Below are 1,091,112 nucleotides of genomic sequence, written 5' to 3'. Positions count from 1 at the left end.
TCAGATGGTTGAGCGTTGACTTATGAACCAAAAGGTCACGGTTTGATTCCTGGTCAGGACTCATGCCCGGGTTGCAGGCTCGATCCCCAGTAGGGGCCTCGTAAGAGGCAGCCAATCAATGACTCTCATCATTGATGTTTCTATCTCTCCCTCTCCCTTCCTCTCTGAAATCAATGAAAATGTATTTGAAATAAGAAATGTGTGGGATGAGCCAGGGAGAGGGGTAGTGTGAGAAAAGCACAGTAAGTGAGGGAGAGAACTCAGAGCAGCAGTATTGGGGGTGAGTAGAGGATTGGAATTCCACACCATCTCACCTCTGTCACTTGGCACCTGCTGGTCCTTTACCCTCAGATGCTCTCTCCTCAAAATGGTCTGAATTCTGCTCACGTTTTAAGTGCTAACCTCCTGCCCGGAGAAGCCTCCCTGTCTTCAAAGCCAGAAGCATCCTTGCCCTTCACTTACATCTTCCTCATAATACATACTGTCTTGAACTATAGGGTTTTTTGTCTTGTTTTGCTTTTGACTACATGTCTTTGTCCCTGTATTGTCTTTGTCCCAAAGTGATTTGGAAGCTACCAACTAGAATATATTAAAAAATCTATTCCTGGTGTCTCAACATCTCTGCTGGAGACAGAGGAGCCCAGTGATGGTGCTCAAACTCTGGAATGGGTCCCTCTGTGTTCTAACCCTGGGTTCCAGCTTCCGAGTGCTAACAGTGTGAACTGGGGTAAGTGATGTCACCGCTCCGAGCCTCTCCAGATCCCTCTAGAGTGCACAGTGCATGGGGATACAGGCCGAATTACATCCCTACAATCCCCAGCACATTGCCAGGCACATCGGGAGGTTCACTAAGTATTTGTTGGAAAAATAAATTAATGATCACATATATTACACCCAAAAGTTAATTTTTGTTTGGGAAAAACATTGAAAATTTGTGCTTCATAACTTCATGACCTTGACCTAGTCAAACATTTCTGAAACTTGACATAAAAGCATTAACTATAGCCTGGCTGTTTGCTGAGTGGTTAGAGCGTCGGCTGAGGGACTGAAGGGTTGCGGGTTCCATTCCCGGTCAAGGGCACGTGCCTTGAGTTTGGGAAGCAACCAGTCAATGTGTCTATCTCACACTGATGCTTCTCTCTCTCTCTCTCTCTCTCTCTCTCTCTCTCTCTCTCTCTGTCTCTCTCCCCCTTCCTCCCTCCCTCCTTCACTCTTTCTCTGTCTCTCTCTCCCCTCCTCCTCCCATCTCTCTGAAAAATCAATGGAACAAAATATCCTTGGGTGAGGATTAAAAAGTACAAAAAACTCTAGTTCAATCGGTTAGCACCCCAATGTTCAAATCAGATTTCCAACAGATGTCACCTTAATCCGTTCCACTGTAGTTGGGACTAAACCTCTGTGACTAATGTTACTGAGTGCTCCACCTAATGCTATAACATGTAAAATGTAAATACTTCCTCATCTTGTGTTTTTATCCAAGACATTTTATGGTTCTTCTGATTTCACAACTGGACTTTTCAACTCTAGATCTCTGTTGGGCTGTATTTTATTCAGATGCAAGCTCCTATACATTGGGCTGCCTGTGAGATGAGGCTCGCAAGTCCTCATTTCAACCAAAATTTTTTTCATGTGGCAAAACTCACATAATGTAGAATACACCATTTTAGCCCTTTAAAGGTGTATTTATTCATTGACGTTTAGTACATTCACTGTTGTGCAATGATCAGCACTATCTTGTTTATGAACATTTTCTAAAAGGAAAGGTAAACACCCTAAAACAGTGGTCGGCAAACTCATTAGTCAACAGAGCGGCAAACCGCGGCTCGCGCGAGCCGCATGTGGCTTGCGAGCCGCAGTTTGCCGACCACTGCCCTAAAAGGAAACCTGTACCCATTTAGCAGTCACCCTCCAGCCTTCCTCCCCTCAGCCTGGGCAACCAATAATCTGCTGCCTGTCTCTATGGATTTGCCTATCCTGGACATGTCAGATACATGGGATAGCCAACATTTTCAGGCCTATTACTTGCACCAACAGTACAAAGATGAATGTGACAATCTGCTCTTAACGATATCACTGCCAGCTGGGACGAAACAGATTAAAAAAAAAATTTTTTTTATTGATTTCAGAGAGGAAGGGAGAGGGAGAGATAGATAGAAACATCAATAATGAGAGAGAATCATTGATTGGCTGCCTCCTGCACGCTCCACACTGGGGGTGGGGATCAAGCCCGTAACCTGGGCATGTACCCTGACTGGAAATTGAACCGTGACCACCTGGTTCATAGGTTGACGCTCAACCACTGAGCCACAGCAGCCAGGTCAAAACAGATTACAATGTGATGATTATTATAATAGAAATATGAACATTATGAGAACATAGATGAGGGGCAATAAGGGTAAACCATCCTATCTAATAAAAGAGTAATATGCAAATTGACCATCACTCCAACACACAAGATGGCTGCCCCCATGTGGACACAAGATGGTCGCCACAAGATGGCCAGCAGGGGAGGGCAGTTGGGAGGGACCAGGTCTGCAAGGGAGGGCAGTTGGGGGTGATCAAGCCTGCAGGGGAGGGCAGTTGGGGGGGACTAGGCCTGTAGAAGAGGGCAGTTAGGGGTGACCAGGCCTGCAGGGGAGGGCAGTTAGGGGCAAACAGGCTGGCAGGGGAGCAGTTAGGCATCAATCAGGCTGTCAGGGGAGTGGTTAGGGGATGATCAGGCTGGCAGGCAGAAGCGGTTAGGGGCAATCAGGAAGGTAGGCAGGCGAGCAGTTGCGAGCCAGCAGTCCTGGATTGTGAGAGGGATGTCCCAGATTGGAGAGGGTGCAGGCTGGGCTGAGGGACACCCCCCAACCCCGTGCACAAATTTCGTGCACTGGGCCTCTAGTAAGAAATAACATTTGAATCTGGGCATGGAGGCAGGTGTTTGACAGACCAATGGGAGCTGGGCAGAAGGGTGGTGTAGAGGAGGAGGGAGCTGGAGTAGGAGAGCAAGGTACAATGATAAGGAGTTGGACAGCTCTGTGCTCAAAGGAGGTGGACAAAGCATATCCAAAGCATGTTATCACCCCAGGGCCTTTGCACTTGTTGTTCCTTGTTCTTTTTTTTTTTTTTAAATATATTTTATTGATTTTTTACAGAGAGGAATAGAAAGTTAGAAACATCAATGAGAGAGAAACATCAATCAGCTGCCTCCTGCACGCCCCCTCCTGGGGATGTGTCCGCAACCAAGGTACATGCCCCTGACCAGAATCCAGAATCGAACCTGGGACCCTTCAGTCCACAGGCCAATGCTCCATCCACTGAGCCAAACCGGTTAGGGCTGCTGTTCCTTGTTCTTGGGACACTTTCCTTTTAGATTGGTGCCTGGTTGGCTGGAACTCTTCCTTCAGATCTTTGCTTCAATGGGTGGGGGAGGGGAAATTTTCTCTTTTCCTCTTTCTCAGGTCTTCTGGCTGGTCAAATAATTAAAACAACGTAAGACATATTAATGGAAGAAAATAACCAAATTTAATTACATATGAATGTGCAGGGGTTCCATAAGACTATGGGGTCCAGGGACAAAGTGGGCAGTTAAGGTTTCTATGCCATCTTGAGCTAAGGAGAAAAGGGGGTTGTGGTATGAGATTTCAAAGGGGAGGAAGGCAATTCACATGGAGATAGAAAGCAAATGCTTGGTAAACAAATGTCTTTAATTTAAACAGCAGGTCACAGAGAGGACTTTGATCTAATGGGACTTGCCAGGTCCCTGTCTATCACACCTAGTTCTCATTAAACCTTAGTTCTCTGTGCTGGGAGCTTCCTTCCTGTAGCAGGCCCTCTAAATTCCTTTAGGCAGTTGAGTCTTCCCTGTCTTAAAAATAACTTAATTTTTAAATTAAGATAATTATTAAAGTTATCTTAAAATAATATCCCAAAAAGGCATATTTTGGGCTGGCAAACTCCACTCCCCTTCAGATGCAGAGAGGGCTTCTTTGACCTCCCTATTAAAATAGCACCTTCCATCCCTCTCTCTCCCCGTATTCCGTTTTCCTTTGTAGCATTTACCCCTCTGATGCCATGTGTATGGAGGCGTATTTGTTTCTCTGCTCATTTTCTGTCTCCTCCACTTGAAGGTGAGCTGCACCAGGGCTGTCATGGAACTCACATGTGATCAAATGGTCCAACAAGGAAAAATACATTCTCATGCAATATTACATAGCCATTAAAATTGTCATGAAGCCTCTACTAGTATAATAATGTAATGAAAACAACATAAAACAGATTAATATGTAAAGAAAGTAAAAAAAAAAACCAACCAAGATATAAAATTATATGAAAAATATGTCCCAATCAGATAAAAGGATGTATAAAAGACCAGAAGGGCCCCGGCCAGTGTAGCTCTCTGCTGGTTGAGCACTGTCCCATGCACCAAGTAATCGATCACCTGTTAGATTCCCAGTCAGGGCTCATGCCTGGGTTTTGGACTTAATCCCCAGTAGGGAGCGTGCAGGAGGCAGCGGATAAATGTTTCTCTTTCACCGATATTTCTCTCTCTCCCTCTCCCATCTTCCCTCTCAAAAATAAATATATATATATATATAATTAAATTTAAAAAAAGACCGAAAGGAAATTCATGAAAATGTTCGTGAAACTTGATGGTGAGATTATTAAAAGCATAATATTAGGTTGAACTGCATGTCGTTGCCATTACTATTTTTGTTAAGTCAACTTCAGACATTTTTAAAAAAATACATATTTTACTGATTTTTTCACAGAGAGGAAGGGAGAGGGATAGAGAGTTAGAAACATCGACGAGAGAGAAACATTGATCAGCTGCCTCCTGCACACCCCCGACTGGGGATGTGCCCACAACCAAGGCACATGCCCCCGACCGGAATCGAACCCAGGGCCCTTCGGTCGGCAGGCCGACGCTCCATCCACTGAGCCAAACCGGCCAGGGCAACTTCAGACATTTTAACCTTATACATTGATGAAAAGAGCCCAGGGCAAACGTGGATTTGAATCCCCGCTGGAATATGTGTCATTTGGTGTGCATCATCTCAGTTGGGTAACCTTGGACACATTTACTAAAATTCTCTCTCAGGGCCTCAGTTGCCTCATCTGTAAAATGGGCATAAAAATAGTCTGTACTTCAGGGTTGTATTTAAGATTAAATAGAATAATGTATGTAAGGGACCTGACATACAGCTATCCCTGAATAAAGGTGGCCATCATTGTGGGCAGTGTTTAATTATGTGTTTTGTTTTTTTGTTGTTTGTTTTTTAAATATATTTTATTGATTTTTTATAGAGAGGAAGGGAGAGGGAGAGTTAGAAACATCGATGAGAGAGAAACATCGATCAGCTGCCTCCTGCACACCCCCCACCGGGGATGTGCCGCAACCAAGGTACATGCCCTTGACCGGAATCGAACCCGGGACCTCTCAGTCCGCAGACCGACGCTCTATCCACTGAGCCAAACCAGTTTTGGCTAGTGTGTTTTTTTAAATTCGGAAACTGTCAGACAAAATTATTTAAATTTTCAAAGGAGTTGTGGTCTGTTCCCTGGGGATCTTGAGCCCGGTCCAGGGCTGGGAATGTGACTGAAGGCTTTCCTCCAGCCCTGTCTCAGCTGGGCTCCTTGCACAGACAGAGACGGGCGATCCTGAGAGCAGGGCTGGATGTTTGTCCTCTGAGGGATCCTGGGAACTTCATTTAGAGAGGACACTCTGTCCCAGGGCCGACTGCCCCCTCAGCCCAGCAGCTGCTGCATGCACTGAGCCCAGGAGCGAGGCTGCCTCTGTCTACCTCTCCCCTCAAGCCCTGGCCCCATCCCAGTCACAACAGCCTTTGGCCCAGTGCTCAGTGCTCTCTCTCAGGAGCAGCTTCTGGTTCCTGAACACAGGGCTGGGCTCAGCTTTTTTTTTTTTTTTTTTTTTTAATTGATTGATTTTTAGAGAGAGAGTGAGAGAGAGAAACATCAGTTTGTTGATCCACTTATTTATGCATTCAGTGGCTGTTTCTTGTATGTGCCCCGACTGGGGGTTTAACCCACAACCTTGGCATGTTAGGATGATGCTCTAACCAACTGAGCTACCTGGCAAGGGCTGAGCTCAGCTTTGATCATGTCCTCATGAGTAGGTTACAGTTTCTCTTTGTGGTGATAAAAAGAAAGTTTCGGGCCTGGCTGGCGTGGCTCAGTGGTTGAGCAGTGGTCACCGTTCAATTCCTGGTCAGGGTACATGCCCAGGTTGTGGGCTTGATACTCAGTGTAGGGCATGCAGGAGGCAGCCGATCAATGATTCTCTCTCATCATTGATGTTTCTCTCTCTCTCGCTCTCCCTTCCTCTCTGAAATCAATTATATATATATGTTGTTTTGAAAGTAGATAGTGGTGATGGTTGCACAAAATTGTGAATGTAATTAATGCCACTGGATTGTACACTTGAAAGTGGCTAATTTTATGTTATAGAAATTTTACCAAAATACTTTTTAAAATGAAAAATAAAAAAGCCAGTTCTGGCTGGGTGCCTGATATACCAAGGTTGGAGGTTCAATACCTGGTCAGAGCACATACAAGAGGCAACCAATGAATGCATAAATAAGTGGAACAACAAATTGATGTTTCTCTCTCTCTCTCAAAATCAATTTAAAAAATAAAAGAAATAATACCAAAAAACAGTAAATCCAGGAATGGGAGGGCTGAAGGGAGAGCAGGCTTGTCCTGTGGGGTTTTGGGACATAACCTGGAGCTGACGGAGGCCACATTAGGAGTTCTGGATGTAGGTCCCTGGTCCACCCCTTATTTGGCTCTATGATGTCGGTAATTTAACTCCTCTGAGGACAACATGCTGTTCTCACACAGCTGGCTGTCCTGGAACTTGTTATTAAATGGTGTGAAACTCTGCCCTAGCCGGTTTGGCTCAGTGGATAGAGCGTCAGCCTGCGGACTGAAGGGTCCCAGGTTCCAATTTGGTCAAGGGCACATGCCCGGGTTGCGGGCTTGATCCCCAGTAGGGGGCGTGCAGGAGGCAGCTGACCAATGATTCCCTCTCATCATTGATGTCTCTATCTCTCTCTCCCTCTCCCTTCCTCTCTGAAATCAATAAAAATATTAAAAAAAAATAAAACTAAATGGTGTGAAATTCTGTAAAACACGGAATAAGAAAGAAGGAAAGAAAGAAACCGAACACTAGTACCTTCTCCCTGCTGTACTCTGAGGATGCCTGAAATCCCACCGTAAGGCTTGGAATTAAGGATTGGAAAGGGGGAAACGAAAGGGACCTCTCCATCTCTGGCTCCTTGGCGTGAAGGAGATGCTCCATTTCCCCAGGGGATGACATCCAGGGAGGAGGCTGTGAGACTCAAGGTCCAAGAAGAGAGCAGCTCAGTGGGAAAGAAGTGCGCAGGCCCTGGAGGGCTGGGGTGCCCTGGAACCACCACCAGCCTCAGTTTTGCCCTGGTGTTTGGTAGCTGAGAAGTGTTGTCCTCAGCCTGTCCCCTCGTTGCCCCCTACGTCCCCCCTCCCCTAGCCTTCATACCTTAGAATGCCTTTCCCATCTTTCTCCTGGGAGATTTATTTCTGTCCCTTTTTTCATCTGAAGCAGCGGAAATGAATCATCTTGCGGCCTGTTTGGTAAACAGCCCCGTGCCCTCTGACCCGCTGGGCTCTCTCACTGCTTCCTCTGGAGCTGCTCCTGGGCGAGACACTCACCCCCAGACCCCCTGTCAAGACCCTCCTTTCCCAGGGCCTGGAGCTTGACTTCCCCCCCGCTGGGGGAGATGAGAAATGACACCCAGCATTCCAGATGGCGATCCCACGAGCTGGCCAGAGGGGCAGGGAGGCAGGGAAGCCACGTGTTTTGAGGGCTTTGTGTGCCGTGCACGGGCACATCTTGATGACCCTGTGAAGCAGATCTTGCCATCCTCATTTTACAGGTTTGGAGTCTAAGGCTCAGAAAAACAGCTAGTGAGTGATGGAGCCAAGACTCAAAAGCCTGGATTCCTTCCATTATACCGGTGGGCATGTGTACGCACGTGCGTTGAATTGGGGATGAAGGAAGTCAGCTGCGGCATCGGTTGCTAAGCCACATGCGTACGACAGGTGGGTGTTTACCTACAGGGGAGATGGCACGTGTGTGCGGTGTGTGTCCTACCAGACAGAAGCCCGTGATAATGTCAAAGAGTGACAGGAACAGGGATTAATAAAAAGCCCACATTCAAGGCCTCCTAGGCCCTGCCCACACTTCACAAATACAGCTGTTCAGGGGGCCCTGGCCGAGCAGCTCAGTTCGTTGGAGCCTCGTCCAGATGTGCCAGGGTGGTGGGTTTGATCCTAAGTTGGGGTACGTGTGGGAGGCAAGCCATCGGTGTTTCTCTTCTCTCTCTCCCCCTCCCCTCCCCCCTCCTTATCGCTCTCTCTCTCAATCATTAAAAAAACACACACCATACTTCAGGGGTGTCCACGTAGGTGAAACCACACTTCCTGGTGAACCGTCATGCAACCATTTATTGCTTCTAAAAATATGTAGTTACTATTTCCAGGAGCTGTGTGAGATGCAGAAATAAAACTACTGACAGCAGGCAGAGGGCGGAGGGACTGACATAAGTATATGAGTCCCTGATGCCAGGCAGACAGAAGGTGCTCGGGACCAAAGGGATGGACAGACTCTGAATGGTGTTCTAGGAGGACCCCAGTCGGAGGGGTTCCTCCAGGCCGGGAATCAAGGAGGGCTTCCTGAGGAGGTGGCATTGGACTGTCTCTCAAGCTCTAAGTGGATGTCGGCAGAAGGCTTTAACAGAAATTAGATCCTGTTTGATTTCCCAAGGAGCCCCGAGGCGGCATTTGCCTTTATTTCCCGTCTACGGAGGTGGAAACGGAGGCCCAGAGGAGTTGAAGAGGCGGGCCCAGCTAGCAGGTGGCGGCCAGGATTTGGTCTGGAGCCAGTGGGACTCCGAGCCCTGCGCTGGGCTCCCTCCTCGCCCGGTCCCGCCTCGGCGGCAGCGGAGCCCGCGGAGCCCGGAGACACCCGCGCCCGGGGAGGAGCGGGACGGCGGGGCGGGGCGGGGCTGGAGGCGCGGGGGCCTGGTCCCTCTCCACCTGCCCGGCGAGCGCACTGGCCATGGGCGGCCGCGGGTCCGAGGGTCGCCCGGCGCAGCCCCGCTGAGCCCGCCCGCCGGGCCGGCCATGGGCGACCGCGAGCGCAACAAGAAGCGGCTGCTGGAGCTGCTGCGGGCGGCGGGCACCGGCAACGCGCACTGCGCCGACTGCGGGGCCGCGGGTAAGGGCGCGGCGGGCAGCCGGACCGGACCGGACCGGAGCGGACCCCAGCCGCCAGACCCTCACCCCTCCCGGATCGGGTCCGCCCCGGGCCCCGCTGGACCCTGTGGCACCTCCGGAGCCAGGCTCCCCGCAGACACAGAGCGCGAATCTCCCAGGCGGACCCCGCCCGCCCTCTTCTCACCCTCCCCGTCTGGACCCCAACCCCCGATCCCGGACCCGGGGCCCTGACCCGCCTTCCCGGCCAGACACCCCACCTCCCCGGACCTCGGCCCCTGACGCCACTTTCCATACGCTCCTGCGTCCATGACATCCCACACCCGAGGGGTCCCAGCCCGCTCCGGCGCCCCGGACCCTGCAGGCCCCCTCCCCCACACGCCCCCGTCTTCCCACCTTCCGGCTCCGCAGCCTCCGAAACCGCGGAGGTGGGCCCGGGGGGAAGTGTCCGATCCCCGCAGGAGGGTCCTGGCTCAGCCTGGGAGCCGGACTTCCCACCTGCGGCTCCCCTGCCGGCGCCGGGCCGGCCCTCGCACCGCGCTCCCCTCTCGGCCCCGGGCGTCCTGCGCCTCAGCCTCCCGCCCCGATCCCCCAGAGCTCCTTCCAAGCTCTTCCTCTTCCAAGATCTGACGGCCACGGCCGGTGCGGGGACCAGTTTCCATGCTGGCATTCTGAGTTCACCCACATTCTGGGGGCCCCGGAGAGAAGGCTTCCCCAGCGCGGGCATCGCCCCAGGGGTCCAGCGCTGCCTCTCCCGGGGGGGCCCCCAGCCCAGCCCTGGTTTCCTCGCCCAACTCCCCACCTAGTCCGGCTCCCCCCTCTCGCCCCGCAGATCCCGACTGGGCCTCTTACAAGCTGGGCATCTTCATCTGCCTGCACTGCTCCGGCGTCCACCGAAACTTCCCGGACATCAGCAAAGTCAAGTCCGTGAGACTGGACTTCTGGGACGACAGTCTTGTGGAGGTAGCCAGGGGGGCGTGGGGTGGAGGCGGTGGGCAGGGCGCCCCGGTTTTACAGGGAAGGACGCGAAGGCCCAGAGAGAAAACACAGCCTATCAGAGCTGTGGCTCAGACAGAGGCCCTGAGTTCAGATCCTAGCTTCTTCACTTGTTTGCTTAGGAGGGGGAGGCCCTGAGCTTGGTTTTTTAACCCTCGTTGTGGACCCTCAGTTTCCATATCTGTGTTAGGGGGACATCCTCCCCTCCCCCATCCCCACCAACCCCCCTTCACAGGGCTGCTGCCAGGATTAAATGCAGGCTCAATGCGGGTACAAAGTACCAGTCAGTTAACAGCGACTGTTCTCATTAGCTGGAGTCCTGGACTGGAACGGAAGCAAGCACCCCAGTTCCAGAATCCTGAGTCTGTTCTCTCCCTCCAGTCCCCCTAGCCAGGAAGGGGACTGCTTGGCTCCGCTGACCTGTGGTGATGGAGGACGCCTTCAGCCTGGAGGGAAATACCAGTTTGGCCAGGACACCTCCTGAGAGCAGGCAGTCCCAACCCGTGCTGGTTGGCCGAGGATTTCCAGGACTGTTGGGGGAGCAGGCCCACGGGCTCTGAGTGCCCGCGGTCTCTGAGTGCCCGCTGTGTGCCAGGCACTGTGCTAGGCCCCTGGGCTAGATGCTTTACTTATTCACTCAACACCTAGTTACGGGATGCCTGCCATGTGCTGGGGCAGTAAGGTGAGCAAGATAAAAATCTGTCCGCATGGAGCTTACATTCTAGCGTAGAAGGTCAGGAAGCCCGCAACCCAGCACTGAAACCCGAAACCCGAAGGTTATTTGTTTGTGCCTTATCTCCCCCCCCCCCCCCGCCGTTATATTTCCTCCAGCTTGGCAGGTGCCATCCCTGAAGCTCAGGGGTTAAGTACTGCCCGAGGGTCCCTCCGTGAATGGGTGGCACAGCTGGGATGAGAACCCTGCTCTGCCAAGATCTAAAGCCCATGGAAATCCCGTCATACAGCTCAGTGGCCCCTGGGGGATGGCGGGAGGAGGGGAGGGAAGAATAGGGTTCCCCCTATTAAAAACCTGATGTTTCTTCCCACTCCGCCCTCACCCCAGCTATGCCACTGCTGTTGCTGACTCTTGGCCCATGTGTCTCTGGGTCTCTCAGGTGTCAAAGGGCCCCAGTGATAATCCTGCTCTAGAACTCTATGGGGTCAGCACTGACTTCTGTCTCCCAGCTACCTGTACTGCCTGCGGACTTGCGGGGACTGTTGCTGGGGGTCCTGGCCAGCTGTGCAGGGGTAGGAGGAAGAACATGAGCCTTGGGAGTTAGACAAGCCTGGGTTCAAATCCCAACTCTCCACTTACTAGCTGTGTTACCTTGGGTAAATCGCCTAACCTCTCTGAGCCTCTACAATGGAGATGGTAATATGAAAATGGTTAAGGGGACCAAGCGAACCAGTGTGCCAACTGTGGTGTACTCTGCCTCTATGAGGCATCGTTGTTCTAGCAAACGCTGGTATTTTATATTTTGGTTAGTTCTGGTGGGCAGTGCCAAATTCCCCTAGGACTGTCTCCTGACTCAGCGTAGGAGCCAGTGAGAACAGTGGCCTTCTGGGTAGACCATGGTTTCATTTCATATTTTGCAAGTTCTAATATTACCATCAAGTTGCTGTTGTTTTGCAGTTTATGACCCACAACGGGAACCTCCGTGCGAAGGCCAAGTATGAAGCCAGAGTCCCTGCTTTCTATTACATCCCTCAGGCCAGCGACTGCCTGTGAGTGCACGATTCCTGGTCCCAACCCCACCTCCGGGTCTTTGCCTGTGGTGGTCTCGTCCCATGGACCTGGTCAGCAGGTGGATCCAGGAAAGGGTTTGGTACTGTTATGGAGAACACATAAGACCTAGTTTAAGCCTTTATTGCTCGGGTGGTCATTTCCTCCCTCTGGGACTCAGCTTCCATCGCTGTGAAAGGGGGCATTTTCTCTATTATCTGCCCCATTTGCCTCTGATGTTCTCACAGGTGGTGGCTAACTTAATAGAAGAGAAACACTGGTATTTTATTTTATTTTTCTGTTAATCCTCACCTGAGGATACTTTTTCCCATTGGTTTTTAGAGAGAGTGGAAGGGATGGGGAGAGACAGAAACATTGATGTGAGAGAGACACATCGATTGGTTGCCTCCCTCATGTGCCCTGACCAGGGCAGGGGATGAAGCCTGCAACCGAGGTATGTGCCCTGGACTGGAATTGAACCCAGGACCCCTGAGCCAAACCAGATAGGTCGAAACACTGGTATTTTAATAGAATAAATGCATTTCAGCTACTTCCTATGGAGTGCTACGCTTAGGACTGTCCCAAAGCAGCTGCCTGGGCCCCAGATCCCTAAATATTAACCATAAAAACAATAGTAGCTGCTAGTATTTATTGAGCTTTATCTATATACCAGGCCCTGTGCTAAATAATTATGTGCATTCATTTGTTGAATTCTCTCAACAACTCCATGAGATAAACACTGTCATCACCCCCATGATGTAGACGAAAAGCTTGAGGCTTGTAGAGGCAAAGCTGGGACTAGCCCATCTGATACCAGGGTCTGGGTGACTGAACCATGATGACATTGAGAAAATCCAATACGATGAGGGTGGGGGGAGGTCGGGGGAGTATCTGTGAAGCAGTAGGAGGGTTCAGTTGACCTGGAGGCGAGGGTCTGTGGGACACTGGTACCTAGTGACCCCAGATCTCTGCAGATTGACTGCCTGAGCCTACCTCTCTCCCAGGGACCCAACCCCGCCGTCAGGGCTGCTAGACAGCACCTGCGTCAATGGGTGTGTCTGTCCCTCTGAGCAGACACAACCTCATGGGGACATGGCTTGCAGGAAGCCGGCTGCATTTCAGCTACATTGTCCTCTAGCCTCACAGCAGGATGCTTTAGGTCAAGGCACAAACTACACAACCATCCCTGGGGTCCTGCGATTTCCCAGCGCCTGGGGAGGCACAGCTGTGGACTCGGGAGACCTCAGTTCTGTTTCCGAGTCTACCATGACCCGGCTGTGAGAAGGTGGACAAGTTGCCAAACCTCTCTGACTCGTGGCATCCTCACCTCTGAAATCTGGACAATGATGCCTGCATCAGAGCATCGTGGTGGATTAAATGAGGTACTTTATGTAAACATCTCATAAGCCACCTGAAGTGCTAGTTTGTTTGTTTTTTTAAATATAGTTTTATTGACTTAAAAGAGGAAGGAAGAGAGAGAGAGATAGAACATCAGTGATGAGAGAGAATCATTGATTGGCTGCCTCCTGCACACCCCACACTGGGGATTGAACCGGCAACCCTGGCATATGCCCTGACCGGGAATCGAACCGTGACCTCCTGGTTCAACCACGTAGCCATCCCACACCGGCTGGGCTGAAATGCGAGTTTTAATCCATTTCTCGGTGTCAGCTTCAGAATGCTGCCTAGTGCCTGGCCCCGCAGAGGGATGAGTCAGCCTGAGGGCCTGATCATCTTGCCTCATCTCTGCCGCTCAGCCCTTGGCTCCAAGGGGAAGGGAACGAGCAGCTGGTGAGCACCTACTATGTGCTAGGCCTTCTGCCCGTGCTACACAGACACCACTTGTCATGACTCCAACAACAGGCCTGTGCTTTAACCCCCTTTAGCTGAATACTAGTGGCCTCTTCCCTCCTATCCCAAAAGTCCTCTAAACTCCCCACTTCCAGCACCAGGACTGGGGCCTCAGTCCCCATAGTCTCTCCCAGCTCTGATCCTGTGGCTCAGGGTTCCTCCATGTCCTGGGTGAGGATTGTGCAGTAGGTAGGACTCTTGGTTGTTGTTGTCGTCATATGATCTTTAATTGAAATATTTCCCTTTGTAGTTCTTAACTGGCTAGGCATTCCTCGGCACCGCTGTTGATGTCATCTATGATGTCATGAGGGTGGTGGCCAATAGCATTGCAGCCCGCAGACAGGGCAGTCCCCAGGATCTCTTTAATGGTTCAGGAGAGTTCTCTAGCTAAAAAGGTCGGTGCCACATCTTCGGGCAATGTTGACGGTCTCATCAAAAGTGGTATTTCCGCTGTGCTCAGTGTTTCTTCTTTCTGCTCCTGGTGGTTCTTTGAGGCTTTGATGATCAGGGCAGAGGCCCTAGATGTGGGCCTGTCTGCCCTGAATGGACACAGTTTCACTGTGATCCTCTGACCCTTCCAGTCGCTGCCAGAGGCTGCTGTGGCAATGCCCTCATCAGTCTTTTCTGGAGATGGACCCAGGGGGCTGATCTTGGGGGCCAGGGCGGAGGTGGCACTGACTTCCCCATCGCTGCACCTCCGATATATGACTTTGATCTCCTTGGGGTCCAACTTGGGCAGCCTGATGGAGGTGGCTGGTGTCTGTCAGGTGAACCCAGATTTGGAACAACTGAAGAAAGTTGCATTGAAGCCTCCTCCAAGGCAAACGCCGAAAAGCTAGATAGGACTCTTGATTGTAAGTGACAGAAACCCAGTTTAAACCAGCTTAGAAACTAGATGCTATGGGTCCTGGGGATCAGGCTGCAGGGAGGACAGAGGTGGAGCCACCCCAGGAAGGACAAGCCAGGACAAGCACCAGCAGGCCTCTCAGAGCCTCTCTGGCTCTCAGGCCTGCTGCTATCTCTCAGCTGGGCTTCTTTCACGCAGCTGGAGCAAGACCACGTCTAGGTCTCAGCTTCAGCTCCCAGTTGGATCCCAGAGAGTGCTTCTAACTCACCCCCCCCCCCCTTCTCAGTCTTGCTCCTTTTGGTCCACACAGCCCTGGGCAGAGCTCTGATTGACCAGTTGGGCCAGGTGCCCAGCTCTAGCCCATTCCCTGTGGTTGTGGGGATAAGGTCATATAAACCTTGGGCCCAGCTGGCGTGGCTCAGTGGTTAAATGTCGACCTATGAACCAGGAGGTCATGGTTTGATTCCCGGTCAGAGCACATGCCTGGGTTGTGGGCTCAATCTCCAGTGTGGGGCGTGCAGGAGGCAGCCGATCAATAATTCTCTCTCATCATTGGTGTTTCTCTCTCTCCCTCTTCCTTCCACTCTGAAATCAATACAAATATATTTAAAAAACCAAACGCACACAAAACAACCCTTGGAACATATACCTGGAAATTGTGAGCGAGCACCAACGGATTGAATTAAGGCTCCTTTTGGCTGCGTGGTTTTCTGCAGGTCATGGAAGACAGTACCTGATGGGACTAACGTTAAGCACCCACTCTGTGCCAGCATGGTTCTACGCCCTTTATATACATTTAAAGCTGCCCTAAGGGGTCGGTAGGTATAATATTATTGGCATATTCCCCAAGTTCAGAGGAGTTGAGTATCTTGTTCTTTTTTTTATATATATAAGTTATGTAATCTTTTTAAAAAATATATATTTTATTGATTTTTTACAGAGAGGAAGGGAGAGGGATAGAGAGTTAGAAACATCCATGAGAGAGAAACATCAATCAGCTGCCTCTTGCACACCCCCTACTGGGGATGTGCCCGCAACCAAGGTACATGCCCTTGACCGGAATTGAACCTGGGACCCTTGAGTCCGCAGGCCGACGCTCTATCCACTGAGCCAAACCGGTTATGGCGAGTATCTTGTTCTTTTTTTTTTCCTTCCATTTTTTAATTAAGGTATTATATGTGTACATATCTTACCATTGCCCCCCCCCCACTCCCATACATGCCCTCACCCCCCAGAGTTTTGTGTCCATTGGTTATGCTTATATGCTTGCATACAAGTCCTTCGGTTGATCTCTTATCTCCCCCACCTCTCCCTAACCTTCCCGCTGTAATTTGACCTTCTGCTTTACTGTCTCTGTATCTATCTTTTTGTTCAACAGCTTATAATTTTCTTTATTATCCATAGATGAGTGAGATCATGTGGTATGAGTATCTTGTTCTTGATCACACAGTGGATAGATGGTCGAGTGGGACCAGATCCCAGATGGTTAGACTCCAAGACCACTGCTCCGTCCGGTGTGGCATGCCCCCAGTTTACGGGCAGGCCCAGGGGGAGGCTCCTGGCCTCCTGGCCTTAAGCTGGGATCATGCAGTGGAGGCGGCAGTGTAGCCGATCCAGAGGAGCTGGTGTCGGTCTTGCTGACTTGGAGGGCTGGGCTGGCGTCGGAATAGCCCAGAGGTTTTCGTACAGCCCCCTGGGGGACATATTTCCCCCAGGAGACACTGGCAATGTCTGAAAACATGTCTGGGTATCACTGGGGAGGGAGGGCTACTGGCATCCAGGAGGTAGAAGCCAGAGATGCTGGCAAACATCCTGCAGAGCACAGGACAGTCCCCACAGCAGGGTTGCCCAGCCCCAAGGGTGAACAGTACCCGGGCTGAGAAGCCCTGGCAGCCTGAGCAGCCAGGGAGGCCGCTGTGTGATGCTCCCGCCTCCCGCCGCGGGGCCTCAGACAGTTACCGTGGGCAGAGCACGCAGCAGACATGGCTGACCAGAGGTTCTCTCTTTTTAGGGTCTTAAAGGAACAGTGGATTCGAGCTAAGTATGAGAGACAGGAATTTATGGCTGATGGGAAAACCATCTCACTCTCAGGTACAGTTAATTTTCATCACCCGTTGAGGTCTCTGTTGCAGCGAGTTCTAGAAAACAAAGCGCCCGATTCTTAGGAGCAAGGTCCAACCGAGAGATATCTGCTGCCCTCCCTCTGGCCACAGAGGCCCGGGCCTGGGTTCCACTGGCTCTGAAATGGCAACACAGCAGTTGGTGGGGTTTGTGGTCTGAGTGGACAGGAAGCATGTTTGGACAGGACACAGCAGTTGGTGGGGTTTGTGGTCTGAATGGACGGGCCGCAAGGGTGTAGAGTCTTCCTGTAAGTTGCAGGAAGGCTCGCCCATCAGGAACACACCCCTGCGCCTGGCTACTGTAGCCCCTGGTGTGGCACAGGCTTGGCCAGGTGCGTGGGTTGGAGGTCACCCTCCTTCATGCCCTGGTGCATCGGTGGCCCTGGACCATGGCTGACACTGACCCGGAGAGCCAAGTGCACAAAACCACTCTGTGAGGATCGGAGGCCGCCAGTGCTCCGCCCTCCTAGCTACCAGGAGCACCTGGTGTTCCTCAGCCGGCAGGTGCCGGGCGGGGGGGGTGGGGGGGCGTGCATTATTCCTGCCCTCCGGGGCGTGCCCCTGCGCTGATGTCCGCGGGGAATCACCAGTACGGTTTCTCAGTACTTGGCCTCCTTCAGGGTCTACTGTGTCTTCTTAAGACTTAGCCAAGGAAGAACATTGGAAATTTGGCCCCAGATGGGACCCCCGTGTCCTGCATCCAAAATAGCCAAGTTGGTTAGATTTGAGACATTTTAGCAGCAGGTGGGCGGTTCATTGTACCCCGAGACCCTACGAGGATTGGGAGCTGCTTGTTTGTTGAGGCTGCGGGTGTTCACTCTTTGTCATCCTCGTGCCTAAGGTAACCGGGAGGGGTTCCTGTGGAAGCGGGGAAGGGACAACGCGCAGTTCCTGAGAAGGAGATTTGTCCTGTTGGCCAGAGAAGGCCTTCTGAAGTACTACACTAAGGAACAGGTAAGAGGCCAGACCCGGGAGGGGTCCCCTCCTGAGCACTGGGCTCTCACCCCACCGAGGTCTGCTCTTCAATCAATAGTGACTTGTCTTGTGGGTGGTCTCAGCCACGGACAGTCAGGCCCCACATCCCATTTTCCCTTGGTAATACAATCGGTCCAGCCCACTACAAAACACCTTCTGTTCACGTAGAATAAGCTTAGACTGGTCCATGAGGAAGCCTCTGATGATCACTTGATTTGACTTCATTCATACACGCCAGGAGTGTTTATTGAGCACCTACTATATGCTAGGCATTATTGTAGGCACTGGGGACACAGCAGTGAACTAAACAAAGCTCCTCTTCTCTCGGAGCTTTCATGCTAATGGAAGGAGACAGGTGGTGATCAAACATACATCAGCATATGATATAGCAGGTGGCAGGAAGTGCTAAGAAGTGAAATAGACGAGACTGTGAGGGAGCGGCCTACAGAAGGCTCCGAGCACTTGGCCTTCACCTTGCTGAGTTTCCTACATGTAGGAATGATTGTGTATTTCCACCGTGGCTTTCCTAGGTGGACCTGTGCGATGCATGGCCGCAGTCTAGGGCCAAGTGAAAAATGGTGAGGGATGAAGAGTATTTATCCTCCAAGTGAGAGTAGGGATTTCTTTTCTTTTTCTCTTTTTTAATATCTTTTTATTGATTTCAGAGAGGGAGCGGGGGAGAGAGAAAGAAACATCAATCATGAGAGAGAATCATTGATTGGCTACCTCCTGCACACCCCCTACTGGGGATCGAATCTGCAACCAGACATGTGCCCTTGATTGGAATTGAACCTGGGACCCTTCAGTCTGCAGGCCTATGCTCTATCCACTGAGCCAAACCAGCTAGGGCAAGAGTAGGGTTTCTTATTAGTCTTCAGTTTAAAGTCCTGAAAAATGTTGCAGGCACAAGAGGCAGGAAGAGAAAGTGGAGCAGAGTTAGGGGGGGCCACTGAACCCCAGCAGCCTCTGGGGGTTGGTCTCCTGGAGAGTCTCATTTTTGGTTGGGAAAAGTGGATCCTTCTCTCAGTCCTAAGCCTGTTTAGTCTAAAACAGTCTAAAAATAACACAAGTTGCCTCTGGTCTTTTTAATTTCTTTCCCAAAAAAGGAAAAATTTTAATTTATAAAGGTAGCTCATTTTTATGTAAAAATTGGGTTGATACAAGAAAGTAAATAAAGTGTAAAGAAAGGGAAACTCAAAAGATATCCCAGCATAACAAAATGTTGATACTCAGAACATATTTTTAAAACAACAACAACCTACAAATCAAGAAGAAAAAGACAATCCATTAGAAAAATGGCAAAGGAAATGGACTGGCCTTTTACAGAAGAGGAAACCGGAAGGCCTCGTAAGGGGTAAGAAGAGACGCTCGATGTCTCTGGCAGTCAGGGAAATGCAGACCAAAACCACAATGAGATGCTGCACACCCACCATAATGGCTAAAATTAAACAGCCTGACAACACCAGGTATTGGCGAGGATGTGGAGAAACCGAAACTCTCATCCATAAATAATACAACCTCTTTGGAAAACAATTTGGCAATTTTTATTTTAAAAAAATATATTTTTATTGCCCTAACTGGTTTGGCTCAGTGGAGAGAGCGACGGCCTGCAGACTCAAGGGTCCCAGGTTCAATTACGGTCAAGGGCATGTACCTTGGTTGTGGGCACATACCCAGTAGGGGGTGTGCAGGAGGCAGCTGATCGATGTTCCTCTCTCATCGATGTTTCTAACTCTCTATCCCTCTCCCTTCCTCTCTGTAAAAATCAATAAAATATATTAAAAAATATATATATATTTTTAATTAATTTCAGAGAGGAAGGAAGAAGGAGAGAGAGAGACAGAAACATCAATGATGAGAGAGAATCATTGACCGGCTGCCTCCTGCATGCCCCCCACTGGGGATTGAGTCCACACCCCTGCATGTGTCCTAGACCAGAATTGAACCTGGGACCTTTCAGTCTGCAGGTCGACGCTCTATCCACTGAGCCAAATGGGCTAGGGCATTGGCAATTTTAAATAAAGTTAAATATATACGTAACCACATAACCAAGTCATTCCACTTCTGGGTATTTACTGAAGAGGAACAAAAACTTATGTCAAAAAAATGTTTATAGAAGCTTTATTTATAATAGCCAAAACCTGGAAAGAACCCAAATGTCCATCCACAGCTGAATGAATAAACAAATTGTAATACATCCATAGAATGGAATGTTACTCAGCAATACAGGGGGACAAGGTACTAAAAGATGCAATAAGGTGGATTAATCTAAAAATATTATTCTGAGCAAAAGAAGCCTCATATAGGAGTATGTACTACATAATTCCATGTATATGAAATTTTGCAACAAGCAAAACTACTCTATATCAATAGAAAGTAGGTAAGTGATTGCCTGGTGTTGAGGTGGGGTGGATGGGGATTTTCTGTAAAGGGGCAGAGGAAACTTTTGGGGTGACAGTGATGTTGAATATCTTGATTGTGGTAGTGGTTACAAGGGAATATATGCTTGTCAAAAATCAAACTGTACTCTTAAAAAAAAGTACCAGTTTTTGTTTATCAATTATACCTCAATATAGCTGATTAAATGAAAACAGTGAGGCCCAATTTCAAGTCCATCATATTGGCAAAAATGTTAAAAATTGGCATTGTCAGGTGTTAGTGGGAATGGGGGGAAGGGAAACCCTTCTTTGTTTTAGTAGGTTCCTACTATGCATCCTGTTTTGGGACTTGGTGTTTCTCATGGATATCATGGGCATTTTTTCATATTAGTAATATTGATCTAAATTAGTCTTTTTATTTTATTTTTTAAAATATATTTTTATTGATTTCAGAGAGAAAGGGAGAGGGAGAGGGAGATAGAAACATCAATGATGAGAGAGAATCATGGATTGGCTGCCTCCTGCACGCCCCCTACTGGGGATTGAGCCAGCAACCGGGGCATGTGCCCTTGAATGGAATTGAACCTAGGACCCTTCAGTCTGCAGGCGGAGGCTCTATCCACTGAGCCAAACTGGCGAGGGCTAAATTCATCTTTTTAAAATGTTTGTGGCATTTCATTGTGTGGATGTACCATGACTGAATTATTTAATGTATATGTAAAACACTTCTTTTTCTGCTGGTATACCAGTAAGTAACTGGCAATAAGCATCTTTTGGCATGCGTGTTTGCACAGAAATGCAATTACTTCCTTGGGGTGGATTCTTAGATGCAAAATTGTGAGTCAAAGCAGAACACTCAACATTGTAATAGATATGACCAACTTTCCCCCTAGAGAAGACTGTTCAATAGAACTTTCTTCAGTTCTATGCCTGCCCGGTTCAATACCCTAGCCACCAGCCCTAGCTGGTTTGGCTCAGTGGATAGATTGTTGGCCTGTGGACTGAAGGGTCCTGGGTTCGATTCCTGGTCAAGGGCACATAGCTTGGTTGCAGGCTCCATCCTGGGGCCGTGTATGGGAGGCAACCAAACGATGTATCTCTCTCACATCGATGTTTCTCTCTGTCTCTCTGTTGCTCCCCCTCCCTTCCATTCTCTCTAAAAATCAATGGGGAAATGTTCTTGGGTGAGAATTAACAACAACAACAAAATACCCTAGCCACTGGCCTCGAGTGGCTGGCTACTTGAGCATTTGAAATGGGGCTGAGTAAGGAACTGAAGTTTTATTTTATTTTTTTTTCTTGTCTTTTAAAAAATATTTTTATTGATTTCAGAGAGGAAGGGTAGAGGGTGAGAGATAGAAACATCAATGATGAGAATCATTGATCAGCTGCCTCCTTCCTGCATGCTCCCTACTGGGGATCAAGCCCACAACCTGGGCATGTGCCCTTGACCAGAATTGAATCCGGGACCCTTTAGTCCACAGACCAACACTCTATCCACTGAGCAAACCAGCCAAGGCTATTTTTATTTAAATGTAATAGGTGCATGGGTTAATGGCTCCCACAGCTCCACAGTGTTTGTTATAATTTTTCTCTCTTACCGATTTTGAAGGAAAGCACTCTTTCCTCTTCCCTGCTCAGCATGAATCAGTGATGGAACTGTTTCAGAACCCTGAGACCAGCGAGAACCCCACATCTGCTTTTATCTGCTTTATTTTATTGGGTGGCTTCCACAGATGACTTGCTTTTGAAAAACGTCCATGGCTAAAATTTTGAAAAGTCCTGCGTTAAAGCCTTTCCAAGCCCCATTCCAACTCGAGAGGCCAGTCTGAGTGAGCAGGATGGTGGGATGGCTGAATACAGGACAGCAGGAGAATACGTGTGTCTTAATGTCAGAGCAAGAACATGGAAAGCCCATGGAAAGTTACAAGTTGTTTATCGGTCTGCTTGAGGCCTTGGCGACGGAGATAAGACGACTGCCTGCAGACTGTCTGTTGGCATCTTGAGTATCCATTCCCTCTCTTTCAGGGTAAAAGCCCCAAAGCTGTCATCCACCTCAAGGACTTGAATGCCACCTTCCAGACGGAGAAGATAGGGAACCCCCACGGGCTGCAGATCACCTACCGGAGAGAGGGCCACATCAGGAACCTGTTTGTGTATCACGAAAGCGGCAAGGTGAGCTGCCTGGCCTCGCCGTGCCGGCCTCCAGCTCGGCACCCCATGGCTCTGCAGGCCCAGCGACGAACCCGCTTGAGATTTGCAGCTACTGTTTGCCTAAATCTATCGTCACTTTCTGGTCAGAGATAGAGGTGTGAGGAAGGCAGGGTGAGATCAGAGAGAGGAGCCTGACACGTAAAGTGGGTGTGCCTGGGCAGTTCACATCCACCAAGGGGGGTCCAGTCAGCAGAAGGACGATGCCCGGGGATGGCGAGTCCAGGTGGCACCAGAGATCCTGACTATGGAGGGAGGAATGGAGAGAAGATCAGGCAGCAGTGCACGCTGGGGCCTTGCTTCTCGACGTGTAGGCCCACCCTGGACCTACTCAATTAGAAACTGCATTTTATTTAAAATATTTTTATATTTTTATTGATTTCAGAGAGGAAGGGAGAGGGAGAGAGAGAGAGAGAGAAACATCAATGATGAGAGAGAATTATTGATCAGCTGCCTCCTGTATGCCCCACATTGGGAATCAAGCCCGCAACCCGGGCATGTGCCCTGACCAGGAATCAAACCATGACCTCCTGGTTCATAGGTTGACGCTCAACCACTGAACCACGCCGGCCTGGCAGAAATTGCATTTTAATAGGATCCGCAGGTGATCCTCATACATATTAAAGTTTGAGAAGCACTACGTGAAAAGGTCCAGGAAATCAGACCCTGGCTCTCATTCAGTCCAAGGTGGGCTCTCTGCTGTTGCTCAGACTGGCTGGACACCGGTGGTCACCCCCCTGTGCCAATCACTGCTACGAGGACTTTTGCTGAGGTGCCCGAGGTCTCTGACATTTATGGTGCCCGACTCCTTCCCATTTGCCCTATTGTAGAGCATCTGACAACCTAGGTCTGGCCATTCTGCTCTTTCCCTTGATTACCCCAGTTTCTCCATGAGATGGGCCGCAAAGTCACGCCAGCAGGAGCCAGGTGGGTGATCTGAAAGTGAAGTGGACAGCTAGCTGTGAGGCTGTGGCAAACAGGAAAACCTGTACAGAGGATTGAGACAAACAAACAAAACTTCAGGAGCCAAACAAACTCGAATGCATGCATGTTGGATTTGGCCCCAAGGTCGGCAGCTTGTGATTGGAGAGACCTTCCAAAGGGAAGGCGTAGGCTGGGTCTCTCCCGGGCCGGGCCCATTCCCTCAGGGCCCGAGACACACAAAGGTTGGTAACTCCCAGGACCAGAGAGCTCAGAACTCGGAACAAACCCGTGAGAAACAAAGGGTAACTAGGTTTCATTCCTTGGAAATCCTATTCAAATGAATGACTCAGTCACCCAGTTACATCAAAGTGCGGCACTGCAGCTACCTGAGCAAGTCTTTCTGCCTCCCAACTCCACATTCCTGGGAGAAAGGATTTCGTAAGCCCCGTCCAGCCTTGGTCCAGCCCTGGTCCAGCCCTGTGGCCAAGAAGGGGCGGGATCACAGCAGCAGCTGTGGCTGGGCGGTGGGTGGGTGAGAACGAGTGGGGCAGTTCTCAGAGAGGCAGGGCTTGGGCTGAGCAGAAATCTATGTCAACGTCTAAACTCACCTTCAGGATGAGTAGAATGTCCTAGGCCATACGTGTGCGTGGGTGAGGGGAGCGAGGTGGGTGAGGCACAGAGTTCCAGGAGGAGCGAGCAGAATGTGAGGAGGTTGCAAATGGCTTTGTACGGAAGGAACTCGGAGGGCAAAGTCAGTCAGACCAAAGAGCTCAGGTTTTCTTCGTGAGGGTCATGGGGGGGACGCGATCTTGGACTCAATAGACTTGCAAAGTGAAAACCACCCTGGCTGCGGGCGGGGAGGACCGATCGGGGAGCAGCAGAGCAGGGGCAGAGCCGGCTGGATGAGCTGTCCACCTGGTGAGAGGTGACGGTGCCCGCACGGCTGAGGGATGCGTTCTCCCGGAGTGATAGCAGAAGGTCCCAGCGGCTTCGGCCTACGCTGCCCTCCAAGCAATGAACACCCCCAGTGGAGGAGCACCCCCAGGTGCCCATGCCCCCACCCGAAAACCGGTCTTTGACGTCTGAGTGAGAACTCCTGCTCCCCAAAGTGTGTCCTGCTGACCAGCATCACATCGCTGATTGCGAGGAATGCAGACTCTCAGGCCCCACCCCAACCCACTGCACCCACATCTGCCCCGTAACAAGATCCTCAGGTGACTCGTACACACGTGAGAAAATGTCAAGGACTGTCCTAGGCCATTGCGTAACTCGTAACTCGCATGCAGCTCACCTGGGGCCTTTCCCACGGCTCCAGACCTCCCTGCCACTGGCTTCCCACTTGCTCAGGTGAGCACCCCCCAGCCCTGCCCCCCGGGCTCTGGTGTTGTTCCCCCAGCCGCCTGTGATCAGCCCACAGGCCCCTCAGTGGAACTGGGGGAATGTGTGTGCGTGGAAGACCCGTGCACAGACCTGAAAACCTTGCTAGCTTCCTGCCGCCACTCTCAGCCCAGCCCCCCGACCCCCCATCTCACCGGCTGTCCGATTGTCCTTCGCCTTTTTCTCTGCAGGAGATAGTGGACTGGTTCAACGCCCTCCGCGCAGCCCGTCTGCAGTACCTAAAGGCGGCCCTTCCTGAGCTCCCCGAGTCTGAGGTGAGCTAACAGTGGACCCCAACTTCCGAGTCTCCTCTCTGCCACCTCCTCTCCTTGTCTGCTGACCTCGAAGACACTCCGAGGCCAGACTAGGTTGGTTTGTAGGCAAGACCTTGAGACGTGGGGGTGGGCACCTCCGAGGGAAACCAAAGGCTTTCTCCTGGGGAGGCTGGGGGTGAGGGCCTCACCCGTAGCAAGGCGGCCTCCGAAAGGCAGGCCAGGCTCTCCCCTTCGGGTGTCAAAGGGCTCAGGATTGGGCATTTCTTCCTGACCCATTCTCCCTCTACAAGGCGCACACGATCCCTACCACACTGCTTACAAAGTGCTTTAGAGCCCCTTTTATCTCCTAATCCTGTAGCAGGCAGTGAGCGGGGGGTGGTGGGGGTGGGGTGGCTATTCCCATTTTGCTGATGAGAAACTGAGTCCCAGGAAGGTCAAGTGGGTAATCAAATGTGCTCTTCCCACGCTCACGTGCCCTTTGCCCTTCATATTCTGGTCTCGTGAAGGCAGTTCCCCATTACAATTCTAGCAGGAACATCTGCTTTTCATGGCCCAGGAGATGGTGAGCCTTTGAACTTCATGTTGATAGTCTCCAGACGTCTGGGGCATCCATGTACCTCTCTCAGGCTTGGCTGGGGAAGCGGGCAGTGTGGGGCAGAGGGTGCTGCCTGGAGCCAGGAGGCCTGGGCTCTCATGGATGCTCTGTGGCTGACCTGCTGGGTGACCCGTATGGGTCACACCACCTCTCTGCAGACCTGTTTCCAGATCTGCAAGATGGCACTTCATCTAGGTCGTCTTCAGGATCCCTTCCAGCTTTGTGGCGCTATGATCCGGTGTTTAGTTTAGGCCCTACTCTAAGAGGATTTTGTAAGTGATGGGGCTGTCTTATTCCAAACTGTTAGGTCCTCCTTGAAAACCTAAATGCTCCTTAATTCCAAAGTTTTCAGGGAGCCGAGTGCCTGGGATGGGGGTCCACTCCAGGCCCAGTGATGCACCGAGATGGTAACCCTCTGAAAGCGGCCCCAGCCGCCTGGGTCAGGGTGCTCCGGGTCTGCAGAGTCAGCACCCAGAACTGGCGAGCGCACATTCCTGGGGGCAGGGTGCTGGGGTGCTGGTTGCTGACTGGAGAGCAGGGAGGGCAAAGTGCAGATGCTCAGCCGGCCGCCTGGATCTGAGCTGGTGCTCGACTTTGCTGACCTCTGCAGAGGAAATTGGTCGTTGGCCAACATCCTCCATGTCCTCTTGCCTCCCTCATCTGCCATCATTACCCCTCTGTGCCCATCTCCCCCCTGCCTTTCCTCCTCTATGTCTGTGTGAGGCCCTGGGCCGTCGCTGAGGCATCCAGATGCCAGGAGCCCGGATGTCCTCGTGGAGTTTTGGTCCTGTGCTAAGGATTCATGGACTGAAGCCAGGGAAGCTGTGTTACCTAGGGCAAGGCCCCTTACCGCTCTGAGCCTCCGCCTGCTCAGCTGTCACCTGCTCATCTGCCTCCAGGGCTATTGTGAGAATCAGGGGAGCCAAGGCATCCGAGGTACAGCGAACAGTACTCCATCCACGGGCCTGTCCTCCTTCGAGGTGTTTCCCTCGGCCTAGACTAGCCCTGCCTCGGCTCAGGTTCAGACTGTTGGGCAGAAGGGACTCTGTTTCTTTCTGCAAATGAAGGAATTAAAGTCTATAGGATATGTTTTAGGGGAAGGGAAGTTGTATAGTTTATATTTTTGGGTTTGGCTCACCATTTTCCCCCTTTCAGACTTCCTATTCCTATTCCCCAGACCTCACTTCCTCTTTGCCTTTGCCCGGGAGCTCTGGAGTTCTCCCCCCCTCCCCCCCCCCCGCCCCCTGGCCTCAGAGGGCTGGGCTGTGGTGGGAAGCCCTAGGCTTGCCAGGTTGACCTGTGCTCCAGCATCAATCCCTGGAGGCGTCTCTGAGGTAGCAGGGCAAGCTGCAAGGGATCCGGAAGATCACGCCCTCCGGTCTCCTGACTGCAGAGAGGGAAGCAGGCTCAGAGAGGAGGCAGGGTTTACCAGGGGAACAGGGCTAGTTGAGGTCAGAACTGGAGCTAGAACCCAGTCTCCTGACTCCTAGTCCAGAACTTTCTCTACTTTCCCACTCTGCTGTCCCCTCCTTGGGGCCCTGTGTCAGAATCCCCACCCATGACCAGGTCTTGGCCAGGGGCCTGATGAGTGGTATGTTTGTCCTCTAGCGTCACAGGAGGACCACGTGTGTGTGTGTGTGTGTGTCTAGCGTCCATCAGCCCTAGGTGTGAATCCCAGATCTCCATCCTCCCGGCAGGGTGACTTCGGGAGTACCCTTGACCACTGTACCATTACAGTGATAATACCTCCCACCTCACGGGGTGGCTGGGAATTGCTCCCAGAGCCTGATACACACTAGACCTATAGGAGAGCCTCACAGGAGCGTCTCCTCAGAGCCTTGTCTGTGTCCACCTCCTGGGAGGGTCGGAGCATTCCCTAAACCAAGTTCTTAAACCAAGACTCATGTGTTGGGAAGCCCCGCACACATCTGCCTCTGTTGAAATATTAATATTGCATCCATACCACGTTCCAAATATAGCCCCGCGAGCCGCGAGCACACACATCCTTCCCCATTCCAGACTTCCCCTTTGTGGCACGGCCAAGTCCAGTGGGGAGCCCGACCCCCCGGGCTGTGAGTCAGGGGGTCAGTACGTGTCTCTTTTTCCCCAGCTCGTGCCCCTCATCACCAGGAACTACCTCAAACAAGGCTTCATGGAAAAGACTGGCCCAAAGGTACATTCTCGGGGTCCCCGGGGGCTTTCCTGGACTCCGGCCCAGCGGGCAGTAGGGCAGAACGTGGGAAGTGGGACAAGGAAGGAAGTACACCAATGTGTGTGAGTTCCTGGGGCCAAGGACCACGGGGTCAGCTGGCCAGTGTTGCTGCAGGTGCCTCTCCCTCTCCCTGGGCATCCTCCCTCCTTATCAACACCACCCTCCACTGCTTTCCCCTAAACTCCCCTAAATGTCCCTGCATCGCTGCAAGGGACTCCTGGGGGGTCAGCTTTTGCCTTTTCCACACGGTGTGCTCTGCGCTGGGGCCCTGCCGGGACCGTCCACGGGAGTCAGGGGCTAGAGGTTAGTCTGAGAAAACACACCTGCGCACCACGCTTGGCACGTGGGCACGCCCCTCCCAGCACAAGCCCCGCCGCTGCTCCCATTTGCAAACCAGTCCCAACCCCTCAGCGGCTGCTGCCTCCCACCGAGGGTCCAGGCGCGGAGGGTCCTGCTGCCCGAGGGCATCTCAGACCCAGACAGCGTCTTGGTGGGGCGAGGCTCAAGGTCAGAAGTCTGGCTGGAGTGGGTGCGGTGGCGTGAGGAGAGAAAGGGGGATGGGAGGAGGAGAAGAGAAAAGGAAGGGAAAAGCAGGGGCCCCCTAAAAACACTCCCAAAGCGGCAGCATCCCAAGGTTTTTTTTGTTTTTTTTAAGGTGTGATATGTTGCCAGGATGGTTGTTGAAACTACCGGGAAAGCCCTACCTGGTTTGGCTCAGTGGATAGAGCGTCCGCCTGTGGACTGAAGGGCCTGGGTTCGATTCTGGTCAAGGGCACATGCCTGGGTTGCGGGCTCGATCCCCAGTGGGAGGTGTGCAGGAGGCAGCCAATCAATGATTCTCTCTCATCATTGATGTTTCTATCTCTCTCCCTCTCCCTTCCTCTCAGAAATCAATAAAAATATGTTAAAAACAAACAAACAAACAAACAAACAAACAAACAACCTACTGGGAAAGGTGTTAAGGAATCAGTGTGAAAGGAAGCCTCAATCAGCTTGAGAGCTAGTCCAAGGGTTGCACACTTTGTTTCCTTCTTTTTTAAAGATAATTTTTTAAATTGATTATATTGGTTTGAGGGAGGAAGGGAGAGGGAGAGAGAGATAGAAACATCAAGGATGAGAGAGAAGCATTGATTGGCTGCCTCCTGCACGCCTCTCACTGGGAGTCAAGCCCTGACCAAGCCCCCGACCAGGAATCGAACCGCGACCTCCTGGTTCCTAGGTGGACACTCAACCCTGAGCCACGCCGGTTGGGCGTGTTCCCTTCTTTCAGCAGCCGGGGCACAGCCCGCAGCTTTATTTCACCAGCCCGTGCTTCTTGCCCCCGTCCCCTGACCCAGGTTAGGCTTTGGCCAAGGCCAGGGCTCACGGCATTGCTGAGCAGTAGCCATTTCTGATTTTCCTCAGCTTCCTTTCTCTGAGACTTCTTGTCCACAGCCCGAGGAAGAGGAAAGCGCCTCTTCCAACTCACAGCCGCACCTGCAGGCAGCAGGGTGACGCTGGCAGGGCTGGGGAGGTGGGCACAGCCTTCAGAGCTCCAGGGCCTCAGGGAGAGGCACTGGGTGACTGTGGAGCAGGGACTGGCCGGCTCCCGTGGCCTAGTCCAGCCTGGCCCTCTGACCTCTGTGCGTCCCCGGCGCGGCCCACCTGGCACAAGGTTCCCTCTTTTGCAGCAGAGAGAACCTTTCAAGAAAAGGTGGTTTGCCCTGGATGCCCAGGAGCGGAGGCTGCTCTATTACAAGAACCCACTGGTAAGAGCCACTGCCGGCCCTTCCCAGTACACCCCAGATGGAGGCGGGTCAGTGCTGGTGGGGAGGCTACAGGCTGGAGCACCCAGCCGAGGTCACAGCTCCACCTTGGCTTGTGTCTTAGTCATCTCTGCATGAAGCTACCCCCCCTCACCCGCAGGAAGTCCCTTATGTGGATCCAAAATGCTGCCAACGCAGGCAAATAGGGTGTTTTTCGTCCTCTCAGGTCCAGGGCCCATTTGTGACCAGAAGGCTGGGAGGTGCAGTGATTAGGAGTGTGGGCTCTAGAACTCAGCTGTCTGGGCTCCGGTTTCGGCCCTCCTACTTTTAGTAGTGGCCCTGGACAGAGTACTTAGCTCTCAGTAACTCAGTTTCCTCCTCCGGAAAATAGGCTTACTAGCAGTGCCTTCCTGAGAGGTTGCCATGAGGATTGCATGAGGCACCATCTGTAAAGCACTGGCGTGCCTGGTGCTTAGCGCTCCATAAATACTGTTTTTATTTTTTAAATATATTTTATTGATTTTTTTACATGGAGAGAGGAAGGGAGAGAGATAGCGAGTTAGAAACATCAATCAGCTGCCTCCTGCACACCTCCAACTGGGGATGTGCCTGCAACCAAGGTACATGCCCTTGACTGGAATCGAACCTGGGACCCCTCAGTCCGCAGGCCGATGCTCTATCCACTGAGACAAACCGGTCAGGGCTAAGTATAATTTTTTAAAAATTAATCTTCTTAAAGACTTTTTTAAAAAATTGATTTTAGAGAAAGAGGAAGGGGGGGGGGGAGAGAGAGAGAGAGAGAGAGAGAGAGAGAGAGAGAGAGAGAGAGAGAGAGAGAAAGGAGAGAAATATTGATTTGTTCCATTTACTTACGCATTCTTGTATGTGCCCTGACCGGGGATCAAACCTGGAACCTTGGTGTGTCAGGACAGTGCTCTAACCAACTGAGCGATACTAAACATCATTTGAACAGATGATGTGTGTGATTTCTCTTACAGTTTCAGCCTTTCAGACTCTGGGTCCCGCCTCGCAAAAATCCCCAGGAGAGACATGCCCACCGCCTCTTTCTAAAATAGAGTTTGGGGGCTGTCACGGCTGCAGGTGCCCCTGTGCCCCAGGTGTGACCTCTGATGACCCTGTGGCCTCTATTTCCAGGACGCCTTTGACCTGGGCCAGGTGTTTCTCGGGAGCCGGGAGCAGGGGTACGAGGTGTCCGAAGGCCTGCCCAAGGACGTCCAAGGAAACCGCTGGAAAGCGGGCCTCACCATCGTCACCCCTGAGCGCAGGTTCCTCTTCACCTGCCCCAGCGAGAAGGAGCAGGGCGAGTGGCTGGAGAGTTTCCGGGACGTGCTCTCCCGTCCCTTGACATCCTTCAACCTCCTCAGTAAGATGCAGGGCCTGGGGACTGTGCTTTTGGCCAAAGGCAGAGGGCAGGAAGTGGCTTCTTCACGTGGGTCGGCTCTGAGCCCTGAGGCCGAGGTCATGGCTCCTGACTGCGCTTTTTCTATTCTCTTCCTGCTAAAGGAAAGAACAGACAGGGGACAGGATTCCCAGCAGCCCGCTCTGTCCACGCTAAGTCCCTCCTCCAGGCGCCCTTCCCCAGTAGCATCTGGAGTTTGGTCCTGGCAGAACCCGGTTAGGTCCCCTTCTCGCCTGTGCTGAGTCCAGGGGCCCAGCGGCCTCTCTCTTCTGCCAGCTCCCTTCCCTAAGTCCCTTTCCTCGTGAGAAAAGCCTGGCCTGTTATTATCAGCGAAGGTCACACCTTGGGGCAGCTCCCAGGGTTTTCTTTTTAATTTTTTGATTTTATTTATTGAGGGAGGGAGAGAGAGAAAGAGAGAGAGGAACATCCATTTGTTGTTCCACATATTCATGCATTCATAGGTTGATTCTTTTTTAAAAAAAAAATAAATATATATTTTATTGCCCTAACCGGTTTGGCTTAGTGGATAGAGCGTCGGCCTGCGGACTGAAGGGTCCCAGGTTCGATTCCGGTCAAGGGCATGTACCTTGGTTGCGGGCACATCCCCAGTAGGGGGTGTGCAGGAGGCAGCTGATAGATGTTTCTCTCTCATCGATGTTTCTAACTCTCTATCCCTCTCTCTTCCTCTCTGTAAAAAATCAATAATATATATATATATATATATATATATATATATATATATACCACACATATGAACTGGTGATCAAGATTAAAATTGCATTAAAATATATATATTTTATTGATTTTTTACAGAGAGGAAGGGAGAGGGAGAGAGAGCCAGAAACATCGATGAGAGAGAAACATCGATCAGCCGTCTCCTGCACACCCCCTACTAGGGATGTGCCCACAACCAAGGTACATGCCCCTGACCGGAATTGAACCCAGGACCCTTCAGTCCGCAGGCTGATGCTCTATCCACTGAGCCAAACTGGTTAGGCCATAGGTTGATTCTTATATGTGCCCTGACTGGGGATCGAACCGGCAACCTTGGCCTATTGGGATGACGCGCTAACCAACTGAGCCACCCGGCCAGGGCCCAGCTCCCAGGATTTGGGATTCCTCCCCACTCACAGAGCGAAGGCTGTTTTTAGTGTCCTTCCTCTGGGCCCTCCCTTCTGTCTGCCCTTCTCCTGCTGCCCCCTCACCCCAGAGGTGTCACAGGTAGGCTTCCTGTCTGCCAGCAGCCCTGTGAATAAAGGGGGGATGTTCTGAGCTAGAGCAGGAACTTCTGGCCCAGGGCCTGGCTTCTGGGGCCCAAGGAGAAGTTCTGTGTTTGGAAAAGTACAGACTGAGAAAGGGACCCCATATGGCCCCTTGGGAGAAACCCTTGTGCCCTTTGAGTCTGACCAGTGTAAACACAAACTCGCTTCACTTTCCAAACGCTCTGAGCCAAAGTGCCTCTGAGACAGACTCCAAAGTGGTCAGGGAAGCACCTCAGTGGGTGCTTTCTTGTCCCCGTGGCCTGTGTGTCTGCGTGTCCGTTTCTGTGGTTCTCGCTCTCTGCTTTTCTCTTCTTCTCTGGGGTGCCTGTCCCCTCTGTCTCTTACCTTTTTTTAAAAAAGTATATATATTTTTTATTGATTTCAGAGAGGAAGAGAGGGAGAGAGAGATAGAAACATCACTGATGAGAGAGAATCATTGATCAGCTAGCTGCCTCCCACACGCCCCACACTGGGGATCGAGCCCGAAACCTGGGCATGTGCCCTTGACCGGAATCGAACCTGGGACCCTTCAATCCACAGGCCGATGCTCTATCCTGAGCCAAACTGGCTAGGGCTCCGGCCCTTTTTTAAAATTCTGGTTCCCCCTGCCCTGCGCTGTTCCTTCCGGCCTGTAGGACTGCATGGGCATGGGCATGACCTCATCCCTCTTTTTCCCCCCTTGCAGCTGTATCAAGAGAGAGTGGCCACAGCAGCAGGTGACCCGCTGGCCAAGGAACTGTCTGGCCACGGGCCATGGGAGGTGTTGGTGGGAAGGAGACGTTCTCAGCTCGGCCTTGGTTACCCAGCAGGAGTGCCCCGGAGTTGGCAGCCATCACTGGCAGTGAACTCTGCCAAGACTACAGCTTTGGCCTTTACCCACCAGCTCCCTGGGCCTCACCACTGCCCGGTCTTAAGGCCCAGGACATCTCCAGTGAAGGCACTGCAATGGGAAGGCACCCACAGCATCACTCAAGTGGCATGCTTGCCCCAAAACAGTTTAATCTGACTCAACCATGAGGACATAGACAAGTCTATTCTGTAAAACAGCTGGCCTGGACTCCTCAATGTCAACATCGTGACAGACAAGGTAGTGTGCAAACTGTTCTAGTTACAGGCGACTAGAGAGCAACGCCAGGCAATGTGTGATTCTTGATTGGATCCTTGGATTTTTAAAAAAACAGCATAAAGGACATAAATTTGAATATGGATGTGTATTAGCCAACAGTATTATGAGACTGTGATAATGATGTTGTATTTGCATAGGAGAATGCTCTTGTTCTTAGGGGATATGCATTGATGTGGCCAGGAGTAAAATATAACAATTTTCAGTCTACAACTGACACAGCAAAAAATAACCATGTGTACATGTATATGTAGAGTATATACATATATACATATATATACTATACATATGGAAGAAGACGGAGCATTATACACACACACACACACACACACACACACACACACACATATACATATATATAATATATCTGGGGAGAGAGACAGAGAGAGCTGATGTGTAAATGTTAGCAACTGATGAATCTAGATCAGCATTTTTCTTTTTTTTAATGATTTTATTTTATTTTAAATATATATTTTATTGATTTTTTACAGAGAGGAAGGGGGAGGGATAGAGAGCTAGAAACATCGATGAGAGAGAAACATGGATCAACTGCTTCCTGCACATCCCCTACTGGGGATGTGCCCGCAACCAAGGTACATGCCCTTGACTGGAATCGAACCCTGGACCCTTCAGTCCACAGGCTGACGCTCTATCCACTGAGCCAAACCGGTCAGGGCTAGATCAGCATTTTTCAACCTTTTTCATCTTTCGGCACACATACGCTAATTACTAAAATTCTGTGACACACCAAAACATGTATTACTCTTTGTGTCCCAGCTGGTGTGGCTCAGTTGGTTAGACGTCATCATGGGCACCGAGAAGTTGCCAGTTCAATTCCCAGTCAGGGCACGTGCCTGGGTTGTGGGCTTGATCCCCAGTAGGGTGTGTGCAGAAGGTAGAGGATTGATGTTTCACTCTCACATTGATGTTTCTCTCCTTCTCCCTTCCTCCCTCTCTCTCTCTCAAAAAATATCAATTAAAACCCCCCCACATATTATACTTTTTACTGATCTGACCAAAACAAGGTATAATTTTGATTCATTCACATCGGATGACTATTACTGTGTTGGCTGTTGTCATTTTTTTATTTGACTAGCTAAGGGAAAAGAGGTCAGTGCCCCTGACCAAATAGTCAGGTATTGCATGTTTTAGATTTTTTTTGTGGCACATGGGTTGAAAATTGCTGATGTAGATGAAGTATAGATAGGTTTGTATTGCCCTATTCATGCAAACTTTCTATGGATGTGAGTGTTCTGCGCAGCCAGTGTGCCGCAGTGGTTGAGCATTGAGCCATGAATCAAGAGGTCACCAGATTCCCATGTTTCTCTCTCATCAATGTTTTTATCTGCTTATCCCCCTCCCTTCTTCTCTCTCTAAAATCAATAAAACGATGTTCAAATTAAAAGCTTAGGGGAAAATTTTAAAAAAATCTGTTTTTATCAACTTTAGAGAGAGAGGAAGGAAGAGAGAGAAGAAGATCAATTGGCTGCTTCCTACACGTCCCCTCCTGGGGATCCAGCAGGAAACCCGGGCATGTACTCTGACTGGGAATCTAACCAACCCGGCAACCTTTTGGAATATGGAACGACACACAACGAAGTGGTTGTTTTAAAACATTAAAAAAAAAAATCCACTTTTCACTGCTAAAAATAGTGTTTTCTCTTCATGAATCAACAATGTTCCATCTTTGTGCACATTTTAGAGGACGTAAAAACCTAGGTAATACAAAGAAACGATGTCCGCATTGCTCATCACAGCCCTGGAAGGAAAGACGGCAGCCAGGCAGACAGCTCCACCAGGAGCCCAGGGCAGAGAGCCAGCAACCCACGTGTCAGGTCTCCCTCCCCACCTCTGTGCCTCCGTTTTCCCCATTCAAATGAGGAAATGGTACTAGCTATCGAAATTCAATGGAAGCAGCAAGTATTTCTGAGCACCTCCAAGGTGCCAGGCTCTGTGCCATGCCCTGGGCATACGCAGGAACCAGATGACGTGGTCCCTACTGTCACCAATCACAGGCTACTGGAGGCCACCTTTCCACAGGGCAGGCCGAGAACGAGGAAGGACAGGCTGCTCTGGGAGCACGTGGCAATGGGGTTGGTTTACCCTAACGGAGGGGGAGTGGGGAGCCTCCTCCTTCTCCCAAAAGGTGATGTGGAAGTTGAAACCTTAAAGCTCTTGAGAGGTGAGTCAAAAGGAGGAGGGTGAGGAAAACCCTCTAGGCCAGTGGTCGGCAAACTCATTAGTCAACAGAGCCAAATATCAACAGTACAACGATTGAAATTTCTTTTGAGAGCCGAAAACCGACTTCTGCGCATGGGCCACGAAGTTTCAATCGCACTGTACGTGCGCGCCCACATGTGGTATTTTGTGGAAGAGCCACACTCAAGGGGCCAAAGAGCCGCATGTGGCTCGCCAGCCGCAGTTTGCCGACCACGGCTCTAGGCTGAGGCAAGAAAATGTTCCCCGACCCGAAGATGGGAGAGAGAATGGAGGAAAGCTGGAATGGCTGGAATGAGGCGGAAGTCGGCCACCAAGGCGTCTGCTTTATGATTTGTCCCTTCATGGGATGTGTAGAAAGACACTGGGTGTTCCCTCTTCATTTCGCTGGAGACCTAGAGGGTTGGGAGGCTCTTAAAGAGATTCTCTGCTTTTTGTGGTATTTTCCTTTGGGGGACCCCCCCCCCCCCCCATCAGAGGACAAGCAGCAGCAGCCAGGTGTCATTTCTGCATCTTCCTGACTGCCCAATGGAGAAGAGGCTGCTTCCTCCTCTGGCTCCTAAAACACCTTGAAGACGCCTCTTTCAATACCTGCTGGGTTGTATATCAAGGGTCAGGTTACTTGTCTGCCTCCCCCCCCCCCCCCCCCGCTGCCCTCTCCCCGTCCCCCCCCCCCCCCCGTAAGCTCTGTTGGTTGTATTCTGCTAAGTTCTAAGGATGGAAAAATAAAGGCACAGTTCTGCCCTCAAGGAACCTATGGTCTAGCAGCGAAGAAAGAGAAATAGTAACAAGCTACTTGAGAGAAATGTGGATTCTTAGAAGCCCCTCAGAAGGGCAGAGAACAGACACAAGGGATGGAGATAAAGTCCCAAGGAAAGGGAGTGCCTGGTTTTAGTTGGTTTCTAAGGCCTGGCTGGATCTCGGCCATTGGATTCCCCGACAATTCCTCCGTACTCTTACATTAAATCCTCTTCTCCCTTTTGACTTGTTAGAACAAGGAAGTTTCTTTTACTTGAGCCAGTTCTGCCTAATAAAGAGGTATATTTATGCTGAGTCCTAAAGAATGAAGAGAAGATACTTGGGTTAGGGTGGGGGAAGGAGGAAGAAGAAGTGTGTGTACAAAGGCCCACAGATAAGGGAGAACATGGCCTGTTCTGGAAACTTCAAATGGTCAACTACGGCGGGAGCACAGGTCGTGGGTGAAGGCAAGGAGTAAGCACAGGTTAGCCTGGAGGAGGGTCTGCTGCCCAGTGGTGGAGTAGCTAATTCAGAGCAACCATTCCACAGGTGACAACTAGAAACTCTGTACAGACTATGACACAACAATCATCCGAAGGCCCTGGGAAATCACCCGAAGCAGGACGAAACTGAGGGAAGTGTCCCCTAGAAAGCAAGGGTGAGTTTTTCATTGTTTAGATGTTCACTTCAGGGCAGGCCCCTGTGAGTGCCTCAGAGGGTCACTAAGACTCTGATGGAAACCTGCAGTCTCACTGATGGAAAAATAGAGGACAGAGTTTATGGTTGCTCAAAGGTCAACTATTCATCTGTCAGGGTAGGCTAGGTTCTGCTGCAGCAACAAGCACCCCCTAAACCTCAGTTAACATATCCCGAGTTTATTTCTTTCCTTTACTCCACGCCCTAGTGTGGGTTGGCAGGGTGTCTGCTCATCTTAGCCACTTAGAGACTCAGGCCACCACACGCCGGCTTCATCTCCATAGTCAGAGCAGCTGGCAGAAAGATACAATGATACTCACTAGCTTTTTAAGCCGATGAGAAGTTAAGTGGTATTTCTGTGTGTTTCAAGTGGGCCAGGGAAGTGCCAATCCTACCAGGTGCCTAGAAAGGGAAAGAGTTGGAAACTTTCATGAACAGCACTAAACGATATATTTTATTAACTATGACCGGCAATTTCCAGTATTGGAAATGTAAGGACAGAAAAATAGGCCTTTCTTTTTCTTTGCTGTAGCCTTCTACAACTTGTGAGAAGTACCTAGTTCTTAAATCCCAAGATTGTTAGCTCCTCTGATTCGAACAGCCCCTCTGTTCAAGCTGCAAGACAAGATAAGTTACTCTCAAGGCTACATTTTTGCATACTCCTCCTCCCTGCTATTTTTACAACTCAGGGATAATGTGCATCAAGAAGTCTCTAGTTAGTAGAAAGTTCCCCCTACCCCACCCTCTTCAAACAAGCCTCTTTTGAACTCTTCATAACTTTTACACATGTTTTACAGGCTCGGGAAAAATACTGATAAGACCCCTCTTTAGAACAGCTGACGATCTCCTAAAAAAAGCAAACTTTTCAAAGACAACCCCCCCATATCTGCTCAATTTCAGCCCCCAAATCCTCTTTCCTTCCTTATCACCTAGCAACTGTAGCCAAGGCTTTAAAAGGGGCAGCCACTTTTTGTTTCTTGCCTTGTATTGAATAGCAATGCACTGGCCTTTCCCTTCCGGGACAGTAAAGTAAACTTTCTCTCTGCATCTCTCTCAACTCTCAGAATGAATTCTTTCATCCCCCCCCCCCAAAAAAAAACACACACAACAAAACACCCCACAACTATGAGGAAATAGCCACAAATTTGTATTATCTGGTACCTACTTTGAGACCATGTAAGACAGGGGTAAAATATAAGACAGTATTAATTCATTTCAACAGATCATAGGGAGGTGGGTTCTGGTCTCTGCCACTCAAGCCTGGAAGTTCCTTTGCCTCTGGGTCTTTGGAGAGGATTTGATGCTCTTCCAGCTCCAACGATTTCTGGTTGTAATGCGCTTAGGACTGGCATAAGAGAGGAGGAAGAAAGCAAGCCCCCCCTGGAACCAGGTGTGCAAGCTGCAAGAAAACAGACTTACTAGTACTTTCGCCAGGATGCCTGTTGGGTAATGTGCTTTCAGCCAGCAGAGGGCAGTAAGGAGACAGCGGCACAATCCTGTCTTGTACGAGCGATTTTTAGCCACTCAGCTTTGCACGTTTGACTTATCGTGTGTGTGTGTGTGTGTGTGTGTGTGTGTGTGTGTGTGTGTGAGAAAAATACCAGTGCCGGGCTCCATCCCAGACAATGAAATAAGACTCTCTGGGTGGGGAGCCGAAACACTGGTATTTTTCTTAAATTAAATCTTTATTGTTGAAAGTATTACATATGTCCCCCTTTCACCCCATAGACTCCCTCCAGCTCACCCCCTCCCCGCCCCCGCCCCAGGCCTTCAGCACCCGATTATCTGTGTCCAGGGGTTGGTTATTCACATATGCATACAAGTCCTTTGGTTGATCTCTTCCCACCCCCGCCTTCCCTCTGAGATTCTACAATCTGTTCCATGCTTCCATGTCTCTAGATCTATTTTGTTCATCAGTTTATCTTGTTCGTTAGATTCCACATATGAGTGAGATCATTCGATACTTGTCTTTCTCTGACTGGCTCATATCGCTTAGCATAATACTCTCCAGGCCTACACTTGTATTTTTAAAGTATGCCACTTACTGTACAGTACATACTGTTTTCCTAACCTTGTGCGCTGGCAATTCCTTACTGATTCTTAAGGGGCTGGGTGACACCTAGTGGACACATTCTTTTCAGAGTCTGGAATCGAATCCTCTTTTCCCCAAAGCTGTCGGGGTTGCATTTTACCGGGAGGACAACAAGCTGGAGGGAATCTTTGGGGCATCAGCGGGCTCCTAGCGGTTTGGGACGAGCTGGTTTCCCAGCGCAGGAGCTGCGGTGTGAGCCAGCTCTGCACACAGGGCGCCGCGGGCTGAGCGGTGCGTGCTGCGAGCCAGCTCCTAGCAGGAGCGGAGACGGGACCGAAGCGCGGAGCGCCACCGGGAGGGGAGGAGGCAGCGAGAGGAGGGGCGAGGAGGAGGCCGCGAGAGGAGGGGCGAGGAAGGGCGAGGGAGGAGCCGGAGGAGACGTCGCAGCGGGCGGGCGTCCCCGGTGTGGCCCTGCTTCCGGGCAGCGGCCGGGGACCATGGCGAGCCTGGACGACGGCCTGACGGTGCCCGTGTGGCTGGCGGAGGACGACCTGGGCTGCATCATCTGCCAGGGGCTGCTGGCCTGGCCCGTCACGCTGCCCTGCGGCCACAGCTTCTGCCGGGACTGCCTGCAGGGCCTGTGGGGCGCGGGGCGTCGCTGGTCCTGCCCCACCTGCCGCGAGGGCGCGGCGCAGCCGCTGCGGCTGCGGAAGAACACGCTTCTGCAGGACCTGGCGGACAAGTACAGCCGCGCGGTGGGCGAGCTGGAGGGCGCCCCGGCCGGGACCCCGCCCCCCGCCCCCAGGCCCGCCCCCCGGCCGGTCCCCGGACCCCCGCGCCGCGCCGCACAACCCCGGGTAGGGTGGCGGGACCCTGGCTTCCATCCGGCCCCCTCTCCTTGGCGCTTCCTCCCTCATCCTTTCTATTTTCACTTTTTCTTTTCTCCATATAAAAGTAGAACCTGCTCTTTGGAAAGTTTTAGAAAAATATGAAGAAGCAGGGAAAAAAATTCAAATCTGAAATCCTTTCAACCTCGCTGCGAACTTCTTGGCATAGAATTCCATTTCTTTCCAGTCTTTCCACATTCTGTCTCTCTAAAAATGTTTTTGTCTATACAAAACTTGCCAGGTTAACCATTTTTAAGTGTATAACTTAGGTGCTTTAGTTATTTTTACAATGTTGTGCAGCCGTCACCACTATCTATTTCCAGAACTTTTTCATCACCACAAACAGAAGCTCTGCCCACCAAGCATTAACTTCTCATTCGCTCCCCGCTCCAGCCTCTGGTACCCTCTAACCTACTTACTGTCTCCGTGATTTTGCCTACTCTAGATATTTCACATAAGTGGAATCCTGCAGTACCTGTCCCTTTGTGTCTAGCTTCCTTCACTCACCATCATGTTTTCAAGGTTTGTTCATGTTGTACCATGTGCCCAGACTTCATTCCTCTTAGCCTTCCCTTGTATGTATATGCCACATTTTAAAAAATCCATGCACATTTGGATCGTTTCCACCTTTTGGCTATTGTAAGTGATGTTGTAGTGAACGTTGGTGTGCAAGTGTCTATTTTCAAAGTAGGAGGGGTCCAGTTCCCCCAGCTTTTGCTTCTGGCACTGAGGTGTTTCAACCATAATCTTTGGCCCCAGACATTTGCAAGTTGTAGTTCAGCTCGCAGCATCTGTGAGCCATGCCCACTGCCCTTTTGGCCTGAGCTCCGAGTCAGGTGAAACAAAGATGAGTACCCTATGCCGTTTTTGGGGCAGCCGGCAGCCCGGTTAGAACAGACATACATGACAGTTTGTGAATAAGGCGTGTGCTGCTTTTCCAGAACAGGACCAGAGCCCCATGCTAGGAATCTTGAATATTGTTACCGAGCCAGTGGGGAGTGGGGCAAGGATAAGAACTAGTAAAAACACCACAATGCTTTTCTACTGCCAGGTTGCTCTTTTAAAAAAAAAAATTTTTTTTTTTTTAAATTGATTTCAGAGAGGAAGAGAGAGATAGAAACATCAATGATGGGAGAGAATCACTGATTGGCTGCCTCCTGCATATCCCCCACTGGGGATAGAGCCAGCAACCCAGGAATCGAACCAGGACTTCCTGGGTTCATAGGTCAATGCTCAACCACTGAGCTACGCCCGGTTGCTGTTCTTAGAAACAGTGTTTTCCAGAGTTCTGACAGTTTCTGCTTGTTTTTCGATGTTTCTGTGTGAGGGGTGGGGTGAGAGCTTGGAGCTGCCCACGCCACCCTTTTGGTTTTCTCTGAAGTCCTTTTAAACAGAGCTGAGGTCTTGTTGTATAACCAGGTTATGTCTTTTTTTTTTTTTTAATGAATTAATAGACATTATTTTTTAGAGCAGTTCTAGGTTTACAGAAAATTGAGCAGATAGTACAGGAAGTTCCCCTCACAGTTTCTGCAATTATTAACAATTTGTATTAATGTGGTACATTTGTCATAATTGATGAACCAATATTAATACTTTGTTATTTACTAAAGTCCGCAGTTTACATTAGGGTTCACTCTTCGTGATGTACAGTTCAATGGCTTTTGATAAATGTCTGAGGTCATGAATCTACAGTTATGGTTTCCATGCAGTGTTATTGCCCGGAGCATCCCCTGTGCTCCTCCTGTTTGTATCCCTGAGCCAATCTTGGGCAGCTGCTGACCTTTTTACCATCTCTTTGCCTTTTTCAGAATGTCATATAGTTGGAATCATACAGTATCTAGCCTTTTCAGACTGGCTTCTTTCACAAAGCAAAATTAAGGTTTGTGCTTGATAGCTCATTTTTTTTTATTGCTCAATAATATTTCATTGCATGGATGTACCACAGTTTATCCATTCACCTTTTTAAAATATATATATTTTATTGATTTTTTACAGAGAGGAAGGAAGAGGGATAGAGAGTTAGAAACATCGATGAGAGAGAAACATCGATCAGCTGCCTCCTGCACACCTCCTTACTGGGGATGTGCCCACAACCAAGGTACATGCCCTTGACCGGAATCGAACCTGGGACCTTTCAGTCTGCAGGCTGACGCTCTATCCACTGAGCCAAACCAGTCAGGGCTCCATTCACCTTTTGATGGACTATAGGTTGCTTCCATTTTTTCCCAATTATGAATAAAGCCTGTTCTCTATTTTTAGATGATAAATACAGCATTATCCCACAGCTTCTTAAAACTCTTTGTTAATGTAATTTATAGTGATTGAATATCCTTTCCATTGGCTTTTAAATTAAAATGATTGTCTGGATGGTAGGATATTAGATGATTGAAAACATTTCTCCTTTTTCATTCTGTGCATTTTTTAAATTCGCCACAATAAGTGTGTATTTCTCTTATGGATAGAAAAAGCAATGCACTTATTTTTAAAGTCTTTAATTTGCTCAGGTGCCTGGATAAGATCTCCCCTACAGAGTTCCTGCTTCTTGAATATTTAGGAGTGGGGCCTGGACCTTTAAGAGCAAACAGTGTTAGCAGGGGTCAGTCACCTCCCTCTCTAAAGTAGCCTGCTGATAACTGCCAAAACACATGCTATTTTGAGGGACATCAGGGCTGTTTAAGAGATGAAAAAGGCCCTGGGTCAATCCCGGCTTTTGAGGCTCCCGAAAAATTTAAAATATGACAAATGTCAAAACAAAGTTATAAAAAACTCTGTTTGATTGACAGTTGAGTGATGAATGCCTTATGTTTCTGTGACTCTCTGTAGGACCACCCCTTTTGGAGGTGATGCGGAGTTCTCCATTGTGGTCTGTGCCCAGGCTGCCTCTGGTGACTGGCATCAGGTCGTGAGGTTGTTGCCAAAATATGTTGGCTGCAAAGCTTACTCCCACTCCCAGCTAGGCAGCTGAGCACAGTAAGCTCTTTAAGTGGAGTTGTTTAGCACTCTATTCTGAATGTTTTTTAAAAATATATATTTTTATTGCTTTCAGAGAGGAAAGGAGAGGGAGAGAGAAATAGAAACATCAGGGATGAGAGAGAGTCATTGATCGGCTGCCTCCGTCACGCCCCACACTGGGGACTGAACCCACAACCCGGGTATGTGTCCTGACCGGGAATCAAACCGTGACCTCCTGGTTCATAGGTCAACACTCAACCACTGAGCCACGCTGGCCGGGCTGAGTGTTTTTTGTAATGTTAAAGATGCCAATCAACAAACAGAAAAGCTTTCATCTGTACATCACTCAAGTCTTCAAGGTCCTTTCACAGTGAACAGCTAGGTAGGTCTTTTTCCCTATGGAAGAGAAGGAGGGATGTCACTTTCATTTCTGAAAAGCCTGGTCAGGACATAGGATGAATCAGAGGCAAGAGAGGAGCTTAAGCCCGAGCCACTTGCCTTCCCCTGCACCACTCACTTTATCAGCTGCCACCGACCCTGCCAGGCTCACACCCATGTCTTCTCTGACTTCCCCGGCTCATAATGACCCCTAGGCTTCCCTTCACACTTTACTCCCATGCCCCCTCCCCCTCCATCCCATGGATGGACTCCGCTTTCCTATTGTGGCCACAGGACGATCCGTAAGGGAAAAGGACATGGAGAAGGTTTGGGAGTCTCCCTTCTTGTCCTCTGAATGTTTTCGCCGCTTCCTTGCCTGTTCCTTTATCCAGGCTTCACACTCTATTTAGAGCTGATTCCTGGGTCCAGCTTTGGGTTCTGCTTTGCTCTTTTAAAGGCGGCGGCACCGAAGAGCATCCCAGAAGCTGGTCGGGAGCTGGCAGAGCTGGTGGAACGGCTTGTAGACATTGTCAGGAGCCTTCAGAACCAGAGGCACCTTCCAGAATCTGGGCCGCAGAACAAACTGAACGTCCTGGGCATGGTAGGCTCCGTGGGGAGAGGAAAGGGTGTGGCAGGAGGCAGGGGCGGGAATAGCTCCCGTCTGGGGCAGCGTGAACGTATTTTCAGGTGAAGGATGCAGTAAGTCTCTGCCTTTTACCCTTCGCTGGACTACCAAACAGGGAGACCAGGAGGTGTGATAGGGAAGCTTCAAGGGGCCTAGGTTCCATCCTTTTCACCCCACCTAACCAGCTCTGAGATCACCAGTGGCCTCTATGTAAATCCTGCAGACAGTTAGTCCTCATCTTTTTTTTTTAAATAACTATATTTTTATTGATTTCAGAGAGAAAGGGAGAGGGAGAGAGAGGTAGAAACATCAGCGATGAGAGAGAATCATTGATTGGCTGCCTCCTGCACGCCCCACACTGAGGATTGCGCCTGCAACACCGGCATGTGCCCTGACCGGGAATCGAACTGTGATCTCCAGGTACCTAGGTCAATGCTCAAGCACTGAGCCACGCCGTTCAATAGCCTTTGGCACAAGTGACCACACCTTCGTCCTTGAAGCTTTCCTTTCCCTCAGCTTCTGCCCACGAGCCTTCCCGTTTCTCTCTGGCTGCTCCTTTCCAGCCTGTTTTGCAGGCTCCCTCTCCTCGGCTTAGCAGTGAAATGTTGGGATTCCTCAAGGCTCATCCGTGGGTCCCTTTCTCTTCCCCACACCCATGGCTTTAATTAGCACAAACATAGCTCCGGCCCGGCACTTCTCTGAGCTCTAGGCTGGTATCTTCCGTCTCATAGTCTCCTCTTAGTATCACAAAGGCACCTGACACTTCACATGCCCCAAACTGTTCCTCAGAGGGAATTCCCCATCTGACTGGCACTGTTATTCTTTATTTTAATTAATTAATTAATTAATTAATTTATTTTTGGCACTGTTTTACTACTCTTTCCTTTTTTAATTTTTCAAATATATTTTTATGTATTTCAGAGAGGAAAGGAGAGGGAGAGAGAGAGAGAGAGAGAGACAGAAACATCAATGATGAGAGGGAATCATTGATCGGCTGCCTCCTGCACACCCTACACTGGGCATTCATTTGTCCTCACCGGGAATCGAACCATGATCTCCTGGTTCATAGGTCAACGCTCAACCACTGAGCCACGCCAGCCGGCCTCTATTCATTACTCCTGAGCTCCTTTGAGACTTCTCTAATCCAAGCTTATGATCACGTCTTGCCTGGATTGCTACAGTAGCCTCCTAATTGCTCCACTCTATGCCCTCTAGTCTGCTGTCCTAGGGGTCATCAGAGTGACCCTCTCAAATGCAAATCTGATCATGTAACTCGAACAAACGCTTAAAACACTCCAATGGCATCTGTTGTGCAGGATTCATCCTCACAGAACCAACAAGAGCCTCCAGGATTCTGTCCCTGCCTGCCTCTCCCATCTCATTTCACCCAGCTCTTCTTGGCGCTTCAGGTCCCAGCCGCTGGCCCACATCTGTCCCTCCAGGGCCGTGGTCGGCAAACTGCGGCTCGCGAGCCACATGTGGCTCTTTGGCCCTTTGAGTGTGGCTCTTCCACAAAATACCACTAACTGTGAGTCTATTTTGAAGAAGTGGCGTTAGAAGAAGTTTAAGTTTAAAAAATTGGGCTCTCAAAAGAAATTTCAATCGTTGTACTGTTGATATTTGGCTGTTGACTAATGAGTTTGCCGACCACTGGGCTAGGATGTTGTCACACTTTTCCCCACCACAGGGTGCACTCCATGGAATGTTCTTCTTTCGCCCTGTCACCTAGGTAATGCCTGCTCATCCTTCAGACTCCAAGCAGATCATCACTTTCTTGGAAAATCCTTCACTGCTTTCCTCGAACAGGTCACACCCTCCTATTGGAGGCGCTCTCTCATGATTCCATGTAACTTTCATGTGTAGCTGTTAGCACAGCCACAATTTATTCATGTCTGTCGTCCCTCTTCTCTGGCACTGGACGCTAAGCGTCATGAGGGTGGAGACCTTGATGGCTTTTGTTCTTTTGTTCACCCTTGTATCCCCAGGCCTGGCACAGTGCTAGACACTTCCCACTGAATGAGTGAATAAGTGGGACTTTAGGGATGTAACATTAGTATTATGAGCTTGGGCAAGTCATTTCATCTTTCTGAATCTCAGGTTTCTATCTGTAAAATAGGAATAATGAGGCCGGCAGCCTCATTATTTGGATGGGATTAAAAGGGATCATGTATTAAAAAAAAGTGCTTTAGCAATGAGAAAATGTAGGGCAAGACAATGAACTATGGCAAATTTTAGCTAAACTTCATGAACGTTAGTTTCTTCTTTTGCAAAGTGGGGATAATAAACCTACCTTGGGAGGTTGTTATGCAAATTAGAGATGAGCAGTGGAAGGTACTCAGTAAGTGATGCCTGCTACTGTTACAATTGGTGAAAAAGGTGGGCAATGGCTTATGCAAGGTTGGCAAGGAAAGTCTGGTGCTGTAGGTGGGAAGTAGCGGATGGGAGGCTGTGTTGGGGACTCATAGGGCCTGAAGTTAAAGAAAATCCGTGAGCATGTGTTGCAGGCCCCAGAGAGCTGGGCCTGGGTGAGAAGATATATGATATGATAGCAGTCTGGGGTAGATTATCCTAGCCTGTGTGGCGTATCTCAGTGGCTATCTGTATTATTTATTGGGCCTAACAACTTTTGACTTGTTTTAGTGTTACTGAAGAAATTGATATTTATTGTACAAAAAGACTAGAAAACACATAGCAGTTTAAAGAAAATAAGTGAGAATCACCCATCACCCCACCACTCTTTAATATTTTCGCTGTACTATGTATTACTCCAGATTATTTTCAAGGTGTGTATTTTGAGGCCCTAATTATGTTTTAAAAAACTCGTTAGGAGGTAAGTAGAAAATTATAGACGGGTTGCAAAACTGGAGTATACTATTTGATGCATTCCTGGGAGACTTTCTTTTCTTTTCTTTTCTTTTTTTTTTTTAATGCTTCATCAATAGGCTTTTTCTGGTGGGGTGGACCATTCCTTGACTTCTCCAAAGCTAGCGACTTCCAACAAAGCTGAGGAAAAAATGAGAGACATTCTGCATGACCTAGAAGACATCCGGGGGAAATTGCAAGAAAACTTCACGGGGAAAGAGCCGCGTGAAGAACAAAGGCAGGGTGAGTTGATTTTACTTGGAGAGGAGGATTAACCACGGAAGTTGGGGGGAGTGGCAGAGTGTTCCATGGCTTTGTTGTCTGGGGCTATGACCCCAGGGCCCCACTGCATCCTCACTGTGGTGTATGTGAGGAGAGAATGGGCTGAGGTCTTTTGTGGCTGGCTGTGTCTTTGGAAGTGACTGGAGTTGTAATGTAACACGGGCCCTTGGTGAGATAGAAACTCATTTTCTAAGACCTGTACATCTATCGGGACCAGGTTTTGCTGGCTTGCCATTCATCTGTGTTATCTATCTGAGATGATTCAGAAATAGGCCGCTTTTAATTTTTAACTAGTAAATGCCTTTACTTAATAAAACATGCAACTTTATGTCCTGGCCAGTGTGGCTCAGGTGGTTGAGCGTCATCCCGTGCACCGAAATGTTGCAGGTTCGGTTCCCGATCAGGGCACAGGCTGAGGTGGCAGGTTCATTTCCATAAATCCACCATCTTAACCACTTTCAAGCATACAGTTCAGTAGTGTTAAGTACAATGACTTCGTTGTACAACCAAGCTCCAGATCTTCTTAATTTTGCAAAACTGAAACTCTATATTGTTTAAACAGTAACTTCCCACCCCACATTCCACTTTCAGTTTCTATGAGTTTGATTGCTCTAGGTACCAGATATAAGTGGAGTCACACAGCTATTGTCTTTTTGTGACTGGCTTGTTTCACTTCGTATAATGTTGTCAGGGGTCATCTGTGTTGTAGCACGTGTCAGAATTTTCTTCCTTCTTAAGGCTGAATAATATTCCATTGTATGAATATAGCACATTTTGTTTATCCATTTAACCAACAATGGACACTGGGTTGCTCCCACCTCTTGGCTATTGTGAATAATACAGCTCTGAACATGGGTGTGCAAATGTCTCTTCAAGATCCTGCTTTCAGTTCTTGTGACTATATGCCCAGAAGTGGAATTGCTGGATCATACGGTAATTCTGTTTTAAGTTTTTGAGGAATTAAGTATACATCTTATAGTATTCTTTAAAAATTCAACTTATAACATTTAAGTATGCCTTAGCAAGTACGATATAGTTATTTCTTTGTGATTATGTTGTTTTTGACTATTTGGACCAGTCCAGCACATTTTTAAAGCAAAGGATCTGATATACCTCCATATCCTGGAACATCATTCCCTGAAGTTATCACAGGATTTAAAAAAAAATACATATTTTTAAAAATTTATTTCAAAGAGAGGAAGGGAGAGGGAGAGAGAGAGACAGAAACATCAATGATGAGAGAGAATCAGATCGGCTGCCTCCTGGATGCCCCTTACTGGGGACCAAGCCCACAACCCAGGCATGTGCCCTTGATCAGGAATTGAACCTGGGACCCTTCAGTCCACAAGCTGACGCTCTATCCACTGAGCCAAAACAGCCAGGACGTCACAGGATTGTTTTAAAGACAATAGAAAGTGTTCTTCAAGTCAATGCTTTAACAGTTGCCAAGCAATTTGACTGGCTCCTCACAATGATTTCCTTTGGCCCTCTGTGAGTACTCCACGTGCTGCCATGGAAATCACATCTTATGCAGAACAATTTTACTTAAACAGAATAGTGCCATATTATTATTTTATATTCCCAAGGGACCCTGGCTACGTTTTAAAAAAGAAAAGGCCTGGCCCTAGCCAGCTTGGCTCAGTGGATAGAGCGTCAGCCTGCAGACCGAAGGGTCCCAGATTCGATTTTGGTCAAGGGCGCATACCTTGGTGGCCGGCTTGATCCCCGGCCCTGGTAGGGGTGTGTGCTGGAGGCAACCAATCAATGTTTCTCTCTCTCTCTGTCTCTCCCCCTCCCTTCCACTCTCTCTAATAATCAATGGAAAAATATCCTTGGGTGGGATTAACAACAACAACAACAAAAAGATACAAATGGGGGAAGATTTTGCCTTCATAGTTCGCACTGTGACATTTCTTTACTTTCTCTTCTTCTACCTACTGTGTGGGCATTGGAAGCACGCAGTAGCTTTAAGTTAACAATTAAACTTTAGTGCATTGAGAGGGAAGTAAGAGGTGTCAGTGAGTTGAAATGAATCTCACACCAACGCACGTTTCCCAGTTTTTATAACAATTTAAAGCATTGAGCCCGGCCAGTGTGGCTCAGTGGTTGACCATCAACCTATGAACCAGGAGGTCTTGGTTTGATTCCCGGTCAGGGCACATGTCCAGGTTGCAAGCTTGATCCCCAGTGTAGGGCATGCAGGCGGCAGCCGATCAATGATTCTCTCTCATCATTGATGTTTCTATCTCTCCCTCTCTGTTCCTCTCTGAAATCAATAAAAATATTAAAAAATAAAATAAAAATAAAGCATTGATAATGGGGTTCGTGGATATTCTGGATGTCAGAGCACTGTTATCGCCTGGAACTGTATTTGTTAATTTATTTGCTAAATATGCATTGAGCACTTCCTGTATACCTGACATGAGGCTTGGTTCTTAGAACATAGAGATGAACAAGGAGCCTGCAACGAGTTTAGTGTTCAGGGAGGAAACAGTGGGAAAAGGCCTAGTGAGAACATGGGGCTGGACGTACCTGAGCTGGCTGCACTGCCTGGTCAAGCCCTGACGCTAAATGTGCTGCTGCTGCTGAGGAAGACAAGCCATTGCTCTGATCATGATGCTTAGATACCTTCTACTTGCCTTTTTTAAATGAGACTTTTTCCCCGCCTCCCAATTTTTTTGATTATTAGTTAAACCCTCGGAAGGTCTGTCTTCCTCCTCATGCCCACGGACTGACCAGAGCCTCCATGCATCCAGGTTTGTTCAATGTAAGTATGTGGTCTGCTTAAAACTTGCGTTCGGCAGGCTGCAGGGGGGAGCTGGGAGAGGATGCTGTGTCCATCTCCTTGCTGCTAGGCCTCCCACCTCCCACGAGCCCTTCCCATGGGGAGCTGATTACAAAGACCAAGGGAATGAAAAGCTCCCAAATTCCAGGCTAACCCAGACCCATGATCACTCGGAGCCCAGGCAACCTGTGGGCATCCATGCTGGGACCACCATAGGCAGCCAACTGCCCATTCCCCCATCCGATGAGTCCCAGGCTGGAGCAGTCACTGAGAGCACGGATCCTGGACCCAGACTGCTTGGGTTTGACGCCAAGCTCCTGCTCACTAGCTCTGTGATCTTGGACAAGTTAGGTAACCTCCCAGAACCCCAGATCCCTCATCTGTAAGATGGAGATAATAATAGTCCTACTTCCTTCCAGGGATTGTCATAAGGGTTAGATGAGTGAATGTGTTTAAATGTGTGCCTAGAGTAGGAATGCTATGTACGTGTTCACATCTGTTTACTCAGTAGGACACAGTATAAAATATACAAAATGAATAAGACTTGATACTTAATAAGGAAGCTTATATATAACTAGAGAGAGATAGACAACCGTGGTCATGTCACTGTGCTGCAGGTAGAAGATGGTACATTAGAGAACAGCTAAAACACGGGGGCGGGGGGTATGGGGCAAAGCAAGAGGTGCCTTTTGGCTGGGTGGGATTCAGGGAGGGCTTCCCGAAAGAAGGTTCATGGTAAGTAGAGGTTAAGCAGGGAAAGGGGTATTGTTAGCAAGCATCAGGGGTATGTACTAGTACAGAGAGCAGCAGGTGTTTGACATACCTATATTAATGCCAGTCTGAGTAAAACTTTATCACACCCAAAGATACAAAGCTGCTTTTTGCTCTTTGAGGACCTCTGAGCATGGACAGTCAGAGCTGGCTGGTTATGTTCTTTTTTTTTTCTTCTTCTTCTTCTTCAGGGGCTATCAGTCCAACCTTTGACCTGGGGAGCCTTTCCTGTAGCCTGGAGGTGTCGGAGGATCGCAGGAAGGTGACTGTATCTCATATCCCACAGCTTTATGCCTGGAGTCACGACAGGTTTACGACCTGCCAGGTCTTATGCTCCCAAGCCTTCTCTTCTGGGCAGCAGTACTGGGAAGTGGACACTCAGCAGTGCAGTCACTGGGCGATCGGCGTGGCTTCCTCGGGGATGAGCCGAGACCAGATCCTGGGAAGGACCAGGGACTCCTGGTGCGTAGAGTGGAAGGGGACCAGCCAGCTCTCGATGTGGCACATGGTCAAGGAAACTGTCCTCGGCGCAGAAAAACCTAGGGTGGTGGGCGTCTGGCTGGACCTTGAGCGGGGGAAGCTTGCCTTCTATTCAGTGGCTAATCAGGAGAAACTTCTGGGCGAGTGCCCAGTCTCCGCCTCCTCGCCCCTGCACCCTGCCTTCTGGCTCTATGGTTTACATCCCGGGAACTCTCTGACCATAAGGCCAGTAAAGGCATAAAGGTTAAAACACGTTGGTTTCCTGTCCTCTTTCTCTGCCTTCAAGAATCCCACTCCCGAAGTTAAGGGGTGTGCAGTGAAGGCTTAACTCTGCACAGTCCAGAGAAAGAAAGAAAGGGCCCTTATTGGCACCTGGAACGCAATCTCTAATCCTTTGGAATATCCTGGCTGATAAGAGTGTCTTCGTTCACCTGGGGGCCTTGGGCCAGGAGGTATCCTCAGCTTGACCTCGGGAGAGGCTGGAGACTAAGGTCAGCCACCTGGTTGGGGAGGCCTGTCTGCCTGACCGGCCTTCACTGAAAGACCTGGATACCAAGGCTTGGGTGCCTTTCCCTGGTTGACAATACTCCTTGCACATTGTCACACGTCATTGCTGGGAGAATTGAGAATTGTCCATAGGACTCCACTGGGAGAGGATAATTGGTGTCTCCTGGCTGCTGCCCTATGTGCCTTCTTTTTACTACTGATTTTAATATGTATATTTTCAATGTCATAAACTGTAACCATGAGTATAACAGTTCTGCTGAGTTCTGACAGTCCTAGTGAATCACTGAATCTGAGAATGTTTTTTTTAAAAAAAATATTTTATTGATTTTTTTACAGAGAGGAAGGGAGAGGGAGAGAGAGTTAGAAACATTGATGAGAGAGAAACATCAATCAACTGCCTCCTGCACACCCCCTACTGGGGATGTGCCCGCAACCAAGGTACATGCCCTTGACAGGAATCGAACCTGGGACCTTTCAGTCTGCAGGCTCTATCCACTGAGCCAAACCAGTCATGGCCTGAGAGTGGTTTTAAGGGACACCCCAAACACAAGGGAAAAACCTAGGGTGGTTATGACTCTCTGTGAAATATTACCACAAATGTAGTGGTTTCAAACAACACACATTTGTTGTCTCAGTCTCTGTGAGTGAGGAGTCAGGGCACAACATAGCTGAGGCCTCCGCTTCAGCGTCTCATAAGCTGCAGTCAGGGTGTCAGCTGGGGCTTGTTGTCATCTGAGACCCGATTGGGGAAGGACCTGCTTTCAAGCTCACAGGTTGTTGGCCACATTTAGATTCTCCTGGGTTGTCAGACTGAGGGCTTCGGTTTCTGCTGAGTATTGGTTTGATATGATTTTAAATCCATTTGTTTATGACTTAAGTGAAGCTGTTTTAATCCTGTTTATGCAAAGACAAGAAAATATTTTAGAAGGGAAGTTGTTTTGCCCAACCGGTGTGGTCAGTGGTTGAGGGTTGACCTATGATCCAGGAGATCAAGGTACATTTCTTGGTCAGGGCACATGCCTAGGTTTCGGGCTCCATCCCCAGTAGGGGGCGGGTGCAGGAGGCAGCCGATCAATGATCCTCTCTCATCATTGATGTTTCTATCTCCCTCTCCCTTCCTCTCTGAAATCAATAAAAATATTAAAAAAATTTTTTTTTAAAAGGAGGGAAGTTGTTTTGATATAGAAGAATGACGGAAGTTGTGTCAGGATGTCATTATCTCATCTGTTGTTGATAAGCACTCAGTAGCTCAGCTGCTAAGGGGCCCCGCTGAGGGCTTACTGATAACAGGTGGAGAAGCAACTATGGCAAGAGGACACACTTAGATTAAAAGTACTGGTACTTGGCTCATCGGTGCTGTCGTGGCGGGCTTGCTGAAGAAGGCTACCGGCCTTCCGGGATGGGCTGCATGTGAGGGTCCACATGAGAGGCTAAGAATATTGTACACAAAGATTCTTGATGTTCTTGAGCAAATCTAAAAGTGCAGTGTATAGGAAGTACACAGAAGAAATAACAAATGAGAAGCTGGATATGGTTAAAGCAAAGCCAGATGTTAGAAAATTAGAAGACCGACTTAAAGGTGGCCAAATGGAAGTGATTCTTCAGCTGAAAATGAACTAAGTCTGGTGAGAACAATGATACGGTGGAAACTATGGGAGCCTTTAGTGCAAGCATGTCAAACTCGCGGCCTGTGGGCCGCATGCAGCCCACAACGAATATTTTTGCAGCCCAGCCAATATAATGGTATGTAAAATAACGTTTTAATAAAAATTTCATAGCTTAATTTTGGCAATATCCTGTTATACATAATTATTAATAACGAACTACAATGTTCGCTAATGACTGATTACTACAGTATAATCATATTGCATTCATTTCCCTATGCGCCTTACGCGCAGGTGCACCATTTCTCTCCACTAATACCAGCGGCAAATATTTTAGCAGCTGATTGCCACGTCATTAGTCTTGGACTGACTTGTTTGGTGTGCGCAGCAGGAAATATTTTGCTTTCGGAGAACAAGAAAAATAGGTTTGTTTGCGTTACGCTTATTCATTTGTGCAGTTATTCAGTGTCTGGTAAGTTAATGTTTAAGAAAAATATTAATATTTATTTAAATGTTCTCTTATTTTATGTTAATGATTACTCATTATATCAGCCCTTTGTATTCAGCATGTCACTATTGAAATAAACCTACGTTTCTATGAAAATAGAAGCTTTTGCTTTTTTGTGGCCCACATACACTTAAACCTTGTTTATTTGGCCTGTGTTAGCCTTTGAGTTTGTCATGCTTGATTTAGAAGGCAGAAAATATATCTATTGAATTTATGGTTTTGGGAGAAGTAGTTTTGAAACAGAATATTGTTAGTGCGAGTTAGTTGTTACTAACTGTGGAGAGCGGATATAGCATTTGGACAGGTTCAAGCCTGGGACTAATGAGAGGGCACGATCCTCTTGTGGCAAAGCCATGTCCAAGTCCCAGCACAATTATAGCCAAAGGCTATAGTTGTAAGCTTGACCTTATGGTCGGAACCTATGGTCCCATGTGGCTGAGTGATAATGGGCTGCGGGAGGTGCAGCAAGTAAACAAAGCTTTATCAGGTGTATGTAACTGAGTAGATTGGAAACCCAGGAGAACGTTGTAAACATCTTGACCACGCCCTTACTTTGCCTCGTGGAATCTGGCTATAAAATAAAGACTCGGCTTGCAGGCCGGGCGCTGTCTCTCCATCAGAGAGGGCAGCGTCCCACCTAGCGTCCAGATTTCTTCTCTTGTCTGTCTTTTCTAAATTCTTCACCGCCCCCTCTCAGGTTCACCCATGGCCGTGCCGGCTTGGCCCAACTAACTATATTTCATAAGAAACAAAAAAAGTGATGACAGATAAAAACTGGCTCCTTTGCAAGTATAGAAACTGGAAGGGAACATAGAAAGTCTAGAAATCCTGGGATTTACTGTGTTGAAAGGAACAATCATCTCTCCTTTTCAACCTCTATGTGCTGTAAAATATTCTCAAAATAGGGCATAGCTTTAGGGGCAAAGCTCAAAACTAAAGGCATGGCTATGAACACTCAGCCTTAAGGTCAAGACCAAATCAAGGGCATGGCCATTACTCTCCTTGTTAAGATCTCTGAGGAGATTAAGACAGTCCCAGGGAATCCTGTTCCTTGGACAAAATGACTCATGGAAAGGAAACTGCATGTCATAAAGCCCAGCAGTGCCAAAGTACTTGAAATTATATGGAGAGAGAGAGGGAGAGCAGAGGGCATGTCTCAAAGCGAACTGTGAGTTCAGCTACTGACACTTCGTATTGTCCAAAGTGCTCCAGTCTAGATTAAATAAAGCTGACTTTTCAGAACATAAAATGATCTTGAGCCCCAGCATCTACAGGCAGGAAGCAGGCTGATGATGTCGATAGGAAAAACAAAAATAAACGGAAGAAAAATGGCAAAAAACAGGAACAGATATTTTGGAGAAGAGGACGCCCTTATGGCTGGTAGACAAGTGAAGAAATGTTTAGCCTCATTACTGGTCAGGGAAACCCAAATCCAGACGAGGAAGATATCTTAATTCAAAATAATTTGTTTAGAAAAAAAAAAGGAAACGTGGATAATACCAAGTGTTGGAGGGACTGTGGATCGACAGGGTCTTGTAGGCGTTGCTGGTATTTTTATGTAGCTACTTTGGAAAATGAATGGGACTATCTTGTAACAGTGAATATCTCAAACCAGCAATTTCACAGGTTTATATATGCCTAATAGAAGTCTTGCTTATACAAAAATGGTCATAGCTGCACTGTTTTACGATGACAGAAATCTGGAGAAAAACTCAAATGCCCACCAAGAGGGAGTGGATGAATAAATTAGTAGTGTCCTTAACCGATGGAATATCACACAGCAGTTAAAACAATGAATTGCAGTGGCACTCAGTGATATGGATGTATATTAACAAAATACTATTGGGCAAAACAGTAAGTCCCTACAGTTATAAACAGTATGATGCCCTTTTAATAAACTAAAAAGACATAAATTATAGTAATACATGAATTCAGGGTGTTGGTTACGTTGGGTTGGAGGAGTCGAGGAGAATGGTGTAGAGGGAAATAGATTAGAAGTAGGTTATTGTCCAGGCACTAGCGTTTGTTTTGAGTGATGGTTCACATGCGTTTATGGCATTATTAAAAAGAACTGGAACTTTTAAAAAGAGATAGTTTTGATTGCTTTTTTAAAAAAGTCATAGGCTATGAGCGTTGTGAATCCGTAGAAGTTGGCTGGTTCTACTCCTTCACGTTTCCTCTTCTCTCCCCCACACCTAACCCATGTCAGTCATGTCACAGCACACCTGGGTCCATCCCCTTTGCACACACTCTCTCCTCCGCCTGCACTTCCTCTGTGGCCTCCTCCATTCTCTGTTGCTCTGTTTCTCAGCTCTCTTCCCAATGCCCTTAGATTAAAATTTAAGCTCATCATGGCCTGCCAGGCTTCACATGAGCTGGTCCCTGCCTTCCTCATAGATGTTATGTCCTACACGCATGCTCACACAGGTTTTATATGCCATTCTCACTGACTTTCCTTCTGGCTGCTTTCCGCATGTAGCAGATGCTGCCAGTACCCAGCTCATGTCCCTTGGCCAGGCCTTCCATCAACTGGCTTCAGCCCTGCCCATGAACAGTGGGCAGAGGTGCCAGGGAGCGCCCTCACCAAGGACTGGCGGGCATTGGAGTATAAATACCCTGTTCCTTTGCTTCTTAGTGGGATAACTCAGGGGTAGGCTCTGCACTGTTTCCCAGAGTGTCACTGGGAGATGCCATCTCAGTCACCTATAATGGAGCTGACTCGATTATCTTTTATTGACATGCTAGAGGCCTGGTGCACAAATTCGTGCAACAGTGGGGTCCCTCGGCCTGGCCTGCGGGATCCGGCCGAAACCGGCTTTCTGACATCCCCTGAGGGGTCCTGGATTGCGAGAGGGTGCAGGCTAGGCTGAGGGACCCCACCGGTGCACGATCGGGGCCAGGGAGGGACACGGGAGGTTGGCAGCCAGGGAGGGACTGCGGGAGGGCTCCAGGGCATGTCCGGCCCATCTTGCTCAATCCTGATCGGCTGGACCCCAGCAGCAGGCTCACCTACCGGTGGGAGCATCTTCCCCCTGGTGGTCAGTGCACATCATAGCAAGTGGTTGAGTGGCCTTAGCATATCATTAGCATTTTATGCTTTGATAGGTTGAACAGCTGACCAGAAGACCGGACACTTAGCATATTAGGCTTTTATTATATAGGATCCTTTCTTAAGTCCTTCCCCATCTTGGTTTTGCTCCCCTGCTCCCTTACTCATCTTTCCTGCACCTCCCAAGTAAACCATTTTCACTGAAATCTTGGCCTTGCATCTTATTCAGAGGCGGGTGTAGACTGAGTTACGTTTGCACTCACCATTCTCTCTGCTAGGCGTATTCTCTGTCATTCAGGTCTCAGCTCAGGTGCCATCTCTTGAATCCCCCCACTATTCAGACCCCTTATATCTCTTCATTGACTTATCCTATTTGAAGTGATATTGTTTATATAATTAGCTTGAAAATTGTTTCTCTCCCCCATGTTGTTAGCTGTACAGGGCAAGTGCCTTGTGTATTGTGGTTCTGAACACATTAAAGAGTGCCTGGCCCATAGTAGGCACCCTTTAAACATCTATTTACTTAGTGAATGAGTGTTTTTTGTTGTTGCTGGGAGGTATGTCAGATACTGCATCAGGACTAAGCTTTACAGCAGCTGTTTGAGTACACGCATTTCTAATTGGCACAGCAATTGCTGGCGTGTACATGGAGACTGCTATTGTGTTTTTGAGCGGTTGATTCTCTTCAGTGAGGTTAATCTGCTTCCAACGACTTTGAAATGATCACAATTGCTCTGCTAATTACAATCCCAATAAACTCTCCATGAAAGCCTATATTCGAAGTACCTCCAGCCCAATAACACTGTTAGAAGGAATTATCTATGGTTGAAAGTAAGAAAACCACGTTTATTTAATAACAGTCTTCAATTCAACTTGCCTTTCCATTGATGTACCTGAATCAGTAAAACCAGACTGCATTTACCTGTGTACAGGGGTGAGACATTGCCAAGGCTTGCCCCAGAAATACAGATGTGGAGGCCAGAAAGAAAGGCTCCGTGTGCCGTCCTGTGGAGAAAGCTCATTTCTCAGGTGGCCTGGTCCAGCCCCTGTTCACCTGGCCTGGACCCGCTTCAGCAAGGGTCTAGCGGTCTTTTAGCCTCAGGACCATGCAGACTAGAAAAATGGCCCCAGGGGCTGGGACTGCCTAGGGGAGCTTCTGAGTCTGGAGAGCCTGTGTGGACCTGTTTGAAGACTTGGTTCTTATGCTGTTTGTTAACACAGGGCAGACGAGATTGGAGTTTCAGGTTCTCTTTAGACACGGGCTGGTTCATCAGTTCATCAGCACATTCAGCAGCAGAAGCACATGCACTGTGTTCAGCCAGGGGCTCAGAGACCAGCCAGGAAAGTGGTCTGAGTAAGCACAGAGGAAGGAGCACAGCCCCTGGACCCAGAGGAGGGTGGGGGATGGGAGGCAGGGAGAAGGCCTTACGGAGAAGGTGGATTTGGAGGAGAGTAGAAGCTCACACTGTGATGAAGCAGACGGAGGAGGTTATTCTCCCGCAGAGAGGATCATCCGCGAAGATCAGGGCGTGTCTGCAGAAAGATGTGGAATCCCGCCTACGTGCAGAGTGTGTAGGTGAAGTTACAGGTGGCACTTGTCTTGGCCAGATCAGGAGGAATGGTGCAGCATAAGCCCAGATGCTTGGGCAAAGAGTCTAGGAGAGTGACAACAGCTAGTCATTTCTACGACCTCAAGTACTTTGTGGGCGGCAGGCCGCAGCTGGCGGGGTGCATGGGAACTGATGGAGGTGGAGGTCAGATATCCAGGTGGCCTGAGTGCCTATCTCTGCAATGACTTTTCAGTGTGACCTGGGGAAGTCAATTTCCGCTTTCTGAGACACCGTTTCCCCATCTGTAATATGAAGAGAATGTGCTGGATACATGATTCTTATCTACTGGGGCCTTAATTACAGGTATAGGCACATAAGTTGTGTGTTTTTTTTTTTTTAGTTTGTTATTTTTAATATGTTTTTTTTATTTCTGAGAGTAAGAGAGAGATAGAAACATCAATGATGAGAGAGAATCATTGATCGGTTGCCTCCTGCACGGCCCCCATTGGGGATCGAGCCGGCAACCTGGGCATGTACCCTGACCGGGAATTTAACTGTGACTTTCTATTTCATAGGTCGATGCTCAACCACTGAGCAACACTGGCCCAGGGTGGTACATAAGGGTTTTTTTTTTAATATATTTTATTGATTTTTACAGTGAGGAAGGGAGAGAGACAGAGAATCAGAAACATCGATGAGAGAGAAACATCAATCAGCTGCCTCCTGCACACCCCCCACTGGGGATGTGCCCACAACCAAGGTACATACCCTTGACTGGAATCGAACCTGGGACCCTTCAGTCCGCAGGCCGACGCTTTATCCACTGAGCCAAACCGGCCAGGGTGGTACATAAGGTTTGATGCTGGTTCTGAAATGAGGCCAAGGCACCTTTCAAAAGCTCGCCCAGGACACTTTCAGAGCCACTGTGGGCGGATGGTCTTCCAGGCCCGTTCAACTCTGACATGCCAGGACGCCCACCCAGGTGTTCATCTGAAGAATGCACGGAGCAGAGGGGTGGCAGAGATCTGAGACCTTCATGGGGGAGGTCCAGGCATGGGGGTGGGGGCTCTTCGAAGGAGGCTGAATGGGAATAGTGGGAGGGTCGTTGAGGAGACAGAGGCATAGGAAATGGGCAGGAAGTTCACAGAGGGAAACAGCGAGGAGGGCCCCGCAGGTGGAGGTTACAGCGGAAGCAAAGTCCTGGACACAGAAAAGCATGTGGCAAGTTCAGGAACCGCAACTATTGAGCCATGCGGGAACCCAAGGAGACCTTCCATGAGGAGCCAGGAATGACCAGTGAGCAGCTGGAGCTTCGGGCAGCACTTGACGATGGGAAGCCACGGCTGCCTTGTGAGCTAGAGCGTGCACGGCCACGCAGATCAGCCCAGCCCACACTCGATGAGCACAGAGTGCATGCTGGCCTCATGGTTTTCACCCACAGATTCGGCCCAGCTACATCCTCTTGAGCATCTACCACGTGCTACTTAGTGCAAGCACTGAGCACAATGGCTTCACCACCTGGCCACTCCGTAGCTGTACAGTCTCATTTCTTCCAGCCATTTCCTCAGTTCTGTCATTCTCCTTATGCCCCCCACCCGCCACGCTCCCCACTCCAGCTCCCCCTGGCATCTCTGAATGAATGTGCTCCGTGGAGCCTCACTGTTCGTACACAGCCCCCTTCTCTGTGGGCGTGCCCCTTCCCATTCAGCCCTCCGGGGGAGACTCTGCTTGATGAACTGGGAGGCCTCCTGATGCCTTTGGAGAGCTTCTCTTCACCCTCCGCGGGGCCCATCTACCGCTGTCCTGGCACTGGATGCCTTTTACTGTTTATTTGTGAGTCTCTGGGCGGCAGCCAGAGGTCAGGCGTGCATTTCATTGGTTTTCCTGGTCTAACTGATGGACTGTTGGAACAGGGCAAGATGCCAAGTGTCTGGTGATTAAGATCATTGAAATGGGCAATATCTGGGCAGGGCTCAAATGTCGTTTAATTATCGCACACCAGTGAGGCATATGTAGCCATTCGCACATAGCACTGGATAGGTGACTTGGGCGAGTTTATGCAGCTGCTGATTGGCAGAACTGGACATCAAAGGCACCTGTGTCTTAGTCCTGGTCCAGAGCCCTTTAGCTGGGGACAGTGGCTGCATCGCTGGATGAAAAGATGTGGGATCGGAGAAGCCACAAGCAGGCCACTTCCTCTCACTCACTCTTCTCAGAGGGGCAGCTCCTACTCACTGTTTCAAGATCCTTATCTGCTCCTGCACGAGGGGACATTTCCACGCACTTGCACATCCATCCCTTGGAGGGGTGGGGAGGGGCGTGGTCAACGTGGCCACCGGACCTGAGTACCCACCTCTTCTCCCCGTGACTTCCCCACCTGGGAGCACCCATCTCTCTCTATAAAAGCCCTAGCCACTGCGGGATGGGCCACGGACAGCACATGCTTCACCAGACTCGTGAGACCTCTCCAGAGAGACCCGAGCCAGCCCGCGATGAAGCTCATCACCACGGGCCTGGTGTGCCTGCTGCGGGTGGGGATGTGGCTGCAGGATGGGGACAACAGGAGCTGTGAGTGGGGCTGGCGTCCCTTAGCTTCACCTTGGGGAGGGCAGCAATGTGGGCAGGCACCCTGGGGTTGCGGACAGGGCTCACCTTCCACTCCCTGCCTCCGTCTCCCCTGCTCCAGGAAGAATTCTTCTGGAAGAGGAGGAATGGGTGGGGGCACAGGGCCCGTAGGAGAACCAGGAGTCTGGGTAGCCACAGACAGCCTAGCCACTTGCTCCTGCAAAAGGAGGCCCTGCCTCATCCAGACCCTGCAGACTGACGGATGGAGACAGCTGTGAGGTTATTAGCTGGAGGCCTGAGATCCAGAGGGGCCTGGGCCTTGCCTCCACAATGTAACAGATAAAGGGCAGAGGTCAGGACCCGAGGCTGTAAGAGTTGGCTAACCATAGGCAAGTCACTTTACTTCTCAAACTCTGGTTTCTCCATCATTAACGTGGGACTGAGAATGTCTAACATCCAAGGCTGTTTAGGGAATACCGACCTAATGCTAAATACACGAAAGGGGCTTTGTACACAATAAGACCAGGAGGAAGGAGCAAGGTTGGAATGCAAGTCTTTGGAGGGTGGGTGTGGGAGGGGGTGTACAAGCAGGCAGGGTCAGTGAGGAAGGGAGAGAGACAGAGAATCAGAAACTGGGAGCAGGGCATTCTGAGAGCCGGTGGGGAGCTGACCAGTCCCTGGATGCTCTTCCCTTGTCACTCTATCAGTCGGGGCTCCTTGAACGGTGCCTAATCCTGCCCCAGGTTCTTGGATCACAGTTGTCCTTCATGGACCAGACTCACCAGGCCCCAGAGCATGATATCCAGAGCCCTGGAACCCTAATATCGGGGCAGAACCTCACAGGAGTGGTGAGATGTCAGAAGTGGAAGAGCCTTTAGAAACCAGTCTAGAGACTGGTTTATTTTACAGATGGGAGGTCTGAGGCCCAGATGGTCTTGCTCAAGGCCACCCACTGGTTTGTGGGGAGCTAGGATCTGAACCCCAGTGTCCAGACTCTGCCTAAACACACAACGAGGTGGCTGGTGGGACAGTGCTACCCTGGGGCCCTCCCAATGTGGTTCCAAAGCCTGAGCCTGTCCTGCAAGGGTTTTTGTTTGTTATTTTAATCCTCTAATTCCACTGAGAAAGGGAAAGACAGAGAGAAATATTGATGTGAGAGAAACACATCGATTGGTTCCCTCCTGCCTGCGCCCTGAGCTGGGAAGAGCCTGCAGCCGATAGGCACCCTTGACCTGAATTGAACCAGGGACCCTTTGGTCTGCAGGCTGAAGCTCTATCCACGGAGCCGAATCTGCTAGGGTGGTTTTTTTTTGTTGTTGAAAGAGAAAAGAAATCCAGGTTGGCCAGATGCGAACCATTTTTGCGTTTCTCTTCTAGTGCACGTGCCGTCTTCCAATTGTGAAGAAAGCGATTTCCCTGAAGAGCATCTGTGTTACAGGAACTCCAGTTCCTCCTGCTCCCACCGGGATGGTCTAAGGTGAGTGCCATTACCTGTTTGTTCAGTTCCTGACTTCCTCCTCCAGAGAACAGAAACCGCTGCTGGAATTCGAATAGCGGACGCTAGGTGGCGATGTCGCACCAGATTAAGGTTTCTAAACCCTGGGAGCAAGGCCTTCAAAACCTGGGTGCAGAGCTGAGTGTGGGCGCCAGGGGGTGCTCCGCGCGTCCTCGCCTGATCCAGGAGGATGCAGTTTCTTGGTGCTCCAAGGAGCCAAGTATTCCATCCTAACACAGTATTTTATGCCCAGAGGAAGGAACTGCTTACACGCTCCCAGGATTACTGCACAGTAAGAAGAGGGAGGAGGTCACGATTAGTTCCTCACTCCAGATTTGCCAACCTCTAGTCCTGGGTGACCTTGGGCAGGTGACTCTCTGCCCTGCATTCTCCAGGTGCTCCTTTGCACTCCTACCTGTGAGGTGGAGTAAGCATCATAGCTGCATCCCAGGGTCCTTACAACGCTGACTGAGGTATTTACAGTTGTGGTGTATATTGTCTTGGTTAACAAATTCCGGGCACATATTTTCATGATCGTGAAAACTGAGGTCGAGGGAGGTGGAAAGAGTTGTCGGAGATCACCCAGATAATTAAGGCAGAAATGGTCTACTGTTAGGACCACAGCCAAGCTTAGGCGGTGGGCAGATCAGAAAAGAACCACACACACATACACACACACACACATGCTTAGAATGACTGAACGCAGACACGGGAAAAGATGAGCAGAGGGGCCCTCCAAGATATGCCACGAGGGGAATGGAACTTTCCTGGAGGGTTCAGGGGCTGATGCTACCCAGAAGGCACAGCTGCTCTGTCTGGAGGGGGTGTTGTGAGGTCACCTCCCTGTAAGGTGTGGCCAGCCCCATTTTACAGATGAGGAGACTGAGGGCTGGAGAGAGACACGGACAGGCCTGAGGATACATGGCAAGTCAGGGTTAGATCTGGACACAAAACTCTTTCGTGTTCCACGATGTCAAGTGACTTCCTGACACAGCATGGCACAGGCACAGGAGCCCTCTCTCCCCAGACAGACCCTGCCGCCTTCTCCTTGGGGAGGGCCCGGATCTGAGACAGATGCCAACACAACTCACTCAGAGGAGGAGGCGGTGTTGGGGAGAGCAGGAGGCCCCTCGGTGCACTGGGAGGAGGGCAAGCACAGCCCACCTTGTGCACCGTGGGACTCCGGAGAGCAGCGGGGAGGGAGTCCATTCTGGGATTGGCACCCTTTAAAGCCCAGCTCGGTGGCTGTAGGGGACAAGGTCTCGGGGCCTGTGTCTCAGGGCTTCTCCCTCTTTCTCCAGCATTCAGCATGTCACACCCCCGGCCCACTCTCCTTAAACGGCCCCTCCCCTCGGCCCCCATGACTGCCCTGCCTAGGCCACTCCCCATCTCCTGGACCAGGCTCTTCTCCATTCTCCCTGGTCAACTGCACCCTGCCCCGGCCACAGGCTAATCTTCCTGACACTCCTCCCCACCGCCCTCCCCATGGCTCCAAAGCCCTGGGCATCACCCGCCTGCCTTCAGATCTAACTCCAAACTCCCTGCCTCCACATTGCTATTCCTCTCTAACCACACCACAACCTTCCCTTTGAAAATCTCTAATGTTTCCATTCTGGAACCAAACTCTGACCTTATGGGGATATTCCTTCCAGGCCCTCGCCCCTCTTTTCTGTCCTGCACCTTCTCTATAGGAATATTGCGATGACCGTGTTACATCCTCCAAGGTTGAATATATCCCATCTTCTCGGGCGAGTTCAATGCTAACTGGGACTGGTCAGCTGGTTTTCCCCTGGGGGGTGGGGGTCAGGTACACATAATGTGTATATGACTCCAGGATGGAGGACTGCTCCCATTGGGAAGGCATGGGTTCAGGGAGACCAGTTGGAAGCTGATGATGGGACTGGAGCCATTGTTCTAGACTAGTCTGGGCTGGTAAGCCAGGGCCCCCCTGACTTAGGCTAGCCCACGACATCCGCATTCCTCAGGCGCCCTCTGCCATCCACCTGCACTTCAGAGAGCCCCCTGCTGATGGGAAGTTACCCTCCAAGAAAACACCACTGTTAGAGATTTTAAATTAAATGTATTTCTTGCAAAATGTCAGCAGTCCCACGATTGCCTTTTCTCCATAATAACATATTTAGTTAACAACTCCTGGCATTCACCAGGCACTCTCCTCCCTAGCAGCCATGGCCCTTCATCCCCGTGGTTCTCACAGGCATGGCCACAAGCCCTGGGCAGTTAGGCAAGAGAGACCCTGCCTGCCGCTTACCGCAGGAGGAATGGGGCCCATGACAGGAACCAACGGGCTCAAGGCCTTCCTTTAAAGAAGAAAGGTCAAGCAAAAAATAACCAAAACAAAACTCATGGACACAGTCAACAAACAGCATGGTGATTACAGCATGGGAGGCAGGGAGGCAGGAGAGGGTACAGGGGTTATACATGAGATGGAAGGAGACTTGACTTGGGGTGGTGAACACACAATACAATATACACAGATAATAGCTTATAGAACTGTACACCTGAAACCTACATAATTTTATTAACCGTTGTCACCCCAATGAATCCAATTAGAAAATAAAAAAAAGCACAAAAAGATTGCCAATATACAAAACAGACCCCAAACCAGCAATAATGCAAATAATATTAAACAACACTTAAGACAAAACAGCGCTGCCTCCCAAGTACCCTATTTGAAAATGATGGTGCAAGCAGGGCAGTGGGGGCTGGAGGAGAATACATGTTCACATCCCACACTCCGGCGTGGTCTCAGCGTGGCCGGGGAGTTCTCAGCGTGGTCTGGCATGGTCTCAGCGTGGCTGGGGGAGTTCTCAGCGTGGTCTGGCATGGTCTCAGCGTGGCCGGGGGAGTTCTCAGCGTGGTCTGGTGTGGTCTCAGCGTGGCCGGGGGAGTTCTCAGTGTGGTCTGGCGTGGTCTCAGCGTGGCTGGGGGAGTTCTCAGCGTGGTCTGGCGTGGTCTCAGCATGGCCGGGGGCGTTCTTGTCCTCCAGCTGTCCAGGTGCTTCATGTGATCCTGGACCCACTTCTCCTTTGGGTTGGCACAGAAGTCCTTGGCACGCTTGGTTCTGAAGCTGTGGATGCAGAAGCGCCCGCACAGTTAGAGGGAGCGCTTGGGGGTTCGACCCAAGAGGTGGGCCTCCTTCCAGGAGGAGGGAAGGGTGTGGCAAGAAGGGGCCTCTGGACCCAGTCGCTGTTGGTGCCCCCGGGGGAGGCTGGCCTGGCCACCAGGGCCTCGGCCAGGGTGTGAGCCGCGCCGTCGTCAGGCAGCCGGCTGTGGCACCTCCCTGGCTCTCTCGGGGCCTTTGGTGATGTAATAACAGGAGGATCTGGATGACACAGTCTGGTTAGATCTTATCCCCTGAGTGCAAGGTCCTGAATTAGTCTGATGTCTATGTTCTGGGGCAGAACTTCGGATCGGGGGCTTTGGAGAGGGGGTGGGGTGGAGAAGGAAGGGCAGGCTGAGGCGGGTGTGGAGGTGAGCAGGGTTTTCTACCCACATGACAGCTTTCTGGGTACAATGGCTGCTGGTGACTTGGTAGCTCCTCAGCTTCTGCAAAGGGATCTTCTTGTTGGTAAATGTGATGCAGCAGCGGGACCCGGTAAGGAGTGCACCTGGAATAAAGCCACAAGGGGAAGCCCTTCAGGAGGTGCTAGGTTTTCTCAGCCGGCCTGTGGCAGGAAGCTGCTGGGGGAGGAGGGCAGGGAGGCAGACCTGGTCTCTCCGCCCCCCCCCCCCCCCCAGGAGGAGGGCAGGGAGGCAGACGTGGCCTTTCCCATCCCAGGTCCAGCCCTCCCGCCCTCGGCCCTGAGGCAGGCTTCAGATTTGCAGTCAGTTTTCCCAGCTGCATGGTGGGGACAGGTCACCGCTGACCTTGGAGGCAGTGTGGCCCATCCTGGCTATGACCCCCCGCCTGCAGAGTTTGGGGAGATCCGCTGGGGCCCAAGAAAAGGGCCTGGCTTTGGAGTGGGCAGCTTGGCTTCCATCCTGGCTTTGCCATGGCTGGGGTGGGTGGGGGTAGGACTCCTCTTGTCCCCACGTGGGCTCTGCTTTCTGTTTTTAGAATTGGATGTTCAAGTGACACTCCCAGGACCCCTGCTGCTCTGAGAGGCTGGGAAATGGGGCATGTTGGCTTAGGACGTCCCAAAAGGAGAGGGAACAGAGAGAAGGAGAGAGGGGGGAGGGAGAGAGAGAGGGCTTACCTGGCTGAGCGAGCACCTGGGCGCTGAGGGCGGCCACGGCCACGGTGAGCAGCAGGCACAGCAGCCCTGCGGAGACCTTCATGCTGGAGGCTGCGTGCGGATAAGAGCTCCCACGTGAGAGTTGTTGGTGTCTGGGCTTATCTCAGCCTCTTCTTCTCGGCCTCTTCTCCTCCAGCGGCTCTGCCTGCCTTTTATAGGGAACAGAGAGGGTGGGAGCTCCCAGAGAGACATTGGCCTGGGCAGGGGCCTGGTTGCGTCAACGTGCTGGGGGCTCTCGAATCTGCTGAGCCAGTGGCGGGGCTGCCAAGTGTTTCCCAGGAAATGCAAGAGGGAAGCTGTGGGCCCAGCAGCGGTGGACCGGCTTCCTTCCGGCCCTCCCGCAGGACAGGGTCCCAGGTGCCCATGGCCTTGCTTAGAACAAAAGGAAAAACACTCCCGCGGGGAAGAGCGCGGCGTGCGGGCTTCGCGCATCCTCACGCATTCAGTCTTGGCGCGGCCCGTGCCACTGTCACCGTGCCCACCCGGGGGGACCACTGAGTGACCGCAGGGATGACACCACTTCTCATGGGGCGTGAGTGGTGCCTGGCAGAGAAAACTAGCCTGTGTACACTGACCCCCGGGGCGGCTGCCCGCGCGCGCGGAGCCGCGGAAGCCCTTTCCGGGCCTGGCTTTATGTGGAAGTCCCACCCTTAGACAAATCAAAGCCAACTTCTGCTGCCAGGGCCTCCGCACACCACGACTGGTGCCCTTCTGCACCTCGGGCCCGGACGGCTAGGGTTTGACAGTCACCGCTGCGTCCGGGCCCCTTTGGTCAGGGATGTCCATTGAGTTTCTGGAGCTGCTGGTGGGAGGGGTGTGCAACCTGCTGGGCGGTAGGGGCAGGCTGCAGTGGGGGTGGGACCCGGATAGCGCCGGCGCCCATGGGAGCCTGGCCAGGCCTTTGCCCGAGGTTCCCGTTGGCCATGCTCGCTCCTGGCTCCCGGGTCTTGCTCACTGTTTGTGCCTGCCTGGGATCCTCTCCCCTCTGCTGTCCATTCTTGCGAGTCTTTCCACTCCAGCAAAGCAAGCCCAGTGAGAGGAAAAGACAGAAAAACAAAGAGCCAAGATGAGTGAGATAGGAAGCGCTGAGGTGACCCCAAGTTGGTTTTCCGACAAGCCTGTAATGAAGCTAAAGCCCTCCCGAGACTGACCATGAAGAAGGGGAAAAGGGCCCTCGCCGGTTTGGCTAGGTGGGTAGAGTGTCAGCCGTGGGCTGACAGGTCCCGGGTTGGATTCCAGTCAAGGGTTGTAGGCTGGTCAGGGTGAGCGCAGGAGGCAACGAATTGATGTCTTTTTCACTTCAATGTTTTTCTCTCTCTGTCCCTCCCCCTCCCACTCTCTCTAAAAAATCAATGGAAAAATATCCTTGGGAGAGGATTAACAAGACAAAAACAAAACAAAAGAAAAAAGAAGGGAAAAAAGGCACAAATAGCCAACAGCAGGAGTAGAAGGGACATCACCAGGGAGCCTGCAGACACCAAGAAGATAAGAACCTATGCCAGTACATTTAATTCAGGAGGAGTGGATGAACTCCCCCCAAAACATAACTTACCAGGCGGCAAGAAAAAGCTGAAAAGGAGAAGTAATTCTAAAACTATTAAAGAAATGCAATCAGTAAGTGAAAATCTCCCCACAACATACCCGCGGGCCCCAAGGGGTTTAACAACTCGCTCCTCCAAAGCACTCCAGTCATTTCAATCTTACACAATTTCTTCCAGAGAATTTAGAAAAAAAGTGTGCACTCTTCAACTCACTTTGAGTCTTACATAACTTTGACCCCAAAACTTGTCAAGAACCAACAAGAGCCAGGCTGATGTGGATCAGTGGTTCAGCATCGACCCACGAACCAGGAGGTCACGTGTTGATTCCTGGTCTGGACACATGCCCTGGTTGCAGGCTTGATCCCTGGTGGGGAGCATGCAGGATAGGAGGCAGCTGATTGATGATGTTTCTCTCTATCTTTCTACCTTTCTCTCTCTCTAAAAGTCAATAAAAACTGTGGAGAGCGGCTACAGCATTTGGACAGGTTCAAGCTGGGACTAATGAGAGGGCATGGTCCTCTTGTGGCAAAGCCACGTGCAAGCCCCAGCACAATTATAGCCAAAGGCTATAGTTGTAAGCTTGACCTTATGGTCCGAACCTGTGGTCCCACGTGGCTGAGTGATATGGGCTGTGGGAGGTGCAGCAAGTAAACAAAGCTTGATCAGGTGCTTGTGATTGAGTAGACTGGAAACCCATGAGAACGTTGTAAACATCTTGACCACACCCTTACTTTGCTTCGTGGAATCTCAGCTATAAAATACAGACTCAGCTTGGCAGGCCGGGCGCGGTCTCTCCATCAGAGAGGAGCGTCCCACTGAGCTCTAGCTTTATTCCCTTGTCTGTCTTTTCTTAATCCTTCACCGCCCCCTCTTAGGTTCACCCATCGCCGTGTCGGCTTGGCACAAAAAACAAATGAAAAAACCCACAAAACCAACAAGAAGATTGCAAGCTTGTCCCTCTAGACCAGGGGTCCTCAAACTTTTTAAACAGGGGGCCAGTTCACTGTCCCTCAGACCGTTGGAGGGCCGGACTATAGTTAAAAAAACCACTATGAACAAATTCCTATGCACACTGCACATATCTTATTTTGAAGTAAACAAAACGGCAAAAACACCCGCATGTGGCCCGCGGGCCGTAGTTTGAGGACGCCTGCTCTAGACACACATCCCCTTCTTGTCCATCCTCTTTTGTGGCTGGGGAAGCTCACCCGGGTGGATCACAGGAATGGGACTGCAGGTCCTCGGGCTCCAGGTTGGGTTCAGACACTGGGGAGCCCCTTGGGCATTGGAGAGGGAGGAGAGTTAAGGAGGAGTACTTATTTCTCTGCTGTCTCCCTCCTGCCTCAGCCTGGGTGCAGCCAGCTCTCAACTGAGGTTTTTCACTTCCCTCGCCACCACCCCCTCCATGGCTCGCTCCAGCTTTGAGGAGCCATGCCCTGCCTTTCTCTCTCCAGCTCTAGGGGTGGTCATCGCCCTGTTATTAGCACCCCTGCGGTTTCTCCACACCCAGCCCACCTCTTGGGAAACAGCATTTTCATTAAACCTTCCTCAAATCATTCCAATGTAAGCATCATCTGTTTCTTTCTGGAACCCTGACCGATACAGGTTTGAGTGCCCGAGGGGCCCTTCCAAATAGGGTCCTTGGAGTGTGTTGCTCATGTATTTTAGGAGCACAAAAATGACAGCCGTTGGCATCCTTACTACTTAAAGCATCACCTGTATTAGGAAGGCCGACTGTGAACAAGCCCTCCAGGTGGGCCTCATGTGCACTGAAGTCTGAGGAGCACGGAATGACAGCCGTCCGTGGCCATCTCATATACGGTGAAAAGCTACCAGAGGGCTCCTAAGGGTGCTGGCACCTCTCATGACCTCCTCCACATATCTCGCAGCGCCCCCAAATGGACATGTCCCCTGGCCTTCCTCGGAGTGCACTTAGGGGATGGTGGAGCCCTTTGCACAGAACAGTTCCATTTCAACGGATCCACCTCCCTGAGCCATGTAATCACCTTCCTAACCTCCCAGGGAAGTTCTAGAATTTCAGCCTCACTGACTACAGGCTTCTGTTTTAAGTCTAGACTCCAACTAGCCAACCTCACTGAGCACTCACATCACTGCCAGGTATTGGTGCCAACACATGCAATTCTGAATTCTGGGCAAGTAGGCCCAAGCCCATGAATTTGGCCCATTGAACCTTGTATGTCACTCACCGCTCAGAACCCACTTCCCCATGCCCGTCCCGAACTTTCCTCCAAACTGAGTGGGTGGGGACACTTGACCCTCCCAGCTGTAAGCACTCTGTCTGCCTTTCCCTCGGTGTCAGGACCCAACATCTCAGAGGAGAGTGTGTTTAGGAGCCTGAAGTCTTGAGTCAGCCAGACAGACACGGGTTCAAGTCCTGGGTCAGCCACTTCCTAGTTGTGCAGTTTGAAGCAACTTATTTAACTCACTAGCTTCAAAGAGGAACTGATAGCTAATTATCGCCTCGTTGTGATGTTGTGGGAGTCAAATCAGATGATGCCTGGAAAGCCTCGGCGCAGTATCAGTCATTCCCATTTCTAACCAGTCCCAGGTGCGGCTGCTGCTGCTGGTCTGAGGACCGCGCTGGGAGAACGGCTGCTGCAGTGGAGCGGGGTTTGGAGCTCGGGGGGAGAAATGGGACCTGGGCGGGGAGGGCAGAGGCCAGGCGGTGATGCTGGTTTAGCAGAGGGGCAAGGTGGCCACCGTCACCCCAGGAAGCCCCAGGGCTGGTCTGCTAGTCAGAGTGTTCTGACCCTCGGAATCTGTGGCCGTGATTAGGGGATCCCTAGACACGACATAGATGGGCTACCTACTAAGGTGCTGCTTGGCTTGAGGCAGAAAATCCCAGCTTTCATGTAGAAGAGATTCATGGCTTCTTGCCCAATGAATGATCAGATCTAAGCCAGTGCATAGCCCTGGAGTGCCTGGGTGGCGGGGGGCTGGGTCCCTTTCAGGAAGGGCCTTGCCGTGCCAAGTCGCCAGGTGGAATACAGGACACCTAGTTAAATCTGAATTTCAGAGAAGGAATGAGTAATTTTGTAACAAATATGCCCCTTGCAATGCTTTCGCGAAATCTGAAAATCCGTGGGTTTATACTATAAACATTCCCCCAAGGCTTCCCCAGAGCAGCCTGCTGCCTTGTAACCAGGGTGACTCCACACCGGGGAAGGAAATGCTGGTAATGGCCTTACATGGATGGTATTCTCTGGAGACCTAAAAATTCACCCTGGCCCACCAGTCAGTGAGGGAGCAACAGACGTCTCCTAGACAGAAGAATTCCGTGATTTCAGAACCACTGTGCTGCTGTAGAGCAGTGGTTCTCAACCTTTCTAATGCCGCGACCCTTTAATACAGTTCCTCATGTTGTGGCGACCCCCAACCATAAAATTATTTTCGTTGCTACTTCATAACTGTAATTTTGCTACTGTTAATGAATCGTAATGTATATATCTGTGTTTTCCGATGGTCTTAGGCGACCCTGCTAGCGGTTCTCAACCTGTGCAGAGTCTTAGCATCCAAGCGTCCAGCAATCTGACGCCAGTGTCCTGGGCAATCGTGCTTTGCCATCTTATGTCGTCACGCCTTAGGGCTGGCTCCGCTATGCCCATGTGGCGGTTTTCAGAGGTTTGTTTACATGGTAAAGTCTATGCTCGAGGGATAATGTATTGGGAAGCTCTGTTATATGGCAGATTAAAACTAAAATTGCCCCGGGTAGCAGAGCCGGGGGCACCCTGTGCTGACGCTTCTCCCTGCCCAACTCATTTTATTGTTTGAGGCCGGGAGGTATATTGACATAGGGCAACCTTTCCACTGAACGGAGCAGATACCCGGCTGCGGGGGTGGCTAACGAAAAGGGGAGGGAGTCAGCACTAACTGGAGTTCTCTGCCCGAGACTGGGTCTCTCCGGAGAAAGGCACGCCTGCAGGGAAGAGAACATTGCATTGCGACACTGAAGGGGAAGTCCAGCCACCACCCTGTAAACGCTGCAAGATGGCCTTACTTTCCCTTCACATCTGCCTGCAACACTGTCCTTTCCGCGGGCCCCAACAGGAATCACTTGAGCCCTGCGTTAAACCGTCTCTTGATAATGAAGGCTTCCCAGGCTATAGGAGCTTTCACAGGGGACCAAATCTTGCTCTAAGCCATGGAGTCATCTTTCTGGGCATTCTCTGGACCGGCATACAGTCAAACGTGAATGCTCACTGATGATTGAGGGGTCTAAGAAGATTCGGGGGGAGAATTATTATATAATTTATCTTCCAAACCAGACAGGGCGAAGCGGGATTGTCCCAGGCAAACAGAAGTGTGCATTCTCCCTACCCTCTGGGGTTGTGGCCTCTTACCATTGGTTCTGTTGCCCATTAAGGTGCCTACAGTTTTTAACTTTGGCTGCCTTCTTTTTTTCTAGAAAATCCCAGGATGCATGCCTGGGACTGCCCCTTTCCATGACTAAGTAGATAGGAACAATCTTCTATTTGGCTCATGCTGGAGCTATGGAAAAAAAAAAGGGGGGGGCGGGGAGAAGTTTTTCTGTAGCAGCAGCAATTTTGTAGGAACATTTTTACATGTTTTTTTATTTTATTTTAAAAAAACGTATGTGCTGACTTAGAATACTTGGAAAGCATTTCCTAAAAAGAATAAAAATGTTATACAGCCATTTGCACACTCAGCATTAAGACTTAACCATAGAGAAAATATTGTTGGTCTTTATTCTTTCCATGTGAAAATTTCAAGAATTTTACTAGCTACGGGTTAGTCTCAGGTTTGTTTGTTAATGTTATGTCAAAACCTTGTCAAAGTCCTTGTATATCCTTCAACAGCTTAAGTTCTTAATGGCTGAATAGTTATTTAGACCAGCGGTCACCAACCTTTCGGACCTCACGGGCCACCAGTGGTCTGCGGACCACAGGTTGTGACCTCTAATCTAGACCATACCTTGCTACTGGGCATTCAGTCTATTTCACTGGGATTCCAAGTAATGCTGTCACGTCTTTATCAGCATCACTTTCAGAGACATGGCAATTGGGTTGTGGGTCAATAGTATGAAGTTTCAGGCCATTAAAACATATTTTCAAATGTATTTTAATATTCTTGTATTATATATTTCACATATAATACAATTCACAAATCTTATAGGTATAGCTTGATTACTTTTTAATCTATGTATACAACATGTAACCACCACTCACATCAAGACTGATATTTTCAACACCCCTGAAGGTTCTGTTGTATCTTTTTCAAGTCAGTGCTTCATTTCCTAGAGGTAATCATTATTCAGTCAAAATCGATGGCCTGGCCCTGCATCGACCTATGAACCAGGAGGTCACAGTTCAATTCCTGGTCAGGGCACATGCCTGGGTTGCAGGCTTGATCCCCAGTGTGGGGCATGCAGGAGGCAGCCGATCAATAATTCTCTCTCATCTTTGATGTTTTTATCTCTCTCTCTCTCTCCCTTCCTCTCTGAAATCAATAAAAATATATATTTTAAAATGTTTTTAAAAAATTGGTTGCCTATTCTTGAAATTCATATAAATGGAATTATGTGGAATGCATTCTTTTGGGTCTGAAGTCTTACGCTTAATGCTTTTTAAAAATATCAATGCTTTGTTCTTTTCATTGCTGTCATATTCCACTGTATAAACACACCACAGTTTGTATCTATTCTACCGTTAATAGACATTGGGAATCCTTCCAGTTTGGGGCTATTATGAACAGACGTATAAACATTCTTGTTCATTCCTTTTTGTGTCTGTATGGATTCATTTGTCTTAAATATTTACTTACAAGTGGAACTTCTGAGTCATAGAATATACATTTGTTTAATTTCAACAGAAACGGCTAAACTGTTTTCTAAGCTTCTCACCAGTAATGCTCCATTTGCTCTACATTCCCATCAACAACTGGGTTGTAGCCTTCTTCCCATTTTAACCATTTTGGTGGGCGGGTAGCAGTTTTTCATGGTGTAGCCAATTGCATTTCCCTTGCTATTCTTCTAGAAGCATTACTGTGACAGAGTGCTCCCTCCCACACTCTGAGCCTCCGGTAGAGGCGCAGGCTGAGCCAACTCCTGACCTGAGATGGCACCCAAGGAGGAGCCTGGGGTCAGAAAGCAAGCAGTGAGGAGACACCGAGCAGGCACTGAGAGAGTGAAGTGGTGACAGCCTGAGCACACTGCCAGCCTCCGCAGAGGGTGACATCAGAAGGGAGCCCAACATGTATGGGAGTGGGGTGGAGGGGGGCAATCTTACCTTATAATAGAGAAACATGCAAATTGACCGCACCTCCGCTATGCCCATGATTGGGCCAGCGGAGGCTGAGGGCGGGACTCCGGGTGGCCTGTCGACCGTTGATAAAATCAAGATGGCGGTGCCCAGTGGCCGCGCCCGAGCCGCTGCTCCCCTGGGGTGCCTGGGGTGATCGGCACCCCGGGGGGCGTGGCCGTGCCCGTGCCGCTGCTCCCCGGGGGTGCCTGGGGCGATCGGCACCCCGGGGGGCGTGGCCGTGCCCGTGCCCGCTCCCTGGGGGTGCCTGGGGTGATCGGCACCCCGGGGGGCGTAGCCGCGCCCCTGCTGCCACTCCCCGGGGGTGCCTGGGGTGATCGGCACCCCGGGGGGCGTGGCCGCGCCCGTGCCGCTGCTCCCCAGGGGTGCCTGGGGCCATCGGCACCCTGGGGGGGGCGTGGCCGCGCCCGTGCCCGCTCCCTGGGGGTGCCTGGGGCAATCGGCACCCTGGGGGGCGTGGCATGGGGGCGTGGCCGCTCCCCAGGGGTGCCTGGGGCGATGGGCACCCCCGGGGGGCGTGGCATAGGGGCGTGGCTGCTCCCCAGGGGTGCCTGGGGCGATGGGCACCCCGGGGGGGCGTGGCCACGCCCCTGCCATTGCTCCCCGGGGGTGCCTGGGGCGATCGGCACCCCCTGGGGGCATGGCAAGGGGGCGTGGCCGCTCCCCGGGGGTGCCTGGGGCGATCGGCACCCCGGGGGGCATGGCCACGCCCCTGCCATTGCTCCCCGGGGTTGCCTGGGGAGATCGGCACCCCGGGGGGGCGTGGCCGCGCCCGTGCCGCCGCTCCCCGGGTGTGCCTGGGGCGATCGGCACCCCAGGGGGCGTGGCATGGGGGCGTGGCCGCTCCCTGGGGGTGCCTGGGGCGATCCGTGTGAGAGGGATGTCCAACTGCAGGTTTAGGCCCGATTCCACAGGGATCGGGCCTAAACCTGCAGGTGGACATCCCCCGAGGGGTCCCATATTAGAGAGGGTGCAAGCTGGGCTGAGGGACACCCTCCCCAGTGCACGAATTTCGTGCACCGGGCCTCTAGTGGTAAGATATGTACACATATAATACCTTAATAAAAAAATGAAAAAAAAAGAAGAAAAAAAAAAAGAAGGGAGCCCAAGAGGATGCCAGTCAGCTCAAGTAACCTCCCCAGTTCTTTGCCCCCTGTTGGCAAGGGAAGGAATTGCAGCTTACAGATATGAACCAGTTTATGTAAGGACATGGATTTTCAAAACACAAATATTCAAGTTAGGCACATAAGACATCAATAACGTAAGAGGACGAATCACTTGGGACATTCTGTTGAATGTCACAGTTCATTGTGGTTTGAAATGTAACAGCACAATCCCAGAGTGCAGCTAGCTGGGCGATGCTCAGGGAAAACAAGTGGGTTGTCTTACACTGTGGCCTGCTGGCACGTCCAGTGTGAGTCTTCGTGCCTCTGGCCTTTGGGGTTTGTGGTCCAGGTACTTCATGCGCCCCTGGGCCCAGATCTATGTAGCCAGCTTGGCCTAGAGACCGTGGAAGAAAGAGGTTAGGATTAGGTGGCACCTTTGTGGCCGGGAAGCACACCTCTTACCTGGCTGGCATGTAGCTGCCTTATCCCTCCTGCAGTTTGGAGGTGCTGTCTTGGACTTGACTGGAAAGCTTATCTCCAGACAGGTGATATATCTGACTAACAGGTGTTTGCCAATAGGGAGGGCTCCTACCTGGCTTGCTGGTTTGCACTCTAGGCACTTTGCTTCCCCACTCTACCCTGGCCAACAGACAATGCCAAGTCTCCAAAAGGTGTGGCTCCTGGAGCTAGAGGGCGCTGGTGAGGTCATCTGCCCCATCCCCTCATTTCCTGCCTGGGACACAGTGCTAGTTCCACTTTTGAGTGGGGTATCTTAAGACCGGAGAGAGAAGTTGACTTGCCCTAAGGGACCCGGAGAGTCAGGGTCAGCTGTGGGATCAGAAGCCAGGTCTCTGCTTCCAGGGGGACCAGAACTGTGGCGTCTCCACACGATGACAACGACCGGCCCTGAGGAGCTGGGGCCGCAGGACGACAATCCTCTCTCCCTTCACGAGGGATCTGGTCTTTGTGCTTCAGCATGGTGGGCCTCCTGTCTGAAAAAGGAGCCAGCTATGCTCATGAAGAACAGGGAATTTTGCTCTTAAGTGTCTTCTAAGGAAAGGTGACCCCATGCCTTTCAAATGGAGGCTTGCAAGTCCTTGGGATTGGGGTACAGTGATGGAGAGAAATTCATTTTGTATCTCAGCAGTGCCAACCCTCTAAATACATAGCTGCTTTTCAAGATTCTAAGAGAAGGGTCTATGACCTGGGCCAATGATTCTCCTGCTACAACAGTTAGCACATCACTCTGGCTTGTTCTTCCTAACCTCTCCCCCAGGACCACCCTTCCTCAGATCCCCATCTCCTCGGCACCACTGCCGTGGCCTGCTCTCCGGCCTTCCCCTCACACTGTCTCCTGCACTCAGATGCCAGGCTATTCTTCCTGACACCTGCCTCGGAATGTGACACTTTCCTTTTTTCCTGTTCCTGTTTCAAAACCCTTTGTGCCTCCTTGTGACTCCTTGACTTCCCACTTGAAATTCAATAGCCCCTAAGATCTGGTTCCAACCTTTATTTGTAAAACTCTCAACTCCTCTGTCTTTCCATAGTTCAGCTGGATGGCTTTCCCTCCTCTGGCTCGCTCCCCTCCTCCTTCTCCTGTCCCAGCTCTGAAGAGCCCGTTTTGTTTCCCACCGCATGCTGCCCCTCAAGACCAGGCCTGTTGAAGATCCCCCTTCAATGGAAAGCTTTGAGTGCTCCTCTGGGTAATAAACATCTACTTTCCTCAGAGATTAGGGTTCCCTTCTGGGGTGTTACCCTGGGTTGGAGAGAATTCATTGATGCTGAAAACTTGGGATTATACAGAACAGTTTAAAGACTGCTGCAAGAGATCAAGAGAGAGACTGGCCGGTTTGGCTCAGTGGATAGAGCGTTGGCCTGCAGGCCAAAGGGTCCCTGGTTCGATCCCGGTCAAGGACTCGTGCCTTGGTTGCAGGCTCCTCCCTGGCCCGGGGCCCTGGTCAGGGCTTATGCAGGAGACAATCAATCGATGTGTTTCTCTCACATTGATGTTTCTCTCTGTCTTTTCCCTCTCTCTTCCACTCTCCCTAAAAACCGAGAGAGAGAGAGAGAGAGAGAGAGAGAGAGAGAGAGAGAGAGAGAGGAGAGAGAGAGAGAGAGAGACTGGAGAAGTTAGGTGTGGCGAGAAAAGATGGGAAGTAAGACCCTATGGGGATAAGGGCATGTGATGATGTGATGTTACGGGCTAGAGCCAGCGGGCTGAAACAGCTTGATCTGGCCCTGCTAGGTTCTCCCTGATCCTCAGTCAAGTCCAAAAGACTTTGTAGAGGATGGCCCCTGTACCCCAAATTGCCACCCATTGCTGCCATTTTCTCCCTCCCAGCTAAATGTTATCCCGTAAAAAATAAGAACAAGTAGTTTAACCTTGTATATATTTTTATTTGAAAATCCCATAGTTACCTAATAACATTAATTTCATCAACAACATTACATAGTTTATATTTACAAAGGCCCAGAAGTGTTCCACTCTGACGACCCACGGAAGGATTCCCGACATGGAAGGCACGTGAGAGGGAGAACGGTCACACCCGGCCGTGAACGTAGCTGGGCTCACAGGAAAGGAAAAGGTCGCCATATTCGGCACTTTTCATTCATTAGGATTTCTGGCAGATAAAGCCAAAGCATCAATAGCTTATATTTAATTAAATATTACTTAAGAAATGTTGTGTTTTCCATTATGAACTCAAGTGCCACTTTTTTGTACATGGTAATAAAATAACACCATCCTACACCTGAGGGAGGTTGAGGGGAAATAAATAAGGGTTTCCTCAGGCTCTGACGGTCTCTCCACGCAGGTGTGACATGTTAAGGCTTCAGAGCTTGGGCCCTGCTGTCCAGGAGGCCCATGGTGTCCTGGACCCACTTCTTCTTGGGGTCCGCGCAGATCTCCTTGTCCTTTTTGGTCTTGAAGCTGTGGGGCAATTAGATGGAGCACCTTGAGGATTTTGCTCAGGCGTGTGACCCACTGGCTCCCAAACATGATCAGCCCTTGCTCCCTTGGTGAGGGGCCTGGATTGGGACAGAGGAGGAGGGAGGGAGGATGGGAGGAAGAGGCCTGAAAAGGAAGCTTGCTCTTGCTGTCCCTGGGGAAGCCCTGCAGGCTCCTGGCTGAGGAAACGTGGGTGAGCTGACCAAGCTCCTAGAAGGGGAGCCTGGAGGGAGGGTAGGTCCCTTCTCGTGGGCTCAGTTTCTCTACCGGGTAGAAGGCCCATTTGATTAGCTGGTGCATTTATCTGACTCGTGTGGACACGAGTCCTGACCTCAGAGTGTCAGGCTCAGGGTGTCAGGACGTGGCTCACTCACATCACAGCTTCCTGGGGACACTGGCTGTTGGTGACTCTCGTGTAGCTCTTCAGCTTCTGGATGCGGATCTCCTTACTGACCACATTAAAGCAGCAGGTGATGGGGATGGAAACGGAGTCTGGAAAACATTTTGTGAAGAATGAGATAGTGAGGATGTGTCGTGAGCATATGCATTTGGAAGGGGAGGAGGGGAAGGTAGGGGAAGACAAAGCAAAAATACACGAGATCCAACTAGGGACCCACCACTCCCAAGTTCAGTGCCTTAGCCCAGATCCCACAGATAAAATGCCACCTGTGAGTCAGTTTCCCCTATTGAACGATGGGGCCCCTCACTAATGACGGGGAAGGGGAAAATCTTGAGTAACAAGGCTAATCCTGTAGGGTTATTATAAGGGGCTCCTGACCCAAAACTTCTGACACTGGAAAGATAAGTTCTAAGACTTTGCTTCCAAGCTTTTTGTCCCGTTATAGCTCTAGAGCCGACCCATGTCACATCCTGAGATGCCTCTGGATGCTTGACTTAGCCACTGTTCTGGAAACTCCACTGACCATAATAAAAATGTGAAACCTCCAGCAGGCGTTTCTTCCTCTCCACTACTTCCCAAAACGTCTTTCACATCCACAATGAGAAAGGGTCCCTTTTTTCGGTGCCACATGCCCAAACAGTGAGAGGGTCACTGATGTAGTGGCTGCATTTAGTGTCCCAAAGCCGGTCTCAGGGAAGGTCAGAGGGACCGGCCTCCGAGGCCCGGGCACCAAATTCTGGCTCTGCCTCTGACCAGCTGGGATATGACCGCTCTTCTCATTTCCCCTCTTGCCTCCACTTTCTCCCTCTCAGGCGTTGCAACAAGCCTGGGATGACTCATGCAGAGAGGTTCGTACCTGCAGTCATGAAAACGTTAAGCCCCTAGGCAGAGAAGGGCCTTACCTGGATTGGCGAGCACCTGGGTGCTGAAGGCGGCTGCTGTGAGCAACAGGCACACCAGGGCTGCGGAGACCTTCATGGCGGAGGGTGTGAATGTGAGCTTCGGCCTGAGAGTTGCAGGTTTCAGGATTGGCCTCAACCTCTCTGCTCCTCTGGCTGCTCTGGCCATTCTGCCTGCCTTTTATAGGAGGCAGAGAGCATGGCCGGCGTCATGATCCAGGAAGGATGAAGTAAGACCCTGAATGTGCTGAGTAGGCACCAGAACCTGGGGGCAATTTCCTGACACTGAGAGAAGGAAACTGTGGAGTTTCCATTGTTTGCTTAGACTGTGTGGAGCAGAGGTGGAGGGGTATGTGGTTGGGCCCAGCAAAGTGTAGGCAGTGATCTCATTAGATCATGAACGGTTGCAATTTCTTTGAAATGGAAAGTGATCTGTCAGAAAGGAAGAATGGAAGCCGAGGTCACAGTGGAGTGAAGAGAATCAAGGGTTTGACCCTTCCCAGGGCCAAGAAGGCCTGGGAGGGGGCCCTAGGCTTTGCCTGTATTCTCTGTCAGACTCAGGTCCCTGCATCCTAAATTAGTCAGGCTCCTGTGAAAGCCACACAGGTTGCTCACCAGAACCTTGGCAGAATGGCGGGATCAGGAATTTCTAAGTCTAAAGGACCAAGAAACTTATGGCGTGGAGCTTAAGAACTGGACAGCACATCCTGTCCTTCTAGGCTGGTGGTTTCCAAATATTTTATTTAGACACTAAGGTTTCTTTTCAAGTAAAGTCATATGAAGAAGTCCAATATGTTATGCAGGTTCAGGTGGAACAAGTCTGCTTGGAGAAAGGTCTCCCAGCTCCCTTCACTCATTTTTGTTGGGTGAAGTGGTCTACAGATGTCAATTAGAAAGCTGATGAAATATCTCCATTCAATTCCATAGTTTAAAAAGTAATAAAATGTGTGGCCTGGCTGGCATGGTGCAGTGGTTGGGCATCAACCTGTGAACCAGGAGGTCATGGTTCAATTCCCAGTTAGGGCACATGCCCAGGTTTCGGGCTTGATCCCTAGTGTGGGGCGTGCTGGGGGCAGCCAATCAATGATTCTCTTTCATCATTGATGTTTCTATCTCTCTCCCTTTCCCTTCCTCTTTGAAATCAATATAAATATATTTTAAAAATATGTGGGATAGTGGTTTCCTTTGTGATATTGACATCATGAGGGAGCTTTTGAGAGGCAGGAATGTTCTATATCTTAATCAAGGCAGTGGTGGTTAAATAGTTGTCTACATATGTGGAATTTGTGAAATTGTACACTTGAAATTTCTGCACTTTGTTGCATATACTAGTAAGTTATATTTCAATATAAAGTAAATAAAAAGAAAAAAACCACAGCTTTATTTTTGCTCATATTTCATCTGTTTTTACATGTGTATGTTAACTGCTTTATTTTTTTCTTGTGATTAGAACATTCAGTTTTTTATATCAGATGGCCTTCTATATGAGCAGGTTACAGAAATAGTAGAAAAATCATAATCACTAGGGATCAACAAGGGTTAGTCAAAGTAAAGGGAATTAAATGTAAAGTAACTTGAACCTAGTCTTGATCTAGCCAATGACTTGTCCAATGTGACAATGGAAAAATCTTGACTCAGAGGTTGTCCTCATTTATAAAATTAGGGGTTTTCACAAGTTCAGGGATGACAAATAGTTTTCAATCATGTATTAGCTTCACAAATTGATGGTGGATGGCGAGAAAGGTCTTTTGAAAAAAAATAAACAAAACCTAGTGAGGCCAAATTGGATTATCCTATATAATAAAAGCCTAAAATGAAAATCTAGTTGAATATAAAATGCTGTGATTGACTAGTGATGTCTGCCATATGGGTACAGTAACAGAAGGTGGTACTACCCATGTAACATAGTTGCTATTTCTGGATGAAATCATTTTTAAGCTGTTCTATAATTTAATTCCTCTCTGATTGTTTTCAAAGGATATAATCAGAGACCAGAGAAACTAGGATGCCAGGAACCAGCAGGTAATGGTTCTTAGTTCTCAGCCTTGGGAGAGGCAGAACAGGTTGAAAGTCTGAACTTGGTTACTAGAAACACGAGTTAATATCTGTGTCGGAGAAGGCACAAGTTATTTCACTCTTTTATACTGCAAATTCCTTACCTATTCTTTACTTTTCAAATGTGAAAATGGAGTTTCTTGCAAATAGTAAATTATCTGACACTGATAACTTCTTTGCAGAGTAAGTAACATGTGGTAGGTGATCAATAAGCGAGCTGTTAATCAATGGTCAAATAATGTGACTGTACTGTCTAGAACCTGCTAGGAAGAGACCTAGCATGTGATTCTTTGTGTTTTGTAAAAGTTCTCCTTACTAGTAAAATTGCTTCCAAGTGAAGATATGTGGCAGGGATAGACCCCCGGGAACGTCTGCGTGGTACACGAAGAAAGAAAAAGGGTGTCCCGGACACAGAAGGGAATAGTGGTCCTGGGATCCTGGCATGAACCGCAAGAGTGGAATGTTGTGGGGCCTCAGAGGGACCGGAGTCAGATCCCAGTGCTGACCCACTCAGGGGCACCGGGGTCTTAGTTCCACAGGGAGCTCAGAGGTCTCTGTTGGCAAGTCTCTTTGATTATGCAATTTCCCTCTCTCTTTTTTTTTTTTTTTAAACTGAGTTGGAGAAATCCCACAATAAAAATTAAAACGAAACTTTAGGCTATGCCGATTCAGCAACTGCTCTGTCCAGAAGCCTGGCTGTGCTGTTTAAGGAAGTTGTCCCTGCGCCTCTCCTCTGTCTGTTCTCCTTGGTGTCTTCCCACTGAGCATCTTCTAAAGTCGTTTGGCAACTTACCTACGGCTCAGTGGCTGGGAAGGGAAACTCAAGGTCAGAAACAACTGTCTGTGAACAGAAGGCAGGAATGGGTACCCTTCCTATCGGTACCCTGGGGAAACATATCTGGATCTTTACATGGTTCTCAAAGAATGTGCTGAAATAGTTCTGGAAATCAGGATATTAGATTTTTTTTTGTTTCCAGCTCTGTCCCAAGTGTTCTCAATAGCCAGGAACTAATAGAATGTTATTTTATTTAAACTTTTTCCTTTACAAACGAGAGAAAGAATCATAGAGACAAAATGATAGGTTGCATACCAGCAGACAGCATAGGGTGAAGCAGTGCCTAGAATTCATACTCCAGCTATTCCATGACAAGTCAGGACCGGTGAGTGGGGATGGCAGAACCAGAGCCATATGCAATTCCAAGTTCGAAGAACCAGGCGGGAGATTACAGGGAGGTGCCCAGAAACCCCAGAGACTGTCCAATGCATGGGTCCCTAGATTTGCCTGTAATATCAGGGTGCCCTGGGAAATTATTAGTAAGATATGCCTTAACCCACTCCAACCGAGTGACTCAGAACTTTTGAAGATGATGCTTCGAATTTCTGAAGTGGTCCCGGTGATTTTTAACCACGGCCAGTTTGGGAGCCATTTACCTAGCTCAAATGTCTCATTTTCAGATATGTAAACTGAGGCACAGGGTGGGAAAATGATTTGTCCAGAATCACTTTAACAATTTAGAACATATTTAAAACCAGAATGCCCAATTATGTATTGGGCCTCCCTGTTGGGTCCTTGGTATGGACAAGGTCTTCGTTCTAATGGAGGCCTCAGAATCTGCAATGTTTTGTGTCTATAAGTTCATGTTTCAGGAATAAGCGAGTGTGGTCCCAGCTGAAATCTAAAAGGTTTCAAGGAGGATTCCTTGATATGTCTTCATGAGAGGAGCACAGACAGATTGTATGTGGGATTGGGAACCTGTAGCTCACCCCATCAAGCCCTTGCACCATCATTCCCCACTCACCCCTAACATTTTCTGGGCACAGAGGCCCTCCTGAGACTCAGTGAACGATCTACTAATGTCTGTTCTTGTCCTTTATACCGCCACGGACTCAGCTGGAATGTTAGGAAACACTTTTGAATGGTGTTTGGGGATAGGTCTTTGAGGAAGAGGGGTAGGCAGGGTTGTTAGACTTAATGTGAGGGCAAGTCCATGGTATTCTGGGATCTAGGACTTTGTCTTGATGGAGTGAGCTGTTCAGTTGCTCCTGGGGCTTTGGGGGAGGGGAGGATGGTTTCACTGGGATGTGGATAGAAGTCTTCAGACCTTCTCTGCTGGAGCATTTGCTGTGATCCCGGGTTTCTGGTTGGCTGGGTAGCATGAATGAAATCCTTGCACTATAGTGGGTATGTATAGTACTTATGTTTTCACTTTAAAAATAATTTAAATTAACATGATGATGAAAAATGCAGTTTAAAAATCCTGACCTATAGCTTTATTTCTGCAGCTGTGGAATTCATACAGCACAATGTATGACATGTTGTACTTTAATACCTACCACCACATTGCTGTCTAGGAAGTTCACCTTGGACAACATTGGTTATTTGTGGTAAGGATAATGGGCAACCCCCAAATGTTCACTCCCTAATCCCTGGAGTCTCTGCTTGTTACCTTACGTGGCAAAAGGATCTTTGCACACGCGACTCAAGGTAAGACCTGGAGAACAGAGTATTCTGAGTTATCCAGGTGCGCCCACTCTAATCACAAGAGAGACGAGACAGAAAAAGAAATTAATTTATGTTTAAGGCTTTAAGCCACTAATTTTGTGGTACTTTATTCCAACAGTAGTAGAAAACGAGCACATTATTTTTAATAAACGTTCGATGCTTTGTTAAAAAAATATGATCGTTGTAACAGGCAAAACTAACATATTGTGATAGAATTCGGGTTGGAGGTTCCCTTTGGGGGTGATTAACTGGCAGGAGGCAGGAGGCAGGAGGCAGGAGGCAGGAGGCAGGAGGCAGGAGGCAGGAGGCAGGAGGCAGGAGGGAGATTGCTGGGGTTTGGAAAAGTTCCACAGATGTCAATCAGGGTGGTGGCTATATGGAATGGAAACACACACAAAATTGACTTAACTTTATTGAAGGAAAGTATTACCAATTAAAAAGTAAGTAGAAACATCCCTAGCCGGTTTGGCTCAGCAGATAGAGCATCAGCCTGCGGAAGGGTCCCGGGTTTGACTCCAGTCAAGGGCACCTGCCTGGGTTGCAGGCTCGATCCCCAGTAGGCGGCATGCAGGAGGCAGCCGATTAATGATTCTCTCTCATCATTGATGTTTCTATCTCTCCCTCTCCCTCCCTCTCTGAAATCAATAAAAATATATTTTAAAAAAATAAAGAAAAAAGTAAGTAGGAACAAAACATTTCAGCACCAGTTTGTGTAAATTCTTATTTATCGGTTGGTATTTTCATAATAAAACATTGCAGTTTTAATGTTTTTATCTTGTGAATTACCTGATAATCTCTTTAGCTTAGAAGTTCTTTTTCTTATTTATTTATGAGAGACATTAAAACTCCTACTTCTTTTATATTCCATTTGTTGAAAACACAGTCATCTCTTAACAATACAAAAGTTACGGAACTCGAAACACATGCCGCCCCCAGATTTTCCTCTGCAGGAAGAGGGAACTTCCAGGATGAGAGCTTTTTTTCAGCTTTAGGGACTGTCCCATCGATTGCATCACATAGAACCGATACACACAGTCCAGCGTGATTTCAGAATTAGGTTTGTATGGGCTCCCCAGTCCACATGCAAGGAAGGCCCACTGAATAACCCCAGGATGTTTTGATTCTCCAGTAACATGGCTTGATAGAAAAAGTGCATCTGGAAGCAAAAATAGGAAGAACAGTGAAAGTCTATTTTGAGGATGACAGGTGGGTCAGGCGATGAAGGGATTCTTGTCAAGCAGGCATCCTCCTGGCTGGCCTGCCCAGTAGCTCTGTGACCTAACCAGAGCGGTCCCTCTGCTGCTCCTATCAATGTGAGGATGCATAAGGCCAGGGTGACACACAGATTTCAATGTGAGTGTCAACCCAAGAGGCTTGCTGGAGAGACACGAGGCCTTCTCTGGGGCTGTGAGAAGCAGCGGTGTGGTTCTTCACGGATGTGCTCCAGGGGCACAGGGTCAGGGATGACCCCAGCTTTGGGACATGTTGGCCATTTCTGGGCCAGGAGATACCTATGCTCCCCTCTCCTTTATTCTCCCATGATTATCTTCTTTTATCTTCTTGAAACACTTAGGGCATTAGGAATTGGCTGGGACGAATTCTTTCCTGCTTGTCTCTTGGAGTCAGGATGGTGTTAAGGTCATGAACTTTGCAGCAGGACTGCCATATTTGGATGCTTATTTTAGCTCGCTGTACCTCAGTTTCCCTATCGGTAAGATGAGTGTGAATTAAACAAGTCAATGCAGGAAAAGGGCATTACCAGTGAGCTATTAGCATATGAAAAATATTTAATAAATTAGTTGTTATGGATATTGATAATGAGGGGCCTGTAATGAGGGGCCTAGAGGCTGCTAGGCAAGGACAGAGGAATGTGGACTATTGGACAGAGGAGTGTGGACTATTGGACAGAGGAGTGTGGAATATTGGGCAGAGGAGTGTGGACTATTGGACAGAGGAGTGTGGACTATTGGGCAGAGGAGTGTGGACTATTGGACAGATATCTGCTTAGCTGTCTTCATGCTTCCAGGTGAAGACCTGCGGCAGAGATGGACTCCAGGAAGGCCTCTACTCTAGATGAGGAAATGAAAAGAGTCTCCTGGATACAGGGAAGAATGAGGCCCCCGAATTCTCACATGAACCGAAGGCGCAGAGTGCTCTGGGCCCCAGAAGGAAGGGACACAGATCCCAGGTATGATAGATATCCAGAGGCACCATGGGCAAGTTCTGCAGGGAGTTCAAAGGCTGCGAGTCCCTTTGATTTTGCAATTTTCCTCCTTTGGTTTTTGTTTTCCTCCTTTGATTTGGGGAAATCTCAGTGTGACAAGCTAAAACGAAACTTGAGACTGCCCAAGTTCTGCCTTCTTCTCTCTCCCCTGGGGGACGTCCTCATTAGCAGTTAGCTAAAGCACACGAAACTAAATGCTTGTAATTTAGGAGCCAGTGAGTGCTGAGACGGTGGTCTACACTGGAAGTTAGTAGGGAACAGGGGTAAGTTAGCATTGGGAAAGAAATGAGTGTCCTGCAATGGAAGCTGATCTCCATCTTCTTAAGCGATTCCCAAGGAATATCAGGGTCAGGTGGAAGAATATCCTGGGAATATTTTTTTTTAAATCCTCACCTGAGGGTATTTTCCCATTGATTTTCAGATAGAGTGGAAGAGAGAGGGGAAGACAGAGAGAAATATCAATGTGAGAGAAATGCATAGATTGGTTGCCTCCTGCAAATGTCTGGGGAGGAGCCTGAAACTGAGGTACATGCCCTTGACCAGAATCAAACCTGAGACCTTTCGGTCCACAGGCCAACTCTCTATCCACTGAGCCAAACCAGCTAGGGGCTATCCTGGGAATCTTAAGTCCTGGCTACATTTTACAGCTTCGCCCCAGATTTATTCAGACATCACAAATCATAGAAACAATGGAAAGGGACATTAAAAGAAAGAGGTGGAGTGCTTTCTAGCAGGTCACATAGCCATTCCATGGTGAGCCAGGACTAGAGATGAGCAGTGGCCCATGGGAGAGTTAAACAGGTCATGACAAAGAGTACCATGCAAGTTCAAGACACCGCAGGGGGGGGCGGGGGAAGGGCTGGGGGGGAGGGGGGCGCGCAGACACCAAATGTGAGAGCACACAGGAACCTCAGAGAGCATCCAGTGCCTCGTCCCAGACCAGGCTGTGCCTCAGGTCCCCAGGGAAACCTTCAGTGTCTGTCACCTTCAGAATTGAACTCACACTGTCCATCCTGACGTTCAAGATCCTCTAAAATATGACTCCAAGCTTGCATTCTAAAATTTCTATATTTTACTCCTATTCCTGGACCAAATTACAGACAGGAGATTTCTGCTTCTGGCCCACTCTTCTTCTGTCCATCCTGAACTAACTCTGTAGAACCATCTCCTCTTATCTCCATCTTTTAAGACAGATCCTGCTTACATCTCTGACTATTGTCTATTGTCACATAGTCTTCCTCTGAGGCCTCAGTTCACATAACACGACTAAAGGCTATTGCAGTAGATCGGGAGGGAGATTGCCACTGGGGTGGTGGGCAGGTGAGAAAGGGAATGGCTGTGAGCTGGTGCTAAGACAGGTGACTCAAGTCCTTGAGTCCCAGCAAGCTGACGTTGGGCACTGACATCCCAGTGCTGGAGCGAGCTTGTCTTGAACCGGCATGGAGACCACCCAAGTCAAAAGGACATTCTATGGGAGCACAGCCCCCACCTCTTAAAACCGTGGAGATTTAGAGTTTGTCTCTGCCTCTCTGCTCCTCTGACTGTTCTGCCTGTTTTTTTTTTTATAGAGTTATGATTCATTGTTTCATAGGAGGTGGAGAGTTAGGAGGCTGGGAGGGAAGCCTGCACTTCAGCAGGGCCACGGTCAGGAATGATGAAACGGGATCTGAAACCTGCAGAGTTGGCACTGGGTCCTGGAGAGTTTCAAAGTAAGAAAGGAAACCAGTGAGCTGGGACTAAGCACATTTTCCATCCAGTTTCGAGACCAAAGTGGCCGAGATAGAGATGGGAGGTGCAGTTGTAACCACGAAGAAATTCCATTTCTTTAACCTCATCTTTTCTCTTTCTTTCCTGTGATTCAAACTGGCCTTGTCCGGCCTAGGAGCATCCTGACTCCCCCACCTCCCTCTCCCTTGCATGTCCACTCCTTTGACCATTAAACGCTCAGGACACTGAGGTTCTGGTCAGCATCAAGCAATCTTAGCAGCAAAGCCGTGGGTCTGTTAACCACAGGGATAGAGTTTTAGTCAAACTAAAGATAGTATCTAGGCCTCAGTTGTGTTTCAGCTCCAGATCCAGAAAAGCAGACCGACCCACTGACCACACCCTTGTGAAACCAGACAGAGCAGCGCCATGGCTGACATCAGGACCAGATGCGATGATCAACTACCCCCTACCCTAGCGCCAACCAATCAATAGAGACCATGATGCTCACTCCACCAGGACTAGTGATTTTTCCTCTGTATAACCCGTTCCCGAGAAGCCATCCGGGAACCAGGTCTTTGTACAAGCTCACCTGTGACTCCCGGCTTGGCACTATTTTCTTAGCTAATAAACCTTTCCTTTCTTTGCTGCAAACTCCTGCTCACGTTTGGTTGGGCTTTGATGCGCGCAGGCAAAGGAACCCCTTGCATAACACAGTCATACACAGTCATGCCCAGTTTAAGAAGAGGAAACGCTCTGAGTTGCATTATCATAGGGCTGTGGTCAGCAAACTGCGGCTCGCGAGCCACATGCGGCTCTTTAGCCCCTTGAGTGTGGCTCTTCCACAAAATACCACGGCCTGGGCGAATCTATTTTGAAGAAGTGGCGTTAGAAGACGTTTAAGTTAAAAAAATTTGGCTCTCAAAAGAAATTTCAATCGTTGTACTGTTGATATTTGGCTCTGTTGACTAAGGAGTTTGCCGACCACTGGCCTAAGGGCTCCACTTGCTCTTCAAGAAAATACCTCCCGTAGAAGAGGGAGGAAGGAAGAAAAGAGTGGTCATAAAAGAGATGAGCAGACCCAATGTTCCGCTGGCAGTATCCCCAGGAGGGCTCAGCACTGTGGCTGGGAGCCCAACCAGAGGCTTGCCACAGCTCTGCATTGCTGCATCCTGCTAACTCCGTTAGACCCAGGATGGTATTAAATTAGAACTTGGGCGGAATGAAGGGCTCCAGGGATTCTACAGAGATAAAGCTCTTAGATCTTAGCATCAGAGGATGTCAAAGCTGGGTGGCAGATAAAGAACCTGGAGTGCTGTGGTTTGCAAGCCTTGGTTTAGCTGTCAAAGTCTTTCCCCGAGTGAGTTCATAGGGGGAATCCCATGTCAGCCAAGGCAAGTGGAGCAGTCTGTGGGATGCAGAAGCTGGAGGGCCCTGTGCCGTACACCCAGAACTCCAGGGAAAAGCATGCTGTGAGCTGTATTAATCCAGTGAAACTCCTCTGCCCCATCACACACACATCAAGACACACAGCAAGGTATTGGAGATGATGCTAACCGACAAGGTATGAACACATCCCACTCATGGTTTCTACTTGCTGAGGACTGGCTCCCCCTAGTGGACAGCTGGTGCAGGGATGAAGAACTGGGCAGTGAGGGCACCAGAGGAAAAACATTGCAGGAAACACTGGGTTGGAAGCCTCCCAGGGACTTTGTCCAGCTCTCCTTGCACTCTGAGCTCATCCCTGCTTCTGACGAGGCTCCCTCTGCCCTAGCAGACAGTTCTCATGGAGACCGGCTAATGACATGTGGCTGTGGAGGAAGGCGCAGGGGCCCTGCCCAGAGGGGACTGGCACCTCTTGTGGATGTCGGATCAGTAGATCAAGGACTATGACTGATGCAGCCCCTTCCCTCAAGGAATTTCCTCCCTCGAGGTGAAGGCCCAGAATGTCCCTGTCTTGGGACTCGGGAAAACGCCTGCTTGTGTCCACTAGACAAAAGCCCCATGCTCATCAGCCACGGGGTGTAGGAAAGTGAGGAGTAAGAAGCTGGGCCTCAGTTTCCACTTCTGAAAATGAGGGTACTACAAGTTGCGAGGGTTAGTTGGATTGAGGAATGGGAAGTGTTTTGAACAGTGCCTACTAGAACACAGCAAGTTCTCATTAAGTTTAACAGTCATTCCCTTTAGGGACTTCAGAGGGAAGGTCCTCAAAGCATAGATAGTGGAATTCTCACATCTGCGCCGGCCCCCCTCCCCCCCGCAGGACCCTCTTCCCCCCGCTGCCTCAAAACTGCCTCACGCTTCCAAATAGAGATATATTTCATTGGGGACGGTGTTCCAGGAATGGCTGGATTATGGAAAAGGAACCATGAGAAATGTCAGCTGGAGGGCAGAGGTCCCAGGTAAAGGGGCCGGGATCAGAAGTTTTGAGTGCTGGGGCCTCAGAGAAATGTGGCTGGTGTGTTCCAAGGACGACAGCCTGTGGGTGATGCCAGAGCCACAGCTGGAACAGGGTTCAGTGATGCCCGGCAATTTGTCTGTTGTTTTCATTTTTCAGTCCTCCCGTTGCCCCCCAACTTCAGCTTTCTGCTGCCTACGAACTTCATGTGAACTTTTATCCCAACCTTACCGACCATGCAGTGCAGTTGGGCAGCTGTTCTGTCCAGCTCAGCTGCCTTCTGCAGGGAGTGGGTGCTCTTCGGTGTCTTTCTCTGGTCTCTCTCTTTGTGACCGCCCAGCCAGCTCTCATCTAAAGCTGATTCAATGCACAGTCTCTGTTGCTGGCGCATAGGAAGTCTGTGGTCAGGAATACCTCTGATGGGGCAGGAATACCTCTGATGGGGCAGGAATACCTCTGATGGGGCAGGAAATGAGTCTCCTGTTGTGGGAACAGATCTCCTGGCTTCTTACTTGATCCCTAGTGATAAGAATAGCCCAGGGCGAGTGCAACCTGTGAATCCAGATGTCAGGCTTTGTTTTACAGTTAGATTCAGATTTCTTCTGAGACCATACTAAAGAAATGTATTCCATCCACTCCTTCCTCAGATAAAAAAAAAAAAAAAAAAGAGCCCTGCCAGTGTAGCTCAGTTGAAGAGTGTTGACCAGTGCATCAGGAGGTCACTGGTTCAATTCCTAGTCAAGGCACATGTCCGGGGGTTTGGGCTCCATCCCCAGTAGAGGGCGTGCAGGAGGCAGCCAATTGATGTTGTTCATCGATGTTTCTATCTCTCTCCCTCTCCCTTCTTCTCTCTTAAAAAAATAAAATCAATTAAAACAAACACACACACACACACACACACACACACACACACACACACATTTTAAGAAGAAACTGTCTAAAAAAAGAAAAGTGAGGCCCAAGGACAGAAATGAAATCCTTAAGGCCACACAGGGTATTAAAGGCCTAGGAGTCCCAGTGCCCAGGTGCCCTGACCTGCCCCTGAACCTTCTACTATATTGTGCTCTCTCATGCCCTGGGCCTCTCTTTTCCCTTCTACAAAAGAGAACCAGCTGGGACTTGCAAATTTTCTTGGAATTCTGGGAAGAAACAGTCTAAAAACTCATTTGCATTGCAACTGGCAAGTAGTAAATATCCAATAAATAATGATGGCTGCTTTTGTTGAATTTGTTCTCCATGCCAGGGACTACAAATTTATAGGTGTTATTTAATTTAATCCTCCTGACCAACATCTGAGGTAAGTGCTTTTATGATGCTCATTATAAAGATGAAAGAACTGAAGCTGAGAGAAGCTAAATACCTTCCTCACACGGAACAAAGAGCAAAGCTTGTAAAAGTGAGAACTGCCTCTGAGCACACATGCTTTTTAACTATGCCGAAGACACACCCACACTTTGTTACAGTGCTATTGTTTCACATAATCCTCTGGTGGCAGGCATCTTTATCCTCTCTTTACCAGTGAGATTAAGCGATTTGCCTGAGAATACACAGCAAATCCAGGGCAAACCAGAGCTGGAGCCAGTCTAGGAGATAGAATAGGGTCCCTTAGCCCCGTGCCCATTCTGACACATTGAACTTTGGGGAAGATATCTGAGAATCTATGCTTTTAGACATGGTCCTGGTGATTTTACTGCAGAGCTAATTAGAAGCCGTATATCTAGTCCAAGCTAGCTGCAGAACAAGCCAGGGCTCAGAGATCATGCCTCAGGCCCAGGCCTGCCTCCTGTTAGTGGATTCTGCCTGGAGCCCCATCCACTCTGGATTCAGTCAAAGCCACCAAGTTATAATGCCAGGTGGGCCCAGCTGCAGTCCATCATGAGACTAAAGCGATGCATTGGGACTGGGCACAAGCGGAGCTGGAAGCCACAGGAAGCCATGTGCACAGGCCACCAAGACCCTCATGATGTCCACACTGCTGTGCCTTCCCCTCAGTTCACACCCAGGGCTGCCTGAGAAGTCACCTACGATCAGCTGATGGAGGAGGAAAAAGGCTGAGCTTGGTTCAGAGATGGTTCAGGTCAACATGGAGATACAAGCCCAACATGATGGCCGCTGTCCTACAGCTCAGCTCAGGGTTAGTCTCGAAAGAAAGGAGTGAGGGGGGGGGAGCAGAGCTTTGGGCAGGGTTACTGGTCATCCACTTGCATAGAGAAAGAGCTCGGCTGGTCTGTGGCTAGAATATGTATAAAGGGTGGTGAGTGGTCTGGATGGTTGGTCAGGAAAGAGAAGGGTAGAAAGTTGGGGGGAAATGGGGTCCAGGAGAGGAGCATGTGGATGGACCTATGGAACAAGACACAGCATGAAGACCTCTGTTTAATGCCCAACAGAGAATTTGGAGAACAAGAGAGGTGTGAATGGCCAAGCAAACAGAATAACGCAGCGAGTTGACATTGGCCAGCTTCTGACAGTGGCCACTGTGGTGCTGGGCAGTGAACACAGGAGCAGAGTAGCTGTGGAGCAAGGGTTGAGTCTACACATGGGTCCTGTAGCATGGGTTCCACTCACCAAGACCAAGGTAGTTGCATGTCCACCCTGCCAGCAACAAAGGCCAAACTTGAGTCCCTCTTATGACATTATCCATCAGCTATTTGGTGGCAAATACACATTTAATTACATTGCATCTTTTCTAATCTGAAAAGGACAGTAATTGCTATTAATTGGAATGAATACGTTTTCCAGATTGGTCATTTTTGTGCCCAATACCTCAGCCAGCACCATTACCTGAGGCTTATCCATTGGTATGAGACACTACAGCACACAATAGACCAAGAGACATCCTTTACAGAAAATGAGGGTCAACACCGGGCATATAGCCATGACATCCACTGACCCGACCAGGTAACTACATTACCCAGAGCTTTGGCCTGATAGAATGAAATGGCCTGTTGAAGGCACAGCAGAGGCACCAGGTTGGAAAAAAACATCTTGCAAGGATAGAGTACCATCCTCTAGGATTCCATATATATCTCAAGTCAATTATTACATGATGCTGTAGCCCCAGTAGGTAAAATTTATGGATCCAAGTATCAAGAGATGGAAGTAGGAGTCACTCCACTTACCATCACTCCCAGCAACTCAGTTGGGGGAATTTTTGCTTCCTGTCCCCACAACTCAGGGCTCAGGGGGTTTGGAAGTCCTGGTTCTTTGAGGAAGAATATTCCATTAAATTGGGGATTCTTGTTGACATTGAATAGGCAACAATGATCTTTGGTTGACAATTACAGTATCACAATCTCACGACCAGTTGCAGCAGTTGTGGGGAGAGGGGAGTAGTTCACCCCACTAATGTTCCTTTGGCAAATTTTCTGAGAAAAGGGGGCTGATTAGATCCTGGAGCAGTTTCCTGGGGTGTATTAGATAAACAAGTGAATCTGAACTGCACAACGGGCGGGTTCCGGTCCCCTGGCGTGCTGTTTATCTTCTCTCTCCCTAGGACTGAAGTGCTCCTTCCACAGCTGCTGCGCATTGGCGGCCAAAAGCTCTCAGCCCAGAGTTCTGCCCCTTCCCGGGAGCAGCCCACATCCGTGACTGGTTGAGATGGGAGTACAAACGTCTGGGCCCTCGCCCCAATTTGGGTTGTCCCAGCTCTAAAGCTCCCTGTGGGATTGGCTGAAACCTGCATTGTGACAGTGTTCCATACACATTCTCTCTAGGCCCCGTCCTGCTTTCCACACTGTCCAGCACACTTTGAATGACAATTTTCATCTAAGAGTTTGCTTCTCATTTGGTGCCATCTCTGCTTCCTAGCGGGATCAGTGTGCCATCAGAAGGCTTAAATATCTCCACTGCCCTGTGCCCACAATTTTATACTCCAGGGGCAGACGATGCTGTGCCCAGTTAGAGGCGAATTGGATTAGGAATTCCTTGAAAGAGAAGAGAGAGAGCTTGGCATAGGGGATGTGAGCAAATTCTCTTTAGTCTTTCACAAATGAAAGGCATTTCCCCCCCTCTTCTCTCCCTTCCTGATTCTCTCTTCAAGATTTTTCTGGCATCAGAGGGTCTGCTGATCCCAGTGAGGTGTCCTGTGGCCACCCCATGGATGTTGCCTGCCTCCTGGACATGCTAACATTTGGAGGTGCATTCCTACTTGGCATTTAGGGCTGAAGTCTGCTAAGCTGCAGGGGAGACAGGGACCCCTGTTGTACCCGGAGTGGGGTGCAGTGATTGTTTTGAGCGGGAGCCATTCTGTGGTAGCCACTAGAAGCTCTCTGATGGCTCCTGGGGTCCATGCTTCCACCTGAGGCTCTCATGGAGAAGCTTCCCAGAAAGGCTCCGTTTGAGATGTAGTTGGTGTGCAATCACCTTGGCCTCTGTCTGACTTTGGAGTGTGAATGCAGAACCCTCACCCAACCTTCCCTGCCCCAATGGATGAAGACAGTGTATTAAAAAAGTAATCCTCACCTGAGGATATGTGTTTTTTAAAATAGATTTGAGAGAGAGAGAGAGAGAGAGAGAGAGAGAGAGAGAGAGAGAGAGACATCACTTGGTTGGCTCCCATATGCACCCCAACCGGGAATTGAACTCACAATCTGGGTATGTGCCCTGACCAGGACTCGAACCCATAACCCTTCGGAGGTGCTCAGGATGATGCTCCAACCAACCGAGCCACACTGGCCAGGGCAAGATAGTGATGTTTTCTAAGAGAAAGTGAGCTTAGTGCAGGAAATCGTTTGGGGTCATGTGTTAGATTCCTTACTTTCTTTCCTAAAACATGATTATCCGCATATTATGGATGGGACAATCAAGGCCCAAAGTAACATAGTGGGAGAGACTTGATTTAGGGGTAAAACAGAAGCCCCTTGTCTGCCAGGTCAGTGCCTCCCTTATATTGTCTGTGCCAAGGCCACCTCAAATTGTGGGCCAATGGGACTTTGGTGTGAATGGTGTCCCTGGAGCTACACGATGCAGTGACCCTGCTGGACATAGTGTGACACAGTGGGCAACTGACCCTCCAGATTAGCAGCCTTACACCATGTGGAGTTCTTCTACCAGCAGGGACCTATGATTTTTTTCTACCCTTGTGGACATAGTTGTTCTCTGTGCCCAGGCATAGCGGGCCACATGACTGACAGAAATGCAGGCTGAGTTCATAGGCTGCAGAGGAATCCTGATTTGAGTTGCTTACAGGAAGTGGAGGTCTTGTCCACATGGTTAGAAGCTCTTGAGCTCGGAGAGGGTGAGGGTGAGGAAGGGAAGTGCATTGTCTGGGTCTCAGCAGCATTGTGGAGTTATGGAGGTTTCTGTGTCACCGGTCCTGCCTCTCCAGCCACAACATCCGGCATTTCACTTTCACCTAGTCCCATTCTTCTCACAATCGCCTTCTCCCCTCCCATCTCCCATGCCCTGATTCTGTTGTCCATCACCTCTTGCCTATACACTGCTCTTCCCTTCCCCTCCCCATCCGGCCCTTCGCCACATGGTTATGACTCCTGAAGACCCTCTGATCATGCCACTCCCCTACCCTGCCAAATCGAAACTTTAAATGCCTATTCGTACTCAGGTGACCAGATGCTCAGGTTTGCCTGGGACTGTGTTCATTTACTAGTATATCTGCTGTCCCAGCATAATTACTAATGGTGCCTCCTTTCATTCTCAAAAGTCCTAATTTGGGTGATAAAAATGACGTGTTCCTCTTACTCATTACTCTCTGAATGGAGCCCAAACTCCCCACCTTCACAGACTGGCCTTCCCAAATTTCCCCACCATTTCACTCAGCCCCTAACCCTGCCACCTTTCCAATGGGCTTCCACCCAGCTTGAAAAACACACAGTGATAGCCCTGGCTGGTGTGCCTCAGTGGTTAGAGTATCCACTTATGCACCAAGGGGCTGCAGGTTTGATTCCCGGACCTGGGTTGCAGGTTCCATCCCCAGCCCTGGTTGGGGCACCTGGGGGAGCAACCAATTGATGTGTCTCTCTCACATTGATGTTTCTCTCCTTCCCTCCCTTTCGCGCTCTCTCTCTCTCTCTCTCTCTCTCTCAAAAAAAAAAAAAAAAAAGCAATGGAAAAATATCATTGGGTTTGGGTGAGGATTAACAACAACAAAAATAAAATAAAATAAAATAAAACACTGTAATCATCTTTACTTCTAAGCATTTCTCAAGCTATACCTCTCTCCTTGTCCATCCATCAAGACCTAATTTAAGTTCCAGGCTTATGCCTCTTTCAGTGCCTGTAAAGCCTTAGTCTGGCTGACTCTCTTGTCAAGGGGTCACCTCGCCTTCCTGTGACTTGTCTGTATAGTCTGTGTATTCTGGGCTGGAGGACACTCAGAGGAGCAAGCCAGGCACGGGGAGAATATCACAGGCTGCTGCAATGGGTCCCGGTAGAGACTTTGGGCAAGCGCGAGGTTGGCCAGGAAAAAAGTGGTGGGGAGGGTCCTGCTGAACAGTTGTCTGAAGTACGAGAGGTCTGGGAAGTCACTCTTGGGGACCGGAATCAGAGGAGTACAGAAGGTTTATCTGGTCCTGTCTGTTTTATCCTGAATCCCGTTGAAAGCCAGCCAAGCCAAAAGGTCATTTCTCAGAAACACAGTTCCCACCCCCATAACTATACTTGTCATCCCTACCTTTCTACCTCCCAGCTCAATGTGGATTTCCCACAATAATACAACTGCTGACTGTAACACAAAATACAGGTTTCTGTATTCCTAAAATAGTATTTATTTCTAGTTAACAATATGAGTCACACCTCTTCTTAAAAATACAAAACATGTTCTTATCTTTGCCAGGACCTTTACAAGTTTCCAGGGAGGGAGGGAGGAGAATAAGAACATAGCACTTTGGGCGGGGAGGGGACTGGATTGGGGATCACAGAGGAGAAAGGACCTGACCAAAGCTTTACATGTTAAAAACAAACAGTATTCACGGCAGATAAGTTTAAAAACATCAGTAGCCTGGCAGTATGGCTCAGTGGTTGAGCACTGACCTATGAACCAGGAGGTCACGGTTTGATTCCTGGTCAAGGCACGTGCCCAGGTTTTGGGCTTGATCCCTAGTGTGGGGCAATGTGGAGGGCTCTCTCTCATCCTTAATGTTTCTATCTCTCTCTTCCTATCCCTTCCTCTCTGAAATCAATTAAAAGTATATTAAAAACATCAATAACTTAAATACAATAATTTGTTAATTATTAAATAAAAGCCATTCCTTTGGGGAGGATGATGAGATTATCTCAGACCGCTTCTAAGGAAGACGGGGGAAATGAAGCATTTCTCAGGCTCTGGTTTGGTCTCAAAACAGTCAATATTTATGGCTTTGGAATTTGGGATTTTTTGTCCAGGTACTTCATGGCATCCTGGACCCACTTAGTCTTGGGATCAGCACAGATCTCCTTGTTCAATTTGGTCTTGAAACTGTGGGAGAGAGGGGAAGCGATTAGAAGGATCCACTTTGAAAATTGTGTCCATTTAACCCCCAAATTTCCAGGACCATCTGCTATGGGGTGGAGGGGCTGCCGTGGGAGAGCAGGAAGGGGACAGAGGACGGATGGGACTCTGGGGTTTCCTGCTGCTCCTGATGGCCCAGTCAAGCCACCCTTGCTCTTGACTGGAAGGAACTGGTATGTCCTGGACAAGCTTGCAGACAGAGCTAAGTGTGAAAATGCCCTGAAGTGAAAAATCCATGAATTGGATGAGAGAGTCCAACTCTGAGTCTATGATTCCAAGTAACTCAGAAGCAGTTCCTAACCTCTGCCCCCTAGAAATAAATGTTTGGGGGGGGGGGAGAGAGAGAGGGTGAGCTCTGCCTACTTACATCACAGCTTTCTGGGGACATCTGCTGTCGGTGAGTCTTGTGTAATTTTGCAGTTTCTGATTGTGGATCTTCTTCCTGGCAACACTGAAGCAGCAGACGGTTGGGACCTTACCTGAATTTGTGGGAGAAATGAAAGAAAGGATGAACCACTAATACTATGTAGCTATTTTATATTTTTATTGATTTCGGAGAGGAAGGGAGAGGGAGATAGAAAACATCAATGATGAGAGAGAATCATTGATTGGCTGCCTCCTGCACGCCCCCTACTGGGGATCGAGCCTAGAACCCGGGCATGTATCCTTGACTGGAATCGAACCCAGGACCCTTCAGTCCACAGGCCCATGCTCTATCTGCTGAGCCAAACCGGCTAGGGCTGTAGCTTTGTTAAAGCATGCCTTTCGGAGGAAGGAAGGAAATTTAGGAAAAAGCAAAAAAGTACAAGAGAAGGAGGTAGAGTTCATCTGCTCTGAGGTCCTATACTTCTGCCTTTGACTTGTGGTCGCCGGCTGAAAAGTGAGGACCTGTCACCACTGGCAACGTGTAGAAGAAGCCTGGTCAGTGCAGTGAGCTCTAGCTCTGTTGTTACAGGGCTATGGAGCTGTGAGCCAGTCATAGGACTGTTCACCAAATATCCCCATTCTCTGCTTTCTGGACGCATGGTACACTTGCATTTCTTGGCCACTTTTGGTTGGTTGGAGCCATTAACTAGTTTGGACCCATAAGTGAGAAACCAAAGTGACAAGAGCCATTTCTGAGCTGGAGTTAGTAATTTCCAGTGCAAGAACCCCAAGAGCTGGCTTCCCCTTTGTCACGGTAAGGAACAAGGCTCTCTAAGGTGGCTGCTCATCAGCCTAGGATCCTGAGCGTATGAAGCAGAAGGTCTAGCCCATACACCATAGACATTCTGTACGAGTAAGAAATTAACCTTTCTAGTTTCAAGTCACTGGTCCTTAGGGTTGTTTGTTACCACAGCACGCACGATCTTATTTGTATGAATAACATGCAGTACATCTAAGTCATCAGAGCATGAAGAACGAGTTGATACAAACTCCTAGATTTTTTCCCCCCAAACAGACTCAAAATAAGTCACCTCAAGAGATTCCCCTGGAACCTCATTTCCTTCCACTACCCACCACTTCTGAAAGCTGTCTTGGAGTCCAGTGAAAAGTCTGGGCCTCTAATCAAGCAATTATTTCCCTTATAGCCCTGCCCCAGCTGCCCACGGTGCCCACAGTAAGAGAAGGTCTTTCTTTTGTGTGCCCCTTCCCTAAACACTGCAAAGGCAGCCAGATCATGGATATGCTCTGTCTCTCTCAATACCCATGTCAGAAAGGAACGTGGGACTGGCTTGGGTCTCTCTTCCACTGGATGTGAGGTTGGGCACTTCTTAGGTTAGGTTAGGGTTATAGTTATGGTTAGGATTAGGGTCAGGTTATCACACCACTCATGGGGCCTGGTGTGATAGTTCAGGAGGTGGTCAGCTGTCCCACAGGGAGGGAGGGGGCTTACCTGGCTGAGCGAGCACCTGGGTGGTGAGGGCGGCCATGGTGAGCAGCAGACACAGGAGCGCTGCGGAGACCTTCATGCTGGAGGGTGCAGACGCAGCCTCAGGGTGGGAGTTGTCGAGGTTTGTGCTTGCCTCAGCCTCTCGTGGGAGTTATCTGTGTGTGTGCTTGTCTCAGGCTCTCTGCTCCTCTGGCTACTCTGCCTGCCTTTTAAAGACGATAGAGAAAAAAAAAAAAAAAAGACGATAGAGAGAGTGGGAGCTTCCAGGGAAGCCTTTGTCTTTGCAAAGTCATGGCCAAGTCATCGAGGGAGGTCCTAAATTGATGACCAAATTCTACTTCCTGGCAAGGACTAAAGATGGGTAAGTAGCGGAAAGAAATTTGGCACATTTTTATCCATCTTGGGACTCAGCATGGGGAAGGAAGGGAGCTTGTGCAATGACTGAGCAAGGAGGGTAATCTGAGAAGGTCATTCTTACGAGCTCTGCTTGTCCTGAGATAAAACATCTGTAGTGGGGAAAGGAGCAAGGGAACCAAAGGCATGGAGAGATGAGGAGGTCTGAGAACCTTCCCTGGTCCCTGTGTTCACATGGTGGTCTTTGGGATCTGGGAGGCCGGGACGGGGCCTCAAACTTCTGCGTGGCTCCCACCCAGATGCGGAGAGATCTCAGCAGCTCTGAACATGGCCGCTGTCTGGGAACCTCACCCCCATTATTCAAGCTAGTGGTCATAGAATCTGAGGGCCCCGGAATTTTAGTGCCATAGGACATCAGAACTGGGGAGCTCCTATTGGCCTGGTCTTTTTGGGCATTTCCCCCCAGCTTTATTGAGGAATAATCGACAAATAAAGATTGTATACATTTAAGGGGTATGATGCATTGGTTTGACATGCACATACATTGTGAAATTATTATCACAATCAAGTTAACTCTCATGTCCATCACCTCACATAGTTACCCCCTCCCTCTTTTTTTGGTGGTGAGAACACTTAAGACCTACTCTCTTGGCAAATTTCAAGTCTATAATATAGTCACCAAACAGTACGTTAGGTCCCAAGGACTTAGTCATCTGAAACTGCATCTTCAAAGCCAATGAGCCACGGCCACCAAGGAGCTGAGGTGAAGGACAGTTCTATCCATGTTCACTACTTTATCCTCTGCACTTATCATAACACTCAAGAGAGAAATGCTTTTCAAAAAAATAATGAGTAAATTTCTCTTTAGCAGGCTGTATGTTATGTTTGACAAACATCTCCCCAGGAAATACAAAGAAAAACCACCCCACACCTGTTAGGATGGCTAGTGTCAAATGACAAATGTTGACAAGGCTGTGGAGAAAAGCAGAGGGAATGTACATTAATGCAGCCACTATAGATTGTGGCTACACTGAAGCACTGTAGCTATTTTATATTTTTATTGATTTCAGAGAGGGAGATAGAAACATCAATGATGAGAGAGAATCATTGATTGGCTGCCTCCTGCATGCCCCCTACTGGGGATCGAGCCCACAACCCGGGTATGTGCCCTTGACTGGAATCGAACCCAGGACCCTTCAGTCCCAGTGAGGAGGTTCCCAGTAGGGAGGTTCCTATGCATTTCTTAACTATTTCTTTTAGCCCCTAAATTTCCAAAATGGAATTCATAGCAAAAGCCTGTTCATCAAATACACTGTAATGGAGTGGGTCTGTTTGAAGCAGAATAGATGGTTCCCTAAACCTGTACACCCCAAGGATTCAAGGAACACACATGAAAAACCAGCGACTTAGTTCGCCCTCACTCCTAAGCACACACGGCAGACAAGATGCTCAATGGCTAAAAATTGCAAAGACAAAGAGAAGAATAAAGAGCATGTTTCCTCAGTGCATAACACGAGGCCCCATAATAGGAGATGGTGCAAGGGGCAGAAGCCTTTAATGGGGTCTTTAATGAGATCCTTACTTAAAGTCTCTAACGGGGTCACTGTGGTGAATTGAATACTGGCATTGAAGCACTGCAAGATCCTCACCTGGCTTTTCCTGCACGCTGGCATTTCAAATTAATTGATTGGTACAGGTTGCACAGAGAGATGTATTGAGAGAAACTCTGAGGTCTTGCCTAGGGTTAGGGGACTAACCCAAGGTCTCGGTCTCATCTGAATGCTCATGTCCATTTATGGGCACAGAATTAGAAATTCTTGCTGGCCTAGTTGATCTCTAGGCTCCCATCCTATATAATAAAAGGCTAATATGCAAATTGTCTCCTAGACCAGGAGTTTGACCAGGGGTGGGGCCAGCCAACTGCCTGAGGCCCCTCTTCCTGGCAAGCCCCGCCCAGGATTGGCCTCCCCATTGGGGGTGGGGCCAGCTGGACCCCACCCATGCACAAATTTGTGCACCAGGTCTCTTGTCTATATAATTGATCTCCAATTAGCTGAAAAGGGAGCAAGTAGAGGCCAGAAAACATGGCCCTTCCTTATTCTTTCCTGTCCATGGCTAGGTGAGGTGGTCTAGTGTGGATTCTGGAATGAGGCTCCTGAGTTGGAATGATGGCTCTGCCACTAATTAGGTTTAGTACCATGGACAACTTACTAACCACTCTCTGCTAAGTTAACATGAAGGAACTCTAGAGGATTATTGTGTGAATTAAATTAGTTAATATACTAGTATATCTACATATATGGCAGAATGTCCAGCATGGTCAGGGGTGAACCTGAGGGGGGGCAGTGAAGGATTAAAGAAGTCAGACAAGGGAATACAGTTGAGGCTAGGTAGGACACTGTTCTTGGATGGAGAGACAGTGCCACAGCCGGTAAGCAGAGTCTTTATTTTATAGTCAGATCCCATGAGGCAAAGTAAAGGCATGGTCAAGATGTTTACAATGTTCTCCTGGGTTTGAATCTACTCAATTACATGCACCTGAGAACTCTATTAAGCTTTGTTTTGGCAGCACTTGCTGCACCTCCTGCAGCCTACATCACTCAGTCACCTGGGACTACAGGTTCGAACCATAAAGTCAAGCTCACAACCATAGCCTTTGGCTGTAATTGTGCTGGGAGGGCTTTGCCCTCCAAGCTAGGACCTGCACGTGGCTTTGCCACAAGAGGACCATGCCCTCTCATTAGTCTGAGGCTTGAACCCGTCCAAATGCTGTAGCCGCTCTCCACAATATATAATGTGCTCAGAAGAGGAACCAGATTACTGGTAAAAGTTCATACTTATTAGGAAATGAGACAGGTTTTGAGGGCCAGGGGATACCGGAAAAGGACTTGGAGTCTGGCCACATTGCTTCCTCCATATCTTCTCCCTACTATCTCCACTGCTTCCAAGTAAAAACATGTTACTCTAGGGTCAGCTCTCAGGATTATGAGTTGCACATGTGGGAGATGTGAAGTCGCAGAAGTATCAGCATGAGTTTGGGATACTCTTGGCCTTGGAGGTGTTTGGCCAACATTCATGGGAAATTATGTTCCCTGAGTAGGAATAATTTCGTAACTCTGCTGGGTTGGAGGGCTCTATCAGTAAGTAACTTTCCATTTTTCAGTTGTCCTCCAAGGGCTTTGGTTTAATCTAAATGGTAAAAAAACCTCAGTGGGATTAAACTCAATCTTTAGACGTCCAAGTTCAACAGCTGTACTGTCCAGCTGCCTGGCTGTCCCTAACATGTATATTCTATAGGATGGGAGCCTAGAGGTCATCTAGGCCAGCACAAATTCCTAATTCTGTGCCCATAAATGGACATGAGCATTCAGATGAGACTGAGACCTTGGGTTAGTTCCCTAACCCTAGGCTACTTTGTCTCTCTTCCTCAGAATTCTCTTCCTTGGCAGAGATCTGGGCTGGATCCACTCCTAACTTTGGTCTGGTGCCTGGGAAATGTGGGACCTGGGCTATGGATGACTGTAAGTGATGGGCAGGAAGTAGGTCCTTCTCTGTGAGAGCAAAATCTTATCGTCCTAAGTGTTTTCTAAGGAACGATGAATGAGTAGGGGACTCAGGTCCTGGGAAGTAGGACTCCTGCTTTGTTTTGCAGCTCTGCTCCAGATTTCCTCTCATAGTGCAAACTTATACCCAGATCAAAGAGATGTTAACATACATGGTATTCCAACTCTCTCTCTTTCTCTCTCTCTCTCTCTCTCTCAAAAATAAATAAATAAATAAATAAATAAAAATAACAGGGACCTGAGACTTGGGAACTAGTAACAGAATCCCTAAGGCAATGTAGTATGTTGTAGGCTGAGCTGGTTCTAGAACCTCTGTCTCTTGATTCCCAATCTAGTGAAACCTTTACCGCATTAGAGTCCTTGGACTCAGTTTTCCCGTCTGCAAAACAGGACCAAGTAGGGGCTGCTATCTCTCTTTCTCAAGGTTCACTGAGACCATGTCTGCAGTTTCTTGCTACTTTTGGAGGAAAATGATCCCAAAGTATATGTTAGTATAAAAATTCTAACAATATGTCTAGCGAACAGCAAGCTCTCAATAAGCACGCTAACTTGCGCAATTTATGCAAGCCACATTATTATTGCATTTTACTTGTGTTGACATATTTAACCCTTCCAAGAAATCTATGAAGTAGGTATCCTAATTAAGTTCATTTTAAAAATGAGAAAACAAAGGTTTAGGGGCGTGAAATGACTTTCTCTGCTGTGCAACCATTTATAATGAAGGCTGCACAGCAGAAATGAAGGCTGCTTCTCAGAGTCCATCAGAAAAACCAAAGCCCTGTTTATAAAATATTCTCACTGCAAGTTACATCATCGCATATAATCCTCTTGGGGTGATCAGCTACAAAGGTGAACACTGAGGCATTGTGTTGAAATAGTTCCCTGAACCATTGGTCACGGTAATGCATAGCATATGCGTCAACAATAACAAGCATGGAAATCTCAGAGACTCTTTGCAACAGATACTTGTCTTTTGTTTATGTCATGGTCTCCTCTTGGTCAAGCAGCTTGCTGAAGGTACTCTCTTCTGAGGAGTGACTCAGGGACCAGGCTCTTTGTAAATTACAGCCGTCATCTGGAACATGTAGCTCCCAAGTCCCCCCAGGCAGAGGGAGAGCGGGTGGGAGATTGCGTAGGATGTTTTGAAGAACCAGTCATAGAAGTGGCTTATATCAATTCCATCTACATCCTGTTGGCCTTAACTCATCCTATGACTCTCGTCTAAGTGCAAAGGAGGCTGAGAAATGAAGCAGAGCACAGGACTATTTGGTGAGCACTAATAGTTTCCATCACAGTCTGTCCTTGGCTCACTCTTCTCAACAGAGGTTAACACAATGAACCCATCCCTAAGACAGTCCTATGGAGTCATTGGGTCAACCTAAGTGGCCAGAACCTCTGGATGGCAGATGGTCCTCTCTGTCGGGTGAGTAGGACATGGATCTCCTTTGTCAAGTCACCTGTGAACTAAGAAGACAAGTTATTTGCCCATTATCTGATTTTTAAGTTTGGACAAGACAGCATCCTCATCGATGGAGGGGAGGATAGGAGACACCAGTGGCCAACACGCTGCAGCCTTCCTGCAGCCATTCAGGCAGATGTTGCCTAAGTCCCTCACCCTCGGAGTTCCCTCCTTTGACATCGGTCCCCTTGGCCATTCCTCATGTGGAGAGAGACATTCTTCTGGGAGCTCTGCAGCTGGCGAAGACTGCTTGCTGCACCAGAGCTTGGAGTTTGCTTGCAGTTTTGTACTGTCAGTGGCTCTTTCTGTTTTCAGTTCAGGCTCGTTCATGGTCTTATTGGCAACGTAATACAGTTCTCTTGATAATAGGTTTCTGATCTCTCCCTACCCAGTCAATTCCACTTACCAGCAGCCACAGCCCAAGTTTCTTTCTAAATACACTTCTTTTTAAAAAAATATATTTTATTGATTTTTTACAGAGAGGAAGAGAGAGGGATAGAGAGTTAGAAACATCGATGAGAGAGAAACATCGATCAGCTGCCTCTTGCACACCCCCTACTGGGGATGTGCCCGCAACCAAGGTACATGCCCTTGACCGGAAACGAACCTGGGACCCCTCAGTCCTCAGGCCGACGCTCTATCCACTGAGCCAAACCGGTTTCGGCCTAAATATACTTCTTAAATTCTTTTCCTGTCTTTTCCTCTCCCCTCTCTCCCTTTCTCTCTTTCCTGTTCTCTCCCTTCCTCCATCCCTTTCTCCATTCTCTTAGTGAAGCTTGAAATGGCAAGGTTACAACGTCAATCTAATTTCCCCCCTGCCACTTCATTTAATTGAGTTATTTTTTGAATTTTTATTACTGAAATCTTTTTCTCTCTTAAGTACCTTCTATGAAAGTTTGTGATCTAGAAACAGATGGCTTTTCCAACAATGTTGACTTTGTGGACTTTGTTCCATTTCATTTCTAGTTTAAAGCCAGTCAATTCTTTTCTGAAATCATCACTTTCTTAACAAATGCAGACAAAAATGACCAACATATTGCTAATATATACTTTTAACACTTCTCCTTGGAGAGACAATTTCCGTAGACAAGACCTGATAGCTTTGACAGTTTGGAATGTGAATCTCCATCTTTTCGACTTGAGATGTGAGCTTCCTTACTTCTTGCTGCTGGATGTCTCTGGCCAATGCTACATATTTTAGGTTTTTATTTTTGTTTGTTTGTTTTTTTAATTATATATATATATATATATATATATATATATATATATATATATATATATTGATTTCAGAGAGGAAAGGAGGAGAGAGATAGAAACATCAATGATGAGAGAGAATCATTGATTGGCTGCCTTCTGCATGCCCCCCACTGGGGGATTGAACCCGCAACCCGGGCATGTGCCCTTGACCGGAATCGAACTTGGGACTCTTCAGTCCTCAGGCCGATGCTCTATCCACTGAGCCAAACTGGCTAAGGGCATATTTTAGGTTTTTAATGGCAACACATGATCATGGCACCAAATCCTCTATGAATTAAGGTTAAATTAGTCTCCAAACTTTAATGGCTTAACACAACAAAGGATTATTCTCCCACGAGACAGATCAGGGTAGACCAGGTGGTTCTCTTCAAGCAGTGACCAGTGACTTGGGGATATGGGCTGCCTTCACCCAGAAACAGCTTTATGGAGCACACCACCTCCAAGGTCAGCGTGACATAGGAAGATGAGGCTGGAAGGATGGGTTGTTTATAGGGACTAGGTCCAGAAGTGGCTTATGTTATTTTAACCTCACCCAATTGATTGGAATTCAGTCACATGCCCCCCCCCCCAATAAATGACATTTAGGCTGGAAAGTATAGAAGAGCACATGAACATGTGGTGGGCATTTGTAGCCTCTGCTACTTCAGCACTGGTACACATCCAGCAGCCAAATTTAGGGGGTGAGGAAGCTCAAACAGAAGGTACAGGTCAAGCCCAGAGACTGCGTTGATCTGAAAGAGAGAATATCAGGAAACCTCAAAGTACATCCCATCACTAGTCCACAGACATGGCTGCGAACTAGTTAAGAAGATGGAAGGGGTGTCTTCCCCACCAACACTCTGCATCAGAATCTTTGGCAATGATACCTAGAGATCTGTGTTTTTATTAGTGTCTAAGCGACTGTGGATGCCAATATGAGAGTCATTGATCTGCTGTAAATCCCCTTTGACTGGGGCCCAGTCAACTCGCCCACATTTTCTAGCCACATGAGTGGTATGACCCGTCTAATCTTTGAATGCCATCCAACTCAGTGCAGTTATGTAGCAGTTTCCATTGCTGGTTGTGGTTTGGGATTCCTCTCGAATCCTCTGTACCCAACGGATCAAGGGGTCCAGACCTACATGAGGACAAGGGATTTAGACTTCCTTGAAACTGAAGAGATATGGCTTAATAAAGAGAGTGTGAGCAGATTCTGTTTGGGCTTGAGCATGCAGAGCTCATCTCTGCTTAATGTTTGCCTGTACCAGAGTGCTTTTGCTGCACCTCATTACTAAAGCCTCTATCTGTTTCCCCTCCTACCCCTGGTTGGCCTCCTGTTCTCTCCTGGAATTGGAGATTACACTGCTTACCGGTGTTTGGGGATGAGGATGAGAGGAGAGGCAGAAATGGCTGCTGGACCTGGCTTGAGCATCAGCGATGGCAGCGAATTGTCACCAGTATGCTGTCTGGTTGACTCTAAGGTGTCTAATTTCTCCTGACACCTTGAGATTTCTACTAGGGCTTTGATGCAAATTCTCTGCCTTCAAGAAGCTCAAAGCCTGAAGTGGTCAAGGGCTTGTCAGTATCCTGCTTTGGGTTTAGGATCCTCACCCTCCTTGCTCTTCTTCAAGATAGAAGTTTTTAAGACATATGGTTTCCAGATGTGGAGGAGACTTTACAAGGTCATCTGTCAGACCCCTCCCTGATTTCTCAATGCAGGTGATGTGATGTTTGAATTATTCTGGATTCAAGGCTTCCTCAGAAAGGGGAAAACCAGCCAGCCACAAGGTTGATGCAATAGATGAGGGGGGAGACTGTTGGGTAGGGAGTGGGATGGTGAGAAAAGAAACAGACTTGGACAGGAAGAAGGTATTCGGATAAATGTCAGGTCTGGAGCTGCTGAGTTGGCTACACCTGGCCCCAGCCTACCTGACTCTCCTGTCTTGCAAGTAAGCCAAACCTGTGGGCAAGTCCAAGGCCAATAATATACTCATTCTTCCAGAACATTCTTTAAAAAGCCACCACTGTCAAGTTTTATCCAAAAATATGTCATGTGAAAATTAAGAGTCATACATTTAAAAACATTCATTTCTATAATAATATTATGGTTTAATTGGGACATAACCTCCTAAAATTTTTTTTAAAAGTATTGATTTTTGGGAGGATGTTCACAATACCACAGTGAGATAGACAGGAAAGAAGCATCCCACAGTTTGGAAGGAATCCAAAACACTTATTTGTGAAAAGATATAGGTACCCCCATGTTCATCATAGTATTACTTACAATAGCCAAGATATGAAAACAACCTAAGTGTCCACTGATGGACGAGTGGATAAAGAAGATGTGGTACATATATACACTGGAATATCACTCAGCCAATAAAAAAGAATGAAATCTTGCCATTTGTGACAACATGGATGAACCTAGAGGGTATCATGCTAAGTGAACTAAGTCAGACAGAGAGAGACAAATGCTATATGATTTCACTTGTAAGTGGAATCTAAAACACAAAATAAACAAACAAAATAGAAACAAATGCATAGAGATATAAGAACCGAAGGTTGTCATACAGGAGGAGGTTTGGGGAGCTGGGTGAAAAAGGTGAAGAGATTAAGAAGTACAAATCGCTAGTTACAAAAGTCACAGGGATGTAAAGTACAGCATAGGGAATATTGTCAATAATACTGTAATAACTACGTGTGGTGTCGGATGGGTACTAGACTCATGGGGTGATCACTTCATAAGTTACACAAAAGTCTAATCACCATGTTGTACACTTGAAACTAATATAATATTGTGTGTCAGCTGTAATTGAAAAAAAAAGATTTTTGAAAAATGCACTTTTTACCATAAGAACTTTTTACCATAAGTTAGGACTTAATAATTGTTGTATTATGGTACAACAATACTTTGTACCATAAGTACATTTTTGAAAAATGTACTTTTGACCATAAAACCATTCAGCATTTGTTTCTTCTTTGGGACACTCGGGTGTTGCCTCATGGTGTTTCTGGTTTGTAAACAAACCCTAACATGCTTGAATGAATCTTTGTCATGTATTTCTAGCAACGCCCCCAGGCTCCTTTTGAGCTCATTTGCCAGCTTCAATGAGAGGCCTTGTGTTGCCTCTTCATACTCATAACTGGATCACCCATGATGGGCATGGATGCAAGAAAGGAAACATTTTCAACATGTAGGAGCATTACACAACCTTGAACACTGCTTTGGAAGCAATTCGGGCATTTAGTCTGGCTTTAGCTTTACATCAAGTTTATTCTTGCCTCTGTGACTTTGCTCATGCCACTTCATTACCCCTTTTTCAAATTTCCATTACTCCCAGTTACAGAAATTGGTAAAGATTCAATCTACATGCTACCGCCTTATCCACGGAGTCTTCTCAGATCACTTTGATGTAAGCCATCAGAACAGCTTATTTTCTAACCCAGTGTGTATATTCCATCTACTTGGTGCTTCTAAGAAGCAGAACCTTCTCTCTCTCTCTCTCTCTCTCTCTCTCTCTCTCTCTCTGTGTGTGTGTGTGTGTGTGTTTGGTCCAGGAGATAGTTGACTACAATGTGAGGGTTTATTTCTGGGATCTTGATCCTGTTCTGTTGGTCTGTGTCCATTTTTTATAACAGTACAATGCTGGTTTAATTACTATAGCTTAGTTTTGTGTGTGTGTGTGTGTGTGTGTGTGTGTGTGTGTGTGTGTTTAATCCTCACCTGAGGATATTTTTCCCCATTAATTTTTAGAGAGAGTGGAAGGGAGAGGAAGAGACAGAGTGAAACACCGATGTGAGAGAGACACATCAATTGGTTGCCTCCTGCATGTCCCCAACCAGGGCTGGAAGCCTGCAACCGAGGTATGTGCCCTTGACTGGACTTGAACCTGGAACCCTTCAGTCCGCAGGCTGAAGCTCTATCTGCTGAGCCAAACCGGCTAGGACTTAATTACTATACTAGCCTTGTAATGTAGTGTGAAATCAGGAACTGTGATGCCGCTAGCTTTGTTCTTCTTTCTCAGGATTGCTTTGCTTATTTGGGGTCCTTGAGTTTCTATATGAATTTTAGGATTTTTTTATTTCTGTGAAAAAATGCCATTGTCATTTTGATGGCGTTTTCATTGATTCCATAGATGGCCTTGGATAATGTGGGCATTTTAACAATATTAATTTTTTTTCTGACCATAAACATGGGATATCTTTCCATTTATTTTTCAATTCCTCATCAAAGTCTTATAGTTTTCAGTGTAAAGATCATCCACCTCTTTGATTTAATTTATTCTTAAGTAGTTTATTGTTTTTGATGCCCTTGAGAAAGGGTTTGTTTTCTTCATTTCCCCCCCCAGATATTTTGTTATTATTGTATAGAAACACTACTCATTTCTGTATGTTGGTTTTATAACATTTACTGAATTTGTTGATTACTTCTAACAATTTTTTTGGTGGAGTCTTAAGGATTTTCTATGATTATATCATCTGCAAACAGAGAAAACTTTACTTCTTCCTTTCTGATTTGAGTGCCATTTGTTTATTTTTCTTGGCTGATTTCTCTGGCTAGGAATTTCAGGGCTATGTTGAGTAGGAGTGGTGAGAGTGAGCGCCTCTGTCTTGTTCCTAACCTTAGACTCTAAGCCGGGCTTAGAGAAACATTTTTTAGCTTTTGAGTTAATGTCAGCTGTGGGGTTGTCATATGTGGGCTTTATTACTCAATTTGTTAAGCTTTTATAAGGAAAGGATTTTGTATTTTGTCAAATGCTTTTATTTTTCAGTTATTAAAAGGATCATATGATTTTTGCCCTAACCAGTTTGGCCCAGTGATAGAGTGTTGGCCTGCAGACTGAAGGGTCCCCGGTTTGATTCTGTTCAAGGGCACATGCCTGGGTTTCGGGCTCCATCCCCAGTAGGAGGCAGCCGATCAATGATTCTCTCTCATCATTGATGTTTCTCTCTCTCTCTACTTCTCCCTTCCTCTCTGAAATCAATTAAATTTTTTTTAAAAAAAGGATCATATGATTTTTATCTTTTATTTTATTAATGTGGTATATTACACTTATTGATTTGTTTATGTTAAACCATTTTGCATCCCAGGGATAACTCCCACTTGATTATGGTATATGATTCTGTTAATGTGCTGCTGAGAGTGTTCCTTCCTCTTCTATATTTTAGAAGAGTTTCTGAAGTATTGGCATTCATTCTTCTTTAAATGTTTGGCAGAATTCCCCAGGGTAAACACCTGGTCCTGGTATTTTCTGTGTTGGAGGGTTTCTGATTACTGATTCACTATCCTTACTCATTATTGACTTACTCAGATTTGCTATTTCTTCATGATTCAATCTTGGTAGGTTGCATGTTTCTAGACCTTATCCATTTCTTCTAAGTTATCTAATTGTTGATGTATAATTGCTCATAGTAGTCTCTGTATTTCTGTGGTACTTGTAATGTCTCCTGTTTTTATTTCTGATTTTATTTACTTGAGTCTTCTCTCTTTTTTTCTTAGTCTAGCTAAAGATTTGTCCATTTTGTTCATTCTTTAAAAAAATAGCTTTTAGTTTAGTTGATCTTTTTATTTTTTTTCTGGACTCTATTTCACTTATTTCTGCTCTGATATTTGTTATTTTCTTCCTTCTGCTATCTTTGTACTTAGTTTGTTCTTCTTTTTCCAATTCCTTTAGGTATAACTTTAATTTGTTTATTTGAGACATTTCTTTTTTTCTAAATGTAGGCACTTATCGCTATAAACTTCCCTGTTAGAAGTGCTTTTGCTGCATTGATAACTATTGGTATATTGTGTTGCCATTTTCATTTGTCTGATGATATTTTTTTTGGTTTTTCTTTTAGTTGCTTCTTTGTATGTTTAATTGCATTCAAAGTATGTTTAATTTCCATATTTGTGGATTTTCCATGTGTCCTCCTGATTTATAGTTTCATATCATTATGGTTGGAAAAAATACTTGACATGATTTCTATCTTCTTAAATTTGCTATGATTTTTTGTTATCTATTATATAATCTATCTTGGAGAATGTTCTATGTGTGATGAGAAGAATGTCTATTCTGCTTTTGGATAGAATGTGCTGTATATATCTATTAGGTATATTTGCTCTAATGTTTCTTTACTGATTTTCTGTCTGAATGATCTACCAATTGTTCAAAGTGGGGTACTTAAGTTCCTTACTATTATTGTATTGCTGTCTATTTCTCTCTTTAGATCTGTTAGTATTTGCTTAATATATTTAGGTGCTCTAATGTTGGATGCATATATATATTCATGATTGTTATATCCTCTTGATGAATTGACCCGTTTGTCATTATACAATGACCTTCTTTATCTCTTCTGACAGTTTTTGGCTTAAAGTCTATTTTGTCTGATACAAATATAGCTACCCTTTCTCCCTTTTGTTTTTTGCTTGCATGGGATATCTTCTCCGCCCCATTCATCTTGATTTCATGTGTATCCTTAAACTTCAAATGAGTCTCTTATAGGCAGCATAGAGTTGAGTCTTGTTTTTCTAGTCCATTCAGCCACTCTATGTCTTTTGATTGGAGAATTTAATCCATTTTATTCAGAGTAATTATTGACCATTAAGGACTTAACAATGCCATCTTATTAACTGTCTTCTGGTTGTCCTGGAGTGCGTTCCCTTGCTTCTTCCTTCCTTTCTTGCTGCCTTCCTTTGTGATTCAATGCTTTCATAGAGTGGAAGGCTTCGCTTCCCCTTTCTTTCTTTTTTTTTTTATGGAACATGGATTTTTAATGAATTTCATTTTGCAATGAAGACACTGAACACTTAAAAACAATTACATCAATACAATAAAAACACTTGCTTCTACACAACACTTACAAATGCATACTTTCTCCAAAGAAACTTGTTTTTCACAGATTTAAGCAACAAATACTTTTACAAAGGATTCTTCAGATGGCAAAATATGTACAGAATCTTTGACTCTACAGAAACCGATGTGCAGTGGTTGAAAAGGAGTGTTGCTTTGTCCGATGCATCTTGTACAAAATTCTCTATCAATGCACATTTTTCAGTAACCACGCATTTTCTTTGCATTATTAAATGAAATTCTGGACATGTCAGCATATAGGACAAAACAATTCCCATTTCAAAACACTATTTCAGATGAGATCACTTGTGGCTGATAACATGACAATTTCAGCCACACCAACATCCATACACGCACACATATTCAAGCACACGCATGCACACACTATTGCTAATCTCCTTCATGACTCCTGAAATCACCAGCACTATGACCAGAGCAGCTGGAGGGATGCCCTCAGAGGACACACAGCCGCTAGCAGAAGCGTGTCCTGCTCCTGGGAACAGCCCCAGCACCATGAGGCCTTTTGCACTCAAGGAAACAAGGGAGGCTGGCCCCTCCACTTCGCAAGGTGAGCCGCTGCCAGCCATGAAGGGCACTGGTCTGCACAGAATTAAATGGCCATCACAACATATATTTAAAAGCTTCAAAAACTTTTAAAAATCTTTTTATTGATTTTTTTTAAAGAGAGAGGAAAGGAGAAGGATAGAGAGATGGAAACATCAGTGAGAAACATTGCTCGGCTACCTCCTGCACCCACCCCCTTACTGGAGATCGAGCCAGCAACCCTGACCAGTGCCCTGACCAGGAACTGAACCAAGAACTTTTTGTTTCATGGGTTGACACCAGGCAAGCTAAAAGCTTCAAATTTTTTAATCTGGAAGAGATCTAGTTCTTAAGTTTGATTTACCTATTTGTATACATTTTTCAATGTTACTAATGGTGATTCTAAGATAGCCCGGCATTCAGATTAAAACCCAAGAGGGAACCCAAGAGTGTGGTTATGCAACTTATCATTAGGAACTCATTGTGCTCATGTCTTTGAGGGTGCAGTGCGGTAAAGAAGGTGTGATCATCAGCCATCTCACCACGAGACCACTCAGGAGAGCAGTGCCTGAACCTGGTGCTCAGGCCCATAGTGACAAGCTGACTTGGTTCTCAAACAGTGTGCTGAGGGCAAACGTCACACTTTAAAAATACAACCAATTCTTGAGCTTTAAAAATAAAATCGCTCTAAAGCATTGCTTGTCTGTTCTTTGTTAGCAACTTCTGTACTGTTATTACTGGCTTTTCCTGGTCTCTCTCCCTTCCAGGCTCTGCAAATCACTTCAGAATCATCACGGACTCAGGACTGAAGTTTCAAAGATTAGCTACTGCAGGACCTGAGCCCGGGCGCTCCACCCTGGGCAGCCTGCACATGTCGCACTGCCCTGCAGCAAACGGTGCCCAGCCTTGTCACTACAAAACAGGAGACACAGGAATGGGGTCACCCACAGTCGTTTTCAATGTTACCCTCTTGTATCTCTCCAAGGGGCCAGTCTCCGACATATTCGAAGGATTAAAAATATAAGGAGTAGTACACTGAGATGTCTCTTTATCAAAACTGTAACTCAACAATAACACGAACTCACAAACGTCAAACACAGTAACTGCTAAGAAGGCAAGGGTGACAGGCCCACTCCAGCAGTGGGAGGGTGGCATTGAGGGGTGTCCTGGTGGCTGAGACAGGAACATCTTGTCACCTGTGAACTATGGCTGCGGCTGCTACCCTGGTAGCTAGCTAATGGGAGTGCCTTTCCATTACATTTGCTGATTGTCTTTCTTGCCTTCTGAACTGAACTCGGTATTCCAGCTAAAAGCCAAAGTGCTTAGTTAGCTAGGCACAGTAAGACTCCCAAGTTTTCCAAACATTTATTTTTGAGGTAGTACTCATTTATTTGCATTGTTGGCTCTCAAATACCACCAAAGAAGTGAACCCATGCAGAAATATGCAAACCAAAGGTGTAGAAAAGAAATAAGGTTTTGTCTTTAGGTAGCACAGCCTTCTTAAAAAGGTCAAGTCACATTCAATGGATAAGTTATTTGAAACTTCTAAAAATTGTTTATAACCACAGCTATAAACCAAAGTGCTTTAAATTTTGCTTACAATCTGAAATTGGTGATTAGAATAATATTTTAGAATTTGCTAATATGAGACCTCAGGATATTGAAATGATTTTCTATAAAAAGAACAAACTTTTTCTTTAAACAAAAAATGAATCCTGCAAACTCAACATCTGATGCTATTTTTTTTTTAACTTCTAAGATCCAGGTTAATTTCACAGAACTGTAAGAGAATGAAGAGCTGAAGCTGAATTACCCATCAAATCAAGGGTTTACTGTATATGTATTACTTCAAATTTTGAAATCAAAGTGAGTCTTGACTACTATTATTAGATCAACAATTTTAAATCGGTATAATTCAAGTCTACATAAGATGCAGGTAAACTGTAAACCTTTTTTTTTTTTTTTAATTACTCTACCTGATCACAGGAGTTCAAAGCTGGCTTAACGTTGTTAAATCTGTTAATATGTCCTCAACAACGCTCTTCCTCTGGGAGCACGCCCGCGCCTTTCTTCCCCCACCGTCCTGCATCTGCTAAACTCAAAGGGTCCCCACGAGACTTGCAACCAGGGGAGGAAAGGGCAGCGGCTAACCCCCTAAACCTGTCTCCAAGGCCGCCCTTTACTTGGACTTTTCAACGCGCTAATGCAGCCCAGTCTTGGCTCATTTCTTTCCTGTAACATTTCTGGGGAGCCACAGCAGCCCGCCTAGGCTCTCTCCTCTTGCTTCTTCTATCCCAAGCCCTTCCTTGTATCACTATCCCCAGCTTTAACAAATGTATTCTCATTTTCAAAAATGTCATCAACAAATCAAATGAAAATACTTATATAATTATGTTAATAGATACCCCCAAAGCATATTTGACTAAATTCCTGAGCCATACATAATTTAAATTCTTTAAAAACTAAAAATAGAGGGAAATTTCCTTTCTAGATGAAGAATATCTGACTAAAAACAGCAAACCTAAAGGTAAAACACTGCTAGGGATGTTCCCATTAAAGTCAGAAAACAATACAAGAATGTCTACCATTATAGTCGTTATTTTATGTTGTTCTAAACATTTCAACCAACAAAACATGCAATACAGATTAAATAAGACTATTAGAAAAACATCATTAGTCATAGCTATGAAAGTAATTCTTAGAAAACCCAGGCAAAATTACCAGGGAAAGGACTAGAATTAAGTCGATACCAAGAAAATATAAATTTATGACTTGGCCAGAACTATTGCTGTTCAGATCTTTCCATGCCTCCCTCAGGACTGCTTCTATTTTAGTCTGAGTCACTCCTGTGTGCCTGGACTACTGCACCAGACTCGTGAACTAACTGGATTCCTTATTTTCAACCTGGGGAGAGATCACACAGTAGGGCCACAGGATGTTCCAATAACAAATCTGACTATGTCATTCCTTTGCTTAGAAGGAAAGTTTCCCATCATAGTTAGAATAAGATCCAAATTCCTTACTACGGCCTTATAAATATGGCCCTATACAACCAGGCCTTATACAAATGCCATTCTGGACACTGGCCATACTGACTTTCTGTTCCTCAAACACACCTTTGTGCTAGTTCTTCACTTTGTTGGCCTTGGGCTCTCCTTGAATCTCACATGATGGCTCCTTCTAAGATGTAGCCACATCCTACCTTAAATGTTCTTTCCTAGAGATCTCTTGGATCACCCCACCTAGAGCATCCACCAGTTGCTATTTCTCATCACTCTATGCTAATTCCCTCCATTGAATCTAAAGTTCATGATCTGATACTTTTCCCTGCATATTGATTATCTCCCCCACAATGCTGCCTCCATGACAGCAAGAACTGTGTCTTAATAACCATTCAACACTTTAAAGTTCCTGGTACGTAAGAGTCACTCAGTAAACATTTGAATTTTAGTTGTCTGTCATTGTCAAATAAGCTGTAAGTGCCACAAAACAGGAAGTATGCCTATTTTATTAACTTTTCTATCCCCAGGACTCTGACAATAAATATCTCATGAATGAATGTATCCCTCCCTCCCTTTTAAGACCCTAATATTCTAAAATTAGGCAAATTTTTTTTGGTGAGTTCAACACATTTTTGGCCTATTTTGACACTCATAGCCAGCGACTGTCCTAAATGATTTCCTATGCATTGTTATAAAGTTAAATCTTCTCACTTCTACCCATCCATTCCCCAAATTCTACATTTGTGTGATTGACTTGTTAAGATAAACACGGAGCTTTAATAATTAAAGTTTACTAGCCTTGTTGAAATTAATCTTTAAAATGCCTTTGTTGAAAAATATTTACAAGAAAATAACAGGTCAAGAAATGTTTTGAGCCCTAATCCATAATGCTTCCCCTTTCTTTGCCTTGTGTCTACTGTAAATTTTTGCTTTGTGGTTACCACGGGGCTTACATAACACATGTTATAGATACAACAATCTATTTTACACTGGTAACAGCTTAACTTCAATTGCATACAAAACTCTACCATGTCACTCCCTTTTGTGTTTTTGATGCTACTAATTATTGTAGCTATATTTGTTTTTAATACTTTGTCCTTTAACCTTTATTCTATAGTTAAGTGGTTAATAGACTATCATATTACAGTGTTAGAGTATTCTAAATTGGAGTATATACACGTATATTTACCAACGTGTTGCATATTTTCCTATGTTCCCATGTAACTAATTAACATCCTTTATATTATTTCAGTATTTCTTGTAAGACAGGTCTAGTGGTGATAAATTCCCTCAGGTTTTGTTTGTTTAAAAATCTCTCCTTCATTCCTAAAGGACAACTTGGTTAGCAGTTTTTACTTTCAGCACTTCAATAACATCATCCCACTCTCTCCTGACTTAAGGTTTCTACTGAGAAATTTGCTGATAGTCTTGGGAGTTTCCCTGTAAGTTATGAGCTATTTTCTCCTTATGCTTTTGAAAATATCTCTTGTCTTTGATTTTTGACAGTTTTATTACATTGTGTCTTGGAGAAGATCTCTTTGAGTTTATTTGGGGAACTATGAGCCTCAAAAACTTGAATGCCCATAATAATAATAATCCTATATAATAAAAGCATAACATGCAAATCGACGAAAAGACCGAACAGTGGAACGACCATTCAGTCAACCATCTGAGACCACGCTATGACACCCACTGGCGCCAGGCCAGCCAAGGCAAGTGTGATGCGATTGGTCGGGGGCCCAGCCATCACCCCATGATCACTCTGCAGAGGGAGGCCTAGGCCACTGGCAGGCGGGGTGATCAATCAGGGGGCTCCACAATCGCCCCAAAGAGGGAGACCCAGGCCAATGACCGACTGGAGGGCTGCTGTGGGTGGGCGGGGCCTCCCTCTGTGAGGGAAGCCTGGGTCCCGGGTGCTGGAGGGAAGCCAGTGCCAGCAGCCAGGGGAAGGAAGGCCTACTCTTGCAAGAATTTCGTGTATCGGGCCTCTAGTAATAATAATAATAATAATAATAATAATAACAACAACAACAACAACAAAAACTTGGATGTCCAAAATGCCTTCCCAGATTTGGAATGTTTTCAGCCATTACTTTTTTACAGAAGCTTTCTCCCGTTTCTCTTCTCTCTCTTTCTAGGACTCCAATAACTTTTGATTCTATCCCAGAGATTACATAGGATTTCTTCACTCTTTTCATTCTCTTTTTTGGTTCTTTTCTGAGTAGATAATTTCAAAGGTCCTGTCTTCTAAGTAAAATTTTTTTGTTCTTAGTCCATTATGCTATTGAACATCTCTACTGCATTTATTTTTATTTCATTTATTGCATCTTCAGCTCCAAAAGTTATATTTTTTGGTGTGATTTCTATCTGTTAAACTTCTAATTTTGTGTATGTATTTTTTCCTGATTTTGTTGAACTGTCTTTCCATAGTGTCTTATAGCTCATTGAACTTCTTTAAAATGGCTATTTTGAATTCTTTTTTAGGTGTATTATAGATCCTCTTGTCTTTGGGGTCAGTTACTGGAAGATTATTGTAATCCTTTGGTGGTGTTACATTTTTTAAATTTTTTTGTTTTCCTGAAATCTTGTATTTCTCTTTTTAAATCTGAAGTGAAAGTTACCTGCTCCAGTCTTTAATGACTGACTTCTGGAGAGAAATACATCAGCCCTGCTAGGAATTTTGAGGCTTTCTCAGAACTTCTATGAAGACGTCTACTCCATGCTTCTAGCTCCCTCTTGTGGCAGAACTCTTAAGTTTGAATGACTTCTCTCAATCTCGAAACACACCAGGCCAGTGCTGGCCAGCCTCTCTTGCTTTCTCAAGGGCAGAGCTAAAGGTGACATTTGTGGTCTCTCCCTGGCCACTGACTCAGGCCAGCTTTCTGTGCATGCTCACGAGATGTATGCCAAAGCTCGCTCTCACCATTATTGACAGCACTCACAGGGAACCAGCCATACTCGGGGTATCTGCGGGCTGGTTAGCAGGATCTGCAAGTGAGACCGCTCCAGTGGATTGTGGGTGGGTTACTTGATGAAGTTCCCAATGCAGCTAATAAGGTCTGTCTCTCTTTAGTACCTTTCAAAAGTTCTATTTGCTGCTCTACCAGTCTCTTCTTGCCTCCCAGTCATGCAGCTCACAACTCAGTACTGGGGCAGGAGAGAAACGGTTTCTTTGGTAGCATTCAGCACAGCTGAGGCATGGTGGAAGCTCACTCCACACTTTGACTTTCCCCTACAGGAGAAATAATGCTCTAGGTCAGTGGTCGGCAAACCGCGGCTCGCGAGCCACATGTGGCACTTTGGCCCCTTGAGTGTGGCTCTTCCACAAAATACCATGTGCGGGTGCGCACATACAGTACGATTGAAGGAGTACCCTAATTAAGTTAATGACAATGTACCTACCTATATAGTTTAAGTTTAAAAAATTTGGCTCTCAAAAGAAATTTCAATCGTTGTGCTGTTGATATTTGGCTCTGTTGACGAATGAGTTTGCCGACCACTGCTCTAGGTCTCTTCTGGCACTGAGCTGTGCCCCTGGGGGAGTGGAGATGTCAGTAACGTCAAACTGTCCCTTTTATCCTCTCCAATGTGCCCAAACTTGTTTGTTTTCGCTCCAGTGGTGTGCTGAATTTTCTCTGCTGAAAATACGGACTTCTATAAAGGCTGTCTCACCTGTGGATGATTGCCTACGACAGTGTTCTCCAGGGGCTCCCGACCACACCCAAGAGGGACTAGAGCTGATCTTTGTGCCACGGCAAATTCTACAGCAAGGAACAGGATCTGCGTGCCTTTTACCTGATGAATGAGTGGGCTAGTCTCCTTCCAGTTCCCCTGCAAATGGTGCTATATCCCACAGCTCCCAAAAAGGCACTTTTGTCCTGGATGGATGCAAGGTTGTTGTTGTTGAGGAGGAGATATGAGAGATGTCTTATGTGATCATCTTATAGAATTCACTCCCCCTCCATGACTGTTTTGGTTTTTTTTGGTGATAAATAGTAGTTTCTAGTGGACCATTTCCTTTCTTTTTTTTCTTCTATCATATATTTTTGAGTTATTTTCTTCGTGGTTGCTCTGAGGATTACCATTATCATTGTAATTTATCAGAACCTAGTTTGTATTTATAAAATTTTAATTTCAATAGTATATGAAAAACTTGAATCCTACAGAGCTCCACTCCCTCCCTCACGTTAAAGTTGTTATGGTCACAATTTATGTATGTATACATGGCATTCCCTTCAACATAGATTTATAATTATTGCTTCATGCATATGCATTTTAAATTAGATGCAAGAAAAAATAGTTTACATAAAAGTATAAATGCATACTGCCTTTTATATTTATGTATGTGGTTATCTTTACTTTTATGTCTTTGAATTACTGTCTGATGCCCTTTCCTTTTACCTGAAGGACTCTGCTTGGGATATTTTGAGGGCCAGGAATGTCTTCATTCATCTTCATTTCTGAAGGGTATTTTTGTCCGAAGTAAATTTTTTGGCTGACTTTTTTTGTTTGTTTGTTTCAGCATATTGGATATGACATGCCATTCCTTTTTTTTGACCTTTATGGGTTTTTTTATGAGAATTAACTGTTAATCTCATTGAGGATCCCAGTATGCAATGAATCTCTTCTCTCTTGCTGCTTTCAATATCTTCTCTTTGTTCTTAGTTTTTGACTGTTTGATTATTACGTATCTTGATGTGGATCTCTTTGAGTCTACCCTACTTTGAGTTTGTTGATCTCCTTGGATGTATAAGATAATGCTTTTCATCAAATTTGGGAAGTAGGCAGTCATTATTTCTTCAAATGTTATTTCCTCTTTTTTTCTTCTTGTGGGTCTTTCATTCATGTTTAATGGTACACTTGATGGCGTTGCATAGGTCTCTGGGAATCTTAGTTTTTTATTCTGTTCCTCAGATTGGGGAATCCATTTTTCTTATTTTTAACACTAGAGGCCTGGTGCATGAAATTCGTGAACGGGGCGGGGGTCCCTCATCCTGGCCTGCACCCTCTTGCAATCCGGGACATCCCTCTAGCAATCCGGGCCGCTGGCTCCTACCTGCCTGCCTGCCTGATCACCCCTAACCCCTCTGCCTGCCTGCCTGATTTCGCCCCTAAAACTCAAGCTTCTTCTTTTTTTATTTTTAAGATTTATATTTCTTCTTTATTTTTTATTTTAAAATTCAAGCTTCTTGAGAACATGAGGTGTTTAACACTATTCCATATTCCTTACAGAGAGCTAAGCATGGTAAAGCAAATACTTAATACTTATGGGCTTCTATTCAAACACTTTCCAACCAAGAATGTTTCAATAGGCAGTCTCCAAAAACTTGAACTGGAAAACCTAAAAGTAGTGTGCTTGGATTTCAGGCATAATGTGCTATTAGCAGGATTTCTATCCCAATTAAACTCTAATTCTGATCTCTCAACGGTCTGGATAAACTGCCCTTCACTGTCCCCAAAGTTTCTTATTCGTCACTATCCCATTTTCCTCCGCTTCAAACCAAGGTAACAAATGAAACCTTCAATTCTGATCTTCCTGCTGCAAGGGAACAGCAAACCTCAATTGAAATAACTTTCCGCCAGAAGTGACGTCCAAATACGGGGAGACTGAGGCCTATGGGGCTGACTATGTACCTGGTACATGCGCAATAACAGGCTCACGTTGGCGCAGTAGGCGCCCAGGTGTCCTCCACAATCCCACAATGCTCTGGTCGCATACTTCCGGTTTTTCCAGCTCCTCCTTAAGTGGTGTTTCCTTCAGTCGCCTTGCAACGTCCAGGGTCTCTCATTGGAGAGGATTTTTCTGTTTTGGCGTTGATAGCTGTTTACTATTTGGAATCAGTGAAGTTTCGGGAGTATTGCTGCTGCCATGAACATGTCGGTCCCAAGCGCACTCATGAAATAACCGCCCGTTCAGTCCACGGCTGGCGCCGTCCCGGTTCGCAATGAGAAAGGTACTGTGCCGAGCCGTTTTCCAATCGGATCTTCCTCTTCCTTCCCCAGCACACCCCAAACCTACTCTGGGCCCACCACCCCAACCCCGCAGACCCTTCCAGGCGTTCTCAAACGACGGCCCGCGGGCCACATGTGGGTGTTTTTGCCGTTTTGTTTTTTTACTTCAAAATAAGATATGTGCAGTGTGCATAGGAATTTGTTCATAGTTTTTTTTTAAACTATAGTCCGGCCCTCCAACGGTCTGAGGGACAATGAACTGGCCCCCTGTTTAAAAAGTTTGAGGACCCCTGCAAGACCTTCCCCCTTATTTCTTTGACTTTCCCTCATCAAACTCGCACCCTATCGCGTTGCCTAGGGGCGCCCCTAACCCTCCCTGGGGGGCAGGGCCAGCCTGGGCAAGGGATCATGGTGTTCTTGGTCTCTGGTCGTTCCAGCATTATGGTTGCTGGCTTTTTATGTATAGATCGTACAGAGCCATAGTACATTTCTTGACATCAGGGAGCCCACATTGGTACATTACTATAAGCCAAACTCTAGGCTTCAGTTGGATTTCACCAGTGTTTTCACTGATGTCCTTTTTCTCTCCTAAGATTCAACTTAGGGTAGCACATTGCATTTAGCAGGGCCTATTTTGAGTTTGAGGGGACTTGAGTTAAGATGTTACTTACTCTTTTGTCTAGCGAGGGAAGCCAAGAGAGATTTCTTGGAGAGAATTGTGGACCTTGCTTTGGGTCTGAGTTTATGGTGCCTGGACTGACATGCAACATCTGCCATGAGCACAGATTTAACAAGTAAGCTCTATCCACATCCTGTATTTGCCTGATACAAACTTCATGGCCTGAAGTTTCTTAAAGCCACATTGTTCTAATTGTTTTATTTGCAGAACAAGGACCAAGAAATCTTGGGAAACAAGAGGCAGTTGAGTGACATGTTTAGGAAAAAGATTGTATCCGTGTAACAAAAGGTTGCAGGGTTGATCCTCAGTCGGGACACATACAGAAGGCAACCAATCGATGTTCTCTCTCACATCAATGTTTCTCTCTCTCTCTCTCTCTCCCTAAAAATCAATAAGCATATCCTTGGATGAGGATTAAAAATAATAACAATAAAAGAAAAAGAAAAGGACTGTAACATTGCTCACTTTGCTGGACAACCATAGGAAAGCTACTCATCCTACCCGTGGTTCAGTTTTATCCATATCTATAAAAGTAAAGATAATAAAAACACCTTATTTTTGTAAGTAATGAATAAGTTAGTAAGTTGTAAGTGGGATGAGACTGTCTAGAAGTCTAGGACACAATTGCAGTGAGTGTTAGTTGTCATTATTTTTAATAGTAAGAAAATAAGGAGGGGCAGTGGATAAAAAGCTACTGGAGACAGATTCAGAGTGATGCTGATGGCCTCCTGAAAAAGTTGTCCCCAGACTCTCCCGTTTCTTCTGAACTGAAACAGGAGAGAGTGGATTGGCTTCCAGGAAGCGCTTGAGTATTGGACTTGAGGGAAGATGAACATCTCAGAAATAGGAGAGAGGTGAGGTCCTAGCAGTCCTACAGGTACTCAGGATAAGAGATGTTCTGGGCCTCCAAGGGATTGTGGCCATGTCTCCCAGTGGGGACAGCTTCTGTGTGGCATTAATAGTCAGGCTTCGGTCAATTGGCTGTGAGCAGAAGTTACACATGTTATCTCTGTGCAGACATTCTCATCTCATGTTTCCACTATGGCTTTCCCCCTCTTTACCAGGAGGATAGCATGTCCCAGGTGAGGCTGCCCTTCAGCCTGGATCACAGACTGAAGATGATATGTGGAGCAGAGATGCAATAAATCTTACAAAACATAAAGAAAGTAGGGTGTTAACGTTAGGGGAAGCTCAGCAAGGGGTCATGAAAACCCTCTATGTTATTTTTGCAACTTCACTAATCATTAGGGAAAGGAAAATCAAATTAAAATGGGATATCACTTCGTATCTATCAGGATGGCTACTATTTTTTAAAAAAGTGTTAGTGAGGTTGTAGAGAAACTGACACCCTTGTGCCCTGTTGATAGGAGGCAAAATAGTGCAGCCACTATGGAAAAGAGTCTGGCAGTTCCTCAAAAATTAAAAATAGGATTACCATATGATCTAGCAATCCCACTTCTGGGTAAATATTAAAAAGAACTGAAAGTAGGATCTCGCAAATATATGTGCACATTCGTGTTCATTGCAGCATTATTCACAATAGCCAGAAGGTGGAAGCAACCTGGTGTCCATTGATGAATGGATGGATGAGCATACTGTGGTGCATTCACACAATGGAATGTTATTTAGCCTTTACAAGGAAAGGAAATTCTGTCCCATGCTATACAATGGATAACACTTGAGGGCATTATGCTAAGTGATATAAGGTAGCAACAAAAAAAGGAATATGGTATAATTCAACTTAGGTGAGGTTTCTAAAGCAGTCAAATATATAGAAACAGAAAATAGAATGATGGTTGCCAGGGGCCGTGAGGAGAACATGGGGAGTTGTCGTTTAATGGTTTAGTTTGCAAGATGAAACAGTTCTGGAGATCCATTGCACAACAGTGTTAAAATACTGCACACTACCGAACTGTACATTTAAACATGGTAAACAGGATCAATTTTATGTTATGTGGCTTTTTAACCAGTTTTTTAAAACTTACACAATTAAAAAAATATTTTTTATTAATTTCAGAGAGAAAGTAATGAATGAGTTAGTAAATTATAAGTGGGATGAGAGGAAGAGAGAGATAGAAACATCAATGATGAAAATCATCCATCGGCTGCCTCCTGCACGCCCCCTGGGGATGGAGCCTGCAACTCAGGCATGTGCCTTGACTGGGAATGAACCGTAACTTCCTGATTCATAGGTTGATGCTCAACCATTGAGTCATACTGGCTGGGCAAAGCTTACACAGTTTTAAAAAAGGAGATAAGGCCACATAGGAGTAAATTTTATAGCTTCCAACTGAAAAATGATAGTCCTTTAAAAAAGTGAACAATTTATCCCCAACACACCCATGTGCATGGTGGAATAGGAACAAGAGAATTACTATTATTACCCTCACCAGGGGACAGCCAGCAGCGACTGACGATAGCAGTTCTGAAATACTTCTGTGTAAATCCCCTTCCTGGGGCGGGGGCTCTGATCCTGCTCTCGGGAGGAGCTCCCTTGTCCAGGGCCCCTAGATCGACCTTCAGCCCAGCTCCTCCTTGCCCATCGCTTCTCTTGAGTAACTTTGGACACAGAACTTGGTGGGCATGGCCTTCTTTGGTGGCTGTCTCTGGTTCATGGAAGATTCAAACTTTGTTCTCCAGGTAGAACAGTTAAAGCCTTCTTCAGTCTTGGCTTCCAACTTACTTGGCAACATAATGCCCTCAACAAGTGACTGCTGGGATTTTTTCTGAAACATTGAAGTCCCACTCTATGTGTAGTCCTTGCCTCGGACCCCTGCCTCTCTCAGAGGCCGAGGCTCCAGGTTGAATGGGAGTGCCATACTCTAACCTGCTCCCTTCCTGAGGCCTGGGAAGGTCTTATGGGTATTTTGTTGTTTAAAACCTTATAAAATATTCCATCTCACTGCTTGGGTTGGCTAAACAGTTAGATTGTTGAACTCTACAAGGTCCTAAATTTCTGGCCTCCACAGTCCCTTGTACTTCTGCTTGTAAATTGACCAAATCTAGGTCAGAACAAAGGAAACTAAGAAAGCCTAAGCCAGAGGTTGCAGAACCAGCCAGCAATGCCAGCATCCTGAACATGGGAGAATTGGGGAGCATAGGGCCCCACACTCACCTGTGCACATGGATCTCCTGGGGAACTCATATAATAGACCAATGGGAAGAGGAGCCTTCCTTCATTTCAACATCCTAGTTCATAGTCCTTGGGGAGGTACTGATGTTTTGGAAGGAACTCCAGTGACTTTAATGTATAGGAAACTTAGGATCTACTTGATGCTCAAAATAAGTCCATAACCTAAGGGCCCACTGATGAAAGGTGATTTGTACAAGGTGACCTCAAAATTTCTATACCAAACCAGATCTCAAAGGCTAGGCCACGTGCCCAGCTACCTACTGTACACTTTTTCCTGGTCCCAGCTGTGGTAGTCTGAATAATAACCCCTTCCCAAGAAGGACCACGTCCTATCCCTGGAAACTGTGATATGTTACCTGACATGGCAAAGGGACCTTTGCAGATATAATTAATTTAAGGATCTTGAGATGCTGAGATTATCCTGGATTATCCAGACAGGCCCAATATAATCACAAATATTCTTATAAGATGGAGGAAGGATAGTATGAATCAGAGACCAGATGTGATGACAGAAGTAGAGGAGAGAGAGAGACAGACATAGAAAGGGAAAGAGAGAGAAAGTGGGGGATTTAATGAGGCTTTGAAGATGGAGGAAGGGGGCCACGAGCTAAGGAATGCAGGAAGCTTCTATAAATTGGAAAAGGCAAAAAAAAAATGAATTCTGCTTGAGAGCCTGCAGAAAGACTTCTGACCTCCAGAGTTTAAGATAATATATTTGTGTTGCTTTAAGACATTAATTTTATAATACCCTGTTATAGTTACAATAAAAAACGAATACAGATTTGTATAACTATAAGTAGGGTGCTGCTGTAACAAATAGTAAAAGTGTAGAAGTGGCTTTGGAATTTGACAATGGGCAGAGGCTGGAAGACTGTTTAGCATGATAGAAAAAGCCCAGATTTCCTGGAATAGGCCGTTGGCAGCAAAGGAAATAAATACACTGTAGTTAACATTCTCTCCTCATGCTGGGCCTGTGGCCAATGCTTTGTGCTCACATTTCATCATACAAGGAGTAAGGAATCCCAGGCTGAGCTGGATTCCAAATTTCTTCAAAATAAATAGATGTGACTTGAAAAGGGATTGTGGACAGATTATTTGGGGGTTTTAGCACACAATCACCCTTCTCTTGGCCTCCCCTCCTTCCAGACCCCACACCTCACCTGCCTGGCATTAGAGGGCCCATTGGTTCACACTCCACTCCCTTTGCCTCTTGGCATCCACTGCAATTAGAGGTTGACTCATGACCGGGGACTAAGGCTATAGACTGCAGGAGAGGGAGAGAGGCAGGGAGGGGTTGGACCTGGCATGAGGGGCAGTGAGTTCCACACACCGCTGCCGGGAAATTGTCTGCTGACTGATGTATCAGGGCGGTTTAGAAAGTGTGCCTTGAAGCTGTGGTGGAATCACCTCTCTTCCTCTCCAGCTCCCGCTGGTAGAAATGGAAGTTTTCTGAGAGACACACTCCCAGATCTTAACATCTAGGACCCATGGGGCTCCTATGGATAACACTAGGTTAGCCTCACTTTATCTACGGAGACTCAGAACACCCAGCCTGCTGGGTCAGTGCCAGTTCCGCAATTAAAGCCCACATGTCCTTCCTCCAGCCAGGGTCTCCTAGCCCCTCAGGCTGCCAGAGGCAGTGCCTGGTCTGGCTTGGCCCAGCAGCCATCTCCCCATCGGATTGGGAAGGTCAGTAGCATGCGGAATTTATTCGATTGGGTAAGATGTCGGTTTTCTTAGAGCAGGGTCTGTCTGTGCCCCCATGGGTCAGATACCTCCCAGGTAGGTCAGACACCATGCAAGGGAACACAGACTTTAGGGGGACATTCAGATAAAAAGGCCCATCTGTGGAAATGGATGATTCCGGCCTCCTGGGGTGGGGATGGGGGGATAGTGATAGGGAGAAGGACATTCTGGTTTCAGGGAAGCTGACTCCTTAAAACGTGGGCTGAGGAAGGGGATTGTGTACCGTAGGTCACAGGTCTGCCTCCTCCATCTACCACACTCAACATTTCACCTGCCCAACTCTTTCTTTTCCAAGGCTGACTCTGTGGCTCCATAGTCAGGTCCTCGTCACCTCCTGCCGGGACCATGGCAGTAGCCTCTCCCTTGTCCCTGTCTCTCCTGGTGTGCATGAAGCCACTAAGTTACATTTCCTGAAACTCACCTCGGGACCTCAGAACCTGGGGACCTCGGAACCTGGCATGTCCTTCTTCAGTGGAGTGAATGTTTTCAACATCTTTTAACTTATGAAGTGGAGCGCTAACTAACCACTTTGAAATTCACAATCCTTTACTCAACCTTCCTTTCTAAACATCCCTATCACCTGACCCAGACATGGACCCCAATGGGAACCTGATCAGTTTAGTCCCTCTTTAAAAAAAAATCATATTTATTTAATTTTATTTTTTTAATCCTCACCTGAGGATATTTTTCCATTGATTCCCGATCAGGGCCCAGGCCTGGGAGGAGCCTGCAACCAACGTATGTGACCTTGACTGGAATCGAACCTGGAATCCTTTTGTCCACAGGCTGATGCTCTGTCCACTGAGCCAAACTGGCTAGGGCAGTTTTCTCCCTCTTTGATGTACCTGCCATCTTTTTTTTTTTTTTTTTTTTACCTTTAGGTATTTGCTTACACTCTTCCTTCTTTTCTTAATAATCTTGTAATTTTTAAAGAAGAAAACCCCCACTTCTCATTCATCAAGGATAAATTCAAGTCTTACCCTCTATATGCAATTCTAATCTATCTTATTGATGGTCATTAAGTCTCCCCTTGATTTCCCAAGGTCTGCAGTGTCTGTATTACTCCAAGTTGGAGAATTAATTGAATGGTGAAAGATTGGGAGTAGATGCAATCGATTAGGGCAGAGATTGGGGGGTGGCTCAGGGACTCTAAGAAAATAAATGGGGGTGGGACTCTTGCAAAAGGAGTCACAAGGGTAGTTGGGACTTGGGCAGATGGTGTTGGGGCTGGAATTGTAGGGGTAGAATGCCTGATTGAGTCTTGCCCTAACGGTTTTTGTATAGGCACTCAGATGAGCCCACCCAGGGGGAAAAAGACCAAAGCAATCTATGTTCTCATTCCTTCAGAACATGAGCCCTGTCCTCTGAAACCTTGCCCCTCCCTCATCATCAAGCAAATACTCAGCTTTTTAATTTCCTTCAAGAAAACACCAAAAGTCAGGTTTTGTACAAAAATATATATATTGCTCCAGAGTAACATCATATACATCTCCATAATAACGTTTTTAGCAATACCTTAGAATTTAAGACAACACGTGTTTGTATTCATGATTGTTGCAAGGACCCTCATGCCACTTCAGGGGTGGAACTGAAGTGCACCCCTGAGGGAAGCAATTTAGACAAAGGTCTCCAAGTCTAAAAAACACAGTGTCCGTGGGAGATAAACTTAAAACATCAATAACTTAAATAAGGTTAGCATTACTTAAGACATCATGTTTCATATCAATAAACAAAGTTCATATTCTTTGAAAATACAATAAAATAATATCAGAGGGCATTTAGGGAAAGTTAGGAGGAAATAAATTAGGCTTAGATTCTTGGGTTGTGGAGTGGGCATTCAAGGCTTCGGAGTTTGGGTTTTCTTGTCTAGGAGCTTCATGGAATCCTGGACCCACTTCAGCTGGGGGTCAGCACAGACATCCTTGTTCAGTTTGGTCTTGAAGCTGTGGGGAGAGAGGGCACAGTTAGATGCAGTTCCATTGAGATGTCAGCCTAGCCGTGCAGCTCAGTCTTCTCTTAAGTAGCTGCCCTGGGAACTAAGTAGAAGAGGGAGGAGGGAACCCAGGGCAAGCTGCTCCCCTAGCGGACCCAGGTGAAGCCATCCTGACTTCTGGCTGAAGACACTGGCATGGTCTGAATAAGCACCCGGGTGGAGAGTGATGCTGGAAGTCACGTTTTCCCTCCTGGCCTCAGGATTCCTACCGGGCACCTCCGGGGTCTGGATTAGGTGGTGTCACTCTCTGACTCTAAGGTTTGAGGCTCCCTTTTCCTGAGGAAGAACTGGACCAGGGAGGGCTGGGGCTCAACTCACATCACAGCCTCTTTGGGGCACTTGCTGCTGGTGACTCTCTTGTAGCTCGCCAGCTTCGGCATCGGGATCTTCTTCTCCGTGAATGTATAGCAGCAGGTGATTGGGGAGGTGACTGCGTCTGGAAAAGGAACAACAAAGAGAAAGCATTTTAGGATGGACTCGATTCTTTTTATCTTAATCGGAGCAGAAAAGAAGTAGTTAGGAGAAGGCGAAGGGAAATCAGGAGTGGAGGTAGAACCCATTTGATTCCAATATTTCTGCGGATCCTGCAGAGCTAGAATGTCACACTGACTCAGTTTCCTATGCTGTGACATGGGTATAGAGCACTGCTACTAGAGGGCGGGGGAGCTGCTAAAATGACATAATTCCCGGGAGTGTCACTAGGAGGAGCTAAGGATGCAGACTCTCGTGATCAGGAAAGGTCAGGGACCCCACTGTGGATCCCCCCTTTAGGCTCCATGTAACCTATGCCTGGCCATGAGTCTCCTGATGCCCACCTCCTCTTGCCAAGCCGTGTCTCAGGAAGCACAGTCCAGATGCTGGGGCTCTTCCTCTCCCCTTCACTGTACCTCCCCACCCACCCATTGAGGCCCCCTCTCTGCGATCACCCCAGCCCCCCAAACACTGCTGAAAGGAGAGAGGCGGTGACTGCAGTGGGGGCTGTTTCCACAGCTGGAGTCCTGCAAGGGGCTGGACTTGGGGTCCACAGCTGGATTTCTCACCCTGCCTCTGCCCAGGAGCACCTGTGCGACCAGGCTCACGCCTCATCCTTCTCCGAGTTCCCTGACCTTGTTGTTAAAGTGAGCCTGGGGATCCCCCTTCTGCTCTCATGGGCCACGATCACCCAGAGATGGGGTGATGTGCTTCCAAGGGAAGGCGGGAGGGGGCTTACCTGGCTGAGCGAGCACCTGGGTGGTGAGGGCGGCCACGGTGAGCAGCAGGCACAGGAGCGCTGCGGAGACCTTCATGCTGGAGGCTGAGGAGACGAGCTTCAAGGAGAGAGTGGCTGGAGAGAGAGTGGCTGGTGTCTGAGCCTGTGAGCCTCTGTGCTGCTCTGGCTGCTCCGCGTGCCTTTTATTGGAACCGGGGTGGGTGGGGCACTCCTCAATGAATGACGAAGTGAAGGGAACTCTGAGAAGTGCTGAGCCAGTGGAGCAGCCTGGGTGATTTCCAGGAAGGAGCGGGGGGGGGGGGGGGGGGGGAAGCAGTGGGGGTCTGGACCCGGGCACTTTTGGGAGGGAAAGGGGGGGGGTATGGGGCACAGTTATATTCAAAGTGACCACAGACAGGAACCAAGTGGGTTATTCTTAAGGATTCTGCTTTCTCTGAAGTGAAAACCCTGCAGGAAATAACAGAAGCAAGAAAGCGGAGACAAGGGGGAAGGAAAGCATCCCGGGCTCACTCTGGCCCACCGTCAGACAACAGCCCAGGGGCCCTGGAGCCTTGGCAGACTCCCCAGCAGCGTACTAAATCCATCTGTTCTTTAAAATGCAGGGAGCAATTGGAGCTTAACAGAGCGACGGGATTTTGTAACCATAAGAGTAAATTCTAGGAATCGTGGATTCTTGGAAGAAGCCATGTATGTATTGCTGCAAAGGAAATATACATGCCATACTCGCACAGTGCTAGCTCTGCGCCAGGAATACTCTAAACCCTCTGCAAATGCTGATCTTTCCATTCTCCATCCCCATCTCGTAGGCGTCGTTAATTCCCATTTTACAGACCAGACAACCGAGGCGCAGAGGGGTTAAGAGCCTGCCCTAGTTCTTCTGAGCACAACCCTGTGTTCGTGCTGTTGCCACCATGACATGCTTCTGGACGAAATGTGTGCATGTCCTCCCACTGGCTGCCTGGTTATCTAGCTGGACCCCCCCTCCTAACCTCAGTGGTGGGCAACAAGTGTGCCCCCTCTACCCCCCATGGCAGCTGCTACCTCCACATCCTTCTGGATCCCAGGGAGCATGAGTGAGCAGAGGGACAGTATTATGGGAATCAAAGCACCTGCTTTGGGACTGCAGCTCTGCCTTCGATTTCCTTAGAGACCACAGAATCCTAGTTATTAAAATCCCCAAAGACCTTGGAATTCATTTCAGTGACCTCCTTCCTTTTGCAAATATGATAGAATTTCTAGAGGCACGTTCATGGCTGAGAAGAGCCTGGTGGAATCCTCCCCCTGCCCTCGGTCCCCCACTCCCCATTCCACTGCCTTATGCTTCTGAGCCTCGCTTTGCCTCTGCCCTGTGGGCCTGGAAGGACCTGGTCACTTTTCTGTATTAAAGGGTCATTGAAACAATGTCTATAAAATGCATGGCCCTTCTTGGAAGACACACCTGCCAATCACCACATGGGTAGTAAGGAACGGGTTATCTTGAACCAATGACTGTGTCTGGTCGGTAGTAAGTGGTCAGTAAGGGTGAAGCGAAGGAAGAGCTGGTGTCACTGAGTGCTTAGGGGGGCCAGGGCTGCACTGAGGGTCTCCAGCATTGTCACTTTCATCCTCTATACAAGCCATCTTCTTTGGTCAAAACCGAAGTTAAGTGACTTGTCCAGGATCTCACAGGGAAGAGCAGGCGGGCTGAGATCCCCATCCAAGACACTTTGGCTCCAGAATTCCCACTCCCAGGCACTAGGCTTCATGTCTCACGATGGATCTTGGCTTCCTAGGGAATCTGAGAGCAGAGAATCTACAGAGACCACTCCAGACTCCTGGGTATCATTCCAAAGAGGCAGCATGCCAATGACTCAGTTCATTCTTCGTGAGTAAAATATTTCAGGAATGGAAACGGCAACTTTGCAAGTCATCCCGGACCACCTCACGTTAACTTCCAGGAACTTACTCCTCATGCGAATGGGAGCGCTCTCTAATCGAATACGTCGTGTCCTTTTCCATGGACTTGGACGGTGTCTCCTGTTTCCCTGTGGAATCCAGCCAGTCTTTCGTTCCTGTCTAGATTAACAAGTTTATTGTTTATTTTTTTAATAATCTTTTTTAATGTTTTTTTATTGATTTCAGAGAGGAAGGGAGAGGGAGATAGAAACATCAATGATGAGAGAGAATCATTGATTGGCTGCCTCCTGCACGCCCCACATGGGGATCTAGCCCGCAACCTGGGCATGTGCCCCGACCGGGAATTGAACAGTGACCTCCTGGTTCACAGACTGATGCTCAAGCACTGAGCCAGCTGGGCTAGGTTAACAAGTCTAAAGATGTGGAGAGGTTTGAACAGTGCAGGTCCACTTATGTGTTTTTTAAAAAATAAATACTGTAAACGTATTTTCTCCTCTGTATGTTTTCTCAATGGCATTTTGTTTTTGCTAGCTTACCTTATTGTAAGAATACAGTATATAATACATATACCATAACAAATATTTGTTAATACACTGTTTATGTTATCAGCGAGGCTTCTGGTCAACAGTAGGCTCTGAGTAGTCAAGTTTTTTGGGGGAGTCAAGAGTTATATGTTGCCCTGGCCGGTGTGGCTCAGTTGATTGAGCATCATCCCCTGCACCAAGAGGTCGTCGGTTCGATTCCTGGTCAAGAGCACATGCCCAGGTTGCGGGTTCGGTCCCTTGTCAGACGTACAGGAGGTAACTGATTGATGTCTTTCTCTCTCTCTTTCTCCCTCTTTCTTCCTCTTTCTCTAAAATCAATAGAATCATATTTTTAAAAGTTATATGTTGATTTTCAACTGCGTGGGTGGGGGTGGGCACCCTAACTCCTGGGTTGCTCAGGGATGCACTGTGTTCTCCCTGGCTCAGCAATGTCGCTCTTACTCCTAGTGTCCTGGATGCTGAGACTCTAAGCCTGTAGAGATCATGTACTTCAGCCTCCTCTTTTTCTGTGAGGAAACCGTATTCCAGAGAGGAAGACCGGCTGTGCCATGGCTGCCCGGGAAAGCGTGCTGGCTTTGCCAAGTCCCTAGACAGACCTCGGAGTATTAGAGCTACGTCTGCTTCAGAGAGGAATCATCGCTTTTGAGAAGTGATTTGGTCACTGCAAGTGTCAGATGATAAACAGATGAAAGGTGAAAGTGTCTGAATCAGAAGAGAAAGTGTCTGGGTGGTATAGCCATCCTCCAACCCCCCTTCTGCTCTCCCCAGCGGGAGGCCAGTCACCGTGTGGGAGAAATGAGTGGAAATTCCCGCTCTGAGGCAGCCTTGGAAGTTCCCCGGATCCCGTGGAAGAGATAGGCCTGCCAAGCCTGCATTCCAGATCCTGGGCCTGGAGCTGAGGAACGGCTTGGCTCACGTGGTCAGGGTTGGGCCCCTGCTGGTAGCAGGGGCAGGGGGGTTAGGGAGAGGGAGGGGGGAGGGGTTAAAAGGGAAAAAAGGCCCTGGTGTGGAGCGTGGGAGGGAGGGAATCAGGGTCAAGGTTTTGCTATTCTTCAGAATCTTTGATCCCTTTGGGACCCCCTCCCCATTAAATCATAGATGAGAAATGGAAAAGTTCCTCTTGGTGAATAATACTTTCTTCCTTCCTCCCAGTGAGGCAACCACCCTCACCCCCCAAAACTGGCATCCTCCGCGTGGGCCTTTGTCATTGCCCAAGACTCCCACTCAGTGCCAGGGGTAAAGGAAAGAGGAACTAAGAGTGAGCTTTCTAGAAATCAGAAGCCAGCACCTAGCGCCCTGCCCTGGCCCTTTCCGCGTGTGCCCCGTCCCCCCTAACCCCTCCCCCTCCCTCCGATCCTCGCCTGTGCTTGCTGATGCTTCCATGAGACCCTTCCGGTCCTTTCCAGGCCTCCCCCATGCCTCCCCCTTACCTTCTCCTCCAGGGTACCTCTGAGCTCCAGTTAGACCAGAGCCTGTCTCCCCAACTCTGCCATGCTCTCTCTTCTTTTCAAGGACTGGAAATCTATCCTTTACTCTGGCTCAGTACATCAGATATGACTAAGACCTTAGAGATCATCTTCCCATTTCACTGGTGGAGAAACTGAGGCCTGAGGTGACTTGAAGACACATGGCAGTCTGCTCACTGCTGGGCCCCCAGTGCCGCACTCTGTCTGATGCACGGCACTGGCTCCTTATTAGAACACTCATCCAGTCGGCATCTACTCTGTGCAGAGATCAGGTCGGGGACTGGGCGGGGGGGGGGGGGGGGGGGAGTGAACCCGGTGTGAGGCATGCTTTCCAGGAGAGATGATAAAGGACTTCATGGGAGGTAGGACTGAGTTCATGAATAAGCCTGAGCGGTGCTCACCCCAAGCTTCGGGCATTTCCTGTGTCCTGGGGTGGGTCAGCCAAGGACATGGGAGGGTCAGTGGTGGGACAGCCTCTGGGGAGAGAAAGGGAAGGTTCACCTGCAATGGCCTGGGTTGGTGGTGGGCAGTGGTGTCTCGGCCACGTGGGCTTGTCACTTAGGCTGTTTTCTGGGCCAGCCCCCACGGACCAGCCCTCAGGGACCAGCTCCTGAGCCCTACAATGAGGGGCCTGCTGTGGGTGAGGGGTCAAACCTAAGTAATCTGTTAGGATGACAGCAGTGTGAGACACTCAACAGCTCCCTAGATAGACTGTAACTGGGGGCTTGCATTGCCCAAGATGGCCCGGGCAGTGAGATGAGGCGGTCACGGGGACTGGGAGCACACCTGGGAGCACTGAGGTATCCCGTGAGGGCGCTGAACTGGAGGAGTCTTAGGGAAACAGAGATCATGAGGAGCAGGTGATAGAGACAGAGGAATACTGAGGAAAACACAAGGGGCACACAGAATCCGTGCAGCAGTGAAGAGAGGCAGAGCTGTGAGCCCTGCTGAGGGGCTCAGGGAAGCCTTCAAAGTGGCACTCTCATTAGTTCTGTATATGTTTTTCTTGATTTCAGAGAGGAAGGGAGAGTGTGTGTGAGAGAGAAACATTGATGATGAAAGAGAATCATTGATCAGCTGCCTCCTGCACAGCCTCTACTGGGGATCGAGCCCACAACCCAGGTATGTGTCCTGACTGGGAATCGAATCGTGATCTCCTTGTTCATAGGTCAACTCTCAACCACTGAGCCACCGCAGCTGGGCCATGGTGGTACATTTAAGATGGGCTGTGGAGTTGGCAGGTTTTGAGCCTTGCATGATTATTGGATGGGGGAGGGGTGTATTTTGGAGCAAATGTACAGAGACTGCCAATGTCAAGTGCTTAGACCTCCCCTTGCAGCTTGTTAAAGTGCAGGTTCTGGCTCAGCAGCTCTTGGGTGGACCTGAGATGCTGCGTGTCTCCCCAGCTCCAAGGTGATGCTGGTGGTACGGGTCCAGGGTCCGCTTAGAGCAACCTTCAAAGGGCTCAGCGTGGGAAATGCTGGTCGAGTGTGGAAAACGGAGCCGTTCATTTTGTCTAGACCAGGGTTCTTGTCTGCGGCTCTTGGTTAGGCGTCAAGAGCCATCTGAGATTGTCTTGCATGTTTATGTGATTGAGGATTTCTCTGGCAAGAGGGTTCACTACTCCCATCAGATCAGCACAGGCATCTGTAACCTCCCAGTAGCTCAGCACCCTTGAACCTATCAAACATAGGGAGTTCTGGTCTTTACCCTGTAACTTTACTAAGTGAAGCCATATTTTATCCAAGCTCTCTCCCCATCCTCAGATGACTGCCAGTGTGTGTTGGGGCACCCCTGGGCTAAAGTGTAGGGTACATGAGGTAGGGGCTGTGCTGGCCGGGGTGGGTGGCAAGAAAGAGTAAGAGAAGAGGAGGGAGAAAGAAGAGGCAACCTAGAGTCATGGGAAGACTCCCAGATAGTGTCAGACACGAAGGCCCAAGGCCTGGCCCTGCCTCTCTCTAGCTGTGTGGCCTTGCACAAGTCACTTGACCTCTGTAGCCTCTTCTGTGAAGTGTGACTAGTAAGACATTGTCATGCGACTTGCATGAAATAAGAAAGCAAGGGTGCTTGGCAAGCAGTGTGTAAACAGCTGTGTCACCTTAAGAGCCTGAGCAAGCCACAGTCCCCATGCAACTTCAGGGCACACAGGGCCAGTCCCAGCAGTACAGTCCAAGCCTCCGCTCTGATTATTTGCTACGAAAGCGTATTGGGCATCTATAGTATGTAATGCAGTGAGGTTTCCAAAGCTCTTTCTCACCTCTGTTCTCTTGCCTGATGTGGACAGAGAGAGCCTTTGGGGGCTAACAACAACAACAACAACAACAACAAAAGGGTCAGACAGGGCAGCCCCAGAATTGAGTTAGTGCCTCTGCCTCGCACATAGCCGCCTGCTCTCACCGAACATTCCCAGTCTGATAGCCCCCTCTGCTTCTAGAACTCTCCATGCCCCTTCATGGCCCTTGCCCATACTAGATTTCAGCACCTGGCACAGTGTCTTTCACATAGTAAGTCCTCAATGAACATTGTTTGAACCTAGGAAGAGCCCAAGAATTTCAAGTCATTCCCCCAGATATCTATCTGCTTTGGGGGATGGTTTAACAGCAGACAGGGAAGTGAATTGAGAAGCAAGATTTTGGTTGCCCAAGTTCCCCACTTCTTCTATTTGGGGATGAGATCGTGGCAGTGCTAGGGGGACAGTGTGGAGCAGACAGTGATTTTCAGGGCCCCTCTGGATCCTTCTTTGTCGATGATCTGTTTCTCTCTTGGTTGCAAAACGCTGCCCACTGAAAAAGGGAAACTTCAGCTCCCAGAATAGCTCTTTCTTTGCTAGTTGGTTTCAGCTGGCTTCCTGGTAGAGCCCCAGGTTGCAAACCACTGGCTTCATTCAGGAGCATTTACTATAAATTGGAGTCTGAGAATGAGAATAGAGTCTGGATGAGAATACAGATGACTTCTGTCTGGGGGAGAAGTTGGGGAAAATGGTTTTGCAAAGCACACATACCTCTTGTGACTTAGTGGCAAGGATTTTAAAACAAGGCACTATGAAATGGTTCAATTCTGCAACTTTTCATTGCTAAAAATATAGCTGGGAACAGCAGGCATGCAGGAGTTAGGCCCAATCTATCAGGGGCAGGGACCTGTGTCTGTGTAGTTCACTCTGGCATCTCTAGCATTACCACCTAGCATTAGGCATGGAACAAATATATGAGGAATGAATGGATTAGGGGGGAAATCAGAGCGAGAAGGTGCCATGGAGATCCCAGAACTAAAAATCCCTGCCCTACTTAATTTAAAATGGGGAAAAGAACGGTGCCCAGGATTTTAGCACATTCATAAATCAGTGCAGATCATCTGTGTGTATATATGTGTGTGTATTGTGGGAAGTGCCTGGTGACACATCTTGACATTTCCCAGGGAGGCTGCCAGCTGCATTTTTCTGTGGGGGAAACAATTCTTCATTTAGAGAAATCTCAATGAGGCTGTGGAAGGAGGCACTCGCTGTAAACAGGCACTCAGTGTTCTGCAGGAAGGGAGGAAAGCACCGTCGGCGACCCTCCTGACTCTCTTGAGCTGGACACAGGGGAGGAAATGGACAAATGGACATTCACTTACGGACCAAGAGACCTCCTAAGGGGAGAGGAATTGAGGTCTTTTCTTTTGAGTCCAAAATTATTAGACACTCTCTGATCGGTGGCCTGGGTTCCAAGCTTGGCGAAGTCAGCGAGGTGTGTGTGTGTGTGTGTGTGTGTGTGTGTGTAAGGACTGAGCTGGGAAGACCCGCTGGACCCTCTATGTGGATGCAGTAGACATATCTTCAGGACAACAGCCAAACCTGTGAGTTAAAACTGAAGATGCTGCAACCTTGGGACACCCAGCGTGGCACCAAAGCTGAGACTGTGGGGGGCATCGTGAGAACAAGGAACAGGGAAGAACTTTGGGTGGGTGGTGTGGGGTCAGCTCTCCACCGTTACCCCTCTGGGAAGTGGCAGAAGCAATGACAGCCAGGAGGCCTGGTCACTGACCTGCGGGTCAGATCACCCAGCTCGCACTTTGCAGGAATGAGTAGGTCCCCAAGGTTCTCAGGCACCGTGAGGAAGTTGGGAGAGGGTGCTTAAGCACAAGCGATTAGATTTCCTCCTAATTGGGACAACTTGGGGTGCTAGTGATTAACTGAACATAATAACAGGTCTGAGTCACCTGTGCCCTGAGGTGACAGGAGAGACTGTCAGTCACACACACGCTCCTGTATTGTGGGCAGGTCGCCGCTCCAGCACATGACCTGCCCACTTCAATTTCCCTACTCTGCCCCCAAGACAGTTAGGGTGTGCTCATATTCACAAAATTATGACAAGCTTTGCCATGATACAATTCTGATTTCATGACGATGATAAACGTTAATTGTAAGTATTTACTGAACGCATTCAAGAACTCATGTGCAGTTCACGAGGGAAGATTTCAAAACTGTGGGCCTTGGGTACCCACAATCGTAATTTCTTAAGTGTGTTTTACGATTCAGTAAACCATGTGAATCTAACAAGAGCATTGCAATGTGGGTGAGACTGATATCATCATCCCCGTGTTACAGATGAGGAAATTAGGGTTTACAGGTTGACTTGCTCAAGGACAAGGGACCTGGGAATTGGGCATGTGAGATTGAAATCCGGTCGCTCTCCCTCCAAGACCAGTCTTCTCAGTCTTCTTTAGGCTCGGCCCATCTTGGCCTTCTCCTGGTTATTCTCCTTTCCCTTCCGCCTAAAGCTCGCTTTTCGGATCACCTCCGTCCACTGTGTAAATGGAAGACTTGGTAAGGAGGTGGAAGGTTAAGGAAAGGAAGAAGTTACGGGATATAAATGAACTAATAAGGAAGTTCTCTAACATCCTTCGGATCCCTCTTCAAATGACTTCATCACCACATTATTTCAGCCCCTGCTCCTCGGAGGCCACTCTCTGGCCTTTGTCATCAACCTGAACTTCTCCTTTTCGTGGTGTTCAACTTAGTGATACACTTCTCTGACCACAGCCTTCCACTCCCTTCCCCTTCAGCAGCTCTGTACCTACTGTGTCAGCTCCTCCAGGTCCCTCCCTACTGTGTCAGCTCCTCCAGGTCCCTCCGTCCCCACCTGGCCTCCTTGCCTTCCCAGCCCACATTCTTACCATCACACTGATTCCCTATTTCCATGCGTCTGTCTCCCCACTTGCCAGTGGCTAAACCCAGGTTATCTGGTCACCCCCTGATTCTGGGTCCCTCCCAGCTGCCAGGCTTACAGGATGTCTTGCTGTCCTCGATGACGATGCCAGAGATCCTTTCACATATCCCTCATTATTTCTTTCTTTCTGCCGGACTCCACAGTGGCTCTCAAACCTTCACCATGCCCTTGCATCTCTTGCTCCAGCCTCAGGCTTTGGCACTCTCTTTGACAATATATTCCTCCACTTAAAGCAGAGACTATGGCCTGACTGACGTGGCTCAGTGGTTGAGCATCGACCTATGAACCAGGAGGTCACAATTCAATTCCCAGTCAGGGCACATGCCTGGGTTGCGGGCTCGATCCCCAGAGATGTGCAGGAGGCAGCCGATCAATGATTCTATCTCATCATTGATGTTTCTCTCTCTCTCTCTCTCTCTCTCTCTCTCTCTCTCTCTCTCTCTCTCCACCCTCTCTCTCTCTCTCTGAAATAAATTAAAAAATACATTTTTAAAAATCAGAGATTATGAGATACAGAGAACAGACAGACAGTTGTCAGAAGGGAGGGGGATTACGGGACTGGGTGAAAAAGGTGAAGGGCCCTAACCGATTTGGCTCAGTGGATAGAGCATTGGCCTGCGGACTGAAGGGTCCCAGGTTCGATTCCGGTCAAGGGCATGTACCTTGGTTGCGGGCACATACCCGGTGGAGGGTGTGCAAGAGGCAGCTGATCGATGCTTCTCTTCATCGATGTTTCTCTCTCATCGATGTTTCTAACTGTCTATCTCTCTCCCTTCCTCTCTGTAAAAAATCAATAAAATATATTTTTTAAAAAAGAAAAAGGTGAAGGGATTAAGAAGGACAGATTGATAGTTACAGAATAGTCATGGGGATGGAAAACACAGCACAGGAAGTCTATTCAATAATATAACTATGAATGGTGTGCGGTGGGTACTGGAAATATACCCTGTAAAATACATGATTATCTGACCGCTGTGCTGGACACCTAAAACTAATACAAAATAATATTGAATGTAAACTGTAATTGGAAAAACATAAATTTATTTATTTATTTTAAATGTATCTTTATTGTTGAAAGTATTACAGATGTCCTCTTTTTCCCCATTAAGCCCCTCCTTCCCACTCCTGCCCATAAATTTTCTTTTAAAGCAGAGACTAGGTCCTGCTTTAAAAGAAAAGGAGAAATACTTTTTTTTTTTTTAAACAATGAAGCAGTCTTGAACATGTTGGTTGGAAGAAGGGAGAAGAGTGGAAAGAGGGAAATGGGAAAGGCATGGAATTTCTCCTAACCTAATTTTCCCTGAAACTCTCTTCTCTCTTTTTTTCTTTTCATGGGAAAATCCTTGAATGATTGATCTCTACTTGTGGGTGTCTACAGTCTCACCTACAATGAACCCCTTAACTTATTGCCATTTACTTTCTACATCCACCGTTCAACTGAACATTGTATGGTCTCATTAGCAACCTCCTCATTGCTTAATCTGTACAAAGAATTCTTTTTTCCCCCTTTTAATTTATGAATCTTGACATATTGAGTATATGATAATTTAAAATTTTTTCTTTTAAATCAGAAATAAATTTCAAATTATCAATGTTAACTATAGTTGCAGAAATAAAGTATCTTTATCCTCTAATAAAGTAATTACTATACAATTGTCCTAAAAAATTTTCCCTTCCTTACTATATTTCAAACCTGGGTAACTAAACATCTTTGTTAAAAAGGTAGAATGTATTTTTTTAAGTATCATACAAGATTCCTATATATTTAAAAGATTATATTTCTGTTTCCAAAATGGTTTTACATAACAAATTGAATGTCCCTTCAAATATTTAACAAGTGATTTGGGAGTTTAATTTTTAAACCTTTTATATTAATTGATAACAAAAATGAAAACTGCAGATGTCCTCAGCACAGCATTTAGAAAAGCAGGTAAAATGTAACTGCACAGGTTTTAAATTAATGTAGCCTTGTTGCAAGACAAGATCTTTGAAAAAAAAAATGATTCCTAAGATGCTGGACATTCTGTATGTCCCCATGAAGCATTTATTTAAAAAGACTCTGAACAGTAATAAAAGACATCTGACCAATTACCATCAAAGATTTCTTTGGGTAAGTATGAAAAACTATCACTTCTTACTGGTGTTAAGAAGCAAATTGCTTATAAATACCGACAATGTGAAAAAAGTAGAGTTCAGAAAATCAAGAATTTCAAAAACAATCGATAGGACTCGGGTCTTAAAAAATTCCTTCTGCTATTTAATCTCATTACATGGCATTTCCTCTCCAATACTTAGCCTTTGGGTTGATATCCTGGCAACCATATTAGGCAACTACTTCCTGAAAATGATTGAAAAAATGTAGGCTGATCCTTGGCAGAGTCTTCCTCTCTCATTACAAATTTAGATAATATCTAATAAGGCTTGGTGTTTGGCATTCTAAACTTCCTCAGAGTGAAATTATGGTGCAGAATACCCAGTACCAAACATGAAATGACAAGTAATTTTTTTTTAAAGCAACCAACGCTTGGTAACATTGGATGAATGGTTGTCTTTATTAGTCTATGCTCCCTCCCCCCATTGCATCTAATTTGGTGTCATATTAGATATAGGTAGAGTCAGCCTTTCACATAGAATTTTGTCTGGATCATACAGCATAATTCCTCCTCCTCCTCCTCCTCCTGCTCCTCCTGCTCCTCCTCCTCCTCTCATTATAAGAAAATAACAGTAAGAATAATTCATACCTGCCGTATTATTAATCAAATACATTTCATTTGGTTTATTTCCTCTTTTTTGATTGACGAAGAACCTTGACAAGGAATATCTTTATCACAAAACTTTATTGATCCATCCGTGTCTCATACTAAAAAGAAAATCTTGATGGAAATATAAGAGCAATATCAGGGCCTAAATGCTGTGCAGCACAGGAGTTGGCAAACACTTTTGATAAAGCCCAATTAATATTTTAGGTTTTGCAGCCCACATAGTCTTGGTTGTAATTGCTCAGCTCTGCTCTTACACTATTGATGCTGTCTTTTATAAAATTTGGCTATTTGGTTTATTATGAGTTTTTGGATGAACTTTGAGCTTTAAGATACTGCATTATAATATTATTTATCTTTATTATTAAGTTTCTGGGCACCCCTTACATTTTGTGCCCAAGGTGCCTCACTTGTCTTAGCCTAGTTTCTACCCTGTGTAACTCAAATGCAGCCATAAGCAACACATAAATATATCAGCATAGTGGTATCCCAATAAAATGTTGTCAACACTGAAACTTGAATTTCACATGTCATGAAATATTATGTTTTTGGTTTCATCCACTTCAAAATCATGAAAACAATTCTTAGGTTGAGGATTGTACAAAAACAGGCAGCTGACTAAATCTGGCCCTTAGGTCAGAGTTTACCGATTCCTCCTTTAGAAATTCAGGTATGTCCTGTTTTTTAAGAAGGAAGGTCACATTGATATTAAGAAGGCTATAAAACAATAATAGTTTTGTTAGCAGGATAGAACTATGAGTAACTATTTCCTCTATAACTTGGTTTTGTTGCTTTTATAATTAAAACTATTTAAAATATGAACTGATGCCTGGCCGGTGTGGCTCTGTGGTTGAGTGTCGGCCCATGAAGCAGGAGATCACGGTTTGATTCCTTGTCAGGGCACATGCCGGGATTGTGGACTCAATCTCCAGTGGGGATTGTGCAGGAGGCAGCTGATGGATGTTTCTCTCTCATAGATGTTTCTATCTCTTTATCCCTTCCCCTTTCTCTCTCTCTCCTGAAATGAAGCCGACTTGTGTATTCAGTACACTATGACTGCCTCTCCTTTATTGTTAACGAATTCACAGGTTTTCTGATTCTTGGTCCAGATGACTCACCATTTTCTGCTTTGAGTACCACATAGACCACAAAATTGATGAGATTCAGCTAAAGGGGTATTTAGATGGAACTTTATAGCTGTTACCACCTCTCCGTAAGGCCTATGGGTCCTGACTGAGCAACAGGGAGAGGATGGGCTGGGACGAGCCTTGCACCAGGGACGGCTCAGAGACTGGCAGAATCAGACTGGAGGTGCTGCAGCCGCAACCACATTTTCCCAGAAGCAGCCCAATCTCGGAGGATCTCGGGAGTTATTGTGGGGCGGGGGTGGGGGGACAGCAAGCGAGAGCCTCACATGCTGCAGTCCCTTCATCCCACATTGGGCCATAGGAGCCTGGCTCACTCCACCTTTACACAAAACCCCATTCTCCTGGATGCCTGGTCTCGCTTCTCAGAGTCACAGTGCAGGAGCCAGGCCCGGTGCATGGGACTGGGGCTGTGGCCCAAAGGCTGGGCAGGGGAGGGGCTGCTTAGGCCAGAACAGGAGAGTGAGTCTTGCATGCTGATGCCACAAATGTATAGCCTTCTAGAAAGGCGGAAGGGTCTGGGGCCATGACACAGGTTTCTGGAGCAGACCCCAGAGGCCCGATCCCAAGGCCACAGCCACCTCCCGTTGAAGGGAGAGCTCTGTGGGGAAAAACAAGCAAACAAAAAAAACAACGTATAAAGAATTCTTCATACCTCTGATGGAACGTGAAGTCACTGCCAAGTTAACGCTGTCACCACTCCCCCTTTCAGGAAGTCCTGCCCCTCCTATTTGTCTGGGCTCCATTCTCATATTACTCTCTGCTTCTTCCTTTTTCCATTGTATTTGTTTACTGACTTATCTTCTCTGTTTATCCCTAAATACTGGTCTTCTCTAAGGATTCATACTTTTATTCTCACTTTTCACAAGAATTTGCAAATTGGTGGCCCTTTGGATGAAGCCTATGTTCACAGGTTCCCTCTCCTGTCCCCACAATGTCTCGTTATCTATTACTTGGCTCCCTCCACTCAGTTGGAATTTGTTACCTTTGGCTCAGACTCCCTATCCTGTAGATTTTCAGTTGAATTCTCATTACCCTTTAGATGAGCCCTAGACTGGAGTTCTTGTCTGCCCACTGGGCATTTATACCTGGGCGCCACTCAACTTCAATACGTTCACCCTTCCTTCTTTGTATCTTTCCTCCCTCCCTCTTTTCCTTCCTTCTGTATTTTCTTCTTTCAAGCAAGATGTAATAAGCCCCTGGGGAAGATGCAAAGTTCCTACGTGAGAATCAGTTTGGTTGGAAGATGTGGTATAGAACTGGTGTTGACGTTGTGTTTGCATAAGAGGCCCATTTTTTCCCCCTAGTTTATTGATTTGGGGTTACTTTAGGTGGGGTGTCTGTGGAGAATTTTTTGAGGAAGTATTTTAAAGTTCCTCTCACCAACCATTGATGCCATCACCATGTATGCCTACTCTGCCAGGTAGGATGCTGATTGTGAGGAATGCAGATCAATCCTAATCCAAAGTCGGCGGTCTCATCACCCTCCTCCCAGCTCTGCTTCCTCCACAAAGAATTCAGATGCCTGCTCATCTAGGTGGCCAAGCTGGAAAGCAGAGATCCATCTTCAGCTTTTCCTCCCCACATCCTTCCACATCCACTTGGTCACTAAGACCTGACAATTGCAGTTCTGAAGGATCTCATGCATTCATTTCCTCTTCTTCATCCCAGATGGCCCTGCCTCTGTTTGAGTTCTATTAAAACAGCTGATTTCCTGCAAGAGAAGCTCTATCATCCAGTCCATCCTTTATACTGATGTCAAATTTATCTATCCCAGACCACCAATCTTACCTGCTAAAAATGTGTTAGTGGCTCTCCTTATCTACTTGATGGAGCCCAGCTTCTTAGTATGGCCATCAAGAGACTTGACCTGGGCCCAGCATACCATTCAGGCCACATCTCCCTTATGAATCACTCTTGTAGTAACACCAATTGGCTTATCTTTCCCAGAGAAAGATAAGCCAATTGGTGCATGCATGGTTTCTTTTGTCTGGAAAGGTAGCTGGGACTTCTCCAAGAAGTCTTTCTGGACACACAATCCTTTGTCTTCCCTTAAAACTCTACACCTTCCTCTTTTTCAGACTTGATGACACTCTGCACTTTAAAGGTTAGTCATATGTATGTCTTCACCGCACTATAAGCGAGGATAGGTAGGACCTACTTATCCTTCCTTGACTCTATTTCAGCACCTAGGATAGGGCTAGCATTCATTTATTCACCATTTATTTATTCAGTTGACAAGCAATAATTAAGAGCCCAATCTGTGCTGAACATGAGCTCTGTACTAGGCACATATTTCCTGAATGAATGAATGAATGAATGAATGAAGAGCCTGGGAATTGTTATACTTCAGCTACACAAAAGTTCAAAATATGAAAAAAAAATTGGTGTTTTGACTGGGTCTAAGCTGCCCTGGGCATCCATCCAGCAGACTCACTCCTCCCACTGACTCACTGTAATGCCTTGGCTGAGGGGTTGACTATCTTAGGACCTCATCTGAAAAGGGGAAATGAGTTTTGTTTGTTCCATCATTTTTTCACTTCCGAGGCAGCTGTGGAGGAAGGAAATATCTCAGTTTGGGAAATTCCCCATTGGATGGGGTATCAGGTTCCATGCCCACAGCCCCAGCCTTAGTATCACTTCACTTCATACCTTGTAGAAGGAGTAGGTCAGGGACAATCATGCTATCATATAGAGAGGTCAAATGACCTGGCCCAAGGTCAAGGGCACAAACATGACAGGGCAAGGATTGGAAAGCAGATCTTTGGCATCTATCACCAGACCAGTTTGGAACCTCCAATACTGCTTTGCCAAGTAAGTGGCTCCTGATACCCAGATTTGAAACCCAGTGAAGTCCACAGTCTAGGTCAGCTCTCACATCTTGGCCAAAACTGCATCCTCCTCATTGCTGTTTCTCGGATGTGCTTTGCAATGTAATTCTTACCTTCACTGCCTTGGGCCAAGCATCCAGACTCTGGTTCCCTTCCTGGTCACCAGCTTCTGCTGCTCATTTTTTCTTAGAGTTATTTTTTATAGTTCTCCATTTTTTTTCTTTCTCTCATTTCATTTTCATCTCTGGAGACTTGTCTTTATCTAAACTGGCAGTTTTGGTTCTATCAGACATCCCACTTTGAAGGATGACGTCTGTTTTTCTAGGGGTGGCATTAGTGTCTAAACCTTCTAGTTAAAATAAAGTCATAAAAGCCTTTTGCTCCCTCATTATTTGCATCTTGCAAAGCAAGCAGGTCTTCCATCTTTCTGGGGGCTACTGGACTCAGGCCCTTGGGGAAATCAAGAGGCAACTCTGGCTCTAGACCCTAACTCTTTGCTTGTAGCCTTTTCTCCATGGCAACCAGAGCTTAGAGTTCATAATGCTCTGTCAGCCTAAGAGATCACCCTTGCCACAGGTAAGACGGTTGGTTGTCATGAGCACTGCGTGTCTAGGTTGAGAATGGGAAGGCATGGAAGAGACAGTGGCACCCAAGTCACATTTTGCAGATTGAAGATCCCAGAGCATGGAGAAAACAGTGGCTTGCTCAAAGTCACACAGCAAATTAGTGACAAGGGCTTGGTCTGAAACTTAGGTCTATGACTTCTTTCCTGGGAAGAAGTCTATCCTCTGCCACAAGGAACTTATCTTTGATCAGGATACATACAAGAATCAACCAATGAATGCATAAATAAGTACAACAACAACTCTCTCTCTCTCTCTCTCTCTCTCTCTCTCTCTCTCTCTCTCTCTCTCCTTCCTCTCTCTAATAAATTAAACACACACACACACACACACACACACACGAAAAAAAAAACACAACATAAAAAACTTCTTACAGTCATTCCTTCTTCATACCTTTAAACTTGAAGAAGTTGCCTGGAGGGGGTTATATCTCTGGGTCAGATGCTAGCTACAGAGCTCTTTACAGACTTGGTTTCAGCCATCTGAAGCATCAAGGAGGGAAACTGAGGAATGGGCATGTTTTTTTTTAATATATTTTATTGATTTTTTTTACAGAGAGGAAGAGAGAGGGACAGAGAGCTAGAAACATCAATGAGAGAGAAACATCGACCAGCTGCCTCCTGCACACCCCCTACTGGGGATGTGCCCGCAACCAATGTACATGCCCTTGACCGGAATTGAACCTGGGACCTTTCAGTCCGCAGACCGACGCTCTATCCACTGAGCCAAACCCGTTTTAGCTGGAATGGGCATGTTAACTGCTGGTCACTCACCTGCCTGTCCCCAAACTGCAGGGACACCTGCCTGCGCTCCCAGGGTGGAGAACCCTCTAAGGCCAGTGAACAACCTGTGCCCACAGGAGAGCCATTCTCCTGCTGTCTTTCCCGTTATTCGATTAGAGGTATGTTGCATTTTCTAGTTGATCAAGTTCATTTGCATATTGTCTCTCATTTTTGGTCTCTACACAGCCTGTTGTAATAGGCGCTCTATTTCCCCATTTTATGGCTGAGAACCTAAGGTTCACAGAAGTCAAGCACCTTGGCCAGGGACATGGGAATAGCGAACACCAGAAGCAAAGCTCTAAATCTGGGGCAGTTTTGCTCTACTGCTCTCTCACACACAATCATATTATTAAATGTATCTGTACTAAGTATCTTCAACAGCCTTGCCTCTGTGGATCCTTACAGCAACCTTGTGACGTCACCCTCATTGAGGTTCAGTGATTATGTGACTGAACAGGATCACACATCTAGAGCACCTTCCACTGCCAGGATGTGCTTCCTATGTCCAAGCCCCCAGCAACATAAAAAAAATCCCCAACGGTGTCCCAGGGAGCCCTACAGGCAGATGGCCAAGGCCAGGCCAGTGACTAGGACCCCACTTCCTGCCCAGAGCTCTCTCTATCTCCACTGGCTCCAGCTGGGCTTTCTGAGAGAAGAAGGGGGATTTCTAGTCTGAACAAACAAAAGTGTCCTATCACCCTCATCTATTTAGGGCGTCCACTTTCCCTAGAGGGAAACTAAGACATCTGTAATACTGGCAAGACTAAAATAAAGTGAAATTAAAAAGAACAGTTAGCAAGGACTACCCAATTCCAAAGATAATAAAAAATAATTAAAAAAAGATGTGATCATCAATGTTGATTAGATAGCAGTGACACCCTAAGAGAGGTGTTAGAGGAAGATTTTATTCATTCATTAATTCATTCACTCACTTATCCCTCCCCTCATCCTTTAATAAAGTTTTATCAAAGATCTGTTCTGTGGAAGACATTATGCTAGCTGCTTGCAATGCCCCCGAACTGACGAAATATGGTACCTGACTTCAAGGAGCTGAATGTTGGTTCAGCAGATTAAACAGTAACGTGGAAGTCATCCTGACTCCCCTCTATCTATCTACCTTACCCTCCAAGTCCACCCCCCTTCCTCACCAGCCTAATTGACATTAATCATCTTCAGGTTCTTCAAACACTTTGCTGGACACTGCAAGGCTCCCAGCTGGGCTCTTAGTCCACAGTTGCACACCTCTAGTCCATCCTCTATCCTGATGCCAAAGCCTGAAATGCCAGTCTAGTTGGTCTCTTCTCCACTGAGACTCCTTCTGGGGCTCCCTTCTGCCCTAGGGATAAACTCCAGATCCCTTGGTGTGCCCACCCAAAGCTTGTCATGGCTTGACCCTTCTTGTCTCTCCAGCTTCAACCCTCCTCTGTTGTCTCAGGCACCCTGATTTCAGAAAGGCCAAGCTGGTTTTCAGGGACCTTCCCTTTCCTTACCTCCAAACCCCCACCAAGGGCACAATTCTGGGTCTTTGCACAGCTATTTCCTTCTCCTGGAGGATCTTACCCTTTTTCTTTACAAGACTAACTTCTACTCATTCTGCAGGACCCAGACCAGAGGCCCTTTTCTTCATGTCTACAGCATCGATGTTTACCCTAAACAAGTGTTTACCTACTCTATTGCAATTATTAGTCTTGCTTGTGTCCTCCAGGGTTCCTAATACATAGATAATGCCTGGACCAAGAAAGTGCTTTATCATGTTCTACTGAATGAACACAGGAGAAATTACAGAGAGGAACTATTTATCCTTTCTTCTGTAAGACTGCTGTCAAATGCAGCCAACTTGGTCCACCCTTGTGGGTAGCTGGAGCTCAGAAGGAAGGAATGTGTCTGTGTCTGTTGTTCTGTAGAACAAGGGGTTGCATTTAAGCCCACAGAGGCTGCAAAAAGTAGGAGCAGCTGTTAGTCACTGTAGCTGGGAAAGTCCACATGCTTTCTTGTGGCTTTTCCCAGTAACACAGGCCTTTGGATGGGCTTCAAGAAGAAAATAACTAGCTATTTGGCCTTTTTCTCTTGTTGGCCAGAGTTTCTTTATCTCTGCTCCATGGCCTGGGTTTCAGTGCAGAAGCTTCCTACTCTCCCCACTTGGGGCAAATGACAAAACTGGAGCTGGGAGAACTAGCCTTACACACAGGTGCTTTGCTGAACCCAGGAACTGGGATCCATGCACCTGCCAATTTTTAATTCTCTGCAAATCCTTGGAGAACCACAACTTCTTAACTAGCTTCCCTCATTGTTGCCCTCTTGCAGATTCATCCTCATTGCAAAAAAGTGCTGGTACTAGGAGTAGAGGAATGACAGGTATCATCAGGACTACCACTTTCTTTTTTTTTTCTTTCAATTTTTAAATTAAGGTATTATATGTGAGGACTACCACTTTCAAGAACTTATAGTATCTAGGATGTTTCTGCTGGACACTTCATATATTCATTCATAAAAAAATTAGAACTTATCATTGGACAGATTCTGGGTCTACATGAACTCATGAAACAGGCATGTTTCCTGCCTCAGTGAACCTCACTTTTAATCTTCCCAGTAGCCCTATGAACTAAGAGATAGTACCTATCCTTGCCCTTTTTCAAATGAGAAATCTGAGGTCTGGGTAAGTAAGCAACTTGTTCAAGGTCATACCATCAGCTGAAACCAGAACTGAAATTAGAGTCTAGGACTTATGACTCCTCTATGTGTGGTCTTTCTATGACAACTTTTAAAAAATATATGTTTTCATTGATTTTAGAGAGAGGAAGGGAAAGGGATAGAGAGATAGAAACATTGATGAGAAACATTCATTGGCTGCCTCCTGCACGCTCCCTACTGGGGATCAAACCCATAATCTGAACATGTGCCCTGATCAGGAATCAAACCATGACCTTCTGGTTCATGGGTCAGCGCTTAACCACGGAGCCATACCAGCCAGGCTCTATGACAACTTTAATAAGTGATATTCTGGGACCTCTCCATCTAGCCTTCTGGCCATGGTGCAGACCTGTCTGGGTGCACCATCCTGACTCAGACATGTCACATGTGTAGCAGAAACAGCTGGCTACCATAAACCAGAAGCTCTGGGCTCCAACCCCTTGTCCACCAGCTGGTCTTAAGGGCCTAGAATTCTCACCTTATGGGGTCTCTTCCAGCTAAAGCACGTCCCCAGTTTTGGTGCTCTACCATTGTGACACCATTGTTTTAAACTGTATGTGTAGTGGTTTTCTTTAAAATGACTCATTTGAACTTAAATTCATCTTGAAAAGTAACATTGTATAACGGCTATAAATTTGAAAGCAATATTGCTTGCTATAAGCACAATGAAAACAAACATTGCTTTTCAATTTGAACCTGATGCAGCTGCCTTCCTGATGTTCTGCACCCTGAGTTCGTTCGTTCTCTCTCTCTCTCTCTCTCTCTCTCTCTCTCTCTCTCTCTCTTCTCTTCTCTTCTCTTCTCTTCTTTTCTCTTCTCTCTCTCTCTCTCTCTCTCGTGATGGTGGGGCGGGGTGTGTGTGGAGATTGGGAAGAATTGAAGCTGATTGAATCAGAAAGATTAAAAGATCACTAAAAAGGGATGATGCCTTCTCTTCTAGTGATTTATTGCCATGTAATGTCCTGGTCTAGGGTGACAATGGATTAGGCTATCATGCCTTACACATGTATCACCATGTGTTGGTTAACAGAATGACTCTCACCTAGTAACACATCGTGAGACCCAGTGGTACCGATGCCTGACAATGAGGCCTCTGAGCACTGACAGGTTTTGTTGAGAGCAGCTGGGATTCAGCCAGATGCCTTGGGCTTTGCCAGGTGAGTGGCCCAGGCAGAGTCCAGGGGAAAGTGGACTGAAGGCAGGGTGTCCTTGGAGTGCCAAGGTTATGATCATAGGTGATGGGGAAGCACCAAGACAGACTTGGCTCACTCTCATCCTGCCCAGCCGGGGCTCTGGGAAGACCCCAAGGGATTGGGGCCGGGAGAGTCAACTGCTGCGCCCTAAAAGAACTTGGAGCGGAGAGAAGCCTTGTTGGAGGCTTTCTGAGTGGGCAGAGGCCCTCCCATGTGCTGCCCATTTCACAAAAGAGAAGGGAAACTTCTCAGAAAACCACAAGAGATGTGCTGAGGGTGGGGCAGAGGAGGTGATGAAAGGGATCAGTGAGTGGAGTCAGGGTCAGCATCTGGCATAGAGAGAGGAGATGCCAGCTCCATTGATGGGACCCACCTGCCAGGCACAGAGGCAGGGGTCTCAGGCTGTGGAGGTGAAGCTCATGCACCGAAGTCACTTTGGCCTCCCCCTTATTCTAACAGGTGTCCGTCTGCCGGAGCACCTGCAAGGCTTCCTTCCCTCCCCTGGGTAGGAAGAGGTCCCGAAGGACCGGCCTGGATGGGTGCAGGCTGGGAGGAGGGAGAAGAGATGAGGCTCTGCAAGGTGGTCTGGAACGAGGTCCCAGAGGACCGGCCAGTTAACAGGGTTTAGCCTGCCTTTGGGGACAATCGACATAACTGGACTTGCCCGATTTCAGAGTTTGGGAGGATTCCAGGCTTTCCCTTGAAGACTCAGACGCCAGAAAGAAGCTGGGCCCTGTGAACTGGTGGGAGGGACATGCCAGAGGAAGCAGATGTTGGCACGGGTGCCAGCACAGCTCCTTCGGTAATTAGTGAGGAGAGGGCAGCAGGGCAGGGACCAGCAGGAAGGTGGTTGTGGCTGTTGCCCTCAGTCATCGGCTCTGGGGGTGAGGGGAGGGTGATGAGTATGTGGATTGGTGTGGCCCTGGTGCTGCCTCACTTTGTCCCCTTGGCTTGGCCTTATGTCTCCCTGCAGAGAGCCTCGCCAAGGATGTTTATAAGAAATGGCCTTGGAACACGAAGACTTACCAGGCTGGTCCCATGATCTTCCCAGGGAATTCCCTTCCCATTCCCTTCGTGGCAGCACCCAGCGTGCAATGTGCCGGAGCTGGAGTCCAGGAGGCTCCAGCTGTAGGAACAAGCCTGTTCTTACCAAGATAGGGAGGCCCTACGAATGCTGGTGCCAGCTCCCAGGGCAGGGAGTGTGTGTGCGCGCACGTGCGTGTGTGGAATGAGGGAAAGGATAACACACATTCACTAATGCCTGCCATCCGGGACAGCGTGTGATTACTGGCCCGGGGGGAGTCCTGAGGTCTGTGCTCTGAAGGGGGAACCTCATGTCCATGTGTAGGGGTCAGTACAGAGAGAAAGATGGTGCATGTGGGGAAATGTGCTCACTTTGGGAGAAAGAAAGGTCGCGGTGTAGAAAACACCGAAGCAATCTGCTTGGGCACCTCTCTCCTCTCCTCAGCCCTGCTCCAGGCTGTCAGCCACCAGGAGGAACCTGGGACACGGGCGCAGCCACACTCGTGCTTCCTCCAGGGCCCAGTGCAGACCAGGGCTTCTACACATGGCACTCAGCCGAACCGCGGGAGATGGGAGCCAAGACTCCATGAGAGACTTGCCCAAACAAGATATTTAATTTGCTTGTATTCACTTGGATGCATTTCAGTTCAATGTTTATTTAGTGAGTCTCCACACGCTATTCAGCGCTCTGCTGGGTGAAATATTAGCTAAGGGATAAAGATTAAACAAAAACAATAAGCAACTCCAGCTTTAGTTCAGTCCATGTGTTTTGTTAAATGTGTCAGAAAATGTGATTTTTTGCCTTTATCAGGCCTTCATTTACAGAAATTCAAATACCCCTCCCCCCAAAAAAAGAAAGAACAAGTGAGATGTGGAAGATTTTGTTTTAAATTTTCTTTTTTTAATTGCCTAACAGCTTTTGTCTTGTGCAAAACAACACCACTTTGCAAAAGGCATACAAAAATATGGTATATATATATATGCTCCCAGCATAATACCCAACAGCAGCTTAGAGAACACAAGCTCTTCAGGTGAGACATTTGGTAGCCTACATCCTACCTGTTCTCCAAAGACAGCTCCAGAAGTCAGTTGGCTCCCCAAAATCATGCTCCAAAAGGTCAAGAGGCTTTCCCCAAACTTCCATGGGGGTTCTCTGAGGCCAGGAAGCAACCACATGCACAAACCGTCGTGCATAACAGGTTTGGAAGTGGCTGCTGGCTTTCCATCAGCCCTTTCCCATCCTCCCGGCCCCCACATCAAGCTCACAGCCTGCAGGCAGCTGATGCCCGGGGCAGGGTTCAGAAAGGGCTGGGCCTTCTTCCGGGCTAGAGGTGGGGGCCTCTGAGGTTGCCCACTAGACACCTGTAGGGTTGGGTGCCTTTTGCAGACCGGAGGCTGCACTTGGAATCCACTTGGAGAAGCCAAGTCCAGCTCAGGCATAATCCATCCTGGTCCTTCTGAGGCATTGGGTGAATCTCAGCAGCTCTCCCAGCAAGAACTTCCATAAGGCCCAAGTTCTGGGAACAGTGACTGACTCATGTCAGGCTGGCAGGGGGCCCGCGGGTGGCTGCAGAGACCCTTGGAGCGGCACGAGGACAGGTTCGCCTGGCTCTAGTGAACGTCACACTCACCAGCCAGGATTAAGGCGAGAGGGAGCTGGGAAAGGGAAGCGGTCCACTTCTCACCCCTGAGGTGCCTGACATCGGCCTGGAGAAAGGATTCCAGGATGGAAGACACCTGGTAGGGAACAAGTTCACAGCCAGGTCTGCAAGCTGTCCCCAGGCTAGGACCCACGTCCCTGAGTCTTGGAGACGTATTTCTGACCTCTGGGGAAGGGGAGCTGTAGAGCCCATTACAGAAAGGCAGAGGACACAAGAAAGTCCCCTCAGCGGAAAGGGCCCAGGGAAGAGGGCTTTGAGACAAAGACTCTAGAGGCCAAGCTCTTGAATGGTCTCAGGTCCCAGCACTGAGAGTGGGACGAGGGGGCAGGCACTTTGCCTGGGTTCTCCTGGGGTGTGCCAGTGGCCAGCAGGTCGCTCACTGGCTCAATGCTCTTCCCAGCTGTTCCCCTGGTGTAGGTCTGCAGGGTGGAGAAGCCACATTTGAGTGGCCGGGAATTCTGCCTTGTCCTTGGCGCCCGCTTCAGGCCAGGGCTCCAGGAACCAATTCCAAGGGTCAGAGGGGAGGGGGCTTAGTGGGGTGGGGGGAAAAGGTGAAGGGATTGAGGAGTACAAATTGGTAGTTACAAAATAGTCTGCTCTCTGAGTCTCTGAATCTGTTTCTATTTTGTTCATTTATTTTGTTCTTTATATTCCACATATAAGCAAAATCATATGGTATTTACCTTTTTCTGTCTGACTTATTTCACTTAGCATAATACCCTCTAGGTCCACCCATGCTGTCCCAAATGATGAGATTTCATTCTTTTGTATGGCCAAGTAATATTCCATTGCATATATGTAGCACAACTTTTTATCTGAGATATGGAGGGTTTTCGATGAAAGAAAGAGAAGAGCGTGGGACTCAAGTTTACTGAGCTTTGTCATATTAGATGTAAGACATTTTATATGTATTTCATTTAATCCCTGCAGTACTCATATTAAGTGTGTCCTGTTATTGCTCATTCGTACAGATGAGAAACATGATGCTCAATGAAACTAAATGACTTGCCTGGGGGTGGGGGAGTCAGGCTAACAAATGACATATTTGAGGTATGGTCCTGAGATTGCTTCAGGGCAAAGCCATACCTCTCTCCTCTCTACCACACTTTCTCCCAAGACATCCTACAGATTGACCCCTTAACCAGAGCACTCTATACAGCCCACTGTCAATTCCATGTTAATGACAGGTAGCTCAAAACCTTAGAAACTTTGATAATAATTATTTTAACTCATCCAGTGTTGGAGATTGAGGCATGACCAGTGAAAGAAAGTAGACTCTGTCCTTGGGAACAGAGGTTAGAAAATCAAGGGCCCTGTCTCACGCTTTGTGTTGTTACCATCCGCCACAGAAATGTGGCTTCAGTTGGAATCCAAGATGATTCTTCTCCTCCTCCTCCTCCCCTTCCTCCTCCTCTTCCTCCTCGTCCTCATCCTCCTCCTTGATTTTGTAATTCAAGTTCCAAGGCTATAGCCACCTCTAACCCAAAGCACACATCTATGTATGCACTTCTCCATTCCTTCGGAGCCGCTGGGTGTGGCTTGGTTTGCTTAGTTTCAGATGCCTGTGACTACTTAAAATAACCAGGTCACAGAGGCAAATTTAACCTCAAACCAGATCATTGGGTTGTAGGACATAACCTTTTTTTCCACACTGATGATTCATGCATTTAGCTAAGTTGGTGGTTTGGGCCTCCTATGTCCATATGGTCTCATTATTATATATCTTTTCATAAGTTGGAGATGGTTTTTTATGATTGAATTGGGTCTTATAACCTGCACGTGGAAAATTGAGCACTTGACATTCTTCATTCACTCATTGATTTGGCAAATATTTCATTGTGTGCCTATTAAGCCCTTGGTCAAGCTCCTGCCTTTGAGGTGCTTGGGGTCCGTGGAACCCCAATAACGTGTTACAGTCCAGTGTTACATCTGCTGCAATGGGCATTTGCATAGCACACAGCATCCAGAGTTTCCAAGGGAGGGAAACTTGAGTTTTGAATTTTCAGAACCTGGACACTGCCTTTGCTATGTAAGAGGGTTTACCATGGAATGTGTTTCTTTTCTTTTGAGCCAGGAAGACCTTAAGATACCACCACACCCTCCACAGCGAGCCAGACACAGATAGGAAGTTGGGACAGGTCTATGTGTGAGTTAGGACAGGGCTGCGGGGGGCGGGGCGGGGGAGATTATCCTTCTTGGGCTGAAAGGCCACTGTTAGTGCAGTTTTCTTCGGCTTCACATTGGGCAGGCGGACAATTTCTTTCTGTCTGGAGGACCTGGTACAGCAGACTTCCTTTCTCAGCCTTGAAGGTAACCTTGGGGCTGCTGTTTGAGGTTGGGATTTCGGGGCTGGACAGAGACCATGCCTTCTTCACACACCACCCACTGTCTTCCCCCTGCTAGATTGTGGTCAAGTCGCAGACAGTTCAGGAGAAAGGGTGACTCACTGCACTGACCACTCACCTATAACAGAGAACCAGTGAATCATGAACAGAGGAGGAGCCCCTGGGAGCACTGTAAAGGTGATGGGGTGACTAATTTCTTCTCAACAATAGCTGCTCTCACCCTCAGTCCTCAGTCCAGCTACTGGCAGCGCCTGTGAAGCACAGAGTGAAGGGGCCTCTCTCCCTCTGTGGGTATTATGTACGCGCATGTGTGGATGTGTGTGTGTGTGTGTGTGTGTGTGTGTGTGTGTGTGTTTGTGTGTGTGTGTGTGTGTTTAAGGTGGAGAGAGCTACCTGCTATTATGCGAATAGAGTTCTGTGGGAGGCAGAGACACAAGAGTCACCTGGAGGCCAGTTCTTTGGGTTGGTGGGCACTTGCCTTCAAGTATTGGTTGGCAGTTGAGATAAACTTCCAGACCAGTACCCACTTTCCCCTCCCGAAAAGGGGTATATGACTATGTATTTTCTCCTAACCCCAACCTCCACACCATCCCAGGGCTTGATCTCTGACTCGGAAGTGACAGACAAGATGATAGATATGAAAGCAGAGATGCATTATCTTTGAGCTTTGCTGTTTTGATAGATAAGATACCTGGTGTGCGTCCAAGCTTTGTGGCTTCTGGTTTTCATCCATCTTATCAGAGTGTTGTGAGATTGGGCTCATGTTCCAGAAACTGACTTCCCCATCTGCAAGAAAGGACTTGTTACCATGACAGCCCATAATGGATGTGCTTAGACTTCGATTTTCTACGTGATGAGAAGGAATGAGAGAAAGGGTTGACACGAGGGTAACACGTGATGGGGAAATATTACAACTATCTGTTGTCTTTCATACGACTTTTAAAAATATATATATATATATATTACTGATTTTTTACAGAGAGGAAGGGAGAGGGATAGGAAGTTAGAAACATCAATGAGAGAGAAACATCAATTAGCTGCCTCCTGCACACCTCCTACTGGGGATGTGCCCACAACCAAGGTACATGCCCTTGACCAGAATAGAACCTGGGACCTTTCATTCTGCAGGCCGACGCTCTATCCACTGAGTCAAACCGGTTAGGGCTTTCATATGACTCTTTGGGCCACACAAATGCGCATCCATTCCTGTGTCCAGGCCTGATCCCTTTCAGGAAACTCCAGTTTTTCAGAATTAACCAAAAGCTTTCTAAAAATGCCGATTTCTGGACTCCTTGATCAAGATCTGTTAGGTCTAGGTATTCGTCAGGGATGGCAAAGTGCACCAAACCACCCCTCAGGGACTGAACAAGATAAAGGGTTGCTTTTCCTGCCACAATCCAGTACGGATCAGTGAGGACAGAGACATCTATTTCACTCAGTCATTCCGGGACCCCATCTAGAGGTTTTATGATTCCCTATGGCCCCACAGTCCTTTACTGGGTCTTCTGTGTTCATTCCCCAAATAAGAGAATAAAGTGAGAATGTGGAGAAGACAAACTTGTTGTAGCCAAGAGGCCACCTTGCCACTTCCACTCACATTCCCATCAGCAAGAACAAGTCTGAGGCAAAGGCCTGGGAAAGATAGTCTAGCTGTGTGCCAAGAAGGGAAAGGGAACTTGCAGAATTATCCAGTCCCAGTCATGACCTTGGATGGGAACATAAGTACAGATTGGTTACATGCATCCTTGGGAATTCTAATAAAGATGGCTGGGAGCCTGTTTTCTTGAGAAACACCTTTCTACAGTCACCTGTCTGAGCAATAGCAGGTGGGTGTTCATCCACTTTCAGATCATGGAGACTGGCTTGTAGGGACAGAAAAGTCAATACACAAAGCCAACACCCACTGTTGCCCTACTGTGTTCTTGTCTGCAGCCATAGCTTCCCCAGCTGCAGCTCAAGTCCACTAATCCACAACTCAGGGACTCCGTACAGCTCTCTGGGGTTCATATTCTTCAGATATAAAATGGACATGTGAACACATTACATCAAATAAGCTAATTGAAGTGCCTATTACAGAGCCTGACATACATTAGGTATATAATAAAGATTAAAAGTAAGTTTTAATACTTAGCAGAAGGTGGTCAAAGGCACAAACTTCCAGTTATAAATTTAACATTTTATGGGGCCACCAGGAGTCAGGAAAGTGGGGCTAGTAGATCTCCTGTGGGGGTAGTACTGATCAGGTGCAGGAGATGGGGGAAAAGGCCCCTGCCCCAGAGCCACACAACTCAGTCTCTCACACCCCCTGAATCTGCTCGGACCTCCTCAAGAGCCCTCTACGAAAGTCTACAGCAGGAGCCCAGGCAGCTGACTTTTCCACAGGGTGTGAGCTCAGTAGGGTGAGGTAACAGAGTTGGGAGAGTGGGGCTAGTTCCAGAGCCAGCCATCTGTGGACGGTGTGGGAGAGGGACTCAGCACAGGGATCCTGGCGGCTGTTCTTTCAGTGCTCTCCCCAGTGCCACACAACCATGTCCTTCCTCACATGACTCCAGTCAACTCTGAGCCACCTTGCCTCCTCCGGAGCCCAGGGTTAGTGGCTGCAAATGAGGTTTTGTGTACTGACCCTGTAAGAGGGTGCCTGAGTTTTTAGCATATTCTCATTTCTCCCTGGCAGACAGAATCCCTGCTGATTTTTCACAGCCAGATGTTATGTGGCCTCCTCTTCTGGGCTCTGATGCTCTGGGGTTGGGAGCTCAGCATGAGGTTGAGACCTTCTCTTCTCAGGGGAACCTTTGCAGCCGAGATACCCTTTCAGGTTCTCAACCATGATACATGGGTACAGGGCCAGCTCTTTTGGCATCTCCACCTTTTCTTCTAGTCTTGATGTGGATTCTTCTGTAAATCCTAGGCTATAAGACTTGTGTTCAGCTAGTCGCCAGTTGGTTATTCAGGTTGATGGATTTATAATTTAGTTGTAATTCCAGTTTTGTCTTGGGAGGAGGTGAGTGTAACTTCCACCTACCCCGGCACCATCTTGGATCTTCCTAACATTAATATTTCTTAAAAGGGACTGTGGACAGATGTCCAAAGTTTAAATTTCTTATGTTGTTTGAATTTTTTGGAATTAAATTTTTTTTCTTGTACTTCTTGAATTTCTTTTATTTAAAAAAAATTTGTTTGGAGCTGTTAACACTCTAAGCTCTGGAGACATGTAGACTCTGGTCCAAATCCTTACCTTACAGTTGACCAGCCTTGGGGAATAGGAGACACTTTACTTAACTTTCCTTGACCTCAGTTTTCTTATTTTTACAGTGGAAATTAGTATGAGTTTCACATGAAATTATTTTGAGGACTAAATGAGATAAATTCTTGTAAGGCATATAGCCTGATTCCTAGTAAATACTCAAAAAATGTTTACTGTTGTTGTTTTATCATACCATCATCAACTTTATTGATAGGAGCCAAATGATTATTCATCTTGATTGTTATCTGAAGGATAATCCATTAGCTTATGAATATTGTTGGTAGTAAAATAGTATAAAAAGAGAAAAGGGATTTAAGAATAACAAAAAAACACTATATAGACTCTATTTTAATGAGGAAAATCTATATTTCTATGAAAGGGAATAAGTAAACTAAAAAACTGAGATAGTAAATATTCCATGTACATTATAATTAGAATTTTCTTTTGTTCCACATGCAAAATACTCAATATCTATTACTTTGTGGTTTCAATTATTAATTTGGATTATACTATCTATAGAAAAAATTTCCATACCTCAAATGTATTTTCCCTTATATATACATTTTTCCAGCTCTATTTAAGTATAATTAAAAAATAAAATCATAAAAAAATAATTAAAGGTATTTAGCAGAGGACTGGGCTTCTAAGGTTTCAGGAGAATGATGGGATCCATAACACAGGGACAGAGTAGACCCTTGCTACTCAGTGTGGTCCACAGACCAGCAACCTTTCCATCACTTGGAGTTTATCAGAAATGCAGAATCTCGGGTCCCACTGCAGGTTTACTAATTCAGAGTCCACCATTTAACAAGACCTGCAGGTGACCCCCTCATTTAGTAAGATATGCATATAAAGGTGTGAGATTACCTGGGATAGAGGTCATCTTCAACCACTGAGTCCCTGCATTTGATGGAGACACAGTGAGGGCGAGCGTGAGGGGTGGGGGCTAGCACAGATGGCCTGGAAGAGAACGATGATGATAAGCATACCGGGAAAGTGCGGTTTTCATGACCTGCTAGTTCCATATCCTGTTAGGACCTCTCTTCTATTGTCTCTTAGAGAAGATGTCTCTTCTGGGCATTTCTGAGGTTGAGGGGTGAGCAAGGATAGACATGGGCCCAAGAAGTTAGACATGGACTGAGTGTTGGAGCTTTTACATCCTAACTGGTGACACCAGGCATCTAGAGACGATGTGGCTCAAAGTAGTTACCATGTGGGTGTAGGTTGTTATGGTAATGGAGATTGAAAACAGATTGGACAAGATGTTGAAACAGTGGGGAAGAAAACCACCACAGTATACATTCTTCAAATTGTGTATCCAGACGTCATAGCCCGCTCCCATGGGGCTGGAAAGGGCATAAGTCAGCAGCTGTGATGATAATAAATCTGTGATCTCTGTCTCTCTCTCAAGTTATCTAAATCCTGATAACTAAAATTAAAATAAATAAAATAGTATCCTTTTATTTGTATAGAGCTCTATAATGTTCATCACACTTTTTAGCCATTCATTTGTTAGCAAACATTTGCTGAACCCGACAGTGTATCAGAAACTGGGTTGGGTGCTGGGATTATAATGGGGAACAAAACAAACACAGGCACTTTCCCTCTATGAAATTTATGCTGAAGTAGTTTACGCTATGGTGGGTTTGGTTAAGTTTTATTGAACATTTACTGTGTGTTAGTCACTGTGCTAAGCACAGTAGCCCCAAGGAACCCTCATAACAATTCTCTGAGGTTGGCACCTTTATTTCCTCCTTTACCCACATAGGATTAATAGGAGTGTCAAGGCTCCAAAACTCAGGTGACTTGCCCAAAGAGGTCTACATAGTTGTTGGTGCTCCAAACAAGAACCCAGGTTCATGACTGTGATTCTCATCACTGATGATAAGCTTGATCTGCACAGATTCTGACAATGACCGTGGTGATGAGTCCTAGGGCTGAGTAGGATTTTGGAAACAGAACATTCCAGGAAGTGGAGCTTGAGTGAGTTGGAGAAAGTGATGGAAAGATATTGCCCCATGGGGAAGGCATCATTTATGGAATTAGGAGCTGAGGGCCTGCCAGTGAAGACTGCCTTTGAGAAATGACAGACATTGCCCATGGTGCCTGGAACATGGCATCTGCAGGCACTGCGGGGGGAAAAGTAGGGTTGGAGCAGATTGGGAAGGGACTTGCTAGTATTCAAGGAGTTAGTCCTTTATCCTTTAGGCAACAGGGACCCATCAACACATGGGAGAGTTGAGAAGGCCGATTTCTGTTTACGTAAGATCATGCCCGCAGGAAAAGGAACATGAATTTGGCACAATTTGGCAGGGATGGTGAGCAGTCACAAAAAAAGATGAGAAAATGAGTTAGAAAGCTGTTGCTGTACCCATCCCCAGCCTCCCCGCCCTGTTGTATGGTGAGCTAACCACTGTCTCGCAAACTGTAATGTTTACTTGAATCCCCAGGAAACCTGTTAAAATGCAGACTCTGATTGAATGGATCTGGGATGGGGCTGAGAGCTTGCATTTCTAACAAGATCTCAAGTGATCCAGACCCTGCTTCTCTGGGGACTACATGGGGTGCAGCAAGATGCAGAGACTGGTGACAGTGTACATAGGAATACAGAGCCCCTGCTACACAGCAGCAACTTTGCTGAGCCCCTTGCATTGTGTGTTCATCCAGTGCTTGTAATCACAGCCAAGTGGCAGTTAGGATTGTTACCTCTGCTTTACTGTCAAAGGAGCTGCCCCTCAGAGGGGTTAAGTCACTTGTTCAAGTCACATAGACATTTTAGCCCAGTCTCTCGGAATCCTTTTTTCTCTCTCTATCATACAGAACCAAAAAATGCAATCAGGGATTCCTTGAACTTCTCATTAAATTTAAATTCTTTCTACAGAAACTCTGTCACCACATACTGACCACGAGAAAGTTTCAACCATTACTCACATCCAGAAAGGAAGGAAGAAGCAGTTTTCTCTGTTTGTCTCGTGACCACGCTGGATGCCTTTAAGGAACTGGCCTGCATGATAGAAAGTGGACATAGGGAAGTCCACCAGATCCCTGAAGCAAGTGTCTTTAATGCTAATGTCTGATGCAGCATCTTGGTGTGATAGGGATGGGGGCCAGGGAGGCAGCAGCCATGATGGGCCCTGGTGGGCGAGACACCATTGATTTTTCTGTGTGAACTCTCAGGGTTGGGGACAAGGCCTGGCAGGCAGCCCAGGAATGTCTTCTGATTTTCTACTTGGGAGATTCCAGGATTGTGTATAAAGACATAGCGCTCCAGTTATATTAACTAATCAGCTGTTGCAACATCCATGCCCGGGCCAGATCTGTAACACAAATCATAGGTTCAGCATCCAGGCTGAAAAATCTCATGGGAGCAGCAGGAGATGGAGAGGCTGGGAGGATTCAGACTGTCTCCCTATCACTTCAGGGAGAGGCTTACCATCATTATTTGTCCTGGTTTGGCCAGGAAGGGAGCCAAAGTAGACTTGACCCACAGAACAATGCTTGGGGATTGACCGTTGGAGCCCAGTAGCTGGGGTGGCAGAGCAGGCTGTTGTAGAGGGAAAGAGAGACAGAAACATCAATGATGAGAAGCATTGATTAGCTGCCTGCTGTATGCCCCCTACTGGGGATTGAGCCCACAACCTGAACATGTGCCCTGACTGGGAATCCAACCTTAACCTCCTGGTTCATAGGGCAACACCCAATGACTGAGCCATGCCAGCCGAGCTAACTAGTACTTCTTAAAAGTGCTTCACATCACTCTGGACCTAATGAATTAGAATTTGGGGAGTGAAGGTAGATTTTCCTTTTTAACGTATTTTCATAGGATTCCTATGCACTTTGAAGTTTGGGAACTACTCATAGCCTCCATTAGGAAAATGGGGAACATGGACAATACATGGAAGAGAATATAGGCTCCAGAGTCAGATAAACCCAGGCTTGGGCCCCATCCCTGAAGCTATTAGCTGTGTGACTTTGTGGCAACCAGTTGACCTCATTGACTCCCATCTGTAAGGAGGTGTCTGATGCCCTCTGCAGAGGCTTGTTGTGATCATCCCACAAGACACTGGGTTTACAATTCCTGCTGTGTATCAGGTGTCCAATCAATGTTTATGGTCTTAAATTCAGCATCTCTCAGGCTGAGGGCATTCATGGTTGGTGGGTGGAAGGGCATAGGAAAAGGGAGGGACATGGATGATGTAGTAGAACTTATTCTCATCATATTTGCCAAATTATAGGCTTTGAGGTGGATGTAAAAATCAGAAACTCAGCTGCCTGAGACATATGCATTTTAACAGAAATGGAAAAGATATTGATTGACCTTGTACTCCACAAATCTAAGTGCAAACACGAGGCCCGGGGTAGTCCCACAATTTGGCATAGTTAACCGAAGAACGAAGGTGACCTTGGGCTGCATGACTAAAAGCATAAGCTTTAGAATGAGGGAGTGAGAGATGCACTTCTTTCCCTCAGCTTGTCAGAACAGCCTGCAGGCCACTGTGGGTGGGAGTCAGGGAGAGCAGGTCTTATCTTCAGAGGAGAGGAAATAAGGTGGTAAAAGAAGTCAAGACCATATGATTGAGAAGTTGTTTGGGAACTAGAAAGGCTTAACCTAAATGAAAATAAGCAATGAAATTGCTGTGTGTAATGATCTAAAAGCACACGTTTAGGAAGTGGGCTGAAGCAACAGAATTAGGAAAAATAACTGAAAACTGCAGACACAAACTTCAGTTCCTTATACTTCAGAATTTCATGAATGAGTTCCTCTGCCAAGTGCTTTATGTCACCAGCCCTCCAGCGATCTTGCCAAAGAGGCAATCTTTTTTCCATTTCTTCAGATGAGGAAACAGGTTCAGCAAGAGGAAATGACTTGCCAAAATGACACAGATCGGAGGGGGTGATCTTGTTCCACTGTGCCAGGCTTTTTGACAAGGACAGAAGCTTGAAAATGAAATGTGTTGCCTTAGTAATTAGTTCCTTGTCACTGAAGGTGACCATTTGTCAAGAAGTCCATGGAAGGGATTTAATAAAAGCAGTGTAGTTGATCCTAGGAGTGAAGATCTTAGACTCTGGAATCATAGGCCACTTTAGTAACTCATTTGCTGAGATTTTCTCCTGCTGTTTCATAGACCTACTATACTCTAAGTGCTTGTCATGGGGCCAGGTACCTGCTAGTGAGGGGCCAACAAAAGAAGCTTTTATAATAGGTTGGAGTCCATTGTGATGATCTTGAAGATCCTCCAGTCCTGACAATGCACAGGCAGTTGTCTTCTGCTTATTACACATGGGGCAAGCCTTCCTGCCTCCATCCTTGAGATTCCTGAGGATCAGTTTAACTTTAAGTATCTACTCCCAGGAGCCTGCCAATTCCCAAGAGCTCACCCTGTAATCTCACACTTAGTGTAAAGGTTTTTCTTGCTGGGTAAAGCCAGAATCAGCAGGAAGCATGGAAGAGTAACACCCATGGGTATTGCAGGTATATTGCTTTTTGAAGTAGAAAGAACATGACTTTAGATTTGAATCTAGTATCCTCACTGCTTGATCAAGATTTTATGCAAATCACCTAAATACCATTGAGGCTCATTTTGCAAATTATTGAGTAAGAAAACATCTAAAAAATTATGCAGGATCTTGAAGGGCAGGCATATGCACAGAACTGAAAAGACCCTGAAAAGACCCTAAGCTCTCACCTCTGGCTAACCTTGAAGGCACTGAGAAGACAGGAAGGGAAGACGAAGGTGGCGTTGTAAACACCTAGCTGATGTTGAAGGTATAATCCGGCACACACACAGAGCCCTTTGGCAAAGACTGGGAGACTGATTGGTTCCAGGCATCTAAGGGAATCTCTGTGAATCACTGTTTACCAACTAGGCTAACTAGAAAGAGAATTCAGTGTCCACACATGAAAAACACATGCAGACTTTCTAGAGTTAGTTCAGAAAAGTCACTAAACAAATAGGCAAATAAAACGTAATAACAACGTTTGGGGAGAGAGGGGAATCTGATTTTCAGAGTTGACACATTACATTATTTACAATTATATATATATATATATATATATATATATATATATATATAGAGAGAGAGAGAGAGAGAGAGAGAGAGAGAGAGAGAGAGAGGGAGAGAGGGAGAGAAGGAGAGGAGGCAAAGAGGGAGAAGGAACATTTGAATAAATATTGGCTAAAAAAATCTCTACATTCGATGAAAACTTTAATCTACACTTTCAAAAAGTTCAACAAACTCCAAGCAGGATAAACTAAAAGAGATCCACACCAAGACACAACATAATCAAACTGTCAAAATCCAAAGACAACAGGATAATTTAAAAGCAGCAAGAGAGCCTGGCTGGGTGGCTCAGTGGGTTGGGGCATCGTCCTGTTACCAGAAGGTTGCTCTTTGACTCCAGGTCAGGACACATACCTAGGTTGCAGGTTAGATCCCCGGTTAGAGCATGTACAGGAAGCAACCAAATGATGTTTTTTTTTTCTCTCTCTCTCTTTAACAATCAATAAAAACATACTCAGGTGAGGATTTTTTTAAAAAAATATATATTTTATTGATTTTTTACAGAGAGGAAGAGAGAGAGGGATAGAAAGTTAGAAACATTGATGAGAGAGAAACATCGATCAGCTGCCTCTTGCACACCCCCTACTGGGGATGTGCCCGCAACCAAGGTACATGCCCCTGACCGGAATCAAACCTGGGACCCTTCAGTCCGCAGGCTGATGCTCTATCCACTGAGCCAAACAGGTTTCGGCATCAGGTGAGGATTTTTTAAAAAGCAAGACAAAAGCAATTCATCACATATGAATGTCCATAAACTGATGAATGAATAAAATGTAGTCTATCCATACAATGGGATACAAAGGAATGAAGTACTGATATATGTTACAACATGGGTACGTCTTGAAAACATCATGCTAAGTGAATGATGCCCATGACAAAATGCCAGCTGTGACATGTGAAATGTCCGGAAGAGACAAATCAGTAGAGGCAAAAAGTAGATGAGTGTTGCCAGGTGTTGGGAACAGGAAAAATGACAGCGAATGGACATGGGTTTACTTTTTCGAATGATAGAAGTATTCTGGCATTAAATAGAGGGGAAGGTTGTACAATTTTGTAAATGTACTGGAACAACGAATTGTACAGTTAGAATGGGTGAATATGATGGTGTGAATTATATCTCAGTTTTTGGGGTTCATAGGTTGATGCTCAATCATTGAACCATACAGGCCAGGCTGGCAAAGTGATTAGATAATGTATGTAGGGATCTATATCCCTGACTATTACTTGGCACATAAGTGGTATTCAGTGACTGTTTATTTTTTCCTTTCTTTTCACCTTCCACCATGGGCCTTAAGACTTAGTCACTCTGGCCTGCTTGCGTCTGAGCGCCTCTGCCAGGGGCACCAGCTTATGGGACTGGGAAGTCAAGTTTACAATCTCAGTTTCCTGAAAGCCTGATGCCCCATTGTTTCTCAGATTCAGTTTCATGCTTTGCAGGCAGACGTCAGGTCATCAGAGCTGGTGATCATTCCACAAATCTGCGGGTATTGCCCAATCCTCAACTGGCATGCCCGGGAGAAGGCGTAACATGCCAGGGCAAGACCTAGCACCAAGCGCCTGCCCGGCCCTGAGCTTCTGTTCAACTTCCTCTGTTGTCTCCCTTCCCTGCTGCTGCCTCCTCTGCCAGGGCCCCTCGGGGCCCTTCGGAGCTGACACAGGCTGTGCGACCAGGGCCAAGCCACGCTGAGGAGTCAGTGAGGTCTGTGCCTTTGAAAATGTGTGTGCAGTGGCCCCCAAAAGGGAAAAAAGTGCTACCAAAACCTAACCACAGCCATTCGGCATCTGCAGGCCTCGTGGGAAAGGGAAGTGCTGGCAATAAAGAGCTCGCTTCTTTTTCCCTCAATGCTATCCTGCTTTTATTTTCTTTGGATATGTACCCAGAAGTGGGATTGCTGCATCACATGGAGTTCTGGTTTTAATTTTTTGAGGAACCTCCATGCTATTTTCCATAATGACTGAACCAATTTACATTCCTATCAACAGTGCACAAAGGTTCCCTATTCTTTTCTTTTTTATAAAACATATTTTTATTAGTTTCAGAGAGGAAGGCAGAAGGAGATATTGATAGATATATCAATGATGAGAGAGAATCATTGATTGCCTGCCTCCTGCACGCCCCACACTGGGGATCGAGCCTGCAACCCGGGCATGTGCCCTGACCAGGAATTGAACCATGACCTCCTGGTTCATAGGTCGATGCTCAACCACTGAGCCATGCCAGCGGGGCAAGGGTTCCCTTTTCACTACATCCATGCCAACAATTGTTATCTCTGATCTTTTTGATGCTAGCCATTCTTACAGGTGTGAGGGGATAGCTATGATAGTTTTGATTTGCATTTCCCTGATGATTAGTGACAATGAGTATCCATTCATGTACCTGTTGGCCAAAAGCATAAGCAACAACAGCAAACGTTACTAAGGGGGAGTACATCAAACTAAAAAACTCTGCACGGCCAAAGTTACCATCAACAGAATGAGAAAGCAGCCCATGAAATGGGAGAAAATATTTGCAAATTATATATCTTGATTAGGGGTTAATATCCAAAATATATAAAGAACTCATACAGTTCAAGAACAAAACAATCAAACAATCTGGATGACTGTGGGAGGTGAGGGGATGGAGGTGGAAGAGGGCATAGAGGGGATAAATGGTGATGGACAAAAGAAAATGAAATAAAAATTAAACTTAAAAAACATTTAAAGAATAATGAAAAAATTCAATTATAAAAGCTAATTTGTTTTTTTCTAAAGAGATGCTCTGTTTTTGTTAAAGTTATGGGGGGGAAGGGATAAGAGAAGTGAAGAGACTTTTTTCCAAAGAAGAACTCATTTCTTGATGTAAGAAAGTGAAAGGGGAACTTCCTTTCTCAGTGATGACTTTTACTAGAAAGGCGTTTTCAGTTTCCATTAGTGGATGGAAGAAGGACTGGGAGGGGACCCCGGGGGAGGGGGAAAGGAAATGGAAGAAAGGACTCAGTGCAGAGGATGAGCCCATAACATTGGGGTCTTCAGTGACTGCTGAGCCAGGGGAGGGACCTGAAATGTAACGTCCAGTTGTTTGTTCTCCTGCATGGTGGCTCCTGGAACCTTCGCAGAGCAGGTGGACTGACTATCCCAGGAGGGAGGCGCGGTGGGGGCCGTGTTCACATCTGAGCTGCAGGAGACGAGGGGAAGAGGGGTCAGAAGCTGGTGGAGGGAGAACTCAGAGCAGCTTTTCCCACTGGGAAGTGGACAGAGCCACATGGAAAAGGTACCGCCTCAGGAACGCTGATCCCGGGAGGTGGTTAGACGTCTTTCACGAGGGTGAGAGTTATGGCAGACAGTCCGGGAAAGGTAACCCCAGGAGGCTGGCGAACACAGCCCTGCGGCTGCTGGATTCTTCAGAAATGTTGGAGGCTTTGTGAGGAGAATCAACCTGGGCACGCGGGGGAAGGAGGGACATGTGGTAAAGGGGAAGGGCAGGGGCGGGGACTCAGGAGTCTGGGATGAGTGGGTTTAACCAGCTCATCCAAGGGAATGCCACTCTCACATAGTAGAACTCCAGCATATTCTCAATGAATCTGAGCTGAGGAGCTGAGACTATAGACTGGTGACAGGGAAGAGGGCCCAAAGGTCTTGCTAAGTACGTGGGAGCAGATGAAGGACAGGAGACTGGGGGTAGATGCTCAGTATCAGGCGAGCGGGTAGGTAACTTAATGCCAGGGCTGGTCTGTGCTCTAGGAAGGGGCAATGCTCAATGCCAGGCATTGGGGAGGCTTATCACCAGGGAAGGACCTGTGCTCAGGATTGGGAAAATAAAGGCCAGTCCGGGGAGGACTCAGTGACCAGAGAGGGGACAAAAGTGCCAGAGTGGGGAGCTAGTCCCAAGGATGACTAAACCCCCAGATGGAGGTCAGGTGGGCAAATTTCTGGCGGAGCTCAGTGACCGGGATAGTGGAGGCTAGGGCCAGGGTTAACCTTCCTCAGAGCTCAGAGCTCTTCAGACCTGGCATCAGCTCCCACTTGCACACGCTGCCTCCTCCCTGCTTCATGCTCCATCCGCTACAGCAGCCCCTCCTCACTTGGCACGTGGCAGGGCGCAGCCACATGCAACGATGTGCAGCAGTAGACATGAAGCCCCCGGGGCACGGGCAGCGGCGGCAGCCTGTGGACTGCAGTTCTCCACGGCTGGCCCCACCTCTACCCGCCCCAGGGCTGAGCTGGTGGTTGGGACTGGCCAGGCTGGAGCAGAGAACAGAGGTGGGTGTCCCCCCTGGCCTCCCAGGGTCTCATCCAGCTTCCTCTTCCCTTCTCCAGCTGTGACACCCCCACCGGAAGAAGCTTGTCGAAGAAGGCTTGGGGGTGGGGAAGAGGGCAGGGCCCTCCCGATGCCAGTTTTCTCTGGGCTGGCATCCTCTTGCCTGCCCGCGAGTCAAGGCCCCTATGCCTCTCTCAGCCGCCAGCCGCCCTCAGGTGCAGCTGGGTTCCTGCAACAGGTTAAAATAAAAATGGAGAGAACTTAGAGCATCTCATCCAGCTTTTCACAAAGAGAGAAACAGAGGGGCTTGGAGAGCAGACGTGCCAAAGGTCTCTTAGGAAGCCGGTGGCAGGGCCAGTACCAGAGCCCGGGTATCCTGGCCTCAGGTCACTGTCTTTTCCCACACGTCTGATGCCTCCCACACAGTGCATGGCTTTCAGATCCTGCCAGGGGATCAACAGCAGTGCCATTCACTAACTAGGTGACTTTCCCAAACCTGTTTCTCCATTTGCCACACGGGCAGAGTGCCATCAGAGTGTCACTAGCCTTATCAGATGCACTCATTAGAAAGGGTGTTAGCCTCTGCCATAGCTCCCCCATCACAGTGAAGACCAGAGGGGCCCTCATGCAGTGTCGCCCTCATGCAGTGTCACCCGCATGCAGGCTTCACGTTCATGACCCCAGGCTCTGCCTCTGCCCTGATGGCTTGCTCCTGGTGCCCAGAATTCCAGGATGAGCAGTTGTCTCTGGGGAAGTGGCGTGCATCTCCATTCTTTGGGCAAAGGTCGGCCAGAGAACCTGCCCAGACAGTGTAGCTGTACCTCATGAAATCTTTTTATTTAGTGTTCTTTGATGGACTTAGTCATAAGACCATTAGGAGCCAGGTCAAAAGATTTCTTTGAATGACAGATGCCAGGCTCCACCAAGGGTGGCAGACATGGTAGAGCTCACCAGATCCCGTTTGTTCCTTGACACTCCCCAGCTTCCTCGCCTTTGGGGTGGGGGCATGTGAGTAGTTCTGGTCCATGAATGGAAGTGATGTCACTTCCCTCTTGAAGCTCAGGAGACCTATTCTTTCTTGCCCTCACTCCGGAACTGAGGACATCACAGATGCTGGATCCAGGAGTGCATATGTGGCACTGAGTCCTCTTTCTGCATTGCCTGAGTGGAAATAAGCTTTTAGGTGTAAAGCCACTCCAATTTTGGAGGGCATACTTGTTATGCAGCACAACCTACCCTCTCCTGACTAATACAGCCAAACTTTACATCTCTTAACAGAAGTGTCCTGACCCGATCAAACTCATTGGGCCTGGTTTCTTTTTCCCTCAAGAATGACCTCCTCAGGATGAGGGTCAATTCCACAGCTGTAAGGATTCTCCATGAGCTCATCACAAGTGTCCAGACTTGTCAACGCCTCAGGTAGAGAGGGCTACCTTTTCATCACCGCTCTCCCGCACTGCTGCCCCCATTTCAAAGGTCTCTTCTCTCAACAACAGATCCCATCCTGAAGCCCAACCTTCTGGACTCTGAAAGCTCAAAGAGTACAGAACAGTGTGGCCATTTCCCCCAAATTCTCACGAGCTACAAATGCTGCTTAGCCATTGGTCTTATCTCCTCCCATGGGGACCGGATATGTCCATTCCTTACCACCATCCACACTGCCATCTCTTCTTGCAGTGGTTCCAAGGTGCATCACACCGTCGGCAAACGTCACGGGTGTTTTCTGGGAACCAGCTGGTACCAGGCGTCGTCAGACAGGACTCTGCTTGTGTCTGGAGAGATCCTCTTGAGGCTTGGCCCGACAAGCTGGATCTGCCGTTCACATTTCCCGTCACAGCCAAAGAGCTGGAGGGAGAAGTTTCCATGTTCTTTTAGGACTGCTTCCTCCCCACCCTACCCCTGAGCCTTCAGGTGTACCTGGGTCTCAGGTGTGGCAGGAGGGGGTTCATCTCCCTTTCAGGGAACAGGTGGTGGAGAACGTCAATGCCGATGCACATTCTGATGGCTGCCGGGGGCCACTCTGGCTTCCATCAGCTTCAAAGAAGAATAGACCTGACCCAGTACCTGTTACGACAGCCTCTGTGTTCACAAGCCAGGTGTGGTCCTTCTAAAACCCTGAGTGTATCTCCAACTATGTGTTTAGAGACACTGGATATCGTGAACACTGGAGCATCTTTTTGGGCAAAGTCCTAAATACTTTCATCAGCCCTATACCCTCGGCCTTTCTAGGTAGCCCAGACAAGGCGAAATATCTCTTAGACTTAGCCAGCCTGGGTTTTGCCTCGTCACTGATGTAAAGGTGACATGGTGCAGTGGTTAAGAAAGTGAGTGCTGGTGTCAGACAGTGTGGGTTCAAACTCCAGCTCTCTTGGGTTTAGGCCAGGTAACCTTAGGAAGCCTCCTTAACCCCATGGATCTCACTTTAGTCACCTATAAAACAGGTGATAATTACACAGACCTTCTTGTCATGATAGATGCTAACTACTTAGTGCCTGCCCCATAGGAAATATTGGACACAAACAGTTCTGTCTCCCTTCCCCTGCAGGCACTTCAATTCCATTCCTTTCTGCACAGACTTGCCCGTCTTATCTTTTCAGGAAATGGCTTTACCTTGCCACTCCCTTCCTACACACCCAGAGAGTCTTGGAGCCACAGAAGATATCAGTTTACAAAGCACATTTTTAAAGGCCCTCTTCTGGGCCCTGGGGCCCCTCCAGGGTCTGTCCCTACCCCGCTTGCCTCAGTTCCCTCTAACCTTAGTTCCAGCCATCCCCCCCCCCAGAACCCTCCATCCAATCCAGCTGACCTCAGCATTCCCATCTAAGTTCCCCACTCTTGCCAAGGCTGTATTCTGACCTCTTACTCTCCCTCTTCAAGCCTTAGTTACCCTGGAAAGCTCAAGCGGGAGGCTTCCCTCCTCCAGAAAGTCCTCCCTGACTAGGCAGAAATTCTGGGCCACACGCGTGCTCATTAGTCACGCTGAATTCATACCCCTGTGGTTTTGTTTTCACCTCTATTTGCATATGGCCTTCCTCCCAGCACGAGAGTTCTTTGCAGCACGCACTGTGTTTCCCTCGTTTATGTCTGGCATTCAGGAAAGGCGAGGCAGGTGGATAGTCAAGGATCTTTAGAGACTCAAAAGGGGTGAGGACACCAGATGAAAGAGATCAGTGACGCCCCTCTGCATGCTTCCGGGCCTCCAATGGTAGGGAATGTGGTGGAGAATTCTTTGCTACCCCTGGGCGTTTAAAAGGAGCTGAAGAATGGAGATACCCCTCTACAGCCAGTAGCCTCCTCCACTTGCCCACGAGGCTGGTGAACGTAGTCATTTAGTAAACAGTGCAGTGGGTAGGGGGCTGAGGTCCAGATCCAAACCCCAGGTTCCAATGCCAGCTCCAGCTTTTTTTACTCGTGGTGTGACCGCAACAAGTCTGTCAATCTCTCAGAGACTCAGTTTCTCCATCCGTCTTTAAAATGGCAGTAAAAACAGTCCCGACCTCATCCAATTGTGAAGATTAAATGAGTTGATGCATGCAAAGCTACTTTAATGAGCATTCTAAATATAAGCTACTCTTGTGAGGTGCTTACATTGATCATTTTGGACAGTGTTACTTGGCAAAAAAAAAAAAAAAAAAAAAAAGATTGGACTCAAACCCATCTCTACCTCTTCTGGCTCAGTGCTTAGGAACCTGTTCTCCCTCTCTGAGCCTCTGTTTGATTATGTTTAAAATAAAGAAAACCATGATATGGGGTTGAGATGGGTATGAGATTTTGCTTATTAGGCATGGAGAACAGGGCTTGGCATGTATGGGTGTGTCCTCATTCTCTTTCATTTGCGTCTCCTATTTCTGCCTGGCACACTGGCTGGGCAGATATAGAGGCTTTTGGAGGAAAGAAATAGAGAGACCTGCTGGGCACACTTGGTGTCTGTTGAGATTGGTGTGGGCCTGCTGCCACCTCCCGGATTGAGCGGGAATGGCAACTTTCATTGCTCTCTGGTGCCACCTTATGGTGGAAGAGAGCAGGTCTTCCCTGTTCCTGTTCTGGCTTGGGACTCTGCTCCTGCCTACACTCCTCTCAATTCCTCTCCATGTGGAGTATTAACCTCGTGCTGGTAATTTATTAACTGCAATGAAAAAGGAGACAGAGACAATCTGGCATAGATAAGTGGTGCTTACCCTTTAATGAACCTAAGGAATACCTGGGAACTTTATTATTTTTAAATCAAATCTGATGACTTAGGAGGCTGAACGTATTTTTGCAGTTTTATTGGTCATTTGTATATCCTTTTAAGTTAGCTGTCTCTTGCAGTCTTTTAGCCTCTTTTTATTGGTTGCTTAAAAAAAAGAATTTGTAGGAGTCCTTCATATAGCTAGGATTTGTGTTGATTTTCATGTGTGTATATTGCAAATATTATCTTTTATTCCTTAGGTTGACTTTTCACTCTTTTAATCTTGTCCTTTGATAACATCACTAAAATTTTTTAAAAAATATATTCTTATTGATTTTTTACAGAGAGGAAGGGAGAGAGATAGAGAGTTAGAAACATCGATCAGCTGCCTCCTGCACACCCCCTACTGGGGATGTGCCCGCAACCAAGGTACATGCCCTTAACCGGAATCGAACCTGGGACCTTTCAGTCCGCAGGCTGACGCTCTATCTACTGAGCCAAACCGGTTTCAGCTACATCACTAAAATTTTAATGTAAACTAATACTTCACTTTTTCTCTTATAGTTAGGATTTTTGCAACATGTTTAGGAAATCTGCCTCCTCCAATATCATAAAATATGATTTCTTTAAAATATTTTTTCTTCTTCTTTAGGTTTTAAAAAATATTAATTGTTTTAACCTTCACATTTAGATATCCAATTCATATCAATATGAAATTGTTTTTTGTGTATAATGTGAAGTAGAAGGGACAAAATACATTTTTCAATTGGGCAAAATACCATTGACCCAGAACCATGTATTAAAATGACTATTTTTTTCTCCCCACTGTGTTGGAGATGCTCAGTGCAGCAAAGAATACTACACAGCAATGAGTATGAACAATTTCACACTATATTCACTGATATGGATGAATCTGACACAGTTGAATGTAAAAAGACAGACACAAAAGGGGGCAGGCAATGTGATTATTATTTGGTCATAATGTGTAGGACTCTTTGTGATCACTCTGTTTTGTTCCATTTATCAGTTTATCTCTTCTTGTGCAAATACCACAATGTCTTAGTGATTAAAACTTCAAAAGAACTATCTGGGAATATCAGCCCCCCAGCTTTGTTCTTCTCTAAGATTGTCTTAGAGAAGGCACGGACTCCTCTCCATTTTCGTCTACATTTTTATATCAGATTATCAATTACCACACAGAAACCTGTTGGGATTTTGTTTGAGATTGCTCTTGTCTGGTTTTGATCCTACAAATAAACTTCATTTTGTCAAGACTAAAAAAAAATCCCTTTAGAGTTCTGGTTTGGATTGTACTAATCCCATAATTTAATTTGTGGTATATTAAAGTCTTTTTTTTATTATCTCATGGCTGTGAGTATTGATTTCTCCACCAGACCATCAGCAATCTTTGGAGAAGGTGTTTGCCACATAATTATTTTGTTGTATGCATAACTTTATGGCAACCTATAGCCAAAGAGCTTTTAACGTGTGCTTCTGAAACGGACCTTACAAACTCTTGCAAAATGACCTTACCATGTGCTTTTATCAAATATTCTGGAGTGGATGCTCCTTGGTTTCTGACTTAATTCATTTGAATAAATTATTAAAGTATTTATTAATTTACCTAGCAAAATCACTACATCATCTGTAGGGTTTTTTGTTTTGGTTTTTTTTTGTGTTTTTTTTTCAGAGAGAGTGGAAAGGAAGGGAAGAGACAGAGAGAAACATCAGTGTGAGAGAGCAACATCAATTGGTTGCCTCCTGCCTGCATCCAGACAGGGGACTGGGATCCGGGCTGCAACCGAGGTACGAGCCCTTGACTGGAATCAAATCTGAAACCTTGCAGTCTGCAGGCCAACACTCTATCCACTGAGCCAAACTGGCTCTAGCTAGTCTTTTTTAAAAGCTTCCTTTTCCCTAGGGAGTTTTCAATCCAGTAAAGATAGTGAACACAAAACCAAGCATTTAAAATGTCATTTCTTAAGTGCTAGAGATCTACAGTCACAGGAGTAACTAACTCTAGCTGAGAAAACACAGCGAAGTTCATAAATCCTAGTGAAGTCGACAGTTGAGCTGGATTTTGAAGCAGGAATAGGAGTTCTCCAGGCAGTTAAGTCCTGGAGTGGGGAAGAGGACAGGAAGCATTCTGGGTAAGGGGGGGTGGGGAGGGAAAGTCATAAAAACATGGAAATTCATCCCAGTCTGAGAAGCATGAGTGGTCCAGTATGGTTGAGGAATGGGGAATGGAATGAGAGATAGGTGAAGCGGAACGTGTAGGGGGAGGGGGTCAGATTATGAATGTTTTTTAAACATAAGTCAGTGATTTCTTTTACTTTATTACTTAAGATGGCCAGTATAAGGCAGTGTCATGATCAGAACTGTGTTTGAAAAATGTTGCTCTCCTAGCACTGAGGAGGGTGTACTGTAGTGTGTGGAGGTAGTTAGGAGGCTACAGCAGTAGCCCAGGGAGCAGATAAGAGCCTGAGCAGACACTGAAAATGGGGTGGTGATTGCCGGTTATTTCAGAGGTAAAATCAAGGAGTCTTGGTGATTGATTGGGTGCAGGCAGGTGGGGGGGAGGGAGTCTCAGAGGTCTGGGTGCTCAGGTTATGGGATTTCACTGTGCTAAGCTCCAAATTGTCCCTTGAATCATTGGGTTGGACAGAGCAGCTAGCTATTCTGCACGTGTGCCTGGGTGTGCCTCTGACTGGCAGCTGTGTGAAAAGGCGCAGCTTACTGCCTGTGGGACTGTTCTTTGCTCAGAATAAGCACATTTTGCCACGTGATCTCATTTTTACAGGATTTGTGGGTTCTTTTGTCCCTTGTCCATCTGTAAATTCGTTGCTGCTCTCCAGGGAAGAGAGAAGATGGGTTATTTCAGAAATGCGAACCCAAACCAAAAACATTCCGTCCCCACTGCTGCTCTGAAATTAGTTTGTCAGACCAGTTTGGCAAGGAATCTTAACTCATTTAGCACAATCAGCTCATTTTTTCAGATGAGGAGGCCACGTCCGAGAGAGGAAAGATGATGCGTTAGCCAATAAGTGGGATCCTGAGGTTTCTCTGGAAGCGGTGAGAGGCCGCAGGTCAGCATGGTTATAAGTAAGCAATCAGACATGTCGGGGCTCTGCCAACTACCAGCTGTGTGACCTGGGGAAGGTGTTAGCTTTTTCTAACCCCCAGTTACCTTGACTATAAAATGGACTTTTCTTTGCTATAAAATGGGAGAATTACATGGGAAATGTGTGTGCTGGTAGTCATGACATATCAGTGCTCAGTGCATGTCAGAGATAATGAAGATGATGGCAGTGATGCAGATGATGTTGATGGTGGTGATGATAAAGATGATGGTGATGAAGATAAAGATGATGGTGATGCAGATAAAGATAAAGATGATGGTGATGCAGATAAAGATGATGGCGATGCTGATGTAGTTGAAGAAGCATGGGCTTGGGCATCAGAACACCTGAGTTAAAATGTCTGTGATAGCCGTGTGATAATTGTATGTAAAATAGAAATGATAATCTCTCTCTTGCACTATTTTGAGAATGAAATAGAATAACATGTATATTTAAATGACCTACCACAGAGCCTGGCACGAGGAAGGTGCTCAAGTACGTTTCTTCTCTGTGCCTCAGCCCAAACTTCCTCCTTCTCCTTTCCTTTCCCTCTTCTCTTCCTGTCGGTCCTTCTCCAACAGCAATCTTATTTTTCACTTTCATACCATGTTGTCACGTATTCATTGGCTGCAAATCTGGAAATACATATTGTTATCCTTGCTCCCAAGGCCCTTGCACCCTCTCATTTCCACAGGTGAGCATTCTTTCCCTACAGTGTCTGTCCGTCTCCTCGGGAGCTTGAATGACCCCAGACACAGCCGCTCTGCTCAGCGCTTCCCTGGGTATTAACTTCAGGGCAAGGGCACCTCCTCTGGGGCGCCTGTCACCCCGCCAGAGACGTGAGGCAGTTTGTGTCACCTCCCACCAGGTTCCCTCATCTCCATCGAGGCAGTGCTTGGTGGATGTAATGAATAATTTGCTGTTGGAGCCTTGGAGCAGTTTCCTTGCTGCAGTAATTAAAGAGATATTTTATCTCTGGGGCGGTGTTGTGGGCTTCGAAGAGTGAGAGTGGAACAAAACTCTTCTGAGCCTCTTCCACGGGACCAGGCTCGTTTCTTTCATGCAACGAGGAAAAACAAAAAACAAAAAACGAATGAGCTCCATATTCAGGCATCTTTTGGAAAAGCAGCAGGTCTCCCGGCTCTAATACGCACAGACCAGCCTGACAGCTCACTGTGGCTGAGCAGACTGGAAATCAGGTCAGGGATTGTCACACAAGGAGGATGAAAAGGTCAGTAACCAATAACGGGCATGTCCCTGTGGCTGCGAGATGTGCATCCCGGAGCTGACGAGTACCAGCCCGGGGCTTCCATCTTTCCTGGAACGGCAACATCCCATCTGTGTGCTTTTATGCCTTGATATCCCCAAAGCCGCTCTCTCCGAATGCCAGGGAGCACATATTTATTGTTTTAATTAAAACGAATAGGTTTGAGGATTTCGAAAGAGAAAGTGGAAGATGTCCAAGGGAGTTGCAAAATCCGAGATGGGAAAGCGTGTGCCAGAGAGCATTAGGGTCACAGAACTCATTCCAGGCTCCCTGATTGATGCGTGACAACTGCGCTGGGTCTGGGGCGGGAGGATGGGAGGCGAATGGGTCCAGAAAGGTGTAAACCTTTCTCACATAGAAAAAAAAAAAAAAAAAGGATGAAAAAAAAGTAGAGAAGAGGAGAAACATCGAAGATTACATCTTTATTTGGTTTCCAAATGGACTCCATTAGACTGCAATGTGTCATTTTCTAAGTGCACCTGGAGATAGCTGTGCATTTATTTAGATAACTCTCTCCTCCCCTTCTGACCTTTATCACGGCTGCAAAAATTCTGAGTGTGAGGGATAAATAATGCATGCTCTCAGCCAGGAATGGAAAGAAGACCCAAGGAAATATTGCAGAGGACAATAAGCCTCATTTCTTTCTCTGGTATATTTTTACTCCTGACCCACTTCCTCTTACCTCTAGCCCCACTCCCCGCCCCCTGTTACTCACCAATCAGGACCCCCAAATCCAGAAGCAGAAGTGAAGGAGAGCACAGGATCGGGGGTCAAGCTTGCATCTAAAATAGTTAGAGCAATGGCATGTCTATCTGTGATCCTGAGCAAGTCCCCTCTCCTCTCCCCGCCTTGGTGTTCTCTGTAAAATCTGGATTGCTCCCCACCTCCCCCTTAGTAAGCATTGTAGCAAAGGCTTGGAAAGGTAATGGATGCAGATATATGCAAATGAATCTCATACCCTGGGGAAGAGACAGAAGAAAGAAGGTCTATTCTGGCTAGTTATGAGTCTCAGAGCTCAGGGGAAGAGCTGCAGGGGGAGGGGCACCTTCTCAGTGAGCCTAGAGTTGCCTTGAAGGGGTAGCTGAGAGCCCCTACCCTGGTGCAGACCTTTGATCCTCCAGGCTGGCTTCTGGGGCAGCAACGCACACAGAGTCCTACAGTAACCTCAGAACGGAGAGCGTGGATTTCTTCCCACATTCAGAAGCCCTGCTTCTCGCGATTATAACAGAAACATGAAGGGACAGAACTGAACTCTAGGCGCAAGCTAAACTCAAAGTGGACTCTTACGCAGGAATACTGTGTGTGTCTGCACGTGTGCCTGCTTCTTCACTCCTCTATGTTGCTGAGACGTAGGGAACAATGACTCTTTTCCAGTTGGCCGTATAAATAGGGCCCTGAGAAGCATTGATCAGACTCTTAAACCTCAAAGGGAAGGTAGGGGAGCGTGGGGGAAAGAGGGAGAGATCAACCAAAGGACTTGTATGCATGCATATAAGCCTAACCAGTGGTCACGGACAACAGGGGGGTGGGGGCATACCTGGGGAGGGGTTTGGGGTGAGAATGGGGGGATGAGGACAATTATGTGATACCATAATCAATTAAAAAAAATAAATAAATAGGGCCCTGAGTGCTTCCCCTTCAGGCTATAGGATTGGAAAATGAGGTGGGAAAGGAAATGACTGTAGAACCAAAAAAAAAAAAAAAAAAATACAGTTGGGTACTTATCATCAGACAAAACAAAAATGAAGTTTGGGGACTATTTGTTCATTTACACGTCATCTCCGACTCCCCAATTACATACCTAATGAAGCGTTGGACAGTTAGGCAAACAGTCTACGCGTGTGAGAAGGGACTTGGGATTACACGCAGGGCAGGAAGAAGCACGTCTGGCCTTTAGAAGAACATGGAAGAAGTGTCCCTGTATGTCTTTCTGAGCCTAAGCCCCTGCTTCTCTCTCTTTTTTTTTTTTTTAAAAAAATACATTTTTATTGATTTCAGAGAGGAAGGGAGAGTGAGAGACAGAAACATCAATGATGAGAGAGAATCACTAACCGGCTGCCTTCTGCACGCCTCACACAGGGGATCAAGCCTGCAACCCGGGCATGTGCCCTGACTGGGAATTGAACCCTGACCTCCTGGTTCATAGGCCCCTGCTCAACTACTGAGCAATGCCGGCTGCCCCCCTCTTCTCCCTCCCCACCCCCCGCTTCTCTTTAGGCTTTGCAGATGCCCTCTGATGCTTCTTTGGCTCCCCGTGCCTGGTCACTCTGTCCCTAAAGCACTAAAATGTCACAGATGGATGGATGAGATCTCCACAGAGGAAGGAACCGAGGGAGTCAGACAGGAGTGAGCTGCTCAAGGAACAGCGGATGGGAGTGCAGGACTGGACTGCCAAGCCTGAGATCCAGTCCTGAGGCTCCCCCACCCCCTCCATCATTGCTCCCATTCCAGTCTTGTCCTTTTCAGTCTTTCTGCTCTCTGTGTGATTCCCCATCTTCCTCCTAGACTTTCCGGGACCCCCTTGTAAAATTAGCCCTCAGACCCCGATTCCCTCTACTGTTGATAGGTGTGGTAGAAAGGGGACGAGTCTGCTACAAACTTAGCTGGGTGCTGGTATCCGCCACGGCTGGTCTTTAAACCTAGGGGAAGATGGGTAGGTCAAGCGCCCCTGTGGGTTCTCTCTCCACGTTCGTCCACTGATGTCCCAATGTGACTTTGCTATGGACAGCGAATGGTGCTGTGTCATCATCAGGGCACCCCCTTTCTTGTTCCTGTTCTAGTTTCGGTCCCTGTTTCAGAATGACTGTCTCACGAAAGGTGTCAAGCTCACAGAGGGGCACTGGCTTGCTCCGCGTGATGGACTTGGGACCGAGCTGGGGTGGAAGTGTGGTAACCAGTGAGCCAGGCTGAGGATGTGGAGAGCCTCAGGGCTGTTCCTATTACCCAGAGCAATCCGGGAATCGAGGCAAAGGGTGAGTGGAGAGCTTGCTCCCTGGCCGCCTGAGGACGTCCTAGACTCAGCTTCTTCCGTTCTTTCTTCCTAGTAGAGGCAGCCTTGCCGTTTCCATGGCAACTGAGAAGCTCCTTGGGTCTCGCTGAAGCACTGCTTGGGGAGATGTGGGAGAACGATTGGTGGGGTGGGGAGATACAGAGGCTGAGATGTGTAAATCTTCCCATTTTATTCTCCGCTAACAGGCTCGAACAGGGATTTCCCCCAAAGCAGGTACAGGATCATAAGGATCATTTTTCACTTTGTGACCTCAAGGTTCCAAATGCCCATCCTGACCCTCACAAACATGCATACAGTGAGTAGAGATCTGCACCAGAATGGCCTGTGGCTTAGCTTCCTGTTGTGGCTTTGTTAACCCTTATGGATCTTCTTCTCTCTGCCCATCTTTCTTCTCCACCCTTTTCTTCCTATAGTTTTGTCCCCAAGCCTCTGGCAGAGGCCAAGGTTAGCACCTGAATCAGGGAAAGGCATGCTTCTCCCCTGCTGGGCACCGGAGGGAACAGTACATGTAGCCCAGAGTCAGACCACTGTCTGACTTCCCAGCCACGTGACCTTGAGCTTCAGTTTCATCATCAGTAAAGTGGAGATGATACTCGTGCCTCCTTCTAAGGGCTATTGTGAAGGTTAGTGAGTTCATACATGTGGGTCACTAGAGCAGAGCTGCCATGTCGATGGTCCTATTGAAGGAAGTCACCTTAGACAGTCTCATTCCATGCCTACTGTCCCTGCATCAGAGGAGCATGCTCTCTTCCCATTTCAAAAGTATTTGGCGTTTGGTGCTAAGTACTATTGATATTTATATATATATATACTAGAGGCCGGGTGCATGGGATTCATGCACTGGTGGGGGGTGGGCATGGCCTATGGGGATTGGCCCACTGTGGGAGTGCCACTCATCCCTGTCATCCTGCGTTGAGCATCTGCCCCCTGGTGGTCAGTGTGCATCATAGCAACTGATTGACCAGTCATTTTGGTTGTTCCACCGTTCGGTTGCTGGGCTTTTATTATATAGGAATATATATATATACTAGCGTTCCCGTTGCAGGAAAAATCCTGCAATAGGGTTTCCTGCTGCACTCTACCCCGCCCCGCCTCCGCTCCTCCCTTGTCCCCCGGCCCGCCTTCTCCGCCAGCCCTCCCCCGCTCTCCTTCCTTCTCCCCCGGCCCCGCCTCCGCTCCTCCCTTGTCCCCCGGCCCGCCTTCTCCGCCAGCCTGCCCCGCTCTCCTTCCTTCTCCCCCGGCCCCGCCTCTGCTCCTCCCTTCTCCTCCCCCTGGCTTGCTTGCTTCTCCGAAGCTTTGCTCCCTTCAGCATCTCTTGGCTTCTTTCTAAGCTGTCTTGATATGCAAATTAGCCGCCATATTTGTTGGGGTAATTTGAATACTCGTCCTGATTGGTTGATGGGCGTGGCTTGGCTGGTGGGCATGGCTTGGGCGTAGCGAGGGTGCGGTCAATTTGCATATTTGTCTATTATTAGGTAGGAGATATATATATATATATATATATATATATATAATCTCCCATATATATAGTGTTGGGTATTTTACTACTGGGTGGTGACCCAGTCTTTTAAGGATGGACAGGGTTGGATGCCTCAGCCTAGGAAGTGTGAGACAGGCAGGGTTTGGCTCCAGAGCATCTACATTGAACCAGTTCAGGTTCCACTCTACCCTTATCTTGGGAGACAAAGAGTGCTCTGTAACACTGAAGTTTTGCTCTTCCCCACCCCACCTGCCTCTGTGGTGAAAGGTGCCAAGAATCAACAGGGGTGCATCCCACGGCGGTCCCACCAGTAACCCACATTCTGAAAGCAAGTTGGGAGAGCCTAGCGCTGGGAGTTGCTTACTGCTCTGCCTCAGGCCCGATCACTGGGGTCAGGGTGGCAGGAGCGCCTTGGCAGCGATGCCACACGCTCCTGGATAAAAGAAAAAGTATCCAGGAACCACCAACCTTCTCTCCTCCCTGGTGGGAGGGCTGGGCCAATCTTGGCAGAAGGTTCCCAAAGGGACCATAGCGTCTTTATGTTGCCGGAGCCGCGGGCTGAGAGTTCTACTGGGGCAAGGCCTTGGCTCCTCTTTCTCACCAAGTCCCTTAGGTCCTTATTTCCTCAGATCATTGTCTGTCTATCTATCATCTATCTATCTATCTATCTATCTATCATCTATCTATCTATCTATCTATCTATCTATCTATCTATCTATCATCTCCCTGTCTCCCTGTCTTCCTATGTCCCTATCTTTACCATCGTCATTAGAAAGACTGCTTTCATTCTAATAGCTTGGATCCTGGAGTTAAGCCTCAGGTCCTCTGCTCACTAGCCATGTAACTCTGGGCGAGTTCCTTAACTTTTCTGTGCCTGGATGTCCTCATCTGCAAAATGAGGATGATACTGTATCTACCCCATAAGACTGCTGTGAGGATTGAAACCGAATCATCTCACGCTCCCAGCACATGCCTGGCACACAGTGAGTGCCGGAATAATTATTGCTGTCGTTGGTGCGTTATTTTCTTGTGATTTTCCTTGTTAGGGAGGATTCTGATATTCTCACCTCATCCCTTTGGTTATCTTAATATGATTTTAAATGAAAAGAAACCTGTTCTCATGTTGTTAGGGAGAATACCCTAACCCAGTGATGGCGAACCTATGACACGCGTGTCAGCACTGACAAGCGTAGCCATTTCTGATGACACGCGGCCGCATGCCGAGGATGAAACATTTGCTGCTCTTGAGGATGAAACATTTGCAACTAGAGTCTTGGAGTTAGTTTTTTCCTCAAAGTGACACACTACCCGAGTTATGCTCAGTTTTTTGGCGAAGTTTGACACACCAAGCTCAAAAGGTTGCCCATCACTGCCCTAACCTGTTCAAGCCCAACCAACGTTTGCGTTCACCACTTTATTTCACAGATGGGGCGGGCCAGGAAAACAGAGCTCGGTACAGAAAGGAGTGGGACAGCTTCTATTCCTGTTTGGATCTTGGAGAATGGAAGTGGTAAGAATGGCACCGATTTTGGAATTAGACCATGGTTTGAATTCTGGATCATCTATGTTAACCACGTGACCTTGGGTAAACTATCTCACCTCTGTGAGCCTCACTTTACTCATCTATAAAATAGAGAGAATGGCATGGTTGGTGTGAGGGTTCATGGGTACAAAAGCTCCCAGCAGAATTTCTGGCATGCAGCACGTGTTCCATAAATGCTGATTTCCTGTCCCCTCCTCTCACTAGACTGTAAGCTCCCTGGGGGGAATGGAGGCTGTGTTTATTCACTGCCATATGTCCCAGCTCGCAGCACGGGCCTATAACTGAGCAAACAGCGGTAAACAGTCAGGTAAGTGAATGCAGAACGAATTGATTTTTCACGCGTTACATGCCTCTTTATACATAAATATATTAACTTCCTGCTTACTGCATCATGGCTAATCACTGCCAGAGATGAAGGCTTTGGGGACTTAATGATTTTTGAAAACTATATTCAAGGTTAAATTATGAGTCAAGCCAAGACTCGAAACTGCTGGAAGCAATTTCCTCACGTTTCAACAGTTGCTAGGCTTCATCTGCTTTATTCATTGAAGCCTGCTCACCCCTCCCCCCCGCCTTCTCCCTGGGCACATCGAGGCAGCACCTCGCTGGCTTTCCCTGCCAAGGAAACCAAGGCGGAGAACACAGGTGAAGGCGAAGTGCTTCCGGCCCTGTGGTTTCAAAGGGAATTAACCGGGAGGGGAGAAGTGTTTGTCCTGGGCACCAGTCCCTTCATCTCCTAGGTTCCACGTTTACTCACCATGTGGGAGGCATGGGAAGCGGAGGCTGATTTGGAAATTGGCCCCTTTTCCAGGCCGAGCCAGCCTAGCCAGCTCAGGAGCCTCAGCCCCCCTGACACTCTGTGAACAGCTGTCTCCTGGTGGGGCAGCAGCGGCCGGGTGACAGTGGAGGTGACTAAATTAGTCTTGGGCTGCTCCTGCATATGCCTTCGTGTTCATCTTCTTAGTTTTTCTTGGGCACCTAGGATGTCTTTGTCTCTCTTCAGGTGTTCCTAATGAGGAGGGATTTGGTTAAGTGAATAGAGCAATGGTTGGGAGGTATTTTGACATTTTTCTGGGGCCAGGGCTTTGTTTGTTTGTTTTGCTTTGTTTTATATTTTAAAAAACCAAGACTATGCACCTGGTCATATCCAACTGCAGTGGCGTAGGGGAAAACTGTGCAGCCCTTCTCTGTGAAGGAGAACCTCGGGGCAAGCATGGAACAGACCTTCTCTTACGAGTGGAACCTGTGTGCTGTGGGGAGGTGGTAACAGGACTTTGTGTATGTGCTGTTGGAGGACTTAGCAGCAGCTGCCTCTCCTTGTCATTGCAGGGGCCTGGGATCCAGTGGGCTGGTCTGCCAAGGATCCTGTAGGCCCACGTGGCAGAATGGGGCTGAGATGGTAACCCTGGTCCTAGAGGCATGTGATGAGGGAAATCAGCAGAATGGGGAGTGGTGCCCCTCATCAAGCTCACAGACTGGAGAGAAGGGGCCATGCAGACTGGCCAGGGAGACCTGAGCAGGTGAGTGTGTGAATGAGTCTGGAAGCTTCTTAGCTCCTGACTGCCCTGTGTGTGCTTGTGAACTAATAGAACTAAACTCTTGACTTAAACACAATTCCCCCATTGAAGCCCATCCAATGATCCAGGCCAGCACCTGCGGGCATCACTTCAACTGTGGTGGGAGACCATTCTTCAGCAGCGATCCCTTGTGGTGAGGAGGAGAAATTGCACTTGTAGTCGGGAATTTGCACTGATACTCAACAGGCAGGTAAGGCCTGGATTTCTTGGGTAAGTGGTGGGAATGAGGCCAGGGGAAAAAAAATAACAAGAGAGAGGGAGGGAGATTCTGGACTTCATGTTGATTGGGAGAAATTGCTTGAGTGATTTATTTCACAACAATAAAAACACGAGACTGTAAAAATGTACCTCAAATTGGTGAAATAGATCAGCCCAGTTAAAACCTTATATAGTGCACAGCACCTTGCACTTAGTTGGATTTCAATACATGTTTGTTGAATAAAGAAAGTAGATGGATGGATGGAATTAACACTCATGGAAACTCACACTCAAGAGAGAAACTTCAGATACTTCTCCAGTTTATTCCTCATAATATGGCAAATACAGGGTGTCCCCCCAAAATGTACACACACTTTAACAGCTGATAGCTCAGTTTTGAAAATGAAATGTACTTTAAGAAATACTGCCTTTCTAAGTGTGTGTGTACATTTTTGGGGATACCCTATATCATCCTCCTCATTTCACAGATGAGCCATTCAGGGGCCCAGTTACAATAGCAAATGTTGCAAACAGTATCTGGACCCAGCGCTGACTCTCAAGGCCATGCTGGTCCTTGGCCAGGTGGAAGCTGTAGGTATGTCTGCTATAGCCCCAGGCACAGAGTGGTCAAGAGGATTATCTGGACATGAGTATAGTTCATGCAGGGCTGGGAATAGAAAAAGCGATTTCATCGAAATAAAGTCAAGAAAGACCTTTACCAAGTGAGAAAATCTGGTTTTCTCCTGAGAATTATGATCTAGTGTGAGAATTATGGTGCCGAAAACACCAGCAAAATGATCACCTGCAGTACCTTTGCGGGGGTGGGGTGGGGGGGTTGGGACGAGGAATGGGAATAAAGGAGAGAAAGTAAGTCACAAAATACATGGAACAAGAGCCAGAAACACAAACAAACAAAAGGGCGTGGTGGAAAAAGCAGAGAGGAAAAGAAGAACCTTTTGCAAAAACAGATACTTTTAGGTTATTCAGCTGCAAGAGACAATTAAGTGCAAATGAGTGATTTTGCAAGGAGTCCTGCCAAAATCACATGAGGTTAATTATTTTGACCCCCATTTCCTGCTGTCACACTTGACCGAGGGCACCCCGGACTGGAGAGGACACCACTGCCCTCAATAACATGTTTACAGACACTAATGACCTCTCTGGAGTGTAGCTCAGGTTCCTAGAGTACAGCTGTAACTCTGGAAGCAAACGGGCGTTGCAGCAATGGCTTTGGCATCGTTGCTCGTGGTTTCTGGTCCGTTTTGGCAAGAAACACAAGGCGCTGTTCAGACTTCTTTTTCTCTTTTTCTTTCTGAGGGCCTGTGGTCCATCTTCAAAAGCAGAGCATGTGTGACTGTTGGAAGCTCATTCTGTGGAAGCAGGCATTAGACCAGCGTGAGGAGAGTGGTGGCCACGGTCACCTTGTGTGCATGGTACCCAAGAGCCAGGCACCTGGGAGTAAATGGGTGAATATTTGAATAAGTGGGTGAATATGTGCTGAAGCTTTGTTTCTTTGAGGCCGCCCCCTATTTTTTCCCTCTAAATACGCAGTTTTGAGCCTTTCTGCTGTTTGAAGCTCTCTTTCTGCCCTTGAGGCTCTCATGCTCAATGGGGGCATGCTCTGTATCCTCAGAAGGTTTCCAGTTAGTGGGGCAATTCTCCCATTTGATAGAGAGAAAATTACATAACGAGGCCTTCAGACATGAGAGGCCTGACTTGTTACTTTTTAAAGAAATTCTTCCACCTTTGGTTGGATATCTGTCTACACAGAAGACTACAAGACCTGGGGCACTTTTGAAAAATCTGAAGAACAATGGTTTGTTTGCAGCTCATTCGTTAATTCAAGAAATATTGATCAAGCCCCTATCCTGTGCTGGGAGCTTGTTTTTGGTGCTAGGGAACTGGCATGAATAGGCAGCCCCAAATCCTTGCCTTCTAGGAGCTCATATCCTAGCTGGGGAGGCAGACAATACAAGAGAGAAATAAGTAATATAGGAAATATTGAGGACGTTCCATTGTAACAGGTGCAGGACATGGAAAGAATTTTAGATTTTTGCTCTGAGATGGGTAGGGGCTTAATCACAAGGAACAACAACAGCCTGTAATTATTGGAATCGAGAGTCTAGGTCAGTGGTCGGCAAACTCATTAGTCAACAGAGCTGCAAACTGTGGCTCGCGAGCCGCAGTTTGCCGACCACTGGGTTAAGTCAACAATTCTCCATATTTCTCTCATTTCCTGTTCAGATAAACAGGCCCCGCAAGCCTTCTCCATTTTCCCAACCACATTTAACACGCCTTAAGGAGAAATTCTGCCATGTGCACACCCACCCACCATTTCCTAATGCTCAAAATGCCATCAAAGCCATGAACGAATGAATTAACTTCCATGATCCTCCAGGGCCTCGCCTGCCGGATGAACATCACAATACCTGTTACGGCTGTTGCACATCAGGATAAAGTGGATGTGGAAACAGCTGAAGCCCAGGGAATGCTTGATCACTGTTTCTTCTGAAAGCAAAATAAGGTTGTTTTATGAACATCTTTCGGGGCTTCAGTAAACATAGGTTTAAATACAGATCCATGGGCTGTGGTGATTCCGAAAGGAAGGGGAGCTCAGAATGAGCCCTTTCAGGGGAGGGAGGACCTTCAAGCAACTCACCATAGGGCGGAATGACCCTGTCAGAGTGCCCCTCCATCTCAGGGCAAGCCCCTGAAGCCAGCTGTGAGTTCTCTCCTTGCCCATGGGACCCAAGGTGGACCCTGGTGTATGATTATTGGTGGTGCCCTGCTTAGCTGCTCTCCTGTTTACACCTGGATTTGTGACTGCACACTTCCTATTTTGCAAGGGGCAGAGTGAGTAGCATGGAGACCAAAGAGAGGGCACAAGTCCACAGGTGTGGTTCCATGTCCATTGAGTCTCCTTTGACAATCCTATATAATAAAAGCCTAATATGCCGAGTGTTCGACCAGTTGCTATGACACACACTGACCACCAGGGGGCAGAATGCTCCAACCGGTAGGTTAACTTGCTGCTGGGGTCCTGTGGGATCTCCTGTTATCCCTCTCGCAATCCGGGACCCCTCGGGGGATGTCAGAGAGCCGGTTTTGGCCCGATCCCCGCAGGCCAGGCCGAGGGACCCTAGTAGTATTAATAACAATGAGGATGTTAATAGCGATGCTATAGTCACTGGCTCTTCTTAGATACTTGTCAATACTTTACATGATTTGGTTCACCAGATCCTCCCAACAGCCCTAAGAGGTGGGTACTGGATATTCCCATTTTACAGATGAGTCAACTGAGGTTTAGACAAGTTACACAGCATGCTTCATGTAACAGAGCTCCTGTGGTAGATTCAGGACTTAAACTCACAGCCATCTGACACCACCACATGAGCCCTTGACCACAGCACTCCACAGTCTCACAAGGCACCTAGACAACAGTGTGATTCAGTTACTCTGGACTCTCACTGGAAGCTCTTCCCCCACCTACAGCGGAACCAAGGCAATTTACTCAACATCGTTAACACTTAGTCTCACTTCCTCCTGTGAGGTTATTCTGCCTGATCCTCATAGGAGGAAGTGCGATCTTGGCTCCCAGTACATTCCCTTTATGGAAATTCTATCTTTACAGAAACATAGGAGAACACTTCCATGTCCACGGTATGCAGCTACAGCCCCCCCTTCATGTTCAGACATGGACGCATTTGCTTTAGAATTGGGATTGCCCGCCAAAGGGCTTGAGTGTTGGCATTATTTTAATCAACAACCGCAAGGGCCATTGGATTTTAAAGCCTCCGCATAGGACCACAGGTATTGCTGCTTTAAGTGAAGACTGAATGTTGTGGTTTCAGGTGGCAGCCTCAGGATGTTTTCCCAGCAACGTTAATTAAATGTCCCCGGCGCTCTCCACGTGATTTCCCCGTCTCTTACGCAGTCAGGCTTGCAATTTCATGTGCTCTCCCTTGGTCTATTTTTATATCATCACATAATAATTTATCCCCTAAATATATCCATCATCCTGGACTACATTTATTTCGTATTAAGTCTCTTGCCTGCCTCCGGTAGTTTAACTGGTGTTTAATTGGGGTTTACAGCACTCAGCGGAGAGCATAGAATTACAAGACACGGGTCCCAGTCTGGACTCTGGTGGCGTGGCTGCTCTGGGACCCGGGGCAACTCTTTCCGGACAGCCTGGGTCTCAGGGTGCTCACCTATAAAATGGGAGCCAGACTAGGTTCCGCTCATGGGTAAACCAGTGCTTAGGTGCTCTTGATGACTTCCTCCAACAACAATGGGATGGTCTCTCTTGCTTACTGGTGTCCTCTCACACAGATTTCTTAAAGGGACCAGACCAAAGTTAGCAGGCAATAAGTCCCAGCTACGTTGAATGTATAAAAACAGACACAGAAAAAGCAAACACACATATATGTATATATTTATATTTTTATATATAGAGATAGAGGGCAAAGACATCTAGCTCTTTCTCATTCCTTCCACAATAAGTTCTTGGACACCCAGCTCCGGTGGCTTTTCTGTGGTTCTCTGGATTACACACACAAGGACACATAGGGTCTGGAAGGACCTCCCCATGATAGCTCTCCGACCGAGCCTGGTGACTTCCTCCAGGCTCCGTCTCCTGCCCATCCTTCCTTGTTACTCTCTTCATGCTCTGCAACCCTCATTGATTTCCTTCTCCCTAGAGCCAGCTGTTCTTGTCATGGCCAGTTGACGTGGCACGGCCACACTGCCGCACTGGGCCATAGCTCTGTGAGGCATCTGTGGGGAAGCTGGACTAGGATAAAGGCAGAGTGGAAACAGCATGAAATCTGGGGTCAGGAAACCGGGGTTTGAGCCCCAGATCCTCCTACTATCTTCTCAGGGTCCTTCAACTCGCTGAGCCTCAGTTTCTTCTTTCATATCATGGAAACCGTGACCCCTCTTCTGCTTACAGAAATCTAATGGGGTCATACCTGCTAAAGAGCCTCCCATCAGATGTGATACAGGGGACATGCTTTTTACACCTGGTTTATTCCCTGGCGGTGCCTACCTCAGGGTTGGGCACATTAAACCGTGTGTAATGAATTGGGAGTAGAATGCATACAGATGCAGAGAAAAAGATGAACATGGTGATAAACATAGATGCATTGCTCCTTTTTCCTTAATCTTGTTTTCCCTTTTCTTATTCCTATTTCATCAATTTTATTTTACGTTGTTTTATGAAAGAGCTAGGGAGCAAACACATTGAATTCAAATGAATACAGGAGATACAGGAAAGGCATCAAATGCAAATAGGTATGCGAATGAAGTGCATGCCTGCCCATAGACGCTGAAACACTGTTTATAGAGCAGATGGGTGACTAGAGAGGGGAGGGCACGGATATACGGATATAAGAAGGTGGGTGGCCCTCGCTGGTTTGGCTCAGTGGATAGAGCGTCAACCTGCCGACTGAAGGGTCCCGGGTTTGATTCTGGTCAAGAGCACATGCCTGGGTTGCTGGCTCGATCCCCAGTAGGGGGTGTACAGGAGGCAGCCAATCAGTGATCCTCTCTCATCATTGATGTTTCTATCTCTCCTTCTCCCTTCCTTTCTGAAATCAATAAACATATATTAACAACAACAAAAAAAGAAGGTGGATGGGTGGGTGAGAGAGGGCCGATGAGCAAAAGAGCTTGTGTAATAAACCCAGTGATGAAAGTATGATAAATGCCACCACTGTTGACTTGTTTCCCAAGATTGGTAGTTGTAACCACAAGGGGGAGAGGAAGTTCCACCGAGAAGCAAGGCAGACCAGTGTATGGGCAGCGTGTTTCTTTCCTGGTGTTCTGTAGCATGGCAGCTCACCCACGGCCAAGGTGGTGCTTATAAAGTTTTTGCTGAAGGCCTGTCTCTGGCTTGTCGACTCTCTGCTCCTTCGTCCTCATGTTGGAAGCAGTTGGTTCCAGGGATTGAGACCCAGAAAGAACGCAAATAGTGATGGTTTCTTTCTTCTAATTCCTTCCCAGGGGCAAGAGGGGCCAAGGAGACTCAAAGAGAAGGATGCATCAAGACAAGAACACGGAATAAAGAATATTTTGAGAAAATATGCATGGTGGGCTCTTATAGCATTGAGGAGAAGGGAAATGACCTGAAATCATAGCAGAAATCTAGGCCTCTGAGCTCAGGAGTGAGGGTGGGGTAGGAGTAGGAGTAGCGGTAGGGGGCCTATATTCCAGCAGGAGCAACAGATAATTCACAAGGAGATGAGAAGAATTTCAGAAAATGACTAGTAATGAGAATGAAAAGAAACATGATGGGATAATGGGTGGGGCGGAGGGCAGAGACAGGGAGGCCAGTCAAGGCCTCTCTGAGCAGATGACAAATGAGAAGAAGCCAGCCTGGTGTGCCTGACAGGTAGTAAGAGCTCCCATGCATGGCTGGTTCTGGGTGGAGTGCAGTCCTGCCCTCCATAACCCCTTGAAAGAAGAGGGTCTTCCAGGCCCCGCCCCCAGAGATTCTGATTCAGTGGAGCTCAGGGGGTGGGAGGGGGAGTGGAGCAGGAGTCTGCAGGTTGAACAAGTGTCAGATTCACCTGGCCCTCTCTTCACACTGCTCCAGCAGATGGTGACATGGGGTTAATGAGCAGAATCCCTAATTCTCAAAAATTTTTGTCCCATTAACTGTGCATTTATGATTTGGTCAGCCTCGGGTCAAATTGCAGCGGCAGAGAAAGCTGGTGCAGGTGGACGCCTTGGTAATGATTTAGCGTAAAGGAGGAAACAGCACAGAGATGTTAGGTGGTTTTCCGAAGGCCACACAGCAAGTTCAGTTGCACAACTGAGCCCCAAAAGTCCACTCTGTGTGGTCTGGCTTCTGTAGTTTTCTCCTGAAATAAGTAAATAAGTAAGTAAGTAAATAAATAAAACAACTATAAATAGAACCTCAATAAGCTATGCATTAAATGCCCAGCTTTGCCTCATACGCCTCCCTGGTCTACCCTTCCTGACACATTATTTGCTAAGTGTACACCGAGGTAACTAAATGGGAATAGTTGTTGTATGAGGTGTTTATTTATAAACCAACCAGAAACAGAGAATACTTTGGTTCATAAGAGTTGATCTTTAGTGACTTATCTTCATGGCAACAATGAGCCAGGAGGAAAGTTGTATATACTGAGGCCCCTCTGAGTTGGAATAATGTCATCTGTATAATTGAGAAGAATGTCTTTTTCCCCCTTTTAATTAGGAAGTGATGGTGGCAGCAGCATGTATCTGGCACATGTTAAGTAGCAAATTAGCATTAGAGCTGATTGTAGATCTCAGCTTCCTAACCTTCCTGCCTGTCACCATTAGCAGAAGGTAGGAAGCCTCTCACTCTGTGGCTCTCACGCTCGATGGGGCTCCGGGCTCCAGGCAAGCCCCAGGTCCCCCAGAGTTGGGAGAGGGTCCAGTTTCTATTCGTGCACCTCAGAAAGGTGGCCTCTGTGTCAGAGAAAATGAATTCCTCCATGTGTTCCTTTATTCATTCACTAGAGGCCCAGTGCACAAGATTCGTGCACTGGGGCGGGGAGGGAGGTCCCTCAGCCCAGTCGTGCCCTCTTGCAGTCTGGGAGCTCTCAGGAGATGTCTGACTGAGGGCTTAGGCCCACTCCACGGATATCCTTAGTGCTGTTGCAGAGGAGGAAGAGGCTCCTGCCACCTAGGCTGGGCTCACCAGCTGTGAGCCCAGCTCCTGGTTGAGCGTCTGCCCCCTGGTGGTCAGTGCGCATCATGGTGACTGGTCCTTCCGCCATTTGGTTGATTTACATATTAGCCTTTTATTATTTAAGAAGATAAGTGAATACATTTACCACAGCAACAATCTGGGCACATTGTCTAATAGGGGGTTATACTTCCTGATCTGCAAATGAATTTATCTGGAAAGTCCTTTAACCTTTAGTTATACACTTAGCATTTTGCCATCATCAAAAAGACCACAATTACACACAATTAGGGCTGTACCTGAAAGTCTGGGCCAAGTAGACCATTCAAAACCTAGTCCCCATACCCCCTACACATATCCACAGTACAAAGCAAATAGGTATCGTAAGTCTGACTGCAGAGGGAAATGTTTAATCGACTGAACACCACAAAAGCATTTCTGAGGAGCCTGGAATATCTGATGTTTGTATATAAACAACACTGCTAATTGTTTTTCCACCTCTGGAGGGTATTGCCAAAATTAATTTGTAAAATAGCTCTATTTAATTGGCTTAAAGAAAAATAAGCTTTATTATCATCAGGGTACTTATGTCAGACTAAAGCTTAATTTTCTTGGACTGTGTGTCTATTCTTGATAAGATTGGGAGAGGTTTTCCTTTACCTTTTAAGTAATCTACCTAGAGAACAAAGATTCTGTGTTTTGTCAAAATAATTTCCTATGCTTTATGTTGTCTTTACCGGGCCTTTGGTTACTTAAGAAAACTGAGTCTTCTCTGTTAAAAAAAGCGAAGTTTGTTTGTTTGTTTGTTTGTTTGTTTGTTTCTTTCTTTCTTTCTTTCTTTCTTTCTTTCTTTCTTTCTTTCTTTCTTTCTTCTCCTTCCTTCCTTCCTTCCTCCCTTCCTTCCTTCCTTCCTTCCTTCTTTCCTTCCTTCCTTCCTTCCTTCCTTCCTTCCTTCTTTCCTTCCTTTCTTTCTTTCTTTCTTCACAACTATGTTACTTTCTATATTTGTCTTTAAAGGCTTTGTTACTTTGGTTAAATGGGTAATGTATTGTTTCATAATGACTTATGATCCTGTTTAATAAAGAGTTTTATAACCTTTTGATATTTTTTACAAACTTCTCCCAAATCACATTCTAAATGATTTCTTGTTGACCTTGAACTAATTTTGGGATATTCCAGAGGACCCCTGGAGCATCTCAAAAGATATGTTTTCTCTTTTTATAAAAGAGAGATCAAACTAATTAGGCTTATCTGATATGTTAAATTACATGGGAAGCACTGTCAAATAAGAAGTGATGCTAAATTTTCTTTAGGGTCTATTTGTATAAAATTCCTAAAAAATCTGCTATGTTCTGATGTAATGTTATCAGTCATCAGTTAAAAATATACATCACAGGACTAACCAAATTTCCTTGTCAACTGCATGACAATGAACTCTCAGCAGATCTTGACCGATGACCATTTTTAAGTCTTCTGTCATTTACAGTTACTGTTTCACTCTGGGGCTTTTGCAAAAGTTCCTGCAAAAGTGCTTGTCTTCAAGGAGATTCCAGCAAGACTCTGACAAGTACAGGTTTCTATACTGTACTGTACTAAAGAAAAATTTGCCTGCATGTGGGAGGAGCCATAATGTACCTTTCCCGTGCTTTCCCAGGGCTACCTGCACAGTTCCACAATATGTGATACAATGAATGGTAGCTGAGACGGGTCCTTGTTTTCTTTCCCCACATCAGTAAAATGGGCCCAATACGCTGATGACATAATGTCAACGTGTAGGGACCTGGCTCTGCTGCAGGACACTGCAGGCTTTGCTGGAACATCTGCGAGGGAGGGGATGGGCGGCAAATCCACAGAAAACCCAGGCAGGGCCCAGGCACCGCTGCAGTTCTTGGGAGTCATCTGGCTGGGTAAGATGCATGCTGTCTCAGAGGCTGTGATTGATAAAGTGCAAGTCCATCCAACCCCTAAGACTGTGAAAGAGGTACAAGGATTTGGGGGTTTGGGAGGACTTTATTCCCCACCTGGCACAGTGCCTCCGTCTCTAAATTGCCTGGTGGAGAAAGGGCACGTGTGGGACTAGGACTCAGAGCAGCAAGCAGCCTGTGGGAAGGCAAAAGCACTAGAGAAACAGATTGAAGCTCTGGGCATCTCCCAAGCAGGGCTTCCATTTGAGTTAGATGTGTCTGTGACTCCCGAAGCTATGGGCTGGGCTCTGTGGCAGAGATGACGGGGAGAGTACCCCTAGGATTTTGGTCCCAGCTCTGGAAGGAGGCAGAAACCTGTACGCTCCCCAACAGCAATAGCTCCCAGCAGTGTGCACCGCACTCCTCCAGGGAGAGCCTCTCTGGAAGGAACAGCATATCTTGGTAAGAACTTCACTTCCCATCAAGGGGTGAATGGAGAATTTGTTTCATTGACCTACTACCTCTGCCATGGCTCAAACTCCCACTTTGAGGAATGGCAAGCAGAGGAGCACTCTGACCACCAGCCCACTATCTTGAGAGATGCAGGTGCTGCTAGGCCCTGTAGAGTATGTAGATACTTCAAATATCTCGGCCCCTATTTCTGTGGTGGTCCTTGTGGCCTGCAGAGAGGCAATGAGGGAAGTTTCTACTGCCGGCTGGTAAACAGGTACCTGGAAGCAGGAATAAACCGCAGCAGCCAGTGGGCTGAACTCAGAGCGGTTTGGCTGGGGCTGGTGATCACTCAGGCACCCTGGCCATTAACCCTTTGCACCCGATGGTTGGGCAGTTCTAAAGAGATTAACCTACGGCTTAGACAATGGGAGGCTAAGGGGTGGGATAACCATTAATATTCCCTGGGGAAGTCAGGACAGGTACAAAGACTTCTGGGTTTGCCTGCAAGAGCCCGAGGCAGTTTTCATTGTCTTCCATGTCCTGGCTCAGAATGCTCTGCCACGCCCTGCCACCAGGAAGCCCAGGCCCTAGCCCAGGTATGAGCCTTGGCAATGGTCAGTAGGTAGAGGAGATTGGGTGCCTAGGAAGAGTGGCCACTGTAGCGCCTGGGTGGGAAGGCACAATGCCAGGGATGCCAGATTGCCTTTGAAATACAGTAATTTGGTTAATGCAGTAACAGCAGATCCTATGTATTCTAAACAGTACCCACGGCAACGGCCAAAGGCGTCTGGGGCCATCCACTGGAATTCCCAACTGTAAGAGATTAGCAAATGGGTTATATGAGCCTGCTCCCTCCAAATATACCTTGCTTTGTGCGGACACGGCACCTGGCCCAATCTAAGCTTTCCCCTGTTGCTGTGCGAAGCAGCTGGCCACTGTGATGGGGTTAGAGAAGGTGAGGAGTATCGAGGGACACCCAAGTTGAATGACAGTGATTGGGGGTGTGTGTGTCCCATTCCAAAGGTCACAATGTAGAAGACTGGGCAAAAGAACATGACATTGAATGGAGGTTCCCTCTCCCCTAAAACTTGCAAGCAGTTTGGGTAGTGGAAAGGAAAAATGGAATAAAAGCAACAGACTAAATTACTCACAGCTAAAACCACTTCAGCCATGTGGACCCTGAGAAAGAAGATGCCTACCAAGAAAGACTCCTGGTCGCTAACTGGGCTGAAATTTTAAAAACGGAGCCTAGCTGCCCCTTTGAAATAGGGTCTCTCCTGCAAGCCGCACTTGAGGGAGAAGCCGGAACTGGTTTCCTGTCCTCTGAACCAACCTAATAAAGGAGTTCTTTGGATTCGTATTTTTTTTTTTGGAATATGTTTTTATTGATTGCAGAAAGGAAGAGAGAGGGAGAGAGAGATAAAAACATCAGTGATGAGAGAGAATTATTGACTGGCTGACTCCTGCAGGCCCCTTATTGGGGATGGAGCCCACAGCTGGGGCCTATGCCCTGACTAGAATCGAAACGCTTCATAGGTCCACACTCAACCACTGAGCCACTCCAGGGCTGGAGCCGCATTTCAACCAATAGGACTGAGACTTTCCTCATCCAATCGGAGCTGTGTAGCTAGATCCTCATTTGAATTTTCACTGACCAATCAGAGTGGCTCCACTCCAGCCAATCAGGACAGTGCTTTTTGGACTGTGAGGATTTTGGGTCCTCATTTGCAGGGATCAGCAGCGGGAACGTGTTGCGTTGCGTAGAGAGTGCACTTTCTCCCCAGGGAAGGCCTGGGAGAACGAGCTGAGAAGAGCTGGGCCATGCCTGGAGCCCCTTCACCGCCTAGCGGTTCAGCGCCACAGCTGTGCTATTTCAAAATTGAGCTCTAATGCCATTGAGCTGTTCCACAGCTGTGACGTATCACAATTGACCTCTTTGCACCGAATAAAGTGCCCTCCTTCACCCACCGAACCCCAAATTGTGGATTCCTGTTGGACTTGAATTGGCTCCCACCACTGCCCAGGATGGGTGAGTTACTTGGTACCCCGGGGAGAGGGGGAACTAAGTCTCCACTGGGATCCCATTGCCCTGCTGTATACTGGGCCTGTTGAGATGCACTATACTTGGAACGGAACACGCACCACTGAAAGAGGGGAGAAAGTGGGGGTACTGGTCACCATATCCTACCCCAGTCCATCGCCTCACACCTGACCATGCTGCCTCCCTGGCATCATGTATGGTATGCATAACCAGGTCAAGCTCCTAAAGCTGCCAACCTCCCTGTCCTCAAGGCCAGGTGGACACTTCATTTGGCTGCTGTCTTTGTCCCCTCCATGGGCCTGGAGGACATTATAGCACACATGCACACCCGGACTGAGTCCACCCAGCAAGCCTTATACATAGCTGCCAAAGCCTGTCTTGATTAAACTCAGAAATGTCTCTGAGAAAAGCTGTCCTCCGGAAGAGGACAGCCTCGAACATTGTTACTGCCGTGCAGGGAGGCCCCTGTGCCACCATCCAAGCAGGTGCTGTGTATTCATACCTGAAGAGCCTGTTAACGGATCATCTTGAGTCAGGCACGTGAAGACACAAATGAAAGCCCTGAGTGATGTGATCCCCAACCTAGAGGACTTCATGAGTCAGTGGTTCGGATTATGGGGCTTTCTGCGGAGAAACGGTTTCTTATTTGGGGACTCGTCATCTTCATCAGTATTTCCTCTTTAATGTGCCTAGATGGCTGCTGTGGTATCTGTTTCCAATGCAACCAAATAGCTGCCAAAAAAACCCAAAAAACAAAAACGAGCCATCTCCATGTTATTGAAACCCCGCGCAGGTCATATTGCAGAAAAGGGGGTCGTGTTAAGGGCAGTCATGAGGGGTGGAGTGTTGGAGGAGGTCATTCATTGGATATGCCTGTCCGTTGACCCAAGAGCTGGCCTGGTAATCAGAGACCCCTCTCCCTTTCCCATGCCCTTAAGATGTACATTCCACTTGCCTTCCCCACTCTAGAAGCTGCCTCAAGGACACAGCCTTGAGATAGTAAAGTGTTGAGACCATTTAGATGACGGAACCCAGTGAAAGCCTCTATATAACCTTGTAAGATTCTGGCAAGCAGGTGTGTGTGTGTGTGTGTGTGTGTGTGTGTGTGTGTGTGTGTGTGTATAATGGGGAAAGTGGTATCGAAATGCTTCTCCCCTTCATGAATTTTGGAAGAAATGTTTTGGATCTGCTTTTTGAAGCTGTGTTTTAGAGGCAAACGTGCCTGAGTGCAAGTCCCAACCCTGGCACTTACTAGCTTGTAAGTTGGTCCGGGCACTTGCCTTCTGTGAACCTCAGTTTCCTCATCTATAGATGAGGAGTAGCAACCACACACACCTGCCAAGATGGATGGCAAGGTTAAGGGAGATGATAATGCACCCTCACACAGGTCCTGACCTAGGATAGATTGTTAGGTAGGTAGTTTGGGCACCCAGTTTGAAAACCCTGTGCTCCTGTCAGGCAGCTGGACAAGGCAGGGGTCTGGGACCTCTGGGATGGCACACGAGGTTGACCAGCCTCTGTCATTTGTGCTAACTGTTTCTGTTCCCAGATCAATACACCACTGATTTCATGTCACGTGTTGCCTCAAAGTGCATCCCCACTGTTCTCAGTTTGGATCTGGTTTAGCAAGAGGGCTGGTGGAAGGGAGAGAGATTTCAGAGTAGATACCTACCAGGAGGGACATTCCCTAAGCTGCCTTCTTCACCACCAGGTCCCAAGGAGCGTTCCTTAAGCTTGGCATGCCCCAGGGACACAAGGTTGGCTCAGTAAGGCTCTTCCAGGTGGCTTTGCCCAGCTTGGCAGGATGCATTGGGCTGGCCACTGTAACTTTCTGTTCCTTAACTCCTGGTGAAGATTTAACATCATTGATTCTATAGGTTCCAGTCATTTGATCCCTGGCCCCGGGCAAGCCACACCCACCTGATAGCAGGGGCGGACTTCCAGTGGATTTTCAGGAAAGAAGAGGTAGGTGGCTGCAAGCCCAGTCCTTCGCTCCCACCTATAGATCCAGCTGTGCTTCCATCTGGCACATATGGGGCAGAACACACACACACACACACACACACACACACCCCAAAGGGAATGCAGCCAGCCCTACCTAGAACCCTAGCTAAAATTTCCTGCAGGCTCTGCCCCGGGAGGGGGGCAGGCTATACTTGTTGCTTTCTCTAGGGGCTGCAAGGGGCGCCTGGCTTTTCTGTTGCAGGCGGGGATTCGGGCTCCCGGGAATGTACCCCTCCAGCCTTTAGCAGAGGAACTGTGGTTGTTTCATTGCCCGTTCCTCCCCTTTTTGCAGCATCTCCCCTCTGGAAACCCCAGGCCGAGACTGACCTGCGAACAACACACCGTGGTGCAAAGGAATGCTGCCTCCACCCGCGTACCTGGCTCAAGGGAGTTTGTCAAGTGCCTTTCTGCCATCTGCGGGGGCGGGGTGTCACGTCCTCACTCCAGGGCTGGTTGTCCACCTTCGGGGAGAAGCCCCCAGGAGCAACCTTTAAAAGAGGCGACGAAGAAACTTTCGCCGGGCCCCCAGCCCCCACCAGGCCTCGCCCCCGCCCCGCCCCCGCCCTCCCCGCAGCGCCCTCCCCCCAGCAGCCTGGAGGAGGAGGGGTGAGGGAGGCCAGCTCGCTCCGTGCGCTCAGGGTCTCGCTTTTCTTCCGGGAGGCGGGGAGAGGCGAGTCCCCGAGCGAGCCCCCGGCGGCCAGCCTTGGTCCTCGCCTCTCTGCGGCCGCGCGCTGCCTCCTCTCCGAGCCGCGGCCGCCGGCATTGGGAATTTTGCCTCAAAAAGGGGGCCTGGAGGAGGAGAAGAGGAGGGACGGAGACCGGCGGCGAGAAACGGAATCCGGAGTCCAGAACCGCGCGGGGGAGAGGACCGAGAGGCGGCGGCGGCGGCGGCGGCGGCGGCAGCGGTGGCGGCAGCGGCTGGGAGGCTCGGCCGCTGCGCCCGCCCGCAGTGCATCAGCGTGGCCGCCCTGACATCCCCGGGATGGTTAACACGGGGCATCATGCACTGGTTAACAGGCTCCGAGCTGCTCAGCGACTTGTTTTAAGCATTTTCTCCCTCGCTCTCGCTTTTAATCTTGTCTCTAGTGGCGTGTGTAGGGGGGAGGACTTTATTTCCATTGGCTAAGCTCTCCCTTCCCACCCACATCTCTTCCACATCACCTTGGTGTCTCCCTAAATAAAACCAGCCCTCCTTATCGCCTGGAAAAAATCAGGAGCTAGAGTTTGAATGGGTTTTATATAAACACTCACCCCCGTCAGCTGGCGGCTGGGCTCTCAGGATAAACTCACCGCACCTGGCCTGATGCTCGCCTGGGGTTCTCTCCCTTGAACGGCAAGGTTTAAGCTGAGCTGGAGGACTGGGAACTCTCTGAAATTTGATCAACCTGAAGCCAGTGGCGGAACTGCACAGGGTCCCCATGGACCTCAAGGAGAGCCCCAGCGAGGGCAGCCTGCAGCCCTCTAGCCTCCAGATCTTTGCCAACACCTCCACCCTCCACGGCATCCGCCACATCTTCGTGTACGGGCCGCTGACCATCCGGCGTGTGCTCTGGGCCGTGGCCTTCGTGTGCTCCCTGGGCCTGCTGCTGGTGGAGAGCTCGGAGAGGGTGTCCTACTACTTCTCCTACCAGCACGTCACCAAGGTGGACGAGGTGGTGGCCCAGAGTCTGGTCTTCCCAGCTGTGACCCTTTGCAACCTCAATGGCTTCCGGTTCTCCAGGCTCACCACCAATGACCTGTACCATGCCGGGGAGCTGCTGGCCCTGCTGGACGTGAACCTGCAGATCCCGGACCCGCACCTGGCCGACCCCGCTGTGCTGGAGGCCCTGCGGCAGAAGGCCAACTTCAAACACTACAGACCCAAGCAGTTCAGCATGCTGGAGTTCCTGCATCGCGTGGGCCACGACCTGAAGGATATGATGCTCTACTGCAAGTTCAAAGGGCAGGAGTGTGGCCACCAAGACTTCACCACAGTGAGTACTTGGTTTTCAGCTTCCTCTTGTGCTTGGTCCCGTTGGGAAGAGCCACGCCGGTGGTCTCCTGCTTGGTCTGGGGTCTCCCTGTGCTTTGGAGCAGGGGAGAGGGTAGTTGGCCAGAGTTGTTGGAACTGATTGGAGAAGTCTGCCTGCTGGGAGGGAGCACTGTTGTCTGGTCAGATGTGGGGGGTGAGAAGGGAGCTTGCCGTGGGGGTTCACGTCTCCCCATGTGCTGAGTGGGCCTCCTCCCAACCAGAGGGAGGAGGCCTGATTTGTCTGTTGTCCAGGGCATTTGGTGTCTGAGCTGCCTGATTGGAACAGCTTGTCATTGACGAGGTGGCATTTTTTTTCCTCTCTTTCTGCTCGGAAGTGCCATCAGGCACCGCATCCTGTGGGCTGGGCTGAAGCTAAAACCGCCAGAGAAGGGGGTGTGGGGCCCCAGGCAGCCTGGATGGTCCCAGTGGCTTTGGGAGCTTGCTGGAGCAGGTGCTGCTAGCAAAGGTGTGGAAGTCTCTTTGCTTCCTTTTCTCGTGTGGATTCAGAGCTCCGAGTGGGGAGAGGAGGGGCTGGGAACGCCAGGTCTCCATGGGTCCGGTGGCAGGTCGGAAGCAAAAAGATGTCCAGGATGCTTGGGCCAGAGAGGAGGGTCTAGGCGGAGGCCCGTGGGTAGGGTGGTCAGAGACGTGCCTGGGAGAGTGAAGTGGCCCAGGCTGGCTTATCTGGGAGCTTCAGCTTGAAACCGAAAGACTTGGTTTGCTGCCTGTACAACTGCTTAACAATGTGAATGTCAGAGGAGTGGTGTGGGGAGCGGGGAGCAGCTGTGGGATTGGAAAGCCTGGAGGAGGAGTGTGGAGCTGAGTAAAGAGGAGAAGCTGAGGGGATGTGGGTGAAATTCAGGAGGGGGCTTCCTGGAGGGGCCAAGAGGGAAGAGAGCTGCTGCTGCCAGGGTTCTTTCTCCGTTTACCTACTTGGTGGGCTGCTAGGCATAACTTGGCATAGCCGGTCGGAACTGCAGCTGCAGACAACTCCCTTCTTCCAGGCAAGTCTGGGGCATCCGGGTATGTGAGACCCTCCAGAAGCCCAGTGTGGCTGCTTCTCCCAGTGCTGCCTGAGGGAGAACTGAGAGCGTTGGAGTCTCAGAGCCGTGAGTCATATTGTCATTGTAAGTTTGGGATGGCAGGTGCAGCAGTTGCAGAGGGACTGGACTCTGGCATCGGCACTTGTCTGGGGCCCTCTGCCTAATTAAGACATACCCTACCTTTCCTATGGTGCATCCATTCTCCACCTGCTCTCAGATCCACTGCCTACCAGCCTCTTGCTCTGACTTTCTTTTAATGCTACCACTAGTCTCTGCCTGCAGCCTCGATGCTTGCTGTTGGCTGTCTCTGATTCCGAAAAGGCTCAGGATGCCAGGGGGCACTGCCTCTCACAGCCTTTAGAGCTCTGTTTCCTGGGGGAGCTGTTTTGTATGATCCACTTTAAACCTCGAGGGGTGAAAGCACAGCAGAATCTGTAGTAGTGTATGCTAAAGAGGAAGTGAATCTGAGCTGGGAGAAGGGACCAGCCGTACTGAAAGCCCTTCTAAAGGAGAGCAAACAGGATCCTAAAACACGTCATGCACAAATGATGCCTTAGGTGGCGTGGGGAGAGGTGGGGGGAATGCCTCCTTCTTGGGGGCTGCAACCATCCCTGTCTTCCACCCCATGCTTTCTAGTGCCGTGGCGACGCTCAGCTCCACTAGTGCCCCATGCAGCTCAGAATGCACTCAGCGGTTCCCCTGTCTGCCTGAACCCACTTGGAACGCCACGGCAGAGAGAGGGCAGCACAGAGAGAAACTGCAGGCAGACCCTGGACAGCGTTCGCAGGCATTCTCATAGCCACATGATCAACCAGTGGCTTCCTCTCCATTTATGACCAAGTTCCAATTTGAAGTAAAGATTCTTTGACCTCAGGCTGCTTGCTGTTTTGCACTTGGCCCATCATTTGAGTTGCTGGGGTCCCAAGAGGCTACAGATCGGCTTGTAAAGCCTTACCTGAGCCGTCGACCACCCCAGGGTGTGTTTCAAATAGTGAGGTTGCCTGTGGATACGGTTTATTACTCAGTAAGTGGAATGTCATCCTCCCAAGTTCAAGACTGACCTGGTTGAGTGTCCCTCCTTGGCCTGCCCCTCGATGTATGCACTTTCCCAGGACTGAAAAGGGGATGCGCTTCAGGCCTGGATCTTCAAGTTACTCAGGGAGGGTCAAAAAGGGCCTGCACCCCAGGAAACCCGGAGGAGACCCCACCCCACATGCTAGGCTGGCCTTTTCCACCCGTTGATCACAGCGAGCAGCCGCGTTGAGCCTCTACAAGAGAGAACATGATGCCAAGTTTGTTCCAAGACCTTCCCATTCCCCTGGTCTCCCTGTCCTTTTGGCCTGGAGGACAGGTGTGCTTACTCTTGGGCTCCCGCATCAGAAGGGAGCAGAGGCCTTGCAGGTGGTGGTGGGAGAAGTGGGTTCATTGGGCTCTGTCTTTCATTCTCTTTGCTGCACATCCCTCTCCATGACGTCTTCACTAGACCCTGCCTGGGGTTGTCCCATACGGAGTGGCTTCTATCTCTAAGTGCTGTGGCTGACATACTAGAGAAGTTAAGTGTGGGCGTGGTGGTGTCACAGGTGGGTTATGTTTTCTGTTTTTCTTTTTCTATAAAGCATACCTAGTGCCATCTCCAGGGCTAATGCTTTCACATAAGCTGCCTTATTTCAAGTTCTTAGCTGGTGTGCAATGAAGTGCGTGATGCTCTTTAATTAGTGAACGAGCCCTGATTCTAGGTGAGTGAAAGGCTGTTTGTGGAGGTTAAAAGCCAGGTGTGGAATTCCAACGGCCATGTACACAGGTGTGCTCCAGTTCATGCAAGTGCACTCTTAGCCCGCACCTGGGGCAATCTACTGCAGGTGGGCACGTGCTTTTCCTTCCTGGGAAAGCAGAAGAGGGCTTTGATTCCTCGGTGTCTATGCAGTGGAGATCCCCCCACTGACCTAGAGTGGGAGGAAGGGGAGTAGGGAGGAGGGGGTTGGATTGGTGGTGGTGGTGGTGGGGATTCTCCAGCCATGATGCTGGCTGATCTGAGGTTAAGATTAGAAGTAGGAAGACATAGGTTTGAATCCCACCTCCATCATTGTCTAGCTTATTTCCTGGGTTGTAATTTGTACCTTCTCTAGGCCCTCTAACATATGAGAGTAGCACATGATTTTCTGACTCACAGGGCTGTTGGGAGGATGAACCATATGAGACAATATAGGTGAACATTCTTTTGTACATGGTGCCAGCTATGCAGATGTAAGGCAGCTTATTATCAACATTAGTAAGACGTTATTGTCCAACCCACCTGCCCTGTTTGCGGCCCACCATAGGAGCCAGTGGATGAGTAACGCTGTAAGGACAAGTCAGGAAGTGGGAGGCGGCTGCTGCTTTTCTTCCGGAGCCCGTGGTAAAGCCGAGTCTTACCGAGATGGGTTCTTAGAGTGGAGGTCACTGTTGGGTTCAGTAGTTAACCACTGCTGACAGGTAGCATCCCCACTGTTTGTGACTGTCACGTGGCTGTTCCATGTTGCTTCTCTGCTGTCACATTCAGGAATGCAAATGACCCTTCAGTTTGCATGGTTAACCTGCTTTCCATAGTCGTGGGTATTTGTACTTTAAAATTGAGATTTCTTAGGAGGAGCATTTATTTTCTTATGGAAAGAAAGATCTCTCCACTGAGATCTTGTTAGAGGCACTTCTAGGGATATTTTTTATCCACATCCCATTGCTTCATAGAGACATGGAGGGTAAGGTTTGGGAGGTGCACCGGTTGGGTATTCTTGCACAAGGCTGGTGAGTCCATAGTGACCTGAAGTTACTTCTAATTACACGAGGAGCTGGTGTGTGAAAAATGGGGGCTTTGGGGAGAGGTCTGAGTTGCACTTACAGTTGTGCCCCCCCCTTCTCTGTGTAATCTTAGGCAAGTTCCTTAACCTCGCTTTCCCCACCTCTGAAACAGGAGCGATAATACTACCACTTAGATTGTGGCCCTGACCCAGTGAGGCGAGGTGTGTCAAGTTCTAGTGCGTGGCAGACGCCAGCTGCTGGGCTGCTTAGTGTCGGGCAGGAGTACTGTCCGAGTCTGCACTTGACACCGGCTCTCTTGACTCCAATCCAGCGCTCTTCCCACTCTTCCACACTGTGACTCACCAACTGCTTCAGAGCACAGGCAACTTCTGTGTTTGTGGGGCTTGTAATTTTCATTATATGTTAAACTTTCCCTTCTCCCGGTATGTTTCCTTTGTATCAGTTCTGCTGCCTAAATGTCCTCTCCTTACCCACCATCTTGGCTTCCACATCCCAGCTCGTGCTCCTAAACTCAACCCAGGAACCTTGTGCCTACCCCCAGATAGGCGTTGAGTGACCTGTGGACCAGGCATACGGCATTTCTCACAGCGTGTCTGTCATGTGAGTGCACGCACACTCATCCCTCGTCAATCAAATGGAGCAGGCAGTCTGTAGTGTGATAAACACAGACTGGATCCTTGCCATCGGAGGGCTCCTAGCCCGTTTCCCATCCCCTCCAGATGGGGGACTGGCGGAGAGCAGGAGTCTTGTCTCATTGAACACATGGTCTGCAAACATCGTGCCAAATACAGGGATGTAAATACCCAGTAAAGGTTTGTCGTTTAAATCCTTACTTGCTCTTTCCTGAACTGACCCAGCATTCTTTGCTCATAGGCCTTTTTTACGCACCATTCGGACCTCTCTCTCCATGTCTATCTATTTAAGTCGGTCTCACCTTTTAAAATCCAGCTCTAGCAGCCTTCTCCAGGAGACCATGGCCAGTCCCTCGCCCTACGACCACAATCTATGTTAATCTCATCTTCCTCTTCTGAACGGCATTTTGGCTTCTCCCTCGGTTAGAGCAGTCGTTTTGCTTTTCCTTGCATTAGACTCATGAAGTGTTGAGGCTAAAAGGGACTTTAGAGATAATTCAATTTCATACTTGAATTCTTTAACCACTGATAATTTTTATACATTGCCTATTTCTGTCTCTCCTCCCTGTAAAACATGATGGCTTGACTAGCTTTTTATTCTTAGGATTTAGAACTGCTTAGCACATGGGGAGCTCTTGAAGTGTGTCTTTAGAGTGTAAGTGGGCTTGAAGTTTTTAAATGTAAGGTGACTCTGTAGCTGATTAGTGGCCATTTTTCAGCCTCCCTTTTCAGTAGAGGGACCTGGGTTCCACCTGCAATGAGGTGATGTGTCCCATGATTGTTATTATTTTAATAATAATACACTTTCTGATTATAGAAACAATCCATTCTTATGGGGAAAAACTTGAGAAGTGAGAGAAAGACTTAGAAAAGGAAGAAAAACTGCCTTCAATGTAATTGCATGTGTTAATTTGGCATTTTGGGAGTAGCTCCATTCAGTCACATAATGTGTGTATGTGTGTATCCCCATGTCTGGGGTCACACCTGTATGTCTGTTGCCATGTCTGACACACAGTACATACCCAATCAGGGTCAGCTTGCTCTCTTCTTATTGGTCCCCTGGGTGATGTCCATGGCTTTAGAGATTTCCTCAAAGGTCCATTTAGAGTAAGATTAAATCCAAAGATGTGGGTCTGATCACTACCCTTTTTGTGGGATATGTTTTATCTTATTGGCCAGAAGCACCCAGGGATAATTTGTGATATTCCCCTCTTAGCTCAGCCTCCGTGGGTTTTGAGTTCATAGCTGAACACCTTGAATGTACTTGATTGGCATTTAGCTGTGCATTTACCTGAAGCCCACTTTTTGTTAAATGTTTGCTAGAATAAACCAGAGATGTGTTTGTTGACTCCACATTAGCTTCCTACTGAGGCCTGACCTTGCTCCTGGCTGAGAACCAATTCAGGTTCTCCTTGCACGACCATCTACACTGTACACCTCAGCACATGGGTGTAGTCTCTGATTCTCCCCGCCTAGTTTTATGTCAAAATGGCCTGATATTTAATGCAAATCAGATGATCACTCATATTCCTCAAGATGCTTCGAAGTTTTGTGAGCATTTGCGTGTGCTTGGAGAGATAACTTCTGCCAAGCTGGGTGGGCAGTTTGCCATGGTGCCAGTCTCTGGTTGGGAATCTTCTAGTTTGCAGAACTTAGGTGGTAGCTCTGTGGAAGTAAAGCTCTCAGGCACGTATTGAATTTTCTGATGTGATGAAGGGATAGGACAGTGGCTGGGAGCTGACTATTCTAATGACCTATGCCCATGGTCGGCAAACTGCGGCTCGAGAGCCACATGCGGCTCTTTGGCCCCTTGAGTGTGACTCTTCCACAAAATACCACGGCCTGGGCGAGTCTATTTTGAAGAAGTGGCGTTAGAAGAATAAGTTTAAAAAATTTGGCTCTCAAAAGAAATTTCAATTGTTGTACTGTTGATATTTGGCTCTGTTGACTAATGAGTTCGCCGACCACTGACCTATGCCATCTACTTGCAAAGTAAAGCTGAAGCCACTGTACAGGCCTCTGAATTAAGGCCAGGTGCTCATGGGGTGAGTCTATATGTCTGTGCCTCTGTCCTTGGGACTTCTTAGACTCAGAACTGCTGATGAAAGGAGGCCACCTGGGGGCTTATTGCATTGGAACTAGTCCCTTTCCTCCTCGCTACAGTGGTTCCCTTTCCCTCTTTACGGAAAGTCCTTCCTTTAATGAAGAGATGAGTTTGAGAAAATTTTCTGTAATGTGAATCCTAGTTCGCTACTGATTTTTATAGGAAGAGATCCCATTTTAAAAAAAGTCCCCCAAAGACTGAATTGGTAGCTGTCAGGATGTTGCTCCATAGAGCAATTCATATTTCAAAGCACCAAGTATTCCATTCTCTCCGACTGAACAAAAACATACCACCTGGGTCTAGAGATATCTGGAAGTGTGCTGCATGCTTTTTCTTTTTTTGTGTGAGTGTTTATGTTTGATGGAACTGGGTTTTGAAATATCAAACTTGCACAGCAGGGCCATTTGACCCACGATCTATTACAACCTGAAATAATGGCCGACATCACCCCTGTGAGTTTGAAATTCCATACATCACATTTCTCCCATGCAGTGGACTTAAAACCAGTTCATACAGACTGAGATGAATGGTTACTGGGTAGTGGATGTCTCCAGTACTCAGAAATACATGTTCATTATTTGATAAATCTAAAACCTGTGATAGAAGCCCGTTCATTTGGGAACAACATCCCGAAAAATGTCATCCTTTGGATGCTAAAGCATCTTTCCATCTCCCAACACGTACTGTCTCATGACTCAGGTACATACTCTGTTGACTCAGGTACATTCTCTGTGGCCATGGAAATTTATACTTGGGAGAAATAAAACATGAAACACAGAAGGAACATATTTGCCTGGGTTTAATGTCTTCTGCTGACTGAGTTGCACAACCTTGGGCAAGGTCATTAGCCTCTATGGGCCTCAGCTTCCTCATCTAAAGTGGGAGTGTTGAACTAGGTCAGTGGTCGGCAAACTGCGGCTCGCGAGCCACATGCGGCTCTTTGGCCCCTTAGTGTGGCTCTTCCACAAAATACCACGTGCGGGCGCGCACGTACAGTGCGATGGAAACTTCGTGGCCCATGCGCAGAAGTCGGTTTTCGGCCTGGGCGAGTCTATTTTGAAGAAGTGGCGTTAGAACACTCAAGGGGCCAAAGAGTCGCATGTGGCTCACGAGCCGCGATTTGCCGACCATGAAACTAGGTGATTCCTAAGGACTTGCCAACCTGTAGAACTCTTAATGCAATAGAACCTAGTAAAAATTTATTTCCTGATCCCACATTTGTTTGCTGCCACTATGACTTTAACTTATATTTGGGGGTGGGAGGAGAGAGTTGATGTTATTTTGTAACTAGATGTATTTATCCATTTGTTTGTTTGTGTTATTTAGATAGAGCTGTACGGTGGAAGCAGTGACTATCAGTGGCTGTAGTGGGATAAGGGATGCACAGGAACCTACTGTCGAAACCCTGTCCACGGACCATTATGTATCTGGCTGTACCCCATTGGTCTGACTGAATGTTTCCATCACTCTAGTCCTGCAGTTGTGAGTGGGGTTCATATATAAATTAGCAAGGATGTCTATGAAAGATGCCGTTAGCTCAGATCCCCTTTACTGCTGCTGGGGTACAGCTCCTGACTCTCACATCTGCTCTGAAAACAGGAGCCTGCCCTTAGTTGACGAGTTGGGGGGGGGGGTGCCAGTGACTTACTGGCATAACAGTACACAATGCCAATCATCTTGCCTCAAGACCAAACAAACGGTGGTGCAATATACACACCAGAGCTTCTTGAAAGGGGTTGGGTTGAGCTAGACTTCTGAAAGCCACAATTTTGCTTACCTTTTCTCCTGCCCCATACTGTATGCCTCATTCCCTTCCAGGCTTTTGCCAATGTTATTTCCTTGGTAAATCACCTGAACAAGGAGCCCCGTCTCTGGCTCTGCCAAGGAATCCAACCCCCTTAGCAATTAGTTTTAGCTTCTCATTGGTATGGAACATGGAGAATCACCTAGTCATATGCACCTATGTCTGGCTTAGAAAGAAAGAAATACCAGTTTCAAAAGTCTTTTAACCTTGGACTTTTACATTTTTTAAAAATAGTTTTTTATTGATTTCAGAGAGGAAGGGAGAGGGAGTGATAGATAGAAACATCAATGATGAGAGAGAATTATTCATCAGCTGCTTCCTGCTCGCCCCCTAGTGGGGATCGAGCCTTGCAACCTGAGCCATGTGCCATGACTGGGCATGTGCCATGACTGGGAATTGAACCATGAACTCCTGGTTCATAGGTTGACACTCAACCACTGAGCCACGCTAGCCAGGCAACCTTGGACTTTTTAGATCTGTGCCCTCAACTGGGGCCGGTAACTATTTCCAAGGGAGATTTTTCATAATTCAAATGAGCACCTTTCTGATTAGGGATTCACTACTATGGGCACAGCTGGTTTGTTCCTCTTTGAAGCTTTTTGCACAAGGAAAGCCCTTTCCAGAGTTGCCCATATCCTCAGAGCCGAGCTAGCCCTACTCTCCCAGTGGCTGCACACTCTAAGCTGCTCACAGTCCAGCTCACAGCTTTAGGAGCGCCTGCATTCTCATCATTTCCAGTTCTGCTCTCTCTGAAAACTTCCCTTTCCCGCTCCCCCACCCCTCGCCGGCCTTCACTGCCATTTCCTCCCGAGTGTCCATCAGCTTGGCTTCAAGCCACAGGGAGGGGGAGGCTGCCTTTGATGTTGGCAGTGGCTGGGGCCCATCTATAAAGCAGGAGGCAGTGAGAAATGTACAGTTGACCAGGGGTGATGCCCCTCATATGTCACAGAAACCATGAGTGATGAGGGGCGTAGGATAGAACAGAGACTGTTTAGCCTGAAAAAACGGAAGGGGGTGACTCAAGGCAAAATGATCGCTGTCTCCAAACACTTAGAAGGCAATCATAGGGAAGAGGGATGGCACTTTCTCTGTGTGAGGCCAGAGGGCAGAGCTAGCCCCATTGTGTGGGCAGGAGTTCAGAGGGGTGGGTACCCGCTGATTGGAAGGAGCTGCCCTGGGAGTTTAGAGTACCTGTGTCCTGTCACCAGCTCTCACGGAGGCCATGCAATGGCTTATTGGTAGCGCTGTAGACGTGGATCTATGTCAGGTAAAGAGCAGGAGTTAATGACCTCTGAAGTTACTCCCAACTCTGAGCATCGTTGATTCATTTCCTTCCTGAACAGATATTTGGGAGATGGCTTTAGAGTTGATAACAGATGTAAGCCAGCACATCCAGCCTGCAGAAACACCCCATTTCCCAACACCGTGTAGCTTTGAGGCTAAGTGTCGCAGAAGCTGGGAATAAGAATAGTGCTGGGGGAGAATCCTTGGAGAAAAAAAGAGCAGGTATTCATTCAGAGAGCCTGCAGGAAGTGTGTGGGTGGTGGTGGCCAGGAATTCCTGTGGCTGTTCAATGACCTGGCCTCCCAGAGGAATTTGTCCTGAGCTCTGAGGGCTTGATCTAATCCTAGAGAGCAAACCTTGGATGTGGTTGGGCCTCGCCTGGTTCCATGTGGGGCTGGGGAGATGGAGAGGGTAGCACTTGATAGGTGTCCAAGTGGCCAACTGGGGAGGTGAAGGGGGTCTGACATTAGGCAATGTGTGTCAGTTTTCAGATGTCCGTGCGATTCTTCCCTGCTCACTCTATCTCCTCTTCCCCATTTTAATTCCAACTCTGGGTGGCAGAAACGATAACTTCAGGAGAAACAGATGTGTCTGAGGAACCATGCTGTCAGAGCGTGGCACTGGGAGCTTGAATTTCTGCCTTTGACTCAGTGACTTGAATTTGAACATTCGGTCCAGGTGTGCTCCGACTAACAAATTTGCAGGTGGCAGTAGAGCACGATGGTGGAGAGCTGGGCTCTGGAGGGTTACTATCTCTGTTCAAACCCTAAAGTCTTATACTGGTTGGGTGACCTCGGGTACGTTATTTAATTAGATTTTGGGAGAATTAAATAATTTATAAACCATGTAGCACAGTAGACCTCAGCCTACGTGAGTTTCTTCTTACCCTTCTGTCTCTTGCCATCTCCGCCTATGCACAAACTTTTGGACTTCGAATCCAGTAAACTATGTTTTCCTGTTTCCTCCTTTCTGCTCTTGGAACTGGGGGTTCTTTCTTGGAATCCTCTGGACTGTGTTCTGTTGTGTTTTCTCCTCCCACAATGGGCATAGCAATTGGGGGAGCTCTTTCTGGAAGGTTTAGCATTTTCACCATGATGCTGGAGAGAATTTCACCCCTCTCTTCACGGAGTACAAGAAGGCAGCCAAGTAGAGAGAGAAATATCTCCACGAACTGGAAGTAGCAGCGTCTTCTAAGGTTTGGGCCAAGGCTGCTTCTGCTTTCCTGGAATGATTTCTTAGCAGAACACCTTCCATCCCCTGGGCCCGTTAGCTATTTCAGGGACATTTTAAGTGGCTATTAGCAAATGTTGAATTATGGCTGCAAACCTCTGGGAGCTCGAGTGACATTCACGTGAATCACAAGTGAGCTCTGTGCAGTCAAGGCTGCCACAACGGGCTGGGATTAAACAAACAGGGGCCATTGCTCTCCCCGAAGCAGCAAGACAAGAATGCTGCTCCTTGGAGCCCGAGACCTCCGGCACCATGTCCCTGGAAGCAGGATGCTGTTCCAGCACACAGAGCTCATTGCTGCAGGGCAGGCAGATGCTCTCTAGTTTGCAAAGAGGCATATTTCAGCTGAATATCTGGAGGAATTTACCAACAGTCAGCATGTCCAGGGACGATATGCCAGCCAAGCCCAGCACATTGATTCAACACATTGAAGCACATCTACTGAGGGCTCCCTATGTTTTGGCCCTTGTGTGAGGCCCTAGAGAAACGCAAATGAGTAAGGCCCAGTCCAAGAATTCAAGGAGCTCACAGTCGAGTGGAGAGGCTGAGCAGTAAACAGATTACACTAAACCAACGAAGTCTGCACAAGATCCAGAGGCAACACAAGGTAGGCTCCAACAGTCTTCCCAAAGGAGATAGTGACGTATTTTTCTCTTTTGGAACAACATCACACACATAAATGTTGCAAGTCTAGTGGGAAGAATTCCTGGGTATCCTTGCTCCTGGTCCCCTGATGTCCTCCCGGCCAAAGGACCACACCCAGGACCACTCAGTTGTCTTCTCTCCTTAGAGTCCTTGACTCTGGAACTGCTTCTCAGTTGGTCCCTGGCGTTTATGACCTTGATATTTTTTATAAGTCAAGAGAGTTATTTTGCAGGATGATTTGCAGTTTGGGTTTGTCTGATGTTCCCTCTTGATCAGACCCAGATCATGGATTTTTGGCTAATTTCACAGCACTGATGCAGGATTCTTCTCAATGTGTCCTATCTGGAGGCACAGGGTATCTCTTTGACCCCATAGTTAGAGGGCTACCTTTTATCGCGTGATTAACATGCTGTCTTCTAGGGAGATACTTCGAGACGATGTAAAACCCCATTTCTCATCCCTTTTTCGTCCTCTAGTTTTATTACCCATTGATTTTTCTTGCTTGAATGATTACAGTGATGCTTGCCAAATGGTGATTTTTCTAATTCCATCATCCCATCTACATTTATTAGTTGGCTTTCGAATATGCAAAGGAGATTTCTTCTCTCCCTTTTTATTTATTCCTTCATTTATTTATTTATGTCAGTGTCGATTCAGATTTCTTTTTGATTCAGTGGGCTGTCCTCTGTTCATGTTATTATTTATTTCAAAACTCAACATTTCCCATATTTGGGAATCCCTTCTAGCGGACTCTGGGTCCTTTTTGACATTTCCCTGCAACTTTTGAGCACTTGTAAAATTTCTGGCTCAGCTAGATGTTCCAGATTCATCTTTTTCTTTTCCTTCCTCAGTCCTGTAATTCATCATTTTCCTAGTGAACTCTGGTTCCTTTTTTTGTAGGAAATGCTATTTAGAAGATCTGGGTTTTAGGTGTGCTCATTGCTGCTGCTAGGGTGTCCCTGCTCCTGGCCCCACCCAGTGGGCCTATACTAGTACATTTACATCTACATTGTAAACCTGGAGTTTACACCGATACTTCCGGTTTCAGTCTAACTCCACAGGGTTCATTCTAGGTTTTTCTCATTCTGTAGTGGTCCCTCCTTTCTCCAGCGGTGGGAAACCTGCCTCCATTATCTTATTGACTTATTTGCTGCAGGAATAGAGACCATCTTCCTGTCTCCCCAGACTACTGCTCTTCTTGGATGCTGCCTTGCACAGGCCAGTCCTCACGAGGGGTGTGGGGGGAGGCTGCCCTTCTGCCTCACCCCAATGCCCTCCTTATGTGTACTCTGGCTGCTACTGGGTTGACTTCCACTCTTATTCAAATTTCCTCAGTTGCCCCCATTCAAGATACAGTCAAGATTCATGTGTTGCATTGGGTTATTCGGTCTCTTTAATCACAAAGCTCTCCCCCAACATAACACACACACAGTTGTCATTTTAAATATTTTTATTGATTTCAGAGAGGAAGGGAGAGGGAGAGAGAGATAGGAACTTCAATGATGAGAGAGAATCATTGATCGGCCTGCACGCCCACTACTGGGGATCGAGCCTGTAACCCAGGCATGTGCCCTTGACCTGAATCAAACGCAGGACCCTTCAGTCCGCAGGCCAATGCTCTATCCACTAAGCAAAACCAGCTAGGGCCACACAGTTTTTAAAAATAGCTTTGAGATACAATTCTTGTATCATACAATTTAGCCTTATAAAGTGTAAGATTCGGTGGGCTTAGGACTTAGTGCATTCACAATATTGTGAATTTTAGAACACTTTCATCATCCCAAACTCAACTCTGTACCTATTAGCAGTCACCACCACCCCTCATTCCTCCCATTCCCCCATTCCACCCCAGGTAATCTCTCATCTCCTTTCTGTCTCTACAGTTGCCGATTCTCGACATTTCATACAAAAGCAGCCATACACTCTGTGGCCTTTTGTGACAGACTTCTTTTGTTTAGCACAGTGCTTTGAAGGTCCATCCATATTGTCGCGTGTGTCGGTACTTTAATTTCTTTTTATTACCCAGTACTATTCTATTACATGGACATGCTATATTGTTTACCTATTTATCAGTTGATGGACATTTGAGTTGTCTCCACTTTTTAGCAATTGTGAATAATGCAGCTATTCACACTTCTTTTAATATTGACTTTGGGAAGAAAACAGACCAGTTGTCCTAACCAATTATTCACACGATGAATCTGTCTGATTACTTGTGGTTTCACTCAACCTGCTCCTCCCTCCCCTATATTTCTTATAAACTGTGAGTTAGGTTAAGAGCTTGATGAGATTCGGGTTAATGTTTTTGGCAAGAGGACTCCACACATGAAGCCGTGTGTTTCATATCGTATCATAGCAGGAAGAACAAATTGTGTGGTTGTCCCTCTCTTAGAGATGCTAGTTCTTTTTGTTTTGTTTTGTGTGTGTTTTTTGTTTGTTTTGGCCAAATATTTTATTTACTATTCTGTAGTTGCTTAACACACACTTAAATGGTCTTATTGGGGGAGGGGGAGGGGGAGGGGGAAGGAGAGGTTCTTGTAGATTCCCAAGGAAATGTCAGAAAGCAAAATATGGCCAGCACTGTCCATTTGTTTTGGGTTTACTGGGTGAATAGCACTTTCTTTTTTATTATTAATCCTCACCTGAGGGTATTTTTTCTATTGGTTTTTAGAGAGAGAGAGAGAGAGAGAGAGGAAGGGAGTGGGAGAGACACAGAGAGAGAAACATCAATGTGAGAGAGACACATTGAGTCCAGTCTGCAACTGAGGTACGTGCCCTGATTGGAATCGAAGCCTTGACCCTTCAGTCCACAGGCCAACGCTCTATCTACTTAGCAAAACTGGCTAGGGTGTGAATAGCACTTTCATTACATAAGCATCTGATCTCAGGTTTTTCATACTGATAGCATTTGGGATTTCAGTTTGAAGACAGTGTGGATATCCTAAGAGTAGCATACCCTGACCATTCTCTAATAGCTAGCTTGCTTGTATAGGCAGAGGGGTTCACCTCTCCATTGTAGACAGCTAGATGAAGGAAGGATAAATGCTTATTGTTGTATTTTAATTACCAGTTTTCAGAGGGCAGAGACTGGTGTAATAATTGCTATGTTGGGCTTTGAGGGATGATGAGTTCCCAGATGGACAAGGAATAAGGAATTTCCAGAGAATGGTCGTGGGTGGGAGAGGGAAGGGAAGGTCAATAGGACTCCACTTAGCTGTAGTCAAGGCAACCACAGACTCCTTCCAGATCCCACACAATGCTAAGATGGGGAGGTTCAGCTTTTAGACATGGATCTCACTGGTGTTAAGCCTGGGCGGGCCTGGGGCAAGGTGACAGGCTCTAGGGTTTGTGGAAGCAGGTCATGAAGTGGCACCGGTAGGGATCCTGATCATTTAGCATGTCCCTTGCTTTTGCCTCACTTCCCTGTAGCCTTCTCAAGAAGATGCCCAATACTTGTGCTTACTTGCACCTGTCTCTAGGCATTTCTCTGGGGGAGCAGAGGAGGTGGGACAGGAGTGGAAGTCTCCCATGTAGATTCCATTTAATTCCATTGAACTACGTGGATAAATGATGGGGGCAAAACATTTACTGAGCACTTGCTATGTGCCAGGCAGTGTTGAAAGCATCTCCCAATGACGTCTTATATCCTCCCCGTGACGGAGGTCCTTTTACTTCTCCCATTTTATGTATGAGGACTGAGGCACAGGAACTTAAGCAGCTGCCAAGGTCTCAAAGTTCATGGCCCCATACACTGCCCACTGCCCCATCTGCCTTTCTCAGCAGTGCATGAAGAGCTTCTGCTCGGAGGGGGCAGAGGGCTATGGGGCATCTGGGGCAGTTTCACCTTCTTCTGTGTCTTTAGCCTGTATTTCCCTGGATAACTTGATAAATTCAACAGCTACCTGGCTTTGAGCCTGGACGGAGGGATTTCTGGGTGCAAAATGGTGGAGCGGGGTGGGGCTCCCAGAGGAGAGAGGTGCCCAGTGGACGCAAGCATGACTGTCCCAGAAGCCCTTGCCCTCGTGGCTCTGTCTCTTCCCCGGCATATTACTCCCCAATATTCCACAAGCAGAGGCAGCATTTTTTCCACGTGCCCTGCTTAGGGGCGCTAATTCTCTGGCCTGGTAATGAGTCCAGAGGATTAACACAGAATGTGGGTAATGACGATTCCACTAGATGGATTGAAATCTACCTTCCTGGGAAAACAGGATTCAGTCTGAAAGCCTCTCACAACCAAGCAGCATGCCACAACTAAGGTCTCAGTTGCGGAGCGCCAAGCGTGTTACACAACACGCAGTTAATTCAGCCTGCCGTGCATGCATTCACTCGTTCACTTTGCATGCCTGAGGGCATACTTTGGGTAGAGATGGATGAGGAACATCCCCTGCCCTTAGGGGAATCTCATATTTTTCAAGGATGCAGATAGGATGGGATCACCAGGATAAGTCTATTAGCCATCTATCACTGTGCAGAGTTACTGCACTATTAGTTACTTTATTCCCTGTGCTGTGCACTACATCCCTGTGGTTTATCTACTTTATAATTAGAAGTTTGTCCTTCTTATTCCCTGTCATCCTTTTCACCCATCCCCACCCACCAACATACTTTTAATTAGAACGGTCATGAGAGTTGCCCTAGAACCTCATCCTGTGTCATCGAAGGACTCAGGGGGACTCGGGGCTGAGTTCTGCTTCTGAATCTTCATGGCACTCACGGCCCAGCCGCTGGCTGTTCCTGCCTCATCTCTACTGCGGCCGCACTCACACACCTGCCTGCCCGTTGCCCGTCTCTCTTTCCCTGATGGCGTACTTACTGGGTGCCAGGCTTTGTTCTATAGGGTCTGTCTCTGAGGACAGAACAAGGAACCTGGTCAAGGTGGCTGTCCTGCTGAGAGGGCAGCATTTCTTCCCTCTGGACTGTAGGGAGTTCTCCCAGGTCAGTGGTCGGCAAACCGCGGCTCGCGAGCCACATGCGGCTCTTTGGCCCCTTGAGTGTGGCTCTTCCACAAAATACCACGTACCCTAATTAAGTTAATAACAATGTACCTACCTATATAGTTTAAGTTTAAAAAATTTGGCTCTCAAGAGAAATTTCAGTCGTTGTATTGTTGATATTTGGCTCTGTTGACTAATGAGTTTGCCGACCACTGTCCCAGGCCATTAGCACTTAAGGACAGATGCCGTGCCTGGGGCTGGGGCTGGGATGGTCATGGAAGGAACCAACCACTTATAAAATGCCAAATGCAAATAAATCACTGTTTTACAACTCTGACACCTCCGGTACCACCAGTGGGACCAACATTGTCCTGGGAAGCTTCAGGGCAATTTCTGACCGGGCATTGCAGACGTTGGGGGCGTGTCAGTAGGGCCCATGGTGCTCCCATCTCTGTCTGCTGGAAGGGATGCAGGCTTGTTTGCCCTTCAGTGGCGAGTCTCCCCATCTCAGATATAAAGAGGAGCCCTGGCTCCGGATGGGCGAGCCAGACCCTGGAAGCTGAGCCCAGCACTCAGCAGCTATGTGCGCTTGCTAAGTACCTCTGAGAGTCTGTTTCCTTATCTCAGGGCTTCTCAGCCTCATCATCATTGACATTTGGGGCTGTCCCGCTCATTGTAGGGTGTTTAGCAGTATCACTGGCCAGTGGTATCCCCCGCCCTGCTGCAACACTCCCCACCACCAGCTCTGACAACCCCCAAATAAGCAGGGCATAATTGTTCCTGGCTGAGAACCACCGGCTTAATCTGTGGGTTGGGATGAAACCCCCGGTTCCAGGGCTGTCCTGAGATGTAAATAAGTGTGGCTTACAGGAGACAACGCTTGGCCTTCAGCAGACACAGTGGCCCAGGGAGGCTGCGGGTGCCCTTGGCTACCGCACAAGAACAGCTTCCCCTGCAGGTGCCGGCCCTGGCAGGCTCCCCATGCCAGGTGGGCACCAGGCTTGTTGGCATCTCTGGTCCCCTAGGTTGTGGCCATGCATGTGGGTGTCAGCCTTCTGGGCTTTTGTCCCACAGCCTAGGCCAGGGCTGCTCCCCAGGGCCTGTGGATTGATGTTCTGTACCCGGCCCACATGGACCAGGCTGCCCAGGGCTCGCCTCCTGGCACTGGGAATCCCAGGAGTGTGGCTCGTCCCAGCATTGCCTTTAGAAGGGAAGGGGAAGAGCTGAAGTGGACTGAGTGTGACCATGGCACTACCCCCACCTCCCCAGAGAAACTCTCCTTTCCCCTGCACCAGGAGGAGAAGAGTAGAAAAGCATCAAGAATAAAGCAAACCCTAACCGGTTTGGCTCAGTGGATAGAGCGTCGGCCTGCGGACTGAAGGGTCCCAGGTTCGATCCGGTCAAGGGCATGTATCTTGGTTGCGGGCATATCCCCAGTGGGAGGTGTGTAGGAGGCAGCTGATGGATGTTTCTCTCTCATCGATGTTTCTAGCTCTCTATCTCTCTCCCTTCCTCTCTGTAAAAAAATCAATAAAATATATATTAAAAAGAGAAAAAGAAAAAAAGCAAGATTCTTGGAGGTAGAGGAACCTGAGTTTGTATCCTCTTCCTGCCTCTAAAATGAGAATATATATATCTCACATATCTAATACGTCATGTATATCATATGATATATACTATACCTATGATGTCTTTTACGTATTTGTGATTTATACGATCGAGTTATCATGACACTTAATTCCATTAGATAATGGATGCACAGTGCAGGGTCTGACATACAATAAGCAGTAAATATTGGGTGTTTCGCCTCTCCTGTTACACAGGTGACTCAGTTCATTCTCAATGAAGAAGGGAGGCAGGTATAAAATTGGGGTGACTCCAGTCAGGCCCCTAATGGGTAAGATTGGGGCCTAGGCCTCTCTTTAGGGGAGACTGTATTTCTGGGGAGGCCCTGGGTTCCTTAGAGCCCTCCACTTCCCAACTAGAGGCCAGCTAGGCGGGCCTTCCAGGACGGGGGGCTGGAGCAGGACTGCTTTTCCTGAGCCCTTTGTGTATGGAGAACGCTTCCGTGTGCACTGCCGTCTGCTTCCGAGGCCCACAGGGGTCGGCGGCAGGGGTTATCCCTGCCTTGCAGGTGAGGGCATTCGAGCTCAAGGAAGTTCAGCGGCTTTTCAAAAGTCATGCTCTAGCGAGTGGCAAAGTCAGGATCCTGAGGGAGGTCGGCCGGACTTGGCATCCCTCATGTTTATTATGATGCCTGTCCCCTGCACAAGGTGTTAGGATCTTCTTCTTCAGGGAGCCCCAGCATTACAGGACGGGGTACCTCACGTTTCAGGACAGCACCCACAGTGGTCACAAAAGTTCCCAGAACCCTCCCCAGAGAGGAGGGCAGGGGCTAAGACCCAAGGTCACTCACTCAGACTTCCAACACTTGTTCCAGATGCTCAGACCTTCTGGGGCCTCCTCGTCACCTGGTCCAGGTGAGCAGTGGGCCTTACCAGCGGCCCCTGAGTAGGTTTAAAGGAGAGGCCTGCACCGTCACAGACAGAAATATGCCTCCCTCCCTCTTCTGGTATGGCATGGCATATCTCTCAGGGTCCTGGGGGTAGGATTCAGGTCAGGAAGATGCTGCTGTCTAGCACTTCCTGCTGACCACTGCCCATGTCCGGGGAGCACAGGCTGGCTTCTCCCAAGGGACAGCGGGGGGTGAGGGTGAGGGTGGGGGAGGGACCGTCAGGGCTGGCGGAGCCAGGTTCCGGTGGGTGACAGCTCAGTACCAGCATGTCTGCGGCTGAGCTGCGCGCGCATGTAGAGACCTTTATGTGGCTATTTATAGGTCAAAGGGGAGGGAGCTGTGCCCATGGGAGAATGACTCTTCTGGGGCCTGGGCAGTGGAGCTGGGGGCTGGCAGTTCCTTCGGGGACTGGGCTGGCTGACTCAGAATGGATCATTCTAAGCAGTCTCTGCCCAGCTGCTCTCCCTCCCATCCCCATTATTCACCATGGTCACATGGCCCCGTCCAAAACTCAGCTCCAGTTGTTCCTGCTCTGCTCTACCCAATCACGGGTCCCAGTCGCCTCCCCAAACTGCATTTCCAGGCTCAGTTTCTGATTCCTCGTGATATGTACCCTAAACTCAGGTCAGACGTGTAATTCACTCCTCAATGCTTGCTTCCCCCCTGAACCCCTCAGTTTTGATTACACTGTTCATGCTTAGGGTTTCTGCCTCTCCTCTCCCCTAGTATCCTTTTGTTCTCAGTCTACCCATCTTCCCCTGTCCAGTTCAGAGCTACTTTTCCTCTGAGCTTTCCTGATCTCCCCCTGCTCCCCAGACTCCCCTGTTGGATGGCATTCTCTCTGCATGGAACCCCTTGGCGCATTTCCATCTCCCAGGCTGCACCAGAGTGGCCTTTTAGACACTGATTCACAAACTTCCCTTCCCCCAGCACTTATTTCTTCAGCTCAAAGGCTTTTGTTGAGCATCTAAGGTCTACCAGGCAGTTGCCAAGGGATGCACTTGTTATGCAAACACCAGTAGTGCCGGGCCTGGCCCTTGGGCTGCCTGTGGGCCCTGTGGGGAAACAAGCATGCTAACGCATTCTTTGCGGTGTGACAAGCACCAAGGAAGGGAATTCCAGAACTCAGGGAGGTGGAAATGTTTCATTCTGTCCGAGGAGGGATGTGGGCACTGAAACATCTCGGAGGCCAAGGGCATCTTTGGGACAGGGACTCTGTCTGTCTTGCCAGTCCCCTCAGTGCCCAGAACAGCCTCTGGGACACAGAAAGTTCTGTGTGTTGCACTGGGAAGAGGCAGATGTAGTTCTCCTCTTCCTAGGCTCCTGTGAGCTCTTGTCCTTACTCCTGGTACAAGCATCCGGTATGATAATTGTTTGCACGTCTGTCTCCACACAAGCTGTGAGCCCCTGGAAGGCAGTGGTTGAATCTAGTAATTCATTATGCATTATCTCCAGAGCCTGCACAGAGTAAGGGTTTAAAGGAGCTTTGCTGGGTGAAGTAATGGTGGCAGTGATTGTCCCCTACCTGGTCCTACCTTGGAAAGAATGGGAAAGGTTCAGTTGGATTATTCTGTCTCTCTGAGCATCTCTAATTTGGTCCTTTCACATGTGCAAACGAATGGATTCTCTGACCCCACTGACAGCCAGAAGGGTGAAGAGCCACCCTTACAATGGCCGGGTGCACGTTCCCAGGGTGGCGTTATTGTCACCCAGCCGGGCCCACCTGGCGTCGGATGACAGTGCTTCCTGCACCACTGCCAGCTGCCTTGTTAATTGCAGCCCTCCCAGCTCGTCAGCCCCCCTTGTGCGGCGGGAAAAGGTGTGTCCTGGGTGCTGGCGGCTAGCATCAGCCTTCTTTCTGCACTTGGATAACTAACTCACAGCCTATCTTTTAGATTTCAAGGAAGCACCCATCTGAGGGTCAAGACGATGGGATGTATGAGTATGCCTTGTTTTAAGTGTTCAGGTTAGGTATTCAATAAAAGGGTTCTGTGGCCAAGGAAGCTTGAGAAAAATCTGGGAGAAACAAAACTGCCCAGATTTCTTTTACTGCAGGACTTATCAGCACCTTTACGGTGGCTGACATACAGTGTGAATCTCCAGGAGGGCCTATACAATAAGCAGTGGTGTTCCTCTTTAGTTGACAACCTTTTAACACTCCAGAGCAAACTTTTGGGGAGTTACCAACCCCAGCTGTAGCACGAGCTATATAGCCTTTCAGGACTGTGGGACGAGTTTCTAGCCTATGGCATGTGTGTTTATGAAATGTAGTTATGTCATACCAGGATTTCCAAAGCTCATTCTGCCCAACGATAATCCCCCAGAGTTCTTGGACTTTATAGAAGGAACCCTCACCCCCCAAAAAAAGACAGAAAGAGGATTCCCTACTTCAAATTGTAGAGGCCAAAATCTTGTAATAACATCTCTTAAGAGCAGGCCTCTCGGCTAGTTACCCTGGTTTCAAATACATTTTGAGGTTAGGAAATTGAAAAGAGGAGAAGCATAAAGGGGCAGTGGGTTTAAGCAAGAGGAGGGGTCACAGGATTATAGGTCTAAGAAGGACAGAGCTGGGACCCCAGAGACCTCATTTCGTAGGTGAGGACACAGGCCCAGAGAGGACAGTGATCTGCCCAAAGCAAAACAGGATTTCAAGGCAAGGTGAGGGCCAGGCCTCTCTCCCCAGCACTGGTCAGTGGCCCGAAGGAGCCCGGAGCGTGGCCTCGCAGTCAGGCACAGCTGGGCTTGGGTGCTGGTTCCACCGTAAATTCTGAGGGCCGATGAGCTCTGCCAGTTTCTGCCTCTGTATATGGGGTGATACCAGTCCCCACCTCATCGGGCTGGCGTGAGGGTTCAATGAGATAAAGGCTATCATGAGCTTAGCATAGTGCTTGACGTGTAATTCGCATATGATAAATGTAAGCTATTAAAAACTAGATTCATAAATGTTTCATTCTCGTAGTTCACGGGCCCTTGAACTCCGGGGGAGGGGGTGATTCATCACTCCGCAGGCTGATTTTTAGATTATTCTCCTCCTTCGGTTTATTCACGTTCACTTCATTGGGGAGCCCAGGAGTTCTCAACATAAGGAGACACCTATGAACCTGAAAAAAGAGCTAGCCCACCCCCCACCACAGATCCACCAAATTAGAGATGCTGGAGTGGGGCCAGGGCCTCTGCTGGGGTTCTGTGTTGCCCAGGAGGTTCCAACCCAGGGCCCAAACGGAATTAGACCTAATGCACTCTTTCCACGGACTCCCTCTTCCCCCAGCCCCCAGCTTTCTGCAAAACAAGAAAGAAACCAATTCCTGACCATTTGGCATTTGCAGGACACTAATGAATGTTTTGTCCAGAGAGTGCTGGAGGCCATACTAATAACTTGTTTATCTAGCACGTAGCTCTAGCGTTAGAACTACCCCACCCAGGAGGGTTAGAACTACCCCACCCGCGAGGGTCCGCAGGGCAGGGGCTGTTAAACCTTCCCATCTTACAGATGAGGAAGCTGAGGCTCTGAGAAGTGAAGTGACTTGCCTGAGGTCATGCAGTGACATCAAGAGGACTCTACCCAACCTCACAGAAACGGGCACAGATCAGATGGTTCATTATTCACAGCGCTGGCCTGAGCCTCTTACCACCCATTTCCTTCCTTCCTTCTCTCTTTTCTTCCCTCCTCCCTCTCTCAATTTACTAGGATTGTAGGAGATGTTAGGCCCCGTGCTAGGCACAGCAGGATGCTGATCACCTTGTTCTTGGCTGCCCCCTTGCATTTCCTCATTTAATTCTTACAACCACCCTGCGAGGCAGATGAAGAAGTCAAGGGTTCAGAGAGGCGGGGTAACTTCCCCATCACCACACAGCTAGAACGTGACAGAGCTGGAATGTGGATCTAAGGGGGTCGGCCTCCTTTGCCCGAAGCCTGGGATGCTTAGCACATGAAAGGCCAGGTTGTCTCTGAGCCCCACTTTGAGCCCATAGGTTCCCAGTCTGCACTCTGTACCCCGACCCCTTCATCATTTTTCATGCTTCTTTCCTTGGATGGGACAGGTTCAGTGTTCTTAAGTTCCTTCCTGTGAAGGACTCAAGTGACATCTGACTCCTCCTTGTAGCCCATACCATCCTCCAGGTGGAGGAAGGAGGGGAGGTAAGGGGGGTTGTAGCTAAGGCTCCTGGTTGACCTCACAGAAGGGGAAGGAGTGTGTTCAGGCTGAGAAGGGCCCCTGCACCCCAGGTCTTCTTTCTGGATTTGAGCTATTTATTTGTGGGGCAGAATTGGTTGCCACATGACTGGTTTGGAAATGGGGTGAGGTTAATGGTCTGGAGCAAGGAGGGGGCCGCATCCCCAATCAAACGGAAGCTGCTGGCTGTGGGGACCCACTCTGGCTGAGGCCTGATGTTTCTGTTGGCTCAGAGCACTTTTGAGAAGGTTATAGGAGGAGGGGAGCTCCGAAGATCCTCTCATCGTTTGCTTTACAGAGCTCGGGAGGAGGCTAAGGAGAGATAAGCAGATGAGAGTTAGAGACAGAATCAGAGGGATAAGTCGATGGCAGATACGAGACAGGAGACCAGATCCCTCATTTCTGGTTGCAGAAACCCTGATTCTGACACCTCTCTGATCTATTTCTATTCCTATGCGGACACCAAACGTGTGGGGGTTTTCCTCACACCAACCACGCCTAGGACTCAGGACACCCACTGGGTGTCCTTCAAATCAATTCAGTTCAGCTCTGACACTACCAAGGGTAGTGCAGACCCGCAGGTTAAGAGCCTTGCCCCCCGCTTCAGACGCCAATCTCAACTCCCAGGCTCCGGTAATTTCTAACCCTGGCTGCGGACCAGGGTTCCCATGATTCCTTGCGAGGGTTTGATAATTTGCTGGAATGGCTCACTCAGGAAAGCACTTTACTTACTATCACGGGTTTATTATGAAGGATAAATGGAAGAGCTGCAGAGGGCCAGGGGGAAGGGGCACAGAGCTTCATGCCCTCTCTGAGTGGGCCACCCGCCCACACCTGGAAGGCTGCCACCGGTGCCTCATTCATTCCCTGCCTGCCGGCCAGGCTGAGGGGCAGGCAGACTCAGCTGCAGCCCTGCAGTTTTGAGTGTGCGCCAGGGGGTTTCCCTCCCCATGTTCACCTGTGAGGGTAGGCTGACAGCTCTAACATATGATCCCTACATCTTCCTGACTTAGCCTTTGGCCCTGGTCAGCGGCATCTCTTGCTCCCATCGCCGTCCAATCAGAGCTTTGGAGGGCAGCCCTCATGATGATCTGGAGCTGGGGCCCTTCCTATATGGCGGCTCTGTCTCCCCCAGGGCCACGAGTCCTCCCCTGGGTCCTCTGTGTCTTACCATGAGATGGTGGAGAAGATAGACCAGCTTTTGGATGCTTTCCGCGGAGCAGAAAACGCCGTGCAGGGCCCACTCCACAAGAGTGGGGGCTGGGACACGCGGTCCAGCTTTGTGCCCGAGAGGAGGAAATGTGCAGGGGCGCGCTGACTGCCTCACACTGTCTCCCCTGTGCTCTCTGTAACCAAGGGGTCAGGTATCTGAGCCCCCACTTGGTTCCTCAGCTCCACAAGTGCCCCCGATGTCCAGGTGGCTGCAGCCCAGTGGGTACGTGTAGTCGTCAGAACACCTGCTACCTGTGGGCTGTGAGCCAAGCCCACAGTCTTGTTATGCCTCAGTCTCCTGCTCGATGAGAGAGAAACATCTATCCCTACAGATCACGGTTCCTCTTTTATTAAGTCATGCTGATTAGGCGCTGGTGCCGGTGCCCAGAGACGACGGTGGCCGCAGCTCGGCTGGGGCAGCCCGGCACTGTCATGTGAGTGTCCTTCCAGGCCATTTCCTTCTGAGACTGATCTTCTGGTGATTCCACGAGCTGCCTAACATCCTTTAATAAATTCCCTTCATGATTAAATTAGCTACAGTGGGTTCTGTTAAATTGACATTGTCCCTAAGACTGTATTAAGACCTTCGTTGTCTCCTGATCAAGGGCAAGGTTATGGTGTGTTGTCATCTCTACCCCACCATAATTCAAAATAAAAACAAAGAACAACAACAACAAAAGAAATAAAAATAAAAACAAAGCTATATATCACACACACACACACACACACACACACACACACACACTCACTCACTCACTCACTCACTGCCTGCTGGGTGCCAGGACTTGAGCTGGGGAGCTGGGAAGTACTAATGACCAGGCCTGGCCACCCAGCAGGCCCTGGCTCACCAGGAGAGGCAGATAGTGGGGAGACCCATGCAGTGTGAAGAGTGGGTGAGAGCGCTGAGGCTCACTGGGGACCCTGAGAAACAAGAGTGCAGATCTGCCCTAGGGGGCAGGGAAAGCTTCACGGAGGAGGCAACCCGAACAGGAAGGGAAGGTGTGATCCAGAATTACAAATGGGGGGTAACTGAAGTGTAAACCGTGAACTGGGGAACATTGGGAACTGAGACTGGGCAGGCATACCAAGGTCAGATTAAGGGGATCTTTGCCCACAAACAGGTTTGGACTTTATCAAAAAAGGCATGGAGAATCCATTGAAGGAATATAAATATGGAAGTTTTAGAAAGATCTCCCTAGCAACACGGAAGAGTATGGATTGGAGTGATCAGGAGACCACTTATAAGGCTCTTGTAGTAATCTGGAGTTTAAGAAATGCTATTATTGTACAGATCAATGATGCTTAGGAGCATGAAGCAGCTTTTAAACTTCTTAGAGAAAGTATGTTAAATGTTATAATAATAGCAGGTGATAACACCCATTGAGCGTTGACAAGGCGTTAGGCATTGTGCTAAGCACATTCCCTGCTTATGTCTTTCACTGAGCCTCTATGCCTCAACTGCCTCATCTGTAAAATGGCCAGAAAAATAATACCAACTTCACCAAGCTGTTGTGAAGATAAAATGGCTTGATGCCTGTAAAGGGCTCCTGAGTGATCCCTACACCCAGTCGGGCCTTTCATAAAGGTTTCTGATGGTCACAACAGTCCTGTGAGGTGGGGTGGCATTGTTCCATTTCATAGGTGGGGAAACTGAGGCTTGCAGGACCACTCAGGTGATGTGTGGCAGCTCCAAGGTTTAGACCAAGACTGTGGTTATCGGCTCCAGGCTCTTGGCCAATACACTACCTGTATGGTTGTCATCAGTGTTGTGAGGATGCAGAATCTAGCGTGAGAGGCATGCACATGACCAAGGTGACTCCCAGGGGACGCCTGAGAGGAGCTGGCTGCTGTTCCCCAGAGTCGGCCCCCTCCCGTTCCCTGCGAGTGTTTGAAGAGATGGCAGGAGGTGAGGAGGCAGCAGAGGGGGGCATTGCCTTCCTCTCTCCAGACCTGAGTGGGTTCCTGCTTTGTTGCTGAGTGATGGCGCCAGGTGGGCTTGATCTTAGTAGTGCCAGCTGGGCTGCAGGGCCTCTGAGCCTGCCTTGAAGCCATCCGAGCAGGTGTCAATCCTCTACCCAGTACCAGGGCCAGCAGGGAGTATCTTTTTTAAAAAAAATAAGTTTTTATGAATTTTAGGGAGAGAGGAATGGAGGGGGTTGGGGGGGGGGAGAGAGAGAGGGAGAGAGAAACATTGATAACATTGATGTGAGAGACAAACATGGATGAGTTGCCTCCGACACATACTCCGACCGGTGACCGAACCCACAACATGGGCGTGTGCCCTGGCCGGGAATTGAACTGGTGACCTCTTAGTGCATGGGACAAAGCTCAACGAGCTGAGCCACCCCCCAGCCAGGTTAGTAGGGAGTATCTTCTAAAAAATATTTTTATTTTAGAGAGGAAGGGAGAGAGATAGAAACATCAGTGACGAGAGAGCATCATTGATCAATCAGCTCCCTCCTGCACATCCCACACTGGGGATCGAGCCCACAACTTGGGCATGTGCCCTGACTGGGAATCAAACTGTGACCTTTTGGTTGATAGGTGGGCACTTAACCACTGAGCCACGCCGGCTGGGTGAGAGTATCTTAACGGGCAGAATCAGCTACTCAGAGCTTTTCGTCTCCCGTACAGAGGGATACTTCCAGGGGAGTCTAGGTTCTTCTCCTGAGCTGGGTGAGGCTCACCCCCTGCCAACTTGGAGCAGTAGGCACCCTGGAAGCCCTCGGAGCTGTGGCGTGGGGGCAGGGGAGCCAGGCTTCATGAATGTTTGATGGACTCCCCGACTGCAGATATTAGTGTGCCCTTGAAGGTAGATAATTGAAATGCAGATTTGGATATTCTATTACTTTGCAATATTCTTTATGAGGCTGCTTCGCGTTTCCTGTGACTTGGTTGCAGCTTTAGTGACTCAATTATGGAGAAATATATCGATTTGTCGGGTGGTGTCAGGGGCACTGCTCTGATGAAAATTGATTTATCTCTCTCTGAGCAGCTTGTGTGTTTCATCCGTCTTTGCCTCTAACAAGGCATGGGGTGGGGGTGTGTGTGAAGAGGGCGCCTCCCTCGTCAGGACTCTGTTCACCACCACACACCGTACATAAAGCTCGGGGTGCAGGCCGGGCTCCGGCTTTATGTTCTGTGGGGAGGAGATAAAATAGCTTTTCATTCACCTCACCTCTGCTGTTGTTTCTAACATTTGCACTCATTCTTCCCCTCCCCTAACATAGACATACCTAGCTGGTGTGACGGATGAGGACTATAACGCCTTCAACCATGGGAGAATGGCTCTCTCTCTAGACAAGAAGCAAGTCGATATTGAAGTGGCAAGTGAAACTAGGGAGGTCTGCATTTGCATTCTGATGAACTGCAGGGAATAGCTTTTAATTGAGAGTTCTCCGATGTTCATTGGTTCATCCCTTCATTATTCTGGCAGCGTGGTGGAGTCTGGAGGCCTGGCCTGGCCCCTCTCCTTTGGCGCTTTCTAGCTGTGTGTGCTAGGCAGCTATTCATCTCTCTGAGACTCAGCCTCCTTAGTGATAACAGAAAGATAATGATGCTCAGCGGATAGGGCTGGTGGCAGGAGGGAATGCAAGACCTTAGCCCATTGCCTGGCCCCCAACAGTAAATACAGTAGTTAAAAAGTCAATAAGTAAAAACAAATTAAATAAAACAAAATAATTATTTGTTGGGCACCTGCTCTGTGGCCATGTTGGCTTTGGTGGTTCAAGTAGCAGAGATGGTTTTTGCACCAAAGGGGTAGAGTCTAGTGGTAGAAGTGTGCTTGGGCAGGGTAGGGGGGCGGGAGGAGGTGACCCCAATGAGAGTGCAGAGAGGAGCATCCTATCTAGACTGAGAAGGGAAACTTCAGAGAAGAAATCCTGAAGGAGGGAATATATGAGCTGATTTAGAACAAAGAGTACAAGTTGGTTAGGTGAAGAAGAGGAGCGAGGTTGAAGTATCTGAAGATGGACAAACTCATTTGATGTTGGAATATTTCCCTGGGCTCAGAGCAAAGGGTTTACATGAGTATGGCTGATGGCCGCCACACTCCTTGTCAAGGGTCTTGAGCTACACAGAGATGCTTGTGCTTTTTTTTTTTTTTTTTTTTTTGCGGGGGGTTGGGGTTGGGGTGAGGGATATTTTTCCATTGATTTTTAGAGAGAGTGGAAGGGAGGGGGAGAGACACAGAGAGAAACATCAGCGAGACACATCAGTTGGTTGCCTCCCACACACATCTCCTAGCAGGACCAGGGATGGAGCCTGCAACTGAGGTATGTGCCCTGGAGCAGAATCGAACCTGGGACCCTTCAGTGCATGGGCCAGTGGTCTATCCACGGATCCAAACTGGGTAGGGCTCGTGCTTCTTTCTCAATGTCCTGAAGATTCAGAGGAACCATTACAGGTTTTAATCAGGGGAAAGCATGACCAGATCGATATTTTGAAAAGATCTTCCCAGTAGCAGTGCGGATGACAGATTGGAGGGACACTTACTTGAATGCGTTTGTAATAGTCCAGTAAAGAGAGGAAAGACTAAACTAAAGGTGTGCTGGTGGCAATAAATCAGAGGAGGCAGAGAGGAGAGACAGGAGGTGAGGCATGGCTGGGATGAGAGTAGCTGTGGGGGCTGAGAAGAGAGAGGAGGCCGAGTCACTGTCCTCTGGCTGCAGGATGGTGGGCGGATTAATTTCCTGGGTCTGCAATAACAAAGTACCACAAACTGGGTGGCTTCAAACACATATATTTATTGATTGAGTTCTAGAGCCTAGAAATCTAAAATTACAGTGCTGGGAGAGCCATGTGCCCCTGAAATCCATAGGGAGGAATCCTTCCTTGCCTCTTTCAGCTCCTGGGTTTGCCAGAAATCCTTGACGTTCCTTGGTGGATAGGGCCAATCTGTGCCTCTGTGTGTTCTTCCTGTGTGTTTCTACTGTATTTTTTTTAAGGACATTGGTCATATTGGATTCGGGGCTCACCCTATGCTAGCATGACTTGTCGTACATGGACAACAATCCTATCTATATATATAAAAGCCTAAGCGACTGAACGACAGGTTGCTATGGCTCACACTGACCACAAGGGGGCAGACGCTCAATGCAGGAGCTGCCCCCTGGTGGTCAGTGCGCTTCCACAGCCAACTCCCCCAGCAAGCCAACCTCCTGTGGTCCTTTCCTCCTCCCGCCCCCTCCCCACCTCCCACCCCCGCCCCGCCTACCCCGATTGGCTCTGATTGCTGGCCAGGCCGAGGAACCCCACCTGTGCATGAATTCATGCACCGGGCCTCTAGTTTCTAAATAAGGTCACATTCTGAGGTACTGGGGCTTAGAACATCAACGTGTCTTTTTGGAGGACAATTCAACCTACAACGGCCAATTCTTTGGACCTCCTAAATTCTTGTCCTTTCCATGTGAAAAGTACTAGTACTGTCATCCTATACCAACATACTCAAAAGTCTTAATCATTCCAGCTTCAACTCTAAGCTGAAAATCTAAAAAATGAGAGAGAGAGAGAGCAAGAGAGAGAGAGAGAGTGATTCTCAGTGTCATATTCCCAGTGAGCTGGAAAATAAGCAGGAGGAGCAGGTGGCAGGTGGAGGAGGTAGAGGAAGGAAGACTGAGGAGTTCAGTTCTGGATGTGTTGAGTTAATAGTCCTCACAGAACACCAAGTGGAAGCTGGAAATTGCATACTTCCGTAACTTCGTTATCCATTACCATCAGAAAAGACCTCAAGCCCTGGCTGGTGTGGCTTAGTTGGTTGAGCATTGTCCTGTGCATCAAAGGGTCACCGGTTCAATTCCTGGTCAGGGCACATACGCAGGTTGCAGGTTCGATCCCTGCTTAGGGTGCACCCGTCAGAAGCAGCCGATTGATGTTTCTCTTTCACATCAGTGTTTCTCTCGCTCTCTCCATCTCCTTTCCTCCCTCTCTAAAGTAAAAAACAAAACATATTATAAAAATAAAAAAGACCTCACGAAACCTTATGGCAAAAACTGTAATGGCTTTGGGGGCCGGAGTGCACAGGAACGTGTGTGAGGCAGAACTGAGGCTGCCCCCCTGTTCTGAGGTGGAACTGGAGAAGAGAGAGAGCCAGTGGGTTGTGCAGTAACTTTCCTCTTCATTGGGTATTATTTCTTAGTGTTCATCTTATGTCAAGCCCCATGCGGGACTTCAAGGTTAACCAGCCACAAATCCCATTCTTTCCGAGCTTCCAATCATGGCAGGATTTGTGGCTGGGCAGGAGCTTATAGTCCACAAGCGGTTGTAATGCGAGGTAGAAAATATTGACCACCAGGAGAAGGGCAGTGATACATTGCTGTGGGACTTCATAGACAGCAGAAGTGATCTCTTCCAGGCGTGTGTGTGTGTGTGTGTGTGTGTGTGTGTGTGTGTGTAGGGGAGTTCATAGAAAACATGATTTTAGAGCTGGGCTTTGAAGAGTGGGTCATATTTGGGCACGTGGGGTCGGGAGGGCTCGTTTTCAGGCACACAGAAGAAAAGATAAGGAGACAGATTATATAAGCATTACGCTGGAACTGGAACATATTTAAGTAAGTATAAAAGTCAAACTGCATGTATTTTGGTATAAAAACATCAGGCTAAAAGCCCTAGCTGCTTTGGCTCAGTGGATAGAGCATCAGCCTGCAGATCGAAGGGTCCCTGGTTCGATTCCGGTCAAGGGCACATGCCTGGGTTGTGGGTTCGATTCTAGTAGGGGGTGTGCAGGAGGCAGCTCTGTCATCATTGATGTTTCTATCTCTCTCTCCCTCTCCCTTGTTCTCTGAAATCAATAAAAAAAAATCAGGCTAGCAAAACAGTACTTTTATTTACACGATCTCACTTGATGCTCATAATAACACTGTGTAGACCAGGATCTTGTCATTCCCATTTTCAGATGAGAAAATAAAGGCTCGGAAGAGTTTAGTACCATGCCACGCTTACCCAGTTAGTGAAAGGCAGAGCCGGGACTCATACCAAGGTCTTTTCACTCCAAAACGTATGGTCCTTCTACTGTGTCTCCTCTATTACTCTTCCCTTTTCCTCAACCCTCTGATTAAAACCTGCTTCTTTAGTAAAACTACCCCAGAAGTTCTATGGGGTCGACTATGTGGCCTAGACTAGGGTAGTAGATTCTAGTTTATAGGGTGAACTTTTTCTGATTCCAACCTAGACAGCTTTCCTGCCCCAGCACCTCTGACCCCCAGCATGAAGATTGTGAAATGGACAAGAGAAGGTTTTTACCCAATACACTCCCACCACGATCACCTTGGCTGTCAGCACCGTGGGCACAGCCAGGCCAGGACTGGTGTCTTTTCATGTTCAAGGTCACTTGAGGCTGTTCCATAATTTTGTGCTTGGACAGCACAGCCTTAGAGCACCCATTCCTTGGATGGAAGCCAAACAGTCTCCACATCTCATAAGAGATGTGCCGACAAGGCCTCAGCCTGCAGGTCAGGTAGTCTCTTGCTCTATTTGCTGATGCTGACCAGCATTTTCTCAGGGACAGGGTACCTGGTCAGAGACCCGTGAGCAATCATCACACATCCATTCCACCTCCGGGAATGTGGCCAGAAGCACATCCTGCGGACAGTGGTCTGTATGTCTAAAGGGCAGACTTTATGACTGCATTGCATCAACCTGAATGGGAACTTCTGGACGAAGTGTAGGTGTATGAAACTGGTCCTGGTCTGCTGAAGCGTTCCCCACTCACCCTCCTCCCCCCCAAAAAGGGAAGAAAAAGCGAAAGAAAATATACTGATGACAGTAACAGGGTTCCTTTGTGAGTTCTTTCTGTGTACCTGACACTCTTCTGAGCCTCTTGCGAACATTAACTAATTTAATCCCCTGTCATCCTATGAGGTGGATACAATTAAGTAGACCCATTTTATAATTTAAAAAACCTGAGGCTTTAAGAGAGCTGAAATAAACGGCAAGAATACAGTCTGTTAGTGGTGGTGGTGGTGGGGATTTGAATTCAGGGCTGCCTGACCCCAGAGTACATGGTATAGCTACTGTTCTGTGCTTCCTCAGCATGACAACCAAAATGACTCAGGGGAGCCTCAGCAGGCAAAGAAAGGCCCCACGGAACTCTCCAAGGTCCTGGCTGAGAATTGGCATTAGAGGGTGTCCTTCAAGGGCGTTGCAGAGCTGACATTTTATTCTGCTGCCCAGGCGGAGTAAAGTCCTTGAAGCTGATGGGAGATGTGCCCCTTGCTGTTATTTATCTAACCTCCCCAGGCACCTGCTCCTTTTCCTGTGTTCTCAATCTTCGTTAGTGATGACGTTATATCCAGTCGATCTCCAAAACCAGAAACCTCCGAGTCATCCTCAACTCCTCCCTCCTCTTCAGGGCCCCTCCTCCATGCAGTCCGTCGCCAGTCCTGCACATTTCACCTCGCACAACATATCCTGAATCCAGCCTTTCTTCTCTCCACCCCCGTGTCTGAGTATGAGACGTGAGCATCTTTTGTCGGGATGGTTGCAGTCACTTCTCTTCAGCTAAAATTTCTTAACTAAGGTCCTTCCCTCATTGGACCTAAATTGCCACTACACCTTGTTAGCCCCAAGCTTCAGGTACTCTTGGTGCCTGAAAATGATGTGCCCATCCACAACTCTCGATGTTTCACAAACTGTCCACTTTGCTTCAAATGTCCTCCTTCCATTGCCACACTGGAAAAACTCCTATTCATCCATCAAGACCCCAACCATGAGCATCTTTCTCTCTGAGTTCTCCAAATTCCTCCAACCCTGGGGAATGCTCTGTGCTCCGACCTCACTCACTTATATGTCTGGCTAACACAAACTGTTCGATGATTTGTCTGATTACATCTCTTTCTTCCTTCAGAGACAGGACCGTATGTGTTTGTCTCTGCTTTACCTCTAGTACAGTGCTTAGGCCATACTATAGATTAAGTAAAGGGTGGCTGAACAAATGGATGAAAAATCCCGACAGTTTGATGGTCCACAGTGCATGCAATTGGGACACACACTTGCAAAAGAATTGGAATGTCTTGAAATTGCTTAGTTAATACTGCCCAGCGGTTCAGTATTAACTGGATCATGGGTCTGTAACCGAATCATGGAAAATGCTGCCCTTTAAGTAAGACAGCGGTCATGAGCTTGTGGATGGCATTTTTTAAGTCCCACCCCTGAGGAGAAAGCAGGTGGCACAGGGAGAGGGGGAGGGGGCAGCAGCTATTTCAGAGCCGCAGGAAAGCTGCTTGGTAAGAAAGAAAGAAAGAAAAAAAAAAGAAATAAGAGAAAATGCCACCGCTGGCATCACTGCCACCCCCTGACTAGTGCGTAAGATTTCTTTAACACCTTAGCAGATGAACGCCACCATGGCAGGCATCACACTGCCTCACTGGCCCGCACTGAGGTGCGAATCACTGACGTGAGGCCTTTGCCCAAAGCAGGCTTCCCTGTGGAGGATGGGGCATGTTGGGGAGCGCAAAGCCAGTTCTGAACCCTGTCCACTCCCAGCTGGGTACTGGGTCCTCTCTGTTGCCTTCTTTCCTAACTGTAGCCACCAGGGACAGGCACACCACTGCTCCCGTTTCACAGAAAATCAGACGGGCTCAGAGAGAGAAAGGCACTTGTGTGACGCCGCACAGCCTGGGAGAATAAGGATTCAAACCAAGGCCAGTGAGACGGTAAAGCTGTTCCTCTTTCCACCCCATCTGCCGAATCGGGAGGGAGGAAGGGGCTCCGGGCCTCCAACCGCTTTCTCTGACTTTGCCAAGACTCACGTGGACTCGTCACCCTCTCCTACACCAGGTGGTTCTGGCGCTGAGCTCATGCTGCCCCACAGATGCCTCATACGATTTCCTGCCCTTCTTGGGTTTGTGTCTTTAATTCTGGGTTCCAAAAATCCGTATGGAGTGAATCCCACCAGCCTTCTCCCCAGTATCTCCTTAAATGGTTCTATGTGTTTGGGACGTATTTCCATGTATGTACCTGTCTGTACTGTTGGAGCTGTGTTAGTAAAAATATAGATTCCTGAGTAAGGGGAATGCTTTCAGCTTGCTCAATTCTAGATGCCACAGTCTGGAAGGAACACTGTTCCAATGAGGGAAACCAAGACAGGACAGGCAGGTAGGGCAGGTGTAGGAACAAACCCTTCTGAGGAATATTTGAAGGAGTCAGAAATGTTCAGCCCAGAGAGACTTGGAAATATTTGAGCAGCTTCAAGTGAGACAAGCAGAGACGCTAGGAAGCAAAACATTTGTAATAAATGGACTAATAAAAAAATGAAAAACAGTTCAGCCACTAAATAAATGGCCTTCCTATATTCCATATGCATTGAGAGCCTGCTGTTCCCTGTACTCAGCACGAGAGCCTATAGGGAATGGTTGCTGTGGGTGGCCGGAAGCTTCCATTGTAGGAGGAGCCCATGCAGGAGTTGAATGGCTACCTGTCATGAGTAATATTGAGGAGATTTCAGTATTTTTTTTAAAAATATTTTTATTGATTTCAGAGAGGAAGGGAGAGGGAAAGAGATAGAAACATCGATGTTGAGAGGGAATCATTGATTGGCTGCCTCCTGCATGCCCCCCACTGGGGTTCAAGCCCACAACCCAAGCATGTGCCCTGACCAGGAATTGACCCATGACCTCCTTGTTCATAGGTCAACCCTCAACCACTGAGCCACACTGGCTGGGCAGATTTCAGTATTAAATGATGACTGGAACAGATGAGTCCTGGTGTGCTACAATGCAAATGTCTAATGCTCCTAGAGAGAGATCTCGTCTGTGCCTTCCTACAGACAAAATGCAGGAAACTGCCTACTGTGATTGTTGAATGAGTGGCTAAGGCAGGGCATGGCTGTGCTAGCCACCCACAATACAGCCAGGGTGTGTAATAGGGTGTGTAATAGAGAACTAGTTGTTCTCTGTGGCCCAAGAGAACTAAACGAGAAGAGGGCAGGAATGAACGCAGATGGATTTGGCTCGAATGAATGCACCGACTCACAAGGGTCAGAGAAATGAGCATCTGAGGGAAAGCTGTCTCTCTTTCCCAAGTGATTCCTTGAAATCTCTCGGGTGTCCAATCCCACAAGCCCATAGTCGTAGAGTATACCTCACCCGTTAGAGGTAACTCTGGGCTATAAAAATCAGACTTGAGCAGAATTATTCCGATTGTAACTCATAACTATTAGAGTCTCCTAGCTTAAATGGTGGCCCTGCTTCCTTACCTTTTGTCTTCCTCCTCTTGCCTACGGTTCTCAGCTTTTCCCAGCAGTTTTCCCATGAGCTCTGGGGAATGGCCTTGTCCGTGTCCGGGCCTCCGTTCTGGGTTATAGGTCTGAACCTGTCACCCACTTCTCAGGATGCTGACCTCCTCTTAAGTAATCTGCACTCCTTTCTCAACACAGGAACATGGTTCAGGGGGAAAGAATGATGCTTCTGTGCCGGGTGCTGAGCTAGTTGTAGTTGATACCTGACTCCTTTTCAGCCCCTCAAAAATCTTTTCTGCAGATGAGGATCTAAGAACTTAGGGAAATTGCCCGAAACACACAGCAAGCACGTGGCAGAGTCACGTTCTACTTAGAGGTGTGTGTGTGTGTGTGTGTGTGTGTGTGTGTGTGTGTGTGTATGTGTATGTCCTTTCCTGCCTCCACATCCTATGCTCTCTATTTTTATTTACTTTAAAAAATATTTTTATTGATTTCAGAGAGGAAGGGAGAGGGAGATCGAGGTAGAAACATTAATTATGAGAGAGAATCACTGATAGGGGCTGTTTCCTGCATGTCCCACACTGGGGATCGAGTCCGTAACCCGAGCATGTGCCCTGACCGGGAATCGCACCGTGACCTCCTGGTTCATAGGTTGACACTCAACCACTGAGCCACGCCAGCTGGGCCACATACTTTGCTCTTTATATTCCCTGGGAAGAAGGAATCACCCTGTTCAGCAGCCCCCTTCTTGCCCTTACAGCCCTCCCAGGGCAGAATACAGTCTCTCCCACTTGGAGAATGCCAGGTGTGCTTGCCTTTGCTGCGAGCCAAGAGCTGTTCTAAGGAACGGCTTCGGTGCAGCCGTTTAAAGTGCTGTTCCCAATCCTGGCACCAGGCTTGTTTCATTCAACGTGGGGCAGCAAGAAGGAGCCGACAGCTTGGACAACTGCACTGCCAACTTCTCCTTGATCAGGGAGCATCTGCCCAAGGGAACAAAGTGTTCTGAGGAGCTTCAGGAACAAGCATCACAGCTGAATGAGAAATTCCACTTTCTGACTCTCTATCGTGTCTCCCCGACTGTAGTAGTGCTCAACAAACAGATGACGGATGATTAAAACAAATATGGGGCCTCAATTTTCTCATCTTTAGAATGATGGGGGAACAATATTTTCCTAGCAGGTGGTGACTCGTAAATCAGCAAGCTCATTTATTTTTATGTCATTGGCACTTACTACATCTTTGATAATGTTATTCTCTCTCCACCTCACCACCCTTCACTTTCCTCAACTCCCTCTTTGGGCCCTGGCTGGAAGGAGGGAGTGCCTTTCCTTGGGGGAGCCGATTGCTTACTCCAGCCAAATAGTCACTAGCCACTGCACTCTTAGGGCCTGCTACTGGGAGCCCAGGTGAAGATTCAACAGCCAAGATGCTGTAGATCGGGGTGCCACTTTTTACTAGACACCCATCTGGGCTAGCATAGCTCCTGGTGAAGTTTGTTTCCTTTCTGGTGCCTCCTCCTCTCTCCCATCCCACAATCTACTTGCCCTTGCATTTAATTTGGGAAATAGGGCTATGACAGAGAGCAACGTCAAGCTTAGCGAGCACAGCTGCCCGGTGTAAGACCATGGAGAAACATGAAGAGGTCCCATCTTGCCCAGTGTCTTGGTTCTCTCGGCAGTATTGAAGCCAAGGGAAATCTCCCCATAACATCCCCACTGAAACGAGTTTACAGTGTCTCATAGCAAGAGGACATTCATTCAAAGAGGCTCCAGGGAGCATCGCTGCCCAGCCTCTAACAAGGTCTTATCTCGTAAATGCCCACAGGGCCAGGGAAGGGTGAGTTTCACGTGCTGGCTTCACTGCAGCACCCAGGGATTAGTCTGTAATGCATGCACTGTTGGTGAAGCGTCTGCTCTGCGCCTGGTTTGAGCTGAGAAGGATGCTGGCCAGGAGTGAATTCCCCTGTTCACCCGCCTCCCTTGGCGGCCCGGTGAGCATGCATCTGTGTGTGGGCTGACATGTGGCATCCTGTTCGGCCCCACCTTGTACCAGAAAACCTACCAAACAGTTTAGAGGTGATGGAAGCTTGAGAGGGATCATCATTTTAATTTTTGTTGTTAATGATTTGTCATGGTGGGCTCAGTGTTTGTATGTGTTTTCATTTATTTATTTTGTGTTATGACCTGATGAAGTTAAAATGATTCTCACCATTTAAAAAAAAAAAAGATGAGGCCCCCAGAGATTATACATAATTTGCTCAGTTTCAAAAATTTAGAATATAGAGGAACTATTACTCAAATTCTGGACTTTTCCATTCTGAATATAGTATTCTTTCCAGCCCAACACATGCCTCCCTTTTCAAATACAACTTCGTAACAATAACGGGTATTATGAAAACTAATGCTTATCGTTACTAATATCTTTTAAAGAGTCGTTTATTTTCCAGGTTCCCACGAGCGTATTTTCCATATGGACGTGCATTTTTAATATAGTTATCATCATGCCATAGAAATACTTTTGTATTCTATTCTCTTGACAGTTATGTGCTTTACCCGATATTGCCAAATAATCTTTAAAATTATCCTTTACAAGATGACAAAATAATCTATTGGGTTAATTTCCTATAATTTACTAAAACATTCCTCTATTATGAGCCACTGTGCGTTTTCTCTCTTTTTGCTCCCGTGAATAATGCTGTAGTGAAGATGTTCCTGCGTAGAACTCCCTCTCCCAAAGCAGCATTTTCTGTTTTGCAGAGGAAGACACAGGGGATTGGACCCGGGCAGGCTGGGTTTGAAGGCAGGTTCTCTCTCATAATAATGCCGCATCATATACGCCATTAGTCATTGTTGTAACTTCCTTATGGGAGTTAACATGGGAGTATGTGACATGCAGAATTGGTAGCAGAATGACCATAACCAGGCCCACCTAGTCCAGAATAGATGTGTAATCAATTATAGCTCCATTCTCTACCGTGGAAAAGCCCATAAGAAGGATGTCAGAGTACACATGCTTTTGCGAGTTTTGGTACCTACTGCAAAATTCCTTTTCAACTTAAAACAATTTATGCTGTCATCAGCAATGAATGAAAGTACTATTTCACCACAGGCTCACAGGCACTTGGTTTTATTTTACTTTTTCGAAAGGGTAACAAGACAGAAATCAAAATCAGCTCTCTGCTCTTGACTTGTGATGATGCTGGACCGTACAGTCACACAAATGAGTCACAAAGCTTTGGAAGGGCAGGGACGGACTCGTGGCCAGCAAGGCTTCATATGTCATCCTGTGTGACTAATCAAATCCTCTTGAACCAAGTGACTGATGGAATATAAAGAATGTATTCTTGACAAGAAACATGATCTGGCCTGAGCATGGGTGTCTGGTAGACATTGCAAAACCTTCTTAGCTGATGTTTTTTTTTTTTCAAGGAGGACTTGTCATCAGATAAGGAGGCTTAACAAGATCCTCTCCCAAATTGGATTTGACATGTGCCTGGCAGTCAGGCCGCTGAGCCCTCCCTCCACAGACAGCTCTCTGCAGCAACAGCCCAGGACAGCAGGGCTTTGCCAGGCTTGCTGCTGACACAGCTGCTAATCCCAGGCTAATGAGCAGTCCCCAGGCTGAGGGAGCTGTGGGAAAGGTGGGGGGAGGGTGGGCAACTAGAGCTGCTGAAGCCACAGGCTGGGAGGAGCTGCTGTCTCCCAGGGCAACCACAGAGTGCAGCTTCTCCAGAGTTGTCCCTGGGCATGAATTGGCCCAGCGCTCAGGGTTCTATCCTAATCTGGGCAGAGTCCTTGAGAGGTTGCTAGAGAGAGGTGGTTGCTGAGGGTGACTTGTTGCTCATGATCATTGGTTCAGTCTATAAACCCACACAGGAAGATGGCAAGATGAGGGGTGCTGTCTTCTGAGGACATCTCTTCAAGGTTGTTCTTGATTTTCATTCATTCTAATTTTATTTTACTTCGGAAAAGGTAGGGTACAAAGGGTATCTTAGGGGTGATTTGCCATGGATGTTATATTTATCCAGCAATGGCTTTGAAGACCTCAAGTCAAAATGTGAATTTTAAAATATACTGTTCTCTCTCTCTCTCAATCACACATAAATTGACACATGTACTTAGTCATAAATCAATAGAGTATCATGATAGATAGATAATAGAATTTTTTTTTTACTATTGCAATACCTGGATTCATGTCCAATTTATAACAGTGCTGTCATCTAGGGTATATTTCTTAATACATTTGAAGTCATTGTGTCAGCAGCAAGCCTGGCAAAGTTTTTATTTCTCAACTTAAAAAATGAGAACAAGGCCCTGGCCGGTATGGCTCAGTTGGAGCATCGTCCCATATCTCAAAAGGTGGCAGGTTTGATTCCCAGTCAGGACACATATCTAGGTTGCAGTTCAATGGGTCAGAGTACCTGTGGGAGGTAGCCTATTCATATTTCCCCACCCCCCTCTCTCCCTTCTCCCTCCCTCTCCCTCTCCCCCCTCCCTTCCTCCCTCCCTCTCCCTTCTCCCTCTCTCGCCCATTCCCCCATCCCCCACCCCCATCCCCCATCCCTCTATCCCCCTATCTCCCTATCCCCCCTTTCCCCTCCTCCTTCCTCTCTCTAAAATCAATTTTAAAAAAGAGAGAATAACTATATTAATAGATAAGTTCCCAAAGAGGAAAGCGCAGTGGCCAATGCCCACGTAAAAATATGCAGATTTACTCAACAGTGAGATTCCATTTAAAACCTGTCAAATAAGTGTGTGTTTGTGTGTTTGTGTGTGTGTGTGTGTGTGTGTGTGTGTGTGTGTGTGTGTGTAACATTACCAAGTGTTGGGGAAGTTGTTGATCAACATGAACTCTCATTCACTGTTGATGAAAGTGTAAATTGGCAAAACGACTTATTTTGTAGTTACATAAGTGGATAGTTATATGGTAAAGATAGATGATTGTTACTTCCTAAGAATCAGAAGTTTTATACTTAGCTCTGTCCCAGAACATACATGTACATAGACATTCACAGGAATTCATGTTTTGGCATTGTTTGTACATATAAGAAAGCCTAATGGCAATCAACAATAGAATGCAAAAGTAATTTTGGTATGTTCCTACCATGGTGTATGACACAGCTGAGAAGCTGAACGTACTGGAGCCAGCTTTAAGGTGCTCCCATTGATCAAATTTGAGAAAATTTGAGCACCAAAATAATTAAGGATACTCGTGATACACTGTGCAAATATAGGAATTCATGAACCCACATTCACAGTAGATACAAAGATAAATAGGTTCAGTTCATTAGATACATAAATTCATGCATACGTTAGAGGACAGCCCTCTGGGTTACATTAGAAGGCCAAGGGCTAACTGATCAATGTTAAGGGAGTGATGGACTTTGGAAATCATTTTGTAGCCAGCATAGTAAAGATGGCCAGGGAAGAATCACCAGTGGATACCAAGTCTTGGGGGAAATTTTGACAAGAGTGAGACATTTATGTGATTGTTAAATGTCTTCCACACACTGATTATTAGTTGAAAGGGAGAGAAATCAGTAAGTACATACTGAAAACACTGGCAACATCTTGAATGATTGATCAAAATGACCATCCTATCCCCAGTAAGCAACAGATGGACGTCGTGTATCACCAGATGTGATATCCTAAGGGTGTATGATCGTAATCTAATCATGAGGAAATGTCACACAGCCCCAAATGAATAAATTTTTATTGAAAATATAGGAGTATATTCTTTAAAAATGGTATTGTCATAAAAGACAAGGAAAGGCTGTGGAAATATTACAGATTACAGATTATTGAAGGCTCAGGAAACTTTGCAACTAGACGGGATCCTGAATGGGAGGAGAGAAGGATGCTATAAAGGACATTTTTCAGTAAACTGACACAATTGGAATATGGATGGTTAAAAGCATAGCCTAAATGTAAAAATGTATGAATTTGATAATTGCAATGGTTATGTAAGAAAGTATCCCAACTCTTGGAAGCACACATTTAAGTATTTAGGGTTAAAGGTCCATGATGTATGTTAATTACTCCTATATGTTTCAGAAAATAAATACACACACACGATCCATCTTGTACCTAAATGTGGACATTAAAATTATAAAACTTTTCGAAGATTCATAGGATAAACAAAGTTTTCTAAGACAAAATTCAGAAACCATTGACAGTGACCTGGCTGGTGTGGCTCAGTTGGTTGGGCATTGTCCCATGCACCAAAAGGTTGCTGGTTTGATTCCTGGTCAGGGTACATGCCCAGGTATCAGGCTCATTCCCTGGTAGGGGGCATGCAGGAGGCAGCTGGTCAATGTTTCTCTCACACATGGATATTTCTCTCTTGCTCTCTTTCTCCCTCTCCCTTCCACTCTCTCTAAAAGTCAAAAATATCTTTAAAGACTCTCATCCTCTCTGTTAAAAGAAACCATTCCCCCTCCCCCCCCCCCCCAAAAAAAGAAATTAAACTGCATAAAAGTTAAAACAAAAACTATGGTCAACAAATGGTATTTTCAAAAACGACGTGACAGAAAATACTTCCAAAACATATTTCTGACAAAGAAATTCTGTTCAGGGCATATAAAGAACTCTTTCAACTCAGAAATAAAATGGCAAATTCATAAAAATAGGCAAACATCTTAAAGAATGAAATAGGCTTCACAGCGGGGCTTGTTGAGGATGTAGAGCCACGGGAATGCTCACGCAATGCGGGAGAGAATGAAAAATGGCACAACCACCTTGGCAAACAGTTCGGTAATTTTCCATAAAGTTAAAATACACCTACTCTCTGACCCAGCAATCCCACTCCTTTATCCCAAAGAAATGTAAACCAGTGTCCACAAAAGGTACTGTATAAAAATGCTCGTATCCACAATAGCCAAGACGTGGAAGCAGTCCAAGTGCTCAGAAACAGGAGAATGAATTAACAAACTGTGCTGTGTTCCTGCAATGGATACCACTTAGCCGTACAATGAAGCTGCCTATTTATCCCCAGAACCACAGGGATGAAGCTCAGAGATAAATGCCTCACCCAAAAGGGACACAAATGGATGTACGCTCTGCGAGTCTGCTTATATGAAGTGGTAGAACAGGCAAATGTGATCTGAGCAGAACGCTCAAAACTGTGGTTTCCTAGGGTGTAGGGATGATGGAGCGGGAACAGACTGGGAAAAGAAGGAAATTTTCTGTAGCGATGGGACTGTTCTGTATCTTGATAGACATGGAGATATAGGACGTATCTATTTTGAAAAAGTCTACAGTTAAAATGTATGCATTCAAATGTGTGTAGGTTTTACTTTAAAACAGAATTGTGAAATGTAATTATTGAGCGAGGGGAGGGAGGGAGGGAGGGTTGTCAGTATAGGTGACTCGAGAATGACTGAATATTGATCATTGGAGCTGGGTGATAGCTACATGGGTGTTCATTACGCAATCGGCTTACTTGTATACATTTGACCTTTTCCATCATAAATGCTTTCCTTAAACAAGCAAGCTGCAGGAGATGTACAATATGGTATTGTTTATATCAAGTTTGAAAACATGTATATAGAAATAGACATTGTTTATAGGTATATATTTTTGTAGTAAATGTTTTGTTGTGTTTTTTTTTGGAAAAGCATGGAAATCATAGCACCAGATTTGAGATTAGTGGTTTCCAGCACAAAAGGAAGGGTACAAAGGCCTTTATAATATTCTATGTATTTATTAAAGTATCCTCTGTACATTTTTAGACTGAACCAGTTCATTAGAAGTATGGGAACCATCAAGGCACTAGCCTAACAGTGGGAGGGGGCCTGGGGTGTTTGTTACTGTAAAAGATGTAATGATAATCCATGCCCTGCTCACCTCTCAGGTGAGCACCAATGAAGTATGAAATGGAAAAAAGTGCTGTGTGAACCGTAAAGCATAATAAAATGCAGAGGCTTTTGGGGAAAGCTTTGGGGGCTTCCAGACCTCTAAGCAGTAAGCACTAGTTTAGCACCTTGCATTACAGCTTGTTAGCTCCTTGAAAGAGAGTCGTGCCTTACGGGTCTCCATGTCTCTGGTGTATAAAATAATGCCTGGTACATTAGGGATGCTCAACCGCTATCTATAGAATGAATGAATGGATGGTGCTCCCCCCACCTAACCAAGGTTGTGTGCAGACATCTGGGAGGTCTTAGGATTGCAGTTTTTTTTTAAAAAATTATATTTTATTGATTTTTACAGAGATGAAGGGAGAGAGATAGAGAGTTAGAAACATTGATGAGAGAGAAACATCAATCAGCTGCCTCCTGCACACCTCCCACTGGGGATGTGCCCTCAACTAAGGTACATGCCCTTGACCGGAATCGAACCTGGGACCCTTCAGTCTGCAGGCCGACGCTCTATCCACTGAGCCAAACCGGTTAAGGCTTAGGATTGTTTTAATAAGGAATGACAACGGCTGATATGAATTATGTTCCAGGCATCTTATAAGGGCTTTGTCTGAATTCATTCATTTTAATCCTAACAGGAATTATCAATCCCATTGTACGGCGGGTGAAACGGAGGCACAAAGAGTTAGAATACTTATTCAAGGTCACACAGCTAGTACTGGAAGACAGGGATTTGACCCCACAGACGTCACATTTGACTATGAGACCTATGGCTTCTTCTGATCAAGTGACTTTGGAAATAGAACCCTGACCGTGGGGACAGATCTGACTCCTAGGTGATACCGAGACACCTGGGGACATTAAAGAGCCCAGTGGAGTTCTCTTTCAGGGGAAAGGGGCTTTCAGTGTAGAGGGAGAAATGGGCTGAGGAGACACCCAAGAGAACAAGCAGTCCTGGTTCCTGGGATCCCTCAGCCCGCTTGCAGGTGTGTATCCCTGTGGGTGCGTCCCAGGTCCCCGCCGGTGTGGAGGTGTCTGAAGCTCTCAGCCACCCTGGAGGGCTGGTGTTCCTCTGGGCTGCAGCTGACACTCTGGGGATGACTGCCCTGCATAAACAGAGCCGCCCTGCTCCCGTTGCCAAGCAGAGTGAATACAATGTGTTTTAATAATGAATGAGTGATTAATAGCAACTGCTTTGGAGAATTATGATGTGACGAGCCTTACCATACCACGGAGCAGAGTACAAATGATGCCGGAATGCATAATCGGGATGTTAGCATCTGTTACAAAATGCATTATAAACCAGGCTCCCTAATGCCGCTTATCCACACCTCCCTGGCATGTTATTATAACACCTCTCTTGAGAACGGATTGGGGGGAAATGTAATACTGATTAATCACCATTGGATAAAAAAAAAAAAGGAGAATGTTAAATTAAGGTACTGTTAGCACGTGCCTCTCTCTCTTCCTGCCATTGATTTGAATTCTACCTCTGATGCCCAGGGACTGGGTTCCCTGTTCCGAGGGTGAGCGGATGATGTCTGGCCAGAGGGGCCTTACAAAGCGGGCAGCACCTGTCTTCCCTACTACAGTCCTGGCCCCTCAGAGACAGCCCCATGTGCTTCGGCCGCCATGTGCCGTGCCAGCCGCACCTACCTGGCATCTTACTTCCCAGTCTGCACGCCAGGTCACTCTGAACTATTTGCAATCCCCGGGGAGTGACAAGCTCTTTTTTGGACATGGCTGCTGCTCTTTCTGGAGCATCATCTTCCCTCCTCTGCCAGCTCATTGCCTGCTCGTCCTCTAAGTCTCAGCTTAGTGTCACTTCATCTACCAAGGCTTGCCTGCTCTCCCCCACCCTGTGTTTTCCATCCGGGGATGCATCACACTGTAAATATGGAAATCACTTATTTGCCATCTTCTCGGTCTACTGAGAGCCCTTGGAGAGCTTGTCTTACCCACGTCCGTATCCCCAGAAAGCAGTTGAGGCTCAGGATGAGGCATAGGGTAGGTGTTTACAGATGAAGAAATAAGTGTTGAAATGATGGAGACCGAAATTCCAGCAGCATTTAGAGACATTCATCTACAATCTCATTCTGGTGGGACTAATTAAATCTATCTACACATTGAGCACCTAGTATGTTCTCTTCTAGGTGCCCTCTTCCTTCAGGTTCGGCTCACATGCCATCATCGTTTCTCTGATTCTGTGATGCCCACTTTCTCACCTTTTTCCTGTTGTTGTTATTGTGGTTTTTCATAGGGAATTTACACTGTTGACGTTTGAACTGCTATGTGTTCATTGAATGTGGTCAGGTTTCCTTTTCCTGCAAGCTCTTGTGAAGTCAGGAGCTGCCTCACCATCAGGGTGTCCCTTGGACACAGAAATAGGAGGTTTCTGGGGGCTGTGTCTCCATGCACTTTGCTCGCTGTGGCTGCCGCGTATTCACCTCATTGTGTCGGGTCACATAGCTTTCTCCCTCGCTAACCTGCAAATTCCTCAAGGGCAACCACGTCCACTTCAACCACAATGTTTCTCAGCTTCGAACCTGTGCCTGCCACCCAGTAAGCACTCATTTATCTTGGGGACTAAAGCAATGCATGACATGATGGAGGAAAAGTTCTCCTGCTGTCCACATGATCATTTCTGGTAACTTCTATTTCCTATTTATCCTTTCACCTCCAGAATCACCTCTATAGCCGATAGCTGAGCACAGGCATGCCACATATTAGTGGGGTGATCTGCACATGTTTATTCTGGCGCCTCAGATTCCTGACCTGTAAAATGGAACTAAAAGTGGACACCACATGCACTTTTGGGGGGTGATAAACGGAGATACACACTGTATCCTTTTCCACAAACTGGGTGGCTTAACACAACAGAAATGTATTCTTGCACAGTTCAGGAGGCTGGAGGTCAAGGTGTTGGCAGGGCCATGCTCCCTCCAAAGCCTCTAGGGGAGAATCCCTCATTGTTTCTTCTAGCTTCTGGGAGCCCTGGGTATTTCTTGGCTGTGACAACATAGCTCCAGTCTTTGCCTTAACTTCATACTAGAGGCCTGGTGCATGGATTTGTGCACTGGTGGGGTCCTTTGTCCTGGCCTATGCCCTCTCGCAATCCAGGACCCCTCGGGGGATGTCAGATAGCCGGTTTCAGCCTGATCCCTGCAGGCCCAATCCAGACAGGAGGGAGTCTGATCCTGTGTGTTGAGCGTCTGTCTCCTGGTGGTCAGTGCGCATCATAGTGACCGGTCATTTGGTTGTTTGGTCGCTTGGTTGCTTAGGCTTTTATATATATAGATGGCTGCCTTCCTTCTCCTAGAAACTTCAATCATATTGGATTGGGGGCCCACCCTACTCCATATTGATCTCATTTAGCTTAACTAATTACATCTGCAATGACCCTGTTTCCAGATAAGGTCATTCTGAGTTACTGGAGGTTGGGACTTCAACATCTCTGTTTAGGAAACGTAGCTCAATCCGTAACACACAGTATGTTCTAGTAAATAGTCATTTCCTCCCACCCCCTTACATCCCAGTCATGCCAGCGCAGACTCCTCCTCCTCCAGCCCACTCCTTGTCTGAGCCTGTCTGATGTGTATTGCTAGGTATATTTTTAGGAAACTATGCCCTCTTTCTTAACCAGGCTGGAAGCTTTGTGAAGGCAAAGAGATAAAAGATATCCTTATGGCAACTAAAAGACTGCTTGGCCTATCCTGAGTCTCAGTGTGTGTTTATGGATTGGTTCGTAACCAAGGAGGAGAAAATATTGATCCCATTTTCTTTCACACTGCCCTTCGCTTAAAATTCTTCCTCTGGGTCCTTAGAGGGGTTTTATTATTCTCTTTTCACCTACCCACATCCTGTAGGAGCTGCCAAGAAAAAGTGGGTTTAAAGAGGTTGCAGGGTCATTTCTCTCCCTCTTGACAGCCACACCTTTCAAGAGGCAGCTGCAACAGTCCTGACCCCTTTTAAGTCCAGTCTCCGCACCGCACTCAGAGGGGGTGTTTCCAAAACACAAATGCGACGGTGCCCCCTATTCATGGAGATTGAGTCAGTACCCTTCTTGTGTGTTTTTTTAGGGCTAGAGATGGCACAGGCCTGGTACTGTGCTGGGCACAATAATGGCCGGATATATATTTGTGGAAAGTTATAGGGATGTAGTTGGAAGAGGTTCAGGCCGGGAGTAAAAAAAATCTAGGATTCAAACTCTGGATCTTCCCTGCATTAGAATTTTGACCTTGGGAAAGCCTCCTAATTTTTCTGAGCTTCAGTTTGCTCATCTATAAAATGAGGCTAGTTTATGCAGATTGGTTTCAGGGTTGACTGAAACAATGCAGGCAAAGGACCTAGTGCCATTCCCAATGCGTAGTAGATGTTTATAAAATATTAGCTCCCTTCCTTACCTCCAAGCCTGTGCCTTCTCCCTCCATCTCTAACTGCTTCCCCCACACTATCTGTACTTTTTTTTTTTCTAATTCTGTGTCTCATTTGCCCTCTTTCCCCCAATTCTTCCTTTGACTGGTTCTCACTGATCTCATTTTTTTCGTGATTAAAATAAAGTGTCATGGAAAACTAATTAATATTGCAAAGACGAAGGATGCAATGTTGCCAGGACAAGCTCTCCGCTGAGTGCAAAGCACTTGCAGTGAAACCCGCCAGTTTGGCTATTTAGGAGGAAAAGGATTTATTTATCAACAAGAGGGAATACAACTCTTTTATAATGCAACTGCCAGCCTGCCTTTGATTGCACTGCCAACTTCATACCCCAGGTGCCTACCAAAAGGCCAAGAGGAGCGTGAAATCATGCGGAGGGGGCTGACAGCATGGAATCCCCGGTCTAAGTTGGTCTTGTCCACCGTGCCACCTGGGGCTACGGAACTCTGTTCACCTGGCCACATCTGAACTGATGGTGCCCAGAGTTTGGTCACTACCAATAGAAAAGAGCTCTGTAACAGAAGCCAGAGAGTGGCAAGAGATCACCCTCTGTCATGATCCCATTTTATATATGGGGACACTGAGGACCCAGAGGTCGGACATGCCTTATGACTTGCTCAAGGCCACATAGCATGGACCACATCTGGGACCCTGAATAATAAGGTGTACTTTCCTCCAAAATATGTCTTCATTTTTCTTGTTGCAGATAGTTGCTAAATCCCTTGAAGTCCTTATCACATTGAACTGTGAACCTTTGCCCGTTTAATCATGTCCTGCTCTGTGAGGTGGGCCCTTGCATAGCTTATCTTCCACAGAGTCTCCACTAGTCCTCACAGCCAATTGGCCTGGGGGTAAATCTCTCCATTGACAACAGAATCAAGGCTCAATGACAACAGAGGGTGTGGACAGCCCACATTGGGGGCACAGCTGGAGTGCCCAGTTCAGGTGACTGGGGAAGCTGTGCCACTGGGCCCTATAAAGCTACTCTACCAAGTCCTGGAGATGTAGCAACTCTAATACGTGGAAACAACTATAGGGAGTCCTCAAAAATGACTAGACAAAGAAATATGTCCCAAATGGAAGAACAGGACAAAAACTCCAGAAAAAGAACTAAACAAAATGAAGATAAGCAATTGACCAGATGCAGAATTCAGAACAGTGGTTATAGGATGGTCAATGAACTTAGGGGAAGAGTAGATGAACTTAGTGAGAACTTCACCAAAGAGATAGGAAACATATAAAAGAACCATTAAAAAAAAAATCAAGACTACATGAACTGAAATGAATACATTACAGGGAATCAACAGTGGGGTAGATGAGGCAGAGGATAAAATCAGAGATTTGGAAGATATGGAAGCAGAAAACACCCAATCAGAACAGCAAAAGAAAAAATAATTTTAAAAAATGAGGATAGTTTAAGGCATCCTTGGGACAACTTCAAGCATAACAAAATTCACATCATAGGGGTGCCAGGAGGAGAAGAAAAAGAGCAAGAAATTGAAAAAGTAATGATGGAAAACTTTCCTAACATGGGGATGTAAATAGACATACAAATCTAGGAAATGCAGAGAGTCACAAACAATATGAACTCAAAGAGGCCTATATGAAGACATATCATAATTAAAATGCCAAAGGTTAAAACAAAGAGAGAATTTTAAAAGCAGCAAGACAAAAGCAGTTTGTTTTCTACAAGGGAGCTTCCATAAGACTGTCAGTTGATTTCTCATAGAAACTTTGCAGGCCAGAAGGGATTGGCATGAAAATTCAGAGTGATGAAAAGCAAGGACCTACAACCAAAATTACTCTACCCAGCAAAGCTATCATTTAGAATTGAAGGACAAATAAAGAGCTTCACAGACAAGAAAAAGCTAAAGGAGTCCATCACACCAAACCAGTATTACAAGAAATGTTAAAGGGGCTTCTTTAAGTAGAGAAAAAATAATTAAAAAAATAAAAATATGAATAATAAAATGGCAATAAATGCATATCTATCAATAATTACTTTAAATGCAAATGGATTAAATGCTCCAATCAAAAGGCATTATGGAGGCTGAATGAATAACAAAAGAAGACCCTTACATATGCTGCCTATAAGAGACACACTTCAGTTAGAAAGATATACACAGACTGAAAGTAAAAGGATGGAAAAAAATATTTCATGAAAATGGAAACAAACAAACTAGAGGCTGGAGTAGCAATACTTACTATACCAGATAAAATAGACTTTAAAATAAAGGATATGTAACCAGAGACAAAGAAGGACCCAGTGATTCCAGTTCTGAGTATTTGTCTGAGAAAACCCAAAACACTAAATCAAAAAGTCATATATAGCCATATGTTTATTATAGCACTATTTAGAATAGCTAAAATATGGAAGCAACCTAAGTGTTAGTTTAGGTCAGTGGTAGGCAAACCGCGGCTCGCGAGCCGCCGTTTGCCCCTCTGTTGACTAATGAGTTTGCCGACCACTGGGATAGGGGCTTAATCACAAGGAACAACAACAGCCTGTAATTATTGGAATTGAGAGTCTAGGTCAGTGGTTGGCAAACGCATTAGTCAACAGAGCGGCAAACCGCGGCTCTCGAGCTGCATGTGGCTCGCGAGCCACAGTTTGCCGAACACTGGTTTAGGTGAATGGATAAAGAAGAAGTAGTGCATGTAGACAATGGACTATGACTCAGCCATAAAAGAAAATGAAATCCTGCCATCTGCCACAACATGAATGGACCTAGAGGGTATTATGCTGAATGAAATAAGTCAGACAGAGGAAGACAACTGCCATATAATTTTACTTATATGTGGAATCTAAAAACAAACAAGCAGAACAGATGTAGACTCATAGATACAGAGAACATTTTGATGGGAGGGTGGTTGAGGGGATGGCTTGAAAAGGTGAAGGGATTAAGAGATACAAATTGGTTGTTACAGGGTAGTTATGGGATGTAAAGTACAGCATAGGGAATATAGTCAATAATATTGTAATAGCTATATGATATCAGATGGGTGCTAGATTTGGCGGGGTGATCACTTAATAAGTTATATAATGCCTAGTTATTGGATTGTACACCTGAAACTAATATAATATTGTATGTCAACTGTGATTGAAAAATAAAAAAATTATTTCAAGAAAAAAAGGTGACTTCACCAGGTACAGAGAAACCATCTTCACTGGCTTCTATAGGCTGAGTGTTCTAGGGATCCACTATCCTGTGGTGCCCCAGGATGTTGGAGGGCCTGGGGTTCAGCCCTATAGGCAGAAAGTCAGTTGAACGTAAGAGTACCTAGGAAAGATTAGATGTTTTTGCATCTTTAATAGGACTTCACTAAGTGGTAAGAGGCAACTTCTAGTCTGCAGAAGACCTAGTGATCATATGGGATTCACTGAGATTGCCACAGACCCATAGGTAGGGTCTGTGTATTCAGGTAAAGGTGAATCTGAGTACATAAATAATCCTGGTTATTTGGTTCTCCTTCACCGTAAAGCATTTGTTCGTATATTCATCAAGCCAACAAGTACTTGAAAGGCATTGTACAGTGTTCCAGGTCCTGTGCCTAGGATGGGGCGCTATCATCGAGTCAGACACAATCCCTACCTTTTGGAGCTTATCATCTAGGCCAGTGGTCGGCAAACTGCGGCTCACGAGCCGCGGTTTGCCGCTCTGTTGACTAATGAGTTTGCCGACCTCTGATCTAGGCAAACAGAAGTTAGCGAGGAGTTGGTACATTTAAGGCAAGTCCCATAGGACTTTGTAGGGCTTGGGGTGGGTTACTCACCCAGAGCTTTCTGTCTGAAGATGGAGGGCAGAGATAAGAGTTTCCAGGGGCAAAGTTAAGGTGGTGAATCTCAAACCAGTTCAAGGAAACAAGGGACTCTTCAGATAAGAGGAGTCTAACCACAGAGCCCTAGCAGAGTGTCGTGGGTGTGGGGCATGGGGAAGGTGTAGGATTGAAAAAGAAGTACAGGAGTGATGGGTGGAATAGATGGCAGCATCTGCCTATTTGTGCATAGAGTCAGGCTAGGGAATGTTCATGGCAGCAGTTTGTAAGAGAAAATTTTTTTTGGAAAAAACCTTTATTAACAGGAATAAATAAATAAATTATGATATTCTCAAATAATACAAGTTTTATCAGAGAATAGTAATAAACCAGAGCTACACCTGCCAATGTAGATGAATCACATAAACAACGATGACTGAAAAACAGCAAGCAGCAGAAATATATATTTATTTTATGATGCCATTTGTAAAAAGTTTGAAACCATGAAAACCAATTCTAGATATTATTCCGGGATAAGTAAATATAGAGTAAAAGTATAAAGTCATTTGTGGGAATGATAAAGTCTCAATTCCAGACTAGGATGACATCTTGAGGTGTGAAGGAGGAGAAAGGTGTGGTCATGAAGAGGCACATGGTGGGTGGGGGGCTTCAGCCATACTGGGAAGCCTAATTTCCTAATCTTGGTGGTAGATGCATGACTTCTCATTGTATTATTATTTATGCCTTTTTAAATATGTCTTTAATGTTGCATAATAAAGTTTATTTTAAAAAGCAGGAGTAAGGCAAAGCATGTGGATTAGGAAAGGAGGGTTTACTTTCTACCCTTCTCATTTCCTCTAGTCAGTTAGGCACCGAACTTGGGTGTCTTCCAAAGATTTGCTTAGATGTGCAAAATGAGATGGTCCTTCCTCTCCATCCTGCTCAGTCCTCCCCTGATGCAATGCAATGACTTTGGAGATGAAGAATGGGGTGAGACTTAAAGATTCCTAGGTACTCTTAGGTTCACTGACTTTCTGCCTATAGGAAAAAGCTGTCTTGTAGCCAAAGGAGCTAGAGCCCCATCACTACTCGGTGGTGCTGACCTCTTATTGGGTTCATCAGTGCCTTTGGCCAATATTACTCTACCCTCCAGTTGTCCACTGATGTCTCTGCCCCTCCCAAGAATATTTTTTTCATTGATTTTTTTTTTTTTTTTTAGAGAGAGTGGAAGAGAGGAGGAGAGAGAAACATCAATGTGAGAGAGACACATTGATTGGTTGCCTTCTGCACACGCCCCTATGGAGGTCTAGGACTGAGCCTGCAACCGAGGTATGTGCCCTTGACCATACTCAAACCCAAGACACTTTAGTCCATGGGCCTACACTCTAACCTCTGAGCCAAACCGGTTAGGACGGTTGCTTTTTTATTTTGATAATTTTATACCTTTGCTCACTGAGGTGGGTCACCCTGGAGCTGTGAGGGAGAGGCAGGTAGAAGCAGCAGGGATGCTGGGAAAGGGGAGAGCAGGTCTGAGAGCTGTGTGATTGGAGTGTGGTGAGGGGATGAAACAGGTCATTGAGGAGAGCAATTTGCTATGGTCCACTCTGCAGTAAACAGGGGCTCAGCAGGGAGTCAAGGGAGGCATGTCTTCAGGTGTAGAATCAATACTGCCTCTGTCCCTCTTAAATTCAGCTCCTCCTTCTAATAAATCAAGTGGAGCTGGGGTGTAGGGGCTTGTCAGTCTGAAAAGAGCCTTTGGCTCATCAATTTCCATAGCAAAGGCAGGTGGTTTACGGGAATCAGATTGTTACTAAGCCCTGAGAGACTCAGGGCGCTTTTTAACAGCTGTATACCTGGTTGTCATCTCAGTCTTTACAAAGCCCTTGGGACTGAGTGGGGGAACTACTAATAAGACATTGCATTATTGCTCACTCTTTGGCATATTCACAGTCAGACATGGTGTCTGCCCTTGTTGTCACTGGATTCAGCACCTAGGACAGTGCCTTTGTAATTACTGGTTGACCACATGAATGAATGTCTGCCTACTACGAAAATGGACTGTGGGGACAAAGAGAAGCATATCCCCTTATACCTTTGCCTTCAAAGCATTCTTCTTGTTGTAGGAGACAAGGCATGGAGTAGAGTAAGGAGCCCAGGCCGGGAGTCAAGCTGTCCTGTATTGTAAGCCCAGCTCAACCACTTGACCATTTGTGACCTAGCCTGATTACATCACTTTTCTAAACCTCATGTCAAAAGTGGTAGCAGTAATGATGGTGGGAAAGAACTTAGTGAGATTATGCATGAAGTGCTTAGCACAGGGTCAGGTATACAGCAAGTGCTCAGTAAGTGGAAGCTGTGGAGGACATGGTCGGTATGTTACCAGGGTGTTCCTGCACGGAGCAGGTGACTTAGCTGGATCAAGGACACCCTAGCACCTGTTCGGGAGCCATAGCCTGTGACAGCCTTTTCAATAGTTCAAGGCCAAAGCAGCAAAGCATGGACAGTGCCGTGAGATTTTCATGAAGCTGACTTTATTCCATTTAAGGACAATCCTTTTGTATGAAATATTCTTCCTTATTACTTCTTTTGGCATTAAAGTAGCATTGTCTTGTGATATGATGAGATTAGAAAGCAGGCTTTAAAAATACACTCTCACCTCACAAAATAAAAGTTTGTAGCCTGAAGCTCAAAAGTTTGTAGCTCGTCCATCAAAAAAATATCTGTACATGAAATGCCAATACCTACAGGCCATCGATCTTGCTGACTCTGATGTTCTCATCTCCGGGAGGTGGAGTGGAGGGAGAGGGCTGAGGCCTCTGTTGGCCTGATCTGAAGAAGGCTCCCCATGGCAACAGGAAGGACTTGAAGTTGGCCTTTAGATGTGGTTAGGATTTCCATTGGCAGATAAAAGTGTGTCATTCTTGGTGGAGGATACAACTTGAGCAAAAGCCCCGTGGCAGACATGAGCCTGGTGTGATGAGGGGTTGAACGGGATATATTGGGTCATAGGGAAGAAAATGAGGGCCAGAAAGCCACTGAGGTCTCTTAAGCAGGAGCAGGCCATTCTGAAAGGGAAAAGAGCTAATTGATTGAGCTCCTCCGATGATCTCTCGTACTCATTACTCAATCCCTAGAACTATTCTCCCCAACCATATAGAAGACTATGAAGCTTATAGAGATCAGACAAGGCATCTGGGGTCGTATAACTAGTAAGTGGCAGAACCAAGAATGTAATAGGACTGTTCAAACTCAAGAAGTTTTGAGAGCTAGGGATTACATTTAGATGGAAGGAGATAAAGCAAACCCTGATGAGTAAAGAGCTGGGGCTTGAAGGCTGAGAGTAGGAACTCCAACGTCTCCTGGGAAGTTGGAGTTCCTCATGATGTTGAGGAGGAAACTGGTCTTTGCAGAACTTGTTATCTAAATGCAGAGGCCATGGAACAGTGAACAATGCACTGCCCTGCGGGAGGAGGGTTGTTATGCTGGTGCCTGGACGGACCATCTGATGTGGCCTGACACCTGGGGGCCTTCCTGCAGGGCCACGAAGGGGGCGGGGGCATATCTGCAAGACAAAGACCCCGGCAGGATATATATATATAGACAGGCTCTCTGCATGTTTCTTCACTCTGATTTGAAATTATTCCCGGAGTCCACTAGTATTAATAAACGGGGTCCCTCCCTTTCTCTAGGAAGCGTGCTTGGTATTTCTTTGGTCTTCTATAACAATGTATTCCCTTCCTTTGGGAAGGACTTTGATGCAGTGGGTTCAAGATGCCATCCTCACCGTTGTCTAATGGGCCTTCTGTGGTTGGGAGATAATGTCTTGTTGATGCTTCTTCTATCATTTATAGGGAATGTGTATATACAATGCCCGGTAGTGCCTGAGTAAATCCTGAATACGCAATAGATCCCATTGTCCTATTGTGATAGCTGGGTATTCGTTCTCAAACTTGATTGTATGTCAACAAATATCTCCTACTCTCGGTTTCTGAACAGCACGGACAAAGACCCAGAGGCTAGAGAGAGTTGAGTGTTTGGAAAAATCCCATGTTGCTTAGTATGACTGAGATGAAATATCACCGGCTGGGTACAGGGGAGGGGGAGTGGAAAGTGGTCAGAAAGCCAAAGCATGAGGGAGCCTGTATTCCATGCAAAATGGTGAGAATTTCTATCCCGAAAATCTTGGGGACCTGCTGAAGAATTTTGAGCAGCAAAGGGACGTGATCAGAATTGCATTTTAGAAATAACATTCTGGTGGAAATGTAGAGAGTCTGCTGAAGGGAGGTGAGAACAAGGGCTGCATGAGCAGTTAGGAGGTGATTGCAAGAGTCCGGGGGAGAGGTGCTGAGAGCCCCAGGATGGAAAGGCACTCTGACCAGCTGTCCTAGCTCCCTTACTTTCCCCCTGGGCAGGGAGATTGCCTTCCACCCTTCCCTGCAGGGAAGCTGCCTTGATTGGGGTGAGAGTGAGCTTCTCCAGGGTCCAGAGGGAGAGAACTTGTGGGACTCTCCCTGCTCCTTGGCCTGGAACCTCTTGCAGAACCAGGGTCTCCCCAGGGGGGAACAGAGCTCCTTTCAAGCCTGGGAAGAAGGAAAGAGTGCTGCTTTGCCCACAGGAGGAAGAGCCCAGAGGCTCCTGGGGAAATCTTCCTTCAAGGCCTGAGCACCTCCATTCACAGGTGATAGGCACCCCAAGTGCTGGGGGCTGCTCCCCTTCTCCCTGGCCCGTGAGCCTGTTCTCCACATTTCTATGGCAGTCACTTCACTTTACTTTCCTCCTTCCTGCCTCTCTGATAGTCTCTCCCTGCACCTGTAGGGGTGCTAGGGAAAGGAGCGAATTACCTTCCTATAAATACCACTGGGCTGAGCTCCTAGGGCCCAGACCTGGCCTCTCTTCCTCGGTCCTCTGTGGTGGGCGGGGCAGTCATGGGTAGGTGGAGTCTGCATAGCACTTCACCCCTCACAGGCTGGCCTGTGCCCACCTTCCTTCCCCCAGTGAACTCACAGTGAGAAGATGTAAGTTAGCAGCGGCATCACAAACATCTACTAAGTGCCAGGCACAGTGCTAGGCACTGGGGAATTGGGGTGACTCAGAGCCTGATTGGCTCTTCAAGAATTCACTGTCTGGAAGAGGAAGATGGGTGTGCAACAAATAGTTATGATGGGCCGTGTGTCACCCAAGGGACAGGGAGGAACCATAGGTCTGCCTGCATTAGGAATGGAGGGCTGTGCCAAGGAGTGGGCCCATATAGCTGAACCTGAAAGAGTTAGCTGGTGAAGAGGGCTGGTAGGGCATTCTAACCTAAAGGCATGGGGCAGCGGAAACTGAGCTGTGGGTGTGTCATTAGGGAGTAGAGCTGGTCCTCTGTGACTCTTGCCCAGAACACCTGCAAGAAAGAGGGAGGCTGTAGAGTGCAGTTGAGACCTGGTTCCGAGAGCCCTTGGTACACTGTCCTGCAGTCCCTGGGAGCCACAGAGGGCTTTTCAGCAGCCATGTGGATTGATCAGGTGCATGCTTAGGGAAGATGACTCCCTCCTCCCCCTCTGGTCACTCAGCTTCATTATCTCAAAAAGGCTTTGCTTCAGGGACTGGAGCTCCAAAGGAGGTGGTGGCAGTGGGCAAGGAATTACAATGAGGATGCAATTAACATCTCACACACAGAACAGAAATGCAAACACCTCAGCAGAAGAGTGGAATGATGTGCAAGGCGGAGGGAGAAAAAAACATCCTTCCCCTAATAGCTCTTCCGCTTTCATTAGTTCTGACAGCAAGGGCTGCATGGCTGTGTGTTCCATGGCAACCGTTTCCAGGAAGAGCAGTGCCAGGAGGAGCAGGTTCTGAAGAGTCTGAATCAGTCCTAAAGCTTGGCCAGACAAAACATCTCCTGGCTGGCTTCACAGAGGGAAAGGGTGTGACGTAGGCAAACATCCCCTGTGGCGATGGTGGTGACTGGAGCTCAGGGAGCCCAGCAAAGGCTGCCTCCCCTGGAGGGGCTGGGTCACAGGAGAGGTACCCAGGGCCAGAGGTTCCCAACTTCCAACTGAGATAAGGCCTGTGACTCCAGGAGACTAATGTGATGGGGAAAGCAAAGCTGCATACAGTGCATTCCCCGGCTTCTTCTCTGTCTCCCCAAGAAATACTCAGCTATTTCTCTAGTGTGCACGCCTTGGACAACACTGGAGAGGGGAAGGACAAGGCTCTGGAGCCAGATGGTCTGGATCTGAGTCCCAGGTGCGCCCTTAAGATCTGTGTGATCTTGGGTAGGATCTGCTATGGGGTTCAGCTTCTTATGTATCCCGGCATCCCAGCATAGTCAGAAGGATACATGAGACATCCCATAGAAAATGCCCACCTCCCCTGGCTGGGTAGTTCAGTTGGTTAGAGCATCCCCCTGATTCACCACGGTTGTGGGTTCAATCCCCAGTCAGGACACCGTAAGATACAACTAACGAATGCATAAATAAGTGGAACAAGAAATCGATGTCTCTCTCTCTCTTTCTTCTTCCTTCCCTTCTCTTCTTTCCCTCCCTCCCTTTAAAATCAATCAGTAAAAAAAGAAAAGAAAATGCCCACCTCTAGAACTGGCTCTTGGTAGGTGCTGACCCTGTGACCTTGTCCTATTCCTATTTTGAGTACAAGAAGGTGCTGTGGGACTTGCAGCTCACACTCTAGATCTGAGCCAGGCCACGTGTGATGGTACCCTCTGCCCCCCCTTTTTCCTCCCCTTCTTTTCTTCTCCTGTATTCCTTGTGCGCCCTCCTTCCTCTTCCTCTTTCACTCTCTGACTACATAGCCCAAGGATGAAGGTGTGGAAAAAGCAAGTGGCTTTGCTCTGGGCCTCAGGGAATCAGAAGGATGAACTGCTTTTGGTGCCCTTTTGGGCGCTGGCCCTGGTGCAGGCAGTGGGGTGGGGCATTGGAAGTGCCATCAGGGAAGACAACTCGTAAACAAGGAGTCCCCTCGAAGCGCCTGTCTTCACCACAGCGAAGACCTCTGTGGGGCCTGCGGGTTCTGAAGTGCACTTGGGATATGTTGGTGAACAAAGTGGACACTGCCCTCGGCTCTCGAGGAGTTCCCTACTCCATCTGAAGACCTGCCATAAGCAGCATACACAGGAACAGTAGATAGGAAGTTAGAAAGTAATGGGCTTAGGAAAATAAACCCAGTGGGGCTCGGGGACAGGTTGTGGTTTTCACTAGGGGGCACAGTAGACTCATTGAGATGGCAGCAGGGGAGCAAAGACTTGAAGGAGGTAAGGATGCCTGGGGGAAGAATACATCAGGCAAAGGGAATGGCCAGTGCAAAGGCTCTGAGGAGGGTGTGTGACTGGCATGTCTGAGGAATAGCCAGAAGGCCAGTGTGGCTGGGAGGAGTAAGGGGGAGAGTGACAGGAGATGCCACCTGGTGATGGGGGCTAGAATGGATGGACTGCAGTGACGTCTTCTCTATAAGGTATAGCCAGAGGTTGGGAGGGGCTAATGGTGGTCACAACCCTCTCTTTATTTAAATATCTTAAATAAAGGCTTTTGCAAATCAATCAGTGGATTTCAAACACTTTTTTAGTCTTATACCAAAGAGGAAACAGAGCCTCAGTGGAAGAAATAAAACACAGACCTAGGGCATCTGGAGAGGGCTCTTTCTAATATGTGTCAGAGCCATAGAAGGTCTTGGAGTTGTGGCAGGGCCTGAGACACACACAGTTCACTGGGGGTCACCACAGCTGGATCCCCATGGGGACACACAATCCCCCACCCCCGCTCCAGCTCACTTGAGCCTATGCAACATTGCCCATGCTGCTGTCTTCTTGCACGCACACCCATGATCCTTCTCATGCCCAACTTCCCCCTCCTTCATAAAGCCACCCCTGCCTGCTTGAGCCAGAAACGCATCCTTTGTGAAATTTTATAGCACTCTGAGCTCTGGTAGCCCCCTAACAAGTCACACTGTCTTCCTAAGCCAGTGTTTCATGCTCTGTAAGTGCTGAGGCAGGTTGCCTACTCATAAGGTTCAGGCCAGGATGGAACATAATAATATACATAATACCTTAGGATATGGTCTGGCACAGGAGAGGCGGTCAATAACTGCTTATTAAGTAAATAAATCATTACAGACTTTGGGGGAAGTCCTCATCCATGGACTTTCTAACCCTGTCTATCAAAAGAAGGCACTAGAATAGAGCGGTCAATAGTATGGGTTTCAGAATAAGAAGACTCAGGTTCAAATCCAATTTCTTACCATATTAGAGCCTCAGTGTCTGCATCTTTGAAATGGCAATAATAATGAGATCTTGGGGTTCTCAGGAGGATAACAACCCTACCTAATAAAAGAGTAATATGCAAATTAACCATCACTCAGCTACACCCACCAGCCACGCCCACCAGCCACGCCCACCAGCCAATCAGGAGCAAATATGCAAATAAACCCAACCAAGATGGCTACAGCCACAGAGAGCAGGAGGGAGGCTTGGGTTTCCCAGGCAATGGAGGAAGCCAAGCGTTCCGCCTGCCCTTGCCGGCCTAGGCCTCCACTTAAGGCTACAAAGTTTCAATGATAGAAGATACATAAATCCAAACAGAAATGGCTGCTGCCACAGAGCAAGCAGAAGGCTTGGCTCTGCTCCAGGCTACAAAGTTTCAATTGTAGAAGATAAATAAACCCCAGATACCAGGGCCTCTGCTTGGGTTGCCAGGGGGTGTGGCCAGCCTGCAAACCACCACAGGCCTCTCGCCCAGGCCACCCCACATCCCAAGGGAACCCCCACTCTGATCTGGGACACCCTTCAGGGCAAACCAGCTGGCCCCCACCCATGCACTAGGCCTCTATCCTATCTAATAAAAGAGTAATATGTAGATTGACCATCACTTCAACACACAAGATGGCTGCCCCCATGTGGTCAAAGATTCTGCCCCCATGTGGACACAAGATGGCCACCACAAGATGTTCAGCAGGGGAGGGCAGTTGGGAGGGACCAGGCCTGCAAGGGAGGGCAGTTGGGGACAATCAAGCCTGCAGGGGAGGGCAGTTAGAGGTGACCAAGCCGGCAGAGGAGGGAAGTTAGGGGGGACCCAGGCCTGCAGGGAAGGGCAGTTGGGAGGGACCCAGGCCTGCAGGGGAGAGCAGTTAGGGGGGACCAGGCCTGCAGGGGAGGGCAGTTAGGGGCAAACAGGCTGGTAGGGGAGTGGTTAGGGGGTGATCAGGCTGGCAGGCAGAAGTGGTTAGGGCAATCAGGAAGGCAGGCAGGTGAGCAGTTGGGAGCCAGCAGTCCTGGATTGTGAGAGGGATGTCCGACTGCCCGGGATCGGGCCTAAATGGGCAGTCGGACATCCCTTGAGGGGTCCCAGATTGGAGAGGGTGCAGGCTGGGCTGAGGGACACCCCCCACCCCCATGCACAAATTTCGTGCCCCGGGCCTCTAGTTACATATAATGGTTCATAGCACAGGTCTTGCCCCCTGAGATACAGTCCTGCTGGGGGTAGAGGGATCTTAGGCAGTGATTCTCAAACTTGAGTGTGCATCACAGTCACCTGGAGGGTGGATACAACATAGATTGCTGGTTCCTCCTCCCCAGGGTTTCTGACTTTGAGTTTAGGGTGGAGCCTGAGGCTCTGCATCTCTAACCAGTTCCCAGTCCATGTGATGCTACTTGTGAGATCACTCTTGAGAACCAGTGTCTTAGACCAAGTTGAGAGCTGTGGGACTAGAAGGAACTGAAGACCATGCATGGGCTTGATGTGCAGATGGAGAGATGCTTACCCAGAAGGAAGCTTATTCTCTAGGCCAGGGAGTCAGCTGACTTCTCACACCTGGGTGGCCAGCTGCTCTCTCTCCATCACATGCACTGAGATTCATAGTCCAGCGAAGAGGCAGCCACCACGGAACTTCTTCCCCTTCTTCTGTCCCACTCCTATTCTTACAGCTAGAGAACTTCTGGCCTCTGGGCCTCTAGGTATACCGTAATGGAGTGAATTACAAGATGCTACAGGAGGCAAGCAAGAAAATAGAAGACCAAATAGAGATGAAGTTGAAATCAGGGTTTCTAGGTTTGGAACCTTTCCCATAATTTCTCAGATGTAGTTGTCATCCTGGGAGCAATTTGGATCCCCGGTACTTGAAAAACGGTCCCATGAAAATGAATGGATTCTCTATTTGCTACACAATAAAATCTATAGACTTCAGCCTGATGTCCAGTCCCTATGTGACTTGGGCCAAACTTATGTTAGCCAAGCACTAACTATCTGTCCCTGCTCCCTGTACTTTGTTCCTGTGTTTTTGCTCTGACAACTCCTCCTATGGCTGCTTTCATGCTGCAGGGATAGTGATGAGTAGCTGCAACCGACCATCCTGTAGAGCAGGGGTCCTCAAACTTTTTAAACAGGGGGCCAGTTCACTGTCCCTCAGACCGTTGGAAGGCCGGACTATAGTTTAAAAAAACCTATGAACAAATTCCTATGCACACTGCACATATCTTATTTTTTTTTTCTTTCCAATTTTTTTATTAAGGTATTATATGTGTACATATCTTACCATTGCCCCCCCACCCCACTCCCATATATGCCCTCACCCCCCAGAGTTTTGCGTCCATTGGTTATGCTTATATGCATGCATACAAGTCCTTTGATTGATCTCTTATCCCCCCCCACCTCTCCCTAACCTTCCCCCTGTAATTTGACAGTCTGTTTGATGCTTTACTGTCTCTGTATCTATCTTTTTGTTCAATTTTATAATGTTCTTTATTATCCATAAATGAGTGAGATCATGTGGTATTTTTCTTTCATTGACTGACTTATTTCACTTAACATAATGTTCTCCAATTCCATCCAGGTTGCTGCAAATGATGAGAATTCCTTCTTTTTTATGGCAGCATAGTATTCCATTGTGTAGATGTACCACAGTTTTCTGATCCAGTCATCTGCCGACGGGCACCTAGGCTGTTTCCAAATCTTAGCTATGGTGAATTGTGCTGCTATGAACATAGGGGTGCATATATCCTTTCTGATTGGTGTTTCTAGTTTCTTCGGATATATTCCCAGGAGTGGGATTACTGGGTCAAATGGGAGTTCCATTTTCAGTTTTTTGAGGAAACTCCATACTGTTCTCCACAGTGGCTGCACCAATCTGCATTCCCACCAGCAGTGCACGAGGGTTCCTTTTTCTCCGCATCCTCGCCAACACTTGTCGTTTGTTGATTTGTTGATGATAGCCATTCTGACAGGTGTGAGATGGTACCGCATTGTTGTTTTGATTTGCATCTCTCGGATAATTAGTGACGTTGAGCATGTTTTCATGTGTCTCTTGGCCTTCCTTCTGTCTTCTTTTTAAAAGATTCTATTTAGGTCTGTTGCCCATTTTTTTATTGGATCATTTATCTTCCTTTTATTAAGTTGCATAAGCTGACTGTAGATGTTGGAGATTAAACCTTTATCAGTGATGCCATTTGCAAATATGTTCTCCCATGTAGTGGGCCTTCTTGTTGTTTTGTTGATGGTTTCTTTTGCTGTTAAAAAGCTTTTTATTTTTATGTAGTCCCATTTGTTAATTTTCTCTTTAGCTTCCATTGCCCTAGGAGCAGTGTCAGTGAAGAATTTCTTTTGGCATATGTCTGAGATTTTGCTGCCTGTGGATTGCTCTAGTATTTTTATGGTTTCCCGTCTTATGTTTAAGTCCTGTATCCATTTTGAGTTTATTTTTGTGTATGGCGTAAGTTGGTGATCAAGCTTCATTTTTTTGCATGTATCTGTCCAATTTTCCCAACACCATTTATTGAAGAGACTGTCTTTATTCCATTGTATGTTCATGCCTCCTTTGTCAAATATTAATTGAGCATAGTGGTTTGGGTCAATATCTGGATTCTCTATTCTGTTCCATTGATCTATATGTCTGTTCTTGTGCCAGTACCAGGCTGTTTTGAGAACAGTGGCTTTGTAATACAGCTTAAAATCTGGTATTGAGATCCCTCCTACTTTATTCTTCTTTCTCAGGATTGCTGTGGCTATTTGGGGTCTTTTTTTATTCCAGATGAATTTTTGGAGAGTTCTTTCAAGGTCTGTGAAATATGCCGTTGGTATTTTAATGGGGAGTGCATTGAATCTATAGATTGCTTTGGGTAGTATGGACATTTTAATGATGTTGATTCTACCAATCCATGAACATGGTATGTTCTTCCATCTGTTTACGTCTTCCTCTATCTCTTTTTTCAGTGTCCTGTAGTTTTCCGTGTATAGGTCTTTTACCTCTTTAGTTAAGTTTATTCCTAGGTATCTTAATTTTTTTGGTGCGATGGTAAATGGGATTGCCTTTTTAGTCTCTCTGTCTGTAAGTTCATTATTGGTGTATAGAAAGGCCATAGATTTCTTGGCGTTAATTTTGTATCCTGCTACATTGCCAAATTCCTTTATTAAGTCTATTAGTTTTTTGACGGAGTCTTTTGGATTTTTTATGTACAATATCATGTCGTCTGCAAATAAAGACAGCTTTACTTGTTCTTTTCCAATTTGGATGCCTTTTATTTCTTCTTCTTGTCTAATTGCAATGGCTAATACTTCCAGTACTATGTCAAACAGGAGTGGTGAGAGTGGGCATCCCTGTCTTGTTCCTGTTCTTAGGGGGAATGTTTTTAGTTTTTGTCCATTGAGTATGATGTTTGCTGTGGGTTTATCATATATAGCTTGTATTATGTTGAGGTATGAGCCTTTTATTCCCATCTTGTTCAGAGTTTTTATCAAGAAAGGGTGTTGGATTTTGTCAAATGCTTTTTCTGCATCAATTGATATGACTATGTGATTTTTATCTTTCAATTTGTTTATGTGATGTATCACGTTTATTGATTTGCGGATATTGTACCATCCTTGCATTCCTGGGATAAATCCTACTTGGTCATGGTGTATGATCTTTCTGATGTACTGCTGGAGCCGATTTGCTAGAATTTTGTTGAGGATTTTGGCATCTATGTTCATGAGGGATATTGGTCTGTAATTCTCTTTCATTGTGTTGTCTTTATCTGGTTTTGGTATTAGGGTGATGCTGGCTTCATAGAAGGAGCTTGGAAGTGTTCCTTCCACTTGAATTTTTTGGAATAGTCTGAGGAGGATAGGTTTTAGTTCTTCCTTGAATGTTTGGTAAAACTCTCCTGTGAAGCCATCAGGCCCGGGCTTTTGTTTGCCGGAAGCTTTTTGATGACTGCTTCAATTTCGTCCATAGTTATTGGCCTATTGAGCTGTTTAGATTCTTCTTGATTGATTTTTGGAAGGTTATATTTTTCTAGGAATATGTCCATTTCCTCCAAGTTGTCCAGTTTGTTGGAATAGAGTTGTTCGTAGTATTTTGTAACAATCCTTTGTATCTCAGCAGGGTCTGTTGTTATTTCAACTCTTTCATTTCTGATTTTGTTTATTTGGGTCCTCTCTCTTTGCTTCTTGGTGAGCCTGGCTAGAGGTCTATCAATATTGTTTATCCTTTCAAAGAACCAGCTCTTGGTTTTGTTGATCTTATGTATTGTTTCTTTGGTCTCTATGTCATTTATCTCCGCTCTGATCTTTGTTATTTCCTTCCTTCTGGTTACACTGGGCTTTTCTTGCTGCGCTTTTTCTAGCTCTTTGAGTTGTAGGGTTAAGTAATTTATTACCATTGTTTCTTGTTTTTTGCAATAGGATTGTAGAGCTATGAACTTCTCTCTCAAGACTGCTTTCGCTGTGTCCCATAGATTTTGGATTGTTGTGTTTTCATTGTCATTTGTTGCCATGATGTTTTTTATTTCTTCCTTGATCTCTCTGGTGACCCAGTCCTTGTTTAATAGCATGCTGTTTAGTCTCCATGTGTTTGATTTCTTTGGATTGTATTTATTGTAGTTGATTTCCAGTTTTATGCCACTGTGATCTGAGAAGATCCTTGATATAATTTCTATCTTCTTGAATTTGAAGAGACTTTGCCTGTGACCCAGCATATGGTCTATCTTTGAAAATGACCCATGTGCACTTGAGAAGAATGCATATTCTGTGGCTTTGGGGTGAAATGTTCTGAAGATGTCAATTAATTCCATCTGGTCTAGTGAGTCATTTAAGATTGCTATTTCTTTGCTGATTTTTTGTTTAGAGGATTTGTCCAGTGGTGATAGTGGGGTATTAAAGTCTCCTACTATGATTGTATTGCTATTAATCTCTCCCTTGATATCCTCCAGGAGTTTTTTTATGTATTTGGGTGCTCCTATATTGGGAGCGTATATGTTTACCAGAATTATTTCTTCTTGTTGGATTTCTCCCTTTAGTATTATGAAGTGGCCTTCCTTATCTCTTGTTATGGCATTTACTTTGAGGTCTATTTTGTCAGATATAAGTATTGCTACCCCAGCTTTTTTTTCATTTCCATTTGCCTGAAAGATATTTTTCCATCCCTTCACTTTCAATCTGTGTGAGTCTCTTGTTCTGAGGTGGGTCTCTTGTAGACAGCATTATACATGGGTCGTGTTTTTTTATCCATTCAGCTACTCGATGTCTTTTGATTGGAGCATTTAGTCCGTTTACATTTAAAGTTATTACTGAAAGGTATTTGTTTGCAGTCATAACTATTTTTGTGTCTGTATTCCTTCTTACCTGTTTATTTCTTCTTTTTACAGTATTCCCTTTAGCAATTCTTGCATTGCTGGTTTGGTGGTGATAAACTCCCTGATGCTTTTTTTTTCTGCAAAGCTCCTGATTTCCCCTTCAATTTTGATTGATAGTCTTGCTGGATATAGTATTCTTGGATTCAGTCCTTTGCTTTGCAACACTTTGTATACCTCCTTCCATTCACTTCTAGCTTGTTGTGTTTCTGATGAGTAATCATTTGACATTCTGATGGTTGTTCCTTTGTAGGTAACTCTCTGTCTCTCTCTTGCCGCCTTTAGGATTCTCTCTTTATCATTTATATTTGCCATTGAAATTATGACATGTCTTGGTGTGGGTCTTTTGGGGTTGATCCTGCTTGGGACTCTCTTTACTTGCGTAACTTTTATCTTTCCCATATCCGGGAAGTTTTCTGTCATTATTTCTTCAAATAGATTTTCTAATCCCTGCTGCTCTTCTTGTCCTTCTGGCAGCCCTATTATACGCATGTTACTTCGTTTCATGTTGTCCCGAAGCTCCCTTAGGCTTTCCTCCTGCTTTTTAATTTTTTTCTCCAATTGCTGTTCAGATTGAGCTTGTTTCTGTACCTGATCTTCTAACTCACTAATTCGGTCCTCTGCTTCTTGTAGTCTACTGTTGAAACTTTCCATGGTGTTTTTGATTGTAGCTATATCACTTTTCATTTCTTCCTGATTCTTGCATAAGTTGTTGATTTTCTCATCCATCCGATGTATAAATTCCACGACCATTACTCTGAACTCCTTTTCGGTCATGTTGCAAGCTTCAGTTTCACTAATTTCCTTTCTTGGCGACTCCACATTTTCTTTCCTCTGTGAGTTATTTCGTTTCCCCATTCTGGCTATTACCAGAAAGCTCAAGCTTCCGTTTGCGTGGACCTGGGCCGTGTGCTGTGGGAACTTCGCTCCACCCGAGTTTCACTGAAGTGCTCTGACACTAGGACGTGTGGCTGCCTTTGGTTGGTGGGAACCAGACTTGCCCAGGGTCAGTGTCCCCAGTGTTCCGTGTGGTCTCGTGTGCACACTTGGAATCAGGGGCCCTGTCTGCACCACACTGTTGGTATGCGCCGAAAATGAGATCCTTAGGATGTGCCAGGAGTCAGAGTTTCCCTGTGTCTGCACCAAGACTCGAGTGTCAAAGTCTCTGTTGCCTTGTGTGGTTTCTCGTTGAGAATCAGGGTCCCTGTGTGTGCATGCACCAACAATTGGGGTCGCTGGCTCTTAGTGTGAATGCGCTGTGAGTCAGGGATCCCAGGCAGCTGTTTCCGGCGTGCCAAATTCCCTGAAGTGGAGCTGCGTCCTGTGTGTGCTCTCTCTACTGAGCCAAACCGGCTAGAGCGCACATTCTTAAAATCCTGAAGGTGAGCTGGCTCAGTGAACTCTCCCAAAGTCCCGGAAGGGGGGCGGAGTCTGTCCTGCGCGCCAACTTCCCCAAAGGGAAGCCCTTCTGTGCACGCTCTAAGATTCCCAGAAGGGGGAGCTGTGACCCGCAAGCCAAATTCCCCGAAGGGGAGCCCTCTGTGCGCACTGACAGATTTCCCCGACTGGGAGCTGCTTCTGTCCCGTGCGCGAGCGCGCGCCAAATTCCCTAGGGGGGAGCGCGTCCCTGAGCAAAGCTCGGCAGCTTGTCGAGGGGCGGGTCTATCAGTTACTATGGCGCTCTCCACGAGCCTGTGAGCGCTCAGCAGCTTGGGGGAGGGGCGGGTCTATCAGTTACTATGGCGCTCGCGCGCCTGCTGGGTGTGGGGTAGGCTCTTTGACTCACGGAATTCTGCTGAGAAGTCTGGATTCTTGTTGTCTGTTGGTCTGAAGCTGTGATAGCAGTTCTCTGTGCCCAGTGGCTGCAGGGTCCTGGTTTGTGTCAGAAGCCAGGATCCGTGTCTCAGGCAGCTCTGTTTCCCAAGATGGCGTGGTCTCCGCGTCCGCACCAGCCGCTGAGAAGTGTCCGCTTTGTGCGCGGGGCTGTGCCGTCTAGGACTGCCCAGTTAGGGAGCCCCTTGGAAGACGTGCAGAATCTAACTGACCCTAGCTCATACACACACACACACCACACACGTCTACACTCTCCTCTATGGGTTCCTCACTCACACTCTCTCCCTACCTTCCTGCCGGTCGCCATCTTTTCGCCAAGTCTTGATTTTTCGCACATATCTTATTTTGAAGTAAAAAAACAAAACGGCAAAAACACCTGCATGTGGCCCGCGGGCTGTAGTTTGAGGACGCCTGCTGTAGAGACTAAAATACTTGCTAGCTGGCTCTCTATGGAAAAGTTTGCTGATGCCCGTTTCAAATGCAATGTCGTGTTCTCAGTGCAACCTTACTGGATCCCACCAAGTTCCACTCACCTCACTTTCTCCCAGCACCTCCCAGTTCTTCCCTCTGTGAATTTATTTCTTGTCACGATGGTTCTCCATGTATGCACGTTTCCTCGTTGAATCAGTATGTTTACACGGCTATCTCTTTGAGGTCACAAATTTTAGTGCCAGGGCCCACAAAGGTTATATGAAAAGACATTCCTTAAAGTCATTACAAAGGCCCTCAAAATAGGAAGCAACTTCTATGTCCAAGAGTTGAAAAGGGTCAAATAAACTATAGTGTAGCCATATGAAGTATTGCTGTAGAGCAAATAAAGCCACTTTCTTAGGATGTGTAATGGCTGGAGAGAAATAGTCTGCCACATGAAGTCAAGTTTTCAGAAAGGATTCTAACAGTATATACACTACAATCCTATTCATAAAGTGAGTAAATAAATAAATAAGTAAATATGCAGATGAGTTAATTAAAAAGACTAGAAGGAAATATACATTTTTATTCCTCTCTGGGTAGAGGGTTATGGGTGACATTCATTTTGTTATTTTATTACCTTATGTATTTTTCATAATCGGGATATATTGCTTTTAGAACTGGGGGAAAGTACAAATTATTAAAACATTAGCAGCTGGCTCTCTTCTGGCTTTACCACATTCTAACACGATGGCCTTGAAAATTCATCTAGCCTCAGTTTCCTTGTCTGAAAAATAGGGGAAAATACGGCCTTCCTGGCAGGGTTGTTTAATTGAATTTTGGAAGCAGTCCAACAGTCTCCAAAAAACACCTTTCTTCCCAGCAGGCTGCTGCAGCAGCGGGGCCTTGGGGGTGACATGGGGGCGTCTGGGAGCTCCCACGAGACCACGTTGGCACTTGGAGAGTGAAGTGGAGCTGTGGTGGAGCAGGATGATGCCAAGGCTGCTGGAAGGTGAGGAGCAGCTCTCACAGCTCCGTGCCAGGATGGGGCTGTGAAGGGCCTTGCCCCGAAGCCCCTGCTTCAGTTTGGTCCTGTGCACAGTGGCTTTTGAGTTGCATTTTCACTCTGAACCTGCTGCTCCAGCCTGAGTGGCCCGGTGCCTGACCTTCCACACCTCCCACCCTGGGCTGTTTTCTCACTGCCTCTCGTCAGTCTGTGCCTGCCACTTTCTTTTTCCTTAAAAGTCACACCTCATGCTTCCACTGAGGTTTTTAGTTTGTATTTCTTCTGCTCCTTCCTTGCTCCCTGGTTTGCTGAAAAACATCTTCACTTGATTTTTCTACTCATTTCCCCCTTCTCTTCCTCTTCTTCTTTTAGAAACATCCTTATTATTAATTTTCCTTTCTGATTATCAAGTTAAGTTAGGGGAGGCAAGAGTAGATGAGGGAGGTCAGTAGAAAGGAAGGTAAGTTGGTCTCAGAAGGTGGCAGTAAAGATGGAGAGAAGCAGGTGGGTTGGGATAGAAAGAGATAGGATCCAGGGGGAAGATGAGGCCCAGAAAGGGGTTGTGACATGGCTCAAAGTCATGCATTTACCGAGAGACAGATCAGGCCATCTAGGTCTACATTCTTGCCTTTCCTGGGTATATCTCGCTTGTCTGTTATACCCCTTCCCACCCCACCTCCCTATTTTACATTCTGTCCAGAGATATGTAGATGTTGACCTAATCCCAGGTCACTGCTCAGGGTGGTGCATTGAACAATTTGTGCACACCTGAGATGTCAAGAGGGAACCTCCTAACTCCTGGACTTCTGAGAAGTGGGTCTCACCTGCCTTTGGTTCAGAACTTGGAGTTTGGGGAATTTGTTGAGGACTGGGCCATAAAATTGGAGAGGTATCTTTTGGACTAGAAGCCGTGGAGATAAAAGTCACTAATTAAGTCAACCTGTTATCAGCTTCATAAAAGTGGAGCTGTGGACTCTGCCTCTGGTGTGCTGCCCCCAAACTTCCTGGGGAGTCAGAGTGGTTTGTGAGCAGCTTGTGAGTCCATGCTGACTATGGGCGTTCATCTCCTCACTGGCCTTGTTTGCTATGTGGTGGGGTATTGCCGGGAGAAGTGGTCAGCCACCCCTTCTGAGGGCTGGTATCCCAGTCTTGAGGTCTCTATGCCAGTCAGGACTCTGGATACCTATGGAGTTTGCTCCAGCTCTAGCTTTACTGGTAGAGACTTGGACGCTCCCCTTTGATGTGGTACAGAGAGAGTTAAGTCCCAGTTCTGACCGCTGGCTTAACCTTTCTCCCTAGACAATGTGGCTTAATTTCCTCTGGGTTTCTAGAAGGTACCATTAGGATATGCTACCTATTGCTCAAGAGGAAGGATCATATATCTGAGTGGATGTAAGTCTGAAAAGTTTTCAGCAGAACCTACCTTGAATCTTTCCCACAACCCGATAGCCCCCCCGCCCCCCTGCGCCTCCAGAGAAGCTCCCCTCTTCTGCTTGCTTGGGTACCCATTAGGTTTGAGCAGAACCTGCTGGTGGCTGTAAGATCACCCCTTAAGGGGCTATGGCGTTTTCTCTGTGGTCGTTTTGAAGGCCACCAGCTTAGCTTATATGGGGACTGTGAATAGTCACTGAGAAATGTATGCTCACCAAACTTGGAAATTGCTTTACAAACTTTCCCAGACTCAAGCTACTTATTCAAAAACAGTGTCGAGGCGTCCCATATCTTTTCTATATCTCAGCCAGTATCTCCTGCTTAGTTAGTATACCCTCTGCAGGCCAGTTCAGCATGCACTTAACCGGCATATATCCTGCTAATTAAATTTTATTATCGCCATTGAAAAAATTTGGAGACTGAGTCCCAGAGAGAGACTCAGTAATTTTACCTGAGATCAAGCAGATGGTTCCATGATGTTGGCCTTCAGGCCCAAACCATTCTTACTCCAAAGCCTTTGCCTTTTCTCTGTGGAAAGCCTCCCTTTGTCTTCCTATCATTCTGCAAAATGGTTGCCAACTTCTGCATGAAGACCTACTATGTTGAGACACTCACTACTTTCTCAGATGGCCTATGAATAACTGACTGAAGTTAGTGTTTTGCTTAGGCCTATTAACAAGTGGCTAGTCTTCCTCGTTTCTCTCCTTTCTTTCATCCCTTCTACTCTCACTTGACTTTGGACACTCCTGACTACCCCTGGATGGAGAAGCCCCGGACTTCACTCAGGAAGGACCAGCTCAGTGCCCCAGCACAAGGGTGCTCCTGCACCCCCAAGAAGAAGTTCTAGGCTGGGGTTACCTTCTCCTTCCTGAGATAACCCATCAGGGATATGTCCTGAAAATTTGTTTCTTAAAAAAAAAAAAAAAGCCTAGATTTTTTAGCCCTTGCCAATTTCTGCAGTATAAATATTCCCACCATGGCTGATTTCAAGCTACAAGGTGACATCATTGAAAGCAGAGTTGAGAAGAGATGAGCAGAATCAGCCCCCCCTGAGCCCGTGGGAGCCAGCTCAGTACATTATAGTTTCACCTTCATTTGGCTTTGGGTGGCTCCACGGGAGCTCAGCTCATGGATTTGCCATCATTCTTTTTGTTTCCTCCCTCATAAAACACTCCACCCGCTTGCTAAACACCTCTGACAGGACTAAAGATTTTCCTGCCAAGCCAGGCCCCACTTGGGCTTCTCAGGTCTGAATTGTGGGAGACAATGACCAGCTGCTTCCCCGAGGTCCCACCAGACGGAAGAGAGCCAACCCATGCATTTCCAGCACTGTGCCAGGCCCAGGGGTACAGCACATATAAACAAAAAGGTATGGCCTTTGCCCTTGGAAAGCTAAGGGTCCGTGATCAAGAAACAATGGTCATGTCCTGCAGAAACATCATGAGAATAATGCCACAGTCCAGACAGAAGTCTCAATACTGCGTGATAGAACTTCAAGGGACCTTCAAATCATTGGGTCCCACTCCCTCATTTTATAGGAACAAGTTAAGGCCCAGAGAGGGTTAGTGGTTTGCTTAAGGTGACAAAGCTTTTTAGTGGCAGAGCTGGGCCTGGGATCCATCTTTCTGGACATCTAGCCACCAGTTCTCTTGATGCAGAATAGGCTGCAGGTTCTCAAACAAGGGAGAGGTAAGGGTCTCTCTTCCTCCTGCCAGGGTGGCCAACTTGTCCTGGTTTCCCTGGGATTTTCCTGATGTTAGCATTCATGCATCCTGGCAAAACCTCAGTCCAGGCAACGTCAGACATTCGTTCAGAGTTGGTTCTTCACCCATCGATGGCCCCTTCACATTTACCTGCATCCGTGGTTCCCAGCCCGGGCCGCATATTAGAATCACCTGGGGAGCTTTAAAAACTATGGATACTGAGGCCCCCCCTCAAGAGGTTCTGACTCAATTGGCCTGGCACGAAGCCTGGGCAATTGTGTTTTGTAAGAATTCCCCAGGTAATTCTAATGTGCAGCCAGGGCTGGGAACCACTGGCCTGTGGAGATCACTGGGGAATTTTCATAGAGATGAATGACTTAATTAGCTAGTGGTTCAGGACTATTGCCTGTTTTGATCACTATATTGCCTCTGTGGTTTGTCATCGCCTTAAATCCTTCAAGGATAGGGATCGTGACTTCCAACTTGAGATTTTTCCTTTCCTTCAGCCAGGCCTGCTCTGGTCGTAGTCATCTTGTGTTTAAGACTATGAACTGTAGACTCAGATTCCTGGGGCTCAAATGCCGGTTTTGTAATCTAGCATCAACAGGACCATAGAGGAAATACTTAACCTCTCTGTGCCTCACGTTCCTCACCCAGAGTTGCAGAAAATACTGTCTCAGGGGTATTGATGGATTGAATACGTTTCTTATAAGCAAAGTGCTTAGAAGAGTGGCTGGCGGTAGTAAATGTTCTAAACGTTATTATTCTTACCGCTTGGGCAAAGGAGCTTTCAGAGTCAAACCAAGCAGTTTTCAATCCTGATCGCTGTTCTCCTGTTCTTCTTCTCCGTTTTTCTGCTCTTCTCCTCCCTTACTTCTCAATTGCCTCCTGCCTTCTCTCTCAGAACGCAATAATCCGGACTGTAGGCGAAGTCCTCCCTCATGCCAGCAGCCTGGTCACAAGGGTAAGTACATCAGAACATCAGTAGCCTGTAAGCACAACCCTCCTACTCCCCACAGAGGGCTTTTGTGCTTTGGGATGCAGCATAGCTTCTGAAAGGATTCCAGTATTAAAGTTCTGATTACATTCCGGTCCTTTGGTTCCGTGTATGTACGGGGAGGGGAAGGGGGGCACGAGACTTTGGTTCTGGGTGCAACCAGAAGCCCAAGTTCTCTCCTCTGTGTATGCTTGGGCTGCGTGACTTGCAGTTTTGGTCCATTGTCTCTGAAAAGCAACTCAGTATATTACTAAACAGGATCAGGCAATTCTGATCTGGTTCTGCGGTTACAATTGCAGCCAGAACAGCATCAAGTCCAATCATCAAAACAGGCCCTGCCTACCACTGCAGCTTTTGCCCTGATTTCTCAGTCATCTCCCTGGGCTTCAGCTGCAGCCCAATGGGCTTCGTCCCATGTGCAGATCTGTTCCGTGCTGGCTTCTTTGCTTGCAATGCCCTTTCCCAAGGTTTCCTCGAGGGAGAGTTTTAATTTTCTTTCAAGACTCAGTTTAGACTTCCCATTCTCTGAGGACTCTTCTTTGAATTGCCTTGGAATATTAACAAAGTAATATACCCAATTCTTCTTGGGTTTATTTACATGTCTAGGTGAGCCTTTGTGAGGGCCGCATCCACAGTTTACCTTTCTTTATATTCCAGTACAAGGCCTGGCGTGAATTAGGTAATCAATAAAAGCTTGATGATTAAATGAATGAATCAAGACAGGCACAGGTAGTTTTATTAATAACAAAAACACTCACCCATGCCTTTTATTGGGAAGGAAAAAGGAGCCAGCTATTACGCATTGATTATCTAATCTACTCTTTGACATTTTCCCCAGGGCCTGTAAGAGCTTCACCATTGTTTTTAAAAGTTTGAAGTCCTTTGGAGTAGGTTTTCACAAGAATGGGTTATTTAACCTCAAGTCAAGAAGGGATACTAGCTAAATTGTGAAACTCAGTGTATTCTGGGATTTTGCAATTTTAGGATCAGGTGAAAGGTCAAAGACATTCACTGAGGACTTGTAGGATACTGAATCAGGTACTTTGATAGAGAAATTGAAATAAAGAAGTAAAAATGATAGCTCCATATTGGATCAATCTATATATTTGCATAGTCTGGATCCTTTGTCTGTATTATTAGATCAGATTCTTCACTTTTTAGATTGCTGTAGCTATGGATATCTACTTGATCAGGCAGAGGCAGTATCTGAATTGGGTTCTACCATACTGTATTCCATGCCCATGCAAGGCATTGCCTGCCAACCCTGAATGTAGTCTCAGAATCTTTTCTTGCAGTGTTCTAGGTGGCTATTACCAATGTACTAGAGTAAAAAATTACCATGAAATAAAATCCATTTTAATTTCTCTAACAGGTTTTGAGGTATTTCTAGGGAGGGGTTTGGATCCAGGCAAGGTAGAAGTTACATGCCAGGGTATCAGTGGGTCTGCCTTTTCCCCGAGCTCTAGCCTGAGTTCCTGCTTCAGATCTTTTCCTGGATGTCTCATGCATTGCAAAATGGAATCCTTATATGCCCTCAAATTATTTTTCTTTCCCAACCTTCTAAATTGCAGTAAAGGAACCTACCAGTTTTGTCAAGCTAGAGTCCTATTAGTCAACCTTGATGCTTCCATTTCTCTTACCCCCATGTTTACTTCACCGGCAATAACTGTTTGTATTTATTTCTACACTAGAGGCCCAGTGCACAAATTTGTGCACTTTGAACTGTGGGCCACGAGGCTGCTGTGGGCACAGGGGCGGGTCTTGGCCCATCCTCCCCGCCCCTGCCCAGCCCCTCCCACTGTGCCACCTGGTCCCCTCTCTGCCGGCAGCCCCGCTCCCACCACCGACGTCGCTCCCAGGTGCTGAAGGCTCCCACGTGCTGAAGGCACCGGCCCTGCTCGCACCCGCTGATGCACCCGCTGACGGCGGGAGCAATTGGGGCAGTGCCATCAGTGGGTGCGAGTTGCAGCTGCTGCCCCGATTGCCCCTTAGGAGAAGGGGGTGGTGGAGAAGCCCTGAGGGGCGATCAGAGCCGGCTCCAGGCGCTAGCAGCGGGTGTGAGCGGGGCCGGTGCTGGCAGCAGGTATGAGTGCCAGGCAGGACCATGGTGCACAGGAGCAAAGAATTTTCAGTAACTCGCCCTGATGACAGTGACTGGCACTCCACCTTAGTCTGGTGCCCCTGCTCACCTGCTCCACCATCCCACTGTGGCCAATGCCTGCCATGTTCTGCACTCTGCCGCCTGCTGCCAAAGCCTGCCATGTTGTGCGCGTGCCCCCTGGTAGTCAGCGCACATCGTAGTAACTTGTTGGTTGGTTGCTCAGTTGTTCCATTGTTTGGTCTATTTGCATATTAGGGTTTTATATATATAGATGTTTCATATTTGCTCTCCTCCAATCTTACTATAATCCCTTCCCTATGTAAACTCTCATAATCACTCTCATAACTATTGTAATAGCCTCTTAATTGGTTTTCTTGCCGCTATCTCTGCCTCTTCCACTTTATTCTCAGTTCCTAAACAAGGTATAAATTAATTCTGTTCCTAGGTATTTATCCAAGAGAAACCAAAACATATGTCCACAGAAAGAATTGTACAACACTTATAGTAGGTTTATCCACAATGGCCAGAAAATGGAAACAACTTGTCTATTAACAAGCTCATTGATAAGCATATTATATATTTACTAGAGGCCCGGTGCACGAAATTCGTGCATGGGGGCGGGGAGGTGTCCCTCAGCCCAGCTTGCACCCTCTCCAATCTGGGACCCCTCGAGGGATGTCCAACTGTCCGTTTAGGCCCGATCCCACCGGACATCCATCTGACAATCCAGGACTGCTGGCTCCCAACTGCTCGCCTGCCTGCCTTCCTGATTTCCCCTAACCGCTTCTGCCTGCCAGCCTGATCACCCCCTAACCACTCCCATGCCAGCCTGACTGATGTCTGACTGCTCCCCTGCCAGCCTGTTTGCCCCCAACTTTCCTCCTCTGCTGGCCTGGTCACCCCTAAGTGCCCTCCTCTGCAGGGTTGATCGCCTCCAACTGCCCTCCCTTGCAGGCCTGGTCCCTCTCAACTGCCCTCCCTTGCAGGCCTGGTCCCTCCCAACTTCCCTCCCCTGCTGGTCATCTTGTGGTGGCCATCTTGTGTCCACATGGGGGCAGGATCTTTGACCACATAGGGGCAGCTATCTTGATCTTGTGTTTTGGAGTGATGGTCAGTCTGCATATTACTCTTTTATTAGATAGGATAGAGGCCTGGTGCACGGGTGGGGACCAGCTGGTTTGCCCTAAAGGGTGTCCTGGATCAGGGTGGGGTTCCCTTGGGGCATGGAGAGGCCTGGGCGAGGGGCCCTGTGGTAGTTTGCAGGCCAGCCAGCTCCTGTAGACCCAAGCAGAGGCCCTGGTATCTGGAATTTATTTACCTTCTACAATTGAAACTTTGTAGCCTGGAGCAGAGCCAAGCCTCCTGCTCGATCCGTGGCTGCCGCCATTTCCGTTTGGATTTGTTTACCTTCTATCATTGAAACTTTGTATCCTTGAGTGGAGGCCTGGGCCCGCCAGAGTGTGTGGAAAGCTTGGCTTCCTCTGTTGCCGGGGAAACCCAAGCCTCCCTTCTGGTAGCCATCTTGGTTGGGGCTAATTTGCATACTCGCCCTGATTGGCTGGTGGGCGTGGCTTATGTGGTGGAGTGATGGTTAATTTGCATATTACTCTTTTATTAGAGAAGATGCAATAGAATACTAATCAGCTAAAAATAAAAAGACAAACAGCTTATACACACAAATGGATGAATCTCAAAAACATTATGCCGAGTGAAAGAATCCAGACACCAGACAACAATACTGTATGAATCCAGGAATAGAATCTTTTAGAACAAGCAAAATCAATCTAAGATAAGGTAAGAACCATCATTGCCTCTTGGGGTGGGAGTTGGTTGACTGAGAGGGAAGACGAAGGAGCTTTCTAGGAGATGAAAGTATTCTGGGATACAAATGGGTTTCATTTGTCAAAATAATACAGCTAACATTCATACATTTAATTTAACTTTTGCCTTTGAAAAAGGAATAATAGGATGGTAAAAAATAATAATAAATAAGTGGGAGGCTTTGAGTAGGTGGACATATTGACGATATGAGAAGGGCAAAATGTTGATTGTTGAATCTGTGTGATGGGTACGTGGGAGTTCATACTATTTTGATTACAGTGCTTTGTATATGTGTGAAATTTTCCATGTTAAAGCATTATTGTAAAGTATAAATTAAATCATATCCCTTTGTAGTGTAAAACCCTTTAATGACGGGCTATTTCATATAGGAAAAAGCCTAAGCTACAGGCTGTGATTCCTATGATCCTGCCCCATCCAGCCACTTCATATCGTCTCTCTCTCTCCTCTCGTACTGTGCAGTCCCACTAGACTCTGTGAGAGATACATAAGCATGGCAAGATTTTCCTAATGCGGGGCTTTGGGGCGAGTCATTTTTTTCCTACAGAGTTCTCTCATCTCTCATCCTTGTTATCACAGGATGGTTTCTTTTCATCCTTCAGATCTTTAGGAAGCCCTCCCAAGGGACACATTTTGGTTGCTTGTTGGTCTTCTTCTTCACTAGAAGACAGACTCCATGAAGACAGGCATGATGCCTCTCTTACTTGTCATTTTCTACTGAATTCCTAGAACAGTACCTCTGCATTTGTTGTTCTCTGTTTTGTGAGTCTTTATGCAACAGTGGACATTATCTTTCCACCTCCTCTCCTCCTGTAGCCCTGTAATGAAGTGTGTCCTTTTAGGTAGCTCCAAGTAGCACCATGGACAGCAGCAATGCACAGGCTCTGGGATTGAGGATGTGGAGTGAAGGTCAGGTAGCATGATAGGTAGGGGGTGGAGCAAAAGTAGGTTTACAGTTGTGAGTATGTGAAGCAGAGTTTGTTCTTGTATTATTATTTATTAATTATTATTTTCTTTTTTTTCCTTTTCTTTTTTTTTGATCAGCAGCCTCCTGCTCGTATTTATTAATTATTATATTACCTTCCTTATGAATGACTGTAAACCCGCTTTTGCCCCACCCTGTATTTTGACGTATTTTGGAGTCTGACTGGCAAATGTGAATGTGTGAACTGAAATTCTGGCCCACTGCTCGGGAAGGCTGGTACCTGGATAGGACTTTGCTGGTGTGGGTTTAGCAGCCCACCCTTGTGCCGGACATAATCTGGGGAGGGAGGTGTCTCCGCTTTCCCACATTGCTTGGAAAGAGCATCGTCCTGTGAGCCAGGAAGTCCAAATCTTGTCCAATCTCTGCATTAACAGGCGTCATGGCTCTGGGCAAAAACATTCTCTGTGAGCTTTGGCATCCTTATACTTAACAAGTGGTACTTGGTTGATATTTATATTTCCCAGGCAAAAGCATACTATAGATCGTAGATGCCTTGAGTGAGGAAAATGAGTGATGTGGGAAAGGGATGGGTGAAGTGCAGACTCTGTTGATGAAGCAGGGGGCTAGAGAAGCAATGGAAATCGTCTGGCTGAGCGATCCATTATCTGCTCTTAGCAAACTGGACTAGCGAGCACCTAAGGTTATTGATGGAGCTGGTATTCTGTGGAAGGAGCACCTGACTTCCTGCTCTTTTATCTCCTGTGCAGGTCTGCAGCACGTACACTCCCACTGCACAAGGAGATTTGCTCTTGTCTTAGTCCTTTGGTTGTTGTCCATTGTCTCCTAGTCAGGGAAAATAAACTCTATTTAGTTGTGGATGGAAGTCCTGTAGGTATTTGAGTCCTTGGCAGAGACTGATAGAGGAGGAACTTTGGGCAGAGCATTTTTATTATTTTTGTTCTTTTTAAATTTTTATTGATTGATTGTAGAGAGAAGGGGGGGGGGGCAGTGCAAAGAGTACGGGAGGGGAGAGAAACTTCGATTTGTTGTTCCACTTATTTATGTATTCATTGGTTGCTTCTTGAATGTGTCCTGACCTGAGTTTGAACCCACAAGCTTGGCATATTGGAATGATGCTCTAACCAACTGAGTTACCTAGCCAGGGCCTGGCAGAACATTTTTAGAGAGACAAGCACATCAATAGCATCCACTTAATTGGTCACACTCGTCTTTAACTCATTTGAGAGCCTCGACCTTAAAGGTGAACCTCTTCCAACACCACTGCCTGTGTATCCTTAAGCAGCAGGCTCTGAAACCAGACTGTCCGGGCGTCAGTAATTTCCGTTTTCCTACCTGTGTGCTGTTTGACCTTGAACTTATTACCTGACTTCTCTATGTCTCAATTTTCTTCTTTTGTTAAATACTTTTAAATTAAATGCTACCTGTTGCACAGGGCCACTGGGCAGATTATGTGGGATAATGCCTGTAAAATGTTCAGTGTACAGTCTGACATACAGTTAATAAATGTCACCTATTATTAATATCACTGATCCTGTGGGATGTTGCCCATATGGTGGTAATCAAGACATTGGCTTTCTGCTTGTAAGATGGAAAAACATTTTTTTCCTCTTCAAAATGCTGTACTTGTCATCAAGAGTCACACAAACAACAATGAACAGCCACCACCCAGCTTTGCACTTTGAGGGGCTGATGGCATGATGGACCAGCGAAGGCCCGGGAAGGTTTTTCCATTGTCTTCAGCACAGGGAGCTCTTAGAGGGCCTACTTTTTATGAGTGTGTAAAATGCCTTGTGGACGCATTACACTTAATATATGATCACAATAACAATGGAGCCGCCGGCCTGAGAAAGAGGCCGCAACCCAGGGAGAACAAAATTTGGAAGCATAAAGCATGGGAACGCAATGTTATTTTGCAGAGGTTGAGTGGTGGTTGAGACACGAGGGGGGTGGAAATAAAGGGCAGGGAGTATGGTAAGTTGCAAACAGCAGGCACTGCAGAGGGTTTTATCCATGCCAGCCTGGGTCTGGTGCATAAGAGCTCAGTATAGAATTGGAATGGACCAGGGATGAGAGGCCTGAAGGGAGAAGAGGGGAGAAGACATGAAGGACAGAGAAGGTGACCATAGCAGGCTTTTACCTGAGTGGGGAGGATAGAGCAGGGGTGTTGGATACAGTCCCAGAAAGTGGCTGCAGGGGTTCTAGACACCTTGTTTGTGTGGTCCAATTTGCTTGATCTACAATCTAAAGTTTGGATTTAGGATCAAAGCAGTCTATTTGGAGATGGGATTTTTGGAGGATTCCATTACAATATATCACAGGAATAGGAATATATCTATGTGGTGGAAAGTTTCAACATTTTGATCTCTGAAATTATAAAACTGAAGATAAGGAATGGTGGTAGATGCCACATGTAGAGACTGTAGTATAATTTCAAATGTTTCACAGCCCAGGAAATAAGATCTGGAAGGATTGGTGGGAGTTTGTCAGCCAAGAGGCTGGGTCAGATGTTTTTCACCTTGTAATGAGACATGGCTTTTGCACAGAACCATTTGCTGGCAGTGAATGAATGAATGAACAAATGAATGAATGAATCAAGAATGAGAACTAGGGCATGACCTATTAACCTATCTCTATTCTCTTAATGCTGAGCAAAATACATTCACATAACCAGGAGCCAAAAGTTTTTCAGGACACAATGTTGTATAAATTTAATGGAGACTTCCAGCCACAGAAGAAACACACCACACACACACACACACACACACACACACACACACACTCACTCACTCAATTACATGTGCACAACTTCTATTCAGAAAATGCTAAATATTTTACAATTCATTCTGAGGATTTCAAACTTTCTATACATTAATTTTTCTTTCCTTTTTTTCCTTTTAGCTTGGAGGGAGGGACATACATGCTTTAACCTCCAGAGAAATATCTTTTGATTTGTTCACTTATTAATTTAACAAGTATTTCCTGAGGTGCATCTTCAGTGCCTGGCATTGTGGCAGATTTAGGAAATAAAAAAATGAAGGAGACATAGACCTTCTTATCCAGAAGGCACCAGCTTTTTGGGAAGAGCTGATTGGCACAATCTGAAAAGAACAGATGAAGTCAGCCTTTACTTATATAGCTCTTCACAGTTAATAAGTTGACTTCATATACATTGTCTACACTGACCCTCAGATCATCGATCCCATTTTATAGGTGAGCAAGGTGAGGCAGGCAGAGGGAGGTAGTGCGCAGCCAATCAGTGGCAGAGCCAGGACTAACCCAAGTGTTCTGATAACAGATGCTGTGCGTTTTCCACTGCTCCGTGGCTGCTGCAGGCTGCCAAGCTCTGGCACTGGTGTGATGTTTGGATTCACTAGAGGAAGATTATCTGATGGGATTAGAGATAAGTCATACTTCGCCAGTTTGCTTGATGCCATGAGGCTCCTCTGACAAAGGGATTAGCTGTGATGTTGCCAGTATAAAGCGGAATTCCTCTCCTTTGCTGTTCTTGGGAATTGGATATTTCTGGATAAAGCAACCTGCAGGAATACCATCTCATAATAATGAATCTCAGTTTGGGGTGTGTGTCTTTCCCCGAATCAGCAGCAGAGAGAGCAGGTTGATTCATGGGGCATAAATATCCACCTGCAAGCCCCATTCTCAACCCATCTCCTCTCAACTGGGCATCCAGGCATTTACAGGCTGCCCCTGCCTGGGCATGGTGAGGAGGTGCTGGGGGATTGAATACCACATATTTTCTGATATGTTGTGTGGTTGTGAACACAACTCAGACATTTTCCCATGTTGTCTGTAAGCTCCTTGAGGCTGGGGAGGTGGATTCCCAATTACTTCTCCTTGACCTCACACATAATAAGTGCTCAATAAAGGTCTCTTGTGTTTCATGAAATGGGAACTAAAAATAGATCCATGTTAGCATTAAAATCCATACGTGAGAAGAAATTCCCCAACCCAGGACAAGCCCACAGGCTCCTGACCTTTGAGATCAACGATTCTGATGTTCAGATAAAGCACCTAGAAGTTCCTCCAGAACCCTACGGCCCAGCAGCCTCGTGAGTGTCCACCTCAGCCCTCACAGCCAGAGAAGCAGGCCGTTTTTTGCCACCTCATCTTATCTGCGTGTAACAGACCTGTGCGTGGCATTTGAAGTTGTGAAAAATAGCTCCGTTTTCTGCCCTTTCCTAACTAGATGACAAAAATCTGTACTGCAATTTACACGTTTCCTGCAGTCATAAATTCTTGTCTCCTGAGAGAGGAGGAGCTGCTTTACATTCTCTGCTTCTTCTTCCTGGGTACAGTCTTGGCCTTGCAGGGCTCAGGCACAGGGAAAGGTTATGGAGTGCTCAGTTTGGGAATGAGGGTCCAGACCATTGTCATTACTACGCAAACTCATTTTAATCTTTTTGCTTGAGATACCTGTGCCTTATTCTAGTCTATTTGACATCTTCCGTGTGCCGAACACTATCAGATGCTGGGCTCAGATAGCGAAGGCCCCTACTCTGCTCTCACAGTCCAGAAGGAGGCAGGCAGAGCAACAGAGAATCTCAGTGCCTGCAAATGCAGTGCCGTTTAAGGTCCGGGATGAACACAGAAGAGGAAGGGATGACCTGCACGGAGCTAGTTTCCTGCAGGTGATCAGCATGACCTTCCCGAAGGAGGCAGATTCTTTAAAGGGTGGACAGAATTGATCAGACGAATAAAGGCAAAGAGAGGGACTTTGGATTGGAAGGAATCACATGTTTTATGGAATTTGTATATAAGCTATTACTGTGGGTTGGGTGAAGGAGGGACAGTTTAGAATTGCATGAGTGTGGGATCTGACTGGGAGGGGGTTGTGAGCCCTGCTGGGGGCATGGAATTGATCTTGCAGGAATTGAGTGCTGGGTGGGGGCGGCGGGGGGCAGCAAAGAGAGTTGGGAAGTAGAGAAGGATCTGTGAGGGCAGCCTGGAGGGAGGACTGGACAAGGGAAACCATGTAGCAGGGAGGAGTCCTTCAGCCGTGCACCTGGAGTGTAGGGGCCAGAACCTTGGGCCAGTTGCATGTTAGGTCCAGCCATGGAGGACTCTGCTACCATCCTGAAGTTTTCTCTTGCCAAGCCGTCACCTATGGAAATATTTCACATGGCATTTCCTCACTAGCTTTCTTCTCTTAGAACCGTGGTCGGCAAACTCATTAGTCAACAGAGCGGCAAACCGTGGCTCATGAGCCACATGTGGCTTGTGAGCCGCAGTTTGCCAACCACTGTCTTAGAACATCACAGGATGGGATACACTCATTAGGAGGGACAATTATGGCCAGAGAAGCTCTTCTCTAGACTTATTTAAATAGTATTGAATTTTCATGTAGAAACAGGGCCACTCAGTGCATTGGAAACAGGCTCAATAAATGGATCTGAAAACATAGACTGGTGTCCACTGTGCTGCTGGTCTGGAGTTCCCACTTCAAGATAACATCAAGATAACACCTCCTGATGGCATGATGTAAGAGAGACACATTGATTGGTTGCCTCCTGCACGTGCCCCGACCAAGGCTGGGGATTGAGCCTGCCTGCAACCCCGGTATGTGCCCTTGACCAGAATCCAATCCCAGGACCCTTCAGTCCACAGGCCAAACTGGCTAGGGCAAGAGTGCTTTTATTTACAGTATTCCCCATCCTCACCCACAGCCTTAATAACAATTCTTGTGAGCTGGGAGGAAAAGGAGCAATGGTTCATATTTATGAGTGAAAAAATTGAGCTAGGGCAGGTGAGTAATAACCCAGAGTCACTTAGCTGTTAAGTGCCAGAGCTGGACCTCAGACCCAGGTCTTCTGATTTCATATTCGTGTGCTAAATGGTGAGACTTTACAGGTTAAAAAGTGTGTGTGTGTGTGCGCGCGCGCGTAAGAGAGTGTGTATGTGAATGAGATGATAGGTGAATGGGCAGGCTCCTCAGCGGTGATGGAATTAAATCAGAGGAAGAAGAGACTGTGCATGGAGCATCTAGGATTCATCCCACTGCTCACTGCTACTTCTTCTTGGAAGCTATTAAGTTTATTCTCCTCATTTTAAAACTGAGGGATCTTGAGCCCCAAGAGGGGAAATAATGTGCCTGAGGTCATACGAGTTGGTAACTTTCTGAGTTCATGCCTGTGAAACAAACTTTAGAAGAATGTAGAAAAATAACATAGCAAGTTCAGGAGAAAGAATGGCCAGAGATGTCAATACCATGACATTGGGGAACAGCTAAGGAAAAAGGACGATTTATCTGGGAGGAGAGCGAGCTCAGCATAGATGTGTACTTAGATGTGCTGTATGTGGCCCTGAGGAGGATCCATCGATCAAAGTGTGGGCACTCTTGATGGATAGACTTCACTTCAACCTAAGAAAAGGCTTTCTAGGAGTGCGAGCTGTCTAAAACTGGAACTGTTACATTGACACGAGCTGGGGCGGGTTGCAAACCTTCATAGGGATGCTGTGTAAGATTTAAGGGGGAGCTGCTGGGTTAGTGAGCATGTGGATATAAGGGAAGGCGGTGTGCTTGGAGAGCGTCTGGACGTTCCACGCACCTTCCCACACACCTTGCCCTATGTATTTCTTCCATCTGGTTGTTTCTGAATTATGTTCATTTGAAATAAATTGGTAACCTAGAAAAATAGATTTAAGTGCAATTCAAGGTTGAATAATGGTCCTTTCTAACCCGGAAAATCACAGGTTCTCATTCATCATTCATTGATTCGCTAGACTATAAACTCACTCCACGTGGGACCTTGCTTTTTTTTTTTTCCATAACATTATCCTCAGTTCGTAGACTATTGCCTGACCCATAAGAGTGACAGACTCACGGTGGAGGCAGAGGTGTAAGAGGGTGAGCTGAAGCATACATGGCCTCTTAAGACGTCGGCTCAGCATGGGCATGCTATCAGCTCTGCTGCATTCTGGTGGCTGAAGCAAGGCAGCAGGCCCTTCTAGATTCAGGGAGAGTGGGAAAATAGACCCTACCCCCCAGCGGAAAGCGCTGCTAAGTCCTATTGCAAAGGGAATGGGTATAGGTGAGATGGGAGGGAACTGGGTCTACACTTTGTAATCTATTCACACAAGTCTTCTAAGACAGACTATGAAGGTCTTATATGCTCACCTATATGACTGGCCTATTCCAGATCCTCCAACAAAAGGTAGTTCCATGATTTTGAGGGCCAGGGCTCAAGACTGTTTGCAGGGGCATGAGAGAAAAGGGAATTCAGAGAAAATCAAGACCCAGGATGGAGGCAGGGAAAGAGGTAACAGAAGAGATTAAATTCCCACTTTTTACTAATGGATTCTATTCTTCATCTGAAGTTGTACAACACTGCTCTTTGGTCCATGTTTCCCACCCTAATTTTGGGACATTTTAGTCTATCTCTTCTCATTCCCTTATCCCTGGGGTGTTGTTTTTTCTTTCACCTGCAAAGTTCCCAGCGGATGGATTGAGAGTCACCTCAGGATAATGTGGCAGGCATTGTGCTGAGAAAGGTGTAGATTGGGTGAAGAAAACCTCAAAAATTCAAGTCAGGGCCAGGCTACTGAATGTTAGGGGATGGGAGGTTGTTGGGTTAAAACATAGAAAGGGATTCAAGGAGGCTTTAAAGTGAGAATTCATGGTGAAGATCCTGGTAAGTATCTATGGTTGAGACTGTGAGGTCCATGAGGGTGGATACGGTCTGTTTTGTTCATTAATGTGTGTCTTTTCATACACAGGGCAGGTGATCATTAAGTATGTGTTAAATAAATGAAGGTCTGTGCTGAATAAATGGATACATATATGCATGTCTACGGGGGTCCTGGTCACGGTCAGGACTGAGAGCTGTTTTCAGTTTAGGGAATTGTTAAGAGCTTGAGCTTTGGGGCCTTGCAGCCCTCAGATTAAATACCAGCTCAACCTGTTATTGAGCATAGACATTGTTTACTAGTTCTGACCTTCAGTTTTCTAATCTGTAACAAAGGGGACAATAAGAGTGACCTAAAGGTTCTTTATACGCAGGGAGACAGCACAAATGAACTGTGTTGCCCAACAGCAATCATGAGGAGTTCTTGACAATTGGTACCCATTGTGATCCATATTGGGGTGTGGGAGTGTGGTGTGGTTCAGCTGGGAGTGAATCCCCCAGACACAGAGCCCTATAAGGGCCACCGACCCCTCAGGCCTGGAAGAACTGATGTGAGTCTGTGCTACTCTTTTCCAACAAAGGCAACAAAATCACCCATAAAAATGTTATTAGCAGCACAACAGCTTTTGCTTTTTCAAAGCCCCAGATGCTATGCTTCCCATTCAGTACTACACAAAGCCTTTGTTTCCATGGTTTTCCATCTCTGGTCCTTTGAGTGTGAGTGGGGGTAGGGACTGGTGAGGGGAGGAGGGACACATGGGAAATAATTGGGCATTAGTGGGTGAAATTTTACTCCCTCCATATTTGGAACCAAGCAGGCTTCCAGCCCATGTTGGAGGGACAGCTGCATGGGCTCAGCCAAACCACATTGTCTAATTCTGGTGACAACACATCCCATAATAATTAAGTGCCTTTGAGACGATAGATTTCATTGATCTGTTTTTCCCAGGTGCTACTCAATGTACAATCCAGAGCTTCTAACCCTGATCCGAGCCTCTGGTGATGGTCACCAGTCTTTGTAAGGCTGTACACCTGGGGCATTTACCTCTGGCACCTGTTTCACTTATCTGTTGCTGTGTAACAAACTGCCACCCCCCCAATATAGAAAAATAACAAGCATTTATTTCTCATGACTTGGTATAACAGACAGGCAGGACTTAGGTAGGCAGTTCTGCTTATTTGGATGTTTGGAGGCTCAGTCAGGCCTGAAAATCCAAGATGGTTTCTTTACCTGAGTTTGACTCAGCCGAGATGGCTAGAATAGTGGGGGGCTAACAAGGCACATCTGTATCTCTTTGTTTAGTGTCTGCAGAGTGGTCAGGCTTCTTGGGATGGTAGCTCAGGATTCTCAGAGGGCTAACATGGGAGCTTTCTGGTCTTCAAGAACCTAGACCCCACATTGGCACAGTGTCCCTCCCCTCACACCCTGATGGCCAAAGCAATTCACAAGGCAGCCCGAGGGAAGGAAACATGGATTCCGTGTTTCGATGGGAGGAGTGTCATGTATATGCGGGGACATAAAGAACTGTCAGTGACCTTGTTGGTATAAGAACGACCCCAGTCCTCAGTTTTCTGCGTTTGTCATCTCCAAGGCCAGTCTTACTTTCAGGTGGATCTGAATCAGTCCTTGCTGATGAGTCACTTTATGGCCCTTGAGGCCTCACCTTTTCTGAACATCATATAATCTCTTCAGTCCCCTCATTGGTAGCAAATCAGGTGGAAGTCCATCCAGGGGAAGCAGCTTGCCCAAAGGCACACAGCGGGGCAGTAGCGGTGGGGCTGGAACCGATACTTCCCGACGCCACGTTTCGTGGCCTTGCAGTTCTACAGTATCTTGGGAAAGACTGCAAGTCAGTGAAGTTCCAGAAACAGTCTCCAGTAATAGGAGAAAGATGTGGGGCCTCAGGTCTCCCATAAGACTACTTCTTGGTCTTCTGATAAGATTGTTCATCTGTAGCCTGTGGCTTCCGAACTTGCCTGGTTCCCTGGCATGGTTGACAGTGGCCCAGGATGCTGGTTGAGTTCACTTGACCCTGGGAGTGGAGATATGCTTCAGGAACATGGCTCTGTGAGTTCTGAAGAGGGGAGGGGGGGGCTGGCAGTGCCTTCTTAGAGGCAAGGTGGGACTCCCTGCTGAGAGAGTGCCCAGGATAGGCCCAACTGGTTCTCAGGAACTAGTAGGAAGTGTAAATGGTGCCCCACCCACATTTACCCCCACCCCAGTCTCCTATCAGAGCACTACATGCACCCTAAGAATCTTTCCCCTTGTCAGACTTCCTGCAGGGCTGTGAGCTCCCCGAGGGCAGGGCTAGCCACAGTTGTGTTCAACTCTGGACCCTGAGTGTGCACCTCAGAGCAGAGGCTAAATAAATGAATGAGAACAACTCCAAGTAACAGTTTCTCAGGGGCATTTGAACTGTGGGAAGTCCAACGAATGAGCAGTAGCCCAAGAGGGAAGTCAGGTCTCTGTGGGCAGGATGCTGAGGCTGAGTAGGACTCACCTGCTTGAAAGTCTCCATAAACACTCCTGCGTACATCCCTGGACACCTCACCGCCCACGGAAACAAATGGCTCTGCGGGAGGTTGAGGTTGTGTCTGTCCGGGCCTCCCCCGGGGAAGTGGGACGGAGAAGCAGGCAGGCAAGCTCCGACTTCCCTTTCCGAGTCTCCACCAGCTCCCTCCATCTGAAGGCCTGTCATGTCTCTCCGTGAAGATGCAGGTGGGCTGCAGGAACAGGGATTGCAGCTTGTCCCTCTCATCAGCCCTGCCCAGAACGCTTGGCCCCTTTTTCCTTCCTTACCTCCTCTCTGCCTCTGAACCACAGGCACATCCTGTTTGCAGCCCTGAAGATTAAGGAAGGATATTTCACTTTTTAATTTTATCATTCTTGTTCTTCCTTCCTGCTTCATTGGAATGATGTTACTGGCCTAAAATACTGTATGTAAACGATGCTCTGAGGCCCATCTGGAAGCCCAGACTCTCTGGGGATATAATTATGCTAAGCGACACTCACGAGGGACAGAACGACTGAGCGTCCACCTGGGCATGTTCTGGCAGCAAATCTTTCCATTCTTTTGAGGGGACTGGCTGCTGTGCTTCAGGCCCTTTCCTTCGTGTGTGTGTGTGTGTGTGTGTGTGTGTGTGTGTGTGTGTGTGTGTGTGTGATTCAAGGATGTGGCCCACTTTCATTTTGTGTGAGCTGTTGTGATAATGTATTGCACCTTTGTGTGTCCCCAGCAGGGAGGGGATGCATCCCTTTGGAATTATAAAAGGTCACCCATAACCGAAGAGAAAGTGCTGCTGAAAGACACTGCACTGTGTGCCTCTCCATCCGGGACTTAGGGCTTGACCCGGGTTTGCTTTCACAACTGGACTGGAGGCTGGTCGGAGGGCATTGGGCTCTTCGTGCCAGCTTTGTCCAGGCGCACAGGGCTCAGGGCATCAAGCCAGGAGTCAAGCTGCGCCCATGCGTTGGCCCATTCTGCAAGAAGCCTCTTAGTGCCAGAAAGCCTTGGATTTTCCTCTGTGTGCAGAAACTAATAACCCTCGCCCTGCTTGTCTACAGAATGCTCCTGAGAAATCATTGAGCTATTGAAGGTGAAAGTGTTTTGTGTTCATTGAAACAAACATTTGCTGAAGGCCCACTCTGTGCATAGATTAACAGAGTTCTTACCCTTGTGGAAATCACAACCTTGCAAACTATAAATTCTGGAGCACGAAACAAATGCAGAGTTGTAGGTATATATATAGTTGAATTCATTTTGCATATGCAGGACTGGGGAAATTCCTGCCAAGCCCAGAGTATCCAGGTATCCACTCCTGGCCACACAGCCTCATACACCCCCTTTTTACTAGCTCCCAATCCTATCATTGCTCCACCCCCATCTCCATCCCACTCCACCCCAGCTCCTTCCCTCCACTGCATTCTCCTTTGCAGCCTTCTTTTAGCTCCACTCAACATTGCCCTTTATCATGCACTGCTATAATCACTTTTTAAAAATAAACTTATTTATTAACACATAGCATATGCACAGAAAATGGAGAAATCGTAAGTCTATAGCTTAATGCATTAGCACAAGGGGACGCAGCCATAAAGGAACCACCTGGATCCAGGAATCCAGTATCACCAGCATCCCAGGTGCCCCGCCACACCCTTACCATCATTCCCTCCCTTCTCCCTCAAAGTCACCACTCCCCTAATGTCTACCACCACAGGTTTGTTTTCAGATCTATTTTAAGCTTTCTATATCTGGAATCATATGCTTTGTATTCTTTTGTCTCTAACTCACTTTGCGCTTTCTTATTTGTGAGAATGGTCCACGTTGTTGCGCGTAATTGCCGCTTGTCTGCTGTCGTTACTGTATAGTGTTCTGTTCTGTGGAAGTACTGATGTTTATTTATTTATCTGTTGATGGACATTTATACTGTTTTCAGTTGGAGGCTATTATGAATAAAGATGCTGTAAGCGTTCTTGTACATGCTTTGAAAAAACAGATTTGCTGAATTATAATTGGTATAAATTACCATTAAACTGCACAAATTTCAAGTGTACAATTTGACAAGCTTTGCCACATAAATTATTTCTATATATATAAATCAGTATATACATGATTTATATATATGTAAATATACACTGAGCGGCCAGATTATTATGACCACCTGACGTTTGTAGGCAAATTAGCCATACACTGCATCGTATGGGATATGGAAGCCGAAGGCCTGTTCGAACACCTTTGCTGTCTGCAGTTACCAAGACAAAACGTCTCCAATTCGCACAGGAACACAAGGATTGGACAGTCGAGCATTGGAAAAAAGTCATGTGGTCCCATGAATCACGTTTCCAGTTGCATCATGCAGATGGCAGAGTGAAAATTTCGCGGAAACAGCATGAAAGCATGCACCCCACCTGCATGAGTACAACCCTTCAAGCTGGTGGGGGCAGTGTTATGGTTTGGGGCATGTTTTCCTGGCATGATTTGGGCCCTTTAATTCATGTGGAACAACGTCTGAATAGCACAACATACCTAAGTATCGTTGCTGATCAAGTTCATCCTATCATGTTGATGGCATATCCCAATGGAGATGGCTTCTTCCAACAAGACAGTGCGCCATGCCATGGTGCTCATATTGTGCAGGAGTGGTTTCAAGAACATGAGGGAGACTTGACCTTGCTTAGGTGGCCCCCACAATCACCAGATCTCAATCCAATTGAGCATTTGTGGGATGAAGTTAAAAGAGCCATCAGGCAGCTGGTTCCACAACCATCAAATCTCACAGAACTTGTACAGTGCTATTCATCAGGCATGGTGTCAGATTCCTCACATCACCTTTTAACATCTGGTGGAGTCAATGCCAAGAAGAATCGCCGTGGTATTGAAGGCAAAAGGTGGCCCAGCGAAGTACTGATGGAGTGGTCATAATAATCTGGCCACTCAGTGTATATGTGAGTGTGTGTGTGTGTGTGTGTGTGTGTGTGTGTGTGTGTGTGTATAAAAAAACCATCACAACAATCAGGAAAGTGAACAGAGTCTCAGCCCCCAAAGTTTCCTCATTCCCTTTGGTGACCCCTCCCACCTGCCCATTCCATGTTCCACCTCCATTGCCAAGCAACTGCTGACCTTTCTGTCACTGTGAACTAATTTGCACTTGCTAGAATGTTATATACATGTAATCCTATGTGTGCTGTTGTTGTCTGGATTATTGCACTCAGGATAATTATGTTGAGACCTATTTCTGTAGATGTGTGTGTTAAAGTCTGTACTTTTAAATTGTGAAGTAGTGTTCCATTGTCTGGATATCCCACAGTGTGCTTGTCATTCACATGTTTATGGATATTTGGCTTGTTTCTAGTTTGGGGCTTACCTATAAAACTTCTGGGACTATTCCTATACAAGTCCTCTGGGGACATTAACTTTCATTTTTATTAGGTAAGTATAGAGGAATGAGATGGCTGGGTCATACAATAGGGGGGTATGTGTCCATTTTAAGAAACTACTAAATTGGTTCCAAAGGGGTTGCACCATTTTATATGCCCACCAGCAAAACACGAATGTTCTAGTTGATCCCCATCCTCACCAGCACTTGTTACTTGGTCTTCTTGATTTAAGACATTCTAGTCACTGTGCAGTGGAATCCCACTGTGGTTCCCCTGGATTCTCTAATGACTAATGCTGAGCAAATGATTGTGTCTGTGAATGAACAGTTGGGCAAATTTCAGTTGAGTATATGTCTAGGAGAATAATTCTTTGGTCATAAGGGACACGATCAGATTTGTGCTGAAAGGGGTCCGCCAGCAGATGGACTAGCGGGAGAATGTTGAAGGCAGGACAGCACTTGGGAGAATGGAGCATTTATTATTTTCTTCTGCTTGTTCTCTTTTGTGTCCTGCATCCCAATCAAATGATAAGCTCCCAAGACGCAATAAAAAGCATTGCAGTTCATTGTCCGCCCCCCCCCCCCCCCCGCCCCACCCGAGGACCTCGAACCATTTGGGATGTGGAAAGGACTAAGCTGCTTTGTGGATCACCTGTGTGCTATGTGTTTCTACATTTCTTATATCATTTGGAGGGGAAACTTATAAGGCATCGTAATATCCCCATGCCACAGCTGAGGCTCAGGCTCAGGGAAATGAGCCATTTTCCAGGGACTCAGAGCTTAGAATCAGGGGAGATGGAGTTCAGAATAAGTCTGTGTAATGTCAGATTCTCACTCTCCCTATCACACGCCTTGTCCATCTTTGCCCACACTGCCTCTTGAGTGACTGAGTAGAAGTGCATCTGAGGACTCTGCTGAGGGCAGGCATCGGGACTATTAGCTTCATGCTCTAAGGCTCTCCTGGCCAGGATGGTTGGAACAGAATTCCAGAAAGTCATACTGGTATAGATAGAACTTGGATCCTTAAAGGCTGTCTTGTGAACTCCCCAGTTCAGCTCCCCTTAGACTCAGCAGAACACCATGAACTCCCTGCCCACCCCCTGACAGAGCCCAGCTTCTAGCTTTGTGCTTCACATATGGTAAATCCATTTGGTATTTGTCCTCATTATAGGTCTCTGTTTTCCCACTTCCCCGTTAGCTCTGGTTGCCTCTTGGAGGGACCAGCATTTGAATCTCAGCCATGTCATATAGTGGTTGCGTGCCCGTGTGCACATTACCTAATCTCTCTGATGCTCTGTTCTGTCATCTGTAAAATGATGAAAATAGTAGTAGCTCCCTCCTCGGATAATTGTGGCAATTGCACAGTGAGTGGCTAATGGTATGTTTTTGTTACCATCGCTACGTTAGGTGGTTATTCCTCAAGCCAACTTGCTGCTTCAGTTTTGACAGAAACTAGCTAATTCTGGAAGGTTGAGAAGTGTGATGGGGGGAGACAGGAGTTGACAAAACTGCATGTCGCCCCTGAAGCAGTTCCAGGTTCACAGTTCTCAACTGTAGCACCATGTGATGGAGAAAACTCAGGCTGTGAAGCCCAACGATGATGGCTTTGCTACCTGGTAGCATTATGACCTTGGGCAAGTCACCTTACTTACTCTAAGTCTTGGCTTCCACCTCTGTAATGGGTAGATGGACTGCTTGATGATTAAGTGAGGACACAAATTCAAGATATCCACCTACACAGTTTCCAGCCCACAGGGAGCCCTTGATAAATGTTTGTCCCACCACCTGTCCTCACTGGTCTCCTTTGATAAAATAAAAATGTTAACTCATATAGTAGGTACTCACAAATATTGAATGGATGAAAAGGTGGATGGATGGACAAAAATGGCTGAAAGTGGAGTTGGAGAAGGGTATATAGATTGTGAGGAGCAAAGCAGAAATCCATGAAATCCTGGTTATCCAATTACAATGTGACTTCTTTCTTGGGCTTACATGCAGCATGCTCATTAAAAGTCCTCACAACTTCCATGCCATGAGGCGTGCGTTTGAAAATGCCGTTGTCTCCTTTTCTAGGCCCTTTGCAGGTAGATGGTGGTGGTGGGGCATAGGCATGAAAGGAAGAGCCAAATGCGTGGGGCTTGGGCTGGGGGAAAACTATGCTCTGGGCCAGGCAACCTGGTGCAGTGCGGAATGAGAGCAGGCTTATTACTGCTTATGTGGACTTGGGGAAAATTCACCTGTTTCTCTGGGCCTCAGCTTTTGCATCTTAAAAATGGGATGACCAAATCTGCCTGGTAAGGTCTGTTTTGTAGTGTGCTCAGGATGTCCTAACAAAATACCGTAGACGGGGTGGCTTAAACAAAGGAAACGTATTTCTCACAGTTCTAGAGACTGGACACCCAAGATCAAGGCCAGCTGAGTTTCTGGTAAGAGCTTTCTTCCTGGCTCGCAGATGGCTATCTTCTTGCTGAGTCCTTGCAAGACTGGGAGAGAGAAAGATACCGTCTCTCTTCTTAAAAGACCACAGTTGTATGGATTAGGGCCCCACCCTTATGACCTCATTTAACCTTAATTACCTCCGAGAGAGCCCCTACCTGTCTCCAGATAGAGTCACAATTGGGATTCGGGCTTTAGCATATACATTTTGGGGAAACACAATTCAGTTCATAGCACAGGGAATAGACAGGATTATGAAGAGCTATACCCGTGCGGATGGTGGTAGGGCCATCTTTTAAAAAGTCTGACTGTCTTAAGACATTCCACAGGGTATCCACTCATTTATTTAACCAAGATTCATTGAGTTTCTACGTTGTGCCAGGCACCATTGCAGACAGTGGGGTGGCAGCAATAGAGAAAACAGACAAAAACCCTGATCTTCATAGAACCTACCCTTCTAGAATACAGAAAGTAAAAAGTGGGCAAGTAGAACATATAATGTAGAAGATGGGGGAAAGTGGCATGGAAGAAAATAAAGCGAGAATAGTGAGGCATAGTTTACATTTTAAGTGCTCAGGGTGTAAATCCTATTTGAACAAAGACTTTGAGACTTGAGGCGGGGAGAAGGTGAGCCGTGTGGCTACCTGGGGAGAAGTAGTCCAGGCAGAGGGACGAGCCTATGCAGAGTCTCTGAGGTAGGAGACTACTGGGTGTGTTTGAGGAACAGCCGTGAGAGCTGAGCAGCCAGAGCTGAGGGAGTGATGGGGAGCGTGGTAGGAGAGGGAACCAGAGAGGTGCAATCCAAGGAGAGGACTCGCTGTCTGTGTGTGCTGAGAGATGAGGACAGGGCAGCAATGACGAGACACGTGGGGGCGCGTTTCAGAGGAGCAGGAGGAGATTTCATTTATTCCCTGAAGATCTCTGCTCATCTCCAGGAACACTTGTGGGAGCCCGTTCTCATCTTCCCCCAACCCCCTTCCAACATTTTTGTGACTCCAGACATCTCCTCCTGTGAAGCTATGGTTCATGGCTGCTGGTGGGGAAAAATGTTCCTAGTAGAATATGTAAATGAGCTCGCATCCATGCATTAGTAAAAGAGTAAATCCACCGCTGGAAGCGGATGTGTGTGAAGCAAGATTAACTCAATGAAACACCGTCACACACCAGTCGGACTAGGAGCGCGTTGAGTGCAGGGCTGAGGTTTGGGACACCTCTGTGCTGTCAACGTTACTAACATAGTTCCTAGGACAGTATAGGCTTTGAAAACGCATTTGCTGAGAAACATAATCTCTCTACGAGGCTTATATTAGGAAAAGCAAAGAAAGGAGAGGGGATTCTCTGGATCGGCAGCACTCCACTGTCCCCTTAAATGGAAATGAGGCACGCTGCAGTGCAGAAGGCGCTGACAGTCTGCAAGATAAGTAGTATCTGAGCTGAAATAATATACAGCTGGTCCTTAGGGCCCCTAGGGAGTGACAGATAAAGTGCTTGGGTTGGTCCAGGAGGGGAAGATGAAGTCTGACTGTAGGAATCACGGAAGCTTTCTTCAAAGAGGTGGCTTCTGAATGAACAGAGGGGAAGGAGTGTCCGTCGTAAGAGTCTGACAAGTGATGGCCTAAAACCCCTGGCCATGTAACCAGGCAAGACTGTCCGCAGAGATGGTTGGCAAAGTGGAGGTGGGCGCGTGGGGGTGTTGAGACGTTGGAGGCTGGGGGTAGTCAACTGCTGATACCCAGTTCTCCTTGGACAAGCTTCTTCACCCACGGGAGGGAAGCAGGAAGCTGGGCGAGGCAGCATCTACCTCTGCCACCGTTTCGGAGTTGGACTGCATTCTCACCATTCTTATTTTTGCTTTGTCATTTTCAGCACCAGGCATGGGCAATCATTCCAGGGTTCTTATTAATATTTCATCGGAGCACTTCTGTTTTCCCGTTAAACATGTATTTAGAGTGGGTTGCCACATTCCTGGGTAATTTTATTAAATCCAGAGGCCACTTTTCTTTTTACAACTGTCTACTGCTTTGATTTTTTGAGGGAAATCAATAGGAAGAGAGGGGTGGCTGAAATAGAAATTTGCTTTATAGCAAAATATCCAGGAACTCATCTATTCATTTTTAAATGGGAGAAGAGCTCCAGTTGTACAAATAATCAGCCTCTGTGTGTGTGTGCGTGTGTGTGTGTGTGTGTGTGTGTGTGTGTGTGTGTGTTTGAATGAAAGGAGAGCGGCATGGAGCCACTCCCTTCAGCGGCATTGTGCGGAGAGCTTGTTCCCCTGCAGCCTGTGCAACCCTGTTGGATGTTCCCCACACACTGGGTCTTTCTCATCTGGGTTTGAATCCCAACTCAGCCCCTAACTCAACCTGTGACTTGGAATGGATCGCTACCCCTCTCCAGACCTCAGTTTCCTTGTCTGCAAAGTGAGGTAGATAGGCCCAAATGCTCCTGAGGTCTCATCGACATCTGGCATTCAGGGAGTTGATAGATACCGAGAAAAAACTTGGCTTTGGGCCGCAAAAGCCACAGAGAGAAAGTAAAAAAAAAAAATTATTTAGATCAAAGACAGCACATTGAGAAACAAGGAAATTGATGAAAGAACTGCTTGTATTGAGTTAGCAGTGAGAAGGAAAACGATGACCGGGCTGTTTTTGGAAACCTTTCCAAACTCAAGATGAAAACAAACCCCAGATCGCGAGGAGCCTCCCCTGGGTCTGGTTTCGTCCTCGCTGCGGGAGTGACACTCTGAGGTGGGGAGGGCTGTTCCCTCATCGTTTCTAAGGCAGAGCACGGATGGTCAGGGCGGGCCAGGCTGTCTCCTGCTCCCCAAACCGCCAGGCATTTCCAGAAGCAAAATTAACTTCATGCATGGCTGGCAGCTGCACCTTCCGCGGCTGCAGGGCAGAGGGGCTGCTGTTGGGAATACACACCTGGAGGTGGAGTTCGGGGGTGAAGGTGGCTGGGAGGAGGGCTGCCCTCCATCCGCTGCAGAAAATACTTGTAAGTGGTTCTTGGTTATTGCACGGCTCTAAATCCAGGAGTTGCACAGCGGCCACAAGCAGCCACCAGGCGCTAAACCTTTTCTGTGCGCTGAGCCCTCATCAATGGACCTTTGCAGAGACGACCTCTAACCCTCAGAATTCTGTGAGAGCAAACCCATTGCGCCCATTTCACATATTTGGACACCGATGCTGAAAGGTGAAGCCTCTTAGACAAAGCTGTACACCTGGTGTGACCGACACGATCCTGGTGATGAGAGCGGCAGCGTTTTCTAGTCACACAGGCTTGGATACTCTCCGAAGCCCTTTGAGATGTACCATTTTGATGATGTACACGAGGGCAACATTTTTATTCCTATTTTATTGATAAGGAAACTGAGGCCTGGAGATGCTAAATGCCCAATGCCTATGGTTAAATGATTAGCAAGTCAGGTCTGAAACTCAAATCTGACTCCTTGTCTCCTACACACTGCCTTCATACTGTCTTTCTTACAGTTAACAGTGGGATATAAAGATATTTAGTAAGAAAAGCATTTTCCTAGCATATGAAGTTTTAGGGCTAGAGAGAACCTTAGAGGTAATCTAAAGGAGGAGTTGGTCATCTGAGGTTTGAGGAAGGACTCAGTGGGCCCGGGGTCTCTGTGCCTCATTCAGTAATGAGAATGGACTCTGGGCAGTGCAGTCTGCGATCGGGGAGGCTTTGTCATTGTCTAGGGCCGTGGTCGGCAAACTGCGGCTCGCGAGCCACATGCGGCTCTTTGGCCCCTTGAGTGTGGCTCTTCCACAAAATACCACGGCCTGGGCGAATCTATTTTGAAGAAGTGGCGTTAGAAGAAGTTTAAGTTTAAAAAATTTGGCTCTCAAAAGAAATTTCAATCGTTGTACTGTTGATATTTGGCTCTGTTGACTAATGAGTTTGCTGACCACTGGTCTAGTGCATGGGTAAGTGGGCGCATCCAGTGCAGTGCTGGCACACAGTGGGTGCTCAGTAAATGTTGGTGGAATTAATCAGACTATTTTTAAAAATATATTTTTATTGAATTCAGAGAGGAAGGGAAAGGGAGAGAGATAGAAACATCAATAATGATAGAGGATCATTGATCGGCTGCCTCCTGCACGCCCCCTACTGGGGATTGAGCCCACAACCCAGGCATGTGCCCTGACTGGGAATCGTACCGTGACTTCCTGGTTCATAGGTCGATGCTCAACCACTGAGCCACGCCAGCCAGGCCAGATTCTTAAAAGTATCTGTGATGCCACAAGAACTATGAGTGCGTGCAAGGGCGGCACTGGGTCTCAGAAATCATCTCATCAGCTTTCTTACCTTCCAGATGCAGACCCGGAGGCCAGAGGATGCAGGGCACTAGCCTGGGTACCCCTGGGGCAGAGCGGGGTCTGGGAGCTGGAGCGGGGTCTGGGAGCTGGGTCTCAGTCTCTGCGGGGGGTCATCCCCCTGAGTGTGCAGCCCCTTCCACGTGGCTCCCAGGGCCTCCTGCAGTGAGAACAAGGTGCTGTCCATCGGAGACCTCAGAGGCCCCACGTTGACCAGCTTGGAATGGCTCATCTTCAGCAAGTCCTTCTCCTCCACGCAAAGGGAAGGAGCTAAAGTGCTTGAGAAAAGAGAGTCTCTTAAGTAGGTTAAACACTCCCCCACTCCCCAGCCTCATTTACACTATTTATTTGCTCAGCGGACTGTGGCTTCCTGGATAGTACTCAGGTAAATTGCAGCCCTCTCTAGGTGTGAATGATTCTGAGCCACAAAACATTGGGGCCTGAAATCACACTGGTGCTGTGTGGCACTGCCTGGGCCTGGATGGGCCTCGGGCCTGCACTGGGTGCATCCCTTGCCTGGCTGGGACTTGAGCTGTCTTGGGGGTCACTGCAGGTCCAGCCTGCGAGGAGACGGGCAGTAGAAGCCCAGAGCAGAATTTCTGGGAAATGAAGAGTTTCTCTCCCCACTCCAGCCATTTCTCTTCTGTCAGAGCCCTAATGAGCTTTTAGTGCCAGGAGGGAGAGCAAATGGAAGGAAAACAGCCCAGAGTTGCTAATGCGATGGACACTCACCATGCAGCAGGCGCCCCCGCCCCTGGGCCACCATCCGGCTCATGGAAGAAAGCGGGGAGAGAGAGGAAAAAAACCCCCAACAAGGTCCTTTTAACTCTAAAGAAGGGAATTCTCTACAATCCTTTTGCCCAGGTGTTGGGGATTGGAGTTAGTAACCCTTTCTGCCTCATTAGCTGCTAAGTCGTGCTGAGATGAACAAGAGATTGCCAAAGCCCAGGATGATGGGGATGGCATGGAGGTGGCGGGTGAAGCCGATGGCAGTGGTGAGGGTGACGATGGTTGTAGGGTGATGATGGAGATGGTGGCATGTGGAGGGAGTGGTGGGGGTGGTGTTGACATTAGTGGGAGTGGGGACAGTAATGGGTGGGAGTGATGGCAATGATGGCTTGATACCGGGCGATAGTAATTTGATGGTCATGATACTGTTAGTAGGGTGATGGTAACTGTGTTTGTTTCCTTTTGCTATGCAACAAATCACCACGTAGCAACTTAACACGCATTTTATATCTCAGATTCTGCGGGTCAGGAGTCTGGGAGGCCCCCTGGTGTCCTCTGTTACACGTCCCACAACGCGGAGACCAGGGTGCTGGCAGGGCCGCGCTCCTTATTGGGTGGGGGCTCTGGGAGGAACGTGTCCAGGCTCCCCTGTGGTGCTGGCTGAATTCAGTTCCTAAGGCTGGAGGGCTGGGCTCCCACTTCCCCCTGACCGTCAGGCAGGGCTGCTCTTTGCTCCTAGAGGCACTTGGCACCTCTTCTCGCCTTTTTCCATATCAGTCCCCCAGCCGTGGCAGGTTGCCTCCCTCTCCTGCCTCAGACCTCTCTGCTTTGTCTCCCGCGACATCTGTCTGCGCCGGCAGGACCGGCTGGAGGAAGTTCTCTGCTCTTCCCTGGGACCCACTGGGTCCCCCTGGACAGTCCAGGGTACTCTCCCTGTTTTGAGGTCTGTAATCCTCATTGCATCAGCAAGACCCCTTTGCCATGTAGCTTATTCACAGATCCTAGGGATTAGGGCTTGGGCATCCTTGGGGGCAGTGTTCTGTAGTGATGGTGATGGTGATGGCGGTGATGATGATGGTGATGGCGGTGCATAAGCCCTCTCACTCGGACAAAGAGGTCACCAGATCAGGTTTACATTGGCTCAGGGGCTGAGCCTGGAGGGGGCACAGCACTAGGATGGATACATGACTGGCTAGTGAGGACTGGCTTGCAGGTCGTGGAGACGGGGAACCATGCTGGAGGGGATGAGGAAGGCAGCCGTACTTCTTACCTTCCCCAATCCTCCTGTCCTACACCTTGCCCCCCCCCCAGGGTTGTTTGTTCTCCATCTGTCTCCCTCCCCCTAAAGTATTCTGTAGGCTCCTGAGGACAGAGATGGCTCTCACTCCGTCCTTCCTCATAGCTTTGAGCTCAGTGGAGAGAAGAGGATGGGGACGTTGCAGCTGGTGAGTGTGACTGTGTGCCAGCCATCTTCCTATGTTTTATCTAACTGAGGTGTGCGTCATGGTGCCTACCTTATACCCGAGGAAACCAAGGCACAGGTAGGTTGTTACTTACCAAGCATGCATGGCTAGCAAGCTGTGAAGCTAAGTTATAAGCCCAGCCTGCATTTGGCTCTGCAGCATTCTGCGGACTCCCACTGCAGATGTTCAAGGGAGCCTGGCCCCAGCTGACGGATGGAGAACGGGGAGCGCGCGCCCAGAGTGCACCCTCACCTCATTGCTGTTCCTAGTGCTGATCTGGGGCTGTGAGATTGTGTGCAAGGTGGGACGCGCTAGCTCTCTTCCTCGGCAACTGTCTGTGCATTTATTTGTTTCAGCCTGTTTTAGGTAGCTTTTCTCCAGATTTAATACATGAAGCAAACATCGTGTTTGGCTGTGGGTCCTGGGAGAGAGAGAGATGGAAGCGAGGTTTAATCAGTCACTGTTATTCCCGCAGAAGGCCATGTGTGTGTGTGTGTGTGTGTGTGTGTGTGTGTGTGACCCTACCTCTGCCAGCTGCCACTGCTGTGCCTGCCACTCAGAGGGCCCATGTCCCTCATCACTGCAGGGCCTGCTGAGAGGTTGATTACTCTCCAGGCTCCAGCATCCCTCCCTGGTCTATAGGTCCCAGCCTAACACCCACGTCCAGCATACTCCCCATTTCCCCTTCCATCACCTTCAGAGAGTGTGTAGACCCCCAACGTGTCACAGATGAAAGGTACATTGAAAACTGTCTTTTCTTGTGAGTCATTTAAAATTGGTTGAAAATTAAGTTGTTATTATTTAAGACCAGAGATCTGTTTTAATAGATACTCCATTGTGGCGATGGTGGAAAAAAAACCAATTGAATTGTATACTTTAAATTCAATTGGTGCGCTATAGGGTATGTAAATTGTATCTCACTGAAGTTGGTAAAAATAAAAAGTTCCCACATAGGAGAGATTGAAATTGGAGCTGCTCTGATTGGATCAGAGCAGGCCCGGATCACTCCCTTCCCTTCCCCCCTCCCCCCAAGATTCCAGGCTTCATTTTATTACTATGGAAACTGGGACCCAAAGTTGGAAGGTGGGGTGCCCATGGTCATATTGTCAGGTAAAGACTGAGCCTGCTCTAGAAGGTGTGTCTCTTGCCTCCTGATATGTGGTTCCTTTCCCTCGAGTCAGGTGATTCCCTGATAAGGGAGGTGGCACAGGAGGCCAATTAAACCTGGAGAAACCTGGAGAGGAGAGGGGATAAAAGGTTCAATGTTAAGAACGCATGGCCTCAGGGATTTCTCCAAGAATACTTGCTCCATAGACGAGGCCAAGGCCCCTGAGCAGGTATGGGATTCTGTGCAAATTGGGCAGGAGGGGACAAGCGATGATGAGTTCTATGGGGGCTACACCCCCAAGACCTACTTCACCCATCACAGAGCACAGCTCAGCCACACTCCTCAACTGGCACCCAGAGTGGTGGCCCTCAGGGCAGGCTGACTGAAGTTGATGACATCTGAAGATCTAGGATATCAAAGCAGTTGGAGCGAAGGGGCTGACAGCGGGACTGAGCTACTCATTTGTTCATTCATTCATTTAACATATATTTTTTAAGCCAGGTCCACCTTGTCCTATGGCTCAGGGACCACTGGATACTGGAGAACAGGGCAAAACGCGAGGATAAAAATAATGACTTTGGTCATGCACGCTGCAATTATGCTGATAACATTAAAACAGTAGATTAAATATGGCCACAGATTCTTTGCAAATTCTCTCATCTCAAGGCGAGAGCTCCTTCCCCATCCCTTTGGTCTGGGCTGGCTTTTGTGATGTGCTTTGACCAAAACGTGTGGCAGGAGCAACACATTCTGGGGTTGAGGCCTCGAGAGTCCTTGCAGCTTGTGTTTTGCCCTCCTGGAGCCTGGAGTCCACACCAGGAAGCAGTCTGAGATGAAAAGACCGAAAAGTGAGGGAGATCCAGCAGCCTCCACAGTCCCAGCGAGCCCAGGCCCAGCTGAGCCTAGGCCCCAGGCAACCTCAGCCACATGCAGCTGCCTGAGCGAGCCGGGTTAGCACTGCCCAGCCGGCTCCTGGGACCAAGACACATGATAAGCCCTTGTCGTAGCTACTGTGTTTGTAGCAGCACAGCAAGAGATAACTGAAACAATGAAGTACATTCCAACTTTTCTTTTTATTCTGGCTAAAGCGTTAAACCTCCTGATAAATATCTTAGGCTCCATAAATATAGAAATTTTTATCTACCGGGGGTCCATCCTCCCATTTATTTAAAAGTAATATATAGACACGGGACGGATATTCAAACACCCAGGAAGATAGAAAACAAAAGTCCAAGTTGTCTTCCACACCTGGATCCGCAATCCATTTCCTCGAAGGTAAACACTGTTAGCCGTTTCTTCTGGGTCCTTCCAGGAAAGATGGAATATATATATATTCATGCTTGCATTTCTGTGGCTTTGCCAGTATCTACGACTAACCCCTTTCTTATTTGCAGCTACTGTGTTATATGTACTGTTTTGTACTTTGGTACATTTTTTTTTTTTCTGCTAATGATTTATCGGAAGTACCTTTCTGTCACCTGGGACCTGTTTTATAGTGTTTCACTGTAAGGATGGATTGATGAAGGGCAGGAGCATGGACTCCATTTTGAATATACATGCGCACATATATCGGTATGCTTTTGCTTACATGTCCACACATATTGCTTACATATTCTGGACCAAAGGCCATGCTTCTTTTGCATTTTGACAGGTACATTTATTTTGGAACTGCGATATGAAAAGGGGCTTTTGACCATTTCTAGCAATACCTGCTTCTGTTGAGCCTACAGTAGCATGTAAGTTGGTCATCTCCCCATTTTACAGAAGGTGAAACCGAATCTTCCAGTGGTTGAGCACGTGCCCAAGGTCCCCCCACGAGTACAACTGTACAATGTATTGTTTTAAAAAACTGTTTCCTTAATTTAAAAGCATTAACCTTTCATGGGAACCGAAGAGGTTGGAGAAACCGGAACCAAAGACGTACTAAGCAAATCTCATTACAGATGGAGTACAGCCTTATAACCGTCTCATCCACGTACTCCTCTGTGGTCATAAAAGGATAGCTCCTCTCACCAACATTTGAGATTCGGAAATTGCATAGATGTAGTAGACTCATTGCAGGGGGTGGGAGCAGCGGGTTCGGAGAGGCAGGTGAGGATGTTGTATGGAAGAAAGAGCCCTGTGTCTGGGCCCCATGCAGTGGAGGTGAGCCAGGCAGGTCTGGCCAGGCGGCACCACAACGGAACCACCCGTGCTCCTTGGCCTGGATTCCTGCTGGGGCTCGGCTGTGGGAGATGCTCCCGGCAAGAGATGCGGCTGTGAGCTCAGGCCTTGGCAGGGCAGCTGGGACTTCCCCAGGAGACTTGGACCGTGATAAAGGTTTAAACTGGAGTCTCTGCCCTGACTCTTTAGGAGCCAGAGCCTTTCTGTCACCTCAGTTGCAGCCCCTGGATTTAACTGGGTGAAGAGCACAGGCATTATTTCCAGGGGAGTTCGGGTGGAGGGATATGGGGACAGGGAACTACTGTCTGTGGGTACCTACGTTGTGCCAAGCATTCGACATGCATTGTCCCCTTGAAGCCTCACTGATCAAGTACGAGGGGCTGTTACTGACCCATTTCGGAGATAAGGAAGATGACGCCCAAGTGATCAGTTTCCACAATTGGGCCTCGAGGTCTGGACTAGATAGGCAGCTAAGGTGCTCCCTGCCTAGAGAGAGCGTGGGGGTGGAGGTGGGACAAGGAAAACCAGGTGCAAGAAGGTGTGACGCCATCTTTCTGCTCCGGCAGCTCTGGCATGGGGTAGAGCAGCCAGCAGCCTCTTAAACCCTGACCTGACCCCTTTGTCCATGTAACCTTGGCATGTGTGACCTTGGCAAGTGACTTGGCCTTCAGGGCCCTCGTTTTCTCTTCTTCCGTAAACGTCCATCCCTGTCGTGCAGCCTGCACAGAGTAGGCCCTGAGTGGCTTCCTTCCTGGCCCCCTGGCTCTGGGACTGTCCTCTTCTTCTTGTCTCAGCACAGCTTTTCATTCATTCATAATCCCCCTATTGTACTTCTGTGTCTCAGGCACCGTGTGAGGCACTGGGATGTATTGATGATTAAAACAGCTTCTCCCCTGAGGAATCTTACTGACATTGAACTATAAGTGCAAAGGTGGCCATTCATAAAGCGGATCTTTGGGAACTGGAGGGGCACACGCATGGCTTGGAGTTATCCCAGGAAGAACATCTGGGGTCTGGTGGAAAGTCCTTCAAGAGAATGGGCCGGGAGGCTGAGTAGTCTGGCTCTACAGTTTATTTTATGGAGAAAGCCCTCAGGCCAACTCTCTCTCATCTTCCCAATACTGCACCCCACCATCCCCCAGGGATAGCATTTTCTCCCAGCTTCTGGGTGACATTTAAGACTTCTCTGATAAGCTTTGTCTCTGGTTGCTCTTAGGATTCCATTGCCAGATGGTCCAGTCTGTCCCTCCTGCTAGAGTTCTCAAGCGCATCTCATTCCATCAATTCAATTTTCTCCCTTCCATCAAGACCCCTAATCCAGGGAGTTTGAACCAGGCCACATGATCAGCTGTCTCAGGGAGCCTACCCACACCTACTGCTTTCTGAAGCAGGAGGACTGCCTCCTCTGATGTCTGAGCCAGGTCGGGAAAGGCAAGGAGGTGGGGGGAGAATTGCCCTGGGAAAATGGTGCTTTCAGTTGTCACGGTAACTGTTGCTAGAAGTCACCCTGAACCCACACTAGACATTGACCTTCCCAGGGAAAAGGCAGGGCTCTCAGCAGGATCTGAACTCTCTTTGGGCTGAGTTAGTCTGCCTCGTTCACGTGTTCGTTCGTTCGTTCATTCATTCATTCATTCATTCATTCACTAAGAACTTGTTTATTACATTCTATGATATGGATTATGTGAATCTCATAAATAAATCAGTCTTTGTCTACAATGAACTCAATACAGTGGGGGGAAATATAAATATAGGGTAATATTGGACTGCATGAGGGCTTATTGAGCTAGGAGGGCTCCAGGAATGTGCCCTAATGGGGGACACTGGCTCTGAATATTTAAAGAGAGCCAATAACTAGGGGAAGACTGCTCTTCCTCTGGAACTACTCAGGCCACTGCTGGAGATGTGCAACAGCATGGGAATTTGGGGGTGGAAATCGTCTGGAACAGACAGGTCTCTGTGTCTCTCTGTGCTTGTATGTGTCTCTGTGTGCTAGAATGAGGTCATAACGAGTGTGTCAGAGTTCAGAAGACCCCGAATCATCATCTAAGCCAACATCCCCCCAGTTGTCCAAAGGAAGGGACCAGCGCCAAAGACACGGAGGATCTTGCTCAAGGTCATAGAGAACAAAAGACAGAACCAGCTGGCCTCTGGTCTCCAGACGAATTCTGCACATCTTGAGCTCCCAGGACAGGGGCCCATGGCTGAAGTCTCTTCAGAAGGGGAGGCTACCACAGACATAGCAACTTCCTGGCACCACGGGGCCTGGCATTTTTCTGTGCCAGAGCTTCTTGGGCCTATATAAAAATGGTCTCTCAGTCTGATCCTGGAGGCCCAGCTCAGATCAAAGTTACCGGGGACTCAGGTAACTGCACAGAATAGCCCCTCATTTGTCATGGGCCCTAGGAAATGCTCATCCTGAGAGGAATGACCAGGTTACCGCGTTCCTCAGAGCCCAGCCTTTTGCCCACTACCCCAACAGCTGAGGGCTGACTCAGTCCTGCTTAGGGATAGAATTGGGTACTTACAGCCCCCCTCAGCCCACCCTCTACCCTGGAAACATTAGTGCTCGAAACTCATGTGAGGTAAGCCCTCCCTACACAGCAAATCCGAATGGGTTCACGCTGCTGTTACAGCTGGAATTTCATTGCCTCCTGGATGTTTCATTTTGCCATCTAATTTGGTGATAAATCAAGGTGATTTATAGGGAGTGAGCCTACATTTAGTGTGACATTCTCATCCGAAATGCTCGCCCCTGACATACTCCTCTCATCACTGCCCTGACCTAACTCTGTGGATGTCCATGGATTCAGAAATGTGGTGTCTATGGGTGGGGGGTGGTGTGGGGGTGGGGGGTGTGTCAATGCAGGATGGGTGTTGGGTGCTTCTAAAGCCTTAGCCAACCCCTAGATTCAGGTCATTTCCATTGATGTGGGCATGAGCTGAGCTAAAAATCCTCGAGGCTATTTTTAAACATTTAGCTGGAATACCCCCTCTGTGATATAAGCCAGCACCTGCTTGGCATAAATGGTACTTACTTCCCTTGGAGCAGCGTTAGCCAATAGAAAGATAATGTGAGTCTCATATGTAATTGGAAATTTCTCATGGCTTCATTTAAAACAGTAAAAAGAAGAGGCAGCACCAGTTTTAATAATGCATTTTATTTAGTCATTGTATCCAAAATATTATTTCAACATGTAATGAATATAAAAATTATTAATGAGCTATTCAACATTCTTTGCACTCGGCCTTGGGAATCTGATGTGTGTTTTACATGTACAGCTCTTCCCTGTGCAGGCCAACCACATTGTAGGTGCTCAGTAGTCACATGTGGTGGCGGCTCCTGTAATATAGAAGCCTCAGAGATCTTTCTGGTGCTGCCAGCCACAGGGAGCAAGGCGGTTCTTCTAGAAGGTTCTGAGTTGGGGGCTCTGGACCTCAGTTTTCCCAGGTGTGAAGTGAGGGTGGTACTCCATGTTCTTTTGATTCTCAGGGGTGATTTCATGGTTTCGCAAAGCCAAGAGCTCTTATTCTGAGAAATGATAAAACAGAATTGTAAGATGGTAGACCGTGTTAAATATTTGTATTTAGCCAGTTAATGTTTCAAACACCCTACACTAGCAACATGTGTCTGTATAACCTCCGAATGGGAAGCAAAAGTCTAAATTTGAGGCTAAATCTGACTGTGAGGCCCCAGCCAAATGTTCCTCCTACCACAGTGTCCTCTGTGGTAGGAGGAACATTCCGGCCACCTCTCTGCAGTGTCCTCTGTGGTAGGCTCTTGGCATTGGAAAAACAAATATGGATTTTTTTTTTTTGGTTGTAATATGTAAAGTACATGCGCTTGGGATGGGAGAGCTAGGGTCTTTACATTTGGTGAGGAGAATCAAGAATGCTGGAAGGTGGTTCTGGGTCATGCCTGTGAGGGCCTCCCAACACAGGGACTAAGTATATATATATGCTGGAGGGAAGGTCCTTGTTAGGGTTGCCAAGGAGATATGCACAAGGCCGAAAGTGGTAAGGGATTATTAATTTATTAGGTCATCTGGAGACCAGATGGGCTGAGCCTCAAAATGGCGCCAGCACCCAGGGACGGGGAGTCAGAGATTTTAAAGGACTCTAGGGCTATAAGTGGGCTTTTTCACTGGGGAATTCTCTTGGCGGGTCTGGATCCTAGGCAAGTCTGGAGGGGAAAGTTACTGGTCTTAGCCAAATAGAATGTGGTCTAAGTGAAAGGGAATGTCGATTGCGAGATGATCTAAACTCTAAAGGTCAGTTTCCCAGAGGAGGGGGTATCAATTCAATTATTTGGTCAGACCTAAGAGTCTTCTCCTTGTCCCAATGGAGGTCCATTGGAGGAAATGGCAAGGCAGCCTGGGTCTAAGCCCCAGATGTAGCTGGTGTCTGTCTGCCTGTCTGTCTGTCTGTCTGTCTCTCTCTCTCTCTCTTTCTTTCTCTCTCTCGTTCAGCTTGTTAATCTTTTCTTCCTCTCTGCCTAATCATGGCATGTTTTATTGAGAGTTGGTGCATGCCAGTTGCTTGCAAGGGGGGATGACCCTCTTGCCCTTCTAAGATTCAGAAGGATGAAGAAGATGAATGATTCCCTTCTCTGCGGATCATCTCACTCCAGCTTCAGTCTTTATTCTTAGCAAGACACAACTCGGTGCCATAGAAAGAATATGAGATGTGGAATAAAGAGACTCCAGCTCAAGGCTTGGATTGCTATTGAACTTTATGGTCCTCAGTTTCTCCATCTTGATACTGTGTCAGGTCCATGAGAACAGGAGCTCTCCTTAGCACAGTGTTGGGCACATAGAAGTGACATAAATATTTGGAAAATGATTAAATGTATGCATCTGTAAAATGGGATGAATAATAATACCTGCCTGATTTGACTGTGCTTAGACACACACACACACACACACACACACACACACACACACACACTTCCTCAACCCCATCCACGCTAAAGGAGGAAATGAGGAATTAATGGATTGGCTATTTAGAAACTTTAATTCAGAGGGACAGGGTGGTTGAGGAATGAACCAAGGTCATGGAATGCAGATGTGGGATAAGAAGTTAGGTCTTAGTTTACCAACTGCTTTCGTGTGTGTGTGTGTGTGTGTGTGTGTGTGTGTGTGTGTGTGTGTACATATATGTGTATGCGTTTGGAGGTCTTCCTATGTGAGATACACCAAATACCTCTTCATTGGGTGTTTATCTAGGAATTACCATCAAGCAATTGTAAAGATTGTTTGCTCCCAGAATCAGAAAACTTTTTATGGGTGATTTTGGCAGTTCTCTGAAGAGGGGATCAGAGGAAAAAGAAAGAGGGGCTGTGATACCAGCCCTCAGACATGCGCAGTCTAGAAGGACATCAGGATGCATTTTCCTGATGTCCTTCCACTTTGGGGAGGGGAGGGCCACAATGCACTGGAAAGAGCACTGGGCAGTGTTGGAAGACTGGGCTCTCGTTCCAACTCTGCTCTGCGTTCTGACTGATGCTGGGTGGGTCACTTCTGCTCTCTGGGCCAGAGTGTCCTGTGTTAAGGCTGAAGTTGGATCCCAGATGATGTTGTCAGGCCCCTTGAACACTGCCTTGGGTTTGGAAACAGCGCATCCGGCACTTTGCAGCCCAGCACACAGCCACCTGCTTATTCTGCTAGAGTGAGCAGTGCCGGTGCTGGGCCAGCAGTTCATGGGAGTGATTGCTCTTCACTTCAAAAGCACAGTCACCTCCCAGGGCAAGTCATTGAGCAGCAGTAAAGAAGCTGAAGCTTGAGTTTGGCTCAAAGGGAGTTCAAAAGCTCCCTGACAGGGCTCAGCCTTCAATCCTAGAGTCTCCCCTTTTGACAAGTTGGTGTAGAGGAATGAACTCCAGACTTAGGTCAGGAGCCTGGCGTTCCAAAGCCAATGTTGGTGCCGGCGACTCTGACTTCCCCTCTCTGGGTTTGAGTTTACCTTTCATGAGATGGTACTGTTTGCTCTGATTATTTCCAAGAGTCCTCAGCATGGCGGTCTTCCAGGTCACGTCAGTAAGGCAAGATCACTTCCATAGGCAGCCTGCTTGCCTCTGCAGAAAACCAGCCCCGAATGGTCAGGGGCTGCAGCTGCCAGCGAAAAGTAGAGATCACTCCTAGAGAGAGACCTTGAGCAACTCTCAAGATGTTTATGTGTTCAGTTGCAAAACACACAGACAAAAGCACTGAAAGAAAAACAACCAAATCAAACCTCACTCCCTGAGTCCCTATGTGAAATGCAGGAATCCTGGGAACCCTGCCTCCCTACCCCCTTTCATCCCTCATGCTGCCATGCTTAGGGTTAGCTATAAAACAAGGGGTCTTCCAATGACATGCTGAGGACTGTAAGCTGACCTCAGTCTTTATAGGATTGTCTTCTTCCAGGTCTTGGCTTAGAGGTCAACATCCTGGGAAGGGTTCCCATCTTTGAGAAACCTGAAAAGTAGGTGTTATGAGCCCCATTTCCAGGTGGGGAGCCTGAAGGTCAGAGTGATCATTTAAAACTCAAATTCAGGTACGTCACTTCCTAGCTTAAAACATATCAATGCTTTCTCATTGCTCCTCAAATGAATCCACACTCTTCCCCCGCCGCCACCCCCATCTCTCCCCGCTCTCAGCCCTGCTCTCTATGCTGCAGCCACCCTGGCTTCTGCCAGAGCCTCACACATGCCAAGCTCTTTCCATCCTACGAATCCTGCGGGCGCTGCGACTTCCTCCTGGAAAGCGGTCTCCAGCTCTCCAGCTGGATGGCTCCTTCAAATCCTGAAGGTTTCTGCTTAAATGCCATCTTCTTAGAGAGGCCTCTTAGGAAAATCCTAAGTAATCCCCTTCTACCAATTAGTCTTCATCACAACACCATTTCCATCCTTTACAACACATTTCACACATTTAAGTTTCTTATTTAGTTACTGGCTCATTCATATTTGTGTCTGTCTTTCCCCCTGGACTGTAAGCTCCAGCAGGGCAGAGCCATGACTGTTTGGTCAACCCAGATGTGTCTGGTGGTTAGTACAGTGCGTGGCACCTGCACTTGTAGGAAGCAAGCATGTTCGAAGGGCCCTGATGATGCAAAGATGACTAAGAAGAAGGTCCTTGCTTTCAAAGATCTCATGATCTATTCAGGGAGGGACACACAAAGAGATGGTCCCGGTCAAGGTTGATATTTTCTCTAGTGGTTACTGTGCTGTAGTCAGAGAGGACCTCCTAGGGGAGGTGATGTTTTAGTAACATCTTGAAGACTAAATAGCGATTTACTAGGTCAAGGCTTTCCAGGCAGGGAAATGAATATGAACAATGGCCCAGAGGTTTGGTGAGCAAGCGAGAATGAGGCATTTGGAGAAAAGTTAGGGTCCTTCTGTGATGTGTACACAGGAGTTCTTGGGGTAAACATCAGGAGATGAGGCAGAAGTAGACGACTATTCCCAACTCAGGACACGATGCACTGTCATCCTAAAGATAAAGATAATGGGGAGAGAGTAAAAGTTATTAAGTAGAGAAATGATCAGACTTGAATTTAACTTCTTAAACCTTTTTTTTTAAATTATAAAAAAGAATACATTTTCATTGTAGAAAAATTTGAAGATAATAGAAACATCAAGAAGCAGGTGAGCTGTGGCCAATAGGCAGGGGAGTTAACACAGGCAGTGCTGTCTGGCAGCCGGCCAAAAACAGGGCTGGCGCGGGCTGGGACTAGAAGCGGAGGAGTCCTTCATGAGTACAGGGGGAGAGATGATCAGGCCCTGAACCTTAACAGAGGGGAGGGGAGGTTGAAAGGAGATAACCAGAGGGAGATTAAGGGGGAAGATACGGGGACCAGTTGCTTGGGGTTTGTGGGAGAGGAGGGATCTAAACGATTATCCTGTTTCTGGTTTAGTTATGGAAGTGAATGATGGAGCCTTTCATGAAGATGAATTCCTTAGGCTGGGATGGGCAGAGTGTTGTGGACAGGTTGAAAGGCGACTGTGCTCATCCCGCCCCATCCTCTGAAAAGGACTGAGCATCCTACTTACCAGCATCATGCACAGACATGGGTATTTGATGCCTCTTCTAGACACCTCCTGTGAACCATAGCATGTCACAGGAACACAATTCATGGTAAGAGTGAAATGAAGGAACCCTGGGAACTTTGCCTCCCTACCCTCTTTCACCCCTCATGCTGCCATGCTTAGGGTTAGCCATAAAGCAGGGGGTCTTTCTTGCGTGCAGAAATGCGCTGAGTGCCACAAGGAACTGAGAGACCATCGGTGTGATCAGAAGAGCACGCTTAGAAGGACCCTTAGAAATCCCCTGGTCCATTCCCCTTGTCTGGGAAGGGGAGCTCATACCTACTATAGGCTTGGCACTCATTGACTCTTCATCACGACTCTGCATTTCAGGTATTCTCCTTATTCCCACTTCATAGAAGAGAACACTGAGCCTAGAAGAAGTTAAGTATCTCATAAAAAAAAAAAAAGACCATGGCCTGGATTCAAAGTCAGGTCTCTCTGACTCTATAGCTCATGTCCAGCCTACCCTAACACGCTAGACCTCCTTCAGAGGAGGGAGCTGACGCCCAGAGAGATGGAGACTGGCATATCTGAAGTAATTCGGGGGCAGAACACACCAGGCCTCTTAACTCCCACTGCATGCCACTGCTTCCTGGGCTGCTTCTACTCCATGACTATTATATGCCTGGTCCTTCATGGAGTGAGGTGTAGGACGACTTTAGAACTAGCATAATAACCTGTTTCCCTGTCCTCAGAGAGTTTATGTTTTTCCTAGGGAGGTGCCCTCAAAGTTAGTGACAAAATGACTGGCATAAACTGACAGCCTTCATTTCTTTATCTTCTCTTATCTCCCATACTGCAGTTCTTCCTGTCTTACCAGTTGGACATCAGAACTGAGAATGAAAGAAAATGTGCTCAACAAAGTCTCATACAAAGAGTTCTGCCCCAACTGGTAAACCTGAGCAGGAAGGAATGGGAGAAGGAGGTGTTCCAGGAAGGTGCGCATTCAGGCACTCAGACTGCAGACCCTAGCCTCTCTGTCTACCACAGGGTCAGGCAGGAGGTGGGCAATTGCATTTTGGCTGCAACGAGATGCTGTTGACATGGACATAGGCAGGAAAAGTGAGGCCGGGGAAGGCTGAAATCAGGCCAAGTGCCAGTGACAGAGAAACAAAACACACAGACTCTGGGGCCAACAGCTGCTTAATGGGAGGGCATGGGAGAAGTCTGACTCTTGCTTACGGTGTCAGGGACGAGCTTACGGTGTCAGGGACAGTGGTCTTGGACCCAGATAGACATGGGTTCAATTTACAGTGCTGCTAACGACTAGCTGTGGGACCTTATGCAGGAATTTTATCTCTTCAAGTTTCCTCACCTGTAAATACTGAGGAAAATATTGATCTGAAGAGTATATAAAGGGAAACATGCAAAGCACCAAGCTTTGAATGAGTTTTTACTTAATGATGATGGTGAAGAAGAGGAGGATGGTGCTGCTGCTGGTAGTGGTGGTGGTGATGATGGTGATGGTGGTGATGATGATCATGGTGGTGGTGATGATGATCATGAAGACTGATTACATTTTGCCCTTCTCCCGGGTATCTTTCAAAAATGAAATCTCCTTGATTTTCTCTAATGTTTAAGCAGTGATAGTCAAGAGATGGGTAGGGAAGAGGGAAAGGGATGACATAAATATTTAGCTCCTACTCTGTGCCACCTACTACAGTGGTTTCATTTTTAAAAATATATATTTTATTGATTTTTTACAGAGAAGAAGGGAGAGGGATAGAGAGTTAGAAACATCGATGAGAGAGAAACATCGACCAGCTGCCTCCTGCACACCCTCTACTGGGGATGTGCCTGCAACCAAGGTACATGCCCTTGACCAGAATCGAACCTGGGACCCTTCACTCCACAGGCCGACGCTCTATCCACTGAGCCAAGCCGGTTAGGGCACAGTGGTTTCATTTGCATACTTTTAAATTTAATCCTCATGAGAATACTTTCAAATATGTTTTACATTTTACTAGTATATCTTATGGGTGAGAAAACTGAGGTCGAAGAGGTTAAATCACTTGCTCAATGTCTTAAAGTGATTAAGTTGCAGAGCTAGGATTTGATCCCAAAACTCTAGGGCTCTATTTGTTTTATCAAATAGGTTTCTCATGAACTAATTGGAGCATGATTCCAAAGGTTTTCATTGGAACATTCCTGGATGAAATCTGCCCCATTTCCATCCCAGCAATAGGGTCTGGGCAGAAGTTCCAGCAGTTGTGCCTGGAATTGAGATGTCTCTCATAGACATCATTCCTTCCTTAATTTATTCTACTCACAAATCCACCAGTGTCCATTGAGCCAGACACCATATTTTGCCCTAATGATAGAAAGAAGAAAGACTGTGAGATGAAAGATAGATAACAGCAGTATATTTGTTTGAAAATGCACTTTGATAGTTATAAATCATGAGTTATATATAGATGTATCAGCCAGTGTCCACTAAGGAGGAAAAAAAAAAGTACTGTATGTTTTTTTTTTAACAAAGAGAATTAATTCAAAAGAATTATTACCTAGGCATAATACATTTTTAACTAGATAAAGGACAAAGAGAAAACAATATATTATCACAGATAGAGCAACTACTGGAAACAGCCACCACACTAGGACCGGGGGAACAAAATGAGGATGTGGGCGTAATTAAAACTTAGAGCAGCAATTTTCAACCTTTTTCATCTCATGGCACACATAAACTAATTACTAAAATTCTGCGGCACACCAAAACATACATTTTTTGCCGATCTGACAAAAAAATATAGGTATAATTTTGATTCGTTCACACAGGACAGCTGTTGCTGTGTTGGCTGTTGTCATATTTTTTATTTGACAATGTAAGAAAAGAGAGGTCAGTGCCCCTGTCTAAATAGTCAACTATTGCATGTTTTAAAAATTCTTGGGGCGCACCGGTTGAAAATCGCTGACTTGGTGCTTGGAGTGGGGACCCTGCAGTGCTTACACTCAGCTCTCTGAGGAAAGGGCTCTTCCCTGCTGATGCCAATGGCTCTGGGCGTAAAGGAGGGCACGCAGGTAGTGCTGGGACTTGTGAGGGGGAGCACCAACCAGCTGGTGCTGGTGTTGCCGAGGGAGCACAATGCAGTGAGTTCTGAAATGGTTGGGAGAAACCGAAAGTGGACTTCAGCTGTTAGTGGGCCAGACTCCTGCGACTGAGGAGGAGGAGGAGCAAGACGAGGGTGGTGCCGACAGAAAGAGGACGCAGACAGGACACCTACAGGAAATGGATGGCGTTTCTTCTTCCTCCTCCCACCTCACAGGCTCCCTCTACTTCCCTCTACAGGCATACCTCAGAGATATTGCGGGGTTGATTCTACAGCAATAAAGCGAGTCATCATTTTTTATTTTTTTTTGCTGGTGGAGAGTCTTGCCTTCAATATGTTAGAAAAACAAAAACAAAACATCCCCAAGCCCCGCAACATCTGTGAAACACAGTAAAGCTAAGCGCAATAAACCAAGGTATGTGTGTATTGGCAAAGCCCGATGCAGAGGTTCAGCTGGCAGAGCAGAAACGTGGTTCACAGGGACCTGCCATGAGGCAGGGTAGAGGAGAGTGGGGTTGAAGTGGAGAGACAGTCATGGACAAGAATAGAGACTCAAATTCCTGCATGGGCCAGAGAAGGCTTCCTGGAAGGTGTGACATCACTGTCAGAAAAGAGCCCGCATCTTGAAGGCGGTGAGTGGGACGGAGGCTGAGAGAGAATGGCAGGAGCCAGGGTATATGCAGGGGAGTAGGGAGGAGATGAGGTGGGAGAGGTGAATGAGGGATGGGCCTGAGAATCTCATGTTCCTCACTCAGGGTCTCAAGCCTTGAAGGTTAGGACATTAGGATTCGATTCTGAGGTAAGGCCAAAAAAAAAAAAAAAAAAGCACAATTCTTACACGTGCCCAATTTTATCCTCTCAGTTGTCTTGTGATGAAGATATTATTGTCTCCATTTTACAAATGAAGAAATTAAGACTCAGAGAGATAACATTTTCCCTGCCACGCTGCACGACTCCAGCGGGAGCCATTCGTGTTGTCGCCGTGAGCAGGGTGCAGCCTGGCATTGGGAGGGGTTGAGCCTGCCTGGGCACAGGGGGCAGCCCCCCACTGGGACCACATAGCTGGTAGACAGGAGTGTGGAGTCCTCTGACACATCCAGGATCTCTCTTATTTCTCCTGTGCTAGAAAGACTTAATATCTGAAAAGTTGAAGTCAAATATGCCCATCAACTCCTCCGGCGAGCAATATTTGAAATCTCATTTTATGAAGTCCCATTGCTTTTGCATCCACCCCAGTCCTTTGGGATGCTTGGATCCAATGGGTCAATGTTGACATCAGTAAAACTGCCCAGTTCCCAACTCCCAAACCCACAGGCACCTGGAGCCAGGAGGTTACCGAGCCGCTTCTAGTGGATTACTGTCAAGAAGACCACTGGATGCCACTGGATCTTGAGGGCCAGCTACTGACTTCTCAGCTTGTTTGGGAGTTTGCAAAATTCGGCTCTTGATGCTTGTTATAGCTAATTTCACACTTTGCTGTCACATGTTATTAGGCGAGAAAAAATATAGGCCTGCTAGCAAATCCTCATTTAAGGAGAAATAAAAACCACACTAGCTCTGCCGTCACTTAGGGAAAGAAGCCATTACTGAGTAGAGATTGCTGAATGTCATGACTTAGGCATCCAGGGAGCAATGGGACAGAGCGATTGGGCAATTCCTTTGGCCCCAAAGCGTGCCGTGGCTTTCAGTGATTTTACTTCGACCACAGTCAGGTGACACCACACAGTGTTCTTTATGCATCATTACAGATGGGTAATATCTGAGAGATCATCATCCACATCCATGGCTAACCCATCGGGAATGTACCCCACAGCTCTTCTTATAACGTGGGGAACTTCTCCACAGGGCCTTCCCGGCAGTTGACGCACATTGAGCAATTTACCAGTAGCTACAGCCGCTTTGGGTCTTCCCGGGCACAGGGCCCTGAGGCGAGAGCATCAGACAGCTCCGTAATAGGCTCAGGCCGACCCTGTCATTTGATGAGGCATTTACAAAGCAGGAGAGAGGTGAGGTGATGGAAGCCTAATGTGATAAATGTCCTAAGTTTAGGGCACTGTTCTGGGCTCCAGAGATACACAGACATTATAAGGCCCACTCACTACTCTCTGGGGTCTGATTGGGGAGACAGGTTGTATATAGAAAAAGATCTATCACCATGGACGGCAGATAAATGCTTAGTGAGAAGCAGAGACATTAAGTCCCTCCAGACCTGGAAAGGCCCATCCAGAGCATCTAGTCAGACTCTATTTGCAGAGGAGGGCAATTGAGGATCAGAGAGGGGGGGACTTGACCAAAACGAATGGCCAGCGAGGGCAGAACAGATTAGACTGAATGAACGTGGTTCAGTTCTGAGCCATTTCTAGAACATGGTATCGCACACATCCGGATAGGTTATGTCAGTTTAGCTGAGTGCTGTCCACCTCATTTTATACAGGCAGAATGCATGGCTTAGGGCAGCTCAGTCACATGCCTGATTCTCACAGCTGTTAAACAGAACTGGAGCTTCAACTCAGAGTCAGTTTGACTCCAAAGTCCATGCTTTGGCCACTGTGCCTTGCTGATGGCCCCAGAGGCCAAGGAGAGCCTCAAAGAAAAGGTGGTACTTGTTGTTAATACTCACCCTAGGATATATTTCCCATTGCTTTCTAGAGAGAGTGGAGGGAGAGAGGGGAGGGAGGGAGGGAGAGAGAGAGAAAGAGAGGGAGAGGTGAGAGAGACACATTGATTGGTTGCCACTCACATGTGCCCTGAGAGGGGCAGGGATGAACCTGCAACCCATGTATGTGCCCTTGACTGGGAACTGAACCCATGACTCCTCGGTGAGCAAGCCAACACTCTAACCACAGAGCCACAGCTCTAACCACTGAACAAAACATCCAGGGTTGTTCTGTCCCTTTAAAGAGAGAAATTAATGGGCTTGTTGCCATGGAGGGAAGGACTGGCAGTGGTCTTAGAGGGTGGGGACCTGGAGGCAGTGGCATGCGCTCAGTGACTTGCGGGAAAGCTATTTTTAGGCGGCAGGTGCTGGGTTCTTGGACAGAGTTGATTTGCTTTTTCTTAAATGACCACCTAACTAAACTGTCATGCTGGACATGAGCCACGCAGTCAAAACTGTACAAAGTGGGGAGGAGAGCTCCTTGTAACCCAGCCCTTATTACAGGCGTGGCTGCCAGCCTCCAGTGGAATTCTGTCCCCCCTCCTGACTCTCAGTCTCCCTGCATTAAAAATGGTGGGCACTTGAGGTGCCTGAAGATGGGTGGCATGATAGACGTAGATTAGCCTGGGAATTTTCTCTAGGTCCTCATCAAGGAGGGCTATATTTTAGAATCCTAAGGGGATATTAAAAAAACACACAACACCCACAATAACAGAGATTCAGGACTGGGATGTGGCCTACGCATACGGTGAGTTTAATGTGCAGGCTGAAGTCCACTGCGTTCGTTCCTACCTCTCCTGCAAATTAGCTGGGCAGCTTTCTGTCTCACTCAGACACAGAGCCCAGGCCTTCTGCAATCTCCCAGTTCCCAGCTTGCTGTTTCCACCCTAAAAGCTAAGCAGTGGGGATATAGGCAGTGACGCGCTAGTAAATATTTAACAACCAGCTTCCTAGGAGGAAACAAAACCATGATTTGTAGTTTCTCGATTTCCCTGATAGAAATCCTCGCACCATGAGCCGTGTCATGAAGTCACTGAATTCGGAGTTAGGAAGAGATGCATGTAATTGGCTCTTGTGAGCCAGCGTGAGCCGGCTCCTGCACACTGTGGGTGGAGTGATAATTGGAATGCATCCCACATTCTAAAGGGAGGCAGAGCCAGGTTGGGAGAAGACATGTGTGCACACAGGTAACAGAAATCCCAACGAGGAGTGAGGGCTGGAGGGACAGCAGTAAATCCAGCCTGTCGGGGTCAGGGAAGCTGAGTTTTCACAAACAAATAGTTGACCAGAGACAGACCTTCGAAATCAATTTCCTCAGCGCCCCTCCTGTTGTTTTTCTCTGGTGGCCTCCAAATCCCCATGATGTCATGGACAATCAGAGCATCTGACGGGGCTGAGCTAATGTGTTTCCCACTGAGAAGACATCATTCTGCCCAAGAGAGGAGAAGTCACTGCTTACTTAGTAAGGCTTTGGATCAGTAACACAAATCACTCTGTTAGGTTTTCTTTTCTTTTCTTTTTTTTAAAAAAATATTTTATTGATTTTTTACAGAGAGGAAGGGAGAGGGATAGAGAGTTAGAAACATCGATGAGAGAGAGAAACATCCATCAGCTGCCTCCTGCACACCCCCTACTGGGGATGTGCCCGCAACCAAGGCACATGCCCTTGACCGGAATCAAACCTGGTACCCTTCAGTTCGCAGGCCGATGCTCTATCCACTGAGCCAAACCGGTTAGGGCACTGTTAGGTTTTCTGAAGTGTTGTGGGCAGCTTGTGGGCCTCTAGTGCAGACCCACTGACCTGGCCCCACCCTATCACAGTAGATAACGAGCAACTTGGGCCAGAGACCTGAAGTGACTGGTGCTGGGGGGTGCAGAGCTGGCGTGAGAGGCCAGGCACCCTGCCTCCCAAAGTTGTGTTCTCACTAATCTGCCATGGGGCCAGTCTTCAAGATCAAACACCTTCTGGACAGCATTTTATTAATATACTGATAGGAGGAACACCAGTTCATTTGCTTCGAACAAAAGGTTCTGTGCAGGGGAGAAATCCAATCTGGTGTCAAAATTGCTCCTAATAAGCCCACAATTGGCAGCCCCAGCGATGATCCTCTCAGGCTATAATTGTGTGAAAAATGGATGCATTCCCATCACCGAGAGGAAAGACCAAATCTGCCCCCTCTGGGCAGTGGTTAATAATCTCATTAAGTTATTAATGAAATTAGCAGAGCTTCCTGCCTTGGCTGGCAGGGAATAGCAAGTGCGGCGGTTTCCTGGCGCCTGGTGGAAGCCAGCACGCCCGTCACCTCAGGGACCTCTTCTCAGTTGGATTGTCACCTCCTGGAGGCCAGAACCCTCGGTCTGGCTCTGAGCACTCCATTCCTGAGATGTCACCAAGGGCAAAGAAGGCTCCATGCAGAGGAGGTGGCGGCCCACTTGGGGTCACTTTAGGAGCGCGCGCGCGTGTGTGTGTGTGTGTGTGTGTGTGTACACACACACACCTGCAGCTGGTGGCAGCCTGCACGGGAGGATCTGGAGTCATTAATGCATTTAAGAGGCAGGGTGGTATCCTGGAAGGCATACTTGGCTGGAAGTCTGGACCTCTAGGACTCAGTCCTGGCTCTTCCCAGCTCGGTGACCTTGCCCTCCCTGTCTCTTTCTCATCAGGAAAGCAGAAGAGGGGTTAGAATTAGCTGAACCTATGAGGTTCCTTCCAACTGCCTCATTCTGGTTTTTGCAGTGGCAACGTGAGATTCATTTACTAGGGAACAAATATTTTTCTTCTCCTGTGTTGACACCATGCTTCACACTCATTAATGAATAAAAACACAGATGAATGTTTCTGTTATGGAGGCCATCGCTAGGTAACTACACCACCTATCACCCATATGGCTTAGAAGAGTTGGAATCTAGATAATCCTGTGCTTTCAGAATTATATTCTTTAAAACACACACACACACACACACACACACACACACACACGTATTTTAATTGATTTCAGAAAGGAAGGGAGAGAGAGAGATAGAGATAGAAACATCAATAATGAGAGAGAATCACTAATTGGCTGCCTCCTGCATGCTCCCCACTGGGGATCGAGCCCGCAACCCAGGCATGCCCTGACCAGGAATTGAACCGTGACCTCCTGGTTCATAGGTCGATGTTCAACTACTCAGCCACACCGGCTGGGCCCAGAATTACATTCTTTTTTTTTTTTTTTAACAGAGAGGAAGAGAGAGGGATAGAGAGTTAGAAACATTGATGAGAGAGAAACATCGATCAGCTGCCTCTTGCACACCCCCTACTGGGGATGTGCCCGCAACTAAGGTACATGCCCTTGACCGGAATCGAACCTGGGACCCTTGAGTCCGCAGGCCGACGCTCTATCCACTGAGCCAAACCGGTTTCGGCCCAGAATTACATTCTTTACCCCCTACTCTTTTTTTTTTTTTACCATAATGACCTAGAAATTTGGGGTTAGGACTTTTATTAAAGTTCTTTGTCTTTGAATTACCATCTTTGAACTAGTCATTAAGTGAATGCTATTACTAGTACACATAGTTAATTCATTTGAATAGGATTATGTGTATTTAGTGCTTTGGGGAAGATATTAGTGCTTATTTCCTCATGGCAAAATGAATCACCCTAGGGGTAGGGTGATTCATTTTGCCATGAATCTACTTGGGGCCTGAACCACAGCACATGGTTCAGGCCCCGAGTAGAACTCTTCTCACTTTGCATGTTGCTTGGCTTTCTGTATGTCCACACCCTCCAAGGAACTCTGAGTCCTCCCAGGGCAGGAACCAAGCCTTATTCATCCTTGTTCGTTCAGACACTTGGTCAAACCTCAAAGACAGTTTGGGTTCCTGGCTCTCTTCCATGACTTCCTTCAGTTGCTCATTAGTTGTCCTAGCTTGTCTCACTTTTCACTGTGATACAAGTTTCTCTAACATGTTATTTTGAATGTTTCACTTCCTTGATCAAAGCCTTTTCAGTGACTCCTCTTGCAGAATAGAGCCCAAACTCCTAGAATGAAAAGCAACAACCAAACCCCAGCACCATGTACATGTCTAGTAGTGGGCCAAGGGTTTTCCTTGGACTATTCTTATTCAAGGCACAAAACAAGCGTCTGCAGTGGATCTTTTCATGTCACTGCTGAGTAAATGGAATGACCTGTTTTAGGTCACAGGGCCGTAGGAACTGGTGGGTGTAACATGAGAACTGTGGCCGAAAAGGGGCCACGTACTAAACCTGACAAGCTCAGGGGAGGCCTGTGTGGTGGTCTTACAAACTCAGAGACCTAAGATAACCACAGAGGGTGGTCTGAAGTTAAAACTTTCTAGCTATAGGCAGGTCCTAGGCTAGAATCTTCCCTGACAAAAGTCAGTCTTTACCTTAACTGAGCCTGTCTATTGTCTTTTGCATCTATGATAACATATCCTTGCAATGCCAAGGTAACTTCCCTTTTTCCTGACTCCTCTTGGCACAACAACCAAGCCAGAGCAGAGACTGCAAATCCTCTCATTGTTATTTTTGTGGTGCTAATTATTGACTGTTAACTGTCCTGTGCCCACCTATGTAAAAGATGTATACGTCTATCATTTTACTTTTTATCCAATCCCAGAGGTTCCCTTCTAGCCCCTGCTTTGCTTTCTCCTACCTCCATAATGGATCACCAATGGATTTCATGTAACCTACTTATATCATCTCTTTTGATTGTAATGTATAAAATAAGGTGCAAAACTGCCATTCTCTGGAGCATTATCTCAATCCATTGAGACTTTGCTTCCCGGCAGTTGTCGACAGTTTGGCTCAAATAAACTCACAAAAATTCTCTACAGGTTTGAACATTTCTTACATTGACAGAGCTTAGTGTGTCTACCATAATAGAGCATTATTTTCTACACCTCATTCTTCTCTGTAGCCTGTTATCGAAGAAACCCTCCCCAGTCGGGCCTTGATGTTTCCTGCACTAGTTTCCATGACTCCATCTGGCTGGCACAGTTTCCTCTGTTGTGTAAGCCTTGTCACCTTTGAAATGTTATTCTTTTGCAACATCACACCTCCCCATCCTGGATGTCTACTTTCTCCACTGTGGTCATAACCTACACATCTTTTGATGCTTAACTGATATTTCTCTAACTCCCAGAGGCTTTCCTCTCTCCCTGTAAGCTCAAAAAACCCCTCCTTGCTCTTGAACATCTTATCATTACTCCTCATTTTACCTTTAACTGGTAGTGTTCTGTTTAATCAAATCAATTCTCCACCTTCACCCTTTTGCTAATAAGACACCTCACTAGCAAGAGATAGGCCTTCAAATTCAGACAGACATGGCTTATGTTTTAGGTTGGGTTCCTAAAGCAGTCTCTGAGGTGAGAATTCCTGTCTGAGTGATTTATTAGGAATGATCCCAGGAGAAACCAAATAGGGAAATGGGGGAGACAGGACAGAGAAGGGGGAGATGAGAGGCAAGCGAGTAATTTGTTGTCAATCCTGGCTCAGCCTGATCCTGCAGGGTAGTTTTGGAGTGTTGGTCCCTGCTCTGGGCAAGGTTGCTGGGCAGTCTTGCTCCCAGCCCTCATTGTCTGAGGGTCATTCCACAGCATTTAACTCCCAGGACCTTAGAGCTTTCTAGGAGCTATAGATCTAGTAGCCCCAGGACAGGCAACTGAAGAGAATAATACAATCAGGTCATTAGAAGTGAAAAAAAACAAACACAAACCCACAACAGTTGGAGGAAAGGCACACAGAAATGATTCAAAGGAATATGAGCAACTTGAATGGAATATCAACAGTGTCTGCTAAGGTTGGCATTCCTGTTTTGCAAGTGTCTTAATCATTCAGAGTCTCAGTTTTTCCAGCTGTCTAATGGAATTCATACTTCCATCATGGTGGTGTTATAGACAACAGAAGAGGTGTTATCAGACAGTCTTCTGAGTCAGAAGGAGAGGGCTGGTCCCTCCTCAGTTCTTGTCAGTCTCATGAAAAAGAATGCAAACAGTGACAGACAGCAGCATTGTAGTAAAGTGCATTTATTAAGGAAAGAGCAAGCAAATTTATTAAAGAAGCAAGGCAAGCAAATCTATCCAAATACATCTGGCATAAAGCACAGATGGGCTCTCAGTTAATCTGAGGAGCGAGCCTGGTGGGGGTTCAAGGGGTTTTATACCCTTCCGTCTGCAGGTTTCAAGGTTCCTCTGCCAGATATCTTGGTACAGATTAGCTCTCAAGGTCCCCCTTTTATTTTGTTGTGACTTTTCTTGGGATGTCTGTAAAATGGGATGACTTTTCTTGGGATGTCTTGGCAAATCCTAAGATGGCTGACTGTTTTTTTCAGTGAGTAAGCTAAAACTCTTCTTTCTCCTTCCCCCTCCCTCCCTCCTGCCTTAGCATTCCAGGGTGGTTTAAGCTATGTATTCTCTGGTTAAGGAAGAGAGGTATTAACCATTTGTCTTCAAGTGTCTTTGGTTGGGGAAGATAAGGTCTTGCTGCAAGCTGCTCAAACTTGTTTGGCCTTGTTTAATTTTCTTGCCTTAGTTTTTCTATCCCTCATGCACTGGAATTTTCCTAGCTTTTTGCTATTCTGTTACAGTGGGATAAAGAGACCGACACAGCAATCACTCTATAAATGTTAATGCTTTCCTCAGAAAGAGCCTTCTACTTTATGTGTTATGTATGTACTCTATACTGTAGGGTACTATACTAGTATATTAGAATCTTAAATGTGCTGGATTCTTTCTGCCTCAGGGCTTTCCTTTGCCTCCTTCTCAATCCCCTTCTTGCCTAATGTGCTCTCACTGTCCTTGATATTTCACTTTAAATGCCACTTTCTCCAGAATGGTTTCTTTGATTCCCAGGCTAGGTCCTATTCCGCCCTGCTTCCCTCAGAAATTCTTTGTTGTCATAGAACCCTGAATATTTGTTTATTTTTAAAGCACTTATTACCGCTGATTATTATGAATGTACTTGTGGTATTCATTATTAAAATAACAGATAGCAATGGATGTTAACTATACTCTTTGTGGTAATCATTTCACAATATATATGTATATCAAATTGTTGTGGTGTGCACCTTAAACTGGTATATGTTATATGTCAATTGTATCTCAGTAAAACTGTAGAAAAGAACTTAATTAATGAAAGGTAAGCCTCATCTTCATTAGAAGTGGTTTTGATCATTTATACCTAGAGCCTTAAGATGCATTGAATGAAGAGATAAATGAATGAAAGTATGAATGAGCACAAACCATAAGCCTGCAGGTGCTCAGTAAACGCTTTCTGGTTGGTTGCTTAATGGATGAAAGGACCCTGGGTGTCAGGTTCCTCAATTGTTCAGTGATGGTCTCAAAGAGCCTTCTTGGTTCCAGGCCCTCGCTCCCAGGATGGGTCATCAGGGAAGGCCATACGGGAGAGGGATGCTGGGGGTTGCAGAGGTAGAGGATGTGAGTTGCACTCCCATCCACAGGAGAGTCTTCCTGCCAGAAGAAAAGTTCATCGGAGAGCTGGGAGGTAGATGCAGAGGCAAGGACATGATGGGGGTGGACCACTGGAAGGGCTGATGGAGGAGGGGAGGATGAGCTGTGGTTGGCATTCAGAGCATCAGAGCATGGTCAGGTGCTCCTGGCAGTAATGGCGTGGCTCAGGACTGCATCTTGCCCGATTCTTTCCCTCTGATTCTGGCGCAAGTGGCTCTGCCCCTCCATAGCCCTGTGACCTTATGCAAGTTAATACATTATATAACTTCTTGATTGTCTTAGTTTCCTCACCTATAAAGTGAGGTCCATGGGATTATAGGAATTAAAAGAGTATTGTAAAGTGCTCAGAACAATAATTGTCATAAGGTCTCATCTCAAGGAGTATTACTCTTGCTGCTGCTGCTTTCGCTAATAAGGAAGGCGCTGGGGACAGACACACAGCGTCCAAGTCTCTGATTCACAGTTCGGCATTGGCCAGACACTGTGCTGTGAGGTTTGACGAGTTGGTGGTGTGTAGAGTGTAAGAGCTTTAAAGTATGGCCGACCTTTTTCTGAATCCCAGTTCCACAAGCTACTTAATCTACCTAAGACTCAGCTTCTCATTGGTATAATGGGGGATTAAGATTCACCTTGGAGGATTACTTTGAAGGTTAAGTATGTATTTGGGAAGTACCTGTTGCTTAAAAGGCATGGTGGGGAAGCTGGTGCTTCTTCACCAGCAGCTTGCGGGGGGGCGGGGGGGGAGGGGGGGACCGTGGGGGCGGGGAGGGGGGAATTGTGTGGGGGAGGTGAAGATGGGGAGGAGCACTTTGGCACTTTGAAGGAGAGGGAGCAGTGAGTGTTCCTCCCACGACATTGTTCTCGCAGATTTAAAGATAAATCCATACTGTGGGTAATAAATTTATGGAACTCATCACCTTGGGACCTGGTAGGGGATGATTATGAATAGGCCTGGAAGGATTTAGGAAAATGGATGAAGGCTGATCCTCAGTGAGTTATCGCAGCATCATTTCCTAGAAAAATGTGCCTTTAGAAATAGTGGTCATGCTGAGAGGCTCTGTAGGAAAAGAAATAAGAAAAAAAAAATAGCTTCTGTGGTTAGAAACCTTTAGGGAATCATACTTACTATATTCCACCCCGACAGAGAATTTCACATTCAGTTTTATTCAATTACTGATTCAGCAAATATGGATGATAGCCAGGGTGGTGGGCACTGGTAATACAGCCGTGACACAACAAAGCTTCTTGCCCTTGTGGAGTTGACACCAGTGGGGAAGACAAACAATAAGCAATTAACATAATCCATGGTGAAATTACATGGTGTGTTCAAAGGTAAAAATGCCTTAAGGAAAGATTAAACAGGTTAAGGGGGATTGCATATGCTGAGGACCGGGAGGGTGGGTTTGTGATATTCCCTAGGGTGTCCAGGAAAGCCTCACCTAGGAGGTGATATCTGAGCAAAGGATTCAAGGAAGTTAGTAGATTGGCTGTCTGAAGGCAGACCTGAGGCCAAGGTTCTGAGACGAGTGTGCCTAACTGGTATTCCCAGAGAAGGCCTGTGTGTCGGAGGTAAGGAAGGCGGGAAAAGGAAGGAGTGAAGTCCTGGGGGTCTTGTTGGCCACGAAGGGCTTTTATATCCTCAACTTCAGACAGAAGAGTGACATGATCTGACTTACAGCATAAAGGCACTGAAAAGTCCTGCAATAAAGAGACTCCTTTAACTTAACGCAGATCCTCCCCAAAGTTTTTCGACCATGGATCCTCTTTTGTTTTCCGTAAAGCCTTTTAACATCTTTATACATGTTACACCCCTTCCTTGAAGTTTCAGGTATTTGTTAGATGGAAAATAGTTTTTCCTTAAACATTTCGCCTCTGGGTCTTTCAGTTTCCCTTAAAGACCTGCTGACATCTGGCTTCACTAGTGTTCTCAAGCCTTTCTACTTGAAGTGTGGCCTGTGGACCAAGTGGCATCAGCATCGCTTGGGAACTTGTTAGATGTGCTGAATGGGAGTCCCCTCTCTGGACCCCGTGTTGGCACAGTCAAGTTCCTATGCACATTAGCGTTCCAAAGTGCCGCGCTCTCGGACCCATGTTGAGAAATGCTGGATCCGACAGAAGTGGGGGTGGGGTGGTAACTTGGAGAAAAGTTCACGGTACTTTATACAGATGCCCCCAGTCCTTGTCGGCAGTGTGGACTCCTCAGGTGTTCCTGGAGCTGACTGAGCTGCAGTGTCCGCCTCACGTTCCTACACGCCTTTAACCACGCATCATGGCTCGAGGCCTTTATTGCAATTTTCCTGACACCTGTTCAGAAGAAGCCTTGGCCTCCTCTAAGAGTAATGGGCCCCATATGTTTATCACTCACATTTATATTCAGACTGCCTAATGCAGGTCCCCAAATGACCTTTTCCTTCTGCCTGTGAGAACGTGTCTCCTTCCCGTGTCTGGAGTTCCTGGTGCCCTGCAGGAAGGCACACAGATGGTAGGGACACGATTGGTGCTGATGGAGGAGGGCAGGGCTGGAGAGGTGATCCATGCCTTTCCCTATATCCTCCACTCACTCTTGTAAAGATCAAAAGCGTCCCTTTCTATTCTGTTTCCAGCAGCCAGCTGTCTTGGCAAGAACATGTGTCTTGGGTCAGCTGGACTGGTGTTTGCATGTCAATTTCATTCTCTCTTAGTTGTGTTACCTTAAGTGAGTTATTCAGTTCCTTAAAGCCTCTTTTCCCCGGATGTGATAGGGATGTACATATATCTGTCTTGTTCAGTGGTTGTGAAGACTAGATGAGGAAATCCGAGGAAAATCTCTCTTGGGCCTTTTATGTACCAGGGACCGTTGGATCCTAGACATGAGACTCAAATCAGAAAAACCAGTAGGCCTACCAGTTGTTGGATGACGTGCGTGTGTTGTATGGCTTGGGATGGAGAGACATTGCCGAGCCCAATAGTGGTGCCTGATGAGAAACAGAGCAAGTCCCCATCATCTCATCGACAGGAGATGCAGTAGCTTCCTGCCTAGGTCAGTCTGGTGGGAGCAACAAGCTCCAGAGCCTTGCTGCCCTTGCTGTGCCCACTGGCACCAGTGAGAGGAGCATGGTCTTTTCCCCAAGAGGAGAGAGAGAGAGCTGGCATCTACTGGCGCCCACAGGCCTTCAGAGTCGCCACCCCCTTTCACTGGTGAGAGCATACCAATTCTCGATGAGTACACTTGCAGCCAAGGAGGCATGGGCATTACATGAAGGAAGCCTGCACATTTGTTCTGAGCTCAGGGTGTTCCTTATCATCAGAAACCAAAATAGAAAAGACAAGCACATAAAGAGGCCTGAAAACGGGGGCCACAGTCAATAATAGACAGTATGGAAACACCCAGGCCCAAGCCTGCCATCACATACACCAGGGTTTCTGTTGATCATTTGGGGGCTGGGTAATTTTGGGTTGTGAGAGGCTGTCCTGTTGATTCAGGGATGTATGCCAGCATCCCTGGCCTCTGCCCAGTGGATGTACCACAAGTGGCACCAATCCCAAGTGTAACAACCAAAAATATCTCTAGATCTTGTTCGGTGTCCTCTAGGGCAAGATCACCCCCGGGGAGGACCACTGACAGAGGGTGTTTGGTAAATGGGCCCTGTCTTCTCAATCCAGAAACCAAGCAAAATGCCACAGGAGTGGGTCATTCATTCTCATGCTCAGCCTCCTCATCCTGTTGCCTCATGGAAAATTGGCAGCAGGTGACGGCCAAGAACTCCAGGTGACCCTCATCAGACTCAGAGGTGGCCTCGGAGGCATGGCCCAGCTCTCCTGCTGCGTTTCTGGCCCCATCTCTGGTGTTTCAAGTCCAAACAGTCAGCCTGGCTCACTGGGGCTCTTACTGATTGAAAACTTTCCTGGGCACTTTTGGCTGTTGGGACTGTTCCATTTCACATCGACTTATTATTATATTTTTAAAGACACGGAGATTTAAGACTCATCCAGGAGACTCAGCTTGCCAAGATATAATTAGGAGAAAATGACAGAGGTAGTAAATATATAATCAAACTCTTTTCTTAATGCCTTTTGCTGGCATTCTTCATCTATCTGTGCAGCCTGAGAAACGAGTTCTCTGGAATCTCCAGGCAACTGCAGACCAATTACCATCATGTTTGCACATTCCGTTTTTGCATAACATGTATACATGTTTATGTGTAGGAAGCTAAGTGAGGAGCCATGAAGCTAAACATGGGGCGCACACATTCTCAGCTCCTAATTGACTTTTGATTGATTGGTTGATTTTCTCATTGGCTCATTGATTTAACAAAGATTTAGTGAGCACCTACTGTGTCAGGCACCATGCTGTTCCCACCCTGCTAAAATCTGGTCCTAACTGTGAGTTCCTGTGTATATATATGTATTCACATAATGCATGTGCGCCTGATGTCAGGACATTCTATACATGTGTGTACACATACACATACATAATGGGGTTCAGAAAGGTGAAGTATCTTCCCCAAAGTCACATATTAAGTAAAGAGACTGGTTTTTGATCTCAGATCTGTCTGATTTTTACTACCCTATCTAATCTCCTTTCAATGAATACTTCCCAAGGGAGGTGATATTTGAGCTGAATCTCGAAAGGTAAATGGCACTTTATCAGGTAAACACGACAGAAAATAGTTCACGCAAAGGTTGGTGGAGTGATGATCAGGAACTCTAAAAATTAAGTACAGAGAGATCACTAGGTGCTTGGGGAGGAGCTGGAGGAGACAAGCTGGCAGGGAGGTTCTACTAGGCCGGGCCCTCACAGAACGCACAGTAGAGAGTTGGTTCAGGTCTGACCAGGATATGAACCCCTTCCCCCAGAAGCCAGGACAGCTCCCACTTGAGTCATAGCCTCTAGCCAGGCACAAGTTACAAGGTGACCCCCAGGCCCATTAGGAAACCAGGCAGCACTTGGTTTCACCCAGTAACTGTCTCCATCCCTCTCTTGCTCAGGAAGCAGGGACCAGTTAATTGCAGGGTGATCGCCATGTTCTTGCGGAGCATTTAATGTAGCATGTAATTGCAGGGTAAATAAATACAGAGCTATTTCCAGTTCTCAGCCCAATGCTGCAAGCATGGTGGTAATTACGGCTGGGGATTTGCTTGGTGCAATTTCTAAGCAGTGGCTCCAGGCCAGAACTGGGTCAGCCCTCAAGCCGGCACTGTCTGCTCCCTGAAGGACCAGGATGCTGATTTATCCAAGCTTCTCATTCACTCAGGTGTCTAGGACCTTCATCGGCTGCCCTGGACTCCCCAGTACTCTGAGTGGATCACTCTCCACTCAGAGCCTTGCAGAACTGTTTTCTGTCTTGTATCTTAGGGTCCCTCAGCCTTTTGGTTGGCCCCAACGCTTCGAGAAAGTCGTGGTTAAGATGTTTGGGCTTGGAATCAGACAGACTGAGTTTGTATCAAGGTTCTGCCACGTACTGGCTGTGTGACCTTGAATAATGTGTTGCACCTCTCTAAGCTAAATTCTTCATCTATAACACGTAGAAAGAAATAATGTATATGTCATGAAATCGCCTCACCTGCCCAAATTCTTCTAAAGGCTCCTCTATTGCCCTGAGAATCCCACTTCTTCTCCTTCTGCCACCTCCATCTCCATATTTTTTTTAAAATATTGAAGTTTTAGAAAGAGAGGACGGGAGAGGGAGAGAGGGAGGGAGGAAAAGAGGGAGAGAGAGAAAGAGACATTGATGTGAGAAACATCCATCAGTTGCCTCCGGAACGCACCCTGCCTGGGATCAAACCCACAACCTGGGTATGTGCTCTGACTGGGAATCGAACAGGTGACCTTTCGATGCATGGGACAATGCTCCAACCAACTGAGCCACACTAGCTAGGGCCCCATATCCATATTTTAAAGGCCCATTCTTCTACTCCTTTCTAGACTCCCCTCTGACCCACTGAGTCATTTCTGGATGTTCTAATCTCACCCAGGAAACTTCTCCCTTTTCTAAAAGCTGACCCTGGCCAAGTGGCAGGGATGGAGGTGAAGATCACTCTCCACTCAGAGCCTTGCTGAGCTCTGACTGTCCGTGGGCTCTTGTGTCCAAAAAGAATGTGGCTGTTGCTGAAGGTGTGTCCTTCCATCCCCCTGCTCCTAGCTGCCTCAGTGTTTGGGAATCTAACCTCCAATTCTTGTCCCCATGTCCTGGTGTGTGTCTCTATTAGTGATTATTATTATTTTCATATTATCTGACTTGGCTTCACGCCCATGCCCCTTACAGTTGCTCTCTGTGACTACCAGGCTCACCCCGCGGAGGTTCAGCTCAGAATGCCAGGAATACTAAGTGGCCTGGGCCCTGTGTCACTGCATCCAGCAGACACAGGGAGGAGGCCTGATGGGCCCAGGGAGAGCAGGTTACTTTGGGCTGCCAGCAGCTCCTCCTGGGGGAAGCCCAGGTGAATGAACAGAGTCCCCGAGTTCTTCCTCATGGAGGGCGAGGAAGGGATGGAGGCTCTCAGTGTGAGGACAGACCCTGAAGGTGGGACCTTGTAAGTCAGGGGTTGGCCATTTAGAAGTATTTCACCTTGAGAAATGGCCTTGGCATCCCTGAGCTTCTGCTCCCACCTGAGCCAATGTGACTCGCCCTAGTGCTCTAACCGTGCTGCTAGGAGGGAGGAGTGGAGGGGTTCCTGAAGGAGGTGCCCAGGATTTCCACCTCACACTGTGCTGGCGAGACCAGGGCAACCACAGGCCAGGTGGGCAGCTGCCGACACTGCTTCCAGGAGCAAGAAGGCCCTCCGGCCCCGGTAGGCTGTCCCTCCTGCTCGCAGAGGTGCGGAGGCCTCGAGCGGGGTCAGTGTCAGGAGGCTACTGTTGGGTTAAGGCAGACAAGGAAGCTTGTGCACACTCGGGTATAATTGAGGGACATCAGAGTCCCCCTGCGCACAGATTTGAGGTGAACGGAGTGACAAAGGGGAGCCAATGTAGGGAATTGGGCAAGAATGTCTCTTATGAGAGGACCCCAAAGGAGAAAGTCCTACAAACAAAGGACATGGATATAAGAGATGGAGAAACCATACCCTCCACCCGAGTACAAACTCTGGCTCATAGTAGGTGCTCAGTAAATATTTGTTGTCTGAGCAACAACAACCAAAGCACGAAATCCAGCCATGTGATCTGTGCCCTGCTTTCCCGTGTCTCTATACTCTGGTGGACGTGACATTTCCCTCTCCGAGGTTTAATTTGCACTTTGGTGACGTGGGGACACCATCAGCTCCCCAGCCCGCATCGCTGGACCACGACCACTATGCAGGCAGAAGGACTTTGAAATCAGCAAACTGTGCAAACACAGGGACATTTCACCATTCACCACTTTCCTTCCAGCCACCCCTGGGGTCAGCCCCCTGCATCCATCATCAATATCTAATGCTTCCAGCAATTACGCTGGGTTAATTGGCTCAGGCAGAACAGTCCATAGGAAATGCCCCGAGCGGAGCTGACGAGCCCTCCTCTCGGTGTGCGGAATATCTCTCCGGATTAAGCGTGCCTAATGCCACTTGCTGGATGGGGGCTAAAGACAACAGGGCCAGAATGCAGCTGCACATCATTTGTATCAGAAAGACCAGGGCCAGCTGCCGGGCTGTAATGAAATCCAGCCAGCCTTGTTGACATTCCAGAGGCATCACCGAAACGAGGTTAAATTACACGTTGATGATGACAAGCAGACGCACAGGAAAATGTCAAAATGAGCATGACGGAGCACAGGCACCCTCCTCCCTCCTCCCTCCACCTTCCCATGGGTGCAGACACCTCTCCCTCCCCTGCCCAGTGCTACCCCCAGGACCACCTAATCTCACAACTTGGTTTCAAAGGGTACCATAGCAAGAGCAAGTTGGTCCTGGGGGCTTCCAGAGTCTATCTCCCTTACCCTTCTCCTTGGGCAGCCTCCTCATGAGTCAGTGACCTTGAACATGTCCCTTACCCATTTGGAGCTTCCGTGCATTCCTCTGTACATTGAGGAGACTGATGCCTTCCTCCTGGAATGGCTGAGGATTGGACAGACTCACACACAGACATCATCAGGCACAGGGTTCCACAGTGTCACTGTCCTCCCCTGCCTCCACCCTATTCCTTGGGCCCATCCGGGCTCTTCCATCAGGAGAGAGCCCTGTGAGGATACACACAGATCGGGGAAGCAGGCTGGGCTTACTCCAGGAGCCCATGCAAGTCACAAACCAAGGGTCAGAACATGGGTTCAGGCCTGGGAAGACAACTGAGGGGGCTGTGGACTCATGGGTGTGATTCCAACTGTGTGGCTGGACCCACGGTATGAGGTGGTGGAAATAAAGGGCAGGCATCTCACAGGCATTTTACAGGCATTTCACAGTCTGAGATGGAATTAGACCAAGTCACATTCACGCCATTTACAAAGCACCTTTGCCTGAGTTATCTTGTTAAACTCACTCTGAGGTTATTTGAGAAAGGGATGCATGGCCCATATTACAGAGGATCCTAGAGGGCCCGTTCAGTTTGGGGTGCAGCACAGCAAAGGAAGGGACGGAGTGAAGATTGACAGAGGGCAAGGAGATGTCAAGGGGAGGTGCTCTTCAGGTAGAAGATTGGAGGGCGTAGAGAGGAACCTGGGATTACAGCGAGGGAGAGGGTGAAATGTAGCGTGTGAAGTCCAGAGGGCTAAGCACAGGCCTGCCGTTTAATGAGCAGGGAAGTTCAAGAGCCAGAGGAGAGACACGGAGGAGCTGGGATGCAGACACAGACCCGAGAGGGCAGCGAGGTGGGGCCCAGCCGACGAGAGGAACACGTGGGAGAGCACATTACTGAAGGGATCAGACCAGAGAGATGGGATCAAGGTTTCCAGTTGAGTGAAACCTATTTTGGTGGCCTTGCCTGGGATTCTCTTGACTACTGATGACCTTGATTCCACAGGAGCATGAGTTACTAAATCCCCCGCAATTGGTGTATCAAATGGGTTTTCAGGTTCTAGCCCCCTGAGACGTGTCTGCATTTTTTTTCTTCTTTTTTAAATTTTTTGCTCTGACTTTCTTAGACACAGGTCAGGACTTCGGGGTTTCTTAAGTGAAAGTGGTCCAGGGCATGGGGTTGAAAGGGGAAATGAGGAAGCTGGAGGGAGAAGAGTGAGCTACATTGCCCTGGAAGCGGCCTGGGCTCCCTGCAGGACCCACCCCTCCCCCCAATATCTGGGCTGTGATCCCTGCTTTTGTTTAGGCTTCTTCCTTCCCTGTCAGCAAAGGGCTTCCTGGCTAGGGAGGGGACAAGGATCCAGAGGGCAAAATTGGAGATGGTATTAGTTAGAACCCAAACCAACTGTGATTGTTTTCAGGCACCAATTCATACATTTATTCATTCAAACAATATTTAACGGGTGCCTGCCACACGCCAGGCGCTGTTCTGAGCTCTGAAAATCCAGCAATGGACCAAAGAGACACAGGTGACTGTCCTCGTGAAGTTTATGTCCTAATGGGGAGAGATGGCCAGTGCACAAAATATATAAGTAAATTAGACAGTACAGTGTAATACAACAACGTGCTACAGAGGAAAAGTGAAGCAAGCTGGAGGAGCTGCAGTTAGACATGGGGAGGCTAGGAACGGAGTCATTGAGAGGGTGACCTGAGCCGACTCACAGGACTCGGGCACACGGAGGAATGGATCAACAGATGGCCTCGGAAAGGAGAAGAATCGGAAACATCTGACGATCTAGGAGGGAGGAATTCCTGGGCAGCCTCCTCCTGGCAGGACTCTAGGGATGGATGGGCTCCAACCGTTCCATCCCAGGGCCACTCGATTCAGTCAGCTTCTAGGGAAAGAGACGATGCCTGGGCTTGCCACAGCCTCCTGCCCACGTGTCCGGAAGCACCCTCCATCGGCACTCCCACCGAGATGGCATGTCACAGGAGGTGGCTCCCGAGGGAAAACCCCGGCACACACGAATGCACGCACACACTACAGAAAAGCCTGTGAGACATGGGCGCTCAGAGATCATTAAATCTGCCCTCCCCCCTCCCATTTGGTAACAGGAGACTGGAGACTCGGGAATTTGGAAGGAACTTCTCATCGAGGAAAGGGGGAGTGTGGGACTGGACCGCGGGGCTTCTGATGCCCAACACAGAAGGCTGCCCCCTTCCCATTGCTTCCCAGGGAGCCCAGGAGTCTGAGGAGGACGGTGCCTTAGGACGCATCTCGTGGAAGCTGCCCAGTTTCCAGCTGGGGAAACTGAAGCCAGGAAGATTGGGAGAGTGGGGACTGTGTCCCATTCAAAGACAGTGTCTGTCTCCTTAGATTATGTAGGAAAATCAGGACTTGCCTTCCCCTGGGCCAGGTGGCAGGATGACGCATGGAGAATGTTTCGTTTCTGAAGCAAATATTTAGAGATCTCTGTGGGCAAGGGAACAGGCCTGGAAAGATATCTCTGAGGCCCAGTGAAGCCAAACAGGCGCCCTGCTTTTGGTGGCATGCACTCCGTGGGAAACGCCCCAAGGATCATGGCAAATATACTGACCTGAAGGAGAGCGTGTTTGCAATGTGGGCCAAATCGCATTTGCTTTCATAAGCCCGTGTGTCCATGCGAGCAGTGGCTCACCGCCCGTGGCAGCCTGGTCGGATGAGTGAGCAGGACCGAGCCACCGCGCTCTGTGTCTATATGTGCAGGAGCTGGCGTGATGCAAAGTCAAACACACCCGGTGTGGAGGGAGAGCCTCGGAGCTCCATTTGGTGTGAACACAGACATTGAAAATTCGAGCACTCCTGCCCACCCAGTCTTCACTCTGGAATTTGCATCCCTGTCTTGCTGGGTAGCACAGAAAAGCACCAGATCGCCCCAAGTCTTGGCCTACTCCTCAAGTGAGCTGGGGGCCCTATCAGGTTGGCTATGCCTCCTTTCTGCCTGTCCCCCTTCTCCCCCCAACCTGGGACCACAGCATGTATTTATGACTTGACTGGCGGGTGCTTGCTCCCTCCCTGGGTCCTGGATCCTTGGCATTTACTATCTGTTTCTGATCGCCTTCATTTAACAACCTCTGTACCTACTTTGGTAGCTTCTGGGACTTGGGCTCCAACTCAGGGCTGCGTGCTCTGTCCCTGTCTCTGTTGAGAAGGTTTCTACTCTGGCTCTGAGCCCAGAGGTGCCACTGGCCGAGCCTGAAAGGCGATGGCAGAGACTCAGGACATCCTTCCCTTGGAATTCTCACGACATTTTCTCTCTCTGTGGGGAGCCATGTCCAGAGCTGGCTCCAGCCGTAACGCTGACACTGGCCATTTGACCCGGGTTAGTGCTGTTACACTGTCCCTGGCCAAGCTCAGCTCCTAATTTGTGCAGAAGCAAATTGTGGCTCAGAGAGGGAAGATGCTTCTGAAGGTTTTTTTGCATCCTCCTTTTTTTTTCTTTTTCCTAGCTCTAGCTAGCTAGGACCAGTTACTGTCCATGGCAGGTCCCAAGCCCCCCATGGGATGTTACCATACCCAGAGCTTCCGACTGTTAACTTGCTTGTCTGTTATCAAACTGGCCTATGTTCTCTTCTTGACGGGCAGCGGAACGGCAGGAGCTAGTCTTATAAACGAATCCTCGGTAAGGTGTGGTGGCTTGATCGCAGACAGCTGACTTTTCACTACCGTGGCTTCAGGGAGTGAAAGGTGCAAATTTCAGACAATAAAGATTTTTTTCAGAAAGGGGATGCTTCTTTTCATTTTGTTAATCTTCACTGGAGGATATTTCCCCATTGATTTAGAGAGAGTAGAAGGGAGGAGGGGCGGGGGGGGGGGGAGAGAAACAGCAATGTGAGAGAGCCACATCAATTGGTTGCCTCCTGCAGGTACTCCAACCGGGGCGAGGAACCTGCAACCCAGGTACATGCCCTTGACCAGAATTGAACCTGTGACTCTTTGGTTCCGGGCCAACACTAACCATTGAGCAACGCCAGCCAGAGCAGAAAGGGGATGCTTTTGGTGCTCCTCAGAGCTGTCTAGTTGGGAACCACAAGGGCTAGACCGGTCCTATGGAAGGGACCTGCAGGGTATTATCTGGGCCTGGAGACCCCTGGAGCTCTGGCAGTATCAGTCTTCGTTTACTTTTTTTTTTTTTAAGAATGAGAAACTACTCTTTCTGAGTTTAGAGCCCATAATGTGCCAGATGTGAGTATTTCCCCCTCTGCCCTGCTAGGTTTCTGTCGTGTATAATGTAAAGGAAGCCATCATCAACTATATGTTGATCACCGACCGTCAGTTGTCGGTTGGGACCCGTCGGGGATTCCAACAGGGATATTGTGTGACTCTCTCCCTTCAGATTTCTTATCTCATGGTTGGTAAATAAGGGCTATAATGCTGATGACAATGATGATAATGCTCGCTTAATATTTGTACGTCTGTAGCTTGAAGTTGATGGTTTCCGGTGTCACCCCACCTTTGTGAGCCTCGGTTTCTCTACCTGTAACCTCCCTGTGTTGTCATGAGGATCCCACGAGGCGATGGATGTGAAAGGCCGTGCTAACTCTAAGTGCCATGAGCCTGGTGGTGGTCCTTACCTCTGTTGTTTTCCTCAGACTTGGGGCAGAGTTATCACAAGTGTCAACGGGATCACAATCCCCATTTACATGAAGACAGGCCAAGGATTCCGTCTCTCTCCCGATGAAACCACGGATGCAGATTGTTCTAAATCTGTAGCAAGGTCTGCCTTGGCAGACCCACGTCTGAGTCCCAGTGCAAACTCTCTACTTCTCTGTGTCTTGTATCTACACAGGCATGTCCCACCAGTCTTGTATTTCTGGAGAGTTCATCCTGGCCAGCATAGCCTCCTGCTTCCTCCTCGTCTCTCTTGTCTCCCAGGGGAATTTTAATTATACACGTGATTGGCGGGGCAGGGATAAGGATGCACAAAACTGCCACTTTCTGGAACCAGTGTGTGTGTGTGTGTGTGTGTGTGTGTGTGTGTGTGTGTGTCCATGTGTATGCATGTGCATGTGCGCGAAATGCAGCCTTTGAACTTGCCGGAACTCTTCCCAGATGCCAAATGCCTCTGCTCAGGCTTCCTGAAGATTGCAGCAGGGGCCAGGCTCGGGGACAGAGGTTTCCTTGTTCCAGGTCGGTGCTGTATTTTGTCAGGTAGGCGGCTGCACTGACAACCCAGAACACAAAGGCAGGAGTAGTGGGGTGCTGATAGCACAGCCGGCTTGGGGCCCCACTGCCCATCTTTGGATGCTGTGCTCAGCTGGCTTCTGGGTTAGGCTGTGAATCATTTCTGCCAGATGATTGGATATGACTGTGTGCCCTTTGAGTGGCATGTGTATTGCATGGGCATCCTGCAGGGATGCATAAAGGAGAGGGAGTGGAGGGGGCGGGTGACCCTGCACGCCCGAACTCGGCTTTTCTGACTTGATAGACAATAGGTGAACAGGAGGTGGGGGGTGTGGGGGGGGCAGATTGGCTAGTTCTATGGAGCTTGGAGGGCCAGTGATTCAGCCGTCAGCATGAGTGCCTCAGGGTACCTGGGCTTGTGCTGAGCGTCACTCCTATCCTGTTGGGAACAGTCTCAGGCCCTCTCCTTTAACCAGGAGGCTGCCTGGTGTAAGGGAAAGGACAAGTCATTTGGAGGCCGTTGGCCAGGACTCCCTTCCTGGCTGGCTGTGTACTTGTTCCCTGTATAACTTTAGGGGAATTGCATGCCCTCACGGAGCTCCTGTACCTCTTCACCTCGACCTCTGATGGTCAGTCCTTTGTCTCCCTGGTCTATCTCACCACGACCTCTGATGGCTCAGCCCTAGTCTCCCTGGATCTGTCTTTGGGGTTGGCCTCTGGGGCCAACTGCTATGTGGGCTGCTCATCCAGAAGCTGCCCGACTTCCCTGCCTTACGTGGTCCCCACAACCCAACTGTGATGCCGGTGCCATTATGACTGCTCAGCTCTCCCTGCGGTAGCTCAGTCTCTGCTCAGCAGGGGCAGCACGTCTCACGGCTGGGTTCCTGCCCTGCTAGTCTCTCTATGTGTTCCAAGTATAGCATCCATTTGAGCAGAGCCAGGGCCTGGTTAGGATGAAACCAGGGCTCAGCAAGTCTGAGTGGGGGACTGCTGGCGTCTAGGGGATACGGCAAGATGTCTGTCTACCTCAGTGATTCTCAACTGGGGGTGACTTTGCCACCCAGGGGACATTTGACGATGCATGGAGACAAGTTTTGGTTGTCATAACAGGAGGTGCTACTGTCGTCTAAGAGAGCAGAGGCCAAGGATGCCGTTAAACATCCTACCATCTACAAAACAGCCTTCTGCAACAAAGAATCAACCAGCCCAGGTCAGCAGTGCAAGGTCAAGAGGCACCGATCTAGCCTCAGAACTGCCCGGGACACGGGCAAGCTGGGATGAACAGGACTGTGCATTGCTAGAGCCTTGTGCTGGCTGTAGCTGGGAACAGGGAGTTTGGACCAATAGTCACTCCCTTCCTGCCTCCCTCCCCTCCTCTTCCAGCTCAGGGAGGTGCTTATCAGTGGAGCAGTGGGGCAGATGCTCTTGGTACCTCACCCACATCCCCGGGGCATTCACCGTTGTCGTGGCTACTGATGGCATCCAACAGGAAGTACCTGCTGTTCTCCAACTCTCTGCCAAGGGCTTCCTTTTAGCCCACAGGCAGGACAGGGCAGAAGTGCCCTCAGCTACCAATGGTGACAGTGGTGCACCCCTCATCCTGCAGCCTTTCCTGCACCGTTTCCCAGAAGTCCCAGGGTGCCTGCATGCCAGTTGTCCACAGTGCTCATGGGCTCACTGATGCACCCACTGCTGCTTCCCTCCCTTCCCATGCTCACTCCCCAGTTCTTCTGCTGCTGCCTCTTGGGCCCACCTTGTCAATAGACTGCTTCATTCCTGTGTCAGCGTTGGCTTCTGGGCAGCCTGACATCAGGCAAGCAGTGATCATGTGCCTTCAGGAACTAGCATAGCTATTTGCTGCCGCACGTGCTCCTTTCCTTCCATCATTCCTCCACTCCTCCATTCGGCCAGTCCACAACATGTATTAAGCATTGGCTATGTGCCAGAAACTGAGGATTTCAGACCCATGCATAGATGGGTAAACTGAGGCTCCAGGATACACAGACACTTGTTCAAAGTGCTTAAAAAGTAAAGGGCCCAACGTGGGATGTAAAGCCGAAACTCGCAAGTGCGCTTTATGCCCAGTTGTTCCTCAGCAGGCTGTACCGAGAATGCCTGGAGAGCTTTATAGACACACAGAGGTCTGAGTCCCACTGCAGAATGAGTCAGCATCTCTAGGGGTGGGGCCCTGGCATCATTACTCAAAAGCCCCCTTTAAAGCCCATGTGCACACCGATGGGGTGATCTGTGCACCCCTCTCCCCCACTGCAAACACACAAACACTCCCTGACAGGTGGACATGGACTCCAGAACGAAGCAAGTGGGAGGGAGGAAGCACCTTCCCCAGCTGGGGCTGAAACTCCAGGCCGAGTTTCATCACCTGTCACCTGCCCAGCTCCTCAGGGAAGCTGGCACCCTGCGGGGCGAGCCAGCTCTCACTGCTGATTTCACATCCTTGCAGGACCATCTTGCCAAATATCTCCTAGCTGGGCTGTCCTGTGGTTGTCACTGCATGTTTCACAGTTGGGGTTCCTTTCCTGCCATATGCCGAGGCCCTGTAAGGCATGGTGCTGATGTTGCCGCACACTGGCAGACAGGCGCTTCCTGGCACAAAAGTCCAACCGCACTGAGGCTCCCAGCTCTGCTCTCACCTCCGCCTGCTCCCTGGATGGGTTGAGATTGAGGGATTTCAGGTGCAATATAGAGGCGGGCCATGGAGAAATGGCATCTCCTCCCCTTCGCCAGTCTCTGTGCTGTCCACGTGGTGGCTTCATGGCTCGGCAGTCTGTTCTGTTTCTCCCTGGAAGTGCGTGGAGAGGCAGCCGCCACAGGCTGTGGTGAGAGGCTGCTTTGGGGACAGGACAGCTTTTCATGGGAGACGGAGGCTTCATCGGGTCTCAGAACACAGTGCAGTTGGGCTTTATTTTTAGATGTGTGCACGGAGCCTCTGCCCCTTGCTCAGTGCTCACCAGGTGCTCGGACTGGCTCCCGATGGTGGGGCCATTGTTTTTATCCTGAACAGCATAGCAGGAAGAGGACTGGGCTGGAGGGCAGGCCCACCTAGAGCTGAATTCTGGCTCTGCCAATTACAAGCTTTGTGACTGTGAGAAAGTCATTTCACTGTCAGGAAATGAAAGATCAGGACATGCCACCCACTTTTGCAAAGGGGTATGAGAATGAAGGGAGGGGACCTGAATGGATAGCACGTAATAAGACCCAAAGGTAGTATGGGTCTGCCACACAGTAGGTCCTCAATACAATATGCTCAAGGTAAGAGTTCCTGGCCTCATTAGCTGTGCCCTTGGTTTTTGCATCTGTAAGATGGGATTATTAACAGTACCTACTTCTAAACCTGGCTGCACAGTTTGCAGGACCCAGAACAAGATGAAAAGGTACTGTTCAAATGTGAAGAATTTCAACACAGTGACTAGCAGATCATTAAACCAGGCATGGGACCCTTTCTGAGCCCTGTGCACCTACATAGGTGGTACACCGATTACTTCTAGGTTGTGGTGAGGAATTCGTGAGACAATGTATGTAAAGTGCCTTAGGACACGTGAGTGCTAATTACTATTACTAATTAAGCATGAGCTATGTTGTGGGAACAGTAAGTCACCCATTTTGCTGTGACACCCATTCCAGGGAGAAATAAATGGAGTAAGACCAGGTTTTACAATCTTCAAATGGCAAGCTATAGAGTTTAGACTTTATAAGGTAACGGTGGGGAATTACTGAAGACAGCTGGGCCATACTCAAAAGTGGTGTTTAAGAGTTCTAATCAGAGTTTTGTGTGGGGAACGGAATGGGGGGCATGTTTAGGGAGAGAAAATAATTAAGTGGAGCCACCCAAGGCTTAACTGCTGGGTTTTCGGAAGAGCAATGTGATTCACAAAAATTGGGGATCAGAAAAAGGACATTTGGGGTGCAGTGATTGCTTTTGGCCACATAGCATCTGCCCTGACAGTGGGGCCTCTGTGAGTGGAGGTAAAACAGGCCTTTTGAAATTGGGGACGAGGACTCAGATTAGGGCTCACATGAAGATGGTGAGGGCTGGGGGAGCTCTCATGGGACCCATGTGGAAATAGCTGATGTGCCAGAATAGATGAAATTATCAGTGCAGAGCACATTTCCAGATTTCAGGAACTAGGGATAAAATAGATCCGGAAATCAACTCTGTACAAAGTCAGCAAGTGTAACCAGGGACTTTGAATTGACCTAAGAAAAGAGGGAGGAGTTGAGAGGGGGCCATTCCTGTAGGGGAAGATCCTGGACTTCTGTGATCCTTAGGTTCTTCATCTGTAAAATGGGTACAGTATCATTCATTGATGCAAAGGTACAATGAGAATAATGCCTAAACTACTTCTATCGGGTATGTGTCAATGAGCAACACAATTTAGTTCCCTTCCCACTTTAACTTCTGATTCTTGGATCTTTTTAGTGAGTTATATTCTATTGTTTTTGTGGTGGGTTGGAGATGTTTGGTTTCTGAGGGATTTTGGTATTATCGGAGCTACTTTCCATACATTATCTCTTTTGATCCTGGCAGGATTGCTTATGGATGGGATGCTTAGAGACATCAGGTATTTACCCAAGGTCACACAGCTACACAGTGACCTTGGTTTTGACATGAACTTTGAACTCCAGCCCAGGTGCTCTCTCCTTTCAAAACTCACACTGTCTTCATTACTTAGTGGGAGCAGGAGAGACAGGACAAATAACCTGCAAGAGTTCACCCTCCAATGCTTGGCTCCCCTCCAGCCCACCTGCTAGCCGTACCATCTGCACAGGTATGCGGCGGGGACCAGAGAACACCTTGTTCTACAGCATTGTTCATTGTCGGTAATTTGCTATCTGCATGCCACCAAAGTGCCTTGAACAATGAATGGGGCCACTCACGGGGGCTGGCGTTCTTTTCTTCTCTACAAAGCCTGCACAGTGAGGGACTGGCAGGCTTGGCATTGCCCCAGCGTTGCAGGAGGAGGAGGCAGCAAGCAGCAGGCAAATGGCCTGAGCTGGGAGGAGGGGCTCTGAGCTCTGTTCCTCTAAACTCCCCACTCACCCTGGGCTAGTCACTCTCCTGTTAAGGGAAGAAGGTGACCCACAAGCTTTCTCATGATTCCCCACATCTCCTGCCACGTCCTCAGGGGGCAGTCAGTGGGAGGAACGCTCTAAGAAGCAGGTTTGATGTTCTCATTCAGACACTGACGGGTGATGATGATGATGGAGATAGAATACATACTGTATATAATATTGTATATTATATGTAATATATCTGATATATGGTGTGCATATATATTCTATGTTCTACATTATATAGCAATAACATAACTTAGTGCCAGTTATGTGCTAAGTACAAGGGCAGGGCCAGCCTCCTGCTCAATCTCCATTCCATGCATATTTAAGTCCCTTCTCTCAGGTCTTTAGTTTTCTCATCGGAATAATGAAAGCATAGAAACAGATGCCTCCTCTCTGTGCTGACAGTTTCCTCTCTGTGCTTCACACCGTCAGCGCCTACTCTGTGCCCAGAAAGGGGAGAATGGCGCAGGACAGATAGGAACATGTGAATTCCATTCTTCAGACACTCACCCAGACAATGCAACCCAAATGCACCCAGAAACCAACTCTGCAATGTAGAGTGAAGGACCAGAAAGGAGACTGGGAGGCAGTGAGGCGTGGAGAATGGCTGGCAGGAGTGTGGTGCAGAACAGAGTTAGGCACCAACCCACACTCGAATCCTTCCTAGGTCTGCACCCTTGGGCCAGTGGTCACTGAGTCCCTCTCTAGGCCTCAGCATTCTTACCTATGAAACGGAGCTGTAATTGCAGATGTCACAGGGGACCTGGGCGAAGGATGGAGAGGGCAACAGATGTGCAAGCTCAGTGGGCAGTGCAATGATTGGTAGCCCAGACAGTGGTTGGCAGTGGTTGAAGTGGGAAGACATTTGGGAGAGAGGGGAAGGGGAATTTATAGTTTCGGAAGCCTTCCTGGATGTAGGAAGTGGCTTTAGGTCAGCTTCAAGAAATATATTAGCTTCAAGGGTTGGGAGACATGAAATGACATTAGTCTTTTTTTACCCCCAATTCTTCCTCCTCGTTGGCCCCCATCCGTGCCTCTTTGGAGTGGAGCATGAATATTATGCACATTTTTCATGCACTTTGAAGAAAACCTGGCGGTGTGGCAGTGTTTCAGCGAATCTCTTACATATTTAAAGGGCATCCTGTTGATTTGAGGGGGAGGCAGCTGTGCCTTTCTTATTCTCTCTCAGTAGCCCCCAGCACAAGCTGACAGGAGCACTGTGTTTCTGACCGCAAAGGATAACAGAGGCGCTATCCCTTGTCCAACACCCCCTGCGAAGTGCTGTGCCGTGTACAAGGCGCTAGGATGGCTACCGAACTCACTGTGGTTTTGCGGTGAAGAACAGACTAAGCCGACAATCCACCCTTCCATTTTGGTCATTCATTCGTTGGTATTTGAGCACATACTGTATACCAGGTACTACTCTCCTGCAGGACTCTACTCAGATGTCGCCTCCCCCAGGCAGCCTTCTTTGATAACCACCCCCACCCCTGCTGGGTTCAAAGCCCCTCACGCCCTGTACCCAAAGCACCCCATGTTTATTACATATCTTGCCCTCCTCTGTTTCCTTAAATGACCGTGGGCTCCTTGCTCTCTTTCACTAGCAAACAGTAGGAGCTCAATAGGTGTTTGCGCGGCCCATAGGACTGAACTGCTTCCTGAGTTGGCTTCTCCCAGGCTGATGCCGACCCCTGCCCAGATGTGGAGGTTGGAAGGCAGATGTGGGGAGAGGCTTTGGGCTCTGAGGTCCCGTGATACCTCCCTGCGTGAAGTGGCAGCAGGGGTCTACCCAGCTCCCTGGGTTGTTTCTTCTCCCTCCGGAGGATGTGCCCTTACCCTGTCCAGTAAGACCAGAGGTTTGGGCTTTTTGAAATTCTGCCCTGTTGGAGCAATCAGCACCTGAGCAGGCAATTATGCAAACCACCCAGTAATCTTCCCAGAACAGCAAGCTTGCTGGGGAGGAGAAATGCAAACAGTAAACAGCCATTTGGCTGCCTCTTCTAGGAGGACAAGGACAATGCAGGCACCTCATTTTTAGAGTCCCCATTAGTATGCAGCTCAGCTAGCCAGGTGGTGTTGGAACCCCATTGTTCCTGGGGACGTAAGCCTGGACGCACTCCCTCCTCAATTCAGGCCTCCCATGCTGACTGATTGCTGCATCTGCCCACCAGGGAAGCTGCCCTCTGCCCCCTGCCATCTCTTCCAGGTCCTGCAAAATGCATAGGCATTGTCCACTTCCCTACATAGCAGCGCGACAGTGACCCTCTCAGCAGTGACCTCACCCTTTGCCAATGGCTACACATTCCCCTCTCCCATAGGATCCATGGTCTGGAGGACTCTCTAAAGATTCTGTTTTCAGCTGTCATCAAAGTTGATCAAATTTTGGCTCTTCCACTCCCACTTTTCATACCGTCTTTCCTTCCTTTCCCGTCCCCTGTCCTCTCTCTTCCTGGGGTCAGAACCTTACCCTGGGCTTCAGTCACCTCACACATCTGATTACTGACCGAGCAGGTCCCCTCAGCCCTGGTTTTGAGATCCTTCACTTCTGGCTACTCAGACTTGCACTGTTTATCTCCTTATGGTGTCCAGCAAATGGTACTTATTGGGCAGCTATTCTGGCCCTGGTGATAGGGAAGAGATTATAGACAGTGTGGATTTGACACGCACATTGTAGGATGGGGCAGGCATTGAACTTGTGATCCATAGCATGCTGTGCATTAGAAGAAGGGTCTCCTGTTGGGAGGCCCTAACAAATGGGAGCCAACCCTCTCTGGGGTCAACGAATGCCTCCTGAAAGGTGTGAGTTTGAAGGATTCTGAGGAGGGAGCCGGTGAAGCCGTTCCAAGGAGGAGGCCCATGTGAATAGAAGTCTGAGGCACGAGACAATGACACATTCCACAAACTGAAGGTCCAGTGCAGCCAGAATAGAAACATTGGGAGGAAGGAAAGGGCCTGGTCCTTGAAGCCTCTGAAACTGTGTTTGAGGACGTTTTATCTTGAGAACAACAGGAAGCTGTTGGAGGGCTTTAGCAGAGGTCGTGTCTCTTCACCCGCCTAAAGACCACTGTCAGTCCCCAGCCACGTGTATGGCTATGTAACTCCTTCTCCCCACTGTGAACATTGGTCCAGACGCTTTCAGTCTAGACACGAACACCCACTCAAAGTGGTTTGAGAAAAAAGGAAACGGATTGAAGCATTCAGGCAGGGCTGGATCTAGGGGCTCAGATGTCCTCTCCATGTCTTGTCTCTGACTTCCTCGGGCGTCGGTTCCATTCTCGCGCTCTCCTCAGGAAATGGCAGGGCTGGCTGCCAGCACCTGCAGGCTAACACTTCACTGCCTTACTTTCCAAGGAGAGTGATCCTTCCCAGTGATTTTTCGCAGAGCCCTGGGGTTGGCTCTGAATGTGTCTGCTTGTGTCAGATGCTCAGGCCTGCACCTGTGACTGGAGCCAGGGGGTGAAATATGCGGATGGACCAGAATGCATTAGATAGTCGCCCCTGGATGTGGGCAGTGCCGTCAGCCCAGGCAGAACCCACGGGTCAAGGGTAGAAGAGTGGTGGCTCCTCAAAGAAAACACGGGGTGCTGTCCCTAGAGGAATGGATGCTGAGACACAAGAGCAGCAGGACTCCGGCACAGTGAAATGGCTTCTCATAAATCCTCAACTCAGAGTCTCCACTCCAGCCAGGCTAGGCTCCCCATGCCATGGACCGCTGAGGACCTCTTGCTCCCCTCTTTCTCTAAGCCGTTGTGCTTAAGGTTGTCTAGCCGAACATGCACCTGGATCAGAGAAGGAAGTGTTGGCATTCAGGTGGGCCAGATTCAGAGCTTTAGGAGTGTAGGGATAGGTGGATGTGTGAATAGGGATATGGTGGAGAGTATATTGATGGTGGCTGGATTCCCAGGAGGTCATTCCAGAACCCACACTAGCTTCAGGTATTTCCCTAACTTTTCCAGATGCTCATTCTTTCTCTCTGGGATTAGCAGGGACAACAAATCCCCATTATTCTGGTTATTAGACCCAGGTAAGCAGTCAGGACAGCAGCCGCCAAGCCCGTGGCAAGGTGGCCACGGGCACGGGTGACTCCTGCCTCTCTCTGGGAGCCTCTCCCCTTGCAGAGGCAGGCAGCCAGCCTGAGGCAGTCCACTCTCAGGAACCACAGGGTCGGTGAGGTGGGCAACCAGGACCAAGATGACCAGCTCTCCTGGCTGGAGGAGGTCAGAGTGTGCAGTGATGTGAATACTTGGGAATCATGGATGCTTCTGATCAGTGGAAGGGCTAAGAGTTGTGTCACATCTCTAGCCTGGCCCCGTGACAGCTCTCCGGGGACAATTCCTGAGGCTGAAACTTTTCTTCAAGAGCTATTCCCTGAAACTCTCTCTCTTCCTGGTTTCCCTGTTTGGGTCACTGCCCAAGCATTCCCTCAACACTAAGGACTCCTGTATTCAACTATTCCCCCTGCTCTGCCCCCTTCTCATTCAATAGCTATTTCCTGAGGCCCTACTATGTGCTGGGCATTCTACCTATGCTTTGTTTCTACCTCATTTCATGGGCCCATTACTCTTGACAGCCTGATGGCAGGCCTTCAACGATAGTCTATGGGTCACTGGCCACTCAGGAGATGGGAATCACACCTAACTTTTGAACGGGGAGAATTAAATAAAAGACATCTTAGCTGGATATAAATTTGTGAGTCAGGTAACTAGGTAGCCACTACAGGAAGCAGCCGCCAGTCCTCTGGCTGAGGGAAAAAAGGGAAAGGATTATAGTTATTGAAATGTAAAAACTTAGTGGGGGGCCCTGAAGCAGGGGAACTGCAACCACTGAGAAGGGGGTGCCCACAGGCTGATGTTGGTATCTTGGGATGGTGGTTCTGCAAGTCTTGGAAAAATCACACACTGGGTTCAGTTGCTGCTCTGGGAAAGAACCACCTCTGCCAGGACGCAGAAGCGCTGCTGGGTGATGCTCACAGGGACAGAAGGAAGCAGGAAGCCTCCGGAAAACAGCGGGCAGAAATCCCTTCACCTCCTCTAGCAACTCCTGTTGGCAGAACCTCACCTGTGCCCAACTGGCAAAGCAGAGAGGATCTGTAGTCCCAGCAAGAAAAAGTAGCGCGGAGAAGGGTGGACTTGAAACTGAGAGACAATAACTTGATAACTGGCACATGTGGGACCCATGGACTGTGCTCCCCACAGGGCCTAGAGCAGGGCTGGCTAGAAGGTGGTGTTGGAAAGACACTGGATTTGGAGTCCGTGGACCCAGATCTACCAGTTAATTTCAGTGTGACTTATTAGTTAAGACACCAATATCTCTAAGCCTTCATTACCTCATCTGTAAAATGGGAGAATAACCCATCCTCCCTACCTTTGACGGGAGGAAGGAAATCAGTGTAATGCTGTGCGTGGAAGCACTTTGCACTGTGAGCTGACTTTCAGGTGCAAAGCCGCGAGGTCGTGCTCAATAAACCCTTCGCAGCAGCAGAAGGGTTCAGTCTGTTTAGGGCTTTGAATGTCTTCTTAAAGTACATTTCCCCTGGGAACCTTCAAGGTTCTTCTTTTAAGCAAAAACGGCACAAACAAGGCCTCATGTCAGGGAAACTTCCCTGACAACGAGAACATGATATGAAAGAAGGCAGACCGTCTCTTCTGCGAGGTGCGGTTCTGTTGCATGAGACATCTCAAATAGACTCAGACAAAACACTTGCAGCTCGCGGCAGAGCTGGGGGCGGGACGTCGGAGGGAATCTGGCTGCCCTTGTCCTTGGGGACGAGCATCCAGAGCTGGTGAAGCTGTTCCCCACGTCTAATTTGGAGGCACATTTACAGCTCCACTGGCCCTGTGTGGGCGTTCGCGATGGTACCTCTGCTCATCTTAGTGATGTTTTACTCTAACAGAGACGTTTCTGCTCCTCAGAGTTCTGCTCACTGCTCTGAGGTAAGCCTCCCAGGACGCCGCGGGGGAGATTGCAAGCTGGCTCCCAGCTTTAGGCACAGAGGCTGCCCCGGAGCAGTGGGCACAAATGGGCAGCTTGTCTGGGGCACGGGTCCCAGGTGCCTGTGGACTTTTGGTGTGTACCGTGGGCCCAAGCCTCCCCTCCCCACCCCCGCTCCAATCTCAGGGCCAGGGGACAGCCCAGCACCACCTTTCTTGGACCACAGCTGCGCCCCACTTCCACGGAGGCAGGTTGGCAATGGGGACAGAAGGACAGGAGTTTAAACCTGCCTCAGCTCTTTCCTGGTCCTGTGACTTTGGACAATTCATTGAAACCTCTGAATGAAAGAGGAATTGTATGTGGGCAGGCTTAGCTCAATGCCTCCCAAATGTGCCCACCCCGTCTCTTAGGTTTCCTTCTAATTCACCCTCACGATCCTGCCTGAATACTCTCGGCAAAGCACACCACTCCTACATCCATCCCATTCCACGTAGACTGTGTGTGTTCTGCAGTCCCCCACTGCCCAGCAAATACCATTGACACCCTAACGCTTGGCATTCAGGGCCCTCCATAATCTACGGCTTCCATTTTTGTTCCTTCCTCCTAACCTGTTCATTAACCCCATCCAACTTGAGCTACACTGCAGCCCCCGGAAGGGATGACCATTTTCTCATTTAGACCACCACTCACAATGCTCCCTCTGTCTCGAAGGCTGGGCTCTCCCTCCCCACCCCATTCCAAGGCTGGCACATCACAACCTCCTTTCTGAGACTTTTCTCGGTCTCATCAGCCTGATGTTGTTTGTTGTTTCTTTCTTCTCTGAGTTTCCTGGCGATTCTAGATTTTTTAACAGGATACACACACACACACACACACACACACACACGCACACGCACACGCACACGCACACACATACACATACTGAGTGGCCAGATTATTATGATCTCTGAACACATAATAATCTGGCCACTCAGTGTATATCCTATATAATAAAAGGCTAATATGCAAATTGTCCCCTCGACCAGGAGTTCGACCAGCAGGCTGGCCAGCCAACTGCCCATGTCCCCTCCCCCTGGCCAGGCTGGCCGGACCCCACCCATGCACCCATGCACGAATTCATGCACCGGGCCTCTAATATATATATATATATATATATATATATATATATATATATATATATGTATGTATATGTATATGTATATATATATACACACACACTGAGTGGCCAGATATATATATATATATATATATATATATATATATATATATATACACACACACACACACACACACACACACACATATACATATATATACATACATACATATACATATATGTGTGTGTGTGTATATATATATCTTACCTTATAATAGAGAAACATGCAAATTGACCGCACCTCCGCTATGCCCATGATTGGGCCAGCGGAGGCTGAGGGCGGGACTCCGGGTGGCCTGTCGACCGTTGATAAAATCAAGATGGCGGTGCCCAGTGGCCGCGCCCGAGCCGCTGCTCCCCTGGGGTGCCTGGGGTGATCGGCACCCCGGGGGGCGTGGCCGCGCCCGTGACCGCTCCCTGGGGGTGCCTGGGGTGATAGGCACCACTGGGGGCGTGACCACGCCCGTGCAGCTGCTCCCTGGGGGTGCCTAGGGTGATCGGCACCCCGGGGGGGTGTGGCCGCGCCCCTGCTGCCGCTCCCCGGGGGTGCCTGGGGTGATCGGCACCCCGGGGGGGCGTGGCCGCGCCCGTGCCCGCTCCCCGGGGGTGCCTGGGGCCATCGGCACCCCGGGGGGGGGGCGTGGCCGCGCCCGTGCTGCCGCTCCCCGGGGGTGCCTGGGGTGATAGGCACCCGGGGGGGCGTGGCCACGCCCGTGCAGCTGCTCCCCGGGGGTGCCTAGGGTGATCGGCACCCCGGGGGGGCGTGGCCGCGCCCGTGCCCGCTCCCGGGGGGTGCCTGGGGTGATCGGCACCCCGGGGGGCGTGGCATGGGGGCGTGGCCGCTCCCCGGGGGTGCCTGGGGCGATCGGCACCCCGGGGGGGCCGTGGCATGGGGGCGTGGCCGCTCCCCGGGGGTGCCTGGGGCGATCGGCACCCCGGGGGGGGCGTGGCCGCGCCCGTGCCTGCTCCCCGGGGGTGCCTGGGGTGATCGGCACCCCGGGGGGCGTGGCCACGCCCCTGCTGCCACTCCCCGGGGGTGCCTGGGGTGATCGGCACCCTGGGGGGGCGTGGCCGCGCCCGTGCCCGCTCTCCGGGGGTGCCTGGGGTGATCGGAACCCCGGGGGGGCGTGGCCGCGCCCATGCCCGCTCCCTGGGGGTGCCTGGGGTGATCGTCACCCCGGGGGGCGTGGCCGCGCCCGTGCCGCTGCTCCCCGGGGGTGCCTGGGGTGATCGGCACCCCGGGGGGCATGGCATGGGGGCGTGGCCGCTCCCCGGGGGTGCCTGGGGCGATGGGCACCCCGGGGGGGCGTGGCATGGGGGCGTGGCTGCTCCCCGGGGGTGCCTGGGGCGATCGGCACACGGGGGGGCGTGGCCGCGCCCGTGCCTGCTTCCCGGGGGTGCCTGGGGCGATCGGCACCCCCTGGGGGCATGGCAAGGGGGTGTGGCCGCTCCCCGGGCGTGCCTGGGGCGATCGGCACCCCGGGGGGCGTGGCCACGCCCCTGCCATTGCTCCCCGGGGTTGCCTGGGGAGATCGGCACCCCGGGGGGGGCGTGGCCGCGCCCGTGCCGCCGCTCCCCGGGGGTGCCTGGGGCGATCGGCACCCCAGGGGGCGTGGCATGGGGGCGTGGCCGCTCCCTGTGGGTGCCTGGGGCGATCCGTGTGAGAGGGATGTCCAACTGCAGGTTTAGGCCCGATTCCACAGGGATCGGGCCTAAACCTGCAGTTGGACATCCCCCGAGGGGTCCCATATTAGAGAGGGTGCAAGCTGGGCTGAGGGACACCCTCCCCAGTGCACGAATTTCGTGCACCGGGCCTCTAGTATATATATATATATATATATATATATATATATATATATATATATATATATATATATATGCAGGATTGCTATTTCTTTTACTACAGATGGGGGATCATGAGCAGCCTTGTATATACAGTAGACTGGGTTTGAATCCTGTACCTGTCACTGGCAAACCTTAGACAAATTGGATTGAACTCCCTCAATACTTTATGGGGCTGCAGAAAGGATTACAGATAATGTGTGTGAAGTAATGGTCCCAGCGTCTAATAAAGGTAGTCTTAATTATTATTATTACATTGTATTAGGTCCATGGTAAGCACTCAATGACAATCGATGGAATGAAGTATCGGACATAGGGTCCAGAGGCAATGATACTAGAACTAAAAGTTGTAAATTGGTATTTTTAAAAATTGATATTTTAAAGAATTGTTTTAAATTATAAAGCAACATTTGCTCATTGTAGAAAATGTATAATGTGTGTATATAAAAAGCTAAAAAAAGTCACCTTTAACCTCACAACTCAGTGGTAATGACTCTTCTTAGCATGTTCTGTTTTCTTCCAATTTTGCATGCATTTTATATAAGTGATCTCATACAAATATATAAATTTGTTTCCAATATGTGTATGTGTCACAGATATATCGTAGCTCTACTGTTTAAATTATTACTGTATAAGTAATATATAATAGTCATTTTAAATACAGAAAATATTGAAGCATTTAATTAAATACCTAAATATAGCCTGCTATCAATATTTGGCCATATTTTTCCCCAGCCTATAATATTTTTATTTTTGCTTATTTCAGACATCAATATTAGATTAAGAGCATTTTTCTCTTTCATTAAACAAGTTTCTGACATCACTTTTGACAGATACATAATATTCTACCCTGCAGTTGTCATACAATTTATTTAATTCTATCCTTATTCCTATATACTTGGAATGTTTTTTATATTTTTCCCATTTTGAATGCATTTTTCTCCAAACTTCATATTATTTCCTTAGGAAAGGGAGTGTGATTTTATCTAATAAAAACCACACAAATTATAATGGCTTATGAGGGAGGAAGTATATTATCTCCGGTGACCAAGAGTATGCTGGTGTGGCTGTTCCTAGACTAGTTAGTTCTATGACCCAATCATCTCATCAAGGATCCAGGTACCTTCCTTCATTTCCATCCTCTGTTTCCTTCAGGGCATCCTGTGAATAGGTAGCTTGACAAGTGATTTTACAGGGTGTCCCAAAAATGTATACATCATTTAACAGCTGATAGCTCAATTGACATTTCTCTCTTTTCAGATTTAACCCATTTGAATTAATAATTATTCAAAGTGTGTATACTTTTTTGGAGGACACCCTGTATATTATCTCCTTTCCTCTTCACTGCAACCTTAAGGGGTGGATCCTCTAATTATTCCCATTGTGTAGATGAGGAAGCTGAGGCACAGTGAGGGACGTTGCCTGAGATCACACAGCAGAAGTGGAACTGCTCTGGCTCCAGGCATCACATCCTCATGCCCAGGGGCACGGAACCAGCCAGCTCTTCCCGTCTCTTCTCCGCCTTTTTTACGTAATCACTTTCAAGCCTATAGAAAATTTGAGCAAGTGGTACAGTGGGCACCTGTATTCCCTTCGCCTAGATTTTTGCATTATTAACCACTTGCCACGTTGCTTCTTTTGTCTCTCACTCTGTCTCTCTTCCAGTTGAAAGCAATTTGAAGACATTATGATTCTTATGTCTCTATTTCTCACACTTTTAAAATGGAAACATGATAAATAAAAAGTGTACTTCTCCTGTGTGTACCGCTTGATGAAATTCCACAAATTGAGCACACGTATGCAACCACTTCCCCAGAAACATATTGAGGGTAATACTAAAGAAAATAGAAGTTCTTTGGGTAAGAAAGGTATGGGATGACACACACAGGTCTGCCACATCATCTTATGGTCCTGCTTTCTCCTTTAGGCTTGAGAAAGAGACTTGTCTCAAAGTACAAAGAAGTTGGGGCCACAGTACTTATCTAGCTTCCAGTTCAGCACACACTTTATAGTCAGAGATTGGATTCTAAGCTCTGCCTCTAACTTGCTGTGTGATCTTAAGCAAGATGCTTGTCCTCATGGAGCCTCAGTTTCCTCATCTGTACAATGGGAGTAATAATAGGACCTACCTTTCAGGATTTCTGTGACGATGAAAGGAGATCACATTTAAATCACTTATCATGGTACCTAACCTAATTCATTACAACATGCACTCAAGAAATGGTATTTTTTAACTGACATTATTACTATTATTACTAGAGGCCCAGTGTATGAAATTCGTGCACGGGGAGGAGGGGGTCCTTCAGCCCGACCTGCACCCTCTCCAATCTGGGAGCCCTGATGGCTTAGGCCTACTCCCCGTGGTTCTCTGCTCTCTGCGGGGCCTGGCCGCTCCGTGCCCGCTGCCCAGAGGCCCTCCGTGGCTGGGGCAGAACGCTTGCCTCATCGCCGTGGCGATGAAGCAAGCATTCCGCCAGGCTGCTACCTGTTCTCAGCGGCCGCCCCCCCCCCCCCCCCCCAGGACTGGGGGACTCCAGCGGGGCTGAGGGGACTGGGTGCCGCCATCTTGTGGCTATGGGTGCCACCATCTTTGTGATGGAGTGACAGTTAATTTGCATATTACCCTTTTATCAGATAGGATTATATTAATAACCTTGCCAGGTCGGTGATATTATTATTTCCATTTTATAGCCAAGAAAATGGATGACCTGAGAGATAAAGGGACCTATGGCACTTGACTAATAAGGGGTAGAGCCAGGATTCACAATCAGATTTTTCTGACTCTAAACTTGTTGCCTCCCAGTGAATCGGCTAGGCCTGGACAAATGGGGGACTCCATCATACCTCCGAGGATCAATTTGTTAACTGACAGTTTTATAATAGGAGATGTAATTGCCCAGCAGCCGGCAAGCTGGTGCGGCAGGTCGGCACTTTCTTCCTCCCAACAAGGAAGTGCAAAGCACAGCGGGGGCCACCCTGCACCCCAGCCCTTGCATACCCCCCAGAAAGCACTGGCCCCGGAGAAGGGGGCACTGGGTCTCAGCAGGACTTAGCTCCTAACTCACCCTGTGGCCATGGTGCATGCCTCTCCCTCTCTGGGCTCTTTGGTGAAAGCACTGGGGGCAGGTTATGGTCCAGGCGATGTCTGAGGACCCCACTGGCTTCCCCAGGCTGGGACTCCGGGTCCCTGTTCATTGCTGCCCCAGCTCTGCACTCCACCTTCCCTTCAGTATTCAGGAAAGGGATTTGCTGTTTGGTTTTCATAACTTACTTCACTATTACTTTATTACTTTTCAAATGACAGGCAACAGAATAGACTTTGTCTCGCTACTGGCGTGGAGAACGTGGTCTGCATTCATTATAGAGTCTGATTTCATTTGGTTTCACTTCTTTTGTGTATACGGGGAGGAGGATGGGTCCTCCTGCATGGCGCTTTCATCTGGAGGAATGAGCTGAGTTTCCCAGCAGCCCCCAGCTTGGCACCGGCAGCGGGGAGGCCCTGCCTGTGATGGACTTGAGGGAAAACGCATTTCCCTGGAAGGCGTGCAGCGAGAGCGCCTGGTTGAGGAAGAAGGTCTCCCTAACCTGCCGACTGGGGAAGCTGCTTCCGTCTGGGCCTTAGCCTCCTAGAGCCCTTGCTCCTGGTGACCTGTGGGTAGCTCTTCCCTGAGACCCGGGCTGCCTGCAGGAGGCAGAGTCAGGCCTGGCTCGGGTCTAGATTCAGCCATTGACCATGGACCTCGGCTTGAGGTTGACCACACCAGGGGTCAGACGCCGATGCTCTTTGACCTTGAGGCATATGCCTAGCCTCTCTGAGCCTCCATTTCTATCTGGGAAATGTGGACAGCAATTCTTATCTTGGAGGGTAAGAAAACAATAACAGTTCTCAGGGAGCCTTTCCTGAGTGCCAGGCATTGTGCTAAGTACTTTCTATGACTAGCTCTTCCAATTCACACAATAACTGAATAGCATTGGTACAAACCCCTCCTTTATAGATGAGGGAACTGAGGCTCGCATCTGCCAGGGTCTTGGCCCATATGTCAGATGAGGCTGGAGAGCAGGCCTGAGGGACCCAGAGGGAGAGGTGATGCGTGTTTTGTGAAAATTGACCTAATGTGTATTTTTAAATAACCTCATTAATCCTTTGGTTCCTTAGAATAGAAAGTGAAGCCATAGGCACCTGAGGCAGCATGGGAAGGATGTATATAGTATCTTTAATGTTTTTGAAAAGGAAATTTAGAAATCTATAAAAAGCCATAGTGCCGGGCTCTGCAGACATGAGATGGACAAGCTGGGGGCGGGCCCTGGATGAGCTCCCGGGCTTTGGCCAAGCATACAGCCGCGGTGCATTGTGACATCTGTGCTGACCAGAGTCCACAGAGGAGCGACCAGCACACTGGGACTGGGAAGGGCACCAAGGAGATTTTCCCAGAAGAGGTGGCAGAAGATTTGTGTTATTACTAGAGAGGCCTGGTGCATGAAATTCGTGCACTTGGCGGGGGGGGGGGGGTGTCCCTCAGTCCAGCCTGAACCCTCTCGCAGTCTGGAAGCCCATGGGGAGCGGGCCTAAGCTGTCAGTAGGACATCCTTAGCGTTGCTGCGGAGGCGGAAGTTGCGCTTGCCAGCTGTGAGCCCAGCTTCTGGCTGAGGAGCGCACTGATCACCAGGGGGCAGTTCCTGCATTGAGCACCTGCCCCTTGGTGGTCAGTGTGCATCATAGCGACCAGTTGTTCCGCCATTCAGTCGATTTGCATATTAGCCTTTTATTGTATAGGATAGGATAGCCCAGCCACTGCATCCCTATGGGGAGCTCCTATAATGCTGAAGACTCACCCACTCACTAGTCAGGGGTGTCAAACTGGGGCCTGTGGGCCGAATCTGGCCCACTCCCTGTTTTTGCATGGCCCACTAGCTAAGAATGGTTTTCACATTTGTAAATTATTTAAAAAATGAAAAGGAGATTACTGTTTTGTGTGCCCCATGAAAATGATATGAAATTCAAATTTAAGTGTCCTTTAATAAAGACATATTGGAGCACAGCCACCCTCGCTTGTTTACATAGAGTCTGTGGCTGCGTTCATGCTACAGTGGCAGGCTGAGCTGTGACAGAGACCTTTTGGCCCCCGCACCTAAAATAGTTACTGTTGGGCCGTTGGCATACAGAGTTTGCTGATCTCTGCTGTAAGTCATCACTTCTTCATCATAATCCTTTACTTTTACACACACACACACACACACACACATCATATATAAACACACTCACTATATGTACATATGTATATACACTGTACATATATTTACACTATCTCCCCTGCATTGCTAAGCTTAATCCCCCCAATCACTGTGCGAGCCAGGCCTTGACAGTCTCTCTATCAGATGCCCAAACGGAGGATCCCGGAGGATAAAGCGCTTGCTCCAAGTGCCTCGCTAGTAAACAGGAGAGCCAGGAGAGGCCCCGGTCTTCCCGGTCCTCTAAAGCCAGACCGGCCCCCATGCTGTGTCTGTGCAGCACAGACGGCGTGTTTGAGGCACGGACACCATGCCGACAGAGGCCAGCTGGTGTTTGAGGCATGAGCCTGTGATCCTGGCAGGGGTGGGCATCACAGGGTGGGAGCCTTCCATCTGGAGGATTAGGTGACCTTTAAGGTCCCTTTCAACTCTCTGAGCCTCGGTTCTGTGATTTCTGGCCACAGTGGGGGGGAGTCACCTGCTGTCTCCAAAGGCTTATCCACAAGGTGGGGCTCCCCGCAGGGCCTTGCTCCCCAGGCTCCGCCTGCCTCTCTGCAGCTCGGTGGTTCTGAGAAGGGATGCTGGAGTGTTGATGGTTTCTCCAGATGATTTCTGCAGACCGAAGGAGGAAGACCTGGAGACAGCAGAGGTCGAGGTCAGTTGAAGGGGTACCAGCCACCTCTGCTCTTCCCCTCCTGCAGGAGTGTCCTCTGTGCCCCACCAGAGCCCAGCCTCCGTGCCCACCCAGCGTGGTGCGGTGGAAGGGCATGGGGTTTGGAGCCAGAGGGGCCCAGATTCAAATCCTGATTCTGCCTTACAGGCCTCAGGACTGAGATGCGAGGTCTCAACTCTTTCTGCCTCCATGCCATAGCCTGAAAAAAAATGGAAAATTAATAGTAGTTACCGCTTAGGGTCAGGAGGGGAAATGAGACAAATCGCATAAAGTACCTAGCACATGACACGGTCCAATAAATGTTAGTTACAACCTTAAATCACATTTAAAGCAAGGGGAAACTGAATGTATTAAAGAATGGTAACCAATGTAGCATAGGACTTACCTGTAATACTGTCAACAATAAAAAAATAAAAAATAATTTAAAAAATCCACATCCAAACAAATAAAGACACATATTAGCTCCCTGATGGTCCCCTTTCACTAGAAAATATAATCTTATAAAGCAGCTTATCTTTGTGCTTAAGGACCTCCAAATATTTTAAAAATCCATCTCTTTGAAGGATGAATGGAAAATTCATGCATCTCCATCTTCAATGAATTCTGAGCAATTAGACTTCTAACTGCCCCTCCCAGAGCGAGCACGCACCTCTTCATTCTGTGCGACTTTTGCATATGAATGCCCCTGTGCCTAAGAGACCCTTCTCTGGTTCATGAACTCCTATTCATCCTTTGAAACCCAGTTGGAATATAACCACTTCCATGAAGCCTTCCCTTACACCCTCATCAGTTCCTCTCCGAAGCGCCGTGGCACTTTGTAGTAGGCCTTATTAGAGCCTTCGGCGCCCTGTAAGCTAGTGCACCGTTGGAACTCCTAAGGCCTCAGTAGAGGCCCACTCAGTGCTCTTCAGGATGGAAGACCAATGGAGCAGAGCCCTCTACCTGGAGAATCTGCCTGTGCCTCGAGCCCAGAGATGGCGCTCCTAATTTTCCTTCGATTTTACTTTCCAACTTGATTAAAACGACGTGATGTTTACACTGCTGTGGGGCAGATAGAACTGTGAATTGCTTTACGGTCTACACATCAGATTTTATGTCCTCCTGTATTTCATGTCCCATCAGGTTTCTGAAACTTCCAGTTCTCCTCCTCCATTCAGTGGAAATCAGAACTTGGCAGCATAATCGCTGGGGTGTCGGTGCAGGGGCAGGCAGGTCCCTGGGCCCAGTGATGGGGTGGAGAGGGCACATATGCCCCATTTCTTCCCCCAACACAAACTGCTACACTTCTGCCCTCCATCCTCCCATGCTCCCTCCAATCACGCCTGGTTTCTGAGCCCTCTCTGCCACCCTCTCGTGTTATGCCCACCTCTGCCAGCTGCATCAATGTGCCTGGTCCCCTGGCTCAACCTTCTCAATGGCCCCCTGTGGAGCTACTGATTTCTAGTGTACTTTGCCTTCATTTGACTCTTAGTTTAGACTTCCTGGATAGGAGAGCCTCCTCCATCTCTCCCCACCCACTCTCTCTCCAGGAAGACTGAATTCATACCACCTGGCTGACCTGAAAACCTCCAGACAAAAATTCCATGTAGAGAAACCCTGGATTGTTAGAAGCGAGCACAAATCCTACTAGTACCCACCTTTGTTCTAGGGTGCCTCAGAGAACGAGTACTTCACAGTTAAAAGTAACTAAATGACGAGGTAACAAGACCCCCTTAGAGTGAATCAAAGGAAACAATGAAAAGGACTTCATTTGCTGAACCTCAGTTTCCACACCGGTAAAATGGGATAATAACACCTGCCTCGACCAGGAGGTGAGAGAGAGTGAGCGACAGGGCCCAGTGTGTGCTGAGGATGCTCAGTGAGAGGTAATGGCTGTGATTATTTTTTCCGTTTATTTTTCTAATCTTTTCCTTCAGTGAATGTTACCTCCCCACCCCCACATCATCACTCATGTACATACGAAAGAAAGGCACTATAAATAGAAAAGTCACAGGACTTGGTTCAGGAGGTTTAGATTAGCATTCGAGCCCATCAATCGCTGGGGTCTGTAACCTCATTTAGAAGTCCAGGCAGTGGCATTTTCACATTCTCTTACTGCGCAAGGTTGTTTGAGGAGGAAGTGGTGTGACCCGTTAGAAGCATTTTACACACTACGAAGGGCTCAGCCGATGCTCTCTCTCAGTTTCTTCCACCCTCTCCCCGATGATGTTTCTGTTCTGAAACGTGGGGCATGGAGTGTTCAGAGGTGACGCTGGGGGATGCGGGAAGAGGGGAGTGGTGATTTCTGGCCTCATCCTGTGGTTTGTCCATTGCAATGGCAACCTTCCTCCCTGAACCATTTTCCCCACCTTGGGACACTGGGGCAGACTGGTTCCTTTTATTTTGAGGACTCTGGGCGATCAAGGACTGAAGGAGTGGTCTGGAGTTCACCAGGTCTGGCGTCGGGACGCCTGTCATTTTCTCGTTGGGAGGCCTGAGGTCATTCCCCTTTGTGGGCCTTAGTTTTCCCATGTATAAAATGGGCGTGTGAGGAACAAATGGGCTTCTGTTTGGAAGATAAAAAGGCCAGAATGTACAGCCCCTAAGATCTCTCATAAGTTTATATCCTCAGACGTTTGAGGAGAGAAATGCTTCTGGAAAAGCAATGTCCCGTCATTACTGGGGACCGTGGGGTCTGGAAACAGCACGAGGGAGGGCCTCCGTGGTGCTTGGAGGTCAGCCTTTGACACGGGCCATGGTTTCCCGAACTGGGGTGGCAGCTGGCACCCACTGCTCTGCTGATGAAGCAAAGAGGAGCGTCCGTCTGCCTCCTGAGCTGTCCAACTTGAGTTACATCTGAACAACACACTTCATCTTCCTCTGCAAAATGTGCTCGGCAACATAAAAAGCTTGACCCCTGACTTCAGGGCTCCAATCTGTCTCAGCACTTGTTTCCATAGTGATTGTCACTGAGAAGTGACTTGCCACTCACTCATCTGTGGCGTCCCGCCTCTCGCACACAGGCTTATCATCCCACGAGAAGAAGGACAGACCCTATAAAGCAGAAAAGGAACCAGGAGGCCTAATAGCTGGGTCCTTGCCCTGGCTCTTCCACGGGCCGCTGTGTGACCTTGAACGAGAGGCTGCACTTCTCTGGGCCTGTGTCTTTGTCCTTAGCTGACTTCCAAAGGCTCTGAGACACTGGGATTGAAGGCAGGGCTCCGCTCAGGGTAGGAGGCACTCACTGCATTCCTCCTTCACGGTGAGAAGGACATAAGCAGCAGTGATGCTTCGGGATCTCACTTCTCAGCGTCCAGCCCTCCCGAGGGCTCCCCTCTGCTGGGGCCCCACCCAATGGTGCTCTCCCTGCTCTGTGCACGTCCCTTCTCTGCTCGGCTGCTCCTCCCACCTTTGGTATCTTTCCGGCTTTCTCCCCTCTCCCCCTTGGTGACCTCCCATCCAGCTTTGAGATCCAACTGGTATCTCATGCACCTTCTTCACCCCTCTCCTGCCACTCCAGTCCAAATGGAAATCACCTTTATTGGCTCCTGGGTCCATCTATACTAGAGCCCCGGTAATGCCTTCTAGCAGTGTTGCCTCATGATTTCCTCAGCCACACACCCATTCTAAACCTGGGTCGCCCTGTGGTCACGAGGTCGGCAACCAAACCACCTTCCTCTGGCTCCAGGTGGGTCCTGCAAGGTGACAGCAGCGCTGTCCTGGGCGAGCAGGTTGGTTTCTGGGCTTTACAACCCCCCAACCCCCCCCACCCCCACCCCCCGGATGCAGCCATTGCAGAGCCGCTCCTTTCTGCCCAGGGCAGCGCTCAGAGGCGGCTTCCCTCCAGGATCTTCTCCTGCGTCTGCACTTTGCCATCACTCCTTCCTCCATGCTGAGCCAACCTGATAGGAACACCCACTGCCCTGTGGGTTGGCAGGACTCTGGGCCACCACTGCTGCCAGCTTCCATGCCCACCGTGGAGAGGATGCTGGTCCAGAGACCTCCAACTCCACCCAAGTCCCCTACCCTGCATGTAGCTGTGTCTCAAGTCCAGGGCTCTACTGACCCTTCTCTTGGGGCCCCGTTTAGGATGAGCTCCCTGGGCTCCAGGTGCTGCTAAGGATGGAGCAAGGTTCCCTTTTAGCCCCTCTGCTCCAGGAGGGCAGCCTTCCTTTAATGCCTGTAGGGCTCCCTTCTGGGGTGGGCAAGTCTGTTGCTTTTCTCCCAAGAGAGTCAGGGAGGAGAATGAACTGGAGAACCCCCTCTCTGCATTGGCTGTGACCATCCTTTCAGCTTAGCCCTGAGCTCCCTGCAGGGATGGAGGCTCTTCTGGCCCACCGAGGGGTGGGGGTCCCATCACAGCTGGATCACCTGGGCTCCTGCAATTAGTCTCCTGCGTCAGTTCTCACCCCATGCCCACCGCTCTCCACACCCTTCCCGGGAGATCTTCCCATGCTGATCATCTGATGCTGCCTCTCCCCGGCTGGGAACATAAAGGCTCTTGATGGCACTTAGAAGGAAACCCAAACACCTGGCCCTGGCCCTCAAGCCCTGCCCCTCTCTCCAGCCCCACTGCGCACACCCTCTCACTTGCTCTGGGCTCTGGCTGCACTGGCTTCCTTGCTGTTCTCTGGGGAGAAGGTCTCTGGGCCCTCACATGCCCTGCCCTGCCCTGCCCTGCCCTACCCCCTGATTACATCATCATTTACATCTCAGGTCAGAGGGCACCCTTTCCTTAACACCCCAGCCCAGATCAGGCCCCTGTTGCATTTCTTTAAAATACACTGGAATTTGCTATCACAGTCCTGTCTTGGTTTGCAGTGATTTGAGTGGTGGGAGGGATGACTGTGTCCTCCACTAGTCTTAAGCTCTGTGAAGGTAGGAACTATAATCTTGTCAACTGTGTTATCCCCAGTACTGTGCTTACCACAGTGTATTGTTGAGTTCAGTTTAATGTTCATCGGAAGGAAGGAACTGGGATTGGAGGGAGCAGGAGGGAGGGAGGGTTAGGATGGGGATTGTTCACTTCTGTGCTCACAGTGCCCAGCATTGTGCTAGCAAAAGGTTGACATAAAGGGGGAAGGGGGGCTGGCCGGCTCCAAGGTGACCACTGATTCAGAAAGATACCAGACAGAATTTATCTCTATAGGGACATTGTTGGAGACCCCTAGCCACCAATGATCCTTGCTGTGCCTTTGGGCTTTGACTTAGGGGGTCCCCAAATCCAGAAACTTAGGCTTGCTCAATGAGAAGGGGCACTAGATGATAGAGATGTTTCAAGGTTGTTTCAAGGTGACCCCCTCGGGCAGCTGTTCCTACAGCCATGTGATGGCACAGCCTGGCGAACTGGCTTTTACAGGGAAGTCAGAATGTGTCAGAGGTGCCCACAGAGATCTTGGAGTGGACCAGCCTGGATCACTCACTGATGGATACATCCTAGAGCCAACTTACTGCCCAGGAGAGGATGGGAGGACGGGGGCAGAGTAGTAACCTTATGGTCCTTAGAGTCCGGCATGCTGTCCTATCCGCACTGTTTGCTGGCTGCATGGCCTTGGACAAAGACTTACGGAGACAGCATCTCTCTCCCAGGGCTGAAGGGAGGGAGTCAGTGACAGATGCATTAGCACACAGGGTAGGCAGGTACTTCCCTTCCTCTCTCTGACACCAAGTCCTCAGGATCACCTCCATGAAATGATTAGTCCTATTTTGGACTCATGAGATCCCTCTTCTCCCCATTGATGACTGATGCTACCAGCTTCTCCCAGTTGGCCATGGACAGTCCATCTCTGAAGGGGTGCTGCTATGGAGGGGACAGAGCCCTCTGTCTCTTGAGCCAGTCAGAGGGCAGCATTGCTGACCCCCCTCCCCTCAGTTCTGCTGTGGGCAGCAGCAGGGTGAACACCTCTTGAAGCCACAATGCTCCTCTGGCTCCTGCTACCCACGCGCTGTCCCTTTGGCCTTCATCCCAGCCCTGCAGTTCCCAGCGGGTCTCGCCATCTCTGTGGAGCTCAGCCAAGTGTAGGAATCTATCACTCAGAGCCATTTCGTCTCCAGGATCCAGAAGGACCCATTCGCCAGAATGGCGTTATCTTGACTCATTCATGCTCTGTTTGCTTTCGGTGGAGGAGGGCCAGGGAAAAGGAGGTGTCGGATCTGGTCCCAGCCTTTCTCAGCTGATATGGTTTGTGACCTTATATAGCCTCCTCACTTCTCTGGGCTTCTGTTGTCTCATCAAAAACAAAACAAAACAAAACAACACAGGAAAGAGATTGAAAAAAGGAAAATCACTGGGCCCAGAGCCAACAGATACTGCTTCTAGCACTGACTCAATTACCAACGGGCTGTGTAGCCTTGACGAGGTGACTTGACCTTTCTGATTCCTTCTTCTACTGCACAGGACTGTTGGGAGGACCAATGAGGTAATCTTGGTATGACTCTGTACGAATTGTGAGGTATTCAATTTACAGAGGTGTCCTTGGGACATTTAAGGAAACTTCTAGTTCTATTGTCTTGTGACAGTTACATCTTGTGACAGAACAAGACACCCTTTCCAGAAGGGGGAGCTAGTAGGAGCTGGGCAGGGTGCAGGGCCCTCACCAGTTAAGTGGATTGTCTCCAGGCCCCCAAAGTGGTGGAAAGAGCCTTGGGGCATCAGGGAGGAGTGGGGTGAGCCAGAAAACGGGGAGAGGCCCCAGGTAAGGAAGGCAGAGACTCCACCCCCACCCAGCTGGTCCAGGTGTGGCACTCCACCAACACAGGTGGTCCAGGTGTGGCACTCCACCAACCCAGCTGGTCCAGGTGTGGCACTCCCCTAACCCAGGTGGTCCAGGTGTGGCACTCCCCTGACCCAGGTGGTCCAGGTGTGGCACTCCCCTGACCCAGGTGGTCCAGGTGTGGCACTCCCCCTAACCCAGCTGGTCCAGGTGTGGCACTCCCCCTAACCCAGCTGGTCCAGGTGTGGCACTCCCCCTAACCCAGCTGGTCCAGGTGTGGCACTCCCCTAACCCAGGTGGTCCAGGTGTGGCACTCCCCTAACCCAGGTGGTCCAGGTGTGGCACTCCCCTAACCCAGGTGGTCCAGGTGTGGCACTCCCCTGACCCAGGTGGTCCAGGTGTGGCACTCCCCTAACCCAGGTGGTCCAGGTGTGGCACTCCCCCTAACCCAGCTGGTCCAGGTGTGGCACTCCCCCGACCCAGCTGGTCCAGGTGTGGCATCCCCCCGACCCAGCTGGTCCAGGTGTGGCAGGGCGACCAGCTTCTTGGCCTCCTGGCCTCCAGCCCCTGCAGCACAATAAAGGCCCATCTTCTCCCCTTGTAGGGCAGCCTTCCAAACTCCCACACCTTGGCGGTAGCACAAAAAGGGAAATATTTATAGGATTTAGCACAGCCTGGGAAGCCCCAGGCAGATATTTAAAATTCAGATAGCTCAGGAAACCCAGCCGCCCTGGGGGTCTATTCAAACTAGGCCAGAAAAAGGAAAAAATAATAAACGTAAAAGCTCTCACTGCTGCTTCCCCAGAGATTTGGGCCAAGCCCAAGGCCGGGTTTCCTTCAAATCTATTTTCTTCCAGATTTTTGACGTTCACACTCCCCAAATCACCTGTAAGGCGAGGGAGCCCAGAGAGGGGTGGACTTGCCAGGCCTAAAGGTCAGCATTCTCTCTGCACCATAAAGCTCGCTTCTGCTGGTCTGTACAAAAGAAAAAACCCCAAAGGCAGCTTTAGAAAAAGAATCCCTTTATGAATGAAATCTCAGTGGTCTTTGATTTAGAAGCGTGGACGTTCAGAAGCATGAATGACTGACAGCAGGCACGAGGCTGGGTAGGTCCCTCACAGCGCCATTGTTAAAACGGTGTTTATTGCAGATGGGAAGTCTGGTAAGAACAGTGAGTAGAAGAAAGCAGGAAACAACCTGGTAGATAGAAGATGGCCTCGCCAATTTGGAATACTCTGCATAGAAAGAGAAAGGCGAGGAGGTGCCCAAAATGTCTTTGGACTACAGAATCACGGGGGATTCTTTTTCATCTTTTTAAAAAATTTTTATTTAACATGTTTCACATTCTCTGTAATAAGTAAACGTTGCATTCTGATGAAAATAAAACAAAACAAAAAAAACAACAACTCATAAGCTTCGGTTGAAAAGGGGTTTGCCAGCAGCAGGATGGTTCAGCAGCCAGGTTGCCATCTAGTGAAGGGGGTCAAAGAGCCAACTTCCCAGAGTCCCTGAGGCAGGGAAGCCCCTAGCTCTCCCACTCAGGCTTGATGAGGGTTGGGGGGGGGGGGGAATTAATGGAACACCTATGGTGTGCCAGCTCCCAGGCTAGGCACTTGAAGTGCTCTGAATACAGAGTAACCTAACTGGCCCCATTATACAGATGTGGAAACCAAGGCTCAGAGAGATATGTTGATGCTTGTCTTCCCACTAGCATGATGGAGATTGATATAGAAGGGATCTCAGAGTTCGTGCCCTCATTCTAGAGGGAGGACATGAGGCCTAGAGAGGACCAGAATGGTTTTCAAAGTCAACACCGAGAACCTGGTGGCTTCTCAGTTCCTGTCCTGTCCTGAAGGAATTCAGCTCTCCACGTGGCTTGGGCTCCTCTGTCCTCCCGGCTCCATAGTGCCTGGCAGTGGCTCTCTGGCCAGCCCAGCTTCACTCTGCTTTTCCTCGGGACCCTCTGCAGGCTTTCCCTCTGCTTTCCAGGCTGGCCTCTGGCTGGCGACCTCAGGCCCTGCCTGGTGACGATTTGCAGGGCCTGGTCCCTTGGAGCTTCCTGCCAGTAGGGTGGAGGCCCCTGTCCAGGAGAGCATTCACAGTACAAGGTGAGGGTCAGTCTTAGACCCCCTCTGTCCGCTCTCTTTAGCCTGATGCCCAGGATGCCAGACATCCGGGGACACTGACACCTGAGACTGGTTCCTGAAGCCTTTAGTCCTAACCCTCTGCATTGCCCTGGGGCTCGGTGAATCACGGAGTGCCCCTGCTACCCACCCTCTGCCCTCCCAACTCAGCTGGTGCTTCCCACCGGGGTCTGCTTCAGAGTAGCTGTGGCCTTGCCTGGCCTGGGAGAGCTTGGTTCTAGACCCTGTTGAGAAACTTGTCTTCCAGCTTAATCACCCCTCCTCTCCTGCTGCTGCCCCCAGCACCCCACCCTCTTACTCAGAGCGTTCATTTATCCACAGTGTTGTCACTTGTGAAGGCGTTTTCATTCAGGCGCAGTAACATTTTTCAGTTTCATTCATGTCAGGAGTGTAGGATATTGGCCATCATATGAGTAGGTGGCATGTATTGAATATGTGCGATGTGCTATTTTTTGACTCTAGGTGCTCCAAGTGTATTATCTCCTGTAACCCCACAGTAACACTCTGGGGTAGGGACTCTCATTTTCTCCATTTTACAGATGGGGAGAGTGAGGTTCAGGGAGGATCACACATCCTGTGATTGGCAGAGTCTGGTCTCACTTAGCCAGTCTACTGTGCCACCTCCCCAGACACAGGATGCAGCTAAGAACTTAGAGCTAATCTTGAAAGGTCACAGGAAGCGTGGCAGGTAAGGGATGCCAGGGGCTCTTTCTCTGGCCCTTGTGAATGCATTGATTCAATACCTTTACTGGTCCCAGAGAGCACAGTCGTTAGGAGCACAGGCCTAGAGGTCAACAGACATGGCTCCAAATCTCACCTCTGCCCCTTTTAAGATCCATGACCCTGGGAAAGTTATTGCTACTCTCTAAGCTACAGTGTCCTGATCTGCAACTTGGGAATACGATTTTATAGGATGCTGGCGAATTAGATACGATCTTGTTTATAGAGTGCTTAGCACAGGCTTGGCAAAGTGAGTGACTGTATTGCCTTATTGTGGGAGTTGCATTCATTATTATTCATTACGATCATTGACTGTATTCATTATTAATAAATAACAGTCTTAGTCTTGAATGCTCTTACTAGCTTCTATACCACATGCTGGGGATGGAAGATGAGTTACGCCACACTGCCTTTGCACTCTGGGAACCCCAGCCTATCTCCTATCTGAAATAGAATAGAACCACTCTAATAAAATAACGTTCTTTTCTTGGTAAGAGCAACAACTTCCCATTGGAGGTTAGACATTTGAGTGGGTTGAGGATACGAAGAGTATTCGGGACGCGGAAGAAAGGGAAGAGGGAGTGTATATTCAGGAGTGCCGAGGGGGAGTCAGTGGAGCATGAGGGTTTGGAGATGGGCAAGCAGGCTTGTGGGGCTGGAGCTTGAGGCTTGTAGGTCACGGGGACCTTCCTGGGATGGCTGGTTGGGACCAGATTGATGGACTCTCACACAGCACGCTGCTGGGAAGTTTTGCCTCTAAGGCAATAGGGATCCATTTTCATTTGTGGGTTGGTACCTGCTAGGATCTATCACTGTTTAGGGTGGGGTGGCAGAGGAACTGAATGGCAAAGGTTGCCTGAGAGAGTGAGAGGAAGGGGAAGGCCTGAAAGAGTAAGGAAACAGAAGTGACTCTGTGTGTGTGTGTGTGTGTGTGTGTGTGTGTGTGTGTGTGTGTGTGTGTGTGAAATATAGGCTGAGGTGAAAGTTAGATGATGATTTTGAGCATTCCTGCTTAAGAAGACTGATGGGTGGGTTCTACTGGAAATATCTGTGGGACTTATAGACTGAACTTCCCAGTAGGCAACCGAAATGGACAGGTTAGCATCTCCTCCTCCAGCATGGCCTCCCTGCATCCTGCAGGATGGGTCAGGTCCACCTCTGTGCTCATGGCCCCTGCCCTTGGCACTTGCCTCATGCCAGCCGGATCCTGCTGGGCTTTGGTGCCCTGTGAACTCGTAGCCTTACCATGAGACCGTGAGGCCTGGGGCCGTGTCTTCCCCATTATTCTATCCCTAATGTGCAGCACAGTGCCTGGCTCACACAGGCACTGCCAGAGATGTTGCTAAAGTAACGGGAAGAAGCACAGTTGAGTTGGGAAGTCAGGCTGGCTGGGGTGGGCTGGGGTGATTCTGCATGAGCCAGGAGGAGGCTGGAGCTCCCAAGAGTGAGTCACCTAGATCAATATGTTTATCTGTCTGACCCTCGGGGTCAAATTCAGGGCAGCCCTGCCAACAGTGCTTTCTGGGAAGTTCGATTCTCCAGCTCCCAGGACCCAAAAGGCTGAGCTGGGGAATAAGAACGTGTGTTGCTCGCTGCAGCTGCAGAGGCACAACTAGAACAAGTGTCTGAAAAACAGTAGCTACAAGGAAGGAAGTAGCTGTTGACCTGAAAGGATCAAGTGCTTTGTGTTGATTAAAACAGACACGGGACTACCACCTCGGCTGCCTTGAGAGTGATGAGCTGCTGTTTCCTGGATGTGCCCAGCAGGATGGGGTGGTGTCAAGGGGACGGGGCCGCAGCCTCGTGCTGTGCTGAGGCACTCAGGTATGTTCCTGGCATCCAAAGGGGCCTCTATTATTGAGAGTCTGTGGAGCCAGAAAGATGTAGTCCAGCAGGCGGGGCCCTCTTGCCTTTTAACCCTGACATCTGTCTCCCTCGGCGATGCTCCAGAGCACACCGGAGTGGTCCTGCTGGCTTTGCCCTTTTTTCTTCCCCTGATAAGGTGCCCTAGCCTCCTGGGCTGGGGCAGATTACCTGTGTGTGAGATCCTAGAGGAGGTTACTTTTCAAGTCACCAAGCCACTAACCCTTTGCTTCTCAGGGCAATCAATGGACCCAGTCCCTGCTCTGTCCTGCTAACCTCTCTCCGAGCCTGAGTCGATGGAAAACAGCCCGATCCCATTCACCTTGGGGGCCAATTGTTGTGTGTTCATTAAACAAGCATTCACTGGGCATCCAGTGTGTGCCAAGCACTGTAATAGACAAAAGAGACAGAGGCTCCCTGTCTGGAGCAGACAGAAAGTAGACGTGCAATTTAATGTCAGGTAGCAATAAGAGCTTCAGTGAAAATCAAAGCAGAGTGAAGGGGTGGCGATTGCTTCTAGTTGAGACTGGGAGAGTGAGAGGGTGGTAGCCTGTTGAGGAGGTGACTTTCTGGTTGGGAACTGAATAAAGACAGGGAGGAAGGAGGACAAAGGTCAGGGGAAAGCGCTCCAGGCAGAGGGAACAGCACTTGCAAAGGCTCTGCCTGGCACCTGGGCTGTGTTACAGAAGAGTGAGGCCAGGATGGCGGGAGCAGAGGGAGGGAGGGCAAGAGCTAGAGGAGGTCAGGTAGGCAGGCGGGCACCGGCCAGGGCCTCGAGGCTTCAGGGAAGGCATCTGAGAAGCCTTGAAAGGGTTCTGAGCAGAGAAGTGGCAGAATCTAAGCCTCATCACTATTTCCCTCTCCCTGTATTCACACAGAGCCTCTGATAACCTTTCAGCAATGTTGTCTGAAAGGAATATAAAAAAGCACTTTGCAAATGTGCTTTTAAATATCCCAATAGTTATATTTAAAAAAACCCACCCAAAACAGGTGAAATTAATTTTCATGCTATACTTTATTTCATCCCATATATCCAAAAACATTATCATTTAAACATGCAATGAATATTAATGGGATATTTCACCTTTTTTCATACTAAGTCTTAAGTCCAGTACATATTTTATACTTACAGCACATCTCAGTTCAGACCGGCCCGGTTTCAAATATCCAAGAACCACAGGTGGGCACGGGGCTGCCCTGCAGGGGTGCCTGGGCGGAGGGAGGCGGGAGGAAGGGAGGGACCCATTCTGGGTCATCGAGGGAAGGTGGTCTTGGCATCGGTCCCTGCCTGTTCCAGGACAGCCTGCCCGCCTGGCTCAGCTCTTTTTGGGGGAGTAGAGAGGACATAAATTGAGCCCGACAGAGCCAGCATGACTCGTGTCTAATCGGTTCTGAGACTTTAATAAAGTGCCTTTTTAAGGGCTGCTGGAATCAGTGCCAGCATTCCTTTCTTAGGGGAGCTGTTGAGAATGCCGAATACGATGGCTCCGTGCAGTTTTAAGCAGGTCCGCTCACGGCCTTTCCTTCTGCAGCTGTCCAAGACGGGCTCATGCTCAGAGGTCCCTCCTGGTTAATGAAGAACATTTCATGAAAGCGTTTCTTTTCCCAAACGGTACCTGCAGGCTGGCTGGTGGGTTGAGGGAACCTAGGGACCTTCCTGGTGGACAGCACACAGACCGAGACTCAGATACGCTGGTGTCAGCTCCCCGAAAGAGCTTGCTGAGGTGCACAGGTTCTCTGCTTTGCTGCAGTGGGTTTTCTAGAATGTGCCAGCCCTCCTGTGCATCAGGCCGGAGGAAGAGATGGTAAGCAAAAATGGAGAGGGCAGCCCTGGCCGGTGTTTCTAAGTGGGTAGAGCATCAGCCTAAGCACCAAAGGGTTGCAGATTCGATTCCCGGGCATGTACCTGAGTTTCAGGTTCGATCCCAGGCCCCTGTTGGGGAGCGTGTGGGAGGTAACCAATTGATGTCTCTCTCTCGCATCGATGTTTCTTTCTCTCTCTCCCCCCCTCTCTCTTTCTCTCTTTTTCCTTCCATTCTCTCTAAAACAATGGGAAAAAATATCCTTGGGTAAGAATTAACAACAACAACAACAACAACAATGGAAAGGGCAGCTGAACAAAGGGGAGCTGCAAAAGCAGCCAATGGGGGCTCAGGATTGGCCAGTGAGTAGTGGGAGAAGGAACTAGCAGTGATACTTCTGGACGCAGGAAACCGGATTCTGCACACTTAGGCAGAGGTGGTGGCTCGGGGGCTGTGTCCCAGCCCCTATCCTGCCTCCCCGAGGTCCTAGGGGACCAATTCTTAGCCCACTGGGATATGGGGCGGACAATTCTGAAGCACACTGAGCCCAGGCCGTACAAGGAAGGCCCGCTGTACAAGCTACAGGTGAATTTTTGGAGCAATTTCTGGAAAGCTTGACATGTGCTGTGACAGCCTTCTTAATATGGCTCTTGGGACCCAAATGAAACTCGAAAGGAACCATGGCAGACAACTCCTTCCCAGCAAATCCTGAGAAACGCAGGGAAAACTTACAAGTGAAAGAATCCAGTCTTCGCTGCTGTGGGGATGACGAGAGGGTTACCGACAAACTTGCCGAATGCCAGACTTCCGTTACTTCTCCTTGCCGCATGCTTTCTTAGCTGGCCTGCAGATCAGTGGGAGGTTTAAAACAAAAAGTTGGCCACATATGACACCTAGTTGACGTGGGCTCTGATCAGGTGGTCTGAGAGGCATACTACCATGAAGCCCACCTGCGCAGCTAGCTCCTTGGGGGTGAAGATGGAAGGAGAGCTGATACCCCCCCTTAGCTACCCTCCCCCCACCTCCTACACACACTGCCTTTAGCGCCTCAGGACCCAAGGTCTGTCTGTGGCTGTGTTCACAAGCTCCCACCCCTTTGCCATTATGATGATGTGAAGTCGTTTATTTTACTTTAATTTTTTACTTCCCAGCCCTTGTAATAATACAGGCAGCAGGCAGCACCCCCTGAAGTGGAAGCTATTTTAGGCTCAGGTGAAGGAAATGCTTTGCGCAGCAGTGAGCCAACCTACAGCTGGGTGCACAGTGAATCATGACAAGGCAAGAGTGCAGTGCAGGTGCCTCCTCCCCGGGCAAAGGTGCCTGGCAGAGGGCACTCGCTGCCCTCCAGGGGCTTGATCCCCAGCGCTGCTGCCAGAGGAAGCTACCGAGCTGACCCTGCAGCGGGCCTTCTGCTCCCGGCCAGCCGGCGAGCTGAGCTGTGTCCTTGCCTAAGTGGGGATCTCGGCGGGGAAGCCACCACTCTGCCCCCCTCCAGAGCCCCAGAAGGTGAGGGATGCAGATGCCACGCAGGGCTACTTTTGTGAACCTGAATTAACGGTGGAAAATTAACTAAATGAGGTTGGTGAGTGACATGTAAATGAGCCCCAGCTCAGCAGGAGCCAGGGAAAGATTCACAGTGGGGCCAGAGTCAAGTAGGAGGCTGGGAACTCGGGAGGGAGCAGTAGGCTAATGCAGAAAGCCCTGCAAACAGTTTGCTGAGGGTCCAGAGGCTCCATGGGCAAGTGAGCAAGGGCCTGACTGGGAAGGGGGGACGAGGGAAGAAATGGAGCCCTCTGCAGTGCCTGAGGGTTCTGAGAACCCAGTGAGGGTCTGGATGTGGCAGGGACTCCCTGACAGGGCGGGCAGTTTAGGTCCCAGGGACCCAAGCCCACCTTGCCCACCTTCGTTTAAGAAACTGCTATTTGCTGCAAGGAACAGAGATGTTCAGGCTGGAGCAAATGTGTGGGAGTGGCCAGTTCTGATAAAGATACACACAGAGGGGAGGAGAATTTTCTTGGGAATCCAAGAACAGCATCTGAGTGCGGCCACATCTGGGAGAAACTGGGGCCAGGAACAGGACAGGCAGTGGGTCCCCAGGCACCAGTCCCTCGTCCCACCTCTCTCCTGGAGTCACCTCCTCTCTCTAGGAATCTGCTCCATTTTCCAGCTTGTACCAACTCCCGTACTCACTTGTGCCTCCTGCGTCCCCATAACCCTGGCTCATTGCAGCCACCTTCCAGCTCAGCCCCATGCACCCCTTTCAGTGCCTGGAGCCTGTTGCTCTGTGTTTCCAAGAGGGATCTGATCGTCAGAGTTCATCTTTTGAAGTGTGGCTCAAATCCCTTGTTTCCTGTCCAGTCTGTGATTTGTCAGCACTTGGGCCAGGGGTTCAGCCTAGGCCCATCAGAGAGTGAAGGAGGTGGGGGGTCATGCCATATGGAACATGGGTATGTGGTATCTGAAGAGACATGTGGGTCATCTTAGAATTATGATTCCACAGGGAACGTCCTGCCACCACCAAGCTTCTGGCCCTGTGGGGGTGCCCCACCCCTCGCTGAGGATTCCTGGGGCACCCGGCCACTGTTGCTGGTGGGAAGGGGGTGTTACTCCTCCACAATGTTGGGCTAGAACACCAGGAGAGAACCTAAGAAGGGTTGGTGGGGATGGGCATCTCAGAAGTAATACAGCTTTCCACGAAACGGGCCAAGTTTCTTGGCCTCTGACACACCATAATGTGGCGTTTTACAGTTGGCAGGAGGAAGGAAAATAGACCAAGACATCGAAATGCTTCCCAGGGAGGCTTTGCTCCCATATGTTTTTCTTAAACCTCTGGTGCCTCCTACTGTTTGCCTGCTGTCACTCACTAGAAGTTGACAAATGGAGCCACAATTAGCAAAATTAGCAGACAGATATTCTCAAACAGCTGATAACTCATGCCTGGATTTGCTGCCTTGTTGGTGTGTGTGTCAGCCCGTGTGTTCATGGCTGTGATTTGATGTGGTTTACACAAAGCATAGTCGCATCTAACTCTGAGTCCCAGGGATGGGGCGGGGAGAGTAGGAATAAAGAGTATGGAATTAATTTAACTTTCTGGCTCACTGATTCCCAACTTGCGGAGTTACATTGGACAAGTGACCTAACCTCGCTGAGCCTCAATTTGCTCGTCTCTGAGATGGCAGGAAGCAGTAGTATTGGTTCTTCCCCAAGCATTTCTGTGAGGATTGAGTGAGCTATGCCTTGTGAAGCACTTAGCACAGTGCTTAAAACGAAATAAGAATAGGGGTGATTGACATTAGTATTTTTGCAACTCTAAGGTGAGTTAGAGGACAAAAACGTTCAGATACTCAATCGCCTAAACATGTTTGAGGACTCTTAACTTAGAATACCATCTATGGGGCTGCCAAAACGTCATTGCACATGGTCAACCAATATTAAAAAAACATTTTCTACATATTTGGATAATAATAATATTGGAATTTGAGCCCTTTACATCTAAAAACTATCCTCATTTGGGGGCACACAAACATAGACTTCTTATGATCTTAAAAGATAGATGTGGGTCATATTGTCAGTATTCTGAAATCCACGAGGGCACGCACGCAGCTTCAGGTGGTGGGGGTGCGGAGGGGAAAACGGGGAGTCAGTGTTGTCAGTGGACCACAGCCTCCATGCCAGGGATTCATGCTGGGCCAGGGCAGGTCAGACCATGGGAGGACGTGGCATCAGGCCAGTTCCCTGGATTTGGAGGAAGCACGGATGGGTCAAACCTGGACCACGGAGCAGAGCTACACCAGCCACGGAGTGACGTGCCAGCCCCAGAACGTGGAGCCAGAGTGTCTGAGGTGGGGGTGAGCCTCAGAGACTGGGGTCAGGCGGGGCTGCAGACAAGGCCAGGTGGCCCCAGCGCTGGGGAGAGGAAGGCTACTGTGACCCAACTGGACAGGCCCAATTCCTGTTCTGCAGCCGCGGGTGCAGAGTATCGGTGGCCTTCTCCTAGTTCCATAGGCCGGCAGTAGGGATGCGAGGATTAGGATGGGATGGTCTCTGGGTGACAGCTGCCCGCCCTGGAGGAGAGGAAGGGAGTGCCATGTGTGAGTGCGATGCCGCCTGAGATGCTCCCCTCCTTATCCTCACCCATCCTCTCGTGCAGGTTGTACAGAGGTATGTTCAACATCTTCTACAGATGAGGAATGACCTTGGGAGGGTTAAAGAGCTCTCAGAGGTCACACAGCTGGGTTTGAATTCAGGCCTGCTGCCTCCAAACTCTTTTCTCTGCTGCTAACCTGAGCTCGGTTTCTGGACTGTTCAGAGGCATCACCCCTGTAGCAGGGGACCAGAGAAGCAGGGAAGGCAGGCAAGCCCCAAGTGCACGTGCAGTGACCCTAAATTATTCTACTCCATTCAGAGGTCAGGGGGCGCCAGCGAAGGAGGCACTGCTGTGACATGTGTCTGCCTGGTTGTCACAGGCTGTCCCTTTCTTCACTGTCCCCTTTCCCCCTGCAGGGTCTGAGCTCTGGTTGAGGGTGACTTAGAATGACAGAGCGTATGCTGGCCCGAGGCAGCGGCAGCAGTGAGTTGAACAGCCTGGGATAGCGGGCAGCTTTGTCCAAGCACAGATGCCCAGCTGGTCTGTGTGTCCCCCCTCGCTGCTCCCTGTGGGTCAGCAGCCCGCCTGGGCCACGGCAGAGAGCCTTCTGAGAAGGCGAGGGAAGGGCACGGAGGCAGAGACTCGCACAGTCTCGGCAGTCCTCCTGTTCACACAGGCGAGTTCCCAGACATGTGCGAGGAGCAGAGTTGTGACAAGTGGAAATGGGACTCTAAGTGCTGTGGAGAGGCTCCCAATTAAAGGACGTGCCCGGGAATCCGTCGGTGGCATGACAGCCACTCCCCGCCTCCTGACTTACCCGCTTTGCAACGCTGAGATTTTGTCAGTGCAGTTCCCGCTATACCAGGAGGATGCTGAGTGCTCTCTTCCAAGTGCCACCCTGAATGAACGGGACGCAGAGGGGCTCCTGCTCACCCAGCAGAGCTAGAGGAGCCAGCATGGGTGTGGCTGCCCTGCCAGCCTGACCCCGGAGCTGGGGGAGCTGGGGAGCCACCCGGCCAGCAGTTCTTCTCAGTGCACGATGCAGGAGGCAGGGGGTGAAGTGTTCCCACCAACCATGGTGACAACGGCCATATATCAGGGGCTTTCTAGGCCAGACCCTGTGAGAGGCATTTTGTAAACATGGCCTCTGATCTGCCCCGCAAACCTGTTCTACCAGAGGAAGAAACAAAGACCAAAGAATGGTGAGCAAGGATAGAGAGGGCCTGGGACCTGCTCCGGGTCCTCGCGCAGGTGGTAGCGAAGCTGGGAGCTGAACCAGCGCTCGCTGCCTGGGAATCCTGGGCTCGTCCCCACAGCTCCGGCCGTGCAGCTGCTGGGTGGGCATGGGGTACAGGAGGCGGCCGTGGGGAGGAAGAGTTGTGGATCTCACTGTGGCCCAGCCTGTACTGAGAACCCGCTGACCGCCTCCCTCTGTTCTTCCCTTTTCCGCCGCCTTTTGCATTTCCCTCCTGCTCCCACCTTCTTTCTGCCCACCACACTCCTATGTCTCCTGGTGGCCTCAAGAGCAGTTATAGACCTGTTTGGACCACATTGAGCAAACACTTTTCAGACTTCCCTTTACCACGGGTGGTAGCCCGGGGTCCATAGACTCTGAGCTCCACTCCCCTGGCCCAAAGCCATACAGGTGGGCAGTGTAGAGGGGGGAGTCCTGTTCCTTGTAAACGACTTGGGAGCCCAGCCAGGTGGAGGAGCGTTTTGGGGAAGTGCGTTTGGAACCGGGCGGTTGGGGCTTAGCCTCATCTCTTCTTTGGTTTTCTGTGCAGCCTTGAAAGTCATTTTCTCCAAGCTGGGCCTCCATGTCCTCATCTATGGAATGAGGGTGTGCCTCGGCTGGGGTGAGGAATAAAGTTCCTCCCAACAGTGCCAGACCATACGTTTCCTGCAAATGTGGTTGGGTAGATGGATGGACGGCTCAGCCTTGGAAACTGGAAATATCCCTCAGGCATGTCCTTGTTTCTCACCTGTCATCTACCAGGGGACCCGAAGGTCTGAAAGAAATGGGTTCCATTTTTTTTTTTCTCTTGGCACAGAGCTCTGGCTGACACTGGGGTACCGCTTGCTCTCCACCTTCTGATGTAGATGCTCTTGGCTAACAACCCCTAAAAGCCAGAGGAGCCCTGTGCTTCAGGAATCCTGCAGCCTCTGTACCCCTGTGCTCTCCTGGGTCAGTTGCATAGTCATGAGGAACCTCCCCTAAAGGTTCTCTAGGGCGGAGGTAGAACTGTGGGGGAAGGGCTCCTGTGTCTGCCAGAAGCTGGAGCCAGGGGGCCTTAGGGGTAACCCTCACCACATCTGCCACATGGCCTGGTGGTTAGGACCACAGATCCTCGGCCAGCTTAGAGGATGGGGAAGAAAACACAATCTTCTTAGGAGCTAACCAGCATCCTGTGTAAGAAGGGAGCTTCCCCTGTGACCTCCCCTTGTCTAAATCCTACATTTGCCACTCACGAGGTGGTAGAGTATTGAGGCTGGGTACATGGGCGTGGAAACTCCAGGGTTTAAATGCTGGCTTTCCCTTTCACTATCAGTATGAGGTTAGGAACGTTCATTAATAGAGCAAAGCCTCAGTTTCCCCATCTGAAAATCGGGAGGGCAGTGTATTGATATTTACTTCCCAGTATTGTTTGTATATTTTTTGATTAATGCATGAAGGTATTCATATATCTTCCCCTGATAGAATTAGGGTGTTAAATCCTTGAGGATGGGGATCTTTTCTGTCTGAGTGACTGCTATCCCAACCCCCAAAACAGAATCAGGCAATATCATGAAACAAAGACATAGGGGTCGCCAGCGACTGAGCAGCTTCCTGGAATGCAGGGCTTTCTGAACTGAAACCAGGGAAGTCCTGGAGGAGCTCTTGGTGATCACGACACATCCCCACCCCACTTCATGACATCACAAAGTAGCAGGGATGGACTGTCCATCAGGCGCACAGGACTGGCCCTAACTCACAGCAGATGTCCCAGGATTCTTCAGGAACTGCAGGAGACCCAGATCCTCCCCAGCGTGACTCGTGTGTAAAACCATCTTCCTGAGTGTTTCCCATAATGTTAGCATCTCCAAATCAAGCTCTTGTTTCCAGTAGAGGCCTTGGAAATGAAACACCATGCCTTAATCTCTTAGTCAGTGAAGATTTATTCTCTGTCTAGGAAATCATTAATGGGCAGTGGTTTCTAACAGTTTCACCATTTTTGTTTGTTTGTTTGTTTGTTTGTTTGTTTGTTTGATTTCTCCCAATCCACAGTTTTCCTCCAAGCTAATAGTTAATAATCCATAAGCAAGTTAAAATGAGCTCGAAGATTTATTTAAAAGAACCTGTGGGGAATCTTTTAAACATTTTCTTTAAGTAAAGAATTCTTCTTTAGTGCAAAGGAGCTGGCCCTAAATAGTGCCTGTGCTCTGTATAGGCAAATGCATGCTCAGCACGTTGAGAATACTTTCTAGTAGTTTGTGAGGCAAAGATTCATAAAAGCCCCTACCCTTCAAGGCTTTGCAGTCTAACTGGGCAGGTAAGTTACTTACATAAATACCCTTTTCCACCCAAACTGGAAAATGCAAGATAGGGTTTATATAAGATGTTTTGGGAGATAAGAGGAGGAAAATATTACAGTTGACTACGGTAATAGGCAAAGATTTATGGGACAGTATCATTTGAGAAAGGCCACAAAAGGATACATAAGGTTTGGCCGAGCAGAGTTGGAGGGAAAAATATTCCAGGGAAGGAAACAGCATAAGCCAAGTCAAGGAGTTGAGAGAACATGGAAATATGTGTAGTTCAACCTGATTTATGGAGAAGGCACAAAAAAAGCAAATTAAAATTGGCAAGATGAGTTGGGAGTGAATGAAGAAAGCTCATGTTCACCACTGTGTGTGTGTGTGTGTGTGTGTGTGTGTATGTGTGTGTCACAGAGGAGATGCTGGATGTTGTAATCAATGCTGGTTGAATTATGTTTATTGCATTCAAAAGGCAATAGACAATCATGGACATTTTGGAGGAAGAGAAGTTTAATTATGAGGGCCTTAGCATTAACAAGATATATTCATTCAGCTCCTGGGGTCTGAGATACCTTTGGGGACTGCTCAGTAGGCTATTGGGATGACCTCCCCACCCCCATTCCCAGCCCAAGGGGTGGCAGGAACTTGGAGTGCTAGTCTGTGGAAGAGAGAGAAGGTGGGGGCTGTTCAGAGATGTGGAAGAAAGAGGATTAGTGTGACAGGACTTGGAAATGGACATGGCAGCCAAGGGCAGAAAGGAGTGGCAATGACTTCAAGGTTTTGGTCCTCAAGGACTGAGAGAAAAGAGGTGTAATTGGCAAAAGAGAGAAAGTCAGCAGGAGAAGCAAGTGTGGAATGGAGAATTCTGGGGAAGAAACAGTGCATGTGACATTGGAGGTGTGCCAAGCTTGAGGCCCTTGTTGGGACACCCAGGAGAATGGTGTCTGGCATGTAATGGGAAAAGGAAAGCTGAAATCCCCAAAGGAGAGAGGATCAACATAGAGAATCAGCGGTCCCAAGGCCAGAATTTTGGAAAATGCCCACATTTTGGAGGAGGAAGAGGAGTCCAAAAACATGTGATTTAGAAAAAGGCAGGAGGAGAAACTCGGAAAGCAGGAGTCACGAGGAGCCATGGGAGGAGCCAGGTAGTGAAGCATGTGCTGGTCAGCAGAGGGTGGTGTGCAGAGCGGAGATGGATGACACCCTGGGACCTCTGCTGCTGCCACCATCTGCCCATTTCTCCAGACCCCACCATATGCACTCCTCGTGGGAGCCCCGTTTCCGGGGAAAGAAACTGAGGCCCAGAGAAGTTGAGGAACTTGTGCAAGTGCTGGAGCTGGACCTGAACCTGCAGTACTCTGGCTCCCACGGGAAGGCTCTGGGTCATGCTCAGAAGGGCAACTGAAAAGAGGGCATTGATTTTGGTGCCTCAGAAGCCATCGATGACCGTATTAGATTTCTGTGTCAGTTGGGACTCTTTCTGCTGCAAGGAACATAAATACCAACCAACTGGCTTAAACAAAAAGGCTGGTTAACTGAAAGAGCCAGCGGGTAGGGACAGTATCAGCAGTGACATGACGTAGGGATTCAGATGATGTCACCAGGATCAGATTATTCCTCCTTCATCTTCTCCAGGTCCGTTTCTAATCAGGCTCTGCCCTTGTGATAGCAAGGAGTGACCAGCAGCTCGAGGCCTTCTCTGTCTCAAGTTTAAATCCAGGAGCAAAGAGGAAGGAGCTCCCTCTCAGCATCCCAGAAAAGGTCATTGTGCCCATCCCTTAACAATCCCTAATTGGTTTAAGCCAAGATCGTATGCTTTGCCCTTGAGTTATATGGACAGCAAAGCAAATCTCACGGGTTGAGAGTGGGAGGAGGAGAATTGGGGTGTGATTACCAGAAGAAGGGAGAACAGATGCTGGGGGGAGTAGTGGCAAATAGATGTTTACTACAGTGACCTTTGAGAAAGCATTTCAGTAGAGAGGTGAAGACAGCCAGCATTGAAATAGTTAAAAATCGACTGTGTGATTAAGATCCAAGAGATGTTCATTTGAAAGACTTGAAAGCAGAAAAATGGATGTATCTGGAGGAGAAATGGGAAAATGTCATCTTGAACGTGGGTACTTCTGAGCATGTTTGCAGGCTGAGAGGGAGCCCCCACACCGAGGAGGAAGACATTGAAGATGTAGGAGACACCAGGACAAGAATTGAAGTTCTGCTCTCCAGGCAAAGGCAGGAGCGGGTAGAAGGCAGAGCAGAGACGACCCTAGAGAGGAATGGAGCCCGTTTATGCTTATTCGAGGGGCGAGAAGAGAGACGAATACCGAACACAGGGAAGCTCGTAGTGAACGATGGGGTTTCTTAACACAGGGCACGCCTGGCAGAGGCCATGTCTCCTCCATCAGAGGTCTCAGCTTTGTGCCGCTGTTGGTCCTCATTTCTTGGATTATTGGTCTTGTCACTGGACATTCATACAAACCGTTTCCCGTGAAATATGTGGTAGTTTTTTTTCTAATCCTTCAAAGGAAATGAGCCCACTTGATTTCATTGCTGGTGCCCTTGACATCTGGCAGGCAGAGGTGAGGGCAGAGCCCGGGCCACTCCTGCGTGGCTTGCATGCGCCAGCTGTCTTGGTGATGACCCTCCAGGTTGGGTTAAGGCAGCCACAGCAGATCACATGGAAAGTTATAACCATGATGGCTCGTGCCCTCTGACAGTGTGTATTCCTAGGATAGAGAAAAGCACAGCACAAACCTGTGGGCATTCTTGTTGACTGAGCAGCTATGACTACTTAATAAGCATTTATTTGGCCATGGCCGTGGGCCAGACACCTCAGGAACCACAGCTTCCTCTCCCAGCTTGCTCAGAATCTCAGCAGGGCAAGGCATCTCAATGTCATTGAAAAACAAGTGTCCAAGTGCCCATCAGTAGATGAGTGGATAAGATAGCTGTGGTACATTTACACAATGCAATACTCCTCAGCCATAGAAAAGAAGGACATTTTACCTTTTGCAACAGCATAGATGGACCTGGAGGGTAGGATGCTAAGTGAAATAAGCCAGTCAGCGAAAGACAAGTACCCTGCAATTTCACTTATATGTGGAATCTAATGAATAAAATAAACTAACAAACAAAATAGAAACAGACTCATAGATTCAGAGAACAGACTGACAGCTGTCAGAGGGGAGGGGCATTGGGGGGCTGGGTGACAAAGGTGAGGGGATTAAGCAAAAACAACAAAACATACCTCATAGACATGGACAACGGTATGCTGATTACCAGAGGGAAAGATGGGTGGGGGAGGTAGAAGAGGGTAAATGGGGGGGATACATAGTGATGGAAGGAGACTTGACTTGGGGTGGTAAACACACAATACAATGTATCAATGATGTATTATAAAATGGTACCCCTGAAATCTATATAATTTTATTAACCAATGTTACCCCAATAAATTCAATATAACACATACATACATACATACATACATACATACATACATGTGTCTTGGAGTCAGACTGGCTGGGTTTGAATGCTGACTCTGCCATGTCTGAGAAACCTTGGGCAAGTGACCCCAGTTCTCCGGTGCTCTGGATAAAGTTTATGTCACCCCAAATCCACGTCGCTTCAGATGTCCCTTGTTCTCAGCCACTTGTTTTGCTTCCAACTCAGTTGGGCCCATGGAGGCTCTGGCCTCCTCACTGGCTGCGCAGAGAGGTTGGATAGGGGAGTTAACACCCCATGGGTCTGACTTGGATCAATAAGATATAGGAGACCAGAAGAAGCCAGTCAGGACGCTGGTTGCCCGTCCTGCCCACAGGTGGAGGTCATCTGTGGCTTCTCCCGATCAGCGGTGACAGGTCATGGCCAGCCCAGTTATGCATCTCCATGGACCTGCCTCCCTTGCTATCCTACCCTTCCGTCTCCTTTACCTGTGCTTCCCTGGGCTTGCGCTCCTCACCCATCAAGTTTTAGCCAGAAAGCTGTGGCTCTGGCTCTGTTCTCAAGAGAACCCAACCCAGTCTCTGAGCTTCAGTTTCCTTATTGATAAAATTGAGTTAAGGAAATGTCTCTCACAGGATCGCTGGCAGGATTCAATGAGATCCTGTGTATGAAGCACCTAGCCTAGAGTGGCACAGTGTAGGTACTCAGTAAACAGGAAAAGCACCATTATCAACAATTCAAACAGGGTGATGAGAGTTACTATTCTGGGGGTGTCTGATCTATGCCTGGCATTTAATCATTTTATTTATAGCATGATTGACAGCAATGACACCTAAGGATGGGGAATAAGACTAAGTGCATCTTTTAATGACAAATATGAAGAAGGAGCTACTTGTAGCTTGTCTGGGAGTCTTGTCTAATCATTAAAAAGGAAGAAGATGTTTCAGATTTGGTACATGGATAGAGTTTCGTAGGTTGGGCTGATGATAGTAATGCCCTAGAGATCAGTTCATCACAGTAAAAGATTCGGGAGGACCAGCACAAGGTAAAGGGTGGTCTTTTCCCCTTTTGATGTTATAATAAACAGAATAGCAGAAGGTAAGAAAGGCCGCTGGGTGAAGAATTTAACTTAAAAATAAGTTGTATTTTCTTAGTCACAGTGTGGAGCTTGCCATGACATAAGCTCAACAATTTTGCTGTTAAACTATTTTGCTTAAAAAAAAACACACTTGTGTTAAAAGTTGCAGTTACCTAAGCAGAACACATTTTGAGGAAATGAGAATAATAGTTAACATTTATTGAAAACTTACTACTGTCAGGTGCTATGCTAAGCTCCTTACAGCTATCTCATTTCATTCTTCTGAAACCCCAAAGGTGCCAAGTCATCTTGGATCCCTGACAAGTCCAAATAAAGAAGCTGAGAAATCTGTGAGAATTGGCCAAAAATGGGGGAAGCTTTTTTATTATTAGAAAAGTGGTAAGCTAGAAGTGCTACTGAAAGGTAGAGCAATTAGAATGTAATTTTGAAAGTGCTGCTGACAGTCAGTCATTTCTCTGGGCAGGCACAGCTGACAGTTGCCTTAAGACAGAGGTTCCCTCATGGTGCCCTAAGGACCCTGAGGGAAGGACCGAAGTCCAGGGGAGGGGGTGGTAGGTGGGGCTACAGGCTGCCCACCACTGATTTCAGTAGAGAAATATGTGTTCAAGCATAGCTTAATGGATTTCCATACGAAGTGTTATTGGAACACAAGTTCCACAGCTTTCAGTGTTTGAAATGATGTGTGGCACGGTAGTCCACTGATCAGCATGCATATTGGCTAGCCTGAGAATTCATCAACCCCTGGTCCAGGCAGTGATGTCACTGCACATGCCCAGGGCAAGGCGAACGCACGCCAAGGGCTGGATCTGCTTTGGGGCTAGACTGCCTCCTATAGTCCACCCCAGTATCTGTTCTAATTCTCTCTAGGGCCCCATGACCTACTGCATACATCAAGACCACATCCCTCAGCCACCTTTTGTACACAGGTATGGCTCTATGCCTAGGTCTGGCCAATGGGATGTAAGCAGAAGGCTCCTGCAAGCTGCTTCCTTCCCCCACCCCCTTCATCCTGCTTCTAAGGACACTGTAACAGTGGCCAGGGCCCATGCGGGACCACGAGGACAAGGATGGGGCCCTCAGGATGATGAAGCAGGAAGCCAGAGGCTGCTTGATCCCTGAGGACTGGGGGAGCCAGTGTCCATCCTATTTCAACTTCTAGGTAGGGTTTTCTGCTACTGTCAGCCAACTGAATTCTAACCCAATCTCATTTTTAGATTAGAAAGAGGTTCCTAATCAATGTGATATCCTCTCTCTCTTTTTTAAAAAATATATTTCATTGATTTTTTACAGAGAGGAAGGGAAAGGGATAGAGAATTAGAAACATCGATGAGAGAAAAACGTCGATCAGCTGCCTCCTGCACACTCCCTACTGGGTATGTACCCGCAACCAAGGTATATGCCCTTGACTGGAATCGAACCTGGGACCCTTGAGTCCACAGGCCGACGCTCTATCCACTGAGCTAAACTGGTTAGGGCTCCTCTCTCTCTTTGGATGGTGAAGAAAAAGACATCTCCATTCTTTCCTTCCCCCTCACAGGGACTCTCCAGGGCTTTTTGCAGCATGAAAACTCTGCCTCTCAGGAGGAATTGTAACCTGCCCTCAGGCACTCTTTCTGGGTACCACTGGACCAGGAAGAAGGATGCCAAGATACTGTTGCCCTTTGCTCTTCCCTCAGCTGGGCTTTCTCTGCTTCCTGTGGTTTTGCCCACGGACATGCTTAAGCCTTCACTTTCTCTGCCCTTGACACAGTCTCCCTTGTCCTCCTAGATCCCATTTCTGTGCCACCTCCTCCAAGAATCCTTCCCAGTGCCCTGAAGCAACCCCCTATATGTTTCTTTATAGTTTTATTGTAGCATGTAGGAAGACAGTGTAGCTTTCTGTTTACTTATAGTTGTCATCTGGTGGTATTTATGGAGTGCCTAATACATGCCAGGCTGTGTGCTGGTTGCTGATAGGCATTGATGAACAAAACACGTGATCTGTGCCCTGCCCTCATGGAGTTTATAGTCTGGAGAGAAAGTCAACCAATAAAAATGTAATTAAAAATTGTGATCTTGCCCTGGCTGGTGTTGCTAAATGGTTGGAGCGTTGGCCTGTGCATGGAAGGATCTGAGGTTCAATTCCCGGTCAAGGGCACGTACCTGGGTTGTAGGTTCAATCCCCAGCCTCCAGTCAGGGCTCATGTGGGAGGCAACCACTTGATGTGTTTCTCTCATATTGATGTTTCTTTCTCTCTCTCTCCCCCTCCCTCCTTTCCTTTAACTCTATCTAAAACCAATGGAAAAATATCCTCAGATAAGATTTAACACACACACAAAAAAATTGTGATCGATTTTTCGAGGGTAAAGGGAATGGGATTCTGTGAGGAAGAAGAGCCAGCTCGGGGAGGGATGCTTGCATCATATCGATGGAAGAGCAACACAGCTTCTCTCTGGTGGAGTGGTATCACACAGAGCACCAGCAGTGACGAGCCAGGTGGAGGTCGCAGGCAGGTGTGGGCTTTTCCCTGGCTGCCCACTTCTTCTGAGCTGGTTCACTCTGGGCCAGTTGTTTAACCTCTCTAAGCCTGAGAGGTGCTGGCACCTGTCTCATTAAGTTCAACACATAGCAGTGCCTGGCACCTAGCGGTGCTCAATCAGTGTGCTCTCTTGTTATTTTTGAATGTCTGTCACCCATCTAGAATATGGATGTTTTGAGGGCAGATTCTTCACTTATTCCACCCCCCCTTTTTTTTTTCATCCTGGGCGTAGGATATGTAGTTGGCATCCCCAGAAGTCATCCTACCTAAGAAAAGAGTAATATGCAAATTGACCGTAACACTAAGACACAAGATGGCTGCCCCCATGTGGACACAAGATGGCCGCCACAAGATGGCCTGCAGGGGAGGGCCGTTAGGGGTGACCAGGCCAGCAGAGGAGGGCAGTTGGGGGTGACCAGGCCAGCAGAGGAGGGCAATTGGGGGGGACCAGGCCTGCAGGGGAGGGCAGTTGGGGGGGACAAGGCCTGCAAGGGAGGGCAGTTGTGGGGGAGCAGGCCTGCAGGGGAGAGTAGTTGTGGGGGAGCAGGCCTGCAGGAGAGGGCAGTTGGGGGGGAGCAGGCCTGCAGGGGAGAGCAGTTGGGGGGGACCAGTCCTGCAGGGGAGGGCAGTTGGGGGGGACCAGGCCAGCAGGAGAGGGCAGTTGGGGGGGACCAGGACTGCAGGGGAGGGCAGTTGTGGGTGATCAGGCCAGCAGGGAGAGCAGTTAGGGGTGACCGGGTCAGCACAGGAGGGCAGTTGGGAGAGACCAGGCCAGCAGGAGAGGGCAGTTGTGGGGGACCAGGCCTGCAGGAGAGGGAAGTTGGGGGGGACCAGGCCTGCAGGGGAGGGCAGTTGGGGGGGACCAGGCCTGTAGGGGAGGGCAGTTGTGGGCAATCAGGCCAGCAGGGAGGGCAGTTAGGGGTGACTGGGCCAGCAGAGGAGGGCAGTTGGGAGCCAGCAGTCCTGGATTGTGAGAGGGATGTACAACCACTCAGGCGGTCGGACATCCCTCAAGGTGTCCCAGATTGGAAAGGGTGCAGGCTGGGCTGAGGGACACCCCTGCCCCGTGCACGAATTTCGTGCACCAGGCCTCTAGTTTGGATAATAATAGCCAGCATACTGGACCCTCCTTTGTGCCAAGCACTGTTCCTAGCACTCCATGGGCATTAACTCATTAAACACTTGTAACAATTCTATGAGGCTGGTGCTACTGTTACCCTCAAGTTGACTGATGAAAAACCTGAGACCCAGAGATCGAGCAAGTTGCTCAGGCTCACACAGGAAGCAGGTGGAGGAACAGGGGTTCAATCCTAAGCAGCCTGGTTCCAAACCAGTATGTCATGTTGCCTCTGCAGTGGATGAAAGAATTCTACCCATCATTTTAAAGAAATGTAGCCTCCATCGGTCCACGTCCTAATTACCGTACAGGCTCTCAAAAGAAATACTAATTTGAGAAATGCATCTCCCAAATTATAAATTATGTAATAATCATCTCCACGCTCTCTTGTTAACTGTGGGTGAGTGAAGAAGTGAAACAAATAGAATTAAATTATTTACCTCTCGGTTGTCATTAACAGGATTCTCCTGGGGGCTTCAGGTTACATGGCATGTGTGTCTGAGCAGCAAGACACCTCTTCCCAATTCATCCACCACACCCTCTCCTCATCCACCTCCCTAACGTCCCTCCCTCTGCCCCCTGAAGCCTGTGGGCTCCACACCCTACGCTCTGTGCTTCCTCCCTGCCTCTGGCGCCTTCTCTCTTATTAAAACACCTTCACCCGAAGGCATCTTGGAGATGAGAAGTGTGCCTGCCAACTCACCCTGGGAAGCCAAAATGCTTAAATTGCTTCTTTGATTTTCAAAAAAGTGTATGTTCTTTGGAATGGAGAATGGCTTCACCTTGTCCTTGTGGGCCTGCTGTTCTGGGATATTTTGTTAAAAACCACGGGAGAGGATAATGCCTTACATGCCCACAGCTGCTCTTGTTACAGAAATTGTAATAAACTGCCAAGAGTGCAGGCACCACCGCTGTTCTCTTGATTAATGTTTTCCAAGGTGTGGGGAATACATCTGTCTTTAGCTGCCATCCCTAGTATCCAGAGATGGAAGGTGGGCATCGTGGAAGATTGTCGGTGAGACAAGGCATAGTCAATCCCCAATGGCCATGCTCCCCAGGCTCCCATTCAATGGTTGCTCTTTTCTGTGCCTCACAGTGGATCCTGAGCTGAGGATCCTGAGCTAAGGGAACAAGCAGGGGCCATCAGGTGAGCAGTGGGGACAAGGAGGGGAGAAATGTGGGGCTAGGACTAAAATGACCAAGAACATTTCACTAGAGAATTTCACAACCTAGTAAGTGAATAAGTATTCGTTGAGGTCCTACTAGGTGTTTAATTCTGGGTTAAGCTTTAAGCAAAGGACGGTATATTAAAATCTGAAGGCCTAACCTGCCTGGCATGGCTCAGTGGTTGAGCATGGACCTATGAACCAGGAGGTCAGAGTTTGACCCCTGGTGAGGGCACATGCCTGGGTTGCAGGCTCGATCCCCAGTAGGGGGTGTGCAGGAGGCAGCCTATTGATGATTCTCTCTCATCATTGATGTTTCTATCTCTCTTCCCCTCTACCTTCCTCTCTGAAATCAATAAAAATATTTTTTTAGAAAAATAAAATAAAATCCGAAGGCCTGGTTTCCATTGCTAGTTTCAAGCATTCACTTAAGACAATGGGACTCTCTGAGACTCATTATTTATTCTGTGAAATAAAATGATAGATAATGTTTCTTATATAGGGTGGGGCAAGAGCAGGTTTACCGTTGTATGTGAAACACAGAGTTGATTCGTGTATTAGTATTTATTAATTAGTGTATTATTTCCCGTATAGACAACTGTAAACCTACTTTTGCCCCACCCTCTAGTTAGCCAGGTGTGTGTGGCTGCTAGTACTTGTTACCCATTTAAGCCAACTTTGTTAAATCAGAAACTGGGAAGGATACAGTGGTATGTATCAAGGAACCCAAGGACTGGAAGTATTGCGAGTCTCTCAGGGTCCTGGACTCAGGAACTTAGATAATATTAGAAATGGAGTCTGCAATACTTTATGGCCTCATCCTTTTATCTCTTCCCTCTCTGTGTTTTGTTTTGTTTTCTGTGTATTTGCTTAATTCATCTCTCTCTTTCTCCTTCACGATGCACATTGTATAAAATCAATATTCCCATATAGACCAATGTGCCCTTGGCCCCTGGGTCTATATTATCGTAAGTCTAAAACTTATTGGAATTTTTGAGTCTGAATTACAAATACCAAAAGAAAGAGAATCTGGTTGGCCTAGCTTTGGTCAGGGGATTGGACAACACTTAGTACAACTGTGGAGTCAGCGACTATGAGAAGTGAGTATGGGCAGGCTTTCTAAGAGGAGGTGCCAGTGATGGAAAGAAGAACTGAACACTGGGCTGCTGTAAGGAGTAAACAGGATAATGGGACATTTCTCAGTACAGCCTATGAGAACCCAGTGAGCACTAGCGAAATCTATTGCAAAGGAAGCTTAAAATTCAATGTGAGGGGCAAAAACGGATGCATGCACAAGGTGTCTAACACGGTGCCTGCTGCACTGAGCAGGTGTTATTTTCATGTCTTACACTCAAGCCTGCAATACAGTGTGCCTGGCTGATGATCAATGTCCAATAAATGCTTGTTGAATTGAGCAGAATGAGAAGGATAACATGGAGCAAGAACCTACAATCAAAGACTGTGGAATGAAGCTCTACATTAGGGCACACTTAGTCATTCGGGTGCACCATGAAGTGGTTAGTTGACTGTAGTACTTGGTAGAAGGTTCATGGAGGAGACAGATTTCCACATTGCCTTGAAGATATACAATCTGGGAAGGCATCAGAAGAAAGAAAAGAATTCAAGACAAAAGAACAATATGAATGGAGACTGAGAGCAGAGCTGAGATGTTCCTGGTATAGAGGAGGACCAACTGGGAGAATGAGTGACAGGTCACAGTGGGAAGCAAAATTGGATGGCAGAGAGAGGTCATTTTCAGAGGCCACTGAGAGACAGGCAGAGATGATCAAATGGGAGGAGCAAGGGGCTTCTTAAAGCAATTGCCAAGTGAGACTGCCAGCCCCTGCCTTTCCCAGTTCTCCTTAGCTGCAGGGTGTAATCCTGCCCAGTCCTTGTGTCAGAGAAAACCAGTGCTCAAGAAGCCCCCTCTTATTCGGAAGAGGGGCTGGAGCCAGTCTTGCTGTCTGAGCTGCAGTATTCCGGTGTCCACTGAGCTATAGACCTCATCTCATCCGTCTTTGTGCTTTGAGGGCAGAAAACAGGGCCCCTGTTTCTGGGATTCCTGATTTTTCCTCCATTCCCACACCCTGATTCCTAGCCTGTTGTGTTGAGAATCGGATTCTCTGCCTTACCTTAGCCAGACCTCTCCCCCAGGGACCAGATCTTAGCTCTATGCACCCAACCCTTGGTAGGGGCTGCTATATCCTAGACAGAATCTAAAGCCAAGAGAACATCTTCCAGCTGATTAAAAGGAGACTTTGCTCAAGGGATCAGACATTACTGAACACCAGTCAGGCCAGTGGTGCCCCCTGCCAACCCTGGCAGTCACTCTGTCCATGGCCCCACTCAGTGCCAAATGACCTTCCTGTCCCCAACAACCTCCACATTAAGGTCCTAACATGCCTTGAAGCTAAGACCACAGATATATTCCCATCTACATGATGCAAAGTCCTAGAGAAATGTAGAGTGTCCTACAAGGTACCTGCATTCCAGTAGCCCCATAGCACAATGTGAATGGACCAATAGTCTCAAGAGCGATTAAGTGGTGTACTGTTTTGCCAACATCATGTTCTAATATACTCCGATGTGTTTCTAGAATATGCCGTGAGGAAAGAGTTTTTGTGCCTCTGCCTTGAGCTTATTAAAATACCAACAAGTTTCATAAAGTGGATAGGACGCCTGGTCAGCCTCGGAACTACCTCCGCTAGGTAGCTCAGCATGTTAGGGGAGAAATACTTGGTCAGCGTTGATGGGAGGCCTTCACTTGACTGGGTGAACGTTTTAGGTATCATAGGTCTCCTGGTTGGGAAGGCATCCCAGGCCCCTGACAAGGGAGTAGATCTTAGTGTCATCGTCTTTTAGGAACATCAGCTTGTGACAACCCTCCCACACCTGTCCTGGGTCATTGCCCCATGTGTCTGATGGGAGACTAGCTTCTTTCCCTGCCCCAGCTGGGTGGGGACAGGATTCAGGATACATCTATGACAACTGCCTTTCTTCTATTTACGGTTGAGGATGATGGGTGGTTGACAGACTCCTGTATCTACGAGTTCACACCCCACGTTAGCATTTCCCTCTCTCCCGTGTCCCTCCTTCACATAGTATCTGCCCTCACACATCTCAAGTGCACCGAGCACTCCTTATCTATGTCAGCACCATCTCTGCAGCAAGGAGCAGAGGATGAGCTTTGATGCAAGGGAGAACCTCAGATGGGTAGGTGGGTAGCTCTAGCCTCTGGTCTGAGTGTCTGGTAGGGACAGCACCTTCTGAATGCCCTGGTCCGTGGTGTTAGAGAGTCACCCCTGCATGAGTGCCCGTGCCAGCTCCACCACTTAATAGGTAGGAGGACATTTACCTTCAAGGGAGTCTTGGTTTCCACTCCAAAAGCGAGGAATGCGAATAGTTACCCCCTGGTGGAAAAAAAAATCTCTTAAACTAGACAGCTCAAGGAAATTGCCTGGTACATGGAACTGCTTAATATATAGCTAGCTGTTTCCATCCCCATCAGAAACATCTATACCCAGTGATGGTACGCTAAGCCATGGGGTGTGCACATTTGGGGCAATTGCTCTGTCTTAAGTTTTCTATTCAACCTAAGATTCTCTACCCAACTGGAGACTTGAAGACCGCTTCCGCCAGCTCCCAAGGAAGAGCATTCCTAGGCGATGGCTGCTGCCTTTCGACTTCCTCGGCATTCCTGCCTGTGAGGACGGTGTTCTGATGAAGTGCCGAGGCCCGGAGAAGCCTCAGTAGCACAGCTCCTAAATCCCTTTGGGAAGAAGTCTCCATAGTAACTAAGCCCAGAAGGGTAGCGTGGCTTTTGCATCTGATAGCCTCTGTGCCGAGGCCTCTCCGAAGGCTGTGAAGTGTTCCTCGGGTGGTTCTCACTCACCGCAGGAAGGCATGCCACAGGTTCCGAAGGCACCGCTCATCAGCCCCGACGTGAGCGGGTGTGGAAAAGGCCGAATGAATGTGCTGTCTCCTTACTCTCGCTGCCCACAGCTCTCCTCTGCATTAGACCAGTGGTTCTCAGTCTTGGCTTCATGGTGGGGAGTTTTAGAAACCACCGGTGCTGCCACTGTGCCTCCGAACTGTTGAGTCAGAATCTCTGGGGATGGAGCCCAGGGAACTGTAGTATTTTTAAAGCTCCCCAGATGATTCCAAAGAACAGGCAGGATGGAGAACCACAGCTTAACACCAGTGCTTCTCACATTTTAATTCGCATACAAATCACGGAGAGATCTTGTTCAATTGCAGATCCTGATTGAGCAGGTCTGGGGTGAGGCCAGAGTGTGCATTTCTGAGGTACTGCAGCTGCTGGTCTAGGAGCACACCTGCGTAGCAAGGCTCTGCAGCCTTCCTCGTCATCACAGCTGTACTGACTTAAACCCCCCTGCAGACCCAGCCCTGGACTCCTTTCTCAGGACCAGCGGTGAGCAGGAGAAGCCTGCTCAGCTGGACTCCCCTCCTAAGCTCGGGGTCAGCCCCTGGCTGTGACCCTCGCCCGTTGACAGCAGGTGTTCTGGAAATTGGAATCTCATCTCATGTTCATACCCCTGGTTATATAATTCAACTTTCTATTCTGAGATGTCATCATCTACCCAGACCCATAGAACACTGGGAAGCAAATATAAAAACCCTCCCATGTTTAAGCAAACTAGGGAATTCTGGGCTAACCGCATTTGAAATTTGAATGGGCCTTTTTACCCCAGGATCCATCAGATACACAAATGTGTGTTCTGAAATCGCAAGCACGCAACGCTTTCCAACCTTATTTGACTACAAAATACTTAATAACATTTCATAGACCCGATGAGATAGAAAACCCATTTTGGAAAATGCTACTTTAGATTTATTTCTACAGACTGAAGATAGCATGGGGATAGATCAGCACGGAGCCGGCGGTTGGAATTTTCCATCAGTGTGCAAGAAAAGGAGAGCTCTCCATGGACCCTCATAAATTGTCCAGGTGTCAGCAGCCATGAGAGGGAAAGACAGGGCCTGAGAAAAAGATGGTCAAAGGTGCTAATTTTCCATGATTTTGAGAAACACGGGGGGTCATTTATATGGCTGCTGGAAAGGAATACATTGCTGCTGCAGTGTTTATGGCACCGAGGAGAAAGGCTGAGACTAAAATAGTCTTGCCAAGTCAAAGGTCTCAGGAGACAGACCAATGGAACGGATGCTGCTCTGTCAAAGACGTCATTTCCTCTCCATGTTTATTATTTTTGAAATAGAAAAGTTTCCTGGACTGGGAGGGGGGCGTGCAGGCAGGGAAGAAGGCTGTCTATGGGCAAACACCCATGGCCCATGTGGCAGGACACTTGCTGTGCTATTTGTTTCTTCATGTGGGTTTGACACCGACCTCCTGGAAAATCGGTGAATTTGTGGGAAATGGCAGCATCTTAACAGTTCTGGATGAACATCTGCTCTTATATTCTTTTCCTTGAAAAATTGGGGTCTTAATGTTTTTCCCCCCAAAACTTGGGTTCCTAGTGAACTCTGGCCAGTGTTTGGGAACCTGTTATCTACAGATAGAAAGCCTGGATGACGATTATCTTTGTGTTGACTGCTGGAGCCCCCGCTTACTCACTAGACAGAGGCTGGATGACCCTGGTATCTGCCCCAGCTCTGCACAGGCTGCACATGTCTGGGTCCAGCCATACCTGCTGGCACAGAGCCGTGAGATCGGGACTCGATGTATCATCCCTGCTCCGCACCTTGCTCATGTGGACACTCTTTGTAACTTTGACCTCTACTTTAAAGCAGAGACAACTTCACCGTGAGGAGCCAGTGGCATTAGCCAAGTGGGAAGGAGTGCATCTCAGCATGCCCTCTCCTTCCCTTGAGCTTGTAAACTGGATTCTGTGCTGTTACGCTGAATTTCCGTTCCTTTTGGGTGCTGTGTTGGTTAAGGCTTAGTAGCACTCAAACAAGTCTGGGTGGTGGAAAGGAAACGGATTTATGACTAGGTCTTAGGTGGCTTACAAAAGAATTGATGGGGTTGAAGGAACAAGGTAAACTCTCAGTAACGATTCAGTCACGCCTCCTGCTGCAGTAGATCTGCCCCACCTCTCCCTGCACAACCTGGATTCCAGTTTAGGTCAAGTACAGTGCATCTGATTGCGCAAACCTCCATCACAGCCAGATCCTAGGAATAAGTGAGGCAGGGAGGTGCCGTTGAAGGTTTCCTAGTGTCTGCGGTGCCGAAAGACACACGCAAAGAAAGTGGGAACCGTAGCAGAGTGAGCGTATCCACCATCCCCGTCACTGGAGTGACAGAGCATAGTCACAATATCATTGTCATTAAACGACTGAGGAAACCTATTATAACTGGTTGGCAAACATAGCACTACTGATTGAAAATGCAGTACCGCCGATTGGAACTCAGCTGCCACGATGATTTTGCAAAATCCCAGACCCAGGTCAATGTCACCACACCTCCATTCCCCAATATCCATATTTGCTGCACCATCAACATTCTAGCCCACTAGAACTCTGGTAAGGAGACTCTGGGGACGAGCCTGTTCAGACTCCTCATTTCAAGGAGCCTATCACATACTTCACTAGCTCTTTATTTTCAGACCTGTCTTCCCAGCTGAGCTGTGGGTTTGCAGGGACGGTGGCTTAGTCATTTATACATCCCCAGTGCCAAGCTCGATCCCAGGCTTAGGGTGGGTGCTGGGTAATCAAAGAAGGGAGGGAGAAGGAGGGATGGAGGAAGGAAGCGGAGGCCCGCATTGGAGGTCAGACGCCCTATCTCTGTGTAATGTCTTCCCTTTCCAGGAGGGAAGGATAAACAGCCACAGTGATGAAGCTGCTGAAGGGAGTGTCCCTTTTCCAGAGCCTTCTTTCTGTGGCTCCTGTTGGTGGTGCCATCCCAGACATGTATGCCAAGTTCAGAGGGAGGCAGGCGAGGAGAGGCATGAGTGAGCCAGAGGGAGAGAGGAGTCGATGGTGAAAAAGAGAATCCTCCAAAATAAAAAAATGTAGAGTCTGAAGTACAAGGCCAGGGACTCTGGCAGCCAGAGAGAGGAGGAAAGGGCGCAGCAGGCAGAGGAACAAACGGGCAGGCGTGGTCCTGGTGGCACACCTGAGGAAGGAGACCACTCTCAGCTGGGTTCTTTCTGAGTTTGTTGGAGCCTAATGCATAAAAGAGGAATCTTAATCCAAAGAAACCAGCCCCCAGGACCAGGAACGAGGGGGCTGTGAGCCAGTCTCCCTGTCTCTCGAGCTTGCTTTGTGCTATCTCCTGCTGTCTGCAGCCCAGCCTGGTTAAGGGGCCAAGTATGGTGCTCACAGGTGGAAATGTGCAGCCTGCTGCCTGGGAGTCTGCTGTGGCTCAGAGCTCAGCCTACAAGACAGTGAAATGGCTAAATGATCAGCCCATCCTCTTTCCTTGTGGGCTGCCTCGCACCTCACTTGGTATGTATAAAGCTGTCTGTTAGCGGATCTTTATTGCACTTTGGGAGGGAAATTGAAAATAGACCAATCATTGCTGTTCTGAGGTTAAGTACTTTTCACTAGGCTGATGGGAAACCTAATAGAAAAATTTTTTTTTTCATTTGTCATGAGTCAAAATAATACAGTGAGTATTTAGATTTTTATTCCCAACCCACCAGTAACACATACTACACAGTAGGGCATTCGTTTTAATGAGCACGTACAGGCTCAGAGTGTTTGGAGGGCACATGGATGGGGGTATTTGCTATATATATATTCTTATAACTACACTAGAGGCCTGATGCATGAAGATTCGTGCAAGAATGGGCCTTCCTTCCCCTGGCTGCCAGCACCACCTTCGCTCTGGCTGGAGCCGCCTTTTCCTTTGGCCCAGAGCCACCTTTCCACCTTCCCATGCTGCCCAGATCCCCGGAGTGGCTGGGGTGGTGTGGAACGCCCCCGGCTGCTCAGTTCCTGCGTATGCAAATTAACCCACCATCTTTGTTGGGTTAATTTGCATACTCACTCCTGATTGGCTAGTGGTCATCATGAAGGTACTGTCAATTAGCATGTTACTCTTTTATTAGTGTAGATGCTCTGTGGGAGTGTGGGGGTGTGTGTCTCAGGAGAGACTCTCTGGAATACTATCCAGAACAAGAAATAATAACTCCTCTTCACTGTTGTTTCCAGGAGATTCCATCAGGGGGATGAGTGGTAGTGGCTGCCTTCCTCCCCAGGTCTGACTGGCTGGTGAATACACACTGGCTCTTCCCCCCACCCCCATTCTTGACGAATGTACATGGCTACTTATCAATGTGTGATGAGGATGGAAGGGAGGAACTAACTTTGCCCATGTCTGCTATGTGCTGACTAACATGTGTTACCGAGGTTAACTCTCTGAGATGCATGATGACCCTGGGAGAAAGGCATTGCCATGCTTGTGTGGCCATTGAAGGAATTAGGCTCCCAGAAGTTAAGGTAGGGTACTCTCACCCCATCAAGTAGAACTCATTCAGTCACCTGTAAAGACTGCATTGTACAGTCGTACTGGTTGTGCGCGCCCAACTGCAAAGGGCTCCGTTCATGTAGACACTCTGAACTTTTGAAGTTCTTAACCTGCACAGTTTAGGAAATATAATGATTGCTGGGAGCAGGGAACCAGGAAGTACAATCCTGTATATGTAACATGAAGACATCTATGCAAAAAATGCATATTACAGGGGATCATTGTGATTGAATTTTAAACACAAGTTTCAGGATTTGAAATTTACGTGACACATTCTCTTACATATGTGATGCTGGTCTCCCAGGCCCTCTCAGGCTTCAGCAGAGGGGATCCGCATGGTCACATCCCCAGCCTTGTCCTTTGACTTGTGGCTTTTGCTATAGGCTCTGACTGTCACTCTTGCATCACTGGGATGTCCGGCCTCCCCTCTGCTTTGCCCATTTCCAATCCTGCCATCTCTTGGCTCATTTCTCCACACTGGCATGGCTGTCCCACCTTCCCGAGGCTCACTCTGAGTCCACCCCTTCTTTCAGCTTCATTACTCCCACCTCGGTGCCGACAGCTGGCAGCAGGCTCGCCCCATTATGTGCCGAGTTAGGGCGCACCGAGGTTAAATACTTGGATGGTGCTGCCTCTGCCGAAAACTTCTGCATCTTCTCTTTGGGGAGTTTCTTCAGAGCTTTGACCCAGCATCCTGTCATTTCTTCAAACCAGAGACTCTTTCCCTTTGGGGAATGACTATGAATTTGGGAAACCGACAAGTCATTGGAGGAAGGTGTTAACGTGGTATCTTGGATTGGACCTTGAAGCAGAAAGAGGACACTATAGAAAAATGATGAAATTCAAATGGTGTAATAGTACTGTACTAATGTTAATTTCCTGGTTTTAATAATTGTACTGTGGTTATGTATATTGTTAAGATTAGAGGAAGCTGGATGAAGAGAATACATGAACTCTACTATTTTTTAATTGATTTTTTAGAGAGAAAGAGGAAGGGGGTGGAGAGAGAGAAAGAAGAAGGGGAAGAGAGAGAGAGATTCGTTGCTCCACTTAATTTATGCATTCATTGGTTGCTTCTTGTATGTGCCCTGACCAGAGATCGAACCTGCAACCTTGGCATATTGGTATGATGCTCTAACCCAGGCGTCCTCAAACTATGGCCCGCGGGCCACATGCGGGTGTTTTTGCCGTTTTGTTTTTTTACTTCAAAATAATATATGTGCACTGTGCATAGGAATTTGTTCATAGTTTTTTTTAAACTATAGTCCGGCCCTCCAACGGTCTGAGGGACAGTGAACTGGCCCCCTGTTTAAAAAGTTTGAGGACCCCTGCTCTAACCAACTGAGCTACCCGACCTGGGCCTCTTTATACTATTTTTGTAGCTTCTCTGTAAGTCTAAAATTATTTCAAATAAAAAGTCAAAACAACAACAAGAAACAAACCAGTAAATGGGGGCAGGGCACCCCACCCAGAGAGAAACTTAAATTACATCTTATTTGGAATCCATTTGCCTGCTGGTATCTTGTCTAGTTGCAGGGAAAATATATCACCATCTTATTACCCAAGAGCACTTTGCTGTCACTGACTCCTACAGTTTGAGTATTACTAGTACACGTTACCATAACTGTCCCTATAACCTATATTCATCATCCATTGGCTGTCCCCACCATGATGCCCCTGGTGTAAATCCACTCCCAAATGCCCATTCTCACTCTCAGACTTGTCACAGTTACTGTGATTATCCACCAGACAGACCCCTTTCCTCCCAGAAGTCCTCCCCCAACTGCATCTCCAAGGATAGGTTCTACCCATTGGTGGGCTCCCCCTCCCATGGGCTCCAGCCCTATCAGACTTCAGCCCAGTCCTCCAGCTAGGAGACAACAGCTGTGAAATCAGAATTTCAGATGCACTTGAGCAAAAGCCATGTTGCTGGAAGTAATGCGTAGCTTTCCAAGGAGATCAACTATTTTGAAATGCAACACCCTTTGCCACATATGGGTCCATTCATTGCAAATGCGGTTTTACCACTTTACAGCCAACCTTTTGTGTGTTGAGACTGGCTTCAAACTTGATTTCCAGCAAAAGTCAATATGAACCAATTAAAGAGAGCTGGATAAGGACACATTTTCTCTAATTCAAAATCACTTGTTAAATACCACGGTGGAGCAGACCTGTACCACATAATGGTAGCACCGAGATGATTAAGAGATGGTCTTTGTCCTTGAACGGTGCAAAGTACGGTGGGGTGAGATGCTCCAATACAAAATTTAATGTGAAAAGGGGAGGGAGGGAGAGAGAGGCTCTTGGGCAAATCCATCTCTTTTTCTGGAGCAGCAAAAGGGCATTTGACAGAGGCTGTGCAGAATAGCAATGAATTGGGAAGGAGGAAATGGTCTCTGAGTGTCTCCCATCTTGACATTTAATATTGGAATAGCAGCTCACGTTACTCTCCAAAGTCCCTTCTTTGCGATGTCCGTTTGCTGGCCAAACACACAGATAACCTGCTAAGTGACAAAATCCCTTTAACGCGGTATGAGGTTGACTCCCCAGTGTTACTGCCCATATGTGTTATCTGGGGAGCATTAGTAGAACTTCATAATCCCAAAGCCCCCCTACCGCATCCCAAGATTCCAATTCAATAGGACCAAGGATTGACTTCTTAATGTCTGGTGCATTTCAAGCAAGGACGACCTTTAATAGCCCTTTAAACAAGGAGGGCATGCATTGCTATGGGCGCTTGCAGAGAGCAGAACAGAATGAGCAAGAGTGTGGGGCAGGGCTACCAGTTGCACAACCCCAGGGGGCTTCAGGCACAGGAATACCCAAGTATGCCTGGGTCACAAGCAACAGTGTGAATTGTACTCTATAGGGTAAATGGTTTCCCAGGTAATAAACGGTGATACAACTAGTATACACTGAGAGGATAGTAAGAGCCCAGAGCTGGGGTTCCTTCGCAGTAAAGTTAGAGCCTGAGAAGAGCTCACCGAATCCACCAAGCCACACAGAGCCCCTGACAGGAGCCAGGCGGTTGTGCTGATGCATCCTCGTGGAGCTCCAAGCCCCAGCCGGCCAAGCGTGCAGACCCTGCTCGTCTTCCTCAGTCAGCATTTCATGTCCACTGCACAGCTGAGGAGTGATGATGAATATTCATCCCCTGGCTGTGTCACAGTCACTTGACTCTCTGCATATGCAAAATCAGAACTTGAGCTGGCAGGAGGGAAGCTTGCCCCACAGAAAGCATCTGATGGAGTGGGTTGAACCAGTGGGGAAAAGAAAGCTGGTGGTGGGAAACAGGAGGAGTACTGCGGAGGGGACTCCCATTTCTGCACTGGCTAGCAAGATGCCATCCCTGGGGGAAGGCACCTTTGGGCCAAGGAGACAAACACAGTCTTGGCCTGAAGGTAGGTTACGTAGAGCACCTGAGCACTGGTCCCTTTGTCCTCAAGCAGGCCCTGAGGCAGAAAGAGAAGAGGAGTACAAATAAATAGTATCTTTGCCAGGGCTATTAGAGGCCCGTTGGATAACTATATAAATAGAACAACACATTCACATTTGAAAAACGTTGTTCCTGATTGAGGGCCTATTGTAGGCTGCGTGCTTTGCATTTTTTAGCTCATTTAATTCTCATAATTACCCTGTGCCAGGGCAGCTACTGTTGTCCCCATTTTACAGAGAAGGTAAGCATCTTTGCTACAGAGTCATGTACCTAGTAGGTGGGGGAGTCAGGATTTGAATTCAGGTTTTATGAGGTCTAAAGTCCATGTTCAAGCCTTACTGCTGTCCTTCCACTTATGATATAATTTATTTATTTATTTTTAAAGTATATATTTAATTGATTTGAGAGAGAGAGAGAGGGAGAGAGAGAGAGAGAGAGAGAGAGAGAGAGAGAGAAACATCAATGATGAGCGAGAATCATTGATCCGCTGCCTCCTGCATGCCACACACTAGGGATCAAACCCACAGCCCAGGCACATGCCCTGACGGGGAATTGAACTGTGACCTCCTGGTTTCCTGGTTCATAGGTCGATGCTCCACCACTGAGCCATGCCGGTCGGGCTATTTATGACATAATTTAAAGAGAATCCCAGTATTTCAAGACATTTGCGATGGACAACCATCCTAGCATGATGGAGAAGATTCCCTGCCAGGACCATTACAGCCTGGGAACACACCAGGTATCAACAGGCTTGAATCATGAAGGCTTTTTAAAAGGCTATTTGCCTGTTGGCTCTAATTAACTGGGCAGCCCCCTAAGGGTCAATTTTGGCTCCATCGTTTCTTAAGAGGAGCACAGGCTAGCATGAGCAGGGGTCTGTCTTTGAAGTGATGTCACTGTGTCAGTACTTACCACTGACCGGGCAGGGGCTACGTGCACAGCATAGAGTAAAACATTCAGTCCTTGCCACAGTGCTGCTACCGACCCCGCTTACTCAGATGGGGAAATGGGGTGCTCAGATGACTTGCACAAGCCCAGACATTGAGGAAGTTCAGAGCTTGGATATAAACCTGGTAGGCCAACATTCCAGTCTGACCTTGTGTCACATGGGCCAGAATGACAGCATGGCCAGTGGAAAGCATTATCAGAGTGCTCCCCGCATTCCAGGGGTTCCGACCATGTTTATCGTGCAGGCCAGCTGTCAGATGGGAAGGGCCTGGGAGACTGAGGCCCAGCAAGGGCCAATGTCTTGTTAATCATCATGCAGCAACTTAGAACTAAACAGACCCCAAGTCAATCACCAAGATGCCTTGATACAGCACTTCTTCTACCCACTCATGCGCCATACATCAGTTAGTTAGCCACCACTATTATTAACCCCATTTACACATGAGGAGACGGAGGACCATTGAAGTTAAGGGACTTGCTTAAGTTCACACAGCTAGTGAGTTCTGAAGATTTGGAATCAAACTCATGTCTGAATAACTCTAAAAGTGAACTCTCAGTGATGTCTAGGTGACTCTCATGATGGTGGCAGCAGGTGAGAGGTGAGAGCACCCGGGAGGGCACAACTCACTTTTGGTATCTGTCCTCTACTCAGAAATATGTAATAACGGACATTGTGAGGCCCAGTACGCATGCTCGTTTACACACACACACACACACACACACACACACACACACACACACAGCTTCTCCCTCTCTGTCCTCCCTTCTTCTCTCCCTGTTGAGAGCCCCAGCAGGCTTTCCCACCCATTATCCAAATGTACTCTGGGTTTGTACCCAGAAGCTTAATTTCACATCTGGCAGGAAGCAATTGTGCAAAGTTGCTGAATCCTCTTCTCCACCCCCTTAGGGGGTTCATCAAACCCCATCATCCCAGAAGTGTCAAAACATTTTCCATTCTCCAGCAACAACAAAAGTAGCACAGAGTTGGAAAGTCTGTAACAATAACATATAAAAACAAGCAGCTTTAAGACAAAATTCTCCGTCAGGAATCTGTGGGGCTGTAGGTTTTGCCCACGGGGCCTGTAGATGGAAACAACCTAGGTACCCGACCTGGACTGAGAGAAAGCTTTGGAAGAGCGCGCTCTCTAATACCCACACCACATGGAGAGAGCCACCAGTCAGTATGGTTTTGTGAGCACGGGGCCGGATGAAAATGCAGAAGGATGGGAATAATACTCATGGTCTTCTGCCAAACACATCCCATATGTAGCATCATATACTGAATCCTTACAACCCCAGGAGGTATAATCCATTTCACTTACTAGTATTTTGTAGATAAGGATTTTGGACTAAGAATCCACAATCCTGAGATTTTGTCCTGGGTTAGCTACTAACTGGCTACATAGCTTTAAATTAAAACCCAGAAATCTAGAATGGGTGTTGAGATCCTCAGATGTTCCCTGGAATAATGAATATCCAGCCTTTGTCCAGCTACCCTCCAGGAACATGCCCCTGGCTGATAGTGCTAATTAATCATATTGCTCTTTCCCAAGCCTCTTGGATGGAACTTCAGAATCCTTCTTAAAATAGCCTTGTAGGTGACCACCTCCTGTACATTGGAATTGGCACAAGGGATGAACTATATTTGCTATACCTGGACCTAGGTCAAGTCTTCTTTATTTTTTAATATATTTTTATGATTTCATGGAGGAAAGGAGAGGGAGGGAGAAAGAGAGGGAGGGAGGAAGGGAGAGAGGGAGGGAGGTAGAGAGAGAGAGAGAGAGAGAGAGAGAGAGAGAGAGAGAGAGAGAAACATCAATGATGAAAGAGAATCATTGATTGGCTGCCTCCTGCATGCCCCCTACTGGGATCCAGCCCATATCCCAGACATGTGCCCTGACCTGGAATTGAACCACGATTACCTGGTTCATAGGTTGACGGTCAACCACTGAGCAACACTGGCCGGACCAACTGTTCCTTTTTAAGATGAGGATATCAGGGCTCAGAGAAGAGCAGTAAGTGACTTAATATCACACAACAAGTGAGAGATAGCTAGGTCTAGTAGTTAGGGCTTAGAGTCCAAAGTGCATTACCCAACGCAGCTTCTCATAAAGAGGGTGATCCTGCAAGCCCCATGTGGTAGCACAGCTCATTTCCATTGTTTCTGAGGCAACGGATTTAAATTCTGGAAACAGCTCCTCAGACTCTTCTTTCCAAAATGCCCCTTTCCCTGCTCCAGCTGAGCAGCCAAGACGCACTCGGTACCCAGCCAGTTAATGTGTGCCTGGCATTAGCACAAAACTAACATTTTATTTCCCTTCCATAGCATGTAATTTCTTTGGAAGCTGAAGTGTAATGAAATTGGTGTTTATTATAATTAATAAAAGCCCCATAACTTTAAATTGGGTCATAAATCTTGCAGGGAAATCCAATATCGCTGTAAGAGTCATTCCTTTCCCAGAAGGGGCTCTTCAGAGGAAGGAGGCAGCGGGCTCCCCCTCCCCAACAGGCTGGCTGTGCTCACTCAGGCAGCTGGTTCTTTGCTGCCAATCCAGTCAGGTCACAGGCAGAGCCCCAGCAGCCCCTGGCTCTGCAAATGGAAAAAGCGGGCCTTCCACCAGCGCCTGAAGACATCGCTCAGGTGTGAGCGGTGCCTGCATTGTCCTCTTAGCAAAGAATAACCTTGAAAAATAAAACCACGTGCTTTCCATGTGCCAGGACTGTGCTCGAGAGAAGGAAGATGCTATTCTTGCCCTTCCTGAGGACACTTCAGGTGTTCACAGTTCCGTGAGGAAGGCATGCTTGTCAGCTACTGTGTGCAATTCGGTGTGGACTGGACAGGTAGCGAAGGCGTACAGGCGTAAAGTGGTTGACCTTCTCTCGGAGTGGTGTAAAGGGTGATGGTTTTTACTTCGGTGAAACAGGAGATAGAGGTGACAGGAGTTTTGAAAGCTGATTAGGAGGTTACCAGGTGAATCCAACACATCACCCTCCTCGTTGCACCAGGTCCTTGGCACCTGCTGGTTGTTGTGCCAGGTATACTGCAGTTCTTTGAGTGGCTGGCACCTCTGCATTCAGACCTCAGTTCAAACATCACCCCCTCAAAAGGCCTTCCCTCCCACCCTACCTCCTGTTTCTCCTTCCCAGCCCCTTGCCATCATGTCACCTTTTCTAATTCCTTTACAGACCTGGCCACTCTGTGAAGTCACGCTTTTATTTGTTTTCTTGTTCATTTCTGCTTCCCAAATGCCCAGTACATGGTAAATGCTGTTACAACAAGAGCCGGGTCAACTTTATTCACTATTGTAAGTCCCCCCACCTAGAGCAAGGCCCAGGCACCTAATAGACAATTAATCACTATTCTAGGCAAAGATCCATGAAACTGCATGGCTCATTAAAAGGAACTTCTTTTAAAGCAGATTACAAAATGGTATGCAATGTTAGAAGGGAAAATGGTATATGAAGATGCCAATGCTAAAGAGAATAAGGGAAGAAAAATAAAATTACCTACCCCCTATACATCTCCAGGGAGAGATGTAGGAGCCGAGAAATGCCTAATAAAGAAGTTGTAATTTGTTTGCTGTGGGATGTGAACTACAAGCCCCCTTCTTTGCCCTCTCCCTTGAATCTTTTTAGCTAAGTCTTCATCACTCACAAAAATAAATAGGTAAATAAAAATTCACCAAGCCAAAAATGAGGTTAGTGTATACATTTCATATGCTTTAAAAATCTTATTAGAGATGGGTAGCAAACTGGGTTCTGAGCTACCAGTCAAAACAAGAGGGAAAAATGAAATGTGATAACTTTTAAACCTCAGGGTCTATGAAATAAATCCAAGGCCATTGCTCAAGAGAAGCCTAGGTTTTCTTGGACCTGAAGCTTGAGAGAAATTCTTCCCATTGGTCCTCACAAAGTTGACAAATCTTCAGCTATACTAAGCAAAAAAAAAAAAAAAAGTCTGAGAAAATGAAATCTTAAATGAAAGAGGAGACATTAGAATGGATACTACAGAAATACAAAGCATCATAAGAGACTACAATTATATGCCAACAAATTGGATAACTTAGAAGAGATGGATAAGTTCCTAAAAACATACAACCTGTTAAGACTGAATCGTGAAGAAATAGAAAAATATGAACAGACCAATAATGAGTAAGAAGACTAAGTGAGTGATCAAAATCTCCCAACACAAAAAAGCCCAGGACCAGATGGTTTCACTGGTGAATTCTACCAAACATGTAATGAATAATTAATGCCAGTTTTTCTCAAATATTTCCAATGTGCATCCCCTCAAAATCATTTTACAAGGCCATCATTATGCTGATACCAAAGCCAGGTAAGGATACTACAAGATAAGAAAGCCAGGCCAAATCCCTGAGGAATATAGATGCAAAAATTCTCAATAGACGACTAGCAAACTGAATTCAACAGCATATTAAAAGGATCATACAGCATGAGTTATCTCTGAGATGCAAGAATGGTTGGACATATGCAACCAATAAATGTGATACACCACATTAATAGAATGAAAGATAAAAATCACATGATCATCTCAATGAATGCAGAAAAAAACTTGGACAAAATTCAACATCCTTTCATGACAAGCACTCTAAAAAAATTGGGTGAAAAAGGAAAGTACCTCAATATAATATTTAACAAGCTCCCCAGGTGAGTCTACAGCCCACATAGTGCTGACCTGAATGGTGCCAACAATCATTCCCCCCCCCCCCACTATGGCCCCTGACACTAATAAGATGGGGCTTTAACATTCAAAAGGCACTTTCCTTGCCAAACTCTTTTATCTGATCCTCAGAAAGTCCCTCTAAAGACTGAAAACTGGATTCTCCCATTGAACTGGTGGGCTAAGTGAAAACTGAAGTGTTTAAGTGTCTTTCTTACAGGAAATACTCAGCAAGGGGTAGGGCCAGGACTAGGGACAACTCATAGAAAACGGCATGGGTGGTAGTTCAGACTCAGGCTCTGGAGCAGATGATCTGGGTTCAGTTCCCGACTCTCCACTTATTGCCTGGTCAACTGGGCCTCCACCTTTTCATCGGCATACTGTATGTGCAGGAGCTCTTAGAACAAATGCTCTGAGAGCACTAAGCACCGTGATGGCAAATGGCAAGCACATAGTGAATGTAGTTACCACCATTATCTCACATCCCAGTATTGGATAGACTACAACTGCAATAGAAAAATTTGACAAGGCTTTTGAAGAAATACAGATAACATTCACAACTTGGGTGATTACCCCAATCTCAGCTGCAGAAACCCAGGGAGAGAGGGGGCCAGTTGGAGTTATAATGCACGGTAGATCCTGAAGTCAGCACATGCAGAGCTACCCTTTCCTTTCCTGTCCCCAGCAGAAGCCGCTCCAATGTCCGGATCTAATGACCACTTGCCCACTTTCTCAAAGGCAGGACGATCTCTCCCTGAAGAGAATTACTCAAACAAAGCCAGCCTCTATGCCAGCCCTGTCCAATAGAATCTTCTGCAAGGATGGAAAGGTTCTAAACCGGCACTGCCCAGTATTGTAGCTGCTAATCTCATGTGGCTATCGAGCACTTGAACTGTAGTTAGGTGTGATGGAGGGACTGGATTCTTATTTCAAAACTAGAGGCCCTATGCACGAAGATTCGTGCAAAAATGGGCCTTCCTTCCCCTGGCTGCCGGCGCTGCCTTCGCTCCGCCCGGAGCCGCCTTTCTGCCTTTCTGCCTCCCACGCTGCCCAGAGGCCCAGAGTGGCTGGGGTGGTGTGGAACGCCTGCGTCCCGCCCCTGGCCTCTCGGTACCTGAGTATGCAAATTAACCCATCATCTTTGTTGGGTTAATTTGCATACTTACTCCTGATTGACTGGTGGGTGTCACGAAGGTACGGTCAATTGGCATCTTTCTCTTTTATTAGTGTAGACTAGAGGCCCGGTGCACGAGATTTGTGCACTCGGAGGGGTCCCTCAGCCTGGCCTGCACCCTCTTGCAGTCTGGGAGCCCTTGGGGGATGTCCCACTAGTGCTGCTGCAGAGGCGGAAGAGGCTTCTATCACCGCAGCTTCATTCACTAGCTGTGAGCCCGGCTTCTGGGCTTCTGGCTGAGCAGCGCTCCCCTAGTGGGAATGCACTAACCACCAGAGGGCAGCCCCTGCGTTGAGCATCTGCCCCTTGGTGGTCAGTGTGCATCATAGCGACTGGTGGTTCTGCCGTTGGGTCCATTTGCATATTACCCTTTTATTATATAGGCTATTAACTTAAATTTAGAGAGCCACCTGTGGCTGGTGGCCACTGTTTTGGGCAGTGCACCTCAAGAAGGAGAAATGCAGGCTCCTCACTGGAGTCCTGGGATGCGGTCTCACTCCCGGCTGAGTCCAGCTCTGTGCACTCGCTGGAAGCAGGTCCTACTTGTTTGGGGGACATTGCCTTTCTCCACTCCCCTGTTCTGATTCCCACCATGCCAGCCAGTCCTGGTGAGGCTGTGAGCTCCTGGAGGGCTGGGTCCTAATGATCCACTTCTCAACTTTGTGGTCTCAGGGCCTAGCACAGTGCTCTGTGCTCATTGTTCGCGGAGTCAGGTTGCGTTTAGCTAACCCTTCTCTGGTCTGTCAGTCAGGCTTGTGGCATCCGTGCTGCAGTGGAAGGCTGATTACCTGTTCCGAGGTGCCCACCCGAACAATAGGTGCTAATGAAGATTTTAAAGACAGTTGTGAATATCTGATTGCAAAGCCAGATGCAGGCGAGGAATTGTAACTCCTATTAGCTCATCTCCATCAGAAGCCAGGCTGCCTTCTCATTGTGGAAAGGATTTTTTTTTTTTTACGTTTTAACTGATAGAATTGTTTTCCGTGAGTTAAATTAAACCCATGTTTCGATATAAAATGCAGCATAATTCAAGTCAATGTTAATCATGATGGGAAGTCTGAGGAATTATCTTTTACAGTAAATTACCGCTGAGATGGCAGGCACACTCCGTATCCAAAAGTAAATTCAATATAGAGAACACTAAACACACAGGAGTGATAAATTACGGGGAGAAGTCACCTGCCAGCATTCGGGGCCTCTGAGTTTTGCATTTCAAGTCACAACCTGGACTTTAGGGAAGTCATTTCCTATCTCTGGGCTGCAGGTTTCTCATCTAAGAAAAAAAAAATAAAAAAATGAGGGGCTGAACCAGACGCTCTCCACGGAACCTTCCAGCTCTGAATATGTATCAGTCTGAGATTCCATGAAACGGATCCATTTGGTATTTCATTCTCCAGTGCCCTCGCCACGAGAGAGAAACCTGCTAATTTAATAAGCTGAGCGGCTCCTAGGAGGCAGCTGTCAGGAGTAGGTTCCCTCGGGTCCCCACTCGGGGAGCATTTGTCCTCAGCAATGTGAAATGACAGTTGCTGCATTTATTCCTAAGGCCTGGGGAGAAGGGGTCGGGGAGGGGGAAGAAGATCCTTCTGTGTCTCTCTACTTCCCCCCTTGCAGTGGTCTCTTACCCCGTTTCTACTGGGGACTGTTTGGGACAGGGGACCCCCAAAAGAGACTGACAGTTTCAAAGAAAGGATTTTCTTCTGCCCTCACCTTGCAGCCCCCTCCACTCACCCACCCATATTTAATGATCTCCAGATCTCTGTACTTCAGAGCCGCAGTTCAGGGAGGTTAATTGTACATTAATTGCCTCCTGATCCAGGGGGACCTACATTATCATTGTGACTAGGAGGCTTGGGAACAGATGACTAACTCCTCTGGCCCTCGATGCAGTCTCACCCACACTCTGCCCTCCAGCCCCAGCTGCTTGTCCCAGCATCTTACTTGAACAGCTCCCTGGCCTGCTGGCCAACACCTCTCTGCCGCTCCATGTGCCAGCAATGCTCTTGTTGTTCTTGCCTCTGGGAGTCCCAGGCCCTGGAGCCTAACCTGGAATACAGGGCAGGTGGTTAGGGTTAGAAGGTAGACAGATTGCTTGGCTTGAGCTGAGCAAATTATGAAATCTTATGGATGCAAAGGAACCACGCCCTCCTGCCTCCAATGTCATATTCCAGCCATAGGAGCTTGTAATCCTCACATTTGCTATGTGGGGCCCTTGCCTTCACTGTCCCCCACCTGTCCTGTCCTCTACCTTGTCCTCCACTCCCACTTTTTCTATCCCCTCCCTCTTCTTTCTCCAGTTAACACTGCTTTAAAATTCAGCTCAGGGTCCACGTCTTCCTGCAGTCCTTTCCTGACATTCCCAACAGCACCTTTGGTTGCAGCAGCCACACCCGGTATTTCTTTGTTGTGTCAGTGGCCTCCGAGCTGCTGGTCACTGCCTGGAAGGTACCAGGCCCTCCGGAGCCCCTGCATAGAGAGCTCCTATTCACACCTTAACGACTGCCTCTTCCAGGAAGCCTTCCCTGATACCCCAAGACAGTGCCTCCTTCTTCTGAGATCTCAACGGGTGTTGTTTACACTTAGGTGAACCGCAATTACATAGTTCAGGGTCTGTGTGCATGTCTGTATCTCTCCACTAGACAGCAGCCTCCCGAGGGCAGGGACCCTCGTCATGTTCCAGTGCTTGGCGTAGTTCCTGGTATGTAGCAGGCGTGCAAAGGCTATCCCATGACTAGTCCATGAAAGAGTGAATGGTGAGAGAGTTGTCGGAAAGGGCACTTAACGTCATCGGCTTTCAGCAGCAGCGCCTGTTGATGCTGCTCTCATATGGGCACGAGGTCGCAGGTTTTATGTCATTTTCTTCTGTTTCTACAAAATTAATATGATGAGGCTTTCCACAGTGGGTAGAACCATAGGCACCTCTGCCCTGCTCCCTCATCCCAGCAGAGACAGAAAAGATGCGTTCCTTTTCCTTTGGTATCTACATCAGCGCTTCTCCAAATTTGAAGGTGACTTCAAATCATCTGGGATCTTGTTAAAATGCAGATTCTGATTCAGTGGGTGTGGGTGTGGCCTGAGCGTCTGCTTGTCCTGCCGATGATGCCAACGCCACTGTTTCAGGGATGACGCTTCGAATTACAAGCTTCTGAAACCAAAGGGAACCGTGAGATTTAGGAGAGAGTGAGCTTTGGAGTTAGTGAGACTCACTTCTTAAACCCTTGGATTCATCATCTGCAAAAGTAAAGCTCAGTCCCCATGGACATGCATGTACGGGGGAGGGGTGTTTGTGCTTGTGTGTTTCAATAAGGATTCCATGTTGAACATATAATATACTTCCTGCCTCATAGTAGGTTTTCAATAACTAGACATTTGTTCCCTTCTAAATGGAACTTCCAGTTTCTAGGCCTACTGTGTGCTGTCTCTGATAGGTTAGGCTTTGGTTCCTCCTCATGCAGAGCCCCTCTGGGAAGAATCCTGCCCCTGACATCAGGATTGGCTATGTGCCTTGCCTTGGCCAATGAGATGTGGGTGTGCGTGTGCATCACAGCCAAGCTGGAGCTTTAAGGACAAGTGTGTCTTCCTTTGTCCATCTTCTATGAGACATTCGTAATGGAGCCCGGGTCCCAGAGTAAAGGTGATATGGAACGGAACTCCAACCAACTGCAAGGTGAATATTGAAGGAGTGAGAAATAATCCTTTGTTCTTGAAAACCAGGGTTATTTTTTAACTACACCATAATGGGTTTATCCTTACTGATGAATCCTACCACCCATTATAGCCTTCCTGTCTACTTTATGCAAGGCCCTGAGGTGCTCACAGATGTTGTACATATGAAGGATAGCAGTTATGTCCTAAGAGCATTCCAAGTTTAGTGAAAGAGCCTGAAATGTAAATCCCCAAGAATAACACACAATTGATCTGAGTAGGCCTATAATTGGGGTGCTTGTAGACTGCAGGAGAAAGATTAGTGAATCCTTCTTAGGGAATTAAGAAATGTTTCACAGAATAAGGGGCATTTGAGTTAGGCCTTGAAAATGAATTGACTTTTTTAAAAAAATGTTATTGATTTTTAGAGAGGGGGAGAGAGAGGGAAACATTCATGAAAGGGAAACGTCGATTGGCTGCCTCCTGCACGACCCCTACTGAGGATTGAGCCTGCAATCCGGGCATGTGCCCTGACCAGGAATCAAACCAGTGACCTCTTGGTACATGGGATGACACTCAACCAACTGAGCCATACCAGCCAGGGTTGAATTGACTTTTGGTTAGACATCAGAGCACACCATCTTTAGACCAGTATATGTTTAAAAATATATATTATTATTGATTTCAAAGAGAAAGGGAGAGGGAAAGAGAGAATGAAACATCAATGATGGGAATCATTGATCAGCTACCTCCCGCACATACCACACTGGGTATCGAGCCCACAACCTGGGCATGTGCCCTGACTGGGAATGGAACTGGGACCTCCAGGTTCATAGGTCAACGCTCAACAACTGAGCCACATCAGCAGGCATAGACCAGTGTATTTTTGAACCAGATGTCCCATATTCCAGTCTTAACTCTCTAGCACTTATTTGCTGGGTGACCTCAAGCAAGACATATATCTCTTATCTCTGCATGTCACTTTCCTCTTGTACAAAGTAAGGCTAATAAAACATCTCAATATTGGGGGAGGTTTAAAACAGTTTACATACAAGCACTGCTGTATGCACGTAGCTTATACAATAGACATAATCCTACCTAATACAGAGGGAATATGCTAATTGACTGCCACGCCTTCAGTGATGGCGGCGCCCACAGCCATGAGATGGCGGCACCCAGTCCCCTCAGCCCTGCTGGGATGGCAGGCGCGGCACGGCCAGGCCCGCCCCCAGGTGGGTCTGGCCACTCCACGCATCTGCCTCCGGAGTCCCCCAGTCCCCTCAGCCCCCCAGCTGCCCAGGGATGGCCCGAGGCACAGGCAAGCCTCGGATGTTGGCTGCCCAGCCAATGCCCGAGGCGCTGGCAAGCCTTGGATGTTGGCTGCCCAGCCGCCCAGGGCGGGCCCAAGGCTCAGGTAACCAGGGCTGGCCGAAGCTTGCGCTGCCAGCAGTGGCAGCAGCAGAGGTGTGATGGGGATGTCACCTTCCCCTGATCGCCAGGTTGCCTCCCGCCACTGAGGGCTCCCAGACCGTGAGAGGGGCCAGGCCGTGCTGAGGGACCCTCCCTCCAGTGAATGAATTTTCATGCACCGCGCTCTAGTATAACAACCTTGCCTTATAATAGGGCAGAGAGTAATACCTGCTTACATCTTTGAGAGCTTACTTTGTTCTAAGTACCGTGCTTCATGTTTTATTTAATCCCCTTAAAAAAATCCATCTATGCAGAAGGTAAAACTGTTATCACTACTTTACAGAGAAGAAACTGGACTTGGAGTGGCCCACTAACTTGCTGAAGTTCAAAGAGAGAGCGAGGGTTGTACATAGGCAGCCTGACTCCAGCCCGAGCTCCTCACCATTTCACAGTCCTTCCTCCCCGTGTGGAAGGAGAAAAGCCTGAAACCCAGCCGTGTGTGCGGGCAATGGAGCTGTTAAGTCAGGAGCAAAGGCAAAGCAGATGGTGCTGGGAGGAGCTTTTGAAGCTGTTTGTCCTGGGATTACATCGCTGGTTGAGATTACAAAGTCTTTGAGGATGTTTTCACTGCAGCCCTGTGTTCCTGTGCTATACACCTTTTGGAAATTTACAAATAACAGTGATATTTTCTTCATTCAGCACAACATATATTGAATACAACCAAGCCCTTGGAGAAATATAAAAATGAATAAGACCAACTCTAGACTCAGAAGTTTGATTTTATTCTTTGTGCATTAGGGAACCACTGAAGGGTTTTGAAAGGCAAATCAAAGGTGAATGTAGACTTTGTGGGGAGGGCCCTGACTGTTATGGAAGATCCATTGGAGACATAAGAGCTGGTATCCAGGGAGGCAGGCAGCGGGAAGCCAGTAGGATAGTCTAAGACAGCAGTAGGAGTAACGTAACGCTGAAGAACAAAATACTAGAGACTCTTCAAGGGTGGAATTCACAGGCCTTCGTAATGCCAGGGGAGGGGGCATGATGGGAGGGGAAAGTCGTAGGTGACATAAAATTTTGTAATCTGAATGGATACCAGCAGGAAAGAGAAGGCAAGGACTGTTTGCAGAGGGGTGAGTTAAGTGGAGCAACAATTCTGGAGGAGCATCCAGGAACAACCCCTGGTAGCACTAGAGGGAGGGTGGAAGGGAGTGGGTAGGGTCTTTCTCCCTTTCAGTCTTCTAGTCTCTCATTAGCCACACCCAACCTTCAGCCAGGCGGCAAGGGAGTCCAGATAGCATGGTGCTAGAGGTCAGCATCCTGAAGCCCAGAGCAAAAGGTGTATAGCACGGGAACACAGCCCGAGGAAGGCAGAGAAGGGACCGGGCGTGGGGTTACAGACAGTGCCTGGGCAGAGAGATAGACTTGTGGTCACACACTGGGCTCTGGAGCCGGCTGCCTGGATTTGAACACCACTCTTGCACTTACCAATGGTGTTTCTGAGAGCACGTTCCTTTACCTAGCTAAGCTCCAGTTTTCTCATCTGTAACAAAGAAATTTGCTTGTTGCAAGATAGTTTGTAGACCACAAGTGCTAAATACATGTGAAGCTTATTTTTGCTGATCAAAAATTTTTGATGGACAAAAATAACGGTCCACTCCCTAATACAGGGAATGCAGAAAGAGATGCTGGTTGGGGGGCAAGGGATGCTGTCTTAAGTCTTGAGTCTTATTCTGATGGGGTCTCACACTTGTAGACTGTTCATGGGAGGATGGCCAGCAGGCAAGTGAACACAGGCACTGGGGCTGAGAAGAGAGGTTGCAGGGCTAGAATAGAGTTGAGGCTCATCCATATGGGGGTGATGGTTCTCAAGACAGGCAGTGGATGGGACTGTCCAGGGACAGTCTGTGGAAAGGGAAGGGTTTGGAATCTTTCTATACCCGATGAGGCGGCTGGCTTAATCCTCCCATTGCAGTGAGACAATTGCATAATCCTCTACCTGGTTCTTCCTGGGTACAAATTCAGTTATGCGTTATATGGGGGCACGGAGCCAGAAACCAAGTCTGTAGTCTTTGTACAGAGCTAAGCCAATCAACCCACTCAGGGTTGTTTCATTCATTCATCTAATTACCAGAATTCTATCCAGTATGCAAATGCAGGATGCCATACAAGAAGAGGGGGGATCCCTGGCTGGTTTGGCTCAGTGGATGGAGCGTCGGCCTGCGGACTCAAGGGTCCCAGGTTCGATTCCAGTCAAGGGCATGTACCTTGGTTGCGGGCACATCCCCAGTGGGGAGTGTGTAGAAGGCAGCTGATCGATGTTTCTAACTCTCTATCCTTCTCCCTTCCTCTCTGTAAAAAAAATCAATAAAATATATTTAAAAAGAAGAGGGGAGAAACGAGTATAATTAATCATGAAGTGGCCTGGGCCTGTTTTAGTATGTTGAGATATGCTTTAGTGTTTACTGTGGCAAAGCGCACATCACTGGACTTCCGTGAGTTTAAAAATAACGTAGAGCTCTGCTCTTTGGCTCAGAAAAGCAAAAGGAACATAAATTTGATGTGAAACTCAGACTTGAACCCCAATACATGGGCTTTGTAGATCGTGGGAATGTTTCAAGGGAAGCTGCCGCTCTTAGCTAGATGCATAGAGAACCAATCCTGCAGAAACCCGTGAATACCACGTGGTTTTTGGATTCTACAATTTACCTGTGACTGTACTGGACTTGTTCTACTTCTTTTTTTTTTTTTAATATATTTTATTGATTTTTTACAGAGAGGAAAGGAGAGGGATAGAGAGCTAGAAACATCGATGAGAGAGAAACATCGACCAGCTGCCTCCTGCACATCACCCACTGGGGACGTGCCCACAACCAGTGTACATGCCCTTGACCGGAATCGAACCTGGGACCTTTCAGTCCGCAGACCGACGCTCTATCCACTGAGCCAAACCGGTTTCGGCTTGTTCTACTTCTTACCCATCCAAGTGGCATAAGAGGCAGACCTGGTTCAGATTCCAAGTTCAGTGACAGCTGGACCATGAGCTCAGGACTGCGCGTTTTACACACCCCTCCCCTACAGTATTCCCAATGCCTAACACAGGGATGGTCATATAGTAGCTGCTCAACAAATAATGGTTGGATGAATGTAGATACAGGAAATGTAAGATAGGCTCCTTAAGAGAATGTAATATTTTCTACTATTTATTGAACTCTGAGATCTTGGACATCTTACCTTCTCTGTGATTCTCATTGCTCACCTATAAAGCGGGGATACTAATGATTGCCCTCATAGAGTTGGTAAAAGGATTGAGATAGTGCAATAAAGTACTGGTCCCTGGTAAGTGGTTAGTAGAAAGGAAGCTCAAAAATATAAATTACTGCAGTAATCTCATTTTTATCACCATTTTGTTTATTTTGAAGACATTTGCTTAGTCTCAGATATTCTGGTTTGAAAGGGATCATAAGGTTTGTTTCCTAACCACAGGTCAGATACAAAGTGACCAGGAGTCCTAGGCACCCACAGTGGCATGTCCCGAGGGCCTTCGTGAAAGACAGAGATCCCCTTCCTCTGTGCATGACTTCTCAAGGAGTCGAGAGAGTTTACATTTCCTGTCTTATTTCACTCTCACCATGACCCTGTGAGTTAGGGAAGAACATACCTTCAGTCCCATTGTACACGTGAGAACACAGGGGTATGGAAAGATGAAGACAACACAGCAGCAAGCGCCAAGGCGAGACGTTGAGCCAATGGCTTTAAAAAAAAATAATAAAAATAAAAAAAATATATATATGTGTGTGTGTGTGTGTGTGTGTGTGTGTGTGTGTGTGTGTGTGTATATATATATATATATATATATATATATATCCTTCATAATAAAAAGGCAATATGCAAATAACCATCACTCCGCTAAGCCCACGATTGGACGGTGGGAGGCTGAGGGGCGGGACTTGGGGTGGCATATCCGGCCATTGAGAGGCGCGGGACTCCCGCCCCCCCCCCCCCCCGCCCCCCTGCCTCTCAACGGCTGGATTGGCGGCCGCTGAGGGGGGCTGCCTCGGACACCCTGGACACCCAGCTCCGCTGCCATCGGAGGCGGGGAGCCGGTTGTCCGCACCCGGATCCCCTGCCGTGCTCCCCTTCGTCAGCGCCTCAAGCCCCAGCAGCAGCGGCAGCGGCTGGGGATGAGCTGGTGATCCCAACAGCCTGGCAGCTCAGTGGCGGCGGCGGAGGCAGCATTGGGCCTGGGGACTGGCGAACAGGCAGAAGATGGCCCTGATCGCAGGAGGCTAGGCCTAGGGACCCTACCCGCACGATTGAATCGTGCGCTGGGCCTCTAGTATATATATATATATATATATATATATATATATATATATATATATATATATATGTATGTATATGTATGTATATGTATATGTATATGTATATGTATATGTATATGTATATGTATATGTATATACATTAATTTCAGAGAGGAAGGGAGAGGGAGAGGGAGAGAGAAACATCAATGATGAGAGAATCATTGATCGGCTGCCTCTTACATGCCCCCCACTAGGTATCAAGCCTGCACCCTGGGCATGTACCCTGAGCAGATACTGAACTGTGACATCCAGGTTCATAGGTTGATGTTCAACCACTGAACCACGCCAGCTGGGCAAGCCAATGGCTTTTGAAGCTTGTTCCTGCATCCTTTGAATAAAATGCTCCTAATGCCCATTTAGGTTCCTGTTTTGTTTATTTTTTAAATTTTAAATATGTTTGATATGAAATACCCTCCTTGTTCTTAAAAAAACGCATAAAACACCTCACAATTGAAATTTTTTTAATTCAAGCATTTTCCCCATTTGTGTGATAATCAAAAGATTTATCTGCTCTTTACTGGAATTAAGAGACTTGCATTGAGTGGTATTATAAAAGCTGGGATTAAGTCACTCACTCCTGGACCCTTTGGCCAGGGTTACTTTGGTTGAAATTAAATAGAGCAGCCAAGAGTAAGGATTCAGCCTCATTCATTAAGCATCTTCTTAGTGCACAGGTGGGGGTGTGGGAGGGCAAGGCCAGGGCAGAAAGAGGATCTCGGAAGAGAAGCACAACAGTGAGTAACCCAAGACGGGCTATGGCCTTAGTGAATGAGACACAAAATCCTTCATGTGAATTGAGAATTCTGCTGGAAGGGGTAGCAGCCAAAACCATCCCCCACACTTTTGCTCTTTATTTTTCCTTTCCTCTTTCTTCTGGGATTTCTTTAACCACTACTGCCAAAGGAACCGCATATTTTATATGTGGTTATATATGTGGTTATAAAATATATTTGTGGTGAGCAGACCATGGGCTGTGTTCTAGGCAAAATTGGCCACCAGTTTTCTCTGCTCATCTCTCAGAGGAATTTCTGTTACTCATCATCACCCAGCTTGCTCAGAGCCTCAGTTTCCTCTTCTATTTTCATTTATTCAACAAATATTTGTTAAGCATGCACTATGTGACTGATGCTGCCAGATGATGGAGAATACAGTAGATACTGGCTCAGACACACTCTTAGAACTCAGACTAACTGTCATTGGAGCTTGACATAGGGCAAGGGGAGAAGGGCAGGTAATTTTAACAGGACAGGAAGACTTCTGGGGAAAAGGAGCCAAACTAGTCATAGGTATGCTCCCCGATAATCCAGGGAGAACACGCTATTGAAAGAGCATGTGGTGACCAGCAGCAGAGGGGGCTCAAGGTGGGTGGAAACAGGCACCAGAACACACAATATTGAGAAGCACTGGCCGGCAGAAGGTTGGCATGAGGGAAGTCTGTGGCCAGCTAAGAGGGAAGGCTCCTGCGTCAGTGGGACAGGACTAGAAGAGGAAGTCAGAGTGTCTGGGATACTAGGAAGCAGTGAGTACCACCTGTCAACGGCAAAGCAACCTGCCTCCAGCCTCTAGCTAGGGCCAGCCCAAGCCCCAGAGCAGGGACAAACGCCTCCAGGGCAGCCCCTCCCCTGGGATTTACCCTCATAAACAAAAAGTTCTGCTCCGTGGGAAGCCATCAACAGCTCCATACAGCACTGGAAATTCAGTCTCTGCCCCTTCCCAGCTCTTCCCCTCACTTCCCCCTCCCCCTGCTCCCCTAAGCCACCCCACCCCTCCCTGCATTCTGAAGGTGCTGAGCTCTTCCTGCCTCAGGCCCTCCATGTGTGCTCTCCTCCATGTTCCCATGTCCAGGCATCAGATCCTGTGTCTCCTACCCAGTGTGGTCTTCCCTGACCCAGTGTGGTCTTCCCTGACCACTGTATCTTACGTAGGCTTTTCTCTAGTCAATCACACCATTCCTGTTCTAGTTTCTTCTAAGCACATATCTCTACCTGAAGTCAATGTGTGTGTGAATTGCTTACTTGCATTTTGTCTGTCTCCCCATCACACTGTTCCATGAGAATAGGTTTCTCCACTGTCTTGTTGATGTATTCCTGACATTGGGAGGAGAGCCTGGTACATAGTAGTGCTCAATTACCAAGGACTGGTGTCTTGGCATCCATCCATCCATCTTGGTGTCTCTGGTTGCTTTCTAATCTCCATGTATATCTCCCTGCCAGACCTGCTTAGACTGTCCCTTGATTGAGGCTGTCTGTGGGGTCTTGGCTCCCCCCATCCTGAGTCTGAATGGTTCTATGCTCTGTGTGCCTCAGCAGTCAGTCCCACTCCTGGCTTTAGGCTCACCTCCATGATTTCCAGGCTGGGCTTAGAGGTTGTCCAGGAGACCAGTCAGACACATACAGACAACAGAAAACTATTTGCATCCCTCCCCGCTGAGGGGAGAAAAGTCCCCATGCTCTCCTGGCTGAGATTTGGCTGGTCCAGGGGTGTTAACCACGGGGTGGAGTGGGTTGGGGCAGAGAGACAGCCTGCAATTGGGAGTTGAGGAGGGACCCCAAAATAGTTGGGCTCATCAGGAACACAGGTGCCCTCCCTGGTCCTTTTGGGGTCCAGCCTTCTCTCTCTCTCTCTCTCTCTCTCTCTCTCTCTCTCTCTCTCTGCAGGGTGTGACTCAGTCCAGAACCTCACGGGAGATGGGAGATGGTACCAGCTGACAGACTAATCACCCCCTTTGCTGTGACTCAGCACCCAGCTCCCCTTGTTTTCAGGCTGTGGCAGCTCATCAGAGCCACCCAGAGACTGTTTACTGTCACCTCCCACATGCATCATTCATCAGCCTCCTCTTTCCCTGACCATAGTCCCTCCCTCCCCAACTCAGGCAGCAGAGTCCTCCTTGCAGAGCTCTGAAAACAGAGACACCCCTACCTTACTGAGGGGGCTGCCCTGAGCTAGGGCACCTCTAGACTAGGATGGAGGGGATAGCAGGGACTCGAGTGCAGAAAATCCATCCTGGTCCTAAATAAGACACGTGTATGTGGAGGGAAGCATCACACACATACTCCTCCCTGCTTCCCAGCCCCGCCCAGCCCGCCAGGGCCTTCTCCCACAGAGTCCATCCTGGAAACCGGGAAAGTCAGCAAGTCAGGCTAAGCAAGGCAGGAGGAGGCTGGGGAGACACTGTGGTGGGGGCTGGAAAAGGGTGAGGGGGCACCTGCTGCCTTGCTGCCGTCACTTAGTATCAAGTGTTGCTTCTGCAAGTGCTGCCCAGAACAGTTGGCACTTGTCGAGCACTTTTAATATTCCAAGGCGGGGACTTGCTGCTGTCTGGCTGGTCCTCTCCAAGTCCCAGCTGAGTTGACTGAGACACTCACCCTTAGCAAGTGTTCCAGCCGCACCCAGCAGACCCAGAACCCCTCCTGAAAGGGCCACTGGGACTCAGCCCTCCCAGGGGGCGGGAGCTACAAGTGACCTTGTGTCACAGGAGGCCTGCAGTGAGCTGGGGGCTCACGGGCCTCCTCGAGGGAAGGGAAAGGGAGGCGAGATTTCCTGCACTTGATTGTGGACTCTCACATCTCATGCTGAGAAAAACCAGCTCAGGTTCCAACTGGGACAGAGAATTCACCAAGAAGACACCACCTGTCAATGTCAAAACATGTGCCTCCCACCTTTACTGAGGGCCACCCTGCACCCCAAAGTGAGAATGGCAAAGGTGCCTGGCTGGCATGGCTCAGTGGTTGAGCATCGACCTATGAACCAGGAGGTTATGGTTCAATTCCTGGTCAGGGCAAATGCCTGGTTTGCAGTCTCCATCCCCAGTGTGGGGCATGCAGGAGGCAGCCAATCAGTGATTCTCTGTCATTATTGATGTTTCTCTCTCCCTCTCCCTTCCTCTCTGAAATCAATAAAAATGTATTAAAAAACAAAAGGAATGGCAAACGCATCCAGGGCAGCCACTGCTCTAAGAACTTTGCGCATATTGACTCTCTGAATACTCACAGTGACACAGGTACAGTTCTGCTCATTGTAGAGGGGAGGAATCTGAGGCACAAATGAGCAATAGGTGGCTTGCTCAGACACACAGCAGGTGGCCTAGCTCCAGGGATGAGCTCTTAACAATGGCACCACACAGCTCCTCATCCATGGTGGCAAAGGCCAAGACACCCGTGCTTCACGCCAGCATCTCATGGGGGTGCTAGCGGGTCTAGAGGACAGTTTTCATGGGGAGGATCTTGCCTCTCCTGTTCCTCTCTCCCCTCTTTGCAGTCCTTGGCTCTCAGAGTACAGAAGGTTCACAAATAACTGTCGTTTTGTTCAACATTTCCTTATAATGTTGCTTCGTTCAACGTCATTTGGTTACAAGGTAAATGAGGTTGTAGAAACTTAACTCGTGTTTATATCAATTAGCCTTGGGTAAAATTGGTTTTGTTATATGTCGTTTCACTGCATTTCCAAAAGCCTATTGACCTTAAGTGAGGACTTGGATATTCTGTTTAACACTTATATTGAGCTTACATATGCCGAGCAGTATTCTAAGAGCTCTCCAAATATTAACTCACTTAATCATCATGACAACCCCACAAGGTAAGTATTATTATTGCAGTTGTACAGATGAGGAAAATCAGTTCTGAGAGTGTCGACCCTTGGACCTTGCTAGTGAGTCTCCAATGTCTGAGACCCGGGCCTGGGATTCTCTCCCCACACCACGCACCCCAACAAATCTGTTCAGAAAACCGCACTGCCCTCTATCCGCTGCTTAAGCCAGAAAACGGGCGGCATTTTGAATTCTTCCTCCTGACGCTCCTTCAAGTCCAACCCATCATCATGACCTCTTGTCCTACCACCTGTCTATCTCTTATTCCATCCACCTTCCTGCAGGTCTGTTTCCATTCTCGCCCTCTCCAGCCCACTCTCCAAATAGCATCCAGAGAGAGCCTTTGACAGCACTTAGAGGAAACAAACAGAATTTCTCATCATAGCCCACAGGCTCTGCTTGACCCTGTTCCTCCTCTCTCTCCTGCATTTTTCCCTTTGAAATACCTATTACAGTTTCTCACTGTATACCAATTAGAAATGAGTCTGTGTTCCATACCTGTCTCTGCCACAGGACTGTATGCTTCATCAGAGCAATGGTGTGCCTCATTTTTCTCTGCTATGTTCTCCGCACCTACCACTATATCTGGCACCCTCTTAATTAGGGGTTGGCAGACTGCAGCCCTTGAGATAAACACAGCTGGCTCTCTGAGATTTTGGTCGTTTTTAATATAACCATTATATTGAGATATAATTCAAATTACATACAGTTCACCCACTTAAGGCATACAGTTCAATGGTTTTTAGTATAACCAAAGAGTTGTGTGACTATTATCACAATTAGTTTTATAAATTGATTAAGAAACTCCTTAGCAGTTACTCCCCATTTCTTTTTCACCCCTCATCCCCAGCCCTAGGCAATCGCTAATGTGAATTTTGTCATTATAGATTTATCTGATCTACATATTTTTATATCAATGGAATCATATAATATAACTGGGTTCTTTCACTTAGCGCAGCGGTCGCCAACTGGTGGTCTGCGGACCACTGGTGGTCCGTGAGGTCTGAAAGGTTGGCAACCGCTGACTTAGCGCATTGATTTCAAGGTGCACCCATGTTATAATACGTATCTGTACTTTATTTCTTTTATGGCTGAATGATATTCCATTGTATAGATATGACACATTTTATTTATACATTCATCAGCTGATGGATACTGGAGTTGTTTCCATTTTTGGATATCATCAATGATGCTACTGTGAATATTCATGAGTAAGTTTTATGTAGACATATGTTTTTGTTTCTCTTGGATATACACCTAGAAGTGAAATTACTGGATCATACAGTAACTCATGTTTGACCTTTTGAGCAACTGTCAGACCCTTTTCCAAAACAACTGCGCCATTTACATTCCCACCAACAGTGTGTGAGTGTTTCAGTTTCTCTCCATCCTCACACACTTGTTGCTCTTTGTCTTTCCTGGTGGGCCAGAAATGGGATCTCCCTGTGGATATGGATTTGCATTTCTCTAATGGCTAGTGAACTTGAGCATCTTTTCATGGGCTGATTGATCATATACATACCTTCTTTGAGAAATGTCTTCGGATTCTTTGCTCATTTTTTTAATGAGGTTACTTGTTTTCTTTTGTTGTTGTTATTCTGTTGTAAGAGTTATTTATATATGTTGGATACAAACCCCATTTCAGATATATGGTTTGCAAATATTTGCTCCCATTCTGTGGATCATTGTCATTTTCTTGATGACATTTTCTTTGCAGCACAAAAGTTTTCATTTTGATGAAATCCAGTTTATTTCTTTTTTCTTTTGTTGCTTGTGCTTTTGGTACCATAGCTAAAAAAAAAACACAAAAAAGCAAAAACAAACAAACAAACAAAAACACACACACACACACATTGCCTAAGTTAAGGTCATAAAAGACTTATGCCTATCTTTTTCCTAGACTTTTATGGTTTCAGCTCCTACATTTAACTCTTTAATTCATTTTGAGTTAATTTTTGTATTTAGAGGGAGGTAGGGGTCCTACTTCATCCTTTTACCTGTGGCTACCCTATGTCCCCTGTAATTTGTTTTTGTAAAACAGTTTTGTCTGAACACAGACACACTCATTCTGTTACATGTTATCTAAGACTGCTTTCAAGATAATAATGGTAGAGTTGAGTGGTTGCTAGAGATCTATGGCTCATAAGCCTGAAATATTTACTATTACTTAATTCATACTCCCCACTCCGTCCTAATGCTGGCCCCTGCTATAAATATTTGTCAAATAAGTAAATAAATGAATAAATTAAACCTACGTAGTATATACATGTATGGCTATCAAAAGTCTCTGGCTCTTGCAAAGAGCAAACAGTAGAAGAACCTTCTCAGATGGAAACCATGGGCCAGGAGATGTGAGTTCAAATCTCAGCTTTGCTGCTTATATAAGTCGCCTTGAGAAGAAGACATGAGCATCACTTTTCTACAAGGTGACCGCAGAGCCAGATCTCTGACGCAACGTGGGCATCCACTTCCCTCTTTGCACTCACCTGACTGCCTTGTCAAGGTGTTCCTCATAGCGTGTCCCCATGTGAGGATGCAGAGTGAGCACAGGGGAGGAACCCATATTTTTTAGATCTGGCAGCAGAAGCCCAGAGGCAGTTATCAGAGCAGTTGCAACCCAGACCTCTCCACCTGCCCTTATACACCGTGTGTCACCCTCGAAGAGAATTCTCCCAGTTGAACCTCAGCTCCTCTAATGGAGAGCAGCACCCTTTCCCTTGTGTCTCATTGTCTGCATCCCTGGTAACCCTCAAAGCCTCCCTAATTGGGCTTTTGCTTGGCTCTTTATTAAAATGCCTGCAGGTGGCAAAAATAAATAAATGAATAAAATAAAATTTAAATTTTTTTTAAAAAGCCTGGTTTTTGGAGTCGGACAGGGAAGGTTTCCAATCTTACTTCTCCTTGACAAAGCTACACAATCTTGGCAAGTTAATGTATTCTCTTTCAGCTTTTAAATCTTCATCTGAGAAATGGGGGAGGACACTAAATATATGTCATTTAAAAAATTTAAAGAGATAGCCTAAATAAAACATCCCCATAAAAATCCTGTTGCATTTGGAGGGGCCAGAAAGAGGAGTTGTTGACAATATTCATATCCCACTTAAAACTAGGTAATCCTCAGCCAGCCTGACCCAGATATAACAGCAAATATATGAATTTTCTATTAAGCCTTTTCTGTTGCCTCTGTAAGTTTTCATTCCCTCCTCAGTGCTTGCATAACGTGTCTTGTCTCCATTATAGAATTTTTGACCTGCGTCTCTGTCCTAATGGTCTTTGGATAACCAATGTCTAGAAGAGTAGTTGGCACATGTGACTCTCAGTAAATGTTGAACATCAAGCACTCACATTATATGTTCTTTTCTTCCCACATAACTGATGTGTCCAAAAGACCACGTATGGTGATCTTCATGTCTAGGTCCATGGAATCTCTAGACCCTATTTTTTTTAATCCAGTCCATTTAAGGCTGCCCAAGAGGCACAAGATCAGACCTGGTGATACTGTTGTAATTAGCTAGTTATTAGTAATAGGAAAGGAGCCAGGGGGCAGGCCAGACATTGTAGGCATGTCATTTGGGCAGCTTCACCAGGAAGCTGCAACTACTTTGCTCTCCTCAGGGAACACTGGCTCATTCCCTGCGGAGCACTGGGGGAAGGGGTGCAATAAAGGGAAGATAGATGCATGCCCAATGAAGTCAGGGTGACTTAGAGAAGGTACTTGCCTGTGAGTCAAACCTGGGGACAGAGATGATTGGCCAGAATGAGTGTGGCCACAGCAAGCCTGCAAAAAATTGGGAATACATAACCTCCTAAACAAAGGCGTTTGCCCTCTTGTTGTTCTTGTGACTCTTGGCTCCTGGGGCTCTCCCGTACCTGCTTCCTCACATATGCCTGTTTACTCCATACCACGTGGCCCTGCGGACCTCATCTGCAATGGGCTAATGGTCTGCAACAGGGAACACAGACTATGCTAGCCTAATGCTGGATTGGACTCTGCTCCAACATGGGAGGAAACTCTGGACACTGACCTTGATTCTAGTCCTATTGAAACCATAGCTATACTTCTTTTATGATGGGACAAAGAGAAATGGGACTTTGCAAACTCAGGGATTTAATTCCACAGAAATAAAAATCACTCCTTCTCCCGGGCGAGTCTCAGAAAATTCTTTTTCTTGGGATATTGCAAGAATGCCACTCCCCCAAGTAACAGGTGGGGACGAGGACCCCCCCATTTTCATGGTAACACTGGGGCCCATGTCTTCTGGGACAATTGAGTGTATTCAAGGAAGCAAATAAAAAGATGAAATTTAGGGACAGCCAAGAGGATCATGGGGTTGCAGGAAATCAACTTAGAAAAGAAACTTAGGAAACCTAAAAATATGCAAATTTAAAGTACACATATTCTTTGACCCCCAAATCTCAATCCTTGGCATTTACTCTAAGGACTAATCACAGAAGAGCTCAATGATAAATGTGAAAGGATAGTCATGGAAGCATTGTTTGTTTAATTGAATTCATAAGGGTGATATTGGCTAATAAAATTACACAGGTTTAAGATATACAGTTCTACAATACATCATCAGTAGATTGTATTGTGTGTTTACCACCCCAAGTCTCCTTCCATCACCATTTATCTCTCCTTTATGTTCTTCTACCTCCTCTCTACCCCCTGGAAGCATTGTGTTTTTTTTTTTGAAAAAAATGTGTGTAGAATTGGAAACAACGAAAATTACAACCAAAATTCCCATCATTGGGAAACTGTGAATATATTCTTACAATAAAACATGATACAGACATTCAAAAGGATGAATTTAGGAACTTTCATAAACTCATGTTGAGAGTGAAAATTGGTACAGATGTTTTGGAAAAGTGGCAATTTTACTCCTAGATATATAGCCAAGAGAAAGGCCTTTATAAGTACCAAAAAGAATGTAAAAAGCAGCTCTCTTTGTAATAGCCCCAAACTGGAGGCAGCTTAAAAGTTCATCCACATTGGAATGGATGCATCAATTAGTATATAACCATACATTGGAGCACCATAAAAATAAAAATAAACTACGGCTACACAAAATGTTGAGCCAAGGAGTCAGACACAGAGGAATATGTAGTGTTTGATTCCTTCTGTATAAAGTTCGAAATCAGGCAAAACTAACATATATTTGAAGTCAGGAGAATAATTACCCTTGGAGAGAAGGAAGGGAGTAGTGATTAGGAGGGGATATGAGAGAATTGGGGGGAGGCTACGCCTTCTGGGGCCGGGGGAGGCTAGCAATGATCTGTGTATTATCCTCAATGGTAGTTCCATTATTTGTGGACTTCTCTGTGTTTATTATATTTTAATAAAAGACAAAAGTTAAACAGAATATGCATCATATGTTAGAGGAAATAAAACAGGTTACAGATTACAATATGTCATAGTAATATCTCATTTAGGTTAGAAAGAAGGAGGTTAGCTATGATTCAAAAATTCTGGAAATATATGTAAAAGATGTTCATAGCAGTACTTGTCAGGAAAAATTTTACTTGCTGCCTTATACATTTCTATACTGTTGAATATTTAATAATATATATTACTTTATGCAAAAAAGATGCTTCCATTGCAATAAATGAAGGAAATGGGTGTGCCAGGTTGCAGGGTTCCTCAGCCAAGGGAGAGCAGAACGAGGCTTCCAGTTTATGTAACTGAAACTGCCTCCAGTGATCCCTGACCACAGCCTGGTGCCGATGCGCATCCTCGAACCTGGGGCATCAACATCTTTAATGCATCACCCCAGGTCTCCCAACTTCATTCCTGCTCCTCTCCTCAGTTGCTAGGCAATATGTAATTAAATTTTGGAAAGCTTCCTCCACCCTGGATATATTATCCTGAAAATTGGACTTTGCATCTGGCAGTCTTAGAAAGCAAAATTCCACTCCCCTCCGCCCCCCCACCCTCTGGCTTGCAATTGACTCACAATTTAATTAAAAAGATTCCAGGGACATCTGGTCTGTTTTTCTAGGAGTCCATTTGCAGTTGGTGTTTCTGGCCTGTTTTTGTTTGCAAGCTATGGATATATTTACGGAGACAGAGGCTCATTTTCCTCTCCTACGTGTGGCTTTGTGGTCTTTATTAATGCTGTGTTTTATAAGCTCCGACGGTTCCTCTGCACTATGCCTTCCTATCGGTCTGTTTCTTCCTGAGCTCCGCTCAGGCAGTGGGTGACCAGTGAAGCCACTGAGGTGCTGACCCACCCAGAGCATAGGATGCCTGTTCGCTGCTGGGGAATCCAAAACACAACCTCCCGGGATGTCCCCAGCCCCCGTGCCCCTTGTCATCCACAGAAGCCTTTGGTTGGCCATTTCCTTTACTAGTAATAAAATAAATATAGACAGAGCTCTTAGAGATAACATGCGTGGCAGAGAAGAGTGGGGAGGACTGAGCCAGGAGGAGCTAGGAGGTGATCTCTGCTAACCCACGGGCCCTTTCTGAACCTGTGTTCTATCTGCAAAAAGGGCGTGGGACTCCCCCAGCATTTCCCCAGCACTGGGTGCTCTCCATACCTGCACGAGCCTTTCTGTATCTGCATGACTCCGATGCTCTCTTTATACAGTATTTTTTCTTTCAATTAACTCTCCTTTCTCCCATAAATGTGTGCATGGATAATGGGGACTTTAAATCACTACATAAATGGTAAAATATTATCATTCACCCCAAATAGAAGGGCACTGTAGAAAGGAGTATAATGAAAACAAAGCATTGTTGCTGGCTTGTATCTAGATGCTGCTTTCTGCCAAGATTCTGTGCAACACTTGTTCTCTCTTTGTGAAAAAGGAAAATTAGCCAATGTTTGGAGACTTGTAGGAGGCATATTAACACCACTTTGAGACTTTCTCCTCAGTCAATGGCAGAAGGACTGAAAGAGAATTGAGAAGGAAATGAGCTCCTCATTATAGGATAATTTAAAAAGAACAGGGGCCTGGGTAATCTTAAAAGTCCTTTCTGGTTCTAGCAATCATGAGAGAATAGACCATAGCAGAGAGCAATTGCAGCCCCCAGCAGTTGACGCTGCGTTCTTTCCCACCAGGCCTCTTCTCTGAGTTATGGCAACCTGTGTCACCTGAGAGAAGGTGGGCACAGGGAGGGCATAGTGTTAAGGAAGATTTTTAATTAGTCACTCACTCACTCACTCACTCACTCACTCACTCACTCACTCATTCATTCAGCTATGGAAGGGCTGAAATGGTATTATGGGAAGAGCTGGAGACAGAAAGGTAAGTTCAAATATGGGCCTGCCATTTACTAGCTGTTTACCCTGAATACGTACATGCCTCTATGTCTCGTCTGTACGATTGAGATAAGAAAAAAAAAAAAGACCTGTATCTTAGATACTTTTGTGAGGGTACAATGGAATTGTATATTCTCTGGTCCTGAGCATTCACTCTTGTGGGCAAGACTGAAATAGAAAACTAAATCAGAATAGAGTGTGCTACAAATATGAAGAGACGATGTTACACAGTGTGGAGTTCCCAGCGGATGCAGCGTCTGACTCTGCCGCCAAAGGGCTTCATTTGAGCTGACCTTGAAGGGAAGAGCACACAGAAGTGAGACGCTGGTCAGAAGGAAAGTTTGAGCAGTACGAAGAGGTGGGGCAGGTGAGCTAAGACCTGGGAGCCGGGGGCAGGCAGCACGGGGCAGCTCAAGCATAGGGCTTATGAAGTGGCGAAGGCAGGAGAGACCTGATTCGGAGGGCCTGCTTGTGTCGAGTTAAACCCCACCTTACTCATGCCTCTGTCTCCCATCTGCCCTGATGGTTTTGGAGCCTGAGTCAGAGGGCCTTGGCACTGAGGGCCCCTGTGCAAGGATCTATAATAATAAAAGCGTAATATGCTAATTAAACTGGACAACATTCCAGACAAAGGCAGGGCTGCAAGTGAAGCCTGGGTCCCAGGTGCCAGAGGGAAGCTGGTGCCAGCAGCTGGGGGAAGGAAGGCCTACTCTTGCATGAATTTCGTGCATCGGGCCTCTAGTATTTCTATATTGTAGCAGGAAAGCATTTCTGGTCACATCATTACCTAAGTGAAAGTATAGATTACTTTGCTACAGAGCTAAGCAGTAGTGGAAATATACCGAGACAATTGTGGAAAATTATTACTTTAATTCAATCAGGGGTGGCCCTCGCACCTTCCTCTCTGCAGGCAGAGAGGGTGGGGAAGAGGAGAGGCAGGCTGCTCGATATTCTTGAGCGGGCATCAGGCATAGAGAAAAATCAGTGTGTTTTATAAAGCTTTGGTAGCAATTCTCCCATCCTCTCCACAAGTGAAATTCTTGGTTATTAGATGCATAAGCCTCAGCGAACCTCAATCTCCTCACATTTAGAATGGGAGCAATAATGCATGGCCTGATTCCATTAAAGGGCTGCCATGAATCTGAGAATTAAGAAATGCATCCAAAACTACTTCAAAAACTGAAAAGTGCCAATTGAATGTGAAAAAAAGTATTCCATCGCTGGGATATTGCACACACAGTTTTGAATCCTGCACTTTTCATTTAACTTTGTTCCTAAAATTTCCCACGTTACTGGGAACTCTTTATACTGGCTTTTTAATTATCACCCTCTATCCCATGAAGTGGGTATACCCTAAATTACGTAAGTACCCCCTTATTACTGGACATTAAGATTGTTTTCTTTTTTTAACATTATTCTTTTTATTTTTTCAATTACAGTTGACATACAATATTATATTAGTTTCAGGTGTACAACCCTGTGATTAGACATTATTATAACTTACAAAGTAATCACCTCGATAAATCTAGCACCCATCTGACACCATATAGAGGGGTGGACAAAAGTAGGTTTACAGTTGTAATACAAATAAAAATAAAATAATTAATAAATAATAATACAAGAATATATTCTGTGTTTTGCATATTCACAAATGTAAACCTACTTTTGCCAACCCTTGTATAGTTATTATAATACTTTCGACTGTATCCACTATGATGTACTTTATGTCCCCATGACTATACTGTAATTACCAATGTGTACTTCTAAGTCCCTTTCCCTTTTTCACCCATCCCCTCAACCTTACTCCCATCTGGCAACCATCAAAGTGTTCTCTGTATCTATGAGTCTGTTTCTATTCCGTTTGTTTATTTTATTTTTTTAAGATTCCACATATAAGTGAAATCACTGGTATTTGTCTTTGTCTGACTTATTTCACTTAGCCTTCCCCAGAGCCACCCAGCTGGTAGGCAGCAGGGCCAGGATCCTAATGCCATTACCTCACGTTGCTGTCCCCCAGTCTCTCTAATGCTATGTGGGGAACATGTATAAGGAAGACCGCCCCACCCCACCCCTGGGTCACATCGCCCGTCTTACTGTCAGCTCCATCCAGCCTTTTCCATTTGCCGAATTCCAATCATCACCTTCTTACTCACTCTGCCTTCGTGCGGCCTTTCCTGACTGGCCCAGGACCGGGACCTCATTCGGCACTGAAGATCTGTCCTCTCTCTCCTGGTGACACTGAGTGAGCTGTTTAACCTCTGGACTGAACTTCAGCTTTTCTCGTCACAGGAGACACTGACATCACCAACCCCCTTTTCTGTACTCTCTTCCTTCTCCCCCACCTTTTCCCTTAGTCGCTCCTTTCTTTCCCTCTGTCTTTTGTCAACCCTTCTTTGCTGAATGACTGCACAGCACAGAACGTTGGGCTAGATTTTTATTGTGCTGCAGACACAACGGGAGTCATAGCTTTTAGACCCGGAGAACCCCTGGGTCCCTTTTGAATCTGGGGCAGGTTACTCATGTTTATTGCTTCTTGTACTGAGGTGAAATTAACGGTACACTATTATTTCTATACCTCCGTTGCTTCTTATCTCATATTACTTAAAATTACTCGGGTTATTTATGTATGTGGGCATGGCTACCCCTGCATTCCTAAGACTTGGCACAATGAGTGACACATAGTAAGTTCTCAATGAAAACCAATTACACGAATGAATATGCTTTCTCCTCCCAATGACAGCTTCAGTTCCTGGACAGTCTGGGCCATGTCAGTATCAGTCGGTATCAAGGGGCCTCGATGAACTTCTGAGTCAGTCTGCTCCTATGGCTAAGAAGGGGCTCAAAGTCACTGACAAAACGCGGTCTCCCGACAACCACAGTGTGCATCCCCTTTCTGTCCCTAGCGTGGTAGCTGCAGGGGCTGCCACTGTCTTCAATCATGGTTTGGAAGATGGGACCTAGGTGAGGCTCCAGGAGATTCCCAGAGAGAGCCCAGAGGTCTTGTGGGCAGAGTTCTCTTCCATGATCCAAAGCCCTTGGAAAGGCAGCTGAGGCCCTCGCTCTGGCTGCAGGCCACGGAGGCACCTGGCAGGTGAGAGGGAGCAGCAGCGATGCCCGCTGAGCCACTCGGGCCCCTGGCTGCTCAGGGGCTCAGGCTGCCTTTGATTCCTGAAGATGAATCGGCTGTGAAGCTGCTCCCAGGAACCCTGAAGTTAATGAGGGCTTTGAACTAAACAAAATTCACATCTGTAGTGGAGAGCACAGAGAGAATTGCTTCCAGGCTGGCAGCACAGACCCCTCATTAGCCACTTCTCTGTAACCAGCAGCTGGACCCTGCAGGTTGGCCGCGCAGAGGAGTACGGAGAGAGGGTTGTGATATGGCCAGGGTTAGCCTCCCAGTTGTTACTCATTTCCCAGCTGTGTTCCCTCATCTGTAGAGTGAGGTTTGTTCTCTCTCCCCTATGGGTTATACAATTTGACATGTGCAAAGCCCAGTGTCTTCACAGTAGATGGCTTAAGAATAAAGGAGAAGTGCTGATGAGGCAGTAGGAGCCAGCTCAGCGAAGAGGGTGGTCCTAGGGAGTGACAGAGAAATGTCTACCCACCTGTCTGAGGGAATCCTGCTGAGGGCCAGAGCTCCCAGGACTTGGGGTACCCCTACAGGTGTTACCCAAGCCCTCCTCGACACTCACCAGACCCTGGGTCAGAAGCCTGAGGAGCTGCACAGCGGTTGCTGTTGAGGCTGCTAACCTTGAGCAAGCATTTGCTAAGTATGGGGCTTGGTTTCAGAGAATTCATGTACTATAGAGGAAGGGGATTCAGAACCCTAAAACCCAGAGAGGGAAAATGACTGACCCCAGGTCACACAGCCATTGGGGAGCAGATCAGGTTTTCCAGTCTGGGGTTGGCCAGCTGTCATCTCTTTCCATGCTATAGCAAGGACCCAGTTATGCTCATGTATGCAGGGGAGCTCACAGCACGCCATCCCTCCTTTCTCGTGCCATCCCATTCACCTTCCTGAAGCTCTCAGCTCGCTCAGTGGGTAACCTACAACCATCTCTCATTTGACCAGACTTCCTGCTGCCTGCATCCCACTCCATGCTCTTCCTCTTCTCATAAGAAAAGCACTGGTTGACTATCTAGTTGCCACCTCAACTGTCCTCCCAGCGGGAGCCTGGGTCAGAGGTTTCTCTCACTTCTGTTCAAGCCCAGCAACCAGAAGGAAGAAAACAGCAGCAGCCCCACTTGGCCCTAGAGACAGCACACGTCGTCGTTCTGAACATCAGCAACTACATGTGACACTCACCACGTGCAGGATGGACAGCCCCATAAGGAAAGCTCATCTCAGGCAGGTGACAAACAGGAGCTGGCCATTTGTGTGACAGAGGTCCCCAGATGTCAGCCCCAGCTGACTCAGCGGTGCACACACTTCATTAGGACAATCTCCTGCCCACGTGTCTGTGGGTTGGCACATCTGGACAGCATGTGTAGAAACTCTGCTCATTCTGCAGCTTCTGTTCCTGTTGAGAAACCGCTTCCTCGCCCTATAGTCCCATGCACTGATGGAGTCCTCAGGTATGATTCTCAGACTCTGCACATGCCCTAAGCATGCACCTTAAGCACATGTATATGTGCTCACCAAAGAAGCACATCGCTGCATAGGGTGTTCATGTATGTGCATACACACGATATACACACGCATTGCTGCACACAAAACACACACCCACACCAGGAATTGCCACCCTGTGCACCATGAGGGACTGCACATGTGGCCCATACACACACACATGTTTGTACAACACATGTTTATAAGTAGACACACCACCCACCAAATAAACAGGCACACTTGCCCTGAGTGCAAAAGCACGCAGACTCACTCCTCTGCCTCCCAAACTCAGCTGGAGTTGGTGCTAGGCCATTAACCACCAAACCAATGTGCCTCCTCCCCACCTCATTTCCCAAAGACATGTACTGGGACAGACAGTCCACACCCTAGGAGATGTGTTGCACCAGGATCGACCTCTGAGTTAACTCCTAGTCAGAGTGGCTGTCAGCTAGGGATCTTAGACTATTAATATTGATGTGCAAATACCTCAACTTTCCTAGAGGTAAACTCATGGAACCGAAGTGGGAGATCTGCAAAGGCAGTTTAGAGATGAGGAAACTGAGGTCTGGACGAGACCAAAGTGACATAGCCCTAGAAGATATCAAGGTCAAGCATCTACTTGGTAGGAGAGCCAGGGTCAGAATTCTGGTCTCTTGGCTCCCAATTTGGTAATCTTCTGCCTGTGTCCACGCGCTTATCAGAATGAGCAAGCATTGTGTGAATATCCACTCTGGACCAAACGTGGTGCTAGACCCTCAGGATATAAATGTGGATAAGTTCTGCCCTTGGAGAGCTTAGATAGGAGGGCCTTCTTATCCTCTCATTTCAATCCTCCTGCTGGTGTTAAATTCATTTGGACCTTCAACTCCCCTCAGAATAAATTCCAGAAAACCATACTGTCACTTATGGACTCCCCCTGACTTGTAGGGTCCTGGTGACCATTAGAGAAGCACATTGGGGATCCTCAGGGATCATCCCTTACAGAACATCTGCCACATTCCATTTTGCAGGTGAGGATAGAGATTCCTTGAACAAAATTTCTTGGTGAACCTCCTTGGCCATTTTGTCTTCAAGCCAAACAAAAATGAAGATGTGGCCCAGCCAGTGTGGCTCAGTGGTGGAGTGTTGACCTATGAACCAGGAGGTCATGGTTCAATTCCTGGTCAGGACACATGCCTGGTTTGCGGGCTTGATCCACCATAAGGGGCGTGCCGGAGGCAGCCGATGATGGGGGAAAAGGGTGTAACCCCTCTATCAGAGGTGGGGGTTATACACAGTGTATGTGTTGGTACCATATTCTAGAGCAAAAAGGGGTCCCCACAGGATGGCATCATGAATGGTGGCCTGTTCCTTAGATCTTCCTGCTCCTGAGACTTTCCAAGCTCTCAGAACCTCCCCTCAGACCATGGTAAAGACACTCGACTTTGTACAGCGAGCCCCTTCGGTGTCCACTGAAGAGCTACTTGACTTGGGGAAAACTGTTTCTCCTCTTTGGAGGAAAAGTGTCCTTATCAGAAGCAGGTGTAGCCAAAGAAACCCAGCTTTGCAGCGAGATAGCCCTAAACTCAAAGGCTGACTCCCAAGTCATCCTGGGCAAGTCACATAACCTTCTGTATTTCAGTTCCTAGGTGTAAAACCACACTTACTAAGTGTATGTCAAATGTATGTGTAAAATCACACATGTAAAATCACACATGTAAAATCACACGTGTAAATCACATGTGTAAAATCCAGCCTGGTGCCTTCACATAGTTGGTGCTCAGACGCCAGCTCCCTTCTGTCATCCCTTTCCCAAAGAGAGGACTTCTACTACGTGTCTAATAGCCTCTGGTCCCCAACAGGAAGGGGGCATAGCTTATCCTGGGGCCAGTGGAGAAGGTTAAACGAATGTAGGCCCGTCCCTGACAATGTAGATCTCCTCCTTCCCCACTCCAGCTTACATGTGACCACAGTCCACAGTGATTGATGGTGATGATACAAAGGAAACTTCCTGTGCCCCTGGTTTCTACGGCTGCACGTCCCTAGAAGGAGTGAAGTGTTTTGGCAAAGGGCCTGATTACTCTCCTAAAATGAAGATAAATGATCCCTGTTTTCCTTATTAGAGAACAGCCATCCATACTCCATGACCGAGCGGAGGCAGGCTCTCCTCTGTTTGCACAGCCAGTTGGCTGCCTAGCATCTTTTCTCTCTCTCACACTCAGAAGAAGAGAAACTGGGATGATTGGGTTCAAGGAACACAGAGCAGGCCTGAGTCAATGATGCAGGCTGGAGACACAGGGAGCTATATGTCATGGACTGGGCGGGCACCCACGCAATGCAAGGGTGGCTGGTTTGCTGGGATCATCTCTCTCCTCCGATGGCTAGAGGTGGACACTAGCTTTGGGGTCATGGACACAGCAGCAGGACTTCTCATTTGGGTCGTTCTTTTTTAGGTCCCGCAATCACTCTGGGAACTGAGCCGATCGGGTAGTACCCCTTTGGGAGGTAAACAAACTGAGGTTCCTCAGTGACTGATTATCCACCTAGAAGAGTGGCTCTCCCCCCACCCCAACGCAGGGGACGTCTAGCAGTGTCACAACCGAGGGTGCTACTGGCACTTTGTGGGTAGAGGCCATGGGTGCTGCTGAACACCTGACAAGGCATAGGGCAGCCCCCACGACAAAGAAGTGTCCAGTCCAAAAAGTCAGAAGCACTGAGGTTGCTTTAGACCTCTAAGCATTTGCTCAGCCTGCGTCTTCTAGAATAAGCAGGAGCAGGGGTTGGTGAGAAAGACCTTTCTTCTTTTGTTGTTCTGTTTTGTTTTTGAGAACCGGGCACTGAATTGACAAGAGAGCATCCTTCTCTTTCATGCTGGATGCCCCTGCCTCTGCCAGTCAGGCAAGCTCATTCCCTCGGCCTCTCCTGCCAGCATTGCATCGCATCTCTGTCTCTGACATGCCAGCCCGTCCTCTTGGGCAGTGACATGAGGGTGAAGGAAGGAGTTCTCCTTCCATGAGGGTCCTCCCCTTTGGGGTTGCCTACTGCTAAGAGAGCCTTCTCCTTGGGAACTGGGGGGAGGGGGCCTCAGGGATTGCTCATCCCTTTCCACGGGAGGTCGTTCCTCCCACCGCCCTCCAATTTTCAAACTAGAAGAGAACTTTGAAATTATTTTGCTCCCTATACCCCTTTTGAGCTCTCTGCCTTTTAGAGATGAGGAAAACAAAGTCCAGGGTCACTTGGCAGCTACAAAACTAGAACCGCGGCTCTTAGCTCCTCCACCGGGGGTCTTTTCCCGGCCTCTTCTGTGCGCTGGGTGTAGTTTGTCCCCGCTGCCCATGGTGAGTGGGCTGGATCTGCCAGGCCCAAGTTGTGTTTCTGGGATTGGATTTCTGGGCTCAGGTAATGGCATTGAGATGCTGCATGATGTACTGCGTGCCAGAAAATAATGTGATCGAATGAGCCGAGCAGGAAACTCAGGCTCATCTGGCAAGACATTCTGCACTGGATGCCTGGGGCTCAGTGCAGAACGTCTGCAACTTTTCATGGAGTCTGTTCTGTCATACGAACTAGCAACAATTTTACCCGCAGAAAATATGACTCTATTATATGTGTGCTGTCCAATCGCAACCCAAAGGAAAACAAGCCCTCCAACAGCCCCCATAAAAACCAAAACCCAACAACAATCTGTCAAACTAAGCAGATCAACTGTTTTCAAGTTCTCCCCTTAATATCTCTTTGCTGTTGTTCACTCCCTTTGTCATGGGCTGGTTCGCACTAGCAGACAAGTGGTAATTGCCGCCAGAGGCTTAAGGATATTTATGCCAGATCTAAACATGGAGAAAAATGGTACCCATTAACCGTCTCTCTGCATGTTGGGGAACTCAGAGGAACTGGGGGACAGAGCAACAAGATACTTTGGTCCTGGTGATGGCGTTTCAATCTTTATTTTACTATATTTCTGACTGATGCACAGAAGCTCTCATGAGCATACAGTTTAATGGGACCAATGGCTACCATACAGGTATATCTGCCTCGAAGCATTGCTTCCACGCTCCCTGCCACTTGCTCCTTCCCGACCTCAAAACTGATTCCATAACCCCAGGGTGCCCTAATGCTGTTTCCCTGGGGCATGGAGGGGAACAATAATGGAGGAAAGCTAGGCACAATGAGATTACAACCTGCAGTGAGGCAAGGATCACATCCTTCAGGATGTGTTTCTTGCAAGAAGCAGCATATATTTTAGGTATCAGAATGCACAACAAACCCTGTTTCTCTGCTGCCTCTGATTTGTAATTGCTCTGAACTGCCTTAGCACCCGCCCATTTCCCTGCCTCCAGCCTCGCCACAATCCAGTCCCATCCCTCCCTCAATGGCATATTTTTTTTTAAAATTCAATTACAATTTACATTCAATGTCATTTTGTATTAGTTTCAGGTGTACAGCATAGTGGTTAGACAATGATAGACTTTAAACAGTGGTCCCCCAGTATTTCCAGTATCCACCTGGCTCCATACAATATTATTGACTATACTAGAGGGCCGGTGCACAAATTCGTGCATGGGTGAGGTCCCTCAGGGTGGCCTGCGGGGATTGGGCTGAAACCCGCAATTCAAGGCCGCCTGCATCTCCTACCTGCCGCTCCCACTCATCCTGGCCCCACTGTGCCTGCCACTGGCTTGTGCCCAATCAGTCCCAGGAGAGGCTCGCTCCACCACAGCAGCACTCACCAGCCATGAGCCCTGCGTCTGGCGCCCTCCCGAGGGGAGTGGCCTGTGGGATCGGGTCGAAACTGGCTCTCCGACATCCCCCGAGGGGTCCTGGATTGCAAGAGGGCGCAGGCCAGGCCGAGGGACCCCACTGGTGCACGATCGGGGCTGAGAAGAGACCATGGGAGGGCTCCAGGGCGTGTCTGGCCCATCTTGCTCAGTTCTGATCAGCTGGACCCCAGCAGCAAGCTAACCTACCGGTTGGAGCCTCTGCCCCCTGGTGGTCAGTGTACATCATAGTGACTGGTTGACCAGTCAAATGAATGCCCCCTTGTGGTCAGTGCACATCATAGCGAGCAGTTGAGCCGCCTTAGCATATCATTAGCATATTATGCTTTGATTGGTTGAGCAGTCAACCGGTCACTGGACGACCAGACACTTAGCATATTAGGCTTTTATTATATAGGATTCCCTATACTACACTTTACAGCCCCATAACTGTTTTGTGACTAAAAATTAATTTCCTTCACCTTTCCCCCCAGCCTCCTAAGCCCCCTCCCAATAGCATGTTTTTTTAAGCAAACAGACTTTGGTGTTGGACAGACCTGGGCTAGGACACTGGTGTGGACCTGGGACTTACTCTGACCAGACCACACCGGGACTATGTGACCCTGAGCAAGTTATATGGCATCTTTGATTCCTCAGTTTCCTCAACTGCAAAATGGGAATGATGACGGTGAGTGCCTCTCAGGGCCCTTGTGAGGTCTGTTGAGAGTGTGCAGTAGGTTGCTAGCTCCCAGGTGTCCACTCAGGTGGACAGCAGGTCACTCCCAGGTGCTCTTGCTCTGCTTCCAGATCCTGGTTCTCACCAGGGAGCCTGCCAGCGCGCAGGTAGGGGCCCAGCTCAGGCTCTGGCCCAGTCAGTGCTGGGCACAAGTTTGTGAATGAGTGCGCTAATGAACAGGCACATTTATTCACTGCTGTGGAACAGTGAGTGGTCCAGGTCCTACTTCCCACTTTAACACAAATTAGTTATGAAAATTAGGCCAATTTTTAGAAATTCAACCGGGAGGCAGGATCTGCCTCTTCAGATCCTGCCTCCCGGTTGAATTTCTATGTGTTACTTTGGCAAATGAGTTAGCACCTTCTGAGAAGCCTCCGTTTCCTTAGCTGCAGAATCAGAACAGTGCCTACCTGTCACGAGAGAGACATAGTAATGTGCACAGAACGTGCTTATCAAGAATTCCTCCCCCACCCCCTTCCTGTGTTTTCCTCTTTTGCTTGGCGGAGCCCTCAACCTGTGCCCAGCAATGCCCAGGGCCCTGGACTAGATCCCACCCGCCTTCCAGGAGTCTCTCCCTCTCTCACTCGCAACACCAACTGCTGCTGGAATGCCTCGGGGAGCGCAAATTGGGAATTACTGTGCACCTGAAATGCTGACGCTCGTGTTTCTGCTCTTTTATAAAAAAGCACGAGGCAGTCGGCTTGCAGAATGTTGTATAAATATCCAGATGAAAAGATTAGTGAGAGATCCTGAGAGCATTGGAGCTTCTAAAGCGTGGCCCGTTTTGAGTCAGGAGGGGGACAGTAGCCCCACACTGAGCCTCTGTAGCTTTCAGGTTATAACACCTCATTTACACGGGAACCAGGGCTGAGGTTACCACCTCTGCCAAGTCGTGGTTTATGGACAGGACCGCAGAGGAAGAAGGGGTGCGTGACCTTGGGGCTGAGAAGGTCATGCAAGAAGAAAAATGGGGGAGACCCTCACCCCTCCACCAGCGAACCCACTGGTTTGCCCCTTAGCTGGCACTTTCATTAATGCCGAGGGTAGACTGTCAACACCTCTGCGTCTGGGGGCTTGTTTTGCATCTAGCAGTAACCCAGACTTGTTCTCTTTAGAAAGGGCTTCTCACCCAGTTAGCTCCTCTGATCCCCATCTAATGGATTTTCTGGCAAAGGCAGCAGTGACGTCCGAGTTAGCAGCAGCTGCGCCTCTGGCGTTGACCACCCTGTTCCTGGAAAGGCAGAGTGTGCATGGGGAGGAGCTCAGCTGTGTAGTCCACTGGCTGAGGCCCAGCCAGTCTCTTCACCCCCTCTTCTGTCCAGTAGGGACATATGCATACCCCATAGGGCTCCTGGAGTGAGCCCTTGTCCCCCCACATTTGCATTTCCTGTCTGGAATGCTTCCCGCAGTTTCTACCCTCACCTCTCCCCTTTGCCCAACAAATGCTGACTACTCATCCTTCCTTCTTGAAGCATCCCAGACTCCCTCCACTGGGCTTCCTCCCCCGTGCTTCCCTCTGTGCCTACACCCTTTCCTGTTTGCTCGCCTTCTGGGCCAGGGACAGTCTCATCCAGGGGCCCTTAAGGAATGCCGGTTGATGTCCAGTTGACCATTGCAAACGAGGGCAGAGTAGTGCCCTAGATGCTGTCCAGAGGAGAGAGGAAGTGCGGATATACCAGGGAGCAAGCCCAGTCTCCGTTCTGGTGTTTATGTCTGCCCAGCTATGGACAGAAAGAGAGGCCAGAGACTGGGAGCTGAGGATTACAGGGACAGGTCAAAAAGGAGAGTCAGGACCCTGGCTGGGTAGCTCAGTTGGCTAGAGTGCCCAAGGTTGATACTCTAAGGTTGTGGGTTTGATCTCTGGGCCCTTGTGAGGGTCTGTTGAGAGTGTATAGTAGGTTGCAATCTCCTAGGCAGTGTCCATTCAGGTGGACAGCAGGTCACTCCCAGGTGCTCCTGCTCTGCCTCCAGATCCTGGTTCTCACCAGGGCACGTAGGAGAATCAACCAGTGAATGCATAAATGAGTGGAACAACAAGTCGATGCCTGTCTCTGTCTCTCTCTCTCCTTCTAAAATCAATTAAAAAATTTTTTTGGGGAAAAAGTGCCGTGTCAGGTGGAGTGATGGGGAGGTGTTGACGTTTGGGCTCTTCACAGGCCCATCGACCCGGGACTTATTCTGACTAAATTGCAGCCTTGCTGCCGAGAGCTGGGTGCAGAGCTGGGCTAGATGGAAATGGCAGGGCTCCTCTCCCCATTCCACAGATCAGAAAACCGGTCTCCCAAGCAGGTGGGTTATTCCCAGAATCCATGGTAATGGGAGAGCCTGAAGCTAACAGAATCTTTCTCCAGTGATACTCCTCTTTCTACCCAGCCAGGTGCCTCCCAGGAGTCACTGTGTCCAGGGGAGGATGTGAGGAGGTCATCAGAGCTGGTCCAAATCCTCTAGGTCTGTGGTTGGCAAACTCATTAGTCAACAGAGCCAAATATCAACAGTACAACGATTGAAATTTCTGTTGAGTGCCGAAAACCGACTTCTGTGCATGGGCCACGAAGTTTCAATCGCACTGTATGTGCGCGCCCACACGTGGTATTTTGTGGAAGAGCCACACTCAAGGGGCCAAAGAGCCGCATGTGGCTTGTGAACTGCAGTTTGCCGACCACGGCTCTAGGTGCCTGGGTTCAGATATGCCTGGTGGACGTGAGGACTATTCCCCGAAGCCCCTGGGAGGGCTCTCCTGGGGAAACCAGAACTCTCTGGGAACCTGGGGAACATGTATGAGCTGGAGGAAGCTGAGATGTAATTGCCTAGAGTGGAAGGAGATGACATGGGTAGGTTTGAAATATTGTACTTCCCTAGTCATCTGGCCTCTGCCTTGGAGGGTCAGGTCCCTGGAAAGAAACTGCAAATCCTAAAAACTACCACCAGAAATCCCGGCTGCTCACAGGTGTAGGCCGTGCAAGAAAGAGTGTTGCTGTGTGTGGGTGTGGGTGGAGGTGCGTGTGTGTTTAACAGCAAACATCCCGCTCTGAAAGGAGTCAGATTGGAAATATTCAGTGAAGCTGAATGAAAATATCATTGCAGTTCGATGGCAACATACACGTCTTTAATTTACCTGCTGAGTTTAGAACTAACTCATTCATCATCACTGGCCCCACTGTCTGTTCACAAAATTCAACAGAACAAGGCTGATGGCCGAGGCTGTCAGAGCTATTAATGAGGCCACCGCCACAAGGGATGTGCCCTTAGGAAGGGTAAGTAGCTTGTCAGCCCCCAGCCGGACAGGGCAAGGGAAGCAAGTAGATGTTGGACATGGGTAGAGGCCTGGGTATTCTAGCTGAGCACAGCATTGGCGCCTCGTTTTCTGTCAGCATCTGCCGAGTCCCGCCCCTCTTCCCCCCCTTCCCCCCTCTCTCCTGCCCCGTGATCCCATCTGGGAAGAGCTGCCTCCCAGAACCTGCAGCTTGTCTGGCCCAGGAGAAGGGTCCCAAAGCCAGAGCTTGTCTGCAAAGCCTGTGCTTACTGGAGGCATTTCAATGCCCCTTCAACTTTTCATGTAGGTCATTTTGTTCATACCCAGTGTTCCCGCTTGTCACCTCTGGCTATTGGAGTCTTGGACATTTTATCTGCACCTTGGAAAAAAAATAGGGATGATCTTTGCATGAATTCTCCAGAGTCCCTCCAATTCAACAGTCATGAAAGGAAGAAAATATCTGTTTTAGCTCAACAGCTAAATACCGGTACGAGCTTTTGCAAAGCTGGGGCAGCCGGGCTCTGATATAGCACGGCCTCCTCCTTACAGTATCATATTCGGATATTTAGAAACCCTCCATCAGAGTTTCCAAATCCTTGTCACAATATTCAAGAAGAAATTCACTCAACACTATAAAGGCGTTTGGGTGATGTCAGGGGTATAGCAAATGATGGAGAGTGAAATCTGTTTCCTCTTGGGCGTAAAGGATACATTTGGAGCTAAGTTTCCACGAAGGGGAAAAAGATCCCACTATAGGCTACAATGGAAACTGAATAACCATTAATATAACTGGGTTATCAATCAAATATCAGAATTAGGCATCACTAGTAAGGTACTTATCTGACTTGTACAGAACTTGATCAAATTTTGGAGAATTCATAACTCTGGATTTTCCCCTAAAACCCCAGGTATTTTATTCTACAATGCAACACTTTATGTCCTGAACTTAACCCTTTGCACTCGCTTGCTTTTTTCTCGAGCTGCTACCGATGCTAACCGTGTCGAGTCACACTCGACATCCGAGTGCAAAAGGTTAATTTTCCTCATGATCTGATCATATTTTTAAAGTGGTTCAATGTTTGGGCTTTGGAGCCAAGTTGTAAGGGTCTGAATCACAGCTTCACTGTGTGCTAGCTGGGTGAGGTTAGCCAAATCACTTAACATCAGCGTGCCTCAGTTTCATCCTCTGTAAAATGAGGATACAAAAAAAAAATGTGGATTCTGGGATTGCTAGAAGAATAAAATAATTTGTATAAATCCATTATGAAACTATCTAGCGCATAATAAATTCTTGTCAAACGTTGCGAGCTATTATTATCTGGTATTTTACAATCACTAATAGAGTTAAACAATGGGATATAACGCTGTATATTTGGCCACTGGATAGTTCCTTAAATTGGGTGAGGGAATATGTTTCTACCTTTCATGATGTAAAGAAATGAGGGTCACTGTCATCTCTGGGAACTGAAGGTCTGAGGGCTGGTTACCCTCCATCCTCAGTTGGCCAGCATCTCCACATATGAACGCCCGTCTACCACCTTCACATATGAACGCCCATCTACTATCTCCGTGACGGCAGAAGCACCTCTGCCACACCAAAAATGTTGGGGCAGAGAGCCTGGAGGTCATGGTTCCTGGTTACTTGGATGCCTGTAGCAGCCAGTCTCATGTTAAATCTCATAATTAGTCTCATCGCTGCAGCCTGTGTGCTCCCAGCCCGTCTGCAAGAATCTCAGACTCACAAAGATTCCCTACATTTGTCTTTGTCTGGTAATAATGTATCAGTTCAAGTGCTGCAGGAATCTCACAAAAAAAATTTAATCAAATTTTATGTTCATACATATTTAGTTAGTAACGTTTATTTAGAAGAACAGCAGCAACCTAAACATTCCGTACACCAAATTTTAACCACAGATGTATTTATTGTGCTACCAGATCATTTTTGTGCTGTTCTGAGAGAACTCTTCTCCCAGTGGAGTTCTACATCCATACCAGAACCTATTGAAAATGAGGCATTGGTTATGAAGCTTTTCACTGATTTTTTTTTTATAAAATATTAATTCACGCCTGAGCATCACCATCTGTGGAATTATAGTTCCACGGCACAGAAACCCCATCTCCTGTTCCATCAAGAGCTAGGCAAGGAGAAGGCGCTTGCCTCCCACCATGGCCCGATGATCGGTTGTGCAATTATAACCGGATGTATAGCTCTTCAGATTCATGATAGTGTCGCCCATCACAATAGCGTTGGCACTTATTGTAAGCTTTGCCTCTCTTTGACTTTGAATGTCTGATAAGAGGCACCACTCATTGTTACAACCTTCGAGAGATTTGACTTCCAAGCTCCATTTCCCTTTTCAAGCTCCTGCATCAGTTTAATTGAAGAATTATCCTGCGCTTGCCAGATGAGTTATAGGAGACTGGTATCATTGGCAACTACTCCTCTGCATGAATCAGGGTTTTCTCAGTGCTCTGCTAAGTCAACGAAAATCAAGGAATCGGTGACATTCTCAGTCTTCTGGTAGCCTTGATTTCAAAAGTTTTTTTTTAGGTTTGTCAAAACAATCTCATAGTCCTCAGTGATTCTTATCATAAAGAAAAATAGCCCTGGCTGGTTTGATTCCATGGTTGGAGCATCAGCCCAACCGAAGGGTCTTGGGTTCGATTCCTGGTCAAGGGCATGTACCTCAGTTGCAGGCTCCATCCGTGGTCTGGTCTGGGCGCATGCAGGAGGCAACCAATTGATGTATCTCTCTCACATTGATGTTTCTCTCTCACCACACTCTCACCCTCCCCTACACTCTGATCTTTGAGTGAGGATTAAAAAAATAAAATGAAATAAAATAGATTGATAGATAAAAATAAACGGCTTACATTGGGACTTATACTATAAATGTATGCTATTAAAATACTACATTAAGTTGTTTTATAGATTGGAGTCCCTCATGAGATTTCATTCAAGAAAGGCATATATATATATATTGTTTTTAAGTTTTGAAAGTCAATTTCAAGACTTACCTTTCAAACGGTGGTTGAGTCTCTCCCTTAGCGTTCCCTCACTCATTGTACCAGTATTCGTCAGCCACCTACCATGAGCCAGGCACCATTCTGTGTTCTTGGGACACAACAGCGAGCAAGGTGGATATGGTCCTGGTTCCCACGGGGCTTACATTCTACTGGAAGAGAGAGACAGTCAGCAAGTCAACAGATAAGCAAGACCATCTCAGATGACAGTGCAGTGAAGAAAATAAAGCAGGGTGAAAGTCACTGCATCTGTGAAAACGCCTCTGGGCCGGGAGCAAGGGCCCCTTTGATTTTCTCTGGTGAACACCTTTTGGATTCATTGCCTCCAAGGCAGCCAAATCCACCCTTGGACAGCTCAGCTCTAACTGTGTCAAACGTCTTCCTTGCGTCAAACTGAAATCTGTCTCTCCTGGTTCTCCCCTCTGGGCCTGTCTGAGCAGTTCTAATTTGCTTTCCCAAGGCAGCCCATCATGTGTCTGTGCACAGTGATGGCGCTCTCATGGGCCTTTCTCTCTCTGAGTCTCAACACCCAAGAGTTCCCCTTTCTCATTTCCCAGTGTCTCTGCATAACCTCCAGCCCATCAACATCCCCCTAAAAATGTAAGGTCTAGGTCTGCAGTCACCCTCCATGTGACCGTGGCAGAACAAGATAGCCATCTCACCCTTCTTTTTTTTTTTTTTTTAAGGATTAATTTTAAAAAATGTTTTCACTGATTTCAGAGAGAGGAAAGGAGAGGGGGAGAGAGATAGAAACATCAATGAGAAAGAATCATTGATCAGCTGCCTCCTGCACGCCCTCTATTGGGGGGGTCAAGCCCACAACCTGGGCATGTGCCCTGACCGGGAACTGAACTGGCGACCTCCTAGTACATGGGATGACGTCCAACTAACTGAGCATCTCTGGCTAGTGGGAGGCTGAGAATACTTAAATGCAGCTTCTGGGCATCTCACCCTTCTTACCTCTCTGCCTCTCCACTTTCAAGATTGTCTTCACTTCTTTCCACCAGTTCCATAATACGGTGGCCTCCTCTCTGCCTCATAGTCGACTGAATTTCCCGAACTGCCTCAGTCCCAGATGCTGGCACATCTCCCTCTCCCCCTTCTGCACCTTTGTGGTTTGTGCTTAAGCCTTAGCCCAGGGCATTGCAGGATCCTCTTAATTATTTCCTATGACGATGACAAAACATCAGTAATGACCACTCAGAAAGACCAATGGCTTCCTTTCTCCGGGACTTACTGGGAGAAGTGTCCCTCATAGTGCCTGGACCCTCCCTGGGGACAGCATGTTCCCAATGCCTGCTTTTCACTGTGCAATGTGGCATTTTCCTTGATTGCTTTCAAAATGGGCCCTTTTAGCATCAAACAGTGGTTCAGACCCAGTGGTTCAGACCTTCTGCACTGGGGACGTGCACTCATTGTAGCAGGGAGGCCTTGGCACTCCCAGGCCTGGCTGCTTTTCCTCAGGTGGCTAATGGCTCCAGCACTTGAGGCTTATGGGCCAGCTTTGAGACTTTAATTGAAAAAAATATTAGAAGCTGCATTTAAGTATTCTCAGACTCCCACTAGCCTTTTTACTTCCTCACAGCATTGCTCCAAATCAACCAGAAAGGAACACGAGGGCCTCTGGAGCCTGGGTTCACACCTCCCCCACTTACTGGAGAATTCTTCCTGCCTCATTTGCCTTTGTATTTCTAGTTGTTGACTACCCTTTGCCCATAAAAAAGGACCATGTCTCACCTGTTCACTCCTTCTTTTTAGGTATCTTCCCTATCCAAGTGGCTCTGGGTCCCTGAAAATTAAGCGCTCCTCCAGTGGCTCGAGCCCTACCTGGCTTGGCTCAGTGGATAGCGCATCAGCCTGCAGTCTGAAGGGTCCCAGGTTTGATTTCAGTCAAGGGCACATGCCCGGGTTGATCCCCAGTAGGGGGCATGCAGGAGGCACCCGATCAATGATTCTCTCTCATTGCTTTTTTTAAAATATATTTTATTGATTTTTTACAGAGAGGAAGGGAGAAGGATAGAGAGTTAGAAACATCGATAAGAGAGAAACATCGATCAGCTGCCTCCTGCACACTCCTCACTGGGGATGTGCCTGCAACCAAGGTACATGCCCTTGACCAGAATCAAACCTGGGACCCTTGAGTCCGCAGGCCGACGCTCCATCCACTGAGCCAAACCGGTTTCGGCTCTCTCTCATTATTGATGTTTCTCTCTCTCTCTCCCTCTTCCTTCCTTCTGAAATAAACACACACACACACACACACACACACACACACACACACACATATATATATATATATATATATATATATATATATATATATATATAAAATAAACTCTGGCTCGAGCTCTTGTATAGCTTCCATCAGAATGGCCATCCCTTCTTCTAAGCTGCTCAGTCATCTTCATGTGCCCCCAGAAGAAGCCATTCTTTTCATTCCACTAGATCATTTTGGCTCTGTGTGTGTAAACACATCTAAGTGTCGAGGTGCCTTAAGCAATGTCCTACCTAGATTTGAATTCATATTCTGGGTCTTTATTGAAAGCCTGTTCCTAGTTCTTACAACATAGGACCATGGGTTTCTGGCCTATAGGATTGAGCAAACTCCTACTTAAAAGCCAGAGTTCTAACAGGTATCAACTTTCCTTCTCAGTTTTCTTTCTGGCTGCTCTGGGAACTAACTACCTGTGTAGACATGTTATGGCCCCTTTAAAAAATATTTTATTATTAGCTTAAAGGTTTCAGGATAAACTCCAGACATCTTAACTTAGCACTGAAGTTCTGCTATGGACTGATGATTCTGCTCCGCAGAAATCCTATGGGTTCAAGTCCTATCCCCCAATCTTATATAATCAGGAGGTGCCAGGCCTTTGGGAAGGAATTAGATTTAGATGAGATCATAAGGGTGGGGTCCCCATGATGAAATTAGTGCCCTTATAAGAAAAGAAAGAGACACCAGCTTCTCCTCTGCCTTATGAGCACACAGCAAGAAGGCAGCTGTCTGCAAGCCAGGAAGAGAGCTCTCACCAGGAACCAAATCAGCTCGCACCTTGACCTTGGACTTCCCAGCCTCCAGAACTGTGAGAAATAAACATCTGTTATTTTAGCCACCCAGTCTATGGTATTTTGTTAGAGCAGCTGTGCAGCCTAAGAGAAGACCCATTAAGAGCTGGGCTGCCTGCTCCTCCTGTGCCCACAGTCTCTGTTCTGACCCTGCCGAGCTGTTCCTAGAGCATGCTGTACGTTCTGCCTCATCATGCCTCAGCAGGAGCCATTCCCTCTGCCTGAAATGCCACTGCTCATTTTGTTGCTTCATTTTGTGGAAGTCTCAGTTGAAATCCATTTCAAATAGCACCTCCCCCAGAAAGTTTTCCATGAGCCTCAGAGGAGGGGTGCTGCCAACTGCTGTGGCATCTGAGTGGCTCTGGAGCCGGAACCAACTGCTGCTGCCATGCGGTGGCACCTGTCACCAGCTGGGACAGCAATGACGGCAACAGAAAGCAAAAAAGGAACTCGGTAGCCCTTTATTCCTCCTTTCCAGTGTCACCTACATGCAGAACCTAACAGCAAGCCAGCTAGAATAACTAACTGTCCTGGTTGCCCAAATCTAAGGGGTTTCAGTGTTCAAATGGGGTCAATCATGGACAGACTAGGACAATTGGTCTCCCTAGAGCCAGCAGACAGAGAAATGCAGTTTTCAGAGTCCCAGCCCAGAACGGTATATAGCAGAGTGTAGAAGGGTGGATTTGGGGCTGGGAGACAATAAGTAAATGACTGTCACATAGGTGATCAATGAGTGTTGTTGGAATGAATGACTGCATTGTCTGGAGGATTTGGAGAATCCTGGGACCTGTGGAACTCTGGGTATTGGGAATGTGATGGCCAGTTTAGAGTTGAAGGCCTTAAGCTAGCCTTCATTCTGTGTTTCTGGGTACCCTGCTATTGCACTAGTCTCTTACACATCTGTTTAGACCTATTATCTTGATTGCCTTCTGGAGCCTTTTCCTAGGTTCTTCTGAAGTTAGACATCCTTTGTTGCTCCCTGGAATCTAAATAATGGCTAGCACCTAAATCTCGGAGGCACCTATTAGGGCCGATAATGCAGCTCATAGCTAGTTACATAGCTATTTCCAAGAGCAACCCTTCAAGGAATTTATACAGAATTAAATACCTTATTCTTTAAAGTGTGGTGCACAGCTGGCGGCACTGGCATCACTGGAGAGCTTGTTAGAAACGCCGACTCTTGGGCCCCCAGGAGTCAGACTCTGCAAAGATCCCCAGGTGGTTTGCACACACAGTACAATCTGAGAAGCACCAGTCTACAGTGGAGATTTTCCACCCTGGCTGCTCTTTGGCCGCTTAAAGATACTCTGATGCTTGGGTGAGAACCTCAGAGATATCGGTAGGTTGGGGTGGGGCAGGCAGTGGTATTTTTAAAGCCCCCCAGGTGATTTTTAATGGGCAGCCAGTATGGCAGCCCACTGATCCAGAGCGTGAATGAGATCATAAAGAGCCTTAACATTAGCTATCCAATTATCTCACTTTTGCTGTGCACAGAGACACACAAGTGGGATAACCAAGGCCCAATTATCCTAGTTCTAAGCGAGTTCTAAGGCCTCCAACTCAGGCTACCACGGAGGTTTCCTGCCTCCTGACTCAAATCTTGTTATATAACTACTACTGGATTTCTATTGATGTTTGTAGTTTTTTATATGAGAAGATAATTTAAGGATGTATCATCAGATGTTTGATCAAGTCTTAAGGATTTTACTGAATAACTAGGAGAAGTATCTAGGGGTGAAGAACAGGATCTGGTTGAATCATGAATGCAGTAAACTCAGTGAGGCATTCATTCAAGCAGGGCCAATGCCTGTTCAAGGACCTCCTTGAGCATAGGAGGGAGCCCAGGAGGTCAGGGTTGTCCCTTCTACTTCCTATCATTTCAATCCAACTCTATTGAATTCAACCATCATTTATTAATCATCTATGTGCAAATGCCTGTGAAGGCACAGAGATAAAAACACAGGTCTGCTTGCTTCAAATCTTCGTTAGAGTCAAGTCTTGGCAAAAGTGAAAGATGGATATGTATCCTAAGCTCCGTTAGAGAAGAATAGATAAATCAGTGTGGAAAGGGAAGCATGTCACATCCATGTACACGCAGATGGGTTGCCAAGTGTTTTGGGTGGAGGCTTGAGAATGGTTTTGGAGAAGACTTTGGGTTTGCATGTGAACACATGGTAGGGAAGGGTAGTTCAGAAAACGGAAATAGCATAAACAAAGATCTGGGTGTAGATGTGCTTGGTGAAATGATGCTGGTGAAAAGTAGAAGGTGAGGTTAGATGGGTAGATTAGATGCCATGTTATGGAGTAGTGATCATGCCAGGACCAAAGTTAGAATGTAGTTAGTTAAACAGGATGTGCCACTAAAGAGTTTTGAATAGATTTAAACCCTGTAGAGGGTGAATTGAGTAAGGTACGTAGGGCAAAATTTGAGGCAGGCAATAGCCCACTATGCCAACATCCAGATAAGAGTAAGGTGATACTGAAGTGGCATTTTGGGGAAAGGAAGGAAGGCATAATTTGAAACTCATTGAATCCAGGCCTTAATTAGCACATTTAGGAGAACATTTATGGGGTAAGTAGACATTGTGTTTACATTAGTTAATTGAAAGTACATTTCCCTGGAGCTAAATTACAGTGAACACTATTAAATCACAATTAAGGTCTATCTGGATATCTGCACCATTATGGATTTTGTGGGTGTTGAGACTGGCTCCCTGTGTTGCTAGATAGCAACATTTTTCAAATTTCCCATTATTTGCAAAATCAACTGCAAACAGAAGCTTGGGGCCAGCCTGAGGCTACTTACTGAGCAAGATGCAAAATCCTTAGCCCTTTGGGACTGCCCAGCTACTAATAAGTCATGAGGGGATTTCAGGGTCTAGGGCAGCAGCTCTTGCCACCACTTTGGGATTTGACAGCCCAAAGAGAGCTGAATTTATCCAAAGGAAGGTTTGTATCGCACACCATAGAAGGCCCCGGAGGGCCTGGAACATCCACACTAAGCTAAAGCCCATTGAACTTCCAACTCAGCAAATTGGTGTAGAGAATGAAAAAGAACTGTAGGAACTCAGATATAAGTTTTGATCCCTTCAATTAGCATTAATTTTGCCTTAACCGTTGAGCAACCAGTGTATTAAGTACCGTGGAGTACAAACAGTGGGAAGGATGCAAAGTGACAGATTCAGATTCAAATTCTATCTTTTTTTTCACTATGTGACCTTGGGAAGCCTGCTTTACTCCTTCAAGCCTTAGTCTCCTGATTTATAAAATGGGCATAATAATAGTATCTGCCTCTAGAAGCTGTATGAATATTAAACGAGTAATTTACATATATACACGATACATGCATATACATATTTGTATTACATATGTATATATGTAAATGTATATAATACATATGAATGTAACTATATAATGGGATAGGTATGTAATATATAATTATTAAAATGATATATGGTGCTAATTATTATATAATGTATGGTAATTTATGTCTATAAGTTGCTCAAAAAGCTCAAATCTTGACAACTATAAGAAGTCTTTACTGATAAATTCCAGGTTTATATCTGTATGTGTGTGTGTGTGTATGTGTGTGTGTGTGTGTGTGTATGTATAGTGCATGGTGCATGGATTTATGCACATTGAAAGGAAATTAATTAGAAGGTGGCTGGTGGGGCAGGACTGGGAGAGAGGGGCCAGACATGCCCTGGAGCCAACCTCTCCCAGTCCCTCCCCCTGCCGGCTGCACCTGGGGTGGTGCCATGGCTCAAAGGGCATCTGTGGAGTGAGCGGGGTCCCTCTGGCAGGTGGGGTCCCTCAGCCTGGCCTGCAGGGATCTGGCCGAAACCAGCAGTCCGACATCCCCCAAGGGGTCCTGGAATGTGAGAGGGCACTCTGTAAAGTTGCTGTTGTACAGAGTGTGGAACGCAAATGCAAGTGTGCAGTAAACCAGATTCAGGACAGACAGTGCCCCATGGCCGAAGGTGGAATAGCGTGGCTCCATGAGGAATCGGGCTCCCTCCACTCTGCTTTCAGGGTGCATCACCCGAGAACCACTGCTGCCAAGTCACTGCAGCTCAGCAGCTCCTGCATTGAGCATCTGCCGCCTGGTGGTCAGAGCACATCATAGCTACCAGTTGGAGGGACACTTAGCATATTAGCCTTTTATATATAGACAGATATATATATATATATATATATATATATATATATATATATATATATATATATATATACTAGAAGCCCGGTGCACGAAATTCGTGCACGGCGGGGGGTTGTCCCTCAGCCCAGCCTGTACCCTCTCCAATCTGGGATTCCTGGAGGGATGTCCGACTGCCCGTTTAGGCCCGATCCTGGTGGGATTGGGCCTAAACGGGAAGTCGGACATCCCTCTCACAATCCAGGACTGCTGGCTCCCAACTGCTTGCCTGCCTGCCTTCCTGATTGCCCCTAACCGCTTCAGCCTGCCAGCCTGATCACCCCCTAACCACTCCCCTGCCAGCCTGATGCCTAACTGCTCCCCTGCCGGTCCAATTGCCCCTAAGTGCCCTCCCCTGCCAGCCTGGTTGCCCCTAACTGTCCTCCCCTGCAGGCCTGGTCGTCCCAACTGCCCTCCCCTGCTGGCCCGGTAATCCCTAACTGCCCTCCCTTGCCAGCCTGGTTGCCCCTAACTGCCTTCCCCTGCCGGCCTGGTCCCCCCCAACTGCCCTCCCCTGCTGGCCCAGTCACCCCTAACTGCCCTCTCCTGCTGGCCTGGTTGCCCCTAACTGCTCTCCCCTGCTGGCCTGGTTGCCCCTAACTTTTCTCCCCTGGTGGCCTGGTTCCCCCCAGCTGCCCTCCCCTACAGGCCTGGTCCCTCCTAACTGCCCTCCCCTGCTGGCCTGATCGCCCACAACTGCCTTCCCCTGCCAGCCATTTTGTGGCAGCCATATTGGGTCCACATGGGGGCAGCCATCTTTGACCACATGGGGGCAGCCATCTTGTGTGTTGGAGTGACGGTCAATTTGCATATTACTCTTTTATTAGATAGGATATATTATTATTATTATTATTATTATTATTATTATTATTACACGGTTAATCATGGGTGGGAAAAAGGGGTTTACAGTTGTTTGTATGGAAATAATGCAAATACATAATACAATAATTAGTATTAATTATTTATATATTGTAAACCTACTTTTGCCCTCCCCTATTTATATATATACATACACACACACACACACACACACTAGAGGCCCGGTGCATGAAATTCATGCATGGGGTGGGGTTGTCCCTCAGCCCAGCCTGCACCCTCTCCAATCTGGGACCCCTCGAGGGATGTCCCACTGCCCATGTAGGGCTGTGGGACATCCCTCTCACAATCCAGGACTGCTGGCTCCCAACTGCTCACCTGCCTGCCTTCCTGATTGCCCCTAACTGCTTCTGCCTGCCAGCCTGATCACCCCCTAACCACTGCCCTGCCAGCCTGATTGATGTCTAACTGCTCCCCTGCCAGCCTGTTTGCCCCCAACTTCCCTCCTCTGACGACCTGGTCACCCCTAACTGCCCTCCCCTGCAGGCTTGATTGCCCCCAACTGCCCTCCCTTGCAGGCCTTGTCCCTCCCAAATGCCCTCCCCTGCTGGCCATCTTATGGTGGCCATCTTGTGTCCCCATGGGGGCAGGATCTTTGACCACATGGGGGCAGCTATCTTGATCTTGTGTGTTGGAGTGATGGTCAATCTGTATATTACTCTTTTATTAGATAGGATAGAGGCCTGGTGCATGGGTGGGGGCCAGCTGGTTTGCCCTGAAGGGTGTCCCGGATCAGGGTAGGGGTTCACTTGGGGCGTGGGACAGCTGGGCAAGGGACCTGTGGTTTGCAGGCTGGCCATGCCCCCCAGCGACCCAAGCGGAGGCCCTGGTATCTGGGATTTATTTAGTTTCTACAATTGAAACTTTGTAGCCTGGAGCAAAGCCAAGTCTTCTGCTTGCTCCGTGGTTGCCGCCATTTCTGTTTGGATTTGTTTACCTTCTATAATTGAAACTTTATAGCCTTAAGCAGAGGCCTGGGCCGGCCAGGGCAGTTGAAAGCTTGGCTTCCTCGGTCGCCGGGGGCAACCCTAGCCTGCTCTCTCCAGCTCCGTGGCTGCTGCCATTTTTCTTGGGATTTACCTTCCATAATTGAAACTTTGTATTCTTGAGTGGAGGCCTGGGCCCGCCAGGGTGTATGGAAAGCCTGGATTCCTCTATTGCTAGGGAAACCCAAGCCTCCCTCCTGTTCTCTGTGGCAGCAGCCATCTTGGTTGGGGTTAATTTGCATACTCGCACTGATTGGCTGGTGGGCGTGGCTGGTGGGCGTATCGGAGTGATGGTTAATTTGCATATTATTCTTTTATTAGGTAGGATATATATATATATATATATATATATATATGTATATATATTTACATATGTATTATATGTACTACTTAGTAAGTGAAACACTTCGTTGAGTAATAAAATGGCAGTGATTGCCATAGTATTTTTTTAAACTAGAATCCTCTATCATGTAATGGAAGTCAGAATAACATTGTAAAGTCATAAAATTTGACATTAGACAGACCAGAATATGAGTCCCAGACTCTAGCATTAAAAGCTAGCTGTGTTATCTTCTGCCAGTCACTTGCCTTCTCTGAACCCAGAGGTGACAACATGGAATTTGAGTACAAGCCAGGGTGGTATTGTGTAAACCTAGGTATTGATGGAACAGGACTGCAGGAGGAGGGGGAGGTTAAAGAACAATTACAATGACCTGGGATTTACCAGAAAAGACTGCTTAGAATTGACAAAATTTGAGCTTAGAACAATTTATAGACATAAATTAATGGAGAAGAAATAGGGATAAATAGGTACAAAGGGCTGATGGCTAGATTTAGCAATTCATGGGCAAGACATATATAAAGCACCTTTTCCTAGAAGTGGAAAAGTTCTGATGGAATGTAATTAGGAAAAAATTATTGAGTGCTTTCTATATGCCTGCTATCATTCTAAGTGCTTTCAGGGTTTCAGTGTATTTTATCTTCAAAGCAAACCAATGAGATGACTTCTGCAATTAACCCCCTTTAAAAGATGGAGCAGGCCCTGGCTAGGTAACTCAGTTGGTTAGAGCATTGTCCCAATACACCAGGGTTGCAGATTCAACCCCTGGTCAGGGAACATAGAAGAATCAACCAATGAATGCATAACTGAGTGGAACAACAAATTGATATTCCTCTTTTTCTCTCACTCTCTCGCTTCCCCTCTCTCCAAAATCAATTTTTTTAAAAATGTGAAGCAACTTGTCCAAGATCACACAGCCAATAACTAGTTAAGCCAGGGCTAGAACCCAGCAGGCTGGCCCCTGAGCCAATACCCTTAACTGTTAGGCTACACTGCCTCTGAGGTAAGATCAGAAAGATGGGCATCTCTTGAATAACAGTCTTACAATGTAAAAATTCCACCAGAGCAAAAATCACTCCTCTCTTACTCATTATTACACCCATACTGCCTGGCACATGGTGGGAACTCAATAAATATTTGTTGAAAATGTGAATGGAAGCACCTAGCAGAATTTTTCTCTTCACTTTTTTGTGGAGACTGTCCTGGGAGGGGTCTCCCAGAGCCCAAACCGCCGGGCCAGCGTGATGGACAGAACACTGCCTGGGCAGAGCAGGGCTCTCAGAAACTTCCTAAATCACTGGGAATATGATCCTCCATTCCTCCCAAGGGACAAAGATGAATTTGTCACAGTGAGAAAGGATAGAAATGGCATCATTTTATATCGTTCTCAAATAGCATTAAAATGTTTCATTGGCTACCTGATGTCTCGGAACAACAGTAGGTTAAGGGCATTGGAGGTTGACTGCCTTTCCTTCTCCCATGTTAAATCTGCCTGCATTTGTTCAGTCACCACAGGCAAAAGTGACTTCCCTCCCCCCACTGGAGGGTCCTTCGCAGCCTGCCAGTGATGGGCAGACTGGGCTTGAGCTGACATCCCTCTTGCTCACAGGAGACAAGGACCATCTGTAACAGAAACCACTGAAAGTCAATAACGGGCCCTGTCCCTTATGTAATGGGTTTCTAGAGATCCCCGATGGAAAAATATTAATCTAAAGAGGACCCTGACCTGGAAGGTGTTCAGGGTAGGAAGTTAGCACTTTCGTGGGCATGCTGTGGTGACTGACAGCTGCTAAAATGCCACGCCCTGGCTTCTTTCTGCCTGGAGGGTGCTTTGAAGGAAAAGGGTAGTGACTGGGACCGGAACAGTACAGGGATTGGTGCTGACTGTGGACGGTACGTCTTTAGCAAGAATGATAATGGCTTATAGAGGTGTGACAAACAAGTCAAATTTCCTAACCATGCCTATATGCAATAGTTCATCTTAAACCACCAATAAGTTTCAGAAGCATTTCTAGGATCTTCGTTTTATAGATGATAAAAACAACTCTCAGAGACAAAATGCCAAGACTAACTTCTGGTCTGGTCCTCTTCTACTTTGTGTCATGCTGCTTCTACCTTAAACCATTGCATTGACCTTTGATGGAGGATACAGAGTTCCTGCTTCTCTCTCTCTCTCTCTCTCTCTCTCTCTCTCTCTCTCTCACACACACACACACACACACACACACAGAGAGAGAGAGAGAGAGAGAGAGAGAGAGAGAGAGAGAGAGAAGTAGGTTTCTTCCAACTGCTACATGAAATTTCTTAATATCTATTTATTGTATTTTACTTGTTCATATGCTAACAGTGGATGCCTATGTTGGCTCTAACTCTCCATATAATGATCAAACAATACTCCAAAGAAAATGTTGTATGTGCCTTCTGAGGAACCTGCACAAGAATTTCTCTGATATATATTTCAGAATCTATCCTCTGGAATATATTTGTATATATAAATCTGGAGTAAATATATTCCAGAAGTGGGGTTATTGGGTCATGTAGCAAAAACATTTCATCTTTGGCTATTTTTTAACGAGTAGATGCCAACATAGCGCTTTTAAAAGGTAACATTGGTGTCAGTGATAATGATGCTAAAGATTTGGGGCTTTGTAGCAGCCTACTAGCTGGTGCTAGACTCCTTAGTGAATGTAAATAAAGGGATATATTGACAGCTTTCAACCCCTAATTTGCAGTCTCCATCTTGTTGTCAGTGGAGCTCGCCTCCCCCTTCCCCCTCCCTGCCCCCCGTTCCCGCCACCCCCCCCCCCCCCCCCCCCCCGTCAATGTCTTGAACTGCTGTTGTCTAGAAGGCAGCATCTCAATTAGGCTTTCTGGTCGACTAAGAGCTTAATCTTGTGCTTTGTATTGTTAGCATACTTAGATTCCTGCCTGCTGTTAATAATTTAGGACACTGGTTCTCTACATGTCTAGATTTTTGGTGGTGTGAGAAGTCAGAAGGTTCCATCTCTCCTGCCACTCACAAACCAGCTATATTTTGATACCACTTTGCTAGTGTATCTAGGTCAGAACTTGACCATGTTATTTCTACATCTAGGGAGAATGAAAGAACCCTCACCAGCTATGGAGACCCTCCTTCTCCTTTTAAGGCTAGAAACAGGTATCTGGAGAGGAACTGAGATGATGAGAAGTAGTAACCCCAATTATCCCTTTTCTGTGGATTACAATGAACTACTGTGTCTTTAGCCCCCTTTGCCCCCATCTTCCACAATAATGTTCTGGGCACAAGCAAAGAGGGGCAGAATGGAAAAGGGCAGGACAGAGAGGCTGGGAAGGGACTCGTGGGGCGGTTTGCAGCTCCTCCAAGAGGAGGGCTTCCAAGCCAACAGAGCAGGGAGCCCTGTTCTCCCTCCATTTTCTCCCTCTTCCCGGTTCAAGCTTGTTTCTGGGGCCATTTCTCTTCCAGAGCAAAACGCCATGCACTCGCGAAAGGGTGATTACCTCTGTAGCCCTGGGAGAGACAGGCCTGCTGTCAGCAGGGAGGAGTCTGATGTGGGAGCAAAGGGAGCTAAGAGCCTGCATGTGCATAAACACTGACAGCTACCGGATTAAATCAGGGGGTAGACGTTTCCCTGACCAAAACGTTTCCCGGAGCTCCTTTCTACTTTCGATCAAAGAATCATTTTTAAAATCATCACTTTGCCACTCTACCCAGTTGTGTGTTTTTTTCCGCCCTTTAAGAGAAGGGAGCGTGTCCTGGTTCTCGGGGTGGCCCAGGACTTAGCACTAGGCCTGAACCAAGATAGGGAATCAGGGGACATTGTGAACTTTCCTGGTGCTTGAGGAGACACTGAATCCACCAGAGAGCCTGGGGTGATCATCAGGCAGTGCTTTCATATCACCAATGAGGGACAAGGTCTCCATTATCTGGTGGGCAATGAGCAGGTCCCCAAGCTCCAGACTAGGGAGGAGGAGAGGTGCAGAATGGTTTATGCTCAAATGTAAATGGAGGGCTATCACTGTTTTCTCAGAAGGACCGCCCAATTCCCCAGCACCTCCTTTCGGAATGCAAATATGTTTTATAGCACCACAAGGGAGATGCCTTGAGAAAAGACCATAGTGCTAGATGCTCAGCTGTTAGAGATAGGAGAGCCACGTGATCGCTCTTGGCCCAACTGGGGCTCATCGCCCCATCAACTCATGCCGAGAACAGGGGAAGGGCCTTGTTTCATGTTGAAAGAACAAAAGGGAGGAGAGGAAATCGATGCCTAGGAAAGAGGGCCACCCTGACTCCTCTCCCCTCAAATTAAGACCCAAGAGAAGCAATTAGAAGAAGTTAATGAAATGACAAGATGGAAGATGTGTAAGTCTAGGCAAGCCATCGTGTTGTAGTAGACCTTGGCTACAAGCCAAGGTAAAATCTGAGGAGATAAGATTTCAACCTAAAGCAAGGAAGAGCTTTTAAACAAGCAGATGGGATAAAAAAAAAATAATTAAAAATCAGTTCTAGAAAGAGCTGCCTGTGAACATGCTGACATCCCCCTCTGACAGTGATTCTAGAGAAGAATATTTCTGCTTTGGGTTGAAAGTTAGATGCTATGTGATATCCTCTAGTTCCAAAATGATTATGTTTACATAGATAAAAATAAACAATTCCTGAGTAAAAAATGTTTAACATGATGTCCTGCCTTGAAGCGATTATGCAACATTCTGTTCCTATCTTCCCAGCAACCCCAGGGATTCAAACAGCTTTCTCTTCACCACATGGTTGTTAATTCCCAGTCTCAGAGTTTCTGTCCTCCAGATATTATAAGGCAGAATGGGACACAGCAGTATCAGGCACTTCCTCATCCTTACTGCCTCTGAAAAGAAGCAAAGGGGACCTTCTTATTTTGGACTTTCCCCTATTGTTCATCATAGGAACACAGTCAGGAAGAACCTATGCTAAGCAGAAAGTCAAAGTTTCCACAGTCCTACAATGGGCTCCTTTTCTATGTCCCTGACTCCATTTTTTACATGATTTGCAGTGAACTCAGATTTTTCTGACTTTTTTGTTTTGTTTTTAATAACTGAGGATGGATCTAATGAACTCTCTCCTCACCCTCAAACTCCATCCTTTTCTTGACAGGGGGGTGAAGGGGACTCTTTCTCAGAGAGGGCCCTTCTCCTCAATGCCATGAAGTCATGGGCTATCAATGAAGATTAATGGTTGTTGTAATTTATGCTGTTTTTCAGCAACTCCCACCCACCCCAGAAAGCTTTATTCTAGGGAAGGGAATACTCGTTTATTACATACCTACTGCATTTCAGGCTCTGAGACACTCTTTATATCCCTGTTTTATGTAGCATCACAATGACCCTAAAAGTAGGTGCTTCCTAGACTAGAATCCTTCTCTCTTACTTTCCCTTGGGAGCCCCAAATTATGAGAAAACCAAGACTGGTCTGATTGTGGGAATCTTCAGATGCTTGGTGGTCTACACCACATTTGCTTGCACCATGGGGGTGAACCAAAAGGAATACATTTAATCAAAGAATATGTGATTAACATCTAATGTTTCACCCTCTTTTTCTAGTTTATGCCCTCCCGTGTCATCATGTTACAGGTAATGCCAGGTTCATTTCCACATTCACATTTCATGCACAGGCATCAGGAGAGAAGGAAGTACTGGGGCTGCCAGACAGCCTTCATCAGTTATTCATGTATCCATCCCCCTGGAGGTCTCATCCAATAACCTTACATCTTCTTTATGTATTCCAGTCATAGTGCAGCACCTGCCCATGAGCACTAATGTGTTTCCAGATGAAATTGAGCTCTTTTCATATGTGACACCAATGATCATTTGAATCCCATACCCTGCCTCCTGAGATGAGCCTCTGTGGATCAAAGGCATACCAAAGTTATATAATCTTATATAGAGACAAGGGGATAGTGACGACTAAATATCCTTAGATAAAAAGTACCCTGCAGTAAGTTGTCATGTGGTGGTCTTTGCTTAATTGATAAAAGTGTTTGGGCTGCAATGGAACCTAGTCCTATGGGACTAAAATAAATGCTAACAAAACATGCAGTCATTGATTCCCTGTTCTATGTTCCTTCTGTAAGCAGCTCAGTTTAGCTCCCCCAACTGTGATTATTTTCTTTTAGGCAAACTCACACCCAACAATAGCATTTATTCCCATTTTATAGATAAGCAAACCGAGGCTTGCAAATATTCAGTAAGTTTGTCAAGGCTGTGTGACTCCAGAATCACATTACATGTTGAAGCTATTTATAACATATAGAAAAAAATATATAAAACATCCCATTCCTTCAATAATCCACACACTGTTAAGAGTCAAAGCCACTCATGTGTCTACCCCATCCACAAAGTTTTCCAAGCTCCTGCAATATGTAATGTTTTCTTCAATCTCAGTGCCACATAATTGATTTCCTAATTATATGCTCTCTCTCATAATGCTCTTCAAATTGCTTCAAGTGTGTTTGTTCTGCTTTTCCATTAAGTTTATCACAGAGATCATTGGGGTAGAATTTTCCTTTAGTGATTTCTGGCCTTTTCTACCCTTATCCATCTCCCACTCCACCCGAAACATGAAAATAAAATCCTAAGGGCTGGTCTAGTCTGCACTATCCTTGGTGCTTAGGACCACGGTAGCAACAAGGTATGATAGAAAGAGCACTTGAGCTCTGGCTGGTGTGGCTCAGTTGGTTGAGTGTCATCATCTGCACCAGAAGGTTGCACATGTCCTGGTTGTAGGCTCAGTCCCTGGTAGGAGACAGCCAATCTCTGACAATAATCTTTAAAAAGAAAAGAGCACTTGAAGGGAAGTAGGATACCTGTGTTCAAGTTCTTCATTTCTTTCTAGCTAGCTAATTCTGTAACGTTGGGAAAGCCACCTGCCCTCTCTGGGCCTGTTTCCTCATTGATGAAATGAAGGCATTGAGCTCATGTTCCTTCAATCCAATGAATCTATCTTTGTTAAAGGGAAAGGGAATCATTGTGAAGAAATCCAAGCTGATATTGGACCTTGCATATAGTTGGTGGACAAATGGCTGGAGACAAATGCTGTAGCCCTGCTTTTAGAAACAGACTAGAAGCATGTTGCCAATCATGCCTCACTCCCAGGAATGTCTCTTTGCCCTCCATCATGTGCCATGAAGGTGGCAAATACATGAACCCACAGGGAGGTTCTAAGAGGAGTCATACTGACAAAAGCTGTACAAGACCACTGAATTTCAAGGGAAGACCAGAGGAAATCCTTCGGAGGAGAACTGTAAAAAATAACCTTGGTAACTGACTGATAGCAATCTAATCAACTGAACTAATTATTAAAAGCTAAAAGCTGGATTCCCAAATGGGAACTGATAGATGCATAGGTACCTCTATCTCTACAGGGACCCATCATAATTCAACATTAGTTAAATGTACCATTAAAGTATCCACAGAGTTAATGGAATTTTGTTGGGGTTTGAGGTTTTTCTGGAGTTGTTTAAATTGCCTCTATCACGAGTGACTTCTTGAATTAAAAATTAAATGGATTTTGAAGTATCTACTAATTAGATAGATCTATCATTGAAGTGGAGCAAACAACTAAAATTCACCTTAGAAATCTTTTATTTAAAGGAATACAGTACATCTTCAAGATGATACACTTTTTGTTGATAAATTTAGAAACAATTGCTTTTAGGGATAAAACAGCCCACAGGGATTTTATTTTGTGGTTCTTTCCTTCTCAGATTTTAAAGTCTTAAAGGCACCTTAGCTTTTTTCTCTTTTGAGATCTTTAAATACATGTGAATCTCAAAAAAAAAAAGCACCACCCATTATGATATTATGAAATTGGTGAAGAGGGAGGCTAAGTGATGATAAACTGCCAGACATAGCAAGTTGAGCTTACCTTGCCCTAATTAGCTAACTAGGCTAGACATAGTGTGACACATGCATTAAATTCTGTAGGAAATGCAAGAAACTTCCTGGTTGGGGTGTGCAGCTGCTGAGGGCCCCTTTTAGGGAGAGAACATGTTTTGGCCCATAAGGCACCTTTTCTGGATCAAAGGGGATCCCAAGTATCTTCTTTCTTCCATCCAGTACACCTTGGATTACTCCCTTTTCAGGTAATCCTCCTCCCCCCCCCCAAAAAAAAAAATTATACCTTGTTGCTCTGGACTCTTTCATCCCTTCTCCCCTGCTCAGTGGAACACATTGATTTCTTCACTTTACTGCCTCTAGAGACAAGATGAGGGCCCTTTTGATTGTATAGGTCTTACTGCCACACTTTACGGGGGAAGAAAGCAAGGGATGCAGAGGGTAAGTGACAAAAAGTAGAATAGATGGCAAACGTGGCTAAGTTTGAGAATGACATATTGACAATAGCAAGTGCTTCCAGAGGACTTCCTATGTACTAAGCATTGTGTTTATCTTTCTACATGAATATCATCTTGTTCAATGCTCTCCACAGTCCTGGGGGTAAGTATCATGATCATCCCCATCTATCAGAGGAAAAACAGAAAAAGGTTATGTTATTTGTCCAATGTCAAACAAGAACTTAGTAGCAGAATTGAGATTTGAATCTGGCTCAACAGCCCATGCTCATAACTGTTATACTGTCTCTTTTCTAAAAAGCAAGCAAACAAACAAAAACTATCTAGCTGCTAATACCTGTCTGAGATGGTCACTGGAAGCCTTCCCTTTAATTTCTCTAGCTCCCTGCAGCTGCTTTTAGGGACAGGAGAGAAAGCAGGCCTTGAAAAGAACAGCACACCCATCTATAATAATAAAAGCGTAATATGCTAATTAGACCGGATAGCCGAACGACCTTCTGGACATCATTCTGGACGAAACCATGGCAGCGGGGGCCGAAGCAGAGGCAGTTAGGGGTGATCAGGCAGGCAGGTGAGCAGTTAGGGGCGATCAGGCAGGCAGACAGAGTGGTTAGGGGCGATCAGGCAGGCATGCAGGCAAGTGGTTAGGAGCCAGCAGTCCCAGGTTGAGAGAGGGATGTCCAAGTGCCAGTTTAGGCCCGATCCCACAGGGGTCCCTGCGGGATCGGGCCTGAACTGGCAGTCATACATCCCCTGAGGGATCCCGGATTGCCAGAGGGTGCAGGCCGGCTGAGGGACCCCCGCCCTACCCTCCCCCCACCCCCCGCAAGAAATTTGTGCACCGGGCCTCTAGTAGAATATAAACATCAGAGAAGCCACAAATAAAGCAACAGAAAGGACCTAGCACATGCCTGGGGGCCTGGAGTGGAGTTAGAGAAGTGATAAAGTCCTTAACCCCCAACAGACTGCTTTGGATGCTAAAGCCTGGAAAGAATAGTGAATTGAGTGTCCAGAGGATTGGCTTCTACCCAACCCAGAAGTGGCCTGGGAATGTGGGTTGTTCATCTCTATAGTCTAGTGCAGCAGTCGGCAACCCCGTGAGGTCCGAAAGGTTGGTGACCGCTGGTCTAATGCCTGCAACAAGAGATGAAAAGTTTGGTGAATAATAGAGGAATAGAAAGAAGACATAAATGAGCCAATGAAAGAAGTGTGGCCAGTGCTAATCAGAGACGAGACACTGACATCAGAATAAGGCAACTGAAGTAGACTGTGGCCCCTGCTGTCACTCATGGACATGGCTGCAGGCTGAACCCACTGACAGTCTGTGAGGGCATCGAGAGTGAGAGGTAGGCACACTCTCTGGGGCATGGGTTCTGAGGCACTCGTCTGAATCTGGAATCCAGATACACATCTGCTTCCAAACTTACCTTGACTCTATGCCTTTAAACCTTCCCTGGGTCCATGAATTCCCCTGGATATTTGTCTAGGTCCTTCTGGACTTTGCCTTCTGCAGATGCAGCATGACATAGTGGCCAGGGCATTGGCTTCAGTGGCTGGGAGAGTTGAGTTCAAATCCCTGCCTGGCAAGGCCACTTACTAGCCTGTGTCACTGGGCAGCTGAGTTAACCCTCCAGCTGTGAGGAAAAGCAGGACTTCTAAAGCCTCCGCTATTGGCTAGGGTGCTGAGTAAAGGCTCAACAATGCCAGTTCCCTTCCCATGTCTTGAGGACATCCAGCCAATGTTTCTCCAAGGCCACAGAGAAAATCACTGGTAGACCCAGGATTAAACTTGGGTCCCCTATCCACGCTCTGCAGACCTCTACATGAAGATACTTTCACCTGAGGTGGGCATGAAAGATTAAACTAGCTCAGACTTTCCTGGTGAGTGCCCATTTGAGGATTTCATAGTTGAAAATCTGAAATTAAATTTATGAAGACAGCTCTCCACTTTCAACCATACTGCTTGCAAAAGAGTGATCCCTGAAGTTTTAGGAACATGACATCTTTGCTGCTATAAATTTTCCCAACTTTGAGTCAACCTGTGAAAGGCCAACACCCACTCATCTCCACATCCCTGGCCATTTGGTTGGTCTCGTGGGGCCCCACCTGAACATCATATCTGTTACATCTGCTTCCTTCTGCTCACAGTTAATGAAGACAAGGGCCAGAAGCAAGAGTGGACATCGCTGTTGATCCACTCCTTTCACAAATCCAAAGAAAAACATTAAAACTGAGGTTTAGTTGCCTGTATAGGGATATTAGGCATAGAAAAGGGTGAGAAATCTGGGAGATTTGCTTTCATGATCCATTAACATAAAGCAAAAGGTAACAGGGAGTTCACACATTTTTTAATTTCTCGGGAGCTCATAAGGTGATCACTAGTAGGCATTCTGGGCACTATAATAGTAGCTCTGAGGACTGGGCTACCATTTATTAAGACTTTACTCTATGTCAGGTTCTGTGTTCTTGCAAACAAATCCAGGAAATAGGTATGATCATTTCCAATTACAGAGGATGAAACGGAGGCTGAGAGAGTGAGGCGTTTGGTCCGATAACAGATGACTGGTAAGTAGTTGAGCCAGGATGCCAGTCTCGCCATAACCCTTTCCCTGAGTCCATGATGTGTCTTCCTCATTTCACCTCCTTCCTGGTTAAACGGAAGACTAGCACCACAGTTCCTCACAACCTCAGAGCAGAAAGGGGCTCACTCTAATTTGCAGGCTTGGAGTTCCCCCACTGAGAAATGCTTGGTTGGATAAGTGACCTCTAAGGAGCTTTCTCCTATAGATTGAAGAACCGCCGTGAACTTCATCAGGGCTGTCACTGTTCTTCAGTAAACAATTGAAACAGTTGCCAGTAATCCTGAGGAGGAAATGAGTTTGCTGATGGATATGGTTCCGTCCTGACTTGGGGATAAACAAGAGGAATCTTAATCTCTTTCCACATTTGGTTAAATATCACAAAGCCTTGCGCAAATTAGACTTGGGACCCAAGCCTGGCTGGTCTGCTCTCGGTTTGATTTCCTGTAGCACCTGCTGCCTGCCCTTCTCACTGCACCGGTTTATCCTGGGAACAGCCATGTGCTCAGCCTTAAACACAGCCTTTCGGGCCTCTCAGCCTTTCGGGACACCGAGGCCCAGGAGGCCTGAGGTTGAAGTGAGCTGAGGCTTAGCTCTGTAAAGAAAGGACCGAGAGGTTGGAGCAGACCCCACAAAGATCGGCTCTCTGGATTGGGCAGTGCTTGGATGAGAAGGCTCCGCTCAGGGCTCGGAGGAGATAGATTCTGCCTTGGTGGGATGAAAACCTCCTTTTCTCTGCAGGCAGTAAATGGAGCCAGTTAGATATCCGAGAGGTGTCAGAGATACACAGGAGGTGGGAGAACAGAAACACATTCAGGAAAGGGAAAGCCACATGCACAGAGGATGGAGGACTTCGAAAGGAATGATATTAAGATGGCATTTGACTAAAAGATGCGGGACCATCCAAATGTTACCAAGACCCACCCAGTCATGCCTCCCTACAGGGTCCCCAAGGCAAATGTATACACAGAGGAAGAGAGTGGAATCAGCAAAAGTACATGCTTTTCTTCATCTGCAACTTTGGCTCTAAACCCCAATGCGGAGCTCTAGGCAGAGCTGTTTGTACCTAACGTTAAAGGTAGCCTGGGCCTAGACTCAGAGCCCTCCGAGTGGTCGACGTTAGCACTGGCCAACAGAAATACAATACAAGCCTCGTGTGTAATGTTTTGTTTTCTAATAGCCACATTTAATTGGCATAGACACAAGTGAAATCACTTTTAATAACATACTTTATTTAACCCCAAATATCTAAAATACCTCAACATGTAATCAACTTCAACATGTAATCAATATAAAAGTTATTAATGAGATAGTTTACATTCTCTTTTGTACAAAGTCTTCAAAGTACAGTGTGTGTTTGTTCTGAGAGCTCCTCTCGGTTATCAATGGAAGTCCTCGGGCTGCATTTAGATTTCACAGACGTGACAGTTGAGAATCTAAGTTTACAGACCAATTTGTTCCAAACATACTTAAGTCTTCCAATAACGGAATCTAGTATGTTTTTTAACTTAAATGTAAATTAATTAAAATTAAATAAAGTGTAAAACTCAGATACTTGATCAAGCAACCCATATTTTAATTTCTCAATAGCCATTGATCATTACCATATTTTAATTTCTCAGCGTGGCAAGTGGCTACCATATTGGGCAGCTCAAGTCTATATCATTGCCTTATATCAGACTGTAGCCCCCCAGAGGAGGTGGTGTCTCTGATGTGCAGCCCCTGGAGATTAGCCAGCAAAGGGAGTTCAGAGGCTGAGGCTCTGAGCCTCAGGTAACAGACAGATTTCCAAATCCCAATCCTAAGAACTCGAGTAGTTTCTCTTTGGAGATAAGCTTTTCAGCTTCTGCAGAACTAGATTAAGAAGAATACTAGCAATGCCTATACATTGAGCTTCTACTCTGTGTCATTGTATTTGAAGCTTTTTGTTACTCAGAGAGGTCAAGTGACTTGCCCAAGGTGACACAGCAGGTAAGGGTCAGGTCCAAGATTCAAAACCGAGTTTGTTGGACTCTAACACTGATGCGGCCCTGCCTCCCCTGGCATGGCCAACGCCCCAGTCCCAGCATTAGAACTGACAAACTGTGGTGATGCCTGAGCTTGCACTTAATCTACCTGTCATGGTTATGGCCATATGAGAGGAAGATGTAATGTCAGAGGGTGCCCTTGGCTTACCAGTCCTCGACCACATCCAGAATTAATGGCGTTCTCAGCAAAGAGCATGAATGCAATTATTGTCTTGGAATGACTCTATCTCCGCTTTATTGTCACAGCTTCCCAGCTCTTCCTAAAAGCCTTCGGAGGCTGACTTCATGCTGGACTCAGCATCTGCCCAGCCTCTAATGGATCTGAGCCGTGTTCATTAGGCAGCTTGCCAATTAGCGGTTGAAAGGGGGAGAGGGGGAGAGAAGGCGACAAAAGCCTACCTTTGAGCTAAAAGGTTAACTTGTAGTGCTTTTAAAATACCCAACCACTGACTAAATTGTACTAACATCAATGCAAATGTGAGTGAATGGCTTTGCCCAGCTCCATGCCTCCCTCCTTCCCGGAACTGGAGGCATCTCTCCCCTTCCTTCTGCAAAGTGCTCTCAGGAAAGGGTAACGCTTAGACCGCAGGCTCCAAAGAGCATTTTACCTGGCCTTTTCTTAAATAGATGTGGCTCCTGACCTAACAGCCTCCCACCCAGCGCAGCTGAGCCTGGTCAAGTGGACCCTGAGTGATAAGGCAGCCTGAGTCTGCCTGCCACCTAGAGCTGGATCTAACCGTATGAGGAAAACAGGGTCTTGGACGGCATGCCGGATTTTAGGTGCTGTGAATAATTCTAAACCGGGTAGAACAAACACCAACCAAGTGTCCAGGAAGAAGCTGGGGCAGCAGAAGGAATTAGGGGAAGGGGAGCAGAAACTAACATGAAGATATGCCTGTAATGGGGTAGTAATTAGGATATTGTCTTTGGAATGGGGTATCTCAGTCTTGGCACTGTTGACATTTGAGTCTGAATAACTTCTTGTGGGGTGGGGGTCTGTCCTGTGCCTTGTAGGATGTTTAGCAGCATCTTCAGCCTCTGTCCACTAGATGTCAGTAATAAGCCCTCCACACCCCCCTAAATTGTGACAACAAAAATGTTCCCAGAAATTGCCAATGTCCCCTGGTTAGGAACCACTGATCTAGAGCCACACAAGTCTTCAGATCCAAGCCTGTGACTAACTATGGGTGACCTGGACTGGCCCCATTCACCCCTCTAAACCCCAGTTCTCACTTCTATAAAATGAGAATAATACTTATGTCAGATGCTGCGAGATAATAGGTGCAAAGGGTTTATGCCCCACCAGTGTGGCTCAATGGCTGAGCATCAACCCAGGAACCAAGAAGTCAATGGTTGGATTCCCGGTCAGGGCACATGCCCAAGTGGCAGGTTCAGTCCCCAGTAGGGGATGTGCAGAGGGCAGCCAATCGATATTTCTCTCTCACCCATCTCTCTATCCCTCTCCCTTCCTCTCTCTCTAAAAATCAATAAAAAATAAATTAAAAAATAGATGCAAAGGGTTTATTAAAAATAAAGGCTAGTTAGTTTAGGTGAAGAGTTTAGGATATACTTTTTAATCACCAAAATAAGTCTGTTTTGCAGTGGAGTATTATTATTCCCATCAGGGAAGATTGTGTTTTCCCAAGGTGGCTGCAGCAGTCCTTCCAGTCCCACACGCTGTTCCCAGCCCTTGCTGCTCTCCCATCAGGAGGAGGGTTCTGTGTCCGGGGACCCTTGTGACTGCCGTAATGAAAAGAATGAAGTGGAAGGGTGGAAGGGATGCTGTGTGCTCCCTCAGCTTCCCCTGGCTCTCCCTGGAACCCCAGCTTGGGAGCCCTGAGCGATCCCATAAGAAACCCGGTTCCCCAGAAGTCACATGCTAGGCAGACCATGTGAAGAGGCCATATAGAGACAGAGAGAGATGCCCGAGGAGCCCCAGCACCCAGCCCAGGTGCCAGACCTGTGGGTGAATGAAGCTGCTGCTGACACTAGCCCCAGCCTGCAGGCTGTCCCCAGTGGACGCTGAATAGAGCGGGGATGAACTTTCCCTGCTGAGCCCGGCCCTAATTGTGGATTCTTGAGCAACGTAAATGTTGTTTTAAGCATTTAGTTGGTTTTGGTTTATTGCACAAAAATAAATAACTATAGCAACCATTTGACAGGTGAGAAAGCTATCAGGACATTTTATCACCAGTGAGTATCAGGCTAGACCTCGAACCGGGAGCACCTGCCTCTGAAATGGCACTGTTTTCCTCTCACAGTGACTTGCTCCTACGGTGGTAAGGGGGTGTCCTGATAGGTGGGAATCTGGGACTCACCCAGAAGGCCTGTGAACAGGTCAGCTACACGGAACTCAGCCCATCTGTACTCAGAGGAGCGGTGCGTGGCCAGTGTGTCTCAGGCAGTTAAGGAATCCCCCAAACAGAACAAAACAGAAGATTCCTTTCAAAGCAGAAGCCCAGGCCAGGGCAGGCCAGCATCAAAAGGGTGTTTCAGAGCACAAGGCTGTTCAAATCCCAAGTGCCTCAGGGACGAATGCATTTTGGACTAGTGGTTCTCAGCCCCCAACACACACACACACACACACACACACACACACACACACCAACACACACATGCACACACACATGCGCGTGTCTCCTGGAGAACTGCTAAGAATCTCAGTGTTCAGAGTCGTAGGCCATCAGATCTGTGGGCTGGAACTCAGGCATCAGTGTTGTTAGGGCTGCCTCAGGTGACTCTAGGGTGCAGCCAGGCTGTGTGCGCTGCTTTGGGGCTGGGATGGGAAGAGGCTGTAGGTCAGGCCGGTTCAGAGCCGTTGTCCATGCTGTGAGCCAGTGCCAAAAATAGGAGTGCAGGCAGGCCGCAGAGCCAGGAAAGACAAGGTTTGAGCATTAGCTACAATTGCCGGTTTGCTTTATGGTTCTGCGAGGTGAATTAAAACTCAAACTTCATTTGGCTTCCAGGGAAGATGAAGATTCAGCAGTACAGGCCCTGTTAATAAGCTCACTGGCACAGCTCTGTCTGATGCACTGACATGAATGTCGGCAGATGGGAGTGTTGCTTCTGCTGCAAGGAGGAGGGCGGGAGGGGAGCTCTTCTCTCTGCAGCCGGTGGGTGGAGGACAGGACTGTCCCCCTCCCCTGCCCCCCGCCCTGATGATACTGAGAGGGGACGTCAGCTGAGGACCATCCTTGACTGTCCTCACCTGATGCCTGAAGTAGGTCAGCAACAGTTGACAACAGAGGCCGGCCTGGACTTGAATTCTGGTCCCTCTATGGACATGGGCGTGAGGAATTACTCAATCTCTCCAAGCTTCAGTTGCCTCTTTGGGCAGTTCAGAATAGTCATAATATTCTCAGTATGAAATGAGCAAACATGCAGGGGTGAGCAAAAGTAGGTTTACAGTTGTAATACAAGAAATACTATTAATAAATAATAATACAAGAATAAACTTAACATACTCACAACCGTAAATCTACTTTGCCCACCTCTCTGTGATCTACCAGCATGTGAAGGACACTGATAATGTGTGCTGCATTCATTTGCTCACTCTTGCTTTCATTCATGCTTTCATACTTTTCTCATTCATCTCCTTTTCCCCTTTACTACTCTTTACCTCCTCATTTTTTGGAATGTGAAGAGTGAGAAGGAGGTGCCCTGGAAAGAAACCCATAGCAATGTGTTAGATTAGACGCTTCTCCATCTGTCCAAACTCCCTCACCCCCTTTCCCTGGTGAGCTCCTACTCTGGAGACAACACCTATGTCACCTGCTCTCAAAGCCCTCTGTCATCTCCTCCAACTGTGTGGGAGCCCCTCCCCTCTGTTCTCATACCTCTGTGCTTCCCTCTGTAATAACACCCATCACCCTGGACCATGAGGGCCCATCTACATGTCTATCCTCTCCATAGACTGTGAGCACTCAATACAATTTCTGTTGAATGAATTATGCAATAGACTGGTGTCGCTTCCCTTCTCTAGACCTCAGCTTCCCTGTCTGTGAAATGAAGGGGTTAGAAGAGCTGTATTCTAGGAATAGCGCAGCTGTAGTGTTCCATCTCCCTATGGAGCTAGAGAGCAACAAGAAGAAAGAGAGAAAACCCACACAAATTAGTTAACTTAGGAAGTGGTAGTGAGCTGGCACTTGACCTTGGTGTGATCAAGTGAGCAGGGCAGTGCCATTAGGCCTGTGGGGGAAGCTCACCAGGCAGTAGTGGTCAAGGTTGTTCAAGGAGGGACAGGTGGGTCAGAGGAATTCAGGTTCTCCAAAGAGGGACAGGTAAAGTCCAGACCTTTTCAGGAGCCAGAGCCAAGGAGAAGCCGGACCTATGGCTGGGTGGGCTGGAAAAGGGTTGAGGTAAAGAGTCAAGATCCAGGACCTTCATGAGTAATGCTGGAGGCTGATATTCAGGAAACAGTGTGCTGTCTGCGGCAGTGGGAACAGGCCTCAGATCGGACCAGCCAGGAGCGTGCACGCTACCTGAGTCTGAAGCTCCCCAGGTGGCCTCTGTCTTGCCAGGTTCCTGGGGAAATTTAAAAGCTGGGCAGGGAGGGAGCCTGTGAGGATGGGGGTGGGGCTCTGCAGACCCCACTGTGGGGAACTGGGGTATTGAGAGGAACTGAGGCCTGAGATGGCCAATATCTCTGGGGAACATATTCAACTCACAGCCCTGCAAAACCTTCCCCTGAGAAATATGCTTTCCCAGAGCACCACTCTGCTGTCACACCCCAGCGCTGGCCCATGCATGTCCCTCACCCCAACTCTTACCCTGACACACACTGACAAGGCCCCCTTCAGAGACTCACAGACACACATGCCCTTCTTTTTCATCTGGTTGACATCCATGGAACATCTATGTGCTAGATACCATTGTTTATAGGCGAAGAAACTATAGAAGCTCACCAGGCAACAGTGGTCAAGGTTGTTCAAGGGGGGACAGGTGGGTCAGAGGAATTCAGGTCTAATGCACGTACACCTACCTGTTTATGGATCCCTGTACATTCGCACAGAGGCACACACAAGGCAGACAGTGAGTGGTTATGCATGCACACATCTGCACACGGGGGCCACCCACAGACACAATCCCAATGGACGAGCAAATGGAGCCTGTGGGCGCCCATCCACCTTGGCTTAGTCAGCAGGTTGTAGAATTTGTTCATCCGCTTCCCATTTGCATGTCCAATGTGGAAGCATTGCTCTGCCCTTATTCCCGCCAGAGAAGCCTTCCAGGTCTTTTATAGGGACATTACTTTATGGCAACATTGTTAGCTGACATTTATGGGGATTTAATCAATAAATTAGATGCTGCTCGTAATGATGCATGGCTGGCTTATAGTTGCTTAAGAACCCTAAGGACTCAAACCCCAGATGGGAAGTTTTAGACCTCGCTTCCTCGCCCCCACCCCCCACACATGCGCGCGCGCGCACACACACACACACACACACACACATGCACGCATGCATGCGTGCGCGTGCAGTTACATAAAATGACACACTGGGGAGTAGTCTGCTTATGTTTTGTTTTTTGCCTCTCACTAAGAAAGCTGAATGTGATGAGATTGTAGGGATCATAGTCTCGGGAGCTCACAAAGTGGTATCTCCTGGGAAGAAAGGCTGGAGGAGTGACGGAGGTGAAACCCCACTGCTCCCCTAACCCGGCAGAGAGAAGAGTCTAGACTCAGAGACTGAGCACTTTAATCTCTCCACTCAAGTCCCAACTCTTTGCAGCCATAGTCTCCCTTGAGCGCATCTTGTGAATCCACCCACATCCGAGTCAAAGGTGAGGCTGGAAGTAGGAGTGGGAGGGAGCCCGAGTGAATGCCACCCTCCGCCACTGTGCTCTGCCACCCATGCAGCCTCAGGAACCAACAGGGGCACAGAAGCTGCGGTCACAGAGGAAAGCGGCTGTGCCAGGCAATGACTATCTTGGAAACACAAAATATGAAGCGTGCAAGTGTCATGTGTCAGATCATCTTTTACCTGCATCCCTTTATTACCAGCAAAGAGGACACTCCCCCTTTAAAAAACCTGGCTGAGTGTTGGCGCTCTGGGGCTGGGTTTTGTTTCTTTCCGGGATTGGACTTGAGGACCGTTTTGGGGGCAATGGACATCACCCCATACTTTGCTAAGACAGAGTTTGCAGCTGAGTGGCTCAGGCCGACTTGCCCTTTGAGGAAACAGAAGTTCCTCCCACCCTGGTGAACGTCAGTAACATGGGCTCTCTGCTCTCTGCAGTAGGGCTCTGCACACCCCTCTCGGCTTCTCTACCAATTCAGTCTCTACAGTCCTTTCAAGGACCACCCAGCAGTCATTGTCCTATGAAGGCTTCCCATGGTGGGAGCCTCATAGTGATGCTCTCTGTCCTACACCAGGCGTCCAGGTCTCCAGAGATTGCCCATCAAGTTTGCCATTGGCCTTGGCAGTAGACTAGGAGAGTGGTCGGCAAAAATCATTAGTCAACAGAGCCAAATATCAACAGTACAACGGTTGAAATTTCTTTTGAGAGCCAAATTTTTTAAACTTAAACTTTTTCTAACGCCACTTCTTCAAAATAGACTCGCCCAGGCCGTGGTATTTTGTGGAAGAGCCACACTCAAGGGGCCAAAGAGCCGCATTTGGCTCGCGAGCCGCAGTTTGCCGACCACTGGACTAGGACATCAGCAGCCTGATCAGGAAAATGGACAGGGCACACAAGAAACCCTCCCAACTTCTGAGTCATGTAGGTTTGAGTCCAGAGGGCGAGAAAGTCCTGGGAAGTCCCATCAGTCCGGCCCAGGAGGCCCGTCCCTGGTCAGAGGTGCAATCTGAAGGGGGAGCATGTTGGTTCCTGGAGGGCCTGGGGAGAAAACCCTGAGGTCCTAAGGAAAGGGAGTCTGTCCTAAGCCTGATGTGGCTAAATCTAATGCCGTTAAACCATCCACGTTACAGTCTCACAGCCTCATAGCGGCTTTCTCTCTCAGTCATGTCCACATCCCTCTTGGGGACACACAGAGTTTCTGATGCTCTTCTGAGCCTGCCTAGGGTGCGGGATTATTGAGGGGTTTGATTCAGGGTCTTTCTGCCCAGGCTGCATTATTTGTCTCTCTGCCACCCCAGGCTGGATCAATGTGGGGAAACCAGAGCATCCTGCTCACTTTCCCAGGCAACCCTCCCCTCCCTGGAAGCAATCATAGGTTCCCCCATGCCTCCCCGAGTGCTCCCCACATCCTGATCTCTTGCTCTCCTCTCGTGTCTCTCTTCCTCCAGATGATGGACAGGCAGGGGCGAGTGGCCCTGGGAGAGCTTCTTTGTTGTCTGGGACTAGACCTGTACTCTTGACACCCTAGGGTTTTTTTTCCTCCCTTCATAGCTATTGTCACATTGATTTCAAGAGTCTGTGATAAAATTCAAAAGCTGGCCATTGACTCCATGACAGGGTGTTGCTGCCAGTGTAGCCCTGCCTCAGAGATGGCTGGTGAAGTATGTTCTGGTCCCTGCGGGTCTCTCGGTGGGGGTGCGGGAAGGCAGGCGTGACACTGAACACTTGGAGCAAAAATACGTCTATGAACGCTTCACAGTACCAGCCTGTCTCACGGAGAAGAAACAAAACCTTACAATAAAGGGCTTTCTGTGGGATAATGGAAGTGTGTCCAGCATGGTGCAGGGACAGAGACAAAGGGACACCTGACCCTTAGGGGACTGGGGAAGAGATAATGGAAGCTTCATTGAGGGGGCAGGTGACCCACAGCTGAGCCTTGAAGGATGAGTAGGAGTTAGTCAAGCTGACCGGGGACAGCATGTAGAGCGGCGTGGAGGTGGCAGGACAGGGATAAACATTGGAGCTGGAAGTCAGGTCAGAGTTCCAGCTGCACCGCTTTCCCTACGAGGCAACCTCAGGTGAGTTGCTTCAACCTCTCCCAGCCTCAGCTCCTTCATTAGTAAAATGACAGTCCCCCCTGGGAGGGCGACTTCAGCAGACCCGGCCTCAGGTTCTGAAGCAGATGTGAGAGCCGACCCTCCCTGCTGTGTGGAAAACCCTGAGACCGGTTTGGGTTCAGCAGAAATGCGTGCTGTGATCTGTTAGTGATGTCTGCCAGTGTGCAGGGGAACAAGAAACAAACACAGGCCAAATCTGGAGCATTCACAGGCTAGTGACTATTAGGGATTCAATATTAGCTATTGGGCATGAAGCGAGACAATGCCTATAAAAATATGTCTCACGCTGCTTGGCACAGGGGGCACTATGATGAATGAATCCTCTCCTCTCTAGGAGGTGTTTGGTCCAACGATCACCGAGCAAGGGGTGAACTCCTGCCTGACATTCGTAGGAACCCACGCAGTCTGCCTGGATCCAGGCCCCCTGCCTCCCCTTCTCCGTCCCCACGGGGCTCCACACTGAACTGAGGCGGAGGACCCAGGTGACACAGGGAGGAGAGGGGCTGAGGCAGGCGGCCGAGGAGCCGGGCAATGGACTTTAATGGTGGGTAATTGCTTTTCCAATTGGCCTTCAAGTCGGAATAATCTCATTACATGAGCTACTGAACCTTGTGACTGGGCCTGAGAAAATGGTGTTCCATGAATCTATTCGTTTTCATAAAGGCCTGTGCGGTTTACACGCCTTCCTCCATGGAAGCTGTTCTGCGGAGGGACTCCCACTTCCTGGGCTGTCCTGAGCCTGGGACAGGAGAGCCGAGGGAATGGGAGGGCTGGAGCGGGGGGGGGGGGGGGGGGGGGGGCGGGGGGAAGAGGGGGTAGAGGGGTGGGGGAGGAGGCGGAGAGACGGGAGAGACAGGGGCACGGGAGTCATCAATTTTTGCCATATGTTAATTCTTCAGTGAATGCCCTTAGGATCTTTTTATGTGAAAACATCTATTTTTCTCCTGCCCTGAAAGGAAAGGTCCCAGGACATGGCCTCTAACTCGTGCCCTTTGAAGCCACTTGGGTTCTCTGTGGCGGGGTTCCCCAGTCTGCCCCATGGGTGGCAGCACCTGGTCGAATGGCCTCACAGAGCTGTTGTGAGAATCAAAGGAGCTCCGAAGTCACCTTGAGGAGGAGGTGGGGAGCAGCTCGAAAGCAGTGTTGTGTTCATACCAGGGCTCCCCACATTGGGCTGCATATTGGAATCAACTGGGATCTTCAAAAGCTATTAAAGTCTGGGCCCACCCCCAGACATTCTGATAGAATCGGGTATGGGGTACGACTTGAGCATCGAGATTTTTAAAAGCTCCCTGAGTGAGTCTGATGTGCAGCAAAGTGTGGGAACCACCAGGACAGACTAGAGCTTTCTTTTGCCCTCCCCACAACAGCTACCTCCAAATTCCCCCCAAATGTCAAGAGATGCCCCCTGCCAGGAACATCTTAAGTCTCTGTTTGGCACTCTGCCAAGAACATTCTCCACACTCCCCCATAAACTGCCTCCTAATGAACCATGAATGAGCTTTAAAAATATCTCACAAGCCAGACTGTATGAGTGATGTTTTTCCCAAATGCATGGATTTAGTTCACCTGTGAGAATTAAAAAGCAGAAGGCCAATGTCTGTGCTCAGGAAGCTAAATCTACAATCCTTTCCTAGTTAGCCTCTACCTCCTTCCCCCCCTTCCCTGGAAGGGGGCTCAGTTTCCAAGTGGATGTGAGAGCAGTCCTTACTTTGTGGAGAAGAATTCCAAGAGCTAGTTTGGGTTCAGCAGGAACGTGTGCTGCGATCTATTATTGATGTCTGCATGTGTGCAGAAATGGGAGGAACAACATCATATCAAACTATTTAGCATTCATACACAAATGAAGTCTGTAGCCAACTTTCTGCTGTGGGATGGCAGCTGCCATTTCTTCCTCAACATAAACATGTCAGACCTAAGCTTTCAGGTGGGGGTCCCTGCTATACTACCTAATAAAAGAGTAATATGCAAATTGACCGCACCTTCGCTATGCCCAAGCCACGCCCACCAGCCAATCAGGACGAGTATGCAAATTAACCCAACCAAGATGGCAGTTAATTTGCATACATAGGCGCCCTGAGTGGACCCCCTGCGATGGATCGCAGGGAGCTGGGTGTCTGCTCCGGCACCAGGCCCAAAGCTTCCGGTAGAGGCTTTGGGCCTGGTGCACGAGTGGACCCCCTGCGATGGATCGCAGGTAGCTGGGTGTTCGCTCTGGCACCAGGCAGAAAGCCTCCAGTGGACCCCCTGCAATTGATCGCAGGGAGCTGGGGGTTGTTTCGGCCTGGTGCAGGAGTGGACCCCCTGCAATTGATTGCAGGGAGCTGGGTGTCTGCTCCCGCCCCAGGCCGAAAGCCTCTGGCGGAGGCTTTTGGCCTGGTGCCGGAGCAGACCCCCTGCAATCGATCGCAGGGAGCTGGGGGTTGCTTCGGCCTGGTGCAAGAGCGGACCCCCTGCGATCGATCGCCTGGGCAGGGAGCTGGGGGTCTGCTTTTGGCCTGGGCAGGAGCAGACCCCCTGCAATTGATCACAGGGAGCTGGGGGTCCGCTCCTGCCCAAGAGGCTTTTGGTCTGGGCAGGCCTGGGCAGGGGCTGAGCCAGTGATCAGAGGGAGCTGGAGGGGCCTGCCCAGGCCTAAAGCTTCGGCCAGAGGCTTTAGGCCTGGGCAGGGCCCAGCCCTCGATTGGTGTGAACTATAGAGGAAACACCTTTTCTGACTGCACATTGGCTAAGCTTCCTGTATGCCACTGGTAATAGTCTTAGTAACTTGGGTAATAAGAATCCAAAATGGTGATCTAGGGTTTTTCCACCACACTTCTGGAGAAAAAAATGAAGGTCCGCTGCTGGAGGGCTAAGAAATGTCATATCCTGCCCTAGCCGGTTTGACTCAGTGGATAATGCCTCAGCCTGCAGACAGCAGGGTCTGGGTTCGATTCTGATCAAGAGCATGTACCTAGGTTGCAGGCTTCTCCCTGGAGGGCTCATGCAGGAGGCAACCAATCAAAGTGTTCCTCTCACTTTGATGTTTCTCTCTGTCTTTCCCTTTCTCTTCCACATTCTCTAAAAGTCAATGGAAACATATCCCCAGATGAGGAAAAAAAAAAAAAAAGAAATGCATATCCTATGAAAGACACATCTTGAAAATGCCTAAAGAAAGTTGTCATTTTTTCTTGGTGAAGGGACTGGAGTCCGTGTTGATGAACACACCTTGGTGGCTGTGGTGACTGACAGTGGCTGCAGCAGCGGGGTGATGGGGCTGGTGCCTTCCCCTGATCAGCCAGGTTGCCTCCCACAAAGGGAGGCCAGACTGCGGTTTAGGCCCGCTCCCCGTGGGGTGCAGGCCTATGCCGTCAGTAGGACATCCCCTGAGGGCTCCCAGTATGTGAGAGGGGGCAGGTTGGGCTGAGGGACCCTCGACCCCCAGTGCACAAAATTTGTATTACATAGGCTTCTAGTATTACATAGGCTTCTGGAGGATTGGTGTTAACCATACACTCATGTCCACTCATGAGACCTGTGTGCACAATGGATGTATAAACCCACTTATACATATGCTGTTCTCCCACCTCTGTGTCAGCAGCGCCTAGCATGGGGCCTGCCACAAAACAGGTACCCAGCCACTGTTTGCTGACTGCCTGAGTGAATTATGAACGAAAGACTTAATGATGGTGAGCCACTACCTGCAGCTCTCCAGAATCCACCTCTATGCGCTGCCACATGCTCAGGACCCAGAACCTTCCTCCAACCAGTGTCTGCTCCCACCCAAACAACCGCTGATTGAATAACATCGATAAAAAGAACCTCTCTGGCTGGGCGCCTGGCATCCTGTAGGGAAAACAAAGGGTTGGTTGAGTGTTCCCACGTTTCCCTGGAGTGGAGGGGAGGCGCTGTCTGCGGCTGCGTCGGCAGGCTGTGGTTTCCTCCTGCCTCGGAGCCGCTGGTGAAGCAGCTGTGTGGGCAAGACAGCCAGCTTTTCCTTTCAGGTGGAGAGGGCTGCCTTGTCAGCAAATCAAATTGGCTCTCAGATTTAGAATGTAATATTTAGCTCGGTGGTGACAGTGTGCAAACATGACATGGCATCTTGGGTGTTCTGCAGATGCTGTAACTATTGTTAAAACACACGGCTTCTTGAGCAGAACTGTGGGCAGAAAGCTTCCAACTGGAACCAGCTCAGATGCCGACTCTGACAGCCAGAGAGCCGCCAGGGCTAGTGTTGGCGAGAGACACGGGCTCCTTTGGCAGGAGAACCCCATCTGGGATGCAGGGAAACCAGAAAGCTGGCTTTCATGGTGGAGGGTCCCTGAAGATGGCAGAGGGGAGTAGGATTATTCAGAGAGCCTGTGCTTGACACCAGGTTTAGGGATTGAGAGACTAGCATTGCTAAAGGCCTCACCGCAATATCCTTTAAGGAGCAGGCTCCCTAACATCCTATATAATAAAAGCCTAATATGCTAAGTGTCCGGTTGTCTGGTCATCCATTCAACCAATCAAAGCATAATATGCTAATGATATGCTAAAGCTGCTCAACTGCTCGCTATGATGTGCACTGACCACCAGGAGGCAGACACTCTGGTAGGTTAGCTTGCTGCTGGGGTCTGGCCTATTGGGGCTGAGCGAGATGGGCCGGACATGCTCTGGAGCCCTCCCATGGTCTCTCCCAGGCTGGCCAATCTCCCATGTCCCTCCCTGGCCCTAATCATGCACCAGTGGGGTCCCTTGGCCTGGCCTGCGCCCTCTCACAATCTGGGCTGAGGGGGACCCCCCCACAAGTGCACGAATTTCATGCACCAGACCTCTAGTGTTATAATAAGACTCTTTGGGCAAAAATGCATGCAATTTTCAGGAACCTATTGATGGAACAAAGCAGGAGTTGGTCAACTATGGCCCACCGGCCAAATCAGCCTGCTGCCTACTTTGCTATGGCCGGTGAGCTAAGAATGCCTTTTATACTTTTTAAATGGTTGAAAACAAATCAAAATAAGAATAATATTCTGTGGTATGAGAAAATGATCCAATTCAGTTTTGAGTTTCCATAGGTTAGTTCTGTTGGAACGCAGCCACCCTTGGTGTATGTATTCTTTGTGCGGCTTTCATGCCAGAAGGGCAGAGCTGAGTGGTGGTGATGGAGACCAAATGCCCACAGAGCCTAAAATAGTCACTTTCTGGCCCTTTAAGGAAAAAAGTTTGTCAGTTTCATATTTGCATGATAAATTATTGTGTCTATGAATATGCGTGTTTCTCTTGGCATCAATGGGACCTGGGTGGTCCCTGTGGGAATGAGAATGGGGGTAAGAGCCGCCCGTCTGCAGGAAGAGAGTGGGTCTGTGAAGGGGCAGATTGAGAGGGAGAATGAAGTCAATATGGCAGTTCTCTTGCCTGGTGTGTGTGTGTGTGTGTGTGTGTGTGTGTGTGTATGATGGAGCAGGGAATTGAAGTAGATCAATATTTTGTCCAAGTGTATTCTGGGTAATACTAGCTCCAAGGGACATTGTAAGCGTGACTTTATCAAAATGGATTTGGTGGCCAGATAAGTGTGGGAACAGCCTGTGTGAGCAAAGCAAGTTTCCTCACCATAGGCCTGCGCAGACTTCTACATGCTCGTGTTCATCATGGCCTGAGAGTGAAATGCCAGCAACAGCAATCTCTAACCTGCTTGATGGCAGAGAATACTTCGCATCTTGTGATCTGGGAAGACTGAGTGGTGCCCATGTGCTGGATTCACCAGAGGTCTGCTGCTGGGTCCTTGACTAACAACCATAGAAAGCTTACCATACTGCACGAGGAATCCCATTGGTCGGTCGGTGACCTTGATCCTCACCGTGGTCTAAGACCCATCTCAGTTCCTCCGATCAGAAGGAGAGGTTTCTCTCTCTGGATGGAGTGAGCCTTTAGGAGACTGGTTAGTGTCAGGAGTGGCAAGTTGGAACCTTGGCTGAGAAAATCAGCCTGTCCTACTACTCTCAAAAGGGCGGCCATGAAACCACCAACCAGACTCCCTTCTCTGAAATACAGGCTTTCATCCTGGGGCATGGACCAGGATTCTGAGAACCTGGGACCGTTGGAGGGCGTGGCAGAACGGACCCACCACCTGCGGAGGTTTCCCGGGGGCAAAGCCAATATCACAAACCAGAAATACCAGTAATATCAGTCTGGAGGTGTTAGACAAAGAGGAAGAACTGAACAAATGAAATGGCCCTCGAGAGAATTCAGGAGTGTCAGAGCAGAGCAAGAGGCAGCAGAAGAAACTGTTGAGGGGGGCAGCTTCGAGATGATTCCTGAGCTTCTGGGTCGGAGCTGCCGATGCTTTTGATGACGTGCCTGGAACGTTAACGAGAGGTGAGGAGGGAGCTCCAAGGGCACCAGGCTGGCTTGGAACAAGTGACTCAACCGAGGAGTGGGTCCCAGCATCCAAAGCTTAATCAGATGAATTAATAACCTGAGGTTGGCAAAACGAGAAGGAAGGTGAAGGCAAATGGAAAGTTATGTCTAAGAAGGAATAGAGAGCCAAAGTGAATGTTGTTTAATCTGTTTTCAGATCTGAGGGACTGATATAGAGCTAAAAACAAAAGCCCCCAAATCCAGGAGACTGATCGAGGAGGAATAGCCCATAGGCTGAGGACCAAAGTTGGGAATGGACTCACAGGCTCAATAATGGTGTGTGATGCCCAGAACGCCCCTCTTTGGGGTACCCGCTGCCATCATGGCCTAATTTAAAGGGGCAGAGTTCTTGTGGCGCTAGATGGATAGACAGCCGTGAAAGCTTGGCTCCCACTGTCCCCCAGCTTCAGCAAAGCCCTGGTCATGGACAAAGACTTTAGCCCCCAGAAACTTGACTTTAATAGCTGTATGTTCTGCCTGGCTGGTGTGGCTCAGTGGTTGAGCATCAACCTATGAACCAGGAAGTCACATGCCTGGTCAGGGCACAAGCCCGAGTTGCGGGCTTGATCCCCAGTAGGGGCTGTGCAGGAGGCAGTTGATCAATGATTCTCTGTCGATGTTTCTGTCTCTCTCTCCCTCTCCCTTCCTCTCTGAAATCTATAAAAATGTATATTTTTAAAAATAGCCATACGTTCTAACCGAGTATTTCTCCCTTCCCGGGCTCCCCTTCCTGTACTCATTCATTTGCTCATCGCTCATTCCTTTGTTGTTACATTGCACACTTACGCCGTGCAGAGCAGCATGCCAAGTGGGTGCAGGCCTCTTGGCTCCTTACCACATCCCCAGAGCCTGTCTCTGGGAGTCGGCTGGGCTGCAGGAACAGAGTTTTTAAATATCCGTCTCATCTCAGCAACTGAGCACCCTGCCCCCCGAGGGTTTCCCTGTATGTTTACAATGGTGCAATTAAATGTCTGGATAAGTAACAGTTATTAAATGGGTAAATATATTCCTAATGCTACGCCGTGCTGAAGCCTCCCGATCCATTTGCTGCTCTCATTTGTTTATTTAGATCTTAGGGGGAACTGGGACATGAGAGTGATAACATGCGACTTCTGACACATCTTCCTGGTTGCTTAAACAGGGAAAGGTCTCGGGCTGACTTGGAGGAGAGAGGCCAGGGAGGGAGGCCGCTGTGGGTGATTGTAGATCTTCCCTAACAAAAACAACTGGCACGCAAACACTGGGATTTCTTTCATTGCTTCTCCTTGGGCGTTTAAAGCGGTGGATATCGCTCAATTGAGCTACCTTTCTACCTCATACTGGCAATCTTCAAATAAAAGACTCCCGAGCTGCAGTTTAATCCGAATAGATGGTTTGAAAAAAAAAAAAAAGCCAGTTATAATTAGGAGAATGTACTTATGGAGTTTCCAAGCCTTTATCTTTCTTGGTGCTGGTGAATCGGAGAGCACATTTATCTTGTGGGGCTTGTCTTGAATGGAAAGCAAGTGAGGGAAATATGGGATTTGTGGGTGAAATGAATTTTCTGTCAGTGAAAACAGATTTCTGTTCTTGTGATAAATATGAAGCCAAAGCCTTTAAAGAAAAGGAAAAACGGTGTCAGTCTTGGCCAGGGCTTTCATTTCGCTTTTCAATTATTTCATCTTCTAGGAGTGAGCATTAGGTGTCTACCCCATCAATGGTATAAATCCCATGTCCCGGAGTATACACTCAATTCTCTTGCCATTTATTATACTGCAGGTGCATCCCATTAGGAAAATCCAAGATGTGGAAATCCATATTTATGCCAACCTCCCATTCCTCCTCCACTCCCACTCCCTCCCCCCCCGCCACACACACACACAGAAATTACCTGGCTTTTCTTAGGCACTCAAAGTTGGAATGTGTTTATGTCTAATTTTTACTTAAAATAGGTTTCCTCTCTTTATCTTTGATGTTTTCACTTAAAAGTAGTGGTCAGAGCCCTGGCTGGTGTGGCTCAGTAGGTTGAGTGTCATCCCATGCACCTAGAGGTCACCAGTTCAGTGGTTCAATTCCAGGTCAGGGCATATGCCTGGCTTGCTGGCTTGATCCCCAGTGGGGGGCATGCAGGAGGCAGCTGATTGATGTTTCTCTCTCACATCCATGTTTTTCTCTCTCTCCCTCTCCCTCTCTCTCAACAAGCAATAAAAACACTTTTTTTTTTTTTAAAAAAAGGTAGTGGTCAGAAATGTGTGGAGTGCTTAAAAATCTCCACATGCAATTAACCAATCTAGCCTCCAGTTAACCAACGTGAAGGACTGTAGAACTTCAGGAAAGCTTCCTTCTCTGTCAGCATTTCCACATCACTGAGAAAGGAGAACCAATTTACATAGGTGAGCAACATAAGAGCGAGGTTGACCAGCTGTCCAAAGATGGTGTTTACATTCCAGGTCCCTTCTACTTTGGTCATGCACTTAAGAACCAAGGTCAAGGAAGAAGCACGAGGCTGTTAATGTGGTTCCAGTTCATTGCGGGAGTTGCTTTTAAAGGCTGGACATTCATCATGGAATTACCTGCCCTTCACTCCCAGTGGTGACAGAAGAGCACACACAAAGAGGGTGGATTGCTGGGGGCAGTGAACTTGGAAGCTGAAGAGCCATAACTGCGTGTCCCTGGCCTCCAGGCCAACCACAGACAAAAGCAAGGCTTCTATTAAATTGGATTCTCTCAATTGAACCAAATACTATTTCAAATCAGGAAAAGAGCAAAAATTGAGAAACAATTCACAGAAAACTGGGGAGTTGAGATGTTATGTATTCCTGTTATTGGAGCAGGCTCAGGCCTGTTTACAAAGAAAATTCCTCATGCTGCCTAGAGATGGACCCTTGGTACACCTCCTACATGTCAGGGGATAACAGGCAACTCGAAAGGCCACCATCTCCAGTGTTCTCAGACTTCACTATTTATTTCCTTTGTTTGTAAAGGACATAGATCTGATTTGCTTAGGAAATCAAAATACCTGCTCTCCAGGTCTTTTCCAAAGAACTAGCCATTGTCCAAGTTTTACCAACCCTAGCCTGAGAAACACAATATTTTGGAGAATAGTTTGAATGCTGTGTGGTTCATACATTCCTCTAGGTCAGTTCTATCTAATGGAACGTTCTGTGGTGATGGGAAGGCCCCATATCTGTGCTGTCTAATATAGTAATCACGGCTATTGAGCACTTGTAAATGAGAAACTGCATTTTATTTTTTTTAAAATATATTTTATTGTGTGTTTTTTTTACAGAGAGGAAGGGAGAGGGATAGAGAGTTAGAAACATCAGTCAGCTGCTTTCTGCACACTCCCCACTGGGGATGTGCCTGCAACCAAAGTACATGCCCTTGACTGGAATTGAACCTGGGACCCTTCAGTCCGCAGGCCGACGCTCTATCCACTGAGCCAAACCGGTTAGGGCAGAAACTGCATTTTAGATTGTATTTACTTTTAACCAGTTTCAATTCAAATAGCCATAGGAGGCTAGTAGCTATCATATTGGACATTGGAAGTTCTGGAAAATAACAATGGAAGAGCTACTGTTCGCTGCATGCTTAGTATCCATTGAGTGTTCCAGACACTAAGCTAAATATCTCCAATGTGTCATCTCCTTTAATACTTACATCAACATTTTGATGTGTGTATACCTATACCTATGTCTATATCTATACATCTATATCTATATGTCTATATCTATACTTATACCTCTATCTATATATATTTATACATATACATATATCTATATATCGATTTATCCCCATTTTACTGAAGAGAATTGAAGCTTAAAGGTGGTAAGTAGCTTGTTGAGAGTCCCTCATATAAAAGTGGTAGAACTGGGGTTTGAATCCATGTCAGTCTGACTGCAAAAAGCCTGTGTGTTTTAGTTAAACTTGATACAAAATCTAGAGAAAACACAAGAAAGCTCTTTGACCATATTTCACTGTCGGCACTGATTGGATTTCACTTTGTATATTTTGTAGTGTGAAGACTACAATTTGTAGTATGAAGACTTTAATTTAACAAATATGAAATTGCATTATGATATTTAACACTTGGTCAGTTTGTACATAGTGTCTTGGAAGTTTCAGTTTTCCCTCCTCTCCCTCCTAACTCAAGTTAAGGGTCTGCTTCATCTGAGTTTTCCTTGAACATTTTGCAGCCTCTCCGGCCCCGGCCTAGACCTTCTGACCCAGGGTCTGAATTGAAACAGCATCCACAGGCCGGTTCTTTGCACTTCAGATTTTGAGAAGCGTCACTCTTTCAGGTCAAAGCAGGAATCTGTAGGGTGTCTTTCCTGGTATCAGAGGGTAACTATCAAACTCTTCCTTTATTTTCTCTCTTCCTAAACCTCGCTGTCTCAAGCAGCCCTCTCAGGACTGGGAAGTTACCTTAGGGCGTCCCATCCACCTGTCCATACATTTCTTTGTGAAACGTGTTCCAGGCTTCTTTAGGGAGCCAGGAATGTTCTGAGCACTGTGGAGTATGCACAGATCACTATGACTCTGTCTCAGTTCTAAAGGAGTTGAGTACGTAGTAGAGAAATAAAACACACACATATATAGAAACTAATGGTCAAAAAGAAATGTCATAAAAAGTGACAAAGCAGGGATGAGGAGGAAGGATGGGCCACATTAGGTCAGGCAGGCGAGTAGGGTGCCTGGGAGCTGGGGCTGTGGGCAGCAGAGCTGTGCAGGTGCAGGTGCAGGTGCAGGTGGTCAGAAGGGAGCCAGGCGCCCCAGTGCCTCCCAGTGCCTCCTCCCCAAATGGTGCGCATGTGCCCACTTGTTGGCGACCTCTCCCTTCTAACACCCGGGGACAGACCCCCATTTTTCTCCTCTCTTTTTCCCAAGAAAATGTGTCACTAGCTCCTTCTTTTACCAGATCTATGAGTGAGAGATGTGGATGAAAAGGGCCACATGCTGACCTGACAAGCTCAGGGGAGGCCTGTGTGGTGGCCTTGTAAACTCAGAGACCTAACATAAGCACAAAGGACGGTCTGAAATTAAAACCCTTAAACTAAAAGCAGTTTATGACAGGTAGTCATGTCCTAGGCTGGTTTCTTCCCTGACAAAAGTCAGGCTTTACCTTAACTGAGCCTGTCGGTTGTCTTTTGCATCTACGTTAACGTGCCTTTGGAATGTCAGGGTAATTTCCCTTTTTCTCCGCCCCTCAGAGCACAGCCAATGCATCAGATTAGAGACTACAAATCCTCTCATTGTTATTTTTATCTTTGACTATTAACTATCCTGTCCCCAGTTTATATAAAAGATGTGTCATTTTACTTTGTATCCAATCCCAGAGGTTCCCCCTCTTTGCTTTCTCCCGTCTCCCTAATCTATCACCAATGAATTTCATGTAACCCCTTTGCTTCTCTTTTGACTGTAATGTATAAAATAAGGTGCAAAGCTGCCATTCTCTGGAGCATTCTCTCAATCTGTTGAGATTTTGTACATGAACTCACAAAAAATTCTCTGCAGGTTTGAATGTTGCTTACACTGACACTGATAGCTTCAGGTCCTTTGGACCAGATTTTGATGGGCATCAAAGTCTTCTGAGGATGTGGAATTCTAAGCCACTGTTAGTGCATTGCAAATTTCCTTTCCCCAAAGGGTTTTCCGTCTCACTACCTGGGATGCCACTCATTCTTCTTGTGGATGAAGTTGACCGAAGAGATCTTTTTGTTTGAGAAGTGGCACAGTGTGGTGATTCAGAGACAGGTTCTGGTGTCAGGCGAAGTTAGCTGAGTGACCTTCAGAAAATTTCTTAACCTTTCCCTGCTTCCCATTTAGTGGGAATAACACCTGCCTCAAGAAGTTGTTAGCAGGATTAACAAAAAAATTACAATATGGAAAGCACTTGAAAAAGTTGTTGATAAGAGACAATGTTTAATAATGCCTGCGGTTGTTAGGGTCCTCTCCCCAAAGTTTTCTAAAATTTCATCATAACAAGAATCACCTGGGATGTGTTTGAAATATGCTATTTCCCAGAAATTCTGATACCGTGAATGTGAGTGATCCCTGGGTTGTATGTGTTTCACAGATACCCCTGGATGGTTTTTATTGTCCGGGAAGTTGGAGAAATAACTTTGCTAAGGTGCCTGCCCTCTGGAAGTAGGCAGGGCAGTCGGAAGGAGTGTTTCCCATGTTCTGTAGGGAATCAGTATAGTTTCTTCTGCAGGCTGTGCTGGGATTCCGTGCACACCAGGGAGGATGTGATGTGAGGTGAAAGCGCAAAACTCCGAGGTCAGACTTGCCTTGGTCCCCAACCCGACTCTGCTCTTCCCAGAGGTGTGAGGGATGCTGTGTAGACAAGAGCAGGTGCCCTGCGATTCCCAGCATGCCAAGGAGAGTGGGGCACTGGGAACCGAGCCTCTCCAGGCTATAGGCAGCAGCAAGGCAATGCTGACCGTATGTCCCGGTCTTGAAGCTTAGAAGGGTCTCTCCAGGGAGTAAGTGTAACCAGAAGGTCAAGGCCTGAGATGCACATGCAGCTGAGGAGCACACGGGGTGAGTCCAGGTCAAGCAGGTACTAGGCCATGGAAGAGCCGCTGAGGTCAGATGGGGCAGGGAGGTCCCAAAGGTCTCTGTGGGTGTGGTTCAGACTCCAAGACATCAGAGTGGGGAGCACAGGTGACTGCGGCCATCGGGAAGCAGGGGTGAGAGCCAGGTCCAGGGTAGAAGCTGTTTGCTCGATGCCCTCTTTCATGCTGAGTTCAACCATGACTGCTCCCCGCCCCCCATCCACCCCCAGTGTTTGTGTGGACCCAGGTAGGCTGCCGTGATTGGCTGGGCAGGTTGTGTACCGCCCAACCCAAGGCAGCAGGGTTCACACTGCAGTCTATGTGAAGAGCATCCTTCTGGGTTGTCCACTATACAACCTATGCAATTGTGTGCAGCGGTCATGGTCACCTGAGACCAGCAAGCAGATGTGTCTTGTTTGGGATTCATGCCTGAGCCACGGTGCCAGGCCATCAGACCCAGGGCTATTCTGAGATCCCTGCAGTAGGCCAGCAGTGTGGAGAGGGGTAAACGCAGAAAACAAAGGGTTGTTGGAAACAACCCAGGCAGGTGGGACCAGCCCTGGGCAGATGGCCAGCGTGACACACTCATATCCAGACAAAACCACATCACAGAGGTCTGACTGGTGGGAGGGGCAGGTCCGTCATTTCTCTGTGCCACTGGGGACTCTCCTGCTATAGCCACCGCACAGCACCTGTCCATACACACACAGTGTGCCTTCTCGTCCCCTCCTCCCTTCATTTCCGTCCTTCATTTTCCTCCTGGACATTTATCACCATTTAACATCCTCTAGGTTATGTGTTTCGAAGGTATCTCACCCAACTAAAATGAAAGCTCAACTAGGAGGGAAGAAGGGAGGAAGAAAGGAAAGAATACACAAATCCATCTCTGAGTTAAATAAGGACTCTAATGAGGCCTGGGGGTGTGGAGAGTCAGTGCACCTGCAAAGGAAGAGCAGAAAGAATAAGTGAGAGGTCAAGGTGCTGTCCTGCTGGGACATGTAGGCACGAGGCCTGAAAGAAAAGATGAAGTCCAGGGACACTGAGCTTTCTGGGACCCACGGGGGCCCTTAGCCCCGGCCCTAACCCGCTGCGATCTCTCTGTTCAGGAACCAGCCAAGGCCAGCACAGACCTCTCAGCCCAGGCTGGCTCTCCCCCAGCCCTTGCAAACCGCAGAGAGAGCTGGTGGTGGGCAGCTGCTCCCCTTTCTGAGGAGTCCCCTGGGTTTGCTTGAAGGTGGCAACGCTGCCGACGGGAGCCATGGGATGAGCTCATCTCCTGATTGTTGAAAACCCAGGGACAGGATGACCTTTAAACAGAGCCCAGAGCACTTTTCTGAAGGCGATTTCCTTCACCACCAGGGGACTCACAGGCAGACAGGTGAATAAGCAAACAAACCCACCCCCAGTCCCCAGTCCAGCCTGGTGCCCGCCTGAGCCTGCTCTGCAGCGCTGCGGAGCCAGGTGCGGGATGTGAGCTAATTGGATGAACAGCCTTGTTCGCATGACGGCTTTGATTTGTGCTTTGGGGTGCTTCATCAAGATTTCTTAAACACAAATTGATCTCTGCTAATTCATGCATCACCACCGAATATTTTGACATGTGACACCTCCTCCCTTCAGAGTCTGGCAGCTGGCAAGCCAGACACCCTCCTCCCCTCCCCTCTGCAATGAGCTCAGAGCACAGAATTCCTGCATAGACCCCTCCTGGGGGGAGGGTGTGTGTGTCTTTCTATATAATTATCTCAACTCATTTTCTCCCCTCCTGCTGCCTCTTCCTGCCTCAACTTTCTTCCTCCTCAATTTTTGTTTCAATAGCTAGTTCTTTCTCTGGACCTCCTCTTCTCTAATCCTTTCCACTCTCATCCTTTTCCCATTTCATGTTCTTCTTTCCTGCATCAATAAGACCTGCATCTTCCTTTTCTTCCTGCCACCATCTGCTCCTCAGGTCCCTGCCCTCTTTCCTTAGCTGCCCCCTCCTGCCATCACCTCTCCCCCTTTGCTGCTTTGTACACAGGTTTTTCCTTCTCCCAAGTTCTTTCTCTTCCTGGCCTTTGTGCTCCTGCGCAGCCAACCTGAGTGTGGGAAAGGCTCCCCCTGTGAGTGCTGCGATGGAGGAAGCAGAAACCAAGGGTGATGGAGAAGCCCTGACCTCCTTCCCTGTTGCAGGCACGGAGCCTGTGCCCAGAGGCCAGGACCAGAGTCAGAGCAGGAAAAGCTTGCCCCAGTCTCAGCGCCCCAGGCTGGCAAGTGGAACCCGGGACACGCAAACTCATGCCTCAGCCAATTACCCTGGTCAGGCTCTCCGAGCAGCAATTAGCATTTATCAGAATAAAATATCTGTTGGATGAGGGAATGGATCCATCAATACTCTACGCAGAGCCAAGCTTCACATCAACATGCATATTCGTTTACTAATGATCAATCATGGACCGACAACATGAAACATAAATCTAAAGGCATGACAATAACAATTAAGCAATAAATCTGTAACGTATATACATCAAAGTAGCAAGCAGCAGATACACCACCTAACTGGGATCTCCCAAGCCATGTTGCATGGCTAGCTCATTTCCTGCATGCCAGGTGTACCCCCAACATCGCAGCTCCATGCCCTTGCACACTCTCTTACCTGCAGGATCCATTCCTATTGTCTCTTCCTAACCTCACCTTGTCCGTCATTTAAGACCCAGTTCAAGGGTTATCTCCACTCTAAAACATTCCCCATCTATGCAGCAAATTTCTCATTTGTTTCTTTGTGGGGCATTTGGATGTGCTGGGTGCTAGGGCCATTGCCCTGAGCAAGGGAGCAGTGGTTCCGCCCTCACTTGAATCCTGTGTCCTGTAGCGTGCACTCCACATGCCCGCATTTCCACTGCACTCGATTCTGGCTCCCTGAGCGTGTTGTTTTTGCTATGGGAAGCACCATAATTGACACATCTGTGTAAAAAACAAAAAATGTCAGTTGAATGAATGAATAAATGAATCAGGAAACTGAGGCTCAGGAAATAAAACGATTTGTCCAAGATTGCAAGCCAGGAGCCCAGAGTCTCCCTGTAGGTCAGAGGCACCTTTGTCCCTCGCCCCATATCTGCGGCTCACACCAAGCTTTGGCCAACAACTAAAGAAAAAGATGATGATTCCGGCAGCATCGGGTTTCAGCATCAGATGGATGAAGGGAGTATCCATTTTTGCATAATATTTGAAGTGAACATTCACATAGGCTCAGCCTGTAGTCTGGTTTTAGCCTCTGCATTATACTGGTTAGCCAGTATTCCTTTTCTTTGTAATATCACTATTATCTAAATATTATTACTAGTAATAGTTATTAGCGTTGAGGGCCCTGCTGCTGCTAAGCATGTAATATTGTTTCTTGTTCTAACAAAATTCCTGAAAGTTAAGGATTCGCCTTATTTTACCAGTAAACACACTAGAATGCTCATGAGTTCCTGCCATGAGCGCAACCCAGACATTTTTTTTCACGTCAAGGGGAAGCGTTGGGCTTCCCGTGACCTGAATAAGTCAGCTGGCAGGAGTTTGCTCCCATGCAGATGAAGTGCTTTTGATGTAAAGGAGAAAGAGCGTGGGCTTTCTGCGTTTCCCTTTCGGAGCTATGCATCCACCAGACCCCTGGGCCTTATTCCTGAGAGTGAGAGCTATCGGTGCTGGGACCGCCAAACCCGACCCCCTGAAGCCACACAAGGGATGTCTGTGCTGCGTGTCCCAGGCAATGGGATGGGCACCGGCTCTGCTTTCATCCACTCCGAGGGCAGCCCCCTTTCCTAAAGGCTGTGGGATTCCAGGAAGGTTTCTCCCGGAAGCCGACTCTGAGACAGAGATGAGCATGCAGGAGCTTTGGGGGCGTGCTCTCTGGAATAATACCTGCGAAGGAGCCAGGGAATCAGGATGGGGCGGCAGAGTGAAGCTGCACTGCCCCCAGCGGCCTGTGAGTCCCAGGAGGGGCTCTGCAGCTGAGGTTGCCCTGATAGCAAGTCCAAAGAATGGGTGGGGGAGGGGAAGGGGGAGGCTTTGAACCCAGCACCAGCCAGTCATTGGTGAGGCAGGACCTTGGGTGAGGTAGCTGGTTACCTGGGGGGGATGAGTGCCTCTGACCTAAGGAGAGACCTGGGTGGCCCACAGGGCACCCACGACAGAGGGTTTGTGCGCTTCACCCATGATGCAGAGGAGTACGTTGTAGGAGCCCAGAATCTAGCTCCTGCCAGCACCAGCTGCTCTCCGTTTACCACACTGCAATGCTGGACCCAGGTTTGTGGAAATGAACTGCATCCCTGTGTCTTCACAGGTCCTTCACAGGGTCTGGCTCAGTTCCTTATCTTCCAGATGAAGAACCCAGAGGGGTCAAGTGTCTTATTCAAAGATGCATCCTTTGTAGGAGCCAAGGAGTGGGTTCAGGTCCTAGGCTGGTGTTTTCTTTCTTTTAATTTATTTTTATTGATTTCAGAGAGGAAGGGAGAGGGGGAGAGAGATAGAAACATCAGTGATGAGAGAGAATCATTGATCAGTTGCCTCCTGCACACCCCCCACTGGGGATCGAGCCCTCAACCCGGGCATGTGCCCTAACCTGGAATTGAACCATGACCTCCTGGTTCACAGGTCGACGCTCAACCACTGAGCCATGCCAGCCAGGCGCCTGGTGTTTTCTTTACCCAACCCGCCACCTGCTCCTGGTCTTCAGGTCTAGATCGTGATGGGCTGCAAGATAACGATGAGCAGGTTTGCAGGTTTCAACAGATATGTTCCATGAATGGGTCTGGCCATTACGATCACAGAGGGCCTGCCTGCCTGCCCCTGTGGACGAGGCCGGAATCTCATGGTCTCTGAGGGCTCACCCACTATTGTCTGGCAAATGCCATTTTTCACCTTCAACTTTCTAAATCAGTATTTCCCAAACTTGCATTTGGGACATAGCATAAACTAAAGGGCAGGTCTAAAAGGTATTTACATGCTGCTCTACACCCTCCCCGCCAGTGGTTGCAATGGTGTGGGCAGCACCTGAACACACCCGTTCACACATATGTGCTCCCCCGCTCACCAGGGGCCGCCCACCCCTCTGCATGTCACCACCACCTCCACTCTCCCAGACAACAACTGGTGAAGAATGTGAGGTCACGTGGGGCACTTACACCCAGAGGAGCCTTCACAACCTACAGCACACCTGAGCCAAAGGGCCACAGCCCAGCGCCTGGAAAACAGCCCTGTGAAGCTAGTGCCCGCTCTCTCGGATTTGGGGTAGAAGGAGCCGTGCCCTTGTCCTGGGAGAGATTATAAATCCCCCAGGACCTCGCTCTCCTGCTCCGGGCAGAGCGGGGCTCCCAGGTGGCAACTCAGTAGAACGGATGAGCGGGGGCTCTGGACTTGGAACAGATCATTCGCTTTCCCTCTCTTAGCCTCAGTTTTTTTCAGCTGGAAAGTAGGGATACATAATGCCTCCGACAAAGGGTAGTTATAAACTTGGGCTTTTAAGTTTTATCGTCTCTGTTTGTTTAAAAAAATCAAACCATCTGTAAGATTATGAGGAAAACCATAATCTAAAATCCTACCACCTTAGATAACTACCATTAACATTTTGGCAATCGAACCCTTGAGCCTCTTTGCATGAGCATATATATCACTGGGTTTGAGCAGATTGAATGGCAATGTTTATTGGGTGCTTAGCATATGCTTAGTAGATAGAGGCACTCGGGAAAGACAGACGCACTATGTCCTCCTTTAGACCACCAGATCGGCGGGCGGTTAAGTAGTAGAAGCAGCTTGGACTTTGGAGTGAGAGTCCATGAATTTGGGTCCAGATTCTGCCCTTTCCTGGAAGAGCCCTTTGGAGCAAGTCCTGAAACTTCTCTTAGAGTGTCCCTTCATCTGTGTGATGCGATGATGTCACACCGTGTCTGACAGTGTCTTTGTGGCAGTGTCTGTGGGATCAGTTGGCCCAGATTTGAGTCTTGGCTCCCACTCACCTGCTATGTAACTTTGGACAAGTTTTTTTTAAACCAGGCTAGCCTCGGCTTCCTCACACACGGAATGCTGTCCATAGCCTGGCTCATGGGCTGCACCGGGGATGAGTGTGCCCGGGACTTGGCACAGAGTCGGCCCACAGCAGGCCCCCAATAAATGCAAGCAGGTGGCAGAGGCAGCAGTAATGATGTCAGCAGCCACTGCATTGCTGTGAGGATAAAACGCAACAGTGCCAGCCAACAGTTCTGGAAAGTGCTTCGCAAGGATTGGTCGTCACTCCCCCATCAACTAAGGATGTATGTGCGTGGCTGTTTTATTAGAAAACCCATGAATCACTATAGATATTTCTTACCCAGCAAAACGTGTGGAACGGGCTGGAGGGATTTCAGGGCCTCTGTCGGGATAACAGTGTTAACATTGCATGTTAAGGTTCCGCTCATTTTTTATTCATTCTTTCCACAAAGACCCATCTGGCATGTACTGTTTGCAAAGCATTTTGCTCATTGTTTCAAAGGCTGTGGGTGACACGAAAACCTGACCTGTCATCCAAGGCCCTGGTCCAGGCAGTTAAAGGATGTACATTATCTCATTTAGTCTACGAGAGCTGGGAGAGGTGGTTGATCCAGAGCCCATCTTACCGATGAAGAAATCAGGGGCTGGAGATGAACGTGCCCAAGGGCACAGAGCTAGGAGGAGATGGCTGGGCGTCGAGTCTGCACCCCATCTCACGGGAGCTCCTGATGGAGCGCTTTCCCCTCTGTGCGTGTCACTTCTCTTCACGCGTGCCTTCGTCTCTATAATGAGGCAATGACACTGGCTGTGTGACTGTGTTTGGGATCAGGCTGACCCAGATTTGAGTCTTGGCTCTGCCACTTACTAGCTGTGTGACTTCTGGGCAGAGACCTGACCCGGGGCACCTATAGGCCATCTCACGAGCATCTCCTCAGCCCCTGGGATTTTTAAAAACAGGCATTTTCTTTTCTCTAAACAAAAAAATATAAGGTATTACACGGCACCCCAGGTATCTGTGAATTCAGAATATCAGTTGTGACATTTTTAAAATTTCTACTTCAAAATATTTTCTTCTGACTGACAGCCCATAAAAGCCCACTTCTTGGGTTGAGTGTAATTAGTCTCTGTATTTTGACCGCCTCTGATACAGACTCATCATCATCTCTCTGGCAGGAGGAGTCGGCTGGCTCTCTCGCTGCTCCCCACCTCCGTAGTATTCTGGGTTCCCATAGCAAGATAGAAGCAGGTGGTGGAGGGAATGGGGACTGTCTTCCTCACCTGTGTGTAGCGCCTGGCAGCAGGGGGCAGCGTAGGACAGTGGGGAATGGGGTCCCATGGGATCTGAATGCCTAGGCCAACACCACCACTGCTAGCTGCATAATCTAGAACCAATCCCTTAATGACCCTCTGTTTTCCTTCTATGAAGTGGGAAAAGATGTCCTGTCAGACATTTCAATCTGTAAAAAGCCATTTGTATACTAGAAAGCACTTAAAAACGTAAAGGATAATAATAGTCATTATTATTGTTATCAGTATTATTATTACCAGGGTTAATATTCCCATTCTCTGCATGGATGCCCCAACACTCGCCTTGCCATCAGCCCAGTTGGGCACACATTGTGAGCCTTGCCTCCTCAGCCCGTGGTAACTATTGCTATATACAAGATTCGGGGACTCACTTCCTCCTGCCTTGGAAATGTCAAAGGTTAAAGCATCATATATGTTTATTTTCTTCTTTTTATCAGACCCAGTATGTGTGTTGAGTTCTTTTGAAACATGTTGTTCCACCTCCGAATTGACTTTTTTGTTATGTGAATACTAGTAGCCCTGTGCACGAATCCATGCGCCAGTAGCTTGCTAGTAGCTCGCTGTCACCCTCCAGTAGCTCTCTGCCGGCTGCCCCACCCTCCTGTAGCTCCCCCCACCTCCCTTACCCCCCTACCCCCCTCATAACTTGCTAGCCCAGCCCCCTCCTGTAGCTCTCCGCCACCGGCTTGTAGCTCGCTGCCCCACCCTCATGCTGATCCGTGATCCGGTCGTTACACGGTCGGTCATTACACTTCACAGCGTAACGACCATTTGCATATTACATCTTTATTATATAGGATTCTCCTGCTAGCTCACTCTGGAGGGGGCACTGGACATCCCCTCGCCCTCCCTGCAGCAGAGGCCACCGCAGGCCTGCGCCCAGGTTGCACACCTTCTGCAGGTGGGCCCTCTGTGTCCACACACATCACTGAGCCATGACAGAGGTTGCCTCCAAGAAGGCAGCCATGGCCGTGGGCCCCTGAGGCCTCAGAGAAGGCAGTCAGTCTTCCATCGGGGCATCTTTGGGAATAATTGCTGCAGCGGGAGATAGCAAGTGTCGAAGGGGGAACCTGTTCCACACACAGCTCATGTGAGCACGTTCCCTGAGCTGTGTGTGCTTCCTGCTGCCGGCTCATTCTCTCCTGGACCCAACACAAGTTCCTTGGAAGCAACTGAGAGTAGCATCTGCAAATCAGTCTTCTGCATCCAAGAAACCCAGTTTTCCAAAGACGTCCAATTGGCAGCTCTTTGCTAAATTAGTTTGTATCACAGTGTGAAAGCATGTGTTTGAGGAGGGGAAATTTACCTGCCTTTGAAGTTAGGCTATAGTTCACACTTCTCACTAATTCAGACTAGTTGGTACAAAAGGACTCTTAGCAATTTTTGCCCCAATTTTCTATTGGGCCCCAAAGGTGACTAGTCTACCCAAGGGAGATAGGCCATCAATCCCTACACCGCCCCCCCTCCTCTTTTACTCCCACCAGAGCAAAATGACCCAGAGCTTAGGACACACCATGGGGTGGGTGGGTCAGGGTTCCTGTGAAATGCTGACAGGGGGTAATGAAGGTGTCCTTTGACAGCAGCAAAATGGGGAGAAAATAAAGAGTAGCAAATTTTCATAAAACGAAATTCATTAAATTTAAAGGATCGTTCTTTTTATGAGATTAAAATCTTCTTAATTAGATGTGTATTAAAATGTCCTTTTTATGTGAAATGATGGTGCCAGCAGGTAGTACGTTTCTCAGATGCCAAATAAAAAGTTGGTCCCCAATGCTGTCTTCAATTTTTTTTATGGATGTCATTTTACTAGTTCTTGACATCTAGAAGTTTGGGAATACCAATTTGAACTTGGGGCTTCAGGCCACCCTTCCCTCAGCTGTCCCTGCCCCATCTGGGAGTTCCAGCGTAAGGACATCTGAGAAATCGCTCAGCGTTCTGGGTCCCTGGCTGTCTCAGAAAGGCTAACTCGGGCCTCGCCTCTCATTTCTGAGTCATATTTATGGCCCTTGAACCTGCCAATGAGTCAGACAAGGGTTTCCACAGCCTGTCCTACCCATCACAGTCAAGACGGCATAGTCTTGGGTCCACACCCAGCCTCCTCTCTTACTTCCAAGCCCCCAAACCTCTCTGAGACTCAGTTTCCACACTGGGAGACTGGAACACAGTAACTGCCTGGCAACAGGCTTGTGGTGAGGTTACTAACACTCAGCAGGTATCAGTGAACCTGTGTGGCAGGTGGGAAGTCCCGCTCAGGGGACCCTGTGTGTACTTCACATGCTCTCTCTTTAGTGGTAAAATCTTCCTTCTCTCTGGTGTCCTGCCATCCTCTTGAGGGTCTGGGTCATGTTAGATTCCTCATTCCCTCTTGAATCTGCAATTTGGAATTTCTCATAGGAAAGTCATTTGAAAGGATTTGTAGCAGCCATTGGACCACTGGCCTAGAGGCCACCCCACAAAGTTCTAGCTGCCTCATTCCAGACCCTGGAGCCCGCTGAGTCCGGTCGCACCTCATTCCATCCATAGGCTAAGCGATGCCTTTGTGCTCTGGGCTCTCAGAGAGAGGGTTCCTGCCAAGTGCCTGGCCAGGGTACCTCCAGAGATGGCATGGCACAGAGTCCAGTCACGTTTAATAATTGAACGACTTCATCATGGAGCGTCATAAATAGAAGGGACTTCGTGCTGACAGGACGGATCCCTGTGTTGTTGCCATTCCCCTGAAAGCCCCATCAGGGTTTAATGACTCTCAGGTCTACAGATTACCTTCCCCCCAAAATGGTAGGCACAGCTCCACTGGGTGAATGGGCTGGAAGGGAGTGGCTGCCCCGCCTTCACTCACACCATCGCCTCCATGCCTGCCTCCCTCATCCTGCCCGCTCCATCCTCTCAGATCTCCAGTGTCTCTCTGGGCAAATGGCAGAGATAGTCCTGACCTTAGGGATGCTGTGGAGGGAGCTCGGCCCCTGACCAGGCCGTGAAGATAGACAGCATGGTTGTGGGCCAGCCTCTGGATACAGGCCGTTTGGGAGTCGGCCTGGGAGCCAGGTTTCGGGTGATGGGACCTCTAGTGATGGTGTCACTCCGTGCCTTCAGTTTCCTTCTGGGAAAGGGCTTGCCATTGTGCCTCCTCTGTCATGCTGCCCATTACCCCCATCCTCACTGACCTGGGCCAAGTCCTTCACACACATTCTTATTATACCACTAGAGGCCCAGTGCACGAAATTCGTGCACTCCAGGAGGGTCCCTCAGCCCGGCCTGCACCCTCTCACAGTCTGGGATCCCTCAGGGGATGTCCAATTGATGGGGGATGTCCTAACCCAGCAGTTGGACATCCTTAGCACTGCTGGGGAGGCAGGAGAGGCTCCCGCCACCGCTGCTGTGCTCACCAGCCCCGTGAGCTCGGCTTCTGGCTGAGCAGCGCTCCCCCTGTGGAAGCACACTGACCACCAGGGGGCAGCTCCTGCATTGAGTGTCTGCCCCCTGGTGGTCAGAGGGTGTCATAGCGACCAGTCGTTCTGCTGTTCGGTATATTTGCATATTAGCCTTTTATTATATAGGAAGGATTTTACAGATCAGACAACCGAGGTTCAGAGCCATTAAATTATGTGTTCTGGGTCACCTGGCTGATAAAGGATAGAGCCCAAGCATCAAATCCAGGCTGCCTGGCACCAAAGCCCTTACCTATGAAGTAAGGTCTGCCTCCGTATGGGGCCCTTCTGCCCTGCCCTGCTCAGAGCACACTGCTCCTTGTGAGCAGAGCCCAGCTGATCCCTGGCACCCACATTCTGTGCACAGTGCTGACACCTCCTGGTCCAGAGGGTTTGCAACCCCCAGTCCCCGCCCCAGTTGGGCTGCACCCTCCACTTAAAATCAGTTGAGATTCTAGGATAACTTGCCCAAGAAACTGGCTGAGTCTGGATTCAAACTCAGGTCTCTCTGGCTCTAGAGCTTGTGGTTTTCCCCGACAGCCTCTGCTGCATCACCTGCCTCAGAGTGACGAGCGTGATGGATTCACACTGTTTTCCCGAGTGTGGGCTGGATTGGCCCTGGGCTTCTCCACTTCCCGTTTGCCTCACTTGCAAACTTGGGGACACTCTGGCCATGTGGGGTGGGCCCTGGTAGTGAGAATTTTGGAGAGGTTGAGTGTATCTCACCAGCCCACTTGTGGTCTGCTCCCCATGCCTGCTGGCCATGGCTGCAGTAGCCACGTCCAAGTCCAAATGCCAGTTCTGTCACCCCTGGTGATGGACGTCGTGGGATTCATTTATTCTCTAGATATCTATTTCCTTGCCTATAAAATTAAGGTCTTCATAGGACTGAGTGAGGATTAAATGAGCTGGAACAGGAAAACGTTTGGATGGTGTCTGGCATGCAGTAAGCAGTTATTGTAGTTGCTGTTATTATTGGTTATCATTCCATCCAAACCCTCTTGCTGGATAAGCCATCCCTCATCCTCACTTCAGGGCATAGAACTCTCTGCCTCTGGTTATTGTCCCCACACCCTGCAGCCCAGGGGTCCTGGGGAGAAGCTAAGTTCCTGGGGCTTGTCCACAGGAAAGCGAAACCTCGAAGGCTAGGTTATTCATTCTGCTCATAAGACTAAGGCCCGAGCTGGCTTTGCATCTAACTGACTGATTAAGCTGCACGTTAGCCAGGGATAAAGCTTCTTACCCAATAACTAGGCTTTTGCTGAGCCAGGATGATAAATTCATTCTTAATGCACGGTTAATAAAAATATTTTTTCCCCTCGCTGCTGAGTTTCTGGAGGCTTTAGGGCTTTATCTGTGTTGAATACTGCCACCTACAGGGCATCTGGAGAATGCGCCAGGGCACAAGCCATCTCTGGTAAGGAATCTGAGAATTTACACAATCCATAAGAGGTTCAAAGCAGAGCCCTGGGAAGCCAAATGTGTTTACAGAATGACTGCCGGTAATGACTTATTACCCTGGAAACGGCATCCTTTGCTGATTGCATGGCTCAGTTTTATTCCCATGCCTCTTCTATCAGAAGCGGTTTCGGCGCCTGTGGCATATTGGGCTCATTGAAAGAAGCTTTTTTAAAAAGCACCTACTATGTGCCTAGTAACACACTAGCACTGGAAGGAATACAGAAATGAGTAAGCACACTGTGCCCTTAAAATACCATTGTGTGAATAAGTAAAATAATGATGAGATGACATAAGGCAGAGTGCCCTACCGGGATGACTATGCGGTGGAGTCAGAGCTTGGCGGGATCCAGAGGAAGGGGAGAAGGGATAGGTTCACACCATGAATATCCACCATGCAGTCTGAACATTCTCTCACTTACTATGCACCCTCACCCTGGGAGCTCAGGTAGGGATTCCCACCTTCCTGAGGAGGAGCTGGAGGCTCAGAGAAGTTAAGTCACTTGCCAAGTGCTACCCAGCCGTGAGATGAAGAAGCCGGGATGTCCATCCCTACCTGTACAACTCCAAAACTCATCTTGATGCTACTGGGATGCCTACAGAGGGAGGAGAAGAAATCGACTCTTGAATTATCTCGGTGACAAGTGTTTATCCCCAGGAGGTGAATTTGATTTTCAGAAATAGTTAAAGTCTTTCTAGGCCAAGTCATTCAATGGATAATGGGATGTGAGGTTTAAAGAAAAGTGTGACTCTAAGGCAGGGCATGTATTGGATGCTTATCTGCCTGGCCGAAAGGTGTTTCTGGAAGTCTGGTGAACAAGCAGCAGCCGGGATGAGGTGTGGATGACACGGGATGCTCTGATGAGGGCCCTGCTCTTCTGCGTGTCTTGGTTCCCGCTTGTTCAGGGGTCCTGTTTTCCTTTTTCTCACTCACACGTCTAGTTCTAAGGCTAGAGCTCCTTCTGTAAGTACTCACAGAGGGTCCTATAGGAGCAGCGCATCTTTACTTGAGAAAGGAGGAAGTGGGCTTGAGATGAGTGACTCCCCCACTGAGTATCTTGGTGAGTCAGCAGTGCCAATGGGACACCACAGCTTTGAACCCCCTATTCTCCTATTTCCCAGAAAAGGGACTGAAAGACTAAGGGAACTGATATTGCCATCCTGAGAAGATCCACACTGGCACATACCTCATCATGGAAATGAGAGTCAGTAGAATAGAGCAGAGTCAGTGTGGAACAGTGGTAAGAAAAGTGGCAATCACAGAAGGCTCCCTGCAAGAAGTGGCCTCAAGATCCACTTCAGGAGAGGAGAGGGGTAGTTGGCACCACCCAGTTGTCTTGTTACCACAATACCCCCAAAATTGGTACCTGGGAGACTTTTAATAATGTCACAAAGGAAATATGAATGCAATGGATGATTTTCTCTCCAGCATGTAACTAGTCTAGATGTTCCTTCTCCAGCCAAAGGTAGCAAGCAGGCCAGGAGATCTACCCCCACCCCACCCCCCTCACCCCCACTGTGGCCCAGCAGGCTGGATTCGGATCTCCAAGTAGCAAGTTGTGAAAGCTCTCTGTGCACAAGAGCCAGGCCCACAGATGATTGGTGATTGACCTCAGGCTGCAGTCTAGTTGTTCAAATAGATGTCATGATGGGGAGGGGGTGCCGGGAGGGAGTTGGGAGTTCTCCCTGGCCACCACATTTCCAGGGACCATATTATACCAATCACAATACAATAAGCCCCAGAACAAGTCCCCACAACTGAACCCCAGAATCCCTGATACTCTGAGCTGCCTTCCTCCTGTCATGTTATGAGGCACCGATGAAGGCGTTGAATGACGGCTACTGACAAGACTGATGACCATGGTTTTAGAGACTGTGATGACTTACACGCATGCTCCCTTCCCCGTCCATCCATCCATTCAACGCTTTGGGTTGGTGGTGTACAGGCAGAGGCCCAGAGGGGAGAAAAGTGTGAGTCATTCTGAAAAGCTCAAGTAACACAGGGCGGTTAGAGGAGAGAAAGCTTGGCAGGTGGTGTGATGATCCAAGGTTGAGCCGGGGCCAGCTCATGGTGGGCGCACACTGATTTGGGTGGTAATGGAAGCCACTGCAGGCTCCTCTGAAAGGGAGCCGTGGGCTTATCTTCCTGCTTCGGAAAGATCTCTCAGGCTTCTGCATGGATAATAAATTATTATTATTAGTGTTATGGCCAGAGCTGGAAGCCAAGCTCCCTAACTTCTGATAGCCTGGTGCCCATGGAAGAATACGAGGTCTCCTGTTATCCTGACTGTGCCACTGACTGTGTGACATTGAAAACACCACTTCCCCTCTCTGAACTTTGTTTTCTCACCTGTGCCCTGGAGACGGTGCTGCAGGCCTCACAGGGTGGTTGTGAAGACCACATCTGTGGACGCGGCATTGAACTTGAAGGACGTTCGGTTCACCCTGGTGACTTTCTTCTCTTTTTCCTTTCCCTCCTCGATCCAGTGCAATTCCGCAGAGAAAGTGGCTAGAATTAGAGAAGTATAACAGAAAATGAGGGAAGAAATTGGTCTGATTTTCTCAAGATGAATTATGTTCCCTCTTAGCCTGCTGCCCCCTTGTACCAACTGATGACTTTGCCAAAAGCTGGAGCAAGCTAATTCACTGCTCAGCTGGGCAGCAGGCACCCCCCCCCCCCCCCCCCGCTTGGAAGTTTTAATGACAAGCCTGGGTATGAAATGTTATTAGGGAAGAAAATAACTTCTCTTACTGCTATTGCTTTTTTGCTGACAATCCCATCCTCTCGAACACAGAGGTCGTTAGGTCACAAATGTAGTTAACTATGTGCTAAAATTAAAAAAAAAATGCTCAGTATCATTTTCTGAAAGATTTGCATCTCCCATGTAATTTAAACGTATTAGGTATGAAGTTGAAAAGAATTTTTCTAACAAAAATTATCATGTTGAATAGTGTGCTGGGGGTTAGAAGCATCGGGCTGCCTATGAGCCGGATGACCTTGAGTCTTGAGTATGGAACTTGACCCCTCTTCACTGTTCTGGTCCACGGTGGGGTGACTCAGCAGTTGCGGTGTTCCACCCACCACCAACCTCATTAGGTAGGAAGTACTACTGTTCATTTTCCAACCGAAAGAGACTACATGGCTTCAACAAGACCACACAGCTAGTAAGTGACTGAGCTGGGGTTTGAGTCTCAGACTCACTGATCTGGAGGCCATGCCCTCCCTCCCAGCATAGTAATGTGGGTGAAGTCCCTGGCATGTCGGAGCCTGGGACACATTGGTTCTCTTTTGTCTCCCTATCTAAAGTCAGATGGCAGCTTGTGTAGGCATGGATGCATAAAAGTCACCTCTAAGGCTTGTCTGGCTGAAGAAACTTTGCTAGGTGTTTTGTTTTTTTTCCCAGAGAAATAGGAAAAAGCTCTCCCAGGCACCTGAGGAAAATTTCTAAAAGTTCAGCCCTCGGGCAAAACCAGCTACGGAAGATCCTTCTTGAAAAATGCTCATGGAAGTTCTATGGGGCCTCAGCTTGGACTCCATTTCTACCCACAGGCGCAGGCTCTAAGAACATTCATCGGAAGGAAGGAAAACGAGATCAAACCAGCTCTATGCTATGTAGATGCAAAGGGAGAGAGACAATTCAGGGTGACGGACAAGTCTGTGCATGCATGTGGACCGGAGGGCAACACGACAAGGAACCCAGACGCCCCACAGATCAGATCAGGGCTGTACTCGGTGACCTTGGGCAAGTTATTGAGCATCTCTGGTCTTGGGTTTCCACGTCGGTAGACTGAGGAATACTGGTAACCCCTCATTGCCAGGGCTGATAGTCACCTAGAGCCCCATTAGCCATACTGAATGCTCGGCCCCATCGCTGCCAGAGCATGTTACTTGGTATTTTTACTCTTACTCCGGACCCCAGAGTTGTTTGGGGCAGAGCTCTTGGTTCCGTGCCTGACACATAGTGAGCAATAAATGTGGTTCCCTCCCCAAACTGGGCCCTTAGCAGTGCTAGTCCCAGGTGTCTTGCTGATGGCCCACCAGCCACAGGTGACCAGATCCTCCCGAGGTGACGAATGCCCCTCTGTGGCAGAAGGTGCGCTCCCACCAGCCACTGGCTCTAGGGCCAGGTCAGAGACCTGACAGTTAGCTTGTCTTCGGGAAGACAAATCCTGCCACAGTCCCAGGGCGGGGAAACATCAAAAAATCAACCCTCCGGGTTCCCATCTGAAACGCATGAATGCGATGAAGTATTTCAAGTTAACCGAGGAGAGCGATCAAGATGCGAGTGCCCAGCAGGGACGGGAATTGCCGTCTTCTCCGCTTCGCTACAGAGAGTTGGTTCCTGCTCAAGAGGCAGCTGGCGATGAGGGGGAGGCAGATTTACAACCTGGAGTGGGGAGGGGTGCCTGGGAAAGAAACCAGCGTCATCAAGTAGCAGCGAGAGCTGGCCCAGGGCGAGCCTCCTCCACATCCCCGGAGTGGTGGTGGCTGCCTCATTGTCCGAGAATAGTACTGCTAACAGCAGCGACACGAGGAACCACTAGCATATTCTGAGTTCTCCTTTGTGCCAGCCACTGTCTAGGTGCTTTGCAAATACATTCTTCCACGTAATTTGTATACCAGCGGGGCTCAGGGCCGTGAACTGGCTGCATGCAGGGCTGGGTGAGAATTCCGGTCTTCTCCTCACCCAAGGCCTGCTCCCGGTGACGTGACCTGTAAAGCCTCTGTCACCCTAGACTTGGTGGAGAAAAAACAGTGGCACTTAGGGGTCGGGGCATCTTCTCGTAAACGCCTCCCTGGGGTCCCAGGTCTTTCAGGGACCTCCATGGTCACCCAGTCCAACCCCATTATCGGACAGATATGGACACTGAGGCCCAGAAGGGGAAAATGACTTGTCAGAGGCCATAAAGCGAATTCAAATTCATGGCAGGTGGAAGGTCTGAAACCTTGGCTTTCTGTCCTCGAGGAAGGCACTCTTTCTACAGAAATGCCCCTCCCACCCACCTCCTGGCCCACCAGTTCTCGCTCAACTCTTACAACAGAGCCGTAGATGCCAACCTGACTTCTCCCCTTTGATGGTTGGTCATTTCTTGTTCCAAACTCAAGGTTCTTCAGCCAGGAAAGATCCGTGAGTATGTGATGTCTCTCTGGAGAGGTGAGGGTGGCCCATGTATCCCCGACTCTATCTGCAAATATCCGAATCTGTGCTGAGGGTCACGAATAAAGGCGATCAGAGAGGAAGAGCCTGTGTTGGGCTCCGTCGCTCACCTCAGGGTCCCCTGTGCCCATCGGGGACTGGGACTCTAAGATTTCAGTGCGTGTTGCTCAGTAGATGTGAACTCCAGACCAACAGACAAGGCCAGCCTGTTAACCTCACCAGCATGACCTTCACTCCAGGGCTTATTTGTGGGACAGAAGCCCAAATCATAAATCTGTGGGGTAGTTCTTCTCTTTGTAAGGATTTTAGTCGAAGTGCTGAGACGCAAGATCACTTAGATAATGGGAAGGAGCTGTTTGCACTGAGTGTTAGATTAAACTGTGAGTCACTTTTTAAAAACATATATATAACTTCTACTCTAAGGAATGCCTTTAGCTATTTTACCACTACTTAAGGGAATCTATGCAGATGTTACATGGAGTTCATTAGAACTAATCAATGAAGACCAAGTCAACGGCTTAATTATCTCCAGATTGGTGAATAAAATCTACCGCCTATGGCAAACAGTGTTTACCATCTCAAATAAACTTGACACAGTGCTCAGAACAAATATGCTAATAATGTGAATGAAAATGACTGTTTGTAGTCTGAAGGTTAGCCTTAAAACTTTTAAAACAAACTTTTCAGTTGCTTAAAAGTATACACAGTGTACAGTTGCTAAAACAGCTCATTTTTTCCTTTTTGCACCCTTTCAAAGGAAGGGGTTTCAGAACCATAATAAATAATGTACCAGTAATTTGGGGCGTAAGTGTTGCGATATGTTAGTAATAATCTTGCAGCCTTATTTCCCAAAGTTTGTGTTTATTTTGATCAGTTCAGTATATTGCACTAATTGTTTTAGGTGTTTTCATTATATGAAATCTACCATGTGTCAGAGACGATTCAATCTACTTAAGTGTTTTACTGCTAGCAGAACTTGTACATTTACAGTAATTCAGAATGAGTAAGGAAAACAGTTCACCAGTGTTTAGTTTTAAATTGAGGTGCTCAGGTTGGAGTAAAGTGGTATAAAAAGCAAAATAATAATAATAATAATAATAATAATAACAACAACAATAATAATAAAATAAAATAAACTTTTTAACCAGACAAGAGCATTCTTTGTCCTTGTGTAGGCTTAGTTAGAAATTTTACTTTATTATGATCTGTTAGAAACTGATAGAAGTGGAGCTTAATCCATTGAAACTGGCATGTAGCCCTCTGACCTCTCACTTATGTCTATACATGAGTTCATTGGTTCCAGGGTGCCCTGTATTCTAAAGGCTTGTGTTGAATAGCTTCCTCTCATTTCTTAAATTTCCTGCTTAAAAATATGTTGTGGCATCTGGTTTTAACTTTAAATATATATATATATTCTTATTGATTTCAGAGAGGAAGGGAGAGGGAGAGAGATAGAAACATCAATGATGACACAGAATCATCCATTGGCTGCCTCACGTATGCCCCCTACTGGGGGATCAAGCTGGCAACCCAGGCATGTACCCTGACTGGGTATTGAACCCATGACCTCCTGGTTCATTGGTCCACGCTCAATCACTGAGCCACACTGGCTGGGCTGGTTTTAACTTTTACTTTAATCCAAGTTGATTCATACAGCTGTGGGGTTATTTTTGCACTTAGTAGTTCATATGTAAACACACACGTACTAGTATGAAACCTGTTATCAGAAACACACACAGGAAAAGCTGAGTGGGTTTCCTCCAAAAAATGTAAGGGATGTTTCACAGTGGTCTGATTTTAATTGTGAAACAGGAAATATAATTTTGAAATCCCCAAGAAGTCACAGATACCAAAGCAGGAAAGATGTGCCTCACTGGGAAGACGCTGAAGGAAAGACAATGGGGCTTGCAAACGTGAGCCTCAGATCAAACGTCACAGGGCAGATGCTCAGAATCCTGTGCTCTGATGGACGACTTCTGAGCAGCCTGCTCCAGGGCAAATGGCAACAAGGATTTACTTTATTTAAGGATGGCGAATCATTATCATAAGCAAAGCCGGCTGGGCTGCCGTGTACTTTTGCTGCCTTCCTTCATTATCTGTATCTACAGCTTGGCTGGTGTGGCTCAGCAGTTGAGTGTTGACCCATGAACCAAGAGGTTGCTGGTTCGATTCCTAGTCAGGACACATGCCTGTGTTGCATGCTCCATCCCCAGTAGGGGGCGTGCAGGAGGTAACCTATCAATGTTTCTATCTATTCCTTCTCCCTCTCCCTTCCTCTCTCTCTAAAAATTCAATAAAACATACTTTTAAAAAATGTCTGTATCTACAGATAGAGTTTATAACCATCAAAATCAACTAATGGATAAAGAAGATGGAGTGCTAGTACTGGGGAGGAGTGGACATGGGGTTAACACCCAGGAATGAGCCAAAACAGCTCAGACTTGTTTGTGGGGGTTTTTGTTAATCCGCACCCGAGGATATTTTTTTCCATTCATTTTTATAAATAGTGGAAGGAAGCGGGGAGAGACAGAGAGAAACATCCATATGAGAGAGACACATCCATTGGTTGCCTACTGCTCCCACCACGGCTGGGACTGGAGAGCGAACCTGCAACCAGGTACATACCTTTGACTGGGAATCGAACCCGAGACCCTTCAGTGCATGGGCCAACACTCTAACCACTTAGCAACACTGGCCAACGCAAAACAGCTCAGATTTTTTCCCCCTCTTCACCAGGGATCAAATTGGAAACACAGAGCTTAACTCTCAACATGCAGCCTCCATTTAAGGGATGGTTCCTTTTCTTCCGAGTTGGCTGAGAACCACCCTCTCCCCTGAGGTGAGAGCTAAACAACCGTGGAAAACACTTGCACATTTTGAAACTAAGTGCCCTGTTACACGGGTAAGGCACGTGGGGGGCGCTAGCACCCTGAGCTCAACCAATCCCTAGCTCGACACCAGGTGAAGGTCTGAAGGATGCAGGTTGAAAAGTCAAGATTTCTTTCCAGTGTGTTGTTCCGTGGAGATGTTTCTTCCACCTCACTCCTGTCAAGAGGGACTTCAAGGACACTACTTAGGAAGTGTGACAAGTCTCCCCCGAGTCTGGGTCCCCGGTGATGCCAGGGCAGAGGACCTCTCCTGAGACCCTTTCCTAGCACATGGGACCCTTTCCAAGCCGCTCTGCCACATTAGGAGCCACCTGGGATGCTCACCCGAGGCCACATGGGAATAGTTGCTCACACTAAAGAGCTTTGCAGCGATATGGAGCCAGGGGAGGGAGGGGTGCAGGCACTTCACCAATGTGCCTGTAGGTAGTCCTATGCTGGACTAGCCCCTGACCCCATCTTACTCCAAAGCCAAACCGTGACAGCACCAGTCAAGTAGAAACATCCCTGTCTCCAGTCTGTTCTCTAAAAGCTTGCACTCTCTCTGGAAGCATCGGGGATAATCAGGGAAGGAGGAGAAGAGAAGATCCCCAGCCACACTGGCGTTTCCCCTCCCCGGCTTCTAGGGAGACTGGCGAGAAGCTTGACGTTCCCCTTTGAGAATTACAGGGGATGGAACATCTTATCACTGCGATCAGATTATTTTGAGACCAGCAGTGACCAAAGGACTTTTCATTTCCTGAAAGTGACAGGAAATCAAGGGACCTGCCCAGAGATATCATCTTTGGGTGGGGAGGAAGGGGTTGATAAAGTAGGTTTGTCAGAGGATAAAAGAAGAGAAAGTTGTTTTACAATTGCACCCAAGCAAGTTCCACTGTCAACATCACAGTTATTTTGTCTGCTGTTGTTCTCTCCAGGGAGAAGGTCCCTGTGGGGGAGGCTGGGGGATGCCCACGCTGGGTGCTGGTTGATAACTGGTTGGTAGGCAGGCCGTTTTATAGGTTGGCATCAGAAGATGCCGAGGCTGGTGGCCCATGAGCAGAAGACAGCAGTGAAGGTCAGACACAATGGAGGGAAATGGGAAGAGGAAAAGTCAGGCATGTGAACGTACTGGAAATGAAAGGTGGCCTCACCCATGGTGCTGAGATTCAGAGGACACAGGCCTCTCCAGGACAGTGCATCTGTAACCAGGGGCTCCAACTAGCTACGGCTTGAGAAGGGGGAGGAGACTGGTTTCCAGGATGGATCTAGTGCAGGAAAAATCCTCCGGCACAAAAAGAGAAACAGAGTGGCCGCCAGGGATAAGGTGGGGAGAAGGGGCCAGGCTATATCAGTCAGGAAGAGGCAAGGTTGTGCTGCAGTAACAACCAACCAGCAAATCTCAGTGACTTGAGGTCTGTCTACCACACGTTGGTTGGTGCTTCTGCTCTGCACCATCCTCACGCTGAGACCTAGTATGAAAGAGCAACTACTGCTTGCAGCATGTTCTGTAAGTGCTGCAGAGGGAAGGATATCGTGGAGTGTTGCACATGAGCTCCTAGAACTTCCACCAGAAGAGACTCCTCTCACCTTCACTCTCATGTTTTTGGCCGAAGTAGATCATTTGGGCGCACCCCCATTCAGAAGAATGGGAAAGAATGATCCTCCAATGTCAGTGGAACTGGAAACCAGTGAACAAGAACGCAGTCTATCCCAGTGCCCAAGGAGAAGGGAGAAGGCCCTCTGATAGGGAACCAGAGGAAGTTCTTGGGCTTAGAGATGGAGGACTGAAAGATATCAGGGCTAGAGATGGGGGTGGGAAACCCACAGGAGATCAGGCCCCCCCACCCCCTGCTGTTCCCTGAGCCAACTTGGATTAAATGAATTCATGGACTGAGAGCTGTGTTCTTCCTCCAATCGTCCCCTTCATTCAACAGACATTCCTTGAACACATGCTATGCACCAGGCATGATGCTAAACCCTGGAGAGAGAATGATCAACAAGACACGTGTTCTCTGATCTCCAAGGAACCACAGTCAAGGAGACCTGTACTCAGAAATCTCCTCCAGATGTATTTAAATTTAAATGGGGGCAGCAAGGTTAAGGGGAAAGAGCCCTGGATTTGGAGTGAGAAGGTCTGACTCTGGTTCTCACTTATTTGGTAATTCATGATTGAACACACCCTCTGCCTTAGGCATCGGACTTGTTCGGATAAAGAAGACCCACATCAGTTAGACCCAGTCCCCATCCTCCAGAGTTTGCAGTCCAGCAGGGGAGACAGATGTGTGACCTTCACCTGGTGAACGCAGGCACCCCGAACAGACAGAACCCCCTCCCTGCCAGCTCGGGTGTCATCCCAGATCTAGCCCCTCCAACAGTCGGTCTTGGAAGCAGAATCTGAAAATGGGCTGAGAAGAACTGATGCTTAAAGTTGAGAGGAGGGAGGGCTGGGCGAGAGGACATTTGGACGAGGATGTAATGAAGAGCAGGGATAGAGAGAGTGAAGGAGGAGGAGCAGGAAGGCTGGAGTAGAGGAAGGGAGTTAGTCCTCCCTTCGCTATTTGCCTTTTTCTTTCTTATTTGTTTAATTAATTTAAAAAATATGTTTTTTGTTGTTTTTTTAGAGAGAGAGAGGAAGGGAGAGGAAGAGAGAGATGGAAACATCAATGATGAGAGAGAATCATGGATTGGCTACCTCCTGCACGCCCTCTACTGGGGGTCAAGCCTGCAACTCGGGCATGTGCCCTGACTGGGAATCGAACCAGTGACCTCTTAGTTCCTAGGTCAGAGGTCAACTCCTGGGCCACACTGGTCAGGCAATACAGATTTAATTTTTAAAGCAGTTTTAAATTTACAGAAAAATTGAGCAGACAGTAATTGGCCTTATTAAACATTCATCATTGGGCAGCAACCTCTCTAGCAACTAGGAGGGCCATTCTCAGGAGTTGTACAAAATGGGGTGTGTTTTTTTTTGTTTTGATTTTTTTTATAGGAAGAATGGTGGGGCAAGGGAGCTCTTAACAAAAGAAAAAGGAAAGTTTTTAGACCGGATGCCTTTTGGAGGTTGGGGAACTACAAGGGTTTTTATCCTGCAGGGTGCCTCTTGTCTTTAGTTGGGGGTGGGGAGCGGATGGAGAGGCCCATGTGGCCCATTACCTTACTGGTGCTTGACTGGAAAACTCCAGACTGGTCAAGGTTGCTTCTGGGAAGGGTGGAAAGAGCAATTAGGTCAGCTAGTACATCTCGGTTTGGGAGCCTGGGCTTTGGCACAGGGGCCTCCATTTGGGGCCTGAGCTTTTCTCTTTAACAGTTTAGAGAGTTCCCAGATACCCTCTTGCGCTCTCCCACTGACACCCCGCTCTGCGCACCCCCAGTCTGTCCCTGAAGCCCGCCCATTCTATAGGGCAGGGCCTTCTCCACTCTTGCATCCCCTCTGCCTCTCCCTCAGCTGGGGGCTTGTTTTTCCCAGTGGACACATGCGAAGTCATTCCATACAGGAACCAGGGGAAACGAGAATCAAGCAAAACCAGGAATGGAGTCCTCAAGAAATAAATACATCACCCAGAAGAGTTGGGAAACAGAAAAGATGTAAGGGGAAGGGTTGGAGACATATTTGTGTTTTGTCAACATAAGAAACGTCCAAACTGTGTAGAATTTTTATGAGTTTATTTGAGCCAAACGGATGACATTTGCCGGGAAGCAAGATCTCAAAGGCCCCTGAGAATAACAGTTTTGCTGCTTCTTTTATGCATTCGATATTGAGGGGGTTTAAGGAAGATTACATGGGGGTGGGGGAAAGCAGGGCAGGGATTGGATTACAGGATAGTTAACAAGAGTATGTGCTTTCTAGTGGGTGGTTACAGTTTATTTCAAAGGCATGTTCATTTTAGACTCACAAAAGCAGTGGACAGAGCTTGCTGAAGGCAAAGATAAACCTTCATTAAAATGTTATATGCCTTGGGTGTGACTACCCACCATAAACCGCCCAGTTAGGAATTTATGACTCGATCATCCTAGAAGGTTACTTTCCACAGAGCCCCCTTTTTGCACCCACAGTTTATATACACGGGCATTTTATGAAAATCGATGAATTTGGAATAAAACATTCTGATCCCATCCAAAAAAGAGGTGTCCTTGAGAAAGTGATTCAGACATCAGATTTGGCATCAGTAAAAAGGGGAGGCTGGGCACGTATTTTTCAAAGATCTTTCCATGTCTTACCTTTTTTAGGAAGGGCGGCAGTTTCTCTTCTTTCTAGAAGGTGGCTGGCTGCATCATTTAAAAAGAAGCCCAAATATTGTTCTTCCCTTTCCCCCAGGCAGTTCCCGGAGCTGCCACTAGATGGCAGCATGAGACCATGATACTGCTGTGTTCCGAGCTGCTGCAGATCCGTTTGCTGCCAAGGCAGCAGCCCAGCTAGCCAGCCACCTCCTGCCGACATCTGATTAATAACAGAGCTGTAATTATCTTTACACAATCCCGATTGCAGCTCTATATTAGCCTCGCCGTTAAATTAAACTGCACAAATAAATATGCCGGGCAACTTGACTTCCCCAGCAGCCCCACCTTGGTGGCAACCAAGCTCATTAACATATCAAAACACAAACCCTACCCTTCATTTTCATAACAAAAGGGACCCCCTTTTATCTCCCCAGCAGCCCAATCTGTATTTAAATAGCTCTGTGGAAATTGATAACATTATTACTTTATTTCCCCAAGTCTAGCTCTGGGGATATCTCCAATCTGTTTCCTGCAGAAAGGGGAAGGCTGGGTTTTATTAGGAAGATGAATCGGCCCGCCCTCCCCTCCGCTGCTGAAATCTGCGCTTTGGTGTGTCGGGGTTGGGGGTGAGGGTTGGGGAGGGGGGGAGTGCCTGCTCTGAAGATGCCAGAAATCAGGCATCCTTTCTGCCCTGTCACTAGGCCAGTCAGACAGACATTGCCCAATGTCTCCATGGTCTTGGGTCAAAACAAAGCAAACAAAACATTAAAAACAAACAGGTACACCTGACACCCCGGGGATGCATTCCGCACGGGGTGAGGTCATGGGCTAGAGAATCAGAAGTGGCATCTTAGAGGTTGGGGAGGCCTTAGGGACCACCTCACCCCAGGTCCAGGGTCAGCCGAGTGCATTGAACTTACTTCGCAACATGCCCCGCACACAAACAAACACATCTGAGTTCTGGCGGAGGGATCCCCTGTGTCCGTCATCTCCTCCAGAGCTTCCAATCTGCTCATTTCAGGATGAGGAACAGGTTCCAGGGGAGAAGTGGGGCAGCCCAGGGGCCCACAGGGTGGGACAGACTCTGCGTCTCCGACTCGACCACATCTGACCGCGCCTCCCTTGACTCTGGAGCCTCACTTTGCCCATAAGGAGCTGTGCAGACACACGTCACAACCTTATTCTCTGGACCTAGCACGGTGCCTCACACAGAGCAGGAGTTCCGCGCATGAGTGACAGCAGGAACGGAAAACTGGAAAGGGGATGCTTAGATCACAGAGAGAGGTGGTTCCCAAAGCTGGCCCCTAACTGACCTGGAGGGGGGGGGCAATAAATCAAGCCTGGGGCAGGTGGGGGTGGGGAGCCTGGCATCCTTGGAGATTTGGGGGAGCACACAGTTGGGCCCCAATCTTGTACCTGCCAGTGGACCTCTTCACACTGGCTTGGGATTGGCTCATACATGAGGGCAGCCCGAGGGGGTGGGCTGAGAGGGAGGTGGGTATGGACCATGGGTGTCCTGCTGTGGAGCAGGCGCTGTGCTAGGCCCTGGCATGCGGTCAGGAGATGCCAGCCACCCCCTCCTCCCTCCAGCTGCCTGAGTCTGGTGGGGAACATAGGCCTCTCCAGGAAGGGCTCTGCGGTGTGGGAGGGAGCCCTGGAGACGGGACTCCGGCTTCTTCCCACTCGAGCCTGTCAGTGGTTCATGCATTTATTCATTGGGCAAATATTAATTAAAAGTCTATTGTGTGCAGAGTATTACACTAATCACAAAGAGGCTCGGGAGGGAAGAAAAGGACACAATAAAGCCTTATGTTTACCATCCTGGAGTCCTGGAGCCCAAGGCAGCTTGGGGGTCACCAGGCAGCTTCCCTTTCTCATGGGGCCCAGAGAGGGGGAGCGGGAAAGCAGCCCCGGGGGGTGCCCCGCTCTCTGGCATCACAGATGGGGAACCTGAGACCAGGGGGCTGTGTCCTGCCAATCCCCACCCCACCCGCAGACCAGTTAACGGTGTTGAATCCCCTTTTTAAAGAGTGTGTTTCCCTTTCCTATCAGGAAGGCTGCTTTAAAGGGGTGCATTTCTGTCTCTCTGGGGATCCTCGTCCTCCCAGCAGCCCTGTCAGGTGGGACAGGGGCTGCGTCCCTCACGGGGGCTCGGCCTGAGGCCAGGAGGGCCCCAGGAACTCGGGATGTAGGCCTGGTGTCCGGCAGAGAGGACACGAGTTTGGGGTCTGAGATTCCAGAGTCTGGGCGGGGCAGTTTGAAGGGGAGACACCCAAGATGAGCCCACAGGGCAGGGAACCGTGAGGCCGGCACCGGGCACCAGGCCATCCCAGCTGCGGAGTCTGTGGTCCGATGGCTGGAAGGGCGGGCGAGGAGAGGGGCTGCCCCAGAGCTGGGCTTACTATAGATGTGTTTTACTTCTCAGAATTCACTCCTGTATAGCTCTCCTTTCTCCTCCCCGTTTTGTGTTATCATCATTACATCGACATGTGTCACAAACCCAACCATACCTTGCTATAATTATTACTTATGTAATGCATGTCTGTTAAAGAAGAATAAAAAAATAAAAGAAAGCAAAGCATGTGTATACTTATAGGATAGGCTATATTTCCCTTTTTGCCATTTCTGGTTCTCTGGGTATGTTCCTGGGGCCATCCCCTTCCCCCAAGACCGCTGCGCTCTCCCACCTGCTCGGTGCTGTATTGTCAGATAGATCACATTTCTGTATGCTACAGGGCCCAACAGTACAGCGTACACGTACACCTGGTGTTTTACCGTGCGCGTGGCACCGCGGGAGGCGGCGTATGCTCTGTGGCTGGAGGGTGGGGTGGGGTGAGGCTGCGGAAGTAGACCGTTCAAGTTCCCTTCTTGCTCTCTTGGATCCACATTGGTCCGAACAACCTTGTGTGAAACTGGCCTTCGCACCTTCTCTGCCCGGGCTCTCACACGGACTCCTTCTCATCCCTGCTCCTCCAGGAGGCCCTGCTGGTCACCTGTCACTTGGATGGCCTCCGTGTCCAGTCAGGAGGCCTATTCTTCTGAGCATTGGCCTTCCCCCATGGTGGGGATGACAGCCCCGAGCCCCCCCCCCCCCCTCATACCATGAGCTCCAGCCAGCTCCCACCCCGTCTGCCCCCCATAGGCCACCTACTAAGGATGGCTCATCTTTACACATCAGCTCACACGAGTCCCCTGTTCTCAACTCCAACAGGGGACCTGGGATGGTGGCCTCCAGGGATGCCTGAAAATCATCAGAAATAACTGCTGCAGCTGGGGCTGGGCTCCGGGAGGTCGTGTCTGACTAGACCGGGAGAAAATTGCACTGTCTGTCACTGTCAGGGGTATCAGCAGCCAACACAAACATTTCCGCAGCCAAGATGGATAGTCCGACTGCCCGCGGTGCCCGGCGGTGCTGCTCAGAGCCTGCCCGGGGTCCTGGGGACTCTTCCATCACCCCAGCATCAGCGACGTCTGATCTTTATGTCCCCGCCGGCTCCCCAGGGTGCTGAGTTTTGAATCTGCCATTTATTGAATTCTGCTGCTCGGTAGGGAAGAGGCCAACCCAGCAGGCTCACACATGTACGCACGTCAGCGTCCAAGCAGCCTGTCTGCCTCCTTCGTCTGGTTTGATCTCCCTATCAGCCCCGTGTAGCAGACGTGATGAGCGTGGATAGTCCCATTTCACCTATGAGGAACGTGGTGCCCAGAGACAGTCAGAGACATGCAGCTATTAGAGAAGGGAATGAAATATCTAACCCACTACTGGAACCCCCTAAAGAAAATGCTTTCTAACCTATCCGTGCCTCTTGGTCTAACAGGATAAAAGGAATGTAGGCTCTGGAGTCCCTGGCTAGCACCATCTGTGCCCTGTCCCATGCCCTGACCTGCCTGGCCACAGCTCTGTGCCCGTCCAAGACTTCCTGGGCCGGCCTGAGCAGCAGCTGCCTTCTCTGGTGGCCTGCGCACGAGGCTGGATGGACATACCTGAAGTTAACAGCCAAGAGAGAGAGACTCGTGGAGTATTTGGAGGGGTTCAAATTCAGCCGGCAAGGTGTGTTATCTAACTTCTTCTTCATGATAACTGTTGAAGGGGAATTAGCCACATTTTTTTAGAGAAGCTAACAGAGGCTTAGCCAGATGGATCTAGTTACCCACCTTCACCCCCAACCCATAGCCAGGCTCATCTGGTCCAAAAGCGTTTAAGAGGCTACATAGAGGAACCCCTGCGTTGGGGAGGAATATGAGCAGACGTGCCCTCAAGCCAAGACTAGGAATAAGGTCTTCTGCTGCTGGTGGCCTGAGAGGGTCCACCATGTGCCTCGACATTCAAGCCCTTCCTCATGGCCTTAAAAGGCCAATAATCTCAATTCCCTACATGTTTGTTTTTATGTAGGACTAGATGGGATTGCCGGTCGCTGAAGCAGTGAGCTACTCATGCGTACCCATAGTTCCATTCTATGTTCTCTATGTTGTTCATCTCATTATTTATTTATTTTACTGAGTTTTTTTTTTTTTTTCCCTTCTGGAAAGTTAAAATGGGTAGGCGGGGGCGGGGAGGGGAGAGGGGGGAAATGGGGTCCTTTGCTATACCAACTGGACTGCAGTCTAGAAGTTTGCAGACGCCTACAAAAAAAAGTTATTTTCAGCTCTAACCGGAATTCTTGTGCAGCTTCTAAATAAAAGGCGCCTTCCCTGACCTGGGTGGAGTGGACGCAGCATGTGGGCGGATGTCGTCCCATTGGTTCAGGAATCCACTCGGTTAGAACACCTGCCATGTACTGAGCAAAGGCCCTCTTCTATGCACGGTTAGAGGTGTTTTACATATTTCCTTTCTCCTACTTCTCATCCCCCAGTGAGTGAGTCCTTCTCCATGGCCCCATATTAGACATGAGGAAACAGGATCAGAGACGTAAACCTGCTTCATTAGGAGTGGGATAATTTGGGATTGAAACACAGATTAAAAACTCTAAAAAAAAATACCTCTCTCATCCATTCAGATGTAAGAAAGCAAAGCCATTCCCAAGATAACCCATCCAGGAAAGAGACAGGGAGGTCCTACAAAGAATGCTGGGGCAGCCCTAGCCGGTTTGGCTCAGTGGATAGAGCATTGTTGGCCTGTGGACTGAAGGGTCCCAGGTTCAATTCCGGTCAAGGGCACATGCCCGGGTTGCAGGCTCAGTCCCCAGTAGGGGGCATGCAGGAGGCAGCAGATCAATGGTTCTCTTGCATCATTGATGTTTCTATCTCTCTCTCTCCCTCTCTCTTCCTCTCTGAAATCAATAAAAATATATATTTTTTAAAGTGCTGGGGCAGGAAGATATATATTTAGGGAGTTACAGTATGATTTGAGGACATGGTCCTGGATTAAAGAGAGGAATCTAGAGGCATAGCCTGTCCTTAATAGCCAGGACTGTGACTTAGGAAAACAATTTGATGAGATATATTAAAATGTAAAATGAGCATGTCTTTGATTTACTGGTAGGACTCTACCCCACAGAAACAAAGCCTGTGTGTGTGTGTGTGTGTGTGTGTGTGTGTGTGTGTGTGTGTTTAATATATATTTTTATTGATTTCAGTGATGAAGGGAGAGGGAGAGAGAGAAACATCAATGATGAGAGAGAATTATTGATCGGCTGCCTCCTCATGTCCCCTACTGGGTATCGAGCCTGCAACCAGGCATGTGCCCTTGACCAGAATCAAACCCAGGATCCTTCAGTCTGCAGGCTGATGCTCAATCCACTGAGCCAAACCAACTAGGGCACAAAGCCTGTTTATAAGGGTAAATGTGCAAGGGTGTGTGTGGGGGTGTGTGTATGTGTGTGTTTGCAGCATATTTTGTCTTAGCAAAAAAAAAAAAAAAAAAAATTGCAAACAATTCCAATGTCTACCAATAGAGGACTAGATGACTGGGTTGTGGTGCATTCAAACCCTAGAATATTATGCGACACCCGAAGGCCTGCTACAAAAGCCAAAACTTAGCAAAGCATGCAATTCAAATATGTGCAGTTTATTACATCTCGGTTATATTTCAATGAAGCTGCTTAAAAAAATAAAAGATCACAGTTAGATGCACCTATATTGGCCAAAAAGATGTCCCTGACCTACGCCTCAGGGGACAAGGGCAGGTTTCCATGTACAGTGTATGATGTAATTCCATTTTCGATTTGAAAAATTGGGGAGCAATGATGTAAGCATCCATACGTGTGTTTATGTAGGCAGAGGGGAAGTGGGAAAGGTCATTTCCTAGTGATCTCGGTGGGGAAGGTACGATTCGCAAGAAAAATAGGAAGACTATAAACATTTTTATATAGTTCTCTCTGATATGACTTTTTTACCACAAGCTTGTATTGCTCTTATAATGAAAAAGAAACTGTAAAATCACATAGAGTCAGTGAGTTTCCACAGAAGTATAGCCTGTCTCCTGGGCCAATGAGAATCACTCGCCTCAAGGGAAACGGGCACCTGGGGACTCCCTGTCCCTTCGGGCCGGCGAGGGACACTCTCGGCTGGGGCTGTGTTGACCCCGGCTGCTGAGCCTGTCGTAGTGGGTGGGGCGGGTTGAGTCTGGAATAGGAACAGAAAGGTCAGTGGCAATAGAAAATGTATTCCCTTTCCCAAAGGCTGCATGATAAAATAGCGGATTTTAATACATTCACGGCGGCAAGTATGTGTAGGCTGGGCTTTTAGCGCTGCCTCAGGCATCGGACTGACCCCACCGAGACCCCACTTACCTCAGTGACAGCAGGATGATTTTCTGTCATAATCGTGTCTCTCCTTGTGGGAGGAAAAATAAATTCCTCAGGAGGCCTCCCGGCAGCCCCAGCCCAGCAGATCCAACAAGGGCAGGATTTCGTCCATTCGTTCAGCCCTCAGACATTTATTGAGCACTCTTTCCCTACTTTTAATATTTTGCTTGTATCAGGCACTGAGGATACAAGAACTCCAAGTAATGTTCTGGGCTCCACATGGAAACGTGACATTACAGAACATGGGGGGTTACCATAGGGGGTGATGCTGACAGCGAGGGACTTGAAACCATTCATTTATTCTTCATTCATTCGAAGCGGAGGACTTGAGCTAAGAGATGGAAGGAGAATGGGGAAGTTTCCAGTGGAAGAAAAATCAGGCTCGTTCACCGTGGCTCCGAGGGCAGGACCAGGATGCAGGGCGGAGTTGGACACAATGGGAAGCCTTTTCTCATGATTAGAACTGACCTCCCGTGGGCAGTCCTGGGGGCACTCCGGTCCAGGTGGGAATTCAGTCCCTGACAGTGAGGGAGGGAAGACGGTAGACAATGAAATGAGATTATATAGTGTATCCATAAATAGATGGCAGTGATCCACGAGCGAGGGGGCCATCGGGGCTGTGAGCAGCAAGTGAGGATAACAGACAGAAATGACCGCTGCAGGGTCTGTGGTGCTGAGCTGGTGAGAGCAATGCAAGGCCGGCCTCTGGTGGGAGCACAGACAGCTCATCCTCCATAGTAGGAGGGCAGGCAGAGAGGGTGGAGACAGACACAGGTTGTGCTGGGGGCCGGGGAGGGGATGTCTGATGATGCGAGGATGACAGGTTTCTCTTCTGGTAGCTTCTGCTTTCTCAATAAAACACTATTTAAAGGCCTCAACCAAGAATGAAGGGTGGGTGTGGTGCTGGAAGTTTAGGGATGGAGAAAAGGATATGAAATAGTCATCTCAGAGAGTCAGCGAATGAATAGAGCTGGGGCATAGGACAGTGCTGTGAAGTTGAAGTTGGGAGTCAGGGGACAGAATTAGGGCCAAGAATTACATTGTGGGATCTTTTTATTTAAAAATATCAAAGTTATATATCTATTATTTTACTTTATTGTTTAAGGTATTACAAATAGTAGTACATATGTCTCCTTCCCACCCCCCCCCCATTTGAATAAGTAATTCCAAGTGTCAAAATTCAAAAGATACCAAAGGATAAACAGGGACAGTCTCCTGTTCTCCAGCCAGAGGCCACCCTATTACCAGTTTCTTGTGAGTCCTTCCCAGAGATGCCTGATGCATTTATCAGCATTTCCATGTAGAGCCTGCGTCTTGCTTTTTTCACACAACAAAAGGCATGGAGATCCTGCTCTATCTGTAATAATAAAAGCGTAATACGCTAATTAGACTGGCAACATTCCGAACGAAGCCGGGGCTGCGAGGGCCGAGGGGGCGGCTGTGGCAGACGGGGGCTGAGGCAGAGGCAGCCTAGGCGATGGCGGGGGGGGCCGAGCCCCTTGCATGAATTTCGTGCACAAGGCCTCTAGTAAGTATATAAAGAGAAACATTTCCCCCAGAATGCAATCTCTGGAGGGCAGGAATGTTCGACTCTTGTCCACCATGGCATCTTCAGCACCCAGGACAGCGCCCGACAAAGGAGGAATTCAGTCAATGTTGAATGAACTGAATGAGTCTTGGTCCTTCACCTTCCACAGCGCGCACGTGCTGCACTTTACTCAGTGGTCCCTTTTAGGTTATTTCCACACTTTTGATTCTGTAATTAGTGCCTCCGTGAATAACGTGGTGCACACAGGCAGTTTTACAGGTGCGTGAACCTCCCTGCAGGATACATTCCTACAAGCAGAATTGCTGCATCAAGGGCATGCACTTTTGTGATTTTGATGGATAGGGTCATATGATTCCCACCCACCCACCCCCAATACATTTTCAATAATTCCATGATTTGCTCGATGCGTTTACCATACATTTTGTGTGTCATTGTGTTCCCATTGGTTTTAAGCCACCTTCCAGGGTTCTGTTCACCCAGCCCTTTTCTGTTGGGTATGCGTGTAGAATAGCAGTGTTTCCACCCAGGCTGTGCCCATTCCTTGTTTTATGGGCTACACTAGCATCATCCCTGCCTTGAGGTTAGCCTTTTCCAGGGTGTTGGGCACAGTGAAGATGCCACAGACTTGCATCCAAGTATTCAAGATTCCCGGAGTGTGAGAGGGGCCGGGCGGGGGCAGGGAGCCCCAGTTGAGACACTCACGTTTTTGGGATGAGCTGGATGTCTAGACACCCTCATCAGCTCAGCCTTTCTCAGGAACTTTTCCCTGAAGTCTCTAAGGGGATTTACGGTTTCGTTCACCACGGTCCAGATGCTTCCTATCAATCTCTCTGTATATTAAATTCCCAGCTCATTTTAATTACTTATTGATTAGCCCCAGGAGAACTCTAGCATAGATGGAGGCAAAGGGATATTTCTCTCTGAGCCTCAGGTGGAAAAAAAGGGGGTTTAAACTTTGCATACTTTTGACTCTCAACTAATTTGCCCCAAACCTCCTTTCCCTGCCCTTTCTGATACTTGATCTCCTCCGACATTTATTCCCATTCTAACGAGGGGTTCCGAGTGTTTTAATTCCCTGTAACATGTAGCACGACCATGGCAATGACTGGCTTGGCAGCAGGAGACCCTCGCAGACTTCCACATGTCTACTCCCCAAGGGACATTTGAGGAGGGAGCTGCACGGGGAGCTGTCCCCATCCTCCCCAGTACATCTCTGCGAGCCATTTCCCCGCACCTGGAGCAATGCTGATGGAGGTGTGAGGCTGTAAGCAGGGTGCCTGTGCCCTTGCGCCATGAGTCTATTTTTCAGACTCGCGTCCATCCACTCGTTCACCCTCACTTTTCTGGAGCACTTGAGCATTCTCTTTGAGGCAGACTGAGTTGGCGTAGGTAGAAGAGAGGATAGTATGCACAAGACGCGTGCTGAAGATCTGGAGAGTCCTGCCCTCATTGCCACTGTTGAGAAAAAATGCCATTCATGAGAGAGTTTAACCCATTTCAGGTCTCAGAACACATCAAACCCCTTCCTAAAAGGATACAAGAGGGGGCAGGGAGTGGTTTTTCAGCGTTGGCACTCACTTCCTCATCTGTGCATTCCCCTCAGCCAACAGCCACCACAGAGAGACCTATCCTTTGTGTGCAGGATGCCACACTAGGTGCCCTGGGAGACTGATGAGCATTTTCCCCACCATTGTATCTTCAGCCCCAGAACAACAGGAGGAATTCAGTACATGCTGAATGAATGCTTTGTTCTTCGTGAGCTTCCGTTGCACACACATGCCCCAATGTATTCATTCATGTGTATTCTTTCAGAAAGAAGTTGAAGCATTGTCAGGAAAATAGGGGGGTGTTTGAGATACAGGGAGCTGAGTGCAAATGCTGCCTGGTTTAAGACCGAGCTAGGTTGACCTTTGCCTTGAAGCATCTTTTTTTTTTTCTTTTCTTTTTATTTATTTTTTTTTTCAATTTTTTTATTAAGGTATTATATGTGTACATATCTTACCATTGCCCTCCCCACACCCCACTCCCATATATGCCCCCACCCCCCAGAGTTTTGCATCCATTGGTTATGCTTATATGCATGCATACAAGTCCTTTGATTGATCTCTTATCTCCCCCACCTCTCCCTAACCTTCCCCTTGTAATTTGACAGTCTGTTTGATGCTTTACTGTCTCTGTATCTATCTTTTTGTTCAAGTTTATAATGTTCTTTATTATCCATAAATGAGTGAGATCATGTGGTATTTTTCTTTCATTGACTGACTTATTTCACTTAACATAATGTTCTCCAATTCCTCCCAGGTTGCTGCAAATGATGAGAATTCCTTCTTTTTTATGGCAGCATAGTATTCCATTGTGTAGATGTACCACAGTTTTCTGATCCAGTCATCTGCTGACGGGCACCTAGGCTGTTTCCAAATCTTAGCTATGGTGAATTGCGCTGCTATGAACATAGGGGTGCATATATCCTTTCTAATTGGTGTTTCTAGTTTCTTCGGATATATTCCCAGGAGTGGGATTACTGGGTCAAATGGGAGTTCCATTTTCAGTTTTTTGAGGAAACTCCATACTGTTCTCCACAGTGGCTGCACCAGTCTGCAATCCCACCAGCAGTGCACGAGGGTTCCTTTTTCTCCGCATCCTCGCCAACACTTGTCGTTTGTTGATTTGTTGATGATAGCCATTCTGACAGGTGTGAGATGGTACTGCATTGTTGTTTTGATTTGCATCTCTCGGATAATTAGTGACGTTGAGCATGTTTTCATGTGTCTCTTGGCCTTCCTTCTGTCTTCTTTTGAAAAGATTCTATTTAGGTCTGTTGCCCATTTTTTTATTGGATCATTTATCTTCCTTTTATTAAGTTGTATAAGCTGCCTGTAGATGTTGGAGATTAAACCTTTATCAGTGATGCCATTTGCAAATATGTTCTCCCATGCAGTGGGCCTTCTTGTTGTTTTGTTGATGAAAATAAAAAGCTTTTTCACAGCAAAAGATGCCTTGAAGCATCTTAAGGAGGGTTTATAAAACACAGTAACACGGTGAGCAAGACTTAGGAGAGAAATGTTTCCAATACCTAGAGGAGCTCATTTTCCCAGCCCTCTCCCCCCCCCGCCCCCCGCCCAAGCATTTTAGAATCGTTTGTTTCCATTGGAGTAGTCAAGAAGTTAATGATCATTCACATCTGACCCTGAAAACCAAGGACTTTGGAATGAACAAACGCAGGAATGAGTTTTGTGAGCCGGGCCTGAGTTATCCGATGTTTCCAACACGACGAAGCGGTGCAGCGGATTTTTTAGTTAGGACTCCGCGCGCACTCCGCCCCGCCCTCCCACAATCAGTCCTCCTTAATGAGCCCTCACCGGCATCGGCATCGCAGGGGTGTGAGTTCTGAGGCTGCTGGAGCAGCGCCCATTCTGATTCACCTCTCCCTGGGCTTGGAGGAATCAAAGGCACGAATTCATTAAGCAAATGAATAGGAGAGACACCGTTTCAGAAGAAATATTTAGCCTATCAAAGGAGACAGAAAGGATTTTTAACACATTTTTAAAGTCATCCACCCACAGGTAAACTCCGCTGTGCTACTTAGAAGTCGTTCTTTTGAACCCAGGACTTCTGTCCCCACTGGACTAGGACTCACATCTTTGTTGATGACCTGCAGTCCCTGCATGCCCCTCAGTATAATTCAGTAATTAAAACGGGAGAGCTCATATTTCTTTCTAGCAGGCAGGAGGCAGTGAGGTGTGGAAAGACCATGGGCTCTTTCTTCAAATGCCAGTTTTTATGACGTTCTAGCAAGAACACATCGAGCATTTCATCCCTGTTCCTAAAACAGAACCAGCCGCATACATTTCGGTCAACGTTTTTAACCTCTGAGTCTCAGTTTCTGTACCTGTCAAACTGGATGAATAATACAGAAGTGTTAGGAATCATTAATACAGCAAACACTCCTATAGCGCCAGGCATTATTCCTGGTGCTTTAGGAATATTAACTCATTGGTTCCTCGTAACCCTGTGAGGATGGGGAAATGAAGGCCAAGGCTGGGTGAGGAGTAAGGAATTTTCCCAGGTCACCTCGCTCGGAGAGCAGATGTAAGTAAGATTCATCCGGAATTTGGCTCTGAAGTGTGTGCACGTGACCACTCCCCTGTACTGCCTCTCACATTGACCATTCATAAAGGCCTGGTCCCTCACTGGGCATCTACTACTGGATGATCTCACACTGGGCAATTTTCCTGTTTCCCATTTCTCTGGAGTTTGACACATGAACTTGAATTTGTGCAGTTGACTGTGTTGTTGGAGGTGGGTGGGTGGGGCGCTGCAAAGACTGGGAGTGCCGGGGTACAGACTTGGACCCCGCATTGGAATCCCACATTCAGTGCCTTCCGTAGGCATTCATTTGCATCCACAGCACCCTCCCCAGATGCTACTTTGTAGATGCTGATGCCCATGGGCACAGACTCGGTAGTCCCTCTTAGCCAGCCTCTCTCGTGACTCGTCCTCTGTCTTCCCCATTCACCAGCATCTGCCCTGAAAACACATCCCCTCCCATGACTCACATCTTCACAGCTATTACTCACCCCCCTAAATCACTTTGCAGGTGTCCCCCGGGCCCTCGAACCCTCTTCCACAGGCTCTCCTCTAGGCAGACCCCATCGCAGCCTGGGGAGCCAGAGTTTAAATGATAGGTACACCCAGAGAAAACCAATTTTTTTTCTGGGATAAGGTCTCTCAGGAAAGGTCACAGGCAGGGAAATAACTGTGAGGGTGGAAATGATGTTATCTCAACAGCACATGACCTGCTAAGAAGGAGCTGGGGTTCCCGGAAATGATGCTTTTCCTTTGTCCTATTAAAACAAGGCCACAGAAGCAGGGAGAGTCATATTGGGGTGTGATGTTGGTTGAAGCCCCAGCCTCAGCTCCCCGATCCTGTGGAGCGCTCTGGAGTGGAGTGTCAAGTACACTGTAGCATTTGTCCCACCTGGAGGCCAGTCATTGGCTTTGGGCCCCGGGGGCTATGGAAATCCAGGGATGCTGGCTCTTTGTGTCGGGGAGCCTCTGAGGATAGTTGTGGGTGGGTGCCAATAGGAGCAAAGGGTGCAAGGGGGAATAGGTGCACCCTGTAGGTAGAGGGCACCTGGGTCGAGTGTCTGCACAGAGCCCCATGCTACCTCTATCACAGCCCATATTTCACTACCTTTGGATATTCTGTAAGTTCTTAGAGACCAAAAACTTCAAATTCGAGGGTGCCTAAGACAAGTAGGTGCTCAGTAAATATGTGTGAATGCATGGATGATTATGGACAAGGATAACGCGCCCCAGGACCGGTGTGTAGCTTATTACGAAGAAGCATTCTTCTCTGAAGACGAGAAAGCTCAGGCCAAACGTCCCTTGAAACGTGGTTTATGCCCATTTTCGTTCAGGATTATTGTTTTTAAATTGAGAGGTATCGAGGCCTGTTTTGAGCCCTGGAGGTTCCTGCATACAGAGGTGAACCCCCTGTTGCCATCTTCCAGGCTTAAAAGTCTGAAGTTGGAACTCCCCTGGAGAATCAGCGACTGCTCCCCAGCCATTTCTTCTTTCTTAGAAACTTGCGAGCCAGTTTCCTCATTAATAAGACGAGAGTTAGACTACATCAAAGGCTCCTGCTCTTTTCTGTAAGAGGGCTATTTATGAACACAGAAATATCTTATGCATGCACCTCTGTGGTTGATTTTGGTATTTATTGTTTGAGAGAATATATGACAAAAAGCTCCTAAGAGATTCAGTGATTCTTTTAAATAAACATACTTTTTATCCATTAGAACAGTTATGCTGATTTTCCAATTAGTAGCAGGCTGTCAAAGCAAGGTGCATTATTTATATATTCTATCCAAATTATTGGTGCATTTGAAGATGGTCACAGAACAGGTGTTCCCTCAGCCTCCTTCCTGTCCTGAGGTTATCATCCATAATCAGATCCTAAAAAGGCCTCACCTTTATAAGTAATTTTTTATTTATTGATTTGAGAGATAGGAAGGAGAGAGAGAAGAAGAGAGAGAGAGGAAGAAAAGGAGAGAGAGAGAGAGAGAGAGAGAGAGAGAGAGAGAGAGATATCAATTTGTTGTTCCACTTATTTATGCACTCATTGGTTGATTCTTGTATGTGCCCTGACTGGATATCAAACCCGAAACCTTGGCATATCAGGATGATGCTCTAACCCAGTGGTCGGCAAATTCATTAGTCAACAGAGCCAAATACCAACAGTACAACGATTGAAATTTCTTTTGAGAGCCAAATTTTTTAAACTAAAACTTCTTCTAACGCCACTTCTTCAAAATACACTCGCCCAGGCCGTGGTATTTTGTGGAAGAGCCACACTCAAGAGGCCAAAGTGCCGCAGTTTGCCGACCACGGCTCTAACCAACTGGCCAGGGCTCAAAGTAATTTAATCAGTTAGCAGATAACTTCACATTTGGATAGCTCTCATGTAATCATTACAGAGCAGGGAGTCCTGGCTTGAAATTGGCCAGGGACACCAAAGGAACAGGTAGGCCACACTGCGAGCCTTCAATTTCCTGAGGGGTTTTCAGCGGAAGGTGAAAGAAGACCATCTTTACAACAGAAGCTTGAGGGAAAGAAGAAACGCAGAGGAGTGTAGGATCTGTGTCTGTTAGTGCTCCGGCCCAGCACTATGAAACTCCTGCCACAACCCAAGAGAGGGCGGGAATGCAGGTGTGACTCCAAGAAGCTCTTTGATGTTAGTACAATGTGAAAGAGGGGTGCTGGGGACTGCAGACACTGGTGAACTGAAGAAGTAAGACAACACAAGCTACTTGTTTTGGTTCTTGCTGCTCCATCACTACCAACCCAGAGGCTTACAACCACCGTTGTATTATCTCCCACAGTTCTGTGCGTTGACTGGGCTCAGCTGGGCAGTTCTGCTGCTGGGCTTCCTTGGCTCCCTCACGCAGTGTGGTCAGATGGCAACGATGGCTGGAGACACCCAGAGGCTCTGTAACAGTGGGCAATTATAACCTACCCTGCCATCCTTTTGACATTGTTTCCGTAAATGCTGACTCTAAAATGTAACATAAATAAATAGCATCCTATATATAAAGAGCTAATATGCTAATTAGACTGAACAGCCAAACGACCTTCCGGATGACCTTCCGGACGAAGCCGGGGCTGTGAGGGCCGGCTGGGGCTGCAAGAGCCAAGCCCCTTGCATGAATTTCATGCATCGGGCCTCTAGTGTTTGTATAAAAAGCCTAGGAACTAACTTCAAAAGATACAGACTCCAACCTTCAGGAATCACAGCTCTGGGATATTTGCTGACCTTCAACCATAAAACCCGGATGACGCACACCAGACCATTGCTTGACCAGTTTTGAGATCCTTATTGAAATGGACTGGGATGGTCTGCACATAGAGAACTTTTCAACCCCCTTCCCTTGATCTCTTTGCTCTGCTCTCCCTCTCCCTCCTTATAAAAACCTCTGCCTGCACGGATATGTGAAGATGGGCTTTGGGATGTCAGCCCCCATCTTCTCAAGTAGCTGGCACTTGAATAAACCACTTTCCTGTCACCAGCACCGATCTCACAAATTTGGATTCCATTGCATCAGGCAGCGAAACCTAGGCTTCGTAACAGCTCAACGAAAGGCTAGGGCAGCTGGTTCTCTCACACCCTGTAATTTCAGGGCCTTTTCAGGTGGTCTCTTCAGATTTCTTCCATGGAGGCTCTGGGTTTCTTTGAGCACAAAATGCAAGTGGGAAGCCCACAAGTGGCACAGCTGCCACCTTTCATCAGTTAATCAGTTAAGTGAGTTACAGCTCACATTCAGTGTGGGAGGGTTTACACCAGGGTGTGAGCACTGAGAGCTGTGGCTTAGTGGGTGGCACTGGTGCCCCAGTTTGGGGGACTCTGGAGAATGCACCCTGGTCTGTACCTGAGAATGCTCTGGGACTGGAAATTGTGACACTGGTGAGGTGCTGCCCTCATGTGTCTTCATGGAGTTAGTATGGGCACAGGGCAAAAGCTTGTGCAGCAGCCCTGCCATGCTGTGCATGTGCGTGTGTGTGTGTGTGTGTGTGTGTGTGTGTGTGTGTGTGTCTGTTTTGGAATGGGGTGAAGTTGCCAGGGTCCTGCCTTAAGAAACTTGCAGTAGAAAAAACAACAACAGTGCTTTCTTAATATGAATATGGCATAATTGCATTCATAGGCTGAGGAAGCTTGGGTTATGTAACAACACTTGGGGTGGGAAGAGAGGGGACGGATGCAGGTATTCTGAGTGTATGCTGTAGCCCATGAATCATAGAAGGCGTCGTCTGTATCTCATTTGATCTTGACCATGATGTTACCCTATTTCTAAGTCTAAAAATGCAGAAACTAGGGTTTGGAGAAATGACTTAACTTCTAGAAGACCACATGGCTAGTGAGCACGGAGCTGGGGTTGAAAATCAAGCCAGTCTGACTCTAATGCTTTGGGTTGTTTTTTTTTTATCTCTCCATGCGGCCCCTCCTACTTCCCACCAGCAGCTCTGTCTGTAGAAAACTTCTTAATTGGCCCCACACCTGAATATTTAATGTTGTAACTCTTTTAATTGAGGCCTTTATCAAAATGAGATTTTCCCTCTTCTTTGCACATCGGCCCTGCTCCCTAACGAAGTGTTTATTCAACACAGGGCATGGAGGCTATTTGTTCTGACAGTCACCCCACCTGCTGGCCCAGCTGGGCCCTCCCACGTGACAGGTGGTGGAGAGCAGGGCCACATCAGCCCACAGTTGAAAGCAGAGGGCACAGCAGGATGATGGCCCCATGTCGGGTCAGTCCAGTGACATGAGGGCAGAGCCACGATGCAGAAAGGATGCTGGGACAAATGCAGGGTACCAGCTGGCCTTTAAAATTTCAGCAGTGTTTTCTAGACCTGGCAGCCGGCATGTTCAGCTCAATAAACGTTAGGGAAGGAGATTACAGCTGAAACAGATTAAAGGTGCACTTAAGATTCATTTCTTCTTTTTACAAGAGAAAACAAAGGGGAAGGAGTGGGTGTTTTATTTAAGGCAACATGAATGTGTATTGGGGGAGTATTGGTATTTGCTATCTGTAAATCCAAACTCAATGAGTCAACTACCTCTTTAGCACTTCATTGGGTATGTAATAGGCATCTCACACTTACCATGTTCAAAGACAAATTATTGATCCCCTCACCTCCCAAACTGCTTCTCCTTTTGTCACCCTCACCCCAGTAATTGGTAGCTGCATTCTGTTTGGTACACTGGCCAAAGTCAGTGTGGATTCCTACCCTTCTCTTCAATACCCCCTTACCCCCATTCAATCCATCATCAAACCATGACCTCTTAACCTCCATCGTTTACCCAGGACCCTGCTCCCACTCAGCATCCTTCACCATCAGCGTCTTCTGCTCACACCCTAAGGCCCCACCCACTGGGATCAACGTCTGTTCTTCACACTACAGACAAAATCATCCTTCCCAGGTGATTTCCACATCTCTGACCTGTTCAGAACCTTCCAATGGCTGCCCATCTCTTTCAGAAAGAAATCCAGAACTCCCTACCGTGGCCCTGAGGTCCTACATGGTCTCGCTCGCCTCTGCCTGACAGACTTCCTTTCCTCTCTTATTTTTGTGGTTCTTTTCAACTGAGTGCAATTCACATGCAATAGAACGCACAGATCTTAAGCATACAGCTCGATTGAGTTTCTCCTGTGTATACACCCCGATGACCACCGCCCAGATCAAGGCATAGAATAATTCCCTCCTATTTTCCACCCAGTTAACACTCGCCTCCACCCACAGGAACCATTAGTCTGACGTTTGTCACCATGGATTCACTTATGCCTCTTCTTAAACTTTACTTACATGGAATCATACATAGACTATGGATGATTTTGGGTCCTGATTCTTTCTTTCAACATTATTTTTGAGATTTGCCCATGTTCTGGTATCAAGACTGTGTTCATTTATATTGTTGTAAAGTATTCTACTATTTGAACCACATTTTATTTATGTATTTTTACTGTTGATGGGCATTGTTTTCAGCGTTGGGCAATATATGTCTTTTTATTTTCTTGGGTATATACATAGGAATGGAATTTCTGGTAAATAGAATAGGCATGTACATACCTTTGTTAGAATTACTAAATGATTTTCTGACATGATTTTATACTCCTACCAGCAAAAAATGAGAATTTCATTTGCTTCCTATGCTTGCAGATACTTGGAATTTTCCAGCCTTTTTAGCCATGCTTGCTTCAAAATGTTACTTCCCTGAGGAGCCATGAGGCTGATTACCTTTTCATTGGCTTGTTGCCAATTTGGATATCTTCTTTTATAAGTTACCTGTTGAAATCTGTGGCCCATTTTTCAAAATTCAGTTGTTTGTCTCTTTCTTGTTGATTTATGGGAGTTTGCAAAATATTCCAGACATGAATTTTTTATTAGACATGCATTATAAATATTTCCTTCCTGGCTGTGGTTTGCTTTTTCTCAGTTGTGTCTTTTGATGTGACCTCATCTCTTACCCTCTCATTTACTCCCTCAAGCCCTTCCTCTGGCCTTCTTACTGGTCCTGCCACAAGGCAGGCATGAGCTGAATGCCCTGCTCCCTCCCTCTCCTCCCCCCCCCCCCCCCGATATCTGGATGGTTTACTCCTTTACTCTACCTGGGTCTCTGCTCAAATGGTATCTTCCCAGAGGACCTTCCCTAACTACTGCATCCAAAATATTTTTCCCAAGCTTCTTAGCCTGCCTTATTTTTCCTCATAGTATTTACAACCTAATATATATTAATTTGTTTCTTTGTATCCTTCCACACTTGACATTAACTCTGTGAGAGCAAGAACTGGGTCCATTTTGTTCCTTCTGAACCCCCAGCACCTAGAGGGTGCTGAGCACTTGTTGGATATTCAAAAAAAGTTGTTAAATGCATCAACGTTTGAGTAGATTTATTAGTCAGAATAGAGATGAGTGAGGTTGTGTAGTAACAAATAACACCAAAATCTCACTATGTAAAACTTCCAAAGATTCTCTCTCAGGCTATAGCTCTAATGTGGATGAGAGGGGAATTCTGTTCATTATAGTTATTCAGGGATCCAGGTTGATGGAGAGGTCACTATTTTATGGTGCCACCTTCTGAAATACTGGCTTTTGGGTTGGCCATGGCGAGGGAAGAGAACATGGAGAATAGAGCAATGCCCCTTAAATTACTTAGCCCAGAAGTGGCACACATCACTTCTGCTCACATTTCATTGTCCAAAACAAGGCACGTGGCTGGTATGTGTGTCTGGAAATCTTAGAGCGCACCAGTCATGTCTACCACAATGAGTGAACGCATGAATGAATGCCCACATACTCGAATGAATGGATGAACAAATTAATTCAGGAAATAAAGATGAAGATATGCGGGGCCAGGTATGCAGGAGAGGTTCAGAGCCAATTTCTTAATCTTCTCTCATGATGTTGCATGGGACCGGTATTGTCTTCTGTTGAGAAACAGCTGGTGGAAGAATGCCTTTAACAGTGCTCTAAGGAGTAGAGGAATAGCAATGAATATTTGCTGTGTTTTTATTATGTTCCCGGACCATATGCCTAGTGCTTTACATGAATTACTAAAGTGGATAATATTCGCCTCATTTAACAGTTGGAGCACCAAAGATGCAGAGAGGTGAAATAGATGGTCCAATGTTTTGCAGCTAGCTGAGCAGACTTGGACTCTCAAACGCATACTCGTTCCACGTATACCAAGTTACAGACATGGCGCCTGTGTGCATCCCTCTGTGATCTCCTCTCTCTCCATTTAGGTCATAGCTGGAGTCACAAGCATCATTGCACTGTTGGACTTTGCTGAGTGCTTACAGTGACCCTCAAGTTATGCCGAACCAGGCCAACCTGGCCAGTAGGGTCACTTCACCGATGCTATAACCCAGTGATGGCGAACCTATGACACGCGTGTCAGCACTGACACGTGTAGCCATTTCTGATGACACGCGGCCGCATGCCAAGGATGAAACATTTGCTGCTCCTGAGGATGAAACATTTGTGACTAAAGTCTTGGAGTTAGTTTTTTCCTCAAAGTGACACACTACCCGAGTTATGCTCAGTTTCTTGGTGAAGTTTGACACACCAAGCTCAAAAGGTTGCCCATCACTGCTATAACCTAACAACTTCTACCCATTCATCCCTGTTTCTTCTTCTTTTTTTTTTTAATTCCATTTGGCCAGTCTTGAGTACTCCCGATATGCCCATTCCTCCAGTTACTAAGACTGAACCTTTATCCAGTACAAGTACATCAAGCTGAATGTTCATGAATCTCTGAGTAGATGCATGACACTGGGTAGGACAGAGGCAGCTGTGACTCAGTTAGGGAGATTGCATACCCTCCCGGCTCAGAGGGCCCGCTGATACTTGGGCAGGGGGAAGCTCTCCTCCTTCCTAACTGGGGGTTGGACGCAGCATCTCACAAGCCTTTAAAGGGGCCTCTGGATCAGGAGGGGTGCACAGCTTGAAGGACTCCAGGAATCCAGACAGGGCAGCTCAGCTCCAGCGTTGATGGGGCAACTGGGTCTTCCCAAAGTAGAGAGCCAGCATTACATCCTGCTCCAATAGCTGTCAATTAGGACTTTCAATACTCCTGATACGTGGGGAGGTGTCCCAGATAGACCCAGATAGGCCCCTCCAGACCAGAAATGTTAGCAGCCACTGCACACTCGCCACCATGGTGTACTAAAAGCCACCCCAGCCTTGCACTCCTTAAAGCAGGTCCCCACTGTATTTGCCTTTGCTCCCTACCTCTATTTTGAGCAGGAAGAAAAGCACATCCCCCCACCCCCCACCACCAACCATCATAATCATTTTACAACCATTTGGTGCAAGGGCTGAGAGCTGTCAGAGCAGTAATGCATTGCATCAAATTAACATTATTTTCCTGAAATGGTAATTACACCCGTTTTGTGTGCCTCTGAATACATATTTTTTTGAAGTGCGCATGAGGTGCTGACATCGAAGTCTCGCTTTAAATCATTGTTATTAGTGCACCTGTCCAAATGATTCAAGGGAAATGGCTGTCAGAGGTTGCAAAGTTTAGAGGAATTTAGAGGTGAGTCATGGAGCTTCTTTTGAAAAGTTGGAATGCCGGCACCTCCAATAAGTGTTTGTTCCTCACACCCTAGAACAGTGTTCGGCAAACCGCGGCTCGCGAGCCACATGCGGCTCTTTGGCCCCTTGAGTGTTCTGATGGCCACTTCTTCAAAATAGACTCGCCCAGGCCGAAAACCGACTTCTGCGCATGGGCCACGAAGTTTCAATCACACTGTACGTGCGCGCCCGCACGTGGTATGTTGTGGAAGAAGAGCCACACTCAAGGGGCCAAAGAGCCACATGTGGCTCGCGAACCGTGGTTTGCCGATCACTGCCCTAGAAGGATTTCCAGCCAGACATGCCATTAAGCTCAAGTCAGTACATCTTTATTGAGTATCTACTGCATTGAAGTGCCTTGTTTGATTCAGAACAAGACGAGGTTGCTGCCTTCAGTCTCAGAGGAAGGACAGACAGATGACTTGAAGAGGAAGAATCATGAGATGACATTTGGATGCAGAGGACAGAGAATGATTTTGAGTGTGTGTGTTGAAGGCAGGAGTCGCAATCATGAATGGCATCTTCAGACGGTGGCATTTGAGCTGGACCTTGGAGGGTGGCAAAGATGGAGCATTGTTGACAATAAGTACAAATTTTGGGAGAGGTAAGTAGAGCATGAGATTGGAAATAGGGCGAACCCAGCTTTTAGTGCCCAGGATCATAGGGAAGGATCAGGTGGTTACGACGTTGTCTCCATCGTAGGCCCCTCAAAAGTGTCAATCAATCACTTATGGGTGGAGCAGTAGTTGCATTCCTATGGGGGGCATCACAGCCATTGAAGAGTAGAGTCTTTAAAGAACCCTAGATGCCATTGAAGGATTAAAGGAGTGCAGGAATAGAAACAGATTTGTTTCTGAAAGTTCACTCTGGCTACTAAGTAGGTAATAGATTGGAAGCAGGGGAATGGCAGGAAGAACAAGGTAGAAGTCTGTTACTACAGTCTAAGTGTGTGTGATTTAACCCTTTGTATGCCATAAACGTCTATAGACACAGGGATGGTTTCTGTTTTGGGTGCGTGGCAGGTAACACTAAGCCTGGACTAAGATGGTGGAAAAGGGATGGAGACAAGCATGGCTTTGATGGGTGTTTGGAAGGAAGATTGGGACACACTTCATGATCGATTGATTACTTGTATGTGGTGAAGGAGGAAGAGGTGCTAGTCATGATTCTTGGGTTTCCAGCTTGAACAATGGAGCAGATGCTAGAAAAGGATGTGGAGACATAGGATAGAGGGCCAGGGCTGGGAGAAGCTGATGTGTTCTATCAGGGAATGTTGAGTTCTAACCTGGATGATATCTCTGTCATTTTAACAAGCTGGTTGGGTTCTTCTTGTGACCCTGACCAGGAAGAGCATGATCTTGTGTCGGATATGGCTGTTTGGATGACATCCACTGGAGCTAGTTCCTGGAATGACATCCACTGGAGCTAGTTCCTGAAAGGGATGGAGGAAATGTCCTTGAAAAGATATAGCGACAGCCCACAGAAATCCAGGAATTAGCTCAGATTTGGACAGGCTTCCTGGAAACCAGAATGAGAAGGATACCAGGTGAGGACCACTCTTTCCCTCTTGCTCCAGGTCTGAGGATTTTCTGCAGTTCCAATGCCCCAGCAGAAATGGTGAGAGGCTAACAGTGAGCATCTGGGTGGTCCCAGAGCTTGGTTGTAACCCAAGACCTGGAGTTGCTCCCCCAGCTCCTTGCGCTTATCTCAATAACCAGGACACCACAGTCCTGCACAACTCCGGGGACCACATTCCCATGGGGATTTAGTCCTTGCAAATCAGGGCCTTATCTTCATTCTTATCTCTTCTAAAATATAAACACTCAGAAAAGCAATCATAATATAATGAATGCCAGTGAATCAACTTTTGGTTGTTTTCTTTTTTAATTTTCAACAGTGTATGTATAAAACAAGCAGGATAGTACAGACACAGTTAACATTCTTCTTGTTCCTCTCATTTTCCTCCCTCCATGCCTTAGGCAACCAAGAGCCACGAATTTGGCTGATTGTCTTCCTGTTCATGGTTCTTTAACTTTGCGCATGTAAATGTCCATAAACACAATGCAGTATTGTTTGGTGTGTTTTTATTTAACAGAAACAGCATCACTCAGTATGTGATGTTTTATCATTGGCATTTTCCCCCCTCTTGGTATTGTTTTCAAGATCTATTTTTATACATTCATATAGATCTAGTTGACTTAACTGCTGTGTAACGTTCCATTTTAGGAATATACCACCATGTGCTTATCCATTCCCCTCCTGAAGGATGTTGTGTTGCTTCCAAATCTTGGCCATTACACATACCACTGCAGTGAATATTCTTTTACGTGCTTCACTGTGTGCTTTTATGTAAGTTTCTCTGGGGTGGATGAGGTATATGGAGTGTATAGGTAGGATTGGAATTATTGTGAATTGATGGGTCTAGTGAGGGTGCTCATTTTGAAATTTTATTAGGTATTGCCAAATACCCCCTGGTGGGGATTGGGGATGAAGGAGTCAGTGTAAGAATCACCTTCGGACAAGAGGTCACCATGCAGAAATTTTTATACACTTCCACGCCAGTCACTCTTCTTCTTTTATTAAAATACTAGAGGCTCAGTGCACGAAATTTGTGCAAGGGGCTCAGCCCTCGAAGCCCCAGCCGGCCATTGCAACCTCTTGCAGCCTTGGCCGGCCCTCGCAGCCCCAGCTTCATCAGGAAGGTTGTCTGGAAGGTCATTCAGCTGTTCAGTCTAATTAGCATATTAGCTCTTTATTATATAAGATGTTTTTATTGATTTCAGAGAGAGGAAGGGAAGAAGTGAGAGGCATAGAAACATCAATGATGAGAGAGAATCATTGATTGGCTGCCTCTTGCACACCCCCTACTGGGGTTCAAGCTTGTAACCCGGGCATGTACCCTGAGGAGAAATCAAACCATGACTTCCTGGTTTATGGGTTGATGCTCAACCACTGAGACACACCAGCCGGGCCACACCAACTACCTCTTGCCAAAATGGCGTGGACTCCTAGTGAGAACCACAGCTGTAGGGAGACACGTTCTTGGAAGCGACTGTGTCATAGTCTTGAGTGTATTGAAGGACAAAGGGGATTGAAAACAATTGACTTGAAGATCACAAAGACATAACCCGTTTGCTTTGATGTCTTTACCTTGGTGACCAAATCCCTTGCAGTCTCATTCTCAGCAGGAATAGTGTTCGGATCCCAGAGGATTATGGGGGACAAGTGTATTAACTACTAACTGCTTTGCTACTAAACCCCCCTGGCTCAGCCTTCGGGGTAGGATGAGCCTAAAGCTGCCCTGATCCTCTCAGAGGCACAGCCTCGGGCCATGGGTAACCGAATCATCCTGCGCACTTGCAGCCGTGCACTGGGGCCAAGTTTAGGGTGAAGGGCAGTGAGGGGACAGAAAAAGGAGTGTGAAATGAGGCCATCGATCGCTCCGGGAGTGGAAGGGACAGAATTAGACCCTGGAGCAGACAGCTGTGCTGGGTTAAATGGTGTCCTCCAGGGGGTGGAGGGTGGTAAAGGGTAAAGGGGGCCAAATATATGGTGACGGGAGATGACTTGCCTTTGGGTAGTGTGCACACTATGCAATATACAGATCGTGTATCATAGAAATGTACACTTGAAACCTATATGATCCTATTAATCAATGTCACCCCAGTACACTTAATAAGAAATAGTGCCTCCCCCACCCCCAAGTTCATATCTACCTGGAACCTGTGAATGTGACCTTATTTGGAAATAGGGTCTTTGCTGATGTAATCAAATTAAGGTGAACTCATATTGGAGTAGAGTGGCTCCTAAATCCAGTATGTGTTCAGTAAGTAAGACAAGAGACACAAGCCACACACCCAGAGGAGACCACGTTCCCTCCCCCTGAGTCAAAAACTCCTGTTCCAGGAAGTTCACTGTGTGACTTTCACTGGGGCCTTGTCATCGCCATGGTGGCAAAAATGAAATCATTTTCTTCTGCTGTCACTGATTGTCTTTATGTAAAATCATCTGCACAGTTGCAGGTTGTTCCATGTGGGTTGCACTTTTTGAAACGTGTTATTTAATAAGTACCACCCCTGTGTGGGATATAAGCCCAAAACAAACAGAAAAGACAGTGACACACAGGGAGTCTGTGGAGCTTGGAGGCAGAGATACTTCATGGCATATGTGGAGACAGATGTTAGGAAAGTGGAACAAAGATAACAAGGTCAACACACAAAGAAAGAAGGGGCTATGAATACTGCAGTGGCAGAATGCGCGGCCCCGCAAAGTCCTGAGCTCTCTTATAAATAGAAGCACTCAACCGAAGATCAGCATCGGACAGAGAGGGAAGTAGGTGTTCAGAAGGGTGAGTGGTTTGAACTTATTTCGTCTCTCTGAATATGAAGGACTTCCTCCTCAGGCGGAGTCCATTGCATTAGCAGCTGAGACCTGAACACAACCCAGGGTAGGTGGGGGCGGCAGATGGTGGTGGACAGTCTCTGATTCTGCTGCCAAGTCGGAGACATCAGAGGAGTCAGTATGGAGTGAGAACAAACGTGCTTGTCCATTAGGTCCAGGATGTGAGAGAAAAGGCACGGCATCGAGATAGCACTGATCTGGGTTAGAACTTCAGCTCTACTGTCTACCTGCTGTGTGCCCGCACCTGGGCGTATGATGCTCGTCTTTCCCAGGCTCGGTTTCTTTGTCCATGGAATGGAAAATATGAGACCTATCATACAGAATTGTTGCAAAGATGAAAAAGATGTCTATGGAAGCACCGCTCAAATGCTTGGGGCCCAAGTTCTGCTTCTAGGGCTAGAGCCATCAGGTCAGATGCCTCGGCCGCAGAAGGTGCTCCAAGGTAGGGTATTTTAAAGGATGGTTGGTGCAAATGGCATAAGGGGGTGGGGTATAGCATGGCAGATGGGCTTTCTCTGATCCACATCCAATAGGGAATAGAGGTAATGACCACCTACCTGCAACTGGAAACAAGTTCTGGGTTCAGCAATTCAGAAGGGAAGGTCTTGGCTTCAGAGCTGGAAGGAGAGACGAGGGAGGAGCTAGGTAATTATAAAATGGGGATGATAGGACTCAGGGGTCTTTTTGCTCTAACCCAAGCACTCACTAACATGAGTGTAAAAAAGGGGGAGGGGGTCATGCCCTCATGAAGACAGAAACTAGGAAAAGAAAAAAAAAGAGAGACATCAAGAGAACTTGGAATACTAGAAAACAGAAGGATACGTAAAATTTAACTTTGCAAAGCAGCAAAAGCTAAAGTGGGTCATCAAGAAGCCAACCAATTTCTCTGCTAGAAGCACTCGGGACTTTAAGGCAACAGGTGTTTCTAAAAGAGAAGGTGGGTGGGCTGGAAAGTAAAGATCGGGTGCAACTTGATAAAGGGCCGTTGCACCCCCTCGTTTCCCTACTCTACCCTCAGCACCCAGGCATCTCTCCCATCCCCACTCCCCAGGTGACTGGGGGTTTTCTCTTTGGAGAAGTGAGGTCCCAGGGGAAATTAGAACTCAGCAATACCTTGCATAGCTTGGACACAGTGGGAGGTGCAGACTGTGGTACTGACAACTGGGAATTCAGGAATATAAAACTCCTAGTCCCTATAACAGAAGATTATAGCGTAGACAAGTTGACCTGCAAGGAGAAGAGTCTTAAAGATACTGATGGTTGAGGTCCTTTACCCAAATGCCCAGATGAAGAAACTGAGGTAGTTGCCCAGGGTACCAAAGCTAGTCTACTTCAGAGCTAAGAAAGAAATTCACGTCTCCCCAGTCCCTAAACCAGGACACATTGTAGGATGCCATGGGGGAGTGGAATGAAAGAGAGGAGAGGCTGCCTTCCAGAATGAGCCTGATGCTCACCATGCCCGCGGGAACACCTGCCCAGCTGGCTCAGCCCCACCAGCTTCCCCTCTCTGCAAACCTCCAGCTGTCGCTTAGACACATCGGCCCCTGGTCGGGAGTATCGGTGGTGAAATGCACACGTCTTATGATGATTGTTATACTAACACGGGTTGATGTGGGGAGGCAGGCTAGACTATTCCTAGTGAAGGAACATTGATGGAAGGCGATGGATGGCCATCTTAATCCTAAGCCTTTCTAGCCAATTAAGTGACTTGCAAAGACCTCACTCTGACAATCAGTCCCTCATGATCAAGTTGGTTAAAATGCATTACGCAGGGCAGTGCAGCAAAGAATCTCTCAGCACAGGACAATGCAGACCCTGACCAGGAGGGGTCTCGACTGTGTCAAGGTGCTGAATAATGCATCAAACTCTTTCTAACCAGGGTAGATTCTGCAGAGTTTGGCCTGTTGCTTGGGAGATGGACCAGACCTACTGCTTTTCATCGTTGTATCCTATAGAAGGCAACATTCCTTCCTTCCTTATTACCTTCCTCCCTTCCTTTCTTCCTTCTTCCTTTCTTGGCGGCAGTCAGGTAGGACTATAAACAGTATGATCCAAGGCTTGGCCAATCAGATACTTTGTGCAGAATTTATGTATTTCATTCCAGTCCAGCATGGGGAGTCCTTAGACCGCACTTCTCAGGGTACCCTAGCTCTCCATCTCAGCCCCAGGTCCCCATCTGAGGAGCCCCAGGTTCTTTGCTGTCCCTGATATGCTGTGATCTTATCGTGAAGTCAGAGCAGACTGACCTCTTTAGGAACCAGACATCAAAATGATAGCTCCACACTATGACATCAGCGACTTTATAGCTCTCTCCCTCTCTCTGACAATTGTCTTTTAAAATGATTACTGTGGCATTATTAATTTAAAGTGACTTTGAGATGCTCCCAAAACCCTGTGCTTAGTCTTGGCCTTGTCAACTCCAGAGCGGGAGGGAAAAGTAGCACAGAGAGGAACGGACATGGACACTGTTTACCAACAGCGTTAGAGGCAAAGACTCCAGTGTGTGCCTTCACCCTTAAGAAGGAAGGTGATTTGCAAGCCAGAGTCTCTGCCAAAGCACACAGTCGATCCAGTGTAATGGTAAACTGACGTCACCTTCACATTTATAAGGTCTCCTATCCTTCATGTATGCGCATTTCTTCTTACAAAGCAGACATGGGGTGGCCAGGGAAATCCAAAAATGAGGAGAGTGTGGTGTACAAGGAAAGGGGGTCTCATCAGACAAGGATGGCAAAGGGGCGGGTCCCAAGAAAGTAGCAGGCAGAAGTCCCAGGGTGTGAACTGGGCAGCATTCTTGACCTGAATAACACTTTAGAATGATCAAGAATGGGGTCTCCAGTGTACACACTAGTGCTATGATTACTACTACTGCTAATTGATAGGCGATAGGTTATTATCTGAAAAACGAACTTAAGAAAGCTGAGGAAGTATTGGGATAAAATCAGGTTCCTATATAGGAAATGCAGCATTTTTATTTCAAAAAGGCAGTTATTAACCCCAAAAACACAAAATTGTATGAGAAGGGAAATAAATCACAATGAAATTCTCTGGTTAGCAGTGAACAGAATTTATATAGCTATAATTAAATAAGTACTGACTTGATTTAATAAAGTAATTGAAATAAAATGATGCTCGGGGCATGAGAGAAGGGGTAGAGAGAGTGGTGGGTGTGAGTTAAATAGTCCTCTCTCTCAAAAGGAAGTTCACATCTAACAGTGAATCCAGAAAAAGCTCTATAAGCACATGAATTAACAATATGGAGGTAAAACTGGGAAAAGCAGCCAGAAGAGTTGGGAGAGGTTGCTAAAGGGGTAGTGCCGCTGAGGGGTGGTGCCATGATGTGCAGGGATGGAATATATTTATTAATAGCTTTTTAGTCATTTTTAACTTTTAAAAAAATGTATGCATGTATTGCTTTGAAAAGATTGCTTCTTTAAAAAGTCATGAAATAATGTAAAGAATTTACGTATTTTATGAAGCTTGAGTTCTTTTTCTTTTTAATTGATTTCAGAGGAAGGGAGAGGGGGAGAGAGAGAGAAACATCAATGATGAGAGAGAATCATTGATCGGCTGCCTGCTGCACGCCCCCTCCTGGGGACTGAGCCAGAAACCCAGGCATGTGCCCTGACTGCAATCGAACCGTGATCTCCTGGTTCATAGGTCATCGCTAAACCACTAAGCACACCAACCATGCAGGGAACTTGAGTTCTTAATGAGATGTGCTCTCAGCAACCTGGCAATTCTTGAGGACCTACTTCCCAAGGATTCCTTGGAACAGTGTTTCCACTGGACAGTTAAGCAGATGGACAGTTTTGTTTGTTTTTTGTTTCAGATACACACACACACACACACACACACACACACACACACACACACACACCTGAATCATAGATCGGCTACCTCCAGCACGTCCCCTAGTGGGAATCAAGCCCACAACCCAGGCATGTGTCCTTGATTGGAATCGAACCTGGGACCCTTCAGTCCACAGGCCAATGCTCTATCCACTGAGCAAAACCAGATGGGGCTGTTTCAGATATATTTTACATAAACACACAAACACTAAATAAACCCTTATAAATAAAGTTAGCGATATCTGTTACCCATTTCATTCCTATAAACCCCATCCCCCAAATAAATTAGGAGTATGCATTGAATGTTAGTCTATGTTTTTTAAAAATATATTTTACTATACATATACGCACACATGTACCTGTAAAAATATATTCATTTTCTTTTCATGTTTCAAAATGTTCACTTAAATGCTATCATAGTGCATATTATTATTCTGCCACTTTCTTTATTCATTCAGTATGTGGAGACCCATCCGTGCTGCTATATGGAGCTAGTTCATTCATTTAATTTCATCCTATGAACACACCAGAAGTTATTTTCTTTCCATCTCTTTTACTCTTACAACAACACAGCAGCGGATCTTTATACAAGCCTCCTGCTAAACAGGTGCGAGACATTTTTCCGGCGTGTATACCTTCCAACAGAATTGCTGGGGAACCGGGCGGGCACATTTCCCGTTTTACTAGGTCACTGGGTCAACACTGTTTAGAGGTGATAAATGTTGATGGAAACAAATAAAATAAAATAACTTGTGCTTCCCATGGACTCAAGCTCCCGGCTGGCCAGCTTGTCCAGACTGGGCCCCAGCTGGGGGGTGGGACCACATCTGAAATACCACCTGTGTCGTTGTCAGGGCAACGTTCAAGGTCCTCTCCCCAGAGGTGGCACTTTAGGGAGACCTGGTTATTCACATTCTTTTTAACAAGCCGGTATCTGACATTTAAAGGGCTGCTGAGGCTCTTTCCCTCATTGGCAAACCGCTGAGATAGAGGGCGGCTGAACAAGGTGGCATGTGGAACATGATGCAGACAAGCAGGGCATGCATACGACACGGTGTGCACAGTCTTCTTCTCATCCGTTCCTCGGTGTTCGTTACGAATGTGTCAGACGTGGCACTAGACTCTGCAGTGGGAAATACCGTAAGAAAGGCACAGCTCCCTCTGACTGGGCATGGCAGGGTGACTTGGGAAGGTGGCTCCATCTACATTCTTTTCCAAAGAAACAGCCGCTGGTCTTGGGCAACAAGCCTAGTTCCAAGTCACCACATCAATTCCCTCAGCTCTGCTATGTGAAAGCTGTGTCCATGCTGGACCAGGGAGGGTTGATCGAGGCAAGGCCTGCTGATCCCGAAGCCACTCAATAGGCATGGGTCACACTCCACGTCGAGAAGGCGAGCGGCTCCCATCATATTTGCTCAGGCGGCTGCCGCCTGCCGTTAGGAGAACCCATGATCAGGCTGGCTTATGTGAGAAAGGAGGTTTTCTTGCGATGGGGAGGTTCTGGGTGTGGTTCAGGTTCAGCGTTGTGTCCCCATAATTCATGGTGCCAACATTGTCCCCGACTAGCTTTCCTCATGGTCAGAAGAGGGACCATGAATGCCGTCTGGTCTGTATATTGTGGGAACCACCATGTGATGAATAATGGTTCTTTAGTCTGATTGGACCAGCTGAAGTCATGTGCCCACTCTGCACCAATCACATTCACTGGGAGAATGCCATGCACTGATTGGTTAAGCTGGGGTTCTGTACCCCTTGGTAGAAGAGGGATGGGGTCACTTTAATTAGTTTAAACCAGTGACAGACTCCGAGAGCTGGAGATCAGCCCCACCCAGTTCCATGAGCCCCATTAGGGTGGAGGAATAGAGGAAAGGGTGCCAGTAAGGAAACCCACTCCTGTAGAACCGTATATCAGAGTTGTCAGGAGTTTAGAAAGTACCGGGCTTGACTTACTCCATAGCTGTTAGTTCCCTCCTTTCTGCTTTCAGTCCATCTGCCACAGTCAGGAATCCAGGGAAAACACAGGCAGGCAAATGGAGACCAGATTTTGCACTCATCTGGGTTTCTCCTTAAGCAAGGTCTCCACCAGCTTCCTTCCCAGGTGCCAGGGGGAAACCGCGTCTCCTGACAGTCCGAGCTCCTTCTTGCCATTGCGACAGTTGTGCCGCCTGTGCAGCCAGGCCCATCCTGATGGCGGGTGGGGGCAGGCAGATCTTCCAGCCCCGCCTCCTGCATGTGATCTCTGACAGATGGAGACAGCTGCTCGCCAGGTCCCAACCACTAAGAGTCCTCAGCCCTATTAGGTCAGTTACCAGCCTTCCGACTGCCCATAGGCACCTCGGGCTTCCTGCAGAGACAGCTGGGAAAGGGCAGGCTACTCAGAGGGACTTCCAAATCCCTCTTTATCTAGCTAATAGCTGGGGATGATGGCCCCATGGCAATATGGCCGTGTGTGTGGGGGGGGGGGGGAGGGGGGGTTATTCTCATATCAGAACAAATACTGTCACATAAATGCATTCAGACTTGGACATAACAGCCTCTGACAGCGGGGTGGAAGGATAAAGAAAGCACATTATCCACTCAGTTGTCCAATCCAGAAACATTTTGTTATCGTGTAAGTAACTGTAACCAATAGGACAGTTGGAGTGAGCAGGATGCGACAGGCTGTGGCTTCTGTGTCATTTCCAGGACTCGGCTCTAAGGCCATCCTTTAAACTCCCACTAAGTTAAATACCTCCCACGTGTGTGGCTGTAATAATATTATTAGGATGACTTTTATTCTGTTGGAATCTGTGTTTTAAGGAAATTATTCAAGACCTCATTATTTTTACTGTTAATGGTAAAATCGGACTTGCAATGCACCTTGGAATTGATCCAACACGCCAGTGGGCCACGCGGCCACCGTGTGTCGTTAGGATCTTGCATGTACGCACACACACATGCACAGCACTAACAGAAGCCCCAGAGCCGGAGCACGGCTCAGCTGGGCATGAGAAAACCTTTTGAACTCAGAGGCTGCCTCGCCTTTGATAGAGGTGGATGGTGGAATTTCCCAATTAGCCCTCGTGCCTGCCAAGGCACCGCGGTCCCTCTCCCTGAACCCCTGGGGCCTGCGCAGGCTATAAATTGAACCCGGATTGGAAGTGAGGCTGATGAGGCGCTGAGTGATTAGGCTCCTCTGGGCCTCCTGGGGGCGCTCTAGTGGTTTGGGTCCTCACATCCGAGGGCCTCTCTTTCTTGAAGCAGCTAAATTGCAGGTAATTGCTTTTGGGAAGAGCCCAATGGCAGGTAGCTTCTCCTCTGACCAGATTTCTTTTCATTCTCAGTAAACAGAGCAATCACCTCTCTGCTCGGCTCTCCCAGCCGTTAGGGAGGCTCAGGCTGTGAGCACCCCTGGGCATGGGACCTGCAACCAAGTGCCGTGAACTCTGTCCAGCAGACAGTTCTCCTCAGTTACTGTTTGGCTGCAGAAGAAATGACCCCTAAGCTCTCTGGGGTTTTTGTTTGTTTGTTTGTTTTGTTTTCTATTTTCTTTTATTTTTTTTCTTTCCCAATTTTTTTTTTATTGATTAAGGTATTACATGTGTACATATCTTCCCATTGCCCCCGCATCCCACTCCCATACATGCCCTCACCCCCCAGTGTCTTGTGTTCATTGGTTATGCTTATATGGAACTGGAGAGCATTATGCTAAGTGAAATAAGCCAGTCAAGGAAAGAAAAATACCACATAATCTCACTCATTTATGGATAATAAAGAACATTATAACCTGATGAACAAAAAGATAGATACCGAGGCAGTAAAGCATCAAACAGACTGTCAATTTACAGTGGGTTTTTCTTTTGGCACCTGCCACCATGCTGGAGGGGAAAGCATCGTGCAGAGAGCTGAGCGGGCTCAGGCAGCAGGGGGAAAGAGAGGCTGCTCTGCGAGCCCATCCTCTCCCTCTCCCCTCCCATAACCCTGAGGGCTGCTGTCCATTGTGGCTGGAGAGGGAGGGTCCCACCTTCCAGTGCAATAAGGCAGAGACATCAGGGCTCAGTTGTTGGAAGACTCTGTCCTGAGGCCTAGAAGCATTGTCCCTGGCAGGAACCAGATTAACAAGGTCGTCATGTGGGAAAAGAGCCTTGACCAGCCTCACGTAGAGACTCACTCCCAAAGCACTGCGTGTGAGAAGTCCCACCACTGCCGGTCGGCTGCCACCCCATGGAGAGCCACAACCATTCCGTGAGGACAGGCACAGTAACACAGCCTCCCGATTGCCTGGTCCTTCCTTGACATAGCCATGGAGAGATGTGGGCATTCTCTCAGACACTGTGGCCCTTTTACAGCTGTTGACCATCTTCAGTGCTGTCTCCAGGCCTCCGTCTGCGCATCGGACCAAATGGGATGGCCCCACCCGTGAACTCTGCTCTGTGGAAGCCCGAGGCAAACAGCTAAGGAACAGATGGCTAGAACGGGCCCAGTAAACACCAAGGGACTGACACACTCTCTTCAGATGCCAAGATCACCAAGCCGGCCAGCCTCCTTCCTCTTAGAATCCATGCAGCCCTCCCAGGCTGCTTAGGTTCGTCTCTTTCCTGTTTTCCAAGAGACAGCCAGCGCTTTGGGGTCTTGGACTTGGGGTTTCACAGCTCAGTCCCCCCTGATGGAAACATGGTCTTCAGTCCTCCCTTATCAGGGAGGAGCTGTCAGGATAATTTAGAGCTCGGGCAGGAGAAGCACTTTGGGAGGTGGGTTTCCAGGGCACGAGGTGGGGAAGGCTGGAGATTGTGGTGAGGACTGTGGACAGGCAGCGAGTGATGGATGGAGACAGGGGAGGTGGGCGGGGGGAGAGCCATTCATCTCCATGCACACTGTGGGAGATAGGAAACTCACTGGGGACCGAGGCAGGAGTTAAGGGTTGTTTTTTTACCAACCTAGATGATGACAGGTGCCATGTTCTGCCTTTAGCGGGGGAGAAAGCCTGACCTTCGTATGTGTGTGCACCATGCCTCGCCCCTCAGAGAAAGACTGGAGAAAGCAGAGGTGAGGACACGTCCAAGGTCATGCAGCTGGTAGACTGTCTTGGCTCAAGGGCCTGCCTTGGTGCTGGGGCGAAGGCTTGAGGAGGCAGACAACCTGGTGGGCTGTATTCAGACTTTGATACGACAGCTCCAATCATATTTATCTCATGCCCTAGACTTCCACAGAATATCTGGCTTCATAACAGGATCCAGCTGGTGTACAACTTTCCAACTTCATACAGTTGGAAATGAGACAGCATTCCCAAGAGGCATCGGTGTTCCCGACTTGGATCCGTTTGTTCTTCCTGTGAAATATGATCATGGACATATTTTCAACAATTAGAAAGACATGACTATAATTTCCTCCATTTTAAGATTTTGTTCCCTCAGAACCATTGGAATCTGCTACTTCCTGTCAAAACCTGAATCTAGAAAAGATAATGACCAATTTAGCAGGCAATTATACATTTATTCTATTCCTTTCAGCTTGACGTATCGGTATTTCATGGTGTTCTGCAAAGAGGAACTGTCATTTCTAGCTGCTCTGCTACCTGAGAGCATTGTAAAACATGGTTTCTGGTAGCACTTGAGAAGCCAGCCCTGTAGCAAGCACTCTGAAGAGGAGCTGGGCGGGGGTTGGGGAGGGGGTGGGAGGGTGGGGGGGATGGAGCAGGGCTGAGGAGGTAGGCTCCTGACACCAGGCAGTAGCCGCCGGCTGGGACAGCTTTTCTGACATCCTGCATTTTGCTTTGGAAGATGCCAAGCTGTAGAATCTGTAGACCAGGTTAATCTAGCCTAGAGCTTTTAATGGATAGCCCCTTGGAAGGCTATACACAGAAAGGGCATGGAAAATTATTAGCAGAAGCATTCTAAGAACAATTAGTTAGATTGGTGGAGAGAACTAAATGTCTATATGCAAATGAATGAATATTCAAATATGTTTTCCATCAAGATGACTGTTATGGGTTGAATTGCATCATCTCAGCCTGTCAATATCCAGTGTTGTGGTTGGACCCGCCCTTGTGGTTCTTATTATGATTGCAAGACACTGTTCAGCAATAATTAGGAAACTTTGAAAAACATAAAGGTTTATTCCTTATAGGACCTGAAAATCATACAGTACTCCTGGGGCCACAGCAGGGGGAGAGAGAGAAAGACAGGGAGAGAGAGAGGGGGGTACTGGCCTGGGGTTCTGCTTTTATTGGGGTCCAGGATGAGTCCTAGGGTTGACAAGGCTCATCCTTGATTGGTGAATTTAAAATGTAAGACTGAGAATTTATAGCACTGGAAGAGAAAAAAGAAACAAGTGGCCCAAATGACCAGTTGTTGAAATCAACCAAGATCTCTAAAACAAGGAGCCTGTGGCGGGAGGTGCCTGGCTCCTTACCTAGTCTTATGGCTGGCAAAAGCTTAAGTCAGGCACTTGCAGCACAAAAAGGAAAAAGGAAAAAAAGGTCAGGGTTTATACTACAATCCCCACTCCCCAGATTCATACTGTAAAGTCCTGACCCTAAGTCCCTTAGAATATAACTTTATTTGGAAATAGAGTCCTTGTAGATGTAGTTAGCTAAGATGAAGTCATATGGGCATAGGATAGGTCTAATCCAATATGACTGGTGTCCTTATAAAAAGGGGACGTTTGGACACAAAGACGCACATACAGGGAGAATGCCATGTGAAGATTGGAGTTGTGCGGCCCCAAGCCAAGTGGCTACCAGAAATTAGGACAGAAGCCTGGAGCAGATCCTTTCCAGCACCTTCAGAGGGTCTATGGGCCTGCAAACACCTTGATCTTGGACTTCTAGCCTCTAGAATGTGGGACAATACATTTCTCTGGTTTGAGCCACTCAATCTGTGGATCTTTGTTACTGCAGCCCTAGCAAACTCATACACTGACTATCAATTTCTTGCCGGGGATGGGGCTCTGGGTTGACACTCAAGGTCTTTGGCTTCCTGTGTGGTTTACTCCATCACCCTAGTACTAGGACGCACTATTCCCCAAAGTTAAATCATCTCAGAAAAACCTTGACAGGCTACAGAGGCTGGGAGTTGGCTGTGATTTGAAAACTTAGGGTTATTTCTATTTTTTTTCCTTTAAATATCCTAAGTAAGGCAGACTTACCTCCTAATTCCACCTCTTGATTAAACAGAAAAGGTTCGCACTGGCTCAGCAGAACATGAAGTCATCTGTTAACTTGCAATCATGCTAAATTCATAAATCTCATTTGGTTCTGGCATGAGGCCAGGAGCAAATGCAAGAGATTCACTTTTTCGAACTATCAGGGCTGAAAATGAAAATTATTCTGTTATTGTTTTTTTTAATTGATTGATTTAATTCAATTTCCAGAGGCCACACGCAGATCTCTTGCATGGGGGAGAGAGAATAGGAAATGGTTGATGCTTATCCCCTTCCAGCTGCTCATTGCAGAAATTCAATCATGGAAGCTGTCACTGAGGTGATCATGTGTCAAGGTGGCTTCTGACTAAGGAACCACAGAGTTCTGCAGAGGGCTCCTTGTGTACGCGCCACCTTTTATGGATGGGAAAGTGAGAGTTGGAAAGTTAATGCAGGTCAGAATTACTTGCAGAAGCTCCGCCGTGTTCCAGCCACTGAGACAGCACTAGGGGGTCAGCAGGAGTCCTGCCTCCGACCCTCGGGACCATGTGCTCAGATGGGGAACAGAAGCTCGTGGATGGGGCACCAGAGCAGCAAAGGAGAGGCTTGGGGGCCTTTAGTATGGTGATCAGGGATGGTTTTCTGGAGAGGAGACACTTCAGCTGAATCTGGAAAAATGACAAGAGCTGGTCAGGAGAAGGACAGGTGTTTCAGGAAGTGGGGGCAACATGGGTCACAGTCATGAAAAGGGGGTCAAGACAAGATGGAAGGGGGCTCCTACTCTTTCCTCTAAGGAAGCCAGACTTGCCTATGTGCTCTTTCCGCTACACCGCCTCAGACCAGCAGAGGGCAGAAGAGAGCAACATTGCTCTGTTTCCTGGCCTGCCAGGGAATGCTCTAGTCCCATGGGAGGCACAGCTCTGGGAGTGTCACCCTCCATTCATAACACTTCTACTTAGCAGTTTCTGGCGTAGCTACTACTGTCGCCATTATTAATTAATTCACACAGTCATCCATTCATTTATCCAATCATTCCACCAAACATGTATTCATCTAGTATCTGTTATGTAAAAACTACTGCCCCAGGGGCTAAGGTGGTGGGAATGAATTTCCAAGATGACTCAGATAACGTCTCCCAAGACAGGGAGAGACCACATTGCAAAGTAACTGCTGTGAGGAAAGGTGAGGGAGGTCCCTGCTGGTGGGAGTCAGGAAGGGCACCTTCTTGGAATACTGAGCCTTTGAAAGAAATCGTTTATGGAAAACACAGATGCACAGGCCACAGCCCAGAGGCACCACAGCCCCCAGCACCTCCAAGGATGGGCTGGCTTGTTTGCATCGTCACAGAGCTTCCCCAGTGATTCTGCTGAGGAACTCGGTTCAGGAAGCCACTTTGTTGGATATGAAATATGCATAAGGTTCACTCCCTCGAGGAAAGCTCACTATTGCCATTGGGTGCGGGGGACTGGATCATGCTCTTAGAACAGTGATGGGCAACCTTTTGAGCTTGGTGTGTCAAACTTCGCCAAAAAACTGAGCATAACTCGGGTAGTGTGTCACTTTGAGGAAAAATCTAACTCCAAGACTCTAGTCGCAAATGTTTCATCCTCAGGAGCAGCAAATGTTTCATCCTCGGCATGCGGCCGCGTGTCATCAGAAATGGCTACGCGTGTCAGTGCTGACACGCGTGTCATAGGTTCGCCATCACTGTTAGAAACTCAAAAGGAAAAGGCATCACCCCCGTCCTCATTGCCTGTACGTGGGAACCGTCTCCACCTCCTCCCTGACATGTGGTCCTGGAGCCTCTGCTTGAATATCACTCCTTTTCCTTTTCCCCATCTTTAAAAAGAGGATTGCGTCACATGATCTTCAGCTGTCTCTCATCCCCGACGTTCTATGACTTTTATGTGGGCGTCACGGCTCAGTAAGGCAGCCGCTTGAGAAGGCAGCATGGACTTCCAGAGGAATCGGCTCTGTGCCTGCCATGGCGCCCTGTGACCCGCGGAGGACGTCCAAACCTCTTCCTCGTTGGATGTGGCCCTGCCTCCTCCTCTGTCCGTCTCATCTCCTTTATGCTCCAGTTAAAGCGAGTGACCTGCTCGCTCTTCTCCAGGGCCCTCCACATCTGTGCCCCTTCTCACATCCTCTACCATCCTGAGAGTCTCTTCCTCCCTCCCACCTCCACCCCCTCCACCTCCGCACCTGAACCCGAGCCTCTCAAACCCTAGAGCAGCCGTCGCCAACCTTTCGGACCTCACGGACCACCAGTGGTCCATGGACCACCAGTTGGCAACCGCTGCCTGAGAGGACTTTGTTCAAATGCTGCCTCCCCTGTGAGGGAGTCCCACATTAAGTGACTTCTTTTCTCTGTGTCTCCCATGCCAACTTTCACGGTTGTCATTGTCGCTATCAGCTAACATCTGCGGAATGCTTACTCTGTGCTAGATGAAATGCATGCTTCATTTCCGACTCCCTTCACGAGCCGTGGTGTTGACACCACTGCCACTTCCAGGTCAGAGGGGAAGACGCTGAGATCCAGGTGGTTAAGTGATTGCCTGTGGAGACTCCCTGTGTATCCCGGTAGTTTCTACAGGTGTCTCATCTCAACGCTGCCCAGAGACGGAATCCTAAATGATGCTGGTTGTATTTCTCAGGCCCCGTAAAGAGAATATGCAAACTTGTATTCAAGAGTACAGCAAACTCTAGGAAGGTAACACTAGCAGGACAAGAAGGGTGGGATGGAGTATAAATGCAATCTCTGGGGCCCCTTAAAATCTCGAAAAATTGCCCTGGCCCAGTGGCTCATTTGATTGGAGCGCCATCCCGTGTACCAAAGGTTGTGGGTTCAATCCCTGGTCATACAGGAGGCAACCAATTGATGTTCCTCCCTCGCCCCCCACTTTCTCTCTAAAACTCAATAAACAGGTCCTCTGGTGAGGATTAAAAAAAAATAGGAAAAATCACTATGAAACAACAACCACCCCACCCCCACAAAAAAAAAAAAAGAATCAAGTCCACCCTGGCCCAAGTCAATGCAGAACTCCTGCTGTCAATGGCTGTGGGTTTAGGCCCAAACCTTGCACAGCTCCCAGGAAATGTTTAGGAATTACAGTTTATTAAAGTGAAGACTTTATATAAAAAATAAAAGCCGAGGGGAGGAAATAAAGTAACAGCCACAGCACAAGTGAAATCCAGTTTTTAATTTGGCTCCCAGACTTGGTGGGAAGGTGGGCGTGTGTGACTGTCTGCTCTGCCACAGGCCTGTGATGGCGCAGGTACCGCCCCTTCCCTCCCTACACAGTTGCCTTTGATTCTAGAAGTGGCTCAGATGGGAAGAGCCGCCTGTCCAGGACTGTCCCGGGGGCAGCGGCACTAATGGAGTGTGCGAAACCGGCCTTTGGGGAGAAGGTATTTGAAAAATGCTGCCACGGGTTAAGAACCAGGTGGTTTATTTTTCATCCGTGCAGCAGTGAGTCCCAGATCCTTCCTTTATTTATTCTGAAAGAAAATTTTGATTCTTCAAACCCTGAAATGACTAGGTGGAAGGGGGGAGGGGGGCGGCGGGGAGAGTGAACTAAAGTGGTTCTAATTTGCAACAAGAATGCAATTTCAATGGACTTCATGTGAGGAGCAAAACAAGTAATGATCACACAGAGAGACTGGAATTAGTCAATAAATAAGACACAAGGTCCCCAGCCCGACTTCTCTTTCATTAGGTTTAAGGGATGAGAATGAAAAAGGCAGGTGGTTCCATTTATCAGGTTCTTAATAACAGCATGGAGGGTGCGTCCCACGGCTCAGGACCGGGGCCAGGTGGTCATAGGCGGCGCTGAGATCTAATCAGGAGTCCCCCTGCCCCCTCCCCACCGCCCTCAGCCGCAGGGTTTGATTCATAGAGATGCACGTATTCACTGCAGCTTCCCAAGAGCTTTGGCTGCTCCCAGCGAGATGCTCTCCTCCTCTGAGCAGCCTGGATCCTTATGTTTCCATGATACGGAGTCGTAGCAACTTTTGTTCACATAGTGCAGCAAAATAACCCCCCTCTCCGTCCTCCGTCCTCATTGCCTGTACTTTATCGCACTGGGTTCTCGGCTCGCGTTACTTCCATGCCTCGCGTCAGACAGCTCACCATCCAGGGGGACACGGTCGTGGGGGACAGTGCAGAGTTAACCCAGGTGATGTGCTTGGAACTGACCCTGGCACACAGTACACACTCCATGCGTGTTCGTCGTTCCTGCTGTGGTGGCTCTTGTTCTGATCTTACCCACAGGGTGGCCCATGCTGTGCTGGTGTGTGGATGAGTTACTGGAGAGGAGGGCGGTTAGCACGCGGGCCACGTGCGACTCAGAAAGGGGGTCGGGGAAGGCTTGGGATGTGAGCGAATGGGACATGCTCTAGGAGCAGGAAGTGTGACCGTTTACATTCTAAAGGGCAGGTATGTCCGTGGAGTAACCGACGAAGGAGCTGCAGATACAGAGGAGAGGTAAGGCACCCCCCTCAGAATTTGGAGTTTTGTCCCAGAGGTTCTTAAACTTTTTCATACCTTAAAAGCAGAGATAAAGGAACAAGGAACGTGAGGGGTCTAATGGCCAAGCCCAAAGAAGCTTTCTTTCATCAGATTGACATTTGGAAGGGGTCTCATATGTTATCTGTAAAACCTAGTGAAGGTTGCGGTCTACTCTGTAATAGAACCCAAAATAAAACCAACAATGAGGGGGCCCTGGGAAGATGCTCCTTGTTCACCTGCGGGGGCAGGGGTTCCTGCCATACGCCCCTGGGACCTGCCTACCCAGTGGGAGAGGCACCTCTGTAGGTGATGGATGGACAGGTGGAAAGAGGTGTGCTCTGTCTCAGAAAGATGGATTGGCAGCCACAGGGAGCCAGTCAAGTGGCTGGGACGCTTGTCCAAAAACAGCTGCGTCTTCACAGTCTCCGTGAAGGGGATGGCAGGGCACGGAGCTCAGGCTGGGGCTGCCCACATGGCTCTAGAAAGAGACATAGAGGTCAGTTGGGTGAGTGAAGGTCATTGGGTTGGTGGAAGGGCGTTTCGGGCTTAAGGACGAGCAGATCCAAGAGCCCATCCTGCATGGAAGTTCAGGCAGTGCTGTGAAACCTGCAAGTGCTTCCCCCTGGCTGGAGTGGAGCCAGGTGGGCGGATGGGGGTCCTGGAGGGATTTGTCCTAACGGGAGTTCAGTGCTCCTTGGGCTGAGGGAGCCTGCACAGGCGGTGTTGCTGGGCAGACCCACTGGGCTGGGCACTGGTGGGTGGGGGCACCCCTGAGGGTCACGGGAGGATCCAGCAGCTGCCGATGTGTGAGCAGTTGACATCTTACTGGTCTCTTTAGAGGTGGGCAGAGCCTGATGATATGAGTAAGGGAGGGTGGAGATTACATTTGTTGAGCCAATCACTGTCCTGAGAATATCATAAACGTTTTCTCCTTTAATTGTTACAACAACCCATGGTCCATGCTAGGAAACGTGGGCTCAGAAGTGTTAACTAACTCCCCACGGTCACGTGGGAAGAGCCTGGATTTTCAGCGAGGTCTGTCTGAATTCAAAGCCACGGGGGCAAGCCTCCCAGCCCCCGACCCCTTTGAGTTCTTGAATATTTAATGCTGCCCCTTCCATTCATTGTGCAGTTAGATGGAGAAAAATGTATTCACCCACATTCCTCCTGGGAGTGACCCCTGAACTCATCTGGAGAATAGACTTGGGTCAGCTGTTCGGGGGTGGAAGGTGAGGAGAGATTCTGAGAACAGATTCCAGCAACAAAAGATGGTCTCCTAACTGCAGTGCCTGAGTCAAGACAGGTCCTGGCATTGCGATTGAACCCTGGTTGTCCTTAACGACGGTTCATGTGTTCACCATCTGGGCTCCGTATCGCCTGTAGCCTCAGGGAGAAAGGCCAGTTCTGAAGAACCTGAACCCTGGCCCTAACCTGAACAGTGCCAGCCTGTCGCTTATGCGACCAACAAGGGCATGCCACTCATGCCCAGCTGGGCACTTCTCTGTGCCAGGTGATGATAAAGAGTTACGGTCTGCGCTCTGTGGCTTTCAGCACAGTGCCACTGTCCACAGACTTTCAGTCAGACACTCCTATCAGCACATCTCTTTGAGCACAGCTCCCCCATATGCGTACGTGTATCTAATTTATAATGGAATATATACTATAAATTATATGCATTCGCCACTGTCATGGACTGAATGTTTGTGTTTATCCAAAGTTCATATATTGAAGTCCCAACCTCTGATGTGATGGTGTTAGGAGGTGGGATTCAGCCCTGAGGACCGAGCATGATGGGATTAGTGTTCTTAGAAAGAGACAGGAGACTGATGGTCTCCCTGTGGACCCTGTGAGAACATAGGGTAAAGGCAGCCCTCCGGGAGCCAGGAAGTGGGGCCTCACCAGACACTGAGTCTGTCGGCACCTTGACCTTGGACTTCCCAATCCCCAGAACTGTGAGCAATAAATGCTTATTGTTTAAGCCATCCAGTCTATGATATTTTGTAATAACAGCCCGAACTTCGACAACCACTGTTCCAATAGTTTATGAAAATAATAAAACGTGCACAACATAGAAATGTTGAAATAATGCGGAGTAGGGGAAATAAACACAATTAATGTAGCATTTTTATTAGCAAAACATCATGAGCGATACTGGATGTACTTACATGTCTCAGATAGTTGTTTTGGCAACTACAAGCCTTGTGGGCTGACTTCTTTTCAGACCTGATTAGATCAAGTTGTTTTTAGCCTAGAAATCAGGCTGACCATGAGCTCTCAACGGGAGGACCCTGACACTCACGTCTTTAGCATCATTTTCAACCCAGGGTTTCCCCCAGTAATTTTTGGAAGCTGCTTGTCTGTTTTGCAAGGGTTGGTTTCATTAAAACTCAGTAATACATTGTGAGAATTCTTTTAGCTGGGTACACTGTCATGGACTGAATGTTTGTGTTTATCCAAAGTTCCTATATTGAAGCCCCAACCGCCGATGTGATGGTGTTAGGAGGTGGGATTCAGCCCTGAGGACCGAGCACGATGGGAGTAGTGTTCTTAGAAAGAGAACAGCCTATCACAACGTGTGTACAAGTGAAGGGGCGTGGCTTTGTCCACTCTCCACTGCTTGGACACTCTCCCACCCTTTCCTGGACCCTTGTGATGTGTGGCCACCTGACACCGGGCCGAGTCAGAGTGTCAGTATGTATATGAAATATGAGTAAGGCTCAGTTCATGTTTTTAGATAACAATAAAGATCTGCGGGAGTTCTAATGTTATCTTCTCAGCACTCACTGGATCACCTTGTAGACCCTAGTTTAGAAACTACCCATCTGCTGGGCGGGGACTATCCATATGAGCCAAAGAATCACACAGTGAATGTATAAGTGTCAGCCTTGATGTGTGCAATGGAGAAACATCCATGCTGCTGAGAGAGAGCATAGAATAGGAGGCCTTGACTTTGTCTAGGGGATCCGGGACCTCTTCCTGGAGAGAGCCCACTGAGATGAGCTCCAAAAGCAAAAAATGTTCTCCAGATGAAGTGCCAGAGAAGAGATGTCCAGATGGAGGGAACAGCACTTGCAAAGGCCCTGAGGTCTGAGGACGTAGAATCCACCAGGGGAACTGCACAGAGGCTGGTGTGGCCTGTGCACTGAAGGTGAGGGGGCCAGTGTCATGAGACTAACTCTCACATCTTTTAGACACTGGGGACTCTGATAGGACACAGGCCAAAGGAGGTGCTGAGAAAACACCCCGGGATGAAAGGAGGCAGAGAGGTCAAGGTCAGGCACAGTCATGGTGAGAACGGGTTGCTCACTTGGTCATGGGGTTCGGGGAGGGTTAGTGGCTGGTGGTGAGTGGGGCCCTGGGACTGGGAGGAGGGCTGTGCTCAGCTCATTGAGATTCAGCTGAGAACATCCCAGAGACGAGAGAGATGAGTAATGATGGTGGGCAGTGAAGTGTGCAGGGAAGGGCTGAGGAACTATGGACAACAATCACAGCTGCCGATGAAAGCTCAGATATGCTGTCCACGGGCGGGTCTCTCCCTCGTTTTGAAATTACAGTCTGTGTCCCCATGCCACCACTGCCGTGTTAAATTAGACATTCATTTCCTCCCCACGTGGTACAGTTCCACTCGGCTCCAGGCACAGAGAAGACTTTCAGAGTGAACTGTAAATTGTCTTGTAACCTGCATTTAATGGATGCCACCTTACACTTAAGATCTGAAGAGACGGCCCTACAGACACACATAAGCATGCACACACATCTGGCGAAGACTGAAGGGAGGAAAACGGGGAAATGACTTCATCAGCTTCGGTTGTGTTCAGTGAGCAAAACGTACTTCTTTACTCTGAGTCAGTAAATTAGGATCCACTGGAGGCTGTTTACAAAGTTCATACCGAGAAACAATATTTACTGTGAGGAATATTTGTGTTCTTGGGAGGCGGCCTTGGGATTAGACAGACCCATGTTTGAATCTGGGATCGTAGTCACCTGCTATGGGAACGTGGGAAGCTTGGGTAAGCTTTCAAAGCCTTAATTTCCTCTTTTTTGAAATGCAGGAAATGTATTTACACCGTGGGATTGCTGTAAAGATTGAATGAGAGAGTGAACATTAAATGACAGAGGTCTCTGGTACATACTAGGGTCCCCATCCGTGTGTGTGTGTACACATACCTGTGTAAAGCTGGTCCGTGATATCGTCTAAGGGGAGTTAGCAAAGAGATTACAATTGGCGGGTCTGCACCATTTATATCTCACTCCTAGCCTGGCATTTATGCGTGTGACTAACGGGAGCCGGTGAGGGTTTTGTAGGTTTTAGCCTGGGCCTCGATGCCACAGTCCTTGTCACTCTCTCTCTCTCTTTTTTTTTAAATATGTTTTTATTGATTTCTGAGTGAGGAAGGGAGAGGGAGAGAGAGATAGAAATATCAATGATGAGAATCATCAATCGGCTGCCTCCTGCACATCCCCTACTGGGGATAGAGCCCACAACCCAGGCATGTGCCCTGACCTGGAATCGAACCGTGACCTCCTGGAATTGAACCGTGACCTCCTGGAGTTCATAGGTTGATGCTCAACCACTGAGCCAAGCTGGCTGGGCAGTCGTTGTCACTCTTGCTTCCCTGGACTGGCTTGCTGTCCTAGGCGGAGGGCAGGTCTCCCAAGCGGCACGAGCTAATTATATCCCCGAGGAGTTGTTGGAAGAAGACAGCCAAGCTCCACGCTCTCCCAGGGCTCTGATTAGCTCGGGCGCACCTCCCCGCATTCTGATTGTGCCCTTTATTAGATCGCTGTTGGGTTCCAACTAAGTTTAATTCAGCGTCTCTAAGCGTCCTGGGGATGGGGATTATGCAGCAGGCCTTTTCTAGAAACTGCCGAAGGTATCCGAGGCCACCAGCTTAGGAGCTCTAAAAACCATGGTGCTCGCTTAATGTGAGCTTTCTGGGGAGCTGGCCCAGAACCTGCTGCCAAATTCTTTGCAGAATCCTCCCTCTTCCACTCCCCAAGCATCTCATTTAGTTAAGTGGTTTTGCCTCCTTCAGGTTGCTGTGTAATTGGGGTGATTACTCATTCCCAGCACAAGACAGAATTGGGAGGGAGAGGCTGGCCCGGGACCCCAAACACTGTGTCACTGCCGAACCTCATGCCTTCTCTTGCTCAGGGTGCCTGACTTCTCCGGAGGTTTGAGGAACTGGCATGGGGTCAGCCAGTCCCAGCTGCCTCATGGCCACTGCTCAGGAGTAGCAGTTCCATTGACATAATGGCGCCAGGCTTGGGAACTTTGTGGGCTGCACCTTCTGAGCAGAGCAGCCTGGGTGGGGAGTTCAGCCCAGCATGGCTTGCCGGCCAGCAGGAGTCATCGCCATCGGCGTTCACGAAGAGATGGTCTAGGCCAGTGGTCGGCAAACTCATTAGTCAACAGAGCCAAATATGACCAGTACAACGATTGAAATTTCTTTTGAGAGCCGAAAACCGACTTCTGCGCATGAACCACGAAGTTTCAATCGCACTGTCTGTGTGCGCCCGCCCGTGGTATTTTGTAGAAGAGCCACACTCAAGGGGCCAAAGAGCCGCAGGTGGCTCGCGAGCTGCAGTTGGCCGACTACTGGTCTAGGCCCTCCATGCGGAGTCCGTATTCAGTAGCGTTGGGCAAACGTGACTTCCACTGTAAACTGCACAGATACAACCCCTGGCTTAGCCAGTCCCTCGTTCCCATAGGCCTTTGCAGATCTGAGGCCCAGGCAGTCCCCTGGTTTGCCTCTCACTTATTTCATGTATAGTGATTGGGCGCCTCCTATAAAACAGGTCTGGTTGGAGGCAATGGGATTACCCCAGGGAACAACAGTGTCCTCATCTTTTAATAACCCAGGCTGGGGATGAGGGTGGGTCTGGCCAGGACAGCGCAGTGGAGTAAACCAGAGCGGTTAGATCATGTCATAGCGCTGCCTGTGCTCAGAGAGACTGAGTGAGTTGCCCAACGCCACACAGCAGAGCTGGGAAACAAGGCACCGGGATCTGGTTCTCAAGTCTGGTCCCTCAAAACAGCACGCAGCTGCCACTAGATGGAGCCTTTTTCTCTGTGCTCTTCTCACAATCTGCTTCATGTGGGGTGATGTTCACTTTCGTTCCACTAGACCACCCTGGCTTAGCCCCCTCGTTCCCATAGGCCTTTGCAGAGTTGAGGCCCCAGGCAGTCACCTGGTTTACATCCTGCTAACACTCCATTCAGCTCACCATCCGCTCACCAGCAAAAAAGAAGGAGGCAGTTAGGAAACACAGCACCTGGTGACTCGTGATGATGAGTGGCCTTACATCTTGAGCCCAGAGATGACACCGTGAGGCCGCTTCCTGCTAATGGCTGCAGGGTGTGGTGGGGGCTGTGCCCTCTCCCCCAGTACCAGGAGTCCAGCAGGGGTTGTTGGGTCAGGAAGGTGTGCATGGCAGCAAACCTTGGCCGCCGTGGTCGTCTTGATAAAAGTGGAGTATCTCTCAGCCCTCCTGCTCGGCAGCCAACAAAGCACACTGATCTAATTGGGCACTTTCAGGCCATTAAGTAGATCGATCAGCGACAATTATCTTAGGCTTTAATTTTACTCCTTTTTTTTCGGTCATTCTCCAGGCTGTAGAGTTACTGAGAAGGATACACACTTATATATGTGAGTACAAACACACACACGCACATGGAGCCCACCTTGAGTGTGTGCAACATGAGTGGGGCAGAGGCCATCAGACTGAGAGGCATGGGACACCGACCCCTGCTGGTCAGCCCCTCAGCTTCAGGTCCTGGGCTACTCTGCAGGCTGTGGTGGGGAGAACAGAAGTGGGAGCCATACAGGATGCTGAGTAGCCCTCTGCCTCCTCTCAGGGTGAGGCAGAATGGAGATATTATATTATATCTGGGAGGGGCTCCATGGTCTCTCTTAATGCCCATTTAACTAATATAGAGGAGCCCAGCTGGTGTGTCTCAGTGGTTGAACATTGACCTATGAACCATAAGGTCAAGGTTCGATTCCCTGTCAGGTCATATGCCCGTGTTGCGGGCTCCCCAGTAGGGGGCGTGCAGGAGGCAGCCGATCAGTGATTCTATGTCATCATTGATGTTTCTCTCTCTCTCTCCCTTCCTCTCTGAAATTAATAAAAATATATATTTAAAAAATGTATCTGGAGGAGCCCAAGGGCCCTCTGAATAAGCACGCAGAAAGTGACCGTTCATAGGACATCTCTTTAATGCCAAGCAGTGGACATGGCCATCAACATACACGATCTCTTTCTATGCTCCTGACATCACCATAAAGCAGGGATTACGCCCCCATTTTTCAGATTAGGAAGCAGAGACAGGAAAGAGTTGTGGCCAGGCAGATAGTTTCTGATGTATATCAGGCTTCAGAGAACTCCACGCCTTGGCTGCTAAAATCTTTCATGCTGCTTGGGATCCCTATTCATGGACAGAAGAACTGACTTGGAAGATAGTATTTCTTTAAAATTAGGGGTCTAAATCCCTGGTGAGATGGAGGTCTGAAAGATGAGGACTTAGTTGCATCACGAATGAGTGAGGTAATTAATGCCACTGTTGGACCCCATGCAAATGGTGCGGGCTTTGGCATCAGGCGGACATGGGTTTGAATTCTAGCTCTACCACCCACTATTCACCACTGATGTGTTTGCTCAGCCCTCTCGAGCCTCAGTTTTCTTGTCTGTTAAGTAGGGAACGTAATAACCTCATTGGCTTATTGTGAGAATTATAAATACACTAGTAGCCCGTTTGCACGAAGATTCGTGCAATAGACCTTCATTCACCTGGCTGCCTGCACCAGTTTTCTGCCGGCACCAGGGACCCAGGCCTTGGCTGTGGCCACCGCCTTCTGCCTTTTTCAGGGTCGGGGCTTGGCCCTGGGCGGTGGCCTTGGGCTTGGCGGCACCCAACATCCTTGCTAAGGATCGCAGGAGCCGACCCCCAGTGGTTTCCTGCGATCGGTGCAGGCTCCCCGCTGGTGCCCAAGGCCCGGAAAGCCTCGGCCCCTGGGACCCCCGGGAGGGGCGGGAGGGGCCGGGCCACGCCCCCCAGGTGGCCAATTGACCCCCGGACCCCCGGGAGGGGCGGGAGGGGCGGGAGGGGCAGGGCCACGCCCTCCCAGGTGGACGATCAACCCAGGACCCCCGGGAGGGGCGGGAGGGGTGGGAGGGGCCCGGACACGCCCCCCTAAGTGGCCGATCGCCCCAGGCACCCCCCGGGACCAGCGGCATGGGCCTGGCCACGCCCCCCCGGGTGTGGATCGCCCCAGGCACCCTGGGGAGTGGCGGCATGGGCCCGGCCACGCCCCCCGGGGTGCCGATCGCCCCAGGCACCCCGGGGAGCGGTGGCATGGGCCCGGCCACTTGGTACCGCCATCTTGAACTTCTCAACTATGCCACCGGGAGTCCCGCCCCCAGCCTCCTGCCGGCCCAATCGTGGGCATAGCGGAGGTGCGGTCAATTTGCATGTTTCTCTATTATAAGGTAAGATAATAGAAAGTGCTGGCATGAACCAGACACATATGACACATAATAACATTACACAATCAATTGAGCAAGGCTGTTCTACTCCTGAGAGGACTGAGTTGCATTTTAACAAGCAGGGATTCGAATGAAGTTGCCCTAATGTCCAGTGGAGGGTGGTCACCAGAGGGGATGACCACAAACAGTGCTTATGGGTTGACTTTATCCAACTCAACAGGAGCTGGCCCATAGAGCTCAGGTGTTAGGTGTCCAGGAAAGGAGTAAAGATCCTGTCTAGGCAGCAGGACATCCCAGTTGTTGGCTCCGGGCTTCAGAAGAGCTGGGCAAGAAAACCGGAAACTAGGATTTTCTGCTTCTCAAGTTTGCCCAGGCCTGTGGTCCCACGCAAGCAGTGACCTGGCCTGTTTTGTTTTAATGTTGCTTTCTCAGAGGACCAAAAAGGCTTGGGCCAGGGACTGACTCCTAGTGTGGTCTCTGTCCTAAATGGAACCAGGCCTCCTGCACAGAAGGGATGGGGGAAAGCAGTCCGGCCCTGTGCTTCCTCCCACGTTCCCTTCCATCGCCTCTTCCTGCCTGGTGTGGGGGCCAAAGCACTGAACTGGGAACCCGGGGGCAAGTTCCAGATTTGCCACTTATTTGCATGTTATATGGGATACATTCACTACACATCCTCAGACCCCATTTTCATCTGTCAAATGGGAATATTTACTCTGCCTCTGTTGCTGAATATTTAGGGGATGATGAGGGGGAATGCTGTGCCGATAAACTGGAGCACACGGAATGTGTAAGAGCTGGTTGGAACACGCCTCGGTTTGCATCAGGCAGCACCAGCTGAAAGTGGGCAGGGCAGGGTTTTTAGATGGAAGTTGGGAAGCAAAGCCAGCAGATTATTTGATTAGCTATGGCTTAGGTGGTTGCACTATGGGGAAAACCCAGGTGGCTGTTCGTGATTGGTTGTCCTTAAGTTTCATTTTCTCAGATTGGAGTGCATTGAGTTTGGCTTAGGTTTTGTTTTGCTTAAGTCGGCTACCAAGGTGTTAGAGCCATCTCACTGTAATTGATTGCTTTAACAATGCTTTTTGCAAACTAAAAGACCTGTAATATATGCAGTGGATTATAATAATATTTCACACAGCTAGTTCTGAAAAGCTAAGCAAAATAATAACAATGACGATTATCCTTATTATTAATCCTTGAATTTTTTTCTTTGTCTGTTCACCTACCCTCCACCTACCTTCTTACTTACCTACCTACATACCTATTTTACAACCTCTTACCTTTTTAATTTCCTACGTTCCTACCTATTTTTATACCTACCTTCTCACATACCTAGCTGCTTTCCTCCCTCCCTTCCTTCCTTCCTTCCTTCCTTCCTTCCTTCCTTCCTTCCTTCCTTCCTTTCTTCCTTCCTTCCGCCTTTCTACATCTCTAGCTAAAAGCATTTACATATTTGCTAAGCCAATGGACACACAGCACACAGTACAGTAGCCCCAAGACTCCTTCCCAGTGGATGGCTGAAATCGAGGATAGTACTGAACCCTATATATACTAAGCGTTTTCCTATGCACACATACCTATATAGATACTGTTTAATTTATAAATTAGACACAGGAAGAGATGAACAACAATAACTAATAAGATAGAACAATTATAACAAATATACTGTAATAAAAGTTAGGTGAATGTGGGCTCTCTCCCTCTCTCTCTCTCAAAATATCTTATTTTACTATGCTCACCTTTTCACTTAAAGGAAGCACTTTCCGGCTTCTCTTTGGCATATATGAATTGCCAGCATCACTATTCTTGCACCCTGGGGCCATTATAAAGTAAAATAAAGGTTACTTGAACACAGGGACTGTGATACTGCAACAGCCAATCTGATAACCCAAACAGCAACTAAGGAACTGACAGGTGGTAGCATGTACAGTGTGGACAGCTGGACAAAGGGGTGAGTCACGTCCCAGGTGGGTAAGAGCTTGATGGCACGACCTCTCATGCTACTCAGAGCGGTGCACTATTTAAAACTTACGAATTCTTATTTCTGGGGGTTTTCCATTTGATGTTTTCGGGCCACAATGGACCTCAGGACCTCATTCTGAATCCACAGAAAGCTAAACCGCAGAGAAGGAGAGACTCCTGTGTTCTCTACAAAGCCATGCTTGTTAATTTACAAATGTTCACCACGATTGGCGACACACAGGAAGTGTCTGTTTATTAGAATTGCATGTATCTCTGAGAAATTGCTTACTTACTATTTTTAAAAGTAAGCTTAGAATTTCTTCAGCATTTAATATTAAATTTACCTCACCTCCTTTGAACATAATATGACTCATTAAAGTATTCTTGATGATTGAATGCATTTCCAAGGGTTCATTTATGCCATCAAAAGAGGTTATGCTTCTGTGAGCAATTCATTCAGTTAATCAGAGGTTTAAAAGTTGTCAGGAGTGTATTATGGCTGAATCATGGGAAAACATCCGGAGAAATAACAGAAGAAATGCTAATGAAGCATCAGAGGAGAGGTTTCATAGACAATGCATCCGAAATGAACATCAAGCCTGACAAAGACGGACAGAGAACACTGATGAAAGGGGAGGACAATTGAAAATGAAAAGGAGTGAAACACGGTGCAAAGCTGATCAAGCAAAGGTACTGGGTTCAAATAGTCCGCCGGCTGTAATACTCACGGTTGGGGGACATGATGTAGGAAAAATGCAGCGAGTGGTGAGCTAGCAAAGCAAGGCATTGGAGGCACATGCTAACACAAAGCCTGAGACTAATGCAGCCATGTGGGACAGGTTTGACTGAGCCCACGGTCTGGGGTACCTATGCTGTGATGCGGGTCACAACCGAAAGCTGGGGAACCTGCCCACGAGGAAAACTCAGCAGTGGTGCTCCCGTCAGTAGAGGCCCATATGTGGCTCTTACCTAAGTGCCTTCAGGGGATTGACAACGATTGAATCGACAAGAATCAGGGTTTTCATTGCAGTGACAAGGACGTATATAATTAAATGGGTAAGTTAGGTTACAATTGTATTAATAATTGTCAAGATCCTTATATCAACTGATGTCACATTGGATATAGCTTTTTTTTATTACTTTTAATAATAACAGCTGCTATTTATTGAATGACTTTTATTTTTGTTCTTTATAGAATCACTAGAGGCCCAGTGCATGAAATTAGTGCACAGGTAGGGTCTCTAGGCCTGGCTGGCATTCAGGGTCGATCTGTGGGGCAACAGGCGGGGCGATTGCGGGGGGGGGGGGGGGGGGCCTCCGCTGGCACCTGAGTTGGCTGGCCTGGGGCCTGCGGGCTGGGGGCAGCTCCTACGTTGAGCATCTGTCCCCTGGTGGTCAGTGCACGTCATAGCGACTGGTCGTTCCGCCGGTCATTCAGCCGTTTAGCCGATTTGCATATTAGGCTTTTATTATATAGGATTATTACCATTGCCACCATTAATGAGCACCTACTGCGTACAGGCCCTGGGCCGAAGCTTTGCACTCATTATTTCTCATGTTTAGGGCAGCGCTGAATGAGAGGAGCTCTGATCAGTGCTTTACAGTGAGAGAAGCAAGACACTAATTATCTAAATAACTTAACATTGTCATGGTTCCTAAGCAAGGGAGATGGTATAGAAACTCAGCATTGTTTGGTTCAAAGTCCTTTGCCATCTTCCTTCTCTAATCATGAGCTTCCTCTCCTGGCCCAGTAGCCCACACATTCTAAATCGCAGGTCCACTCTGACTCTTATTGAAACCTCTTTCCTCACAGTTCATTAACACCTTTCTCTGCCCCTGGCTTCACCGGTGCAGGCTGCTAGAACAGATACCAGAGACTGGGCGGCTTAAGGAATGAATCTACAGTTCTCACAGTTCTGGAGGCTGGGAAGTCCAAGATTCAGTGTCTGGTGAGGGCCCACGTTCTGGTTCGTAGGCGGTAGTCCCTCCACTGTGTCCTCACATGGAGAAAGGGCCCCATCTCCTAGTGCCATCCTCACCTCAGTGTTTCAACATACGAATTTGGGGAGGACACAGACATTCAGCCCACAGCAGTCATGATGGCAGTGCTGAAAATAGTAGACCGAGCGAGATCTGCTCTTTTTCACCCTGAAGTTGATTAAATAGGTAGCAGTGACCAGCATTCAAATGAAAAGAAATAGAGTAGCACATGGAAAATATCACAGGCTGTCATGTACTAAAGATAAAAAGTAATTTTTCAGTTAGGCATATGCCATATTTCACTCAATCAAAGTCATAATCTATTGGAAGACACAAAATTTTATTATGTACCATTCAGCGAGAAAGAAATGCTGCCAATTAATGGCAGGATGTCAGAGTTTGAAAGATGCATGTATATTTCTGAGAGATTAAAATGTGAGGAAAAAAAATCTGTGTCAGAGAATGATGGAGTACAGTGTATGCATTTCATTACTGGGTCACTCTGTAACACGTATTTCCTCCTGTGGGTCACAGCCAAGGAGCTTGGAAACCTCCATTCTTGGTGGTGGGGAAGGTGCCTGGGGCATCCACACAGTGGCGGATCTGCCAGGGGCGCCCGGTGTGGCCATGCCATTAGTGTGCTCAGCCGCAGGCAGTCTGGGCTGAGTTCCGGCCGTAGGTGCCCTGTGACCCACCCCGGAACTGCCACACTCCAACAAGGCTCGAGGCGACCCCACCCCATGCCAGGGCCAAGCGTTAATGGAGGTTCCTGGCATTTCAAGATTGCGACTCAGTGGTGCCCTTTTCCCAGGTTCATGTTATATGGAGATAAGGTCCTGACCAGACAGCATTAGATAATTAACTGAGGCTTTTGGGAGAAAATCAAACTGGAATTGATATCTGCTAGGGCCCCAGTGGTCGGCAAACTCATTAGTCAACAGAGCCAAATATCAACAGTACAACGACTGAAATTTCTTTTGAGAGCCGAATTTTTTCAACTTAAACTTCTTCTAATGCCACTTCTTCAAAATAGACTCACCCAGGCCATGGTATTTTGTGGAAGAGCCACACTCAAGGGGCCAAAGAGCCGCATGTGGCTCGCGAGCCGCGGTTTGCCGACCACGGTGCTAGGCAATACTCGCAAGCCGGGAGGCTGGAGAAAGTAACCGAGAGGCCAGCCCAGGGTCCTGCCCAGGAAATTCTGACTTTTTCTTTTTGTTTTTTTAATATGTTTTTCTTGATTTCAGAGAGAGAAAGGGAGAGGGAGAGAGAAAAAAACATCAGTGATCAGAGAGAATCATCAAGTGGCTGCCCCCTGCACAGCCCCTCCTGGGGATGGAGCCGGAAACCCTGGCATATGCCTGGACCGGGAATCGAACCAGTGACCTCTTGGTTCAGAGGTCAGTGCTCAACCACTGAGCCACACCAGCCAGGCATGAAATTCTGACTTCTGACAGAAAGGTCTGATGGGTGGAAAGTGAGGGGATAAAAGCATTAGAACTGTGGGTTCAATCTGATCTCAGTCTGTACTTTTGATTCATTCAACCCGCATTTGCTGAGCACCCAAGAAGGCCAGGCATTGTGCTCAGGCTGCTGGAGATCACAGATAGCAGGTCCGATCAGCACTGACTTCTGAGTCTCTCTGTCGGGGGTGGGGGGTGTCTCTACCTGGGTTCCCCTCTCTGCCTGCTGCAGAGCTCGCCGGGTGTGCAGGGCCCCTTGCTACAAGCTGAGACCCCTGCCAGCTCCAAGCCACTCCTGGCTGAGGCTGGGGTATATGGGAGCTGCTTTGCCCCCTGCCTGGTAGAGCTTGGTGTCAAGTCCCAAGTGTCATTGTGTGGAGACCAGCTGGGCAGCTGTCACTGCTGGGGTCCTTCCTGGTGCCCCAGGAGCCCCAGTAACAGCACTGCCTACTTCCTGCTTGAAATAGTTTACAAGCCATGATAGTTTAAGGCTTCCGCTATGAACCCCAATCACAGTGTATCTGGTTGCTCTACCTAAGGCCTCATGCTCTCTATTAATAAGCATTGCTAAACTTATTGGCTCTGTGCTAAGATATGTATGATATGTATCTTCTTAGAGCTCACTTAATTCCTTCCATGGTCCCGTGATAAGGCCGGTTATATGCCCATCTTATGGATGAAGATACTGAGGCTTCCTCTATCTCCTGCCAGTCCCTTCTGCACATGCCACTTAACTGTGCTAATGGCATCTCTGCCTGGCTTTTGAACTATCCTGTCACCAGGAATTCCTCACTGTTCTGCTCCAAGGGCCCGACCAAGAAGGGGCAGGGATTTGACAACCTCAGAGGCGGGGGGCTGTGGAGGGAAGCCTCCATCTTTTTAGATGCTGGAGTGATTGCATTCAGCTGCAAACCTAGGAGCTTGTGGGATAGTAGAGTGGGCACGCCCTGCACCACATGGGTGTACATATATGCTCTGAGTAGGAAGTACAGTGTGGACAAAGGGGCTGGGATACTCGTTTAAGTCCTGGGTCGGCCACAGCCTGCTGTGTAGCCTTGAGTGAGTCCCTGAATGTCCCTGCATTCAGTTTCCTCATCTGTGAGATCCCTAAGGCTTTTCTAGCACCGACATTCAGGAATCCACCAAGACAGGAGCGTTATTGTTCAGGGGTGTGAGCATGTGTGTGTGCAATAAGAGCAGAGTTTGTGTTATACGCCGGGCAGGCTGATGTCCTCCTACAAAACAGAGAGAGATGCTTTGCTCCCCCCCACCCCACCCCCGCACACTTTTTTCATGTGCTCAGAATTTCTCCCTGAGCCCTGTCCTTGTGCGGGTGCTGGGCAGAGGGGCAGACATAGCTACAGGCTGGGCTGAAAATGCGGCTAGAGGCAGGAGATCCGGTTCCCTTTCCTCTGCCCATCATGGGAAGAGCTGTCCAATGGGAAGAGGAAAGGGGACAGGAGCATCCTTCCCTGTGGGGGAAATATATTAAGCCCAGCTTTGTGAGGCTTAATTCCAGCATTCAAACACTTCAGCATGAAAACGTGTTACTCCATAGCCTGGAGAGGGCCTCCTCGCCTGCCGTTCCTTTAGCTGGGACACAGCTTTCCTGTTTCTGAAGTGTAACGTGATGCACGGCCAGAATGAAACGTGCCTCCTGAAAACCACGTTCTGTAGGGGGTGCCTTCATGAGCTGCCCACTCCTAGCAGCCAATACGGACTCTCAGGCAGGCGAGGGCAAAGGTCTCTTCACACAGCACTACCTGCAGGGGCTCTAGAGCTAAGCAAGGCGCCCATGGAGAAGGACTGACCCAACCCTCCAGCATGGGAACTACATGCAGTTCACTGTGTTAACACGGACACGCATAGATACAGTCAACTCCCAACACTGCCCCGTGGGGCCCTGAGGGGCCCTTGCCGTTCCTCTTCACTGAGAACTTGGTGAAAACTCCCAAAGTGCGGTCCCTGGGAGAGTGTCCGGGCCAGCGTGGCCTGAGTTTCACCTCTGGGCTCTGCGGATCCTTGTGCGCGTCTCATGCATGTCTCATGCCGTCCCCGGTCCCTCCTCTCCGTGTGGGACTGGTGCTCCATCCAGGCAGATCGTGGTCTGTTTTGTAGTTTCAAAGAAACAGAGTGTGGCAACTGAACAATAATTGAACACGCTTCATATCTTGACTTGTCTTTTGATGAAATGCAAACGGCGAGTGTGCATTCTTTATTCAAGGGAAATCTCTTGAAAAATCTCCTCACTCCTTGTTGCTCTTCTTCTGAGTAATCTCTGCCTAGCATCAGGCAACCCCCTCTCTCTCCCTCATCCTCGGCCCCCATGGCAGCCCCCCTCTCTCCCTTACATCTCTATTGTGCAGATCTAAAACCTCTCTGATTTCCTGAGCATTCTCTCCATTGGGAGAACTCTTCACAAGGAAAAACAGACCGAGATACGATCCAGCAAGCAAAGCCATGTCTCCTGCAGGCGGGGGGAGCTCAGGAATACTCGCACATGAGTGATCTTCGTCCCCATCACAGCCACTTCCCTGCCCAGCCCTTTGCTACTATCACAGACCAGTCGCCCTCTCCGCTAATGCAATTGCTCAGAGGGCACTTTAAGTATAATCAGGATGCATTGATCTTTTTCGGAGGCTTTTATTCCCTCCAATAAGCTCTGCCCGAAGCTGGCTGTGGCTCCATTTGTTAAACAAGGGAGAGCTGGGTTCCGTGTGGCTCTTCTCTGGACCTGAGCTTCCTCTCCGCCTTTAGCATGGGGCGAAGGGGGGATTTCCTGCCACCGCTTTGGGGTGTGACCTGAAAATGGGTCCCCTCCCTCCCCTGGGGAGAAATGTGGCTGTCCTGGCCCTTTCTGTGTCGCCCCATTGACCAGCCCCCGTGTCCCACCAAGGAGACGCCCGCTCAGAGCAGGTCCTCCCTGGGACTGTCAGTAGTCAATTGGCCACTCGGGGTACCAGAGAGGGAAACTTTGGACTTAAAATCACCTGATGGGTATAGGATACACTTCAGAGACTTAAGCGGCTTAGGGCTGGGACTGTGAGTCCTGGAAAGGGGCCCAGGAAAAGCGGAGGCTTGGAAGAGAAACTGCCTGATGTCACCGTGTTAGTGCGTGCAGACCCCGGAGAGGGGGTGTAATCAGAGCCTTGTCTGGGCACCTTTTTTAATGGTAATTTTTTACATGAAAGAGGCTTGTTCATTTACCAAGTGCTTCCACACACCTGACTTCAGCCCATGTGCCTTCAGCCGACCGACCCTCCTGAAGATGCCCCTGAGGAGGGAGGCGAACTGGACACCTGTGTGCTTGCCCCTGCCCCCTGCCTGCTGCCACTCAGCCCCACACCCCTCCCTCCAGGCACCCTTCCTCCACAGCCTGGGTGGGTCTCCTCGCTGTGTCCCCCCAAGGCCCCTGCTCCTCCCTTTCCCACTGATGCCCGAGGTGAGCCCCTAGGGGGAACTCAGCCCCGAGGGGAGAGGGTTCTCGGCTTCCCGAAGGGAAGAATTAGCGGGAGCCAGACGAGAGGTTAGAGCAGAAGCAAGTTTATTTAGCAAAGAGGCTAAGCAAGAAAAGCCACTCAGACAGAGTGGCCGACTCTCCTCTCAAGAGAAGGAAGAGAGGCCCCAGCCGTCTCTAGACGGTTTGTAGTTTCTATGGGAAATTGCTGGTTTGGGGAAAGGGAGAGCCGGGGGGCGGGGGGAATGTTGGGATGAGCTTTAACCTTTACAAGGCATACTTTGTGGTCTGCTTTCCTTCTATGGTACTAGAGGCCCGATGCATGAAATTCGTGCAAGGGTAGGCCTTCCTTCCCCCGGCTGCCAGCACCGGCTTCCCTCTGGCACCCGGGATCCGGGCTTCCCTTGCAGCCCTGGCTTCGCCCAGAAAGTCATCGGGTCTAATTAGCATATTACACTTTTATTATTATAGATGGGTAAATGATAAGGTACAGGTGAGTATCTATTGATGGGCCTCTTTGTTCTGGAGGCCCGTCGTGGTCCGCTTGATCTCTGGTCAGACGAGTTCCGTGTTAGGCAGCACGGAGCAGGCCCCTGGTTTAACTTTGTTTGACTTCAGTTAATTTGTAGAGTTCTCACGCCCTTTCCTATACCACTGCCACTTACAGACTCTGGTGACCCCCTCTTTCATCCTGTTAGCTTGGGGAAGGGAGGCGGAGAAGGGAAGTGAGCAGGAAAGGGGCCTTTTCATGCTTGTTAACCCCTGGAACAGCTGGAGCTCAGCCTTGCTGGGGCCTCGGAGTTTTTGTAACTGAGGGACAGGGAAGCTGGGTGGTGCCCACTGACCACCCACGCATCCCTAGCTGAGGGCGGTGCCCGGGCTACTGATCCCCTGGTACTTTTGGCTTGTTCTATGCAGGGATGAAATGTGCTTGTGCAGCCAGCTGGAGGGGGGCAGGGGCAGCCCTTCGGCAGTCCCAGTGGTTCTGTGAGGGTGGGACATGGGCATGGTCTGCTACACCCATCTCCCTATTCAACCAGGACGCTTAGAGCACAGGCGCTAGCACCCAACGCTGTGTTCAGCACCACATGTCTCAATAAACACTGAATAAATGTGGATTTGTTGCCCGGCTGGTGTGGCTCAGTGGTTGATCATCGACCTATGAACCAGGAGGTCACGATTTGATTCCCTATCAGGGCCCATGTCTGGGTGTCAGGCGCGATCCCCAGTAGCAGGCATGTAGGAGGCAGCTGATCTATGATTCTCTCTCACCATGGATGTTTCTATCTCTCTTCCTCTCCCTTCCTCTCTGAAATCAAGAAAAACATATATTTTTAAAAGTAAAGGAAATAAATAGGGTATGTGCATGCAAGCTAGGCATGCGTGTAAACAAATAGTGTGCATGTGCAGCTCTTGTCCTCCACCCAGCATCCTTGGCTCGTTGGCAGACAGCACTCATCAATCAAAGCTTCTTAGTGATGCTGACAAAGGCTCTTAATAGCCACTTGTGTGGGAAGTGACAAGATCACTTACCAGCCCAAACCCCTTTGTGGACAAAGACCTGTGAAAAAATACCTTCCCATCTACCCCAGCAAAAATCTCTTCTATACGAGTCCCTTCCTGAGCCTAAAGATCTTCTTCCCAGCCCTCTTCTCCTCTCTCCAAACCCACCCTTTGTACGTGGAAGTGAGGTGGGGTGGGGGAGCCACGGAGGCAGCCGCAGGGGCTAGAGGAAGCCAACTGAGAAAGAAAGGAATGGGGCAGAGCTGGGGGATGGAGGTGTAGGCACTGAGCTGCTTGCGGAGAAAGGGCACATGGGGTGCCAGCTGGTTGCTTTGGGAGGGTCAGTGGGGAACAGATAGACTGAGGGTAGAAAAACAGTCCAGGAAAGCCTATTCCTTGCTGCCCGGGCAGCTAGCTTTTAATCGGTGGTCCAGCCCCTGCTTCTGTTTGTGCACTATTTAGCCTCTAGTACAAAGAAGAAAAGGGAGCTTTTAAAAAAGAGAGCAGAACAGGAGGGGGGAGGTGAGAGGGAGGAAGAAGAGGAGGGAGGGAGGGGGAGAGGGAAGGAGGAAAAAGATGAAAAGAAAAGGAAGGAAGAGGTGGTGGAGGAGGAGGAGAGAAAGCAGGTTTGCAAGTTCAGAAAGAGCTGTGGCCCTGGCAGGTTTGGCTCAGTGGATAGAGCGTCGGCCTGCGGACTGAAGGGTCCCAGGTTTGATTCCGGTCAAGGGCTTGTACCTTGGTTGCGGGCACTTCCCCAGTAGGGGGTGTGCAGGAGGCAGTTGATCGATGTTTCTCTCTCATCGATGTTTCTAACTCTCTATCCCTCTCCCTTCCTCTCTGTAAAAAATCAATAAAAATTAAAAAAAAAGAGCTGTGGTCAGCCTGCTAGAGGGACTGGGGCTGCACCTGTCTCTTCACTCTTATAAAGCTGGAGAGAATTGGACAGGTGTGTGGAATGTGTGTGTGTGTGTCTGGGCACAGACCTTGAGACCTGTTTGTTCCCTAGAAAAGAGAAAAGTGAGTCAGTGAGAAATCATCAGTTCATGTCCTCTCAGCTGCAGAAAGCAGCCCAGAAAGACATGGCCCACAAACCTGGGCTCTGAGAGAGAAACCGGGGCAGCCCAGCCATATGGGGATGGAGGAAGGAGGGGTGGGCGTCTTCCCAAGCTTGCCACGAGCTCCTGAGCCAGCCAGGGCGGGTCCTGTTAGCTTTCTAGGACACGGAGGTGGCCTAATATTGAGGACTGGGGCCAGATGGCCTGACACCTGGTGGGTTCATGAGAGGGATGGAGGCAGCCCTCCTCCCCCTGGAGGCTCCTCCTGCTGGCTTGGGGCAGGGCAGGGGGGTGGGAGGGGGGAGCAAGAGTAGGCAAAAGAGTATTCTGTTTCTTTGTAGTGGTCATTTCTTTTTCAAATCAAGGCCACCGTTACGAACATTATAGCATTTCATTGGAAATGCACAACTTACAACCTGAAATTCTCCCCCGCGCCTGTTAGCATTTTGCCATCTTTCCCTCCACATGTTTTCTTTGCATTATTAGCATGATTGGGCCATGCCTATAGGCACACACTGTACCTGCATACGTTCACACGTGGACATATCATTATCACTTTTTAAAAAATATATATTTTATTGATTTTTTTACAGAGAGGAAGAGAGAGGGAATAGAGAGTCAGAAACATCGATGAGAGAGAAACATCGATCAGCTGCCTCTTGTACACCCCCCACTGGGGATGTGCCCGCAACCAAGGTACATGCCCTTGACCGGAATCGAACCTGGAACCCTTGAGTCCACAGGCCGACGCTCTATCCACTGAGCCAAACCGGTTTTGGCTCATTATCACTTTTTATAGAAACGAAGTAAGAGGGTTCTGCAACTTGCTTGCTTCTCTAAATGACATTTTGTGAACGCCAGCTCCTGCCGATTGAAATAAGACTGCGTTAGTCATTGAATGGGCTCCATACTATTGCTTTGTGTGGGTGGCCTCAGTCAGCTCACCCAGAGACTCTGGTTTTCTAGGTTGCGAGGCTGCGGTGTGAACGTCCTTGTGGATGTCCTTGTGTGGCTCTCTCATTGAGACCGTGAGGAGGAGCGTGTGTTCTAATGAGGCCCTGCCAGGAAGTGAGGGCTGGAGGACCAGGAGCCTCCGGTGCCCGGAACTCAGTCCTCGCTCCCCACTGAATATGCAGGGCCATTTCTGGTACTCTACCTCGGGTGCCTTCTCCGTACAGAAAGATGCTAAAAATAAATTCACTTCCTCCTCATCACTCTATTAAATTGTCTTCCTTAAGGATTCTCAGCCTATCCAGGAGGGTTTAAAAATATCCAACAACTCACCTGCATAGCAGAAGATTGAATGCTGCCTCCCACTTCGGGCTTTTACCGGCGCTGCTAGGATGCGCTGACGTCCCCTAATGCAGACAGTAGTTCTAAGGAAAATAGACCTGCCAGCCCAAGAGAAGAGTGACCTGGTTAGAGTCCCAGCTCCTCCGCCTCCCAGCTGGGAGACAGTGGTCAGTGAGTTGCTCTAACCTACACTCCAGTTTCTGGAAATGAGGCTAATAATGCTTAGAGGGGTCAATGAAACACTTTTTTATAAAGAGTTCTTTAAAACTAAAAAAGCCCTGGCTGGTGTGGCTCAGTTGGTTGAGCATAGTTCCATGCACAGAGAGGTTGCTGGTTCGATTCAGGTCAGGGCACAGGTTTGTGGCTCAATCCCCAGTAGGGGACATGCAGGAGTCAGCTGATCTCTCATTGATGTTTCTCTCTCTCTCCATCTCCCTTCCTCCCTCTCTAAAAATCAATAAAAACATATATATTTTTTTAAAGGAGTTCTTTAAAGCAGTTAGCACAGCATCAGAGATGTAGCAAGTGCTCACTAAATCTTAGCTACATTATTACTATTAGCAACCCCCCTACAAATACAACAATTGTATATAGGTCAACCCAACTCCACTGTGGTCTTCCTTCCCTCACTGCTTACTGCATGCTTGCAACATTCCTAATGTGATAGGAATTGTTGCTTGAGATGTGTGAAATTCCCCATAATTCTCCGTCCAGGTGCCTTTGTCTGTTTCCTTGTTTGCCTGTTGATTGCCTGTCTCCCTCCTCCACTGAACCAGAGCCCCGATGGCACAAGGATGGTGAAGCATCCTCACTCTGAATATCCAGCATCAAGCACCGTAGGCTGGCACGTTGCAGGAATGTAGGAAGCGCGTTTTGAATGAACATGTGGTCATACTTAAAAAGGCCATTAATATTAATAACTTAGGTGAGGGCCATGGCAAAGCTTGGGGCTAGATATGGCCACACTCATTGCAGCTGACAGCAGGCCAGGAGGGGAAGGGATCAGAAACTGGTCAGCCCCAGTCGAGAGGGCGTGACCCGCCAGACAGAGCCAGTTACCCTGAAGTCTGGAGGACAGGCCCCAGGAGACCGTCCCACGACACTGGACATGGGGGCAGCCCATTCAGGTGACTAGAGCTGTAAGGGAATGGGGGGCCCAGCAGTGGGAAAGGCAGGGCAGGTTCTGTGCTGAGATCCACTCTGGCTTCTTCGCTGTGGGTACTGTTCTTCTCCCCATTTACTAACGAGGAAACTGAGGCACAGAAGAGTCCCCAGCTGGCATCACACCCGGGCGGGTCTCGCTCCAGCGCTATGCGGTCATGGCTCGAAGGCGTTCTCTCCACTTACTTTCCCATTCAGTTCCTTTCCCTATTTCTCCTCAGAACAGCAGAGACAGGCTGAATTCCAAAACAACTCTTCCCTCCCTCCCAAACCCCTAAAAAGCCTACATGCTAAAGGCTGAAAGAAGGCACGAAGGAAGTAATTATAGAAAACACCAGCCACAAAAGATGGTCAAAGTGCAGATGTCTAATCCTCCTGTAATTATTTCTTGACCCAAAGGCTGGCCCCACTTTGCCTGTGTGCTGACCGGCTTCGGCCCCCAGCTCCCCCTCCTGCCATCATGAGGCAGCGCCATCCTGGGTCCCATCCACAGGAGCTGGGCCGCCTCCCACCTGACATCTACCCGCCATGGGCTCATCTCCAACTGCACTGCAGTCTGGGAGTTTCACTTCCTCCACACCTGCTCACTCATTCATTCCGCAGATAGGTGTCAGCAGACAAGAACGAAACGACTGGTCTCACCCTTTCAGAGAGGTGAGACCTTCCGAGTCAGTGCTTGGGTTTATAGTTATCTGTGGCACCTACAAGCTGCCCAACCACGTTTCCTCAGTAAACATGGGTTATGGTTACCTTTTATCATCATCATCATTAGTATAACTCATAACATCGTCTCCTCCCTCATTCTATAGGCAATGCTGGTGCTAGCACAATCTCAAACGTGTCACTTGATCAGCATCAGCTTCCTAACCCATCGATTTTTTGAGACATTTTATAAAAGCAGAGTAGCCTTCCAATTCCTATCAAATGCCCCCAATTAAGAAAGCTGTACCTGGGAATTGATGAGAAACACTGCCCTGGAGTGGAGTCTCCTGGTCAGAAATGCCCAAGTGCCTTCCAGAAATGCCCAAGGGCCATTAAAGCCAAATCATTCTTCTCTAATATGGATCCAGGGAGACTCCAGGCACTCATAAAACTAAGAATGTAAGGAAGGCTGACGGAGCCCTGGCTGGTTTGCTTCCGTGGTTAGAGCGTCGGCCTTGATGGTTCTGGATAACATTCACAGTCAAGGGCGTGCACCTAGATGGCAGGCCTGATCCCAGCCCAGGTTGGGGCCTGTGCAGGAAGCAACCGATTAGTGTCTTTCTCACATCGATGTTTTTTTCTCTCTCTTTCTGCCCCCTCCCTCACTTTGACTCTCTCTAAGAATCAATGGGAAAAGAAATCCTCAAGTGAGGATTACAGGGGGAAAAAAGAAAGAAAAGCTGACAGAGAGCAGGAAGAAAGGTAGGATGAGGGCTGGGTTTACTCTTCAGCTGTAGAAGCTAGTTTTGGGGATGGGGCCAGGAGGGCTAGGAGGGCCAGGAGGGCCAGTGTACTGGTCTAACTGAATAGCAGATACAAGTGCAGTTTGGACAGATATTGGCAGCACAGGGCCTGGTGGGCAGGATCATAAGGAGGGTTGGGCGAAGGCAGCTGTGACTTCTGGGAGCCACAGAGGTCGTAGCTGCAAAGGTGGAGAGAAGGCCTGCTTCATGTGCCCAGATGCTGTGCCGGTGTGTGTGTGTGTGTGTGTGTGTGTGTGTGTGTGTGTGTGTGTGTGTGTGTGTGTGTGTGTGTTGGCCACCTTGAGTTCATACCAGCCTCGTCTCTTGCTAGAAGGGAACAGAAGGGAAGGTTGGCATTGATAAATTCCTTAATCTCTTTTTGATTCAAGTTTTTCCTTCTAGTAAAAGGAGGTGATAATTCTATCAACCTCAGAGGACCATTACAGGGATTAAATATAATAAGTATAACACTGAACCAGGCCTGGACTCAGGCTTCAACATTGACAAAGTGGTTATGATCATTGTGAGCTCACGCTCAGGGATGCAAATGTGAATGGAACAGAGTTCCTGCCCTCAAAAGCCAACAGATGGGGACCCACTCTAGCAGCAATCAAAGGGCCTTTGGAGAAATGGGGGCGTGTTACGGGCACACAGGAGCTGGGCAGTCCTCAGGCATCTAGGGCCACCCTCATCAATTGGAGTGTGGGGGCTGGTGTGGGAGGTTGATGGTTGACGTCCTTCTGTTGCCCAATCAGAGTTGTCTGAGCCCCATAGCCCAGGAGGCCTCTGCCCAGACTGAGAGCTCACTGGATGCTGTGCATGAACCAGACAAGGGCCATTAGAGCCGACTCAGCCGTGGAGACTGAACGGCTTATCTCATCTCCCCAGTGCAACCAAACCAAATCCATGAAAAATATTAGGTTTTCAAATGAAAAAGACAAACCATGTAGAGCAAACCAGCTGTTGGCAGCAGGCAGCTAATTGGCTTGTGTCTGTCAAAAAGCATTGAACTTCACAGGAATCAGAAGGCACTGACCAGTCTTACCTTCTGGGGTTGAGGGGACTTACCCAGAGTGCATTGCACCTGACACACCCATCTGCCCCCTCACCACCGCCCCAGGCCCATTCATTTTTCCTGTTGGGAAGATGAAACCTTTCATCAGAAGATACAGCAGCAGAAGGGAGTTGGAGTTGCGTTCTTCAGCCAAACCACAGCCCCCCGCCCCCCCCCCCCCCCCCCGGTGCCCTGTAAGCCATTTGTTCCTTTGAAAAGCATTTCTTTAGTGGTTTCTGTGTGCTGGGCAACTAAGACAGAACAGTAGATAGAGCTCCCTCAACCCTGTCTCCACAGCATCCTTTTGGAGGTGGGATTTCAAGGGACAGCTATAGCACAGGCTGTGATGATGGAGGTCTGTAGCCACTGAAATGGTAGCTCCAGGGAAGGCATGCCTGTGTCTCTATGAGGGAATTGGGAACCTTTAGCTGATCCCCTGAGGTTGAGGAGGCTCATTTCAGGGACTGGCGAGGGGGGACGCTCCAGGAGGGGAGCATAGCTTGTTCAAAGGCCCAGGGGCATGTGTGGGAGAACAGTCTCGTTCAGGTTGCTGGAGCCTGGGGCACGTCTGTGTATGGTGCGGAGCATCCTGGGCCTGAAGCACCAAGTGCATGAGTTATGATATATAACTTTGTTGTATTCTACTTGTTACAAAGACTGGCCGTGGTGCATTATGGGAAGAGTCTAAAGTCTAAGCAAAGGTGTGAATAGCAGAGTGTAGAGCTCATTGGGAGTCATGTTGGAGGCTAGCTACCACACCTTCTCACAATGTGAAGGTAGGTCTTGAGTTATGTCCATTCCATAGTGCCTAAGTTCTTGGCATATAGAATGTTCTAAGTGAAAGTAAATGAATGGATGGATGGATGGTCAGGTCAATGAATAGACAGATAGATGATGAGTGGATAGATGGATCAATGGATGGGTGAATGGGTAGATGGATGAGCAGGTGAATGAATGGATTAGTTGATAGATGAAAATGACTTCCCTTTGATTACTTAAATCCAAAATGCTAGGCACTATGATAAGCAACCATCTTCATGGTTTGGTCTTTGACTGAAAGAATTTAAGTCTAGATGGGGTCATCCAGTGCCCGACTCCATTCTACAGATTAGAGGCCAAGAGAGATGATGTGAGCTACTAATGATCAAATAATAACTTAGTAGAAAAACTGGGACTCAAACCTGAGGCTCCTCTTCCAATGCTTCTTCTCCATCACCCACATGTATGCTTGCCCCAGAATCCCTACTGATACCCGATGGAAGAGGAGGCTTCAGAGAGAGGTAGGGAGAAAACGAGTGTTGGTCAAGTTTAAGACCAGCTGGACTTCACTGACCCAGATACCATCCCTGCTTTTCCTTAACACCCAACTACTTCTAATCAGTGAGTGTATCTGTCCTCTCACCAGATTCTAAACCCTCACCATGTGACTTCACCACAGACATGGGTATCCCCCACTCTTCCTTCCCAGCATGCCCCAGTGTGCTTTGCTACTTTCGGCTGCGTCTACCTCCAGACCCACTCCTTGTCAAGCCAGGAGTTTCTTAAGTGGACCTTTTCCTCTGCTGACACCTCCCTGTGGATGCACCATAAAGGTTGACATTTCTCTAGAGCAGGATGTTTGTGAAAAAAATATTTTAGATGAATGCCAGGCCAGGCCTCAGGAAATGTCATGACGACTTTCCAAAGAGACCTGCCAGGAGTTCGGGCAAGTAAAAATAGCCACCGTGTGGTGCGGATGTGGACAGTAAAGATCACAGGGAAAAGAGTTTAAAATAATCATTTCTAAGTGGTTCTGGGCCTGAAGAATGCGTCAGACTGGCAGGCAGGAAAGCAGGAGGTGCGTGTCTGACTCGGGAGGGAGAAGGCAGAGGAGGGCAGTGGATGGAAAGGTGAGGGGGCATGCAGCCCCCAGAGCACACTGTAAACTTTGGAAAATCCCTTTAAAATGGCGAGTCTCAGTTTATCCACCTGGAGTAGAGAAAAAGAGGGAGAAATATACTTAGGGAAATATATATATACTAGAGGACCGGTGCATTAAAATTCATGCACTGGAGGTGGGGTCCCTCAGCCCGGCCTGCCCCCTCTCACAGTCTGGGAGCCCTCAGGGATGGGAGACAACCCAGTGATCAGGGGAAGACGACACCCCCATCACACCTCTGCTACTGCCACTTCCGGCAGCACAAGCCCCAGCTGGCCCTGGGCGGCTGGGCGGATGCCATCCCAGGCTTGCCTGTGCCTCGGGCCCACCCTGGGCGGCTGGACAGCCAACATTCGAGGCTTGCCTGCACCTCAGGCTGGCCCTAAGCAGCTGGGCAGCTAACATTCGAGGTTTGCCTGCGCCTCGGGCTGGCCCTGGGCGGCTGGGGGGCTGAGGTGACTGGGGGACTCCGGAGGCAAGCGCACAGGGCGCCGGACCCACCTGGGGGCGGGTCCGGCCTTGCTGTGCACCTGCCACCCTGGCGGGGCTTAGGGGACTGGGCGCCGCCATCTTGTGGCTGTGGGCACTGCCTTCTTGAAGGCGTGGCAGTCAATTAGCATATTCCCTCCTTATTGGCTGTGGGTGCTGCCATATTTGTGAGGGCAGGATGGTCAATTAGCATATTCCCTCTTTATTAGATAGGATATGCCTATGTATATAGAGCAGCAAGAGAGAAAATTGAGAAACAAAAGGAGATTGGGAGAAATGGATGAAAACATTGCTAGTGTTCAATTAAGAAAATTATAAGGACCAAGGACAGTTCCAGTTGGACCTCCTAGGTTCTTCACAGCTGTGCACCCTTGGTTAGACATATTTCTTTCCCACCCTCACATATTACAAGAGGCATCCTGGATCAGTACAGAGGGTTGGAGTCACACTAGCCCTGGGCTCATTCTTTGCCAGAAGCATAGTCCTGGGCAGGTTATTTCTCCAAGCTTAGGTCGCCTTTATCTGCAAAATGGGGAGCGTTCCTGTCCTCAAGCTTGTTGTGAGGAATCAGCGAACAAAGAAACCAGGCGCTCACCAAAGAATCTGCTACTTGGTAGGCGCTGAGTAAATGTCTAAATGCCTAATGCCAGCGATCACTACCGATGTGAAGGGCCCCAACTTTTCTTGGCTTTCAGTTTCTGGAAGGAAAATCCTGCCTCTCGTTGAAGCTGATAACTGAGTTCAAGGGGTTGTGTTCTCTGTGGGGTTGTTAATGTGAAAACAATGGCATACTTTGAAAATTTTCAGTTTGTGCTGACAGTATGGTCTGTGTGTGAGGAGCCATATTTTGGAAGGAAGGGAGAAAGCAAACATTTTCTGAACATCTGCTATTTGCCAAACCTTTTACAGATGCTATTTTATGTAATTCTTAAGACAACTCTATGAAGTAAGAATTGTACCACCCTGCCTTTTTGTTGTTGTTTTAAACAAGGAAGGGACTTAAAACATCAGAGAGGTACAGACACTTGCCCAAAGTCACACAGCTTACTCGTTATTTTGAATCCAGACTGTTTGACAGAAAAACCCCTGTTCTTTCTCCTGGGAAATGTTGCCGCTATAAAACTGCATCTAATACATGGCAGAACAGTTGAATTCAGCCACAGTTTGCACTCGATTTTCAAACTGCTTATGTCTTCTTCTCTTCCCCTCTCTCTTTGCTTCTTTTTCTTACCAGCAATTAGTTTGTTTATTCCGTGGGGAATCTTGACTCAGTCCTAAGGCCAAGTCCTGACAGAAGTTTCATTATGCTTTCCTTTGCCCCCCTTCTCCATTTGGAAGAATTCCACTTCATCCTTCAAGGCTTAACTCAAATGTCAGCTGCTCCACAGAGCCTTTTGGTAATCCCTTCAGCAAGGGAATGATGCCCTCCTCCATGCTCCCATGGTGCTTTGCACACATCACCTTCAGTGAAAATTACCTTTTATCTCTTCTTTAATTTCAGACACCTCACATGATGCCTGGCACCTAGTAGGAGCCACAGTGGTATTTATTGAAAGGAAAAAAGAGAGAGAAATGCTTCAGAAACAATAGGATGTATCAATGATGATAGTGATCAGAATGCCAACAACCAGCATTTCCTGAGACATGCTGGTCCAAGCTCTGTTCTAGAGTCTTTAAAAAAGTTTATTTTTGTTAATCCTCACCTGAAGATATTTTTTCATTGATCTTTTAGAGAGAGTGGAAGAGAGGGAAAGACAGAGAGAAACACAGATTAGCTGCCTCCTGCATGCGCCCTGACCGGGGCCCCGGGGCGAGCCTGCAACCAAGGTACGTGCCCTTAACCAGAATCGAATGCAGGACCATTTGGTCCGCAGGTCGATGCTCTATCCACCTGGCTAGGGCTGTTCTAGGTTCTTAACATGAAGTCATTATCTCATTTAATGCTCACAGTACCCCTGAGGTCAGCACCACTAGCATCCCCATTTAGCAGGCTAGATTACTTGTTTACAGCCACACAGCTAATGAGTAGATTTTTAGTGGAAGATTTAGAAGATAGATCTAGAAGATTTTGAAGAAATCTTTTAGCAGATGATCCAATTAGTGACAGATAATTAGAGGGAGTTTGAACCCTCGCAGACTGGGGATGGAGCCTTCAAGGCCTGCCTCTCTGTGCTCTTCAGAGGACAGCAGCGAAGAATGCGGGCCTGAGTCTGACTCACTGACCCCAAGGCTCAGCTTTGCCAGGTGTCAGCTGTGTGGCTCCCGGTGTCAGCTGGGAGAGCCTGCTAAGCAGCTCTTCCTCGGCTGGACAAGGGAGCCAACCCCACCCACCCTGAAGGGTCGTGGAGAGGATGGCATGCCGATGGCAGGGCCCAGCACATACGGAGCTTTCAATAAGCAATGGACCTCCCACACCTCCTGCTCCTCCGACTCCGCATCTGTTTGGGGAAGAGGAATCTGCCGTAGACATCTGCAGGATTCCACTCATTTACTTATGTAGCAAACTAGTAGCCCTGCCCACGAATCTGTGTGTCAGTGGGTCGCTGCCGCCCTACTGTAGCTCTCTGCCCGCTGCCCTGCCCTCCTGTAGCTCCCCCGGCCCCCTCATAGCTTGCTGCCTGCCCCCTTCTGTAGCTCTAGCCCTAGTAGCCCTGTGCACGAATCCATGCGCCAGTAGGTCGCTGCCGTCCATCTGTAGCTCTCCGCCCGCTGCCCCACCCTCCTGCAGATCCGTGATCTGGTCGTTACACAGCCGGTCATTAGGCCTCACGGTGTAACGGATAATTAGCATATTGCTCTCTTATTATATAGGATATTTATTGACCAGCTACTCTGTGCCAGGCACTGTTGTGGGGATACAGTAGCAAACCAAAGAGAGGAAGCCCATGCTCTCATAGCACTTACATTGTTATATTGCTTATATTCCTATTATAGCTAGTAAACAAACACATGATCAAGCTAAGACCAAAAAAAGTGTAAAACAAGACAATGTACAGGCATGTCTCAGAGATATTGCAGGTTTGGTTCTAGACCACCACAGCAAAGACAGTATTACCATAAAGCGAGTCATATCTTTTTGCTGGTGGAGGGTCTTGCGTTCAATTTGTAAAAAAAAAACAAAAAACAAGCACCCAACAGCTATGACGCACCATAAAGCGGGTGCAATAAAACGCGGTGTGCCCGGACTGAGGAATGGCTGGGGTGATGCTGCACTAGGGAGAGGAGCCGAGGAAGGGCTCCCAGATGGTGGCATGTTAGTCCAGCCCTGATGAGAAGGTCTAGCCTTGGGAAGATCTGAGGGAAGAGCGTTCCTGGAGGAGGGAACAGCAAGGAGAAAGACCCCGAGGCAGGATACATGTGTGTGCTCCCAGGAAAGGAGGACTGACAGTGGGCCCATGAGTGATGGTGGAAGGGGGTGGCTTCAGAGGCTGGAGAGGGTGAGGATGCCAGGCATGCCAGGTCTTGGAGCGCCTGGAATGGGCATGGATTTGATTCACAGGATGGATGGAAGGTGAGAGTCCATTGAAGGGGCAAGTAAACTAAGTCTTGCATTCTGACTCTACTCAAACAGAGGTTGTCCATTAAAAATCATCTTATCCAGACCGACTGTTGCTTTTGAGCATCAGTCCGTGAAGTGGGAGGCACATGCCTGGGTTGCGGGCTCGATCCTCAGTGGAGGGCATGCAGGAGGCAGCCAATCAGTGATGTTCCTCTCTCATCAGTGTTTCTATCTCTCTATCCCTCTCCTTTCCCTGCTCTCTAAAAATCAATAAAAACACATTTTTTTAAAAAATCATCTTATCCCCTTCACAAGAAACAAGAGGGCTTCAGATGCATCTACCGCCTTAAAATGTTATCTGCATTATTTTCTGAGACTTATACAAATCAACCTCTCTACAGAAAAATAGCAGCGTTGCTAATTTTAGGGGAAAGCCCTGAGATAAGGATGATTTCATTGCCCACAGGCTGTCGCTAGATTCCATTCGAGACTTTATCAGCTTCTAAAAACACTGCACAAAACAATACCAAGCCACGATGGTTAATGCAGACAAATAGACCTTCTGGACAGATTCGACGTGATACAAGAGTTCATCACGAATTGCCCTCAATCGGTAAACACCGACGAAATGAAGGAGAGACCTGGGGAACTTGGCCATCAGCTGTGTTCGGTGGCGGCCTCCTGAGCGGACGGATGGTCTCTTTGGCTGCACTGAGAGAGGCTTAGTGTGGAGAATGCAGGCAGCCGTCTTTCCATTCTTCTCTGCTTTGATCCAGCCTTTCTCAGGCGCTTTGCAGTATCCCGCAAGTTGTTTCGTTCCTCTGGCAAACTAAATTAAAGGTATTACGTTTTACGAAATTTCGCTGAAATTTCCCTTCTGGGGGATTTTAAAGCAGATCCAAAGAACATTCTCTTTCCATGTTTTTTGGCTGTACAGATATACACACATTTATAGGAGAAACACATCATTTTTGGGCAATAAAATCACATAACAATGGCAACATTTCCAAACATTCATTTTGCCAAATGCTCTTTCCAAAGCGTGACTTTTTTTTGGAGACTCGATGGCTCTCTTATGTGTCGTTAAAATGTCACCTCTATCACGAAGGAGCAGATTAAGTGTGCATTAGATGTGTGTTTTTCAGGAAATATTTGCTGGGTAAGAGACTCCTGACTGCCATTGTCATTACCGAAAAGGTCATCAAATTTGGAATGCTTGTCTTTTTTAAAAGAGTAATAGGCAGCTCTGCTTTAAGTCTGTCACCTGTTTTAAGGACCTGCTATGACATAATTAGAGAAACTCTGAGCTACAGGCGATGGTATGCACTTTCTCTCTCATTACAAAGCATCCTAATGATTGACTGTATTTTTAAGCTCCTGTTTTTATAAAAGTAATCATGCTGATGGCATCTGTGGCCTTTTGTTTATTGCTTGCTTCCATTTCTCTGCAATCACTCGCGTAGGAATGAATCAATGGATGAATTTCACGTGGTGTTCTCTCTCCAGCCTTATCCCTGAGTTCTTATTTATTGCAATCAAAGCCACTGCGACATCAGAGGTTATACTTTCACAGTTTGTTCTATTAAAAAATTGTTTTACAGAAGTATTTTTTTATTGAGAATATAAATTTTCTGGGACATCATTTTTAGGAGCTTTAAAAAAGCAGCGCTTCATATGCTGAAATTGAAATTATTATTGAGTACAAGTAAAATATTATTTATGCCCTGGCCAGTGTTGCTAAATGGTTAGGGTGTCAACCTGAGCACTGAAGGTGTCTTGGGTTCAATTCCTGGTCAAAGGCGTGTATCTTGGTTGCTAGCTTCAGTCTAGTTGGGGCATGTGTGGGAGGCAGCCAATTGATGTGTCTCTCTCACAACGAAATCTCTCTCTCTCTCTCTCTCTCCCTTTCTCTCTCTCTCTTCCCATCCCATCTTCCCTTCCACTCTCTCTAAAAAAAAAAAAAAAAAAAAAAAAAAATTCAATGGGGAAAAAAAAATCCTCAGGTGAGAATTAACCAAAAAATTATTTATTACTAAATCCAATTCACAATTGTTATTTAAAGTATTCTTTAATTGGAACTTAAACTACAGGTCTAGTTACAGACAAGTTTGACACATCTGTACTTTCATTCAAGTATATGGCAATTCACCTACCCTGCACACACATTTTTCCCACTTATAGGTTATCTGTTCAGCTAATTGTAACTGATCTCTCTTTAAAAAAATAAAATAATAAATTTATTGACATTTTAGGCATTAATAGAAGAAGTATTAGGGTTATAGAATTCTTCTTAAGATCCACGAAAGTATAACATGATACATTCATTACGTGGCATAACAGACCCTTTCAAACATTAGTGGCATCGGTATTTCCTGCAGAGCTTTTTTATTGTGGGAATATATTCATAACATACAATTTATCATTTAATCATTTTAAAGTGTGCAGTTCAGTGGCAGTAAGCACATTCACAGTGTTGTACAACCATCACCACCATCCATCTTCACAACTTCTTCAGCTTTCCAAACTGGAACTCTGTCCCCAGGACACAATAACCCATTAAATATGCTCTTTACATCAGACCACCCTAGAGTGAGCTTTTGGGACATACACTTGGCTCCATCAAGGTAGTTTCAGAATTGGCTAAAAATACAGAGTCTTGAGTAACCAACCACCTGTGTAGGAATCAGTCCATGATGGTGGGATCCAAATTCTGGGAGGGCAGTGACCTACCTCCCCAGGGGTGAGTAACTAGCTGTGATTTCTGTACAATCAGCGGTGGGGCTGACCCAGAGGTTGCTGGTCTCTCTCACAGGCAACATGAGAATACATTTTCTCACAAAGAAACTCTGTAAAGAAGATAAAAAATGTTAATTTCCTCCCTGTATAAATATCAGTACAGTTTAGAACATGCTTTTGCATCCATCAACCCCTTTAACTCTAAAAAAAAAACAACAAAAAAAACTCTTACGAAATAAGCAGAACCAATATTGTCTGTACTGCTTCATAGATGAGAAAGGTAAATGGCTTTTGCAGTGTCCTATGAATTGTCAGCGGCGGAGGTGAAATTTAAACAGAGAAATTTAAATTCTAAGTGCAAGGTGATCTCTACTTACTGCTTTGTAGGGATGAGCTGATGTATTTGTCAATGTCAGGTCAGGAAAATTGAAGCCACTTAAGGTGTTTTAAATAGGAATGTATTTAATATAGGGAACTAGAGGCCTATCCAATCCTTGCTGGCTAGGAGAAGGAGGTCGGAGAGTATTGCTGTGTTTCAGAAAAGGTGGAAAAGCACAAGTTACAGGGAAGCTACTACAGATCTCAGTGCCTGCAGAAGGATGTCCGAAGGCCCCATGCCCTGTCTGTGGAAGGCCACGCTTGTGCCCACAGAGCTGCCACCGGAGAATTGAATCTCCTTCTCTTCCATCTCAGACATCTCAGGCAAGGGGCCTCTTCTTGGCAGGCTCTTGGTGATCCCTGCTGGCAAGGGAGTCTGGGAAGTGTAGTTTCCAGGCTTCCAGCCCCATGAGGTTCAGGGATTGAGTAGAAAAGCAGGAATGATACTATTAACAAATAATAACATCCAGCAGCTCAGTGATGAGCTAGAACAGTGGTCGGCAAACTCATTAGTCAACAGAGCCAAATATCAACAGTACAACGATTGAAATTTCTTTTGAGAGCCAAATTTTTTAAACTTAAACTTCTTTTAACGCCACTTCTTCAAAATAGACTCGCTCAGGCCGTGGTATTTTGTGGAAGAGCCACACTCAAGGGGCCAAAGAGCCGCATGTGGCTCGCGAGCCGCAGTTTGCCGACCATGGAGCTAGAATCAGAGCTAAAATGAAGAGAGTAAAAATCAGTAGCTGTGTGCTAACCCCAGGTATGGGTTTCTTTCTCTTGTCTCTTGCCACACGATGCTGGGATCCATATGCTTCCCTGCTGGAGACCTCGTGAGAAAGCTGGGAAGAATTCAGTGCCTCCGAAAGGGGCAGTGGATGAGGGAGAGAAGGGTGGCTGAGCAGGTGAGGGGGACATTGGGATGAGCAGAAACCTGAGCCCGCTCCAGGTGGGAGGCAAGGTAGAATTGCAGATAGGAGCCCAGGCTCTCAGTTGGGTTGACTAGTTTTCATTCCGGCTTCACTACCTACTGGCTGTGGGACCTTCCCTTCTGGGTACGAGTTTCTTTAATTGCAGAAGGAGTAATGGTGCAATGATATGTACATCATAGGGTCCTTGGGAGCACTTAGCACAGTCTCTACCTGCTCACAGTACGACGAGCTCAGTAAACACTAGGTGTTCCTGGAATGAGCTCAGGGAGTCGGGCTGGCCACCAAGGTATTCCTTGTCGAGTGGTAGAACTTGCTCTGCATGATGATTTCTCCACTGCAGAATCTTATAGATGGGACTCCATACAGAGGTTTTAACAGTGAGTGCTTAAACCTTATTATTTTTGCTGTTATTGTTTTCCTTATTATTATTATTTTATAGTGAAATAGCATGACATGGTCACATACTCTTTCCTTCCTTTTATTTTTATTCTTTATAATTTTACATCAACCCATAAAGCAGGCACCTCATATCTTGCAGGCGAGGGCACCAAAACCCTAGAAGGTGAAGTCACTGGTCGAACTTGAGTTCTGAGCAGCAGCTCTGGATTAGCAGTAGGACTATTCATTGATGTCCTTGACGTGCAGTTCTGTCCTCAGACCCCACCTCCTCCTTCCCCTTTTCTCCGTGGTTCTCTCTGGCCTTGAAGTTCCTGACAAAACTCACTTTAGAACAGACCACGGTTGCTTTTCTGATATATTTAGCCAGCTCTGTCTGGTTATCCCTGGACAAAGAATAAAGGAAAGTTTATTCTATATCCTGCCTCTAGAAGGATAGTTACTGGTTTTGGTCTCTGTGTGACCATGGACACACTCCCCAGCCTCTCTGAGCATGGGTTTCCCCACATTTTAATTGAGAACAGATGACTGCAGAAGCACCTGACTTGGTGCCTGGCACATAGTAAGCGTGGAGCCACCAGGCCTTCCCCTTCCCTCCCACTCCCCATGCTTCCCTAGGCTCCTGCTTCTCCATCTCTCTTTGTCTCTGGCAGTTTCAACTCCCTGCCCTTCACCTTCAAGCTGCTGCCCCCAACATCCTTCACCATTGATGCTCCTGAAAAGAACCAAGATAAAATGAAGATGTTTTGGAGGCATCTAACCACTAATGTAGCCTTGACCTTTTCAAATGGAAACCCAGGACGCAAAGTCCTAATTTCATTGTACGCCAATTGAAACATGAAGGTATTGACCCTGAGTCTTGTTTAAGGTTGGGGCACAGGGCCCGGAGTGATGGACTGCTTCTCAGGTCCGGAGGAGATGCTTCTGACCTGTGACCCAGCTCTGTGGCCCTCCCCCACCTGGTGCACACCCGCCTCCTTCTCCCCACTCTCAGTTTGCCCCATTCATTTAATTTGAATCCTCATCCTACACAATATAAGGTTTGGAGCTTGATGGCAGGCGTCCCTGTCTTGGCTCTGACCATTACTATCTAGCCGGGTAGCTTTGAACAAGACTCTTAGGTTCCCTGAACCTCAGTTTCTCATAGAGACACTAATAAAATTAATTACGTGGGCTCTCTGAATACGTTGCTAAATAGATTGCACAATCATGGTGACTGAGCATTGCTGTGGGCCAGGACCTATGGGAAGTCAGTGTTGTAAAATCCGATTGAGAGGGGAGGAGCCCATTGCTGAGAGCCCTGGCACCTGCTGCGGGAGGGCACCAGCTAAGGAGTGGCAGAGCTAGGGTGGATGCCAACACCCTTCCTCTTCCTACCAGACCACACCAACTCCCTCAAAGTTGTTTGTTTACTCACTAGAAAATTGTGTATATCATGCTCAGTACATGCTTGGCACTCTTCCAGGCACCTAACAAATATTAACTCATGGACTCCCGTGTGCTATGATGTAGGTAATATACTGCCGTTATCCCCATTTTACAGATGAGGAAACCGAGACACAGGAAGGAAAGTGACTTGCTCAAGTCACACTAGTAAGGGCAGTCAGTATTGACACCCGGGGGTCTGGCTCCAAAGTGCAAACTTGTGAACACTAAGCTCTGCCACATCCAGCTCTGATGTCCTGGGTGGGGACAGCTGCTGACCTGTGGCTCTTAGGGTCAGCCTCCACTCCAGTTCCCAAGTCCCTTCTCATTTGGAAGAAGGAAGTGGGACTGGATCTCTGGGATCCAGAGAAGACAGGGCTGATAGGGGAAACCGGGGCAGCCCTGATGCCTGCACAGTACAGATTCCCCGGCTGAGGCAAGTCCTGCTGACAGCAGTTGGTGATGAGACTCCCGGGGCCAAGCCCTGCTAATGTATTCTGTCCCTTTTAAGAGCGCCTCCAATTACATGGATGGGTCAAGGGCCATGGTCTAAAATGTGTGGCGGCGTACACTACTAATCTTTCATAAACTCAGGCAGTACAGGCTGGGGAAATGGTAGGGCTGGAAGGGATCTTTGAGAGCATGGTCTGTATAGCCCCCTACTTCCTTCACCCTCTGAATCTGATGGCAGGATGGGCCACGTGACTCAACCAAGGTTATGCTCCAGGGAGTGGCAACGTTCTAGGACCGTTCACTTACCAGGATAAAGGATTTGCAGTTTGGTTTCCTTGTTATTGTAAAGGCCTTCTCCTCAGTCCCTGGAAATCGAACAGATGAAGGCTCAGGTGGATCTTTCTGTTGATTTTCAGAAGCGAGGGTACATGTGTAATAACCAGTAGATTACAGCTTCTCACTCACCCTGTCTCCCTCCTAGCCAAGGCTCCGGGGAACTCGGTAAAATGAGGAGGTCCATGCTCTTTGTGATACTGGAACCAAGGCTTCATTAGCAGCAGGAGCCCCTTGAGTTAACCTTCGAAGCTTCCAGTTTCAAAGGTTTATCAGGAGAGTATCCTGGTTTTAGCTTCATTCCATGTGTAGTTCGCTATTTTTCTTATGAAATTATTTTTATTCTTAAAAAGTCTATTGAGCCCTGACTAGGTAGCTCAGTTGGTTAGAGCGTCTTCCCCATACGCCAAGGTTTTGGGTTTGATCCTTAGTCGGGGCACATACAAGTGTCAACCAATGAATGCATGAATAAGTGGAATGGCAAGTCAGTGTCTCTCTCTCTCTCTCTCTCTCTCTCTCTCTCTCTCTCTCTCTCTCTTTCTCAACATCAATTAAAAACAGTTTATTGAATCATATATTCTGGGATGGGGGGAGAAAACTGTATATTTTTTAAAATAATAAGACCCAGCTTTGGTGAAAGAGCAAGCAAATAAGGATCCTCATATACTGCTGATACAAATCCAAGTTGTCACAACTTTACAGAAAAGTGGGCAATGCACATGAAAAGCTTTGAAATTCACTATATTATTAGTTGAACAATTCCCATTGCTAGAAATCAGCCACAGTGTTTCCCATAAAAGGTTGATTTTTGCAGTCTTATTTATGATGGGAGAGCTGGGAAAATCCCAAATGTTTAACAGAAGGGGCTTTAGATAAATAAAGTATGGTACACCCATATAAGGGAAAGCAATATTTAATAATAATAATAAATAACTGAGGAAGAAACAAGTCCTCAGACCTTCAGGCCCTATGTTGAGGTGCTGTGTCCCCTTTGTTAGCAACTTGCTTTCTCTGAGCATATCTCCTCCCTCCTAGAGAGTCCCCCAGGATCTGTCAGTTGCAGGGTGGTGAACTCAGTCATTTGCTTCTTCATTTATTCACTCATTCTCTCCCTCGTGTATTCAGAGTTATTTTCCGAGTGCCTGGTAATATGCCAGGCACTGGGCTATGTACTGGAAATAAAATGTGACTACGATACCATCCTTGTCTTCAAGGAATTCACAGGCTAATGGGAGAAGCAGCACAGACCATGTTAACACTGTGTGAAGCATTACAGTAGGAGAATTTCCAGGTTCAGGGGTAGGGGCATCTTTAAGGGCTTAGCCTTGAACTCATGGGGGAGAGAGGAGACTTGCACAGCCCACGGATGGGCTTGTCTCTGCATCACAACGCCCAGCCCTGGCCTTGCTCCTGAAGGGACCCAGACAGAGCTGTGTGGAGGGATTGGATGTTTGCTGACCCCCTGCCTCCCCCAGCTCTAAACCTCAGTCATTCTAAGAGAAGATTGGCGCCAACCTGCCAGATATGGGAGCCGGGTTCTGAAAAATGCTCAATAGAAGGGAAATAAATTGGAAACTGCTGCTCCCATTGTCCTCCTGGCATCTGAAGAGCCGTCCTTTATTCCCCCGTCTCGTAGCCAAATGAGCTTCTGCCTCCAGTCGGGGCCCTTGGGTCCACTGCCCAGTGGCGGATACTTCTGTGCGAAACAGCTCATTGGCGGAGCTGAGATGACTAATAACCGCTCCTGACAGCCCTTCATGGTTTTCCCTAAATGTTCCTTCCTGCACACAAAAAAATTTAATAAAAGTATGGATTAAAGCAGACACTGAGACCAGAAAAATCAATGGTCTCTCGGCTGTGTTATTGTAATACATTCTGTGCCTGTGCCACTGAGCAGGGGAGAGGGGTCAGTGGATTCAGAGACCTGCCAGGGAGGGAGAGGCAGAGAGGAGCTTCCTTAGACTGTGCCTACTACGGGTGGGGGAGCGTGGATATCTCTCAGCTGCTCTAGGCAAGGATGGGGCATGAGCCAGGGCGTGCTGTGTCCCAGGTTTGCAGGGGGTCTAGAATCTCCTTGGCTGATGTGATTGATAATCTGGTCTGTATTTATTATATGTAAATTAATTAATTGTTCCCATGCAAAGCAATAGTATACGTAGTCCCCCATCCCTGAAACTACCCCTGAATTACCACGTTTAGTTAACAAAACAAATTGGTTTCCAAAACTTGCAATACCAGCTTAGCAGCCGAAAGCATGTGAATTACACAGGACTTTCTCTTCTATTCATTAAAGTGGTGCCCAAAGTGCCTCTAATTGGGTTTGTTGTGCTCCCTATCTATCCTGAATGCCTTGAAAGCAATTAAAAACTGCTGTCTTGAAACCATCTCTGTCATTCAGACTTTATATCATTCAGACTGCAGATCTCCACTCCCAACCCTTTTTGGCATGTTGCTGAGGGATCCTAAATGGACCCTGTGCAGGGGCCACTCCGCGAGAAAGCCGCCATTCACGAGGGGGTCCTCTCCCCTGGGCCGCCTCTGTGGCAGGGACCCGCTTCTCCACGTGTGGATGGCAGCCGGGGCTCTTGCCACACCTGCGGGCACAGCAGGTACCGGTTGCCCAGTGTGAGATGGTAAATATGGCGGAGATCTGTGCAAGCTGCAGGATCGATTATGGAACATACGGCTAAATCAGCCTCCAACTGTCTGTGTCAGGTTTCTGCATCCACCTGGGCTCCTCCAGGCTTCCGTGTGTGTGTGTGTGTGTCTGTGTGTGTGTGTGTGTGTGTGTGTGTGTGTGTGTGTGTGTGTGTGTAGCAGAACAGACACTGCCCAAGAGACACGAGATGAGGGTTCTAGGCTGGGCAGTGCTTCCAACCAGTTCTCTGGCTTTGGAAAAATCATTATTCTCCTCTTGACTCTCATTTTCCATCCATAGGATAGACAGGTTTTTGAAGGGGATTCTTTTCACACTAGAGTCCCACCGCGGAAAAGTCAGACGTCAAAGGCTTGGGGGTGGGGCCTGGGTCTTTCTATAAAGTCACAAGTAACGACTTGTGGGCCCTAGGGGGGGCCTCCCTCCGGCTCCTCCTGCCTCTCCCAGCTGGCTCTGTGTCCACCCACCTGGAGTTTCAAGTCTGCACTTGCCCCAGCCACACACCCAGGCTTGAAACTCCCCCCTCACCTTTTTCTCTGAGGACTCCAAGTCGCTCTGCGCCTGGGGGAGGAGGCTCTGCCTGCTGGGCTCAAGGGATCCTGTATTCTGTTGTAACATCATTTTGTTCTAACCCTGCCTTCCCCCACCTGTCCATCACACTGTGAGTGCACATTACCCGAGCTGTCCTCTAGGGCCAGAGAGGACAGTAAGACACTTCAGAGGGAATCCTACTGAGCACCAAAGAGGGGGCAAAGCGAGCGTGATTCCCAAGGGCTAGACGGGGCCCCAGTGTCTGGCTATAAACCCACTTTGTCATTCCTGCTTTCCATGCCCATCCTACCAGTTCCCTACCTGTGCCCACTCTTCTCTCCTTCCCCCTCTCAACAGAACCCAGGAAGCTCTATGGGAGGAGGCCTCATGATACAAATAAGCAAAGGTTTTGGAGTCAGGCCAATCTGGATTCTAATCCTGACTGTTTATATCCCTGGGTGCTGTTTGCACCCATAGGGGTACCCCCCTGTTCAGCTCTGGGCACTGTTCCCCGCCAGCCCATTCCCTTCAGACATCTCTTTATGCCTGCAGGGCCAGGCTTCCTTCCAGCCTGTGGTGGAGACCACTTCATCCACCTGGCCACACAGCTGGACTACATTTCCCAGACACTCTGAGTTAGGTTGGGTCATGTGATAAAGTTCTGGCCAATGGAACATGGGCAGAGGGGTATAGGACACTTGCAGGTCTGGCCATAAAACAACTCCCTGGTGATGCTCTTCTTCACAGAGTCTCTGCTGATGTTAAGTCCAGGGCAGCACTGGAAGCTACCTGAGCTTGGCAGATCCTCCATCAGCCTGGGTCCCTGAGCACTCCCCCATTTCCCCAACCCCCAGTAATGCTGACTGGGCTTTCTGTGGAGTGAGGAGTAGACTTTTATTGAGCTAAATCACTGAGATTTGGGAGCTTACCTTTTATAGCCCCAAACATTACTTAATTAGTATACAACCACTCAGCCAAGTCATTCCTGTCTCCCAGGGGATGGATCTGGAATCCAGTCTGCTGACTCAGTGGTCGGCAAACGGCGGCTCGCGAGCCACGTGAGGCTCTTTGGCCCCTTGAGTGTTCTAACGCCACTTCTTCAAAATAGACTCGCCCAGGCCGAAAACCGACTTCTGCGCATGGGCCACGAAGTTTCAACCGCACTGTACGTGTGCACCCACACGTGGTATTTTGTGGAAGAGCCACACTCAAGGGGCCAAAGAGCCGCATGTGGCTCGCGAGCCGCGGTTTGCCGACCACTGTGCTGACGTATTGGGCCCAACCTCAGCAGTTAACCAGGGCGGCACCTGGGTGTAGCCATGGGAGTGGTGCCATCTCTTCACTTTCCTGTGCATTTCTTTTCTCCCTTGTCCATTTACCCTCCTCCTGCTTCTCTGAGTGCTGGGCCAGGGCAGCCAAGTTCCCAGCAACGGAAGGAAGACTGTGCAGGCCTCAGAGGACACATTTCTCAGGGGCTGCAACCGGCCCCATGCAGGTACCCCCCAGTAAACGATGCCTTTGTGTGAGGATCACGCTCCTTCCATGCAGTGCACAGTCACGTGTGCAACTATGCTGGCATCTCGGTCGGGCTCAGAAGCCAAGGGAGGGAGGACAGGGAGGCGGCCGGCAGGGACACCCATACAAGGAAACCGACGCCTCCACCGCTGCTCCCACCGCTGCCACCTTGCTAAATAAACTCCAGGTGCACACTGACCCAGGGCACTGTGGATGTCTGTTATCCCTGTTGCCATGACGACCAGTCACAGTACATGTTGACAAGAGTGATTTTATTCCTGCTGGGAGGGCAAAGAAAAGCATGGCCCATGGAGGACCTCGGGGTCCTGGAGGTGGTGGAGGGTGTAGAGCCAGGGGAAGATCTAGTGTGGGGACCTGCAGGCTCCCTCTGCAACCTGGGAGGCGCTGGGAAGGGTGCAGGCCTGCCTCTCAGCACCCCTGGGAGGGCTCTAGAGGGGGAAGCCCTGGGGAGAAAGGGGCAGGTAGATGTTACAGTGAAGGGGGCGGGGGTAAGCTTCATTGGACAGGCATTTTCTGAACCCTGCCTGGTCCTATGGCTGGGTCTGCAGCCGGGAGTCAGATGCACCTGGTCCTGCCCTGCCCACGTGGAGGTGGCACTCTCATGGGGCCTCCGTGATGCCCCGGCTGCATGTACCCCGTGTGATACCCAGTTATTCTGTGTTATTCCGGAGAGTCTGCAATGTTAGGAAGCCTCCCAGGGCTTTGAAGCAGGGCCGGCCCTCCGGTTGGCTCCAGCCTCTCCTACTCAGTGAGCCTCACCGCGCCCTCTGTGTCCTTCTGGGCTGGCTGTGGACTGCACAGCCTCAGCTGTGTGGGTATTGAGGGGGGTCTCCTGGGGAGTCTGGAGAATGGCCTTCCCCGCCCCTCCTCACTGACGTTTGTGCCCCGGACCCCGGAGCAGCTGTGCCATGGATGACCACAGCGTCCTCCAGTTCTGGACCTAATCTCACTGGGGTTTCACATTTTCGAAAAAGCATTTTTCCAAAAGCAAGTTTATAGTCGTATCTTACTGACCCGTCCCGAGCTGTGAGGCAAGCAGGGCAGACGTCAGGCTTCCAGGTTTGCCGATAAGGATGCTGTCCCCGGCTTCTCTCTTCCTCTGTGAGACAAGGGGGTTCTTCTAGATGGTCTCTAATGTCCCTTCAGCTCTGACTTCCTGTGACTCTAATATGCACACACAGGCAGGAGACACCACCTACACACACACACACACACACATACACACACACGCACAAGCCCTGGAGCTGATGGGTATATGCACACACACAGGCATGGCTCCATGTTGATTGTGTGCTGTACACACACACACACACACACACACACACACACACACACACTCCAAGTGGTGCTGTTTCTCCCCAGCAAAATGCACACTGTTTTTGCCCTGAAACCGAGCTGCAGAATCTCTGCCCTCCCCCTGCGTTCACAGTCAGTGGGAACCTACTGGGTCTAACTCCTGAAGATACAAAAGATGGCTCAAGCTATGTCCTTGACCCAGAGGATAGGGAGTAACCGGCAAACACTCGGGGTCAGAAGCCAGCTTCCCCAGGGAGGGCCTGGGGTCAGTGCTGTCGGCAGGGCCCCAGAGTTGAGAGGCAATGATCTAACGGGGGAGAAGAAGCCAGAGGTCTAAGCATGAGCTCAGAGTGTGGGGACGACGCGGTGGGATATGCCCTCATCACCAGGAGAAAAAGCAGACCCCCAGATAATCTGGATAAAGTCTCCTGCGACCTGCCAAGAACCTGAAATTCCATGAATAGTCTCTCTCTTTCTTTGAGATCTGCAAAGGCCTCTCTTGAGATGAAAACGGTCCCTGGGGGGCGTGGCACAGTCGGACACCTTGGTTTCTTCTTTCTAACCTTCAGCATGGTTTCGTTAATCAGTGTGTTTTTTAAAAGCCACATCACAGGATCTGGAGGTAATGGGACATAGGCTAAATATATTTGGATAAAGAAAAGCTGAGGATAAAGGGTATTTTGAAGGCATTGTATATGTGTTGAATTTTGAGGAAGAGAAGGAAAGAAGGAAAAATCAAGGAAAGTAAAACAGAGATGACAGGCAGCATCTAAAAAGAGGCGAGCCCAGACACCAGGCCCCGAAACCATCCTTCCCTGTCACCCGCAGCATCACCTGAGGAAGATGCCTTCTCTCTGGGTCTCGGTGCCTCCCCCACAAACTGAGGGGCTGGGCCACAGGACCTCGAAAGGTACCTCCTACTCTGATTCTGCCCAGTGTGAGGACCAGCTTTACCCCCATGACTACTGTAATCCCAGCAACAGGAGTTCTTTGTATAGAACTTTCTAGTTTGTAAAACTTGTTTGTCCCCATCACCCCACCTGCTTCTTACAGAAACAAAACTCAAGTCTCCTATGGAGAAGTGATGTACACAGCAGGGACGTGTCCCCTCTCCAGGGGGCCAGGGTTGCTATCTCAGCTTGCACCCAGCATATTGTTAGATGCAACACGGGTGGACAGACTGGAATTGATGAGCTGACACCCCTTGGAGATTCCAGGAGAAAGACTTGGAGTAGGCAGTAAGTGAGAAACCCCCCTGGCTGTTCGTGGAGGCATTTCTTCCAGCCTCCCACCACCTTTCCTTGCCTGCAGGACCCTCTGGGCATCCTCTACATTTTGGGAGATGTTCTTGGCAATGCTGGTGACCACAAGAGGCATGTTGCTTTGTTGCCTGGGGACAGTCAACAGGGTCCCTCTGGGCTGGCGGGAATAAGGCTCCCAGACAATGGAAAAGTCTGGCTTGTCTAGCTGTTTTGCCATAAGCCTTTGACTATGTTGATCTGAGCCTTTAACCAGCAGTGACATCATTCTTTCGTTTGACAAATGTTGTAGCACACAGACTGTGGCCAAGAGTGAGCCCAGGAGTCCTGAGTCTTTTTGAGGGCTCATACATGATCTGTGTGACCTTGGGTAGGTTGCTGAACCTCTCTGGGCTTTATTTCCTCATCTGCCAAACAAAGCCGTGGTCGCCTGCCCTGCCCCCACCCCAGGCTGCTGTATAGCTCCAGTGAGACCAGGGGTGTGAGAGAGTTTTCAAGAGGGTAAGTTACTCTATTGGTATGAAAGATGCCTGGCCACTGAATTTGATATTAAATAGGGAGGAGGACAAGAGGAGAGGAGGTAGAGAGGAGAGAAGAAGATGCAAAAAGGAGGGAGGAAGGACAGGAGGAAAAGAGGGAGGAGGGAGAGGAGGAGGAGAAGAAGAAAAAGGAGGACGAGAAGGGACAAAATAAAAGACATTGAGGAAGAGAGGCAAGGGGGAAGGATGGAAAGGAGAGGAGAAGCGGGTGTAGGGATCATTTAAACCTGCCTCCTGCAGGTCAGGGTCCTAATTGCCTGATGAAGACACTGCTGGGTCTTCCTATTAGACGCAGCAATTCTGCTCGAGGTTGATGCTTTAATGAACCCACACCAGGGAGGTGTGTGGGGGAGAGGGGAGCATAAAGGAACAGACAAGTGATCACTCTCCTCATGCTCCCATGCTCTTACCTCCCCTCCCCTACCGTTTCAAAGTTGTTTTGTTTTCTCTGTGCAATTTCCAGAGCTTGGAAAGAATTTGTACGTTCAATTAATCCCTCTTTAATTCCCCACCATCACTTTCCTGGAAGCTTAAATAAGAGAAACTCTGCAAAGGAAATAAGTCATGTCGCCGAGTCATTTCTTGCCTCTGCGTTGATGATCAGAGGAAAAAGGGGAGAAGAGGGAAGGGAAGGGAAGGGAAGGGAAGGGAAGGGAAGGGAAGGGAAGGGAAGGGAAGGGAAGGGAAGGGAAGGGAAGGGAAGGGAAGGGAAGGGAAGGGAAGGGAAGGGAAGGAGAGGAGGGAGGGGAGGGGGACACTTCAAACCCTATCAAGAGGAGGGAGAAGCTCAGAGCTCCAAGATTAGGCACCCAGGACTACATTTAGAACCAATTTGTAGACAAGTTGGAGGGAGTTCAGAGACAAGCCACCCAAACAATTAGAGGCAGGCAGCTTAATTGGCCCAGCTTGGCGAAGCAACTGCTAAGCAGGGAGCATTGGAGAGTCTGCAGCCAGAGGAGGCAGCATCAACACCGGTGAGGGGGAGGCACGGTGTAGCTTGTACGCAGAAGGGGATCCAGAAAAGAAATGGGGCCCAGAGAAGACAGGATCCAGCTCCGCCGGGCCTGGCGCTTCACAGGGAGACCGCTTGGCCACGTGGCGAACCCTCCTCACAGGCCATTCCTCCCCAAGCATCAGCGACAGCAGGGCACTCACTGTTTAATGCAGTCTTACAGCTGCCCTGCAAGGCAGATGCGTTCGTGCCATTTTTGCAGATGAAGAAACAGAAGCTCAGGGATGTTATGTAACTTGCCCAAGCTCTCTCGGTAGTAAAAATAAAGATTGAAACTCAGATCTGTGACACAGCAGCACCTCCTGGGAGCTGTGAGGGAAGGGAAGAGACAGGGAGAGGAGCCCCTATGGCTGAGGCTCCCAAGGGCTCCTTATCCAGCGGAAGCCTACCTCGGCGGGAAGCCAAAAGGTGACAAAGTCATAAGTGCAGGGCCTTAGACCAGCAGGGCCCCTGTCCTCGGGCCCCTGTGTCCTGAGGACCCCGCTTCTCTTTCCACGTGCTCTGGGCCTCTTGCCCTCTGAGGCCCCACTGGAGTGTCTCCGGGTGAGTACCGGACTTCCAGCCTGACAGATGTGGCTTGCAATTCTCCCTTTTCAAAAAAAAAAAAAAAAAATCTGGCCTCAGGCAAGTTACTTAACTTATCCCGGCCTGAGCTTACTAACAGCTTAAACAGAGATCACCACGTTTGGCTTATAAGGCTGTCGTAGGAGCACATGGGGCAGTGAGCATACAGGTGCTCTGTGAATCGCCAAATGCCGAATGCAAGAGGATGTTATCAGCAATAGTAACCTAATTGCATTCTAACTCACTGTAGACACCACTGAGCATCTCTGGGCGTCTCTTAACTTCAGGCTCCCACCTGACACACCCATTCCCCGATCCACACTCACCCTGGTTGGTCTACAGTGGGGCTGGCCTGGAATTAGAGCTGACCCAGAGGTGGCTCTGGAGGCAGGCAGCTGGTGAACATCAAGGTGAAGACAGCCAGCCATCTGCCTGGGCAAGCAGAGGCGACCGGCGTCAGAATGTGACCAGACGCCAGCACTGCAAATGCACAGCAGATGGCCCGTGGCCGCCTGGAATCAGAGATACATGGAACCGGTCATGTAAACCCGGCGGGAAAAGGGATGTCAGACCGAGCAAGATGTCTTGCACCTGATGGGACAGAGCCCAGAAATGGAGCGGAGGAAGGGATGGGAATGTGAATTGAAAGTAATAGCTCCAGGCACTTCCTGGCACTTAGAGGCACCTTCAGACCTCCTTAATTGTTGGGACATTGGCAGGCCTAGGAGATGGGCTCTCCTGTGGCCGTGGTTGCCCGGGTCCTGTTGACGCCATGTCGAGGAGCAGCAGATGCAGCAGACAGGGAGGTGCCGTGGGGAGAGCCCAGGCTGGACATACATGTCCTGGGAGAGTCGGGCCTCATTGTCTGGACCTGGAAATGACGCCAGGCCCTTCAGTTATCTCTGCTGAACACAAATTATAGAAGAGCCAACACTTAGCGAGTGCCTACTGTGTGCCTGGCTCTGGTCTAAGGCTTCACATGGCTGACTCTTTTGGTCCTTAAAGCATCCCTATGGGGAGATGTCATCATTATGCATTATTGTCGCTATTTCCCAGAGGCCCCATGAGGAAAACAGCCCAAATGGCAAAGCTGAGATTCACACCTAGGTTTTCTAGCTCTGAAGCCCCCCGCACCCTTAGCCGCTGCATGCTGCAGCCTTTTAAATCAATCCTGGCCCTGGCCGATGTGACTCAGCTGGGCATGGTCCCATGCACAGAAGGGTTGCTGGTTTGATTTCTGGTCAGGGCACATGCCCAAGTTGCAGGCTCAGTCCCCAGAGGGAGGTGTGCAGGAGGCAGCAGATTGATGTATCACTCTCACATCAATGTTTCTCTCTCTAAAAAAAATACATAAAATAAAAAAGAAAGAGATGGTTTCTGAGGTTCTTCACAAAATCTCAGAAAATCAGTGATGGGCCAGACCTTGACAATAATATGGCATGATCTGCTCATTTTACCAACGAGGAGACCCAGATAGTCAGGTGCCCAGCAGTGAGCAGACCTCCAGCTCCAAAATGCAGCCACTACATGGTTCAAAGGCATCGGGAAGAGGAAGATTTATCTCTCAGACAGATGTTTGGCTGACACCACAGCTGGGTCTGCCCACACAGTTGCTGCGTTGGCAGTGCATGTGTTGATATCATCAAAACCTCTCTTCATTTTAGGCTCAATACCTTTTGATATACTGGCCAAAAAAATCTAAGTAGTGCTTCTTGACTGCTGTGGTTCACAGATGGTGTTTGGGAATCTGGTGGAAGGTATGGATTATTTGGCAAGAAAAACAATAGACGTGCATTTCAGTTTGGGGGAGGGAGATTAGGAACCCTTTGAAGCTCCTCCATGAATCTCTCTTGGGGTCTGTGAGCCACAAATGATCAAACTCCTGCTCTAGGTTATGAGACAATCAGAGGGAAACATGTGTTTCCAAGTCTGTCTCAGAGAGTCTTCAGAATCTATTCTGTTCTATTCTCGCCGTTCTACCCTCCTCCTTCCCTTTGGTCCAAGGTAGAGAGTCCCTGCTCCCAGTGCCATCGCCTCTGCACCTGTCCCACTGGAATGGAAGGGATGGCCTTGGTCTCATGTGCCCGTGTGTCAGCCATGCCCAGCACACTGCCCCACACGTGCCCAGGCTCAGCACACATTTGTGGGTTGATCGTCAATGTATTGCACTGAAGAGAGTGAGTAGAAAGATTTGCACATTCCTTCAAGGTATCTGGTCCTTGGATTTTCCTTCCTGGGCATAGGGTCAGAGACAGGTGTGACAAAGGACTTGGCTGAAGTCAGTTTCCCCAAGAACAGAACCTGAAATGGGGATTTGGTGCGAGGGTTTAGTGCGGTGTGCTCTCGAACACAATCAGTAAGGTGTGAGGGAGGCAGGAGAGAGCAAAGGGGAACCCAGGCATAGCCCCACCCCAGGGATATGAGTATGTGTGAATAGCAAGGGACCAGGCTTTTGGTCCTGGTATCAGTCAAGGCGTGACACTAGAGACTTTCCCTGGCGAGGTGACACCAGTCAGGGCCAGCAGAGGGCGCTGCTCAGGAGGAAGGTACTATTGTGGCTGTTGCAGCCTGTATGCGTTCCCAGCAGGTGGGTTGAGGGCATGGTCCAGAGGATCTGGCTGGGACAGCGACAGTGTCTACTTTCGTACTTTGTGTGCCAGCTCAGGTCAATGGAAGGCAGCTGCCTAGAGCATTGCGTTGAGAAAGGGTGAGATGGCATGCAGGCCCTGGCACAGCTGGAAAGCACGATGATGGATTAGCCACGCCTGCGGGGGCTAAGGAGCGGCAGCAGGGCTGGCCATTCTGAGCCGCGGGGAAACGGGATCCATGTTTATCATCAGAGGTCTGCAGTGCTTTAGGGACTCCGGGGAAATTTTATGGGTCACACAATTTAGAATCAACGGTGTCAGATAGGTTTCTGTGCTTTCGCTGCTGTAGGTAGGAACCAGACAGGCAGCTGGTAGCTAAAAGACAGCGTCCCTGAACTAAAGCAAAGGCATGACTTAAACGGACAGCCTTTTAGCAGGAAAGGTAGTCACACTCAGAGCCCAGGCAGCAGTATACACCCGGAACTGGGGTGTCAGAAAATGGACAGGGTGCATTTGAGGACCTTAGCATCAATGCAACGACAGACTGAAGGCGAAGGCCCTTATTTTTTGGGCTTCTGTAGCCACAGGGCCTAGCAATATGCCAAACACACAGTGGTTTCTCAATAAATATGGTTTCGGTGTTTGAAACCAAATAAACCAAGCCTTGGGAAATTAACTCTGAGGTAGGAGGCAATCGCTCCAGAATTTCTGATGTAGCCTCCCCGACAGATCTGCCAGCCTGAAAGTGAGAAAAGCAGCCTGGCTTCCGCTGACTCTCAGGATGCGGTGGGTGGGTTTCCACTCCTCTCTGTCAGGAGCACAGATTTTGGTGTTGGGAGGAACTGGGGTGTAATGGAGAGATACGGCAATTTGAGATGTCACAGTTAGGTTTCATTTCCGTGGGCTTGGCTGGCCTGGTTGTGATTGAAGGAGCCTATTTCTTACCCCATCTATCCATCCATCCACCTGCCCATCCATCCATCCATCCATCCATCCATCCATCCATTTATTCTAACTACAGTAAAATGCACACATAAATTTACCATTTTAACTTTTGCGTAGGAACTGCAGTGACTGCCCCTGAGGGTCCCTCAGGCCAGGGGAGGCCACTGGGAAGCCCAAAAGTGCTCTAACAAGGACAGCAATGAGGACACTAGCAACAGCCTTGACCACAAATGCCTGAACCTCCCTTCACAGGTTTTATTCCTTAGGTTTTGAAACATCTTAGGCAGGGGAGAAGTTACCACTCCCCGGATATCCTGGGCCGGGTGGACCTGGGGAGGGAGATAGGACAGGAGACGCACCCTATAGAGCACCTTCTGGAGAAACCAGGATTGACCTAAGCGGTTGTCATCAAGGAGGGACACGCAGTATGGCTCTTGAGAGGAGGGTGAGCCAGAGATTGTATAATGGGTGGGTCACCCTACCGAAGTGTGCCCTCCCTTGGCATTAATCCATAGGGTGTTTGGCTTCCTCCTGCTCAGTCATTCTCGGCCTTCAGTCTTCAGTTCGAATAGAATTACCACTTGATCCAACAATGCTACTCCTTGGTACATACCCAGAAGGACTGAAACCAGGGACTCGAACAGACAGTGAGCACCAACATACATAGCAGCGTTAGTCACCAAAGGGCAAAAGCAACCTGACTGTTCACCAACAGACGCATGGATAAGCAACATGGGATATGCACGATGGAATATCACCCAGCCTTATGAAGGAATGAAGTGGTGGTCCACACTACAACATGGATAAAAGTCTTGAAGACCTTGTGCTGGATGAAATAAGAGGGTAAATACTCTGTCATTCCACTTAACTGAGGTATCTAGGGTAGGCAAAGTCACAGAGACAGAAAGTAGGACAGAGGTTGACAGAAAGTAGGAGGTGAGTTTTCCCTGGTGCACAGAAAATTAATAGACGAAGGGGAACTAGGATCCAGAGGAAGCAGAAGGGGATGGGGATTTATTGTTCAATTGGACAGGATTTCTGCTTGGAATGACAGAAGGTCTCAGATGGATAGTGGCGAACTTTGCATGGCATCATATATGAATCCAACATCTCTGCATTGTGCAGTTGAAAGGGTTAAAATGGTAAATTTATGTGTGCATTTTACTGTAGTTAGAATAAATGGATGAATGGATGGGTGAGTGGATGGCTGAGTGGAAAAATAAATAAGAAAACAAATTGAGTTCAGGGCTCATGGACTTCCGAAAGCTTCCCTAGACCCAGCTGATGGGAGCGCCGTTCTCTGCACCTGCGACACCCGCTCTCTGATTATTAATGCACTTGACTGACTCCACACTGAGCTGTAAGTGCCTCTGGACCACGTCCTCTTCTGCTTTATATTTCTGGCTCTATCCATGTGCCTAGCATAGTATGAGAATATGATAATTCTGTTTTAAATTAATGGGTCTCATATATATGATATGTTTGAAATACACTTCATAGCTTTCAAATACATGAAACAGACATCAACTGCTATCACGATAGTGGTTGGTTAAACTTGGCTCAGGTTCTTTTTAAATGTATCAGATTGTCCTTTCCATTATAATTTTTAAAATATATATTTTTTATTGATTTTTTTTACAGAGAGGAAGGGAGAGGGATAGAGTTAGAAACATCGATGAGAGGGAAACATCGATCAGCTGCCTCCTGCACACCCCCAACTGTGGATGTGCCCGCAACCAAGGTACATGCTCTTGACTGGAATTGAACCTGGGACCCTTCAGTCCGCAGGCTGATGCTCTATCCAAACCAGTTAGGGCTCCATCATAATTTTAATAAGCAACGTAGCAAGGAGATTGATTTGGGGAAAAAACTGAACGTCAGATATGAAATAAATGGTAGACAGTTTATTAATAGTTCTTGACATGCACCGATACCCTTGCCAAGGAAATTCCTCTCTCTCTCCCTCCCTGTGGCTTGACTTGGACTCCTCCTTTAGGTAGATGCCACCACCTCTGGGGAGCCTCTTACGCCAGGTAACACCTGCTCTCCCTGTCCTTAGCTGCCACGAGCTTGCATGCACCACCATCTCTCCTGTCATCATACATGTCACACCGCATTATATACACTTGTGTACTTTTTCTGTCTTCCTCACTGGACAGTGAACTCCACGAGAGCAGAGACTGCTACATGCCCAGCATCTAGAAAAATTCCTAGCACAGGGAGGTACTCAATAAATAGTGAGTATTGAAAGGGTGGCTAAAGGATTGAGGAGTGAATGAAGGCCGTCATGGAGGCGTGAGACTGTGTAGCGTGTATGGCCAGTTCCTTTTAACTAGCGGAGACAGGGGAGAGAGGGAAGGTCCAGAGACAGGAGGTAAGTTTTCCTTGGTGCATAGAAAATTAATAGACAAAGGGGAACCAGCATCTAGGTAGCCCGCCTCGTGGTCCCATGCTATTTACATTATGACACTGCTCCCTGCTCCCTGAGAGCTCCATATTTCTTCTGTCCAAGATGATCTATGACCACCTGGCACCTTTGGGATAAAGTCACAAACTCCCCATGCATAGCCTTTTGAAAGTATCATCCATTTAACAGAGGGATTCTGGAGAACAATGCATCCCAACAAAATGTCTTTTGTATAACTGGGTTTAAAACTTGGACTCGGCTGGTGGAGGATAGAATTTGAAGCATTTTGCATTCTCTTTGGGTGTCCTCAGATCTTTATCATGCGACCTGGCTGCTTCCTTAGGGAAGTTTGGATCAAGTGGGATTGTCATCAAGTCAGCTGATATCTGCTCGCATGAAGCTATGATCAACGCTGGTGGCTGGTGGATATTTAATATTTCCCTTACCAAGAAACCGGAGGCACGAGGTTTCAGGGTCAATTAAGCGAGTCCATGGTGTTGTCAAGGACTCAAGGTCCTGCTCTTCTGCCCTCTGTGTGCCTGTGATCTCTTCCCTCAGGTCCAGGAAGGCTGCCCCAGCTGTGAGAGTCATGCCCTTGCCCATCAGAACTTCAAGGAGGAAGGAATGCAATGAGAGCAAAGCTGGCTTTCTCCTTCCCAGGGAAAAAAAATCTTCCCCCCTCAAAACACCAGATGGACTTCTCCTTGTGTTTTACTGCGTAGACCTGGATCACATGCTCACCGCTAGGCCTATTGCTGCTAAAGGGAAAGACCAGTTCCTGTTTCATGACCAGTCGTGATTCGTGTCTTGAGGTGGGGCACAGTGCCTGCAGTATGTGGAGAAGAAGGGAGCTGCCTCCCAGCATGTATGGATGAAGCACACCCGTTTCTTCACACTGGCCATGGTTGTGATTACGGACTGAAGTGTGTTCACTCTCTCCCCTTGGCAGAATTAGAAACACACGGGCACATTAGTATTCTTCTTCCTTTTTCTAGCTTTCAGGTAGACCTTATCTTTCCTCCTTTACCCTCTTCACCACTTTCTCCCCACCAGCAAAGGGTCAGGTGGTAAATATTTTCAGCTTTGTGGGCTACTTGATCTCTGTCGCAAGTACCGTACTTAGTGTCCAGCATTGTAGCATCAAAATAGCCATAGACAATATGTACATGATTTGACTACATTTCAGTAAGACTTTATTTATGCAAACTGGCTACATACCAGCTTCGGTCCACAGGCCATAGTTTGGGAACTCCTGTTCAAGTCATTGATACATTCATCTCACAGACATTCACTAAGAACCTCCTATGTTCCAGCCACTGTCTAGGTGCTGGAGATAACATAGGAATCGAAGTATACCCGGTCTGGGCCCTGCAAAGCTTATGCACTGCTCAGGGAGACTCATCAGAAGCACATGACCAAGTAAAGAACATTAAATGCAGACTGTGATGCGTGCTGTGGTGGAAGTCGAATGATGTGATAGACCAGTGGTCGGCAAACTCATTAGTCAACAGAGCCAAATATCAACAGTACAACGGTTAAAATTTCTTTTGAGAGCCAAAAACCAACTTCTGCGCATGGGCCATGAAGTTTCAATCGCACTGTACCTGCACGCCCGCATGTGGTATTTTGTGGAAGAGCCACACTCAAGGGCCAAAGAGCTGCATGTGGCTCGCGAGCCACAGTTTGCTGACCACTGTGGTATACAGTTTCGAGGTTGGCAGAGCGGTGGAGATGGGCCTAGTTTATTTTTTTTTTTATTTTTTTTTTATATATATTTCTTTATTGATTTCAGAGAGGAAGGGAGAAGGAGAGAGATAGAAACATCAATGATGAGAGAGAATCATTGATCGGATGCCTCCTGCACATCCCCCACTGGGGATCAGGCCTCAACACAGGCATGTGCCCTTGGCCGGAATCGAACCTGGGACCCCTCAGTCCGCAGGCTGATGCTCTATCTACTAAGCCAAGCCGGCTAGGGCTAGATGGGCCTAGTTTAAATGGGTTGGTGAGAGGAGGATGACATTTGAGAGCCAAGGAATGAGAAGGAACTTGTTACGTGAAGAAAAGGCAACGGGAACTGAAAATGCCAACACTTTAGGGCAGGACTAGGTTTGACATACTCAGGAAGCCACAGGGCAGCAGGGAAAGAACAGACAAGGGAGAAAGAAGCAGGCAGGGGCCAGCAGGAGGCGCCTGGAAGGCCTGAGAAGAACCACGGAGTTTATGCCAAGAGCAGCGTAGGGTTCCACAAAGGGCTGTGGCAGAGCACCGATGTACACTTCCAAATGGTCAAACCGACTGACACATGGATGGCGGGGAGGGAGGAGCGAAGCAGAGAGGTCCTTTAGAAGTTATCTCAACAGCCCCAGAGGTTTATAAAGGGTTGTCTCAACTCACTTCCATTGTGGATACAGCGGGGTCCCTCTGGATGGTGAAGTTGGGCTGAGGGGAAGAAACCTGGGAACTTAGAAGCACCAGACAGAAAGTTCCAGAAAGGTAAACTGGCTTCTCTATGGAGATATTCAGCGAGACAGTTCACTGAAGGCCCCAAGACAAGGTTGCCTGGTACCCCTCCAACCCCAGCAGCTCAGAGGGCGCTTGCACATCTGCTGGGTCATGCTGGGTCCTCCTGAGAAGAGGAAGGGGTGGCAGGGCTCACAGCTGCAGCCAGGCTGGGGGCGGGGATCGGGGAGGCACGCACTCCCGTCTCTTCTGCTTCAGTTACTGAGTCTCACCCCGCAGCGCTGCACTCCAAAATGACATTGGCGCAGGGGCTGGTCGGATTGTGTATTTATTCCTCACTTTGTCCCACAGAGGACTGGAGGCCACTTTCAAGAAAATACATGTAACAGAATAGAAAAAAATTAAAGATATCAAAATTAATACTAATCAGGTAAAAAATCGAGACCAGCGAGCAGAAGAGAAAGCCAAAATGCAGGTTAGCACATCCTACATGGTTGCCATCACTGATAGGTCTGGAAACCCTGTCTGTGCACCCATTCCTACTGTCTGTGTACATCCCCTCCAGCGTTATTTACTCCCACCCTGGGGCCTTGCCTGCCAGCTACACGGTGATCGCCGCGCACCTGTGCGGTGCCCATGAGGAGGGCCCCTGTCTCCCCGCCTGCCTCCGAGGTGACCTCAGAAATGGTGCTTCTCCTTCTCTGGGCACGGAGGAGACACTGCGACTAGTATTCACAATTTTCTACTCAATTGCTTTCTTCTGGGCTTGGTTTAGCTTAATGATTTCCCAATCAGATTTGAATTTCTTCACATTACTAAAGTCAAAATGCTAACCAGCAAGGCAAACGGAACCGAACGCTGAGATTTCCATCCTGAAGTGACAGGGGAAGGCAGCTGGGCTCCCGGCCAGAGGTGCTGGGAGTGGATCGAGGCCAGAGGGAAGCTAACTAGGTGCTCGGAGATGGAAACAAGGCAGTGGGGGCCAGCCTGGCTCCTGCGTGGGTTCAAGGATAAATGCTCATCAAGCTTGCAGCCCTGGCAGTCTGATCCAGTTGTACCATCAGCCTCACCTGTGCCAGGTCAGACGACACCTCCCTCAGCTGAACCTGGTGGGGATGGCAGGGCTCCATCACGAGAGGTAGCCTGGGGACCTGACAGAGGGTGACCAGCTCTTCCAGATACTGGGAACCCCCTCAGGCCTGGGGGAACCAGAAGGGTTGGTCGCCCTACAAGAGAATGGGACTTAGATTATAAGAACCAGCTTCGGTGCCAGCTCTGCTCCGTGCCACCCATGTAACCACGGGCAACACACGTCTCCCTCTCCATAAACTAAGGACTGTAATCCCTTCCCTGCCTACCTCGCAGGGCCGTTCTAAGGGTCACATCGGATAATGGATGTGAAAGTGCTTAAGGAACACTAAAGCACTGGGCAGATGTAAGAGGGGTTTTATTACCTAGTGTTTACGACCTGGAGGCCAGAGTATTAACAATTTCAATTAATCAAATAAATGGAAAAATAAATTGGTTTTATGGAAGCAGATTCCCGCACCTTGCCAAGGGTTCAGGGCTGGGGCAAGGGAAGGGAAAGGAACTTGTTTTTGAACTGGGCTCACCCCAAGTAGAGGCTCCCTCCAGCCCACCCTCAGCTCCAGGAGCCCAGATACACCTGACTGGGACCCACAAGCTCGGCCCCAGGATGGGGTCTCAGCAAGATCCGTTCTCAGCCACGGAGAAATCAAAGGCAGTTTATTTGTCATTGTCCGTGCTGTGGTTAAGTAAAACCGCCAAGTGTCAGCCGAGCACCATTGGCCTGATTTACAGGGGACTTCACAAGCAGCTGAGTGCTTCCCCTTGAACGTCGGTGTGTGCTCACAGTATCCCGGACATGCTCAGGAAGCAGCATCCCGAAGACCCGATGCAGGAGGAGGTGACAGCCCAAACAGCCCCTAGAGGGTCCTGGTCCTCTCCCCCTCAGCAGTTTTACTCTGGACATTGTCCCAGATGCAGATGGGAGTGTCGTCCTAAGCAGGGCAGGCGCTGTGCTGGAGGGTGAGTCCTGACGCTGGCCTTGAATACGGACATGGCTGTAATGAGCTGCTCCCTCTTCCTTACCTGAAGGCAGGTCGTGGTTGGGGCATAAACGTTAAACTCACTTTCACAGATCATCGGGGGCCCTTTGAAGGACTTTCTCCTCTGGGTGAGGAGACAGGTAGAGGAATGGCTGCACATAAACAGTTCTAATATAGGGCCGTCTGAGTGCACGGTAAGAACTGTGCATGCCAACACGGACTTCGGCAGGGCAAGTGAGAAGCTCATCAATAATTTAGGAGCAAGTGTGCTGGGGACAATTGGCGATGCAGATCATCGGTCCTTGTACAATCAGGAATAGATTGTACCCAGCACTTTGGACGTAATAAATAGACTGTTCCTTCTTTCTCTCTCTAAAGCAGGGGTGGGGAATGTCCAGCCTGCAAAATCATTGGGTCTGGCCCCGGTAAGGCATTAGGGGCGAGTTAATTCAATGTTTGACTAAATAGAGCAGGCTAATTTTTAAGTTGATAATTTTGTATGGCCCGCAAACGATGTTATGAATATGCAATGGCCCTTGTCAGAGAAAAGGTTCCCCACCCCTGCTCTAAAGAAAGCTTTTGAAATGGAGACGAACCAGAACTATTGACTATCCCACACTATCTTTGTGAAGATTTGTGCAATCTGTGTAACTGACAACAGATTAACATGCATGAAAAATAAAGTGTTTCTGTGAATCAGTGGCTCTCGACTGAGGGTGATTTGGTGATGCCTGGAGGCATGCTTGTCACATCTGGGATAGGAGGGGGTTTTGCTTCTGGCCTCTGGTGAGAAGAGGCCAGGGATGCTGCTAAACGTCCTCCAATTACAGAACAGTCCTCCACGAGGAAGAACCATCCGTCCAAAATGTCAATAGTGATGCTGTTATGAAACCCAGCTATAAATCAACACGAAAAAAGATCAATTCAATAGAAAAATGGACAAAAGATTTGGAGAGGTAAGATCAGGAAGTGGGAACAGAAATGGTCCTGGAGCAGGGAACTCTGGTTATTGGGGGGATGCAAATGAAAGCAAAACGAAGGGGCCATTTTCCACTGTCCAGTCGACAGGAATTAAATGGTGCGAGAGTAGGTTTGGTGCTGGTCAGGCTATAGAGTAATGGGAACTCATGCTAATGCAGGTACAACCACGTTGAAGAGTGGCTTGACAATACCTAGTTAAATGGAAGACACGCCTAACCAAGCTGAGCAATGCTACCCTAGAGAAGTCATCCTCCGGGTGCAGAGAGAAACACAAGCAAGAAAGCTAATGGCAGCCCTCCAGAAGTGAAAGATTAGAACAAGCTAACAGTCCATCGAAGGGAAGGAGATGATGAAACGAATGAGCATGCATCAATGTGGTTAAAAAGCAAAAATGCAAAAGAAACAGGTAACAATGGGTCCTGTAGATCGTCTTTATGCTTATCTAGAGATTGAAAACTGGCAAACCAAACTGTTGCCAATGCTGATATGTACTATTACACGTGTACTAAAAGCGTCCAATCTAGCGTGGGAATATTCACTTCTCTCTGGGGAAGGCAGGAATAATATCTAGGAGGGTTTCTGTTACATTTATAATGTTTCATTTCCCAAGGTGGGTGGTGGATATTTGTTCTGTTATTCTCTATTGTTCTCTGTATTTATTAATACAAAGAAAATGAAATGCCACAGGAAATAGCAGGGTCTTCTGAATGTCTAGTGGTCCCATGGAACCCAGATTGGAGCAGGGTATCTGCGAGAGGTCCTGAAGGGAGAGCTGCTGTCCATCTTGCTCTGCAGCCCTTCCATGACCATGGCTCATCTAGGCAAACATGAGCCACGAAGCCCATATTTTACCTTCATGAATCAGTCCCTCTGAGGATTGGGATCTGCATGGTTTTGGAAGTTCTCAGTTTCAGACTCTGAAAGCGAAATTTTCTCTCTGGAAGAAGGTCATTCCATTATCACCTTCAAGATCTAAGAGGCAGATGTTTGTGATAGTCCCTGGGGACAGTGGCGACAGTTGGAGGGGGCCCATTGTGGGCACAGGCAGTGCAGATGGCTGAAAGCGGGAGGGGAGGGAATGGGAGTGTTCCCAGAAATGGCAGCTGTGTGTTTCGAGGTAGGCCGGTTCCTGGAAAGCATAGAACAGGTATATGGACAGTGCCGACCACTCCTATGGGATCTTTGTAAGTGGGTCCTGTGATTTTCTTGGGAGTGCTCATGGGTATTTTCCCTTCATACTGACCAGCCTCAATTCAGGCAAACAGCTGAACATGGAATAATAAGGTGTGATCTACAGATAAACCTGACATTCAGGATCCTACCATCACTTGGGTCTGAAGTCAGGAGCTCCCCACCCTCAGTTTAAGAACTTTTCTACTCATGGCCGGGAGTGGGATGTGATAAGGGTCATAAACTCATTGAGTCCCATCCCTTACCATGCTTGGGGGAGCCAGTGTGGCCAAGATTCTGAAGATAGCTAGAGCTCTGCCTGCCACTGCCTGACATGGAAGCCACACTGTCGAGGTGGTAGTTGTGGACTTCCTGGGGCCCTGACAATAGGATGCATGGAGACCTTTGCCCTGAAATTCAGGAGTCTGTGAGGCTGATCATGTAAGGGTGTCTCTGAGGCCTTCTGGGCAGTAAGCCAATAGGGGTAAGTGATTCCATACAAGGTCATGGGTGAGGAAGCCACAGTCAACAAGGGTGGCAAGTGGCTGTCAGCCAAAACCTGCTAATATATGCGAATAGCAAGCCCATCCATCTCTTGGCTGGTGTGAAATTAACACATTGCTCAATATGGTCAATTGGCACTGGATTTTCCAGCTTCAGAGAAGGAACAGAGCACAGACTCCAGCCCCTGCCAAAGAAGATACCAGAAATCTAAACAATGCAATGTCTCCTGTAACCTGGAACCTGGCCTCAGTGAACACCTCAACTGAACTAACTGGAAAGTCTTGAGAGATTGCTAGTAAATCCCTTGGTGAGAAGTCACAGTGGTAGTGGGGTGTTTACTTTTTATTTTCCATGTCCACCCAGCACACATCTGAATGGCGGAGATGAATTTATTTGAAGGAATTTAAATGAAGCAAAACATCCTTTTGTTTTTCCATTTGTTCAGTTTGTCTTGACAAAGAGCTTATATAATTCCAAAGACCAGAAACCTCTCTGGACACAGAAGACTTTTAGAAACATTTATAAAATTGGCACAAAGAGGATCGCTGCAGTGTTTCACACTATGTAAAATGAATGAATGAACTATCCTCAAAACATAGATGTTGATGGGTATGTTCTATCAGTAGGAGCTGGACTATGATTGGGTTTAACCCTTTGCACTCGCTTGCTTTTTTCTCGATTCCTTTATTCTAATGCTAACCGTGTCGAGTCACACTCGACATCCGAGTGCAAAAGGTTAAGGTCTGATCACAGTCTTCAGGGAGCTTTCATTCATTCAGAAAATATTTACTGAGCACCTACTATGTGATGAATATGCCTCCAGGTACTGGTAATGTGTCACTGGAAGAACAAAGACTCTAGAGGAAGGTCTCATTTCAGTAAGAGATGAACATGCACAAATAAACCATACAAAACAAAACACAGTAACAAATGATAGAGTTTAGACAGTGATGACTGTTGTGAAAAATATCCAGTAGGATAGTATGTAGAGGGTGACTGAGGCCCAGACATTGTCCCTGCCATCCTAGCTCATATACTGTAGCTGGGACTAGGATAATGGGAAGATGCTCTAATTGACCCAGCTGGAGGGGTGATCCTGAGGTAGTAGCCTAAGGTGTTATATACCATCTCCAAAAGTGGTGAACTCTAGTTTAATCTGGAATATGTACTACTACCCAGGGGAGATCAGTCTGGTGGGTGGGCCAGGGTAGATGGGTGGATAGATTGAAAAATCTGGCCCTGATATTTTAGAGCTCCTCCCATCAAGAAATGTAATCTCTTTCTGCACTGGGCTGGCCAATAGAATGTGTTTGTTGGAAGAGGTACTGGGTAAGTTCCAGAGCCAGGATTTCAAGAGTCATGGATTTTCTGTTTGGACACTCCTGGGAATCTTGAAACAGCCACATGCTGAGGAAGCTCAGTCTGGCCTGTTCTAGTAAGAAAGACCACATGGGGGGAGAGAGAGAGGCCATGAGAGGATGAGCAGCCATTCCAGCCACCTTACCTGAGGCCCCAGACATGTGGGTGGAGCCATCTAGGATGCCCCAACCTTTATTGCAGTAACCTGAATGAAGCTAGGCAAGACGCAGCCAACCCACAGAATTAAGAGAAATGGTAAGCTAGGAAGTGGTGATGCAACAATAACTAACACGGAAGGTAGCACTGAAAGACACAGATACAGCAGAGACATGGTTCTCTGGGGCCAGTCAGGTCATAGATATGCTCATCAGATTTTGTTCAGGGCAGAGGTTCACAGCAGCCCAGGACTCAGGCCTGGAACAGTGGGCCCAAGGCTTGAAGTGCCAAGACTCATTCCTGACCCCTCTCTCTGAGTCCTAATGGGCTCAACGACTAGGTGGGGAAGCGTCAAAGGAAGTAGTCTTCAGCAGCACTGAGCAAGGGCAGACCTCTCGGGAGAAGGACCACATTTAGAAGAAGGTCAATACAAAGGCACAAGAGTCAAGTACCCAAAGGGTGGTCAGATACTGAGAGTTTTAGGAGTTTAGAGAAGGGATGGTCACTCGGGTGATAAACAGTTAGTGATGGAGTAAGTGGACATGATTATTCGAACCTCCCTGAACCAGTCTCATGAGGTGGTGGAGATTTGAATGAATGAAGAGTTGGACTGCAACCAACAAAAGTGGATAGAAGTGATGGAGAGGGCACTGAGGAAGGGAGAAACAGAGAGATGGGGTGGGAGAAAAGGAGAGAAGGCAAGATCCAGCTTGCCAGGGGAAGACAAGCAGGCCCAAATGGCTAAGAGAGGGCCCATCTAGATGATCAGGAAATAAAGGCTACTTGTGAATGCTAAGATAAGTAACTTTGCTTCTAGGTTGTGCCACATGAGAGACCCTCTGGGTTTTTGAGTAAGGAAATGATATGTGCTTTAAAGATAAATGTTTAAATGGATGGATGGATGGATGGATGGATGGATGGATGGATGGATGGATGGACAGATGGGTGGGTGGATAGATGGATAGGTGAATGGATGGATATGCATCAATAAGGACAGTCATATATGTGCCTTAAACAAAGATATGAATCAGTGGATGAAAGGATGGATGGATGAATATGTAACTATGAATGCACACAGATACGCACTTTAAAGATAAAGGTCTGAATAGGTACATGAATGAATGCATGTGTGGATAGATGCATGGATAGATGGATGAGTGGATGAATATGTGGCCAAAGGAAGAGCCCGAGGAAGTCAATTAAGTCTTCTGGGGAGCAGCTCTGACATGTCATCCATCATGGCTGCTGCTCTCCGCTGCCCCACTCCCTGGGGCCCATCCCATCAGCCCCCTCCTGCAGGCTCGCCTGAGTGTTGTGAAATGGTTTAGGAGGGAGTGTCATGAGGGTGACAGGAGCTCATCGATCCCAGCCAGGCTCCAGCTCCTCTGGGAGCAGATCACAGCAGCACGGGATGAAGGGTGCAAAACTGGAGACCCAGGCATGTCACTCTTCTGCGTGCCTCGGAGGCCCCACCTCCAGAGTTTTGGCAAAGGGGGCTCCCAACCGCCTTGCTTCCTCACAGCATCGAGCACAGTGCCAGGCACATAGTAAATGCTCAGTGAACATTTGATGAATTGAAATTTCCTGAAGTTCCCTGGATGGGACAAAGAAACAGGCTATGTGTAACTGACACCATCCCCTTGTTAGAGAGAAAGACAGAGTGACTTGAACAGTCTGTAACCTGACCTTCAAGGGAAGACATAAATCAGACCTCATCAGCTTTCAGGGAAATAAATTCTATGAAATGAGCCTGCCATCTGCCTTTTGTGATATAAATCAAGCTTACATGGGCTCTTTTTTTTTTTTTTTGCCTACAGGCTGAAGTCCATATTCCTTAGCAAAATACACACAGACCCCCACAATATGACCTTAAGGTTTTAAAATATTCATATGGTCATTCATTTATTGATTGCTAACTATGTGTAAGAGACTATCAAGCCTTGGAACCCTGAGATGAATGAGATACATTCCCTTCCCTCAAGGAGAATACTCTCTATTGGGGAAACTGGTGCTTGTATATCTCCGATCATTTTAAATACATCTGTAGCTACATATTACAGCACAATGACTAAAAAGGCAGGCCCATGCACATGGCCCAGAGGAGGAAGGGGTGAGGGATTCACTCTGCCTGTGGGTCAGGGAAGGTGTCATTTCATATTTAAGCTTATTCTGGAAGGTTAAGTGGAAGTTTCCAAGGTCAAAAAGAAGGGCAAGAAACTCCAGGCAAGGGAACTGTCTTAGTTAAAACCTTTGGTTGCAACTTAAGAAAGTTGAAGTGAAATAGCAAATTTAATGTCTGGAGACCTGCCCTGTGAATTCAGAGGTTGGTTGCACAAGGCTAATGCTTTGTAAGCTGCAAAGTGGGGGCAAATGCTAGGGCTTATTATAGAGGATGCTCTTGCTCTGCATGGTGATTGATTGGCCAATTGGGCACAACTCAGTGGGAGCAGACCATCGAACCTCCCTGAACCATGACATGCTAATAGCCAGCCTACCACAGTGAGTCATTAATTTGAGGTTTTCCCTCGGATGGATGGATGGATGGATGGATGGATGGATGGATGGATATGCACCCAGGTACCCATTTGACTTTTGTTTGACTGTGAAAGGAATGATGGAGGATGGGGGTAAGGGAGGAGGTCAGACAGACTTGGGACTAAAGGGTGATGGTCACTATCGTTTGAAGTCATCAAAAATAAGAATCACTTGGTGGTAATCAAGTGATCTAATGAAAAAAAGGTCATTTGGGTACCATTTGTAATTTTTTAGAATAAAGACACTGAAAATCAAAGAATTCATCAACAATGGACTAAGTATCTACTGTTTGTGAAAACCTGTGCTAAGCAGAATGAGGGCAATAGAGGCAAAAAATTGCATAGACCCTCCCCTCAAGGAGTCTGAGATTTATAACAAAGTCTAACGATACTATTGATGAGTACTAGGTCCAAACCCAACTCTTGATCTCCACCCTCAAATGCATTCATTTCCTCCACTCATTTCCATCTAGCTAAATGGTGCCTCCATTCACCAAATTGCTCTGGCCCCAATCTGAAATTTAATTCCACTCTTTCCCTCCCCCTTCCCTCCCCGATCTAGTCCATCAAGGAGACCTGTTGGCTCTTTCTGCAAAGGAGATCCCAGTCCTGTAGCTCCTAACCCCTCCACAGCCACCACTGTCATCTCTGCCTGGATTGCTGCTTCCAAACTCACCTTCTCACTACCCAGCAGCCAGATTGACCTCTTCAAAATGCAGATCAGACCACTGCACCCACTCCTCTCAGCCCCTCCCCCACAGAGTTTCCCTTCATGCTCAGACCAAAATCCAAACTTTTTGCAGGGCCCACTGAAGCTACTAAGTTCTGTACCACTTTATCCCTGCCCATTTTTTAAAAAAATATTTTTTTTATTGATTTCAGAGAGGAAGAGAGAGGCAGAGAGAGAAACATCAATGATGAGAGAGAATCATTGATCGGCTGCCTTCTGCTCGCTCCCCTACTGGGGATGGAGCCCACAACTTGGGCATGTGCCCTGACTGGGAATCGAACAGTTGACTTCCTGGTTCATGGGTTGACACTCAACCACTGAGCCACTCTGTCTGGGCCACCCCTGCCCATCTTTTAACCATGGCTCTCACCCTCATCCACTACACTCCAGCCATTCTTCTCTCTCCCACCAGACTTACTCCCACCCCAGGGGCTTGGCTTTGCTGTTCCCTCTGCCATACCCACTCTTCCCCCAGAGCTCCACAAGCTCACTTCCTTCCCACATTCACACTCTGCTTCTCTGAGGGCCACTGCTGAAATAGCCACACTCACCTCGCCTACCTCTCTTTCCTCATCCAGCTGTTTCTCAGAGCAATGACACAGTGCATACAGCGGACACTATCTGGTGTTTGAATGAATGCATGCAAGAGAAATACCAGGGAAATGGGAAACATCTGCCGGTGTTGGGTTCTAGGAGATGAATATGATCTCACCAGGTGGACAAAGAATGAGGACATTCTAAGCAGAGGGAATAAGACAAAGCAAGGCAGAAAGATGTGGAAGAACATGGCACATGTAAGGGAGTGGCGGCAACTCAGTGAGAAGGCTCGGGGGTGCCTAGGAGACAGTGGTGGGATGCAAGGCAGGGCAGATCTCAAGGGCTCTGTGCATCGTGCCAGGGAGTGGGTGGGCAACTGCAGGAAGACATCTCAGACAGTGGCAGGCTACTGCAAGGGTGGCAAAGGGAATCCTGGAGATAGAGTTGCTGAGCCTAGAGCTGAAAGACCTTTGGGTTCAAGGTGGCTCAGAAGAGCTGGCAAACCTCCCTATTACTACTGCTGTAATATAACAAGTAACAGGACTCCACTGCCCACCCTCTCCCAGGTCTGCTTATCTCTGTCATTCAACTGACCGAAGACTTTGTTCTGTGTCTGTAGTTCAGATTCTTCAGACAAAAAGATATGTGATTGACTCACTGCTAAGAGAGTCCATGCTTTATAGGCCAGCGGGCAGCCAGGATGGTCTCTCCTGAGTCCCGTGTTCCTGTCTGATTCGATCAGATGCAGCCTGGCTAGAAAGAAGTTCACAGACATGAACTTGGCTGCTTGGCCCTCCTGCCCCCAGTAGGCACCATGTGGGGCAGTTCCTTCTGTAGGAGTAGGAAGACCCACCTCCCGAGGGCTGTCTAGGACTGCATACAAGGCCAGGAAACACAGTAATCCTACAATTAAAAGCAAAGTAGTCATCATCTCAGTTCTTCCAAGTATTTGCTGAGCTTGGGAGAGTCCCCATGTACTCTCAACTTCAAGTTCCTCCTTTAGTGTAACCAGTGAGGCTCCTGCAGATACAGGCATAAAGGAGGCGGGCCCTGAGTGTGCAAGGCCTCAGTATGCCCACGGGCACTGCCAGGAGGTCAGGGAAGCTGCTCCTGGCTCCGAGAGAGCCCCACCAGCACTGGCTTCAACAGTAAGGACCTTTGCCCTAGCTGGTTTGGCTCAGTGGATAGAGCGTTGGACTGCAGACTAGGAGGTCTCGGGTTCAATTCTGGTCAAGGGCACATGCTCGGGTTGCAGGCTCGATCTCCTGTAGGGGACGTGCAGGAGGCAGCCGATCAGTGATTCTCTCTCATCATTGATGTTTCTATCTCTCTCCCTCTTCCTTCCTCTCTGAAATCAATAAAAATATATATTTTTTAAAAAACCAGTGAGGACCTTTGCGAGTTCACAGAACAGGGAGTCCAGAGTTAAGCTGGGCCCCAGGGTTATAGCAGTCAGCGCGCGCCACTCAACCAGGAGCCCACACTCTGTACTCTCTGCTCAGCGGTCAGCAACCCTCAGCGCCGGTTTCATCTCCATTCTGGTAGCAGGATGTCCGCTGCAGTTCTGGGTGTCTACAACATCCAGGGAAGAAGAGGAACTTCTCCCGTGACTCTTAGAAAAGAGGAGAGATTTCCCAAAAGCTTTCTTGAACTAGAACTGGTCACATGACCCACCCCCATTGCCAAGGGGAATGAGATTGCCTTTAGATCAGTCCAGGGGTGGGGCCATCTTCCTCTGAAACGGCGGCTCTGCTGGGGAGGGAGGGATATCTGAACAGGTTCTGGGCTCTCTGGGAAGGAAGGTGGGACGTGCGTGGGTGCTGGGAAGGAAGCCCAACAGTGTCCCCTCCACCTCTAAAGATCATTCCGAAAAACAACAGAGGCAAAGCCATGAAGACAGATATGGCACAGGAAGGAAAGAGGTGACGCTGGGTGGCTTGCTGGCACCTCGAGGTGTAAATGGCAGGCAGTGCCCCTCAGGGGCATCAATGCCCTTCTCTGCCCTTGGATATTCCTGTTTGCAGAAAGGCACCCAACAACAAAGATGATTCATTCAAGCAGGATTTTATACTTTCTATGACTTTCCCCCAACCCAGGGAACACCGACAGAGATCTTTATCTCTAAAATTGAGGGCTCGGTCCCCTTAAATCAGCATTGTAGAAACTCGCTGGACACAGTGGAGAAGCCAACGCCACCCAAGCCGTCGAAAACTGACCCGTGGATTAATGAGGCAGGACAGACCTTCCTAATAGAGGTTTTATTTTTTCAATTCTGAGGCTTTGCTCAAAAATCTCAGTTAATTGGATTGCTGGCTTGGCTATAGAGACACAGGCTTTACAATGAAAGCAAAAAGGCAGACAGAGGCGAGGCAGCGTATGTTGTGTCCGGCAGCTCTGTGCCTTCATCCAGTTAATCTTAGCTTAGCGCGACTGCACAGCTTCTGCGCCGGCATCGGCCGGCCGCACCTGTCGGGGAGCTGGAGCAACACTGCTCTCCATAGTCAGGCAGTGTCAGGCCTAATTCCCTTGATTTGGACCTGAGCCATCTAATCTCTTAAAGAAGATTACGGTTCCAGGGTTAGGTCTGCCCGGCTGCAGCCCCAGGCTGGGCTTCACTCTCCAAATGGAGTCAGTGGAAGAAAGCCCTGGATTTCTCCTGGCTACAGCATCCAAGAACTGAGGCCAATGGCTAGGATCGGGAAGCCTGGGTCCAGCGCCCACCCATCTAGATCGCCACACATGGCCTTGGGCAGGTCATTTTCCTCCCTGGCCTTGGCTTTCCAGTGTCCAAGTGATGGGTTCTGCCAGGTGCTCTCTGAGGTCCTTTGAAGTTCTGCTTCTCTCTGGTTCTTTGGCTGGGAGCTGCGGCTACAGGATTAAGCATTTTCTCACTCAGCATGGTACCCTCTGGAGGGTCTGGGTGGACTCACTCAGAGCAGACTGATAAAGACAGGAGGAGGGGAAGGTCAAAATGTGCCTTTTGCACTTAGTGAAAAGTGCCCCAGGGGTGTGCTGGAGGCCAGACCTGGGGGAGAGCTCTGTGATGCATTTTGTGGAAACTCAAATGCCGGAAACAGAAGGAGCCAGGATTGGGACTGCGGAGACCTGGGTCTAATTCTCACTTCTGATGCTCTGTTGTCCTGTGAGCAGACATTTCCTTCTAGGCCTCGGCTTCATCTACCATCGATGAGAAAAGCAGCATCTGTATCACAGGGCTGCTGGGTGGATTAGAGCCCCAGATAAATATGTAAAGTGCCCGATAAAGGGCAAATGCTGAAATGCTAGCGGGAGCATCACTACCTGCCACTTCCCAGAAAGTCTAAGCTCTGGGCTTCAGAGCAACCTCATCATTTTAAGTAGCACAAACCCAGGGAGTTTACGCGTCGAGGTGTGAGGGGGAGCTGGCTGTGCAACTGTGGGTCCATCTGGCTGCAGAGTTACCATCCCCTTGAGCTCCCTCCCTGTAACAGCTCTTCTTCGAGCTCACTGGCCCAAGCTGGCCTCCGCCAAGCCTGTGGCTCTCCCTCCCAGCGGCTGGGACGCGCTGCGGTACGCAGGGAAGTTGACTGAACCCTAAGAGAGGGCAGAGAATGAGCAAAGAGAGCAACACTGAGACTCAGCTACTCCTTGCTTTCAGCAGGGGGTCCACACACTCCTGGAGGCAGCCACCCAGCACAGCCCCTTGCCTGATGCCCACCTCCCAGCTTCTGGATTGACTCCAGATACCTGATACCTCCTCATCCAGAAGTGGCCTGATGGTATTTCAACCCCCTGGAGGCTGAGCTTGGAGAGTCCCATTCCTATAGGTACTCACCCGCCACCCCCTCCCCCCCCCACCCCCCGCCACACACACACACACACACAGGCTCACAGACTCCAGCTCTGGTCTGAGAGGCTCCTGGTCCCCAAGCAGTTGGTGCCAGGAATGATGTCCCCTTTTCAGGCAAGACCCACTCTAACACACAAGGGCCTGCCTTGCCCTCTCCTGGGCGTGGCCCTTCAGGACAGAGCCATGTTTCTGTGCCTACGTAGCAGTGACATCAGCCATCTTGCACAGTGGTCTTTCTGTCTGCTTTCTTCCAGGAGGAGAAGGTGGGGCCAATGACGAGGGATGGGGAGGGCAGCTAGAGGGAAGCTGGGAAACCCCTGTGCCTCCGTCTTCTCATTCAGTCATTTCACAAGCATCCCTGAGCACCTGTTATAATACCAGGTCTGCACTGGGCATGTGCACAAGAATGGCTACTAGAAAAAAATGTGCTCTGAGAGCAGGTCAGACTAGGAGCACAGAGGAAGAAGATAAGAAGGGCAGTTGGTCCAGGCAAGTGAGAGAGGGTTTCACAAAGGAGTGAACTTTGACCTGGGTCTTAGAGAATGCCGCTGACTCTCCTGAGAATAGCAACTGCCCTTCTTTGAGTCACAGGAGGGAAACTTCTTAAATCACCTTGGGTTGGGGTTGCTGCCCTGAGATAAACCCCAAAGATTCTGACAAAACAGGAACAAACTACTAACTAAAAGGAGCCCCAGGAATGTGAACATCCAAACCCGAATCCAAGATTTTAAGATCTTCCTGGGCGCGGTGGGGGGCAGGCAGGAGGTGCTCGTGTGCACAGCCCTGGGTAGGACACAGTCAATAACAGCCAAGACCGGCTTCTATTTGCAAAACGATCTGCTCTGCTCCTGGGAATATCCTCTGAGGGAAATTGGTCATCGATTGCTAGGAAACCAGCCATCCCTGCTGGGTGTCTGCTCCCTGCCAGGTTTGCACGTGTTTTTTTCCAGGCTCCTGCCTTCTCTCCTCTCAGCATGAACACGCAAACTACCAACATATGTTCCAGCTGACGCCCCACGTCTTTCTGAATAAAAACGCCGGCGTGTAAGGACAATGTCTTACAAACTGTGGCTCTCCAAACTGTGTGGACCATGGAAGCAGAGTCCCCGAGTGCCTACATTTTGCTCTGTCTGGTCTTCTGTTCCCAGGGCTGATGGTAAAAGCAAATTCTTGGCCTCACTGAGAACCCCTGGCATGAGAAGTGGGCCTGCCTTGCTGCAGGTGGGAATGAATGGTATAAATGTTGCATTGCTCAGTAAGGAGCACCTTCAAGTGCTATCAGTTCCATGTTGGACCAATGCCTCTCTTTAATTAGTCTTTAAGACCCAAGTGTGACGCCAGGCATGCACACACATGCATGGGCATGTGCTGTTCCTTCAGGACCCCCTGGTGTAGCCAGAATTAGACTTTGGCCATGACCTACATACATAAATTCTAATGTTGTCACTCAGAGTAGGGAAACAGAAAGGATTCTTATCAGTAAATGAGTATTTGACCTGGTATCTGACACCAATACAATCATTATGAAACTCCCTCTTGTCCGTGGCATGGCAAAACCTTATGACTCAGGAAGCAGAAATACCTGGCCCCTGAAAATGTTGACCGCCCACCAATGTGCCATCTACTGCATACCAGGAGACAGTTCGGTATTTGGGAAGGACTGTGGGCTTTGGAATTAGACAAATCTGGGTCCCAATTGCAATCCTGCTGAATTCTGACAGATATTTTCAGATACCTAAGCCTCAGTTTTTTCACTTCTGAAATAGAAATCATAGGACCAGCCCGACTGGTGTGGCTCAGTGGTTGAGCATTAACCTATGAACCAGGAGGTCTCGGTTTGATCCTCAGTCAGTGCACATGCCAGGGTTGCCAGCTCATTAGATCCCCAGGAGGGGGCATGCAGGAGGCAGACAATCAATTATTCTCTCTCATCATTGATGTTTCTATCTCTCTCTCCCTCTCCCTTCCTCTCTGAAACCAATAAAATATATTTTTAAAAGAGAAATAATGGGATCTACCTTATAGAGTTATTAGGAAGACCACAGGATAACTCGTGTAATCCCCAAGCAGTACCCCCAATCCATGGGTACTCAGTGCATGTGACTCTTTCTCCTCTCCTTCTGGCCTCCTTAGGGAGCAGCCTCTCTCATCCTCTGTCACACCGACTGCTTTCACCTTGGGAGTGATTGCTGGGGTACAGTTAAACCACATCTTAGAGAACTTCTGATCCCTCGGAGCTCCTCCTTCCAGAGCCTCAAGCCACAGACTGAACTTTGAACTCTACCTTCCAAATCGACTTTAGGATATTTCTGCCCAAACCCGATGATCACAAATGCTAATGATCTGTATCTAAGACTTGCCATCGAATGTATTAATCAACTCACGAATCCTTTGGGGGCCTTGCTTGCCTTCCAGAGTAGCAGTTCCCTTAGTCACTTCCTCTCCTGTCGGAGAAAGAACTCGGTCTCCAAGGTGATTCCTGTTCTCTGATGTGGGGAGGACGTCAGCATTACACAAATGGTGTGCTTGCTATCGATCTGTTTTCTCTGATTTTAAGATTTCTGTTGCAAACCGGTTGGGGTTTTATTTTTAGCAAACTGATGATTCCTTCTGCCTGTACATATGTCCATCTGTCTTTCTGTTGGACAGCCACCCCAGATTCCAAGGAAAGCTTGCTTTGCCTTGTCTAGACAGGCCTATCCATCTTAAGAGCTTCATGCTGAGGAAATGGTTGCAGGCCTTTGGTACTATGGTCTTTAATGGTCCTATTTTCTACACATGAAGCCATTGAGTCATTTGTAGTCAACACCTTGAGTTGGAATTTTACTGAATAATTCACTATTCCTCGTGCTATGTCTTATGCTTTCCTGCCTCTGTTCATGTTGTTCTTTCTGCCCAAAAGGTCATTTCTCATACATTCATGCCTTTGCTGAAAAATATGTATTTACAAGCCTATTATAGGGTAGGTGCTATGCTGTGTGTTGGGAATTCACTGATGGGCAAAACAGAGTCTGTCCCTTACATGTTATCTTAAGAGCAAATAAGGAAACACTGAGCCATCTTCGGGCAGGCACTGAAGATGACTGGATGATCAGAGGGGAAAGAGCATTTTGGCTGTAGGGCGAAGAATAGATGGAAGAGGACGGGTGTGAGTGTGGGGATTTCTGCTTTTGCCCATGATAGAAAAACTGGCACTAGAGTCACCCTCGGCCGTAGGTCACTACATAACTGGACTGGGTCTATAAGCAAACTGCTGTCTGGCAGTGGTAAGGGACAGCACAAGACCATGGTCCCTGAAACAGAGAAAATCAGATTCCCCAGGTCTCCATCCGGGGACAATTTTCTAACTGTGAAATGGGGAGGCGGAGCCCAGGTAGAGCACGATGCTCCCGTGGACCTGGGGAGAAGAGACCAGGTTTTGGAATTGCTGAGGCGACTGAAATCTGTGAGGCAGGTGGTCACAGAGGAGGGAGCTGTGCAGAGGGGGTCCCCAGAACTCTGTGTGGCAGGAGGAATGGGCTGCACATGCATAGGGTAGAGCTGTGCAAGGCCTACCAGGAGGCGCTGTTAAAAGGGCGAAAGTGGACCAGAAATGCTAGAGGACCAGAAATGCTAGAGGTTGAGGAGTTCTGGGAGGTGTTGGGATTCTGGCCCAGCCAGAGTGTAGACGTCTTTTTAGCACCTGGGGATCCAGTAAGGATGTCAGAAAGGCCACGCCTTAGAGTAACAACCATGTTCTGTAGCAGGGTCCCCAAATAATGGCTCCTATAATAATCAATTTATAATCACAAGAATAATGTATAAGCATAGCCACCTCTGTTAGTAAATAAAGTTTTAGTGGAACACATCCATGCCCATTCCTGTGCATTCAGGCTATAATGGCAGAGTTGGTTATTTGCTACAAAGACCATATTGGCCAACAAGCCTAAAAATAGTCACTATCTGGCCCTTATGAAAATGGTTTCTGAACGTGACCCTAGCATAAAGATGACTCTAGACACGTTTTACAAAAGCCTAAAAATAAGCCTCAACAACATCCACAGCGGATTTTGAAATTTAAGTCTTAGGGAGTTAGAAGAGCTTAGAAGCAGACATTGGAGCCAGAAAGACCTGGATTTGATCTTCACATCCTTCTCTTCCTGATAATCTGAGAAATGGAGATAATAAGAGGTAGCCCGCAGAGTCTTTGAGAGCATCAGGATAAGAAAGTACTTAAAACCTCCAGCCCCTACCTGACAAGTAATAAGCTCCATCCCTTTCATTCAAGGCCATCAGTGGCTGCTAGTGCCTTTCAGATGTGTTTCAGTCTCAAAAGTCCCATTGATGGTACTTCTCAGTAAGGCCAGGTCTGAAGTATCACTCAGCCTCACTTTCCACCAGCCCAGTCCCTGGCCAGCCTCGGGTGTGGACTCCTCCCTGGGGCTGGGGGGTAAACCTTCTGGTGGTATTTCCTGTGTTCAGCCGGGTTGCTCATTCCTTCCTTTCAGACCCTACCTCCTTTGCCCATCAACTCCCTCCACATAAAGCACAGAGGATAGAGGATCTACGTGAAAATGATCCCAGATGCAGATTTCAGGAGAGTTCTGTTAACGTAAAAACCTTCAAACCTATAAAGAATTTTTGTGAGTTTATTTGAGCCAAACTCTCAATTGCAGGGAAGCAGAAACTCAATGGATTGGGATAATGTTCCAGAGAATGGCAGTTTTTCACCTATTTTTATACATTGCATCAATAGATTAGGGAGGTGGGAGAAAGCAAAGTAGGGGAAACATCTGGGATTGGATAAAAAGTAAAATGAGAGACACATTACTTAAGTGGGTACAGGATAGTTAACAGTCAACAATTAACATGATTACAATAACAATGAAGGAATTTATGGTCTCTGTCCTGGAGCCCTGACACATTTGGTTGTGTCTCAGGGGGGTTGGTGGGGGGGGGGGGAGAGTTGCAAGTTATTCTGACATTTCAAGGATATGTTACCTTAGATGCAAAAAGGCAATAGGCTCAGTTAAGGTAAAAATAGACTTTGTCAGGGAAAATACTGGCCTAGGACATGACTACCCACCATAACTGCTTTTAGTTCAAGTTTAATTTCAGACCATCATTTGTGGTTACTTTAGGTCTTTAAGTTTGCAAGACTGCCATGCAGGCCTTCCCTGACCTTGTCAGTTCAGCATGTGGCCCCTTTTGTCCACAGTTCCATGTCTTTGGTTGATGGTTTTTGAATTAGCAACCCAAGACCATTTCACGTCTTTTCATACGCTATTCCCACTTGTTGGAATGTCATCTCCCCTAAATGTATCTTATCTACAAGGTGGATAAATTCATTGTATAACAGCCCAGCCTTCCATAGTCACTCCTTTCAATCGATCCCCAACACACACACACACACACACACACACACACACACACACACACACACTCACACCCATATGCACACACAGAGGCACATGCACACATATTCATGCTAATTACTATTTTATTTCATAACTCTTTCCCCATGCTACCCTTCCCTTAAACTGTAAACTCACTTAGAATGGAGACTATACCATCCTTGTGTGGAAACACACTCAACCAAATAATACTGCCTCCAGCTAAAACCACTTTCGAAACAGAACAATTCCACCCACAGGAAACTCTGCAAGGCAGTTTAAAGCATCAGCCTCCAATTTGGGAAGTGCTTCCTCAGGCATGGTCACTGCATTGGGTCTTCGCAGCCACCCTGATCATCCCCCGAAGCCCTTACTGCCCGACAGCCCTGCTGCCCAAGTTCTCTATTACTGGGTAGCTCTGTGCTGCTGGATGCTCACATTGCGCTTGAAAAGAGAATTCAATTGCAGGAAAAGTGCCAGGAGGACTCCCTCCCACCTGCTTCTTGCGAACAACGAAAAGAACCCTTCAGTGGGTCCTTCTCCCTCTCCAGGGTGATTCAGACACTCATTTACGCCTCACAAGTACATCTGAGACCTGAGCATGAGTTCTTTTATCTCTGTTAGCTTAGCTTTCTCCACCACCAAAATAGGAATAATACTAATACTAATACTAATACTAACCTATTCTTCATAATCTTGTGAGAGTTCATTGGGCTAAGTATACAAAGTACAGAAAACCATGTCTGGTATGTGGAAGGAGCTCAATAAGTGTTCGGTGGTATTAAAGGATCTTCTCCCCCAAATCGCCTTTATCAGGGGTGAGGAGGTCAAGAGCTCTGAAGCAGTCCCTCCCACCTCCTTTTGCAAGTTCTCCAGGGTAAGCTTACCCCTCACTAAGTTGTAACATTGTTGTTTTAGGGCCTTTGAAGGCTCTAAAGCAGGAAAGGTTTCATTGGTGATTATTTTTATGACTTCTTATTCCAGAGACGTAGATAAGGTACATATTCCATTACCACCTGCTCTATGCCAGCTTAGTGAGGTCTGCACCCAGGCCCCTGCCCTACGGGTCATTTGCACAGCCTCTACTGTGTGGATTTGGTGTTCCCCTGACAGAGCCCCGATTCCACCGTGACCTCTGCCCCTCTGGGGTAGGGCGGGGTTGCCAGAGCTCTTGGAGTGTCTTTTTCCTGAGTGACCCCAAGCCCCAAAGAGCAGGTGACTTGAATGCCCCTGCTCTTAGCGCCCTCTGTGGGAGAGACTATTCAGTGGGCCCAGGACACAGGCTGTGGAGGCAGAAGAGACCTGGCTAATGCATCTCCCCTCCCAGCTCTCGGGCAGTCTGAGGGTGCCTGGCAGCCCTTCCTGGGGCAGCATTTCTATAGTCAACGCCATGCCCGCCTTACAGTGGGCACCTGCCAGGGCATTCCTCTGGCCACCTAGCTCCCAGCCTTGTCAAGAACTCACTAGATGACTTCTGTCACATCCCTGCCCTAAAATGATCACCTTAAAAAGGGAACAAGCCACACTGGTTGATCTTTGGCTGAACAATGTTCTCGGGACCCATGATGGACAAGAGGATAATAGAACTCAATCTGCTGAGGCCTACGGGTACCAGGTGCTCTGTACACACTGCCTCCCTTCCGCCTCCAGCAGGCACAGTCCTTTCTTTCCAGAAGGGGAAGCGGCAGGCCAGGTGGTGGGTAAGAGAGTGCCCGAGCTGGGCCTGGCCCCGGGGCTGGTGGACAGCAGGCCCCTGCTACCATGCCACCTCCCAGTTCATGGTTTCAGGGAAGAAAATCAGAGAAAAACATGCAAATTGGTGAAAGACCTTTGGTGGAAGGTCACTGAGAGGAGATGGTGATGAACCCACCCCCTTGATCATCCTCCCTGACCCGGCAATGGTCCACTGATCTCTAAGCTCCGTCAGCGGGCCCAGCCCCTGCGCAGCCTGGCGGGAGGCAGACCTTCTCAATGCTGTGTAATCATAGGCTTTGAAATTGGGTTACAAGGCAAACCATCCCTCATTTCCTCTGGTAAGAGAAAAGCTATTCAGTGGAGGCCCCTTCCCTCTCGGGGCCCCTCCAGAGTTGTTAACTTTCCGAAAAACACTGCTTGTGAAATAGCACTTGAAGTGCGGCCATCGGGAAGCGGAGGGTGATGGGATTTTAATGTGGTCCACGCTGTGAGCCCATCCCGGCTGTCTGCAGAGCCTTGTGCTTAGACCTCAATTATCCGGTCTCTCCATCTTCCACCATCGCCGCAGCACATCTCATTTCTCAGACCAGCCTGGGGCTCCTCTGTGATAACCTTCATTTTCTGCGCACAGCTTGGTGGCGGCAGAGGCAGCTGGTGATAGGAGGGGTGGGAGGGGGAAGGCAACGATGGCTGTCTTCTCTGTGGCTGAGGATGGAGAGACCAACGTCGAGATAACCTTGAAGCTTCCTTGTGAGGACAGTGTCTGCCTTTTACATCAAAGGGGTCCCGATGGCTGTGACATCTCAGGCCAACAGTCTGCACATCTCCGCAAAGTTCTGAAAGGGGTGCAATTGAGTTTGGGGATGGGGTGGGGGTGGGGGATCTGGAGGTGCCAAAAGAGGAGGTCTGTAGTCTAATTGTTATCAAGGAGAAGAGCATTTTCCAGGATGAAGGACCTGTGAGTATTCAGGAAGTGGGCCAGGGGCCTGCAGAAGAGAATCGTAGCCGTCATTGACGGCTCATCGATGAAATCATGGACCTCAGTTTCAACCGGGCACTGCCCTGGCCCAGGCCCTCTTCATGTTCCCTGGATCAGAGCATGGCCCAACAGCATCCTGACCTCAGGCTGCAGCCTCTGCCAGGCCACCTCCCTGTGGCCGCCACAGGGATCTTTCCAGAATGTTAGCCTGATTGTGATAGTGTCCTGTTAAAAATCACCCTTAGATGGCATTTTTATAAAGCTAGACTAGCATACATATTTCAAAAAGTGTTTAAAAGACACATGAACAAATGTTAACAGTAATTATTTTGTGCTGGGGGTTTACACATGGATTGTTTTTCCTTTGCATTTTCTTGGTGTTCAAGTTTTCTGCACCGAGCTTAAGATAAATAGTGTTTCTTTTTCTACATATAAAAATATCACCTAAAACTATTAAGAAATCCTTCTGCATAGAATGAAGCCCAAATTCCTTAGCCTTGCATTAAACTCATGGAGAGCTTTGAGCTATCTTTTAATGGTCTTGTTGCGCTCCAGTTCACAGGCCGCCAGACGGAGGCTTCGCACATGCTGTTCCCTGCCTAAAATGTAGCCCCCTTCCCCCATCACCACCATCATTTTCTCTACTACCTACACCCCCATCCTCACCATAGCTTTTTCTGCCTATTGAATTTCTAGTCATCCTTTGAGGCCCACTTCAAATGTACTTCCTCTAGTAAACCTTAATCCCCTCACACAGAAGTTATTGCTTCCTTCTCTCTGGGCTCACAGCACTTGCTAATATTATCCCCTCACCTCATCTCCACTAGGTTATGAGGGATGCAATGTCTCCCATCTCTAGATGAGGAAACCGACACTCAGTAGTAGCCGGTAGGGGATATGGCCAGGACCCAATCAGGCTGTCTGGCTCCAGAGTCTTTGCTATTTAACTAGGATGCACTAGAGCTTTAATACAGCTACTACCTGTCCCAAGCTGTAAGTAAGAAGTGTTTTAGAGTGGGTGTTAACTGTGAGGGTCCCTTCATATCACTGCAATTTTCCACCCTGATTAGTCCTGCCCCATCCATGTCAGACATATTAACCCTCTAGATTGGGTGGTCAGGGAAGGGCTCTGATGAGTCGTGTAAACTGAGATGTGAGTGATGGGAAGAAGCCCTATATGAAGATTCAGGGAAAGAGATTTCAGGCTAAGGGAATGGCAAGTGCAAAGGTCCTATGGTGATTACAGACTTAATTTGTTCAAGGGACAGTGGGAAGTTCAGCACGGCTGGAGTGGATTGAGCAAGGTTGAGAATCTTAGGAAGATGGTCAAGGGCCTGACCATAACTTATCACCTAGCAAGGATTTGGAGATTTGTAATGGTAAGGGGAGTCATTAGCAGTGTAATCAGGGGAAATGCACAGAGTGGAATGAGAGTAGAGCTGGAGAGGAGTTCCAGGCCTATAGACTCCCAGTCTAGTGCTCCCCCACTATCCTGCAAGCCCAGTGTGCAGTGATAGCCTCACTTGCTCCTCTGATTTCCACTCCAGTTTACTAGCATTGCAGAGTGATGGACTATGTCCTTCTTTCTAATTAAATACTGAGCCAAATGAGCAGGGAGATGTGCTTCTGCATAGAGCAATGTCTCTTCCTGAGCATATCTTTATCCCTTAAGGAGGAACAAAGCATGATAATTGGTAACCAATTAATGTTCATTTCTTTTTTTGTAATCATTTTTAAATTTTCAATTACAGTTGACATACAATATTATATTAGTTTCAGGTGTACAACCCAGTGATTAGACATTATATAACAACTTACTAAGTGATTATCCCAATAAATCTCATACCCATCTGACACCACACATAGTTATTAGAATATTATGAACTGTATTCCCTATGCTGTACGTTATATCCTATGACTATTCTGAAACAACCAATTTGTACTTCTTAACCCCTTCACCATTGTCACCCATCTACCATCCCCCTCCCATCTGGCAACCATAAAAGTATTCTCTGTATATTTATGAGTCTGTATCTATTCTGCTTATTTGTTTATTTTTTTAAGATTTAATTGTTGATAGGTAGGTATTTATTGCCATTTTATTGTTCATTATGTCTCCTCCTCCTCCTCCTCCTCCTCCTCCTCCTCCTCCTCCTCCTTCAAGAAGACCTTTAACATTTCATGTATTACTGGTTTTGTGGTGTTGAACTCCTTTAGCTTTATCTTGTTTGGGAAGCTCTTTATATGTTCTTCAATTCTAAATGATAACTTTGCTGGGAAATCTTGGTTGTAGGTCCTTGCCTTTTATCACTTTGAATATTTCTTGCCACTGCCTTCTGGCCTGCAAAGTTTCTGAGAAATCAGCTGACAATCTTATGGATGTTCCCTTGTAGGTAACTAACTGCTTTTCTCTTGCTGCTTTTGAGATTCTCTCTTTGTCTTTAACCTTTTGCATTTTAATTATGATGTGTCTTGGTGTGGGCCTCTTCAGATTCATTTTGTTTGGGACTCTCTGTGCTTCCTGGAGTCCTCCGTCTGTTTTCTTTACCAGGTTAGGGAAGTTTTCAGTCAGTATTTTTTTCAAATAGGTTTTCAAGTCCATGCTCTCTCTCTTCTCCTTTTGGCACCCCCATGATACAGCTGTCGGTACACTTGAAGTTGTCCCAGAGGCTCCTTACACTATCTTCATATTTTTGAATTCTTTTTTCTTTTTGCTGTTCTGATTGAGTATATTTTTCTCTCTTATATTCCAAATCCCTGATTTGATTCTTGGCTTCATCTACTCTACTGTCAATTCCCTTAAATTCTTCATTTCAATTAGTGTATCCTTCATTTCTGACTGGTTCTTTTTTATGGTTTCTATGTAATTTTTCATGTTGTTGAAGTTCTCACTAAGTTCCTTGAGCATCTATATAACCATTGTTTTGAACTCTGTATCTGGTAGTTTGCTTTTAGTTCCATTTCATTTAGTTCTTTTTCTGGAGAGTTCTCCTGTTCTTTCACTTGGGACCTGTTTCTTTGTCTCCATATGTTTGCTTCTATGTATTAGGTAGAGGTGCTACATCTCCTGGACTTGGTAGAGTGATTTTGTATAGTAGGTGTCCTGTAGGGCCCAGTGGCACAGTCTTCCCTGTCACCCAAGCTAGGTGCTCCAGCTGTGCCCCCATGAGGGCTGTGTGCTGTCCTGTTGTAGTTGAACCTTGATTGCTGTTGGCATCACTGAGAGGGATTGACTCCAGTCCCATCGTCTGCAAGGACCAGCTACAACTATAGCAGAGGAGCTGCTGTGCAGGAACTGACCCCACAGAGCAGGACTTGCTTCAGTGGGGCTTTGGTGCTCACCAAATCTGCCTTTTGAGTGTGTCACTTGTGGAGGTGGGAGCATTGTAACTGATGTGGTCTGAAGCTGTCCATTGGATACACTGGCTCTGGAACCTCCCAGGAGGTGCAAGGTCCGCCTGTGTTCTGCTCATGGCCACCCAGCGTGATCTACAGAGTGATCTGCATATGGCTGCTACTTGTGCTGGGCTTGGAGGTGCCCAGGAAAGGCTAAGCTGTGAACTAAGTGTGGCTGCTGCTAGTGCTGGGCCTGGGGCCACTTAGCAAGAGGTACAGGTCATGCAGAGGCCAAATGCTGCTTGTTTGAGATATTTCAGGAAAGTCCAAAGCATGAGGCAAGAGAGGCCATTTGTATGGAAAAGCCACTGGAAATAGCTTGGGTAGGCCTGCAAGTTGGGTGGGCTGGGTCTCAGGGAATCATTAGGCTGAGGTGAACAGTGTGAGCCAGGTTGATGGAGACTTAGATATGGTACCCACCTTCCAGCTCTCTGTGTTGGAGGAAGGAGTCTCAGGAAAGGAACAATGGCCTCTGCCAGTCCTTCCTTCTGAGAGAAAGCTGCCCCTTAGTTCTCACCCTGATGCCAGACAATTTAGTTCCTCCCCATATGTTTCTGGTGCCTTCCAAGCTGCTACCCCAGTGTTGGAGCTCAGAGGCAGTGAGTCTGTGTGTGGGCTCTTTAAGAGGAACTGCCTGGGACTCCAGCTGCCCTCTGTATTGCTCAGCCACAATCCCCACTGGTTTTACAGTAAAAAGTTATGGAACTTTCTCTTCTTGGCACTGCAACCCTGGGCTGGGGGTTCTGGTATGGGGCTGGAACCCCTCACTCCTCAGGGTGGGGGGAGAACCTCTGCAGCCGAGATATCACACTTGATATTTATCTACCACATCTGTGTGTGGAATCAGAGTGTACTGCGTCTCTGCCCCTCCTACCAGTCTCAATGAGGCTTCTTTATTTCTCTAGTTGTAGGACTTCTATTCAGCTAGACTTCAGGTGGTTCTGAATGATGGTTGTTCTGTAGTTTAGTTGTAAATTTGATGTGGTTGTGAATGGATTCGAGTACCACATTTACCTACCTAATGTGCATTTCAACAAACTTTATTTTAATTATTTTGTCATAGGTTGTCTTCATGTGAAATATTCCATGCTAATTAAATCTTTTTCATGGTCTAATGAAAGCCCCCATTTTCCTTGATGTGATGGTTAAAAAGAATGCAGTGTCAGACTTACAGCTCATGTAATTTGAGTTAATGGCATGAATCCTGCTTTGAGCTTTCACATGCTTGTTGAACTAGTGATCTCTTAATACTGGCTGTACTTTTTTTTATATACAATTATCACACAATTGCCCTGTTATATCTGAGAGACTGCATTCTAACAAGACAGGTCTCCACGAACTTGACTGGGAAAAATGCTTGCCCTGTATTTTATTCTTGGCTGTGAACACTGACCGGGTAGATTGCACCCCCCTGCCACCTGTCATTCCTTACTCTGCATCTTGTCCCAACCTCTTCCTCAGAATTGCTCACTGTGGCTTTGATGTTAGGCATTTAGCACCTGCTCTGTGCAAGGAGCTGTTCTGAGGACTGAAAAATGTAGTGCACAGTGGATGAGTGCCTGCTCTCAAATTGTGTCCTTACTACAAGGAGGCAGGGGTCCCCAAACACAGGAGGGAGATGGTCAGAAGCTGCAAAGGGCAGCCACCAGAGGCAATTAATTAGGACTGAAGGGATGAGCTGCTCCAGCCAAGCCAAGGCCAGAAGCTCTTATTACTAAGTCCAGTGAGAGGGAGGGAGGGAACTCTAGGTTTCTGCAGGATGGTGTGACTGTCCATACATTAGGTGGCAGGGAGCAGGAAGGCTTGTAGAAGATGGGACCCTCAGTCTCTGAGAAGTGGCACAGTGGTGATCAGATAAGATACTTGATTCTAGAGTTGGGTCCAGATGAGGGAGAGAGATGGACAGCAGCCAAACAATGGGTTTGGGCCCTGTCCCATGAATATTTGGAATGGTGCTTTTAAGATTAGATTAACCTGCTTCAATATACATAGACTCACACAATCTATAAACTCTCAAACACAATACAAGTGTATTTCTTGTTCATTTAGTAGTCAGAGGTGGGTGTATCTCTCTGACAGAGGTGGGTGTAGCTGCTCTGTCCATCCTCAAAGGTCACTTAGATCCCCGGACTCTTTCCATGTTGCAGCTCTGCCGTCGTCTAGGACAGTGCATCTCAAAGTGTGGTCCCCATGCCAGCAGCATCGCCTTCTCACCCGGGGACTTGTTAGAAACGCCCTGCACAGGCCCTTCTCTGGGCCTCCTGGATCAGAAATGCTGGGTGTGGAGACCAACAAACTGTGTTCTAACCAGCTGTCCAGGGGGTTCCGAGGCACACATGATTTTGAGAACCCCTGGTCTAGGACCTGGTTTCCATCTGCATCCAGCAAAAGCAAAAAGAGAGCGTGGATGAGGCACCTGAAGATTCAGAGCCTTGACCCCAGGGTGGCACGCATCCCTCCCACCAGCACTGCCTCAGTAAGAACTAGTCACATGGGCACGCTGAGCTGTAAAGAGGGCTGGGCATGAGGGCCCATACCTGCTAGCATCCTCCCAGCTATAAGCACACAATGTGGAGCAAAAGAAACAAATTTTTCCTGCCACGAAACATGAACCAGGGGCCCGAGGAGAAAAGGAGCTGGGCAGAATTGTCAAGGAACCTAGGAAAGTAAGTAGCAGGTTTCCCAGCATTCTTCTCTGCTGGAGAAGGGGCTTCTATCAAGTGCCTGGGGCTCACCTTGCCTCAGGACCATCAGGAGACTGAAGTCAGAGAGGCCACATACCTCGACAAGGTCACAGAGATAGTAAGTGACAGAGCCGCAGCTTGACCCCAGATTGCCTAGTGCCGATTCTAGGTCTGATTATTACACTCAGATGTCTCCAAAATGCCAGCACTTGCAAACCATGTAATTGAATTTTTGATTCTTGAAATAGGTCTGTGTAGCCCTTGTATATCCATTTACAGCGAGAGATAGTACAAGTGAACGTACAAGCTGGTGATGGGAAAACACAAAGGAGGAAGGATGCTGATCAAAGAACACAAAGAAGATTCCTTAGAGGATGTGACAATTAAGAATGAATAGGGGGAGTGTACGTATGTGCTTGTCTGTGTATGTCTATTCATGTGTGTATACGTATATATACATACATTGTACATATGTGTATATATACACATGCATATTAAATCATTATAGACACACAGAAAGAAGAGAAAACTTTACCCATAAATGCACCATATGGCCAAATGAGCATGATGCTCCACTCCTATGAAGAGTCTTCAGTAGGAGTAGGAGGAGAAATATTTTGTAGAAAAATCATATGTAGGATCTCAGAGGAGGAAAGTCCTAGGGGGACAAGACCAAGGCACTTTTGGAGAATACCAGTCAGATGTGCCCGGAGTGGAACGTGATGAAGATAATACTGAACCAATATATAGGGCCCCGAATGGGAGAAGCTGAATGTCAAGCTCAAGAGTTTATTCTTTAAATAATGGGGATCCAGGGAAGAGTTTTGGAAAGGCCTATTTCAGATTTGTGAAGTAGAAAGATCACAATAGGGTAATGAATAGAATTGAAAGAGAAAAAATTGCTAGAAGGCAAGTAGAAAAGTAAGGAGGCTTTTGTAATAGGTTAAGGGAGAGAGAAAAGGATGTGGAATGAAAAAGACAGGAGTGGGTAAGGAGGGGAGAATCATTGTGATAGGATGTGGTTGGGGAGGAGTTGAAGATGGAGCAGATGTTTCTGTTGTCTGTAACAAGGATTGGGGGAGGACATTAAAAAATAGAGCACAACAGAAACTCAAATTTGGGGCAAAATGATTATATGGCGGTTAAACAACTATACATGTGTCAAAACTTTTCTTTTTAATTTTTAAATAATTTTTTATTTTTTCAATTAAAGTAGACATATTAATTTCAGGTGTGCAGCATAGTGATTAGACGTTTATTTGTCAAAACTTACTGAACTGTCTGCTTTAAAAGTATAAACTTTATTGTATTTGAGTTTATACCTCAGAAAACCTCTTTTTTTATTTTTATTGAAAAAGACCTGAGTTTAAATCCCAGCTCTTCCTCTTGATATCTGTGTGACCTGCGCAGCGTATTTAACCTCTCTGAACTGACCCAGGTTCCCCATACACAGAGGCCTGCTGCATGGGGCTTTGTGGCGAGAACTGAGAAAACATGTGTAAAGTACTTGGAGAACTTGTCAAGGAGTAAATGCTCAATGATGGGAGCTTGCATGCTCATAGGGACCACAGGCAGTTTCATTACTGAGGAATTCATCTGTTGTTGGAATGACAGAATTGTATAGGCCAATCAATGGCTTGTGGCCGAAACCATCATTCTGATGAAAACAATGTTGAAATCAGGACTTCAGGGAGATGCGGCCTGAACCATTTACAGTCTGCTCATTCAAGCCTTCAGTGCCTCCGCTCACACTATCCATCTCACTCAGAAACTTTCCCGGAAGGGAGAGAGTGCTGGGGAAAGTTATTTTGAGCAAGAGTCCCAAAGATGCCTGGGAGGCTGAGCACTGTCCCTGGCACACAAGGAGGATTGATTTGAATGGACTTTTGCTTCCCATTAATTTTGAATCATCTTCACAGAGCAAAATGAATGAACTATTTTGTATATAATTGGGATTGAGTTAAGCATTTTGCATTCATTGGTCTCATTTAGTCTTTACAAGAACCCTATGACATAGAAACTATGATTGTTCCCATGACACCGATGAGGAAACAGACTGAGAGAGATAGAGGCACTTATCCAAGGTCACAGTAGTTAGGGGCAGAGCCTAGATTCAAGCCTAATGTCCTGGCCCAGTGGGTCTTAACAATACATGACCAAGTGAAGGATCCAGAAACCCAAGGCGAGGCCCGGATGTCTGGAGCAGAGTGCCCAGGTTCAGCACCTGGACATGCAGTGCGTGGTCATGTGTGTGGAGAAAGGGCTGCCTGGGGAAACAGTATTTGCATTAGAGTCTCTGGAGCTAGGTAGAGTCTGGAGGTCCAGGGCCCAGCATGTGCTATGCTTTGGGGCCTAGCTACCTTTGTATTCCTTTCTCCCTCATTGAGAGCAGTCCTGGGCAATCCTGTAAGGATGCTCACCCTTTCCCATGGTGCTTTTCAGGGGGCCAATAAACTCCAAAGCCCTGACAAAGAGGAAGTCTTGACAGTGCAGTCTCACCTGGCTGCAGGTAATGCACTTTGCAGCAATGCCCTGCGCTTCTACAAGCATCTCTTCCTGGCCTGTTATTACCTGCTGGCTCTGCTCAGGTGAGTGCCCATTCCTCTCTGAGCCTCACTCTCCCCATCTGTAGTTGGTGGGTGGGCAGACCTAGCAGTTCTCTGAGCTCATTTCCAGTTTGGATGCTGCAATAGAGTGAGCTACACTTCCAGTTTATGTGGCAACTGGTTTGTTTGTCAGCCATGCAATCACTCTGATTTGAGGCGGTGTTCCGGGGCCCCCGAGCCCCCTTTATTTAGAAGTCCAAAGATTGTGGCCTGAGCCACAAAATCTTGCTTCTCTCTGAGCAAATCTGTAGGTGTCAATTTTTTTTTTTTAAAGAAAGAGAGTGAGATACATAGGCAAAACCTTAAATCTTAAATTCTAGAAGTAGACCATCAAACTTACCTCTAACAACGTGGCGGTTGAATCAACACCATTTTAAGTGTTAACTTATCAACCTTAAGGTGGCAAACTGATTCTGTTATTTCCCTCAACACTGAAGGTGCACAAATAACATATTGATTTTTTTCAAAGACAGATAGCAAAACACCCAGTTAGATCTGTTTTGCAAACCGCATGTTATAGGATTCAGGAGTCTGGGAGAACATGACGAAGGATTATACTTTGAAGAGGATGACACACGCATAAGGAAGTACAAAAGGGATTGTATATGATTGCAACCATGATGTAAAACATATGAAGAACACATGTACATGAAGAGGCGAGACTGCACTCTGCTGATACAAGAACAGAACTGAATTTGTTTAGTTAACAAGCATTTATTAAGCATGTTCCATGTACTGATCACTCTGCTGGGGGTCCCAGTGAACAAGACTTGGTCCCTGCCCTCAAAGAATTCACCATGGAGTGGAGAAACCCACATCCACCCACCAGGATCATGCTCCTGGGAGCTGTGTCAGACTCAAGAACCCAAAGGAGTGATTAACTCTATGTGATGACAAGGAAGACTGGTTCCCCTTGCCCTTACGATAAATGGCAGAGTCTTCACCATGGTTGACGAGTCCTCCTTGCATGGGCCCTGGTAGACACAACTAGCCTCTTCTCTCATTTCCCTCCTCTTCTTCAATCTCTACACCACATGCAGTCCTTAGGGCAGCACTGTTCTGAGTTGAATTATATCCCCCCAAACAAAGTCAAAGCCCTAATTCCTAGTACCTGTGAATATGACCTTATTTGGAAATAGGGTGTTTGCAGATTGTCAAATTGAGATGATATCATTCAGGTGGGTGGGTGCTAATCCAATGTGACTGAGTCCTTATAAAAGGAGGAAACATGGACACAGAGACAGAAACACGCAGAGGGAAGATGATGTGAAGACACAGGGAAAACGCCATCAAGGGATATCTGAGGCCACCAGAAACCAGGAGGGAGGCCTGGAACAGCAAGAACCAACCCCGCTGACACCTTGATTTTGGACTTCCAGCCTCCAGAACTATGAGACGGCACATTTCTGTTGCTGAAGCCACCCAGCTCGTGGTTCTTCATCGTGAAACTAATAAAGGCCTGAGCTCGTTCAGTTCTAGGTCCTCACATCTGCTATTTCCTCTGCCTGCCCCTTTACCGGGCTAACTCCTCCCTAGCCTAGATGTCACCTTCTAGAGTGAAGTCCCTTGCCACACATCCCCAAAGCACCATATAGGTCTCATGTTGTGCTGTACATGCCCTCATGTAATTCCCTGGTAGGTTCTTCCTCCTCATCCTCATCCAATGGTGAGCTTCTTCAGGACACAGTCAGCTCTTTACTGGTAATACTGGTACTAGTCAAGTGTGTTGAGCTGCCTGGCCTCCCTTCCTATGAGAATCAAGTAAGAGGGTGATTGTGGCTGTGCTTCGCAAGCCGTAAAGCCCCAGGCACATGGACTGGGTGTTTATTATCAGTATTGTAACCAAGACTGTATTGGCTATGCAGCCATTCCCACTGCGGCGCTTTTGCAAGGCTCTGCACATGAAAGTTGTCTGTGTGTTTTCTTGGCAAACAGGAAAAAGGAATTTGCATTTGGGCCTTAAGATGTTTGTATTTGGAGCCGCCTGGCTTGTGTTTCTGCCTGTCTGCCCTCTGCTTTGGAGTCCAGCTGGAGAGCCCTGAAGGGGCCCAGGAGGAGTAAGCTATTAGCATCGTAGGCCCTGGAAACCATTCTAGGGTGAGGAAAGCAGGAGCCAAGGGCAGCCGCAGCCTCACCCAGCCCCAGGGAAAGTCCAGAAGGCCTCTCCATCTGGCTGTCCATTTCCAAACCTGACCTCTTTGCAAGCAGTAAGCATCCAGGGCCCATTAAAATGCAAGGCACCTGCTGGGAGTCTGAGATGGAATCTGCTAGTCAGAAATTATCTGCTTTTGGGACATTGCAGGCTCCATCTTCAGGTGACAGGAGTGTGTCCTACAGAAACCAATAGTCGCTGCCCCTCAGACTAGCTGAAGGCCACATGGCTCATTAGAGGTAGTCATTTTCCCTCTCTGTGCCCTGGTCTTATCTGCCAGTGGGGGCAGTACTCTCTTTTGAGCCCACCCCACAGGCTTGTTTGTTGGAGGTTGTGAGTGAAAACCAGGGTTTGAATGGGCTTTGTAAGGTAAGAAGTACATTACAGGTATAAGAGATTTTCATTTCTGCTTCCAGCAAACATTCATGATGAGACATGAATTCCACAGCTCTAGTTTATACATCGATCTGAGCCTCCCAGGTCCTCCAATTGGCCATGTCTGTATGGAGATTTGGATGCCTCCTGCTCTCTTCTCATCACTAATCCAGTCTTTGCCTACTGGGTGGTATAATGAGTTCCATACATCTACAGCCTTTTTTTCTAAGTCCCTTCTAGCTTTGATACCCTACAGTTCCTGGTTCTAGGGTCCAACTAAAGAATGCACACCATAAAAGGAATGATTATTCATAGGCAAGGAAGTCAGGAAAGGGTATGGAAATTAGTAGTTTTTGAGCCAATCATTGTGCTGAAGGCATTCATAACATCTATTCCTTTAGTGATCACAGCAGCCATGGCAGGATATCATTGACCTTTTCTGCAGATGAAACTGAGGTTCAGAGAGGTTAAATAACTTCCCCAACCTCATACAGCTAGAAAGTTATAGATAGGAATTGGTTCTCTCTGATGCCCCAACAAAGGGGCCTTAGATAAATCTATCCAGATTCTAGCCAATTGCCCTTCCTAGCCCCACTTGCTTTGGCCCTTCTGATGGATGTTCACCCGAGACCCAGTTTTCACTATTCTTCTGTGTGCCCTTTAGCATTTTCTGCTCTGTCTAGGTTCTTCCCTTGGTTTCTTTTTTGCTCCATGCTCCTTGGCCACAAGTCAGTCCAAGAGTTCTCCTGCCAGCCCCATTTCCTTTTAATAATTCGTTCCTTTCAGGGAACCCTGGTTGGTAGCATTTGCCAATTCCCATGGTGTAAACAATCCCACTGTAAGCTGCCTCGAGCTCCCAATAAGATGGCAACTAGCTTGCAACATTCCTGACAATTTGTCAATCAGCTCTCATCATCGGTGTGAGCCAGCTCCAGCACACCACTGGTTAAATATTGAAGGTAGAGCCTGTAGGACTTATTGATAGTTAAGATATAGGAGACAAGAGAAAGAGAACTCCAGGATGACGGACAGTCTATCGAATACCTGTTGGTGCCATTTACTGAGATGGGAAGACTGAGAAAAGCAGTCGGTTTGGGAAGAGGCTTACAATCACAAATGTCACTCCAATATACTCGTACTCTCCAGGCTAAACAGAGGGAAATAATATGACCATGCTTTTACTCTTGGGTTTGGGGATAAGGAGAAAATTTTCTACACTCTTCATAAATAGGAACAATCCTAGGGCCATCTGTAGTATAGCAGTTATGATCATGCACATCTGAAAGCAAGACTTTTTTTTTTGGTCTTCATATTAGTCAGGGTAATGCTAGCTGCTACAACAAATAACTCCTGAAATCTCAATGACTAAATTCAAGTTACGATATATGTCTTTCTTGTGTAACACACTAACAACAGCGTGTGGGAGGCTGAAGTAGAGGTGACAACTCTGTTCCACACTGTCATTCAGGGATCCAGGCTGATAGACACTCTGCCACCTAAAACACATAGCTTCCGACATCAGTCTAGGGATTAATGTCCACTGACAGGAGGAGAAAGAGGGAGATGAGAAGGCACATCAGCTTTGGAACCACTGCTACCAAGAAGTGACATCTTTATTTCTACCATATCCTTTGCTAGGAACTGGTCATTGTGGCCTCATCTATCACAGGAGAGATGAGGAGTGTAGTTCTTACCTGGGCAACCATTTCTCTGCTTCACAGTTTGAAAGGGAGCACAAATCCTTGGTGGACAGTCACTTATCTCTCTCTGCCTCAGTCCCCCATCCCCGCTCTGTCTTGGGCAAGTTATTTAACTACTCAGAGTCTCGGTTTCCTCAACCCTAGTACTTATTTCATAGGGCTCCTGACTGGGCTATTTATGATCACCCAGCTCAACCCCCTCATTTTCCAGACAAGCCTACCTCACATCAATGTACATGCTCTCGCTCAATCCCAAGCTTTCATCCACAATGCAGAGAATGAGGCCAAAGAACTGAAGCATTTTGAAAGAACTTTACAGCCTTAGAGGAGCCCCTAAGGGCACTGCAATGTGCCCCTGTGTGCACAGTACTGACTTTGAAGCCGAGGGACCAGAATTCTAGTCCTAGATCTAACAGGAACACATTGAGTTCTTTGGCGAGTTGTTGGAATTCCCTGGGGTTCCTTTCCCTTCTTTGTAGAGGGCGGTGATAATAAATATCCAAGCTCCTCGGGAGGATGAAGTAAGACATATGCACAAGTGCTCATACGTGGGCCCTTTTGTGTGAACGTCTGTCACTTCTCACCAAAGTGAAAACACTTTGAAGGCTGCTTAGGATGCAGTGAGAGAAGACACACCACCGCACGACCCACCCCCTACCACAGATTTGCCTCGATTTCAAAATGACCTGTTCGGTAATCAGCACATAATGCTGCCACCCCGTGAGCAGAGGGCTCTTGTCGGTAAGAAGTCAAAGCTGTTCATTTTCCAAGCCTTCTCCCTCCCGTCTTGCTTCTGCACGCTCAAGGTTGTCCGGGGTCCCAAGCAATCAGAAATGATTTGTGTCAAAGAGCATATTACAAGAATCATTTGTCATTTCTGGTTCGTGTTTGAATTTGAAGAATGATGCTGGAGAGTGATGTGAAGGGTTGTTATGATCAGCAGCAGAATCGTTATGTTAACCTTCTCGGGAGTTAGCTCTGGGGTTCAATGTTGACATGGTCGATGGATTGGGGAAGTATTAATAATGAGAATACCTTACATTTGGATGACTACTTTTTCTCAAAAAAATAAAAATAAAAAGAGAGTCATAATGGAATAAAGCAGCAGAGAATGACCTATGGAAAGCATCTGAATTAGCCTCTCCTACCAAGAGGAACATTGGAATGCAGAGGGGTTTTGTGTACTCACAGAGCTAACTTTCCCATTGATTAGATGGTACCTTCTTCTTGCAAAAGCTGACGTGCAGGATTAGGATTTTGAATTAGGGATTTAGGGCCCAGTTTCTAGGCCCAGCTCAGTCTCCAACTGACTGTGTAACTTCAGGCAAGACACTCTCTTTCTCTGTACTTCCGCCTGCCTCCCCAAAAGAAAACGCTGGTGATTCCCCAGGTCTCTTACAGCTCTGTGATTCTGTGCAATTCACGGGACGTGCTTTTTATCCTTATTTGGCAGATGAGAAAACCGAAAATTCAAATATCTGGAAGGCCTTCTCAACACTGGCTTTGATCTGAATCTTGTGACATAAGTAGACTTCTCTTCAATAGAGAAGGGAGACGGACACTCCAAGCGGAGAGCATGGCCAAAGGAAAGACTGGGCAGGGCACTGTCTGGAAATGTGCACGTGATTGTGGCTACATTATAGGATGTGGGGAAAGGCGGTTTAGAACAGGTCATGGAGAGCCTGGATCATCAAGTTTAAAGGCGTAATCTTTCTTCGCCAGTGGCTCGCGACCAGGGCTGATCTTGCCTCCCAATGGAAATTTGATGGTCTTTGGACACATTTTTGGTTGTCACTGATGACAGGGTTGCTGCTGAACACCTGCAGTCCACAGGTCAGCTCCAAGCGACCAAGAGCTGTGCAGCCCATGATGTCACTAGCGCCAAGGCTGAGACACTGCTCTGGACAGAGAGAGGTTCTCTGCTCTCCTCTATGGAGGATGCATTGTGCGGGCCAGGAAGCAAGACAAGGCAGGGGCTGCCGCAGCCATCCAGGGAAAAGGTGATGAGGGTCTGAACTGGGACAGGACAGAGGGGACCAAGTCAGTGACGTGGAGGAGATGGAATTGGCAAGGTAGTTTGTCCATCCCTTGTCATAACACCTTCAGGCTTCAAGCCACCTTTTTATCGCACCTTCTTCCTTTCTCTTTCTTATCCATTTGCTCTGCTGTCCCAGGAGCCAGGGAATGACAAGAGATTGGGGACTACATTTCACCTCCAACATGCTCCACTGGCTCATCCATAGCTGTCTCAGTTTCGATCGTACCCAGTCAGTCCTGGAGGGAGAGAGCGGTCAGGAGCTGACACATGAAGGCATTTTTTATTTTATCATGATTTGTGTCATTATTCACTTACTACCCTTTTCTAGCACAGGATTGTTCATTGTTTGAGCAGGGACCATGGGGCTCATTTTCTTTGCTGTATTCCCAGAGCCCAGTGTAGTGCCTGACATGGAGTAGACACTTGGGAAAGTGTGCTGAATGAATAAATGAGTGTCCCTGGGCATCATGGGTTAGGCTGGTTGGGCATCACACACTTGCTGAGGGAAGCTGTGGACATCCAGCTTGGTGGACTGGATCTCACCTCACCCCCACCCCCATCCACTGGGCTGAAGGATAGGCTGGGTTGGCTCTGGCTTCCATCACTGTATCTAGCAATCAGCGCAGACCTACCTCCCATAAGTAAGAAGCAAGGAAGAGTAGGGGAGAAGCAGTAGACAGGTAAGAAAGGACCTGACATGTCCCTCACGATCCTTCAACCCTTTCCTTACACATCTCGTGGGCATTCCTTTCACAGTAATACCTTTTCCCCTCCCATGTGGCCCTTGTTCTACCTGGAACACTGAGGTGAGGCTAAGGGGAGGACAGAGGACTGGGATGTGATTGTTCCCATTTGGGGGACAGTCAGGGAAATACCATGTGATTGTTCCCATTTGGGGGACAGGGAAATACCTCACCACCTTAAGCATCCCACTGTTAGACACTTGAGAGATGTTTCCAGCATCCCCATGTCACAGGGAAAAGAAATCAGGCTTGGGGGAAAGAAGAGGAAGGAGGAAAAAAGGACCTCTGTCATTGGCAGTGTGACCAGGCCTTGGCTGAGTGGCCAGATTGGAGGTGTGTGGACCTGTGTGTATGCTGCCCAGAGTGCAGAGGGCAAGCCTCTAACTATTGGGTTCCCTGCAATTTGCAGAATTCGGAGCAGCAACTCCAGGGATGCACCAGCCCCACAGCTCAAGGAATCCAGCCAGTCTAATTCTCAGAGACCTGAGTGGCCATCAGGCCCTAACCCCCAGGTGGTGAGAGCTGAGGGCCTCTCTAGAGGCAGAGAGAAGACTGGGACCCATGTGATTGACTCCCAAGTGCTCTTTCTGCCGGGGGCCTGTCTGCTGGGGATGTGGGGATGTGGGGTTGGCACAGAGGAAGCAGCTCATAGCTTACTACATGTAAGCACTCTTTCTTCCAAATGCCTTGCGTGACTAATTTCACTGAATCCTCATTTAGAGGGGAATGGACCCGGCATCTATTGAGAAGGTGCTGTGGGCTGGGCACTGTGTTGGTGCTTTGCAGAAATGACACCATCACCTTCTTCTGATGGTCCTGCCATGGCCAACTCATTCTTCTCACTTTACGTGGAGTAAAACAGCCTCAGAGCAGTGAGGTAACTTGCCTTGATGCTGGCCGCAGAGAAGCCAGAACAATCTGGTGTCTAAACCATCGCTTCCCACGCTTGGGTGTGCGTCCGAATGACCCGGGGACATTGTGGATTCCACTTCAGCAGATCTGGGGTGGGGTCTCCCAGATGATACTGTGACTGCTGCCCTGTGGCACACACTTGGAGAAGGAAAGGGGTCCACAGCACCATGGGGACCAGTAGCTCAGCCCTGCAGGCATCCCGGAATCACCTGGGGAGCTTTTAAAATGCTTCAGTGTTTGACTCTCACTCTGGTTTAGAGATTCTGATTTGACTTGGGTGAGATTCTGGGCTTACTGTGTTTTAAAAGCTCTCAGATGATTCCATGAGGCAGTCAGCATTGAATACAACTGCTATAGTTTTTACTTCTTTAAACGAAATCATCAAAGTTCAGGCCAATCCCCAGACGCCCCACATGTTCACCACCCTGGTGGGGAGCCCCGGGCCCATTCCGCTCAGCCGTGCAGCCTGAATCGCTTGGCCAGACTCTCTATTACACTTCCTCCCGGGCTGTCCCCCAGGCGTGGAGTCTGCAGCTCTGCTCTCACCACCTCCCATGTTTAATCCCGAGGATTCAGAGCCCGCCTCTGTCCCCCTTCCTCACCATACCCTGAGCGGCAGCAGGAGGACACTTCCCCGGGGCTGTTGATTCCCCAGGAACTCACAAGGTAGCAATTTCTTCCTTAATTAAGACCTTCACTGCATGGGACCAATTCATCAGCTCTCTGGAAGCGAAGGAGGGAGGCAAAAACCAAGGGGGCGATTCAACCACGGCTTCTCCTATGTCAGGGGCCACGACCTGGCCACGTGTGGGTGGGAGCGAGGCCTGGCGAGGAAGCATAGCTGGCCTTGCTCTGCTGTCTCCCCCCACTCCCCCCCCCCTTTTTTTTTTAGTCAGATGCACGATGACACATTCGAAAGGCAATGTTTACGCAAACATTATTCTCCCCCCTCACCCACCCCCCCGCCAGTCTCCCTCACCACTCGCCATTATCTGTCATCGGAGAAAAGGCAACAGAAGATAATAGGAGTTTCCAATCCGTGCCTTTTCCTCCTTCTGTTCTCTGGGGAAATCATGTTGAACATCTTTTTTATTGACTTATTTCTAAGAGTAGAAAATGCATTGCTTAAAGTTTTGTGTTGGAGCAACCCAGATGCTATCAGGGTCGCGAGGCTCCCTCTGCCTTGGGCGGCAGCTGTGGCTGGAGGAAAGATTCCAGGGGCCCAGTGGGGTGTTAATTAAATAGATGGGCCTCCCTTTCCCCATCATAAGCCCTGGAGTTTGCCCGAAGCTTTGTCTGGATTTGAAAGAGAATCGGCTCCGCAAGCCCCATGGGCCTCTCCATCCTGCAGGGTGGCGATGGGACAGGCACACACGTGAAAGGACACCCACGTGGGGTCTGCCAGGTGTGGGTTCCGATCGCACCTGCCATCTCCCAGTGCTGGAGCCGAAAGGGCACTTGCTGCCTCTGCCACTTGTCACCTTGGGCGCATTACTTCGCAGATTGAACACCGGCTCCCTGGTCTGTGGACTATACTGCTGCTCCCCTCCTGGGAGGACTCAGGCATGACATGAAATGAGCACCTCGCACACAGTAGGGCCTCCGGGAAGGTCTGTCCTCCTTCCTTCTGTTCCTGCAGGAAATGCCACAGCAGGAAGTGCCCTCAGAGACCTCCTCATCCAGTCCTTTCCTCTGGCCACTGGGTCCAAGGCCTAGAGTGGGACAGTGGGAGGGGCAGAGCCAGCTTCCTGATCCCCATCTAGACCTTTCCCCTCCCCACAGAGCCCCCCTTTGTCCTGATTGACAGGCATACTTCATTCTGTGCACGTGACCCTAAAATGAGAGAGATCCAACTCTGGTCCCCACAGATGCCAGGCACGCAGGAGGGGGTGCTCCTTAAAGAGTGTTCCTTAGGAAGACGTGTCATTCACAGGACTCCCTCAGTCAAAGCTGGTTCCTTTTGCCAGTACGATTTCCATAAAGTGGGGCCCTGGCACCCCACTCCTGGTCCCACCTGAACGCCCTCCTCTGCATCCTGGCCCTGGCTCCCAGCCCAGGGTTATTGTGCTTCCAGCTCAGCAGTCAATCCAAACCAGAGTCACTTTGGTTCCAGCTCCTACGGAGAGTCCAATTGGGAGCTTAAAATTGTCTCCAGTTTCTTGCCTCTTGTGAAGGCTTGGGGCCCTGATTATGGCCTTTGTCTAAGACTCAGGTGAGAAACTCTCCTCTCTTGGGTCTGCCCCTGGAGAGTCTACCCCACTACCCATGCCTCCTCCCTGGCTCTCACATCTGCTGAAGAACAGGAGTCCTTTCTTCGTGCACAAGGTGGCATCCGCGTTCTCCTTGGGGGGCAGGAATGAAGGCCGCCTGGCCCTCCCTAGGGGAAGTGGCTTCCCTGGCAGCACCCAGGGCGAGCCCACCATCCCTCCTGAAAGAGTCAGTGGCAAATTATCTAGGAGATAACTGTCTCAATGATGCCAGAGTTCAGCAAATTAGGGCCCAGCACGAGAAAACTGCCTGTGTGTTGATTAGGAAACAGATGTGTCCCTGGTGAGGGAGTCACATAAAAGCTTCCGCCATGGACCTCAAAACTGGCCTTCCCTGCAGAAATGGCCACAGAACTGATCATGGGGGGAGGCCGATGCTTTATGGAGAGGAGAGAGGTGGGCACCCCAGCTCACTCACAGACATCAGGTAAGCAGGACCCGGCAGCAGCCCACCCAGCAGTGCCTCCCATATGGAGCATCTACTGCTCCCATCGCCCCTGCACAGTAGGGCACACCGGGCCCTGATGGGAGGGCAGCCTGGCCCCTGTGTTTATTGAGTGCCTACTCTGCGTTTGGCAAAGGATTGGTCTAGAAAATGCTGGAGAAACAAGTGGAGAGAAGGCTGCAACGGAGAAGAGGCCAAACCCGAGTCTGTCAGTCTCAGGCCTGGGGGCTCAGAAGCGGGAGAGGGGGAACAAAAAGAAATAAGGGCCTGGGAGAAGGAGGGTGGCTCCTGGGTGGGTGGTGGAAGAGAACAGCCTCTCTGCAGAGGCAGGGAGGGGACTGGAGCAGCTGTGATCAGAGTGAGGGACAAGTGACGAGGAAGAATTAGCCCACTCAGGATCACAGGAATGAGTGACATTCCCAGCACCCGAGGTCTAGGGCTTTGATGCCCTGCTCCTTTGCACGGAGAGGGAAAGAAACCTGGGAAATCTGACACAGTGGGAATTCTAGGCCAGGCTATTGCCCCCAAACAGACTGATTTAAACACCCCTCGTCCAAATCTATTGTCATTGGTGGCCAGAGTAGTCCCTGTCACATCAATCAAGACGGGTCCTGTCATCTTAGGGCTCACACTTTACTCAAGGCTGAGTTTCTCAGATTTCTCGATCATCATATTTGTGTTCTACGTGAAGGCTCACAGAATTAAAGTCTGCCAGGGAGGGACTCAAGATTTATGTGATCTATGAAGTATAAGAAACCTTGACCAAGGGCAGTCACTGGTGGACAGGTAACTTACAATTTCAAGCAGGACAGAGAGTAGGTGCTGTAAGAGCTCTGAGGGGGAAGTGCATACTGATGACAGGTAGGGCCTGGAAGGCCTCCTGGAGGAGGTGAGAGCTGCCCTGGGCTCTGCAGGGAGATAGGAGTCATAGGCCACCATCAACTTCCACACATTGGACCCAATATCAGTTAAAGTTGAGTAAGAAAAGTAAAGCCACGAAGAGATAGAAATAGCAAGGGATTTGTTACAGAGATCTGACCTTCCTCTCTGGTAGGAGCTGGTCAGTGAGTCTCCTCGAGGCTGCGGTCTTATGGTCTTTATGTCCGATGCTGGGTGTCAATGTGGGAAAGGCAGGAGGTAGGGAAGGGAAAACAGAGGTAAAGGGAGGGACAGTGAGGATAAGCCAGGATCCACCATGAGTCAGAGGTGGAGTTACACCGGGATGGACTAAGTTTCATTGCTCTGACCCAGCACCGTCAATCTGCCTCTCCAGCCAGCATCTCCACACCACCCTTCTTGACAGCCATTAGGGGGCTGCCTAGTGGTTTGAGTGACATAACTTCTAAGGAGTTCTGACATGTCCTCAGCATGTCATGGGTACCATGCTTTAACCCTTAACCCAGAACAGATAGAAACAATAGTGGCAAGCGGTCACTTGCATTGTTTTGCATAAATTCACATCTCTTTCATACCCATGTGGGGAGACCTCCTTCTACTCATTCTCTCATCCTGAATCAAACTGATCAGGCTTCAATTTGCTGGCTGGGTGACCTTGGGCAAGTCACTCAATCTCTCTGAGCCTTCATTTCCTCATCTGTGAATGGGAATCATAATACTTACCCTGAAAGTGTGTTGGGAGGACTAGAAGGGGGTCGTATGTAAAGTGCCTGCGTATCCAGGTATCCAACACCTGTCCATTCCAATGCATTCCTAAGAGGCAGGGCTGAGGGAGGAGGGATCAGGAAGAGCTGGATGGACGCTCAGAGGCTGAACCTCGGACAGTCAGGGGGATCCCTGAGCCCAGCGTGGGTCTGACGCCACAGAGGTGCTGCTGGCACTGGTGGGCGTTGGCCCTGGGCTACCAGAGTCGGCCCTGGCAGTTAAAGGATGATGAGCTCCAAGCTGACAGGAGCTGGGAGGTCAGAGGCTGCTCCAGGTAAGGATTGATGAACAGAGACAAGAAGGCTCAGGGGTCGCTGAACAGTTGATTTAGAGAAAGGAGGATTCACTCAGTCTCTTGAGACTTTTCCCAAAGGTGAGAAGTACATGTCATATTAGCAGGATGTAAAGTGGAAGAGAACAGCATGTACCAGAGAGGGGCCTAGAGAAGAGGCCCCGAGCAGGGGGCACAGGCTGCTGGCAGAGACCACAGTGACAGAAAGGAACACCCGTGAGACAGGTGGCTCAGGCCATAGTGTTGCCATCACTGGACCTGCTTAAAAGGATGCTCACCTGTGCCAGTCTCCAGACCTCAACCCATTCAGCTGTCTTCACTCAGCTCCCTGCCATTCCCCTGCTTCCTTCAGGTCAGGCAGTGGCCTCCCAGCAGAGGGCGCCCTAGCCCAGGCCTAACCACACAGCCCACGGTACCAATAGGCATCTCTACCAGCAAAAAGCCAGCGGAGGGGGATAAGGGGTCTGTCTGCTGGACCCACCCAGAGCAGCAGCCTGGGCACTTTCCTGCCAAGCATCTTCAGAGGCCAGGTAGCAGGGCTGTGAGGAGCTGCGATAAGATGCAGGTTTTGTGAGGTGCAGTGAGCAGGTGTTGAGAGTAGGCTGTAACACTGTGGACAGGAGAGTTGCGATCCCGGCGGTGCCTCAACAGGTTATGTGATGTGAGCAGTCCCTTCTCCTCCCAGGCTTGTTTCCCCACCAAATTCGTGGGGAGCCTGGACTAGAAGATTCTCCAAGACCCCCTCCAGCTCTGAGAGTCCGGTCCAACATCCTCGCCCATCTCTTCCACCCTCTTAACATTCTGTCCCAGTGGGCACCCTTGCGTGAAGGGGCCGACTCATTAGTTGTATGTATCCTTCAGTCTCCAGGAGGCTGGAGGCCAGGTGGGGCCATTGTTCCCTTACCTCAATGGAACTGGGTCTTCCCTGCCCCTGCAGTCACCGTGGCTACCGCACCTCTTGTGTCTCGAGGACCACACTCAGGGATGAGTATTGTCAGTGAGTTTGGTTCCAAGTGTCAGGGCTCATTAGCCAGTGGCCTTTCTCACTTCCCACCTCCTCACTCGGACACAAGGACTCATTCAATGCCACCTGATTTTTATTCCTTAAAAAATATGCCTTAGCTGACTGAGATGTTGAGCCCTCACTAAGTTCTCTGGGACTTTGTTCTCTACGTCCCACCCAGGAAGCAAAGTGTTGTGTAGACTCAGCCAGACCTGGGTCCCCACATTCACTCTGCCACTTGGCCTTGGGACTGTGTTGGTGTTACTGAACCTCCTCATCTGTGCAAAGCCTGCCTGCAAGGTAGCGTTTGGCCCCCGGCAAGCATGCAAGTGCCAGCTGCCTTGATAATGAGGTTAGTGATGATGATGATGATGATGATGATGATGATGGTGATTATTCAACCTCCTGGCTGGCATAAGCCAGTGTGCCAACTTTGATACCTTCTCGTTGACTCTCTCCTACTTCTAGATAAAGTGTTGGTTTTTCACCCAGGTATCAAGGGATTAGCCAGAATGTGGACTCACCTCTTCCCTTCCCTCTAGTGGCCACCGAGTGCACTGCCCCTCCCGGAGGGTAGGTTGACTCCTTGCTTGCCGAATGGGGTTGGGCACACTCATTAACAGAATTGCCCAGATAGTCTGAGAACCCCTAGGGGGTCCCTTCCCCAGAAAACGCTACCACATGGCATGCCTAGGACTTCGTGGCAGAAGAGGGTACTTTCTCGTGTCCAGACTCAGGGGTGAAAGTGGGAGAGATTTTCATGTGTCTCCACTTTCCCTGTCTTTCTGTCCCCTGTCCTTTTCATCCCTTTCTGCTTGGGCAGGGTTTCTTTCCTGGGGAACAGCGATGCTCATGATCCCGGCACAGTTGCCCTATGACTGCGATACCTCTATTAATGACCTTCCTCCAAATCTATCAACCACGAAGGCCGCGGGAGAGGCCGTAAGATGCCAGATTTCTTCTTGCCAAGATGCTCTCTGCAGTGGAGCTTGTAATCAGCACTTGGGTGGTAACAATCTCCAGGAATAACAATAATTAACACATGAGTGTTGAACACCATTTGTTTCCCTGACTCCCAGGCTGTGCGGAACAGTAATGAAGATTGTTTTCTCTCCGAGCATAAAAATGTTCTCGTGTCACCTGGTGTGCTCACAGGTGTGCTGATTAATGGCGGCCTCCAGTGTCATAATGACCAAGCCACAGGCTTTGCTCTCGGCCGCGCACAGCTCCTAGCTCACTCTGGGTTACTGTGACCCAGGTGGGTGGCCCGAGGGGAGGTCATGTTTGACAGATGGTCTAACAGTGCCCCCACCTGGAGACCCAGATAGGTTTGCTCCCTGGCTGGGCTGTCAGACGCTGGTCTTCCCCCTCCTTAAGGAAATTGCTAACTCCAAGCCTTTTTAAGCCAAATAAATAGTTTGTGATCAAGCTGACCACACTCCCTCAGGATGCCTCAGACCTTCCTGGTCAGTGAGCCTGAGACCCACCTGTGGGCTTATTAGTATCAAGGTGCCTGGGCTCCACCCACATTCCAATCCTGTGGACCTGGAAGGTGGCCTAGAAGTCTGTGTTTTAATAAGCATCCCAGAAGGTCCGGGGCAGGTGTCTGCAGAGCCCACTTACAAGAATGTGATTGTAGTTCATGGAGGGTCAGAGTCAGAGGGCAAAGCCCACAAGCACTAGGGATCTATAGCTGTGCTTGGGGGTATCAGAGGCAAAAGAGGGAGAGAGAGAGCTAAGCAGGGGACTCCCAGTCTCCTCCGTCACTCCCCCTAGAGCAGTTATGCTTCTGTTTGTTCAGCAGAAGAGCCAAGAGCAAGGCCCTGGGACCCCCCTGCGTGAGTTCAAGCCACTTACAAGCTGTGTGACCCTGAGCCTATTACCTCTCCTCTCTGTTCTTCAGCCTCCACTTCCATACAATGGGATTATGATTTTAAAAAGAATAGCGAGCTCACAGAGCCACTGTGGGGATGAAATGAGTTAATGCGTGCAAAGCATTTAAGAACAGCATTAAAAACGTGCTAAGCATGAGTGCATAGTAGCTGTTATGATATTGTCTATTTAGATATCGTAATGAGGCAGTAATACTGTAGTCATCTCATTGGAAAAAGAATGTGCCACTATTTAAAAAACAGTCTAAGTAATACAGGGATGGGCGAAAGTAGGTTTATAATTGTTCGTATGGAAAAAAATAATACAAATGAGGAATACACTAATGAATACATAATACAAGAATAAACTGTAACCTCCTTTTGCCCACCCTGTATATTAGTCCAATGAACTCATTTTATAGATGGGGAAACTGAGGCCCCAGGGGGAGAACTGCTGGAGGTCACGTGGGTGGAAGCAGCCATGGAGCCTATGCTGATCTGACTGAGCTTGGCATCCACTCCTTTCCATAGGGAGCATGCCTGCTGCCTCCCTCGGGGCGTGGCCTCCAGGGATCTCAGGGTTGGCCTGTGATGGCCTGTCTCTGGTCACATCCTCTCCCAGGCATGTCTAAAGGGCAGATCCGGGGGTGGCTTTCCACCAGCCCACTCTCCTCCCGTTCAGAGCCCACTGGGTAGCATTCCCCAGTCTGTGCTCCACTCCCACTCCCATTGGACTTTAAAAACGTTCCCACTCTGGAGATGTTTGAAACTTCTGGTTTACTCCTGGGTCTCCATTCACACGTTCTCTACAGAGAGTCTGGGCGTTAGTAAGGAGTTTGGGACTAAGAGCCAGAGGAGCATGATTAGCCCTTCCCCCCAAACAGGCCAGGATGAAATTCCATTCTTGCACTGCTTCCCGCACAGAGGAGAGGTGAATATATGTTTGTAGTTGGAGAGGATGATAATAAAAGGCTGGTAAGGAGAGTGTGAGTCGGGAAGAGGAGGGAGCAGCCCACAGGGTAAGAGAAAGGCAGTGTGGCCTTTCCAAGACCACATGACCTGTTTTGGCTTTAATATCCCAGTTCCGAGCAGCAAGGTCATAAAACTCTTTAAATGATCTATTGTAATGATATGGGATTCTATTACCAAAAAAATCCATAATTCTTGGCCTTTGGGTAAATAAATGCCCTAGAAAGATCAATACGGGTGGAACAAAGGTCCAGGGGGTGTTTGGGAAAGGCTCGGCAGGAAGAGTCCATCCCTCTTGTCAGTCTCCTATCCCAAAACAAAGCTTTCCCTCTACACCCCCTCCCCATCTGCCTGCCCCTAATTCCTACCACCCTCTCCGCACTGCTCAGTTTTCCCAGTTAGAACCCAGGAACTGGGATGAGGATGAGGTAGATGTGGAGGGAAGATGGGGAGATGGAGCAAGGAGAGAATCAGGAGACCAGAAGGATGAACATGTGTTCTCACTAGTTTTAATTCAAACTTTGTCTGGGTCCTTCTGTGCCATGCACTCACTTTGTGGTTATATCTAAATCCCTTGTAAGTCAGAGCCTCAGTTTCCACATCTGAAGATTCTGAGTGGCAGCAGTGGTGGGGAGAAATCAAGATTGGACTAGAGTAGTGCAACATAAAGGTATGGAGCCCAAGAAATCTGTGTTTATACTTAGTTCCCAGCTGGGTAATCTGAGAAAATTGTGCACAGCCTTTTAGAACTCAAGTGTCTACCTCTGCCACATGGTAATGATATCTGCCCAGGGAGCATGTGAGGTCCCACATGTCAGGCACCCAGCAGAGTGTCTAACACACTGAGTGGCCCGTATTAATTGATCTCAGGAGGTGAGGTCAATGGTGGTTCCCTTTCTTTACCCATGATGATCTCTGAGGGTGCCCCTGAGGAGGGGTGGGAAAGGGAACAGCCTTCCTGCCAGGAGAGGAGTGGTGGCCACAGACATTCTCATGGGCAAGGGGCTCATTCATCAAGGGCAGGCAGCCTCCAGACAGTTCCATGAGGGACATGACTTCTGGAGATGCCTCCTAGGGTTGGACAAACGGGGGAGCTAACGTAGGTGCAGAGAGGGAAGCAGTACTCTGAGTCATAGCCTGGAAAGCAGGCCAGAGAACATACACTGAGCTGAGGACATCATAGGGTTCTGCCCCCCCAACTTCCTCTTGCTTCCTCCTCCCCTAAATCGGTAGAGGCAAAACCAAAATACTCAACATTGCTGATATCAGCCAGAGTTGGAAAGTTGGTTGTAATTGTTTATCTCCTCCTTGGAGCCAACTCCTCTTCATTCTGTCTCTGGGCAGCAATATTGATGGGTATTTTATTTTAGAAATTATTTTTTAAAACCTACCAAAAAAGCCCTTAACTATTTTGAAATTAAGAAATACTTTCTAAATAATCCTTGGCTCAAAGAGGAAATAAAACCAGAAATTATATATTATCTGGAAAGTAAAGAGGAGAACACTCCATATCAAAGCATTTGGGACTAGCTAAAGCTGTGCTCAGAGGACATTTTATAGCCTTAAATGCTTTTGTATCTTTTTTGTGAAAAGCTGAAAATAGTGGCACTAAGTATTCAATCTCGGAAATTAGATAAAGAGCCATAAAATAAATGAAAACGCAGGAGTTTGGATTTAATGAAATTAAAAGCTAAAATTAATGCAATGGAAAACAACAATACTATTCCACTTTTGTTCTGAATAGTTTTTCTGCTTCCCACAGCAGCCCCACATTGCCAGCACCCTCTTCACTTACACCCACTTCTAAGAGTCTCATGTAAAAGTTTAGGTGAAAATTGATATCAATGAGATGCATTTCTTTACTTTGTAGAATTGATTTAATAAGACTATTTGATATAATCCAATGAGCACTAGACTTCACAACAGGAATACCTGGTTCTGGAGCCAAGCCCATAATTATTGCCTCAGTCAGATCACTTCCCCTCCCTGGCCCTCAGGTTTCCACTAGTACGGGTAGAGGCTGGGCCTACCTGCTGGCACTGATCGTTGTCAACTACATTTCATGCACTGCCAACACTCTTCAGAAGAAAGAGGTCCCCCTTTATGGGTAAATGCAGGGGGGCTCTTTTCTGAGTGGTGGTGGTGGTGAGTAATGATAGCTGTCCCAGCGGGCTGCATTGCAGAAGGTTGGCCTGAGATGGAGCACCAGGTTGGAAGGGTAAATGTAGACACTGAAGGCAGTGTGGAGCACTTAGGGTGTGAGCCTGGGTTGGAGTGAGCAGGGAGTGCAGCCAGGACCTTGGGCTCTCTTAAAATCTGGTGGATTCCGTCACTTCCTCCTGGACTCACTCATCTATCTTTTTCTCCTTTAACATTTCTAAAAGCTCATCTATCTTGAAGTTACAACTCTGCAGGCTCGGTACTGGGCAGGGACAATGATAATACATGGAAAGAGGTGTTCTGATCTTCAGTCTTAAGACTCTAAGATCAGAGGCCACTGGCCAGGCGTCAGGCTGTGACCGCTAGCCTTGGAATCTGGGATGCAGAAAGGCCTCTGTTCATTCTCAAGTCAAAATAATGATGCACTCCTGTTTTACCAATGGAGCCCCAGGTGAGCTTGTCCGCTAGGCCTCCTGGTCACTGTGTCTTGGGTTCCTGCAGCTCCATGAGCCACTGCCTGGACGCCCCAGCTCAGATATTTGGATGAGTGTGAGCTTTGCAAGAAGGGAGCTCCTCCATGCCCACTGCATACAGAGGGCCCAGATCCTGCAGAAGCACATAGGCCTCGTGAGAGATTTGGAGCTTTATTCTCAAGCCCGTCCAAAGTCCTAAAAAGGTTCTACAGAGAGGCTTGTTGTGATCGGATTCAGGTCTTCCCAAGACCACTCTGGCAGGTGGAACGGGAGTGATTGGAGGGCAGTAAAGTGGACCAGAGAGACCAAGTTAGGAGGCTATGCAGGATCCAGGCAAGAGACACTAATGGCCTGGACTTGGATGTGGGCAGTGAGACTAGAAAGAAGTGACACGTTCAGGGAACGGAATGTGTGCAATGTACGGAGTCAGACAGCTTGGCTTGTGATGGGCTAGGAAGTGTGAAGGATAAGAAGTCGATATGGCTCTGACCTTTTGGCTCAGGCGACTGGGAGATGCCGTTTATCCAAATGAGGGCCAGTGGCAAAGGAACAAGGACAGAGGTAGGGAAGAGGCTGTGGGTTTAGCGAGGACATGCTGTGTTTGAGGTGTTGGCCCAAAGGAGCTGTCCAAGGAGAATGTGGATATATGTGTCTGAAGCTAAAGAGAGAAGGCTGTGTGGGAGATAGAAGTAAAAGCAGCTCTCATTAAAGGGAACATCCCCTCTTTGAGAGTATTGCTTACAGTTTTGGCCTCCCCTTCCCTTGCTTTTGTATGGATATTCAACTCTCCGAGTACAGCTGATGAACCAAAGACTTGAGTAGATGGCCACAGAGTCCCGGAGAGATAGGACTGCAAAGATCTTGTGTGGCTTGAGGGTAATGGAGAGATGGGGACCCGGCTGTGAGAAGTCTCACATCCCTTAGGGGAGCACTACAGCATTTCCGAGAGGGCACAGGAGTTTGGAAAGGTATGTTCACTCTGCTCATATACATTTCTATTGTGGAAAATGAAAACAACTCCTATGCGTTATAATACAGTCATTCAAGCAGACAGCAGAGGGGCTGGGTGTCAGCCTGTGGGAGCAGAGTGGTGTCTGTGCGCCTGTAGGCAGGGGGTGCCTGTGTGCCTGTAGGCAGGGGGTGAATGGGCCCTTGTCCAGGGGTGGCACACACAGGTGCTTCCAGAGGCAGGTGACATGAATGAGTCCAGGAGGCTGGGTGTAATGCTGGGACTGGCAGTGGACGCCAGTCCAAAGGGAGCGGTCATTGCCCACATCTGATGTTCCTCTGGTATGAACGGGACTCGGTATGGCTAGGCCTTCTGTGTTTTCAGGACAACGTAGGAATCCAGAATCGGAGGTGAAACCTCCCAGTTCTTCAGCGTTGGCTCGCTAACAAGAGGGGAGATCATTAGAAGATAGATCCGTCTAAGAACCAGATAAATCTCATCCATGAGTCAGCTTCAGCCCCCAGCTCAGCACTTAGGGATCTCTGCTCAAATCCAAGCCGCCGGACACACAGATGCAAAAACTCAGGTTCAGAGACCCGACTGGGAAAGCCCGAGGTCACACAGTGAGTTACGGGTCAAGTCCAGCCTCAAATGCAAACTCTCCTCTGCTCTCTACTTCGCCACAGCTACTCCCTCCCGCGGGAGGTCTGCTTAAGAGGGAAGATCTGAACTTTCCCCTCACCTCCCTATAACACTGCCTACTGCTGCTACACTCAATTTTCCCAGGCTCCTCATTTTACACAGGAGGAGACTGAATCCCAGAAATAAAAACAAGATGTGCTTCCCCACTTGTACAATAGCTGGGCTGGGAGCAGAACCCAGGCTTCCAGACCCCCCAGTCTAGCCTGGCTTTTAGCGGCTCCTTAAGTTCCGGAAGCTCTCCCTGGGCGAGGGCTATATTCAGCTTGCAGCGAGTTGTTGAAATATTCTGTTCCTGAGCATAGTCGACAATCCAAATCATAGTCCCTAGGACCAGCCCTGGGACACATCACCTTAAATCTTCTCTCCACGGGGTCTGACTCACTGGCCTGGCCCCTCGCCTCTCCCCACTGATGAATGATAAACAGGACTGCAGCAGGCACGGAGCCCCGCCAGCCGCTTCTGATTTGTCTGCTAATTGGAGCCGGGGCCAGGCTGGCATGATGCCACCAGGCGGTGAGCGAGCAGTGTGGGAGGCGCACAGCACAGAACTTCAGGTTCAGGAGACCAGGCTCGGGGCTGCTCTTTGGAGCCGGTTGACCTTGAGGAAGAGGTCATTGAAGTCCTCTCAGCCTCGCTTTCTCCATGGGGAAGCAGGACTCATCACACACACTCTAAACTTCCATGTCCATGGTCAGAAAGGAAATGAGAGCCTGAGACAGACCGATTCTGGCGCCCTAGCTTAAAATCTTCAAAGGGTCCCATTGCCTGTATGTTAAAGTAGGGTCAGGCAGGTGTGATCTGGGGCCAACACCAGACCCTGCACTGCCTCCCTCCCTTTTCTTGGTGAGGGCAGCTGGCATTTACTGAACACTTACTGTGTGCCAGGCACTGTGCTAGGCACTTTACACTCATTCACTCATCCATTTCCCTCAGCATTCCTCTAAGAGAGGTACATTATCTAGAGAATAACAAATAAATAATAAATAAATAAAGCTTAGATTGCTTGAAGAACTGGCCTGAAGACCCCACTAGTGAGTGAGAGAGTTGAGATTTGAACCAACTCTGGCTCCAGAGATTGTGATCTTACCTGCTACATCATCCCATCTCCAAGCATGTCTGGACCCCACCTGACTTCCTATGAGTTGTCCTCAGACAAGTCACATCCTTGTCTTCACCTCTCTGCTTAAATGTTGCTCCTGCTTGGAAAGCACCGCTAAGCAGAATCTTACTTGAGGCTCAATTTCCAATCCTATCTCCCTGGATCTGCCCTCTTTTCTGTCTCCCCTCCCCGCTCCCGGGCCTGCTGCCTGCTGGCCTGAGATAACACTCAGCCCACCAGGTGATGCCCCCTGCTGCACTCCTGCCTCACCTGTCGGTGCCAACAGGCAGGCTGCCCTCCATGTTAGTGCACTTTGCCAGCTACTGCGACAGGCTCGATCACCTCAAATATTGGAAACTCCTAAGAAGAGGAGTCTTGTTTTACTCATCTTTATGACTCTGGCCCCAGCACAGCATCCAAAGCCTAGTCAATGCTTTGTAAATGTTGGGGGTGAAGAGGAGAGAGGGAGGGAGGGAGGGAGGGAGGAGGAGGGACATGGAAGAAAAAGAAGCAGAAGGAAGGGATGAAAGGAGGAGGGAGAGAAGGAAGGAGAGAGGGAAGCAGAAATACATTTATGAATGCATTTATTTAGTGAATGGTGTGAGGCAGGGGTCAGCAAGCCATGGCTGTCTGGTTTGGGGTCATATCCAGACCATGGGCTGTTTGTGTGTGTGTGTGTGTGTGTGTGTGTGCGCGCGCGCGCAGCCCCTAGCTAAGAATGATTTTTACATTTTAAAAGGTTGCAGAAATTTTTGTCAAAGAATATGTGACACAGACCATAGGTGTCCCAAAGTCTAAAATAGTTACCCTCTGGGGTTTCCCAGAAAAAGGCTGCTGATCCTGGCGAGAGAGGACGCCATCATGGACCTATGCATGCATAAACAGAGAATGAAAAATGAAAGAGAATGTTCATTCTGCAAAAAGAGTGCACTTCAGAGTGTGGATAGGAAATCAGAAAATATCAAACCTTGGAAGCTTAAACATGATGCGAGGTGAGTCACATCCCCAGGATGCGGGCCACCGGAGTGGTGATTTATTCGGGGCCCTGCGAAGCCGGCTGGGCTGCGCCTCTCGGCTGGGTCTCTGGGGCCTCTCCAGAGGAAGGCACGCGTTTCAAAAGCAGCTAATGGAAGATAAAGCGAGATCTCCGAAGCCGCGCCTGCCGGCCAGGAGGCAGTACTATAAAGGCCAAGTTTCTGGGGACTGATGCAAACACTATGAAGAGTGGATCCTGGGGGTGAGATCCACCCCAGGAGGGCGGGGGGGGGGCGGGCCTGAGCAGCTGGCCCAGGGGTCCCAGGCCCCTTCACCAGCTGTGCCAGTGAGGACTCCTGGATGAGCCCTTCCTGGGTCTGGCTGTGGAGACCCTGTGTCCTCCTTCGCTCTAACTTACTAAAGGGGCATTTGGTGACAGTTGGGCTCCTTCGGGGAAGGTTGTCCTGTCCAGCTGACCTGCATTTCCTCGGCCTCACAAGCAAGATCGCCACATGCATGCTAAGTATTGAAAACCTGCCGCAGGCCAGGCACTGGGTGAGGTGTGTTCTTATTTCCATTATCTCAGAGCCAGACATCAGTGTCCCTGTGTAACATATGACAAAACGGAGGCTCAGAGAGACCAATGAGCTTATCCAAAGGCACAGAGCCATAAGGTAGCAGAAACAGTAACTCCCGGGTTAGTGGTCTCAAAGCCTGATTCGTTTTATACTCTGTCTCTCTGTCTCACACACACACACACACACACACACACACACACACACACACACACACAGTGTCTCATGTTTGTGTGTTTTGTTTTGTTTTGGGGGGGGGGTTTCAGTCTCAGATCCATCTTATACTTCTAGACCCCAACATCCTGGGACCCTGCTCTAACCCCAGACTGTGTGGTTGGAAACCTTAATATCCATTTCCATTTTATCACACACCTATGGATCACATATTATAGGTAGAAATAAGCAAAAGTTAACCTCTCTGTCAAGGCACTTGCCATCTAGCGACAGAGGTAGACAAACTGTCTGATAAGATTCTGGGTGATGAGCGGATGTCACGACTATAATACCTGCCAGCCCTCATGTTGGGGTAGCTCAGGCTTTGGACCTTGGGCTCCAAGAGGGCTTCCCCGAGGAGGCGAACCCAGGGTGGAAGAGTCCACAGGCAAAGGAGAGGAGAGTTAGTGGGCAGTCCAACCAGAGGGGTCAGAATGTGCTAAGGCTGGGCGGCTGACATGACCTGATTAAAATTCATTTGGGATGGGTGGGGCCGAAGGTGAATCTGAGGAAGTAGCAGGAATCAACCTTGGAGGTGTGCCTATTGGAAAGTGCAAAATCTCCAACCTAGTTGTTGTTGTTGTTGTTGTTGTTGTTGTTGTTCTTCTTCTTCTTCTTCTTCTTCTTCTTCTTCTTCTTCTTCTTCTTCAAAATACATATTTTCATTGATTTCAGAGAGGAAGGGAGAGGGAGAGAGAGAGAGAAACATCAGTGATGAGAGAGAATCATGGATCAACTGCCTCCTGCACACCGCACACTGGGGATCGAGCCCGCAACCCAGGCATGTGCCCTGACCAGGAATCGAACTGTGACCTCCTGGTTCATAGGTCTATGCTCAACCACTGAGCCACACTGGCCGGGCATCCACCTGCTCCTCCTTAACTGGCCCTACCCCATTCTTCTGACGGGGCTGGGGCCTGGGAGCTGTTGCTGAAATAGGGTCCTTTCCTCTCATGCTCTCTGAGCTGGGGGGTCAAGGTGGGGAGTCTGCTGTGGTTTCTCTCCTCACTTCTCATCTAATCCGGGATTGGGGATCTGGTCGTGTCCTTAGGGTCGAACCCTGTGTTTCCCAGATAAGGGAACTGTGACTCCCACGAGGACCGTGGCTCGCTAAGGTCACTGAGCTGGTTGGCAGCAGGGCTAGGGATTAGAACGGCCATCCACCCAGCCCTTTCCAAACTGCCTTCTGGTCTCTTTCCTCCTCCCCAACCACTCACTGGCTTCCCACTCACGGGGTTTTAAATATATATTTTGAAGGCAGCATGGATAGGCTCTGCGGGCCATCAACAGAACACACAGATCAAGGGCAGCCTGGACCCAAAGGCTCTGCCTTTTATCAGCAGAGGCGCCTTTGTTACTGGGGAGAAGTGAGCCAGCCTGGGCTCCCAGGGAAACCCTTGATCCCCCCTCCTGCTGCCTGCCGAAGGAGACAGGGCCCGCCTGTCGTCGTCAGCATAAGCCGAACCCCCTCCCCTCCCCAGCTCCCTCAGGGGCATCACTGCTTTGAGCTCCAACAGCAACTGTCCCAGGTCAGGTATTAAATAAAAGAGGCCAAGTTTTGCCTTTAATGACCCCACTTCTTTTTTCAGCACCACGTTTCCCCTGAAGAATCCAGCAATTTTATTATCCTCATCACTATTTTCTCATCCCCAACCACCTTCCCATGCACAGCACATGATAGGGTGGATACTTCATACCCCACTTGCCTTCCCGCGGTCTCTCCTGGCGTCCCAATTACCTGTGAGGTTGCCCAAGGAGATGCTGATGCCCGGGAGGCTTCAGGGTCTGGCTGAGCTCAAACCAGGTCCGGCTGACTCGCAAGATATTATCGGTTGGTTCTGCTCCCTCGGGAAAGATGTATTTCTTAACTGCGCCTTCCCCGAGTTATAAAGTAAGTTCCTGACAGAACTGCAACTGCCCGTTTTTACAGTTCTAAGAAGTGAGACTCACCTTCGAGCTGCAAAGAACAAGCGAGAAGGATGTACGGAACCTGCAACACAAGCAGACCGAAGTCAGCCCAGGGGACTCCCCTGCGCGGCCAGGGAATTGAAAAGTCATAAAAGGAAATAAATAAACGATTGAGGCCACCTCATTGTAAAGATGTCCTCACTGGGACCCCGAGGAAGGGGCTCTTTCTGTGGGGGTGTAGAGCCATTGGGGGCGTGCTTGGGAGTGTTCCCTGGGTCTCTGGGTTGCCGCCATTCCATGAGCCTGGAGTTCGGGAATCTGTGGGCTATAACCCGCCATGCCCCTGGCAATGCTAAAGGACCAGCTAATTGCCCTTGCCCTCTGTCTGGAGTTTGGAAACCACTTTTGCTCCAAGCCAGCAGACAGCTCCGCTGAACTTTCAGATGCCACGTTCACAGGTGTACCCCAGATATCTGCCCAGACGGTGGGCATTTACTAGTAATTACTCCACCTCGTCCCATACCTCCAGGGAGCCTAGCGGGTGTCTGTGTCTCCCAGGGCCCTGGTGATCGGCTCAAACTGGTGACTGGAGCAAAGAAGGAACACTGACTTAATGCTCCCACTGCCTTTTGAGGGTGACACCCACCCCGTTTCTCGGGAAGTAGGTCCTGTTGCTCTGTTCTGCTCTAGTCCTTTTGCAGAGTACCTGTGTTCACGGAAGGTAGGGCCCTGCAGTTCATGGTTCTATCTTGCCCCTCCCCTTTGGACGTCCCTGCCCCCCACCTCAATCTTGACAATAGCCTGGGACTCACTGGATTGGCCAAACCTCCATTTGGTCTTCCTGTCTTGGTGTCAGTATTCCATCCCAAGGGGTCCTCTTCTCTGGCCCCATACTCTCCACTCAGTTCGCAAACAGGCAAAGCCATCCGTCAACAAAGAGTCAGGACTATCCCAGTGTCCATGTCTCTGTCTCTACCTCGGAGCCTCTTACTCACTCCCCACTTCCCACCTGCCTGCCTGCTTGCCCCACCACCTTCCCCAGTGCCACACTCCACAGACAAACCCAAAGCCCAGCCCTTAAAACAGAAATCCAGAGGAAGTAATTCTGCAGGATGGCCTTCCACAGAAAGGGCGTTGTATGAGTAGTTCTCTGGTCAGATGAAGACACAGGGTTAAACCAAAGTTCAACAAGAATCATTACTGCAGAATTTGAATGTGCTCTCCAAGCAAAGAATATTGAATACACCGTTTCCAGCACATACATGACTGTCCTCAAAGACCAATATTCTCTATAAATACAATTTAGGAAGCATTTATTTAATTCCTTCTTGGGCACTGACATGGATAAGTTTGACACTACCACTAATTGGCTGTGTGGCTTCAGGCAAGTAACTCTCCTCTCTGGGCCTGAGTTTCTTCATCTGTAAAAACAAAAAGTGAGGTAGGAGGTGGGCGAGATGGTCCCCGGGGTCCCGTCTGACATCTGGGTTTCCCTCATTTGTATCCTCCGCATCCTGGTGCGAGGGCAGCAAAGGCGCTAGAGATTGGGAACAGTGCGGAGCTGACAAGATCCAAGCACAATGAGACACAGCGGGCGCCTTTGTGAGTGGCTGGGATGCTTTCTAAATGTTGAAAGTCATTTTTATGTAGCTGACATCACACGGCCATTCACAGAGCTCAGAATCCCCCGGGGATGAGCGAAGCATGTAGCTCAGTGACAGACACTCCACCGGGACTGCCAGGCCGAGGGGATCCCACTAAGGATGCAGGTGCCACCAGCGTCCGTGCAGGTCAGGTGGCCTTGCAGAAGCCATGGCAGGCAGCACATGGATGCCTTGCCAGTGTGACCTGACACAGCCAACATGGAAGCTACCAAATCGCATCTTTGGGAGTCCCAATGAAGAATCCAGAGATAGTTCCCTGGAAATCAAGGGCAGGGTTTTGGCTGGCCCCCTCCTGGTCATCATGATGGTCTGTAGAAGACCCCTCCTTCTCTGTGAGGCCTGGGGCTTGGCTTAGAAGCTCCCTAGGGTCCACTCCAGGTCTGGCACCTGCAGAGGTGCCAGAGTCCCAGTCTCACCCAGGACCCTCTGAGGCACCACAGTGACCCTACAATAACTAAATTAAGGTGGATATGGCAATATGAGAGAGAGAGTTGGGGTTGGGGGGAACCATTAAACACATTCATCTATCACCTGAACATTGGGCCTGTTGAATTTTGAGGCCTCTTCCAATACTGAGCTTCTATTCCTTTGAGTGTCTTCTGTGGTCAATATATGGTTCTAGATACAGAGAGGGAAAGAAAAAGGAAGAAAACAAGCCCCAGCCATTATGGGATAGAGTTTTTCCTCAAATTATGTTCTAAGACAGTGGTCGGCAAACTCATTATCAACAGAGCAGCGAGCCGCGGTTTGCCGACCACTGTTCTAAGGAATACCAGTCCTTTAGATACTCTGGAATGAAGGTCTTTTAGCATCAGATGAATTTCAGAAATGTATCATATCTATCCCCCTACACCTGGGATTCTCAACCTACATCAGCCTGTTAAAAGGCTCTGAGAAGTCCTGCAGGAAACCTGCCCAACTGGTTCATCCAAGGTTTCCCAACTGTATTTGTCCACGGAGTTCTTTGGTCTGAACACCTCCCAAAAGTCTATGTAACTACTGTTTCCTGCGAGAGGAATCAAAGTCAGACCTGGAGTAGATTCTAGGGAGCTCCCAGGCCAAGTCCCGGGCTCCGGAGATGAGGAGGAGCCTGTCTGCGGACCATTGTGAGGATCAGGAGCCGTCCAACCAAAACCCTGCCCTCGGATTTTTAAAACTTTCTGGATTCTTGATTGGGACTCTCAGGATGCGGTTGTAGATTGGTAGCTGCTGCCATGTTGGCCGGATCATGTCACGTTGGCACAGCATCCCTGTGTTGCCTGCCATGGTGCTGTCACATGAAGAAAACCCAAAAAAGGATGAGAGAAGAATAGGTGCCAGCAGGGTGCATTCCTAGTTATGTTTGCCAAGGTTTCTGGAGCTGCCCTGCTTCCTATAGCTCTTTCTTCCCTTTATCTGCACACAATCTCAGGCTCTTTCCAGGAAAACCCACCCTTCCTTCCTTCCTTCCTTCCTTCCTTCCTTCCTTCCTTCCTTCCTTCCTTCCTTCCTTCCTTCCTTCCTTCCTTCCTCTCTCTCTCTTCCTCTCTTTCTGTCTTTGTTAAACTATATAAGTCAAAACTCTTTCTGTCAATGAGAACTCTAAGGAACTTTCCTTGGCTGTAGCCAACCCATTGTGATCACTGCCTTATTCCATTAGGATTGCTTATTGCATTCCCTCTGGTGAGAGCTTGTGGGGGGCTCCTGTGGAAAAATGGGTACTTGTACTTGGCCTTATACTGTTTCATTTTCCTGTGTGACCTTGGGCAAGTCACTTAACCTCTCTGCGCCTCCTTTGCTTTACCTGCAAACGGGAGTTGAAGACCCTTCCTTCCAGGGCTGTTCTGGAGCCGTGTAGAATGTGATTTGTGAAATGTGTTATGGGCCCTGCACAATGGTGCCTTCCTGCCCCCTTTTCTTCACTCCCCCAGCCCGGAGGCGGGACAGGCTCCTCAGAAGAAGGGAAGCAGAGAGTATTTAGGTAAGAACCAGACCTCTCAGTGATCCTGCTGCTATTTCAGAGCACTGCATGGAAAGTCTATTTTTGCTGATTCATTTGCAAGGCTTATCCTTAGAGGGCCTTCAAAAGTCCCCTCAGGGGCCTTCCCCTGGCTTCCTATTCTTGTGAGAAAAAAAAAGAGAGAGAGAAACAAGTTGCATTAAGGAAATTACCAACTACTTGTATGTTCCAAGGTGACCCCCTACATGGGGTAAGATAAAGGGGCCCTCATTGGAAGTAGCTTTTTGAAGCCTTTCTCCAAGGACTCATCGAGGGGGCCCATGGGGGTGAGAATCACCAACAGCCAGAAGCTTTGCCCAGAGCCAGATGGCATTTCAGAGTAGGTTGGGGGAAGAGGTCATCTGTTCACTCAGCGTATATATGTATTAAACCCCACAGTGGGCGGGGACAGTGCTGGGTGCGGGGGCACAATGGTGGACAGGCTGCTGCTGGCATTTCTCAGGTCTCCTCTAAGGAGGCCTCGCTTGGGCTCCTCTCTCGGGTGCTGACTGGGGAAAGGCGGGCGTCTGTGAGTGAGAGGAGCGCTGGATAAGGAATCAGAAAGCTCGTTCCTGGCCCCAGCTCTCTACTTCCTGGCCATGAGACCTAGGCACATCTTTCCCTTCAGAGCCTCAGTTTCCCAAACTACAAAAGCTGTGAGAGGGGCATATCATCCGAGAGAAAACGAAATCAGTTAGCCTTGGCTACAGTGACTTCTACAGTGGGTGATGGAAGGGCGGTGTGTGTGGGATAGTTGGGTCAGTGCTGTTGGTGCCAATCAGATGGGTAAAGCCTGCTCCTAGCCCTCCTGGTCGTCCTTGAGGTTGGTGGGCTGGAAGCATTTCTGTAGCTAAGACTCGCCCCTGGAGGGGAGGGGGGATCTTGTCTTGGAGGAAGGCTGGCAAGCTGCCAGTGGGGTTGGGCACAGCCCTCCTGGCCCTCCAGGGACAGAGCTAGGATGAGATCTGGACCAGACCACTGGTTCTGGTAAAACTTGAGGAAAGGACCACAGACAAAAGGGAACGTGGAAGAAGGAGTTGGTGAGGAAAGCAGACAGACCAAAGGGAGCGAGAGAGAATGAAGGGAAGGAAAAGAGGATAGAGAAAAAAATGTTACAGTGGCTGCCGAGGGTCAAAAAGTATCCGTGATCAAGTCAATTTCTGGTTTTGACATTTCACTCCAGTTATGCAAGGTGGGAGGTGGAGGGTACGGGGAAGTGCATTGGGGAAAACTGAGGGAAAGAAATACTGAGTCTCTGGTGTGTTGTTTTTTTCCAACAACAGCATATGCATCTATAATTACCTCAAAATGAAATGTTTAAAATTTATCAGGGACCCATACCTGCAGATATACGACAAGAGGGACAAGAAATCCAGAGAAGGTAGAGCTGCCCTTTGAGAATGTACAGCCCAGTGCAAACCAAGGTGAAGCTGAGGCCCAGCCAGGGGGGTGCCAGGCTCAGCATCCGCCCAGGGGGCAGGGAAGCCAGACCCCCCTGTGCTCGCTTGGTCCAATGACTGTATGTGTCCCCAGTGCTCTACTGTGTGTTTACGCCTCTGAAGTGTTTGTTTAAAGAAATCAGTAGCTACTAAATTAGCAGCTCATTTTGTATTTTGGTAACTGCTCATTACGAAAACTGGGCTGACTGTAGCTCTGACATAAAGGTGCTGGGGAGAATTCAGCTGCGTGTGGCTGGTATGCTGGTGGGACCCAGACCCACATCCGTCCCAGCCGCATAAAGGGGGAGAGAAGTGCATCAAGCAGTAATCCGGGCTGCTTTGCCACATTCCACATTCCACTAACCCACCACCCTCTCCTGAAGGAACAGACAATTGCGGCAAAGGTTGAGTGGGGTGGGGGAGGAATCGATCACTGTCAGGTGTGAAGTGGATCACAGTGTGACCCACAGGGATGGCCCCCTACCCCACCATCCCTCCAGTGCCCATGTTAAACGCAAACCCAAGTCCAAGGCCACATCCCCAGAATCCTTTCTCAAACTTGCACTGGACTCCAATTAGGGCCAAATTTTTTAATGGGACAAAGAGAGGAAAGTTGTGTTCACCTAACAAGGTGGGTATGACCTTGAGCAAGAGGAAGGAGAAAGGAGACTGAGAGTCTGCTTTTCTGAGCGTCTCTGTGGGAAGGAGAATGTCACACTGAAGGGCAGTCCTTCCGGAGAAACGACTGACCTCCCTCGTCCACGCCATAGGGACACTTTCTCTTAGAACCCTCACAGCATCTCTAGGACATAGGACTCGCCATCCCATTTGATAGATGGAGAAAATGAGGCTAAATGACGCCATGAGCAGCCCAAGCTAGCAAGCAGCTGCGCCGGAACTCAACTCACATTACTTGAACTGTGCATACCCAAGCTCCGTCTGTCATCTGTAAAATGGGACAATGACGGCACTTGCCTCGTGGGACAGCCACAAAGATTAAATGTTTACTGGACATAATGCACTTTAAACCCACTGTGTAGTGCACACTTAATACACTGGCTGTGTTATGGTTCCATTAAGTATTGCAACTTCTAGCAAAGCTTTATTTTGGCAAGGGACCTAGGACCAAAAGTGATTAAAGGACTGGAAAAACTTAGGCTGAGAGGAAAATATTACAGGGACACAGGATCTTAATCCTTCAAAATGCAAATGCGGCTACGGAAAAGACAGGACTTGTTCAGCACTTTCCAGAAGGCAAAATTAGGGCCAATAGGGGAAAATGAAGGGGATGAGATTTAAGCTCCTCATAAGGCAGACCTTCCTAAGGAATAAACTCCCTGAGAGGCGTTTCTGCTCCCATCCACCTTGTCTTGTAAGCTGAGCAGGTGGTCGTGGTCAGAGGCGCTCTCAGGTGAGTGACACGTCGGGCATGGACCCTCCAGCCTCCAGGTTCAGGCTGGGCTGCCAAGAGAGGAACTTGCCCATCAGGCCTTGGGGGGATGGCAGCACTGACCAGACGCTCCAAACCACTGGGGTCTGACCTTCCAGAATGATCTGGCCTCCCGGAGGGTCCAAATTGCTATGTCAGACCAGCTCGATGAAAGTAATTGCATATGTCCCTAACGCTGCAATTAGAGAAACTCATTGGCAAGCAGTGTTGGGCAAAAATCCATTTTTAGTTTTTCCTTTCTTATTAGCCGCTCTCCCATAGAAATAGTCTGTGCATGCAGTAAATCAGAAGGCAATATGTGGAAAGTTCCCGAGGAGCCGAGGACCCAGAAAACGTGGAGATGAATTGCAGGCAGAGACAACAGGGAGGCTGTGGGCAGAGATGCGTAGATCCTTTTGACAAGCAGCCCTTGGGCCTGGGTGCCCAGCTTCGTGCTGGACCGAGGGGAGGAGTCCCGTGATGGATCTCCGCCTTCCCCGTGATCAGGGTGGGCATTCCAGCCCGAGCCCCTCTCTGTGGTTCACAAGGAGATCTATTCCGGGTGCTGGATGCCTTTGGGGTGTGGGAATGCAAATGAGAGATGAGCAGGGACATAAGACGAAAGAGAAGTATTGTGTCCAAAGGGATTGGCAGAGGAGGGCTCAGGGAAGAAGAGGGGGATGCACGGCTGGTCAGGGCAAGGGCTGAAGAGCAGCCTCTGGTGAACTGAGCAGGAGGGCTCAACTGAACAGAAATCCAGCAGCGAGGTTCTGAATCCAGCTGGGGCCCCGATGAGTGGGACAAGGGTCAGGAAAGTCAATTTCTAGGACAGGGTCAAAGCAGACAAACACAACCGAGACAGAATTTCGACCACTTCTGGCGATCGTGTCAGATGGTGTGACCTAAGAATCCACGTGGGAATTGTTCCTAAGGAAATCGTTCAGCAGAAGCACAAAGCTCTTTATTGCAAATTATCCAGGCTAGCAAATGTATCTGACCACTTGGGGAAGTGCCGAGTGATAAATCACAGGCCACCCAGTGGAGCGTTGTATGGCCATTAATTATTATAACCAGCAAGACTGTCTGATAATATGGGAACCTTTTCATAATTCTCCGAATCAAGGATTGCCAACGTTTTTCTGTACAGAGCCAGATAGTAAATATTTTTGGCTTTGCAGGCCAGAGAGTCTTGGTTGCAACTACCCAACTCTGATTGCGAAAGCAGCCACAGATAGTATATAAACAAATGGGTGTGACTGTGTTCCAATAAAACTTTATTTACAAAAACAGGTACTGGGCTGGATTAGGCCAAAGAGCTGTTTTATTTTATTTTTTTGAGTTTTGTTTTGTTATATATATATATATATATATATATATATATATATATATATATTGATTGATTTCAGAGAGGAAGGGGGAAGAGAGAGAAACATCAATGATGAGAAAGAATTATTGATTGGCTGCCTCCTGCACGCCCCCTACTGGGGATCAAGCCCACAACCCGGGCATGGGCCCTTGACCAGAATCGAACCTGGGACCCTTTAGTCCGCAGGCCGACGCTCTATCCACTGAGCCATGCTGACCAGGTCCAAAGAGCTGTTTTAAATCACAAAAGCAAACCAGGAAGTTGTATACTTATTATGATTGCAATTATATAAAATAGAGATTTGAATGGCAGAAATAGTCAAATCTGGAATGGGTAAAGACAGTGGAGGAAGAATGGGTTCTCTTTCTTATTTGGGGTTGAAGCCAGGACCCTCCGGTTACCTGAGTACTCAGGACTCACACATACCCTCCACAGAGTGGGTGTGCAGGGGCCCAAATTCCGATGGTACGGCCCTGAGGTTTCTCAATGAATGCTTGGTGAGTCAGTAAACATCCAGGAAGGCTAGGCCCCTGACCTGGGAGCCCAGTTTTGTCTGCAGGTGGAGCACACACCCAGTTTCAGCTGGAGTCAGATCTGAGGCTTTGTCCACTTTAGCTGACGATCCCACGTGCTGGAGACGCAGTGGTGAGAATCCATGGCCGCCCCAGTGTCCGGGGCCAGTGAGCTGCCTCAGGCGGAACCTGGGGTGAAACCTCAGGCTGGGGGCTAGGCTTCAATAGATGCCCTGGGAGGTGAGGAGGGGGGAAGGCTGAAGTGGAGAGTAGGGACGGTTCCATTCGGTTGGCAGCACTGGCTGTGGAGTGCGACAGACCCGGGCTTACCTCTGGCTGCTCGCCAGCTCAGTGTCTTTGTCCTTTTACTTCTTTGGGCCTCTGTTTCCACGTGTGTGTCATGGGGAGGCAAAACCCAGCCTGCAGGGTTGTTCAGAGCATTGAGTAAGATCACGGGGACTGGCTCAGAGGAGGCTTTAGTAATGGTGGCGTTTGGGTAATAGAGTCCTTGGTAGAGGGGGCCACCCCACACGGCTGCACATGCCCACGAGTCAGATGAGGCCAGCTAAGATGGCTTTCCGTAGGGTCCTCGCTCTGCACCGTGAGAACAGTATGTGCTCTTTTCGCTGGAGAGGCTGGGAGACAGCGGACACAGTGGCCGAGGGCATTGTCTAATCAGGCACGGGATAAGGTTGTGACCCGGGCATCTGGGTCAGACCTGATAGAGATGGCCCCAAACCAACTGGAAGTGAAGAACCTCAGGGGGACTCAGTGTCAGATCCAAGGGGAAAACAATCCACCTCAAATGCTAGGTCTGCCTGTGTCAAGGTCACCCCATCGCGGGGCTGAGCAGATGCCTGGACTGAGAAATTGAGGCTGGAGGGTCTGGGACATTCACTCTGAGGAGGGATGAGGTACCAGAACTCATGGTGGGCGGGGCTGGCCTCAGCTAGAGGCTCTGTGAGCTTGGGTGGGAGTTTCAGGTACGCGGTGGGGTTGTGGAAGAATCTTTTATTCTACACACGAAAATGGGGAAGACAGTAAATTTTGGTATGCGTATTTTACCACAATTAAAAATAAAAAGCATCCGTACATTCATGAAAGGTAGCAAACGAACATTGAGTACTGAAATAAACACATTTTCGGGCTTGCAAATACAATGCATAACAACCAATGCATTTCTGAATTTCGAAAAACACCTTTTACCAAGTTTGATAAAGGTGGTCCTGATGCTAATACTAATAAGAAAATATATACACAATTTTAATATCATTTCAGTTTAGGTACTTGAACAATATTGAAGGGTACGGAGCATATGAACAGTTAGTATACATTCCTGAGTAGCTAAACCAGGTTATAGAACCGTGTACACAGCAGGAGCTTAGCTGTCCTGCTCGGCCTCACTCTCCCCTCCCACCCACCCTTCGGCCAGGGGGCTAGCACCCTTGAATGCCAACCCTGAGGCTCACCAGTGACTGGCTTGACCCTGGGTGACCATTGTGTCTCTTGTGCATTTCTAGGCCTTTCATAGCCATTGCCTTCCCCAGGCCCTCGTCCTCTCGGGGTCAGTTAGAAAGAGCCCGATGAACTCATCTGCTCTTAGCAGTTGACAGTCTCACCCTTTCAGAACTGTGCTGATTGGACCCACAATCAAACCAGAGCCCCGGGTGGCCGGCCCAAGCTGAGATGTGCTGTGCATGTAAAATACACACTCGATTGCAAAGACCTAATACAGCAACAACAGAAAGCCTCCGGAAAGCGTTTTCTATTGATGATAACTGAAATGATAATATTTGGGTGCGCTGGATTTACTAAGTAAGTCATGTTGTTCAGATGAATTTCACCTGCTTTTCGTCTTTTGAGAGAGGCTACTAGGAGAGTTTGAACTACCTCCATGGCTTGCATTCTATTTCTGCTGGCCGGTGCTGCTGTTGAGGGGAATGCATTTTCATGGGGGGAAATTGCATGGTCCAAAAAAAAAATAAAATGTCTCTACTGGGCATTCTCCATGCTGATGGGTAAGGTTAGTCCTGCCATATCGGTTCCCTAGTGCTGCTGTTAACAAATTACCACAAACTTCGTGACTTCAAACAATACAGATTCATGCTCTTACGGTTCTAGAGGTTAGAACTCTGAATGAGATTCGCTGGGCTCGAGTCTACATGTTGGCAAGGCGGGCTCTTTCTAGAAGCTCTGAGAAGAGAATCTGGTTCCTTGCCTTTTCAGCCCCAGCATCTGCCTGCACTCTGGCTTGCCTGCGTTTTCTGGCTTTTGTCATCCTATTGCTTCTTCCTCTCTGACCGCCTGCCTCCCTCATCCAAGACTCCCCGGGATTACACTGGGCCCACCCGGATAATCTAGGATACACTCCCACCTCGAATTCGTAACTTCATCACACTTGCAAAGCTCCTTCTGTCATAGACAGTCATTCTTATAGGTTCTGGGGACGTCTCAGGGGCCATTCTTCAGCCCAGCACACCTGCCTAGTTCATTGCAGCCTCTGGTTTATAAGTCATAAGATGGGCCACAAATAGCCACCCGACCATAGCACCACAAGTTCTGGCTCTAGAGAGGAAAACGAAAGGATATCCTGTCGGCTTCCTGACGTCAGGACAGTAAAGTCCGTAATCCCAGTCTTCATGCCGACGAGGCAGCAGAGACCCAGAGGCGTTTAGCGACTTGGGTGAGCTCCCCCAGCTTAGCAGAGCTCACTCTGGACAGAAGCCCCAGCCCCTGCTGGCATGGAACCCCACAGTGCTTCTGCCCACTCCCTTCTTTGCAAACGGAGCGATACTCGGTGACCTTGTCTGACCTTGGACTTGCGCAGACCATCTTCAGGCGGATGGCCCTCCAGCTCCTTCGGAAGCAGCCCAGATGTGTGGCTGTGTCAGGGGACCCATACTGACAAGACTCAGGCAAAACCGCAATCAAAGGGGCTGCTAAAAAGTGGCTCAAAGCAGATGGTGGGCTGATGGAGCCCACACTGCGCTCACACGTGCCGGGCCCTGTGATGCCGGTTTTATTAAACAGGCACAAAGGAAGCAACTTGGGCTCGAGGCAGCAGGAGGCTGCAAGGATGTGTGTGGCTCGGGGACATGGAGGCCCTGCTCAGCGGTAGCTCTTCTCTGACAGGTCTGCCTTCAGCCTGAAGACATCCCCCGCTCTGTCTCTTCGCCGTCCCACCACGGACTCCCACCCCACTCACTGCCATCCTTCCTAGCCTCTTATTTTCATTCTTGTCGGCAGAAGGGCCACTGGTCACTGGGGAAGTGGAGTCAGGGAAAGGAACACATTTCATCCTCAGGAGCAGGAGGTTTGCTGTGGCGCATTCCCACCATCTGTCCACTCTCCGTGCTCAGCACCGGGCCCATCGTCAGCATGGGGGTGCAAGGAGATGGCTGGCAGGCAGCCCTCCGAGAGCACATGGGTCTCGGATATCGAGGTCAGCGCCCTCGGCTGGTCTTGGGAGCAGGGGCCCACTCTGCGAGGTTGGGCCTGGGCGCAGTGAGGGAGTGTGGTAACAGGCAGGGTGAGGAGTCACAAGATCTGGGTTCAAGTCCTAGACCCAGTCTCTATCACTGTGTGACCTTGGGCAGGTCACTGAAACTCCCTGACCTTCCTTCTCCTTCTCTGTGGAATGGAGCTCACAGTGGCTATGCCCACCTCACAGGGTCGTTGAGAGAATCAGATGGGAAAAGGGACGTGAATGCACTTTGCAAACCATAAAGTAGATCTGAAGAACAAGTGATATTACGCAGAGCTGGCAGAAGATTGGGAAGACAAAACCGATCCAAACTTCACATTAGGCCTGGACAGCGGAGGCCTGAAATGCTTAGGGTGGAGGTAGGGTTGTGGTCCCCAAACCGAGGAAGCGGCTGGGGGAAAGTGATAGAGGGTCAAATAAGCAGAAGGCACAGACAGTGTGGGCCCAGGGCTAGAGGGCTCTCGTCGATGGCACAGACGCTGAGGGCGAGGAGGCTGCAGGACCAGCGTGGCGAGGCCTGGCCGGGAGTCTGACAACCGCGGGGAGGAATTTGGATGTCGTCCAGAGGACAGCAGGAGGACGGAGAGGCTCGAGGGGAGTGTCGTGCTTAACTTGCATTAGAGAGAGCTGACTGGCTGCAGCGCATGGTGGGTCGGAGGAGGGAACAGCCAGGGCGGGGAGACCAGAGTGGTGAAGGGTTGAGAGAGCATGATCACAGAAGTCAGGAGAAGAGCGTGTTTCAAAGGAAAGAGAGGGCAGCAGGGTTGACCGTGGCCAAGAGGACAGGACCTCTGAGACAGGAAAAGTGCGTTGTGCGTGGCAAAAATGAGCTCATCAGAAGGAGAAGAATTTCTGTGAGAGGGTGAAGCCAAGTGGTGGGGGACTGAGGAGTGAATGGGAGGAGGCGGAGCCCTGTGCTTGGCAGGTCAATCAAGTGTGTGCTGGGGAGGGGAGGTGACACAGAGCTGCAGCCAGAGGGACAGGTTCGCCAGGTCAAGAGCTGTTTGCTGTGGTTCGGTTTCAGTTTTAAGTGGTGGACAAGCCCTGAGCAGTAAGTGCTGGTGCAGTGGATCAGCAGAGAGATAGAGGCTGAAGGCAGAGAAGACAGAAATTATCCAACAAATATTTTTCAAACCCCCTTTATGGGCTCAGTACTCTTTTAGGCACAGGGGACATGAGCTCTTTCTTCTTCGGAATGGGTAATCCACGGAGCAGCCTCCTCATGAAGGGCGGAAACTCGGGGATTCGGGGACCAGGTCCAGGATCAGCTGCTGCAGGGAAGGCGGAAAAGAGCACAAATACTAGTCAGTGGGTAGGTACTGTGGCAGGTGGAGGAGGGAGTTCTTGTCCGATGGCTGTTATTTTCACTGTGAAGCAGGAAGCAGGGCCTCTGTTGAGACTCCAGTGGGAGGACAGGAAGGGGAAGTCTGCCGGAGAGGACTGAAGATGTGGAATAGCTACTCGGAAGAATGAGCGAGCGTGGGAGAGAGGGGTGCCCAGGGCAGCCCGGAACAGGCAGCACCCAAGGCATCATCAGCATTAGAAGTCATGAATCCACAAAGGGACCGCCTGCAGCACTCGCCTCAGCACAGGCATAAAGGGAGATGCATAGCGTTCACAGTTGGAGGTTTGAAGAGCATGGATGAGGCAAGGCTGACGGCTGATGGGATGGAGTAATTGAGGCCAGAGAAAAGGAGTTGAAAACCACAGGACAGAGAATGGCTGAGCAGGCCAAGACTTGGGTCTTGAGGAGGTCAAAGAGCAACCTTGGGAGAGAACGGAGTGAGGGATCAGGAAGAAGGAGTGGGGGGAAGCTGCAACGGCAGAGGGAGGTGCGGACATGAGTCTCTATGGGCAGAGCCTTTCCTGGCGATGGCCAGGTCCACGTGTGACCTCGGGAATGGGGAGCTGAAGTGGCTGAGAGCAGTCTTCAGAGTTGAGAGTTTCTACAGTCCTTCCGGAGGATGGCTGGGTTTGGGATGGAGAGGCAGATTGAATCGATGCCTAAACGCTCCATATGACATGACCAGGAGACATTCATGGGAAGGAAAGAGGTGGTCAGTGGTCACCTTCCCCCATGGCCCTTAGCAAAAGCCCAGCTCCTTACCTGCTCTTACACACATGACCTGTGCCCAGCCTCCCTCTCCAATTGCATCCCTTGCTTCCCTGTTACTATACTCCAGCACCTCAAGGACTTTTCTCGGTTCCATGTTTGTGAAGCCCCCTTCTCCTTCAGGCCTGCACACATTCCGCTCCTCTACAGGCTCCATCCAGATACAGATTTACATACACACATACATACATACCCTGTGACCCAGCAATTCTATTTGAGTACATATATCCTGCAGAATAGTTTTTAAAATGAGCTCAAAGAATTTTTTATCGCAGCATTTGCTGATTAAATCAAAAGATTTAAAAGTTTAGATGTCCATCAATAGAAAATGGATAAATACGTTGTGATATATTCATACAATGGAATGTGATTTAGCGACTAAAATCAATGAAGTAGATTTACAGCTGTCACCACAGCTCAATTCATAGAGTTGATTATAAGTGTGCTGGTGGTACTGATGTATTCCTGAGGCCCCTGGGACTGATGGTAAGGGAGGCCCTCCATTTATATACGATAAACCCGCGGTTAGGTGCATGTGAGAATGGCTTCTGTGGAACCAGCAGAGTGCTCTGAGACATATACTTAAGGGTATACTTAAGTAAGCTCCAGGACTAGGTGATATTTGGTGATGGATTGGTGTTTTTCGTTATTCTGTGAACAGAGCTACCAGATTATAGCTTCCCAGCTTTCTGCCTCTTCGCTCATTGAGAGGTGAGGTGGTATCTATACAAGTCTGGAAAATTTGATAAAAACCATGATGCTAAATGTGAAAAAGGCACCAAAACGGCAAGAGAATTTCTAGTATTTATGGGCAGCTGGTGGAGATGGCCAGGTGGTCCCCTGGGAGAGCAGGAGCCCTGCCAGGTGAGGGGTGAAGGCTACAGCAGCACCTTTGCCCCTTCTTTCTCAGGTGGTCCCCACCCCACACACACACACGTGATTACCAGGAGGTGGGCAGTCACATGGGGGGAAAGTGAGGAGCTGCAAGGAGATCAAAAGATTCTGTAATTTCTGGTGAAATCTTATGCAATCTCAGTGAAAGCCACTCTTTTTAAGTCCCATGTGAACCAGACATCATTACTTGACCCTAGTCATTAGAGGGAATCCATCTGCCAATAAAGTCTCTTAAGATTATGTCCAAATCAACAAACCAAAACAACAAAACGCCCACATCATGATGAGTGGGAAAAGCAAGTAACAGAAGGATATCTATAATTATATACCTTTTTAAAGCAGAGATATCTAGCAAACAATTAAAAACATAGATGGGTAGGATACTGTAACCTCAAAATAGTGTTCCAGGAAGAGAAGTATAATAGATGCTTCCGTGGTATCTGGGATGTTTCATTTCTTTAAAAAAAAGATCTGAAGCAAAAGTGGCAAAATTTCAACATTTAATAAATACAGGTGGTAGCGATGTGGGTGTCTGATTTTTTTTTGGGGGGGGGGTGTCTGATTTTTATTCTTTAAACCTTTCTGAATGTTTAAGTAGGTCATGATTTCTTCTTTTTTTAATACATATATTTGTTGATTTCAAAGAGGAAGGGAGAGGGAGAGAGAGATGGAAACAAAAATGATGAGAGAGAATCATCAATCAGCTGTCTCCTGAATGCCCCCTACTGGGGATCAAGCCCACAACCTGGGCATGTGCCCTTGAAGGGAATTGAACCTGGGATCCTTTAGTCCACAGGCCGATGCTCTATCCATTGAGCCAAACCAGCTAGGTCATGTTTTCTTAAGGTTAGCTAAGAGTTAGGCAAAGAGGAAGGAGGAGGAAGAATGTTTCAGGTTGGGGTCTGAGCGAAGGTGAGAAATGGTTAGAAGGCCCAGAGGGAGTTTTAGTGTTGGTGGAGGTGGAAGAATGAGGTGAGGGGAAGCGGGGGAGGGGGTGGAGGAGAGGTGAAAGAAGTGATCCTAGAGAGGCAAGAAAGGGCCAGGTCATGCAGGGCTTTGCCAGCCATGCTGAAGAATTCGAACTTCACCCTGAAGTATTGTGTCCAAAGGGGTTGGCAGAGGAGGGCATGTTGGAAACCACTGAAGGATTCAAGCGGGAAAGGCAGCCAGGTGTGTGTGTTAAAGAGATCACTGCCGCCAGAGGACACAGATCAGAGGCAGGGAGGTCAGCTGCCCAACCACTCCTCTCCCCTGTGAATTTGGGGATGAAGGGCAATAGAATGAAATGGAAGGAATAGGGGAATTACTCACTTCCTTCTAAGGCTCCCTGTTCTCACCCTCACCATTCTAGGTCACAGGTCCTGGGAATCAGTTACACTGGATTTGCTGGGCATCTTTGCTTGCCCTCCCCCCCCCTCCCCCCTCACAGAGCCACTCTCCACCCTTCTCAGCCTGACTCTCCACCCTGGCAGGCTGGCCACTGTGGACCCAATGGACGAGCTAATAGCCCTTGAGCTTCTGCTCATGTCAGCTCACGGGGAAGAGAAGACAAGCCCCTGGGTTGGGCTCTCTCCCTGGGATGTTGCCTTGGCTGCCCGTCGTGTCCCTTGGCAGAAAGAAGGCCACTGCTCCTCTCAAGGTGACCTGCTGTGACAACTCTCACCTGCCGGGTTCCAGGACCCATTCCCTTTCCCTTGAGTTATCTTCATCTGAATGTGCCATCCGATTCTTGTTGGGATCCTGTCTGATACAACGCAAGTCCTCCATTCACCTCTGACCAACTCAAGGGCAGGGAAGAGGTCTCATTATTTTTTGTATGCAGCTCCTCCACCAGGACCTGGCACTTTTTCGGTGACCAGAACATAATTCATGAATGAATGAGCAAATGGTATTAATGAATGAATGGATGAATGGGTGTGCTCCTGGGCTTGTGAATAGGCCATACACAGATAGGTCTTGAGCTCTTTGGACAAAGAAAATGGATTCCAGGAGAAAGGAGAAATATAAATGGAGAAAAAAAATGTAGCATTTCTGGAGCTTCAGAAAGTTGATGAACTGTGCTAGGTTCTTCATTTATTCCTCTCGTTTTGATGCCCAAAACATCATGGTGCTCATCTCACAGGCAGAAACCAGAGGTTGAGAGAGGTTAAGTAACTTGCCTAGCATGGCATCCTGTGTTCTTATCACTTCTCCGTGGCAGGGGCAAATCTAGTCCACTTCTTAAGTGTGCCTGCAAGCATTTCATTACGTGTCCAGAAGGCCCAGGTGTCTCTCATCCTTGCCTGCTGCACCCGCAGGCCTGGCCCGGGGGCTGACACTTCCTGGCTTAGGGGTTGCCTTGTCTGGGCTGTCATTCGTGGCAGGGGACCTGAGGTCTGATTGCCATTCGTTCTGCATCCTTCATCTTAGGCATAAATGTCACTGGTGTTATTACAGTGGTAGGCTGACGGATGTTTATCCATCCGGTGCTTTTCAAACCAATTAGGTGGAATTAGTGCTTGGATGAAGGCTCCTGAAACTAGCATATTGGCCTGCAGAAAGAAGCAAACAGATGGATATTATGCCAGAATCTCCCATGCCAGTTTGAGCCCCGAGGCCACCCTGCTGGCATCAGATCCTGCCTACCCCCCCAAAAAAATTAGCCTCTTTTTCCTATCTAGCCCGATCAGAGCCAGCAGGAGCCAAAGTAAACAGGGCAGCAAGCAGGTACTTCCTGATTATTGCATGCCCAGGGCAGGACTCTGCACTCATTTATTCTTCACCACTTCCCTACAAGGGAGGTATCGATATTTCCATTCTGCAATTGAGAAAACTGAGGCTCAGAAAGGGGTAGTAAATAGGTCAAGGTCACCCAGAGTTAGAGCCTGGGATGGCTGGACTCCAGAGCCCCAGGCTGCCTACAGCTCACCCCACCACTTCCCCAAACCCATCTCTTGTCACTTACCAGCTAGCCGCAACGTCTCGCCTCCTTACCAGCCCTTCTAAAGCCCCCAGATTCCCTGTTTCTCTCCTTCTCCAGGCAGTCAACATGCATCTCCAGCCCTAAGCAAATGTGGAGCAATCCTTTCATTACAAAAGTGGCTTACCCAGGCAGCCTTGTCTTGGAACACCCATGTTTACTGCCACCCCTTTGGGTTAAGACATTCAAGGATTTAATGAAGGAGCAAGACTCTGGCAAAGTCAAAAGCAGATGAGCTTTGGAGCTCAGACTGACCTGGTCTCTTAATTCCAGTCCTTCCACTTAATGACTGTCTAAATGAGCAAAATGCACGCACCTCCTCCCATGCAAAACAGCGCTGCAATACTTGCTTTCCAGGGTTGTTTTAAAGGTGAAAAGGATGACTTATGCAAAGTACAGGGTGCACAGCAGGTGTTCAAAAAGCAATAGCCATTAATTGTCACTGGTTTAAATGTCTGGGTTCAAATTCCAGCACCGTAAGACCTTGAGCAAGTTTCCCATTCTCTCTACGCCTCAGTTCACTTATCTGAGAAATGGGGAAACAGATCACTTACTTTGTAGGCTAGTTGGGAGGATTTCATTAAACTAGATAACACATATAAATTATTTAACACAGTGATTGGCATCAAGTATCAAAAGACATTTGTTGTTGCTATAATTAGTATTATCCAAACCTTTATTGTGGTTATCTAAGAGATGTGACACATTTACATTCTCTTCGTTCTCTTAATTACCATATGTTTCTTGTGTTGTATTCAGATATTATCCTCTCAAAGTCTGACCATTCCTGTGAGAAAAGGCAGATACTTTATTTTTTCTGAAGAAGTGGTAGTTTCTATTTTTCTTTTTAATTGACTTTAGATAGAGGAGAGAGAGAGACAGAGAAAGAGAGAGAGAGAGATTGGTTGTCTCCCACACCTGCCCTGCCCAGGATCAAACCTGCAACTGGGTATGTGTCCTGACTGGGAATTGAACCTGCCACCCTTTGGTATCCTACCTAATAATAGACAAATATGCAAATTGACCGTACCTCTGACACCCCCACAAGCCACGCCCACACGCCACACCCACCATCCAATCAGAGTGAGTATGCAAATTCACCCAACCAAGATGGCTACAGCCACAGAGAGCAAGGTTTCCTAGGTAACAGAAGAAACCAAGCTTTCCGCCTGCCCTTGCCAGGCCTAAGCCTCCACTCAAGCTACAAAGTTTCAATTATAGAAGGTAAACAAATTTAAACAGAAATGGCAGCAGAACGGAGCTTGAGAGAGCAGGCCAGGGTTGCCGCCAGCAACAGGGGAAGCAAAGCTTTCCACACACCCTGGCCGGGCCCACCCGCTTAAGGCAACAAAGTTTCAATTATAACCCCAACAGAAATGGCTGCTGGCCTCGGAGGGAGCCCCAGGCTTGGCTCCGCTCCAGGCTACAAAGTTTCAATTGTAGAAGGAAAATAAATTCCAGATACCAGGGCCTCCGCTTGGGTTGCCATGGGGCGTGGCCGGCTTGCAAACCACCACAGGCCCCTCGCTCAGGCCACCCCACGCCCCAAGGAAACCTCACCCTGATCAGGGACACCCTTCAGGGCAAACCAGCTGGCCCCCACCCCTGTACCAGGCCTCTATCCTATCTAATAAAAGAGTAATATGCAGATTGATCATCACTGCAACACACAATATAGCTGCCCCCATGTGGTCAAAGATCCTACCCCCATGTGGACACAAGATGGCCACCACAAGATGGCCAGCAGGAGAGGGCAGTTGGAGGTGATCAACCCTGCAGGAGAGGGCAGTTAGGGGTGACCAGGCCGGCAGAGGAAGGAAGTTGGGGGCAAACATGCTGGCAGTGGAGTGGTTAGGGGGTGATCAGGCTGGCAGGCAGAAGCGGTTAGGGGCAATCAGGAAGGCAGGCAGGCAAGCAGTTGGGAGCCAGCAGTCCTGGATTGAGAGAGGGGTCCCAGATTGGAGAGGGTACAGGCTGGGCTGAGGGACAACTCCCCTCCGTGCACGAATTTTGTGCACCGGACCTCTAGTATGAGATAATACTCTAACCAACTGAGCCACACTGCCGGGGCCAGAATCTCTTTGTTTTCAGAAGCTTCCTTATTTTCTTAAACCACAGATGAGCTCTCACTTTTCCTTATGTCCACTGTACATGATACCTCTCTCACAGCACATGGTATTGTAGATAGAACATGTGTGTAAATGCCACCGCCTCTCCCAATAAGCAACTTAAATGCAGATGATCCAGTCTCATTGATCTCTCCATTTCCAGCTTCTCATCTAGTCCTGTTCCCAACACAAAAGACTTTATTTAAAAAAAAGAAGAAAGGGGAGAGAAAATTTTAAAAAGAAAAAAATGTTCTATAGAATTCATTGAAATGCACGTGGAAGTTGCTTCTGAAAGGCAGCTCTGGCGAGATTAAGTCTTTTCCCCAGGGCTCGAAGGAGGGAACCAGCCAAGACCCACTGTATCAACAGAACCCACAAAGCGAGGCCTATTTTGCCAAATTCCTAAAAGGCAAGTGGCACCTGTCAACAGCTAACTTGTCCACATGACTGAATCCCAGAGTCGGTGAGCTAGGTAATTCTCCTCACACACAAAGGGCTTTGAACAGGTCTCTCACACTAATGATCACAAATTGCTCCCATGAACAATATATTTCAAAGATTGTTCCCGTGAATAATACTTTTCAAAAATATTTTTCAAACACATGGAAAGGACAAATATGACCGGAAGTCATTGTGCCAAACTTTTCAGTGTGAGTGTCAAAAAAGGGAGTGCAGGACACCCTCGGCCCTCAGATGTTCTCCAAGCCTGTCTGGTGCAACCAAACCATCTCTTTGCTATGCTTCCGGTTGAGCTTCCGGTGGACAGGCCATGGAAAGATCCAGAACATAGTCTTGAAATCCCTGAGCAGAGGAGGAATGGACAAGATCCAGGAGAGTTCTGCAGATCATGTGTAAAAACAGGAACATGAGAAACAGGAGCCAGCAGGGAACTAGAGGCAGGGGAAGCAAGTACAGAGGCCGCAGGTGGGCGCCTTGAACCCCGCAAGGGTGTCCTAATTTCACCTGTATAGGCCGGTAGTTTCAAGGGTGTGTGCGACTTCTTAAAGGTCCAGGATGGAGAAGCATGCATTTGCTTTCAAAAGCATTTCCTGATTAAGGGGACCTCTTAACTCTGGGTCCGCCCATCCCAGTAAGAACCGAAGGGTCAGGGATGGTGTAGAGCCATGCTACTCGGTGTGGTCCACACACCTGCAGCACCAACAGCACCCCAGAGTGGAAATGCAGAACCCCAGGCCTCATTCCAGACCCCCTGAACCAGGATGTTAGAGGGAAGGGCCGAGGAATCTGTATTTTAACAAGATCTCCAGGAAATCTTTAAGTGCACTAAAACCTGGGACTAGTTTGGGGCATTGGCTCTTAACCAAAGATGCTCATTAGAATCACCTGGGGGTGGGTACTTCAGTAATTATGCAAACACTCTGGCCCTGCTCCTGGAGCTCTTGAAACAGGAGGTCTGAAAGAGATCTGGTTGTTTTTTTTTTCAAATGATTTCTATGATCCGTGGGTGCCTCAGATGTACAGTCTTGTTTTGGAAGCATTAGTTAGAGCCTTATAAGTTGGTTTAAGACCGGAACCCATGGTTGATGGTCTCTTGGCTGGATTCTGCTGGATTCTCAATTACAGCTCTCCTCCATGATCTCGCTCACACACCGTGAGCTGCGCTGTGAGCCCCTTCCTGAAGCTACCTGGTCAAAATGAATCGTTCCTCCCTCTGAGTCCCTGCAGCCACTCCGGGCCTCTGCTCCCTCAGCTCTCATTCCATTCCGCCTTGCATCTTGCATTATAACTGGTTGTGCATGTATCTCCCTGACTAGATGTTAGCGCCCAGCCCTGCCCTTCAAAGTGCAACCTATGAGGCATCCTTGTTTTCCTGCAACGCTTGGCACAGTGCCTGCCACCCTGCAGATACACAATACCTTAGCTGTTGCATTAAAAATGTTGAAACATCCAATTGTCCTTCTCCACCCTCAGAGTTAAGTAGACCACAGAGAGGTGACCATATTTCTTTAGTTAAAAGGCAGCAAGTGCTTCCTTGTGCACTTTTGTTCATGGTCTCAGGTCAGATGCTTCCCCTACCCCTGAAAGGAAGGGTGGGTGCTATTATTACCATATTGTTCAGCAAGATCATGTGCTGGGTTCAAGACCACAGCTGACCAGTGAGAATCTGGAGTCCAGAGCTGTGATTCTAACCACCACCACCACCACCCCGACCTGTCTCCAAACAGCTCACTGTGTCCCGTGGCTGCCTACAGAGAGCCCCCTCAGATGACTCATGACACAGTTCCTGCTGTATTCTTGCCTGTACCCCAATGTCCTCTTCCTGATTGGAAACGCAGAGGGTGGGGCTGGGGAAAAAACCTTATGATGGTCTCTGTGCAGACGGGGCTGTGCTGAGGGATCTGGAGGGCCTTAGGCCCAGCTGCCCAGGCCGGGTTGGCAGCCCTGCCTGCTGCCCCAGCTCCTAATGCTCTCTGCCTTTCTGCTTGGCTTGGCTTCCTGCCCTGAACCCCAACCCATCTGGCCTAGGCCCATAGGCTGTGCCTTGTGTACCACAGTCTGTGGCCCCTGGGACTGGGCCCTGCTCGCTGCACTGCAGTCCAGTCTCTGGCTGGGATCTGGCTCAGAGCTACTCAGGCCATTCATAAGCATCAGTCTCTGGGTCACCCCAGAGCTTCCTCTGAGTTACTAATAGCTACTAATTAGCATCTCTAGTTCTCCAGGATACAGCCTCTTTATATAAAATAAAAATTTAAAAAAAAAGCCGTACCTTTGAGTCATCAATCCTGAGAACTGAAGAAGACTCAAGACTCATCTAGTAAGTCTAGAATCATAGACCAGTTCTCTGGTCCAGACTTCCCACCTTTTGGGGTATTTGATCTAACCCAAGATAGTTCATGGTTTTCTTACCTTTAAAACTTTCAGGAAAATGTCCTTCATGTCACCTATTCTCCATATGTTTTATCACTTTGATAACCCTTTCCAAATTCACCCTCATTTTTAAACATTACATTAAACCCTGCATGTCAAAGCCCTCATTCTCAAGAAATTCTTTCATATGCCTGACTACATTCTCCCTGGCTTCAGCCTGAAGATACTTTCTTTGTCTGGTCCTTATCGTCTTTAAGATTTGACTCCAACAGCAACAAGAATACTCTGGTGTAGAGCCTTCCTACACATCCCCCCCTAAGTCAGGCATGACCGAAGGGGGACAGCATGGGGACCAGAGTCAGGAGTCCAGCTTCTGGTCCTGCCTCGGCCACCACTTCCTATAAGGTTGGGCATTCATCCCTTTTCCTCTCTGGGTCCCAGATCACTCCTATCTCCAGTGAGAGGTCAGACCTTTCCAACCCTGGAACTTATAAGCTTACTCATCAAAACTCACCCTCCAAGATCCCTCACCTACTACCTTTCCAGAAGTGACTTGAGAATTTACATTTTCAGCCCAAGAAACGATTTTCCTGTTGAACAATTATGAAAATTCAGCATGTGGGGGAACGCACTATAAACCGTCCTGGTGTGTTCTCGCTTTAACAAGCCCCTAATAAAAACAGCCAGGGGAGGCTGGAGGCTGCATGAAATATGGGCCACTCGTTTTCTTAACAACCTGCTTCCCAAAGTTACCCAGGAACTGTCAGCTCCAAGCTGAGCTTGGCATAAAGAATAGGGCCATTTCCTGCCTTTTATCTGGGTGTCTCATGCCCCAGACATTATTTTAATGGAATTCCATTGTATCTTTGTATTCAAATGGACTTGAGGGCAAACAAAACATTTAAAGGCAGAAGTTTCTTCCTCAGCAAAAAAAAAAAAAAAAAAAAAAAAGTCTTAGGACTTTAGTGGAAAGTCGTGACTCGGAGGATCTGGTGATTCAGGGGGCCTAGAGATGCTTTGTTCAAATGCCTGGAAGGTAGGGGGCTATCTGAGGGTTCAGTGTGAAGTTTCAGTTAATGAGCCCAGTAGGAGAGCTAATGTCCAGATACCTGCTAATGTTATAAAACCATTAAAGGAAGGGGGGTGAGAAAGGAAGAAAAGGTAGAATCCTCGAGGAGTGTAAAATCAAGGATGAGGATCTTTTCATTGAAATTTCCTATCCGATTATCTTGCCCAAATGTCACTAACAAGTAGCCCCCCATGTGGGTTCAAATACTGTATTATCCAGATCACTGTCCCACCACCCCAAGGGGGTCTGGGCCTCGATAGAGGCTTCATAGAATCTGGCCAGAAATGGGGCATATTTCACCGAAGATCCCGGAAACCGTTGAACAAGCAGGAGCAAGAACTATGAGAATCGAAGGCCCTGTCTCAAATTCCAAGTGTTAGTGGTGAATGGCAACAGATGTTATACCTCAGTACTTAAGTTCTGTCTAAGAAAGAATTCAGAGCCAAGACTCAAGTACAAGCAAAAGTTTATTTAGAAAGTTACAGAAGTAGAAGAAGTGGACCACCAACTATTTATAAGTCATATCTAATCAGGCTGAATTTCTTGTGTAGAGCTGAGCCTGTGGGTGGCTGGTTATTTTATAAAGGTCCAGGGTAAGCTGTTATTACTAGTAGAAGGGGGCACCTGTGTGCAGTGGCTGCAGGTCCAGGGTTGGTGGGTGACTGTGCTTCATGGAGTCATGCAGAGACCCCATTTTCTTCTGTCTCATAGCTGTGTCATCCACTAGGGCCTTATCCACATGGTCAGAGCTAGGTCACTTCTATCGTATCCACATTCCAACCCAAGGAGAGTGGGAGAGAGGAAGCAGAGGGCAAGTTACCTTGTTTTGAGGTTGTAACCAAACGTACACATTCCTTCCACTCATTTCCTATTGACTGACTAGAACTTAGTCTCACGGCTACACCAGGAAATAAGAGAGACTGGAAATGATCCTTTTGCCCTTGTGCCCAGTTAAAGCTTGGTGGGTTCTATTACCAGGAGGGAGATACTGGGAAATAATTAGTAATATTCCCACCATGATTCTCAGCTGTTAATCCCAGCTGTCACCATTGCTAGGAAGTCTTTTCTGATTCCCAAAGCCTGGCCCTTCACCTGTGCTCTTATGACACCCTATGGTTACCTGTCAAAATGCTGGCCTAAATGGACTGAAATACTCTATCTCTCTTCCACTAAAGTTTGAACTATAAGGGCAAAAAGTATGTGTTTTTCATCTTTATATTCTCAGTGCCTTACACCAAGCATGTCAAACTCGAGGCCGGTGGGCTGCATGCCTCCTTTATTTAATGAGGCATGTGGCCCGCCAGCCAGGAGTTTGACATGCTTGCCTTGCACAGTAGCACATGTAGGTGTTCAATAAGGTTTTGTTAGATGAATGTGTGATGGGTAGATCAATACATTATTTAATTGGTGAGTGAATGGAACCTAGGGTATAACCAGTACAGTCAAGGGTCTGAAGGTTTCCTATGTGATTTATAAAAGTGACCCTCTCATGTATAATCATATGTATGTGTTTATTCAAAGAGATAAGCCAATGTCTTCTGGATATGGATGGGATAGATAAGAGACAGGATGGTTGGGGTACATGATAAACACATACACACACATGCACACATGTGCGCGCGCGCGCACACACACACACACACCCTTCTCATGTGTTTGACAGTAGATTCTAGAGGAGTGTGAGCCCTTTAAATAGCCTGGCTATCAGTTTACTCTCAGAGATATGATGCTTTGGGCAGTGCCCCCAGTGCTTGCCAATGTGTGTCTTTCTTCATGCCCGGCAGAATCCATCTCAAATTCTTTTCTCCACATTACATAAGGGGTGGGTCATAGCCAGGAGAGTTCAGACAGAACCACGTAGCAGCACCCTGGGGAATATCCAGGTGTGGGAAGGCGGAATGTGAGGATCTGGAGGGCCTCTCGGGAACCGGGAGAGTGGCTCTTTATAGAGTTAAGAGTGTGCCTGGAGATTGGAATTGACAGATAGAGAGGGGCAATGAGGAAACATCCCACAACTCCCCCCTTCCCTCAGACCTGGACAAAACCAACATGTCACAAACTGAACAAGATTTCAACTTGTGGATCTAAACCTGGGGGAATGTTAGTGTTCATTTTCAAGGACTCTAACTGAGGGCTTCCGAGGGCTGTCAGACTTGCCTCTGGGACTATTCTGGAAAAGCAAGGACTGAAGGGCAGGTGGGGGTGAGTGGGCTGGTTGCATTCTGATATAGCACTGTGGAGAGAGATATTCCATCAGCCAGTGTGTCAGACTCGGAGGGGGAGGCATGAGGATTTGAGGATGCAACAGAGAAGTTGGGCAAAGGAGATGGAACTGAGAAAAGCTGAGAAATCTCTAGGCAAGGAAATTGGCTAGATGGTAGATAGTCCCCAGTGGAAAGAGTCATTGGCTCTGTTTCTAGAAATTGTAGAGTTATAAAACACCAGAATTGTAGGGGATATGAGGAGTCTGATGTCAGATTAGACCACGGCTCTGCCATTTACTGGTGCTGTGACCTTAGGCAAACTACTTAATATCCTTGTACCTGTTTCCTCATCTCTACGGTGGAGTTAATAACAATACACACCTCATTGGGTCATTGCGGGGGCGAAGGGGGGGTTAAGTAAATTCTAGCATGTGAGTTAGCTTCTGGTACATCTTTTTCATAAACATTAGCTTTTACAGAATCTGCAGTGCTGAAACAGAAAGGAATATGGTAGATTGATGGGACCAAATAAAGTATTCTTGGCCATTGGTTTTCCCCATTTCCGTGGTTGATGGGACTATTATTCCACAACTTCCCCTTGCAATTAAGGGGGAAACTGGCCCAAAGTGAAACAGAGTACTTGGCTAACACAACTGTTGAATTCAGAAGTGTTCTGCCTTCATTTGTGGTTTCTTCTAGAGATTTAGCATCAGGGAGCCAGCCCTGGTTCTCTCCAACCTGGCCTCCTTAGCGTCACACTCAGCATGCCCCTCGTCAGGGAAGCCAAAAGGTCTGCACTGATCCCAACCTCGTGGCCTCAGGGTACACCATCCCAAGAAAGTGGATGGGAAAGGGCAGATCACCTCATTGGTGCATTGTGCATCATTATTCAAATTGTGTCGCATGCCTGGTGCCCGAACATACTGATTGGCCCAAGCCAATCCATGCTCACCCTAGAGTTGAGATTGGGGACAGTACCCACGGCTAGTGCTAGGGAGATGTGGTTCCTCCAAAATAAAACTTGACATTGTGGACAGAACAAAGTGGGGAATATGTATGTTTGGGGCAAGAAAAAAAAAAGTCTATTAGAGTGTAAGTTATTAGCTGGGCTCTCAACCACAGAAATCTAAGACTCTGGAATACAGTAAAAAGCCTGGGATTTTTTAAAAAAATCATTTCCCAGTTCCTAGAAGATTTCTAGGTCCCGAAGAATCTAACCACAAACCCAGGACTAAGTAAACTTGATGCCAATTAACACCCTTACACTTTAAAGGAGAGACGCTTCATTCTCCAAAAGCTAATCACTTCCCAGCTCCCAGCCCACACTGCTGTCTCAGCCCAGGCTGGAGGGGCAAAGGGAAGTCACCTGCAGGGGCCACGCTGGCCGGCCAGCTGCTGCCCCCGAGACCAGCAGGGCCGGTGACCTCACCCCCACAGGCACGGCCAGCCCTGCCTGACACTCTCCTCTGCACTGATGGAGGGACTCTCTGGCCCCCACAGAAAAGCTTATTATGTAGAAATATGGATTCGCCACCACTCGCTTCCCTTCCTGCGAGGAGGATGTTGCTCGAAGCCAATCTCCTTTTATCTCTCTGCCTGGATGCTTCCCGCGTCTCGCCTCTGCTCCAGCAATGAGCCACTCAGTATGCAGAGCTCCTCACATTTCCCTCCAGAAAATAAAGCGAAGACAAAGAAAGGGAGCATATTTAGCCCTAATGGTGTACTGGGTTTCATTTTTCTGTGTGAATCTATTGCTGTTTAATGAGCTAAATAGTCACTGGATAAATTAGGTGACACTGATCCTGTGTGCGTCTCCTGGGAGGCGGCTTCTCAGCGGCAGGATGTGCCTCGGACACAGCACAGGGGGGCCGTGCGCCAGATACCCAGTGAGAGCACAGCCCCGTGGGGATGTGGACAGGGCGGAGGCGGTGAATCGCTCCTGGCTGACCCTGCGGCAGCCAGGCAAGCAAGAGACTTAGCAGAGACAGAACTGAGTCTTGATCAAAACACTTAGGTAATGGGCCTTGATCAAAAAGGCCCAAACCAACAAAAAAGCTAAGGTAATGAGGTCGCTGGAATTGACAGATTGTTTCATTTGTCCAACCTGAGGAGGTGCAGTCTCTCTCCACTGACGAGGCAGCAGCCGCAGGGAGTTCCAGCTCCGAGAAGGCTTGGTGGACAGAACTCCTGAGCGCCCTGAGCCCTTCTAGTTCTTCATTTTAGCAGGAAAGGGAAGCTCTAAAATTATGCTCTTAAACTTTTCCACCGAAGGAGCCATTTGGGATTACATTACTTAGACCATAAGAGATCACAGAACTAATTTTGCAGTCCCTTCATTACTGGATAAAGATTTAGAGGCTCAGGCAAAGTCACGTGGCCGACCATTCTTATCCATGACTGATAATGATAATGCTTTTATGAGTGCTAGTTTAGTACCAGGCGCTGTTCTCAATGTTCTATGTCAATCTCTTCGAGCCTCCCAATAAACCCATTTTGTAGAGGAGGAGACTGAGGCTCGGAAGGGTTCACTAACATGCCCCCAAATCCTATAGCCAGGAAGTGATAGAGATAGGATTCAAACTGGGGAAGCTTGGGGGTGGGTTCGATCTCAGAGCCCATTATGGTTTTAGCCTTTGAAATAAAACCTAATTTAGTCTTTAAAATAAAACCTAATTTAGCCTTTAAAATAAAACCTAATTTAGTCTTTCGTCGATAAAACCTAATTCTCCTGGCTCCCAGGTTAAACATGTGAGAAAGCTCCAAAAAGCAAAATGAAAAAAACACCTTTCCCTGTGGAGCCTGGAATGATTTCCTTAAGCTGACAAAATAAAGCAAGTAGCACAGGCTTCCTCGCCTCTGCGCTGCTCCTCCCCTGCTCAGCCTCTCAAGACCGCCCCCCCCCCGCTGCACCCCTCTCTGCTGTACTCCCCCTCCCTCCGAACACAGCACCTGCTTCTTGCTCCCCAGCCTCACCAGAATTGGGGGGCCTCTCTGTATGGGCCAGGCTGTTCCCTCCATCCAGAGTCCCTTTTGACTCCATTCCTTACAGTGTAATTCCACTTATCCTTGTAGACCCAGCCCTGAAGCTGCCTCAGCTGGGGAGACTTCAGCCATCGCCCCGTCAGGGTCAGGAAGCTCCCGCCTCCTCCCCCATAGCACGTTGTTCCCTATCACAGCATTTTGGGGACTCTTTCCTCCATTATAATTGGTCATGGAAGGGCAGGGCCTCGTGGTTGCGGGCAAGGTCTTTGACACCAATCAGACTTGAGTCTGAGATCTAACCCTGCTGCCCAGGAGATGTGCGGCTTTGGGCAAATTACTCCAGGGTCCAGAACTAGACCTCTGGTTTTGGAGTTATGATCAGTCCAGCTCTCTTCCCATCCCCACACATAATCCCAAACCATCCATGCCCCAGCAACCGTTACCAGCAACCTCGCCTACCCCCTAGTTAAAAGAGAAGGAATTGTCCCGGATAGACACATGTCCACACAATGAAGACCCAGCGGAGGAAAGAAGTGAATGCCATCAGAAAGATGTATCGGTAGTCACCACCCAGCGGCTGGCGCAGCCTTGAATTATCACTGAAGGATGAGCTCCGAGGGTTGTCATTACGAGTAGATTTTGCAAGCTGGGAAGAGACTGCGAAGGGTAGGGAGAGTGCCTGATGGGAAATAGCAGCATCTGGGGGGCAGGAAGGGGGGAGGGAAGATGGGGTGAAGGGGTCTTGGGGGATGATGTGTTATACAGGCCCCGGGAAGACAATAAAGTGGGGGTGGGAGGAAGCAGAACATTAATGAAAGACGGAGACCCCGGGGTGGGAAGTGCCGCCAACCTCAGCGAAGCCCGGGAAATCAGCCTGCGAAATGAAAGAGGCAGAGAGGAGCACAGAAATAACCTTGAAGGTAATGGATGAGGCAGAGGAGAAAAATCAATTCAAGGAAAACATATTAAGCACAGAAAAACTAAATGAGAGTTGAAGGCTGGGGGGAGTCGAGATGGTGAGAGCAGTGGGTGGGAGCCTGGAGGCTGCGTTCCTGGTCCAGACCCACCATGGCCACGCACAAGCTCTGTGGCTCTGGGCCGGGCACCTCACCTCTCTGAGCTGCGGCCGGCTCCTCTTAGAACTGGCACAGGCAGATACCAGGGCCTGCCACGGCCCCTGCAATTCTGACAGTCTGCGAGAAAGGATTGTACAGAAGGCTAGCTGGCTTCCTGAGGATAGCCCCGAGCAACTAGATGAAAGTGAGTGTAGTCAGTCCCCCGGATAGTCCCAAGTTATCTGGGTGCTTGTGGGATGTAAGTGAAACCCCACTGGCTTGAGTTTCACTGTTCCTTTGCCTTCTAGAGGGAATATGAAATTGATGATGAGGGAAACACATAGACATAAGTTAGCAACCATCAAAGACACTCTTTGAAAGGGATGCTATGGCGTTTATATCTTAGCACCAGACACACACACACACACACACACACACACACACACACACACACACGGTAATTATGTGAGAGGATGGAGGTGTTAACTAACCCTATTGGGGTAATCACTTTGCAGTATATATGTGCATCAAACAATCACTGGATACACCTTAAACTTACACTATGTGTCAATAATATCTCAATAAAGATAGAAAGAAAAAGAAAAAAATGAAAGGAGGCCCAGTGCTCATCCTATCTATAATAAAAGGGTAATATGCTAATTAGACCAGGAGACTTTCTGGACAAAGCCATGGTGGCAGGGCCGAGGCAGAGGTGGTTAGGGGTGATCAGGCCAGGAGGGGAGGGCAGTTGGGGGTGATCAGGTCAGCAGGGGGTGGGGGGGAGATGGGGGCGAGCAGGCCGGCAGGGGGGCCAGTTGGGGGCGAGCAGGACAGCAGGGGGCGCAGTTGGGGCGAGCAGGCCAGCAGACAGAGTGGTTAGGGGCGATCAGGCAGGCAGGCAAATAAGCGGTTAGGAGCCAATGGTCCTGTGGGATCGGGCCTAAACCGGCAATCGGGCATCCCCCGAGGGGTCCCAGATTGGAGAGGGTGCAGGCTGGGCTGAGGGATAACCCCCCCCCCCCGCACTAATTTCATGCATTGGGCCACTAGTAAGACAATAAAAGTCCTCCCCACAAAGAGGGCTTAGGAGTCAGAAGGACACCCTGAGACCTCTCAGACACAAGACTGATATATATCAGAATGTCAATGGGTGGCCTGAGATTTTTAAAGAATAACACAGTAATGCCTCCCTTACCCAAAGGTTATTTATCGATAACCCCCAACTGTCAAGAAAATCACCTAGACCCTGCAAGCAAAGCCATCAGGAAAGCAAGCACAGCAGAAGGAATTTAGATACATGGGGAGCTTGCAATGGCCTTCACCTCTTTTACATGCATCTCCAACGCCAGTGTGTCCCCACCAAGTCTCCCGGGGGCATGGGGGCTCCGCCTCAGAGCTGTTCCTGAGCCAAGCCCTTGGTGTAGCCACTTCTCTGAGCCACTCTCAGTCCTGCGGTGGGCCACTTGCTCTATGCTGCCCGTCGCCAAATGGAACCAGCTCAGTGGATGGTGAAGGGGAGAGCCACACCACCCCTTCCTGTCCCTTTATTTCCCACACCCCCATGTGAGACTGGCCGGCATGTCGGGCTTTGCAGAGGTTGGGGACAGCTAAAAGAAATATCATCACAAGGGGGTGTAACACTTAGACTGTATTTTAGTATATAGTCACACAACAGCTTATACAAAACGTTTATAGGAGATTTATTGTAATAAGCAGCCATCGGAAACAACCCAAATGTCCATCAACAGGCAAATGGATAAACAAACTGTGGTATAACTATACGGGGCGGGGGCGGGGGGGGGGGATGAGCTATTGATACATGCAATGATATAGATGAACCTCAAAATAATTATACTGAGTGAAAGGAATCAGACCAAAAAAATCCTATGCTGTATGATTGCATTTATATACACTTCTAGAAAATGCAAACTAAGTTACAGTGCTGGGAAGCAGATCCCTGGTTGTTTAGGTGTGTGTGTGTGTGTGTGTGTGTGTGTGTGTGTGTGTGTGTGTGTAGGAGGAAATCTGTGGGACAGGAATATTTTCCAAAATGTGTGAGATATTGTGAATTACAAGGGAGCATGAGTCAGCTTTGGGGATGATGGGTATTATCTTGACTGTGACGATGGTCTCCCAGGTGTATACATATGTCCATATGCATTACATTGCACACTTTAAACATGTGCAGATGATCATAACGCAACTTTACCTCGATAAAGCTTTCAAAAAAACTGTATGTATCCTACAATTGTCAACACAGGCCAAGGGAAAAATGAAAAATTTGAAAACCTTCATAAGGAGTTGGGGGTGCCCTCATGGGTACATGCTCTGCTCTCTTTTCTTCTGAGAGTACCTCCCACCCCACCTGGGCCCCCCACCTCCTTTCAATAAGTCCTCCCCTATTCTTAAGGGCGGGGGGTGGCCCTAGATTCCATCACCTCCCTCAGAGAAATCTGTGGGACAGGAATGTTTTCCAAAATGTGAGATATTGTGGAAAAATAAATCCACAGACTCGGAATGTAAAATCAGCCCTTTTTATCCACTAGAAACTGCTTTGCGAGAAGGAAGAAGAGGGTTGTCCCTTCAAGGGCTGAAAACCCCCATGCCCCTGGGCCCCACCACAGACAAAGCTGCAGGCTTTCCTTTACGCCTGAGTGTGATCTACGACCCCTCTCCCCAAGCTCACATCCACACACCCTGAGAATTGGAGGAGGGAGAGAACACTGAGCCATACTCAGCAGGCCAGGCGAGGCAAAGGCCACAGGCATAAGTTAGCGACCTTCTGCGAGGCTGTTTGAAAGGGGAGCTAATGACAGCCACTGGAAAGGAGTCATGGTACTTGTGCACGAAAATACTAAGGCCCTGTCATTTCATGAGACTTTGCCTTTCTTGTACACACTGACACGTAGAGCTGTCTCACTTGGGAGGCCTTGATTAATAAATAGTTTGATGGTTTGGGCAAAAATGTCTCCATTGTGTTCTGGCCCAGCACACCTGAGCCCCTACGGGTGTACCACGCAGGTGGGCTTCCTGGTTCTTCCTTACTGTGTAAAAGTCACTGTGTGCACATGCGTGCGCACACACACACCACCACCACCATCACCACCAACAACAACACCATCACCACCACCACCACTAACAACAACAACAACCCACCATCACCACTCCTAAGAAAACACCAGTTCTCAGAGGCAGCAGCCTGTAAATGCAGCTACACCATCCCTGGCACAGCTGTCCCAAGAACACCTGGGAAACAGCGCCATCCACCCACTGAGAAATGCCTCTCAGCTGCAACTCAGAGGCAGGACAGAAGCTGTGACGATCCAGTTCTCTGTGTCTCTAGCTTTTGAGCAGGTCAGTTTCTTGGGAAAGTAGGGCAGCCTGAGGATGTATGACCCTCTGGACCAAGCCACCAGGCAAAGTGTTGCAAGAGCCCCTTGAGTGATATTAATGTCTTCCGTTTGTAGATGAGGAAACTGAGGCTCAAAGAAGCCAAGAACAAGCCCAAGCTTTACAACCAGGGAGGGACAGGGCCAGAGCCAGTGTCGAGATCTGATGACATCCAAGGTGAAGTTCCTTCCATCAGTCCGTAACACCTGTAAGCAAGTAGATGGTATACAATCTGAACAAACAGGTCGGCAGTCGGTGGTTTTTTTGTGTGTTTGCTTTCAGTTTACATACAGCTTGAGCAGTAGTCCAGGTTTTTATTTCACAGCTGATCAAAATCTGCTCACTGGAGGAAATGCAGCCATTCATTCACATATTCATTTATCTAACAAATGTATGCTGAGCACCTACTGTGTAATCGATGCTGAATAGGTTCCGAGGATACTTCAGAGATTAATACGTCCAAAGTCCCCACCATCACAGACTTAGAGGGGAGATGCATAGTTAATGAATGTGCACACGAATTACTCTGATTATAGTTATGAAAAGTACTAAGAAGGCAAAACATAGAGTGCTGTAGGGGTCTCCTCATATATGCTCTGTTGACTGGGTTCAAAGATCGCCTTCCAGACGGCTCATTCTTCCAACAACTCTGTATTGCATACCTAGTCTATTGTGTGTCTGCAAATCCCGGGATGAAAAGACATAGTGCTTACCTGTATTTGTCCTATAGCTGCTGCAACAAATTACCACAAGCTTGGTGGCTTAAAACAACAGACAATTTATTATCTCACAGTTATCCACACTGACCATTCTAATCTCTGCCAGCTGGAGACTTTCTCTGTAAGCTGGTCACTGCCTAAGGATTCATGTTTCCTTGCTGTAGCCACAGAGGCTGGGAGTTCCAGGCTCTGGGTGATAACTCCGTGTTATAATGATCTCGCAGAAGTCCCAAATCCGTTCCAGGGTGTTAGCAGAATACACTTCCGCCAGAGGCTCCAAGAGAGAGTCCATTCCTTGCCTCTTCCAGCTTCTGGCAGCTGCCCGCATTCCTTGACTCACAGCCACATCACTCCAGCACTTACCTCTGTCCTCACATTGCCTTCTCCTCTGTGTGTCTAATCACCCTCTGGTTCTCTCGCACAAGGACACTTACGAAGACATTTACGAAAACGCCTGCTTTCTCCATGGGAATCCAACTCCCGGTTCTACTTCCTCCTCAGCAGGCATCTCAGTCCTTCAGTTCTACAAGATGCCTCAGGTAACGCTTCAATAACTGCCCCAACCTCTTTTGACTCCTCTCTTGAGGCTAGCCAGAATCGGTGTCTGTTATTTTTCAATGGAAAGGGAGCTAGCTCCTCACACCTGTGATCACAGGTCTGGCTCTGAGCAATCCTGCCTCACCCACTCACAGGGCTTCTGTTGCTTTCCTCTCCCTTAGTGAGCCTCACTCATCTCTCTGTCCTCCCCTCTCCCTAATCCCTTTCACTTTAAGAACGGATCACTCACTCATGTCTCTAGCCACTGAGTTCCAATCTTCCGACTTCATTTCTGGTAGTAATCAGACAAATAGTTAAAACAAGCAACACAGTCCAGATGACAGAGCCCCTTGACATCTGGGACTCTTCTGCCATCAGGGATCCATCTGCCACCAGGGACAGACTCTGACTCTGCTTTTCTTCAGATGCACTTAGCCTTAGCCTCTCTGGCCCCAGCGGGCTCTCAGAAGTCCTTTCCTGCCATGTGATTGCAGGAAATTACATGTAATCAACACCCCATGGATCCTGTGCATTCACACGCCAGGACGTGAAGTCACAGGGGCAGGCGGAAAGTGAGCAGAGATCACTGCTTGTTCTGCAGGTCCTTCAGCCATAGACACCCAAGGTGGGGAGACAATGTGGCCTTTGTCCCTGAACTTGAAGACCATCACATCCCCCACCAAGAAGGCCTCCCAGGACATTACATATGACCTCCCCATTGGGGTCACGAGTCCACACTGCTTCTAACCTCAGCCAGCTGGAGACTTTCTAATTTGGGCGACAGCCCAAGGATTCATGTTTCCTTGCTGGGAATTCCAGACTCAGTGTTACAATTATTTTTAAAATATATATTTCTATTGATGTCAGAGAGGAAGGGAGAGGGAGAGAGAGAGATAGAAATATCAATGATGAGAGAGAATCATTGATTGGCTGCCTCAGACTGGGGATCGAGCCCATAACCCGGACATGTGCCCTTGACTGGAATCGAACCTGGAATCCTTCAGTCTTCAGGCCAATGCTCTATCCACTGAGCCAAACCAGCTAGGGCCTCAGTGTTATAATCCTACCTAATAAAATAGTAATATGCAAATTGACCACACCTTTGCTATGTCCAAGCCACGCCCACCAGCCAAAGCCACACCCGCCAGCCAATCAGGGTGAGTATGCAAATTACCCAACAAAGATGGCAGTTAATTTGCATATGCTGAGGGAGGGAGGAGTGAAGACTGAAGACAACTTAGAAGGAAGAGGGGGGAAAAGTGGAAAGCAAGTGGCTGCCAGAGGGAAAGCCCCGGCGGGGCGGAGCGGGCTGAGCGGGGCGGGCGGCAGCGGCAGCGGCACGGGGGTGCAGGCGCAGCGGCACGGGGGTGCAGGCGCAGCGGCACGGGGGTGCAGGCGCAGCGGCCACAATGGCCTCAGCGGCTGCTTGCAGGATTCTTCCTGTAAACGGGCTACTAGTTATTAATAAACTCTCACCCAAATGTCAGTGTCATGTCAACCACTGAGTTATCCTTACTGTTGTAGTAAGCTTTACCATGCTCAGACTCTTCATGGGAACAGACTGATTCATAAGATTGAGCCTCACGTGATATCCTCTCCAGCAGGGACACAGTGGCCCTCAAACCACTCCTCTGCTGTGGACCAGCATGCCTGTCTTACAGGGTGGGTTGTTTTCATCGCGTCCTCTCATCCCATCTTTCTCTGCTCTGTGATAGAAATGGTCTCCTGCTCCGCCTTCAAACCAAGGGAAAATGCCTAAGGAAATGCTAGATCGCATACTTCCCATGAAAGGTACCTAGGTAATATTGGATCTATAAGAAAAATGGATCCCATTAGAAGGTCTACACGGGTGTTCTGTAAACGTCAAAATGAACAGCAGTATGCACAGTGCTACATGGTGCACAACATGCTTTCTCGTTCAGTAGGTCTGTTTGAACAACAATCCCAAATGACAAAATGGGCCACCTGACTCCCATTTCACAGGGGGCTCGTGCCAATGGCTTGCTCTGGGTGTCACTGCTGATATGTAGCAGTGCCCAGGCTTGACCCCCTATCTCCTATGATGCTCTATCCACTGACCATGCCCCAGGCTTGGTCCCCTATCTTCTGATTTTATATGTGATACTCTATCCACATATCAAGGGCTTTAGCTGCTGTAGTTTTAATTTAAAACAGGGGCCCTGGCAGGTTTGGCTCAGTGATTAGAGCGTCCACCCTGGACTGAAGGGTCTCAGGTTCGATACCCAGCTAAGGGCATGTACCTCAGTTGCAGGTTCGATCCCTGGGTGTGGGAGGCAACCAGTCCATGTGTCTCTCTCACATCAATGTTTCTCTCCTCCCCACCCCCCCCACCCCCGCTTTCCTCCCTTTCACTCTCTCTAAAAGTCAGTGGAAAAAATATCTTTAGGCGAGAAATTTTTTAAAATCACAGGGATTGGCTAACTTTTTCTGTTAAAAGGCAAGCTACCAAATATGTTAGGCCTGTAGGCCATGCAGTCTCTGTTACATCTACTCAGTGTGGTCCACGTAGCACAAAAGCAGCTATAGATATTCTGGAAACAAATGGGTGTGGCTGAGTACCAATAAAACTTTATTTACAAAAATGGATGACATACTGAATTCAGACTGGATGTTATAATTTACCAACCCCTGCTTTAAGGTATCAGGGCAAAATTTTTATGTGAAACTTAGAGCTGAGCTAGAGGTCGTGACTCTAGACCCCCTAGCTGACGCTGAAGTGCAGGCCATTCCCACTTCCCAGGAGTACGTGATCTCCTACCGTCCTACCTTCCTCATGGCAGAGCCAGTGCACTCACATCCCCACCCTGACAGCTGCCCACTCCCCAGAGGACTGGACGTTCAAACCAGGTGCTTGGGAGGAAATACTCATGGAGACAGTGGCTGCTAGGTTGGTGACATTGAGGGATGGGAAGGTGGGCTTTTAATTGTTTTAATTTCCCAAGGACTGTACATTTATTCTCGCCTCCACCGCTAGTCCCTACCTCACACCTGCTCACTCTCTCCATCCCCTCTGGTCTCCAACCACCTCTCAGCCTCTCCATTGCCCAGATCCTCTTCCCAGGCACCATTTCTAGTCCTGACTTTTACAAATGCAGCTTATACCCTTTGGATTCCAAATGACCAACAGCACCTTTAAAACAAGAAGACAGGTCACAAGCCCCAGCATTTTAATAAGACGAAAGGAATGTAGAAGGTGACAAATCTTCCCTACAAAAAACAAATATAAAACCAGACAAAATCGTCAAATAACAGTCATTTCAAGATTCTGGAAATTGGCCAAAGGCAAACAACAAAATGAGAATTGCTTATTTGTGAGAAACTTTGGAGCTTCAGGTCAGAACAACTTGAGTCTAGGGCATCCTTGCTTGCCACGAAACCATTAGCTTCACAGCCGGCAGGCCTGACTTTACTGGCTTTATTAAGAGAGGAGGGCAAAGCCTGTGACTGCCGTGCATGGGGAACCTGCAGTTCTCCTGGCCTCAGGTTGAAATCCTGGTGAGGTGAGCCAAAACCAGAGAACCAGCCAGAAATTTAACAGAGATCCTGGAAATGAGTGACTCCAGGGGTGTGTGTGTGGGCGGGAGGGGGGGGGGGGGGAGTGTTAAGCTCTCCATGCAAACATGCCTGGCCTGGCTGTTCAGACATGCAGAGACCTCAGGGCACCCGGTAGAAAGTAAAAGTCATGGCAGATGGGAAGACTGTCTGAACTTTGAATGCTCACCCCAGCCCACACACAGGTTCACCCACAGAGGATGGAAGCCCTGTTGGCTAGAGGTGTTTGAGTGTAAGCTCTTCCCAGTCATTGGCTGTCCACTTGGTAGAAATTGGGGCAGGCCTTCGGAAGCTGAACCAAAACTTAAAAATAAGAAAACTTTAAGAAACAGAGCAGAGATGTAAACAGCTACACAGCACAGAAGGACAGATTCTGCAGATTATGTTCAGGCAAATGAGCACAGATGACCAGAACTGACTCAAGACAGAGTAGAAAATCTGAATAGGCCTCTAACAAGTAAAGGAATTGAATTAGAAATCTCACTCCTTCATGCCCCCCCCCCCCAACACACACACACACAAAGCTTAGATGAGTTCTATCAGTTTTTAAAAGAATAAATAAGACCCATCCTCCAAAAACTCATGTAAGAAATAGAGGAGGAGGGAACACTTCCCAACTCAACAGGTAACACCAGTATAAAACCAAAGACAAAGACATCACAAGAAAGGAGACCTCCAGATCAATATCTCTTACAGACATAGATGCGAAATTTCTTACATATTAGCAAACTGTCTGAATCAATATATAAAATGGATTATACACTCTGACCAAGTGGGATTTGTCTCAGGAATGCAAGATAGGTTTAACACCTGAAAATCAATTTGTGTAATATACCATATTAATAGAATAAAAAGCCACATAATCAAAATAGGTGTGGATAAAAATATCGCTGCACAAAGTCCAACATCCATTCATGATAAATTTTTTCCAACAAACTAAAAATAGTAGGAAACTCCCTCAGCTGGATAAAAGGTATCTATGAAAACCCTACAGTTTACATAACACTTAATGATGAAAGAATGAATGTTTCCCCCTGAAGATGAAGAAAAAGGCAAGAGTGTCAAGTCTTTTTAAAAAATATGTATATTTTATTGATTTCAGAGATGAAGGGAGAGGGAGAGAGAGAGGTAGAAACATCAATGATGAGAGAGAATCATTGATTGGCTGCTTCCTGCACACCCCCCACTGGGGATCAAGCCTGCCACTGTGGCATGTGCCCTGACTGGGAATTGAACCAGTGACCTCTTGGTTCATAGGTCAATGCTCAACCACTGAGCAACACCAGCCAGGCAAGGATGACAACTCTTACTACTCCTATTCAACATTATATGGGGAGTTCTAATCAGTGCAATCGGGTAAAAGAAAAATAAGTCAATGGAACATGGATAGGAAAGGAAGAAGTAGAACTGTTTTCATTCTCTTACAACATGATCCTTTATGTAGAAAAGTCTGTGGAACCTATAAAAAAAAAACCTACTACAACTAATGGACATATTGCAAAGATGCAAGATACAGGATCAGTATTTCAAAATCAATTGTAAATTCACATGCTAGCAATAAACAATCCGAAAGTGAAATTAGGGGAAATAATTCCATTTACAATGGTATCAAAAAGAATAAATATTTAAGAATAAATTTAACAAAAAGAGTGCAAACCCAATTGCTGAAAACGATAAAACATTGCTGAGAGAACTGAAAGAATATCCAAATAAATGGAGAAATAGTTCTTGTTCACGGGTTGGAGGACTCAATTTTCTTTCCAAATTGATCTAGAGAGTCAACTCAATCCCACTGAAAATCCCAGCAGACATTTGTAGGAAACTGACAAGCTGATTATAAATTTATATGGAAATGCAAAGGATCTAAAATCACCAAAACTGTTTTGTAAAAGAGCAGTTTGGAAGACATAAAAGACCCAATTTCAAAACCTACTATAAAGCTACAGAATTCAAGAAAGTGTAGTACTGGCATAAGAATAGACATACAGATCAATGGAACAGAACTGAGGGTCCAGAAATAAATCCTTTTATTCATGTTCAATTAATTTTTGACAAAGGTGCTAAGTCAACTCAGTGGGAGAAGGATGATCTGTTCAACCAATGATGCTGGGACCCCTAAGATATCAGTACACACACACACAAATACCCTTACCTCACATTATACACAAAAATTAACTCAAAGTAGGTCATAGACCTAAATGTGAAAGCAAAATCTATAAAGCATTTTTACAGGAGAAAATCTTTCCGACTTTGTATTAGGCAAAACTTTGTAGTTATGACTCCAAAAATATAGTCCATAAATGAAAAAAAAATTGATACATTAGATCCTGTCTAAATAAAAAATGTTTTTCAACAGACACATGAAGAAAAGGAAAAGGTAAGCTGCAAGTAGGGGAGACTATTTGTAAGTGATATAAATATTGCAAGTAATATAAATATTTGCAAATAATTTAAAGGACTTGTATCAAGAAAATGTAAATAACTCATAACTCAATTATAAGAAGATAAACAACCCATTTATTTTAAATGAGCACAAGATTTAAATAGAGATTTCCCTGAAGAAACTACATGAATGATGAATAAGCTCATGAAAAGATACTCCATGCCATTAGCCTTAGGGAAATGCAAATGGAAACCACAATGAGATACCACTACCTACCTACTAAAATGGTTTTTATCAAGGACTGGCAATAGTTGGTGTTAGTGAGTCTGTAAAGAAACTGCGACCCTCATTCATTGCTGGTGGAATGTGAAGTGGTACTGCCACATGAGAAACAGTTTGGCAATTCTTTCAAAGGTTAAACATAGAATTCCCATGTGACCCAGCAATTCCTACGTATCTGCCCAAGAGAATGAGAGCATATGTTCACACACAGACTTGTATGCAGATGTTTGTAGAAGCATCTTACCTTATAATAGAGAAACATGCAAATTGACCGCACCTCCGCTATGCCCACGATTGGGCCGGCAGGAGGCTGGGGGCGGGACTCTGGGTGGCATATCCGCCATTGAGAAGATCAAGATGGCGGTGCCCAGTGGCCGGGCCCATGCCGCTGCTCCCGGGGTTGCCTGGGGTGATCGGCACCCCGGGGGGGCGTGGCCGGGCCCATGCCGCCGCTCCCGGGGGTGCCTGGGGCTATCGGCACCCCGGGGGCGTGGCCGGGCCCATCGGCACCCCGGGGGGGCGTGACCGGGCCCATGCCGCCGCTCCCGGGGGTGCCTGGGGTGATCTGCACCCCGGGGGGCGTGGCCGGGCCCCTCCCGCCCCTCCCGGGGGTCCCGGGGTTGATCATCCACCTGGGAGGGCGTGGCCCGGCCCCTCCCGCCCCTCCCGGGAGTCCGGGGGTTGATCGGCCACCTGGGGGGGCGTGGCCTGGCCCTTCCCGCCGCTCCCGTGGGTCCCAGGGGCGGAGGCTTTCCGGGCCTTGGGCACCAGCAGGGAGCCTGCACCAATCGCAGGAAACCACGGGGGGTCGGCTCCTGTGATCGGTAGCAGGGACGCTGGGTGCGGCAAGCCCAAGGCCAGGAAAGCCTGGGGCGGAGGCTTTCCAGGCCTTGGGCACCAGTGGGCAGCCTGCAGGGATCGCAGGAAACCACTGGGGGTCGGCTCCTGTGATCCTTAGCAAGGATGTTGGGTGCAGCCGAGCCCAAGGCCACCGCCCGGGGCCAAGCCCCGACCCTGAAAACTGCAGAAGGCGGTGGCCACAGCCAAGGCCTGGGTCCCTGGTGCCGGCAGAAAACTGGTGCAGGCAGCCAGGTGAATGAAGGTCTATTGCACGAATCTTAGTGCAAACGGGCTACTAGTTACTCATAATAGTCTAAATGTGGAAACAATCCAATTGCCCATTGTTTTTTACTTCTTTTCTAGTGAGTCGCCATCATTGTAGATTTAAGAGCCTTATAAATTATTTTTCTTTTTTAATTTTTTTATTCTCTTCACCCATTTCTCCCACCCCCCACCCTACTACCTCCCACCCCCACCTCTGGAAACCACCAATCTGTTCTCTGTATCTAGTTACCTGTTTGGGATTTTTTGTTGTTGTTGTTGTTTTTGTGTTTTGTTTTAGATTTCACATATAGGAGAGATCATAAGGTATTTGTCTTTCTCTAGTTCCCTTGAGGTATATCCATGTTGTTGCAAATGGCAAGATTTCATTCTTCTTTTATGGCTGAATAATATTTGTGTGTATGTGTATCACAATTTCTTTATCCATTCACCCATCAATGGACACTTAGTTTGTGTCCATGTCATGGTTATTGTAAATAATGTTACATTGAACATGGGGATGCATATATTTATTGGAGTTAATATTTTTGTTTTATTATAGATAAACTAGAGGCCTGGTGCATGAAATTCATGCATGGGGGGGTTGTCCATCTGCCCGGCCTCTTGCAATCTGGGACTGCTGACTCTTAACCGCTCGCCTGCCTGCCTGATCGCCCCTAAAACTTAAGCTTCTTCTTTTTTTATTTTTAATATTTATATTTCTTCTTTAGTTTTTATTTTAAAAGTCAAGCTTCTTGAGAACATGAGGCATTTAACATTATTCCATATTCCTTACAGAGAGCTAAGCATGGTAAACACAGCAAATACTTAATACTTATGGGCTTCTATACACTTTCCAACCAGGAATGTTTCAATAGGCAGTCTCCAAAAACTTGAACTGGAAAACCTAAAAGTAGAGTGCTCGGATTTCAGGCATCAGATGCTATTAGCAGGATTTCTATCCCAATTAAACTCTAATTCTTAGCTCTCAACCGTCTGGACAAACTGCCCTTCACTGTCCCCAAAGTTTCTTATTCGTCACTATCACATTTTCCTTTTTTTTTTTATTCAATGTTTTGTATCTACATCAGTATCAACATACCATACAAAACCCACCTGCCAGCCTAGCTGGGCAGGCAGGAGGGGGGTCCATGTCAGCATAGAAAACCGGGGTTCTTGTCTCAAAAGAGGAGAAAATGGGTTTACGGTCAAGGAAACAAAATCAGAACCCAACGTGGTCAAGGAGAAGCCTTGAAGCTGCATTGAGCGGAGGTGCTGTGGGCAGCGGTGCATCTCAGCTGGCCCAGCAGGACCTGCAGCAGCCTCGGCTCCTGGGAAGCCTGGCGTCAGATAGGGCCCAGCTCTTGAGGTTATTTTTAATCATTTTGCTTTTGTGGGAGGAGGGCTTCTGGGCAGCAGCTCTATGTGGGGGTAACCGGTGCGGGTTTCACTTCAGGGTTTGGAGGGGAAGTTGGGTCTGTGGGCCGGGACCTGCCCCCTCCCAGCCCCATATGTCACAGCTGAGGTTCTTGGAAGTGGCCCAGCGAAATTCCTTCCTGCCTTCTTCCTGCCCTGACCCCAGGTCTATGGCTTAAAAATTAGGGCACCAGGCTGGTACAGATAGGGGGAGCTTGGGGGAACTGTAGGAACTGGTGCGGGCAGCCAGAGCCAGGATAGGGCAGTGCCCATGGGGAAAGGGGGCACGGGGTGGAGAAGGTATGCTCCTCTAACAGAGACTTAGAGGTACAGAGACTAAGAGACAGAGAGGACAGAGATGGGGATAAAAAGAGTAACAGGAAGAGAGAGACTCAGAGAAAGCAAGACAGAGATTCAGACAGAGAAAGCTTCACAAAGAGGGACAGACAGACAGAAAGATGGAGTCCTGCTCTGTATGAGTCAGCCAGCTGGGGGGTGGGGGGACAGGGCTCGCACGGGATGTGGCAGTGTGATGGCAAGTGCACCGTTGTGTTGCACAAGGGAGGTGTGCTGGTAATGCAGCACCAGCTCCTTCAGAGACCCGTATAGGTTGTAGGGCTCTACAAAACCCAAGCCAGTGGCCGTGCAGTAGATGACACAGTGCTTGGTATCGCCGTCCACCACCACAGAGCAGGCATAGCAGCCCGCTGGCTGCTCTCACGGATGAGGAAGGTACCATCCGCTTGCCGTTCAGCATTTCCTCAGCCTGCAAGTGGTTGATCTTGCCCACATACCAGGTTTGTTCCCCATGGTGGGGGAGGTCATCCTCATCCTCCATCAGTGCATACTGATCTTCAGGCTCATTTGTGATTCCCAACCACTCGTTGATTTTCTTCTGCCGGGCGCCTTGCTGGGTGAGCCATACCAGGCACTGGTCTCAGATCTTGCGCAGCTGCATGAGGTCTGGCTTCAGGCTATTCATGCGATTATCTAGGTTGTCCAAGGCCTGTGTCCGCAGCTCCTTTTCTAGCTTTGTGTGGCTGGGAGACGAGCCATTCTGAGTTCAGCAGGATCCTCTGCATCTCTTTTTCATTGCCCTCACACGGAAGCGCTCCAGATACTCCTTGTTGCACTTCTCTTGAGTCTGGCCCTGCTCTTCGAAGATCTTGATGGTTTCATTGAAGGCTTTGATTGCGGTGTGCTTCATCTGCAGTTCCTGGGAGGTGCGTGTATAGTCCTCATAGAACTGGTCGAACTCGTCGCTCTTGTCCTCCGCTTCAAACCAAGATAACAAACAAATAATTTCCTGCCAGAAGTCAAGTCCAAATACTGTGAGGACTATAGGGCTGACTATGTACATTCGCAGTAACAGGCTCACATTCTAGCCATAGGCACCCAGGCATCCTCCACAATCCCACAATGCTCTGGTCGCATACTTCCGGTTTTTCTAGCTCCTCCTTAAGTGGTGTTTCCTTCAGTCCCGCTGCAACATCCAGGGCCTCTCGTTGGCGAGGATTTTTCTGTCTTGGTGTTGATAGCGGTTTACTATTTGGAATCAGTGAAGTTTCGGGAGGACTGCTGCTGCCATGAACATGTCAGTCCCAAGCGCACTCATGAAACAACCGCCCATTCAGGCCACGGCTGGCGCCGTCCCGGTTCGCAATGAGAAAGGTACTGTGCCGAGCCCTTTTCCAATCGGATCTTCCTCTTCCTTCCCCAGCACACTCCAAACCTACTCTGGGCCGACCACCCCAACCCCGCAGACCCTTAAGACCTTCCCCCCCTATTTCTTTGACTTTCCCCCATCAAACTTGCACCCTATTACATTGCATAGGGGTGCCCCTGATCGATCCCTGGTGGGTGGGGCCAGCCTGGGCGAGGGGCCCTGGTGTTCTGGTCTCTAGTTGTTTTGGTCTTCACAGACACTGGCTTTTGATATATACACTAGAGGCCCAGTGCACGAATTCATGCATGGGTGGGGTCCCTCTGGGTGGCCCGCAGGGATCAGGCCGAAACCCGCACTCCAAGGCCACCTGCAGCTCCTACCTGCTGTTCCCGCTCATCCCGGCCCCACTATGCCTGCCACAGGCTCCGGGAGAGGCTCGTGCTGCCACAGCAGTGCTCGCCAGCCATGAGCCCTGTGCCTGGTGCCCTCCCAAGGGGAGTGGCCTATGGGATTGGGCTGAAACCGGCTCTCTGACATCCTCTGAGGGGTTCCAGATTGTGAGAGGGCGCAGGCCAGGCTGATGTACCCCACCAATGCACGGTTGGGCCGGGGAGGGACCGAGGGAGGGCTTCAGGACAGGTCTGGCCCATCTTGCTCAGTCCCAATCAGCCAGACTCCCACAGCAAGCTAACCTACCGGTCCAAGCATCTACCCACTGGTGGTCAGTGCACATCATAGTGACTGGTTGGCCTGTTGACTGCCTGCCCCTGGTGGTTAGTGCACATCATAGTGACTGGTTGACCAGCTGACTGTCTGCCCCCTGGTGGTCAGTACACATCATAGTGAGTGGTTGAGCAGCCTTAGCATATCATTAGCATATTACGCTTTGATTGGTTGTTCGGTTGTTCTGCTGTTCGGTTTATTCGCATATTACCCTTTTATTATATAGGATAGAAGATACCCAGAAGTGAAATTGCTGGATCATATGCTAGTTCTAGTTTTAATTTTTTGAGTTATCTTTACAAATTGGCTGCACCAATTTACATTCCCACCAACAATACATGAGGGTTCCCTTTTCTCCACATTCTTGCCAACACTTGTTATTTCTTACCTTTTTTATAATAGCCATTCTAACAGGTGTGAGTTGGTATCTGATTATGGTTTTGATTTGCATTTTCCTGATAAGTAATGATGTTGAGCATGTTTCCATGTACCTGTTGGTCATTTGTCTTCTTTAGAAAAATATCTATTCAGAACTTCTTCCCATTTTTTATAATTGGGTTGTTTGTGTTTTTGCTATTTAGTTGTATGACTTCTTTATATATTTTGGTTTTTTAATTTTAAAAAATTCCAATTACATTTTACATTCGCCATTATTTTGCTTTAGTTTCTGGTGTACAGCATAGTAGTTAAACAATCATATATTTTACAAAGTGTTCCCTCTGATATTCGTATTTATACAACCCCTTATCAGATAGATAGCTTGCAAATATTTTCTCTCATTCCATAGGTTGCCTTTTTATTTTATTGGTTTCCTTTGCTATGCAGATGCTTTTTTATTTTGATGTAGTCCCACTTGTTTATGTTCTTTGTTGCTTCTACTTTTTGTGTCAGATTTAAAATATCATCGCCAAGACCTATGTCAAGGAACTTGCCGCCTATCTTTTCTTCTAGGAGTTTAATGGTTTCAGCTGTTTCAAGTCTTGAATCTATTTTGAGTTAACTTTTTGTGTGGTGTAAAATAGTGGTCTAATTTCATTTTTTAACATGCGATTATCTAGTTTTCCCAACACCATTTGTTGAAGAGACTATTTATTCTTCATTATATATTCTTGTCCATTAAATAAACAAAATATGTACATACAAGGGCGTACTATCCAGTAACAAAAATGAGTGAACTACTGATACATGCTACCTCAAGGAAGAACCTTAAAAGCATCATGCTAAATAAAAGAAGCTGTTATTGTCATAATTAGCTAGTCAGCATTAACAAAAGAAGAGAGTAAATGGAAGGCCAGACATTATAAGCAGGGTCATCTGCTCAGCTTCACCAGGAAGCTATAGCCTCACTTTCCCGAGGGAACCACTGGTCCATTCCCTGAGCATCACTGAGGGAAGGGATTGAACAAAGGGGGAGATGGGCACATGTCCAGTGAAGTCGGGGTGATGTAGGAAAGGTGCTTGCCTGTCAGTCTAGCCTGGAGAAAAAAGGTCATTGGCTAGAAGGCTGGAGCCACTGCAAGTGCATGAAATCTTGAAAGACTAACATACCCAGACAAAGTGTTCCCTCTCTCTTGAGCTTTTGCTCAGTCTCACGCTCTCTTGCTCACTTGACCTGCCCTCGTCCATGCCCTAGCCTGCCCTGTGGCCTCAAGCAGCATAGCTCTCTTTTTTGAGGACCTCCAGCTAAAGTTTTTAAGGCAGTTAAGGGGAAGGTAAATAGCTCTTTCCTGAGTCTTGGGCCTTGAATGTCTTCAGCTGGAAATCCACATGCCAATAAGGCACATTTGGAGATCCCATGTTCTTCTGCCCCTCACTAACGAACCCCCAGAGAGCAAAATCAGCCTTTATGACTAATTTGAATAATTACTTAGGTAAATGGGTAGCCCAATGTGCTCAACAAAATGATTCAGAAATCACTCATGTTCTTAGCATTGGTTCTGCCCTATTGTGCGAAGCTCCATGCTCATGAAGAAGGAAAGTTGGCCTGGGGAGTAGGAAATGGATGGCAGTCCCCAGTTCTTAGCATTGTTTTGTAGACTCCAGACCATGGATCTCCTGTGTGTAACTATGCCTTGTTTGCCCAGGCACTGGACAATCATGGAACAGTCCACAGCCCCCTCCACCCTGTGAAGCAATTACAGTTCTGTAAACAGGTGCTTACCTCATCCTGCAGTCTACTGTTTAGAAGGAATGTTGGTGCCAAAGTCTTCTTGAAAGGGAAGAATCTAGAAATACAATAATTACCATGAAATTTCACAAATTAGATGTTGTTAAGTTAGAATTTGCCTAACAATATTGAGCCACCGTTATAAATATGCATTTCTCATGACATTTTCTAGAACTTTATTTGAGCCCAGAGGGCTTCTGGCTAAAATAAAGCAGAAATGTCAAATGCAGGGAGCCCTCTACTCTGGACCAAGTTATATTTTATTGCTCAGCTCACCCTTGGCTCCTAATAAAAGCCTGTAGCTTACTCTCATGACTTCTCCTTGTTCATTGCATAATCTTTTAAGTGCTATAAGCCAGAGAGAACATGCAGTTGGGTGTCCATGTCATAGCCAACACCCAGTTAGCAGAATTTGAACCTGTATGTCTTTTTTAAAAATATTTTTATTGATTTCAGAGAGGAAGGTAAAGGGAGAGATAGGAACAAAAATGATGAGAGAGAATCATTGATTGGCTGCCTCCTGAATTCCCCCACTGGAGATGGAGCCTGCAACCCAGGCATGTGCTCTTGACTAGAATCGAACCTGGGACCATTCAGTTCACAGATTGACGCTCTATCCACTGAACCAAACCGGCTAGGGCTGAACCTGTATGTCTTAATGAACAAAGTAGCCTTGTCAATATGTTATCTTTGGCCTACCTATATATGTTTATTTTAAAAAAAGCTTTTTATTTTAAAATACAACAAATATACAAAACCAAAGTGAATGTTTAGCTTGAAGACATTGTTATAAGATAAATACCCTTATAACACCACCCTGGTCAAGAAATAGAATTTTGCCAATTACCCCAAAAATCCTTTCCTAATCCCCTTTCTAGTCACAACCTCCTTCTCCCTAAAGTAATTATATTCTTACTTTTGTAGTTTTGACAAAAGAACATCCAGCCTAAGAAAAGGTCTTATAATAATAGTTTATTTGAGCCAAACTGATGGCAATTGCTGGGAAGCAAATTCTCAAGGGAATGAGAAGTACTCCGGAGAATGGCAGTTTTACAGCTTATTTTATATGTTACCATCAAAGGAGGAGACATAAGAGGGGTTACATGAAATCCATTTGCAGTAGTTTAAGGGAACAGGAGAAAGCAAAGTGGAAAATCTCTGAGATTGGATAAAAAGTAAATCAGAAACGTGCATACTTCTTTTACATTGGTAGGTATAGAATAGTTAACATTTGCAGCACATAGAAGTAGTATTTGGGCAACAAGATAATAATGAGGGGTTTTGTGGTCTCTTGCTCTGATGAAAGATTTTTTGAAAAGGGGTTTGAAAAAAAAGGGGTTATTCTAACATTCCACAGGTAGGTTATTTTAGATGCAAAAAGAAAATAAATACTCTCACTGAAGGTAAAGATTTACCTTTTCCAGGGAAGCTATGGACCTAGGATATGACTACCCACCATCAGTTGGTTTTAGTTAGGAATTTTTACGTGCAGACCATCCTATGTGGTTACTTTAGGTCTCTGAGTTTGTAAGGCCCACCGTGCAGGCCTCTCCTGAACTTGTCCCCTTTTTCTAGCTCTGTCCACTAAAAAGGTCTGGCCCTTTTTCATCCACAATAGTAAGCAATTCTTTGTATTTTCTGTACAGTTTTATCCCTCAAGAGTGCATCCCTAGTGATTATAGTCTTGTCCATCTAAAAAAGTTGCCATGCATTTGGCCCCTAGCTGGTTTTGCTCAGTGGATAGAGCGTTGGCCTGCGGACTGAAGGGTCCCCAGTTTGATTTTGGTCAATGGCACATGCCTGGGTTGCAGGCTCGACCCCAAGTAGGGGGCATGCAGGAGGCAGCCGGTCGATGATTCTCTCTCATCATTGATGTTTCTACCTCTCTCTCCCTCTCCCTTCCTCTCTGAAATCAATAAAAAATAAAATAAGTTGCCATGCAGGTTGTTCTCCATCCCTTTCTTTCTCTTACAATATATCTGTTGAAGAATCTGCATCATTTCACCTAAATTTCCTACTGTCTGGGTTTTGCTGATTGCTCACTTGTGATACTGCTCAACAAGCTCTGCTGTCTCCTGTATTTCCTGCAAATATGTTATCAGTGGGGTGCCTTCTGTGTCCCCACGTGTTACTGGTGGACATGGAGCTCTTGGGGTGCCCCAGGAACAAGAATTTCCTGAGGCCCCCACAGGAGGATGAAGTAACAAAGTCCCATCTTGTTTACAGCGGAGCTAGAATTAAGGCCACTGCCCAGAGTCTTTGCTCCATATAAAAGCACAGTCCAGCCCAGCATCTGGCTGGCTTAGCTTGTGTTCCCAGCTGCAGGCTGTTGCTTGTGGGGTCTGCATGGTCTAGACTCTAGAGCCACACGGCTATGGAGGAAGCAGGGGTGAGTGCGGGTCCCAGAGTCAGTGAGAAACAGGAGCGCAAGCAAGAGAGCAAGAACTCTTTGTTTCTGAGTTACAATTAGGGGCTTCACCAATTAAACCTTCCGGATTTCATGCACTTGCAGTGGTTTGCTCTCCTAGCCAGTGATCATTGTTCCTCAGGCTTGACTGATAGCAAGCACCTTTCCTACGTCACCCCAACTTCGCTGTGCACGCGTCCATCGCCCCTTTGTTTGGTCCCTTCCCTCAGTGATCTGCAGGGAATGGACGGGTGGTTCCCTGGGGAGTACAAAGTTGCAGCTTCCTGGCGAAGCTGCACAGATGACCGTGCTTATAATGTCTGGCCTCCCCTTTGCTTTCTTCCTATTGGAATCATTATTAATTCCAATGGGTTAAGTCTGAAAAGAAAAAAACATCAATTGAGCTATCAAAAAAAAAAGTGTATGTATACATTTTTGGGACACCATTTATGTATTTAAAAATCTATGTTTACTTTTATAAGTAAATATATTTTTATTTTTAAATATAGATTTATAAAAATAGAAAGTATATACTTATAATAAATATAATATATAATAAAATAGATTTATAAATATAGAAATATGATTATGAACACAGTATTTAAACATATGTGGTGGATTTTAACCCATTTTAATTATTATTCTTATTAAAGTTCAAATGGCCTCATCTTTGGCCAGTGGGAGCTCCTTAAGTTGGCTCCTGTACCCTCTGGCATGATTCTAGTGTTCTTTGATAACCTCTTTGCTATCTAGCATGACAAAACATTCCAGACTTACCTTGTACTCTTCCAGCCTCAGATCTGAAATCTGACATTTCTCAGGAAGCCCTGATTCCTTCTGGTGGGAAATGGTATTTCAAGACCACAATCTGTGGACCAGGGATGCTTATTGCTCCCGGTGTGGTCATTGTCCAGGCCTTTTCAGTGGACAGAGCTAGAAAATACATGGACTGTACAGATACTGATATGTTCTCTTTTTATGACATACAATTTTATATGAGTTTTAGGTGTACAACATAGTGATTAGACGTGTATACATAGTACTAAGTGATCACCATGAGTCTAGTACCCATCTAACACCATGCATAGTTATTACAGGTTATTTTTCAGTTTTAAATCATTTTTATTTTTCAATTACAGTTAGTTAACATATATTATATTATTTTCAGGTGTACAGATACTGATACTTTTCATTCAAATTCAGAACTGTTACCTAATCTCCTATTATATCTGTATCTCCTTCCTTCCAAACTGAGAATACAGGAGATAATAAGATTAGAAATTCCCAGGATCAGTTATTTGCTTTATCTCACATTACTCACTCCACAGTCTCAGAAAAATGATGCAAATACTATGTTCATTACTGAAAATAATTAGAAAAATATATCTGCATATATTTTCCTCATTGTCCCCTAAATGGTTGTAGTTGCCCTGTGAACTATATTTTCAGATCATGTAGTGATTGCTTACTATGTGATCTCCCTTTTCACCCTATTCAGTCTTAATTTTATAAGTAGCTAGTATTTAATGCTCACTATCAGTCCTCAATATCCATGTCTCTTTGGTGATTTTGCTTATCTAAAGCTTATCTACCAAATCCCTCAAGAAGAACTCATAGGAATAATATTCCTTGAGTTTGTGCATGTTGGTAATAGTTACCTGTGCTCTTTGTACATGAAAGTTCCTTTTCCTGAATATAAAACTCTTGAATTATATTTTCTTTTCTTAAGTATCTTAAAATGTCATTTTCTTCTAGCATAAAGTATTATTGTCAGAAGGTCTGACGGTGACCTAATTTTTCTTTCCCTTGTAAGCTATTTGCTCTTTTTGGCTAGACACCTAAATAATTTTCTTCTGCTTTAAAAATTTTTTTTTTCTTCTTAAAGTGCAGTAATTTTACCAGACTATGTGTTGCTGTTCAGGCTCAGTTTTTTAGGTACATTCTGTATTCTTGTGTTCTTTCAATATGTAGGTTCAGATCTTTTATTATTATTTCAAGAATGTTTCCTTAAATTATAATTTCTAGCATTAGCTCTGTAGCCTTACTTTGGTTTTCTTTTTCAGGGACCCATATTGCTACATATAAAATATTCCATGCGTCTACTCAATAATTTTAACTTTCTCTCAGATTCCTTCTCTCTCTCTCTCTCTCTCTCTCTCTCTCTCTCTCTCTCTCTCTCTCTCCTCTTCACTTCTTTTTTATTCTTAAAAATATTCTCCTTTTTACCTTCTGTTATTCTTAAGGTATTATTTATTATAGTTAGTGTTTCTTGCAGTTTTAATCTTTATTTTTTGAAGTAACTTTTTTTCCTTCTAATTTCTTCCTGTGAGTTGTCATGTAATTTCTGAAGTTTTATTATTATTATCATTTATGATGATGATGATGTCATTTAATGTCTTTTAGCTCATTTTGGTTACATCATTTTAGTTCACTAGGTCATAGTCTTGAGGGTATATCTTTCTGGCATACTTTCACTGTCTATAAAGAATTTATTCTGTACCTTATTCTCTTTGTTCTTATAATAATTTGTGTGGGTTTTTTCCTCAATATTTTTATGACGTTTATTTTTATGTGAATACAATTTTCCTGAACTTTGCGAAGGAAGCCTGGTTCAGGGTAGTTTTTCCACCTTCACAGAGCTTCTTCTTTGGTTGTTTTAGGGTAGTGTATTTAAAAATATAGTAGCTCATCTTCTGAGATTTCCTGGCTCTCTTCCCCTATCCATTTTTATAGGGACCTCTTTCTTTTTGAGCCTATGATTCATATTCTACTTAATTTTGATCCCACACCAGCAGTATGGAGACCCTGGGATGGGGATGCCTGTACTAGTCATTTTGAGTGTTCATAGGGTTTAGACCCCTCCATTCCTTCAGACTTTGCCACAGACCCCTCGTACTCACCCACTAGTGGCCTGGAAAGAACCTTTCCAGTTTTAGCTGCTGTTTTCAAATTGCCTCCCACCCCATGACTTCGTGCAGGAAATATTTCACAATACAAGTCCAGGAGTCTATGAAGAAACATTTATTAAAGCTAGGGTCAGTGAAACAAGGAAGGGCTTAGCATAGAAGAAGCAACAGCAGAGCCTAAGCTGGGCTGTGTTAGCTCACTTGGAAGCCAGAGAAAATGTGGGCTTTGGGGACAGGTTCAGGGGGTTAGCCTGGAATGAGTTGCTGCTGCCCAATGCTCCCCTGGTTGCAAGTCTCATGGGGTCCCTTAGAGTTTAGAAGATTGTACACCTTGGAGGTTGGGGGAAGGGAATGGCATAGATGTGCTCCCCAGGAGGAGAGCAAGTACTGGGTCCTTTGTTTTGAAGGGTTTTATCTCTCTCTTGAAGGAGGGAATATAGGGGAGGTTTCAGGGGAGGGTTTCAGCAGAATATTCATCAGTTTTCCGGGGTCGTGGTCACTACTGATAGGTCAGTGCCAGGGCAGGGGGTCCTTAGTTATTGCAGCTAGTCCTGGCATCACCCACCTGGTTTTGCTGCTTTTCTGGGTCTGGAGCTGAAATGCAACCTAGGCCTAAATGTTATCTCTAGGGAGGTGGGCTTCTGTGTCTGCTGTAAATTGCTCAGTCAGTTTGTTCAGCTGTCTGTCTCAGTTTCCCTGTTCCACTTGTCCTGGTTTACTGGCCTGTCTCAACAGGTGCCCAAACAAATATAAATGCTTCTCAAATCATATATACCATACAGTGATATGCAGGCCATACTGGTGCCCTTTCATAAGAGGGTCACAAGAGACCTGTCAACTCACCCTGACATGCAGAGCTGAGAGAGGCTGAGGAACTCACAGTGTCCAACAAGCCCATTAGCATTATTCACCTGCTATAATCATTTTAATTATTTTATTGCAGATTTCATCAGGGAGATAACATGAGGGAGAGCAAAGAGGCAGCCGGGCCTCCTGAGTTATTGTTCAGAGATGGGAACAATGTCCCATTAGCCATGGCAATTCGAGGACATATAAAGGTTTTCAGAATCAGTTGTCATCATTGCTCATAAGTTTCAAAAAATCACATTCAGAGGCAGAAACGTGGTCTGGGTAGAAAACATAATGGCAGGTGGGAGGAGGCAGGAGGGCTGTTCGTCCCTGGAGAACTGGGTGTCCTGCACACCTTCATCCTCAAGGTGTAGAGCTGCCGGAGCCATTCGTTGGTCTATTCTAGAAAGTGGATTTGCCTGCCTGGCACTGGGCTCCCTTCGCCCCTCAGCTAAGGCCACTTGATTTCCTTCCATAGGCTCGTGCTTTTAGAGAAATTCAGGGACATCATGGTCAGAGACTGGGAACACTAACTCAACCTAACTGTACCCACAGAGACCCGGGGCTGCTCTGATCCACAAACTGGGCTTTGGCCTTCGCCCAGAATGGAAGCCTCAGCATAAACCAAGTTCCAACTCTGAAAACTGAGGCAATACCTGGAACCTAAGTCCTGCTATGTTGATACTCTACCCAACACTCTAGTCCAAGCATGTCAAACTCGCTTCGCGTCATCCCACTCTGCTCACTGCATTCAGGCCTCACAGGTTACCTTCAGCGCCTAAAACATACCACTCTGTTCCCCACCCCAGAGCCTTTGCACAAACTCTTCCTCCAAGTCTGACTCAGGTAACTTGAACTGACCCTTCAGGAATCGGTTCCCAGTCTCTGCCTCAGAGGCCTTCCCTGATCCCTCAGCCAAACGGCTTCTCCCGCAGCCCTGTCCTTCCCCTGCGGTCATTTACTGCAGTGTGCGCCAGGGCACGCATGTGTGCAATGACTTCTTTACTTCCTCTGGACGGGCAGCTTCATGGGGGCAGAGACCACGTATTGTTCTCTGCTGCCTGGCCCTCAGCACCTAACAGAACACTTGGCATACAGTAGGTGCTCACTAGGTGCTTGCTGAATGACTGTGAATAGAAAACCAAGGCCCAGAGACATTAGAGACATGCCCAAGGCCACCTAGGCAGGTAGCAGGGTTCCTCCTGGGGCCCTGATGGCAGACGTACTCAATTCAGAATCCCACCCCACACCTAGAGTCCATCCTGTCCCCGGAATTCCATCCTGTCGAATTGTGTGCACCACCTGCTCTGCAGCCGGCTCCAAGGGCTCCCCACCAATGGAACAGTCAGGTTTCTGCGGCGGTCAAAGGGTTACCTTGTGGAGGTAGCTTTTGGCTGGGCTCTTGTGCTGTGCTGGAGGGAAACAGCTCTTATCAAGGTAGCCCTGATATTTCCACCGCAGGCCTTCTCATTCTGAGCTTTCCTGTCTCTTGAAACAGCCCCGTGAGTTTCCACTTGGCCTTTGGGGGTGCTGCCGGCAGCCTGTCCGCTAAGCGAAGTGCCCTGGCTGTAATTCTTCATGATCCCCAAAACACTGGGCTGTTTGTTCCTGTGACCTGCGTTCTTGCTGCTCTCAGAGGGTGTCGGGCAGAAGTGAGGGACAGCTCAGCAACAGCTTCCACAAGCCTCACTGCCCTGTGCACGGGCAGCTGCTCGGCGCTGCTGGGTGGCAGGTGGAGGGGCTGGGACAGGTGAAGAGCAGAAGGGCAGTCAGAACGCTTACCTTTGATTAACGCCCTCCAGTTCCCAAAATCACCCATGTTGGTGCCACCCCTGGCCCTATAGGGAGGCCAGGGTCTAAGTCCTCTACCCAACAGAATATGCCCACCTTTCTCGCTGCTGCAGAACCTGCCAGCAGGTCTCCGTGAAGGCCCAGGTGGAAGTGCGGGCTGACCTGCACCCAGCAGACCCAGGAAACAAACACATTTCCACTTGGGCCTCATGGCAAAGCTCAGAAGGAAGTACTAGCCACCCACCTCAGCACTCTCACACACATGCACACTCACACACAGACATACTCAATTTTAATTTATACACACTCTCTCACATACACACTCACACCCATACACTCATACTCACACACACTCATACCCATACACTCATACACACTCATACACAGACACACACACTCATACACACACTCTCTCACACACACACTCACACATTCACACCCAAACACACTCATATACTCACACACTCATACACACATACACTCACACACACTTACATACACATCACACCCACACTCTCACACACACACACACACACACACACACACACACACACACACACACTCAGGCTCACTCGTGACTGCCTTCACCCTGAGCAGCTCTCACCCACCCTGGGAGGGGACTGCGTTGCCTGATTAGTCCCCGGGAACCTCACCAGGACACCAGATAGGTTCATGTTCTAGTCCAGGCAGCTCCCACATGCCCTGAGCATTGGCCTATCCCCCCAGTGGTAGGTTATTTACAATTGTAGGATACTTACAATTCTCCACCACCCCTTCTGTCTGATCAGCCTTCCCTATCCTCCATCAGGGTCCAAATCCTACTCATCCTTCCATCTCCAATTCTCCATGAAGCCCCCTCATTCTTGCAAATGGAAATGAACTTCTCTACTCTGAGCACCCATACACTTCGGCTCCCCCTCCTCCATGACTCTTGAAAACAACTTCTGCTTTCTAAACATGCTCTTTTTGCACGTATCTTAACAGCTCTTTCCCCCAATGATTGTATACATTCATCTGATATACAACTGCCTGTCTCTACTCTCAGACCCGATGTGCACTGATAGAAAGATCACTGGCTTTGATGTCTGACAGACTGAGTCGGTTCCCTCTTCGTTCTCCCCCTCCTCCCTTCCTTCCATCGTATTTCCGAAGCCCCCTATGTGCCAGGTCCCGTGCTTCACCCAGCAAGGCGATACGCAAAGACATGCAGCCTCCCCCCTGATGGGTTTACAGGCTAGTGAGTGCTAATCCCCAACCTCTTAATTGCTTAATGTCTAAGAGCCTCAGTTTCCTTATCCACAATATTGAGTTTTATAATAACCATCTCCCAGGTGTGTTGTACTAATTAAATGGAGTCATGTACATAAAATATCTAACACTAAATACATGCTCACTGGGTGTGCCTTTCTTCTCCTGGTTCCTCCTGCGGAGAGAACTCTCAAACATAATAGAGATTCAAGGGTGTTTGTTGAAAAAGAGAGAAAAAGGATGAGGAGGAAGGAAAGGCGGGAGGGAATGGTGAGAGCTCATCTGGGCACTGTCTCGGGCTGCCAGTACTCACCTGCCCCTTGTACTTACCTGTGTGCACTTTCAAAGGGGATGCAGCCTGGGACCACCAGCTCCAGGTAAGGACCCCAGGGTCCCTAGTCCTTTTCAGGTTATCCCGGGTGCGGTCCCAGCCACAGAGCCAGGGCTGGGTGCTCTCCCCTGGGATCGTGACACATTTAACAAAGAAAACAACTTCCAGTGGTTTCCAGGGTCCCCGAAAGCGATTGCTCCCAGGATTCCCACTGAACTTCTGCCCTTCATATTTATGACGCCCTAGCTTCTCTCCGTCCTGGCTTTCCAGACAGCGGTGCAGACAAAAGGACCATTTGTAACAGCTTTTCTGACGGCTGGACATTATTTAATTACAACTTCTGGCAGCCACACAGTGAGCTGGAGGTTATTTAAAGTTCCAGCTGGCAGGAGGAGGAATGGGTCACTCACAACCTTGGGGAGCAGGGGTGCAGGGAGCAGCCAGGTCAGACTCTAGGGTCCCTTGCTCCAAAGTGGCATCTCTCAGAGCCCTGGCCTCTGTGGGAAAAGCTGGAGATGAGGTCAGTGCCCCAGTGCATATCCGGGGTGGGGTGGGGTGGGGTGGGGGGAAAATATTGCTGAACCAGCAGCACCAAACTGAACAGAATTGCCATTTGTCCAGATGAGCCGCCCATATCTTATAGAGCGAACAACTGAGGCATAGAGAGGAGAAAGGGCTTGTCCGAAGCCACATTATAACTGATGCAATTCTGGGGAAGTCATTTAAGTACCTCGGGCCTTACGGCTGCCCATGTATGAGCAAAACTTACCCTGCTTAGTTTCCCCAGTAGCAGCTGCCAGTGTCATCTTGAAGGGCTGACTGTGGCATGTGTGAATAGGAGTGTAATCATGGATGCCAACATTTGGTCATCTGGTCAACCCCCAGGGAGTCATTGGTTTTCCATTTAACTGCTACAGCCACAGTCTAGGTAGGAGATAGGTCTCCCCCATAATGGAGCAGGGGCTAAGGAAGGCAAGTCTACCATAGGTTGCTATACCCTGGGGAAGGAGGGGCAAAAGGCCAAGTATGAATACAAATAGTAATAGCTCCATGGACTGAAGGCTATTAATCCATGACGAGTAATATGTTGCCCTTTTGATATTTCCATGAACTGTATGCGATTTGTATGATTTTACAGATGACAAATGGAAGCTCAGAAAAACTAATTACACCCTAAAGCTGCCTAGCCACTAATGGACTAGGACTCAATCCTAATTCTGTCTGATTCCAGAGCTTACGTATGATCTTTTGAAACATACAAAGGGCCAGTGAGCATTTGAAACATACAAAGGGCCAGGCCTCACTGCAGAGCAATGAAATCACAATCTCTTAAGGCTGAGCTTTGGAATCAGTATTTTTGAAGTGAACCTAGTGTGTAGCCATGCTTAGGAGCTGCGACTGGCTCAGGCTGGTGAGAACCCCCACCAGTGTGAGATCAGAAGTGACCCCCTCCCACTGGCAACTCCCCACTGCTGCTGATTCATCCCACATGGTCATGGCAGCCTGCTGCTTGGTAGCCAGGGCTGAGTACCATGCTGTTGACATCTGTTGATCCTGTGACTCTCCCGGTTGACCCATCGACATCACCCTCCTGCCTATAGTCTCAGCTCCTACCACTGTCATCAGGTCTACTAACGGGGACCAGTCTGCTCATATCCACAGCCCTCAGCAGTAGCGGGTATTATCCTTGTTGATTGAGTTCCTCTGGGATGGAGATGAGCAGGGCATGCTCTGGAGATCTGTACCGATGGGAGGGATGGGAGGTCAGGAATCAGTCCTTCAGTGCTGAAGGGGGGCCTGGGTGGCACGTCACGGCACCCACGTCAACCCTTAGGAGTGGGGAGGATTTGTGTGGGGGCTGAGGAAGGATCCTCCTCCCCAGAGAAATAGAATAACTTTATTGGAGCTCAGCCTTGAACAAGGCTTTCATTTACCTCGTTCTACAACAGCATTACAACCTCATCCCCCCTGGGAGCTTTGCACAATTCCCATTAGAGGCTCAGCTAAAACCATCTAAGGGACTTGGTGGATCAGTGTTCCCAGTTGGCCTTCAGCAAAAGTCTGCAGCAGTGGGGCTGGCACACTCCACCCTCTCTCTCCCAGGGTGGAGTTCTGGGGCAACAGGAGCAGCTTTCTTCTCCTTTCCACCTAGCATTCCCAGTGCCTGGGAGTCAGTGACCAGTTCCATTACGAAACCAAGACAGAGTTTCCTGCCTTCACAAGGTGCACAGGGAAATCTATACTAATAAAAGGGTAATATGCTAATTAGACCAGACATCTTCCAGACGTCCTTCTGGACAAAGTCACGGTGGCAGGGGCCGAGGCAGAGGCGGTTAGGAGCGATCAGGTCAGCAGGAGGGGAGCAGTTAGGGGGTGATCAGGCCGGGAGATGAGGAGCAGTTAGAGGGTGATCAGGCTGGCGGGGGGGGGGCAGTTAGGGGGCGATCAGGCCAGTTGGGGGGAGCATTTAGGGGCGATCAGGCTGGCAGGGGAGCAGTTAGGAGCCAGCAGTCCCGGATTACGAGAGGGATGTCCCCTAAGGGGTCCTGGATTGGAGAGGGTACAGGCGGGCTGAGGGACCCACCCCCTCATGCATGAATTTCGTGCACTGGGCCTCTAGTGGGATATAAAAACAGAAACTTTCATGAAAATTGCCCTATTGCAATGGCATGCATGTGGGAGCAGCTGTGAGCCAGGGGAGGAATTGGTTATCTGACTGGAGGCAGGGCTGATATGATGGGGAAGAACATTCCAGGGAGAGGTCTGAGCCAAGGCTGAGGCCCTGAACCTGCAGTGTTAACAAGCAGTACGTACACCCATAGCCTCACTGGGTGTTGCAGAGCTAGGTTGGGGGACTCAGGAGAGGAAAGATAGACAAGGGCAGATAATAGAGTCCCTCGACCCACGCAAAGGAACTTGGACCTTCCCCAGAAGACAAAGGCCTCCCCACTGAGAAGGTGTCTTCAGCACGGTGGTGAGATTTTTTTAATGTCTGACATAATAAAAGTGTGTCTCTGTCCTGTTTTTTCCCTAAGCCATCCTCCATTCCCCAGCCCCATCATCCACTCACAGAACAAGCCTCGCTTTTGCCTCCTGCTGCTCCGATTTCTCTTTGTCTGCCTCAGATTGGGCATCAGTAATAAACCCACCTGCTGCACCGATTCTCCCCTCACTTCTGACGTTGAGGGTTGCTGGGCCCTCTTCACTGACTCACAGGCAGGGAGCCTGCCACACTGGAGGGTCCCTGCCCCACTTTGAGGAGAAAGGCCTTGACCTCTGTAGAGAGGAAGTGACTTGCCCGAGTGCACACAAGTCATCCAGGACCTGATGGGACCAGCCCGGTTCTCCTTTTTCACACATCACATCAGCTCATTCTGCTCCTGCCCCAGGAAGAAAAGTCAATCCCAGACAAGACTGTGCAGTTGGGAATTTGGTCTTCCAAGCCCTCCTTCTGAAATCTCTTCGGCCGCTGTCTTTTCCTTTCATACACCCCCAGCGCATAGAACCTTCCTCTTGACCAAGACCCCTTCTGGAACTCTATCTGTGCTTCATCAGAGAAACTTCCCTGCTTTTCTTGGTAGCCTCTTGTGCCATCAAAACCACAGGTCTCACGGTCCACTGTATGAATGATTTCCAAAGAGAAGCAGGAATTTCACTACTCCAAGAACTAGAAGCTAATAGCCCCACTCTGCCTCCTCTGACATTGTACAAGCACCTTCATTTCTTTGTGTGTAGCTAGGGTTTACTTTGAACCTCTTTAAATTCCTTTTAGCTCGGATAGTCTGGGATTCTACTTTTTCCCGTGGCATGCTGGAGCAGGCTCTTTCAGGCTTAAGAGAGTCCATTATGCGTGTCACCTCCCAACTCCCTTGCTGTATGGATAGCTTGAAGTCAGCCATGGTGGGAGTACTTACACCATGGGAATGGACAAATGTTAAAATCCAATCCTTTGTGTGTGGGGGAGAGGGGACTGGTTCAGTAGCACCCTCACTGAATCCATCTTCTCGTATCTTACTGAGAAGCAAGTGTCTGCATTCTCACAGACTCCTAAAAGCAAACGATACCTTAATCCACAAGGAAGCGTTTCTGATAGCACAGCAAGCACATGGGGAGGTGACACGACATGGTTTCCGTTGCCCATTCCATATCTTTGGTTCATGTTGTTCTCTTCCCCCCTTGAATTCTGCACTCTATTCATTCATCTTCAGGTCTCACAATTCTACTGCTAATACTTTAAACCAGCTCTATAAAAATCTCCAGTTCCCTCATCAAGATTAAATTTCCCCTCCAATTTGTAGAATACATCTTTCTCCCCATCTGGACAGTAGGTTCCCCGAAAGCATGAGCTGTATCTTCTGTTTCCTTCCCCAATCAGGCAGGCACTGTATCCTGCAAACAATGGGTGTTCGGTAAATATCTGGGTCAATGAGAAGTGCAGCATTTGGCAGATGTGCGGAAGACGTGCTTCCTTTTTATGGGGAACCGTATTTGTTGGGAACAGAGTGTAAGCATACAAAATGCATTTAAATAATGCAAAACTGTGTAGAAAGAAAAGCAAGCCTCCCCCTCCCCATTCCTTATTCTCTCATCGCCACTCCCAACCCAAGTTAAGTGGTGTCACCAGTTTTATGTGGATCCTTCCTGAAATGGCCTACACATGCACACGCACATCTGTCTGAGAAGAGACCTTTTGATTTTGCACAAATGGAAGCACACTGGTCTGCAGGATTTCTTTCTGAAGTGGCTCAAGGATCGTTCCATCGCAGCACAACTAGATCAGCCTCATTCTTCTTCAAGGCTGGGTGGTGGTCCATTGTATAGATGGATCATATTTTATGTAACCAGATCACTACTGATGAAAGTGTAAGTTCCTTCCTGTCTTTGGAATTGCCAAGAATGTAGCAAGTATATCCACATATCCACCTCTTTGCCCACATGTACAAGTATATCTGCAGGAAAACCTAAAACTGGAATTTCTGCATCAAAGAGTAGGCCTGGTTTTAACTTTGATAGATATTGCTGCATTTTCTTCCAAGTACATAGAGATCCGAAAGCTGTTATCTCTCTAGCAGCCTTTATCTGCTTCTTTCTTCTTACCCCTTGCTCACTTCCACCTTTTCTGGCATGAAAAACCGCTGTCGTTATTTTCACAGTCATCCATGGAGCAACCGGGTGACAGAGTGGCCACCTTTGTGCTGCCACAGCTGGTGCTGAGCGAATCACTCATCCCTCCGATGAACAAGGGCCTCAGCCTCAGCAGGGGAAACTCTTGACGTGATTTCTTTGAGCATGCCCAGTTCAGTCTCTCTGAGCTGCTTCCATCATTGCTCTTAGATCAGTAGTCAAGATAGGGAGGAGACCCGAACATGGCCACCACTCCTCTTAGCCACTCTCTCCAGGACAAGGAGGAGAGAGACCAATGGGTGCAAGCAATGCTACCCACATCTCTCACAGGCAAGGCATGGGCCCCTTCTGTTTCCAGTGTCCCTGCCTTTTTCACATCTTTATTTTCTAAGGTAGTTCTTCAGTTTACTTCTGAATATCACACTTCAGGAGGCATAGGGAAGTGGAACATTTGGTGCTCTCCAGGTGGTAGAAGCCAGAGGCTCAGGAATTACCGAATTCTGCCCTCCTGGTATCCCCTCTGCACTGTCAGGTTTCAAGCTAGGGAATTATGCCCAAAGAAAAACAGCAAGATAAGCAAGGGAAATTATTTTTTAAAAATTTACCTTTATTATTAAAAGTATTATAGGTGCCCTCCTTTGCCCCCCCCATTATCCTCCCCCTAAACCCCCCAGCCCTTCACCACACTGTTATCTGTGTCCATGGGTTATGCATATATGCATATAAGTATAATCTCCACCCACCCACCCACCCCCACCTTCCATTTGAGATTCAACAGTCTGTTCCATTCTTCTATGTCTCTGGATCTATTTTGTTCATGTTTATTTTGTTCATTAGATTCCATATATGAGTGAGATCCTGTGATATGTTTTATTTCACTTAGCATAATACTCTCCAGGTCCCTCCATGCTGTCTCAAAGGGTAAGAGATCCTTTTTTACAGGTGCATAGTATTCCATGTTGTAACTGTACCACAGCTTTTTATCCACTCACCTACTGATGGGCACTTGGGCTGTTTCCAGATCTTATCTATTGTTAATTGTGCTGCTATGAACATAGGGGTGCATATGTTCTTTCTGATTTGTCTTTTGCGTTTCTTAGGATATATTCCTAGAAGGTGATCACTGGGTCAAATGGCAGTTCCATGTTTAATTTTTTGAGGAAACTTCATACTGTTTTCCATAGTGGCTGCACCAATCTGCATCCCTACCAGCAGTATACCAGGGTTCTCTTTTCTCCACATTCTCACCAGCACTTGTCATTTGTTGATTTGTTGATGATAGCCATTCTGACAGGTGTGAAGGGATACCTCATTGTCGTTTTAATTTGCATCTCTCTGTTGATCAGTAACTTTGAGCATTTTTTCATATGTGTCTTGGCCAACTGTATTTCCACTTTGGAGAAGTGTCTACTCAGGTTCTTTGCCCATTTTTTATTTGGGTTGTTTGTCTTCCTTTTGTTAAGTTGAATGAGCTCCTTATATATTTTGTATATTAACCTCTTATTAGATGTATCATTGCCAAATATGTTCTCCCATACAATGGGCTTCCTTTTCACTTTGTTGATGGTTTCTTTTGCTGGGCAGAAGCTTTTTATTTTGATGTAGGGACTTCTTTTAAGAGCTGGGAAAGTCCTCAATTACTCTGACATAGGACATGCCTGAACACACACACCACACAAACTTGCACACACACATGCACACATGCATTCACGCATAGCCACGCCCCAATGGTTTCTAATTCTAATTTCCCCATCATTGGAAGCATTCAAATACAGGGGCTGAGTCAGAAAAGTAGGCTTGACCTGGCTGAAGGCACAGAAGAGGTATACCAGCAGGCTGAAGCCTGTCCGGAGGAAGTCAGCCCTGCCTGGCCTCTGTACTGCCTAGTGGCCAGATGGCAAAGGGGAGACCACACATGCTGTGAACTCTTCACCCACAGGGCCCTACCCACGAGTCAGACATGGCCCAATGATTGTCCTGGACCCCGAGCTATCAACCCTTCCTTCTTGGATGTAAGCTAGGATGGCAGTGAGCAGAAGTTGGCACAGGCATGGCAGACCACCCCCTCAACAACAGCATGGTGAACGGGATTTGAAAGCGTGTCTTATGAGGCATACACTGCTGATCTCAGTTGGCCTATTTATCACTGCAGCCCAGTGTCTGGCACAAAAGAGCCCTCAGAGGACACAGCCTGGAGGAAAGAAGTCTCAAAGAGGACAGGTCCCTTCCTCTGTGGGAGACCATTAAGGAGAAGAGGAAATGGATGTGTTCTGTGTGTTTCTTTTTTTAAAGATATTTTTATTGATTTCAGCAAGCGGGGGGAGAGAGAAACTTCAAGGATGAGAGAGAACCTTTGATTGGCTGCCTCCTGCATGCCCCACACTGGGAATAGAGCCTGCAACCCGGTCATGTGCCCTGACCGGGAATCGACCGTGATTCATAGGCTGACACTCAACCACTGAGCCTTGCTGGCCCAGCTATTCTGTGTGTTTCTAAGACTGATTTTGACCCAGTGGGTCGAAGGTACAGAGAGATAGATGTCAATTCAACATAAGCAATGCCTTCAACGGACAGGTGATTCCAAATAGGGAATCATCTGCTTTGAGAAGTCACAATTTCCCCATCACTGGAAGTGTTCAAACACAGGGGCAAATGTTCTGGCAGGGATGCAAGAATTAAAGGTCTGAACTGGGTGAACTTTAAGATTTCACAGCCCCTGAGAATGAATGATTCTGTGAAATGGTCCTTTCTGCCTAGACAATCATGCTATATGCCATCAAACACCCTGTTTCCTTGGCACCCTCCTGGAGCCTGAGTATGTTAGCCTATCTGTGGCAGCCAGGGGAACTGCATGCTCCAGTAGAGAGCTGATATTTACCCAGGGAACATCCATGCTCCAAACAGACCTGGAACCTTTTCCTTCCTTCCTTCCTTCCTTCCTTCCTTCCTTCCTTCCTTCCTTCCTTCCTTCCTTCCTTCCTTCCTTCCTTCCTTCCTTCCTTCCATCCCTTTAGCAAAGCAGAGCCGTGGGCCAGCCACTAAGCTGTCTGCTCGTTCAGCAGCTTGCTTGCTCAGTCTAGCACAGGCGGAGAGACAGCGGCAGCATATTGGTTAGATCCCAAGTAAATATTTTATCTCTGGCCTCTGCAGAGATGGAGAAATGGGCCTTTCAGAGATGAGCAGGCTGTGAGGCTTCCTATTGGCGGTGCCAACTATTTTGAGGAGAAAGGGGACCCATCATTCACCCGGGTCATCAATCTTGAAGCCCAGACCACGCCGAACACAGGTCCCCTAGAGTCAAAATTTGACAAATGGCAAAATAAACTCAGCACGCACAGATGAATGAGGGGAACCCCGAGCTATTAAAAAGCCATTGCCATCTTCCTGCAACTGCACAGGCCGCCATCCTCAGCTGCCTGTGTGAGCAAGGCACCCGGTGGGGCACCCAGACGGGCACCTGCAGTAATTAGCAGTTCAGTTCCGGCAGCAAAGTCTGGCTTAGTCCCAACCCCATCGCCCTGAGGGAGACTGTCCTCCGGGAGTCACGAGGCCCTCAAAATGAAAACAGAATAATCAAACAGCAAAGGCGGAGGCCCATGGGAGAAGGTGGAGACAGGCCATGCCAAGAGCCAGATGCTCCCTGGCAAAGACCCCAAAGTGCAAATGGGAAAAAGAATAAGTGAGCATGTCCACTGCTCTGATGAATGGTCCCGGCTTGGTCGATTTGTTCAGTGAGGAAATGAATCAATCATGCTTCTCTGAAGATCTCCAAGTCTTGCCTTGATTTGGCCTCATAAAATGGGTATGTGAGTTACCTCCAGAACAACGATATCTCAAAATGCAGGCATAGATGGGACCCAGGACCCGGGCTCAGCAGACTCTCCTGTGCTGACCGCAAGTGCAAGGCCAAAGGTGTCCCATCCACAGATGCACAGCGAGCCCCCGAGGTTCTGCCTGATAGAGCGGCATGGACCGCTGCTCCCTACTCTGTGCATTAGCTAGACCTGGGCTTGTGCCACATGGAAACAATCTTCCTTTTCTGATGCAGCTCAGCCCACAGGCCCCACAGGTTCCAGCTGGAGCAGGAAGGAGCACCGGCTTCTCAAACATCCTAGGCTTTCGATCAACTTCCCAAAAGATGTTCAACCTCAGTGTCATGGGGACAAAATGTGGTCAGCATCCTTTTTGTCTTTCACAGGCTTCCCTCCCTTTGCTCTGTTATTCTTAGGTGTTTCACTGTGTCTGTCCCTCTTTCTTGGTCTCTCTTTCTTGATCCCTGTCTCAGATTTCCCTCCAGGAAGTAATATGAGGCCTCCTACAGCTGACGGTTTAACCTCCTCAATTCCCTTATCTTTTCTCTGGCTACAACCCTCCCCTCCCCCGACACACACACACACCACCACCACCACAGCTAGCTCCCTTTCTTGCACCTTTCTCCTCCAATGCATTCATTCTAGAAGTACCTGTGGAATGCCCCTTTCACCTGTAGAGTCCCAGACTGGTGGAGTACCAAGCAGGGCTGGGACTGGGATGAGTGACTTGTCCCAGGAGCAAGATTAGGAGGCACTCACACCCAGGCTCCCACAAGCTCAAGGTCAGCCTCTGTAGAGCTGACCTGCCAGGAAGAGATGGACAAGAACCAAATAATCCAAACAAACTGGACCAGTGTCGGGAAGGAATGGGTCAGGGTGCTAATGTACAGCAGGAGGGGCCTGACCCAGTTTGGGGGTGGAGGGAAATGGAAGGCTGTGCTGAGGAATGATATTGGGGCTGAGAGCTGAAGAACAAGTGGGGTCTAATGACGTGAAGGCTGGAAAGGGGTGGGTCAAGGACTGAGGGCAGAAGGAACAGCAGGTACAATTCTGCAGCAGAAGCGGGTGGATATGTATGAAAAAACAAACCAAGGAATGAGTGTAGCATAAGATGAAGTTGGTGAGGGGAAATGGGGCCAGGCAGTGCTTTAGCTGGCCAGGAAGTGATACAGTGAGTCCAGCCCAAAGGTTATCAGGGTGGTCCTGGTGAGAGATGGGGGGCTCGGACCAGAGTGGCAGCTATGGAGGGGGAGATAAGTGGGCAGCTTGGAGAGATACTTCAGAGGTAAAATTGACTGGATCCATGCTGCATTCAGGACCTAGTTGAGGGCTTTTAAGAAGGCTTGCTGATTGATCCATGGTTACTCATTGGTGCTAATGGGTTTAATCAAGGGAACAGATCTCAATAAAAACAAATGATTAGTCTTTATAATGGAAATGTCAATGGGCCCTTACTGAGTAAATTTGCTAATCCTCTTCCCTAGTGGGGCACTCAGTCATGGGTGTGGACAGTTGGGACCTTAATCCTGAGTTAGAGCTCTTGCTTTGGGGCTGGGTCCCACCCCACTTCATTTGGAGAACCTTGGAAGCACAGCACCCCAGGGGACAGCATGGCATTTCCCAGTTGCGTGTCTCCTGTGTTTCTACCTCCAGAAAACCCTGGCCACCAACCCCAGTCCCAGAAGCCAAGTGCCTTTAAGGCATGGGGACAGAAGCATGTCATGGGGAACAAGTAAGAATAGAGAGTGACTTGCCCATAGCACCTTATCTGATACCATGCTGAAGGCAGCAGGGTGGAGGGAATCTTTACACACTCTCCTCACCTCCAGTAGCCCTCAGCTGCCTTGTAGCCCCCTATCCCTAGCATAGCCCCACACCTTGACCTATTGCTAGTTACATTGAGCCCATTTATTTGCATCCAAATTCATGGTTCTTTTTCACTCTCTGGACTTGGACCTATCACCGGGCACTGCCTTCTCTCCTTCTTTGCATTATTCTCCTCACACTCCCAGAAGCAGCAAAGATGATCCAGGCAGCCTTCTTCTAAGCCTACACTTGCCCACCCCAGACCCGTGGCCTATAAGCAGCCCAGAGACCACAGGAAAACACAGAACCATTGCTCCAACGAATGGATATTTCATAACTTTGGCCTTATTGATACAAGGATTTTCATTCTGAGTCTACCTCATCCTAGTTCTCTGACCTTGGACAATGATCTGATCTCTGTGTGTCTGCCTCTCTGTGAAGGAAGATTAATGCCAACCTCAATGACTGACCGTTGTGCTGGGGAAATGCCTAGCACAGTGCCTGGCCCATAGGAGGTTCTCATTAAGTGAGTGCTCCCCTCACCTTCCTCTCTACAGCCACCATGAGCCACGGAAGGCAGATCAGGATCATCATCCATGGTACCTGGGTTATGCACAGCATTCCCTGCCCCACAGAGGTTGTGGGGTCTGTGCTGTCAGTCATGAATTTCTCACCCCCCTTCTTTTCAGCCTGGGAAGGAGCAATAGGACCAGGGAGAGCTGAAAAGTGGCCCAAACAAGGCTTGGCTGAAGGAATCATAAACAAGCAGGAGGAACCAGTGCCTGAATGCAGAGTAGAGTTTTGTTTGTATTTCCTTGAACTTCACATCAAACAATGGCACTCACAGGCTTGTTCAAGCCCTACCCAACCCTCCTTAGACAGTCACTCAGGATTGTGACCTCCTTTCTGTGCCACACTCTAGATTGGTGAAGCCTCTTTACTTGTATCGCATTCAAGCGATGCTGTAGTTAAGGTGGGTATCATTATCCCATTTCATAGATGAAGAAACGGGGGCTCATAGCAGTCAAGAGACTTGCTTAAAGCCTCACAATGGGTCTATGGTAAAGCCAGTTCTCAAACCTGGGGCAGCAAATGCCAAGGCTCATCTCCTTCTCTACCTCCTCTTTCTCCTCCTCCTCCTCCTCCTCCTCCTCCTCTTCTTCTTCCTTCTCCTCCTCCTCGTCCTCCTCCTCCTTTTCCTTTTCCTCCTTCTCCTCCCCCCTCCTCCTCCTCCTTCTGCTTATCCTCTCCCCATTTCCCCTCCACCCCTTCCTCCTCCTTTTTTTTTTTTAATTTAAATTTTTCTTTCTACTGCCTCCTGGTTCATAAGCCACTGGCTCAGAGTAAAACCAACCTGTCCTCTGGCTCTGAAGCCCACCGAAGCAGGTAGATGCATGGGTTACCTCCAGGCCTAGAAGAACCCAGAGTATCTTTCTCTCCTTCCCTCCAAAATCTGCCCAGTGGGAAGCCTCACTTGGCCATTGAGGGGGACCTTTGAAAACTCTCACCCAGTTACCATTTTAATGGACATCAGATTGACATAATGACAGACCAGCGCTATAATGGCCCAGCTGCACTGATGTTCATTTGGTGACTCACAATTAGAGAGGCTCTTTTTTAACCACTTCAAAGTTTTTCTGATCATTTGAGGACAAATGACAACAATCATACAATCTAAACTCGAAACAATAGGGTGGAAAATTGCTATTCTAATGACAGTTCTGAGGAGGATTGCTGTTGGGACCACACATGAGAGCTCAGGCTGGGTTGGCCACCCTGGAAGCAGCCTGTATGCATTGTGGTCGGCAGTGTCAACTTGACTGTGACCATTCATTCATGCATTCATTCATTCTACTCACTCATTTTTTTCACACATTCTTTCACCTATCCTGATGTTATTCATGCTTTCATTTTCTTATGCATTTGTTGACTTGTCCTTCATTCACTTATTCTGCTCTCCTGCTCTTTCATTTATTCACTCGCACGTCCATTCATCCAACAAATATTTTATGAACATCTCTGTGCCAGACACAGTTCCTATTAGTATCTGCTGGCATGCACTTCAATCCTAGACATCCCTGGCCGATGCGAAGGAAACTGCTGCCCTTGCAGAGTTTACAAAACCCTCTGCAGCCCAAGAAGAGCTGCCCAGGAAAAAGTACTATGTGGATATCTGTACCCGTTCCACAAAGATGGCACAGTGAGACAGGCATGGAGCAAGGGAGGGATGTCCAGAGGAAGGGTCTCAGCAAGACAAGTGTCCAAGATTGGCACAAGGGAGTAAGCAATGGAGGGAAGAAGAGACATAAAATCCCCGTGATGAGGACAAACCCTGGGACCACAACCTAATCTGATGGGGACATGATGGAGGCTGGAAGCGAGTCAGAGGCACAGAGAGGGGCTGTTGCTTATTCAGGGCTCTTGAGTCCCAGGTGAATACATCTCTTGAAAATAATAGTTCTCAAGCCCCAACCAACAGGAAAAAAAAAATGTGTTACTGAGCTAACCTGGGTTGTTGATAATTTTTCTCAACTTGGGAAAATAATAAGGTAAAGGATAGGGTTCTCTCAATTAATATTTTTCTTATCTCATATATGTTTCTAAACCATTAGTATCTCTTACTCACCTAGACCAGGGTCTAGTATGAGAAGGTATTCAATTAAGCACAGACTATGTGTTCATTGTTTTGAGGTGTATGGTCCAGAGCCCCGTGGCGTCTGGGTGCTGTGGCCACTCATCATGTTTGCCTAGAACAGCCAGGCTCTGGCATTCCAGTGCTTGGATCCCTCATTACTGACCATCTCAGATGGATACAGCTCCTCAGGTCTACCTTGTGACAGCAGCCTCTTCATCTTCTTTGAAGCTGACCCTGAGTCAGGCCATTTGCCAATGTGTCTGTCCATCATCAGTGGTTGGGAACGATTAAGTCCTGGTCATTGTAGCTCCACTGAAGCGATGGGCCCCAGTGAGTGGTGCTAGAGTGAACTTCTCTGAGCTGCTTTGGATTGGTGCAGGCTGGGCTGAGCTGAATGCACTAAGTAGACTTGGAGTAGTGGAAACTGGGCTGAGCTGAATGGAGGCAAGCAGTGCTAGAATAGAACAAGCATGGCCAGGAGGTCACCCACACTGGGCCAGGACCTGGAGGGTCAGTTGCTCATGAAACTTGACTCAATTACATCCCTAAGGCTCTTCAGCTGCGGTTCTGTGGTCCATACCCCACCCCCCAGGAATAAGCCCAATAGTCCAGCTCCCTCTGCCACCTTCTCCCCAAGATTCATCTTGTATCAGAGCTTCAGCAAATACCGCCACCTGATGCAAACTTTCATCTCCTAGCCACAATCCCGTGTGATCTGGGTGGGGTAATTGGTGGAGGGGTTGGGGGAATAGGAGAATGGGAGTGCAATGACTGTGGCTGCCAGAAGGTTGATACTGACTTTGAGCATCTCTACAACTCTCCCCAATTCTGACCAACTCCTGACATCAGTTTTAAGATTAGTGTCAGGGTTAGCCTTGGAGTTTGTTCAGACAAGGTGTTAAGTTCCACCCCTAGTCCCTCCCATATGGGGGGAGAGTAGGGGTCCACAGAGAGAGTCACTTCAGTTTCCGCGCTGATGCCCCATTGCACACACCTCTTACCTTGCTTCAGGAGCCCATGCCCTGAATATTAGGGTTGACGGCTTCTGGAAATTCAGGACCAGAACATTCCATACACACTGTCTTCCCTGGCTCTCTGGGCATTCTTGGGCATTTCCCTGTCCTCTCTCATGTTGCATTCTGTTTGTTCCCATCTCCCCCACTCACGTGGCTTTCCCACCTTACTGCCTTCCCACTGGGACACCAGGAAGGCTTTCTTGATTGTTCTACAAAGATCGAATTGGTGTGCTGTAGTTTCTAGACTTCTCCAAGCCCTACCATCCATCCATCCAGCCAGCCATTCATCCATTTGTCTGTTATTCCAATTTTCATTTAGGGCATGGAGGATAAAGGCGTTGTTAACTCTGGTGAAGACAGAGGAGAAAAGGGGGGTCATTATTATAAGTGTGCTGTCAAACATCTAATAAGTACTAAGTAATTTTTGTAATTGAGTGTTCTACTCTACCATTATTTTACATATGGCTTGTTCTTCTAAGTTAATATTTAAACTACATTTTATTTATTTTTTTAATATTTTTTATTGATTTCAGAGAAGAAGGGAGAGAGAAAGATAGAAACATCAATGATGAGAGAGAATCATTGTTGGCTGCCTCCTGCACGCCCTCTACTGGGGATCCAGCCCACAACCCAGGCATGTGCTCTAACCAGGAACCCAACCGTGATCTCCTGGTTCATAGGTCAATGCTCAAGCACTGAGCCACGCCGGCAGGCTATCCCACATTTTAAATATGAGCAAACTGAGACTCGCATAGCTAAGAATTACCGTGGCCGTATTCAAACCCTGATCTGGCTTCTTTTCTTCACACTGCACGGAAGGGTCCTAACTCTCCTTGCCACCCATCACCTACAGCCACAGCCCAGAGATGGGCCCAGGACCTCCTGTTTCCTGGTGTTCCCGCCAGTATACCACATTGCTATGACATTTATTGGGGAATGAAAATTAGTCAAAACAGAAAAGGAAAACTACAAATGAGACAAAGGTTGGTTATTGAATTAAGCTATTTTCGCCGTTGTTTTTTTTTAAAACATAATTCAGTCAAATTGATTTATGTGCAGGGGCCCAGCCACTACCTTCTGAATGTTAAACTCTGCCCAGAATCTAAGCAAGAAAGGAAGCTCCTGGGAAGCCATTCCCTGGGGCTGCCACCGCACATGTTACTGTTTTTGTAAGGGGTGGGAGTCACAGATCTTGAACTGTGTTGAGATCTGGGTTTGCTTCTCACCTTGAACAGGAAGGATTTGGAAGTGACATCATTATGCTGACATCAAATGCAATTAGAAACTTTCTGAGGAGTTGCGTTTCCAGCCAGCACTCTCCTTGTCCTGGCTTGACATTTGATCCAATCCCTAAATTGACCTGGCTGTAGACTGTAGGGCCACCAGGCCTCCCATTGGCTACCAGGCCAAGCCAATCCCAACTTGGCTCCCAGAATTCCTTGGGCTTGCTTGGCTTGCAGGTCCTGATGCTTCTGCATTAAATCCATTTAGAGTAAATTATTTATCTGACCTAATGTTCCAAAACCTGCAAAAGCCTGCAGTTTTTCTAATCGGACTATTTCTCTAATCGAATAGCTAAGAAGTATCGTGGCCGTATTGGATTAATTTTTGATTAATGATCCTGGGACCTGATAAAAAAAAAAAAGACTTCTGCTTTTTCCTTCTTCACTTAAAGAAAATATAAGGTTGAGAATTTCAGGAGAATCGGGCCTATGCTTGCCCAGCGCGATGCATCATGGGAGTATCACCAGGCTGTTTCTGAGGATGAGAAGAAAATATAAAACTTGGAGAGAGTCTTAAATGATCGGTGGCTATTAGCCAAACCGATCAAGGTTGCTACACAGTTAATAATAACAAGTGATTGTCATTATTTGAGTGCCTGCTGGCTCCAGCACAGCTCTGAGAGTTTTAGCATAAAATAACAGTTATTAGATCAGCTTCTGGAATCAAGCTGTCTGGGTTCAAATCCCAGCTCAGCCACTTTTTACTGAGTGACCTTGGGCACTGAGCTCCGGGCCTTTCTCTAGACCAACTTCCTCATGAATCTTAGTCCAATGCCTGGCGTATATAGCAAGTGCTCAGTAAGTGTCAGCTATTGTTGTTACTTGTTTTGTTCCCATCTGCTACAGTGCATCATTCAAGTGGTATAACTAAGACTCAGAGAAATTAACTGATTCACATGGCTGGAAATGGCAGAGCTGGGAAGCCAATTTTCCCAGACCTTGAACCCAGGTCTGTCAGGCTCAAAGCCCAGTGCTATTGGGATGACATTGCCCTTTCTCTTCTCCCTTTTCTATTTGAGAGTGTTTATGGGCCAAAATAGTAGTCTGTTACCACCTTCAACTTTTCAGCATCTCATGCAAATGCAATTTCCAAAGCAGCCCTTTGATCTTCCAGAATGCTCTAGGCTCTCATTATACGTGTAAATTATTTAAGAGTAGGAGCATACATTCTACATCTTTATAGATTCCAAAGCCTTAGCACAGTACTCTTCCCACAACAGGAGTCAGAAAATAATTAGCAAATGCTTGCATAGCCCTTATGATGTGTCAGCCACTGTCTAAGTGTTTTGCAGATATTTACCCATGTAATTTGTACACAGCTCTCTGAGGAGGCTCCTGGTATTATTCCAACTTATAAAGGAAGCTGAAGCACAGAAAGGTTAAGACGTCGAAGAGGGACACACAGCCAATAAGAGATAGAATCAGGATTTGAAGTCGGCACTGGGCTATGTTCTGTGGTTAACAAAAGAAAGAACAGTCAGAGCTCGACCTTGAGGAAAATTCAATCTTGTACTGATAAGACTTGGCCCAGACACTATTATTCATAATTTATGCCCCACCCACATTGTAAAAGGTATGTTAACAGATGGCCTTTAAAGGGCTAAAAATATACATCAGACACAGCGCCCTAAGGGTCCCCTCTCACCAAGTCTGTGGGCCAATGCACAAGTTCATTCTACTTCTGGAATGCCTGTCCACCTGGAAAATTCCCAGTCACCCATCAAGCTTTCCATACTTGTATCAATGGTACCCACAGGATTTTAATCCGTGGGGGTGACTGAGTGATGACATGGAGAGTCTAATGCCATTGAAAGATGATTTTTATTACTTACACTTCCTAAGAGGAGGGGGCAGTACTGGGGGAAGTACCAAGTTTAATCAGGAAGCAGGAGGAGGTAAGGAGAATGCATGGCCCACTGCATGATTGTGTTTTCCATGGGAAAGGCAAGGAAGGGGCAACAGGTTAGGACTGGCTAGTTTGAATACTATGGTCAAGCCCTGGGCTACAGGGGTGATCTCTAGTTGTCTGTACCTATCCCTAGCATTATTTCAGGGCAGAGGAATATTGCCTCCTGAAAAGTAAGAGCCAGATAGAGGAAGTGGCTCAGAGTTTGGGCTTGGGATTGGTTAGTTACATATGACAGGTGTGCTCCCAAGCCTTTGCCATCTCTAAGAATTTACTAACCTTCAGTGGGGCAGTCTCTTCCCAGTCAGTGAGGTCACAAATGCCAGAGCATCAAGAATACAGAAAGTAGGAAAATATGGTTAATAACTGACCAGGCCAGAATTCTTTAATGGAAGTGAAAAGGGCCCAGCACTGGCCGGTGGTTCAGTTGGTTGAGTGTTATCCCATGCACCAAAAGGTCACTGGTTTGATTCCTGGTTGGGGCACATGCCTGGGTTTCCAGCTCGATCCCCAGTAGGAGGCGTGCAGGAGGCAGCCGATAGATGTTTCTCTCTGACATCGATGTTTCTTTCCCTTCCACTCCCTTTGTCTCTTTCTAAAATCAATAAAAACATATATTTTTAAAAAGAAAAGGTAAAGGGTCCACACATGATGATGAAGGTTGTTTTCTTTTTCTACACTCCTTGTTCACAGGGCAGCAAATCCCACCCCCACCTGAGAGATCAGTCACCTACCCAGGTGCTGTGGCCACTTCTTCCAGATGAGGCTTTTCAATGGGGAATAAAATACGTTTGTTTAGACACATGGTAGTTCCTTTCTTGGTTTAAAACATTATTTTTCTGGGCATGATAGATAGGCAACCTTATTTTAACTAAAGCAGCATGTGGCAGCTAAACATAAATACATTACTGTTGAATGCAAAGATAAGATCAACCCAACTAGATGGGCGAGAGATGTGACCTTCGTATCCGTAAATGGAAAAGTGATGCGTTCTGAAAGTGTTCTGAGGAGTGGAGGTGGGAAACTATGTATCTTCTTACTTCCTAGTCCAAATCTTTATAGTCTATACAGTGAGCTTAGTAATATGATGAGACACCTGTGTTCTGCCAAGGATGCTGAGCCTGGTCACCAGAGAACTTCTCATGGGCTCTATCTGAGTCCATCCAGGAACTCAGGGTGAGCCCTGCATGGTCATTGATGCTGGACTCTGCAGCAGGTCCCAGACTGGACTTCTGAGCTCCTTTACCTACAACAGGTTGAGGCAGCAGAGCCAGAAGAGAATCTAAATCTTAGGACAGGTGGCCAAAAAGGAGATCTAAGGGTAAGGCCAGACCATAAAACGGAAGAAAAGATGGGGCTAAAAATGAGTGTATTCATGGAGCTCCGTCATGTGATGTGGACTCTCAGATTTAGCCCCCTGGCCCCGGCCTACTAGCAGCTCTCCCAGTGGACTTGGGACTGGCAAGAAGATTAGTCTAGAAGGAGTCAAACCTAGACCCAAAACTGAAAGGGTGCAAAGATCCTCCAACAGCATTCCTAGAGAACAGCTTGCTTGCTCTGTGGACTAATATGGGCCAGGAGAAAATTAGAGTCAGAAAAGAGAGTCAATTCTCTCAGAACCTTCTGGGTTAGTCATGTCATATCTGGAGCTCCCAGCAAGGTCATCTGACAGAAGAGGGAGCTCCCATAACTCAATTTCCTCTTGTTACATTGTGGGTTTCATTTTTGCCCACTCTTACCTCCCTTCTATCTCTTTGCCGGGTCTGCCAAGTCCTGTTTATTAAAAGTGTTGCGTCCAATTTACTGGGCTTTTAATTAAGCTGTCAAGTTGAAATGGGGTTGTCTCCTGGGAAGCGAACAAAGATTTTTATGGTCATTTAATTTTTGCTTAGGATTTAAAATCTTTCTTCTGGCATGCTTAAAATTATTAATGAGATCCAGGAATTCTTGCCCATTTGTGTGCATTACAAGACATAAATCATTAAGCTCAATTAGGGGCAAGGGAAACGTGTGAAGTTAGAGTTGGAGGTTGTGCTCAATCACGTCTCTCCAAAGCAGCCAAGTGGTAGAGGTGTGACCAACCATCAGGGAGGGGCTGGTGGGAGCAGAAGGACAGGAAGGGAGACAATAGAGTTAGAGAGAAGGGCATGGAGAGGAAGGAATGGAAGGAGGGATCATTGGCCAAGGGGTCAAAAAAATGGAGTTCAGATAGAAGGTCAGGGAGGGAAGAAGGCAAGAAAGGAATTAGGGAGATGGATTATAGGAGGTGAGGTAATGCTCACCAATAGTTCTCATTCTTCTTTTCTTCCAAACACAAGGGGAAATTATACTCCCTGACTCCACGAAGTTAGGCATGACTATGTGACTTCCTTTGGTCAATTAAATAAGAGCAGAAGTGACATGTGTCTCCTCTGGGTAGAAGCACTTAAAAGCTCGCATGCAATTCCCCTTGTTTCCTCAGGGAGCTTATATTCTACTGTGGGAGGGGGAAATAAACAATGAAAAATAACCATGATCTACAGGTAACTTACATGGTGATCAAGCCAAGAAAGAGACAAAATCACAGGGTAAGGTAAGGAGCCCAAGGAGAGAGCAGGGGGAGGTGAGCCCTGCCTGGTCATTGATGCTGGGCTCTGCAGCAGGTCCCAGACTGGACTTCTGAGCTGCTTTACCTACAACAGGTAGAGGCAGCAGAGCCAGAGGAGAATCTAAATCTTAGGACAGGTGGCCAAAAAGGAGATCTAAGGGTAAGGCCAGACCATAAAACGGAAGAAAAGATGGGGCTAAAAATGCACAGCCTGCACTGTTCCCACCGTCATGGAAAACTTCCCGGTCTAAGATTTCTTTATTTTTACTGTGATCTTCATTGAGAAGGTCATTATTCGACAAGTATAAACCCGTGTGACTCAAAAAAAAAAAAAAAAGATGCGGTTAAAGAGATTTAAAAATAAGGTACAGTGACTTGGTAAATTACAGTAAAACTGGGAACTCAATCCATAAGAAGAGTGAAATGAAAGTGCTGTAGAGCTGGAAGATGGATAGTGCCTGGTGGGCTTCTCCAGCTGGACCTTGAGATGTGCCCGAGCTTGCCCACTGTACTGACTGGATGCAGAGTGCAAAGGGGGTGATGGGATGATGATCGGCTCCTTTCTTCAGGGCTCCACGGGTTGTCCCTTGGCCTCTGCCCTGACTGAGACCCCCAGGTCCAACTCTTGTCAAATAGAAAGTAGGTCCCATGTGCTTTCGGTGAACCGTAGTCCCATCTCCCTGCCCTCACATGTGTGTGTCTCTCCTCCAGTTTCCTTGTCCTCCCGCCACCCCTGTTATCCCTTACCTTTAGCTATCCTCATATGTCCACCCATTTTACATCCACTAACGCTTACTGAGCACCTACTATGTGCCAGGCCCCATGCTCACCCCAGAGAATACAGAGCCAAGTGACACAGGGCTCAGCCTAAGAAGCTCACATTCCAAGATAGACAAGTGAATAAATCACAAGTGGCCAAGATTCCTGCTTTGACAGGAATGGTGCAAAGTACTGGATGAGCACTGTGGGTACAGGAACTACCTTCCCTGGAAATTTGGCAATAGACACAGTCCCTGACTCTGCCCTCTTCAGGGTTGGAGTCCCCTCTGACCCACCCTATGTTAGCTTGTACTTTCCTCCTTTCCACTTTGCATTGTTAATTGTGCGTTTTCTCAGCTGACCTCCCCAGACAGTGAGTGGTCTAGGCAGGACCTGTGCTTCCTTAGCCCACAGCACAGGGTCATGACTCTGAATATTTTATAAGTTCCTGTGTTCCATGACATTTGTGCTGGGCCTTGAAAGATGAGTCAGAGATCAAGAGGTGAGAGAGGGAAGAATAAACTCACTCATGCTGAGCTATTAGGACTTGCTGTGCCTTCATCCTGTCACGCTCAGCTAACCAGGATGAGAGCTACGAATCAGCCAAAAGAATAAGCCACTAATGGTGGCATTCCAGGCATTGAAGGAGCAGAGAAGTGTGGTAGGTGAACTTTCCAATGTCTGCCCCCATCACTGAAGTTTCCCCTGATATATTTTCAGCAGCGTGAGATTGTTAGAGAGGTAGTCTAATTGTGTCCCTGTGATGAGAAATGCTATCATCTTCCACCTTAGCCCCAGATGTGTGATCCAAGGCCAGCCCTGGACACATAAATATCTATAAATTATTTGGGGGGCAGCAAGGCAATGAGGTAAAGCACAGAAAGTATGAGCTGTGGAGTCACAAAACCTGGACTGAAGCCCAGCACCACACTTTCCAGCTATGAACCCCTGGGAAAGTCACTTAATTTTTTTGAGACCCAACTTCTCACATCTGTAAAATAGAGAAAATAAGCGTAACACGTACTTCATGGGCTGTTGTAAACACTGAATGTGACTATGTGAATAGATGTGCCTCGTACATAGTAGATGCTCAAGAAATGTGAAATGCTGACCCTCGCTTCTGTTGTATCAATGCCAGCTTCAGAGCCATCAGTGTTAAAGTAATTTTCTGTTCAGCAGAAGTCAGAGGTGCATCTACGCCTGGGTGATGAATGAGATGAGAACTGGGAGTAAATATCCTGAGTTTCTGCCAACCCCATGAGTCAGTGCCTTACTGTGCAGCCTCGGCCAAGGCACTGCCCTTCTCTGGGCCTCTAGCTTTCATTGTAAGATGAGGGAATTGGACTAGATGATATTTACATTTCTTCTTATCTCAAGTTATAATTAAGGGATCCGCTTAAGTGGGGGAATCTGCTGTTCTCCTCCAATTGATTGCAAAGTGAAAAACGAAAGCCTGTAAGCGATTCAGAAGTTGCACTGATTCCCTTCACAACTTTCCTGGCCTTTGTTATGCACACTTACCATAATCCCATATGGGGCCTTCCATGCTTGCTTGCTCATTTAATCCTCACCACCACCCAGCATTCCCATTCTATAGATGTTAGTACCTTGGTCAAGATTCCACAGCTACTAAGTGCCAAAGCCAGTGCTTTTCCCTCCAAATCATTGGACCTCTGATGGGGAAAGCTCCAGTACCATTGCCCTCACCCACATCAACACTCACCCAGCCCCTCTAACTTCAGACCCGGGTTCCAGAGCTTGAAACAGTCTCATCATAAGTTAAGACCAGAGGCGGAACCCTCAATATATGCACATTGTACCCGTGAGGGTGAATGACAGCAGATTGGAGAGCAAGCCAGGTGTCTATGCATATTAAACCCTCAATATATTTTTATTAAAAATTTAAGTAAAATAACTAAGTGAACTGATGAATAGATGGGAGCGTGCTGAGAATAGGAATTTGGTCTTTTCCTTTTGGTATATCTGCTTCTAAAAAGACATGCCCACCTATACAAGCAAGGAGGGAAACACTGAAGACATTGCTGTGAGCCCCAGTACAGTCTCCAGATAGGACTGTTTTAAGGTGAAGCAAATGAGGTGCCTAGGACACAACATTTAGAGAGGCATTTATTCTCCCTCCATTTTTCCTCCCTAGATACCTGCCTTGCCTCACCCTGCCTCCAGGGTCATTTCCCCTCGGTTCTGCTCTATTCCCTCACCCTTCCCCTTTCTTCCTTCCAAGGTTATTATTCTGACCTTGACCTATGTCTCTCTTTAGCTTAGTGCCTGGCTGCACAATAGAATCATATGAGAGTCTTAAAAAAAAACAAAAAACACCACACACATCCATATATGGGCCCAGCCCAACAAATGGAATCAGAAACTTCATGGTGGGGCCCAGGCCCCAGCATTTGTTGAAAGCCCTCAACTCCAACTTGCCGTCAGGGTTGAGAGCCAGTGCTCTGCCCCGCCTGATGGGTGACCCAGTTTCGAGCTGTTTTCTGTGCATAATTCTCACCTGTGCTACCGCCTGTAACAGATGTTACGGAGCATGCTTCCCTCTGCGCCCACCGGGCTCTTCCAGGGTTGATTAGTGAAACATCCCCTTCCCTTTTACTCACATTCTCTGTGCTCTGGGATGAAGGCAAGTCCATAGACTCAAGAAAAATAACGTAACACTTAACCGTTAGCATTTATTAGAGGCTATGGTCTACCAGAGTCCTGCCACACTCCGTAAAGGTATTTCACTTATTGTCACATTACCCCTAGGAAGCGGGTTCCATATTCAGTCCCCATATTGGAAATGAGGTAAGAGATGCATAGAGAATTGAAGGAACCTACCTGAGATCCCTGGGCTGAGCAGGGGAGGAATTGGAGTTCCAGGGCAGGTGGGTGGCCCCCGGCCCAGATGTCTCACTGCTGTGTTTGGTCTCTGTCACCGAGGTATCGTTTCAGTCACATCAGGTCACCTGGAGTCTTAGACACCCTGGCTGTGTTCTTCCTCTTGGCACAAAAGGTAGCATGGCGAGTCTCCTCCATGGTTCCTCCAGGTGTGCCTGGCTCTGTCTGAACCCTAGACTGGCACAGCTGAGGTCACCAATTGGAACCTCTTTGGGGCACACACATGCCCGCATTTCATCGTCTCTCCAATCCCAGGACCTGTATTATTATGTCCCATTTTACCGAGCATATGAGGTTGTATAACTTACCCAAGGCCACACAGCTGATCAGTCGTTGAAATTCCAACTCATATCTCTCAGTAAAGCCCAAGCCTTTCCCTCTACACCAGATGGGAACCGTTGCCATGGGTCCGTGGTCAGAGGAGACCAGTGGAGATGTGAAGACTGGGTAGGGTGCAGGTATGTGGAGGGAAGCAGGGAGGGCATGTCGAGCAAAAGGAGCAGAGCGAGCAATGGCGTGGAAGTGGGACTCAATGGGGCTCAATGGAGCATTAAAGGCGCGGTGAATAGCACACTTTAGCTGGAGCAGGTAATTTATATAGTGCCGCAGTGGCTGTGAGATTGGAGGGTGCAGTAGGGCATATTGGGAAGGTTATTGAAAGCCCCGCTAAGAAGCTTGGGCTTTATTATGTAGGCATCGGGGAACCATTGAGCAGACAAGCGATGTGTACAAAGCGGTGTTAATAGAGTAGAAATCATCACGATGAACTGGACGGGGCAGCAAGGAGGGAGCCAGGATGCGAATTTGGAGGTGATTGCAGTGGGGCCACAGGAGAGGGCAGGAGACACAGACGTGGGATGATGGCTAGGAAAATGGAAAATGAGGGAGAGAAATGAGAGACCTACAGAAAATCTGTCGACTGATTAGCTAAAGAGATTAAAGGAATGAGATGCATCAAAGATGACTCATTAGCCATCAGGTCTGCTGCCAGGACAGGAGCTGCAAAGATAGCACTCCCAGTCCCTGCTGCTATAAAGTGTACTGTGGACGGGGGTCCTCCTAGGAAACAAGTGGTTCAGTTCAGGTGATAGCGGCTATTGCAGAGGCATCCTCAGGCACCCTTTCGGCATTGGAGTGCCTTGGTTCCCATGGCAAAGACCTGGCCAGTTAGGGCAATTTTAAGCTCACTGTGCGTGGCTCAGCCATGTGACACAAAGGAGGAAGCGATGACCTCAGCGGTGTGGTGACAAGGAGGGGCTGCTGTGACCAGACTGATGATTAGGGAGAGAGAACAGCACCAACAAAGGCAGAGAGGTGTTCCATGGCATGGCGTGTTTGAAACTCCAAGATTATATGCTGAATAAATTGCAGAAGGGCAGAACAAAAGTAGGAGAGTCCAGAGGGAGCAGTTTCAGGAACAAGAACATGAGTGTAGTAGTTAAACGCCCAGATTTTAGGATCAAAAGGACGTGGATCTGTTCCTAGTTATGAAATATCAGACAAGTCACTTTACCTCTCTGAGCCTAGTTTTCTCATTTACAAAAGGTGAATTGTATTACTTACGGGTACAGTATTCTTAAAAGGATTAAGTAAGAAAATATAAATAGGGCACTTCGCATAGGAACTGGCACATACATCATAAGTAATAGTTGAGGTTATTCTTATAATCATGGTTGAGTTTAGGTATGAATGACATGTCAGTGAGAATGCCCACCAGGCAGCTCAATACGGGAGAACTGGAATGTAACTCCAGGTCAAAGCAAGAGGAGGTGATCCTCAAAGCCCTGAGACCAGGTACCTCCATCAAGGGACCTAGATGGCAGAAAAAGGCAGAGGCTAAGGACCAAGTCTCTGGGATATTATAATTTTGCTTGGTGCAGGGAGGACTAAGAGCTGGCCACTGAGAGAGAAGGTAAGACCAGATCTGTGTGGTCGCACAGAAACCAAGGAGATGACAACTCAAAAAGTAGGTCACGATCAAATACCAAGAAGTTTCTAGGTGACCTTTGAGAAAATGATTTCTGTGGAATGACTAGAACTAATAAAGTTGTAGAAGATTAGAAGGAGAGGAGGAGGGAGAGTGTGGGTGGAGGTAGACAATTTGGGAAAAGCAAGTGACCTGAGACCCCACTCTAAGCCCCATTCTACAAATATTTCCATCCTTTTGGGAAGGCCACACACCTCTGCGATGTCTTTTCCTCATCTATAAATGAGGCTATTAGACATGAGTCCTAAATTCCTTTCCAACTCTCAGATTCTAAGCAGCAGACCAGAGTGTGGGATGTTGTGGGGAGAGAATTAGGAAAGATGTGCTGAAGATGTAGCTAAGCCTAGACCATTTCCTTTCTCCTTCTCTATCTAGCCAACTGCTACGGTACTTGCTGGAGGAAGGAACATGTGGCAGGCAGCCCCCAATTATCTCCACCTCCTGAATCCATACCTTTGTGTAATCCTCTCTTTGACTATGGTGGGCTGGCTCTTAGTGACTTGATTCTAATTAATCAAATATGGCGTGACTTCTGAGCTGACAAAAGGACTGTGGCTTTCATGCTGCATGTTCTCTCAAGCTTTCTCAGTCATGCTGAGGAGGCCAGCTGTCGTGTTGTAAGCTACCCTGTGGAGAGGTCCTCTTGGCCAAGAACCAAGGGAGGCCCCCAGGCAACAGTGAGTGAGGAGTCCGTTGTCCATGAGAGAATGAATCCTGCTAACAGGTGTCCCCCCACCTGAGCTTTCGGATGGGATCACAGCTCTGGCAGACACTTTGCAGCCTTGTCAAAGACCTTGAGGCAGAGGCACCCAACTGGGCTGTTCTTAAATTCCACAGAAGCCCTGAGATAATAAATGTTTGGCTTATTAAGCCACTAAATGGGGGGGGGGAGATATTTGTACACAATACGTAATTACAAATTACATGACTGTAAACAGGACAGCTGAGTTATGTCTTAAAGAAGAGGCAGCATTAACTAGAGGAAGAAAAGACAAGAGCAGAACCAGCATTCCAAGGCGAAGGAGTGGCACGTGCCAGTCTTGGGTTGGGTCAGGGTGCTGGGATTTTTGAGCCCCCACACAGAGCCCAGCACAGAATTGGTCTCTATACTTGCTTCATGAAGTTCATCATGGTAAACTCATCATCATCACCTCCTCACAATTTTATTGTATTCAACTCTCATTTACCCAAAGTCATTGCATTATTCTTGTTCAGCAGTATTTGTGGAGTCTCTTAGGAGTTTCAGGAATGTAAGCCAGGCTTACTGATTGGCATGCATGAAGACAGACAAGCATCATTTTGTCAGGAGCTGTTGTATGTTCTTCCCACACCTCCTCCTTAGACAGATTTAACTAATGGGCTAGGTGTCTTAGTCCTGGGAGAGCTAGCATTAATTTCCCACCCAGCGTCATTGATAAGAACTAGCCTCATAGTCTCTTCATTTTATCTTTGCTCTGCTGACATATTTGCTGACAGCCTGCCAAGCAATTTTTCACCTACGATGAGATTTCCCTTTGAGCCTCGAATCCACAAGCAGAACTAGGGTGACCTCCCTGTAGTAGAGATTAGGAAATCTCACCACGTCCACTTTCTTCCTCATCCAGTGTTTATATCAAGACTCCTCGGCCACCTTGGCAGTGAGGTTGGGACTTGGGTGACTGGTTCTGGTCAATGAGCTATAAACAGAAGAGATGTGTTGTCCCATCTGTGGGGAGGGCAGTTAAGAGTGGGAGTGGAGTCTTCGTGGCCTCCATTTCCCTCCTGAGGTGCTCACGGAGACCGTGAGTTGAAATGGAAGAATTAGAAGATGGAAACAGCCTGCATTGCTGAGTTACCACGTGGAGAACTGCCACCCTAACCTGGGCTTTGTATGGGCAAGAAATGAGCATTTGCCATGTTAAGTCACAGAAACTTGAGGGTTTACTTATCACCACAGCATCGCCGAGCTTGTACTGACTAAGGGACCCTGGAGCGCACTGCTGCACTCATCCTCCCCTTGCCATGTGGTTAACCAGCCAATTGCCAGAGGAGGCAGCTCTGGGCTAAAAATCTCTGGAGATGTAGGCTGAGCCATCCCTGGTGAATGAGTGATTGCCACGGATGAAAGGTGAAAAGACCACCAGAATATGTGTATGTGGAGTAGGGAGGGGCAGTAAGTAATTAGCTTCAGGGATGGCTGGAACTAGGCACCCCCACACCAGGAGGTCTCTCTCTCTCTCTGTCCACCTTCCTTCTCTGCTTCTCTCTGGTGTGGGCATCACTCAATTTTTCTGCAAAGTCACAACAGATGCTGACTGTAGCCTGGGGACATCCTTATAGTTAGCCAGTGGCTTAAAAAAATAGATATTTCTTCTTTCACAGCTGTGGAGGCCAGAAGTCCAAAGGCACTATTACTAGTACAAGGCCAAAGTCAAGGTGTTGACAGGACCACACTCCCTCCGGAGGCTCTAGGGGAGAATCCGTTCCCTGCCTCTTCAGCTTCTGGTGGCTGCAGGCATTCCTCAGCTCCTGGTCACATGACTCCAGAGGCCGCCTCAGTGGCTACATTGCCTTCTCTTCTGTTTGTAGTCAGACTTCCCACTTAGATACTCAAGATTGCATTTAGAGGAGTTCACCTGAATAGTCAAAGTTAATATCTTCCTTTCAAGATTCTTACATTAATCACAACTGCAAAGGCTTTGCATATAAGGAAACTTTTATAGGTGCTGATACCTGTGTGGGGAGGCACCGTTTAGCCTGCTACACCTGGCGACGAGGAGAGGGTCTGTCTGATGCAGAACAATGAGGAAGAGGTTGTACAGTGTTGAAAGTTATAAAGGCTCATATCCTTTCCCTCCCCGGTGTCTGTCCCTGGGGCCGGGACCCAGGTTTGGGAGGAAGGTGCCTCTGCTGGCTGGGGTGGCTGGGAGGGAAAGGAGCTGAGGTACTGTCCTGTTTTTGCTCTACTGTGTTCAGGGGAGGACTTGGAGTCAGAGCTGGATCTGAGGCCTTCAATTCAGTGCCTTCTGAACCTCTGTTTCTTCATGTATAAATAGGGATTAGAATAGGACCTGTTTCATTGCTCTGTTGTGAAATTTAAAAAAAAAAAAAGACTTCATGGCAATGCACAGTACCTGTTACATGTTAACCTCTCACAAGTCTTCATGGACATGCAAAGGCAACGGCCCCCATAGAAGTAGCCTGCGTTGGAGGAGCCACAATCAGGACTGTGACAGAACATCAGAGAGCTACACAAAAAGTGGTACAAAATGAGACCATAGAGATTGGAAGGGGCTCGTGCTTTCCAGGGACCCATGAACTTAAGGATATTGTCAGGATTGTTCTTAAGGTCAAGGGCATAGAGCAGGAGTGACTTAACCAGGGAGAATTCTGGCTCCTGGTTGGAGAATGGTGTGGCGGTGGGTGCAGGTTAGAGTGCAGCTTGGATGAAGATGGTGGCAGAGCCAATGAAGAGAAGTGGAGGGATTCCAACTGGACTTAGTAGGTATTCCAACTGGACTTAGTAGGTATTCCAACTGGACTTAGTAGGTAAAATCAACAAAACGTGGTGATCGATGAGATCACAGCATATGGTGCAGAGATATCAAGATATAACTCCTGGGTCCTCAGCTGAGTGAACAGTGGCACCAGTGGTGACATCCACTGGAATAAGTGACACCTGAAAAGCACCAAGTGTGGTAAGAGGGTGGGGGTGTAGGGAAAGGGGACACTTCCAGCTTTAAACAGATTAAGGTGAAGGTGACTATGAAGCGGCCACGTGGAGAGGATAGGCAGGTACTGGGAGGTACAGGTGGACTGTTAGACGTCAGGGGTGGAGATGGAAGTTTCTATCGTCAGCTTAGATTTGACTGTCGAAGAAGTCGAAGCTATGGGAGAGAGCGCCTAGGGGGTGGGGAGAAATGAAAGGAGAAAAGAATGTATTTCTGTTTAGCAAACACCTTTCTCATGCCAAGTCTGTCTAGATACTGAGAATACAAAGGCAAACAAGACACCCTGCCTTGGGTCTGTTAGATAATTAGTTAGAGTGTGGTAAATACAGTAGCAGACAGCTGCCAAGGTAGAGAGGAGACTGTGAGCATCTCCGTGAGGCAGTCGAGGCAGGTAGGAGCCATAAGCCCTGGCCCATCGCCATCATAGGACCCCTTGCTCACGGTGCAATATCTTGTCTTCCTTAAGACTTTGGGTTCTTCCTCACAGTCGTCCACCAGCCATGCGATGGATTCTTCTGCTCTTTCCACCCATCCAGTCTTGGCAAACACAAAGTCCATTCTTGCACAGCCTGTGGATCTGTCCCCAGAAGCCCCCTCTTCTCAGCTTCCCCAGGCCACACTCCTCACCAAGACTTTGCAGAGTTGCCAAACTTTTGACTCGAGCAGGCCTCATGGGAAAATGAAAGTAATCAACGCTGCATTTCGCAGCTGTCTCCATTAGTAATGAAATCCTTTTATTACAAGGGATTTGTATAAAACGTGTTATTAAACAGATCAAAAGGAGCAATAGCAATAAAAGTCATTAAAATGCAAGGCATACGAGAGAACAGCTTTCCCCCGGAAATAAGAGAAATCTGAAAGTTACCATTGGAACAATTCCATGTGGGAGGAAAATGAGTGACATGCCACGAGAGTTGAGGGGATGCAGGGACAACAGTTACTGCTTAAAGTGGTGACCCTCGCCTAAGAGGAAGTCAGCGTGCTAAAAAGAACAGTCCCTGGTGTAACCCAGAGAAAAGGCCACAGGAGCTGGGTGAGGATGGAGGCAGAGACCTGGAAAACCCTGCGGAAGAGGACTATTCACTCTTGTCCTCATAGTAGAGTAAGGTGGCTAATATATACCATGTGTTACCTACCATTTTACCAAGTTCTTCACTTGCAAGTTGTACTTAATCCTTATGACAACCCATGAAATAGGTAATGCTATCACCCCCATTTTACAGACAAGGAAACTGAGCTTCAGAGAGGTTCGCAGCTTGCCCAACTCCCACAGCTAGTAAAGGCTACATATGGGATTTGGACTTTGGACCCCTATCTGTCTGACTTCAGAGCATGTGCTCCTAACCATTATGCTATGGGGCAGGGATGGGGAACCTTTTTTTTTTTTTTTTTTTGCAAAGGCCCATTTGGATAGTTAGAACATCATTTAAGGGCCGTACAAAATTATCCACTTAGAAATTAGCCTGCTATATTTGGTCAGACATTGAACTAACTCAGCCCTAATGCCTTGGCAGGGCCAGACCAAATGATTTCTCAGGCCTTATATGGCCCTCGGGCCGCATGTTCCCCACCCCTGCTAGTATGGGGGAAATCGCTTAATGTCATCACAGACTGGGCCCTGCCCTCCAGGGATTTACAATGGCATTGGGAGTATGAGTAAGACTTATGGATTTGAAATGCAAGCAATCCAGTTATCAAAGGAGTGTACTAGTAGGTCCCAGCCCAGGGGTCTCAGAGTCAGGACTTAGGCGTTCTGATCTGTTGGGGCATTCCTCAGGACTGAGTCTGTGGGCATGAGAGAGAAAGGTGCCTTACAGAAAGGAACTTGCCCTGAGCACAGAGAGAACTGAGAAGCAAGTCCTTCGGTCAAGGTCAATGGCCTGACCTTGGAGGACAGACGCAGCCTGGTGTGCATTTCTAACATGCCCTCTTGTCGACTGTCCTCCCCTTGGGCTGGGACAGTCTGGGGAAACTCAGGTGATTGGAGTCTAAATTTGAATTTTAGCCTCTCAAGGGTGGGTGGCACCTGGAAGTTGATACCTCCCTCCAATGTCGTAATTCCTCCCGTAACAAACACCCCTGACAGATAGTTCAAGGAAAGGAGAGTCCCAGCATCACCGGGCAGCTTGTTCTCCTGCTGAAGAGTGCTGACTTATTAGAACATTATTTCTATGTAAAGGCGAAATATGTCTGCCTGACACTTTTACCAATTAACATCGATCCTGTCCATTAGCCCTACAGAATCATTCTTCAGTGTGATAACATTGGATATTTGCAAAGGGTGGTCATGTTTCTCCTTCAGCGCCCACTCCACAGGGTAACAGCCCCTCAGAGTCTTGGATTTCAGTGTTCTTAGTATCAGTCACTTTTCTCGGGACACGGGGTCATGTTGTCAATGCCTCACTTCAAAGGCAGTGACCAGGTGTAAGCCTCCCAGGCCAGGTTCTGTCAGACAAAGACAAGTCCAGTGGCACCATCACCTCCTTCCTTCTAGAACCTCCACTTTAATAATGCACACTCGGCTCCCGTTCCGAACAGCCACACTGCTCTCTGGCTCATATCGAACTCGCTCCCTAACAAGCCTGCTCCCCACACGCTTCTGCTAAGTGACACCACTCCCTTCTCATCCCTGCGCAGTTTCGGGACCCAATATTAGTCTCTGCTCAATGAGTTGACCCTTTGTTCCAGCTTATTGCAATCATTTTGGATCCTGTTCCTGTCATCTGACATAATTGCCATCCCTGCCGCTGTCTTGTCATCTGCAAATTTGATGAGCAAAACCTCATTGTATTCTTCTGAGTCATTGTCAGAAACATGGGTTTGTCAGGCCGAGGACAGAGGCCTGGGGTGGGGCCCCGGTGCTGGCTAAACTGACTTTCTCCAGATGTCTAGACACTGAGACATGGGAGAATTGACCCATTGCGTCAGTCTCATGAAAGGGCAAAGCATGAGTCAAAAGGTCAATTTACTATTGATATTGGGATGTGTCTCTGCCACAAGGTCTGCAATTGCCAGTCACTCCGTGACCGTTGCCTATGCATCCATTTCCTCGCATCAGCGACCTGGGAAGCGCCCTCTACTCTCAGGAGGTAGGGGCTGCACATACTGTTTTCAAATGAAAAAGAAGTGAATATGCTTGAGGAATATTTCCGTGCAGACGAGTTAGTGTGCCTGCTTTTCCTGTTCTTATTTGTACATCCGGGGCACAAAGGCAATTCCAACATGGCCTAGCCCTTAAGCTGTCTAGTGAAAGAAAAAGATACATAATCAAGTAATTGAATCTATGCGATAAGCGCGCTCATAGTGGGGAGGACAAATTTTGGTGGGACCCTGCATGGAAGATACTCATCCTGTAGAAGGCACTTTTAAAAACGTCACAGAAAGCCCGGCCAGTGTTGCTCAGTGGTTGAGCGTCAACCTATGAACCAAGAGGTCACCAGTTTGATTCCCGGTCAGGGTACATGCCCATGTTGCAGGCTTGATCCCCAGTAGGGGGTGTGCAGGAGACAAGCCGATCGATGCTTCTCTCTCATCAATACTTCTACCTTTCTATCCTTCTCCCTTCCTCTCTCTCTAAAATTGATAAAACATAGTCCTTCATTCTTCTCTATCGCATCAAATTGCTACTTAACACTTTCAGCTTCTCAGATCCAAACTTTAGATTCATCTTTTATTTCTCTCCTTTTTCAGATCTTCACATTTACTCCATTTGCAAACAGCTCTGCCATCAAATATATTTCCAGAATGTGGTTGCTTCTCACCAGGGTTCAAGCCACCATTATTTGGATTATCTCGGCGCCTTCCAGCTGGTCTCCCTGCTTCTTTCCTGGCACTCCCTACAGTCCACTCCTAATACAGCGGCCAGAGCGATCCTTTCAAAATACAAGCCATATCATGGCACTTAGCTGCTCCCAACCTTTTAGTGGCTTCTTATCTCATTCACTGTGAGAAATCAAATCTTCACAAAGGCCGGCAAGGCCCCACAGGGTCTGCCCTATGACCTCCTTGACGTCATCTCCTGCCACTCTTCCTCTCGCTCTCCCCACGCCAGTCACACAGGCCAACTTGCTCCTCTTTGAACACGCTAGCACCTTCCTGCCTTGGGGCCTTTTCACATGTTGTTTCCTCTGCTGGACAGTTCTTCCCTCTGAGAACCACATGGTTCACTCCCTTGTGTTCATCAGCCTCTGCTCAAATGTCACCTTATCAGTGGGGCCTTGCCTGGCCAGCCTTGATAAAAGAACAGACATCTTGACCACAGCGCTCTCTGCACCCTTAATCTGCCCTAGTTTTCAATACAGCACTCACCATCATCTGACTATGTATTTACTTATTTTTTCGTTGTGTGTCTTCCTTCAGTAAGATATAAACACTCCATGGGGGCTGTTTTGTTCACTGTTTTGTGTCTGTAATCTCAACAGTGCCTAGAACATGATAGACACTCAATATCTGTTGAATAAATGATTGAATGAATTATTAATGATTTCATTTGGCTCAGAATTGCCTAAGGAGCATTTAAAACTATAGATTTCTTAGGATACAGATTCTCGGGCCAAGCAGAGACTTCTCCTCATCAGTAAAACAGAGGGAATGTCTCAGACCTCTCAAGGCTGTGGTTAGAAGTAAGTACGATAACCTCTGTGAAAAAGGGCTTGGCACCCTGTCAAACATATAGATGGTGCTTAACCATGGGGAGACTCCTCTATCAGCAAAAGATTGACTCGGGGGCTCAACACTGGGACTCAAACCCATTCCCTGGAATCCTGGTTGAGGCTCCGCCCACAGGCCCATATAATTGTACACTCACATTTTCTGAATCTGCTACTATCCTGTCACCGTCCATCCTCCTTCTTCCCTAGCATCCAATGCTACCACATGCCCATGGACCCCATTTCAAATGCGTGCCACAGGATCTAGGGGCAAGCTGACCTCTCCCCAGGTTTCCTTTGTGGCAGGGACCAGGTCTGCTCAGAGCCAGGGGTCCTTAGCTCTCCTCTGATGGTTCAGAGCCACTCCCTCCCACTGACCCTCAGCTGCCTTCTTCTCCACCCACCAGGGTAGGTTGGCACCAGAGCTCTAATAGCGCCCCTGATCAGATGGCCCGCAGGCCCTCCCCTGAATACACTGCAGAGAAGAAGGGGATCTCTCCTGCATGGGAAATAGGGCTAGAAGTCCCAGGGTACTTCTGTCCTGACAGTAGGTGCCCACACTCCTCAACCCCGATGTGACTATGGCCTCCCCGGCACCTGACCCCACCACGCACTCAACCCCGCTACAGTTTTCCAAAAAATTAGATCCTGCAGGCAGGCAGCATTGGAGCTGGCTCGGCCCCTGCACCGTCCCATCTGGTTTGGCTGTAGCTTTAAGAGAGGTGGAGAGGATCAGCTTTGGACTTCCTCCCATGAGTGGTCTTTCTGGTCCCATTTCTCCTGGGGCTCAGGTTATTGTCTGGGGCCTCCACCCTCCCAGCGGAATGGCCACCCTCTCCACCTCCCCCACTGACCTCCCCCGGGGAGAACGCAGAGATCTCTTTCCAGATCAACCCTCCTCCCCCATCGGCTCCCACGCCCCACTCAAATAAACACGCAAGCTTTAGCTTTGTTTTCCATTTCCGATTCGTTTCAGATTCTCTGAAACCAATCTTCCCAGAACCCTGCAGCACAATCTCTGAGGATTAAAGCCCCAGTAGACCTCATTCTCCCAAAGAGGAAACACACACTGCTTTGAAATTTGTTTTTCTCTACTGTTTATGTTCACCCTCTCCCATCAAAAACAAATCCTAAAGTGTATTTATAGTTTGCAAGTGCTTTTCACACACCGTTTTGAGTCCCTCCCCTGGCCCCATGAACCTGTGATGATGCCCAGTTCACAGATGGAGAAAGCGAAGTGCAGAGAACACAAATAGCACAACTGAGGTCACAGGGATGAGCAAGTGGTAGTGTCAAGATGTGGAAACCATGTCTGCAAGAGGAAGGGCGGGTTTTTAATAAGATTGTCATGGGCTTAAAAAAGGCCAACTACTATAACTTTTTGTTATATTTTCTTAGTTGTTTGCTGTATGCTGTAGCCCCTCCCTGTGATCCTCTTGCATTTAGCAATGTTTACTTCTAAGAGAGAGAGAGAGAGAGAGAGAAAGAGAGAGAGAGAGAGAGAGAGAGAGGAATTTGCCCAAATGGCAGGCTCCTAAATAGCAAAGCTGGGAGGCTCCCCTGTCTACCATTCTGTGCTAAAGAGAGGAGCCCGGTGGGGACTCTGGGAACCAGCTAGTTCCTGGAGATGGATTTCCCAACACTACCCAAAGGATCTCCTTCGTACTTTCTGAGGTTCTCCAGCTGGGAAGTGTGGAACCCCTCCCACCCCTCCCGCCAACCTGCTTACAGAAATGGGCCAGGGTCTCTGAGTGGCATTGTCCTGCCTTGGTTTTGATAGCTAAGGAACCAGCGCTCCCTTCCCGCCCCTCCCCTCCACCCAGCAGGAGAGCTGCCCTAATAAGCCTTGCACTGGCATTCCCATTTTCCCTTATGTTGACTCTCTTCGGTCAGAATCCACACATTCTAAGCTGACTTGTTGGAACTCGGAGCATGGCATGCATGCCTAGCTGCTCATTTTGCCTGTGCTACCAGACTGCCCATTTGGAGGTTTTGTTCTTTGGCAGAAAAGGTTAATTATGGAACATTGTGGGTGGGAACTCACTCCAGTCCAGGAAGCTCGTCAAGGTTACATTTGCCTGCATTGTGGGCTCCCTTTTTTTTTTTTTTTTTTTTGCCTCCTGTAGGTTTCAGGAACTGAGCCCCCCATCGGCTGTCCCCAGAGTGGATGTCTTGGTGGATGCTGTCTCACCTCACTTAGGCCCCCTGCTGGGGCTGGCATATATAGACCTCTTCCCATCAACATCTTTGGAGCTCATTTCTGGTCCCACATTCCCCTAGGATCTTGGTATTAGAAATCAAGACCTCCTTGGGAGACAGCACTGCAGAAACCTGATTCATTCCATTGGAATGTGACCCATGGGGTCAAAAGTTAGGGAACTTACCCTGGCCAGGTGGCTCGGTTGGTTGGATCATCATACCATATACAAAAGAGGGCCAAGTTCAATTCCTGCTCAGGGCATGTACCTAGGCTGCAAGTTCAATCCCCAGTCAGAGCGAGTATGGAAGACAGTTGATCAATGTTTCTCTCACATTGATATATCTATCTCTCTCTCTATCTCTCTCTCTCAAAAATCAATGAAAACATATCCTCGGGTGAGGATTTTAAAAAGTGAGGGAATTTGGGGACAACCAGATACCCTTTCGTGATGCCCCGCTACCCCATGTGCCTTCTACTAAGAATATACTTGCAAGATGGATCATAGAAGAGGCATAAAAAATCAATAATAACAACAACAATGGCAGTAATCATCTTCTAATGGAAATAACATTGGTTTCAGCACAGGCAAATCTGAGCTGGAATGTCAGATCTTCCTTTTGTTAGAAAGAGAGAGAAGAAGGCAGGGAGGGAGGGAGAGAGAGACATCCATTTGTTGTTCCACCCATCCATTCATTCAATTGTCTATTCCTGTATGTGCCCTGACCTGGATTGAACCCGCAACCTTGGCGTATCAGGACAATGCTCTAACCAACTGACCTACCAGGTCAGGGCCTAGATCTGCCTCTTACTAGCCAGGCGATCCTGGGTGAATTGTGTAGCCCCTCTGCCTGTTTCCTCAGCTGGTCCATGGGGTGGTGATTCCTACGCTACAGGATCATTATGAGGAATAAGTGACATAGCACAAGTGGGTGCCCAGCACGCAGCATGGCACATGCTAGGTAGTCAATGAAAGCGTCTTCCTGTGCATTTTGTCATTTGATCTTCACAACAGCTCTGGGAAGAGACAGGGCAGGCTGGAGTTACTCCCATTCACAAAGAAAGGGGAAGAGCAAGGGCTACCTCTGGATTTTTTTCTATCAGAGTTCAGTGTCTTCCTAAAGCATTTAGCTCATTCTCAGAGTGGAGTCAGGTGCCAGAGACATCCTGTGCTTTGCACTCTTCCCAGCCCTCATGTGTCAGGCCCATGCTCCTGGGAAAGGGGGTTCTGTGGCTGGCTCTCACCAGTGCTCCTGGAGACCTTCTCAGCTATTTGGGAGTTGTGGTTGGGACACTTACTGCCCTTTGATATTTTTGGTTCCCTGGGGTCTTTTTGCATTTGACTCCCCACAGAGAGGGTGGTCTCCAATGGGAAGCAGAGGGCCTTGATCCTCTGCACCTCCAGTCTCCTTTTCTCCATCCCAAAGAACAGGAAAGGTGTGGGCTAATGTCTGGACAGTGTAAGTCTAGGTGAATGTCACCTGAGAAGGGGAGGTTCACTGGTGCTATGAACTAAATGTTTGTACCCCCATTTATATGTTCAAGTCCTGACATGATGGTATTTGATGGTAGGGGCTTTGGGAGGTGTTAGGTTTAGATGAGGTCATGACTATAGGGCCCCATGATGGGATTAGTGGCCTTGTATGAAAAGGAAGAGACCAGAGCTCACCATATCTGCCATATGAGGACACAGCAAGGAGGCTGCCAGCCAGGAAGAGCACTCTCGCCAAGAATCAAATCTGCCAGCACATGGATCTTGGACTTATCCTCTAGAACTGTGAGAGGTAAAAGTTGTTCCAGCCACCCAGTCTATGGTATTTTGTTATAGCAGCCAGAGCTGACTAAGACAACCAGAGAGAACATTGCCTTCCAAGACTGTCCAGTGCCTGGTACCCAGGCCCCTCCCCAGGGCCTCCTGTGGAAAGTCTGTGCCACGGCGGAGGATCCTGAGCTGAGATGGAGGAGAGAGGGCAGAGGAAGAAAGCCAGCAGAAGCTCCATCACCAGCGAGGAAAAGTAAAGGAGGTGGCCAAAGAAGCAACTTTCAGATAAAGGGCCAAGATGGAGGCTTGCTTGTTGGAAGAATTAAGGGGTGAAAGGTGCAAAGGGCCAACAGTAAGTTGGAAAGTAGATAGCGATGGAGGTGAAGACATGCTACTCAGTTCTGAGGCTGTGAAAAATGCTCTCCTTATTTGCTCTGATTCCCTAATGCTGTGTTACAAATTGCCCCCAAACCTAGTGAGCATCAAACAACCACCTATTATACTTATGGATTTGGGGGAGGGGAGATTCAAATAGGGAGCGGCAGGAAAGGCTTGTCTGATCCTTAATGTCTGGGCCATCAGTTGGAAACCTTCAGGACTAGATGCTAGAGTCAGCTGAAGGCTCATTCACTAGTGGTCGATGCTGGGAAGACTCAAACAGCTGGCCACTGGGGCTCTGTGAGCATTTCTTTCTGTCTCTATGTGGCCTCTCCCGCCTGGCAGGCTTAGGGTAGCCAGGCTTCTGACATGTCTGCTCAGGGCCCCCAATGTGATGTTGAGACCAGGCAGAAGTCGTGTCACTTTTTATGACCCAGGCTCAGAAGTCATGCAATGCCCTACCACCATGTCCTACCAGTCAAGGCTGTTCCAAAGGTCCATCAGGTTCAAGAGGATGAACATAGATCTCACTCCATGATGGAGGAGTGTCATGTGGGATGAGATAAACATCTGTGAAGCCATCTTGGAAAATATAATCAGCCACTTTGTCCAAACAGTGGTCAGCTTAGGTGGGTCAACAGACAATGGGTCTCCCCTGGAAAGGATGGGGCTAGAAATGAGAATACCCAAGGCTGAGACTAAGGGGGTGCTTGGCATATTCCTTTAGAGGAGAATGAAACAGTTCCGGAGACCTGGATATAATGGACAGGAGTTCTTTGCTCTTCTATCTCAGTCATGTCACTGTTTTGTTTTGTGGTGGTTGTTAGCCATGGCAGAAGTCTCCTTTGTCAACGTCCCTTCGTTTTGGCAAAGATCTTTCTGAAAATTGAGCCCATGTCCATGAAGCTGAGAAAAACCAAAGAAAGGCTCTGAGTTTGCTCACGGTTGAGTCAGAGACGAGGAGGAGCCTGTCCCTGAACGAGGCCAGGTACCAGCGGGAGGCAAGCTCAGGACTGCAGATAATACACAGCCCCTCCCACCCTAACTCCCTCTGGACAGCTTGTCTCAGCTCAGCCCTGGAGCGCTTTGTATTTTGCTTCAGTAAGATTCCCTTACAGATAGAGGCAGGGAAAAAATCAAAGTGGGAGCACCTCAAGGGAGAGGTGAAATGCCAGAGGGGAGGAGCCCTGGCACTGGAGCGACTGTCATCCTCACACCAGAATCCTCTGTACATCACACACTTTCGCCCTCTGTGCATCTTAGCTGCCCTGCCCCACACACCACCTTTGACCCTCTGGCTTCCTCCCTGCTCAACTGAACTCCCAAAGAATGCATTTCCCCAAAGGAAATTCCCAAAGGAAATGCCAGCATGAAGGAGCACACAGACACTCTCCATTACCATGCACAGATGCTAATTCAGAAGGTCCTGGTGGAGACCCTTTGTCCAGCTGAGTCCTAACATTCCCCACAGCACCTGGTGCACAGGACTGGGGCAATGATGGCTAAACTGCGTGAGCACAGGGAATGCTTGGTCCATAAAACACTGAAAATGAACATATTTGCCACCCACAGCATTTCCCACCAAGAGTATCCTAATTGTAAATATTTCTCCTTATTATTTATTAATAGAGTGTACAAGGTTCTCAAGGACTTAAAGCCCAATTCCATTCTTGTCCTGTGCTGATAGAAATACTATAGTTGTTTGGACCTTGGAAGGTATATTCCATTTTTTATTTGTCATCCATTCATTCACTTCAAAAATATTCATTGATTATTGCACTGTGGTTGGCCTTGAAGATAAACAGATAGGAGTCCCTGCCCTTGAGGAACTCATGTTCCTAATGGGAAAGCAATGAAACAAAGAAACATTTTAGTGGCTGTTATAGGAGCGAATATTGGGAGCTATGGGAGCATTTAATAGGAAGCTAATCTAGCTTTGAGGAAGGTGGTATCTAAGAAAGCTTCCTGGAGGAGGTGACACCTGAGCTGAATTTTGATCCATGAGTAAGAGTTGGCCAGGAGAATATGAGAGGTGGGACACACATGTGCAGGTACCAAGGCATGGGATAGTATGGTACCTGCAAGGAACAGAGAGGAGCTCAGAGTTTCTGGAGAGAGTGGAAGGGAGGGGGTGGGAGGGCAAGGAGATGCGGCAGAAGAGAAAGGGAGAGTGAAGAGCCTTCAATGGCGTACTGAAGAGTTTGGTCTTTCTCCAGAATTACAAAGTCACAAAATTAGCTTAAAACTTGGAATTTAATTCACATAAAGTCAAGGAGTTCACACTCACAAAATTACCTCCAAGAGGAAATAATGACGAAGTTGTCCAGATACCAGTCAAGAGCAGGGCTAACCTCTTGACTGATTAATATTCCCCATATCGTCATAGGAGGGTCAGTAGCAGGAAGCAGACAGCCTCTACTCTTAGATAAGCCTTGCTAACCTAGTCATTTACCTTGACCTCTAGGCCCCATTTGTCTGCTCCAAGCTGCCTTAGCTTATCAACCTGAACTTGACCTGTCATATCTGCCTGCCCCTTCCTGCTCAGCCGGACAGTTGTTTGGGGCCCTTCTGGGCAAGTCCTACTGTGTCACTGCCTTTGTTCCCAAAGTTCAGCTATAATTAAACTATAAATCAGTAGGATTTTTTTTTCTTCCCATTTTAACCTCAGTAGCTATACTTGCTATCTGTTGACTACTGATTGGATATCTTAGAAGTATGGGCAATTAAAGATAAAAGGCTCTTCAGAGATTACCATGCCCAAACCTCTCATTATAGCTAATGCCAGGAAGGAGAAATGACTTCCCCAGAATAAAAACTCATTGGAGGGTCTTCTCAGGTCAGCAAACAGCTCATAGATGGCCTCTTGGTAACAGGAATCGACAGGCTGGTAAACACTGTGGGTGACAGACACTCACGACTTGAGCTTGGGAAACTGTTTAGACAGATTGCCAGAACTCCATGATGGACCGAACCTTGTAAAGTCAGATTTATTCATTCACTCAACAAGCGCCAGCTAAGTACCTGCTCTGCATCGGGCTCTACAGGAGACGTGAGGGAAGCAACAGAAAACAAGACCAGGCACCTAGGAGCCTGTGTCCTAGTGAAAGAGGCGGGTAACAAACAATAATTATGCAGCGTGAAAAGAGCTCCAACAGGGACCCAGAGAGCACAAGGGACTTCTGAGTGTCAGGAAATGCTGGATCTTGGAGAAGGAGTGGGAATTAGGACAAGCGTGTAAAGGAGGGGTGGGGCAATCTGTGTGTATGAAGTCGGAGACATCCATGTGTCCAGAAACATCCTGATCACACGGAAGCAGAGGGGTGGTGACAAAGGGGACTGGTGTGAAGCTGCATTGAGGCTGGGCCTCATATCCACGCCAGGAGGGGAGGAGAGCAGCCTGGTCAGGCGTGGGTTTTAGGAAGATAAAACCAGAAGTTTGGGGAGTTAGGCTGGAGGCAGGAACACTTGTTAGGAGGGCAGGATTTGGACACTATAGTGAAGGAGTCTTCATGGCTAAGCCATTGATTTGCTTCTTAAATATGCCATGACTTCCGTGTAGATGCCAAGAAAAATCAGTGGGAACATAGGGTATGTTTTGGGAGTCTCATTTCGACCCATTTCTGAGTCATCAAAAAGGTTATGTCATTTCAATAAATAAAGCAGAGGATCATAGATCATTAAGACCAACCCCTCACTTATCAGAATGGGAAACTGAGGCCCAGAGAGAAATGACTTAGCCAAGGTCACCCAGTTGTGTTAACTGGCCTCTGCATAGCCCTCTGGCTTGCATCACAGCAGTTGGTGAGTTCCAGTTCTGGTACTTCCTCATTTTTATGGACTAGTTGTATGTGTCCCTCAGAATTCCTATATTGAAGCCCGAAGCCCCAGTAGGTTGGTATTTGGAGATGGAGACTTTGGGGGATAATTAGGGTTAGATGAGATCATGAGGGTGGGGCCCATGATGGGATTAGTGTACTTACAAGGAGAGACCGTAGAGAGCTCACACCTTCTGCGCCTGCCGACACAGAGAAAGGGCCCTGTGAGGACAGAGAGAAGGCAGCCACCTGCACACAGAGAAGAGCCTCCCTCTACTCGCTCCCCCGCACCAAAGGAACCTAATCTGCCAGGACCTTGATCTTGGACTTCCCAGACTCCAAAACATTGAGAAATACATATCTGTTGTTTAAGCCACTCAGTCTATGATATTTTGTTGTGGTAGCCCACACAGACTAGGACACCATATTCAGAGTGGTATTTTTTTTTAACAAATAACTGTCCTTTCTGGGCCTCAGTTTCCCTATGTGTCAAAGCAGAGTATTGGGCCAAAAAGTTCCCTGTGACTCCTTCCAGCTCTGATGTGATGCTTTTATGATCCAGAGAGGAAAGAGGATGAAAACCCCAGCAGCGCCCTAGGCTGTCTCTGGCCCCTAGCTAAGGGAGGCTGACAGCCAGTGGTGCCCAGAGCCCAGGGGGCCGCCCCAGGAAAGAGTGAGCCAGGGAGGGGATGGCATTAACATCCCCCATGCACACCCGGGAGCCTGGAGGGCCCAGAAGGGAAGCAAACAGGCAAACCCTCTGACTCATAGATTGCCTTCCAGAGCAGCCGCCACTGCTCTCCTGTTGCCTTGGCAACTTTTCTCTGGGTTTTCCTCTTTTCCCAGCACTGAGCCCCCGGAGCAGGGCCCGACTGACCTACAAGTGGAGCCCAGGTGGCCAGGCTGGGCGCAGGGGTGGGTCGGGGGACAGAGGCATTAGTGGTTAGAATGCAGGGCTGGGTTTTTAACACAGGTATGTCCCTCTGCTGCTGTCTGTCCTCGCAGCAAAGCTTGGAAAGGGAGATTTTTACGTGATAACCCACCTGGTCTTATAAAACCACCGCTTTTCCCTAACAGTCATTTGTAGCCGCAACGGAAAGGTCACTGCTTTCTACTCCACAGTGAACTTGCGGTGTAACCTTGGGCAGGCCATTTAATCTTTCGAGGCTGTGCTTTCCTAAACCATGAAATGAGCCAATAATTCAATTCAGGAGCCTGGAGGCAGCGCTCTCCGGCTCCTCCCCTGCCTCAGACTGGCAGGGAGTCTGTGGGGATGTCTGAAGGGTCTCTGCTTGGGAAATGACAAAGTCTTTTGAAATGTAAAGGTTTGCCAGTAATCCTATTTCTCTCCCTCCACCCCCCCTCCCCATCATTATCTGGGCATTTAAGAACTGATTTTCTGAACATTTCTTCCTTTATGGGGAAAAATGCTTTAGGGGCCAATCTACTAGACAAATGCCCATTTTAAATCAAGAGGAAATGGAAGCAAAGCGTCTCTGAAATTATTGTCAAAGTCATTAGGAGAAGAGGATTTTTTTTCTCATCAGACTTCAATTTACACACAGATAGTTTTAGGGAGACTAAAAGGTGGGCAATTCCAACGCTGATATGTCACCCCCTTGGGATAGTATCAAGCCACTTCCTTCCTCTCTGCCTCCCTCCTTGCCTCCCTGCCTTTATTTATTCCAAAGATGCTCAAACAGTGCCAGCTCCAGTGACTGTTATTCACATGCGTTTAAGGAGTGCCTGGTCTGTATCAGACACTATGTTGGATGCCAGGGATGCAGTGATAACAGTGAGGTCCCTGCCCTAGAGGAGGGCACGATCCAGGGAGACAGCCCAGGAGTAGGGCCCCCCACCCGTGGTCTTCGCAGCCTTCCAAGGCCTGTGAGGAAAGTGTTATCGTTGCCATTTAGGGGGGAAAGGACGGACACTCCTGAGGTCAAGTGCTGTCTCCCCTCAGGGTCTCTGCTTGGCCCAGGTTGGACTCCCGCCTTCCCCTCCAGCCTGTATTCCCCCAACACTGCCACGCCTGCCCCATGGCCCCGCCCTCCCTGGCTTCAGATGGACAGCGGCCACCCCCCTTCCAGCTCCTGCCTTGTCTTCCTCCCCACCCCTGACCACGTTACAGTGCCACAGCCTGTTTGCTCACGGGTAGCCCCCATCACCACTATTTCTTAACCACAGGTTCCTGAACCGCGAGAGTGTTTACAGAGAGACTTCGCTGAGTTTCAGAATCCCTATGATTTCACATCAAGTTTTGGTGGAAGGGGAGTGTGTGCATTTTGAGGGAAGCGAAGCTAGATCATTATTCATCAGATTCTCCGAGGGAGCCACAGCCCATGCAAAGTTGAGAATTACTACACGTGTGCCCCCAGGTAGCTATGCCTCCTTCCTCTTGCTTCCTCCACAGAGCCTGGCTCTCAGCCGGTAGAAACAGGCAGAAAGGACGCCCGGCTTCCATGTCCAACTAGTTCTACCATGTGGAGTAGAACACATAACAGACCCGCAGCCAACCCCCAAACCTGCTCTTAAGGAAATTGGTCTGGAAGGTGAAGGGAGAATGAAGAGTAATTGGAGGGATCACAAAGCCAAGTGAAGGTCAAGGAGAAGAGAAGACTCAAGTAGACATGGAAAGGAATAAAATGACCTTCGCAAGGTCACAACTCAATCAGCCCATCAGCAAATACTTTCGAGAACCTTTTATGTTCCAGGATCTGTTCCAAATGCCTTACTTTGTGAGTCACAGATTGCAGAGGCACTGGGGTGAGGGAAAGGGCCCTGGACTTGGGCCTGGGGACTGGCACCTGGACTGGATGCCGCTGCTCCTCATCAGTAAGCCCTGGGGTGAGACTCTGAGCCGCAGTTACTTCACCTGTAAAACGGGGGCATCATCCTGGCCCCGCTTCCACATTGGTGCCAGGAGGTTCAGATATGATGCTGGTATTACTAAAGCAGGGCATTACCACCAACAGAGGCCATACTGACAGGTCGCAACTTTAAAAAACCAGATTTCTAGAAGGAAGTTCTCAGTGTCTCCCATCTCTGTATGCTAACAGGTTACAGACGCAGAAAGCAATTTGTGTATTACTCCCCCAACCACAGTCCCACCTCTCACCCTCGGGACACTTGGTGCAAGCCTCATCCCTCGCCCTGCCCCAGCTGGTTCCCAGTGGCCTCAGCCCTCCCACCAAGGCCTTTGCGTTGTCCTTTACACTATTCCTCTCTCTCCACCACCCCACCATTCCCCTGGGGGCTTCCCATTTCCTCTCCATCCCAGTGTCCGTCGTGGTGTGGTTCCTCTCAGTGTGGACCCAACATGTCACCACCCCTCCTTGAGTGTTCCATGTATCCCCCATAAGCTGGAGTGTTCCATCTATCCCCCATAAGCTGGAGTGTTCCGTGTGTCCCCATAAGCTGGAGTGTTCCACGTGTCCCCATAAGCTGGAGTGTTCCATGTGTCCCCATAAGCTGGAGTGTTCCATGTGTCCCCATAAGCTGGAGTGTTCCATGTGTCCCCATAAGCTGGAGTGTTCCATGTGTCCCCATAAGCTGGCCTGTTCCATGTGTCCCTATAAGCTGGAGTGTTCCGCGTGTCCCCATAAACTGGCCTGTTCCATGTGTCCCCATAAGCTGGAGTGTTCCGCGTGTCCCCATAAGCTGGAGTGTTCCACGTGTCCCCCATAAGCTGGAGTGTTCCGTGTGTCCCCATAAGCTGGAGTGTTCTGTGTGTCCCCATAAGCTGGAGTGTTCTGTGTGTCCCCATAAGCTGGAGTGTTCCGTGTGTCCCCATAAGCTGGAGTGTTCTGTGTGTCCCCATAAGCTGGAGTGTTCCATGTGTCCCCCATAAGCTGGAGTGTTCCATGTGTCCCCATAAGCTGGAGTGTTCCGTGTGTCCCCATAAGCTGGAGTGTTCCGTGTGTCCCCATTAGCTGGAGTGTTCCACGTGTCCCCATAAGCTGGAGTGTTCCATGTCTCTCCCATAAGCTGGAGTGTTCCATGTGTCCCCATAAGCTGGAGTGTTCCATGTCTCTCCCATAAGCTGGAGTGTTCCATGTGTCCCCATAAGCTGGAGTGTTCCACGTGTCCCCATAAGCTGGAGTGTTCCATGTCTGTCCCATAAGCTGGAGTGTTCCGTGTGTCCCCATAAGCTGGAGTGTTCCATGTCTCCCCCATAAGCTGGAGTGTTCCGTGTGTCCCCATAAGCTGGAGTGTTCCACGTGTCCCCATAAGCTGGAGTGTTCCATGTGTCCCCATAAGCTGGAGTGTTCCACGTGTCCCCATAAGCTGGAGTGTTCCATGTGTCCCCCATAAGCTGGAGTGTTCCATGTGTCCCCATAAGCTGGAGTGTTCCGTGTGTCCCCATAAGCTGGAGTGTTCCGTGTGTCCCCATTAGCTGGAGTGTTCCACGTGTCCCCATAAGCTGGAGTGTTCCATGTCTCTCCCATAAGCTGGAGTGTTCCATGTGTCCCCATAAGCTGGAGTGTTCCATGTCTCTCCCATAAGCTGGAGTGTTCCATGTGTCCCCATAAGCTGGAGTGTTCCACGTGTCCCCATAAGCTGGAGTGTTCCATGTCTGTCCCATAAGCTGGAGTGTTCCGTGTGTCCCCATAAGCTGGAGTGTTCCATGTCTCCCCCATAAGCTGGAGTGTTCCGTGTGTCCCCATAAGCTGGAGTGTTCCACGTGTCCCCATAAGCTGGAGTGTTCCATGTGTCCCCATAAGCTGGAGTGTTCCACGTGTCCCCATAAGCTGGAGTGTTCCATGTGTCCCCATAAGCTGGAGTGTTCCACGTGTCCCCATAAGCTGGAGTGTTCCGCGTGTCCCCATAAGCTGGAGTGTTCCGCGTGTCCCCATAAGCTGGAGTGTTCGATGTATCCCCCATAAGCTTGGGCCTCCTTATCTACATATTTCTTCCAGCCTTTGGGCAATGGCCCTGAGCATGAGACCATGATCCTCCCTTCTAGGCCTTCAGAGCTGAGAACAAGGTGTCCCGGTGTCCTTGGGCATGCAGAGCCTCATCTGAGAGATCTACACCAAGGACTTGGGGCAGCATGGTGACTATGGGGCGTCTATGCTGAAAGGCTCTGGGGTGAGCTGAGCTACTTGAAAGTGAGAGAATTCCTCTTTCCTCCCATCCCCAGGAGACAAGTTCTGCTTCGTGCTCCCTCTGACCACAGGTGATAAATACACTTATGCTCAAGAGAAACAAGCGACCATAGATCTTCTATAGGGGAGGCAGTTTCTTTTTATTTCAACCACATGAAACGGGGCCCAACCAATGAGCCGGTGTGGGAAAGAGATCAGCACAGAGTTGTAAAATGGCTGAGGCTAAGAGCCCTGTTTAATAAAACCTGAAAAATAAAAACCCTCCGAGCAGGTTGCCTCCTTGTGCTCCGAAACGAGAAATTGCCTATCAGAAGATTGGAGACAACATACAAAGATGGGGCTTAGGGCCTGTCTTCCCGTGGGGAGGGGCAGCATAGTGGGCTATAGGGGAGGCAAAGGGCATGCTGGGAAAAGCTGGAGACCTTTCTGAGAGACAGTTGTGTACGTCGTCATTCATCCCACAGACGTTTATTGAGCATCTACTCTGAGCAAGGGACGCGCTGGCTTGCCCAAACGGGACAGGTCCAGTGTCAGCATCGTTCCCTGTGGCCCTCTTGCTACCTTCATGATTGTTGCCATTGCTTCAGGCTGGTTGTGTTATTGATTATTCATCTATATCATTTAAATGACTTACTTTTTAAATTTAAGTACCAACCTGAGTCATATCCATGAAATCACAAATTTGAAGTGCTAGCTCTGTTTTCTCTAGTATGTATTAAAATAAACAGATTGCCCTGGCTGGGTGGCTTAGTTGGTTGGAAAGTTGTTCCATACACCAAAAGGTTGTGGGTTTGATTCCCGGTCAGAACATATCTTCAGGTGAGGATTAAAAATAAGTAAATAAATAACCACATAATCATAGATCCCTGCTTGTCTGAGTTAATATTATCTAGTAAAAGTGTCTGTACCGTCAATGACACATACACCACATGTTGGGACCTGCTACTGGATGGATGGAAATATCAGTTAGGAGTAAGTTTGGCATTACATAATGGAAAACCCCAAATAACAGGCCTAAACAAAATAGAAAGTTATTTTCATCTAACATAGTAAAAGAAATCTGGAGATAGACAATCCAAAGAATGGTGTAGCCGCTCCAGGGTCATTAGAGACCCAGACTCCTATTGTTCAGCAACACTATCCTAGCTGAACAATTATCAAAGTCACCTCATGGCCCAGGATGGCTGCTGTAGCATCACCATTACATCTGTGTCCTGGGAGTCAGCAGGAAGGGAAGGCAGGGCAAAAAGAGAGAGCCCCTTTAACTCAGCTGCCCTCAAGGAGCTTTCCTACCAGTGCTTCCAATGATTTCTCTTACATCTTTTGGACCAGCACTTTCTCAGATGCCTGGCTATACCTCAAGCTTCAAGGGAGCAGTTTTGCTTCATGGGTGAGAATCAAGTTCTGGGTACCTCTTAAGCCCTAAGCCTCCCTACTTGGCCTCCAGTGCTTGTCTGGACTTCTGCCCTGGTTCTACCCTTGACTGTTGGCCACCTCTGCCAAAACTAGGGCTTGACCCTGAACCCTACACCAGAGAAGTGGTGGTGGCATGATACTATTGCTTTGTTTTCATCTGTCTTTTTCTCCTAAAATGGGACTCTGCTTCAGGAACTCACTTCATTTAGGTCAAGGATGTACCTCCTTGACCTAAAATCTGGACCCTACCTGATACCAAGAATCAGTGCTACTTAGAAACCCCTTCCAACTTGCCTGTACTCCAACCCCAGGCTAGACCCGTCAGACATTAATTTCTGTTCAGATGATATTGGAATTAGCTTTGCCCCTTTCTCTGCCCTGAGCATCAAATGAATTCTATTTGGTCTTCTCTGGCTGGCCCACCTGTTCCCCTTTGCCATCAAGCTTGCGGGTGGCCAGATGCATGCTCTTCAAATATATCCAATCACGTCTCTCTCCCCATGTGGCCTCCTCGAGTTCCCAACTCTCTCCTCTTCCTCTGGTGACCTTGGGTGTTGTCCACTGAGACATTTCTGCCTCTCCTGCTGGCTTGTGCTGTTCCATGTTGCAAAAAATAGAGTTCCTTGACCCTGTGCCTGCAATTGCTTCCAGTTTAGTCTTTGCTATTTTCTCTTCCTGTAAAATTAAGGACCTTTAATAGGTCCAGTTATCTCCTAGTGCGAACCTTTTCTGTTAATGCCTTTTGCAAAAACCCTTCTGCAATAATATGTAACACTGTTATACAGTAATTAGAGATTAGTTGGTGTTTAGCCTTTTATTTAATAATGAGTTTCATAATGAGAAACGCATAATTGCCAAACTTATGTATTATTCACCTGTCATGCTCTCTTTTGCAACTCAAGGCCCAGCATCCCAAAAATGTTTACTAAATGAATGAAGAAATGAATGAGCAAGTGATAACATTCATTCCCATTTGTCTATGCCACAAGGACTCTAGGTCCATAGGTCACGATGCCATGGCTACACATGACCATTCATCAGGAGGCCCCTAGGAAAGGGGAGTTTTAGGAACTGGAACATGAGTCAGCAAACTTTTCCTGTAAAGGGCCAGATAGTAAATATTTGAGACTCTGTCAGCCACATGGTCCCTGTTGCAACCACTCAGCTGCCACAGGAGCACAAGAGCAGCCAAAGGAAGTCTATAAACAAATGACCAAGGCTGTGCTCCAATACAGCTTTTCACATGTCACAACATATCATTCTATTATTCTCCTTTGGATTTGTTTAACCATTTAAACCTGTAAAACCCATTCTCGGTGCATGTGCTGTATAAGAACAGGTGGCAGCCACCTTCAGCCCTGGAACACAGCTTGCCAATCCAGATCCGGACTACGGTTGTCAAAGTTTAGTGTGCGTAAGAACCAGCTGGGACCATCTCTAACACAGAGATTGCCAGGCTCTGCAGCCCAGGAATCCACTTCAGTGGGGATGGGATGAGCCATAGAAACCTGCAATTTTAGAAAGCAAGGATTCTGCTGCAAGCAGTCCTCAGATCGTGCTATGAAAAAAACTAATCATATTAAGGAAGGCAGGTTAGACAGCCAAAACAAATGGACTCCAGAACTGTAGTGGTTTAATACAATGTAAGTTCATTACATGGAGTTCTGGGTAGTTATTCAACTTGTGGATGACTCTGCTCCACACACACGTTCGTCCCGAGGTTCTCCTGAGTTCCAAAGTCACCCTGGAAGTTGACATTCATAAGCAGGGGGAGATCAAGCATTAGGCTCCCAGTATGTGGGAGGGGAGGTTAACATGGGCCAGGCCTGGAAGAGCTGTATGTCATTGCCACTCCATTTACTGGGAAGAAATTGGTGATTACTCAACTAGAAAAAGGCTCAGAGACGTGGTCTAGCTGGGTGCCCAGGAGGAATAGAAGAACATAGACTTTGATGCCTAGTTAGTGGTCCCCGCTCCTACACTAAAAGGAAAGAACTGCTGAAAACTTGCCTGTGCAAATGTAAGCCTGGTGAGCTGTTGTAACGGGCAACAGAAGACCTAGGTTTTTAGACCCAGCTCTACTATTTCCATGGGAACTTGGGCCTCAGCGTCTTAATCTGAAAAATAAGAATAACCACCCTGTCCTCTCCACCTCATTAAATTGTGAATCTCACTGTAACATGAGGAATGAAGAGTTCAGCTCTGATTCCTCTGTGCACATGGGGAATGAAGAGTTCAGCTCTGATTGTGGGGTCTGGTAGGGGGTCTGAGGAAGCTGGGGATATGGTGCCTCGGTTCACAGTATAGAGGGTGTGAGGCTTTATCCCAAGAGCAATGAGAAGTCACTGAAGATTTTTAGCAGGGGGTGACTCGCTCAGGTTTGCACAGATAAAAGTTCACACTGGCTGCAATGATTCCTATAAGACTCGTTAGGAGGCTCTTGCTGTGGTTCAGGTGAGAGGTGGAGTGGTCTTCACTAGAGAAATGAGGTGGAGATAGAGAGATGGGGACGAATGGATTTAAAGATGCTCATGAGCTATCACTGGTATAGTCTTGAACTCTTCCATAATACACATGATGAGTATAACCTTGATGGAAACCCTGGACTTGGTCAGAATGTCTGGAAGAGCAAGTAATTAATAGGGAAATGAAATTGACCACATCACTCTATTATAAGGCCCAAATTGCTAAGAATCATAAAAAAGTGGTTCAATGACTTATGGACTCCTAGAAGAAAAGGTCACTCCTGGCTTGGGAATAAGGAAAAGCAAGAAGTGGCATTTGGCTGAGTCTTAAAGAAGAGATAAGGTATAGACGTGAGAGGGGGTGGAGGGTGATGGGCATGTTCAGGGCATGATTGTGGAAGGGTAAATGGTACTCTTGGCTTAACTGCTTTAAGGGAAACAGCTAACTGTGGCTGGGTTTAGAATGGAAAGAGTCTTAAATGCCCAAAAAGGGATAATGGGTGTTATTTCATGGATTTTGGGAGCCATCCAATCACAATATAATTAGTGAACCTGTCTTTTGTGTCAACATCATGCTGAGCTCTGGGAATGCATTATCAGGACTTTTAAGTTGCTCAGAATTCAGTGGGGAGGCTGATGTGTAAGGATCGGGGGCAGATGTGTAAATGCTTTGGAGGAAGAGTGAGGTTTGGTCTGGTCCTTAAAGAATAAGGATAAGTTCACCAGACAGACCCCAGGAAAGAGAAGATAAGGGGCACGGGGGGGAAGTGTAGGAAAGGAAGGGAGAAAAGAAATTCCAACAGCTAGAATAGAAAATACACAGCATGGAGCCCTGAAAAGCACCCGGTAGTGTGAGGAACTGCCGAGCATTCCATGTATCTGAACTGAGAGCATTGAGGGGAGGTGCTGAGGCCAGTGAGGAAGACAGGTAGCAACCAGTCATGGAGGACATCGGGGGTCTCCTCCCGTCTTGGAAAGTTCCCTCTGGAAATGGCTGGGAGGATAGTTTGGAGAATAGGAAAGAATCCAGAGACGAGGCTCTGTGGCAGGGTTTTGAGCAGTGGAGTTAGACAAACAATAATTGAATCGAAGACTGACAGGATCAGAAGGGTCTTACAAGATCAGCTTCTCTAAGTCTTCCCATTTTATGGAAGCAGGGAGAGTCCTGTTACTCATCCAAGTTTTCACATTAGTGTGAGTGGGTGATGGGGGAAGCTGGCTGCAGTGGGTAGAAGAGATTAGAGAGGGGGGTTCTGGAAGGGTCCAGGCCAGGGGTAAGAAGGGCCTCCCTGGGGCCAGGCAATGTCCGGGAGCGCAGTGGGCAGACACCAAGGCATCTCACCTTCTGGTCCAGTGTGTGTGGGTTAGACAGCGATGGAAGGGCTGATTGACATTTCCAAGACGCCTGGCCTATTGTTCCTGAGAACAAGGTGGGGGCTGGTACTCTAGGGGCTGGGTAACCAGGAAAAAGAGTGGGCTGCAGGGAAGATTGTGTGCTCAGTTCTGGAGGTGCCGCTTTTGAGATACCTGCAAGATGTCCACAAGGAAGTCAAGTTGGAGGTTTGGGTGGATAAAGCTGGACGTTTCAGCTACAGATAGAGACTGAGGAGCTGCCCTTGGAGGAAAGGCAGTGGGAACCATGGAAGAGAAGGAGCTAACCCAGGGAGAAGAGAGAAGAGGCGAGGGCCCAGGACAAAGCCTAGAGGGAGGACCTAAGGAGACCAAGGAGGAGGCACCAGAAAGGCGCGGCAGGAGGAAGACGGTTTTAAGGACCCAACTATCCGCGAACTTGCTTCAGGTCACAGGGTCACTCAGCTGATGAAGAGCGGGTCCAGATCCCAGGTACCCCACTTCCTCAGCACCCCATGCCACCCCCAGAGTCCCCTCCCCCCCTGCTGAGTGCAAGGGTAAAGATACTTTGGAAAAATTCTAAAATGCCCGAAGATCATAACAAATGCCGGTGCCAGCCCTCCTGAGACGTTGGTTTCCCATGGAGATTTTCTCCGGGAAAGAAAGTTGCATTATGAATGCATTTCGACAGGCTGCACAATCAAACACTTTGTAATCAGGGGGAGAGCTTGGAGGCGGGGAAGCACGAGCCTTCAACACATGTCAGAGCGAGGCTGAGAGGTGGAGGTTGCTTGGAGAAGGATCCCCTGGGGAGAAAAGCGAGCTTTGTACCTCGGCTGGGGGCTGTGTAAACAGGGACGCGCTGATGAGGAGAGGATGGAAAATCATTAGATCTGTGCAAAAACGGCTGGACCTGGGCCTTGGTTTTTCCAAATCGCTTAGTATGGCAGCCTAAGAAGAGATGGGCACTTGGAAGGGAGCGTGCAAGGCCAGCTTCAGCCTCCTGGCCTTTCCTGTGCAGTGGGGGCCAGTCATGATGTCCAAACATCCAGGCAGTCGCCAATAGCCAGTGGGTCCTTGGAAGTGGGAGGGGCACGCAGGCAGAGAGGAGAGGGGAGGAGGAGGACTAGCTATAATTGACTCCCCCCATGCTGGCCCTGTGATGGGGTCTTTGTTTCGTTTTCCTGATATAGATACTGAGGCTTAAAGACTCAAGTACCTTGTCAAATCATATAGTAAATACCAGGTAAGTCACGAGATCAAGATTTGAACCCACGGCTTCCTGGCACCAACGTCTATGCTGTTTTCAACACTACAAGGGAAGTAGAGTCCTTCTAGTAGGAGCAAGGGAGAATCGGGGAGTTTGAAGAACAACCCCCTGCCCCATGTTATGGTGAAATCTTGTATGGATGGGCAGATTTTTACAGAAAGGAGCTATAATAGTGTCAGATTCTTAGTTTCTGTGACTCATGGGTGGTGAGGAGTTGCCAAGGTCCTTAGATGCAGAGAAAAGTTAGTGATGCACTCTTTCTTGAGGCTGCTCTTTGCTGGCGCCGCAGAGATTCAAGTCCCAGTCCCAGTGCGTGAGCTTATGACTAGGCAGCAGGACCGACCCGTTCAGCACTAGGACTTGGCTGTAGGTTTTGGACACAGCACCCCAGCGATGAGGGTGATGAAGAGGAGCAGGCAGCACTCAAGGAGACACAGTAGAGAGGGGTCTTCACCTAGACTTTGAAGAGTGAATGGGATTGGGCAAACTTGCAGCCCCCTCTCACTTGGAACACGACATCCTGCTCGGTGGACAGCTTTGCCCACTGAAGTACAGCAACAGACATTTCCGTTCCAAGAACACATTGCCTTAATGGATAGAATGTCCTCTATATTAAGAGTGGTTTTTATTTTTAAGGTTTTTTGTTATTGTTGTTGTTGTTTTTTTGTGGTTTTTTTTAGAGGAAGAGGGAGAGAGAAACATCAATCAGTTGCCTCCTGAACACACACCCCCTCCCCCACTGGGATGAAGCCCAAAATCTGAGCGTGTGCTCTGACCAAGACTGGAACCAGCAACCTCTCAGTGCACAGGATGTCGGCCAACCAACTGAGCCACACTGGCCAGGGCAAGAGTTGTGTGAGTTTTTTTTTTTTTATAAACTGCTAGCCCTGGCCAGATGGCTTAATTGGTTGGAGCATTGTCCCATGCACCAAAAGGCTGTGGGTTCCATTCCTGGTCAGGGCACATACCTGGGTTGCGGGTTCGATCTCTGGTTGAGGCACATATAGGAGGTAACCAATCGATGTTTCTTTCTCCATCCATGTCTCTGTCTCTGTCTCTCTCTCTCTCTCTCTAAAAATCAATATAAACATATCCTCAGGTGAGGATTAAGAAAATACATAAATGAAGTAAAATAAACTGTTGTTAAACTTAGGGTGCCTGCTACCACTCGCCTGCTAGTAAATGCTGGAGGTGACACAGAGAATGAACAAGTGGAAATAAATGCTAATGGGAAACCAGGACTGTGTTTTCCTCCAAATATTTTATGTGTGATTATTCTTTTCCTGAGTTGCAGAGGCCTGCGTACATATAATACGGCCATATTTCCTGCGAGAAAAATGGTTTCAGGCCTGAGTGATAGAATTAAATATGTCAATATTTCATGGCATTTCACAAAGAAAACGGAGACTTCCCGGCGCTCCATCACCTAAACCACTTTAGCGGCTGAGGATAGATGGGGAGGTGGGGCGGGGGCAGCTGGAGGGCGTTCTGGATGAGGGGAGCGGAAAGGACAACTTTTTGTAGAGGTGAGAGAGCACAGCCCGGCTGGGAGAGAAGGCAGCCCGAGTGCCTGGGACACTGCTGTTTCACTTTCAGGTGCCCTATGAATGGCAACCCATAGTGACAGGGCAAGAGCCAATTCTATGACCCCAGTCCAGCATTCCCCCACCCCCATCCTGCCCCAATTCTTCTCCATCGGGTAGCACATGTTGATGTGCCTTAATTCAAGGTTTGGTTTGACCCACCAGTGTTTTACAAAATGTTTGATTATTTATCAATATTTTTAAATGGGATGACTTTACAAAGGGCGTGGGCCTGATAGAATTGGCCTAATGGTCTCCTGGGAGGAGGTGGGTTCAAGCTGGACTCTCCTCTCCTGAGGTTTCATGGTGGTGGTCAGGGGGCTTGTTTAGGGGGCACCTTGTGTTAGAATGACCTAGAAGAGCAGGCATGTCATGTGTCCCCAAGCCAGGCCGCTGAGGTAAACAAAAGAAACACACTGGGCCAGAACTGGGGGGGGGGGGGGGGGGGGGGGGAGACCAGATTGGTGCTTCCCAGGCTGTAATATGCAAATGAAGCATCTGGGATCCTGTTGAAATGAAGATCCTGATTGGGTGGGTCTCGGGTGGAGCCTCAGGGTCCGCACTTCTAACAAGCTCAGGTACTATGCTCTTGCGGCTGGTCCACGGACCACACTGGGAGTGGTGAGGACTGGGGAGTCCACGGTCTGCTAAAGGCAGCAGCTCTCGTCCATCTGTACCTGTTGTCATAGGAGAATGAAGGCTCACATTGCCTTCTCTTCTGGTTTTTAAAGTCGGTGTCCTCATCACAGAACCTTCTCCCCACACTCTGTATATCTCCTAATCTCACCCTGTTTCCTAGCCCTCCAGAGCTCACAATCTATGGGCAGAAGACAGACACCCAGACAACTGCAACCCTTCTCTGAATATGCTCTTCACCTTCTCACCCTAACTGTAGCCCATTTCAACACTTTTACTTGTACCTCTGCCTACACGTAAGGGCTGAAAGTGAGGTAGCTCTTCTCCTTCTTGCTCCCAAGTCCTGTAGATGCTCAACACACACACACACACACACACACACACACACACACCCCTCCTTGGAGGTCAGTGCAGTCTTTGGCACCTGCTAGCCCTCCTTGTTGCCCCTGCCACAATCAGCCCCCATTCACCTGTCTCTGTGTCCTCTCTATCATTTCTGTCATTACTCACAGTGACTTCAGAACCCCCATGGGCAGCTCATCCAGCACCTGTCCTCTCCATTTCTTGACCTCATTTGCAATAATCCATTTTTTCACCCACGCTGCTTTAGCTACCCAGCTCCATAGTCATGATCTTGACCTCATTATCACCCATGGCTGCATCACTTTGAGAAATCTTGACTGGAAGTATCCCCTCCGATACTTATCCTACCTGCTCACCCACACCTGTGCTCCGACCCTAGAAATTCTGTGACCTCATTGAGGCTGCTAAACAAATGACCCCTTCCCCTTCTCTCCATGCTCTGCCCCGAGTCATCCCCTGAGGTGCTCAGGAAGCTCCTGATCTTTCTTCCATCACATTCTTTGTCATTATAATCTACCAAACACCTTTCCTTCCTTTGCCTCCTCTGTCTCTTTTTACCTCCCAGGGCAAGCCCTGAGCGTGATTGGATCTGACCCTTCACCTGCTCTGAGTTACCAATGAAAAACACACATTCATAGGATGACTGGTCCAACTTTAAACCCATGGCCAGAAATCTCAAACTGGTACTCAGCGTTGCCTGGCAATACTACTACACTCTCCAAGTTCATGTGCCTATTTTTCAAACAATTGTTTCACACCTTCTACTCTCTACTCAAAACTGCTACATCCTCCCCCCAAAAAATACTCACACACACATTCATACACAACAGCCAAGGTGTCCATCCTTATTTCATGCTTGAATGCAATTAGATGCAACTAATTTCCATTCTGAAAAGGATGCTGCTCAGAATCCCTCTTCTTTGTCTTTCCTCGTGTTTCTATAGATGAAGTGTCCCTGATGAGCTACCCCACTTTCAAAGGCCACGCCTCCTCTTGGGCTCTGGGTCCCATTCATCTCTCTTCAATCCACCTCCCTTGCACCCCCCACTTCTTCCTTCCACTAACATCATTCCCCTTGATACATAAACTTGTTCCCAAATCTACCTGCAGCACACAAGCTCCCATTTCATCCTTTAGCCACTGCTCTACCTCTCTGTTCTTCTCAGCAAAACTTTCTTTTTTAAAAAAAAAAAGTGCTTAGCCCCAGCTGGTTTGGCTGGGTGGATAGAACGTCGGACTGAAGGGTCCCAGGTTGGATTCCGGTCAAGGGCATATGCCTGGGTTGTGAGCTCGATCCCCAGTAGGGGGCATGCAGGAGGCAGCCAATTAGTGATTCTCACTCATCATCGATGTTTCTATCTCTTTCTCCTTCTCCCTTCCTCTTTCTGAAGTCAATAAAAAAAAATTTTTAAAAAAAGGTGCCTATAGCTGTCCAATCAAAAGTCGTCACCCAATTGCCTCTGAGCACATCATCCTTTATTAAATCTCTGTTCCATATTTACTATTCCTATTTCTTTTATTCACTTAGTTATTGACCATCTCCCCTCACTAGATCATAATATATATGAGAAAAGGGCCCCTTACCTCACTGACAGCTATATTCTCAGTGCCTAAAATAGGACCCGGCACAGAATAAGAGCTTAATAAATATTTGTTGGAGGAATGCACAGTAAAAACACACAAAAAAAGGTTACCAAGAAAAAAATTGCCAATCTCCAAGATTACAAGGATAATGTTTTGCCTTCTCCAGGGAACAGATTCTTTTTTGGAACTTGAGAACCTTACTGCACTGGAATACAAATGGACACTCACTAATTATAAATGAGCTTCATCTATCCAGAGTCTCCCTGGCAAAACCTCTGTCGGGAACATGTTGGTAGTCAGGAGTTCTGGTGGTTTATTAATTGGAAACTTCTTTTGTTTTACTTTAAAAGTTTTCTTGTGGCCCAGCTGGTATGGCTCAGTGGTTGAGCATCGACCTATGAACCAGGAGGTCAGGGTTCAATTCCCGGTGAGCGTACATGCCCGGGTTGTAGGCTAGATCCCCAGTGTGGAGGTGCAGAAAGCAGCTGATCAATAATTCTCTCTCATTATCGATGTTTCTCTCTCTCTCTCTCTCTCTCTCTCTCTCTCTCTCCCTTCCTTCCTCTCTGAAATATATATATATATATATATATATATATATATATATATATATATATATACCACTTCTTGTGGTTTGCTAATTCACGCTGCTGTCCTTGGCCCTGATGAAATAAGGTTTGCTGCATATATAGAGGCATGACTCACCCAACTAAGAATTCATACTTATTCATTCATTTCACTCATTTATTCAAGTGCATGTTGGCACCCATATGTGCAGGTACCAAGAATACAGAGGTGAGACTTGGTTTCTGTTCTCAAAGAATTTCCAGTCTACTCACCAAACAGATAAATAAATCTTTACATCTGTAAGTAGTATGTGTGACTAGGGTTAGGTGGAAAGCAAGACCACAGAGTAGTTGATAGTCAAGGAAGCCCTGTGATCCCTGCTTAAACATATTACCTTGTTTAACCTTCAGCCCAACCCTGTGAAACAGGGGTTTCTATCCCCAACTTATAGACAAAGAAACTGAGGCTCAGGAAGATCAAAGTCTTGGCTCAAGGTCATGCAGTGGTAAGTAGCCAGATCAGGATTCTAACTCAGTTCTGATCGGGCTCTCTCCCCACTACAGCTGTGTCCCAGGAGTCTATTATCTGGTCCACACCTTCCTGGTGCTACCTGCCTGCCAGGTAAAAGAGACTGAGTCGATGGCCAGTGTGTGCCTGATGCTACTATAGAAATAGTCCTCGTTGTTCAAGGCTGCACATTCCTGCCATTCATCCCCTGATAGCCAGCACCTGCTTCTCTCGCCCTGTTCTACCTGCCTCAGGGGCCTTCCTCCTTCTCTAGCAACTGCTCAGGGGAGTCGTTTAAAAGCTTTACTGAGAACCCACGATGGATGTGGCACTGGGAAATGCGTGATGGGGAGCTACAAAGATTATTGCGACATGGTGCCTGCCCTTGAAGAACTAATTGTCTGGTGGGGAAGTTGGACATCTAACCTGATTTTGATACCATGAAGTGCTAAGTGCTATCATGAGGCATGAACAAGTCCCCATGGGCAGACAGAGCTGGAACATAAGAGTCAGCCCGAAGGAGTCAGGGAAGGCTTCACAGAGGAGGTGATAGCTAATCTAAGCCTTGGGTAATGAATATTTGCAAAACAGAGAAGGGTAAAGGGCAGTCCAGGTATAGAGGGGAAAGTGTGGGCCAAGGCACAGTGGCTCTTCAGGGGACTCCATAGGGATCCATCCATGACTTTTACACAGAGGAGAGTTCTGATCACATCTGGATGTGCACATCTGGGGATAGTGGAGCTGGTGCTGATGAGGGGAGGGGCCTCAGTGGGCTTGAGAAAGAGGCAGTGCTGAGCCCGTGGGCTGTGGGTGGAAGTGAGCACAGAATTTGGACACTAGAGAATGCAGAGGAAGGAAACACAGCTGAGGGAAAATGCCTCTCCTGTACAAAAGGCGTTAGAGAGTGACAGCCTCGTCGATCCACCAGACAGAAGAGATGGCTTGAGTACATACAAGTGTACAGCACAGAAGGGAGAGGGAGACAGCAGGCACCGTCTTCTGCCAGGGGAGCTTTCAGTCTGGCTGGAGAGAGAGGATTTGGACACATGCAGAAATCGGTAATGTGGTGAGGCAATCGATGACAACTGTCAGGGAGTGGCTTGGTAATGTCTGGAGCTAATGTCTGGAGGAAATTCAATGTCCAGGCAAGTTGAACAAATTCTTGGAGTAGTCAGTGGAATCTGTTCAGAATCACAGGAGACATTGGAGAGGTTTGGGGAGGAGGACAGGGATTCTATGAGCAGCTGAAGAACCCGTGGGCCATTCAGGGCAAGTTTCTTGGATGAGGGGCCCTTCACGGTCTGCCTGGTCCAGCACTGGACATGTTCATAGCCTACCTGGCCTCGGTCATTGGACAGGAACCATCTAGACTCTGGCCCCTCTGAGGTGTTCACAGGGTTTTGTCTCACCTGTTTACTCTCTTTGCTGCCTGAATTTGAATTGCTCACAGGTGGGTCCCGGGCCAGTCTCAGCCCCCCTCTTACCCCTCAAGCCTGCTGCTTGAAGCTACTTCTGTATCTGACCTTGGCTCACTTATTTGCCTACATTTTGGCCCCTTGGATAGATGAACTTTTGGTCTCTCTGAGTAGCATCTTGGGCCCAACCAACCTCCCTCTAGGACCCTGTCCTGCCCAGTCCACCCAGCTCTGTCCTGGTACCCAAGACGGGGATGATGGAAGAGCATCATGGGTATAAGCCATCGAGGCAGACTCAGTCTGGAATTCGTGAGCAGGTGCAGGAGGAGGAGCATGGAGAGGATCTGAGCTCTGCCCAGAAGCTCTGCAACCTCAGATAAGCAGAACTGATGGGATGGGGCTGCATCACGGACAATCACCTCCGTGTCCTACAAGCCCCCAAACCAGAGCTGTGGCACTTCTGGTGGAAAGGCTGAGTTGAGGGTTAGTGATCACTTAAGTCCTGAGGTAGATTTAACCAGTCCATGGAGAGCAGGAGCGCCAAGCTACAGGTATAGGGCAGCCAGCAAGCAGAGGGACCCCAACAAGGTCAGACAACAGGGAACACACACACACACACACACACACACACACACACACACGTGTACATGTGAACACATAGACACACATGAATAAATACATAAGAACCACACACTTACAAAGCACAAGTTCATACATAGACTTGTTCAAAGGTGCCCATCAACACATACATGCATAGGCACACATAGACACATATACACACGTGCACGTGCCTGTGCACTTGTGCACACAAGCCCATGCACACACTTCTCCACAAAAAGCCACTCTGCAGTCTCAAGCCCTAGCCCCAGAGTAAGGAGTTCACAGGCAGCCCCTCTACTCTGCTAACTTCCTCACAGGAAACCCTGGGGAGGGCCCCGTCCTGCTGCACTTTGGAGCCGAGTTGTTGGATTTAAGGCCATCTTCTGCTAATGTCGCCTGCCACTTGGCGGTGGCATGAATTGATCTCCGTTTACTCACAACACATTTTCTTCTGCTAAGCAACATTAAGTTTGAATCAAAATATGTGCCTACTATGTAATTATTCTTGCTGCTACTTCTCTCTGGTTGCATTTTTCTTGCTATTTATTTGTTCGGGAGTAGACGTGGGTATTCATTTCAAGAAATGGCAGCCTAAGGCAGGCCTCTACTCAGCACCCCAGCAAAGAGGCACCAAAAGCCAGGGCAAAGCCCTAGCTGAAGCCGCCTCCCCCTGAGCCCAAGGACCGCTCTATAAGGGTTCACGGCTGTGTATCGATACTGAAAAAGGCAAAGCAGTTGAATATCTGGGCATGGCCCAAAACTTACTTGGACAAACCCTAACCCCTGTGGGCCTCAGCTTCCTTCTAAGTGAAAGCGGAATTACTAAACTATAGTTAAGGTCACCACGTCCAGATGACTCCTGCAAACCTGGAGTAATTATCAATAGTGTCTGTATCAGTCAGTTATCCTCATAATGCTGCTTGACCAGCCACCCCAAGATTCAGTGGCTTAAAACAACCCTCAGTGATGCTTGCTCCTGGATCTGTGGACTGGCTGAGGTTGGTGGGCTCTGTGGGCATGGCTTCACATGTCTTTCATTCCCCATGGACCAGCAGGCTAGACAGGACATATTCTCTCATAGAAATGAGAGAAGAGCAAGGGAGCATGCCCCACAATGCAAGCCTATGGCATGTACAGTTTTGCTGAACAATAACTATGACATTGGAAACCAAACACTGGAAACTGTTTCTTTAAAGAATCAGATAGTAAATATGTTAGGCTTTGCAGGCCATGGGGTCTCTGTTGTAACTACTCAAAGCTGCCATTGTCATTTAAAAGCAGCCATAGATGATACATAGATAAACAGGCATGGCTGTGTCCCAATAAAACTTTATTTACAAAATCAGGCAGAGTTTGCCACCCTCGGGTTGAAATTATTACGAATTCCTTTCATTCTCAAAGTGACCTGGTTTGGATGATGAAGTGCATGTTCCCCCAAATAGTAAGAGTTTCTCAGTGGGTGCTCCTGGACCACTCACATCCGAGTTACCTAAAATGGGGAATGTGTGTGCATATTAAACATTAATCTTGGGGGTGGGGCCTGGGAATGTAGAGTCTACAGCTCTTCCCAGGCGGTTCTGATGTACTTTAACATTTGATTGCCACTGCGTTGGATGACCTTAAAGAGTCCCCCAAAACCCAAAATTTGAGGACATCTATCCTTGGTTTGGAAGGCTCTTTAGGACAAGGACATTGGCTCTTCCTTCCTACACATATATGAATTTTACAAGGCTGGGACTAGGGTAAGGCAGCATGAGGCACAAGACACAATATGAATTTAAGGAGGCACCCACTCCTGAGGTCGTGCAAGTGCAGGGTCAGCACCTGAGAGTGAGTGCCTCCTTAAATGATGCTCCATGGTCCTGGCCCTGGCTTATCCAAGCATACACACTTGCACATATTCATTCACACACAGGTACCTGCTCACACAGCCCACATCCCCCCACCCCCACACATTCACTATGCAGAACTAGTTTGATGAGGCAGAATCCTCCTCTGCAGTCTAATTTGAGGACCATGAATACCTCCCTCTCTGGACTATTAATAAACTTGAAATTCCATTCTTAGACATTTTCCCCTTCAAATCTTAGGGAAGTTTCTTTCTGATATCACCTTCCAGAAAACACAAGTACACCTGGGGGAGGTCATACCTGAAATTTTAACATTCGTCTAAATTAACGTTAGCCAACCTGGAGGCCTTATAGACCTTGGGAAGTAGAAAGATGAACGGAAAGAGAAGAAACATTTATTCAATGAACATTTACTAAGCATCCGCTATGAACCAAGCACTGACCTAGAAAAAATAGCAGTGTCCCACATGTACGGTGGGATTCATAGTTAATTAAGAACTTTCTAGGTAATGTGAGCAGGAAAATTTATCATCATCTCTTTTTTTGTTTGTTTGTTTTTTTGTTTTTTTATATATTTTTTTGATTTTTTACAGAGAGGAAGAGAGAGGGATAGAGAGTTAGAAACATCGACGAGAGAGAAACATCGATCAGCTGCCCCCTGCACACCCCCCACTGGGGATGCGCCCGCAACCAAGGTACATGCCCTTGACCGGAATCGAACCTGGGACCCTTGAGTCCGCAGGCCGACGCTCTATCCACTGAGCCAAACCGGTTTCGGCTCATCATCTCTTTTGCATCTGAGGAAACCCAATACTCTGGCAAGTAATGAGACCGACCCCTGACAGTGATCCGCCCCATTCCCTGAAAGGGGAGTTGGGTCCTTTCTCTGCTGGCCCGCCCCAGCTCTCAGGCATGGTCCACTGGTCGCCAGGGGAACTGAAGGCGTGTCTACAGCCCAGTGCAGCCTGACCTAGAAGCATAGACCTTCGTAAATAGAGCAGAGAACAAAGGTGAGCAGTTTTTTTTTTTTTGGGGGGGGGGTTGCTCTCCGAGTTTTAACGCTACTGACATTTCCATATGTGTGGCATTTGGTTATGCATTAGGCATTTAAGATGCATTTATAATATTAACCTTTTTAGAGGGGCCAATTTTAACGCAGTCATCCTTGCCTGCTTAAGATGCAACTCTGAGGGTTACCTGCAATTCCAGCAGTTGGAGTTAATGAATCAAAGCCATGAAATGCAGGGCGTGCATGTGGAGGGAGCGGATTTTGCTAACAGATGACCTACAGCGGAATATCGGGTAGCCATTCTAATGTCACGGCTGCCAAATTTGGCCCTGTCTCCTTTTGATGCAGCAAAAATGATCTCAGAGAGCTGCGTCTCTTACCTTCAGGAGCTGAGGAGCTATCCCAGCCTTGGGTTTGTACAAGGTCAAAAAGCGGAGGTAGGAAAAATATCCTTGGGTAAGGATAAACACACACAAAAAAAAAACAAAACAAAACAAAAACACTCTGACTTTGGACACCCTCACACTCATGTAATGTGGGTACAGCCCCTTGGCTGATCCCCCTTGTGCTTGGACCTGCTCTGCCATGCCCTTGACTAACCCTGGTGACAGCACAGGGCATGCCACATTCCCTTGGTGGGCTGCCAAGGAGTAGGCACATGTCAACCAGGCTTAGGGGTTCACTGACCCCACCCTGATAACTACTGAGACTTTGAACGCCTGGACTTTGAAACCCATCATATCTGGGTTTGAAACCCATCTTCCCCACTTACTGTCACATTGTCTGCGCTACTTAGATTAGCTAAACCAGATTCTTCAACCCAAAAAAATAAGACTAATCTTTCCCATCTGCTAATTTGTGGGAATTCACTTGAATGGAATGTGTGAAAATTACCTGGCACATAGTAGGTGCTCCAGTAATTGTAGCCTTCGTTATCACTGTTATTTTTGTTTTCCTTGTACTTAGGATAAGGCATGTTCGGCCTCATGTCTTGGCTTTATTTTCAGCTTTCAGGGAACTAAGTGGGGGTTTTAGGCATCTGGCAATTATTTTACCTGGATTCTGGCGCTGGGATTAGCCTAACTGCTTACGTTTATGTTTTTCCATCGCTGCATTCTCACAGTTTAATGTAAAAAGGGATAATAGATCTGTGTCCTTTAAATCCAGCTGCCAGGCTTGGCTCCCATTACACATTTTAGAGACTTTGAGAACGGGCAAATAATTGGCAGGTTTGTCAGCCCCAAGTTTTCCCAGCAATGAGTCAATCCTGACTTACTGTTATTATCTCCTAATAGTTTACACTGTATTGTTCCATAATTACTCCGTGAATCACACTGACAGCCAGCATGTTTGCGGCTTGCCTGAGTTATTCCTCCATCTTCCGCTGAAAGCATCATTCGTCTTGCGCTTGCCTGCGGGAAGACGACCCCCGTCACCTGCCGAATACAGAGGACCTTTTGTCAGTCCTTGTCAGGAGAGGATGACACACGAGCCCTCCCGGCCTGGGGTTGGGTTGCTCATCTGGGGAGAAGAGGCAGTTGCCTGCATTCTAAATACCCCCTACAAATAATACACCCCGTCTCCCCTGGGGCTCTGAGGGCTCAAGATACTCCCCTTGTGTCAGAATGTCCTCTTTGGTCAAACTTCCTCTCAACTTCTAGGATTACACACAGCTGGGCTGATTACCAATGGCGTCTGTTTGTGACCAGCTATAGGGCTGTGGTCATTGGAGGACAGGTCTGTTACCCATTTTTACTTTAAACTGAGAGAACCCAGGAATGGGAAGATGTGATTGGTCAGAGCCAGGAGCCCACTGAACAGCCAGGTTTCCACCTTCCAGGGCGTGCCCACCTCCTCGATAGCCCCTGCAGAGCGGAGCAGAAGAGAAGAGGAAGGTTGGGAAGGGCGTGAGCTTAGGAGCCAGGCAGACCTGAATTTGAACGCCAGAGGTGCGCCTCACTCTGTGACTTTCTCCACCCTCTCTGCGACTCAGTGTTATCATCCACGCAGTGGGTACATAAACACCTTCCTCCTGAGATGCCTCAGGGAATCTCCCTCCCCCAAGCTTACTTTGGAATAAACAAAGCTTATGCGGCTCCCTTTCGGAATGTGCGGACTCAGAAAGGCTTCAGCGTTTCAAACTCAGTGCCCAGGGACAAGGACTCTGCTGCCCAGGGGATTAGGAAGAGAGTTGTGCTTCTGAGACACTTCATTTTTGACTTAAAGTCACTGAGCAGCTTCCTTGTCCAGGCTCTTCCTGGAGGCGCTGAATGTGTCCATTTTGTGGCTCGGGGCTGAAGAAAGAGTTTGTTGTGTCAACACCACTAAAGAGGGGCTCGCTCACAAACCAGCTTTGTGTTTGAGGGGCAGCCCCAGTCCCAGGCTCTAGGGAGAGACGTCCCAAAGTGTCAGAAATGATGCATCAGCATGCAGAATGCAAATCTCTCTGGCAGGAGAGGCGCCCGACACCCACAATCCCCCTCTCTCCTCCCTCCCCCTCCCCGGAGCCCATAGGCACAGCTAAATGATTTTCTACTGTGCCACGGCAGAAACTTTTAATTGCTTTTGAAAGTTATTTTTCCCCTTAACTTTGTGTACTTGGTGTAATAAAACCTATTTTATTATGAAAGAAATATGAACTCACTGTATCTCGAAAGATACAGATAAGTGGAAAAAAGGAAGGGAAAAATTGCCCATCATCCTACCATCAAAAGATAACTACTTTAAAATTCCTTGGTGGATTCTCTTTCTGTCATTTTGTTGTGTTGAGATATTTTTACAGACTTATAATTCTACATAGAAAATTTGATTCTAACTTTTCCTCATTCATATTTTAACTCCAGAAGCCCCCTTTATGCTAACTCTCTGACATTATTTTCTGTTTAAAAAAAACAAAAACAAAAAAAAACTTTTTCTAAAATCCTCATCCAAGGATCTTTTTTTTTTTAGAGGGAGGGAGAAAGAGAAACAGAGAGAGAGAGAGAGAGAGAGAGAGATCGGGGATTGAACCAACCCGCAACCTAGGTATGTGCCCTGACCAGGAATGGAACCCACAACCATTTGATGTTATAGGACAACGCTCCATCTGAGCCTCCCGGCCAGGGCTCTGATATTATTTTCAATGGCTGCATGATCGCTCACTCCTTACACGTGGTTCAGACTCTGGAGTCACTGTGCTAGCATTGGACATCATGCCCAGTTATTTCAGAGTATAAATAAGGCTCCGAAAAGCATCTCTAAGCCTGAAACTTTCTCCATATTTCAGATTGTTTCCTTGGGAACTTAGTTGGTAAATGGGATAGATATTTTTCTCTCTCTCCTGATCCAAATCATCAAATTAATTCTCAAGACATTTCACTTTGTAAAAACATACAAAGCGGGGAGGATGAAAAGATGGCTGGCCTTCTGCCATCCGGCCAGGGGAGGTTCCATCCCCAAGGCTGACTCTCTTCTGGAAGAGTCAGTAGGTGAGAGTTGCTAAGAGACCAGATCTTAAATGTTCTCCCTGCAAAAAAGAAATGGTGGTTATGTGACAGGAAGGAGGTAGTAGCTAATGCTATGGTGGTGATCATTGGACGTTTGGGAGAGCAGGAATTGATTATTGTAGATTGAACAGATGCTGTATAGGTAATGAGACAGATTGGTACCTAGAAGGCCACAAAACTTCAATGAGGGAAGGCCTCTCTTGGGGATACTGTTATCGCTTCTGTATGGATCTGAGACCTTGGGAGAGGAACCAAGGGCCAGAGAAAATGGTCCAGAGAGGGACAGTCCAATCCATTAGCCATTACGGCCACATGGAGCTATCCAGCAGTTGGACGTGGCTATTTCAATCTGAGATGTGCTGTGCAGATGAAGTACACACCAGATTTCTCAGACTTGATACACACACGCTCACACAAAAGAATGTAAAGTATCTCATTAATTATTTTTATACTGATTACACGTTGAAATGATATTTTTATATATTGGATTTGATAAAATGTGTTTTGAAAATTAATTTCACTGAACTTCATCTGATTTCATCTGAGCTTCATTACATCTGCAAAGACTGTGTCCAAATATGGTCACATTCACAGATGCTGGGGGTTAGGATTTCAACATATCATCACAGGAGACACAATTCTGCCCACAATACCCCCATCCTTGCCACAGTCTAGAGTGGGGGGCGTGGCTCTTCTCATGAACTAGCTTAGAATCCTGTCTGTGTCACACAGCATGTGTCACACTAAAGGTGAGTGTCCATTGACCTGCTGTCTTCCATCCACTCAGCTCCATGACAGCACAGAATGGTCTCATTCATTTCTGGAATTCCCAGCACCGCAGGTGCACACAGTAGGTAGACAATCCACTTGTGTTGTGGTTAACTAAACAAAGGATACCTGAATGCCTTTCTTGGGTTTTCCCTGACTTGAAGCATACATACCAAATAACCACTGTATACGTAGGACTATTCAAGGCTCCTGATCATACCCTGTGTAGGGGGCTGTGCTGGGCATTCTGGCTACCATGTGAATAAGAAGCCACCCCAGCCTTCAGGGCTGAGAAAACGCAGTAAGAGCTTTGAGAATCAATAGAAGAAATTCTTGCCTTAAGAATCAGGAGGTTTCGTGAGGGAGGTGAGACGAGTGTTTGCTTAAAGAAATGAAAGGCAGGGGGCAAGGAGAGAGAGGGAGGTGTACCAGGCATGAGGAACAATGTGATCAGAAAGAAGGGTGGCAGAGGGATGGCGAGCAAAGCCTTGGGAGACCACGGCTTGGCTCTTTTGTTTGGAGAGAAAGCTTCCTGTGGACTAGCTCTGGGAGGTGAGTTTGTGAAAGGGATTGACGCGACTACTGGTATAAAGATTCCTGGCCCGCTGATGAAGAGGTCCAGGTGTATTGTGCAGACAATGAGAAAACACAGCTTGGGCAAGCACTTGGGAGATCAGTGATAGTTATTGTGATAGGCCAGCAAGAGGAAATGGGATCTGACGGAGCGGTGTTGGGGATGGGGAAGAAAGGAGCACGGAGAGAGAGATTTGGAGGAAGAATTGGCAAGATGCAGCCACTGACTGACTCTGGCAGTGGGGCCGGGCAGGAGGGAGGGAAACTGTGCTCAGGGTCCTAAGGGGACAGGGATAGAGCTCATAGGAGGCCCTTTGGGAACGTGCTGGTCAGGGAGCTGCTGCTTTTCCTCCAGGGAACAGGGCTGTTTGGGTTGAGAAGTGCATACTCAAGAGCAGCTTCTTGTCCAATGAGAACTGAGTGCTTGCTTTCTGTGAGGTGCTCTGCTCCATGCATTCAGCCCATAGTCCCTCTCCTCTTCTCTCTCCACGGTGGCTCTGGGCTACACCGAGATCCCAGGCTGTCGGGGACAATGGTAGGTTATGTCACATCTCTTTCCGGGATAGTTTTCTGTGACATTCCTGGTGACTGAAGTGAGGAGGAGAGTAGGCAGGTTGGGAGCCCGGAGGAATGATTAGCATCAGCTTCACATGCCTGTCCCTTGGTTTTCTTCTCTAGAACAGAGAGAGAAGTGGCCTAGTGCTGTGAGAAGGCTGCTAGAACCACTGATCCCGGGGCTCCTGTCTTTTTTTTTTTTTTTTTTTGGTTTGTTTAATATATTTTTATTCATTTCAGAGAGGAAAGGAGAGAGTGAGATAGAAACATCAATGATGAGGGAGAATCACTGATCGGCTGCCTCCTGCACACCCCCTACTGGGGATGGAGCCCGCAACCCGGGCATGTGCCCTGACCAGGAATCGAACCATGACCTCCTGGTTCATAGGTCGACACTCAACCACTGAGCCATGCTGGCAGGGCTTGGGCTCCCATCTTAATGGGAGGAAAGAACACAAAGGTGGTTAGAGTGGCGTGGGCAGTTGTCAGGACAACATGAAATGCTGAAAGAGAGCAGTGACATGTCAATGGAAGGCTACCTAGGGATGCTCCAGGCACTCAGGTTTTCTATTCTAATTTTAATGCCCAGCATCTCCAGGTGGTCAGGCAACCCCTCACCCCCTAGCCTCCTGGGTCAGAATACAACCACCACTGGAATTTGTCTGGGCCTATCCCATTCTTCATACTGCTGGAGGCGAGCAGGCCTGCAATGGATGGGGTTAGGAGAGAATCAGAGCAGCAGCTCTGTCAGAGCAAAGGCCCCAGACGGTTACCCATGCGCCTGATGTGGAAATGGAGGGACAGTCTCGCTGCCCACTGCTCATGGACAGGCTCAGCCAGGTGCAAAACCGCTTGCTCTGTGCACAGCCCCATTCTGCCTTCTGAAGCAGCATCTGTTGCAAAAGCTCAGTGAATGGGATGAGGCCTCCTTGGAGGGAAGATGAAGTGCTTGATTTAATGACACGAGGACACCGAGCCTCCCAGGAGTGCCCTCTCTTCCCTGGAGGGACCCAGAAGTACCCAATTCACACCGACCTTTCCTGCACTCCACTTTCCCGCAGCCCGTTCAGGCCGCCTCTGGCCTGACGTCTCACTCTGGAGTACACGTGGCTTTCAAGCTTATATTGAAGGCTACTACCCACATAAGACTGAGAGCTCTCATGAGTGTGCCACTCACTGAATTCTCACAGAGGGAGCACCTCCACGTTGCCAAGGCCCAAAGCAAGACCTAGAACATTACCAGCCCCTGTGAGTCCCCCATGCTTGTTTTTAGTTACTACCCCTGCCAAGTGTAACCGCTATCCTGCCTGCTAATGGCACAGATTCGTCTGCTGGGGTTTGTACTTTATGACACTAGACTTTGAGGCTCCTCCACGTTGCTGTGAATGGTTGTGGATGGTTCCCCATCACTGGTGTCAAGGGCTCTACTGCAGGAATACCCCACAGTTTATCTATCGGCTCCCCATTGATGGCACCAGGCAGTTTCCAGGCCGTGGCTGTTGGGAATAGTACTGCTGTGAGTGTTCTTGCACATGACTTTGGGTGAACAAATGCATACGGTTCTGGGGGGATATACCTGGAAGTAGAATGGCTGTGTCATAGGGTAGCCAGATGCTTAGCTTTAGTAAATGCTGCCTGTTTCCCAAAGACAGTTGTGCCAGTGCTGTGAGACTTTAGTATTTCTTGTTTATTTCTTAAAAATTATTCTCTGGTTATTTATGGCTCTATCCAGAAAGAGGTATTCACAGTTTCAAATACATTAGTCCTTTATTCTCATGAAGATTAAACCAACCCCTAAATTCTAACAGGGGAGGACTTGGACTCCTAAATGTACACGGTACACACGTCATCTTGTTTCTTCACTAACTCTTGCTCAGACTTCATGTTTCTCTTTAACTATCACCTCCTCTATCCTGCACCTGGGCTGGGCGAGAGACCTCCTCCCCTCCTTTTTGCTTCCACACAGTCTGTTCTTCCTGCTCTCCCAGTCCCTCTCACTCGTTTGTAAGCACCCACCTCCTCCCTCCATCAGTCCATCAGATGGTGGCATTCTTGATGAGAGCTATTGTGTTTTAACTATCTCTGCCTTCAGTACTTAATATTATGTAGGGCACAAGTAGGCTTTCAGAAAATATTGAATGAATGAATGAATGAATGGATGGATGGATTTTCCTACTAATCGGTAAATTCATTGAAGGCAGGGGTCAAGACTTGTTTTATATTACCCCAGTGGACTAATTGAGCATACAGCAGGCATTTAATAGAAGCTTGCTATCAAAAGTTGGCATGAATTGCAAGTCAACACCTCTAGTTGCTTAAGGGAAGATTCTTTAAAAATATTATTGACTGATTTTAGAGAGAGAGGAAGGGATGGAGAGAGAGAGAGAGAGAGAGAGAGAGAAACATTGATTTGTTGTTCACCTTATTTATGTATTCATTGGTTGATTCTTGTATGTGCCCTGACTGGAGATCAAACCCTTGACCTTGGTGTGTCAGGATGGTGCTCTAACCAACTGAGCTACCCAGCCAGGGCAGGCAGGCTCTTCTTGAAAGCCACAAGAGCAGGGCTGGCTGGGCAGACAAGGCTCTCACTCTAGCTGGATTTTGGCAACATTTGGATCATACCTCCCACTGGCTTTTCCCCTGTCATGCGGGAGGCAGAGTGAGGTGGTTCAGACTAATTTCTCACCCCCACACAGAGCTGACTTTGTCCCACTTTCAGCCTGGCTCCAACTCTGATCTCCTAAGAACTGAAGTTCAGAAGCCAGGGTTGCAACGATGGCAATAAAGACCAACTCACCTCCTCCACCCCCAAACCCTTGGGAGCAGATTCACAGAGAGGGCCCTTGCTGTTGGCTAATTCTGGGTCTGGCCCTCTCCTGTACGTCACTCTTCTTTCTTCTTTTTTTAATATATTTTTATTGATTTCAACGAGGACGAGAGGGGGAGAGAGATAGAAACATCAATGATGAGAGAGAATCATTGATCAGCTGCCTCCTGCACGCCCCACACTGGGGATCGAGCCCACAACCCAGGCATGTGCCCTGACCGGGAATTGAACCCTGACCTCCTGGTTCATAGGTTGACGCTCGACCACGGAGCCATGCCGGTTGGGCTTCTGTCACTCTTACAGTGGAAAGCAGAGTGTGGATCCAAGGTGGTTCTTCCTGGGCTCCAGACAGCAGACAGGAAGCCATGAGGTCCTGGACAGACGGACCCCAAACGGCCACCACCCTTCCTCCTGTTGCTTAGCTCCCAGCACCGTGAGACACGGTGCGAAGCCTGGTGTCCGCCTTCTGCTGCCGGCGTGGAGGGGGACAGCACATTTTCAATGCTCTACTTAAACTGCCACCACGCTTCCCATCAAGAGGGCTGTAAACTCAGTGAAAAGAAAACGTGTAATGAAAGTTCAGTAGATATCTTCTCCCCGAGAAAGAAGGAATCATTCCTACCAAAAATGTGATGGAGAGTAATTATGAATTGATTCCCCTGAAGACTGAGAAATGGTCGTTTCTGCTCTTACCTCCAGCAAGAAGCAAAATGGTTTTTGTTAGAAAGAAACAAAATCACAATAAGAAGAAGAAATGCTAGAAACGCAATCTTTAATCTTTCCTTATGCCCAAGGGAATTTTATAGAAAGATGTGTGTGTTTTTAAATGCAACTTAACAAACATTTTAAACCATGGCACAGGAACAATGAGCAAGCCTTTGTCTTTTCACAGAGGCCCGGTTTTCGTTTTAGTTCTGACACGGAAATGCTGTGTATCCTTGCATCAGGCAACTCCCTTTCTGGGCCTCAGGTTCCACATTTGTAAAAAGTCCCCTTCGTCGTTGATGCGCTGAAAACTCGAAAGATGAAGTTTTCTTAGCTGTGTGATAAAACCTAATCCTGCATCATTTAACATAACGTTCTCAAGGTCCATCCGTGTTGATGCAAATGGCGCTACTTCATCCTTTCTTATGGCTGAGTAGTATCCCATTGTGTGTATGTACCAACATTAAGTGAAATAAGTCAGTCAGAAAAAGCTAAGAACCATATGATTTCACTCATATGTGGGATATAAAACTGAAACTCGTGAACACAAACAGCAATGTGGTGGTTGCCAGAGGGAAGGGGGTGGGGGGAGAAGGGGTCCTAATATATGGTGGCAGGCGAAGATTTGACTTGGGGTAGTGAGTACATGATGCAATACACAGATCTTGTAACATAGAAATCTACACCTGAAACCTATATGTTCGTGTTGACCAATGTCACCCCAAACAATTTAATTTAAATAATAATAATAATAATCTATTAAATGTAAAGGACCACACTTAGACCCAAGAAAACCATGGCACCCGCCTTTATGCCTACTGTGTGCTAGGTGCTGGGACACAGAAATACAAGCTCTGACCCGGCCTCTAAGGAGTGCAGGTAGAGCACAGATGTCAGGACCTTCATGAGACCCACTAACAAAACAGGTCCAAGAGTGCCGCGGGCACCAATAGAGGGCCATGAACGCCCGTGGGGCGGCAGCAGAAGGTTTTCCCGGGAAACCTGGAGCGGTCATGCGGGACACATCGCCAAGAAGAGAAAGGAGGAAGAAGATGGGTGTTGGGAGGTCAGAGGACAGACACATCATGACACAGTTCCACATGCAAAAACGAATTACTTCTGGAATCTAGCCAACTCTAACCCCAGAATGAGTCCACACAGTGATGTGTTTGTAGCCACAAAACTCTCACACGGGGCGACTGTCCATCTCAGGTCTGGCCTGGCCTGGCCCAGGCCCCGCGCTGTCTCCTGCCGGCTCCCTGACTTTGGGCAAGTCCATTACCTTCCCTGGGTCTCAGCTCCTCCTCTGTGAAGTGGGGGTACAGAGGGGGGCGGCACAATCAGGAAAGGCCCTTACTACTCGGGGCATCTCGAGGCTTATAATGATTAGGACACACCAAGAGCTGTCCCCATAAGAATGAGACCTTTGAAAGCTTGAGTGACTCGCTGCTGTAAACCCACTAACCAAAATAATGAATGTCTCCACCAACTCACATTTACAAAAACACAGCCACAGAGCTCCCCCTTGGAAGAAAGCAGACTCACGATTTATGAGGGGATTTTACGGAGAACCTGTTTAAGGGGGGAGTATCTGGAAGATGTTCCACTTCTGGTTTTATCACAATGCTTTCACAGACACAGGGCTGGGAGGTGTGTGACGACTCTTGGAAGCCACCCTGTGCCCACTCAGGCCTGCCTTTGATATATATACATACACTTTATTGCTTTCAGAGAGGAAAGAAGAGGGAGAAAGAGTTAGAAACATCAATGATGACAGAGAATCATTGATTGGCTGCCTCCTGCAAGCCCCACACTGGGGATCAAGCCCGCAACCTGGACATGCACCCTAACTGGGAATTGAATTGTGACCTCCTGGATCATAGGTTGACACTCAACCACTGAGCCGCGCCAGCTGGGCCTCGGGCCTGCTTCTTACAGCTCCGTGAACTGCTGGGGAAGGCCCGGGGTCGGCCACATTCCAGGTTATAAAGGAATTATCTTACTTGGGTTCCTAGTTTGGTTGGTTGTTTTCAACTCCTGCCCCTTGAAGTTTTTCCAAAATCTTAGCATTTCCATAGACAGAGAAAGGGGACGGTCAGAGTCCACATTAACACAGGGGACCCCTGGACTGGTCCCTGACCACATCTGCATGTCCTGTGGTGTGACCGTGATCAGCTGGTCCCTGGCAGCCAAACAGATAATCCCGGGCAGCTGTTCGTCCCCCACCCCCAAGTGCAGTGGTCGGCAAACTGTGGCTCGCGAGCCACATGTGGCTCTTTGGCCCCTTGAGTTTTTAGCAAGGCCAGCTTAGGAGTACCCTAATTAAGTTAATAACAATGTACCTACCTATATAGTTTAAGTTTAAAAAATTTGGCTCTCAAAAGAAATTTCAATCGTTGTACTGTTGATATTTGGCTCTGTTGACTAATGAGTTTGCCGACCACTGCCCAAGTGGGACACCGGGGGCCCTTGAAGGAAGAAAAGCCATTTTGTGGGTGCTGAGCATGTCCAAACCACCTGACCAGATGCGCAGAATTGTAGTTCTTAAGGGTGAGCCCTTTCAATCCTTCCCACAGTCTTTCTCCAAATTTCCGGTTGCCCAAATGTGTTCCTGGTCACCATCCACTTTCCTTCCCTGACGATCAGCGCCGCCACCCCCTGCATCCCCTAAAGTGAACATCTTTTTCTCTTTTAAACTTCAAGACAAAAAGGGCCTTATTATGTCTCCTTCCTGCTCAGCCCAGTATCTCACTACCCTCGGAGGGAGAGGAAGCTACCCTGTCGATCTCCGGTGCCTCTACACCTGGCCCCCAAGCAGTCTGGGGGCGGGGGGGGGGGGGGCGCTTACCTTCCTAGTGATGATCAAAGGGACCCTCATTAGAGCTGAGACAGAAAATGAAAGCAGTCCTATCCTAGCAAGGCACCCTGCTCTATTTATTGACTCCATTAATTAAAGTAATGAGAGAGAACCAGGTGCTCCATGGGCAGAAGCCAGGGAAGCTGCTCCCCTGGAAAACGGCTTGAATTTGCGATGGTGATGTGAGGCAGGCAGCAGGGAGGGGAGCCCGCCTCCCCTCATCAGTTCTCAGGAGTGGAGTGAAGAAAGCCTAGTGCAAGGTAGGACCTTATTTGGGTACCAAGTCCTCCTCGCAGCTCTGCAGCAGGCGAAACCCGTCCTGGGCTAAGGCAGAATCAGTGGTAATGGGCATCCCGGAACCCGCACCCACATGGGGCAGGGACTGGGGATCTCTCCCTGAGACTGGGCATTGTTAAGAAAGGGAAGAGAAGGCAGGAAGGTCCAGAGCACAGAGAGCATGTCTGGAAATGGGAAGGAAAGGGAGGGGCGTGCCCTCAAAGGGAAAGAGAAGGCAGCAGCGGGAGGCTGATTTCCAAACTCACCTGCCCCCTAATGCAGCAGAGGGCCATCCTGACCCCAGCTCTTCCTGGGCTGCCAGCTGCGGCCCAAACAAGTTTTCTCTGTGATGAATGCGAGACCCTGGACAAATTCGTGCCTTTGCAAATGCTGGAGGTTTTAACCCTGGAAGCATCTCCATCTCTTCTTGCCCCACCTACAAGCGCTCTCTCTCTCCCCCCCCTTCCCGCCCCCTCTCTCTCTCTCTCACACACACACACACACATTCATCTTTATACATCAAAATCACTTTCATAAAAATCACCTGGCCAAAATGCCACCTCCTCCATGAAGCCCTTCGGAATCTCCCTAGCCAGCAGTCTTCTTCTCTGGCTCCAAGAGCTGGTGGCACCTTCTTTGACTTTTACGAATGAGGCAGGCAGCAGGGAGGGACTCATGTTTTACAGCTGTTGTGCATGTGTTTCATTCCCCCATCAGCTTGTCAACCCTTTGCCAGTAAGAGCCATGTCTTATTTATCTCGGATTCCTCACAGTATCCACAGCAGTCCCTGGCCCAAAGCGGGGGGGTGGGGGGTCCTCCATAAATATCAGTTGCATTGATGATTCTCCTAAATCGAAAGTCATTGGGTGGAAAGGAACTGTAGAGGGGGTGAAGGGATTTTGACTGGGTGCCCCCTCTATGCAGGCAGGCCTTGGAAAACTCTGCAAACACCAAACAAACAAACAAAAAAACCCCACAGGTCTGCCCTCGTGGAGCTCAGAGATATATATTGGAAAATTGACAAATGCATTGTGCTCAATGAAGAGTGACGGAAGGACTGCTCGCCCAACCTGGGGCAGGTTCTGCCCAGAGGAGCATTTTAGAGGAGTGACCTTGAAGGTCTACCCTCAGAGCCTGGAGGACTCCTTCGCTGCGGCAGGAGGAACGAGTCAAGCAACCCTGGTCCTCCATCCGGGCGTGGGGACCACAGCATTCCAAGGGCACCAGGCCCCGCACTGGAAGGAGGACAAAGGCAGAAGAAACTCCAGACAGCATTCAAACTTCTCGGGGCTTGATTAATTGCTTTAATTAGCCAGCCTGCCAGCCTGTAACCATTAAAGGAAGTGGCATGGATGATAATAACACAAGAATGGGACCCAAGATTAGGCCTAAACAACAGCAGCATTGTTCTCCCTGCAGCGGGCCCAGCTCTCTGACGCTGGTCCCGGAGCCAGAGGAGAGCAATGCGCAGGGCGCGATCCACCGCAGACCAGCGCTGACAAGCACCCAGCTCGCTCCTTGTCAGCACCAGCTCCCAGGGTGAAGGAAGTGCCTGCAACACGAATGCGGGCCTGCAAACTCTCCAACGTGGGTTTTATTCCTGCCCCGGTGTCGCCCAGTATTTTAATTAACCTGGGCTTATTGTTCTAATTACTGGAGTTTTTATGCCATGCATTGCTGCTCGGGAGGGGTGATGATCGGTAAACACAATTACCCTGTCTATTTCCAGCCAAGCTTTGCCCTTAAATTTTTATTTAAAAAGTAATAATAATTAGGAACATAAATCTTTAATTCCTAGTTCACTGGGGCTAATAGACTAAGTAGGGTGGAAGAAAAGCTTTCTTAGAATATCAAGCTTTGGTCTTAATGGTCTTCCCACCGTGGGTGTTGAAAGGGGCTTTCTGCATTTTGAGATATATCAGGTGCACAAGCCAGGCATGCAAAGGCTGCGTGATATATTACCGAATGAGGGAACACCTAACAGACTGAAGGCAGCAATAGCATTTTTAAAGGAATAATACAAAACCGCTGTGTGAATGTTTATGGGTGTTTGAGTATTTGTGCTTAAAATGCATAAAAAAGGACATGTACTAACCTGTTAACAGTTTGTCGTTACATCGGAGCGTGGGACTGGAGGCATCAAGAAGGAACGGGATGCTTTGCATTCACTCAACATGCTTCAGTGGTGAAATTTGAATTTTACAATTAAAACCTTCTTAATGAAAATCTGAAAATCACCACTCCTTGAATAAGCCACGGGCACTGCCGGCAGCCCCACCATGGGCAGGTGGCAGGCGTGAAAGATGCCAAACCGAAGGAGAAAATGCTCTTGCTTTCAAAGATTCGACATCCAGCAGGGAAAGGTACCACATGAACCAGTGCGGTGGTCAGAATCACAGAGGTGCAATCGGGCTGCGTACAAGGTACAGGGAGGCACCAGCTAGCAGTAGACACTGGCCCCAAGTTAGGCACTAGCGGGGATGCTGGCGTGCCTAGAAGAAAGGCACCATCCCCCGCCTCAAAGAGCCCACTGTCTGGCAAAAGAATGAAAGAGAATGTTGCAAGAGAATGTAAAGGAGTCGGCGGGGGCATCCAGGGACGGAGACACTAACTGGGCAGCAATCGATGGCCTGACCGAAAAGGCGCTATTTGAACGATCTTGGAGAATGGATGAGCTTGTGTGCCATGCTGGCCAGGAGAGGGGTGAAGGGGGCGGGGGCGGAAGGATGCTTCAGGCACGGGGAGAAGCTTGTACAAAGGCATAGAACTCCGGGACAGGTCAATAGTTTAAGAGGCCTGGGATTTAGAGGACTGATTGGAGAGCGGTATCTGAAGACACAGAGGCCCCAGGGTGAAGGGTTCTGAACGCCCAGCAGAGGCATCTGCACTGTGTTTTGCAGACAGCTGAGACACTCTGGAGAGGGTGAAGCAGGGAGAGACATATTGAGGTCTGTATTTTAGAACCATCTCTGTGGTGCCAAGTGGAGGATTAAGAATTATAACACAGTAAGGCTTGGAAATGAATTAGCTCATCAGCTTAGACACCCCCAGACACACACACACACACACACACACACACACACACACACACCAAGTCACATTCTGGGAAAGGGAAGAGGAAGGAAACTGATCTAGTTTATGAGGCACCTACTCTGTGCCAGACTCCAAGCTGGGTGTCATACACCTGTCTGCCCATTCAGTGCTCACTAGGATACCATGGGAGGGGGAGGGGGGTGTAACGAGCTCCATATTGCAAAAGGGGAAAATTCGGCTGGGGGTGGGGTGGGGTGGGATGGGTAAGTGGATTCACAAGGTCACACGAATACAAAGTGATTGAACCAGGATTTGAACCCAAGACTATTAGATGTCAAAGCCATGGTTTGTTACCTACCTTGGCTTCCCCAGGCAGGTGTCAAATGGAAGACACTGCAGGAGGGTCCCGGTGAGACCCTAAGGCGTTCCTCACTTAGCTCTGTGCATGATGTTTGAGGTGCAAAGTTATAAATGCCTTAGGGATTTGTGAGTTCCTTTGGAAATGAAATACCCGGGTAAGGTTTCCTCCCTTAAACAGTGGGATCATGCGCTATCTCAGATGATGAGAATCATTGAATCCATTCCTTTCTTTCAGCTTGCTACCAGAAAGCTCCCAAATCAGTGTTTAAACTCAATAACCATGTCAGCCAAAGTAATTACAATATATGCTCTCCCAACCTTTTATGTTTTTATAGAATTTCCTATTTTATTGCATTCATATACTTTAAGATACCGCCAAGCATTTTGATATGAAACTGAAGAATGTATAGAAATAACTACAAGATGTATTTTCTACTTACCTGGTTGTTTCCATCTTTACTCTGAGCAAATCTCAAAATAATCACTATAGTGTGCAGGCCTGTGGTTCCTCCCTCCCTGGGTTCTATTCCCAGTATGCTCTTGGAGAGCAACATTGTTCTTCTTATTATTATTTTAGAGAGAGAAAGGGAGAGGGAGAGATAGAAAGATTGATGAGAGAGAAACATCAATTGGCTGCCTCCTGCACACACCCTACTGGGGATCGAGCCTGAAATTGGGACATATGCCCTGTCCAGGAATCAAACCATGACCCTGGTTCATGGGTCTACCCTGACCATGATTCTCTGCACATTCTTGGTGTGAACTTCATGTATCTGATTCATCTTTAGTACTCACTAGGTATCAGACACGGTGTTGTTACATATCGTGTCACATTTAATCACTCTAACATGCAAGGTAGTTACTGTTACCCCCATTATACAGATGAGAAAACTGAGGTGTAGAGTCCTTAAATGACTTGCCCAGGGTTACACAGATAGTAAGGGATGGAAGTGAGATTGAATTGAGGTCTTTGATACGGAAGCCTGTTTGCTTTTTCCTCTGCTGAAGGAGACCCAATTTCCTTAATCCCTTTGTGAGTTGGCAAGATTGTATGTCTCATGTGACCTCCCCATCTCTCTACCCTCTCAGCTCCCCCAATTAATAAAAAGGAAAAGAAGAGAGAAGGATCTGGCCCAAGCTGTATTGACAGGACTAAATATCCGGATTGGCTATTTTCCTGACAGAAAGTAAGTGCTTTCAAATCATAAAAATAGAACCTTTCTCTTCCATTATCTTTGTCCTTAAGAACACAGAATGGAGAATGTGTCAGACCCCCTGACTTGTCTATCTTTGTTAAAAAAAAAATTTAAGTCTTTTCCACCAAGCTCTTCTGCTTTCTGTGAGGCTGGTAATGAAACTCAAGGTGCAAATTCTAACATCAAATCCATGTTACATAATGGACCTCTTCCTCCCCAGCCGTCTGCAGAAGGGCAGATTTCAGCAAGACCATTGCAGAACTGAAGTACGAGAAATTCTTCCGTATACTGATGGGCCTCTTACTGTCCACTGCAGTGCGGGTAGGGATGGGGAGTGGAGGCAGAACTGTGGGTTCTCGTCTGGAATCCCCATCTCAAAAAGTTCAAGATTCTGGAAGTATACTGCTCAAGCAAGAAGGAACTGTGTCCTTGGGCAAGCCCAGCAGACTTGTCTAATACCATTCAGAGGCCCCTCTCCTGGTCTGGGCTGGAAGGAAAGAGAATGGAAGAAGAAGGAAATCATCCCTATTGTACCCAAGACAGTGCTGAGGGTTTACTCTGCTGGCCCTCTTAGTCATCTCCGCAGCCTTTCCACAAGGCATCAGAGAGGAAGCTGGGGGTCTGAGTAGTAACATGGCCCACGTCCTCCCCAATAGCCAAGCCTGGAGCCCCAAAGCCCAGCCAGCATCTCCCGTTGCTTTTCCTTCGCATGACACTGCCTCCCACAGGTAACCACAAATGAAGCAAAACCCTGAATAGCCCACCAGGAAGGAAGAGCATGTCCTCTGTGGGAGAACTCCCTGCAGGGAGGGGTCACCGGTAACTGCTGTCCCTGCCTTCTGCTTGCTCTCCTCGCACCAGTGATGCCTGCGCAGAGACTCCTGGTCACCGTGCTGTGTGGCTCTCAGATTGGCCTCTCCCTCCTAGCTACTATGGAGACAAGTCTGTCTCTCCCAAACTGAGCCCAGAAACAATTGTATTCCTTCAAAGAGCATATGAAATGTGCAAGTACAAGAGAGAAAACAGGAGAGCAGAGATTCCTCTAAGAGCATCCCAGAGAAGGGATTTCTTAACAGATGTCAGTCATGTAGGAGCCCCCATCCAGGTATCCAAATGCCACAATAACTAGAAAGGAGATGTTTTTAAATCTCTGGACTTTGTGAAGCAAACACAGGGATTTGTTGAAAATGATGAAGTTTACACTCCTGTGATCAAAAAGATACACATTTACTAGCTATCATTATAGACAGTAAGCCATACGGTGGATTATGATACCAGATGATAAGGGATAAAAGTCTTAAGAATAAGAGTAAGCTGTGACCCCTGTGGTGAGGAAAACAGTTGAGTCCTGTCTGATTCCTCCACAGGTGTGCAGGGCTGCTCTTAGGACACGTGGTCTCACCTGACGTTTACGTTTTGTCTTATATCCTTGCCTACCAATAATGGAAAATCCCGAGATTCTGGCCTGTTATCTTTCACTGGTTTTTTTTCACAGTGATTGTTCTAGATATATTTATTACTCCCCAAAAGACTAAGTATGTGCAATCCTTGCTGTCGCTGCTCTCCTTAGTCATGGGGTGACTAGATGGTTCTGCTGCACTTGATGTTGCTGATCTAAGTGTTGTCACCTGGGTCTTTCCCGATGCCCGCCATGTTGTTCCATGGGTCGGTTCCATGATATTGTCTCTGCTGTGCATTGAGAGGGCACAATGCACTACATTTGGCAGAAAAGTCACTTCCGACCTTGGAGCCCGTGATGAAATGCAGTTCCCCCAGTAGGTAGAAACCTGGACACCATGACACTTCCTATGTGACACCATTAAAAGTCCCACTGACAGCACACCTTAGAATATTGCCATCTAAGAACGGCTGCCATTTAGCCCTGGCCGGGTAGCTCAGTTGGTTAGAGCACCAAGGTTTCGGGTTTGATTCCCTGGTCAAGACACATACAAGAATCAACCAATGAAAGCATAGATACGTGGAACAGCACATCAATGTTTCTCTCTCTCTTCCTCTCTCCCTCTGCCTCTCCAAAATCAATAAAACATTTTTTCAAAAAGAACTACTGTTCAAAGTGACTACACATCAGGCCTTGTTGATCATCAGGTTTGCTGTCATTTGATTCAGTTTTCAGGGGGGAAAAAATCTACAGTGTCCTTGCTATTCGCTCCACAGGAAAGATAAGGAAATAGGTACATGGCAGAGTTGATATTCAAACCTAGGTCCTTACGCATCATCCTTACTGCCCCCACCCCTGTGCTTGACAGCAATTCTACAGACCACTGCGGGGTTTGGACGTTATTCTGAAGACCAAGGGGATCCCTAAGAAGTCTAGAGAAGACTAGTGAGGCGTTCTGAGTTGGCAGCAGCATGGGGAATGGATGACAGGGGGGTGGGAGTGGAGACCAGATGGAGACTGTAGCAGGATTCCAGATGACAGGAGTCTTGAGAACATGACTGAGAGTGGATACAGTGTGAGAAAGTTAAATAGGTTTGAGAAACTTAGAGTTTGGATCAACAAGACTTGGGGATGGACAGAGGAAGAAATCAAGTATGCCATCTGGGTTTCTGACCTGGGCAGTTGGATGGATGGTGGTGCCATTCACGGAGGTGAGAAACTTAAGAGGAAGACGTTTAGAAGGAAAGGATGAGGAGCTGAAGGTTGGTCATGCTGCATTTCAAGTGTCTGAAGAACATTAATGAGTTGCATATACAGGCCTAGCATTCAGAAGCAACATTTGGCAGAAGTTGCAGGCTAAGAAGTCATGGGCTCCTCCATCAGTTGAAACCAGGAAAGTAAATAATTCTCCAAGAAAAAACACATAGAATAAGAAGTGGGATGGAGAGGGAAGCCTGGAGACGTAGCTGATGGCAGGGACGCGTCTCCTCTCTGTGTTCAGATGAAAGCCTCAAGCTCTCCTCCCAGTCTCTGGGTTACCTACCACCCTGCTACTGTCTGCACCTCAGGGTTCTACTCGAGCTGAGCTCCTCAAGCATGTCTGAAAAGGAATTCTCTCTCCGTCTCTCAAACTCCTAAATTATTTGCTCCTAGCAGAGACATATGAAACAGTAGTTTTCCGCTGATGAGATAAATCATTGTTCAGAAGAGACTGGGTTGCCTTGCATTCTCCTACCACCTTCTCCCTGCATTCTCCCTGCAAACACACACACACACACACACACACACACACACACACACACACACACACAAACACACACACACACAGCAGCCATATATGAATCGGGAAGTGTATTATCTAGTAGAAAAAGCACAGTCTTTAGAGTCAAACAGACCTAGACTCAAATCCCAAGTTTCATGTGGAAATGTGAGCAAGTTGTTTCAAATTTCCAAGTGTCAGTTCTCATAGCTATGAGGTGGGTAATCCTCCCTGGAGACCTAGAAGCCTGGTTGCAAAGGTCCGGTGAGATGCGAAGTAGTGAGGGCAACACCTTGCACACAGCTGCCTGCCTCCCTCCTCTTGCTCTCCCCAGTCGAGGATGGAGCCAGAGCCATGCAGAGTCTGACTTCATACCAGTCCTCCCCAGGTCTTTTGAACGTAGAGAGGGCTCTGGTAGGTCTGTGTTTACTTGTCCGCCTCTCTAGCTGGAGGCTGGGAAATGAGGCTCCATGGTTCCCAAGAAAGCTCACCTGTGGATCACATAAATAATTCTAAGGGAAAAGTGCAACTTTTCCTGTTTATATAAAGGAATAAGAAAAGTTTTCCTTGCAGCCCCCAAGCGATCCTGTGTACAGCAAACATCATTGAAGTCCGCAGGTGCAGATTCCAAGGGAAGACTCTGTCTCTTGGACCCTATTTGAGTAGTTTTCTCCTTCTAGAAAAACATAAAAAAGAAGAACAGCAGAGGATACAAGGTAAGGATCAAACCCACGCACAGCCAGTGTCCAGCTTCTTCAAATGCATTTTTACACAGGTTCTGCGCCCGAGGATGAAAGTCCTAGCTGTTCCCTTAGATCAGCACCGCAGTCCCTAACCTCTGTCCTTTTTGATACGCATTAGTCCCTTCAGTTAAGAAGGCAGGATGCTCTGAAGACACGCCTGGGGCTTCGGTGGTCTCAGGTTAATGACCAGCTCAGGGGTATACAAGTCTTGGAGAAATACAAATCCTAGAGGTCATCTAGTCCAACTACGTCACCTTCAAGATGAAAGACCTACTCCCTGAGGGAGGAAGTGACTTTCCTAAAGTCAGGGGGTAAGTCAGTGGCAGATCTGGGACACGAACCCAGAGTTCATGACTCCCACGTACCACCTGCCTTTGCTGAATATAAATACCATTTTTTTACCCTCACAGATCGGGCATGTGGAAAGACATCAAAGGCCTTGAGGGATGTCATAGGGATCAAAACACCCAGGCTTCCACGGACAGGCATCAAACAGCAGCATTACCATGACATTGAGTCTGAATATCAGAGGGATATAATATTCTCTCATAGCATATGATTCTATGCCTCAATTTTAAAACCACTTTTGACTGATAAAGGCAGCATCTCACTTGGCTCCATGGAGTGGAGAAAGAGGGTGGGATTCTGGGTACAAATATCCTCCAAAGTTGGGGATTCTTCACTAAGTTTTTATTGGATGTCTAAATAAATAGACATAAATATGTCGAGCATGTGCTCAATTTTGAGATTACTGTCAAGAATGAAATGGTCTCTAAGGTCTCACGGTCTGGTGGGAAAATAGATATAGGAGCCCATTGTGGCATTCGATTTTGTGAAACGATTTTGTGTCACGGAAGAAGTTGATATAGTGGGTGTGAGAAAAGGGGGTGCTCCAGTTTGAGTGGTCATGGTGCCATCCTTTGGGATGAGGACTGCAGTGGGGGGCAGAGGATGTGCTGAGGGGAGCAGAGGAGGGAGGCTGGTAGTGGTGATGGTGCAAGTGGTAGAGGAAGAGGAGGAGGGAGATGGTGAATGCAGTTTGGGGCACACTAAGTTCGAGCAGCCTGGGAGGCACAGAAGTTCCAGGGATTCTGTTGGGGGAACCAGCTCGGGCACACTGCTATGGGCTCCCCTCTCTGCCGGCACTTCAGTTCATAGCGGCTCTGTTCTGCCATGTGCATCACGCCTTTCAGAGATGGATCGAAATATCCAATCCACTGATGTCTCCACTTTGTCTTTGAAAGTAGTCTCCCTTTTTCTTACTTGATTATTATTTAAACAGAGTGGATGGAGGTAAAAGATGTATGTCTGCAGACAATTCACCAGGAGTTTTCAAAAGTCATTATCTGAGCAGTCAGCAGAGGAGGGGGAGGAGGAAGAGGAGGGAAGAAGAAAAGAAGGAGGCAGGGCAGAGCAGGGAACTGAGAAAAAATGTGAGATGTAGCAGGAGAATCAGGAGACGGTGCAATGGAAGAGACAGATTCAATCCAGTGGTCAGTAGCCACTTCCATACCCTCATTTGCAATATGGTAAGAATGTATCCACCCCAAATCAGTGGAATCCTTTCAACATATAGAGTTGGGACTACCTATATTCTATATACCTATAGAATATAGAGTTGGTGGCTACCTAAATAGCAAAATCATCTATGGTCCAGTCAGCTCAGACCCTGTCGATTTGCCAAAGGATGGATGGTTATCACTGAATGGGTTTACCAGTTCACTGAAGCTACCTAGACAATCTTTTTTTTTTTTAGAAAAAAAAGACTCTTGCCCAGCCACAGTGGTTCAGTGACTGAGCATCGACCTATGAACCAGGAGATTATGGTTTGATTCCTGGTCAGAGCACATGCCCATGTTGTGGGCTCAATCCCCCAGTAAGGGGCATGCAGGAGGCAGCCAATCAATGATTATCTCTCATTATTGATGTTTCTGTCTCTTTTTCCCTCTCCCTTTCTCGCTGAAATCAACATAAATATTTTTAAAAGACTCTTACCTAAATTATGTAGATGATTCATAATGGGTTTTTATATGTGGGTGGTACTGACTTTTACCAGAAATAAACCAGCTGAACCAAGTATTTTGGCATCCTATAGGTTAAATCTATCAGTGGAATAAAATTGCTCCTCTTGGTTCTTCTATCCTCCTCTCTTCCTTCCTGTTTCCATTCATGAATCATTTATTCATTCGTTCATACCTACAGGATGCCAGCTACTGGGCAAGGCTCTATAACTAGCGTTTGGTTTATGACCATGAGGCTGGCTGGGCTGGTGATAGCAATCCTAGGAGAGGTGTTTACTGGTAAGTAAGGCAACCCTATGGGGTCTTGGAAATCATAAAGGGAGGAAATATCGAAGTCAAATCCAAATGACTTGGTGGATGTGAGAAAAGATGTGGAAGAACCAGGATCATAGCATAGGAAATCCTGTGAGTAGCATGGAACACACCCACTGTCTGGAACCTGGGCCTTGAACTTGGGAAAGACTTGCTTCCCTGGAGGAAGGAGGAGAGGAGAGGAGGCAGCGGAACCATGCATGGCTGTTATAATTTGAGTACATTTCTTTCATCTCATTGAAAGAAAACAAATTTAGAGATCTCTTCAATAATTAAGCTGAAAGCCACTGAGTCATTCCTTCCCTAATGAGCTTGGTTCTCTATCCCGGGCAAGAAATCCCTCTTATTCAAGTCCAAGTTTGTTTGCATAAATGAGATTCCCTGGTTTTGTTGGCCTTTAAGATTTTAAGGGAGGTTCCCATCAGTCTTGTTACCTGTCTGACTTCCACTTCATCACCTTGACACCTGATTAACTGTTATACTTCTTCCTTAAGAAGTCTCACGTTGACTCTTCCTTCCCTGTGTCTCTCACGTGAATCCCTTCATGCTTTCTTTCCATAGAAACATTTCTTCCAATTCCCACCATCACCATCATACTCAGGCTCACCAGTGTAAGCAGAGAAGGTTGCGATTGGCTCCCTGTCTCATCTTCTTTCCACCTCTAATAAATCCTAATACCTGTTGAGAAAGTACTTTTCCAAAAGGTTCTTATTCCTTATATTTCCCCACTCCGATTTCCTGCAAATGAAATTTAAAAATAATATAAAATCACCTTTATTATCTAAGTAATAAAATGCACACACAGACAGAGGGACATTCAGACACACACCAAGCCACCTTTGTGCCTTACCTATGTTCACTCACCTGTATAGAGAATTTTCACTTCTCCAACTCTGTTCACAGACCCGAGCTACCAGATATATATGAATGGAACCTTTAAGTAGATTTCATTTTCCCAATATTTTCGGGTATTGCCTTCTCCTCCTCTCTCTGTCATAGAAACCTTGTGGTAAAATGGAAGGAAGGAGTGCTTACTCTGGCTGTGTGACCTGGGACAAGGCACTGATTCCCTCTGGGCCAGTTTCCTGATCTATAAATTGGACCAAGGAGAGTGGGCCAGCTGATTGCTAACGCGCTTCTGGCTCTCCAGTGAAGTGCGATCCACCCTAGAGCCTCCCTCACCTGCCCTTCCCAAGGTGACTGTCCTGGGTAAGAGCCTTCACACCCTGGTCTGGAGAAGGAGAGTAACTGGACTCAGTGTACAAAACATCTGGAAGCGCATCTATGTTAGAGGCATAAGAACTGAAGCCGACAGATCCACAAATGGCTCTTCTGTCCGGGCATCTATTTTGGAAGGTAATGATGCCAATTAGAATGCCCGCCTTGCTTACCTCCATACAGCAAAGGTGCTGGTTTTTTACGTGGGCACCAGATGTCCCTAGAGCTTGCATGCCACACCAGGGAACATGAGTGGGAGCAGGTTTGTGTGCTGACAACTCAACCCGAGCATCCGCCTTGAGAAAAAAAGTCTCAATGAAAGGACGATTCCTAGATTTATAAGATGTGTGTGAGATGTTTATACCTTCAGTGTCTTTCACATGAATCATCACATTTGACCTTCACAAGAGCCAAACGAGGAAAGCGAGCAATCAACACATGTGGCTGAGGTCTACTGTGCACCGGGCTCTGCTGAGGGGGTGCACGGTACACCAGTGGACAAACCCCAGATGCATTTCTTAATTTTTTAAATATATTTTTATTGATTTCAGAGAGGAAGGGAGAGGGAGGGAGAGAGAGAAACATCAATGATGAGGGAGAATCATTGATCGGCTGCCTCCTGCATGCCCCCTACTGGGGATCAAGCCCACAACCTGGGCATGTGCCCTGACTACAAATTGAACCATGACCTCCTGGTTCATAGGTCGATGCTCAACCACTGAGCCATGCCGGCCAAGCCCCCAGATTCCTTTCTTCATGGAGCAGACATCCTAGCAGAGGAGAATCTGTTCACTCCGATGAACAGGAAAGTCTTTAAAAGAGTTAACAACCACTGCACCATAATGGGATACGTGCAGAAGCTTGATGGTTAATGATAGCAACTACCATTTATTATTCAACACTTATTTACCGAGTGTTTTCTATATGCCAAGCTCTGTGCTAAATGCTTTACATATGTTATTTTATTTAATCTTCACGCTCACCCTGCAAGGCAGATATTATTATCTCCATTTTTCAAATGAGAGAATTGAGACTCAGAGAGTGTGAGGAACTTGCCCAGTTTCCCCTCGCTGGCTTGCATTGTAGCAGAAGGCAGACAGTGCTTAATCCTGTTTGCAGAACAGGGGAGAGCTCCGGAGAGGGCAGTGTTGGACGGGGTCTCAAAAGTGAGCGTGCAAGTTCACCAAGCACAGGAAAAGGGAGGATGCCTTTTGGACCACCATTCCCAAGTCATAACGTTGCAAAAGATGTGATGTAGAAGCGGAAAAGCAAGGGCTTAGATAGCTGGGCAAAAGGTTTTGAGGGTAGGAGGCAGCATGAGAGGCTGCTGGGGCGGAGGGAGCCAGGGTGAAGAAGGGCTTTATAAGCTAGGCTTTTCCAAAACCTCCTGGGATTTTTCTCAAGAACAAAGTAGATATCTATACAGCACACTGGGGCAAACGGACATGGCTGTGGTCCTGAGCAGCTCCTGGGGCTCCTGCTGCCCCAAGCCTGCCCTGTTGCCCCCAGAGCTGCGAGCATCGGTACTGAACTCCCTGTCACGCATTGTGGGACCCAGCACACAGGCTGTGAGCTCTGCAGTCAGCGCTGGGAGCCGTTGCAGGATTTTAAGCGGAGGAAGGACACAGTCAGAAGGGCAGAGTAGGGAAAGGATTGGAGAGGGAGGCAGTTAAAGGCCGGGCCCAGTTCAGAGCTGTCCATACCAGGGGAAGCTGTCAGCTGTGGACCAGGAGGCCCCAGCCAAGGTGGCAGTGACCGTGGGTCACAGACAAGGGGCTTGGGAATGATTTAGGAGGCAGATTCCACAGCCTTTGGTGAGGGATGGAACGTGGTGGGGTGAGGGCTTAGTTGAGAATACTTCCAAGATTTCTAGAGACAGAATTTATAACTGAAATGTCTCTTCTCCTGGGTAAAATTCCAGCCCCAAATTTAAAAGGATCTGCTGTCAATACTTCACAGAGCAGCACAGACATTGCACATTTCTCTGTATCAGCCAATGAGTGAATGTACCAAAGGGAAACACACACACACACACACACACACACACACACACACACACACACATGCATGTGCACACATGCATACAGCTGCACACATGCACACACACAGGAAAAAAGCTCCAGGGGAAGTTTGCCTTCAGGACCCTAATGCTGAGCTCCTGGGACACCCCTCTATCGGTCAGAAGCCAGCTGTCTCCTACTGCACAAGACCTCCCAGTCCTACAGAACAAAACCCCAAAATGCTTCTGATGGAGACACGAACCTTAGAACTGTTTTCTCAAATAAAATTCCATTTTCCTTTATTGTTTCTTCCTGCAGGAGAAAAACTGTGATAAAAATTGGTCTGTCATCGTTTTTAGTTGAAGCAACAGAAAAGTGATCGAAACATTAAATACCACAAAACTCCCTTTTATGGAACGACTAACTACCCACAGCACAAACCCCACTGGCAGCAAGGTAACCAATGGGGAATGTGAAGTCCTGTCCCAAGTCACTGTTTGGCCATCAAACAAAATGACAACTTTGGTTCAAGCTGGTGGCTGGAACAATGGCTCGAAGAGGGAGTCAAACCTTCCTTATTCAGGCTCTCTCTCCCAAAGAAACAAGTCATTTTCCTGAATAGCCAGTGTTTCCAGGATTTATGGGTTCCTTTAAGCACCAAGTTCTTTTTTTTAATGGAACCATTTGGCTAAAACACCTTCTGAAATATATCCCATCCTTTCCTATATTCTTATGCAAATGATACAGAACAAAATGTAATCGTGGTGACTCAAGGCCATCATTGGAAGTTCCAACTATAATTTTGAGCTAAAAGACTTCAGGACTTTTTTTTTTTTTTTAATGTGTGGAGTTTTCCCAACATGAAACCGCATCATTTTTTTTTAGTCCCTTTATCTGTTTTTACAGTGGATTTTGTCTTCTCCTTTGCTGTCGGGCTCTGGCTATCCTTTCTGCCTATCACTACTCTTGCATCTTAAGCCTGCTTGTTTCTTTTCATAACATGCATCATTTCTATTCTGCTCAGAGCCTGAAAAACAAATAGCCCAGCGTCTTATCAGGATTGTACACAGAGTAGGAGTAGGCAGGCTCTGTGAAAGGCAAGGGCTCACTCATGCTTAACTATGCAATGGTATCTTCAGTGTCTGGGATCAAATAATGGGGAGGGGCCGGGACAGAGAGGACTTGACATCAGCAAAACCTGAATTTGACCTTAAATAATCTACTTGCTATCTCTCAGCCTCAGATTCCTCCTTGGCACAAATAGAAAGAATAACATCTATTCCATTAGGTTTACTGTGGGGATTAAATGGGTTAATGCATGCAAAGTTTCCAGCATGCCTGCCACATGACTATCCTCAATTAATTATTGCTATTATTATTATTATTGTTATGGATTTTGTGACATGCATTGTGACTGCTCAAATGGTATTTTTCCTTATCTCCTTGCACCACCTCTAAGCTGGAAAGAAAGTATTACGGGTGCCACGACCAAGGGGAATTCCAGCTGTAGTTTGAGATGGAAGCATGGCTGTAGCTGGGGAGAGTGCTCAGGTCCTTCATGCTGTTGAGGTCCGACCAGGGTCAAGTGCACCAAACCAAGTCTCCCAGTCAAGAATTGAATTACAAGTCAGAGTAAGGTTTCCAGGCAGAGACTTGGGGACAGATAATAGAGAGGCAACAAGCAGAAAGGACACAAGGAAAACAGCACCTCAGAGGCAAATAACAATTTCCCCTTATTGGGAACAGTTTAGCCTCTGAGTCAGTTTTCATTATGGTTCACTATTTGGTCACAGAGCATCTATCTCGTGAGTCATTGCTGAGGGATTGAGATGAAGGTGGGAGGCCTGATAATGCAGGGTGGGTGCGGGGGGGCGGGGGCGGGGGGAGTCCAGGAGTCAGAAGCCAAGAGGAACATGGTTCAGAGTGGGCATGGTTCAGGGTGATTGCAGACAGCCACATCAGGCAACATCTGCGGCTCACGTTCATTGGTTGGTGGGCAGCATCCGGGGTGGGGGGAGGATGGTGAGGTTGGCCAAGAGGTTCAGGGCTGCAGTGGCCCATAAGCCAGTGATACCACTTCATAGAGACAGAATACCTTCTGCTTCCAATGTACCCGCTTTCCAAGCGTGGCTTAACGACTTGTCAGTAAACCCTGTCGCTCCTAATTCCCCTCTGGCCATCTTCACTCATATACAAAGAGAGAGGTCAGGCTCGTGTGCCTGGGACTCAGATCACTCACTGTTATTTTATATATGAGTCAACACACTGGCATCCTTGCCCTGTTCTTCGTTTAAAATGATCTAATTTCCCAATGACACAGTATCACCATCATTTGCTTGGCCATTCCCCTAGTGTTGGACATGTGAACTGTATTTAATGTGTTTTGTTTGTTTCTCTCTCTTTTTCCACCTCTATCACAAAAAGCTTCACCATTGGATACCTTTGTACTTTTTCTTTGCTTTTGGATTTTTTCCTTGGGGAACCTACAATGGCATGGGATTACAAGGTCAAAGGCTATGAAGTGTTCCATGCTCTTATCCTATATAATAAAAGGCTAATATGCAAATCGACCAAAAGGCAGAACGACCAGTTGTTATGATGCGCACTGACCACTAGGGGGGCAGACTCTCAATGCAGGAGCTGCCCCCTGGTGGTCAGTGTGCCCCCACAGGGGGAGCACAGCTCAGTCAGAAGCTGGGAAAACAGCTGGAGAGCGCAGCGGCAGTGCTGAGGATGCCCGAGGTCTCCCAGATTGTGAGAGGGCACAGGCCAGGCTGAGCGACCCCCTCCCAAGGGCACGAAATTTTTGCACTGGGACTCTAGTTACTACATATTAAGCTTATGAACTTGCCTTTATAACTCCAAACACTTTCAGAAAACTCTTTTTCAAATCTAATGTTGTATGTTAGTGCTGCAGGCTGCTGAGGAATATTAGATGAGTCAACGTAAGCACTGTTGGGCTAAAGAAGCATCAATTAGGAAGGAGGAAGGAAGGAAGGAAGGAAGGAAGGAAGGAAGGAAGGAAGGAAGGAAGGAAGGAAGGAAGGAAGGAAGGAAGGGAAGGAGGGAGGAAGGGAGGAAGGGAGGGGGGAGAGAGGGAGGAAGGGAGGGAGGGAAGGAGGGAGGAGGGAAGGAAAATGGAGGGAGGGAGGGAGGAAAGAAGACAGGGAAGGATAGGCTGAAAACCTGTGGTTTGTAACGGTAGATTCCCACTCTGTGGCCATGTGATGGCACTCAGTGGTAGGTGACTTGGATGTTGAGAGAGGAAATATGTTGTGTGGTCCTCTCGAGCTTACTTAGCCCAGCCTGGCACTGTACCCGAACCTCTTCCCCACCCCTGCACGTGTATATTTTTAGCTCTGCCATGATGGCATCACACTGGAGCTGGAAGAGCAGAGCTCCAGATGCACAGCGGATACCGAGAGACTCGCTTCTGTTTTCACTTCCTTCATCTCCCCAAGGGTTTTTGCAAAACTCCGAATTATGCTGCCACCCACTTTGTCTTTTGCTGAACTCCCAATTTCTTGTCTATCGTTGGAGTCAGACCTGGGTCAGAATCCTGGCTCTTGATACTGTGGCATACCCTGTGTGACCCTAGGCAAGTAACTTCACCTCTCTGAGCCTCGTTTCCTTCATTTGGACAATTGAGGCGTAACTCGGTGCCTGACATCTAGCTCAGTGAATGATTGCATTCTGTGATCATGGCTGTTATTATGGTTTAAGCTGTGCTTAAACCCACAGAAGAGATCATAAAATTAGAAAGATAAAGTTTCTTGGTCCCATCAGTAAAACGGGGACAATATTACCCACCTGGAGGGTTGTCATGAAGAGTCATTACTGGTGCACGTAACAGAACATGGTAGGTACCTAGTTGGGACTCTGTTATTGTGCTTCCCTCTCCTCCTCTACCTTCCCTTCTCATCCCTTCCCTTCCCTTCCCTTCCCTTCTACCTCCCCTGCCCTGCCCTTCTCTCCCTGTCTTCTGTTGGGATCATCACCACTGGAAAAGAATGTACTAAATCCCTCCCTTTCTGCTCCCTCTGTGGGTGGACAGGCAAGATAAACTGGGAGCAGGGAGATCCGTGGCAGTGGTACGGCCGGGTCGTTTATAAGGAAAAGAGAGTAAACAAACCTCCAGTGACTGAGACAGGAAAGCTGCGGCTAAGAGGAAAGCAGCCCGGATGGAGGCATCAGACCAATCAACCGGCCTTAAATCTCCGTGTCACTGCAGAGGGCCTGTCTGCCGGACAGATTCCGGGCTGGTTAGTTAATGCTCCCCAGCGCAGAGGGGAGAGCCAGGGCAAGATGAAGTCATGGCTGAAAACAGTTGAGGGGACAGTCAAGGGATTGTGAATAAAATCCTTAATTGTACCTAGAGTTGTACATTTCATGAAATCCTATTTTCACCGGATGGCTTTTCGTCATCTGAGTGGACGGTCAGTGCTGGAGAAGGTGATGTGCTTAACTATTTTAATGGGAGTTTTGTTATGTGGATGGGAGAGGAAATGGGGTAGAAAAGCGTGCAAAGCTCCATTTCTCTGCTAACTTCATAGCCCACGTTACAACCAAGACCCAGTTATTCAAGCGTAGACCCCGAATAAGTCAGTGATAAGCAAGGCTGCGCTGTGGGAGGGGAACAGATTATGGAGATGGCCTGAACATAGAAAGTATATGTCACAGGTCAACAAGACAGCACTGGGGACACAATACCCCACATCAGGAAGAGGACATGGATGTAGATGTCCGGGACAACGAGGATCAAGGCATCCTGACGTGGGGCTGTGCTGGCATTGCTTTGGTCTCAGATCATGGCTCAAAGGTTGGTCCTCGTGGGAGAGGCCACATAGGTCTCCATGATCTGGGGTGAAAATGTAAGTGTGTGGAGACCTGAGGAAAACAGAGCACATGGATGGCCACAGCTGTCAGGCTGTTGGAGGGGAGTGTGCTCCTTTGGCCCCTCTCAACATGCTGTGAAAATTTGGCATAACATTTATCATGCATTACATGTGTCTCTCTTTTTAGCCAGGTCCCCCACTGGACTGTAAGCTTAGGCAGGGACCCATCTGAGTAGACGTTGCATTTCCAGTGCCAAGGACAGTGCCTGACATAATCTAGACGCTCCATAAATATCCGCTACAGTCATTACTTTCAGCTAATGACAACCAACTTAAGACCCTATACTCTAGAGCCAAAATACTTGGGTTTGAATCCAGCTATTGGACCAGATATTTGTATGCTGATGGATGGAATGTGCTGGTGTTGCTCAGTAATGCATATGGACTATAATTACTCTTGTAAATCTCTGCCTCAGTTTCTTTCTGTGTAGAAGAGCTATAATGGCAGTGCATATCTCATAGGGTTGTTGTGAGGATTAAATGAGTTAATGCATACTAATTGAGCACAGTGCCTGATACATAGTTAGTGCTCAATCAATGTCAGTTATCAAATATCATTATCATCACCATCATCATTACCATCATCACCATCACCATCAGTACCATCATCACATCCACTTCCCAGTGACCAGATGCAAGTCACTAAACTCTGTGCATCAATTTTCTAAGTTCAATTACATGCTCACTCAGATCACTTTTGGCATTGATACCTTCTGGTTCTCTCTCTGGTATGTGTTACACTCTATCTATATTAATTACAGAAACTGCTGAATCCCAGACTGGCTTTCTCTGCCAATCAATGCATGTTTGGACCACCTTCCCAAACCAATAAGAGCTGTGTGCTCAGAGCACTCAACTGCATGCGTGTGTTATAATTAGCCTAAGGAAAATATGACCAGAAAATGAAAACCTATGCAAATGCATCGTGTCATAGTTTTCAGAGGCAGAGAGGACATATCTTCACATTACCTGCTCTTTGAGATTCTCCACATGAGAGCTTCCATCCATCAGCTTATCTACCAAAGAGTTAACAAAAAATCTGATAATAAAATGCCAAGCTCTTGTGTACCAGCTTGTCATAGTACCCACTGTCCTTTTTGGATGGGAGAGCAGGACAATGTGAAATGAGAAGTTGAGAAAAATAACAGAAGTTAGAATGAGGTGCCAGAGGAAGGCAAGCATAAAATAACTGAAAATACAAGGGGAAAGGTGTGAAGAATATGGACTACAATTGCACTAGTAAATGGTATTCACGGAACGCAGCCATTTGTATTAAAAAAGGGACATATGGTGACTATGCACACATATATATATTCATAAAGCATCACTATTAGATTATACAACAAATTGATAGCATTTGTTGCCTGTAGGGAGGAAAGATGCAGTAAAATTTACTAAATGTTTCCCCCTTGTGCCCTTTTTGGACCATGTAAATACATTACTGATTGCAAAACGGATTTTTAAAAAGTTATTTCATTGGGTGATCAGAGAATGAACCAGAAGTTGGAACCTGGATTCTAGTTCTGTCACTCAGTATCCATCTGTGTGAATTTAGAGCAAATTCCCTGGACCTCAACTTCCTCCCCTGAGAGTAAAATTAGCTCTTACATCCAGCTCCCACCTCTCAGGATTTGCACTCAACAGGGAGCGAGCACAGTGCTTCAGCAGAGCTCCCTCCAGCTCTGGGGAGCGCAAGCCCACCAGCTCTCTATCCCAGACCTGGTCCTTGCAGCCTTTAATCTTTTATATGGTGCTCGGGGGCTCCTCTTTGCCCTCTTACCCCTGGAATTTAGTGCTGGTGGAAGATGGGGATGACTAAAAGGGCAAAAAGATAGCTGACGAGTCTAAGAGTGAGCCTAGAAGAGAAAACCTAGGAGAGGCCAAGTGTAATAGACTTGAAGTGAGAGGAAAAGCAGTGGAGATGCTGAAGCTTGTGAAAAGGTAGGATGGAACAGTGTCTCCAGTGCCAACCCCACCGTGGGAGGGTGGGAAAAATGAGCGTGTGATGAGCTAAACCCACAGTGGAGAGGTCCTCCTTGCTGTCCTTCACCAATACAGGCACCCCACCATGACGATGAGACATGTGCTCAGGGCCTGTGACAAGCAGCCACTTCTGTGACCCCAGAGGCCACTGGTAGTACAGGCGAAGGAGGTGTCAGAGAGGACCCCTAGGCTTCAGGCAGAGGTTGGGGAGAGGAGAAAGAATGGGAAGGGAAAGAAGAGAGAGGGAGATAGAGTGAGAGAGAGCCTTGGGCAGCACAGAGACAGGAAAAGAAAGAGAAAGGAGAAAAAGAGAGATCATGAGATTCACAGGCAGACCCATAGAAGACCACCTATCCCATCATATCAATGAACTTGAATGTTAAAAGTAGCGTTGACTCATCACTATGAGCAGCAAAGTCCTAAAACAAAGTGCACTATGCCCTGGCCGGTTTTCTCAGTGGTTAGAGCGTCTTCCTGCAGACCAAAGGGTCTTGGGTTCAATTCCCAGTCAAGAGCATGTACCTCGGTTGATGGTTCATCCTCATCCTGGTTGGGGTGCATGTGAGAGGCAGCCAATCAATGTGTCTCTCTTATATCAATGTTTCTCTCCCCCGCCCCCGCTTCCTTCCACTCTCTCTCGAATCAGTGTGTGTGTGTGGGGGGGGGGGGGGGGGGCGGGGGGGTGTCCTCAGGTGAGGATTAAAAAAAAAAGTGCACTATGCATTCTAAGCAGGGACACCAAGAACCCATCATTAATGTCCCCTCTCCTCACCCACCACCTCCATTAAACCCCAGCAGTAAGAGGACAAATAAGAACCCGTGACCATCAGCAGTAAGATCGGGGGCTGCAAGGACCAGGTCCAGCGTAACAGGCTTGGTGGGCTTACCCTTCACAGGGCTGGAGGGTCCCTTTTTAAGGATGTTGACATCGAAGATCCCATCCCAAGAGCAGAACACACAGGAGAAACAGTTGAAGGCACTGGTGACATTTCGCCTAGAGAACAAAAGACCGCCTTAATTAGGTAGACCGCGAGAGCCCCTTTTAGCGGTGATGTGCTCTGATTCCATAAAGTATTTCGAAGGGTTCTCATGCGAAAGAAAGATCATCCTCATTTTTTGCGGCTCCTGATGGATAAATTAGAGAAAATCACAAGGAGACAGATTCCATTTGATGAAAGGATGAAGCTTTAAGCACTGCCAGGTGTTCAGGAATAGGATGGTGGACTGTCCCTGAGAGGGTGTGGAGAGGGGTTTCCCTACAGCAGGTGGGGAGCAGGGTCAGGTGGTACCTCGGACACTTTCCAGTGCCAGACCTGAGTAGTAGGGCTTGGGGGCAATAGGAACTTGGGGGGAGGGGGCTCCAGTGAAGCCTGATCAACCCAACAAAAGTGTCAGCTCCTAAAATGAGATTATAAAAACATTATTTAAAAAATCGCATTGACTTCAATGGACCTCTTTCTCCCAAGAAACTCATTTCATGGGAGAAAGAGCTTATTATTAATGGTGGTGGTCACACGGCAGAATGTGGACTGGCTGGCCACTGGCCCTTCTGCCGCTGCACACAAGCACCGCACAGGATGCCAGGTGTGGAGCAACAGATGTTTTGGAGATAAACAAGAAAAGGGAAATGTTCTTAAAAGCTTATTATTGGGAAATCACGATGCTAAAGTCTAATTTCTTGGTGGACAGGTTATGTGGGTCAGCTCACGCACTGCCCTGTGAATTTGTCTTTCCAGCCAAGTGTCTGCCAGGCTGGGAAAGCTAATTCACACGAGCTGTCCTGTCCGTGCGGCTGCGAGAGCAGAGATAGTGTGGGGTAGGGTTTGAGAGCACAGGGGATGGGGCCAGACTGCCTGGGGTCCAAGGCTGCTTTCCTGCTTAGGAGCTGTGGGGCTTAGGAAGAGTGGCTCAACCTCTCTCTGGTAGGGATTCCTCCTCTCTGAAGTAGAGAAAATAATTATCTACCCATAGGATTATTTTGAGGATTGAACATTTACAACGGTGATGACACTTATATTTCGTGTAAGCCACTTAGAACAGGACCTAGTGCTGAGGAAGTACTACATTTCTTATTATATCGTTGTTATTATTGTTGTTATCTACCACAATACTTTTTTAATCCTCCCCCCAGGATATGTTTTTACTGGTTTCAGAGAGAGAGGAAGGAGGGCAGGGGAGAGAAAAACATCGATGTGCAAAAGAAACATCCATCAGTTGACTCCTGTATGTGCCCTGACCAGGAGCAAACCTGAAACCCAAGTATGTGCCCTGACCAGGAATCAAACCTGCAAGCTTTGGGTGTACAGGACAATGCTCCAACCAACTGACCACCGGACCAGGGCTATCAATACTTTAGAGAGAAGCATGATGGAGGGGGAAAATCTTGGACTTTGCAATGAGTTGGAGCTGAGTTTAATTCCTGCCCTCCAAGCCCCTTGGTTTAACAACTGTAAAACAAACAAAATCTCCCCTGCAGGGTTGGAGTAGAGATTAAATACAATATGTTTATGTGTCCAGTTCAGTGCCTGGCATATAGAAATATTCAAGCAACCTTAGTTCCTTCCCCCTCTTTGTCACTGTGCCAGGGTGCTGTGCTAAGAGGTAGGAACATAAATGTGAATGAGAGGTAGTCCCTGTCCTCAAAGGACTCACATCCGGAAGAAAGACCTGGACACGAGCAATGATGAGGTGCTACAAGGGCTATGAGGGAAGTACCCATCCAGTTACCTAGTAGGCAATAATTAAAGAAGGAGTTGAACTTCACTGAGTTGGTCAAGGTATTGGTCAGGGAGGAGGTGGGGGCATTCCGGGCTGGGTAGGGAACACACTGTGTACCTTTGCCATAAAGAGAGCCACTGGTCACAGCTTGGGGTCACCGTTCATCGCTGAGTCTGCCTCTGGATTTCCGGGCCAAGACCCCTGGAGCCCGTGCAGGGCACCCCTTCCCCTCTGGGGAAGCGACCACCTGAGCATTAACAGGAACACCCCTGGCAGAGAAGACCCCCAGGAGACCAAGCAGCATGTGTACGTTTCCATGAGGAAATTTCCAAGGAAGAAAAAGCCTAAGCTAGCTGAACAAATCAGAAACATAAAATGCCCTCAAGGTTTCTAGCAGACAGAGCACGGTGCCACCCGGAGCTCGGATGCTGGAAGATGGCCCATGTGTGCCCTGCTTTTCCTCAGGAACGGCGTGGAGCTCACAAGGTTGCCCCACCTTGGCTGGGATACGTGTGGCTGAGGCACCTCCCAGGACTGCTGGGACCGGGCTGAGAGCACTGGTGTCTGAGCCATTGTTAGGGGTCCCATAAAACTGGCAGATTCAGAACGCCCTGTCCCCCAAAGCCTGCAACAGACATCTTCAAATAACCAAATCCAAAGCGGAATTTCAGCAAAGCCCAACTTCCATAGCTTGTGCCCCAGGTGCATGAGAAGGGGCTCCAGGGGTTGTGTATGTGTGTGTGTGTTATGTGCATGTGTGTTGTGTTTATGTATGTATATGTGTGGGTGAGTGGGGATGTGTAGAGCTCGGATGTCCTCTTCTCCGGAGACCAGAGGCAGGGAATTGAGATGCTGACAGGATGCCCTCCAGGTAGGTAGGGAGGGAAAGCCCACCCAGTGCCTCTCAGACACCAGCTGCTCATTTAACACAGATCTGCCAGAGTGCCCTCCCACCCTACTGCCACCTGCCAACCACCCCCCACCCCCATCAAAATCTACTCTCCTGGAAATGTCTGGAAAACTCCTTTATCCCATGGAGTTATGGGGCTAGAAGTGTTACCTGTCCCCGTGAGGCCTCAGTGAGTCAAGTATTTGGAAAGTAGGGGTAGACCTACTGTGCACCTCACATCAACACATCCATTGGTACCTACCACCCACTAAGTGCACACATGCACACTCACATAGAACATATACACCATCATTCTATCCTACACACACCACAACTACTCAAATGGCCACAGTACAGGATGTGCAAACAAGCTCACATGTGTGAGCTACACGGAAATGCCTGTTCCCACAGACACGTGCACATCCCACCCACACTCAGGGCACGACACCCACTCAAGTATTTGTGCAAATGTCCACATACCCAGTGGCGCACTCTCACAGCCCACCTCACACAGTCAGAAGGGCTCTCACACTTAACTGCACAGGGCCCCCCTAAACAGCCTGTATCCACTCCATGCCTCTCCCATCAGCCCGCACACCCCAGCACATCTGTACAGTGCGTCCCCCGCCCCGCGACTCCAGCAAGCGGCTTCCCGCTCGGTGTGCAGCGGCCACAGTGGCCAGGAATTAAAATGCAGCGAGGAGGAGCCGGGCGCGTCAGCACCGCGTCTCCGGGAGCGCACGGCGCCCGCCACCGCCGCCCCGCCCGCCGGGAGCCGCGGGGCCAGTGCGCGGAGGAGCAGGTGCTCGAAGCCCAGCCGCGCCGGCGTCGCGCGCGGCCGCTGCCCAAGTTCGCCCGGGGCCCGAGGAGGGCCGGGCAGGCGGGAGAGGAGGGCAGCCGGCGCCGCCTCCACCGCGGGCTTGGAGTCTCGAGAGGAGAAGGGCTCGAGGAGAAGCGAGTTGGAGTTGGGGTCACCCCCGGGAGGTGTAAGCGGGGCTCCGCAGTCCCTGGCACCTGTGCCGCCGGGGCAGGGAGAAGAAGAGGCAGCGGACTGTGAGACCCGCGTTCGGAGACTCGAGGCACCCCGGAGAGCAGGCTGAAGAAACGACGCGTCCCTCCGTCCAGCCTCTTCGACGGGGCCCAGCAGCCGGCAGCTCTAGCAGGACGCCCTGAGAGCCCCCAGCCCCAGGCGGGAGGGGGCACACGCAACGCTGGGCTCGGGCGCGGGACTTGCGGGAGCCTCAGCCAGTCTCGGTGGAGCGCAGCCGGAGGAGCAGTGAGAAGGGTCCTGGAGGGAAGGGAACGAGGGCAGCAGCCAACAGCGACCACTCGCCCCAGTACACACCCACCCCACCCGCCGAGCCAGGGGCCGCGTGAGCCTCTGGGGGCGCTCATTCCCTGGCGACTTCTCTCCCGTGTCCCAGCACCGCTGGGCTACGGACCGGGCTGGTGGGGTCCTTCGGAATGTCCAAATCGGGCATGGTGGCCGAGTGGCTGCTCTCCCGGGACCAGCGTCCAAGCTGGGGTTAGGCGAAGCAGGGGGGACTCAGTTCAGGGTCCCCCGAGAGACAGGACGCAGGGAGGCGGGCGCAGCACCCGGGGACTGGAGAGGCGGCGCCCTGTGGGGGCCCAGGCAGAGGTAGTGACCAGCGTCGGGCTGCCTTCGGGAAGACAGGGGCCAGGAAGTCTAGGGAGGCACTCGGGAGAGGCCAGCGCCAGGGGCGGCGGGCCGCGGCGGCGCTCAGTCCCGGGCGGGCGCCCGCGGAGGCGGCAGCGGCGGCGCCGGGCGGGCATGCCGCGCCAGCGGAGCTCCTCTCGGGCGCACGCTTCCCTAGCGCGGGCTGCGCGCGGCGGCTGCTGCTGCTGCTGCTCCCACTGCTGCTGCGGACTCCCATGGCGGCTCCGCCCGGCCGGGGCCGCCGCTGCCGCCAGCCGAGGACTGAATGAATGAGCCGGAGCGGTGGAGCCGGGCTGCCCCCGGCCGCGCTCACCGGCCCGGGACGCTTCCGCATGGCCCGCGAGGAGCCGGCGCCGGCGGCGGTGGCGGCGGCCGGGCAGCCCGGGAGCGGCAGGGGCGGCGCGCGCGAGCGGGCGCTGCAGGGGCCAGGGGTCGCCCGCAGGGGGCGGCCGTCGCTGAGCCGCACTAAACTGCACGGGCTGCGGCACATGTGCGCCGGGCGCGCGGCGGCGGGGGGCTCCTTCCAGCGGCGGGCGCTGTGGGTGCTGGCCTTCTGCACGTCCCTCGGCTTGCTGCTGTCCTGGTCCTCGAACCGCCTGCTCTACTGGCTCAGCTTCCCGTCGCACACGCGGGTGCACCGCGAGTGGAGCCGCCAGCTGCCCTTCCCCGCCGTCACCGTGTGCAACAACAACCCGCTGCGCTTCCCGCGCCTCTCCAAGGGGGACCTCTACTACGCCGGCCACTGGCTGGGGCTGCTGCTGCCCAACCGCACGGCGCGCCCGCTGGTAAGCGAGCTGCTGAGGGGCGACGAGCCGCGCCGCCAGTGGTTCCGCAAGCTGGCCGACTTCCGCCTCTTCCTGCCGCCGCGCCACTTCGAGGGCATCAGCGCCGCCTTCATGGACCGCCTAGGCCACCAGCTGGAGGACATGCTGCTCTCCTGCAAGTACCGGGGCGAGCTCTGCGGGCCGCACAACTTCTCCTCCGTGAGTTGCCAACCCTCCGCGCGAACCGCTCCCTCTGCTTCCCCACTCTCTAGAGTCAGAAGGTCCCCACTCCAGGGGGTCGGGGGGTGGGTGCTGGATACTAGGCCCCTGGCGGTGACATCATTCCGTGACCCACTCTTGGGTCCCCTGTGCCTTCTCCTCCAGGTTGTGGGAAGTTGAACACAACTGTAGGAGAAGTCGCCTCCTCTTCTGTACCTGCTTCTCTCCTTCCACTATGCACCCCCAAGTCCTCAACTCTGCTCCTTTATCGCCCTTTTTGGGAATACCAGGCCTCCTCCTCCAGGGCCTCACCTTGCTCTCCCTCCTCCTGCCCCCCTCCCCCCCAACTCCCGCTACCCCATCCACAGGACTCCAGGCAACTGTACTGGGTCGAAGGCATGGATGAGAGGAAAGAGAAGCATGTCTTAAGTGGGGGCTTGTTGTCTTTGGGGAAAACCAACAGGAAGCTCTTCCAAAATGGGCAGGGGCGCGCCGAGGCCCTAGCTTACCCATCGAAGAGCTATGGCTTCAGAGTTCCAAGACCCTGTCAATCTAGGAGGACTGTGGAGAAAACTCCCAGAATATTAACACGGAAGCTGTAGCCAGTTTGGTGGGGGAGACAGCAGTCCCTGCCGCTACTTTTAAACATGGCTTGTGTCTTCAGCATTCAAAGGAGTTGAGCAGTTGGTGGGCACTGGCGGGCTCTTGCCCCCACCAGGTGTGACTAAGGCTGGAGGAGCCAAAGCCCTGCAGTGGGGAAAGCAGCGGGGCAGAGGGATGGAGGGAACAGCTGGGGCCGGGAGAAGCTGTGCTCGGGGTTTGTGAGCCGTTTGCTGTGCTGGTTCCCCCGCGCTGTGGGTCTGGATAATGCAGCTGTTGCACAGAAGGTATCTGCCTTGTGCTGCTGGCCTGGGAGGAGTTTGGGTGCCAAGCCCCAGCGTGGAGCGAGCCTGTCCAGCCATTTGTGTGCAAATGCCTCTTAGGTGGGTTTCTGCTTCCCCACAAATGCAGGGAATGTTGGTGTGTGTATTTATTTGTAGTGCTGCGATGGTGATTTTACCAGCCCTAATGCATCCTTTCTGACAGTATCGTTTCTGACAGAGCTTTTTCTGGGGTGGTAAAGAGAGACCACCATTCCAACAGGTGTCGGCAAGTCAGGCCAGGCCCCTGATTGGCTGATCAGACTGGTCCTTGTCTAGAATGGGAACCCTGGCTTCAGTCGTGCCCTCCTTGCCTGGCTTTCAGCCTGTTTGTAGAGCAACCCTGAATTAATTGTTTCCTGGGCTTTTTCAGTTTGCCTGTAAAGAATACCTACCTGGTGACTACTGTACCTTAGGAAGCAGGAGATGTCGTGAATATTTGCTTCTAAGTGACTTCTTTCAAACTTCAAACACAATTCTGAGTCCCACAGAGATGAAGGAATGAGGCTATGGAGTGATGCCCTTTGGTTTATTGTTGTTTGTCTGACCTCTAACTAGCAGCCCCTAGAGTTATAGTGAAGTTCAGTGTTACATTCAAGTAGCAGCTCCAGCTCCAAGTTACACCACGCGGCCCACCATATACAATTCTGCACCTCGTGGTGGTTTTACAAGGTGTGCAGGGCTGCGTGCTAACAGCCAGTATTCACCGCTGACATTCACCACAACCCTGCGTTCGCAATGAGTTTTATTCCCATTTAAAGATGAGGCTCTTAAACACTGTCCAGAGCTCAGAGCCAGCAAGTTCAAAGTCCAGTTTTGCATACCATCAAATCCATGATATAGAAGCCACATGTAACCTTCCTCTCTGACCCTGGGCTTGTCTCCTATTAGAGGGCCCTAAGTGGGACTCTTTGCCCTCCCCAGCCCCCACCAAATCCCATCCCTCCTAGGAGCATGGCTGGGAGCGTTGAAACTGGAGCTGCTCCCGGGATCTAGGCGGTCATGTCCTTGGCCACATGTTCCCCGGGCCTAACTCAGCCCTGCGGAAAGCACACAGCACCTGCAGGAGCTGCCCGACCTCAGCCTCCCCAGCAGGTGCAGGTATGGCCGCGAGTTGAAGAAAGCAGGGTCCTTCCCACGGGGCAGACCCTTTTCTTCCCTCCCTGTGTTCTGCTTTCCTGCATTTGAAGAGTCTGCAGGCCCCACCCAACCAAGCAAAGCACTATCTCCATTCCCCAAAGGTATGTGTTCCTGGGGACTCAAGCGACCTCTACTGGCTTCCTATCGTGGCCTGGTCCTGGGAGTTTTCTGCCCCTTAACACGTCATGCTGTAGATTTTTTCCCAAGGGTCTCAGAATAAAAGGCTGTACCCCTCTATCTTTGGAAGCAGCTGTTTCAGGGGAGCCCTAAATACAGAGTGGACCCATGAGGAATACTTTTGTCTAACCATGCCACCCTGTCTCAAGCCTTTGTCATCTTTGGTGGAGTGGCACTATAGTGGAGTGGGTAAGAGCTGAATGAATGCTCAGGCTGCCCTGATGTTTCAAATGCTGAGACTACCACTTGCTGTGTGCCCTTGGACAAGTGACTTGATCTCTCTGTTCTCTAGTGTCTGCTCCATCTAGTGGAGGTAACAATAGTAGATACACCGTATTAGTTGTGTGTGTGTGTGTGTGTGTGTGTGTGTAGATATAGATAGGTAGGTGTGTATACTGTACTGGGCCCCCATAAAAAGGTTGGCTTTAAATGGCACTGGCTCCCTATCTGACCTTTGGCCTCCAGCTCGGTACTCTGCAATGTGCATCCATCCCCCACACTATTAACAGAGTGGTCTTTCTAAAGCTCCACTCTGAGCATGTCATCTTGTTTTTAAACCCGTCAGTGGCTCACCTGTCCTCAGGATGAGGCCCAATTCCTGGGGCCCTGCACCTAGGCCCTGCCGTCTCTCTTTCTGTGCTCTCTCTCATACACATACTCAAGCTCTGCAGACAGCTTACAACAGCTGGACCCGCTCCTCCAGACTCTTTGCCTTGCTCTGCCCCCCTCCTCCCCCCATTCCTGCTGCTTTGTTAACCTGGGGACACCTACTTCAACACCCAGCCCTGGGGATGTTTCCTGACCACCCCTCCATTCTGCCCTCATCACCAAACAAAGGATGCCTTCCTCCTTTCACCCTCCAGCACAGTTTAGGTGTCAGTCCTCACATGTGTGTATGTCATCACACCTGCTGGCCTGTGTCTGTCTCCCCCTCCAGACCCAGCTAGCATGGAGTCTGATTCTAAGTGCTCAGCAAAGGTCTGGGCTGGGAATGAGTATCTTCATCAGGTACCCCCAGGACTTCCTGTTATCCTGAGTCTTCTGCTCCAAAGCTGGTGGCTTAATTTCTCTGGGAAATAGCAGTCGATGCATGTCTAATTAGTAAATGCCCAAACAATTGGGGGGCATTTATTCCTTTATGGGACAAAGGGGGAGCAAGATGCCAAGCAACGCCCCAAACACCTGTGCATCCCAAGCCCTAAGAGGACTAGTGCAACAGGTGAGGAATGAGCTCCCAGGGACACCTTTGGGGGAATGTGCCAGCTCTCCCCAAGGTCTCACTCCATTCTGGAAATAAACTCAGCAGGAAGAGAAGAGTATCTTGGAGAGGCATCTGCTGAGTTTTATTGACCAGGCCCGCTCAGGATGAGTTTCCGTGCAGCTCCTGTGTGTTGTAGCTGTGCAAGGGTGTGGAGAGCGGCTACAGCGTTTGGACAGGTTCAAGCCTGGGACTAATGAGAGGGCACAATCCTCTCGTGGCAAAGCCACGGGCAAGTCCCAGCACAATTATAGCCAAAGGCTATAGTTGTAAGCTTGACCTTATGGTCTGAACCTGTGGTCCCACGTGGCTGAGTGATATGGGCTGTGGGAGGTGCAGCAAGTAAGCAAAGCTTGATCAGGTGCATGTGATTGAGTAGATTCGAAACCCAGGAGAACGTTGTAAACATCTTGACCGCGCCCTTACTTTGCCTCTTGGAATCTCGGCTATAAAATAAAGACTGAGCTTGAAGGCCGGGGCATTGTCTCTCCATCAGAAAGTGTAGCATCCCACTCAGCCCCAGCTTTCTTCTCTTGTCTGTCTTTTCTTAATCTTTCACCGCCCCCTCTCTGGCTCACCGAACCTGGCTGTGCTGGTGCGGCACATATGGTGCCAAACATGGGGCTGAGTATGGGGAACAGGGGCCTGAGTTCAGGGGAACTACAGGTTCACCCATGGCCATGCCGGCTCAGCATCAGCCCTGACCTCGGCCTCTGCACACTCTGGCCCTTCCGGGTTTTCTGGGGGGCAGAGGAGTGCAGTCTTCCCAATAATTGGGCAGGATGCAGAGCTTTGGGGCCATTCTATATGGGCACTGGGGCCTTGGAAGGGGGCCTGAGCTGGGGACGGGCCAACAGGCCAAGCAGTGTCCACTGTGAGAACGAGGAGCAGTGCCCCTCTCTGGGAGGAGGCATGTTCAGAGGAAAGTGTCAGGCAGACCTGGTTCAGGGCTGCAGCTCTGCCCCTTACTAGCCCTGGGTAGACACTTAACTCTCCAAACCTCAGAGAGCTGGGAGGAAGATAACATGTGTGCAGTGACCGGCCCATGCCTGGACAGCAGTAGGTGCTTGATATTCAAGAACTATTGTTATAATTTGAAGAAAGAGATGGACACAAAGTCTTTGCATCTGATGGTAGCAGTTATTAATTACTATCAGTGTAATTATTGTATCTTGTCATGACCGAAGTGGGGATACACTCGTTTCCTGGTTCATTTATTCAATCAGTCAGTGTCTGTTGAGTGTCAACTATATGTTAAGCTCCCTACTAGCCGCTGGGAATGTAAAATCCAATAAGGCTTGGTGTGGCGCATAGTATTGTTGAGGAACGAGATGTGTGAACAGGTTCCAGGAGTTCACAGGTGCTCTGTGGGCTCAGAGGGGTCCCCACATCAGATGGGGACCTCTGATGGCTTCTTGAAGAGGTGACACTGGACCTGAGTCTGGAAGGATCGATAGTAGTTGCAAGGTGGAGAAGGAGGGAAAGAGACTTCAGGGAAAAGGGACAGCATGTGCCCCTAAGTACAGGGGCCTGGAACAATGAGGTTGAACACAAGCTTTCTAGACCCTGAGGGTAGTTCAGGGCAGTGGGAGGGAGGGCTGGGTGTGCTGAGGTGGGTGGAGTTGAGGGATAATAATGAATGGTAGGTAGGATGGACACCTGGAAGCCAAACTGAGTTTTTAAACTTTGTAGTCAAAGCTCTGACTTCGTTCCTACTGGCTATTATGGGCTGTGGAAGGAGACCTCATCTACACCCCAGGCCCCCAACTGCCACCCCCATGCCTCGCTCCATCAGTGGCCACTCCTCCCTATACCTTTGTCCCTTTTTCTACCCCCATTTGCAAGGGTCAACCTGGAGTACAGATTTTGGACTATTCATACGTTAAAGACAAGGGAACGGCCTTGGTTTCATCATACTTTGTCACAGCAAGCAGGCTGGATAGTTGGAGCCAGTGACAGAAAACAAGACATCATTTCAGCAGCATACTAGGTTTCCAGTCAGCAAATTCTGTTGAAATGGTGCTAGCCCAAGAAGTCCAGCAGTTGTGAGGATGGATGTCTTTAAGGAGGCAAGAAAGATACTTTTGCCTTTAGAGAAAGACGAGTAAACGAGCTAATACATGTAAAGTGCTTACAGCCGTTCCTGGCAACAAGCAAAGACTCAATAAAAGTGAAGGATTTCTGTTATCATTACTTGCAGTGAGCATTTCCAGTGAAGGGCCGGAGCAAATGGCACTGGGTGGCTGTTGTGCCAGACCCAGGCTGGGCATGTTTCATGCCATGTCAACTCTCCCAATAGCCTTAAAAAGCTGTGTGATTATCCACATGTTACACATGAGGGAACCACGGATCAGGGAGGGTCTGTAGTCTGCTCGTAGTCACAGAGCCAACAGGCGATAAAGCTGGGGTTTGAACCCAGGTCCTCATGATGGCAAAGGGGTGTGCAGCTGGATGCACAGCTGCACAGCTGGATGAGGAAGGAGCAGCATTGATGGGAGGCGGGACGTGTGTTGGGAGGACCAATCCAGCCTCAGTCCTGCCCTGACCAGCCATGTGACTTGGCTTCAGGTTCTTCCTCTGTGAAATGAGGACATGAGCTAAATGATCAATGGGACGCAGCTAAGAAGTTCTGCATCCAAGTAAGCAGTCAGGGGGAAATAGGGCTTCACTCCTACAGATGGCCGAGCTCTTCAGCCATCCATTTCTTTCCTTTGCCCTCCTGAAACCGTGACTGAGGGGGAAATGTACAAGTTATTGAAGTGCTAGCGACAGGATGGTGATTAAATAGACATTTGTACAAGGAACGTGAAAGGACCTGCACCCGTTATGTGACTTCGGGGAAATTAGTCTAGGGAATCAAATGTAAACTCTGCTCAGGTCTGCAGATATCCAGATTGACCAACGCCAGGCTGATTCGAATAGTGGCTATGTGGGGGCCACGGTGGCTGGCCAGGAAGGCATCCATCAGATGTCTGCCCAGTCGAGAAGGGCTGGAAGAATAACGAGGCTGTTTGCTTCGTGCTTCAGTTGCTTTGATTCTCCTGAGTGATTTGCTTGGATCAGCTACTCGGCGATTCAATCAACCAGTGCTCATTGAGCGGCTACTGTGTGCCAGGCACTGGGCCACAGAGACAACCATAAATTCTCTCTGTTTCTGGTGAATAGGCTTGTAAAGGTCATTGTGCTTCGGCAGGTGACTGGATCTGTCGGGAGCTGCCCATCCTACTGGGAGTAGGGCCCACCTAGGATTTGTACAGGACACCTGTTAAGTAAATAGTCACATCAATTTCACCAGAATCGAATGGGTGTTATGGAACCCATTTTACAGATGAGGAAAGCAAGGCTCAGGAAGATACAAAGTCATAGCTTAGGGGCAGTGAGGATTCAACCGAAGACCAGTCCAGCTCCAAAGCCAATGTTCTTTTCTGTGACGCCGTTCTGCCCACTCTCAGTGATTCTGGTGAACAAACCCTTCCCTTGAGGGCATCCCTCACATTATTTTGCATCTGAACTCACGGTTGCTTTCACTGCACATGGGTATAGGAAGGCATTTGGATTCCAAGGTCTACACGTCGGAGAAGCAAAGGCCGTTAGGATCAATGATGGACATGTACCTCCTGCTCCATCCGCCAAACATCTGGGTAGAAGTAGACCTACAAAGGGGAGTCTACTCAAGAGCTGTGGAAGTTTTAATTCAGCCATAATCTGAGCTAAATTACCATTTCCCTTCTTTCAAGGACATTGGTAACTTAAGTCCTGGCTAAGGAAATGTTGCCAAATTGAGATATCCAGCTCAGGCCTGTGCTAAGAAATAGATGACTCACTCATAATTGGAACATGAATTGTTGATAAAACAAATAGAGGCCGCTAACATACTGGGCAGGTTTGTTCTCCTGAGCATGTCAAATATCTCCCCTGACACCACTGTTTAGACTATTAAATTGCTCAGTAAATTGTTTTCTCTGATTTCACACACATTTATTGAGCTCCTGCTCTCCGTCAGGCACTTCACGTTCATTAGTTTATTTCAGCCCGACAGCAAGAGGATGGTATTCTTTTGTTCCTGGTACCCGTGAGGAAGCTGATGGGCAGAGTGGTGCAGTGACGCGCCCAAGGTCATGGACAGAAACCCTGATCTTAGGGTTGCAAAGGCAGAGCTCTTTGCATTACATCACAGTTGTTCCGCAGAGAAATCCCAGTGCAGCAGAGTGTTCATTATTACAGTGTGCATCACCTTCGGGTGGTTATTGCACTCCGTTGTCTGCCTAACTTCAGAGAGGCAAGATCCATGAGTCACATGGCATGGGAACAGCAGACAGCTGGAGTTTGGATCCAGGCCTCTTAATGCTCCCATATACCTTTTCTTCCCCTGCAGCTCCTCTGTTCCTGCTCAGTATGGGCTGGAGGGATTTTATCTGCCCTGGAAGGTTTTCTTAGGGCAAAAGCAACAGGCTTCTGAGTTCCATGCAGAACAGAGTCAGTGCTAAAACTGACTGCTGAGAAGAGGCACTGAGGCAAATGTTGAGCTCCTTCTTGATCTTTGCCCGGAGACCTGCCCTCCTTCCTAAGCAGGTCTGTTCGGGCACACTCCTCCACTTGGCCTGGCACAAGCCTGGCACAAATGGGGAACCCTTCAGGCCCTGTGCTTCTCAAATGTTAGCATTCCTAGTTTCCTGGGCCCACCAGGGAGTTCCTGACTCAGTAGTTCCGGAACTGGCCTGAGCTTTTCATTTCTAAAAGCTCCCCTATGAGGCAGATGCAGCTGGTCCCTGGGCCACATTGGGGGAGGCAAGGCTATGGGCTCCTTAAAGTTCCATGAATGCTGAGAAAGGACCCATAGCCTCGCTCAGTCACGTCTGATTCACTGGGTCTATAAAAGTACAGGTGAGATGAGCATCCTAGAACGAAGCAAGGAATGGCGCCTGGGGGAGGAGTGCTGGGCTCCCCAGTGAAACCAGGAGGGCGGGCATAACAGAGGCATCACCGTTCTGGGGGCAGCCTTCACACCACATCAAAGCAGGGTCTACAGAGGGGCCATGGGCCTAGCCAGAGTGTTAATCAAACCAAAATGCTAAGGCCATCTGGTAGGCTGAATAGTGGCCCCTCAACAGTAGCCATGTCCTCATCTCAAGACCCTGTGAATGCATTGCCTTACATAGCAAAAGGGACTTGGCAGTGTGACTAAGTAAAGGCTTTGAGCTGGGGAGATTGTCCTGGGTCATCTAGTGGGCCCCACGTCAGCACAAAGGTCCTTATAAGAAGGAGGCAGGAGAATCATATCAGAGAAGGAGGTGTAACTACAGAAACAGCTGTCAGAGAGATTTGAAGACAGTACATGAATGGCTTTGAAGTGGAGGAAGGGGTTGTAAGCCAAGGAAAGCAGGCAGCTTCTAGAAGCTGGAAAAAGCAAGAAATCATTCTCCCCAAGAGCCCCCACAAGGAACACGGCCTTGCCGAGCACCTGATTTAGTCTTCTGACCTCCAGAACTTGAAGCTAATACATTTGTGTTGTTGGAAGCTACTAAGTTTGTGGTAATTTGTTATAGCATCAACAGAAAACTACTCTGAGCCTCATCTGACATATAACCACCCTCTTCTACACACCTGATTCTACATAGTGAGCCAGGCTGGGTAGGTTTGGGTCAGGGTCTGTCCCAAAACCAAGAAAATAGAAGAATCCATAACAAACATGCTTAAGTTAGGCTTAAAAATAGTCAACGTGGGAGTGTTTTACTCATGCTTACATTCATGCAAGATTGGGAATTTAGACCCCACTAACTTAAAAAGGAGGTGGTTGAAGGAATAGGAAGAAGGTGGCTTCAGGAGTCAGAGACTCAAGTTTGAATCCCAGGTCCGCCAGGTATTAACTGGGTGGCTGTTGGGGAGTTGCTTACCTTCATTAAGACTGCTTCCTTATTTATAAAACAGAGAGTATGCCTTTCTTACAAGGTTGTTGTGAAACTTAAAGATAACATATTAACCCATTAAAATTATTTATTGAGGCCCTGGCTGGGTATCTTAGTTGGTTATAGTGTCAACCCAATATGCCAACATTTCAGGTTTGATTCCCAATCAGGGCAAATACATATACATGAAGCAACCAATAAATGCATAAATAAGTGGAAAAACAAATCTCCCTCTTCCCTTCTCTCTCTAAATTAAGTAAATAAATAAATTTTTAAATTATTTATTGACGGCCACCATGGTGTAGTCCTGGTTGACAAAAGATGGGTATACATACAGAAAGCATCCCTACTTTCTGGACTACAAAGGCACAGACGTCTAGGTGCTAGATAAGTGAGCTATCACTGTCATCCTCCTCACCATTATTAAAAGGAGACACCTCTCACTTTTCAGGAAGACGTCTGGGCCCTGGAAGAGTAGTGCATTCATGGTGGCCTTCTGTCAATTGTCACAAGTCTAACTAGGAACCATCATGTAGTTTTCATAGCACACCTCTATGGTAGGGCAGAACCTTATAGGGTTTCTTCCTCCATCCAGTACCCTGACCAAAATAAAAATCAGAGATGGAGATTGAGTTACTCAAGGTCACTCAAAAGTCACTGGGAATTGTCCTGATACACCAAGGTTTCGGGTTCAATCCCTGGTCAGGGCACATTCAACAATCAACCAATGAATGCATAAATAAGTAGAACAACAAATCAATGTGTCTCTCTCTCTCTCTCTCTCTCTCTCTCTCTCTCTCTCTCTCTCTCTCTCAAATCAATAAACTAAACGTGCATGCTGGCCGTCCCTTCTGATTCCAGTGGCGTATCTGATCTGAATGGCGTCGCTGCTCTGAAAGTGAAGGGTTTAATCTTCTCTTGGAACCCCTCCCAAGGAAAATTATTTTCCTGCTTTGAAATGGCATGGGCATCCACTGTGAATCACATCTATAAATCTAAGCCTGCTGCTCGGGAAAGCAGAAGAGGTCTGATTCTGCGTCTCAGCACAGCCTCACAGAGCAAATTATGGCAAGAATTTGATTTATAGAAGCACCTCAAAGGCTCCGGAGTGAGACGCGTGTTTATTCACTTTATTACCGTTTATTTTACACTATCTCTTTACGCTTCCTGCACATGGATTCGAAAGACTATTTGGACAGATGCGTATGCCCAGCCAGTCTGCACAGCCCTGTTGAGGAGCATGGCTCTCTTTGACCATCCCGCCAATAGCTTGGGTTTGGGTTTGAAGCCCAGGGGTGACAAACAGGCTCAAAGACTGTGGCCCAGAGTTCTTGCTTGCATTGCCCCAGCTCTGCGTTTGTGCGGTCCTTGGCGCGGGTCTCCAGCTGCAACCCCGGGTTCGCACAGGCAGGCTTGATTTAGGATTCAGAAGTCTCAGAACAGCTGGGGATATTTAACGTGGCTATAATTACATTACATTTCTGACAGTACACGGAGTGAGAGTCTTTTCTGTTGTTGAATATTCGATGAGCATCAGATATTTTAAGTAGCCAGGGAGACATGGCTGCATTTTTTTACATCCAAGTGGTTTTGTTTTTAAAATTCCGGCCTGGGTGAGTGGCTCAGGCTGCAAGCCCCTCTTACCTTGTCTCTGGAAAGGCAAGAGAGAAGCCCCTTGGGCTGTGGCTACAGAGCAGGGTCAGGGGAGCTGTGATGCTGAGGGAAAAAGGGAACAGGCAGGGACAGTGAGCGCCCCTGTGTGGCAGGAGCCACAGGCAGCCTGGAACATCATCCCAGCTCCCTCCCTATGGCACCACCCCAGCCTCCACGAGGAAGCAGAGGCCCTGAGAGCAGACAGACAGAAACTTGCCGAATGTTACTAATAAGTGTTGGAGCTGGGGTCAGCTCAGGGCTCCAACAAGGCGTTTCTGGCCTCCCGGGGACACTGGTTGCTGTCGGGGGGGGGGGGCAGTGGAAGCAGGATGGAGGCCCACCTGCTCTGCTCTGTGCCTCACACTTGTCTTCTTCAGTCCTCAGGACAGTACTCGCGGGGACAGCGCTGTCGTGCCCATCTAACAGATGCGGGAACCAAGGCTTACAGGGTTAATGTGGGAAGTGGTGCGATGAGGAATGTGCATCTGATGCTACTGCATTGGAATATTTAATTTTCTGGCTATTGACCTCTGGCTACCACCTTCCCAATCCCTTCCCTCCCCTACCCCTGCTCCGAGGATCTCAACCAGCCAGTGAGGTAGGAAACTACCTATTACTCTCCCCACTTTCCTGGCGTCAGAGGCACCCAGCCAAGTCTCTTAGGAGCAGCTCTTTTTTCAAGGAACTTTTCAACATCCATGCCCTTGCTTAGCTCGTCCCCTTCCCCCGGATTAAGCCTCCTCTCCTCTACACACCCCTGTGCTTATATATGCACACACTGTGCCTGGAAGGGTGTGCGTGGGGTCTGATAACAGGCTGCCCCCCAGGAGAGGCCTGAGAGGATGCGGCAGGAGGGGTGGGAAGGAGCCTAGCGTCTTATTCTGCACCTTTTTCTATGGTTTGAATTTTTCAACCATGTGTATGTGTAACTTACACTAAACAAACACACGAAACAAAACGAAAGTACACTCTGAACAAATGCCGTCTCTTCTGAGGTTATCTCCAGCCACTTCTCCATGGAAACCGTCTGGAAAGGAAAGGTCTTATCCCTTCAGCCACCCAAGGCTCACTTTGCGTAGGCCCCTCTGATCTGGCCCTTTTATTACAACCCTCATCAGACCATCGCCTTCCTGAGGGCGGGGGCCATGCCTGGCTCCACCTTCTGGCGCCCCAGGACCTACTGCCATTCCTCGTAAGCACCAAGGGCTCGGTCTGAAGACTGAATTGCCAAAACAGGAAAAGGGATTGGTGCCACCACAATATATGTGGACTCGTTCAGTCGTGCATGAATTCATTCCGTGACGAGCTGCGTGTGCCAGCATTCTGCTAGGCGTGGGGTGTAGAGGGAAGTGGGTACATCCGGCCCCTCCCTCACGGAGCGCACATCCTGGAGCTCAATGAATGATCTGCGTGCCGATCGGAATCAGTGTTTAAACATCCCTGGCCTGGACCCAGAACTACTGAATCAGAGTTTATGGGGGAGAGGACCATCGATCTATTTTTAACATGCAGCCCCAGGTGACGGAGGGTTTTAGGAAAACATTCTGTGTTGCGGGGTGGCATAGATAATCTACAAATGAACAAACACATGAACAAGACTGGCTCCAATATTACTCGGTGCTGTGAAGGCAAAAGATGAAGGGCATGCGATGGAGAATGGCAGGAGGCTACTTGAAGATGGGAGGAGGGGAGGACTGATTCCCTGGGCAGGTGACATCTTTGCTGAGACACCTGGAAAGTGAGAAGGGGAAGCCATGGGGGGATCCAAGGAAAAGCATTCCGGCAGAGGGAACAGCAAGCTAGGCCCTGGGGTTGCATGGTGGTGGTGGTGAGGGAGGGAGGGAGGGAGGGAGAGAAGGAGAGAGGGGAATTCGTCTCCTTCCTTCCGACCCCGGAAATTCAGCTTCAGTAGCTCAGTTCTCCTGTTCTTTGTATTGCGAGTGCATTTGGCTGCTTCCAAAACGTGGCTGCCTCTCTCACCCACACACTTGAGAGAACATGATTCTAGCAGTTCGGGAAATACTGACCTTCGGAATGCTAATGTAATGGAGCCTTAGGTCCTTCGGCTGAACTCTCCTCTAGAAAATAAGTGCAAGTGAGCGGAAAACCCCGCCGTCCCAGGAAGCCGGTTGCAGATCCCTGTGCAAGGGCAGCCCAGGGAGACCGGTGTGGCCGAGCGCTTCATCCTGGTTATTCAGCACCCCGAGCCCTGCTGATTCATCTTCACGAGGGTGGGGTCCTACCCCTCTAACGTCCAGGTGGATTTTCCTTATTCATCTTCTGAAGCATTGGGTCAGGATGGCCGGTTGTTCACACTGAAAACAGGCCCCTTTTTGCCTGGCTTTTGTGTTTCAGGGAGAACTTGCAAACCTTTCAACATCCTTCATCTTCATGAGAACCATGTGACAAAAAAGCCAACGGTGTCACTCCCATTTTACAGATGGGACAACTGAGGCTCGGAAAGGAGAATTGACTTGCCCTGCGTCACCCAAGTGGTGCCAGAGGCAGCTCAGTTCTTCCCCCGCCCATGGCAGTGAGTCGCCACCGGGAGACAAAACCTGTGCCCTTCTGCAAGTCTCAGTGTCCCTGTCACCTCCTCCGGGAAGTCTGCCTTGGTGCCCTGGGAGGGCTTTGTGAAACCTGGTCGAGGAGTTGAATCTTTGGTTCAGAGGCGTGAGGTTTTTCTCCAGAGTTTCTCAAACTTCAGTAACTTTTCCATGCACGAGACTCACCTGTGGCCACTGCAGAAATGCAGGCTCCGGTTCAGTAGGTGGGGCCTGAGATTCTGCATTTCCGAGAAGCTCTCAAACAACACCAATGCCGCTGCTGCACAAACCACATTTTAAGTATCAAGGTTCTACAAGGCGGGAGGAGAAGGCAGCATGGAGTCAGAAAAGGAAGGGCCTCTGGTCCTGGATAGGAACTGGTTGCATAGCAACCCTGACGCTTGATTCAGTGTTAAAACCACCATTCCTTATGGATGGAGTTCCAGGAGGGCCCACCCTCGTCCCGCCCCTGCCCTGAGATGCCAAGCCGCTTCTTCCAGGCTAGCTTGCAGGCGGCGGCTGCTGCTGCTTAAAATGCAGAAGGCACGGTCCTGGCGAAGTCTCTGTTAAGGATAACTCTTTCCTTTGTCTTTAGATGATACTGAAATGACTGGGCATTTAGGGAGACCGTGTGAATGGGGAAATGGCAGCGGAGTCGCATGCCTCCAAAATGAGGAGCCGACACTGGGTATTTCCGCACACTTCCCTGATTCTGTGCGTGTCAGTGGACACATCCGCGAGCGGTGTCAGTCCAGGAAGGATGGCTTCTATTCTCGCCTGATCACAGTGATCAGTCTTGGTGCGGCGTGCCGCTCCTGAGCGAGCGAGGACTTCAATTTGAGGGAGCCGTGCCCGTAGCAGGGCATTTCTAGGTAATTCAGCCAGAAGCCTGTGCGTTTGTCGCTGCGAGGCCATTAGTTAGAATTGCTAAGGCTGCTCGCAAGCCATGCCTGGGGCTGTTCATTTGATTCTCTCATTCATGCCCTCCTTGCTATTTCGGTCATCCATTACTTTGCTCATTCTTTTACTCATTTATGACTCTCAGATTCATCTCCTCATTCATTCATGTATCGAGTGCCTCGTATATACCAAGCATTGTGCCACGCTCTAAGGATATCAAAGTAAATCCATTCTAAGTCATCAATTCAGTCTCCTCACCCCGGTATATCCTATCGGCAGCAACAGTCCAAGTGCCTTAACGGCCTCTTCAGGTGGGTGCTGAAAACCTGAGCCGGCCATTTGTTATCTGTGCTCTGAGAATCTGTCCTGTTTAAAGTCAGCACGTGGTTCCCCAGTACAAGATAAGGCCAAGCAGCCAGGTACGCTCCAGACTCTCACCCCCACACATCATGCCTTCTGCATGTTGAGCTGCCTCCGGTTCCTTGCATCTGCATGCTCTCTCAAGCCTTTGCATATGCTGTTCCCTTACCTTGAAATGTCCTGCGGCCCCCACCTGTCCTTGGAAAACTCTTCCTCATCCTTCAATCCTCAGCTTTGTCATCTTTGCCCCTTCCCTGTGCCTCCATGCTAGGTGCAATTAGGCCCTCCCTCTCCTGGGCTGCATATAGCCAACGATGCCCTGGACAGTCTAGCACACAGTAGTTAAGAGGAAGGGTTCAAGTCTGGGCTTTCCCATGTGCCAGCTGTATGACCATGGAGAGAGATCCCTGGAGTCCACCCCGTTTCACATTCATTCTCCGTTTGGATTTGCACGACAGCTCTCAGGGCAGGTAGAAAGGCTGCCAACCCCAGGCAAGTGGAGTGACTTGCTCAAGGTCACAAAGAGAACAAGAAGCCAGGTCTTAGCTACAACTTAGCTCTCCTCCCTTTCCAGGGCCGATGCTGGTCTACAGCACGCACAAAGAGGTTAGCCACGGGGAGCCACTCATTAATACCTGTCGGGCGTTTTCATTGCTTTCCGCCGAAGAATCTGCTCTGGCCAGACAAGTAAGCCACAGAGGGGAGCTGAGGTTATTGTGCGATGATTCAGGTTTTGAAAAGCAAGTTTTGCCTGAGATATTTAAATAACTTCAAGTTACTGCCTCTCCATGCAGGACAACCAGGCAGTGGTATATGACTTCTGGGTGGGAGGGGAATTGAGTGGGAGGCCGGAGCCAGGCTTCCAGAGAGAAATTACCATTTTGTATTTATTACTTTGGCTCACAAGAGTGCCGCAGGGACAGGCTTACTAATACATTGGATAATTGCCTCGGTTCTCCACTTCATTTTGCCGCGTGTAGACCAGCCCAGGTGCAGACTGGATATGATTCAGCTCAGGCTCCCAGGTGCCCAGGTTTGGAAACATGAGATGCTGGATGGGGGTAGGGAATTGGGAGAGTGGGGGACTGGGGTGTCCATCTCTCAGGCATCAGGGTTCCTGTGACTAGAGTGAAGGGAGTGGAGAAAGAGTCCCAAACTAGGAGCCAGGAGACTAGAATCTGCATTTTGCCACTGACTGCTGAGCAGCACTGAGCCCTTAGAGCCCAGAGGCCCACAGAGGGACAGCTATCTGGAAAATACTAAAGGAAATCATAAGTCACTATTTCTCAACTCTGGCTGCACATTAGAATAACCTGGGGCAACTTTTAAAACAAAACAGTTACTAACACGACAAGCAAAACCTCCAAAGATTCTGATTTCATTGGCTTTGAGGTAGAGCCCAGACATGGGTAGTTTTTAGCCGGAGTTGATCGTCCCTGGACTAAACTGATCTATGCGGCCTTCCTTAGGATGGGCATTCTAGGAGCCTGTGTCAGCAAAAAAAGTCAAGTCAGTGACCTTGAGCTTCAAGGTGATTTGGTTCCATGTCTAGATTTATTGCTGTCAATAATTTGGACCTGCTCCTGTCTCATCTTCTCCCCAGAGAGGGTCCCTCTGCCAGTGATTGTTGGGGATCTGCACCTGGAGGCAGGAAGTTCAGCTTCACGCTCTTGTGTTAGCTCTGTGGCCATGTGTCAGTCACCTTGGGATCCCTGGGCCTCAGTCTTCTTCTCCCTAGATGATGAGACAGCAGCTCAACTCCGCCTGCCTGTGAGCAGGGGTTGGACCAGACTTAGTGTCACAGCGCCATCTGGTTTTACAGGGGGTGTTCCCATCCAGTGCCTGAGCAGGCAGCCTGAGAGTGGAGAAGTCTGTTCCTATTTCCTAGATAAGGAGACAGGGGCTCCACATGGTCAGGTAACTTACCCAAGGCCATCCAGCCAGCCAGGAAAAAGGTGGAAGCAGGCAGACATCAGTTCAAACCCCAGCAATGCAGCTTCCAAACTAACATTGACTACTTGATTAATTTTTCTGTGCCTCCGTTTCATCTGTAAAATGGACATGAACGCTACCCATTTCCAGAGTAGGATTGTAAGAAGAAAGAAAGATAACCAGATAAAAATCCCGTGGAGCCTGGCACTAAGCAGATGCTCAATGTTTCCTTTCTCCCTCCCTTCCTACCCCCATGATTTCTCCCATTCTCCTCTTATTCCTTCCTTTCCCCTTGCTGGGTTTGAAACTCAATTTTAAGGACTGGGACCCTGAGAAGCAATTGACTGTGCATGACCTTGGGTGAGTTGTTTAATCTCTGGACCTCAGTCTCCCCATCTGTAAAATGGGGATATCCGTGGTATTTGCAGTTGTGAGGACCAAATGTGTTGGGAGAACAGGTTCTGGCATAGAGTGTTGGCTGTTACTGTTCTACTACTTAGAGCAGGGGTCCTCAAACTTTTTAAACAGGGGGCCAGTTCACTGTCCCTCAGACCCGTTGGAGGGCCGGACTATAGTTTAAAAAAAACTATGAACAAATTCCTATGCACACTGCACATATCTTATTTTGAAGTAAAAAAACAAAACGGCAAAACACCCGCATGTGGCCCGCGGGCCGTAGTTTGAGGACGCCTGACTTAGAGCCTTCCTTCTCCTCACTGGGCCCTGGCACAGAGGACTACTTTGCCCTCCTTGCCCCCAGTGGTTGTTGAGTGATCTGGGGAGCGGTCCCCCATCCCCAAAGCAGAGGGACGGTAAACAAGCACGGCTTCCCAAGTCCTCGCTTGCTGGCTGTGTTCTCAGCCACGACAGCTCTGCTGAGCACACAAGGCCCCCAGGGTTCCTGGCAGAGAGAGGCAGCCCTATATCAGTGGATTGCTTACTATCTGAGGTGGAAAAAAGGAAAAAGCTATAAATATGAAGGATTTGTCTGTGATAAGTCATGGTTAGAAACCTCAGCTATATAACTTTTTAATTCCCCACTCCAGCTTGTAAGCTCATGCAGTAAAAATAGTCACTAGTAATTTATTTTTTTCCACTCTTTTAATTTTGTAATTTTTTCCCTTAACCAGCCAAAAAGTCCTAAACTGGCCCTAAGCTTTTATTTTTTTCCCCTTTAGTAGTCATAAAATGTCACCAGGGATTATAATGTAAAAGCTATCCCCTTTCCTGCATTGCCAGGATGAAAATGTACAGACTCTTAATTGGATGTTGTTAAAATAGGAGTGAGTGCTGAGAGTGGCTTGCCTCACCTGCTTCCAGGTGGCCAAGGAGGGTGGCTCAGAGGGAGGCAGTTCCGTCAGAACTGGGCATGCAGCTCAAGTGATGGATTTAAGTCACATCTCTTTTACTTAAGAGCTGAGGGATCCCAGGCAAGAAACTGCACGGGGCTTACCGTATTTTCCGGTGTATAAGACGACTGGGCGTATAAGATTTTCCTAGGTTAAAAAGTCGTTTTATATGCCGGAAAGTACAGTAGTCCAATAGATCTAATCCATTATATCTAATCCCATCAATATAGTCCAATATACCGTATTTTCCGGCGTATAAAACGACTTCTTAACCCAGGAAAATCTTATATGCCCAGTCGTCTCATACGCCGGAAAGTACGGTAGTTTCCTTGTCTGTAAAATGTGGACAAAAATTAGCCCTAGCTGGTTTGGCTCAATGGATAGAGCGTCAGCCTGTGGACTGAAGGGTCCCAGGTTCGATTCTGGCCAAGGGCACATGCCTGGGTTGCGGGCTCGGTCCCCAGCAGGGGGCGTGCAGGGGGCAGTTAATCAATGATTCTCTCGCATCATTGATGTTTCTATCTTCCTCTTCCTTCTTCTCTGGAATCAATAAAATATATTTGAAAAAAAAATTAGGGGCTGATCTCCCTCACTGGGATGCCCTGAAAATTCAGAGATAATGTATAAAAACTTGTTTCACTCAATGTAAAGTACTGTAAACCTGTTGGAGATTATTGTTACTGATGATGATGGTGGTGGTGGTGGTGGTGTTAGCAGTGGTGATCATGGTGATGGTGGTGGTGGTGATGACAATAGTAGTAATGGCAGTGGTGATGTTGATGATGACAATGATAATGGTGATGGTGGTGATGATGGTGGTGGTGGTGGTGATGATAGTGATACTACCATGTGTAGGGTAGAGCCTATAGGTTTATGTGATGAGATAAGGATTTTCCTCAGAGCCTTGTACCTTTCTATGTATACAAAATAGGTGTTCAGTCAAGAATCATCTACCTAAAATCAACTTCAGGTTTCAGAACTCAGTTCACCTCTTAGATGTTTCAGTCATTTGTTCAGCAAATATTATTGAGTGCCTACTGTGTGCCAGAAACCGTTAGCGCTGGAAAACGGGGAACAAACAAAACAGGCACAGTTCCTGCTCTCATGGGGCTTATTGTCTAGAAGATGGTAGAGTGGGATGTTGGAGATAGATGTTAATGTTGTAGTGTAACGCCCATCTTACAAAGGACGCCTCAAAAAGTCGAATTATGGAGTCGTTTATTAAAAGCCGGCGGCATACGAGGGAGCAAAAGCGCTCCAGACCTTGCAGCCCCAAACAGCTCGCCACATCTGGCTTATATTGGCAGAATATCACAAAAGTATCGATTACATCTTTGGGTCTGGAATGAGGAACCTGTTTGCACAAAGCAATTACAGAGTTTTGGGGTCTACAGATCACTGAATCAACAGAAACACATTATCTGGGACCACCGGGGCAATTTAGAATAATTGTGCTGTCCAGATTCTGGGATCACTGAGTCAACAGGAATGCACTATCTGTAGCTACTGAGACAATTTAGGATAATTGAGCTGCCCCGGGTCCAGAAGAATGTGCTTCGATGACCAGTGAGATCACAATCAATGGGATATTCAAACCGCCATCAAGGGAGTATTCAATCATACATAAGTTCAGAAAATCAAAATAACTTTCTATTGTTTTAGCAAACAAGTACAGAACCCAAGCAGCAGTTTCTACCTGAGATGATTGCTACCATACTTCAGTAATCATATGGACAAATAATAATTTCAGATGGTGATAAAGACTCTGAAGGCAACAGAGTGATGGATAGAGGTGTTGGCAAGACCCTTTTGGCTTGTGTACTCAGGAAGGCCTGTGTGAAGAGGTGACATTTCAACTGAGGCCAAAATGGTGGAAGGATGTAACCAGGGGAAGATCCGGGAGCAGAGTGTCCCAGGTAGAAGGAACACAATGCACAAGCTTTGAGGTGAGAATGAACTTGACTGTGTGAGAGGTGAAAAGAAGATCTGTGTCTCTTGAGCAGAGAGGAGGAGGCAGAGAGTGGTTTGAGCTGATGTTGGAGAAGTAGGCACAGGCTAACTTGTGGCAAACTTTATAAGCTGGGCTGAATTTGGAGATTACTCTCAGGGCAGTGAGAGACCTGCGGAAGGTTTCAAAGATATAGAACACCATGAGTTAATACACTCTTCAAGAAGATCATTCTGGCTTCAGAAATTGGATAAGAATGGAGGCAGGAAACGAGTCAGCATGCGATGCAATATTTGGGATGAGAGATGCTGGTGGATTGGACCAGGGTTTTGATGGAGGTAGTGAGAGTGGCTCAGGGTGGGCTGTGGAAAAAGGTGGATCCGAGACTAGATGTTGGATTGGGTGTGGAGTGTCTTAAAGGGAGGACTCAAGAGTAACTCTCAGGCTGTGGTCTGAGTGACTGGGCTGATGCTGGTATCATGCACTGAGAAAGGGAGGGCTGGGGAGAGTAGATGTGGGGGATGGGAGATATAGGAGTGTTAGGGGGCTGTTAGAACTCAACATTCTGGACATGTTGAGATTGAAATAACTAATGGCCATTTTAGTAGCCAGTTGGACAGATGACCCTGGCACTTGTGGAGAGGTCAGGACAGGGTATGGGGATTGGGGAGTCATAGGTGGAATGATGGGATTCAGCGGCTTGGACTGGATGGGATCGTGTAAGGAGAATGTGTAGACAGAGAGGAGCAGTGAGCCGAGCACTGGGCAGGGGTGAGGAAGCAGAGGGGCTGGCAAAGGAGAGTGAGAGGAAGCAGTCAGGGAAGTAGGAGGGAAACCAGGAGACGGCTAACAGAAGCCTAGGGGTCATGGGTTCAAGAGAGAAGGGTGGTCCTCACTGCACAGCAATGAGCAGCAGCGAAGGGCAGGCCTCTCCCGTCCTTGGACATGAAGGCTGTGCAGTGTAGAGGTTGGAAGCAGAGGCCCCTGAACCCAGGCCTGACACTGCCATTTCCTCGTGCTCAGGCCTTGGGCAGGCCCTAGCCTCCTGGCCCTTGGCATCCTCCTGTGCATGGCATTGTTGTGCAGCTTGAAGGAGCTCGTATCTGTAAAGTGCTTCATGCTGGGCCTGGCATATAGTAGGTGCTCAATAAACGGTAATTGTATTTCTTCAAATCTGTTCAGTAGGGTAGGGTTTTTATTAGTCAGGGGTGCTGCAGAGGTGCCCAGCTTATGAAGGCAAGGTTTCACTTGGGCAGTCTAGCCTTCACTCAAGGTTGGAGATGAAGTTGTCTTGAAGGCTCAGACAGGTCATATAAGAAATAGCCAGGTGGAAGCAGTTAGGAAAAGCAAGGCCACTGGCCAGCTGCATCCTGCCTACAGGTGTTCTAATATGAATGTTTCAGTCCCATGTGGGCCAAACAGAACCTCTTCCGAGAGGCCCAGTTCTGACCTGGGTTTGAGACCCCTGTATTTACGGTGATGACGGACCAGAGAAGCATCTTGAACAGATTGATGGGCTCAGATTTGCATTTCAGAAAGACTGTCCTGCAAGCAGTGCCCAGGGAGGATGGAAGGGGTGTGGGTCTCAGGGTCTGGTTACCCTCAGGGAGAGGAGCCAGGAAGCCCTGTTCTCATGTGAAAGGAGAATTGGGGTGAGGAAATGGCTCATTATAAGATAATTAGCTGCATAATCAGTATGCAGCCCTATGGGCTGAAAAACCGCAAAGATGATTATACAATTAAAGGGTTTTCTTCCTTTTAATGGAAGTAACCTGCCAGCCTGTGGGTTTGAGCGGGTGGTTGAGGAAAAAAGTAAGGTTGTTGTTGTTTTTTAACCGATTGATTTTGCAAGGAATTAGTTTATTGATTTAAAAAACCACTCTCTGTGGACAGTAAAAGTTGTAAATGAGATCAGTGTGTGGTTAGAGTGGAAATTAAGGGCAGGGGCCCCAGGCTTCCCCTTGTCAGGCTGGAGAGGAGGGGCCCTGCCTGGACCACAGAGCCTGTGGGACCCAGTGAGCGTGCTCAGATCGGAAACTGTCCTCCGCTCTCTGTAAAGAACTAACGAGTAGTGGAACTTTGGGCAACGAGGCAGCCCAAGCTGACCAGGACTCCCTACTGCTCCAGACATAGAAAATGTTTCTATCACCATTCCCAATGTGTTTAAATACATAGAAAAGAAAGGAGGAAGGAGAGATGGAAAGAGGGAAGGGGAAGGGAGGGGACAGGAGGGGAGGGGAGGGGGGGAGGGGAGGGGGGGAGGGGATAGGTAAAGTGGAAACTAAGTCCCAGGGAGGTATGTCAACCGAGCCCAGGTCACACAGCGTTAACATTAGGCAGTGTGGGATAATGGAAGGACCAAGGGTGTTGGAAGTAGTAAGACCTGAGCCCGGCCTGTGTTGCCCAGTGGATTGTGTGTGGTCCTGTGCACCAAGAGGTCACCAGTTCGATTCCCAGTCAGGGCAGATGCCTGGGTTTCGGACTTGATCTCCATTAGGGGGCGTGCAGGAGACAGCCAGTTCTCATCGATGTTTCTATCTCTCTCTGTCTCTCCCTTCCTCTCTCTCTCTAAAAAGAAAAAAGAAAAAAAAATTAAACAACAATAACAAAAAGAAGTAGTAAAAGCTGAGTTTGAATCTTTGTTCTGCCACTGAATAGATGTGACCTAGGTCAAGCTGCCCAAACATTCTTAGCCTCAGTTTCCAGAAAATGGGGTTGCTGACACCTACTTTGTAGGGTGATTGGGAAATAAAGACGATCACTTCAGTGAAAATATTTAGAAAGATTCTATATTCTGATACTGTCTGCTCTATAGGTGTTGGTCCCTTTAAACTTTGGTCTTAAAAAATTCCCTCCTCTGAAGAGCCCTCCATGAAGCCCAGCTGGCCCTGGTGCTTCTTTATCTAGCAGACCATCTGTGTTCTATTACTTTGCACTGATTTGCTTGTTATTATAAGATTAATTTTTAAACTCCTTCTGGCTTTCTCATTTCCCTTAACTTTGTGCTCCTTGTCTATTCTGATTTTCTCTAGTCCTCAACACTCTAATAAAAGACTGGCGGGCAGGGGGGAGGGTGGATGGATAGATGAGAGGATAAATGGGTGGGTAGATGGATGGATGAGTGGATGGATGAGTGAATAGGTGGGTGGATGGATGGGTGGATGAGTGGATAAATTTATATCAGTTAGGGTTTGTTGGTCAGCAATAGAAGCTAATCCTGGCTACATTAAGCGAAAGGGATTGTATTAGAAGGATATCAGGGAGCTTGCAGAATCAATAGTCCTGAAAGGGTTTGTTTAATTAAACACCCACTGAATGAAGTTTTCCAATACCAAATATGGTACCAGGATAGAACCCAGTTAGACAGGTGGGACACACATAAGCACCATGCATGCACACACATGCACACAGGTGCACATACAGAGAGAAATACTGGAAAAGCAGGCTGAGGAAAAGGCAGGGACTGAGGAGCTGCCGGGTTAAAAGGCAGCAATAATTACCTCGCAGTCAGATCAGGACCCTGTGTCTGGAATGAAGGAACAGCAGACATTGTTCATGCCCAGACCTAATTGCATTCAAGTCACAGTCCTGGAGAGAGAATCCAGTCGATGTACCTTGGGTCACATGTTCCTTGATGCATAAACCCAAGCCCGTGTGCACAGGTAACTTGCCAAAAGGAAAGTAAGGCCAAAAGAAGGGAGAATGGCTGCTGGGGCTCCGTGTCCCACCACCGAGTGACGTGGGTGTTCAGTGAGCAGCACCAGTGACTTGTGTCTTCATTGGCCCCCAACACGCATCCCCTTCATGCCTCTACTCACCCTCCATTCTCCCCCACAGGCCTGCTGGCTCCCTCTACCTCTGGGCATCCTCCTGTCCCCTTATAAAGCACCTTCACTTCCTACCTGCTTGAGGAGCCCTCGCAGCTTCCCAAGCCCACGCCGATTGCTGCTTTCCCTGAACTCCAGTTGCCCTTGCCATCAGCAAGCCCCAGAACTGTCCTTAACCCTAGCCTGTGTGGTGTGTGGTCTCCCTGCGGGGTGTGGGCCCCCTGCGGGGTGTGGGCTCCCTGTGGGGTGTGGGCCCCCTGCGGGGTGTGGGCCCCCTGCGGGGTGTGGGCTCCCTCCGAGTTTCCCGAAAGTAGAAGTCTTGTCAAACTGGCCTGATATTCCCGGTGATCCTAGCACAGTGTTGGGTTCGGAATCAGTGACCAAGGAATGCATGCCGATCAGTTATCAATGAGGGAGTGTGGCATGGAGTCGTCAGCTACATTATCAGATCTTTAGAAAGAAAATGGGGTTGAATCAAAAGAGCTGTCTTATCCAAAGTTGCACAACTGGTCAGAGACAGTTCCAGGTCTGGAGACAAGCTCTTATTATTCCCAACTCTGCTGCCTTGGGCTGTGTGTGTGCCTTTGTGTACACATGTGTATGTATGTGTGTGTGCGTGCATGCATGTGTGTGTGTGTGTGCTTGCGTGTGCCCCACCTCTCTGAGTTGGCCCAGCCTGGTACTCTATTTGGCATAGTAGTCGTCCATCAGTGGTTGCAAAGTGCACAGAGCCCTGTGAGGATGTGCTCTCTCTCATTCCCGCCCCATCCTTGCTCAAGCTCTGCTCACCTCAAGGCCCTTTGCCACTGAGCAGCCAAGACATGCTGATTGCATACCCCCAAACTTTATTTATTTTGTGAGTCAACGCATTTCAAAAAGTAGATATTTTGTTGTGTTTGGACAGAATCAACCGAATCTTTGTGTCACCGAAATCACTCAGAGCAGGAGTCCTTGTCAACCCCCCACCCCCCCCACCCCCCACCCCCCCTGCCTCACTCCGTTCTGAGCTGCTTGGAGCGTTAGTTGGTGCACTGGAAATAAAGTCACAGGGAGCGAACATTTTGACAAGGTAATGGTCCCCTGCCTCTCTCGATGTTTGCGAGGGAGTCAGCGTCCATTAGAATGTCACAATGGCGTGCGCCACTGACATCTCATTGAATAATTAAAAGGCGGTTTAATCATGGCGATCATCCACTTAGTGTCTGGTTCCAGATGTCCGGAAGCATTTTTGAGGAGGCGGCCGTGGGTGTCAGGCGGGGACAGATCTGCATCAGGATGGAGCCCTCCAGGTGTCCAGTCCTGCTGCAGCACTGCCGCTGGGGGCGGGAGGCAGTTCCTGACCCCCGCAGTGGCCCCCAGGGGAAAAAAAATAAAGCATTTCTACCTTCTTCTGCCTCTGTGAACTAAAAGCAAGAGATGTCTTTCTTTTCAGTGCAAATGAAAACGGAGAGTTGGTTGTTGCTCATTAATCACAGGTAGTTTTCTATCTTCCAGAAGGCAGGTATTTAGTGAATGCGCGCTCTGAATCGGGCCTTGCTCTCAGTGTCTTGGATACGGGGAAGAAAAGGACAGACCGGCTCCCACTCCCATGGGGCTCATGTTCCACAGAGGGGAACGGATGAAAACACACGTGCTGGGTGTAGGACTAAAACTGGGTGACAGGGTGACTGTGCTGGTTGCATGGCCAAGGTGGGTCTCTCTGGGGAGTGGCTTTTAGCTGAGGTTTAAGTGACCAGGAGCCAATCTTATGAAGTGCCCTGGGCGAGCACTCCTGGCAGAGAAAAGTTAGTGTAAAGGCTCAGGCGGGAAGGAGCTGGGTGTGCTCGGGGACCAGGGAGAGGACCATGGTGGCAACAGGGCAGGGAGTGAGAGGGGGGTGGGTCTCCCAGGTGACTGGGTGGGGGGTGTTGAATTTCAGTCTCCATGGGATGGGAAGCTCGTGATGAGATGAAGGAGAGCAATGACAGAGTTGGGCATTAGACGTCTCACATTAGAGAGAATGAACTCCACCTTGGTTCTCCTGCCCGGTGCTCCTCCTCCATGCCTGGCCGCATGCTAGATGCTGGGAAAGATAGCAGTCAATGAATGCACCTGCCTCAGGGGCTCACTGCTATGTGTGGAGACAAATGAAAGAACAGGTGATGACCACCTGGTGTATCCTGGGGCAGAGGTGAGCCCAAGATGATGGGAACCAGAGTCCAGGCACTTAATCCAGGAAGACTTAATCTGGAGAGTTGATGAGAAGGGATTGCCCAGTCAGATAAGGCACTGCGAAAGAGAACATTCAGCCTGGCTCAAGGAGCCCCAACAGAAAATGGCACATCTGGGGAGTAACAGGGGGTCTGTGAGACTGGGGTCACATGACTCAGTGAAGGTCACATGGTATACAGGTGTTTGTTTGGTTTTACCTCCTTTGTTCTTCAGGGTTAAGATGACTACGATCAGGTATTCATAGCATTAGGTGAGGTGGGTTGTCCCAGAAATGCTCTGAGTTGGGCTGGTGCTTGGACCTGGCAGAGTTCACATCCAGCCAGGCTGGGAATGCTTTTTCCCCCAAGGGCAGGTGATTCTGACTTGCCTCTCACTTTCCCCCAACTGTTGCTCTTCCCAGTTCGAATCCTAGACTTGCACCCTAAAGCCCGCAGGGTCCAGATTTCATGCCACTAACACCCTCACCCTGTCCATCCTATATAATAAAGAGGTAATATTCAAATTGACCATCACGCCCTCACAATGTGGCTGCCTATGACCAGGCCAGCAGGAGGGTTAGTGAGGGATGACCAAACAACTGAACAAGCAGGCTGTGTGGGGCAACCAGGCTGGCAGGGGAGCCGTGAGGGGTGACCAGGCCAGCGGGGGCGGGGGTGGGGGGTGGGGGGTGGGGGGAGTTGAGGGCGACCAGGCTGGCAGGGGGGCAGTAAGAGGCAATCAGGCCGGTGGGGGGGAGGGGTGGTGTAGGGCAATTAGGAGTGACCATGCTGGCGGGGGGGTGCAGTTGGTGGCGACCAGGCTGGCGGAGGAGGGCAGTAAGGGGTGACCAGGCCAGCGGGGCTGGGGGGCAGTTAGGAGCGACCAGGCCGGCAGGGAGGGGGCAGTTGGGGGTGACCTGGCCGGCAGTGGGGGGCAGTTAGGGGCGATCAGGCCAGCACACAGAGTCAGTGAGGGGTGATCAGGCCGGCGGGGGCGGGGGGCAGTTAGGGGCGACCAAGCAGGCAGGCAGGTGAACGATTAGGAGCCAGTGGTCCAGGATTGTGAGAGGGATGTCCAACTGCCAGTTTAGGCCCAATCCCTGGGATCAGGCCTAAACCAGCAATCAGCCATCCCCTGAGGGGTCCCGGATTGGAAAGGGTGCAAGCTGGGCTGAGGAGACCCCCCCATTCACAAATTTTGTGCACCAGGCCTCTAGTGCTGTTATAATGGGGAAAGTGGAACCTGGAGAAGGGAGCTGAACTAACGAAGCCACGGAGCTCCAGGTGGGCACACTGGGACCAGCGCCGACCTCGTGACCCCTGATAGGGCATTGTTCCAGAAAACGGCGGCCTCGTCCGGGGTGGGGTCAGATCGGAGAAGGCCCACTTCCAGCACAGTCATCTCCAGTGTGTGCCTTGAGAGGTACAGGTGGTCCGCAGTGGGGGGCTCAGTGGTAACCTGGTTCCGAGCTCCAGTTCGGAGTCAGGCAGCTTGCATGTGTGTGCCAGGCATCATTCTGGGTGCTTTCCATATCTCATCCCAATGGTGATGTTATAGCTCATGGAGTGCTTTACAAACGCTTGGCCTGCGCCTCGTGCCTCTTGTCGATTTATTGCACTCACATTATCTCATTCAATCATCACAAAAACATGATGGGATAGATTTTATAGATGCAGAAAGAGAGGCCCAGCATGGTTCGGTCACTTGCCCAAGGTCACAGGGCTGATGAGAGGCAGGGCGGGATGCTAGCCCAGAGCACTTGCCCTTTCTCCACTGGCCGCCTGTCTTCTGCCCAGGCTCCCTGCCTTGCAACTTGCTACTCGACTGTCATTGAGACTCACCAGCCCTCACCCTCTGCCTGCAGCAGCCCCCTTTTTTGTCCTATGCAGAGGCGAGCCTGGAGAGGAACCCTGCAATGTGCCATATGACTTCCTCTTGCAGGCAGAGTTCTGCCGCAGGAAGACCCCCTTCCACACACTAAGACCTGTGCAGCCCGGTGCATCCAGGCTGGGTGACGGGCGTGTGGGCTCCTGCTGCCAAGTGACTCCCGACTCTGCAGTGCTCCTTCGCTGAAGGGCAGACCCTGGTCAGAACGGGAGCAGGCGGCAGCCTGTAGTTCACGGGGCCCGAAAGGGGAGGCCCCACCTCAGAGAACAGAACAGCTAGGCCAGGGGTGTCAAACTGGGCTCCCCAGAAGTGCCTGGTGGGAGGACCGACTGGGCTCCAGCCTTTATGTGTGGTCTGGACACAAGCGCCCCTCAGCCCGCCCCCCCTCCCCCGCTCAGCTCAGCCAGAGTGTCTCTGTTTCACAGGGTGGACTTACACCCAAGATTTTATTTGGAGAAAAGGGTTTACTAACCCAAACACAGAAAGCTAACAACGGCAGCCGACAGGGAGGCCTCTGGCCTCACAGCCCAGGCCTACGGCACAGTCCTTCCCACGTGGGTTATCTTCATGGCTCAGAGGGACAGCGGGTGGGGTGTGCAGAGGGAACACGCTACCCTCGCTACCTGCCGCTGTAGAGGCCACGGCTGACGCTCTGAATAACGAGGTGGTGTCTGTTTGAATTAGTAAATACAAAGCACTCAGCTAGGCCGCGAGGCCGGAAAGCACCCCGATGAGTAACAAGCTGATGCCCTTCCCTCAGGGAACTCACCGTCTACTTAGTGGGCTGAAGCATCTACGTAGTGGGCTGAAGCGGCATCCATAACACTCCCCTTAATAGCTCGTTTGCAGAGCAAACAGCCATGACTTGCTTTAAAGTCCTTTCGAGTCTCTGGCACTAGCCTTCGGCACCTCCTGCCTGGCTGAGACCTGGGTGTCGTCACCAGTGCAGGCAGCCTTAAGCCTCGCCCCAGACTCCTCCCCTGCACACCAGAAAGGCTTCTCTGCCCCCCACCCCGGCTTCCCCTCTCGTGGCTCCTTGTTTTTCCCCGTAGCACTCTGCACAGAGTGGGATCACACATTTCTTGTGTATTTGTTTCTTGAATGTCTATCCAATCAGGGCCTGTCCGTTGTACTCACGGTGTTTAGCCAGGGGCTAGTGGAGCATCTGTCTGCCACTGGACACATAGATTAATTTCAAATCAATGAATGGTCTTTTGGGAGATTGGGATAGGTCAGTTTGGAAGGTGGTTGAGGTTCAGAATCTGGGAGAGGGGGTTTGAATGACAGGCAGATTCACATGATAAGGCATTTGCACAGCTCTAGACTTTTTATCATCCCCCCTCTCTCTTTTTCTTCCTTCTTGTTACTGAAAGATAAGAGAAAAAAAGGGAAAGAGACCCTTGGGGGATGCACAGGGGTCAGTGAATATGGAAGCTGGCCGGTGAGTTTTGGTAAACCTGGTCCCTGGGGCTGGGGTGGGGGTCTTCCCAGCAGGCATTGGGAGGGCCACACGTTTCCACCAGAACCCACATGGACTTGCAGGCTAGTTCCCCGCACACGAACTGTTTAGTCCCCCGCCTGACAGCCTGGCCATGCACCAGCTCCCCTTCACGACTCCTGTCTGCAGACACTGCCTTAGCAGGGAGAGGCCGCGGCACCCTGCTGGCTGCAGAGAGGGCCTAGGCCGCCGGCAGGCTTCCCGGGGATGGGAAGCACCTCCCGGGTGAAGGCAGCAGCCAGTCCCCACACGCACCCCCATCACACGCATGGCTCTGACTGCCGTGTTGAAAGCATGAACTCTGGGGGCTGATGTCCCAAGTTCACATCCTTACTCGGCAGCGTACAGGTCACTTCTGGGTGAAAAATGGGGATAATATAATGACAGTGCTCACGTCCTGGGACAGTGATGAGCATTAAACGGGCTAATGTGCATAAAGTGCTTGGCTGTGGTCAGTGCTCAGAGCATCTGGACAGTTATCATTATTGCAATGATCTGGATGCCTGCCTCTCTCTCAGGGCCAGGGGCCAGGCCTGGCTCACTCGGCCAGAGTTAATTGACTTTCTCCAGGTCACCAGGAGATTCAGACAAAGCCCAGTTCCCCATTTCCTTGCTATTTCTCCCGTAACCCTGGGAGCTGCATGAGGACCAGGGCCCAGCACCCACCCCTAGGCACCTAGCGGCAGCTCAGAGAAGAGAACAGTTGTTGAGTAAATGATTGACAGGGGAATGAGAACTGATGATGCTGTGATGCAGAGGATGAGGGGAAGGTGGGGCTCAGTAGTCATTCCTAAGTATCCTTAGGAATGCTCAAGAGGGGATGTCATAATTCTAATAACCAGGTGAGGATATAATAAGGGGGAAGCCGGCCACGGTGGGAACCAAGTTGCTGAGATTGGTGATGGAGGACCAGGATACTGTTTGGGTCCCTAGTGAATTTTTTATTTGGGAAAAACGGTCCTCTGAGTAGGGCACACTTGGATATTTCTAAGTCTGCCGTCAAATCGGGAGCGTGAGGATCTGCCATCAGATCAGGGCAATAAGGAAGGAAATCAACATGTTTGTCGGAAAGCTTAAAAGGGTTTTAAAGAGGAGATTCCCCAGGAAGAGCAATCAAGTGGCAATGAAGCATCTTTACAATCATGCCAGGCCACGGAGGCCACCGTGGGAGGCCAGCATTTGGTCTGCCCAAGCTCATTTACATGCAGGCGCCCAGGGGCCAGGACCTGCCCTGTGCAGGGAGGGAGCTGGGGAGGGGTGGTGGTGAAGGTCACCCTGAGGAGGCCGGGGCTCTCCCTGAGGAGGCAGGCAGGGACCACAGGCACTGGCATGGGGAGAGGGAGGTATCTCAGCATCTCTGCCTGCAGGGCCCCGCCTGGCATGGCATCCCCACCTGCTCCCATGATCCCATAAGTCACTTACCACCTCTCTTGAAAAGGCCTCCCGCCTTGCAGTGCAGCCCAGACCTGAATCCTGGGCCTCCTGGTGGCAGCGATCTGTCGTGTGGCTGTTGGAGATGATGAGGTTCAGCAGGAAAAAGACATCAGACCATCATTTTCCTTCCAAGAAGCCATTAGGTGATTCTACCTGACTTTTTGGGAGCCCAGGGAAGCTCAGAGTGGCCTCTGCCGAGTTCTCCAGCCAGCCCCCGCAGAGCTAATGTGCGGGCAGCTGCTGCGAGCCACGTGCCTCTGGTTGGCATCCTTGTAGCTTCCCCTAATGGCTGTGGCTCCCATGGTTGGAGGATGCTTGGGGACAGAGTCAGGAGACAGGCAGGGCATGGGGAGAGGGAGGTATCTCAGCATCAGCCAATGGAAGAGCACCAGCCTCGGGGTCCAGGAAACATGGCTGTACCTGCAGCTCTGCCCCATTCTGCTTGAGAACTTGGATAGATTGTTTCTCTCTGTGTGGTTTTTATATGGCGGCCTCCAAAGTCCCCTGGAAGGACTCAACGTGGGGACCCAAGACCAGCAGCATCAGCATCACCCGAGGGCATGTTCAAAATGCAAATTCTCAGGCCCCTCACCCACATCACGTGTGGTCTGACAGGATCCAGGGATGTGTACGCACCTTGAGGTTTGATAAACACTGTCCTAGAAGGAGACTTGTGTCTTGCATCCATCCCTATCCTCAGCTCAGAGCAGGACGTGGGGGAGGGGCCATATGATCAGATGGCCAGATGACCCTGAAATACATGATCAAGCCCAGACTCACATCTGGGTCTCCAGACTGTCACTCCCTGTTCTTTCCACCCAATCCTGCTGTTTTAGTGCCTCTGTCTTCCTGTTGCTTAACTGGCTGCTCCCCCTGCGGATTCTGCCAGGGATGTACATTCCTCCCCTTGTCTGTGGAGCCCTGGGCCTACAGGGCTTGAGGGAACAGGTTGAGGGAGCTGCTTCGGGCCTCACTTCTAAACCAAGTGGTTACTGCACATAGAATGACAGGCGATGATACCCACCCATATACAATACATAGGTTTGCAGGGTTCTGTTATAAATTACAGGGTTTTATGACCCTGGTGTAGCAGACCGATGGCATGAATTGTAACAATGCAATATATCGCTGTATAAGATAGTGCCGCGGAGATGGAGGCCTAATATATCCTTACCAAATAGGATGTGCATTTAGAAAGGTGCTGTTTTTATTTTAATGCCTTTGGTGGTTTAAAACTGTCAGCTCTGAGGTGCCCACAAACTGACAAGTTTGGGGCAAATGCCACTTTTCATGAGGTTGGATGGGTTGGGGTGGGAGACAAGGGCCAGCTCTCAGAAAGGTTTGGGCTAGATTAAGGAACTTGAATTTTGTTTTGAAGGCAAAGGAGACCTATGGACAGATTTCATCCAGGAAGGGAAGGGAAGATGGTATGATCGTGTTTGAGATTTGCATTTTAGGATCATCACACTGGTAACGGTGGAGGGGCAGGACTAGGGAGAGGGTTAGAGGTTTCCCAGAAAGTCCTGATCCCTTGATCCCCGACCTTTATAGACTGAAAAAATCACCCAGCCCTCCCTCTCCCCTGCAAGCCCATGCTGCTTCTGGGACAGTTTTCTTAATTTTTCCTGATGGCTGTGATGTTTTCAGCTGGTGGATGTCGCCTCCAAGTCCCAGAGCGCCTGTTAGGGGAACCATTAACAATTTGACATAAATGGTTTTGGAAAACTTGCTCCCAAAAAAATCTGTTTCTCTCTTCTACAGTTGCCCTCCATGAACTATCCTATATAATAAAAGCCTAATACGCAAATCGACCAAATGGGGGAATGACCGGTCACTATGACGTGCACTGACCATCAGGGGGTAGAAGCTCAATGCAGGAGCTGCACCCTGGTGGTCAGTGTGCTCCCACAGGGGGAACCCCGCTCAGCCAGAAGCTGAGCTCACGGCTGGCGAGCGCAGAGGTGGTGGCGGGAGCCTCTCCCACCTCTGCAGCAGGCAGGCGGTTAGGAGTGAGGGGTCTCAGACTGTGAGAGTCCTGGACTGAGAGAGGGGTGTCTGACTGATGGCTTAGGCTCGATTGCCTAAGCCAGCAGGTGGACACCCCCTGAGGGTTCCCGGACTTCGAGAGGGCACCCTCCCCCCCTGCCCATTGCACAATTCTTGTGCACCAGGCCTCTAGTAGTTCATAAAACGAAATTCAAGGGAAACAGGTCCTGGGGTCCCACATAGTAATGGAAACCAACAGAAGGTTGAGTTGCATGAACCATGGGTGAGTTTGAGCATGCTTTTCCCACCTGCTGACCCCAGCCCCGTCCTCTCAGCATCAGGGCACTGAGACCTCCCCAGAGAACAGGCCACCTTCCACATGTTACCTTTGGGAGACCCACGGCTCTTGGAAGAAGAGACTAGATGTCTCACTTGTTTTAAAAATCCTCTTCTTAATCAGATCCTCACTTTCCTCTTCTTTTCCTGACAACTAGAGTCTCCAGGGTTGAATGCTCGCCTGTTTTCCCCAACCTGAGCCCCACCTCAGCCCTGAGGCCCCTGGCTGACTGGCCCATCCGAAGAGGATCATACCGGCCAGCGAACGCCAATCCACGCTGCCTAGGCAGACACCTTTTTTTCTTCTTGTAAACATCTGTAGTATTAAGTAGAAAAAAAAGAAAAATGCAAGAATATCCATCAGCCTAATTGTCTACAAGTGGAATGTTTGCCATGAGGCATTAATAATACTGACTTGGTGGTAATTTTTCATTTTCAACGCTGGGTCTAATTCATATAACTCCCAGTGATACAGATGAGGGGTGGTATATTCGTGTGTGTGCATGCGTCTGTATGCACGCATGCTCGCGTCTGAGTATACTCAGGACTAAAATGAAGCTAGAAACCACAGTCAGAAATACCTGTTTGGTTTTTGAGTTCGTGAGGATAAGCATACTGTTTGGGAGGCAGGATTGCATGTTGCTAAAACCATGTGGACCTGCATTTCAACCCTCCCCCCCTCCCCCCCCCCCCCACGTCCCCCGCTCTGTCCTCCGTGAGCTGTGAGATCTTGGGGAGTTGTATACCTTTTCTAAGGCTCATTTCTTGATTTGCAAAGTGGGAATACTACAAGAACGATCTCACAGGGGTGTGAGTACTGGCTAGCTAGACTCTCGATTCCAATAATTACAGGCTGTTGTTGTTCCTTGTGATTAAGCCCCTATCCCTGTGGTTGGCAAACTCATTAGTCAACAGAGCAGCAAGCCGAGGCTCTCGAGCCGCAGTTTGCCGACCACTGGGCTAGCCAATGAAAAGAATAACTCAGCACCCGGCGTGCAATCAATGGTAACTGTTATTCTGATGCAGCTCATCATGTGAGCATGGACCGACCAGGTGTGGCTGAGCTCCCCGCACCAGAACAAGTCAGACCTGGTAGAGTCAGAGTGTAGAGGGCAGGAGGGTCCGCCATAAGTCTAAGAGGCCAAGGCAGCCCGGAGGGTGTTCTTAAAATGAACAGATGCAGCCCAGCCAAGAGCCAAGTTCTTGAAAGGAGGAAAGGGAACATGTAATGAGCCAAAGATCTGGGCAAAGAAATACGGGGGGGGGGGGGGGGGGGGGGGCGGAGAGAACAGCAAACGTCCAGCCAGGAGAGCCGAGAAGCATTGAAGTATAAGGGACACACCAGGTCAGGAGCTGAGGCCAGGAACGAGGGGTCCGCACTAGGCGACACTGTGAGCAGCACTGAACATCTGTGCTGCCCTCGCTGGGCTCTGCAAACATGTTTTCCTGCTGCATTCACCTCGGGAATGGCAGAGCAAACAGAAACACACGTTTGCCATTGTTCTCTCCCAGCAGGCCCTGGGTAGGAAGTCTGGTCTCCAGGCTGCCTCTGTGTCAACACGCCGGAGAGGTGTGTCAGGTCCCTGTAGACCGATTTGTCCTAGAACAGAGCAGACTGTGACAAAGGCTGTTTGTAGCAGGGCTGGCTGTATTATGCATGACATTCATTTGCTCATTTGCATTTCCTTCCCCTGTTAAAAATATGAAAGCAGAAGCAAATAAATGATGAACGGAAGGGAAAGTGAATGCCTAATAAATGAAAAGCCTGCAGTGCTGGAAAATTTGGTGCACTTTGTAAACAAAACGGGTTCTGCTAAAGAGGGGGGCATGAACTTCCTTAGCAAGGTAGCCCTGTAGTTCATGGCACATACTCTTGATGGGGAGAAGGTTCAGCCGGGAATAACAAAGCCCCAATTCTCCCCACACTTGGCATGACCCTAGGCAACTCACTCCCTCTCCCCAAACCTCAGTTTTCCTATCTGAAAAATGGGCACGATGGCACCTGGCCTGCTTACCTCACAGGGTTTATGAAAGATCAACATTAGTAAAGTAGACAGGGGAGCTGGAGCTGAACTAAGAATTTTCAGATTAATAAAGGGGGTTGCTTTTAATTCGATGACTGTCTGCTAAAATCAGACCTTTTGCCCTCAGAAACAATGTGGGGTGGGGAGAGCACAGACTTTGCACACAGATCTGAGTTTGAATCCTGAACCTATTAGCCATATAGCCTTTGGGTACTCCACCTCTCTGGGCCTCAGTTTCCCGCATGTAAAATGGGAGTAGTGATATTTTCACCCTCGTCGCATTGGTCAAAGAATTAACTAGCATAAGGTATAAGATGGTACTTGGCACACAGTAGGTGCTCACCTGAAACTGCTTTTACTCTCTCCTTCCTGCCCTGACTCTTGAACAAAAGCATTTGCCCTAATTTCTTGGTAACCCAGAACCGGCTTCAAGAAACTACAGAGACTTACCACAAGAAAAAGTTATCCTTTTTGAGATTTTTTTTTTTTTTTTTTTGAGCTTGGAGAGACCTTAGAAATACTTAGCTCAGGATCTGTCTCTCTATTTCTGTCTTACAGTCAGAGCATTTTTAACTGACTACAAATACTAAGTCAGCCCCCTCATCAGAATATACTAGTAACCGTGCAACAAATTTGACATCAAGAAAGTAACAAGTGGGCATAAGACAGTAAGAATCTGGCTGGCTATCTGCAGGTTAAAAATGGAAGTAAAGCATACACACAAATACACGCTTATACATAACTATTTGCAATACATATTCATCAGCACCAATTCCTCTGACTCCGGTCACATGCAGCTTTAAATTCAGAAGCGCTAGCAAATGTTGCCGTTAGTCAGAATTTCCCAGGCTGTTCCTTAGAGCTACGGGGTCCACGGAGGTGCCAGGGGCTGCCTTGGTGGGATAAGGAGGGTTCTGAGCTCCCTCCCCCCTTTAATTAGGGCTTCTTTACTCTGTTTTAAACATCATTTGTCATGCAAAACTTTAAAAAGAAATTAAAATGTGTTCCTGCTCGAAAACAAAAATGTGCAAACCAGTGTAGTTCAAATGTAGCTCCAACCCCTCATCTTACAAGTTGAGAAACGGAAGCTTATGGAGGAACGGTGACTTGCCGAGGACACTGTGTGTGTGTGGGGGGGGGGGGGGGGGGGGGGGGAATCTGGGACTGGGGGCAGGACTCGAGCACCAGGCCTGTTCTTGTTCTACTTAGAGGCTGTTCTATGAGTCTAGAGGCGATGCCTGCTGTGAGCCTTCCGCCTGACCACCCCAGGACTCCCCTGGCCTCCCCGGACATGGGTTTGTGAGGTGGCTGGGCTATGCTGGGCTGGCCTGTGCAGTTGAGTCAGGAGGCCAGTTGCCCCACATGAGGAATGGACTCCTGGTCCTGGCCTCCAAGTCCACAGGCCGGCCGCCTGCACCTCCTGACTCCTCTAAAAAGAGACATCTCCCTTTGGGTGGGTGTAGGAGGACGAAAACTAAAATTGTTTGAGCATCTCTGATGTGCCTTGTAGCTTAAATACGGTACAGTAGTCTCCTGTTATCCACAGTTTTAGGCATCTGCTGGGGGTCTTAGAACATATCCCCCAGGGATAAAGGGGGATCACTATATCTCGTTACTTCCCAGGGAAGTAGATCCCTGGCCAGGGCGTGGCTGTGACTTCTTAACCCCCATCCTGTACACCTGGGAGTGCCTACAGAGGAGGAGAATCGAGCCTACATGTTACTCCTCAGCCTAATGAAACCTTTATGCGTGCTCCATGGAACAATTCATGAAGTTGATATGACATTACATTTTGGAGACATTTCAGTAAACATTCATTTACTTCATTTCTGCCCTTTTCCTTTTGGGTTTTAGAGCCAATACGTGTGTTTTCTTTCAGGCCCCAATTTTGTTTTTTGTAGGCTCTTGAAAACCTAGGTCCCAGGGCCTGCGTCATGGTGGCCAATGGAGAGACTGGCCTTGCTGGGGAACCCTCAGTGGGGATCAGAAAGGCCCGGGCTGCCCCTGGTGGTCTGTCTGAGCTTGAACAAGTCAGTCCCGAACGCACTCTCCACCTGAGCCTCCCTGAGCCTGGAATTGGGATTATGGCTCTGCTTCCCTGTAGGAATCAAACGGGATCAGTAAAGTGATATACATCTGCTCTCTATGCGATCGCTTTTACCAGCCGCACCGGCTGACCCCCCTGGGCCAGGTGTGGAGGTGTGCCTCATTTCCTCCTGAGCCGGAGTCAGCCGCGCTCCCTGGCACCACTCCCTGGCACAGCACCTGCTGTTTGCCCAGTTGCATCCTGACCCCATTCTGCCTGCTGGTTTGGCTGCCGGCCGGCCTCGGTTTTAGTCACGTTGCCCATTGCATGGGAGGGACAGACATGTTTGGGGTGCTGGTGTTTTTGACACACCATGTCATTTCACCCTCAGAGAAGCCTGTGAGCCCAGAAGTGTTGTTTCTCTTCCTGTCTTCACCCTCTGAGCACACAGCCCCTCTGTCGGCCTCAGACCTCAAGCCAGGAGGCTGGGAGCCACTTGACTCTCTCCTTTCCCTTTTCCCACCCCCACGTCTTAGTCCTCAACCAAGCCTACCTTCAACATGCACCCCAAGTCCACCCACCTCTCTCCATCGTCTCTGTTACTGTCACTTCTCACCAGGAGGATGGTATGGCCGCCTCTGAACTGGCCTTCCCACATTCATGGGGTCCCCCTTATCCCATTCCCTAATAGGGCCTAATAGGATCCAGCATGCTTTTAAAAAAAAAAAAAATTTTATATATATATATATATATATATATATATATATATATATATATATATATATATTATTGATTTCAGAGAGGAAGGGAGAGGGAGAGAGAGAGATAGAAACATCAATGATGAGAGAAAATCATTGATCGGCATGTCCCCTTATGGGGATCGAGCCCATAAACTGGACATGTGCCCTGACCAGGAATCGAACCATGACCTCCAGGTTCATAGGTCAGGTGAGCCAGGCCAGCCGGACCCAGCATGCATTTTAAAAGGTAAAGCAGATTTGTTCAACTCCTGCCCTCCCCTTCAGGGCTCCTTCCTGAACTCCTTGCACAGTGCCCGCCTCACCCTTGGGCCTCATTCCTCCCCATGTGCCCTCTCACTCAATCTTCAGTGTCTTGAGCCCCCCACCCCCACCCCCCCGGCTCTTTGCACTTTGCCCACGCTGCCTCCAATGCTCTTCCCCTGACTCCTCACTGGTACGCTCCATCTTACCCCTCGGCTGTCAGCTCAGCAGTCACCTCTTCAAGGAGGCCTCCCCAGATCTCTAAGGTACCTCTGTCCCTGTCATTCTCTCATATCATTTCTGAGCCTCCTTTACCTCTCCACACACAGTATGGAACCCACATTCTTGCTCCTGTCCGTGTGACGCCTGCCTCTCCGGCATCAGTAACTCCGAGAGGGCATGCTCAGAGCGGCCGCACAGCACCTCGGCTCTGTAGAAGTTCAGCAAACAGTTGTTGAATGAATCAGGATTTCCATCTTGACTCAGTGTGGCAAAGCAGATGTTTAACGCAGAGATGAGCCGAAATTCCAGCCCCTTTAGGACTATAGCCGCCTCCTCTGGGCTCCTCCAGCACCTGTTCTCATCGCCGCAGTAGCACTTAGATTGATGTTTCCTTGACTCTCCTGATAGCTTCACCCCAGGAGCTTTCAAAGATGCCCCTGTCCCAGCATCTAGCCCTGTGAAAACGCAATTGAGGAGGAAATAGCACTTATGGTGAGGCAGTCCCAGGATTCGGGGCCTGATTGGGAGTCTTTATAATGCATGTGATTATTCCTATCAATCGTTACAGTTATGATCTGTAGTAATATAATAGTTATGTCATAATTACGATAGAACTAGAGGCCCGATGCACGAAGATTCGTGCAAGAATAGGCCTTCCTTCCCCTGGCTGCTGGCACTGCCTTCACTCTGGCCAGAGCCACCTTTCTGCCTCTTGCCTTGTGGTGTCAATTTGCATATTCCCTCCATATTGGCTGTGGGCACCGCCATCTTTGTCTTGGAGTTATGGTCGATTTGCATATTCTGTCTTTATTAGATAGGACTAGAGGCCCAGTGCATGATTAAATCATGCACGTGTAGGCTGTCTGTCCACTGGTCGGGACCCGGGGTGGCCGGCAGCTCCGAAGTCCCTGGGCCCCTAGGGCGAGGCGGGGCGGGGGCGTGGTCTTCCGGCGGCCGGAGCCCAGGCAGAGATCTTGCCTTCACCTCCCGCCCAGGAAGGCTGGGGCCACCACCACCTTCTCTGCCTTCCGGCTCCCTCATGAGCCCTCCCTCGGCCGGCCCGGGCTGCGTGGAAACTGGTGTCCTCTGCAGACACTGCCGCGTACTCCTGCGGCCTGACCACCGCCAGACTCCTCCCCCGGGAGCCGCGCCGCCTGCCTGCCCACACCACCTCGTCAGCCGGGGTCTCCAAACGCCCGGCTCGCTGCCCCAGAGGCCCCTTCTGTGCCGCAGCACAGCCATGGTGCAGACGCTGAGCTCGCGCCGCCGCTGGTGACGTGAGCTCAGCGTCCTGCCAGCCCAATCACCACCCCAGCCACCCCTGAGTCCCGCCCCCTGCGCCTCCCGCTGGCCCAATCGTGGGCGTAGCGGAGTGATGGTAATTTACATATTACCTTTTTATTATGTAGGATAGACCATGTTCATGCTAAAAATGCCCCCATAATTTCGAGCAACCCTTTTGTCAAGTGCCTGAGACTGAGAACTCTGGAGGGTCATGCCCAAGTTCACGTGGTTGGCAGAACCAAGACTGAAACTCAGGGTCACTCACTCCCTGATCTCTCTCCTCTGCATTGTCACCATTGGGCAGAGATGCTGAGCCCATGAGAAAGGCAGGGTTGGCAGGAGGGCTGCTCATTGTTATTAGTGCTGAAGGCATTCCATCTGCAAGGCCCATCTGAGAGCTTTTGGGGGTTGTGGAGTGGGGGGAAGGTGTGCAGGGACAACGGGTGTGAGTCTTTGAGATGGTGAGCTGCTGACTTCCCCTGCAGTGCTGTTTAGGGCATACTGATAGATGATCCCTGCCAAGCAGATTATTATAACTTTGCCTTTTTGTTACCAACGTTGATTGTGTTGTGTGAGCTGTATGCTATGTGTGCACTTACATTACACCCTTCAGTTAAATACTTGCATGGAAAATAGAAAATTATCAGAATTATGTCTAATATATCTCACGCCAGGCACTGTGCTAAGTGTTTTATATGTGTTCGCTCCTGTAAATAGTGATCTGATCAATTCGACCAACAAAGGCCACCCAACTGTGTAAATCAGAATTTCCCGGGCTTCCCAGGGCCTTGTTTTCTAGTCTGGTGGCCCACGTGGTTTTCTTACATCGATGGGTGGTCGCCTAACCTGCCTTCCCAGTAGGAATTATAAGCAAATATGCAGTTGTCCCCAAACACTGCCAACGCAAATCCACTATTATTCTACAGGCTGTCCTCAAAAATGTATACACGCTTTGAATAATTCTTAATTCCAATGGGTTAAATCTGAAAAGAAAGAAACATCAATTGAGCTGTTGAAAAATGTATGTGTATACATTTCTGGGGACACCCTATGTATAATTTCAGATAAGAGAATTTTGTTCAGCCTTTTCCTTCATTGCAATGAGGACAGTATATTTGACCTGGTATGAATGTCTGTCCTAACAGGATCACTTAGCACGTCCCCATACTGCCTTAGACCTACCTGGTCCATGGGAAAGGTGACGCCAGGAAGAAAAGGGTAGAAAGACCTGGCCAGTTTCACCTGCTCACACCACATTTAGCCTAGAACTGTGCGTTACGTATTGCTGTTTATGACCCTATAGAAGTGGGTCACGGTGACAGGAGGTTCCTGAGAGATTACCTGGTCCATGCCCTTCATGTAACCTAAAAGGAAACAGTCTCAGAGAGGTTAAGTGACTTTTCCAAAGCCACACAGCTAACTGTGGCAGAGCCATACCTAGAACTCATTTCTCCCAACTCCCAGTTAGGTGATCCTTTTTTCAGAGGGTTAAAAATGACTGGGAAGAAGCTGGGGCTGGGTGTATGGAATTTTTTAGGCTATTCTCTCTACTTTTGCTTATGTTTAAAATATTCCTTACAAAAGAGTTTCTTTTAAAAAGCCTTAGGAGAGTGCCTGATTATAGCAGGAGGGGGTCCTGTTTTTATATTCGCCTCTTCAACGAATTCTTCCCGAAGGGATCTTTCCTGCGCTTTGAATGTCCTCAGCGTAACACAGTCTGTTCTACACATAATTCCTAATGGTGAAGCAGGGGCTTGGTCTTTTGTTCTTGTTGTTGTTTTCCTTCTGTCCACCAGCCAGAATGCAAGCCATCCTGTCTCTGAAGCTCCAGACCCCTGGAGGTGGCCTCAGGCTTCTTCCCAACCTGTGTCTCTCCCATCTGTCCACGCCAAGCCCCCACGGCCAGGATATCCCCAATTTCATTCCCCTGCAGGCCATCTTTAGGGTTTTTGCCATCACCAAGGACCCAGCGCTACCACCTGCTCAATCCTTACCTTTGAACTGGCTCATTTTATTTACTTAAATACATTTTCAGAGAAAACTGGGTGCCGTTGCTATCGATGGGAAATCGGCCGTGTTATCTATGAAATCTGGGTTTGAGGTACTAGTTACACTGATTCTAACGGTCATTATAACATGCCTAGTTATTTAAGAGTCAGAACGTCTATCGATGTACAACTTGAAATTTCAGTGCAGACTGTGCTGAAGGACACTGTCGCCTGCGGCCAGTCTCTGGGGATCAGCCCTGCTTAGTGTCTCTGCCCAGAATCTGCCCAGAATGGGAGGTGTGTGCACACGTGTGTGTTTTCTGCAGCCGGGCCTGGCCACCTGACCACTGCAACAGGCATGCGTGTTCCAGGGAGCGTGCAGCTTGCAGCGAAGCTAAGCAGACAGTCTGGCGGTCACCTCTCAGCACACTTGTTCTCTGCCCAGCACCTTGCACAGCAACCTCCCCGCCCCCAAAGTGAGCCTTAACCGCCCCACTGGTGATGGAAGTAGGACCTAGAAGGGATGGCCCTTGGCTAGAAAATAGATGTTCTATGGAGCTGACTATCTGCTGACATAGAATTTGTCAATTGGGAGCCCCCGGAGGTCTTGGGATCACTCTCGTGAATGTCAAGGTTTAATGCTGCGCGTTTAGCGAAAGGCAGCGTGGTGTGCTCGGATGGACATGGCTTTGGAACCACATAGACTGGCTATAAATTCACTTTAAGTCTCGAGAAGTTGCTGGAATCCTTGGAGCCTCATTTTCTTCACCTGTGGAATGGGGATAGCAAAACCTCCTGTACAGGGGGCGTGGAAGATGAACTAAGAAAGAACCTGCCAGAGCCCCGGGCTGTACCACACAGACCGTTGTGAATTCCCTAAATCCGTGAAAGACCTTAGGATTCATTGAAGAAAGACTCAGTTCCATTTGGTAAGGTTCAGCGTTCAAGTGGAGAATATAGATTATTGCCTTCTAATATTTTGAAATTGCATCTTCCATTTACATACTGCAACTGTCAACGGGGACAGTGATTTAAACGGATCGCTCCATGGCTGCCTGATGGGGTGGTGAAGGCGGTCCAGGGCATTGCCTTGGAGTAAGTGTCTTGTGGCTCCACTGGGCCTCCCCTGCTTGGTTGAGACGCCCAGAGAACCGGGAGCTTGCCTTCCGCTGCTTCTTCAGAGAGCTCCCTGGCGCCGGCACAGCCTCTGTGCATGTCAGATTCGCAGAGCAGGTGTCCGAGATTGAACAGAAAGGAATTAGATCACAGGACTGCCAGGGTCCAGAACGCCCCGTAAATACAGCCCTCTTCCTGCCCAGGTTCTGAGCCATTTGGAAAAATAAGAGAAAAGAGTAAACAAGATAGAGGCCGCCGTGTTTCCCGGGTGACCAGTGAGGTCTAGATGAGGGATGGTTTATATCTGTGGGCAAATAACTTCGGAGACAAATGCTGAAGGCTGGACGGGCACAGACCCACCCAAGTCGGGCAGCGCAGGCCTGAGAAGGCTGCCCGGTGGTGGGCCCACAGGGAGGCCAGGAGGGGCCCGAACTGAGGTCGAGGGGAAGAGCCGAGCCCTGTGTGAACGAGACCACTGCAACGTGAGGAAGCAGCAGAGAGAGAGGAAGATCCTTTCGACCTGGCAAATGTGTTTAATTTGTGATTTTCCCACCTCTACTCTCCAAGCACCAGCACCCTTTAAGTCATTCATTAAGCACGCAAAGCCCACTTATCCTACGTGTAAAAAGGGTGGCAAGGGAGAGAAACAGCCTGGTTTCTGTATGAAGAAGGTGGAAGGAGGGACTTACATAAGACTCTGCCTCTTGCTAGGGGAGTGCCCTTGAACCTGAACTTCGGTCTCCTAATCTATAAAAGAAGGTCTATGAACCCTATGTCCCAGGGCTGATCGGGGAGATGAATGAGATAATGCAGGTGCCCAGGCTCCTCATTGGTAGGACAGAGTAGACGCTCCATAAGTGGGAACGTTCACTGAGGAGCTAAAATCCCCCGATACTGGTGTGCCAAAGTCCTGATTTCACTGCTTTTTTCTTGAGAGGGCTGGCCATGAAGGGGACAAAGAACATGGCTCCTGAGCATCCCTCTCCATGGAGGGAGGGCACTGGCAGGGCAGGGACCCGGCAGGAATGGGAGGTGGGAGACCCCGCAGCTCCTTCCTGCTCCAGGCTGCCTGGGGCTGACAGCCTCCATGCACCTCCCATAGCCCCACAGCAGACCAGGTGGGGACTCTAGTGAAATGGAAACTCTCGCCCAGATGAAGAACTCCAGGCCTGAGTCGCACGGAGCCTGGCAGGGCCCTGGAGGCGAGGCCAGTATTTGCTTCCTGACCAGATGCCTCGCACCAAACATCTCCCATCTCCCTGGCAGGCTGCTTCCTGGGAGAAGCTTTTCTTTCCCGGCCTCATCCTAGGGCGGGCACCTGGGTAGAGGGTCTGGAAGAGAAAGACCAACAATAGCAGGTCTGAACAGAATCCTCTTGAATGAGCGGGGCCCAGAGTGAAGTCTGCTGACCCCGGGCCTGGTGTGAGAAGCTGCTCTGCCCTGAGCCTCTATTTCAGGAGAGACACGGGGGGGCGGGGGGGGGTGCAGGGTGGAGGCAGTATTTTCTGGATAATCACCTGTTTTCACCAAGACAATTTGGGGCATCCCTCCTTCTGCAGACCCCATCAGGGCGGGGATGAAACCAGCACCCACTGGCCCAAAGCATCTGGTCAACCACATAAGAGTGTACCCATTTCAAAAGTATTCTGCCTCCTGTGTTATAAACTCTTCCAGTAAGTCATTATTGTGCACCTAGTATGTGCCAGGTCCAACGCTGGTGCTTCTCCTACAGGCTAGTAGGATAGGCAGGCAAATTAACAGGCAGATGCGGGACAGTCTGGGAAACGCTATGCGGGGGGGAGCACCAAGGAGAAAGGCCTGACCTAGTCTGGAAGTCAAGGGGGGTTTCCCGGAGGAAGGGATGTTTAGAGAACAGCACATGCAAAGGCCTGGACACTAGAGAGGAGAGAGCGTATGGAGGGGGCGAGCACAGTGCTGACTGTGGGCAGGTACTGAACACTGCCCAGTACTCACATCTAGGGGGGTTTACCCATGTCTCTACAGCTGTGTCCCAGATCTCAGCAACCTTTCTTCTGAATTTGAAATCATCTTGGGAGGGCGAGGGGATAGTACTATGTCCTGAGCACGTACCATGTGCCATGCCAGAGAGCATCTTAAAAACTCTCATGTGCTCCTTCCTTCATTCACTGGACACATAGCTATGGAGTGCTTACCGTGGACTTGACAGGGTCATAGGCACCAGACTGTACAGCAGGGAGCAACCAGGTAAAACTCCTTGCTCCGTAGAGCTTTCTCTCAGCTGCGGTGGACATAAGGGGTCAACAAATATGTAAGTGAAGTGTATGGCGTGTCAGGTGGGACCAGTGCCATGAAGGAGACGAGAGCAGAGCGGGGAACAGGCATTGCTGGAGCCGGGGCGGGGAAGGGAGGGCGCAGCGGCAGGGGGGAGGGGGGGGGGCCCAACTTTAATTAGGGTGCTCAGAAAAGGCCTCATATTTGAGCAAAGACTTGAAAGGGGTATCCGTATGCCTTGTGGATCTCTAGGGAAGGAATACTCCGGCAGAGGGAACAGCCAGTGCAAAGGCCCCGAGGCAGGAGCGGACCTGGAGGGAGTGTTCCAGGAGAGCAGGGGAGGTCAGCGCAGTCCAGGCTCAGGGGCACGAAAGATGGAGGAGGAGGTGAAGTCGGAGCCCATCGATGGCAGGCAGGCCGCGGTGAGCCTGCGGCTTTCCTGGGAGTGAAATGGGAAAAGCGGGCCGGTTTTGAGCAGAGCAGCGGTGGGTTACATTTGAAGGCCCTAGTGTCAAGAATAGCCTGCAGGGAGGGAACCAAGGAGGCAGGGAGGCCAGTGAGGAGGCGGCGCCCTGCAGCCAGAGCCTCAGCATCGCCTTGGGCCATGCTGCCTGCCTTCTGGCAGAGTCCCAGTCCTCCCTCCTCTCCTAGGGTGAGTGAGTCACCGCAGCCTCAGAGGCCAAAGTCTGGCAGGGCTGAGTGCAGCTCCCTGGGGTGTGCAGGGGGGACGCCCTCCAGCTTTCTTTAGCACCGCCTTTTGCATTTCACCTGAAGGCTTCTTCACAACCAAACCAGCCAGCGCGGGCGGGAGGTCGGGCCCTGGTGGCAATGGAATCAGGCCGAGGAAGGAGCTCTCCACAAACACAAAACCTGTGAGCATGAAAGCACCAGAGGCCTGTATAATAGCGCTAAGCAGCCGCAGCTCTGGAATCACCCGGGCCTGCTGGGTTGGAATCCTAATTACTTCCATTTTCCCAGCCCCAGTGTCCCAGCAGCGATCTTGCTTTTCAAGAACCGAAGATAGCAAGACAAGTGCCATTGGAAGGAGAATATGTGGCCAGGGGTCACATGCCCTCGGGAGAAAGGGACTGAAGGAGGCAGGAAAGGGTGTGGTCACAGCTTTGTGTCTGGCCTCAGCCTGATCCCAGGAGGGACTCAGAAGCAGGCATTCTAGATAGCCTCGGAGACTGGGACCCTCGATCTGGATGAATCGGGGGTCTGTGAGCAGCACACCAGACCCGCTCTGAACCCACTCCCCTCCTACCAAAGGACCCCACTCAACAAACCACCACGCCCTCCCCTCAGCCAGGAGGGACCCTGCAGGGACCCCACCAGCTCGGCTATTACAGCGGTTCCCGAGGCCAAGAGAGACCTGGTAGGAGCTGGCAGCCTCTGGGCCCCGTTTTCAGTCGATTACAGGGAGGCACTGAGCCTGCCCCAGACCTCATAAAAGATGGATGGTGTGGTTGTATAGCATTCGGGGCTTTTTATGAACTTCAGCTTCCCTTTAAAAGGCTGCTAACTTCAAAGGAAATAGAAACTGCTCTAGGCATTTTGGTGGTTGTAATAAAATGCATTCCCTAGGAACTCAGGTTGTGTTTCAACCTGGGATAAGGAGGTCATGTGGTCCTGTGGATGCCCACGTGGCTGCTTCCTTGTGACAGGTTTTATCTCCCCATGGCCGATTTATGCTGAGAACTGCCCGCCCGTGGCCATGACCTCCCTTCCTCTTTACAACTCAGTATGGAGCTTGGTGCAAGGAGGGGTGTCTTGACAATGTGTTTTACCAAAAAATAAAATAAGTGTGTGTGTGTGTGTGTGTGTGTGTGTGTGTGTGTTTCATTTCCAATTCAATCCAAAAGTCTCATTGCAGTTTTGAAATCCTGGTAAGAGTTAATGTGTGTATGCATCAAGTCAAGTAGTAAATCTCAACTCTAAATAACATAAACAGTGTGTACTTGACACGTGAGTTTTCTGTGTGTGGAAGGAAAATCTCTGTAGGGGAGGAAGAAGCATTTTCCTTCTCCTTCGAGTTCTTAGCTAAGACCCCTGTCAGGAAAGACATGTGAATAAGAACAGCGTATGAATGTGTGTGTGTGTTTGTGTGTGTACTGCGTGCTGTGAAGCTGGCTCCGACTCCAGGCAACCACATGAATGAGTTACATCCCGTATCCTGTCCTCAGCAGCCCTGCTCAGCTCCCGTAGACTCACACCTGTGGCCCCTTTTATGGAGTCCATCCATCTCACAATTGGTCTTCTCGTTCCCTGCGGCCTGCTCTTTCTCCCACATTATTGTCTTTCCCAAAAAAAAAAAACTTCTGCCTTCTCAGGAGCCTGGCCCAAAGGAGGGCAGCCTCAGTTTTGTCATTTCCTCCTTCATCGATGTTTCAGGCTTAATTTGCTCTAGGACCCACTTGTTCATCTTTCTGGCAGCTCAGGGTATCTATCTGTAGAGCTCTCCGCCAACACCCTATTTCAAATGAATCTTCTTTTTTTTCCTGCCAGCCTCCTTCACTGTCTGCCTTTTGCATCTGTACACAGTACCTGGGAATATGAGGGTGTGGGTGATCTTAAATGACACATCTTTGTTCTTGGGGCTCTTTCCTAATTCTTCCTTCGCTGCCCTTTCGAGTCTCAGCCTTCTCTTCACTTGTTGGCTGCGGTCTCCATTGGAATGGATGCCTGAACCAAGGTAAGCAAAACCTTCAACACTTTAGATGTCCTCGTTGTCTATGTGGAAGTCGGGTATTTCTTCTGTAGTCGTGGTTTTTGGCTTGACATTTAAATTCAGTCCCACTTTGGCACTTTTGTCTTTCACTTTCATCAGAAGTCATTTCAAATCATTGCTACTTTCTGCCAGTGGGATGGTGTCATCTACACATCTTCAGTGATGGATGTTTCTTCCACCAGTTTGCACGCCTCCTTTCTCGGAGTCTAGCCCAGTTCTTTGTATGCTGGGCTCTGCAACAGACGAAGCATACGGAGATGAATGCACCCTGTCTGACACCTGTGCCGGTGTGACATGGATACCTCATATATACGTGGGAGACACCCGGGAAAATATGAGTAACCCAAAAGGTAGCTTTTAGAATGTAAGCTTAAACACCATCTTAATAGGGAAAAGAGAGGGGGCGGGGATGCAGGCCTCTTAAGGGATGGTAAATGGTTTTGGGGAAAGGTGAATGGGCCATCAGAAGAATAGATGGGAACTATGATAGTTTGTGACCATTTGTCTGGATGTAGAGTTGCCTTCTGGTCTCTTTTCCTGTGAATCAGTCCTCCCTGAAAGATAAAACCTCTGGGGGGGGGGGGGGGGGCGGCGGGGGAGGGGAGAGGCGCGGGGGTTGATAGTTGAGTTCCTTTTGAAGGATTTATCTTGAGGCAGATAAGGTGAGTTAACATTTTCAAGTGCCTCCAGCTCAAAATAGTCAATATATCTACATGGCACATTTTGGGGTGGCGTGTCCTGAACTCGTATAGTCACATTTTGGAGTAGTATATTCTGCTACCATCCAGCTCCTAGGGAAATGGTGTGAGGGCTCTCTGCTCAGGGCCCTGTTAGAGCAGCCTGGATGGACAGGGGTGGGAAAGGGAGGACTTGCAACTTAGGTGGAGCCTCAATACAGGGGTTGGCCCAAGACATGGATCCTGGAATGCTGGGATTGAGATCTATCTAGTGCAGCTGTCTTCAAGACTTGGATCCTGGAATGCTAGGATTGAGCTTCATTTAGTGCACCTGTCTTCAAACCAAGCTACCCAGACCACTGAGAGAATGGATACAGGAAGACTACCCAGAGGGTGCACAGGCAGAGAAAGTGGTAAAAGAATCAATTTCCAGATTCTCAACTTCCACATGGTCTGGCTGGGAATGTGCCTGGAATCTGCCAAGATGGCTCTTCTCAGCTCCCCTGTCCTAACCCACCTTCCCTCGCTTTCCTGATGAAATGCAAGCCTCACAATTTCTAGGCGCCTTGCCCTGGGGGGTGCAAATCTCCTGGCATAATCAAAGGGACAGTTCCAGAATGTGCAGCTCTGAAGGGAGAAGTCCCTGAAGACAACGCAAAGGGGGTTTCCGTAAGGCGTGGTGAAGCAGGCAACCAGGAGTCAAAGGCTCTCCCATGCCTTCATCCTCTTCCCTCATCCATCTTCATCTCCCTCGGCATTCGAAAATGGCCATGGAGATGTGTGTTCATGGGCTTGTTTGAATTGAAAAATGATGTCAGACTCTTGCCTGGAAGTAAATCTGATTTGGCTGATGGATTTGACAATAAGGATGCTTGGTCATTGACGTTTTATGGGGTTTAGGACATGCTACCCCCAAATAAGGTAACTGGCATATTGAATATTTTTTTATTTTATGTTTTAATTACAATTTATATTCAGTGTTATTTTGTATTAGTTTCAGTGGTTAGACAATAATATACTTTGCAAAGTGATCCCCCCGATAATTTCCAGTAACCACCTGGCACCAAAAATAATTATTACAATATTATTGACTATGCTTTACATCCCCGTGACTATGAAGGGTATTATGGTAAGTGAAATTAGTCAGACAAAGAAAGACAAATGTCATATGATTTCACTCACATGTGGAATCTAAATAAAAAAATACCTAAATGAACAAGCGAAATAGAAACAGACTCCTAGATACAGAGAACAGACTGATGGCATATCTAATAGCTTAAGCTGAAGGAATTTGAGAAAATAGCAGAAGCAGGAAGGTCACACTGACCTCCCCACCTCACCCTTCCTCCCTGAAGCAGGTCATAAAACTCCCAAATGAAAGGTGCCCTCTCTGTACGAGAAGGAAAGACAATATTCTTATCACCAGAGACCCAGAGACTGGGAATTTAGGGCCAAAGAGGCTGTATAAACAAACCTTGTCAAATTAACGTTTATCACTCTAGTTACTTCTTCACCACTTACTGCCCTAGCCCCAAAACCATTTTTCTTATCAGTTCTCTCACAAATTTATTATTTCTTCGTCTTAAAGGTATAAAGGGCTCCTGCTCTGGCTGCTGCTTCAGGTCCTTATTCTCCTGTGAAAGCTCCCAGGTACATATAAAAATTCAACTAAGTGTGTACACTTTTCACCCATCAATCTTTATCAGTTTAACTTTCAGACCCAGCCAGGGACCCAAAGAGGGTTGAGTAAAATGTTTTCCTTCCCTGCAGGAGCAAAAATCATAGCCCAAGGCTTCAGTGAAAATATATGTAAAACACATATACAAAATAAATTATATTCAATTGCTGCTTTTAAATGTTTTAGGTGGTTAATAGTTTTTCAATTTATTTCAGGAACATGTTAGCAAAACTGATCAAGTACCTAGCATGGTGTTAGAGATGTCCTACATAATAAATATTTGTAGGATGAAAAAAAAGGAATGAATATGGATGAGGAGACTGAGGCGGCAAGGACACGTAATTTGTCTGTTTTTAAAAAGCAGCACTCAATTGTACACTTAAAAATACTTGAAATGGCAAATTTCATGTTATGACTATTTTACCATAGCAAAAATAAATTAGTGTCAGAGTTGGGTAGCACCCAGGTGTCCCGAATCCTACCCAGTGCCCCCCTGCTTGCCTCTCTCCCCATTTCTCATCTTCTTAGTTTTCTGCAAATGTTATCAGGTATTTGCTGAGAGATACCTGCAAAACAGGAGACTTCATTGTTGAGAAACACTGAAACGAGACACAATTCTAGCAACAGAAGCAGGCTGTGAGGAGCGTTTCTAAGCCTGAGAAATAATGGGGTCCAGGGACAGTTCCAGGACCCTGATCATGGTGCCTAAAATGGCCATTGGGCCTGGATCCGACAGACATCAAGGTCAGTATCTGAGGCAGAGATCTGGGGCTTAGGCCCACAGCAGTGGCCCATCATGTCTGGGATAGGACCCCAGCTAGTGCCCCCAGGACTGGGCAACAGGGTCCAGCCATGAGGAGACGGAGCTGACACAGGCTAGGGCAGCAGGATACCCTCAGAGCCAAGCCCTATGCCTTAGAGGGCCCCATTCTGGCTCTTGGCCAGCCAGGTACCTCCTATAGAATGAAGAGTCCTTGGGCCAAGGGACCCTTCTTCAGGCCCCTGGCTCCTGGAACTAACTCCTTTCCCAAAGAGCACCACACCTCACACACATTAGGGACAGGCCTGGGCAGGTGTGGGGATATGTGTTCTCCTGGAGGCAAGAGGACGTGTGTCTGGCATGATGGTGCCATGCCCCAACCTTGAAGCCAGCAGGTGCCCGGCGGCTTGGCACACAGGTGGCCTTTGGCCCTAAGTGGACTCCCCTGCCCAGTATTTTCCTCCACCTGGATGCTAAGTTCCCTGAGGACCAGAGAGCCCTGTCTTAGGCTCCCAAAGCTGGGGGCCTCTTTGTTTAACAGGGGCATCTTCTGTTTCTCTCCCCCAAGGCCCCTGGCGTGGTACTGAGCTCAAAGCAGGCATTTGACAAATAGTTCCTTGGTATTAACTATGAGAAGATGCATGTCCTTGGCCCACACAGGAAATGGCCGGTTTAGGTTGATGCTGGTCGGCTGTTCTCTGTAATATCTCATTCAGCAAAACCCAGGACCCCTCCTGGGCGTGACGTGTCTCACTCTTTAATAAGTGCCTTCACCACTCTATGGAGTATCCACTCTGTGCCAGGCACTGTGCTAGGTGCTGTGCCTGGCAGCATGATGTCCCGTTTCATAGATGAGGGAACTGTGGCTTAGACAGGCGCTAACTCCAAAGCCTTTGCCTGTGTGTGTGTGTGTGTGTGTGTGTGTGTGTGTGTGTGTGTGTGTGTGTGACTTCCATGACTGGCTGCGGGAGAACTGCTGGCTTTCCAAGGAAATGGCCTGAGCCACCCAGAATCTGGATGTTCCTAAGACCAACCTCTGTGGCCCAGCAATTCCCCGGGGCAAGGGAGGATGCCCCCTACAAGCTGAGTTATGTAAGCAATGGGTGAATTAGCACAGACACTGCCTGTGGTATACGCAAGAAATAGATCTGTGAAGATTCACCCATGAATCGATCACTTTTAAATTAGATAACCCTCATAATATCATGTAGCACGCATATCCTCATCTATCAAAATCGCCTCCATCTCCTTGGAGCATGTTTGCTCTCATTGCCACCTCCCCTGGAGTGGGGACCTTCCCATTAACCTCAGCGCCCACCCTGGGTGACAGCTTACACAGTACCCCTCGCACCTCACCCCAGTTGTGTATTTGGTGCCCATGGGCACTGTACAGCAGGGAAAACAGAGACTCATGGGAAGGACGTGGCTCCCCCAGACCAGCCAGCTGAGGACACGGCAGGGCTGAGCTGGGAGCCCTGCCGAGTTCACCGCCCTGCGCCAGGCCCTCACACCACTGGCCACAACAGGATGGAAGGAGCAGCCCTTGTCTCCCCGGGCCATGGCCTCTGGACCTGGGGGCAGGGCTCCCTGTGACCTTCGCTTTCACATAGATAGTTTATAACTGTCGCTGTTCCACCGAAGAGGCACAGTCTCTCTAGAGTGACTTCTGAGCCCGGGAAAGCGGAGGCTCTGATGCTTGTTGAGTTAAAGGGCAGGAGCTGGAGCACACAGCTGTCCGCTGTTGTTTTCAAGTGGACAGCTGCCAGCTTTGGGCCCCGAGGGGCCTTCTGACAATTCATTAGGCAGAAGTGAAGGGTACTGCCTCACCCCGGAAAATGAGTCACTCAATGGCCTGTGTGTCACCAGCCAGCATGGGTCCCACCTGGACCCAGAGAAGGCACAGATGTCCTGCATGACCATCCTCGGCTGCCTGGCTCAGCTCCTCAGGCCCCATCTGGGTCCCAGAATCAGGGCAGCTCCGGGCAGGAAAGGACCTTCAAGGTCATCTGGTCCCAATGCCTACCAAAGGCTCGAACCTCACCCAGTGACACCTGCCCTCTGCTTGAATACCTTGGGTGATGGGGAACTCACTGCCTCTAGGAACAGCCAGAGCTGGAAAGCCCCCGGAGAGTCATCTAGTCTGATATCCTCATTGCACAGATGGAGACATGTCCAACATCGGCAAAACAGCTTGTCCCAAGGTCATCCAGCTAGCCCAACAACAGGGAGAGGTCTGTTCCCCGCCTCCCGCATGCCCCATGCTCCAGTCACATTTCACTTCCTGGCATGAGCCTTGCTGTTTCACATCTCCTTGTCTTTGCCTCCCTAACCCCCCTCTCCCCCACTCCCAATTGCCCTTTGAACTGTATCTCCCACCTGCATGGGAATCACACCTGCCTTTCAGGGCCCAGCACGAGCATCTTCTCCTCCTGCCTGAGGTCTTCCCCCCCACAGTTAGAAGTGCTCCCCATCTCTGTGCCCCAGGCACCTGCACTGGCACAGTTCAGAGCACGGGGCACCCTAGACTCCGTGTCTGTATGCTTGTCTGGTCTCTGACTCTCCGGTCACGCAGCTGGAAGCAGCCTTTCTTGCTCTCTTTATCTCCAAGTTCAAGGGAGATGTCATGGCGAGTTGTGCCCCTTCCCGAGTGGCTTCTCCTGTGGATGAACTTCTCACCCCCGGCCCAATCTGTGAGCCTACCCTGGGGCCTTCTCTTCCCCAGCCTCAGCCCCGGGGCCCATGCAAGTCTCTTGGGTTCTGCATCGGTCCATCTGGGATCCAGCCCCTGGACCATAAAGGGGAGTGTGGATGCAGATGTGTCTCCTTCATGTGATGGAGGCACAGGAGGGCATGAAAAGAGGTGGGGGGCCAGACAGGCCTTGGCTCCAGCTGAGGGAAGGATAGTGGATACAGACTGTAATGGGTGCGGGGGGGTGGGGGGGCATTTAAACTTTTACTGGCTCCAGTTCATGCGCACGCTGGCAGCCTCCCTCGCTGTGCTTCTCCCGTGTGATGCACACTCACGCCCACCTGTTAGAGGCTCCCAGGCAGGTTTGGGCCCTCGTGGGGATGGTGGGGGTACACAGAGCTGCAGGCAGGATTGGGGAAGGCACTGGAGGGAGGGGCCTGGGAATGCTGTCGCCATACAGAGGGGACAAGGGGCTGGGCATGACACGGTGCCGACACTGAGAGGGAGCAAGTGTGGGTGAAGGGGAGGAACGCTGGCCATCACCTCCCAGCCCTGCTTTCTCCTGCCCTTGCTGATAGGAGGACATGTGCCATCCTGTTTCCTGAGGCCTCGGGATTTATCACTGCAGCTGTGACATAGACATCTTAGAACGCATGCTATGTCCACCCGGCAAACTCCTGGTCATCCTCCAAAACCCTGCTCACGTGTCCCTTCTCACTAAGACTTTCTTAGCTCCACCACTGAGTTGGCGTGTGCTGCTTCTGTGCTTGCACAGAGGATGTTGTGCGTGCCTGTCCCATAAATGTGAGTGGGAGCTGACTACGTACTGGGCACTTTCCCAAAAGCTGGGAGTCAGTGATGAAGTAGTGGGAGTCCTTGTCACAGGAGCTCACAATTGTCCTGGAATTGCTTGCCTGGTTGGCTTTCTCTCCCACGGGACCACCAGCTCCTCCAGAAGCAGGAGTCTCCGTTGCCTTAGGATGCCATCTGGCACATAAGTCCTCGATAACTGCATGAAAAGGGAAGGAGGAAGGAGACAGTCTGGTGTGGTGATGTTGGGGAGGGTGTTAGTAAACCCATCAGTGACTGGGGCTATCGAAGTTCCTTTCTTGCTCCGTTCCAGTGCCAACAAGCACACACCCCGAACCTCTTCACCTCTCCTGGCTGCGGCTGGCTGACCCTGTGGCCAGGGTTGCCTTAGCCTGGAAGTCGGAGCAGGCTGGCCACATGGCCCAGCTCCCCATGAAGCCACGGCTGGCTGCTCAGAACTGCACTATACTGGTCACTCCTTTCACTCTCTGAGGTTTAGGATTGGACACAGTCCCAGACCCTTGCTCCAAGGGGTCAGCTGTGTCTTGGGACCAGACTGGCTAGATGGTCACCTGGCCAGAGGGAAAGTCCTGAGTCTCAGAGAGCTGAGGAGGGGCAGAGGGCAGGGAGGAGAGGGAGTCTTATTAATGATTTCCATATTTATGGAGTACCGTTAATTATTGCTATTTATTAACTCCTGACTATATGCCAGGCACATAGTTCTAAGCACTTGCTTCCTATTAATTTTTGTAATCCTTGCAAGGACCCTATAAGTACTGCTGTTATCCCCCCATTTTACAGATGGGAAAACTGAGGCACAGAAAGGTTATAACTTGGCTAAAATCACAGACGGTGAGTAGCAGAGCTGGGATCCATATGCCGACTTGTAACCATGCCTCTCTGTACAGAGCATTGTGTGTAATCATCCCCCTGTTGGTGCACACACTCTGCTAGTTTTTGGTCTCTTGCTGTAACAAGCATCCCCATGCTTCATTTTTGTACACGTGCAAGTATTCCCCTAGGGCCGTGGTCAGCAAACTGTGGCTCGCAAGCCACATGCGGCTCTTCGGCCCCTTGAGTGTGGCTCTTCCACAAAATACCACGGCCCGGGCGAGTCTATTTTGAAGAGGTGGCGTTAGAAGAAGTTTAAATTTAAAAAATTTGGCTCTCAAAAGAAATTTCAATTGTTGTACTGTTGATATTTGGCTCTGTTGACTAATGACTTTGCCGACCACTGGCCTAGGGCTGCTGAGTCTGAGGTGCCCGGGCTTGTTTCATTTAGACAGAAAGTGCCAAGTTGCTCTCCGAAAAGGCTGCCCTGTTTCCACTCAGGAGGTGCCCTCCCTGTGTGAGGCCTCCCGCAGAGCAGCAGGGGTGGCTGTGGATGGAGAGGACCCAAAAGGCAATCCGTTCCCCATCAGACTCAGGCTCAGGGGCCCAGCGAGACAGGTGCCCCGCAGAGCTGCTCCTCCCAGGGCGGGACGGCCTTGACAGCCCTCTCCCCACAGCACCTGGTGCTCATAGCTTTGCCCACTTTTCCCTCAAATCAGCGTCTGGCCAGTGGGTACCAGACAGCATGGCCTGACGCCCCCGCTGCTCACCAGGGAGTGCCGGCCTCAGGCAGCCCCAGCTTCCAGCAGTGTAGAGCAGCGACACTAACACCCCTATCGCAGGGTCCTGGGATTGAATGGAACAGCTGTGTGTCCACGTGCACCTCACCTCATGTAACGGCAGTGACAGTTCAGTAAATGACTCGGAGGAGGCACCCCGCACGGGCCAACGTTCTCCCTCCTCCTTTCACGCGTGAACTTCTATCATTCATTCATTCATTCATTCACTCGCCTGGCCTTTATCCAGCACTTTCTTCTAGTTGGGTCTGTTCTCTTGCTCCCCCATATTATAACCCATTGCTTGTCAACTCACTCCCGCCTTCTCTGAGAGCAACATTGCTTTACCTTTCTCTCCGTTCTCTGGCCTCCCTCTTCCTCTCCCTGCCACCTCCTGCTCCCCCAAAGCCCTAAGACGTGTGAGTTCCCCAGCCCAGTCTGTGTTTCCTGGAAACAGATGCCACATCTGCACATTCAGGTACCACAGCCGGCGATGCCCCATCAGCATCCTGTTTTATTTCTGGCCTCGTGAATCATTCAGGGCCCAGAAAGCCAGGCAGAGTCATTAACGTGAGGTGGAGGGGGGTGTCCAGTGCCAACACAGACCCCATTGGTTTTATGACCAAATGCTGCCAAGTTTAAATGCACAACACCTGACCCGGAGTTCTTGGCTTGCATTTGAAGTTACTTTCCATATTGAGACAATGTGTTCGAGCCTCATCTCATACACAGTAAAGGAGCCCTTTCCCGAAGCCAGTCTGTTGGTAAAATCCTTGAAAGGAAATGAGACGGCCGCCTCCTGCAGAAATACCCAGACCGCTGTCCCTTAGAATGCCCTGTGCAAGACGCAGGTGTCTACGACCAGAATCTTCTTTGCCCTTGACTGATCTCGCCTCAAACTCTAACCTTCCCAGACAGAGGTCTTAGCACAGCGTCCATTCGGCCCAGAGGAGGCCCCCAGGAAGATTTGGGGCTGCACCTCACTCACATTATCTTTTCAGAATCGCTGGCTCCCCGGTTCTGAGAGAGCGCTGATGGGTGGCTGCCTTGAACATATTTCAGTCCTGGGCAATTCTTTGTCCTAGAGTGTTCCTGTCTGATCCAAATATTCTGTAAAGAAACATGTACATGTGCCACATAGCTCCCTCTTTGGCGCCATGCTGGAAATCGTTTTATGAAGCACATTAATTGATTTAGTTGAATACCTCACATGTTTGGATGTTTGTTTGTTTCTCCCCTTAAAAAGAATCTGCTGTTAAAGGGCAAATATTTGAAGAAGGGGAAGGTTGGATGTGTTTTGGTTCAGTTCTGTGGATGCAGGTTGGAATGCAAAATAGGGATAATTAGGACTTTTAGCACATCTAAGCATTTTTTTTTAACATGGCTGCTTGGTGTGAACCTGGCTCCCTGGTGAGAATCTCATTCCCTGATGAGAACCTAGTTCCCTGGTGTGAACCTGGATCCCCGGTGAGAAGCTGGCTCCCTCCTACTGGCATGGCTTCCTGGTGTGAACTTGACTCTCTGGGACAGAATTGGTGTTCAGGAAAGGGTTTCTGTAGGATAGGAATGAATGAATGCTGCTAGATGGTAGCTTCATTGGATAATATTTTGGAAAATACACTCTCTCGTAAGAGACATATAGAATTATTGCCTAAATTACAAATCCCCTCATTACAAACATTCCCATATATTTATGTGAACAGCACAGAGCCAGGGTAGTGGAGAAAGCTCTCTTTGGAGCACAGGAAAGAGAGAAATACTTCTTCAATTGCTTTGCTTAATCCTATTTCTTTTAAAAAAAAAAGAAAAAAAGAAAAGAAACCGCTTTATTGGCATATAATTCAAATGTCATACAATTTATCCCTTGAAAGTGAGCAATTCAATGTGTTTTGGTGTATTCAACCGGGGTGTGCAACCGTCACCCTTTGGAACATAATGGGCCTTTGGAACATGTATGCCCCCACAAAATAAACCGGTACCTACCCATTGCAGTCACTCCCTACTCTCCCCAGCCTTAAGCATCCACCAGTCTGTTCTCTGTTTCCATAGACTTGCTGCTCCCGGACATTTCATACAAATGGAATCACAAAGTATGTGGTCCTTGTGACTGGATTCTTAGCCTAATGTTGTCAAGGTTCATCCAGATTGTAGCATGTCAGTACTTCCTTCCTGTTTATTGGCAAATAATGTTCTACGGAGTGGATAGATGACATTTAATTTAAATCCATTCATTGGGTTTTCTGACTTCCTCTTTGCCAGGGTGGATGGTAAGCCATGAAGTGGTGACCAGAGGCCAAAGAATTCCTCTTGTCATACATTTCTTTTTAACTGCAGAGAGCATCGCCCATGTCCCTTATGCCACCGCGTTCTCTCTGTGCGGTGCTACGGAGAATCTACTTATCCTAGGGATAGCCCAAGATACCCCCAAAACACATTCAATCCATAATAGAGACTCCAAGTGCTGGGTAGCCCGCTAAGGCATTAAGATATAAATCATTTCACCGTGTGTGGTGTGGCTCTGTTGGTTGGGCATCGTCCCATGCACGGAAAGGTTGCCAGTTCAATCGATTCCCGGTTAGGGCACATGCCCAGGTTGCTGGCTGTATCCCCAGGAGGGGGTGTGCAGGAGGCAGGTGATCGATGTTTCACTCTCACACCCATGTATCTTTCTCTTTTCCTCTCCCTTCCTCTCTCTCTCAAAAAAAAAAAATAGATAAAAATTTTTTTAATCTTTAAAAATATATATAAATCACTTCAAAAGGGAAGTATAAATGTGAATGGGTTAAATGAGCCTCTGTGGGGCTCGCCTGAGAACCTGCCCAGCATTTACAACTTTGTTTGCGTGGGGAAATGAATTCTAAATTATTGTCTTTAAGATGAACTTTCGGGGGGGGGGGAAGTATTATGATCTTCCTGTATAGTGTCTGCATTTCGAAGCTCCAATAAATAAATATATTCTATGTTTGGTCCAAACAAAACAAAAAAAAAACTTAGTCGAGGCTTCATAATATGCATTATGGCTATTTTACAAAGTCAAATCTAAAAGAAGTGAATCTACTTTATTGTATTTGCCCCTCTTTATAATAAGCATCTTAAATAACTTGGGGGTTTTTCAGTGCCAAGTAGGAACAGAACCTGGAAGTAAAAATCTTTACTCATAGTCTAATCAGCTAGGGTTCTCATTATTTCAGGATCAGTGGAAGAACAACTCATTTCTTTTTTGTTGTTTTTGATGTTAATTTGTTTTAATCCTCACCCAAGGAGTGAGGATACTTTTTCCATTCATTTTTAGAGAAAGTAGAAGGGAGGGGGGATGGAGAGAAGAGAGAAGCATCAATATGACAGAGACACATGGATTGGTAGCCTCCCATATGGGGGAGGCAATCTGACCTTCAACCCAGGTACCTGCTCTTGACCAGGAATCAAACCCATGACCTTCCTGTGCACAGGCCTACGCTCTAACCACTGAGAACACTGGCCAGGGATTACCACATTTCTTTAACACAGACCTCTCAGAGCCTTTAATAAGCAACATGTGTGCTGACTCTAAAGGGCGGGGGTCGGGGGGTGTAAGCAAAAATTCCCAAACCAACCCCTTGGACCACAGAACCCTTTTTCCCTCTGATAATTACCTGTTAGCATCTCAAGAGGCCCCAAGGTTCCTTGGGACACCGTTTGGGAAACACAGGACTTTACAACTATGGGCTTGACAAACACAGACTTGGGTTCAGTTTTTACTCCCCATCCACTGCTCTGAGCTTCAGTTTTCTCATCCATGAAACAAAGACAACAGAACCCAATGTCTTTGGGTAGAGGCAATGGATATCCTATATAATAAAAGGCTAATATGCAAATCGAACAGCAGAATGACCGGTCGCTATGACACACACTGACCACCAGGGAGCAGATGCTCAACACATCTTAGCCAGAAGCCAGCTTCACAGCCTCCTCAGTAGCACTAAGGATGTCTGGCTGCCAGCTGGACATCCCCCGAGGGCTCCCGGACTGCAAGAGGGCACAGGCCAGCTGAGGGACACCACCCCCCTCCGTGGGTGCACAGATTTTGTGCACCAGGCCTCTAGTATGGATATAATGTGCAGAGAGGGGACCCGACACCTCCTTAGGCGAGAAATATATATACGGGGCTGGTATTTACTACCTCATAGGCGCTAAGCATACTACCTCATAAGGTCATTGTGCAGATGGAATGAAGTGAGACGTGAAATAATGTGTGCCACGTGCTTGGAATCCCAGGGGCCTTCTTAAGGCTCACTTGCCTTTCTTCCTGCCTCTCCTCTCTGGGCGCTAGGAGCTAGCGAGCAGCTGACTGCCTGTGCCGGGAAGGCACCGACTGCCTGGAATACGGAGCCTTTGCCATCTGCTTATGGCTGTTAGGAGAAGGTGACATTCCAAGCTTCGTCAGGCCCTTGAGTTTTTAAGTAATTGAAGTGCCGAGGGTCTGAAGTGACTCACCCCGTGCCGCCTATTCTGGTCTGCTTTGCACAAAAGCAAGAAAAATCACCAGCTCTAACCACCCACTGCATAATGTTAAAGATGGTAATAGCTGGAGAAAACACCGAAAATAACTCCCTGGGCCCGGGTTGGCGCTGCCTTACTTGGGCGGGGCTGGGAAATATTTGTAGCAGATCCAGAGTCCTCAGGGCGGTAGCCCCCACTTATCACTACGTCCCTTGAAGGGTGAGGGAGGAAGGGTTAGGAGGGAAGGAGGAGGGAGGAGAGGGACTCTGAGCAACCCGGTCTCATTTCCAGTCCACACTGGAAGCAAACGGGAAAATAAGTTTTAAAAATCCATCATCGTTGACTGAACACACCTACTATGTGTGAGGCACCCTGCCAGTTACGGTGGAGGGAACAGTTACGCAATTGTGAGGCAATTCTCAACGGAGAATGCTAAGAATAGCAACGTCAGCTCCCACATCCTAAGCACAATGCTTGGCAGTTTCCACTTTGCATCTCTAATAAGTTCTTCAGAGGAGGACACATTATCCACTTCTTACGAAAGGTGCAGTGGAGACACTCGTTCCTTCATTCACCCAGCGGGCTCTGCGCCCCCTCTGTGCCGGGGGCTGGGCTGGACAGGGGCAGAGAACACAGGCTCTCAGCTGAGCGTGGCGGTCAGTGACTTTCCAAGGTCACGAGCAAGCAGTGTGAGCAAGGGTGTGAGTCCGGCTCTCTGCACCCCAGACCTGTGCCCGCCTGCAGCCCCGGGAAGCTGCCGTTGCACCAGGCTCCCGGTCTCCCCGGGATGGGATGTACGCAAACTGCACTCAGCGGCCCTGTGGTGAGGGAGGCGCACCGAGAGCGCGGCTGTGGTTCCACGCCAGAGTCAACAGCACAGCTAATTTACCTTAAACAAAAGCATGTAAAAGCACGAGTTGCACTGCCTAGCAAACAGGAAATTTTGCTGCAGAAATTGCCCTATTATACAGAACTATGACCGCGCAAGATAATCCCACAGGGCCTCTGTGTAGACACCTGTATCTACAGACCCATCTCGAGTCCCCTCTGCCAAGATCCAGAGGACAAGCTGCTACTCAGTGCACCCTCAGCCTGAGCGTGTCCCTCCCAGCTCTGGAACAGGCAGTGAGCCCTACTATGTGCCGAGTGCTTTACCTGCATGATCTCATTTACTCCTCGAAGCTAGCCTCCACGGCGATGCTGTCACCCTGTTTTACAGGAGAGAAATCTAAGGGTCCGAGAGGAAGCTTCCCTCCCTTCCAGAACCAGCCATGTCTGGAGTCGGAGTCTGGGCTCTTTCCCTGATGCCCCACAGTGCTCTGGGGGAGTGCCACCGACACGAATGTTTAAACACAGTCAGCGTGGCAGGTGGGAAAGGATGAGCACCCAGCAGCTGGACACGCAGGCTCCGGCCTGCCTGGCCATAGCAAGCATCATGTTGCAAAACAGACTATTCAGGTACACCAATGCTCATCTGTAAAGTGTGTGCACACGTGTGTGTGTGTGTGTGTGCGCGCGCGCTTGCACACACATTTCACAAACATGTGAGAGCTGATCACAAACTCATGATTCCTTTCTGCTTTGCGAGGGAAAGGTGACCTGCAGAAAGAAGCCCTGCCTTATCCACCTGGCAGCGTCCCAGGAACCACGGTACCTTTGTAACTTTCTCGCTTTCCATTCTCCATACCCCGCCTCCATCTGGCGGAGCCATCAGTCAAAAGGAAACGGCTCTGCACAGCGGTGCCCTTTGCTGTGTAAGAGCAGGAGCTCTCAGTCAGTGGAGCCAGCGTCTGGGCTGTGCCCGAACCCCCTACCCCGACTCCCGCCCATGGAAGGCATCTGAGTGCTGGCCTTCCAGAGGCTCCGGAAAGGACCTGGCCTCTGCACCGTCACAGTGGCTGGCGGAGAAGATGCGGGCCTTTGGTCTGTGCATGTACCTACGTTCTCAAGAGCTGTATGTGTTCCTGAAAGGTTGTGAATAAATCATATTTTGTTCAATCAGATTGCCTTTTCATTTACCCTGAAATGTGAGCCTGCAAAAAATACACAAGTGAGCAATTATGAATGTGCTGACAGTCGACCCAGTTGTCCGAGCCAGAAACCTGGGAGTTCCTCTCTCCCCCTAACCCTGCAAACCAATTAATTTGCAAGGCCTGCAGCTATTGATTTACCTCCTAAACCTCCGTCCCAGCTGTCCAGCTCTCTCCATCCCCCTGCCACCTCCTCACTCTTTCTCACATAAATTATTGAAACATCCCCAGACAGCTTCTCACTCCCCAACCCACACTCTCGGCTTGACCCGCGTGATCTTCATTACTGTCCAATCTGGTCATGATCCTCCCCTCTCTAAAACCCTCCTGGGGTTTCCATAACCTTCTCAATACACTCTAACCCCACAGCATGGTATCTACAGCCTTTGACAATTCCAGCCATTCCCAACTCATCTCTTCCTCCCCATCCAAGCATGCCAACCTTAGGCCAGGCCACACTTTGGGTGGCCCCTTAAACCCAACCCTGTTCTCCATGTCTCCCCTTTAAGTCTTTGCAAATGCTGCTTGGAGTGTCTTCTGTGTCTTCCTTGCCTAGCTCCTCCTCATCGTCTGCAGAAGGGCCCCCTTGACATCCTCTCCACCATGCCCCGTGTGAATCGGCCTGAACATCTGCTCTCAGGGGACCATAATCATTGATCTGCTTCTCTCCCCTTCCAGACTCTAAGCCCCTCACAAACTTTTTCACCTCAGCATCCGTAAAGCCCAGTCTATTGAAGGAATCAATGACCACACATAGGTCTGACCCTCCTGAGGACTTAGACATGGCGACATATTTACTCGTAGGATCTGGGGACAGACAGACAGACCAAAGCTGCACCCATCAATGATCAATCAGAAGTGACGTTCTTGTCTCTGAAATTATCATGTGAGTCAATGAGGAAATAAGGAATAATTTGTAAAACTTCAGGGTACATTTGACTAGGGTTAAGGACATTAAATCTATATTCATCTGAAAGGACATTTTTGCAAAATCACTATAAAAGCCACATGCACATTTTAGAAAATACATAATCACCCATAGCTTCACAGCCCAAACCTAACCACTAACATGTTGGCTTACTTCCTTTCAGTCTTTTTTGTCTATGTAGGTTTAAGGGGATTTTAAAATATCGATGTTTGCTTATTTTCCATGCATCATATTGCAAACCACTTTTTCCCCTTATGACATTAGCATGTTCATGGTATTATGTTCATGGTATTAGACACAGCATGCAATGACTACATGCAACTCCATTGCTGGACATTCCATGGTCACGTCTCTTTCCTCTACTGCTAGATGTTTGCATTGTTCCTACTAGTTTCTTGTCCTGGGGCACCCATATTTCAAGACCTCGTTAGGGCAGATTCCCAGGGGCAGAATTACCAAGTCAAAGGCTGGGAACAGTTCTTTCTTCCTCCCTCCCTCCCTCCCTCCCTCCCTCCCTCCCTCCCTCCCTTCCTTCTTTTCTCTCTCTCTCTCTCTCTCTCTCTTTCTTTCTAAAACATTTCTAAGGCACTTGATAAATGTTATCTGTTGTCCAATCAGTTTCCCCGATACACACTCTCCCCAGAAGTACATAAGAATCCCCATTTTCCCACACCGTACCCTACATGCAATTATTACTTTAAAACATCTATTATACTTTGACTGGCGAGAAATCATTTCACACCATTTGGCTTTGTACCATTTGGATGAAGAATGAGACGCAGGATGTCCCCTATGTTTACTCACGAGATATATTTCCTCATTTGTGAATTGCAATAGACCTTCGTCTTCATTTATAGGGAAACACCTTCGTAGACAGAGCGAGCATGAGCCAGATGCCCAAACTCAGTGCTGGCTCCCGTGCCAGCCGTGTGGCTCCAGGTGCATGCCTGTAGCTCCCTCAGCTTCTTGTCCTTGTCTGTGAAATTGGGATTCTAATCTCATCCTGCAAATTGGATGTGAGGATGAAAGAGGGAGCAACTTACACTCGCCTGGCCGGCCCCTGCCACGCAGCAGACATGCAATTGTAGTTCCCCTTTTCCTTCTTTTGGAGCTTTCTGTCATTGCCTCAAGGTGACCTTGTAGGCCCCTGCTACCTGGAGAGCAACAGCACCAGCATCCCCTGGGAACTGGTTAAAAATGCCGATTCTTGGGCTACACCCAGACCTATTGCATTGGAATGTGCATTTTAACAAGGTCTGGTTTATACACACAGTAAAGTTTGAGGATTCCTATTGGAGACTTCCAGCTTTGAGGGTGATGGGTATGTTCTCCAGGTACAACAACCAGCACCCACCCAAGGAAGATCATGAGACTGGTGCCTGGAAACGCTGACACGCACCCCAGTCTCACAGCCTCTGCCAGCCCCAGAGAATAGCAGGCGAAAGATTGCCCCATCCCCTTCGCAGTCGGCCCGGCAGGGTGCTGTCTCCAGGAAGACAGCCCTCAGCTGGCAGCTCAGTGTTGTATTTCTGCCTGAGCGAGGGCTCCACCACCAGGAAGTCGCCCGGGGGTGCAGGTGAGAGGTTGCAGACTCAGCAGGATGTAGCAGCCTGACCCTGTACCACGTTGACATTGTCATTTGTGCAGAGGCTCAGACAGGCGTCGGGGATGCTTCAGAGCTCGGGGAGCAGGCCCCGGGTCATTTAGGCTACACTCCTGTGCAGGCCAGGCTTACGTCGGGTGAGAGAAGCAGGGGAACTTTGCTCTGAATATGGCAGAACGGAAGCTGCTCAGGCATGGGGAGAGGTGAGCACGCTTTCCAGCCAAACACCACCTGCAGCATAGGTCCAGCCCCTCAAAAAGAAGAGCAGGGGCACCTCACATCTGTCATCCTGTCATGTCTCATCACTCTCTCAGCCTGTGAGAAAGCCTGCAGGGGCAGCATGCCAGGACCTATGCCACTTAGGTGTCCTCTCTCACCGAACCTTCCATCAACCTTCTGACGAGGAACCCCATTTCCAGTTGAGTAAACTAAGGCTCAGGGAGATTGGCAGCTAGGACACCTGGCCTGCCAGGGGTGAGGGGGTGGGGTTGCTGCTTTCTAGGTCCAAAAAGCTCTTACCACTCACCCAACTGACGGATCAGGAAAGTAGTTGAAAATTTAAGACACTCAAAGTCTCAAGTAAGGATGGTAACAGGACTTGAAATGGGGCCTAGGCCTTCGGAATCCCAGTTCGTGGTTTTCAGTTAAGTCAGGCGACAGCCACGGAGCTTTACGCCCAGGCCTAAGCTCACCACTGTTGCCAGGCCCAGCCCCCAGGGGCTAAAAGAACAACCCCAGTAGAACTCCACCACCGGAACCATGCCATTCCCTTCTCATCCCTCCAACTGCCCCCTGCTCTCGGCCCGGCCACCTCATTCAGAGCCTTCACATCTGCAGACTTCCAAAAATTGCTTCTAGTCTTTCCAGTCAGGCTTATGGGACCAATCTGTGCCCTCTCTCTGGCCGTGGCAGCCGGAGAAATCTTTCCAAATTAATATGCATTGGAGTGTCTCCCTGAGGGATGGTTTCTCAGCCTCCAACTTTGAAAGGCCTCCCCGGGGAGCCTGGGGAAACTGTTTGCAGAAAAGATGAATAAGAATAATCTGCAGGGAGCCTGTTTTGGATGCTCCTTTGATGAACTCCATATTTTATCCAACTTGAGCTTACAGAATTAGTTTGCTGAGCACACAGGGGTAAAAATTTTAGAGCTGCATCTGAGAAGTCCTGACATCTTCAGAAGTTGAGAGAAAGTGCTTCAGCCAAGGTGACATAACATGTGGCTGGCAGAGTCGAGACAGAACCGGATTGATGGAGCCCAGTGTGCTGTCCCCTGTCACTCAGCTGCCTCCTTCCCTTTCCCTAGGGCAGTGGTTCTCAACCTTCCTAATGCCGCGACCCTTTAATACGGTTCCTCATGTTGTGGTGACCCCCAACCATAAAATTATTTTTGTTGCTACTTCATAACTGTAATTTTGCTACTGTTAATGAATCGTAATGTAAATATCTGTGTTTTCCGATGGTCTTAGGCTCTACAGCAGCGGTTCTCAACCAGTTATGAAGTAGCAACGAAAATAGTTTTATGGTTGGGGGTCACCACAACCTGAGGAACTGTATTAAAGGGTCGCGGCATTAGAAAGGTTGAGAACTACTGCCCTAGGGTGTCATGGGATGCTTGTGTTTATTACAGATTGCAGCTTCAGATTGAGGTCAGTGTGGCTAAAGGGGGTGGGATGACAGGCAGGGGAGGACCCCTGGACATCCAGCCTCATCTCTTTCCTTTCCTGCCTTGGCATCTTCCTCCTGCTTTGGGACATGTATGAGTTTCCTGTTGAAGCTGTAACAAATGACCACAAATACTGCTCAAAACCACAGAATGTATCTTCTCATAGTTCTCATAGGGCCAGAAGTTCCAAATGAGCCTTACAGAGCTAAAAATCAAGGTGTCCACAGGCCTGGTGCCTTCCAGAAGCTCCTGGGGAGAATTTGTTCTCATTCTATGCCTCTTTCAGCTCCCAGTGGCATTCCTTGGCTTGTGGCCACATCACTCCAATCTCTGCTTCCATCATCACATTGCCCTCATTTCTTCTGTACTCAGATCTCCCTCTGCTTGCCTCCTCTAAGGACCCTTGTGATTACATTGGGCCCATGGTAATGTCTCCATCTCAAGAACCTTAACTTGATCACACCTGCCAAGTTCTCTTTGCCAGGTAAGGTAACAGTCACCGGTTCCAGGGATTAGGATGTGGATGTCGATGGGGGCCATTATTCAGCTGACCATAGGTAGCCACCAGATCTAGTTAAAAGTGTAAAAGCCTTAGAGACAAATGTGGGGTCACCTAACTGTGAGACCTTGCGCACGTTTTCCAGCCTTTCTGGGACTCCTGTTTCCTTTCCTGCAAAATGGAAGTCACATTATCTCCCTTTCGGTGCTGTTGTGAGGATCAAGTGCCATTTCCATCCGACAACCACCATTGTAGCAGGTGCACTGTGGGTATTTGATGTAGGCGGCCAAGGGTGCTGGGGACTCTGGTACTCCGCGTCCTCACTCACAGGAGGGTCTGCTGGGCTGGCGCAGCCTCGTGATTCTGAGGAGTCAGCGAATGCTATCAGGAAGCAAGAGCCAGCCGATCGTACACACAGATTGGTCCTCCATTATCCTTGAAATTCAGTTTGCACCAGGTCCATTTGGATTAGCTAGTAATGGAAGAGGCAAAGCGCTGATCTATGGCAAGAGACTTCTGAATAAATGAGTTTGGGATAATGTCACATGTGTAATAGATGGAGGGGGTAGGGTGAGGTGGGGTGCTCTGCCTGCCTCCCTGCTGAAACACTGCAGCTGGTCAGATCCTCACTTTGATTTATTTATTTTTTCCATTTAGGGAGATGTTTAGTTCTCTTTCGATGGGGCATTCCCACTTCGCGGGGAAAAAGAAAAGAGAAAGAGGAAGCAATCACTTCTGATTTTCTAAACTGCAGATCTGAATTTCCAGCCATTAGCGCCACCTTCCCGGAGCCCTCACTTTCGTTAGCAGCCTTACCAGCCTGCTGCTTCATGAGACCTGGGAGGGGATGCCCCTCGGGTCCTCAGTATGTGCTAGTAAATGTGTAACAAGTGGATTTCAGAAAGGGGGTCCTGATTGCCCATTTCCATGGTGTAAATGTTCCCACCGTGGCTGATTTCAAGCTACCAACCTGACCTTGCTGAACACTGAGTTGAGCAGGATGAGCAGTGGGCTGATGAGCTGATGCAGGCTGGTTCCAGTGCCCAATGCACCACCTGCACCCGCATCTCTCTACTGACATCACTCACCACACACCCCTCGCCCCACTGAAGGGGCACGCACTCCTGTGAGGTTGCACACTCTATCGTTCAGTCCTCAATCCTTTCCATCTTCCACCAATGTTATATTTGTTCCTCGAGCCTGGACGCATTAAGTCCTTCGAGTGAATCAATCCTCCCCTTCTCTGCGTCCCCACAGAATACTCCTTCTACCTTTATTTGGCTTTTTTTTTCACGCTGTCTTGTAGTGCACAGCTAAGCCTCTTTCCCGGTCACCTGGCTTTGGGGAGACAGTGGCCTAAGTCGAATCCCCTTAGTAGCTCTGTGACTCAAAGCACATGAGATTCTCGACTGTGACACGAGGCTACCACCGCACACCCCATTTCAGTTGAGGACTTACTGTGAGGGCCTGTACAGAGTGCACACAGGAAGTGCTCGGTAAGTGGGGAGGCCATTCCTTGGAGGGCAGGACCCGGTCTCATTCCCCGTCATCTACCTGCACATTCCGGGGACTCAGAAGGCTCTCGCTCAGCCAGGACTTGTTGAAATGAGATGAAATCTCCAAACGTGCAGTGCAAATAGGGATGAGGGAGGAGGGGGGGGATGCACCCTAAAAGGTCTGCAGCTGGCCTCCCATCTCGCCCATATGGGATGCGCTTTAACAGCCCGGGCTGGGGAGGGAGGGAGAATGGGAATGAGTGCGGATGGCAGGTTTTCATGGCGGCTCCATCTCGCAAGCATCACAGAGAACTCATAAATGTCAGAAGTGATGCACACAATTTAGAAGGCAGAGAGGGATCTGCAGATATTAAGATATTTACCAGACCACGTGAGGGAGCAGGCTCGGCCTCCGCTGCCGCTCATATTTTCATTAGCAGAGGCTCAGTGAGCTCGAGCAGCTTAGAGTCTGATAGAAGCCTCCCATCTTCTTATTTGCGATCTGAATGCAGTTGCCTCATTATACAGTGTAATGTTCCCTGATGGATGTTCGCTCTACCGGTGTCTGTGAGAAAGAAATATGAGGATGTGGGGGGCAGGGGGTGGGCGGGAGGAGAATTAGCAGCTCCATCGCTTCCTCCACTGTGGCTGCTTAGGTTGGATCCCAAAGCCTGTGAATGACACCCCGACGGATGGGGGCGTCTGTTGCACGTACCCCCAGGCTCTGCCTCCTGCTTTCCCCGTTTCACTGGAGGGTTGAGGTTAGATGTTTCCGGATTCTGTGCACAAGGCTGAGACAGATCCATTTGGGAGCGGCTGCCTATTTGGAGATAGCTTATGGGGAGCCAGATGGGATAACTCTCCCTCCCGGAGGCTGGTCCATGCGGCTGCGGCCAAAGTGAGGGCAGGAGGGCGGGAGGAGTGAGGAGCTCCTGAGCTCGGGTTGTTCAGCAAACTCGGCCCGAGCACACTGGCCGGAGTCAGGCGTTCGTTCATTCACTTGGTCACACATGTGCTCATCCTTTCTTCCGACAGATATTTACGGGCCACTTAACCCGGGCCTGGCGCCAACAACACAGGCATCCGCAAAATAGAGTCCCTACCCTCAGAGAGCTCGGGGCAGTGGTTCTTCAATGGGGGCAGTTTTGTCCCCCAGGGAACAGTTGGCAGTGTCTGCACACCTTTTTGGTTGTCTTAACTCGGGGAGACTTCTGGCATCTAGAGGCCAGAGGCCAGGGATGCTGCAAAACATCCTAAAATGCACAGGGCAGGCCCACCCCCACCGCAAAGAAGGAGCCAACTCAGAATGCCAGTAGCGCTGAGGGTGAAAAACATGGTCTAGAGTGTCAGGGGAAAACATTCCTTTCTGTGTGACACGTTTCTAAGGGCAACTAATTTGTATGGCTGACCTATATATTTGCTCATAGAAGATAAAACTGGGACAGTTTCTAAATAAAGTTGGAAATACCACAGCAAGAATAATATCCTCTGTCTATGCCACGTGGTAGGAGATTGGGCTACAAGGTCAGGAGGTCTTGTATTGGGCCTGTTGAAGGGCCGGAGAGGATGCCTGCAGGACAGTGATGGTCAAAGGCATGGGCTTTGTGGTCGGGACCCCAAGTTCAGGGTCTGACTCTCCTACTCCTACCTGAGTGATGCTGAGCTATTCACACCATCCTTTTCATCGCCTGTGGTCCTTTAAAGACATCCAGGTGGACCAAGTAAATATCTACGGAGGCATTGAAAGGCAGCCAAAGGCACTGGCCTTTACACTTGAGAATTCCTCCAGATCTCTGCCACTGCTGTCTTCTCATCAATCTACCATTCATTCTTCTATTCACTCAATAATATTCATGGATCACCTACTATGCACCAGGCTCTGTTACAAAGGTGGAGGCTGCCAGTGAGCAGAATAAACAAGGTCTCTCACAGAACCTGCATTTTATACAGAGAACAAGTTATTAATAGTAACAATAAAATATTCCAGATACAGATTTTATGATGAAAATAGAATGAGGGGGTAGGATAAGGAGTGACTAAGTTGGTTGGTCTCTCTCTAAGGAGGTCACTTTTAAGTTGAAACCCAAAGGAAAAGGGAAAGGTGAGTCAGGCAGAGCTCTGGGGGGATGATCCTTCCAGGCAAGGAGCCAGCGTGAATTCAGGTGCCCCAAGGAGCGGGGAGCTCCATGTGTCCCAGGATCAGGTGTGTGAGGCTGGAGCTCACGAGGGAGGGCAACTGAGTCTGGGATGGGTTGGAGAGGGTGGCAAGGTCGGAGGAAAGAGTTTGGGTTTTGTTCTGTGAGAACTGGGCAGCCAGTGGTGGGGGCCTGAGCAGGGAGTCCTCCTGGATCAATTACCCGGCTTGGAGTCCGTGCCTGGCCGTAACTTCAGCAACCCTCCAGCACATGATTTCTAGCACGTTTTCTCTGCTTCTTCACTCCAGTCCAGCTGGAAGATGCAGCCCCTTCTAAGTCCAGCTCAGTCCCCAGGAAACAAACACATCAAGACCCAATGACCCCCCTTCCCTCGACCTTCCCAGTCTGGGGTCAGGGATGGGGCACGTTCTCTCATTCATCTACTCGCTCACTCCATACGCCGTTATTTAACCGTGTCTCAGTGTGGTTCCCCTAGAAGCAGACCCTTAAAAAGGGGCACGCAGCTTATTGGGGAGATGATCCCGGGAAAGACTGATAGGGGAATAGGAAGTGGGACAGAGAAGGAAAGGAACCAAAACCAGTGAATTATTTAGCTAGTTAGCACGAGTGGCATTTAGACCTTCTCCCCCAGGGAACTCTGAGAGTCAGAGGGAACGCCCACCTGAGAGTTTTCCCACCTGAAGGGTGAGGGAGTGGAGGTATTCAACTCCTGGAAAGCCTTAACTTTGCCTGCCCTGTGTGGGGGCAAAGAGGGCTCTTGCAGTCAGAGAAAGTCCTCAGGTAAAAAAAAAAAAAACAAAAAAACAAAGAGCTGGTAGTAGGAAATTGGGCTATCTTAGACTAAAATTAAGCCCAAGGGGATACAAGAGTGATGGCCAACATCACTAAACATGTGCTACAGCCCACCGGTGTGGCTCAGTGGTTGAGTGTCGATCCATGAACCAAGAGGTGAAGGTTTGGTATCTGGTCAGGGCTCAATCCCTGGGGGGGGGGGGGGGGGTGGTGGTGGTGCAGGAGGCACCCAATTAATGTTTCTCTCTCATCAGTGTTTCTATCCCTCCCTCTCTCTCTAAAATCAATATATATTTTAAAGCATGTGCTATAGCCAGGATTTTTTTTTAGCACTTAGTGTAATTTAATTTTATTTTATTGTGGTAAGAACACTTAACATGAGATGCCCTTGACAGTACAGCACCACTGGCTACCGTCCAACATTGTGCAGACCTCTGCAATGCATGTATCTTGCTTATCCAAAGCTTTTTGCCCTTTGGCGAGTAGCTACCCATGTCCCCTGGCCCCAGGCCCTGGCAACCACCATTCCACAATTTGATTCCATGAATGTGACTGTCTTAGGGAGGTATTTGTCTTTCCGTGACTGACTGATTTCACTTAGCATCATGTCCTCCAGGGTCATCCATGTTGCCGCGTATTACAGAATTTCCTCTTTTCAAAGGTTGAAGAGTATTCCACTGTGTATACAAACCACATTTCCTTTATCTACTCATCCGCCAAGGGACCCTTGGGTTGTCACATCTTAGCTACTTTGAATAATGCTGCGGTGAACATGGGAGTGCTCATTTCTGTTTAAGATCCTGACTTTAATTCTTCCGGATAAATTCCCAGACCTGGGATTGCTGGGTCAAGTGGTAAAGTGGTAGTTCTATTTTTAATGTTTTGAGGAATATCCATACTGTTTTCCATAGTGGCTGCACCATTTCACCTCTCTCTCTCTCTCTCTCTCTCTCTCTCTCTCTCTCTCTCTCTCTCTCTCCCTCTCTCTCTCTCTCCCGCCCTCCCTCACTCCTTCCCTTCATCCCTCTCAGCCATCTTGGCAGGTATAAGGTGATATTTAATTATGGTTTTGATTTGCATTTCCCTGATGATTAGTGATGGCCATTTGTTCATATGCGGTTGGCCATTTTCATGGATGTGGAGAATTGTCTATTCAAGCCCTTGGCCCCTACCACACAGGGATGTTTCGAAGATTCAATGACATACCACATATGAAAACCCTGTGCAAATGACTTGTGGGTTAGATGTGATTGTCAATCCTCAGCAAGTCACTTTGCTTTCGTTAACCTTAGTTCCCTCCATCTGGCAAATGAGAATGAGAATATTCGCTCTGCCAACCTCAGACAGCCATCAATGAAGTGAATGAGAATTCACTAGAACGCTATTGAGATGTGAGCCACTGCTCACCACTGCCTCCATCCTCTTTGCACCAAATGATACAACTGAGGATGGGGATCTCACCTGACCCACCTTTGTGAGCCTCTCCTCATCCCCGTGAAGTGCCCAGTGCATAGTAGGTGCTCAATAAGTCCTGGTGGAGTTGAGTCAAACACCACACCTGTCGTCACTGTGAAGTGGGCAGGGAAGGAGTTATTAAACCCAGTTTACGGATGAGGAAACTGAGGCTCAGAGAGGGAGGTAGAGTCGTGCTGCTAGAAGGGGGCAGAGGCAAGACTAGGATCCATGATATCTTGCTTTCAATCCAGTGAGCTCTTCACTACCACCCATTAGAACGACTGTTTGAGGATACAAGCCCTCCCCAACCCCCACCCCCCGCAAAAAAAATGTGGATGTTTCCTATGGCAAACCACCCTTCTGGCTCCCCGCAATACTGATCGCTAGTAACGTATCCAGGGTCAGTCTGATGGTAGCGTCTCCAATCTGGAGGTGTCTGGACCTCCTTGGATTTGGATTTGCACCCTGGATCCGGTTTACTTGCATCCCCTCCCATTCTCACCTCCCCCCATCAGAGAGGCAGAACCCATGGAAGGATCTTCTACTTTGATTGGGACACGCAGAGGAGGGGTTGTCAAAGGGTAGAAAGTAGAAAACAACACCACCACCCCGCCAAGGGGAGTCGGCTGACAGACAGACCAAGTCTGAGATTTCTCTACATAACACACCAGTGAGAGATCCCTCCCGGGGCAGCTCAGGGTGGCTGTTCAGACCTGGGTTCAAACCCCAGTGCCTCCTTCAGGCAAGAGACTTTATTCTTCTGCATCGTAGTTTCCTCCACAGCACAACATAAACACCATTCACCACGCTGGGTTTCATGAAGATTAAGAAAGATCATGAATGCAGAGCACCTACATGGAGCCTGACACATAGTAGGTAGTCAACAAATGGTGGTCTCCCTTCTCCCTTCCTTCCCCACCAATCCCAGAACTAATTATGCCTGGGCTGCTGGCTCCTCCACCTCCTCACAGGCCGTGAGAATTTACGAGGCAATACCAAGCAAGCATTTCTGCTTCCTGGGAAGCACAGCACTGCTGTTTTGAAAGGGGAAAAATATATATATTAAAATGTAGCTCTCTTCCTGTCATCCAGGTTCGAGTCTCCAGGAGGCCTCCTGTGGCCGTCCTGCATTTTTATGACCCTGGTGGGTTTCATGACAGGCCCTGATTCCTGGAATCTCATCTGCTATCCTGACCCTGAGAGCCTTTGATTCGAAACATCAATCACAGTTTAGTGCTGAGCTCCCTGTTTGCAAGTAACTGCAGACACTCTTGTTGCCAAATCTGAACCGTGGTCTCGGAATGAGGTATTAGGGAGTCCCACATGGCCCAGAAAGGAATGGATGCTGTCAGCCCAATCTGTCTCCTTCTGCCATCGCCGTGGGGATGCTGTGACAAGAAACATCACAGACTGTGGGGCCCCAGCCCTGCTGCATGCTGGGAGATACGACAGCAGAAAATGATGTCAATATCACCAGGCCAGGATAGAGGTGTCAGGACCCCCCAGCCAGGACTGAAGGGCCAGCCCCTCCAGGAAGGGGCCAGTTGTGCACATTGCCAGGTCTCAGAGAGATCTGCAAATCCCAGTCAAGGTTTTCCAACATATGTGCTCAGTAGTCACATGGATTTCCAAATGCTGGATTATGATATGTCCAACACTTAGGTTTACTGCAGTACGTGTCAGAGTCTTTAATAAGCGCACGTGCTTGTGGCTGTCCAAGAAAGGAATATAAAATACAGGGCTTTGCCAACTTTTTAACATTACACACATTTGTTTTTGTTTCTTTAATCTCCAAAAAGAGAGCTGATGGGACCAGCATTCCCCAGAACGTATTTTGGGAAACACTCCCTCGGACTGGCAGCATCCCAAGGGGCACGGGCAGGAGCTTGCATGTGGTGCTGTTCTCGGTGTCAGGTGGTGGGGAGACACTGAGGACCAGGCGTTGAGGGAAGGCTGAGGGGGACCTGTTACAGGACCGGAACCCGGGTGAGCATCTGGTCTGGGGAGCCAGGCTCAAGGGGTCCCAGTGGACCACTGCTGACTGAGGGTGGAGAGAAAGCTGAAGACCCCACAGTGCAAGGACTGGAAGAGAGGCTACTGAATGGCCATCGGTGGGGACTGATGCTTTGAATCAGTGAGGACACTTCTGTTTGCGAGGGAGAGAACCCCATTGAACTGTGGTTAAGTAAACTGGAGAGCTTATTGGTCCAGGAGGCTCAGCCCAGGGGTCCAGTGCTGTCACCAGGACAAGGTGTGTTTCTCGCCAACCTAACTCTGCTTACTCAGTGTTGGCTTCATTCTCAGCCACATGGGCTCCTCGCGGAGGCCCAGTTCTCCATCCTGCCAGCTTCATGTCCAATGAAACGAAAGGTTGCTTCTCCAATAAGACGCACATGGACACACACACACACACACACACACACACACACACACACACACACATTGAGTTTTCTTGGCTAAAATCACCCTGACTTGGATCCCATTCTCACCCCTGATCCAGCTGTACCGGGGGATGAAATTCACCAGGTGGTTGGCCTCAGCCATGGGTGCCACCCTTGGAATATGGGTAGAGTCTCCTTCATCTGAAGCACATGGGGCGGGTGGAGGAGGTGATTCCCCAAGAGGGAAAAGTCCCCCTGGATTAGCTCCCAGGATGGTGGATGGGTGTCGGACAGTAGACACCAGGAATGACACGCAGGCCGTCTTTCTGGTAACCCAGGGACTGCAGCACCTGCCTTCACCTCCTGCCCCAATGCAGGCTCCTCATACTGTGCCAGGCGGGCCTCTCGCTGACTTAGCGGCTAGAGAAGGGCTGAGCCTGCAGGTAACAAGAACACAGTGACCAGAGCTACACAAGGGAAGGGTTGGTGGGGAATGACCAGAGAGAGAGAAGTGACAGGCTAAGTTCTGAAAGATTGGACACGGGATGAAAGACCGACAGTCATCAGACTTAGGTGAGCAGGACTGCGCGCATGTTCTCCTGTGAAAGCCCAACTCTCAGAGGTATGGGAACCTACATCCTGCCCCCCGGCCCCAGGTCTGACCAATAGAAAATAGACACAAATATCAACTTGATGCAAGGCCTGGTGTGTGCTTAATGCCTCTGAATGCAGGGTTCTCTGACACGAGTGTGGTTTACCTGAGGCTGAACTCGGGGTCTCAGAACCCTCACTCCTAACTCAGACCTTGGAACTTGCCCAGCCGGTCATTGGGCCTGCCCCACAACCCCAGAGAGAGTGACAAGCCACCCCCAGCCTGCATGCCACCCTGGGGTGCTCAGCCAAATGAGCAGGGAGCGGAGGAGTGAGTCCCCAGGTGTGTCCTGTGAGTCAGAAAAAGAACAAAGGTGGGATCTGTCACCCAGTCCTGAAATCCACTGCTACCCCTCCTAGTAAAGAGGCCACCGAAGTTTAGCTGCACCCCCAATCAGAGGAGCCGCCTCTCTCCGATTAGGTAGAGCTAAAAAGGGGCTCATCCTCAGTGGTCCCCACGAGGGCAGAAGAGTATGGAAGTCCCCTCCTCTAGGACGGAGTGGGCATGTGGGAGAGAAGGAAGCCGTTTCTTCCCATCACTTAAACAGGTCTGCTTTCTTCTCAGGTGGCTCCAGTCAGCCCTCTGGCCTGTGGCCTAGACCTTGGGCCTGGCGGGATTAGAGAGGTCGTTACCCAGAACAACCAGAAAACTATGATTTGAACAGGCACGTGGATACACGCACAGACACATATTAGGGCGCCCCAAAAATGGATACACATGCTTTGAATAATTGTAAAGGCAGTGCTTATCAAAATACATTTCAGCCCTAGCTGGTTTGGCTCAGTGGATATGGCGTTGGCCTACAGACTGAAGGGTCTCGAGTTTATTCCGGTTCAGAGCATATGCCCGGGTTGCGGGCTCGATCCCCAGTAGGGGGCATGCAGGAGGCAGCTGATCAATGATTCTTTCTCATCATTGATGTTTCTATCAGCTCTTAAAGTGTGTATACATTTTTTAGGACAGCCTGTATATACAAATGTCTGTGTGTGTGTGTGTGTGTGTGTGTGTGTGCGCACGCGCGTGCGTGTGCAACACTGAGCTAACTAAGCCTTGGGACCATAAAAATCCACTGGATGAGGTCCCTGTCCTACGGTGCTTGCCATCTAGAGCAGAAGGCAGACAGGGAAACCATTGATTCGAACACAGCGTGACCCATGTGCTGGGGAACTCTGGGTAAGGACGGGGCTGTGGCTGCACAGAGCAAGGGGACCTGTGCCTCGGGGGTTGAGCCAGAGAAGGACCTCAGAAAGGAGCCAAGACAAGGGCTCAGCCCTGGAGGCCGGGCCCCACACCTCCGGACCACACGGGTCCTGTCCAGGTGTTCTCTCCTGTTCCCTGAGCTCCCCGCTGTCCTGGCCAGGCCACCTCCCCGCTCCTGTGGATCAGTGCACAGCCGCCCAGCTGTCGGAAAGTGCTCCCCAAGCCCTCTGGCCTTTGCTTTCGCCAACAGCTGTCTTTCCCGGTTCTTTGGCCCGAAGAAGCCAATGTGTTCTCTGGTTTAGCCGCTGAAGGTTCAAGCTCATCAGAGCAGGCACCGTGTGCCACCCTTGCTCATGGAATCCAGGGCTATTCTTGGCTTTTTCCCTCTCACTAATCCTCCTGGGGAGGCCTCAGGGAGCAAGCCCCCAAATGCAAGGATGATTCTAGATAAAACTGGAAGGAGAAATGTAAATACCTGCCTCGTCTACCAGTAGGCAGGTAGCCAGGGAACTGCAGTCATTTCTTGCAGGCACGTTTTCTTTCCCAAGAAATGCATAACTAATTTTCTCAGTACGTAAGTTAATGGATAAATGGGCGCACAGTTCACTTTATGTCTTAAGTCTAGGCTGGCTGCCAAGTTCAGCTGGAGCCCTGCTGCCCCTCTTAGTGGTACCCAAAGGGGGCACTGACCTTCTGGCTACACCCCGGCCACCCAGATGGGGAGCACAGTCTCTCAGGGTGGGTGAGGTGTCCGGGCCCTGCATGCAGGGCCCTTCATCTCACACCTAATTTCCCCCTGCTCTCAAATCCAATTCAGAATATTCCCTAGAGAGAAACCCATCGCTGCTTCTCGCAGCCCAGTGACCCCAAACAGCCCATCATCTCCTTGCAAAGCTCACTGCGCCTAAGGAATCCACGACTGTGCCTGCGGGGAGTCAGTAAGAGCTTTGTTATTGCAGAGGTGGTCTAAGCTACTGACCCCTCGCTGCGCAATCATCCTGCTGGTGCTGCAGGGCCGCTTCTCCCTGAAGATTTTCATTCATTCATTCATTCATACATTCATTCAACCAACTAATGTCTAATGGACACCTTCTATGGGCCAGGCCCTGCTGTAGGCACAAAGGGCACATTCAAAACAAAACAGACCGAAATCCGTGCCCCCACTGCTGGAAGGAAACAGAAAATAAACAATGTTAATTCAGTAACGTGTCAAGTATGGGGAATGATAAGTGCTCAGAAGAAAAGACAGTTCAGGCAAAGGATCTGTGATGGAGGTGGAATGTTCGATAAGGGGGCCAGAGAAGGCCTCCCCGAGAAGGTGACGTGTGGGAAAGGCCTGGAGGACATAGGGAAGCTATCTGTAGGGATCTGGGGAGGGCACTCCAGACAGAGGACAGAATTGCAGAGGCCTTGGGATGGACGCTCGCCTGGAGTATCCAAGAACCACCGAGATGAGCTTGGCAGGTTTCAGGCCCCAGATGGTGCAGGGCCTGATAATCAGGGCAAGGACTTTGGCATTTACTCTGAGTGTGATGGAGAGCCTTTGGAAGAGTTCCTTAGGCGCAGTGAGCAGAAGAGGGATGTCATTTCACAGGATCACTCTGAGGGCTGTTCTGGGAATAACATGAAGGGGGCGAGAGTGGACGCAAACAGGGCTGTTGCAATAATCCAGGTGAGACCTAGAATGGCTAGACCACAGTGGTGGGGTGGCGAGGAGTCAGATTCAGAATCCCTTTTGAAGGTGGAGCAACAAAGCACAGCCGGACCAGGTACGCGGTGAAGAGAAGTACAAGGAGTCAGGGTGGCACTGGAGCTTTTGTTTTGAAAGACGGACTTCCCCTGAGGAGCTGAGCTCTGGGCGAGCTTGGACTCCGAGAGCTTTGTCCGTGGGCAGCTGAGAGTATGAGTGCGGAGGTTCAGGGAGTGGGCCGGGCCAGGGTCATTGGTGAGTCCTCAGCGTGTTGATGGTTTTAAAATCTGAGACTGGACAAGATTCCCTAAGGATAGAAAGCTGAGCCAATGGTGTGAGGCCTTATAATCATGCCTCACGCCTCAATCATTTGTTGCCTCTATGCCAGGCACTGAAATGGCTCCTTGACATACAGTGATGACACTCACCTGCAGGTCTGAGAGAAGGACCTGAAGGGAGGTTGGGTAGGGGAAGGGATGGCCGCAATGTGAAAGGAATGTGATCGTTGCTTGTGGCCGGAAGCTGAGGGGTTACAGGGAAGGCTAACTATGAATGGGCTGGGATGTCAGGGAAGGTCTTCTAAAGAAGAGAACCCCTGAGCTCCCCAGAAAGGTACAAGGAGCTATTCAGCAGAGATGGTGGAAAGGTAATCCAGGAAGAGGGAACCTCATGTGCAAAGGCAGGAAGTTGGCATAGAGCCTGAGGCTAAAACTGGGAGTGCCTGAGGAAGAGCGAGGGAGGTGGTAAGGCTAGGGGAGGTAGTGGGGGATGAAGGCAGGTCTTGGATGCAATGCTGGGGAGTGTGGACTTTGTCCTGAGATGAACAGGGAAGGGCTGCTGAAAGACTATACCCATGAGAATGTCACAGTCAAGTTCCCTTTATTAACAGTCAGGATCTGGCAGATGTGAGGTGTATCTCGGTTGGTGATGGTGGCCAAGGCATTTATGTGAAGCAGCTCATTACCAGGGAGAGGACACGTCCATTTCTGAGCCTGCTGCTTCGTCCATGGCCAGGTAACTGTCCTGCAGCCAGAGGTGTGCTTTCCCAGATCAGGGCCATGTTCAAGGTCAAGGGAAGGGGGCGGGAGCTCAATGCCGCCACATTACTATATGTCCATCATCTTTGTAACACCCAAACCACCACATGAGAGAGGTGTGAATGGCTCTGTTTTCTGCAGTAGACAATGAAGTCTTGGAAGATTTATGTATCAAGTCCAAAGTTACCCAGGGCAAATGTGGGGAGCCAGGATTTGACCCCAGGTCTGTGGGTGCTTCCCCCGATGAAGCGTTTCCTAGCGAACATTGCCACCTGTCAAGAGCACACCTTTTGCCGGGCAGCTGATGATTAAACACATTGGCTAAGTGGTTCTCACGCCTCATCCGCAGTGTTCTCACCTTGACATACTATGGGTAGAATGTAAATATTGTCTTTCACATCAATGCACGTTTCATTAGCAGGAAGCACTTAGAATGAGCCATCACACCATCACGGGGACTTCTATTATTGGTCCTTAATAAATATTTGATGCTCAAAATGATTATGAGCCCATGATGTGGGGTTGGTCCCACCTGCTCCCTCCTCTACACCCTCTGCCACAAAATTGAATGAGCTATTCGTTAACAGACGTGTCGTTTATCCTACTTTTAACTGGCATGATGTCGGAAAAATAAAATAAGCATATCAGAGGAACTGCAGAAGGCTCTTTCCTGATAGAAAGTTAAATGGAAAGAGCAGTCCTTCCCCCTGGCGTGTTCTCATGAGCCATGTCTCTATGCAGCCGGTTCATGACGTGGCCAAGGCCTGAGACCGGAATTCAGACTTAGACATTTGCTCTTTAGAAGAGGGATCATGCATGTGAGTGGCCCCTGCATCTTCCCTAGCGGGGGAGCTGACATTTAAGGAAGCCTTTCTTGGCCATTTCAGTTTTGCCCCAGACAGCTTGATGCACGTCTTGTTTGCTGGCTTTAGGTGGAGAGATTCCGGGAGAGGACAGAGAAGGTCCCTCGAGGCTGACAGGGGCTCCCCGAGCTGAAGGTAACCCCAAGGGCTAAAATAGGCAGGCAGCGTGGTGGTCGGGCTACCGTGTGCCAGGTGTAGGACAGGGGTGACACAGGGAAGCCATTCCAATGGGCAGCCAAGAAGTCTGCAGGGCGTGGTGGGGAAGGGTAGAACCCCAGGCCCCGGGTGACAAAATAACAAGCTAACATTTTACTGAAGGCTCACTGTGCTTTGGGTGAAGGACTAATTGCCATGTGTCAACTCATTGGCCCAGACGACAACTCTTTAACGTTAGTTCTAATATTATTCCTAGTTTACTGATGAGGAAACCCAGTACAAAGAGGTTAAGCAATGTCCCCAGGGTCTGGGCTCCTGGTTAACACCTGTGGAGCCCCGGACAAGAGAAACAATAGACCACATGTCTAAATATTAGAGAGTGACGAGTCCAGCCAACAAATTATTAGTAAAGAAATGTTCTGTCATCCTTTTTGACGAATAAACCTGTGTCATGACTGGAAAGCCCAATTTGCATTCAGAATTCTCACACTCCTTGGAGTTCCAGACTAGAACCAATGGCCCAGGGGAGCCATCCCTGGCCCCTGGCTTCAGAGTGTGGGCCCAGAGCAGGTCCAGGGGCTGCTGATTCTTGAACCCAGCTGTCTGTCTCCAGAGTCCAGATGCTGAACCCCAAGCTATATTCTTCCTCAACAACAGAGCATAAAATCAGGTGGTGGATGTAGATTTCCAGAACCACCCACCCCTCACCCCGTGTATGAGCAAGGAGAGAATCCATTTTGTAAATAAGGAAACTGAGGCTCAGAAAGGTTAAGTGACTTTCTCAAGAAGACAGACAACAAGATAGGCCAGCCCAGCTGGTATGGCTCAGGGGTTGAGTGTCGACCTATGAACCAGGAGATTAGAGTTCGATTCCTGGTCAGGGCATACGGCTGGCTAGGTTGCAGGCTCGATCCCCAGTAGGGGAAATGCAGGAGGCTGCCGATCAATGATTCTCTGTCATCACTGATGTTTCTATCGTGCTCTCCCTCTCCCTCTCCCTATCTCTCTGAAATCAATAAAATGTATATTTTTTTAAAAGACAGGCCTGCTTCCCCTACCTCTCCCCACCCCACCTGCCAGCTTTCTAGCCAGGACTTGGACGTGGGTCCTTGCAGGGGACAGCTCCCTCCATGCGGTTTACTGTCTGTGTTCTCATGCTGAGGCGAGGTTCCTACCCCCATCTCTGTGTCATGCTGCCCGGAGCCCTGGGTGGTGTCAATGTGTTCCAATTAGCCTTCTGAATCATATTTGTTGCCTTAAAATATTTATATCCAACTACTTCCCACCTGCTAGCAGTGAATGCCAGCCTCTTCCTCGGTTCCTCGCTGTCGCAAGCCCACAGGAGCTCTCGTGTCACTTGAGTTGTTCATGACATCAGGCTCTGCCACCAAGATTAGGTGTTTCCCAATCGGACTTAAGCGGGCCAAACGGGGAACGCAGGCCCTCGCACTTGGAGCTTATTGCTTCTGACAATGACACGTTGCTTCCACCAAGAAAAGCCATTTGCAGTTGTATTTCTACTCCTCAGGGTGCTCCACGCCCCCGCCTGGGCTTGTGGGAGGCTCCGGGAGATACCCACAGGGACACCCACAGGGATCCCTGTACACTCGGACCCTTCCTGGCAGGCTGAGAAGGCTGAGCATCTTTTGCTGCAGGCCACACTGACATTCTTCTCCCAACAGCCTCCTCTCATGTACTTTCAAGCCACAGGATCCGTGTCTAAGATCTGCCTCTTAATAGCTGCATGGTCTGGATTCCATGACCAGTTTTCCCATTTGTAAAATGGGGATGGCAAAGGAATTATGGTAGAGATGAAATGAGCTGCTCACCTGCTTATAGCTTTCGTGGAGCACCCACTTGGTACCCCATTGTTTCCTTAACCCCTTGGGTATATGTAAGCAACCAGCAGGGTATCTACACACGGCATGCAATGCATGCTGGAAGGCAGAGCATGTCAGTGCCACATTTTTACAAAGGAGGAGACAGACTGCCTAGGCTCTGCCAGCACCTACACCTGAGAGGCTTGGCCACCGTTTCAGGGGTCTCTTCATTCACCCCCAGAGAGAGCACACATCCCTGCCCCAGGAAAGCATCCGGACTAATAAGGTGTGTGGGTAGGTGACAACCTGAATTATGGGAGCCTGAAATTGGACAGTTGAGAGTCCCAGCCAGAATACCCCCAACGCCCTCCCACTCCTACCTCCCGCCAAAATGATGCCAGGCATCCATCTCCTCTCCAACACATTGCTTCATCTCAAGGATTATTTTATGCATTTAAGTGCCAGGTCCAGTAAGATTTGGGCAGGACTTGTATCAAAGTCTTCCTTCTGTTCCTCGTCCCCTCCAGACCATTAATCTCAGAGTCCCCTCACCGAGTCCCAGGAGGGTGAGGAGGTGAGGGTGGCCATCCTTGAGGTGTAGTGTAGGGTCAGACAAGGAGGCCAGAGCTATGACCCTCCTTCCTAGCCGCATGACCTTGAGCTGGTCATTTGACTTCCTCATCATCAAGTTCCCTCTCTGTATAATGAAGATGATCATGTGTGTGTTCTGAACCAAAATAATATCTCTCAATTATTGGGTGTTTAAGTCTGTCTTCTCGGATAGCCTACAGACTCCCTGAGGACAGGGTCTATTCGTTAATGTAAAAAAGTTGCCATTTAATATATGGTTTGGAAATACTTTAAAACTGTAAGATATCAACCCAACCACCGTCACGATCATCATTCATAATAATAACCATAATGCGATGAAGTCATTGGCAAGATGCTGTTCCATCCATACTCCCCCTGAATCCAGACAATGACCTTCTTCTGTGTGATTATCTCATTTTACAGTAAGAAGGAGCTGTGGGATTATTCCAAGGTCATGTAGGACTGAGTGACTGAGTCGCACCCGCATCTGTGTTTCCCAGTAAGCTCCGTGATTTCCTTCCACACGCTGCTGTCGTTTGGGGTGTAAGGCTGTGCAGAGGCTGCTGTATGCCTGCTGCCTGTGCTCAGGAAGGTCGGGGTTGTGACTGACGTCTCCGTTTTTAAATTTTCTTTCCATTTTAATAAATAATATGTCACGATTCAGGCAAGCCAGCTGACTAATAATTTGTCAAGCCCGAAGCCCGCCTTAGCTGGTTCCCACATTTGTCTTTCTGTCTCTCTCTCCGTCCGGTCTTCACACATCCTGCTGAGCCCCAGGGAGCTCTGCCGGGTGCTGTCATCCTCCCCTGAGAAGTGGCAAACATGAACTTTCTGTCTTTCCCAAAAGTTTCCACTCAGCCTACTGTGATGGGCTTCGCAGCTTGGCGTGCAATCGAGGGGACAGCTGATGGCCCTGAGTGCCCTGCTGACACACCCTAGAAGCTGATTCCACCACATATTCTACCCCTGGAACTCGGCCCCCTTTGACCTTGGTCTTGGCTTTGCAGAGTATAATAGGTTGGACTGGAGTATTACCAGTTAATAGTGGGAGCTCCAATGGTGATTTCTACCCCAATCTGAAAACTTTAAGGCTTAGGTTTGTACATAATAAATGTGTTCCCTACTTTCCATTGCTTAAATTCAAGATTTCATGTATAGATACAAAAAAAAAACAAACTACTTTAGGAAAACTCAGAGGTGCTGTGTTTTTTCCTGTATAATAACGATCATCATAACAGCTGGCTCTCACGTGAACCTCATCAGCTTAGTGAGGAATTCCACATTTCTCCTCTCATTTGATCATCACAATTCTATGACAGCGATAAGGGCAAGTATCGATATACCCATTATTTGGATGAGGAAACCAAGGCATAAGCAACATTTGATGAAAACCTGAGGAGAGGAGGGGCTGATTCTGACTTGAAGGTCAGAAACAGCTTGGTGGTAAGAATGGTATTAAAAGTGAGTTTTGAAAAATGAGGAGCATGCAGAGAAGTGGAAATAATCATCTCAGCTTCATGGAACAGCATGAGTAGAAGTCAGGAGCCTTGCAAAGCTCTGGTGTGTCTTGGACTGGGGAATAGAGACTGGTGCCCAGTCACAGTGGGCCTTCTACCTGCCACGGCATTTATGAGGGTGGGCTCCCCAGACGCAAACCCTGAGACAAGGATTCGTGTGGCTGTGCTTATCCAACAGCCCGGCAAAGGTGTGATGGCTGCTGGAACGAGGAGGTATCTTAAGACCAACAAACAAAGCCGGCAACTCCATAGGATATAATAGAATTGATTATAGGGCAATTTACTTACAGGAAGATTGGGTTAGAATGGAAGAGTCGACCCAGCAATTTTGTAGAGTATTCTCTGCTACCAGGCCCCTGCTACAGTACTTTTTTATAGTATAACTCAGATACTAATAATGATTGACAAGACCAAGGAACAAAGAATACAGAAGTGCTCCAGGAGCCATACTTCCTGGTGGTCGTGTGACAGATGATTGCTTATAGTCAACACTAGTACCGGTTTGATATTTATCTTGGTTGTCATGCCATTCTGGCTATTGCAAAATATATATATTCTATATCTGAGTCTACATTTTAAGGAACACAGATAATCATCAACTAGAAGGCTTTGATATGCTTGCTAAGGACAGTGAGGCTGGTCAAAGGTCACACACAGCATGAAACTTACAGGACACAGATGAAGTTGGTTTTGTTTGCATCTCCATCTATACAGTGATTTATTAGGAAGTATTCTCAGGAAAAATCAGTAGTGAATCGGGACCTGGAAGATGACCAAGCCAAGCAAGAAGACCAAACCAAGTCCCCAAGATGCAGACTTGACTCCGTCCACCAGGCATTGGAAACAGTGTAGACCTGAGGGACTCCAGCGTGGTCCTGGACCAGCCACACCAGCAATCAGCAGGGACTCTGCAGACTGAATTAGAGCCTTGGGTCTTATTGTAATGGTTTAGATCCCATCTCGGAGTTGTCCCAATGAGCACACAAGGGAACTGAAGTATTCATACACACCATGCACCTGTCAGTCAGTGGTTAAGCGTTGCTCTCCAGAGGCATGTAAATTCCCAGGTACTGCTGGCTTTCCATGTGGTAGGTACAGATTCCAGCATTCAGAGGACAGCCCCCCAACAAGGGCTAGGAGCCATGTGCAGGAAAATAGAGAAGGCTCCAGGGTGTGAGCAGAGCTTAATAGGGTTTGGTCATCCAACCAGCCCAATGCAAGTACAGATGCAGGTCTACATCCTTGAGGTCTAAATCTTTTAGGCAGTCAGCCTGGGAGGGTGTAGAGACTGGAGAAAAAGTGCAAACTAAGTCACTCATCTTCAGATTCCCCTAGGGAAGGTGTTAATGCTTCCTGACACTTACCAGGTGTTAACAAAGGGTGCTAAGTAGAGTTAAGTAGGGTTTCCCTCTTTAAATAAACAGATAAAACGCATTTGTAATTAGAACATTAACATGTAAATGGATACCAGTAAGGGGCTTTCAGATGGGTTAGTTCTATCAGGCAGGTTAAATATTCCCCTGAAACCTAGGGTGAACTCCTCAGTTGCTTAGCAAACTCCTGCCTTATAGACCACAATCCTTCTAGAACAAAGGCCAAGTCAAGAAAAAGAAAAAGTATGTATGGGCAAAGGTTTGTTCTCCTCTCCCCAAAATAGCCATAGTGACTCTCATGGCAATATAAAAAACAAACAAACAAACAGGAAAAAAACCCTAGTCAGCCATGCAATTATGAGGGTTAACCACTGATACTCCCACAGTATGATCATTGTTTTAGACAATTTCACTGAACCATAGGTTAATGTAAGTGTTCTGAGCATGTTTTAGGTAGGCTAGGCTAAGCTCTGATGTTCAGTAGGTTAGGTGAATTAAATGCATTTTCAACTTACAATATTTCCAACTTATAATGGGTTTATCAGGGCATAACCCTATTGTAAATCAATATATTCATCTATATATACACCTGTAAAACTATCAATACAATTGAGAAAATTCAGTTGTCCCTCAGTATCTATGGGGTATTGGTTCCAGGAACCCCATAGATACCAAAATCTGCAGATGCTCAAGTCCCTTTTATAAAACGACACGGTATTTACATATAACCTATGCACAACTTCCCATGTACTTAAAATCATGTCTAGATTACTTTTAAAACCTAAAACAATGTAAATGCTATGTAAAAAGTTAGTATCATCCCACAGCTCACTGATACTCTATTATTTGTATTTTGTTTTTTCCTCTCTGTGTTTCATTCAGGATAGTTTTTATTGCTATATCTTCAGGTTCACTTATCTTTTCTTCTGTAGTGTCTAATCTAGTATGAATTCCCACCCACTGTATTTTTCATCAAAGATATATTTTTATCACTAAAATTTTGCTTTGTATCTTCTTGACATCTTCCATGTCTTTCCTTATCATGCTTTTCTCTACATTCTTGAACAAATGATATGTTTATAACAGATGTTCTAATGTCCTTATCTACTAATCTGATCACCCTTGTCATATTTGGATGTTTTTATTGATTCATTTTTCTCATTATAATATGGTAGGTCATAACTGGGTCTGTTTCTTTGAATGCATGATAATTTTTATTGGATGTCAGGCATTATGAATTTTATGGTGTTGGGTGCTGAATTTTTTTCAATTCCTTTAAATATCTGGGACCCCATTCTGGGATGCAGTTAAATTACTTGGAAACAATTTCGTGCTTTAAAACAGGGACCAGCAAACTACTTTCAGCCTGCAAAATCCAGCCCACTTTCTGTTTTTATAAATGCAGTCTTAATGGAACAGTCACCAGCTCTATCCATGCATTTATGTATGGTCTTTGGCTACTTTTGCATGACAACAGGACACTTAAATCATTGAGACAGAAACCATATGGCCTCCAGAGCCTAAAATATTTACTATCTGGCCCTTTACAGAAATTGTCTGCTGACCTCTGCTTCAGAGACTTGCTTTTAAGCTTTATTAGGTGTGCCCAGGACAGCCCTAGCCTATGGCAAATTTGTCTCTACGACTGAAGCAATACTGTTTTGAGGACTCTACTTGATGCCTGGTTTATTGCAAAGTTATTGCACTCTGGCTGGTAGAAACCCATATTCCTGGTCGTTTGATCTCAGGGGCTTGTTTAGCCTGCGGTGGCTCTCTCTCTCTCTCTCATCCTGGATAGTTCTCTCATACATGTGCACTCAACAAAGACTCAAGGGAGACTTTCTGCAGAACTTGGGGACTCTCTATATATAGCCTTTATCTTTTAGGTTTCCAACCCCATGAATTCTGGCTGTTTTTGCCCTTCCGGAATTTTCAACTCTATCCCCTCAACTCAGGAAGAATGACAGCGTCTGTTAGGGTTCTTCCTCCCTTGACCACAGTCTAGAAACTCTCTTGGCAGCAATGCAGGGCAATTGTGCGACTCACCTTGTGCACTTCTGTCAGGGAGTGCTGTCCTGTATTGAGTGTTGTCCAATGTCTGAAAAATGCCCTAGGCTTCTTTTGTGAACTTACTGTTTGAGCCAAATTGAGTTGGTTTTTCTCTCATAGGCAGCCCAGACTTCCTAACTGACATAGTCATCCAAGAGGCTGGGCTTCCACTTTTGTGGCTGAACCCTCGAAAGCCATGTCATGAAAGAGATAGTGGAATAAACAAACAAAACCCATTCAAAAAACGAAAAACAGCATACTGCTCTAGGAAGGGAATATTTCAAAGTAATAGTCAATTTTTACACTTAGACTTTTGTTATTGTTGTTTTGTTTTGTTTTAATATGGGATTGCAGGGAAGGTGGCAGAGGACTAGAATTGAATAAATCTTTGGGGCCAATTTCTCTGTTATTAACACTGTAAAAAGAGTGGTGGAAGTTGATTGCTCCTGAGATATGTAATAAAGGTTCTAGGCTTAATGAATTGACTGCATTCGCTTATAGCAAGCAGGTGTTCCACTTCATGTAAATTTATACTACCTCCCAGATGGTAATAAGTTCTAGAAGCTTTATACTTTCCATTTGAAATAGAATTGCCTTTTAATGTCCTAAACTTTCTGTTGAATTGGAGCAAACCCAGCAAGGCCACAGGTTAACAGAGCACAGGGTCAAAGGTCACAATGATCAAGAAGCAAGTTGGGTAGTCACATTTGGCGTGTCCATTGTGAAGGACACAGAGGACCAGAACTTTGATGTGTCTGGGGGCTGACCACATGTCATGGAGAAAGTTCTGTCTTAAAGGCAAAGGACTGGGGCCTTGGGTCCTCCCCTCCAAAGTCTCCGACAGCAGCATTTTTAGGAAATTTAGTGCATTCATGACTTACCCTCTTCTAGCATGTTCACTGGCAGGCAATGCCTTTCTAGACTGATAGGTTCCAGATGAAGAGTTTTTATGATGGCTACTTAGGAGGAAGTGTTCTTCTGTGTTAGCATAATGGTTGATGAGGTGCTGAGCTTGGAAGCAGGACACCTTGACTCTGCTTTAATAGCATCTGGGTCACTAGCTAGCCAGGTGGATTTGGTCAAGTCACTTTAACCCCTGATACATTAATTCCACCTCTCTAAAATCAAGGGGTTGGGCCGAATGGCTCAATCGTAGTCCTAGGCTCCTTTAACTCAGCACTATTGAATGTGCCACTTGCCATCACAGACATTTCACATACAATGCCCAAAATCCTCAAAATAGCCTATGACATAGGCATTATCATTAGCAGCTTCATTTGTGTGATGAAGAAACTGAAGCTCAGAGAGTTTAAGGAGGTGCCTAAATTTGCACAGGTAGGAGGTCTCAACTCCAAAGCCGTAGGCTTCCCTTCTGCTTATAACCAGTTATAATTCTACAAAGTTTGACTGAGCCTATGCAGTTGGAATGCAAATCTCAAAATCTGACATAAGCCACAGGAAAACAGACCACTGCTCTACCCAGAGCTTGATGGAGAACCGCTGATGCCAGATGATCATAGATCCAATAAACGCTTTTTCATTTGACTCCTACTCATTCAGGTTTTGATATAAAAACTGATAGAGTGCTCATGGTCTTTTTTGAGTATAGTTTGAAATTACCTCTGCTACTGAAAACTTTGGGGGGTCTCAGTAGTTAAGGAAAATCTATTAAAAATCAGTATCCTTTTTCTAAAATTAAAGGCTCTCAAATTAAGCATTCCTTTCATGCATCAGCAACTTCAGAGTCCAGCAATTAATTCTTGTAACTTTAAAGATCTTTGATGTTTATGATGCACCCTTGCATTCTGCAGGCTTATTATGAATTGTAATTTTTTCATTAACTCCTTTCATATTCATTATTTGCACTCTATTATATCTTAGTTGATCATTTATATAACATTTGAAAGTAATAAAACTGTTTTTCATTAAAATCATTCTATAACGCCAACATTTCACTAAGGTTCATTAAAACTGTTGTGCGAAGGAGGAGAGAATAAAAGTTAGTTTCCGTAAAACCAGGCGCAGTTGACCCTTGAATGGGATGCCAACCTTCCACACAGTCAAAAACCCACGTTTAACTTTTGACTCCCCCAAAATTGAACTGCTAATAGCCTATTGTTGACCAGAAGCCTTACCAATAACATAAACAGTCAATTAACACGTATTTTGTATTTGTATTATATGCTGTATTCTTACAACAAAGTAAGCTTTTTTAAAAATGGTAAGAAAATCATAAGGAAGAGAAAAGATATCTACAGTATTTATTGAACAAAATCCCCATATAAGTTGACCCGTGCAGTTCAATCCCATGTTATCCAAGGGTTCATGGTACTTGGAAAACCCACTGTCCAGTGTGGTAGTTACACTTTAGAGTGAGGAGGCAGAAGAGCTTCAAGTCTGAGCTTGGCTTCTTACCAGCTGTGTGGCCTTGAGCACGTTAGCTAGTTTCACCTCTCTGAGCATCCGTTTTTTTATCTATAAAATAGGGATGATAAAAATAATAGCAACCTCGTTGTTCATAAAAGTTGTGAAATGTTTGAATGAATGAACTGAAGAAGCAGTGAAAATTCACCAACACTCTGCTTTGAGAGAAAAAAAAAATCAACATGAAACTGTCACATGGATAAGAATGTTCCTGGGAACCTGTGAAAATTGGAAGGGAATTAATGTATCGCTTCAAGAGCAGTAGCCTGTCATTGTATACCCCTCACTGCAACTCACCCATTTAAATTCAATGGCTCAGGAAGAAAAAAATAACAAGGATCTCAAGGAGATCATTTCACAATTGCCACTGTTTCCTTTGTTGCTGTGTCTATTGATATTGTCTTGTTCATTGTGATAGAGAGAGGCTCCTTGAATATCAAATGTGTTCTCAGCACAGGCAGGAAGAGAGGGGGGACAAATTAAAATGATTCTCGGCTCATTCTTCTCTCATCATGGAGGCACTGATTTTCCTGACAAGTGGTTCAGCCCAGCCTGGCACCTCCTGGGAACCTAGAGCTGGAAAAGGTTTCCGATCACAGAATAATAATAACAACAACAACCACTGAGGGCGCTGGCAGTGTTTCCTGGTCACACAGCACTTTCCCTCCTGTCTCATTTGCTTCTCAGGAGAGACCCCCAAAGAAAGCAGGAGTCTGGGCCCAAAGATCTTGGCTTCCTCACTGAGGATCTGAGGGAAGCGGGGAGAGAGGCAGGAAGAGGTTAACCACAGAACTCATGCATATATGCATAAACCCATGCACACAGACAATAATGTGGTGAAGGCTTGGGGGGGGGGGGAGGGGATGGGAGCAGGGTGAAGGGGACCAATGGGGGCAGGGGGACGGGGACATCTTTAATCCTTTCAACGATAAAGATAACTTTTTTAAAAATTAGCTTCCTCTTTGTCATAAAGCCCACACCCAACCTGCCAGCAAATCCTGTTAGCTGTTTCTTCAAAATATGCCCAGACTCGATCTTCCCCAGCCTCCCCCTGCCCCGGGCTGCATCCTACTAATAGCCTACTATAGACCAGAAGCCTTACCAATAACATAAACAGTCAATTAACACATATTTTGTATATGTATTACACACTGTATTCTTTTTAAAAAGTAAAAAAATGTTAAGAAAATCATAAGGGCCGAAACCGGTTTGGCTCAGTGGATAGAGCGTCGGCCTGCGGACTGAAAGGTCCCAGGTTCCATTCCGGTCAAGGGCATGTACATTGGTTGCAGGCACATCCCGGGTAGGGGATGTGCAGGAGGCAGCTGGTCGATGTTTCTCTCTCATCGATGTTTCTAGCTCTCTATCCCTCTCCCTTCCTCTCTGTAAAAAATCAATAAAAATATTTTTTTTAAAAAAAAAAAGAAAGAAAATCATAAGGAAGAGAAAATTTATTGAACAAAATCCTGTTTATACCTCGGGCCCACCATAGTCCGTTCTCAACCCAGTAGCCACTTTGGAATCCTATCAAACCCAAAGCAAATCCTGTCACTTCTTTGCTCAAAACCATCTGTTAGTTTCCCATCTCATTCGATTTGAACATCAAAGTCACTAGAGGGTTCTACACAGCCTGGTCACTGTTACCTTCCGATCTCAGCTCCTCCAACAGACCCGCCCACTCCCTGACGAGGCTTCAGTCCACTGCTTTGTTGCTGCTCCTAGAATAGGTTTGAGGTCTGTTTTTTTTTGTTTGTTTGTTTGTTTTGGGTTTGTTTTCTTGTCCTTCCCCCACCCCCACCCCCATCCCACTGTTGTGTCTCTAGTACTTAGCACTATATCTGGCTCCATTAATATTTGTCTAATCAGTAACTTTTTCAATGAGCTCTGGAAACAGACCACATGGGTTTGCATGTCAGATCTGCCACTTAGTGTGTGACCCTGACAGTCTCCTCACCTGTAAAGTGTGGGTCATAGAAGTATCTACTTCACAGGTGTAGTGAGTTGAAGTGTGTCTCTAAAAGATGTGTCCCAGTCCTAACCCCTGGGACCTGGGAGTGTGACCTTGTTTGGAAATAGTACTTGCAGATGTGATTGAGTCCCAGCTCTCAGCGTGGTATCGTCCTGGATTTAGGGTGGATCCTAAGGGCAATGTCCTTGAGAGAAAGGGCAGGGAGATGTGAGACACAGGGAGGAAAGCCAGGGGGAGGCAGAGATTGCAGTGATGCTGCCACAAACCAAGGAATGTCAGGAGCCGCCAGGTGGGACGAGGTAAAGACGAGCTCCCACTAGATCCCCCAGAGGGAGCGGGCCCTGCTGACACGTAGATTTCAGACTTCCAGCCTCCAGAGCTGTGAGAGAATCAACTTCTGTCGCTTTAAGCCACCAAGTTTGGAATCCTTTTTTCAGCCAGCTACAGGAAACTAATGCCACAGGGTTGTGGAAAGAATTGAATGATTCTGTCTATATAATGAGCTTTATTATACGCAGCTCTATAGGTGCTCGCTGTTAGCATTATCCTTTTACAGACAATGAAATCAAAGCGCTGAGAGGCAGCTGACTCATCCAAAAAAGCTCACACCTGCCATGTGGTGGCTCAGGCATCAGAACTCCCATATTACGGCTCCAGGTTCTGCCAGGCTGCCTGGCATTCTGACGGCAGATAGCACCTGGCTGATGGGCATCTCAATTAAGTCTATTCCAGCTTCTAATGTTCTTTGAATTGGCCATATGCTTTTCAACAAAGGTTCTGCGAATTGCTAAAGTAAGTGTTCCAGGTGTGAAACCGAGATCACCCTGGTGACCTTTCAGTTTGCCCACAGACATCAGAAGGAACTGAGGGATTAGGCCACCAGACGGGGCCCCCATCTCCCCTGAGGCATGCACGGAAGTCTGGGAGCTGGCCGCTTCACAGAACCACACACACAGGCTCAGGGAGCGGGCTGTGTGCCCTGCTGTTCTCTAGAGTTAGTATTCGGGTCCGTAAGCAAGTAGCTTCAAGAAGCCTGGTTTCTAAACCTCAGGGGGTCCCCAAATAGCGGAATGAGTCTCCCAGTCATGTTTTCCCCGTCGAAATGTTCCCTGTAAATCAACAAGCCCCAAATCACTGGCAAGGACTTATTGGCACTCCGGGCCGGGTGGGGGCTGAGGTGGTGGAGAAAAATGGAGTGAGGAAAGCCTTCAAATGAAATGACTCCCTCCACCTGCCTCATGAGCACTGGGTCCCAGGAAGGGGTGTCAGTGCTCCTCAGGGGACACTGGTTTCTGGCTTCCGGGCAGAGCATGCTGGGGACAGAGGAACCCAGTGGTGGGGAGGGAACCAGCAGGAATGCAAGGCGCCCCTCCCCACCCCCATGATGCCTCTCCAAGGCACCACTGGGTCACTGTATTCAGATCATGCTCCCTCCACCACCTGTGAGGGGCCTGGGGTAGGTGCAGGGATTTGCTGAGCTCTGGCCACTAACATTACTGCTAATAAAATACCTTCTCTAACTGAGGGCATCTTTCAAGAAAAGTGCACCTCGTTAGGAGAACTGGCTCATGCCAGGGAATCTTGCTTAATTGGCGGGTAGAGTCAGATCACCCTGTCCTGATGGAGAAACAGGGCTGGGTGGGGCCTGTAATCCAGAAACCCAGTGCGTGGGACTTGAGGGCGAAAGTACGACCGACTGCATCCTGAGGAGAGCGCCTGAGACAAGCAGGAAACAGTTATAAGCCGCCGTCGGAGGCAAGTTCCGAAGCTGAAATGAGGAGGACCAGTGCGAGGCGCAGTAGGCAGAACAGTTGGTGACTAAGAGGTGGTTTGGATGGGGGGGTGGGGGGAGGTCCTGGGATGCTCCAGAGCCTATGGGAAGACCCTATTACAGAGTAGTTAAACTTGCACATCCTGGACTCAGCCTGCTTGGCTTAAACACCAGTGCTGCCACTTGGTAGCTCTGTTAAGAGCAAAATCTCTTCACAAGTCCATGCCTCCATCTCCTGAGCTGTAAAATGACCTATGTAGAGACAGTTGGGTGAGTTAATCCATAGAAAGCACGTAGTACCAGGCATAAAACAAGTACTCAGTAAGTATTGGCGTTTATTCTTATCACTTTATTATTGTGAGTTGATCTATGAAAGGGGTTGTGGGCTGGATGGAAGAGCTTTCTGAAGACGAACCTGCTTCTGCCTAAATCTCCTGCCACATCTCCCCACCATCAGCAAAAAAAAAAAAAAGGAGGGAAGGAAGGAAGGAAGGAAGGAAGGAAGGAAGGAAGGAAGGAAGGAAGGAAGGAAGGAAGGAAGGGAAGAAAGCCATGGCATAGAGAACACCTGCCCAGGTGGAGGACCAAGATGAGTAGTTGGGATGATGATGGAGAAACAGGAGAAAAAGCAAATGTGCAGGACGTTTGTATCTTGATCAACTGCTCGATGATCTCACGTTACGTTTCTGAAAGTTGGAACCATTGTTGGCGAAATCCTGTTTTCAGTGAATTAGAACTTAGGGTCCAGATCCTATCGTCACTCTTTCCCGGCCACTCCTTTCCAGTTGTGTTATTCCTTCTAGGGTTGGAGGGGAGGCTCCAGTCCTTAAAGTGGAGGTGGCCTTACTGTTCGTCTAGAAAGCCACAGGAGACCAGCAAAGAAATCTAAGAAAGAATCACAGATGGACAATGGCTGCAGATAAAGCATCTCCGAAAGAATCGGTCATCAGCTCCTACTTTTCATTCCACAAATACTCCCTGTGTGTGTGCGAGGCACACTCGACCCTGGGAGGGCCGTGATGGGCCAGCATCAAGGAGTCCCTCCGAATGAAAAGGAAGAACCAGTCAACACGAAAATTGGAGTGAGCCGTTCTGAAAGTCAGAATGAGAGGGTCCTTCCAGCAGAGGAACTGACTGCAGCTGTTTGTATGAACATAGAATGAACTTTAGCATCAGCCAACCTGGTTTCAGCTTCTGGCCTCATCACCCAAGGGCTGCTGGACCTCTTATGAACTTCTTAACTCTGCAGCCTCAGTTTCTTCACCTGTAAAATGGTGCTGCTCCCTATCTATGGGGTTGTTGAGGGGATGGTTTGAGATAATATAACATGTATCCCAGCCCCTGGCACATGGTAGAGATGCAACAAAAATCTGTCCCCTTCCACTCGAGGGGGTCCAGAAAAGGGACTATAAAGGCGGGACCATTTAAGCAGGTTCTGAAGGAAAAAAGTAAGAGCCTCCCAGATAGAACGGGGTGCATTTGGGGGATCCTTTCGACAATATTGTGATTTCTGCCCAACTTTTCAGGAACCCATATGCTTACTAACTGACAGTAATTTTTCAAAACCAGACATGTTTGAATTTTTTTTCTACCCAGAAAAGGATCTCTTTTATTTATTTATTTTTACTTAACCATTGTTCTGTGCTAGTTACAAAATGTCCTCTTACTGCCAGCAACAAATCTGCCAATAATATCGTAGAGGGCATTCAACGTGCCGGGAAACTGAGGGGAGGCAGGGACCTGTTTCCTTCCGTTAAAATGGAGCGCGGTCTTGCAGGTGAAAAACGCATCGATCTCAAAGAAGAGGTAGCCGGGCTGAAAGCTGCACCCTGGGTCCCCTGTCCCTGTCCCCATCCCCACCGATGGCAATGCACAAAGGCACTGAAGCGATATGGAGTGGGGACCCTTCAGTATCTGAGCCGCCAATGAGCTTCCATTTCTAACGCACTTATAATTCTGGCCAGTGTGGAGAAAGATAAGAGAAGGCCCTCTCCATAGGAGGGGAAGAGGCCTCAGTAGTGCCTTAGGCATGGCAACCCCTGGTGATGGCTCTGGGCGCTGCGGCGGCGAGGCTGGAGGGGAAGCGGGGTTCACGCCGAGATGAGCTGGTCTGCCAACTCATGTTCGTATATGTGCAGGCACGCACATGCACACACATGGGGCCTCCTCTGCTGGGCTGTCTTCTACACTGTGTGTCTCTGAGCCTCCCTTTCCTCACCTGTGAAACTGAGGATGATTCTTGCTCGGCCTGTATTTTCGTCAAAATTAAATGACATAATAGATTATTTCGCTCATATTCAACAAGTACTTACTGATCTCCTACCATGTGCCAGGCTCTGGGAGTACACAGGGAAATGAGATACAAGCCCCGCCTTCAACGAGCTCGCAATCTAATGGGGGAGACAGACAAATGATCAGTTTCAAGGCAACGTGGCCAGCACACAGCACTATAGGAAAGCCCGCAGGGTACCTACCCTCTGTCCAGCCAGGAAAGGTTGAAAGTGACACCTCTCAGAGGAGGAGCAGGGACCTGAGGGATGAAAAAGGTCAGAGAAGAACAGAAAAAGGGCAAATGTCCACAATGCAGGGTCCACAGGAGGGAGTGTCTCAGGACAGGTCCCAGCCGTCATGTTCTGTAAATTCAGAGGGAAAATGATAAATGGCTGGAGATGAGAGGAAGTTCTTTCTAAAGAAAATGGCATTTGAAGGGCCTTGAAGGATGGGTTGGATTTGCGCGCGCACAGAGATTGAGGAGAGCATGTTAGGCAGGGCGCGGAGGTGGGCACGAAAGTCCACGTCTCGGAAATGGCAGACGATCTGGTTTTGCTGAGCATGGTATCCACCGAGGAGAGATGACGAAAGAAGGCTGGGGAGGCCATCCCCAGGCACTGTGGGGTCAGGCCTTGCATGCCAAAGTGAGGGCTTTGTACCTGATGCAAGAGGCAATGGGCAGCCATGGAAGGTTTTTGAATGAAGGGGTAAGAGCAGAGCTGCCTTTGGGGAAACCCATTTGGCATCCTGGGTAGAATTGCTTGGATGAAAGAGACACAAAAACTGGAGGCAGGGTATTGGGGGCCCATTCTGAGGCAGCAACAATGATCCAGGTGAGAAACCACAAGGCACTCACTAGGTGGTGGCTACAGGGCTAAGAAACCAGAAGCAGAACAGGGCCACTGTGGGAGCAGAACCCCTGCACCTTGTCAGGCGACTGAATAGAGGTCAAGAGAGGAGTCCTGGCTGCCGGCGAGGCTTTGGTTATGGCTGGTTCACTTGCGGGGGGTGGAGAGGGGGAGGTGATACCACCAAGAGAAAAGGCAGGTAGGAGAGGACATGCTGGTTTGATGGCACCAGGGTCCCTCGGAGGAGGAGGAGGTGCAGATGACGGAAGTGGCTTGGAACCTCTTAAGTGTCATGTGCTGGCCTGACACTTCATCTTTACAACAACAGGGTGGGGTCACCTGATCAGACAGGGTGCGCCTACTGTGTGCCAAAGCTTGTATGCGAAACGTTATACGCACTGGCTTCTTTAACTGTCACCACCTGCCTAGAAGAAAGACATTGCTCTCTCTCCCAGCCCTAAGATATTGATTCCGTGGTTCCAGTCTGTTCCCAAATCATGCTCTTTTCATTAGAAGCAAGTCAAAATCCTGCCTCTTTTGAGCTCTTCTGAAGCAACAAACAAATCCCTGTCACTGCTAACACTTCAGCTGAAATTGACATTCTCTGAGGAGTGGTGGAGATGCGCTGTGCAGAGCTGCCTTGGTGCAGCACTGCGGCTCCTCCGTGCAGGGGAGCAGGGAGTGCGCTCGGGCCCTGGCTCTGCCTGCTGTCTCGGCTGTCACCGCATTTCCCTGCAGCCCACCTCCCTCCAGTTACTGCAGGGATGAGGCCGGGAGGGTGGGCTTTCCTTCAAGTCCTAGGGAAGCAGGTCCCACCTTCATTCAGGGGACCCGGAGCATGAGGCACGTCCGGACCCCAGGGACACCTGCAGCTGGGAATGGAGGACAGGGTCCAGGGACCCCAGAAACAAGGTGAGACCAAGCATTGCTTCCTTTTCCCAGCTAAAGGGAACTCCTCGCCCTTCTGGACCCCCATAGCACTTGGTCACAACTGTCCTTTGGAACTTGACTCTCAACTTTACCTTCATTAGCTACACTCTTAGATTATTTCTCCCTCTAAACTGTGAGCTACTTGAGAGCAGAGAAGAAAGGAAGTAACATTTCATAAGCACGATAGGGGTCAAACTATGTCACTTTATAACTACTCATTGATGTAACAGCCCAGTGAGAAAAGGATTATCACCCCCATTTTCCAGATGAAGAAATTAAAGCTTAAAGCAACTGAGTCAACTCAGGAGAGGTGCTTGGACCAGTGCCTGGCACAAGTGCCCTGTAAATCATAGCAATTACGAGGGACTGTCTTGTTCAAGGACTCGCACTGGAGTTCAGTTCAGTTGGACTGAGTCCAGCATCCATGCGCACCTAAGCCCTTAGGGCATTACAGTGTCCACTCCAGCAGTTCAGAAGCAGCTCTCCAAATCATTAAGTCCTTTATCCTTCCATTGATGTCCTTGACCCGCCTGCACCCTCCCACAACGCTTGGAATATCTCACCACTCTGCAGGGAGCGCCTCCCACAGAGAAGCCCCTGTATGAAGAGGTACAGCCTCCACTACCTCTTACTGTCCCTGCTCCTCTCTTCAAAAAGTGGCTAAGAATCTTGGCAGGGGCACCAAATGGAGATGTGTCTGTCTCTCTCTCTCTCTGGAACTGAGTTTCTTAACTGGGCTAGAAAGCACTCGGTCGGAGTGGCACCAGGAATTGGGAACCCAGACAGGAAGTCTTTTCTGGCTGATTTCTGGGCTGGGCCCACTTATAGATTAACCAGGCTTCCCACCTCCACCAGACCCCCTCACAGCCGGCCTGTGACACACCCACGAAGGCCCCTGCAGCTTATGCATTCACACACACACACACACACACACACACACACACATACACACACACACACACACATCTTAGAAGACGGTTTGGTCCAACACTGAGCTGTTCTGACTGTCCATGTCGGGCACATGTTAGTTTCCTCCATGTTGAGACGATTGGAGTGGCCTTAGTCGGTGCACCTGCCAGGCCCTGTGAATCGCCACGTGGCAGAGCAAGAGTTCAGCTCCTCCTCCGCCTCCCCCGATGCCAGCGCTGCCAGAGGGGAGGGCGGGCTCACTGGCTAGCCGTGACCAGGTCGCCAGGGGTGCTTTGGGCACGGTTCTCCTGGCACAGGGAGCGCTCCTATAGGAACTTGGGTTCAGAGCAGGTTCATGGAGGAGCCTAGAGGTGAGGGAGGCCTCAGGACCAGCTGCCATGTCTGTGCCAGGCATTCACTTTGGCTCTGTTGTTCTTTCTTTTTTTAATATATATTTTTAATTGACTTCAGAGAGGAAGGGAGAGGGAGAGAGAGAAACATCAACGATGAAAGAGAATTATTGATAGGCTGCCTCCTGCACACCCCCACACGGGGGATTGAGCTCACAACCCGGGCATGTGCCCTGACCAGGAATTGAACTGTGACCTCCTGGTTCATAGGTTGATGCTCAACCACTGAGCCACCCTAGCCATGCATCTCTGTTGTTCTTAAGTCTCAGAGATGGCTTTTTGGTGCATTGGAGATGACAGAGGGACTGAAAAGAGTCACATGCACATGGTAAGTGCAGGAGAAGGGGACTTACCAAGGTGAAGGTGAAGGTGAAGGTGAAGAGAGCACGCTGAGGGCTGGGGTCCTGCACTGGAGGTTAGGAAAGGTCAGGGGGGAAAAACGCCCAAATGACCGCCTCCTGATGACGATGGGGCGCTGGGGAAATGTACGTAGGGAAAAGGCAAGGGTCACAATTCCTTGCCTTGAAGGTCACCCTCAGGTTCCAGGGCAGTTCCTGCCTCTAAAAGATTCTTGACAGGTGGGTTTTTATCGCAAAGGGCTCATTACAAGACGTGGCCGCAGTAAGCCCCGAACCTTGAGCAAACCCCTGCCAACAGTCAGGAGGGGGCATGTTGCTGTGTGTGTGTGACATCGTGTGTGTATGTGTGTGTTAATTGTGTGTTTGTGTGTTTATGGTTTGGGGACAGCTCTTTCCAGAGAGCCTGGTCAGTGGTCCTCCCCCGCAGTGCCGCTGCCGTCCCTGCAGGGATTGGGTCAGTTCTGCCCCCGTCAGTCACTCCTATGGGAAAGATCTCAGCGGGTCTTCATGTCTGAATCCCAGGGGAGGGGGACTCTGGTGAGAGCCCAGGAGGACAGCACCTCATCAGAATCCCAAAATACTCTTGAGTCACTAAATATAGAAACTGCTGTCCTGCCAAAAGGGAGGCGAGCTCTGTGTCAGCTGTCAGCATGGGATGGGCCTGGGGTGGAAAAGGACAGGACTGGTGGCCAGACACACCTAGGTGTGTCCATGGTGCTCACATAGGCCTGGGCCAGGCCACAGGTGGGAGAAACGCCCGGAAGGAATGCGCAACCCATGTCAGGAGAGGATGAGCGACAGCAGGGAGGGGCAGTGTGGGCTTTGTGCTTACGGATTCTGCTTATGTGAGCTGGGGCAAGGCCCTGGTTTCCTGACTTGTAAAGTGAGGTCAACCATACTGTAGGGCATCTAAAGCCGTGTAGTGTATCTAAAGGAATGGCTTTGCAATCAAAGTGCTAGTTCAGGTCTTAGATGCCTCACTTATTAGCTGGACAAGTTCCTCGTGCCCCGTGATTCTCTGTTTCCTCACATGCCCAGGGGAATAGTTATACCACCTCCCGGAGTCCTGGAGGTTCATGTAAAACTCCACGGGAAAAGGACCCAGCCTCCAGGTAGGAAGAGATTGTTATTGAGCACCTACTATGTGCCAAACACTGTCCATGGGCATACAGTCATGAACAACAAGTTGAAGATGCAAGGATCCTCCACCTGAGGTTTTGGCCTTGCTGTTCCTGCCTGTGCTGTTCCCCGTGATGTCTGAATGTCTAGTTCCTCCACCCCCTTGATCTGCTCTGATCTGGGAGGGAGGCCATCCTGACCACCTATTTAAGACTGTGACCAGCCCTGGCATTCCTGGGTCCCCTTCCCTCTTCAGCATGTGTTTCCATAGCACCTTTTTCTCCATAGTATTCATCGGGCTCACGTCTGTTTGGTTCAGTACTGTATCGGCCATGCCTACAGCTGTACCCAGGATCCAGTAGGTATTCAATACATACATGTTGGATGAACACATGGGCGGGAACATGGATGAGGGAATGAGGTGGAGTGTGGGCATCACCCGGCACTGCATGCCTGGCAGAAGGCAGGAAGCAGATGACATCCGGCAGGTGGTCAGCCTCAAGCACATCAGGTAACATGGGAGGGTCTCAGCACACAGGTGGGGGCTGGAGCAGGCCCTGCGGGTCAGCGTGGGCAGCGCCAGGCACACAGAGAGGTGGGTCTGAGAAGTCAGCCTGCCGGAAGTGAGGCCTCCTCTTGGAGGGTAGGTACATGGTAGGACACAGGCTTCTGGAAACGCTTTGCACGAGGTCGTTCTCCACGTTCTCAAGAAGGGCTCCTCGTCCTTGCAGAGCCTTCTCTCATACCCACATACCCCTCCATGGCCTATGCCTCTGGGCTTCCCTCCGTCAGAAGTCTCTCCAGGGGTCGCCTCCATGCTCGCACCCACCCTCAACTTCTGCCCCGATGGGCTCAGCTCCTTGGGGGCAGGACAGTGTCTTATTTGCCCCTCTATCCCCAGAGTGTAGCCCAAGACCAGGCACCTAGTGTGGGGTCAGTGCAGGCAAGAGAAACAACCAGGGTCATTGGAGGTGTGAAAAGATATTAGGTGCTTACAGAATTGCCGGCAGATAAAGGAGGGGCTTTCAGTTGGATGTCTACCTGACTCTCAACCCCAGAAGTGGCCCTTCGGGGGAGCTGCTACCTGGAAGGCAGGGAACCAGGAGGCCACTGCTCCCATCCCCACTCGACTTGCCTTAGACACGCACAGAAATAGCTACGTGTGCAGTGCGTGTCCCGTCACCAGGCTTGGGATTCAGTAGCAACCAGAGTGCGGGTGTGTGAGACGGATTAGCCAACCATTAGAACTGGACCTGAGGGGAGACAGGCTTGTTCTGGGGCCCAGGTCGGGACTCAGCTGTAGGTGGGGTGGGCCCGCGGCTTCCCTTGTAGACAGGAGGGGGCTGAGAGGGGCAGGAAGCCGGACGAGCCGGTACAATAGCCAGCTTCCGGGCAATGTCCCTATCCTTTGCTCTTCTAGGAATTTTGTTCTGTCTGGTATCACTTGAAAGAAATGGGCCACTCTCGGGGCTTGGGGCGAGGTTTTGTGCAAGGACATTAGTGTTGCAATGCTATTTGGCCCGAAGTGCTGAAGCAAATGCCTTCCGAGTGTGCCTCGCTCACATGGCAGCCACCCAGTTTCCCTGGCGTGGCTGCAGGCCTTGCTTCTCAGCTGAGCGTGATCAGGGGCCGATTATATCAATACCCCCAGGAGCAGACAGCCTCGTGGGGCAGGGGCGGGGTGGAGGCGCGTGTAAGTCGAGCTCTTACAGAAGGCTGGCTGGTAAATAGAAATACCCGGGGATTAACCTTCCCTGGGAGAGAGAACCGCCAGGCCACATGAAATATTCACGCCAGATGGCTGGCACCTTCTCCTCTCGCACGCTCTCTTTAGAAAGCCAGGTGAGGACAGAAGGTTGCTTGTGGGAACTGAGGCACCTTGGTGATGCGAACAGCCAGCGTCATTACATTATGCTGACCTGAGGTCCCTGGGGAGCCGTGTGGTGCATCTAACGATACAGCTTTGAAATCAAAGTGCTGGTTCAGGTCTTAGATAGTTCACTTACTAGCTGGGCAAGTCCCTCGTGCCCTGTGATTCTCTGTTTCTTCCCGTGCACAATGGAATCGTTATACCACCTCCCGGGGTGCGTGGAGGTTCACATAAAGCTCCATGGGAAAATTCCCAGCCTCCAGGTAGGAAGAGAGATTTGTTGGGCACCTACTGTGTGCCAGGCACTGTGCATGGGCATACAGTCATGAATAGCGCCAAAAGAATCTCCAAAGAGCTTGCATGTTAGTGGTGGGGAGCAGATAACAAGCAAACCAATAAAATGGTACGGGGAAGTGCATTAAACAGGATAAAGTAGGGTGATGGGAAAGAGTGTGGTGGTGGGCAGGGTGGAATGAGGGCTTTAACTGGTGTTAGAGGAGACAAACTTTAAACTAAGACTAAAGTGACATTCAGGAGACATCCGTGCAAAGAGCAAGGAGAAGAAACAGGAAGAGCGGCACGTGGTAGGAACAGCTGGGTGTGAGAGGAAAGGAAGGTTACTGTGACTGGAGTCCATAAAGGAAGGCAAGATAGATGCCTGGCACAGTGCCTGGCACACAGTAGGCACTTCATACACGTGAGTCCTCTTCCCCACTCCAGCGGTAAAGAGCGAATGCTCGTGTCAGCTGGCTGCCCAGCCCTCCCTCGCACAAGAGACAGCCAGTCCCGACCCCCTCGTTGTGGAGCAGGCCCTGTCTCGCACTGTCACCGTGGATGTTACTGCTTCTCCGGAGTAATTGCATTCCAGGCTTGCGATGAGATTTGGGAGACCGCCTCAGTTCTGCAGCAGCCCAGGTACAAGCTGTCCCTTAGACCGGGTCTCTGCGCCAATGGCTTCATCTCCCCTCCTTTATGTCTTTTTCAGAGGAGGGCGTTTCCTGTCCTTGCCCTGGATGTGTTCATTCTGTGCACATTTGCTGAGCCAGGCCCAGGCTACAGAGAGGTGCCTGAGGGCCTCTCCCCACCCAGGAGCAGCATGCACAGCTCACAGTCCACGGGGAGGTGCAGTCTGTGTTGAACCTGTCGGCCCCTCCCACCAGACCCCATCCCAGCCTTCTGACATCAGCCAGGCAGATGGGACCTATCGGAGGGGCATTCCCACTCCTTGGCATCCTCTCTCTGATGTGTTTTAAAGACGCAGCAGGCAGTCTTTGCAACACAAACCTTGCACGTGCATCTAGTTTGATGAGACGCTCTCCTGGTGCAGACGAGGGGAAATGATCTCCAAGTAGCCCAAAAACAGCCAGACAGCAGTCTTGGGCCATCTGTGTACAGAGCCAAGCATCTGTGAGGGCGCAGAGTTGAGGCAGACTGAGTCCAGAGATGCTGGGGTGAGCTCTGAAGGCAGGGTCGGGAGTGGAAGGGTTCTGGTCGTGAAGTGACACACTGCAGTTCAGAGTCTGGACATCACTGAGGCTCAGCTTTCCCGTCTCTGAAATGGGGATAATAATCCTTGCCCGGAGTTGTTTTGAGGCTCCCAGGAGATACTGCCAATGAAGTTACTTTGTAGAATTGAAAGCTTTATACTTGTTCCTTTCTCCTGGGAGGCTGCAGGTGGGCATGGGGCATCGTTGATATCTAAAAATATTAACAATGACCATCATCCCATGAACATTTTCTGTACGCCAGGCCCTGAACTAAGGCACAGGGCATGAACTGTCGGATCGGATTCTTCCAAACCTAGGAGGTGGGTGCTAGCATTATTCTTATGTTTCAGTCGAGGAAACTGAGGCACAGGGAGATGAAATAATTTGTTCAAGTCACACAGCTGGAAAACCGTCTGCCTGCTGAGCCCCGCCCCTCACACACCACATATCGTCTTATTACTGCAGACCAGCACCCTATGGGGAGATCTGGGAGGAGCCCTAACCCAGGGTTGGGACATTTCCCACCTCTGTGGGGCCCCAAAGACCTCTGTGGAGGAAGGGGTCCTGGTGAGTGGAAGAAGCCCAGGACAGGTAATAGGATAACTAGATTGTCCTGACCATGAATGGCCTCTGACCCTTCACCTGTTTTATAAATGGGCCTCGGTTTCCCCATTTATAAAACAGGAGGGAGAGGGAAGATTGGTCTAGAACAGTCTCTTGCATCCTTTTTTACTCTTGTCCACCTAGGCAAGGTTAAAAGAAAACCACAGCCGCCTGCCCCACCTGTCCCCACGAAGAAAGGAACTTGGAGAGAATGTGAAGGTTACAATGCAGGCAGTTTAGGGGAAACACTGGAGACAGACTTGCTTTACGAATGGGCGCTAGATAATGCCTAGTTGAACCACAATGTGCACGTGCCTTAAAGCCCAGCCGTTGAGAAATCATAAGTCCAAATTACTGTTGTTAAGCAAACAACCCACAACAAACTAAATTGGGAATGATGAAGCCGAATGAATGGTAATTTACAATTAAAAAGCAAGATCGGTGGCAATTGGACCGCTGCACCGGCTCAAGACAACACCACCCACGTTGTTGCTGATAACCACACTCCCTCACTGCTGGCTGTGCCAGGTGTGGGCAGTGCCCCATGTGTCTTGGCATCGGACTTTTGGGGTAGAACAAATGCTGGAGAATCGTTGTGAGGTTTTGATGACCTAGTGTTTTGTACTGGGCTTACATAGTATCTGGGACATGGGGTAACTATTAATTCTGGTGGGGATGGTGATGATGGTGGAGATGAAGACAGTGATGCAAGGTGGGGGCAGGGCAAGGTAAGGACGTACAGGTAGGACCAGAGGAGCTGAGAGACACAGCACGGCATGGGGTCCGAAGCCTGGTGGACAGGAGAAGACAGCACACCTGCTAAGCTCCTTACTAGTAAACATGGTGAGCCGTAGGGGGAACCATCTGTTCCTTCACTGTCAAGCTCATGTCCCCTCAACTCCAACACCAAGGAGGAAAAACGCAGCGGGTTACTGGGGCCCACCCTTCCCTGACATGTCACCCGGTCTTTTCACTCGCCACTTACACGGGGGGATCACGCCTTTCCCAAGAGGTGGGGGCTGAATCCATCCATCCATTCATTCGTTTACCAAGTACTTACTGAGCATCTCCTAAGTGTAAGCATCGTTCTAGGCACGGGGGATGGAGCAGTGAGCAAAACAAATGAACACCTGGTCACGGAAGGCAGATAGTAAACAGATCAGTGAAGTTCACACTGGCAGTGCACCAGATGGTGGTGAGCGCTGTGGAGAGAAATAACGCAGGCGAGAGGAAGGGGTGTGCCCTTGCGTTCGTTTTCAACAGGGTGACAGTTGAGCAAAACCTGGAAAAGGAGCAAACTTCATGGACCCTGGGGGAAAACGTTCCCGGCAGAGGGAATAGCAACTGCAGAAACCCGAGGCTGGATGTGCGGGGAAGAGTGAGGGGGAACCAGATCATGTAGGTGGGGAGAAGGTACATGAGGTCAGAGAGGAGACGGAGGCGGGGTTCAGTTGGAGGGAGCAGTGCAGGCCATGCCAGGATGTTGGCATTGACCCAGAGTGGGATGGAAGCCAGTGGAGGGCAATGTCTGGAAACATCTTATCCGTCAGTCTGGCTCTGTGCTACAGAGTGTGGGCAAGGGCAGAGGCCGGTGAGAGAGGGGAGTGCTTGGAAACACCGTGGTGGCAGGAGGAGGGACGTGCCTGGACCCTGGGTATATGGTGAAGGTGGACCCAGTGGGGTGTCCCAATGGGTTACATGTGGGCTGTGAGGGAGACAGGAGTCAAACATGACAGGATGGAGCTTGTAATGAGCCATTTACTGATACAGGGAAAGCCACACGCACAGGAGGAAGATGAACAGAAAGACAGACTGGGTTTGACGCATGGTTCCGCTGCTGAAAGGACAGTCACCTCGCCTTGCAGAGCCTCAGCTCTCACACATGACATGGGCATCACAGTGCCCACCTTACAGGGTGGTGATGAGACAAGGAGAGTAAGGCTGCCCCAAACTAAAAGTTGGTGCCATTTTCTCAAGGACGTCATTCCGGGCCTTCATTTCTATTACAGCCCCTCGCTCTGTTGATTGATTGGGGGTGCCTGGGGTTGGAAGAACCACTGAAATAATGAACTGTCATTTTCCTTGGCCACAGAGAGGATGGGACCGCTGGCTTTTTGCCTTGACCGAGCCCCACCTCATGGGCTAGCACATAGGGGTCCCCATCCTGCTCTCCAGGGATGGGATCTCAGTCTCCGCAACCTGCGCAGGTCCCCAGCTCCTCCCAGCTGTGTGGCTCAGTGGTTGAATGTCGACCTATGAACCAAGAGGTCATGGTTTGATTCCGACTGTGGTCAGGCACCGGTCCCCAGGGTGAAGGAAGGGGAGGAGTGAAGCCAGGGGGCCAGGCAGTGGTTCCCAGCCATTGCCACACAACAAAATAACCAGAGTAGCTTTTTAAGACTCGACTGTCCGAGCCCCTGCACACCCCCATCTGATTTATTCAGCTCTAAGTGCAGCGCAAGGACTGGTCATTTTTTAAAGCTCCCCAGGTGGTTCCAAACTATAGCTGCCGTTAAGAAACACTGAACCGAGTTGCAGTGTTGTCCCTTTTGCAGACACAAAACGCTGAGAACCGCAGAGGTCATGTGGCTTTTCCGGGGTCTCTCGCCAAGTGGTCGTAGAGCCAGGATTCAAACCCTGGTAGCTCTGATTCCAAAACCTAGGGTCTTTCTACCATATTTCACTGCAGCCTTAAGTGGAAAGTGTTTATAGCAGTTGTAAGTTCGCTTCTGTGGTTCGTTAATTCTTTCCCAGATAGAGCTGGATTGCCAGGACTGGCCAAATAAATTTAAATCTTAAGCATCAGGAAGCCCCTGACATGTATATAGTCCATGTCCATAATAGCAAGTATTCAACGCGAGTCAGAGGTCAGAAGGGGAGCCCGGCCGCGTGGCTCAGTGGTTGAATGTCGACCTATGAACCAGGAGGTCATGGTTTGATTCCCTATCATGGCACATGCCCAGTTTATGGGCTCGATCCCCAGTGTGGGGCGTGCAGGAGGCAGCCAGTCAATGATTCTCTCTCATCATTGATGTTTCTGTCTCTCCCTCTCCCTTCTTCTCTGAAATCAATAATATATATATATATACATTAATATATATATATTTATATATATAATAATATATATATATAATATATACAATAATATATATATATATATATATATATATATATATATATATATATTTAAAGAAGTTAGAAGGGAAAATGGACTCAGCACACTGCTGAGACACGCTTGTGGGCACATCAAAGAGTCCTTGCATCAGGGCCAGGGCTGCCAGGCCTCAGTGTGCCCACCTGGTGCTTGGGCCAGATAAGGAAGGTGAGGGTTAGTTTAGGGACCACCCATGGTCAGCCCACATTTATTGGGCACCTGCATATGCCAGACTCGAGGTTGGGCACTCGGGTCCTTGCTGGGCAGGCCCCAGCCCTGAGGCTCTCCCTGTTGATTGGAAGCCCTGGGACTCCAGCTGGAGCCGCAACCCTCACAGGTGGCACCTGCAGGAAAGAAGTTGCCGCCAGCAGTCGGCACAGCAGGTGCAGGTGAGAGACAGCGGGGAGATGGAAGCTCGGCCCTCGGTGTCCTGCAAAGCAATTAGAAATGCAAATAAGCCACATACGTCTCAGCTTTTCTTCCAGCCTCACAAGCCACCTGTTATGAAATTAAAGGGGATTTGTTTTTTAATTAATAGGGCAGTAATTAACAGACAGTTCAGATGCTTAGAACTGCGTCTGCATGGGGAGGAGGGCAGGCATGGAGTGGAATGTGATTTTATTTTTCAAAAAGTTCTGAGCATGTTGGGATTCTGTAAGCGCTCTTCTCTGCATCCATATGGTAACGGTGCATCCATAGTTACCGGCAGCTGTGTTTATAACGGACAGCCAAGGGGTGCGTCTTAAAACCAAAAATCACTGCAGCGTAGAGCACAGGTTGGGCCCAGCAAGCCTGGGTTTGACTCCCACATGGTTACTCTCCAGCTGTGTAGCCTGAGAAAAGTTTCTTAACCTCTCTGACCCCTAATTTCCCCCATAGAGGTGATAATACCTGCCTCCCCAAGACGGTCGTGAGATTGTTAGGAAGAGAGAAGGGGGAATGGCACATGCCCCTCTGCCAGCTTGTTAAAGAGTGAAAAATAATTATTAATCACCATGAGGGTGATTGTCTGCGGTTGGGTTTTCTGTAGGGTCCTGGTGTGCCCAGGACTGTCTCGGTTTTAGCACTGAAAGGCTCACATCTTGGGCACACTGGAAAGCAGACCCTGCGATGGAGTTTAGTGTCCATTAGGGGGCACTCTTGGGACCAGAAGAGGGAAAAAGCAGGACAGAGCCAGGGAAAGCCTTTAAATTGTGAGGTAGACCCAACAGGCACTCACAGCTAATTGTCACTTGAGGACAACCCTTCACTGGGCCTGCATGGCCCTCAGGGATGAGCCCCTGGATGCAGGCTGCCTTGGGAGGGGGGAGATCACAGATTCAGCTCCCTGCAGGGGCTGACGCTGGAGGTTCCAGCTGAGAGCGCTTCCAGCCGTGGGCCACAGGTCTTTCCTTGGAGGGGGAAGAGGCAGGGCATTCGTGTCCACCATAGACATGAAACCAACCCAGTTACCTAGAAACCATACATCACGCCAGTTGTGCAGGTGTCCACCCTGCCAACCTGTCATCCAAAATAGAAAATGAAAACCTGCCATTCGTTACCACATCCAAGAAATCCCTCTACCACCCAACCAAAGGTCAGATGTGTTCATGAGGGTAGAGAGAGATCATAGCAAGCACTCAGAAAAGAGCAAACCCGTTCCCTCGAGTGTTCCTGCTTAGCTTGCAATCATGTTGCCCCCAAATTCGTGAACCCAAGATCCTCCTTCTCACATGCACTACCCCCCTGCAGGAAGGAAAGCCAGGCTACGCCCCTCCCTCGAGAAAGGGTGGAATGCAGGGACTGCTGCTTCCATCTTTCCTCCCTGGGAAGCCACGTCTCAAGAATAAATCCAAATCCCCTAACTTGACCTGGGAAACCCTCCCTGATCCAAAGGCCAACCTCCCTGTCCAGCACTCTGTCTCCCACCGCGCCGTGCAAACCTTTTGCTCTAACGTCTCCTCACTCAGTCCTCCAGGCTCACTCCTACCTCTGCTTTAGTCCTTATTTCTTCCTCCCTCTTGCCCTGAGTTACTATTTACCTGAATCCTCGCATCCTTTGCGACCAAAACCCAGACCTGCCTCCTCCTTGCAGGCCTCTGTCCGCAGGGATCGGGTCCATGTGTGTAACACCAGTGCCCTTAGCCTCACGACTTTGCAGTGTGAGGCATGTGGTGACGGCTCTCTGAGTCTCCCGGTGGAAGTGTAGGTTTCTCCTGCGTCCCGCCACCCCTTTCCCTAGACCCCTTCTCCATGCATCGTATGACCTAGTAGTTCTCCACTGGGCAGCGGGCAGAGCAAGTGTCCCACCAAACCTATGTGACCTTGAATGAGAACTATACCCTCTGAACACCAGCTGTAAAATAAAGATAAAAATAGCATCTACTCCCCAGGATTGCTGTGAGTGTTAAAGAAGATGAGATAGGAAATAATCCCCAGATGCGATGACATTAAATGGTAGACCCATTGATCAGTGCTGGCTCCCTTCTGCCCCTGGTGGAAACAAAAGGCACTGCAGCAGGGAAACAGCATTTGCTAAGCAGCCTAGTGTGGGAGGCACTTGACTTACATCTTTGGCTGCAGGATTAGGACTTGGCAGAGCCGTTGCTCTGGGACAGTGGTCAGCAAACTCATTAGTCAACAGAGCCAAATGTCAACAGTACAACGATTGAAATTTCTTTTGAGAGCCAAATTTTTTAAACTTAAACTTCTTCTAACGCCACTTCTTCAAAATAGACTCGCCCAGGCCGTGGTATTTTGTGGAAGAGCCACACTCAAGGGGCCAAAGAGCCACATGTGGCTCGCGAGCCGCAGTTTGCCGGCCACTGCTCTGGGACCATCATTCTAGAAATGAGAAAGCCACAACAAGAGGGCTTCCCAAGGTCACATATGAGTAAGTGGCAGAAGTTAATGCAGGAATGATTTCACTCTGGTTAAAGAAAGAACGTCTTCTCATTGGTGATAAGACCGTGGAATGATTGGTTACAGGTGGAGGGGAGGCTGTGCTTTCCAAAGACATTCCAAGAAGCAAATAAACGTCTTTCTAGGAGGATTGGACATTCACTTGGAGGTGAAGAATCAAATCTCATGATGTCTCCAGTTCTGGAATGTTCTGTGTGTCTCTCTGTGATTCCCTGAGCAGCAGGCAGGACATCTGTGCCAAAGAAATATGCACCTGTATGGGCAGGTGGGTGGGAGGGAATATGTTGTCATGCTAGGAAATAAAACCCGTTTTTCTTCGATTGCCATCACTTCTCGGTAATTAACGGGATGCTAATGCCTTACATTAAGGTCCCTCCAACACCATGATTGAACTTTAATCAGGTGTGCGTGGAATTACAGGAAAACAGAATGGCAATCAGAAGCCGAAATGTCAGGAAGGCTGTGTGTCAGCTGCCAGCTCCCTAAACTTGAGCGAGAAGTTCATTAATGCCTGAGAGCTGTCGGGGCTTCCTCAGAATTAATGACTGTGAACTTATTAATGCAGTTACCTTAAAGTAATTAGCAAGCGCCAGCTCATTGTGATGAACCCCATAGATCGCCTGGCAATGTGAATGTATCCACAGGAAGTGCATCAACACTGCTGGGCTGGTCCCTCGTTCTTCAAAAATGGCTCCTTTCCAAGGAAGGTGAGAAAGAGGAAAAGAAAAAAAGGAAGAAATGGAAAGGGGCAAAACACAAAGCAGATAGCTAATTAAGAGATGAATCAACTTTCATGTATTAATATCGATGAAATAAACAAAAAATTGAGACACTAGGATTCCATATTTTATTTAGCAAATCGGTAAAGATTTTTTTGTTATTTTTTTAATTAAATGTATCGGGGTGACATGGTTACTAAAATTATAGCGGGTTCAAGTGTACATTTCCATGCTACACGATCTGTATATTGCATTGTGTTCCCACCACTCAAAGTCAAATCATCTTCTGTCACCATATATGTCACCCCCTCTACCCTTTGCTGTCCCCCGCCCCCTTCACTCTGGTGATCAGCACACTGTTGTCTGTGTCCATGAGTTTCCATTTTATGTTCCACACAGGAGTGAAATTATACGGTTCTTAGCTTTTCTAGACTGCGTTGTTTCACTTAGCATAACATCCTCAAGGTTCATCCATGTTGTCGCAAATGGAAGTATTTCATCTTTTCTTATGGCGGAGTAATATTCTGCTGTGTATTTGTATCATACCTCCTTTATCCGCTCTTCTATCAAAGGACACTTTGGTTGTTTCCATGTCTTGGCCACCGTGAGTAATGCTGCAGTGAACATAGGGGTGCATATATCTTTGCAAATAAATGTTTTCAAATTTTTTGGGTAGTTACCCAGGAGAGGGATTGCTGGGTCATATGGCAACTCTATTCATAATTTTTTGAGGAACTTCCATACTGTTTTCCACAGTGGCTGTACCAGTTTACATTTCACCAGCAGTGAAGGAGGGTTCCTTTTTGGTAAAGATTTTTTTTTTTAATTTTAAAACCAAATGCTGGTGAGATTGGAATAAGAAAGAAACGCTTACAATAAATATAGGAATGTAAACTGGTAGAAACTCTTGAACTTCCTATCAAAACATGAGTTTTCATTCACCCAAATGTTCATGGAGCATCTACCATGTACAAAGCATGCGCCAGGGTTAGGCAGGCAGCTGTAGACCAGAGAGCCTCTTCAACCAAGAATGAATGAGTAGCCAACTGCTACAACCATTCTGTGATGGGTGCATCAATTATGGTTCACCTGTCGAATGGCTACATAATTTTGTGATGACTAAAAGCTCAATTTTAAAAAACGAGTTAATAGCATAGGGAAATGCCCATGTTATGATGCTAAATTTAAAAGGCAGGATAAACACTCTCAATGTATATAGTTCTAGATGTGTTTAGAAAAAGGTGGCTGGAAAAACATCAAAACATTGTGGTTATTGCTGTGTTGGGATTACAGTGATTCTTATTTTCTCTTTTATATTTCCACTAGAGGCCTGGTGCACGAAATTCATGCACGGGGTGGAGGGGGGTGGTTTCCTCAGCCTGGCCCACACCCTCTCCAATCTGGAACCCCCTCGGGGGATGTCCAACTGCCTCCTGCAATCCGTTACTGCTGGCTCCTAACTGCTCGCCTGCCTGCCTGCCTGATCACCACTAACCCCTCTGCCTGCCAGCTTGATCACCCCTAACTGCTCCCCTGCTGGCCTGATCACCCCTAACTGCCTCTGCCTCACCCCGCACCCAGGATCATGGGGTGGGCGGCTTGTCCCTCTCCCAAGCCGCAGCCTGGCTGGTCCCCATTCCTCTCTCATGAGCTCCTTTGTGCCTGGCTGGTCCCCATTCCTCTCTCGTGAGCTCCTTTGTGCCTGGCTGGTCCCCATTTCTCTCTCCCCAGTGTTGAGTGTCTGAGCCGTTATGGCATGATGGTGTGAGGGTGTGATGACCATTTGCATATTAGCTCTTTATTATATAGGATATTTTCCATTTTTCTACAAAACAAAGTGCCAATCTGATGCTGAAAAGTCAAGAAAGATATGGATCAACTTCTTAATTTTTTATTATTATTACCTTATTATTACTTTTATAATAAAAAACTGCTGTTAGCCGGTATTTACTGAGGGCCGAGCAGGACATTGCTCTGAAAGCTTTCAGACTTGGTTTTTAATTCCCTCAATAAAGCAATGAGGAAGGTACTATTATTATCCCCGTTTTACAGATAAGAAAACTGAGGTACAGTAAGGGTAAGTACATGGCACAGCTCTGGGAGTGACAGAACTGGAGTTTGAACTCTGGCAGTTTGACCTCAGGCCCAAGGACCTGAATCACGACACATTGTGTCAATGGTGTGTGGGCATCTAGTGCACTGCTTGTAGTTCACCCCAGTGTGTATGTGGAGAGCAGCATGGTAAGACTGAACAAGACCCACATGTGAAGTCGGGTGAGCTTGATTTAAGTCCTGGTGACCTTGGGTAATTCACGTCTCCTTTGCTGAACCCCAATGTCATCATCTGTGGAATGGGCTTAATAATCCCTGCCCTGGGCTACATAGGGTGTATGTGACATGTGTCAATGTCTCTTTACACAGTATGGCATTGTCTGCAAACATAAGGTCTGGTTATCTCCCCGCCAACCTCACGGAGCTGTGGGGCGGATGGAACGGCACAGCAGTATGCAAGCACCCTGTGAACTGTGGGCGTCCTGTACACTGACAAGTAATCGTTACTGTTATTTCACGTTTCACGTACGCGTGGCTTTCCTGTTGACTTCAGTGAGAGGCCTGGCCCTAGTCTTGTCTCGGCGCCTCGCCAAGCCTCCGTTTTCCCATCTGTTCAGTAGAAGGACCTGCAGAGTTCCCCCAACCTGGCACTGCAGGGCTCCAGGTGAGCACGCAGCCCTGGACACAAACCGGTGCCCAAAGCAGGCCGCTGCCCTGGGAGAGAGACCCCACTGAGTCTGAGCTGGATTCGGGTCCAGCTCTTGCTGAGAGCATTTACTAGTGAAAGTGAGGATGGGTGCCCTGTGCTCACTCAACATGAATCCCTCCCTTCCCCTGCACACCAGCCGAGTCAAGCTGGCACTGGCCCTGATTTGACTGTGGGGTCATTTTTGCTCATTAGAGAAATCATTAGCAGCTCCTTCCTCAATCAAAACATGTGGTGGAAATAACAGTGAGATTACGTTACCCCCTCTGTGCCAGCACGCCACCATTTCTTTAGGACGATCCTGCTGTGTCTCATTAAATGTAAAAAAAAATATCGCAGTGAATTGAAACGTGTCAGAGGACACACTTCCCGTGGCCCAAGCAGAGGTGTTTATTAGTGCGATCCGCGTTGCGGTCCGTGGAATGTCATCAGCCCATCTGTCCTTCCAGATTTAAACACCAGCCGAACCCGGACGGTGTCTTTTATCAAGCAGTGAAAATTGTTTCTCCTTTCAGATCGGAGCTCCTAGTTCCCCTGTATTTGCTCACTCATTTCAAATGTTTGCTTCAACTAGCTTCTCTCTCCTTTTACTTGCTTTTTAATGTGCCTCTTTTTGGGGGGTTGGGGGGGGAGTCATTTTTACTGTTCACTTTATATATTCTGAAATATTTAAATTTCCTCAAATTCTCTACAGTGATAAAAATAATAGCACTCCTCCATCTACCCCGTCCCTGTGATATTATCCAGTTCACCTAACCTTACCCAGGCTTGAGATGTTACCAGACCCTTACTTCAAATGGGAGATGCAAATAAGCACATTTTGCCCAGGCATGGCTCAGTGGTTAAGCATCGACCTAGGATCCAGGAGGTCACGGTTCGATTCCTGGTCAGGGCACATGCCCGGGTTGTGGGCTTGATCCCCGGTGAGAGCCATGCAGGAAGCAGCCGATCAATGATTTTCTCTCATCATTGATGTTTCTCTCTGTCTCTCCCTATCCCCTCCTCTCTGAAATCAATAAAAATATATTTTTTAAATAAGCACATTTTCAGAGTGGGAGGTGGAGTTCTTTAAGAGACACCAAGGAGCAAAACAGATAGAGCAGCAGTGAAAACAGGAAGTCACCTGGACCCGTCAGTGATTATCAACACAGGAAGACCCCCAGGTTGGCTTTGCTGTGGGCCAGTTTCCCCTGAGAGCCACTGAGTGACCAGAGCTCCCAGCCGGTTAGCCTCACGCCCCTGGAGTTTATCATGTATACTTCTAGATCCTTCAAATGCCTCCTCCCCTTCCCTCCTTCCAGCCTAGACCAAGGCTGCTCCAGGGAATCCAGCCAGAAGCTATGGTCCCGCAGGAGAGGACGCAGGTTGGATGCAGTCTTCTTTGGCTGCACAGTCTTCTCCCAGCTCTGGGGGCGTGGCCTGGGTGCAGCATCCTCTGTCTGCCTTACCTGCATGGAACGTTCTTGTTTTACTACTAGTCCAGGTCCCTCTGTCTGGCTCTGAGCCAGCTAGGAGCTCCCGTTCCCTGGGAAATGTGGTCTGAATGTCACCTATTCAGATCCCGGAGCCACCTGTTTCCCACTTATTGATCGTGGGCAGCTGAGTCCGGTGTCCACAGGGAAGACCTAAAGGGCAGAGCTCACCCTCCCTCTGGCAGCCCTGCAGCCAGCCAGGTAGCGCTTCAACCTCAGCTCTGCCACCTGGGTTATAGGACACGGCCCCTCCCTGACCCCTCCAAGTGTGAAGTTCCAACTCTGTATTATGGACGTGATCTCTCCCGCCTTGTGGTTGTTGTGAGGATTGAATGATGGATGATGTTTTCAAGGTCACAGACACAGAGTCCATGCCCGGAGGTGCTCATTCAGCGCTTCAGTCCACCATTCACTCCCCTGTGAGAAGGAGGGTAGCTCTTCCTCTTTCCTCACTCAGGCGCATCTCCTGGGATTCCTCTTTGACTCTGAGGAGGCAGGATGGAAAGTCGAGCTTCCTGCACCTGCCTGGGGCCATAGAAGGATGTTTTTGAGACCAAATTAGAATCTGCTAGAGCAACTAAGACAGGGGATGCTAAGCGGGAGGAAGGTTTAGAAAACACTGTTCTGCACACTTTTGCCTGTACCTGCAGGTGAATCCGAGCTGCCCGTGCCTCCGGGTGGCTGTGGCAGGAAGGTGAGGGCGGCCCACTGGGCTTGGCCTCTATACTTAGGGTACAGTTGCTGGAGACCAGTTCTCTGGGCAGGTCACCGGGAGGAGACAGCCTCCTTCGTACATGAGCAGACTGTTTCAGACACAGGGTGAAGGGAGTAACCAGCATTTATGAGCCCCTTACTGTGTACCAGCCACTTGACCGTCATTACTTCACCAAATCCTCTCCAAACGCATTCAAAAAAATTTCAGGGAAAGAACTGATTGGTCCAGCTTAGGTCAGGTGATGCCCACCTTGGAGCAACCACCTTAAGTAAGACAGCAGGGTCACATAAATGACTTCTGCCCAGGGGTAGTTGGTTCCCACAAGATTGGGGCAATTTCTAGAAACAGAGATGGGTGGACAACCAGTGGGACCATATTACAACAGAGCATGTAGATTATGCTGGACGATGGCACCACACTGCACTTAATTGTCCCCCTGTTGGACATTTCTTATTGCTACCCTTTTGAGATTATGAATAATGCTTCAGTGTATTTCTTTATGCATAAGTATATTTTCCATAGTTAGAATTGTTTTCTTTATAGACCTTTCCAGGTGTGGAATGTGGCTTAGAGTTTATGTGGGTCTTTAAAAATTAGATTATCCAAATACCAACACTGATTTTATAGCTGTTGCCATGGAAACTGTTTTTTCTGTTGCTAGGCAATTGGTAAAAAAAAAATTAGGTAGTGAAGACTAGTAAAAAGACACAGTCTGTCTGTAGAGCCAACAATCTGGAGTTAGCTCAGCTTTTAACCGGCTTTGTGACCTTGGGCAGGTTGTTCAGCCATTCTGACCATTCTCTGTTCTTCCAAAAATAGGATAAACATAGTTTTCCTAACTGGGTTATTTGGAGGAGTAGGGAGAATATATAAAAAGTGAAACCACATTATGGGGCCTGGAATGTAGTAACTTTTCTATAAATTGTACTTTTTATATTGTATCTTAAATGTTTCGTAATCACTTTTTATCATGAGATTAATACAGATCAAAATAGGCCATTCACAGCCTCATAGAATGCAGGAGACCTTAGCCCACCGCTATCTCTAAATGTTGTCTACCTGAGATATCTCCATCTCAAAGAAAAGCTTTACCTAACTATCCAGCACCCATGAACTAGGAAAGGGTCAGAGGTCTAAGCCACCCCCCTGCACTGCTATCTCAGGGCCTGACTACCACCAGGTAGCATGCTGGCAGGCCTTGGAGACACACGGAATATGTAGAACTAATTATTTCTCCTCCCACGAGACAGCATGATTCTTCTCCCAGCCCAACACCAAGCCCTCATTGAGCTTTTTCGTTTATATGTGCAAGAGGAAATGCAAGCACTTTATTCCAAGGGTCAGAGAGACACAAGGCCCTGACCTCCAGGACCATGGGCAGTGGCACGCCCAGTGTGTGGCGAGCCAGACACTTTATTATTTTTTTAAATTTGTCTTTATTGTTGAAAGTATTACAGGTGTCCCATTTGTTTGTTTGTTTATTTGTTCGTTCGTTCGTTCATTCGTTCCATTGACCTCCTCCACACTACACCCACCCCTCCCAGGCCTTCACCATTCTATTGTCTGTGTCTATTGGCTATGCATATATGCATGTAAGTTCCCCTGTTATTCACTCCTCACCCACCTCCCCACCGCCACCTTCCCTCTGAAATTCATCAATCTGTTGGAGCCAGACACTTTAACCTGGCCACACCAACAGTATCCACACCAGCAGCTCAGTGAGTTTACCATCCACAGAGAGTTTACACATACAGGATGGTCACCAAATCTGGGGACATAGATGAATACCTAATCAATGGTTTATTGCTAGTACATGGTGATACATAATAAAATAATATCTATTTTTCTGGTGATGTCCAAAGAAAGACGAGGACAGTTCTACCTGAGTAAAGGGTGTGGTCATTGACTTTAGTCTTGAAAGATGGGGCCAAGTGGACTAGGAGGGTCTGGACATTCCAGGCAAGAGAAGCAACATGAACAAAGATCCCACAAGGGCCCCATGGCCCAGTACCAGTCTCTCTTGCTCTCTCTGTCCACCCAGAGAGACAGCCTGCCCTACATCTCTGAGGTCTCCAGACTGGCTGGGAGTCCAGATTTTCCAGGCAGGAGTGTAATCCCTTATCAAAGGATATGGCTATCCTTTGAAGACAAAGAAAGGATCTATAAATGTTCAGAAGAAGCTGAGCAATAATAGATTCATCTCTGCATGCTGGCTCTTAGCTCCCTATCTGGTTTGTGTGTGTTTTTCTTTCCACAACCGAATCCTCTGGGTGGAAATTCTGCCTGTAGACTCCATGGAAGGCTCAGTTAATGAGTCGGGTGTCCAACGCCTGAGCATGTGCTCTCAAAGCCCACTTTTTGAGTCTTCACTTTATTTCATTGGCCTCTTCATTCTCAAGATAAGCCTTACATTCACTTCTTCGTTAGTTCCTTTAATTAATACTTACTGAATGCTCAGTGTTTGCGAAGCACCGTGAAAAGTCCCTAAGAGGCAACAGGGAGCAAGCTCCTTGTCTTGCCTTCATGGAGGAAACAGGTATTTATCAAATAATCTTATACCCATAGATATATACCAATAAGGTCTGGGAACATAAGGAGTATTTTATTTTTAACAAACCCAGGAGGTAGAATCGTCTATGTTTCTAGGCTTCATGGACACCCCATATAATTACAAACTGGGTTAAGAAACAGCTCAGAAGCCTACGAGGTGCTTAATAGAATGACTTAGGATAAGGATTCTGGAATATTAGGGCCATGAGGGACCTCAAGGTCATTAATGACGGAGCATAGTGAGGATGGTTACATAGGTGATTAGTAGCTGGGAGAAACCAAGGTCCTGACCTTCTAGTCTGGCTCCTTCTTTAGAGCTCAGAACATAAATTAGTGAACAAATTGAGATCCAAGAAGTGGTCATTGGGAGCTACCACTATCTCTCCAGCACCCTCCTCTCCTCGCCTGGGAACCCGCTCTCCCATTCCCTCCTCTGCCTTCTGGGAAGCCCGACTCCAACCCCAAATTGTTTGGGTCAAATCTGGGGCCGCAGGTCTAGTGCTAACCCATCCCAGAAGCTCCGCTTAAACCCCGGTGTTTGCTCTGCACTGAAAGGAATGGAGGCCCCCACGTGAGCATTTAGCAGGACGTTTCATGCTGCTTTCCCTTGCCAGGAAAACCTGCCCCTCCTTCCTCTCTCCAGTTTTCCCCAGAGCAAAATAGAAATTATCTTAACTCTCTTTACTTAAAAACCAACAACCTGTAAAAGAAAGCTGGCTGCCTCTGTTATTACTGCTTACAAAGCGAAGGGCAGAGACCCAGGGCAATGGGCGTTTCAGGTCCAGGATAAGCAGGGCGCTCTAGACAGTCTCTGGGACAAAGGCCAGCAAGAGCCACCACCCTTGGGGAGAGGGTGACCCTGGAGACATCACCCTGCCCAGGTCACCTCATAGTCTGATGGGGAGAACACACGTCTGCCCTCATTGGAGCCCCGGTCTGACAGGAGAGACCACAGCCCTGTTCTGCCCTCATTGGAGCCCTGGTCTGACAGGAGAGACACAGCCCTGCCCTGGAGAATCCTAATCTGATGAGACGGGCAAAGCTCTGTCCAGAGAGAGTCCGCAGTCCAACGAGGGAGACAGGTGGCTGTCTCTCTTTGCAGATGAAAAGCTGCAGCTCAGAGCCATTGCCAAGCTCAGCACAGATCTCTGGCCACAGAGCTCTGCTGGAGGCCACTGTGCTGATGTGCCCAAGCTTCGCAGCCCCACCCAGAGTGAAGGCCCACCCCACCCTGTCCCAGTGTCACCTGGCTCAGCCTCACGGCCTGGCACCTGGCCCAGGCGGGCCCCATCCAAGGGAGGCAGCCCTGGTGGGTGCAGCAGCCAGCCCAGCAGGGTTTTAATAATGCACACCTCACAGAGCTGCTAATTAAACTTTAACGTCCTGCCCAGGAAGCGGCGGGTCTCACGCAGGACAGGGCTCGGGCTCGGGGGAATTCAGCAGAAGCTTTGCAGCAGCTGCCAGGTTCTCAGAATCGGGTCCTCCGTGAGTCCAAACATGCCACGTGACGCGCCACCCACCTTACACAAGCCAAGGCAGGTCTCCGGCCCCTTGGCTGAAGGGAAGTCGTTTTTCTGAGCCTGTCCAATGTGGCAGCTACGTTTCCTATATTAACTTACTTCCTGTAATCCTACCTATAACCCTGAGATAACCACAGCCTAATTCCAAAGTTCCTGCTTTATCCCGCGCTTTGCCACTCTGTTGACTAATGAGTTTGCCGACCACTGACCTAGACTCTCGATTCCAGTAATTATCGGCTGTTGTTGTTCCTTGTGATTAAGCTCCTATCCCAGTGGTCGGCAAACTCATTAGTCAACAGAGCAGCAAACCGCGGCTCATGAGCTGCATGTGGCTCGCGAGCCGCAGTTTGCCGACCACTGCCCTATTCCATGATGCCTCTTGGGCGTACTCAAAAAATCCCCTGGAATTGGGGCGAGTGGGAGGGAAACCATCCAGACACTAGGCACGTGGTAACCCTTCAGAGCATGCTCAGTGGACCCAAGCAGCTAAAGGGAAAGTTGAGTGTGCAATCTGGGGGGTTCGGACATAATAAAAAATAAGCCAGTGATCCTTAAGCATCAGGGCTCATAAGAATCACCAGGGAGCCTTATTTAAAACCCAGGCCAGCCTGGCCAGTGTGGCTCAGTGGTTGAGCATTGACCTATGAACCAGGAGGTCACAGTTTGATTCCCAGTCAGGGCACATGCTGGGGTTGTAGGCTTGATCCTCAGAAGGGGGCATGCAGGAAGCAGCCAATTAATGATTCTCTCTCACCATTGATGTTTCTATCTCTCTCTCTCCCTTCCTCTCTGAAATCAATAAAAATATATCATAAAAATAAATAAGTAAATAAAACCCAGGTCAGCCTGGCCAGTGTGGCTCAGTGGTTGAGTGTCGACCCATGAACCAAGAGGTCATGGTTTGATTCCCAGTCAGAGCACATGCGCTGATTGTGGGCTTGATTCCCAGTAGGGGGTGTGCAGGAGGCAGCCAATCAATGATGTTTCTCTTTCCTGGATGTTTCTGTCTCTCCCTTCCTCTCTCTCTCTCCCCCTAAAACTAATAAAAACATATTTTAAAAATGAAAAAATAAAGTCAGAGAGTGATGACTTTGCAGGTGGCCCTGGCCTTCAGGGAAAGGTGATGGAAGAAGGCAAGAGCTTTGTGGGGACTCTGGCAGCTCAACAGTCATGAAAGGTTAAGCTGAAAGGAGCCCGAGGGATTGTCAAGTCCTACACCCTCACTTTGTAGACGAGCAAAGTGAGGCCCAGCCATGAGAAGTCACCTGCCCACGGCCCCGGGACTGGGGACTTCCGGCCCCCAGGCCAGCACTCCTTCCAGCGAGGGCATCTCTCCAACAGCCTCCACCATCCCACTTACTAAATCCTATCCGATCCTGGACTTGGAGGTGGAAGAGGCACCACATAAAATATGCAGTTTTTAAAATGTCAGGTCAGGAGAGCGTCTTAACATAATCCCAGGTGTAGGCATTAGCATATGTGCCCCTCACACTGCCTGCCCAAGCCTGCGGACATGTCTCAAATCGGAAATGTTATTAGGAGCTGAGGTGATGGGGAGATGGGAGGCCGTGGCCCAGGCTGAAGGCGAGGGGCGGGCAGGGGCTGGAGCAAAGGGAAATCGCGTGGGGTTTTTCTCACCAGGAAGCACACGGGCGATATTCGAATTCTTGGCAAGAAGGAGCCCTATTAGTCGAGGAATCCAAAATGAAGGGCTCTCTAATGAATTCTGATGAGCTCTGCTCGCAAATTGCTGGCTGACATTGGGGACGTCACCTTCTACCCCTCGATTTTCCTTGTATGTAAAGTACGTGTTTGGAGTTGGATGATTCCCAGAGCTCTCACCCCAGTTTCCTTAAGCCATCGAGCAGTCCCTGAGCTAGTGCCTCCTAGAAAGGACATTCTGGCGAATGCTGGCTGCCTCGACCCCCCTACCCCCCAGTGTTCCTCACTGATGCTTTACCTACACGTTGGCTCTGGCTCACTAGCCTCCATCTCGGCACCTCCCAACCAGCATGCTGGCCTCCCTGGAGCTCACCACCTCCCAGGACCTTCTGTCCCTGCCCTACTTGGAGCCTCTGCCCTGTACTTAGTCCCAGGCCCTGTGCCCCGCGGTGTATCAAGCACACATTTGTGCACAAGAATTCTCTTTTCCCAGCAAAGTCCAAGTTGGAAGAGATGTTAGCATTCACCTAGTCCCGTGGTCGGCAAACTGCGGCTCGCGAGCCACATGCGGCTCTTTGGCCCCTTGAGTGTGGCTCTTCCACAAAATACCACGGCCTGGGCGAGTCTATTTTGAAGAAGTGGCGTTAGAAGAAGTTTAAGTTTAAAAAATTTGGCTCTCAAAAGAAATTTCAATCGTTGTACTGTTGATATTTGGCTCTGTTGACTAATGAGTTTGCCGACCACTGACCTAGTCCAACTCCCCTCCCACGGGAGTAATCCACGTAGCCTGTCATTTAGGCCACAAGGAAGTAGAAAAATGGGTAAGATCAGAAAAATAGATGAGGGCCAGTCTGTGGAGGGATTTTGTACATTATCATGTCAGCCAGTGTCACCCAAAGAGAAGTCTGCGGGACCATCATCCCATACAGCAGCCATGGATCCACGGCGGCCTCGGAGGTCTGGCCAGGTAAGGATCCTGGGCAGGTGCTGTCAGGGCTCTCCTGCGGTCAGGCCCTTTCTGCAAATACCTGGGACGGTCTGCCTGGGAGGTTCTCTGGGCACAGGGACGCCCCAGGCCTGAGCAGGAGGCACGTGGGAAGTGCTGGGGTGTTAACACTCCAGGGGCAGCTCTCAGCCCATGAGAAGTAGTGTGAGCCATGAATGGCCAGCTTCCTCCCCCGCTGGTATGACAGCCCTGTTGTGTGTTCTTCACCATCTCAGCAGGTCCCCTGGGGCCTAAACCCCAGTCACCACAGCCGGAACCGGCTCCAGTGCCCCCAATATTGGTTGCCTTCCCACCCTGCCTCACTTCTTTACCTTCCTACTGGGGCTTCCTGGAGTCACTCCCAAGTATAACCTTAGCTTCTGGAAGGATCCAGCCCAAGACAGAGATGGTTTATAATCTGCCCCTCTTGGAGGTTCACGATGCATATTAAAGGCTCTGAGAAGCCCTGCAAAATAAATAAATAAATCGTGTTTAACTGTTTAGCCCAGCATTGTCTAACCTATTGGCCACAGAGTGTTTGCTTCCTTTAAGCATCTCATAGAAATCGTGTTTTCTTTGTAAAAGGCTCTGCAGACAATCAGGCACAACTGGAGCCTTGCTTTATTTTTTTTTAATATATTTTTATTGATTTCAGAGACGAAGGGAGAGGGAGAGAGATAGAAACATCAATGATGAGAGTCATTGATTGGCTGCCTCCTGCACGGCCCCCACTGGGGATTGAGCCCATAACCGGGACATATGCCCGTGACCAGAATTGAACCCAGGACCCTGCAGTCCACAGGCCGACGCTCTATCCACGGAGCCAAACCGGCTAGGGCCTGGAGCCTTGCTTTAGAAAGGCCCCGTGGGCAGTGGCTTGCCTGTGGTAGGAACATAACTGTTAGCAGTGTTAGCGGCGTCCCACTTTTGTGTGGGTGTTTTAGGACTCCTAGATGGCCACAGCCACCCTGTGATGGTGGACAGCGACAGTACTCTTACTCTCACTCTACAGATAAGGAAACAGACTCAGTGAGACTAAGAGATGTGCTCTAGGTTATAGAGCTAGACAGTGGCAGATTCGGGACTGCTGACTCCACGCCCCTTTACAATGGATATCCTAGTGCGCAGCAGGACTAGCAGTCGCATCCATGTCCCCAACTTCCTAGTCGGTGAGGGTCAGCCACAGGCTCCCGAGGGTTCCTGTGGGTGAGCAAGGGATGTAAGAATGCGAAGAGAAATGGGAGGAAAGTGGCAAGGCTATGGTGGGCACCCTCTATAGATGTCATGTCTATTGTTCTGATCCAGGTGCCACACACACACACACACACACACACACACACACACACACACGGATAACCTCACATTTGCTATCAATGGCCTGAAATCACTCTCAAGGGATGTTTTACAGGGCCTGGGTCAGCTGGAGACTTAAACAACACACAACACTTTATTCACACACACATCCATAGATTTCCAGGCAGGCATGCCCTCGGATACCTATATTCAAGCGTGCGTACACGGCATCCATATAACATTTAATTCACTTTATTGTTATTACCATTCTTGATCTCTGGACTGTATAACCCACAGGGGTAGGGGCTGAGACTCTCTTTCACCATGAGAACCCAGAGGCAAGCACAGTGTCCATCAGACAGCAGGCACTCAATAACTATGTGGAATAACTGGAGGCACCACCCACAAATATGCAAGTTGCACTTTTGTAGCAAACGACAGTCACACACGTACCGGGTGGGGCAAAAGTCGGTTTCCAGTTGTGAGTACGTGACACACAGAGTTTATTCTTGTATTGTTCTTGTTTAATTATTGTATTACTTTCCTTATGATCAATTTTAAACCTGCTTTTGCCCCACCCTATACAAGCCCACAGACCCCCAGTACGAGCAGGCAAACACACGTGCACGTGGGAACACACCTATGCGCAGAGCCCCAGTGCCCCGTCCAGAGCCCAAGGTCGGGACGTGAACATCACGCCCACAGACGGGAGAGCCCCAGCAGCCTCACTTAGCTCTCTGTCGATCTGCCCCAATTATAGTTGAAATAAAATGTGTCACAGCTGCTTCACTGCAGACCAACAGAGACGTGGAGGGAAAGGGAGAAATATCGGCCCAGCTTGCATTCTGGCTCACTGGTTTGGGGGAGCTTAAGGCATAAACGAGTTTGAATTTAATTGACTTTTTTATTGGGCTTTAATTCACTGGTACTTTTCCAGAGACTGACTCTGGCAGACAGATGCAGGGCGGGGACTGCCAGCTCCCCTTGCTCTCCTTCCCCCGCCCCTCCGCACCCTCAGGCCTGTGCTAAACCGCTTCTGCGCCCAGCAGCACCCCATGACAACTGAGGAGCCGTCAGTGCCTGGCCCCTGCCCGGCCCCCATCTTTTGCCCCTTCTCATCAGCCTCTCTCATCATAGCTCCCTTCCCCCCGAAGGCATTTCAATTTAATGCAATAACATTGATTGAAAGCTTGCTCTACACCGGGCCCTGTGCCGGGTGCAGGGATACGGAGATGAACAAGAACAAATCTCTGCCCTCTGGGAGCCTGAAATCAAATGGAGAGACAGACACATACTTTCCACAGTGTAACAGTTTCCAAAAATTAACCCGCAAACACAGCCCAGCGAGGCACAGTGTCCGGGTAAGGCTGCCCAGATGAGATGCTTCCACTTCCTCTAGGAGGGGTAAAGAGTTTGCCAGGCAGGGTACTCCCAGGAAGGGTGAGCCAGGCAGGTGGAACAGCAGGTGCAAAGGCCCGGAGGGCTGGGAGGATATCCAGGCATTTGCCAGAGGTCCATGTGTTGGGGTGGAGAAGGGAAGGCGAAGGTGCCCATGAGGGCAGTGGGGCTCAGAGGAATGTCCTCCAGCCCATAAGGTCATTCCTGTCCCATCTTTGCCACTCACTAGCAGTGTGACTCTGGGCAAGTCATTGTCCTTCTCGGACTCGCAGCGTCTTCATCTGAAACATGAAGCGTTTGAACTCATGGAGCTCAAAGAGCTTCTCTCCTCCCCGGGCCTTTTTACCTTCATCGAGGTGACACCGCTCTGCTCTTCTAAGTCCCTGACTTGGTTGGTGCTGGTTTGAGTGAGTTTGAAAGGAGCCGGCCACAGAGAGCCCAGTGGGGAGCTGTGGGGGCCTGAGAATCTGAGGGTCTTCCAGAGTGACAGGGGGGTGCCTTCTTACTCTTGGGGCAAGGAATGCACTAGAACACCCCTTCTCAGAGCCCTGCCTGAGCTCCTCCCAGCGGAGTAGGAGAGCAAGGCCATCCCCGGGGCAGCACGGGCAGGGTGCCCTCAATGCAGGCAGGAAACGCATCCAGACTCATCCGGATGTTTGAAATGTCAGTGTTTCAAAGGATGAACTTTAGTTACCTGAGAAGTTTTCTCATTGCATGATATAGACGAGGCATGACTAAAAGTAGGAACATACTTTGAAAAACAATAAAGCCCTGTGCACGTATAAACATTCACCTTTGGTATGCGGTGACCCTATATACCCATTTGCCCTGGACAGTGCCAGCGTATGCCTGCTGTCCTGGTGTCACTACTGAGACTCTCCACACCTTTCACTCTCAAAAGTGTCCTCAGCCCGGCCAGCGTGGCCCCGTGGTTGAGCGTCCACCTATGAACCAGGAGGTCACGGTTCGATTCCCGGTCAGGGCACATGCCTGGGTTGCAGGCTCGATCCCCAGTAGGGGGCGTACAGGAGGCGGCTGATCAGTAATTCTCCCTCATCATTGAAGTTTCTCTCTCTCCCTCTCCCTTCTTCCCTGAAATCAATAAAAAAAAAAAATTAAGTAGCTTCATTGGGGCAATAAGGCTGTAATCACCCTGACCATTAAGCTTTTGAGGGTGGTTTGATAGCAGGGGGGTGTCAGTGTGCACAGGGAAACAGCAGGCTGTGGGATTGCACTGCACTGGGTTCGATCCCAGACCTTGGGTGCCTGACTGAGCTCAGCTTTCCTCTCTGTAAAATGGGGGTCGTACCACCTTCCATCGGAGTTGCTCAGGGAAGCAAAGGAGGTGCTGTATTAAGTACCCAACATGCCACGTTCTCAATATGCGTTCCCTCTCCTCTGGCAATCCCACAGTGCCCGGTGCTGACGCAGAGGAGCTGGGGTGTTGAATGCACAAACAAATGGATGCGTTTGTCAGTCAAGCACCAAAGCAGAAGTGGGAGCTCCTCTCTGCACCCCAGTTCCCTCTTCTGTTGAATGAGACATTCTGAGGATTCTGTGGCTCCTCTGTCGCGGGTGGAGGGTTCATTTCTTTTTCCAGCCCCACCCAGTGCCTTCTCAGAGTCGTTGTATTGATTTTTTCTCCATGCTTCTGCTCTTCCTCTTTTAACCTCCATTCAGCTTTTTTGTTCTTTCTTTCTATCTTGTTGGTGGTGGTGATGGGGCAGGGGTGGGTCTTCATCTTCCTAGAAGATCGATAGAGACCATACCCTGCCTTTGTATTTCCCAGAGTCCCTCACTGCTTCCTGAACTGCCTCAGGGCAGCGGTACACGTGGGTACATGCGGAACACGTGGACTTAGAATCTGTGGATCTGTGTTTGGATCCTGGCCCTGCTCTGGGCTGAGTTTGGGATGATAATTTGCTTGTGGTGGGAGGCCCTGTGACCTCTCAGAGTCTGTTTCCCACCCCTAAATGGGGCATACTAGCACGTCAGGCACCATGAGGGTGAAATACATACTATGGAAGCTGTCTCGGCCATCCTTGGCCTTCACCCAGCACCAAGGACTCCACAATCTGGCCCCACCCACCTTTCCCATCTCAGCCACAGCTTTCTTCCCCTCAAACCCCGCCCGCAGGCTCACTGCTCCCAGCGCACCCCTTCGCCCCCTCCCCACACGCCTCTCTATCTCTAAGGTGATGTTCCCTCTGCCCCTCTCCACCTTGGTGTCCTGAAACCCTCCTCCTCCACCAGCCACAGCACAAAGCCCAGCCCCTTCCCAAAGCCTCTTTGATTCTTCAGGTCAGAACTGGCCACTCGGCCCCCTCTGAGTCTCCCCAGTGTGTCTAATTGGCCCCCCACTTACCACATGCTGCTACTGTTTATTGTGCCTATTTGCTTACTCTCCCGTCCCCCAAAGGGACTGTAGAGTCCTTGAGGGGGAGCCTTTCTTGTTCATCTCTCTCTTATCAATGACCTTAGAAAGTTTGTGAAACGAGGTAGGGCATGAGCAAATAAATTTAAATTTTGGTCATGATTCTAGTTCCATCTCCATGATGAACTGAGCCAACACAAACCTATCTTCCACTAATGCACACAGACATGCAGAACAAAGTGAAATTTAAAAAAAAAAAATGTTAGTTCAGAGCCAAGCTCCAAAGAAAGTGAAACGCCAACTGTCAGGAATGAGAGGGCCCTGAAGACCCAAACCCGCATGAAGCCAGGACCCAGGAATAGCCATGTGTGTATAGATGTGTGTGTGCCTTTGTGTGTGTGTGTGTCTGTGTGCCTGTGTGTGCATGTGTGCCTGTGTGTTCACATGTGCCTGTGTGTGTGCATGCATGTGTGTAGTGCTCTGCTCAGTTCAGATAAATGACCTGAATGTGTCTGTATACAAGTCCCTAGCTGGACACAGGGGACCTGGCCCACTGTCCCCTCCCTCCACTCGAATGCATCCTCAGGAGGGCAGAGCCCCTTGGGGACAGTGTCACTGCTGCTCTAAACACCTTCTCCATACTGTCCTGTTTAACCTCATGACAGCCTTGTATGGTGGAGGGTCTTACAAGGACGCACCGAGGCCGGGGAAGTTAACTTAGTCCCCAGCTCAGGTGGATCCAGTATTTGAAGCAGGGAATTCTGACTGTGAGCCTGTGAGTTTATGTGCTATATACATAACCTCGTGCCGCGCAGTAGGTGCGCAAAAACATTTGTTGAATGAAAACTGGAATAAGTGGCCAGGAGAAGCTCACAGAGCCTTTATAATGCTATGATCAGGGCCGTGTCTGGCATCACGGGGGGGGGGGGGGCGGGGGGGGCCAGCATCCACCCCAGCTCTCCGTAGATGGCTCTAGCTTTAATGGGTCCCCTGGTCTGTATGTTCTGGGAGATGGTTTCTCCCGTCTCGGGATGATTGCATCTGGCCTCATTTCCTCCGAGGCTCTTCTTGATTTTTTTCCCTCCCCGCTGTGCATCTGGCTCTAATTCCCTTCCCGGGTCTCATTTGGTGGTTACCACTTACATTCTAAAATGCGCCATTAGGCATCTGATGTATAGTGTGTTCAGTAGGTGGCCATGCTGGTGCTCCGAACCGTTTGGGGAAATAAAGAGGCCACCGCCATCTGCTGGGAGCGCTCCCTGCTGCCAGGGGGTGCCAGCGGGCCTCTTGGGTCTCTATGGGCCCAGCTGGGGGGAGGCAGGCTGCCCCCCATCCTCACAGCCCCCTTCCCGGGGACATAAGCCCTGGAATAGGCAGCCTGTCCACTGCCCCTGTCTCCACACACAGCTTGAGCATCAGGGCTGGAGACAGAGAGATGAAAGAGATGCCTTTGCTACACTGCGGGTTCGCTGTGTGTGACCCAGGGCCTGGTCCAGACTGGCTCAGGGTCGGGGGCGGGGTCACAGCTGCAGCTGAGTGGGTCTGGGGGCCGTGGGGGCCAACCGGGAGGGGACCATGCCTTTGCAACCTGGACACACACCTCTCCAGCACAATGTACTTCTGTGAGCCATGGGAATGACCTAGGGCATAAGTGCCCAGTGGTTACACATCAGAATTGCTTGGGATTCCTCTAGAATCCTGGACTTGTATCAATGGAAAGATCTTTGTCGATTTTTTCCCTGTCTTTTAAGTCAGGCTGACCCATTCAGACACCCCTCCCCTAGCCATGGCCCAGAAACGGGGCCCCCCAGGGGGGCTGGTGTTATGGGGGGTGGTCTTGTCCACTTGCTAAGGTTCTACTTTGAAGACCCCTGGCTCCGGGGTGGGCCGTGCAGATGTACTCCCTTTATGCAGCCTTGGAACAGCTAAGTTGTGTGCAAATTTATCTTTCTTCATAAAACAAATTGCAGCGTAATGTCTTGCAGGCATTCTCTTTACATTTAAATTATTTATTCAAGCAAACGTCCATGGAGTACCTGTGCTAAGCTAGGCTCTGCTTAGAGCACTTGGGTAAACAGGACATAATCCCACGGTTTGGGGATGGAGCCGGGATAGACGCACCACGCAGGACTGGCTCTCGCCCACCCAGTCATTTGCAGGGTTGGCACCTCCAGTGTGGAGGGGTCTCCTCAGGGATGGTCCAAATTCAGTGGGCACAGTAGCTGCTCCCTTGTCTCAACCCAAAACAGCTCTGCAGGGCCACCCAACCCTGAGGGGTGTGACTATCCCCTTTGCTCAGATGAAGCATCAGAAGTTGAGGGAACTTAAGTCACCAGCCCAAGCTCACGTGGCTCGGGCCTGATGGAACCGGGATCCCCACTTGGATCTGTTCCAGTAAAAAGCCTGCGATCTCTCTTCACCCCGTGATGCCTCTGCAAGTCACTCACCCTCTCTGAGCCTCAGTTTCCTCACCTGCAAATGGGGCAATAGAGTCTATGTTGCAAGCTTGTTGTGAAGTCAGCGGTCATTTTCATCACTGTGGCCCAGACTAGGGCGAGTCAAGCGAGGCGCCCCCCTGCACGCTGGGTATTGCCAGGAGGGTGCAACATTTAAGGAGGTGCTCCCTCTCCAGTGAGTGTGAGTGCAGCCCCCAGAAGTGAGGGTCTCCTTAAATTCCTCTCCCTGGGCACCTCACCTGCCTCCTCCTGGTTCAATCCCTGACTTGGAGGTGAGGAGGCACAAGTGGGGCCGGGGGAGCGTGGAGGGGACAGGAAAGGCAGGCCGTGTGCCAGGCTGGTGTACAAGCAGGAGCTGACAGCAGGCCCTGCTACGGAGGCACACGGCTCCCCCGCAGCAAAGGGCGGACCTTGCTCGTGGAATTCTTCCCCAAGAGCTGAGTTCTGTACATCGATGTGCATATGTCAATGGTGGTCTCACAGCTGCTCTGCCCAGACAGCTCATGCGGTACCTGAGGGCAGTGTCCACATCCTAGTTATCTTTGTATTCCCGGAACCTAGCCGGGATTAGACATGGGATGCTTGCTCCTTAGATGGTAAATGAACTAAAGAATGCTTTGTCTTTCATTTTGCAAACCTTTAATCATCTTAGGCCCTTTGAAACATTGGTCATCAGTCCTGGAACTGTGGTACAAGGAAAATTAGTCTTTTGGGAGGCCAGGCCAGCAATCTGAGGCAGGACAGCATAGGGACACTCAACCAATATTAGCCCAATTTTAAAAGCTAGTAAATGGCAGAATCAGGATTTGATTCCAAAGGTTACACTCGCTCCACTCGAGTGCAGGGCCCAAGTCTGAGAATATATACATACACACACACACAAACACACACACACACACACACACACACACACACACACACACACACTAGAGGCCCAGTGCACAAATTCATGCACAGGTGGGGTCCCTCAGCCTGGCCAGCGATCCAGGCCAATTGGGGCCATCTCGCCCAGTCCCAATCAGGGACGATGGGGGCCACCTGGCCGGGGAGGGACTGTGGGAGGGCTCCAGGGCGTGCCCGGGGGTTGGACACTTAGCATATCATGCTTTTATTATATAGGATATATATTTGAAATATACAAAGTCTGTTCTCTGTCTCAGTCACCAGCTAGAGTCCCTTCTACCTAAATCCCCTCAAATAGTGCACCTCCTATTGCCCTGGGGCACCTGCCCAACCCTTCCCCTACTTTTGGGCATTGTCCCTTAGTACAGAAACACTGGCACAACCAGCAGAGTTTACATTCTTCCGGCACAAGGATGGCAAATAGGATTCATCTCGCTCATAGAGGCAACCAGAATCGTGGAGCTGAAAGAAACCACGAGACCCAGAGGGTTGATCACGTCTACCACAGACTGAGGAAAGGGAGTGGCATCGTGCATGCTGGGGGCTGCCAGCCGGGCCTCAATCCCAAATGCCAGGAAAGCAATCTGATTCCACTACTGCGAACCCTCCATGTCTGTGGATCTGCGATGGCTCTGACCACTCATGGCGAAAGCTTTGCTGCTAAAATTACATGCCACGGCCCTCTAGCCCTCCCTGGGGAAGAACTGGGAGACAGACAGTGGCATCCTCGGAGGGGTCCCTGAAGAAGCTGAAATGGGTTCCAAGTGCGCAAACGTGAAATGGGTCAGAATGTGGCATGAGGATTTCAGTGCCGCGTGGGCAGTTACTCATTTGACCTTCTTCTTGATCAGCTTTTAGAACCCGCCTGCCTGGAGACTGTGTTTAGCCTTGGCATTAATTGGAACATCTGCTTTTCCTCTGTCGACATCATAAGCCACCATTTGGTTTTGACTGATGCATCGTTCTCAATGCAGCCCTGTAGAATAATGCAAAATTAGCCAGAAACACAACAGCACACATCTCTGGTCCCCTCCCTTCTGCCTCCCTGTCTCACACCTGCTCCGAAGAAGGGCGATCCCCAGAAGGTGTGTAGTGGGGCAGGTGCAAGGAGTGGCCCGTGTCTCATCTCAGGGTTGGTTATCCGGGTATAAAATACACTCCCGGTGGGAGTGTGAAGCCCACCTGAGCCCCTGGGATAGGTGCTGGAGACCTGCAGGAAACGTGAAGTTCAGACCAACAGAAATATCCAGGAATATTCTGACACAGGAATACCCAAGGAATGGTCCAGAAAGGATCTGGGCACGCCACAGGAAAACCAAGTGGGCACAGATTCCTGTAGGTCCCGTGGGTCCCAGATAGAGGTGGACGTAGGGCTATGGTCAAAGGGTCAGGCAAGCAACTGTGAAAGGAAGATTCACGGGGGCCAGGAACCCAGAAATCACATCCTGTAGAAGCTCAGATTTCAGAACTCAGGTGCAGAGTCCCTACTAATAATAATTACATTAGCTAACTTTACTAAGCGAGAACCCTCTGCCTGGCACTGTCATCATCTCATGAGAATTCAGAACATACACTAAGATGTGCCCCGCTTGAACCAGCTCGTAGGGAGGATGGCCCGGCAGACCGATGCTGGGTGGTGCCAAGTGCTGTGGGAGCGCACAGAAGAAAGCTGCCTGGTGGGCAGGGATGGGGAGGCTGTGGGGCTGTTGCAGAATCCTCCAAAGAGCCGGGTGTGGCAGGACTCGGTGCCACCTCCCCGGGGCGTCTGGGCGGCTGTGCCTTGGACACACCCTGCCCCCAGGCTGCTTTGCCTGGGAATTGGAACAAGCCGGGCGGCAGGAATATCAGTAGGCTTAGAGGTAGGGAGTGGGGACAGCAGAGGGAGGGGTAATGGGACTATGGGCAGTTTAGGGCCACACTTTCTCCTTCACTTTTTCTGAGCTTCTGCCCTCCTTGAAAGCAGGGAACCCCTCCTGAGTCCGGTTCCCACAGCTAAGCGTTCTCTCCTCAGGGTCAGCCTTGGCGGGCTAGAAATGTGCTCTTTTTATTTTTAAAAATACATATTTGTATTGACTTCAGAGAGGAGAGGGAGAGAGAGATAGAAACATCAATGATGAGAGAGAATCATTGATCAGCTGCCTCCTGTGCACCCCCCACTGGGGATCGAGTCTGCAACCTGTGCATGTGCCCTTGACCGGAATCGAACCATGACCTCTTGGTTCATGGGTCAATGCTCAACCTCTGAGCCACACCAGCCGGGCAAGTTCTCTTTTTATTAATCCACGTGCTCTGGCCCCATTGAGAGTGAGCCAATCAGAGACCCAGGCTCGGGAGTTGGGGGAGGTGCCTCTAGAACTGACACAGCTTTTCTTGGACCTCTTTTCAGTCACCGCATCTCTGTCTTAATAAGCACCTATTCTCTGACAGCTAAGCTCCATTACTCATTGTGCACAGTGTCTGGCACACAGTAGGTGTTCAGCCAAGATAATGGGACTCCAAAGACTGTGTTCTTCCAAAAACCCTGCCTGCCGTTAGTAGAACCCATAGGTGTCTCGCTGGGGGTATTAGGTTCTGGAAGTGGAAGAGAGCTAGCATGGTGGGCAGATAGGCGGGGCTCAGCAGGCAGTCTCCCTCATAGCATCCACATGGCCCTGCTGGGACCCGGAGCCCATCTGAGAGATGTGTCACAACCTGCTAAATACCATTGGTGGCGCCCACTGGGGAGGATTCTGCAACAGCCTCCCACATCCTCCCCATCCCTGCCCACCAGGCAGCTTCCTTCTGTGCATTCCCACGGCACCTGGCACCACCCAGCATCAGTCTGCCGGCCACCCTCCCTTACGCACTAGTTCCTCACAGGTTGACTCATCTCTGCATCCCCAATGCCTGGGACGGTGCCTAAAACACAAGAGGTGTCCATAGATGTTCACCACGGGAATGAATGGATGAGCCACAAACACGGTCCCAGGTGGGCGGCATCTCAGATTCCGTTTCTGCAGCCAAAGGGCAGCGCTCTCTCCCCTGCTCCGATGGGGCTCCGGTGGGGCTCCAGCATGATGCAAACCACCAACAGCCATGCTCTCCACCTGGGCTGAAGACTTTTTTTTCTCCAAAATGCTTTCAGACCCGTTACAGCCCTTTTGATCTTTACGGCAATTCTATGGGAAGGTGCTCTTACCAGCGTTTCAAGATGAGGGGGCAAGATCCAAAGGGGATGAAATGTCTCCCCCAAATCAGTGAAGAGCCGGCACCAGAAGCTGGGGCTGCCCGGTACCCAATTCCACGCCTGACTTTTTCTCTTGCCCTGACACCTCCCACTAAGTGCCTGCTATGTGCCAGGTAGGGGGCCAGGTATGGGAATGCGGAGATGAGAATTCTCTGCGCAGGAGACGGACCGTGAGGGCCTCGGCAGAAAGAGCAGTCACGCTGTCGCTGCGTCCCGTCTGTAGCTTCCATCAAGCCCAGACTCCCACCAGCCAAGCTGCCGTCCAGCTTCGAAGTCGGTTCCCCACATCCCACTTCATCACCTCAAGTTGGGCCCCAGTTTGGGTTCTCCCGGGAGGTGTTGGGAGCGATTCATCAGCGGAGGTCTGGCCTTTTGAACAACTTTCCAGATGAACACCTGGACCGACCGCCTTCAGGTTTCCCTCTGCCTCCCCAAGCCTCGGCCAAGAGAACCTTGGCTCGCAAAATGTTTGCGTGGAAGGCGAGCACTGAGAATTCCCCGGAGCCCGGTGCTGCGTTCCCGGCCACCAGAGGTCTGCAGCCGCTCGCAGCTCCTTTCTCCGGGGTGGCGCTCACACATCTCCCGCTCAGGCTGCAGCTCTCTGGACAGCTGCCCGGCAGGCAAGGCCTGCGCTGTGCCTCGGGCTGGGAGAGACGAGACCAGAGGTCTTGTTGTGAAACTGGTACAGGAAGCGTCACATCCCAGCAGATGGGGACAGGGGCACAAAGAACGGGGACCCATCACTGTATCTTACATTCAAATAATGCTAACTGTTCTTTTACAACCCAAACATATAAAGGGAAAGTCAGGAGGACCACTCTCTAGCTGCAAGACCTTGGACAAGGCGGTTAGCCTCGAAGAGCCTCGGTTTCCTCATCTGCAAATTGGGGAGAACAACATCTACATCAATGGGCCTGAAGAGAGAAGGTGTATGAAGCAATCAGCACCATTCCCGACTCCTGGCAAATGCTCAGTGATGGCTCATTCTTCTCTTTCCCCCCAGGAAAGTAGCCTACGGATACTAGCAATGTCCTAAGAGAGATGGTGGCCTCATGGTTGGGAAGACAAGTGGTTGCAAAGGAACCATGTGTCTGTCATCTCCTTCATCCTCAGGGACACCACCTACCCCATGGAGGTGCTTTTCTGGATGTTTGTCGAAATTGCCTTTGTAATCTCATTGTGGGGCAGAGTCAGGCAACGGTCCTTGGAACATAATAATAGGTGGTCAGAAATCCCTGGGGCGGGAACAGATGATTGAGGGAGCAGGTTTTATAATGATACAGTCTTTGCCGTTCAAGAGCTGGCCATCCATGGCGGCCTCCTTACATACATCCCTCGGCTGTACTTAATTCTCAGACACATTAATTGCAACCTCAGAAAACAAAAGGCAGACTCATTTTGTTTACTGGAAGCCTGATAACCCATTTGAAGACTTTCTCACTCCCCCATTGTGTGAAATGTGTTTGAGGAGTTAGAGGAAAACAAAACAAATGAAACTAAATGGTTGGCTTTAACATGCATGCTATTTTGCAAACAGCCTAATGAGAAACTTCAGTAATTCATTGAGAAGAAAGCTCAATCAACTCAGGGAGAGGTGGGGGCGGGGGGAGGTTGATTTTAGAGGCATCTGGAGCAGTACAGTTTCATTTCCTGCTAGTGTAGTAAGCAAGAAGAGACAAGGAGCACACTGCCTAGGAGCAGCCCTAAAGGTCAGGATTAATGAATGGGTCGGAAGGTTTGAAGCCTGCAGGCCCAGTTGTGTGCCAGTAAGTGGATATTTCAGCGGCCCTTAAGGGAACTGATACATAATTTATTTTCTTAAATAGGCACGTGGTGTAGAGATGTTGGTTGCACTCTTAATTGGACCAGAAAACTATGTCTTCATGAGTATCAGCTTTTCCTAAATTTCCCGGCAAGGGCTCCACTTTGCATTTCCCGGACTCTAAGGCAGGGTGCCCCAACAGATCACGCTGAGCCTGGATACTGGCACCTGGGCCAGCAGCAGCTGCCAATCTTTCTCTTATTACTGGATGCAAAGCGCTGGGACGGGGAGCCTAGCCATTATCTCTGACCCAAGGCATGTGCAAACAGATGGCTTTAGAGGAAGAGCCATCAAACCCGGGTCAGATCTCGACTCTGCTCCCAAACAAGCTGTGTGACCTAGGGCAGATCATGTCACCTCTCTGGGCCTTAGACTCTCTGTGTGAAAAATTAGATGTTTGGGCGATAATATTTTTGTTGCCTGCATGTCCCCAGGATTCCGTGCCTTTGAGATGCACCTCCCCCACTACCAAGTGGGAGAGCCCTAGTGTTAGCAAAGCACCAGTCTCACCTGCTGGGAACAGAGCTGGTTGGGAGAGTGTGTGGGTGTAAGCTGTAGGAACCAGAGAGCTTTGGAATTAGGCAAAAATGGATTTACCCTGGATTCTCCACTTATCAGCTCTGTGACCTGGCTCGGCCTTTCGAGGCCTGTTTTCTCATCTGTAAAATGGGAGTGATGATAAAAACCTGACGGGGCTGTTGCAGAAATTAGTGACAGCAAATATAAAGTGAATGGCAGTCCAGGGAGAGCAGCAGAGCCAGTCGGTGACTTAAGACCTACTCGAAGAGCTACTGGAAGGCAGCGAGACCCTCTCCCTGTCCCCACATCCATGTCTCTTTGACTTAGAATGGGTCAGTTTCAGATTGGGGGTGTCTGTCCACTGTACCCATAACTGGATGCAATTTGGTTCTTGGGATTTAAATATAGATTTTCAAAATGAGTTGTAAGCATCAATGCATCTCCCTCCTACAGAACTCCATGGTCCCTGGATCTCATTGGCCGACCTGGGCTTCTAGCAACAGGCTTAACATTATTAAGGAATTAGAGGCCCAGTGCAGGAAATTTGTGCATGGGTAGGGTCCCTAGGCCTGGCAGTGATCAGGGCCGATGGGGGCCTTCTGGCTGCCAGCCAGGGCCTTCCTTTGTCCCACACTGCCTCCTGGTGGTCAGCACATGTCACAGCGAGCGAGCCAACTCCCGGTCTCCCGGTTGAACTCCCAAGGGGACACTTTGCATATTAGCCTTTTATATATATAGGTAAGCCATCAGTGGTACCCAGTGGTTTTCATCCCCTCTAACTACTTTGAGAGGAGCTTGCTACTGTGGAGACATAAGCAGACAGGACAATCCCCTCATTCTTTACTTCATCTCTGACCTTCCCCCATCTCCCCAAAAATGTATCTGTCTTCTGCTGAGAAGGAGAAACAGTAACTCCACCCCCACCCCGAGTATGGATTCATAACTAGTAAAGTTATCTCTTGTGTAGTCTTCCAAACAAATCTACTTTTATTTTCTCACTTAGTCCCTACACCCACACGGCCAGATTATCGTGCCCACTTTGCAGATGAGGAAAAGCAGAGGCTCAGGGATTGTCCATTTCTCTCCCTCAACTTCATGGGGCCATTCGTCTCTCAAGTGTCACGCGCCATGCAAAATGTTCACAATGGAGATGATAGTCGTGGCCCCTTTTTTATCTCAGGATCCCCCCATCACTCCTAGACATCCAGGTTGGAAACATGCACCATGAATTCTTACCAATTGATCCAACTAAGAGCAATTCTAGACTCTCAGCAGCCCTGCAAACCCAACCCCGCCAGCCACGACTGATCTGTCAGCAACCCGGGGCGCAGAGATGGGCCTGGGAGATTGGCAGGTCGGAAGAAGCAGCCTGCTCACCCAGCTGACAGTCTGGACTTAAATAAATTGTGGGTCTTGGCTGGGGGTGATAAGGTATAAATTCCAAGCGCGTGTTATCCTTACACATCATTATGCCCTGAGATGGGGAAGAGAGCTGCATCTTGTCCCAAGTTTGTAGCAAAACTGCACTGCGTATAAATAGCCCTCGGGCCTTTGATGTTGAGCAGAGAGGAAAATAATCCTCTCAGAAAAGCCGGGTGGAACAGAGGGCTCAGCGGGCGGGCAGGGAGGGGGCTGAATGAGGGTGCCCTGCTGGGTCTGAGCCCTTCTCCTGCCCCTACCAAGGTAAACTGTCTTGAGTTCCTGAAAGGATCATCCCCTCTAATACCTTCACAGAGAAGCACGCAAAAAAATGCTTCGGTAAAATTAAGTGGGAAGCTGAGAAGGCCAGAGCAGAGGAATGGAGAGGAGGTGTCAGCCTGAACTCCCGCCAGAACCAGGCCGGCCGCTGGCCAGCACCAAAGGGTGCCTCCCAGAGGTGGGCAAGAGGATGGGGCGTAGCAGCACCTTGGAGCCCATTCATTCGTTCATGTGACAAAACAGACACAGTCCCTGCTCTCTAGGAGCTTCCAGTTCTGTGTAAGACACGTCCAACTAATAATCAGTTGCATAGTTTGATATGTTTCTCTAAAGGAAAAAAGCAGGGGTGTGAGGTCGTATAGCAAGGAGCCCAGTTTAAATGGAGGCTGGGAGCCGGGGCTGGGTGCCTCCGGGGAGGTGGCATTTAATCCAAGGCTTGACACAAGTTGGCCAGGCAAAGGGTGTGCGGAGAACACTCTAGGCAAAAGAGACAGTACTGTATATAGGAAGGGCCCATGCCGGCGGGTGGGGGGGAGCTGGCTGCACATCCCAGGAGCTAAAGAGGCCTGTGTGTGTGACGCGTGAGAGAGGGGAGAGATGGAGCCCCTGCCGAGCCCTGGGAGGCCCAGTGAGGATTTGGGCCTTTATCTTAAATGCACCAGGAAGCCGCAGAAGGGTGTTAGGCCTCTTTATGGCGGTCCTGACTTGGTAAAGAACTTGGCTGTTGTAGATTGTCCCCGGCCGTCTCCCAGGCACGGCTGCAGTCACCTTCGAGCTCTCTGCCCTGCCACTCTGGTTGCCACCATCCCTCACCAGGCTCTCTTCTGCGTCAGTCCACACCTGGCAACTTTGTGCATTTGCCCCCCTCTCCCCCCCAGCACCCGCCCCCAGGAGCAGGGAGCAGGAAAGATGGGACTGACACTGAGGCACCTGCAGGAGCTGCCACCTGGGCCCAGGATGAGTGCCAGGCCTGGAAAGGGGCATCAAGGACCTGTCTGCTCCCTCCTCTATGGGGAAAGACTGATTCATGAGGCGCTGATGCTGCCAGCCCAGTGCCCGGCACAGAGCAGGCACTCAGGCATGACCCACTGAAGGTAGCAATGCCCTAGATCAGGGGTCCTCAAACTACGGCCCACGGGCCACATGTGGCCCGCCGAGGACATTTATCCGGCCCGCCGGGTGTTTTTGCCGCCGCTGCCTGTCCTGCTTAGCAGCCGACGTAGCAGTGTGCATAGGAATTTGTTCATAGTGTTTTTTTAAAACTATAGTCCGGCCCTCCAACGGTCTGAGGGACAGTGAACTGGCCCCCTGTTTAACAAGTTTGAGGACCCCTGCCCTAGATCCTCCATCTCCTCTTGCAAGTGGGGAAACTGAGGGAGGCTGGTATAAAGGAAGGATCGGGTTGAACTAGGAGTCCGTGTCCCAGATGGATACGTCCTTGCTGCATAGCCTTGGGCAGGTCACTCCCTCTCTCCCAGGTCTCCCATTTCCTCACCTGTGAAGTCAGACGAGTGGGCGAGATCATCTCTAAGTCCCCTTTTAGCCCTCATACCTGGTCCTCACCCTCAGAAGCTCAAAGCGGGTCGGTTCCTTTATCAGTGCCACACAGCATGTCTGTCGCAGGGCCGGGAGCATAAGTGACTCCAGGAGTAGACAGCATATTCTAACCCCAGCCCGATATTCTGAAGTTCAAGTGGCAGATGGAGGAGGAGTGGGGGCTAGGATTTCCGGTGATCTGGTGCTAAGCTGGAGTGTACTTCTACTTACAAATCCCGTTAGATAGACAGGAAAATTCATATTATGAACCATTTTGGAACCAAAGAGGTTATTGGTGGGTCTACAAAGAAAACCTCTATTGGAGCACCCCCGAGGTCACTCTGGGTGCGTTCAACCCAGCAGTGGACGTGCGCACTACAAAATGTTCTCGTCCATTCATCATAGGGGTCCCTAAGAGCATCTCTCTGGGGGACAAGTTCGTTAGCCAAGTTCAGTGGCTACATACAGTAATGATGATAAAGCTCAGTTCTTTGAAAAATCATGTTCCGGCTGTCTCCACCATGGAGCCGAGAGAGTAGGGCCTGTCTGTTTTGAAATAGTTCATCTGCCAGGGAGGGACTCGGAGCCAATTCGTTCAGCGGAGAAACATGTGGAATCTGTTGTTTGGCTGATCCTTCCTATAGATTGTGAAGGCGGGTGGTAGGGCTTGTGCTTCTTTGCCATCCCCAAATCCTTGCTCATAGTAGGGCCACATGCATGTGACAGAAAAAGCCAGGCAGAAAGGAAGAGAATATGACCCCTTGGCAGGTAGTGATGCTATTTCCAGGAATAAGAATGCGGGGGGACCATGATTGGGGAGGGGGAGCCAGAGGAAGATTTGTTCCCACTGGGACATGTGAGTGTCCAGGGTCTGTGGTCCCCCAGAGGTCGTGCTTATTAGGCAGTGGGATCAGTGTGTCTGGAGTCCAGGAAAGATCTAAGGGCCAGAGGTGCGGATTGGAAGGTTAAGAGCTGACTACCAGTGTGGACAGAAGGGGCATTCAGAGGGAGAAGAGACCAGATCCTATTGCCACAAACCCAGAGGGTGTCCAGATTTGTTCTTTCCTGCAAGAATCCCATGTGGCAAAAGTCAGGCCATTAGTCAGGGTGAGGAATCCTTGGTCCCTGACTGGGGTTGATGGTGATGGGCTGTGGGGACTCGGGCCTGTTGTTGGATTTCTGGGGTCTCACCTGTCTCTGGAGCCCAGTCTGAAGTCACCCATGTGCTTCTCTCTCTCTCTCTCTCTTCTCTCCTTCAGGTGTTTACAAAATATGGGAAGTGTTACATGTTTAACTCAGGCGAGGATGGCAAACCTCTGCTCACCACGGTCAAGGGGGGGACAGGCAACGGGCTGGAGATCATGCTGGACATTCAGCAAGATGAGTACCTGCCCATCTGGGGAGAGACAGGTGAGCTGGGCACATGGACCTGGGCAGTGGGGGATGGCGGAGGGGAGCAGGACTTTGAAAGACCGGTTTGCTTCAGGTGGACTGTCTTGGCCCACCTATGAAGGACTGATCTCTGCCAAGGGGTTGGTGGCATGCCGGTGAGTGGTAGGGATGCCCCTGGCATGGGCTGGGATGAGTTTCTTTGGATTTCACAGATGGGAGAGGGGTAGATGATGGGAGTGTTGGAAAGCAGGTAAGGTGAGAAGTGGTGTTGGGAGGGGGCATGGAGGAAGGTTTGAGTCAACAAGTATGGTTGGGAGGTGACTGGATAGAGCAGCCCCTCCTTCTCCCAGTCATATTGAATTTCCGACCCAGCCAGGAGGCCCAATGGGAAAGAAAGCAGACTTCTTTCTCTGGAAGAAGGTGGAGGGGCTGTGCAGTGTTGGACATCCAAAGCATAGGGACTCAGGGGCCCGGCACCACGCCTGTGGGAACCCCTGGGGGCCTATGTGTGTATAGGTTTCAAAGCTTTATTCATTCATTTAGTCAACAAATAATTCATTTACCATATATACTACCTCAGGCTTTGCACCAAAGTCAGGACATTAAGGTGAAAAAGACTGACTCCTTGATCACAAACTGGAAGAGGAGACACACTATGGTAGTCCATTGTGACCCCAGTGTTGCTGGTGCTGTGGCCGCCACCTGGACGGGGGAGGTGGGAGGGTTGGGGGAGGAGAGGAAGGTTCAGGGAAAGCACCCTAGAGCATGCAGCATCTGAACGGGGTCTTGGGATTGTCCTGGGTTCTCATAAGAGGGGTGTAGTCAGAGGGGGCGATGTGAAGGCAGAAGCAGACATGGAGTGATGCAGCCAGTAGCCCAGGGATGCTGGCCTCACCTGGAATTCCACCAGGTGGAGAAAGTAAAGAGGTGCCCAGGAGTGGGCCTGTGGATGTAAAAGAGACCCAAATAAGACTGATGCTGTGTTCAGGGCATAAAGGTTAGGAGTGGGGAAGGGGCTCCCAGGATGGGCCTGAGGAGGGGCCACAAGGAAGGGTGGAGGGGAGAGAAGACCCCAGCATGAGGGAGGCCCGGGCCCTCAGGTTCGAGCTGAGGAGTGGGGCGGGCGGGGCAGGGGGGGACATGGAGGCCAAGCAGCCCAAGCAGCCCAGGCCCCACTTCCCGCAGCCCCCACCCTGTGATTCCTGCAGCCGATCCTTCCCATGCCCGGGCCTTCCAGGCTTCTGAGGCAGCAAAGGCTCCCACCCCAGGGCTGACTCACCACAGTTCGGAGCTCTCTCCCCACCACCATGCTCTCCCTTCCTCCCGGCATCCTCGCTTGAGCGCCCTGCTGGGGAGAGCTGAGTGTGGCCACTCACCTCACACTGGTTAGTTCTCCTGCTCCTTCCACTGAAAGGTACAATGGCCACCACACGGCCACCACACACGTCATTCCAGGTACGCCTCCTGGCAGCTCCCCCTGCTCCAGGCCTCCAAACCCCGCCTGCTGTTGCTCAGGGGTACTTAGTCAATCCCGCCCACTCTTCTACATGCAGTGCCCCTCCCCTCCGGCAGGGGGATGGAAGTGTGTGTTCCCACTGAGCTCTGACTGACAACCAGCGGAGCCCGGCTCTCCAGAACACCCTGGAGGCCAGCCTGCCTGCGTCTGGTAGCCCTGGGTCCTGGGAGCTGGATCCTGGTCCAGAGAGAGATGCTGCCTTGTAAATACCAGGACATATTTGCTTATTGAATTTCCTGTGGAAAAGGAGAGAAATGAGGACATAAAAGTGAGTCCTACTCCCAAGGTGGGTGACGCGGCCAGGCCTAGCTCACCTCGGACACAGGAGTCAGCCCCGTCCTGCCTCGCCGAGCCGCACAGCCCCACAGATAATACCTTGGTTCTTTGGCACTCCTGCCTCCTCTCAATCCCCGGAGAAAGGAGCCTAAGTCCGCACAGGAGATATTGGGGTGGTGATTGAGGGATTATTGGGAATATGTCTGCAGAGGGAGTGGCCACCTAGGGCTTGATGACAGAGGCAGGGTCGTGGGGCGGGAAAGTAGCATCAGAGAGACAGACCCGGGGTCCACCCTGCAGCTCTCCCGTTGCTCCCGGTGTGGCTGAGGATGCGGGAGTGAGCCTCAGTGACCTCATCCGTAAAGTAGAGATCAGTAAAGCAAACAGAACCCATCCCCTTGACAAGATGGCTGAAGGACCAAATGTGAGCTCTCGGCCCAGTGTGAACAGCGGAAGCATGATCATGACGACCTGTAGCTGGGGGGACAGTCACATGGCCCGAGAGGCAGAGAGCATCACCAATGTCTCGCAGCTGTAACGGGGCGTACTCCACCACAACATCTGGGCATCTCATCTGCTCAAAGCAGTCTCTGCTAATTCTTGCCCTGCCTTGAGGACAGCTTCATCTCTCAGCAGTTTAAGGAAGCAGTGGGGGAACCACCCCTCTGGGTGTAATTCTGGCATAGGAGAGTCCTTGGGCACCCATAGGTAAATTAGGAAAAGGCACCCCCAGGGCGTTGAACCAGCCCAGTGGGCTCATGCTTAGCGAATAGGGTGACTATGAAAAGTATCAAAAGTGCCCTTTTCTCTGGGCTGACAGCACCCTGCACAAGGATGCCCCTTGGCCAAACCTCCTTGCATGGGGCACCCTGGAAATATGCCCTTTTAAAGAGGGCAGGCTCCATCACACGTGGGCCTAGTCAGTGTGCCCCCAGGTGGGCCCTGTGGAATGTGAGGCCATTGGGATAGAACGAGCTCCAAGAAACTCTGGGGCCCTGACCGGTTTGGCTCAGTGGATAGAGCATCGGCCTGGGGACTGAAGGGTCCCGGGTTCGATTCCGGTCAAGGGCATGTACCTTGGTTGCGGGCACATCCCCAGTAGGGGGTGTGCAAGAGGCAGCTGATCGATGTTTCTCTCTCATCGATGTTTCTAACTCTCTATCCCTCTCCCTTCCTCTCTGTAAAAAATCAATAAAATAAAAAAAAAAAAAAAAAAAAAAAAAAGAAACTCTGGGAAACTCTGGTTAGACAAGGCAAACACAGGTATGTGTTGCAGGAAGACTTTCAGACGCTCCCAGGACTCCTCCGAGATAGCAGTATCGCATGCCGCATTTATTTCCCAGATGCCTTTGAGTGGAAACCTCTTTTCTCGTGGAGGAGCTCACAAAATAGAAAAAGGACCAGAAAGCTGTCCTAGACTGTGGACATGTGGCTTTCATGGCCAGCATTGTCTAAAGGAAATTAAACCGAAGGCAGGTGGGAGGTTGTTAAAAGTGAAACTCTGTGTAGATGCCTCGGAGAAACTTCAAAGAAACTTCGGCAGTGGGTTATCTAAGATGCACATGAGAGAAACCAGATTCAAACGAGCTTAGGCATAAAAGGAATTGTGTTGCCCCAGAATCCAAGGCAAACTTCAACAACCAAACAGCGGGAGGGCAAGGAGGCAAATTCTGAAACAACTGGACCTGGAAGGGAGGGCTCAGGCCCCCTCCCATCTCTCCCTCCTTCTCTGGCCTCTCCTCTCTCTGAATCCCTCATTTCTCTCTCACCAGAGACAGGCTTTTTTCACACTTTTTTTTTCACACATGGTTCCCAGTAGTTTTACATTTTACACACCCTACCACCAGCAAGAGACTGTTCTGAGTCTCACTGATCCCCTATTTAAAAACAAAACAAAACAAAAAAAACAGGGGAGAGAATCATTGGTCCAGCTCAGTCTGATGCCTGCCCCTGGACCAATCAGTGACCAGGGAATGAATTCATGGAAGGACATGAGAGCCCTAAGGAAGCTAGGGAGATAATAGCTGAAAGGAGTTCCCACAAGAGATTGTCTCACGAATGGCCATGCTGGGGGAGGTAGGGATCAGGGTGAGGGTGAGGGGTGGGAGTGAGTTACACCTGAGGAAACTAGAATCAGTGTACAAGGAGCTCTATTTTTTTTAATAAACTTCTTTTTTTTTCTTTGTTTAACTAATTTTTAGAGAGGAAGAGAGAGAGAAACATTGATTTGTAGTTTTACTTATTTATGCATTCATTGGTTTAATCTTGTATGTGTCCCTGACCAGGGATCGAACCCGAAACCTTGGCGTATCTTCCCAATGCTCTAATCAATTGAGTTACCTGCCCAGGTCCTTCACAGTGAGCTCTTTAGTGAACTCAATTTCTGGATAGATAGGCTCCAATAGGGCCCCTCCCTTTCTCGTCTCCCTCTATCCTTCATTCACCCCTTGGCAAAATATATTTTTATCAAATATTATCTCCTTGTTTTCTCCAAATCCTAGTATTGTAGAAAAATGAATTTGCTATTATATGTTTAAACAAAGGTGTGACTTTCAGAGTCTATGCTCTAATAGAGGTATATATCTGCCCCCTTATTGTTCCCCTCTGTCTCATCACCTCCTATTTCGCCCCTTGTTCACTTGGGTCTAGCCACACTGGCTTTCCTGTGGCTTCTGGGACATTCCAGGAACACTGTCACTTTAAGGCATCTGCATTCTCCATTCCTTCCGCCTAGAATTCTCTTCGCTCAGACCCATGTGGCTAATTGCCTCATCTCCATCAAGTCTTTGCTCAGTGAGGCCTACCTTGACCGCCTTATTTAAAATTGCACTCCACCCCACTCCTCGCCTCTCTTCATCTGCTCTGCCTCCTTTTCTCTATGGCATGTGTCACCTTCAAGTATACCATATGATTTACTTATTTTTTCTTGTCTCTCCCCTTTTACTGAAACATATGCTCTAGAGGTTAGATATCTTGGATGTCTGGCTCACTTACATATACCAAGTTAATAAATATATATTTTGTTGAGATAGAAAAAAATTGCTATGCACACTGATAGGGCCAGAATGAGGGAGACACTAACTTTAATGAGGAGCTACTATGTGCCATGAATAATCTGTCTCATGAATCCTCCCAATTACCCTGCTGCCAAGGGTTATAATCTCTTGAAAGACAGAGAAACTGGAGCCCAGAGAGGTTGCATAAGCTTCCTAAGAACACACAACTCGTTAAGTAGTCAAACCAAGCGGAAAATCCACTTGTGAACCCAAAGGCAATTCTCCTCTCACTACATTCCTTTCATGTTCAAAATGTGATTATAAAGGCACTCCTGTGAAAGTAGCTCAGGGGAAGAAAAGGTTCAGTGACACCTCTGAAGAGAGAATGGCCTATAATGATAGGCCTGCTGATGTTCTTTTCTGTTTTGTTCTGTGTTTTGTTTTTGCCTTTTGCAATAGCAGAATCCTTGTGTTGAGCAAACGCTTTAGCACAGCCTCAATATATAAAACAGAAGAAGGCAGAGCCACTCCAGTTCAACTGGAGGTGGGAGCCCGGTTTGATTTCTCCATGGTCACTGCGGTTGGCCAACCGTGGGACATTCCCTAAGCAAAAGCCCAGGGCTCCGAGGATCCCAGAGTGAAAACCATTGGACAGACTGAGTTATTGGGATGCAAGCAGAGTTGGTTGGTTCTGTGGCTGTGTACCTCACAGAGAACACCTCGCAGCATCTTTCCCCCTTCCCCCCCCCCGATGGTGAAGGGAGCCCATGACGTGTCTGCTGAGCCAGAGCCTCGGGGAGGTTGACGGTCTAGACTTCTGGTTGAACGTGGTGGGTTGGACATCAGTGTTTATGGACAATCCCTCCCCAGACTCACCTAAATGGCAAGGAAGCATTCATTTTTTAAGGGCAAAGTGGATGGGGGAGGAGATTACAGTAGATGTCAGCAAATGTGTAGAAGATGGGAAGCAGATGGTATCTGGCTCACAGAGCCGACGAGGCTGGCGATAACAGTCGGCCCTGGGAAACCAACTAAAGCCAATCAATTCTCAGCATAGAAGCTCAAGCAAGGATCAGGGGTTGGAGGCATCAGATTCTCCTGAAGATAGGGATGAGCGTTGGAGTTAAAATTGGGAGGATTAATTTAAAATCCGTAAGAGAAGCTGTTAAGTCCTCCAGATATCCTCCCGTGGCCCAAAGCAGCTGGACAAATCTCTCTCCACCTGGAGCTGAAAATAAGCTTGAAACAGGCGGGCTCTGGGTTTGGGGAAACTGGGCCAAGCTGAGGGCATGAGTGAGGTGCTGTACAGAAAACAGGGAGATGAGCTGAAATTCGGCTTACTGAGTAGTGAGACCTCCAGCCAGGCTAATGTACCCCCACCCCCAAATGGGATTCTGGGGGAATCCCTTCCTAGAGACACTAACAAGCTCAAGAGAAATGACCCCCACAGAGTGGCAGTCAGGAATCTCCAAACAAAACGGCCTGGTTAGCTCACTCCAGAGTGAGGCCCTTGGTAAGTCCTCCCACACATAGGGAATGGCTGCAGCTTTGAAGTACCTCTTCACTATGGACAGCCAAAAAGCCAGGGGACGGGTCTAAAACAAACCACATAACAAAGAAACTTTGAGGAAATAGAGATAATAGTTAATGGCACAAGCTGTAGAGCCAGACGAGAGCCTGGGTTCAAATCCCGGCTATACAATTTACCAGCTGTGTAACCTTGGGCAAGTTACTTAACTTCTCTGGGCTTCATTTCCATCACCTGTAAAATGGCAATAAGATTATTATCTGCTCTGTAATGTTGTGAGGAAGATTGAAATAAGTTAGTATTTGTCAAGTACTAAGAAAAGTGTCTTCATAATAGTAGGCACTGTGTGTTTGGTAAATGAAAAACATAAATGCAGGGAACAGAAAGAACATCAAACTGTTTTAATTAAAATTCTCAAGAGATAAGAGATGGTACTGCATCCATAAACATGAGCTATTAAATAGGATGCCATTAAAAAGTAACATTCAAAAAAAGAAGTTTTAAAAACTTAAAATTAAAAATATGATTGCAAACATTTTTTTTCAAACTCACAGAAGGATTAAAATTGAGGAAATCTCCTGAAAAGTAAGACAAACAAATGGAAAATGGGAGGAGAAAAAATATGAAAATGAGAGGGTAAATCTAAGAAGTCCAACCTCCTACTATTAAGAGTTCTAGAATAACAAAACTGAGAGATGGAGGAGAGGATGTTGCCAAAGAAATAACATAAGAAAAATTCCCAGCTGAAGTACGTGATTTTCCATATCAAAAGCATTCACCTGTCTGCAGTAAGTGGCGAAACAAGTCCTGTCTGCAATAAGTAGCAAAACAATCAGTCTAAGATGCATCCTTGAAAAATTCAGGCTAACAGAGATCAACAGAAACCCTTAAAAGTTTCTGGAAAGAAAAAAGCAAGTCACATGCCTAGGATCTAGAATCAGAATGGCCTGGGACTTCCCAACAGAGTTTAAGCCAGAAGACAATAGCACAATGCTTTCAAATTGGGGGTGGGGGAAAGGGAGGAGGACTTGCTTTTCTAGGGTATAATTTTTTTTAATTTAAGTATAGTTGGGAATATATAATATTGTATTAGTTATATTAGTTTCAGGTGTACAATATAGTGAATCAGCATTTTTATACCTTACATTGTGCCCCCTCCATTCTAGTAATCATCTGTCACCATGGAAACTTAGCACAGTATTACTGACTATATTCCCCTTTATCTCTTTCCCCCATTCCTCCACCCTCCTCCCTTCTGATAACCATCCCTTTGCTCTGTTTCTGTGAGTGTGTTTTTGTTTTGGTTTGTTCATTTGTTTTCTCTTCTTATATTCCACATATAAGTGTCCTTCCCTGTTTGACTTATTTCACTTAGCATAATATCCTCTAGGTTCATCCATGTTGTCAAAAATGGCAAGGTTTCATTCCTTTTTATTGCTGCGTAATATTTCACTGTGTATATATACCATATCTTCTTTATCCATTCATCTATCAATGGACACCTAGGTTTCTTTCATATCTTGGCTTTTGTAAATAACACTGCCATGAACATGGGGTGCACATATCTTTTCAAATTAGTGTTTTTGTTTTCTTCAGATAAATATCCAGAAGTGGAATTGCTGGGTCATATGGTAGATCCGATCTTTAGTTTTTGAGTAATTTCCATACTGTTTTCCATCATTGCTGCACCAATTTGCAGTCCCACCACCGGTGCACACCCTCGCCAGCACATGTTACTTGCTGACTTTTTTATAATAACCATTCTGACTGGTGTGAGGTCGTATCTCATTTGCATTTCCCGGATGAGCTAGCATAGAATTCTATATCCAGCAAGCTACCAGTGAAGTGTGAAGGTAGAATTTCGTTTCAAATATATTCCAATATTCAAACATATTTAAATATATTCACAAATATACTTTTTGATGAGAACATTTACGTTCTGCTCTCTTAGCAAATTTCAATTATACAGTACAGTGTTAGCAACTACAGACATCATGTTTCACATTAGATCCTCTGATCTTATTCACTTTCTCACTGAAAGTTTGTACCTTGTATCAGCCTCTCCCTACTTCCTTCTTTCTCCCTCTTTCTCCCCAGCCCCTTACAACCACTTTTCTATGCTCTGTTTCTGAGTTTGACTTTTTCTTTGTCATTTCTGTGACACGATACCTCGCAAGCCAAACAAAGAGAAAGAAACGGTAAAAACAAAATAGTTACATAAGAAAGAAAGAAACAGCAGAATCTATCACAAAGCTGGGGGGATGGTCACAGTCATAATCATGTAAGAGCTGGACACAGACTTAAAAGAAATATCATAAAACGATGTACAGGAAGGTAAAAGGAAAGTAAACATGGCGGGACACTTCAGGTAAGAAGCCTACATCCTCATCTCCACGGTAGGACTTCAATAGAGAATATATAAACATTTTAGGAACCAGGACATAACTGTCAAGCGGTTGATGTCCATGAACATCTGAAAGGAGATCCCAGAAGGAACAGCTGCACTCGTGGGGAGAGGTGGAGCAGGGCACGGCTCTTTGTCATTGGTGGTCTTGTGGTCCATTTGGCTTGTAAAATTATGCACATGTATTGCTATGATAAAAATTAAATTTAAAATAATCATGAATTTTCCACGTAGCTGGAAGGCCTGAGCAACTATCAAGGGTAGTCCATTCCCTTTTCCCCATCACAGCAAGAGCGGATACAGATGGTTGCTATGGTTTCTCCAACAACTGCTCCCGGGGAAAACTCTGGCCTTCACGCCTGGTGCTGAGGGCCTCCCTAGAAGTACAGCTGCAGGCTGTGACCTGAACTTGGAGAGTCCTGAGCACAGGGCCACGCAGCAGAGCAGCCCTGTGCTGGATGGTGGGTCTCTGCAGGTGCCCGGAGAAACGATGCTGTAAGTCAGAAGCCCCACTGGAGTCAGCATCCCTTGCACAGACAGAAGAAACCTGGCTTGCATCATTTCGAGAAGACCTGCTAAGTGCTAGGCAGAAAATATATGTGCTCCATTTAAAACTCCCAGCCAGGCCTCAGCTGATTTTGTCTCAGTGGATAGGGCATCAGCCAGCAGACTAAAGGGTCCTGGGTTCGATTCCAGTCAAGGGCACATACCGGTTGCGGCTTGATCCCTGGCCCTGGTCAGGGCACATGCCGGAAGCAACCAATTGATTTGTCTCTCTACATTGATATTTCTCTCCGTTTCTCTCCCTCCCTTCTACTCTCTCTAAAAATCGGTGGAAAAATATCCTCAGGTGAGGATTAACAAAAATTAAATAAAAATAAATAAAAAATAAAACTCCCAGCCAGGCAGGTGAAAGGCTGAGGGGAACATCTCAGAGGTGGGTGAAACAGACCCACCTCAGCATTCATGTCTGCCTCGCCAGTAAATCGCCAAGAGCACCTACTGTGTGCCAGGCACACAGGGATACAGATAAAAAGGCCCAGGCCAGGCTTTCAGATTGTTCACCATCTAGGGACCATGTTGAGGCTCCATTTATGTAGCAGATGGATGTTCATTGATCCAGTAGCCCTCATGTAAAGTGCCTAAGGAGTGCCAGGCACTCACAGTCTGGTCAGGGGACATGTGAACAATTAAATGCCATCAAGTGCTATGACAGATAGAGAAGAGATGGAGCATGGAGGAGGGGACAGTAGGTTATGGAAGGGAGGAAAGGGTATCTTGGGGGAGGCTTCAGAGGGGAGATGACCTTTACTCTTAGTCTCAGGCCTGTTTCCCAGGTGGCTAGGCAGTTGTGGGAATTAGAGAAGGAGTAGGCCGTGGCAGGCAAGATGCCAGGGAGAGAGAGGGGAGTCAGGAGCGAAGGCCAAGAACATCCCAGGGCGTCCTGCAGTGGCTGGATCTCAGGATGGGCCCCAGGGCTGCAGAGGTCGGCAGAGGCCAGATCACCACGGCCCTCATGGGATCTGCTAACACACAGATGTTCTCCTGTGAGTCCTACCCAGAGTGTGGTCCTCCAACCAGCAGCATTGTTGCCCCCTGGGAGCTTGTCAGAAATGCAGACTCTCAGGCCCCGCCCAGAATCTGCACTGTAACCACTGGTCTCCAGGTGGCTCACATCCTAGCATGGGAAGCTCTGAGCTGGACCACTGTTTCCACCCCTTGGAAATACAATGACTTTTTAACATCTGGATATTTCTCCCACATCACCTCCACACGAACACTGCCACGCTTCTTTATATTCATTGACTGAGAAAATAGTAACAAGAAGTCGCTATGAGTTCGGTAATGCTTTGAATGATTTTGGATTCTATAATCACATCGCCATCTATCTACGCGATCTGTTCGGCCATCTGGTTATTTATACCTAATTCCCGCCACCGGTGTGTGTGAACAGGGTTTTTATGAATAGAATCTTAATCATCCACCAACTTCCCCTATAATGTCAGAGACAGGACTCTCCCTGGCGGCTTTTCAAGGGTGGTGCCTCCTGCATGCCAGTCGTCCACCCGGTCTTATCAGCCTTCTTCACAAGTAATTTATAATCTCTGAGCCTGAATACACCGGGAAAACTCATTTAAAGAATCCTTGGAATAAATCTTTCTGTAATGAGAGCAGACCCAACTCCACCCGGGTTGCCTTCACTAATGTATGTTTTATAAATATTGCATTTGAGAGGCGTGTGTTACGTGTAGCCACTCTTCTCTGTTGCATAGCTAAGTCCTGACATCAACTGTCCCCTTCCCCAACCCGGGTACATCACTCCGCAGTACATAAGATGCTTCGCCAGCATTCTATCTTCTGGTCCTTATACATACACTCTTAAGACATAGACAGAGCAGTTGTTCATTAACAGATTAGCCCATTTAACAGATGTGGTAAGCAAGCCTCTGGACAATGAATGACTCTCCCAAGATCCCATGGCTAGGAAGTATTGGAACTCAGGCTTCCATTCATATCTTCTGATTTGGTCCTTGACTCTTTCCACCAAGAGCTAGTGTTGCTTAAAAATTAAAACAGAGCCCAGCCCCCATTGTTGAGCATCAACCTTTGAACCAGAAGGTCACAGTTCGATTCCCGGTTAGGGCACATGCCCAGGTTGCGGGCTCGATCCCCAGTAAGGGGCCTGCAGGAGGCAGCCGATCAATAATCCTCTCTCGTCATTGATGTTAATATCTCTCTCTCTCTCCCTTCCTCTCTGAAATCAATTTAAAAAAAAATATTTTAAAGAAAATTAAAGAAAAAGGAAAGGGTTGCCTTGGGCAGCACTTGGTATAACGGAGGGTAGCATGTTTTTGCTGCAGCGTGTCCTAGGGCCTTTAAAATGTTACTGTGCTTTGAGGTTCTGCAGGAGGGGCTGGGGTTTGCAGCCCTCACCCAACTTTCGTAGCCATTTGATAACATCTGGATCAGGAGCTGTTGGTGCGAACACTCAGCTACACCGAGATGCTGCCCGGAACAGACATAATTGCATCCCATCCAGCATGGGGACACCATGTTGATTTTATTTCTTCCAGAAGCTCTTCTGGCGTCTAAATGGCACCTGTGGGCAATCAAGCGTGAGCGTGCCCATCTCTGTGCCGGGTTCGGGTGTTCTTACCTAGGCATGCTGCTCAGCTGGGCCTGTCCGGCAGGGGAGGGGTGGACAGGGAGATTAAGACACATACCGCCCAGTTTGAGCCAGGCAGCGATGTGTGGATTCTTTGGTGGTCTTTAGAAAATCCAGCCTCTTCTGAATTGATGTGAGCGCTGAACAGCATGTCTTTTGTTCAGAAATCTCTTTTTCAGGAAATTCAAATGAGAGGCAGTGAGGTTCAGCAACTGGTGATGATCCCCAGCTCACAGAATGTTAGAGCTGAAAACAAACAGAGATAGCGCACCTTCATTTTAGCAAAGAGGACAGAGAGGCAGTATAATGTATCCGAAGTCACACAGCTTTTAAGCAGTGGGCTGTGAACCAAACCCAGAGCTGTGGTCTCAGAGCCCGTATTTCCTTGGTCCTCCTCCCAGGCCGCACCTTAGCCTGCTTGGCTTTCTCTGTAAGAGCCCAGAGAGCATGAGGGGGCCAAGATGGGCACTTCGGTGACCACCCAAGCAGCGTATGGCAGACCCTTCCTACCAGGACTCTCAAGGGCTGGGGCCTCGGTCCCTATCATTGTCGCTGCCTCATGCTCAGTGAGCTGTGCCCTGAACTCGGAGATGAGCGAGCACAGGCGGCTAAGCCCACTATACATTCAATTCCTCTTCCCCCTCCGCCCCTGTCCAGCATGGAGCCTCATTGGCTTGTCGTCGGGACCACTGCCTCTTCTAGCCAACTGGCAAAGGGCAAGGAGGGTCAGGGGTCAAGGGACCTGGCTCCTGGGCTCTGCTCAGCCCCCACTTGTCATGTGGCCAGTGGCCACTGCCTTCTCTGTGAGCCTCAGTGTTCTCGCCTGAAAGATGAGAGGTTAGTTGAATTTAAAAAGTGTCAAGGGCTCTACTAGCTCCAAAATTCTATGCATCCATGAGTCATAGACCCTAGGCCTTTATTTTCTCTCTTCTCTCTCTCTCTCTCTCTCTCTCTCTCTCTCTCTCTCTCTCACACACACACACACACACACACACACACACACACACACACTCCAGTCCCCTACCTGGGCCACCATTGACTGAACCCAACCAGAAGCAGAGGGCGAGGGAGCCCAACAGTACAGTCTCTGCCAGGGCGTCTTCCAGGGAGAGCACAGTGGAGAGGACTGGCCAGGGGCCGGACAAACGGAAGCGATCCCGCACAGACGACCCCCACCACCACACGGCCGGTCTCCCTCCCCACCTTCTCCTTCCAAGCTGGCCATCCCGGCCACTGTCACAAAGTCAGCCTCGTCCAGCATGAAATTGCCCGGTATCGGGCACCACCCTGCCTCAGCCTAGAACATTTCTCCGGATTTTCCAAGCCGCTTCCCTTCCCACTTCTCTCCAGTGTTTATTTCCTCGGCGTGTTTCCTGTAATTTGCAAAGATGAAAGATTTAAGCTGCTTTTATGGCGATGTACTTTCCCTGCCCTATTATGCATTCTGCCCATCGGGCCCCATCTCCCCACCTCCCCCCGCAGAGCCCTCTCCTCTCTGCATGAGCAGAAAACACCGCAGGTAGACCTCGCCTCCTGCCACCGCAGCCGCGCTCCTGAGAAATGAGAGACCCAGCCTCTGCAGGTTGAACAAGCCCCACCGCCCTCCTCCTGATTCAACATCATCTTTCATGTTAAGCTGTCTGGGTGTCAGCCCGGTCCCAATTAACCAGGGTTCCTAACACTGTGTGTGTGTCGTAACTTCCCCGTTCTCTGTGCTCTCGCTCGCTCCCTGGGGCTTTGCATCCTGGTGTTCCTGATGTGTAAACAAATCCTTCACTGCACTGGGGCCAGCTCCGTGTTGAATCATTTAGTGGGGAGAGGACTGTGAGAATGTGAGTACTTCGGTCCAGCACCAAGCGGGTTATTGCAGGACTGGCGTCCTGCATGTGCGACCCATATCGTCACAGGTCCCCACGCTCAGAAGGGTTTAATGTTCTGCTACAGCTGTCTTACCCCCCAGTGCTGTTTTAGGAAGGGGCCCCGCATTTTCATTTGGCCTGGGGACCCAAAAGTTGTCTGGTAGTCCCAGCTACTGCTGCTGTTGTCGCTGCTGCTGTTGTTCAGTGAGCGGCCCACTTGCATCTTGGCAGGTGAGACCTCCCGAGGCCAAGACATGGGAGGGAGCCTGTTGCTGGGCAGCGTGTGGTGTGGTGTGGTGTGGTGTTTCCCAGTGTCCAGTCAGACCCTGAGCAGACTCGCAGCTGGTCCCAGGGCAGAAAACAGTAGACTCAGCCGAGGACACTTCCTCACTCATTTGCTGCATTCGGCCATGACTGAGCTCTGCTCCATTCCAGGCGCCGGGCTGGAAGGAAAATGACAGTGAAGACCTGTTCCCTTTCTCCAGCCCTCATTCAGAACCCCAGAGCCATGAAGCAGGGCATCTGCTGGCATGAAATAAACCACACCGCAAGGGGTAGAAAGAATGGTGGATTGTAAGTCAGGGGACCTGGCTTCTAGCCCTGCCCTGCTCTTGGCTCGCTGTGTGACCTTGGGTGAGTCAGTTGCCCTCTCTGGACTAGATCACTGCTTGCCCAAATGTGTTTGGCCTCAAACAACCCATTCCAGAATTTCCAGAAATGCGGATTTCTGGGCTTCAAACAACAAAAATGTATTGTCTGACAGCTCTGGAAAGGGTTTCTCTAGGCTAGCGTCTAGGTGTTGGCCGGGCTGCGCTCCTTCTGGAGGCTCCAGGGAAAATCCCTTCCCTTTTCCAGCTTCTGGATGCTGCCTACATTCCTTGGCTTGTGGCTCCTCCCTCCATCTTCAGAGCCAGTAGCACAGCATGTTCCCATTCTCTCTCTGACTCTGCTCCTCCTGCCTCCCTCTTACAAGGACCCTGTGATTACACTGGAACCCACGGAGAGCCCCGGATATTCTCCCCACCTCAAGATCCCCAGCTCATAGTATCTGCACTGTCCCTGTGCCAGGGAAGGTAACCTATTGACAGTTTCCAGGAATAAGGAGGGGGTCAACTTTGAGGGCTTCTAGTCTGCCGACCACTTGGCCTCTCTAGTGTCCCTTTGAGCGTGTCAGTCTCAGGACTCCATAGCCCTTGTCTCTGACCCACGGCTCTGTCCCTTTTTGTTCTTCCAGAGGAAACGACGTTTGAAGCAGGAGTGAAAGTTCAGATCCACAGTCAGTCTGAGCCGCCTTTCATCCAAGAGCTGGGCTTTGGGGTGGCACCAGGGTTCCAGACTTTCGTGGCCACGCAGGAGCAGAGGGTAAGTTCCTGGGCTCCCTCGGTCAGGGGTCCTTCACCTCTCAAGCCGCCTGCAGAGGGGTGAGGAGGAGGAGAAATGGGATTCCCACTTCTGGAAGATTCTGAATCCACCAGGAGGCTGGAGCACAGTTGGGCTCAGTAAAGGGATTCCCCCAGAAAATGGAGAAGGTGTCTGCTAACCTTTGTGACCCAATTCTCAGCTACTATATGTTGGTTCACAAGAGTGGGTGTGAAGGAAACCCAGCTTATTGTCTTTTTCACTGAATTGGTTGGGGTTTTTATTATACCCAACCATTCTGGCGGGGGGGGGGGATATTGGGAGAGGAATGGGGGAAACAGTACATGCTCTGAGAAACTGCTAACCAGGATTTGATATGTTGCATCACTTGTGTTAATGTAATTCAAAATTGCCTACACAAAGGCGAAGGAATGGGGCGTCACTCTCGTAATAGAATTAAGTGGAAGGAAGCTTCTTGCATGGGTTCCTGCCTGCTCTCTCGATTTGGTGCCGGGGAGGGCCCCTCCCCTCCCAGCAACCCGGACTGCTGCATCCACCCTGCATGTCAGTGGAGTGAGGACTGGCCCCGCCTCATGTCTGACATGGGTTTCACATCTTAGAAGGGAGACGTTCACGAATTCTCAGTCGCGACTCTTTCTTTCTCTTGTCCCTGGTGTGCCTGCAATAAAAGAGAGGCTGTGACTCTGAGGAAGTCTTAAACCAGATCATACGAGACAGTTCGCCCTGGGAGGCTTGGGGCAAGGAGTGAGGGCGGTGAGTGGTGGGGACACCGCTGTCGCGAGTCAGAAAGGGAGAATCCGGGAGAACATGCAGGAGTGATCAGCAAAGAGGTGCACGTAGAACTTACAGGTTCGGCTTGTTTTTAAAATGTAACTCAAATGTCGTCTCTTATCTAGTACTGACCGGAGTTCTTTAGCCATTTTATAAAACAGTATTCTGTATTAGAAACTGGGTTTAAATCTGTAAGCGAGCTATAGTTCTGAATCTCTGGGGGGAAATTGACGGTGTAGGTCTCAGCTGTACTTAATGCCTGGGCAGTTGCTGAAGGCCAAGTCCAGCCTCCACTGCAGCACCGAGCGGGTGGGCGGCAGCTTTGAGGCCGGGGCAGAGGAGGCTGGGAGGTTGGCCCGGCCTTCCAGACCCAGGGACTGAGATGTGGTAGGAGCAGAAATGGAGTGTGTGAGGGTGTGCACGAGGTGGGAAGTGAGCTGTGTCCCTAGGAAACCTCCCCCTTAAGGACAAAGAAGGAGGGCAGGAACCAGACAGCAGGGAGCCAAGTTTAGTGCTGAGGATTTGAGTCAGAAAAATAGTCTCGGGGATGTAAAGTACAGCATACGGAATACAGTCAGTGATATTGTAATAACTGTGTGTGGTGCCAGGTGGGTACCAGACTTATTGCAGGTGATGGCTTCATAAGTTATACAAATGTCTAACCTTTATGCTGTACACCTGAAACTAACATAATATTGGCTGTCAACAGTAATTGAAAGAATTTTTTAAAAGAGTGCGAGTCCTGGCCAGTGTGCTCAGTGGTTAGAGCGTGGCCCCACGCATCAAAGGGTTTGCTTCCCAGTCAAGGGCACGTACCTGGGTTGCGGGTTCGATTCCTGGCCCCAGTCAGGGCAAGTGTGGGAGGCAACCAATCAATGTGTCTCTCTCACATCGATGTTTCTCTCTCTCTCCCCCCTCCTCCCTCTCTCCTATCTACTGTCTAAAAATCAATGGAAAAAAAATATATCCTTGGGTGAGGATTAACAACAACAAAAAAAATTTAAAAGAGTAAAAATGCAGTGGAGGGGTGCAGATGGACAGGCAGTCTGGATGCACCAGAGCCCAAGCGATTAGCCGAGGTGTGCCAGCCCGCCTCTGAGTACTGCCAAGCTGGACCCTCGTCAAAGCGGCAAGGGCAGGCTTGAACCAGTAGCACACTCGTTGCAAGAGGAAAGAGGGCTCGGCATGAACTGAGCTCAACTCCGATTTGTCTAGAGGTGACCACGGCAGTCAGGGAAGTGAAACATTACAGAGAGTGTGGAGGAGAGTTGGTCTGCTTGAAACCCGTCTGAGTGTCCAGCTGGCGCTCATCCACGTTAGGCCCCCACCCTCCCGTACACACGGGGAGACAGAGGCCCATCTTCAGGGATTGGCAGGAACAAATAGTCAGTTCTTTGGGCAGCTTTGAGTTTTCTCGGGCAGGGCCTCTGAGGGGGCAGGGGGCTAGGCTCAGCCTCAGGATGTAGCTTTGGGTTGTCAGAGACCATGGTAGTGTTTGTTCGGGTCTTTGTAGGCCAACCCTGAGGCTAGAGTTTGGTCCAGGAGACAATCTTGGTCAGTCCCGCCTTCTGTGTGTTGTGTGAGCAAACCCTCCTCCCTTCAGAGACCCAGGCGTGGCTTAGACAATGACTCGCTGTGTGCATGCATCTTTGACTCTAAAGGTGAGTTTCTGACTCATTGCCCAGGGTAAATGGGACTCTGTGGGCTGTTCACTGTAACGGCCACACCTGTCGTGAGTGACTTACCTGAGCTGACATCTCTGTCCACATTGCTATCAGCATGAGGGGAGGCAAGTAGCATTCTCTGAACCCACAGGGTCACTCTGCCTGGCCATTAGCGAAGGTCAAAGGTCAGAGAGAAGGCAGCTCTTGGTAGATGGCCATTTCTTTGGCCTGAGAGATGCGCGTATCCCTTCCCCATTCCCACTTCCCCTGCATCAGTGACACTGAAGACATTTCTCTACACAGATCTTGTAACGTAAAAATCCACACAGGAAACCTATATGTTCATGTTGAACAGTGTCACCCCAATCAATTCAATAAATTAAACAATAATAAGTAAATAGATAAATAAGTAAAAGGGAATGTCTGGGCTGGGTGGGAAGGTGGAGCTGATGATTTCCACGAATCCTTCCGTTGCTTTCCCTCCCTCGTAGGAAGCAGAGGGACTCCCCACAGTGGGTGGAGAAACACATTCCCAGCTTCGGAGGGCAAATTCATTATTTGCTTTGAAGTATGTTCACAGAAAATCAGCCTCATTCAGATCCGTATTGCCATGATAATTATAACTAATACTAATATATTTCGTTAAACATTTTACAGTCTTCAAAGCATTTCCGCATCATCTCATTTGATCATTTCATTCATATTAATAGAGAAATACAAAAGCACATCCCGGAGCTAAATCTGATAATCCGTTATGTTTACATGTATATGAAAGAGCGTATTCATAGGAAATAAGACTTGAAGGGAAATAAGCCGAAAGACCCACAGTGGGGCGATGATGAATGATTTCTTTTCTTTTCTGGGTTTTTCCTTGTGTTGTATAATGTGGCTTTGTTTGGTTTCTCATTCAGCAAATATTTGTTGAGCACCTACTATGCGTGAAGTGATGGGGACACCGCGGTGAACACAGCAGAGCCAGGGTCCGTCCTCATAGAGCCTTTGTAGTCGTGTTTTTTCTCATAAAGAAAAGACAGTAATTAAATAATGGGAAGCCAAGTGTAATTTGGGGGTCGTCCCCCTTTGTACATTTCCATCCTGCCATGAGTACTGGCCTAGCCTACCCAGCTGATCTTGATGCTCACACACTGTGTTTCATTGCTTCTAAGATGCCTGTGTTTTCACATTGTGACATTTCTGAAACCAGGGCTTGTTCCCCAATGCGCTGCATCTCACAGTTCTGATCTATCGGCAGTGCTTTTTCTTTCTTGGTGGCACAAAAGATCATGGTGCATCCCAGTCTGTGGAGTCTACATGGATCCCACCCCAGGATTCCCCTGCCTGAGGTCAAAGTTCAAGGGAGTCTAAAAGGAGGTCAGGAGAGGGGACAAGACTGTGGGGAGCAGAAGGCTCTCCCCCTGGAAAGTCGGTGTGAATCGTGCTGGGGAAATTAACTCCTGAGTGAGAGCCCGAGGAGGAACCGGTGACTTACAGGAGCCCTGCCATGAACTTCATGCAAACGGAAAAGTCCTTCCACATGGGAAAACTCATCCCACCCGCGCAAAATTACACACGCACTCCTTTCAATATGCTTCCATTTTCTTTTGTAATCCAGACCAAATGGCCTTTTTAAACTCAGTGTTTGCCCTAACCCCAGTTAAGCCAAGGCATGCCCCTGCCTTTGCGGGCAACCTGAGAAATGTTCCCCTTCCCTCCCCGACTAGCTCAGCCCTACAGAAGCCCCTGCGAGACCTCAGGACCAACTCCCCCGGAGACAGGCATTGGGATAACGTGCTGGGAGCAGAAGCAGAACCCCGGAGATGAGACAAAAGATTACTGCTATCTGAGCGCTCACTGCCTGCCAGGCACTAGGCTGCGGAGACACTTGTCATGCGTTACCTCATCTAGTCCCACAACCCCGAAAGGGGGACAGAGTTACCTCCACGGTCCAGATGACAGAAACATAGTTAAGTAGCTTGCTTAAGGTCACATAGCCAGGGGAGTAGCAGGGCTCAGCTTTGAGCCAGATCTATCTGTGGGGAGAAAACCAGGCTACAACCCTGGGCCTCAGGTTTCCCATCCATAGAATGGGAGGACTGGGTTAAAGGACTTCAAAGGGCCTCCAGCACGAACAGCCTGGGAGCCCCTGCCTGTGTCCCTCGAGCACACAGCTGTCACCTGGGAGTTTGGCACCTGCTCCCTGCTCTGCAGGAGCTGGAGTAAACAGCAGCCCTAACATTAGAAGAGAGGCTCTGGGCATGCTCCTTGTTGGTGCCCATTCTTCAGCCCCACACATGGTGGTCGCATCGCTACCCTGCCTAAAACCCTTACACTCCCGGGTTTACTGTAATTTCCAAAATGCCAGCCCTTTAGAATGGCTTCTGAGACCCTCTTCCACCGGCCCCATGCCCCCTCTTCAGCCGCATTATCTGCCTGTGGTTGACCCTCATGTACCCTACATTCCAGAATGGAGACCCATTCACCAAATAGCCCATGCTCTTGGGTCTCTGGCTGGGTGCATTTGCACCCACTATTCCTTCTGCTCAGAACCCCTTATTTGTCTTTTCTGCCTGGCAAAGGTCTCTTCCTATTTCCAAATACCGTTCAAAGAGCATGGTCTCTAAGAAGACCTTCCCATCCATCCAAGGAGCTGCTTACAACACATTGTGCATTTATTTATTCCTTCAGCAAATGTTCGCTGAGCACCGACTGTGCCGGGAATATGAAGACGGGCAAGACCTGGCCCAGCCTTGGAGAGCTCACGGGATGAAGTGGGCTTCTAAGAGACACAAAACTCTCCTTATAGGACTTGCTTTCCCTTATGCATCACCGCTCCTTACACCTGCCTCTTAGGAACTTCCTGCTTGAGCCTCCCTCAGCCTTGTCTCACCAGAGACTGATAGCTCCCTGAGAGCAAGGCTTGTGTCTGTCAGATCGTACACCCCCAGTGCCTTGCTGTATGTGAGCTCAGGAAATGTGCATTGTTGAAACAATAAACGCACTCGAATGCTCCAATCTGCACTCTGTGCTCCAATAGCACTCAGATGCTGCACTGTAGCGCTCTCCCTGTCTCCGCCAACCTCCCCTGCCAAAACGCCATTAGAATCTGCCCCGAGGGCCCTCCATCTCCTGGAGGCTGTTAAGCCTGCCTGTGATGGATAGTGATGTCTGTATCATTTCTGGCTGCACACTTAGAGACCCTAACCAAGAGCTTATGAAAGGAGTCGGGGCTAGAGATAGAGATCTGGAAGCCATCTGTGTACAGGAGAGTAGATGGAGCAGACTCGAGGGCCAGGGCAGAACTCTGGGATGTGGGAAGAATTAGACGAGTAAGTGGCTATCTGGGCAAGTGCAAATCTGAGGCCGTCACGTTGGTAAGAGCACAACACAAACGGTCTTTGGTGTTGACCAGTCAGACTCTGCCCCAAGTTTAAGATGATTGCTCACACTGGTGGGACCCCCAATTGTGATTTGATGTCAAAAGACTTATCATCTCTCACCCCCTACTCAAATACCCGGGTGGAGATTCTTGTTTTCTAAATGTTTATCCATGTATTCATCAAGTTTTTTTATCCTCACCTGAGGATATGTTGCTTATTGATTTGAGAGAGAGAGAAAGGGGAAGGGGGAGGGAAGGAGAGAGAAAGAGAGAAACATTGATGTGAGAGAAATATTGATCTGTTGCCTCCCATACACACCCTGACTGGGAATCGAACCTATAACCTAGGTATGTACCCTGACCAGGAATCAAACTTGAAACCATTTGGTGTAGGGGATGAAGCTCCAACCAACTGAGTCACCCAGCCAGGGCTCATCAAATATTTAATCCACACCTTGACCTTGCCCATGCTTCTTGGTAGGCCTGCGAATGAACCTGGAGATTCTGGCTGTTGGTTGGCCACCAGCTTCATTATTCAGGACATTCTCTGGAACACATGGCCCTGGGTTTATATTTGAGGGTGACAGAAATACCATGGGGGTTCAGGGTTGGAAATCACTACCCAGAGGTGTCTCATTCTCACCAAGAACCCTTTCCACTACCAGCTGGAACCTTTGGGATGAGGATTGCAGTTCCACAGCCTGGACTCCGGGTTGGTTCCTCACTGGAGCTGTATCCAAAGTCCCGTGAGAAAGCCCATCGTCTCACCACACCCTGCATCGAGCGGCTCCCCCTGGCCTGGTCGGGGCTGCATGAAGGCAGACACTGACACGTGGTCCTGCTGGTCTCAATGAGGTCATTGGCAGGATGTGGGAGCCCAGCTGGCCCCTAGAGAAACTTACGCCTTTGCCTTTGACGTAGGTTAGACCAGATTTCCAACATCTGGAGGGAATCCCTCCATGGCTCACCACAGGAAACAGTATCCCCCACCTCAAACAAAAAGGCCCAACTGCCTCTCCCCTGCCTGCTTTGGGCAGCTCCCCTCAAGCTCCCCCAACACATCTTCCTGAGTGCCTTTCACAAGAGAGGCTCATTGTCAATCTGGCACCCAACTACGGGATCCTTAATATCAGTGTCTCCATGGGCCCCCTTAGAAATGGAGGTTTGCCCCGTTGTTGTGTTCAAGGCAGGAGGGGAGTTGGTTACACATGCCTTGAGCAATGTTCAGGCTGCCAAAGCAGGAGCCTCGTCCATACGGCAGCATCCAGCTCTGCTCCAGAAAGCACCAGGGAGGCGCAGGAAGCCGGAACACCCCGCTGTGTGGCCATTCACTCCATGAGCAATAGAGGACATTGTTTCCATAAACAGATGAAAATAGAAATCAATTAGGCATCTACTAGCTCAGCTGCTTCGTCACTTGTTACCACTCAAAGTAGAAATATCTTCAGATCGCCACATGGTTTTAACAATAGTTGGGTTTGCACCATTTTTTCCTGCACAATGAGAACTTGTTTTTATGAAGGTGGAGGGATGGCAAGGAGTGGAGGAGGGAGGAGAACTGTGATTGCCTAGGATAAGGCAACGTGCTCAGCTCTGTTGTGGGGGGCAGGGGAGGGCCACATACAATATGCTCAAGTCTTAGAAGGAGGTAGCATTGCTCTATCCTGCCTCCCCTCTCCTTTCCTTCCAACAAAGAGACTCCAGAGAGTTCTCTAGACTTACTTGTCTCTACCTCCTCACCTTCCTATCACTTCCCAGTCCACCTCTAGCACACCATTGAAACTCTTCTTTGTCAAGGTCATCCATGGAGTCTTTACGACTAAACCCAATCTCTGTTGATAAGGATGCTGCTCACTTCTCAGGCTTCATCCCACCGGGTTTCTCAGCAGCATGTGGACGTAACCACGCCTCCCTGTGACACTCTTCTCCACACTGCTCTGGTCTTTTTCTCGCCTCTCTGCCTGCTCCTCTTAGTCCTTTTCATAAGCAGTTCTTTTCCTGTTCGCCCCTGAGAGGATGGGCACTCCGGATGCTGTTTCTGGCCTCTCCCGGTCTGCATTTTCCTTGAATGAGTTTGGCCTTGACCATGACTTTCAGGTTGCTACCCCCAGCCCAGATCTCTTTCCAGAGCTCTAGACCCAACAATACAGGTGCTGCCGAGCGCCTCCGCTCCGAGTCCCACAGGCACCCAAAGGAACAGTCTAAACTGGGCTCATCCTCTTCCTGTGATTCCAAACCTGCACCCTAGAATTGCTGCTTCCCCTAGCTTCCTCAACCCCGTAAACAACCTGAGTACAAATCTGCATTCTTTAGATGTGTGTGACCTTGTGCCTCATTCTCCTCTGTAAAATGGGAATAAAGACGGTTACATTCAGTGGGTGACTAGAGGACTCAGTGAGTTAACTCATTTATGTAGAACAGCTCTTGGCATATAGTAAGTGCTCAGTAAATGCTAGCTATTATTATTATATCACCCTAGCTATTATTATTATATCACCCTAGCTATTATTATTATATCACCCTAGCTCAGGGGTCCTCAAACTTTTTAAACAGGGGGCCAGTTCACTGTCCCTCAGACCGTTGGAGGGCCGGACTATAGTTTAAAAAAAAAACAACTATGAACAAATTCCTATGCACACTGCACATATCTTATTTTGAAGTAAAAAAACAAAACACCCGCATGTGGCCCGCGGGCCGCAGTTTGAGGACACCTGCGCCTAGCTATTATTATTATATCACCCTGGCACTACTTAAATTCAGTCCTTGATACGTCACGTGGGTCAGAACAACAGCCACCTCGCTCATCTCCCTGCTGCCCATCTTGCCCTTCTCCAATCCATTTTCTGCATCAACATGCTCTTCCCAAAAGACATATCTGAGCATCCCCTCCCTCTTTACCCACAGGATGGAGTCCAGGAATATCCCCATGGGTCTTCTGCTCTGGCTCCTGCCTACCTTTTCTGCCTCATCTCTGTCTGCTCCCGGCACCCACGCAGGCACCAGGCTTACTGAACTGTGTGCAGTCATTCCCAAGCATCGCAAGCTCCTCCCCTCGCTCTCCTTGCCAACAACACCCTTCCCAGCCATCCTTTATCTCATTCACACCTGCCCTCTGAGACTTGGCTCCAAGGCAGCCTCCTCCAGAAGGCCATCCGAGAGTATTCTGTGTGACTCTCGCATAAAATTTACGATGACCATCTGTTTATTTATCTCTCTTCCCTACCAGATTGTGGGCTCTTTGAAGATATGACCCTATCTTATTTCTGTTTTTTATAACTCAGCATCTACATATAGAAGATGCTTGACAAATCGTATTAAGTGGAATGAATAAATAAATGAACGTGTGAAAGAGAGAGAAAGAGCCTCATTTATCATGTCACTCTCCTGCTTGGGACTCATTAGTATCTTTCCCAACCCAGAGAAAAAAGCCCAAATTCCACATCCTGACTTCAATTATCGCCGTTCCCAGTGATTATACCCCACTGCTCTTCAGCAGCCCCCCTCTGATTCACACACTGCCCCCCACACACACACACAGGCCTGGAGCCTTCCTGCCCCAGGCCTGGATCGTTTCCTGCTGAATCATTTATTTATTGAGCATCTACTATGTGTCAGGCACTGTGTTAGGCATGGGGGAGTCACCCATGAACAGGACTGACCTGGTTCTCAGAGCTCACGGTCTAGCAGGAGAGGCAGACAATCAGTCAATCACAGAGTAAGAGCTATATGTGGCTTTGTAATGTGCCCCGTATACTGCAAATTTCTTAAGGGAAAATATTAAGTCTTACAATTCTTAGATAGACAGACGGATGGATAGAATGTTGTGGAATGATCTCTGAGGACTGAGTTCAATAATTTACAGTTCATGTAAGCTCTACTTAGCCTTCAGATATGATGTAACTGAATTAAACAGTCTTTAACACTAGAAACTAAAAAATCAAATCCCTTTACTGAGTGCAAAAAACAAAAAAGGCTAAGCTGTAAGTTGTACTAACTGGTAGGGAAGCCCCACTCTGGTCCAATGTGGGGTGCCCACACTCACCAGCACCCATCAGGGCAGAACTTCCCCGGACCCCCTTGGCACTGGCTCTGACATCCGAATCCAGTTGTTTATCTCTCAGTGGCTATTTCCTCCTCAAACCCAGGAGGCAGAAGAGAGGAGACCCGGCCCAGCCAGTATGACTCAGTGGTTGAGCGTCGACCCATGAACCAAGAGGTCACTGGTTCGATTCCCAATCGGGGCACATGCAGGAGGCAGCCAATCAACGATGTTTCTCATCGATGTTTCTATCTCTCTAACCCTCCCCCTTCCTATCTCTCTAAAAAATCAATAAAAAAAACATATTTTTTTTAAATAAGAAGAAAGGAGGCTTAATGTCCATTCACTCATCAACTTTATCTTACTCAGGAGACAAGTTAATCCATCAGAACATTTTTTGGTTGGGTCCTGCTACCCAGGACCACATTATCTTTTGATTCATGAGCAGCTCGCTATCTGAACTCTGAACAGGGTGGCCTTGGATTCTGATGGGTTTTATTTTTTAATAAGGGACAAGCTATATCTGCAGAGGACATTTCCATATGCAGGCGGAAAGCTGTTTCATCTTTTTTTCCCTGCCAACTGGGAAGGTTAAATAATCACAAACAAATCTTATAGAAGTATCAACATGAAAGAAGAAGGAAGGGAGGGAAGATGGAAGGGAGGGAGGGAGGGAGGGAGGGAGGGAGGGACGGTCCCGCTGACCGTCATACTCCCTTGGCCAGGGCACAGGAAGGGGGCCTGGTAAAGACATCTCTTTTCTATTCCCCTCCTTCTCCTTCATGCTTGAAAACAACTGTTGCCCAGGGATAGAGAGGTCCCAGCATTTGTTTCTGGGGTGACAAACTGGCTGGGTAGCCCCAGTCATCATCCGCTGGGCACTGGTAAATCTTAGTCCTAATCTGTTAGACTGCTCTGTCCCCCCCCCCCCCCCCCGCATCTTTGGTCTCTCGCCTACTGAGATCTCTCCTTTTTTTAGCATTAAAAACTTTTTAACAGCCAGCCAATTATTCATACACGTTTACCTAGTAAGTGATTGGCATGTCTTGCTCTATGCATTGAAAGTATGCCCTTTGTTCGAACGCGAGGACGCCAAAACAGCAAGCACAGAGCCTAACGCTGTAAATCAGAGAATGAATGAAGGAGTGAATGAATGAATTGCAGACTTAATCAATATTGGTTAATGGATTGCAATCAACCCTGCAGCAGATTCTATTGTGGAACAAAAAGCCATTCTGAAATGGGAGTCATCGCTCCCTGATTGATCTGCTTTCTGTTTTGAGACAGCTCTCAGCATCCTTAAAAGGGGACCTTTGTCTCAATTGGGTGGCAAAGGACAGGAAGGTGGCATTGGGCCAAGGCTATAGGGAGAGCCAAGAGGACTGCGAAAGGCACACACAGAAGGGGGGGCGAGACCCCAGCAAAGAAGCCCTCCATCTTGGGAGAGGGCAGACAGGCAGCTGAGGGGAGAGTAAACTGGGAGCACCTTTGGCCCGGAGAGTCGCGTGGGGACGTGGGGGGACCCATAAAATACAAAAGCACGCATCCGCTTCAATCTAGCAGTTTCACTTCTTGGAATCTGTTCTGGAGAAACACTTACACATGTGCCCCGAGAAGCATGGACAAAGATTCTTTCTGCAGCCCTGCTTGTGAGAGCAAACATTTAGAAACAACTTAATTGTTCAGTGGGGGACGATTAAATAAAGGAGGGCAAATGCGTACAAATCCCCCACCTCCCCTACAACAGGTAAACCAGGGTGGGAAGACCTGAAAGTCCCTAGGGGGAATTTTCCAGGATATATTAGTAAGTTTAAGAAAAAAGAAAACAAATTACAGAACAATGCAATCAGTGCAATTCCATTTGTGTTCAAAATACCCACACGCTAAACTAAGCGATGTGTTTATAAATGCGCATGTGTGCCTAGTAGCACACAGAGAACTGGAGAGGAGCATGCCATACTGAGAGCCGCTGGGCGGGTGGGGGGTGGGGGAGGGGAGGGGGGACAGAATTGAGTGCGTGAGATTTTTTACTTTTCTGGAATATTTACAATAAGAATGAATTTGTGTATTTATAATTGTGCAAATGTTTAAGGGTGTGCATAACGCAGCTATTTACAAATACGGTTTTTGGGTTGGACCCGGCGTCTGACAGGCTCTCGTAAGGGTGGGGGCCTGCTGCCTCCAGCCAGGGACAGCCTCCTCCCTAGCTACTTGGTCCAGTCGTGCCTCATCACGACTGCCTTCAAGACGGGCTTCCCTGGGCCCATCTTACACCTGGGGAAACTGAGGCTCAGAAGTGGAGAGACGGAATTCAGACCCAGACCTTGCAGCTTCCAAAGCCTGTGTTCTTCCCACCATCCCACCCTTTGTCTGAGCTCACAGGCCACCAGAGGCCAGGGCCTCTGACAGCTACGTGGCAGGGTTCCTGGTCACCAATGGGAGAGAAGACCCTCCATGAAAGAGGATCCATTTCAGAGCTCCACATCTTTCTTTCTTTTTTAAAAAATATATTTTTATTGATTTCAGAGAGGAAGAGAGAAGGAGAGAGAAATAGACACATCAATGATGAGAGAGAATCATTGATCAGCTGCCTCCTGCATGCCCCCTACTGGGGATTGAGCCTGCAATCCAGGCATGTGACCTGACCGGGAATCGAACCCTGACCTCCTGTCGATGCTCAACCACTGAGCCACACCAGCCAGACAGAGCTCCACATCTTTCTAATGCCAACTCCTCTTCAAATGTGATTGGTGTTGCTTTATTTTACAAGCTTTTAAGAAGCCGCTTAACGATAGAAAGCTGATAGGTAGCAAACATTGCTATTATTATGGCTATTCCCTCAGGCTTACCCAGTTCTTCCATTGGTCCTAGTCGAAATGAGGATGAGTCACTGTAGAAATTTTCCAAGGAAACACACTCCCATTATGTCCTCACACCATGGCAACCGTCAAAAGACTGGATTGTACGGTACATGTCATGTGCCCGGGCAGCGCGGCGGCCCTCCTGGGACTGCGTTCACTGTGGCACTGCTTTTCCACATGTTTTCCAGCAGGAGACTGGACTGTCCGTCCTCTTCCCAGCGGGGAAATCCATTTGTCATTACGATCGGGAATGACAGCTGAGCTCCCTGCCTGCTGCCTTGCTATGAGAGGGAGAGGAAGCAGCGAAGGCAGTCAGGAGTGGAGGACAGAGCCCCGGTGATGGTCCTGACTCTGCCATTCGCTCTCCATGTAGCCAGGGCAGTTTACTATACCTCTTTGGGCCTCAGACTCCCTACCTGTCAAATGGGCTAGTAATGCCTATTTATCTCACGTGGCTCTTGTGAGGATCAGATTTGGTAATGACTGTGCAAGCACTTTGATTGTGAAATGGCTCCGTCACTCGTTTCTAGATAGAGAGGCAATGACTCAGGGTGGAGCCAGGCATCCCTGATTCAAATCTTCTCTGACCTGGGACAAGCATTTAACCCCGGGTATGAAAGTGAGCCTCGTGTTGACATGGCTTGGACTGGTGGTGGCTGCAGAGGCTCCGACTCCTGCTTCTAGTCAACATATAGTAACTGAGTGGGTTTATCCTCTCACACAAAACCACCACACACAAAAAGACAAAACATATGAAACGACCATTTTCAAGTGTTCTGAATTTTGAAAGGCAGAAAATGAGGGGAAAGGAGAAGGGAGACCAAGTGGACCCAACAGACCACAGGTAGCAACACGGTAGACTTAAATCTAACACGGCAACATTCACATAAAACGAAAATGGTTTCAGCGTGACAATTAAAGGGCAGATTGTCAGACTGGATGATAAAAAAAAGCAAGTCGTCCCAACACTGTGCTGGTTACCAAGAACATGCATTTTAAATATAAAGATACAAAAAGTTCAAAGAAAAGGATGGAAACATATATATCATCCTGGCACTAACCAAAACAAAGTTAGAATGGCTAGACTCATATCAAAGTAGATTTCAGAGCCAATAATATCACAAAGAAAGATAAAGAAGGCCATTACATAATGATGAAAGGGCCAATTCATCACAAAGACATGAAAATCCTAAATATTTATGCACCTAATAACAAAGCTTCAAAAATACATAAAGCAAAAAATTGATAGAACTGCAAAGTAGACAAACCCACAGTCCTAGCTGGGGATTTCAAACCTCTCTCTCTCAATAATTGTTAGGACCAGTAGACAGAAAACCAGCAAGGAAATAGAAGATTTGAACCACGCTGTCAACCATGTTGACCTAATAGACATTTGCACTCCCTGCAACAATGTCAAAATAAACATTCTTTTCAAGTACACAAAGGACAGTTGCCAAAACGGAACATGTTCTGGGCCACAAAACGAATTTCAGTGAAGTTAAAAGGGCTCAAGTTATGCAAAGTATGTTCTCTGATCATAATGGAATTAAATTAGAAATCAATCACAGGAAGATATCTGGAAAATCCCCAAATATTCAGAAGCTAAATAACATACTTCTAAATAATTCACAGGTGAAAGGAGAAATCAAAAGACAGATTGGAAAGCATTTTGAGCTGAATAAAAATGAAAATTTGTAGATGCAACTGGAGCAGTACTAAAAAAGGAAATTTATAAAAATAAATGTCTGTATTAAGCAAAGAAGAAAGTCTCAAACCAATGACCTCAGCTTGCACATTAAGAAACTAGAAAAAAAGAAGAGCAAATTAAACCGAAAGTAGACACAAGAAAGGAAATAATTAAAATCAGAATAGAAATCAATGAATTATAAAAATAGAGAAAAACAAGGAAGCCCAAAGATTTTTTGAGATGATTAATAAAATTAATAAACCTGTAGCTAAAATGATCAAGAAAAAAAAAAAGAGAAAAACATGAGATGTTAGGAAGGAGAGAGGTGACCTCGGTACAGAATCTATAGGTATATAAAGGGTAATTAGAGAAAATTTAATAACTTCGTACGCCAATAAATTCAGCAACTTAGGGCTTGAGGGGGAGCTGTAGTGACTCAAATTCACAGTCACTGCTAGGTGCTGCACCCAGGGTGACCAGCCGTCCTTCCCCTAGGCGCTACCTGAATGCGCTCCAAGTTGTCTTTCTCACCCTCAAGGCTCACTAGTAAGTCCCCAACTCCGGAAGTTCTTTACTGCCCCAGAGCAATAAAGACATGCCCTTCAGAGAGAGGACACAGGGAAAAGACTGCAGGAAGTGGGTTCCCAGGGCCCCGGAGGAAATCCTGATTGGGAGGATGGCCCTGTGTCCTGCCGCGGTGGGGAAGGACCAGGGGGAGAGAGCCCCTCTGTTGTAAGGTGGGAGGTGAGTTAGCGTGTGCTCCGGCGTCCCCACTGCCTGGATGGAATCCCAGTGCCACCCTCACCGCTGCGGCAGCTCGAACAAGGGCCTTAACCTCTCAGGCCTCTTCCGTCAGCGGAGAATGAAAAGCATTCCCACTTCAAAGGGCTGTCGTGAAGGTTAAATGAAATAAATGCTCTAAAAACCTGACATAGAGGGTTTTCTTTTTCATTTAGCTCCACTTTTTAAAAAGATGTTTTTATTGATTTCAGACAGGAAGGGAGAGGGAGAGAGAGAATCATTGATCGGCTGCCTCCTGCATGATCCCACACTGAGGATCGAGCCCACAACCCGGGCATGTGCCCTTGACTGAGAATCCAACCGTGACCTTCTGGTTCATAGGTCGATGCTCAACCACTGAGCCACGCCAGCCGGACTTAACTCCACTTTTTATGCTTTCAGCTGCCTAGCCCGATCCTCCCATTTCGGTTTTCTCTCCTTAGCTTATGTCAAATGAGGCTGATGTTAGTGACAGAAACCGACCTTACCACTACTTCTTACACATGGTAGACACTTCATAAATATACGTGGATGAATGAACAAATAGCTGCTCGTACTGGAAGGTGAGGATGGACGTTGCGGCCCACACCGCCCCCCCCCATGCCCGTCCTCCTCCAGGTGTCATTTGAGTGAGAAGTCATTCAGTCGTTTTCAACAGATCTAGAGCCCTTACCATGTGCCATTACTTTTAGTAAGCTAACCCAAACAAGCATGTCCATCCAGTAGGATGCGTCCCCCTTTTCCACCTGAGAAACTAACACTGAGAGGACTTACCCACAAACCCTGGAAGTGACCGGGCTCTAAATCAAGCCCAAGTCCTGCCCTAAATCCACAGGCCTAACCACCCCCCACAGTGCCACGCAAAGGCTTGGTCATCTTTCCCTTCAGACGTTATACACATGCATCACTGTAGATTTGGGAAAGACAGAAAAATTGAAAGCATGAAAACTTAACCACCGCCCTAGCTGGTTTGGCTCAGTGGATAGAAGAGGCATCCTCAAACTATGGCCCGAGGGCCACATGCGGGTGTTTTTGCCGTTTTGTTTTTTTACTTCAAAATAAGATATGTGCAGTGTGCATAGGAATTTGTTCATAGTTTTTTTTAAACTGTAGTCCGGCCCTCCAACGGTCTGAGGGACAGTGAACTGGCCCCCTGTCTATCCCATCGGCCTGCGGACTGAAGGGCCTCGGGTTCAATTCCAGTCAAGGGCACATGCCTGGGTTGCGGGCTTGATCCTCAGTAGAAGGTGTGCAGGAGGCAGCCGATCAATGATTCTCTCTCATCCTGGATGTTTCTATCTCTCTCTCCCTCTCCCTTTCTCTCTGAAATCAATTAAAAAAAAAAATTAACCACCAATGACATCCTGAGTTTTAACACTTTGGAATATTTGTTCAGGTTTCTTTTTCGGCCTATAGATTTCATGGATTTGGGGTGGGATCATTTTCTGTGGTGGTAGTTGTTGTAGGTTTTTTCATCGTTCTTGTTTTTTATTTTAGAGCCATGATTATACAGCAGTGATTGTTAACCAGTGTGCTGCAAGAATTTTTAAAACACACAATATCTGACTATTTAGTCAGGGGCACTGACCTCTTTTCGCTTAGCTTGTCAAATATTTTTTAATGTTTTTTTAAGACAACAGGCAACACAACAATAACCTTCTGGTGTGAGTGAATCAAAATTATACCTATCATTTTGTCAGATCGGCAAAAGTATATTTTTGGTGTGCCATAAAATTTTAATAATTAATTTGTGTGTGCCATGAGGTGGAAAAGGCTGAAAATGGCTGTTATATGGTATAAGCAGGTGTGTGTCCTCACTCAACATTGTGTTGAAAACATTTTCTCCTTGTTCTTGCCTACTCTCCACAGCCATCATTTTAATGGCTGCATGACATTTCTGCTCAATGGGCCCATCACAGTGTAGCTGCCCTCCCTCTGGTGTTGAACACTTGGACTGCTTCATCTGTTCTTGCTACTGTAACAAACACTCCGCCGAACATCTTTGTGCACAGAGTCTACATCACTTTTAGACTAGTATTAATTCTCTCCTTGGACTCATTTTTAGAAGGATGAGATTACCGGGGTCCAGGGACATTAGCATTTGTAAGGCTCTTGAAAAATACTTCCCCAAAGATGTTCACGTACCGTAAAAAAGAAAAGAGCGAGTAGAGGACCAAAGGAAGATAGACGGTGACTAGAGAGCTGACAGCCACAGACAAGAAAAACAGGGGCTGCCAGCAGTAAAGCTTTATCATGGACGGGGTTATGTCAAAGAGAAGCTATGGCAAGAATCAAAAAGACGTTTTCTTACTTCTCTGGAGGAAAAAGAACAGATATAAATACTGCATGTGGGTAAGTCAAATAAAGATATTTTCAATCGCTCTAAAAGCACAATAGGTATGCTTGCTATAAAAAAAAAAAAAAAAAAAAGACACATGGCCCAGCCGACATAGCTCAGTGGTGGATCATCAACCTATGAACCAGGAGGTCACGGTTCAATTCCCAATCAGGGCCTGTGCCTGGATTGCGGGCTCAATCCCCAGTGCGGGGCATGCAGGAGGCAGCCAATCAATGATTCTCTCTCATCCTTGATGTATCTCTCTCTCCCTCTCCCTTTCTCTCTGAAATCAATAAGAATATATATGTTTTAAAGTGACACATGGAAATATACTCTAATCAAACCGTTCTCGCAGCCTTTCCCAGCCTGCCACACCAGGTTCCCAAGTCAGGTCTGTCGCTGGCGGCTGTGCCACCTGCTGGCCGCCCTGCACGTGGTCTGCAAGCGCCTGACTTACCTCCCAGGGCTTCCTATGAGGCTGAATTAGCTCATGTGTATGACACTCCTTTGTACAACTTCAATCACTTACACGATCTGCCGGTCAAAGATTAATTTCCTATTAATTATCATTCATAGCACAAGGACCTTCCTGGCTCTACAGAAGGCATCCCAGAATTGTTTCTCCAAATGTTTTAATACGCCAATAAACGTTATGTAGTTCCTTTCAAGTAGGCTTATATCAATTCATCAGCAGGAGGCATGCGTGATTTTACTGGAAAACTCAGATTCTATAAAGCAAAGCACATGTCTTCTTTCTCCATCTGGGCAGGTACCGCCTCTGTCTGTCCCGTGCTCCCACCTCCAACGCCGGATAAGACTGTGCTGCCTCCCAAGCCCCCTGGAGCTGAGCTGCCCACATCTGTGTGCCTGGGCTACGTAGCCACACTCCAGACTTCCCCACATGCAGTATTTCTATCCGTTCTTTTTCCTCCAGAGAAGTAAGAAAACCACGGGCCCTCCAGAGCCCCCAACCCTGAGTCAGCCCTGGAGCCAAGGCATACATACACACAGGCCATCCCCTCACTCCTGCCCAGCACCATGGGGCCCCCCTGCTTGAAAGTGATTTTTCTTCCACTCTCCTCCAGAGGGTTATCCAGAAAGGTGTCTGATTCCTCCAACCAGAACAGCCTTAGAGGACTTGCCAGCTGGTGTGGCTCGGTGGTTGAACATCGACATATGAAGTAGGAGGTCATGGTTTGATTACCGGTCAGGGCACATGCCCAGGTTGTGAGCTCAATCCCCAGTAGGGGGCATGCAGGAAGCAGCTGATCAATGATTCTCTTTCATTGATGTTTCTATCTCTCTCTCCCTCTCCCCTCCTCTCTGAAGTCAATTTATATATATACTAGAGGACTGGTGCATGAAATTCATGCATGGGGTGGGGGGAGGTGTCCCTCAGCCCAACCTGCAACCTCTCCAATCCAGGACTGCTGGCTCCCAACCGCTCGCCTGCCTGCCTTCCTGATTGCCACTAACCGCTTCTGCCTGCCAGCCTGATCACCCCCTAACCACTCCCCTGCCAGCCTGATTGATGCTTAACTGCTTCCCTGCCAGCCTGTTTGCCCCTGACTGCCCTCCCCTGCAGGCCTGGTCACCCCTAACTGCCCTCCCCTGCAGGCTTGATCGCCCCCAACTGCCCTCCCTTGTAGGCATGGTCCCTCCCAACTGCCCTCCCCTGCTGGCCATCTTGTGGTGGCCATCTTGTGTCCACATGGGGGCAGGATCTTTGACCACATGGGGGCAGCCATCTTGTGTGTTGGAGTGATGGTCAATCTGCATATTACTCTTTTATTAGATAGGATAGAGGCCTGGTGCATGGGTGGGGGCCAGCTGGTTTGCCCTGAAGGGTGTCCCAGATCAGGGTGGGGTTCCCTTGGGGCGTGGGGCAGCCTGGGCGAGGGGCCTGTGGTGGTTTGCAGGTCGGCCACGCCCCCTGGCGACCCAAGTGGAGGCCCTGGTATCTGGGATTTATTTATCTTCTACAACTGAAACTTTGTAGCCTGGAGCGGAGCCAAGCCTCCTGCTCGCTCCGTGGTGGCAGCCATTTCTGTTGGGATTTGTTTATCTTCTATAATTGAAACTTTGTAGCCTTGAGTGGAGGCCTGGGCCCTCCAGGGTGTGTGGAAAGCTTGGCTTCCTCCATCGCCGGGGAAACCCAAGCCTCCCTCCTGCTCACTCCTTGGCCGCAGCCATCTTGGTTGGGGTTAATTTGCATACTCACTCCTGATTGGCTGGTGGGCGTGGCTTGTGGGTGTAGCTGAGTGGTGGTTAATTTGCATATTATTCTTTTATTAGATAGGAGGTGTGTGTGTGTGTGTGTGTGTGTGTGTGTGTGTGTGTGTGTGTTTGAAAAAAAACTTAGAAGACTGTGGGGTTTGGCTGTCAGGCGTTACAACGCAGCAAGCCCTGTTCAGGAGCACAGGTAGAGCCGCATTTTAAATTTTCATGCCTCTTTCATCTCAGCTTCCAGCTGCCATGCTCATGTCCACCTCCATGGGCAGGTGGGGAAACAACAGGTACTTAGAGCTGTCATCTATGTCTTCCTCTTGATTTACAGCTGAGATAGCAGATTCCATTGTCCCCCCATCACCTCAATATTGAGAATGAAGTTTCCCAAAGCTGGTCTTTCTTTAACTTCAATGTATGTCAGAAGCAGATAGGAAGCGAGTTAAATGCATGTTCCTAGATCAAACCTACTACATCAGACTCCCTGAAGGCAGGGCCGAAGAATCTGACTTTCTGACAAACCCCCCAGGAATGCAGATGCACCCCAAAGTTGGAAAACTCTGGAATGGTGAGAAGGCCCGGAAGACCGATTGCCATTCAATGGCCAGAGCGCTAAGTGATGCTGCTGCATTCTGAGAGCCCTAACGTGGCTCCTCCCTGGCACTGCCTCTCCTTCCGTCCACCTCCTTACACACGCCCACCAGCACGTTCACATGGGCCTGTTGGGTGGAGGAACAGGCGAGTTCCAAATCCTGGGCCTCTCGGCAGGTGGTCAGCAGCCGTGGGAGAAGCCGGGCTTCGGAAGGAAATCTGGCCAGCCGGGCACACTCAGCTCCTTCCAGGGACAGCGCTCACCTGCTTGAAGTCACCGGCTCAATGGGGTGTTTCATTTCTGCATCATTTAACAGCTTATTCTTCCCATTAATTTCGTCCTCAGGGCAATCTCTGATGGGAAGTGCATCGATTTCGTTCCATGGACAGTAAACTTTATAGAGCAACCCAGGTCACCCAGCCCTGAACGGCCTGCCCCTGATGGGGGGACGGCAGGCGCTCTGATATGGGGGCATGAGGCCCTGGAGAAGGCCCACAGGTAGCCCCTCGCATGCCTTCGGGGCTGGGAAAGAGGGTCTGTGAGCCCTGGTGATGTGCCTGTTTCCCCAAAGAGGCTGAATTCCACCTGAGGAGCTGGGGAGAGGTTGGGCACCCTACCCTGCGCTGTCAGCAGTGATAACCAGGCAAACTGCATCAAACATGTCCATGTGTCCATGTTTAACTTGAGATATTTTTACTTCAACTCCTTCCAAGCTCTACTGTTCATTTCTGCATGGATTTTCCAAAGAAGAGTGACTCTCTCTCTCTCTCTCTCTCTCTCTCTCTCTCTCTCTCTCACACACACACACACACACACACACACACACACACAGCTGTGTACCAGTGGAGCCTGTCACCTACAGTACAGGCTTAGTATGGCAGGCTAGTTCGAGCTTTGAATAAGGAATCCAGGCATAACCCAGAGACCTGAAGCCTGGTCCCCAGGCAAATCACTTGGCTTTTCTGGACCTCAGTTTTCCCATCTGTCAAATAGGCTGGACTAGATTCATGGATCTCAACCTAGCCACAGGATGAGTATCCTCTAGGCAGCTTTTGAAAAATACTGCTATTTGGGCCCTGTACCGGAACAACAAATCCTAATACCAGGTGAGCCCGGAGCACCTGAGCTTTCTTCGGGCACCCCCAGGGATCCTGCGCAGGGTGGCCTGAGCACCATTGCCCTGGGCGGTCCAGTTCTGCTATTTCGTTGATTCTACCGTTTATCATGGAGGAGATGAGATGCAGAGAGAGACGATGAAATAGCTGCTTTTCTTCTAATTCCCATGAAGCGAGGCCAAGGGTGGAACAGCTGACACTGTGCCATCTGAGATGCAATTGCACTTAGGAATTTCCTGAATAGAAAGCAAATGATGCTCTGAATATAAAATTAGACAACAGAAGCCCTCCGCTTGAGGTTTCTTAGCAGAAATGTTCCGCCAAGGGACAAGAAGGGATCCTTCTCCGCAGGGGCCGCCTGGCGCACAGGATGAGCTGGGGGTCTCAGGAGCCATGGCCGTGCAGCGATCACAGGGACACCTCCCTGCTTCCCTCTGGGCCGATGGTGCTGTCAGAAATGACACTGCACCACGTCCTGGATCAGCCTCCGGCTGGCCGTGCACCCAGATAAGTCCCTCCTCTCTGCACCTCATCTCGTCCTCTGTAAAATGGGGCTGGGGCTGTTAACCTTTTGTACTCGGATGTCGAGATTAAAATTACTCTTTGAATGTATAAATAATTTGAAATATAAAAAAATCCAAATAAATAAGTTTGTATGAAAAGAAACTCCAGTTTTTTATTCTACTGCCCCACTTTGTAAAATCTGGGGTATTTAAAAAATTAAATCCCGAGTAGAATAAAGGAATCGAGAAAAAAGCAAGCGAGTGCAAAGGGTTAAATGGATGTCCTATTCCATCAATTCTACGTCACGCATGTAACATCTGTAAAATTAAGGCGGGTTACAGTTGGCGGCCTCTCATCATTAACTGGCAGATGCCATTCTCTCGGTGGCATGCAAAGTAACGGTGCATCTTCCAAGGGCTGGCATCTGGGGACAACAGTAAGATGTGGTCATATCTTTGGTCCCTCCCAACTCAAACATCCTAAAAATTCCATGATCTCAAGACTCTGCGGCCTTCCCTCCAGATCACCTTTACCTTCAAAGTGTATATTCATCATGCCTGGTAGAGAGGCACCGATTCCATTAGCTTTGTGCCCTTCCGTGTTATTGTCCAGGGACCAGCAGCATCAGCAAGACCAAGCATCAGAAACACCGCTGGTCAGACAGACAGCCTTGGACCCATCCCCGGCCTGCTGAATTAGAAGCTGCATTTCAACAGGATCCGCAGGGCTAACCTGGGCCCCGTGGAGGGGAGGGAGCTTGCCCAAGGCCACGTGGCCAGTGGCGGCAGAGCCCCCTGAGGCCGCTGATGGCGTGGCATGAAGTGTGCTGAGAATTCCTGCGGCCCACCCCGCACGTGCCCTGATGTCTAAAGTCAGGGATCTATGTAGCAAGTGGCAAACCTGCAATGGCCTTTCCTCCCAGGCCAGGGCATCACGGGTCGTGTCCGTTTCTCCTCAGAGCCCGTAAAAGAGGACCTCTTACCCCAGTTCTCTCTCTGAGTGCCAGTGAACGATCCAAGTGACTGAAATCTGCGTGGGGGAGCGGTGTTTGCTCGATAAATGAAGCGCTGGAACACCTGAGATGCCACATTTGCGAAACCTGCAGCATAAGCTTTTCTGCGATGATAAATCCTCTCTGGCGTCAGGCAAAGCCAAGCGCCACCGGCACCCCCGAGGACAGTCTTCTGAAGAATTGCAGCTCACGCACGGCTCAGGAAAAACTTGAGTATTGATTTCCCTCCCATAACTGCACTACGTTAGCGGTAAAACCAGAGAGTCCTGGAGCACGGCAGCCGGAAAAGCCCGGGGACCATCAAGGACCAGCCTTGCCAAGCAACCTTCAGGTTTTGTTTCTGGAGAAACTGAGGCCCAGGGAGGGACGGTTGCCTTGGGAACTGGCGTGGCTGCAACAGAGCGGGGGTTGAGGCAGATGAGCTCCAGCTGTGTGCCAGCCTGGGGAAGAGAAACCAGGCTCCCACGCCCCAGCCCCCAAAAAGCTTGAAGGCATGTTGGCCAATAAGGTCAATAAAGGTTCTGCAGGTGCTGGGATCAGACGTGAGCCAGGACACCAGGTCTAGAGGTGGAAGGAGTGATGGAGAAGGCTCCTTGGCAGAGGAACACTAAGTCTTAAAAGCTGGGTAGGTGGTTGCAGGCTGAGAAGCAGGAAGAAGCCTCCAGGCAGGGAGGCCGACAAGCACAAGTGGGGAAAGATGAGAACAGAGACAGGGAGGCAGATCCTCTAGGGTCTTCTGAAGAAAAGGAGCTTGGGTTTTCATTCAAGGGAAGGTGGTGACATGGTTGAGTCTGCATTTTCGGAAAACGAGGTGGGGGCCAGGTTGGAGGGGGGGACATGGGAAGCTGGGGGGGGGGGGGACAGAGAAGACTGTTGCAATAGCCCAGGAGGGAACTGATCACATTCTCAACGTGTCAAGAAGAGAAGATGGAATCTGACTTGCTCACCCATCCAGGGGAAGTTAAGAGAGAGGGAGGAGGGGTCGAGGTTCTTCCATCCAACCCCCAACAAGAGCAGTTTATCAGATCTAACCATTAAGAGCCCATACAGCCAATGCTCTTCGAGTTATAAGTGAATGTCCACACAAAGGCTATCAGAGGTGAGTTACCCTGTACTCTCTAGTTAGAAGTCACCCTGCTAACTCAGAATGCTCTGCCCACAGAGAGTTCCTTAAGTGAATGTTCGAATCCTGTTAAAGAAAGTATTGTTTGTTATAGGCAAGAGAGGCTAAGTACTATAACAATCAACCCTTACATCTGAGCGGTTTGTCACAATAAACTTTTATTCCTCACTCGTCCCAGCCCAGCGCAATGGGCAGTGCAGCTCTGCTCCATTCAGCCACTCAGGGATCCAGTTCCTCCCTCCTGCAGCTCTGTCCTCTAGGACATCTACTGCTAACCACCTCAACCACACCACCTCTTCCCACATCGCATTGGTGAGAACTAGTCACATGGCCCACCTAGAAGCAAAGGGAGTGGGGAAACCAACCCGCCCAGGAAGATGAGAACTCTAGCACTGGAGCACTTGCAATCTTTGCCATGCTGGCCCCTATTTATCCGTGTGGTGGATTCACCGTTGAGCACATGGCATTTTCTTAAGATGTTCTAGACACTCAGTGGAGCTCAGTGGGCAGGATTTGCCCAGCCACCCATGATCCAAAGACCCCAAGCAGGCAAGGGTGCCTCATACTCCGGAGGTCACTGAGCACAGATCGTGTCCTGCATCCTGTGCCCTCGGCCCTCCACCTGCCTACCGCCCCAATGCCAGGAGCTCCCTGTCCTCCACGTGTTCTTCCTAATGGATGGCTCTTGTCTTTCACACCCACAGGAGACAGAGGCTCTAAGACAGTTGTCAAGAATTACTGCAGCCCAGAGAAAGGACTGAGAGAATGAGAGTGATTCATCAAGAAGACTTATAAGGCGATGGGGCAACTCGTGATCAGAGCTGTTCAGCTACCCAAAGGGAGAGCAGGATAAATTACAGCCAGAAGAATGAACAATTATAACCTTGGCATCTTAGATTGGGAAGGCTCATTCCAGTCACCTGTCACCGGGCTTTTAAAGTTAAGGGGAAACATTTGAGGGGGCCTGACTCTGCATTTACATCTTTCTTGAAACAACTAAAGGATGGGTTCCTGGGAAGAGGGTGAGATAGATATTAATCAGTGAAGCCTTTTCCTTAGGTTGCTCGTTCAGACCTACTTTTTCCCTCCAATCCTACTCGATTTCCAGCAGGCAATCGCCCGTAGCTCTGGCTTCCCACAACGTGGCTCTCTCCCCACTAATGTCACTGTCAAGTAGCTGATGATTCATAAACGGGCAGGGACGTGTACACATGTAGCTGCCATGTAAAGGAAAAGGACCTGGCTAAGCCCTTTGTGAACATCAGGGATCCTGGAATAATTAAAATAATTATTGGGTGAATTTTACAGACTGGATTTTCTTAAAGCAAACCAATTTTCTGGACTCTTTTGCCAAGGACAAAGGACAGGGCCTCCACTGTATTGAGCACCTGCTATGTGTCATATAAACAATATTATCTCATTAACAACTCTCCAAGACAGAGAGTGATGCTCCTCTTTCACACAGAGGTAACTGACACTCTAAGAGATTCGATAATTTGCCCAAAGTCACCAAGCTAGCAGGCGGTGAAGCTGAGCTCCATGTGTGGCATGTCTGACTCCAAATTCTTTCTAATTCTTGCCACTCACAACACAATCCCCAAGTAAGGTGTCTGCCTGTGGGCTTATCCCAGAGATACGTCCATGGATTCGTGTGTTTGAAGAAGCTCCTAGGAAAGGACAAAGCTTTGAATCCACAGGACAGTGTGACGGTCAGCTCTGGGTATGGGATCATGCTGCCCCTCATAGATGGCCGGGCAGTGCCCCAGGAAGAGGACAGGGCAGGGCAAGGGAAGACGAGACAGCTGATTCGGTGTGGGCAGGACCAGGAGTCCAAAGACACGGGCTCCTATCCAAACCCTGCCCTCGACTTTCTAGGTAACCTTAGGCGAATCATTTTGCCTCTGTGAACCTCAGTCTTGTCATCTGCAAAATGGTGATGATATGGCCGTCCTACGGTGAGGGGGGGAAGAAGAGAAGAGGCCATCAGTGGCACATCCTGAGACATGCAGGAATCTCTTAGTAGGTCTCTGATCATGAATGGCTTCTTTCTGGGGCAGCGGGCATCACCTGGGATTATATAACTTGGAGTACCTGGGAGAGAGGAGCCTAGGATAGTGGTGCAGGGCTTCAGCATCAGCCTGTCCAAGCCTGAATCCTGACTCTCCCACTCACCAGCCGTGAGGTCTTGGGCAAGCTTCTGCACATCTGTGCCTCAGTTTCCTCATCTCTATCACAGGGACAACAATAGCACCTACCTCATACTTAATTTATGCCAAGTGCCAGGACCAAAAGGTGTGTCTGTCCAGGCCTCCTCCCTCCCTCTCTTGTGGTGGGATATGCCAGTCTCCCCACCACCAAGCGGGAGGGTTGAGGGCCGTGGAATAATCTCAAGGAGCCAGCAAAGAGCATGAAATGGAGGTTATTTGGAAAGGCGAGTGCCCGGGACTTCATTGTGGTCTGACAGTTTGCATCTGCTCATCTGAGATGCTCCAGACTTGCAGGGTAGTGTTCGCTTCAAAGACCATTTTACCGGAGCCACAGGGAATATACGTCTGAGTATTTCGTAGTTACGTCCGCATTGCTTATGATTTCTTCCGACGCTCATCATCGGAGCCGGGGAGGAGGGAAGTGGGGCAGGCTGGGTAACATTTTGAGTAGCAACAACGTGACAGAGCCTGCATACACATTGCCTTGGCAGATCTGAGACCCGTGGGGGAGTGGCGTGTGCCCGCGATCATCCAGAGCCAGGGTTTGACACTAGGTCTGATGGTCCCAATCCAGACTGTGGCCTCTGGGGAAAGCTGGAGAAGGGACGCTGCCAGCCCACGTGGCCAGCCAAGGGCCGCCCTCTCCAACCCTATGTCTCCAGCCCAGCAGTGGCCTCTCGGTTCAGATGTGTGATCTGGGCCATTTTCCCAGCAGCCACATCCAGTGTAAAAACAACCTCAGCAAAGGACATAGAGGGTCATTTACATCTTCTTAGTCACAGCCCCTGAATGGACTTGGATCTCAATGGAGGTCTTCGTCTCACCGAGCAGGGTACCCTGCACCATTTTCTTCTCTATCCTTCCCATCTGGTTCAAGTAGCCTTGCCCCAATCCTTAGGGCCTCCAGGGGCAGCAGTGAGCAGAAAAAAACCTTATCCCGCAAGGCCAAGGTGCTCAGGCCTAAGGAATCCTCCCCCTTCCTCACCTGACCTGTGCCAAAACTCCACCATGGGGAGGTTTACCCCGGGGAGAGTCCCAGACTGGTGGGGGACATTCCTGGGGTTCCTGTCATATGCCAAACGCTGTGGTAGATGTCTCAGTCTGCATGTTATCTCATTTAATACTCCCTCAAACCCTATGATGTAGAGATAATTATTCCCATTGTGCAGATGAGAAAATTGAGGCTAACAGATATGTTAAGACTTGCCAGGTCCCAAAGGAAGTCATAGCAACAGTGGCCACTTATTGAGCAACTGCTCTGTGCCAGGTGCTTTGCTGAGCCCTTTCGAGCATGATCTGATTTGCTCCATCTCATCAAATCTAAGACAACGGCAACTATCAGGGTCAGCATTATGTTATGTGCCAGTAAGAACGAAAACCACTACTTGTTAAACGATAACACAATGCTCAGAGGCCCTAATGTTAGGGGGTGGGGAAATGTGTATTTCATAACCAATAAAATACAGATATTCTCACAACAGTGAAATATGTATTATTACAATTTACAGATGGGGAAACAAAGACAGTAGCAGGGCTAGAACCCACACTCCGGTCTACCTGAGCCCACAGCCCAGTCTTTTAGCCGACAGTGCCACCCGGGTATTGACTCAGAACCTCCTCTGCTCCAGTAAGCTGATGCTCTCCTAGCCATCTCCTTCCAACTCCACAGCAGACCTGTGGGGCGGGACCTGTGTCCTCACTGTGTCCTCACGTGGCCTTTCCTCTGTGCATGTGTAGAGAGAACTCTGGTGTCTCTTCCTCTTCTTCTTTTTTTTTTTAAGATTTTTCACTGATTTTTAGAGACAGAGAGGAAGGGAGAGGGAGAGAGAAAGAGAGAAACATTGATCAACTGCTTCTTGCACCCTCCTCCCCCGACAGGGGATCAAGCCCACAACCCCAGCATGTGCCCTGCCCAGGAATTGAACCGACAACCTTTTGGCGCATGGGATGACACCCAGCCAACTGAGCCACACCAGCCAGGGCACTCTTCCGCTTCTGATAAGGATAGTAATCCAATCAGGATAGGGCCTCCACCCATAATAACCTTGTTTAACTTTGACTGCTCCCTTACAGGTCCTAACTCCAAATACAGTCCCACTGAGGGTTAAGGCTTCAACATATGGATTCGGAGGGGACACAGCTCAGTCTGTAACTGGTACACATGACGGTGAACTCCCGAGGCCAGTGGCGTATTGATCTTTCCGTTGCAGTCCTTCCTAATGGTCAAACATTTGAGATTACATCTACCAAAGGGCACCGTCTGCCCAGCCCCCCTCCGAAGCGTTTCATGGATGCACCCTGTAGACTTGTAATGATCCCTGGCAGCCACATAAGACCACCAGCTCCGCCATGCAAAATTGGAACCGTTTAGCAGGAAATAATGGTGATTTAAGGTTGTAAAGTACTCGCCTGTGTGAGAAACGTGGTCCGGTGTGCTGACGATGGTGGCATTTCTAAGGACGGTGGAAAGGAACCAACAGAATGAAGGATAACAGGAAGTGATAGAGGGGCTTTCACAATTATAATGAGCTCCGCCCCTCGAATATTAGTTATTTGGGGGATTATGGGTCACAGCGTGGTGTCACAAACGGTGTAGGTACAAAGCAGTTACCTCCCTTTGGAAAATGATGTAAGATCCCATTAAGTGTGGCTCAGCTGGCACAGGGCTGAGCCAGGAGGATCGCACCTGAGAACTCTCCCTCACCTCTGAGAATTAAGTGGCCCAAGAGCATAAACGTTCAATGCCACATCTTTTTTTTTCCAATTACAGTTTACACTCAGTATTAATGTGTATTAGTTTCAGATGTACAACCTAGTGGTTAGACAATCCTATACTTTACAAAGTGGTTCCCCCCCCTCCCCCGGATGTTTCCAGTGCCCACCTGGCAGCATTCATAGTTATTGACTTCTAGAGGCCCAGTGCATGAGATTCGTGCCCAGGTAGGGTCTGGCCGGTGATCAGGGCCAATTTGTGGGGCAACCAGCAGGTGATGGGGGGGGGGAGCCCGCTCACCCCCACCTTGGCTGTCCTGGCACCGCCCACTCACGGGCCCCGCCCCCCTGCCGCCACCGCCACTGGTCAGGGCCATCATAGTGACCAGTCATTCGGCCAGTCATTTCGCTGGTCATTTCCACTGTTTGGTCGATTTGCATATTAGGGTTTTATATAGATAGATGCTCTCTATGATGTACTTTCCATCCCCATGACTATTCTGTTACCACCCGTCTGACCTTCTGAACCCCTTCACCTTTTTCCCCCCAGTCCCACAACCTCTCTTCCCTCTGGAATCATCAGTCTGTTCTCTGTCCGATTCTGCATCTTACCCTTCCGGAACCCACACATTTTATGCCACCCCACCCCCACTGAAAACCTACAGGAAGGGGGTCATAAAAGATGCATGTTGTGGCAACTGCTCCGTGCACACAGGGCCCCCACGCTGGGCCATCTCAGGCTCGGGGGGGGCTGCAACAGTGTCACCAGCCCAGGCGGCAAGTTCAGCTCCTGGATGTGGGCTCCAGGGTGGGGGCTGCTCCGCGGGCCTCCGGCCGCAGCAGGGGATTCCCAGGGGGAGAGGACGCTGTGCCTCCTTCCGATGCCCTCCCTGGGCTTTCAGGGGCCCTTGGTGGAGGGTTGGGCATGGAATTGTTAAAGTGCTGCCCCCGCCCCTCAGGGAAACTACCTGATGCCCCCACCCTGGTCCCTTTCTCTGACCCACACTTTCAGCCCTGCCAGCTGGAAAGGGGCCATTTGGGTTCTAGACTGCATCTCTGCCCTGCCCTTCCTTCCCTCCTCTTCCTCCTTTTTTCTTTGCCTTCCGGTTGCATTCCCATCTTTCTAAGACAATCCCTTGGTCTACCCTGGGCATCATCGACTGAAGGGTCTGGAAGAGGCCGCAGGACTGACCTCTCTCTATGCTGTTGGACCATTTCGGAGCTGCTGGGCACACTGTGCAGGGTGTAGAGTGCACAACAGCCAGAAGTTCCACCCGCTCGGACTAAAGTGTGACTGTCGTCCCCAGCACCTTATCATGAGGGCCCCCACAGCACTGACAAGTCAGGGGAGAACCTGCCTGGGCCCTGGTCAGGAAAAGACAAAGGGAGAGGCTGGCGCAGGGCTGGAAGGAGTGAGGAAAGCCGCGCAGTGCCTGGCTCACATCAGCCTGTGAGTAAGCGGCCAAGCTAGGACTGCGTGACTCCAAGTTCATTCCCGGGCGTGAGGCCGCCTCCCCACCAGCATCTCTGCAACACTTCCTGCTCCCTGTTTCCACCAACAAATCACACACCCAGGCAATTGGCTGAGAACACGCCGCCAGCAGCGCCGCCAACACTTGCCCAAGAAATTGTGTCCGGATGAAGATGTGATTATAATGACGCGTCGGCATGCACAGACACGCTAAAAACTCCCGCAAGGCAGCCTTCCACTGGGCAGGGGAGGGGAGGGGAGGGGCGGGAGTTTAGCAGGGCTGCTTCCCGCGGGGGATGTATATTTGCCGCAAGTTGCAGGTGTCACGATCACAATCACAGAGGATTCTTCAGTCACCTGGGGCTGCTCCCTAAGCACTGAGCACGGCACCCAGCCCGCCACTCACCCATATGCCTGTCTTTCTGTGCTGCCTGAGGCTCCCCCTCCAGGCCAGGCCACTCTACCTCCGCACCTTTGCCCAGGTAGTTCCCTCAATCCAGAACACCCTTCCCACACCTGATCTGCCTAATGTACGACATTGTCATTCTAGACTCATCTGAAAGGTGACCACCCTCCATAAAGAAGTATTTTCTGATCTCCCCCCCCCCCCACTCCAAGTTGGTCTGGCCAGGCTTCCTCAGTGCCCCCACTATCCTGTACCTGGTTACCCCATTAGAGTACTCGCTGTGCATGCCTGTTCTTTCTAGCCGGACAGCCCTGTTTGTGGTTGTAGGAACCACATCTTATTCATCTTCATAGTCTCAGTTCCTAGCAGTGTTCCTAGAACAGATTAGGTGATAATTAAATGTTAATTGGACATGGGAGGTGGGTGAGTGGATAGTGAATAGATGAATGGGTGGGTGGTGGATGGGTGAATGGATAAATGAGTGGATAGATGGATGGATGGATAGATGGATGGATGATGGATGGATGGATGGATGGATGGATGGATGGATGGATGGATGATGGATGGATGGATGGATGGATGAATGGATAGATGGATGAGTGGATGGATGGATGGGTGAATGGATAAATGAATGGGTGGATGGATGGTGGATGGTGGGTGGATGGATGAATGGATGGAAATAAAGCTGGAAAGGCTGCCCCATGACACCAAACCTGGAAGGAATCTTGTAGAGCCTCAATACCTGGAGCCAGCAAGGCCTAAGGTGAAAGTCATATTAGAATGAGGCAAGTCATAGCCTTTCAAAAAAAAATCCTCTTGCTCTTTTGTATAAACATTTTCTGTTCTTGTTATATTCTCTCCACTCGTGAACCTTATTGCAATGGATATAACCTAATTATTTTATTATTAGTCACAAACCATGGGTAATTCACTTTTTAAATTGATTTCCGTCGCTTGTTAAAGTGCTGCATCAGCTACTACTACTTAGTGTCCAGCCAGCACAGCAAGCAACTCTGTGATCTCAGCACAGAATCCTGATTGGGCAAATCCTGGTCCAGATGGTGCCCACACCAGTCTAGGATGCTCCCACACATGGGGGCAGGTTGGGTTGTTACTCTTACAGGGCAGTCACAGCCTGTATTAGTACGTCATAATTTTTGTCTGGCATATGTGAATATTTAAGCTTGTCTAGTTTAATGGGTTCTACAGATGAGGCCTCCCAAAATACATTTCAATTTCAAGCAAATGGCAGTATTTAGATATGTCTAAGACTGTAATCTGTGATTGACTGGTGATGTCTGCCATGTGCCCAGAATTGGGTGAGGAGGAGCAGTCACCTGGTTTGCCTTATAGACCACCCCCTACACTACATTACACCACCTCTGGAGGTTATCTAGTCGGAACCCAGATGCTGCCGATGAAAAAGCTGAGTCCCCTAAAGAGAACAGTGGAGTAACAACAGAGCCTAAATAGAACATCTCCTGAACAGAACAGAGACCCCAGAAATCAACCCAAGCCATTACGACTCAATATTTGACAAAGGAGGCAAGAGCATACAACAGAGTCAAGAAAATTTCTTCAATAAATGGTGTTGGGAAAATTAGACAGATACATGCAAAAGAATGAAACTAGACCACCAACTTACACCATACACAAAACTAAATTCAAAATCAATAAAAGACTTAAACGTGAGATGGGAAACCATAAAAATCTTAGAAGAATCCATAGGCAGCAAAATATCAGCCATATGTCGTAGCTATATCTTTACCGATACAGCTCCTAGGGCAAAGGAAACTAAGGAGAAAATAAACAAATGGGACTACATCAAAATAAAAAGCTTCTGCACAGCAAAAGAGACCATCAACAAAACAAGAGAGCCCACCGCATGGGAGAACACATTTGCCAATGTTACATCAGATAAGGGTTTAATCTCCAAAATTTATAGGGAACTCATACAACTTAACAAAAGGAAGATAAAAATCCAATCAAAAAATGGGCAAAGGACCTAAATAGACACTTTTTCCAAAGTGGACATACAGAAGGCCAAGAGACAAATGAAAACATGCTCAAAGTCACTCATTATCTGATGCAAATCAGAACGACAATGAGATACCATCTCACACCTGTCAGAATAGCTATCATCAACAAATCAACAAACGACAAGTGCTGAAGAAGATGTGGAGAAAAAGGAACCCTTGGTGGGAATGCAGACTGGTGTAGCCACTGTGGAAAACAGTATAGAGTTTCCTCAAAAATTAAAAATGGAACTCCCATTTGACCCAGCAATCCCACTTCTAGGAATATATCCCAAGAAATCAGAAACACCAATCAGAAAGAATATATGCACCCCTATGTTCATAGCAGCACAATTTACAATAGCTAAGATTTGGAAACAGCCTAAGTGCCTGTCAGCAGATGAGTGGATTAAAAAACTGTGGTACATCTACACAATGGAATACTTCACTGCTATAAAAAAAGAAAGAACTCTTAGCATTTGCAACAGCGTGGATGGGCCTAGAGAGCATTGTGCTAAGCAAAATAAGCAAGTCGGAGAAAGATAAATATCACATAATCTCATTCATTTATATAAACTGATGAATAAAAACACATCCAGAGACATAGAAGCATCAAACAGACTGTCAAACCTCAGAGGAAAGGCAGGGGAGGGTGAGGGAGATGAGGTAAGAGATCAACCAAAGGACTTGTATCCATGCATATGAGCATGACCAATGGACACAGACAATAGGGGGGTGGGGGCGTGTTCGGGGGGGGGCGGGAGAGGTCAATGGGGGAAAAAGGAGACATATGTAAATTTCAACAATGAAGAATTAAAAAAAGAAGAAGAAGAAGAACATCTCCTGACCCCCGAGTCAGGAGCCTTGCAGCCAGACAGAACCAGGTTAGAATCCTGCCTCTCCTGCTTCTTAGCCATGTGGTATTGGGCAAGTTACCAAAGTTTGCTCATTAATAAAACAGGGTAAGGTTGTCAGGAGGACTAAACTGTTCCATGAAGCTGTACAGTATTTCCCATTTTAGGGTCTGAAGAACACATGTTCCTATCTCTCCCTCCCACCCGGTAATTCCCTCTGCTTCCATGGTAGATTCTTTCTTTCATCCAGACAATGTAGGTAGTTATTAAAGGTGTAGTCTGCTGGGTTCCCATCCAGCTCGTCCATGACCAGAGTCACTTCAACGCCCCAGGCTCCCAGACACACAATGGAGATCCTGGAAGTGCCAGCCCCTAAGGTTGTTGTGAGGATCAAGGACATAGAGCACGCACAGTGCTTACTAAGGGTCAGTAAACACCAGCCACATCACATCTGTGCCCTCAATCAGTCCACAGCCCGTCTTGGAGCAAGTGGGGCCTATTCTCTCAGGGCCCTTGTGGGGACTCAGAGGGACCATATTTCAGTCTTTTACGATGACTTGAGCTTCTTCCTGATGCCGTCTCTTCTTCTTTGACCTTGTGGGTTGAACTCTCCCTGAACCTGGCAGAGACGGGGCGGTGGCGGGGGGGGGGGGGGAGGGGTGCGTTTCTCTGTTTCCGTGCGACCTACAAGGACATGTCTCCCCTGAGACTCCTTTGTTGCCTCTGTTACCAACGGATTTGTGGGTTTGACTTTAGGATTTGATTTGATTTTAACATTGTTTAAAAACAGCACAATATAATCATTTGTGAACATGCTTAAATCACTCGGCAGGACGCAATAAAAACATCAAACTGAAAATTACGGCTTAAAAAGCAGGCTCTGATTTCTGATTTCCCGTCCAGCCAGGCGGGCGAGGCAGAAGTTTGCCTTGCAGTGGAAGGTGGGAAATGGGGTGAGCGGGAGGGATCCCAGGACACAGCAGGGGGAACCTCATAGGGGAACCTGGGGCCTCTCAGAGCACAGTACCCTTCGGACCCCACCGCTTACTGATGGAACAGAGAAGTTGAGTGGCATGCCCAACATCACAGGAAAACCTAGCCCTCAGCTGGTCCGGGACTCAGATGGGATTCGGTGCTGAGCCCACCTCAATACAGAGCCCATGGGCACCAACATGACGGTTCCTCTAGAACTGCCTTCCCTTGGGAAAATACTTGAGAATATGTTGATTCTGGAAAAAGTAGCAAAGCACATGAGGAGAGTGAAGGGGGAGAGGAACTAGGACTGGGCAAGGCGAGGGAGCTTTGCTCTGATGCAGACCCCTCCTCCAACTCTTTCTGACATCTTCCATGTGTTCTAAGGCCTCGGGCAAGACGCTTTCTGTGGAACTTAACAAAGGCCTGATTTCATACATCCTGTCCTTATGACCAAACAGAGGCCGGAAGGTGTCAGCCAAGGGTGACCAATGGGTCACTCAGACCTCAAGTTCAAAACTAGTAGCCTCTGAAAAACTAATAGACTTAATAAATGAATTCGGCAATGTAGCAGGATACAAAATTAACGCCAAGAAATCTATGGCCTTTCTATACACCAATAGTGAACTTACAGACAGAGAGACTAAAAAGGCAATCCCATTTACCATCGCACCAAAAAAATTAAGATACCTAGGAATAAACTTAACTAAGGAGGTAAAAGACCTATACACGGAAAACTACAGGACACTGAAAAAAGAGATAGAGGAAGACGTAAACAGATGGAAGAACATACCATGTTCATGGATTGGTAGAATCAACATCATTAAAATGTCCATACTACCCAAAGCAATCTATAGATTCAATGCACTCCCCATTAAAATACCAACGGCATATTTCACAGACCTTGAAAGAACTCTCCAAAAATTCATCTGGAATAAAAAAAGACCCCGAATAGCCACAGCAATCCTGAGAAAGAAGAATAAAGTAGGAGGGATCTCAATACCAGATTTCAAGCTGTACTACAAAGCCACTGTTCTCAAAACAGCCTGGTACTGGCACAAGAACAGACATATAGATCAATGGAACAGAATAGAGAATCCAGATATTGACCCAAACCACTATGCTCAATTAATATTTGACAAAGGAGGCATGAACATACAATGGAATAAAGACAGTCTCTTCAATAAATGGTGTTGGGAAAATTGGACAGATACATGCAAAAAAATGAAGCTTGATCACCAACTTACGCCATACACAAAAATAAACTCAAAATGGATACAGGACTTAAACATAAGACGGGAAACCATAAAAATACTAGAGCAATCCACAGGCAGCAAAATGTCAGACATATGCCAAAAGAAATTCTTCACTGACACTGCCCCTAGGGCAATGGAAGCTAAAGAGAAAATTAACAAATGGGACTACATCAAAATAAAAAGCTTTTTCACAGCAAAAGAAACCATCAACAAAACAACAAGAAGGCCCACTGCATGGGAGAACATATTTGCAAATGGCATCACTGATAAAGGTTTAATCTCCAACATCTACAGGCAGCTTATACAACTTAATAAAAGGAAGATAAATGATCCAATAAAAAAATGGGCAACAGACCTAAATAGAATCTTTTCAAAAGAAGACAGAAGGAAGGCCAAGAGACACATGAAAACATGCTCAACATCACTAATTATCCGAGAGATGCAAATCAAAACAACAATGCGGTACCATCTCACACCTGTCAGAATGGCTATCATCAACAAATCAACAAACGACAAGTGTTGGCGAGGATGCGGAGAAAAAGGAACCCTCGTGCACTGCTGGTGGGGTTGCAGACTGGTGCAGCCACTGTGGAGAACAGTATGGAGTTTCCTCAAAAAACTGAAAATGGAACTCCCATTTGACCCAGTAATCCCACTCCTGGGAATATATCCGAAGAAACTAGAAACACCAATTAGAAAGGATATATGCACCCCTATGTTCATAGCAGCACAATTCACCATAGCTAAGATTTGGAAACAGCCTAGGTGCCCGTCAGCAGATGACTGGATCAGAAAACTGTGGTACATCTACACAATGGAATACTATGCTGCCATAAAAAAGAAGGAATTCTCATCATTTGCAGCAACCTGGGAGGAATTGGAGAACATTATGTTAAGTGAAATAAGTCAGTCAATGAAAGAAAAATACCACATGATCTCACTCATTTATGGATAATAAAGAACATTATAATCTTGAACAAAAAGATAGATACAGAGACAGTAAAGCATCAAACAGACTGTCAAATTACAAGGGGAAGGTTAGGGAGAGGAGGGGGAGATAAGAGATCAATCAAAGGACTTGTATGCATGCATATAAGCATAACCAATGGATGCAAAACTCTGGGGGGTGGGGGCATATATGGGAGGGGGGTGTGGGGAGGGCAATGGTAAGATATGTACACATATAATACCTTAATAAAAAAAAAAAAAAAAAAAAAACTAGTAGCCTCTGAAGTAGCGAATACCTCAGGGCGATTCTCGTGCAGAGAGAAGGGTTCAGAGAGGCCCAACCACTTGCTCCAGGTCCCCTGCTAAGTAAGTGGCAGAGCCAGGATTGAAACCCAGCTGGGTCTGACCACAGGGCACGTGCTCCTGGCCTGGCTGCTCTCGGCCAGGTGGGTGAGTGAGGAAGAGGAGGAAGCCAGGCAGACCCTGAGCCTAACGTGATTTGGTCCAGGTGGGCACCGTGTGCCATCACTGAAGCAAGAGGCCAAGTGGCTGCCATAACAAAAGATCCAGGTGGGCATCTCTCCTTGTCTCCCTCATGCCTTTCCTAACCTTTCTAGGAGCAGAAGGAATATATTCTCATGCAGCTTCATCATCTTCTCAGCATCACCCCACACAGCAGCAGCAGCATCCAGCCGAGGCCTCCGAGAGTGGGCTGCAGACACAAGGAAAAGGCCAAGTGAGCTTGGCAAGGGCCTATGGCTTCCTCCCTTGGGGCAGCTCAGACTGCAGACAGGCCTTGGGCAGCTACGCTAACTGCAGCGCCACCTGCTGGCCCGCCTCGGGATCTGTGGGCTGGGAGAGGCTGGGAGAGCCGATGGCTGAGGACGCGACCCGCACAGGATGCCAAGGAAGCAAACCCAAGCTTCTAGTGATAAAATGAAAAGGACTGTAGAGCAAAACCTCAAGACAGTGGAGCAATGAAAGGCAAGCGCCAGAGTATTCGGTCACAAAAGTTCTGAGTTCTTTACTCAGTTCATAAATTTAAGCAGTTATCCAAAGCTACCAACCAGTTCCACGGCACAATGGGAAAAACGGGTAAGGGAGGACGAGCTGTCAGGCAAATGCAGGCACCTGTCAAGGCTCAATCCTGGGCATCGCCCCTCTCTCCCTGGGCTGGCTCAGCTACCCCACAGCTTCATTATACATCGAAGCTCCCCACACATCCATCTCCAGCCCAGGTCTCTCTCCCAGCTCAACCCCAAGATCCAACTGCCTGGTGCCATCTTGGACGCCTGAATTAGAAGGAATCCTTCTCATAATCGACCCAAGTCAAAGTAACTTGATGCCAAACAAGGCGGAGATTTGCTGGTCTGTAGAACCAACTTGTGAGGAGAGCAGAGGTGGAGATGGGCTATTTGTTGAATGAATGAAAGGGGGGGGAAACATGGAAGACTTTATTAGAGGAAGGGGATGGGAGCTCAGTCTTGGTGAGTACCTACTAGCTGCTGGGCACTGAACTTATTTAATCAGATGAGACTAAATGCTGGGGATGGGGGAGGGGGCTGTGAAGTTTACCCAAAGTCACACAGATAGTTCATGAAAGAATCGGGGGGTTCTTTCTGGCTGATTCCACTGCCTCTAGTCCTTAAATCAAATAATAGATTTAAGGTCTATGATTAAACATAAGGGGCTTAAGCGACTTTAGAAGTCATTTCATTCCCTGGGTACTCAATGCTTGAATCTCTCTCTTCCCATCCCAGCCAGGTAGTTGGGTAGATTCTGCTTGAACACCCCTCATGATGGGGAACTTACTCTCAAGACGATGCTTTTATTATGGAATCATACGGGAGGTTAGAAAGTTGAGCCAGAATTGTTCCTTCTTTAAGATTAAATAAGGTCATGTGTGTAATGTGCCTGCCACTCTACCTGCACCATCAGTAAATGCTATCATGCTCCCCACTTCCCTTATTACAATGATTCTTGAGTCTGTCTTTCCCTTGGGATGCCCAGAAACAAATCCCTCAGACAGCCCTTCAGATATTTGAAGGCAGTGCTTCAGGGTCCCCCGGAAGCATTGCTGGCCCCGGATAAACAAATACTCCAACCTACTTTCAGACACTCACTGGCAAGCAAGAGTCGATACTGTACACGCTGCGATTTCCCAGCTGCTGTGGTGTGTGAGGCTTCAGGAAAGCTGATGGAACAAGTGACAAGCCAGCCACAGCAGGGTGGTCGTGGGCTCTGAATCATGACCTCAGCCAAAAAGGAAGTGGTTGATCCTCACCAGACCTTGGCTCATCACCAGAGCCTCACCAGCTCCATGCTTGGTCCACCCACTGTGGGAACCTGTTTCAATGGAAGAAAAAGAAATGAGTGTGGAGAGCGGCTACAGTGTTTGGACAGGTTCAAGCCTCAGACTAATGAGAGGGCACAGTCCTCTCATGGCCACGTGCAAGTCCCAGCCTGGAGGGCAGAGCCCTCCCAGCACAATTATAGCCAACAGGTATAGTTATAAGCGTGAACCTATGGTCCGAACACGTGGTCCCACATGCCTGAGTGATGTGGGCTTGATTGAGTTCAGGTGCATGTAATTGAGTAGGATCGAAACCCACGAGAATGTTGTAAACATCTTGACCACGCCCTTACTGTGCCTTGTGGCATCTGGCTATAAAATAAAGACATGGCTTGTATTCCCTGGTGCTGTCTCTCTCCATTAGAGAGGACAGTGTCCCACCGAGACCCAGCTTTCTTCTCTTGTCTGTCTTTTCTAATCCTTCACCGCCCCCACTCAGGGTCACTGAACCTGGCTGAGCTGGCGCGGCACATAAGGCACTCTGGGGCTGAGTATGCCATGGCCGTGCCAGCTCGCCACAAATGAGTAGCCCCCAGAGTCAATATTCATCATTTTAAACACACACACACCCAGCTTTGCCAAAAGTCACTGTTGGTCCTTCCCAAATCCAATTAGTGTGTTTATGAATCCAATATTGATTAGCTTAGGAGACCTAATGCATTCTAATCATGGAATATCTACCCTTAAATCCTTCCTACTTACAGGTGGGGAGACTAAGGTTCAGAGGAGAGAATTATCTAAAGTCGTACAGGAAATCTGTGCAAAGGCTGGTCAACTTATGCACTCCAAAGAAAGGTGAGATAGTAAAGCAAGTGTGCATTTAAAACAAAACAAAAAGGAAGAAGAAAGAAGCCATTAGATCAAAACAAAAAAGGAACGCTCTGAGAGGCGTCCCTGGTGTGTTTCTCCCTCTCTCCCACCGATCTCCTGGAGAGACAATGTAGTATCGTGTGACAGGTGCAAGGCTGGAGTCAGAAATCCCCAGGACTGGATGCTGGCTCTGCCACTGACAAGGTGTGTGATCTTGAACAGGCTACTTAACCTTTCTGTTACTCAGGTGCCTCGTTAATAAAATGAGCACAGGAACATCTCCCTCAAAGGAGTCCTGTGAATGTTAAATGAGTGTGGAGACGGGGCTCTCAGTAATGGTGGAACAGCTTATATCAGACTAAATCTCCTGGAAAAAAGGAATGATAAACTTTGGACAAAATAGTTTAAAATACTATTTGATGGGACTAAAGCAGGCAGGACCTGGAGGGTATGCAGCCCTTGAGGCTAGGGACCCGCCCTGGGCGAAATACACATTTATTTATTTGACTTCTCCCTGGAGGCAGGTCAAGTTCTCAGGGAATACTGGAGTAGAGCTCGAGCAGAAAGTAAGCAGTCATTACGTTTAAAAAGACACAAGTCTGCCTGGCTGCTGTGGCTGAGTGGATTGAGCATTGACCCATGCATATATTCTTTCCAAAATAGGGACTTTTTTAAAAGGCCGTGGGACGCGGGACAAATTGTTTAAAATTGGGACTGTCCCGCCAAAAGCGGGACGATCTGGTCACCTTACCCATGCACCAAGAGATCACAGTTTGATTCCCAGTCAGAGCACATGCCCAGTGTGCGGGCTCAGTCCCAAGTAGGCGGTGTGCAGAAGGCAGCCAATCAATGTTTCTCTCTCAGATCAATGTTTCTCTCTCCCTTCCCCTCTCTCTAAAAAATCAATAAAAACAGATTCTTTTTAAAAGGCACAAGACAGAGTTCATGGTTCATGATTGCCAGAAAGGTTGAACATTTTTGGGAAGATCCTAGAAAGGTGGTACCCACAGAGGGGGAGCTCCAAAATGTTTTTATAAACTTCCCTAAAATCACAGACTGAACCTTGGACTTCATATGGATAGGGGTGATACTCCAAGAAGCCCAGGACTACAGGTGAAAGAGCTGGGCAGTAATTTCAACAGCTGCCAATGCAGGGAAGACAGACTGTCATTCAAGTTCCACCACATTACACCTGATAAGCATCCATCTCAGGCTTTCCATTCAAATCCCATAAGTGTCAGACCTTAGGAGTAAACATCACATTCCAAGACTAAGGGCTATAGCCCAGGACTAAGGGAAAAACAAAAATATTATACCCATTCTTATACAAAGCCTAAACAACACCTTCACAAAATCAAAGCGATTCACTCAGTGCTGTTCGATGGAAGATAACTGACCTGGAGCCACTATAGTTATCTACAATGTCCAGCATACAACAAAAAATGACCATGTCCTTCGCTATACAATCAAAACCTACTATACACATGAAGAAAGAGGTAAGATATGAAAAGAAAAAATAAACAATTAGTAGAAACAAATCCATGTATAACCCAATTTAGAAAACAACTTTAAAATAACAACGATAAACATGTTAAATAATTGCAGAAAGAGATGTAAATAATAAGAGATTGGCGGGGGGGCGGGGGGGTGCAAGATACGGAAACTTCTTTAAAAAGTCAACCTGAAACTGAAAAATGCAGTGACCTGGAATTTAAAACCGTTGGGTGGGATTATCAGAAGATTGGGCAGAACACAATAAATGAACACAGACCTGAAGACACTGGCCAGGGCCTCAGGACTTTTGAGACTTATCATTAGGCAATGCATATTGAGAATGATGATGTCTTCTTGATGGTTGATCCTGTTACTGTGAAAGTTAACCCTCTCTCTCTCATGCAGTATCTTTGTCTTGAAGTTTACTTTGTGTGGGAGGCATTTTGTTGAGCTAAAGAAGCCAGACACAAAAGAGCACATAGTGTAAGTCTTCATCTATAGGAAATTTGAGAAGAGGCAAAGCCAACCTATGGTGATAGAATCCCTAACAGCGATTGCCTGGGCAGGTGGGGGCTGATTGGAAAGGGACAGGAAGGAATTTTCTGAAGTAATTAAAAATATCCTATATCTCTTTTAATTTATTGGTTTGAGAGAGAGAGAGAGAAACATCCATTTCTTGTTCCACTTATTTATGTATTCATTGGTTGATTCTTCTCTGTGCCCTAACCAGAGATCAAACCTACAACCTTGGCATGTCGGAACAGTGCCCTAACCCACAGAGCTACCCGGCCAGGGCAAAAACGTCTTATTCTTGATTGAAGTGGCAGTTACATAGGTGTGGAGATTTTTCAGACTTTGTTGAACTGTGCATTGGAAATGTGTGCATTTTATTGTATTTTTTATTCTTAAAATTTTTTTTAAGATGTAAAGGACTTGGCTTGGGGCATAACACACAGTAAGTGCTCACCAACCATTAGTTCCTTCATCCTTCACTCTCTTCATCCCCAGCAGGCGAGTGCCATAGGTGTTAGAACAGTTTACAGTCATGGGGCCTCTGAGAACAAGTGGCACGTTCCCCAAAGGAGTTCGTTCACAGCTGGCACGGGAGAGCTGCTCTAGCCAGGGCCAAGGACCATAAACAGCACGGTATATGCCGAAGGCCGTTTCATCCCAACTCCTCCTCCAGGTCTAGGTCTCAGGTCCCAAGTCTGGAGGGTAGAATTTCCCAGAGATGGGAGATGACAAAGTGTGGAAGTGACAAGAGGCGGCATGTGAAAAGGGCTCTGGGAAGATCCGCATTTCTGGGAAGGTTCACAAGAGAGGAGATAAGAATACTAATGTTAGAGCCAGATGGTGAAGGCTTGTGAGGTCAATGGAGTCTAGATTGTCATGAATTAGTTGCTCAATAATTGTTTGTTGCTTGAGTAAGTGAATGAATGAGGCGCTGAGCCCATCTAGGCTGAACCTCCAGGGCTGACTGCTGCCCCCTTCTTCCTGTCTTGCAGCTCACATACCTGCCGCCTCCGTGGGGCGAGTGCCGATCCTCAGAGATGGGACTCGACTTCTTTCCTGTTTACAGCATCACCGCCTGTAGGATTGACTGTGAGACCCGCTACATCGTGGAGAATTGCAACTGCCGCATGGTCCACATGCCAGGTCCGTGCCAGGGGAGGGGCGGCCACAGGGGACCGCCTGGGGCCTTCTTTGCACTTCTCACCCTGATGGGAAACACTTCCCCCCCCCCTCCACGAGCATCCAAAGGGGTGTTATTGGTGCCCAGACATTTAGAGGGCAGGCAGAAACCCACTCTAGCAACCGAGGCAGCACCCTGGTGTCCTGAAGCATCCAGAAGTTTGGAGAACATTCTTCCCAATGTTAGAGCTGTTTGCTAACTGTTTGCTGTGTCCAGATATTTGGAGGGTTGCAATCGTTGCTTCCGGTGTGGTCCATGTTCACACCTCCAGATATTTCCCTTCCTGAACCCAAACATCCAGCACTCTTTCAAATGAGGCAGAAGCCCATCAGCCTGCCTGTGAATGCTGGTGCTGACATTTCTGGTGTCAGACTTACAGCGCATGTGGCCATCGCATCAGAGGCTGTCAGATTGACAGAGGCAGCCTTGCAGAGGGAGTGGGGCTGATGAGGGCAGGGAGGATGACCGGGGCTGGAGACCTTGGCTTCTCATTCAGGTTCCTCCACTGGCCTGCTTTGTGTCCTTGCCCAAGTTTCTAAACCTCTCTGTTCTCAGCTTCATTATCTTTAAAGAAAACAAAAATTAGGCTACGACATAAAAATACTTTTTAAACTGCAGGAGTCAGTGGTTGTTGTGTTAGCATATGGGAGGAGGAACCAAAAGTCCTGAGGACTGAAGACCTACTATGTGCCATGAATTTTGCTCGCATATTTAACAACTACTACTTCATGTTTATAGCATGCTTTATTTAAGTATATTTAACGAAATCCTTATATTGGGCATTTAGTTCATTACCAATTGTTTTCTAATATAACCAATGCTGAAATGAACATCCTCACAGCTAACTTCTGAATTATTTCATTAATAATCAGTAATTTATTTAGTAATCTAGGGTTAGAATTATTGATCTTTAAAATTGCCTCTGAGGCCCTGGCCGGGTAGTTCAGTTGGTTAGAGCATCGTCCCAATATGCCAAGGTTGTGGGTTTGATCCCTGGTCGGGAATCAACCAATGACTGTATCAGTAAGTGGAACAACAAATCAATGTCTCTCTCTCTCTCTCAAAATCAATAAATAAAAATTTTAGAAATAAATTAAAAATAAAATTTCCTCTGAGCTGCCTAGAAGACAGAGCAAAAAGGAAAACTATCGATTAAATTATTATTATCGGAGCCCTAGCTGGTTTGGCTCGGTGGATAGAGCATCAGCCTGCGGACCGAAGGGTCCCAGGTTTGATTCCAGTCAAGGATACATACATTGGTTGCAGGCTCCTCCCTGGTTGGGACACGTGCAGGAGGCAACCAATCGATGTGTTTCTCTCACATCGATATTTCTCTCTGTCTTTCCCTCTCTCTTCCACTCTCTCTAAAAATCAGTGGAAAAATATTCTCAGGTGATATGTATATTGGAAAGGAGGGAGCGTAACAGCCCCTCAGCTCTTGAAAAAGGTGTCTGGGAAAATAGCGAGGAAAGACATCGAGGTGGACATGCACTGTAGCACCTGGTAAAAGAGGAAACAGGGGACCCTGGACTTCTACAGAGATCTGCCAGGAAGGACAGCTGAGCAGTAGTTAGTGTCACCTGCCTGCTGCTCAGACTGTGAGGCTGCCTCATGGAACCTGAGCTGAAAGCAAGCAGTGGAAGTTCAGTCATTCCACCCAGGACCCGGGCACTAGCCTCTCAATTACTGGTGGGAATTCAGGGCGCAGCAAGAGGCGCTTACAAAGCAGCCCTTCTCCCAGTGCCGTGTGTGGTGGGAAGCACCTCTGCCTCGGGATCAGGGTTCACAGCCCCCCTCCATCACTGCCACTCCGGTGCCCTGGGAAGGCAGGATGCAGGACTTCCCCCTTTAGGAGGAAGTGGCCCACGCTCAGGACTTAGGAGGTGCTTACCGTCTCCCCCCACTAGCAGATCAGCCAGCAAGGTTTCCTCACCCATCACCCGTGCAGCAATCTGGGAGGGTCTCCCTACCCTCTGTCCACGATCACAGGGCAGATGGGAACCCCGTCTTCTGGCTCTGGGTGCACTTCTCCCGATGCCCCCAGGCTGCCCTGGTCCGGGGATCCTTTGAACGGCCCAGGGGCTGCCCCTGCCCGTAAGGGGTGCGCTGCCTGCCCCAGCCTGGGGAGGGGAGGTGTTGCGGCCTTTGTACCTCCCTGTGTTTCTTCTTTGCAGGGGACGCCCCTTTCTGTACCCCCGAGCAGCACAAGGAGTGTGCAGAGCCTGCGCTCGGTCAGTACTGGGGACACGTGGAACGCTGGGGAGGGCCTGAGATGATGGGGATCTCCTGGGTGTGGGAGAGAGATTGGGTGGGAGGGGGGAGGGGGAAGGGGGAGGGGAGAGGCTGGACAGAGTGGAATGGCTTCAGGAGAGGGAGGTGGAGAGCAGGGTGCGAGGGAATTGATGCAAGTGGATGAGGGCTGGGAAGGGCACAGGGGAGAGGACGGAGGCAGAGGGGTGGACAGAGAGCAGTGAATTTCGGGGTGGAGGTGCTGAGGAATGCAGAGGAGGGGCAGAGACGAGAGAGGATGCACGACAGGTGTGGGGGGCACATAAGGAGTGTGACAGTATCCCCCCACACACACACACACACACACATGCTGGTAGCTCACACAGCTAGGCCACCAAGGTTATTCCAAAGCAGTTGAGCCCAAGTAGGTGAGGCAGAGGAAAGAGGTAAGGCCGTGTGCATGGACTTGAGCTCCTTGGCAGCTGCACTTGCTGGAGTTAAGTGGGGGCAGCTCTTGACTCACCCTGCCAGAGCTTCCATGATTGGAGGGGGAGAGAGGGGGGCTGGTGAGAGGACAGGCAGTGGCTTCCAACGTGTGCAAAGACTCAGTCTCTCCTTGGAGTGAGGAATCAACAAAACCCATGGGCAGCCAGAAACACTGAGATGGTTAGAGGAAAGAGGGAGAGAAATGCTGTCTTTAACCACGGGGTCTTAAACAGAGAGGAGAGAAGAGGAACGGGTGGGGAGACTAGATGAACCTGGAGTTTGCCTCTAGAGAAAGGAGTGCACATCTTGGCCTGTGTCCTAACCCAGCGGGCACAGGAGGTGGGCGTGGCTATGGGGAGCCAGCCCAGAGGGAATCTGCAGAGCCCGGGCTTCAGATGCAATGGTCTCCCACATGTGCCTTTGCCAGGCGGCCCACTTTGTGGATGAGAACACTGAGGCTAGGAGCAGAGAAGAAGGCCCGGGAAGTTGAAGGGGCCAGGACTCCCTCGGAGCCTATTCTCCCAAAGCGGTGCCTTTTCAACAGTTTGTAAAGGGCCACCTAACAGTGAGAGAAGCAGAAGGAACACAGGACCAAGAGCAGCCCAGAAAGAGTGGGCACTTCTTCATAAGCGCTCGAACCCTCAACCTAGAGCAGCAGCCCAGCTCCCCTTCTCTCTGCAGCCCCCCAGCCCTCCCTCACCAGGGAGGGCACCTCTTCCCAGCTCATTTCTCTCCTGCTGGACCTGCTGCCCTGGCCCAGAGGTCGCAGACCCCACAGCGGACTAAGCCCCCCTCCTCTCCCCTGCAGGTCTGCTGGCGGAAAAGGACAGCAGTTACTGTCTCTGCAGGACACCCTGCAACCTGACCCGATACAACAAAGAGCTCTCCATGGTGAAGATCCCCAGCAAGACGTCAGCCAAGTACCTTGAGAAGAAGTTTAACAAATCAGAAAAATATATCTCGTAAGCCCAGGGGCATGTGCACTGGGGAGGAGCGGAGTGGTATGGATCAGGAGGAAATTCGGGGCAATCAAGGAAGAGGGCAAAAGTAAGCAGTTAGTTCCATTTAGCAGACATTCATTGAGCACCTGCTGTGTGGCAAGCTCTGTGCTTAGCACTCAGACTGTGAAGACAAAGATGATCAAGATGCAGTCCCTGCCTTTAAGGAGCTTATAGTCCTGCAGGGCGACAAGCAGACAACTGAATGCGACAAAGGCTGATCCCGACCCCAGGGATGCAGGGAGGTGGTTGACTGCACCTCGCATGGGGATGCTGCCAAGGAACGCGTCAAGAGATTTTTTAAATGATGCATAGGAGTTTTCCAGCAGGCTTTGCACATTCTGTTCCCTCTTCCCAGAATGCTTTTCCTCTCACTCTTCACCTGACTGGTCCCTCATGGTGCAGGTGTTCATTTCAATGTCATCGCCTCAGTCCACCGGCGTTGAGCATTTTAAACATAGCTTGAGCCCTAGCCAGTTTGGCTCAGTGGATAGAGTGTCAGCCTGGGCACTGAAGGGTCCCAGGTTCAATTCTGGTCAAGGGCACATGCCCGGATTGCAGGCCCAATCCCCAGTAGGGGGCGTGCAGGAGGCAGCCAATCAATGATTCTCTGTCATCATTGATGTTTCTATCTCTCTCTCCCTCTCCCTTCCTCTCTGAAATCAATAGGAAAATACATACACACACACACACACACTGAGTGGCCAGATTATTATGATCTCTGAACACATAATAATCTGGCCACTCAGTGTATATCCTATGTAATAAAAGGCTAATATGCAAAATGTCCCCTCGACCAGGAGTTCGACCAGCAGGCAGGCCGGCCAACCGCCCATGTCCCCTCCCCCTGGCCAGGCTGGCCAGACCCCACCCATGCACGAATTTATGCACTGGGCCTCTATTATATATATGGCCAGATTATTATGCGTTCAGAGATCATAATAATCTGGCCTCTCAGTGTGTGTGTGTGTGTGTGTGTGTGTGTGTGTGCATATATGTGTGTGTGTGTGTGTATACACATATATGTATGTGTATATATATATATATATATACATATATATATATATATATATATATATATATATATATATTAAACATAGCTTGAGTGACTCGGGAACTGAACTGTAATTTTATTTAATTTGAACTTGTTTAGCAGTTTTAGAGAGACCCTTCAGGCAGCCGCTTAGAGGATGGGTGGGAAGCCGGGTGGGCAAAAGGGAGCCAGTTAGGAGGTCGTCACCATAAACCAGGCAAGAGTTGATGCAGCTTTGGCACCTCGGAGAGCCCTGCTTGGAGAGAGGGGGTTTGCTCCTCTCCCCAGCCACTCCCTCCTGCCAACACCATAGTCAGAGTCCCTCCTGGGTGATGTCTACAAAGCGGGCTGCTTCTGTTCCGTGGATTGGGGACCGGCATTGAGGCATTGTGCGCAGCACCGAAGGAGATGGGGAGTCGTAGGAGGTGCCAGGTCCTGCTGCTGAGCAGACATTCTGCAGGCAGCAGCGGGGCCTCCTGCCAAGATGTGTCTCATTAACACATCTGCCTAAGGGAACAGAGGGAACCAAGGTGCTCCTGCCAGGGCCGCCCCGCCCACAGATGGAGGTTTGTGCCCTAAAAAGCCACTCCGGCTCTGGCAGCTGACTTGGTAATGCCAGGGTGGGACCTCGGGCTAGAAGCTTGTTGTAAATCCCAGTAGGAACTCAGGGACTCTCAGGAGTGGGTAGGGGAGGCCAGCTGGGCAGGCAAGCCTCGTCAAAAGAGTCCTGAGCTCACCTGCAGGGAAGGACCCCGGCAGACCCCTTGGGGGCCGGAGAGCCAGGAGGAGAGGCAGCGTGCAGAGTGGGGGAGAGAACTCGAGGCAGAGGGGGACCGCTGATCGGTGCCTCCAGGTTCAGCCCCCAGGCCTGTGAAGAGCACCGGGTGGAGTCGGGGCTCCTGGTTTCAAGGCCCAGCTCTGCCACTTACCAGCTGGAACGTTGGGCCGGTTGTGGCACTTCCCGGGCCTCAGTTTCTCCATCTGTCCAGGGGAAAGCGGTTAGATGATCACTGTGGATCCTGACAGATCCACCCATGTATGTACTGAACGTTCCCTCTGCAGAGAGAACATCCTCGTTCTGGATATATTTTTTGAAGCTCTCAATTACGAGACAATTGAACAAAAGAAGGCGTATGAGGTTGCTGCCTTACTTGGTAAGTCGAAGCGTCTGTTGCACAAATTTCCACATCTTACAGGAGGTGAGAGGGAGGGGGGTGGCAGGTGGGCAGCAGGCGGGCAGGTCGATCTGTACGCCTCCTGACAAGTCTAGCTCTATGCCCGCTCATTGTTCCCTCCATCCTTGTACGACTCCTGTCCCAGAACGCGAAGACCTCCAGTGTGGTGAAGGTTCTAGGCCAGTTTATGTAATCTCTGCCTCAGTTTCCCCATCAACACAGGGAGGCGGGTGGGCTGAAGATCTCTGAGGGCCTTTCCAGAGCTGCCCTCTTGGATTCCATGGTTCTCCGCCCCCAGGTTGGTGTCAGAGTCTCGGGGTGGGGCAGGAAGAAAGCTGTCAGATGCTGGGAAGACTGAGCGTGAAGGGTCCCCAGGCGGTGGACACAATGAGGGTCCCCAGTGGAGCCCCCCTGGCAAGCAGCGTTGCTGCATTGAGAAGGCCAGGTGGCCCCCTGCTCTGGGTCCTTTGTCAAACACAAAAGAAGGGCCACTTGTCCCCAGGTATCTACAGACCTGCCTGCCACCCACACAAGGTGCCCTGGCCCCGCAGGCACATAATGGATGCAGGGAATTCATTTCAACCCTGCCCCAGCCCAGCACAACATGCACAAGACCCCTGAGGCAGACAGAAGACCTGCCCCTGGGGGCCTCCTGCCAGCTCCCCCTCACTCTCAAGAAGGGATCTACAAGGAAAAGTAGCCGTTGTTGCCTCTGAGCTGAGCCAGGTGAGGGGAGCAAGGAGAGGAAGAGACACCTTCTACCTGAGGGTATAAAGCAAAGACCAGCTGTGAGAATGTAGGCCAGTGGCTTCTCCTCACTGGCCTCAGGTCCCTCATCTGTAAAATGGGTCTAATGAAACCCACTCTATGTGTTGGCTGTGATGGTTAAATGTGGTAAAGCCTCAGCCCACAGAAGGTCCATTAATATCATTTCTGGTCCCTGGACAGTCTCTGTGCCAGGGACCAGGACCCGGCTGGTGTTTCCAGGTGCCATCGGGCCTTTCTGCACCTCTCCCAGGAGGCTGGGTCCCAGCTGGGTTAAGGTGGCTGTCGCTCAGGCCTCTCAGGTGCCTGTGGCCAAAAGGGCTGAGCCTAGAGAATTGTACCCTGGGCCGGAGATGTAGGCTCCTCCCCTGCCTTTGCCACTTTGCCACCTTCATTTTCTAAATGGACTCAGGACATGACTCCTCCCCATCCCCACATAAGCTCACAGTCACACACACACACACACACACACACACACACACACACACACACACACAGTGGGGAGGGCCAGAGCTCGGATCTGTCAGGAAGGACAGCTCGTCTCTGCATCAGATATGAGGATGAGCATTCCTAGCACCGTGTTCCCTCCCAGAATAGCCGCTGAGAAAAGCATGGGCCATCTGCAGCCTCGTGATGGGAGTGTGTGCCGCTGGGAACTGTCAGCCACAGGCTGTCAGGCCCCCCTCTCACTGCCACACGGCCCACGCCCTCACCTCAGTGCACACTGCCCCCCGTGGGCACACACGCTCCAGGGGGAGTCACACACAGGCGTGCACCTGCACAGACCCACGTGCACACAGCATGCCTGCACTCACACTCTTACCTACAACTGCCCATACACACAAACACACTCACACCTGCACATGCTCACTCGTGCTCACACTCAGACACACGGTCCACCTCCACAAAGCCACTCACACACTTAGACACTCTCCGTGTACCTACCCTAGACCTAGATCACCACCTACATAAAGCCATCAACAGCCAGATGTACTGCCTATTTCTATCCAGACACTGCACACTCATGGGACCCTGGCACATACCCCCACACTCAGTCACACTTCATGCACATACAAACACACATTCACACCTGATGTGCACACACATAAGTGCACACTCCCCAATACACCTCCACTGAGGGCATGAGAGTGAGCATGAGGGAGGAGAGGCATGCAGGGAGCCTTTTGAGCTCAGCACCAAGTCCCACCAGGAAGACCCCCCCCATGATCTCAACTTGTTCAGGATGTGGCTGTCGGGCTCCTCCCAGCAATGACCAGGGTATGAGTGGGCAGATGCACCCATCAGGAAGTTCTCAGACCAAGAGGTCATCCTGGAGTGCCCACCCCAACAGCACCCCCATTCCCAGCACTCGCCCCAGCCCAGTCTTGGAGATTCCAGCTGGGAAGGACTTCCCAGCTCATCTCCTCCAAGCCCCCTCCCAATGGCCTCTACCACCAAGGGTGCTTTGAAGGCAAAGCTCCTGAGAGGGTCAAGGCTTATCAAAGCTACACAGCAAGCTGGTGGCCACTCCGAGCTCAGAGCCCCAGAGAGCAATGGGGCAAAGCACCGTGGGCTTCTGGGGGATCACAACCCTCGGAGAATGGGCTAATAGCCTCTCAAATATAAACTCTCCCACTACAAAAGCCAGGTGTCCACACTTGGTGTTTTCATTCCATTTCGGAGGATCTCCAACCATCTGAAGCGCACACAGGAGAGGGGTTTTCAAACTCTGGTGGACCAGAGGACCCCCTGGGGAACGTACAAATCCTGACCTCCAGACCCCGACCCCAGATCTGATATGTAGCCTGCAGTAGGTCCAGGCATCTACACTGGACTACAAGACTCCCAGGAGTTTGATGCAGGGGGGTCTGAAGACCAGTCCAGAATAACTTTGGTCAAGGGGCCCCTCCACCCCAGGGAAAGAACCTCTGCTCTAGAAAGAGACCAAATTGAACATTTACCTTTGGGTAAGGGAGATGGAAGATGCTTCCAAGGGCCTCATCCCAAGAGTGAGAGGAGCCCCAAGGTGATCCTGAAGGTCATGTCATGATGAAAGGCCTGGGCGAGGAGGCCTCTTGTGACACTGCTGCCAAGACCCCCACTCAGGGCACCTGACACTTGTGTCTCAAGCTAGACTGTGCCCTTGCCCAGAGTAAGGACCACACATGTCTTATCTCTATTCTCAGCCCAGAGCCAAAGCAAGGCCCAATCAGTGCGGGTTCTAATGTAATTGGCAAGCCTGTCAGCCTATGAGGTCTATTCTGGAACCTCCAATAAGCCTTCGGGTCAGTTCACATCCTCACTAGGTGCTGCACGCCATCAGCTCTCAGAGCTGTGCATGGAGGGCGGGACTTGTCAAAGGCCTGCCTTCCGGTGACAAGCCTGGGCTCCCCTGGAGGGGGGCCCACTCAGAAGGTCTGGGTTCCGAGTTCTGAGTCTGTTCGCCCTTCCAGGAAGTGCTGTGAGTGAAACCAAACCTTGGTCTTTTCTGTCTCTCTCCAGGTGACATTGGTGGCCAGATGGGGTTGTTCATTGGTGCTAGTATCCTCACAATACTAGAGCTCTTTGATTACATTTATGAGGTAAGATTGGGATCCCCCTTGGGGAAATGACCACATCCTGCCCCAATGCCCAGAACTGAAGCACTACATCTCCACCAGAGCCTGTACCTCCTCCTGTCCATGGCTATTGTCTGTCACCAAGCCCTAGGTATCAGGGAGGGATGAATGTGAGGGTGGGGAAGCCACAGACCAGTAGAGGAAAAGCAGTGGGCTGTCTACACGAGCAGGGAGGGGGGAGAAGGGAGATGAGACCGGGCTGAGGCCAGCTCTGAGCCCCTCCCACAGCTAGCCTGGACATGCACACACACACACTTATACCACACTTACACATTACACTTATACCACACTTACACATTACTCACAAATGCACACACACACACACACACCACACTCAGACACACACACTTATACCACACTCACACACATACTACTCACAAGTGCACAGACACCATTTGTACACACACACACACACACACACACACACACACACACGCCTGCTCTCTGGGTGGCTGGTCACCTGAGTGGTACCGTCATGGTTCAGGGAGACTGCGGTAAGGGGCATTTCCCAGCAGCCTCCTCGGTCCTGAGAAGAGCAAGGCCACACCCACTGCCTCTGGCTGCTAATGGTCCGTGGAGATGTCTCCCTCAGGGGCAGCAGGGACAGAGCATCTGAGAGCTTCCCAAACAGCGGACAGCGGCTTCAGGATTGGGAGCTCCTGGTGCTCGTCGGCCTTCCCACCCATTTCCCCAGACCCAGCTGGCTGCAGGGCTCCAGAACCCCTTGGGCACGCCCAGGCCCTCTCAGGCCCCAGGAGCACCGGATCTGGGCCCAGCACACAGTGCCTGCGAGCAGGGTCTGCCCCCAGAGAGGGCTGGCCGTGGCTGAAGGTCGCTCACTGTGGGGCGGGCGGGCCCTGTGGCCAGGGTTCCCGGCGTCCCGCCCTGCCTTTCAGCCAGGAAACCTTGTTCCACACACCAAAACCACGCCCCTTGGCCAGATTTTATTCCTCTTTGTTCTTAATTTTGTGAGAAGCTGTACAAAGTTAGGGAAATTGAATCACACTAGCTAACATTTGATAACTACCTTCCGCTGCTAAGAATAAAATGTCATGGACTCGAGTGTGCCCTGATCTTATGAACTGTGGGGTGATGGGCCTAGAAAGTAATTAGCCATCTTGTCCCCCAGACCCGGGCTCAGAAAGGGGCCCAGGCTGCTCCTGAGGGCAGATGGGGAGCCAACCCACGCCAGCACGTGCCGCTGCTCCACACTGTCCATCCACAGGAGATGGCTGTCCACACTGCGACAGGGCCCTCCTGGGATCTCTTCCAGGCTCCAGCCCGGGCACCAGAATCGCGTGGCAGCCCAGAGATGGGGCGGAGGCTCCGCCCGGCGGGGCCTGCCCCGGTTTGTCCGGCCACAGCCCAGGCAGCTGCTGCCGCTGTGCTTCCCCCGCGGAACCCAGGGCAGGGAGGCCTCTCAGCCTTTGCCCCTTCCCCAGCCTGACCACCCGCTCCGGCCTCTCTTGCAGCTGATCAAAGAGAAACTATTAGACCTGCTGGGCAAAGAAGAGGACGAAGGGAGCCACGACGAGAACGTGGTGAGAGCGGCGTGTGGGTCGGAGGTCGATGTGCTCCTCTGGTCTGTACAGGCGACGCGAAACCAGCTACGGGGCCAGAGCAGGAGGGGCGGAGCGGAAGGGACCCAGGCTCCGGAGGGAGCCGGCCTGGCTGGATCCCAGGTCCTGCTTCTGAGCTGTGTGCCTGGGGACAAGTACCTATCTCCCTGAGCATCTGCCTCTTCACAGGGACCTGGGATGGAAGCGGGTTAGGGAGGTGTGGAGGGGTGTCATTCAGATGAGGGAGACCAGACTATGAAACAATCAGCATACCTAGTGGGGTTTTTTAATACACTTTTATTGATTTCAGCGAGGAAGGGAGAGGGAGAGATAGAAACATCAATGATGAGAGAGGACCATTGATCTGCTGCCTCCTGCACGCCCCCTACTGGGGATCCAGCTGCCACAACCCAGGCCTGTGCCTTGACTGGGAATCGAACCTTGACCTCCTGGTTCATAGGTCGATGCCCAACCACTGAGCCACACTGGCCAGGCAGCTTGCCTAGCTTATAGTAAGTGCTCAGCAAGTTCAGGTTCCCCCACTTCCCTCCTGCCTCCGAAATGTCTCAGTCATAGGTTCCCCCTCTATCCTTCCCCCTCCTGCAGTATGGTCCTCATCGAATCTCTCCAAATTCTCAGCACGGCCTCCTGGCTGGTCTCTGCTCCCAGCCCTCCCGGCCCCCCACCCGAAGCAGCTCGGGACAGCCTGGGGATCTCCTGGAAGATCCGCGGCCCCTCGGCCACACCCTGCTCAGGGACCCAGGATGACTGTTCCCCGTGTGCAGTCTAACCCTGAAGGTCCTTTGGGCAGTTGTGACCAGCTCTGGTTCTGGCCTTCGAGGCCTCTGCCCTTACAGCTTGGCCTCAGCGATTGGTCAGCACCCCCTGCCCCAGGCCTAGCCCCAGGCTGCACCTCCTCACCCCTGCTAGGCCCCACAGGAGGCCCCCGAGGCCCAGGGTAGGATGGGCTATCCAGCCCCAAGCTAGACGTCACTCAGATGTAGCTCAGGTGGCACATCAGGGGACTTCTAGGAGGAACGGCCACACCCCATCACCAGAGAGTCCTCTCCCTGCGCCGGGGGCACCCAGGGGGGCAGTGGTGAGGATTCTGAAGGCAGGGAGGCCCCTTCAGCCTCATGCCCGAGATGCCAAACCAGTGCCTGGGGTGCCTGGGGCAGGGGCAGCAGTGCCCCGGGGAGCCCACACGTGCGGAGCGTGGTCCCCAAGGCTGCCAGTGGCACCTGATGAATTTTTGAATATAAACACCACCTTTGCCCGGCTGGCGTGGCTCAGGAGGTCATGGTTCGATTCCCGGTCAGGGCACATGCCCCAGTTGTGGGCTCGATCCCCAGTGTGAGGCGTGCAGGAGGCAGCCGACCAATGATTCTCTCTCATTATTGATGTTTCTACCTCTCTCTCCTTCTCCCTCCCTCTCTGAAATCAATAACAATATTTTTTAAATAAACACCACCTTTCCCTTCCTCCAGAGCACCTGTGAGACGATGCCAAACCACTCTGAAACCATCAGCCACACTGTGACTGTGCCCCTGCAGACGGCCCTGGGGACCTTGGAGGAGATCGCCTGCTGACAGCCCTCGGAGCACCCGGCACCCCCAAGCAGACCCTGAGGCCCAAGACCCGGGACAGGGGACAGCAGGCTCAGGCGGGATGGCCCCTGATGACGGAAGCAGCAAGAGCCCCCTATGCACACATAGCAAACTCTCTGCCAAAACCTCGCTGCGGCCACGTGGGACACGACCCGTCCTTGGTCCCCGCCGTGCGTCCCTCTTAGGAGACATGAGACACATTCTGGAACAGTCCGAGGACCAACCTGCCATCACATCTCACTGCCAGATGTAGAAAGCACCTGCATGCTCAGACTTCTCACGGCGCCGCCTCCACGTCTGTCTGTGTACCAGACGCTCCTCTGTGCGGTTCCCACGCGGTGGGACCGGGTTCCAGCCCCAGTCACCGCGAGGCCACAGCTGGAATCGCAGCTGCACAACCGAGGGAAACCGCAGAACTGTCGGCTACGTCCGGTTCTTGTGTGGTTCGTGAAAGGTCCTTAACCTGCCCACAGTCCCCTCCCCGCCCCAGCCGACCCCCGGGGGACCGGGCCGAGCCCCTCCAACCCCAGCGCCTGTGACGGAGGCCTGTGGCCTGGTGACTCCGGCCCGTGTCCGTGGCTCCCACGCGTTCTGCCCTCCCTGTGACATGGCTTGTACAGTCCGGTTCTGTCTTTGGGGGGTTTACTGTCTGTCAGAGGTCCGTTTGGTTTTGTTTTCTGATCTTTGGGTTTGCTGTTCTGAGTTTGGTTTGGTTTTCCCATTTTCTCTGGCGTTTATTTATTCGTGCTTCCCGTCACGGTCATATTAAAAGCTGGTCTTGTGGAAGTGGCTCCAGGGTGTCTGCCTCCTCCCCCCCCTCAGGTCTCTCTCCCCAAGCACCTAGGAAAGGGCCAGACCGCCCAGGCCAAAGACCGCAGGTTCTGTCAAGTTTTGTGCAGCAACTCTTACCTTTACAAAACCTATTCTACTCCAGTCTTTTAACAACTACTGATCGTGACCTTGTAAATGACTTCACGACCCAGGGTCTGAATGCCATGCCCTGACGGTGGCGGGAAGAAGGAAGGCGGAGAACCCGCCCAGACACAAAAACCATAGAGGAGGCCTTCACGCCTTCTGCTCTCCACCTTCCGTCCTGACTCCTGACCCGCCAGTGAACTTGGGCTGCACACAGGCCCGGCGTGGCCTCCCTCCCACACACCAGCGCTCCAGGACCCTCTCTATGCCTCAGCTCTTCCCCATCACACAGACCTGCTTGTCTCTATGGGGGTCACATTTGCATCCGGCCTCGCTCCTCACAAGTCCTCGGAGGCTGTCCGGACGGGAAAGGAGGCGGGGAGGGGCCTTTAGGCTGCAGGGGGCTGCCCTTTCCAGCCCGGGGTGGCAAGAGAGCTTGCTGTTCGGGCAGAATCCTTGTGCTCAAGCCATATGCTAAGTCCATAGGGACAGCCCCTCCCCCCAACCACTCCCAACTCCAAGTCTCCCCCAATGCCCGGGAAGAAAGGCCAACTGGTGTGTGCCTTCCGCTCATGCATAGATGCACAGAAGCTCCACTGGACCAGGCTCTGATCCCTGCTCTGCCATCTCTCTCTCTTTCTCCTTTCTCTCTCTCTCCCTTTCTCTCCTCCCCAGCCCACTAACACAAGGGAAAGGTATTCCCCAATGTGACCTATTGAAAAACCCCCGCGTCAGGACTTCAGAGCCCAGTCCCCCGCCTTCTTCCCTCAGGAGCTGCCTGACCATGGATGAAACCCTACCCATCTCTGGGATCAGTTCCTTCAGTTCGAGGATGAAGATAATAACTGACCTGGGTCTTCACAGGTGACCCCTAGAGGCCCCTCCACACTCACGGTGCTACAGCAGCTCCCCTCTGCTGCCCGGGGGGCCGCGTCAAGCGAGCCACACTTGAGCATAGATGGGCCTGGGAGCTGGCAATACCGGAGCCAGGAGGCAGTGGGGACCGAGCGTCCCTGGGACATCTCTCAGCTAAAATCTAGGACTCAGGAGGGCTGGGTTCCTTCTAAAAGCTCCAAGGGAGAAACCCCTTCCTCACCTTTCCCGTGCCAGAGGCCGCCCACATTCCTTGGCTCATAGCCTCTTCCTCTTTGTTCAAAGGCAGCAATGATAGGTGGAGTCCTTCTCACTCGCCTAACAGCAGCATCCCGTAGTCAAAGCTCCCTCTGACTCAGAAGTGTTCCTGCCTCCCCCTTTCTTCCATCAAGGACCCTTGTGATTACATTGGGCCCATGAATAATCCAGGATGACCTCCCCAAAGTCTAGTGGACCAGGTGAAGTACCATATTCACAGGTTCCAGGGTCAGAGCGTGGACATCTTTGGGGGCCATTATTGTCCCACTATAGGATCCTTTAGGACTGTCCTCATTTTCCAAATGAGCAGCCCCAAAAGGGGAGGCAAGGGACTTGCCTAGAGTCACCTGGTAAGTTAGTGGCGGTGCCAAAGGTGTACCCCCAAGCTCCAAGCTCCCAATTCCATCTGTAAACCGCTTAAAACAAGAAGGACTGAGCGCGATCATTTCTCCTGACGTTGCCAGGGCACTGGCATCCCTCTCCTGAGACAAACTCACTCCTCACTGCTTCAGGCCACAAGATGTCCTGCTGGTGCCTCGAGGGTCGGAGGCAGGAGAGCAGGGAGTGTCCTCAGACGCTCCCATCAGGGCCAGGAGCCAAAGGACGTGTCTGTTCAGTGAGTTTGGAAACTATCAGATGCTCTGCCTTGTCCCAGTTTAACAGTTTCATAAATTTTTAAAAATCTATAGATTAAGTTGCAATTCCACCCGCTTCACTGGATTTCTGGCTTCCTTTAAAAAGCACACGCACACACAACAACCTCACATCAATGTGAGACGGAGCAAAGAATACTCGAGCGGGTTTGCATTGCTTCCGGCCTCCCACACGTTATGTTCTCCTTCCGATGGGGGATTCTGGCTTTGCTCACCGTGGAGCAGGTCTACGAGCTTAACCTGCTTAAAGGGGGAAAGGCAGGAAATTCAAGAGAGCAAGTCAATAGCCCACTACTGATTATTATTGATTGGTTGTTAACCAAAGACCTAGTTGTCTGCCTCAACTCCTGGGAGTGGCAGGGTGTTTTTTTATCATCCTCACTTCAAACAAATAACCATTTTTGCAATCATTTTCTTTGGGGAGGCCTGGGAGGTCGGTGCACAGAGGAGGCACAGGGGTGTGTCCCATTTTGAGAGTGGCCCAAAGGACAACAAACAGCCAGCAGTCTGGACCAATCACAAGACGGAACGGCAAGGTTGGATTATCAGTGACCTTAAAGGGTGAGATCAATCAATCAATCAATCAATCAATAAAATAGTGGCACCTGACCCCAGAAACAGACGCAGTGGGGTCTGCAGTTAGGGAGAGAGAAAGGACGAAGCACTTCTGTGAGCAGCCATCCCAGACCGGGCCGCTGCTTACACGCTCCTGCTTTGTTGTTTTGGCAAAGAGAGGCCAGAGGTCATTTGCGTTCCCCTTTCCAGCTGCAGCTATATTTTTAATTTATTGATTGATTTTAGAGAGAGAGGATGGGAGAGAGGGAGGGAGAGATAGAAGAAGGGAAAGAGAAAGAGAGAAGCATCGATTTGTTGTTCCACTTATTTATGCATTCATTGGTTGATTCTTTCATGTGCCCTGACCAGGGATCGAACCTGCAACCTTGGCGTATTGGGACGACACTCTAATCCATGTTTTTCTAAGAGTCTTAACCCTGAACCCCCTTAGTGAGAAAGGGTCCCCAGCGGAGAAAGGTGCTTGGTGAGCTGGGAAGGAGGAGTCCGAGGCAGGCCCCGCCCACAGGTGCTACCTCGGCGGGCAGGCTTCCCCTCAGGCAAAGCTCAGCTCAGCCTGAAAGGCCCACGGAGAGACCTGGGAGCTCTTCCTCCACAAACTCAGAGATCTCAGTTCGATCGTGAGAACCGAACTCCGTGCGGAGGGGAGGGCCTCCAGAAAGTTCCAGTGAGTGTGCCCCCCGTTACAGAGAAGCCAGGGAGGCTCCAGACCCAAAAACGTGCTTCCACGGGGACTGTCGCCAGGCCAGATCCACGCCGAGCCAGGCAGGCCCTGAACTGCACAGAACACGCTTCCTGGCCCAGCTGGGAAGGCACAGGGTGACACAGGACGGGGAGACAAGACACAGACTTGCCATTCATTCCACTCCTATTGATTGTTTGCCCAGTGTGCACTGGGCACCTGCCCTCCAGGAATTGATCATGTGAGTCCTCCAGGAAACAGACAGCTAGGAAAGATGAATCGGAGTTTTGTGGTAGAAGGAGAGTGAGTCAGCGGCATATGCAAAGCCTGGGAGGTGGAGGCGTGGCAAATACACAGCCCAGGGACTGCACAGAGGTCCGGGGCACCCAAGCATAGAAGTCAAAGGGGCGTGTCTAAAGTGACACTGAGAGTGGCAGGTGCCCCGGATGAAGGGCGGGTTCAGCACGCTGAAGGTGCATCATAACTGAAGTCCTCCGAGTCCCTTCCTCTGATCTCCCAGGGTCTGAGAAGATGTTTCCCAAAGCAAAGGTTGATCTCTGTAGCTAATGGCTTTCTCCCCGCTCATTTGAGGATCCTGGCACGTGGAATCACTTTGTGCATCATTTGTGTTTTCCTAAGGCTAGTAGGTTAACCGTGTTTGGGGCCATGCAGTTCCAGGGGACCGTAACCCAGGGCAGTGGACAGGTGAGGACAGGTGAGAGGAGAGCTGCTTAATAATCCAATTTAACATTCGGTAAAACCTGTGCTCACGGCCTTTGTAGGAGCAATAGGTTAGTAAAGGCTTTTGACAAGAGTCAAAAAACTGCATTTCTAACCTATTTCTGTTATAAACTACTCCTACACCCCTGGACAATTTACTCCATTTTTCTGGGCCTACGTTTCCTCCTTTATAAAAGGAGAGGAAACCCCCAGCCGGTTTGGCTCAGTGGATAGAACATCGGCCTGTGGACTGAAGGGTCCCAGGTTTGATTCCGGTCAAGGGCATGTACCTCAGTTGTATGCCGGCCCTGGTCGGGGTGTATGCAGTAAGTAACCAATCAATGTTCTTTCTCACATCTATGTTTCTCTCTCTCTGTGAGTCTCTCCCCCTCCCTTCCACTCTCTCTAAAAATCAATGGAAAATACCCTCAGGTGAGGATTAACAAAATAATAAAAGGAGAGGGGATGGGAAATAAACAGCAAATCTCTCTGATGCATCAACTCTCACAGCCTCTGAGTCTAAGTGGAGGATGGGGACAGGTGTCTAAGCAGCTATTTCACTCACTGCTTCCAGCCTCCAGTTCCCACCTCTACGATGGAGAGGAGGGTGCCTAGTTTTCAGGGTCATTATGGGGTCAAATGAGTTAAGGTATATACTTCCTATCACTTCTTATTTTCTTTCTTCCAGTAAAACATTGATCTTACCTGGATACTTGTATGGATTAAAAATAAGGTGAAAGCTATGAACTTCCTCCCAGAAAACAAAAATGAACAGGGTCACATGGATAATCATAAAACTTGCACTCCATCTGAGGAGGGTGGTGGAGCCCCAGAGCCTGTTTGTGATCCCCAGGGGCGCACGGGTGCTCGGCCTTGCCGCCTGGTCCTGAAAGCGGTCACCTCTCCTCCCGAAGATCACCGCGGTACCACGAGGAGCAACCGATATTCCCCCTAATATGCCCTAATGACTGCCATTTTTCAAATCACAGGAGGGGCGGGGGAAATGACAGGCAGGGTTTGATCAATTTCAAGATTTTCCTCCCATCATTTTTTTAAACCTTTGTCACCTACTGCAGCTTGTGCGCCGAGTGAGAGCTCACAGATGGCGAGATGAATGAATGAGCAGAAAATGGATGTGAACCGAGAACCTTGGAGCTGTGATTTCATAAAATTACCTTATTCGTGTGGTGATTGGGAGGGCTGAGGAGACCTGCAGACAGAGAGCAACTGCAGCCTCGCTTTGCAAACATCCCTGTGGCCTGGTTCTTAAGGAATGAGACCACGCGTGCCCTGCACACGGGAAATGCATGCATAATGTCCTCTGGCTGCCGCTGAGCCCCCGGACACGCACCACTGTTGACATCTCATTCATTTCTGAGCAGAACTGCAATGAGGCTCTTTGTTTTAAGTAAGTAAGGAAGAAAGAAAGAAAGAAAGAAAGAAAGAAAGAAAGAAAGAAAGAAAGAAAGAAAGAAAGAGAGGGAGGAAGAGAGGGAGGAAGGGAGAGAGAGAGGAAGGGAGGGAGGGAGAAAGGAAGGAAGAAAGAAAGAGAGAGAGAGAGAGAGAGAGAGAGAGAGAGAGAGAGAGAGAGAGAGAGAGAGAGAAGGAAAAAGAAAGGAAGGAAGGAAAGAAGAAAAAACACCTCCTGGCAATGGCTGTGAGTGACACCTTGTGTGGAGAGCGGCTAGTGTTTGGACAGGTTCAAGCCTCGAACTAATGAGAGGGCACAGTCCTCTCATGGCCACGTGCAAGTCCCAGCTTGGAGGGCAGAGCCCTCCCAGCACAATTAGAGCCAGAGGCTATAGTTATAAGTTTGAACCTATGGTCCGAACACATGGCCCCACGTGCCTGAGTGATGTGGGCTTGATAGAGTTCAGGTGCATGTAATTGAGTAGATTCGAAACCCACGAGAATGTTGTAACCACGCCCTTACTTTGCCTCGTGAAATCTGGCTATAAAATAAAGAGACAGCTTACAGGCTGTGGCGCTGCCTCTCCATCAGAGAGGGCAGTGTCCCACCCAGACCCAGCTTTCTTCTCTTGTCTGTCTTTTCTAAATCCTTCACCACCCCCTCTCAGGGTCACCCTTGGCCGTGCTCACGTGGCACAGCTTTGGGGTGGGGAATTTAGACATCTAGCCTCCTTGAAGCTGGTCTTCACACCAGGTCTCTGAAGGAAGTGGCTCATTGGCTAACTTATCACCATATGGGCCATTTGTCTTTAATGTAATTCAGACATCGGGGCTTCCTTTCTAAAGGAATTACATTCAAGTTAAAGAGGCCCAACACAAAGTGATTGGTGGGCACCAAAGAATACCTAGCTCACCTGCTAGTGTTGCTCAGTGGTTGAGTGTCAACCTATGAACCAGGAGGTCACAGCTCGATTCCTGATCAGGGCACATGCCCTAGTTGCAGGTTTGATCCCCAGTGTGGGGTGTGCAGGAGGCAGCTGATGAATGATTTTCTCTCATCGTTAATGTTTCTTGCAGAGAGCAGCTACAGCGTTTGGACAGGTTCAAGCCTCGGACTAATGAGAAGACATAGTCCTCTCGTGGCAAAGCCACGTGCAAGTCCCAGCTTGGAGAGAAAAGCCCTCCCAGCACAAGTATAGCCAAAGGCTATGGTTGTAAGCTTGACCTTATGGTCCGAACCTGTGGTCCCAGGTGATTGAGTGATGTAGGCTGCGGGAGGTGCAGCAAGTGCTGCCAAAACAAAGCTTGATCAGGTGCTTGTAATTGAGTAGATTTGAAACGTTGTAAACATCTTGACCACGCCCTTACTTTGCCTCGTGGAATCTCGGCTATAAAATAAAGACTCAGCTTTCAGGCTGCGGCACTGTCTCTTCATCTGAGAGCAGCGTCCCATCGAACTCCAGCTTTACTCTCTTGTCTTCTTTAATCCTTCACCGTCCCCCTCAAGTTCACCCCTGGCTGTGCCGAGCACGGCACAGTTTCTATCTCCTTCCCCTCTCCCTTCCTCTCTAAAATAAATAAAAATATATTTAAAAAGGAAAAAAGAATACCGGGCTCAACCCACTTTAGAGGGAAGAGTCAGGAAGCCACTGGAAGATTTCCCAGTGCCGGGGGGCAAGGGGGGGTGTCTCTGGCCAGACTCCCTCACTCCAAGACATTTTCCGTGTGCCCACTGTGTGGAGGGCACTGTGCTAGGCACTGGGGGTTCATATATCCAGAAGACAGAACCTCAGGGGAGCTCAGAGTCAGGCAGAGGAGGACAACGACATGCGCACGAGACTGTGAGGGTGGAAGTGCACAAGGCCCAACACACCCGTAGGGGAAGAGCGACTGTCTGCCGGCTAAGGCGGAGCAGGTGTGGGCTGCCGCCTTGAGAGCCGGTGGAAGCTGTCTGGCAGGCAGGCTTGCAGAAGAGATTCCTGAGCGAAGGCTTGGAGGCAGAGGAGAACTTAGGGTTGGTCAGAGAAGTCACCGTGAGGAGGCAAAATTGAGACAAGCCTGCCTGCAGAAAAAGGAATAGCCACTCACAGCTCTGAGGATGGCGCCCCAGGCAGACAGAAGAGCAGGGTGCAGGCCTGTGCTGAGAAGACGCCTGCTGCACGGGAGGGGCGTGTTTATTCGCTGATTGCAGTGAGGGGGGAGTGATAGGTGGTGGGGAAAGGTAGGAAGCAGCATGCTACCCTCAGGGAACCAAAGGCAGGGATACAAACCAGCTAGAGCAAATGTTCCCAACAGCTGAGAAATGAATCTGCGTGACCCTGGGTCAGGAAAGAACTGAGGGACTGTGGGGCGCAGCTACAGTGTTTGGACAGGTTCAAGCTTTGGACTGATGAGAGGGCACAGTCCTCATTGCCACGTGCAAGTCCCAGCTTGGAGGGCAGGGCCCTCCCAGCACAATTAGAGCCAACAGCTGTAGATGTAAGCTTGAACCTACGGTCCGAACATGTGGCCCCACATGCCTGAGTGATGTGGGCTTGATAGAGTTCAGGTGCATGTAATTGAGTAGATTCGAAACCCACGAGAATGCTGTAAACATCTTGACCACGCCCTTACTTTGCCTCGTGGCATCTGCTATAAAATAAAGACACGGCTTGTGGGCAGCGTCACTGTCTCTCAGAGAAGCAGCGTCCCACCGAGACCCAGCTCTCATTCTCTTGTCTGTCTTTTCTAAGCCTTTCAGCCGCCCCCACTCAGGTTCACCCTTGGCCGTGCTGGCTCGGCACAAAGTACCAAGCCGAGGAACTCGGCCTTTAACCTGAAAGTGAGAAAAGCCGCTGGGGCCTGGATGCAAGGCAGCAAGGAGGTGGAGAGCTCACACTGAGGGGCGGGTCGATGGCGAGGGATCCCCTACAAGGCCACTGCAGTGGTCTCAGGGAAAAAGGGACAGGGCTTGATATAACGCAGAGGTATCTGGGAGAGGAAGGAAGGTCAGGCTCCACATATATTTTTTTTAAAGTAAAATAGAACTAGTGACCACTGGAATGTGGGGTGAGAGAGTGACGCGGAAGCAGGGAGACTCCAGGGCACAGCCTGGTTTCTCTAACCCCATGGTCGGCAAACTGCGGCTCGCGAGCCACATCCGGCTCTTTGGCCCCTTGAGTGTGGCTCTTCCACAAAATACCACGGCCTGGGCGGGTCCATTTTGAAGAAGTGGCGTTAGAAGAAGTTTAAGTTTAAAAAATTTGGCTCTCAAAAGAAATTTCAATCGTTGTACTGAGCGCGTCCCAGGACCTGGGACGTCCAGGTGGGCCCAGAGACCATCCACCCTCATGCACAAGTGAGGGCCGCCTGGCTTTGGCTAGGACTCGCTCCCCTGGATACTCCTCTTCCATCTCCACCTGCTCCTGGACAACCACTGAGAAAAACCGGCCAGGGCATCGGGCATCCTGTTTTGGTTGTTGTCACTGTTTATATTTTTGTTTGCTGGCTTGTTTTGGTAAATCTGGCAAACCTAGATTCGGGCAAAGAGTCTAGGAAACTCTGCCAGGTGTGGACTGGGAGACACTGAGCCCCCAGGCCTCCCAGGAATGTGGGCCAGCCTTCCACGGTAGGGTTTTGGAGCCTAGCTTAAGCCCAGGCCAAGTGGACTGGTGAAGGAACCCTGAGATTCTCTGGCTCCAACAGGCCACCTGAAATCACAGTGACAGCTGAGAAACACGTATATTAAACTATTCTTTATCAATTGCCTCGTGTTCCTTCCGGGGCAGGACCCACACCACACACACCCCCACCACACCCCGGCCTGCTGTGCCTGGCCCGGTCCATCCAGAGAGGATCCTAGAAGGTACAGCCATCCACCCAGTCGCTGAGGTCCTTGCCCAGGCAGTGATGCTTCCAGGCCTCCCTGGGGATGGAGAGGGGGGGAGAGGAGAGACCCAATCAGAGACAGCCTCAGTCCATGTTCAGAGAAGACCAGGAAGGAGCATAGGCTCTAAACCAGAAATTAGGTGAGGACAGGGGCTAGCAAGGAAAAGAGAGGAAAGCAAACCGTGTTCACTGGCAAAGAACCCCCTAGAAGAATTAAGAAAGGACCAGAATGGCCTTTAAAAACAGTCATCCATGTAGCCCCCTTGTTTTCCCAAAGGGATCTCAGAGTCCTTTGCTCAAGTTCACCCAGAAGTCGGTGACAGAGGCCTGGAGTCCTGAGTCCAGTCCAATGCTCTTTCCGCACATCACGCTGCTTCTGCCACAGCGATGCCCCTTGCATGTGGACAGCCCTTTACCATTTGCATAGCACTGTCACATCCATCACCCACATATCTGTCCCCCCACCGCAGCCCTAATGCAGTATATCAGGCAGATATTATTTCAAGTGAAAAAGAGACTAAGAGGCAAAATTACTTGCCCAGCCACAGTTATTAACAGCATCCATGCCCTATTTTCCTGGGTCTGTCAAATGTTGGTAACTCGAGTTTATAGACTCGGGACCATTGCATTGCTCTGGCGTTACACTGGCATCTTGAAGAAGATAAGCAAGATTCTGGGATTCTGGGGTCCCTTGGTCCCAAGTACTCAGGGGTTCCAAATTTTGATACCTAGTATCCTCCATGCTATCAGCATCGAAGAGCTCAATGACCACGAGTGTCCCTAAAGTACCTCCATTGCCCTATCCAACAAGAGTGGTCTAGCCCTAGCTGGTTTGGCTCAGTGGATAGAGCGTCACCCTGAGGACCCAAGGGTCTGGGGTTCAATTCCAGTCAAGGGCACGTACATCAATTGCAGGCTTCTCCCGGCCCAGGCCCGGGCCCTGATCAGGGCTCATGCAGGAGGCAACCAATCCATGTGTTTCTCTCACATCGATATTTCTCTCTGACTTTCCCTCTCTCTTCTACTCTCTCTAAAAATCAAATTGGGTAAGGATTAAAAAATAATAATGTTTCTTAAAAAGAGTGGTCTACTGGCTCCTTGGTCTCTTCTATTAGACTGTGAGACCCTTGAGGGCAAGGACATGGGTCTCAGTCATCTCAGAAGCCCAGCATCCAGCACAGAGCAGTTCTCAGTGTGTGCATGTGGGAGGAGTAAGCAGCACCCTTTCCACCTCCTGGGGCCACTTCCTATTAGCCTTGGCCACCTCTATGGGGTTATACAGGCCATGAGCTTCCTCACCTCACACTGTACAAAAGGGAGTTGTTCTTTGGTTTAACCCAGTGATGGGCAACCTTTTGAGCTTGGTGTGTCAAACTTCGCCAAAAAACTGAGCATAACTTGGATAGTGTGTCACTTTGAGGAAAAAACATTATTTCGCAAATGTTTCATCCTCAGGAGCAGCAAATGTTTCATCCTCAGCATGCGGCCGCCTCAGCGGCCGCGTGTCATCAGAAATGGCTACGCGTGTCAGTGCTGACACGCGTGTCATAGGTTCACCATCACTGGTTTAACCCAAAACGACCTGTTTATCCCATCCTCGGGTGGCACCCCCAGCACCTCAAGACCTTGGATTCCTGCCTGAGCCTGCATTCACCCTGCCTGGTTTATGCATGTGCACCATGTCCTGCTGGGCCTGCCTCATTCCAGATCCAGTTCCTTGGGCTCCGCTGTTCTCACATCACATGTCTCCAAAGCTGTGGCCATTGTCAAGGCCCTTCTCAGACCTTCTTTATATTCACAGGCATGTTCACCTCCTCCTCTCCCTCACTGACCACACATCACCTGTCCCTAGTCCTCCTCCAGTCCATCACCTGGGGAACCATCCTTGTCCAGACCATATCTCTCACCTGGACTCCTGCAAAGACGCCTCCACTGGGCCCCCTGCCTCTACTCTCTCCCAGACATCCTGTGCCTTCCAGTGGCTTTACCAGCCTTGTCGCTAGCACATCTGCCCATGGATCTGGCTGCACCGGCCACCTGGAGTACGTTACCTTCCCCACATTCTGCCCTGCTGGTCTCTCAGCCAGAAATGTGAGTAAGGGGAGGCTGGAAACTCTAAGTGAAGCTCCCATCAGAAGAGGCTGGGAAGCTGTTGAGCCACTGAGGCCGAGGACCTTCTGTGAACCAAAGATCTAGCCTAACGCCCCATCGATGCCCATCCAACCCCCGTGCCTGTGAGGAGGGCTTCCCATCATGTGCGAAAGGAGTGGGAAAGGCGAAGGCTGACAGGCTGAGGCCCCAGAGAGCCCACCCTGCTCGGGCAGGAATCTGTTAGTTCATCTGTTGTACATCGTGGGTCTTTATATGAAAGTTAGTTTAGACAAGCATGCCATGGCTCAAAAATATTTACTAGACCCAGATCTAGTGGACCAGGAGGCAGGCATCTCAACATAGGCAATGCTTAAAAGAGCCAGGCTGTGCTCCATGGCCTCCAGTGAGCTGCTTATCCTCCCTGACATGCAGGGTGCTGTCTGTGAGTACTTCAGTGTAGTAATCCCTACACCAAAAGGGGTGCGGGTCAGAGTGTGAAGCTGTGGAATGGTGCCTGGGACAAAGCGGGCACTCAGAAAAGGTCAGTTCCCTGCTGCTGGCCACTAGTCCCAGCCACATGCCCTTGTGGGCTCCAGCCCAAGTTACTTACCAGCTGCCCAACCCCTGGGGCTGTTGACTTATCTTCATGGCACAGATAACAGCATTCTTGAGGTCAGGATCCAATAACTCTGGGGTGGGAGGCAGAGAAACAGGATGAGGGAGCAGGGGGCAGAGCTGGACAAACATGGAGAATCTCTCTCTCATACACACACACACACACACACACACACACACTTCCATCTTAAGCTTAACCCTGTCGCCTGACCCCTCTGGAAGCACAGGTATCACTTTTGTCTCTGATCAGAAGCAATCCCTGTTCCATTCTGATCGTTCTCAGGACAATCTCCCACCAGGGAGCCCAAGTCAGATACATGGAGGATCCATCCCCATCACTTGCCCCATCATGCTCTCCTTGGTAGGACCAACACCATGTAAGGGGATCCGCACTCAGAGATAAAGGCAAGAGGGGCAAACAAAACCAGAGAGAAGCAAAGGCTGGTGCAGAGGCCTGGCCCCAGCAGCCCAGGCTCAGGCCCGCCTACCGGTGCAGTACATATTGCATCCCTTGCTGTTGTATTCCTTGAGAGTTTTGCACCACTTCCGACTGTTGATCTGGAAGATGCCGTTGTTGGTGCTTCCATCAGCTTCATGGTCCACAGCAGCTGAGTCAAAGCCACTTGTGTAATAAGCAAGACAAAGCCCTGTACAGGGTGGAGACACAGACCAAAGGGTCCCATGGTCAAGGCCACCCCAGACCAGAGGGCTCCCAGTGCAGGTCCCAATGTTAGCTCCTTGGAGCCTCAACTCCTGCTTCGAGGTGATCAGGGCAGAGGCCCTCCCTCCCACTTAACAGAGGAACGCACCGATCCTCAGAGGGCAAAGTGGCTTACTCAAGGTTACATACAGCTGCCAAAGAGCAAGTCAAGACTGGGCCTCAGACCTCCTGCCCCTAGGCCAGCAATCTTCTCATTGTCTCATTGTTCTGCACAGAGTCAAGTCCAAGAAATGTTTGTGGGATGAAGGAATTAGAACAAAATCCCTAGAGGCAAGATTAGAAAGATGCAGGTGGAACCTGTAGAGGGGCTACACCTAGAAGAAAGTGAGTCCAGGTGTGGCTGTACTCCATGGCTTCCCAAACCACCACCAGCTTGCAACACTTGGCATTGCTGGTGTATTCAGTTTGCCCTACACCTCAATGGGAATGTCTGATCTTCATGCCAAGATTGAGATTAGGATACAAACTATTCTGTTGACTTTAGCTGTGGGGGCCATGAAGGGGCCATTATGATTTGACTGCCTGTTGCCTGCCTGCTACATATTGAACTCCGTGCTGGGTGTTCTCTACCTGTGATCTCACCTAATTCTTGTTTTACAAATGAGGACTGAGGCTCAGAAAGCTCCTGAGGACACACCCCTTGAGGGAGGAGGAGGAGGAGGAGGAGGGGAGAGGAGAGGGAAGAAAAGGGTGGATGGAGGGGGACAGGGCTAGCCAGGAAGAGGGGTGCTCACAGTCAGCCAGGCTGTGGCCGCGGTATCCCTCCAGGCCGAAATCCTGGAGCACTCGGAACAGCTCACAGCGACTGTAGACCTTGGCTTGGCCGCAGGTGAGCAGGCAGCTTAGCAGAGAAGCAACGGCCAGCAACAGGATCCCAGGTGGGCACAGCTGCCTTCTGGGAGCCCAGCCCCTGGCTTCCATGCAGGGCGCAGAGGTGGAGCCCCCACCACGCCGGCTCAGAGCTGGACTTTGAGGCAGGCAGCTCCACAGCCCTGGCCGTCCTCTCACAGGAGTCTAACCCTTAAAAGGAGAGAAACAGGGCCTGAGTGGACCTGGAAATGGGTGAAGGCTCCATACTGCCAGCCAGCTGCCTTGCAGCCCTGGTGAAGCATCAGTCACTCTCCCAAGATCCGGGAGGGGGTTTTCTGAGGCCAGCGCCTCTCCCTTCCCATCCTGCTTGACACCACCCTGTCCCAGAAGCTAGGAGAAGAGGCAGGGACTTGGGGGAGAAAACAAACATATTTTGAGCCCCATACGATATGCCAGGCAGTCCTGAATCCTGAGGCCTGAGATTGTATAACTAGGAAGGAGCAACGCTTGGATGGAGACCAAAGTTTATATGAATGCCAAGTCCCACTGGGGTATGGCCACGAGAGGATGTTCCCAGAGGCGACGGGCCGGGCAGTGTCATGGGTGTGAATCAGTCCCTGAGCCCAGCTGCCAAGGAAAGTCTCTTCTGGCCCAGAGCCTCCCTCCCTGGCCTGAACTGAAGCAAGGTCACCCGCAGCCCCCTGAGTGGAAACTGCTCTTTCTCCGCACACACAGGTCCCAAGGCCGCACTGAAACGCTCCATCGTGCCCACCGCCCCTTCCAAACCATCACCTTGCCAGAGCCCCTCCACCCTGGGAGCTGCCTTCTCAGGCCTCTGCTCCTCCACTTCAGGAGACCCTGGGCAGCCCTGCTGTCACCACCGCCTGAGGCTGATGACTTATTACATCTTCCAGGGCAACAGACCTGGACATCTCCACCTGCACAGCCCAGTCATCTCAGGCCCAGCTCGCCTACAACAGAACGCAGCTACTCTCCCCTATCTTGGCTGAAAATATTCTTGGTTGTAAACCCAGGATGTTTTTCCAAACTGGAAATATAGATGTTGTTCTTCACTCCTTCTCTCCATCACTCCATCCTTCACCCATCCCAACCGGTCAATCCCGAGGTGCTATTGATGCTCTTGTCCCTCCCAGCCTTCCTGCCCCAGGTTCAGAGCACCGTCCTGGTGTGAGGACGGTCTCCTTGTACCCAGTCCTGTCTCTTCTTCCAAAGTGTTTGATGCATATTCACCAAAATAAATCTTTGAAACATAAAGCCTGTGCCCTGACTGGTTTGGCTCAGTGAATAGAGTGTCGGCCTGCGGACTGAAGGGTCCCAGGTTCGATTCCGGTCAAGGGCATGTACCTTGGTTGCGGCCACATCCCCAGTAGGGGGTGTGCAGGAGGCAGCTGATTGATGTTTCTCTCTCATCGATGTTTCTAACTCTCTATCCCTCTCCCTTCCTCTCTGTAAAAAAAATCAATAAAATAAATAAAAAAGAAACATCAATCCTGTGACAGCCTTTGATAGCTCCCTTCATCACTGCTCCTAAACAGGATCTACAGGGCCCTTTAGGATCCAGCCCCTCGGACCCCTCCTCCCTCACACTTGTAGTTCCAGTAACGCTGTATTCAACCCAAGATGGTCCTGCCATCTAGGACAGAAGGTCTCTCCTTTCCTTCACAGGACTCTTACTCAGAAGTCAAGGGTCCCATCAGAGATGACTTCTCCAGCAAGACTTCCCCGGTAGGCCACTGCTCCCCAACACCCCAAAACACCCTGTGCTTCTGCCCTCCTCTGTCCCACTGGACTGGAGTGTGTGTTAGTCTTTCCCACCACAAGGTAACTTGCGAAGAACAGTAGCTGTCTTATTCCTCTTATATCCTAGGGGTCAAGCAGAGCTGCTGGTATGGAGTGGCTGTTCAATGGATGCTTCTTAAATGGAAATATCCTGAAGTGGTGCCCACAAAAGTATGAGCGCTTCCCATCAAAGTGCAGGAAAGAAAGGGAAGACAATTAACCTGAGTTCACACCCGGCAGACACGGTGCCCAGCCTTTTCCAGATGCCTTCCAACTTAATCTCATCTAATCCTCTCAACAATCCACGCGGGATAGGGTTATGATCCCCATTTTATAGACACAGAAACCAAGGTGACTGCTCTACAGAGACTGTTTTTGAATTTTTGGCAGCAAAGTGACTTAAAAGTCATTTTATCCGGAGCATTTCACAGCAGGTCTAGAGGCACGAGGAGTCAGGTCTGCTGACTCAGAGACCAGAGACCTGCCAGTGTGGGCCCCACTCTCTCTCTCTCTATCTATCTCTCTTTTTCTCTTTCTCTCTCTCTCTCCCTGAACTGACCACCTCCCAGCCCAGGATGCCCCCCATTTCTGACCACCCCACTTCTCATTCCCAGCCCCTCCCTGGCCAGCCCAGCCCAGGGACCTCGTTAACACCTGCAGAAAGCGGGACAGGGGGCTCACTGAGCAGGTGTGGTTCCCACCAAGGCTGACGCAGCAAAGATGGTGCCAAGACGCTGCTTCAGGAGAGGACCACGCCCGTGACACTGCCGGGTCCCCAGGCGCCCAGGCGGTCTCTAAACTCACGTGGGGCCTTCTGGAACTCCCCAGTTCTGTGAGCTCATCTTCTAGAACCATCTCTCTCCCACTGACATTCAACCAGTCCCCCGAAGCCTCTCAATTGCAGAGCCTTGGGAATATATGAGGAGCATTTAAATATTTAAATGCAACTTCTCTTGCCCACCTCTACACACACACACACACACACACACACACACACACACGACTTTGTGGGGTTTTTTTAATATATTTGTTATTGATTTCAGAGAGGTAGGGAGAGGGAGATAAAAATGTCAATGAGAGACTGCCTCCTGCATGCCCCCTACTGGGGATTGAGCCCACAACCCGGACATGTGCCCTGATTGAGAATCGAACCGAGACCTACTGGTTCATAGGCCGATGCTCAACCACTGAGCTACGCCGGCTGGGCCACACACACTACTTTGAAGGATGACGCTTCTCCTCCTAACAGATCCTTCCGGTGATTGATTACCCAGCAATGTCAGCAGGTGCCCACTCTCTCCCCAGGCAGCCTCTCCCACCACTGAACCCCTCTAAATGGCTGAAAGTTCTAGAATGCTGAGCCACACACCACCCCCCTTCTCCATCTGGATGATGACTTCAGTGTGGACAAGCTTGGAACAAAGATGACGCTGTGAACCCTAAAGCTTGGGGGACACAGAAGGGACATGGAAGGGCATGCGGCAAACATGCCTGTGCCCCACAGAGGCCCTGCTGGGAGCTGTGTGGCACAGCAGGGAGGCATGGGCTTTGGAGTTAGGCTGAGCTGGGCAGGAACACAGGCGCTGGTGGCTACCAGCTGGGTGACCCAGAAAAGTGACTCAACCTCTCAGTTTCCTCAATTCTCAAGTAGGAATAACAACTCCTGGAACATCTGTATAGATGCTTAGTACTTAAAGTACTTAGCTCTTAGTACTTAGTACTCAGGGTGCTCAATACACAGGCACAGTTACTACTAAGAGCTCAGCATAGCCATAAACGTGTTCAGTTGCACCAGGTGCCTCCTCTCTGCCTGACTGACCAGGTTAGAACTAAGGGTTGATGCAGCCACGGTCACAATTTTTTTATTTTGTATGATTCCTCTTATTTTTTTAAAATATATTTTTATTTATTTCAGAGAGGAAGGGAGATGGAGAGAGATAGAAACATCAATGATGAGAAAGAATCATTGATTGGCTGCCTCCTGCCTATCGAGCCCGCAACCTGGACATGCGCCCTTGATCAGAATTGAACCCGGGACCCTTCAGTCTGCAGGCCGACGCTCTATCCACTGAGCCAAAATGGCTGGGACACAATTTATTTTTTCTTTAAAAATTTTATTGTGCTATAAACACTTAACATGAGATCTAGCCTCAAGAAATTTCTAAGTGTACAATACAGTACCACTGGCTATAGGGTACAGTGTTCTACAACAGATCTCAAAGCTGATTCATCTTGCTCACCTGAAACTTTCTGCCCATGGATTAGTAACTCCCAGCCCCCCTCCCCAGCCTCTGGCAACCACCATTCCACTCTCTGAGTCTCTGAGTGTGACTATTTTAGATCCCTCATATAAGTGAAATCATGCAGTATTTGTCTTTCTGTCACTGGCTTATTTCACTGAGCACAGTGTCCTCAAGGGTCAACCATGTCGCGTATTGCAGAATTTCCTTCTTTTTTAAGGCTGAAGAGTATTCCATTGTGTATACAACATATACAACTTCTTTATCCAGTCATCAGTCCCTGGACATTAGATTGTTTCCACATCTTTCCTATTATGAATAGTGCTGCAATGAACACAGGAGTGCTAGTATCTCTTCAAGATCCTGATTTCAAATCTTTTGGATAAGTGCCCAGAAGTGGGATTGCTGGATCACTTGGTAGTTCTATTTTTGATGGTTTAAGGGCCCTCCACTCGGTTTTCCATAGTGGCTGCACCATTTTGCATTCCCACCAAAAGGTGCAAGACTTTCAGCTTCTCCACATCCTTGCCCATCCTTGTTGTGTCTTGGATACGGTGAGATATGGCACTGTGGTTTTGATTTGCATTTCTCTATTGACTAGTGATGCTAAGCATCTCTTTCCATATACCTATTAGCCACTGGCACATCTTCTTTGGAAAAATGTCTACTCGGCATCAGAATTACGTAAAAGCTCCCAGATGCCTCCAGTGTGCAGCCAGGCGTGAGCCTTTATTCAGGGAAAAGAGTTCTGGACTTGAGTTAGATAAACCGAGTTCACTGTCTTGCTCGACCCCTGGCTGGATGTTTAGTCTTGAGGCGTGAACCTCCATTTCCTCATCTATGGAATGGAGCTGGGGGCCCAGTCCTGGCCCCTGGAACCCTGGTTCTCAGTTCCCAAGCCTCATTTTTGCTCCTCTGTAAAATGGAAATAATCCTCCCTCGCTGTCTCCGTGCACGAAGATGCTGACCTCTTGGATCCGCCCATCTTCGCTATTGTTTTCATCGCCTGGCCCTCGGTGGTGATTCTGTCTGGTTGAGTTTTGGATTTTTTACTGCATCAGCCTGCTTTTACCTTTTTATCGCTTCTTTTTATTGAGTCATCTTTCGGCTGATTTTATTTTATTGCGTGTTTTGTTATTTCCCACCTGACTTTCACTTTTAAATGGGAATAAGAAACAGCAGCTCAAGAAGCACAGGTATGAGGGCAGACAAAGGCCCCAGTTGGGAATGTGCAGGTGTTCACTCCTCTGCTGAGCTCTGTAGGAGTATTTCCTGTTTCCCCAAAGCCAGCTCAATTCCTCTGTGGTTGTTTTTTGTTTGTTTGTCTGTTTTTAGAGAGAGAGAGAGGAAGGGAGAGAGACATATAATGTATACATTTAAGGTGAACAGGCTAATTTGATCCATGTATATATTGGAATATGATTGCCATCACAGGGAGAAGTAGCACCTCTACCATGTTACATAATACTTTTAGAGGTTGGAATAGTTAAGGCAGGGGTCCTCAAACTTTTTAAACAGGGGGCCAGTTCACTGTCCCTCAGACCGTTGGAGGGCCGGACTATAGTTTAAAAAAAAAACTATGAACAAATTCCTATGCACACTGCTAAGTCGGCTACTAAGCAGGACAGGCAGCGGCTGCAAAAACACCTGGTGGGCCGGATAAATGTCCTCGGCGGGCCGCATGAGGCCCGTGGGCCATAGTTTGAGGACCCCTGAGTTAAGGTCTCATCTCTTAGCAAGTTTGATGATTATAATACAGTAATGTCATCTATATTCACTGTACTGTACAGTAGATGAGATTAACAGTAAAATCAATAGAAGAGTAAAGCAGATTACAACCAGATTGTCCTCCCTACTGTGGGTGGGCCTCGACCAATCAGCTGAAGGTCTGAATAGAACAAAAAAGCTGATCCTCCCCAAACAAAAGGGAATCCCTTCTGCCTGACCTTGTTCAAACTGAGACATGGGCTTCCTTCCTGCCTGTGGCCTCCACTGAAATATCAGCTCTTCCTGGGCCTGGAGCCTGCCCGCCTTTGGACGGGAACTGCACATTGGTTGTCTGGGTCTCCAGCTTGCCAACTCACCCTCCATCATTGCATGAGCCTTATCTCTATATATAAAAGCCTAAGCGACCGAACAACCGAATGACTGGTCGACTGGTTGCTATGATGCGCACTGACCACCAGGGGGCAGACGCTCAATGCAGGAGCTGCCCCCTGGTGGTCAGTGCACTCCCACAGCTAACCTCCCCCATCCAGCCACCCTCCCCACCTGCCCTCCCCCCCCCCATCAGCCCCGATTACCAGCCAGGCCGAGGGACCTCACCTGTGCATGAATTTTTGCAACAGGCCTCTAGTAAATTATAAATATATAATCTCCAGTCGTCTAGCCAAACATTTTTAAGTCCCCTGTACGTGTGTGTGTGTATGTGAGTATTTATACAAACACACACATATCCTTTTAGTTCTGTTTCTGTGGAGAGCCCTGACTGATCCACTCTCTGAGTGAAGTTGGTAGAAAACACTTTAACAGTCATCAGGTTCCTCAAACCAGGTTATTCCCTTCCTTGCCCCGGTGCCACTACTGGCTGACCTCCTTCCCTCCCCTCGTACGATCTGTGGCTTGGACAGTACAGGGCCGCCGGCTGAGAGCAGCAAGACCTGGACTGGAGTCCTGATGTGGCAAACTCTCTAGCTCTATGACCTTGGCAGGTAGTTAGCCTTGCTGAACCTCAACACCCTCACTTGGAAAATGGGAAGAACCAGCCCCTGTGGGGTGGAAGGGGATTAACGGGATAACGGACAATGCATCCTACACAGAACCAGGCACCCAGCAGACACGCCACTCCATTTAAGGTAGTGTGCTGTTTTTTTAAGGTAGTTTTTAATTATTGTTATTATAAGGGAGAGGGAACCAAGTAACCAAACTTTTGAGAACCTCACTTGAATTGTCAAAACACACACACACACACACACACACACACACATGCACACATGCACACATGCACACACACAACATGGCCTGAAGGACAAGGCAAAGGAAAAGCATGACTTGTTTTAACAGGTCAGAGGCCTTTCTTTATCCAACTTGCTGCTGTCTTGGCCCTCCCTGAAGTCAGGAGATCTGTGTAAGCAGGGAATTATGCTACTAGCATTCCCCTTGGACTTACATCCTAGGGATGCACCCTCAGGGAAACAAATACAGCCTTTAAAAAAAAACAAAGGAAAAACGTTCATCTTAGAAAAAGAGCTTGCTCATCCCTGTCACGCTCCCCCACCCCAGCCTGATGTCCCGCAGAGGTCAAAATGGTTCTTCCACATCTGTCCCCAGCACTCCGGTGGGTGCTCTCAGCGTACCTTAGCTGGGACCGCAATCATTTCCTAACTCGTCCTTCCACGTGGACGTGACACAGCTGAAAGCACCTGTCCCCATTTTTAAACCTTTCAGTGGGTCTCTGTCACTTGCAGGACTAGGTCAGCTGGTTCAGTCCAGCAGCCGGAGGGCCCTCCACAGTCCTCTCCCCAGTCCTCCAGCCTCCGCTCCCAGCACCTCTCCCCGTGGATACCACCCCCAGACTTGTCTGCCGAGAACCTCTCCTCAAGGGCACTAGATAACTCCATTTAGTCCTTCAAAATCAGCCCAGCATTGCACCTTCTGCAGAAAGGTCAATTCAACACTCTCTACCTCTTGAATCCTCCATTCTTTCTTGTCCCAGCACCTAACGTTTATCCCTATCACAGAACGAGCACATTATACTGCCATGTATGGTGCACATGACTGCAGCCCTGTCTGTGGGTCCCTCCAGAACAAGGAGTTTGGTGTATTTCTCTCTCTATTTCCTTGACGCATTGATGGGTAAGGCACACGGAAGGCACTGATTGGTGAGGGAGGGAGACGAATGTGATATACGGGGATAGCACAAGGGTGATTTTTGTGGGGACTGCACAGGGGTGGTGGGTACACATGTTATAAAACATGTTCTAAAACATGTCTACACATGCTATAAAATGACATAGAACTATACACGCGCACGGTAACAATGTTGATGTCCTGACTTGATATTCTATTACAGTTATGTATGATGTAACGATTTGGGGAAACTGGATGAAGAGGACATGAGATCCCTCTACTATTTTTGCCACTTTCTGTGAATCTACAATTGTTTGAAAATAAGGTGTGGTTTTTTTTTTAAGGAAAAATGCACAGGCTAGTTTTATCATTCTGAATAATCTAATAAAATAATTGGAAATAAGCGTTGGTCAACTGGGATTTTTCCCAAAGTCTAATTTAAGATTATTTGCAACGGACCGGCTAGAGGGTAAATGATTAGAACATGAACATAACCCAAATGTGCCTCAACAACCTGAAGACTCCACAAGTCCTAAGAGCAGGGGCCCCTAATTATTGAGGTCTCTGCTAACGTGGGGCCTTTGAGAACCATCAAACCTCTAATAAATTGAAAAACTGAATAACCCAGGGCTTCTGACAACTCAAGACAGATAATAAACTGAGATTCTTAGCAACCCAGGTCGCCTAGCAACCTGGAGACTCTAACCATCAGCGAGTCCTAGCAACCACACACATAGCTGGTGTCCAACCTTTGGGCCCCAGACGGCCTTCCCTGAGCAGCGGCTGCACACCGAGTCTGTGATCTAAGCAATAGAGGAAATGGTCACTGGATTCCTGGTAACAGTCACCTCTGAGGGGGAGGGAGGATGGGAGTGGGAATGGAACACACTGGGAGCTTCCATTATATCGGTAACGTTTTATTCCTTTACACGAGGTCTGATGCAAATATGGCCTGATGGGATAAAGCTTAGTGGTGGGTAAATAGGTACTCATTATGGTCCTTTCTATTCTTGTCTCATCTTTGAAACATTTCACGATGAAAAAAAAAAATAATTCAAAAAGAGGGAAAGCAAAAAGAGAAGCATTCCTTAAGGAAGAAAGTAAGTCATCATCTTGAAGACATGCGGGTGGCAGCGACAGGAAGAGCAGAAGGGCTCATCCGTCCTCCCGGCGGGTCCTTCTGGGCTTCCTCGGGCTCCCTCAGCTCACCAGCTCAGAACTCGGGGCGAGCCTGACCCGGAGACCCACGTGCAGAGCCAAAGGATGTCTCTACCCATGGGTTTTCCCCCTGTGGCTGGAGAAGGAAGGCTGACAGAGGCCAGACACCCAGACCTGAGAACCTCGTTCCAGCCACAACCCCCTTTCCAGAGGCAGCTGCCCACACCCACAGGCACCACAAGTCACCTCAGGGCCTCGAGGTGAAAACGCCAGGTTCATGCACCAAGCCCTGCAGAGAGGGAAAAAGACAGGCCAGGCCTCTCTTGGGGACCCACTGTCAACTCAGCAAACTGATTGGCCTTAGTTCTAGTAGACTGAAAGTAACAGGAGACTCAAATAAGAGTGGCTTAAAACAAGACAGAAGTCATTTCTGTCTCATGTGAAATAAATCCAGAGGTAGACAACTCGGGGTAGCGAGGAGGAAGGACCAGCTTCCTCCTCTTTAAAGGAGTTTCCCAGAAAGCATCCCACGATTTTCCACGGACATCTCATTGGCTAGAACCGTGGTCGGCAAACTGCGGCTGGCGAGCCACATGCGGCTCTTTGGCCCCTTGAGTGTGGCTCTTCCACAAAATACCACGGCCTGGGAGAGTCTATTTTGAAGAAGTGGCGTTAGAAGACGTTTACGTTTAAAAAATGTGGCTCTCAAAAGAAATTTCAATCGTTGTACTGTTGATATTTGGCTCTGTTGACTAATGAGTTTGCCGACCACTGAGTTAGCCGCTAGAACATGGTCAAATGGCCACACTTACTCCAAGGAAAGCTGGGAAATGTAGTCTTTTTGTGAGAAGCCGAGAACCAGCTAAAAACCAGCAGCTCTATTACCAGAGGGAAGAAGATGTTAAAGAGAACAGGTATTAGGGAAGGCAACTTGCAATCTGTCACTGTCACCAGCTTAGCGTGTCACCTGGAGCAGGTGCTGTCACTTCCTCGCCCTTCAGTCAATGCATCCGACTGAGTCATAGCTAAGATCCTTTCCAGGGCTGACATTCTTATCTATGCTCAAGTTTTGTATTTATATAATCCATTGATTCCAACGTCAGGAGAGGCAAAGGGAAGGGAGTTAATATTTATGGCGAATGATCGACAATTTCACTCTTAAACCTCAGAAGCATCTGTTCCATGTTGGATGTAAATTCCCCTTTAGAGATGAGAAAATTGAGGCTCAGAGAGGCTAAGCCACCTCCCAGACTCACACAGCTTTAAGTGGTGAGTCCAGGATTTGAACTGGATCCAAGCTCCTTCCTTACAACTAGCTGTCCATTTCTGAATTTGGAAATAGACCCAAATGCAATCCTAGGTTTGCCACCTACGAGCAGGGTAACCTTGGACACGTTCCTGGCCTCTCTGTGCCTCATTTTACTCAGCTGCCAAATGTGAATAATAATGATGCCTATGTCATAGGGGTGTGGAGAGGATTAAATGAAATGAATAAACATAAAATGTTGGAACAGTGCCTGGCGGGCCGAATTAGTACATTAAGTGTTAGCTGTGACCCTATTAGGCAACAGCTGGACATGCCTTGAGGAGAACTGAGGACAGAGAGTGCTCCAGGCCGAGGGACAGCCCAGTGCGAAGCCGGGAGGAGGACACGGCGGAGTCAAGTCTTAAGGGCTGATCAAGAATCATGAGTCTCTCTCCAACCCTAGTATTCAGCAGGGCCCTGGCCTGGGTAGGTCCCCACTAGACACATATTTTATTCAAAGAGGCCTTGAGTCAACCGCTAAGAATGAAAGACAGAGACATGAATCTCAAATTGTACTGGAAGAGAAGTGTGACACATTCTAATTCTCAGCTGCGAGTCCTCCGTGGCTCTGGGAGTACGAGACAGGGAGCAGCCCGACATCCAGAGAGAAGGACGTGAACTTGGGCCCTGGGTGCTATCTCGGCCCCTCACGCCTGTGTCCCAGGTGTTCTACCTTGTTACTCACAGCTGGCAGCTGGCCGGCACTGCAGCACCCAGCCCCACCTTCTGAACTTTGTCCCCAATCTGGAAAAGTGTCTGCTCTGTGTGCTTAAGGAGGGGACCAGTACAGCGGGTCGTGCCCACGGGGCCACCTGGCCAGGGCACTGCAGCCAGCGGGGGCCTGAGGGACTGGCCTGTCCTGCCCAGTGCCAACCCCTCCCTGTCTCAGGGACCACGTGCAGGTCCGGCCTTGAGGAAAGCGGGCACACCAGGACACGGAGGCAAGCACCTGCCAATGGACTTGGAGGCCTGGGTTCTCAGCCCAGATGTGCTGCTGCCTCGTTCTGTGGGCCAGTGCCTCCACCTCTCTGAGCCTCGGGTCGGTGCGAGTAGTCATACCCATCTCATGAGGTTGTTCTTCTGTTGTGAACATTAAATGGAATAATGCAGGCAAGGCGTTTAAGCAGCTACTGATGGGCCGTGGTGACCCCGTCCCTGGGAAGCCCCCTGTCTCCGAGTCTTCCCTCAGCGTTCACATCCCCCAGCGCTGTGTGATGAGTCCCTTGGGTGCTTAGATGACTTCTCTCTCTCTCTCTCTCTGGTCCTAAGTATATGTTATGCTTCTGAACTTAATGAGTTTACCTTTGAACTTTTCATACTGTTTATACTTTTATGACTTTTTATCACAACTTTCACTTCATGACAGATATTAGTGGCCTCTCCTCCAAGCTCCAGTGAGATCAGATCAATGACATGGGCACACAAGCATCATATGCCTAATGGGAGACACATATCTAGTCTATTCATCTACTGTGGTACGTTCTAACTTCCGATCTGGGTTGGAGAATTCAGATCAATGCCAGGGATACAAGTGGGACTTCCTAACTCCCAAATCTAGATATGAGAGCACATCCCCACACGCACCAAAGGCTCACCTACAGGGATGCAGCCAGGCCTACAGAGGAAGCTCGGCTCCATGACACAGGCAAGGGTGCAACCTTCCGGAAGGTAGCCAGGCCGGACCGAAGGTGCTCCACGTTGAGACAGTAAGAGACTCAGCACTCCCCGAGGAGGGCGGGGAGTCAGAGAGGAAGCCGCTGGCCTGGTCCTGATCCTGAGTCCCAGGAGCCCTACCCACCAGTAAAAGGTGACCCTGTGAATATCAGCCTCTGTCCAGCCAGTCTACACCCCCTTCCTCGGCAGGAGCAGGGAGGGCTACGGAGAGAGGCACTTCACCTATCCTCACACGCCTCCGTCACAGGAAAGGAGGTCTGAATGGAACCTCAAAGAAAGGTAGGAAGGAGAAACGTTGCTCAACACGGAAGGTCCTGTGAATACTTGCTGCTGGAAGAAGAGCAATGAGCACATCGGTGGGCGTGCAGTACATCGAGTGGACATACCTACCATTTTTGAGCACCTACTGGGTGAAAGGCAATGGGCTAGGCCAGTGGTCGGCAAACTCTTTAGTCAACAGAGCCAATATCAACAGCACGATTGAAATTACTTTGGAGAGCCAAATTTTTTCAACTTAAACTTCTTCTAACGCCACTTCTTCAAAATAGACTTGCCCAGGCCGAAAATCGACTTCTGCGCAGGGGCCACAAAGTTTCAATCGCACTGTATGTGCGCGCCCGCATGTGGTATTTTGTGGAAGAGCCACACTCAAGAGGCCAAAGAGCTGCATGTGGTTCGCGAGCCGCAGTTTGTCGATCACTGGGCTAGGCATATTACATACGTTAGCGCTCACAATTCACACACACACACACACACTTTGACAAGAGCATTGAGATTTAAGAGTGGTTAAGCACTTTGCCTAAGGCCACCCAGCTAGTAAGTGGCAGCGCTGGGATTGGATCCCTTTCAGCCTGACTCCCACTTCGCCCATCCCACTGGAAATGGAAGGAAGGGAGGGAGGGCACTGAGAAAAGGTTCCCTGGAATTGGAGGGGGCATGTGCTCTGGGCGGAATGAGGGGCTGCTCTTCCACTCGCCTCCAGCCCCTATGCTTACTTCTGCCTTTACATTGTATTCAAATTATTTGCTTACACACCTGCTTCATTCATTAGACCGGTGAGTGAGTCTCATCCCTGGCTGAACATTAGAATCTCTTATTTAAAAAATAACACTATGGAATACTAAGCAGCAGTAAAAAAGAAGAAACTCTTACCCTTTAAGACAGCATGGAGGGACCTGGAGAGTATTATGCCAAATGAAATAAGCTAGTCAGAGAAAGATAAGTATCACATGATCTCACTCATAAGTGGAATCAAATGAACAAAATAAACTGATGAACAAAATAGACCCAGAGAGCATAGAACAGACTGGAATCTCGGAGAGAAGGCAGGGGAGGGTCGGTGGGTGGGAAGAGGTCAACCAAAGAACTTGTATGCATATATGCATAACCCATGGACACAGACAATACCATGGTGAAGGCCTGAGGGAGGCTAGAAGAGATCAATGGGGGGGGGGGAAGGTAGGGGAAAAATAAAAAATAAAAAAATAACAATGCCTGGGTCCCACTCAAGACCAAATAAATCAGAATCTCCAGGACTAGGACTTGGGCATTCATAGATTTTTTTAAACTCCCCGGGGGCTGATTCAAATGTGCCCTCAGGTTTGAGACCCAGTGTTGCAGCCTGGGACACTTCAAGGTCAAGGACCAGGTGGTGAGTATTGGAGTCCTCAGAGCCCAGCGAAGTCTGGTTCATAGTAGGTGCCTGACACATCTCTAAGGAGAGGATGAGCACAGATAGCAGAAGATGGAGATCAAGAATACAGAAAGGAAAAACAGATAAATGTTAGGCAGAAGAGGGAGGAGAGTGGGGGGGGGGGGGGCGTGATTTGAGACTGAGAAGCAGAGAGAATCTTTAGGAGCCAGGACCTGGCTGAGGCTGCGTGATCGTGAGGTTGTCTTGCATAACAAATCTCCAGTTAAAGCTAATTTGAAGCTTCAATGCAGAATAAACAGCATCTGCTTCCGAGAGAAATGAGGTGAAGAGGAGTCAAAAACGTGAGTTTCTGAATGTGCCGGAACAATGGGCTTTGGGGGCCAGAACCCTCAGTACTGAGGAGATGAAGAGAGCAAGTGCCAAGAAAAAGAAAAGAGGAGAATTGTGATTTTGAGAATCACTGAAACGTGTGGGGGAAAAATATGACAAGGAAGATAAAATTCATGATTTAAAACTAAAATGAGAAAGCAAGCTTCAGAATAAGAGTGGAATGAATTCCTGGCATCGCATGCGTATTTGCTCAAAATGCTATTGTTTTAGCGGTGGGAAAAGGACTAGAGGTAAATAAAATATGCAAATGCATTTCATGATGAGAAGCTCTGTGATGAGCAACTGAGATAATCACTGTGAAAATCCGCTGAAAAAAAAATACAAAAGGTTCTAGAAATGCTGCTGCAGGGGGTGCATTCCCCTGCGTTCGCCCACGTGACTCACGGCCAGGTGGACTCCACACTATGGCCTCATGGACTTCAGCCTGATGCTCTGCCGGACCCAGCTCCACCGTGGAGAGGCGGACGCTGGCCCTGCTTTTGGCTCTACTGGACCCCTAGCTGCACCCTCTTCAGGACTTTGGAACCCGAGGAATGTAACTCCATGCCAATAAAGCCCTTGACCACATCTCATTCTCCCGTGGTGGCTTCTGAAAAATGCTTATTTCGGTGGTACCCCAAGAACCCCACTCCCACGTGGGACGGGGAAATCTGGCCTACTCATTTCTCCGGGAGCAATGCGAGGTGGCATGCTTATCATCCTGGGGTCGAGGTTGCTGTGCAGGCTAAGAAAGTTAGCTTGGCATTGGGTCCAAGCAGCCTGAGTCCCGTGTCAGAGAGCTCTCAGAAGGTGGGCTCTCAGGGCGGGACCCCGGGGAAGAGCACGAGGTACCCTAGAGCCATCTCAAGTTGGGAGAATTAGGTTTTCATCTCCAGCAGCAGTACATAGAGCCGGAAGGCAGAGAGGAATAAAACAAAGGGAGAAGAGTGGTTCAAGGAGAGAAGGGAGATGCAGCTAACATTTATTGAGTGCCTACTGTGCACCAGGCACTGGGCATATGGTACTTCATTTAACCATCGAAATAACTCTACAAGAGCCTTAGACTGGCCCAAGATCATATTAGATGTTAGGGTTTCCATGGCCCTTGTGTTTTCACTCCCTACTCTTTCCATAGCATCACACCCATAGCCATAACTCTAATAATGATCCATGACAAATCCCCAGCCCACTCTGCTCTGAGCTTCAACTGTTTTAACTCAACGCCGGTGTCTCAAATGCATCTCAAACTCGAGTCCAAAACAGATGGTTCCTAATTCCTCCCCAAACTGCATCCTCTTCTGGTGTTTGCTGTACCAGTGATCCTTGTCCCCAAACTGTCATCCCCATGTAGGCATGCAAACCTGAGGCCGAGGAGTCTTTCTTGACACCCCATTATCTTGCATCACTGTCCTATGTCCAATCTACCCAAGTCTTACGTATTTTACTTTCTAAATATCCCTCAAATGTATCCACTCCCCTGACTTTCCATCTCCCTCTCCCCGCCCAGGCCAAGCTATCATCTCCTCTCGCCCAGACTGATGCAGTAGCACTGGGTCTTCCCTCCCTATTTCTGTCCTCCAACTGACTCTCCACATAGAGGCCAAAAGGAGTTTTTTCAAAATACAAATCTGATTGTGTCTTTATCTCCAACCCGTCCACCACCACCCACTGTGAATAAGCCATTTGAATGAATTCACATCACTCTTCACATCAAAACCCACGTCCTTCCCAGGGCCTGTCTCATTGTCCCCTTTGTTTACTCTCCAGTCACACTGGCCTTGTCTCAGTTCTTGCTACAGGATGTTTGTATGGACTATTCCTCTGTCCCCACTCATCCACCTCTGAACTGCTACTTACCTCCAGAGAGTAGATCCCTTTTAATGGAAGCCTTCCTTGATAGGTTAATTATCCTAACCATCTTTTATAAGATTATATCTCTCCTCTTAAAACACTTTACAAGCTTTTAATTTCATATGCACTTAAGCAATCATTTGCTTAATATCTGTCTTCCCTCACTAGTTTATAATCCTATGAGAGCAGAAATTGTGTGGTTTATCTCTGTCCTGTATCCCCAGCACTTAGAGTCTAAGTCTTAGACAATGCGTGCCACATAACAGGTGTCCAATGGAATTTGCAGAAGGAAAGGAAGCAGTCAGGTGAGGAAGGAGATGGCTAGGGAGTAGCAGAGTCGGGATTCCAACCCAGATCTGTCTCCCTCCAGAGCCCAGGCTCTTTCCCAGCACCAAGGACTAGAGGGAAAGAAAGGATAAGCAAAGACATTATCTCCCCACCATCCAGCCCAGATGAAGACAGGCTGTTCTCTAAGAGAGGGCAGACAGTGCCATTGTCGATGGAATTTTGTCAGAGGTCTTGGCTGCCAGACGGTACTTCCTGAATGAAACTCTATGCAGAGATTGGTTCCATGAGGCACCAAGAATAATTTGGGCTGTATCTTCAATGGCTCACCATTGCTCTCAGAATAAAGTTCTCAACATGATTTATGGGTCCCGATTCTTTCCAATCCCCTCACCCAGGACTGCTGCTTCTCATCTAAGATTCTAACGAAATATATTACGTTCCTTCATATCTTACCTTGGGACAGATAGCTTCCTCTCTGCACACTCCCATCCACTCTGTCTACCTGACCTCTTCCTACTCGTCCTTCAAGACTCTCCCCGCCTCTCCTTGTCTCCCTCGTCCATCTCTTTGATCTCTAACTATTCCCACCCCTATTTTGGGGGTGGATAAAGCGAAGTTTGATTTTTTTCGACTCTGGTTGCTTGGGTGTTTTTTTTTTCTGCCACTACAGCTAACGTGTGAATATTATTATTAATCATCCACCCATGGCACTTTGCTGCTTCAAACATTTCAATGATATTTATTTGTTCTCTGGATGAGAGAGGATTTTCTAATCATAAAAGCAATGGAAGAAATCACTAAGGGAAAGAAAATCAATAGATTTGACAAAACCAGAATTAAAACTTCTGGAGTCAGGAACATTCTAAACAAAACTAGAAGGCAAATGACAAAGGCTGGGGAAAATATATGCAATAGATATGACAAAGGTTTGTTATCCTTAATATAGAAAGAGCTCATATAAATCGATAAGAAACATACTATAGTCCCAGGAGGAAAATGGACAAAGGACATGAATAAGTACATAGAGCTAATAAACACACGAAAAATGTTTAACTTCACGAGCAGTCACGTTAATGCAAATTAACACAATGCCAAATCACTGTTCACCGATCAGGTGAGGGTAACATTAAAGACGGGTGAGGGTGCAGAGATTATTTGATAGTTTCCAAGAAAAAAATAACAGCTTTTCCAATTTTTTCAATCACTCCCTACCACCTGGAGGAAAAGTCCTGCGTCTAGTCCTTTCCTTCCTCTCCCCTTGATGCCTCTCCCACCACCTCACCTCCCATCTGACACGTGCACAGTATGGATGTCACACTGCACGACTGCCCTGCCTGGATCCTCAGTCCTCCTCCACCGCTACCTCCTTCCATCTAACACCTACGCCTCCTGGACAGTTCTGTTTTCCGGGAACTCGCCTAGACTGGGTTTGGTGCCCTGCTCTGTGCTCCCATTAAACACCCGTTCCCTTACTTGGCACGTACTGTGATGTATCGCAAATCATTCTTTATGGGTTTCTTACCACCTTAGATTACATGTGCCCCAAGAGAGGCATTATCTTTTTATTCACTCCAATATACCCCAGGGTTCGCCCAGTGTGGATGCTCCACAGACAACTCGAACTAATCAATCCTGTAATAAATTAATTATTCCATTTTGCACCGTAAATTTTTGCGACTATTCTGGTAAAAGCACGTTTTCCTTAAAACAGAACAAATTAAGTCATTTTGGATGGAGAGAGAATGCCTCACCCATGCCCCAGCCCTCATTTTACTGCCCATGTTCTATCACCCTATGTGTTGTAACCGACTATTGGCCATGAAATTAATTTATTGGTCAGGACCACTATTTCTTTCTTTTTTTTTTTTTAATGAAAAATAGTAGAACTAGAAGGAATAGAATGACTCATAGGGGTTGTTACCTTCCCTTCACTGTAGATTTCCCCACGCACCGCCCCCTAGTGGACAGGAGTGGTGGTGACAGAACATGAGCTGGGAAGCTGAAATCCCTGTTCTGATTCATAATGACTCCAGGAAAGTTGGTTTCCTTGCCTGTAAAATGGGGATGATGAAAATTCAGAGGGAATGAAACAGAAAGGACCCAGTTATGCCTCAAATCCTCAGAGTTCTCTCTGCTCATCAGCATTTCTGGCACAGAGACTGTTACCTACCAGAGGCAGATCCAGTGCAACCTTATTTCTCCCGGCACTTTCTGTTCTGATGCCTAGCTCCTCGCTTACTCCCTTCCCACCCAGTTGCCCACCCTGACTTTACACCATGACTGAGTCATGAGCCTCTCAGATTCAGGGAGGAAAAGCACTCAGTGGCATCGGGCAAATTTATGGATCCTGGAGCCTAACATCATAGGGTGTGAAGTTAATGAGTGTCTTTCTAAATGGCAATTCTGACCAAGTCACTCCCCTGGGTAAAGCCTTTCTATGGTCCCCATTATGCTCAGAATAAAGCGTCAACTCCCTAAGATGACCTGTTAAATCCTCCATGATCTGATGCCCGGCCAACCTGTCCAGCCTTTACATCCCACACTCCAGCCCTCCCCAAACACCTGCATTTCTCAAATGAGCATGCTCTCCTGGGCTCGGATCTTTCCCACATCTGGTCAGCCCAGAACACCTCTCTGACCTTCTGTCACGCCTCAACGCAAGCATCAGCTCCTTCCAAGTGCCTTCCCTGACTATCTCGACACCACCACCACCCCCCACCCTATGTCCTCATGGACCCTCTCACTATCTCTCTCTCTCTCACTACACTGATCACAGCTGCTCCCTTGTCTCTTTTGCTTCTTAAGGACAGGGCTTGTGCCTTTTGTTCTATATTCCCAGCACCTAGCACAACACTTCCTCCCAGAGTAAGTAAAAAGTACGTATTTGTGGGAGGAAGGGGGGAGGAGTTGCAAAGGGAGGGTGAGGAGGGATGGACCGAAGGAAGAAATGAATGGGAATTCGGCATCTGACATCTTCCCAAAATGTGTAAGGTCATAAAACAACTCAGGGGCTTTGGACTGTAAGTCCTTCTCTAAAGATCAGGCTCCTGTGGGCACACAGAGTCCCTGCGGAGCCGCTCCTGGAATGAGGCAGGTCAGGGTGAGCACGGGGTGAGCACCGACTGGGGTGAGCTGGATGCCGCTCCGTTGGGGAGGTTTCACAAGCTGGAGGAGGCTCCCAGGCCCTGCGCTGCAGGAATGCAACTTGAGCAATCAACCCTGGGAACCCTGATAAGAGGCTAAGAGCTTTGATTGTCTGTCCTGAACGTGGGGTGGGGCAGGGACATGCTGGACCACTCTCCCTACTGCAGTGATTCCAGATTTTCTGGCAAAGCCCCTGCTTGGACAGAGCCATGGTAACCGAGGTGATAGATCTGGGTCAGCTGCATTGGGCACAGGGCGAGTTGGGGTGGGGTGGAAAGAAAGGTTAATGTTGGTTAATCAGTACCAGGCACACAATTGGACATTTCTCATATGCCATTTCATTGATTCACATACCAACCCAGTGAGGCAGTAGCCTTGATTTTCCAGGTGAGAGAGCCAAGGACCAGGGAGGTTAAGTCACTTGTTCAAGCTCCCACAGTAAAGGACCGAGCCCAGATTTGAACCTAATTCTGCCTGACTTCAAAGATCGTACTCTTCTCACACTCAAATCCTGTCCCTAATTCCTTCTTCATTTAGAATTTTAGTCTGATGCTCCCACTCCAGGGAAAGAGGGGGTGGGGGTCATGGAAGAAAAGATCTACCACCATGCACATAGGCACTAGTGAACGAGGGACTTGGGGGGTGTCTGTCCTCCGGGAAACCTCCTGGCTAGATCCCAGGTGCTCCCAACCAGCCCCTCCCAAGGGAGGAAGTAACTTCCGCCAACTCCCAAACAGCAGTTGGTGCTCCACCTCAACCATCCGCTCCACCTCAACACCACCCTTATCCAGAGACCTTTAACTTGCCCTGCCCTGGGGATGAAAGGAAAAACTACAGAGCAGCAGAAGCAGGGGTCCTGCCATCTAGCAGACACTTCCTCTGTCTTCAGCCACCTCTCCTCACCACGCAAAGGGCAGCAGCTCAGGGCCTCAGGAGGCAGGTGTGCTGGGACTCGCCAGGGCTCAGAGGTGTCACTGGGGGTCACTTCAGGGGAAACGTCTCCACCTCCAACCCCACACCTGGTGGGTGGTATCTGAGAGGTCAACTCAGGGTTTCTTCTCTTTGGCTTAGGGCTCTGGTCCAGGTTAAGTGCAGGGGACATTTACAACTGTAGCAGCCATTGCGAGCCTAGTATGAGTTTCCGGTCTGGTTATGAAACAGGTTTGAAAGGGAGGGGAAAAGGACAAAACCAGGAGGACTATGGGTGTCTATTTATGGAGGCCACAAATAGAAAAGTCCAAGTGGCTCTGTGGGTATTTCCCACTCACAGCTCACCAGCAGGACAGGAACGTTAACTACCATATAGCATGCAGTCCGAGTTGATGGGAGTGGGCCATCCAATAAGGTGTCCCCTGTGATCAAGAATCTATCCTTCACCCTAGCCCAGTGGTAGGCAAACTCATTAGTCAACAGAGCCAAATATCAACAGTACAACGATTGAAATTTCTTTTGAGAGCCAAATTTTTTTAAACTTCTCACGCCACTTCTTCAAAATAGACTCGCCCAGGCCGTGGTATTTTGTGGAAGAGCCACACTCAAGGGGCCAAAGAGCCGCATGTGGCTCGCGAGCCGCAGTTTGCCGACCACGGCCCTAGCCGGTTTGGCTCAGTGGATAGAGCGCTGGCCTGCAGACCAACGTGTCCCGGGTTCAATTCCGGTCAAGGGCGTGTACCTCAGTTGCAGTCTCCTTCCCGGCCCGGGGCCTGGTTAGGGCTTGTGCAGAAGGCAACCAATCGGTGTGTTTCTCTCACATCAATGTTTCTCTCTCTTCCACTCTCTCTAAAAATCAATGAAAAAGTAAGAGTGAGGATTAACAACAAAAAGAATCCATCCTTCAGTCCATGAGAGTGGAACTCCAGCTTCCCTCTCTCGATGCCATCTCCCCAGATGGGAATTGTGCACTCTGCTGGTTACACACATCCTGCTCTCCAGGAAAGACTGAAATGGGCCCAATGACACATCTCAGTGACAAGCAAGGCCCAAATCTTGGGCTTGGGGATATGGGTTCCTGGTTGTCCGGAATCAGGCTGAGGGATTTGCTGACTTGAGTCAGGGCAGAGAACGTTAAATGAGAACTGATGCGGAGCTCCGAACATGCTTCACCGCATCAGACGTGAACCAAGGCAGCCCCCAAGCCAGGCCCTGCCCCCAGAGCCAGCCTGGCTCTGAGAACCTGGGAGGAAGCAAAGTACTTCAGGCGTTCCTGCCCTCGTGCAGGAAATGGCGCAATCAGGATGTGCATCTGGATTGTGCAGCTGTGATTCTCGACCTCACACAGGTCTCAAGTCATAAAAATGTCCCTCACCTTTCAACCTTTACAACACACACCGATGTCCAAAGCACGCAGAACACGTCCTTCATGGACGCATTGCTAAAGTGAACTCAGGGCGCTGAAATATTTCACTGAGTCACACGCACAAAGCATGCTGAGGATTCCTAGGCTCTCTCCTTCCACCCTCGGTTCTCGGACAAATATGTCCCCCACGCATTTGAATCTGACTCAATAACCACACACTAGAGAAAAACCTAAGTATGCATTTACTATCCACCTAGTGGTAACTAGGTCAAATTACAGGCATAATGATGAAAAGGGAATATTCAACTCTGGGGTGCTCACCTTCAAACACACACCTGTGCAGAGGAGGAGGGACTCAGATGCCTCAGGGAACGGGCAGATAACACAAATCAATGAAACAGACCAGGTGAGAGAGTCCAAGTCTTGCAAAAAGAGGCAACCCCACCCTAGCCAGTTTGGCTCAGTGGATAGAGCTTTGGCCTGCGGACTGAAGGGTCCCAGGTTCGATTCCGGTCAGGGGCATGTACCTCGGTTGCAGGCTCCATTCCTGGCCCCGGTCAGAGCATGTGCAGGAAGCAACCAATCTATGCGTCTCTCACAGATGGATGCTTCTCTCTCTGTGTCTCTCTCTAAAAATTAATGGGAAAGTATCCTCAGGTGAGGATTAAAAAAAAAAAAAAAAGGCTACTCCTACTTGGTTCCAATTGATTGCCCTCTTTGGAAAATGCAGGTCAGAGTTGCCTCACCTTCTGATTGTTCAAGGGAAGCCAGAAATGCTGATTGTGATGTGAAACCTCCTAAGAATCCTTAGGTGGCTCAGGTTCCCTGAAAGCACCAGGTGAGCCCAATAAAGGTTAGAGTCCACCCGTGCTCAGAGGGCTGCTGCGCAGACGGTGAATGGCGTCTCCCCTAACTGTGGTGTCAGACTGCCACTCGCCAGCCACCATCTGCAACTGCAGCAGAGGCATCGACGCACGGGCTCTCCTGATGTATGATGCACACAGCTGGGCCCCCGAGCCGTGCGGAACTAACGACAGGAAAAGTGGAAGGCTCAGCCGGGCCGCCGGGGCCACCCTTGTGGTCAGCGGCTGGCCAGCCGGCACTAGATGGCCGACTGCTCCTGCAGGAAGCCCTCAGGGCCTGGGGGGCCCTTCTCTGGCTCAGAGGCCAGGGCTGCTTCTCGAAGGACTTCCAAGTGCTCCTCAGCAGCGGACAGCGACTGGTCTACCCAATCCAGGCCCCCGGTCAGGTGGCAGGCATTCCTGGTCACCAGCACCAGATGACTGACAGACAGGAGCAGGGCCGTTGTCCTAGGAAAAACAACAACAGGATCAGGTCCCCCCAGAAAGAAGGAACTTCGTGCCAAAGCCCAACTGGTCTGAAGTCTATAGTCTGTTCCCCAAACCGGAGCCCCTTCCCAAGGAGGTGGGTGAGCTTGCAATTTACAGATGCTCGGACAAATTTGGGAGGGGCTAAGTTAAACAAGGTTACCTGAGGATTTGGGAGCCTTTAATCTATATATATAAAAGCCAAGCAACCAGAATGATGGAATGACTGGTTGCTATGATGCACACTGTGGCAGCCAACCGGCCCAATCGGGGCCCAGATCGGCCCCACCCAACTGCCCACGGCCCCTGCCCCTGGCTGGCCTGGCCCCGATTGGCCCCAAAAGGAGCAGGCCGACCGGACCCCACCCGTGCACGAATTCGTGCACCAGGCCTCTAGTGAGAATATAATACGCTGTGTCTCATTAGCTTATTTGAGACTGTGGTGCCCACTGTCCGCTGCTCACCAATGACAAGGCTCCAGAAGAGAGTGTTATGGGACAACCTGCATCTAGCCAATTGGATGAGCACATCCCACTGCTACCCACTTAAAGAGAGGGTATCCACGCCCCACCTCGAGCATCCTCGTTGATTCAGAATCCCCCAGCCAGGTGTGGCTCACTGGTTGGTTGACCATTCACATTGCACTGAATGGTACCCAAGGCCCAGGGCAGCCCAGGAATCCAGCAATACGGCCTTCTCCCCACCAACCCAGACAGCCGACCTCACAGATCTGATCAAGCCGTGAGCCGGCAGCATGGAGGGAGGGGCGGCCATCTCACCGTGCATCCAGGAGCTTCGGGTCCAGCGGCGGGTACATCGACTTCACAACATCGTCCACTCTGAGGGGAGGCACAGGGCTTTCAGTATCTCACTCTCCTTAGCGCCTTCACACCCTCCCTCCTTTCTACCTTTTCTTAGCCCAGTTCTTCTCTTTTAATATCCAGGCTCACGTCTTAGGTGGTTCTTTCTCTAACGGCTTTTGCATTCTCCACCTGAGACGTAGGAAGACTTCAGGTTCAGTTTAGAGAGTATTTTGTTTTCTGGTTTGGTTTTAGTTCCAATGATTTGAAAAGTACATGGTCCAACACCTGAGATGATGTTCAAGATACACTACTAAATTAAAAAGACACACTGCCCAACATATGTAGAGTTTGATGGGTCCCATTTGCATAAAAATAAAATAAAAGCCATGAAATGCAGAGAAAAATAGTCAGAGTGATACTCACTATTCAATAGCAGTGACCCCCAGGAGCTGGGAGGGGGTAGAATTAGGGGATACTTCACTTTCTAGATAATCCGTATCTGCAATGTTTTTCTTTTTACAGGTATTTATTATTTTTGTGTTTGGAAAAAAAAACCATGGTTAAAGGTTATATAGAACACTAAAAAAATAAGCCCTACAAGTTTAATTTGGGGGCAAATTGCTCCACTGTATTTCTTTTTAACACATGGTAGAGCTTGTGGTTAATTTTTTTTTTTTTAATCTAGTTCAGGAAAAAAAACAAACTATTCATTCTGATTTGCATGGTACAAGGTTTTGCTCCAAGTTTTTGCTCTTGGCCATGTGATAATCAGGAAGAAAAAAATAACAATGTATTATCTGATTTTTAAACGCACTTGAAAATAGATGTCCTTAAATGCTCTGGTCTCGGGGCGGGGGGGGGGGTCATCGAGGGGGCGCTGCGGGGCTGGTGAGAACATGCAGAGGGATGGCCACTCCAGCCTCTGCCCAGCCGGCCTGTCTCCATGGCGCCTGGAGCTGACGCCATGCCCCTTGAAACTAAGATGCTACCAACACACCACGTGGAATAAATGGAGCAAGAAAAACAACAGGACAGAACCGGCCAGAGGAAAATGACGTGCGAGGACAACAAGGCAAAGCAAGGACACAGATTGAATTCTGGCGGGAATGTTCTGGAAGCAGTCCGAGGTGCTCTGCAGGATGGGCCAGGGGGCACCAGGTCAAGCCCGCCCTCTGAGCAATGCCACACCCACACCCTAGCACCACTGCTCATCCTGACCACCCAGCCCTGGACTCATCCTCCATCTCTTTCCTCCTCCGACCCCTCCTGGCAATGCTGCCTCATAACCTGGTTCCAAGTGAATTTGTCAGCCCCGCTGGGGTGGCTCTTAGGAGTGACAGGGCACACGATGGAGGTCCAGCAGGTATGAGCAATGGGGAGTCTCTATTGACACTGAGTGGCCAGAGGACGGTCTGGGGCTTGCCCAGAGCCTGGTTCGAGGGCCCTTCGGGCCAGGAGCCGACCTCGGCTGATATAAATCCTGGGACCGCACCCACCGGGGAGAGCTCCACAGAAAGCCAAGAACGGTTCTGGGCGGAGTCCCTCCCACTCTCTCAACACACTGAACTCCCTGGACAGAGTTCAAGTGCACCAACTCTTTCCTATGCCCTCAGAGGGCTGGCTCCTCATGATTCACCCTAGGCCACAGCCACCAGGAGAAAAAGGGCCCCTGGAACTTGGAGTGGGAGTTGGGGGGCCACCATTCCCACCAGGGATGTGGCTGGACAGGGACAACACCCCACTCAGGCACATCCACATACCAGCCACCAGATGGCAGCACAAACTTAGCACAGCCCTTCTAAGAAAAGGGCTTTATTTTTCTTCACCAAATTGAGCCCACAGGAGGGGGTGTAGCTGTTGACTGCAATCCGCTGGTTGCCTCCCACACGGGATTTTGCAGATGCCTGGAATTTGGGAGAGCCCAGTGATGTACGGCTTCACCTCCCACTCAGTCCTGGAGGCTGCTGGCTGGGCCATGGATGGAGCAGTGGGTGCCAGCCACCCCCGAATTAGTCTCCAGTACAGATACGGGTGGGAGACAGGACATGGCCACGAGGTCACAGCAGATGGGGGTGCGGGAAATGTGCTTACTGACCCGAAGCCTGGGACAAAGGCAAAGAGGAGGAAAGCAGCCCCGGCTGGAATGGGACTGAGAAGGAGGGGGTAGCCCAGCCGGTGTGGCTCAGTGACTGAGCATCGACCCAGGAACCAAGAGGTCACCGGTTCGATTCCGGATCAGGGCACATGCCCAGGTTGCAGGCTCCATCCCCAGTAGGGAGCGTGCAGGAGGTAGCCGATGGATGAAGTTTCCTTCTCATCGATGTTTCTACCTCTCTATCCCTCTCTCTTCCTCTTTTTCTGAAAATCTATTAAAAACATTTTTAAAAAAAAAAAAAAGAAGGGGGCAGCCACAGTGGGATGTGTGGAGTAGAAGAGTCAGCACTCGTCATATGTTGGAATTTCCCCAAAAGCCCCCTGGAGGTGGGGGGACGGTGTGAAACATCTTAGCTTGAAAGTCTCCCCACCCAACCCCTGCTGGATGCCCTACGGGTGTTCGGGAGGTAAATCATTCAAGTGGTCTGTGTGGTTCCCCCCCTCTCCCCCCCGCCCCCAGGAGCCTGGCCCCGTGGAGTGTGGGGGTGAAGGCCTGGCCGCTCACCTGGGGCTGATCCGCTTGGCCACCACGATGATGTCGCTGACGCTGGCTGAAGTCTTCATCTTGGCCCCTGAGCCCATTGTCATGGCAACAAGTTTTTCTGTCAGAGTGTGACAGATCTAAGGCAGCAAGGAGGACAGAGGTGATGAGGGGTGACCCAGGTCCCGAGGGGCTTCTGCCACCCCCCACAAAGACAAACAGGACCCCCGCCTTGGGTCTCATCCCACAGCTGGGCCCCCTAATCCAAATGGTCAAATGGAAGTGAAAAGTACACAGAAAGGAGAGGAAATGAGGTGGAAGAGGCCGACGCTGAGAACACGGCCGGGTGAGGAGGGAGGGGCAGGAACCTCAGGCCGGGGTCAGGGTGTGGGCGTAGAGAAGTCTAAACTGAAATAATCTGTCTAAGAAAAATCGTGTGCTCTAATTTCACCATCTCGTGTGAGGGGGAACACCCACTTTCTCTTTCTATTCCTTCACCTCCTGGTTTAGTCTTCCACCGCCCACGGGGCACCCTCAGGAGCCTGGCTGGACCAGGGACACCTGCTCCCTTTCAGCACATCCTCCAAAAGCGCCACTTATCTCAACAACCCTCCAGGGGACACATTAGCATGTTTGTCTGGATGGTGATGCAAGAGCCTTGGAAAAACGCAGGAAACAGGCATGACTCGTGCCTTTCTCATCAGCCGCCAACTCCGCTGGCCACCCCCAAAGTCCCGGTCTCCCCTCCCGCACCTCCCTGATGGTAGAGCCTGGATGGTTCTAAAGAAGTTCCATCACCTACCTTACGTTGCGGCTGCAAAAGAGGGGACACCAAGGAGCCCAGGAGCCCACCCAGGAGAGATCCCGGGAGCCCCCACCACAGGGACTCAAGGGCAGGTGGCCACAGCAAAATGACCCTGGGATCTCAACAGGAAGGTGAGAGCCTCTCCTTTGATCTGAGGTCCCCAAGGCGGACCATTGATCCCAACCCAATAAGACTCCTTCCGTCTGCTAAGCGAAATAAGCCAGTCGGAGAAAGATAAGTATCACATGGTCTCACTCGTTTGTGGAATATAATGAACAATGTAAACTGATGAACAAAAATAGATCCAGAGACAGAGAAACATCGAACAGAGGGTGGAGGGAGGAAGGGGTAAGAGGTCAACCAAAGGACTTGCATGCACACATATGAGCATGACCAATGGACACGGACACTGGGGGGTGGGAGTGGCCGGGGAGGGGTCGGTGGGGGAAAAAGGAAACATATGTAATACTATAAACAATAAAGAATAAAAATAAATAACAAATGAATAAATAAAAGACTCCTTCCGGCTGACTCATCCTCTCCCTCAGGGGCCACTGTCCTCCTCCTCTAATAGGCACAGGAAGGGACAAAAGCCAGGGCCAGGACACGTCCCGGCTGGGGGAAGAGAGGTGGAATATGCCACGATTGCTCTATCTCTGTCTACAACCGCATCTATACCCCGAGAGCTTCTTGGAATTATATAAAAAGCCAGGATGGGTGACAACAATGTCCTACTAGGCATTGCGTTGTCCCCCGAGAGAGGCAGCGGAGGAAGAGGCGGGAGGAAAGGTGTTTTAATATCTTACACAGCAAGACGCTGAAGCAAAGATGAAGCTATTGGTTTTGAAATTCTGAATAATTCCTAGATAAAGATAAATGTGCGGTTTCCCAGGTTACAGATATGAAGAAACCAACACTATTTACCAACGGCCAAGTATTTCAATATTACTATGATTCCATTAGGCAGGATCGTGTCTGGCAAACATTGAAAAACAAATGCTGAAACTATAAAAATTACCCAAAATGCAAATTGGGTGCAATTTTTCACCCGGTCCTGGAGGCTGCAGACATTTAAGGAGAGAGAAAAAAAAAAGTCTGTCTTCAATTTGAAGTACTCGTGGTTTGGATTTTTTAGCACTGACTGTCCCATTTGGCTGCCTGCTGTCATCGCCAAAGAGGGACGGTGACGGGCTTTCTGGTATTGGAGAAGCCAGATATAGAACCCAACCCACTATGCAGGGCTGAGCTCTCTGTGAATGAAAGAAAGTGCCCACGCCCTGGCGGGTTTGGCTCAGTGGATAGAGCTTCGACCTGCGGACTGAAGGGTCCCGGGTTCAATTCCGGTCGGGGGCACATGCCTGGGTTTCGGGCTCGGTCCCCAGTGGTGGGTGTGCGGGAGGCAGCCGATCGGTGATTCTCTCTCATCATTGATGTTTCTATCTCTTTCTCCCTCTCCCTTCCTCTCTGAAATCAATAAAAAATATATTTTTTTAAAAAGTGCCCAGGGGGAAGATGGGAAGCCCCGTTTCCCCCTCAGCAGCTACACAGTCTCGGGCACACAGCTGTGTCCACGGCCGGCGACAATGTGGCTGGTGACTACCCACGTGGTTTTTCCCACAGGTCACTGTGCTATGAGGAGCAGGTGCAACCCGGCCCCTGCAGTATGCCAGACAGTCCCTGTAGGAATGGAGGCAAACTGCCGAACCTCCAAGCTTCAGGCAGGTTAAAAGGCCTCCTGCAAGGGTTCCGTGCCCTTCCTAAGGCTGCTTCCGACTCTAACCAGTTGTGCACCGGGGTGCTCTGCTGACCACCCCTTTATCACCTGGGGGGATCAAAGCGTATTACCTTCAAGATGGCAATGCAGTGGGACATGAGACCCCTGGGGAGACAAGAAGAGCGTGTCAGTGCTTATCTTCAGAGGCCCCCCTCCCCCCAGCCCCCACCACTGCTCCTCACCCAGCTCTGCACACCTGGGCACCACCTAAGAGCAGCGATGCCTCGTCACGTTCGAATGAACAAGTCAGGAGCTAGTGAGGAAGGCCCTCTGTCCTTAACCTTCTCCTCCCACCCGCACCTAACCAGCGCTTTGTCAACACTACTCCCCGCCAATCAAGTCGTGCTCTGAGCTTCTGACGCTGTTCCTTCCACCCCCACCTCCCCACCCCAGGCAACTGCAGACACCGCCTCCGCCGTGCCCCCACTGGGCTGTGCACAGAGACCCCTATCATTTCTGAGATACCGTACTTAGTAGAATTCTGTCTCCATCTTTGGTGCCTGGCCCAGGGCCCTGCGCACATGGCCTCACAGACAGACACCTGCCCGGTGAGTGAATGACTAAATGATGGGGGAATGGAGTGCCTCCTGTGGGACGGAGAGATCCCTGAGGACACGGAGGACAAAGGCTGCATCCCCAGAGCCTGCCTGTCAGATTCAAGGGCACCCCAAGGATAACCAAGCACCTCAGGGTGACTTTCTAACAACTTTTGGCATACACCTATGAACCCCAGTGTTCAGGTCTGCAACCTGAGGGGTGGGGGTGAGTCCCAGACAAACACTGTTATGTCATATTCTGATTTCCCTCCTCATGAGAGCAGGGGAAGAGCAGAAACGGACACAGGGCTCCTGGGTGCCCAGTCAGGTGTTCAGGCGCAGGAAGCCAGAAAAGGGCGCAAGGGAGTCCCGCCCACCATCCCCAGGAGCTCCAGGAAGGCAGGCCCTCCCCAAGGCCTTACGAGGCATCCTCGATCCAGTCCTCGTTCTCCAGAATGGCCTCGATGTGGGGGTTGGTGATGACGACGTCGTCCAGTTCTAGCTCAGAGGGCTCGGACTGGGTCTCCATGGCACCGATGAGGTCCACAATGGGCCTGGAAGGAAGAGCCCAGGGAAGCGGCTTCAGGAGGGACGACTGCTGCTGACCCCTCCGCACAGAGGCCCACGTACCCCCCACCCCCAAAGGCTGACGGGAGTGAATAAGTCAAGCAGGACCGCTTGTCCTGGATCCAAACCTGAGCTAATGGGATTGCAGTCACGGGCAGGACACATGGCTCGACAGTGAATCAAGGAGCAAGCAAGGCACGAAAACAACAAGAGAAAAGTTACAGAGCCCGGCCGGTGTGGCTCAGTGGTTAAGCGTCAACCTATGAACCAGGAGGTCGAAGTTCGAGTCCCGGTCAGGGCACATACCCGGGTTGCGGGCTTGATCCCCAGTGTGGGACATGCAGGAGGCAGCCGATCAATGATTCTCTCTCCTCACTGACGTTTCTACCTCTCTCTCCTTCTCCCTTCCTCTCTGAAATCAATAAAAATATACTAAAAAATATAGATATATATATATACTAAAAAAAAGAAATCTGAGCAGAGAGATAGGCCCATGCTGGGATTTCACACCACCAAGTGTCTGCTGGTTAGACATGTAAGCATTGGATTTCTCCTCCTATGAGTTTGGTTGGAAAGGGATGTGGCTTGTCCAAATGCCGAGTGAGGTGGCCGTTTTGTGCAACGGATCCACCATTATGCTAGGTGACCATGTTGAGTTGCTTTCTCATTCGTTCGGCGACAGAGTCAGAGGTTGCTCAGGATGTTGGGGGCTTAGGAACATTCTCAAGCTCTGAGGTCTATACTGGGAAGGAGAGCCTTCAGGTACCATTGCAAAGACAAAAAGCTGAGCCAGGTGCCCAGCACCAACTTCTTTTACTTTTGTGGGAGCCCCAGGGCACAGCCTCCCTTCCCCCTCCCCTGCCCAGGTGCACTCACTTGGAATCATAGCGCTGCAGCAGGTCCCGGGGTCGAGGTCGGCAGTACCGCTGCCTGCAAACCACCACCAAGGCTGCGAACGAGGCCAGAAAGATGGTGGCCAGCACGCCTATGGCCACGATCACCACAGTCTCCATGCTTCTGGCGGCCCCTCAGTCCCGGTCACATTCCCGGCGAGTGCTAAAGCTTGAAAGACACAGGGCAGAGCAGGCCTGGTAAGGAAGGTGCGGAAAAGGATGGCGCAGTGGGGTCTTACCTGCTGGGGGAGGAGGGGCTTGGGAGGGGGAAGTTAGGTTGCCCCAAGTCACCCGCAGAGACCTGAAGGCCTCCACAGAATCAAGATGCGTTTTATGCCATGCCCCAGATTTGCCTCTTCTTTTATACAAAGAGTGTGCTCCCCAGCTGGACCAGGCTGGACTTCTGTCCTGGGACAGCAGGAAACATTTTCACTAACACTGTTGTCTTCACATTTACAACCGGAGCATGGAAGAACAGCCACTTCAGAAAGAGAAGGGCACGAGTGTGTGTGCTGAAGGCATGCTCCATGCTAGGCACGTCGTGTGTTAACTCTTCTAACCTATGAGACAGGTATTTGTATCCCCATTTATAGTTGAAGAAACTGGGGTTCAGGGAGGTTAAGACATTTGTGCAAGTTTATACAGGCAGAAGGCCAGCCACGTGAGCGGAGGTGAGCGTTCACCTCCCCTTCCTTTCTACACAGTAAAGAGAAGTCTAAACATTCCAGAAGAAGTTTTGGTGGTCCGTTTCAGTGTCGGAAACGTAGAGCTGGTATTAAACTGTTGGTTGCTATTGATTGTTTTCATTCAGGAGGTTCTTTCACACCTATTTTAAACTCATCGGCTGGAGGAACACGGAAGTCTCCAAGTATGTATTCACAGTGGTCTTTTCCTGCTTGTGTCCCCAAGTCTTCGCCCCTCTCTGGTTTTAATTCTTCATTTACAAAAAAAAAGGATGCTTTGACCTCGGAGTCTCTAGGAGTCCTCCATTTGGATTTAATTCTATGTTCCCTGTCTTAGAGGGTCCAAGTGCTCCTGTTTGTCATTCAGTAAGTATTTATTGACCATCTACTGTGTACCAAGCACTAGGCTGGATTCTGGAAATTGGAAATAAATTAAGACATGGACCTCAAACCTTGAAGAGCCAGGGGAAGAGGTAGGCAGACCAACAAACCATTTCAACTCCACATGCCTGTGCCATATGCAGAAATACACGGAAAAGAGAGTAACTGTGATTGCGTGACGTTCTCTGGGTAAGCCTTCTTCACAGGGCAGGTGATGCTTGAGCTGGGTTTTGAAGGATGAATAGGAGTTTGCCAGGTGGACAAGGTGGAGAGTGCCAAGGAGGTCTTTCTCAGAGTTCTCACATAGCTCCTCTCCGTTCCCCGGGAACTCACTTGCCCACAAGGGTGAGATGGCTGGGGTCTCTTCCATCCCTGTATCTCGGATTATATATTGGGGGGTGGGGGAGCTAATTCTCAGGGTCTGCCTCAGTTTCTCTACTAGATGTGTGTCTATACTGTCCCTCCTAAAGTACTATCTCCTTTAGTCTTATTCTTCCCTCCTCTCATTTCTCTCTGCCTCTCCATTCCCCCCTCCGGTTTCCTCTCCACTCCAGCGAGAGTTCCCCCTCCCTCCGTCTCTCCCCTTCTCCGAATTCCCTTTCCCCTCCCCCTGCCCATGGCCTCCAAGACCACCGGCTTTGTTCCTCTCTGCCTGTGCGTTTGTGAATGTGTATGAGCTTCGTGAGTTTTTGCCGTGTTTCTCGGGGATCTGTCTGTATGAGAGTTTCTTTGTGTGTGTTTCCTCCTCTGTGTTTCAAGAGGAGTTTTTCTTTCTTTGTGTAGCTTGGGTAGTTCCCAGTGTCTGTCTGTCTCTTTCTCTCTCAGTCCCTTCCCCGCTGTTGAGTTCTAAACCCACAAGGATAAAACAGACCCAAGCCCCTACCTCCTTCCCTCCGCCCGGCCACCCCGAACACCCAGGAGGCTGGGAGGGACCCCCGGCGCCTGGGCGCGCACCGCGCGGGGCTACCGGGCGCGCAGCTCCAACTTTCTCCTAGTCCGTGCCCGCACGAGCACCGTGGCCGCAACAAAGCGGCGGCCAGGCGGGCTCCCCACCCCCCAGGCGGCGCCCCGATCCCCCACACCCTGCCCGCCGGCCGGGCGCCCCCTCTCCCCAGGGTCTGGGCGGCCCGCCCGGGGCCCCTCTCCCGCAGCTCGGGGCGGCGGGCGCACCCACCTCAGGCTGCGGCTGCAGGACGCATTCCGGGGCGCTCCCAGGGCTGGCCCCCCGCCGATGGCAAAGTCCGGGCGCGGGACTCCGGGCGGCTCCTGGGAGCGGGGCATGCCGGGAAGGAGCGGGCTGTCCCAGGGAAGGGAGATAAGTCCCCCGGCGCGGCCAAACCCCCGGCGGCGCAGAGGGAGGGGGGGACGCGGCCGCGTCCAAATCCCCCGCTGCCAGGCGCCGCTGTCGCCGCCAGGCCCCTCGGCGGGCCGGGGGTTGGGGCGGCTGGAGGCAGTCACCGTGAGACCCAACAAGCGGTCCTCGCGCCCCCGCGGAGGCCAGGCCCGGGCAGGCGGGTTGGAGGGAAGGGGGAGGGTCCCTGCCTCCCCCAACCCCCACCCAGGCATCCAGAGGGGGCTGGGGAGCACGAGCAGTTTCCACAGTGTGACTCGTCTTTGCTACATGCTGCCTGGTTTAAATCCTGGCTCTGCCACGCTCACTAGCTGTGGGCAGTTTATTTCACTTCCTTGTGCCTTGGTTT

The 1,091,112-nt window shown here is 48.6% G+C and overlaps 8 protein-coding genes and 1 long non-coding RNA gene across 15 annotated transcripts in view; 4 read left to right on the top strand and 5 right to left on the bottom strand.

Moving 5' to 3' along the window:
* The first annotated feature begins 7,559 nt into the window (after positions 1-7,559).
* On the top strand, positions 7,560-35,983 carry ADAP2 (ArfGAP with dual PH domains 2). Of its 5 annotated transcripts, none has more exons than XM_079798587.1 (11): positions 7,560-8,085; positions 10,091-10,221; positions 11,885-11,976; positions 16,684-16,763; positions 17,634-17,746; positions 22,174-22,320; positions 24,849-24,932; positions 27,638-27,700; positions 29,410-29,487; positions 30,640-30,868; positions 32,852-35,982. In XM_079798587.1, exons 1-11 carry the CDS (start codon positions 8,073-8,075, stop codon positions 32,884-32,886), a joined length of 1,065 nt encoding a protein of 354 aa, XP_079654713.1. In that variant the 5' UTR covers positions 7,560-8,072; the 3' UTR covers positions 32,887-35,982. The 5 variants fall into 5 exon arrangements, with proteins under 5 accessions (XP_079654713.1, XP_079654711.1, XP_079654710.1 ...); XM_079798584.1 differs by lacking the exon at positions 7,560-8,085 and adding an exon at positions 8,442-9,262 and having other exon boundaries at positions 29,413-29,487; positions 32,852-35,983; XM_079798583.1 differs by lacking the exon at positions 7,560-8,085 and adding an exon at positions 8,444-9,262 and having other exon boundaries at positions 32,852-35,981.
* A 3,426-nt stretch (positions 35,984-39,409) lies between these two features.
* RNF135 (ring finger protein 135) lies at positions 39,410-53,729 on the top strand. The gene is made up of 5 exons (XM_079796888.1): positions 39,410-39,829; positions 43,647-43,790; positions 46,757-46,919; positions 49,648-49,725; positions 50,706-53,729. Exons 1-5 carry the CDS (start codon positions 39,470-39,472, stop codon positions 51,233-51,235), a joined length of 1,275 nt encoding a protein of 424 aa, XP_079653014.1. The 5' UTR covers positions 39,410-39,469; the 3' UTR covers positions 51,236-53,729.
* An 11,057-nt stretch (positions 53,730-64,786) lies between these two features.
* On the bottom strand, positions 64,787-79,860 carry LOC307115458 (uncharacterized protein). Its single transcript, XM_079798670.1, has 6 exons — positions 79,724-79,860; positions 78,796-78,913; positions 78,313-78,403; positions 66,490-66,625; positions 65,787-65,901; positions 64,787-65,360 (listed from the first exon to the last, which is right to left on the bottom strand). Exons 1-6 carry the CDS (start codon positions 79,797-79,799, stop codon positions 65,039-65,041), a joined length of 858 nt encoding a protein of 285 aa, XP_079654796.1. The 5' UTR covers positions 79,800-79,860; the 3' UTR covers positions 64,787-65,038.
* Positions 79,861-97,909: 18,049 nt separating this feature from the next.
* Positions 97,910-100,048, bottom strand: LOC307115080 (eotaxin-like; the record flags this gene model as incomplete). Its single annotated transcript, XM_079798088.1, has 3 exons — positions 99,925-100,048; positions 98,416-98,527; positions 97,910-98,015 (listed from the first exon to the last, which is right to left on the bottom strand). The coding sequence occupies exons 1-3, from the start codon at positions 99,998-100,000 to the stop codon at positions 97,910-97,912; spliced, it is 294 nt and encodes a 97-aa protein (XP_079654214.1). The 5' UTR covers positions 100,001-100,048.
* Positions 100,049-122,679: 22,631 nt separating this feature from the next.
* LOC307115081 lies at positions 122,680-193,934 on the top strand. Its single transcript, XR_013815066.1, has 6 exons — positions 122,680-122,865; positions 185,808-185,892; positions 186,130-186,232; positions 187,255-187,445; positions 187,554-187,692; positions 193,704-193,934. It is a non-coding gene; the product is annotated as an uncharacterized lncRNA (long non-coding RNA).
* LOC307115078 (C-C motif chemokine 2-like) lies at positions 129,864-131,770 on the bottom strand. The gene is made up of 3 exons (XM_079798086.1): positions 131,625-131,770; positions 130,733-130,850; positions 129,864-130,364 (listed from the first exon to the last, which is right to left on the bottom strand). The coding sequence occupies exons 1-3, from the start codon at positions 131,698-131,700 to the stop codon at positions 130,259-130,261; spliced, it is 300 nt and encodes a 99-aa protein (XP_079654212.1). The 5' UTR covers positions 131,701-131,770; the 3' UTR covers positions 129,864-130,258.
* Positions 193,935-203,198: 9,264 nt separating the features above from the next.
* Positions 203,199-1,043,937, top strand: ASIC2 (acid sensing ion channel subunit 2; the record flags this gene model as incomplete). Of its 2 annotated transcripts, none has more annotated exons than XM_079799147.1 (10): positions 203,199-203,753; positions 972,184-972,334; positions 987,296-987,423; positions 1,030,533-1,030,683; positions 1,032,895-1,032,951; positions 1,034,244-1,034,397; positions 1,036,529-1,036,620; positions 1,039,909-1,039,988; positions 1,041,497-1,041,565; positions 1,043,071-1,043,937. In XM_079799147.1, 10 exons carry the CDS (start codon positions 203,199-203,201, stop codon positions 1,043,170-1,043,172), a joined length of 1,539 nt encoding a protein of 512 aa, XP_079655273.1. In that variant the 3' UTR covers positions 1,043,173-1,043,937. The 2 variants fall into 2 exon arrangements, with proteins under 2 accessions (XP_079655273.1, XP_079655272.1); XM_079799146.1 differs by lacking the exon at positions 203,199-203,753 and adding an exon at positions 827,894-829,753.
* A 9,174-nt stretch (positions 1,043,938-1,053,111) lies between these two features.
* On the bottom strand, positions 1,053,112-1,057,546 carry SPACA3 (sperm acrosome associated 3; the record flags this gene model as incomplete). Its single annotated transcript, XM_079798769.1, has 4 exons — positions 1,057,303-1,057,546; positions 1,056,336-1,056,494; positions 1,055,843-1,055,921; positions 1,053,112-1,053,178 (listed from the first exon to the last, which is right to left on the bottom strand). Exons 1-4 carry the CDS (start codon positions 1,057,487-1,057,489, stop codon positions 1,053,112-1,053,114), a joined length of 492 nt encoding a protein of 163 aa, XP_079654895.1. The 5' UTR covers positions 1,057,490-1,057,546.
* A 21,684-nt stretch (positions 1,057,547-1,079,230) lies between these two features.
* The window catches only part of TMEM98 (transmembrane protein 98), a 12,235-nt gene continuing 353 nt past the window's right edge, over positions 1,079,231-1,091,112 (bottom strand). The window contains exons 1-7 of one of the 2 annotated variants that reach the window (XM_079798084.1): positions 1,090,587-1,091,112; positions 1,088,332-1,088,517; positions 1,087,311-1,087,442; positions 1,086,424-1,086,457; positions 1,083,798-1,083,913; positions 1,081,115-1,081,174; positions 1,079,231-1,080,317 (exon numbers count right to left, since the gene is read on the bottom strand). The exon at positions 1,090,587-1,091,112 is cut by the window's right edge and continues 168 nt beyond it. In XM_079798084.1, the coding sequence (XP_079654210.1) occupies positions 1,080,110-1,080,317; positions 1,081,115-1,081,174; positions 1,083,798-1,083,913; positions 1,086,424-1,086,457; positions 1,087,311-1,087,442; positions 1,088,332-1,088,468 (687 nt within the window). In that variant the 5' untranslated portion in view covers positions 1,088,469-1,088,517; positions 1,090,587-1,091,112 and the 3' untranslated portion in view covers positions 1,079,231-1,080,109. The remainder of the gene's footprint in view (positions 1,080,318-1,081,114; positions 1,081,175-1,083,797; positions 1,083,914-1,086,423; positions 1,086,458-1,087,310; positions 1,087,443-1,088,331; positions 1,088,518-1,090,586) is intronic. The other variant, XM_079798085.1, reaches the window with a different exon arrangement.

The sequence above is a fragment of the Cnephaeus nilssonii genome (assembly GCF_951640355.1).
Source record: "Cnephaeus nilssonii genome assembly, chromosome: 19".
Classification (NCBI taxonomy): domain Eukaryota; kingdom Metazoa; phylum Chordata; class Mammalia; order Chiroptera; family Vespertilionidae; genus Cnephaeus; species Cnephaeus nilssonii.
This window is presented reverse-complemented; position numbering and strand designations above follow the sequence as displayed.

What these genes read in the sequence shown, in the direction of transcription:
- ADAP2 (XM_079798583.1), top strand. Translation starts at nt 9,169, where the DNA reads ATGGGCGACCGCGAGCGCAACAAGAAGCGGCTGCTGGAGCTGCTGCGG. An exon ending in GGGACGACAGTCTTGTGGAG is followed by an intron (nt 10,222 to 11,884) that starts GTAGCCAGGGGG and finishes GTTGTTTTGCAG; the next exon opens with TTTATGACCCACAACGGGAA. An exon ending in CCTCAGGCCAGCGACTGCCT is followed by an intron (nt 11,977 to 16,683) that starts GTGAGTGCACGA and finishes CTCTCTTTTTAG; the next exon opens with GGTCTTAAAGGAACAGTGGA.
- RNF135 (XM_079796888.1), top strand. Translation starts at nt 39,470, where the DNA reads ATGGCGAGCCTGGACGACGGCCTGACGGTGCCCGTGTGGCTGGCGGAG. An exon ending in AACTGAACGTCCTGGGCATG is followed by an intron (nt 43,791 to 46,756) that starts GTAGGCTCCGTG and finishes CTTCATCAATAG; the next exon opens with GCTTTTTCTGGTGGGGTGGA. An exon ending in TGCATCCAGGTTTGTTCAAT is followed by an intron (nt 49,726 to 50,705) that starts GTAAGTATGTGG and finishes CTTCTTCTTCAG; the next exon opens with GGGCTATCAGTCCAACCTTT.
- LOC307115458 (XM_079798670.1), bottom strand. Translation starts at nt 79,799, where the DNA reads ATGAAGGTCTCCGCAGCCCTGGTGTGCCTGTTGCTCACAGCAGCCGCC. An exon ending in CCAGGTGCTCGCCAATCCAG is followed by an intron (nt 78,914 to 79,723) that starts GTAAGGCCCTTC and finishes AATGTTTTCCAG; the next exon opens with ACTCCGTTTCCATCCCCATC. An exon ending in CCAGGTGCTCGCTCAGCCAG is followed by an intron (nt 65,902 to 66,489) that starts GTAAGCCCTCTC and finishes GCTTTATTCCAG; the next exon opens with GTGCACTCCTTACCGGGTCC.
- LOC307115078 (XM_079798086.1), bottom strand. Translation starts at nt 131,700, where the DNA reads ATGAAGGTCTCCGCAGCGCTCCTGTGCCTGCTGCTCACCGTGGCCGCC. An exon ending in CCAGGTGCTCGCTCAGCCAG is followed by an intron (nt 130,851 to 131,624) that starts GTAAGCCCCCTC and finishes TTCCTTTTCCAG; the next exon opens with ACGCAGTCACCTCCCCAATC. An exon ending in TGCCCCAAAGAGGCTGTGAT is followed by an intron (nt 130,365 to 130,732) that starts GTGAGTTGAGCC and finishes CTCTCCCCACAG; the next exon opens with CTTCAAGACCAAACTGAACA.